This window comes from Eumetopias jubatus, unplaced genomic scaffold (assembly GCF_037043125.1).
Source record: "Eumetopias jubatus isolate StellerSeaLion01/CBP00866 unplaced genomic scaffold, mEumJub1_p1.0 scaffold_4, whole genome shotgun sequence".
Taxonomy (NCBI): Eukaryota; Metazoa; Chordata; class Mammalia; order Carnivora; family Otariidae; genus Eumetopias; species Eumetopias jubatus.
This window is the reverse complement of record NW_028274810.1, coordinates 24,880,516-26,009,828: the sequence shown is the minus strand read 5'-3', so window position 1 is coordinate 26,009,828 and position 1,129,313 is coordinate 24,880,516. Positions and strand designations below refer to the sequence as shown.

Genomic DNA, 1,129,313 nt, shown 5'->3' with positions numbered 1-1,129,313 from the left:
TAGGAGAATAAAAAACAAATGGAGTAAGATAACTTTAAATGTGCCATATTAATACAACAATTCATTTGCCTCCAAGAAAGAAGAATGTAGTAAATAAAACAAACAATTGCTTACATTTGAGTCAGCAACATTGGGGTTCTTTGGAAGATAGGTGATCTCATATTTTTTCTTCTTAAAATGGGATTGTACTAGAGAAGCACTCAGAGCAACAGCAGATGGGCCTAAAGTATGTAAAAAACCAATACCATGGCTAGTGAATAGGAATTGAACAAAATTTCTTCTAAGTGAACTTTTTTCTCAGTATTGGGTGGTGGTTGAAACACCTGAAAGTAAGTACTTAGCCACCTTTCAAGTTATTCTTTGTGGCTGGCTTTGGGTCCGAAAAAGAAAGGAGGGTCCTGAAATGTGCATAGGAACTGGATTGCTTCAGTCGCTGAGCTGGGGAAAGTTCACAATACCTCTGATGGAGGATTACCAGACACCAAAGTTCTTCCTGCCCAAGGAGTGGCAGATTCTTCAGTCTCTTAGAGTACACTATGATACACAGCCTTCCTTCCAAAGCACCATGTCCATAAAGTGGTAATTTTGACATTGTAGAATATTTAAAATTTGGTACCTTAACCCAGTCCTTGTCCTATGTAAGTTGCTGAAGTACTAGGTGAAAATACTGTCAGCATTGTCATCATTATTACCACTCTATGCCTCAGTCTTTTACAATGAACTAGCGAACAGTGAAGTGTTCTTAACAGCTTAACTGCTTGTTAATAGAAGCCTTACCTTGAATACTTTTTTTTTATGACTGCACTAGAAAACCTGTTTTTTTGATATTAAGATTTATTTGGAAATGGGTTTCAAAGCACCTACTTAAGGAATGGATTCATATGTATTTATATTGAATGTTATGTTTAGCATGAGAAATGTCATAAATAACATTAGAAATGTTTAGAAATGTCATTTGAAAGCCACTAAGAATACCTTGGCTTAACCATGAAGGGTAACAAATCATTCTCTTCATTATGTTAGGAATATATTAACTCGGACTTTTAATTTGTTCCTGTAGTTCTATTTGGATCACCATATAGTTTCTAGGCAAAGGACAAGTCACTTTTCTAAGCCTCAGTAGCCTTCATCTATAAAATGGAGGCAATGAATTCTGCTCTGCCCACCTCACAGAATTCTTGTGAAGCTCAAATAGAATAAATGCAGAAATGCTGTGTGGTAAACTGCTATGTAGGAGAAAATGTAACAGTGTCAAAGTTCTAGGACTGCCAGATTAGCTTGTAGTAAACTTAATCCACACTAAATTTTATCCTACTGCCTTTTTTTTTTTTTTTTTGCTACAAGGAAGTATTTTTTTAATGGTCTAAATTTTTTTTTTAAGTTTTTTTAAGTGACATTTAAAGATGGAGAATGCAAGTATATAATGCATCCCAAAGCCAAATGAAAGGAGACTGGATTTATTAGTCTTATATTTTCTGTTTGAACTATTTGATAACCCAGTAATTGAACATAGATACATATTTAATTTTAGGCTCCACTTAATGAGTTTTTTTTATATATATAACTTTAAAGGTTGCTGTGAAACTTGGAGGTAATTCCAACACTTAAAGACTTTGAAGGCTATGAAAAGAAAAGATTCTCATGACTAGCACAGGACTTCAAACTAAGTTTCCTCACTGATGCAGTATTTTAAAATGGAACATAAATCTGAAAACATGTTCAGGAAAAGGTACAATATTGTTTAGTGAACATGAGGGTATGTAGGTTTCTATTGTAGCTGTTTCTAGAAAATCTTAATTTTAAGAAACAGTATTAGAATTTGTGTACTAATTACCAAAAATCATAATTTTATATTTTTCTAAAATACACTCCGTTTAAGTTTTTTTTTCACTTTAGGTTTTACAAATTAAAATATTACACGTTGAAATGTCAGATTATTCACATTAAGGACAAAAAGAATTGTTCAGATATGCAGAAGAATTACAGAGCAAATTGAACACCTATGCACTTAGCACTTGATTCTTCCACACGTAACACTTTCCATACTTTATATATAATTTTAATATATGACTTCAATAAAACTTAGATTGAATTGACATCCCTGTGTACTTCTTGTTCTAATCCCTACACCATCCCTTCCCCAGAGGTAAACATTATTTGAATTATGTTTTAATTCAGCGGTTGCTCTTGGTCTGTATTCTATAGCCTAAATTTTCTCTGCACGTATACCCTATAATATTCATGATGGTTGGATGGTACATTTTGTTGTCCAGCACAGTTATTTTTTAAGATTGAGATATTTGGACATCCATACTCCCCTCATCAAATCTCATGACATTTAACCAATTTTAAGGTTTTTAAATCACTTTTTTAAAAATAAATATTGAATAAGTTGTTGGAGTATTAAGTTCCTCCTAATGTGAAGATGTAAAACGTAAGCAAGGAACTGTTGACAGTATCTTAAAAGCTGAAATTATGTGTAAGATTCTTAAATACAAATATATCCTTTCTAGCTACCCATAAAATCCACCCTTCTTGCGACTTCCCTCTCTCCCATTTCAGTGGAAAGGTGCTTGGCATGTTGTTTTCATCCCTTTAATTGGTGTTAGTGTTGTATAAGATTTTTTAGTGAAGGCATGTTACTTTTTATTATGAAACATTTCAAACATACAACAGAAGACTATAACCCCCATCGTTCAACTTCATTTACCAACTTTTCTTGTTCCTTTACCCATTTCTAACCTCCCATATTAACACAAATCCCAAATATGTTTCATCATCAGACTTTCTGGTATATTTTCCTTGCATTCCTGGTCATAGTCACTATTCTATAATAACGTCTGGGCTAGCCTCACCTGTCAACATTACAATTTCTTCAGATCCTAGAAGCTTGCTACTAAAAATGCAGCCCCCAGATCAGCAATTAGTATCACTTGGGAGCTTATTAGAAACTCAATCTCTGGCCCTGTCTCTGACCTGCTGAATACATTTTGACAAGGTGGGCAGGTGAGATCCATTTGGACATTAAAGTTTGAGAAGCATTCTAGTAGAATATACTTTTCAGTTTCATGAAAATCAAATTTTTTTCCTAATGTGACTATTAGTAATTTTAAGTTAGGTAAGTACTGTTAATAACATTAAGGAATAACTAGAATTAAAAAGGACCCTATATATATGTTATAGTTTTAACCTCGTTTTAAATACAAACTTCTAAGGAAGTCAAATGAATAGTTTCACAACATATTTCTAGTAACTGATCTGTAATTAGAATACAGGTCCTTGGGTTCCCAGTCCAGTCCTCCAGTGTGTTCTCCCAATTAAAGGAAATACAGGCCTGCTGTTATCAAATCAAAACTAATTTAGTGTACAATAGGTAAATAGCTATTAATAGAAATCAATTTTTTTTATTTCTAAACATCAAATTTAGCTTGACAGGGAAAGAAATTCCATGTGAATTGATTTTAAACGATTAGAAATTAACACTCTTCTAAGTGCTGACTCAAAGTGTGGTATAATAAAATTATGCCCTTGGGTTGTTTTAGTAAATAGGCAGCTTTTCTATTCACTGAATGCTTCTTCAGTCCATTTCCCAACTCCAACTGGATAGCAGTTTCATAGTTGAAATACCTAAGCTTCGCTGAGTAATATTGCAGATACAGTTAGAGCTGTGTAGATACAGATTTAGCTTTGCCATAGCATGCCTTTAGGGACTCTTAACATATTCTTAGCGTAGTTCTTAATGTTCTTGTGACTAGCAGTTTCCTCCAGTGTCCTGTCTTGAATTTTTCCTGCTTACCAACTCTATTGCTGTCCCTAAACCTTGCTGCTTTAGCTGTCATTTACACTATTCATTTTTCATCCATCCTCTTTTCTTCTTTGCAATTAAATTTCTTGCTCCTGTGACTTTGGTTTTTATAACCATAACCAACCGATTGTATTATCCCTTTTTACTTCTGGTTAATGAACTGACAAATGATAGTGTGTTGTATATAATATTCAGATGTTTCCCTGTTTTTGTCTGGTTCAGCTTAAAAATCCTTTTATTTAGCTTTTTAGATTTGGGGGTTGTAACAATTCCAGACGGTTCAGATCACTAGAAGTCTTCCAGAAACCTGAAGCATTCATGTATTTATCACTATGTTCAGTTCTATTGGAGGGGAATCTGTCAAAGAATTGTGGTTAAAGAGCTCCTTTCGGGAGACTTAAAAACTTCTAAAAGGTGATTTCAATTCATTTAGTCATGATTCCAAGAAAGTAAAGCCTATATGTTCAAAGGAATAATATTTTCTAAAGATGTAAGTGAAAGAGCTCCAGGGGGAAATAATATTACAATAGTTATCTCTTCCCTAAGTTTGGAATTTTATAAGATACTGGTTTTTTTTTTCCTGGAAAAAAGCATAGGCATTGATGCTAGACTAAACTGTATTCAAGCCTTATTCTACCTAGTAGCTATGAAACCTTTACAAGCCTTAACTTTCCCATCTGTAAAACAGAGAAAACACGTACCTCAAATGTGCACTCTGGGGGATTTATGTGAAATACAATTTCATTCCATTGATAGTTTTTCTTTTCCCTTGCTTGGGGATGAAGGTTTTTTTTTTCAGTAAATATTAGACCTCTTTATTAAAAGCATTTATTGGACACTTGCTACGTGCATTGTAGGGAATTCAAGGAAAAAGAACCACTGTACAGCTTTATAACACGTGGAAAAGGCAAACCTTTTCCAACATATTTGATAAATATTAGGGAATTTAAGCATTACGTGAGTTTCACATTTACTGATGTGCAATTTCATCATGGGAAACATTGGTAAAAGCAAAAAACCGTACCCAGCTAAACCAGCTGTGTAGATATACGTAGAAATTTACACAAAGGGTGCTCATGTATACTCCTCAGACATCCGTTAGCTACTTCAGTTCTCCACAGGTATTAGGTGCCACACTTAATCCACATCTGGTGTTAACTTTTGGTCCAGTTTGAGGTAATTCAACCAACACTTTACAATAATAACTAACAAGCTCCAACACCACTTCCTATACCCACTTCTACAAAAGCAACCTAAGATCTTTTTCAAGATGAAGTCATATTTATAGCAGTATTTATATATATATATTAACAACTGTGCTGCCATTTTTTACTGTTTTTACTTTTATGTTCCTGATGAAGTTGTTTAATGTTGTGCCCCAACCCCATTTTTTCCCCATTTTAAGCCCTGTGGTTTTTATTTTGTGATTTTGCATATGTGGAGGTTTCTGGAAATGCTTATGCTATGTTAGAACTGTCTACTTTCAAGGAGCTTCTAGTCTGATTCACATTATGACAAGACAGTTATTGGCAAAATATTGGACACGACATCAGAAAACAGAATTTGATGTTGGGTATCACCATTTTACTGATCATGGTAGCTGGAGCAAGGCCAGTTTTCTGAGCCCCTTTTCTCATTCATATCCTTTCTGTTTTACGGGGTTATTTTTAGTTTCAACCAAGATAATTTATGCAAGCACTGCATAAAATATCAACACCTGTAGAAATAATAGCTTTGGGAATGTCTGTAGTGGTAGAAAAATTGCCTTTTGGTCCAATTTTAAGGTGGGGTGATTATAAAAATTTTTCTGAACTAATGGAGATATTTTTTAACCTCAAAGCCCATGCTCTTTTTACTTAATGCCATGATGAATAATAACAGAATGTACATAAGTTACTTGTGGTTAATTTATTCCCTTACCACTTTTATTTTTTAAATAGTTGAATTTAATAATTTGTCTTTAAAATTAACTCAGAACTACCCCTTGAAGGGGTAGATTCCAGTTTTAAAGATTGTCAATATAAAAAAATCCAAGTATTGTGCTTTCAAATGAAATACTAGCCCCTAAAACTATGATTTCTACCAACTAGAAATATAAATCAATTTTAAAAGGATTTTATACTGTAACATTTTAACCTCTTGAGAATTCAATCTTTCATTCAACAAGTACTACCTGCTAACCATGTACCACCTTAGATGCTGTGAAATGGCACATAAAACACAGTCCTTTCTTATCATGGGGTTTTCAGTCTCCTGTGAGGTAAGTATACAAGCACTTAGATAGTTTGATACATTTTATGGAGAAACTACTGGGTGCTATTAGATCATACTTAACCTTTGTCAGGTAAGGATTCTTGGAGGTAGTTATACTTTAGAGCTGGGTTGGAAGGAGGAATGAGGAAGGGAACTGTTGAAGACAAAAATAGTTCATTTAAAAAATAGATACCTGAGTCAAGATGATGGCACCCCAGAGAAACTAAAAGTTAACATGGCTAGGTTGTAGATTATGAGACAGAGAAGCAGTAGACAAAATGTGTTTTGATAGGAAGAGGTCAGATTTTGGGCCATGCTAAAGAATTTGGACTCTAAAATCAGTGGTTTTTAAAGTTATTGGTAAAATGGACTTAAGAGGTAACATGGATGATATGGCAATACTGGTAAACTTACCCTGCTTATTAGAAAATATCCCTTTAAATACGAATTTTTTCTAATTCTAAAAAAAAAAAAAAAATCACAAAAATTAAATTTATTTAAACCTATCCAAGAATCTCAAAATTTGATATTAAATTATTTTAAAGAATACAAAGTTAAGACTTCCAAAAGTATCTTTTGTCAAATGCCATTAAAAGGAAGGCACCCTAATGCATTATCCTGACAATCTAAACCCCATGACCATGCTTCTCTGATTATATGATAAGGATTAGACAAAACCATGAAATGCTGTATATTTTTGAATTGTCTTTTTTAAAATGGTAATTAAAACTTTTCCCATTAAAACAAACATGGATATATCATTGGAAGAATGCAAAACATACGAGCGCCTGGGTGGCTCAGTTGGTTAAGCGACTGCCTTCAGCTCAGGTCATGATCCTGGAGTCCCGGGATCAAGTCCCGCATCAGGCTCCCTGCTCAGCAGGGAGTCTGCTCCTCCCTCTGACCCTCCCCCCTCTCATGTGCTCTGTCTCTCTCTCTCTCTCTCTCATTCTTTCTCTCAAATAAATAAATAAATAAAAATAAATAAAAAGAATGCAAAACATAAAGCCTGTAAGTTAAAACATAAGATTTAAAATGAAATTTCAAAGCCATTTTAGCCACCATCATGCTTTAAGGACCATTTTAGGTTGTGCATCGTACTCTTAAGTAATATAGAAGTTTTAAATCTGAAATGCCAATTTTGTTGAGTCAAAAGAGTTGGTGTATATGAACAAATATCCCTTTATAAAAACATTTTAACCATTAAAAAGGAAGTCTCAAAGCAAGTCTAAATGTTATTTGCTAATAAGATAGAAAAGATAGAAGTATGTTAACCATAATTTGTCTTTTAGCTAGTTTAAGTACAGTTATACTTGCAACATATTCTTGAGTTTAAAACCACACTCATAACCAGTTTAATGATTGAAAATTCAACATACTTTACCACCCGTGTCTCTAAATTTGCTATCTACCTTGGCTTATCAAGCCATATGTAATTGAGTTTAGTGAAAATTATTTGAAATCAAGAAAACAAGATCTCTATGGAAATATTGAACCTCATAATAGATAAACAGAATGTCCAAAAATACTTGTGTTAGCATTTGCTTTCTTTCTGATCACTGAATTACCATACTTAACCTAGAACTCTATAGAGGTTTCTTACTAATATACTCTCTCTCCCTCAAGTATAGTCTCTTTCTGTGTCTCTGTTTTTATTAACCATTCTTAACTGGGATGTTGTATAGAATTGATGTCCAGGGCAAATTCCAGTTTAGGAACTCCAAAAGACTCACATTTTTGACACATACTTAATTGTTCTTGAATAGGTATAATTTAGTTGTAAGTAAGTTTAATACTGTTTCACCTAAGGAAATCAAAGAACTCCCATTCATTCTTTAATATATTTACTGCATAAATTTCAGACCATCTTGGTCTAAGGTGGCCTAATAAGTATAAATAAGTATAAAATAACTGGCAAAATCCATCCAAATTTTGTTTTTATTTACTACCTATTTTTATTAAATTCTAAATCTGAGCATGGGTTCAAGGATTATATACTAGCACACAAGAATTTTTTTTTCCTAGAATAGTTAGAATGTTGTCTTATGGGGTTGGAGAGCTGAAGTATATAGTTCCTTATAGATTCATTGAAGCAAATGATAGGAAATCATTTAGCTTTTAAAGACACAGAAGCAGCCAAGTCATATAACATGTAACAATTTCTAAAAGAACACAAACTGTTAGATGTGTCCCTCTTTTATATCTATATTCAACAATCAACACTTCGTGCATGGAGATCTGAAATTAAGGTGAACCCTTTTCTTGCCCTTTCTTCCTTCGGGGAGGGAGGAAGTATTATGTATTCTTTAAGAACCTAATTTGCTGTGATAAAGACATGATCAGAGTCAACCATGGACCTAATTTAACTTTGTTAGATTCATAGTGCCAAAAGAAGACAAATTCCTTTAATTTGTCTATACAACCTTAACTAAAAGCAAATTATCCGTATGGTAGCTCTTCAGCCAAAGAGAGATGAAGAAAAGATCTTTATTGAATCTATCCATCTTGGTCATTTATCTGTATAACTCTTATCCCTGACACAATTTTACATTACTTAACATTTTTCTGTCCTTTGGATGTAAATCTTGTACATTTTTATCATAAGATCTAAATGGCTTTTTGCACTCGAGAGCCAGAACTTTCTCTCAGCTGCCCTCCATCTTCTTTCCCACAGGATGAGCATGACAACATCTCTTTTTCCTTTTCAGATAATGGGGAATTTTAGGAAATAACACACATGGTGGAGCAGTGGTGACAGAAAACACAAATCTGATGTCCAGTAGGTCTTATTTAGTTCTAGTCCTGTAGTAAATAATAGCTAGAATTTAAAAAAATATTTTCTAGTAACACTTTTATATTCTGTACTTTATATGCATTTGTACATCTGATTCCTCTTGTAACAGTGTGAAGCAATTATTTCCGTATTAGAGAAAATGAGGATTAATCAATGTTACTACCAAAGTCACATAGTAAATGGCAAAGCCTGAGCCCATGTTTTAAACACTAATCCACTATCATCTCAGCCCATAGACCATTAGTGATCACATTTTATCATATGCCTTCATAAATATGAACAGTTTTGTTTAAACACATTTACCTTTAAGCCTGTCTTATTGCCCTGCCTACCTCAGGCTCTAAGTTTCAGAGCCATGTGATGGGGCAAATATACAAAAAATGGCTCACTTTTCAGTGGGAGTCTTTTAATCAGGGTCCAAGTGATGGGATTCTTTGCTACTGAGTCTTTAAGCTGGCTATTTCTATTTTTATTGACTATCAATGTCATGAGGCCTCAAGTCCTGTCTGAGTTTCTCAAAACACTGGCCTCCATTTCCACCAGGGACTTAATCTGGGTCTGGCTTCAATGTCCACTGATCAGACCTTCATTTTCTAGGGCCTCAACCTATACCAATTTATAAAACAGGCCTGTGACTGGTTTCATTTAACTTCCAACAACTTCCTTGGGCTTCAGCATATTAATAATACCTCATACTTAAGAATTGCTCTGTGCAAGCTCTACACAAAGCATTTTATATAATTCCCAAAGTCAGTTTACATATAAGTGGTAAAGCTGAAATCTACCTTATGAAATCTGTCTCTAGAACCCGGACTCAACCTGTTGTACCTACTTGAGTCATTTTTGAAATATTTTAGTCAGCTAAGTCCATCCCTTGAACACTGCCAAGGTCTGCTGTATATTCATCCTACTTTTCTTTTTTTTAAAGATTTTATTTATGGGCACCTGGGTGGCTCAGTTGGTTAGGCGACTGCCTTCGGCTCAGGTCATGATCCTGGAGTCCCGGGATCGAGTCCCGCATCGGGCTCCCTGCTCAGCGGGGAGTCGGCTTCTCCCTCAGACCCTCTTCCCTCTCGTGCTCTCTCTATCTCTCATTCTCTCTCTGTCAAAAAGATAAATAAAAATCTTTTTAAAAAAAGATTTTATTTATGTATTTGACAGTGAGAGAGGGAACACAAGCAGGGGGAGTGGGAGAAGGAGAAGCAGGCTTCCCGCTGAGCAGGGAGCCCGATGCGGGGCTCGATCCCAGGACCCTGGGATCATGACCTGAGCCAAAGGCAGATGCTTAACGACTGAGCCACCCAGGCACCCCATCATCCTCATATTTTTCTGTGCTTTCTCTTTTCACTGGGCTGTGGAAACCTCACTCCTCACTCCATGGTCAACAAAGCCCTCAGAGAGTTCATACAATGCTTTTCCCACTTCCTTAATTAAAACCTGGTTCTTCTCATTTTACATGTATCCCACAGGATCAGAAGTTAGGGCATGCTCTTTTCTCTCAATTACTGCTTCTATCTTCTACTTTCAAGTAAACATTACCACTCCATTTTTTTCTTATCACCCAAGTGCTGACAATGTCCTGATTGATTTCCTGTCCATGATATGGAATGTAGTCTCCTTAGAGTTTCTTGCTTTCCTAAACTCCAGTGACCCAGACCACAAAACTTAAGCCATCTCTTCCATGGCGCATCTCTCTGATTTTTTAATCCTCCAGAACTACTTTACCTCTGAAAATTTGAACTTTGAGAAATATCTTGGGGACTTTTGTCTTTTAAAAAATCTGCTGTTTCCCTGTGCTTAAAACAGTATTTGGCACATATTAAGTGTTTAATAAATACCTATTGGATCCACAAATTACAACTTTTGGTTTTTTAAAGATTTTACTTATTTGAGGGAGAGAAAGAGGGAGCAAGGATCTCAAGCAGACTGCTGAGCACAGAGCTCGATGCGGGGCTCAGTCCCATGACCCTGAGATCATGATGTGAGCTGAAATCAAGAGTCAGATGCTTAACCAACTGAGCCACACAGGTGCCCCAACAAATTACAACTTTTAATTTCTTAATACCACTATATGTGATTTTTGGAAAGAGCCTGTGTCCTTCGATTCTTCCAGTTCTTATACCTCATCTGAAACACCTCACTACAATCTTCATTTCCCTTATACTTGTCCATTTATATCATACCTGCCCAGCAAATCTCAAGTCAAATCGATATCAAAATCTAAATTCTTTGCTCAATTTACTGAGTATAGTTGAACAAAACTGTATACTTTTAAATATTAGTTCAACTCTGAGTCCTTTGCAACGTCGTTTAATCATTTTAAGGATCAAGGTCAATTCCCTTTTTCTATTTCCTTTAGCCTATATACACATATTTCCAACTTTGCCTCTATCAAATACTGAGGATTCACAAAACATCACTTCACTTTTGGTACACATTTGTCCTGTTGTAATGTTCTAACAAACCGTAAGAGACTCTTAATCATAGGAAACCAAGTGAGGGTTGCTGAAGGGGGTTGGGGGGGAAGGGGTAACAGGGTGATGGACATTAAGGAGGGCACATGATGTAATGAACACTGTGTATTATATAAGACCGATGAATCACTGACCTCTACCTCTGAAACCAATAATAAATTATGTTAATTAATTGATTTTAAATAAAAAACAGAAAAGACACATACAGACTGAAATTGAAGGGACAGAAAAAGATATTCCATGTAAATGGAAGCAAAAAAACAAAAACCAAAGAAAAACAAAACAAAAACCCAGAGTTGCAATAGTTGTGTCAGACAAAATAAACTTTAAAACAAAGACTGTAAAAAGAGACAAATAATGGCATTACAAAATGATAAAGGGATCCCTTCAAGAAGATAAAACAACTGTATATATGTATGCACCCAACCCTGGAGCACCTAAATACATAAAGCAAATCTAATAGACATAAGTGGAGAAATGGAGAGTAATAGTAGAGGATTTTAACACCCTGCTTACATCAATGGATAAATCATGCAGACAAAAAAAATCAATAAGGAAACAGTGTCTTTGAATGATGCACTGGTCAAGTGGATCTAACAGAAATATACAGAACTTTCCATCCAAAAGTAATAGAATACATGTTATTATCAAGTGTAAATGGAACATTCTCCAGGACAGATCACACGTTAGACTGCACCGCAATGACAGTCTCAACAAATTTAAGAAGATAGAAATCATTTCAAGTATCTTTTTGACACAATGATATAAACCTACAAATTAATTATAAGAAAAAAAACCTGAAAAAAACACACAACATGCTGCTAAACAACCAATGGGTCAGCCAATAAATCAAAAAATTAAAAAAGAAATACATGGAGACAAATGAAAATGAAAACACAATGGTCCAAAATCTTGGGACATAGCAAAATCAGTTCTAGGAGGGAAATTTATAGCAGTACAGTCCCACCTCAAGAAACAAGAAAAATCTTGATAAACAATCTAATCTTACACATAAGGGAACTAGAAAAAGAAAAACAAAGAAAACCCAAAGTTAATATAAGTAAGGAAATAGTGAATATCAGAGCAGAAATAAATGATATAGAGAACAAAAAAATAGAAAAGATTAATGAAACCAAGATCTGTGTCTCTGAAAAAAAGATTGATAAAACTTTAGTCAGACATATCAAGAAAAAAAAAGAACATAAATAAGTAAAATCAGAAAGGAAGAGAAGTAAAAATCAATACCACAGAAATACAAAGGATTATAAGACATTACTATGAAAAAGTATATGCCAACTAATTGGACAACCCAGAAGAAATGGATAAATTCCTTGGAACATACAATTCTCCAAAACTGAATCAGGAAGAAATAGAAAATCTGAGCAGAATGATTACTAGTAACAGAATTGGGTCAGTAATAAAATAATCCACAAAAAAACACAAAATTCTAAGACCAAGTGAATTCTACCAAACATTTAAAGAAGATTTAATACTTACTCTCATCAAAGTATTCAAACAAACCAAAAAGGCCAAAAAAACTGAAGAGGAAGGAAAATTTCCATATATATTCTATAAGGACAGAATTACCGTAATACCAAACCCAGACAAAGATAGTACAAGAAAAGAAAACAACAAGCCAATATCCCTGATAAACTAGATTCAGGGATCTGCAACAAAATATAAACAAACCACATTCAACAATACATTAAAAGGATCATGCACACAAGTGAGATTTATTCTGAGGATGCAAGGACAGTTCAATAAGTGCACATTAATCAACATAATACATTAAACAAAATGAAGGATAAAAATGAGATGATCATCTCAATAGACGCAGAAAAGACTTTTCACAAAATTCAACATCCATTCATAATAAAAAGTTTCAACAAAGTGGTTTTAGAGGGAAAGCACCTCAACTTAATAAAGTCCATAAATGATGAACTCACAGCTTATATCATCGTCAAAGGTGAAAGGTAGAGTTTTTCTTCAAAGGTCAGGAAAAAGACAAAGATGTCCACTCTCACCACTTTTATTCTACGTAGTACTTGAAGTCCTAGCCACAGCAGTCAGACAAGAAAAACAAATAAATATCATTAAACTTGACAAGGAAAAAGTAAAACTGTCACTATATGCAGATGACATGATAATATACATAGAAAGCCCTAAAGACTCCACCAAAAAACCTGATAGAATAAATAAATTCAGTACAGTTGCCAGATACAAAATTAATATTCAGAAATCTGTTGTTTTTCTATACACTAATCACAAGGTAGCTAGCATAAAGAAAAAATCAGAAAACAATCTCATTTACAATTGCACCAAAAAGAATAAAATATCTAGGAATAAACTTAATCAAAAGGTGAAAGACCTGTACTCTGAAAACTATAAAACATTGATGAAAGAAATCAAAAACACTAACAAATGGAAAGATACACCATGCTCTTGGATTGAAAGTATTCTTATTATAAAAATGTACACATCACCCAAAGCAATCTACAGATTTAATGCAATCCCTTTCAAAATACCAATAGCATTTTTTTTTTTTTTTTTTTAGAAAGAGAGAGCATGTGCATGGTGGGGAGGGGCAGAGGGAGAGAGAAAGAGAATCCCAAGCAGTCTCCACACCCAGTGCAGAGCCTGACACAGGGCTTGATCCCATAGCCCTAAGATCATGCCTGACCTGAGCCAAAATCAAGAGTTGGCCACCCAAGTCACTGAGCCATCCAGGCACCCCCCAATAGCATTTTGCACAAAAACAAAAAATTAACCCTAAAATTTGTATGGAACCACAAAAGACCTCAAATAGCCAAATGCAAGCTTGAAAAGAACAAAGCTGAGGTATCACAATCTCAGAATTCAAGATATACTACAAAGCTGTACTAATCAAAACAGTATGATACACAAAAACAAACACATAGATCAATAGAACAGAATAGAGAGCCCAAAAATAAACTGATGCATATATTGTCAATTACAACAAATGAGGCGAGAATATACAATGGGCAAAAGATAGTCTTTTGAACAAATGGTACTGGAAAAACTGGGCAGCAACATGCAAAAATACACCATACACCATACGCAAAAATAAACTCAAAATGGATTAAAGACTAAAAGTGAAATCTGAAACCATAAAACTCCTAAGGGAAAACATAGGTAGTAATCTCTCCAACATCAGCCTTAACAACATTTTTCTAATGTCTCCTTAGGCAAGGGAAATAAAAACTAAAATAAAGTATTAAGACTATACCAAAATAAAAAGCTTTTGATTAAAGGAAACCATCAACAAAATGAAAAGACCACCTGCTGAATGCAGAAGATATTTGTAAATGATATATGTGATAAGGGATTAATATCCAAAATGTATAAAGAATTCATACAACTCAACCCCCCAAAACCCCCAATAATTCAATTGAAAAAAGGCAGAGACCTGAATAGACATTTTTCTTCAGAAGACATACAGTTGGCCAACACACACATAAAAAGATGTCAACATCACTAATCATCAGGGAAATGCAAATCAAAAGCATAATGAGATATCATCTTACACCTGTCAGAATGGCTGGTATCAAAAAGACAAGAAATAACAAGTGTTGAAAATGTGGAGAGAAAGGAATTCCCATCATGCATATCTGGTGGGAATGCAAACTGGTGCAGACAGTGTGGAAAACAGTATGGAGGTGTGCCCAAAAAATAAACGTAGAAATATATGATCCAGCAATTCCACTACTGGATATTTAATCAAAGGAAATACAAACACTATTATGAAAAAATATATGCACCGCTATGTTTACTGCAGCATTATTTATATTACCCAAGATATGGAAGCAACACAGGTATCCACAGAGAGATGAATGAATAAAGAAGATGTGAGATACACACACACACACACACACACACACACACACAATGGAATATTTCTCAGACATAAAAAAAAAAAAAAGAATGAGATCTTGCCATTTGTGTCAACATGGATGGACCCAGAGGGTATTATGCTAAGTGAAATGAATCATACAGAGAAAGACAAATACCATATGATTTTACTTTTATGTGAAATCTAACAAAAAAAAAAAAAAGGAACAAAAAAATGCAGAAACAGACACATAAATACAGAGAACTAATGGTGCCAGAAGGGAGGGGGATGGGCAAAATTGGTGACAGGAGTGGGAAATACCAGGTTCCAGTCATGGAATGAGGAAGTCATGGAGATAGAAGATACAGCATAGGAAATATAGTCAATGGTATTGTAATAGCATTGTATGGTGACAAATGGTACCCACACTTGTGGTAAGAATATCATAACATATAGAGTTGTAGAATCACTATGTTGTACATCTAAAACTAATATAACGTTATGTGTCAACTATATTTCAATAAATTTTTTAAATTAAAAATAATTTTTAAAGGGGCTCTATGTGATTAGATTTGTATTAGATGCCAGTAGGAATGATGAGGATGGATTTCAATGAAGAGAGCCTGGAGTAATTGAGATCAGTTGGGAAAACTCTTGGAACAGTGTAGGACAAACATCATGCTGTGAAGTTAGGCAGTGGAAATGGAAAGAATTTGAAGAGATTTCCAGAAATGGGTTGGGGAACCAATTAAATGAAAGGATGTGAAGGAAAAGGAAGAGTTGACAGAGTGTTATGCTATTATTTGTATTAACAAAGTAGGAAAAGAATTAGCTCTTGTAGTGTGGTTTTATACCATCAGTTAAAAGAACTTTCAAAATACCCATTTAGGTTGTAAAAGCATATATGAAGCATAGAAAAGAGGTAGAAGTTGAGATTATACCCTGGAAATCTTAAACTATATATAACAGTTTAAGCAATAGGAGTGGCTAAGATCATCTATAAAGAGTTGGAAGAGATTTTTATTTTTATCTGTTCTATTGGTCCTCTCTGTCCAAATAAATCGTGTGCCCATGGAGGGCTGGGATTGAGTCCAATTTCATATGCTTCTAAGAGCCCAGCAGAAGAAGATAGTATGAGTATTTGCTCAAGAACTTTTCCCCTCTCTTTTGCTCTCTTACCTTGGAAGCACTTGTCTTTCTTTGCTTATGCACTCTCTCTTTAATTCAGCACAGAGAGTAATTTGAAAAGTAATTTCTGGCAAAGTGTATAATATAATGAAATTCCACCACAGGGAAAAATTTGAATGCTCCATGGAATTTACTATCTAATGCCAGACACAGTTTCACCTTAGAGGCTTTTCAAGAACAGAAAAGTTACTATTTGGGGGGGTGGGGGAAGTAAGGTTAATGATGTATTGTTACTTCTATTGTTCTGCTTTGAGACCTAAATATATACTAATCAAAAAGGTCACAAAATATAAACAGGCCTATATGTACTATGTGGTTTGTACCAAGTGTATGAAAAAGGGCTTAGACTATCAGTGCTTACTCTGTAGTGATATAAATAACTTATAGATATACTATCATAAGGAAATTAAACAATTCTATATCTATACCTACATTCTAGGTAGATAGGCTGAAACTATATTTGCTGACACTTAAAATTTTATTCATTTAGATTTGGCATTTTTTTCCTTTATATTTTCCTCTTATCTGGTTTAGTGGGGTTTTCTCCTTCTTTCATTTTTTTTCCCCACACTCTCCTTGTTCCATTAGAATCTCAGAGTTAAATAAGCAATTTTCTAAGATGTCCTTGTCAGGAGACATTATGGAAATTATTTGAATATCATTGCTAAGCCAGGTGAGCCATTTAAAAATGTAAATAATTTGCAATACCATGAATCTAGCTGATGAAGAGCAACCTTAATGCTGATTGATTTATTAGAATCTTTTCCTGATTAGTAATTGCTTCAAAATGTCTTTTCTATGGTTCAGTTTATCATTTTTGTGCTGGTTCTTAATACATATCTGTTTAACTGTCAAGTTTGTAATAAGCATTTCACACCATTAGTTACTCCATACTTTTCAAACCAGTAAGGAGGGATAGTAACTGTACATTTCTTACAGTTATTGACTACTTGCAGTACTTAGTTGTTATTATTAGTGATCTGATTTCAAAAATGTTTGGAGACTTTGCAGTTGTCCTACTCAGCATTTTGTTTTTCCCAGGGTATTATATTTTAAAATATATACTATGGCATCAAAACAGCATTCAGATTACAGACTTTCAGGTTTTCATCCAATCTTTAAAACTGCTTTAAAGGAAAAGATATAATCATGACCTTGAGGCATTTTCAACATGAGCTTTATTTGAAATTCACAAACATGATTATAATTTCAAGAAGCACTGTCTTAAAGTTGTCTTATTGCTATAATGAAGCTGCTAGAAATTTCATTTATTCTCAGGTTAAATCTCAGGAAACCTATTTTATCATAGGAAATCACTCAGTGTTAAAATCCTGCTTTAACTCTGGGGTTCAAATTTATTCATATAACTCTTGGGAAATGCCTATCAGTCATTCACAGAAGTTTTATTGCCTATTATATTTATTTTTTAATATAAATTTCAATTTAAAATTCTCTGAGGGTAAGTACTCTGTGTATTGCAACTTTTATCATATGTGTATCTTCATTTATTTAACTGTAGATACATCAGGAAGTTTGCCATATCCTACATATCACACATTTTAGTTGTGTAGTGATAATAAAAGATTTGAACACAATACATATTAACTCAAAAATCCATGATTATGGATGATTTTCAGTCATTTATTTAACAGTGGTAAGAGATAATATTATGTGCAGTATAAAAATGTTTTCCAGTTTGGAATTAACTTGACTGTGAAGTTATATTGGCAGTTGTGATTATTATAACAACCATGATTTACTGATGTCAAGTCTAATACTTGATATATCCATTAAAATGTTAGGACAAATCACTTATTAAAATAAGAACAAATGCATAGCTCTTTTAAAACTGTTCACTGGTAACTCAAAATCTTATATACTGTTTTGTTTAAAAAAAAAAACCCTTTTGTGTATACAAAGTCTCTTCATTTCTGTTAATTTCTTAGGTGGAAACTACTTTTAAAAAAGCATAATTAAATAAACAATTTGTGTGCTGGTATCTATTACTTTTAAAGTACTTTTCTTAAATGGAGGAATCTAACGTTTCAAAAATCAGATGTTTACCAAAATATTGAAAATAAAATAGGATTTCTGTTTGTTCACCTAAATGTTTTTGTACCTAAAGGCATGTGCAAGTTCTTTTGTCAATTTCTAAACCTTTCCTTATGAAATATAGTTTAGTTCCATTACATTTATATTTGATGTTGCAAAAATTTGTGAGGCCTAAAAAGACTACTAGTTTGAAATAACAGAATTTAAAATGAACATATGATTTCTAAGATCAGTGGGAAAGAAAGGACAAACTGGAAGGATTTTAGCTAGAGTAAAAATGCAGGGCATTTTTCCCTTGTAGATAATTGTATTAAACTAAAGTCTCTTCCTTCTTTCAACTGATTAAATAAGAAATGGTTCAAAAATGATTGAACTTAAAAGTAAATAAATACTTCCTAACTAAAAATTTATTTAGACTTTTAATTTTATACTGAAGTCTGTTTATATAAACTGAAGACTTTGTGGCCTCTAATTTACTACATTTATTTAATTCAGTTATATTTTTTTCCATCTAGAAAATGTTTATTAGAGAAAGAGAGAGAGAGAGAGCACAAGCAGGGGGAGGGGCAGAGGAAGACAGAGAAGCAGACTCCCCACGGAGCCAGAAGTCCCACGCAGGGCTCAATCTCAAGACCCAGGATCACAACCTGAGCCAAAGTCAGATGCTTAGCCTACTGAGCCACACAGGTCCCGTGAAAAATTCTTAGATATAAAACTGAAACTTAATATATAAAAATACGTTTAAAAATCCTGGAGGGTGACCCAGTATTGCCACTGATTTAAGTCTGACTTTGAATAAATCATTTAACCATTTAGGAGGTAAAATTTCTTATAAATAGAATTACTATAATTAATTAATGCAGTTGCCAAGAAACTAAAATATTCTATCTTGGAAACATAGGAATGCTGCATAGTTTTAAAAACATTGACAACAAATAATGTTTGTAATTATTTGGAGATTTTATCTCTAGGAAAAAAAGCACTAAAAAGATTGAGTAGAAGAAAACCTGTACAGTACCATGGGAGAAACACTGATTTAGATTGGAAGAATTGAGTTCCTAAAATAGGTTCTACCTTTAACTACCTTAAGGACTCTGAGCACTGATGCTTTTATCTTGAAAATCATGATTGGCCTAAAAAATGTCTATAGGACTTTTAAGATCTAACATCCATGACTTAATATCATCAGAGGCATAGAATATGTTAAATACAAAATGATGATGGTGAGCTCCTTGAAACACTACTATCATGCTTTAGAGAGATGGGATTCTTTAAAAAGTAGACAGAATCTAAATGGCAAGTATCTCCAAAACTTACTGTAAACATCAGTTGTTTAGTAGTATGTGTTTTCCTACACTGTTAATGAAGTCTTATTAATCAGATTTCTCTATTCACATAGCGGGGCTTAGGATCTAAAGCTGAAGACAGGCTCACAACTATTAGATTGAGGCCTTCACAAAATTGGGCTTTCTAGACTCACTTGGTCCTCAGTGATCGCTCTAACAGTCATTTTAACTGACTTTGATGAACTCCAGCTCCCCTTGTCCTCAACACAAGCTACTCAAGCCCCCCACTTAATAAACATATGCATACACAACCCTACTACATACATACATGTGCTAGTTCACTCAATAAGTGATCCTGTGATATCCTTACCCATTCCCTACCCCAACTTTATAATCAAAATAGAAATCAACTGAAAACTCTCAATTCCCTGCTTACATAATCAACACATATGTCCTTCTCTACAGCCTCAAAGAAGTCCATCCTATTCAAGAGTAGTTACTCTCCATGCTTTTTTACCTGCCCTTTTAGAAATTTCTGTATGAAGTATCTTTTCTCCTTTGTCAATTTTCCATTTGGATTTCAAACTCTTCTGAAAAATACAAGATGAGGAATACTTCCAAGCTCATTTTATGAGGCCAGCATTACCTAATACCAAAACCTGACAGAACATTACAAGAAAAGAAAATTACAGGCCAATATCCCTGATGAATATATATGCAAAAATCTTCAACAAAATATTAGCAAACTATATTCAACAATACATTAAAAGAATCATGCACCATGATCAAGTAGGATTTATCCCAGGGATGGAAAAATGGTTCAACATTTGCAAATCAATCAATATAACACACAATGTTAATAAAATGAAGAATAAAAATTTATCATTTCAATAGATGCAGGAAAAGTATTTGACAAAATTCAATATCCAACAACGATATATAACTTTCAACAAATTGGGTATATAGGGAACATACTTAAATATAAAAAGGCCATATAAGACAAACACACAGTTAATACTCAATGGTGAAAAGCTGAAAGCTTTCTTCTAAGATTAGGAACTAGACAAGGATGCCCATTCTCACCAATTTTATTCAACATCATATTGGAAGTCCTAGCCAAGGCAATTAGGCAAGAAAAAGAAACAGAAGGCATTCACATTGGAAAGGAAGAAGTAAAACTGTCTCTATCTACAGATGGCATGATATTTTATATAGAAAACCCAAAGACTCCTCCCAAAAACCTGTTAGAAATAATAAATTCAGTAAAGGATAGAAAAATCAATGTACAAAAATCAATTATGTTTCTATAGGGTAACAATGAACTATGAGAAAGAGAGATTTAAAAAAAAATTCCATTTACAATTGCATCAAAAAAATAAAGTACATGGGGCACCTGGCTGGCTCAGTTGGTAGAGCATGCAACTCTTGATCTTGGTTGTAAGTTCAAACTCCACATCGGGTGTAGAGATTATTTAAAAATAAAACCTTTAAAAAGAAATAATAATAATAAAGTACTTAGGAATAAATTTAGCCAATGAGGTAAGAAACTTGTACACTGAAAAGTATAAGACATCAATGAAAGAAATTGATAATAACACAAATAAATGGAGAGCTATCATGCTTATGGATTGAAAGAATTAGTATTATTAAAATGTCCATACTACCCAAAGCAATCTATAGATCCAATGCAATTCCTATCAAAATTCCCATGGCATTTTTTACAGAAACAGAAAAAACAATTCTGAAATTTGTGTGGTATCATAAAGAACCCTGAATAACCAAAGCAATCTTGAGAAAGAACAAAGCTGGAAGAATCACACATCTTAATTTCAAACTATATTACAAACTATAGTAATCAACACAGTGTGGCATTGGCATAAAAACCGGACACACAGATCAATGGATCAGAAAAAAAAGCCTAGAAATAAACTCATATAAATATAGCTAATTAATTGATGACAAAGGAGCCAGGAATATGCAATGGGGAAAGATAGTTTCTTCAATAAATGGTGCTGGGAAAACTCAACAGCCACAGGCCAAAGAATGAAACTAGATCCCTATCTTACACCATACACAATTCAATTAAAGACATAAATTTAAGATCTGAACACATAATTTGCTGGATTTGATTCCAGCAAAGACAATAAAAGCAAAAATCAACAAGTACAACTACATCAAAATTAAAAGTTTATGAATTGTGCAAGACTGTTGAATCACAGATCTGTACCTCTGAAACAAATAATGCAATATATGTTAAGAAAAAAAAAAGAAGAAGATAGCAGGAGGGGAAGAATGAAGGGGGGGAAATCAGAGGGGGAGACGAACCACGAAAGACTATGGACTCTGAAAAACAAACTGAGGGTTCTAGAGGGGAGGGGGTGGGGGGATGGGTTAGCCTGGTGATGGGTATCAAAGAGGGCACGTTCTGCGTGGAGCACTGGGTGTTATGCACAAACAATGAATCATGGAACACTACATCAAAAACTATGATGTAATGTATGGTGATTAACATAACAAAATTTTTTTTTAAAAAGTTTAGGAATAGCAAAGGAAACCATCAACAAAATGAAAAGGCAACATATAAAATGGAGAAAATATTTGCCAATCATATATCTGGTAAGGGGTTAATACCCAAAATGTATAAAGAACTCCTACAATTCAATAACAAAAAACCCAAACAATCCAATTAAACACTGGGCAGAACTGAATAGGTATTTTTCTAAAGAAGACATACAAATGGCCAACAGGTACATGAAAATGTGCTAAACATCACTACTCATCAGGGAAATACAAATCAAAACCATACTGAAATACCACCTCACCTTTGATCATCAAAAAGAGAAGAGATAATAAATGTTGATGAAAATGTGAAGAAAAGGGAAAACTAGTGCATTGTTGATGGAAATGTAAATTGGTACAACAACTGTGGAAAACAGTATGGAGGTTCCTTAGATTATTTAATGTGACCCAGCCCTAATATTTACATATAATAAATATATATATAAATAATATATAAAGTAATACAATTAATAATTATTAAATTATTAAATATGATCCAGCAATTTCACTTCTGGGTATATATCCAAAGAAAACAAAAATAAGATATTGAAGAGATATCTGCATTCTCATGTTCAGCATTATTCACAATAGCCAAGATACAAAAACAACCTAAGTATCTGTCATTCTACTTAGGCATACATATAAGTTTGTGTATGGTAAAAGGATACAAAATTTCAGCTGCAAGATGAATAAGGTCTGACCATCTAATGTAAAATATGGTTAGTTGATAACATTGTATTGTATAATTGAAATTTGCAAAGGAAATAGAACTTAAATGTTCTCACCAGGAGGAGGAGGAGAAGGGGAGGAAGAAAAAAAGAAAAAGAAAAATGTGAGGTGATGGATGTATTAATTAGGTGGGGACAATCTTGTCACAATGTGTAAATATATCAAATCACAATGTACACTTTAAATATCTTACAATTTTTAAATTATACTTCAATAAAGTTTAAATTAAAAAATATTTTTTAAATAAAAATGCTTATTGAATTAGAAGGAAAAAAAAAATGATCCTGTGATACCCCATCCACTTCCTAACACAATTTTATAATCAAAATACAAGTTGTCAAGTGAAAACACTCAACCTCCTCCTGACAACAATCACATATACTCTTCAGTCTCAGAGAATGAGTCCATCCTAATCAAGAATAATTCCTCTCAATGTCCTTCTTCATGCCCTTTTAGAAACTCCTCTATGAATTACTCTCTTTTCTCTACCTCTAAATTGTGCCTTTGGATTATGTCTTAGCCTATAAACACATGCAAGTTGTGTAAAATAATCACTAATACACACACATACACACACCTTCTTTGATCTGATGTTTTCTTCTGATTTAATCCCCCCTTTATATTCACACTGTTTGCAGGTGTAGTCTATACCCACTATTTCACATGATTTATTCTTTTTTTTTTAGTCAACTGCAGTCTGACTTCTGCCACCAACATTCCATAGAAACTTCTCTTACTAAATGATTAATGGCCATTAATGACCTTCTAATTGCAAAATTTACTTTATACATATCATTGCATTTAATCTGCTAACATCCTACTAAGTGTATACTCTTAGCCCAGTTTTGCAGACAAGGAATTTCACTTCCTGGTAATTCCTCAAGTATCAGTAGTTAGCCTGATAGGATCAGCTTGTGTCACTTGCCAATTCATGAGCTAATCATTATGACCAGGGTATAGAATTTTGGGGCAAATTGAGGTTGTGTGCCTACCTCTGAAACAATCACAGGAAATGGGGATTTGATGCTTTGATTGGCCAAGACTGAATCTCTTGCTCAATCCCTGGAGTCCTCAGCATAATAAACAAAGAATAGTGAAAAGGTGCTTTCCCAAAGGAAATTCTACCACCTTTATATCTGTTACGATTTTTTTAATGCTATGAACTTTTTTCTACCAAATGCTATTTTCTGCCCCTTTTTACAGGAGATTTTCTGTAAAAATAATTTTCCTTAATTCTAAAAACTTTATGAAACTTCTGCTATGTCTTAGGCTTACATTAAATCCTAGAGGTACAGTATAGAAACAAGAGTTATATAGCCCTTACTATAAAAGATCTTATTGTATATAACTGTGGTCTTCATTATTTAAAACAACTTTGAAAAAGCATGAACTCCTAAGTATAGCTTAAATTGACATCAAGATTTTTTGTTATAAGTTTGAATAATTACATGATTTAATTTCCAGAATATTATCAATGGTTTTTTTAAGAAGAAAAAAACCTGTGTAACTTTTAAATAAAACTAATGGAATTTAAACCCCTACTTGGTTGATAAACACCATCTTCCATCTAAAACCTATTTATAAAACTTTTTCTTTGACATTCAAAATTTTATGCATTTCCTTTTACTCCCTAACTTTGAATTTTCTTTCTCTTTCCCCCCAAACATTTCTATTCTTTTTTTATTACACTTACATCATCCTATGCAACCCAAATCTTTATAAAAATTAAAATATCAACTTTATATCATTTTCTATTGTATACAAAATTTCCACAAGCAAGGAGGAAAGGAGATGGCAGAAAGGAGGATACTTAGTTCACCTTGTCCCACAGACACACTGAGATAACAGATACATCTATATAACTAACTCTGAAAATAACCTGAAGACTGGCAGAACAGACCTTTCACAGAATCATAGCGAGAAGCCCACATTTAAAAAAAAAAAAAAAAAAAAAAAGAATGCAGGCAGAGATGTGGCTGGGAACTAAACTTCTGGCAGGAATAACCACAAAAGGGAGGGACACCACAAGCATGAGGAATGAGAGGATCAGACCCCAATCAGGCATCCCAGCACTGAGGACCTACACAGAGATGAGAAGTTCTCATATCATCTGGCTTTGAAACCAGTAGGGCTTACCTTTGAGGACCCTAAAAATCAGCAGACCTAACACTAGGAGAGCCAGAGGGCAAAAGGAAACTGAATTCCCACCCTTAAAGAGCCAGCATGATAATTCAGCCTAAGACACTGCACAGAAGCAGAAGTTTGGAAAACATCTGAGGTATAAGTGAAGGAGATTTACTGGGTCATCTTAGAATATGTGCTGGTGGGGTGCCTGGGTGGCTCATTCGTTAAGTGTCTGCCTTTGACTCAGGTCATGATCCCAGGGTCCTGGGATTGAGCCCCGCATAGGGCTCCCTGCTCAGCGGGAAGCCTGCTCTCCCCCTCCCACTCCCCCTGCTTGTGTTCCCTCTCTCGCTGAGTCTCTCTCTGTTAAATAAATAAATAAAATCTTAAAAAGCAGAGTTCTTTAGGAGATTTCTCTGGGAACAAAAGTGATGGTGGATGCCATTTCTCTTCAACTCCCTCAGCTAGATACCAGATGCTTATGCGAGCAAGCACTAACACTCTTACCTAGCTTACTACTACCATGTGCTCCACCTCAAAGTTCCCCTAAGGACCCACCCCATACAACTTGTCTGCCTCAGCAGGTACTCCTCCAAAGCAACTCCTGCCCTGCTACACCCGGCAGGCAGCTGCTGAAGGGACCAGCACCACTCCAAGGTGACTCCTGCTCTAGGGTGGGTGGAGACAACCACATACACCATTGCACCTGCAGTTCCAGCAGCCCAGTATTTTAGTTGGCTGTGCAGAGACCAATACCTGCGTTTTGGTGTGCCTGAAGCTGTGGCAGAGAGGCTAATTGCAGACACCAAGGCTGACGACTGACCATGTCCACCAACAAACCCGCTTGTGGTCTCAGACAGGCCTCTCAACAGTGTGAAGACAAAACCATGCCCCCTGCACCCATAGCAGGTAAAGTAGGTCATTGCAGCCAGCTAGGCTGAAGGCAACATGGCTCAACTACACGGTAGGGTACTTCAGCTCATACAGGAGACTCCCCTGGAGATCCTGATCCTAAAGACCAGAGAGGATTGTGCTACAGGGCACCACAGGACCTCTTCTACACAAAACCACTGCTTTTAAGACCAGGAGATGGAGCGCCTGGATGGCTCAGTCGTTAAGTGTCTGCCTTCGGCTCAGGTCATGATCTCAGCATCCTGTAATCAAGCCTCACATCTGGTTCCCTGCTGAGTGGGGAGCCTGCTTCTCCCTCTCCCACTCCCCCTGCTTGTGTTCCCTCTCTCGCTGTGTCTCTCCCTCTCAAATAAATAAAATCTTAAAAACAATAAAAGACCAGGTGACATGGCAGACCTACCTGATATATAGAAAGAAATCCAGACAGCTAGATAAAATGAAGAGACAGAAAAATGTGTCCCAAATAAAATAACAACACAAAATCACAGTAAAAGAGTTAAATGAAATGGAGATAAGCAAAGTACTTGATGAAGAATTCAAAGTAATAATCATAAAAATACTCACTGGACTTGAGAGAAGAGTGGATGATCTCAGTAAGATCTTTAATAAAGAGAAAATACTAAAAAGAACCATTTACAGCTGAAAATTCAATAACTGAAATGAAAAATATACTGGAGGAATCAACAGCAGATTAGAGAATGTGGAAGAATGGATCAGTGATTTGGATAACAGGGAATGGAAAGCAACCAAGCAGAAAGGAAACAATAAAAGAATAAAAAATTATAATATGGTAAGGGATCTCTGTGATATCCTCAAGTGTAATATATTCACATTAAAGGGGGTCAAGGAGAAGTGAGATAGAAGAGGGCAGAAAATTTATTTGAAAAAATAATAGCTAAAAACTTTCCTAAACTGGGTAGGAGACTGACATCTTAATCCATGAAGCACAGAGAGCCCCTAACAAGATGATTGAAAGGAGGTCCACAATATGACATATGATACTTAAAATGGTAAAAATAATGAGAGAATTTTAAAAGCAGCCGGAGAAAGGAAAACAGCTATGTACAAGGGGAACCCCATAAGGCTATCAAGTAATCTTTCAGCATAAACTTTGCAGGCCAGAGGGCGGGGCATGATAGATTCAAAGTGAGGAGAAGAAAATAAACCCCTAGCACCAAGAATAGTCTACCCAGAAAGATTGTCGTTGAGAATAGCTGGAGAGGTAAAGTTTCTGAGACAAACAAAAATTAAAAAGGAGTTCATCACCACTAAACCAGCCTACAAGAAATGTAAAGGGAATTTTTTAAGTGGAAAGAAAAGGCCATAGCTAGAAGTAAGAAAATTATGAAAAAAAAATCAGTTAATAGAAGACCTATATTAAAAGTAGATTAATCACTTGGAAAGCCAGAATGGGGGGTTAAATCCCAAAGTAAATTCATTTATAATCATTTATAACCTATAAAAATTAGTCAAAGAATATGCAAAATAAAAAGGTGTAAAACATGATATATCTGCGTAAAATGTGGAAGAGGGAGTAAAAATTTACTGCCTTTAGAATGTGTTTGAACATAACTGACCATCAACTTAACATAGACTGCTATACACATCAGATTTATATATGAACCTAATGGTAACCCCAAATCAAAAACCTCTGATACACAAAAAATAAAGAGAAAGGAATATAAGCACAACACTTAAAACACCCATCAAATGAGAAGAACACAAGGGAAGAAAGAATAGAGAAGAACTACAAAAACAAACAGAAAATAATTAACAAGTGGCAATAAGGACATACCTATCAATAATTACTTTAAATATAAATGAACTAAATGCTCCAATCAAAAGAATATGGTGATTGAATGGATCAAAAAGCAAGACCCATCTATATGTTGCTTACAAGAGACTCACTTTAGACCTAAAGACACATATAGACTGAAAGTGAAGAGATGGAAAAACATACCATGCAAATGGAAGCAAAAAAAAAAAAAAAAAAAGAGAGAGAGAGAGAGAAAAAGGTTAGTGTAGCAGTATTTATATTGAACAAAGTAGACTTTAAAACAAAGATCATAACAATAGACAAAGAAGGGCATTACATAATGATAAAGGGATCAATCCAACAAGAGGATATAACAATTATAAATGTCTATACCCCCAACATAGGACCATCTGAATACATAAAGTAAATATTAGCAGACACAAAGAAGGAAATGGACAGTAATACAATAATAGTAGGGGACTTTAACACCCCACTTACATCAATGGATTGATCATCCAGACAGAAAATCAACAAAGAAACAGTGGCTTTGAATGACACACTAGACCAGATCCACCTAACAGATATAAAGAACATTCCATCCAATAAGAGCAGAATACACATTCAAGTGCATATGGAATATTCTCCTGGATAGACCATATATTAGGACACAAAACAAGTGTTAATAAATTTAAGAAGACTGAAATGATCTTAAGTATTTTTTTTTCTCACCACAATGGTATAAAGCTAGAAATCAATTACAAGGAAAAATCTGGAAAGAACACAAGCACCATGCTACGAAACTACCAATGAGTCAATCAAGAAATCAAGAGGAAGTGGGACACCTGGGTGGCTCAGTCAGTTAAGCATCTGCCTTTGGCTCATGTCATGATGCCAGCGTCCTGGGATTGAGTCCCACAACCGGCTCCTTGCTCAGCGGGGAGCCTGCTTCTCCCTCCGTCTGCCACTCCCCCTGCTTGTGCTCTCTCTTTCTCACTCTCTCTCTCTGACAAATAAATAAAATCTTAAAAAAAAAAAAAAACAAGAGAAAGTAAAAAAAAAAATATCTGGAGACAAATGAAAATAAATATACAATGGTCCAAATCTTTAGGATGCAGCAAAAGCAATTCTAAGAGGGAAGTTTCTAGAAATATAGTCCTATCTCAAAAACAAGAAAAATCTCAAATAAACAACCTAACTTTACACATACAGGTGCTAAAAACAAAACAAAAAAAGAAAAAGACAATGCCTAAAACTAGAAGAAAATAAATAATAAAAATTAGAGCACAAATAAGTAAAATGGAAACTAAAACACAATAGAAAAGATCAATGAAAACATGAGCTACTTGTTTGAAAAGATGAAATTAATAAACCTTTAGCCAGACTCATCAAGAAAACAAGAAGGACTCAAAATCAGAAATCACAAAGGAGAATAATAACTGACGCTACAGAAATATAAAAGATTATAAGAGAGTATTATGAAAAAGTATATGGCAACAAACTAGACAACAGAGAAGTAGATAAATTCCTAGAAACATACAATCTCCCAAAACTGAATTAGGAATAAATAAAATATTGGAACAGATGTATTACTAGTAATGAAATTGAATCAGTAATTTAAAAAACTTCCAGGTGTACCTGGGTGGCTCAGTTAAGTATCTGACTCTCAATTTCTGCTCAGGTCATGATCTGATTTAATCAGGGTCATAGGATTAAACTCTGTGTCAGGCTCTGTGCTCAGTCACAGAGTCTTGCTTGTCTCTCTCCCTCTGCTCCTTCCTCTGCTCTTTCTCTCTATTAAAATAAATTAAATAAATAAATAAATAAATAAAATAAATAAATAAAATAAATAAAAATTAAAAAAAAACTTCCAACATACAAAAGTCCAGGACTAGATGGCTTCACAGGTACTTTCTAACAAATATTTAGAGAAGAGTTAATACCTATTCTCTTAAAACTATTGCAAAAAATAGAATGGAAGGAAAACTTCCAAATACCTTCTGTGAGCATTACTATAATACCACAACCACAAGAATACACTACAAAAGAGGAAAACTATAGGCCAATATCTCTAATGAACATGGATATAAAAATCCTCAATAAAATATTAGCAAACCAAATTAACAATATATTAAAAATATCATTCACTGGGGACTTCCAGGGAAAATGGCAGAGTAAGAGGGTCTTCAGCTTACCTCATCCTTTGAATACACATAGATAACACCCATATCAGTGTAAGTAACCCAGAAAAAGACCCAAAGACTGGCAGAACAGACTCACCACAGCTAAATGTAGGGAAGAGGCCATATCAAAGAGGGTAGGAAGAGCAGAGATGTGGTTGGGAGCTAAACAGACCATGGGACTGTCCACGGGAGGGAGGGATGCCACAGGCACAGAGAAGGGAGAGAAACAGAGCCTCAAACTAAGCACCCCAGGCATGGGGAACCTGCATGGGGAAGACAAATACCCATAACATGTGGGTTTGGAAACCAGAGGGGCCTAATTTGTGGAGTTATTACAGTCAGTGGGGCCTACACCTGGAACTTTAAAAATCAGCAAGATCAGCTCTGGGAGAGCTGGAGAGTGAGAGGAAACTGAGTCCCTACTTAAAGAGATGCCACAACAAACAGTCCCACATAGATACAGAATAGAAACAGCAGTTTGAAAAATGCCTGGGGTATAGGGAAAGATTTATTTACTAATCTCGAAGCATATGCTGGATGAATAGAAATCCTTTGGAGATTTCTCCAGGAACAATGGAGCTGGCAGTCACCATTTCCCTCCCCTGCTCCCCAGCCAACACACACTGACACTGCAAGAACCAGCACAGAGCCAACACTCTCCACCTAACTTGCTAACAGCACACCTTGCCCTCACATTCTCTTGTGGACCTGCCCCCTCCAGCCAGGCCTCAGCTCCAGGTGTCTTCCCACAGCTGACCTCTGCAAACTTTGCTAACACATGCCCCCACCCCCACATTCTTCTGTGGATCTGCCCTCTCCAGCCTTGCTGTAATTTTCTAAAGCAACTCCAGGTCTCTTCACACAATAGACCTGCAAAACCTTGCTAACACAAATGCCCCGTCCCAACATTCTCCTGCAGACGTCCCTCTCCAATGTGCCCTGGCCAGAGCCCAAGTGGAGCCACAAGCCTGTCAGTGTGCAAGCAGCCCTAACAGGGGTCAATACCACTTCTGGGGAGAGGGGAAGATAATAACACAACTATGGCCCCAGCAGTGGGCTGGGAGCAGACTTCTGGTCTGACTGCAGGTCCTGCCTGCCAGTGAAAGCTTCTCAGGGAACAACATAGGGAAGTTGCCTGGTAGTTTGGTGCTACTCTATCTCTGACAAATGCCAGGGTCTGACTCAAATGAAGCCCAAGGTGGCCTCAGACTGGCCCACTAATAACACGGGCAAAATCCTGCCCACAGTAGGCAAAGAGAGCATTACAGATGACTGGACTAAAAGCAAACACCACTCAGCCACAACAGTAGGGTGAACACAATACACAGAAAAGACATCCCTGAAACACCATGAGACACATAGAAAACGATACAGAGAGTTACACTAAATGAGGAAACAGAGGAACATATCCCAAAGGAGAGAATAAGACAAAATCATAGTAATAGAGCTAAACAAAACAGAGATAAGTAATATAACTGGTAGAATATTTAAAGTAATGGTGCTCAGGACCTCCATGAGACCCTCAACAAAGGGAAAACATAAAAAAGAACCAATCAGAGATGAAGAACACAATAACTAAATTAAAAATACATTAGAGGGAATAAAGGGGAGACTAGAGGAAGCAGAAGGATCAACCACCTAGAGGACAGAGTAAGGGGAAGCAATCAAGCTGAACAAGGGGGGTGGAAATAACAACAACAACAACAAAATGAAAATAGGGAACTCCATGGCATCAAGTGTAATGTCATTTGCATTATAAGGAATCCCAGAAGGAGAAGACAGAAAAAAGGGGTAGAAAATGTATTTAAAGAAATAATAGTTGAAAACTTCCTGAATGTGGGAAAGAAATGGAAGTCCAGATCCAGGAGGCACAGAGCCCCCAAGAAAATCAACCCAAGGAAGTCCACACCAAGATACATAGTAATTAAAAGGGCAAAGAGTAGTGATAAAGAGAGAGAATTTTAAAAACAGCAAGAGAAAAGTAAGCAGCTACAAGGGAAACCCCATAAGGTTATCAGCTGATTTTTTTCAGCAGAAACAGTGTAGGCCACAAGGGAATGGTATGATATATTGAAAGTGCTAAAAGAAAAAAAAAACTGCACACATGCCCCATCCCAACATTCTGCAACCAAGAATACTCTATCAAGCAAGGATATCACTGAGAATAGGAGAGATAAAGAGTTTCCCAGACAAACAAAAGTTAAAGGAATTAATGACCACTAAAACAGCCTTACAAGAAATGTTAATGGGGACTTTTTAAGTAGGTGCCACACCCACTGTGGCACCCAGTGTGGGACCTGAACTCACGACCCTGAGATCAAGCCCTGAGCTGAGATCAAGAGTCAAGACACTTAACTGACTGAGCCACCCAGGTACTCCTAAAGGGGATTTTTGAATGGAAATGAAACCAGTAAGTAGGAAGAAAAGTAGGAGACACAAAAGCAATAAAATTAAATATATCTATAAACATCAGTTAAGGGATTCACAAAATAAAATGATGTGAAGTATGAAACCTTATGTCTAAAATGTGAGGGGAGGAGAATGGGTTCAAATTTAAGTGACAATCAACTAAATATAGACTTCTCTATGAATTAGATGATATAAACCTAATGGTAACCATGAATCAAAAACCAGTAACAAATATGCAAAAAAATAAAGAGAAAGAAATCCAAGGATATATCTAATCAGCACACCATGAGAAAAGGGAGCAAGAAAAGAACAGAGAACTACAAAAGCAAGTGTAAAACAAGTAACAAAATGTCAGTAAGTACATACCTATCAATAAATACTTTGAATGTAAATCAAAAGACATAGGGCGACAGAATAGATAATAGAGGAAACTGCTTTGTTTAACCTGGAAGAGGGGATACAAGTGGACTTAGAATAAAGGTAGTTTTTGTAAGTTTGAGTTTGGTGTAAGGGCTGATATCCCCTGAAGGAGGACCAATATCCATGAGGTAAAGTCAAGAAATTTAAAAACACTGGGGAAGGGAGTGTCCAAGATGGTGACATAGGAAGTTACTGAACTCACCTCCTCCATGGACACACCAAATCTACACCTATTTATAAAGTAATTCCTCCTGAAGAACTGAGGGCTGCCTAATAGTTTCTGCACAACAACAGATAGACCACATAAAGAATGGCGAGAGAGAGAGACATGGTAACAAAGGGAACCCCCACCCTGGGGGGCACTCTCCTGGCTCATACCTCTTTGGCTCCAGATGACTTGTCAAGGACCCTGTTGCACAGTGCCCCTGACACCTTGGCCTGAGCCTACCTAGGTTCCAGTAGCGCCATCAACATGCCCACTGTGCAAAGTGCCTAAGATACTCTGGCTTGCACCCACTTCAGCTTCAGCTGTCTTGCCAGGGTACCCTCTTTCTGGAGAGCCCAGGACCTCCAGAGTTGCACCTAGTTCAGATTCAGCGGTCCTGCCAGGGTGCTCTTTGTGCTAAGAGCCACAGGATCACCCTGGCCCACATCCAGTTCAACTCTGGCCCAGCTCTGCATGCCCTGAGAGTTCAGTCATTGCCAGCCAAAGCCAGTAGGCACAAACAGTCTACATGGGGGATGACCATACACAAAACCATTCCTTTGGGACACCTGCGTGGCTCAGTTGGCTAAGCAGCTGCCTTTGGCTCAGGTCATGATCCCAGGGTCCTGGGATCCAGTCCTGCATCGGGCTCCTTGCTCAGCAGGGAGCCTGCTTCTCCCTCTCCCTCTGCCTGCCTCTCCCCATGCTTGTACTCTCTCTCTCACTCTCTGATAAATAAATAGAATCTTAAAAACAAAACAAAACAAAACATTCCTTCAAGTTTAGGAGAAGTAGCTGCCCAGCCTTATCCATAGAAGCAAACCCAGAAAGTCAAGCAAAATGAGACAGGAATATTCTGAAAATGAAAGAATAAGACAAAACCCCCAGATTTTGGACCGTTGTGTTTTCATTTTTATGTGTCTCCATGTATTTTTTTTTTTAATTTCCTCTTTGAGAAAAAGGACTAAATGGAACAGCAATCTACCTGATAAAGAGTTCAAAGTAATGGTCATAAAGATGCTCACCAGACTGGAGAGAAAAGTGAATCAATTCAGTGAGAACTTCAGAGATATAGAATATAAAATATATTTTTTTAAAAAAGCAACCAGGGTGCCTGTGTGGCTCAGTGGGTTAAGCGACTGCCTTCGGCTCAAGTCATGATTCTGGAGTCCCGGGATTGAGTCCCACATCATGCTCCCCTGTTCAGCAGAGAGTCTGCTTCTCCCTCTGACCCTCTTCCCTTTCGTGCTCTCTATCTCTCATTCTCTCTCTCTCAAATAAATAAATAAAATCTTAAAAAAAAATTTAAAAAAAGCAACCAGAGTTGAAGAATATTAACTGAAATAATAACCAGTTATTAACTGAAATGAAAAATACACTGGAGGGAATAGACAATAGATTAGAGGATGCAGAAAAATGGATCAGTGATCTAGAAGACAGAGTAATGGAAAGTGCTCAGCTGAATAGCAAAAAGAAAAAAATTAAAAAAAGAGGCTAGATTAAGAGATTTCTTGGACAACATCAAGCAAACAAACTTTCACATTATAAGAATCCCAGAAGAGAAAAGAGAAAAAGGGGCAGAAAACTTACTTGAAAAAATAATAGCTGAAAAATTCCCTAATATGGGGAAAATAACAGATATCCAGGTTCAGGAAGCACAGAGAGCTACAAACAACATGAACCTAAAGAGATCCACACCATGACACATAATAACTAAAATGTCAAAGATGAAAAGAATTTTAAAAGCAGCAAGAGAAAAGAAAACAGCTATACACAAGGGAAACCCCATAAGGCTATAAGCCAACTTTTCAGCAGAAACTTTGCAGGCCAGAAGAGAGTGGCCACATTATATATAATATTCCACCAAAACCAATATCCTTTTTCAAGTGCACATGGAATATTCTCCAGGATAGATCACATGTTAGGAGACAAAACAAGTCTCAGTAAATTTAAGAAGACTGAAATCATATCAAGCACCCTTTCTAACCAGAAACGGTATAAAACAGGAAATCAACTACAAGGCAAAAACAGAAAGAAAAACAAACATGTGGAGGCTAATCAAATGCTACTAAACCACCAATGGGGCAACTAAGAAATCAGAGAGGAAATTAAAAAAAAAATACATGGAGACAAATAAAAATGAAACACAATGATCCAAAATCTGGGGGTACAACAAAACAGATAAATTTACAGCAATACAAGCCTATCTCAAGAAACAAGAAAATATCAAATGCAAAAATCTAACCTTACACCTAAAGGAACTAGAAAAAGAGAACAAACAAAGCCCAAAGTTAATAGATAGAAGGAAATAATAAAGATTAGAGTGGAAATAAATGAAATAGAGACTAAAAGCACAATACAAAAGATCAATGAAACCAAGAGCTAGTTCTCTGAAAAGACAAATGAAATTAATAAACCTTTAGCCAGACTCATCAAAAGGAGAGAAGACTCAAATAAATAAAATCAGGAGTGAAAGAGGAGAAGTAATCACCACCACCACAGAAACACAAAGGTTTATATGAGACCCCTATGAAAAATTATATGCCAATAAATTGGACAACCTAGAAGAAATGGATAAATTCCTAGAAACATACAATCTTCCAAAACTTAACCAGGAAGAAGAAGAACATCTGAATAGACCAATTACTAGTAATGAAATTGAAAAAGTAATAAAAAAAATTCCCGAAAAACAGAAGCCCGGGACCAGATGAACTCACAGATAAAGTCTCCCAAACATTTAAAGAAGAGTTCATACCTATTCTCCTCAAACTATTAAAAAAAAAAAAATAGAAGAGGAAGGAAAGCTTCCAAATACGTTCAATGAGGCCAGTATTAACCAGATAGCAAAACCAGACAAAAATATTACAAAAAAAGAAAACTATGGGTCAATATCCCTGATGAATGTAGAACGAAAAATCCCCAACAAAGTAAGAGCAAACTGCACTCAACAACACATTAAAAGGGTCATTTACCACTATCAAGAGGGATTTATTCCAGGGGTACAGGATAGTTCAATATCCACAAATCAACCAATGTGATATACCACAGAAACAAAATGAAGAATAATCATATCATCTCAATAGATGCAGAAAAAGTATTTGACAAAATTCAACATCTACTCATGACAAAAACTCTCAACAAAGTGGGTTTAGAGGAAACATACCTCAACATATTAGTCCCTATATCACAATCCCATAGCTAATATCATAATCAATGGTGAAAAATAGAGTTTTTCCTCAAAGATCAAGAACAAGACAAGGATGTCTACGGCAGCCACTGTTATTCATCATGGCATTAGAAGTCCCAGTCATAACAATCACACAAGAAAAAGAAACAAAAAGCATCCAAATTGGTAAGGAAGAAGTAAAACTGTCCGTATTTGCAGATGATATGAAGTAACAGAAAGGGAAATTAAGAAAACAATCTCATTTATAATTCCACCAAAAACAATAAAATACCTAGGAATAAACTTAACCAAGTTGGTGAAAGAGCTGCACTCTGAAAACTGTAAAACATTAATGAAAGAAATTGAAGATGGCACTAATAATAGAAAGACATACCATGCTTATGGATTGGAAGGATTCATACAACCATACTACCCAAAGCAATCTACAAATCCAATCTAATCCCTACAGAAGTAGAAGAAATAGTCCTAAAATTCATATGCAACCACAAAAGACTGAATAGCCAAAGCAATCTTAAAGAACAAAGCAGAGGTATCACATCCCAGATTTCAAACTATACTATGAAGCTATAATAATCAAAACACATAGCACAAAAACAGACACATAGATCAGTGGAACAGGATAGAAAGACCAGAAATAAACCCATGTATACATGGTCAATTCATCTATGACAAAAGGAGGCAAGTATATACAATGGGAAAACTAAAGTCTCCACAATAAATGGTTTTGGGAAAACTGGACAGCTACATGCAAAAGAATGAATCTGTGCCACTTCATCAAGCCAAACACAAAAATAAAATCAAAATGGATTAAACACCTAAATGTGAGAACTGAAGCCCATAAAACTCCTATAAGAAAACATAAGCAATAATCTTTTTGGCATTGGCCTTAGCAACATTTTTTCTAGATATGTCTCCTCAGGCAAGGGAAACAAACAAACAAAAAATAAACTACTGTTAACTATACCAAAATCAAAAGTTTTTGTATAGCAAAGGAAATTGTCAATAAAATGAAAAGATAACCTACTGAATGGGAGAAGATATTTGCAAATGACATATTTGATAAAGGATCAATATCCACAATACGCAAACAACTTATCCAACTCAACGCCAAAGAAACAAACAATCTAATTAAAAAATGGACAGAGGACCCGAATAGACATTTTTCCAAAGAAGACATGCAGGTGACCAATAGACACATGAAAAGATGCTCAACATCACGAATCATGAGGGAAATGCAAATCAAAACCACAATGAGATACCATACACCTGTCAGAATGGCTAGTATCAAAATAACAGTGAAGTAACAAGTGTTGGTGAGGATGTGAGAAAAAGGAACCCTTATGTACTCTTGGTAGGAATATAAATTGGTACAGTCACTGTGAAAAACAGTTTGGAGTTTCCTCAAAAAATGTAAAAATAGAAATACCATATGGTCCAATATTACCACTACTTGGTATTTACCCAAAGAAAACAAAAATACTAATTCAAAAAGACATATGCACTCTTGTGTTTTATTGCAGCATTATTAATAATAGCCAAGATATTGAAACAACTAAGTGTCGGTTATTAGACGACTAGATAAAGAAGATGTGGTATACACACATACACAAACAATGGAATATTACCCAGCCATAAAAAAGAATGAGATCTTGCCATTTGTGACAACATGGATGGACCTAGAGGGTATTAGGCTAAGGGAAATTCAGTCAAACATATGATTTCACTTATATGTGGAATTAAAAAAACCCAGCAAACAAAAAAAGCAGAAAGAGACTCACAATACAGAGAACAAACTGGTAGTTGCTAGAGGGGAGGAGGTTGGGGCGGGGATGAGCAAAATGGATGAAGGGGAGGGAGGAACAATCTTACAATTATGAATAAGTCACATAGATGAAAGGTACAGCATACGGAATATAGTCAATGGTATTGTATGGTGACAAATGGTAGGTATATACTATGACGAGCATAGCATAACACAGTTGTCAAATCACTATGTTTGTACACCTGAAACTAATGTAACAATGTGTGAAAATCATTCTTCAATAAAAAGAAAAACCAACAACAAAAATATAAAACAGTTGCCTAAATGAAAAAAAAGGCAATGGTTGACTAATATAAATTTGCTGATTTTGTTATTGTACTATAACTATCAAAGATTAAATAAGTAAGTAAATAGTCTGTTCTCATAGATTGAACATGAACAATGTTTCTCCCCGAGGACTGCTTGCTCCATGACACTTGGAATTCTAATTTTTGTCATTTGTGTTTTCTTGACTTGTAAATAGTTTGAATTTAGAAGTTCAAGCAGAAATGTTGGGATATGGATATACTGAATAGATTCATTTGGGCATTAGCTACAGTTTGAAATAAACATCTCGTCAGTGAGCAACTTTATTTTTAGAGTAAGCTGGTTTATTCTCTTGAATATTCTTTTGCTCACCTGGTCTGTGAATGCATATACTCAATATGTAGCACCCTGAACAGCTAGAATGCAATAAACACAAAGTATGCAGAATAATTTCCTTACGTAATTCCACTTGTTCATGTTCTCCCTCTGTGGAATTCTTTTGCTCACAGGTAGGAGTGTTACATTGCCCATTTTTGTCTTCAAATAATTTTTCTGGATAGTTAATGACTAATCCTTATAACCTCTAGAACTGTTTGCATTATCTCTCTTTCATGGATAAAGAAACTGAGGTAGATAAGTTAGGAAATTAAGACATTTGCCAAAAGCTGAAGGTGTTTTATGAGAGTTGAGATTAAGATGAGGCCAGATCTCTGCCTCAAGTTCTGTGCTAGTTCGCCTGCTCCATGAAAAATACATGCCATTTAAATATTTACATTTTGCTAACAGTAGCAGAAATAATGCCAACAAATGTTAATTAAGCAGTCACAAGATGATTAAAACACTGGTACGGGCCTCCCCAGTGAGAGGAAATCTATTAGCATTTTCTTATTGACTCTCAGAAGTCTCACTGTGATCTGTCTCCATGAGCTGAAACAAAACAAAATTTCTGATCAAAGAGATTTGTCCCAAGGGGGATCAACTTTGCCAGAAGATACTGATCACATGGCTGGTAGGGAATGGATGTTTATCTGATGGCAGTTGGAAATAGCAGCATGACGTTTGAAAGGGATTTGTAGTCAAGAACAGTAACTCTCTGGGGGTCAGGTGCCCACTAGGGCCTCCCAGCTCCTGCCATGATTTGTTTCAGTTTTTTCAAAAAGGCGTCATTTCCGCTTGCTGCTTTCATAGATGAGGTCTCTACAACTCTATAACTTGTGGCCACAAGATACCAGGTAAGTGCGCATGCACGTGTGTGTGTGTGTGTGTGTGTGTGTGTGTGTGTGTGTTGGGATGGGGGTCAGCCTTATCTTTCTTCCTTCACCCAGTTCTTTATCTAGTCCCCAGCCAAGCTGGAGACTGGCTTCATTGTCTCCACTAAACATAGAGGCTAACTGTGTGCATTCTTGTTTCCTGTCCAGAGATTTTCCCCAGACCTTTTTCTTTGCATTCCCACAGGTTAATACTGCATCTTTGCTTTCCTGCTCCCTCCTGTCCACCCTGGCAAAGGCACCGTGGGGAGTCTTCCTTTCCTCTTTTTTTTTTTTTTTTTGCACCTTGAAATCATCTTTTATTTTTTTTTTAATTTTTTTATTGTTATGTTAATCACCATATATTACATCATTAGTTTTTGGTGCAGTGTTCCATGATTCATTGTTTGTTCATAACACCCAGTGCTCCATGCAGAACGTGCCCTCCTCAGTACCCATCACCAGGCTAACCCATCCCCCTACCCCCCTCCCCTCTAGAACCCTCAGTTTGTTTTTCAGAGTCCATCATCTCTCATGGTTCGTCTCCCCCTCTGACATACTCCCCTTTTCTTCCTCTCCTGTTATCTTCTTCTTTTTCTTTTTTCTTAAAATATGTTGTGTTATTTGTTTCAGAAGTACAGATCTGTGATTCAACAGTCTTGCACAATTCACAGTGCTCACCGTAGCACATACCCTCCCCAATATCTATCACCCAGCCACCCCATCCCTCCCACCCCCAACCACTCCAGTAACACTCAGTTTCTTTCCTGAGATTAAGAATTCCTCATATCAGTGAGGTCATGTGATACATGTCTTTCTCTGATTGACTTATTTCACTCAGCATAACACCCTCCAGTTCCATCCACATCGTTGCAAATGGCAAGATCTCATTCCTTTTGATGGCTGCATAATATTCCATTGTGTATATATACCACATCTTCTTTATCCATTCATCTGTCGATGGGCATCTTGGCTCTTTCCACAGTTTGGCTATGGTGGACATTGCTGCTATAAACATTGGGGTACACGTACCCCTTCGGGTCCCTACATTTGTATCTTTGTGGTAAATACCCAGTAGTGCAATTGCTGGATCGAACGGTAGCTCTAATTTCAACTGTTTGAGGAACCTCCATACTGTTTTCCAGAGGGGTTGCACCAGCTTGCATTCCCACCAACAGTGTAGGAGGGTTCCCCTTTCTCCACATCCCCGCCAACATCTGTCGTTCCCTGACTTGTTAATTTTAGCCATTCTGACGGGTGTGAGGTGGTATCTCATTGAGGTTTTGATTTGGATTTCCCTGATGCCAAGCGATGTTGAGCACTTTTTCATGTGCCTGTTGGCCATTTGGATGTCTTCTTTGGAGAAATGTCTGTTCATGTCTTCTGCCCATTTCTCGATTGGATTATTTGTTCTTTGGGTGTTGAGTTTGATAAGTTCTTTATAGATTTTGGATACTAGCCCTTTATCTGATATGTCATTTGCAAATATTTTCTCCCATTCTGTCGGTTGTCTTTTGGTTTTGTGGACTGTTTCTTTTGCTGTGCAGAAGCTTTTTATCTTGATGAAATCCCAATAGTTCATTTTTGCCCTGGCTTCCCGTGCCTTTGGCGATGTTTCTAGGAAGAAGTTGCTGCGGCTAAGGTCGAAAAGGTTGCTACCTGTGTTCTCCTTTAGGATTTGGATGGACTCCTGTCTCACGTTTAGGTCTTTCAACCATTTGGAGTCTATTTTTGTGTGTGGTGTAAGGAAATGGTCCAGTTTCATTCTTCTGCATGTGGCTGTCCAATTTTCCCAACACCATTTGTTGAAGAGACTGTCTTTTTGCCATTGGACATTCTTTCCTGCTTTGTCAAAAATAAGTTGACCATAGAGTTGAGGGTCCATTTCTGGGCTCTCAATTCTGTTCCATTGATCTATGTGTCTGTTTTTGTGCCAGTACCATACTGTCTTGATGATGACAGCTTTGTAATAGAGCTGGAAGTCCGGAATTGTGATGCCGCCAGCTTTGCTTTTCTTTTTCAGTATTCCTCTGGCTATTCTGGGTCTCTTCTGGTTCCATACAAATTTTAGGATTATTTGTTCCATTTCTTTGAAAAAACTGGATGGTATTTTGATGGGGATTGCATTGAATGTGTAGATTGCTCTAGGTAGCATTGACATCTTCACAATGTTGATTCTCCCAATCCATGAGCATGGAACGTTTTTCCATTTCTTTGTGTCTTCTTCAATTTCTTTCCTGAGTATTTTATAGTTTTCTGAGTACAGATCCTTTGCCTCTTTGGTTAGATTTATTCCTAGGTATCTAATGGTTTTGGGTGCAATTGTAAATGGGATCGACTCCTTGATTTGTCTCTCTTCTGTCTTGTTGTTGGTGTATAGGAATGCCACTGATTTCTGTGCATTGATTTTATATCCTGCTACTTTACTGAATTCCTGTATGAGTTCTAGCAGTTTTGGGGTGGAGTCTTTTGGGTTTTCCACATACAGTATCATATCATCTGCAAAGAGTGAGAGTTTGACTTCCTCTTTGCCGATTTGGATGCCTTTGATTTCTTTTTGTTGTCTGATTGCTGTGGCTAGGACTTCTAATACTATGTTGAATAGCAGTGGTGAGAGTGGACATCCCTGCCGCGTTCCTGACCTTAGGGGAAAAGCTCTCAGCCTTTCCCCATTGAGAATGATATTCGCTGTAGGTTTTTCATAGATGGCTTTTATGATATTGAGGTAGGTACCCTCTATCCCTATACTCTGAAGAGTTTTGATCAAGAAAGGATGTTGTACTTTGTCAAATGCTTTTTCTGCATCTATTGAGAGGATCATATGATTCTTGTTCTTTCTTTTGTTAATGTATTGTATCACGTTGATTGATTTGCGGATGTTGAACCAGCCTTGCAGCCCAGGAATAAATCCCACTTGGTCGTGGTGAATAATCCTTTTAATGTACTGTTGGATCCTATTGGCTAGTATTTTGGTGAGAATTTTTGCATCCATGTTCATCAAGGATATTGGTCTGTAATTCTCTTTTTTGATGGGGTCTTTGTCTGGTTTTGGGATCAAGGTAATGCTGGCCTCATAAAATGAGTTTGGAAGTTTCCCTTCCATTTCTATTTTTTGGAACAGTTTCAGGAGAATAGGTATTAATTCTTCTTGAAATGTCTGATAGAATTCCCCTGGGAAGCCATCTGGCCCTGGGCTTTTGTTTCTTGGGAGATTTTTGATGACTGCTTCAATTTCCTTAGTGGTTATAGGTCTGTTCAGGTTTTCTATTTCTTCCTGGTTCAATTTTGGTAGTTGATACATCTCTAGGAATGCACCCATTTCTTCCAGGTTATCTAATTTGCTGGCATAGAGTTGCTCATAATATGTTCTTATAATTGTTTGTATTTCTTTGGTGTTGCTTGTGATCTCTCCTCTTTCATTCATGATTTTGTTGATTTGGGTCATTTCTCTTTTCTTTTTGATCAGTCTGGCCAGGGGTTTATCAATCTTGTGAATTCTTTCAAAGAACCAGCTCCTAGTTTCGTTGATCTGTTCTACTGTTCTTTTGGTTTCTAGTTCATTGATTTCTGCTCTGATCTTTATGATTTCTCTTCTCCTGCTGGGTTTAGGCTTTCTTTGCTGTTCTTTCTCCAGCTCCTTTAGGTGTAGGGTTAGGTTGTGTATTTGAGACCTTTCTTGTTTCTTGAGAAAGGCTTGTATTGCTCTATACTTTCCTCTCAGGACTGCCTTTGCTGTATCCCAAAGATTTTGAACAGTTGTGTTTTCATTTTCATTGGTTTCCATGAATTTTTTTAATTCTTCTTTAATTTCTTGGTTGACCCATTCATTCTTTAGTAGGATGCTCTTTAGCCTCCATGTATTTGAGTTCTTTCCGACTTTCCTCTTGTGGTTGAGTTCTAGTTTCAAAGCATTGTGGTCTGAAAATATGCAGGGAATGATCCCAATCTTTTGGTACCGATTGAGACCTGATTTGTGACCTAGGATGTGATCAATTCTGGAGAATGTTCCATGGGCACTAGAGAAGAATGTGTATTCCGTTGCTTTGGGATGGAATGTTCTGAATATGTCTGTGAAGTCCATTTGGTCCAGTGTGTCATAAAGTCTTTATTTCCTTGTTGATCTTTTGCTTAGATGATCTGTCCATTTCAGTCAGGGGGGTGTTAAAGTCCCCCACTATTATTGTATTGTTGTCAATGTGTTTCTTTGCTTTTGTTATTAATTGCCTTATATAATTGGCTGCTCCCATGTTCGGGGCATAGATATTTACAATTGTTAGATCTTCTTGTTGGATAGACCCTTTAAGTAGGATATAGTGTCCTTCCTCATCTCTTATTACAGTCTTTGTTTTAAAATCTAGTTTGTCTGATATAAGGATTGCCACCCCAGCTTTCTTTTGGTGTCCATTAGCATGGTAAATGGTTTTCCACCCCCTCACTTTCAATCTGGGGGTGTCTTTGGGTGTAAAATGAGTCTCTTGCAGACAGCATATGGATGGGTCTTGTTTTTTAATCCAATCTGATAGCCTGTGTCTTTTGATTGGGGCATTTAGCCCATTGACATTCAGGGTAACTATTGAAAGGTATGAATTTAGTGCCATTGTATTACCTGTAAGGTGACTGTTAACTGTCTGTTGTCTGTGTTCGTTTCTGCTCTTTGCTGCTTTTAGGTTCTCTCTTTGCTTAGAGGACCCCTCTCAATATTTCTTGGAGGGCTGGTTTCGTGTTTGCAAATTCCTTTAGTTTTTGATTGTTCTGGAAGCTTTTTATCTCTCCTTCTATTTTCAATGATAGCCTAGCTGGATATAGTATTCTTGGCTGCGTATTTTTCTCGTTTAGTGCTCTGAAGATATCATGCCAGTCCTTTCTGGCCTGCCAGGTCTCTGTGGATAGGTCTGTTGCCAATCTAATGTTTCTACCATTGTAGGTTACATATCTCTTCTCCCGAGCTGCTTTCAGGATTTTCTCTTTGTCTCTGAGACTCGTAAGTTTTACTATTAGATGTTGGGGTGTTGACCTATTTTTATTGATTTTGAGAGGGGTTCTCTGTGCCTCCTGGATTTTAATGCCTGTTTCCTTCCTCACATTAGGGAAGTTCTCTGCTATAATTTGCTCCAATATACCTTCTGCCCCTCTCTCTCTCTCTTCTTCTTCTGGGATCCCAATTATTCTAATGTTGTTTCATCTTATCGTATCACTTATCTCTCGAATTCTGCCCTCGTGATCCTGTAGTTGTTTCTCTCTCTTTTTCTCAGCCTCTTTATTTTCCATCATTTGGTCTTCTATATCGCTGATTCTCTCTTCTGCCTCATTTATCCTAGCATTTAGTGCCCCCATTTTTGATTGCACCTCATCAATAGCCTTTTTGATTTCGATTTGGTTAGATTTTAGTTCTTTTATTTCTCCAGAAATGTTTCTCTAATAACTTCCACGCTTTTTTCAAGCCCAGCTAGTATCTTTAAAGTCATGATTCTGAACTCTAGGTCCGACATCGTACTAATGTCCGTATTGAGTAGGTCCCTGGCTGACGGTACTACCTCTTGTTCTTTTTGCTGAGGTGATTTCTTTCGTCTTGTCATTTTGTCCAGAGGAGAATAGATGAATGAGAGAACAAAAGGCTAACAGGTTTACAACGTCCCCAGCAAATATACTGTATACAAATCAGAAAAGACCTGAAACCAGGGGAAAAGAAAGGGAAAGAAAGAAAAAAGAAAGAGAAAAAGAAAAAAAAAAGAAAAAAAAGATAAAAACAAAAACAAAACAATTCAAAAAAGGCAGAATATGATCAAATATGATCAGGCTAGTGCATAGATCAGTGCCACACACTAGATTTTGGGCGTATTTTGGTCTGTTAGAAAAAAGTGCCTCCTAAAATTTTAAAGGAAGAAAGACATATATGTACAAAATAAGGGTTGATACAATGAAGGGATGGAAGATGACTGTAAAGATGAAAATTATAAAAGATTTTATAAAAGGACTTGGTAAGATAAGTTGTTTGGAAAAAGAAAGAAGATTTATGGAAAAAAAAAAAAAGGAAAAAGGGAGAGAATGTGATCAGGCAGGAGACTAGAACAAAGCCATACACTAGTGGTTTAGGGTATATTTTGATCTGTTAGAAGAAACTGTACCTCAAAATTTTAAAGAGAGAACAACTTATATATATATGCCAAAAACAAGGATAACTACTATGAAGGGATAAAATATGACTCTAAAAATGAAAAAAAAATAAAAAATGTTTTTTTTTTTTTTAAAAAAGGGATTTATAAGATGTTGGTTGAAAAAGGGAAAAAGAAAAATAAAAAAAAGTCAACAAAAATTAACTTTGATGAAATAATGAATCATGGTAAAAAAAAAAAAAAAAAGAAGCCATGAATCTATGTGCAGTATTCCCCTAGCGCTGGAGTTCTCCTATTCTCCTTGATCGATCAACTTGGTCTTGGCTTGCTGGCTGTTTGTGCTGATCTTCTGGGGGAGGGGCCTGTTGCTGTGGTTTCCAAATGTCTTTGCCGGAGGCGGAATTGCCCCGCCCTTGTCGGTCCGGGCTAAGGAAGCTGCTCCAGTTTGCTCTCAGGAGCTTTTGTTCCCTGCAAGCTCTCGGTACAGCTTTGGAGGACCAGGGCGAAAATGGCGGCCTCCCAGTCTCTGCCCGGAGGAGCCGAGAACTCGGGGCCCCACTCCTCAGTGCGCCCCCAGAGAAAAGCAGTCACTCCCGTGTCCCCGGTCTCTGGCCGCACTCCGTGCTCACCCGGCCTGTGATTGAGCGTTGCTATCTCTGGCACCCGACCCCGCTCGGAGTCTCCAAACCCAGCAGATCCCTGCAGTGCGTTCCCGCACCGCTCCTCCCCAGGAAGGAAGGGGAGTCTCCCCGGATCTGCTGCTTGTTGGGTCCCTGCTGGGGGAGCCGTGCCCCGACTGGGCCGCAGATCACAGTTTATGGCAACCCCGAGCTGAGAGCCCGCGACTCTGCTCCGTATCTGCAGCCGGCTTCCCTGCTCTGATACCTGGGAGCTCTGGCGCACTCAGGCACCCCCGGTCTCTCTGTGACCCCAAGGGTCCTGAGACCACACTGTCCCGGGAGGATTCCACCCCCTGCTTAGCCACTGCAGCGACGTCCCTCCGCCGAGCCAACTTTTAAAAGGTCCGATTTTGTGCTCCGCGGCTCTAGCACTTGCCAGAAGCGGCCGGCGGAGGCCCCTCCCCCGCCGTCTATCCTCCCGAATATCGCCTCGGATTCACTTCTCCGCACGTCCTACCTTCCGGTAAGTGGTCGCTTCTCTGTTCAGAGAGTTGTTGCTACTCTCCTGTTCGGTCTCCTGTTGAGTTCGTAGGTGTTCAGAATGGTTTGATCCCTATTCAGCTGAATTCCTGAGACCAGACAAAATCTAGGTCTCCTACTCCTCCGCCATCTTGCTCCGCCCCCCTTTCCTCTTTAAGGCAACTCTTGTGAACATTGTCGAAGGAAGACCCCCTTTATGGCCTGGAGTCTCTTCTTTGCTGTCTTGCCACTGGCACTGAAAATTCAGGTGTGTGCTTGGTAGGTAGGCAGCCCCTGGTTTGCATGCCAGAAGTTCACTCACAGGTTGGCTTTCTAGCATTGCCTAAAGACTCTTGTTAAAGGAAGGGGAGCTTTTCTAACAGAAAAGGTTTCAGTTACAAGCAAGAACCTATAGGAAGAAGAATCTCAAAACAACAAACATCTCATTCATTCGGTCTGAAAATATTCTCACAGATGTTGGGACTAAGAAAGCCACAATGCCTACACTAAACAAACTCACAGGAGACATAGGTAGCCCACACTCACAATGCAGAGGTAAGTGTCCTGACGGATGGATCCATAAAAGGCACCAAAATAAAACTGCTGTGTTCAAGAAAGCTGCCTGGAGGAAGTGATGCTCCAACGGAGTTTTGAAAGATAAAGGAAAACTGTAGATAAGATTGTACTTAGGAGGCTTTTACAATTATCAGGTGAGACAGTAATCCAAGTGGACAGATTATAGTTATAAAAAAATCTGGATCTTATGGCTCACTGCCTTGGAGAGGAAGTGGGGTTGGTAGTGAGAGAGATGGAAACATTAGGAATGGCTGTTGGATTTTCTCTTTTGAGTATCTTGGTGGTGAAGGTACCAGTCATTGAGATGAGAATGCAGGAAGGGTATTGGGCTAGTCAGAAGGAAAGGAGTTTGGTTTTGGATGTGTTGTCTTTGAGACACTTATTAGTCATCCAAGTGAAGATGACATTCTGCTCACCTGTGTGTTTCACAAACAGCAGCAGACTCAAAGTAATGGACATATTGCCAGCCCCTAACAGGGAAGCTTCCCATTAGCAGGAAGTCTTAGCATTTCTTGAGCAGCAGAAACATTTTCAAGTTCCTTATGGATGTGTAGACTTTTAGAAATGGAAGCATCCTTAGAGACAACACCTAGCCTCATTTTGCAGATTTGTCTAACCTTAGCAGCAAACTTTGGGACACCGTTAGAAGAAACAATGACTGCTATAGGAAGGATGAAGAAGGTCAAACAAATATTTCTGCTGCCCATAACACAGAATGCTAGGGATTATGAGGTCCTTCTATGCACCATTTCTGAGCCATTTTTATTCATATATGAATAAGAATCCAGACAGCACATACTTACCAAGCATGTCATGAATAAATGACTTTGAGGAAAAGAGACCATTCTTTGCCCCAGTGCTCTGAGTCAGAAATCCTCAGTAACCTAGGATAACATTTATGCTCCTGGACAAGGTCATGGAGAAATTAGAATCAGAATCTGAATAACTAGGACAATCACCCAGACATTTTCCCCTCACACTCAACTCTATAAAATACAGCAATTCAACATTTATTGAGAATCTCTTCTGCACTGGACACTGTGCTAGGTCCATGACTCAGATACAGGAAGGGAAATTACAAGGTATCAGCTCAAACTATAAGCATTGAGCTTAATGGCAATGCAGGGCAATGTTCTAGACTGGATTTGCCTTTTAAAAAATGCTTACAAATACTCAGAAAAGAAAGCACAATTAACGTGAATCAACTCTGCTAATTAAATTATGCCAAACTCATCCCCATGTCCTTTTTGATATGGCTACCGTGCTGACACATCATGAAAACACAGTAGACATTGTGTATCCAATGTATTTGGGAATACCACATGTAGTTGTAGAGCCATGATTTCAAAGATATTGCAAGAACATTAAAAATTCTCAGAACATAGCCTTTTAGAGCCCTTCCTTTAGGTGTAATTAAATTCCCATGTATTTGCAGTGTCCTAGTACCCAATCAACGGAGAGCCATCCTAAAGCCCAGGAGGCTATTAGAGAGAGCCCTGCAGTTACATTTTAGTTATTTATTCACTTTATCTCATGCTATCCTCTCTCAACTCTTCAACCTTTCCATTAATCTGTTAGCCTGTCTTCAGACTCTGTTTGCTTTAAGTTGCTTTTTTCAGACCCTGGAACTTGATTAAGGAAAATATCTATGCAATTCATCAAAGCCAGAGGAAAAGCCAAGCGGTCTTTCAAGTCTTAAGTATAATGTCACCTTTTGCTTTGCCTCCACATTTATTAACTAGGTCAGTGGTGGGGGGACATGGGCCCCTGAGGGTCTCTGTTTGACCTAGATTTGGGTCTGACTGCCTTGAGAAAAACAAATGGACTCAGTATAGATTGCTTTTGATTTTGGTGACACTAGATCAGTAGCTTTCCAATTTTTTCTGCTTTGACTCATATTGCAGATAGCCTTATATATGTACCACCCTCTCATGGTCGTACCCAGATCATAGGGTGTGGCTAGGGTCAGACTGGGAGCAGTCCAATTCTGGGCAGCCTAGTTCTAGGTCTGTCTTTTTTTTTTCTTCCATTCAAGAAGACATATGGAGTTGTGAGTGAAAATCATGTTATTATGGTGATATAATCTTGATTCTGGTTTAATGTTTATTAAAAATCTAATTGTCCAAATACCTTGGTATTTATTAAAGGTGACAAATTACAGCATGTCATAACTGACTGTACCCCCACAAGTGAGTTGTGACCCTAGGCCTGAGAATGGGGCTAAATACAGGGCTGCAGCCAATTTGCCTATTATATTACAGGGGCAGGGAAGGAATGTAGTTCCCTTTGTGCTTCTAATGGTTGAGCACAGTCCCAGCACCTGGTGAAAAAGTCTTTGTCTTCCTAATTGTTTTGGAGATTTATGCAAACAAACAACAAACACGCTTATCTTTGGACTTTCTCTTCTTGAATTACCCCAGGCCTTTGCTCCCCTTTTCTTCCTCCTATTGAAATCTGCCCTCATCAAAAGATCTGACATCACTCATTAACACTGTAGTATACATTTGAGTGTACTTTGTTTTTCCAGAAAAGGCTTATCATTTGCACTTTTTTGCCTTATTTCAACTGTACAGTTAAAAGTATTCCTATCCAAAAGTTGTAATTTTGTGTACCTGCCCTAAACTCAGAATGTTTGAAGCTTTAATGTGGAGGTAAGATGAGTTACCCTTTTTTGAAATCAGACAAAATAGGCAGCCACCAAGGAAGGCAACCCTGATTCACAGACTCCTCTGCTAGGTGCTTTCAGAGTTTGGTGGCCTAGATCAGTTATTCCTTTCCCACTGCTGTAGTAACCCCTCAATAAATGTCCAGTTCACTGAAATTTAAAAATCACCCCTCTTTCTACGAAGAACGGTTTGATTCAGCCCATTTTCCCAGACTCTTTCAGATAAGAGTATTATAAGTTGAATAATGAAAGCAAATCTCAAAGAGAAAGAAAAAGAAAAAAAATGAAAATTGAGGCTTATATCAACTCTACCCCATACATGGACATAGGATCCCTCCTCAGTAATGCTTTTATAATTCTATCTACAACTTTTCTGAATAAAATACGTGGTAAGCAACTAATCATGGTTTTGTTTTTTAATTAAAAATTAGGGTTGGATACGGGAGAAATCTCCCATTGACTAATCTAAGCACTTAGGCACTCAAATTCAGTTTAAAACAAAACATACTCTGATTAGATATTTGATACATTTTAATTTCTCTAATTTGAAGAAGTCAAATTGGAGATAATAACCACCATTTAAAATAAGAGTCTAAAAAATTCCACAGACATTGGTGTAGAAGATAAATATAACACAGAATTTAAAGGAGTAAGTACCAAAGTTTCCCTTCTGCTGTGCCACTCTGAAGGCTGCAGGCCCAAGTTACTTTTGAGGAATCAAGTTAGCATAAATAACAGGACTGTTACTGGCAGTGTTTCTAATCTGTGAAACCCTATACTCTGTTCAGCGTAGTTACAGACCACCTGCTCTGTGCATCAGCACTAAGATTGTGGGAAACCCAGAAGAGGTTGAGCCCTGGTTGCTGTTCTCATGGTGCCAGGACAGTCTTCCTAAAACACAAATTCATTCATCAGCTCAGGCTACTATAACCATATACTGCAAACTGAGTGACTTAAACAGATGGGGAGGCTGTAAGTCTAAGATCGGCAGCCAGCGTGGTCAGGTTTGGTAAGAGCTCTCTTGCTGGCTTGCAGACAGCTACCTCCTTATTGTGCCCTCACATGGCTCTTTTTTTCTTCTAAGGGCAATAATCCCATCATGGGACTCCACTCTCAGGATCTCATCTAAATCAAATTACCTCCAAATGGCCCCAGCTCCTCATACTATCGCATAGGGGTTAGGGCTTCAACATATGAACTTCGGAGGGGGGTGTGTCACAGACATTCAGTCCATAATAACCTCCTCTCTTAAAAGCCCTTGAAAGTATCTCTCACTTTGAATTAGAATAAGAACTGCTCCTTAACTCCACTGCTTCCCAGCCCATCTCTCATCCCTCACCTTACAGGTGCCCTTCATCTATTCTAAACCATCTGCAATGTGCTTTCTGATGATCTTTTTTTAAAAAGATGTATTTATTTATTCTGAGAGAGAGAGAGAATGCATGCACATTCATGCATGGGGGCAGGGACAGAGGGAAAGAATCTCAAGAAGACTCCCTGCTGAGCTGGGAGCCTGATGCAGGGCTCTGTCTCACAACCCTGAAATCTTGATCTGAGCCAAAATCAAGAGTTGGTTGCTCAACCGACTGAGCCACCCAGGGGGCCTCCCAAATTATACATTATGTTCCATCAGCCTGGGATCCCTTCCCTGTCCACCTGAATAATTCTTACTCTTAAAATATTGAATATAGCCTCTCTCTTCTATTTTACTCCATGACTTTTCCTTATTCAGTCAGCTGGGGCATTTGTTCTCAGGAGTAAGTTCTCAGGCATTATTGTCTCAGGAAAAGCAGAAAATAAAAAACAAAGAAGTCCATTCTTGCCTTTTGATTTTTAAAAGCCTTAGGCCCTCCGGGGAAGAGAAGCCATGGATTTGAGAAAATAATAAAGCATAAAAGCAGTTTTTCCCCCTATCACAGATGAAGTCACCAGAGACGAATTGGGAGGGTCCCAGGAAAAGAAAAGATGGACGGGGGAAGCAGCTCTCCGAGAGAGGTGTGAGTGTGTATGAGTGCACCTGAAGCAAAGGAGGCTATATCTGACCCTGCAGGGAGCAGTTGTGTGGTCCGTCTCAGCCCTGGAGCCCACAGGAGCCCGCACTCCAAGGAGCTGTGGTATCCCAGAATGATCACATGAAGGAAAGTGCCATAGGATTTTAGCACCCATAGTTTCCCAAAATGCAGCAGCAGCAGCGGGAAGACCATCCCCAATGGTAGTTGCTAGATTGGATGTGGCTTTTTACTGGATGTGAAGGATGACCTGGGTGTGATGTGCATGGACTAGACTTTTGGAGCAGGTAAGAGAATGGATGTCCCTGTAGATACCAACTACCCTCCCACCTCTCTAATACCTGGATACTACGAACATTCCCAGAAGGTAACTTTATCCCCGAACTGATAGAAATGAAGAGTCCACCATCTGGCAGAATGGATATGCAAGACAGAAATTAAGTTAAATTCTTAAAAAAAATCAAATGTACTGCACATCAAAATTTGTAGACAGAGATTCCAGCGCATACAAGTCTTTAAGACTCAGCTTTGACAATATTCTATTCTTTTTTTTTTCTTTAGGATTTTGTTTATTTATTTGACAGAGAGAGACACAGCAAGAGAGGGAACACAAGCAGGGGGAGTGGGAGAGGGAGAAGCAGGCCTCCTGCAGAACAGGGAGCCCGATGCGGGGCTCGATCCCAGGACCCTGGGATCATGACCTGAGCCGAAGGCAGACGCTTAACGACTGAGCCACCCAGGCACCCCGACAATATTCTTAATGAATCACCTTCTGATAACTTTCCTTGAGAAAATGAGGGCTCCTTTCATTTAAAAAAATAAAAAATCCTTCCTCAAAAGGTTATTATAAGGTTTAATGATAACATGTTTATAAAAGACATAGTATAGCACCTGATTTATTGACAGCCCTCAGGAACTGGTGGATTGTATTCCAACATTTCTGGCTCACCTTTGCATATTGCCTGGCACAAAGCAGACACTCATATACTCATGAATCAAACCATGATCTATGATCTAATTAATAGAGAAGTTGGCAAATATACAAAAAAAATCTATCATCTATCTGTCTATCCTCTATCATCCATCTAATGTTCTACTCTCTCTATATTTGTAGAATGGTATATAACATATATGCAGTAATAGTACAGAATGGAAGGAGAGATTACTTTTGTTAATCATCAGTTTCCTAAAGTTTGAACTTCAGGGAAGAAGAAAATTTGCTTGACAAAGAAATGAGACATCCTTATCTAGAATATGAAATCAATGATATCCTATCTCCTGGACCAGTGAAAGCTTTGGCTCTGATCCCAACCTAAGAATGTACAATAACTTTTAGTTTTACTCCATTCACACATGGATCTAGACACCCATCAAAATTTTTTGTGGCATTTAGTTAAATTTGAAAATAATGTTTAGAGAAGCCTCTGAGAAATCCTGGGCTACATCACAGTGGGAGATGTCACTGGCTGTTAAAAGATGACAGGAAGGAAAATTCTTATGTCTACAGGAGAAAGGGAGGGAAAGGCTGTGGATCCCAGGAGGCGGGAGCAGGAGAACAGCACCTCCTCTGATAGTACTACGCACCCCTCCTGGCTCTGAATAACAGGTTGCCCCACCTCCTGAGGTACCTGCTGGGACATCAGACCATAGTGCAGGATGCTAAACTCCTTGGAGAGGTAGTGGCTGTGATTGCTTGGCAGCCTCAAGGAAAGTGACACCAGCAACACTGATCAGATACCTGGTGTCTTTATCTGCATGAGGTAGAAAATTAATTGGAGAACAGACCCACACTGAAGGTGTGAGACAACCAAGAGGGTGACTTGATATATATTGCACTTGGCTATAAAAAAGAAGTTCTGTAAATTAATTGCCAGATAAGAATGAAATGAAATGTTCTTTCTGATCCAGCAGAACTTCCCTTCCCTCTCCTCCTCCTCCTTCTCCTCCTCCCTCTTTTCTCACCAACCAGCCCCCTTCACCCCTTATTACATATTCATTAGCTGAATAGCCTCGGGGCAGCCACAGGTTAGGGAACTTTTGTCCAAGGATGACCCCCTAAAACCTTCAATGGGATCCAGAAGAGAGAAAGGGAAAAGAAATGATTTTTGTAAAAGGCCCTATATCTACAGAAATGGAAATTAAGAGACTCTTAGTGAGTCTTTACTGCTTCTTAGGGTTGTGACTATGTGGAGTGGTGTCATCTATTTTTTACCACAGGGAATCAGAACAGGGATTAATAGGCAATTACAGTGGGGTAGAATAGGAAGATTAGGAAAAATACTGAAAGGTTAGTGGGAGACACTGAGATATAATATCACTTATGTGTGGAATCTAAAGCAACCTCCCTCCAAAATGCCCAAACCCATAAAAAAAGAGATCAGATTTGTGGTTACCAGAAATGGGGGATGGGAGCTTGGGGGAATTGGAAGAAAGTAGTCAAAAGGTACAAATTTCTAGTTATAAAATAAATAAGTCCTGGGGATTAATGTACAACATGATGATGATAGCTAACACTGCCATATAGTATATTGGAAAATTGTTAAAAGAGTAAATCCCAAAAGTTCTTATCATAAGGAAAATTTTTTTTTCTTTTTTGTACCTATAGGAGTTACTGGATGTTAACTAAACTGTGGTAATCATTTCACAATATATGTAAATTATTCATTATCCTGTACACCTTAAGCTTATACAGCACTGTATGTCAATTATCTGAATAAAACAAAGAAAAAAATACACTTCAAAAAATTACTACAAAATTCAACTTCATGGCAAAAAACACCCAATGTCCCTATGACAGGGGAGAAGAATGAAGATGGTGAATTGAACTGAGGCCACAGCAACACCTAATCACAGCCCATTGTCTTTAACCCCTCCAGCCACTGAGGTCCGACTAGAGCTCTGCATCCCACTCAAGGAATTCCAAGTTGCATGTAGTAGCTACCATTTTTGGAGTCCAAATACACAGGGAAAGAAAGAGCATTTGAATTGGATTTGAAAATTTAATGAACTTGGAATAAACCAGAGATAAATTGGTGAACACAACAGATAAACACATTCGAGGAATAACACATAAGCATTCAGCTTCAAGTTAGTCCCATGATGGACTCTAAGAGAAGAAAGTACAGATGCTGAATTTAAAAAGCAGAAGAGTAGAGCTAAAACACCCAACACATGAAATGGTGGGTAAAGCAGCCTTTAGCAATGACCTAAATGGTGTTCATCCTTATAATACCTGTATTGAGAGGTTAAAAAAAAGTTTGGACGTTATATTCCACTTTGCCTGTTTCACTTTGGTTCTTGTAATATTTTTGATGCTTTTCTACTTTTCCCAGGGCATTTGACCCCTGATCACACACAACTCACTGAGAGATTAGAGAAGTATTGTCTGGAGAACAGTAAGAGTTGGTGGATAAACTGCAAAGGTTTACAAAGAGGTTACAAAGAGGGGTTATCATAAGGGTAGCATGGGAGTGGGATGTGGGTCCTGTGTGCTCCACTAGGGTATGAGCCTGAGCCCACTATTGCCATCCAATCCTTTTTATAATTGACCTTGAGTAGAAGGTCAGTGCGATATTGACCAAATTTGCAAGTAGCACAAAGCTTGCAGGTAGGGGAGATAAAGACGATGACATATTACAAACCCAGCAGGATATAGATAATTCAGATCACTGGTTGAACAAAAGTGAGATGAGGTTTAATATAAAGACATGCAAGATAATATATGCACCTGAGAGAAAATAACTCTCAGCACAGATTCAAATTATGGGGGTATTACTCAGGAAGCTGTCATGCTGAGTGAGATTTGGGGAGGATGGTGGATAACAAATTGAATAGGAGTTCACAGTGCAATACGAGAGAAAAGAAGGGCAGTGCTATTTTGAGTTGTTTAGACAATATAAAGTGATCTTTGAAAATACAAGAGGGGACAGAGAATTGCTTTGCACCATGTCGGTAAAATCTCACCTTGAACTCCCTGGTCCCCTAACTTTAACAAAGACAGCAATGAGAGGGGAGATTTAGCAAAGATAGTCATTTGAATGCTATTCAAAATGATGCACGGGTTTCCCTAGGAGAAGCCAAATTGTCTTCTCATGCCAGGCAAACACACATTTATAAAAAAGTTTTCTCATGTCAATGTCCTTCTGCTACTATATTTCCTTTAATGCCTTGTTGACTTTTCAGAAAGGAAAAAAATATCCAAAAATTCCTGTAGAGAGCATAAGACTTAGGATCTTTCATATGTTTAGTAATATTATTGGGTGTAAGTTCTTGCCTGCTAAAATCTTTGACTCTAATAGGAAAAGAGATGACAAAATTATCATACAAATTAAATTTTAATTTTTAAAAAAATTTTATTATGTTATGTTAGTCACCATACAATACACCATTAGTTTTTGATGTGGTGATCCCGATCCACTGTTTATGTTTTTTAATTTAAAAAAATTTTAAAATTTTAAATTCCAGTACAGTTAACAAATATCCATCTTTTACTATTTTTCATTTATGATTGAAGTATAATTAAAATACAAGATTATATTAGTTTCAGGTGTACAACATCTTGATTTGACAATTCTACACATTACTCAATGCTCACCAAGATAAGTATAGTCACCATTGGTCACCATACAAGATTATCACAATGTTGACTATATATATATATATATACATATATATATATATGCTGCACTTTTCATCCGTGTGACTTATTTATTTTATAAATGGAAGTTTGTACCTCTTAATAGCCTTCATATATTTTCCCCACCACCCACCCAATTCCCCTCTGGTTACCACCAGTTTTTTCTCTGTATTTAAGGGTCCTTTTGTCTTTTGTTTGTTTATTGTTTTATTTTTTAGATTCCACATGTAAGTGAAATCATATGATATTGTCTTTCTCTGTCTGACTTATTTCACTCAGCATAATAATACCCTCTAGGTCCATCAATGCTGTGGCAAATGGCAAGGTCTTGTTCTTTTTTTATGGCTGAGTAATAATCCATCCATATATATACACCACAGCTTCTTTATTCATTCATCTATCAAATAAACATTTGGGTAGCTTCCATATGTTAGTTATTGTAAATAATGCTGCAATAAACAGTGCATGTATTTTTTTCAAATTATTTTTTTTAAAAAAAGATTATTTATTTATTTGAGAGAGAGAGACAGAGAGAGTGCGTGCATGAGCAGAGGAAGAGGGAGAGGGAGAGGGAGAAACAGGCTCCCTGCTGAGCAGGGAGCTGGACTCAGGCTCAATCCCAGCACCCTGGGATCATAATCTGAGCTGAAGGCAGACACTTAACAGACTGAGACACCCAGGTGCCCCTCAAATTACTGTTTTTGTTTTCTTTGGGTAAATACCCAGTAGTGGAATTACCTGATCACATAGTATTTCCATTATTAATTTTTTGAGGAACTTCCATACTATTTCACAGTGGTTGCACCAATATACATTCCCATATACAGTACAGAATGGTTCCTTCTTCTCCACAACCTTGACAGTATTTGTTATTTCTTATTGTTTTGATATAGCCATTCTGACAGGGGTGAGGCAATATCTCATTGCAGTTTTGATTTGTATTTTCCTGATGACCAGTGATGCTAAGCATCTTTTCATGTCTGTTGGCCATCTATATGTCTTCTTGGAAAAATGTCTATTTAGGTCCTCTGCCCATTTTTTAATTGAATTGTTTTTTGGTGTTGAATTGCATTAATTGTTTTATATATATATATATTTTTGTTATTAACCCCTTATCAGATACATTATTTACAAATATATTCTCCCATTCAGTAGGTTACCTTTTCATTTTGTTGACAATTTTCTTTGCTGTGTACAAGCCTTTTATTTTGGTGTAGTTCCAATATTTACTTTTGCTTTTGCTTCTCTTGCCTGAGGGACAAATTCATAAATACATTGCAAAGGCTGATGTCCAAGATCATTGCCTGTGTTTTCTTCTAAGAGTGTTGTGGTTTCAGGTCTCACATTTAGGTCTTTAATCCATTTTGAGTTTATTTTTATGCATGATGTAAGAAATTTTCAGTTTCGTTCTTTTGCAGGTATCTGTCCAGTTTTCCCAAAACCATTTATTGAAGAGACAGTCTTTTCCCTATATTCTTCCCTTCTTTGCCATAGATTAATTGGCTATATATGCATGGGTTTATTTCTGGGCCCTCTATTCTATTCCACTGATCTATGTGTCTATTTTTGTGCCAGTACCATACTATTGGGATTACTATAGATTTGTAGTATAGTTTTAAATCTGGAGTTGTGATACCTCCAAATTTATTCTTTCTCAAGATTGTTTTAACTATTTGAGATCTTTTATGGTTCAATACAAGTTTTAGGATTTTTTGTTCCAGTTCTGTAAAAAAGAATGCTATTGGTATTTTGATAGGGATCCTACTGAATTTTTAGATTGCTTTGGGTAGTATGGATCTTTTAAGGACATTAAATCTTCCAATCTATGAACATGGTATATCATTACATTTGCTTGTGTCATCTTCAATTGCTTTCTTCAAGGTCTTATAGTTTTCAGAGTATGGATCTTTCACATCCTTGGTTAACTGTATTTCTAGGTATTTCATTATTTTTGGTGCAATTGAAAATGGGATTGTTTTCTTAATTTCTCTTCCTGCTACTTTTTTATTAGGGTATAGAAATGTGAGAAATTTCTCTATATGAGTTTTGAATGCTGCAGCTTCACGGTATTTGTGTATTAGTTCTAACAGTTTTTTTTTTTTTTTGGTGGAATCTTCAGGGTTTTCTATAAACAGTATTATGTCATCTGCACACAATAACCGTTTTACTTCTTCCTTACTAGTTGGGATGTCTTTTATTTCTTTTTCTTATCTGATAGTTGCAGCTAACATTTCCAGTTTTATGTTGAATAAAAGTGGTGAGAGGGGACATCCTTGTCTTGTTCCTGATCTTAGAAGAAAAGCTCTCAGTTTTTCACCATTGAGTATGATGCTAGCTGTGACTTTTCCATATATGACATTTATTATTGAGGTATGTTTCCTCTTAACTCACTTTGTTGAAAGTTTTTATCATGAACACATGTACTTTGTCAAATGATTTTTCTGAATCTACTCAAATATTCATCTGATTTTTACCCTTCCTCTTGTTAATGTGATGTATCACATTGATTTGTGAATGTTGAACCACCCCTGTATCCCTGGAATAAATCCCACTTGATTGTGGTGATTGATCCTTTCAGTGTATCAGTGAATTTAGTTTGCTAATATTTTGTTCAGGATTTTTGCATCTATGTTCACCAGAGATAATGGCATGAAGTTTTCTTTTTTTGTAGTGTCTATCTGGTTTTGGCACTAGGCCTTCAGAGTGTATTGGAAGTTTTCCTTTTCTGTTTTTTGGAATAGGTTGAGAAGGATAGGTATTAACTCTTCTTTAATTGTTTGATAGAATTCACCTGTGAAGCCATCTGATCCTGAACTTATGTTTGTTGGGAGTTTTTATTACTGATTCAATTTTTGTTACTAGTAACAAGTATGTCCAAATTTTCTATTTCTTTCTGATTTAGTTTTGGGAGATTGTATGTTTCTAGGAACTTATCCATTTCTTCTAGATTGCCTAATTTGTTGGCATATAATTTTTCATAATACCCTCTTATAATTCTTTGCATTTCTGTGGTATCAATTGTTACTTCTCCTCCGTTTTTAATTTTATTTGAGTTCGCTTTTTTTTCTCGAATAGTCTTGCTAAAGGCTTAACAATTTTATCTTTTCAAAGAATTAGCCCTTGGTGTCATTGACCTGTTCTATTGTGTTTTTGTTTGTTTTCTGTTTTTGGTTTGTATTTATTTCCACTCTAATCTTTATTATTTTCTTCCTTCTACTTCCTTTTGGCTTTGTTCTCCTTACTCAATTCCTTTTGTAGTATGGTTAGATTATTTGAGGTTTTTCTCATTTCTTGAGAGAAGCCTATATTGCTATAAAATTCCCTCTTAGAACTGCTTTTGCTGTTCAAAATCCAAAGATTTTGGACCTTTTATTTTCATTTGCCTCCATGTATTTTTTCATTTCCTCTTTGATTTCTTCATTAACCAATGTTGATTAGCCTCCTTCTGTTTGTGGGTTGTTTTTTTTTTTTTCCTCCAGTTTTTCCTTGTAATTGATTTCTAGTATCATACCCTTGTGCTTGATATGATTTCCATCTTCTTAAATTTTTGAGACTTGTTTTATGGCCTATTATTGATCTATCCTGGAAAATATTTCTCGTGCACTCAAAAAAGAATATGTATTCTTCTCTTTTTAGATGAAATGTTCTGTATATATCTGTTAAGTCCATCTAGTCTACTATGTCATTAAAAGCCACTGTTTCCTTATTGATTTTTCTGTCTGGATGACCTATCCCTTGATGTGAGTGGAGTGTTAAAGCCCCCTACTATTACTGTATTACTGTTCATTTCTCCCTTTATATCTGTTAATATTTGCTTTATATATTTAGATGCTTCTATGTTGGGTGCATAGCTATTACAACTGTTATCTCCTTTTGTTGGATTGATCCCTCTCTCATTATGTAGTGCCCTTCTTTGTCTCCTGCTACAGTCTTTGTTTTAAAATCTATTTTGTCTGATATAAGCATTGTCACCCTGGCTTTTTTTTTTTTTGCTTTCACTTGTAAAATATATGTTTTTCCATCCCCTCACTTTCAGTCTGTATGTATCTTTTAGTCTTGAATGTTTTGTAGGCAGCATATGTTTGGGTCTTGTTTGTTTGTTTATCTATTTAGTCACCATAACTTTTTTGATTGGCATCTTTAGTCTATATATGTTTAAAGTAATTATTGACAAGTATGTACTTATTGCCATTTTGTTAATTGTTTTCTGGTTGTTTCTGTAGTTTTCTGTTCCTTTCTTCTTTTCTTGCTCTTTTCCTTTGTGATTTGATGGCTTTCTTTAAGTGTTATTCTTAGATTCCTTTCTCTTTATTTCTTGTGTATCTATTATAGGTTTTTGATTTGTGGTTACCATTGAGTTCATATATAACATCTTATGTGTATAGCAGTCTATATTAAGTTGATGGTTAAGTTTAAACACATATAAAAGTACTAAATTTTTCCTCCTCCATATTATAGTATATATGATTTACTGTCATACAGTATATATTTTACATTTTTTAATTTTGTGTACCTCTTGACTAATTTTTTTAGTTATAAGTGATTTTACTACTTTTGTGTTTTAACCTCCAAAAGGGCTTTGTAAATGGTTAATCTACTACCTTTACTATATGTTTGCTTTTACCTACAAAAATTTTTCCCTTCCTAACTTTCATACTTCTAGTTAGGACTTTTTCTTTCCACTTAAAGAAGTCCCTTTAACGTTTCTTGTAGGCTGGTTTAGCAGTGATGAACTCCTTTACTTTTTGTTTGTCTGGGAAACCCTACCCTTCAATTCTGAATGATAACCTTGCTGGGTAGAGTATTCTTGGTTGTAGGTTTTTTTGTTTTTTTCCCCTTTCAGCACTTTGAATATATCATGCCACTCCCTTTGGTATGAAAATTTTATGTTGAAAGATCAGCTGATAGGGGTGCCTTGGTGGCTCAGCCATTAAGCGTCTGCCTTTGGCTCGGGTTGTGATCCTGGGGTCCTGGGATCGAGCCCTGCATCAGGCTCCCTGCTCGGCGGGAAGCCAGCTTCTCCCTCTCCCACTTCCCCTGCTTGTGTTCCCTCTCTCGCTGTCTCTGTCAAATAAATATTAAAAAAAAAAAAAGATCAGCTGATAGTTTTATGGGATTTCCATTGTATGTAACTATTTTCTTTTCTCTCTGTTTTTAAAATTCCCCTCAACATTACACTTTGCCATTGTGATCATTATGTGTCTTGGTGGACCTCCTTGTGTTCATCTTGTTTCGTACTTTCTGTGCTTCCTGGATCTGGATGTTGGTTTCCTTCCCCAGATTAGGGAAGTTTTCAGCCATTATTTCTTTGGATAAGTTTTCTATCCCTTTCTCTCTCTTCTTCTTCTGAGACCCCTATAATGTGAATGTTACACTCAATGATGTCACAGAGTTCCCTTAACCTAATCTCAGTTTTAATTATTCTTTTTTTTTTTCCACTATTCACCTTGGTGGCTTTCCATTACCCTGTCTTCCAGATCAATGATCGATCTTTTGCATCTTCTTATCTGCTCTGTATTCCTTGTAGTGTATTTATTTTTCATTTCAGTTATTGTATTTTCAGCTCTGACTGGTTCTCTTTTATATTTTCTATCTCTTTGTGCAGTTGTACCTGAGTTCTTTCACTCTTACCTCAAGTTCCATGAGTATCTTTATGACCATTAGTTTGATTTTTTTTTAAGAGAAAGAAAGAGCACGTGATGGGGGGAGGTCAGAGGGAGAGGGAAGGGGAGAATCTTAAGCAGACTCCACAACCAGCTCAGAGCCCGACATGGGGCTTGATCTCATGACCCTGAGATCATGACTGGAACCAAAATCAAGAGTCAGATGCTAAGCCAACTGAGCCACCCAGGTGCCCTGCTTTGAAATCTTTATCACATATATTGCTTATCCTTGTTGCATCTAGCTCTTTTTCTGTGGTTTTATCTGTCTCCTCATTTTGTCTAGTGCACTGTGTTTGTTTGTATACATTAGATATGCTATCTCCTGGTCTTGAAATAGTGACCTTGTGTAGAAGAGGTTCTGTGTGCCCCAAAGTACAATTCTCCATGGTCACCAAAACCAGGTCCTCTGGGTTATCCCCTGTGTGGGCGGGGTGGGCTTCCTGCTGTGGCTAAGTTTTGATTTCTTTCAGTCCAGCTGGTTGCAATGACCTGCTTTATCTACTCTGGGCATAGTCAGCAGAGTTTGTTCCCCACACTCTTGAGACATTTGGCTGTGGCTGTCACAGGCTCATTTGTAGGTAGGACCACCACTCATCCTGGCTGTCTGTACTTCCCTCTCTGCCATAGCTACAGGCACACCAAAGGACAGGATTTACTTTCTGCCTAGCCAGTTAAGAGGCCCCGGCGCAGGAATTGTGAGTGTGCTAGGGTGGAGGGTCATAGTCCTCCTTCCACAGGAAAAGAGTCACTTTGGAGTGGCACTGGTCCAGTGAGGCCTGTCTTGTCGGGGTGTCAGGGCAGGAGCTGCTTTTGAGGTATACCTGTTGAGGTGGGGTGGTTGGATGGTGTGAGCCTAGAGGAGAATGCTGGGGTAGGCCCACTGTGCTTACAAGGTAGATGAAGAGTGTTAGTGCTAGCCCCTGTGAGCATCCAGTTAACTAGGCTGGGGAAAGGAAAGAGAAACGGTACCTGCCATCACTTTGTTCCTGAAGAAATCTTCTGCACATCCCTGCCCTTCTAACATACATCCTAAGATTAGTTAATAAATCTGCTTCACATATCCTCCAGGTGTCTTTCAAACTGCTGCTTCTCTGATGTGTCTTGGGCCAGATTATTTTGTATGCTGGCTCCTTAACAAGAGGGACTCATTTTCCTATTTCCCTTAGGCTCTCCTGGAGTTAAATCAGTTGATTTTTAAAGTTTCCAGACTAAGGCCCCTCTGGTTTTCAAAACCAGACTTTATGGGGACTCATCTTCCCAGTGTGGGTCCCCAGTGCTGGGAGTGCCTGGTGTGGGGTCTGATCCTCTTGCTTTTCTGTGCTTGTGATGATCCTCCTGTTTGTAATTAGTCATGCTGGGGTTTGGTTCCCAACCACATCTCTGCCCCTCTTATCCTTTCTGATGTGGCTTTCTCTCTATGACTAACTATAAAAGGTCTGCTCTGCCAGTCTTCAGGTCATTTTCAGAGTCAGTTATGTAGATACAGCTGCTGCCTGGGGTTTCTGTAGACTCACCATCTTCCCTCCTTCTTTCTTTTGATTTTTTAAAATACCATTTAAAAATGTAAAACTACTGTTAGCTCATGAGTTGTATAAAAAGAGGCAGTGGCTAGATTTGGGTCCCGGACCATATTTTGCCATTATTTTTTTCTTTCCCTTAAACCGTCATTATCTGTGTATTAGAACTGAAGTATAAGAGCCAGAATATACCTTAAGCTGTTATCAAAATTATCTCATTCATTGTACAGATAAAGAAACTGAGACCCAATAGTAAACCAATCTGCCCTTACAATCTAGCTCACTACTGATAGGTTCCATAGTAGAAACTACATCCCAGAGACTTCTTACAATTGCAAGTCACAGAGGGCAGGCAGAGTTGGGTGCTGAGAACACCAAGGCAGAAGTTGACTAGAGTCTGAACTGGTTAGTCTGACATTTAAGTCTTGCTTAGCTCCAAAAAGGAAACCCAATATGTTAGACTCCTGCTTGAGTCAAAGCAGTTGTGAGGACTTAGGAATTATGACTTCAGACACAAGAATCTAAGGAGAAGGCAAAATTTTCAATATACAACTCTATCTGCCTTAGGATCCAAACTCCCATAGTGTTAGTGTGCTAGGGCTGCCATAACAAAGTACCACAGACCATGTTTTTTTTTTTTAAATATATTTTTTAAGATTTTATTTATATACTCATGAGAGACAGAGAGAGAGAGAGAAAGAGAGAGAGAGGCAGAGGGAGAAGCAGGCCCCCAAGGAGCAGGGAGCCCGATGCAGGACTCGATCCCAGGACCCTGGGATCATGACCTGAGCTGAAGGTAGACGCTTAACCATCTGAGCCACCCAGGCGCCCACAGACCATGTGTTTTAAACAACAGAAACTTATTTCCTCATAGTTCTGGAACTAGAAGTTTGAGATCAAGTTGTCAGCAGGGTTGGTTTCTTGGCTGGCCTCTCTCCTTGGCTTGTAGATGTTTATCTTCTCCCTGTTTTACATCTTCCCTCTGTAAAGTCTGTTTCCTAATCTCCTCTTCTTATAAGGGTACTAGTTATATTGGATTAGAGCCCACCCTAATGACCTCATAAAAATGAGGTTAAAATTAAATTATCTTTTTAAAGACCCTGTCTTCAGATAGAGTCACATTCTGAAGGACTAGGAGTTAGGACTTCAACATTGAATTTTAGGGGGATACAATTCAGCCCATAATAGCATCTCAACTCTGATATTTTAGAAAAGTATCTTTTTGTACCGATGTAGTTCTATAACACTTGCATCAAGCATAGAATAGTAGATTGAAAAAAAACGTAAATAACTTTATATAATCTTCTCTTTTTCATTTTGGAAGTAAGAAGGACTGTCATGATTGAGTCTCTCAAATACTCCGTGGGTCTTAGTTTTTTCATCCATAAAACAAAAACCCTGACCTGACTTACAGAAATAGAGCAGAAGTGAATAAATGTTTGCCAAGTACCTTGAGGTCCTAGAGGAAAGTAATTCCATCTGCCCAAAGCATTCAGGTTATATATTACTGTTTCAGAATTATATTTTTAACCAAGTAATATTTCACAGGGATAACATAATCACCTAATGAAGTCCCCTTGAATGTTAATTATACAGCAGTATTGAAATGCACCAACATGATTTATTTGGTCTGAAATATCCTTTACTTTTTCATACTATGTAATTTAGAGAGCATTGTGACTACAGCACTCTATTCAAAGTCACCTTGTGCCTTCACAAAATCCTGTCCTGCTAGATATGTACTTAAATTAGTGCATGGTGTTTAGATTTTCACCTGACAGAAGTTTCTGTGCCTTTCTGACTGAATTATGAGTAGAGATAAATGTTTCTAGGGAAAGCATTTAGTGGCAAAACTTGTCGATATTGCTGTGTACTTCTTTAATAAGAATCCCTTATTTTTGGCTAAGCATATTTATCTTCATTTGAAATAGGGTGGATAGCTTATAGATGAGGAAACTGACATTCAGAGATGTTTAGTAGCTTTCCCAAGGCCACAGAGTTTGTAAATGTTGGAGTCAAAACTAACACACAAGTTTGTCTGTCTATAATGCTTTTATTATAGTATTGCTTTCTCTTTCAGAAGCCCTTTGTTTTACCATAAGAACCTAGTAATAACCTGAAATATAAAGAATTTTGTATAAGTACTTTGGAATTTTGTTAGTTTACTTTTGTCTGCAAGTAATAAAAACTTAACTCAAATTGATTTAGCTCCTTCCCAGCACGGCAGCTGGATGGCTGCCAGTAGCAATGGAACTAAATTGGGCAAAAGAGAAAGATGGCTCTTTTTAGAGTAAAGGAAAACTACCTCTCAAGATTCTAGCAAAACTTTCCATTTGTCTTATTGGTTGGAATTAGCTCACATGCCCTGAACCAATTAAGTGATGGGATTAAACTCAAACCACTCAGGTCCAGCCTTGTGCTGAGATTAATTCCCTAATCTACATAGATTCTGCTCTGTGGAGAAGCTGTGAAGACTGGGAAGTAACCTGCAGTTCTGCTCCCTCCCACGAGTCACATAACACCAGGCTCTTAATCTCTTAACATTCTCTTTCTGTGTATTTGAATTTACCATAACTACATCCCATGTACATTATCAGCATCTTCTAATCTCCCCTGCCTATAGTTCCTAAAGTGGAAAAAGAGAGCCCAAAGTGGGCATTCAGCTCCCTCAGCATTGTGAGTCATTCTTGAGAACCTCCACTTTGGTCTGGCCCCACAGGGATTGCAGGGGAAACTGTATGTCTTAGCCAATAGAAATCTGATTGTGAAGGAGAAATGGAGAGGGACTGGCCGCAGCCAGCATTTGGATCTTGGCAAAACATGTTCCTACCTGCACCCAACTAGCAGTCCCAACCAGTAGTTTGTTCATCTGCAGAGCCAAGATGGTGGCACAGGCTGATCAGGGAAGTTGGTAGACTGCAGATATGGCTGATTCAGATCTTCAAACAAAGAGCATTGCTGTCCCTGCATCTGGACTTGCCCTTGCACGGGTAGAGGAGGTGAGTGATAGCCCAGCCTATTACTGAGTGTAGTTCACAGCTCCACCTGCCCAAAATGGTTGGGCTGAACAGCTGGAAACTGTGTAGTCCAATAATACTTGAGTGGAGAGTATGGCAAGCAAGGCTGATCATCTGCAGAGCAAAGCCAGTGGCCTTGTTTGGCTAAGGAACTAGCTTGATTTAAGACCACAAACAATAAGTCTTGCTGGCCTTGTAGCTAGTTCTCATGCTTTGCTTGGGTAGGGAAACTAATTCATAGCCCTGCCCAGTGCTGGTTTAGCTTTCAGCCCACCTGACCAGAAAACCTAACCAGAATATGTGAGGAGATATGTAGTCTATCCAATGGCCCTGCTTATAGTGGCACTTGAACACAGAACACACCCTGTGGCTTTCCCCAACTACAGAGCAAAACTAGTGGACCCACATAGCCAGGAAATTCAGTTCACAGTCTTGCCTGATTCAGGTTTCAAAACAATGAGCTGTGCAGGCTTGAGGCCCATCCTGATATCCCCCACACACACCCAGGGCAGAGAAGCTAATTCATAGCATCATCTACTACCGAGTATAGTACCTAGTTCTGACCATCTAGCATTTCCAATGAGAGGACACACACCATCACAGAGCACATCCTGCAGCCTTGCCTGGGGAAGAAACAAAGACATCAGTCCTATACAACTGTTCTCAGCCCACAGCAGGCCACCTATCCTCAGATTTCTGGCAGGGGTCTTGAACAAAAACACACTGATATCAAGACATACCTGCCCAGGACATTACTGCAGACATGTCCAAAAAACCAAACAGCTGACTGGTGAAGAACTATCTCTACCAGAATAAACCTGTAAAGTCTGCAAGAGAAAACTGCTTACACAAATGCATAGATACAAACGTAAGGAATCAAGGATCATGAAAAATTAGGTAAACATGATACCACCAAAGAAAATTAATAAAGCTCCAGTAACTGACCCTAAAGAAATGGAGATCTATGAATTGTTAGACAAATATTTCAGAATACTCCTCTTAAAGTAGTTTAGTGAACTCCAAGAACACACAGACTACTAAACAAAATTAGGAAAACAATTCATGAACAAAATGAGAAGTTCAATAAAACATTAATTAATATCATAAAAGCACAAGAAAGCATAAAATTCACTGGTAATGGTAAATATATAGTCAAACTAGGTTCTGTAATATGGTAATAGTGGCACATAATTAACTTACAAATGGGGTTCAAAAGTTAAAAAATAAAGGTAGTAAAAATAACCATACTAGAATAATCTGGGTTATTGATTACACAATATAAAAAAATATGAAACCTGGGGGGGGGGGCGGAGCAAGATGGTGGAGGAGTAGGAGACCTGGATTTCATCTGGTGTCAGGAATTCAGCTGGATAGAGATCAAACCATTCTTAACACCTACAACTCAACAAGAGATCAAAGAAAAGAATAGCAACAACTCTCTGAACAGAAATGCGACCACTTTCTGGAAGGTAGGACGTGGGGAGAAGTGAATCCGAGGCGATATTTGGGAGGAGAGATGGCGGGGGAGGGGGCCTCCGTCGACCGCTTCTGGCAAGTGCTAGAGCCGCAGAGCACAAAATCGGAACTTTTAGAAGTCGGATCCGCTGAGGGACGTCGCTCCAGTGGCTAAGTTGCGGATGGAACCCCCTGGGACAGTGTGGTCTCAGGACCCTCGGGGTCACAGAAAGACCGGGGATGCCTGAGTGCGGCAGAGCTCCCAGGTGTAGGAGCGGGGAAGCTGGCTGCAGACGGAGCCAAGACACAGGCTCTCAGCTCGGGGTTGCCATAAACTGTGATCCGCGGCCCAGTCGGGCCACTGCTCCTGCAGCAGGGACCCAACAAGCAGCAGATCCGGGGAGACTCCCCTTCCTCTCCCGGGAAGAGCAGCACAGGAGTGCACCGCAGGGATCTGCTGGGTTTGGAGACTCCACACAGGGTCAGGTGCCAGAGATAGAAATGCTCAGTCACAGGCCGGGTGAGCACGGAGTGCGGCCGGAGACCGGGGCGACGGGAGTGACTGCTTTTCTCTGGGGGCTCACTGAGGAGCGGGGCCCCAAGTTCTCGGCTCCTCTGGGGTGGAGATTTGGAGGCCGCCATTTTCACTGTCATCCTCCAAAACTGTACCGAGACCTTGCAGGGAAAAAAAGCTCCCAAGAGCTAAACCGAGCAGATTGCTTAGCCCGGACCGGCAAGGGTGGGGCATTTCCGCCTCCAGAAAAGACATTTGGGAACCACGGCAACAGGCCCCTCCCCCAGAAGATCAGCATGAACAGCCAGCAAGCCAAGACCAAGTTTACCGATCAATGAGAACGGCAGAACTCCAGCGCTAGGGGAATACTGCACATAGAATTCATGGCTTTTTTACCATGATTCATTAGTCTTTCAAAGTTAATTTTTTAACTGTTTTTTTTTTTTTAATTTTTCTTTTTCCCTTTTTGAACCAACATCTTATCAATCCCTTTTTAAAAAAAATATTTTTATTTTTCATTTTTAGAGTCATATTCTATCCCTTCACAGTAGTTACCCTTATTTTTGGCAGATATATATATATAAGTTGTTCTCTCATTAAAATTTTGAGATACAGTTTCTTCTAACATATCAAAATATACCCTAAATCTCTAGTGTATGGCTTTGTTCTAGTCTCCTGCCTGATCACATTCTCTCCCCCCCTTTTTTTCTTTTCTTTCTTTCCTTTTTTTAAATCGTCTTCTTTCTTATTTCAAACATCTTATCAGTTCCTTTTTTAAAATTTTTTATAATTTTCATCTTTACAGTCATATTCCATCCCTTCATCATATCAACCCTTATTTTGTACATATATGTCTTTCATTCTTTAAAATTTAAGGAGGCACTTTCTTCTAACAGACTACAATACACCCAAAATCTAGTGTGTGGCACTGATCTATGCACCAGCCTGATCATATTTGATCATATTCTGGTTTTTTTGTTTTGTTTTGTTCTGTTTTTCTTTGTTTTTATCTTTTTCTTTTTCTCTCTCTCTCTTTTTTCTTTCTTTCCCTTTCTTTTCTCCTGGTTTCAGGTATTTTCTGATTTGATTAGAGTATATTTTCTGGGGACGTTGTTAACCTGTTAGCATTTTGTTCTCTCATTCATCTTATCTCCTCTGGACAAAATGACAAGATGAAAAGATCACCTCTACAAAAAGAACAAAAGGTAGTACCGTCTGCCAGGGACCTACTCAATATGGACATTAGGGCGATGTTGGACCTAGAGTTCAGAATCACGACTTTAATGGTACTAGCTGGGCTTGAAAAAAGCATGGAAGTTATTAGAGACACACTTTCTGGAGAAATAAAAGAACTAAAATCGAACCAAGTCAAAATCAAAAAGGCTATTAATGAGGTGCAATCAAAAATGGGGGCACTAACTGCTAGGATAAATGAGGCAGAAGAGAGAATCAGCGATATAGAAGACCAAATGATGGAAAATAAAGAGGCTGGGAAAAAGAGAGATAAACAACTGCTGGATCACGAGGGCAGAATTCGAGACATAAGCAATACGATAAGATGAAACAACATTAGAATAATTGGTATCCCAGAAGAAGAAGAAAGAGAGAGAGGGGCAGAAGGTATATTGGAGCAAATTATAGCAGAGAACTTCCTTAATGTGGGGAAGGAAACAGGCATCAAAATCCAGGAGGCACAGAGAACCCCTCTCAAAATCAATAAAAATAGGTCAACACCCGACATCTAATAGTAAAACTTACGAGTCTCAGAGACGAAGAGAAAGTCTTGAAAGCACCTCGGGAGAAGAGATATGTAACCCATAATGGTAGAAATACTAGACTGGCAACAGACCTATCCACAGAGACCTGGCAGGCCAGAAAGGACTGGCATGATATACTCAGAGCACTAAACGAGAAAAATATGCAGTCAAGAATACTATATCCAGCTAGGCTGTCATTGAAAATAGAAGGAGAGATAAAAATCTTCCAGGACAAACAAAAACTAAAGGAACTTGCAAACACGAAACCAGCCCTACAAGAAATACTGAAAGGGGTCCTCTAATCAAAGAGAGAGCCTAAAAGCAGCATAGACCAGAAAGGAATACAGACAATATACAGGAACAGTCACTTTACAGGCAATATAATGGCACTAAATTCATATCTTTCAGTAGTTACCCTGAATGTAAAAGGACTAAATGCCCCAATCAAAAGACACAGGCTATCAGATTGGATTTAAAAACAAGACCCATTGATATGCTGTCTGCAAGAGACTCATTTTAGACCCAAAGACAACCCCACATTGAAAGTGAATGGGTGGAAAACAATTTACCATGCTAATGGACACCAAAAGAAAGCTGGGGTGGCAATCCTTATATCAGACAAATTAGATTTTAAAACAAAGACGGTAATAAGAGATGAGGAAGGACACTATATCCTACTTAAAGGGTCTATCCAACAAGAAGATCTAACAATTGTAAATATCTATGCCCCTAACATGGGAGCAGCCAATTATATAAGCCAATTAATAACAAAAGCAAAGAAACACATTGACAACAATACAGTAATACTGGGGGACTTTAACACTCCCCTGACTGAAATGGACAGATCATCTAAGCAAAAGATCAACAAGGAAATAAAGACTTTAAACGAAACACTGGACCAAATGGACTTCACAGACATATTCAGAACATGCCATCCCAAAGCAATAGAATACACATTCTTCTCTAGGGCCCATGGAACATTCTCCAGAATTGATCACATCCTAGGACACAAATCAGGTCTCAACCGATACCAAAAGATTGGGATTATTCCCTGCATATTTTCAGACCCCAATGCTTTGAAACTAGAACTCAATCACAAGAGGAAAGTCGGAAAGAACTCAAATACATGGAGGCTAAAGAGCATCCTACTAAAGAATGAATGGGTCAACCAGGAAATTAAAGAATTAAAAAAATTCATGGAAACCAACGAAAATGAAAACACAACTGTTCAAAATCTTTGGGATGCAGCAAAGGCAGTCCTGAGAGGAAAGTATAGAGCAATACAAGCCTTTCTCAAGAAACAAGAAAGGTCTCAAATACACAACCTAACGCTACACCTAAAGGAACTAGAGAAAAAACAGCAAAGAAAGCCTAAACCCAGCAGGAGAAGAGAAATCATAAAGATCAGAGCGGAAATCAATGAAATAGAAACCAAAAGAACAGTAGAACAGATCGACGAAACTAGGAGCTGGTTCTTTGAAAGAATTAACAAGATTGATAGACCCCTGGCTAGACTTATCAAAAAGAAAAGAGAAATGACCCAAATCAACAAAATTATGAATGAAAGAGAGAGATCACAACCAACACCAAAGAAATACAAACAATTATAAGAACATTTAATGAGCAACTCTATGCCAGCAAATTAGACAACCTGGAAGAAATGGATGCATTCCTAGAGATGTATCAATTACCAAACTGAACCAGGAAGAAATAGAAAACCTGAACAGACCTATAACCACTAAGGAAATTGAAGCAGTCATCAAAAATCTCCCAACAAACAAAAGCCCAGGGCCAGATGGCTTCCCAGGGAAAATCTACCAAACATTTAAAGAATTAATACCTATTCTCCTGAAACTGTTCCAAAAAATAGAAATGGAAGGAAAACTTCCAAACTCATTTTATGAGGCCACCATTATCTTGATCCCAAAACCAGACAAAGACTCCATCAAAAAGGAGAATTACAGACCAATATCCTTGATGAACATGGATGCAAAAATTCTCACCAAAATACTAGCTAACAGGACCCAACAGTACATTAAAAGGATTATTCACCACGACCAAGTGGGATTTATCCCTGGGCTGCAAGGATGGTTCAACATCCGCAAATCAATCAACGTGATACAATATATTAACAAAAGAAAGAACAAGAATCATATGATCCTCTCAATAGATGCAGGAAAAGCATTTGACAAAGTACAGCATCCTTTCTTGATCAAAACTCTTCAGAGTATAGGGATAGAGGGTACCTACCTCAATATCATAAAAGCCATCTATGAAAAACCTACAGCGAATATCATTCTCAATGGGGAAAAACTGAGAGCTTTCCCCCTAAGGTCAGGAACGCGGCAGGGATGTCCACTATCACCACTGCTATTCAACATAGTATTAGAAGTCCTAGCCACAGCAATCAGACAACAAAAAGAAATCAAAGGCATCCAAATCGGCAAAGAGGAAGTCAAACTCTCACTCTTTGCAGATGATATGATACTTTACGTGGAAAATCCAAAAGACTCCACCCCAAAACTGCTAGAACTCATACAGGAATTCAGTAAAGTGGCAGGATATAAAATCAATGCACAGAAATCAGTGGCATTCCTATATACCAACAAGACAGAAGAGAGACAAATTAAGGAGTTGATCCCATTTACAATTGCGCCCAAAACCTTAAGATACCTAGAAATAAATCTAACCAAAGAGGCAAAGGATCTGTACTCAGAAAACTATAAAATACTCATGAAAGAAATTGAGGAAGACACAAAGAAATGGAAAAACGTTCCATGCTCATGGATTGGAAGAACAAATATTGTGAAGATGTCAATGCTACCTGGAGCAATCTACACATTCAATGCAATCCCCATCAAAATACCATCCACTTTTTTCAAAGAAATGGAACAAATAATCCTAAAATTTGTATGGAACCAGAAAAGACCCTGAATAGCTAGAGGAATGTTGAAAAAGAAAACCAAAGCTGGTGGCATCACAATTCCAGACATCCAGGTCTATTACAAAGCTGTCATCATCAAGACAGTATGGTATTGGCACAAAAACAGACACATAGATCAATGGAACAGAATAGAGAGCCCAGAATTGGACCCTCAACTCTATGGTCAACTCATCTTTGACAAAGCAGGAAAGAATGTCCAATGGAAAAAAAACAGTCTCTTTAACAAATGGTGTTGGAAAAATTGGACAGCCACATGCAGAAGAATGAAACTGGACCATTTCCTTACAGCACACACAAAAATAGAATCCAAATGGTTGAAAGAGCTAGATGTGAGACAGGAATCCATCAAAATCCTAAAGAGGAACACAGGCAGCAACCTCTTATATCTCAGCCACAGGAACTTCTTCCTAGAAACTTTGCCAAAGGCAAGGGAACCAAGGGCCAAAATGAACTATTGGGATTTCATCAAGATAAAAAGCTTTTGCACAGCAAAAGAAACAGTCCACAAAACCAAAAGACAACTGACAGAATGGGAGAAAATATTTGCAAATGACATATCAGATAAAGGGCTAGTATCCAAAATCTATAAAGAACTTATCAAACTCAACACCCAAAGAACAAATAATCCAATCAAGAAATGGGCAGAAGACATGAGCAGACATTTTTCCAAAGAAGACATCCAAATGGCCAACAGACACATGAAAAAGTGCTCCACATGGCTCGGCATCAGGGAAATCCAAATCAAAACCTCAATGAGATACCACCTCATACCAGTCAGAATGGCTAAAATTAACAAGTCAGGAAATGACAGATGTTGGCGGGGATGTGGAGAAAGGGGAACCCTCCTACACTGTTGGTGGGAATGCAAGCTGGTGCAGCCACTCTGGAAAACAGTATGGAGGTTCCTCAAAAAAGTTGAAAATAGAGCTACCATACGATCGAGCAATTGCACTTCTGAGTATTTACCCCAAAGAAAGAAATATAGGGATCCGAAGGGGTACATGCACCCCAATGTTTATAGTACCAATGTCCACAATAGCCAAACTGTGGATAGAGCCAAGATGTCCATCGACAGATGAATGGATAAAGAAGATGTGTTATATACACACAATGCAATATTATGCAGACATCAAAAGGAATGAGATCTTGCCATTTGCAATGATGTGGATGGAACTGGAGGGTGTTATTATGAGTGAAATAAGTCAATCAGAGAAAGACATGTATCATATGACCTCACTGATATGAGGAATTCTTAATCTCAGGAAACACACTGAGGGTTGCTGGAGTGGTGGGGGGTGGGTGGGAGGGGGTGGCTGGGTGATAGACATTGGGTAGGGTATGTGCTATGGTGAGTGCTGTGAATTGTGCAAGACTGTTGAATCATAGATTTGTATCTCTGAAACAAATAATGCAACATATGTTAAGAAAAAAAAGAAGAAGAAGCAGGAGGGGAAGAATGAAGGGGGGGAAATCAGAGGGGGAGATGAACCATGAGAGATGATGGGCTCTGAAAAACAATCTGAGGTTTCTAGAGGGAAGGGGGGTTGGGGGGTAGGTTAGCTTGGTGATGGGTATTAAAGAGGGCACGTTCTGCATGGAGCACTAGGTATTATGCACAAACAATGAATCATGGAACACTACATTAAAAACTAATGATGGAACGTGTGGTGATTAACATAACAGTAAAAAATTTAAAAAATATGAAACCTCTCTCATCAATAACCTAAATGGTGTGGGGGGAGACAACTAAAAGTGTAGTTTGGGAATACTACTGAAGTAAGGTTGTTAATAGCTCAAAATAGGTTGTTATAATTTTAAGATACTTTTTGTATGCCTCATGGTAACTACAAGGAAGAAAACCTATAATAATCACACAAAAGAATACGATAAATAAATCAAAGCATACTGATCAAAAGACATCAAAACATAAAAGATAGCAGAACAAGAAACATGGAATAATTAAACTATAAAACATCCAGGGAACAATCAACAAGATGGCAATAATAAATCCTTTTGTAACAATAATTACCTTAAACATAAATGGATTAAATTTTCCAGTTAAAGACATAGTATGACTAAAGGGGTAAAAAAACAAGATCCCACAATATGTTGCCTATATGAGATTCACTTTAATTTTAAAGACACACATAGGTGGAAATGGAGAGATGGAAAAAGATATTTCAAGCAAATGTTAACAAAAACAAAGCAGGAGTAGCTATACTTATAGCAGACAAAATAGATTTTAAACTAAAAATGGTAAAAAGAGACAAAGAAGTTCATTGTATAATGAAAAATGGATCAATCCATTAAGAACATATGACAATTGTAAATATTTATGCACCCAACATTGGAACACCTAAATGTATGAAGCAAAAAGTAACAGAGCTAAAAGGAGAAATAAACAGTAAAACAGTAATAGGAGCTTTAATGCTCGACTCTTAACAATGAACAGGTTATGCAGACAGAGAATCATAAAGGAAACAGCAGTTTGAATAACGCTATAAACCAAATGGACCTAGCAGCCACATACAGAATATTCTATCCAACACCAGCAGAATATATTCTTCTCAAATGCACATGGAACAATTTCTAGGATAGACCATATGTTAGGCCACAAAACAAGGCTTAGCAAATTCAAGAAGACTGAAATCATGCCAAGTATCTTCTCTGATCACAATGGTATGAAACTAGAAATCAACAACAGGAGAAAAACTGGAAATTTTATGAATACATGGATATTAAACAACACTCTCCCCTAAAAGCAATGGATCAAATATTAAATTAAAGGGGAAATAAAAAAAAGTATTTTAAGACAAATAAAAAATGGAAACACAACATAACAAAACTTATGGAATGCAGCCAGAGCAGTTATCAGAGGGAAGTTATAGCAAAAAATGCCCACATTAAGAAACAAGAAAGATCTCAAATAAACAACCCAACTCTATACCTTAAGGAACTAGAAAAAGAACTAACTGAGCCCAAAATTAGTAGAAGGAAAGAAATACTAAAGATTAGAGAAGAAATAAATGAAATAGAGGTCCCAGTTCAAAATGGCTACATCAGAAGACTGAACTCACTTCCTCCATAGAACACCAAATTATACTATTAATAGAAAATTCCTCCTGAAGAACCGAGGGCTTACTGAACAGCTACTGAACAACCAAAGAGAGAGTATGACAAAAGAATGGCAAGAGAGGCAGACATGGCAACAAAAGGAAGCCGCACTCCCAAAATTGTGAACAGCCGTGTGGAGGAATAGTACTGAGGAAGAGGAAACAGATCCTTCTGTCCTTGGGAACAGAAAAAAAGCCACAGTTTAAAAGAGAAACTCATATATTTAAAAAAGGGGGATACTAGAACTCTGCCAAGTGATGGAGGAGCTGTGGGAAATCTCTCCCGGACAGAGGCACAGTTTACATTCCCACCCCACCTCAAAAGCCTAGACTGGAGCAGAGTATGGAAAACATAATGGGTGTGTCCAGTCCTCTCATGAGCTTTCAACTTGAGTCTAGGGTCCATAAGACTATAGCAGCCCTAGTTGCACTGGGACACAAGAGAAGAAGCCACAGCTTAAAAAGGGCTGAAGAGCTGTGGAAACACTCTCTACCCCTCCACCTTAAAAGCCCAAACTGGGTCAGGGTCTATGCCATAATTAGTGGTTCCTGATGTAACTGGCAGCTCAGACTGGCACAGAAAGTTTGCCACATCAGCAAATCCAGGATCCACAAGCCCAGACCAGTCCTAGCTACACTAGAACAAGAAATAAAGCTGCAGTTTAAAAGGGCTGAGGAACTGCAGGTATATTCTCTACCCCTCCACCTTAAAAGCCCAGACCACAGTGAGCTCAGGGTCCTCAGCCCACACCAGCCACCCTGTGGTGCTGGGCACAGAATACAAACTATGATTGAATGTGTGTGTGTGTGTGTGTGTGTGTGTGTTTATTTAAATTTTTACTTTATTCTATTATTTTTTATTTTGTATGATTTGTTTTTTTTTTCTTTTTGGTTTTGTTTTTTTAAATTTTAAATTAATTAATTATTTTTTATTTTAAGTAAACTCTATGCTACACATGAACTCATGACCCTGCAATCAAGAGTCACATGCTCTTCATGGAACACTACATCAAAAACTAATGATGTAATGTATGGTGATTAACATAACAATAAAAAAAGGAAAAAAAAGGAGTCACATGCTTTATTGACTGAGCCAGCCAGGAACCCTTTTCCTTCTTGTTCTTTTTCTTTTCTTCTTTTTTTTTCCTTCCCTTTTTTCTTTTGGGTTTTTCCCCCTCGTTTTCTTCTATTATTTTTTTCTTTTTTCTTTTATTCTTTTCCCTTTATTCTTTGTATAAAAAACACAATTTAAAAGAGTAACTAGCGTATATAGACACAGCTCCAGCTAGCCAGGACATATGATCCACATAGTTGACACCATACACAAGAACATTCTTTCAAATTTAGAAGTAGCCATTCTGCCTAATCCACAGAGACAAACAGAAAGTCATGCAAAGTGGGTAAACAGAGAAATATGCTCCAAAAGAAAGAACAAGGAAAAAAGCCTCAGAAAAAGAACTAAATGAAACAGAGATAAGCAATATGTCTGATAAAGAATTTAAAGTAATGATCATAAAAATACTGGGTGTAGAAAAAAATGGAAGAATTCAGTGAGACCTTCAATAAAGGGATAAAAAATATTAAAAAGAACCAATCAGAGCTGAAGATTACAATAAATGAAATAAAAAACAAATACACTAGAGGGAATCACTAGTAGATTAGAAGATGCAGAAGAATGTATCAGTAATCTGGGAGACAGGATAATGGAAAGCATACAAGCTGAAGAGCAAAAAGAGAAAATAATTTTTTTTAATGAGGATAAATTAAGAGATCTGTTGGATAACATAAAGTGAAAAACCTTTTGCATTATAAGCCCCTAGAAGAAGAAAACTGTAGTAAACTTATTTGAAAAACTAACTGAAAACTTCCCTAATCTAGGGAAGGAAATATACATCTGAGTTCAAGAAGTACAGAGAGTTCCAAACAAGATGAACCCAAAGAGGTCCATACCCTGACACATAATAAAATGTCAAAGGTTAAAGATAAAGAGAATCTTTAAAACAACAAAAAATTTTAGAAAAATTGCCTCAAGTGAAAAACTGTAAGACTATTAGCTGATTTCTCAGCAGAAACTTTGAAAGCCAGAAGAGAGTGGCATGACATATTCATAGTGCTGAAAGAAAAAAAAAAAAAACAACTATAATCAAGAATACTCTATCTGGTGAGGTTATCATTTGGATTTGAAGAGAGAGAAAGCGTTTCCCAGACAAAGTAAAGATGAAGGAGTTCATTACCACTATATAAGCCTTATATAGTGGCAATAAACCAGTCTTATAAGACATGTCAAAGGGACTTCTTCAAGTGGAAAAAAAATGGTCATAATTAGACATAAGAAAAATATAAATACAATTATGTAAAATATGATAATATATACATAAAATGTGGAGAAGGGAGTAAAAAGGGAAGAAAAGAGGAAAAAGAATAAGATGAATTTTCCTGTTTTTGTTTGTTTGTTTGTTTTAGGAATGTGTTTGAATTTAAATGATATCAAATTAATATGGACTGCTATTTACTTAGGATGTTATACATAACTTCATGGTAACCACAAACCCAAAACCTATGGTTGATACACAAAAAATAAAGAGAAAGAAAATCCCCTAAAACCACTATAGATTCTCACTGATCACAAAGGTAGCAAAAGAAGAAAGGGATAAAATATTACAAAAACAACCAGAAAATAAATGTAAAAAGGGGAAATAAATACACAGCTATCAATAATTACATCAAGTATAAATGGCTTATAAACTCCAATTAAAGGACATAAAGTGGTGGAATGAAAAAAAAAAAGACCCATCTATTAGCTTCCTACAGAAGATATACCTCAGACCTCAAGACACACATGACTGAAAGTGAAGGGATGGAAAAATATTCACCATGCAAATGGAAGTGAAGAAAAAGCCTAGATAGCAATACTTATATGAGATAAAATAGACTTTAAAACAAAGATTGTAACAAAAGACGAAGAAGGGCATTACTTAATGATAAAGGGATCAATACATCAAGAGAATATAACAATTGTATATATCTATGCACCCTACACTGGAGCACTTAAATTCATAAAGCAAATATTAACAGACATAAAAAGGGAGAAACGGGCAATAATATAATAATAGTAGGGGACATTAACACTCCACTTACTGCAATGGATAGATCATCCAGCTAGAAAATCAATAAGGAAGCAATGTCTTTGAATGAAACCTTGGACCAGACGACCATAAAAGATATCTGCAAACATTCCCTCCAAAATCAATAGAATACACGTTCTTTCCTTTAAAGATTTTATTTACTTATTTATTTTATTGGGGGGGAGGGGCAAAAGGGGAGGGAGAGGGAAAGAATCTCAGGCAGACACAGAGAGCCTGATGTGGGGCTCAATCTCATGATTCTGAGATCATGACCTGGGGTGAAACCAAGAGTTGGATGTTTAACCGAATGAGCCACCCAGGTGCCCCCAGAATACACATTCAAGTGCATATAGAACGTTCTCCAGAAGAGATCACATATTAGGCTATGAGCAAATCTCAATAAATTTAAGAAGATTGAAATCATACCATGCATCTTTTCTGACCACAACAGTGTGTAAGTAGAAATAAATGACAAGAAAAAAAAAAAACTGGAAAAAAACACAAACACCTGGAGACTAAAGAACATGATATTAAATAGTGAATGGGTCAATAATGCAAGAAAATAAGAAATTAAAAAAATACATAGAGACTAATGACAATGAAAATACAACAGTCCAAAATCATGGCACCCAGCAAAAGCAGTTTTAAGAGGGAAGAATATAGCAATACAGGTCTACCTCAAGAAACAAGAAAAAACTTAAACAATCTAGCCTTATGCCTAAAGGAACTAGAATAGAAGAACAAAACAACATCTAAAGTGAGAAGAAAGATCAGAGCATAAATAAATGATGCAGACATTAAAAAACAAAGAAAAAAAATCAGTGAAACCAAGACCTGGTTCTTTGAAATGATAAACAGAATTGAGAAACACTAAGGCAGATCATTAAGAAAAAAAGAGAAAGAACTCAAACAGATAAAATCAGAAATGAGAGACAAGTAACAACTAATACCACAGAAATACAAAGGATTATAAGAGAATACTATGAAAAATTATGTGCCAACAAACTAGAAAACCTAGAAGAAATGGATAAATTACTAGGAACATATAATCTCCCAAAACCGAACCAGGAAGAAGTAGAAAATCTGAACAGAACAATTAGAAGTAACAAAATTCAATCAGTAAACAAAAAACTACCAGGAAAAAAAAAAAAAGTCCAGGACTAGATGTATTCACAAATGAATTCTACCATACATTTAAAGAAGAGTTATTACCTATTTTCTTCAAAGTATTCCAAAAAATAGAAAAGAAAGGAAAGTTTCCAAATACATTCTATGAGCCCAGTATTGTCCTGATACCAAATCTAGAGAAAGACACTACAAAAAAAGAAAACTACAGGCCAATATTCCTAATGAACAGACAAGCAAAAATCCTCAACAAAATGTTAGCAAACTGCATACAATACAGTAAAAAGATCATTCACCATCATTCAGGTGGGATTTATTCCAGGGATGGAAGGATGATTCAATATTTATGAGTCAATCAACATAATACACCATGTCATCAAAATGAAGGATAAAAATCATAAGATCATCTCAAGATGCAGAAAAAAGCATTTGACAAGATTCAACATCCATTCATGATAAAAACTCTCAACAAAATGGGGCTGGAGGAAACATAACTCAACCTAATAAAAGTTATATATGAAAAATCTACAGCTAACATCATACTCAGGGTGAAAAACTCAGAGCTTTCGCTCTAAGGTCAGGAACAGGACAAAGATTTTCATTCTCACCAATTTTATGCCACACAGTACTAGAAGTCCTAACCACAGAAATCAGACACACACAAAAAGAAATAAAAGGCATCCAAATTGGTAAGGACGAAGTAAAACTGTCAGTATTTGCAGATGACATGATCTAGAAAATCCCAAAGTTTCCACCAAAAAAACTATTAGAATTGATAAATGAATACAGTAAGGTCACAGAATAAAAAATCAATATACAGAAGCACATTGCATTTCTATTTTATTTTATTTTATTTATTTATTCATTCATTCATTTTATTTTATTTTTTTTTAAGTAGGCTCCATGCTGGGCTTGAACTCACTACCCTGAGATCAAGAACTGAGCTGATATTAAGAGTCAGCCCTTAATCAACTAAGTCACTGAGGCACCCTACATGTTGCATTTCTATACACTAATAATGAAGTAGCAGAAAGAGAAATTAAGAACACAGTCTCATTTACCATTGCATCAAAAATAAAATACTTAGGAATAAACTTAGACAAGGAGATGAAAATCCTGTACTGTGAAAATTATAAAACACTGATGAAAGAAATTGAAGGTGACACAAATTGAAAGGTATCCCATGCTCATGGATTGGAAGAATATTGTTAAAATGTCTATACTACCCAAAGCAATCTACAGATTTAATCCAATTCTTATTAAAATACCAACAGCATTTGTCATAGAAATAAAACAAACAGTTCTAAAATTTGTAGGGAACCACAGAAGACCCCAAAGAGCCAAAGCAATGTTGAAAAAGAAAACAAATCTGGAGGTATCACAATTCCAGATTTCAAGTTATACTACAAAGCTGTAGGAATCAAAACAATAGGGTACTGGCACAAAAGTCAAGAGAACAGAATAGAGAACTCAGAAATAAACCCATGATTATATGATCAATTAATCTATGACAAAGGAGGCAAGAATATGCAATGGGAAAAATAGTCTCTTCAACAAATGGTGTAGGGAAAACTGGACAACTACATGAAAAAGGATGAAACTGGACAACTTGCTTATACCACACACAAAAATAAACTCCAAATGGTTAAATGACCTAACTGTGAGACTGAAACCATAAAAGTCCTAGAAGACAGCAGAGGCCATAATTTTTTTTGACATCCGCCACAGGAACACTTTTTAGATATGTCTCCTGAGGCAACAGAAACAAAAGCAAAAATAAACTATTGAGACTACATCAAAACAAAAAGCTTCAGCACAGTGAAGGGAACACTCAACAAAACTAAAAGACAACCTACTGAATGGGAGAAGATATTTGCCAGTGACATATCCAGTAAAGGATTAGTATCCAAAATATATTTTAAAAACTTATACAACTCAACACCAAAAAACCACAAATAACCCATTTAAAAATGGGCAGAAGACATAAACAGACATTTCTACAAAAAAGACATACAGATGGCCAACAGACACCTGAAAGGATGCTCAACATCACTCATCATCATGGAAATGTAAATCAAAACCATGATGAGATATTACTGCATACCTGCCAGAATGGTTAAAATCAAAAACACAAGTAACAAAAAATGTTGGCAAGAATGCAGAGCAAAAGGAACACATGGGTACGGTTGGTAGGAATGCAAACTGGTGTAGCCACTGTGTTAAACAGTATGGAGTTTCCTTAAAAAATTAAAAATAGAACTACCATATGATCAGGTAATTCTACTATTGGGTATTTACCCAAAGAATATGAAAATACTAATTCAAAAAGATATGTACTGGTATGTTTATTGCAGCATTATTTACAATAGCTAAATTATGGAAGCAGACCTCACATCGATCAATAGATGAATGGATAAAGAAGATGCAGTGTGTGTGTGAATATTCCACACAATGGAATATTCTTCAGTCATAAAAAAGAATGAAATCTTGACATTAGCAATGACATGAATGGTCCCTGAAGGCATTATGCTAACTGAAATAATAATTCTCCAGAATAGATCACATATTAGGTCACAAAACAGACCTCAATAAATACAAGAGGAATTTAAAATCATACCATGCACCATTTCTGACCACAACACTGTGAAAGCAGGAGTCAACTACAGGAAAAAATTTGGAAAGACCACAAACACATGGAAGTTAAACAACATGCTACTAAACAATAAATGGGTCAACCAGAAAATCAAAGAAGAAATTAAAAAAATACATGGAAACAAATGAAAATGAAAACAAAATAGTCCAAAGCCTTTGGGATGCAGCAAAAGCAGTCACAAGAGGTAAGTATATAGCAATACAGGACTACCTTAAGAAGAAATAAAAATCTCAAATAAACATCCTAATCTTATACCAAAAGGAGCTAGGAAAAAAAAAAAAAAGAAGAACTAAACCTAAAGTCAGCAGAAGGAAGGAAATAATGAAGATTAGAGCAGAAATAAATGACATAGAAGCTAAAAACAAAACAAAACAAAAAGAAAAAAAGAACAGATCAATGAAATCAGGAGTTGGTTCTTTTTTTTTTTAAGATTTATTTATTTATTTGAGAGAGAGTGAGAATATATGAGTGGGAGTGGCAGAGGGAGAGGGAGAGAGAATCCCAAGCAGACTCCATGCTGAGAGCAGAGCCCTACTTGGGGCTCAGTCTCACGACACTGAGATCATAACCTGAGCTGAAATCAAGAGTCAGACACTTAACTCACTAGGCAACCCAGGTACCCCCTGGTTCTTGGAAAAAAATAATAAAATTGATAAACCTCTAGCCAGACTTAATCAAAATGAAAATTAATAGGACCTAAATACATAAAATCACAAATGAGAGAGGAGACAGATGCATGGGTGGCTCAGTGGATTAAGTGGCTGCCTTCAGCTCAGGTCATGATCCTAGGGTCCTGGGATCAGAGTCCCACAATGGGCTCCTTGCTCAGCAGGGAGACTGTTTCTCCCTCTGCCTGCAGCTTCCCCTGCTTGTGCTCTCTCTCTCTCTCTGACAAATAAATAAATAAAATCTTTAAAAGAAAACGAGAGAGGAGAAATCACAACCAACACCACAGAAATACAAACAATTGTAAGAGAATATTATGAAAAACTATATGCCAACAAATTGGATAACCTAGAAGAAATGATAAATTCCTAGAAACATATAAACTACCAAAACTGAAACAGGAAGAAATAGAAAACTTGAAAAGACTGAATACCAGCAAAGAAATTGAATCAGTAATCAAAAAACCCCCAAGAAAAGTCCAGGACCACATGGCTACACAGGCGAATTCTACAAAACATTTAAAGAAGAGTTAATGTCTAGTCTTCTCAAATGATTCCAAAAAGTGTAAATGGAAGGAATACTTCCAATTTATCCTAAGAGACCAGCATTACCCTGATACCAAAACCAAAGATTCCACTAAAAAACAAAAACAAAACAACAACAAAAAAACTATAGGTCAATATCCCTGATGAACATAGATGCAAAAATTCTCAATAAAATATTAGCAAACTGAATCCAACAATACATTAAAAAATCATTCACCACAATCAAATGGGATTTATTCCTGTGTTGCAAGGGTGGTTCAATATTTACAAATTAATCAATGTGATATAATACATTAATAAGAGAAAGAATAAGAACCACATGGTCATTTTAATAGATGCAGAAAAAGTCTTTGACAAAGTACAACATCCATTCATGATAAAAACCCTCAGCAAAGTAGGTTTAGAGGGAAATACCTCAACATGATAAAGGCCATTTATGAAAAACCCATAGTTATCATCCTTAATAGGGAAAAATTGAGAGCTTTTCCTGGATGGTCAGGAACAAGACGGGGATATCCTGTCTCACCACTATAACTTAACATTGTACTGGAAGTCCTAACCTCAGCAATCAGACAACAAAAAGAAATAAAAGGCATCCAAATCAGCAAGCAAGAAGTGAAACTTTCACTATTTGCAGATGACATGATACTCCACCAAAAAAACTGCTAGAACTGATAAACAAACTCAGTAAAGTTGCAGGATAAAAAAACTCAATGTACAGAAATGTGTTGCATTTCTATACTACCTTAATGAAGCAGCAGAAAGAATGTAAGGAATCAATCCCATTTACAATTGCACCAAAAAATAATAAGATACTTAGGAATAAACCTAACCAAAGAGGTAAAAAGACCTGTACTCTGAAATCTATAAAACACTGATGAAAGAAACTGAAGATGACACAAAGAAATGAAAAGACATTCCATGCTCATGGATTAGAAGAACAAGTATTGTTCAAATGTGCATATTACCCAAAGCAATCTATACATTTAATAAAATCCCTATTGAAATAACAACGACACTTTTCATAGAGCTATAACAATCCTAAAATGTGCATGGAACCACAAAAGACCCCGAATAGCCAAAGCAACCTTGAAAAAGAAAAACAAAGTTAGAGACATCACAATTCTGGACTTTGAACTATATTACAAAGCGGTCCTGATCAAAACAGTATGGTATTGGCACAAAAATGGACACACAGATCAATAGAACAGAATAAGAAATTCAGAAATGAACCCAAATACATGGTAAATTAATCTTCAACAAAGCAGGAAAGAACATCCAATGTGAAAAAGACAGTCTCTTCAACAAATGGTGTTGGGGAAACTGGACAGCAACATGCAGAAGAATGAAGCTGCACAACTTTCTTACACCAAACACAAAAATAGACTCAAAATGGATGAAAGACCTAACTGAGACCTGAAACCATAAAAATCCTAGAGGAGAACATAGGCAGTAACCTCTTTGACATCGGCTGTAGCAACTTCTTTCTAGATATGTCTCCTGGGGCAAGAGAAACAAAAGCAGAAGTAACCTACTGGGACTACATCAAAATAAAAAGTTTTTGCACAGTAAAGGAAACAGTCAACAAAACTCAAAGGCAACCTACCGAATGGGAAAAGACACATCTGCAAACAGAAAAGTTTGCAAATGACACATCTGATAAAGGGTTAGTATCCAAAATATATTAAGAACTTATCAAACTCAACACCCCAAAACCATATAATCCAATTTAAAAATGGACAGAAAACATCAGTAGACATTTTTCCAAAGAAGACATACAGATGGCCAATAGACATCATCAGGGAAATACAAATTAAAACTACACTGAGATATCACCTCACAAGAAACAACAAGTGTTGGTGAGGATGTGGAGAAAGGGAAACCCTTTTATACTGTTGGTGGGAATGCAAACTAGTTCAGGCACTCTGGAAAACCATACGGAGGTTCCTCAAAAAGTTAAAAATAGAACTACCCTATGATCTAGCAATTGCACTACTAGATACCCAAAGAACACAAAAATACTAATTCACAGGGACACATGCACTCCGAGGTGTATAGCAGCATTATCTACAACAGCCAAATTTTGGAACCAGGCCAAGTGTTCATCAACTGGTGAATGCATAAGGAAGGAAGACACACACACACACACACACACACACACACACACACACACACACACACACTGGAATATTACTATAAGAATGAAATCTTGTCATTTGCAATGACATGGATGGAGCTAGAGAGTATACTACTAAGTACAATAAGTCAGTCAGAGAAAGACAAATATCATATGATTTCACTCATAGGTAGAATTTAAGAAACAAAACAAATGAGCAAAGGGGAAAAAAAGAGAAAGAGAGGCAAACCAAGAAACAGACTTTTACCTATAGAGAACAAACTGATGGTTAGTGGAAAGGAGGTGGATGGGGACATGGGTTAAGTAGATGATGGGCATTAAGGAGTGCACTTGTTGTGATGAGTACCAGGTGTTTTATGGAAGTGTTGAGTCACTATATTTTATACCTGAAACTAATATTACACTATGTAAACTACCTGGAATTTAAATAAAACTTAAAAAAAAGAGAAACAGTCCCATTTATAATAGCATCAAAGACAAATGAAGAAAAAAGTTAGGTATACATTTAACCAGGGAGTTGAAAGATCTCTACTTTGGAAAGTACAAGACATTGGTGAAAAAACTGAAAATACAAATAAATGGAATCATATCCCAAGTTCATGGTTTGGAAGAAATTTTTAAAATGTCAATACTACCAAAAGCCATATATGGATTCGATGCAATTCCTATAAGATTCCAATGGCAATTTTTACAGAGGTAGAAAAAACAGATCCTAACATTTATATGGAACCACAAGAGACCCCAAATAGTCAAAGTAATCCTGAGAAAGAACAAAGCAAGAGGCATCACACTTCCTGATTTCAAGCTATTCTATAAAGCTACAGTAAGCAAAACATGGAAGTGGCATAAAAATAGACACATAGATCAATAGAGAACCAAGACCCAGAAATAAACTCAAGAATATACCATCAACTAATATTTGACAAAGAAGCTAAGAATATTCAATGGAGAAAAGACATTCTCCTCAATAAATGGTCCTGGGAAAATTACATATCTACATGTAAAAGAATGAAACTACACCTTTATCTTACTCCACTCATAAAATTTAACTCAAAAATCCATAAAGACAGATTAAATCTAAGTTTGGAAACCATGAAACCCCTAGGGAAAAAAAAAAACAGGAAATAAGCACTTTGACATGTGTCTCGGTGATTGTTTTTTGGACTCATGTACTTAAAGCACAAGGAACAAAATAAAAAATAAGTGGGACTACATCAAACTAAAAAGCTTGTGCAGAGCAAAAGAATCAATCAACATAATGAAAAGACAACCAATGGAAAGTGAAAGAATATTTGCCTATCAAAAATCCAATAAAGGGTTAATATCCAAAATATATAGGGAAATCATATACCTCAATAGCAAAAACAATCCAATTTAAAAATGGGGAAAGTACCTGAACATACACTTGTCCAAAGAAGATATACATGAAAAAATGCTCAATATTACTAATCATTAGGCAAAGGCAAGTCAAAATCACATGAGATATAACTTCACACCGGTTAAAATGTCAAGCACCAAAAAGACAAGAGATTTAAAATGCTGACAAGAACGTGGAGAAAATGGAACTCTTGTAAACATTCGGTGGGAGTGTAAACTGGTACAGCCACTATCAAGAACAGTATAAAAATTCCTCAAAAATTACAAGTATAACAACTACCACATGATTAACAATATTGCTTCTGGGAATATATCCAAAGGAAATGAAATTACTGTGTTAAAGAGACATTTGTACCCCATGTTCATAGCAGCATTATTTACAACAGTCAAAAATATGAAAACAACCTAAGTGTCTATAAATGGATAAATGAATAAAGAAGTTGTGGCATACACATACAATGGAATATTATTCAGCCATAGAAAAGCAAGGAAATCCTGCCATTTGTGACAACATGTATGGATCTTGAGGTCATTATACTAAGTGAGATAAGTCAGGCAGAGAAAAATATTTTATGATCTCCTATGTAGCATCTTAAAAAAAAAAAAACTCACAGGAAAAGAGATCAGGTTTGTGGTTATCAGGGGCAGGCCTTGATAGGAATTGGATGAAGGTAGTCAAAAGGTACAAAGTTTCATTTATAAAATAAATACATGCTGAGGATATAATATACAACACAATGACTATAGTTAACACTGCTGTATGATGTATATGAAAGTTTTTAAGAGAAAAAATTCTATGAATTCTCATCACAAAGAAAAATATTTTTTCTTTTTTTGTATCTATATGAGATGATGGATGTTAACTATACTCATTGTGGGAATCATTTCATTATATATGTAAGTCAAGTCATTATGATATTCACCTTAAACTACAGTGCTGTCAATTATATCTCAATAAATCAGGAGGAAAAATAAAGGAAAAAAATTCTTATTCGCAATCCTTCCCCTAAAAGGAAGTAGAGACAACACTGTACTCAAATCTTTTCTTTTTTTTTCGATGATGTGATAATGTCTTTTTTAGAGGAGGAAATTGTCCTCTGGGCTGTCATGGTTGAAAGGTATGAAGTAGAGCAAATATCACAGAAACACAAAATCACAGAATGGTATAATTGAAGATTGTTCATGTAGTCCTGTGGTTATTACCCTCTTCACTTGGGAGCCCTGCACTGCTTTTAGGCACCCTCAGCAGCAGGTGGGAGAGGATGAGCTGGGGAGCCTGCAAGATTTCCCATCAATTGGGGAAGGTCTACTTTCATATCTTGCACATGGAACTTTCATAAAGTATTCTTTTAGATACAGTATGCTCCAGCTTAAAAAAACCACTGCTAAAACAAGTAAAAGAAAAATAGAATGAAAAGAATTCCTGTTCTATTCCAAACTTCAGACAAGGTAAATAATTTGCCCCAAATCATATAACTCATAGAAGTGTAGAAGCAGCAAGGCCATAACCCAGTTCTCCCAAGTCCCATCCCAGAGCTCTTTCTACCACCATGATAAATGCTACCTTTCTGAAGAAAAAAAGTCATTTAAAAGCCCATTACAGAAATGACAAACTGGGAGCCAGAAACAAAAGTCTTAAGGAAAAAAGTAGGCCAAGTGCTGTATTGAAGTCTGAGAAGGCCATTTTAGCCTACTCAGGCATTGATTCAATTTTTCATTTTGGCATGATTTGAGCTTTCTTCTTTTTCATGTCCAGGTACAACTCTTTTTCAGGAAACTCTCTATGGACAATTATCTACTTGGGGAAATAAATGAGACTCTTTTTAATGGTGCTTCTTGCCCTGCGATGCAGAAGGATAAATCAGAATTTGTCCCCAAAACAATTTAATGAAGACAAGAAAAATACATTTTAATATTCACACACTATGGGTAAATGAAAAGTAAAACATACATATGTTAAGCATGGGAAATATAAATGACCAAATGTTTGGTCATTTATATATTATTTATATATATTTATATATATTATATTTATAATGTAATAAAACACAAATTTACCAGATTACCCAGGTAATAGAATGTGTACATGAATGTAATTTTCTAGTGAACTGAAATAACCAAAAATTGATTATTTTAGCCTTCACAAATTTTTATGTAATTTCACTCTCTTAAAAAAATCACTATAATATTCTTAATGAGTTATTTGATAATTTAGAATATAGCAGTGCTTCTGGATGATCATTCTGAATATGAATTTTCATTGAGTTCTATAAGGTAAAGAAAATTGGATTTAAGTAGGCTAACTCCCAAAGCCTTATTTTAAAAATTCCTAAAATTTTCTCTTTAAAAATTTCAATTATCTCTGGCCACAACAAAGTAACTACTACTTGAAATGCCTGTCCACTGTAAACAACTAGCAAACTGGACAAAATGTGTTGAACAATGGTTTTCAGACACTGGATAACAGGCAGATCAGGCCTGTGGGCATTAAGGAAAAGAAATCAGGAAAAAAAAAAAAGGAAAGGAAAACAGATGAGATTATCTCTACAACTGCCCTAGACTTGCTAAGCAGTTGGAATTTGTGGGGCAGCATACAGGAAAGGAGAGAGCTTTCTAGAACAAAAAGCTCCAGAAATCTGCATGGAAATCCACTGTGTCTTTGCTGGACTGCTGAACTACATGTGCATATGATAAGATTCTACTAGAAGAAGCAAAAACTACAGACTAAGACAAATAGTTCTCAGACCTCAAACAGGGCTGCAAAATATTCAAGCTCTGACTAGTTTAGTAGTTAGATCTCTTTGAACACCTAAAACATTCAGTAGGGAACCAGAAACATCAGTCCCTAATAGTAGGGCTAAACCAGACCTATAGTAAAAGCCATTCTAGACCTGTCCTAACAAAACCAAAAAAACAAGTTTCAAAATGATCAAGCTGATCTATGTAACTGAACTGCCTACTAAACACTCTTAATTCCAACTCTTAGAGAAAGGGGAAAAAAACATGCAACAAAATAACATTTACAATGTCTAGAATCTAATCAAAACTTACCATACAAAGAAACAAACAAAAAATATAACCCATGGCTAGAATAAAATTAGTGAAATGAAACAGATCCTGAAGTGACAAAGACAATGCAATTAGCAAACTAGGACTTTAAAATGGGTCTTAATAATGTGCTCATAGATTGAGGGAGAAATATGAACATAAAGAGAGAAATGGAAGATTTTTAAAAGGGAAATTTGAGAGATTAAAAATAAATTTGTCTTGGATTTCAGGGAAGCTGGTAGAGCAAGAGGATGTTGAATTCACCTCATCCCATAAACACACCAAGATAACAGCTACAAATATACAACTGACTCTGGAAATAACCTGCAGACTGGCAGAAAAGACCTTCCACAGCTAATCATGGAGAGAAGGACACATTGAAAGGGCAGTAGAGATGGAGACACAATTGCAAACCAACCCCCCAGTAAGACTAACCACCAATGATGGGACATCACAAGAAGAGAAGGACACATTGAAAAGGGTAGAAGAGATGGAGACACAATTGTGCACCAACCCCCCCAGTAAGACTAACCACAATGATGGGACATCACAAGCATGGAGAAGGGAGAGGATCAGACACCACTCTAGGCATCCCTAACACAAGGGACCCACATTTGAAACATGAGTCCCCATTACATCTGGCTTTGAACACCAGAGGGGCTTAATTTTAGGAGCTTTTAAAATCAGAGGAGCATAACTCAGGGTACTTTAAAAATCAATGAGCTTAACTCCAGGAAGCCAAGATGTCAATAGGCAACTGATGCCCTGCCCTTAAAAAGAGTAATAAATAACCTGACCCAAGACCCAAGCCTTTGGTGTGCCTGCTGCTGTTGCAGAAAGGGAATTGTAGTCAGCAAGGCTGAGTTCTGGCCCACCCCACCAAAAAGCCCATGGCAGCCACAGCCAGATGTCTTAATAGCACAGGGAACAAATCCTCCCCAGTGCACCCACAGGAGGCAAATCAAGTCACAACAGACAGCTGGGTTGAAAAAAATTGCAGCTTAGCCAAAACAGAAGTGCACACTTCACAAACAGGAGACATCCCTGGAGTGCCTACATTTGGTGACCAAGGTGGGTTATGCTAGAGGGCACACAGAAACTCCTACACAAGGCTACTGCTTTCAAGACCAGAAGGTGTAGGAGAATAACTAAAATAAAAAAATACATTGGGGGAATCAACAACAGCTTAGAGGATGCAGGAGAACAAATCATCAATTTGGAACACAGGGTAATAGAAAGCAACCAAGCTGAACAGAAACACAAAAAAACTATGAGATTAGGCTAAGAGAACTGAGCAACATCATCAAGCATAATAACATTTCTTTATAGGGAACCCACAAGGGAAAGGGGGGGGGGACAGGAAAATTATTCAAAGAAATAATGGTGGAAAACTTCCCTATACTGGGGAAGAAAACTGATATCCAGGTCCAGGAAGCAGAGAAAACCCCTAATGGAATGAATCCTAGGAGGTCCACATCAAGACAATATTTAAAATGGCAAAAAGTAATGATAAAGAAAAATTTAAAAGCAGCAAGAAAAAAGAAAACAGCTAATTCAAGGGAAACCCCATAAGGATATCAGCAAATTTTTCAGTGGCAACTTTGCAGGCTACAAAGGAGTGGCATGATATATTCAAAGGCTAAAAAAAAAAAATCAAACCACACCAAACCAAAACAAGCCCTACAACCAAGAATATTTTACTCAGCAAGATTATCATTCAGAATAGAAGGAGAATTAGAGTTTCCCAGCCAACAAAAGTTAAAGGGGGTTATCACCACTAAACCAGAATTACAAGAAATGTTAAAGGGAGTTCTTTCAATGGAAAGAAAAAAGAGAAGAAAATTATGAAAGAAAAAATTCCATAGATAAAAGCAAATGTATAGCTAAGGTAGTAGATTAATCATTTATAAAGCCAGTATGGAGGTTAAAACTCAAAAGTAGGAGCACCTGGGTGGCTGAGTCGGTTAAGCGACTGCCTTCGGCTCAGGTCATGATCCTGGAGTCCCGGGATCGAGTCCCACATCAGGATCCCTGCTCAGAGAGGAGCTTGCTTCTCCCTCTAACCCTCCCCTCTCTCATGTACTCTCTCTCTCTCTCATTCTCACTCTCTCAAAATAAATACATAAACCTTAAAAAAAACCCTCAAAAGTAGTAAATCAATTATATCTATAAATATTAGGCACAATACACAAAATAAAAAGATGCAAAATATGGCATCATATACATAAAATGTGTGTTGGGGGATAATTTAGTACTTTTAGAAAGTGTTCAAACTTAAGTAACCATCAATTTACTATAGACTGCTATGCACATAAAATATTATGTATGAGCCCAATTTAACCAGAACCCAAAAACCTATAACATATACAGAAATACTTAAGAGAAAGGAATCCAAGCATAACACAAGAGAAAACCATCAAACCACAAGGGAAGAGAGCAAGAGAAGAAGAAAGGAACAGAGAAGAACTACAACAATCACAAAGCAATTAATAAAATGGCAATAAGTACAAGTATATCAATAATTGCTTTAAATGCAAATGCACTAACTGTTCCAATCAAAGAATAGAGTAACTAAATGTATATAAAAACAAGGTCCATATATATTCTGCCAATAAGAGGCTTGCTTCAGAACTAAAGACATACAGACTGAAAATGAAAGGATGGGAAAACATGTACTATGCAAACTGAAGTGAAAAAAAAAAGCAGGTATCAATGCTTATGTCAAACAAAATAGACTACAAAACAAAAACTGTAGCAATGCTTTTATAGACTAAATAGACTTTAAAACAAGAGCTATAACAAGATAGAAAGAAGACCACTTCATAAAGGGATCAATCCAATAAGAGGATTAACAATTACAAATGCCTCTGCATGCAACATAAGAGCACCTATATACATAAAGCAAATATTAGCAGACATAAAGGGAGAAATGGAGAGTAATACAATAATAGAAGGGAACTTTAACACCATCCTTACATCACTGAACAGATCATCCAGAAAGAAAATCAACAAGGAAACCGTGACTTTGGATGACACATTAGACCAGATGGACCTAACAGATATATACAGAATATTTCATCCAAAAACAAGAATACACATTCTTTTCAAGTGCACATGGGATATTCTCCAAGATAGATCACATATTAGGCCACAAAACAAGTCTCAATAAATATAAGAACGGAAATCATCACAAGGGAAGGTCATAGTGATACAGGCCTATATTAAGAAACAAGAAAAATCTCAAACAATCTAATCTTACATCTAAAGAAGCTAGAAAATGAACAATCAAAGCTTATAGCTAGTAGAAGAAAGGAAATAGGTTAGATCAGAAATAAATGAAATAGAAACTAAAAAAAGGGGGGGGCACTAGAAAACATTAATGAAACCAAGAGCTGGTTCTTTGAAAAGAAAACAAAATTGAAAGCCTTTAGTGAGACTCATCAAGAAAAAGAGAACTCAAATAAATAAATAAAAAATGAAAGAGCAGAAATAACAAATAACACCACAGAAATACAAAAATTATAAGAGAATAATTTGAATAATTATACGTCAACAAATTGAACATCCCAGGAGAAAAAGATAAATTCCTAGAAACATACAGTCTTCTATCACAGAATCAGGAAGAAATAAAAAATTCCAACCAAGCAATTACTAGTAAAGAAATTGAATCAGTAACGAAAAAATTTCCAACAAACAAAAGTCCAGGACCAAATGACTTCACAGATGCATTCTACCAAACTTTTAAAAGAGTTAATAACGACTATTCTTAAACTATTCCAAAAACTAGAAGAGGAAGGGAAACTTCTAAATTCATTCTACAAAGCAAGTGTTACCCGAATACCAAAACTGGACAAAGACACAATGTAAAAATAAACTACAGGCCAATATCTATGACAGAGATGCAAAATTCTCAATAAAATATTATCAAAGCAAATTCAAGAATACATGTTAAAAAGTCATTCACAACAATCAAGTGGGATCTATTCCAGGAATGCAGGAGTGGTTCAATATTGAAAAAATCAATATGATACATCACATAAACAAAAAGATCATCTCAAAAGATGCAGAAAAAACACTTGACAAAGTACAACATTCATTCATGATATAAACTCCCAACAAAGTCAGTTTAGAGGGAACGTAACTCAAGATAATAAAAGTTACATATGAAAATCTTAAAGCTAATATCATACTCAATGGTAAAGATTAATACTGAAAATTCCTCCTCTAAAGTCAGGAACAATACAAGCATGTCCACTTACTACTTTATTCGACATAGTAGTGGAAGTTCTAGCTGCAGCAATCAGATAGGAAAAAGGAATAAAAGGCATCCATATTGGTAAGGAAGAAGTAAAACTGTCACTATTTGCAGATGACATCGTACTATTATAGAAAACCCTAAAGACTCCACCAAAAAACTACTAGAACTGATAAATTCAGTAAAGTTGCAGGATACAAAATCAATATACAGAAAGATGTTGCATTTCTATACACTAACAGTGAAGTAGCAGAAAGAGAAATTAAGAAAATAATCCAATTTACAATTGCACCAAAAAGAATAAAAATAACTAAGAATAAATTTAAGGAGGTGAATGGGCTATATTCTGAAAACTTGAAGACATTGAAGAAAGCAATTAAAGATGACACAAACAAATGGAAAGATATTCCATGTTTAGGGATTGGAAGAAATGATATTAAAATGTTTACACTACCTAAAAAACAAGTACAGATTCTATGGAATCTCTATCAAAATACCAACAGCATTTTTCACAGAAGTAGAAGATGTAATCCTAAAATTTGTATGAAACCACAGAAAACCTCAAAAAGCTAAAGTAATCTTTAGAAAGAAGAGAAAACCTGAAGATAGCATAATCCCAGATTTCAAGATGTACTACAAAGCTGTATGTTATTGGTACAAAAATAGACACATAGACAAATGAAACTGTATTAAGACCCCAGAAATAAACCTACACCTATATGGTCAATTTATTTATGACAAATGACTCATGAGTATACAATTGGGAAAACACAATCTTTTCAATAAATGGCACTGTGAAAACTGGAAGGCTACGTGCAAAAGAATGAAACTGGACCATTTTACACCATTCACAAACATAAATTCAAAATGGATAAATGACTTAAGTGTGAGCTCTGAATGATAAAATTCCTAAAAGAAAACATAGTAATAATCTCTTGTACATTATGCTTAGCAACATATTTATGGCTATGTCTCCTGAGTTAAAGGAAACAAAGGCAAAAAACTATTGAGGCTACATCAAAATAAAAAAAGCTTTTGCACAGTGAAGGAAACCATCCACAAAGTGAAAAGGCAACCTAGTAAATGGGAGAAGATATTTGCGATGATATATTTGATAAAGGATTAATATCTGGGGCTCCTGGGTGGCTCAGTCATTAGGCGTCGCCTTCGGCTCAGGTCACAATCCCAGGGTCGTGGGATCGAGCCCTGCATCGGGCTCCCTGCTCCACGGGAAGCCTGCTTCTCCGTCTCCCACTCCCACTGCTTGTGTTCCCTTTCTCCCTGTGTCTCTCTGTCAGATAAATAAAATCTTAAAAAAAAGGATTAATATCCAAAACATATAAAGAACTTATGCAACCCAACACCAAGAAATTATCTGATTAAAAAATGGACAGAGGTTATGAATAGACATTTTTCCAAAGTCACATACTGATGGCTAACAGGTACAAGAACAGATGCTCAACAACCCCAATCATCAGGAAAATGCAAATCAAAACCAGAATAGGATATAACCCCACACCTGTTAGAATGGCTATTAAGAAAAAGATAAGAAATAACAAGTGTTGGTTAAGGTATGGAGAAAAGCTAACCTTCGTGCACTGTAGGAAGAAAAGTATATTGGTGCAGCCACTGTGGAAAACAGTATGAAAAATTCTCAAAAAATTAAAAATAGAACTACCATATGATCCAGCAATTTCACTTCTGGGTATTTATCTAAAGAAAGCAAAAACACTAATTTGAAAAGATATGTGCATCCCAGTGTTTGCTGCAGCATTATTTACAATAACCAAGATGTGACAAAACCAAAGTGTCCACTGATGGATAAATGAAAAAAGACAGTGTACATCTCTTACAGGGTTTTGATTTGGGGTTACCATTTGGTTCATATATAACATTTTATGTTTATGGCAGTCTATATTAAGTTGAAGGTCACTTACGTTCAAGCACATTCTAAAGGCGATAATTTTTACTCCCCCTTCCATATTTTATGTATGTTTTATGTAAGTCATGTTTTGTATGTCACCTTTTAATTTTGCATATCCCTTGACTAATTTTGGTAGATATAATTGATTTTACTACTTTTGTCTTTTAACTCTCATACTGGCTTTAGAGGTGATTAATCTACTACTTTTACTATAGGTCTTTTTTTAGCTGCAATTTTTTTTTCCTAATGTTCTTATTTCTGGTTATGGCTTTTACTTTCCACTTAATAATTCACTTTAACCTTTCTTGTAATGCTGGTTTAGCAGGGATGAGCTCCTTTAACTTTTGTTTGGGAAAGTCTCTGTCTCCTTCTATTCCAAATGATAATCTTGCTGGGTAGAGTATTCTTGGTTGTAGGGTTTTTTCCCTACAGTTCTGTTCAGGAAATAGAACACTCTATGTATTTCAAACAGTAAAGACTATAATATAGGGTATTAGAAACTCAAAAAATTGTTGGAAATGTTGGAGGACTTTGAGTCAGGTATTAAAAACTAACTCAACTAAGGAGTTTAATACCATTATAGCTGCAATCCAGGATTCAGGAAGATGTTGCTGTCCCTCACCCACCACCACCACCGGTGCCTCAACAATTACCACTTGACAAAAGTAACGCCAGTGACCAGACACTGGGAAGCTAAGTACAGTCACCAAAACTGTTACTGTCTCCATAGCCATTATGACCAACATTAGTTAAGAGGAATTGGTCTTTAATTCTCTTCTACCTTCCAGATCTCATGAGAGTATATCTAATGGACAGAATTTAATTGACATTTATAGCTCTAGCCACCAAGATGTTGGAGGAATGAAGACTGTAGTCTTCTACATATACTGTAGTTTTTTCCCCTGTGGGACACTCAAAGAGGGGAACGGGGAAGGATAGAAATGGTTGCTGAGTATCTACCTCTTTTTATTGTGCTTTGTTTTATTGTGCTTCATAGGTATTGTGGTTTTTTTGTTTGTTTACAGATTGAAGGTTTATGGCAACCCTGCATCAAGCACATCTATCAGCACCATTTTCCCAATAGCATTTGCTTAATTCCTGTCTCTGTCACTTTTAGCAATTCTTGCAATATTTCAAAGTTTTTCATTATTATTATATTTGTTACGGTCATCTCTGATCAGCTACCTTTTTTACTGAAGTATAGTTGACACGATATTATATTAGTTTCAGATATACAATATAGTGACTCAACAATTCTCTACATCATGCTGTGCTCACCACAAGTGTAGCTACCATCTGTCACCATATAACATTATTACAATAGATTTGACTATATTCCCTATGCTGTACCTTTTGTCCCTGTGACTTGTTCGTTTTATAACTGGAAGCCTGTATCTTCTATTCTCTTTTATTCATTTTGCCATCCCCCACGCTGCTCTTTGGCAACTATCAGTGTGTTCTCTGTATTTATGAATCTGTTTCTACATTTTGTTTGTTTGTTTGTTTTAGATTTCACATATAAATGAAATCATATGGCATTAATCCAACCATCTGACTTATTTCACTTAGCATAATACCCTCTAGGTCCATTCATGTTGTCACAAATGGCAAGATCTCTTTTTTATGGCAGAGTAATATTCCAATATATATATTGGAAGTACACACACACACACACACACCTTTATTCATTTATTTGTTGATAGACACTTGGGTTGTTTTCATATCTTGCCTATTGTAAGTAATGCTGCAACAGATATAGGGGTGCTAATCCTCTTGTGTCAGTTCATCGAGTCGTGAATGTGAAGGAAATGAAAAGCACTACTCTAAAAAAAACATATAAATATTAAGAAATAAAACAGTCTTATTGCTGATATGGAGAAAGTTTAATGGTCTGGACAGAAAACCAAGTCACAATATTCCTTTAATCCAAAGCCTAAACCAGAACAAGGCCCTAACTCTTTTCAGTGCTATGAGGGCTGAGGCTGAGAGAAGTGAGGAAGCTCCAGGAGAAAAGTTTGAAAATAGCAGAGGTTGACTCATGAGATTTAAGGGAAAAAGCCATCTTTATAATACAAAAATGCAAAGTGAAGCACCAAGTGCTAATGTAGGATCTTCAGCACTTTATCCAGAAGATCTAGCTAAGATAATAAAGGCGGATACATCAAACAACAGATTTTCAATGTACATGAAACAGCCTTCCACTGGAGGGAGATGCCATCTAGAACTTTAATAGCCAGTGAGGAAAAGTCAGTGCCTGGCTTCCATGCTTCAAAGGACTGGCTGACTCTTGTAGGGGCTAATGCAGCTGATGACTTTAAGGTTAAGCAATGCTCATTTACCATTCTGAACACCCTAGGGGCCCTAAGAATTATGCTAAATCTACTCTGTCTGTGCTCTCTAATTAGATGGAACAACAAAAACTGGATGATAGCACATTTGTTTACAACTGGTTTACTGAATATTTTAAGGCCACGGTTGAGACCTCCTGCTTAGGAAAAAAATATTTCTTTCAGAATTTTACTGCCCATTGACAATGCACCTGGTCACCCAAGAGCTCTGATGGAGAAGTATAAAAAGATTCATGTTTTCATGCCTGCTAACACAACATTCACTTTGCAGCCCATGGATCAAGCAGCAATTTTGACTTTCAAGTCTTCATATTTAAGAAATACATTTTGTAAGGCTATAGCTGTCATAGATAGTGATTCCTCTGATGGATCTGGGCAAAGCAAATTTGGAAATGATTCACCATTCTAAATGCTATTAACATTTGTGATTCATGGGAACAGATCAAAATGTCAACATGAACAGGGGCTTGGAAGAAGTTGATTCTAACCCTCATAGATGACTTTGAGAGGTTTGAGACTTTAGTGGAGGGAGTAACTGTAGATGTGGTAGAAAGAGTGAGAGAACTAGAATTAGAAGTGGGGCCTGAAGATGTGACTCAATTACTGAAATCTAATGATAAAACATTAATGGACGCAAATTTGTTTTTAATGGCTGAGCAAAAAGAAAATGGCTTCTGGATATGGGATCTACTCCTGGTAAAGACGCTGTGAAGATTATTGAAATGCCGATGAAGGATTTAGACTATTACATAAACTTAGTTGATAAAGCTGCGGTAAATTTGAGAGAATTGAGTGTAATTTTTAAAGAAGTTCTATGGTGTGTAAAATGCTATCCAACAGCATCACATGCTACAGAGAAGTTTCTTTGTGAAAGGAAGAGTCAATAGATGCAGGAAATTTTATCATTGCCTTGTTTTAAGAAATTGCCAAACCACCCAATATGAGGTAACCACCACCCTGATCAGTCAGCAGTCAACAACACTGAAGCAAGACCTCCCACCAGTAATAACATTACACCTCACTGAAAGCTCAGATGATAGTTAGCATTTTTTTTAGCAATAAAGTGCTTTAAAGATTTTTAAATAAATTGTTTTAAATAAAGCTGTGTACATTTTTCTAGACATGAACCTATTGCACACTTAATAAACTACAGTATAAACAAACATTTTATATGCACTGGAAAACCAAAAATTCACTTGACTCACTTTATTGAGATGTTCACTTTACTGTAGTGATCTAAAGTCCAACCTACAGTATCTCTGAGGTATGCCTGTATTAAGCCATTGCCAACACCTCCTTTAATCTTAGAATTTGGTCTCATTATAATTTTGTCTCATGAGAAAAAGTGTTAATTTAAGATTGCTACAGAACATACTATAAAGCAAGGTGTTGGACACTGATGTTCTATAAGTTGAACTATAAAGTAAGCTCCTTGAGGGCAGAATTTATATCTGATTTTTATATTTTCAGTCTGGCACAGTATCTAATGCCTGATGGACACTTAATATAATTTATTGAATAAATGAGTTAAATGAAATACATTACTCCAACACAACTGACCAAGGCTGCTCATTTATCCATTAACATTAGAATTTCAACTTCTCTAGTTCAAGTAAAAAAAAATTTTTTTTTACCATTTTCCCTTCAACATACAGATATGTCTCTGCCTTTACCTCCTAAGACTAGAACAGTCTCTTCTTACATAAATAAATTTTAGTGATCACATTCAGGAAATTAAACTCGGATATAGCATTATTATCTAATACGCATTCCATATTTAGATTTTATATTTTGTTTAAAAATTCTAGGATTGGGTGAAGAGAGGGAAGATAGCAGAGTAGGAGACTACTGAGCTCACAACCACAGACGCACTTGAAACAACTACATGCATTGCAACTCACTGCAAACAGTCTGAAGACTTGAACAGTCTTCCACAACTAGTGTAGGTCACACTGAAAAGGGTAGGAAGGGCAGAGATGTGATCAGGAACCAAACCCCCAGCCTAATTACCCAAGAGAGGGAGGGACAAGCTTGAGGAGCAAGGACATCAGACCTCACACTGAGCACCCCTGATCTGGGTGACCCACACTGAGAAAGTGAGTCCTCATAATGTGTGGCTTTGAAAATCAGTGTGCTTAATTCCAGGAGAGCAAGAGGGCTATAGGAAACCAAGTCTCCACCCTTAAAGAGACAGTATGCTAAATAACTCGACCTGAGACACAGCACAGAAGCAGCAGTTTGAAAAGCACCAGTGATATATGTGAAGATGTAGTGATTAATTTTAGGATATGTGCTGGAAGGACAGACGTCTTCAAGAGCTTTTTTCAAGAACAAAAGTGTTGGCAGTGCTATTTTTCTTGCCTTTTCTCAGTCTAGATAACCTGAGGCTTTGGGGAGCTAGCTCTGAAACTCATCATGTAACTTGATAGCATCGTGTACCCTGCCCTGGCATTCCCCTGTGGACCTGTTCCATTCAAAGTGTCCATCCAAGCAGGCACCGCTCAAAAGTAGCTCTACACTGCCATACCTGGCAGGCAGCCCAAGATGAGACCAGTACCCCTCAAAAGTGACTCCTTCCTGGGGGTGGAGAGATAGAAACTCTGCCCACCAATGTTCCCACAGCAGTCACAGCAGCTCATTGCAGACAACTGGGCTGAGTACCAGTCCTATCCCGTGTGAGACTGAGGTGGCTACAGCTAGGGACCTAAGCCAGCAGTGTGGGGAGGAAATTGCCTACAAGCACAACCCCATTTGCTGCAATTGGGCCTCAAAGCCAGACACGCAGGGTATAGGCCCTGCCACCAGGGCACCCATAGTGTTATGTCTCAACCACAACAGTAGGGTGCATGCAACCCACACAGAGGTAGTCAGGGAGTACCTGTTTCTGATAACCAGGGAGTACTGCCCTACAGGGCATCACTGAAACCCTTCTCCACAAGGCCACTTTCCAGAAAATGTAGCTGTCCTACCTAGACATAAAAATAAACACAGATGGTTAGACAAAAGGGGACAGAGAAATCTGATCCAAATGAAAGAACAAGACAAAAACTACAGAGAAGAATTAAATGAAACAGACATAAGCCATCTGCCTGATAAAGAGCTCAAAGTAATGGTCATAAAGATACTCATCAGACCTGAAGCAAGAGTGGATGAACTCAGCAAGGACTTCAATAAAGAGACGGAAAATATAAAAAAAGAACCGGTCATAGTTGAAGAATATAGTAACTGGAATGAAAAATACATTAGTTGGAATCAAGAGCAGATTAGAGGATGCAGAAGAATGGATCAGTGATCTAGGAGACAGGGCAATGAAAGTAACCAAGCTGAACAGCAAAAATAAAAATAAAAAATGAGGAAGGGTTAAGGGGCTTCTGTGACATCATTAAGCATAATAACATTTGATTTATGTAAGTCCCAGAAGTAGAAGAGAGAACAAGGGGGCAAAAAAATTATTTGAAGAAATATTATTTGAAAACTTCCCAAACATGGGGAAGAAAACAGATATCTAGATTCAGGAATCAAAGAGGGGCCCAAACAAGATGAACCAAAGGAGATATACACCAAGACACATAATAATTAAAACAGCAAATTTTAAAGATAAAGAGATTATCTTAAAAGCAAAAGTAAATAGTTACATACAAGGGAAAACCCATAAGGTTATCAGCTGATTTTTCAGCAAAACCTTGGGCCAGAGTGGCATATATATATATTTTCAAAGTGCTAGGGGCAATAAAAGCCTACAGCTAAGAATACTCTCCCCAAAAAGATAACCATTTAGAATTGAAGGAGAGATAAAAACTTTCCCAGACAAACAAAAGTTAAAGGAGTTTATCACCACTAAACCAGTCTTATGAAAAATGTTAAAGGAATATTTTAAGTTGAACAAAAAAGCCATAACTAGAAGTAATTATGAAAGGAAAATATCTTACTGGTGAAAGTTAAAATACATTACATGTAGCCAATCAATCATTTATAAAGATAGGAAGTTAAAACACAAAAATAATAAAATCAATTCTAATTACAAAAATTAGTCATGGTATTCACAAAAGAAAAAGATGTAAAATATAGTGTTATATACATAAAACAGAGAAAGAAAATAATATTTAGTGCTTTTACATGTGTTCAAACTTAAGCGGCCATCAACTCATTTTACACTGCTATATACATAGGATAATACTTAAGATCCTCATGATAACCACAAATCAAAAATCTATAATAGATACACAAAAAATAAAAAGAAAGTTATCCAAGTATAACACTAAAAAAAGCCATCAAACCACAAGAGAACAAGAGAAGAAAGAGAACTACAAAAACAACCAAAAAGCAATTTAAAAATGGCATTAAGTACATACTTATCAATAATTACTTTAAATGTAAATGGATTAAAACCTCTAATAAAAAAAACACAGGGTAACTAAATGAATACAAAGGCAAGACCCATCTATACACTTCTTACAAGAGATTCACATTGGACCTAAAGAAATACAGACTGAAAGTGAAGGAATGGAAAGAGATATTCCATACAAATGGAAGTGAAAAGAACTGGGGTACTAATACTCTAATCAGATAAAAGACTTTAAAACAAAGACTCTAACAAAAAACAAAAGGTCATTATACAAAAATAGGGATCAACCCAAGAAAAGGATATAACTATTGCAAAGTCTAAGCATGCAACATAGAAGCACCTAAATAGATAAAGAAAATATTAACAGACATAAAGGGAGAAATGGAAAGTAATACAATAATAGTAGGGGAACTTAACACCCCACTTAAATCAATGAATAGATCATCCAGACAGAAAATCAGTAAGGGAACAGTGGCTTTGAATGATACATTAGACAAATGGACTTAGATATATACAGAACATTCCACCTAAAAACAGCAGTATACACATATTTTTTCAATTTTTTTGCAATATTCTCTAGGATAGATCTTATAAAAGACCATAAAATAAGTTTCAAAATTTAAGAGATTGAAATCACATTGAACATCTTTTCCAACCACAATGGTATAAAACTAGAAATCAATTAAAAAAAAAAACTGAAAGAAACACAAACACATGGAGGCTAAATAACATGTTACTAAACAACTAATGGCCATATATGACATAAAAAATACCTGGAGACAAATTAAAATGGAAACACTACAGTTCAAAATTCCTGGGGTTTAGCAAAAGCAGTTCTAAGAGGTAAGTGCTACTATCAATATAGTGATACAGGTCTACCTCAAGAATAAGAAAAATGTCAAGCAATCTATTATTATACTTACAGGAACTAAAAAAGAACAAATAGTCCAAAGTTAGTAGAAGGAAGAAAATAACAAAGATCAGAGTGCAAAATAAAAACAGTATGGAGGTTCCTCAAAAAGTTAAAAAAAAAAAAAAAAGAGCTACCCTATGACCCAGCAATTGTGCTACTAGGTATTTATCCAAAGGATACAAACATAGTGATTTAAAAGGGCACATGTACCCCAATGTTTATAGCAACAATGTCCACAATAGCTAAAATATGGAAAGAGCCCATCAACAGATGAATGTATAAAGATGCAGTATATACAGTGGAATATTACTTAGCCATCATAAAGAATGAAATCTTGCCATTTGCAATGGCATGGATGGAACTAGAAGGTATTATGCTATGCAAAATAAGTCAAAGAAAGACAAATACTCTATAATTTCACTCATATGTTGAATTTAAGAAACAAGACAGATGAACATAGGGGAAGGGAAGGAAAAATAAGACAAAAACAGAGAGGGAGCAAACTGTAAAGGACTCTTAACTATAGGAAACAAACTGAGGGTTGCTGGAGGGGAGGTGAGTGGGGGAGGGGTAACTGGGTGGTGGGCATTAAGGAGGGCACTTGATGGCATGAGTACTGGGAGTTGTATGAAACTGATGAGTCACTAAATTTTACCTCTGAAACTAATAATACAGTATATGTTAATTACATTGAATTTATCTTTTAAAAATGCAAAAAAATGAAATAGGGACAAAAACAACAACAAAAAGATCAAAGAGACTAATAGCTGATTCCTTGAAAATAAAAAACAAAAGTGATAAAACTTTATCCTGACTAATCAAGAAAAAAAAGAGGACTCAAATAAATAAAGTTAGATGAAAGAGAAGTTAAAACTGACCACAGAAATATAAAAATTATGAGATTACTACAAAAATTATAGGCCAAAAATTGAACAACTTAGAAGAAATGGATAAATTCCTAGAAACATATTCAAAGTTCTAAGATGGAATCAGGAAGAAATAAAAAATCTGAACAGATCAATTACTAGTAACAAATTTGAACTGGTAATTAAAAAAACTTTCAACAAAGTTCAGGACTGGATGGCTTCAGAGATGAATTCTACCACACATTTAAAAAGATACCTATCCTTCTCAAACAAGAAAGAAAGAAAGAAAGAAAGAAAGAAAGAAAGAAAGAAAGGAAGGAAGGAAGGAAGGAAGGAAGGAAGGAAGGAAGAAAGAAAGAAAGAAAGAAAGAAAGAAAGAAAGAAAGAAAGAAAGAAAGAAAGGAAGGAAGGAAGGAAGGAAGGAAGGAAGGAAGGAAGGAAGGAAGGAAGGAAGGAGAAAAGAAAAGGAACAAATGCTTTCAAATTCATAATATAAGGTCAGCATTACCCTAACACCAAATTAGACATAGAATAGATGCTACAAGAAAATTACAGACCAATAGCCTGAATGAACACAGATTCAATAATCCTTAGCTAAATATTAGCAAACTGAATTAAAAAATACATTAAAAGAATTATTCCTTTTAACAAGCAAGTAAAATTTATTCCAGGGATGCAAGAATGGTTCAATATATGCAAAACAGTCAATGTGGTACACCAAATTAACAAAATGAAGGATAAAAATCATATGATCATCTCAATAGATACAGACAAAGCATTTGACAAAACTCAACATTGATTAAAATAAAAACCCTCAACAAAGTAGGTATGGAAAAAACATATGTCAACATAATAAAGGCCATATGTGACAAAACCACAGCTAACATTATACTCAGTAATAAAAAATTGAAAGCTTTGGTCTAAGATCAAGAACAAGTCAAGGATGTTCACTCTTACCACTTTTATTCCACAATACTGGAAGTCCTAGCTATAGCAATCAGACAAGAAAAAGTAATAAAAGTTATCCATGTTGGTAAGGAAGAAGTAAAACTCTCACTATTTCCAGATGACAGGATACTATATATATAAAACTGCAAAGACTCCACAAAAAATTACAATTAATACAATTAATACATGAATTCAATAAATTTACAGAATGTAAAATCAATATACAGAAATCTTGTTGTATTTCTATATGCTAGTGATATAGATATACTAGAAAGGAAAATTTAAAAAACAATCTCATTTACATCAAACAAAAAATACCTAGAAATAAATTTAACCAAATTGGGTAAAAGACTTATACTCTGAAAACTATAAGAAATTACTGAGGGAAATCCAAGACTCAGTGGAATCCAAGACTATGCTCATGGACTGAAAGAATTCAGATTAAAGTGTGAATCTGTATATGAATACAGACTCAATTCCTATCAAAATACCAATAGGACTTTTCACAGAACTAGAACCAAATAAATCAGCAACAAAAAAAAGGCAACCTACTGAACATGAGAAGTATTTGCATATGATGTATTCCATAATGTCCTAATATTCAAAGTATATAAAGAACTACAACTCAACACAAAAATAAAAACAAAATAATCCAATTACAAATTGGCAGGGGATCTGAATGACATTTTCCCAAAGAAGACATACAGATAGCTAAAAGACACATGAAAAGTTGCTCTATATTGATGAGCATGGAAATGGAAATGAAAACCAGAATGATATGTCACCTTTCACCAGTCAGAATGGCTAGTATCAAAAAGACCAGAAATAACAAGTGTTGGTGAGGATGTGAAGAAAAGGGAACCTTCATGCACAGTTGGGGATAGGAATATATATATTGGTACAGCCATTACAGAAAACAATGAGAAGTTTCCTTGAAAAACTAATAATAGAAGTAGTATACAATCCAATAATTCCATTTCTGGGTAAAAGAAAACAAAATGCTAATTTGAAAAGATATTTGCACCCTTATGGGTTTTGTTTTTGTGTGGGTTTTTTATTTTTTTTGCACCTTTATGTTTATTGCAGCACTATTTACAATAGATAAGATATGGAAGCAACCCGTGTCCATCAATAGATGAATGAATAAAGATGTGATATACATACACACAATAAAATATTACTCAGCAATAAAAGAGAAAGTCATCTTGCCACTGTGACAACATGGATGGGCTGAGAGGGTATATGCTAAGGGAAATAAGTTGGACAACGAAAGACAAATATCATATAATTTCACTTATAGGTGGAACCTAAAAATCCAAGCATATGGAAAAACAAATAACAAAAGAAACTAACTTATCAAGATAGAGAACAAACGAGTGGTTGACAAATTAGTGGGATGGGAGGGTAAGTGAAATAGGTAAATGGGATTAAGAGGTACAAACTTTTGGTTATAAAATAATTCACAGAGAGGAAAAATACAACATAGGATATATAGTCAATAATATTTTAATAATTTTGTATGGTGACAGATGTTAAATAAAATAAAATGGTTCTACAAAAAAATCTAGGGTATAATCAAGGATCACATATTTAGTTTTCATTTCTCTGTTTTTTTAAAATCTAAATTGCCTAGTCATTATTTAATTATTTATATATCTATATGTTTATTTTCATCGTTCATAACACTGGCATTTTTCTTGAATCCTGGTCAGTAGTCTTGCAAAATGTCTTTCAATTTGCATTACTAGTCTGACTGTTACTTTATAATTAGAGTCAGACTTACATTTTGTGTATATTTTGGTTAGAAGTACTATGTGGGTGATGTTGTATCTTCAGAGCATGACATCAAGAGGTACCCGAGGTCCCCTTATTGGTGATGTTATGTTTGATCACTTAGTTAATTTGTTATTAGTACATTGATTTTGAGTTTGCATACTGTTACTCTGTATTATTGTACTCAATGTCTCCTAGTGTATGGATATTTTGTATGTACAAAGGCATAAGTTTTTAATTACTTCCAGCAATATTGGGAAATAAAGGAAGAATTTTCATCTATTTTCCCAGGGAGTTGTCACTCAGTAATTACAGTAATATAGCTATCATAAACTCAATAGATAAGAGACTGAGTAAAGCAAAAAACATTACGGGGTCTGAGTATAAAGTTCTGGGCAATGCCATGAAAATCATTATAAATAGACTCTAAGTAGAGGTGAGCCTTTCTGGCAGCTTGTTTCTTGATTTCGGATTCTGCTGTTTGCCTCAATATTTAACTTGAAGTGAGTCTGCACTGAATTTATAGACCCAGGCCAAGAAATAGCCAAGGTCTGTAGCATTTTCCACTCATGGAACGTTTCTCTAGCTACTCTGATCACCTTAATCCAGAACTCAGTTTGGATTACTATTCTTCTTCCTTCCTTCCTTCCTTCCTTCCTTCCTTCCTTCCTTCCTTCCTTCCTTCCTTCCTTCCTTCCTTCCTTCCTTCCTTCCTCCCTCCCTTCCTTCCTTCCTCCCTCCCTCCCTCCCTCCCTCCCTCCCTCCCTCCCTTCCTTCTTCTTTCTTTCTTTCTTTTTCTTTCTTTCTTTCTTTCTTTCTTTCTTTCTTTCTTTCTTTCTTTCTTTCTTTCTTTCTTTCTTTCTTTCTTTCTTTCTTTCTCTCTTTCTCTCTTTCTCTCTTTCTTCTTTCTTTCTTTCTTTCTTTCTTTCTTTCTTTCTTTCTTTCTTTCTTTCTTTCTTTCTTTCTTTCTTTCTTTCTTTCTTTCTTCCTTCCTTCCTTCCTTCTTCCTTCCTTCCTTCCTTCTTTCTTTCTTTCTTTCTTCTTTCTTTCTTTCTCTTTCTTCTTTCTTTCTTTTCTTTTTCTTTCTTTCTTTCTTTCTTTCTTTCTTCTTTCTTTTCTTTTCTTTTCTTTTCTTTCTTTCTTTCTTTCTTTCTTTCTTTCTTTCTTTCTTTCTTTCTTCTTTCTTTCTCTCTCTCTTTCTCTTTCTTTCTTTCTTTCTTCCTTCCTTCCTTCCTTCTTCCTTCCTTCCTTCTTTCTTTCTGTCTTTCTCTTTCTTTCTTTTCTTTTTCTTTCTTTCTTTCTTTCTTCTTTCTTTTCTTTTCTTTCTTTCTTTCTTTCTTTCTTTCTTTCTTTCTTCTTTCTTTCTTTCTTTCTTTCTTTCTTCTTTCTTTCTTCTTTCTTTCCTCTTTCTTTCCTCTTTCTTTCCTCCTTTCTTTCTTTCTTTCTTTCTTCTTTCTTTCTTTCTTTCTTTCTTTCTTTCTTTCTTTCTTTCTTTCTTTCTTTCTTTCTTTCTTTCTTTCTTTCTTTCTTTCTTTCTTTCTTTCTTTCTTTCTTTCTTTCTTTCTTTCTTTCTTTCTTTCCTTTCTTCCTTTCTTCCTTTCTTCCTTTCTTTCTTCTTTCTTTCTTTTCTTTCCTTTTTTTTGAAAATCCTTGGGGAAAATAGAAGTTCTCTTCAATAAAGGAAAAAAGATCATTCCTTCAGTTTAGTCATCAGGCACATAGCTTGGTGAACTAGAATATTTGTGGACAATAATTCTAACACAACAGGAAATTTCACTTGGAAGAGAAGAATAGAAATTGTTCCATTTCACAGAAACTGTAGTCAGATTCCCTTGGCTGTGCTTGCAGAATACCTTTGGTTAAGAACAGTTTGTGGGACCAGTAGACTACATAGCAGTTTTTGGCTTTCCATCTTCTACCTGTGAGCCTGAACTTCCTCATCTATAAAATGTAGGTAATATATACTTTCCTCATAGACTATGAGGATTAATTAGACAATGTCCCTAAAGTATGAAGAGCATTTCTAACTATACTCAGTGCCAGGCATGTAGATACCAAGAGTAAAGATTTTTATCATGATTACCTTCAATTTAGATTAGATTTCACAAGAATGTGGATGGGGCATATCCAAACTTTGACAACTCAAGTTTCTCTTAACTTGAAGATATTACTAGTGATATTGTGCAATGGAAAAGCCAATGATTTTAGGGGAACAGAATGTGGCTGTTCAGGGGAAAGAGAGTAGGTTTTGAATCTGACAATTTTCGGTACAATCTTTACCAAAATGTGTTTGGGTACATTATTTAACTCTCAGCCTCAGTTTCCTACTTTATATAATTTGCAGAGTTGCTCTAAAGATTCAAACTACTGCACTGGGAAGTAAATAGGAGAGGAAACTTTGGGGGCTCTGGGCTTTCTTCTTCATAGATCAATAGAACTTTGGACCTCCAAGTCTTGAAGTCATTCCTGACCCCTCAGACCCTCAAGTTCCCTGACTGTGGGAGTGGATAAGACAGGGCTGCTCCCCACTTTCTCCCACAACTAGTCCTGTGCCAGCTTTAGAAAGACAAAATGACTTCATTATGATAGCACCCAATAATATTTTTTGTGTTGCATCTGATTTTCTATGAAATTATTATTTTCACTCAAACCTTCAATGGCAGAATAAAGTCTGCTAAAAGATATTGTCTCTCTTAATAAAGATTAATTCAAGCAGTACTTATAAGAAGTATCAAGAGGAAAATAAGATTTAAAGCTTGTTTCTCTGATTTTCTGGGCTGTGGTCAGCTCTTAGTGGTTCAATGATCTACTTGTTATTAGTTTTGTGAAAGTTAATTACATTATAGCTCTGAATATTTTTAATAATATTCCTAGATGTTCAAGAGTCTTTGTATATAGAGAATTATATTTAGGCAGTTTCCTAATAATGTTTGACTTTGGATTTTTACAGATGACTTAGAAATAGATCATCTAAGCATTTTTAACCATTTATATATTGCAAAGGAATATTCTAGGTACTAAGACATAAAAGGAATTATGGACAGAGTGTCTTTTCTCAAAGAGCTTGTAATCCAATTAAAAAGAGAGAGAAAACATAGGCAAAGGGAATGATATTTGAAAATCCCAAGTAGTAAAACTTAATGACCAAATAAATAGACCAGACCATATTGCTTAAAATAATGAAAAAGGAAGATAACTTCCAAATAGGGCAGTTAAAGAATGCCTCATGATTATTAAGAGCTAACATTTATTGCAAGCTTATTACATGCTAGTCACTGTTCTACGTGCTTTATACATTTTGTCTTGCATAAGCCTTACAACCCTAAGAGGAAGGTGTTATTATTCCCATCTTACAGAGGAAGAAACTGAAGCACAGTGATGCTAAGCATCTTGATAAAGATCATGTCATGCATCTAGTAAGCAGTGGAACCAGGATGGAAGCGGTCATACTGTGGAGCTCATGTGTTCTTACGTTTTGTGCTAAATACCTCTTGAAGGGGTTGAAGTGAGCCAGACCTCAGAGGATGAGGGGAGTTAAAATGGAAGACAGTTTGGGGAGGTCAATGAGATCATAGACTTAGGGGTAGAAAAGTACAAGTTACTTAGTCAAAAAGTGAGTAGTCCCTTGTGGATGCAGTCAAGAATTCCTGTAAGAGTGAAAAATGTAAGAAAAGGAAGGGAAAAATTTGGGGTTCCATTGTACAGGGCCTTATAGTTCAGGTTGAAGGTAAGCTGCATCAATTCCATGATTACCAGGAACCAACTAAGCATTGTTTTTATGTGAGTTAAAATTTTGGCATATATTCATCCATATCCCTCACAAAGCCAAGAGAATTGTCTCTCTGTGCAAGATCTGTGGTTTCCCATAAAACCTGCATCTGACTCCACCTACACTCTCCCTCCTTGACTTTTTCTTATGCCAGAGATATACAGGGTCACGCCAACAACCTTCATCTTGACTGTTCTCAGTCCCTGTCCTGTAGTTTTCTGTGGCATTCTTTGATACTTGATCATTTCTTAACATCCTGGAACATTATTTGTTCTTGGGCTCCTGTGCTTTTATAACTTTTTCTATAGGTGCCTTTCCTGTGTGTGTGTGTGTGTGTGTGTGTGTGTGTGTGTACTCTTCATCTTTCCAACCACTTGAATATAGGTTCTGTCCCAGCCCACTTTACTTCTTTCTCTCTCTTTACCCTTATTGCTTCTACAGTAGAGTAGATAACTTTAAACCTAGACTTCTGACTGTTTTTCCGTGCTCCAGAGCTCCCTGACCAGTAGTTCCATCTAAGAACCCTTGTGTAGGAGAAAAGCACCTTGGAAGTGTTAAGGCCCAGGATGACTTTTCAAGCCCAAGGTCTTTGAGCTTAGCCTTTCTTTATTTCCACTGGCCATAGGGATTTGGCTTTCTTTATTTTCCTCTTTATCTGTTCCTTCCCAATCTCTCCATATGGCTTTTTCTCCGGCTATTTCAAAGACTGGTTGCAGATAGGCTATGGTCTAAGTTCCCCTCTTTATTAATGTTTCTGAACACAAAAACACAGGCTTTTTGCATTTTTAAAGCATTTATAATATAGGCACAGTTTGAGATAATGAACTTGGAGTAACAGAGACTAAGAAATCTTTCCCAGTTAAATACATTGTAGAGTGCATGGTTTATAATTCTTAATCCCTTTACTAAGGTGGTAGCATTTAAAAATTGGAACCTCTTCTCTTACTACTCCCATTCACCAATCCCATCACCCATCCATCATGGAACTACTATTTAATGTTCCAACACAGAGCCCCCACATTCCTATTTCACTGCCTTCATAACTACTTGTGCTATATCTCCTTCTAAAATGCGTAGATAGCCAAAACAGTGTTCATTAAATTCCTATTATATATGGAACACTGTGCTAAATGCAGATTATAGATACATTAGTTCTACTTCCTCATGGAGCCTATAGTATCATTTTTAAAGTGTGTGTGTGTGTGTGTGTGTGTGTGTGACAACTATGTGTATAATGGTTTGACTACTGCAGTTTCCCTCAACCATGATGAATAAGGTGGGTCACATAAAAACCACATGCCTTCCCAGAGTCTTCCTCTGTGGGTTAGAAGTATACTTTTGTCCTATCTAAAGCAGTCAGACAAGAAATAAAAGGCAACCAAATTGGTAAGGCAGAGGTAAATTTTTCTCTATTTGTAGATGACATTATACAGAAAACTCTAAAGACTCCACCAAAAAACTACTAAAACTGATAAGTGAATTCAGTGAAGTTGCAGAATACAAAATTAATATACAGAAATCTGTTTCACTTCTATACACTAAATATGAAGTAGTAGAAAGATAAATTAAGAAAACACTCTCATTTACCTAAAATAATAGAATACCTAGATATAAACTTGACCAAAGAAGGGAAATATCTGTACTCCAAAAACTATAAAATGCTGATGAAAGATATTGAAGAGGATACAAACAAATAGAAAGATATTCTATGTTCATGGATTGGAAGAACCAATATTGTTAAAATGCCTATAATACCCAAAACAAACTACGTATTTGATGCAGCCCCTATCATAATACAACAGCAAAAAAAAAAAAAAAATACCAACAACATTTTTCACAAAACTAAAATAATCCTAAAATTTGTATGGAACCGTAAAAGACCCCAATAACCAAAGCTATCTTGAGAAAGAAGAAAAAAACTGAATCCCAGATTTCAAGATATACTGCAAAGCTGTGAAATCAAAACAGCATGGTATTGGCACAAAAAATAGACCTATAGATGAACCAAACAGAATAGAGACCCCAGAAATAAACCCACAATTATATGGTCAACTAATCTATGACAAAGGAAGCAAGAACATACAATGGGGAAAAGACAGTCTTCAATAAAACTAGACAGCTACATGCAAAAGAATGAAATTGAACTGCTTTCTTATACCATACACAAAAATAAATCCAAAATGGATTAAAGACCTAAATATGAGACTTGAAACCATAAAACTTCTAGAAGAAAACATAAGCAGTAACTTTTTGATATCAGCCATAGCAACATTTTTTTAGATATGTCTCCTAGGCAAGGGAAACAAAAGCAAAAACATACTATTGGGACTACATCAAAATAAAAAGTGCTTGCACAAGACTGTTGAATCACAGATCTGTACCTCTGAAACAAATAATACATTATATGTTAAAAAAAAAAAGAAGAAGATAGCAGGAGGGGAAGAATGAAGGGGGGGTAATCGGAGGGGGAGTTGAACCATGAGAGACTATGGACTCTGAGAAACAAACTGAGGGTTCTAGAGGGGAGGGGGGTGAGGGGATGGGTTAGCCTGGTGATGGGTATTAAAGAGGGCACATTCTGCATGGGGCACTGGGTGTTATATGCAAACAATGAATCGTGGAACACCACATCAAAAACTAATGATGTAATGTATGATGATTAACATAACATAATAAAAAAAACTTAAAAAAAATTGAACTGCTGGAGGGTGGTAAGCATGGGTGGTAAACATAAGAAAAAAGGAAGGAGTATTAGAGTTTTCTCAAGAATTGTTCTTTATGTGAACTCAGTCTAAAAGTGTGTGGAGCCTTCAACATCATACAAGAACTTGCCCTCCTTCAGCTCTTACTAGCTAATAGACATTGTTTATGTCTCCATTTCAAAGATTCTATCTTCTTTCAAACATCAGTTGAAACTTTCCATTTTGTTTTGGCACTCTATTTATATTTTATTTCCCTATACATCTCACAATATGGTTTACTACCACATAGAATTGTGTCATATGCACAAGAATAGGGTGAAGCACTGTGAGCCTCATGATCAGTAATGCAAGTGCTGCAGGAATGAAATGATCACTCTTATTCAATGCTTAAATATATTTATAAAAACAATTCTTTTCAAAGCTGTCCATAAAATCTTTATGATGAATTACACCAGAAATATAAGTTGGATAAAAAAGAAAAATATTATTTTATTCTTTTTAAGGTAAGGATTTTAAAAACAAGATTATTTTTCTGAATTGATTTATCATGTAAAGTATTTTTGGGTTTTGTTTCTTGACTCAAATTCAATAGACTGCATAAAATCAACTTCAAATTTAATTTTTGTCATCTCTCCCCACCTCCCACTCCCTGCAAGTGTTAAAAGATGTGACTAGGACTGAGATTTTGTTTTAAAAACACAGAAAGTGTGATTAAAGCATCTACAGAGATTATTAGAGGAGAGTCTGTTTTAATAACCCTCTCTGATTTTTGTACATACAAAGTGGACGTGGGATTTTGACTCAGTGCAAGTACTTTCCCAGTTATAGTTAGAATTGAATGAAAACAGTGATTAATAGGGTTTTTTTTCTCCTTAGGGCTATGAAAATTCTGCAATAGGAATTATATTTTGAGATAAGGGTACAAGGAAGTTATTTGGAAAAAAAGATTTAATCATAGCCATTATGATAATTTGATCTGGGTGAAAGATCTTTTAAATAAGTCTTTTACTTAATCCACCCGAATTCAGCTTTTTTTGTGTGTGTAATCCCCACAGCAATGTTTGGTGTGATTTATGTTATTTTCTTGTGTTTCTTATTTTGAGACTTTGTGATATTTACATCAGTACCAATGACCAGGGAGAAGTATTTGTTCACTCTATTCTTTCTCACACTATGGACTGATTCATACAAATTGAATGTAGATGGGTTTCATTGTAGAAAAGGTTTCATTAATTTCAGACAGGTCATGAGACTGAAGAAACATATAGGGTATTAATTGAAAATATCAGGTTGTATGCTGTCTCCTTCTTAATTTCCCAGGCTAAAACCTTGCTGGCTTTTTCTCTTTTGTCACATAATGCATGTCTCATGTTTTTGTTTTTTGTTTTTTGTTTTTTTTTTTTTAATTAGCTTTGGGTTCCTGAGGAGTTGAAACATCATATTGAAACTTGCCTTAAACCAAATTATTATAAAGTATTTGACCATGTGAATGTTTCATTTCTCTACCACATCTTTTATCTATATTATTTAGGTTGAAAAGATTAATTCAAATTTGCCTGGATTTTAGATATTCTGGGTGAAATAGCTAACAGAAAGTCATAGTCTGTTTCACAAATTTCTCGTTGTATAATTTCATGATGAAAAATATCTGTGATTCTCCATTTTAAGAGCTATGTCATATATTCCTCAAATGTAAGATTGGGAAAGATAACACTACTTGGTCAAGTGACAGGCTGTCATATGCATGGAACTTAGATCTGATAAATCATCCTGAAGAGATGAGAGTGTGTAGAGCAACTTTCAAGATACCCATATAAGGGACTATGAATATGAGTCTTTAAAAAGTTGTTTTATTTATTTGTCTCTGATGGACTTTCTGTGGGCATATGACATATTTCACAGAAAGTAGAAATTTTGGTAAACTATGTGATTAAACTATAAAATGTATAGTAATTATTATGCTTACTCATTTTTCATCTTCTGAAAGTAAATAATTGAAACTGTTACATGTAACACAAATTGGATTGAATGAAACACTAGAGAATTTGGAAGCTGGGACTAGTGAAATGCCTTTTGTTTGCATTCTAGCTTGTGGAACTCCAGTCATTTTAACCAAAGAGAAATGTCTAGTTCTTAGGAGCCTGATTAAATCCTGTAATTCTAAAGAATCACTCATCTTATGGATGTGGACTTCCAAAAACAGTATTCTTCTATCATCTCCTCTGTCAATACAAGTAAACAGAGAATTATCCTTTGTTTTTCCCCCTCATCTGCCTCCTTTTCTCTAGACCTCTCCTCTTCTTTGTTAGCACAAGTGGAAACATTTCAAGTTTCTCACTTCCCCTTTAGCTTCTACTTTAGACCTAAAATCACCCCTGGAACTTTTTGTAGGGGAAAAGGAGCCACAAAAGTGGCCTGTTTCCTACCTCTGCAATCTGCCTTCTCAAAGATTACTCATATGGCTGTATAATACTTTACTAACTTAAAATGTGCACAATTTTATGTTTGTTTTAATTACTAAAATAATATATGCTCATGGCAGAAAAAGCACAAATTTTTAAAATTAAATTTGTAAAATAAAACAAAAATATTTGCAATTGAAATTAAACTATTATCACCTTAAAATAAAGTGTTATAATTGTGAGATATTTTACATAACACTTATGGTAACCGCAAAGAAAATACCTATAGAAGATACACAAAGGAAAATGAGAAAAGAATCAAAGTATGTTGCTACAAAATAATCAATGAAAAAACAAAGGAAGACAGAAAAAGAGGGGAAGAAAGACAAAAAAGCTATAGTACAGAAGGAAAACAATTAACAAAATGGCAATAAGTCTTTCCCTGTTAATAATTACTTTAAATGTAAATGACTTGAACTCACTAATGATGCTAAATGAACAGAAATGCCTGATCCAATTATGGCTGTCTATAAAAGACTCACTTTAGATTTAAGGACACACAGGTTGAATGGGAAAGCACAGAAAAAGACGTTCCATGCAAATAGTAACCAAAAGAGATCAGGAGCAGCCATATCTATAACAGACAAAATAGGCTATAAGTCAAAAAGTTTCACAAGAAACAAAGAAGCACATTGTGTAATTATAAAGGGCCAATTTAACATAAAGATACAACAAGTATAAATATGTATCCACCCAACACAAAGGCACCCATGTATATGAAGAAAACATCAAGAGAACTGAAGGCAGAAAGAGACAACACAATAATAGATTTTGATACCCCACTTTCAGTAATAGATAAAACATGCAGACAGAAAATAAAAAGTGGACTTGTATTATACTTTAGATCAAATGAACCTAACAGACATATACAGAATATTTCACCTAACAGAGACAGAATACACATTCTTCTCAAGTGCATATGGTACATTCTTCAGGATAGATCACATGATATGTAACAAAATGAGTATTAACAAATTTAAGGGGATTGAAATCATACCAAGTATCTTTCCTGACCACAATGGAATGAAGCTAGTAATTAGCTGCAGAAGGAAAAGCTGAAAATCCAGAAATAGGTGGAAATTCAACATATTCCTATACAATCAATGGGTCAAAGAAGAAATCCAAAAGGAAATTAGAAAATATCTGGAGACGAATAAAAATGACAGTGCAATGAACCAAATTTTATGGGATACAGATAAAGTAGTACTAAAAGGCAAGTGTATAGGGTTAAATATCTATATACGTATCTATGTATACACACACACACACACATATATATGTATGTATACATCTATGTGTATGTATATGTTTAAGTATATACATATGTATATAACTCAATCTAATGTAATACCTCAAGGAACTTGAAAAAGAACAAACTAAACCCCAAATTAGCAGAAGGAAGAAAAATTTTAAAAGAGCAAAAATAAATGAAATAGAATATAAGAAATCAGTAGAAAAAAATCAAGAGCTGTTTTTTTGAAAAGATTAACAAAATTGGCAAATTCTTGGCTAGACTAAGAAAAAATGAGAAAGGACTCAAACGGAAGTGAAAGAGGAGAAATGCCAACCAGTGCCACAGAAATAAAAAAGGTTCAAGAAACTATTATGAACAATCATATGCCAATAAATTTTATAGCCCAGTAAAAAAAATGGATAAATTCCTAGAACCATACTATCTATCAAGATTGAATCAGGAAGAAATAAAAAATCTGAGCAGATCTGTAACTCATATGAAGATTGAGTCACTAATCAAAAACTTTCCAACAAATGAAAGATAATGATCAGATGTCTTCACTGAAGTATTCTACCAGCATTTAAAGAATGAGTACCAATGTTTTTCACACTCTTCCAAAAATTGAGGAAAAAACACTTGCAACTCATTTTATCACGCCAACATTGTACTGACACCAGAGACGAACAAACAAACAAAAAAATGGAAAAAACTATAGACCGATATCCCTTATGAATATAGATGTAAAAATCCTCAACAAAACAATAGCAAACTGAATTCAACAGCACACTAGACAGATCAAACATAATGAGCAAGAGGGATTTATCCCTGGAATGCAAGGATGATTCAAAATATGCAAATCAATGTGATACAACACATTAACAGAATGAAGGCAAAAAAAAAAAAAATCACATGATGATCTCAAAAGATTCCAAAAAAAGCTTCGGACAAAATTTAACACCCTTTCCTGATAAAAACACCCAACAAAGGGGAATAGAAGGATATTATCTCAGTGTAATAAGGGCCATATAAAAAAGCCACAACTAACTTCATACTCAGTGATAAAAAACTAAAAGCTTTTCTTCTAAGATCAAGAACAACACAAGGAAGATAACAAAGTTACCATAGATGGGGGAAGAGAAGATGAGAGAGTAGGAGGACCCTGAGCTCACCTCCTCCCATGGACACACCAAGGCAATAACTATATGTTTTGCAACTCACTCTGAAAACGATCTGATACTGACAGAGCAGATCTTCCACAGCTAAAGTCATAAAGAATCCTGTATCAAAAAGTGTAGGTGGGGAGGAGACACAGTTGGGAACCAAAACCCTGGCACAGCTATCTACAAGCAAGCAGGAGATCACAAGCATGGAGGAGTGAGGGAATCAAGTCCCACACTGGGGAACTCTGGTCCTGGGATCCTGAATTAGGAAGACAAGTCCTCATAATGTCTATCTTTGAAAATCAGGGGTACTTAACTCTGGGAGCTTTAAAAATCAGTAGAGCTTAAATTTGTGAGAGCCAGAGGTCCACAGGAAACCAAGGATCTACCCTTAAAGGGCCAGCACACTTTTCACTAGGCCTGAGACACAGAACAGAAGTAGCAGTTTGAAAAGCAGCTGGGTAATATATGAAGATTTATTGATTTAGGGCATGTGTCAGAGGGGAAGGTATCTGCAGGGACTTTTTATAGAAACAGATGTGTTGGCAGGAACCATTTTTCTTGCTTTTTTTTTTTTTGGTCTAGCTAGCCAGATGCTTGCAGGAGCCAGTTTTGAAACTCTCCGTCTACTTTGCTAGCATCACTTGCCCTGCCCTACCATTTTCCCACAAACACTTCCCACTCAACCCACCTATCCAAGCAAATGCCACTTCAAAATATTTCCTACCAATCACATATGGTGGCAATGTCAGTCAAGACCAGCATCCCCACAAAGCATCTACCACCCCATGACACCTGATGGGCAGCCCCAGCTGTGATAGTTGTCCCTCCAAAGTGACTCCCCTGGAGGTATGGGGGAAGTACTAACCCTACACATTAGCATGTATGGAGCAGACACAGAAGGTCATTGCAGACAGCTGGACTGAAGACTGGATATACCCACCAGCAAAACAACAGTGGCTACAGCAGGGCTCAGTCAGTTATACAAGGGACAAGCCCTCCCCACAAGTGCCACCACAGCAGGTGAGGCAGGTCACTGTAGCCATCTGGGCTGAGGGCCAGCACCCACGAATAGCATGCCTACAGCAGGTCCCACTCAACCACAACAGGACACATGCATCCCATGCAGGGGAAATCCCTGGTGCATCTGGTTCTGGTGATCAAGGGGAATTGCACTACAGGGATCCATAGAATGCCTTTTTCATAAGGTAACTACTTTCAAGACCAGGAGATATAGCAGCCCTACCTCGTATGTATAAAACAAACAGAGAGTAAGACAAAATGAGTAGACAGAAGAATATGTTCCAAAAGAAAGAACAAGACAAAACCACAGAAAAAAAGCTAAATGACATGCAGTCTGCATTTATAAAGATAAGCAATCTGCCTGATAAAGCGTTCAAAGTAATGGTCATAAAGATACCAGACTTAAGCAGACAGTGGATGAACTTGGTGAGAACTTCAACAAAGAGATAGGAAATATTGAAAAGCAGCAGTCAGAGCTAAAGAATAGAATAATTGATATGAAAAATACACTAGAGGGCATCAACAGCAGAGTAGAGGACACATAAAAATGGATCAAAGCTCTAGAAGACAGCATAATGGGAAGGAATGAAGTTGAACAGCAAAAAGAAAAAAGAATTTAGAAAATGAGAATAGGTTAAGTGACCTTTGTGATAATGCCAACAAAACAACATTTGCAATATAGGTGTTTCAGAAGGAGATGAGAGAGAGAAGGGGGCAGAAAACCTATTTGAAGAAATAAATAGCTGAGAACTTCCGTAATCTAAAGAAGGAAACAGACATCCAGGTCCAGGAAACACAGAAGTACCAAACAATATGAACCAAGGTGGTCCATACTACAACACAATAGTTAAAATAGGAAAAGTTAAAAAGAAAAAGGGAATCTTAAAAGGAGTAAGAGAAAAGCAAACAGTTACATACAAGGGAAACTTCATTAGGCTATCAGATGATTTTTCAATGAAACTTTGCAAGACATAAGGGAGTGGGATGATATATTCAAAGTACTGAAAGAAAAAAATCCTTCAACCAAGAATACTCTACCTGACATGGTTATCATTCAGAATTGAAGGAGAAATAGTTTCCCAGACAAAAGTTAAAGGAGTTCATTACAATGAAACTGGCCTTATAAGAAATGTTAAAGGGACTTCTTTGAGTGAAAAGAAAAGGCCATAACTAGATGTAAGAAATTATGAAAGGAAAAAAAATTTCACTGGCAAAAGGAAACATACAATAAAAGTAGATCAATTATAAAGCTAGTAGGAATATTAAAACAAAAAAGTAGTGAAATTAATTATATCTAAAAAATTAGAAAAGGGATACATAAAATACAAAGGTGTAAAATATAACATATACATAAAACGTGGAGGGAAAGGTAAATATGTAGTGCTTTTAGAATGTGTTCAAACTTAAGTGACCATTAAATTAATATAGACTACTATATATTTAGGATGTTAGATATAAACATGGTAACCACAACCGAAAAATCAATAGATTCACCAAAAGTGAAGAGGAAGAAAGCCACACATAAAACTAAAAGTCATCAAACAAAGAAAGAGAACAAGAGAAGAAAGAAAAAGGACTAAAAAAACAACCAAAAAACAAGTAACAAAATGGCAATACATACAATACTATCCTGAATGATAGTCTTATTGGGTGGAGTATTATTGGCTGCAGATTTTTTCCTTTCAGCATTTCGAATACATCATGCCACCCTTTTCCAGTCTGCAAAGTTTAGGCTGAAAAAACTGCTGATAGCCTTATGGGGTTTCCCTTGTATGTAACTGTCTTATTTTCTCTAGCTGCTTTAAAATTTTTTTATCACTACTTTTTGCCATTTTAATTACTATGTGTCTTGGTGTTGACCTCCTTGGGGTGAATATTTGGGGGGATCTCTTTGTCTCCTGGATCTGGATATCTGTTTCCTTTCCCAGATTAGGAAAATTTCTGCCCCCTTATCTCTCTCTTCTTCTAAGATCCCTATAATGTGGATGTTATTATGTTTGATGGAATCACTGAGTTCCCTAAGTCTATTCTCAATTTGCATAATTTTCTTTTCTCTCCTTTGCTCAACTTGGTTACATTCCATTACTCTGTTTTCCAGGCTGCTAATTCAATCCTCTGCTTCATTTAGCCTTCTACTTATTATAACTAGTGTATTTTTAATTTTACTTATTGTGTTATTGATCTCTCTTATTATATCTAGTGTATCTTTAATTTCACTTATTGTGTTATTGATTGGTTGTTTTTTTTTTTAATCTCTATTAAGGGTCTCACTGGAGTCCTCCACTCTTTTCTCCAGTCTAGTGAGTATGCTTATGATCATTACTTTAAATTTTCTATCAAGCATATCACTATATTTTTTTTGATCACTTGCAGTGGTTTGGTCCTTTCATTTAGAAGATGTTTCTGTCTCCTTTTGACTGACTTTCTGTGTCCATTTCTGTGTGTTAGGAGTCTAGAGATAAAGTCTAGAGGAAAGATAAAAATAAAGTCTAGAGATAAAGAGTTTCTCAGACAAAGAAAAACTAGAGGAGTTCCTGACCACCAAGCCAGCCCCACAAGAAATATTAAAGGGGACTCTTTGAGTGGAAAAGAAGACCATAAGTGAGAGAATGAAAAATAAAAAACACAGAAGCAGTAAAAATGAATATTTTGGTAAAGATCAGTCAAGGGATTCATAAAATTAAAGGATGTAAAATATGACACCAAACATCTAAAATGTGGGTGGGAGAGGAATAAAGAATGGGATAAAACTTAAGTGACCATCAGCTTAATATAGACTCCTATATGCAGACTATACACTAGTCTATACACTATACACTAAACTATAAACAAACCTAATGGTAACCACAAATCAAAAAACACTAATAGATAAGTGAAGAATACAGAGAAAGGAATCCAAATATATCATCAAGAAAACCAGCAAACCATGAAAGACCAAAAGAAAGGATTAGAGAAAAACTACAAAACCAACCACAAAACAAATAACAAAAGGCAATACATACATATTTATCAATAATTACTTTGGAAGTAAATGTCTTAATTGCTCCCCACCAAAAAAAATACATAGGGTGACAGAATGGATAAAAAAACAAGACCCATCTATATATTGTCTACAAGATTCATTTCAGATGTAAAACACCTGCAGATTAAAGGTAAGGGGATGATGGGACACCTGGGTGGCTCAGTTGGTTAAGCGGCTGCTTTCAACCCAGGTCATGATCCCAGGGTCCTGGGATCGAGTCCCACATCGGGCTCCTTGCTCAGCAGGGAACCTGCTTCTACCTCTCTCCCTCTGCTTGTGCTCTCTTTGTCAAATAAATAAAAATCTTAAAAAAAAAAAAGGTAAGGGGATGAACAAATATTTATCATGCAAACGGATATCAAAAGAAACCTGGAATAGCAATACTTACATTGGATAAAATAGACTTTAAAACAAAGACTGTAAAAAGAGACAAGGAAGGACACTATATAATAATAAAGGTGATAATCCAACAAGAGGATATAACAATTTTAAATATTTATGCACCCAACATGGAAGCACCCAAATATGTAAGATAGTTAATAACAAACACAAAGGAGATAATCAATCATAATATAATAATAGTAGGGGACTTTAACACCTCACTTACATCAATGGACAAATCATCCAAACAGAAAACGAGCAAGAAACTAGTGGCTTTGAATGACACATTGAATCAGATGGATTTAACAGATATATCAAAACATTCCATCCTAAAACAGCAGAATACACATTCTTTTCAAGTGCTCATGGAACATTCTCCAGAATAGGTCACCTATTAGGCCACAAAACAAGCCTCAGCAAATTCAGAAATAGTGAAGTGATATCATGCTTCTTTTCTGACCACAACACTATGAAACTATAAACAACCGCAAGAAAAAATAAATCTGGAAAGAGCACAAATACATGGAGGTTAAATAACATACTACTAAACAATAAAATTGGTCAACCAAGAAATCAAAGAAGAAATAAAAAATTACATGGAAACAAATGAAAATGAAAACACAATGGTCCAAAACCGTTTATTTTTTTTATTTTTTTTTAAATTTTTTATTGTTATGTTAATCACCATATATTACATCATTAGTTTTTGGTGCAGTGTTCCATGATTCATTGTTTGTTCATTACACCCAGTGCTCCATGCAGAACGTGCCCTCCTCAATACCCATCATCAGGCTAACCCATCCCCCTACCCCCCTCCCCTCTAGAACCCTCAGTTTGTTTTTCAGAGTCCATCATCTCTCATGGTTTGTCTCCCCCTCTGACATACTCCCCTTTTCTTCCTCTCCTGTTAGCTTCTTCTTTTTCTTTTTTCTTAAAATATGTTGCATTATTTGTTTCAGAAGTACAGATCTGTGATTCAACAGTCTTGCACAATTCACAGCGCTCACCGTAGCACATACCCTCCCCAACATCTATCACCCAGCCACCCCATCCCTCCCACCCCCAACCACTCCAGTAACACTCAGTTTCTTTCCTGAGATTAAGAATTCCTCATATCAGTGAGGTCATGTGATACATGTCTTTCTCTGATTGACTTATTTCACTCAGCATAACACCCTCCAGTTCCATCCACGTCGTTGCAAATGGCAAGATCTCATTCCTTTTGATGGCTGCATAATATTCCATTGTGTATATATACCACATCTTCTTTATCCATTCATCTGTCGATGGGCATCTTGGCTCTTTCCACAGTTTGGCTATGGTGGACATTGCTGCTATAAACATTGGGGTACACGTACCCCTTCGGGTCCCTACATTTGTATCTTTGTGGTAAATACCCAGTAGCGCAATTGCTGGATCGAACGGTAGCTCTAATTTCAACTGTTTGAGGAACCTCCATACTGTTTTCCAGAGTGGTTGCACCAGCTTGCATTCCCACCAACAGTGTAGGAGGGTTCCCCTTTCTCCACATCCCCGCCAACATCTGTCGTTCCCTGACTTGTTAATTTTAGCCATTCTGACGGGTGTGAGGTGGTATCTCATTGAGGTTTTGATTTGGATTTCCCTGATGCCAAGCGATGTTGAGCACTTTTTCATGTGCCTGTTGGCCATTTGGATGTCTTCTTTGGAGAAATGTCTATTCATGTCTTCTGCCCATTTCTTGATTGGATTATTTGTTCTTTGGGTGTTGAGTTTGATAAGTTCTTTATAGATTTTGGATACTAGCCCCTTATCTGATATGTCATTTGCAAATATTTTCTCCCATTCTGTCGGTTGTCTTTTGGTTTTGTGGACTGTTTCTTTTGCTGTGCAGAAGCTTTTTATCTTGATGAAATCCCAATAGTTCATTTTTGCCCTGGCTTCCCGTGCCTTTGGCGATGTTTCTAGGAAGAAGTTGCTGCGGCTAAGGTCGAAAAGTTTGCTACCTGTGTTCTCCTTTAGGATTTGGATGGACTCCTGTCTCACGTTTAGGTCTTTCAACCATTTGGAGTCTATTTTTGTGTGTGGTGTAAGGAAATGGTCCAGTTTCATTCTTCTGCATGTGGCTGTCCAATTCTCCCAACACCATTTGTTGAAGAGACTGTCTTTTTGCCATTGGACATTCTTTCCTGCTTTGTCAAAAATAAGTTGACCATAGAGTTGAGGGTCCATTTCTGGGCTCTCAATTCTGTTCCATTGATCTATGTGTCTGTTTTTGTGCCAGTACCATACTGTCTTGATGATGACAGCTTTGTAATAGAGCTGGAAGTCCGGAATTGTGATGCCGCCAGCTTTGCTTTTCTTTTTCAGTATTCCTCTGGCTATTCTGGGTCTCTTCTGGTTCCATACAAATTTTAGGATTATTTGTTCCATTTCTTTGAAAAAACTGGATGGTATTTTGATGGGGATTGCATTGAATGTGTAGATTGCTCTAGGTAGCATTGACATCTTCACAATGTTGATTCTCCCAATCCATGAGCATGGAACGTTTTTCCATTTCTTTGTGTCTTCTTCAATTTCTTTCCTGAGTATTTTATAGTTTTCTGAGTACAGATCCTTTGCCTCTTTGGTTAGATTTATTCCTAGGTATCTAATGGTTTTGGGTGCAATTGTAAATGGGATCGACTCCTTGATTTGTCTCTCTTCTGTCTTGTTGTTGGTGTATAGGAATGCCACTGATTTCTGTGCATTGATTTTATATCCTGCTACTTTACTGAATTCCTGTATGAGTTCTAGCAGTTTTGGGGTGGAGTCTTTTGGGTTTTCCACATACAGTATCATATCATCTGCAAAGAGTGAGAGTTTGACTTCCTCTTTGCCGATTTGGATGCCTTTGATTTCTTTTTGTTGTCTGATTGCTGTGGCTAGGACTTCTAATACTATGTTGAATAGCAGTGGTGAGAGTGGACATCCCTGCCGCGTTCCTGACCTTAGGGGAAAAGCTCTCAGCCTTTCCCCATTGAGAATGATATTCGCTGTAGGTTTTTCATAGATGGCTTTTATGATATTGAGGTATGTACCCTCTATCCCTATACTCTGAAGAGTTTTGATCAAGAAAGGATGTTGTACTTTGTCAAATGCTTTTTCTGCATCTATTGAGAGGATCATATGATTCTTGTTCTTTCTTTTTTAATGTATTGTATCACGTTGATTGATTTGCGGATGTTGAACCAGCCTTGCAGCCCAGGAATAAATCCCACTTGGTCGTGGTGAATAATCCTTTTAATGTACTGTTGGATCCTATTGGCTAGTATTTTGGTGAGAATTTTTGCATCCATGTTCATCAAGGATATTGGTCTGTAATTCTCTTTTTTGATGGGGTCTTTGTCTGGTTTTGGGATCAAGGTAATGCTGGCCTCATAAAATGAGTTTGGAAGTTTCCCTTCCATTTCTATTTTTTGGAACAGTTTCAGGAGAATAGGTATTAATTCTTCTTGAAATGTCTGATAGAATTCCCCTGGGAAGCCATCTGGCCCTGGGCTTTTGTTTCTTGGGAGATTTTTGATGACTGTTTCAATTTCCTTAGTGGTTATAGGTCTGTTCAGGTTTTCTATTTCTTCCTGGTTCAATTTTGGTAGTTGATACATCTCTAGGAATGCACCCATTTCTTCCAGGTTATCTAATTTGCTGGCATAGAGTTGCTCATAATATGTTCTTATAATTGTTTGTATTTCTTTGGTGTTGCTTGTGATCTCTCCTCTTTCATTCATGATTTTGTTGATTTGGGTCATTTCTCTTTTCTTTTTGATCAGTCTGGCCAGGGGTTTATCAATCTTGTGAATTCTTTCAAAGAACCAGCTCCTAGTTTCGTTGATCTGTTCTACTGTTCTTTTGGTTTCTAGTTCATTGATTTCCGCTCTGATCTTTATGATTTCTCTTCTCCTGCTGGGTTTAGGCTTTCTTTGCTGTTCTTTCTCCAGCTCCTTTAGGTGTAGGGTTAGGTTGTGTATTTGAGACCTTTCTTGTTTCTTGAGAAAGGCTTGTATTGCTCTATACTTTCCTCTCAGGACTGCCTTTGCTGTATCCCAAAGATTTTGAACAGTTGTGTTTTCATTTTCATTGGTTTCCATGAATTTTTTTAATTCTTCTTTAATTTCTTGGTTGACCCATTCATTCTTTAGTAGGATGCTCTTTAGCCTCCATGTATTTGAGTTCTTTCTGACTTTCCTCTTGTGGTTGAGTTCTAGTTTCAAAGCATTGTGGTCTGAAAATATGCAGGGAATGATCCCAATCTTTTGGTACCGATTGAGACCTGATTTGTGACCTAGGATGTGATCAATTCTGGAGAATGTCCCATGGGCACTAGAGAAGAATGTGTATTCCGTTGCTTTGGGATGGAATGTTCTGAATATGTCTGTGAAGTCCATTTGGTCCAGTGTGTCATTTAAAGTCTTTATTTCGTTGTTGATCTTTTGCTTAGATGATCTGTCCATTTCAGTCAGGGGGGTGTTAAAGTCCCCCACTATTATTGTATTGTTGTCAATGTGTTTCTTTGCTTTTGTTATTGATTGCCTTATATAATTGGCTGCTCCCATGTTCGGGGCATAGATATTTACAATTGTTAGATCTTCTTGTTGGATAGACCCTTTAAGTAGGATATAGTGTCCTTCCTCATCTCTTATTACAGTCTTTGTTTTAAAATCTAGTTTGTCTGATATAAGGATTGCCACCCCAGCTTTCTTTTGGTGTCCATTAGCATGGTAAATGGTTTTCCACCCCCTCACTTTCAATCTGGGGGTGTCTTTGGGTGTAAAATGAGTCTCTTGCAGACAGCATATGGATGGGTCTTGTTTTTTAATCCAATCTGATAGCCTGTGTCTTTTGATTGGGGCATTTAGCCCATTGACATTCAGGGTAACTATTGAAAGGTATGAATTTAGTGCCATTGTATTACCTGTAAGGTGACTGTTAACTGTCTGTTGTCTGTGTTCGTTTCTGCTCTTTGCTGCTTTTAGGTTCTCTCTTTGCTTAGAGGACCCCTCTCAATATTTCTTGGAGGGCTGGTTTCGTGTTTGCAAATTCCTTTAGTTTTTGTTTGTTCTGGAAGCTTTTTATCTCTCCTTCTATTTTCAATGATAGCCTAGCTGGATATAGTATTCTTGGCTGCATATTTTTCTCGTTTAGTGCTCTGAAGATATCTTGCCAGTCCTTTCTGGCCTGCCAGGTCTCTGTGGATAGGTCTGTTGCCAATCTAATGTGTCTACCATTGTAGGTTACATATCTCTTCTCCCGAGCTGCTTTCAGGATTTTCTCTTTGTCTCTGAGACTCGTAAGTTTTACTATTAGATGTCGGGGTGTTGACCTATTTTTATTGATTTTGAGAGGGGTTCTCTGTGCCTCCTGGATTTTAATGCCTGTTTCCTTCCTCACATTAGGGAAGTTCTCTGCTATAATTTGCTCCAATATACCTTCTGCCCCCCTCTCTCTCTCTTCTTCTTCTGGGATCCCAATTATTCTAATGTTGTTTCGTCTTATCGTATCACTTATCTCTCGAATTCTGCCCTCGTGATCCTGTAGTTGTTTCTCTCTCTTTTTCTCAGCCTCTTTATTTTCCATCATTTGGTCTTCTATATCGCTGATTCTCTCTTCTGCCTCATTTATCCTAGCATTTAGTGCCCCCATTTTTGATTGCACCTCATCAATAGCCTTTTTGATTTCGATTTGGTTAGATTTTAGTTCTTTTATTTCTCCAGAAAGGGTTTCTCTAATAACTTCCACGCTTTTTTCAAGCCCAGCTAGTATCTTTAAAGTCATGATTCTGAACTCTAGGTCCGACATCGTACTAATGTCCGTATTGAGTAGGTCCCTGGCTGACGGTACTACCTCTTGTTCTTTTTGCTGAGGTGATTTCTTTCGTCTTGTCATTTTGTCCAGAGGAGAATAGATGAATGAGAGAACAAAAGGCTAACAGGTTTACAACGTCCCCAGCAAATATACTGTATACAAATCAGAAAAGACCTGAAACCAGGGGAAAAGAAAGGGAAAGAAAGAAAAAAGAAAGAGAAAAAGAAAAAAAAAAAGAAAAAAAAAGATAAAAACAAAAACAAAACAATTCAAAAAAGGCAGAATATGATCAAATATGATCAGGCTAGTGCATAGATCAGTGCCACACACTAGATTTTGGGCGTATTTTGGTCTGTTAGAAAAAAGTGCCTCCTAAAATTTTAAAGGAAGAAAGACATATATGTACAAAATAAGGGTTGATACAATGAAGGGATGGAAGATGACTGTAAAGATGAAAATTATAAAAGATTTTATAAAAGGACTTGGTAAGATAAGTTGTTTGAAAAAAGAAAGAAGATTTAAGGAAAAAAAAAAAAGGAAAAAGGGAGAGAATGTGATCAGGCAGGAGACTAGAACAAAGCCATACACTAGTGGTTTAGGGTATATTTTGATCTGTTAGAAGAAACTGTACCTCAAAATTTTAAAGAGAGAACAACTTATATATATATGCCAAAAACAAGGATAACTACTATGAAGGGATAAAATATGACTCTAAAAATGAAAAAAAAAATAAAAAATGTTTTTTTTTTTTTTTAAAAAAGGGATTTATAAGATGTTGGTTGAAAAAGGGAAAAAGAAAAATAAAAAAAAGTCAACAAAAATTAACTTTGATGAAATAATGAATCATGGTAAAAAAAAAAAAAAAAAAAAAAGAAGCCATGAATCTATGTGCAGTATTCCCCTAGCGCTGGAGTTCTCCTATTCTCCTTGATCGATCAACTTGGTCTTGGCTTGCTGGCTGTTTGTGTTGATCTTCTGGGGGAGGGGCCTGTTGCTGTGGTTTCCAAATGTCTTTGCCGGAGGCGGAATTGCCCCGCCCTTGTCGGTCCGGGCTAAGGAAGCTGCTCCAGTTTGCTCTCAGGAGCTTTTGTTCCCTGCAAGCTCTCGGTACAGCTTTGGAGGACCAGGGCGAAAATGGCGGCCTCCCAGTCTCCGCCCGGAGGAGCCGAGAACTCGGGGCCCCACTCCTCAGTGCGCCCCCAGAGAAAAGCAGTCACTCCCGTGTCCCCGGTCTCTGGCCGCACTCCGTGCTCACCCGGCCTGTGATCGAGCGTTGCTATCTCTGGCACCCGACCCCGCTCGGAGTCTCCAAACCCAGCAGATCCCTGCAGTGCGTTCCCGCACCGCTCCTCCCCGGGAAGGAAGGGGAGTCTCCCCGGATCTGCTGCTTGTTGGGTCCTTGCTGGGGGAGCCGTGCCCCGACTGGGCCGCAGATCACAGTTTATGGCAACCCCGAGCTGAGAGCCCGCGACTCTGCTCCGTATCTGCAGCCGGCTTCCCCGCCCCGACACCTGGGAGCTCTGCCGCACTCAGGCACCCCCGGTCTCTCTGTGACCCCAAGGGTCCTGAGACCACACTGTCCCGGGAGGATTCCACCCCCCGCTTAGCCACTGCAGCGACGTCCCTCCGCCGAGCCAACTTTTAAAAGGTCCGATTTTGTGCTCCGCGGCTCTAGCACTTGCCAGAAGCGGCCGGCGGAGGCCCCTCCCCCGCCGTCTATCCTCCCGAATATCGCCTCAGATTCACTTCTCCGCACGTCCTACCTTCCGGTAAGTGGTCGCTTCTCTGTTCAGAGAGTTGTTGCTACTCTCCTGTTCGATCTCCTGTTGAGTTCGTAGGTGTTCAGAATGGTTTGATCCCTATTCAGCTGAATTCCTGAGACCAGACAAAATCTAGGTCTCCTACTCCTCCGCCATCTTGCTCCCATTCCTCCAAAACCGTTTAGATGCAGCAATAGTGGTTCTAAGAGCCAAGTTTATAGCAATACAGGCCTACATCAAAAGCAGGAAAAATCTCAAATAGACAATCAAACCATATACCTAAGGAGCTAGAAAAAGAACAATCAAAATCCCAACCAGAAGAAAGGAAATAATAAATATTAGAACAGAGATAAATGATATAGAAACTAAAAACAATAAAACAGATCAATGAAACCAGGAGCTGGTTCTTTGAAAAGATCAATGAAAGTGATAAACCTCTAGTCAGACTCATCAGAGAGAGAGGGAAAGGACTCAAACAAAACCAGAAATGAAAGAGGAGAAGTAACAACCAACACCACAGAAATACAAACAATTGTAAGAGAATAATACGAAAAACTGTACGTCAACAAATTAGACAACCTAATAGAAATGGATAAATTCCTAGAAACATATAGCCTACCAAAACATGACAAAATAGAAAATTTGAACAGAACAATTACCAGCAAGGAGATTGAGTCAGTAGTCAAAAAAATCTCAACAAACAAAAGTCCAGGGCCAGATGGCTTCACAGGCAAATTGTACCAAACATTTAAAGAAGCATTAATACCTATTGTTCTTAAGGTATTCCAAAAAATATGAGAAGGAAAAAATTGCAAATTCACTGTATGAGGCTGGTGTTACCCTGATACCAAAACCAGGTAAAGACACCACAAAAATAGAGAACCACAGGCCAATATCTCTGATGGACATAGATGCAAAAATCCTTGACAAAATTTAGCAAACTCAATCCAACAATACATTAAAAAAAATCTTTCACCATGACTAAGTGGGGTATAGTTCTTCATGAAAGGGTGGTTTAATCCTCACAACCCAACATGACACATGACATCAACAAGAGAAAGGATAAAAACCATGTGATCATTTCAATAGATGTAGAAAAAGCATTTGATAAAGTACAACATCTATTCATGATAAAAATTCTCAACAAAGTAGGTTTAGAGTGAACATACCTCAACTTAATAAAGGCCACATATGAAAGCCCACAGCTAACATAACCCTCAATGGTGAAAAACTGACAGCATTTCCCCTACGATCAGGAAAAGACAAGATGTCCACTCCCACCCCTTTTATTCAACATAATACTAGGAGCCTTGCCATAGCAATCAGAGAAGAAGTAAAATGCATCCAAATTGGTAAGAAAAAAGTAAAACTTTCACTATTTGCAGATGACATGATACTATATATAGAAAACCTAAAGACACCACCAGAGAACTACTAGAACTGATAAATGAATTCAGTATTGTAGCAGGATACAAAATCAATATATAGAAATCAGTTGCATTTTTATACACTAATAATGAAGTAGCAGAAAGAAGAAAACTGAAGGGGAGGAAATAAGAGAGGGAGACAAACCATATGAGACTCTTGACTCCAGGGAACAAACTGAGGGTTTTGGAAAGGGTGGGGGGGGAATGGGGTAACTTGGCGGTGGGCATATATGTGGTGAGCACTGGGTGTTATACACAACTAATGAATCATTGAACATTATATAAAAAACTAATGATGTACTATATATTGGCTAATTGAATTTAAATTAAAAAAAAAGAAAGAGAAATTAAGAAAACAGTCCCATTTACAATTGTACCAAAAAGTATAAAATACCTAAAAATAACAAAATTGGTTAAAGACCTTTACTCTAAAAACTATAAAACATTGATACAAGAAATTGAAGATGACACACATAGAAGGATATTCCATGCTCATGGATTGGAAGAACAAATGCTGTTAAAATATCCATGCTACCCAAAGTAATCAACAGATTTAATGCAATCCCCATCAAAATACTAACAGCATTTTTCACAGACCTAGAACAAACAATCCTAAAATTTATATGGAACCACAAAAGACCTCAAATAGCCAAAGCAATCTTGGAAAAGAAAAATACAACCAGAGGCATTACAATCCAGATTTCAAGATATACTACAAAGTTACATTAATTAAGATGCTATGGTACAGGCACAAAAACAGACATATAGACCAATGGAACAGCATGAAACCCTGAAAAAAACTCACAATTATATGGTTAATTAATCTTTGACAAATGAGGAATGGATATGCAATGGGAAAAGGACTGTCTCTTCAACAAATGGTATTGAGAAAACTAGATAGCTACGTGCCAAAGAATGAAATTAGACTACTGTCTTACATCATACACAAATACAAACTCAAAATGGATTAAAGACCTTTGTGAGATTAAGAATTCCTCATATCAGTGAGATCATATGATACATGTCTTTCTCTGACTTATTTTGCTTAGTATAATACCCTCTAGTTCCATCCACATCATTGCAAATGGCAAGATTTCGTTTTTTTGATGGCTGCATAATATTCCATCGTGTGCATATGTGTGTGTGTGATCTCACTGATATGAGGAATTCTTAATCTCAGGAAACAAACTGAGGGTTGCTGGAGTGGTGGGGGGTGGGAGGGATGGGGTGGCTGGTGATGGACATTGGGGAGGGTATGTGCTATGGTGAGCACTGTGAATTGTGTAAGACTGATGAATCACAGATCTGTACCTCTGAAACAAATAACACATTATATGTTAAAAAAAAAAGAGAGAGAGAGAGAAAGAGAGAGAGAGAAGATAGCAGAAAGGGAAGAATGAAGGGGGGAAATCAGAGGGGGAGACAAACCATGAGAGACTATGGACTCTGAGAAACAAACTGAGGGTTCAAGGGGGAGGAGGGTGGGGGAATGGGTCAGCCTGGTGATGCGTATTAAAGAGGGCATGTATTGAATGGAGCATTGGGTGTTATACACCAATAATGAATCATGGAACACTACATCAAAAACTAATGATGTAATGTATGGTGATTAACATAACATAATAAAATTAATTTTAAAAAAAAGGACCTATGTAAGACTTGAAACCATCAAAATCCTAGAAAAGAGCACAGGCAGCTGTCTCTGACATTGACTGAAGAAACATCTTTCTAGATATGTCTCCAGAGGCAATGGAGGCAAAAGCAAAAATAAACTATTGGGACTACATCAAAATAAAAAGTTTCTGTGCAGCAAAGGAAACAATCCACAAAAGTAGAAGCCTACTGAATGAGAGAAGATATTTGTAAATGACAGATCTGATAAAGGGTTAGTATCCAAAATATATAAAGAACTTATATAACTCAACACACACAAAAGTGAATCTAATTTAAAAATGGGCAGAAGACATGAACAGACATTTTTCTAAAGAAGGCATACATATGGCCAAGAGGCACATGAAAATATGCTAAACATCATTAATCATCAGGGAAACGCAAATCAAAATCACATTGAGATACCTCCTCACACCTGTCAGAATATCTAAAATCAAAAACACAAGGAAACAAGTGTTGGGGATGATGTGGAGAAAAAGGAATCCTCTTTCACTATTGGTGGGAAGGCAAACTGGTGCAGCCTTTGTAAGAATAGTATGGAGATTTTTCAGAAAATTAAAAATAGAACTACCATGGGATCCAGTAATTCCACTACTGGGTATTTACCCAAAGAATACAAAAACACTAATTCAAAAAGATATATGCACCCCTATGTTTATTACCGTATTAAATACAATAACCAAGATATGGAAGCAACCCAAGGGTTCACTGATAGATGAATGGATAAAGAAGATGTGGTGTATATACATACATAATGGAATATTACTCAGGCATAAAAAAGAACAAAATCTTGCCATTTGCAACCACATGGATGGGTTTAGAGGGTATAATGCTAAGTGAAGTAAGTCAGTCAGAGAAAGGCAAATACCATGTGATTTCATTCATATGCGTAATTTAAGGAACAAAATCAATGAACAAATGGAAAGGGAGTTAAACCAAAAAAGACTCTTAACTATAGAGAACAAACTGAGGATTATTAGAGGGATTATGGTTGGGGTGATGGGTGAAATAGGTGAAGGAGATTAAGAGTACACTTACCATGATGAGTACTGATTAATGTATAGAATTGTTCAATCAGTATATTGTACACATGAAACTAACATAACACTGTATGTTAACTATATTGAAATTAAAATTTAAAAAAATAAACACTTTAAACTCTTTAAAAATGGATTAAAGACCTAAATGTGAGACCTGAAGCCATAAAACTCCTTAAAGAAAAGTGGTAGGTAGTGATCATATGGACATCAACCTTAGCAATATTTTTCTGGATATGTTTTGTCAGTCATAGCAAACAAAGCAAAAATAAACAATTGGGACTACATCAAACTAATCGGTTTTTACAACAAAGGAAACCATCAACAAAATGAAAAAGCAACCCACTGAATGGGAGAAGATATTTGCAAATGATATATATGGCTTAATAGCCAATATGTATAAAGAATTTGTACAACTCAATGCCAAAAAAAAAAAAAATCCCAATCTGATTGAAAAATGGGTAGACCTGAACAGACATTTTACCAAAGAAGAAATACAGATGGCCAACAGACACCTGAAAAGGTACTCAACATCACTAATTATCAGAAGTGCAAATCAAAACCACAATGAGATATTACTTCATGCCAGTCAGAATGGCTAGTATCAAAAACAAGAAGTAAGAAATGTTGGTGAGAATGTGGAGAAAAAAGAACCTTTGTTCTCTTTTGTTGGGAATGTAAGTTGCTGGGAATGTAAATTGTTGAAAACACTGGAAAATAGTACGGAGGTTTCTCAAAAAATTAAGAATAGAAATACCATGTATTCCAGTAGTTTCACTACTGGATATTTACCCATAAAAAAGGAAAACTAATTCAAAAAGAGATATGCACCCCAAATTGCAGCATTATTTACAATAGTCAAGATACGGAAGCAACCCAAGTGTATGTACATTGAGAGATGAATGGATAAAAATGGATAAAAAAGATCTGGTATATATATATTATATATATATTATATATATTATATACCAGATATATATCTGGTATATATATAGAATATATATCTATTCTATATATAGATATATATATTATATATATAATATATATATATTCTGAGGAATATATATTATATATATTATATATATTATATACAATATATATAATATAATATATATATAAGATATATATATTCCTCAGCCATAAAAAGAAATGGGGTCTTGCCATTTGTAACAACATGGAATCCGGACCTAGAGGGTATTATGTTAAATGAAGTAGGTCAGAGAAGGATGAATACCATATGATTTCATTTTATGTGGAATGTAAAAAACAAATGAACAAACAACAAAAATATTTTAAAACTCATAAATATAGAGAACAAACTGGTTGTTGTTAGAGGGGATGGATGTGGAGGTTAGGTGAAATAGTTGAAGTGGATTAAGAGGCACAAACTTCCGGTTGTAAAATAAGTCATGTTTTGCAAAGTATAGCATAGGGAATGGGTCAATAATGTGGTAAAACTTTGTTTTTTGTTGTTGTTTGTTGTTTTTGTTTTTTGATGAATGGCTACTACACTTATCATGGTGAGCATTTTGAAATGTATATAATTCTGGAACCCCTATGTTGTACACCTGAAACTGATATAATATTATAAGTCAAAACACACACACACACACAAACAAGAGAAGGATGCTCACCTTTACCACTTATATTCAACATAGTACTAGAAGTCCTAGATGGAGCATTTAGGCCAGAAAAAGAAATACAAGGCATCCAAATCAGAAATGAAGAAGTAAAATTATATCTGTTCATGAATGACATGATTTATATGTAGAAAACCCTAAAGATTCCACAAAGAAGCCTGCTAAAACTAATAAGGAGATGTTTCCAGCAAAGTTGCATAATATAAAATTAATATACCAATATCAGTTGCATTTCTATACACTAAAATTAAATAATCCAAAGAGCAAATGTAGAAAATAATCCCAATTTACAGTAGCATCAAAAAGAATAAAATTCTTAATTAACAAACAGTTGAAGGACAGGTATATTGAAAACCAAAATATTGCTGAAAGTAATTAGACACAAATAACAGAAAGGCATCCTGTGTCATGGATTGTGGAAGACTTAATATTGTGAAAATGTTCATACTATACAAAGCAATCTATAGATATAGTGGAATCTCTGTCAAAATCCCAATGGCATTTTTTTTTGCAGATATAGAAAATAAATCCTAAAATTCATATAGAATCACAAAGGACCTGAATAGCCAAAACAAAAACAAAAACAAAAACAAACCCCAAAAAGCCTTGAGAAAGAACAATGTTGGAGACCTCACATTTCTTCACTCCCAAAATATGTATAAAGCTATGACAATCAAAACATTATGATACTAGTATAAAGACAGACATATAAAACAATGGAACAAAAAAGGGATCCCAGAAATAAAACCATGCACATACAGTCACATTATATTTGACAAGGCTGCCAAGACTACACAATGGAGAAATAATATGCTCTTCAACAAATGGTGGTAGGAAAACTTGATATCCACAAGCAAAGGAATGAAATTAGGCCCTTATCTCACACTACACACAAAAATCAACCCAAAATGGATTAAATGCTTAACACATTAAGACCTGAAACTCTAAAACTTGGAGGAAAACACGATGGGAAAGCTTCATGACACTGGACTTGCCAACGATTTCTAGATACAATACCGAAAAGCACAGGCAGCAAAAACAAAAAATAGCTAAGTGGGACTACATCAAATTGAAAAGCTTCTGCACAGCAAAAGAAACAAAGTGAAAAGCAATATGTGGAATGGGAAATATATTTCCAAACCTGATATATGATAAGAGGTTAATATCCAAAGTATATAAGGAACTCCTACAACTCAAAAGTACTTAAAAAAAAAAAAAACTTAAAAGTAACCCAATTTAAAAATGGGCAAAGCACTTGCATAGTCTTCTCTCCAAGGAAAACATACAAACAGGCATCAGGGACATGAATAGATGTTCAACATCTCTCATCATCAGGGAAATGCAAATCAAAATCACAATGAGATATCATCTCACACTTTTCAGAATGGGTATCATCAAAAAGACAAGAGATAACAAATATAGGTGGAGCAGGGAAAAAGAAGCCCTTGTGCACTGTTGGTGGAGCCATTACGGAAAACAGAATGGAGGTTCCTCAAAAAATTAAAAATAGGATTACCATGTAATTCAGCAATTTCACTTTGGGGTATTTATCCAAAAAAATTAAAAACAGGACTTCAAAAAGATATTTGTACTTCCATGTTGATTGCAGCATTATTCACAATAGCCAAGAAATAGAAACAACCTAAATGGGTCATTGATGCATAAATAAAGAAAATGTAATATAAGCATAAAATTCATTGGTTTTTTTCATTATTTCATTTATTGTTATTCAGCCTTAAAAAAGAAGGAAATTCCCTCATATGCTACCTCATTACAATAGTCAAACTTATAAAACAGAGAATAGAATAGTGGTTTGTCAGGTACTGGTGGGAAGGGGAAATGGGGAGATGCTATGCAATTGGTATAGGGTTTCAGTTCAGCAGGATGAGAAAGTTCTAGAGATGTGTTGTAAAATGCACATACAGTGAATACTGTATTACACTCTTACAAAAGTGTTAATAGGGTAGATTTCATTTATGTTTTTAACACAATAAAAAATATTGCTATTTGAATTTTGTTGAGTTTTTTTGTAGTTTCAGTACTTGCGTAGTGTTCTATAGGAATGTTCTAAGAATGTTTGAAAATTTGTATATATTTTTAAAAATCTTATTACTTAATAAATCCTGTTATATTATTTGAACCAGGTAGGTCATAATTCTGGCAACCATATCTTCTACAGATTGACAAGGACTTGTGAAGTTCTACAATTATATTTTTGTCATTTTCTCCTTAAATTTCAAACAACTGTTCTTTATATGTCTTTATATATCTATTCAATTTAATGCTTCGTTTTGGCTTTGCCTTCTGTTTCATAGTTGTACTGTGATACAAGTTTCTTTCCTCTTTCTTCTCTCTTTCCTTTCTTATGTTTTTGGCATTTTCTCAATACATCTTTATTTTTACTTTTTAATTTTTTGTTAATAACATATATCCTATTTCATTTATTGTCATTTAATATTTTATTTTTCCAGCTTGTTTTGTGCTTTAGTTTCTATTTTACAGTCTTTTTTAATTTATTATGTTATGTTAATCACCATACATTACATCATTAGTTTTTGATGTAGTGTTCCATGATTCATTGTTTGCATATAACACCCAGTGCTCCATTCAATACGTGCCCTCTTTAATACCCATCACCAGGCCCCCCAGCCCCCTTCTTTAATAATCTGTTCTAACTTCTATCTCTGGTTGCTTATAGTTTATCAAATACATAATTCTTATTTCTCTATTAAAGTCAAGAATTAAGCAGAGATGATACTTCTTAGGTACTGAGGAATTTCTCATCATTCTATTTCTCCTCCCCAGTGAAATCTTTGAAGGCTATAGGATGTACAAGTATTGTGTGTGTCCATATAAATATTGTAGGTGTATTTGCAGATGTACTAATTTGTTTTAATACTAAATCTTTCCCATTCTTGATTTCTTGATTTTGATTATCTCATAGCAAGCAAGAACATCTTTAAGTAATTTTTTCTAGAGAGATATGTAAGTGGCATAATTTGAGAATGTTGTTCTGCTTCATGGTCTTTAAGTGTTTAACATTGTAAGAAAAGTTGGAGGCTAGGATTATTGTTCTGAGTCAGAAGCTTTGGTATTTGTAGGTTTTTTTTTTCATTATCTTATAATTAGCTTTACTAGCCTGTCTATAGCCAGGTGTGCACCTTTTTATTAACCACGACTAGAACACAGTGAGCTCTTTCAAGTTACACACCACAGGTTTTCTTTACACTTGGGGAAAATTTTCTATAAACACATCTTTGCCTTTTGTGTTTAATGATGATGATGGTATTGATAACAGTTATATACTGGGTGTTTAAAATGCTGATATTCAATAAATGACATGCATTATCTAATTTAATCATAACAATAGCCAGTATTATCCTCATCTTAAAGATAAGCAAAATGAAGCTCAGGGACATTAATCAACTTTCCCAAGCCCTCACAACTAGTAAATAGGAGGAAATTTGAACCCCAAATACCTTACTCCAAATTCTAAGCCCTCAGCCACTAATTTATACTACCTCCCTAAGGGTTTTAAGTTTCAAATTCTTTTCTTTAGGTCATCTACATGTCAGATTGCATCTCAGTGCTTTATCCTATATCTTTCTCATATTCACTCTTTTTGTATTCTAGGAGAGCATTTTTAGTTGGACTAGGTCATCAAAGATTTGATTTTATGCAATGTCAACTTTGCTTTTTACTGTCTAATTTAAAATTTTTTTGAATTATATTTTAGGACTCATTAAAAACACTTTCTGCTTTTATCTAGTATCATTTTTGTCTTTGCCTTTATTTCACTGTATTCTCATTATGCTTTTGGAACCTTTGTCATGAGAGCCTTGCTGTCTTGCAAATACGAGAGCACCAAATAGATGCTTTTCTGAAGTGGTCTGTTTTCTGCATGCATTTTTCTGAGTTCTCAAATTCTCTTTTCCTCAGGCATTGCTTTTTGTTGTCTACTCTTTCTTGGATGGGAAGAAAACTTTCTAGGTCTCAGTTTGTCTGTAGACTTGGGGAAAATAGGTTTCTCACAACCCTCCCTGTCTTCTAGCTGTTGGGAAATTTCTACTTTTGGATTTAGGTCCAAAGAGCAAAGTGATTTGTACAGTCCCTATATTCAGTTTCTAGCAACTTAGTCATCCCAGGTGGGCCTGCTTGGCCAAGATGGATATTTTTCTGTAATCAGGCTCTCTGCCCATGCTTGTGAGACAAAGGAATCGGCAGTAATTTTTAACACAAGTTTAGAATAGGGAAGACCCCTCCCTACCAGCATGCACTTCTCCCATCCCACTTCATGTTCTCTCACAGTAAATGATGTGGGAAATAAAGACAAAAGAAAAATTAGATTTCCTCACTACTTACAGCCCATTGACAAGTCCTTGAAACAGGCAAAGTGACATTTCTCTAGGAACTCAGCTGCCTCCATGTTGATACTTTGCTAAGGGCAAAAGGCAATCTTAGCCCAACCCCCAGGACATGGTGAGTCTACTTTAACATATAAAAATTTCCTTGGAAACTTCCTTTATTTCCACCCTGGCCCCAAGATATATGTTGGCAATCATCCTCAAGCATATGACCCACCAATATATATCTGAAGGGTCTCATGACTCAGGTTTTATTAGACAGTACTAAATGGCCCTTTCCCAACAATAGCTAGCCCTCTCAAGGTCCTGCAAACCTTGCTTCCAAAATTCCTTTGAGACTTATGCTATCCCTAACCCCCTCCCAACTTGAAAGTATATAATGGGCCACTCCTCATGACCCCAGTGCAGCTCTTTCTGCCTGCTGGCCTTAATAAAACCATGTTTTTGCACCAAAGGCATCTCAAGAATTCTTTCTTGGCCATTGGCTTCAAACCCTAACATCTTTCCTACATCAGTAAATAAACATTTTTGTCAGGCACCTATGCATCCTAAGATGCTGCATACCATTAAGTGTACTCCTCTCTTTCTGGGGATATTTATTGCCTTTTGCAGTCTCTGAATATGCAGACGCAGACAAGCATAGGGAAACAGGGAAAGAAGCATTATTTTGGTCAGTTGGTTTTGGGAAGATCATGTATCCCATAGCTAAGGGCAAGGTTTTTTTCTTCTTCATAGTGTTTTTGGTCATCTTCGTTATTCTCAGTTGGCTCACAGAATATATGTAATCTAAAAATATGTTTATTAATGTATAAATCTCAGTGACAGATTGTTTTGGAAAAAATCCACAACTCTAGCATGTGTTCTCTTAGAAGTTTTGTTTTATTCTTCTGTTGCTAGTTTTTGACTCCTCCTCCCCCCATGTGATATTTTAATTGCAATTTTTCAAGGATGCCATTTTCATTTGGGTTCCCTAGAACATTCCGCCTGGGACATACAATGCATTCAAATTTGTGACTCCAGGGTGCAGAGTCTGAAGCAAGGAAGGAGAGAGAGAGCTATTCTGATGATGTGGTATGGAGTTGGTCTTCACTATGGGGGACTGGTTGATCGATCCTGTCAGACATCTGAGAAACAACATGAAATGTGTCTCAGCACCTAATGTTAGTGGTTGTATCCATTAGTTTCCATCTCCCCTTAGTCAAAGGTTTCATGCATAGGGTATTAACCCATAAGTTGTACATGTGTCAATACTAAACAGTTTCCTACGATCAACCCCCAGGAGCCCCAGAGCAGGAGGCCAGGGCATGCAGGCCTGAAGCCAGGTGCTACTGATATACTTCTCCTTGAAGCTGGTCAGGGTCCATGAAGCGCCAACTACTGAGCCATGGATGGAGAAATGTACAACTGAGGCGGAGAGGATATGGACTGGTGGGTAAGAGGGTCCTACCAGGGACATACCAGGCTCTTCGTGAAGATCTGAAGAAGCTTCACATGGAGTAATCTGGATAGAATATAATTGTTTTCAATTAGATTTAGCATTACCCTAAATTCTAATAAAAATGAAATAGCTAACATTACTCAGAAGTTTACTGATGTTCTAAGATTTTTCATTTACAGTTATTGTGAGAATTAGAGAATTAGCACCAAGCACCACATCCATTAACCCACCTGGTGTGAGCCCACATATGTCACAACCTCTCCGACAACTGACAAGAGGCCCCCATCTTATTTTCTATGTGCAACACATTCTGTCTTCATGAAATCTATTAAATGGATAGAGATGACACAGACTCTGTGTAAGGACATCTAAGTGTAACTTAAGCAAAAGTCTGGCAGGGAAGAAGTAAGGACACTGGGCTCTTGGGAAAGAGAGGCAGAAACACTGAAGATCTCTGGAGGCCCCCTTCTAATGTTTGTACCATCTTGCTGCCTGCCTTTTCACAACAACAAATTAATCCCCAAGATAAGAGAGCTATTTCATATCTGGTGTTCAGAGACATGTGAGGAGACAGATTCATTAGTGACAGTGAAATATGGAAAGATAGTTGTATACTGTTTGCTGCTTTACCATCAACATTCAGCTATTTCTCATTGGCTCTGATACTTGAAAATGTCATTATGCCCCAGATAATTTTATGGCTGTCGCTATTGTGTGAAGTAGGCCGAAGGATTGGTAAGAATCTACCTTTTGTAAACCCATACTCAAATATGTATTATAATAGTGACTTTTAAAAAACTTTTTATATTGAATTCATTTTAGATTTATAAAAACTTGCCAAGATAACACAAAGTGTACCTGCATATCTCTTACCTCTCTTCCCTTAATGGTAACTCCTCAAATAACCATTATCGAGTTATCAAAGCCAGGAAATTGTCATGGTTTAATACTATTAACTAAACTCCATACCATATTTTATACTAAATACCATTTTTTAACTTCACTCAATTTTCCCAATATTATCCTTATCTGTTCTAGGATCCCACATTGTACTTTGTTGTCCTGTCTCCTTAGTCCCCACCAGTCTGTGGCCTTTCCTCAGTCTTTGTCTTTCACGACTTTGACACTCTTGAAGAATATTGATCAGTTATTTTGTAGACTGTTTCTCAGTATGTGTTCGTCTGATGTTTTCTCATGCCTGGGATTAAACTTCTGTCTTTTTGACAATATCAAAGAAGTGATATTGTGTCCTTTTGAATGCATAAAAGTGATTTGTAATCTTCTCTATGTCTAGCTATAACTTATAAAGTTGAGTTCTTATTTACTGAAGGGCTTAAACTCTGAGGAGATAGCCAATGTTGTATGAAGGATTCTTGGCCTTGGATGTGAAATTAAGGTAAATGACTTCTAAGATCCCTATCTGTTTATCAGACCCTATCATTCCACTCTATGATTCATCTAGCCAGCTAGTAAATATTTATTGAGAAACTACTATGTGTAATGCATTAAAAAACAGTACAATATCCCAGGAATATACATAAATAGATATATATGTAATAAAATAAGTCTATTAATAAAGGAATTGCTAAATTTCTTGGGAAGCTTGGAGGAGTATAGGGTTAAGAAAATAAGGATGGGGAATTATAATGTGTTTTTTCCATAGCACCAAATAATTCTCCTATACCAGCCAGTTGTCCAACAATTGATCTCAATTCTAATATTAACTTGAGTTAGTGCCATAGGTTAGGGGCTCTGTCCTACCCCTCCTTCAGAGGCCAATTGCAATTCCAGGTTGTTGCCTGTGCTTCTGATCAACCAACTGGCTATAGATAGGTTCCCAGGACCTCCTCCTTTGGTTTAATTTGCTACAGCAGCCCACAGCTAGAGAAGATCACATTTACGTACGTCTACCAGCTTATCATAAAAAGATGTAACTCAGCGACAGCCAGATGAAAGAGATGATTAGGATAAGATATGTGGGAAAGTAGCACCGTTCTCCTCAAATCTCCACATGCTTGCCAACACAGAAGCTCTCTGAACCCTGTCCTTTTGGGTTTTTACATTGAGGCTCCTTCCATAGGCATGATGGAGTAAATCTTTGGCCATTGGTGATTGAACTGAATCTCCAGCCATACCCTGCTCCCAGGAGGTCAGAGATGAGACTGAAAGTTCTAAACCTCTAACCACATGATTGGTTCCTCTGGCAAACAGTCCCTATCCTTAGGTTACCTAAGGGCTTTCCAAAGGTCACCTTATCAATGAACTCTGAGAAACAAACTGAGGGTTCTAGAGGGGAGGAGAGGTGGGGGGATGGGTTACCCTGATGATGGGTATTAAAGAGGGCATGTATTGAGTGGAACACTGGGTGTTATATGCAAACAATGAACCATGAACACTACATCAAAAACTAATGATGTATGGTGATTAACAACAAAATAAAATTAAACAAAAAATGTAACAAAGACACATTTGCAGCTCTCATCCAGAATATTCCAAGGGTTTTAGGAGCTCTGTGCCAGGAATAGAGACAAAGAACAATAACATATTTCTTATTTTAAATCACAGTATCACAGGAATATAAGGAAAGACAATTCTTCTTTCCCTGATTTCATCTTTACCTAAGCAGGAAGGAATGTTCTCTAAAACTTAAGGGCTCCTGAAGAAATTGTGGAGAGGGAGCTTCTTCCCTCTTCTCCCCCTTAACTGAGTTAACTCTTTGGTAAGATTCATAAGAGCCTGATATTCACTAGGTCTAACTTTTTATTAGGCATTGATTAGACATTTATTAAGCATGGATGCTTTTGTTCACGTGTGATCCACACACTTGATTTCTAGGACAGTTGCCTTTGGAAACAACAGGCTTTGTTTTCAGTTTTCATAGGGTCAGTCTCTCAATAGAGCTGGGCAAGAACGAGGGAGCTCACTCTTCTCTATTTTGGTGACTGGGTGTGTATGCTTAAGTGTGTTTGTGTAGAGGGGTAGTTGTAAGAGGCACCACTGATCATGTCTTCTGCCCATTTCTTGATTGGATCATTTGTTCTTTGGGTGTTGAGTTTAGTAAGTTCTTTATAGATTTTGGATACTAACCCTTTATCTGCTATGTCATTTGCAAATATCTTCTCCCATTTTGTCAGTTGTCTTTTGGTTTTGTTGACTGTTTCTTTTGCTGTGCAAAAACTTTTTATCTTGATGAAGTCCCAATAGTTCATTTTTGCCCTTGGTTCCCTTGCCTTTGGCGAAGTTTCTAGGAAGAAGTTGCTGTGGCTGAGGTTGAAGAGGTTGCTGCCTGTGTTCTCCTTTAGGATTTTGATGGACTCCTGTCTCACGTTTAGGTCTTTCAACCATTTTGAGTCTATTTTTGTGTGTGGTGTAAGAAAATGGTCCAATTTCATTTTTCTGCATATGGCTGTCCAATTTTCCCAACATTTTCCCAAAGAAGACATCCAAACGGCCAACAGACACATGAAAAAGTGCTCAACATCGCTCGGCATCAGGGAAATCCAAATCAAAACCTCAATGAAATATCACCTCACACCAGTCAGAATGGCTAAAATTAACAAGTCAGGAAACGACAGATGTTGGCGGGGATGTGGAGAAAGGGGAACCCTCCTACACTCTTGGTGGGAATGCAAGCTGGTGCAGCCACTCTGGAAAACAGTATGGAGGTTCCTCAAAAAGTTGAAAATAGAGCTACCCTATGACCTAGGAATTGCACTACTGGGTATTTACCACAAAGATACAAATGTAGGGATCCAAAGGGGTACATGCACCTTGATGTTTATAGCAGCAATGTCCACAATAGCCAAACTATGGAAAGAGCCAAGATGTCCATCAACAGATGAATGGATAAAGAAGATGTGGTGTATATATATATATATATATATATGTATATATATATATATATATATGTATATATATATATATATATATATATATATATGCAATGGAATATTATGCAGCCATCAAAAGGAATGAAATCTTGCCATTTGCAACGACGTGGATGGAACTGGAGGGTGTTATACTGTGTGAAAGAAGTCAATCAGAGAAAGACATGTATCATATGACGTCACTGATATGAGGAATTCTTAATCTCAGGAAACACACTGAGAGTTGCTGGAGTGGTGGGGGGTGGGAGGGATGGGGTGGCTGGGTGATAGATATTGGGGAGGGTATGTGCTATGGTGAGCTCTGTGGATTGTGCAAGACTATTGAATCACAGATCTGTACCTCTGAAAAAATAATGCAATATATGTTAAGGAAAAAAAAGAAAAAGATAGCAGGAGGGGAAGAATGAAGGGGAATAAGTCGGAGGGGGAGACAAACCATGAGAGAGGATGGACTCTGAAAAACAAACTGAGGGTTCTAGAGGGGAGGGGGGTGGGAGAATGGGTTAGCCTGGTGATGGGCATTAAAGAGGGCACATTCTGCATGGAGCACTGGGTGTTATAAGCAAATAATGAATCACGGAACACTACATCAAAAACTAATAATGTAATGTATGGTGATTAACATAACATAATAAAAAAAGAGATAAAAATAAAAATCAAGGGAAATCTATAATACTTGTTTAACCAACTATGTAACCTACTTATAAAATAATTGTTAGTGCATAGAAATGATCAATGAACAATTACAAGTGACCAAAAAAAAAAAAACAACAACAAAACAAAACCCAAAACTTCAAGCTGATTTAAATAAAAAATAGAAGCGATTAAAAATCTAAAGGCAGGATAAAACTTCTGATATAGGTTGATCCAGGGTCTTAGGATCTCAAAAGAAACATTATTATTTACTCTCTCTCTCTCTCACCATTTCTCTGCTCTACTTTCTGATGTACTGGCTTCACAATTAGGTCTACCATGGCAGTCCCTATAAACTCAATGCTCAGTTTCTCCAATGTTCATATCGTAAAGAATAGATTGCGTCTTTTTTTTTTTCAAAATTCTCATTCTGCCGCATTGGCTCTGACTGAAGCCTGTTCTCATTCCTGAACCAGTCACTGTGTTTCAAAGGAATCTGATGCTCTAGGTGGCCATGTTTGTAGCTATAGTTGGAATCATAGCTGAAGCACCATGACTAAAAATTAGAAACAGGGTCTTTTCCCAGGGAAATTTGAGCTAGTGTTGAAACAAATGGTGAGTAGATGCAGAGAAAGCTATCTATATTTAGGATTCTTTCTCTCTTTCAACTTATAGGAACCTATAATACCTTCAGGACAAAAGAACATTCATTGACTCATATCCAGGGGAAGTTCAGAGATGCAGCTGACTTCATTCAAGCCAATGACCAGGAGCTTAACTGAGGTTGGCATGACTCTTTGTCTTGTACTTTCTATTTGGTGTTATTTTAGTAATTAGGCCTTTGCATAAGGTGGGCAAAATGGCAACTGGAAGCCTCATACTTGCTATGAAACTGGAAACACTATTTCAGCATTTCTAGTGGATAACAGTTGTTTTTTCTGTTAGCTCCAGGACCTTCAGAGAAGACTTTCTGGCCCTGCTTGAGTCAGGTTCCCATCCCTACATTAATGACCAAACCCCAAGGTGCACGGTTAGTTTGGCAAGGTTAAGACCCACTATTGACCAGGTGAGAGCAGGACACTGGGATTAATAAACCCAAGTGGGATCAGAAGGTGAGCATTCACAAAGGAAAGTGGTTATATACCAGAAGAAGCAGCCAAAAGCATAGCCACTGCAGTCTACTATGGCTAGTTAGTGGCCTCTAGGGGATTTTAATATTGTGTCCATATTAACATTGTTCACATACTGTGTCACCCCTCCGAAAGCAAATCATCATGTAGAAGTGTTTTAAAAATGAAAAAGAGAAAGGTCACATATGATTTCCACTTTATCAGAACATAAAACCTCAAATCTACTCATTGGAAATTCATATTCTTGTAATCAGATTTGGAAGAAATTTGGGAGGGATCATGAGATTCCTGGTAATAGGCCAGGTATTTTCCTCTGCAGAGCTACACTCATCAAATTGGAGGAAATAAACCTATTGCAGTGACTGAGTGGAGTTCAATGATGAGCTTTCCTAGTTGTGGTTATTGCCAGTATTATTTCTTAACTATTAGAATAACAGTAAAGATCTCTCCTTTGCACTTTGACAGTAAATTTGGCAAAATTCTTATTTAGTTGTAATTCTTTTACACGTAAATCCTTTGGAGATTAGCTTTCCAGAAGGGGAGATCAATTAGCGAGTCTCTTCTAAATTCATTCAACTTTCTGATTAGGCCCCAAAGTAGGGTGTTTTTAGTGAGGTAGATTAGAGATGACTCGCTTTATTTGTTCACCATGTACCACACATTTCTCTATGTGTGAGCAAAGCTTTCTTCACTTTCATCACTAGGAATGAGTCCACCCTAGCTGATTAACTCACACCAAGGGTTTAAATGGAATGGAATAAAGATGGCTTATTTAAATCACACGCTTTTTGAGGATCATTAGAACTCTGTGTCCTATGAATAAGGACGATTAAAATTCAACATAGTTTTGTGTATTCTTAATATGCATTTAGTTTACACCACAACGTCTTCTTTAACATACCATTATGCTGTATGCTGTGACTGCTATTCATAATGACACACACTCGGTAATATGCCTGATGATACAGAATAAGTTTAAGTGTCTTTACATTATTCTTAATATAATAATGGTTCCTAGGGCTGCATGCAGCTGTGAGTGCATATTAACAGGGGTAGCCCACTGTGAATTATGAATCTATAACACAAAATTTTCAGAAAAAGTACTTACTATGTATGTAAAATAGCTGCCTTTTAAAGCTTGAAACTTGGGCTGGTTAAAATTGCTCCTAGTAATATTTTTAAAAGAAAATATTCTGGAGGTAATAAGTGAACCAAATGGATTTATGAGTGATTGCTATAAAGTCTTCTTTTTAAGGTAATAACTCACAAAACTACAAAAAGAATAGAAGTGTATCTTCTTATGCATGTGTAATATGAAATCAATTCAAATGAATTTCAGTGACAAATGTTCTTGATGTTTTTGCCATCTTAATGGATCTCACTATTTATCTTTTGTTCTTGTTGACTGAGTGATACTGAGACATAAAAGATCCTATTTCTTTGTTAATTTGAACTAAATGTCTATAAAGGTAGACATTTTAAAGGATTTTTAAATTGCCATTTGACCTTATTTTGGCAATACCTATACCCACAGCAACTCCTCCCTAAAATCCCTATCATCTTTATAAATTAGTCTAAACTTTAGCCTTGTACATGGAGCTCTTTGTGAACTATCCACCACACTCTCTCCAGACTCATCCTCCTTACCTACCACACCCTCAGCCAGTATACATCAGCATCCTGCAAACATTCATTACTTCTTTGCTTCGAACATACTCTTGCTTCACCCTGGAATGTTTGACTTGCCCCTCCGGACACTTTTCAGTTTCAAGGCATAGATAAAACCTCACCTTTTCTGTAACATGACCCTTGACCCTTGTGTTGTACCTCCTTGTCCAGCCCACTCCAATCATATACTTAGTCACTCCTTTTACAGGGCTATTGCTGAACTGTGCAGATTTACTTCCATTAGTACACTTACTGGGCAACATGATAGAATAGGCAAAATACTACTGATCCCATAGGACTGACGTAAGCCTGAAAATATGTGTAACTCATAGCTTCTAGTACACAGTATGTACAGTATATGTTAGTTATACTTTTATTGTTTAGTAAACTGAATTTTAACTATTTTTAATTATGAGTCTGTCTTACTAAACTATAAACTATGAGGGCAATGACTAGGTCTTATTCTCAGGACCAAGCAAATGCTAAACATAAAAGAAGGGACTAATGAATGCGTGCTGCAAAATGGATTGAAGATTTCACTAAAGCACTTCATGAATTGTACAATTATTTTACATGTGAATTATTGTTATGGTATTTTACTGATTCTAGGATTCACTTTTTTTGCACAATTTAGCTCCCCTGAAATTGGGAAGGGTTGTCATAGCTTGATTGGCAGCATTCATTCTTTTTTTTTTTTTTTTTTTTGAGAGAGAAAGCATAGGCATGAGCAAGGGGGAATGAAGGGGGAGAGGGAGAGAATCTTAGGCAGGCTCCATGCTCAGTGCAGAGCCCAACACAGGGCTCAATCTCATGACCCTGAGATGATGACCTGAGCTGAAATCAAGAGTCAGACTCTTAACTGACTGAGCCACTCGGGCACACCTCATTCTTTCTTAATAGAACAAAATAATGATGTGTCATACATTTGATGATGTCTTAAATTCAAAGAAATATAGCATTAGTACTTCTAGCTAGAGTTAGTAAAATCAGTTAAGAAATATCTAAGTGTGTGTATTGGTCAGGGTAGGCTGAGGGCCATAAGAAATAACCACAATACTTAGTGGCTTATCACAGTTTAGTCCTCACTCATGGTCCAGTCTAATGTGGGTCAGAGAAGGGATGAGAGAAGCCTATAATCTACAGTTTTCAAGGGCCTATGCTTGTTCCATCTGGTGGCTTCCACATCCACTGGGGTAGTAGCATCTTTTGCTGACTTTCTAAATAAAGGGAAGAGTGGGAGCACAGAGGACCCTGCTGAAGGAGGAAGCAATGCTAGAAGTGATACACATCCCTTGCATTCAAATCTCAGTCACAATGTCCAATGTAACTGCAATGAAGGTAGACATATAGTTTAAATGTGTGCTAGGAGGGAGAAGAAATGGGGTTTGATAAACATATAGAAATCCCTTGCCATTCATCTAATGCTGCACAAGTCAATATTGAGAGCACACACAAAAGTTTCCATAACTCCTATCTACAAGGAATTTGCAATTCAGTCTTTAGTTAGCCAATAAATATTTATTGAATATCTAGTATAAACCATGTCATATGCTAAATGGTGTGAGGCACACAGGATCAATGAGACTTGGATCCCTATGTTGAGGATTTTATTATTTAAGAGAGGAGACAAAATAGACACACAAATAGCTGTAATATAGAAAGTGAAAAGTACCACAAAATAGAAGATTATATTTAGGAAGGTTTTGCAAGAGAGAGGTGTCTAGAGACCTAGACTAAAACAAGGAAGACTTTGGACAAAGATATGAGCAGAAAGGTTTCCAGGAAGAGGGATAGACAAACTCAAACTAGAAGAGGAAGAGGGTATAGGCTTGATCTGAGTATTCTAGAAATTTGCCTGGAATGCACATATGGTCTTAAAGAGCAGAATAAAATCCTAGTGAATAGAAACAGCCTAGATAGGGGTTTTACCAATGTGTTGAGGGGCATAAGACATTTTGTTAGGTAAGCCTTAGGGAGAAGAGAATGCAAAACAAAAGCACAGAGGCAGAGTCTCCATATTGCCCTCTTTGGCTTTATCATATCTGTAGCCAAATGAACACGTCTTCCCTTCTGCCCCACCACCTTCCAAGCTAAATATGATATGGTAGGTCATATTTCATGGGTGGGCCCCAAAGCACTCAAAGTCCTTTCCATCTAGATGTATGCATAGCGTGTCCTCAGTGCAGACAGATTTGTTCCTAATAATCCTGTCACTCTACCACAGAGGGCACAGTAGCAGATACCTTTGGTACCTAGTGTCACATCCTCACAACCACCTCTGATTTCAGTCACAGTTGGGATGGACAGTTCCATGGGAGTCCATCAGACTCTCCTTAAGCTGGTAGCTTTCCTCCCATTTCAATGGCACTCTGCAGAGCCTATCAGTCTTGAAGTGGGGGAGTAATTAACAGTTTTAGAGGTGACCCTCAATCCAATGAGGGAGCATATTTGGAGAATAAATGCTTATATTTCTATTCAGATGTTTAAAAAAATCTTTGATAAAACCATAAGTTTTCCTTGTTTATTGCTAGGAAAGGGAAAGAGATATTGATAGTGTTCCAGGGACTAAGGAAACATCCTGCAGGATCTTGGGTTAAGAAACCTGTTTTCATAGAACTTGTATCCTCGTAGAGCTTTGGAAAGGTCACATATCTTCCAGGGAGTGTCACATTTGGTTTTTCATTAAGTTAGTATTCTTTACTTTAATAAATTCTGGCTCTGTAAGTCTCCTTTTAAATATAAGAGATATCCCCCTCTTTGTCTAACTATTATAAAAGCTCATCAACACCTTAGTAACCTTTATAGGTTTATTTCTATTTAAATCACTTAATCTGATTTACATTGCTCTTTTTCAATATTTTCTTACAATAGACAACCTTTGAAATTGATATGGTTTAAATCTTTCCACACAGACATCTCTGAGCAGGGACTTACTGCTTTCCTTAGTTGCCAACAGACTGAAGAGATACCAATAATAACAAAAGAAAACATAGGCTTCCCTGCCTCTAAGTCACCTTAAAATCCCATAACTTCAAGTGCTTAAAATAAGAAAATATGGTAGGGGATACCATCTAGCTTTTATTATAGAAGTTAACTGCATAAATAATTCCTTAGATGTGTACACTTCTATACTGACTTCTGCTTAGAGGTGTCCTCACAGTTCTCACGCTGGTTAATAAAATTCAGTTCACAACAACTTTACAGTTCTAGAATTCTTTCAAATACCACATTTGATATGGATAACAGGAATGGGAACAAGAATGTCAACAAGTGATAGTAAACATTCAGGAGGTATCCCATGAATACCTACTTAAGATATCACTATGAGGTATGATACACACTTCATATGCAATTCACTTATTCCTCAAATCACCTCAATGAGATAGTTGCTATTATTCCAATTTTACAAATGAGAAATTAAAACTCAGAGAGGTTAAGAAATTTTCCTCAAAGTTACACACTATTAAATGCATATCCATTTGAGGCAGACCTGTTTGACTTAGACCATATTGATCTCACTTGATTGAAATGACCAGCTGGGTACTATCTCTCTCTCCTTATTTCTCCCTTCCTTCTGTCTACCAACTCATATTATTTCACTTACTTTTACAGACCCATATTGAATATCTTTTATGCACTAAATTCTGGCTTACAGGCTTTCATACGCTCTTAAAATGTAGCCATTGTATAAAGCCACAGAGTTACAATGAACCTAAAACATTATCTAAGTAGTTCAGCCTTCCTCCAGACATAAGAAGGGGAGAAGCTACCACATTCTAAATAGTTTTAGTCCTACTTGAAAACTTTCTGGGATCAGGAATTTCTGTTCTTTCAAAGCAGCCCATTCTTCAAATCTCAGCTTTAATCTTTTTTTTTTTTTTTTTTTTTTTTTTTAGTGTCTTTTGTAACTAGATTTTATCAGCTGCGCTCTGCTAGAGCTGCCTCCAGGGGGAGAGCCAATTTTTTTTTTTTCTCCCTAGAGAAAACAGTTGATTTGGCTCCTGGCCAAGTGGATAGAATGGGTTGAGATAGGTCAATTCTGGTTGCCTTGATCAATTTCAAAATAAAGATAGTTTGTATCTCTTTTTTCAAACTGAGAACTGTTATTTAAAAATTCTGATCTTCCAGTAGATTTCCCAAATCAGTTGGGAGGATATATTTCCCACCCTCCCTCTTTCTTTTCCTTACCTCCTCACCTTTTTCTCCTTGTTATTATCAGAAACCAGCCTAAATTTCCTATCTAACTATTTGCCTCTCTATTTTATTCACTATTCTTTTTAGGGATTTTTTTTTTATCTGAAGTTTCCTTTGTCAGTTGCTCTTAGAGCCCATACTACAGCACCACCTCCACTAAAGCGAACTCTATGCATTCTGATTTATTCAAATCCAGTCAGTAAGAGTTAATGAATTCCTAAAGGCAGGAGATCAATCATGTTCTATTTATATTTAATTAATTTCATGTTGACTCAATTGTCTTTTATAACTACTTTAAAGCATATTTGTGATACATTCTTATTTCAGAATTTTGTGTGGATTTTACTACACCAAATCATAAAGATCTTCATTTCCTCAGGACTTTTAGGACATTCACTGTAATATTTTTATTAGCAAAAAAAACATCTCTTCGCAGATTTGTTCCTTACACATTGCCCCATTTCCTCCAAAGTAGAATTGATCCAATACTTTTTCTTGCTCCAGAATGAAACCCAGTTGTAATAGTTTAACACATGTGCTAGTTCACCTGTTTGCCTCTTTTTCTGGACTTCTTTCTTTCTATGCTCTTTTGTTTCCCTGTGCTTGGTAGAATGCATGGTGCACACAGTAGATGCTGCAGAAGTGTGTTGTTTTGTCTGAAAGAATTGATGAGTGAATTTAAAAAGCTGTGAAACTAGAGAACTATAGTAAGTACAAAACATATCAGAGAGAGACTGGCTGATTGCACATTAAAAAAAGGTATGTGGCAGATGAAAGATGTTAGAGCACAATATAATTAAATGATGAATAAAAGGAAAGCATGATATAATGTATGCCACTGGGCATAAGATTTTGGTATGGAGGGAAAGAGGAGCTGGTTGGAGGAAGAATTTTGGTGGGGAAGTGGGTAGGCACTTGTAGAGAGAGAAGATTGAGAAATCGGAATTAGGGCAGGTGAGACCTATAATTTTCAGAAGCTGGTATAAAATGAACATAGGTTCTTTTATGAAAGACCCTCAGAGCTCTCTTTGATGGCTAGGCCAGGTACTAATTTTTCTTCTTAACAAAGTAGGGAAACCATCTAGGGTGGGGTCAGTAGCCTTTTTCTACAAAGAGCTATACAGTAATTGTTTTCAGCTTTGTAGGCCATACAGTCTTTGTAGAAAATTCTCAACTATGTCACTGTAAAAACAGACATAGAATACACACACACACACACACACACACACACACACACATGTATATGGTGTAAACTTTATATACAAAATCAGACACTGGGCTGGATTCGACCAGCAAGCATAATTTTCTGACTCCTGATCTAAGGTATGCAGATCATAGTCCGTGCTATCTTGTCCTCCCTCTGACTCCTGATACAAGGTATACAGATCATAGTCTGTGCCTTCTGGTCCTCCATCTGTTTTCATGGCTTGTCCAATAAATTGGTCTCATATGACATTAAGGGCTTTCTGCCCTGAATGAATAAACTACAGCTTTACTTGCTTACTAACTAAAATTCCTTAACAGAATATAAAATCTTTGATTTCCTGTTAGCTACAAACTGTTCACTAGTCAAGTAAGTTAACGTAATGTCTGAAATTCACTCGTTAAAATATGCCTTATCAATAAGTCAAAAAGTTCAAATTACTGATATGAGATCTATTCCAGCTTTCTAAAGGGAAAGAGACAAAGAGAAGATGATAGCTTGGGATACCTGAGCCAGGGAAGTAGTAGACATGGAAGTGGTAGGTGAAGAAAAGTGGCATAAAAAGCTAATTGGAGGAAAAGAAAATGAATTTTTCTATTCTCATCATTTGAATTAAAGTTGGCTTGGCTTACTTTGTCTCAAGCTAGACACTGACAAATTATGATTGAGTGGGAGGCATTTTTGTTAGCAATGACTCTTAACACTCTATAGTTTCCAAGATTCCTGAAAAATATTTTTTTTTGTTTAAACATGGCTGACCAGAAAAAAAAGGAATTAATTTTCAAATGATTTTAATTGTGGTGCCATTCCATTCCTTGGGATGAAAGCTTAGATTACTAGAGATGTAGTATTCTGATCAAAATTGGGTTGTAAGCTTTTGTGTAAAACTACCTTCTTCCAAATATAAACACAGCAATAGTATCTATAAGTTATATTTATAGAGTCATTTTTGCTCTGGAAAAAAAAAAGACAAACGTTTCTTATGAACCAACAACTGAAAAGAAACAGCAGTGAGCTGGAGATTTTATACTAAAATATAAAAACACAAAGAGGTAGCTAAGAGTTCAATCTCTTTGGGAAATGGGATCTAGACTTTCCATATTTAAATCAGAAGCCAGAGTAAGAAAAAAATTTAAAAAGCCAAAATCATGCTTAGTGGCCATAACCTATAGTGTATTGCTGGGTAGCATGGCAGGAGGAAGTAGAGACAGCTGGATATGGCTCAGGCCATATATTGTCTTGGATACTTGAGTGGTTGTAACTCTCAGAATGGTCATTCTGAACTGCCAATATGAGATCTGTTTCTGACTGGGGACTTGGATAACCTAAAGAGAGGAAACTATACAAAAAAAATTAGATATAGAACAGTGCATGAAATAGAAAGGAAAATGACAAAATAAACACAAGAAAATTTTTTTTTTTTTTTTTTTTTTTTTTTTTTTACAGGTAGAAGAGATCCATGATTTTATTCAATATAAGGCCAGGGAAGTTATTTATAACATGTGCTGTAAGGTAAATTGCCCTCCCACATTGTAATACCAAGTCTAAATCCTCCAAAGTTTACCAAAAAAAGTCTCTAGTTGAGAGTCTAAACAGATGTCAAGAACTGTGAGTCTGGATCTCTAAAATCCACCCTTCATTGTAGTCCTGGAGTAGATATGGCTTTAGAAAGAAAATCATAAAGTGTTCTGCATTCTCATGAAAGACATGAGAATTTTTGTTTCATTTAGCCTCACAGTTGATGTAACAAGTCTCCTCTCTAAACAAATTATCAATTACCTAAATGAACTATAAGAAAATTTTTTTTATCTTGCAACTAATATTTCATGAATGCAAACTAAACTCCTAATAGCCAACAAATTCAATACATGATAAAATTTATTACCCAGAGTATAAACTTCTGAATGAGACATTAAAATGAATATGGTCAAAATTCTCAGAGGAATAAAGGAAAAATACAACTATAAAGAAAAAGATAATATGAACAAAAATAGATGAGTATAAGTCAAGGAAAGAGGTGTTTTTTTTAATGTAGAGATTTGGGGAATGAAATATGTAATAACTAAAATAAACTCAGCAGATTGAGTAGAGCCAAGAAAGATTTAGTAAACTTGAGGAAACTCTGAGAGCTTGACACAGAATTCAGGACTGATAAAGAGATGGAATATGTAAAAGTTAAGAGACACAGAGGGTAAAATGAGAAGCTCAATATATGTATTATAAAAGTTCCCAAAATAGGAAAGAAAAAGAATAGCAGAAAAGTCATATTTTAGGAAATAATGGCTTAGTGTTTTTTCTGAATTGAGGACAAAAAAATTACCAGAAAAGGCCCACAAACTGAAACACAGGAACATAAATACACAAAAACATAAATGTAGAAAATAAAAAAGGAATTGGAAATCTTAAATAGTAACATAAGAAAAAAGGACACATTACCTACAAGGTGGTAAAAATTAAGTTGATAGCAGACTTAGAAGCAATGACAGATATCATAAATTGACAGAGAAAAGAAGTCTTAACATGAAACTGACTATCATGCATAGTAAAGGCAAAATAACATTTTGAGGTTCAAGGATTAAGTTAATTTATCCCATATATAATTGTTTAATTAAGAACTAATGGATTTGTGAAGTAGTGAATCTCAGGAAAGAAATATGAAATATTAAAGCAACCTAAGTAACTATTGATTTTAAAATTAATATTAATAACCACTAATTATCTTAAAATTAGCAGAAATTACAATACCCTAAAAAAATAAAGTCAGTGTTTGAGGTGTAAATCATAATAAGATATTTTCGGAGTAAGAGAGAGATAGTGAAAACTAGGTTTTGTTAGAAAAACATAAAATTAAGTCAGATTGTTAAAATATTTACACTTAAAGAATAGAAATAACAGCTATAATGTCTAAACTAGTAGAGAGAGAGAACGCAAATAAACGTTATCTATGAAACCACCGGCTGCAAAAGAATAGAGGGAAAAACATGGAAAAGAGAAAACACAAAAGAAGGTAGCTATTTTAAATAAGTCTAAATAAACCAGTAATCACAATAAGTGTAAATGGACTAAATACACCATAAAACAGGTAATCTAATTGCATATTAAAAATATGTGAAAAGCCATGGCTAAAAACAACTAGAATATAAAGGATCCAGCCCTGGAACTCTGCCAAATGATGGGGAGCTGCTAGAACTCTCTCCAGGTCAGAGGGTCTGATGAATGCCATGGTTTATGTTCCCCTTCCACCTTGAAAGAATAGACAGGAACACTGGATGTCCTAGCCAACCTACTACCTCACTGAGCTCTGGGTCCCTACCCCACACCAGTCTCAGCTATCTCACCTAGGCACACACTGGGACACAACTGATCCACACTCAAGCTGTCACTCAGTTCCTCTACAGTACAAGCTGTCTTACCAAGATGACCTAGGCATGAAGCACCCCATAACATTCCAGGTCTATAATACTTTGGCTACAGCCAACTTGCCAGGTTACCCCTGGTGCAGAGTGCCCTGGAACTTCCTGGGCCACAGACACTTTGACTCTAGCAGCTCTCCCAGGGGTCCCCTGCATGGAGTACCCTGGAATATCCCAGCTTGCACCCATTTCAGCTTCAGCTATTCTGCCACGTTGCCCTCTGTGTGAAGAGCCCTGGGACTGCCCCTACTTATGACCACTTCAGCTCCACCATCCCATCAGGGAGTCACCAGCATGGAGTGCCCTGGGGCCCAGCTTCAGCCAGCCAGCCAAAGCCACCATGCACACAGAGTCTACACAGGGAACAACCATATATGAAGCCATTTCTTCAAACTTAGAAGTAGCTGTTCCATCTAATTTATAGAAACAAACACAGAAAGTCAAACAAAATGAGAGAGGAATAAGCTCCAAATGAAAGAACAAGACAAAACCTTAATGAAAAAAAGAACTAAATAATGGAGATAAGCAATCAGCTTGATAAAGAGTTCAAAGCAATGGTCATAAAAATGTTCACTGGAATGGAGAGAAGAGTGGATGAACTTAGTGAGAACTTCAATGAAGAGAGAGGAAATATATATAGAAAAAAAAAACCAGAGTTAAAGAATACAATAACTGAAATGAAAAATACACTAGAGGAAATCAACAGATTAGAGAATGCAGATGAATGGATCAGCAATCCAGAAGACAGAGTAATAATGGAAAGCACCCAAGCTGAACAGAAAAAAAAAAAAAAGTTAAATGAGGATACGTTAAGGAATGTTTTAAACACACCAAGCTAACAAACATTTGCATTATGAGGTCCCAGAAGAAGAGAAAGAAAGGTGCAAAAAACTTATTTGAAGAAATAAAACCTGAAAAATTTTCCTAATCTGGATAAGGAAACAGACATCCAGGTTCAGTAAGCACTGAAAGCTCCAAACAAGATGAAACCAAGGAGGTCCACATCATAACACATAATAATTATAATGTCAAAGATTAAAAATAAACAGAATTTTTAAAGCAGCAACAGAAAAGCAACTTGTTACCTATAAGGGAAACCACATAAGGCTACCAGCTGATTTTATTTTTTTAGCAGAAACTTTACAGGCCAGAAGAAAGTGGCATGATATATTTAGGTGCTGAAATGGAAAAACCCTATAATCAAGAATGCTCCACCTGAAAAGTCGTCATTCAGAATTGAAGGATAAAATTCTCCTAGACAAAAAAAAAAAAAGTTAAATTCAGTAGCACTAAACTGGCATTACAAGAAATGTTAAATAGGGGTGACTGATAAAAAGGGGCACCTGGGTGGCTCAGTTGGTTAAGTATCTGCCTTCAGCTCGTGTCATGATCCCAGGGTCCTGGGATTGAGCCCCACATCGGGCTCCCTGCTCAGCGGGGAGTCTGCTTCTCTCTCTCCCACTCCCCCTGCTCCCCCTGCTTGTGCACTCATTCTCTTTTTCTCTCTCTGTGTGTCAAATAAATAAATAAAATCTTTTCAATACTGTTGAATCACAGATCTGTACCTCTGAAACAAATAATACATTATGTTAAAAAAAAAAGAAGAAGAAGAAGATAGCAGGAAGGGAAGAATGAAGGGGGGAAAATCGGAGGGGGAGACGAACCATGAGAGACGATGGACTCTGAGAAACAAACTGACGGTTCTAGAGGGGAGGGGGTGGGGGGATGGGTCAGCCTGGTGATGGGTATTAAAGAGGGCACGTTCTGCGTGGAGCACTGGGTGTTATACCCAAACAATGAATCACGGAACACTACATCAAAAACTAATGATGTAATGTATGGTGATTAACATAATAATAAAAAAGAAATGTTAAAGAAACTTCCTATAATGGAAAAGAAAAGGTCATAATTAGAAGCATATTAGGAAGGGAAAAATTCATGAGTAAAAGAAAACATACAGTAAAAGTAGTAGAACAATGACCTATAAAGCTAGTGTGAAGGTTAAAAGAAAAAAATGGTAAATTCAATTATATCTAATGCATTAGTTAAGAGGACTCACAAACTAAAAAGATCCAAAATATGACAACATACACAAAACATGGAGGGAGCAGTAAAAATGAAGTTCTTTTAGAATGATGTCACTTAAGTAATCATCAACTTAATATAACTGCTCTATACTTAGGATGTTACATATCAACCTCATGGTAGCCACAAAACAAAAACCTACAACAGATACACAATAAAATAAAAGAAAGCCAAGCACAACACTAAAAGAGTCATCAATCACAAGGAAAGAGAGCAAGAGAAGGCCTACAACTGGAAAACAATTAACAAAATGGCAATAAGTCTGTACCTATTATTAATTTAAATGTAAATGGTCTAATCAAAAAAACATAGAATGACTGAATGGATAAAAAAATGAGACCCATCTATATGCTGCCTATAGAAGACACACTTCAGACTTAAAGATACATACAGACTGAAAGTAAAGGGATGGAAAAAGATATTCCATGCAAATGGTAGTGAAAAAACCCAGGGTAGCAATACTTTTACCAGAAAAAATGGACTGAAACAAAGATTTTAACCAGAGACAAAGAAGGACACTACATAATGATAAAGCAATAAATCCAACAAGAGGAAATAACAATTGTAAATATCTATGCATCTAACATAAAGCAAATATTAAAGACATAAAGGGAGAAATAGACAGTAATACATAAAAGTAGGGGACCTTAACACCCTACTTACATCAATGGATAGATCATCCAGGCAGATAATCAATAAGGAAACAGCCTCTTTGAATGACACATCAGACCAGAGGGACTTAACGGATTATATATATATATATGTTATTATATATATAATATATATATGTTATTATATATATAATATATATATATGTACATATATATAATATATATGTACATTTCTGTTTTGGGATGGAATGTTATATATATATTCCATCCCAAAACAGAAATGTATATATATAATATATATTATATATATAATCCGTTTATATACACACACACACATATATGTATATGTGTGCATGTGTGTGTGTGTGTGTGTGTGTGTGTGTATGGAATGTTATATAAATATTCCATCCCAAAACAGAATATACATTATTTTCAAATGTACATATAACATTCTCCAGAACAGATCACGTTAGTCCATAAAACAAGTCTCAAAAATTTAAGAAGATTGAAATCATATCAAGCATCTTCTCTGAGCACAAGGGTATAAAACTAAAAATCAGTTTCAAGAAAAATACTGGAGAATCACAAACATGTGGAGACTAAACAACATACTTCTAAACAACGAATGGGTCAAACAAACAACAAACAAACAAACAAAAAAACACAGAGACAAATGAAAATGAAAACACAACATCCCAAAACCTTTGGGATATGACAAAAGCAGTTCTAAGAGGGAAGTTTAGAGCAATGCAGGCCTACCTCAGGAAACAAGAATAATCTCAAATAAACCACCAAACCTTACACTTAAAGGAACTAGAAGAGGAACAACAAAACCCAAACAGTAGAAGGAAGGAAATAATAAAATTTGAGCAGAAATAAATGGAGACTTTAAAAATAATAGATGAGATCAATGAAACCAAGAGCTGGTTCTTTGAAAAGATAAAATTGGTAAACCTTTAGCCAGACTCATCAAGAATAAAAGAGAGGACTCAAAATCAGAAATTAAAGAAGAAAACTAACAATCAACACTACAGAAATACAAAGAATAATAAGAACTACTATGAAAATTATATGCCAGAACTCCTGGCTGGCTCAGTTAGTAGAGCACGTGACTCTTTATCTTGGGGTTATGAGATCAAGCCCCACTTTTGGCACAGAGATTACTTTAAAAAGAAAAAGAAAAGAAAAATTATATGCCAATGAACTGGACAATTGAGAAGGAATAGATAGATTCTTAAAAACATACACTCTTCCAAACCCGAATCAGGAAGAAATAGAAATCTGAACATACTGGATTTTAGTAACAAAACTGAACTGGTAATCAAAAACTGCCAACAAACAAAAGTCCAGGACATAAGTGAATCCTACCTACCTAACATTTAAAGAAGAGCTCAGATGTTGGTGAGAATGTGGAGAAAAAGAAACACTTGTGCAGTGTTTATGGGAATGCAAACTGGTGCAGCCACTATGGAAAATAGTATGGAGGTTCCCCAGAAAGTTAAAAATAGAACTACCCTGGGGCGCCTGTGTGGCTCAGTCGTTAAGCGTCTGCCTTCAGCTCAGGTCATGATCTCAGGGTCCTGGGATCGAGCCCCGCATCGGGCTCCCTGCTCTGCGGGAAGCCTGCTTCTCCCTCTCCCACTCCCCCTGCTTGTGTTCCCTCTCTCTGTCTCTCTCTGTCAAATAAATAAATAAAATCTTTAAAAAAAAAAAAGTAGAACTACCCTATGGTCCAGTAATCACACTACTGGGTATTTATCCAAAGAATACAAGAACACTAATTTGAAGGAATACATGCACCCCTATGTTTATAGCAGTATTATTTACAATAACCAAATTATGGAAGCAGCCCAGGTTTCCATCAATAGATGAATGGCTAGAGAAGATATGGCATGATATGAATATTATTCATCCGTAAAGAAGAATGATATTTTGCCATTTGCAATGACATGGATAGAGCTAGAGAGTATAATGCTAAGCAAAATAAGTCAGTCAGGGAAAGACAAATACCATCTGATTTCACTCATATGTGGAATTTAAGAAACAAAACAAACAAGCAAAGGGTAAAAAATAAGGGAGAGAAATCAAGAAACAGACTTAATTATAAAGAACAAACTGATGGTTATCAGAGGGGAATGGTGATGGGGATTAAGGAGTACATTTGTGATGAGCACTAGGTGCTGTATGGAAGTGTTGAATTACTATATTGTACACCTGAAACTAATATAACACTATATGTTAACTGGAATTAAAATAAAAACTTTAAAAAAATAAAGAAGAGTTAATACCTATTCTCCTCACAGTATTCCCCCAAAATGGAAGAAAACCTTCCAAGTTCATTCTGTGAGGTCAGCATTACCCTGATATCAATAGCAGAAAAAGATACTATAAAAAAAGAAAACTATAGACCAATATCACTGATGAACATAAATGCAAAAACCCTCAACAAAATATTATCAAACCACATTAGAAGGATTGTGCACCACAATCAAGTGAGATTTATTCTGAGGACACAAGGACAGTTCAATATTGGCAAATCAAGCAACGTAATATATCATATTAACAACATGAAGGATAAAAATCATGATTATCCCAGATAAGCGCCCTCATCTACACCCCCATGGAGATGCTGGCTGAGGCCATTTGTGTGTTCTCCACCTACCCTGTTAGTACAAACAGGTTTGTGTATGGCACCTTCCTGCTGCCTTGCTGCGGCCAGAGAATGTGGGTGATTGCATCAATCCCCTACTCCCTGGCTGGGGCTGGAAAGCATAAGTAGTGACAGCATTTTTCGACCCCCATCCTGGGGCCTGCATTCGTGTGCATACAGGGCACTCTCCTGCAGCACTGATGAAGCCTACAGGCATGAACAGCCCAGGCATTTTCCTACTGCCTTTTTTTTTTTTATTGTAGCAATCCCCCATGCATTTTATTTTATTTTATTTTTTAATTTTTTTATTGTTATGTTAATCACCATACATTACATCATTAGTTTTTGATGTAGTGTTCCATGATTCATTGTTTGTGCATAACACCCAGTGCTCCATGCAGAACATGCCCTCTTTAATACCCATCACCAGGCTAACCCATCCCCCTACCCCCTCCCCTCTAGAACCCTCAGTTTGTTTTTCAGAGTCCATCCTCTCTCATGGTTTGTCTCCCCCTCCGACTTACTCCCCTTCATTCTTCCCCTCCTGCTATCTTTTTCTTTTTTTTTTTAACATATGATGTATTATTTGTTTCAGATGTACAGGTTTGTGATTCAACAGTCTTGCACAATTCACAGCACTCATCATAGCACATACCCTCCCCAATGTCTATCACCGAGCCACCCCCTCCCTCCCACCTCCCACCACTCCAGCAACCCTCAGTGTGTTTCCTGAGATTAAGAATTCCTCATATCAGTGAGGTCCTATGATACATGTCTTTCTCTGACTGACTTATTTCACTCAGCAAAACACCCTCCAGTTCCATCCATGTCGTTGCAAATGGCAAAATTTCATTCCTTTTTATGGCTGCATAATATTCCATTGTGTATATATACCACTTCTTCTTTATCCATTCATCTGTCGATGGACATCTTGGCTCTATCCACAGTTTGGCTATTGTGGACATTGCTGCTGTAAACATCAAGGTGCATGCACTCCTTTGGATCCCTACATTTGTATCTTTGTGGTAAATACCCAATAGTGCAATTCCTGGGTCATAGGGTAGCTTTATTTTCAACTTTTTGAGGAACCTCCATACTGTTTTCCAGAGTGGCTGCACCAGCTTCATTCCCACCAACAGTGTTAGAGGGTTCCCCTTTCTCCGCATCCCCGCCAACATCTGTCGTTTCCTGACTTGTTTAATTTTAGCCATTCTGACTGGTGTGAGGTGGTATCTCATTGAGGTTTTGATTTGGATTTCCCTGATGCCGAGCGATGGTGAGCACTTTTTCATGTGTCTGTTGGCCATTTGGATGTCTTCTTTGGAAAAATATCTGTTCGTCTTCTGCCTATTTCTTGATTGGATCATTTGTTCTTTGGGTGTTGAGTTTGATAAGTTCTTTATAGATTTTGGATACTAGCCCTTTATCTGATATGTCATTTGCAAATTTTTTCTCCCATTCTGTTGGTTGTCTTTTGGTTTTGTGGACTGTTTCTTTTGCTGTGCAAAATCTTTTTATCTTGATGAAATCCCAATAGTTCATTTTTGCCCTTGCTTCCCTTGCCTTTGGCGATATTTCTAGGAGGAAGTTGCTGTGGCTGAGGTCGAAGAAGTTGCTGCCTGTGTTCTCCTTTAGGATTTTGATGGACTCCTGTCTCACGTTTAGGTCTTTCAAACATTTGGAGTCTATTTTTGTGTGTGGTGTAAGGAAATGGTCCAGTTTCATTCTTCTGCATGTGGCTGTCCAATTTTCCCAACACCATTTTTGAAGAAACTGTCTTTTTTCCATTGGACATTCTTTCCTGCTTTGTCAAAGATGAGTTGACCATAGAGTTGAGGGTCCATTTCTGGGCTCTCGATTCTGTTCCATTGATCTATGTGTCTGTTTTTGTGCCAGTACCATACTGTCTTGATGATGACAGCTTTGTAATAGAGCTGGAAGTCCGGAATTGTGATGTCGCCAGCTTTGCTTTTCTTTTTCAATATTCCTCTGGCTATTCGGGGTCTCTTTTGGTTCCATACAAATTTTAGGATTATTTGTTCCATTTCTTTGAAAAGAGTGGATGGTATTTTGATGGGGATTGCATTGAATGTGTAGATTGCTCCAGGTAGCACTGACATCTTCACAATGTTTGTTCTTCCAATCCATAAGCATGGAACGTTTTTCCATTTCTTTGTGTCTTATTCAATTACTTTCATGAGTATTTTATAGTTTTCTGAGTACAGATCCTTTGCCTCTTTGTTTAGATTTATTCCTAGGTATCTTAAGGTTTCGGGTGCAATTATAAATGGTATCGACTCCTTGATTTGTCTCTCTTTGTCTTGTTGCTGGTGTATAGGAATGCCACTGATTTCTGTGCATTGATTTTATATCCTGCCACTTTACTGAATTCCTGTATGAGTCCTAGCAGTTTTGGGGTGGAGTCTTTGGGGTTTTCCACATACAGTATCATATCATCTGCAAAGAATGAGAGTTTGACTTCCTCTTTACCAATTTGGATGCCTTTGATTTCTTTTTGTTGTCTGATTGCTGTGGCTAGGACTTCTAATGCTATGTTGAATAGCAGTGGTGAGAGTGGACATCCCTGCTGCATTCCTGACCTTAGGGGAAAAGCTCTCAGCTTTTCCCCATTGAGAATGATATTCGCTGTAGGTTTTTTATACATGGCTTTTATGATATTGAGGTAGGTACCCTCTATCCCTATACTCTGAAGAGTTTTGATCAAGGAAGGATGCTGTACTTTGTCAAATGCTTTTCCTGCATCTATTGAGAGGATCATATGATTCTTGTTCTTTCTTTCATTAATATATTGTATCACGTTGATTGATTTGCGGATGTTGAAGCGACCTTGCAGCCCAGGGATAAATCCCACTTGGTCATGGTGAATAATCCTTTTAATGTACTGTTGGATCCTATTGGCTAGTATTTTGGTGAGAATTTTTGCATCCATGTTCATCAAGGATATTGGTCTGTAATTCTCCTTTTTAATGGGGTCTTTGTCTGGTTTTGAATCAAGGTAACGGTGGCCTCATAAAATGAGTTTGGTAGTTTTCCTTCCATTTCTATTTTTTGGAACAGTTTCAGGAGAATAGGTATTAATTCTTCTTTAAATGTTTGGTAGAATTCCCCTGGGAAGACATCTGGCCCTGGGCTTTTGTTTTTTTGGGAGATTTTTGATGACTGCTTCAATTTCCTTAGTGGTTATAGGTCTGTTCAGGTTTTCTATTTCTTCCTGGTTCAGTTTTGGTAGTTGATACATCTCTAGGAATGAGCCCATTTCTTTCAGGTTATCTAATTTGCTGGCATAGAGTTGCTCATAATATGTTCTTATAATTGTTTGTATTTCTTTGGTGTTGGTTGTGATCTCTCCTCTTTCATTCATGATTTTGTTGATTTGGGTCATTTCTCTTTTCTTTTTGATAAGTCTGGCCAGGGGGTTATCAATCTTGTTAATTCTTTCAAAGAACCAGCTCCTAGTTTCGTTGATCTGTTCTACCGTCCTTTTGGTTTCTATTTCATTGATTTCTGCTCTGATCTTTATTATTTCTCTTTTCCTGCCGGGTTTAGGCTTTATTTGCTGATCTTTCTCCAGCTCCTTTAGGTGTAGGGTTAGGTTGTGTATTTGAGACCTTTCTTGTTTCTTGAGAAAGGCTTGTATTGCTCTATACTTTCCTCTCAGGACTGCTTTTGCTGTATCCCAAAGATTTTGAACAGTTGTGTTTTCATTTTCATTTGTTTCCATGAATTTTTTAATTCTTCTTTAATGTCCTGGTTGACCCATTCATTCTTTGGTAGGATGCTCCTTAGCCTCCATGTATTTGAGTTCTTTCCAACTTTCCTCTTGTGATTGAGTTCTAGTTTCAAAGCATTGTAGTCTGAAAATATGCAGGGAATAATCCCAATCTTTTGGTATCGGTTGAGACCTGATTTGTGACCTAGGATGTGATCAATTTTGGAGAATGTTCCATGGGCACTAGAGAAGAATGTGTATTCCGTTGCTTTGGGATGGCATGTTCTGAATATGTCTGTGAAGTCCATTTGGTCCAGTGTGTCATTTAAAGTCTTTATTTGCTTGTTGATCTTTTGCTTAGATGATCTGTCCATTTCAGTCAGGGGGGTGTTAAAGTCCCCCACTATTATTGTATTGTTGTCAATGTGTTTCTTTGCTTTTGTTATTAATTGGCTTATATAATTGGCTGCTCCCATGTTAGGGGCATAGATATTTACAATTGTTAGATCTTCTTGTTGGATAGACCCTTTAAGTAGGATATAGTGTCCTTCTTCATCTCTTATTACAGTCTTTGTTTTAAAATCTAATTTGTCTGATATAAGGATTGCCACCCCAGCTTTCTTTTGGTGTCCATTAGCATGGTAAATGGTGGTTTTCCACCCCTCACTTTCAATGTGGGGTTGTCTTTGGGTCTAAAATGAATCTCTTGCAAACAGCATATCAATGGGTCTTGTTTTTTAATCCAATCTGATAGCTTGTGTCTTTTGATTGGGGCATTTAATCCATTTACATTCAGGGTAACTATTGAAAGATAGGAATTTAGTGCCATTGTATTGCCTGTAAGGTGACTGTTCCTGTATATTGTCTGTGTTCCTTTCTGATCTATGCTGCTTTTAGGCTCTCTCTTTGCTTAGAGGACCCCTTTCAGTATTTCTTGTAGGGCTGGTTTCGTGTTTGCAAATTCCTTTAGTTTTTGTTTTTCCTGGAGGCTTTTTATCTCTCCTTCAATTTTCAATGACAGCCTAGCTGGATATAGTATTCTTGGCTGCATATTTTTCTCGTTTAGTGCTCTGAAGATATCATGCCAGTCCTTTCTGGCCTGCCAGGTCTCTGTGGATAGGTCTGTTGCCATTCTAATGTGTCTACCATTGTAGGTTACATATCTCTTCTCCCGAGCTGCTTTCAGGATTTTCTCTTTGTCTCTGAGACTTGTAAGTTTTACTATTAGAAGTCGGGGTGTTGACCTATTTTTATTGATTTTGAGAGGGGTTCTCTGTGCCTCCTGGATTTTGATGCCTGTTTCCTTCCCCACATTAGGGAAGTTCTCTGCTATAATTTGCTCCAATATACCTTCTGCCCCTCTCTCTCCTTCTTCTTCTTCTGGGATCCCAATTATTCTAATGTTGTTTCGTCTTATCGGATCGTTTATCTCTCGAATTCTGCCCTCGTGATCCTGTAGTTTTTTTATCTCTCTTTTTCTCAGCCTCTTTATTTTCCATCATTTGGTATTCTATATCACTGATTCTCTCTTCTGCCTCATTTATCCTAGCAGTTAGTGCCCCATTTTTTATTGCACCTCATTAATAGCCTTTTTGCTTTCGACTTGGTTAGATTTTAGTTCTTTTATTTCTCCAGAAAGGGTGTCTCTAATAACTTCCATGCTTTTTTCAAGCCCAGCTAGTATCTTTAAAGTCATGATTCTGAACTCTAGGTCTGACATTGTACTAATGTCTGTATTGAGGAGGTCCCTGGCAGACAGTACTACCTCTTGTTCTTTTTGCTGAGGTGATTTTTTTTCGTCTTGTCATTTTGTCCAGAGGAGAACAGACGAATGAGAGAATAAAATGCTAAGAGGTTAGCAACGTCCCCATCAAATATACTCTATACAAATCAGAAAAGACCTGAATCCAGGGGAAAAGAAAGGGAAAGAAATAAAAAAGAAAGAGATAAAAAAAAAGAAAAGGAAAAGAAAAAGATAAAAACAAACAAAAACAGAACAAAACAAAAAAAAACAGAATATGATCAAATATGATCAGACTAGTGTATAGATCAGTGCCACACACTAGATTTTGGGTGTATTTTGGTCTGTTAGAAGAAAGTACCTCCTAATATTTTAAAGGAAGAAAGACTTATATATGTACAAAATAAGGGTTGATACAATGAAGGGATGGAAGATGACTGTAAAGATGAAAATTATAAAAGATTGTATAAAAGGAATTAATAAGAAGTTGTTTGAAAAAACAAAGAAGAAGATTAAAAAACAAAGAAGAAAAAAAAAAGGGAGAGAATGTGATCAGGCAGGAGACTAGAACAAAGACATACACTAGTGATTTAGGGTATATTTTGATCTGTTAGAAGAAACTGTGTATCAAAATTTTAAAGAGAGAACAACATATATATGCCAAATTAAGGGTAACTACTATGAAGGGATAAAATATGACTCTAAAAATGAAAAATAAAAATTTTTTTTAAAAAGGGATTGATAAGATGTTGGTTGAAAAAGGGAAAAAGAGAAATTCAAAAAAAGAAAAAAACAGTTAAAAAATTAACTTTGAAAAACTAATGAATCATGGTAAAAAAGCCATGAATTCTATGTGCAGTATTCCCCTAGCGCTGGAGTTCTCCCGTTCTCCTTGATCGGTAAACTTGGTCTTGCTTGCTGGCTGTTCATGCTGATCTTCCGGGGGAGGGGCCTGTTGCTGTGGTTCCCAAATGTCTTTGCTGGAGGTGGAATTGCCCCGCCCTTGTCGGTCAGGGCTAAGCAATCTGCTTGGGTTTGCTCTCAGGTGCTTTTGTTCCCTGCAAGCTCTCGGTCCAGCTTTGGAGGACCAGAGTAAAAATGGTGGCCTCCCAATCTCCGCCCAGAGGAGCTGAGAACTTGGGGCCCTGCTCCTCAGTGCGCCCCCAGAGAAAAGCATTCACTCCCGTCTCCCCCGTCTCTGGCCCCACTCTGTGCTCACCCGGCCTGTGACCGATCATTTCTATCTCTGGCACCCAACCCCTGTGGAGTGTCCAAACTCAGCAGATCCCTGCGGTGCGCTCCCGCGCCGCTCCTCCAGGGGGAGGAAGGGGAGTCTCCCCAGATCTGCCGCTTGTTGGGTCCCTGCTGGAGGAGCAGTGGCCCGACTGGGCTGCGGATCACAGTTTATGGCAACCCCGAGCTGAGAGCCCGCGCCTTGGCTCCGTCTCTGCAGCCGGCTTCCCCACTCCGATACCTGGGAGCTCTGCCGCACTCAGGCACCCCCGGTCTTTCTGTGACCCCGAGGGTCCTGAGACCACACTGTCCCGCGAGGGTTCCACCTCCCGCTTAGCCACTGGAGTGACGTCCCTCAGCGGAGCCGACTTCTACAAGTTCCGATTTTGTGCTCCGTGGCTCTAGCACTTGCCAGAAGCGGCCGACGGAGGCCCCCTCCTCCCCCGCCGTCTATCCTCCCAAATATCACCTCAGATTCACTTCTCCACACGTCCTACCTTCCAGTAAGTGGTCGCTTTTCTGTTCAGAGAGTTGTTGCTATTCTTCTCTTCGATCTCCTGTTGAGTTCGTAGGTGTTCAGAATGGTTTGATCCCTATTCAGCTGAATTCCTGAGACCAGACGAAACCCAGGTCTTCTACTCCTCTGCCATCTTGCTCTGCCTCCCCTACTGCTTTTTTGAAGCCAGTGAGCATACCCTGATCCTGACACTCTACAGCTACCCTGCTAAAACCAGTGGATGCAGGCAAACCACACAAGGGAAAACCTCTGTTTTCCCAGGCCTGGTGGTCATGTGCTCCAAGAGACTATAACAATCAGAAAGACATTTCTTGGCAGGCTACCACCCCTAGGGCACTGCACAGACAAGGAATGTAAGCAGGGAGACGCTATCCTTGTGCAGTCGATTGGCTTTGCTACACTTTAGTGAGACCTTCCAGAAAGGAGCTTACTCATCTAGAACCCCAATTGTCACAACTGTTGCCCAGAGGACACCTCTAGATCTCCCAATCAGGAGGTCAGTAGCATTTGTGATTGTGGCCCCACAGGACTGAATATATTTTCATACTTAAGAAACTGTTGCCTGAGTCTGACTTCCATCAGCCTGAAACTAAGTGCTAAATGAGATTCCTCCTCTTGGATTATGGACAGGTCTTGCACACACTCAAAAACGGTGACATATCAGTAATAAATCAGGCAGTTTAGACCATCACAAAAGCTTAAGACATAACCAAGAGCTAGGGCAAGGGTGAATGAGAAGAATCATCACCTACCCAAGGCCACACTTTCAAGATAAAAAACAGTAGCTATTTTGGAAACAAGCACAGAAAGTCAAGTACAATGAGGGAACAGAGAAATATGTTCCAGATAAAGGAATAGGACAAAATCTCAGAAAAAAGACCATAATGATCCAAAGACAAGTAATATACCTGATAATAGTTTGAGGTAATAGTCATAAAGATGCTCACCAAACCCTTGAGAAAACTGAACTCAATGAGAACTTCAACAAAGAGATAGAAAATACATGAAACTAGAGTTATGAAGATGGTGGAATAGGATTCTAGGCTCACCTTGTCCCATGGATCACCTAGTAACACCCACATCAGGGCAAATAACCCAGGAAATCATCCAAAGTTTAGCAGAACTCTCCTCAACTAAACAGAGAAGAGGCCATATTGAAAATGGTAGGAAGGGCAGAAATGTTATCAGGAACCAAGATGACCTGCAAGACTGTCCATGGGAGGGAAAGAGGGAGGGATGCCACAAGCACAGAGAAAGGAGAGGAGCAGACCCCACACCAGGTGCTCCAGGCACAGGGTACCCACACTGGGAAGACAAATCCCCATAACATGTGGTTTTGAAAACTAGAGGAACTTAACATCCTGAGTTTTTACACTCAGTGGGGCTTAACACCTGGAACTTTAATCAATGGCTTTGGCTCTGGGAGACCCAAAGCATGAGAGGAAACTGAGTCCCTGCATAAGAGACAGCATAACAAACAGCCCCACTGAGATATAGCATAGAAGCAGGAGTTTGAAAATTGCCTGGGGTATATGGGAAAGAGATATATTTACTAGTCTCAGAACATGTGCTAGAGGGACAAGGATCAATAGGAGACTTCTCTAAGAACAAAAGAGCTGGAGGATGCTCTTTCCCCTGCCCCTCAATTCCCTAGCCTAAAGGGCGCATACAGGAACAAGCACACTGTGAAGACTCTCCACCTTGCTTGATAACAGTGTGCCCACCCCTGCATTCTTCTGTGGAGTCACCCCCTCCAACCTGCCCTCAGCAGGAGTCCATCCAAAGCGGCACCAAAATGTGGCATTGTGCAATCAGCCTGGAAGGAGCCAGCACCACTCCAAAGTGACTCCTGACTTAGAAAGAGGGGAAGATAACCACACGTACCAGTTTGACTTTGGGCCCAGAGTGGGCTGGGGGCAGAAATCTGTTCTGACTGCAGGCCCTGCCCACCAATGAAAGCCTCCCAGGGGACAATACAGGGAGAGAACTCCCTAGTTTGGTGCCACCATAACTCTGGCAAACTCAGCCCAAGGCAACTCCAGACTGGCCCATCAATATCACAGGGACCAAACGCTGCCCACTATAGGCAAAGAGAGCCATTGCAGCTGACTAGACTCAAGGCAAATGCAGCTCAGCAACAAGAGGACACACACAACATACATAGGAGACACTCCTGACATGTCAGGTTCTGGTGACCTGGGGAAATGGCACTACAGGGCACCACAGGAACTCTTATTCATAAGGTCACTACTTGCCAGAAGAGGAGATGTAACTGGTTTTCCTAACACACAGAAACACAGAATTAGACAAAATGAGACAGAGCAGTTTGTCCCACAAAGAACAGGATAAAAATCATAGCAAGAGAGTTAAACAAAATGGAGATAAGTAATATGCCTGAGAAGGAATTTAAAGATACCTAACTTGAGAAGGGCAGAGGAACTCAACAAAGAGATAGGAAACATTAAAAAAATTAAAAATCTGACATGAAGACCTCAATAATTGAAATTAAAAATATGCTAAAGGGAATAAATAGAATAGAGGAAGCAGAAGAACAAGATCAGCAACCTGGAGGACAGAGAGATGAAAGCAATAAAACTGAACGGGAGAAAGAAAAAAGATTAAGAGAAAATGAGAATAGATTAAGGGAACACAGCAACAGCATCAAGCAGAATGACATTAGCATTATAGGGATCCTAGGAGAAGAAGAAGAGAGAAAAGGAGGCAGGAAATTTATTTGAAGAAATAATAGGGGAAAATCTCCTGAATCTGGGGAAGGAAACAGATATCCAGATCCAAGAAGTACAGAGACACCCAACAAAATCAGCGCCATATTTGTCCACAAGACACATAATAATTAAAATGGCAAAAAGTAGTGGTAAGGAGATAATTTTAAAAGCAGCAAGAGTAAAGAAAACAACTACATACAAGGGAAACCCCAATAAGGCTATGGGCTGATTTTTCAGCACACACTTTCAGCCCACAGGGGAGTGGTACAATATATTCAAACTGCTGAAAGAAAAAAACCTGCAGCCAAGAATACTCTATCCAGTAAACTATTTTTCAGAATAGGAAAAAATGAGTTTCCCAGGGGAAAAAAAATGTAAAGGGATTCATCACCACTAAACCCCCTTACAAGAAATGTTAAAGGTGATTCTTTGAGTGGAAGTAGCAAAAGTAGGAGTAAGAAAAGTAGGAAGCATAAAAGCAGTGTAAAATTAAGTATATCTATAAAAATCAGTCCAGGGATTCACAAAATAAAAGGACATAAAGTATGACACCCTATATCTAAAATGTGGTAGAGAGAGAAGTAAAATTTAGTACTTTTAGAATGGGTTCAAACTTAAGTGACCATCAACTTAGTATAGATTGTTATATGCACATGATGTTATACAGAAACCTAATGGTAAACAAAAATCAAAAAACCAGTAAGAGATATGCAAAAACTAAAGAAAAAATACAAGTATCTTTTTCAATAAAGAAAGCCAGCAAGCCACAAGAGGAGAGAGCAAGAGAAGAAAGGAACAGAGAAGAACTACAAAAACAACCATAAAACAAGTAACAAAATGGCAAAAAGTACCTACCTATCAATCATTACTTTGAATGTAAATTGTAAATGCTCCAATCAAAAGACATAGGGTGGCAAAATGCATAAAAAAGCAAGAATCATCTATATGCTGCCTATAAGACTGCTTTCAGGCCTAAAGCCACATGCAAATTGAAAGTGAAGGTGTGGAAAAACACATATCATGCAAAGGGAAGTGAAAAGAAAGCCAGGGTAGCAATACTTACATGGGAGAAAATGGACTTTAAAACAAAGACAGTAACAAGAGACAAAGAAGGAAACTAATCATAATGGGAACAATCCAACAAGAAGATATAACAACTGTAAATATTTATGCACCCAACATGGGAGCACCCAAATACATAAAACATGTATTAACAGAAATAATGGGAGTAATCCATAGTAAAATAATAATAGTAGTGGACTTTAACACCCCACTTACATCAATGGGTAGATCATCTAAACAGAAAACCAAAAACAGTGGCTGTGAATAACACATTGGACCAGATGGGGATCTAACAGTTATATTTAGAATATTCCATCCTAAAGCAGCAGAATACACATTCTTTTCAAGGGCACATGGAACATTCTCCAGAATAGATCATATATTAGGCCACAAAACAAGTCTCAACACATTAAAAAAGGCTAAAGTCATACCATGCATCTTTTCTGGCCACAACACTATGAAACTAAAATTCAACCACAAGGAAAATTCTGGAGGAAACACAAATAAATGGAGGTTACATAACATGCTACTAAACAATGAATGGGTCAACCAAGAAATCAAGGAGGAAGCAAATAACACATGGAGACAAATGAAAATGAAAACCCAATGGTCCAAAATCTTTGGCATACAGCAAAAACTGTTCTAAGATAGAAGTTTACAGTAATACAGGCCTACCTCAAGAAGAAAAATCTCAAATAAACAACCTAACTTTACACCTAAAGGAGCTAGGAAAAAAACAACAAAACCCCAAACCAGTAGAAGGAGGGAAAAAAATGAAGATTAGAGCAGAAATAAATGAAATAGAAACTAAAAATTGTTAGAACAGATCAATGAAACCAGGAGCTAGTTCTTTGAAAAGATCAACAAAACTGATAAGCCTTAGCCAGATGCAATAACAAAAGAAAGAAAAAAGAAAATCCTAAATGAAAAAGGAGCAATAACAACTAACACCACAGAAATACATAGGACTATGAGAAAATATATGCAGATATGAACAGACATTTCTCCAAAGAAGACATACAGATAACCAACAGACAAATGAAAAGATACTCAACATCAGTTATCATCAGGGAAATGCAAATCAAAACCACAGTGAGATATCACCTCATACCTGTCAGAATGGCTAAAATAAAAAACACTAGAAACAACAAGTGTTGGTGAGGATGTGGCAGAAAAAGAACACTCTTGCTCTGTTGGTGGGAATGCAAATGGACATAGCCACTGTGGAAAACAATATGGAGGTTCCTCAAAAAATTAAAAATAGTACTACCTCATGATCCAGTAATCACACTACGGGTATTTACCCAAGGAATACAAAAACACTAATTCAAAGAGATATATGCACCTCTATATTTATAGCAGTGTTATTTACAACAACCAATATGTATATATACTGGAATATTTTTCAACCATAAAGAAGAATGAAATCTTGCCATTTGCAACAACATGGTTGGACCTAGAATCCAATGCAAAGTGAAATAAGTTAGAGAAAAACAAATAGCATATAATTTCACTCTTATGTGGAATTTAAGAAACAAAACAAATGAGCAAAGGAGAAAAAGAGTGTGACAAACCAAGAAACAGACTCTTAACCTTAGAGAACAAACTAAACTGATGGTTACAAGCCGGGAGGTTGGTGGGAGAGATGGGTGAAACGGTGATGGGGATTAAAGGGTACACTTATCATGAAAAAAAATAGAAAAAAAGAAAATGTTATGGAAAAGAATATGCCAAAAAGTTGGACAATCTAGAATAAATGATTATTAGAAACATAATCTTCCAAAACTGAAAAAGGAAGAACTAGAAAATTTGAACAGACTGATTATCAGCAATGAAATTGAATCAATAATCAAAAACTCCCAACAAACAAAAGTTCAGGACAAGTCATCTTCACAGGTATATTCTACTAAACATTTAAAGAAGACCTAATACCTATACTCCTCAAACTATTCCAAAAAATAGAAGAGGAAGGAACGTTTTCCAAATTCATTCTATGAGTCCAGCATTACCCTGATACCAAAACCAGATAAAGACACTACCAAAAAAAAGAAAGAAGAAAGAAAGAAAGAAAGAAAGAAAGAAAGAAAGAAAGAAAGAAAGAAAGAAAGAAAGGAAGGAAGAAAGAGACAAAGAAAGAAAGAATGAACAAACTACTACAGGCCAATATCACTGAAGAACAAGATGCAAAAATCCTCAACAAAATAGGAGCAAACTAAATCCAACAATACATTAAAAAATCATTCACCATGATCAACGGGGATTTATTCCTAGGATGAAAGGGTGGTTCAATATTTACAAATCAATCAGTGTGATACATCACATCAACAACAGAAAGGATAAAAACCATAGGATCATTTCAATTGTTGCAGAAAAAACATCTGACAAAGTACAGCATCCATTCATGATAAAAACTCTCAACAAAATAGGTTTAGAGGGAACATAACTCAACCTATAAAGGCCATATATGAAAACCCCACAGCTAACATAATACTAAATGGTGAAAAACTAAAAGGTTTTTCTCTTAGATCAGGAACAGGACAAGGATGTCCACTCTCACCACTGTTATACAACATAGTACTAGAAGTCCTAGGCACAGTAATCAGAAAAAGAAATAAAAGGAAGGGTGAAATAGGTGTTGGAGATTAAAGAGTATACTTATCCATGATGAGCACTGAGCAATGTATAGAATTGTTGGATTGTACTAAATTGCACACCTGAAACTAATTAACACTGTATGTTAACTATACTGGAGTTAAAATTAAAAAGCAATATTTTTAAAAAGCATCGAAATTGGTAAGCAAGAAGTAAAACTTTCACTATTTGCAGATGACATGATATTCTATCTAGAAAACCCTGAAGACTCCACAAAAAATCTACTTGAACTGAAAAATAAATTCAGTAAGTTCACAGGACACAAAATCAATATACAGAAATCCATTCCTTTTCGGTACACTAATAACGAAGGAGAGAAATTAAGAAACAGTCCGATTTACAATTGCACAAAAAATAATAAAAGACCTAAGAATAAACTTAACCAAGGAAGTAAAAGACCAGTGAAGAAAGAAATTGAAGATGACACAAACAAATGGAAAGATATTCCATCCTTATGGATTAGGAGAAAAAAATATCATCAAAATGTCTATGCTACCTAGAGCAATCTACCCATTTAATGCAATCCCTATCAAAATACAAACAGCATTTTTCACAGAAGTAGAACAAACAATCCTAAAATTTGTATGGAACCTCAAATGACCCCAAATAGCTAAAGCAATCTTGAAAAAGAACAAAACTGGAGGTATTACTATCCCAGATTTCAAGATATTCTACAAATCTATAGCAATCAAAACAGTATGGTACTGGCATAAAAATAGACACATAGATCAATGGATCATAATAGGGAGCACAGAAATAAACCCACACCTATATGGTTAATCTATACCAAAGGAAGCAAGAATATATAATGGGGAAAACAGTCTTCTTAAAAAGTTTTGTTGGAAAACCAGGACAGCTACATGTAAAACAATGAAATTGGACTACTTTCTTACACCATACACAAACTCAAAATGGAATAAACACCTAAATGTGAGATCAAAAACCATAAAACTCCTAGAAGAAAAGGTAGGCAGTAATTTCTTTGAAACTGGCCTTGGCAACAGATTAATGGTGTCTCCTCAGACAAGGGAAAGAAAAGCAAAAGTAAATTACTACGGCTTGACACCAAAATACAAAGCTTTTGCATAGAAAAGGAAATCATTAACAAAACAAAAAGGCAACCTATCGAGTAGGAGAAGATATTTGCAAATGATATATTTGCTAAGGAATTCATATCCAAAATATATAAAGATCTTATACAACTCAACTGTACCTCAATAAAAAACGTGTAAAATCTAGATTTATCAATGTATCATTAGAGAGTATGATTTGGAAGAAGGCAAAGCAGAATAGATAAGTAATTTTGCTGTCATTTTTGTTATTTGGAATTTGGAATTTATAGGACTTCAATAGGAGTTACAAAACTAAAAATAATAAGAGCTGTTAATACTACTGAATTTGTCGGCACATTACTAAGCAACTCCGCTTTTCAGGGTATTTGGAATGAGAAATCCTTAAGCTTATATCCTGATTGTGACACTTGACTTTGTACCCAGGATAAGTTACTTAAGATTTTTGAGAGTGTATTCTCATCTGTAACATAGTTTAATGAAATTAAAGTGTTTATTAAGGTTCAATATACATTAGTACCTCTCTTTCCCTTTCCCCTTTATTCTTTAACATGCTCTATTTTGAGTTAAGATAAAACTAAACATTTGGCTTGATTTGTTTCTACGAAGTAAACTTAGAGGAAGCAAATGTTCATTTACTCTCAGTCTCCATATGTAGATGGTGTTGAGCTTGGAAGATCTACAGGAAATGCAAAAGGATACCCAAGAAAGGAAGTTTTCTAGCTTGCATTTGCTGTAAATCATAAATTGAGGACAGACCTTAGTAACTATCCAGTCTAACAGTTTCATTTTACCAACAAGGAAAACATAATGCAAAAAAAGATTAGTGTGCTGAAATTATATAGAACAATACCTCTCACACTTCGATGTACACATGCATATGTAGGGATCCAGTTAAAAATGCAGATTCTGATTGATTCTGTGGATCTGGGTGGAGCCCGAAATTTTGCATTTCTCACAAGCTTTCATGTGAGGTCAGTGCTGCTATTCTGTGGGCCACACTGGGAGTTCCAAGGACATAGATGCTGATGGCAAAATATACTTTAGAACCTGAATTTCTAGATATGTAATGTGCTTTCTGTGCCACACTTTAGATAGCTTTCCATGGAAGCAAACAAGAGGTGGTTTCTGGAATAAAATAAGGCATGCAGTGCTATGGTTTATGGTGCAGGGAAGAATATAATTTATATTGATATATACTATTCTTGGTTTATTATTAGAGGTCAGATGACAATTCTATTTATATAAATCCAAATTAAATTGATCAAAACATTCATTAGTGAGGAGAGATTTCTAAATCATACTACCTCAAATTTCCCCTTTTGTGCCTTTCTGCCAACATCCCTGCCAAACTTGAAAATTTATCTCTGGTTCAATTGAAAAAATAATGGATTTCAAAGCACCTTCCTCTTGCCATGACAATCACTAGAATTTAGAACACATATATAGGAGACAAAAATCCAAACCCAAACCCCTGAAAATAAGGCATTCATTTGTTAAGTTTAGATTCAGAGATTTTAGCCAATTTCATTTAGGCAATATGCTTTTCCCAAATACTTCTTGCTTCTGGGATTTGAATAAGGCTCTTATACCCTTGGGCTCACTTGCTCTGTCTTTTCTCACACTAATTATTAAAAATATAAACACTTAAAATTGTTTTTAAGTGATAAATTCTTAGATTTAGGGATCCCATAAAAAACAGTGCCTCCTCAATTTTTCAGGGCTTGTGCTGATTTATATGGGCTTTGCTGGCACAAAAATTAGATTAAAATTTTTTATTGAGTCTTGTCTAAAATGTTTAAACTTGAAGGGAGACTTTGAGAGAGCATTCATTCTCCCAGTTCTCTCCTTGGATTTGGCTTTGGCAACACAGACTGTGTAAGCACTGATGAGTCTACTGGTTTATTTCTGGATGTACACGAGTCTGCCCAGACCATTAGGGGAAGAGATTTCTTATCCTATTCATAATCTCACCAGAATTGAGTGTTCTGCTTGGTATTTCAAGGTGTTACAGCCTGATTACCATGTATGAAGACAGGGGTTTAAATTTTCCAGGATCCTAGCAGTTGAGCCAAACTCTTCCTGACTCAGTCATCAATAAAAGAATTATTGCCTCAACAGCAAAACAAACAAACAAAAAACCCCACAAACAATCTCGTTAAAAAATGAGCAGAGGACTTGAATAGACATTTTTCCAAAGAAGACATACGGATGGCCAACAGATACACGACAAATGCTTGATACCACTCATCAGGGAAATGCAAATCAAAACCACAATGAACTATCACCTCACAACTGTCAGAATGGCTAAAATTAAAAAGACAAGAAATAAAAAGTGTTGGTGAAGTTGTGGACTTTTGCGGTGCCTGGGTGGCTCAGTCAGTTGAGGGTCAGACTGTTGGTTTCAGTTCAGGTCATGATCTCAGGGTTGTGAGATCAAGCCCAGAGTTGGGCTCCATGCCCAGTGTGGAGTCTGCTTGAGAGTCTCTCCCTCTCCACCTCCCCTTGCTTGTGTTCTCTAAAATAAATTTATAAAATCTTAAAAAGAAAAGAAAAAAAGGGATTCGTGCGCTGTTGGCGGGAATGTAATTGGTACAGCGACTGTGGAAAACAGGATGGAGTTTCCTCAAACAATTAAAATTAAAAATACCATATGATCCTATAACTCCACTATGGAGTATTTACCCACATAAAACAAAAACACTAGTTCAAAAAGATATATATACACCCTGTGTTAATTGCAGCATTACTTATAATAGCTAAGAAATGGAAGCAAATTGTGTCTATTGATAGACAAATGGATAAGAAAGATGTGATACACACACACAATGCGGTGTTATACAGCCATAAAAAAGGATGAGATCTTGCCACTTGAAACAACATGGATAGATCTAGAGGATAGCACGCTAAGTGAAATAAGTCAAAGAAAGACAAATACCATATGATTTTACTCTTATGTAAAACCTAAAACAAAACAAAACAAATGAATAAACAAGCAAACAAAAAGCAGAATCAGATCTGTAAATACAGAGAACTGGTGGTTGTCAGAGGGGAGAGGGGTGGGAGAAGGGAAAAAGGAGTGAAGGGGAGTGGGAAATATAGTCTTACAGTTATGGAATGAATAAGTCATGGGAATAAAAAATACAGCCTAGGGATAGTCATTGATGTTGTAATAGTGTTGTATGGTGATAGATGAGAGCTACACTTGTAAGCACAGCATAATGCATAATGTATAGAGAAGTTGAATCACTATGTTGTACAACTGAAACTAATGTAACATTGCATGTCAACTATATTAAAAATTAAAAAAAGAATTGAGAAACTTCTTTAGTGCATTTGGAAGAACTTGTTTGTCAGAATTCAAAATTCAAATTTCTGCGTCGCAGCTTCCTGCAGCTTTAATCATAGCCTCTCTCTTTTTGGTCATGATTTTCCTCAGTTGAGCTCAGTTTGGTCTCCAGAAGTCCAGTAGTGTTTCATGCACCTGGATGAACATTGAACCAGGAGAACAATTAAATAGCGAGAACAACGGACTCAAGGAACTCTGCCTTTCTTTTTTGTTTCAATTCAGGAATTCTTCTAGGCTTTACTTTCAGGATGATCAAAACCCTTTGGATTTCACCCTCCAGTTGCAGGCTACCAGCAAGGTGTGGAATTGGTTTCATTACCTTGTGAGATTGCTGGTGACAGTGACTCATGCAGGGATAGTTATTTGCTTCCTGTGATTTTCCTTTTCCTGCCATGCAGGTGGTTGAATATATATATATATATATATATATATATATATATATATATATATATATGTAAATTTTTAAGAAGTTATTTTCAGATGTGTCCTGAAATAATATCACCTCTGTTGGGCTGCCTAAGGTAATAGGACACTGAAGGATGAGGTGTAGGGGGCAGTAAAAAAGGTGTTAAAATGACAGTGTGTGTTAGAATAGCTATGTTTAGAATATAATGCTATGATTGCTTATGGCTAAAAAATTTAAGCGCTGCAGTAGCATAATTATCTAGTTGGGTGAATTGGTAGATGGTCGTGGTCTTAGTAATGTGATCTTAAAAAATATTTTAACAGTAAAGAAATGTTTACCATGAAAATTAAGTAGAAATATTGATCCCTATTCTACACACACTCACTCCCAGTCTTCTGTCATCCAGAGGAGCAAAGATTAGATTTTTGAAAAACTTATTTGACAGGTAAATTGTACATAGTACTTTTGAGGTATAGACATTAAATGGATTTTGAATAATTAAACATTGCCAGAACATATGTGTATCCATATTACTAGTGAGTCAAATTAAAAAAAAAGAATCCCACCTGTCAAACGTATAGGTTTTTCATCCTGGCACAAGTTAAATGCCTCCTTTCCTAACTTATGAACTTGTTAATTTAGTAAATGCACACTGAGCTCGTTTGTCCCCGTAAATTTAATCAATCAACAAATGCTCCCTTTGAGTCATGTTTCCTTAAAACTACCAGGGAGGCACTTTGGGGATGCTGGCTTCCGTAGAGGACAGCAAGCTCTTTAGATCTTGTTCTGCTAGCATCTCTTTCTCCCCCCAGCCTGGAAGCACTGGCAACTACCTGCGATTCTTTGTGAGGAATGGAGAGGCCATTATGAATCAGGCAACAGCTTCCTCATTGGCATGGTCCTGGAGCTCTTCTGAGGAACAACAGGGCAACGATGACGCCTGCTTCGATAGCCTGTCTGCTGCCCTGAATTTGCTATTTTTCCAAGCAGATTTCTTTTCAAATTCATCTTTATGCTTAGATTTTTCTTGCTATATAAAACTACAACTATCAGAAGAAGCACATATCTACTCTGAGAGGATATTACTGAGTTAATCTCATGAGATATCATGATTCCCATACACTTATTTTTTGGCTGTTATCAGTTGGATATTTCATATCAAGGAGGATTTGATTTTGCTGGAGAACCAATTGATGCTGTTGTCAGTTTTTCCTGGGTATGGTTCTATTTTCTTTTTAATTTAATGGTAGGAGTGACTCAGAATAAGATCTAGGAAAAGGTGACATGATCTATATTCTTAAGAACCTGTTTCTAATGATCAATATCTGCATCAAAGGTTTAATTTTATTCTTTCACTTTAAATATAGCCCAGGCAGCACTTCTAATTTCTATCTTTTCCATTAAATATTTAATTATGCTTTTTAAAGCTTGAAATAAATGACCTATTAATTTATAGAAGAAAATACACAACTTTTTTTTGACTGAGTTTGAAAGCCGTTGGGAGGAGACAGCATATTAGGAGCTAAAATTTGTATACTTCAGTGGATTTTAGGTGAATGATAAAGTATGTGTGGTCATTTAAATAATCATTTGATCAGATTTCCAAAGAACATCTTACCTATAATGAGATGATTGTTTCATTTATGGTAAAAACTTAGGGAACGGAGCCTTAGCATTCAGTGAAAGTTACAAATCTATGCTTGTGTTGGGGGATAGATAAGAGCCACCCTACAGACTGAGTTAAAGGAAAATGAACATAAAACATTTGTCTTATTAATTTAAACAAGGTTGCCACCTACCATATAAATAATACAAAAAATAAGAAAAAAAGAAACAATAAAGACAGCTTTATTAATTCCCCAGTTAATATCTGTTCGGCCCTTTCTACATCCTGGGCACTGTACTAAGTGAATGTACTCTAGCTCCTCTTGGTTACTGTCCAATACCATTTAATATTATCCCAACCTGGATCTTCACTGCTGTTCGACAACTACCAGGTTCTGGGCCCTGAAAAATGTCTCTTGAGCTAGTTAATATTTCCTTGTTTTGAACATTGGTGAAATTTTTGTTTGCACTAGTCCTCCATCTTTCTGCTCCTCTTTCTAATTAACCATCCACGGGACCTGAATTTGCCTGCATAAATGGTGCTGATAATGGGTGTGCCCATTCCTTTTGGGAGGAGATTGTACATTTCTGGTATGGTTGCTGTGTTGCCACAGAAATAATGGGAACTGTGACTCACTGGAACCATCACCATAATGAACTAACAATGGATTCTCTCTAGACCTCTATACTTCTTAAACAAATTAAACTTTTTTCTGAAACAAATACTTTATACTTGTTGAATGACACTGTTAGTCCCATTATTGTCTAAATGAAATGGACTAGAGATGAATGCTTACTTCATGGCATTTATTAGAAGGAAAGTATTTCCTCTGAGACAACTTTCTTTTCAGTGTTGCCAGTGAACATCTGTCTTGGAGTACCCTGAGTAAAAGTGGGCACTAAGCAGGAAAAAATTCTCCAAGATTTTTTTTCTATATTCCTAATTTCTTTGACCTTTTGGTTGACAGTGCTTAGAGCACTATGAGCTCTCTAAATTGCCAAAATGAATTTTTTTTCTAGTAGCAATTTTTGAGGATTCTGGGAAATTCTTATGGTCTTTGGTTAGATTAAAATACAAGACTGTAACTCAAGTCATTTTCAAATATTCACTCTGATCTGTGAATATTGAAGAAAATTTGAAAAGTATAATCTTTCAATTATTTGTATCTGATGACAGCCTGAGATCAGAAGAAAAGAAAAGTGTTCAGCAACTGTGAAGTTGGGGAGATCCTGGCAAGGCCTTAGCCTTAGCCTGACATCAGATCTCATTGTCCCCCCACGCTTTGACTTTTCTCCAAAGCCCCTCAATAAAATGGTTTGATTCCCCCCCCCAAAGAAAGAAAAAAAGAAGAGATTGAGAATAATTGTCACACTCTAGTAAGCTAACATGTTCTGTTAGGGAAATAATTTAAAGCAAAAATCTTCTCCCAACTCAGAAAACTTCCCTAAAGGTAATAATGAAAGAAATTAATTCTATTATTAAATAAACATTAAACCACAATGTGACGCATATAACAGGCAATCTGATTAAAAGATTGCAAAAATAGAAAGAAGTTGTATCCCCTTACATAGCCAAGCGTATATAACCCATTATATATATATATATATATATATATATATATAATTACATATTATATATATATATATGGTTCAAGATAAAAAATAACTATCATCAAGTAAAGGACTCCACCACTTAACCATACGCAGTTCATCTTAACTTTACCTGGTAATAGGAGTGAATAAATAGGTTAGCTAATTGGCTCTATCTGGAGAAAGATAAACTCATTTCTTTATGTCAAGTTAGTTTTACACTTGGAGCAAGGTGCCCACTGAATTTAGGCTCCCACTCTGACACAGAATAGGAAGATAGGGGTGCAACCTCCCTTGGTGTTTTTATTTCAAAGAGATGGCTCCCTGGTTCTTCAGAAAGACATTCTTTAATCAGAAGACTGACAAGAGACCAGCTGACCAAAGGCCAATCTAGTCTTCAAATGGATTATATACATTTCAAAGAGATGAGAAAGTACTAACAATGATGTTTTCTAAAGTAAATACTCTGAGAAAAGGGAGGGGAGGGAAATTTCTTATTTTCAACTGGAGAATTAAGCCTCTTATTTTTAATTTGTATTTGCTTTTACATGAGCAACTCTGCAGAAAAATGATTTGGTTTCACAATTATCTGCTAATAAGACTTCCTGTGTAAATATTTATCTCTGGGTATTGAGACAATGTGCAATATTATAACTTTAACTCTGATGAATGTATCCTGTGGGCTGAGTTCCCAGGAAATTTGTGATCCTTCTATAGCAATCTTCCTCTGCATGCTGTAAAGGAATAAATTTGCTTGGGAGACCAGGGATCTGGCTTATGTATTTATGTAGGTGCCATGACCCTTGGTTATAATTCAGTGACATGCCCAAGTTTTGGGCTCCTTTGGTTAAGTTATATAGTTAATAATTTCTCCTTTGGACTTCCTCTCAATTTAGTTACTATTAATATAGATATTCTCACAATCCCCAGAAAACTCTTCTTACTCTTATCTACAGCCTTGGCTCTCAGCACTAGCTACACATTATACTCACCCATGGATATTTTATAAAGTAAAAAATGTCCAAGAACCCATCTTCAGATATTTCAATTCAGTTGATTTGTGGTGGGACTCAGGCAACAACATTTTAAAAATTCTCTACAGCGCCTCTGGAATTTAGAACCACTGATCCATAAAAAATGGTGGGCCTAACAAGCCAATCACCAACAATCATAATTACTCTCTGTCTGCAATCTGGCCCCATACTCATCTATTTAAAATGGTAGAGACTTCCACTTACTGAACCCTTCATATAATGGAGGGACACCTTTTTGAAGAGATCATATTACTCTCACCATCATCACCAACACTGATAACCGTAAGCTACACATTTGAGTCCTCAGTACCTTGCCGAGAGCATGGCATGCACTAGCATTTGCTAAATCTTAATTGCATGAACAACAAATACCTAGTTATTGAGCAGTATTTGAGACTCAAAGAGGCAGAACATGCAGTTATTTCATGTAAAGAAAGGTTTCTTCTGAAACTCCAATTGCAACTCCAGGGACATAGGATCATAGTAAAATTCAAGTACATGATTATTTGCTGTTGAGAATAATTAAGGTGTGATCATAGTAAGCTTTTAGGCTTTAGAAAAGGGGGAAAACTCAAAGCCAAAGAAATTTGAGTGGTAATTAATTCCTGGATTTTCAAACGTTTTAGTTATGAGATATCAATAAAATATTTTCTGCAATAGCCTATTCATCTCTCCGCTGAGAGAGGGGAAGAAAAAAAAAACACCCATATGCTCTGTGAATTATCACAATTTCTTGCCTTGGGTGGGAGCGTAATAGAGAGGAAAATAGATAAAGTAGAAAAATTGAGGAAAGATCATGTCTTTAAGGGTGAGGAGGAGAAAGGGAAAGTGTGGGAGGACAGGAGGAAATTGATTGAGTGAGCTTCGCCCCTCAAGACAAGGAGAGTTAGAATAGGGATTGCTTCTTTATGAACAAGCATGATATTGTGTTAGCTTAAAGGACATTTAACAATAATTTTGGAGCTTATGATCTTCTTTGACATACGTCTTGTGTATTTGGTAAATGTGCTTCCTGGGTTTTTTTCCTCCCTGCAGCCCTTCATGATCTTCTACAAACAGCAATCTTTTTTACTTTGGAGAACAGACATTTAACTAGAGGTTTACCTAAGGGTGATCCAAAGAATTCTAGTCCCCAAAATGTTCCACATTCAAAAAAGCCCTATGGTCAGATAAGCCTAAAATGCTGTGTACTATTGCCCCATGCATATTAGCATATTAAAGACCCAAATAAACCTGAAATAAGGAAATCTGTTGAACTTGGCATTCTCCAAATTTATGAAAACCTGTGGCGCTATCATTATGTTTTGGGTAATACTGCATTAACCTACTTTCCCTGCATTACATTTTCTATGCTGTAATAACTACTGAAGACCTAAGAAAGAAAGGAAAGAAGGTGAATTTAGGGAAATAGGTAGGAAAAAGAAAAAGGTGAGGGCCAAGAGAGATCCAGAAACAAGATGGTGTTAAAGCAGAAACCCAACTAAGGTACATTATGGCTGGTCAGGGACGTTGTATATACATCATCTAATTTAGAGAGAAGGAGAACATGGTGGAGTAGGAGGATCCTGACCTCACTTCATCTCATGGGCACATCAAGATAACAGTTATATCTATGCAACTAACTCTGACAATGATGTGAACCCTGACAGAACAGACTTTCCACAGTGAATTATAGAGAAAAGGCCACAAGGAAAATGGTAGGAGGGGCAGAGATGTAGTTAGGAACCAGTACCCTGGCAAGACTAACCACGAGCATGGAGAAGTAAAAGAATCAGACTCCACACCAGGCACCACTGGCCCTGGGGACCCACACTGGGAAGATGAGTCCCTGTAACATCTGGTTTTGAAAACCAGTGGTGCCTAATTCCAGGGTGATACAAAACCATGTCTTAACCCTTAAAAAACCATAAATAACTTGGCCTGAGTTACACAGCAGAGAAGTAGAAGTTTGAAAAGTACATGGGGCCTATGTGAAGATTTACTGACTAATCTGAGAACATGTGCTGCAGGGTCAGGGATCTTCCAGAAGTTTCTCCAGGAACAAAAGTGCCAGCAGACACCATTTCTCAGGCCCTCCCCCAGCCAACATAACTGGACCCTTGTGGGAGCCAGTGCTAATATTCTGTTCACTGCAGGCTCCACCTTGACATTCCCCTGCATACCAGCCCCATCCACCCCACTCACCTTGGCAGGCATCCTCTGAAGCTGCTCCTGTCCCTCTACAACCTACAAGGAACACTGACCTAGACTTGTGGGACCCCAATGTGACTCTACCCTGGGGAGGGACAGGGAGATAACCCCACACACCAGAGTGCTGCAGTTCCAGCAGCCTGGCTGCTTAGCAGCTACTCAGAGGAGTAAGTTTTGCCATTTGTTATACCCACAACAGTGGCAGAGAGGCTATTTGCAAACAGCTAGGCTGACTGCCAGCATGTCTACCAACAAACCCATGGCAGCCTCAGACAGACCTCTCAACAGTACATGCCCCAAATCCTGCACAATGTACCCACAGCAGGCAAAGTGGGTCATTGTAGGCACTTATGATTCAGCCACAACAATAGGGTTCATGCAAACTACACATGGGAGACCCCTGAAGTACCTAGTTCTGGTGTCCAGAGGTGACCGTGCTACAGGGCACCACAGGACCTCTTCTATACAAGGCCACTACTTTTAAGACCAGGAGACATAGCTGACCAACCTAATATATAGAAACAAAGAGAAACAGAAAGAGGAGAGAGAAGAGTAAGTCCCAAATGAAAGAACAAGATAAAAATCACAGAAAAAGACCTAGATAGAACAAGGATAAGCAATATGCCTGCTAAAGATTTTCAACGAATGGTCAGAAAGATACTCACTGGACTTTAGAAAAGAATAGATGGACATGGGAAGAACTTCAACAAAGAATAAATTTAACGAACCACCTCTTCCTCTTAGAACAAAAACAAGACAAGAACGTCCACTCTCATTTTTAGTCAACATAGTACTGGATGTCTTAGTTATATAACAGCAATCAGACAAGAAAAAGAAAAGACATCCAAATTGGTAAGGAAGAAGTAAAACTCACTATTTTCAGAGGACATGATACCATATATAGAAAACCCTAAAGACTCCACCAAAAAGTATTAGAATTGATAAGTTCAGTAAAGTTGTAAGATACAAAAATCAATATACAGAAATCTGCCACATTTCTATATACTAATAACAAAGTAGTAGAGAGGGAAATTAAGGAAACAATAGAATTTACAATAGCACTAAAGAGAACAAAATTTCTAGGAATAAATTTAACCAAGGAGATGAAAGACCTATACTCTGAAAACTATAAAACACTGATGAGAGAAATTAAAGATGACACAAACAAATGGAAAGATATGAGTTGTTCATGGATTGAAAGAATGTCATTAAAATGTCCATACTACCCAAAGCAATCTTCGAATTCAATGCAATCCCTATCAAAATACCAATGGCATTTTTCACAGAACTAGAAAAAATAATCCTAAAATTTGCATGGAACCACAAAGATCCTGAATAGCCAAAGCAATCTTGAGAAAGAAGAACAAAGCTGAAGGTATCATAATCCCAGATTTCATGATATACTACAAAGCTATAGTAATCAAAACACTATGCTACTGGCACAAAAAACAGACACAGATCAATAGAATGGAACAGAGAGCCCAGAAATAAACCTACAGCTGTATGGTCAATTAATCCATGACAAAGGAGGGAATAATATACAATGGAGAAAAGACAGTCTTTTCAATAAATTTTGTTGGGAAAACTGGACAGTTACATGGAAAAGAAATAAAACTGGATCACTTTCTTATGTCATACACAAATAGATTCAAAATGGATTAAAGACCTAAATATGAAAACTGAAACCATAAAACTCCTAAAACATAAGCAATAATCCCTTGGACATCGACCTTAGCAATATTTTTCTAAATATATCTCGGCAAGGGAAAACAAGAGCAAAATTAAACTATTGGGACTACATCAAAATAAAAGGCTTTAGTACAGTAAAGGAAGCCAACAAAATGAAAAGGCAACCTACTGAATTGGAGAAGATATTTGCAAGTGATATATCTGATAAGGGATTAATATCCAAATATGTAAAGAACTTGTACAACACCAAAAAAACAAACCCAAATAATTAAAAAATGGTCAGAGATCCTGAATAGACATTTTTCCAAAGAAGACATAGTTAGCCAACAGACACATGAAAAGATACTCATCACTCATCATCAGGGAAATGCAAATCAAAACCACAAGGAGATAGCACTTCACACCAGTCGGGACGGGAAGAGGGGACGGGAAGAGGGGACTCTTGTGCATGGTTGGTGGGAATACAGATTGGTGAAGCCACTGTGGAAAATACTATGGAGGTTTCTCAAAAAATTAAAAGTAGAAATACTGTATGGTCCAATAATTCTATTTACCCAAAGAAAACAAAAACACCATTTGAAAAGATATGTGCACCCCTAGTTTACTGCAGCATTACCCACAATAGCTAGGATATGGAAGCAACCCAATTGTCCATCAATATGTAAACGGATAGTGAGGATGTGGTACATGCATGCGCGCACACGCACGCACACACACACACACACACACACACACACTCAATACTAGAATATTAGTCAGCCATAAAAATAAATAAGATCTTGCCATTTGAGACAACATGGATGGACCCAGAGGGTATTATGCTAAGTGAAACAAGTCAGAGAAAGACAAATACCATGATTTCACTTGAACAAAACAAATGAACAAACAAAAACCCCAAAAGATTCTTAAATATGGAGAACAAATTAGTGGTTGCCAGAGGGGAGGAGGGTAGGGATGGATGAAATAGATAAAGGGGATCAAGAGGTACAAACTTTCAGTTATAAAATAAATACATCATGGAGATGAAATGTACAGCATAAAAAATATAGAAATATAGTCAGTATATAATAATGTTCTATGATGACAGACTACACTTACTGTGGTGAGCATTAACATAGAGAATTGTCAAATCAATGTGTACACCTGAAACTAATATTATTTATCTGTTAATTATATTTTAATTTAAAAATAAAAAACAAAGTAATTTAGGGAGAATGAAAGAAAATGAAGGACTAGGCTTACTGGATCACAGTGAGTTTGTGATTTTAGGGTTATTATTCTGCATACAACCAGTCTCAATCTAGTCTTTAGATGCAGCAAATTTAAAGAAATTGGGATGAATGTGAGCTGAGTTTGATCTAAGAATTTTTTCAAGAAGATTCAGTATAGAGAAAAATGTCAAGTTCTCTATGACGATTTTAGAAAAATTGCTCTGATTCCTCTCTAGAAAATGGTTATAACCCACATTTCATTTTTTAAAAATCCTATTTAGATAATATTGTTGTTCTCTTTCTCAGCTACCTTGTTACCTACTATAAAATTTATCATAACCAAATTCAACTAACTAGATTTCTCTGGTTATAACTGGAGAAGCTTTCTTCATTATTTCACATTTAGAAAAATAAATATCAACAAAAGAAGTGGGTGGGAAGGTTTAGGACATGTACAATAATTCCAGCAGCATGGATTTGATTTCTAAAGTGTTTTCATATGATTTAGGTATCTAATTTGGTATAGTTTGGACAACTAATTATCTTAGTTTCCAGATAAAGGAAGTTAAGTGATTTGCCCAAGATCACACTGCTAGGAGAGTATGAGGTTTCAATTATTCTGACTCTAAATTCTGTCTTTATCCCAATACATGTGCAGCTTATTTACTAGTCCTTTGACTTCTTAAAATAAATCATATTTAAAGATTATAGAAAAGTTATCAGTTAACAGCTAATAGCTTATGATTATTGAGAACAAAGTGTGTTGCAGGGCCTGTTTTAAGTCTTTATACAAACTGTCTTATTCCATCCTCACAGTATTCCTATGGAGAAAATACTATTGTTATCCTCATTTGAGGATGAGGAACCAAGTTTTGGAGAAATTGGTGGGTTGGGAATTGAGACTTGGGTCTATTTGATGCTGGAACCCATGCTTGTGACCACAAAGCAACTTGTACTAATTTTCTATTGCTCCTGTAACAAATGCCACAATATCAGTGGCTTGAAACAACACAAATTTTTATCTTACTGTTCTAAAGGTCAGAAGTCCAACATTGAGTATCACTGAGTTAAAATTAAGGTGTCAGCAGGGTTGTGTTCCTTCTGGAGGCTCTAGAGGAGAATCCACTCCTTTGCCCTCTTCACATTTGAGAATCTGGCCACATTTGTTGGTTCCCAGCTCCCTTCCATCTGCAAAGCCTCCAACATCCACTGATTCTCACACTGCTCTCTCTACTGGGTTTCTCTGGCTTCCGCTTTTAAGAATGCTTGTAATTACATTGAGCACACCTGGCTAACCCAGAAGACTCTCCTTGCTTTAAACTTCTGCCAATTAACAATATTAATTCCATCTGCAACCTTAATTTCTCTCCACTCTGTAACTTAACATATTCACTGGTTGCAGGGATCAGGATGTGGACATCTTTGGGGAATATTACTCTGACTGCCACCCTATTCTTTCCCTGTTCACAGAAGGGAAGATTCAGTGAGGTTTAGAATGCAGTACTACATTTACTTAGGTAGAAACTGTTACTGGAATGTTTTAGAAAGTGTTTCAAAAAATAAATGTATAAACAAAAATAAGTTGGTTAACCATGAAGAAGCCAGAAAATATGATTTTAGTAAAACAATTGGATTTGCATAGTACTGTGCACTTTACAAAGTGTTTCCACACACATCTGGTCCTCAGAGACCACCTATGAGGTAACTAAGTCCTGACAGTTTACCCCTCCTGCCCTACTTTTCTTGCTTGCTTTCTTTTTTCTTGTTATCTTCCCTTGTTTCACAAATGTTTTTCCTAAAATACATCCTACTCTGTAGGCCTAGTAAAAATTATAATTTTAACCTAAAATAAGTTCATTAAAATTTTCCACAGCTTTCTATTACATTTAAGTTTAGTTTGCAAGGAACTCCAACTGTGGAGGATTCTGAGTATCGTTTGCAGACGGCAGGCCTTGAGAAGGTTTGTCTCAACAATAAGAGGGAAATGGGAAGAAGGAAGACATTGTTAGGAGAAGTAAGAGTGACATTGGTAAAAACTAGCCCCTTATTCATTGAAAATACATATTGAATCCTTATCATATGCCAGGCACTGTTCTAGGAACTAGGCCTACAGCAATAACTAAAACAGTCAAGAATCCCTGTTTAGGAAGCTCAGATATCAATTTTTAGAAGATATAGATGATAGATAAATTAACATGTTCATATATAATATCTAGCAGTGAGAAGCCTGAAAAGAGAAGGGCTGCAGTTGCTATTTTCTATGGGGTGGCCAACAAAGAGCTCTCTGAAAAGATGCTATGTGAACAGAGACCTGAAGGAAGTAAGAGACAGAACCATATGAATATATGGGTAACAGTGTTTTAGACAGAAGTAGTATTAAGTCCAAAGACCCTGAAGTGGAAGTATTCTTGGCATATTGGAAGAAGAACAAATAAATTATTTTATTTTTTCCAGATTTATTGAGATATAATTGACATGTAACATTGTGTCAGTCTAAGGTGTATAGTGTGTTGATTTGACATACTTATATATTGCAAAATGATCACCACCATAGCATTAGCTAATACCTGCATCATGTGACATAATTACCATTTCTTTTTTGTGATGGGAACATTAAGATTTACTCTCTTAGAAATTTTCAAGTATATAATATAGTCTTATTATAACCACCATGCTGTACATTAGATTTCCAGAACTTACTCATCTTCTAACTGGAAGTTTGTACCCTTTGACCAACATCTCACATTTCCCCCATCTCTCAGCGCTTGGTAACCACTGTTCTAGTCTGTTTCTGTGAGTTGGGAATATCTCTCTTAGTATTTGTCTTCCTCTGACTTATTTAGCTTAGCATAATGCCCTCATGATCCATCCATGTTGTCATAATGGCAAAATGTCCTTCTTTCTTCTGACAGAATAATATTTCATTATATATATATCATAATATACATTATATCATATCTTCCTTATCCATTCATCCAGCGATAAACACTTAGGTTGTTTCCATGTCTTGGCTATTTTGAATAACAATGCAATGAACATGGGAGTGCAAATATCTCTTCATTATCATGTTTTCATTTCCTCTGGATATATATCCAGAAGTAGATTTGCTGGGAAGAATTCTTCTAAGTGGAGCAGAGGGAGGAAACTGGAGATAAATAGGAAATGAATTCAGAGAGGTGGTGAGGACCAGATTATAGTCTAATAGTTGAGGAATTTGGTTTTTATTCTGAGCGAGATGAGGATTTGCTGGGTTTTGGAATGGAGAAGTGAAATCTTTTTATTTATTTATTTATTTATTTATTTATTTATTTATTTTTATTTAAATTCAATTAGCCAACATATAATACATCATTAATTTCAGATGTAGAGTTCAGTGATTCATCAGTTGCATATAACACCCCGTGCTCATCACATCATGTGCCTTCCTTAATGCCTGTCACCCAGTTACCCCATCCTTCTACCAATCTCCCCTCCAGCAACCGTCAGTTACTTTCCCATAATTAAGAGTCTTTCATGGTTTGTTTCCCTCTCAGATTTTTTCCCATTCTATTTTTCCTCCCTTCCCCTTTGATTCTCTGCACTGTTTCTTATATTCCTCAAATGAGTGAAACCATATAATTGTTTTTCTCTGATTGACTTATTTCACTCATCATAATACCCTCCAGTTTCATCCACGTCATTGTAAATGGTAAGATTTCATCATTTCTGATGGATGAGTAGTATTCCATTGTATATATATACATATTCCATTGTATATACCACATCTTCTTTATCCGTTCATCTGTCTTTAGTTTTGAAAGGATCATTCTGGTTATTGGGGATGAGAAAAGGAATAAGGGAAGGGGAAGAGATACCAATCAGGAGGCCATGAAAATCATTGTAATGAGAGGTGATGACAGCAGAAGAGGTGGAGAAGGGCCAGATTGTGAATATTTTTTGAAGGTAAATCTGTGAAGCTTGCTGATGAAGGGAGAGTGTGGTGTGAGGGAAAAGGAGGAGTCAAAGATTAATACCAAATATTTTAAAAGAATGGAGTTGACATTTATCTAGATTAATAAATCCAGTGACAGAGTAGGTTTGGAGAAGAAAACAAGGACTGTGGCTTTGGACATGATAAGATTGAATTGTTTACTGTCTACTTAAGTGGCAATATTAAATGGGCAGTTAGATATGCAAGTATGGACGTAAAAGCTGGAAATACAAGTTGGTAGTCATCATAATTCTGGTTCCTGTTGTGGTTCAATGTTTAAAAGACAGATGAAGGAGGGAAAAAATCAGTAAAAGAGACAGAGGGGAGGCCAGCGAAATAGGAAGAGAATCAAAAGAAAATAATAAGCTGTGAGCCAAGTGAAGAAAGTATTTCCAGAAGGAGACAGTGGAGCAGCAGCTTATGGGGGAAAATACAGGACTGAAAACTGATCACTGGATTTAGCAATGCAGAGAGTTCTATGATGACCATGACAAGAATTTGTACAGTGAAATAGGATAAAACTAGTTAGAGTGAGCTCAAGAATGATAGGGGGCAAGAAGTAGAGACAGCAAGTATAGATACCCTTTAAGAATGATACTTACAAAAACATAGGCTCTCTTTCTCTGACATCATCCATGGAAACAGTTTTCTAGCCATGTCTTCTCAGGCAAGGGAAATAAAAACAAAATTAAATTATTGGGACCACACAAAAATAAAAGGCTTTTGCACAGCAAAGGAAATCATCAACAAAACCAAAAAGCAACCTACTGAATGGGAGAATATAGTCGTAAATTATATATCTGATGAGGGGTTAGCCAAAGAGGACCTGAATAGACATTTTTCCAAAGAAGACATGCCAATGGCCAACAGACACATGAAAAGATGCACAGCATCACTCATCATCAGGGAAATGCAAATTAAAATCACACTTGTCAGAATGACTAAAATAAACACAAGTAACAATAGATGTAGGTGAGGGTTTGGAGGAATAGGAACCCTCAAGTACTGTTGGTGGGAATGCAAACTGGTACAGCCATTGTGGAGAACAGTATGGAGTTTCCTCAAAAAATTAAAAATAGAATTGCCATATGATCCAGTAATTCCACCACTGTGTATTTACCCAAAAAAAACAAAACATTAATTTGAAACATATATATTCCCCTATGTTTATTGCAGCATTATTTACAATAGCCAAATTATAGGAGCAGCCCAAGTGTCCATCCACTGATGAATGGATAAAGAAGATGTAGTATATACATATATATGCATGTGTGTGTGTGTGTGTGTGTGTGTGTGTGTGTGTATGTATATATATATATATACAATGGACTATTACTCAGCCATAAAAAGAATGAAATCTTGCCATTTGTGACAACATGGATGGAAGTAGGGGGTATAATGCTAAGCGAAAGTCAGAGAAAGACAAATACCATGTGATTTCACTCATATGTGGACTTTAAGAAACAAAACAGTTGAACAAATGAATTAAAAAAGAGACAAAAAAACAGGGAACAAACTGGTGGTTGCCAGAGGGAAGGTGGGTGGGGTGATGGGTGAAATAGATAAAAGGGATTAAGAGTGTACCTATCTTGATGAGCACTGAGTAATGTATAGAATGGTTGAAGTACTATGTTGTATACCTGAAACTAATATAATACTCTATGTTAACTATACTTCAATAAAAAGAAAAGAAAAATGATATCTGTAAAGGGGGCAATAAAATAGAGTAGTAGTAGAAAAGATCATTGGTCAAGGAAGTTTTTGCTTTTTGTTGTTTTTTTTTTAAGTGGAAGAAATTACAGCACATTTGTAGGCTAATAGAAAAGAACTAAGGAGGGGAGGCTGGGTGGCTCAGTCGTTAAGCGTCTGCCTTCGGCTCAGGTCGTGATCCCAGGGTCCTGGGATCGAGTCCCACATCAGGCTCCCTGCTCAGTGGGGAGTCTGCTTCTCCCTCTCCCACTCCCCCTGCTAGTGTTCCCTCTCTCGCTGTCTCTCTCTCTGTCAAATAAAAAATCTTAAAAAAGAGAAAAAAGAAAAGAACTAAGGAGAAATTGATGATGCAGGAGATAAGACAACTGAGTAGGTGAGAAGACATGGGGACGCAGCTCAGGGAATCAATGGCCTTGTATAGAGCCATGGAAAGTTTCAAGAGGGAAGGCAGAGGTTGTGTCCTAGATACAGACAGTTGGTAGATATGGTGGGGACATATTCTCATTGCTACTGGTAACTTCTGTCTCAGTGAAGTAAAATGCAAGGTCTTCAGGTGAGAATGAAAAGAGGAGATGCGAAGATTTGGGGAAAGAGAAGGAATTATTATCTAGGAAAGTAAGAAAGTGAGTACACTAGGGAAATGTGGTAGGATTGCTGGTTGTGAATTTCAGCAGGGTTCTGTGTTTTTCTCCAGCTCTGCCAGCTATAGGAGATTGAAAGCCAACCATAACAATTGGAGTTGTAATATTTTAAAATTTGTAAAATACACTATCTCTTTCTGTGTCATAATAAAGTATTATGAATGAAGCTTTTAATGTTGTCCACCTTCTGGGGATATTTGTATGTTCAGCAGCAGGAGAAAGCCTTACTGGATACCTGAAGATTTAGTGGTGGAGTTTCAGACTTTAGTAATAATGTTGGTGAGGAAATGTTTTTGGAGAGTGGGTCCAATTGCTATTCCACAAATGACAACATCTTGTTATCAACTGGTGCATGAATTTGGGCCTTTATAAATAAGCAGTTGTGATTTCAGATATTTACTTCCGACAGAGGCCATTCATTAACATCAGGGCAAGAGTGCCAATTAACTGCTCTAGAATAAGAGAAAAACAGGAAAAAGGAAAGGTTTAAGGGTGTAGGATGTTTGTAAATCTTCTTTGTTACTGTTCTGTGGTTGTCTTTTAAAGCTGTGATTCATTTCCAGGTGTTTTCACCAGAATAAATGGAAAGCATCACAAAGATTCTCAATATTTTCTCTTTGTAGTTCTTTGGCCCATTATTAGGATGCTAAATTTAAACACCTTTGAAAAATGAGAGCATAGTGGTGTCCTCATAATGCAAGATGCTAACTCTAGTAACCCCATCCATTTAATAAAGACAAGGGAGATGTCTTTCTCTCTCTTAAGTGGCAGAGCTAACCTTATAATCTGTCATAACTCTGGTAAAGCAAGAACATTCTGAGAAAGCCTTTCTGACACATTTTTCTAGACTGGAAAAACAATATATAAAGAATAAAGAGAGCCTGACGTAAAATGAAGACAGCTTTACTGTTCTGTCTTTTTTCTTAATTGGAAATGCTGTTTTATAAGAAGCTCTATTTTATTTTCACATATTTCAAGGATCAGGTTGGTTTGATTAAACTAGGAGAATCTTCATTGGTGTTTTAATATTGTTTTATTTCAGAGCTCATGGGGTGGAGGTCGAGGTCCAAAGAGAGGCTGAGGGCCCTGATAGTGCATTCGGATTCAGGTTACAAAGAGAATTTTGAATTCTAACTGCCATGTCCCCAAACAGAAACACAAGAGAAACAAAAGAAAATAGAATGCAAACTGAAGTGCCATTTACTTTTATTTTTCATTTGCAGTTTATTGGTTTTTCATCACTAAGAGTCATTGTTATTTATTCATGTACCTATCCTATTAAACAAACATCTATTAAGTACCTACATGGTACTTGACTTTGCTAGGGGGTGAGGATAGAGAAATTAGTCAGTGATGGTCTTTAACCTCCTATAGCCCATAACCTAATGTTCTAACCTAGTCAACAGGACTGGGTTGAGTAGAGTCCTTCAAGGTGTGGTTTACCTCAGAGTGTGGTTTACCAAACTTCAGAGTATGACCTTATTTGGAAATAGGGTCTTTGTAAATGTAATTAAGTCAAGATAAGATCACACTGCATTCAGGGTAGACCCTAATCCAATGTCCTTATAAAAGGGTAGGAGTGGCATTTGAATACAGACTCACAGAGAGGGAAGGCAGCCATATGAAAACAGAGGTATCAGTTGAAATTATGCTGCCACAAACCAAGGAATGCCAAGGATTGCTAATAATCACCAGAAACTAGGAAGAGGCAAGGAAGGATAATCTCCTAGAGACTTCAGAGAGAGCATGGCTTTGCCCACACCTTGATTTCAGATTTCTAGCCTCCTGAACTTTAGGACAATAAATTTCTGTTATTTTAAGCTGCCTAGTTTGCAGTAATTTGTTAATGTCAGCCCTTGCAAACTAATACAGATACCCATTTTAATATATCTACACCAACCCCAAATAATTCTCTCCTTCTCTCACCTTTTCTTTTGTAAAATCATTCTGTTTAAACGAAAAAAAAAAATCTTTGAAACAAGTGTTCTGGTACCAGTTGATCTATGTAGACCCATTCTCTCTGTTTTTTTTTTCACTACTCCAGTGCTATGGTCTTCACTTAGGGCTGATGTTTTCTTTTTAAAAATACTACTATGACATTATTTGCTTTCATAGTGAGAGTGTTTTGTGGTATAAATAAAGGTCAGTAGTAGAGGACTTACTTGAAGCTGAAGGCTTTTTTACCAAACCGCAGGTGGATGGTTTATAATTTCTCCCTGATTTTCAGATACTTTCTATGAGAAGCAAAGATGGAAGGAAAATTATATCAGGCCTTCTTAAAGATAAATGAAATTTCTACTTGGCCACATCTTAATAAACAGAAGCCAGCTAAGCCATATTTCTTTTATCTGCACAAAATGAATGGCATTTCAATCAATAGATCCAACAGCAAAGAGCAAGCCGTGGTAGTATAACTGCCAATGTCAAATATAGTAAGTACTCAAGAATACATTGGCAGGGACAAGTTTTGTGCAAATGTTGTTTCATGAAAAGCAAATTCTCATGGTAATTGTTGGTGACCATGGAGATCATGTTCTAAATTAACATTGTACGATTATTGATTTGGAGGTAGGAAATGCATTTATTCTGAAAGCTCATTACCTAGCAACCACTGAGGCACAATCACCCAATCAGAAATAACCTCTCTCATGGAACTACGGAGGTCAAATTACATGTACTGTTTTGTGTTGTTGTTGTTGTTGTTGTTGTTGGGTTTTTTCCTATGCAAAAATAGGTCTTCATAAAATAGACTATTCATAGCCATTACTTTGCAATATTTTATATAATGATAGGATAGAGTGAAAGAAGACCTCTTAAGGTACTTAAGAAATAGAAAAACATACAAATTACTTACATTGGGTTAGATAATTTTTATATTTTCTTCAGGGGAGAGAATTCTTCCTTCCTTCCTTCCTTCCCCACATTCTCTTTCATTCTCTCTCTTGCTTTCTCTTCTCTCAGGACTAATGATGTACAAAATCTCAGAATGTATATATACAGAACCATCCAACAAACACAACCTATTCTCATATGGCACTTCTCTTAAAATATTTTTTTGGAAATATTATCCTAAGATAATTATGATTAAGATAATCAGAATTCCAACTTAGATGTGAAACAAGATGAAACTGGCCTACCCTTGGGCGAATAATCTCATGAGAGACCACTGTTGTGAGATGAGAGTCTAAGTACATGTCTTCAATTCATGGAGTTAAATAGTAATTCACAGGGAAATAATGTTTTTCAATGACAATAAGTACTTGTGAATCTACTTTTAGATTCTACTACTTTTATCTCACCTTTTTATTGCACTTTTATAAAAGAAGAAGTTTTTTGGAGGTGGTAGTGACACACATCTTTAAAAACCTCTTATAATAGCCTATTATAAACAAACCCTGGTCATTTTTTTTGAATACATGTTAAAACATAGGAATAAACTGAACTTTCACATTAAAGCTAGGAGGGTAAAATAATCAAAGATCTTGACCTTCCTAACATGGTATGCCTATGTAATTCTTAATAATGTTTGACTTGTTCCGATCACATCTCAGGAGGAGGAAGTGGTAACTCACGAGAAAAACATTATTCTACCCTAATGCTTTGCAGGGGAATAATTATGTGAACCATATATGTAACTATATCCCAAATCCTTAGAAATTAGTCATAAATCTCTTAAATTTAATTTTTAATCTGGGTAGATTTGCTTCATACAGTTTTTATCATGCTTAATGTTAAAATCTTCTAGGTACATGTGGAGTGGCTGTATGAATGACAAAGTGCTTGGGGAATTTGACATGACAATTTGAGCCATTAGTTATTGAGCTGGTAAAGTTAATTTTTAACCAAATAGCCAATGAATGAATGCTTTATTCACCAGTTCCTATCGTCTATCTGTTAGGCACACCACAGTCCAAGAGGATCTACTGAGACGAATTGTAAAAAAAATTATACATAACTAGAAAGATGATGAAGTATATAACTGGGATTAAGATTCTTAGCTAGCACTAGCAATGTGTTCCATGACTCATTTATTAACAAATATTTATTGAATGCCTACTAAGGGTCAGGCTTAGGGACTTAGCAGTAAATAAAACAAACAAAAATTCTTGCCTTTGTGGGGCACTAATTCTATGATGACTTTAATTACATTACAAATTAAATATTTAACGAAAATTATGCATAATATTGAGGAACATAACTGGATTTTTTATTGAAGTAAAATTTATATACCATGTAATGTACAGTTATGAAGTGAACAATTTAATGAGCTTTGATAAATATATCTGTGTAATCACAACTGCAAAGTATAGAACATTTCCATCACCCAGAAATTTTCCTTATGTTCTTTCCTAATGAATCTATACCTCACATAAGGAATCACTGTTCAGATTTCTACAGATTGTTTTTTCTTGTTCTTAGATTTTATATAAATGGAATTATAGAGTATGCATTCTTGTGTCTTGCTTCTTTCACTCAGCATTAAGTTTTTGAGATTTATTCATGTTGTTATACCAGAAGTACATTCCTTTTTATTGCCGAGTATGATTTCACGTTTGAATATGCCACGGTTTGTTTATCCATTCAAATGTTGATGGACATTTGAGTTGTTTCCAGTTTTAGGTTCTTATGAATAAAGCTACTGGAAATAATCAGGTATAATCCCTTTCTATACAAGTCTGTTGTCAGATATATGTATTGTGAATATTTTCTACCAGACTGTAGCTTGCATTTTTATTTTTAAACATGTCTTTTGATGAGCAGAACTTTAAAGTTTTGATGAGGTCAACTTTTTTTTCTTTTATGATCAATGCCTTTTGTCTCATCACTACAAAGGCTTTGCCTCCTCAAGACTCACAAAGACATTCTATGTTTTCTTCCAGAAGCTTTAAAGTTTTAGTTTTTGGTTTTAGGTCTATGACCCATTTCAAGTTAATTTTTCTGTGAGGTATAAGTTGAGTTTTATTTATTCTTCCTGTATTCATCCAGTAATTACCATATCATTTTTTTGGAAAAGATGGTTCTTCTCCCATTGAATTGCCTTGGGGCATTTGTCAAAAATCAGTTAACTATATATGTTTCTGAACTCTTTCTGGATTCTCTATTCTGTTCCATTGATCTATTTTTTTTAATCTTTACACAATACCATTTCATTTTAGTAAACTTTGAAAGCAAAGAGCATGAGTCCAAATTTTTTTCTACTTTTTTCAAGGTAGGTTTAGCTATCCTAAGCTCTTTCCACATGTATTTAAGAATCAACTTTGTGATTTCTACTTTAGAAAGCTCATTGGGGTTTTGTTGAACTTGTGTTGAATAAATTTCACATAATTGAATTGTACTGATCAATTTAAGGAGAATTGACATTTTAATAATATTTTTAGTCTTCCAATCCATAAACATGGTATATATCTCTGTGTATCTAGGTCTCCTTCTATATATCTTAGAAATAATGTATAGCATTTCCAGAGGCAAGGGAAACAAAAGCAAAAATGAACTGTTGAGACTTTATTAGGACAAAAAAAAAACTTTTGCACAGCAAAGGAAACAATTAGCAAAACTAAAAGGCAACCTGCAGAATGGGAGAAGATATTTGCAAATGACATATCAGATAAAGGGCTAGTATCCAAAATCTATAAAGAACTCATCGAACTCAACACCCAAGAAATGAAAAATCCAATCAAGAAATGGGTGGAAAACATGAACAGACATTTCTCCAAAGAAGACATACAAATACAAATGGCTAACAGACACATGAAAAAATGTTCAACATCACTCATCACCAGAGAAATACAAATAAAAACCACAATGAGATACCACCTCACACCAGTCAGAAAGGCTAAAATTACCAACTCAGGAAACAATAGATGTTGGCAAGGACGTGGAGAAAGGGGAACCCTCTTATACTGTTGGTGGGAATGCAAACTGGTCCAGCCACTTTGGAAAACAATACGGAAGTTCCTCAAAAAGTTAAAAACAGAACTACCCTGTGACCCAACAATTGCACTACTAGGTATTTATCCAAAGGATACAAAAACAGTGATTCAAAGGGGTACAACCACCCCAATGTTTATAGCAGCAATGTCCACAATAGCCAAACTATGGAAAGAGCCCAGACGTCCATTGACAAATGAATGGATAAAGAAGGTGTGGTGTGTGTGTGTGTGTGTGTGTGTGTGTGTATATGTGTGTGTAGGAATATTACTCAGCCATCAAAAATAATGAAATCTTGCCATTTGCAACAATGTGGATGGAACTAGAGTGTATTATACAAAGTGAAATGAGTCAGTCAGAGAAAGACAAATTCAATCATACATGGACTTTAAGAAAAAAAATAGATGAACATAGGGGAAGGGAAGGAAAAATAAAGTTGAATAAAAACAGAGAGGGAGACAAACCATAAAAGACTTAATTATAGAGAACAAACTGAGGGTTGCTGGAGGGGAGGTGGGTAGGGGGATGGGGTAATTGGGTGATGGGCACTTGATGTGATGAGCACTGGGTGTTATATGCAACTGATGAAGCACTAAATTGTACCCCGAAATTAACAATACAATATATGTTAACTAACTTGAACTTAAATAAAACTAAAGAAGAAATGATGTGTAGTCTTACACATTTTTTGCTAAATTTATTCCTAAATATTTTATACTTCTTGATGCTATTTTAAATAGAATCATTTTAATCTTCATTTTTAATTATTTGCTGTTGACATATGAAAATTTAATTAAATTTTATATAATGACTTTGTACCCTAAGAACTTGCTAAATTTACCTATTCGCCCTTTTTTGTAATTTTCTTAGGATTTTCTATGTAAATAAATATTGTCTGCAAATAAAGACAATTTGTAACCAGATTTTCAACTTCTTATTAGGAAATAAAATGTTTTTGAGGTGTAAAATTACTAATGTGAACACAAAAATGAGAAACCAAGCTCTCATTATTTTAAGGTTTATGTGTTGAGTGTGAGACAGAGATATTTTTATATCCTTATTAACCTATACCATAACTGTCCTTTAGAAATACAATGTGAAAATTTTTCCTAGTAGCCACATCTTAAAGTGTAAACAGAAATGCATATAATTAATTTTAATATATTTAATATTGAATTTTATTTAACTCAACATATCCAAATATTATCATTTCAACATATAATGAATATAAAAATTGTAAGATATTTATAGTTTTGTCTTTGGCACTCAGTCTTTGAAATCCAGTGTGTATTTTGCCCTTATAGCACATCTCAGTTTGGATTAGTTACATTTCAAGTGCTCAATAGCCACATGAGGCTGATAGCTTTCATACTGAACAGCGCCGATCTAAAGGATAAAAAACAAGTATATAAATAAGTAGCTTGTGGTTGAAAAACTACATATTTTGTCTTTCTACAAACATGTGGAAACAAAGAAGATGACTTTGAAAATTTACTTTTTAATGCACATATTGCAATATATAGCACACTTTTCATTTTAAACAATATCTTAGGATGGCAACCACCGATGGTTAAGAGCCCAAGCTCTGAAGATAGACTGCCTGTTTTCCTAATCCTGCCTCTACCACTTACTGTGTGACCTTGGGCAACATTTTTATTCTCTCCTTGTCTTAGTTACTTCATCTGTAAAATAAGGACAATAGTATTTCCTGTCACATGGGATTGTTGAAAGTTAAATAAGATAAAACTTAGAAGGATAAGTAAAACGAGATCAAACAGTGCCTGGCACATGGTACACACTCAAGGAATGTTAGCTCTGAGTATTTCACTGTGTGTGTGTGTGTGTGTGTGTGTGTGTGTGTGTGTGTGTGTGTGTTTGGGAAACCCTCATATATGACCAAGGTAAAAAAATGGGTCCAATAGCAAGTTGGGCTCGTTTATGTCCTTTCTAGTCAGTCTTATGGTTAAACTGAGCTACATATATCAGGTTGATATATTAGAGTGGAATAATTTGGAAGCATGACACTTATGCAAAAAAATCATGAGGAAAGTGTCTGTGGAACTAACGAAAGAGATGGCTGTCTAGCCTGGTCAGCCAGGAGAGGGTCCATCTAGGGATCTCAAAATCACTCTGTATTTGGAGCTGAATGGACTTTTCAGACATTTTCTATAGATATATTTGCTCTAATTTCAATTTCTGATCCCAAGCTGCCAGTAACCTCTACTGGCTTTGCTGACATCTGGCAGCTCTCTGGCTCAGTAACTTAAGTCAAATTACCTTTTTGTCTTTGTTTTAATAACTATTCTCTTCTATTCTTCTCCCTGGAAGCCAGAGAAAGGACAGAAGAAAAATATGAATCCCCTCCGAGGCAAAGTCTTAGATTTTTGAAAGAATCTATTTTGGACTCGCTTTAAAATCCATTCATTTTGATGAATATAATCTAGTGTGTATCTGGAGCCAGCCCAGTAAATTTGTGAAGATTCTCGGCTTCATCTCAGTACTCTCAGAGAGACAATAATTCTGCACTTCGGCAGCATAATGAGATTTATTTGCACAACTTCCATGAGTGTATCTATAGAATGTGCTTGTGGGAGAGAAGGGTTATTCAAGGGCTATCATCCGACTTTCTGCTTTCAGTAAATGTTTGCTATTTGAGATATTTTTCTGTGTATGTGTCTCTTAGAGTTTCTTTGCTTTGTGATGTGTTCTCCTCTTGGGAGGCCGGCAGTGTAAGTGGTTGACAAAAAAAGCTAATAAATCTGAGGTTAATAGGGCTCTAGACAGCAAAGTACATAGAATAAGGAGTCTCACTAGCTGCAGAGTATTGTTGAAGGAGGAACTGTCAACAGAGAGTCTGATTATTGCAAAGGGCAGGACAAAGCTCAGAAAAATTCCACATCAGTTTTCAATTCAATGAAGTAATATCTCACATCAGCATATACCTCTCCCCTGGGATTTGAAGTTGGAGAGAAAGGCATCAAGGAATGATACAACTTTCTGTGGGTTTTTAGCTTAGTTTGGATTTGAAGGTAGTTCACGTGAAATAGCTTGAGGGAGCAAAGTGCATAAGCATGGAGACTCAGATACATAATACACCTTGAATATTTGTGTAAAAAATGAGCATGGTGGAACCTTGTGCATTTGATGATAATTTGCCATTCATGTTGCTTTGGTGGCTCAGTGATACAGAGTCATTCTCCACCTGCAGGGAAATCTGATATATTGAAGTATTAGCTGCTTGTGGTTAGGCAGCATGGGTGAGGTAGGCCAGTGGTAAGAAATTCGGCCCACCCAGATCTTGGGCAGGAGCTAGGTGTGGAGACAGTGACAGCTGACATCTGATTGTCATGGTGGCCACCACTTTGTATTTCTTCAGTGAGTTCCTCAGGTGGGGTGAAGATGTGTTGCTGTGGTAGTGGGGAGGGGGTTGCTTTCTCTGAGATCTGAACACAGAATCTGTGACAGGAGTGGAGAAAAGATTTCTTCAAAGCCTCTAATCTGTAAAAAGAGTAAGGACATGAAACATTATGTATTTGAGGAATGGAATAGAAAAAGGTAGTTTAAAGTGTACAGCTGACACAGGGACACAATAATCAAACAAACTAGGCTGTTTCTGATTTATAACACAGACATTGTTTTCTCTTAAAATCGAGTGAACCACCACTTGAAATGTACACATTTCTTACACTGAAGAAAGTAAAGGATCTCATTTACAAATAGTATGTCAGGAATTAGGATAAACTGAGGTTCCCACATACGTTGTAAGGCTCTCAACATTTCTCAATAAATGTTACTCAATAAGCAATTTGTGCCAAGTTCATTTCTAGGTATAGCAGGGTGGTCTGAACAAGTAAGGGTCAAATCTTAACAGCAATCAATGGCAACTCATTGACTCCTACTGGATGTCCAGTTTTGTATGAGGCACTGGTCCATATGGGTGAGGAACAGCAGAGGGAAAGACATTATAGAATCCTTAAGGGTGTCTGCCATGCCCACATTCAACTTCTCTGTAGACAGCCATGTAACCCTGAGCAAGAGCAAGAGAAAGGGAGAGTATCACTGAGTATTTAAACACCCTAGCTTCTAATAGCTGTCTGCCTTCTCATGTAGCCTGTCGTGAGCTTCTTGCCCTTGAGTTCATTGAAATACAACTGTTTTCTTAAAATCAATTTCCTTGCCAGGCTTATGGTAGTTTAAATGGATACCCGCTATTTTTGAGGGAAGCCACACATATTTATAAACAAAGGAAAATGAATAAGTGTTAAATTAAAGTAGAAATAATCCTTCCTATTCTAATTTCCAACTTTCTGCCTCCTACATGTATGTTTTTCTTGATGCTCATTTTTTTTCTGAGCTGTTCAATGTACCCCTTCTCTTCTCTCTACTCTCTTTCTCTTTGAAATTTTAACTAATTTCCTGGGCCTTATAATAATGTCAATATAAATGAGTCCCAGTCTTTTCTCTGATTTTTGCTTTTTATGCACATTATGCTATGATAAAATTGGGCTATCTTCTATATGACAGAAATCTATTCCCCACGTGGTTAATGTAGTAGTTATTACTGAACTAACACAGTACTTCACATATGAACCATAGCCTTTTCTTTTCTTTTTCTGTAAAGATTTATTTATTTATTCGGAGGGGAGAGAGAGAGAGAGAGAGAGAGAGAGCGCAGGGGAGTGGGGTGGGGCAGAGCCAAAGGAGAGGGGGAGAGAAAATCTCAAGCAGACTCCCCATTGAGGGAGGAGCCCGACATGGGGCTCAATCTCATGACCCTGAGATCATGACCTGAGCCAAAACCAAGAGTCTGATGCTTAACCGACTGAGTCACCCAGGTGCTGCGAACCATAGCCTTTTCTATCTCAATCTCTATACGGCCAAGTCTTGCCTATTTGGGTCTGTTTATATGCTTTATCTTTCTGATTCCCCTCCTCACCTCATCTTTCTTGTGCTCCTCTCTTCTAAACCTACCCAACACAGAAAGTAATGTCTCTTTAAACTTCCTATACTGTTCTAAGTACTTTACATGTGCTAACTCATTCAATAGTAACCATTACCCTATGATGTGTATCACTCTATAATCATCACTATTTTACAGATGATGAAATTGAGACATAACAATCAGATGACTTTCTCAAATTCATGTTCCTCATAGGTAACAGATTCAGGATTCAAGCCTAGACAGTCTGGTTCTAGATTCCATGTTTTTAACCCTTATTCTATAATGCCTAAATATCACCAGTGCTTTTCATCTAGTGTTAAAGAGGTTAATGGAGACTTCCTTTTGTGCTACAGTCTAATCTTCTTGAATGTAGAGCAGCTGTTTGATTTTCTTTGGCTCCCCTACAATTGCGTAGCAGGGTGCCTTACACATTCCAGAAACTCAATAAATATTGGGTGAAGGATTGATTCTCTTATTTTGTTACTGCACCACTTTCTGTGGTTTGGTTGTCCCTAAATTTAACCAAACAACATATTAGTTAATGGTCAATATGTTGATTTATCAAAAGCCTTATTAAGAACAGAGTGCCTTCACATCTTTCATGCCACCTCTCACCTCCTCCTGGCTGAAGAAGAAAGTGGAATTGGTTTGACATGACAAATCTTGTGGGCTGCTTTTAAACAACTTAATAACCTCCAGGATTTCACAAATTGATCTTTTTCTTAATGAATTGCCCCAGAAACTTTCAGGTTTGAGAGTCAGACCAACTGCTCCATAATTCATGAGTTAGTCCTTATGTTCTTCTTGTAGTGCAGGATGAACTGATTAATTTTTTGGACACTTTGGCAAATCTGATCTGGATGACTAAGTCCCTGCCCTATTTTAAATCCTATTTCTTAAGTCCTCTGGTAGGAATTATATTATGTCTCTGACAATAGTAGCCTTTGTAATGAGAACTGAAACAAAACAGGCATTAACCAACAATTATTCATTTTTCTTCTTACTGCAGTGAGTATCTACCCTTTGTTTTGACTACATTTGAAATATGTTTCTTGGTTGCTAAATGTTACAACCCTCCTGCTAAGTTGATTTTGTGTATCAAAAGTATATGCATAGTTTGAGGCTTTGGGTGATAGAATTTCATTTACTTTTTTGAAGGTTAAAGTGTGGGGATTATTTATTACAGCAGCACACCCCATACAAGCATGACCTTTACCTTGCTCTGAAGAAGGGCTGGTCACATAGACAACAATATACTTAATCTTGCTTTATTATGCCATGCAAGTGCTGGGAAAAAATCTGAAGCTCATGATGTAGTCAAAATAAAATAATCTGTAATAGATGAAGATGTTTCTCTCCTGTCTGAAGACTGTAGTTCCAACAACTTAAAAGTGAGGCATTTATTTCTTATTTATTTTCCTATTTATTTCTTATTTATTCCATTATTTAAAAATAAATATTTATTGGCATTCTATCTTGTACCTGGCCAGGTGCTAGGTCAGGAGAAGCATATAGAGATGAATACTGATCCCTGCGCTTCGGGAATTCATCTGGTGGGAGGACATAGTCAAGTCATGTGTCAACAAAAATACTGGGTGTTTATAGAGGGAAGGGTGGCTGACTTCCCAGGGGACTTAGCAAAGGTGAATTTTGAACCAGGTTTTCATGGCTAAAAAGGAGTATATAAGACAGAGAGGAGGGAAAGGAAAAAGACTGGGTATGAAAGAGAGATAGAGGATGAAGATGGAAAGGAGAGTCAGGCTCTGATGGAGAAGGGCTTGGTGTGATTTTCTAAAAGGAACAGATTATAGTCTAAAGGTTACAGAGAAAGTCTGAAGCTTTTGAAACATGAGAGTTACACGCTTGTATTTTTTGTAGGAAGATCACTTTGGTGTCAGTGGGGGAATTTGGAGGAAGATAATCAATCAGGAGCTCCTGTAAATACAAAATAACATTGTTCAGAAGATATCCATATAAAAAAAATCAATCCTAGTGGAGAGAAGTATTTTGTTTTTAATAAGCACGTACTGATAATTGTTAATGATTTATTTGTCCTATAACAAAAAGATTAGCTATGGCATGCCTTTACTGCTCTCTGAGTATAGAATCACCGCCATTATCCCAACCCACTGATCATATCTAAAACTCAACCAAACCCTTGACATTGAAGCGAGTTCATGTCCATTTGTGAACTATTTGAGCAGCAGGACTTGAACTAACCTGTAATGCACATTTGGCAGGAAAATGGTGTTAAAACTAATTGTGGAACCCAAACTTTGCTGATTAAGTCAGAATCAATCACTTATTTAATTGATGGTGATGATGATGATTGTGATGCAATAATGCAAATGATGCTTGGAACAATTAGCTGTCTTGTCCTTGCCCATGGACACAAATGTCTTCTCTAATTATGAAGAACTGTACTGTTTTATGCAAGGAGTCTCACATCCCACAATCATAAAAGGAGAATCTTGCCATTCAGGGTATATTTGAATAGCCTGCTGAGTTTATGTGAGAACTGGGGTATATTATGGGGTGAGGAAAAGTAATAAAACATACTAAAGAGAAAGTAGACATGGAGCCCATCTTTAAGGTCTTATATACTCATAAGTCTTTTAAAATGTTAAAAATATAATGACCAAATGCTGCAGAAACACACACATGTCCACAACGAATCAGAACTTTAGAAATATATCATGATGTCATGATACTTGGCTTGACCTGACTCAGCCCAGGTAGAAGTGGAAGGAATTTTGCAATTAGAAGCTATGATCATCTTGATGTCAAGGAGCAGTGGTGGAAGTAATGACAAGTCAAGGCCAGAGCTACTACTGATGTGATACAGTAGGAGTCCATCTTCTGATTCATATCCAAAGACCTAAGTTCAAGACCTGACCCTGCCACATCCTGGCTCTGGGACTGTGCAGGCACTTGCATGGCATAGTAAAGCAAGATTAAGAATATTGTTGTCTATGTGACCAGCCCTTCTTCATCTGTAAAATGAACAAATTCAATTATATGCCCTCTGAGATGCTTCCTGGTTCTAACACACTTTAACTCCATGAATTGACATGACTGTTCAAAGGCCCAGAGTTTCAGGGGTTTGATGAATCTGATCAAGATGCTTGATGGGTTTCTGGGGCTCTGGTGCTAAGCAGCACTGTGGCTGAAGCAGTGTGTAGGGGGAGGACTTTCTCTATATTCCTTCCTGGATGGGAGCTGATCTCCATCTGTACCTTAGTTTCCACAAACGAATTATGCATATGGAGTTTCTGAAGTAAGCCAACTACTCATAGGACTGAATCTACCAAGGGTAAAGGAGAAGGAAAAGGAAACAAGGATAGGCTATTCTGGCACTTCTTTGCCATGGTGGCAATGGTGTGGTGGCTAAAGCACTGACTCGTCCATGATTTAGGCAAATTACTTAATCTTGCCCAGTCACATTTTCTTCACTAGTAAAACTGGGCTAAGGGTAGCATCCATCTCACAGAGTAGGCTTGATTCGTTTGGATTCAGAGAAATAATTTGAAAAAAATAGTATTTATTGAGTGGTATCAAAGCCGGGCACTTTGTGTGAGGTTTAACTTCTCAGTCTCATTTATTTTCCTGAATGACATAAAGGGAATATTAAGTAGAAAGACTGGAGTGGCAGAAAGGGAAGAAAGAAGGACAACAGAAACAACATTTCTGTAGTGCTGTAGCTTTGCCGAGGACTGGCCTTGATCCCACATACTTGTCTCAGTTTTCTCATAATTCATAAGCATACTGCTCTTGTAGATATGACTTTGAGTTTCCAGAAAAAAAAAATAATGAAGCAAGAGAAAGTTAGTGGAAGTGGATTAGTAGCTAAACATAAATGTGGCTTTTGCATTTTATGTTCACACCAGTGTATTCTACTTTAAATTTCTCTAATTTCGTTTTTCCCACATTTCAACTTGGTGAAAATCATTTGCTATCCTTATGTTTGGTTAGTGGATTTCTTTTGTGGGAAAAAGAGCTTTAAAAAAATAATCTACTCTAATGACCACAGCATAAGTTAATCCTTTCTATAAATTCGCTCGGATTTTTCCCTTGAATATTGTAAATGAAATGTAAGAATATATTTAACATCCCTGAGAGAAGCAATGGGTTCCTCTTCTATTACTTTCAGGTCTACACCTAAAATTAATTTATTTTTGCTCTCCATAGAGGGCAGTCTAAGACAAACTGCATTTAAAGTAAAACAAGAATGAACTGGAAGACATAGGGAAGAACTGGCTCAGATGAAGATTTTTGAAATACTGTGGCATATTATCCAAAACGACTGTGAAAATGTCTTCCCTTGAGAACTTGCTAAGTAGACTGGCTTCTTCCCTGTTTATATTATTTTCAGTGCAGTGGTAGCTGATAGTGTTTGTACGCATGTCTGTGTTTGTGTGTGTGCGTGCGCGCGCGCGCGTGTGAGCGCAAGTGTGTATGCATGTGTCTGGGGAAGTGGCATATTCAAAGCCCCTTCCAGTCCAATCTTTCAGAGTCTAATACTAAAGGGGAAGGAACCTTCACAAAGAGCCTTTATCATTAGAGCCAACTTAATGACAAAGAGCAATTAAGCATTTCTATGGCGGGCAGTATTCTGTGTCTGTTAGCTATTATTAAACTTATTGAGTTTTTGAAGGGATTTATCTCTTGTTGCCTCTCTTTGCCTTTGGCTCAATAGGGCAATGAAATCAGAATTGCATGCCTGTGACAACATGGGGCGTTGCCACAGGATGAAAGATGTTACCAATTTAGCCTGCCGACCACTTCAAAATCAAGAGGAGGAGCAGATGGGCTGGCGCTGGAAAATTCTCCTACTTGCTAAATGAAAATAACTCATAAAATACTAAAGATGGAAAAGTGATTTAAAAATTAAGCAAATACAATTCAATTTTTTTCTTTCCTGTTGGTTTGTTGCTTAGACAATAAAGTCAGGTTTGATCTAGGATCAATCAAAAAGGATTTGTTGAGGGCATACTGTCTATTTTTGTTATGAACTATGGAGTACAAAATTAACGAGTTTTAAAGATGGACTGCTTCTAAGGAGAATACATGTGAATACCGGGACAAGCTGCACACACACGTGTGTGTATATGTCTATTTATATCTGTCTATCTGTAGAACTATATTAGCAGCTGTCTTGAATTAGTACTATATGCATATCACTTATAGACAAGACTAAATGTTAAATTGCTAGATACTGGCATGTAAAGAATTGTAAATTATGTGATACGCAATACAGATATTGTAAAGGAGAATTTTTAAAGGAGATTAATATGAATGGAGGCATCGGGGCTGACTTGATCTGGACATTCAAGTGCATAGGTGGGAGAAGCAAGACAATCAGGTATGACAAATAGTTTGAGCCAAAGTAAAGGCTAGAGTCAGGGAGGCGGTAAAAAAGACCACCTAACAGGGGCTAATTATTTCTTGATTTGGAATTACAGGAGATAAAACGAGGTAAGCAAATAGGCTAAGAGAGCTAGACAGAGTTGGAATTAATGTGGTATCCATTATAGGATCCTAAACTGGAGGTGGCATAAGATTTAGTGGTTGGATTAATTTGGATTTGGAGGTAAGCTTCATTCACCTCCACCACTGTTTTGTAAGGTTGGAGAATTGCTTAGTGGAATTATTTGGAATGATGGGAACTGAGTAATTGTGCAAAACACCACAGCAGAGGCAAGCTTTAAGTAGAGTTTTAAAGGTAAGAAAGGATGTAATAGAGCATAGAAGTTGCTGCAAGCTTGGTGACATTATTCATTTAAAAAACATTTGTTGGGGTACCCTGGGTGGCTCAGTCAGTTAAGTGTCTGCCTTCGGCTCAAGCCATGATCCCGGAATTCCTGGATCCAGCCCCACATTGGACTCTCTGCTCAGTGGGGAGTCTGCTTCTCCCTCTCCTCCTCACCCCACTCATGCTCTCTCTCTCTCTTGCTCTCGATCTCAAACAAATAAAATCTTAAAAAAAAAAAACCCAATAAATAAAAAAACATTTGTTGGGGTGCCTGGGTGGCTCAGTCAGTTAAGTGACCAACTCTTGATTTTGGCTCAAGTCATGATTTCAGGGTCCTGGGATCCAGCCCTGCATCAGGCTCTGTGCTTAGCAGGGGGTCTGCTTGAGGATTATCTCTCTTCCTCTCTGTCTGTTCCTCCCCCCTCAAATAAATAAATAAATATTTTTAAAAATAAATAAAAAACCTTTTTTAGCACCAAGTCTTGGCAATGTACACCCAAGAGACAAGCTCCCTGTCCCCCTGGAGTTTATACTTAGAATGAGGTCTACATTTAATACAGTTATTATACTACCGTCTGATGTATAGAAAAAAGTAGCTTTTTTTTTTTTTTACAGCTCATCTAATCTTCCTTATGATTCTCATCTCACTGGATAACAGGAAAATGTGAACTTGCCAATTAATATCCCATCTTATCCTTCTCAATCCCAATCATTTAGGTTTCTGTGGGTTAAATCTTTACTAAATTCAGAATTTTCATTTCCTCATTAGGGCTAAATTAGATTGTCTGTTTTACACAACTCAATCTTTTTTGCAGCTCGTTAGTCTTTCAGATTTTTTGTCCTTCCTTCTCTTTTTCCACAGTGTCATGTGGCTGCAGAGGGCTTGCTTAGGTGGCCTTATGATTGTGGAAATGAAGGGGGGTGAGAAATCACATGGTGTCTTTTAGATACAGGCAGTCTCAGCTAATGGGGCACAACCAGTGCTGTTTGAATTTTTGGATTGGGTGAAGTCTGTCCTTCAAGGCAACCTATTTCTCTCTGATTCTTGTTTGGCCCTGATGGGTCACTGCTCCTAGCAACAAATTCACACATGCTCCCTGGAGCACACGGGACCCCTGCATGTCCCCTGTGGGCTCTGAGGAGTCAGAAGAACTGTCTCCATTGCTCCAGCTGCCTCCCTTGACTGGTGTTGCACTGCTGCTCCCAGGCTGCCCAAGCGATGCCTGAGAAAACATGCCGCCAGCTCCCTTCTCTCCCACCTGGCATTATTGGGCTTTCTCAGACTTAACCAACATATTTCTATCATTCCCTACATCTGGAAGATTCTACTCCTGTTTAGGGTTGAAAGACACCAAGGGTATGCACACAAAGGAAGGGCAATGTGAAGACACAGAGAGAAGGCAGTCATGTGCAAGCCAAGGAGAGAAGTCTCAGAAGAGACTAAAGTTGTTAACACCTTGATCTTGGACCTCTGGGATGGTGAGAAAATACATTTCTGTTGTTTAGGCTACCCAGACCGTGGTATTTGTTATGGCAGCCCTAGCCAACTGACACAACTCCCAAAGCAGAGCGTTGAAGACTTATCCATATGACTTCTTGGCTCTTTCCTCTTTTCCCTTTGCACAGTTTATTGGGACAAAGAAGCTGGACTTCCTATTTCCTGTGCATAAACTTCCCTATTTTAATCCTCCTTTTCTTCCTATGCTCCAAGCTTCCTATTTACCCATGATGGGAGGAAGAATATCTCTCCCTACATTAATTAAAAAAAAAAAAAAGAATCCATGATTTGAATCTCTCAGGCATGATTGTTCTTATGATAGCCATGGAATAATTTGCAACTAGCAATGAAACTAGCATGAAAATGTATTAGTTTAGTATCTTCAAAGTATTATCCCTGCCTAGTGGGCAAGACAAGCTTTAACAGATAATCACACGAGTAAGTAAGTAATTATGAAGAGGAGTAAGTATGATGAAAGCAAATATAGGACCTATACGATGGGGAGGGACTGAGGTCAGAGAATTCCTCTGTAAGAAAGTGGCATCTTAGCTGGGAGCTGAAGGATGAGTAAGATTCAGCTGGGAGCAGGACAAGAGTGTTTCAGGAGTGCAAAGGCAAAAAGGAGGAAGGGCACTCCCCTGAAGAGCCAAATGGAAGCGAGTGGGGGTGGGGGTGGGGGGGGCTGGATCAGGATAAACACAAGAATGTGGCACAGGATGCAACAATGCACTGGGCTATTATGCAGACCACACTGTTCAAGGCTGGTGGATTATGTTAGAGGTTTGGGATTTTAACCCCAGTGCAAGGGCAGCTACCAGAGGATTTTAGTCTGTGATTGCCAATTTGTGATGATGGAAAGTCCAGGGAGCAAAATATATAATGATAATAGCTATAGTAGCATTTATGAAATGCTTCCTTGGTGTCAGGAGGCTTATATGTTGTTATTTAACCTTCACAATACCTGGTGAGGTAATAATTGCCACTCTTCATTGGGCACCGACAATATTCCAAGCACCATATTAAACACTTTGCAAGTATGTCTGTAATCTTCGCAACAAACTTGTCAAGAGGTATTATTAGCTCTTTATTTGAAATAGTAGAATGCAGGCAGAGAATGCATGCTCAGAGTTGATTAACTAATGATTAAGGTAAGTGGCAAGAGCAGCTGTACAAACCTGAAGCTATGCAATCCCACTATTCTGCAGTCGCAGGCATGAAGCATACTTAGAGAAATGACTAAAAAGTGTTAACAGTACCCACAGCAAGATAAACAAAGAAGAAGTTGAGGAAGGGCTTTCAACATTGAGGAAGGGCCTTCAACATTCCCAAACCTCTCATTCTGGCTGAATTTAGGACAGATCCAAACACTCTATCTGTCACTGTACCTGTCTAATTCACCAGCAACCCAATAAATCGTCCTGTGTTCATGCCATGTATATTAGCTTCCTAGGGTTTCCATAACAAATAACCACAAACTCAGGGCCTTACAACAATAGAAATTTATTGTGTCCTGGTTCTGGAGGCCACAAGTCTGAAGTCAAGATGTCAGCTGGGCTATGCCCCTCTGGAGGCTCTGAGGGGGCTCCTGCCTTGCCTCTTCCACTGGTGGCTCTAGGCATTCCTTGGCTTGTGGCTATATAGCTTCAATCTCCACCTCTGTCTTCACATGGCCTTCTCCTCCTTTTTCTTGTATGTGTCTTCTCAGTGTGTCTCTTATAGGACACTTGTCATTGGATTTAGGGCCCACTGAGATAATCTAGGATGATCTCATCTTGAGTTCTTCAGATAATTACATCTACAAGTTCCTTTTTTCAAATAAGGTCACGTTCACAGTTTCCAGAACATGGACACATCTATTTCCACTTCACCATATATTCCATTTCAGGAAGCTCCTCCTATGTTCTGAATGAACACATCCAGGAAAAAAAAAAAACCCAGGTTATTATCAATCTGGTTGTGATCTCTTTGTTCCTAGAGGCACAAGACCTCCCTGCTCTGGGTTCAGCTCTCTTTCTGTGATCAAGGCTTCTGACCAAGCGAGGAGAGGTTAAAGGTCCACAGAAGCTCATGGACCTTTTTTTTCCAATTTTGTGTAATTGGAGCTTTTGTGATATTGCACAATTGACCAAAATCATACAATTTCCCCTTTCTTCTTTGGTAGGGAGTGAGATACACAACCATTCCAATTTGTACATAGGGTATGAGACTGTGTGTTGTTATTGTAAGTAAAAAGTCTATCGGGGATATAAATAATAGTTAAAACTTGAAAATCATTTCTTTTCTCTTTTTTAATTTGTCAGTGTTAGTTCAATGAACCAAAGTGAAAAAGATCTTCACACAGCCCCGAGTTAACATATTCCGCTCTACTCACGCATACATCCAGGCATAAATGATAAGGCATGGTATGTGTTCGGAATGGAGCCCTGTAATCTGACCTGCAGATCAAAAAAGTGCTAATAAGTGGCAATCAATCCATCAGCCAACAAACGGTTTTATTTTCACTCAGTGAGGGTTTCACGCTTAAAGGGGAGATGGATAATTAAGACTTCATGTTTCAAAATATTAAATATTGATTTGTAGACATTTAGCAGCAGGCATAAAGCTCTCCTGAGGGATGACAACAACTGTCTAAAAGATTATAAAAGATTTTATTTCTCTTGGTAGAATTTAGCATTTATTTCTTATTTAAAAGATGTGAAATGAGAGTTAGTAAAATATTGTATCAAGGAGATAGCTCGGAGCTCTGCCAATGGATGTCATGTCTGTGGTGTGTGGCTAGCCAGAGTTAAAATAAAACTGTTTTGCTAGTTTCATATCGGCTTTTGGTTTATTGAAGTGTCAGAAGGTTTATAAGCTCTTCAGCTCAAGTTTTGATTGTTTTATCCAACTACTGTCACTTCTTATCAGTATTAAAGGCAGAAATCAAAGGAAAGGCCCAGGGGAGGAGGACTTCCAAATGTTGCTTTTTGCTGTCACAGTTGTAACGCTGATACGCTCTTGACAGGCCCTTTTTCTTGCCACCACGGAGTAATTAGGGGGATTTTTATAATAGGCTTCACCAATTAGTTAATACAATTTCTGATTAAACACTCCTTTGTCTCAGCCTTAGAGAAACTGCCTAAATGAGTGGGAGCTAGAGATGGGACCTATAGGGGCTAGAGGGGAGACGCCATGGTGAGGGCAAGGGTCACCAGAGCTTTGATTTTCCCAAGACCTTGAGTCAGGAATACTTGTCAGTGCAGGCAGTGGGGACAACATTAGGGCCAGACATAATATGCAGACCTCATAGAGTAATTTTGCAATCAATAAACCCCATATATTGTGTGGTTTGCTAGCACCTCAACAAAAGTTAGTGTCTTTCAAAAGGTTTTCTCTACTAATAAGCTCTTTTGGTTAAGGGACTGTGCAAGGTACAGAAAAAGACATCAAGTTGAATGGATGTGGGGAGACCCACAAAACACTCTAAAGATTCTGGAAATAGCCAGCATGTAAGATTTATAAAAATTGCAAAATTCTCCAGGGTTGTCACAGAATTCTCATAGATAAATTTGAGTTTCATCTTTATTTATACTACTTAATATGCTTCAGGACAACAAGCATGCTCTTTGAAAATCGTAAGCCATTTGATTTGCTGAAGCAAGTTCTTAGTTGATAAAAGTAAAAACTGCAGTTCCAAGTCAGAATACTTTTGGCAACGTAAGGCAAGGGGTTGTCAGGTGATGCTGAGGGGTGGTGAATCTCGGGTCTGCTCTTCCCCTGGAGTTAAGAGTGGAGTTTACAACTTATTGCAGTGCCCCTGCGGGGGGGGGGGGGTTGGAGTGCACCTGGAGGGAGTTTTCTCTGCAGTTTCTGCTGCCCTTCCCCTATTTAGCTCAGAGTAACTACATCCCTTGGAGCAGCTTCTCAAATTTCTTTCTCTTTCAGCATTCACCCTGGGTTTTGTCTTTCATTTCTCATTTAATATTGGGGAAAAGTGACAGTTGTTGGATTTAAAAAATCAGAATTTGGATTGAAGTTCTCATAAACTTTCTTCCCATTGAAGATAATAAAACATTTAGGCATTTTGCTTTTGGCAGCTCCTTTGACTTTTTAGGATTGAGGTAGGTAACATACCCCCTAGGCATAAACTGTGAAGAGAAATGAACAAAGCTCTCAAATGTAGCCATGATTCTCCAGTGGATGATCCTTGGATCTCTACGCATGGTGGCCTGCTTCCTATTGATTTTTTTTAAATCAATTGCACCGTGGGGCTTTAGGATTGGTCATTAAGGAGGTTGAGAAAGAAGCAAATTAGGTTCAAGTTTCTGCAATGAAAATTTGCACTTTCTGAATCTGAGGTGCCCAGCACTAGAGCTCTGTAGCTCCTACCTCATGCTTTGATGGCTCCATTGCATATGTTCCATGGCAAAATAGAAAAGATTTAATGAATAGCCTTGTGGTATATGAAATTGATTCCTTTAGCAAATATTGGTTTGGGAGCTCTGTGTGTGAAACTGACATGCAGTGTCACAGCTCGTTTTATTTTGTTTATTGTACAGGTATATTCAATTTTAGAATAAAAATATTTTGGTATTTCCCATTGAAGTTCATGTGATTTATTTCAGAGCTATCTTTTGCTTATAATGAAACACTTAGAATTAAAAATGCATCTTTTAAGGGCATATCCTTTTTTTATTAAACATCTGAATGCATCACACCATTTTATCAGCAGTACTAAGTAGAGGATAGAATAGGGAAGTGACAGAAAATCCATTTGACAGAGAAAAGAGGCTCTCTTCATACGTGTATGTGATTGCATGTGTGTAAGTAACATCATGGCCATCGTAATAAGAAGATAGACATCTTTTGGCATCATAATGGCAAATCATAAGATAAAATACAATTTTTAAAATGTGGTCTGTTTTGGTCACTTTATTATTTCATACTTGCAGCAAATAGAAAATAGACTAAGACAAGAGAATCTACTACATTAGATTCTAAATTAAGTCCTAGGTTATATCTCTTTTATAAGTGAAAGGAAATTTAAAAGGCAAGTCATCTATTTGGAAAAGAAAAGGAGACAATATAGTTAGAAATAAACACTCATATTTTGTTTTAAACATATATTTTATAAAACAAAGAAGCAGCTGTGGTTTCCATAAGAGAATCATTGAGACTGCATTAAATGGAATATTTAAAGCTGTAAAGTGGAAGTGGGAATTCATACCAATTATCATTGCCTCTAATAATTTAGATAGTATTTCCTAGTGTGCAAGAAAATCTCTAAAGTATATGATCATGTTCATATTTATATTTAGGTTTGGAGAAACAAAACAAAACAAAGAAAATTTTTTTTCTTTCTGAGACCTTCCAGGAAAGTCTTATTAGACATGCAAATCCCTTCTGATTATCAGGTGTTCAAGGAAGAATTTGCCATTTCTTAAATACTAAGCATTAGATTCTGAGGAGAATGCACTCTGAAGAGGAGAAACTTGGCTCATTTAATAATGTATACTTCGTTTACAGTTCTGAGTAGGTTCGTTCTTCTGGCTACGACATTTCCCCCAGTCATAGTTCTGATGTATGCAGATCTCTAAGTACATTTTAAATAGAACAACAGCTGAACGATACACTCAACAGAATTCATGAAGAGGAAATAGACATATTTCAGCATGGGAGAATATTTATGCATTATTTAACAGCAATAATGTTTGAATTCATACATTATGCAAATGCAGTTATAATCAGGAAAATGAAAGAACTTGGACCGTGCAACATCCTTAAACCCCCCATTAGGTACCTATTTGTGCATAGCATTTAATACTGCACGATGCCTTACAATGCTACAGTGTGTCACTTGAAGAGAAAAGTTATCAGAGATTAACTGGGGTAAAATGAAAAGTTGATGAACCCCTGATGGCTACCTTGATATTGACTTTTATAAATTTATCCTCAAACAAGTGTAAGCATGTTAATGATAATTAAAGTGATATTGGAATAAAATGTGCTTCACTCAGTTGCTGCCCCCCACTAAAGTTTTTTCATATTTAGTTAGATATGGATGACTTCATCATCTTTACCTAGAGAGCCCCACCTTGTGCAGGCACTGTTCTAAGCACTTGCCGAGACTTAATGTCATTTAATCTTTTAAGTTATCTCATAACAATGCCTTGAGGTAGAAATTATTATTATTCCAATTTTATAGATGAGGAAACTGAACCACAGAAAGGATGAGTAGCTTGCCCACGGTTATTCAGTATTTTTTTAAGATTTTATTTATTTATTATGATAGAGAGAGAGAGAGAGAGCACCCACAGAGAGTGTGAGAGGAAGAAGCAGACTCCCTGCTGAGCAGGGAGCCTGATGCTGGGCTTGATCCCCAAACCCTGAGATCATGACCTGAGCCAAAGGCAGATGCTCAACCGACAGAGCCACCCAGACCCAAGGTCACTCAGTATTAAGTGGTAGAAACTTGGCTTTGAATACAACAAGTCCGAAGCCAGCGTCTATGCTCTTAGCCACTATGTTATGCTGTTTATATCACTATGAAAGTTACTTATGTTCTATTTCCTTCTTTCAGACTCTAAACTGACTGCATTAAAAATGATAATAACTGAGCATTTGTTACATCCCAGGCACTGTGCCAAGATCAGCAAATACAAAGGTGAGTAAAAATAGCCCCTGCTCTCTAGAGGCTCACTGTCTAGCAAGGGAGATAAGCATGACACTACACTGTTTTGTGGGAAGTGCAGAGATGGGCATGTAGAGAGGGAATTAGACAAGCAATGGGAAGGACATGTAACCCATGTTGAGGAATGGGAGCAGGAAAGTGAAGGAAAGCAAGGGAAGAGATACCTGTAATTGGAGCTGTATCCTATTTACTTTTTCCTTTTCTTACCTCTAACTCCTGGCATGGGATTCTGCACAGAAAGAATAAATAGATCAATTTAATGCTTAATTGGGTGAATTAAGTTGTTCATTCTCAACACCAGGGACCCAGTGACTTTCATACTGGCGATCTTGGGTGCCACAGTGTCTGGGCAAAGTTTAGAGAAGACATGTTCCCTGATTTTCATTGAAAGCATGGGTCCTGGTGACCTATAGAGAATATTATAAAATCCATGACCTTTGCCCCAAAGGAAGAAGTACACCTATGTGAAGTTCTGCGGAATGTTAAGGTGAATTCCAAAAGCCTGTCAGGATCCCAGGTTAGGAGCCCTGGTCAAAAGGAAGGCAAGTTTTGTGAGTATTAAGCCTACCAGTATATAATGGCAGTGAGTAAGTATGGATCATCTGTTCTCAAACTTTCTGGTCTCAGGACCTCTTTATGCTTTTAAAACTTATTGAGGAACCCTCCCCTCCCCCACCAAGGTCTTGTTTATGTGGATTATACCAATTTTCACTTATCATATTAGAAATTAAAACTGAGAAATTAAGAAATATTATCTATTAATTAAAAAATTATAATAACAAAACCCATTACATGTTAACATAAAAGTTGTCATAAAACATAACTATATTTTTCAAGCAAAAAATTAGCAACATGAATGTTATTATTTACAGTTTTGTAAATTTCTTTAATGTCTGGCTTAATTGAAGACAGCTGGATTCTCAGGTCTGTTTCTGTTTTTAATCTATTGGGATATGTTATCTTGGCTGAAGCATATGAAGAGAATCTGTTCTCACATAGACATGTAGTGGAAAAGGGAGAAAGACTTTAATAGTCTCTTAAGATCATTGTGGACATTCTTCTTTGATACGATACCAAAACTTGGAAAATTGTTGTTCCCTAAAGGTTACTTGAAATGGCAAGCCTGAAACCCATAAAGAACTTTTTGAACTGTGTTAATGAAAATCCATTGGTTTTCTTCGCATTTTGAGTAGATCTTTTGTCCTTGAATGATTTTTATAAAATTTTGGAATGGTCATTTGGAAAATATAAGCTTACTGAGTTAGGAAGATCTTCCGAATGTTGACACATTTCATTAAACAGTATTAAAAAATTGCATTCATTAATATCACCATCAATCTCATCCAAAAGTCTTTAAGCATTAGGAAGCTGTCAAGCTCATCATTGTGGATACAAGTTTTCCCAAATTCCAATTTTCATGTGAAATCTTTAATTTTATCAATGGCGACAAACATCATCCGTTGCTTTTTTTGAAAAGATAGGTTAATTTCATTTGATTTTGAGAAAATGTCCTCTAAATACATAGGATGGAGTAATCATAGTTGGTCAGTTATTCTTTCAAGTAAAAATAATGTTGTACAAAGTGGCTTGTTCAGCTCACAACTCAAACAATTGCAAAAGTGCTTCCTCTTTTTTTTTTTTTAAGATTTTATTTCTTCATTTGAGAGAGCAGGGAGCTCCCCTGGGGGGAGCTCGTGCTCCCCACAAGCAGGGAGCCTGATGTGGGTCTTGATCCCAGGACCCTGAGATCATGACCTGAGCTGAAGGTAGATGCTTACCTGACTGAGCCACCCAGGAGCTCCAAAAAGTGCCTCCTCTTGAGACAAACTCACACCTCTACATGCAGGCAGAGTGCTTCATATCTACTTCCCATTTATTATCTAGATTATTAAATATTATATTCAAGAGTCAAGTTTCAATAAAATAATTTTTACTGTTTCATAAAAGGCATTACTAATGAAACTGGTGTGTGTTTTTTGTTTTTAAACTGTGACTCCGTGGCAGTTGAATAATATACCTATATCATACTGTTGAATGTTATTGCCTTGATTTTGCCAAGGCACCAGAAATCTTACCCACCATTGCTTTTGCACCATTACTGCAAACTGTCAACACAATGAAAAAAGCAAATAATATCTCAGTATTATTATGGAGATAGTTTGTACCTTGCATATGCCCCAGAAAACACTTAGGGACTCCCCATTTTCTACATTCCACACTTTGAGAACCACTGGTGTAAGGAATACAAAGAAAAAAAATCTATGGAGGACGGTTGAAAAGAGTATTGAGGAAAACTGAAAGGCTTGGGGAAAAGAACTTTTCAGGGAAAGAAGTTAACTAATAAAAGTAATACTACATGCCTAAGGGTGTTTACAGTGCAGAACGGCTGCAGACTTCTTGGAGGTACAATATATCAATTTTAACATTGGATTGTTCTGGATAAGAATGTGAGCCTCCTTAGGCGGTCATTTTCCCAACTGCAATTTTTGACCGTAGTGTCTTGAATACACCAATATGTATTTCTCTAGGTAGAATTTAAAGACTTTGTGAATGGGAATGGTAGAAGGGAACTGCACTCATCCAGCTGCAAATAGAGATTTTTAAAAATCTCACAAAACAGAGGCTTCCAAGAGTGAACTACTGTGAACACATAAGCTTCAAAGAGCCCAGGTTCAGGATGGAGTGTTGACAGAGGCAGGACTAGAGAAGCAGGAGAAGGCTGTTCTGCAATAATTAAAACTAAACTGAAGAAGCTGAAAGATGCTTGTTATTCTGTGTTTTCATAGCAGGGTGTTCAGGCTGCCACGGAGGAGGCTCTATTAGCATTTACTTTACAAATCTCATTTCTTCAGAGGTCATAGCTCAAGCTGGAAATTCACTTCTAGTTGAAATTCCTTACCTTTCTATTGGCCCTTGTCACAAATGGAATGCTTCTTAAGTTTATTTTGGTTGTCTAAATATTGTAGAGTAGCCTGGTAATAAATCAACTTTATGCAATATTTTTCTTCTCTTTATCTCTAGTCATCTTGAAACACTAAAGGCTTCTTGCATTAGGGTAGAATTCTGTATAATACATAGATCACTGATAAAAAGATAATTTTGTGTTGTGAAACAGGTTAATAAGAAAGAATATTACTAGCCATTCATCTTTCTGCCTCCAAGGCAAAGAATATCTTCCAGAGAGATAACGGTTGATGTCTTTTTAAAAACACAGCGATAATTTCCCCACCAAGATTATTGCCATATGGAGGAAACTTGCCATAGAAAGTTACCCGAAGCTTCAAATTTCCATTCATACTTTGTGATTTCCTTGACATCACCATTTCTTTAAGCACAGTTAAGGTATATGGTGTAGATTCTTTCATATAGTCCAATATGCAGTTATTTCTGGGACTAGGTTGGCATTTGGTGGCGTTTCCTGCCAAGGAATTTTGCAAAGGAAATCGCTGTGCTTTGGTAGTGCATGAACGAAGTAATCTGCTGGGACACTGAGTACCTACCACATGAATAAAAATATGTGCTCCCAGCAGGAAAAAAAAAAAAAAGCGGCTGAATTAAACAAAATTTACCCTGCTTTTCTGACCTCTGTGGGTCATAGTCACGCCAGAAAGAAGACCAGTAAGTACACAGTTTCAGAGATAAAGGTGAATGAGATCAGGTGATAGTCTCATGTTTCTACCCAGTTGGAAGAAAATACTTTTTTGGTCTGGAATGTTCTAACATCCACACTTGGCTTTGTAACTAATGTAGTGATTAAACACATTTATGTATTTCTAGACTAGGCATAGATGATAGATCAATGGAAAAACTTTCTGCTTTCTGTTTATGCAATCTGTTATACTACCCGAATGGGCTTCGCAAAGGTCTTTTTGGGAGGTATCTTGTTTGGAAGTTTCCATAAGAATCACAGATTTCAAAAACATCATGGCGATAAAGGGGGCCTCAGAGACGGTCTATTACTAACCATTCATCTCTTAGGTAAAATGTATTTTCAGCTTTTTAGGATCATATCAAATGAGATGAACCTCTAGATGGGAAAAAGGCCAGAGAACTCCTTGAGTTCCTTTCAAGACCTAAGTTTTCATGATTTAATAATAACAGATATGAAAATACTTCCATCAAAATAAAAGCCCTCCATACATTCTAGCTATTATTATTATCTAAACTATTGGTTACATGCTAAACACTGAAATAGTAACAATAAATCCAGGACTGAGAAAAAGTCTGTCTCTATAGAGCCTTTCAAGAGAAGCAAAAGCAGCATTAACTTGCTGACTGGTCTTAATGGGGAGCAGTTGAAAAGAGCTTAGAATTTCCAAATCAACACAAAAGCAGTATAGGTGTCATTTCATTCTCATAGAACCTTAATGAAAAAGAATTAAAAATAAATTAAAAAAACAAAAACTTTGTTCTCTTTGTGAGTCAGAATAAATATGGCCTAAAGAGGCCACTGGAAAGAAGGACGGTGTTTGCTTACTCACAATGAATATTGTAATTGTGACATATTTATAATATTGAGGCTTCTGTTTTTAGAGGTATAGTACTCCTCCCCCACCACGCATACACATCCTGAGCTGAAATGTGGCACCAAGAGCTTTCTCCTGCATGGTTTCATCATTAAGTGTGTTATCATTAATGCAAATGTTGACACATTATCTACACGACCATTTTCTAGTAAGGAAATCCACAAATAATACTTGACATCTTGTTTGCATAGCAGCTACACTGAGTATTTCTCACTGCTCTTTCTATCTTTTCTGCATTTTGGAGCGCCACATCATTTTGGCCTAGTTCAAATTTTTTAATATGCAAACCTGAGTCAACATCAAAGGACAAATCAGTTTCAAAATGATTTTCCACACTAACAGTCTTATGCATCTCTACCAAACATTGTCATGTTGATTACTAAACAGTTTTAAGATTCAGTGGTTTCGTGCTGATTTTTTTTTTTTTTTTGCCCATTAATATGATATATGGACTTTCATAATATCCTTTTTTGGGCATGAGTTCTTTAGTTCTTTTTTTTTAAAATACATTCTTCATTAAATGTGTGATTTTTAATACAACTCAGGGTTTTCTGGGATCATTATGTTAATGATATTTCAGTTATTTTAAACTACTGTTTGCAATGTAGTTAAGCAAGGCACTGTGAATCTTTAGCATTAGAATTTCATTTGTATGACTAGAGCCATTATATAACTATTGCACACTTGCTATCAATTCTGCAAGATGTAAATCAGAAACAATCTTTTAAGAGCTATACTTCACCATAGGATGCAAACATCTCGGCTCCTAAGAAAAGCATTGTAGAGAGAGTTTGCTAATTGATTTTTCCTTAAGAACAATCTGTTTCTCTTCCAGTTTATTATAGGAAACACTGGCATGTGTCATTTTCCCAATATTTGGAGCTTGCTGCCTTAATAAATGCACATATCAGATGATGCTCTCTCCCTGTCTGATGGGCGGATGGTGTTGGGCAGAAGAAGGTCACAACGATGTTAAATTTGCTGCTGAGCAAAGGATCAAAGTGTAAATGAAATCTTGAAGCTGGGAAATGTGAGTGTGCCAGTGTAAATAATCTATTAATTATTGACAGCTAAGGGACTGAAAATTCCTATTTAGTCATGACATCTTCATTTTCACACTGACTGAACCATTTCTGGCATTTTTAAAATTAAAGTTTTCTTTTACTACAGACATGAAATATTTCAATTTATACTAAGTCTCTGCTGGTGCTTTCTTCTTTTGACATTTTTGTCTGATTTCTGCATATTAAAACAATATTGGATATGACAAAAAGCAAGAAAGGAGCCAAGTATGAGAAATAGAACAATGGTATTGGGATTGCCTATGCATTACACATTTAAAAACTTCTGTTCCTACATAGAGGAAAACAAACCTCCAGGAAAAATGTAAGTGATGTTTGAGAAGCTTCAGGCACTTTAGCTATTTCAGGTATTTTAGAAGCCAAATGGCATTGAAGATGCTGACACTTACAAGACCATTTAGCAGATATTGCAGGACTTCAGGCCATTTTTCAAACATTTTGAAATGTAGCCAAGAAAAGTACGATGCAAATGTAACATATTTTAGTGTCCTTGCTCTATGTTTTTAAAATTATTATTATAAATTGGGCAATGACATGATACCCTGATCCGTTCAGTTTCTGTATCTATATACATCATCAGGATTTCTTTATTTCCAGCATTATCTATTTATTTCACTGAAGTAACTGATACTCTGTTCATCACATTTTAACCGGAGAGAGTGAAAATGTAGCCTAACGAAAAGGTTGGCACCATCCGAGAACATCTGGGGACTTCTGAGGCACAGTGGGTTGGTGCCCCTGACATGTGGGGGGATGGCTTTTATTAACAGCGCACTTCCATTGATGAGGTAATGTGCAGACCTTTGATAACTATAAAGACCATCTCTTCTGGGTTTCTTAACAAACTAAAAGGTTGAATCAGGTTCCCTGAAGTTTGTGAACCCCCTTTTGTACATTTGGGTCAAGTTTGAAGCCCAAATGGGCCAATTTATGTTTTCAGGTTAGGTTTGCTTTGAGTTGAGGGGATATATTTGAACCTTCCATTCAACAATCCAACTCAGGGGATGTGAATAACGGTGAACTGTTCACACGAGCCCTGGCACACCTCCACTGCTGGGTTTCCTACTGCTGGACTGCTGGTCCGAACTGGCTTTAAAGGATTCGACACCAGGAGGAGGCCTTTCATGTTTCTCTAACTTTGATTTCGCACTCCCTGTTACTGATCATTTATGATAAACTGGAGCCTTTTGAGGTGAGCAATGTCATAGCTACCATCTACGTTTGAAATGACACAATATTGATGCATTTTACAACTAAAACATATATAAAATACACGATTTTTAAGGAAGTGTTTTAGATTAATATGCCAAGACAGAGAAAGAGAAGTAGGAAGGAAAGTCACCATGGGACAAATTTAAGCATAAGGAATTTAATGATATAGTTTGTTTAAAAGAAGAAAGAAGGCAGGAGGATCAGAGGAGAAGGAAGCCATCAGAGGTTAAGCTAATAGCAAGCCATTATTCCTAATAGGATCGCATAGTAGGGATGAGTCTCTGTATCCCATATTCAGTTTGGAAAGATATTTTTCTTCCTTGGGGTGACAATAGGCATTATGTGTTCTACAACAACAGCATCTGAAATGGAAGAAATATGGATCCATCTGTATTGCTTAAAACAAGGGAGAACTTGCTCAGCCATAACCCTGGTGGTACTTGAAATGCTTATTCTTTCCAGCAGAGGGCACTAGTAACCAGTGCACACCAGCAGCGCATGATGGTATTTCCCATAAGACGGATAACCGTATTTCCAGTACATCACAAGCCACCGTAATGAGAAGCACCAGTTCTTATTTTTGTTGTTGTTACCATGCTACAATATCTTTTATTCATCCCAGTGAACATTTCCAGTCCCTATAGCTTCAATGGAAATATCAATATCCTGTTCAAAGCCCTCTCTCAGCATCCAGAATGGGTCTATTAAAACAAATCCGCATGGATGTTTTCACACTTCTGAATTAAAGGAACTTTTCTGACTTTCCTCACACTAACACTTCTGCTCACTTAAGCAGTCTCCAAAACAGAACAGTAGCAATCATAAACACTTGAAATCTTTGAATGGGTAGAAATGGTGCTTTTAAGAACTGTGGCTCTGCAGCCCCCATGGGAACTTTTTACCCAGGAGACACAAAGTTCAACAAACCTTGATTTCACAGATGTACTCCAAAAATTCTAAGTAGCAATCTCCTTCCATAGTTAGATATTATTTATGGAACCATCTTAGTATGTATTTAAATATTAACATTAATTTGGCAGCCTGCTGTGACTGAAGCTTAATTCCTAGGGAAGCAACAAATATTTCACACATATTACCAAAACATTATTCGCAAACTTCAACTAAAGAACTTTGGCCCTTTTCATCACCTTGGACCGGAAGTACAAAAGGGAGAAGCGGTGGGGCTTCATGCGTCTTAACTGCTCCTCAATAAACTTATCTGTAAAAACCAATAGCAAACATCTCTAAGTCACTGACCAGAAAGAATTCCTTGCAACTTTTCTGTATATTCGCAATCTAAAAACATTATTACTGAGTGATGGTTATCTAAATACAAGTTCTAAGTATGTTCTTTTGAAAAGAAGTTTTATAGGACATTCTAAATGAAACTGATATATCTTTATATCCCTGTGTCTGTGTGTACACATGTGTTTAACTTTGGATCTTTGTGAGTCTCATGTGGGGGGGATGGGACCTAGACCTTATGAATGTGTGCAATAATAAAAAATATGAATGTACCCTGTGCATAACTGAAATGGCACATTTTACTCTAAAATTATACCTTTTATGGCTTCCACTGGAAATATAGACTGTCACACTGGTCTATCAAACAGAGTTTTGAATTTTGCTGCTCATATTTCCCTATCATTGGTTTATAGATAGTGTCCATTTTGCTTTCCATCACAGTCACGCCCAGATGAGTGCAGAAAAAGTTACATTCTGGAATATGGTTAAGATTTAGGCCATTTTGAATGGATTATTTCAGGTTGTCTGAATTTTTAATACCCCTTTCTTGTCACGGAGGAGAGAACTTTGTTATTTTTGGCTTTCATTAGAGTTCTCACTTCAGAGTTGGTTAGTATGGGTTTCTGCTTTCAAAGCTGACATCTCTTTTCTTTTTAGCATCTGTTACATAAACAGGGTGAATAGCTACAGGGTTCCAGAATTGTGAAGGAAGAAGCTAACCCGCTTATTCTTCACTAGCCGATGTAACTGACAGCACTTAGCTCTCTCCATCCTGCTGCCTCAGTTCTGCAGGGAAGCACTGTTGTGTTGCCTTCCTGACACTGAGGTGCTGATAAGGGTCAGATCCAGGGCAAGGAGCATTGTGGGGAGGAGAGCAGAGGCAGGAAGTCTGGTGGTGAGAATGACAATAATAAAGGAAATTAGTAATACTTCTGTAGTGGTTTTTGGCCCATGTGTCTCGCCAATTTTCATACCATCCTTCTGAGAAATATCAAATCATTATGACAACTTATTTTAAAAATTCTATATACGATATTTGTATATATATTATTTTTTAAGCAAAGAAGAGGATTAATATTCTTTTCTGCTCTCTAAGCTCATATAAAGGCAGGGATGGGGCAAATCAAAATGCCTGAAACAGCGGGGAAACGATCTCACACCACAAGAAGCTTCAGGGTAGAGTGGCTAGGGGGCAGAATGATGTCCTCAAGGACTGAGCCTTTGTCATGGTCTTTCTGCTCTGCTGTTCTCATGGCACAGAGGAATCATGCTCAGAGTGTGTCTTCATGGTCATATGATAGCTGCCACAGCCCCAGGAGTCACAGTTCACATTGTCGAACAACACAGGGTCTAGCACAGTTTCTTAAAGATAGTAAAATCTGGTGCATCAAATTGTAGTGTTTCACCTTTGAGCTCCAATGATGGCTTAATCCTCAAACTACACAAGGAAGCAAAATGGCTCTATTTACTCCTGCCTCTTAGGTTCAGGTATCGCACAAAAACAAAAACAAAAACAAAAACCTTAGGCTCAGAGAGTTTAAATAATTTGTTCCAGAATCTTGAGGCTGAAACAGAACTGGGTGCTCACTGTTCTAAGTCCAGTGCTCTGTCCTGAAAGGTTTGGGGCTTAGAAAAGACAGCCCTCGCAGACATCTATTTCTTTGTGCATACTTCTTTGTACATAGTAGGCACTCAATCAGCATCAGTTGATTTGATTTTAGGTTTAAAAACAAAATTAAAACGAAGCTCCCTTGGGCTATTTGGCTTTGCTCTCTTTCTGGCATTTCCCTGTGTTAAGTTTAATTGAATTTGAACCAGATCAACAGTGAGAAATGTCCAGGACCCAGATATCTTTTCTTATGTGTTTACTTGGTGCTGATATCAATCAGCATATATGGGGATCATCAGAATTAGTGAGCTTATTCTGCTCTGTTTCAGATCTGAGCCCCGTTCTCTGTCATTAATCAGCCCATTAGTACTCCGTTCTAACGCTTCAAAATATGCGAGATGTAGTGCCTTTTGTCAAGGAGTTTGCAGTATATTTCGAAAGACCCATCAAGTCCACAGAACAGGTTAGCTAACAATTTTAAAGTGTTTCATATGCATCAAATATATAAGCTTTCTGGGAGTCCAAAACACAGATAGGAATAAAATGTGACCTGGCCCTTGGCAGGTGTACTGGCCTTGAGGGAGCAGAATCATAACTCTGATGGAGAAGCTCTCCTCAAATTTTATGAACATGAGTTTTCTCAGATATCTGCAGTCATGCCACCTGGCAAGGTTAGAACTTAATATGTCTCCGAGGCATAACTAAGACCTGGAAAACTGGGGCAATTGCTTAGGGCTGTGAACTCTATGCACTGAAACAGTGATTCAGAGAGTCAGCCTTTGGGGGGGCAAAGGAGGATGTTTTCATTTAGGCAGCTTTAATTAAGATGCAGAGTTTGAGGGATCTGTCCAAGCAAAGAACCAGCCGCTATATGTGCCCGTCGGCTCCAACACAGAGCCCGCCAAGCCACACAGCCTGTTTTATGACTTACGTCATATGGTTTCTATTTAAACCTAATTTCCCTAACCTTATCAGGAGGATGGGCTCAGTGGACAAGCAAGAGTTCTCTCATTGGTTGCTTTTTCCACAGAGCCTCTGAAGCTTGGATCAAAAATAGAGGTGCAGATTTGGAGGTCAACAACAGGAGGTGACTATTCATACCAGGTGGATAAGCTATCTAGGCAAAAAATTACACAGAGGACAGCCAGAGAGAGGGTCTCAAGGATTGCTCATAAAGTTAATCTTAACCTCAGTGGTCTCTGGGCTTTGATGTCTCATTTGTTTAAAAAAAAAAAAAAAAAGGATCCTAATAGTATCCATCCCATAGGATTTTGTGAGGTTTTAGCGTGATAACAGATGCAAAGCAGCGGGAAGTTTCTTGACAGGTAAGGTGTTCTGTATTGTTATCCAGACTAGTCACCTCACTCCCACTCCCCATTCTTCTCCCTCTGCTCGTTTCTTCTGCCATGGCTAAGCTGCCCCTGGGCCCGCACACCCTCCCTGGGTGTTTGCCACCCTTTGCCAAGCTTCTCTTGCGGGGATGTGTGGACCTCCAGACCTCTCTATACTCCATAGTCAAAACTTAAATGTTCCATTTGAAGCCCCACTAACTCTGCCGTAGGCATTTGCATTTTAACCAGACAATGCCTTAATGTGAATGAATGTCTCTACTGCAGAGATTCCAGGCATGGACAGGGATTTCCGGGTACAGGGCTCTCTCCGTGCCCTCCTCACGACACACTTGTACGCAGTCTCCTACTCATGGGCTACCTTGAAAGCAGGAGGGGAGATGGCAAAATGGTGCTGAAGAAAGAGGCACCGCGAAATGAGCAGTCACGGGACGCCACCAAGTTATTTCCATAGAAACCGAGAACCGATTAAAAGAGAGAGGCAAACAAATTTGTGGTCATTTAAAGCCTAAAGACACATTTAATAACATTTCTTAATTTCTTTCAGTTTCTATCTTTTTCCCACTATGGAAGAAATCTGCCCGATATAACATAAACCGCTAATATTGTGCTCTAGGCAGAACATGGCTCCGTGAGCCAATGCAGGCTGGATTCAGGGAAACTAACAACATTATTGATTTTAGTCAGGCTTATTAGAATCAGTGTTACATGCCCTCTTCCTCTACCAGATCGTATTTGGACTTCATTATGAAATCTCATTACATTAAAAGGAGGCAGCAGTGAGTTCTGTAAATAAAAAATTTCCAAAGATGGATTTGTTAAAATTAGTATATCTCTGAAACCTGCTTTGGGTATCAATCTGTCAAGAAACAGAATCATATATTTTCTGATTCTACCATGCTTTTTTTTTTTTTTTGTATTGGGAATATTCACCAAATCTAGCAGCGTACAGAATCTTCACTTGTTTTCCTGTTAGCAACCTCTGTGCAATATACTGTTATACAACCTGGGTAAGACATCACATCACATAATGACTACAGACAGCTTGAAGGGATGAACATGGGTTTTTTTTCCGTTTCCATACAGCTCGGCAACACAATAGACTCGTGAACCCCGAACAAGAGCTATGGAAATGGAGTTCAGTCTACAGGCAGTCTGGCCGGGGTTTTTTTTTTAAGTGCAACGATATGGAGGACTAGGAGAGATTCGAAGTAACTCCCATTTCTGCTTCAATATGTGCCGTATCATTTGGATTAGGCGGCTTAAGTGAATTGATAAAATTGATGGAAATGAACTGATAGAGGAAATTACTTTTCCAAAACAAACAGTTACAATGTGTACTTTTCTCTCAGACACTCACTCCCATGTCTGTTTATTCAGCACCAGCAAGCACAGTCCTGTAAATACTGGAGAAAATGATGAAAACCATTTATCCAGAAAGCTCAATACTCTCTCATCCAAAATTATAACTACCAACTAACTCCACACCAAACCACAAGTGTGCCTTCAGTTGGCACCAAGGAGCAATCCTGGGATCCCCATTGGAGAGGAAGGATGGTGAGAAGTCAGATGGGTTCCTGAAGAAGCAACCCAAAGAGGTCCCTGTAGTTAACCCGTTGCCAGCATCTCTCTATCTGCACACACAGAGCCACCCAGGGTAAACCTGCACTCCTTTTGTCCCAGAATGCTTCCCACCCAGTTGACATTTAGTATCTCTACAGTTCTAGGCATTAATCTGAGCTATTGTGTTATTACTGACATGGGGAGAACGATGTAAGCACTGAGATACTGAGCAGAACACCAGCGCATAGGGAGAGGCACACAGGGAATTCAAGAGGAGAACTCCCAGGACTCAAGTCTCCTGGCAATTGGTGACAGTTGAAGTGACAGGCTGGTTTCTCCCATCTCTTCTGATGTGCTTTTCCCCATCCGCCATACCCTATAGATTCACTAGCAGGCTCACAAATTTACTTAAGCCACACACAGGAAAAAGTAGTGTCTCTATATTCTATAATTGATCTCGGTCTTCTTTATGAAGACTCTCCTCTACCCTGGATACTTTGAGTTGCCAGCTAATAAGGTGTCTGTCTCCTCTGCTTTAAATGGTCTCATTTTGGCCTCTGGTTCATCCATCTGGCCTCCTGCCAGGACGTCATGTGTGCCAGGCCTCCGGCACCATGGCCACTTGGCTGGCTCCCAAACACTGGAGATGTCCTAGAGATGTGGGGCCTGTAACACTGCTCTCAGTGTTCCTGAGTTCCCCTGTAATTGTAAGTTTTTGATTACTGCCCCCTCTTGGGATATGACCCCATGATAAGGGCGGTGGGAGGGGTTGGGTGAAGGGGAGAGACAGGGGGTCATATGCGTCCCTTTATGTCTGCTTCTTTTCTTCCTGCCATTCCTCAGTGCCCGCAAGATTTTTTTTGTATTTCCTCTTCCTATCCAATAAGGACATCTACATCCTACATTCTCTTTGCAGATCCTAGTGTTATAACTCATTCTTCACTGAAGTTTAAAGAGAAACCAATTCACCAATAAAGGATTACAATTCAGAAGGCATTTCAAAAACATTAGAACCGTCGCCCACTGTTATATCGGTAGAAGTAAAATTTGAGTGGAATTTAAAATACTGAGGTTCTTCTCTTTCCCCTATAATCCTTCTTCACAGTGTCCAGTTTCAGAGACAAAAAACAGAGATATGTATTGCCCTCGCTCCCATGTTGTTCAGCTAGATATCTTGGCATCATTAGAATCTCCTAAAATTATTTAAGCCAAATAGGTATTTACTTTCTTTTTAGTCATCACATGACACTTGGAAGAGGATGTATACAACTGGTGACAGAAACCACGAAGGTTTGTGTATCAGTCTGGTTATTATCAGTCTGCATTTATATTTACAACATTCTTTTGCAATGACTTCATTATAGCCCTTCAAAACAAGGAGTTTCTCACTCCTAGTTTGTAGGGTTGTATATACAGAGGCATTAGGTTATGAAATTAGCTTTCTAAGCTTCTACAGAGGAGGAAATGATCTCATTGTACTCAACAGTAGTCAATAACTCCCCTGGAGTATATTATGCAACTCTGGATAGAAGATATCACAACATTACAGTACATCCCTGGGGAGGGAACTGAGACTCAATCGTTCAACATATATTTATTCAGCAAATATCTCCTGGACCGTACATGCCAGCTCTTTTTTTTTAAGTGGTGGAGACAAAATGGTGAAGCATTAAATAGGGTTAGATAAAGTCTCTTCCCTGAAGGAGCTTGTGTGCCAGCAAGAAAAATAAGAGCGGGATATAGGCATATGAAGAATATCTAAGTACCTTGAAGGGTGTGTCCATCAGAAGACGAGAGACCTTAGAGAAGGGGCATGGGATGCGATTTGATGACTATGAATAGTAGAAGGCCTGAATTTTAGAAAAGGGAGGAACTTGCATTTCTACTGGGTGTTGTTCCATAGAACAAGACTAGGATCAATGGGGAGAATCAGGGAGGCAAACACTGCTCAGTAGAAGAAAGAACTTGCTAGCAGTTAGAATTTGATTATAACTGTCTCTCTTCAACCCCCATACACTGCTAGTGGGAATGTAAATGGTGCAGCTCCTTTGGAAAACAATCTGGCGGTTCCCCAAATGATTAAACCTACATTTACCATATGACCCAACAATCCCACTACTAGGTATATGCACAAGAGAAGTAAAAACATGTAAGAGAAATGTAATGTGTCAACACAAAAAGTTGTACATGAATGTTTATAGAGGTATTATTCGCAATAGAGTAAAGGGGGAAACAATCCAACTGTCTGATAAAAGATAATGCAATATTAATTGGCTGTAAAAAGGAATGAAGTACTGATACATACTACAATATGGATGAACCTTGAAAACATTGTGCTAACTGGAAGAAGGCAATCACAGAAGACCACAATATTGTGTGATTCCATTGATATGAAAGTACAGAACAGAGATATCTATAGAGACAAAAATTAAATTAGTGATTTCTTAGGGCTTGGGGTAGGGAGGATGAGAAATGAGAGCTGAAGGGTATTTGGTTTCTTTTTAAGGTGATGAAAATGTTTTAAAATTGACTAGGATGATGGGTGCACATATCTGAGAATATACTAATATTGTACACTTTAACTGAGTAAATTGTATGGCATAAGAATTGTATCTCAATAAAGCTGTCAAAAAAGAAGTAATATTTGATTCAGTATTTGAATCTGTGATTTCAAAATGCCCTCAAATATAACACAAACTTAAACCAGATTATGGGACACCCCAAATTACAGTTTCTACCCAAAGGAAGAGAGAGGATTTATTACAGACTCCATCTGACCCTTTAAATTCTTTTTTATAGCAGGTATGCAAATCTGAAATTCAGTCTCTGATGATTTGAAAGATAATCCCTGCCTTTTTTAGTGCTTTCTGTGTCCTTTGTCCTCGGTTCTTACTGCTGGAAGTGCAAAAAACTATGAGATGCAGGAGAGTGAGGATCTGGGAGAAATCCTCCAAACAGCTGCTACTCTTCTTCTTCCAATGAACATTTATCCAAAAGGGCAATTGTAAAAAGGAATATATAACGAAGGAAGGATATTATGTTCATTAAGATATTCTTAAAATTTATAATAAGGGGGCACCTGGGTGGCTCAGTTGGTTAAGCGACTGCCTTCGGCTCAGATCATGATCCTGGAGTCCCGGGATCGAGTCCCACATCAGGCTCCCTGCTCAGCAGGGAGTCTGCTTCTCCCTCTGACCCTCCCCCCTCTCATGCTCTCTCTATCTCATTCTCTCTCTCAAATAAATAAATAAAATCTTAAAAAATTTATAATAAGGAAAAAATGTTAAAAATTTCAAAATGTTATGATCTCTTATTATATGACATGATACAGATTTTCCTTACTGCCATGTATCTAATATCCATTGCGCCCTGGGCACTTTTACGTACCTTAGTCATAATCCCGTTTATTGTTAAAGAAACAGAGTCTAGAGAGACTGCAACTTGCCTAAAATCCCATTGTTCTTGTCTAGTGTCAGAGGCAGGATTTGAATTTGCATCTTTCAGACATCAAAGTCTGTCCGTACAAGCTGCCTTTGAAAATAGTGGACCAAGACTGCAGCTTGAGTTTCCTAACTGCTGAGGCGTCTGAAACAACACGAGAGTGAAAAGGAAACCTGGCTATCAGGAAGGTCCCTCAGCAAAGTTATGATAAGTGAGGCCACCTCCACAAGTGAGTTCTCCCTATGATTTCTTAACTGCTCAAAGTCCTCAAAATCCAGATTTTCATATTTCACGATTGCTGGATTCACATGGCAGCATTCTCCCTCCCTTGTCTTTTTCTCTTGCTTTCACCCTACACAAATTGCTAGTTGTTGAGCTGCCAACAAACCAGGGCTCCCCTGGTGCTTCTCACACATCTCCAGAAACGATGTCAGACCAGCTCGGCTCATGTTCATATTCTCCTTGGCTGATGAAATATTTAAACCGTGCTGATAGCCTCAGATGGCATTTTAGATGCTGAATACACCCCTCTGTGGATCTCCTTCCAGAGGAACAGTAGGCTGCAGTGCCCTGCATCCATTTCTTCTCCATGTTTACGCTAAAAACTTCCTCTTCATGCTTTTTAATCAAAAACAGCTCATCACCAACATTAAAAAAAAAAAAAGCCATTTCTAGTAGGCTTGACTGGCCAAGTGCACACAATTAGTAAGACCTTTTGGAGGAAGAATTTACAGAAAATGCTCCGTTCATTGACTTTCAATTAAAATGATAAGAGCAAAAGATCAAGTGATAGGAAACCTGTTGCCTTTCTGTCAACCCTGTGGCTGGTGCGTGGTGGGAGAGCGAGGTTCTCTTTGCAAGCACAGGTGAGCAGGTCATTCCGAGTGCAGCTTTTACACCCAAGCTAATTGAGGAAGACATTTTCATTTTGACCTGATCCCATAGAAAACAGACAAACAAACCCAAAACACTTGTCAAAGAGCTGTGCTAACACAGGTAAGGTTAATAGGTGGGAGGGACCAGACTTTCCTTAATATTAATAAAAAATAATTTTAGCCTTAACACGATGGCCCTGCTCCTTAATTTTGATGGTAAAAATCAGAACATTTCCCTTCAATGCTGTTAATGGGGTCAGTCTCTGAGTCTGAGCTGGTTGCCATGCCGTCAGTCCTGTGGAATCCTAAAAACCATCATCATTTGTTTCTAAACAGATCAAGAGCTATTTACCATCTCAGTGTTTTGTGCACAGCTGGGTGTCTGGCAAATGTCCAATATCCATTAACATTTAAAAATTAGTCCCATAATGCATCTTTTCTAGAGCTTGAGAAGTACACACAGTGACACATGTTGGGAACCAATTACACTTGCACTACCATTAGTCTGGCTGCATTCAACTTCCCAGTAAATGCAGGCTAATTTAGTTTCCAGAATAGTGTGTCTAAATTCATACAATGACCTTAGAGAAGGCTGAGTATCTAAAGATTTAAAGTGGAACAAACCGCTTAGCAAGAATATTACTTACCATAGTGATACGTGAGAATACATTATGCGACGATTCACTACATTTCTGCAAGTTTCCTTTTAATTCGTCCTTTTTAAAACTTCCAGGCAGGGTGAGTCAGGAGGGCACAAACAGACTGACAGATTTCAGTCACCATTTCTATTCCTCTTGGTCTGCAAAGCTAACATCACTTTGTGTGTTGGCAAATAATTTTAAATGTGTCGATTCCTTCTCACTTCGGGGGATATAACTGGGTTACTTTATTCTGTTTGTTTAATGAATGAACAAATTCTGTCTTCGGAGAAGAACATTTCAAATTCTATTTGGGAATCATATTATCTTATTGCCTAAGATGAGCAAAACAACCTCTGTAATTGGTGGTTTGGTAGAAGGTTGAAAACAGAGAAGTTCAGAAATAAATACTTTCTGGAAAGTTTTTTCTTCAAATTGCACTGTCTAGAAAGATTTCTCTAACAATATTCAAGGTAAAATGGAGAGTGGAATCTAACTGGGGAGCAGCCAGTAGAGTCTCCCCACTCCTTCTCAGGTGTCCATTCAGCTCTCCATAATCAGGATGGAAACCGATTGGCTTTGCTGGCTGATGATTCTGGGGCACGTATTGTACCAATCTTGTCTTAGCTCACTTAGTCTATGTCATGCTGTTTAATAAAGCTAAATTGCTCACATAAACAGAATACTGTGCCATGGGCTTTTAGGATTCAGAGGTGGTTTAAAAATATAATTTTTCACTAACATTCAACAGAACAATTTAGCAATAGCTTACAGAAAATTGCAGAAAAGCAGTAATTTTCCAAATGTGCACAAACTGATTCAGCAATTTACAAATTAGAGACTTTGGGGGTGGTTAGGGATGTGCAGTGAGCTAGCAAAGTTGTCTTCTCCTAGGGGAGATTTCCCATGCCTCCGGCCATGATAAGGAATATTGTCCCATTATTTCTCAAGCATCTTGAACTATTTCATGGCAAAGCACCTTTTGGAATAATTGTTATAATTGTTAAGTTAAAAATTACATTGACTGAATTGATTTAAATTGGGGTTAATTTTTGTAGGAAATGTCATGGCCTCTGTAATTTAAGAGTAATTTTTAGTGATTTGGAAGCATATATTAGGATCGCCTTTGGTATGCTTTTATTTTGAAAAGACTGCATATTACAATGTTTTAGATTGAGATGCTTTTAAACATCATAGGAAATACAACTGTCTCATCAGGGCTGTTGATTTGTGCTCTTAACTGAATTAGGAGTTTGGGGTTAGCATTGTTTTTATTGTTTTGGGAGTGTGAATCATAGTTACTGCTGAAAATTTATAGAACAGGGAGATAGGCATCGTAGACTAAAATAATAAAGAATAAATATGCCAATTGGGGAAAGCATCCAAACTTATCATTTTACAATGTCTGTCTATATTGTATGTTTCCAGGTCATTCTTTTAGTGTAGGGATTAACCCAATGGGTGTAGAAGAATTTGATTTATTGGATGAAGAGAGGTTGAGAATACTTCATTTTAATAACTTGAAAGGTAAAGATTTTATCTATAACAGTAATTTGAATGTGTGTCCTGCTTGGAATAACTAGTTCAAAATAGGCTGGGGGAAAAGGTACCTTTATCTTTTGTAGAAAAGACATGCAGGGTTATAATCTCATCACACGTACAAAAAAAAAAAAAAAACCTTTGGCATCGTGAAGAAGAAATGTATTTCCTTCAACTTAATCATTTAGTTTCCTACTAAGAAGTTGCTCTGCAGAGGTCAATTATCCTTCAGGGATATCCTGGAAGAAATGAACAATTAGCTTGATTTTCTGTTGAATTTGGAGCTTGAGACTCAGTATGTGATCTATTAAAAACAGGAGATAATTCCTCTTAAACCATGTCCTAATCTACATGGGAGTCTTACACTGCAGGTAAGAAATCAGCAAAGTAATCCAATCCACCACCATGGGGCCAGGACTGAGCATCTTGATACACAACAATCATGGCTTCAAAACATTAAAAGAAAAATCTCTCATGGCGAGCAATGAAGGATAAGAGAATTCACTCTTTTTATGAAGTGCAAAAACCTTATGAAAGAGAAATGCCATTTGATTTTTTTTTTTAACTAAACAGAATTGCTCAAATCTGATTAAAGGGAGTAGCAGCAAACATTGTAATTTGGGGTAATCAGGAGAGTGTACGGTTTTATGAAGAGATGAAAAGCAAGAGTAAGACTTTCATAAGCTTCAGACTATCTAGGAGGCTGACTATTACCTAGCTCTGCTCTAAAAAAAGCTTTCTTGCCCCAAGAAACAGAATTTTAAGTGGAGACTAAATTGAGTTAAAAAGCATCCTGCGCGAAGCTTTTCAGAAAAGCACAGAATTCACTTATGTGATGAATCTAAAAAAAAAAAAAAAAAAAAAAAAAAAAATTATTGCCTCTCTGGAAATGTCTTTCTCTCTTCTTTTGAGTTATCTTAACATGGGAGTTGTAAATACAACATTCTCTGTCTCTCTCTCCCCCTCTTAATTTGAGAATGTTAGTTTCAGCTGGCTCTATTTCCATGGAAGTCAGGGCTCTTATTTAAGCTTAATAATACTGGATGCCCCTCAAGACCTTTAAATCGCCTTCACGTCACTGATTTAACACTTCCCCTGAGGACACATTCATTTGTTCTCAGACCTAGAAGTGTGGCTTTTAAACACACACACACACACACACACACACCCCGTGGGGGGAGAGAGAGAGATGAGAATATGCAGAGGGTTCAATGAAGAAGAACTCAAAAGTATATTACGGAGTGTGAACTTGCTAGAGTTGTGTCATTTCAACTATAAGCCCAAGAAAATAGTTTTATAGCTATTGTTGGTTTTCTTTACAAGAGGAAGAGCAGTTTTATCAAAAACCACTGAGTGGGTGGCAGAAATAAGTCTCTGCATGGAGAGAGAGTAGAGCTGTCTTGAATGGCTGCTACTTAGGATACCAATGATAATTTGTAATAATACATAAAGAGAACACCCTGAATTCATTTAACCCATTTCAATGAAATGTAAGCATTTTTCACACATTTTCGTTTACTTTTACAGCATTCTGGTGAGGCAGAGTGGGCAGATCTTATTTCTCCCTCTGCAGTTGAGCAATGGCTGTGAGAATATGTGGATCAGCATCTGGTGATACAAGATTAGGTGCTTCTTGTTGAACCCCTTTAAAGTTACATTTTCTGATATGCTTCCCTTTCAGTATTTTTCAGTGCCTAGTTTCACACTCCTTCCAGTCTGGCCTTGGGGGGGAAGGGGGAAGTCCCAGGAATTTGAATCAATTGGATTGACCCGCTCTTCAATTTTAATCCTCCTTTTCCCTTAAACTCCACTTCTGCTGACAGATTGAACATGACCTAGTAACCTTGAGCCAACAGACTGGCATTAGGGGCCAGAAGAGATTTTATGAGGAAATGTCCACTCCATCTGGACCTATAGCTCCAAAAGCAAGTCCTAGCTTCATTGACAGCTTAATGTGTCCAGAAAGACTGGACAGAGGCAACCATCACAGCTTTTGGTGTCAAGACGTGCCTGAGTTTAACCCCTGGCTCTGACATTTAGTCTGAGTCTTCACTTCATCATCTATAAAATGAAGGTAATATGGATAACCACCTCATAGGATTATTTATTTAGTTATTGGTAAGGATGAGTGAGACAATGCTAGCAAATATAGTTATGATGAGTAGCATGCTGTCACTACAAATCCATCCTGAACAAGGCAACTCACATCTCCATGATGCATCAGCCTTGGACCCAGAATTTTCTTGTGCTTTTTTGTTAAAGCCCCCAAAAGCCAGCTTTCTCTGTTAAGTTCATGTTGGAACACCACAAAAGAACTTTTCTGAGTGTAGTTTTTATATTAAAAATGTATTAAAAATTTGCTTGGCCTATATAGCTTCTGAGGTTTTCTGTCCAATTGCCCTCCAGAATGTATGGGTTGAATTAGATCAAGATGAGTGAGGAACATCTTAAAGAAAAAAAAATGTAACTATGTGTGGTGGATGGATATTAAATAGATTATTGTGGGGATCACTTTTCAGTATACATATATATTGAATCATGCTGTATTCCTAAAATTAACATAATGCTATGTGTCAATCATAGCTCAAAAAACCTGCTAAATTAAAAAAAAAAGGTAACTGAGGATGCCATAAACTCACCTGACTCCTAAAGAGTAGTGAATTTTGTCATAAGAAAGCCTCACATTTCCTAAAATCCCCTCTGAAGGAGCAGAATGTACATGGTAGCAGTTTCCAGATGCATTTCTGTGCTTTGCTACCAGAATGGAAGCATCAGAGACTGTTAGGTCCAACAGCACCTTGGAGAGCATCACACTCACTGCTTGGTCCAATCTGCAGATGAGGAAATCAACACATAAAATGGTCACATAGGTCTTCAGTTACCAAGTGGGATAAGAGCCCTGGACTCCTGACTCCCAGTATAGTGCCTTTCATATCTCATAGGATAAAACATAATTTTTTAATAAATATTTGTGAATACAAGTCTGAAGGCAATGACTTCCCAACTCATAAAACAAATGATTCATGTAGGCAACCCAGTTCCTTAGCTGACTTAATTCCTTAGCAGGTGAAGGGTGGGTGTGTTGCTGCTGGGGAAGGGACTCCTAAATTGGCTGTTTGACCAATTGTTTGATGAAATCACCCTCAGTTTGGTCCAATGGTAATTCCAATAGCCTTCTAGATACAAAATAGATCAGTTACAAGCAAAGTCAGGGGGGCATTACTTCCACTGTTGTGCTGGATGAAAGAGAGGCAATGGTTATAGCAATGGGACATTCAGCTGAACAGAAAGAGATGGTTTCCATTCCTGGGGATTTGCAGGATGCATAACTGTGGCTAGTTGTCAATTTTGTCTCATTCAAAAGGAGGTTAGTTCTAGGTGAGCCATCACACTTTTTTTTTTCTGTCTACAATGATTTATTTCCTCCATCCGTTTTTTCTTCAGTTGTGCATTTATTTTACACAAGACCTAACAAAAGATGGACACCAAACTCAAGTGCAGAGTTAAATCATTCAAAAGCCTTTCCCTGGGAATTAAGGAGATGTTTGAGCTACCACCAGATGACAGGTGAAATCCACGCAAGGCAATTTTAGTTTTTTCTTTTCCTATTTGCTCTTAGAATTATGCATTTTGCTTAATGAAGAGTTGGTGAAACTTCCTCTCTAATAGTGGGTTTTAAAACATACAGAAGCAGGAGATGGATTTGACTCCCTCTCTGATTTCATCCCTGCATTTTTTTCTTTTACAGACATATTTTATTCTCAAAGGTCTCTGAGAGTTAGAAAACATTTCAAAGGCTACAGCATCTGTTCCATATGTAACAGTTGTCCCCAAAAGAGCCCTGCAGAATCACCTTCAATAATGTAGAGCCAGCACAGAGTTCCATTACATCTGCATAGGCACCACATATCTGGATGCCTAACTACTGTGTAATCTGAAGACCTAGGTCTTATAAATGAAGGCACATAAACATAATTACCTGAATTTTACCAGCTCATTGCCCCCACTTGCTTACCTTGGAACCCCAATCCCTCTCCCACTGGACTTACTAAGTATGCACGCAGGCCCACCCCTAGATACACTCACTTAGGATTAAATCTCCCATGCTCTTTGCAAGGTGTTTCACAAGCCTTGGCAGAGTCCTCAGAATGAAGACTCTGCCTAGCACAGCAGTTGTCCTGTAGCAGCCCCATGAGCCTTTAGGGAGATTAAGCTACACTATAATGGGGGCTGTCACGGGATGGAGACTCACTAGAGGGAATAGAAAAGGCCTTCTCCGCAGCTCCATGCTATACTTTGTCACCAGAGTAGAATAACTTGGGCCCAGAATCTTAAAACATCTTTTGTGGATTCAGTTCTGTATGTCCTAACCTCTCCCTCTCTTTGTGTTGTAGAATGCTGCCCATCAGACTGGTGGTGGGGAGAAGAGTGGTGGGGTGAACTGAAGACACTGTGCCACCCCTTCCCTTATCTCCTTCCAGCTCAGCACTCTTATGTGCAACCAGAGCAACACTGCTAACCCCCAAAATGTCTGCTTCAGTTAAAACTCAAGCCTCTTTGAAAATTAACTCATGGAGACGGATGTATATGTGTGTGGTGGGGTAGGAAGGAGAGGCAGTTGTGGACAGGAAAGTTCTCATCCTGAAATCTCTGAACCGAGCAGTTGGGAACATTGGAGTCACTCAGGTGATGAGCCGCTTCCTCTCGTGCTGCAAGGGTGTCCAGCTGCATCTGGCCAACCAGCCAGACTGTTCCCTTAGCAGGGTGGTTGTCAGAGGTGGAGCCTTTTCTCCATGTGGGAGCTCACAGTGTGCTGGCCTGTAACGTCTGCTTCAGCTGGCTTCCAGGAGAACAGATTATGCTGATGAATGTTTTCAGCAGTTCTTTACTGAATAGTTCATATATGGGCCCTCAAACCATAAAATCAGGGGCTGAGAGTGGGAACTTACACAGCACCAAGGAGCCAGGCCTCCCTACCTTGACCTTGAGGGTGTTCCAAGGGAGTGTTTTCTTGTTCACTAATTCTTCCCATTCCCTCTTCCTGCCCCTCAGAAGCCCCTTCTCATCTGTGTTCCTGTGTTCCCATTGCTATTCCCTTCCCACTCCCACTAAGACTCCCAGAAATTCAACACTCTCGTCAGGACAATGGAGTCCCCAGATTCCTCCTTGTGTCAGGAAAATTCCTCAATATGGGGCCTCAGGTATCTTCCACATGCCATTTTTTTTCCTTCTATCCAGTTTTTGCCGCACCACCAGAGAGCTCTCGCTCAGAGCCTGCGAGCGCTGTGGAAAACCTGCTCTCCCACCACCCTCCTCCCAGGATGCTTTCCTTTGGAAGACATGGTGTTTAATATTTGGTACAGGTTTACCAAATAACAGAAATATTTATTTTTTTAACATACTTCTGACCTGTTTCTTGAGAATAATCCTGGCCTATATGTTAAAGACACACTTGATCCCCTACTTTACATTCCTTGCATTAATCGGTATGAATGGCACCAAATCTAAATCTCTTCTTTCCCATCCCCAATTTCTCCCTGCTCACAGACATTTGGGTGTCGGTAGAGATGCGAGGTCTGGCAGGTCAGTCTTCACAGTACATGGACACAGGCTGCCTCGCAGGGTGGGTTGTGCCTTGTGCGTGCACAGTAGTTTTCCATATAAGTTCTTCAGTCTTCGTCTTAGGTTGGGTCTCACAGACAAAGACCCTGAGGCAAAAAATTAAGTATAATGAGTTTGTTTGGAAGATGATCTCAGGAAACACCAACAAGGGAGTGAAGGGGAGAGACAGGAAAGGGAAGGAAGGAAGCTCATATGTGTACAATAGACCCCCAGAGCTGAGTCCCCTCCCACCTCCAGGAAACTGTGAGAAGCTGACCTCAGCAATGGCCCACCCGAGGGATGGGAAAAATGGGTATTTATTCTCCTCTATTATTAATGAATGCTATTACAGGAGGGATTAACTCACCTAGCATTTCTGGCGGGCCCTGCCCTCTGTTAGAAAGTAGAGAGCCCTCTATAGATTCATAGGAGCTTGCAATTAGAAGCCAATAATAGATTGCGATAGGACAGTCAGAGCAAAAGGGAATGAGCGGGTCACTCACTTAGCCATCGACTACTGCTCTGTTCAAAGACAGGAGTAGAAGCCTTTTTATACTTTATTGGTCTGTGACCCAGAAATACTGAGACCTCCCCCCCTTTCCCTTGGTCAGAAACTACTCCATGCAGTTTGCTAATATAGTTTTTGAAATGAAAGCCCTCCCTACCCCCACTCCACACAGAAGGATCTGGCAAGGAGGAGAGAAGCCTGGCTTGGATATTGAGTTATCTACAGATAATCATTGGTCTTTATTTTGATACCACCTAAGAAAGTGACCAGTATCCGTTTAATGAAAGGAAATGTAGAATGGAAGAATAAATTTAAAAATTGGGATTTGAATCAAGAACACCTGATCTGAAGAGTTGTGTTCTTTTCATTTTGTTCAATCTTTACCTCATTAGGGAGTCCCTGAGCTGAGGAGACTGGAAACAGTTGCTGCCACCAATGGTGGGAACGACAGGGTTCCCTCACTGGGAATTCTCTGCCTTGGCTGATAATGGCTTTTGTGTCTACACTGGGACCTGTAAATTGGCCTGCCAACCTAGCCAGAATGCAAAATCCCCACTCCATTAAGGGCCATTCAAATCAGCCAAAATGTCAACACTCTTAAAAACAGATCTATTAATAATTCAAATGCTTTAGTAACAATACAAGCATTTTCTCACATTATATTAGAAAATTTGACAATGTTTGCCCATATTTATAATTGCAATGGCTTTATTTTTCAGAAATAGTATGACTGTTAAGCACTGATGCATTTGTTTCTGCACTGAATAGCCTGGCTTGATGAAAATTTTCCAAAGCCAGAAGCTCTTATTTAAATAAATAAAATCTGTCTAGGAATACTGACATGAAAAAGTAAGCTATATTTAGCATACAACTAGTGACATTTAAGTGTTTTTGTTTCTTCTAATTCTTTGATAATTGGTTATGGGTGTAACTTTCTATTCAGGACTCATTCTGTTCCACTGGTTGTAACAGGTGATGATAGAGTTTCTGTAACATAAATCTGTACACACTATGTACACAAGTACTTGCATTTACACACTTTCTGTATTCATTCATTCATCAATGGAAAAATACTTATTTGCTGATCAATAAATTTGTCATTACATGTATAAACTTATTTGAAGAACTACAATAAATTAATTGCCCTGCTAAAAAGGAGAACACAGACTGTGTCTTAAGACCTTAATTCAAGTCCTATTAGCTGCTTACCATTGAGCAAATGACTTAGACCCTACAAGTTTCAGTTTCTAAATCTGTCAGATTGTGATAAATAATACTTATCTCATGATTGATGAGGGTTAAATTAGATAAGACATGTGAGTAAATTAATATTTAAATCTATGGATGACTCTATGAGATTGCTATTACTATGCACATTTTTGTAGAGGAGGCAATCAGGAGTCCCCCAAATATGTTTTCCCCCAGTTGTGCAGAATGGCATCTACGTAGCTAACCCATGAGGACACATTCTGATTTATATACCTGACATCTCACTCTAAAGTTTTCAGGGTTTTATAGAGGTGGAAAGAAGCTTCCACTTATCTCAGGTGACACTACAACTGTTCTTATCAGGTAAGAGACTTAGAATCTCTTTTTTTATCAATTAGATACTCATTAAGTTTAGCAAACTTTTATCGATTGGTAAAGGAGTGTGAGGCTAGTTAAAGGCGTAGTATCAACTTAACTGGGAAGTTAAGGATGCCTAACAACTCCTCTGCAAGTATTTTCCTTTTATTTCCATTGGGTTTTATTAAACATCCAGCATCACAGCTTAGGAAGGCTGTTTAAATATTTGAGCAGGAATTGATTGTGTATTTTGACATAGTTGTGCTTTTGTAGGAGTATCAATGATCATATGGATTGGTTGTCCGTTTGATGAACTTCTTGCATGAGTGGTGTTGACAGTCAGACTATTCGTCCGAGCGCATGTTTGGCTTCAGCATCATTTTGTAATATATTGGGGCAAATATTTTTCTTTTTTGTGTGTGGGAACACATTTCTAAAATCACAAAGGAAGGCAGAGTGAATATATGATTTTCATATACAAATATTTATTTTATAGACAACTTTTCAGGAACATTTAGCACATGAAGCCAAGTGAATCTATATATCGATTAGGCTGGCTGGTTTCCAAGGTAGGAGAATTTGATTCATCTCTCGTAAATTCACTATTCTCTTTACAGTTTCAGGATTTTCACTGGCAGTATTTCTCCCAGGGTTATAAGGCCTTTGCCACCTACTTGGGCATGGGCAAAGAAGAAGAAAAATAATAAAGGAAGGCAGAAGCATGTACAGAATATCTTGAAGATAGAATTACAGAGCATAAGAAATGTTTACCTTTGATATCTTTTTTATAAGAACCCAAGAAAAACCTAGAAATCATCTTGGTATTTTTTTCCTCAATTTTTTGACCTACTTTTGGTGAAGGAAGGAGGATGAGGCCATAACGAGACGGGTCTGGAGCTTGCCCCCGCCCCCTCCCCGAGCTCTCCTCTAGCTTTCACTGTGTGGCCTGAAGGAAGTCTCCTGCAGTCCTGAGTCTCAGGCTTACCTCCTCAAGAATGAGTACAATTATAAACACCACAAAGAGTTGCTGTGAAGATTAAAGAAGATGTATGCAAAGTACTCAGAAAATAGTAGGTAATTAATAATTGTCAGCTATTTTTATTTTTAACAAGGTTATTATAGCCCCTGGGAAGGCAGAATATCTAGCAGTTAGAATATAGTATTAGAAGTGGGCAAGGCGCTAAACTCTGTTTTTAGCTTTATTATTGACTCACTGTGTACTTGACATTAGTAATGTACCTACTTATTTGTGCCATTTAATTTTAAATTACATGGAAAATATGATGCTGGAATTTGATGATAATAACAGAGCCCTGAAGTGTTTTCAGAAAAGAATTGGAGATAATGGGGGAGGGAACAGATCATGCAGAGCTTTGTTGACCATTGTGAGGATGTTGTCTTCAACTTTTACTACTTCAGGGTTTTAAGTAGAGGCATACAAATACCTGAATTACGCTTTTAGTTGACCGCTATGGTTGCTGTGTTGCCTATAGGGTGGGGGTCAGGAGGAAAGGTAAGGAAGGAAGCAGAAAGACCTGTTGGGTAAATATTGCAGTAAAATCCAGATGAGAGTTAACAGTGTCTCGAATCAGGATGGCTGCAGTGGAACTTTTGAAAAGTAATCATATTCTTCATGTATGTTCAAGGTAGAGACAACAGCATTGCAGATGGATTGGACATAGACTGCAAGAGGAAGAGAGAGGCTAAGAGTGACTTCAAAGTTTTTGACCTGAGTAACCGGAAGGATAAAGTTGCCATCAACTAGGATAAGGACAACTGAAGCCAAGCATGCTGGGTTGGGAGAGTAGGAGGGTGTCTTGGGACATGCTACATGGAACATGCTGATTTAATTCTAGGCAGAGATGGCAAGTAGGCAGCTAGAGCTATGAATCCAGAGTTAGAAATATGAATCTGGAGGTCAGACTGGAGATATAAATTTAGAGATCGTTTGCATAGAGATGGTGTTTAGAGCCATAGACTGAGGAGATCACCAAGGAGATAAGCATGAGAGAGAGAACCAAGGGCTGAGCCCTGGATGGTTTACTTCACTAAATCACGTCGCCCCAAAATTAAAGGAAGAGCCACATTATTCAAAGGAGTCCATATCTACATTTGATTATTTTTATGACTTATAACTGCAAAAAGTATAAGTACTCCTGCTTTTGCTAGGCTTCTGCTAAAAGAGAAGGCATAGTAAACACCAAATGAAATTTGATCTTTCTGAATGTCTCTTAACTGTCATGGATTTGCATCTGTAAGTAGTAATTAGTGTTCAAAATTCAATAATTTGAAAACCAACTCTCAACTAAAATATGGGCAAAATATTTGAACTAAAACTTTACCAAGGAAGATACAAAAATGGCACATAACCGCATGGAAAGGTGCACAATATCATTAGTCTTAATGGAAATGCGAATTACAATCACAATGAGATATCACCGCACACCAACTAAAATGACTAAAAAACAAAAAGAAAGAAACAATAAACTGTTAGTGCCAAATGCTAAGGAGGATACAGAGCAACTAGGACTCTGATACATTGCTGGTTGGGAATGAAAAATGATGCAGCCGCTTTGGAAAACAGACAGCTTCTTATAAACACATACCATATGCCCAGCAGTCCATATTTACCCAAAAGAAATAAAAACCTGTACTTGCATGCTTATATTGGCTTTATTCATAATTACCAAAAAAACTGGCAACAACCCAAATGTCTTTCAACTGGTGAATGGAGAAACCGTGGCACATCTTTATAATGGAATACTCTTCCGCAATAAAAAGAAACAACATTCCGATACACACGCCAACATAGACGAACCTCAAATACAACATGGTAAGTTTTTAAAAGCCAGATTCAAAAGGCTACATATTGTTTAATGCTATACAGATGATCTATAAAGGTGGAAAACAGACCAGTGTTTGTGACGGACTGGGGTTGTAGAGAGGGGTCGATGACAAGGGGTGCCTAGGAATATTTTGCAGGGAGGGAACAGCTCTATGTCTCGGAGGTAGTGATGGTCACATTACCGTATACATCTGTCAAAACTCACTGAACTGTCCACCAAGAAGGGTGAGTTTCACTGTATGTAAATTATATCTCAATCACCCTGATTATTAAAAAACAATAGCGTTGCATTTCTTTATACTAACAATCAATGACTAGGGAAAAAAAATCAGAACAAACAAAAAGCCACAAGGCTTCACAGTGTTTTTGAACTATTGGGTAGCTACCTCAAAAAGTCAAGAGAAAGCCAGTTACCATACTGAAGCCTTTCCCAAGGGCTAAGCAGGAGGTGGCGAGTCGACGAGGTCCCCTTTGATTTGCTGCATCCAGAAGTATTTGAACAAAGCCAGTGATATGCTTGCTGTAGTCCGTTGGACAGCACATTCGCCTCAATGAAAGATGACCCCGCCTAACGTACTATAAAGTGTCAGCATACAACAAGCTTGTTGTATTTTCAGATCCCAGGCTCCAAGACACCATGTATGGTATTTTCACCCGGGGTGAGGTTGACCTAAAACACCACGGGCAGATTCTCTGGAGTAAAAGATTTTTTAACTACATGTCAGCAATGATTAGTTACAAAGGAAAAGAGAACTTGCCCCATTTGACACTAAATGACAGAACAATGTGACAAAAGCTAAAAACAGGAAGAAAAAAAAAAAGTCTTTAAGACAAGAGGCTGATCCCCAGTAGTGTTAGGGACAAGTCTTTGATTACATCTTTTGTCCCACGAATAATAAATCCCTACCCTCAAAAGCCTTTCTAGGCTGGTCTCCTAGATTTTGGCCTGATGACCTCCAAAGTACAATTTGCAGAGTTGTGGGAATCTGACCTGCATTTAATATTTAGTTTCTATCTAGCTCTGTAAAGTGAATTCTGGAGAGGAAGCCACAGAATCTTGTTATCCCCCTATAAATCAGGCGTAGCATGGACAACATGTTCTACAGCTTTTTAAAGACCTGAGTAACAGGTCAAAACCCTGATTAGTAAAGATGCTCTTTTAACCCTCTTGACTTAGGCTTCTAGCCAGGCTATTAATTGTAATGTTGTATTTCTGTGAAACCTCAACGACAATAATGATGTACCGTGCAAGCGTTTGCTGCGGCTAAGCATGCAGAGACACCAGACAGGGTCCCTGCCATAAGGGCTGGCATTAGGGTAAGAAGAAACAATACTTAATGATGAAATAATGGTGGTGATGATGATGATGATGACAATTCAAAATAGCATATGCTAAATCACAAACGTGCAGAAGAAATAGTAAACACAAAGAGAGAAGCAGCATACTATAGAGGCTGGACAATCAAACACTTGTGCCTTTTAATCCCAGTTTGATCCCTCATTAACTGTGAAACACTGGACAACGCATGTAACCTCTGCAGGTCTCAGTTTCCTTATCCAGAAAAAAAAGGAGATAATTGCAGATGCTACTGCTTAGACTTGTTAGAATAAAGGGGATCAGGGCTGTCAATGTTTCAGTACATGGCATTGAAAGCATTCAATAGATGTTAACTATTGGTGGTAGAGGTAGAAGAAGTAGAAGCAGGTTTAGAAAAAAGCAGCTATTTCTGCAATCCTTTGCTAAATGTGCTCTCAGAAGGAGGTCCTTGCTGTAGTTATACGTTTGGGAGTAAAAACAGCGCTTAAAATCGTGGGGCTGGAGTGTAATTAGGCAAGGAGAGAGGATGTAGCTAGAAAACAGGATAAGGCCTAGCTCAGAGACTTCTAGCACTCCAAAGTTTAGAAGTTGGCTGGAGGAGGGGCCAATAGAATTGAAATTGTTTTTGTCCTTTTCATTCATTTCAGAATTTCTGCCTGTAACAACTTACAAATTCCCCACAAACATCACAGAGATGGGATCAGGCTTCTACCTCCATCCTGACGGGTATCTCCGTTCACATTCATTTCTGTCACTATTCATGGAATGTTAAAAAATCAGTTAAATAAACTTCTGTTGGCTTATGGAATTTTAGTCCAGGTCTCCATTGTCAAAGTTAAGGGTCGAAGCAATTATCTGGATAATTCAGGCAGAACCTCCCAGGCCCTTGGGATCCCTCCCTGTTTCTGCTGCTTTTGCCCAAGGAACCAGGGAATCACTTCAGTCCTTTTCCTACTCATGTAACTCTGGCCTTATTGTGTCTTTAACCACTGGACCTTGTCACTGAAATAAATATGTCATATCAGAAACAAATACCAGTGAGGGAGGGCCCTTTCATTTCACATGTGGATATATTTTATTTCCATATGGATAATGCTGAGAGCCAGTGAAAAGGCAGATCCGAAGTGTAAAGGATAAATGAAGGCAGACAGTCAGAAACTGAGTCTTTGTCAGTTTGAAAGGAAATCAAGCTCACTAAAGGTGAAGGAGCTGAATTTTCTCCACAAGAGCCTGTATTATCACTTATTGTTATTTATGGCTCATTGGGAGAACAGCGAGAATACTAAAATGCAGGAGAACATTTTGACCCATGTCACAAAACACCATGTGAATTTAGAGCCTCCTCATTAGAGATATTTTTCTAATCAAGAAGCAGCACTTTAGCGTCACGAAAAGGGATGTGAGGGGGATGAGATGTTTTTGATTTAAAAAAAAAAAAAAGCCTGGGAAATTTTACTTGCTTAAATGTCCAGGTTGAGATAAATAACAGCAGAGGAAATGAAAACCTCACCAGCAAAGCATGCCCTCCCTTTTGTGTGACTGAATATAAGTCCATGGAACTTGCAGTTTTGCCCAAATAAAGAGAAGCCACCAGCTCTAACTGAGCATTGACCGTGCCTGTCAGATCTTATCTTAATGAGGCACAGATCCTAGGACAGGAGAGGAACAAAATGAAGCAGTGTGATAAGGTACACAGTGCAGTAATTGGATCAAGCTGAGGCGGTGGTGGTCCTTAACAACAGTGGTGGGCACAAATGAAAGGGCTGTCCCTTGCAAATAATTTGCTATGTTTCAGTTTTCACTTTTGTCCACACAGTTGTGTTTCAGAAGAAAAGTCTAAAAGCATAGATTTTCCGCCTCCATTTGCCTCCCAGAATATTCATCTCTAACCACACTTCAGCAAATGTAACAACAATGGCAAATCTTGGGATGTTTCAAATCCTTTATTTACATGAATGTAATGGACTTTCTCAGATCTTACGACCTTATTCTACATCCAGCAGATTCCCTAAGTTGCTAGCAGAGTCTTGCAATTTGCCTTGCATTTTCCATGATTTTCCAGTGTTCCCAGGAAATGCTAACTAAATATTGACATTGAATGCTGTAAAATAAGGTCTCCAGAATAAACTGAGGTCTTGTTACAATTTAAAAAGCATGTCGCCCCCATGGTCCATCACAATCTTATAACAGTTCTATGGATATTGTTAGGTAATCTATTGCTTTGTAACAAACTACCACAAAACTTAGTGGCTTAAAACAACAGTTTATCATTTCTCCTCATTTTTCAGTCTGGATTGGTTCAGTGATATGGTTCTCCTGTTCCATCTGGTGTCTGTTTGGGCTGGAGAAGAGGAAAAGTCTTCTTTATTTACATGTCTGGGCCTCATCTTGGGTATCTGGAACAGCTGGGAGCCAGTCTAGCATCTCTCTCCACATGGCCTCTTCACATGGCAGACTTGTGGTTTCTCGTGACATCATGGTCTCAGAGAAGTCTGATGTCTTCCATGGTACCTGGCTTCCAAGAAAAGAGGTAGAAGCATTCAGTCTTCTTAAGACGAGGACTTGTCCCATAACATCACTTCTGTTACATTGTACTAATTAAAGCAAATGATAGGGCCACCCTAGATTTACCTCCTAGGAGATGAAGAAGTACCAGATGTGTACAGGAGGGAAGGACTTGATGGTGGACATCTTTAGGGGCCTTAGAAATTCCTCCTGACTGCTCTGGTGGAGACTGAGGATCATCGGACATTGGATTAATTGCTTGTAGATGGTTCATTTCTAGGTTAGAGCATATTATTTCAGAGAGATGAGGAACTTTAGACATTTAAAATGGTGTTTCTCAAATAATTTTATGGTTATCCAAAGTAGAAAACATCTTATATCATGAACCATCATATAAAACTGAAATTATATATATATATATATCTGTAACATATATACTCATATGTGTACAGTATCCCTCTACAAACATACACAGAACAAGTTTCATGGGACAATGTTGATCCTTAACACGTGCACTGAACTCTGCTATTTTTTAAATTCTGTTTCATTTTAAGGAAAGCTGGTCTTGACCCATGAAATTGATTTCATGACCTACCAATGGGGTAACATTGTGATTTGAAAAATAGCCATCTAATCCTATCTACTCATTTTACAGATGAGCTTGCTGAGAATTCATGGGTTGGGCTACATGTTAGGCAGAGGCAGAATTAGGATGCAGGTCACCTGATTCAGAGGCTAATGATGTTCTACTGCATCCCACATTGCTGTTACAGATACAGAATAGCAGTGATCTAATGTGAGTTATTAATTTTGCTTAGTTTATACTTTTACATTCTGGTCTCCACAAAGGTGAAAATGGGAGTTTTTTTTTAAAGCATTTTCTTTCTTATTTCCCTACAACTTAACTATGTTTAGTATAATTATTCAAGTGTGAGCATTAACTCACAGCACTTTCAAGCAGGCACATAAAGCATAACCTATTCTCTGCCTTAGGACTTTTTTTTTTTTTTTTTGGTAGTTCGCTTTCTTTACAAGTCTAGGACATGTAAAGAAATAATTAAAAGCCATAAATTCATGATATTTACTTACTAATGCAAAGAGGAGACATTTCTCGACTTTAATGCTACAAAGAACCAGAGCAGTTTCCTAAGGGAGGTGGTAGAGATGTCCACAGGAGATTTTGAGGAACAGGGCTGTCTTCCAGGAAGAGTGTTAATTTCTGCCTGGAATCATAGATTGACTGGATGACCTATGAATCCAAATCATTACTCACCTTGGTTTATTGGGGTTATGGGGTTGCATTAACTGATGGCCCAATTAGCTTTGCAACAGTAAAACTGCTTATTAAGTAAACTAAACTATCTCTAAACACTGCAGTTGATAGCTCAGAGCTGCACAGATGTTACTTTGATTTTCCCTGTAGCTTGTTGCTCTACTGTAGCACTATCCAACAGAAATATGATGTGAGACACATAGGTGGCACTTTTATATTTTCTAGAAGTCACATTGAAAAAAGTAGAAAGAAACAGGTAGAACTAATTTTTAAACTTTATATTTGGAAATAAATTTAGACTTATAAAAAAGTTGCAAAAAGAGTGCAACATTCCATACACCTTTTCACCCAGCTCCTCTTAATATTAGCATCTTGCATAAACCATGGTAAAGTTATCAACACTAAGAAATTACCATTGATACAATACTATTAACTAAACTCCGACTTCATTTAGATTGGTAAAATTAACTCCACACATCCAAAATATTGTTTTGATATATAATCAACATACAAATTATTAACAAGATATTTGACATTCTTTGTTTTGTACTAGACCTTCAAAATCTGATTTATTTTTCACACTTACAGCACATCTCAGCTGGGACCAGCCACATTTCAAACACTCAGTTGCCATGTGGCTGGTGACTATCATGCAGAACGGTTACCACACAGAAAAGAGCTGTCGTCAACAACCTACTTACTCCTATGTGAATTCTATGTAGAGTACTGGAGTCCATGAAGCACTGACGGGAGAAGCCAAATAGTCTGCTGTCAAGAGTACCAGCTTAGGGGTCAGGCAGAGTGGAATTCCAAGTCAGCATCTTATTATTAGCTGTGGGACTTTGGCACACAACTCAAATTTTCTGGGCCCTTCGTCTGTTTAAAAAAAAAAATGAAGAAGAAAACACCAACTCACAAGGGTTATCAGATGTATCGAATGAGAGAACACACGTTAATTGATAGCACGCAGTGCCTTACTTGGAATTGCTGCACAGGAAATGTTAGCTTTCAGAGGTCATCTGTGTCACTACCAAAGACAAAACACATGTGTGTTTTCTTCGCTGTTGAGTGATATTATTAAAAGTCCGGTTAAGGCGCTGATCAATATTTTAGAGAAGCTCAACGGGTGTTTATCAAGTACCTACTATTTCACAGGCATTGTGCTGAGTGCTAGAGGTAAAAAGAGTCATAAAAGCCCTTATGGAGTTTACTATTTAGTAAAAGATACCATTTAAATAAGAAGACCATATTTTCCGTGTGTATGTGTATGTGTTTGTGTGTCTGTGGCAGAGATGGAGAGGGAAATTGCTGTGGCTATTTATTTTTTAAATGCCAAAGTAATTATATCTTTTAATGTTGTGGAAAGAATTTAAAAATTGATTATTAGCAATAATCCTATCATTCATCCACACAATAAACTGTCTCTCTTTTGGTATTTATTTTAGAGTTCTGCCATTTGCTTAATTTTGTGCATTTGTAATCATAATACAGGTACCACCTCTTAACTTTTTCCATGTTGTTAAGTATTAGCTTTAGAATCTGAAGATTCTAAAGTTTATGTGAAGGGTGTAGTTACCTAAGGTGTTTTTAAAATCAATGGATCAGGCTTAATTTATTACTTGGAATAAAATGTACTTATGTCTTGTTACATAATGAGGTGGCAAGTTTATGGAGATGGTTAGATGTGTTAAAGGAAACTATCAATGATAATAATAACCACAAGAGCTAACACTTCTGAGCACTTACGCACAATCACTTGTGAACCCAGCAATATGATTCCAGAGATCTGTCTTAACTAATACCCTACCTCTGTCTCTTGTAAAGCTTTTTTTGTTTTTTTACATTTCTGAGTGTAGTGTAAGTCAATTTTTGAAATCCTGACACATACAGAGGATCAGGAACTCACAATAGTGACTCTACCAAACTTATAATTGTCTTTGGGATGCTACACTATCGATAACTCTCCCACTCTCCCTCCCTTCCTTCCTCTTGGGGTTTGTTTGTTTTGTTTTTTGTTTTTTGAGATTTTATTTATTTATTTGACAGAGAGAGAGAGAGCACAAGCAGTTAAATATGATCTTTGTGTTAAGATGATGATTTTGAGGGGTGCCTGGGTGGCTCGGTCATTAAAGCATCTGCCTTCAGCCCAGGTCATGATCCCAGGGTCCTGGGATCGAGCCCCTCATCGGGCTCCCTGGTCCGCGGGAAGCCTGCTTCTCCCTCTCCCACTCCCCCTGCTTGTGTTCCCTCTCTCGCTGTGTCTCTCTCTGTCAAATAAATAAATAAAATCTTAAAAAAAAAAGAAGTGATTTTGAAATCCAGGTTTTTTGAGCAAGATAAAACTTTTCCCCCATTCTTTTATCTCTCATTTAACTTTCCAAGAACCTAATTTAGAGGATTTAAAGCATGATGTTTCTTTTATTACTCAAAGAGAATTGCCCTTCTATCTCTGCTGGCTAGGCCATGAGCCTCGCTGCCCTGGCATGGAAGGAGGCCATGGGGAAAAGGAAATGAAAAGCCAGAAGTTGACCCCCTCTGTTCCAGGAAGATTTGGGGAAGGGGTAGGCTGAGATACAGTGAGAAGGTCTTCCTGCCCCTCGGTTGGATCCACAACTCTTTGGTGCAAGGGAGCTTAAGAATCCTCCAGATAATTTTGAGATCCTGAGATAATAGCATGGTTTGGGGAGGGTCTGAGGGCTCTTATAACAATCCCAACCTTTGCAGTGGGTCTCTACCCACCTTGGTTTAGAAGTGATGGTACCATCACTCTTTGGGATGAGCCTGGGGTAGCATCACTATTTCCCCTTGGCCTTCGTAAGGTTTAAAGGAATTTTCCTGTGTGGGGGTGTGGAGACACTGAGAGGCCAGAAGACTCTCAGAGGTTGGGATGAAGAGAGTAGGAGACTCCAAGACGAGCCGGAGAGGGAGGGATTTAAATGGTTGGGACCATGGACTCTGGAAATGAAGACCAGAATCTCATTTTCCAAAAAAATATGAGAAAGAAGCCTTATATCTCTGTAGCTTGAGTTCATGGAACAGAACAGACCATTCATAACAGAGGACACTGGGTTATTTGTAGATTCTCTCCCTAGCACTAGCACTAGGTTGCATTAGCTACATTCATCCATATACTCTGACAACATTTTTACAAGTCGCAGGGGGATGATAACATAATTTGAATTACCAAAAAGGGACTGTTAGACCAGAAGAGACTGAGCATTCTTAAGAGAATAATTAAACTTTTAGATCCAAATTCACCAGGTTGGATCAAAATTTATTTTCTCCTCTATTAACTCTTGGTGTAAATGTGTGTGTTTGTGTGTTGAGAAGAATGGGAATTTCCTTTCAATGAGATGGGTAAGATTGTGAGAAAAGTACATTTTTGGAGCAGAAGATCAAAAGTTCGATTTTGGAGATATTAAATTTGAGATGCATATTAGACATCCCAAGAGGAAGGATGAATAGGCATTTAGGTATGTGAGCCTGATTTTCAGAAAAGAGGGCTGTGCTGGAAATAAAAATGTAGGTGTTATCAGCAAATAGATGGTATTTTTGTGCCAGGGCATGGCTGTCCCTTGGCACCTTAAGTGTTTGAAGAACATATACTTTTCACCAGTATTCTTTTGGCAACCACTGCATGCAAAGGTAGGTCAGGTGGATAGAAACTTAACTGATTCCCCCTTTTCTCCATCATAAGCCTAAGGCAAATGGAAAAGTGGGTATGGACTTGGATGACCTAGAGGGAGTGTACTGTACTCAGCAGAATACAAAATTCTCAGACATATGCATGGTTGCCCATAAGGAAGGGAGCAAGGCAAACTTTCATGCTCCCTATAAGCTTAATGGAAGGTACAGTGAGGACGTTATTTGCATGTCATCTGGGTCCATATTTTGAAAAGGAAAGTCCTATCCTCTTGTGGCCTTGTGGTTTAATACAAAGGCAGGAGATGGGAAGACATAGAAGGTTCTCTATCTCTGACCAATAACAAAAGCCACTTACCTCCTACCGTTACTACCTCTTTACCTGCTTCTTAAAATAACACCTGTGAGAGCTGGGCCCAAATCTCCAACTGTCTATTGGGGTTTCCACCGCCCTTGCATCACATTCATGCTTTATTATGAGGAGACACGCAAGGCATGTAACTCACCTTCCCTTCCCTTCCTTCCATTTGTACTCCCCACGTGCACCTCACCTCCACACATCCATCTTCCCTGAGTGTGTTCAGACACAACAGTGGAAGTAAATGCTCTATTTCACGACACTGGAAATGGATGCCATCTTCCCAAGTAGATGCATGTGAAGCGATTCTGCTCTGCATCACTGACATAATATAAAACTCCCACTCTGCTGAGGTGTCGGCAGGCCCATTATCATCCCTGAATTGTTTTCAGGTGCTGATACTGCAGAGTTTATCTTGTTCTGGAAACAAATGGAGTCTCCTTTTCTGAGAAGTCCAAGCAAAGCGTAGGAGAAAAGTTAATAATAGTAGTAATAGCGATGATATTAAGTATGCTAATATTGGTAGCTACCATTTATGCAATAATTTCTGATGTGCAGGGGCACTCTGTTCATTTCTTTGCCTGCCTTATCTCAGATATGTGGGAAGTGGGGTTTGGGAGACCATATATAGGGGAGGGTTGGAATTTTGGCATCATCTCTCATCACTGTGTGTGATGTGGGACCCCTTTTGCCTTGACTTTTTCATCTGAAAAATGAGAGCAATAATAACGAGAAGAGTAAGAGTGCCTACCATATAGGGTGGTTTCACAGATTAAATTTTATAATGTACAGAAACTCATTTTAACATATCAAGAAATTAGAAGACTTGGCACATAAGTGATCCATAAATATCAGGTTTACAAATACCAGTATTACATTTGTCCTCCTGTCAAAAATGAGAGAAAGAAATCAACAGAACTGAACCTAAACTGCACCATGATAGGTAGAACATCTAGACTGAAGTTCAGTTTTGCTTAAGGCTATATACATCATCCAGTGTCCAGTGGCCAAAATATCCCCATTAGACATTTCTTTTTTTTTTTTTAAGATTTTATTTATTTATTCATGAGAGACAGAGAGAGAGAGAGAGAGAGAGAAGCAGAGGGAGAAGCAGGCTCCCAAGGAGCAGGGAGCCCTATGCGGGACTCGATCCCAGGACCCTGGGATCACGACCTGAGCCGAAGGCAGATGCCCAACCATCTGAGCCACCCAGGCGCCCCCCATTAGACATTTCTGACATTTGTATATAAATGAATGTTTCATTCTCTTATAAGAGATAACAGTAAACACATTGTGTGCTGTATCACATAAATACTTGTTACATCACTCTCAAGAGAAGACCACATATTCCCATTTTACTTGACTTTAGTGCCAGTTCAGTGTGCAAATGAAAGCAGCTGTGTGAGAAGGTCGATATACCTGACTACAACCACATTGTGCCCGGGTGACAGAGTCCTGACTTTACGTACGAAGGAGTACTTTGTAAATTGTAAAGCTCTTATAATTATGACCCTGGGATGCCTATTGTGTGAATACCAATACCTGGGAATATTTGTGCCATCTGGGTAGAAATAAAAAGTCCCTGAAAGTTGATGTTATAACTCTCAATGCATTTTTCCTCTCTATTTTTCTTGTTTCTAATGTTGACAACCACCCACATGGTGTTCACTGGTTCTCAGTGTAGCCCACAGAAATGCCAGCTGGCTGCATGCCAGCGTCAGGAGAATGAGATTGTTGAGAGCTTCCTCATAGCAAAACCTCGTCAACGACAAGCATTGTTTCTGAATCTGAAATGTATTTCTTTTTCCATCCCTTTGGTTTTTCTTCCCACCTGGGAATGGGACCCAGAATGGCTTACTAATTATATTGTGGTAGCTGTGATTCCTAACGACACCAGTCCTCATATTTATGCAGCATCACTCACTTAGCTGCACCAGCTAATATGTGGAGATCGGATGGGGCTGTCAGCAAGGCACATGCAGCATCACGGGAAGTCTGCTGTGCCTCCTAGTTGTTCCACGCTGGCTTTTTAAAATATGATTTGTTTTCTCCAAACCTGTCCAAAGCATAACATCCAGAGAGAAACACGATAAAAACACAAAATCTGCCTCCTGCCTATTTTTGACAATTATAACGATCTTTGTTTTAAATTAATAGAAATGCTAAATGTTCCTGTTTGAGAATCAGTGACCACCAAAATGCAAACGCAAGCATTTCCAAACTCGAGACCTTTCTTCTATCCTAGTAACAACTTCTACGGTAGCAACACAGACTCTAGAGAATATGCTTTAGTTTGAAATTTAGTCTTGTGTACATTGGATTGCTGATTAGAGCAATAAATGAAGGAAGCTTGCAGAGTGCACAGCACTTCCTAGACTGTCTAAAAGCATGTTATCTTTTACTCAACAGGCATAATGCTGTAAAACTGATCTTCACTGGCTTGAGGACCTGTTTTGGCCTCCCAAATTTCCCAGCCAAAACCCAAGGGATTCAAACTGAATGTTTATGCATAATGAAAATATACAGTGAACCTTCAACCTGTGCATAAGGTGTGCATACTACTATCATAACTAATGTGTTACTGTGCTTATATTAATCTGCCAAGGGTGGTAGCAGTTCACTGACAGGATTTTTTTTAGAGAATGATGGAGTTAGGATTCCTAGGTTTGTCATTCAAGATGTTTTGGTTTACATTAGGTGCTGTGATTGTTCAGAATGCTGTATTACCTCATGTGGAGCACGGTCTCCTCCCAAGACTCCCAGAGGTTGCCAGGAAGGATCCCCAGTTCCATTGGATTTGGGCACAACAACAGAAGAGAGAGGTTGGTTGGTTTCCCTCTTCTATCATAGACCTAAGGTATCCCCGTGTCTGCAACTCCTGACAAAGGGCAATCCAGTAATTATTTACAATGCAGCTATAGTTTGGAATACTTTAGTCGCTCTCACTCTGGGTATATTGTGAATTTCTCAACAGAAAAACAGGTGAGTTATTATTTATTGAGTATTATGTTCTAGGCAGGTTTTAAGGGCCTTGCATGTGTTAGTCCACTTAATCATCACAGTAATCCTAGGAAGTGGCATTACTATTTTCCCAATTTTCAGATGAAGACACTAAAACACAGCAAGGTTAAGTGATTTTCCTGGAGTCACACAGTTAGTTAATAGTAGAGGGGAAATAGGCTCAGGCCTTCCCACTCCGGGTAGAGTGCTATTAACCACTATGGCCATAGACTTTGAGAGACAGCTTTTTTGTAGAAGGAGCAATAAGGGAATTTTCCAGTATTAATCCAGAAGAGAAGCAAAGAACCTCTGATTTATGATACATAACTTCCTGGATTTTTGGGCTATTTTGCCATGTTAGCAATAGCCTCTCGATTCCTTAATTTGGGGAAAATTCTAAGTCTATTGTATCCACACATTTTTTCCATTGCAACAAAAATATTCTGAATGTATAACATACTGCAAGCATATGAAGAAATTGCAAATAGTAAAAGGTGTAAGCATAAAGATTCCTTCAACATGTGTGGTGGTCATAGAATAGATGTTTATAGAATTGGATTGTTACCCATCCACAGTTCTAAGCCTTATCCAAGAAAGAGATAAGAAGTCCCCTTCAAAGGCACATAGTTAAATCATTTGGCAGTGAACATAGATTAAGGAGCACTGCTGTGCCCTTCAACTGGAGGGAATTTGGACATCATATTTGTTGGCTTCATACACAATTATAGGGCATCTATAAATGCACTGTGTGGTGCATTTGACAAAGGACTAGACATTTCCAGGTACTTTTGAGTAGATATTTTGATTTGTTCTTATTAGGCCCAGCCTGGCTTCATAATGATGAAATGAGTCTTGGGTCCCCTGACTTCTGAACTGTTGCAGGCATTTGAGGTATTACCAAGTGACTGGGATTCCCAAGGAACCTAAGAAACAAGGGCCATTTGAAACTCTACCCTTGGAGATGTGTATGTAGGCTTTACCTTGGATAGGACTAGGAGAGAAATGAGCCATGGGTTCATTTATTTCAATCCATTCCTTATGGTTCCATATCACCCAATCCATTTCACCCTGGAGAAATATCAATAGCGTTTACTTCTTGGCCTTACCCAGACAGTGAGTCCTTTAGTTGTCCATTGTTACCTCCTGATTATTTTCATTGTTGCTCCATAAGAAAACAAAAACCCATTAGCAGCACTTGTATATGATTTGGTTGATTCTCCTGCTTGTTTTTCTGCACTTAGAATCCTAAAGCAGCTCTGCAAACAAAAGGGTGTCCAAGTAAATCTACATGTTAGGATAATTCACTAACCAGTGGTTGCACTGCTAATTTGATTTTGCTGCTGATCAGAGATAGGAAGAGAATAGTAATTGAAATGCACTGCAACCAATTTGTAATGTTAGTACACATTATCAATCATTGTTATGCTATTATGCTATTAACATAAATTATCACAAAGATGTAATTTAAAACTGTTAACTGACACAGGTATATCTTACTCCTGGTGACAATTACATGTAAAGGAAGGAGGTCAGGTAAATGTTGCATGGTATTACTGAATGGACTATTGGTGGACAGTAGTGATTAAGTGATGTTAACATTGAAAAATTATTTTGTTCCTTTTTTTAAAAAAAATTTTCTGTTATACATGAATTTGGGATATCATATTCATATTCTTAAGAGCACACCTTTGGGGCTAACTTCTCAAAACTCACTATTCTGGGGCAGAGCAAGATGGCAGAGGAGTAGGAGACCTGGATTTCGTCTGGTCTCAGGAATTCAGCTGGATAGGGATCAACCCATTCTGAACACCTACGAACTCAACAGGAGATCGAAGAAAAGAATAGCAACAACTCTCTGAACAGAAATGCGACCACTTTCTGGAAGGTAGGATGTGTGGAGAAGTGAATCCGAGGTGATATTCGGGAAGATAGACGGGGGGGGGGGAGGGGGCCACCGTCGGCCTCTTCTGGCAAGTGATAGAGCCGCGGAGCACAAAATCGGAACTTTTAGAAGTCGGCTCCTCTGAGGGACGTCGCTCCAGTGGCTGGGTGGGGGGTGGAACCCTCACGGGACAGTGTGGTCTCAGGACCCTTGGGGTCACAGAAAGACCGGGGGTGCCTGAGTGCAGCAGAGCTTCTGGGTATCGGAGCGGGGAAGCCGGCTGCAGAGACGGAGCTGAGGAGTGGGCTCTCAGCTCGGGGTTGCCATAAACTGTGATCAGCAACACAGTCGGGCCACTGCTCCTCCAGTAGGGACCCAACAAGCAGCAGATCCGGAGAGACTCCCCTTCCTCCCCTGGGAGGAGAAGCACGGGAGCGCACCGCAGAGATCTGCTGGGTTTGGAGACTCCACACCGAGTGGGTGCCAGAGATAGAAATGCTCCGTCACAGGCTGGGAGAGCACGGAGTGCGGCCGGAGACTGGGGAGATGGGAGTGAGTGACTGCTTTTCTCTGGGGGCTCACTGAGGAGCAGGGCCCCAAGTTCTTGGCTCCTCTGGGCGGAGATTGAGAGGCCACCATTTTCATTCTCGTCCTCCAAAGCTGTCCAGAAAGCTTGCAGGGAACAAAAGCTCCCGAGAGCAAACCCGAGCAGATTACTTAGCCCAGACCGACAAGGGCGGGGCAATTCCACATCGGGCAAAGACATTTGGGACCCACGGCAACAGGCCCCTCCCCCAGATGATCAGCAAAAACAGCCAGCCAAGACCAAGTTTATCGATCAATGAGAACGGCAGAACTCCAGCTCTAGGGGAATACTGCACATAGAATTCATGGCTTTTTTACCAGGATTCTTTAGTCTTTCAAAGTTAATTTTTTTAACTGTCTTTTTTTTTATTTTTCTTTTTCCCTTTTTCAACCAACATCTTATCAATCCCTTTTTTAAAAAAACATTTTTAGTTTTCATTTTTAGAGTCATATTCTATCCCTTCATAGTAGTTACCCTTATTTTTGGCATATATATATATATAAGTTGTTCTCTCTTTAAAATTTTGAGATACAGTTTCTTCTAACAGATCAAAATATACCCTAAATCTCTAGTGTATGGCTTTGTTCTAATCTCCTGCCTGATCACATTCTCTCCCCCTTTTTTCTTTCTTTCTTTCTTTTTAAAAATCCTCTTCTTTCTTTTTTCAAACAACTTCTTATCAATTCCTTTTATAAAATTTTTTATAATTTTCATCTTTACAGTCATATTCCATCCCTTCATTGTATCAACCCTTATTTTGTACATATATAAGTCTTTCTTTCCTTAAAATTTTGGAAGGTATTTTTTTCTAACAGACCAAAATACACCCAAAATCTAGTGTGTGGCACTGATCTATGCACCAGCCTGATTATATTTGATCATATTCTGTTTTTTTTGTTTTGTTCTGTTTTTCTTTGTTTTTCTCTTTCTCTCTCTTTTTTTTTTTCTCTTTCATTTTTCTTTCTTTCCCTTTCTTTTCCCCTGGCTTCAGGTCTTTTCTAATTTCTTTAGAGTATATTTTCTGGGGATGTTGTTACCCTGTTAGCATTTTGTTCTCTCATTCATCTAGTCTCCTCTGGACAAAATGAGAAGATGGAAAAAATCACCTCAACAAAAAGAACAAGAGGTAGTACCGTCTGCCAGGGACCTACTCAATACGGACATTAGTACGATGTCAGACCTAGAGTTCAGAATCATGATTTTAAAGAAACTATCTGGCCTTGAAAAAAGCATGGAAGTTATTAGAGAAACCTTCTCTGGAGAAATAAAAGATCTAAAATCTAACCAAGTCAAAATCAAAAAGGCTATTAATGAGGTATAATATAAAATGGGGGCACTAACTGCTAGGATAAATGAGGCAGAAGAGAGAATCAGTGATATAGAACACCAAATGATGGAAAATAAAGAAGCTGAGAAAAAGAGAGATAAACAACTACTGGATCACAAGGGCAGAATTCAAGAGATAAGCAATACGATAAGACGAAACTACATTAGAATATTTGGGATCCCAGAAGAAGAAAGAGAGAGGGGGGCAGAACGTATATTGGAGCAAATTACAGCAGAGAACTTCCCAAATGTGGGGAAGGAAACAGGCATCAAAATCCAGGAGGCACAGAGAACCCCTCTCAAAATCAATAAAAATAGGTCAACACCCCGACATCTAATAGTAAAACTTACGAGTCTCATAGACAAAGAGAAAATCCTGAAAGCAGCTTGGGAGAAGAGATATGTAACCTATAATGGTAGAAACATTAGAATGGCAACAGACCTATCCACAGAGACCTGGCAGGCCATAAAGAACTGGCATGATATCTTCAGAGCACTAAACGAGAAAAATATGCAGCCAAGAATACTATATCCAGCTAGGCTGTCCTTGAAAATAGAAGGAGAGATAAAAAGCTTCCAGGACAAACAAAAACTAAAGGAATTTGCAAACTCGAAACCAGCCCTACAAGAAATATTGAAAGGGGTCCACTAAGCAAAGAGAGAGCCTAAAAACAGCATAGACCAGAAAGGAAGACAGACAATATACAGGAACAGTCACTTTACAGGCAATACAATGGCACTAAATTCATATCTTTCAATAGTTACCCTGAATGTAAATGGGCTAAATGCCCCAATCAAAAGACACAGGCTATCAGATTGGATTAAAAACAAGTACCATTGATCTGCTGTCTGCAAGAGACTCATTTTAGACCCAAAGACAACCCCACATTGAAAGTGAGGGGGTGGAAAACCATTTACCATGCTAATGGACACCAAAAGGAAGCTGGGGTGACAATCCTTATATCAGACAAATTAGATTTTAAACCAAAGACTGTAATAAGAGATGAGGAAGGACATTATATCCTTCTTAAAGGGCTATCTAACAAGAAGATCTAACAATTGTAAATATCTATGCTCCTAACATGGGAGCAGCCAATTATATAAGGCAATTAATAGCAAAAGCAAAGAAACACATTGACAACAATACAATAGTAATGGGGGACTTTAACACCCCCCTCATTGAAATGGAGAGATCATCTAAGCAAAAGATCAACAAGGAAATAAAGACTTTAAATGAAACACTGGACCAAATGGACTTCACAGACATATTCAGAACATGCCATCCCAAAGCAATAGAATACACATTCTTCTCTAGTGCCCATGGAACATTCTCCAGAATTGATCACATCTTGGTCACAAATCAGGTCTCAACTGATACCAAAAGATTGGGATTATTCCCTGCATATTTTCAGACCACAATGCTTTGAAACTAGAACTCAATCACAAGAGGAAAGTTGGAAAGAACTCAAATACATGGAGGCTAAAGAGCATCCTACTAAAGAATCAATGGGTCAACCAGGAAGTTAAAGAAGAATTTAAAAAATTCATGGAAACCAATGAAAATGAAAACACAACTGTTCAAAATCTTTGGGATGCAGCAAAGGCAGTCCTAAGAGGAAAGTATAGAGCAATATAAGCCTTTCTCAAGAAACAAGAAAGGTCTCAAATACACAACCTAACCCTACACCTAAAGGAGCTAGAGAAAAAACAGCAAATAAAGCCTAAACTCAGCAGGAAAAGAGAAATAATAAAGATCAGAGCAGAAATCAATGAAATAGAAACCAAAAGAACAGTAGAACAGATCAATGAAACTAAAAGCTGGTTCTTTGAAAGAACTAACAAGATTGATAAACCCCTGGCCAGACTTATCAAAAAGAAAAGAGAAATGACCCAAATCAACAAAATCATGAATAGAAGAGGAGAGATCACAACCAACACCAAAGAAATACAAACAATTATAAGAACATATGAGCAACTCTATGCCAGCAAATTAGATAACCTGGAAGAAATGGGTGCATTCCTAGAGATGTATCAACTACCAAAACTGAACCAGGAAGAAATAGAAAACCTGAACAGACCTATAACCACTAAGGAAATTGAAGCAGTCATCAAAAATCTCCCAACAAACAAAAGCCTAGGGCCAGATGTCTTCCCAGGGGAATTCTACCAAACATTTAAAGAAGAATTAATACCTATTCTCCTGAAACTGTTCCAAAAAATAGAAGTGGAAGGAAAACTTCCAAACTCGTTTTATGAGGCCACCATTACCTTGATTCCAAAACCAAAGACCCCATCAAAAAGTAGAATTACAGACCAATATCCTTGATGAACATGGATGCAAAAATTCTCACCAAAATACTAGCCAATAGGATCCAACAGTACATTAAAAGGATCATTCACCACAACCAAGTGGGATTTATCCCTGGGCTGCAAGTTTGGTTCAACATCCGCAAATCAATCAACGTGATACAATACATTAACAAAAGAAAGAACAAGAATCATATGATCCTCTCAATAGATGCAGAAAAAGCATTTGACAAAGTACAGCATCCTTTCTTGATCAAAACTCTTCAGAGTATAGGGATAAAGGGTACATACCTCAATATCATAAAAGCCATCTATGAAAATTCTACAGCGAATTTCATTCTCAATGGGGAAAAACTGAGAGCTTTCCCCCTGAGGTCAGGAACGTGGCAGGAATGTCCACTATCACCACTGCTATTCAACATAGTATTAGAAGTCCTAGCCATGGCAATCAGACAACAAAAAGAAATCAAAGGCATCCAAATCGGCAAAGAAGTCAAACTCTCACTGTTTGCAGATGATATGATACTGTATGTGGAAAACCCAAAAGACTCCACCCCAAAACTGCTAGGACTCATACAGGAATTCAGTAAAGTGGCAAGATATAAAATCAATGCACAGAAATCAGTGGCATTCCTATACACCAACAACAAGACAGAAGAGAGAGAAATTAAGGAGTCAATCCCATTTACAATTGTACCCAAAACCATAAGATACCTAGGAATAAATCTAACCAAAGAGGCAAAGGATCTGTACTCAGAAAACTATAAAATACTCGTGAAAGAAATTGAGGAAGACACAAAGAAATGGAAAAACGTTCCATGCTCATGGATTGGAAGAACAAACATTGTGAAGATGTCAATGCTACCTAGAGCAATGTACACATTCAATGCAATCCCCATCAAAATACCATCCACTTTTTTCAAAGAAATGGAACAAATAATCCTAAAATTTGTATGGAACCAGAAAAGACCCTGAATAGCTAGAGGAATATTGAAAAAGAAAAGCAAAGCTGGCGGCATCACAATTCCGGACTTCCAGCTCTATTACAAAGCTGTCATCATCAAGACAGTATGGTACTGGCAGAAAAACAGACACATAGATCAATGGAACAGAATAGAGAGCCCAGAAATGGACCCTCAACTCTATGGTCAACTCATCTTTGACAAAGCAGGAAAGAATGTCCAATGGAAAAAAGTCTCTTTAACAAATGGTGTTGGGAAAATTGGACAGCCACATGCAGAAGAATGAAACTGGACCATTTCCTTACACCACACACAAAAATAGACTCAAAATGGTTGAAAGACCTAAACATGAGACAGGAGTCCATCAAAATCCTAAAGGAGAACACAGGCAGCAACCTCTTCGACCTCAGCTGCTGCAACTTCTTCCTAGAAACATCACCAAAGGCAAGGGAAGCAAGGGCAAAAATGAACTATTGGGACTTCATCAAGATAAAAAGCTTTTGCACAGCAAAAGAAACAGTCAACAAAACCAAAAGACAACCGACAGAATGGAAGAAGATATTTGCAAATAACATAGCAGATAAAGGGCCAGTATCCAAAATCTATAACACCCAAATAATCCAATCAAGAAATGGGCAGAAGACATGAACAAACACTTAGATGTTTCTAAGTGATAAATTCAAATAATCATAAAGGATGAAAGATGGATATCATCAAAATTGTGCATGAAAGTCTCAGGAAGTTGCTGTATCAAAGACAAAGACACTCTCAGTGAATCCAGCTTTATCCCTAGGTTGGGTAGATCAGTACTTCTGTGGAGGCAGAGGTGGTGGGTGCCTTTTATTTAGGGCCATAATGCATGAGAATTATATATCTATAAACATCAGAATCGGAGTCAACATAGCAAGGAAATTCACATAAGGGGTATGTAGGAACTGGGGTTGGTTGAAGGGAGAGATTTTTATATTTCTACCTTCCATCTACAAGTCTCCCTGGGATAAACATGCACTGAGTGAAAATACTGAAATTGCTGGCCTAATTGCATTATTTAAATGGTTATTTTTCACTTTCTTACTCTCTTTTCTCTTCCTCTTTCTTCCCTTTCTTCCCCTCCCCTCTCCTACCAGTGCTCAACCATTAGCATTATTTAATATCACCCTGTCTCTTTAAGGTGGAATAGAAACATTAAGCCTTTTTTTTAGAGAAAAACTTATATATGGTCTTATTGTCATCTTTAAGATCCCTAATTTTTCAAATTTCTATGTCTTATTTTCTGTTAGCAGGGATTTTTAATTTTTTTGTAAGCCAGACCTTATAAGTAGATAATGAAAACTGAGGACATTTCCCCAGAAAAATTCACTAGATACACTTAAACTCAATGTAAAAAAAAAAAAAAAATCAAGGTTCATATATGGCACTATAATTCTCAACTAGACCACTGCAGATTTCTCCTTCAACCAGCAGGTGGTCCACATTTTTATGGTCTAACATTCTATCCTGTATCATTACTTTAGAGGGGAACTATAGTGACCATAAAGACAGTACTAACAATGAGTAGCTAACTTTCATTAAGTGTTTAAATCTGTACAGACAGTATTCCAAGTTAACTCACTTGCCATTTACCACAACTTGAAGGTAAGTGTGCTGTTGTCCTGATTTTACTTTAAGGCAACTGAGGTACAAAGAGGTAAAAGAATATGCTGAAGATTGCACATCTAGTAAGCAGCTGAGTCATGATTCGAGCCCAGAAAGTGTGGTTTGAGAGTCCAAGCTATGAACCACTATGCAATACTACCTTGCTACATAAGAGAAACCAGATGTCTTTTCTACTGGCCTTGGTGAAAAGAAGAAAAGATACTATACTATAACCATTTAACTGTGACTCTGTGACAATGGTCCTTTCTAATCAGGAATGTGTTCCTCCTTAGAAGAGAGTATGTGCCTCTTCTTAGTATTTGAAGCTGGCTGGTGATCTACAACAACACCTAACTAGTCCTACAATCAGTCCTCTTGGTAAGCATTTGAATTGATTCCTAGCAATTTTACAACCCAATTCTGGATTCCTAAAAGGACTATACTACCTTCCAGAACAGTTTAGTTTCATATTACTATTTGTTTTAAAATCAAAATATAATTTCAAAGTGTTTAATTTAAAAGTGCTATTATTTAAGACTTTTGGTTGCAAGTATCAGAAATCTAATTTAAAGTAACCTAAGGAAGAAAAGAAAAATTTATTGCATCATGATCTACAAACAACTCCTGAACAGTGAAGTTATGGAAGAAGCAGGGAGGCCTTGGGCCTCAGGAAAAACTCAGACAGAGAAGCTAATGCTGATGGATGTATCTGGTTTTCATCTGTTCTCTCTTTATTATTCATTTTCTCTTACTGCCAACTGGCTTTCTCCAAATGGCAGAAAACATGAGCCGCCATAGCTTACAAGTTTTATATTTTACATCTTATCATAAGAGGGAGACTGTTTTGTCATTTTCTTAATGTCAAGTTCAATAATCTAAGACAGTATATTTTATTGACCCAACATAGGCTAGTTTCTCACCCTTGGAACAAATCAAATGTGACTTGGGGTAAAGTGATTGGATTATGTGAAAACATATCAGTGCCATAGAAATATGTGGATGGAATAGGAAGCGAGATGTTCCCAGGAAATGGGACGGAGTGATAAACAAAGAATACTTAACTGCTTCACTACCAAAGAAAACTTTATTTATTTGTTTGAAGTTAGCATTAACTTATAGATGACTATTGGACAAAGGGCTTGAACACTTATTTCTTGCTTTACACAGTGAGATTAATACATTGGGAAAAAATGATGAACAAATCAAATGTATGTTGATTCAATAAAGAGGTGACTAATTGGAAAGATTTTATAATAAATATTTCCCCAAAGGGAATGTTCTTAAAGTAAATAATATCATCCTTAACTTGGGTTTTTATATCAGTTTATAGAGAGAAAAACTTGTAATGAGAAACCAGTGAGAATAAAGAGTACCTCTTTTAGAAGAAAAGCTGTCACTTTTTGCTGAATGACTTCTGGAGGAGTTTGGGACTGTGATTAAGAGAACTTTAAGCTGAGAATGAAAGTAAACATGCAAAGTTTAGTGATTGACTTGTCAAAGGTTTTTTGATAGTGTAACTGCCACCTGGTGTTTCTTAATGAAAGAAGCAAAATAGGATTAGTAGCACTTTAAATAACATGATTCTAAGACATAGGCCTGGACCAGCTCCTAGAAGAATCTGAAGTTTTCGACAGGGAAATTTCACTGCCCTATATTCTGTCACTGTGCTGGTCCAGATGGTTCTGGACAAGAGTGTACTAAGAATTATGTCAGTAAAAAAGGCGTGCATCTTATGGAGTTCGTATTTTCAGCATTGAACCAGAATCAGGATGTGAAGGACAAATTGCTTTCTCATTTTTTTTCTCATCCCCATTAAGTGAGAAAAAAATTTTACATGTGGAATTTTACGTATTTGGAAATACATGGTAGTCAGATTGAAGCTTTTCTCCTTGGTCAGCTTGAGTGAGTTTGAGAAATAATGTGTATGGTGGACAGGTACATGCAGTTCTGGATGCCATCATTTGGAAAAATGAATATCAAATTTTTAGCTTTAATACTTTTTTAAAAGATGCTTTATATTTATAATTAATATTTAAAAATCTCTTTCATCTACCATTATCTCTAGGAACATGATGATTTGGGAACGTCAATTTGTAGCAGTGGTTTTATACCTGGGAATAAATGTGCTTTTGCACAGGAAGTTCAAAAAGAATTTAAAATTGAACAAATATAACTCCTATTTTATGGTTATAGTAGTCTGTCTCAGTAGCTTTCAAAAGACAAGCTGGTAGCTGGTCTATATTGAGGAGAGAGGGAACAGAGAGATGAGATACGGTGGAAAAAAATGCAAGAAGGGTGTAAAATTGGTAAGAAACAAAGTGTGTTTATAGAGACTGTCATTGCACATAAATTATAACTATTGTTTCCAGGGGAAATAGAAAATAAGATATTAGAATTATAGTTTGTAAGAAGGAAAATCCAGGATAATTTTTGGTCATTTAGAATTATGAATCATTAGCCATTATGCCATTGGAAGACATTATACAGTTGGTCAAGAGTGTGGGTTATAGAATCTAAGTTCAAAAACCTTTCTTCTTATTGGTTATGTGACTTTGGACAACTTAATCTCTTAAATCTTACATCTCCCAACTTCAGAATGTAGATAATAGAACTTACTTGAAAAGGTTGTTGTTCTGATTGAACAAGCAAGTCCATATCATGTTATTACCACAGTGTCTGCTGTAAAGAAAATGCCTTAATGAAGTTTCCTATTATTTATGGCTCAATCTTAAAAATAAACTATCAGAGCACCTGGGTTGAGCTGACTCTTGATTTCAGCTCAGGTCATGATCTCAGAGTGGTGAGGTTGAGCCCTGCATCGCATTGGGCTCTGCATTCAGTGGGGAGTCTGCTTGATAGTCTCTGCCCCTCTCTCTGTCCCCCCCACATGCTCTCTCTCTCTCTCTCTCTCTCTCTAAAATGAATAAATAAATCTTAAAAGAACATCAATACCTATAGACAGAAATATCTGCCCCATTATGCAATATGCCACGTGTCCTAGTCATATTCCTGACTTCACAGTACTCTCTGGAATGACCTTAATATTATCTGGTTATGGATAACTCTTTGATCAAAGAACAGTAATAGACTGTTCAAGATAAAAGTGATAAACTCTTAATTACCATTCCTGTTGATGAGGAAGCTGATTTCCCAAATGCTTAAGTATCCTTCATAAAGCTACCCAGCTAATTGGTGATAGATAATGGTTTTGTCCAGTAACTTAAGCTTTTTCCATTACATCATTAGTTCTTAAGATTTTGTGGGAGCCAGGAACCTCTTTGAGCATCTGATAACAGCCACAGGCTTCATTCTCACCCAATGTATGTCTGCTGCACACATAAAAAATCTTTCTGCATACAATGTAAATGATCCTCTCTGCCCCACCTCTTATAGGGGTCTTGGTTATGGACTGTAGCTCCTGATGCTGCCACGTTGAAAAAAAAAAACTTTTGGTTAGTTTCATCTTTGTTCCCCATGTACTTCATGCAGAGACTTTCAGTCTCCCTTCTTCCTGTTCTCTAGACCATAAAGATAGGAGCAGGAGATCTAGAAAAAATGATTTCTATGTTATATTTTAGAGCTGGCTTGAACCTAGAGAACTTACCCCATGCATCCTCCAGAAATGTTTTAAGAAATGAATAACCAACTCCAAGAAAAACATTTCTACCAAATCCCTCAGGAATGGGGCAAGGAATAAGCTTTAGGAAAAATATAAATGTGGGAATATGTCCTTACATGTGACAGTTCTAATTCTTATTATATCAAGACCATATGAAATGAGGTAGTGCCTCCAGATTGCACTCATTACAGAGAGAAAAATTGCCAAAAATCACTGCTTTCTTTACCTCCTGCAAATGATGACTTGTGATTCAGCTAGAAACTCATATCCAAACTAAAATGTTCTCATTTAGTTCTCATTCTCAATGATGTGTGTGTGTGTGTGTGTGTATGTGTGAAAAGTTGTAAACTATCTCTCTGTACACAAAAGAGTGAACAGTGATATTATATGAGAATGGAAAGGTAAGGAGCACTGCATCTTCAAAGGCAATGGCGTGATATATTCAACATGCTGAATGGGAAAAATATGCATCCAAGAATACTTTATTCTGTCATTCAGAATAGAAAGAGAGATAAAGAGTTTCCCAGAAAAACAAAAACTAAAGGAGTTCATGACCACTAAACCAACCCTGCGAGAAATATTAAAGGGGACTCTGAGTATGAAAGAAAGACCAAAAGCAACAAAGACTAGAAAATAACAGAGAAAATCTCCAGAAACAATGACTTTACAGGTAATACAATGGCCCTAAATTCATATCTATCAATAATCACTCTGGATGTAAATGGGCTAAATGCTCCAATCCAAAGATATAGGGTATCAGAATGGATTAAAAAAAAAACAAGACTCACCTATATGTTGCTTACAGGAGACTCATTTTAGTCCCCAAGACACCTGCAGATTGAAAGTGAGGGGATAGAGAACCATCTATCATGGTAATGGATGTCAAAAGAAAGCCAGAGTACCATACCTATATCAGACAAACTAGGTTTTAAACCAAAGACTATAACAAGAGATGAAGAAAGGCACTCTATCATAATAAATGGGGCTGTCCAACAAGAAGCTCTAACAATTGTAAATATTTGTGCCCCAACATGGGAGCATCCAAATATATAAAACAATGAAGAACAAACATAAAGGAACTCATTGATAATAATACAATAATAGTAGGGGACTTTAACACCCCGCTTACATCAATGGACAGATCATCTAAATGGAAAATCAACAAGGAAACAAGGGCTTTGAATGACACACTGGACCAGATGGACTTAACAAATATATTCAGAACATTTCATCCTAAAGTGGCAGAATACACATTCTTTTTGAGTGCACATGGAACATTCTCCAGAATAGATCACATACTGGGTCACAAATAAGGCCTCAACAAGTACAAAAAGATTGAGACCATACCGTGCATATTTTAAGACCATAACCTTATGAAACTTGAAGTCAACCACAAGAAAAAATTTGGAAAGACCACAAATACATGGAGGTTAAAGAACATCTTACTAAAGAATGTATGGGCTAATCAGGAAATTAGAGAAGAAATTTAAGAAAAATACATGGAAGCAAATGAAAATGAAAAAATGATGATCCAGAATCTTTGAGTTACAGCAAAGGCAGTCATAAGAGGGAAGTATTTAGAAATACAAACCTACCTCAAGAAGCAAGAAAAGTCCCCATACACAAACTAATCTTCACCTAAAGGAGCTAGAAAAGGAACAGCAAATAAAGCCTAAAGCTAGCAGAAGAAAGGAAATAATAAAGATAAGGACAGAAATAAATGATATAGAAGCAAACAAACAAACAAAATCTCAGATCAATGAAACTAAGAGCTGCTTCTTTGAAAGAATTAATAAAATTGATAAACCTCTAGCCAGACTTATCAAAAAGAAAAGAGAAAGAACCCAAATAAATAAAATCATGAATGAAAGAGGAGAGATCACAACCAATACCACAGAAATACAAACAATTATTAGAGAATATTATGGAAAATTTTATGCCAACAAATTGGGCAATCTAAATGGATAAATTCCTAGAACACAAACTACCAAAACTGGAACAGGAAGAAATGGAGAATTTGAACAGACCCATAACCAGCACAGAAATTGAATCAGTAATCAAAAATCTCCCAACAAACAAAAGTTCATGGCCAGATGGCTTCCCAGGGGAATTCTACCAGGCATTTAAAGAAAGGTTAATACCTATTCTTCTCAAACTGTTCCAAAAAGTAGAAATGGAAGGAAAACTTCCAAACTCATTCTACGAGGCCAGTACTACCTTGATTCCAAAATCAAACACCCCACTGAAAAGGAGAATTATAGGCCAATATCCCTGATGAACACGGATGCAAAAATTCTCAACAAGATACTAGCAAATCAAATCCAAAAGTACATTAAAAGAATTATTCACCATGGTGAAGTGAGATTTATTCCTGGGCTACAGGGGTGGTTCAATATTCACCAATCAATCAACGTGATACACCACATTAATGAAAGAAAGGATAAGAACCATATGATCCTCTCAATAGATGCAGACAAAGCATTTGACAAAATCCATACTTGATAAAAACCCTCAACAAAGTAGAGATAGCGGGAACATACCTCAACATCATAAAGGCCTTATACAAAAGACCCACAGCTAATATCATCCTCAATAGGGAAAAATTGAGAGCTTTTCCTCTACAGTCAAGAACAAGACAGGGATGTCTGCTCCACCATTGTTATTTAACATAGCACTGGAAGTCCAAGCCTCAAATCAGACGACAAAAAGAAATATAAGTCATCCAAATCAGCAAAGAAGAAGTCAAACTTTCACCATTTGCAGACGACATGATTCTTTATGTAGAAAACCAGAAGACTCCACCAAAAAATTGCTAGAACTGTTACATGAATTCAACAAAGTTGCAGGATATAAAATAAACATACAAAAGTCTGCTGCTATTTCTATACACCAGTAATGAAACAGCAGAAAGATAAATAAAGGAATCAATCCCATTTACAACTGCACCAAAAACTGTAAGATACCTAGGAATAAACCTAACCAAAGAGGTAAAAGATCTATACTATGAAAACTCTAGAACACTGATGAAAGATAATACAAATAAATGAAAAAACATTCCATGCTCATGGATTGTAAGAACAAATATTGTTAAAATGTCTATACTACCCAAAGCAATGTACACATATAATGCAATCCCTATCAAAATGTCCCCAGCACTTTTCAGAGCTAGAACAAACAGTCCTAAAATTTGTATAGAACCACAAAAGGCCCCAAATAGCCAAAACAATCTCAAAAAAGAAAAGCAAAAATGGAGGCATCATGATTCTGGACTTCAAGCTATATTGCAAAGCTGTAATCATCAAGACAGTATGGTATTGGCACAAAGACACATAGATCAATGGTACAGAATAGAAAACCCAGAGATGAACCCACAACCCTATGGTCAACTAATCTTTGACATAGCAGGAAAGAATATCCAATGGGAAAAAGATAGTCTCTTCAACAAGTACTGTTGGGAAAACTGGACAGCAATATGCAGAAAATGAAACTGGACCACTTTCTTACACCATACACAAAAATAAATGCAAAATAGATGAAAGACCTAAATGTGAGACAGGAAACCATCAAAATCCTAGAGGAGGACATAGGCAGCAACTTCTTACTAGACACCTCTCCAGAAGCAAGAGAAACAAAAGCAAAGATGAACTACTGGAACTTCATCAAGATAAAAAGTTTCTGCACAACAAAGGAAACAATCAACAAAACCAAGAGGCAACAATGGAATGGGAGAGATATTTGCAAATGACATATCTGATAAAGGGTTAGTATCCAAAATGTATAAGAACTTATCAAACTCAACACCCCCAAAACAAATAATCCAGTTAAGAAATGGGCAGAAGACATGAATAGACTTTTTTTTCCAAAGAAGACATCCAGATGACCAACAGACACGTGAAAAGATGCTCAACATCACTCATCATCAGGGAAATACAAATCAAAACCACAATTAGATACCACCTTGCACCGGTCAGAATGGCTAAAATTAACAACACAGGAAACAACAGATGTTGGCAAGGATGCAGAGAAAGGGGAACCCTCTTACACTGTTGGTGGGAATGCAAACTGGTGCAGCTACTGTAGAAAACAGGGTAAATGTTCCTCAAAAAGTTAAAAATAGAGCTACCCTCCAACCCAACAATTGCATTACTATGTATTTACCCAAAGGATAGAAAAATACTGATTCAAAGGGGCATATGCACCCCAATGTTTATAGCAGCATTATCAACCATAGCCAAATTATGGAAAGAGCCCAAATGTCCATTGACTGATGAATGGATAAAGAAGAAGTGGTCTATGTATACAATGGAATATTACTCAGCGATCAAAAAGAATGAAATCTTGCCATTTGCAATGACATGGATGGAGCTAGAATGTATTATGCTAAGTGAAACAAGTCAATCAGAGAAAGATAAATGCCATATGATTTCACTCATATGTGGAATTTAAGAAACAGATGAATATAGGAGAAGGGAAAAAAAAAGAGAGGGAGGCAAACCATGAGAGACTCTTGACTATACAGAACAAACTGAGGGTGGCTGGAGAGGAGGTGGGTGGGGAAGGACTAAATGGATAACGGGTGTTAAAGGAGGACACTTGTGATGAGCACTGGGTGTTACATGTAAGTGATGAATCACTATATTCTAGTCTTGAAACCAATATTACACTATATGTTAACTAACTAGAATTTAAATAACTATTTGAGAAAAATAAAAATAAAAGAAATAAACATAAGGTTTTGAGAATGGTGTAAGAAAAAACTCAAAGAGCAAATGGTTATTAGCATATTAGTGAAGTAATAAGAGGAAGAGGCAAAGGGTCAGATGGAGTAAGGAGAGAGAAGCATAGGGAGGTCAGACGGCCAGCTGTTTTTCTATCCCCCTGCAATTCTGTTGATGGCAGAGAGAGGACTCCCACTGTCCCCTCCAACCTAGCCTAAAGCCTCCAGACAAAACAGCGGGTATGTTAGTCTGCTAGGAATGTCATAACAAAATACCCAAACTGCGTGGCTTACACAACAGAAATTTATTTTTTCACCGTTCTGGAAGTTGAAAATCCCAGATCAACATGGCAGTTGGGGTAGTCTCTACTGAGGTTACGTTCCTTGGCTTGCAGATGGCCACCTTGCTGTGTCCTCACATGGTATTATCTCTGTGTGCACACATCCCTGGTGTCACTTTTGTGTGTCCAGACTTACTCTTCTAAGGACACCAGTCAGTCCAAATGGCCAACAGACATGTGAAAAAGTGTTCAACATCGCTTGGCATCAGGGAAATCCAGATCAAAACCTCAATGAGATATCACCTCACGGTAGTCAGAATGGCTAAAATTAACAAGTCAGGAAATGACAGATGTTGGCGGGGATGCGGAGAAAGGGGAACCCTCCTACACCGTTGGTGGGAATGCAAGCTGGTGCAACCACTCTGGAAAACAGTATGGAGGTTCCTCAAAAGGTTGAAAATAGAGCTACCATATGATCCAGGAATTGCATTACTGGGTATTATCCAAAGATACAAAAGTAGGGATCCGCAGGGGTACATGCACCCCGATGTTTAAAGCAGCAATGTCCACAATAGCCAAACCGTGGAAAGAGCCAAGATGTCCATCGACAGATGAATGGATAAAGAAGATGTGGTATATATACACAATGGAATATTATGCAGCCATCAAAAGAAATGAAATCTTGCCATTTGCAACGACATGGATGGAACTGGAGGGTATTATGCTGAGCGAAATAAGTCAATCAGAGAAAGACATGTATCATATGACCTCACTGATATGAGGAATTCTTAATCTCAGGAAACAAACTGAGGGTTGCTGGAGTGGTGGGGGGGTGGAAGGGATGGGGTGGCTAGGTGATAGACATTGGGGAGGGTATGTGCTATGGTGAGCACTGTGAATCGTGTAAGACTGTTGCATCACAGACCTGTACCTCTAAAACAAATAATACATTACATGTTAAAAAATAAAGAAGAAGAAGAACATAGCAGGAGGGGAAAAATGAAGGGGGGAAATCGGAGAGGGAGATGAACCATGAGAGACGATGGACTCTGAAAAACAAACTGAGGGTTCTAGAGGGGAGGGGGCTGGGGGGATGGGTTAGCCTGGTGATCGGTATTAAAGAGGGCATGTTCTGCATGGAGCACTGGGTGTTATACGCAAACAATGAATCATGGAACACTACATCAAAAACTAATGATGTAATGTATGGTGATTAACATAACATAATAATAAAATAATAATAATAATAATAAGGACACCAGTCAGATTGGATTTAGGGCTCACCTTAATATAGCCTCATTTTAACTTAAATACCTCTGTAAAGATACTAGGTCCAAATGTAGTCCCTGATATACTGGGGGTTAGGGCTTCAACATATGATTTAGGAGAGACACAATTCAGCCCATAATAGCAGTGTAGCTTGTTAGCCTGCCAGACACATAAATGACACTTAGAGAGGTGAACAGAAGTTTTTTTGTGTGTGTGTTTTTTTTTTAAGATTTTAATTTTTTTTTTTAAGATTTTATTTGTGAGAGAGAGAATGAGAGACAGAGAGCATGAGAGGGAGGAGGGTCAGAAGGAGAAGCAGACTCCCTGCCGAGCAGGGAGCCCGACGTGGGGCTCGATCCCGGGACTCCAGGATCATGACCTGAGCCGAAGGCAGTCGTCCAACCAACTGAGCCACCCAGGCGCCCCTGGAAGTTTTTGTGTTTTTTATTGGAATAATATTTCCGTAAGGTGAGTGATGTAAGGTGTGCTCACCACCTGCCTTTTCAGCCATCCGCACTTGTGAGATATAAGGTACACAGTGACTAAACTGGCTCTTTGACCAAGACATGTACCAGGTCTTGCACCAGCTCTCTCTGCAAAGAAACAAACAAACAAACAAAAATCTGAAGTGTTTGAGACAAAAGATTTTTTGTAAACCTGAGAACGGATTTCCAAGAAGGCTGCCAACCCTAATATAAAGGCTTTGCTACGTCCAACTCTCATTGCTGTGTTTACTCACCATGGTGGAGCATTTCCAATCCTGTCAGCTTGTCTTTGATTTTACATTTTTTATAGTAACTTCCTATCCAAATATCAGTGCTGCTCACTATCTTTAGATGTTCAAAATCAAAAGTTGTATAGTGGTTATGTTTTTATCTTACTTAAGGGTTATTTCTATTTTAGGCAATCTTTGACAGCCCTTTTCAGCATGGGGGCAACAACAAACCCATTGAAACTCTGGCTTTTATGGAGAGCAAAACAAGCCAGAGAATTATTTCACCCAACTAACTTGGGAGATAGATTTTTGCTCCCTTCAGCCTCTGTATATCCTGTGTATCTCCATTACAGGTTTACCTTAAGAATGGAATTTTGTGTCTTGCTTGCATTTTATAAATTTTGTCTTGAGTATTTCACATAAGACAGAGAAGTACTTTTCCTATCTTTTATTTAAAGCCAGGATGTCTTCTGGGCCAAAGAGGTGGCTTTTAGAAATGGAGCTGGAACATGATAGTCTGCCCAAAATGGGAGACAAATCTAAAGTGTGCTGAGCTAAGAAGCCAGAGAGGTTTCAAAAACCTCTTACCATATTTATTTTTATATGTATACTTCATCTTGTGTCCCCTCCCATATGATCCACCATCAATTACGTGGTAGTAATGAAAACCTCCATGTGTTTTACAAGATAGAGGCACAATAAAAGTAATTGGGGCCAGTGAGCTGCCACTTCAGCTTTTTTTTTTCTTAGCACATGCCCCTGCACACCCCTGACTCCTTCCTCTGCCCTTCGTTTAAAAAGCTTCCATTTGTGTAGCTCTTCCTTTTCATCTTTTAAAGTTTGCTGGAGAAGTGATAGTGTTAACGTTTCAAAGCGCTTGGGAATCAGATAGACCAGGAACTGAAATCCTGGCTCTATCCTTGGTGTGAACTTTCTCTGCCTCAGTTTCCTTATCTCTAAATGGGTGCTAATATGAAGAATAAATGAGATGATATTTATAAAGCACTTGCTCTAGTGGCATGGCTACATAGTATAAGCACTCCATAATTGACAGCTATTTTTATCTTTTTATTCTCTCTCTTTATTGTTCTTTTAAATTTTGGGTCCCCCCACCCCACTCCCACCACCACCTCTTCTCCTTTCTGGTCTTTATTACTCAGCCTTCTCTTTCCTCCCCGACGATGTAGTTAGTATATCTATGGCCTTTGCCTGTGACCTAATCCAGTGACTCAAGCCAGGGGCTGAGTTGGGAAGGATTTTTAACTATTCAACTATTTTAACTATGCAAAAGCCCGAGGGAAGCCTTAAATTGATCTCTCATAGTACTTCTTTGTTTCTTTTCTTTTGGCTTCAATTAGGTCAACTCAGTATAGAGAAACTGTCTGGTTCATGCTTATCAGAAGCTCTGATGAGGAGTTATAAACAGTTTACATTAAAAAGAGAGAGAGAGAGAATGATCAACTTACAAATATACTTTTCCTAGGAGAAGCATCTTTCAACATGTAGAGTCCATGGGGCTTGGAGAAGAGAATAAACAAATTAAAGGCTTTGTATTTCTCTTCTCACATCTCTAAAACTAAGGAGGTGGGCTAAATGCTTTCACCTGTTCTAAATACTAGTGATAGAACCATGCTAGCAAAACTCTTTAATCAAAAGATACTTTGGTGTTTGAGGCCCTCAGCCCTTTTATTGAGGGATACTATAAGGAATAGATTTATGAATCACATCCTTGTATTCATTGTTCAGGAATACCATCGAGGACATCGTGAAATGTGTTATTCAGTATGGCTTCTGTATGAAATCCATTTTACCATTTCATATTAACTTCTAGCAAACTTACAGCCAAATTCAAGTATCAATTCTAGTCACTGAAGGAGTCTTTATAGGCTTACTAACAATATCATCCATAATTCTGCTGTTTAAAAAAAGTGTGTTCAGATTTTTCTATTTTATATTTACCTTAAATCCTCTCTAGAAAAACTAAGACTATACATTAATAAGTAATTCTCATCCCTTCCCCTGGCTTCTCTAACTTCTTAGCACTCAGAGATCCCATTTCCTTCAAATGCCATTTCATTCACACAGTTTCTTAGGCTCTGTTTATCTCTTGGGTGAAATCAATGACTAATAATTTGTGCACATGTATAAAAGGGAGGGAGCCTATTCTTTCTTCCCTCCTGACCTTTAGTTTTTTGCATGTAGATTTTTGTTTGGCTTGCAGGTGTTATTCAATGTTATTTGGTAAGAGGAAATCTACAGCGATAACTGGTGCCCCCTCTCATACTTGACTTTCCCTTATGATCTTAACTTTGCTAGTGAAGACCCTATTTTTTCTTTTTTCCGTATTTCTCTTTCCTTTTTTAGAAAATATGCCATATTTTATTTTGGAATATATTGTATGTTACCTTGAGAACATGGACTCCACATAAAATTGGTCCTGAATTGCTTAGTTTGTTCCCTACTTGAAAATAATTAACTAATTGCAAGCCAAATGATGCACAGACTGAGGCTGGCTCGTGCCAATTCTTGGTTTAGTAATTTACTACAGGTTATTGAAGCTATTTGGTGTTTTAATTTTACAAATTGCTTCAAGAGGATTTTATTAGGTAAGATACATATGGAACATCATTTTACAAAGAAGGAAAGCTAGGATACTGATAGCTGAGATAGCATGTGGCTTAGCACACTGTGAAGGCTGCAGATCTGGAATAGGACTTCTTGGGTTTGAACTCCAAATTCTTCAGTTATTTTTCATTTGGTTTTGAACAAATAACTTAGTTTTCTGGTACTTTGTTGTTTTTGTTTTTTAATCTGCACAGTGGGCTTAATAATGAAACTTTTAGTTTAGCTCAGAGCCTGGTGCATAAATAGTATTATTTCTTTGGTGATTTTTAATTTTCAGGATAAAATTGTCAAAACTGGTCTGCAATGAACTGAAACATAATTACACTTAATAGCTCAATCTCCATGTCTCGGGACCCTTTGTTGTTGCGTTCCTTTTATCCAGAAAAACTGTCCTTTACCTCAGCATTATACTTGGACATTGAGGAACAAGAAGAAGTAGTATATGTATAAAATGAAGTTGAAAAAGAAGCTGATGATTTAAATAAATGAGCATTGCTTCTTATAAAACCCAGGAAGGATAAAGAGCCCCATTCAGTTCATTAACCAGTTACTAAATGATGTTTGTGTTATCCCCATGAATACTAAATGAATTCATTATGATATGTGCTATTACAGTGAATAGCAAATGAATTCATAATGATGGGCTCCATAAAAATATTCCTAATGGAGAAGTTATGCATTATCAAGCTGGTTTCTAGAGTAACTGAGGCTTACATTTAAATGGGGGAAATAAATAATACCAGGCACAACATGGGTTAGTTGGAGTTATTTAAGTAGGTTCTACAGAACTGAAAACACCATTCATGTCTTGGTGATATGTCTGTAGCCTCAGATGACTCTCAGTTTTTGGTTTCTGTCCTTTATTATTGATGGCTGATGTCTATTCTGTCTTTGATTCAAAGAGACGGATGCAATCATATGCATCTGGTCAATAGTAAACCTTTGGTTTGTGATGACACAGATTAGGTGAGAAAGCTTGAAAGGTTTCCAGCCTTTTCTGTCCAGAGGCCCTCTGAAGGAATGGCTACCATACTTGACCAATCTGCAGGTCAGTTGCTGTACATAAAATCCAGTGAACCCCTCATTTGCCCACTTTTTCTCAGCAGAATAAAACAAATTTTAGAATTAATGGCATGAATGGTGTACCCTTGAAGTAATATTTGAATTTTATTGACCATCATAAATAGATTATGAAGTCATGGCAGCAACAAAAGCACAGATGGTGTCTTATTATAAACCTGCAAACTACAAGCGATGAGCCTGAAGACCACTCAGAGGGCACTTGTGGGCCATCAGTGGTCTAGAAATCACACTATGATAGCCTCTCATCTAAAGGTATAATTAATTTCTTAGGAAAAAAAATGACACAGCTTCTTTGTTCATAATAAAATTAAAATACTTCCAGGGCTTAATTTTCAAGAACCAGCAGTTTTATATGTCACCCTAATTTATTATTATATTTGAGCCTATGAGAGTAAAATTTAGCAAGAAGTATAAGAAGTAGAAGAAATACTCTATTTCTAGTAAAGCAGAACTTTAGTAGTGCAAGCAGTTTAACAATTCAATTAAGTAACATTACTTGCAACTTAAAGTGTGCAAAGCATTATGGGGGATACATAAATAAGACACTGTGGTAGTCCTTAAGAAATTTTCGATATAGTCTGTCATGTACATATTTTTTGGGAGGGAGATGAAATATTTTAATCTGATGGTAACACATAATACTGTATAGGGAGCATTCCCAGCTCCAGGAATTCCCCTTCAGATTACAAGGGAATTCTTAACAATAACTGGATTTGCTAGAGCCTGGCCCCCTGCCCATGGGAAGGAGAGACAGACAATGGACATGGAGTGGGCAAAGCTCTGAGGTCCGCTCTCTTGTCACTCACAGATCCAGTTCTGAGCAGAACTCTTGTAATCGACCAGCTCCTCAGGTTGAAACCACAAGCCACTCTCCTTCTCTGCACTCTCATGGAATCGCTGCCATGGATAATGTTCCTGCCAAAGTGGATGCAGAGGTCCCCATGGATGGTCCCAGGCTTGGAGTCTACAGGGTTAGTCTCCCCGAGGCTCACTTGGCTTGTCTTCACCACATTTGGCCCCTCCCAGACCATGGCAACCACAGGCCCTGATTGCATGTACTTCACCAGGCCGGCAAAGAATCAATGGTCCTTTAGGTCAATGTAATGTTCCTTGAGAAGGTCTTCGGAAGCCTGAATTAATTTCATAGCAATCAGGCAGAATCCCTTTTGCTCAAAACACTTGATGATCTTTCCCACCAGGCTGGGCGACCCCATCAGGCTTGATGGTAATAAGGTGCATTTCACTGTTGGCCACGGTCCTGGGGATAGAGAGCCCTCCAATTGTTCAGGCTACAACTCCATCTGGTGCCACCCTGTCATGTACATACTTAACCATGATACAAGTTAGACTGGGATAAGACTTAGAACCAATATACACATGATGGAATGTGAATAGTGGCAAAATAATAGCAAACAATTCTATTGATAAGGAAAATCTGTGTCCTAAGATGGCCAACCAAGCCAGCAAGAGAGTCCCAGTCCTTGCCCCGGGGCTCTTCTGGGTTCTTCTCCCTGCCCTGCTTTGCGCACGCACTGAAAGTGCCAAGTATGCGGAAGTACAAGTGTATAAATTACCCCCTTTGTGCTGGGGGCTCAGATCTTTGGAGATCACCCTCCTCCGAGCCCATGGGCATTAAGTAAACCTCCTATCCTCCAAGATCTCTGGGTGCTACTTGGTTCTTCCGTCGGGTGATCCAGTCCAGGTTCCATAACACTATAGCACTTGCTATGTGCCACAAACTTTTCTAAGCACTTCACATAAATTAACTCATTTAGTCCTCACAACAAACCTGTGAGTTAGGCACTATTGTTATTTCCAATTTGAATGTGAGGGAACTGAGTCACAGATGGTTAAGTAACTCAGAGATAGCTAACTGACCAAGACTTTTTCTTGCTTTCCTTCCAGGACAGAGAGTGTTGTTGCTGAGAAGCAGCTGCCACCTGTAGAAAATGTTGAGGTTGTAGAAGAGGGTGGGGCCACAAGATGGAACATGGATTCCTGATACCATGAGAAAGATTGGACTTTGAAAAAAAAAAATGGTGTCAAACGTGGAGAGATATAAAATTGGATGATTTGTGGAAAGAGGCACAAAAAGACATTCGATAATTAGAACATCAATGGTATTTTTTAAAAGATTTATTTATTTATTTTAGAGGGAAAGAGAGAGAGAGCATGGTGGGAGGGGTAGAGGGAATCTTCAAGCACACTCCTCGCTCAGCATGGAGCCCCACATGGGACTAGATCCCACAACCCAGGAGATCATGACCTGAACTGGAACCAAGAGTGGGATGTTCAACCCACTGAGCCACCCAGGCGCCCCTGATATTTTTAAGTAAGTGGTTCATGGAAGTAGTAATACATGGAAATGGTTTCCAAATTATACCTAATTACAGAAAGAATAGGACACAATAAAGTGAAGATAGTTAGCAAAACCTGCTCTTCTGAGGTGTTTGGTGTTGGTGGCCAGGAGAGTGAGGATGAGATTAAGTATAGGGTATGTTTTAAAAGGAGAGCATTACAAAATAAGCATGGAGTAGATTTAAGAATGACTGTGGGATGGAAGGAGTCAAGGGAGACAGACTGAAGATGTAATCACCCTTTATAGTATATGCTTTGTACACTCCTAGTAGCTTAGGAAATTGGCCAAAAACGCAGGGGTTTTTTGTTAGTTATAGTGATTGGACACCATTGTGAGAGAAAACATATGGTTTGGTAGTGATCTCCCCTCTTTAATTTCTATTTAACTTTATTTTAATTAATTAATTTTTATTTATTTAATTTTTTATATCTCTCCCCTCTCTTTATTGAAGGTCCAGAATCTGAAAGATTGCCAAAAATTTCATCAGGAAGCATTGAAGTGATATTGAAATGGACCAAATGTTGAAAAATTTTTTTAAATTCTTCCTTGGCTTCCCTAAAGGAACTCCCTGGGTTCACTTCCTTCTCTGTCTTGGTGTTGAGCTAATTTCCTTCCCTCTTTGGATCACAATCACAAACGAAGTAGATCCATCAGCTAATGAGCTAACTGTTCAATGTTTGGCCCATTTCAATATCATTTCAGTGTCTTCTGATGAAATTTTTGGCAATTTTTCAGGCTCTAGACCTTCAATATAGAAAGTATTAAAACACACACACACACACACACACATTCACACACATTCACTTACACATACATGCACATGCATGTACCCCTCCAGTCAATATAATTATAATACACAAAATCTATAGTTTTGAGCAATTTCCTTTATTACCTAAATATATAATATATATTGTGAATCAAGTAACTTTAATTACCTTAACTTTATTAAAACAACAGCATTAGTACTTGTTTAACTTGTTATTGGCACATTATACTTTCAAAAATGAGGGAACTTATCACATAGCACCAGTAATGTGTTAAATGAAGTAAATATAATTAAACATGAGCTTTAACACATTATCTCATTTAACCCTCACAGAAATCCCATGAAGCAGGTATTATTATGCTGTTTTACAGCTGAAGAAACATGCTAAGTTACTTATCTAAGGTCACACAGGGTGGAGCTTGTTCTTGAATGGATTCCAGGTATCTGACTAGTGCCTCCCCAGGACTTATACTGGTTTCATTTGTATTTAAAATTGAAAGTAGAAGGCAAGTATAAACTTAAACCCCACTGTGCTATTAAAAATCATGTTTTTTTAGTGTAATGACTTCTAAAAACCGTCCACACTCTTGTACTGTGGCTTAACACCTCAGCAGAAATAGCTCTTGGCACTTCCAAAGTGGGACCAGTTTATACAGCCCAAAAATGCCCTCAAATAAGGCTACTTAGTAGCAACTCTACTGACAACTTCTTGAGTGTAAAATACAAAGAGAGTCTAAATTGAAAGGAATAATTTTGTGGGGGGAAAATATTATTAGCAGCCTTAGAGTCAACATGTTCTTAGCATGAAAAAACAATGGTCCTGAAGAAAAAACAGCGGTGAGGATTTATTGATACTGGTCTCTACTACCCTCCTGGAGGTAACTGATAATCAGTAACTTTACTGTTCTCGATATCTTTTCCATTTCTACCATAACAACCATAATAACAGCTCAAATGGATTCATGCAATCATTTATTTCTTCAAGAAACTCTTTTTAAGCAATTATTTGGTGCCAGGCCTGGGATTAGCACTTAGGATGCAAAGATGAATGGAGTGCCTAATCTATTCCCTTCAGGCTCTTGTTCTCTAGGGTATGTATTTTAGGTACTTAGGTACCCATGCAAGTGGTATTATACTTAGGAACTTTAAAAAGCATTGTACAAGAAATCATATTAATGATAACCTGGCATCATGCTCCGAACTAATCATTGTCCCAGATGACTCCAGTTCTAAACTTTCCCAGGGGAGAAGGGAGAAGCAGCCTTATATAGCACTTCTCTACCCTCCCATCTCCCTTCCCCATCAACTGGTACAATGTCTTGGACCTAGTAACTGGCCAAAAATATTGATTAAATTCTTTCTTGATCGGCTTTTGGTGATCTTTATCTTTCAAGGTACAGACTTTGCATTTTCCTCCATGGCAATGATGACTTTTAATGATTGGTTAGAGGGGAGCCTGGGTGGTTCAGTTGGTCAAGCGTTTGCCTTCGGCTCAGGTCATGATCTTGGGGTCCTGGGATCAAGCCACAGGTCAGGCTCTCCGCTCAGCAGGGACTCTACTTTTCCTTCTCCTTTGCCTTGCCTCCCGCTTGTGATGTCTCTCTCTCAAATTACAAAAAAAAATCTTTAGAAAAATGATCGGTTAGATTTTTTCTTTCATCAAACACTGATGAATGCTCCCAGATGTCCTAGGTAGTTTATGAATAGTTGTCACTGAGTTCAATTTACATCTGAACAAAGATGACTTGGTATGTTGTCAAAATTATTTTCTAAGGTCAGTACATCAGGCAGTGTCAACATAATGCCAGCACCATTAAATGATCTAACTTTTAGTTTTTATTTATTTTTTTTAATTTATTTTTTTAAAAGATTTTTATTTATTTATTTGACAAAGAGAGAGACTGCGAGAAAGGGAACACAAGCAGGGGGAGTCAGAGAGGGAGAAGCAGGCTTCCCGCTGAGCAGGGAGCCCGATGTGGGGCTCGATCCCAGGACCCTGGGATCATGACCTGAGCTGAAGGCAGACACTTAATGACTGAGCCACCCAGGCGCCCCATTAATTTATTTTTTTTTTAAGGAGGCTCCACACCCAGCATGGAGTCCAACACAGGGCTTGAACTCACGACCCTGAGATCATGACCTGAGCTGAGATCAAGAGTCAGGTGCTCAACTGACTGAGCCACCCAGGTGCCCCAAGTGATCTAACTTTTAAATGCACATGGGTGCTTTTTGTTTGTCCATCCAGGGAAGGAGAAAAAACTGAGGAAACCCAAAACTTGCTTGGCCATAGATGGCAAATCACTCAGTCATTTGTCTTACCTCTCTAAGAAGCTTTGGCTAAAAACAAATCAAGCATATCTAAAGCTGATGAAGTAGTTAAAGCTTCAAAAGCAAAACAAAGCCCAGAACCTGATAAATCCCTTTGCTTAAAAACAAAACCAAAGAAAGTTAAGTGACTTTAAGAGAAAAGCTTTTGTTTAGCAGACCGGGATATGCCACATAGTCTTTTGGGAGATTGAGGATGAGAATTTAGCTTGTATAAATGATCCCACTGTTTTAATGAATGATTATGAAATGACCAGAAAAAAGCGTATTGTTGTCTCATTTCGATCAGGGATTAAGGTAATACAGTGGAACAAGTTTGATAATTAAACAGCTGCAGGAAAACTGATGTTTACTTAAAAAAAAATTAAAACTAAGCCATTCTGCTCATCATATAATTTAGGTGACAACATTTTTTGTTTGTTTATTTTCATGAAAGCCACTTTATTCTTTATCAGCTAGGGCTCACTCTTTACTGGAAAGTTGGAATTATGTGCCCCAAAGTTGATGATGTACATTGCAATGCATTGCAATGCAATAAAATTGGCTTGAAGAGTTTAAGGTCATGTCATAATTAATTGGATTTTGAATCAGCTCTTCTTTTGGAGGATTCTCTGTGGTAAATGCCACCATATTTAGTGTGTGTGTGTGTGTGTGTGTGTGTGTGTGTGTGTGTGTGTGTGTCCTTTCTGAAATATTTAGCCTTGTGGACCCCTCTTTACTTATCAAAATACTCTCTACCATTGGATACCATGATAGCTAACTTTCTTGATTCTTTTCCCGCCCTTTTATTTCTTAGTCTCATTTGTGGGGGTTCTCTGCTTCACTTCATCTTTTAAATATGAACCCTTCTCAACTTTCTGCCCAGGTTCCTTTTGCATCACTCTCCATCTGCTCCTTGAGTGATCTTGGTAAAGACTTCAGATCTTTTTTTCACATCAGCCTGTTAAGCTCCCTTTAACAGCCTTTATGGACTTCTCTACTTTGTTGTTTCTCAGACACCTAAATTTCAGTGTTAAAAACTAAGGTTGTTATTTCCTCTTCAAACTCGTCCCTTTCTCTTTGTTCACTATTATTGTTAAATGCCAACTTCCCAAATATCACCAGCCTAGCAGAACCTGTTGAGATAAAATTCAGTTTATCATGTTAAATTAATTAGACAAGAAGGTCATTAGACTGAAGTGGCTTTAATGCTTTAGTAGCCTATGTAAACCTAAGCTTGTAAGTGCCTCAAGGTCAAGAAATCAAAACCTAAGGACAGCCCATCAGATAATTTCCTTGCTTTGCTTATATCCTTTCTCTATAAAAGTCTTGCCCTTAGGTCCTGTTGATGGAGTATTCCTAACCACTTCTGGTTTGATCACTGCCTGATTTGGATCGAATTTTGCTCAAATAAACTCTTAAAAATTTTAATATGGCTCAGTGTATCTTTTAGTAATTGCTTACTGAGGTAAGAGAGAATACCCTCTCAAGAGAACTTTGATAGTGTCTGGGAACAAAAAGCAAGATTTGAATTTATAGAGAGTTGAAACTTTGGTTTAAGATGTGTTTCAATGTGCGGACTTGATAGGATCAAATAAGGATCCCCATACAACCATCCAGGATTGGTGGAACCAGGAAGGTGAACATTTTTGAAGGAAGGAATTCAAAGACTCTCAGGGCACAAACTATTGATGGGTTCCAAGGAAAAGTTGGTGGGCATTTCCAGAAGTTTCTATAACAAACAATCAAGCTATTTGCCTGAGCTAGAGTCTTCTGGAAGGGTCAAGTTTTACCAATGAAGAAAATAGAAGATTAAACCATGCCAATATCAACAATAAATTATGTTTGTGTCCAGGCGATGAGTAGTTTCCATCCTCAGTATCCAATCTGTGTGTGGAGGTAGGTGGTTTGGTTCTCATTATGCACAAACTTGTTTTGGACAACTGGGCAGCTAATGGCTATGAGAACATACAGTTGCTTCACATATTCATATGGATCTCTCTCACAATTTCTCCAAAGAATCCATTCACAAATGATCATTGCTAATAAAAATTCCTTTTAATACATATTTAATTTAGTAGCTTGTACATCTAAGAGAATGAATTCTACACCCACCCGTGATCTCCCTGCACAGCTCTTTGGTCCCTAATATACATCATGTCCATAACTCTGTAATACTGTCCATGATGCTAGGAAACTTTTTAATCAAATTTTGCATGTATATTTTCCCCGATTCATTGAAAAATCCTTGAAGGCAGTTCTTAGGGCAATACCTGAAGAACAGATCATAGGAGTTCAGTAAATACATGTTGAAAGAATCCAGTTTGATGGTTGTGTGGTTATTCTTCACATGAAGTAATTTTTTTGGTGAAAACAGGTGGAATGACTTGTTTCATTCATTTTAGTTGCTTTAGGTGTTTAAAAGTCATTAACTCCTCATGCCATTATGTAGTTCCAATGTGGATAACTGTCTGAAGGCCTGAAGGCATTGTCATAATATATGGTGAAGAGCATAAGCTTTGAGTCAGCCTGATTTGGTCCTCTCACTAGCTATGGGATTTGGGGACAGTATTTTGGATTTCTAGACCTCGTTTTTCTTCTGTAACATGTCAAGACAATTATACCTGACCATATCTGTTTCCTAGGGCTGCCATTACAAACTGCGTGGTTTAAAATAATAAATTCATTGTCTCGTGGTTTGGGAAGCTAGACATATGAAATGCTCCACCTGAAACCTATAGGTTTTCCTCTTTCCAACTTCCGGCAGACTGCTGGCGGTCTTTGGCATTCACCGGCTCTGGTTCAATCTCCGCTTCTGTTGTCACAGGTGTTCTCCCTGGGTCTGTGTCTTCGCCTCGCCATCTTCTTACAAGGACAGCAGTTATATCAGATGCTCACCCTACTCCAGTATGATCTCCTTTTAAATTAATTAATCACATCTGCAATGACCCTATATCCAAATAAATTTACATGCTGAGTTATTGGAGGTTAGACTTGAATACATCCATTTTTGGGGTGGGGGGTCAACTGCAACCCATAACACCGACATATGGAATTCTTGTTTTAACTAGAATGACAAAGGAGTTGTTTGGCATCTAGGAGGTGTCACAAAATTAGATTTTTTTTCCTTCCTCCCTTTGTGCTGGGTTATAATTACGATGACTGTTCATGACTGATTTTAGTCTGTCCCGATGCCCTTCTGTTTTTCAGAAAATGTGCACTCCATGTGGGGAAAGTTGGGTCATCACTTTGATCCCTGGTGATCCTCATCCTCATGCCACTCTCTGAGGACATAGGCGAATTGATGTTATTTGGTAATTTTGTTTAGAGAATCATTTACTTGCCCTTGATGCGGTGTTCATCAATTGTTGGCTTCTTTCTTTGTCATTTTGTTAGTCTTGCTGCGTTCCCTTCCACACCACAATATGCTTTTGTGCTGGAGGAAGCCAGCTCACTCCAGGGAGAGGGTTGGCACCCCCCCCCAACCAGGGGACCCCCATCAGCCCAACTTTGATACGGGGGTGGCAAGGCGGCTCTGGGAGCCGCAAACCATCCTGTCATGGCTGCTCATAGAAGGGTGGTTGGTTTTAATTGTAATACGTTACTTTTGGCTATGTTACCTCCTGCCAGATTTCTAACTCCCTTAACATTTAAGATTGCCAAATCAGGCCATCTGTAAACATGAAAAGTTGCAAAACTGGGGTCTCTCACCAAAGTGATAGTTTTAATATTTTGAACAGAAGAAAGGCTGATTTTCCCAGTCCTGAAAGTCCCAAACTGTATAGTTTGGAGTGGGCATACTCTCTCCATCCTTCACCCTCTGCATTTCCTAGGGATTTCTGGCTGTGGGTGGATTTTGGTTTGATGATCATCTTTTAAAAATTTCCCTTTTTTCTGTCAAGAATGTGCCTTGGCAACTGTTGTGGTAAAGCCCAGCACCTTTCGTGAGCCAGAAAGGTTAAAACTGGGCTGACAGGACAGCCCCAGCTCGCTGCTGTTGGTGAGTTATGCTGTTTATTCTACATATGTTTCCTTTTAATTAAAATGTCATTTTTAATTAAAAATGAAATGTCAAGAAGGAAAAAAATTGGCAAAGTCTGGACTATTGCAATGAATGCAGGCAGAAAAAGTCGGTAGAGAGAAAAAACTTTGAAAGGACGAGAACAGTATCTTATTTACCATTTTGGCAAAAAAGAAAAATCAAGAAGAGGCTTGGAGGGGTTAGAATGCCCTTTGTTGTTCATGGCACATATGCACGTCTTCTTTGTAGCGTGTTCCCACAATTAAAAAATATATATTTGATGTGTGGGCACATGCTTTAAGTTAATGAGTGATGCTGATGGGTGCCACATTTTTCATGAGTGACAGAGCCACAAATGAAATGGAGCATGGCTGCAGAGGGCACCAATAAATTGTATAAAACACCCCTGCTGGCCGTTTATTTAATTTATTTTACAGAAGTGTAATGCCTTATAGTTTAATATGGAGCTTTTATTTTGTTATAAAGACCCAAGCCTACAATGGGCTTTTCAAGAATTATGCACCATTTATGCCCCTCTTTCAGCATTGCTCTGATAGAGAATGTTCTATGTTATGATTAAATCCTCAAAGGGATGCTTCCATAGGCAAGTAAATTCCATAAAAGCAACTGCACTGGGGTATACATCGCCTTTCCTAGAGAGTAGGAGCTGACAAGTGGTTAGGAAGATGGTGGGCGTGGAGAAATCAGCTGTGGGGGGAATGACAAAGCATAGTTTTGGTACTGAATAGGGAGAGACCAAGGGGAGTTAGCCTCTCCCCAGCAGGTAGTACCTTACTGTGGCCTTTCGTCACCTTTTTCGTTCTTTTGGTGGGGCTGAGAAACTTACCCTCCTTCTCCATGTTTTCCCGCTTTGGCTTTATTTTCTTCCCTCTGTGGTGCCATGCTTTTCCCTTCTGACTTAGGTCTTTGCATACCCTCTTTCACCCCACTTAAAATGCAATCCCCCCCATACTGTCCCCTAATTTCCCATGTAGCTACTCCTTCTCATCCTTTGGGTCTCAGTTTATAAAATCGATTCTCAGTATAAACCAAATCTATCCTGTGATTTCCTTTCCTCTTCCACTGATAGGTTCTGTGATCACCCCTGACCCCAACCGTTATATGCTTTCATAACACCCTGGACTTCTCCTTTGTAGCACTTATAGCAATTGTGATTAAATGTTTAATTGCCAACCTGACTTGCTTGCATTTTCTAGAATGTAAGTTCCAGGAGGGCAGGAACTGTGCCTACCCTGTGTTTAGGGCTGTGTCCCTAGTACCCGGCACAATGTCTTATACATAGTAAGTGTTAGATAAATCTTTATTGTTTAATGAACTTTGCTCGCAGTAAAGTAAGACTCCATAAGTATTTGGTTTGTATGGTTTGCTGAAAAGCGAGTTAAAAGTAGTATAAGTTTACAGAGATTATGAAAGGGCTTTACTAACAGTCAAGCTGTTTAGTTTGAGCTCTGTCTAGATTAGCTTTAGCTCTGTCTCCAGTTCTACTGTGATCTAGAAAATGATAATAGTACTTAGAGTTTGATAGTCTAATGATACAGAAAAGAAGTGTAATTTATGGAGACATAATTCAGTAAACCTATACTGAGATTCTACTTTGTGCTGGGCAGTGTGCTTGGAATCTGCTATCCCTACATTTTAGGAGTTCTCAATTTAATAAAATTTGTTGAGCAAATGAGAATAAAAGCACATTTTTATGCTGGCTACATATAATACCCCCACCCCAAGTAAATGTTATCTAGAGGAAAAGGAAAGTCAAATGTTGCCGAATTCTTAACTGCGTCTATAAGGAAAATATGCTTGTATCTATTTACAAAACCAAACCTGACCGAGATTGAAATGCTTGTTACCTTATTAGCTGATTAATTAGTATGAAATGACTCCTTTGTTGAAAAAAAAGAAAATAAAATGGTGGAAATAGTATTAGGTATACTTTAATTTCCCTGTCCAGTCCTCAATTCTGTAAATATAAGTAATAAAAGTAAAGACATCTCCTATCCATTTCACCGAATATTTTTTGACAGTTATCTTTGAAAAATTATTGAAAAGATTTCCCCAATTTTTCTTTATCACCAAGATAGTCAAGAAGTTCTGCCTTGTGTCCAATTGAAATCTCTCCTGCTTTATTAAACCAATTTCTGCTTGTTTGCTTCTCTGTATCCATGGAGAACAACTGATCAGCATCCTTCATATAAAACCCTTTATATTCTTGGAGACAGTAATTTCCTGTGAAATATTTAGTTGAAAGTTCCATAAACTTTAAGAGAAAAAAAAAAGGCTGTGGTTAGTTTGTACTCACAAAAATATTGCTGCAAAGCTTTGGACATAAAGATAGTTACATTTACCTTTCTGTGTGACAAAACTTTAACCCCGTTTTTAATAGCATTTTGAGTGCTATCATAATACATTTAAATCATGTATTTCCCGTCAAGCATGTTTAATTATTTTGAAACTGTGTGCATTATAGCAACTTTTTTTGGCTTCTCTTAATTTCTTGGTAAATCTCTTCAACTGTATTCTATAATTTAAATTTATAATTGTCCCAATATGAATTATTACTCATTTCGAATTGATTTTGGCGGTTTGATTCTAAAGCCTTGAAATCCGATTATGGATAACCAATAAGAAAACATCCATGTGAGATACAGAAAAAAATGCTGTCTTTTAAAGGTGAGCAATTTGATTTCAGGAGGTTTTTTTTTTTTTAATACCTTATCCCTAGCATTAATTTTGGAAGTTTGTAGTTGTCTACAGCAGCTTAAGAAATCCAAACAATTAGGTAACAACAAGGTAATATGTCGCTGAAGCTGCAAACATTGGTATGGTGACCTAGATGGGCAGATATTTTCTGGGATTGACAGCACATGGTACTAACTATCTCTTAATATCTTTATTCTTTACATTACAGGAGCTCTTCTCCTTGGAATTTCTATGACTGGAGGGGTCTTTATACAAATTAACAAAAAGTCCTGCCCAAGTGTTTCCTTGGTTTTGGTGAAAGGCTGCCCTCTTGTGCAGAGATGAGAAGCAACTGTTAAAAACCTCAACTACCTTATTAGCTGACGCAATGTCTGTTGGATTCTGAAATGGACATTAATACTATGCTTGGAACCCACAGTCATCATTTAGAAATACCAAGAATTCACTCGTAGCTTCCTTTGGATTCCTTGTGCTTTAGAAAAGGATGATGATTTTCATGGTTCTTTATACAACTCAGGCTGAAGTTAAATTCTGCCTTTCCATGCCAGAGAACAGCCCACCCATAGCAGAAACCTACAGGGTTTCCCTTTCAAAAAATAAACGATGTGCTTACTTCTAAGTATAAAACCCTCTGATCTGTTAATGAACAGAATCCTATAACTAAAAGAAAAAGAAGTCAGAGCCACTTCCTTTGGTCTGTTAAAGGTTAGGTCTTGACTTTGTCACTAGTGGGAGAGAAGAAAGTTGGAGACTCCTTCTCAGATTGGCACTTAAAATTGAAAAACCGAGTGCATACACTCTCCCTCCTCCTCCTTTTTCTTCTCCATCTTCGGGTCTTATATTTCCAAGTATTTAGTTCCATTGAAGAAGTCATGTTTCCAGAATGCATATTTGATAAATAGATAAGACATATGGATTATTTCTGAGACTAATAAGTTTTATTTTATGCAAATGTTTTCTGATGCTTTTTAAATTTAGGGTTTTAAAGAACTTAGCAAATAATCATTGTCACTTAGAAAAGAATTAGTTGACTATCTTTGTGAAAGTTATGAGTGGCTAAGAATCCTGAGTAATGGTATCTGAACTAATTACTCTGTCTCTAATTCATAACTCCTAGAAAGTAGAGGTAAAGCCTTGATGTGGATTATAGTTTAGAATTCCATGGGGTCTTTAGTCATCAAAGGATGTTTGAGTTCCATCTTTCTGGAAGATAGGGATGACTTCAAAGCAAACAGAGCCTCAAGAAAAACGAAAACATATGTCCACACAAAAAAATGTACACAAATGTTCACAGCAGTATTAATCGCCATAAAATCAGAAAAGTGGAAACAAGCCATCAGTGGACCAAATGCGGTTTATCCATACATTGGAATATTATTCAATTATAAAAAGAGACCAAGCACTGATACCTATTATAACATGGATGAACCTTGAAAACATTATGCCGAGTGAAAGAAGTCAGACACAAAAGGCTACAGAATGCATGATTCCAATTTTATAAAATGTTCAGAACAGGCAAATCCATAAAGATAAAAAGTATATTAGTGGTTTCCTAGCACTAGAGGTGACGGGGGGGGGAGGGAGAGAGGGAAAAGGGAGTGACTGTTAGAGGGTATAGCCTCCTTGGTGTTGCGTGCTTCATGGACATGTTAAAAACCATTGAATTGTACATTTTAGATGAATTTTATGGTATTGAAATTAGAGCTCGATAAAGCTGTGATATAAAAAAGGGAAAAACTCAAAAAAGTTTAAAAATCAAAAGCAAAAAAAAACCCAAAAACCCGAACAACCTCATCGTGTTCTGTAAGAGGTATTTTTCTTCATTTCAGTGGCTGATTTTCAGCATTCAAGACTCCTCATATGCGTGCAGTTAGCCTCAAAGAACCTTGCTTGGTTTTTAAAGATTTTATGTCACTGGTTCAAATCTGCCTTCTTGTTTTATGAGCTTAATTATTATGAATAATATTCCTTCAGACTTTTTTTTCCCTATTCCAGGACAAAGTGCCTTGGAGGGAATGTAAATATTTTAAGTGTTGTTACAATATTTATATGAGTAGAAACGAAGAGCCAAGGGCGGCACTTTGTCCTAATGGATACTAGTACAGGCTTGGAGGTCTAACCGATTAAGATTCAAATCCTACTTACGAGCTGTAAGATCTTGCACAAGTTCTCCTGGAGTCTCAGTTTCCTTAGCTAGGAAATGGGGATAGTGGTACCTTCTTAACACAGCTGTTGGTTCACGTTATTAAATGAGCTAATGCATTTTAAGCACTTTGCAAAGCTGCTTAACGCATGGAAATAATTCTATTTATTTAAGTAAGGTGAAGGAATAGAAAACAGCTAACAACTTCTTCAAGCTGCTTTAATGTTAATTAGGGAGTTTCTGCACATAAGATACATTTTTTTTTCCTTTAAAAGAAAAGGTAGCTAGAAGACTGTAAGGAATCATCATCATAGCTTTAGGGGAATGGGCAGAATTATTCTCTTCAGGTCTTATTTTCAAAATAATGGATTTTACTTGTCTTAGGAAATGTTTTCCTGCGTTTCATCACAATCATAATCAGCACACGACCTGCTTTTTCTGCAGCAATGGAAACAGCTGGATCACCCATTTTGATGAAGGATTACTCTCCAGTATTTATAGTAACACCCATTTCACCAAGTGGAGTCCAAAAGAAGAAAAAACAAATAAGTGACTTTTCTTATAACAGGTAACTGTTTTCTTTTGTATTAAATTTCCTTGCCTATTGCTCTCACCGGCTTCAGATTCTGAAGCCTGTTTCACCACTCAGGGGACATTTGAAAGCAGCCAAACCAATGCAGCCAATAGAAATTTAATACTGAAAATATAAAGCTTTGCTTTAAATATCCTGTAGAAGCATTAAGCATTAATATTGGGGGATAAAAACAAGCACGTAAACATACCAAAGACCTTGAGATCTGAACAGAGACTACATTCGAAGTCAGACATGCATAAATGTGTCTTTTCTCAGGGATATTAATGAAATGGTTAATTCTGTTGTCATGGCAACAAAGAACAGCTGTGATAAAAAAGCTAAAGGTCTATACATAATGCCCAATACAAGGTCTCTCTAGTTCTAAAGCTGATTTTCTTAGCTACAATAGAAGTGAGGTGTTTTCAATATCATCCTAAGCTTTCACATCAAATCCTTCTAGTTAATCCAATAAATAGACCAGTAGCATAAAAAGGAATATATGTTTGCACATTATAAACCCTATAAAAGAAGTTTACCTATACTCAATCTGAAGAGGAGATCTGGAAAGTAAACATACGCTCCTGCAAAAAATAAAAACCTGTACTGAGTAGAAATTGTAAAAAATAAAATATGTCCAAATGGGATATCAGAGTAATTATCAAACACATTATTACCTAGCCAGTCAGTAGGAACGTATCATATTTGAGATAACAGCCTCATCGTGTACCACAACAGCAAGGCAACAGCAAAAAAATAATTCAATTTTTAAAACTCACCAGAACATAATCATATAAAGTGAAGGAGTTTCTTTTTCAGGCCCATCAATGTCGCCTGGGTGAGAATGAGTTCACTACCATTTGCTGAACATATCACACCAGTGACTCCACCTCAGATTGTGGATGAATTTCAGAGTCTGAGAAAGACCCAGATAATATTTTCTCTTTCTTCACAAACCGCTTCTCTCCACCTTCTGGTTCCTGGGACATGTCCTAGATTTTGGTCTTCTTCACCCCGCCTCCTCCTTGGTCTCCACGAGAACTATCCTCTCCACAGCCTTTCGTGACCTTACCTCAGGCACCCATAGTTTCTCCCCTGCATTCCTGTCATCATCGAATGGGTTTCCAATTTACTCTCCACCCAGAAGTCAAAGTGATCTTTCTAAAACACAAATTGAATTGTGTCACTTGTCTGAAAATCTTTCAGATACTCTCCCTTTACTTTGGAAGAAATCCAAATTTCTTACCTTTTTAAATTCATCTGTCTTTATTTATTTATTTTTTTAAAAAGATTTTATTTATTTATTTGACAGAGAGAGACACAGCGAGAGAAGGAACACAAGCAGCAGGGGTGGGAGAGGGAGAAGCCCGCTTCCCGCTGAGCAGGGAGCCCGATGCGGGGCTCGATCCCAGGACCCTGGGATCATGACCTGAGCTGAAGGCAGGGGCTTAACGACTGAGCCACCCAGGCGCCCCATCTGTCTTTATTTTTAAAATAAAAATTATGTGTGTTTGAGATGTACAACATGATGTTTTGATACACATATGCGTAGAGAAATGAACACTACAGTCAAGCTAATTAACATATCCATCTCCACACATAGTTACGACTTTATTTTTCTAGCGAGAGCACCTAAAATCAACTCTTAGCAAATTTTCCGGTGTACAATACAGTATTATTAACTATACTCATGCTGTAATTAGATCTCTAGACTTATTCATCCTGCAAAACTGCAACTCTGTATCTTTTGACCAACATCTCCCCATTTCTCCCAGCTCTCTGCCTCTGGTAAACACGGTTCTATTCTCTGCTTCTACGTATTCGACTTTTTTAGATTCCACATATAAGTAAGATCATGAAGTATTTTTCTCTGTATCTGGCTTATTTCGCTTAGTACAATGTCCTCCATGTTCATCCATGTTGTTGCAAATGGCAGGATCTCCTTAGAAGGCATTTCATGATCTGAATCTTAGCAACCTCACCCTCATCACCTTTGATGTCTTGCATCTTACTCTCTCTGACCAAAAACACCTCTTGTAGCTATCTGAATGGGCAATGCATTCTCAACTGTGGTCATTTTATGACTCCTTTTTCCTTTGATTTGAATGCCTCTTTTTGCTTCTCCATCTAATGCTCCTCAATTTGTAACTTAAACTTTAACTCATATTTTCAAAGGTGAGCAACATAGTGTTACATGTAATGGTAAAAAAAAAAAAAAAAAAAAAGGTTAAAATTTAACTGCCCTACAGTGAAATAATTTAGTTAAATAAATTGTGGCATAGCCACAATATGGACTATTTTGAAGCCATTACAAACTATGTCAGAGATATCCATGTATTGATACAGAAAATAGTTGTTGCTATCTTTTTTTTGAGAGATTTTACTTATTTATTTGAGAGAGAGACAGAGAGAGAAAGAACAGAGAGAGAGAAAGAGAGCACACCAGCAGGGGTGTATGTGTGTGGGGGTGTTGTGTGCGGAGGTGAAGGAGAAGCAGGTTCCCCACTGAGCATGAAGCCCAACGCAGGGCTCTATTCCCAGGACCCTGGGATCACGACCTGAGCCAAAGGCAGACACCTGACCGACTAAGCCACACAGGCGCCCCAACTGTTGCTATCTTTTTAGGTGGAAAAGCAATATGTTCTATGTGATTCAATTTTTTTAAATTAACTTTATTGACATGTAATTTATATAAGATAAAATGGACACAATTTAAATGTCCAGTGTGATGAGCTTTTTAAATGTATACTGCCATGTAACGATCATCATGATCAAGATATGGAACCGTCCATCACCCCCAATTTCCCTCATTCCCTATTTATTGCTGAGTCGTACTCTACTTTGATATTCAGTAGTTTATCTATTCACATGTTGACGAACATTTGGGTTCTTTCCAGTTGTTGCCTATTCTGAATAGAGCTGCTGTGAACATTCAAGTACGAGTCTTTGCATTGACACGTGTTTTCATTTCTCTTGGATAAACATCTAGGAGTAGAATTGCTCAGTGTATCACTAAGTATACATTTAAGGAAGCTGCCAAATTGTTCTCCAAAGTTGTTGGACAACTTTACATTTCCATCAGCAATGCATGAGAATTCTGGTTGCTTATAGTCTTACTGAATTTAATATTGCCTTTCTTTTAAATTTGGGCCATTCTAGTAGGTGTGTAGTGGTCTTAATTTGTCTTACTGTAGTTTTAATTTGTCTTTACCTGTTGATTCATGACATTGAGCCTCTTTTCATGTGCTTATTGGTCATGGGTATATCTTTTTGGTGAGAGTCCATTCAAATCTTTTGATGATTTTTTAATTTATCTTTTTCTTGAGTTGTAAGAATTTAAAATTTTTTTCTGGAAGCAAGTTCTCTATTTTATGAGACTATTACACATAAAATGTATGTATATTACATAATAATACATAATGTTTCCTATAACATTTACACAGTATTACATAATATTTTCTCCCTGTCTGTGGCTTGACTTTTCATTTTCTTAATGGTTTCTCTGAAAGAGTGGAAGTCTTTATAGGATTACATTTGGTAAAAATAAAACATATAAACACATCTATCAAACACAGAAAATAACCTGGAAAAATATACACCAAAATGTTCACAGCCAGTTTCTGTGGTTGATAGAATTAGTGATGATTTTTCTTCTTTTTTTTCTTTTAACTTTTCCATAATGAATAGGAATTACTTTTATAACTCAAAAAATTATATATATAAGAAAACAAATTTATCCCAGTTATCTTGTTTCCCCTTGGAGATCTTCACAGACACCTTTCTAGCTCTCAGGGGAGGTTAGGTGACACTTTCTTCCTGTTAAACTCCTGATTGTGTCTTTCATCTTTGCATTCCTGGAACCTGGCTCAGTGTCTGCCGTAGTCAGTGCACAATAAAATTTGACTGAATTCATTCAGCAAAGATTTATTGAGCACCCACCACGTGTCAGGCAGGAACTGTGCCTGGCACTAGGAATCCTGCAGATCTTGCAAATAAGTAACTTACAGTTGAATAAATGGAAGAAGAAATACTGTATATGGATAAATCCTCTATATTGTCTATGACTAGCATGGTTCTCTGCACTTACTAGGTACTTGAAATAAGCGTGTTGATGGAGTGATAATAATTGAAACTTTGTTTCAGATATGTTATCCATTTAGTTGACAGCTTTTTGTTTGTTTTACTTCTTTAATAGGTGTTAGTGCAGGGGCACCTGGGTGGCTCAGCTGGTTAAGCCTCTGACTCTTGATTTCGGCTTAGGTCATGATCTCAGGGCTGTGAGATCCAGCCCGTGTCAGGCTCCATGCTCAATGGAGGATCTGCTTGAGAGTCTCCCTCCCTCTCCTTCTGCCCTCCCCCAGTCCCCGCTTTCTCTCTCTCTCTCAAATAAATAAATCCTTTAAAAAAAAATAGGTACCAGTGCAGACAATTCAAATAAATTGGGATTTGATAAAAGACTGAGAAAAGACTATAGCACAGAGTTTTGTTTGGAGTAGCCAGACAAACTGAGTTTTACTCTGGGGCCTCTGCAGAGCTAATGACTCCTAAAAGGAGAGCTGAAGGGAGGGACCAGGCAAATAAAATGCTTTTATTGTTTATTTTTTTCCTAAGAGACTTCATCTTTAAATAAAAAATGGAGCCCCAGACATCTGCCTAGAACTGTCTCCCTTTATTCTTTATTAGAAGTGGTAAGATCAGATCTCAAGTCAGTTAATATTGTCTTAATTATTAACAAGACTGTGATCATTCTTTACAAAGATGTTGTCTATGTATTCCTCAGTCATTAGAATTAGGGCACCGATGTCATTATCTGTAGAATCAAATTGGATGATTTCATCCTCAGGCCCTCTAATCTTCATGGTACTACTAACTCATTTCCTGTGAACATTAACTCTCAGATATTAGATATATCATCATTGGTTAGTGTGTTTGAACCTTTTTCTAATAACGGCAAATAGAAATGGTGATTGCAAGAAGTCTCAAGAACATATGAATAAAGAAAGTGCTCTTTCAGCAGATGATCAATTCTAGTGACCTAGTCATTCACTAGGTGTACATAGAAAAGACAATTGGAGTGTGTGTGTTTGTGTGGGGGTCTGTCCAGGAAAATTGAACATTGACTACTGTTTTAGTAGTGGGATATATTTTTTCTTTTTTCTTTTAAAGATTTTTTATTTATTTATTTGAAAGAGCAAGCTCGTGAGCGGGGGGAGGGGCAGAGGGAGAAGCAGACTCCCCGCTGAGCAGGGGGCCTGATGCAGGACTTGATCCCAGGACCTGGGCTTAACCGACTAAGACACCCAGGCTCCCCTATATTTTTTCTTTTTAAGGTCATGTTTGGCAAGCTTAATTTTTGAGTGTTGAGTATTTATGATTGGTGATTAAAGCACTTTAAAAAAAAAAGATGTATTTATTTCCATTTGAGAGAGAGAGAGAAACAGAGAGCGGGGGTGGGGAGGGGCAGAGGGAAAAGGAGAGAGAAACTCAAGCAGACTGCATGCTGAGTGTGGAGCCTGGCACTGGGCTTGATCCCAGGATCCTGAGTGGAAACCAGGAGTTGGACACTTAACTGACTGGGCCACGCAAGCGCCCCTAAAGCACTTAGCACTTTTGTTTTAATTTTATGGTAGCGTTCCACAGAATGGGTTTGTACAAACATCAGCTTCACTCTGAATTTTGCTTCCGACTTCTGCTTTTAAGGTAAATCACTACCTGTGGGTGGAAATATATACCTTGATTCATTTGGTAATGCTTTGGAGACAAAAAAAAAAAAAAAACCCACTTTTTTTTTTTTTGAGTGCAGATAATGGAGTTTACACGTATTGTAATCGTTAGTTTTTCCAGACAAGAACACATTTCTGGAGAGCACAGGGCAATTGTCTAATTATTGGTTGAATTCTGAACTACTTGTTAAGTTAAATTGGGTTCATCGCTTAATCTGGCCAGTGCATTGCCCTATTAGATTTACCAAACCTTCCTGTCTGGCTCATGATCATTCCTTTAGTCCTTTTACAGGGTGACTGATTATGGAGTTCCTTAAAGCAACAAGACTTACTTTTCAAGCTTTCTCATTCCTACTAGCAGTTGATAGGAATTACAGTAGAAAGTTTTGGAAACAACAGTGGACTTGGTCTGGTTTAGGTCTTGTATGAGAAAAATCTGAAAGGGAGAACAACATTTTTCGCAGTCAGAAAGCCCTGGAAGAAATCAATTATCCACTGGGGGGAAAAGGTGGCTTCTACTCTTCTGCCATAATGGTCTCTAAAATCCTAATGGTTGAAGAAGAGTGTTCTTGGAGGGAAGAAGGGATGATGTTCAATCTACAAACCATTAAAAACCAACAAACTGAGACCAGAACCTAACCCAGTTGTAACATTTCCATCTCATCAATAAAGTCAGGAATTTTTTAAGTTTGTAAGTTTGTAAATTAACCTATCACTGCATCAGTAACCTTATCTATAAAATGAAGATAATCAAGGGATCTATGTTATTGGCTTATTCCAAAGTTAAATCAAATAATTTAAACTAACCATTAGGGTAATGGATGACACATAGTAAGGGCTCAATAAATATTAACAATTATTATTATTGCTGTTGTTGTTAACTCCTCTCTCATCTCTGTAATGTTTAGCAGTAAGGAGTGTAAAATGAGAAATACTGAGCATTCATCTTTTGGGGTGATCAGGAAGTAACATTGCCCTTCTGGAGAGAAGCAAGCATCCTCCAACATTAGAAGTCTTTGTGTCCCATGTGACCGATGGAAGGAAACGGTCTCAGCCTTTCAGGCCTGAAGCCAGCAAGGAAAGAATGCCAAGGGAGACTGAGCCTAAGCCAAGGTCCTGGGGCATGACAGTGTTTCCTGTTGTGCCGAGATAACACTAAAGATGAGTCAAGAGTTGGTTGTAATCAGTTCATAGTTTTATTTGGCAATGCAGGCCCAGGATATTTTCCCCACAAATCTGCAATCTAAAAAGCTCCAAAAACCAAGATGCGTTTGTGGGGTAGTGTGGGGTTTTTTTTGTTTGTTTGTTTTGTTTTGGTAACATCATTTGTCAGCAAAACTAGCCTGACCTGACTCGTTTTGGGGTGAAATCTGAACTGATAATGATGTGGGTCTATTGCAACATCTTCATCGCCCTTAGACTGAGTGCAGTGATCCAGAAACATTCGTGACTTTGTATATGGAGCGTTGCCCTGACTTCTGGGAATGTACAGGATATGCAAGATGTACACATGCATCTTTTCCTAAAATGTAGAAAAAAGAAAGCTGAAATATGAACTATGTGTGGTCCCAAGCTTTGTGGATAAGGGATTAAGAACTATAACTATTCACAGATTTACTTTGGTCTAGCAAAGTGGGCCAACCCAGTATATCCATCACTTCCTGCCTGAGCCTCTGCCTCTGAATGCCTGCTCCTTGGGAGGCCATCCCTCATCTCCTCATGGCCCCTGCAGGCTCCCAGAGAGAAGGGAGGCCCCTGGGATTGAGGTCACAGCCACGGCAGACTGTGGTGGATTCTTGCGTGAGAGAAAACAGCCCCACCCCTCTTTTCGTGAAACCAGGAGTCAAATTTAGAGACTAGTTGGACAGTCAGAATTCAATCTGAAGGGTGACCTCCCAGTGAGGTTAAAGTGTGGCCTCAAGGGCCTAACATTTCCGGTTCCAATAAGGCCTGTGTATATTGGAAACTTGTGTTCTTACCAACTTTTCACTTTCAGGTTGGTGTTGAGAGCTCCTGCCCTAGCAGGCCATCCCTATAACATCTTCTTCAGCCAAGTAGCTGGTACTTGGGACGATTTTGCGGTGATGCCTTCTCTTTTTTCTCCTCTCTTCTGGAAAATAAGATACTACCTTTAGGCTGAAAGATCCGTATATAATAATCAACCACAGCAGATATAAGGTCATGTTAAAGAGAGCTTAGGCTTCCAGGCCTAAGCAAGACATGGATGCTAGGACTGATATATTTTAGAGAAGAAATAGGTAAACAGGAAGGGTGTTTGTTTAGTAATGAAATCCTAGAGATAATGCCACAGGCAGAAATCACTGAAGCACCATGGAGGGAAGGGTCTCTGACTGACCAGGCCAGGTACTTTGGATTATTAGAAAGCGTTGTCTGCTCACGGTCCAGCTGTCCAACCAGCTCCCCTTTCTTTATTCCCTATGCTTTCCTTGCCGAGAGAGAAAAAAAATATGCCAACCCTAAGGCTGGAGAGTCCAGGCCCCTTGGTTATTCTAGTTTTGCTGCAAATTCTGTTTTATATAACTGTGCTTGTGAAGTGAGGTGATAGGAGTTTGCCCCCAGACATGGAGCTAGTCTCACTGTGTGTACTAACAAGCCCCCAAGACTGAGCCACAGAGGCCACCACCCTGGGAGGACCTTGTGCGGGTAGGCAGCTGCCTCTCCTGAGACTCCGGCCTCGGGTGCCCAGAGCAGCCCTGTGGTTAGATGAGGCGGCACAGGGAGCTAGCTCCTCCAGCTGTCAGATGGGAAATGTGCATCTTCCCCTTGAGGATTTCTTCTTGAAGCAAAACATCTATTTTAGTATGCTTTATTCTTTTGTAAGGTTAGGGTATATCAGGTTGGCGACAATTAGTCAAATAAAAATATTAACTAAGCTTCTCCTGTTTTATCCACGCAATGTCAGGCCTTCGGGGCATGCAAAAGAAGTGAAAATATGTTCCTGCCCTCGGGAGACAAAACTAACAAACTTCAAACGGGAAGGAAACATTTCTGCAACTAAATCAGGGCAAGTAAATGTGGCTGGCTTTTTTTTTTTTTTTTAAGATTTTATTTATTTATTTGAGAGAGAGAGAATGAGAGACAGAGAGCACGAGAAGGAAGAGGGTCAGAGGGAGAAGCAGACTCCCCGCTGAGCAGGGAGCCCGATGCGGGACTCGATGCCAGGACTCCAGGATCGTGACCCGAGCCGAAGGCAGTCGCTCAACCAGCTGAGCCACCCAGGCGCCTGTGGCTGGTTTGATTGACAGTGGGCAGAAGTGGGGACTGACTCGGTTAAAGGAGTGGGAGAGGCACGAGCTGACTGGATCAGAGGCTCTAAAACCCTGTGAATAGGGAAGAAATATGCACGTCCACAGGGCCCACCTGGGGAACCTCGCCTAAAGGGGTACTTGCTTCTAATTTTAGCTCAGGGGCCCGCAAACTTTTCCTGTAAAGTGCCAGATAATAAATATTTTAGGCTTTCCTGGCCATATTGCCTATGACAACTCGACTACGAAACTAGACTACAAACTTGCAGCTCCACTAAGCAACTCTGTTACCCATGAGAGCAGCCCTGGACCATTTGGTGAGTAAATGGGTGCGGCTTTGTTCTGGTAAAACTTCATTTACAAAAACACGCTGTCTCAGCATGGCGTGGCCCCTGAAGTACGCCAACCCTGCTCTAGAACTGAGGGTCCTTGGGTTGGTGGATTTCAAAGGGATTTAGAAATCAGGATTGTAATGTAAAATATTTGTATTTTAAGATATTGACTTAAAAAAATTTAATGCCATCCCAGGGAACGCCTGAGAGGCTCAGTCGGTTAAGCGTCTGTCTTCGGCTCAGGTCATGTCTCCAGGTCCTGGGATCGAGCCCCACACCAGGCTTTTGCTCAGCAGGGAGTCTGCTTCTCTGTCTCTCTCTTCCTCTGCCTCTCCCCACCACTCATTCTCTCAAATAAATAAATAAAATCTTAAAAAAAATATTTAATGCCATCTTATCCAAGCAAATCATTTCTTACGACCCCACAGTGGCCATTTGTACACTCTCAGTAAGATTTGATATAGACTTTGGAGATAGGTAGGATTTAATAACTGAAGAGGAGAAAGGAAGGCTTTCTAATAAGAACAGCCTGAAGGGGTGCCGGGGTGGCACAGTTGGCTAAGTGTCCGACTCTTGGTTTCGGCTCAGGTCGGATCTCAGGGTTGTGAGATCTAGTCCGAATTGGGCTCTGCACTCAGCACAGAGTCACCTTGGGATTCTCTCGCTCTCTCTCCCCCTCTCTGCCCTTCCCCCTTGCTCTCTCTCTCAAATAAATAAATAAATCTTAAAATAACAACAACAACAACAATGAAGAACAGCATGAAAACGATGATCAGTGGACATAAGGTGCCTGTGGTGGATGGTTTAGGAGTCCAGACACTGGAGCCAGACGGGTGGGATCAGAACCCCACTCTGCCAACTACTAGCTGTGAGACCTTGGACAAATGACCTCACCTTTCAGGCCAGGGTGTCGCCATATCTGAATTCTAAGGATTAAATGAGTTATTATTCACAAAAGCACTTAATTCCTGGCACAGAGGAATTAGCAAATAGCTATTGGGTTAATAATAATGTGTTCCTTGGAACTCTAGGGTTTGGAAAAGTGACTGTAAACTCTTTGTGAGCAGAGATCTTGATCTGTCTTTGTGTTAAAATCACCAAGTCTAGAACACACACGGGGTGATTGTTAAATGAATGCATAAATACATGAGGGAGGGAAGGAAGGAAGGAAAGAAGGGAGGAGGGAAGAAGGGAGGCAGAGGGCAGATACATAGGACCTCTTGGCCTCTTTCTTGGCCTCTTTCAACCACAGCAATTCCACTTCTGTCTGTTTTATCCTTTAAGACCACAGAGAGAAGCTCATGTGAGAAAAAACAAAGTGTCTGGAAGCCCCTGCTGTGTGGGTCACTGCCTCCAAACCAATGCCCATTTCTGACAGCAAAGTTACCTTTGCAACAAAACTCAGGGAATGATTAAGTACCATTGCTACATTATTGTGAGAGGGTGTCGTCACCTCTAGGCCTGAGGTGAGATTAGAGTCATCTAGCAAGTAGAGACCCTGGAGACTGTGCTTTGGAAACCCAGAATTCCCAACAGCTCCACGGCTCCTCTAGGGCCTGTTCACCAGGTCCTCTTCTTGAAGGTGGACCCTGCCATGTGATCTGCACACTCCCAGGCAGAGGAGCAAGCTCTTCGGAGGAAGAGGTGGGTTTTTTTTTTCCCCCCACTGAGCTGAACATTTGCACGGAAGTGTCCATAAGCATGTGTCGAAGGTCACCTACAGATAGGGTCAGAGAGGGGGTCGGAGAGAAAGATTTGGTTGGGGTTGGGAGCTTTCCATTTCTACTTTTACCCTAGGCGCCATAAATATTAGGACCACTTCATTCAACACCTTTAATAGAAGATGATACAAGGAGTGGGGGCAGCTTTTATTCTTTTATCCAAAAGTAGAGCTGATGTAGCACTAAGAGGATTGAGAGGTTTGGTGGCTCTGGGGACTGGCACGATGTGGACAAAATGCCATGTCAACCCAGAGAAGGTGAATGCAGATCTCAAGTGATAGCACACTGGTGTCTCTAAGCCTGGTGTGGGCACACAGGCGGACGGGAGAGCACATGGTCCCATGGAGGCTCCCGCTAATCCTTTCATTGCTGTTCGAAGTGGAGGAAGTCTGGGCTCTCAGAAAAGGGTTGACACAGGTAGGCTTGCAGGTGAGGGCTAATTAAGCATTGCCATTTAATTCGTGATGTTACTGTGACCTCTTTGGTCCACACAGGCTAGTGAGGCCTGGGGATGTTCAAATTGGGTTAAAATTGATCCCAGCACCATGTGATTAGCACAGCACCCATAGTTCAGCGTGTCTACCCACCAGAGTAGTAGTAATTCAGCCTATGGCAACAGTTCTCTTTAAGTACCCTTTATGATTCTTTGGATGAGGTTTTCTAAGCATATCTTCTTTCAAGGAGCCCCAAATCTATAATTTCCTTCTAATGAGGCCTGTTAATTTGATGACAGCATTATCAAATATAAACACCTCCCTCCTTTGGTCTGTAGGGTGCTTCGTAATGAGATGGATGGAGGGGGACAGAGAGCTGCCAGATACATTAAAGAAACTAGTGTCCTAGAGTAGGAGAGAACTTATTAATGATGTTAGTCCCAAAGGAAGAGACACACAGAAATTCTTCAGATTGAAAGACATGGCGATGATGAAATCAAAGCAACCCAGATGGCCTGTCAACTGGCTAATTATGTGGAAGACCCAGAAGCAACTCTGGAGTTCCTTCCCCAGCTGCTTATGGGGTCTGCCAAGTAGCCAAGTGCTGGCGGGGCAAACTCACCTTCCACGGGTCGTCAGAAAAGGATGCTGCACATTGAGGCAAAGGATAGCCCCTTTTGTTTCTTTGTGTAACAAAAGAATAATTTCACGTCTTCATGGGTAAAATCCTATGCTGATAGACCTCCGTGCTATTCAGTGAATACAAATGATCATACAGATTGTTTCTGTGACTGGAAAGGCATAGTTCTAGAACATAGCGTAGATGTACCTGTGTCCATCCATAAATATAGTGTCAGATTCAGGAAAGAAAATAAGTTTTAGTACATTATTCACTGATTGTAATTGAGAAATAAACGGCAACATTTTGATGAATGATGTCATTTCATGTCAAAGTCGTCTTTATCATCTTAGAAATATCAAGTCCAAAGCTTGGCTCAGACTCTGAGATAAGACGTTGTGATTGAAGAGCCCCGCTCCATTTCTGGTCCTTCCCTGCAGCCTTTGTGACACCCCTGGACAGAATTCTGGCTAAGTGAGCTCGGTGATTTCAGCCCTATCTGCAGAGAAGACAGGCGCCCAGATTCCCAATGGAGAACAAAGGCAGTGTGGTGACTTTCTGTTAAAAACTAATGGACCAGGGGCGCCTGGGTGACTCAGTTGGTTAAGCGACTGCCTTCGGCTCAGGTCATGATCCCGGAGTCCTGCAGGCAGTCTGCTTCTCCCTCTGACCCTCCCCCCTCTCATGTTCTCTCTCTATCATTCTCTCTCTCTCAATAAATAAATACAAATCTTTAATAAAAGCAAACAAACAAAAAAACTAATGGACTGATCTAACCGTGGCCAGGATGACATCACTAAGGACAGCGGGAGCTGTACCTCAAGAAGGATCTGCTCTAGTTTCTGAGCTCTTTTTATCATACTTAATATTTTCTTTTTTTTTTAAACTGAGGAATCTCCACATTTTTCTGTGCTTTTACTCTTGGTGATTGATAATTGCTGGAAAATGCATATGCGTGGAAAGACTAGTGCCCTCCGGAAATTCAGGAATTATGCAGGTGTCACTTTTAACTATATCTCATAGGAAGAGAGAACTGTTGCTTGTGGTAACTCTATGTTCAACATCAGGGCTCAGTCAAGAAACCTAGAAGAGATTCCTAGCTAAGTCTTGTACTTTTCTAGGCTCACACCTTGTTATGTTGCACTGTGATTTTCTGGTGTATCTACAGGTCTCCGTCAGACTGAGTTTTCTGAAGGAGGAGCCAGGGAGGATGCCATTTAATTCAAACTTTTATGATGGGGGGAAAATGGTCTTTTCCACAAATAGCTCTGGGACAAAAGGACATCCACATGAAACAGAATGAAGTTGGACTCCTGCTTTACACTATCTAAAAAAATTAACTCAGATGGATTAAAAAAAAAAAAACCCTAAACGTAAAAGCCAAAAATACAAAAGTCTTAGAAGAAAATATAGATGTAAATTTTGTGAGCTTGCATTACATAGTTTTTTACATATGACACCAAAAACATTAGCAACAAATTAAAAAGTAGACAAATTAGACATCATCAAAATTTTCAAAATTTTGTGCTGCAAAGGACACTATCAAGAAAGTAAAAGGGCACATACACAATGGGAGGACTTTTTGCAGACCGTGAAGGGACTTGTATCTAGAATATATAAAGAACTTTTATAACTCAGCATAAGAAAGACCACCTCATTAAAAATAAGCAGAATTTGAATAGATATTTCTCCAAAGAAGATATAAACGTAACCAGTACACACATGAAGAGAGGCTCAACTTCATCAGCCATCAGGAAAAGCAAGTCACAGCCCACACTGAGCTACCACTTTCACATTGTTGCGATGGCTATCTGGACAGATAATAAAAGGATAGGTATTAACAGATGTTGGCGAGGATGTGAAGAAATTGGACTCTGATGCATTGCTGGTGGGAATGTGAAATGGTGTAGTCACTCCAGAGAACAATCTGGTAGTTCCTTAAAAGGTTAATCATAGTTCCCATATGACCCAACAATTCTACAAAATAAAGAGGTTTGAAAAGCCCTTCATAGGGCAGCTACCCTAGTACTGATAAGAGGTTCAGGCCAGAAGAGTGGGGCTGGACAGAATGGAGGGGGCACCCAGCAGAGGGCACTTTCGTGCAGCACTCACGCTGCCCCCACGTGGATCAGCTCTCTTCATCTGCACACAGCCGGATGGGGTCTGTTTACTCTTTTCTCCATTTTAGAGACAAGGGAAGTGACGCACAGAAAGATTAGGTAACTTGCTCCACAGCTAAATCTGCTGAGTGGCAGAGTTGGGCTTCAAACCCGGGAAATCTGTCTCCACACCTGAGCTCTCAGCCACAACTTTGTTTTGAAGACATAGGTCCAGTTTCGCATTCTGTGAGAAACCTGGCACAAGGTTTGGCCCATCCCTGGCCCTTGGACAATGACTGTCCATGGAACGAATCTGGCTCTCCTGTCGGGCAGTCTGTGCTAGCAAGCCGGTCCTGAGCAGGCGCACTGCTGCTACCTACAACCAGGGAAGATGGAAACAGAGGTGCTGGTCTCCCGTCTCAGGATGGCCGCCTCCTTCCTTCCTTTATACTCTTTATAACGGTCAGCCAGCAGATCTTACCATGCAGCGGCACTATTCCAAATAGCTCATGTTTATTACTATTTGATATTATATTATTAGATTAGTATTATCGAACTAATGTTTATGAAACATCTTCCATGGGTAGGCATTGTGCTCATCTCTTTGCAAGCATTATCTCCTTTGGACCTCACACTGACACTGAGAAGTTGATTCTTGTGAGTGGTCTATTGGTTAACCGCACGGATTCAGGAGCTAGACTGTGCGTGTTCAGACCTTAGCTCTGCCGTCCCCCAGCAGTGAGACTTGTACAAACTGTTTCACAGCTCAGTTCCTCAGTTTCCTCATCTCTAAATTGGCAAGAACACTATCACCTACTTCCTAGGATTGTCGTGATGGATAGAAGGAGCACAGGATGCAGGATTTGGAATAGGGCCTGACATGTGCCGACAGGTGTGGGTGTTAGCTGTTATCGGCAGGCTCCTTGCTACTTCTGTTTACAACTTAGAAAACAGGGGGGCACCTGGGTGGCTCAGATGGTTGGACGTCTGCCTTCAGCTCTGGTCATGATCTCCAGGTCCTGGGATGGAGCCCCATGTTGGGCTCCCAGCTCATCGAGGAGTCTGCTTCTCCCTCTCCCTCTGCCTCTCCCCCTGCTTGTGCTCTGTCTCTCAAATGAATAAATAAAATCTTAAAAAAAAAGAAAAACAGGCTTAGATTATCAAGTACCTTCCACAAGAAGACAAAGCTAAGAGGCAGAGCCAGGATTCAAACAAAGGGAGTTTGATTCCAAAATCTGCATTCAACAGCAGTACACCAGATCACCTGTCTGCAAGATTCAGTTGACTTGGTGTATATCCTCTGTGAAGTGTCCTTTGTCTTCCCCAGATGGATTTAAGGATGCCTTTATTGCTATTTCCATAACTGTGTGTTCAACATTTTATTAAAAGTATGTAATACCGGGTATTTCTAGTGTTTTCTCATGACTTTACACAGTGGCTATACTACCGATTCTTAATATCTGTTGCTCTCAACTCTATTGCTAAAGAAATCTACAGTCCATTCCCTCCTCCCTTCCTCCACTATTGCTGCATTATTAGCTTAAGTTCTCAAAATTTCTTGCTTGAGTGGATGTAACAGCACCTAGTTAGACTTTGTGCTACCATACCCCTCACCATACTCTGTGGTATGAGATACTTTTAGTAAGCCTCTGTTCTGTGCCACCAAAAGGATCTCTAGTTTCCCACCTGATAAAATTGATCCAAAAGCTAAATGTACATACATTTAGGCCCAAGAGTTTCATGATAATTTGGACAGCCCTGACACCTGAGAGTTTTTAATAATAATTATTATTTCTAAAGATTTATTTATTTATCTTAGAGAAAGGGAGAGAGAGAGAGCAGAAATGGGGGAAGGGGCAGAAAGAGAGGGAGAGAGAGAATCTCAAGCAGATTCCCTGCTGAGCAGACCCCAACCAATGCCAGGCTTGATCTCACAACCCCGAGATCACGATCTGAGCCAAATTCAAAAGTCAGACGCTTAACTGACTGAACCATCCAGGCACCCCTAATAATTACTATTTGATAAATGTGGAACTGCCTCTGCTATTTAAAGCATAGCGGTGAAGAGTATTGCTTTGTAAACACCTCTTGGTTGAACGTAAAAATGGTTGACCTAATCCTAATATGCCAAATATTGGGTTTTCTTTACTGTTACTGTACCAGGCAAGCCATCTAAAATTTTTAACTGCCTGACAAGTTCCACATGGGTCTGTTTATGATCATGCACATCTTCCTTAAGGAAGATATCTTCTACACGCTGAAGTTGACATTCATTCATTAAAACATCACTTGATGCAGAAATTAATAAACTTCATTTCCTAAATAAATAAATCTTTTATAATGCATGAAGATTAAGAGTACATCATTTCTCATTTTGCCTCAGCATGGAACTTGTAGGCTAAATTTTATTAACTGCTCAATTACACAATCTGGTTAGGGGCCAGGCAGCTTCAGAATTTTCTATTTACTAAATTCTTTCAGATTTTTTTCCTATCCAGTGGGTTGCATCTTAGTCAAGATTTGGATTCTGAAATCATAGTGTTTTAGTTTTTAACCCCTTGATAACTAATGAAGTTAGGCACCTTTTTATACATTTATTCATTATTTGGATAGCCTCTTTCTGAGCAGTGTCTATTCATGTCTTCTACCCAATTGTTCTCTTGGTGGTCTTTTTCTTGATTTTTAGGAACTGCTTTTATATTTTGTACCTGAGTCCTTTGTTAGTTATTGCAAATGTATGTATTGCAAATGTATTTTCTCACTCTATGACTTATTTGTGCATTCTCTTAATGGTCTTCTGATGAAAAGAAATTCCTGATTTTAATGTCGTTATTATCAACATTTCCTTCATAATCAGTGTTTTTGTTTCCTGTTTATGAACTATTTGCAGTATGCAAAGGTGAAACTATTGTACAGGAAGGAAGACTAGATATGAGCTAAGGAGGGGACAGAGATGACTTTAGGTATAACGAGTTAGGGTTTGTATTTGAGTATACACTGTTCAACAAGCACTCTGATACAAATGCTTGAAATTCAGAGAGGTGGGGATGGCACACATAGATTTTGGAAGTTCTAAATCCTTTCCCTCCTCATTTTCATGTAGATGTTTTATCTGTGCTGCTCTTGCTTGCTAGGTCCTTGGACTCCTATACTTCTGTCTTTAGTGGAAGAGAATGTAAAGCTACCACATTCTTGTCTTTAGGAAACTTTCAAAGGTTTTATTTAAAGGGTTATCTCAGAATCATATCGCAGTATCCGGCATGGTCACTGGCCATAACTGTTGGCAGGACTTTGCAGTCTGATAAAAATTAGTCATGCTCATAGTCCCAGAAGAATAACTTTCATTATTAAATATTCCATGCCCCCCCAGCCATGTATGTAGGTGAAGCCCCATTGAAACATCACAGCCTAAAAGAAGGAGGAGCAAGATGTAGTCTCCCAAATGTTGCAAAACAGAAATGGAATATAAAAAAAATCATGATTACCTTCCCACAGTCCTGTCCCAAATCCTTAAAATCTCCCTTCCCCCATTTCACTCAAAAGAGGCTCTTTTATTTTTATTTTTTTATTAATTTTATTTTATTATGTTAGTCACCATACATTACATCATTGGTTTTTGTTGTAGTGTTCCATGATTCATTGTTTGCTTATAACACCCAGTGCTCCTTGCAATACGTGCCCTCTTTAATACCCATCACCAGGCTAACCCATCCTCCATTCCTTTCCCCTCTAAAATAAAAGAGGTTCTTTTAAAAGAGAGTAGATAAGAATTTTTGGGTTTCTTACCTAAAGACATAAATTGAATTGGAAGGTTCTTATCTTCCACTCAGGTTCTTATACCTCCACGAAAAATATGCAGATGGAAACTTTTCAATAATCTTAAATCGCTATGCACATTAGTGTGTGTGTGTATATGTGTGTGTGTGTGTTTGGTGTTTTATCTTTGCCCAAATACCTAGATTCATGCAGATGGATACCACAGAAGGCCAGAAAGATGAATAAACCAGCACTATTAATAGGCAGGTAGATCTTGTTTTCAACAAAAACACACAAAAACATTATTGGTAAGCAAAGAGGTCTTGAGCCATATGTTGACTAATGCAAATCTTCAAAAACTGCCAGCAGTATATAAATTTGAATTTATCAATGGTAGTTGAATGAAGAAGGCATGAAAGTAGAAAGGCAGGAGTACACAGAAGGCTGTTGGTGCTTGCAGAACACAGTATCCGGAAAAGCACTATATAAATCCTGTAAATAAATAACTGCACAGATACATTACTCAGTGTGACTCACTACTATAGACTATTTACCAGTGGCAAAATGACTTGGCTTCTTTAGGGCACCGCAGTTTACAGTGCATATTAGGACAACAGTAAATATGAAAATAATGATAGCCAGTATCCGTTCATAAATGCACTGGATCAGTTAATAGAGGGCTAACACAAAGGGACAATCAGCTGTGCATGTTTCCAACCCAAATGTGACCATTCAATTTAAAGATGTCACCTGTAATTTTAAAAATTTAAGCAGAAAATCCATGTTAATTAATAAAAGAGGTACTATATTAATTAATATTACCATATTAATTAATAAAAGAGAGAGCTCGACTCTGCGAACCTCACAGAATCATTAAGGATTTGGTCCAAATTTTCACTCTGCAGGCTGTTTGCTGAATTGTGTGCATCTGTGGGTAAGAGGAAAAGCTACAGCTCTGGGTAGAATATAGTGTGTCTAATGGCTTTCCTGTTAATTGAATTAACTTCATAGGACAGAAGTAGATCAGATCCTGCCAGGTAATAAGCTCGTTTCTAAGGGCAGTATCTTAACCCTTTCTGACAAGAGGTACTGCTGGATTTCTTTAGGCCATTTGATTTCTTTAGGCCATTTACTGTTACCTAAGACCACCAAAAGTGAATAATGTATCTCCGAATATCTATATTGTAGAAAAATATAGAATATTTGCTTAACAAAATGATGTAGAAGAGGGAGCATTGCCTGAAAATCAAGTTAGCTGGGCTTCATTTCTTAATATGATACTAATTAAACATATAATTTTATATAAGTCACTTATCTGCTTTGTCTTTAAATTTCCTCTTTAAAAAAAATAAATACTTCTGCTGTATCCAGCTCATAGAATTGAGAAAGTAAAATTAGACAGTTAAACATATAATGAGGTAATTATATATAGATGATGAGATAACTTTACTCATATATATGTTACATTTTATTTCTGGGGTCTTTTATTTTTGTCAGAATTGATTATCCTACTTTTTTTTTTTAATCTTGATCTTCCAACTGCATGGAATATTTTTTTCTAGATTGCTACAGATGATGAATGTTAGTTTAGGAAGTCATACCATCGTTCACTACTACGGCAGTCTGATTTTGAATCTAGCAAATACAGATTTTTGTTAGTAGACTTTTATTTCTTTAAACTGAATTTAAAATTTCTATGTCCATAAATAATATCAGCAGAAATTATGATTATATCTAACTTATTAAATGCAAGGCCATGATCTTCTCCATTTTACAGATGAGGAAATTGAGGTCCATCTCCTACGCTTCCAGTGCCCGGTTCCTGTGGATTTTAGGCATTGCCTTCTATTACCCTTCCTTGATTTCTTTTGAGTAATTTGAATAACTCAGGCTATTTTCAGCTCAGGCCTTTGCACCAGCTGTTTCTACTTCTAGAACATAAACACAGTCTTCTCTATTCTTCATATGGCTGGCTCCTTCCCATCCATTAGGACTTCCCTGCCCCACATTTTGAAGAGTAAGTGCATGTCCTCCTTGTCTCTACCCCACGCCCTAGCTGTTATTGCCAAAACACTTGCCATAATTTGCAATTTATTTACTTGCTTTTTGTATTCTCCACTAAGATGTAAGCTCAGTAAGGCAGGAATCATGTCTGTCTTGTTCCTAGTTGAATCACTATCAACTAGCTTGATATAAGGGGTACTTAATGTTTTTGAATGAATGAATGAATGAACAAAATGCTGATTCTGATTCCCTGAGAGATTCTAAGATGATTCAAACCTCTTTCTCTCTCTCTCTGCCTTACATCCTACATGTTCCTTTCATTCTGTCTAATCCCAAGCTCTTAGAGCTCTCTGGACCTTCCAGACTTTTCATACCTCTGTGCTTTCCTTTTCCTTCTTGTTTCCTATTTAGAAAATGCTTTTATGAGCTAAATAATTGGCTTAACTTATTATCTTGTCAAAGGATTAGGCTGTAGATGTCCCTTCTCTCACTATTGTTTTCCTAGCACTGTAATAACAGTTACATGCCCACTTCCCCTGTGGATTGTAAGTGGCTGGAATTTAGGGAACCTTCACCCTTTGAGTTCACACCCTCAGTCCTTAACCCCGTGCTTGGTATATGGTAGTTGTTTGATAAATATTTGTTAAATGAATGAATGGCTGGGTGAACAAAAGGAAAAACAGAAGGTTTATTAGATGTAACCAACATACTTAGAAACATACCTAATTAGCTTGTGACCTGTAACACATTACTTAGACCCTTTAAGCACCCATGTCCTCCTTTACTAAGTAAGATAAAACAATAGACTCTACCTTTGACCATTTTAATATTCAAATAAGATATATGTTGTATTAGAAAGGGTTCTTTAGAGAAACAAAGCCAATACAGAGTGTGTGTGTGTGTGTGTGTGTGTGTGTGCGCACGCGCGCGCACGCACGAACATAAAGAGATTTACTTTAAGGAATTGGCTCATGTGATTGTGGAGGCTTGATGAATCCAAAATCTGATAGGGATGGCTGGCCAGCTGGAGATTCAGGAATTATCATTACAGTCTGCTCTAAAAGCAGGAAGAGATGATGTTGCAAAGGTAGTCCAAAGGCCAAATGCTGGATAATTCCCTCTTGCTGAGGAGGTGGGGAGGAGTCAGCTTTTTGTTCTATTTGAGCCTTCAAACTGATTGGATGAGGCCCAACTACATTATGGAGAGCAACTGCTTAACTCAGAGGCTACTGATTTAAGTGTAAACCTCATCCAAAAACACTTCACAGAAACATCCAGAGTAATGCTTGACCAAGTATCTGGTTACTGTAGCCCAGCCAAGCTGACACACAAAATTAGCTATCACGTATGTAGTCCATTTAGTATAGTTTCTTAGACATAGATAACACAAAACCAGACTCCTTGGTCTGATCCTATATCTTCACTCATGCCTGAAGGTCAGGAACCATGAGAACGTGTGTGTTAGGGCCAATGGCTTGTGGTGTCCTGCTGGATGGAATGACATAATTTTCATTCTCCCCCATTCTGGAGTCTCTCGGCAAGCTACACATTGTAAGATTAAGTATGTTTCCCATAAATAGCATAGATAAGAAACGCTTCTTCGTGTTCAGCAGAAAGTGGACACAACAGAAATGTGTGTGAGGAACATCCTAGTGTAAAATCACAGATTGCCATGGCCTAGCTCAAAGGCCCGTTCACTTGTAGTTCCCCGAAGTAGTTCAAGAAAAGAGCCATAGCACTGTGTCCACTCTTTCTCAGAGGAGGATGCAAAAGTCATAAACTACTCTTTTCTTTAATCTCTATTATGGAAAGTTCTTCCTGGCCATCAGTGTCTTGAAGAGGACTCAGGCATATATGCATGGGATGTACTGTCATAAAACTCCTAGAGTGAAAATCTCTCACCAGATTGAGGTGGGAGTGATACATTATGATGGTATCCACATGGTCCCGGTAAATTTATTTTCTGGACAACTTCAACTCTTTCCTAAGCTGTTACCAAGTGCAAAGGGTAAAATGCCCCCACCATGAAAGGAGCAAAAAAGTGAGTCTGTTGATTTGAGTCCTTAATATTTCACAACCACCTAAGGAATACCTATTAAGTGACATTGATTTTTCTTATAGTGAAGATAGCACCTTTAATGGTAGGTTGCCATTTTCTCATTTATCTCTGCCCATGAACCACTGCAAGAAATCTGGCCTGTGCCCAGTGAAAGACGCATTTTGGCAGAGTGGAATTAAATTCAGTAGGAAAACCTGGGTGAGAGGGACTGGAAGTGAAACATTTAAATAACCACACTATCATTACCCTCATTAGATCTGAACTAGCATTATATATACACTTGGATGGAATGCACTATAGGATTAATAAAAAACTTCTCCACCTCAAAATCTAAATGGTTGACATAATGTTGTATTTGCAAGAGAGGCAGCAAAAGACCACGTTGTTTAAAATGCTTTATGAAATTTTATTTATTATTCAATCATGCAGATTTTGTGGTAAATGTGCATTTCTAAAAGTGCATAAACAAACATCTTATTTTTCTAGATCTTGCATTTTTCATAGAAATATACCACAGATTGTTAAAGATTTGCTACTTACAGATTCATATTCAAAGAGATAAATGAATTTATAAGATGCTATTTGCTGATTATGAAAATAGAGAAATATAAAAATATCAGTAACAGAAAATATATATTTCCTTTTATTTGATTACTTTTAAAAATTAAACAAAAACACTAAAATAAAGAATAGTCAAGCTAGTTTTGAACACTTAATATATATTACCAATACTGTATTTTTCATTCTTGAATAATGAAGCATGTGACCCACTGCTGTGTAATTTGGGCTTTGTTCAAACATTAATTGCTATAATCATGAAGGCTACTATTAGAAGCAGACAGAGCAGATCTGTGCACAGCAAAAGAGTGGCTTTAACCAGAGCTCCATCATAATATCTTATTTGGTTAGGAACATAGTTTAAATATTTAAAGAAGAATGTCATGTTGATTCATTGGTAGAGTTTGAACACGCATCTCAGGCATAAGTGGGGATCAGCAGAGTGATATGAATGATTACCAAATACTCTCACTTGAGTATCTAGCCCCCCACAAAGAAGCTATTTTAACAAAGGGGCCTTAAAAAAGTTTTGCAAACCCTCTTTGGCTTTCTTTTTCTGCCACAGTAAATAATTATTTGATTTTCTTCATTTACGCTTTATGGAGCTAATTACATTTGCTTAGAAACAGTGTTAAAATTAAATGTAATTTTTAATTATAAAATGTTTCCTTGGAAACATTTTCTTGTAAGTTAAATGGTATTTTGTTCTAAAATACTTAATTTCACTTACAGTTAGAAATCAAAGAGACAGCACAGCACAGGGCAATTTAGAAACTACTGCATTAATTGCCACAAAAAAGTTAATATTTTTCAGAATGGACAACTAATGGTGAATATCCAATTAACGGCTACACAGTTATTTAACAACTATCCTCACAAAATAGTCATTCCATTTTATGACCATTAATTGAATGGTCACTGGCACTAGACGTTTTTTAAAAATTTGGAAATTTATTTAGAAAGCTACAGTTTTCATTTAGAAATGTATTCAGAAATTATCTATTTGTTTCCATTTAGCAAGAGCCGAACACAATGATCACAATTAAAAAAGATCGGCACAGGTAGGTGGCCTCCAAGTTCGCAGCAACAGTTTCACAAATCACCTTAACACACCAGATTATTCACAGCTAAGGGCAAGCCTCTCTTTGGTTCATAAGGTGTTGTCCTGGAAACCATTTTGATGCAGTCGATAATAGGGCAGACGCTGAGACACAGAGTACAGCCGGTGCAGGCGTCAGTGATGGTGGGCAGGTGGGTGTCGGGATCAAACTGTATCGCCTGCAAACAGAAGTAAGGAGTATTGCTGTCACCGACCAAAAAGGTCAAGAACGCCCCCATTTTAGGAGGAACGTTTTCCTCCACTGTAGTAGGGCCGCTCTGGGAGAGCCGCCGCGGCCCAGCCCTCCTCCGGAGCAGCTATAGTTGAGAGGCCAGAGGGGAGGGGAAAAAAAAAAAAAGAAAAAGAAAACAAACCAGAGAAGAAATCCTTTTAAAGTAGAAATACATGGTTTAAAATTCCTTAAGGTATTTTTCTTGTGTCGTGCAAGGAAAAGCTTTCAGAACAGTAACTCTCTCGTTTCCTTTGTTCTGAGCAGAGCGCAGGTCCTTCCCGTCCTGCCGGGATGGGGTGTCTGCTCCCTGAGGATGGTGGGGTGCTTTCTCTCCTCACATTCCTCGTCCTCCACAGTGAAAAAGTGTCACGGTCAGCTGGGGCAATGAATGTATTTGCTTGGATTTCACATTATGCATGTAGTTTTTAGAAGAAAACAGGAGTAAAAAAAAGTTGGCTTTAGTGCCAGTTTTGAGGTTTGAGGATTGTCAATGAAATAATTCCTCCATTCTGACTTCTGTCCTCTGTCATGTAAAATGTGTTATAATCCAAGTCCAAATAATTTTTTTGTTAAAAATTTTCCCTCTCCCAATTGAAGCTACTTGCAACTGTAATTCTTCCCTCTTTTATGCACATAAAAATGAAAATGGTTTTATTAGAGTAAATTATGTCAGAATGCTTAATATTAAAAAAAAAGTCTGATCTTCAAGGAAACAACCATATTCTATCTGAGCAAGAACTGTAGATACGACAAACCATAAGAAACTTTGTCCACATAAATTGCCGTTTTTTAAAATAAAACATCTTGGATGGCTGTTTGAATGAGTAAAAACTATTTCTCTTCCTTGTGTACCCTTTTATAAATAGAAACCCAAGAAGCAACTGAAAATAAAATAATGCCTATATCTTAAAAATTTTATACTTTAAAAATTTGCAGGCATATAAAATTTTATATTCAGTTGAAGATTTTGATTTTCTATTTTTTATCTTTTTGAGACAGGAGAGTCAAAGGAGGACTTTTTAAACCTTTTTAAATGCATAATTGTGATTTTTTTTTCCTCATTAATACGGGTTTTTTGGCTTGTTTTGTTTTTTACTGATGTTGTACCAAGGTTAGACTTCTAAGGTAGGAGTCATAACTTTTAAGATTTGAGATATTAGAGCCCTGCAGCTCTGATTTTAGTGACAGAACTTCTTGACTCATCTCTAATTGGTTAATTAGAGGAAAGACGAAAGTGAGTGTGATAGGATTAGCATTTCCAAAATAACTGTTAGAGACACATTTCAGCTACAAAAAAAAAGTGACACATACAAAAATTTGGTATAGAACGAACATCAAATTAAAGAGGAAGAGATTTTTTAAAAATTAAAATATGTCTGTTATATCTCTGTTAGGTGGTCAGAAGAATATGCAAAATCGCACCACGAGCAACACGGGACCTTCCTCCAGGCTGAATAAGCTAAATGAACTTCAATTTTTAAAAAGAGGCCATTTTATCGACCTTGAAAATTCCATTCATCATCTCAAAAGGTGTTATTTTACTCTACTTCTTCATAGCTTGAAAAGTTTAATGAGAATAATATGATTCTGTAGTTTTGAGACTGAAGACAGCTGAATCCCTGCTTCTTCTGTGCTGTCCCCCTGGCAGCCTCTCGGCTGAAGGGTAAGGCCCTGGGAAGAAGCCACAGCTCACTTTGTGTGGTAATAATACAACCTGCTGGCTTCTCCAGTCACAAAGGAATTCTGGGCCCCAACACTTTCCCCAGTAGGAAGGTGCTTCTTCTTTCTTACTGTAGTTGAAGCCCAATCAATACTGAATGGAAGAGAATTTTCTTCTGGTAGAAAGAATCAAGTCCTTTCAGGGCAATGGCAATACATGGTAGTTCTCTTCCCTCCCCTCTGGATTAAAGGCTAACACTTCCGAATGTCCATCATCGGGTGGATTTCTCCTTCTGGTTGGATTTTTCCATCCAGTGTTATGGGTAATAAACGATATTAAAATAACACTGTTAACTGGATAGTGGCACAGTTAGTACAAATTATGGCTTTCCTTTGAAAAAATTCCCATGCTCAGAGAGCAAGAGGACAGACATGTCCCTGCCGAGCGGCAATACTAGGCACGTCTGGTTGGCATTGCACACTCAGCAACACAAGATGCTTTCTGCTACAAAAGCCAGAAGAAACATGCCTCACAGCATCCCAATTACAGCAGAATCCTTACCTGGTAGCCAGAGTCATTACAGGTCATGTAGCATTTGCCACAGTTGATACACATTTCTTCATCAATCACGGCCACGACTTGCTCTAGGTTGCTCAGTTCACCAAATGCTCCAAGGTACTGCAGTGCTTTTCCAATGACATCCTACAAGGTAGGCACCAAAAGACTGACAGTGTTCATTGTAAAACATTACCATGCAATAGTTAGGATCAGTCCAGATTTCTCTGTTTTTTATATGATGTTGCATTATGTAACTTAGGAGGCTTCCAGGAATGTAGTTCTCATAGATCTACTTTTCATAATTGTAGCTTAAATTTTTTTGTCTTCTGAAAGATGGGCAAAATATGTGTGTGTATATATATATATATATAAAGAGAGAGAGAGAGAGAGAGAGGGAGAGAGAGAGAGAGAGAGAGAGAGAGATCTCCAGCTTAGAAACACAAGACCTAATCGACTGCATTCCATAGGTTTTCTACTAGATGATCTAAAACTGTTTCTGTGGACAGAAGAAATGAACCTTGAATTTTCAGTGGTCGTGTCTTCCATTTTTTCCAGTTTTGAACTTTGAAGGACCCACAAGTAATAAAAAGCGACAAAGGGTGATGCACTTAAACTAGAAAACTTTAAATTGCCAGGAATGAGGGGAATAAAAATGTGAATGTTATGCATTTATATCACTGCATTTGGATTCTAGATTTTCATTTCAAAAAGTGCTTTGATAGCATACCCACCTGTCATGTGTTGAGGAGTATATTTCATTATTTAAAAATTCAAATTTATGTTAATTAATCAGGTTCATCTAATAGCTAAAGAAGATGTTCTTTTACTTTTAAAGAACTAGGGTTTTCTTCATTCACCGCTGAAGAGTTTTCATGTGGTTACACGTTGCTTTGTTCTTCATATTAATTGGAAGTGTGCTTAATATGTGAAGCAGAGAAGATGTTTCATCAACAATAAGAAATACTTTGTTGCATAAAACAAAAACAGAAGGATGTACAAGAGAACAAGAGAATTTTTTTGTTTGAATTCAAGGTCTGCATTCAAGGAGGTTTGACTCATAGAGCTATCTTCCTGTATTCTCTTTGGCATTTTATTTTCTGCTTTTCTTTTTATGACCTTGGTTACCCTTTTTTACTTTTTTTCTCTATTTCAGCTCTAAATGACAATATGCTCATGACTGGGAGCTTTCAGACTGAAACAAAGTTTACATTATTATATGCAGTTTATTTGTGCATCTCTCAAGGAGTAGGATGATAGAAACTTTACAAGACTGTCTTCACTATTTTCAATGTGTTGGAGATAGAACTTCAACTATACTGTAGTCTGTCTGTAGGTGGGCACTTGATGTCCAAATCAATATCTCTATTTGGAGTTGCTCTCACAATCTCAAGATCTACGTTTGTCAGCTGCATGATGAGCACTGTCACTAGAAATCGGTACCTCAGATTCTCCACTCACTAAACTTATCAACACCACGAAACTAGGTCTTCCTTCTGATTTCCTTCGTCTTGTGAACAGCGGTAGGATTTTTCCAATCTGCAGCTTGAAATTTCTGCGTTCGATTCTACTCCAGCTTCTCCATACTCCAGCATCTCGTGTGTCTATGGTCAAGTCTTATGAGTTCTGGATCTGCAATATCTTTTGAATCCTCTTTCCATGTCTACTACAATCTGTAACCATGACTAATTAGCTTCCCATTACTTCTAATGAAGTTAAGAGCCCACCTGATGAGTCTTTCTCATATTCTTTCTTACCCCACTCTACCCTACGTAATGTTCTCACCTTAATCTAGGCTGTACGGCACAGACTAAATTTCTCACTACCTTACTAAAAAATCTGTTAAATTAAATATTGTCTCACATTTAAGGCTTTCTAACAATGTCTTTTTTGGTCTTATTTCTCACTTCCAAACAGCATGTGCTTCAGCTACACTGAACACACACTTCGCACTGAACCACACCTGTCAACTGACTCCTCTGGTGCCTAATTTTATGTTTATGTTGAGTGCTCTGTCCAGAATACCCTTCCTTCTCATCTCTGCTTTGAAAAATCTTTCCCATCCTTCAAAGACATCTTACGTGTCACTCACTGCTTCATGAAGATTCCCTCAATTCTTCTTCCACCTTTCCTAACCAAATTGAAGATATGATCTCTTTGTCTCCTCCATTTTCTCCCACCTCCCCTTCTCCCCTCCCCATCTTCTCTTCTATTCCCCCAATGACCTATAGTATTTTATGTATCATGTGGAGGCAATGATAACAGACAACTTCTGAGTTCTTACTGTGTATTAGACCAATGCCATGATTTTAAAGCATTGTCTCATTTAAACCTCAACACATGATGAGGTGAATGAGATTTAAGGTACAGAATTAGGTAAATGATGAAGCAGGGATTCAGTCACTGCTGCCTGACTTCAAATTCTGTGGTCATAAGCACTTCCATGCTGACTCATCTGTTATTTCTCTATTTAGCAAATTCTACTTCATGATGTAGATATTTTCTATATTTAGCTTCCTATATGCAGTCTCCTAGCAGGCTTTATTCATCTTTGTGTCTCCTGTGGAATATCTTGCTCCTGCAGATCACTGAAACATAATGGGTGCTCAAATATTATTAAAATAAATATAGGATTCGTTTATTCATGTACTAAATAGACAGTGTAATATTAGGCACATAGTTGTATGGGCTAATAGCTACTTGTTGATTTACTGAACAGTTTTATTAATATGAGCATCATAAAAAGATTTGAGCCCTTCTTTAAATACAAAATAATCATAGTCAAAGTATCTGGACATGCTTAATATTTCTAATAATATTTTAAGGCAGTAAGTCCATGAGGTCACTCGCTAGCTATAAAACTATTTATATGTGATACAAAATATAATTTTTTTCAATCTAGGATATAAATCAGTCAAAGCAGTTGTTTTATTGAATCAGATCATTGCTTGACTGAAATCACCAGAAAATACTCAAATGATAATTAAACAGGAAACTCCCTAGACAGTCATCAAACCTCCAAGGCTTATTCAAAAGACACAATGTATATTTCAAGAGATTTTATTGTAAGAGGCAAGTTCACATTCTGTATATATTAAATATACCTTCTGCTCTGTATTGGAGACTTGCGGTTGTTATTTATTAAAATATTATTTAATGTGAAACTAAATAAAACAACGTCTTCGGAGGCTCTAAACTTTATTAGCACATGGTGTTAAAAAGCATCATAGTTCTTAAGATACTATAATTTTTTAATCTGGAAGAGGTTAAAAGATTGATAACCATTTTAAATTATTTTGGGAAAGAGTATCAGAGAAAATGAATTACCATTCTCTGTGCCTGAAAATGTAGACAATTTGTTTAAAACCCAAAGCTTCCACTTAGTACTGTCAGCTTATGAATACCATTGAGAACACATATGGAATTTGGAGTTCACTGAAAGGCACATATAATCAATAAAGGACATATGGCTGGTCTAGTCCTTCTTGGACACACATCTGTGGAGATTAAGGAACCTACATTTCTTCCAAACAGGGTGTGGATATACACCTGATTAGAGCCATCCCTGATTAGTGGAAATGTTTATGCGTGAATGTGTGTGGAGAAAGTGATGCTAAATTCCTTAAAGTATAGATGATACATTTGATTTAAATATAAACGGTCCCCAAAATTATCATTGTGAAGGACTACAGAATTCGAGAATCACATCTTTGTCAGTTAATTATTTCTTTGGGATAATCAAAAGTATTTTTTAAAAACTGGGATGGGTTAGCCTGGTGATGGGTATTGAGGAGGGCACGTTCTGCATGGAGCACTGGGTGTTATGAACAAACAATGAATCATGGAACACTGCACCAGAAACTAATGATGTAATATATGGTGATTAACATAACAATAAAAAAGTAAAAAAAAATAAAAAAAATAAAAAAAAATAAAAACTGGATCAGTCAATATTTCTGTTTGATATGAAGTTTAGGACCAAAGAGTGAGGAACTAGAGGGCCCCAACCCCATCCCTGCTGTATCATAATTTATTATGCTTAGTATGAATTTATTAGTTTTGGCCTATTTTTTATTGGTGAAGTATTTCAAGTTGTGACTGTTGTCTGGCACATTAACTATTCTTCCTAGCTTTACGTCTTCTACACATCTGAGCAACGTACTTTCTCCAAACCTGTCAATCAAAGTGCCATTCAAAGGCCAGGACCAAGGACAGTGTAATGTGGGCAATCCCTGTGACTTCTGTGGGAAAGGGATCCACTATTTAAATTATTTGGGCATAGCTATTTAATCACTTTATCCTCATCTGTACCATTACCAATGTCACATGTCTTATCTTTTACTCCAAGTTCACTACTTGCCCAATAAACCTATCAAAATAGGAAATGAGATCATTTGGTTGGTTCTCACTGAATTTATGCTGTTTCTTAGTAACATCTTTCTTTATTAACACTCTCAAGTCAAAAGTTTCATTATCTTTGGAGAATTTCACTGGGGTCAGACCTCAAGCTTTCTGGTCTACTTCTACCTTTTCCCTACCACAACCATCTTTTCCTTTTCCAAAGAACCTGAGGCAACATTTATTTTTCAGCAGTGTGATACAGCAATATCATACAAAGATGCTTTCAAAAATACAGCATGCAATTTATTTTTGATATCCTCTGAGTTAGGAGGCAGGGAGGGGGTCTGCACAGTGAGAAAAGGAAATCTTGAGTTTACATTCAGTAGAACTCTGATAACTGAGGTCTCAGCATGAATATGCTGAGATAGGAGGGCAGAGACAAAGCATCAGCCTGGAAATGAAGTAGTAGATTGGCGGGGAAGGTGAGAGAAACAAGTAAACCAAAAGATGGGACGGAAGCAAGTGAGAATCTGGGAATTGAAGTGGGGGAGAGAAGGAGTGGGAGGAGCTCATGAGTGTTAGAGAGAGATGAGTGAGGTTTGGGTATGACCATGATTGGCTCAGCACAGGTCAGTCCTCTGATCATTGTATTCTTTTTAAGTAGGTAGTTCAGGCTTTAAAGGAGCAAGTTCTTGCCAGGCACTTTGGATTTAAATTCAATGCAGTTGTTGTGATGTGTTTTTACTATATCCTTACCTATCTTGGGCTTCAACTCTCAAAATATGTTTTCCCTACTCTTTTCAGTTATAAGAGCATTCTCTATGGGGATGCTAGAAAGATAATAGGAATTGAACAGTTCTCACTAATGTAAGTTAACAGTATACCATCTGCTCTAAGTAGTGGGTGTATTTTCTTTTCCTTTTTTTTAAAAACTTTTAATAGACAAAATACATTTTTATTTTTCCTAATATTTTTTCCAAATTTGGGTAATTTGAGGTTTTGGTAATTCTGTAACATCCTTAATCCTTGATGCCACTCTTTTCTGATCATTAGTAATGTGATCTTTATTTTCTCATATGACCATTGACTACTGAGTTATCTAAAATGCTTGACCCTTTTCTTACACCTTGGGAAACTGAGTGATTAGGTCATCAAATTTCTATTTGATAGCTTCTCATTCTTTTTTTTTTTAAGATTTTATTTATTTGTGTGTGTGAGAGAGAGAGAGAAAGTGAGTGAGAGAGCGCACAGAGGGAGAGTGAGAGGGAGAAGCAAACTCCCCGCTGAGCAGGGAGCCCAATGCCGAGCTTGATCCCAGGACCCTGAGATCATGACCTAAGCCAAAGGCAGATGCTCAACCAACTGAGCCACCCAGGTGCCCCACTTCTCATTCTTCTTGATCCATCTTCAGGTTAGAGTCACTGACTATGGGGTTGTTTTCTATAGTTTTGTCTGAACTTCCCGAAATGAGAATTACTAAAGGTTGAGGACACTTGTACATCGAAGCTCAGAGTTCCTTTTTTGTGGCCTATTGAACTCTAAGATGATATGGGATGGTTACTTTCCTTCAAGATGCTTTTAGCTTCCACCTCTCTCAAATGGATTTTTACAGGGAGCCAGAAATAAACAAACGCAGCAAGACCCCTCATTGCTTCTTTCTCTTCTGTGAGATTAAGTTTCCAACAAGGCAATTCAATAATTTTTCAGATGTTTTGCCTTTAGTGGAGTGGGATTTTCATCTGAAGTCTGAAAGGCTTACATCGCTCCTCTATCTTGCCTGTCCATATTAACCATCTGTATGAGATCTGTGACATAGTCCCAGGATAACATTTCTGTGTTTCGTTCATTTCACTCTCCTGCAGCTGCTTCCTCCATGCTTCACCTTCAGGTTTGTGATTTCCGTGCACGTGTACATCTTTTTGACATATACTGCTCCTCCCCCAGCTCTTCAATTAGACCTATTTATCTAAACAAGATATACTTTTCCATTGTTATGTTCCAGGCAGGGATCACATCACAAAACATCCCCATAAGATGTAAGAGATGATATTTACCAAATTCTGTTTATTTCTTTTAAAGCTCAGTTTAATACTTTTTCATCTGCTATTTGTTGGTATAGAAGACAACTGAGAATGTTAATATGGTCCCGGCCCATTTCTCTGGTATCTTCTGAAAATAGCTGGGATAGTCCTCCACTATTTTTCTTTCTGTGCCATCTCTTTTATGCTCTGTACTATCTAATATGGTCTTACAGTTTTATCTGAGTACTTTTCTCCTTTCTCTCACAATTTATTTGAAATAATAAACCACTCGATCAGGCTGACTGGTCTCCTGCCAACACTGTCTTGCCAGTCTTATGAGATGCAGTCCATCTCTTACTCGAAGCAGCAGGAAGAAGAGATGAAAACATCACTAGTGCCCCTAAACCATTCATTTTCCTACCCAGAAATTCAAAGACGTTAGAGATACATTCCTGGCTTCGTAAAGAGAATGAGAATTCATTCTCATATATATCAACAGAAGTGGGAAGCATTCGGGGGACTTTATAAGTCTTGGCAGACTCTCAAATCTCTGTTATATGCTGCCTGGGAATAAAGCACGTTCCTCATATACCCGGGCCAAATGTGCACACTGTCACTTCAGTTCTCAGTGAGGAGACAAAACTGTCTCCTATTCGGTTTCTTTTCTCTAGCACAAATGAACCTGTGGAATGTCAGGAGCGTCTTCAGAAAGTCCTGCTTCACCTTTCAGAAGAAGACCTCTACACCTAGGAGGACAGCCCTCTTTTTCTTACTTTTTCTCAGTCTTTCAGCACTATTTCTGATTACCGTCTTCTTCCTCAGAATCCTTTCATTTCTGTTTCTTTCATAAAATTGGCAGCTCCATAATAGGGTATATGGGTATATCTCTATATATATAGTAAATGCTATTTCATTACGAAATGGAAGTCAAGATGTAAGCTTGCTAAAAAGGGAGTCAGCTGGATGCCAGGTTGACCTGAGGGCCTCAGACCATCCCTGGTATAGGATTGAGGGCCTTTGAGGCTATATTTAGCTCCTGAGGGGGCAGGGAGAAGCTGGATAGCATGTGACTAGCAAACACTTTGCTCTCGAGGACCCTGTAGTCACAGTTTAACACTGGGAATAACTACTTGATGCGCTAGCTGACATGGCTAGCAGCTTAATCAGTACATCCCTTTGCCCTTTTATATTGTTAAGACTGATCAAGAAGACTGGATTATTTTCCTCATTATTGCCTCTCAGTTTGGTCCTTTCTATGAATTCCTACTGAAAAAAGAATGGGTTTACCAGTCAGACCCTATTACCTGGTTGATATCCAGGGACTATGTATTGGATTTAAGGTCCTATGGCTGCATTTTCTTCAAACATACAGATTTGCTTGAAATACTGCCTTCCTTCTCTTTCTTTTTCTTTTGTGAGAGACACAGAAGATAGTGCTAAAGGGCCCAGGTTCTAGAGCCAGACTTTGGAATCAAATCTTGGTTTTGATGTCTTCCTAGCTGTGTGACCTTGGGCAAGTTATTTAACCTGCTTATCAATCATTTAATCAGTAAAATAGGAAAAATAAGGTCCCTGATAGGGTTACTGTGAGAATTAAATGAGACAATTCACAAGCATGTAGAACCGTGCCTGAAACCTCCTAAGTACTCAATAAATATTAGCTTTTATTATTAATTCTCTGCTTAATTAACACTAATTTATTAAACTCCATGTTAAATATCACCATCTCTGTGAAGCTTTCCACAATTACCCGAGGCAGAACTAATCCCTCTCACTCCTCTGTGTTCCCAGAGCATTTTGTACATATTTGATTGAACTGTAAATAATTTTTAACATGTGTCTTTCTCCCTTGCTAGTCTATGAGCTCCATAAGGGTAGATGTTTTTCTTTTTAAAATTCATGTTGTATTCCTCGTTTCTAGCACAATTCCTGGACTGCAGTGAGTGCATAGTAAATACGTGTCAGTGCTACATTTCCACCGAGGTCGGGAAAATTCCTGTGCCTTGGACCGTGTGTTTTACATCTTTGGATATAAACCCGGTCCTTAGCACACTGCTGGTCATACAGCAAATACTCAATAAATACTTACTGATGGGGTGATATTGAAACCGCCTACCTCGAGGCAGCAGACCATTAAATCTTATCTGAGGCATTTGAAGTAAAAAAGAACAAAAGATGAGATCTATTGAGCATGGCTCGCTCAGGAATAATATTGTCACACTCCTAACCAGGGAAGATGGGGTAGATTAGAAACTTGAATGCCTGACTGAAAAACTTGTTCAGACAAGAGGGGCTTAGTTAACTTTGTGGGGCACTGGGGCTCTTTCTGTAGCAGATGGGGAATCATATACTGTGCTAGCTGAGAGGATAAACAAAGCAGTGTCATGGAGTTTAAACTATTGAACAGAGGAATCTATAAAGAGGCCAGCAGAGACGAGGGAAGGAACAGGCTAAAATAAAGAGATGGGTGGACAGAGAAAGTATTAAGCATGAAAACAGACAATCCAGGCCCTCCAGGAAAAAGGGAAGAAGGAAAAATGGTATGTCAAGAACAGAAGAAACACCATAGGGGAAACATAAAAGCAATGGAAGCAACAGAGGGAAGTACACGGCATACCTGGGTATGTGTTGTGGGAAAAACAATAAAAGCATGAGAAGTGAGGTCTGATTCACACTCACAGAGACGGCTCTTAAAGGGCATGTGGCTGTTCATTTCAGTGAGGCCTGAACAACCACACAGTCACACCATCCAGATGGGGTCTGAAATAATGGGCCGATGGATGGGGGACTTGTATGAGAATAACAATAACCACGGCCCCTTACGTTGGAATAGAACGACGCTGTGTACAATACTTTCACACACATCATTTCATTTGAAACAATGGCGTCGAGGCCTTCTGACATCATCTAGGATTTATTCTCCCTCCTGCCCATCTCTCGCCTGGGTTGTTACAACAGCCTTCTAACCATTCTCTCTGCTTCTGCCCTTGCCTGTCTAGGATCTTGTATCAATGTCACAGCCAGTAGGATCCTTTGAAAAATTAAGTCAGATTGTGTCTTTCTTCCTTTGAAAAAGCCTCAATGGTTTCCTGCCAAAGACTTTCCTATTTCAGGGTCTTTGCACTTTCTGTTCCTTCTCAATGGGATGTACTCCCCAAAGGTATCTATCCACATCGTTCATTCTCTCCACTCTTTCCAGTGTTTACTCAAATGCCATTTAATCAGGCGGGCCTCTCCTGACCAACCTCCCTAGCAATTCTTATTCTCCTAATCCTGCTATATTTTCTTCCTAGCACCGTGACCATCCGACATAGTACGCATTCACTTGTTTATTTGTTTGTCTGTTTCTCCTTACTAAAATGTAAGAGCCACAAGATCCAGGCTTTCGTTTTGTTCACTACTGAATTTCTAGTGACTACATCAGTGCTGGAACACGGTGGGCGTACACTAATAATTGCTGGATGAACGACAAAGTGAGTGTATGGGTGAATATGACAACGTTTGCCAACGAGAGGGTGGAATCTCAGTGCTTATGTGTGAAAGATAAAAGGATACAATACAAGGTGTTGTTGCCAAGATGAGCAGCTTTCAGACCTGTGGACATTTCTATGTTATTAAGACTTCCTTCTTTTTTGCCGCCCCCCCCCCCCCCAACAACATCATTTCCTTCTGGTTATTCTTTTTTTTTTTTTTTTTTTTCCGCTCAGTTCTTCTCATTTGCTTCCCCAGAACTTCCTTCTCCCATGTAGGGTATTAGGTTAAGTAACAATTATGAAAATAGATGCGGAGCTTCTATCTTGTGTAGGTAGTCAAAATGTCAACCCTTTTTCCTTTATACCAGGGACCTTCCTCCAGGATAGGTCCCTGATTTGCTTGAGTGCATTAATTTCAACATGCTCAAATCTAAATTTTCATCCTATGTCAAAAAAGCCCATTAAACCTAAAACCACGAAGAACAAAACCCTGACTCATTATCCTTACTTTATCTCAGTTAGTAGGACCATAAAGAACCTAATTGTCTTGGTCTCCTTTTTCTTAACTCCTTACTGGCCCGTGTCCCTCAATATCTAATGAGAATCCCTAAGTTTTAGAAGGAGAATTAAATGACTTCATCAAGTTCATCCCTTCCTCTGTCTCTATAACCATGGCCACCCACCAAATCCAGGACAACATTAGGGATCTCCTGAAACATTCCAGCTCTTAGGGCTCTTTAAAGGCCAGTTCCTCAGAGAGGCCTTCCTCTGCTCTTTTGGTCTAAACAAGGTCTTCCTATGAAAGAGACTCCATACATCCTTTATTTTTTCTATATAGTTTGTATCACAAATATGATTGTATATTATTAGTGTGATTCTTTGCTTAATATCTATTTCTGTCTCAAGTCTGTATGCTTCATGAGGAACAGAGGCTGTGTCTCCTTTATTTATTATACTACAGATGCCCATTTTTTAGCACATTGCTTGTCTCATGGTAGGTATGCAATAAAGATTTCCTGGAAAATATATTGGCTTCTTCAAAACTTCCAACTTGATTGGCTTCCAGAGCTTTATGTATTCTTACTTTCATTCTTGAGTTAATTTCATTGAAGAAAATGGGAATGGGGACTAACCTTCAACCTGTCCATTCCTGACATAATAACTAATAGTAGGTAATATTTATTTAGGGGATATTTGATGCAGGCTAAAAGCACTTCACATATTACCTAATTTATAACCCCATGAGGCAGATGCTTGTATTTTCTCTGTCTCGTAGATTAGCGAACTGAGGCAAGTTCACGCAGCTACAAAATGGTAGTGACAAAATCTGAACACACGCAGTAGGACAAGGTAGTTCTGGGCATAATTCAGGAAACTCTTCCTCCATAAATGTAATCTGTTAAAATATTATGAACTTTGCTATGTATTTCAATGAAAGAAAAGAAGTTAAGACTTTCTATGGTCACTTCCTTAAAACATGACTACATACTAAAATGATACTGGTTAAGTCCAAATTCAGTTTCATTAAATGCATATGGCATGCAGTAGGTAGAAAATCATAAGAGATGTCCTTTCTCTAATGCAAGATGATTTAATGTATTGCCTGAACTCCATCCCCAACCTACTTGCCAAAATAGAGCTTCCATAATCACACCCTTTCCGGTAGGTTTAGCTGTTCTCTCAGAGCACATAAACTCATGCAAACCTCGATTATTCTAACACAGAAACAAACCAATCTTTCCCCTCTACCCTATTTTCTCTTCCTGTCACTTTCCTTCTGATCAAGTTTAAGTTTAGAAAGGAGTATTCCTTGCACCTTTTTCAGAAAAGAGTATTCCATATACCTTGTTCTTACTTTCTCAACCTTTGTTAATTCTTCAATTTACCACCTCCTGGGTTCTACTTTTTACCACTCCACTGAAGCTGCTCAGGCCAAGACAAGCTAAAATATGAAGGGTGTGAAGGTTATGCTAAGGAGTTTACCTTAAGATGTGGGAATCTTTAGTGGTTAAAAAAAAAATCAGACTTGTGTTTTTAAAAGACTACTCCATAATCATTGGAGGATGCATTAGGTAAGAATGACAAAAGAAGGTGGGAGTAGTAGAATATTTCAAAATTCTATGAAAGAATACATAAAGAACTGTATTAAGGTCTCCTTGGAAGGAGAGGACAGAAGAGGAGGGAGACATGAGAGATAAAAATGATAGACATTGGTGAATGTCCTATGATCCCATTCATGAGTGGGATGAGCAATAGGCTAGAATCTGGGCTGAATTTCATGTTTCTGGCTTAGGAAAGAGAGTGGTCCTCAATGTTGTTCACTGAGACACAGAACTCAGGATGGAGAGGAGTTTGGATGGAATGATAATCAGTTTAGTTTTAAGTATGATGGCCCTTGTGCTCCTTGTTTAGACTCTCCAGGTGGAGGTATCCAGAAGATAGCGGGCAGCAAAAGTCTGAAGCATAGAAAAGAGAAAGTGATGGAGAATAGTTGAGTCAACATATAGGAAAAGTCTAGATAAATTGTAAAGGGAGATGATATAGAAATCAGGAAACAGAGAGATGAATACAACATCATTATCATTTAGCAAATTTTGAGAGGTTAAAAACTTGCATGTAAAGCAAGTCATGCAATTTATGATACATTTTGTCACTGAGTCATAATTTGACAGATGGAAGGGGCCACTTTAAAATGCAGATATTGAGATTTTGGGATGACTGTCTATTTGGGGGAAAAAAACCCTATAATCGTACTTGATACTTTAAAGCAACAAAAGGTTTAGATTAATTAGTCAAATGTAAATATTAAAATTCTAAAAGAACTAGATGAGGTGAATATTTATAATCTTACAGTAGAAAAAGTAAATAAAGACAGAAATCACAAGATAAGTTTTTGCCTGATATAACTACATAAAGCTAAAGCTGCTCTACATATATATTAAAACACTACAATACAAATTATGAGACAAATGGCAATATATAAAAAGTTTATAAAAAATCTGTAAGACAAAGATAAATATTCCAACAGAAAACTGGTCAAAAGAGTAGTAATTTCACAAAAGAAGAAATAGTCCAAAAATATATAAAAACATGCCAATCTCACTACTATTTAGACATTCAAAATTAAAGAAAAAAATGAAATACTTTGACTATTACATTGGTTAAAATTAAAAATAAATTCATTGTTGATGGGTGTCTGAAAAATGGGCCCTCCTATACTTTTTGGTGGAATGTAAATTTACCCTCTTCCTGGAGAGCATTTGGCAATATGTATTAAAAGCCCTAAAATATCTCCTGTGATTTCTCTCGAGAAAACAGTAAGACCTCTACACAAAGATTTTTATACAATGATAATTATAATAGTATTATTTGTATAAAATTCTGGAAACAACTGAAGGTTCAGCAATAGGGTACTTGTTTTTTTTCTCCAAGTTTTTATTTAAATTCCAATTAGTTAACATACAGTATAATATTGGTTTTAGGTGTAGAATGTAGTGATTCAACACTTACACACAACACCTGGTGCTGCTTGTTACAAGTGCCCTCCTTAATCCCCATCACCTACTTAAGTCATACCCCCTGTCCACCTCCCCTCTGGTAACCATCAGTTTGTTCTCTATAGTTAAGAATCTATTGCTTGGGTTTCCTCTCTCTCTTTTTCCCTCCCATATTTATTTGTTTTGTTTCTTAAATTCCACGTATGAGTGAAATCATATGGTATTTGTCTGTCTCTGACTGACTTATTTCACTAATCATAATATTCTCTAGCTCCTTCTATGTCATTGCAAATGGCAAAATTTCATTCTTTTTTGATGGCTGAGTAATATTCCATTGTGTATATATGCCACCTCTTCTTTATCCATTCAACAGTCAATGGACATTTGGGCTCTTTCCATAATTTGGCTATTGTTAATGCTGCTACAAACATGGTGCATGTGCCCCTTTGAATCAGTATTTTTGTTTATTTTGCTTTAGGATGAAATGTTCTGAATGTATCTGTTAAGTCTATCTGGTCCAGTGTGTCATTCAAAGCCACCGTTTCCTTGTTGATTTTCTGCTTAGATGATCTGTCAATTGCTATAAGTGGGGCGTTAAAGTCTACTACTATTATTATTATCAATGAGCTTCTTTATGTTTGTTATTGTTTTATATATTTGGGTGCTTCCATGTTTGGGGCATACATATTTATAATTGTTAGATCTTCTTGTTGGATAGACCCTTTTATTATGATACAGTGCCCTTCTTCATCTCTTGTTACAATCATTGGTTTAAAATCTAGTTTGATGGAAACGGGAAGGCTCCAGAGCTCAGTGGTTAGAGCACTGGTCTTGTAAAATCTAGTTTGATGTAAGTATGGCTACTCTGGCTTTCTTTTGACATGACATTTACATGATAATTATTTCTCCATCCCCTCACTTTCAATCTGCAGGTGTCTTTAGGTCTAAAATGAGTCTCTTGTAGAAGCATTTAGATGGGTCTTGTTGTTGTTGTTGTTGTTTTTTAATCTATCCTGACACCCTGTGTCTTTTGATTAGAGTATTTAGTTCATTTACATTCAGAGTAACTAATGATAGATAAGTATTCAGTGCCATTTTATTACTTGTTTTGTCATTGGTTCTGGAAATTTTGTCTGTTCCTTTCTTGTCTTTGTCACTTTTGGTCTCTCCTTTGCACTCCAAGAGTCACCTTTAATATTTCTTGTAGGGCTGGTTTAGTGGTCATGAACTCCTTTAGTTATAATTTGTCTGGGAAACTTTTTATCTCTCCTTCTATTCTAAATAATAGCCTCACTAGATAGAGTATTCATAGCTGCAGATTTTTCCCATTCAGCACGTTGAATATATCATGGCACTTTCTTCTGGCCTACCAAGTTTCTGTGGAGAGATCTGCTGTTAACTGTGTCTTCCCTTGTGAACTTCTTCTCTTCTGTCTTCCTTCTTTTAAGATATTTTTCTTTATTGCTATGTTTTGCAAATTTAATTATAATATGTCTTGGTGTTGGCCTGCTTTTGTAGTTGATGGGAGTTCTCTGTGCCTCCTTGATCTAAATGTCTGTTTCCTCTCCATGATTAGGGAACTTTTCAGCCATTATTTCCTCAAATAAATTTTCTGCCCCCTTTTATCTCTCTTTTTTTTCTGGGACTCCTATAATACAAATGTTATTACATTTGATGGAGTCCCTGAGTTCCCTAAGTTTATTCTTGTGTTCCACAATTCTTCTTTCTCTCCTCTGTTCAGCTTCATTATTTTATCTTCTCTATCATCTATTCATTCCTCTGCTTCTTCCATCCTTGTGTTCATTGCATCCAGTCTGTTTTGAATCTCAGTTATTGCATTTTTCATTTGATTGTTTTTTTAACTCTTTTACCTCTGCAGTAAGGGAATCCCTGAAGTCTTTCATTCTTTTCTCAAGCCCAGCAAGTATCTTTGTGATTATTGCTTTAAATTCTCCATCAGGCATATTATGTTTGTTTCAATTAGGTCTCTGGCCATTACCTTATTAAGTTGTTTCATTTAGGATGGATTCCTCCATCTTGGCATTTTTGTCTAAGTCTCTGCCCTCGTCTGTGTGTTGGAAAAGCCCATTATGTTTCTGCTCCTGAGAGTAATGGCTTTATGAAGAGGAGGTCATATGGTATCCAGGGCCTGGCGCTTCAGGAAGTGTCTCCAGTGTGTGCTGTGTGCACTCTGCTATTGTGTTTTGGCTGCTCTATCCTTTAGGCCAGTCATCTGCAGAGGCTTCCCTTGTCTGCAGTGGGCAGTGTTTGGTCCTTGGCCAGAGTTGGGGAGTTATAACTAGGTGTGCTCTGGTCTGCTTGTTAAATGAGACCTGATACTACTTCCATTAGAACTGAAGCCCTGCAAAACTCTCTGGTCAGGAGACGCGGTATGGATAGGAGTTTCTGCTGGTCTTCTGGGGAAGGGGCCGCCAAGCTGGAACTTGGCCAAGATGGGCAGTACTGCCAGAGCACAGGGGTGTGGGACCTGGTGCAAGCAGGTTGGCAGCCAGCGTTGGACCTGTGCTGTTTACTGCAGGTGGTTCTGTGTTTATGCTGAGGCGTTGTGAAGGAACATGGCACCAGCCAGCTCCTTTGTCCTCAGAGAGGGGTCTCCGTGCTTGCTGCTCTCAGGGAAGCTCTCTGAGAAAAGCGAGTAATCTCCCCCACTTTGTGTCCCAGGCGTTTTTCAGATCACTGTTTCCACACTGTCTGCCTCTGCATTGCTTGCCTGCCTTCTCTCCAGGAGCAGCACAGTGGCCTCTGGGCTCTAATAAGTTACTTTTTAAAAAGTTAATAATAAGTTCATATTATAAAATACTATGAAACCATTATTTCTGTGTAAAAGTGATATATAAATTATTGTGAAGTTTGTATGTAGCAAATATAAGACTAATCTGTTTATTTTAAGACATTATATTTAGATATAAAAAAGGACTAGAATTTTATAAATGTAAATTTTCATAGTGGTTACATAAGATTATGCATAATTTTCATGTTAATCTTTGCACTTTTAACATTACAAAAAAAAACCAAACAAATGAAACTATAGAATGTTGGAGAGAAGAATTTAACTTTGCCCAGTAGTCTCATTTTACAGTTTTCTTATTTGATATTTGCCCCAAATCAAGTAATGAGCAGTACGACTGTGACAAAACCCATGTGTTAAAATTCCCTTACTAAATGTTCTCATTATTCCATGTTGATGTCTTCATCTTCCATGGCCTATCTCTAGGTATATTCCATACATTTTCCAGGATGGATCCAAACTTTTGTAGTTCCTATCATGAGTCAGTCTTTTGAATCTTGTAAGCCAGCAATTCTCAATTTCATTTCCATCCCCCATTCTATCACTGATTACTATGTGACTTGACCAAATTGTTTAATTTTCATTGTTCCTCAGTTTTCTCATCTGGAAAATGAATATAAAGATAGTACCTCTCCAAGGTACTGTGAAGATTAGATGAGATATAACATGTATAGTGCTTGGAACAGCAGAGGCACATTAGAGCTGCTGGTTGCCACATATTTCCCTGGGTGCTTCGAGGAGATGACCTTTCTCTCCTACTCTGGGAAATCGTACCAGAATGGGAGTAAATGTGGATTTATTAGAGGAGAACTGATAAAATTAAAAATACAATCATACATGCACACACACACACACAACATCATGGCTCTAGAAATCAGGAGTCATCTGAAACTGGGGATTTCTCTGGGGACAGGAACAGATCTCTGCATCTTCCTTCTTCCTCTAAAGCATATGCTCCCCCGACTCTATAGAAAGCCTTATAGAAAGCAAGATAAAGTGAGCAGTCATTGTTTTAACAAATGTAATTCCTCATTTTCCAAAGAGATAGTTGCATTCATAACTAGGGAAAATTCTAGCCCCAACAAAACAAATAAACAAAAAAAAATTCGACCCACAATTATCAGCTACCATTTTATTTTTTGACAGGGCACACCATCTTCCTAGAAATGACAACAGACAGAATGGGTATGACACCCTGGGGAGAAGCCAAGGGAGTGGAAGATCCACTAGACAATGGGAAAATCTACGACAGCAGTCCTTTAGTACATCAGTACTATTATTGTCTTTAATGCTGGGAAGATGGTATCTACAATGTTTAGAGGCTCATGCAATGTAACACAAGGGATACTTTAATTTGGATAACCTAAAATGAAGAGACTTAGGAGAGGAATGTAAGCCTACAGTATTTTTAAAGAATTTATTTATTTATTTATTTATTTATTTATTTATTTATTTATTTATTTATTTGAGAGAGAGGGAGAAGGACAAGCAGACTCCCTGCTGAACACAGAGCCAGATGCAGGGCTCGATCCCACAAATATGAGATCACAATCTGAGCCAAAATCAAAAGTTGGGTGTGTAACTGACTAAGCCGCTCAGGCATCCCTAACTTGCACTATCTTTAATAAGACTTATCCCTCCTTGATACTTTAAAAAATGTTTACTTTCCTGACTTCATATTTCTTAGGTTTATTTAATTCTGCTGAGTTTGATATTTTATTTGAGTTAGTGATCGACCGGCTTGAATTCAACTCTAGTAGGTTTTTTCTTTGTTCTGTTTTTATCTTGCTTCTAGGTTATCAATATATTCCCTGAAGGAACAGAAGACTAAAAAGGTCAATGCTTTTATAATCACCTTGCACTTCTTTTCTTTCAAATACAAATAATATCTTTCTTTTGATTTTTTATATGTAAGGAAAAGATGAGATCTTACATTTAATTCAAGTTAGAAGAGACACAGTGACAATACTAACTTAAATCATATAATAATCATAGCCAAACATAGGGAGGGTGGAGGCTTGTGAAGAGCTGAAGGATCTGGTCTTCTCTTTATCATCAGTGTCCAGTACATTCCTTTAGTAGCCCACAAATAATGTAAAGGAAATAGCTCAAGAGAGTATTTGGGGGCTATTATGCTGTTAGAAGTCCCAAGTGTTCACTTTATTTGGAATTATGGCATCGAAGTACTGATAGAATTTGTGTTCAGCCACTTCTAAATTTCCTTTCAGAACTCTGAATCACTTAAATTTTGCAACAGCCAGTGTAAACCCCACTGTTTTTGACATAGGACACATCTTTTTTTCTCTCATAGGCAGAGGGAATTTTTAAGGGTTCTAATTCCCAGTTGACAGCTAAAGATGAATTTCTGGGAAGTTCCCCTGAGAGGTCCTAAGAGTAAGCTTTTTAGCTGATACTTCAAACAGAAAATGGAAATGCAGGAGTAGATTGTCATTAAATAAGGAAGAATAAGTTCCAGTAACTGAAACCACATTCAGTGATGGTGATTTCAGAGAGAATGGAGTCCTATAACTCCCATAACACCTCCCTTTTCTCTCATTAAGACAATTCCATCTTGGGGAAGGTGGGCAGGAAGGAGGTAGGTGCAGTTACAACAGGGCAACCAGAGGGATCTTTGTAGTGATAGAAGTCTTGTATCTCGACTGTGGTAGTAGAAAGAGGAACCTACATGTGTGGTGGGATTGCACAGAAGTAAACATACATGTATGCACACATATGGACAATGAAAATCTGAATAATATCACTAGATTGTATATGTGTCATTATCCTGGTTGTGATATCTGCAACATTTTACATTGGAGAAACCGAGTGAACGGTACACAAGAACTTTCTGTATTATTTCTTACAACTGAATGTAAATCTGCCTCTCTCTCAAAATAAAAAATTCAAGAAAAAAATCAAGAAATATAACACACCCACCATTCCATCTTCATGGTAATTCTTGCTATTACCCAGAAAATAGTCTCTTGACTCACCAATTCGTACAGGCTCTCCAGAGACTGAACCAGACAAAGTTTGTTCAAATTGATACTATGTTGCATATTAATCATTTAGTTGTATGGTATGACTAATATATCTCTTGGATTTAATTGTAGATGAAGATAATTTTAAAATGAATATGAGAAGACAAAGAATTCACTGTAATATTTCCTGGCCCATTTAATACATCAGAAATTTCCATGAAGCACATACTTGACAGTATTCTAAAAAGTATAAAATATGCAAATAAAAGAGGCTATCCTATCACCACAAACAGGTTTTTTTAAACTTTCATTGTATTTTTAAACAAAATAAATGAGATACTTAAACAGTAAATAAACACGTAAACTATGTTGAGCTATATTGTATATTTACACAGTAAAATAGTATATATACAACTTAATTTTTACCTTGATGGTAGGTATAGGCTTTTTGGGGATAAAATGCTTTCTCTCAAGTGGTGGCAAAGCTGCATTTTGTTCTTTCTGTCTAATCTTGTTCTCTGCTATGATCTCCTTGCGCTGCTCAAGATAAGGTCCAAAACTTGGCAGTTTCTAAAAGGAAAATGCACAAATAAGAAAGCGTGGTAGCTCACAGAAGAGAAAAATGTGGGGATATTAATACCTAAGTATTATCAACAAACAAATGTGTGTTTTGAAATTGTTTCTTATATACTGTAACGAGGTCTTTTTACTAGTCTTCTAGGTATCAGATTCCACTAATTATGAAAAAGAACTCAAGAGTGCAATACCTTTACCAAGTATATATGTATTATATATACAAATGTTAATTAAATACATTTCTAAATGGACTAAAGTTCACAATGGTAAACCAAATCCATTCACTTAAAACAATAGCTATTAGTTAGACCATTTGTTTGGTTTGTATAGACAGAAGGTAAAACCTATTGATGCTTTTTTTTTCCTCTTCATCAGGTTTTTAGCACAATATAGACACAGCCAAAGTCCCTGACAAATGCTTTTGTCAATAGCAAAGGTACTTTGCCAAAGTTCTAATCTGTATCTCTATTTTATTGTGTTCAAATTCTTACTACATCTCTTTAAAGACTGTAACTAATGTTGATTGCAATTTACTGGAATAGCTGAAAAACAAAATGGTAAAAATATTGATTTCTCTGTACAGAAAATACATTTTATTTTGCACGAAGGAGGCAAAAATGGAAATGAAAAGCAGAGGAAATATCACAGTGCTTAAACAAACTCCATCAGTATTCAAAATCACATCATGGAGCTTTAAATCTCAAGGTTATTCAACTGTACTTTACAAAGTTCATTTAGAAAGATACCTGAGTGTCATGGAAAAATTCTAAGTGGTTTCAAGTTAACACGAATATGCCCTCATACTATTCATTATCCCACAATTATTTCCTCTTCACTTTTGTCTTTGTCCTCTTCTAGAACCTTTGATCTTCACTTTTACTGACACATAACGCCAGTGATAGACACCACTGAATTCCAAATGTTCCGTGTCCGCCTATAACCTGGAATTGCTAGGTCTCTTTTCTAAGACTGCAAAAAAGACCCTTTCTCCTCTCTCTCACTCTCTCTTTCTCCTTCTGTCTCTCTCTCTGTCTCTCTCTCTCTCCTACAAAATAAAGCCCATTTATCTAGCTGATAGAGGCTTGGGAAACTACAGCACTCCAAGGTCATCCTGATCTCTGACCTAGCAAATACTTTGGTGAAAAATCATACTTGTTTCAAAACACTGGCCTCCACCTGCCAGGCTGCATAATGCCCCAGGAAAATGAGTTCCCTAGTTCTTTAGAGATATTAGTAGGGCAGGTAAACGAAACTTCACTCATGCTCCCAATTCAGCCAAACTGACATTGAAAGTTTATATTAGCAGGACATATTTATGTGGAAATATCTAAGATTGTTACTTCCATTCTCAATTTACTATAATTATGTCAACAAGTTGAGCAAACAGAAGCCAAATTATTTATATACAATTAAAGTAGAACTATGTACTTCATCCCTATACCTCAATGCTTTCCTAAATTAAAATACATAATGATTTCAGTAATATGAAATAATATGATGAAGGGACAGAATATATTGTATCTATTTTACCATAAAATACGTGATGCTGTCTTGTTAGAAAGCATCAAATCAATGAGTATAAAACAAATCCTCAACATTTATCAGATAGGTAAGCCCTTTTAACATAGAAAAGATAATGCTTATTTGAAATGTCCTCTTATGAAATGACTTTCCTGGGGCAGATGAGGTGTTAGGGATTATATGTAATGCCAAGGAAATGCTCCTGGGGTTCTGATAACACCTCATAATGTGGTAAACTCATGTCCACATGACATAATTCTTGTCAGAGTATCACTCTCTCCACACTTTGCTTCTCTATCAAGGGCACATAAATCCTAATCTTAAATTCTTGAAGATTATCAAAAATGGTTAAATGTTGAAACAAGTGACCTCTGGTTCTAGCAGATCCTTCATGGTGGCAAGATCAATAAACTCTGAACCATTATCCCAATTCCCTGAGTCTTACCTACTCAACACCCTCTAATTCCATCTAAGAGTTCTATAAATGTTATTCAAAAGAAATCATTCCTGGAACTTTTTGATCTATCTTCTTTTAAACATAAACCAGAGGAGATTTTTTTCCCCATTTAGAATATTCTTTATCCAAAGGGAGAGAAATAAGGTAGTTAAGTTTAAATTATGATACTTTCAAATTATTCCAGTGATGGTAATAATAATAATAATAATAATAACAATAATAATAATATTTGAAAATCCTTTGGTGCTGAACAGAACACAGCCTGAGTAAACATCTACCAGCCTGATATTTTCTGTAGTTTTTTTTTTTTTTTTTGCAGTGGTTGACCACATTTGCCATATTTAAATTATATTGCCTTTCTATGGCTAACAGGGTTATGATTATAATGTGCTAATCTTTTCTAATTAGTCCTAAGGAGAAGTTCTCAATTTAACATAAAGATTCCTATAGGATATTCTTTGTGTGTTAGTTAGAAGAATCAATGGAAAAGAAGGAAAACGGTTGCCAACTTTTCCTTTAAATTGAAAGCACATCCACACACGATACCAGTAACCCTTCCCTCAGCCTTCCACCATTCATCCCCAAATCAAATAGGTCCATTAGTGTGTAGTTTCTCACTGCTATATGGAGGTCCCAGAGGCCAGCTGTAGGGCCAACTTTCAAAACATTAAGGCTGCCATAGATTTTGCTTTCTGCAAATTAGTATAAGAAAGTTTAGTGCTTTTTTAAAAATTACTTTTTTACAGAGGAGCCTGGGGGGCTCAGTTGGTTAAGCGACCAAGTCTTGATTTTGGCTCAGGTCATGATGTCAGGGTCAGGAGATCGAGCCCCACGAATCTGGCTCCGCACTCAGCACAGAGTTTGCTTGAGATTCTCTCTCCCTCTCCCTCTGCTCCTCCCCCTGCTCATGCTCTGTCTCTATCTCTCTCTAAAATAAATAAAATCTCTTAAAGAAGTACTTTGTTACGTATTAAGATGCCTCTACCATATCTGAGTACTGAATATTTAAAAGTTAAGTTTTCCAAAAATACAGAAGATCAATTCTCTCCTGTACCAGACAACCACCTTTATACACACTACATTTGGGCACACGTTTGTGTTCTGATCTTGCCAAAAAAACAGTGAAACAAACAAACAAAAAGCAAAATAAAATGGAGAAAGAATGAAGACAAATGCATAGTTGGCCAGTGTGTATGTGTGCAATCAGTGATGATTAATAAAGCATTTAGTTCAAATCTCTGCCTGAACATATAGTTAATTGATTTCCTATTGCAGGAGGAGAAGCAGCAGAGCCTGACAGAGCCAGCAGCAGGAGCTTTTCCTCTTCATTCATTATTTTCTTAGAAATAGTTGTAGCCTGCAGTAACTCAAAGCAAGAGGTTTTGAGCGTCATGCTATATTTCTTAAACAAAGAAAAAAGTTCCTTAGGACTATCAAAAGCTGCTTTGTAACTGATGAACTGAACAAAGCTCAGAAATGGTATGATTTTTGTTTCAATACTTTCTCCAGGGATTCATCATTGATGAATTTGTTCTCACCAGAAAAGCTAAATCCTACTCATTTAAAGATAACAGTATCTCACACTAAAACTGTCTCTATCCAGATATAAAAAGCATTACATTGCCGATAGAAAAGTGACAACATAATGAATCAACAATGATATCTTAAGCCAGCAAAGCTTTAAGGTAAAGCAGTCTATTTGGATTATAATTTATTCATGGATCAATCTAAAGGTAATTGAGCATATTATGAAGTAGAAAAGGGTCCTTGTTTCTAATAGCAGCAGGTACTGGTATCTTCCAGTTTAAATTGCATAATTTTTATGAGAATGGCAGCAAGTTGGCTAATAGCAATGGTGTATAGTGCTATAATGGATCAACTCTATCTTCCTAATCATACCGTCTTATCTGATTGGAAACAATAACAGCAAGAAAAGTAATTACTTGATAGTCAAACGGTAATAAGTTAAAAAAAGGATTTCAGGTTTATACTGAGTGCAATATGCATATATATGTATAATACACACCCATATAAATATATACAAACACACATATAGACTAAGTACAACATATATATATCACAATCACTATAAACCTAAAATCCAAATATATATACACATATATATATAAAATTATGTGTGCATGTGTGTGTATAATATATATATAATTGTGTGTGCATGTGTGTATGTAAATGTATATATTGACAAAGAAATAAGTTAGATATAAAGGATATATGTTTCACAACTATCTAAGAATTGCCTTTTTTTTTTTTTTTACAAAAAACATGTCCACATATGACTTAGTTACACTATTTCTATTTTGCCATTTATTCAACAAATACAATAGCATATCCTAGCTCTGGATCAGAAACTGTCCTGTACTACATTAAAGGTTAAATAATTTCCATATGACATGTGTACATTTATCATTTTTATAAATTCTACAAGTATCCCTTGCCATTCATTAAGGGTACTGTCAGATTGAATTATATATTAAGTATTTCTGGTGATTGCAGTTATCTAAAGGAATGATAAACCAAACTTCTTGGAAAACTGTTTGATCTCAATCAAATGACTATTAATTGGAGAGAAAAAAATGAAGAAAATAAAACTTCAAAGAGTTACTCTTTAAAAAAAACTCAGGAAGGCAATGGACTACTTTTTAGATACTTAAAATATACAATTTGGAGCGCAATGGCTGGGAACATGGGTTCTCTGAATGTGTTTCTAGCATACCTTAATTTCAGCCACTGTATGCTCAGCATGATGTAAGCACGGAAACAGAGGTGAGAAGTCTCAGTTCTGTTCTGTCCAAATTCAGTTACTGTTCCTCCCTTCTCTCAATTATAAGAGTAATCAACTGCTTATATCTGATCCTGATTTTTATTCCAAAATCCGTTTTAGCATGGCTTGGATTCAGCAACTCAGATTTTTCCCATGAGTAATTGGCATGTAATGCTTAATCTCTGACATAACAGTAAGCAATTTTTCATATTATCAAAATCGGACAGTGGAAAACAATCAAAGACAAAGAGAAAAGGATATCTACATATACACTACATGGTGCCCAATGGTGTAAATGGGGACACTGGAGTTGGACATGCAAAATTTCTGAAATTAATGAAATATAACTATTAATTTAACCTGATAAATTGAAGAGCACAACTTTTGATAAACTATCTGACGTCTGAATCAGTCAAAAGCAATGACAGTTCATGCTTCTCAGTGAAAGTAGAGAGCCAACATTTTCATAGTGGTTAGGGTACTGATTTAGAAGTCAAATTTGCATTAAAATCACAGTTTTACACTCATTAGCTGTGTGACTATGAGCCAATTACTTAACCATTCTGCTACTAATTTTCCTTATCAATGAAATGAGAATGACAGTATCTAACACACGATGTTGATATAAGCAATAAATGGAATACTATTTGTAAAGTGCATGCCTGCCAATTTATTCCCATAAGCCTTAACTGCTTATATTGCATTGTGTACCATGCTCTGTATTTCCATGTTGGCTCCTACATCCCCTCCGCTAGGCAAGCCCCTGCCAGTCTTTTTCATCTGGTACATGCCCATTTGGCATTGTAGTCTCAGCTTGGTTTTCATAGCATCTAAATAATCTTCTTAACTGGCTCCCCTCCCTACAGTGTTAGGGGCTCCTCACAGTGCTCCAGAGCACTGTGGGCATACTTTAACTCCTGCACCTGCCGCACTGCCTTATCGCCATTAGCCTATGCTTCCGTTGTTCCCGCTTGAGGTCGGAGAGAGTTACTTTTTGATCCAGCACACAATAGGTACACAAGATGTTTTGGAAACTTAACAAATGAATGAATGAATATCCTGAATGTATTTTAAAAATCTAGCTGGTTTTTTGAAATATCAGATAACCTGAAACATTACTTTCGGAAAGAAACTAATTTACACAAATAGGTCCATTTAACATTAAAATCATATGAAGTAAAAATACCGTACTTATACAACAGCTGTGATTCATAAACTCAAAAACATTTACAAAGTGCCAGACACTTGAGATGTATTTATAAAAGACAATCTGTGACCTTAAAGAACCTATAGTTAATCACAACTGTAGTCCCTTCAGACAAGGTCTGCAGAAGAGGTGACACAGAATGCTAGATATGCAATGACAATGTGTACCTAACCCAGGCTGAGGGGTCAGAGCTTTCCTAGAAGAGGTGACATCTGAGTAAGTTCTGAAGGATAGGTCAGCAAATGGTGAAAACGGAGGTGTGAGGGTCAGCAAAGGGGAAGAAAATCCTCCCGGCGGAGGAAACAGCAGAGGAAGAAGGGGCCCACTTTGGAAGAGGTGCTGGAGAGCCAACAGACTGCTAACCCGGTGCTCTCTGTTTAATAAGATACAGGAGGGCAAGCAGTTTCCTGTGTGAAGGGGACCACATCAGAAGGTATGCTAGGAAGAATGTCAATCAAGAGAAGAAAATTTAACATTACTGGAATGCTAACAGAGGATGATGGAGGGAAGACCTGCTTTTGCCCAAGCATCATGTAGGTGCTGGGGCCACCAGGAGGTGGTTCTTTTTAAAAGCAGTTTGTAGCCTTGGGAGGAAGACTGACTCATATGCTTTGAAACTAAGTGAGAAAATTTTTATTATTTTTTAAAGATTTTATTTATGTATTTGACAGAGAAGAGAGAGAGTAAGCACACAAGCAGGGGGGAGCAGCAGAGGGAGAGAGAAGCAGGCTCTCCGCTGAGCAGGGAGTTTGATACAGGGCTCGATCCCAGGACCTGGGATCATGACCTGAGCCGAAGGCAGATGATTAACCAACTGAGCCACCCAGGCACTCTGAAAATTATTATTTTATACTGAAATATTATTTAAATGATGCCTATCAGGTTCCTCTAAAGAAACAGACCTATGAGGTACCACCTCACACCAGTCAGAATGGCTAAAATTAACAAGACAGGAAACAACAAATGTTGGTAAGGATGTGGAGAAAGGGGAACCCTCTTACACTGTTGGTAGGAATGCAAACTGGTGCAGCCACTCTGGAAAACAGTATGGAGGTTCCTCAGGAAGTTAAAAATAGAGCTACCCCATGACCCAGCAATTGCACTACTGGGCATTTACCCCAAAGATACAGATGTAGTGAAAAGAAGGGGCACCTGCACCCTAGTGTCTACAGCAGCAATGTCCACAATAGCTAAACTGTGGAAAGAGCTCAGATGTCCATCGACAGATGAATGGATAAAGAAGATGTGGTATAGATATACAACAGAATATTACTCAGCCATCAGAAAGGATGAATACTTACCATTTACATCGACATGGATGGAAGTGGAGGGGATTGTGCTGAGTGAAATAAGTCAATCAGAGAAAGACATGGTTTCACTCATATGCGGAATATAAGAAACAGTGCAGGGGGAAGGGAGGGAAAACAGAATGGGAAATCATCAGAGAGGGAGACAAACCATGAGAGACTCTTAACTCTAGGAAACAATCTGGGGTTCCTGGAAGGGAGGTGGATGGCGGGATGGGGTAACTGGGTGATGGGCATGAAGGAGGGCACATGATGTGATGAGCACTGGGTGCTATATGCAATTGATAAATTATTGAACACTACATCTGAAACTAATGATATACTAAGGTAGCTAACTGAATTTAAATAAAAATAAATAAAGATAAAAATAATAAAAAAATAAATTCTCACATTAAAAAAAAAAAACAATACCTTTAGCTTGGAGTTTGGGAGATGAAGCCCTGTGGCATGATTTGGGAAAAACAAAAACAATGAAATGGCCAAACCACCGCGTAGGAGGAAGGCAGAATTCTGAAACAAGGAGAAGAGAGAGGAGAGGGAAAAAGAAAAAGCAAAAAGAGAAGGGAGAGGGGAGGGACAGAAAGGGAGCAGAGCCTGGTGGCACAAGGCCTGGAGGACTTTAATAAAGAGGAAGAGTTCATATTCGATTTCAAGCTGTTTGTGTTGCTGCAGTCGAAATCCTCCTCTCTGACCCCTAACACTTAAATAAGTCTCCTACATACTTATATGCCTTAGAGAGAAATGTGGAGGAAAATCAGCAAAATAGACTTGAGTTTCATGGTTGGGTTGGCATGTAGCTCAAAGAATAGGAACCAACAAGAAGTAAGATTGAAGGAGATGCAGAATTCAATGTAGAGGGAGAATTTATAGCCGGAAGTGACCTACGGAACATAATCCCCAGGGATTTTGTAGCAATTCCCAGAAGGATGGGACTGGGTATTTTAGCTGACGTCTGGGTTCCATAGGCAGTTTTCAGGGAGAATAGGATAAGTAGAGGAAGAAATGCACAGTTTGATGTAACGCTGATCCAAATGAGCACTTAATTCCAACTAAGAGATTAAGGAAGACTTCCTGGTGAAGCAGGAATTTAAACTGTGGTGAAAGATTATAAAAGGGAGAAATAGTATGTGGTGCTGGAAAGAGATGAGAGAGATAAAGGAATGGATGAGTTAAGGAATGAAAAATTAAAAAAAAAAAACCACAGTATGAACTCATTCTTACAGAGCTAAAATATAGTATGTGACTGGGGCATAGCAGGCGATAAAGCTGGGGAATCTATGGAGGGCTCTGAATTCTGGCCAAAGCAGCTTGGATATTTGTTCTTTAGGGTGTAGGGAAACACCAGCTATTTGAAAATATGTGACCAGATCCCTATGGCGGTGGAAAGAGGGGGGGGTTGCGGGAGGGAGGTGGTTTATGGCAGAAAGAAAGTAATGATCCAGAATGTTGGAGATGGGATTTTGGTAGAAGCAGAAAAGTTAAATAGATGACCTATAAGATTTGTGTGTGTGTGTGTTAAGAGTCTATGGTACTCCGGAAAACAGAGAACAAATACTGGCTATGCACGCCGACCCCAACAGTCCACCACTGATCTTCACTCCCACACTGCCCGCTGCTTCACCCCTACTCTCACAGTGACTTCTGCCTGAACCATCCAGCTTTCATTCTTTCTGACATAGAACGCTTCTCTGACAGACCTCTCTCTCTACCTCTCTGCTGCTCATCTTTCTGCAAATGATCCCTCCTCTCTCACCATCACTTGCTCAGTCAGAATCCCAAACACTATCAAAATCACACAAGAGCCTGTGTTTAACTGATGGCCGCAGAGGCTGTAAGCTACAAAAGAGTTACTTCTCGGTCAAAATGAACATGAAATCATGTTGGTGGGGAAGCTGGGATTAGTTTTTCTTTCCTGGCACTCTGGAGGACCCTTGCTTGTATTCTGTAGTGATGATGAGGTGGGGAGAAGACATGGGGCACATCAGCCTCTTCAACAACAGCTGTAGTGGGAAGTGACTGTAAGTTCGACGAGGGAAGGAACTGCATTGTCAGCACCATCTTCATCAAAATCTGCACATTAACTGAGCATTGCTATACACCAGGCCCTCTGCAAAGCAAGTGAGTACATTATCCGTTCTTTACTGCAACCCTGTGAACTGGGTATTGTCCTCGTTCCCTTTTACAGACGAGAACACAGTTTCAGAAAGGCTAAGCAACTTATTCCAACTCTCGCCATTAATAAGTGGCAGAGCCAGGATTCACATCCCAGAACGCCAGATACCAGACCCTGTGCTATGCTGTCACTCATGTTTCTTTATAGTTCTTACAACGCTCTGTATTAGACAAGTGTGCAATATATTTTTGATTGATATAAAGAGGCATACTACACATATAACCCATTCCTTGAAATCTATGCTTCCCATTTTTACTCATTCCATAAGCCATGAAGGGAAAAACGTTTCATACGGTAGACACCATTTAAAAAAAATGCTGAACACATACCATGCAAAATATCTGTATTAGTTCAGTCCTGTTTATTATTGGCCTCAAGTTTAATGAGCTCAAGTTAATACAGGTGAAAGGCCAGAGCGTTACATGCAGCAGTTAATGAAATACCATAGAGCTGCTGAGAAAATGATTAGCAGCCAAATGTGAATTTAATATACTTCATTCTCAAGAAGCAATGCCCCCATGGGAGGCATCTTTCCGGGGGAAGTAATATTGGAAATAGCACTTGAGAGCTGGAAGATGGTGTTCTGTTCTTAGCCTTGGTATCAGCTCGTTTTGTGACCTATGGGAGCTAGTGACTCCTCTGGGTCTCAGTTTTCTCATCTGTAAAATGAGGGGGTCAGACCAGATAATTTATAAGGTTCCTTCCAGTAATATGTTTTGTTTTGTTTTCAAATTCACAGTTAGAGATCCTCAGGGTTTACGGGGCACCTGGGTGGCTCAGTCAGTTAGGTGTCCAACTCTCGATTTTAGCTCAGGTCATGATCTTGGGGTCGTGGGATCAAGGCCTGCGTTGGACTCTGCCCTCAGTGGGGAGTCTGCTTGAGATTCTCTCTCTCTCTCTATCTCCCTCTGCCCCTCCCCCCTTGCTCTCTCTCTCTAAAATAAATAGATAAATCTTAAAAAAAAAAAAAAGAAATCCTCAGAGTTTATGACCAGGTGGCATCACATCTACAGTCTTATCCACATCATATCCACAGTTTGTAGATGAAATATTGGATTGAGTCACAAATTATAAGTCTTTCCCTCCTATTTACAGAACATTTCAGGTCTTTTTAAACTGTAAATATGAATAATATGGATAATGTTTATCAAACTCCCAAGGTTGGATGAGTGCATAAACTGTTTTAGGCTTTACTGGTGGAAGGTACAACCAAAAATATCTTCTCTATTTTCTCATTATGAAATAATAAAACCTGTACAAATAATAAAGATAAATAAAATAGTTTTTTAAATGAAGGTGAATATAATCTGTATAAATTGAGCAATTCATTCACAACCAACGCTGTACTGTAATTATCTTCACACAGTTTGGTTTAGTTACAACTCACCTGAGATACGTTCATACAAAATCAACCACATGCATACTAGAAGTGGATATAAATGATACCAGACATGAAGTTGCCAAGTCAGCAAGAATAAAACATAGACACACGTGTGGTTGCATTTGGTATGCAAAGTTATAGGATGTTGGGAGAAAATGGAACCTTCCACTAAAGCAGTGCAATATACAGTGATTCCTGGTTTTTGGGCACAGAGACTAAGACAGTTGGTCTCTAAGACAAGTCACTTGCCCTATGTGGGCCTCGGTTTTCATCTGTGTAAAATGGAGATAACAATGACCATTCTGCCTACCTACTCTTCACAACAACTGTTCGAAATAGGAAGGCACTAATAGATTATTAAAATACAGCCTTTACCATTTTGAAAACTATAAAGCAGTACGGAACCAAAGTGTTATTTCATTATAGGGAATGTAAATTGTATTTATGTACAATTTTTTAACATCTTTACAATGTAAAGATGAAGTGAGTATTCTGCATTATAAAAATGTCACAAAATATTAGCCTAATATAAAGAAAGACTTCCTGGGCGCCTGGGTGGCTCAGTTGGTTAAGCGACTGCCTTCGGCTCAGGTCATGATCCTGGAGTCCTGGGATCGAGTCCCACATTGGGCTCCCTGCTCAGCGGGGAGTCTGCTTCTCCCTCTGACCCTCTTCCCTCTCGTGCTCTCTCTCTCTCATTCTCTCTCTCTCTCAAATAAATAAATAAAATCTTTAAAAAAAAAAAAAGACTTCCTAAGCTACAGTCCTTCCAATGCCTTAGGAGAACTTGGATGAAATAATTTGCTTTAGAAATCCACCTTCAAAATGCTACTGCTTCCATGGCTAAATATTGCATAGAATGTCAAGGGCAAGAACAAATGAGGGAAAATGGAATAAAAATTACCTCATACAATGGGATGGAAGCAAAGAAAAACAGAAAAATGGGGTGATGAAGAAAATGGGACTGCTATAAATGTGAAAAGAACATTCAGGAGTCGGGCTGTATTTGGAGCAAGAGTAGAAGATTAATCAATCTCTTCCATATTTATTCAATATGATACTTAATATTTTCCCTACATAGAAACACCAGGATGACTGCTTTAAGCCTTTTTACCTGAAAGTGCGGCACAGGGCATAAAATATCACATTTTGATCCAGTCAAAAACCCTATTTGGAGTTACAGTTCAGGACACATTGGAAAAAATGATCATCATTTTGAAAGTCAATTTTTAGGGTTTCTATGATAAGCAGGAGATTTATATTGGAGAGAAAATAAAAGGAAGGGCAAGTTTTTAGTTGAAAGGAAAGAATTTTCTAAGATAATTAATTACCATACCAGTAGGAAAGAATTTAACAGGGGAAAGAATCTTTTATATGTGTGGCAAAGTGCTCCATAGACAACAGCTTTTGCATGCAGACATGGAGACACCAGCAAACACCCATAAGATAAAATTCATCTCTGTACCTGGGTCACTACTGAAGGCAATCATTGCCCCCACAGATTTTGGATTTTCCTCTCCATTTCTTCCTCATTACTTTCTAAACTATATTGCCATTATTTATGCATTCTCTATTTTTCTGAGAATATCATAAACAATTTGAGGACAGGATACTTTTGAACCTGTTTTATCTTCCCCTTAGTTCTTTGTACATAGTTGGCCTTAATTAACTATTTGATGAATGAATGAGGGATTAACATCAACAAAAAGCTATACTGACAAGAAATTTCAACTAACCTCAATGTGGTCACAGCTTAATGCTGACAACCGATGTAGTCTGAACACTTCTCATATAAAATGTCCAGACAGGTTCTCTCTATGCATAAGGCTTGGCAAGAATGAGATTCATCTAATGCTTAATGACCAAAGTAATTTTTGGCCTCATCTATAATATTACATAAACCAATCCCCGATAATAACATTTGCTTTAAATTGTAACAACATCCTACAGCCTAACAGATTTATAGTAATAAGGTATTATAAGGTATAGTTCCAAGAAATCAATTTAGATTCAAAGGCATGGAGCACAACACAAATAATTTCTTTGTATTTTCCTGGTTCTTTGTTTAAAGTTTTCTATCAAGAAAATAATAATGACCAACTATTTCACTCTCCTGTTCATAAAAATCAAACAACAAAATTGAACAGAAACAAAAAAATCAAACAGCAAAAAAATCTGTAGGCCATAGTTCTTAAAAACCCATTATTTTATTGAAAATGTACTTTGGACAATTGTGAATCTAGGCAATCATTGCATTAGATTAAACATTAAGCTTCCTGAAACAATAATTCACTTGACATCTGTGGGCTTCATGTAGGCCCTATGGCCATGTAGTGCACGCTGCTGGTCTTCAGACCCTCCTGCTCTTGACTGCCAAACTCTATTATAAAGATGAGCCTCATGTTTGGCAATGGCTAATACCACAAAATGAAAACAGCGGTCAAAGAGACCTGCCATTAGGCTTGGAGAAGAATATACCTAATTTTCTGAGCTTCGTCAGATATCAGCCAGTTGCTGAACATCACATGTCCCGAGAGGCATTAGGACCAAATTCTAAGACTGAATATAACATAGTGACAGTACTTTCAGCTTTAGAAATTATTTTTGCATATTATCTCATTTAATTTCCACCATAACAGAATTATTATAATATTGATGAAACCTGAGGCCCACCAATGTGGCAAGCACACAAAGCCCAGTGCCACATAACAGTAATGGCAGGGCCCACCCAAACCTAGGTCTCTCACCTCCAAGCTGCGCATCTTCTCTATATTGGGTGCCGGTGTCCTTTCCGAGCCATTTGGCTGCCGTGTCACCTAAAATTACCCTATGGCTTTTGGTGCTTTAGGAGAAGATACCAAGGGTAAGTAAGAGCTAATAAGAAGATATAATAGAGGGTAAAACAGAGATGATCCCTATCCTCAGGGAGTTTGTGATAGTTTGTAATGTAATGGGATTAAACATAAATAATCCTTTAAACATATCCAACATGTATCACAGTTTTCAATGATACATATTTATCTGATCATTTAAGGTCAAGTCCTATCAGACAACAACCTCTAACCCTTTCTTGTATCCACCAGGCAAAATCTTTGCCCATATTTAACCCAATCATCCAGGAGTTCCGTATTTATACTTGAAAACTGAAGACGGCTACAGAGCCTGACTGCTCCCCCCACAAGCTCGTGACTCTAATCACAAGTGAGCACGCAGTAGGGCCAACAAGCCTTGCTGTGTTATTACTGATGCTCTTCAGCTTCCTCTCTCTACCTAGTGACATTTTTATATCTTCTTCTTGCTCCTAAAATCTGAACTGCCACTCCTTTTCCTTCTCAGTTGAGGATCTGGCCTTACATTTTCGGGTAAAAGTACTGAAGTAATTTTTCTATTCTGAATTTTATAAATCCCCCTCATCTGTACTATCACCCTTCATCTTTTCTTCTGTTACGATGGAAAGTGTCCTGGTGCTTTCAGAGAATCCACCGCGGGCTCTGTCTTGCCTACGTGTAATCATCTGAAGGAATCTGCTTCTTTAATTTTTCTCTCTGACCATCCCATGATTCACTCTCATTTTCTTATTATTTCCATTAACACACAAATATGCTTTAATCCTTCCCCTCCTCAAAACACATACACCAAACAAATAAAAGAACCCTTTGTCTCTGCAGCCACTTCCAGGCTTCCTCATTTCCCCATTTCCCCTTGAAACCTCTCTTAAGCACCAGCAATAGTGCCTGGCCTCCCACCCTCACCTCCCATTCACTCCTCAGTTACTGGGGCCAGGAGTTTGCCCTCCATTCCCAGCCACGGAAATGCTGTGGTGATGGGGCCAAGGACAACCGTTATTCTGCAAATCAGATGGCCACACTCTTGAGCTCATTCTACTTTCTCTCTCAGCTGCATTCAAACAGGATGACCCCTCCCTCCTTCTTAAAATACTGTCCTACCTTTTTCCCTACATCACTTCTGTATCTCCTTTACTGGGTAAATCTTTTTCTCTGAAACCTATAGGTTGGAATATCCAAGGCTCAGTCCTAAATGTTCTTTTTTCCCTCTGCCGGCATAACCTTTCCAAGTGATCTGATCTTATCTAATGGCTTTAAATGTCATTTAAGCTATGGCTTTCAAATTTATAGCCCCAGTTCTGTTCTTTATACTGAGCTCCAGACTCTCACATCCAGGGGCTTAATTAACATTTAATTAGCTGTTGAAAAGTGATCTCCCAAACTTAACTATCTTAAGTGGATCCCTTGTTATTTCATTCCGAATATTCTTTCCCCAGTCTTCCCCATTTCAGTTAATGGAATGACTGCTGACCCATTTGCTCAAGTCAAAAACCTAGGGCTATTCTGGATTTCTTTTCTTTCCTCTTATCTTCCCCTCTAGATCCAATCCTTCAGCAAAACCCCACTCTTTCCCCTTCCCACCATCTCCATTGACATGGCTCTAGTCCACGGCTCCCCTGTCTCTCACCAGGTACACTGCAGTCAGTAGCCTCCTAACTGATCTGCCTACTTTCTCTTTTGACTCGCTATAATGTATTCTCCACATAGTAGCCAGAGCAATTGTCTTAAATAGAAATGAGAACATGTCACTCCTCTGCTTAAAATTCTCCAATGATTTCCCAATGTACTTAAAATAAAATCTAAAAGCTTTGCCATGACTGCTGGCTTATCTGGCTCCTGCTTACCTCTTCAGTTTTATTTTTTACCACTCTCCTCTTAATTTACCCCACTGCAACCATACTCGTGGACTTTTTGCTGTTCTCAAAAAGTCTTAGGGCCTTTATACTGAAAGCAGGTCCTCTAAATCATACTCTGTATATCTCCCTTTTGGTAATCATCGTATTCTTTATTCATTTATTTTGTATCTCCAACCTTTCTAGAAGATATGAGCTACCAGAATAGGATGTTCATAAATTTTGTTCAGTGATGTTCCCCTAGAAATTTGAACAATACCTGGCCCATTATACATTCTCAAATGAATGAATGTATGGGTAGCAGTATATTTAGGATAAACAGTGCAGTCCTTGATGTTGGCTTTCACTCTTGGTTCCATCATGTACTAGGTTTTTAACCTGGTCAAATTTTGTTTTACCTTTATAAGATCTCAGGTGCCTCATTCATAAAATGGGAATAACATTTCATAGGGTTGTAGTAAGGACTATATAACTTATATAAAGTATATAAAATGAAGCCACAGCTTGGTAAACAGTAGGCACTTACTAAATGTTAGTCCTTATCATCCACATCATATTATTATAGAAATCCTTGCAACATGTTACAGTTTTCTTTCTATTATTAACTTACATATGCTTTAGCACATTTGGCTACGTGCTTAATATGCTAAAGTAAATATTCCCCCTCCCTCGTGTAAACCCCTTTTTCCAGGTCTTATAGGGGAAATAAATGGCTTAAGCATGTTTTACATGATGGAGAATTGCTTATTTCACATTTAGACTGCATACACTCTATAAAGTAAGGATTACTCACATAGTTATATAATTTTATGCTCCACATGTTGAAATAAGTAAAACCAGGAAAATGAAGATCTGATAGTTGGGAAGTAAATGTAAACACGAGTTCTTAAAGAACGAAGGCAAGACCATTCTGTGGCCTAAAGTAAATGCTGTCATCTGTGGGGGCTGGGGAAAGATGCTCCGATCTGAGCCCATTACCGTGCTACTTCAGGAACATCTGGCAGTCTGTCACTTCACAGGCAACAACATCTTCTCTAAACAGAATAGACTTGAATTCATCAGGGATTCCCATAGTACAGTATATGCTTAACTTAAGTACCTGCTTTCCGTGATTTCCATAGATTATCATATTCATGACACTGTGGAGTGAAAGCATTCTTCTCACTCTCTAACCAGAACATGAAAAAGAAATTAAAACATTGGCAGGCACTTTGTCTCCAGTTTGTTGGACAAGTAAGAAAAGGATTTTCCACCCATTTATGTAAATGAAATTCTGTCAACTTAGAGCATTTTAACAAAGATGACAGCCGCCTATCTATTAATAAATACCTGACAGGATAACAATTACAATTGTAGTTGACTGTTTTTCTTTCAATAAATGCAGGTCAGTGGGTATTTTAAAAGGATTTATTTAAAATAAATTTGCAAACCCCAATAACTTTTCCCATCATCTCTATTAACCCAGGAAGAAATTTTAACATGTGCACTCTTGCCTTCTCAACAGTGGTTTTAGAACATTATGGCCAAAGCCTTTTAAATACATTGAAACTATGTAATTAAATATTGTGTGCTTACTCTGTGTACACACACACACACAGATATAGATACATGTAAGACATCCATACTTGGATCCAATATTTTGAATTCTACAGAAAGACTTAAAGCCTAGTAGGCTTTCTGTTTTCCAGAAGTGGTTATTCAGATTAGGGATTATCTTTGTGCTGCTTCTTCTTTCTGACTTTGGATTTTATTCATTGTTGACTATCAGAAAGGAAGAGTAAGGATATGTAACAAATTAATTAATCTGGTTACCCATCAAGCTGTGGGAATATATTTAGTAGAGAAAGAAGTGAATTCAATGAATAAATTGAGTTTTGAGGGATTATCTATGGAATTCATTAATCCACTCTGGCCCAATGCCCCATTAGTTAGATTTCAGAAAGTGACTTTCTGAACAGAATGAGGATGAGATTTTGAATTTTTTTTTTGTGAAATAACTTTCCAAGACAATTTGTTTTTCTCTGTCTAGTGGAGTTTGGGAGAGGGTCTATGTTGATCCATTAGAATGCCAGTTATAAGTACTCCCCAAACAGTGAATAATTTTATCTTTATCTACTACAGACTGAAAACACAACCTTATATTTCATCACATTTAAGATGTTATTATACATTGCTTTTATGCATATAGTAAGAGGAAAATTATAAGCAAAATAAATTTTTCAAAATAGTACTAAACTTTTAAACATTCAGTCTAGTAGTTTAAAGAGAAATTAATTGTAAGATACCTTGTCAAAAATTCATGTCTTAGAATGAATGAAATGCATTATGTTCCTCAAATACTGACTGGTTCATTTCTAAGTTTCTTTCTCATCACTGTCAGTAGCCATAATATGCTATCTCATTATTCCGAGAGCAATGCTGTTTGAAAATTACATCAACATTCCTAAAATCCTATTTGTAAATAAAAGTCCAAATTTTAGAAGGATAAAACAACAACAACAAAATTATCATCAGACAAAAGCAGGGAATAAACACTGTTCTACTTCCAGCTTCATCCCAGAAAACAATGTGAGTATATGAAGGAAAAAGGCAGGGAGGGGTAGTTACTGGATGTTTCTGATTTGGACTGAGTCTAGATCCGAATGCTTCCGAGATAGGTGTCCGTTGTTTCCTGAACTCCATTCCCCCCATATGTCCTCTATAGAGAGATAATGCCAATTTTTTAAACTGAAGAATATGTAAAATATGTATTTGTATTTATGTCTTCTAAGGTGATTTCTAGGAGAAAATATCACAAATAACATTGTTCCTTCAAAGAAAATGATAATGTCTGACTGTTTTTTAAGAGCACGATTTACCCCTTGAATTCTTGTATGAAGGTCTTTCCATGAGCTAAATACCTGAACAGTTGACAGACTTAGTTATTTCTAGGAAAAATTTCTGTTCATCATCATCCAGGGGTTAATTCAAGCCCTGCTCCTTAGAGGTACTTTTTCTAGGACAGAATGAGCCACAGAGAGAAAGATACACAGATAATGTCAAAAGATACAGCATCAGTATGTCATTTAATGGTTGATGTGGGTTACATCAGCCAAGTCCTAGGAAAGTAGGTTTTCCCTGAATAAGAATGATTAAAAAAGATGTCATATTTTATTAGAATCTATAAAGTCATAAGCAAATACCCTATATTCCTGTTAGTCATCCAATGATGGAATTGCGTATAGGATGGCACTAATGGATTCCTTAAATGCAAATTACTGCCAAATTCCTAAGTAAACTGTCCCCCACTTCGGAGACATTATAATCCATCTCTTATGTCAGATGAACCGGGAGACTTACCCTTCTGATCGCATAAGCTTTACTGCTTTTCTTCATTCATCTCTCACACTCAGTAATCCTTTTACTTCTCCTTTCTAAGTTTATAATTTAAATGCAATCTATTCATTATTAAAAAAAAGACCGTAGTATAAATGGGATGTCTTTGAGTTATGGCTAAAGAAGCCATTACTGGTTATACAATGGTCTGGATTCTATTACACATATGACAATCTGGGGAGCCTCACTCCCTACTTGCCTTCATCCGTGTTTTGTGTAAACACACAGAATTAAGGCTGGGTACTGGCCTTGGGGTCCTCCCCTGAACTGACTTCTTTCGTTATAGTCTTGCATTCCGTGTTTGAGAGAAAAGTCCTTAAGGACCAGAATTGGCTGCAGTTAAGTTCTCTGGTTTTTCATCAAAATGGATTTTGATTTTATTATTTAAAATTTTCAAAATAGCAGATTGGCTAAATTGGCATTAATTTCTTAAAATCCTAGATGGCCATTAAAAAGAAAATAATATTTAGGAGTTTTATAAGAAGTATATAAAATTCTTACATAATGTATTTTTAGGCAGAGAAATACAAAGTAGAATTAGAGCAGTATATGCAGTATTATAAGTTACTGTTTTTATATGTATATATACATTCCTGCATACACAATTGGGATCTCTGAGTAGTGAGATTAGAGATGTTTTTTTTAAAGATTTTATTTATTTATTTGAGAGAAAGAGAGAAAGAGGGAAAGAACAAGTGGGGGGGGCATGCAGAGGGAGAGGGAGAAGCAGACTCCCCGCCAAGCAGGGAGTCTGACATGGGGCTTAATCCCAGGACCCCAGGATCATGACCTGAGCAGAAGGAAGACGCTTAACCAACTGAGCCACCCAGGAGTCCCTAGAGATGATTTTTTTTTATACTTTTGTATTTTACTCATTTTCTACAGTAAGCACATTTACTTGTATAATCAGAAAAATGTTACTAAAACAAATACTGTCTTTAAAAAAATGATTTATTTGAGAGGGAGAGAGTGGGGGGGAGGGCAGAGGGAGAGAATCTTTCAAGCAGACTCCCCGCTGAGTGTGGAGCCTGACATGGGGCTTGATCCCAGGACCCATGAGATCATGACCTGAGCTGAAATCAAGAATTGGACACTTAACCGACTAAGCCACCCAGGCATCCCTAAAATAAATATTGTCTTAAAAGTCACACTAATGGGAAGTATTACAAAAACTTCATCAGAATAAAATTATAATTCTTATTATGGCCGAAATCATTACCTTGTTGTTGTTTTATAAGATTTTTAAAAATTATTTATTTATTTATTTTAGAGAGAGAGAGAGGGAGAGCACTCGCAGGCAGGGGTAGAGGCAGAGCAAATCTCAAGCAGATTCTGTGTGCCAAGCACGGAGCCTCTTGCCCAGCTGGATCTCAAGACTCTGAGATCACCACATGAACCGAAATAATGAGTCAGATGCTTAACTGATTGAGCCACCCAGGCGCCCTTTATTGTTGTTTTTTAATAGGAGTTTCAAATCCTAATTTAGAATGGTAGCTATCAAACAAATCTAAGCTGTGGGAGAATGCACGTGTAATGGCTACATAGACAGAAATACATTAAGCAGACCTCAGGTCTTATTCTAAAATATGGTTAAGTACATATCAAATCAGAAATGTTCAGTCACTTTACCATTCTATATATTTGAGGTTACAGATTTTTATTTCTGAAGTCACGACTAAATTTCCATTCTATATGGAGTGTTGGTAAATTAATGTACCTCAAAGAATTAAACCGTAAAGTGAACTTTCCAAGAATTAAAACTCTAGTGCTAGCTTTTTTGAGATTGAGTTATTTTTCATTTATATTTCCCAAAGAAGATATACATTTAGATAGATGAACATATGAAAATATTTATACACAAATACACAGAATAAAACTTTGCCCCTCCAGAGCTGATCTACCCAAACAACTGTAGTTTTCTGAATATGCCTGAGCCTAAAAATACTGCATCTCAAGAAAGATATTTGGTGGCAAGTACCATCTGCACTTCCAGACACAATGAACAGAGCCGAGAAGAGCTATAGACCTAAGTGTGACCCCTCACACTAAGTTCCGACTGGTCCATTTGTGGATTAAATAAGAACATTTTTGATGGGCTGGTGATGCCTTTTGTAGGCCAGTCTTTTTAAGTAGAAGTCAGTGAGTATGGGAGAAGCTGCACTAGAATAATGAAATCAATTTGTAAAAATATGAAACAAAGACTATATATAGATTTGAGGTGGTCATGGCAAATATGCTGACATTGGAAAAATAAGTTGTCAGGAAGGGAGTTAGAAGATCTGTAAACAACAGGTGGTGAGAGAGAATGAAAGCTGCGATTTCATAAGCTTTTAAGACCTGCAAAGGTAATACCTACTTCATGAGCATTTAAAAACTGATGTGAGTGATTTGCATTATCCCACCTCCTCCTCCTGACAGTCTTTCAAGGCCAGAGTCATTAGCCCCTCTTTAGCAGGGAGGGAACAAAGGCTGGGGAGCAGTAAAGTGAATTCTGAAGACAGAAGAGTCTGACGACACAGATCACTAAATGGCTTTGTTTGGAGGCCACGTTATGAACCCGTTATGAGCAAGACTACAAGCTCTGTATTAAAATGATCTGATGGTGAAGAGAGGACATTAACAGGGGATGTGACAACTTGTCCTCCACAGGCTCCTCCAAAGAAACAGCTGTCTTCTCTTCCCCAGAATGCTTTGCTTATAACTAAGCCGACATCTCCTGCCCCAGCAACACGGTCAGCACGTGGCACATACGCTTCGTATGAACTTTCTACCTGGCATACACTTTTCTTGCAGAGTTTACCTTGGTTGTAAAGCAGAAGTTACTAGGTATCTATATGGAGTCACCTTATTGCTCTGCATTAATGCGGTTTGGAGTCATATTCAGACAGCACGGACTTCATCAAGATGGTGTATTTAAGTTTACATCCCCAATAACTATCCAGATGGTGAATGGCCATGCTGGGTGTTTGATATGGCCATCTTTCACCTGCTAGTTGATCCCACCTCAAACAAACTGGATGTGAAGAGAGCATCTGCAAACTGGAAGCAGAACCATAGTCATATGTGGCAAGTGTGAATGTATGTAAGGAAAGTTTTCTACAAGATTGATAGACAGGCCCCCTGAACCCAGAGGCTGCAATACCATATGAAAAAGATGTCCAGCTTTTTAAAATAAAGTGGTTGACAGTGTTGAAGTGTGCATCGCTTGTTTGTTTGACCAACCTGAAATAAAAGACCCCTATGCGATTAGCCTTTCTCCATGGAATCTTTCTGTACATGATGAAGCCAGAGAAGATGCCGACTCAGAAGAAGTCTGAAAAACAGCACCATAGAATTTCATATCACTGGCCTGTCATAGGTAAAGCCTGGTTCAGTACAACCTTTCATTAAAGAAGAGAAAACAGTAAGCAACTTAGAGTGCTGGCGAATCTGGTGTCCCGTGCGCATTCCTGCAGGCTAGGGTCTAGTCAAAGCTGACCAATGACGAAGGACTGTCTGAAGGGCAAAACTGTGTGAGCAAGGACTGGTATCCATGTTGTCCGTGGATGTTTAAGCTCTAACACACAGTTCTGGAAGCCTCTCTTTAGGAAAAGCGTTACTTCTGTCAGCATGTCTTTAGGGTGGTTATCGAATTCTGTACTCTACATTACTAGGGACATTGAGGCTTAAAATTTATTTATGTATTTATGTATTTATGTATTTATTTATTTGAGGGGGAGAGGGAGGGGCAAAGGAAGAGGGAGGGAGAGAATCTTAAGCTGGCTTCACCCTCAAGATTATTGTCCACGCGTGCAGGCCGACATGGGGCTTGACCTCACGACCCTGAGATCATGACCTGAGCCAAAATCAAGAGTCAGACACTTAACTGGCTGCGCCGCTCAGGTGCCCTGACCTTGAGGCTTAAACATTTTTCTGAATATAGTCCTAAAGGTAAGGTACATTCACCTAAGCTAATAGAGTAGACAGAGTTCAGCACTATCTAATGATTTTTAAATCAGTGGCTTCAGTTGTACATATGTTTGTTTATGGAGAGAAGTAAAGTGATTTGGAAGTCTGGATAATCTTCTGTCTGAGTGATTCAATTAAGTTAAACCAATGTTTACTGAGCACCAAGAATTTTTTAGGCATTGATCTCTCTAGCTGACTCACTATTCAATGAGGAGACCCAAACTCAGTGGATCTTGGATACCTTCTAAAGGGCGGCTATGGTGTGCCTTACTAAGACACCATTTTAGGAGGCCTGGATATATATAGCCAGTGTGAAATGAGAGAAATGGGTAGCTTTTCTCACAGAATTCATTTTTGTACATAATCTCTTTGCTGCAACGTTTTGTAGTGTAGATGAATTACTGATTTTGGTTAGTGTCTTCTAATATCTACCTTAGCAGACTCTTGAATAAGAACTTCAAGTCCCCCCAGGATAAAAAGCATTATGACAGGCTGAATGTGCTAACACTACAGGTTTCCCAAATAAAACCTTTATTGATTGAATGCCTTATCATTGTCAAGAGTTACTCATTTATTTGATGCTTTCAAGTACTGTGTATATGAATGTATGGATGAACAAAGCCTTTTTTTCCTAAACAATCTTCACTAAAAGATTACTTCTGAATCATAGGTGAAAGCTTTATTATTGCTGTATAATTGCAGAGGATGCCTAGAGGAAGCTAGGTCAAGGACTGTTACCATCTTTCTCATATGCTGATTCAACCTAGTACATACTGGGGTTTATCCACATTCTATCAAGTTAATAAAGAGAAGATCAGAAGACAAACCTAATCCATTATATGGATCTATTACGTGGAGTTTTTAGTTTCATTATAACATCAAAGATTTAATTTTTAATATTACTTGGTTTACAATTTTGTGTCTTTACTCATAAGTGGAAAATAGTCTATATTTTTTTACTCTACTATTATTTGGTTTTTAGTAGTAAAGTTGATCAAGATTCATAAATTTATTAGGGGATTTCTATATCTTTTTATTTTTATTTATTTTTTTATTATGTTATGTTAGTCACCATACAGTACATCATTAGTTTTTGATGTGGAGGGAACATGTTCTATATCTTTTTAAAAGCTGGAATTATTTAAATAACATAGAAACTCTACCAAAACTATAAGCCATTCAGCTGCAAAACTACTTGCTCCTGAGACCTTCTGAATGGTAAATTTAAAAATTTGCTTTCCAATTCTATGGATGACTATTGGTTATATAGTTTCTTTTTTTTCCCAAAGACTTATTTATTTATTTGAGTGAGAGAGAGAGAGCACAAGTGGTGGGGAGGGGCAGAGGGAGAAACAGACTCCCTGCTGAGCAGGAAGCCCAACCTGGAGCTCAATCCCAGGACCCCAGGATCATGACCTGAGCCAAAGGCAGACGCTTAACGGACTGAGCCACCCAGGTGCCCCTGATTGTATCTGAGGTTACAGTTCTGTTTCCATTCTTCTACAGAATATATTCTTCTCCTTTTTTGAGCTCTAATGATAATTTTATCCATTCATTGGTCTTTTCTTTTCAAATGTCACTTTTTTAAAAGTTTTAATTCTTCCTTTTTAGTTTTCTTTTTGGTTATTCCTAAAAGACCTTGCTGGCACCCAAGAAAAGGAGATGTTCCTGGTAGATCTGCTGCATCTCCTCCCAGTCCAGGCTGACCTTCCTTTCTCTGGGCATCCTGAGCTTTCTTTATAACATTCAGGTTCTATTGTGAAAATGCCTTCTTCTTTTTCTTTCTATTTCCCCCTGCCCTTAACCTTCTGCCTGGATGCTTTTTCCATTTCTTTTTCTTTTTAACATTTTTTTTCAAGCCAGAACTTTGGCTTCCCAGCATAGAGAACTTAAATATACATGTGTAGAAAACAATAGATGATTATACAATAGATTCTGTACTTCTTGGCTTCTGCAAAGGGGCAGAGAGGGGGAAGACATCAAAAATTAGGTCCAGCAATAATGAGCTACATTATTAAGTTTCTCTGTTTGCTTGAGTACCAGGAAATAGCTATGTCCATTGAAAAGAGTCTCAATAAAGAAAAGAAAAAAGAGAAGAGAAGAGAAGAGAAAAGAAAAGAAAAGAAAAGAAAAGAGAAAAAAAGAAAGAAAAGAAAAGAGTACTATGTCTGGAAAGAGAAAATCAGAAGATTAAGGTTCTAGGTCTTTGTTTACGTTATTTTTTCTGCCAGATTAAAAAATTAGGTCTTTTCCAAGGGATATTTCACATTTTCCTTTCATTATTTACTCAAAAGGTGAGAGAAATACATAGAACCAAACTGAAAAAAATCTAACTTTAAGTTTTATAGTCACTTGAATTTGTTTCAAAACTTTTAAAAAGCTTGTTTGTTTTTAATGATTTATGTTTCAGTGGTTTAGACGAGGTCACGTGAAGATTGAAATTTAGTGAGAAAATGACTGGACTAGTTGCAAATGGAAAAGAAGTTTCTAAATTTAGGTGCCTGGCTTTGGAATCCCAGATCCGAGGATGAACACCATATCTGCATGTTGACCTGAGCAAGAAGCACAGCTCCCATAATGCACATCTCAGGAGGGAAGACAGACTCTATCAACACGTAAAACATTTTTAATGGGAGGATGAATAACAGAATATTATTTAGTGATGAAGGCAAAAAAACCCTCATTGTTTTTCACAGGCTTTGGAGACAAACAGTTCTCGCCTTCAAAGCCTGGCAATTTTGAACAAAAAGCCTTCAGCACACTAGGAAGCACACTAGGTGCATTATTTTTTGCAATTTCTGGTGACATAACAGAGGCGAGAGAGAACAGTATTTGAGAAGAAAGCCCTACCCTGTGCCTTCTATAACTCTGGCTCACAAACATCAGGAAGTGCATTGTATGCCACTGACAACACAACTCAGCCCTTCAGCGTGTCCCCAAAAGTCAGGTAAGAGTTCTGTGTGACACCTCAGCGCTAGAACACCATTCAAGGCAATGACATGGAAATTAGCACACGGAGTGTCCCGCGCTGCTGCCGAGTCCCTCGATTTCCATGATCTGACAAGAAGATGATATCAGAAGCGGCAGAAAGGTGTTAAGGGATAGCTCAAGTGCTCGTGCGTGTGCTGGAGCAGGTGAGCAGGTAGGATCGCTGTGTCACAGGGTGACAGGAGAGGGAGTGTCAGGCTACCCTGTGAGTGAAGCGTTGAACATGGGCTCTATCATAGAAAATATGCTTTTTGTTCAAACTCTCAATATCTAGAGGGAGGGGCAACCTTTCTGGTATGAATGCTCTACCGCTGTGAGGACGCAGTAAAAGGTCGTCTCAGGGTTTGTTTAAAAAGGTCAGCTCAGGAACTACTGACCCCCATGACTCCATCCTGACAGTTTCAGCCCTCTCTCAGAATCACTCTTGTCACTTCTAGCCTCCTGTTCTTTTCTGAAAACAAAACCCTCTACCACCTGCCGTCCATTATTCCATCAGTGAGCAACATGCACTCTCTACAGCTGATATTTCAATTTATTTGTGGTTAGATGTGCAATAATCCTCTGACTGAAGCTGAGGGAACAGTTTAAAGATTTAAAACAAAACAAAGCCAGTGCTTCAAACATCTCTTCATGCAAAGCTTACCAGACACAAAAATGTGGCTAATTCTCAGCCACACAAAAGCAAAACTAAGACACGCAGATGGTCAGTGCCTGCCCTCTGCAGAGGGAGAAGCAGGGTTGGCTCCAAGTAACAAATAATTATCCAGGTCCTTTGTAAATCAAGTTGTACCACTTCTCCTGTGAGCATCCACAAAGGCGGCTGCATATATTTGCTATTAGCTTCTTCTTTGTCTGGGGATTTTGTTAATGCCCTTTCTTCATATAAGTTTGTGTCGCCTTGTTCTCACATTTGACACCAACTGAAATAGCCTTGCAGAACCTTTGTTTCTATTTTCTTCGAAATGTGTATTCCTCAATCTTAATCTCTTCTTTTCAAAAGGATATGAATTGAACATGCAGAGAATCAGCCTAACAGGACCGATTATCAATTTCCATTTCCTTTCAGTGCCTCTGCCACCCGTGGGCCTCCTAGACAGCTTTCCTTGGAGACAAAGGGTGTCTGAAACGGACAACTTTATTTTATACACTGGTCTCTCTTAGTGGACGACAGAGACTCATCGCCCATAATAAATCCTTCCTCTGACCCTTTTATATAATGCACAGCTGAGCTAAAAAGGAAATCAATGTTGCAATTTTAATTTAGCACTTTCATTCTGTTAATTTATCTAAAAAATCCTATGCCATGACTTTCCCTTGTCAAAACAGCCAACTCCTGTCAATGTGAAAATGTGAAAATGCTTTGAGTTTCTTCCTTTTTTTTTAACACTGTGGCTGTAAAAACCATGGGTCACACACTAAGCCCTCCGTGTTTTTCTTGTGAGTGCAAAGCTCCTTTTGAAATCAATGTGAACACAGCAAGTTGGAGAAATGTGTAGTGTCTCCAGGGAGAAAGAAATCTGGGCCTACATTGTTAGCTTTGCTAAAGATGCTTGTGAAACCCTACAAAAATGGGATGCCAAGCATCGGGCGTGTGTATTTGGTGGTGAAACCTTGTCATTTTTAGGAAAACCGGGGCTATTTAATCATGCTTAATCCCTGAGGAGAGTTCTAAGTAATGAACATGACTGTGTTTTCTGTCAGTGCACCAAAAAATGACTCTCCTGTTTCACTCTTTTCTCTCTGTATTTCAGAACTTGAGAATAACCTGCAGACAGAGCCTTACACTGCTTTGGGCACTACGCTTTCATAGGAGACAGAGGCCAGATCAATACCATCCAGCAAACAGTGCTGGGAAAGGTGCAGAAGATCCCACAAGGGAGGAGGAATCTGCTGTCATTTCAAAAGGAATCTCATGTCAAAGGAATCGTTTCTGAAAGTCTTCATTCAAATATCACCTTTCCTAACCATCCTGTTTAAATTGAAAATTTTTTCCTGCCTCTGGCCACTTCCCAGTCATACCTGTATTCCTTCCGTGCCTTTATTTTTCCTGCTTAGCACTTGTGATTTTCACCCTTCCTTTATAATTTATTTATTTTGGTTTATTGTCCATCTCCATCCTAAGTAAAATGTAAATGACAATTTGTTCGCTAAATTATCCTCATGGCACAGTGTTTGACACAGGGTAGGTGCTCGATAAATATATTTCCCAAAGAAATGTTATGAGGCCATATCTTGTGTGTGGAAATGGCAGCATTGCATCTTGATTGCCACCGCAGAACTGAGGCCCCATGTGGAGGGGCTCTGATCAGAGAGGCTGATCTGCATAATGACTGTGTTTGGGAAGAAAACCACCTATTGCCCAAAGGGACACCTGGTGGCTCAGTCGGTTAATTGTCTGACTCTTGATTTCGGCTCAGGTCATGATCTCGGGGGCATGGGATCTGGCCATGCGTCAGGCTCTGTGCTCAGCATGGAGTCTGCTTGGCCCTCTCCCTCTGCTCCTCCTCCACCTGTCTCTAAAATAAATAAAATCTTAAAAAAAAAAAAAGAAAGAAAAGAAAACCACCTATTGCTCTGAGAACCCTTAGGACCCCAAGAATTGAGTCTGGTGTAAGAGAAAAAGCCCAAATCCAAACCCAGGACAAGAAATTAGCTGAAGTGTGGGTTTGTAAATAGTCAGAGCTGGGGATTTGTGTGTGGCAGAGATACACCTAGCTGGTTTGAGTCTGACACAAGCCTTCAGCTATTGGTCCAGCATACTTTAAGTAAAGTACTTGAGTGAGGGCCATGACGGCATACGTACCATGGAAGCACTGTAGGGGAGACAGCATCCTGGCCTATGTCTTCAGGTAGATTATGGTCTAGGGAGGTTAGTTTATATGTTTCAAGTCCAGAGCAGGACATGGCATATACTATCTTGTATCTGGAAAGACAATGCTTTCAGCAGCAGAGATGAGATAAATGGGAACCATGGTGTCAAGAGAAGCAGAATGCATTTGAGAATTAGCAACTAGCCTCATGTAGTCCATTTACCTTATAGACATGCTTACTAGAAGGAAGATTAAAAAGTGACCTAAGTCTAAACTCATAGGTGGCTAATCATACTGGAGATTGGGTTTTACAGGTTGTATTATTTTACTTGGGAAACACCTATAGCTATTAGGGAGAGGATAGGCTCCTTCAGAAGTCTATGCTTTAGGAAATATGTTTGATTTTATTTTGCTTCTGTGGGAGTGATAGGGGTGTTGGTAAATATAATTAGTCAGGTAAATAAATACTTATAAGTACTGGACTATAAACCTTAAGAACTATGGAATTCATCTAACTTCTAATTATTAAGAGATAAAAGTTAAATATTCCAGAATAGAGTCATGTACTTGCTTTTCAAAGACCTCCTGGACAGAGACTTTGCAACTTTGTTTATCAATCTTTCTAGTATTCTGACTGGTTAAGAAATTCTTCCTTCTTTCCAAACCTAACTTTTTAACCTTTGTTAGAATCAATTTTATTTGATGTTATCCTCTGTGTGCACAGAGAATTACCATACGGCATTACCAAAAGTCAGCCTGAAGAGAGTAAGCAGGTAAATTTTGTTGAAATACCGTTCTCTAGAAACCCCATTGCTTTCATCTTTTCTTATTTCACTCATTTAATCCTTCAGTTTAAAAAAAAAAAAAGTAGCTCTTAACTATCTCTGCTCTCTTTACATTTCTTTCTGAAAACTGACAATAAAAACCGTACTTTGACCTAAGAAGAGTATGACTACTGTAGAGACTAGTGGATGATCATTTTGTGACTCTTTTATGCCACTGATTGACTTTTTTTTAAAAAAAGGTTTTATTTATTTGACAGAGAGAGAGAAAGAGCACAAGCAGGGGGGAGCAGCAAAGGGAGAGGAAGAAGCAGTCTCCCCGCTGAGCAAGGAACCTGACAGGAGGTTCGATCCCAGGACCCTGAGCCAAAGGCAGCCGCTTAACTGACTGAGCCACCCAGGTGCCCCTCTGCTGATTGGTTTTTTAGTCCTCATTTGTACTGCTCAGATTAGTCAAATTAAATATAAGGTTGACTATTCCCTCAGATATTTTTCTTCTACACGGGGATCTAGTTAGACCATCCTCTATTATCTTGAAAGTCAAAGTTAACGACCATGTGGCCAGGAAATAGTGAAACATGGTCCTGACACATTTAGTTAAGTTTTAAAGATAAAACTTCAGTTTTCAGTTGATGAACTAGCGACTGAAAATTTTAATGCTCACAATAACATTGTAGGTCCTCATTTGGATTCTGAAAATTGGGTATTTTTATATATTAGAAACCTATGCTTTACATACCAGTCAGTACTAAGATATACACACAAAGAGTTTACCACACTTCCTGTACTTAAAATTTATTTTTCTAATAAATTCTGCTTCTAATATTGAGGCTGGGGTTTGACCAGTTCATCAAGACTTGGTCCTTTATTATCCTCTGAAATTGGTACTATCCAATGAGTTCAAGAAAACCAGTAAAAATTCAATTGAATAGGGTTTGAAATATAGTACCTTCAATAGCCCAGAGGACTCTCTTATTTTCTAAATCCGATAAGCAAAGTAAATATATGAAGAAAAATACATATACTCCTTGACATCACATTTATATACTAGCTTATTTGTGAAATTTTTCTTTATTCGTCCTTTGAATGTAAGAGAATCAACAATTTAGATGCTTTAAAAATGGATGAGAGCATTTATTGGCCAAGAAAACATACATGAATGCATATCAACATTTACTTTTGTGTTTTTATTCCTTCATTCATCTTTCCCTAATTTTTGTATTTTCTATCTAATCTTCAAGAGATTTTTTGAAAGCTTCAGAACAATATCCTAAGCATCCTCTTCTTTCGCCACTTTAGCTGTGCTTAGACAGACACCTTTCCCGAGTTGTCAGGATGGCGCAGGTTCTGAGCCCTGCAGCACAGAGAGGTAGCCTAGGTGATTCGGGTCAATGTGCAAGAACAGGTGTGGGGCCCTGACAAATTTGGTCTCCCATTGTGAAGTTCCATCCCTGCCTTGTAAATCATGATGGAGTTTCTTGAATTTCACTTTTGCTTGGGTTTTGTTTCATTAAGCAACTTTGGGAGGAGTATTGTGCACTCTCGATTTCTGTGTGAAAGTCGCTGATCACCTGGTGGATTTGGGGTTTGGAATGACACAATGCCTGATGTGTAGGAACCAGAGGAAATCTTCCTAATGAACTTCTATAATTATCACTTTGCCAAAGCAAATGGCTTCCCTGCTTTGCTCCAGATAGCATAGATTTCTGGAATTTTAATGTTTCATTAGTTTGACCAGCTTTTAGTCCCTAATAAAATAATTCTCCTAACCCTTAGGTTATTTATTTCTCTTAATACTTTGTTATGAGAAAAGGCAAATAGTCATGTTAACTGGGTCACAATGCTTTAACATGATAATTTTAGTAACTTTTCTGAGTAACTTTAAAAACACAGAGAGGCACAGTGCAGGGAAACCAAAGAACTAGATTTATTCCAAACACAGATTCAATAGGTCAGTGTCCACCTAAGATTTTGTGCTTTGCATTTTATATTATTTCCTTAAACATGCTTCAGTGTCTACCAAGGATGAAAAAATATAGCTTCCATGGTCCATTTGGAGTTTACCCCTCCTATTTGGACAGATACAAGGGATAAAATATTTGGTTTCAATGAATATAAGTTCAGTGAGAGAAGTTAGATGCTGCTAAAATTTGCCCTCATCTTCGGACACCTTCGGTGACCCACTCCCACTCTCCTCCTGCTTCAAATACTTGTGCATCCACACAAAGAATTGTTTTTCTGATCACCTCTTAGCGATTTGTGGGGTGGCCTCTGCCTTGTGAATTTAGGTAGGTGACTTACTCTTTTAATCTGCTGACTGTGGGACCACATATATTCTCTAAAAACCTTTGGGGCCTCACACAGGAAGGTAGAGTACTGAACTTTTTCTCTGTGTGAACGAGAAACTCTAGCCTCACCTGACTAACATTTGGAGAAAATGAACTAGTGATGTAAAACTACAACTTGTATAATTTTGTTTTAACCTTAATTTTGGAATCTTTACAGAGGATTATTTTACAATAAACTAACTAGTGAGAAAGAAATAAACCACTTTTTTTTGTTTTCCTGTGTAAGGTGAATGGAATCTGACCACATATAACTATGTCTCCTATTCTGTGTGGATGAATCTCCTTTTCAAAATACTATCTTGGGGCTCCTGAGTGGCTCTGGCCAGGTGGTCTGCCTTCAGCTCAGGTCATGATCCCAGGGGCCTGGGATCAAATCCCGCCTCAGGCTCCTTGCTCAGTGAGGAGCCTGCTTCTCCCTCTCACTCTGCCTGCCGCTCCCCCTGCTTGTGCTCTCTCTCTCTCTCTCTGTGTCAAATGGATGAATAAAATCTTAAAAAAAAAGAGAGAGACGTAGTTACATGACATAATTTTGTTTTAACAAACAAACCAAAAATGTATTGCATCTTAGGCATTCTGATTCTCTCTAATGATTACTCAGACAAAGCATCTCACTTCACATAGAAAATAAAGCAGATTTCAATAAAACCTCAGCCCACCTACATGGGTGTGAAAGAAAAATTCTAGTTTTATAACTTTCTAGTAGATAGAATTGTTAGAATTATGCTAAGTATTTGCATAGGTCTGGGGTTTAAGAGACTCAATCTACTAAACAGGCCAGAATAAACTATGAAAAGCAGTAACTTATTTTTATATAAATGGGTGCCTTTAAGATGCTTGGAAATAATTCAGTTTAGTAAGTAAATAATTTACATCATTCCTTTCTTTTGGGACTATTAATGGCTCATCAATCCTTTTGAGGACATAATAGTTCAACAATCAACTTTAATTTTGTTCTTGTCTGACTTGTCACAGATTCTCAATATTCAGGATAAAAATGAATGAAATTTACTGTACATATGAGACTCCAGAACTGCTCTTTTTGGCCCTTATCTGAACAGATGTGGTATTAAATGATAAACAGTTGGAAAAATTGAGGGGAAATGGCCATTTCTTCACTTTCAGCACAAAGTTCCCAAATGCTTTAGTTTCGGATATCTTGTCTTTAGATTGTAACTTCTAAATATGAATATCTGATTAATATCCTTCAGTAGAACTTTGACAATCTTGATTCCATCCTAATAATTTTTATTATCTATAGATTATAAAACATTTCTATATAAATGTCTTTTTGAAAGCTCTCAAGTACTTGCTTTGGCTTGTTTCCCTGGCCTCGCCTTCCACTTGTCCACACTTAATCTCCAACCAAACTAAACTCCTTGTAGTCCCCAAAGGCTCCATAATAATCTCATGCTTCATAGTCTATGCACATGCTACTGTCTATGTGCATAGAGCCTTATCTACCTTCCCTCTATTTTTTTTTAAGATTTTATTTATTTGAGAGAGAGAGAGAGAGAGAGTGAGCGCCCAAGTGAGAGGAGGGGCAGAGGGAGAGGGAGAAACAGACTCCCTGCTGAGCAGGAAGCCTGACAACTCAGGGCTTGATCCCAGGACCCTGGGATCATGAACACTTAACCCACTGAGCCACCCAGGCACCCCCCTTCCCTCTATTCTTAATATGGCATATGCCTACTTCTTCTCTAGGTCTCAGCTTTGATATTATCTCCTCTGGGAAGCACCCCCTGCTAACACTTACTTCCATAACACCTGGGATTAACCCATTCATAGCATTTACTCCATTATGTCAGGACCCGAAGTTCCCCCTTGGCTATTCCTTGAATGAATGCCTCTCATATAGAGGTGCTTAAATGCATTTGTTGAATAAATAAATGAATGAATGGGTAGTAAAAACTACATCTTTTATGTGCTTTCTGCATATGATTTTCCCATTTCAGTTCTTTTTTAATCCCTTAGAAATAGCACCTTGGAATTTTTTCAAATCCTATGTTTTCTTTGGGACTTTTCTGCCTCGCTCTGCCTGGACAGCCATTCATTCATTTGACAAATATTCCTGAGTTTTGTTTATGTACAAGGCACTCTGCAAGGTTGTGGAAAGAACTAGAGAGATCATACCTGGGTGTTGCTGTTGAGGAGTTTACCGTCTACTAGAAAAGGGAAGACAGGCTTAAAGAACACTATCGTCAAAGTAGGAAGGGAAATAATATCTCTGATTGGAGGGACAAGACAGGTCTTCTTGAATAGGAACAAGGCCTTAAAGCATGTGCAGAGTCGGGACAGTACGGCATAAAGAGAAAAGACATTCTAAGCCACAAGATAAGGTGTAAAAAGAAGAAAGGAAAACAGAAAACATAGAACTCACAGACAAAAGCTTGATTGGAGCTCAGGGTTTGTGACGAATTGTAGTATTGTTGATGGTATATTGAAAAGGAGCCCGGGTCTTAGCAGTGGAGATCCTTGAATACTAGGCTACAGCATTAGATTTTTGGTAGACAAAGGATACTATTGATGCTTATGAGCAGAGCTGTAAAACTCTCACTACCTGGCTGAGTCTTGCTTCATCTTCCTACACAATATTTCTGCATATAACTTTTTTTTTTCCTACAAAGCTATAGAAACACCTCTCATCCGATTCTGGTTTTCTTTTTTTAAAAATTATTTTATGACATACTAAATGATTCTTCTAAAAAGCTCAACTTGAAGGTGGCTAGAAAGGTCATTTTCAAACCATTTTCCCCATCCTCATTAAGCTTTATTACTCACATCAGGTTCAAAATCCCAATAATTAACCTCTACTGTACTTTCCTACTGGCATCCTTCCAATTTCAATTTACCTGCTACACATTTTCTAGTCCTTTTGAGATCCCTGACCTCAAATTTTCCATTTTTAGAGTCATTTCCTTATCTTGTGTGCCTCTCTGTTGTGTCTCTTTTTTGAAACACCAACTCATGACCAAGCTCCCTTAGACATCCTCTTGGATTATGGAAAAAGTGTATCAAACAGAAGCCACCCCCACACATGCTGTTAGAACCTGCAATACTAAACCTGGTAAGTATTGCTGATCTTGCATGAACCAAGCACACAGTACTATGTACTTAGAGATGCTTAATGAATAAAGGAATGAATGAATAAATGAAGGTGGTACATGTTGGAATACATGTTCCTCGGTAATAAAAATTATCGTTTGTATTCTACATCCTCAACCACTCTCACTGGCATACATCCTCAACCACTCTCACTGGCACAGACACTCAATAAATGCTAATCAAATGAATGTAATTAATCCCTTCAGAAAAAGGCAAGCCTGTAGAAAAATCCCAAGGAAGTGCAAAAAAAATTTTTTTTTCTCACCTCAAAAAACACAGAGCCTCATATATGGTATTTGAGATAATAAGAAACATACTCTTTAGCTCTCATTTACTAATGCCTGGCCTATAAGCTTTTAATAAAGTATAGCTACTGTTGATTTCTTTTTTAAAGCCCAACTCAAAGGCTTCATATCTTTGAACTAAACAAGAGTTCTGGGTTTTATGACTTGCACAAACAAACAGAAGCTGAATACGCTTAGAGTTATCCGTGCCTAATATTTTAATTCCATTGTTCAATAATTCCCATTCCTTTGCATTATTTTTGCTTTATTATACTCTTATAATACTTTCAAATATATCTATAAAACTTTACAACCGTTTTCCAATGGCATATGGTGTGTGTTCTGAAGAGAAACATGTTTATGAGCTGAAAGATGGGAAGAAAATGTAAAGTGCTCTTACGGGACCTGGGGAGGGATTGCTGTCTGCCTGTGTGGCAGGAACACTGCAGTATATCAGGCTATCGCGACCTGCCTCAGAGCCCTTCTGCTTCAGCAATAGATACAAGTCTGGGAAAGTACTATGCTAACTTTGATGCTTTTATGTGGGTTTTTTTTTTCCCCTGCTGAAGATTAAAGTCAATAGTTCCCAAAACAATATTAATTCTGTATGCTGAAGAGTAATATGTCTTAGGAAGGAGAGAATTTAGAGTGTGGATGGAGGTGGGATGTCAAATAAAACTGTACTGTCCCCTCCGGTTGGAGTCCACCAGACTTTGCCCAGTCCAGAGTGACCAATAGTGCTCCTTGGGGAGCTTGTCCTTCCATAAGCATTCTTGAAAGCCTACAGATCGTGGTTCCACAAGATCCTGCTATGTTCTTAAAATGCTTCAGTTGTTGAGCTCTAGATTCAGATTTTCAGCTACCTCCCATATATACTGCTTATTTGTCTTCCTTGCCACAATCATGGACCTAATCACACAGACACAGACTGGAAACCTTAGCATGATCTCTACCCTTTCTTTTTTTCCTCCCTAGTTGGTCATCAAGTGTAGTGCAGGCATTTCTCCTCTCTGTTCTCTCCCACCCACAACTACCCTTCCTCTTCATTGCTCTTCCCTAGCTTCAGCCTTGATCTTTTCTCACATGGCCTATTTCCGTAATTTCTTAATCAGTCTCTTCTGACTGTAGCCTTTCTCACTCAAATTCCCCACAAGATCATGATGCCTTTAAGAAAGCCTTAAATGGCCCATTAAATAAACAACCCTTTTCTGTCCTGTCTACTAAGTCCCAGATTGTTTGCCTATAATTAACATCTCTTCACCATTTCAACCTAGTTCACCTTTGCAGCCTTGTCCCCCTCCACACTGCTCCATATACCCTTTCTGTGAGCTGCATTGGAGGAACTAATGGTCTTCTGCACACTCTGCTCAACCTTGAATCCTCTTGAACTTCTTCACACTCTGAAATATGGTTCTCCTGTCAAATTGTGGCCCATAGGCTCTTGTATTTATTCCTGGATTTCCCCCCTTCTCTGGTCTGCAACACTACTGACTGCATCTCCATTGTAGCATTTTTATTCCACTTTTTACTATAGTTTGCAATTTTAGTTTCTGTAGCACCCAGTGACTGTAAGTTGCACCTTTAAGTCTTCCTCAGCATCTCCATTACTCATTTGACAGTGTGTTTTAAGTGAACCCGGAATTATCTTTGCACAAAATACTGTCTCGATTCATGAGCATTCTTCTGGTCAATATCCTCCTTCTAAATGTGTAGCCTTTCCTGTAGATATTCTATTAAAAGGATAAATGAAAAGGCATGGATCTGCCATGGTCAGCAAGATGGGGAAACTTCACTGGAGGTCAGACAGGGTATTCTCAGGCTGCTGCCACGCAGTGATGATCAAACATAAATTTGAAAACAAAATATTTAAGAAGAATGGTCTGAAATCTTCATTTCTCTGGATTCTCTAAATTTTATTTCTAGGTGCTCTAAATTTACGCTTCAGAGATCTACTTAACTGGATGGTCATTTGTAAAATTCTTGTCACCGTCAACAATGAAGTATTAAGTTCTGCGCTGTGAAACCCACTACTACATTCGTATCAGAGATGTAGTTCTAGAATACATCTTCTCCATAAGTATATATTAGACATTCCTTGAGGAATTCCTACCAGAAAAAGATGTTCTTCTCTTCCACTGGTTTATACCTGTAGGTCCTGTGAATTGCCTATACGACTACTCCACTTTTTGTATTAGTTGTTAGACAGCTCAGTCTTATTTTCAACCTTCTTATATTAGAGTAAATAGAGTCACTGATACATACTTGGCTACTAACTCCATTCCATCTCTATTTTATTCTTCTCACCTTAATATCTACCCTCTGATTTCTTTTCCTATCTATCTATCATCTACTTAGCCAGTTATTACATTTTTATCGAAAATTGTTTTAAGTTTTAAACATGAACAGGGTTTGGGTATAAATATTCTAGTAATTTCTATTTCATATAAAGTACATAAAATAGTGCTTTGTACAAAGAAGCTACTCACGGTCTCCTGTTTAAATCCAAAGAATTTCAAAGTACTGAAAAGTCCCAGAGGAAATGGCTACAGGTCAAATGTAGCCGGTCACTTGAAGGAACCCACATAGGCTTTTGGTCAAAGTCGAACACAATAATGGTATACATCATTATTGGTTCTCACTGATTCTTAGTGACTCATACTTCGTAACTTCAGGTAAAGAGACTGAGGCAACATGTGCAGTATTTTCCCCTACTATAATTCTCATATGGAGGATCTGAAAGAGAATGGTACTTTTTACACATGTAATAATATCCAAGCACCACTTTATAAACTAACTCTGTTAGACAGTAGTCACATAAAAGAACATCAATATCTCTCTTAGCCCCACCCGAGAAAGGTTAGTGTTATGGGATGTGCACAAGAAGAAGGGCAAGGAGCATAGATTGCTGGTCCCTGCTATATGTCAGAGCAAGACAAGTGAAATACACTGAGAAGGTCAAGTGCAGTGGATACTGAAGAGAAAACTATTTGTGTGTGTGTGTGAATGTTCATAGGATCTGAAGAAACCTGAGTATAAATGTCAGTCTTCATGACCTGATCACAAATGACTCAATACAGAGGTGAAATCAAGATGCCCCCACTAAGAAGGTCAAAGTACACACTCCTGAAAAATGAGACTGCTGCAAGCCAAGAGATCCAGGCCTAAAAGGAAGGAAATCCATGAACATCCATCCTTTTCATATTACGTTCAGATGAACTAGCAATGAGGAAAGATCATTTAAGACTGAATAATTTTAGTTTCTAGGGTTATCTTATTGTATTTTTTATACGTAAAGAAAATTTTTTTGTCATTTAGTTTCCTTTGCTTAAATGCCTTTTAAACGAAGATATATGGTTGCTACAGTGCCTACCATATAAAATACGTTTGAAAATATTTCTGTGACCTTCATGGTTACTGTGCTATTAAAAGTGAACACAACTAAAATTGGGAGGGACATGTAGAAAGAAGCTGAGGAAAAAGTGTTTTTAAAAAAGAGATTTTTAAAGACATGCACAAAAACGTAATTGCTTTATTATACTCATCAGACTTTTTTTACAGCTCAGCATTCTTTAGGTCATTTAGTCAAACTGCTGCTAAATGCGTTCATCAACAGGAACTTCATGATTGAGGTTACTACTTCAGTGCAAAAACTGTTACTACTAATAAAAATTTGTAATGTTAAGAATTTTTCCCTTAATTGATAGAGAAATGCCCTTATAGATAAATAAAATGCTATATCATTCCTCTAATCTATTCCACATTCATTTACTTGGCTATAGAACAGTTTACTGGGATAGGAAATGAGTAAGATGGAGGGAATCATCACAGCTTCATATTTCTTATTTCATATACTCCATATGGAATTTTGTCTCTGTATTTTTCAATTATAAAGGTAAAATAGTAATATAGAAAAATTTGACACGCAAAGAAAAGTAAAAGAAGAAGCCACACATAAACCCAGCACGCTCAAAATTCTTATCATTCTTATGGGCCCTCCTTCCATCTTTTTCATGTGCAAGTCATCATGATGTAAAATGACTCCTAAAATATGTTTGCTCATTTTGCATTTTATCATGTGGAGTGTGCCAGATAGCTGCCAGGAAGTTGAAATATTCTATCCAATAATGTACCATAATTTAATCAACTTTTCTCTATACTGCTTCCAAGTTTTTACAGTTAGTACTGTTTGATTATTAAATAATGATGAAGTGAGCTTTTGTGTGCACATTTGAAAAATATATTTTGGAATATTTCCTTAGAATTAATTTAAAGGCTTTAGATTATGGGATTTCTATTCCAAAGAGTTAAAACCATTTCCAGACTCATCAATATGTATGAGATCACCAGTTTCACAAACCAATACTTGATATTGTCTTAATACACATAAATGTATTTTTCTTGTTTATTATGTGATATCAAAACAAGACCTTATTTTTCCTTTAAATTTTTTCAAAAACCAGTGAGCTTAAATTTTTTTTCTGTTCTTTATTCGTTGTGTTTCTTGTCTGTAATCTGACTATAGAGATGTCAAGATATTTTTCTTAAAATTTTAATTTAACCTTTTATTAAATAAAAACATTAACTCTGCCACATTTATTAAACTTACCCTAAATGTGTTGCTAGCCTTTTCAAATTTGGGCTATATATAATGTACTTAGGTTTTAAAATTTAGGCAGCTAAGTCTATAATTTACAATTTATATTTACATAAATAAATAGATTTCATAATTCTTGGTCTTTATCTTTAAATTACTTTTTGTCAGTGATAACCTATAGTGATATTATAGTTTTAATTTCTTCTACAAGTCTTTAAAGTTTATATCTAACATGCAGAGAGATCTTTTGTTGGTATCATTTTCCTTTTTATTGCTTTTAAAAATTGACTACCTACTGAAGTTCGATAAATATTCAGTTTTAATTTCTTCTACCTATTATTTGGTTTGTTTTTATACTTAACTATTTCACCCTTTTTAAATTTGTTTTGGTGTAAGGTATGAGGCATATTTCATTTTTCTCTATAATTGCTATGCATTATCATATACTACATTTTAATTTAAAAAGTCCTCTCAGGGGTAGTATCACCAAGATGATGACATATGTTGCTCCTGACATTGCTGTCCCTCACAAGAAGATCAATTAACAACTATTTAAGAACAAGACACCACGGGGAGAATCCTAGAGCACGGTGGTAAGGCTGGAGCATCCCTCTGTACAACAGAGACCAAAACAGATGGTATTAGAAGGGTTAGAGAAGCAGCTACACATTGACCGCATTGCCCCTGCCCCAGGCTGGCAGAGTACCATGTGGAGAGGTGTCCCTTGAGCCTCCAGCTCCTCCAGTGGAAAAAGAGAATCCAGAAAGGACAATCAGCATTTCTCTCCAGCATTGCAGGTTGCTTTGTGGGAGCCTCTATTCTGATCTCGCCCCATGGGTGTTGCAGGGAATCTGTGAGGCTCAACCACCGGGAATCTGACTGTGACAGAGAAAGAAGGGGCTTGAAACAACTAGTACATGGATCTTGGCAGACAAAATTCATACCTGCAGTGCCCAAGTGGTAATCGCAATCAGCAGTTTTGCTCATCTGCAGAACTAAGTTGGTGATGCTCTCTGACCAGGGAACTTGGCAAGGTGCAGATCTGCTTGATTCAAATCCTCAGACAAGGATTTATGCCAGCCCTCGAGCCTGGTTTGCCCACACCCAGGCAAGGAGCTGAGTCACTGCTCCACCTGCTATGGGGACTGTTTCCTGGCCACATCTGACCAGAGGAAATAGTGAGAAGCCCTAGAAGCTGTATAGCCCAGCAATGCTTGAGCTGAGCAGTGGGCAAACAGACTTGATTGTCACAAGAGCAAGGCCAGTTCAGGGCATGGACACACAGGAAAGGATTAACTTATAACTAAGCCTCAGGGTAGCTCCCAGCCCCTCCAAACCAAAGAGTTGTCTGGGAAATTGAGAGTTGTAAGCAGCCCCACTCCTTCCCTCCCAGGCAAGGGAGCTGGACAAAGATCTACCCACCCGCTGTGGCTCCTGGCCCCATGTCACCAGGACATGGGGCTGGCTGGAAGCTATGTGGCCCAGTGTACTTGAGTCAAGAGAAGGGCAGGAAGAGCCCGTAGTTGGCACAGCAAAGCCAGTGTTAAGAAAACAAAGAGTTTTACCAGCCTTTGAGCTATTTCTCCCACTGCACCTGGCAGGAAAACTGATTCTTAGTCCTGCTCATTAATAAATGCATAATGATAATACAGCCTCCACCCTGCCCAGCCAAGGAACTGAACCAGAACACCCAACATTGGAGCTCCTGAATATATAAAGCAAAAACTAACAGAGCTAAAAGGAGGAAAAAACCACAACACAATAACAGTTGAGGACTTTAATATCCATTCTCAACAATGGACAGACTGTCCAGATAGAGAATCGTTAAGGAAACAGCACATTTGAGCAACACTATAGACCAACAGACATATACAGAACATTCTATCCAACCAGCAGAATACTCATTCTTTCCAAGTGGAACATGGAACAAGTGTACATGGAACATTTTCTAGGACAGACCCTTATGTTAATTTACAAAACAAGTCTTAGCAAATTGAAGAAGACTGAAATCATACCAATTCTCTTCTCTGATCATAATGGCATTAAAAGAGAAATCAATAACAGGAAGAAACTGGAGAATTCACAAATACATGGAAATTAAACAGCACTCTACTCAACAACCAACAGATCAAATTAGAAATTAAGTTAAGGGAAATAAAAAACTATTTTGAAACATATGAAAATGGAAACAAAAAATAGCAAAATTAATGAAATCCAGCAAAAGCAGTTCTAAGAGGGAAATTCTTAGCAGTAGACATCTCCATTAAGAAACAAGGAAGATCTCAAATAACAGCCTAACTCTATGCCTTAAGGAGCTAGGAATAGAAGAAAAAACTGAGTGCAGAATTAGCAGAAGGAAATTAACAATAAAGATTAGAGCACAAATAAATGAAATAGAAAACAGGAAAACAACAGAAAAGATTAAACTAAAAATTGGTTTCTTTGAAAAGATAAATAAAATTCATAAACCTTTATTTATTTATTTATTGCTTTTATTTTTTAATTTAAATTCAATTATTTAATATATAATGTATTATTAGTTTCAGATGTAGAGTTCAGTGAATCATCAGTCTTATGTAATACCCACTGCTCATTACATCAAGTGCTAAAATTCATAAACCTTTAGCTATATGAACCAAGGAAAAAGAAGACCCACGTCAACAAAATTATAAATTAAAGAAGGAGACATTACAACCAATACCAGAGAAATGCAAAGGATTTTAAGAGGCTACTCTGAACAACAAACTGTACAGTCTAGAAAAAATGGAAAAATTCTTAGAAAAACACAATCTACCAAAACTGAATCATGAAAAAATAGAAAATCTGTGTAGGTCAACTGCTAGTAAAGAGATTGAATCAGTAATCAAAATTTTTCAATGAAGAAAAGCTCAGGACCTGTTGGCTTCACTTATGAATTTTATCAAACATTTGAAGAATTAATGCCAATTCTCAAACTCTTCCAAAAATTTGAAGAGAAAGGTATGCTCCCAAGCTTATTTTAGAAGGCCAGCACTACTGATACCAAAGCCAGAAATAGATATTATAAGAAACAAAAGCCACAGGCCAATATCTCAGATGAACATCTATTTAAAACTTCTCAATAACATACTAACAAGTCAAATTCAGCAGCACATTAAAAGGATCATTCACCATGATCAAGTGGGATTTATCCCTGGGATGCAAAGATGGTTCAATATATGCAAATCAATTAATGTTATACACAACATTAATAGAATGAGAGAAAAAAACCCATATGATCACCTCAATAGATGCAGAAAAAGCATTTGATAAAATTCAATATTTGTTCATGATGAAAACTTAATAAATTAAGTATAGAACAAATGTACCTCAGCATAATAATGGCTATATATGACAGGTCTACAGTTAACATATTCAAGAGAAAATGGCTGAACATTTTTCCTCTAAGCTGAGTAATATGACAAGGGTGCCCACTCTCACCACTCCTTTTCAACATAGTACTGGAGGCCCCAGCCAGAGCAGTCAGGCGAGAAAAAGAAATAAAAGGCATCAGAATTGGGAAGGAAGAAGTACAGTTGTCTCCATTGGCAGATGACATGATTTTATAAACAGATAATCCTAAGGACTCCTGTTAGAATCCAGGAGAATGTAAATAATCCAAAACAAAAACAAAACCCTGTTAGATATAATGAACAAATTCAGTAAAGTTGTAGGAAACAAAATTAGCATACAAAAATCAGTAGCATTTCTATTCACTAATAATGAATTATCTAAAAAAAGAAATAAAGAAAATGATTCCATTTACAATAGCATCAAAAACAATAAGATACTGGGGCACCTGGGTGGCTCAGTCATTAAGCGTCTGCCTTCGGCTCAGGACATGATCCCAGGGTAGTGGGATCGAGCCCCGCATCGGGCTCCCTGCTCAGTGGGGAGTCTGCTTCTCCCTCTCCCACTCCCCCTGCTTGTGTTCCCCTCTCTTGCTGTCTCTCTGTCAAATAAATAAAATAATAATTAAAAAAAACCAATAAGATACTCAGGAATACATTGAACCAAGGTGGTAAAAGATCTCTACTCTGAAAATTACAAGATATTGATGAAAGAAATTGAAGACTCAAATAAATGGAAAGATGTCCCGTGTTCATAGGTTGGAAGAATCAATATTGTTAAAAGGTCAATACTTCTAAAAGCCATCCATGGATTCAATGCAATCTCTATCAACATTCCAATGACCATTTTTACAGAAGTAGGAAAGATGATCTTAAACTTTATAGAGAACCACAAAAGACCTCAAATAGCTAAAGCAATCCTGAGAAAGAACAAAGCTGAAGGCATCACACTTCCTGATTTCAAGCTATTCTATAAAGCTAAAGTAAGCAAACAATATGGTATCAACATAAAAACAGACATATGAACCAGTAGAACAGAATCAACAACCCAGAGATAAACCTAATCTTTTATGGTCACCTAATATTTTGACAATGGAGCCAAGAATATTCAAAGGAAAAAAGACATTCTCTTCGATAAATGATGGCGGGAAAATTGGATATCCATATGTAAAAGAATGAAACTAGACCTTTATCTTACTCCACTCACAAAAATTACCTCAAAAAGTGAAGACAGACTTAAACTTAAGACTGGAAACATAAAACTTCTAGAAGAAAACATAGGAATAAATCTCCTTGGCATGGGCTTTGGTAATGATTTTTTGGATATGACATGTAAAGCACAAGCATCAACAACAACAACAAATAAACAAGTGGGACTACATCAAACTAAGAAAACTTTCTGTACAGTAGAAGAAACCATCAACAAAATGAGAAGACAACCTACAGAATGGGAAAAATATCCACAAACCATATATCTGATAATGGGTTAATATCTAAAATATATGAAGAACTCATACAACTCAATAGCAAAACCACAAATACCCAAATAAAAAATGGGCAAAAGACCTGAATAGACATTTTTCCAAAAAATATATACAAAAACTCAAAAGGTACATGAAAAGATGTTCAACAATGCTAGCCATTAGAGAAACGCAAATCAAAACAACGAGATATCACCTCACTCCTGTTAGAATGGCCATCATCAAAAAGGCAAGAGATAACAGTAGCTGGACTGGATTTGGACAAGAGCAAATCCTTAATGCACTGCTGGTGGGACTGTAAACTGGTACAGCTACTCTGGAAAACAGTAGGAAGTTTCCTCAAAAAAATAAAAAACAGAACTATCACATCATCCAGCAATTCCACTTATGGAAATATGCCCAAAGGAAACGAAAACGCTAACTCGCAAAGAAAACTGTGCCTTATATTCATAATAGCATTATTTTTGATAGCCAAGACAGGGAAATAACTAAGGGTCTGTCAACAGATGAATGGGCAAAGGAGTCTGGAATACATAGACACAGTAGAATATTATTCAGCTATAAAAAATGAGGAAATCCTCCCATTTACAACAACATGAATGGACCTCATTGAAAGCATTATGCTAAGTGAAGTAAGTCAGAGAAACACCAACACTGTCTGATCTTACTTATATGTGGGATCTAAATTTAAAAAAAAGCAAAAAAACCCCACAAAACCAAACTCCTAGAAAGGATCAGATCGGATGTGTGATTACCAGAGGCAGAGGGTCAGGGGAGGAGGAGTTGGAGGATGGTGGTCAAAAGACACAAACATCTAGTCAGAAGAAAAATAAGTACTAGGGATGTGAGGTACAACATGATGACTACAGCTGACACTACTGCATGATATACAGGGAAGTTGTTAAGAGAGTAAATCCTGAAAGTTCTCATCACAAGGAGAAAATGTTTTTTCTTTTCTTTTTCTTCTTTCCTTTTAAAAAATATTGTATCTCTATGAGATGATGGATATTAGTTGAACCTATTGCAATAATCATTTCACAATACATGTGAATCAAACCACCATACTGTATTCCTTAAACTTATATAGTGATATATATCAGTTATTTCTCAATAAAACTGGAAAAAGAATCCTTTCTCTACTGCTGTATAAAATCTTCTAAGATATATATTTAATTATTATACACATTAGGTTCTATTTTTATTTAAAATTATATTCTAGTTACATTAATGGAAAGTTTATTAGGGGCTAATTACACTGATGATATATGATAAGTATGGGAAAAAACGTTACACTGATAATAATTTCTTTATCTTCTAGGTAATGACTTCTGACCAAATTCTTTATAGAACTGACTCTGAGCTGTTCCTAAATTTTCAAGAAATGGGAAGAATATCACGTTCAATTGTTAAACTAAGTTATTATTCTATCTCCAAAATGAAAATAACCCTTTTCATTAAGTCTGAGTGTGTTTGTTTTCCTTTGGTAAGTAATCAGTTCAAAATAAGACTGAATTTCGTATCATCACATAGTATTTGTGAGCCTGGATTCTGAAGCCAGACTGCCTGAGTACAATTCTCTGGTCTGCTACTGACAGGCTGGAGAGTTTGGATATCCTAGGCTGGACATGCAATACTTTCCTCATATACAAAATGGCAGTGATAAGTCATTGTCTCTGGGGGTTGTTATGAGGGTTAAATGAATATTTATGTTATTCTACCTAGTTTTGGAAGAAGAGTGTGAAGTGTGTCAACAACGGCTTTCTAGAGAAGGTTACCATTAGGCTAAATCTTACAATATAAGTCGATGTTCACTATTTGAATTTCCCAGTTTGACACGAGTTTCTGAAGTTAGTGATTAGCTATTTAGGACAGAAGTTTTTCTACATACTTTCAGAAGGCTCCATCCACCTCTGTTAGGGCATGTAGGACACTGTTTGTTCAAAGCAGCCCTAGGACTAGTGATGAAGGATGTCAATATGGCCTTTGCCACTTACCTCCTCTTGAGGGAAGCAGGATGCTGTTAACAGTACCCCAGTGTTGGGAGTATAAATGGTAAAGGATCTGATAATTTACACAAAGCTGAACAGTATCTACTGGGTTATTCCCTGTAAGCAGGATTTTACATGTTTTTTAATTTAAAAAGTGTCTCTGAGATAATTAATACTCTAAAAAAAAAAATCAGCCTAAAGGCTGGGTTTTTTGGTTCCTGTAAGCATTAAATTTGGTTACCATGAAGCAAAATCCCTAGAATTTACTTGCTTAGCTTTGCTCAGACATACTTCTATTCAGTTGATTTAGCTGATCCTCAGGTTCCACTAAGAACTGATATGGTATAGTTATTTGAAGGACATTTTCTGTATCTTTTGCAAAGCAACAACTATAGACATTGCATATTATATTAATAAAGTTTTCTAAATATAGATCCATGCAATAACATTTTCCTAATATTTAGTGCCAAGAACAAATGTTATCTCTCTTTTTTAAAGATTTTATTTATTTAGTTATTTATTTATTTGATAGAGCAAGAGAGCACAAGCAGGGGGAGTGGGAGAGGGAGAAGCGGGCTCCCTGCGGGGCTCAATCCCAGGACCCCAGGATTATGACCTGAGCCGAAGGCAGATGCGTAACAGACTGAGCCACCCAGGAGCCCCCCAAATGTTGTCTCTTAAGACGACAGAGACAGCAACCTTTTATCAGACCACAAGGGTTGTAAAGCCCATGAGTTTCTTTAGTTTCTTCACTACCAATAAGTTTAGAGCTCAACTTAGTGTCTTGTTTTCATAGCATAGTTTATCTTTGGTTTCTGATACAAGTATTTCTTACTTAAGTGATTCCTGATTTCTTTTAAATGTAAAAATTGTATTGTCTTAACTCAAATCTGTGAGCCACTTTAAAAGGCATATACGTACAGGAAAGGCATATATGTACATGAATGAAATAGTTATTGTCTGCGTTCCTAATCTGACTCTTACTTAAATGTTAATTTAAAAAAAATAGTGGTAATTTTTTTCTTCCAAGTGAATTTCAAGGTCTTATTGCACGAGAGGATTTCTTGTTTTATACCTTCTATACCACCTCTCACTTATAGGTACCCAGTGAAAAACTTGATTGATTGATAGATGTCTTTTAAAAGATGCCTAGAGAGGATTTTTAATTATAGATTTTCATTTAAAATGAAGGGCTAATAGCAGGAATAGTGAGCGGAGACAGGCTTTCTGTTATTTTCAAATTATTGCACAATGGACTGTAGCTACTTTCTATATGGTAAGGGACAGGATATTTAGGATCACCGTTTTTAACTTGGAAGGGACATCGATAGGGCCCAGTTCCCTCATTTCAGAGATTAGGAAAACAAGGTCCAGACAGTTAATACCATTTGCAAAGGTAACATGCTAAGTCATTAAAAAGTCAAGACTGGAACTAAGGCTTCCCATTATCCAGTCGTGGCATTGGAGGCCAATCCATTTACCCACTTTTTGCGTCCCCACAATAAGAATGACCTGAATAATTTCCAAGGCTGGAAATCCAACATGACCCGAATCAGAATCTCCATTCCTAAATCCCTGTTTTAAAAGTGCTAGGAATCATGATAGAAATAACAAAATCCTAAGCAATCACTGTTTCAGGCCCTGTGCTAAACATGTTTCATTATTTCATGTAATCTTCACAATAACCCGTTGAGGCAAATATTATTATTTTCCCAGCTTTACAGACAAGAAAATGAGCAGTAGGCCCCACGCTTAGCACCAGGATTCAGTTGAGCTCTCTTTCACTGTGTATACTGCCTTATAGATCCATTACTGTACAAACACTGACATGCTTTCCTTCTTGGATACACAAGGTGATTTTCTTCTCCAAACCAGACTGATTTACCCTAATATTCCTCTAACAGAAATCCTAATTCCTTCCCACTTTGATCTTTTTCCTGGAAACTTCCTGCCATCAAAACAAGAATTCATACTCCATGCTTCAGGGCTGGAAAGTCACAAACAGTTCTAGAATCCAAGAGAACATCAAGTAGTTGGATAAATCAGGGAGGAATAGTCTGAATCTCCCCAAAAGAATGTCAGTAAAAATAAGGTGCCACAATCAATGAATACCTTGGAAAAAATGTAGGAATGTAAATTTATGATAAGAAGAAGGTAAGTATAAGCCAAAAGCAACTGGATTCTTTCTTTCTCTCTCTTTTTTTTAATGCCATCCACAACACTAGTAAAGAACAGCGTGCTAGATTATATTGGATTAGAAAAGATAGCTAAAATGGACAACCGACATGATAATATTTTAAAGTGACACAAATCAGAGAAAGTCTCAGCCAACAAATCTCTTTTTCCATAACTGTGGTATTTGCTAAAGGTAACAACTTACCATTTTTACTGATGAAGACTAAGGAATAATATGGCAAATGCCAAGTAAATAGTTCAATTTGAATCAGATTCATGGTTCAGCTGCAGGTACCACGGTACTGTGTCTTGCTTGTGAGTCTTTTGTAGCTGTAGACTAGCTGTAGACTAGACTTTCTGAAAATGCTGAGTCTAGGGACTCCCCAGAGCTGATTATACTGGGATGCCAGCCACAGTGATGCATGTCCCAGTGAACACCAAGCCACATAGCCCCACAATGCTTGCAGCATGTTCAGTCATCTGCTTTGGAAAGACTGAAAATATTACTATTGATTCAGCTGGGGGTTTAATGTGGTTGTTATTTTAAATCATTGTACAATGACCAATACTTTGGGTAGTAATGTAATTCTTCCAGATTTATCATTTCTCTTGAAGCTTGACTGTTTAGTACATTGCGTAGCATGAAATTCCAGACAAGGGAGTAGGTTTTAATAACACAAACACTTAATAGAACAACTTTTCTATAAGCTTTCTCATTTGGTATTAACAGGAAAAGACAATTTCTCTCATTGTGCTTCTCTGCAGACATTTAGTCGGCTCTGTATCTCTATCAGTTTTTCCATAATGTGCTCTTGGCACCCTTACTTAATATTGCTGGTTTGAGAGCACTGTCTTTTTTATCCTTGTCACCAAATGTGATATTTTGAGCACTCAAGATATGCTGCAAGCAGGGATAAACTGATTTGTATTGAGACTACAATGCCAGAGTATGTAGGATCATCTACCTCTTTGAAATGAGCCTTTACGAAATGACTTCATCTTAGGCATATGTCTGGCTCTTCTGTATATTTTTTAAAGGGCTAATATTTAATGTACCGGGTAACACTTCTTTCATATTTACTGCCTACAAGCAGAGTGCTCTTGATGGGTGTGCACCTTCACCAAAGGGGGAAACACCTACATCTTGCCTTTGCCAAAGAGAGACCGATGGCTCCACTGTGTACCCATCCCTGATCCAAACTGTTAGTGGAACACATTTCTTATTGGCAGTGGGGCTTTCAAAGGTTTTTTTCAGTGTCCACCAACCACTTCCCAGTCTGGATGAAGGATGTTAGATAGGTTGGGGACTAAGCACAGTTGCAATCTGGATATTCATGCTGACCCTACTAGTAGATGTTGGCTGCACACTGAATGTGGCCTGGCTGACACCTGTTCCTGTGTGAGTGTGGCATGTGGAAATTGAGACAGATGGCAGGGTCAGTAATAAGGAACTTGTTTGTTGTTGCTGATTGGAGGCCATTTCTCCTGCCAGCATGACTCCACAGATTTATCCTGGCATTGGTGACCAAGGAGAGACAAACAACGTTGTTCAACAAGCATTCTGAAAGATAGCATATGGCCAGAAATAAGTCTCTAGAGAATACCAGGCGGTGTTGTGTTGCGCTACACTGTGGCAGTATTGCTCCTAAGCAGTAGGGGGCATGGTGAGTTCATCTGGTTAGAGGTATAAATAGAAGTAACTGAAAGCAGCAGGAAATAGAATCTGGTGAGCCTGTGAGCTGGTAAGCAATTGGGTTGTTTGTTGCTCCTATTTGCTTAATAAACTGCATTATTTTCACTCTTTCACATTTTACTCCCAGAAAATATTCATATAGGTTTGGTTTTAGGATGACAAAGTGTTGAGAATTTTTGTTGACTATACACACACACACACACATACACACACACACACACACACACACTAACAATAGAGAAGTATTAATGATGCTATTCTAGAAGCTTAGTTAATTGGGAGTCTCTGGGGGAGTCACTCAAGTTGGTGTCTGCTAATTAAGGAAATGCATTTTCCAGGGATTTAGAGAAACAAGAGCTCGTCTGGCTTTATGACCGCTTGTAGGTTATTATGCAGCAGCAGTGACCAGCTATCACCGATTCTAGTCACATGGCTGACTTGTCACACATGGCACATTCCACTCTCATAACAAAGAATTGTGAGCAGTAATATCACATTAGTCATTGAATAAAACACCAAGGAGGTTCCCTTTACCTTTTTTTTTTTTTTCAATAATCTGGCAATCTTTCATTGAGTTTGGTCCTTTTGAAGAATAAAAAATCTGCCACCATTACATTTTTCTCCTTAAGCTTGGTGGATTCACCAGTATTATTCAAAATGTAGACTAATTTCCTGGGATAGCTCCAAACTGGAAATCTCAGAATTCTGTTGGTCCTATTCTGATCCATGCCTGTTCTGGTTCCTCAGATGCTTCCCCCTCATTTCTGATGCTACAGTAGGATCTTCCCAATTACAACTGAATCAAGTAAATGAAATTGTTAGAAAACTGCACATTACTTGTCATTCTTTTGAGATACAAGCCATAAAAATAAAAATATTTATTCTCAAAGTGATTTCACAGATGAATCTTTTAAAGAAAAATGAAAACATTATGAAAATCCTAAAAATATAACTTCCAGATATGCAATAGAACAATGAAACAGTGCCAAACCCAAAGACTTGGTTCTATTCATGGATTTTAAAAAATCTTGGACTTCCAGTATTTAAAACTTCTCTCCCTATAATGTGGGTTTAACCAACTGAAGCATCACTATATCCTTAGTCTAATGTTATTACCATACTACCTGATATTTTTAGGCTGGAAAGATTTTTTTTTTTTTATGTTTACAAACAACAGACTAAAAGCAAAAGGCAGAGATTGAAAATATACTTAATAGCACTATTGTATTAGGATGTTATGAGATGTTTCTTAGTCTCAGATGAGGCCCCAAAGATGAAAGAAATATTGGCAAATTTCCTTCTTTCTAAGGAGGATTGGGCAGGACATGGTAAGATGTGATTGAAACTTCTTCTGTAGGTCTGGGATATTCCCTCATCGTCTACACCTAGCCTAGCTCTAATGAGAGACTGAGAGAAGAAACTGTAGAAAAGATATTTTATTATAGGCCTAGAAAAAGTCCTGTACTTCTCTCTCCCTTCTCTTGCAGAATCTGTGTGGTCTCAAGCCAAGTGACAGGGCCTCTAGAAAGTCACTCAAGAATGGGGTGCTTGCCCAAGAGGCAACTGACATTTTTTACTTTGGGGCTATATGTTTGCTACTTGCAAAAATCTGCCTTCATGGGACAGCTACTGATTATTAAAAGTGATTTTGGCAAATAGGACATGGACTTGCCCCTTGGTTTTTGGGTAGATAGCTGCAGGATGGTGAAAATAAGGAGGCTGATTACGGACTATTTCCTAGAAACATCTACATGTTAGCATTTGACTATTAAGGTTCCCTGCTAGTAGGGGGTCTGCACAAGAGTAAGTTCTGCCGCCACAGTGACAGAGCATGGGAGCTCATTTTGGGGATGCTGAGGAAGGCTGCTGTGATAGAATTGTCTTGAAAGCCCTGCCAAGGAGAAGTGATCTCAGTAGAGAGTGACTGTGGGCTGAAAATGTTGAAGCATAGGACATCGTGATGGGAAGAGGTTATCACCAGGGCTACAGACTGCAAAGGGACTCTCTCAAGATCCCTCAAAGGTATCCCTGCCCTGCCGGGTTGGCATCAATACCAAACCAGTATCTTTTAGCCTGGTATGTCCTCCCATCCCAGCACACTGGAGGAGTCAGAGTTGATACTGAGAAGAGGAGAGGTGGCATGGAAGATGGAAGTGAGAGCATCACAGAAGACCTAAACATGTCTAACCTCTTCCCTACTGCTGATACAGAATTCAAGGGTGTGGTGCAGGTTAAAGCAGAGAATATGTAAATAGAAGGAGAGCTAGAAGTTTCCTGGCTGGACTTTTCACTACGTAAGAGTGTTCACCATCTGAAAGTGACAAGAAAAGTCTTGAGATCTGCCCAGGGTTTTAACCAAAAACAAGAAAAGGAACCTAGTGGGTTTGAGAGAGGGTAAAGATGTTTCTGGTTTATTCCGAAAGTAAAGCTCATTCAATAACCTGTAGTATATATTTTTTTCCAGTAATCAAGTAATTCTGTTTTGGGTTATACTACAAAGCTGAATGTAGGTACGAGCTGAGAATGCACCTTACGTCTTATAGGTTTGCAAACATCTCAAGGGTAGGGAAAGTTCTCTTCTGAGTACATATTATACCTTCACACCTTTTTGTTATAATCCAAAATAAGGTAGAGTGGGAAGTACTACCACGGTGATCTGGCTTCTTGCAGGATCGGAGTTTCATTTTCTAGCAGTTTCTGGCACATGATGAAAGATTGTTAAATGCACGTCAGACTGAACTGGAAAGCTTGGGAGAAAACTGGACAGAGGTGCACAGGAAACGGCCGACATCTTCTTGAGTTAGAAGGGAGCCAAGTTAGGGCGTGAGGATGAACACCCTTGCTCCACCTCGCCTTACATCTCTGACTTCAGTATTATCACTTCCCTTACCCATTCTACTCTCGCACACTGGTCCTTGTGGTTCCTTAGGGCTTTTGCACCGGCTGTTCCTTCTACCAGGAAATCTCTTCTCGCAGACATCTGCATGCCTTATTCCTCGCTCCCTTCACATCTGTGCCCACATTTCGCCTTCTCAATTGAGTCTGCACTCACCACCCCCCAAAACTTACATGACAACCTGTCTCCTAGCCCTCATACTTTTGACTCCTTTGCCTTGCTTCACTATTCCATCTTACATAGCCTTGGTCACCTAACATACTGTCATCCCCTGTCATTATTATTCATTTTTAAGTTCCCTTACTCGATATAAGTTCCACAAGGGTGGGATTTTTTTTCACTGATGCATCCTAAATGTCTAGAACAGTTTCTGGCAAAGAGTAGGGATTTAATAGTTATCTTAGTTGAATGAAAAATGACTATACACAACCAGAGGTTTCTGTGCCATGTAAACTGAATTCCCTTTGAGGCACCACAGAACATATGCTGGGGCAAGTGACAGTCGTTGACTCCTTTGCCAAGTAATTGCAGTATATATCCAGTAGTTCCTACCAAAACCAGCAGCCTGGGGATTCTAAACATACATTCAAGAAGTACTCGGGGCCACTCAAACAGATCCATGTACCTCCATGTTCATTGCTGCATTATTCACAATAGCAAAATATGGAAACAACCTAAGAGCCTGTCAACAGATGAATGGATCAAGAACATGTATTTTATATATATACACACATATAATGGAATATCATTCAGCTTTAAAAAAAGGAAATCCTGTCACTTGTGCTGAACCTGGAGAGCGTTATGCTAAGTGAAATAAGTCAGACAGAGAAAGACAAATACTGCATGGTGTCACTTATTTGTGGAATAAAAAAAAAAAAAGAAAAGTATAAAAGAAAAAGGAAAAGTTGAACTTATAGAAAAATAATAGAAAACTGGCTGTGAGGGGCTGGGGGTTGGGAAATAGAGAGAGGTTAGTAAAAGGGTACAAACTTTCAATTATAAGATAAATAAGGTGTGAGGAGCCAATATATAACATGGTGACTAAGGTCGATAACACTGTATTGTATAATTGAAATTTGCTAAGAGAATAGAACTTAAATGTTTTCCCACACACACAAAAACGTAAATATATAAGTGATGCATGTGTTAATTGACTCAATGGTGGGAACCATTTATAATGTCTACATATACCAAACCATCACATTGTACACTTTAAATACATTACGATTTTGTCAACTATACTTCAATAAAGCTGAAAAAACCTACTCAGGGACTCTCAAGTCAAATGGCAGGTCAGAGAGCTCCCTTCAATTCCTTTCTGGTTGTTTGGAAGCAGAAAAATTAGATTTGGAAACCCTAAAGTTTTATATCTTGAGAGCTATCCCTATGTAATGCAGAGAGGATAGGAATTTAGATAGTAATGGAAATTAAAATAAATTGAAATGCAATCAGTTTAGATTAACTAGTTCTTCAAATCAACTTGCACTCCAAGAACACTGAACCATTTTGGCAAAAAACAGTCCATAGTTCACATTAAGGATAAATAAATCGATCTTCCGTAGGACTTCACCAAATATTTCCGGTGTTCTATGTGAAGAACTAACTTGAGAATTTGGATAAATATATTTTAAAGGAAATTTCATGTACTATTCGGGAAAGAAAAGAAACTAGTTTCCTTCCTATAGTTCTACACATTGAGAATCTTTCTTTTTCTCAAAGACCTAAGAAAAGAAATGAACAGAAACAAAATCTAAAAAAAAAGATTCCAGAGATTTTTTTCATTCCCCTTCAGTTAGTTCATTCCCAGGAAAGCATACCTTTTGGCAGGTTTAACTTCTTTATGTTCAGTTAATTTTCCATCCTCAGTAGTGGACTTAGGAAACTTACACCTTTTTAAAGTTTTACATAATACTATCTTAAAAATGCAACTAGCAATTTTTTTCTCAGCCTTTCATTGTTGGCTAATTTTAATTTATTCTACAAACTAAGTCATGCTAGTTCCTTATGCACTTCTTGGCTTTGCTTTTTGACACTTGAATAGTCTTGATTCTTTTAAATTTGGCTCTTCAGAGGCTATTTTGATGAAATATTTGATCAATATTCTTGAGAGACTCATACAAAACTTTCAAAAGCTATTACTTTCATTTTTAGTCTTTCTCACTATATAAAAATATATGCTCATTATAGGAAATTGAGGAAATATAGAGAAAAAGAAGGAAACTCAAATCACCCAGAATGTCTGTTCAGAAACACCTGTTAATATATGGATGTCATTACAGCTTTTTTTTGTCCACGTATACATATTTTTTAACAAACCTGGAATTATATTTATATATAACTTTGTTTCTTGCCTTTTTTCTAACTTAATAATATGAGCATTTCCTAGCGCCAGTATATATTATTTTCTAAGTGTTAGATTTATTTAAAAAATTAGTTACTTTCCTTCTACTAGGGATGTTTGCAACAAGGTATATTTTTGAAATCCTCGTTGGTAGAACAGTTATATGTGAATTGGAATGTCTCAGCATCTGCTTTAAATAATGAAATATCTAATGGCCAGGGTATTTGGGACTGAGAACTCTTGACCAGTTAGAGTAAATTCTTTGGAATTGCAAAGTGAATAAACCTAGAAAAGTGATTTGATAGCCACTAACTACTACTGATTGAGAAGTCTGAACCCCTTGTCCTGTGTGGAAATAAACTTCAGGGATGAATAGAGACTCTTTTTTTTTTTAAGATTTTATTTAATTATGAGAGAGAGAGAGAGGAAGAAAGAGACAGAGAGAGAACAAGCAGGGGGAGGGGCCAAAGAAGAGGGAGAAGCAGGCTGAGCAGGGATTCCGAAGTGGGGCTGAATTCCAAGACCCCGGGAACATGATCTGAGCTGAAGGCAGATGCTAAACCGACTCAGCCACCCAGGCGTCCCAAATGGAGACTCTTGAGTAAGGAATTTTAGTATTTTCCAGTGACTGTACCAATTAGGTAGACACTTCGTCTAGTGACTCAATGTCAACATCTATAACAGTAAATACAATCTTCATCTATATTCCACAAGGACCTTCTTAGAATTTAAGTTTGCCAAGAATTTACAGATTAAAATACAGTTCTTTTTAATCACAGAAAATTTTTACCATACCATATTACCAGGCTACTTAGCTATTCATTACCTCACTGTTTTAGTTTCTGATATGAATAAAATTTTAAACCAAAAAGCATTCTAAAAATGAATTTTACAACCCATCTTTGTAAGACCATTTCTTATATGTTCTCTTGTAAACTTCACCCTTACCAGACTTTGGGCAAAGAGAATTATTCTTAATAAATGTGTAAAGGCTGCTTTTCTGTGTTATCAAGAAGAGTTGTCCACCAGGAAGTGCTGACTGATTCCTTTTGTGTATGCTTTTCCCCCAGTTACAGACCTTCCTTACATGGTAATTATTATTCCTGCTATGCTTCTCCGGTCATAGACTCTAGTATGCATTGCCGTGAAACAAATGTCCAATAAAAGATTGTCTCAGGATAGCCCCAGAGCTGAATTTTGACTCTCAGACCATGGAAAAATATTCTCTGACTTTGAGGCTTTTGCTAATTCATGTGATTTTTTTAAAAGCAAAAGAACAAGAAATAGGTGTGCTTCCTTAATGCAGACACAGAGGCAAATGCTTTTCTTTCTGCTTTACACAAGGATAGTAGAAGAATTTTTACATTGTGGGCAACCAACTGGAACTCTATTGACAGGTAGATGAAGTAAACTAAACTATATGTTCCACATGTAACAGGGAACAATTACACTCAATCAATGAAAAGTAAAGTCACAGCCCCCAAACAGAAAGAACTAAAAGTTATCAGGTCATTCTACATGAAAAGTCCATTTTGACATTTCTGTTGTATTAACAATCTGTTCCTGCTCTGGTGGCCTTGGAAAGAATGAACAGCAATATTCATGATCTTTCCTATTGGCTTTGTTAATTTTTTTGAAGACCACTGGATATTTATTACCCTACAACTTGCACTATTTAATAAGTGTTCTCATTTCTGTAACAAATAAATTAAAATCAACGGAGAGAAGTTCCAAAGAGTGACAGGATTATTGGGAGATGGTTGTGATTACATCTTCATACACAGGTCATTTGAGTCATGGTGAGACAACTATTCAGAGTCAGATTCTGTGCTTTGTGCCTTTGGTAGATCAGAAAGAGAACCTGGGTCCATCATTCTACTCTGATGTAGCAAGGAGGGGTGACAACTGATGTATTCTTAGATGAGTTATCGCTTTCTTACAGATCACATTTCTTATTCATTCCACCGAGATGCCAAAATAGCACTAGTTCTCTCACTACATTTAACAAATGAAAGAGGATACCTTTCAATGTGGTGGCTAAGATTGGGTGATATCGAGGAGAGGATGATATGCAGAGAGATGTTAGCATGGCCCAGGGCGTCAGTGGTGGTGGGGGGGCAAGTGTGCACCATTAACAGGAGAAGATGTCAAAAAAATGAAGCATAATAATAGTGCAACTTATCCTTGCTAAACGTACTGCAGTGTGCTATAATTAAATATGAAAACCTAAATTTATCTCTATGTTCGGTTGTCATTAATTTAACAGGGAGTGCACATGTTCTAATCTAATGGCTGATTTTTTTTTCTCCATGTGCAGCATATTAAAATGTATATTAGCCTCAAGGTGCATAAACACAAAATAATAGACCAAAGGTTTTGGCCTGTGGAGAAAAAAATCCATGCTCAAAGGCCGTCAAGTAGCTGTGATGCAGGAGAGACACTCACTTAGCCTCATTAAGCCAAAGCTCTCTTTTGCTTGTCTTTTGTTCTGCATGACAGCAGCCTCTTTGTTGTATAATAATTCATTCCAAGTTCGTTCCAAGCTACCGAAACTGGTGAACTGTGGCCATTTTAATGAGAAGTATTGGTGGTATGCATAATCTGGAAGCCACGTGGGCCAGACAATCACAGAGCACTGCAGCCAGCAAAATGAGATATTGTCGAAATCACAAATTTGTCAAGTTGTTTTTGGACAGGGTATTATAATAAGCACTAAAATATGCATCCTATTACTCTGCATCTGCCAGTCAAAGATCACTGTAATGAATGCGTGCTGCAGGGTAAAACCAGGCCGTTTTCCTAAGGAAAACAAACCACAGAGTACAGAAAAGAATGATGTGGGGTTTTTTGTTTGTTTGTTTGTTGTTTGTTTTTTGTTTTTGGCATTGCTTGACTTTTTTTTTTTTTTTTTTTTTAATCCTTTTGCACCAGGAGTCAGGTTCTCCTGGCATGGTGTCCACTGCTAGCGGTGAATACACAGAGCCTGCTGGTGCCAGGGAGTTAATGTGAATACATTGCTTTTTAATAGGTGTGCTTACCAACTGAGAATACAAAACCTCAAACTCAAGGCTTAAATTGAGTCTAATGAAGAATTCCTTGGAGACAGAAGAAAAAAAAGAGGGATAAGAAAATCTCTCCCAATGATACTGAGCCTTATGTTTTATCCTTTCGTACTTCAAATGGCTTAGCTTTGGGAACTTGTTTTTTTGTTTTTTCCTTTCTTGCTTTTTTTTCTGCCCCAGTTGGTTGGTTTGCTTTTTAGATTAACCTGAAGCTTTGAGAAGAAAGAGATGGGTGGTAGCCCATCTTACTTCTGTATTACCTTGTTTAAGAAAACTAATACAATAATGATGTGTAAGGTGAGTCATCTCACCTGTCAGTGAAAATGGTCTTTAGGGAGAGTGACCTCATATAAGTCATCACTTAAAGCAGAGGTCTTTTGAGAATGAAAGGGAGAGGGGTCGCAAAAATTAGAGGCACAAACACCAGGTCTGTCACAGGCAAACTGGCCTATGTGATGATCTCATCATTGGTTCTTGGACTGGCAAATATGAAAGAAGCTCACCATGATCAAAGGCAGTATAATACATTCTATTATTTTAGGCAGTCCATATCAAACATTTGGGGTGGGTTCTTTTGTTCTGTTTTGTGGTCTTTTGTCTTATTTTGTTTTTGGTTTTTGGTTTTGCCTTAAGTCAACGGGCTCTCCATAAGGTCTGGCTAGAAGTATAACGATTGTGGAGGACAATCTCAGAATAGGGAGAAGAATCCACTCTTCCACTCTTTTCTATCCACTCATTTCAATAAGTCTTATTATATTTTTGTTTTATGATCGGTAGGCACTATGAGGGAAAGAGAGATATAGAAGTGTGGTCCTTGAGGTGTTTATAACCAGGGCTGGGGGAGGAAAGATGGTTACAGACAAGTGCCACGATGGTATATAACACAGTATATGTTAACATAGGTGTAACCTAGATGATCCCTTAGTTCAGAGGAGAGAAATATCCTAAATGATGGGGAAAAATAAACAAAACTTCTTGGAGTAGGTAATGACTAATTCCTTCAACAATCAGTAGAATTTCACTGGGCAGGGAGAATAAAGTCAGAAGAATTAATTGAATGTCGTAAGTCAAGGTGTTGAGGTTGTAAGAAGGAGTGGGGCATATTTAGGGACCACTCAACCCAGAGGTAATATAAGTGCAGAGGAATAACAAAAGTAAGATTGGTAAAATAGGCTCTAGTGAGATTACAAAGAGCTTGAAATGTCAGCTGAAAGATGTCCTTACATCTGTTGATCAGGTAGTGTCACTGAAGGCTCTGAACAGGAAAATGAGTTTTGGAGAGTAAACTGGCAGTGATACAGAGGAGGGCTGGAGTGGAAGAAGGTAGGAGAGAGCCTGTGGTGAGAGAGCAAGAGAGAGGTCCTGAAAGCCGAAATGAGGATACCGATATTTGAGTGGATAGATGGGGCTGCTCAAAGTGCTCCGATACTTTCCTGAGATATTCCTCCTGGAAGACTTAGACATATTTCCCAAGTTACATCACATCTTCTCAATGTCTTCCATGTCTTCGGCCCGCCAGTTTATCTTGTTTTCCTATCAAGTTCTTCCATGTTCTGTCTCAGGTGCAATGAGTGAAGAGCAGGTGACAGCTCTAGAGCTCTACTTTGAGAATGTACGGGACCAAGAGGATGCATCTGTCTACAGGACTTGGTATGGCCGAAGGTAGTAAGCATTTTCTTTTGCCTTAATGTTTAAGAGTGTGAGCACTTTGAGGACATAACTACTTTATCAGACAGGTGCAGGTTTGAAAAGGAAGGTAACTGCAAGGCAAACCAGAGCCCTGAGTTTGTCTCAGGAGGTACGAGCTAGAGGTTCCGCCCACAGTCGAATCATGGAAGTCTGAAAGTGTAACAAATGTCCTGGGATGTAAGGTCTGGGGTCTTAAGGCTGTGATGCATGACAAGTGAAGCTCTTCAGCGCCGGAGGCCTCTGTCTCTGGGGTACTAGTACATCCCTCCATTGCCCAAGTGTCTTCTGTCTGGAGGGTGTATGTGTGTGTGTTCTCCTCTTGGACAGTCACTTTGAACGCTGGTCATCAAACTCAGCTTTTCCCTGGTGAGAGAGCCATCCTATACAGAAAACATGCACATTTGCCTGCGGTTTATGTAACTTGCTAAACTTAAGATGGATCTGCTGTACGGTAGCCAGAATGCTTTCATTTATCTCTTAATTCCATTAGCTTTCTATCTACTGGTCAAAATTCTGGTTTTATTTTTCAACTCTGATGATGAATCCTGAGAATTATTTTACTTATAGCGCTATTCTACTTCATAGGGAATATGGAGAGGTCTTTTGGTTTTTGTTTTCCCTTGAAGACCTCAATAATATTTATCTTTTATTTTTTTTATTATTTTTTAAAGATTCTGTGTATTTATTTATTTGAAAGAGCAAGCAGGAAGAGGAGCAGAGGGAGAGGGACAAGCAGACTCCGCTCTGAATGCAGAGCCCGATGGGGGCTCCATCCCACGACCTGGAGATCATGACTTGAGCTGAAATCAAGAGAGGCTGCTTAACCAACTGAGCCACCCAGGTGCCCCAATGATATTTATCTTTTAAATGGAATCTTCAAATATACCAGGACAATCTTATTGGCTTACTACCTATTGGGAGATATCTCCTATGAAACCCCTGAAATTACCTGGTTTTAATTAAAAATGAAATGTCACAATAATGTCATTCCACATTGTGATGTCACGACAAAAATCACTGAACTCCCGTTAAGTAAGCAGAATACTTGATAAAACTTCTAATGATCCTTCTGAACAGATGGACTCCCTTACAGTACATTGCTTTTGTCTCCTTTGAGTTATTCCTGTATACTCTTCCTTGTACTATAGCTGTTGAGTCTCACCTTTCAACTAAATTACAAATTCTTTATTTTATTTTTATTTTTTTATGTTCAGTTAGCCAACATTTTATTTTTAAAAACCATTTTATTTATTTATTTATTTATTTATTTATTTGAGAGAGAGAGAGAGAGCACAAGCCAGGGGAGGAGCAGAGGAAGAGGAAGAAGCAGACTCCCCGCTGAGTGCGGAGACTGGCATGGGGCTTGATCCCAGGACCTGAACCAAAGTCAGACACTTAACCAACTGAGCCATCCAGGTGCCCCTAAATTCCAAATTCTTAATCATAACACCTGCATCACTCTAAGTTCACAGCACAAAGTCTTTCATGTGCTTTGGGGTCAATAGATACTAGTGAAATGGGAAGATAAATCTGTTTCTATACTTGACACTCTTCAGAGTTCATTTTTATTATAGATACATGCATGATATGCAGATGTACTAACAGAAGATGACAAAAAATAGCAATCTTTTGAAAACCAGTATTTATTAAATGGATGGGATATGTGTTGATCGCCAGAAGTTAATGTTGTACAATTAGAATGCTCTACGTGGACCAAACTTAAAGCTCATATTGGTGGCAATCTGATATTGGATTCTAATTGTGTTTCATCTGCAAAACAGAGATCACGTTTCTCCACCCCCTGCACCATCATCCTAGTGTATGGCAATATCATCTTGCAACTAGATTTCTGTAACAGTCAGCACCCAGTTACATAATTTGGGAGCCCCGGACAGAATAAAAACGTAAGGCCCCTCATTTAAAAATTGTTAAGAACTTCAAGATGGAGTCAGCAGAGCATTAAACCAAGAGCAGAACCCTTTTGGAGAAGGGAGTCTTGTGAGACTTGACAGGTCATGCGCCCATGAAGCTGGGCCAGATGAGAAGCTCCTAATGATCTCTCTGGTTTTGATTTTGCACATTTCCTGTCTAGTTTCACAGAGCAGCATAATGATGTGTTTAAAATGAAATTTGGATAATATCATTGTTTCTCTGCAAAACTATTCTGACAGCTTCCTTTTGCATGTTTAATATAATCCAAATTATTTATCATGGCCAACAGGCTCTACATGACGTAGCCACTGTCAACCTCTCTAATCTTCCATGCCATCACTTTTACCCTTTTCCTCTAACTTTGGCCATAGAGGCCTTCTTTCAGTTTATTGTATGCATTCACAGATGCTGTTCCCTCCCAGTGGAAAGCTGTTCCCTGATTCCTTCTCATGCTTCAGATCTCATTCCAAATATCACTCCCTCAGAGAATCCTTTCTTGACACCCAAACTACAGTAGCTACACATTCCCCATTATTCTCTGAGGCATGCCTTTTCCTCTTTCATGCTAGTTATCAGAAACTGTAACTTAAAAAAAAAATTAAAATAGTGCTGTCCATTACCTGACTGTAATCTCTGAGAACCCAGTCTCTTATTCACCGCGGTGTAATACGGTTTAGCATACTGCCTAGCTTACAATTGAAACTGTAACTTAAAAAAAAATTTAAAATAGTTCTCTCCATTACCTGACTGTAATCTCTGAGAACCCAGTCTATCTTATTCACCACGGTGTAATATGGTTTAGGATACTGCCTAGCTTACAATTGGTGCTTAACAACAGACATTTGTTGAATGATTGGATTTGCTGAATGAATGAATGAATGAATGAATGAATGAATGAATGAACAAGCCACTCCGGGGCTCAATTGTTATTCTTTTCATGAAATTGAGATATAATTTGCTTGGGCAACCAGAAATACAACATGCCTGCTCAGGCATTTTTGGGTGGATACTAGGTTTTGTTCTGTACCCATGAAAAAGCTATTTTCTTAGGATAATGAGTATTTATTAATATTTATTTCTCTTATACAAAACAGGACCCCAGAACTAAGTACATTCCCACATCATCTGCTTTCATGACTTCTGTATGAACTGAAATGTAATACCTCTTTCTAGGGCCTTCTCTTTTCCATTTTCTATTCTGTTGCAGAAGAATGAGCTATTGCGTATTTTTCACTACCCACCTTGTTCTTCGGCTTCAAATAGAACTAAGGCTGTTCATAAGAAACTATATACAAATAAAGTATATTGCTTCTTCCTGGGATGCTAGTACATTATTATGACAAATGTTTTTCACAGCAATATTCATTGTACTATGTTCAACTCTTTTTGTTGTTGGTCTGGAAACACTAGAAGTATAATTATTAGCTTTGATAAAGTCATAAAGTCAATGGAATAAAACTATGTTCGGATTAAGGCCTCTTGTAATAAGATAAACAGCAAAGCTAAATCAGTACAAATATGGAAAATTAATATTGATATCAAATTCAGCTATCTTATGCTCAAAATGAAAAATCAATACATTCTTACAATACTCTTCTATGAAATGTATTCCTTTTATAACCTGAACACTATTGAAAATATTAAAATACTTTACATATAATTATATAGCACCTTACTGCATTTAGGTTTTTATTATATATATATATTACATATACATGCACACATATCAAAATGCACTATATAAACATGTGTATATATATGTGTGTGCATATTATACATGTATGTATATATATGATATATTTCGATTCTCTATAACAGTTCTGTGAAATCAGCAGGGGAAGATTTAATTACCTGCACTCTCTAGATGAGAAAACTAGGCTTAGAAACATTGTCTGTGACCATGCAATCAGCTAACAGTAGAGTCAGAATTCAGATCTTCAGGTTCCTGTTCTTTCTATTTTACTGTTCTATGTTAAACAAACACTTGGAGATATAAAATGCATTTTACATTTTTTAAAGATTTTCTAAAAATATTTTATTTATTTGTTTTTGCAAGAAGGAGAGAGAGAAGGGAGAGAGAGAGAGAGAAAGAGAGATTGAGAGAGCACAAGCACGAGTGGGGGAAGGGGCAGAGGGAGAAGCAGACTCCCTGCTGAGAAGGTGGGACTCGCTCCTAGGACCCTGGGATCAGGATCTGAGCCAAAGGCAGACACTTAACAGACTGAGCCACCCAGGCGCCCTAAAATGCATTTTAGATTAAAAACATTCTAACAAACATTCTACTATCTCATGAAAGAACTTAACAGCAAAAAGTTAACTCATGAAAAAGTTTTATAATAGTACATTATTATTATTTACATTAATATTTACATATTATTTACTAAGCCGTCCTCAGCCTTTCATTATCAAAAAGAAGTGATTAAATTAACATCATAGTTACTTAAAAATGCTTTTTAGACCAATGTAATTTTATGGATAAAGTATTAATTATCATGACCTCTTGGTTTCCCATCAAAATGCAGTTGAGAATATTTATATTGGTATTTTCAGGAAACTCCTGCTAACTTTTATGTAAAGACTTATTATATATATAGGAAACATTTTAAATACTTCTGGTGGAAAAATACACTATGCAGTTTTGGCCAAAGTTTCCAGGGATGTGGCTGATTTATTTCCTGGCCTACACCATCTCTAAATGAGATTTAAGAGTTTAAAAGCCAGGAGTGAATGTACAGTTGGGTCACATTACATTCAGAAGAATGAGATTTTCAAGGTCAATGTCAGTATTAAATTTATGTATAAAATGTAAAGGTAGAAAGTTTGAATAATGTTTCCACTTTGTCAGGTGTTGACTGATTCACATATATACATATAAGCACATATGCAGATGCACATTTAATATCTATTACTATATCTATTAACTGATGTGATATCACATGTACATACACAGACACCCATATTTAAGATATCTATATTTTGTATATTATAATAGATACTTATATATTATACTTATATAATATATACACATAGGCACACATATGAGATACTGACACATATATCATATATAATGTATTTATATATAATTATCTATACGGTATTAATATTATCTTTTTTTTGTCAAGGTTATTACACTCTCAGGCATAACATGAGAAATGGATACTGTTTCTCAAGTTTATATTTTGATGATTTTTGTTATTTTCCCACTGATAAAACAGAATTTTAAATATAACTTGTCTTATATTTATCTGTCCTCAATTTGAGTGCTTCCTAGTTCATTAAATTTAGAAATCCCTTCTCATTGCCCCTCTGCCATGTACTTAATGATCTGTAAAACACTTAAAAACACTAAAGGAATTCATTTTTTAAAAGGAACCCTATGGAGAAGCCTTCTGAAATGTGAGAAAATCTTTTGTAATAAGCCATTTATTTATTTGTGCTTTAACCACTGATTTTCATACAGTAGAGGTACTCTTTTACAGGGCAAACCTGAAATATGTTCTGTAGCTTAATCTGATGATAGCTGATAAAAGCCCCGACTTTTCATTTCCTTTTTGTTTTTTTGTTTTTTTGTTTTACATTTCTGCTGTTATAAAGCTAGTTTAGAGCCTAATGAGAAGAACCGTTATCTAGAACAGGATTTCCATTCAGATGTGGGAAGAGAGGGTAATAGCTACACTACATCCATGCTCCTTTCCCATCACTACTGTCTCCACAGACAATGTGGTGATGGAGAATGACAGGTGAGTTTAGGCCTGGCTGTATGTTGCAGGACATGGTGAGGACAGTATTAAAAGCACGTGCCTAGATAATTTATACAGTAGGTAGCCTCATCCTGGGTAGGTTGGCATTTTGCAGAAGTGCAAAGTGGTGTCATTGCAGAAGTGGAGAGAGCCAGAGGTGTATTAGGCTGAGCTTTTCTCAAAGAATGGAGAATGGAGAGGGCAGTTAGCAGCAACTGGTTATCTTCTCTTTGGGGGAATGCTCGTCTGGCCTGAACAGTTGAGCACATAGACTTGGGCTGGGTACTATTAAATATGTGGGACGTGTATTAATATTTGGGACTTATTTTTATGCTTGACTTCACTACTATGCTTCAAATTTCATGCTTTTCACAATTCCTATTTCCACGTGTTGCCAGATGTCTTACCTTGGAATCATCATTTAAACTATTCAGACTTCTTTGCAGCTCTCAAACTTTATAACCTGTTGTTCTCTGGATCCTGTATGAAGCCTGTGCTTTTCTGCTTTTGTGTCCAAATATTTTCTTTGAATTTTCACTGAGTCATTAAAAAAGAAACATTATCTGCCTCTTCCATGATTTGTCTCTGGGTAGGAGGCCCCAAATTGCATTAGTTGTTTTTATTATCTTAATACACTGAAAGCCTGATTTTACTATAATTTGTTCTTCACTTTGATCCCGGCGCTAGGTCTCTTGATAATACTGCTTTCTAAATTGTGTCAATTAAGTGTCTTATTTGGCATTATTATTTCACAGATCCATATCTTACATTTGCCCAGGATTTCATTTCTTCTTTCTTCTTTGTAACCTCTTTAGATTCTTTTGTGTGAGTTATCTTTTTCTGAGAAGTAAAAGGACCTCCCAAGTTATAACCATCTACACATTTCCTGAATGTTCTTTTGACCTCACTTTCCAATGATGTCACTAAATAAGACAAAAGAGGTGGCATTGAGATTTTACTGTAGTATGTATCCCAGGACTGCTCAAACTGTAATATACATATCAGTCACCTGGGGATCTTGCTGAAATGCAGATAGATCTCAATAGATCTGGGGTTAGACCTGAGACTGTGTACTTCAAACAAGCTCTAGGTGATGCTGATGTTGCTGATTCAGATATCATGCTTTGAGTAGCACTTGTCTAGACAATTCCAGTTCATGCAACCACCATAAATAACCTAATTAGCTTCAAATAAAGTTTTAAGGAAAATGTTCGTGTTTTTATATATGGAAATTTTTTGAAGTGGCGGTTATTTGAAACGAATGAATTTCTTTGACTTTGGCTTAAGGAAAGGATCTCACTTCTAAATATGACCTAAGAGAGAGATTATACCTTGGTTTTCCCTTCTTCAGACTAGGGTTCTGTTCTTGGGTAAGAAAATGCTTAATGGTTCTTTTCAAATCCCTCTTGATACTAATCTATATCGCCTAGTATTTGCTCACATCCAAACACATGTCAACTTTTCTACCCATTCATACAACTTTAGAGACCCCTTTTCAGTGTATTACCATCATCTGGCCTTTTGCTTATTGAAAAGACTTATCTACTTATGTGGAATTTTATTCCTCAAGTAAGATAGGGTTTACTACTGACCCCTGAGTAACACAAAGGCCTGGTTATCCCTACCCATTGTTTCCTATTATTAAGTCAGTTCTCTATAGAGGACAATAAAGTCCCTCTCATTTCCATGGTGACTGATTGAAGAAGCGAAGGTTATAGACACCCAAAGCATATGAGACAGAAAAAAAGGAGGCTTGGAATCTCTCCAGACTCAGGAAATATGTATTCCATGGCCCAAGATGGAGTAGCACTTCTGCAATATTTCACTTTCTGTGAACACTGCCCACACCTCTTGATGGATATATTTTCAAGTTGTACAAGCATTCCCATACCTATAATATGTGTATAAGCTCTCCTTTACTTTTGATAATTTTATTCACCCTTAATGGTACATGGAGCTAAAAGTTATCTATTTTCTAGACATGGCTTGATTTCAGGTGATGTATCTCTGCAACTAGAGAATAAGATTCTTTACAATGAGCAGTGTTGAATAGGTGCTTCTATAATCATCACACATCATGTATTTGGACTTGACTGCTCAGGGTAACCATATATATTCTTATTGAAGTCCTGGGTGCTTAAAAATGTTTTACTTCATCCTGCAGTTAACAAAAATGACCCTGAAAATACACTGATAGCAAGCAGTATTGCACCAATTATACCCTTCACTGCATTTGATTGTAGGGTTTTCTCTTTATTAGCTTAAAAGTGAGCAATACCAACTCCAATTCCCCAGGGCCTTTTGTACTTCTGCAAATCATGTCAAGTTGCTCACAACCACAGAATTCATTGCTCTGATTTAGAGATGGCAGTACATAAGATGAGAGTTTAAAAAACAACAATAGCAGAAAACATTTAAGCCTTCAAATTGTACAAATTTGCAATTTCAGAGAGTTTTATGTGTAGGTGAAGGTTCTTTCTATGAGGATTCTTCATGTTCCTTATTTATGACCGATGATTTGTAGAGAGTTCCCCCACTCATAATGTCAGGGACCTTGTGTTGGACTTCTGCAGATAAACTCGCCGGGCACACAGACAAAAGCCATTCAAAGGCGCTGAAGAACTGGAGGGGAGTTGACACTCGGAAGAAGGGAAAGACACCATTCGTTCTGCCTGAGGACAGGCCAAGGTGGTACCATGCAGGGAGGAAAAAATTGGGAGAGAAATGCAGTCTTACGCCATCAAACCAAACTGGGGGGGGGGGCACCTAGGAAAGGGGAAAGCTACAGAGAGAGTGCATCGGACTCAGTGTCTGTATCCTGTGCAAGCAAAACTCTGGTTGACTTCTGAGGTAGAGCTACGTTGGTGCTTGGCTGAATCCAAGCAGCCCAGGTGAGGCTGAAATAACTAAAAAGATATTTCAGTTACTGCTAAATGCAGAGAGGACAGAGTTTGGGGTTTGCACTGAGAAGTTAACTGTTTGCTAAAACAAACAGAAATCAGTACTCCTAGGTAACAAATAATAGAGTCCAGAGTCTTGCTACAATGTATTACTCACGCAGTCCAGATATAATACAAAATTACCAGCCATATGAAAAAGCAGGAAATTGTGACAATTCTCAAGAGAAAGAGCAATCAATGGAGATCAATCCTGAGATGATCCAGGTATTAGAACCAGAGGTCATGGATTTTAAGGCAACTATGCTCAGGATAGAAGGAAAAATAGGCCTGATAATGAATATAAGAAACCTGGCAAAAAAGGAAAGCTTTAAAAGTGAATCAGAAAGACATTCAGACATTCTAGAACTGTACAATGTGATATCTGAAGTAAAAAATTCACTAAGTAGGCTTATAACGGCACAATAGAGATGGTATAAGAAGAAAACTCTGTAAACTTGAAGGAAGATCAATAGAAATTATCCAGTCTGAAAAATAAACAATTGAAAAAAAAAAAAAGCTCTTTTGCTCAGAGACCTGTGCAACAATATCAAAAAGTCTAACGTACATTTAATTGGGGTCCCAGGAAAGAGAAAAGAACGAATGGATCAAGATAATTATTTAAAGAAATAATAACTGGGGCGCCTGGGTGGCCCAGACAGATAAGCAGTGACTGTTGATTTCGGCTCAGGTCCTGATCTCAGGGTCCTGGGATCCAGCCCCACGCTGAGACAGTAGTCTGCTTAGGGACTCTCTCAGTCTGCCCCTTCCCCCCATCACACACGTGCGCTATGTATCTCAAATAAATAAATAAATCTTAAAAAGAAAAAGAAATAACAATATTGTCCACATTTTGTAAGACACATACATTTACAGATTCAAAAAAGCCTGAGAAGCTTAAGCTGAATATAAACTAGAGATGAATTTCAAAGGTTTATAACATGTTAATATAATGTAGAGGGCAAGCAGGGGAAAAGATTTGGGACTCAAAATCTGTAATACGTTTAGAGAAGACTGTGGCAAAGGGGATCTGGAAAAATGGGAAAATATAAAAAAAGGAACTTGAGATGTCTTCTGTTCCTTTTAAATCTACGGTTAGAATGTTAAACAGAAGTATAGACTGAACTTATCCATTAGGTAATTAAACAAAAATAATATTATTCAGTTGCTATGCCACTTAAATAAATCCTAAGATTTCCTTTCATTTTCCTCCCCCTCCCTCTCTCTCCTGCCTTTTATCCTGGAGAAAGGCAAAGGATACAATTTCTAACTGATACCATTAGTTGGAGAAGAAATGACATTTTATTATTTAGGTCAAGAGTTATCGTGATAACCAATAATTTAATATTTATAATGTTGCATATTTAACTAATTTCTCCACAATTACTATACAGTAGGGTGCTGGGCTTTCCAAGATGATTTAGAACAATTTCTATTTAAAAGATATGAAATTAAAACAGAAAGTTATTTTACAAAAATAGGCAAAAAAGAAAAAAATAACAACAAAGGCAATATTTCTCCTTTATCCATTCAGAATACTAGAATAGGGTGACTGGGAAGTCACACTGGAAATGCAAGGTCCTCAACTGAACTAACAAACATTCTGTATCTTCTCTATATTATTGATAAGAGAGTTAAAAATTGTTGCCTCTTTATTATACCACCTGACAAATGTGAGATTAGAGAGTCTGGCAGAACTTTGAAGGCCAAGTATCAGGGTGTATGATTCTGAGAGATAAGCTAACTCTTTTAACTAGAATAGAAAGATTGTGTGAAATTTATCCCCTCCTGTAAGGCCTCCTCTAGTTCGTAAGGTTTAAACTCAATTATAATTTCATTGGTACTTGAATTTTCCCTTATTGTCACCTATTGAGTATCTGAATTTCAAAAAGAACACATCAGCCTTACATATAGAATCAATCAGAGCCAGAAAGGTACCACCCAAATTGTTTACTGTATCCACAAGAAAGTAGTATTACTGGGATTTAGTAACGTGATATCTGAATAAAAGCCTTAATCACTGCTTTCATTTTTTTTTTTCAAAGCCCAGGTCGTAACAAATTTTGAAATAGAAATTTGGACCTGGTCACTGTTTGTTTTCCAGTTAATTCTTCAAATAGCTTCAGGATAGCTTTAGTTAATTTGGCAAAATGCCCTCAAAAGTAAATTAGCATGTTTAACAACTTGGCCAACCTCTCCCTCACCCCCACCCCAAGCAAAGCCTGCTTAATTTCAAGCAGGCATTTTAACATATACTTGGTCTAAATTCCATCCTGTGTTCATATCTTGAATTGGCTGATTTGGAGGCAGGCAGACTTCCTTCTGTACCTCATGCAATTTAGAAACAGCAGATTAGTGATTAAATTGGCTGAACAACTTCTGGCTCATATCAATTAATTTCTCCAAGGATTTTTCCTTTAAATAAAGCATCTTTTCTACACAGCTGCAGGGAATGTCTCAAACAGCCAGACTATATAATACAGCGCTATCTTTGAATTCTTTCATTTTTAATGTTAGAAGCTGTCACAGAAAACAGTGGGGGCAACCCACCATTATTCTACCACACTGATACAAGCATAAGAAATACAAGTAGCAGTGTTCCAATAAATTAAGACGCTTTTAAAAAGAAGAACCCTCACCTTCTGAAAGCACCTGCAATCATGAAGGATCTGAGGGTATTTCTAAGCCAGCCAACAAAGAGCAATATATTTGGAATCTATAGAGGCATCTTTCTTCATTTTTAATTCAACATGAAGTCTACACCACGTGAAAAGTGATTTTCCAAATGGAAAGATAATAGCCAAACATTCACATCCACACAGTGACTCTGGTGAACAATATCAGAAGCAAATGGGATGACCCTAAACACAGGGGCGAGGGGACAAGATTATGATATTCACTTGCTTTTGATCCATAGGGTTCAATTCTTAAGAAAAAGTGGCAGATTACAAAGTTTTATGGTAAAACTGAGGCTTCGTGCAAATGGGAAAAAATTCACTTTCCTTTGAGGGTTTCCTTAAGATGACTGGTGGTGTACCTGGCTTGTACCCTTAGCTCTTGGCAGCTGACCAACCCAGTTACCTGCTCCTTCCAAACTTCCCTCTTCTCTCAGTTTGAAGGTATCAGAAATTACCTGACAGAAATTACATTTTGTGTTGCTAACTCTCCAGACATAAGCAAGAATGCAGAAATTTGCCATGGCCATACTTGAGCTTTAAAGTTTAAAAAAAATCAGAATTTAATGCAGGTATTATTTAGGCATTGTATTATTTGAGCATTTTGGAAAATTTCCTTTATATTTTATTTTTAGTTGTTTTTATTACCACAATGCTTTCAGTCACTTTGTAGGGTATATTAATGCTAAATTAGGAAATGGGAATTTTTCTGATAGCAAAAATCTGAATTTATAAAAATATAAAATTATGCTTTAGATGAGGCTGTTTATGAACAGATTTACACATTAAGGCTGTATAGTGGAAAATCTTTTGTTTTTATTTTTTTAATTTCAGAAGATGTCCAAAGGAAAGTCTATTTTTATCAAAAGTTTCAGTGCAGATTAAAAGTTAAAATCATTTGGTCACAGGAAGAGCAATAAATATATACTTCTGTGGAATATCGATTTGATATTTATATGCTCTCTGGGTTTATTTAGTATCCTAGTATTAGATTTAAAAAATTAAAGCACCATTTCCTGTAAATTACCACTTCTTGACACTGTACAAAGCTTGGACATAATTACTTTGAGCCCATAGAGTAAGATCAGCAAGCAACTAATGAAAGATTCCCGGTAGCAGATAGAATGAAACAATGACTACATAACAGAGATCAGATTATATCCACAGGGAATACGGTGCTTTCTCTACTCTATGAAAGTCTACAGTTAAAGCTCACTAATTTGGATGAATTATGTGAAGAGTTCTTTTGAACTGGTGAAAAGTCTGATATATAGATTATTAGGCAAAGAAACCCATTCTCAGGTACATCCACTGGAAGGAACTGATAACAAATGCTCATTTAAAATAGCACATTCATTGTTGGTTTTATATAAAATTTGATAGTATACTCGAAAGCTGTTAATTATCTTAAGTAGGTCAAACAGTTTCTTGAAATATGTTTCTACTAATGATTTGTTTAGCAAAGCAGGCCTTTTTATATTATAGTATAAAGGTGTATTACAGCTTCTAATGACTAAACATCCTGTATTTTATTTTTTTTAAAGATTTTATTTATTTATTTGACAGAGAGAGAGAGAGAGACAGCGAGAGAGGGAACACAAACGGGGGGAGTGGGAGAGGGAGAAGCAGGCTTCCCGCGGAGCAGGGAGCCCGACGTGGGGCTGGCTGACCCAGCCACCCAGGCATCCCAACATTCTGCATTTTAAATTAGCTAAACCTAAAGTTTTCAAGTCTGTAGTTTTTCTTTATATTAGTCTCTGGAAAAATTCTAGGCCTTTTTATATTACCTTAATTAAATATGATCATATCCTGATGGAGTAATGTTTTCAAGTTTGGGTGACAGATTTCTACAGTGGATTATCATATACTCATAGATTCCAATTGTAAATCTGAGGGCCTGAGAACATGAACTCCTTTTATAAGTGTGGTATTTCCCAGGGCGCCTGGGTGGCTCAGTTGATTAAGCAACTGCCTTCGGCTCAGGTCATATGACGATCCTGGAGTCCCAGGATCGAGTCCCGCATCGGGCTCAGCGGGGAGTCTGCTTCTCCCTCTGACCCTCCTCCCTCTCATGCTCTCTCTCAAATAAATAAAATCTTAAAAAAAAATTGGTTTAAGTGTGGTATTTCCCAAACAGCAAGTTGAGTTTTCATAGGCAAATGAGAATAGTGTGAGGCCTAACTAATATCTAGCTAGCTCTGTGACAGTCTTCCCCACAGTGTCCAACAGGCTAGCACAGTCATCTGTCAAATGTCCTCCGGGAACCAAGGTACACTGTGTCTGCCGCAGCTTTTCATGCTTTTGAGAGGGATATGGAATGCTTTGGGGTTTGGGTTCTGATTTACTGTTATCTGGGTCCAAATCCCAGCTCGATTTTCTCACCCGCAGAGTAGGCATATCAGTAAGACTTGACGGGTTGCCCGCGAGTTAAATGAGAAAACTTAGCCCAGCACATGGTATTTAGTAAGAGCCAAGAGAAAGTTAACAATTGTTATCTATTGCCCAGAAATACATCAAAGAAAGGAAATTAGGTTCATTTGGTATGAATTGTTTGGATTGAGTTTTCATTTCCTTCTCCACCTGCCCATGCGATTGTTTTAGACAAATCCTGCTTCCAAAGGAACACTGTTTTCTTTACCTTCTTTAAAATTACATGTTTTTTTTTTTTTTTTTAAATAATGAGTTGAATATTTTCTAGGGGACCACATTCAACTTTAACATTTAGAAATTTTCAGAAGTCACACTTCTTCCCTTCGGTAAATCAATGCATTTTCAAGGTTTTGGCATTTCCCCTGTGTGTGATGGTTTCTCAGAGATGACCCAGTAGCTGGGTTTTGATTGCATTCCCTGGATGCCATTGGGGCTGGAGACCTGAATCTGAAGTGGCTAAGTACCAACTGACTAAACTAACTCACATAGAGCTAGGGCTTCATGTAGTGATTTTTGCTCTTCTCTTTCCAGATCGAGATTATTCATTTTAGTGGGGAAAAAAATGGAAACAAAATAGGAGTTGAACAGTTCTGCCAACTTTGTTGTCACCTGTAAACATTTTACAATTTGAAATTAACTCTTCTAAGGAATGGTCTAATCATCACAACTTTCATTTGGTAGCTCTAAAGAGTCAATACTTGCTGATGAGATCAGTATCATCCATAATTTACTATTCTTTCCAACTGGAAATGTGTACATGTTGGCATCCTTCTTACATTCTGTCTCAGATGAAGTATCCATTTCTTTCTGAGGCAAAACATTGGGGGGAAATACCACTAATATAAAGATGTGCTTAGAGATGCCTGTGGTAATGATCAGATATATACTTTTTTTTTTTATGAATTGGGTTAAATCTTGAAACATGGCCACAATTTCCTCTTCTAATACACTCTATTCTCACCTTATAAAAAGTAATCACCACTCACTCACTGTTTTAACCTACAGTCTATACATATTTGGCATCACCAATGAAAACTTCAAAAATGCATTCTGATGTTGACTGGTGGTATAACTCCTGTTTGCACAACTGTCCTCTGGCTTGGACTGTCATTTGACTTTGCATACTCACTACACTGAAATCTCCCCTAAGAAAACCTTGGAGCTCTCCACTCCACACCCAACCCCTAACACTTCCTCACCTCACCCCATCACAGCTCTGGCATGTTGCACTTTGTGACAATAAAAACTAAAGAGTGGAAAACACTTAAATAACTTTTCTGGGAATTTTTCTTTGGCCCAAGAATGTGAGGCCTGGCATGCTCTAGAAACTTCCAGAGAGGAACATATAGGAGTACATACAGGAAATATACAAGCATTATAACCCAGGAGAGAGTACCAACATCCAGAGCTAGGATACTTTCAGATAGCACTTATAGGTTTGCTTTTGGTTCTCTACAGACCTGCATACGCCATGATGCTTGTATTACAAGGACTGTATGAATGGAAGTTTCACCTGGATAGGGATGAAGATGCTTTAACATCCTTGGCAGGTGTATCTAGGGATTTGCCTGCCATTAAGTATAAACCATTGCCTGGCACCCCGGGCAGTAATGGCCACTAGAAGCCCATAGGAGGTTACTTAGCATAGAAGAATCTAAAGTCCATTCAAATACCTAGCTTCTGCCTAGATGGCTGATTTTATATGAAACTGAGGTGACTTTAAGAGAGGAAGAAGGCATCAAAAGTTTGGCTGGGCATACAGCCAGACATCCATACACATCTAGACAGACACTGCAGCTGCTAAAGGGGAGGCCCAATGCTGGGGAGAGCAAAGCAGTCGGCGGGAGACCAATGCAGACCTTGGGATTCAGGCTTCTCCCCCACGCTCTTCTCCATTACTCTCTGGCTCTCTATCGCAAACACTTTCAAAGACATAAATCAGCAGACCAGAAGGAATGGGCTCATTAAGGTGATTGGTGGGGAAAATTTATGCATATAAGTAAATACATGAATTCATAACCCAAACTGGATTTGTTGTACAGGAGCTAAAAGTCCAGTTGTCCAGAATAAAGGGACAGAACAGAAGGAAGAAGAGACGAGCCCATGACCTTTGCTGGTAAACAGGGTACTGTACGTGGTGAGGCTCAGTCCGGCTGGCAGGACAGGCAGCTCTTGATACCAGTGATGAAGGGAGGAAAGGGTTGATGCGCCTGCAAAAACACTGATTCATCCTGAGTCTACCAAATGCAAGTGAGCAAGCAGGTGTCGTGTAATTCCCAGTGCAATCGACTGCCACAGGTCACTGCAAGAGGGGTGGAAAGTTCAACATTCTTGCCCAAAGATTAATAGAATCTTAATCTGCTATCTGTCAACCAAGAATCAAATCTAAAGCCTTAGAAGCAATGATCCTCTGCACAGGATAATAAGTGGAGGCAGTGAAGTGTAGGAGGCAAGCGGGCAGGTTTCGTGAACACACAGACCTGGGATAGAATGTTGCCTCTCTCTTACTAGCACGGGAACTTCAACCACTTTCCTAACCTCCCTGAGTCTGTCTTCTCTCAACAGGAAAAAGAGAATAATGATTCAAACCTGAGAGGTATTGTTGCAAGGATTCAAGGAGGTGACATAAAAAGCCCTCAAAACAATATAACCTAACAGCCCGTTGAATGTACCTTGTTTTTATTATCATATCTTAATGATCAATTCTACATTTCTTTGGACACCTAACCTTGAAGTCAAGAGCTGACTCTGAGAGCTCTGTCTGTTTCACAAGAGGAACACATACATCACCGAATGGTAGAAGCAAAACTTATCCTGGCTCTGCATTCACTGGGTATAGTTTAGGGCCCCTGGGGCCCCCAGCAATACAAGACTGATCCCAATGCCAAGACGTGGGAAGATGAGATTCTGTGAGCTAAAGTTCACTGGAACAAAGGAATTCTTGAAATGGAAGTGTAAATGAAAGTTTTTAAACTAAAGAATCATTTTTATAACCATGGCACAGAGTTAAAAAATGAGGGGAAAGTAGATTTTGTGTCCCACAGAATTTGAAGCACCCTTATTGTCACAATCCCAAGTGGATTGATGTTGTTATTTTTCTTCATAGCCCCTTAGAGTCTAGCAGGGGCAGGAGAAGGGGATTCATATTTTATAAACCTCGGAGTACCTGTATTAATGAGCAAAAAGTGTTTCTTAGTCTGGTTAACAGTTTGTTTGTTTGTTTTCATTCTTGAAGTAATAAAACACTTGAAACTCATTGTATTAAGTTCTGATGAGCCTAGAAATGCTAAGAAGAAGGGGGAAAGAAATGATTTGATACAGAGTTATAGATCTGATTTCTGTGTGTATAAAGTCATATATATTTGTTCTTTTTGCACTGATTCTGATAACCTGCCATTAAACTTTTGTTAATGCTAAGAGGAAAGACATAGCTACTGCTATAAATTCACTTAGATATCTCTGCCTCACATATTTTGGTAGCAAATTAAATTTATCACTTCATTATCCCTTCCTGGCAGTTGGAAGTTGTAGACTTTAATGGAAGGTGCCAGGGTTGTTAATAGAATCTTCTCGTCACAGACGAAGGAAATGTAAAAGCAAAACTCACAAAGATTTGACGGGATTTATGCTAAAAGACAACAGCTCCCTAAAGCACAAACTAAGAATGAAACCTGTGCCCTATCAGGGAATGGGATTAATTACCTAACAGATTTCATAACTCTTCTACCACCATAAATAAAAATGTAGCAATTTTCACAAGTGATCACTTGGCCAGAGCCATTGTCTATAGACTGGAATTAATGAGGACATTTACATAAAACTTACACTGTTTTCATCCCTCAAGACGCAGTTCATTTCTCACTTTCTACCTGCTCCTGATACCCCAGGTTGAGATGGACACTTGTTCCTTTTTTGCTTCTATACCTCTGCTATCATAATCACAGTTCTGTTGAGATGAGGTATAGTAAAGTGGTTAAGGGCACGGTTTTTGCAGTAAACAGAATGGGGCTTGTATCCTGCTTCCACTGCAATAATGAAACCTCTTTAAGCCTCAGTTTCTACCTTTGCAAGATGGGGATATAAGTATATATATATATACACACACATATACATAGACACACAAACACATGTATATGTATGTATACATGTATAAGCACAAATCATTATGTAAAGCATTTAAAAAGTTTGGTACCATTATTCTTTATGTTGACTGTCCCTCGGCGATAAAGGGTTTATCTTTATTCATCACTGAATCTCAATTATCTACCACAATGCCTGACATGTAACAGATACTCAATATTTGTTGAATGAATAGATTATATATTTAAATGACTAAAATCCAAACTCAAAGTTTTTGAGCTAGGCAGAGATATGTAAAATAAATTCAATTAGTACCAAAAATCAAATCTGTCACAAAAATTATGTGAGTTCAAAAAAGATATGTGCTATTTGTTTCCAGCCGTAATTTTGTAGGAGACGCATCTTAGGTAATAGAAAGTGAAAAGCAGAAACTTGAAGGAAAAAAAAAAATATCAGCATCAAAATATAGTCTTGGACTCTTTACAACTTTGCAATAGCAGTGCCTCATAAAATGAACAAAATGTACCTGAGTGAATGGAAACTCAGCCTAAAGAGTTTTGCCTTTATTTCTATAGATGTAATTTTATTATCCAATGATAAGAGAGCTATTGCAAGACAAAATGTCAATGCGTATATTAAAGCATTAGAAATGTATCTTACTTACAATTTCCAGACAAACGCCCCCCTGGGTTGGTTTGTATAAGGGTGGGTGGGACAGTAGGACAAAAATGCCTCGCCCTGCTTGTAACACTCTATCAGCAATCAGCTCACTGTTCCGTTCTGGGAGCTGTGGCCTCAGGCAAGGCTCGCTTTTGTTAACAGAGGCGGTAGGCACTGGCGGATCCTACAAAGCAAAGCAAGTTGAAGGCCTACCAAAGGACCTAATCAAATGCTCCATCTTTAAGAAGCAGCTTCTCATTTGCATTGTGATGCCCCATCCCTTCCCTTTGTCACCTCTCAAGAAGCCAGATGTTGTCCTTCTTGACTTCTAACCCCTAGCCAGTCTCCCTGATGCACGGGGCCTGAACTATTTCAATTCCACACCCAGCTGCCGGCAAGTTGGCAGAGGGAAATACATTTGTTTATGCCCCCAGCCATCCATTTTCTTTAAACTGGTTTCCAGCCAAGATTTTTATCAAGGTACCAGTCATTCTTTTCCAGTGGTTAAATTCATAAGATTTTGAGTTCCCAAAGGCTACTTGATTAAAAGTAATCTGGACATAAAAAATGTCTTTAGTATTTCTTATATGACATGTCTTACTTTGTCCCTAAAAGAATTGCTGAATGCTTGGCCTCTAATTTCTGTCAGTTAGATGTATGCTTTAAAAAATAAAATTAATTTAATTTTAAAACTGTACACACAGTACAACTGCACAGACTGCAAGCATACAGTTGGAGGAATTTGGACAAATAAATCTATCCATGAAACTGTCACCCAGTCAAGGTATAGGACATTTCTGCCACTCCGGAAAGTTCCCTTGTTTTCTTCCAGTCAGTCTCTACTTATCATGGCTGTGATTGCTAATGATATAGATTTTTTCTTCCTACCCTTAAACTCCACATAAATGGCGTGACTTAGTAAGTATTCTTTTGTGTCTGGCTTCCTTCCCTTAACATACTGTTTTTAAAATTCATCTATTTCAAATGTTATGGAAATGTGTTCTTATTTCTCTTGGATAAATACCTGAGAATGGAATTGTTGGTTTTTTTAATAAGAAAATGTTGAAGAGTTTTTCCAAGTCATGGTAGCATTTTATATTCCCACTGGCAAAGTACAAGAGTTCTAGTTGCTCCGTATTCTTGCCAACATTTGATGTTGTCAATCTTTTTTAATTTTGGCCATTATAGAGGCTGTAAGGTGGTATCTCATTGGGGTGTTTTGTTGCACTTTCTAATGTCACTTAATCATTTTTCTCTGTTTTTCCTTACCCGGGTTTATCAGTTCTACCTTGTGCTACCCTTCACTTAGGAGAGTATCGTTCCTAATCATAGGCCAGGCTATCTAAACTATAGCGATGTGCAAGGCCACCCGTGTGATGGAATATAAGTTGGTGACGACAAAAGATATATCTATCAAAGCATTTCCTTGACGCACTCCTACTAAGCTTCCTTTACTTTCCAGGAGGGACAGAATGAGCCACAGTTAGGTTTATCAGAATCTTGGTGAATTAATTAAACAGAGGTTTGCTCAACTTTGGTGCCAAAGGAATAAAGGAGAAATAAAGGCAAGAGAGTGGGGCTACAGAATGTCTGTCCTTTGACTCAACTTTGTTCCCCTTATTCAACTGCCCCCTGTCTAGGCTTTGACTCCTACCAAACCAGTTAATGCATGCCTCTTAGCGCAAGGAAATTATCCTTGAAGCTCATTAGGATCAAGAGCATCTCTTATTAATTGATTCAAAGTGAAAAAAAGCCACCACATTTCATATAATTTAGGCTAAATACAATTTTAAAACAGTGCAAATCAACTGAACTGTCCTTTCATGTTGCATCCTTCAATCGCTGAATATTCTATATGGCATTTCACAGAAATATGATTTGATTTGAGAACATCTGCAGCAGTCTGGAACACATTTTCCCCTGTACTTGACTTTTAGCTCATTATAGCTCTCAGATGTTCTCTCAGCAATCCTGTGACATATTGGAGTGTTGCTGAACAAACATCAGTGAAGCCGATGTCTTGAGTAGTGTCAATCTCAGTTGAAAATGTTTCAGCTTTCTTAGCATCAACACTAGAAGAATTTAATTAACCCACTGAAACTTTCAAAATGATAGTTAATGCATGTAAGAAATAAGAAATCAGAAAAGTGGGGGAGAGTGGATAAGCGCTTAACCTCCTACAAGCTGATGCCTGCCACCTTCAGCCTGCACTAAGGCAGCTCATGAGAAGCCTGGTTGCTCCGTGCAGCCTCCCACATTTTGCCACAAAACCTCTGGCTTGCTCTACTGCCCCTGTGGAGATGGAGAAGGTGGAGGTGGCAACTGCTGCTGTCATACTCCCCTGGTCCCCAGACAAGGTCAGCTTCCAGCCTCTAATCAGCTCCCATCCAGCTGCTCTCATGTTTTTAGTAGGTGGGACTGGGAGACCAAGGTCAGAAAAGCGCTGTTGGCAGTGACACGGTTTTTTGCCCACTGCTGCTATTACATTAAGGAAGCAGCTGGTGAGATAATGTATGCCAAAGTGCTTTGTAAATTATAAAGTGCTTATATAATTGTCATGGATAATCACTACTGTTGTTTTATTCCTAGGTTGCAGGAAGAGCACTGAGCAGGGCTGTTGCATGGCAAAGTCCACCAGAAAACTGAAGAGATGGGTGTGTAGGGTCCAGAGGGAGGTCTTTGGTGAGAATACAAATGTGGAAGATGACAACAAGGAGAGTAAAACTGGCTTCACGGGTCTGATGAGCGCATATGGTAACATGAGAGCCATAAATAGGGGAAGTACTAGGATTTAAGGGCCAAAAAAGAGGAGTGGTCCTAAAGATCAAGTCCAAGAAGGTTCTCTCCACACACAGAAATGTTATTTACATCCAGGACCTTGCCACACTCTCTGCCTTAGCCTGAGGTATTCTTCCTACACTTACTAGATCTTAAGTTTCAGATTAGTCTGGAAAATGTTCTCAAACAACCCACCACCCCTGCTATCCTGTGCATATCTTTCTATCACTGTAATTATCACTATGTTATAAATAACTCTTTAATTGTCATATTCCACACTAGGCTGTGATCCTTTTAAGGGAGGGCAGTTATGTTATTATTAATATTTGCCTCTATGATGCCTGGCACATGCTAGGTGCTAGCAATTGTCTGCTTGATAAAAAGTAAAGGAGAAACCAGGAGAAAAGAGTATTCAAAGATCAAAGAAGAAATTTCAAATATGAAGGAGTGGTCAACTGTTGAATATAACAAGACCTCATAAAGACTGGGAAACTACTGGATTTGGTGAGAACTAAATCACTGATAACTTCAGCAAGAGCAGTTCCAGTGATCTGGGGAGTGGGGATGGGTAGAAATTGAATTTTGATGGGTTGAAGATAGAAAAAACAAGTAAGGAATGAGAGATAGTGAGTGGAGGTGACATTTTCTAGAACCTCACCTTCCTTTCAGAAGAAATTTAGACTGTTACTTATTTTTCTCAGCAATCCTATGAGATATATATTATTATCCCAAGTTTTTGGATGAGAAAATGGTAGCTAAGAGAAAGTATGCAAGTTGCCCAAGTCCTTACTACTAACAAGAAAGAAGTTATGTAAGGTACATACTATGCTCTGTTTCCTCAGTTCGATTAGGCCAACTGTTGGATATCTTCACATAACTTAGGAAAACCAGGTACAAGGCAAGAATAAATGTGTTCACTGTATGGTTTAGAAAGAAAGGCTCTCCGCTATCATCAGAGAAATTGGATGCAGGTTGGAGTGATGTAATGGGAAACTGCATTATGGAATTAGCTGCCAGCAGGTGGGACCACATGCAGAAAGGAAAGTGAAGATCACTAAAGGTGAGCATTTCCATTTTATAATTTTTCAAAGGGCTACCTCTGTAGCCATCAGTCCCTCTGGCGGCAGGTACAAGTTATTTGGAACTCTGTGTAATCCTTACCAGCTGATAGTACTGTGGTATTAATCAACTCCCAAATCTGTGACCTAACACAATAAAAGTTGGTCTCTTATTCACAAAAAGTCTGCTGTCTCTAGATGTCCTGTAAGTGGTGTCTCAGCAATCTAGGCCACCCATTTTATGTTACCATCTTCTCAACAACATGAGACTCTGGTGTTCACTGTGGCAAAGGAAGCAAATATGGAGAATTGAGTTCCAGCTTAAATGTTTCCACCCAGAATCACATACCATACTTCACTCACATTTCATTGACTAAAGCAAGTCACCCAGTCACATGGAACATCCAAGAGGTAAGGAGATTTGCTTCTCCTATGGAACCAGAAAATGTTAGTGAACACCACCAACGCCTACCACCAACACCAAACACATGAACAGTGTAGAATAATCTTTAAAGCAGCCTTCTTCTGTACTCAATAAATAGAGTACAACTGAATTCTCTTCCTAGGGGGCCTGGATTGCCACAAATGCTACATTTACTTTCATCGGTTTCACTTAGGATCTACATTAAACGGAAACAAGGACTTGGTAATATTTAGGTTCTGAAAGATGACTAGCTTGGTGGGTGACATTTTACAGCTCAGATGGACTGGATGCATGCAGAAATTAACCGCCAGAAGAGGATCTAGAGAAGGTTCTATAGTTTGAGACGAAATGGGACGAAATTGATAAGCAGGGAAGACAAGCGAAACGCTTTAAAGATGTATGGCAACAAATCTTCAAAAGGCACAATCTTGACGGTGTTTGCTGTGAACCATCTACAGCACACCAGCCAGCAGGTGTGAGGGACTGGGAGTGAGGTCTTCAGGGCATTTGCGTCAATGAGGCAACTTCACAAGCAGTGCCTGAAGCTGCAAACCAAAGGATTCTCTGAGCAGCAATGGCACATTTCTCCGCATAGGCTACAGTCACATCTCAAACACATTTCTAGGGGTCACCTGTGACCACGAAGCACAGACTATTAAAGGGTATGAGACACTTAATAAAATCACTTCCAGTAGCTATACAGCATAAAATAGAGGGGATATTTAGAAATTAGATGGTTAACTAGATTAACGTGGGCAACCTAACAGAGTGATCAGGTTTCTCAGGAGAAGAGGGAAGGGGATGGATATTTCATCTGGATATATAAACTGATTTGGTTAACTATGGATTGCTAATTATAAAGTGCAATTAAAGATATCTTGGCCTATCCTTCCTAGGCTTCTAGGGTTTTGGTAAAGCTGTTCAGTAGCAGTTATGATCTGTATAATTTGAAAGATAAAACAAAACAAAAACAAAAATAAAAAAACAAAAAACAAAAAACCCCACAACTAATTATGGCTTGTTTTATTTAAATTTTTTTTTTTTTTTTGTAAATCAGATCCCCCCTTTTAATTTCAAAAAGTAGATCCTTATTTTTTTTTCTCAAATCTTAGATTAGGACAAATTGGCATAAAGCTGAATATAATTAGAATTTCTATTGACTCTTTATATTATCAAAATGGCTCTTTGACCCCTTTAATTAGCAGAAAATTGTATCTTTTCTCTAATGCTCCCTTTATTCAAGTGGGCAGATGAGCTTAAACAGAGATATAACAAATATATATTTTTTTCTTAGGGAGAATCTCAAGGGCATAGCTCAGAATTACAGAGAGATATTTTGCCTTACTCCATAAAATCAGGATTAGGAACAAAGCTAACTGGTTTGCAATAAATGTGCACTGATTTTGTAGAGTTCTTAGGAGGGAGGGTAAGGGGGGGTGAATTCAAGGACAGTATTTGAATTCAAATTTCATCTTACATGCTTATAATAATGCTTTCTTTATAAATCCTCAATCTCCACCCAGAACAAGAAAAATCCCGAGTTTTTCTTTTTTTTTTCCTGGCTTAAAAGTAACATCAAAATTAATGTAGGTAAGTGTGTTGAAGATGGAAAGTACTTTTACACAAGTTCTACATGTATAATTAATATTGATAATGTGCATTCTGATTAAAGTAGTATATTTGATGGAGTATGAGGAATTATACTTAACCACTTACTTTCATGAAAGTGACAAAAGAATAATCACATCTGTGCTTGGCAATTAGAATGAGGAGAAATGAGGAGAAATAAGAAATCATACTTTTTAAAAGTATGACAGATGAAGGCAAAACATGGTGGGATGCTGGCAAAACAGTAAAAATGTATGGTTTACATTTTATTTCAGGCATACAATGGTGGATTGCAATGAGGCAGCTGCAGTGGTTACAAAGGTTGTAAAGCCCAATGCTGCCCAAATTCCTAGATTGGGCAAATGGTCAGTGCTCTACACTCAGGGAAATGGGAAGCCATATTCTGCCACATCTTATCCTGTGTCCATGCTGATGGAGGTACTGCCACTTATTCGCACACCTCTGCTGGACTTGGCTTTGGAGCATAATCTTTTTCTATATACTGCTGCTGGCAACCACTACCAACTGATTGGAATTGCCCTGTGAAATACACCCACTTACCCCTGAGATGGGAAAGAAACCATTCTGGGAAGGCTGATAATGGCACAAACTATTTTGGTGATAAGCAATGCAAAACTACCTCATTCCATAACATGAGAGACTCCTACTAGCACCTGCCCTAATGGTTCACTTTAAATTCTGGTATTGTTACTATGATTTGCCAACAGTAATAGACTCCTCCCTTCTACCTATTTTAGGACCAACAATGGACCACTTGTGCTATTTTACTGCCTAAACCCCAAATTAACAAATTTATTTCCATTTTACCTGGAAAGTGAACGCTTCTGAATTATTTAAAAGCTTTGTTTCTGTTTTTGTTTCTTGTTTTTTGTAAAGGGGAGTGCTTCAAAGGACAAAGATGTAAGCTTTTGACCAGATCAAATAAAACTAAGCTACCTAAATCACGTTACCACTAGAAGGTGAAAAGAAAGTATGCAAGTAACATGTAAGTATCACATATACAACTCACCCCAATATTTCTGTATGTCTACTTATGTTCTATCTCTGTATTTATGTGGCTATGTATCTACCTCTCCATCATCTATTTTGGAATCAACCATAACAATCCTGGGCATGTGCAGAATGCCTGCTTGCTATGTGCTATACACTTTACATATGTAATATCTAGTCCTCACAAAGTACTGGTGAAACTGGTATCATTATCTCAATTTGCCAACACAGGAATAGAGGATTGTGTGATTCAAGTAGCTGACCCAAGTTCAGCCAGCAGTAAGCCACTGAGCCTGGATTCTAGACCTGCTAGACTCTGACACTGTGCTCTTTTCACCTATAGTACACTGACTCCTTTGTGGGATCATTAAACATTAATGAGATGATTAGACACTCAGAACTACAAGAAGGGGCTATCAAATCTTATTCAACAGTTTTTGCTTCTAAGTAGGAATAATCACCATTTATAAACAGGTGTCGGCCCTATTCTTTAAGGATACTTAGCATTTCAGCATTCTACCTAAGATACTACTCAAACCATCTGATGATATTTAGAGATGTAGATAAGTCCCCATAATATCTATGCAGTAGACTTTGATTTGGTAATCCTGGAAAATTTGAACTTCCAGGAACTGGAGCTTTGTTTTTTTGGTTTTTGTTTATTGCCACGTCCTATGAAATGAGCTCAATCAATAAAAATATTTAGCCTCACGCAATCTGGCTCGTCATAGAAAGTGATCTTAATAATACTGCTTCCGGTTTCAGTCAGTACCCAAGTAACTGATGAAATGTAGAATGTCATCTGGAAGTTTTCTAACAATGTAAAGTACCCAGCTGGAAGCCTCAAAGAGAATAACCACAGGGATTCAAAGCTGCACTGGGAGAAAATAACATGGACGAGAACCACAGGACTGTAAGATGAACCTGAAGGAAAATGGCTTTCATCTCCCTCACTCCCTCTTTTCTGGGCTAGCTCTGCAAGTGGTATTAGAGAAAAGAGGGGGAAAAAAAGTTATCACAGATGGATGAAAGTTAGCTGCAAGAGCCTACAGGTAGGTCCCTCACCATGGACTTTCCATTTTAAGATTTCCATATACTTATGATGAAAATAAATTATTTCATATTATTCCAGTTTACATTTTTAAAGTATTGTATACATTTATTCTGGTCACAAGTTCTTTGTGAGATGTAAATATCATGAATATTTCCTCTCATTCTGTGACTTGAATTTTCATTTACTCAATTGCATCTTTTGATGACCAGAAGTTAATCTTGATGAAATGTAAGTTATCATTTTTTTCCTGTTGGTTAGTGCTTTTGGCATCCTATCTAAGAAATTTTTCCTTATCCCAAGATCATGAAGCTATTTACTTATGTTTTCTTTAAAATTTTTATACTTTTATATCTATCATTTATTTCAAACTACTTTTGTGTCCTATGTGAGGAAAATACGACGTTCCATTAATTTTAGCACCATTTATTGAAAGGACTTTCCTTTTTCCATTGAATTGCTTTGGCATCTTTGTGAAAAATCAATTGAGTATATATGTGTGGGTCTATTTCTGGATTTTCTATCTGTTCCAGTGATCTATTGGTCTATCCTGACACTAAAACATGCTTGTTTGATGCCTATAAGTTTATAGAAAAACTTGAAGGCAGATAGTTCAAATCCTCAAGCTTTGTTCTTTTTCTAGACTGTTTTGGTTATTCTAGCTTCTTTAAATATCAATGAAAATTTTAGAGTCAGCTGGTCGACTTCTACAAAAACATGTATTGGGATTTTGATTGGGATTGTGCTATATCTACAGATTAATTTGGAGAGAATGTATTTCTCCATTGATTTTTTTCTCATTATTTTTTCTTAGCAATCCCTTATAGTTTTGAGTGTGTGAATATTGCATACACTCTAATGTGCTGCTATGTATTTTGTGGTTTTTAAATGTTATTGTAAACGGAATTTTAAAATTTAATTTTCTGGTTGTTCACTGTTTCTATTGTTCATCTAGAAATATGACTGACTTTGTATATTGTCTTTGTATCATGAAACTTTCCTAAGTTCATTTATTGATTTGTAATACTGTTTTTATAGCTTTTTTGGAATTTTTGATGTATCCAATATTACCATCTGCAAATGACAGTTTTAGTAGGTTTCCAATCTGGATGCCATTTATTTCTTTTTATGTCTTTACTACACTAGTTAGGACACTCAGTATAATACTGGATAGAAGTGGTGACGGTGGACATGCAAGCCTAGTTCTGGATCTTAGAAGAGTAAGTTTATTTATTTGCCATTTAAATATGATATGTGTTGTAGAATTTTTGGTACATGTCCTTTGTCAAACTGAGGATGTTACCTTCTATTACTAGGTTTCTAGTATGAGTGGATGCTGGATTTTTGTTAAATGCTTTTTCTGCATCTAAAAACTTGTATCCAGAATATGTAAAGAAAATTTAGTAAAAAAATAAGCCCAATTTTTAAGCAGGCAAAAGATCTGAATAAGTACTTCACAGAAAAGGTATATGGATGGCCAATAAGAAAATGAGGAAGTGTTTATTATCATTAGTTTTCAGGGAGATGGAAATTCAAATCACAATGAAATACCAATGGACATGTACTAAAATGGCTCAAACTAAAAAGACAGAGAATACCAAATGTTGGCTGGAATGTGAAAGAACTGAAACACCTACCCACAGTTGGCAGGAGTATAAACCAGTACAGCCACTATGAAATCTGTTAGCAAGTTTCTTCTAAAGCTCATACATCACTTTATGATGCAGACACTACACTCCTAGCTATTAGTCAAGAGAAATGAAAACAGGTGTTCACAAAAACAGTTATGGCTGAATGCTTATTTTAGACATATTTATACTACTAGATAAGTGAAAATAGCTCAAATGTCATTTTGAATGAATAACCAAATTGTGATATATTTATTCAATGGAATATTATTCACCAATAAAAAGAAATGAGTTACTTAACACCCACAACAACATGCATGAATCTCCAAACCCACTGGAGTGGTTGAGTGAAAGCAACCCCACACACAAAAACATACATTCTGTGGAACTCTAATTATATGATGCTACAGAATATGAATGAACTAATCTATGATGATATAAACTAAATTGCATTTACTTCTAGTAGTGGGGGGGAGGGAGAGATAATGACTGGGAAGGGGCAGGAGGAAGTCTTCTGAGATGTTGGCAATGTCTGATACCTTGACAGAAGTGAGGATTTCATGGATGCGTTTGCCAAAACTCATCAAATGGTTCATTTAAGACCTGTGCATTTTTCTTTATGCAAATTATATCTCAATTTGGAAAAATAAAAAACATGAAAAAGTAAATAGCATGGAAGACAGAAAACTTTTAAAGTTGTAAATAGGAAGTACTACTCTCCGCTTCTAAGACTGTTGTTATTAGGCCTTTTCTAATGGTCATGCTCGTGACATCATACGGTCCCTTTTGGACAGTTCTTTGTTCTCTGTGTTGGAAAACATGCCAGAAACAAATAAATAGATGGTTAGATATTTGCATATAAAATGTCACAACCAGATAGCAATAGTTTTCTAAAATCATATCACTCGTGGCTCTAAAATAACATGAGAATGATGTATCTGGTCATATGGACGCACATGTTTTTGTTTCTATTTTCAAAATAAAGCCTTGTTTCAAGAGGTGCTATACAAGCACATTGACAGTTTTTCTGATTCTATCCTAATGAAAGCTTTTTAATGAGCACAGATTATATTCACTTTTAGTATCACTGATGTGTATTTTGCCATGTTTTAATACCTACTGAAAGTAATTTGGCACATTTGCTGTTTCTTTCTTTAAAATCTCTGCTATTCTTGAAAGGGACTAGCTGGAATTTTAATTATAAATTGGGTTTCTTTTTTCCTCCAAATAAGGACACTGCAGATAGTTTGTGCAGTTTAATTCTATAAACATGTAGCATTGTGCTAGGTGCTTGAAAATTCAAATATAAATAAGACATCATCTCTGTTTTCAAGATGCTCATAATGACTCAGTGATGGACAAGAAGACATATAACCAGAAGATAATATAACTGCAATATCAGTTGAGAAATGAGGGCCTCAATTTTCCCAGACAGAGAAGAGGAGGGTCATAGATGACTTCACAAAGGAAATGACATTTAAAATACATCTTACAATAAATAAGTGATTGATCAATGTACTTATTTAGCAATTCAGCTACCATGCCATTGCTCCTAATAGTAGATGTTATGTCAGACACTGGCACATGGTGTGTGGTCTCGGCCCTCAAGAAGCTTATACTCGAAATACATTTTGCTAAGTCAAGAAGGAATAAAGGTTGCTTACCTGCCTATCTCACTCCACTCTGACTTCTTTCCATCTTATTTTACCAAATTAGGCTTATACATGAAATAGTACTTTAAGTTCAAAGTTACTTTTTCCTTCTTACACTCATTTAATTTCTGATGTGATGGGAAAAGCAATGGCTTGGTAAGTCAAATGACTACTAATTTTTAATGCTACCACTTAGCTGTTTTCTTAGAGTCCATTTGTCACTCATTGACATAAGCAGCATTTACTGAGCTCTTACTGCGTATCAGTAGGTGTCCAAGGAATTGGGAAGTGGGCTTGCTGTCTAGTAGAGGAAAAAGACATTTAAAAGTCCAAATGCTGTGTGATATTGTTACAACTAAGGCTGAAGAGGAGAAATTAATTCTGGTATAGAGATCAAACAATAACTTAAAAAGAGAAGGGGGTGCTTGCGGACTTCTCTTCAGTGAATGGGAAAGACATTCTAGATGTAAGGAACAGAAAGTGAAAATGCATGCAAACCCCAACCAGTCAGTAGTTTTGGCCTGTGCTCTTTCCCTTTCGAGGGCTCTTGCTTAGCAATCCTACTCTCATCCCAAGCACAAAAAATGTGAAGTCATTTCCTTCCATGCTTTTTGATTGCAAAATTTTCTGTTCTAATCTTGGAGCACCCAATTTCTTTCAGATTTCCCAAACAAATAATCTCAACATACTGTGACATCTAAAACATCTAAGAATTCCAAATACTAATATTTTATTTTCTGATATCACTAAAATATATACTTTGCCTCCACCTCTATGGATAAAGTTATACTTGCAGTTATATTCTCAATTAAATATTCTACACAACCCCTTAACCAAAATCCTTGGGGACAAATATATCTCAGAATTCAGAATTTGGTGGGGCGTGCTTTAGAAAAGCAAAATGGTGCACATGCCACATTTTACCTAATACCCCCAGAAAGATGTGGGGTAGCAACCTGGAATCAAACACATTAGTCTCTCTGCAGTAAACACATAAATGTTCACTCTAGAAAGAATAGATAAAAATTAGTAATAGCCTCACATCAGTTCAGGTCATGTGTGCTGCCAAATGAAACGTTGGGTTTCAGCACTTTTTGGATTTCAGAATTATTAACGAGGGACTCCGGACTTATACTGTGATTATCTTCATTTGATAGTTTTAGAAAGAGATTTGGAGAGATTAATTAACTTGTCCAACTTGCTTACCTAGTTAGGTAATGAAGCATCATGCAAACCCACCAGTCTTACTCTGGACTCCACTAGCAACCTCTGTCCTACATGTGGCAAATGACCACTTCATTTTCACTGAGCTGCCTAGGTTTTCACCAGGGGGAAGGAGGCATTGAGATTACAGAGTTTAAAGTAACTGTGCACTCTGCTGCCAAGACCCTTCCTTTCTGAAGACCCTGTGAATAGTCTCTGCTTCCTTATCCTCACAGATTTCCTCACAGCTGATGTTACGTCTTTGATGGCAAAGCGTCTCTGTCCTCCCGACTCTTTTTGCTTACATGTCTTGGACCTAACTGCTGCATGAATTCCCTGCCCTGCTTCCTTATCAGGTACTTTCAAAGCACCCGCCATTCAGAACTCAGTACGCTGTTTCTCTGGACTTCCTCTCCTGATTCTCTATTTGACTTCTCTTCCAGCTCAACATCAGTGCCAGCTTCCTCCATCAAGAAAAGCTTGTGTTGTGCTCACAGCTAACGTCTCAATTTCTAATGATATTCTGTTGCTATTATCTTCTTTATTACTTTTGGCAATGTGGATCCTTGGATCCGTCCATCAGAACCACCACGTGCCAAGGCAGATTCCTGGACCCACCTCTGACTAACTGAGTCATTATCTCAGAGTGGGGCCAGGGAATCTACATTTTTCACAAGCATGCCCCATGGTTTTTAAGCACAAGGAGTTTGAGACCCACTGCTCCATGGTGTGGCAAAGCTGGCGGCTGCTCTTCGTATGGGGTTTGCTCTCATGTTTGCGGGTACAGATGTATACGACTTGCACCATAAGAGCAGAGCAAACTATAAATGACTGACTTCTTTGCCTTTCCAAAGCCACCTGAAGAAACATTGCTTGGGAAGTTTAGAGAATTAATAAGTGAGGGTATGCAAAGGGAGAGTATATTAAAGATACTAATTACTTAAAAGATAACATGATTAATTTGGCCAAATCTTTGTTTCCATAGCTAATGTCTCATTTTCTCTCCATCTTCAAACACCGTATTGTAATTGGTTTCTTCTACATTTCTACTCTAATTTATTCTAGCCTGACCTCTGAGTAAAAGATTAAGTAGAGTAACAATTGTACTTTCCAAACAAATCTTTCCTACCTAAAGAAGCCAGCTACTTCTAGTGGATCCTTCTGAAAAGGGTCTACATCACCTCTTGTTTTCCCTGTAACATGAAAACACTGTAAAGAACAGCATCCTATTCTTCAGCTAATGAGAGAACAATATGAGTTGTTTTCAAAGATACATGCACACACACCAGCAACCCCATGAAGGAACAGTTAGGAAGCCCCCTGTACCTTGGATCCAACACACTCTGATTCACTGTTAGAGACATTAAGCTAAAGGGGACCCTCGCCTATTGTTTTGGTCATGTCAGCCCACCCCGAGTCTATTACCAGACCAATTGCTAGTTCCTCAACTAGTGTTGAGCACTGAATTGCTAATATAATCACACAGGGAAAATCTATGTGAAAAAACTTTTTTTTAAATGATAATGCTGAAAATGACACAGGATTTTGATGAAAGCTGGGCTCACCAAAAAAAAAAAAAAAAGTCAGAATCTAGAGTCAAACTATCAGAAAATCAGTTTCCACTTATGTCATTGACACAAGTGTCTCCATCATTATTCATCTTTTATTTGAATATGTAAGTTTTGAAATGAACGTGGAAGTCCTTTAAAGACAAAACAGCACAGTGCAATGCAGCTACTTACATTTCAGCTTACAGGGTGACCACTCGAATTTGAGATGATGCTTATACGGAACAGTCATAAACTAGCAAAACTATCTTGTCAGAACCAATTTACTTGGGATATTTACACTGAATGAGTGTAAAGTTATTTGTGAGAAAAAAAATTTTTTTTTGCTATGAACAAACTCCAGATATTGATGGTCATTGATAAAGACAACAACACTCACTGCCTAAATACTGCAGACTCAGTTTATGATAATATGATTAGTTACATTAATAATGCTGCTTAGGCACAGTCTTGCTAATTACAATATTATAAATATTAATGCCACCCACTCTTTTTTCTGTTTGATTGCCACTCACGGAGTCATTCATCACAGTATTTTCTAGGAGTTCACACTGTAAGATTTTATTTCTTTCTCCCTTTTGTTTTTCATTACTGGACTTGCAATCATGCACATTATTTTTCAAGAAGCCCTTATTTTTGGCTACCTGGGAGGGGAGTGATAGTTTCCATTAAAAGTAGCCAAATGTAAGTCAGTTATATGATGTTTCTCTTCTTTCAGAGTCCCTAACCCTGCCATCCAAAGCAGAGTATCCAGGGTTTTTGTTTTCCATTCTTTTTCACGTGACCTGTTTCAAGTTAAGATTCATTTGAATTATTAAATGCTTCCTTAAAGAATCTTTTTATATTTGCCTTTCTTTTTTTTAAAGTTAATTATTGATGTAGTGACAAGCTGAACAGACTAAGAATTATAATTTTTTCCTCCCCTCATTCAGGACTCAAGAAACATCTTCTGACAATGGTTGTCTATTTAGAATAATACAAAGGAAATACAAAGGGAAAATGCTGAATGTTGTTTTAGAAAAGATTTGCTAAAATCACTGTATTATACAAAATGTAAATGCAGTATATATTTCTCTGAAAATAGCAGTTAGTGAGAAAGTTGGGACATAACCTTTTGAGCCCAGGTTTAACCACATAGCAGAAGCAGTTACAAAAGATACTGATTAGATTTTAATTTTAAAAACTTCATCATATTATTCAGGGCTCCAGTGATTTGATTGTCTTGAAAATAGAAAGGTAATGTTATAATTTCCAGAGCTTGTTAAAGAATAAAGAAATCTCCAGCCTCCCACTGGAAAGAATGCCAGTCATTACCACAGTAAGCAAGAATTTGGAGGCACTTTGCACTGCAAACTTCAATCTTTTTTCCTCTACGTGACCTTGTGTTATATTGGTTTTATAAAAATGTAACTCACGGACCTATCATATAGCTGTAATCAAGCCTCCTTCAGAATGATTCTACTACAGAAATAACATCCAAAAGGCACTGTGTTTCTTCTGTTAATGAGATGGTGGGAAGGAAAACAAGACCTGATATAGAAAGTAACCAAGGTAGATTTCCTAAGGACAACAGGAGAAGTGAGCACATACCTTTCCCATGAGTTCAGCAATACGGGGAACTGGTTTCCCTTTCTGGTGACTCACTGTAGCTGGACTCTGCCCATCCCAGCCTTGTAGTTCTTCAATGCTTTTCAGATACAGCAGGGCTTTGAGGCCAGTGCAGTAGTCTTGGATGACAGTGAAATCCTGATTCTGAATAGCACTGCATACCTAGAAAAGATGGAGCAATCAACCACACGTCAACCTAAGAGCTAATTCTCCAAATGGACTCACTTTGCATTTATTCAAGAAAACTGATTTATGTTCCAGGCACTGTCCCAAGCATGGCATATCAATCATTACCTGGGGATGGGAGTGGTGGGGAGGGAGGGACTGTGAAGGGGCACAAGGAAACTTTCAGGGACAGCGACTACTTTCAAAAACTCGATGTGGTGATGGTCTCACAGGCATATGCATATTTCAAAACTGGCCAGCTTGCACACTGTAAATATGTGCAGTTTACTGTATGTCAGGCAAACCTTAGTAGAGCTGTAAAAAATTAGATCCAGTCAGTTGGATTTATAAGGAATCCAATTTAGCACAGCATAAGAAATGACATTTTAACTCTCTCTTTTTCCTTCCATTGGGATGTACTGCCTGGAGGTAGTTCTCATGTCCAGAGGCGGTCATGCCGAGGCTGGAGTGCTGTTCATCAGTTAACTCGACCACCCCTGACCCCTGTCTCCCTCTTCAGCCTCGTCTACTGTTGTTCTTCTTTTTGTTCACAATGCTCCAATCACCCAAGTCTTTGCTCTTTTCCTCGCATCTGCCACATTCTTTCTTTGCCTTGAGAAAATTTTTCCCTTCTACCCATGGTTGACTACTGGCCCTTTCTCATATCATGGTAAATATCACTTCTTTGAGGAGGCCTCCAAGAGCCCAGAATAGGTTAAGGCCTTCAGTTACTACTACATTTTTTTCCTTATAACTATTGTATTTGATGCACTCCCCAAGCAGGCTAAAGCTTCAGGAGGGAAGAACCTGCATTCATCTTGGTCATCATATTATCCCCAGTGACTAGCAGAGTGTGTGTCACTTACTCTGCTCTTAATAAATATATGTTGAATGCCTGCATAATTTAGAAGAGATATTTTAATTTGAGCGACCATATGTCAGAAAATAAAGAATAAAAAAATTCTAGAGTAAAGGAAGGCTGAATCTGAAAAATTAGGATCCTTCCAATAAAAATAAACTTGAAAGTCTGTGCTGGGATTTGAGTTAGAGCTGGAATTTAATGGATTTAGATAAACACTTCTAGGTTAATTATTACCAAAGACACCTCAAAAGGCAGGAACAAAAATCCTTCATTTCCTATTCTGAAGTGCTGTATGTTACTACAACGTAGAAAAGAGAACTGAATAACCACTAAATACAGAGAAGAATATTTTCTATGAAGCCCATTACATTACATTAAAAAAAATTGTTTCTTAGGAAGAACAGTTTGAGCATTAATTAGGCCTTTTACAACTTTCTTAGAGTTGATTTTTTTGAGAACAATGCTGAAAAACATCATTATAATTTCCTCCACAGGATTTTTTTTAACTCTAAGTCAACTAATGCCTTACTTTACCTTCTTTGTTCACTGTGAGATTCCATTTTTTTGTAGTATATGCTTACAGGTATAATTTTACTTTAGTCTTAAAACAATTCACCATATGACCATAAGACATCAGATTTTAAAAATCACATCATAGTATGTTCTTTATGGGATGTTCATGATTGTTGTAAAAACCTGCTTGCTAAAAGGAATCTAGATTCTTTTTAACATATGAATAGTAAGGTTTAATCTCATTTATCCTGAGTTGTCCAGTGAGAAGATACAAAAGTCACTGCTTCTCTTAATCCACAAACATGGCACAATTTGTATATGGTTGATTTAGCCCCATGGGGCTGTGGAGTGGTCAAGAGTAGATATGGTGTATTTTATTTTATTACATTATTTTTTAATGAAGTAAATTAACATAGACTTGGTGTATTTTAACTATGGAAGAACATGGTGGGCCCAAAGACTGGGAAGACTACCTCTTTCCTACCCTCTCCTATGTTCCCATCCTATAGTGCTAGTGTGTAACATAATTGGGAGCTATTCTGAGCTATTCTTTAAAAACAACAACAACAACAAAAAAAACCTCAAGAGGGAGGAGAGACTATAACAAGGTGACTGAACATGGCTGGGATGGTGTACTATGCTGGAAACACTGAAAGCCACCAACAGTCATGGGTGTTTGAGGGGATCACTTCAGATAAGTTTCATCATATGTCACACTATTTATATACCTTTCTAAAATGAGTAATTTAATTTCTACTTTCTGATAAGATTAAACTTATTAATTTTCCTGATAGAATGTCTGATTGTAGGAACTCTGCACGTTGATATTTTCTTTTAAACTTTTAATACACATATAAATTATCTGAAGATCTTATTGAAATGTAGATTCTGTTTCTGCAGGTTTGGAATGAGACCCAAGATCCTGCATTTGTGACAAGCTCCCAAGTGGGGCTGATGCTGCTGGGCCACACTTAGAATAGCAAGGTAGGGATGAACCTCATCTTAACCTGAAATGCTGTCTGCAAGGTGAATTTCTTACAGACTAATAACAATTTCTTGATTTTTACTATTACACTGTAGCAACATTTTCATGGCCTTTTAAAGAAGCACTATTTATAATAATAAGTCACATCTGAAGAAACAATTAATTTTCTGATGAAATAGTAATAAGACCCAAAATAAATCTTAGGATGCAAGCACACCTTTGGGAACAGACCTTTGGCCATGGGATTTGATGCTCAGATAATGGATTTGCTCAAAAAGGTGCCTTGTTCTTGCCTAACCTTTACACTCCACTGAAGCCTTTATCTCTATCTCAAAGGTAAATGGCTCCTTTTAAAACTCCAAACATGTAGCTGCTATTCCTAAACGGGTGTATTTTATATGACATCTCTTTGTTTGTTTAACAGCTCTGATTAGGACTCTTAATAGGTGTTAACATGTTTGCTTAGTATAATTTGTAAGTTCTTTATGGTGAAGGCTGGTTTATCTTTCTTCCCAGCAGGACATCAGGTGTCATTATAAGGATCATTGCCACTATTAATTATTTCCATAAGCGTGAATATCCCTATAGTGAGCTGTTTTAAATATGGGCCCCTGGATTCTCAGCAGGATCAGCCCGTTCAGGGGCTGAGTAGGTGGTGGCCCCCCGTGTAGCATGAGTTGGGGAGTGTCATAAAGTTCCTATTGCCACTGAATAGTCTCCTCCAGAGGTCTGACACAACGCCCTGAATTTTTGCTTTAGGTGCATTTGACATTTAGTCAAAGCCTGCCTATGCAAAGTGAGTGTACAAATATCTGCAAGGTGACAGAGGGTTGGGGGGGTGCTATTCTTTTCTCATTATTTCTCATAAAATGAGATTAAGCACATTAATAGTAAATTACCTATTTATGGTGGATTTACATCTTAAAAAGTCTCCTTTACATACATTATTTCTTTCAATACTCAGAACAAACCTACAAGTAAAGCAGGAGAGAGGGTAATGTTTTTCCTTTAAAAAATGGAAAGAGCTCCAGGCGCCTGGGTGGCTCAGTTGGTTAAGCAACTGCCTTCGGCTCAGGTCATGATCCTGGAGTCCTGGGATCGAGTCCCGCATCGGGCTCCCTGCTCAGCTGGGAGTCTGCTTCTCCCTCCGACCCTCTTCCCTCTCATGCTCTCTATCTCTCATTCTCTCTCTAATAAATAAATAAAATCTTAAAAAAAAACAAAAAAAATGGAAAGAGCTTGAACTTGAAAAACTATTTCTTCAAGTCAAATCTAGTGGTTTTTATGCCATATCAAGTGGTATAGCCTAGAGGCTAAGAGCATGCACACAGAAGTCAAGCAGAATCAGGTTTAAACTACATCATAGCTGCATAAGTATGAGCAACTTTCTTTATTTAAAAATGGGAATAGCACATCAGAAACTAAAAGGCAACATATTTAAGTCTTAAAACAGTAGTTAGTACTTAGTAAGCTAGATTGGAACCAAAAATAAATTTCATAACATGAATAAATCATTAAAGCATGAATTAGGCAAGATATAATTTTTTAAGCCTAATACTTTTTTGGTCTACTGCAGTAAAAGAAGGTCATGGACATTATGTTTATTTGCGGTAGGTAGTGATCTCAAATTATCCCTTTTCATTTCTTATCTCCTAGGTGGACAAACGACACTCCAGGTCTTAGAAATGTGTGCCATCAGGCTATATGCAAGTAAAACATATCTTTCCCATTGAGTCCAAAGTAGTCTTAAAGTTGCTGTAAGTAGTGTAAAAGGAGTATTGGAGGGTACCTGGATTTAAGTAAAAAGGGACATTCTTCTGCAATGCTTATCACATTCCAAAATATACTAATAACAGAGTCTTACGTATCTGGAAAAAGTTCAAGAGTATTCTTATGAACACAGTCCATAGATAAAAGACTGAATTAGGAGGATTATCCATCCAATTCTTAAAGATGTCCCAGAAAAAGAAAAAAAAAATCCTATGATCTCCCCTTACTAATTTATTTTGATAAAGTGTTAAACTGTTTAAACAACGTAAAACACTTGAAATGTTTTACCTGGTGCTTTATAGTTTTCAAAGCATGTTATCAAAAAGTCAGAAATATTTGCATAGTGATTTACAGTTTTCCAAGCATGCCAACAAATAAGGCACAAGGTAATTTAGACCGTTTTCAGACCAGCCTCTTTATTTCACAGAGTAGGAGTCCAGAAAAGCTAAATGATCTATCCGTGGCCACACAGGCTAGTTGGAGGCAGTGCTGGTCTCCCTGCCTGGCCCAAAGCTCTCTCCAGTACAGCACTGCCTCTCCAGTATCATCTTCCTTAGCCCACACACCAATTCCAACAGCAAGACGGAGAAGGTGCCAGTAAGTGCTTAGTAAGTGAGGAAGTCAAAACTAAACATTGAATGCTTCGTCCCAACTCAAAAGATTAGTAGGTGATAGAGTCAACAGTCAGATGAAGATCTTCAGAAGTCAGAAGATCCTTAAGATCTTCTGACTTCTGTAAATTTTCAAAATCTTAAATTTGATGTCTTACAGAATTAAAGAAGCACATATTTATAATTTTCCTAAGAAGCAGCACATATTACAAAATGATTTCAAATTTATTATTTAATGAATTATGGCAGAAATCCACAGATTTTTAAAAGGTAGGATTTTAATAATGGGATGATCAGTTGAAGGTTTATGACGAAAACTGGAAAACAGACCTCTGCTGTTGTTGGATGGAAATGCAGTTTCCAATTTCATCTGTCCACACCCACTGAACAAAAACATCAGATTTTCTAAAGGTACCGAATTAGTCATTCCTCATTGAGTTGAGTTCTATCCAGTACTTGTAAGCAGACATATAAAACTACATTATAATTTTTGAAACTGTAGTATAATACATATCATTAAGGTAATAATTCAGAATAACAATATCTCCCTATGAGTTTTTGGTGCCACATGAACATGGCATTTACTAGAGTTCATGAATAAAATGCCAAAATTTTAATTTTATAAGGCTATAGGTGAAAAGACAGCCCCTGGAGATACATAGTACATAAGGAGCTAGACGGGTATATATTTGTATATCCACATAAAACCACAAATCTTAGTTGTTCTATCATATTAGTTTCCATTTGTTGAAGCTGTACAACATCAAAGTCGCGATGTCCCTATATATTGTATTTAGCAGTAATGTAACGGACTACGTGAAGAAATCAAAGTGAGAGTTTCTAAGTAGTTTCCTGGCAATTGAGACAGCAGGTTCTTTCATCTGCTCTGTAACTGTGCCAGTGCATTGATTTAAACTCCTTCTGAGATCTCAAATGCTTTTATACTCTTAGGTCTCTCAAGCAGCTTTTTTTTTTTTTTTCAAAGTGATAAAATTCTAGCATTCAGCAAAATACCATCTTGCTTCCCTCAAAAGGAGAGGGCTTATTTCAGCTTTGCTACCCACCTATACAGGATCACTAAGTAAAAGAGCTGTCCAAATGCCATGCTATCAAGAAATCTGGCTTTCAGTTCAGTTTTCTATGTTCTGACCACACCAAATTGGGCTGGGGGAAAAAAGAACAACAAACAGTCCCAACAGATGTTTTTTAAAGGTTCAGGTAAAAACAAACAAACAAAACAACTCAGTGAATAAGCACTTCTGCTTATTAATTACATTTTAATGTTGTCCTTTAATTGTTACTCACTGATAAATGCTAAAGGTATAGAAGTCATTTAGCTTATTTTGTATATCCTATATTTCATTGTCAATCACATGACTTATCCTCTTACCTGGCCTTTTAAATTATACATTCTCTAACAAATTCTAAGTATATGAATACCTCCTTTCCCCCAATCAAGAAGGAATTTTATGGTGTTTGAAAGGCTAATTTTTAATGTCCCTCTGTGGTCATTCTCTATCTGCTTAATTGCTTAACCCAAATTCAGCTGAAGACAGGCTAAAGAGAATAAAATGTTTCCAACAGATTCCCTACTGGGATCCAGACCAATTTTGCCAACTGGAATATGGAATATAAATACCAAGTCTCCAAGTATTTTCTCGAAGGTGGCATAGATGATGGGCCACCTCCTTGACTGTTATTCAGAACAGCATTGTGGGGCTGATCTTCTCTACTGACTTTGTTCAGGATACAACTTGACTGAGGACAGTCTGGGCTGATGAGTCAAAGGGATGTGATGTGCCCTGCAGGCAAGATCGCCTCTGTCCCCTTCTGTGTACCTGCCCTTTAGAAAGTCAGCTTCAGCTGGATTCAGATCTCAGTGATGACCTGAACCAAGAAATCATAATGAAAAAGAGCCACACAGAGACACAGCCCCTTTCTCTGCCTTTTATGAGGGGCTAGAGATAAAATGGGTGTCAGGCACAATGCAGAGGGCCAAAGAGTGGGGACCGCTGTCCTGAATCTTCAAAGATGTTGCTGTTGATGGCCCCACTTGCCCACAGACACAAACAGAAGTCTGAAAAGGCTGAGGTGAGACCTGGAGTCCTCTGCACACCCAGCTCCCCTAGGCAGCCCATTCTTTGGGGAGGGGCTGTGGCTACAGTTTGGGGAAGCTCAGCCACTCTGATCAGAGGCAGAGGGATTTTTCAACTATGACAGATTCTCTCCACCCGAGGCTACTGCTGTGGTGCAGCATCAGTTACCGCTGTAATTTTCAATTATTCTGCAGTAACACAGGTGGGGGTGTCAGGGTTTGTGTGTCTCATCGTGCAAGCTCAGCGCCTCCCATGATAAAAGTGGGGCAAGAAAAGAAAACTGAATATCCAAACAATGGCTGTCAGATGACTAAAATCCATAATTTTAGGCAATCTCTCTTTTTCAGCAGTGTCAACACAGCTGGGAAAATTTGACTTACAATATCATTTACCAAAATACCACATGGGGTTGGGATGACTGGAGAATAAGTCATAATGCCTAGTGTGGAAAAGTCTACTGAGCAAATTCACCCATGGAAATTGTTTTCTGGACTTTGAAGACGGATAAAGGAATGTGGTTACTCAATGATATAACCCAACATTCCAAGAGAAGGGGACTACCCGTCTGAAATGAGAAGAATGTTGTTAACATGGAGATAGCACCTCAAATCACACTGTCCACCTCTTCAAGCACTCACAGTTCAGTCATTGATTTTATTGTTAATCTATTATTGATAAAAACACAAATTTGTGAGCATAGTGCGTGGCTATTTTCAGGGAGTCAACAATCTTGACTGAGTTGCCAAAACAGTCTGGGACATGAAAGTTACACAAAGTTCAGATGATTAAGAGTGAATCATCTATTTATGAGTTAAGTGCTAGAGAAAACAACAACAACAACAAAACTTACCTGTGTTCCAATTACTATACTGAAAGCACAGTGCATACCTTTGGAGAGCTGGAGAAGCAAAGCCAAAAAGGTTTGTATTTTTTAAAAGAAGCTTTTAAAAAAATGTTAAAAACGTGCTCTTAATTTCTTTACTGCACAAGTGGAAAATACGAGGCTTACAAAATTTGTGATTACGTGGAAAAACTGGGGAAAAAAATTGTATTCTAGGTTTTGATTTTTTGCTTTTCGTTTTTTGTTTGTTTTGCTTTGCTTTTAATTAGAGAAGACCAAGAACCTAAAAATAAAATGCCTGCTATTGTACTATCTTTATATGAGTGACTTTATAAAAAATATTGGGGACACTGCTATCTTATGTACTACTGAAGCTGTCACTGGCACTAGCTGAAGAATCGTACGATACTAGTATTAACTGCTATCACATTTTGAAACTGATCAAATGTCATCTCAGTCTTATTCTAATTAAAAAATTATCTGTACATGTAATGATACATTTCCAATATAATTACTTAACTTGCAGTAAATAAGTAAAATCTTATTGAAATTAAAAAAAAAAAATGCCTGGTCTTCAGCCTCCAAAGATGGGTTGGCAGTAGACGGTTAGGGATGAATGAATGCATCAGTTTTATTTGTGCATTTCTCACTAGAAGGGTACATATTTTATTATTTGTGAGTGTCGCAATTCACCTGAAGAAAGATGACAAAGACTAGCAGAAATTCTAGGCTGGGGGTTTTAGGAGGATGCTTAGAGGTGACTATATAATTAACCACCCAGACACTTGAGAGTAAGTAGGAAAACCATTAATGAAAATACCAGGACAATCAGCACACACTACAACTGTCCTGAACAAACCTAGATCTCTGATTCCCTTACTTATTAGAGGCTTTTCCCCATCTCTAGATTGGAGGGAGATTTTCACTTATCCTCGTGGAACACATTCTAGGATGCTCTGTCACTTTTTGTTTGGTTTCACATTCAGGTCCTTCGGGTACTTATGCAGGCCTCAGCACGTTAACATTGGACTGGAATCACAGGACTTTTATTGTTTACGAGGGGATTTGGGACCTCAGAGACCTAACCTAATCCAGAGGATCCTAGGTTTAAAGGGTCCTCCCTCTTGACCTCCAAGTATCTCTTGGCATAAGAAAAACTCAAGAAGGATAGGAAGGGTAAAGGACCACCCAAAATTTGCATCCTGTAAACTGGACAGAAACACCCTTAAGGGTAGAAGATTTTTATGTACTTCACATATTCTCAGTCTGTTCTTTTGTAACTGTCATTTCTTTATGCTTTACCCAAATTTCTTTGACGGAAGTTCACGTGGTGTTTATTACTTTCCAAGCACTGTGCTAAATATGTTCAATGTAGCATCACACTTAAACCTCACAATAACACCAGAAAGTACTATTATTTTCTTCAATTAGCAGATAGGTAAACAGAGGGTCAGAGATTAAGGATCCTGAACTAAGATCATACAACTAATAAACAGCAGAGCAAGGGTTCAAGTCCTGGATCAATCTGTCCCAGGACTCTTTCTCATAACAACTATGTAATCTTGCTTTTTTTTTTTTTTAACCACTATAAAGGCACCTGGCTCTCATATGAAAACAGGAATAAATATACATACATACATACATATATATAATTTATACACATACACATATATGTCTATCTATCTATCTATCATCTATCTACCTATCTATCCAAAATATAATTCTTGTGAGGAATGTATCAAATAAAAAGATACATAATTACCTAGAACATACATGTTCTAAAACACATGTAAGTAAGGATTACAATTTAGATCTCATTCTCCAGCTTTCAGAGACACAGTAAAAGGGCAGAGACTATATCTGTTTTTTATTTGAAACATGATTTTTTTTTTAAAGATTTATTTATTTGAGAGAGAGAGAGAGAGCATGGGGTGGGGAGGGTCAGAGGGAGAAGCAGACTCCCTGCTGAGCAGGGAGCCCGGTGCGGGACTCAATCCCAGGACTCCAGGATCATGACCTGAGCGGAAGGCAGTCGCTTAACCAACTGAGCCACCCAGGCGCCCGAGACTATATCTGTTTTATTCATCATGGCACTCTCAGTGTTTAGCACATAAAGATCTGTGCTTGGCAGATGATTTGTTCAAAGAATAAATAATGAGTGAATGAATGAATGAAGCAAGATAAGGATATCCAAGTAATAACATTCGAGGATAAGCAAAACTCTCTTTAATTTTCTGTCAATGATATATTTTCATCTCCCTCTACTTATACAAATTTATCATAATTCAGAATTCACACCAACCCACAATAAAATACTTTTATCTCAACTTCTATTGCATTTAAAGTCTGTGCCACTCATTGCATCATTAAACATGAATATGTTTGCATTATTACTTAGCTATTCTTTGGGCATACCAGTGTCTTTTCCAGGATGCAAAGAAGGAGATCTACTTTAGCATTTTTCTTGACAGAGTACTATTTGTTACAGCCAAACTTGACAGAGTTTATGTATGGATTATTGCTTATCTGGTATTCCCAATCTGGATACCTGAATCTTGACAGCAGCTACCATTTGATTCTTTCTCTTCTGGTAGGCCCCTTTAATAACAACTGAAGAACTATGTGATTCCGAACTCTATGAAGACATTTGGTTAACAAAGATTGAACTCATAGTACCATGTCCAGTATATGTGATGCTCTAAACTACTCATTTTCACATATGTCTGTACATGCACTGTAAGTTCTAGCTACTTACTTAAATGAAGGAAGATAACACAGAGCCAGGAGAAGTTAAGGGAAAGGACTCTATACTGTTTTGTGTCTGGATGCTCTTATTTAATGTTTTAGTTTCTGCATCACATACCCAGGTCAGTCCAGTGTCTCCTTGGATCCGGACTGATATTTTCATTTTAAAGAATTCTTTCTCTATCTTTAATAATTTCAAGTTCATACTTTAAAGTTCAGAACTTCATCAACTTACCCTAAGTAGTTCAAGGTAAATAATCAAATTAATACTGAACAGATTTGTGCACACACTGGCATTTAAAATAATTTGCTCTCCTCTAATATATGTCCTGTAAAACTGCCCCATCTTCCCAGGAAAGGCCTTCTCACTCTGTTTGCTGGAGATATATAGCCAGAAGTATTTAATAGATCATTCTGGATTTTGATCATAAGAGAGCAATTTTAAGACATCATTTCTTCAAAAAAGTCTTTCTCTATTACTCAAAAATTACCCACTCATTCATTTATTCTTTCATTCCGCAGATACTAATTTATAAGCCAGTCCTCTGGTTCTTTTCAAAATCTATTATCAAACAAAACTTCTGACTGCAGCAGCCTGGGGTTATGCTGTTCGTTTTATATCTGTCAGAATAAACCTTCTCTGAAAAGCTGTTGTGAGGACAAAATGAGATAAGAATTATGAAGTGCTATTTACCAGGAAGTCTCTCTCAGTAGATGTATGACACAATGGGTCTCATTCAGAGGTAAAAATAACTGTTCAAGTTCTTAATTGTATGTCTTCATGTGAAACTAGAGCCTTTTGAGTTCTCTTCCCATATTAACTAATTTCTCAGATAAGTTAGTAGGTTGAGTCCCTGGACTGAAATTAATCAGGTCTATGTTGTAAACAATTGGCCTATCACACAGATGAACCCACCAGATAGACTAAGACCAAAAAAAATGACTGAATATCACTTGTCATACTTCAACAGCATAAAGTAAAATCTGATTACCACCCCCTCCCCACAAATCAATATACTACAAGCTCTAAATCAACTATTGAATATGAATTAGAATATGAATATGAATGAAAGAACAGATAAATAAGGTAAATGCAGGTAAGTGAATGTATGTTTTACATTTCAGTCTTGTCTATAACATGTCATTGTAAATTAAACTATTACTTATATTCTGAGGTTGTTATAAGGAACATTAGCTAATTATATAATGCTTTAAAATGCCATAGAACTGATTGCTTTTTTTTAACTCTCTATATTCCTCATATTTATTGTGTGTTTTAGAGACATCAGGCCCTATGAATATGCAATATTAGTCTTAATTTAGTTCTGTAAGACCAGGCATGTGCAATGCACCCTGTAGTTGGCCATACTGAATTCCCCAGTGATTAAGTTGATTTTTAGCTTGCCTCATTGTTTTTGGGCCCAATGATGAGTCATAGAACTTTTCTTTCACCTCATATACATCACTGCATCTGGTGTCATTAGGATGGAGTTAATATCCAGAATGTAGTGATTGATTTAGGGAGATGATAATGAGATTATGGCTCATGCCCTTAAAGCATGACAACTGAAATCCTATCATTTTCCACATGAGGAAATATGCTAAATATTATAATATCTGACGTGTCTATCACTGTGGGATTAAGCCAGCTATCTGAAACAGAGGTTTGATATTTAGATCCTTAGACATATTAGTTTCTTTCATCTTATAAACATAGTGTAATTGATTTCAGGATAATGAAGGTTTATATTTGCATGCCCAGATTTTTAATTCCAAGAAGTTCTTAGGTCCTCTTCGTTCAGATTTGTCAGCTTAAATAAAGAAGCCAATAGCAAGCATTGTCTTTCTTTCCTCTGATTTTGTGGGGTGGGATCAGTGAACAGGGTAAGGAGGTGTTTAACTAGAAATATGTATATTTCAACCAGGAGAAATCTGGTTTGAGTTTTCAGAGACTCATAAGTCATAAAAACAATGAACATGTGGGAAATCTGACCATAGCAGAAAAGCAATATCTCCTGGATACCTGAAGAAGATGAGTTAGGGAAATGGATAAATGTGTTTTTAAAGGCTAATAAATTTAGGACTTTTTTCTCCTTTGAAGGGAAATGTTTTCTAGACTTTTTATTTACTTTATTTAAAAATCTACATTTGATATAAATTGTATTTCTTGTAATCTTCTCCTTTAATACTCATGATCCTCTTAAGCTCAGCTTCAGGAATATATATCTGAGAATGATAAGAGATAAATGAAACCGGCCTCTGAAATATTCAATACCCAGATGCTTACTGTCTATTTCTAAATGTTCACTAATCTAAACATCCACCCAGGCATCTCTCAGCATCTATCCACGAGCATGTATCCATGTATCTACTTTGTGCCTGATTCTTCTAGTCACTGTAAGGCTTTCATAAGAAGCGGAAAGGAATGGGGGAGAAGGCATACATCCTAGCTGGGGGAGAAGACATACACTCATTTATCAGCATTAGGTTATACATGCATTTGAAGGCTTGGTACATCTCTGGAAAATAGGATAGGGAAAAAGGAGAAGCAACTGCCCACCTGACATCTCCACTGGCGTCTCCTGGGCATCCTGACTGTGGCCAGAATAGCATTCTTAATTTCCCCACTCCCTGCAACCTACTTCTCCAATAGACCAAAAGCTAAACATCATTCCTCATTCCTTTATTTTTCTGGCTCACAAAATTATAATCTCTCAGCAAGCCTTGTTGCACTACTTCAAATCTATATTGTGAATCTGTCCATCCTCTCCACATGCATTGCTTTTTGTTATTCAAGTCCATCACCACCTCACCCGGACTACTGCCATAGTTTCCACCTTCTACTATCGACCATCTCCGAATTCATTAACTATACAACAGCTAGAATGATTATGTTAAAATATAAATTAGATCATATTTCACCACTGCTTAAAACCAATAATGTCTTACCTTGTTTTGAAAAAAAATAGGAACACCTGGTATAAAGTACTGCATGATCTGGTCCCTGCTCACCTCTCTTACTCATGCTCACTCTGCTGTAGCCACAATGGCAGGCCAAAGGCATGCCCCCCACTCCCAAAAAAAGGCATGCCTTTTATTTTGCCATTCATGCCTTCATTTTTGCAATCAGGGTTTTCCCTGTCTGCCTGTAATATTCTTTTCCCTATTTTTACATGGCTGGGTGAATCTTATTCAGTTCTCTGCTTAAATATCACCTCTCCAAAGAACTTCCCCAGCCAGTCATTAGCACACTTGCTAATTTAAATTCTCTGCATAGCACTTATCACTATTTGCCATTTTTCTTACAGGTTTGTTTCTTATTATTGTGCCTGGTATCTATTAGACACTCAATAACCATTAATGCAATAATAAATGGACATTATGACCATTACATAACATGGCCTGATAACATGAACCTCATGAATGAAGTTCTCAACAGATGTTAGTTGTTGATACCATCAAAGCCAATCTCCTTTTGATCTATTTAATTTTTCCTAAATGAGATATAATTTTAAAAATTAAAATACTTAAATCAGATATAAGCATGTATACCAAGTATGATCAATGTTTATTTAAAAGAAAATAGTCTAATTTTAATACTTTAATGTGTAAAACACATTTGAGAAATCCAGGAAGGCCTCTACCAAGGATGCCTTAATCAGACAGACTTATTTGAATGTGCTCACTTTTAAATTAGGCAGGGTTCACAAACATTTATTTAATTTGATTACATTTGAGTACTAATAATACTATAAATATTAATGGATCCTTATAAAAGGTATTATGTCATTTTCAAGCAAGATTACAGAGACAGATTTAAAAAAAAAAAGAAATAGAACTTTTAAGCATTATTGAAATCCCCCTTGTTGACCCTTCAGGTTTTTCACTATGAATCCCTCAACCCAAATTTCAAACTTTTATATTTAATAATTTTGTTACATATAGTACTTCAGCTATCTCTCTCTAATTATGTGGGTTTTTTAAAAGCAGCATTATTAAGGCATAATTTAATACCATAAAATTTATCTATTATAAGTATGCAAGAAAATGACTTTTAGTAAATTTGTAGAGTTGTGAAACCATTCCTACAACCCCGTTTTAAACTATTTCCATCACCCGAAAGTTCCCTGTGCCTTTTACAGCCACTCTGCCGCTTAGACTCCAAGCTGCAGGCAACTACTGATCTGTCTTCTGTCTTTCTAGACTTGCCACTTCTCATTTCATATAAATGGAATTATACAATACAAATATTACAGTATTTTGTGTCTGCTTGTCTTCACTTAGCATCATGTTTTTTACACATGCTAAATAATCTATGTCATTATGGTAACAGTCCATTTTATTGCTGAATACTATTCCACTGTATGTATGAACCACATGTACCATATTTTGTTTATCCACTCATCAGCTGATGGGGGTCTGGACTGTCTTCAGTTTTGGGGGTATTAGGAACAATGCTGCCATGACTAAGTACAAGACTTTTTGTGGACCTATGTTTTTACTTATCTTGAGTAGATACCCAGGGGTGAAATTTCTGGATTGTATGGTAAATTCATGTTTAACTTTCTAAGGAACTGCAAAACTGTTTTCCAAAGTAGTTGTACCACTTTACATTTCCACAAGCAACCCAAGAGGGTTCCAGTCTCTCCCCATCCTCACCAGCACTTATCACTGTCTGTCTGTTGATAGTAGCCATTCTAGTAGGCAAAAATGTCAATACAGTAGTAGAGTGGTTAAAAATCAGATGCTAGGTCAAATTGTCTGAGTTTAGATCACAGCTTTGCCAGTTATCATGTTGTAATTTAATATTCTTGGCTATAAGAGAGGGAAAATACTAATATCTATCTCACAGGATTATTGGAGGATAAATGAACAAATATAATTATTAGCTTACAAAGTACCTAGCATGTAGTAAATTCTATATAAGCATCAGCCATTATAATAGTTTTGGTATTATCATTTGCAAAGTTATAATGTACTTAAGGCTGGCTCTGGATTACAGTTAAGCTTTGAGATGCTTAAATGTTGCTTAAATGATGCTTTATGTTCTCTTAATCATCAGTTCCTTATATGTGCTGGCCTAAGATAGGTATCACCCTGTCCAGGCACTAGAATGCCAGGTGCTATAAAAATCTACAAAATCTATAAAAATCTCCTATAAAAAAACCTACAGATCTCACAAATAATTAGAATGGGTAATACTCCAAATGACCAGAATGACCTACCAGGCAACTTCGGTTAAAAATAGGAATTAGACTGACTGATTTAAATAGTGATTTCACTTATTAATAAAATGTACCTATCCATGGAAAAAACTGAAAGCTGGTATAAACAAGTTGTTTTGCCTTATAAAGTTTCATTCAGTTCTCAATTACTTGACAGTGAGGACCTTCTTTCTCCCTTTTCTTTACTCCATCTATTTGTTTCTTTGTCTCCTTTTTCCTTTGCTTGACTATTTGGATGATTAATGGATCACTGCTGCTTCTGACCAAGGAATGAATGGAGAGACAACCGAAGGATAACATACCCCCTTCTCAAATCACTACAATGACTATATTAGACACTTCTCCAGAGAGGGACAAGTCCCATCTGTTTGTCAGATATACTTCTGATGAATAACTTTAAGAGATGTTTTGCCTACATGCTACTCAGTTTTTAAAGAACATTATGAAAGCCTCTCAGAACACTTCTCCTGAATTTTCAGATATACGCAGGGCCCACTTCTATATGCTGTCCAATTTTCTCCAGGTTTCAGGAAGTGTTGGGGTACCCATTTAATTCTCTATCAGCAAGCCAATTTTTGAGACCACTTAACTTCTTAGCCTTCCCTGTCTCACTCTGGGAATGAAGTGACCTAGGTTGTAGTATGGTAAAAATATTGTTATAAAATTGCATGCTATTTTCACTTACCTGTATTACTACAGATAGTCCTAAACACAGATAATAAGAATAATATAAATATAATATTTAACTGTCTCTGTGCTGACAAGTTTTTATCCATTTCTGAAATTCTATGCTTTTATAAAAATAACATGGATATATTCTGTCTAGTTTTAAAAAAGAAGAAGTAGGGCCAATGGATAAAAGATAGATGGAGGTAGGTTTTCCACAGTATGAAGCAGAATTTACCTATAATTTTAACTGGATAACTTCTAAGATAATAAGTTATCTGTCACTATGAATCTACAGGCTTGATAACCAGACATAGAGAAGAGATTAGTGTCCTGTATGAAGTAGTGCTAGAATGAGCCACACGGCAGATTGTGAGAGCAGGCTTTTACAGGGTAATCAAATCTGGATGAACTCCAACCAATGGAAGAAGGAAGGCCAAAAGTAATGGCAGATAAATTTTCTATCCCTTTCCCTGTGATTGGGTTGTCCCAAGGCACTATTTTCTATCTAGTCTCTCTGGAGATGTACCATGTGGCCAACTGACTGGATCTCTTAGAGCTTGTGAAGCAATGTACTACCCAGTAACGCATGACCTTGTATTCAAATCCCATCTTTCCCTGTCTCTTTTCTATTTTCTCTTACTCTAGCTATCCTAGATTTTACGGATTTTACTTTCTGACAAAACATTAGCACTCAGCCCCTTCCTCGGGCTCTGTTTTCAATCAGCCTGAGCCAAGACACATGCTAGTCCAAAGCTAGAAAAGGGGGGTGTCAATTTTGTTTGAAAATTCTTTGTCCATGAACAAAAATCCCAGCAGGGGACGATGATGATGATGACAATGATAATTAATATCTAACATCTATGGGTACTGTGTTACAGGTACTGTTTGAAATGCTTTACAGGTGATAACATTTAACCCTCACAACTATCCTATGTAACCCTACTTTTCAGATGACAAACCTGAAGTATAAAAAGTTCACACATCTAATAAAGCCAAGGTCATATAGCTAAAGAGCAGCAGAGCTAGGACTTCATTCCGAGCAACCTGATGCCTTTTCATTTGTGTTGAAGCCTGCATCAGTAAGATGCAGTCCTGTCAGGCTTCCTGTACCTAGCTGGCAATTCTGAGGTTGATATCACTGCTTGTGTAGCAGACTCTGGATGGGGCCGCGTGGGTCCCTGCCACACTGTTTATGATTGGAATATGGTCTCTAGAGAGCTGAGGTCTGTTTGATTTCAAGAATATGTCATTGTTGGAGCATCAGACTCTCTACCTCCAAGGCTACCCAGCTTGCATCGAAACGAAGCATTACAAAAACCCACTTCATTGAACCAACGTCTCTCATATCTTCCCTTATTGTAGAGGTTTATCAAAGGTCTACTTTATTTTATACTTAATTCAGGGCATTTGTAGCTTTGTTTTGAATCATATTTACCCACCACCATACAGTGCATGTTATATCCATCCTGTATGCAAACAGACATACCCATGCTCAGGCTTATTATACTCCATAATGTGACTATTTGGGGCTACACTACAAAGGTTTCCACTTTGTGTGATGTAAGATACTTATGACTGAAAGTGACCTATACTTTCCTTTTGCTTTTCTGTTGCTCTATTTAAAATAATGACTGCAGAATCTCTTTCAACTAAAGGTCATTTGTGTCAATAGACAGAACACAGAGGATCAGATCACCTGTGGTAATTGCAAATTAATGCTCTCCTGGTAATGCATTAACTACACACTATTGATCTACAATTGAATCATAGAAGCTACTGAGAAGTGATTTTACTTTCCTATTTTTTGTGCTTTTATTGCTTTTTCCATAATGCATATTTCTTTCAACTGGAATTGTCCTTAATTATTTCCATTTTTAATTTCCCACAGTGAGATGACTTCTAACTTGTAATTAGAATCTGTAAAACTTCATGTCTCTTTCTCTCCCAAAAGCCTTTTAGAAATCTACTGAACTATAACTTTGATGCCATAAAACACATACATGATGCACAGATATGTATTTCTAGAGAGCCAAGTTCTTGAATGATTTTTTTCCCACTTAGATAAAACAGAGAACCATTTGGTCCTCTATCTGAAATTATAATTTGTTGAGTAGTCTGCAATAAAACATTCAAAAGTTTCCCCTAAAAGCATTTTCTTCGGGAACATTGATGATGAGATTTTCTTTCCTAGAACAAACTTTTCACATATAAATAAACAGCATATTTCAGAGATGATTTGTTTCAAAGATTTTATTTATTTGAGAGAGAAAGCGTGAAGAGGGGGGGAAGGGCAGAGAGAGAGGGAGAAGCAGGCTCCTCGCTGAGCAGGGAGCCTGACTTCGACTTTGCAGGGCTCAATCCCAGGACCCTAAGATCATGACCCGAGCCAAAAGCAGACGCTTAACCAACTGAACCACCCAGGTGCCCCTAGAGAATTTTTTAAGAGTGTAAGTGTGAGAGCAAGATGCAATAATCCAGTAAATATTTATCTGCACAGCATATTTCTGACAAAATCCATCTTTCCTCTTGTTCGTGTCAAACCCTTAACTGATTAATTCTATCTGGGGGAACTAATCATAAGCTTGTTTTTCAGTGTAAAACTTGATTATGCTCCTAGGCTAGACAGGTCATCTGGCCTAAGTCTGGTTTCTGAATTGTGAGTTAGGAGTCACAGAACTAAAGAGATTTCCTGACAGTAATTGCCTTTACAACTTCTCATAAACCTTAAATTTATTATTGATTTTCTAAACTTCTAAACTGGAGACATAGTTGTGATTTCTAATAAAAGTCTTTCTAAAATGTTTTTAGGCCTGTAAGGACTTTGGTATTTTACTGTAATTTCTTTCATAATCATTATTTGCATCAAGACTCACAATTAATACTGCAAAAATAAATGTGTACTCAAATTGTTCGCTTATTCTTTATTTCTCAGTAAATCATTATCATCTGTACCAAAAACCTTTAAGAAATATCAACTGCATGACTGGAATTACATAATCCTGTTACTCTTTTTTTTCTAGGGGTTTATAATTAAAGACAGATACAATCACAGTTGATATTCATTTTATAATGAATCTCAAGAGCTGCACCAAGGTGCTGACGCCTCCTGGATGTGCCAGGCATCGATGGATGGCGAGAACAGTAGCTTAACCAGGGTGGCTGCAGCAAGAAGGAGACACTCCAGGGACTGGGACTCTGATCTGTGGTATTCCCTTTAACATATTAAATACCACTTCTTCCTTATAATAACCCAATGAGATAGATACTGTAACTTCCATTTGATAGATGAATAAACAAAAGTCTACAAAAACTAATTAGCTTATCCAGCCATCAAATGGTGGGACTGGCAGTTGAGCAAAGGATAGCAGAAGTTGAGAGTTCCTCTTCTTAACGACCACACTCTCCCTGGCAACACAACCACGGCTGGCTACGTAACAATGGCACACAACACTGTTAAGGCTATTCAAGACTAGAAGGAACTGAAGTTTTTGAAAAATGCTAGGAACCAACAATAGGGTTTATTAAATAGAAGCATAAGAACCAGGAAGTTGAGAACCTCGGTTTGCGAGATAAACCAAACCAAACCTGTGAATTAGGTAATTATCTGGAGGCCTAAGGCAGACTCGTGAGTTTACCCTTGGTAAGAAAAGATAACCACTAGCTTTCCTAAAAGTAGTTGTCAGAGTTCAGTTACAGGTGTGGTTCAGAGCCCCAGGCATTCTGTGGTAGAGCTATTTCTAGCAGGCTCTTCCTCCCTTCTCTTTTTTACTCTATCACAGCCTTAGAGATACACCCCACATCAAGATCAGAAAGCAAATAAATTAATCTTCACATTCTCTAATCTTTGAAGATGGTTAGAAATTACACCAAAATCTGCTCCATTAGAAATGGGCTAGGAAGAAAATCAGGAGTATCTCAAGAGGAAGGAAAAAAAAAAAAAAAAAAAGGAAACTGGAGTAAAATTAGAATGCACCACACCATAACTAAAATGATGATGACTGGATCTTTTCAGAAGAAAGGGACTCTGGGGAGCCTAGTTTGTTGTGAATATATTGCAGGGGTTATTGACCAAACATGAGGCTTACTATAAGACAGACTTACATGAGGCTTGTACACACATGTATGTAGGTGTCAGGAGGATAAAAGTTTCTAAGGTTTGGCTTGTTATGATTGCAAAAAACAAACAAACAAACAAAAAAAACCTGCTGCTCCCAAACATAAAAATGTATTAAAAAATCAAAGGAACCAGTCTTAAAATAGCTTGGAGAAATATCTAAATCTGTTTTGTTCCCATTAAAATAAGAATAGTAAGTATAAGGCAGACAGAAGTCATTTAAAAAGAAGAGTGGCCATAACCCAGGAACATCATTATTATAATAAGCTAATAATTCAGTGTCATTTTAAAAATGTAACTCAGAAAAGTGATAAAAAATTGGGACAGCATCTACAATGCAAAATAGTGGGGTATAAAATTGAAAGTCATGATTAAAAACTCTTAGGGAGGTAGGCATTTATGAGGAATCAACTGTGAATGTCTTTTTGCGGCCTGTATTTTCATTCTTTTCTTGCAAGAGAAAATTTAGAATGGCCCAAACAGTCTATTCTAATCTGAATCCTTGGGGAAAAAATTCATATATATGAAGCACATGATAGAACTGAATGATTCTGAAAAGGGATTTGTATTAGTCTGAGTTTTAGATTAATATTTAATAGTCTTTTTGTGTAGAAAGTTGATGATGATGTTCTACCATTAACCTAACAGGAACCTAGAAATAGATATGTTTCCACTAGAAGCGATCAGTTTGTGTTGATAACGTCAAATTTGGGGGGGGCCATTGTCCTTGGGAATAATCAAAAAATTATCTGCAAGGCAACTAACCAAGGATGAAGGAGGCTGCCAGTATCCTTAGAAGAAGAGGGAATTGAAATCTTGGAGGATAAAAACCATTAATTAAGAAGTGAACAAAATACCATGGAAGTACAAAATAGAAAGGGCCCACTGGGCATTTACTTGCTACTGGATCTGAGGAGATAGAGAAAAAAGGGGTGTGGTGTCAGCCTGTGGAAACATAAAGACCGCCACTCTTCATTAGTTTTCCATTAAACATAAAATAACATCTAAATATCATGGCCTATAGTGCCCTACAGGATCCACCTCTGCCTATGCACCTGTATCTCCTATCACCCTTACATCTGCTGTGCCCCTTGCCAGTCCTGAAATAGGGCAAGACTGCTCTCACCCTTGCACTCAACAGACTTTGTATTTATGCTCTTGCCCTTCCTTTTGCCAGGAGGACACTGTTCTCTTAGACTTCTGCACAGCTGACTTTTTTTTTATTCATTTGAGTCTGGACTCAATTATCTTACCACTCCTTTGAGGGAGGTTATAGCATGTAAGGTTGCTGAGAGCCTTCTCCATTGTCTGAGAACATCCTTGTTTTCTTCATGGCTAAAACCATGCCTGGCACACTATGGGCACCCATCATGTGATGAATGAAGATGTCATCTGAAGAGAATTCAGCAGGGACATCACTTCCCTGTTTCTAGATACCATATTTCAGATGCAACTAAGATCATATCAGGTTTTGGGGAGAAGCTATAACACTGTGCTGTTTGTATTGACCTTACTGTTAAGTAAACCCCTCTATAATTTTTCCACAAAATCTTCTCTTTCCCATGTCACCTCCATTTTAAATGTATAATTACATTTCTATACCCTAGGATGGGATCTTATATTTGTCATTAATCAACTTTTTCATTTCATATTGTACAAGTCATGTATGTATTATTTGCTTGTCCTGAATCTACTTCATAAGTTACTCTGCCTCCATATTTCATGTTACTTAAGAATTTGGATTTCTAAATTTCCCCCAAACAGAACTCAGAAGCTCCTGGGTTTCCAGTCTTTAGAAATCTCAGAAAGTCCTTTGTTCAGCATGTGGAAACTTATCAGATTTTCAAAGTAACTTTGGAAACTGAAGAAGTCAGAGATAAATTACTTAGCAAAGAGGAAATGTGGGACCTGAAACTATAAAAATCCTTAAACAGAGCACTGGCAGTAATTTCTCTGACATCAGCCATAGCAACATTTTTCTAGATATGTCTCCTGAGGCAAGGGAAATGCAAGCAAAAATAAACTATTGGGATTACATCTAAATAAAAGCTTCTGCACAGTGAAGAAAACAATAAAACTAAAAGACAACCTACCGAATGGGAAAAAATATTTGCAAATGACATATCCAATAAAGGGTTAGTATTCAAAATATACAAAGAACTGATACAACTCAAAATCCAGAAACACAAATAACCGCAATCAAAAAATGTGCAGAAGACATGAACAGACATTTCTCCAAAGAAGACACAGAGATGGCCAACAGACCATGAAAAGATGCTCAACATCAGTCATCATCAGGGAAATGCAAATCAAAACTACAGTGAGAGTATGGAATTGTTGAATCACTATACTGAACATGTGAAACTAATATATAACACTTTATGTTAACTATCCGGAATTAAAAACTTAAACTACAACGAGATGTTACCTCACAGCTCTCAGAATGGTTAAAATAAAAAATATAAGAAACAAATGTTGGCAAGGATGTGGAGGAAAAAGAACTCTCTTGCACTGTTGGTGGGAATGCAAGGTGGTGCAGCCACTGTGGAAAACAGTATGGAGGTTCCTCAAAAAATTAAAAGTGGAACTACTCTATGATCCAGTAATCACACTACTGGGTATTTACCCCAAAATACAAAAACACTAATTCAAAGGGATACATGCATCCCTATGTTTATTGCCACACTATTTACAATAACCAAACTATAGAAGCAGCCCAAGCATCCATAAATAGATGAATGGATTAAGAAGTGGTATATACATACAATGGAATATTATTCAGCCATAAAAAGAAATGAAATCTTGCCATTTGCAACAACATGGATAGAACTAGAGAGTACAATGTTAAGCGAAATGTCAGTCAGAGAAAGACAAATGCCATATGATTTCACTCATATGTGGAATTTAAGAAACAAAACAAATGAGCAAAGGAAAAAAAAGAGAGAGAGAAAGACAAACCAAGAAACAGACTCTTGACTACAGAGAACAAACTTATGGTTATCAGAGGGGGAGTACGTGGGGGAATGAGTGAAATAGGTGATGGGGATTAAAGAGTACACTTACCATGATGAAAACAATTATTTAACAAAGAACAAGGAGTTCATCTGTAAAATGATAAGATTGGTGTAAACTCTACACAGGTGTAGGACAATAATTGAGAATGAATCATTCTCAAGGACAGAGCAAGCATTTGCATGTTTATGATGAATTTCTCTTCCATTTTGCTGGCATATTTCTTAAGCACGGTTACATGGATGGTAGGGGATGCAGAGACAAATCATGGAGCGGAAATCAGGAAACATGGTTTCTAATCTTACTGGGTTAGCCAATTGATGAAATAAACTCAAGGAAATTGCCAACTTGCTAATCTGTAAAATGGGGTTAAAAATGCTTACTGATATGCCTATAGCTTTGTAAGAGTCAAACTAATCAATAACTGAAAGGACTTTTTGAAAAACAGAAGGTAATATTCATCAGATCATTAATAGTCTTTACCATAAAATTGCTATAGCATAGATCTTTCTAAATCTTTATACAGTCTGAATTCTGAACCCTAACTTAGTACTAGAGTCTATAAAATATTGAAGTAGATTTTTAAACAAATATACAATTATACATATCCAAATGAGTGTGGCTTTTTCAAAATAATCACCTTGGTAGATGTTGGCATTGCTCAGAAGAATTTTGTAACAATTCTTTTTTGAGCGGTTTATTAAAGTCAGTTCATGAACTGCCAGAAAAAGAGACACATGACTTTGTATATCTCAGTTCAACAGCCAACTTCCTTCACTCAACTTGGCTTTCTTTAGTTTTGTTTACAGGAAATCAAATCCACTCTCAAAGTATGAAGAGTAGTTACTGATGGCATTCAAAATACATTACTTCCCGAAGTGATTACTCCTAACAGTCATCTGGATGGACAAGTTATGGTTATATGGTTATTAAAAAATCAGTTACATCCAATCACAACTCATTTAAAATGATACTGATAAATTCAACTGGTTGAGAGAAAAGCAACAAAGAAAACATAATGTTTGGAAAATAATATGTAACATAAGAATATCTAAACAACTGGGATTTAAAAAAACTGAATAAAAGGATAAATAGTAGTTTAAAACTTTGGTCAGTAATATGAAGATTTTTTTCACCAAGAAATGTAACTAGTAGTTTACCATATCTCTGTATATAACGCATAAAGGAGCAGACAACATAAAGGATCTAGTCAGAGTCAAGAAAAAAAACTTTAGCGAAAAAAGTTTATGCAAGATCAGAAATTTCATATGGCTACATCTGTAAACATCTTGGCTAACACATGGTTATTTTCTCACAAAAAAAACCAGTCACAGTGTGATACAGTTATTTTCCTTATGGTAAAACTGTCTTTCAAAAAGATTAGACTTAATTTCACTTAATTTCCTTTGAATGTAGATGTTAATCTTTCTATCAAGTGGAGAGTGTGCACTCAGTCATTCAAAGGCCTAACAGGTTTCCATTTAATTTCCTCTATTTGCTTATAAACAACATTGTTGCACTGGAATCAGGATGCTTTTCAAAAATTAAAACCTCTTCCATTAAAAGTAACCATCCATTAAAGTAATTTAAAATAATGTAATAATTGACACGGTAATTGGAATTTCATTGAATAGATACTAAGAGCCTATGTTTTCTTATATATTACTCTGAGAATATAGAGTTTCTATTTTTTTCAATACCCGCTTGCATATTGTTCTTAAAATTGAAAAGGAAACAATCATTAAAGCTAGGAAACGAGAAACTGCATAGTGGAAAGAAAAATATGTCTATTTTAACTAACTATGTGAAACAGTAACGATTTCCGTTTAAAATAATTTTGGTATCAACTATTCTTCCTTCATATATCATAGCCTGACTTTAAAGTGAATGAAGATGGAAGAAAAAAATAAGATATCATTGACTAACTCTTGCCCACCTAACCAATAAAAATTTAGAATACAGTGTGCTAAATTTTTACTACCTCAAGACCCCCATCAATAGAGCTGAAGTACCGAAGTCTTCCTGTGTGTTAGGACCACAGGAGAATGTCGGTAATGCATCTGCACTCATGTGGAAACAGTGTCATCATCTGCTTCAATTACTTCTTTTTCCCTAGTTTAAATAAATACAGCTCCTGATCACATTAAAAAATTCCACATAAAAAATTTAGCTTGGACTAGTTCCATTAGAGCAGCTTTGATTATTGTTAAGGACTGATTTTGGTCATCCACGTTTAGTGAGTGGCTATCACGTGACCATGACTCTTCACAGTAAATGCCCACTATGCTCCCTCTTCCTGTTGTATTTCAGGATATTCTATTAAGTTTAGTGACAAACTCTAACAAAAGAAATGGGATTAAAAAAACCCACCCGTACAATCTCAATGAAGGCACAGATCATAATTGTACATGAATGAACTGACGGCTTCCTATAATTTCCGATGTTCTGAATCAAAGTCCTTAACAGATTAAATTGTAATGGCAATATCATTAAATTAAACTATAGAAACCCAGAGTCATTCAGTGAAAAAAAAAGGTAGTATAGTACTTATATTCTCTATCTACATACAATAGAGGAATTGAACATTTTGTGATGAAACCTATCACTAAAAGCAACTGACTCAGTCTGGGTTTTGTTTGCAACAGAAATCTCTACCTAGTTTTTTTTTTTTATTAATAGAAACTGCAAACTGGTACTTAAATGAGAGGAAAGGGATTTGGGTTCACCAGGAAGGCTAGGTCTGGGACTAAAAAACTAAAACTAACAGTAAAAAATAACAACAAAGAAACCAGTTTTAATTCATTAAAGTCCTCTCTTCACACTATGTTAAAGGGCAATTGTGCAAGTTATTTATTTACTATCCTCTTCATGGATAAACAACAGAAGCAAACTTCTTTTTTTCAGAGTAACCCCTCAAAAGATTTTAAGACCTCAAGAGTTCATGAAGAGTTTGAGAACATAATTTAACAAGGAGGTATTTATAAATTTCAGTATTTGAAATTTACTAATAATTTTCATCTGTCCTTTTTAGAGCTCTAACTTGCATACTCTAATGAAAGCCTATCAAGTAAGAAGAAAAATCATATTTCAAACACACTGCACATTTATTTATTGCATAAATAAATTAGAAGTCAGTTTAGTTGACTGACAAAGTTATAAGAGCAGTTACCCAAGAACACAAACCTATAATCGGTTTTGAACCTTACTTCTTGGCCACAGTATTGTATCTGGTTCTGTTGTAATAGCCATTTTCACTCCAAAGATGTACTAGGGAAATGATCCGGAACCCAAATTACTTTCTAACTAATTCCTTAGTTTTTATAGTCAACATTCACTGAAGCATTTTGAAGGTAGAGTTATTGGATGTTTCACCACTGAAATGTTAACATCCTGTCAAAGCAAGTTACAGAATAAGATAATAGAAATAAACAGTGCCAATGTGAAATGATACATTCCTAGAAATGGTAAAGAAGACTTCAAAAATTACCCATTAAAATGCAACCTGAAACCCTAAAAGGCATTTCTGTTTATAAACTGAAAGGTGATCTACAATATTTTGTAATTTTTATATTTCAGTTAGCTCTCAATTAAAAATTTAAGCAAGTGATGTTACAACAGAAGTATTTTCCTTCCCTGATTCACCATCTTCAATTATTTATTCAAATGTTACCTTTTCAATAAGGCCTCTTTTTTTCACAGCACTTACCATATTATATTCCAAATATACTTACAGTTCATATTTATTATATGTTATGTTTCTTCCCTCACTAAAATGTAAGTCCCAGAGGTAATGGACTTTTGCCTGTCTATTCACAGAAGAATTCCAAATTCCTAGAACAGTGCTAGGCATGTAGTAGGTTCTCAATAAATATTTATTTAATGAACAAATGTATGAATGATTCTCTGTGATGAATGATGACTAGCAAAAAGGCATGTTCTATCGCACTTATCCAACTTATGAAAATATTTTAGCTTTCCATTTTGAAATGTCCATGCTTTTTCTAAAGTCACACAGAAGGTCATAGCTGTTGAACTCATTTAAAACTGAATTTGAAATTACTGACTAAATCCTTATTCCAGTAGTGAACTCACCTACTTACGCAGCCTATGTATGTGTATCAAGATCAGGATCAAAATATTTATGTCACTATTTCTGTACCCACTACTTCTCTTTCTACACCCCAGTGTATCAGCACCACCACCCTGTATTTAAATACATTTCATTTGTCTGATCACATCTTGTAAAAAAATGCATTTTGTCAGTATGTACTTCACTCCTGAGCAGAAATAATTGGAAAGGTAGATTCGACAGTACTCAACTCAGAGATATATAAGTGGATGAGCTCTTCAAGAGAAATATAGAACCAGAGAAGGGGACCTATGTGATAAGAGCCAGCAAACAAATGGCATCAGAGAAATAGAGGGTGATGATGGAGGGTGATCTACCTTGAGGTGTATGAAAAAGATATGAACTAACTGCTAGGGAGAATTTGATGTGGATTTTTTTTAAAAGATAAATAAAAACAGATGCTGACTAGCACCTAAGGCCCAGCTAACATTAAACACTGTGAATTTGAAGTAAATCCATTTGGCAGAGTTACTTGAATTTCTCTAATAATATTCAGCAGCCCAGAAGTATAGAAAATGAAAGGTTAGATTAACCCAGGACTAGGGAACGGAACAGGGTGAAATTCAGTTACAATGGAAGAGACACAGAAATATTGCACATTCTCCACCCCATTCAAATGTGACTCCAAAATTCTAAATTCAAGGGTTTTCCCCTCTCATAACCATCCTAAGTATATCTTAATACTGATTTTAGTTCAGTTCAGACTTTAGCTAAAATTGGGTTAAAAATGTGTTCTGGCTAAATAAAACTCTGACTCAAGCTAATGGTGTGGAATTTATACATAATCTGTAATCTTCTACCAGTTGAAGCCTATGTGCAGAACTTCACATTTTTAACCAAATCATTTGGGAACCAATGTTTTACATCGCTGGAAAGTCTCCCTGCAGTTCCTAGTGGGAGCTGAAGGGCAAGTCCTTTGGCAACCACTTTGTAGACCATGTTAACCCTTTCATCTCCTCTTCACAATCCAGTTTAAAAAAAAAGCACAACTCCAACACATTCATTTAACAAATTCATTCAACAAATACTTAGTGTGCTTCTGCTATCTACCAAGGAGTCAATACACTGGGTGACCAGTGTTTTAAGATGGAGCCTGGCATGAAAAGATAATTGAGCAAAACAAATTCCCTCTTTTGAAATCTGAGCCAAGAGATATGAAGCTAAGGAGGCATTTCATGTGGAAGCTGGAGCTGAAAAACCACCAGGTAGCGGGGGCCCAGGTGTCATGCATCAGGCAGAAGTACAGAGGGAGAAGCAAGAAGTAAACTATGGAGAGAGAAAGAGTGAACGGAACTCTAGATTCCTCTGACGGAGAAATCACATGGACCATAAAAGAGAGATGGAGGAGATCTCCCCTGAGAACTGCCCCCACCCCGGTTCTTACAGTTCTAGTGCCAGGGTCCCCTGATGCAGACAATACAATAGACTATATTTTCTTAAGGTACTCTGAGTGATTCTCTGCTTCTTGATCCAAGATGCGCCTAAGCAGAAACCACAATGTGAATGATTATTTCACCAAACATACACATTTTTGTGAGGACACGTGGTATTCTACATGTATTCACATACTATGGTCCACACACCAAGTACATCTCTTCTTGGAAAGCATGTTGACTTATTTCTCTGTGTTTTCACATTTCTTCTCTTCTTTGCATCCTTTCTCTAAGGAAGAAGGTGTAGCCTGAATATGTAAGCCTCAAGTAGGTGGGGAAGACCTGCCTATTGCTGATATTCTCACCTTAGAGGTTCTAGGAGGGGGACAGGCAACATGAACCGTTGGAAGAGCACTGGTATTACAGGTCTGAAAACTGCTGTCTGATTTCTGGCTCTAGCACTCGTCATGTGACTTTGGCCACATTCCTTTAATCCTCCAAGCCTCAGGTGATGTCAATCAAAACAAAGGCAAACCTAAAAGATATTGTGGATTTGGTTCCAAACCACCACAATAAAGCAAATAATGCATTAAAGTAAGTCAAATGAATGTTTTTGGTTTCTCAGTGCATATAAAAGTTGTGTATATACTACACTATGGTCTATTAAGTATGTAATAGCATTATATCTAAAAAATGTACATACTTTAATTAAAAAATACTTTATTACTAATAAATGCTAACCATAACCTAATCTTTTAGTAAATCATAATTACTGATCATAGATCATAACAGATATAATAATAATATTTTTATTTTTTTTAAGATTTATTTATTTGATAGAGAGAGACACAGCGAGAGAGGGAATACAAGCAGGGGGAGTGGCAGAGGGAGAAGCAGGCTTCCCGCCGAGCAGGGAGCCCGATGCGGGGCTCGATCCCAGGACCCTGGGATCATGACCTGAGCCAAAGGCAGACGCTTAACGACTAAGCCACCCAGGCGCCCCAATAATAATATTTTTAAAAGTATGAAATATTGTGAGAATTACCAAAATGTGTCACAAAGATACAAAGTGAGTAAATGCTGTTGGAAAAATGGGGCCAGTAGACTTGTCTGATGCAGAGTTGCCACAAACCTTCAGTTCGTTTTTTTTTTTTTAAGATTTTATTTATTTGACGCAGAGAGAGAGAGAGAGAGAATGCACCAGCAGGGGGAGGGGCAGAGGGAGAAGCAGACTCCCCGCTGAGCAGGGAGCCTGACATGGGTCTCGATCCCAGGACCCAAGGATCATGACCTGAGCTAACGGCAGATGTTTAATCCACTGAGCCACCCAGGTGCCCCTCACAAACCTTCAATTTGTAAAAAATGCAATATCTATAAAGTGCAATAAAGTGAAGCACAATAAAACTATATCACTCCCAGGTGAGTGTGTAAAGACTATCTGTAGCATCAGCCAAACGCAGCACTTGGTAATCTTAACAATCTTCACCCCCATGTGTGACCTGCCAAAGATCACATGTTGGGAAATGAGCAAGCATCCTTTCTGGGACCTACTCACAACCCACTCGTATCTTCCAGTCTATACATTTCTCCTTGTTCGTGAACGTAAATTCAGGAGATATTCAAGCCTGGACATACATTATCCTCAGATTTTTCTCGAAGTTGTTGCTCCTTGTTCTTTATTCCTTCCTTCCTGATGTCTCAAGATACTTTCTTTAACATTTCTTTTCTAAGGAACTTCCCATTAGCCATTCTTTTAGTTCTGGTCTCCTGGCAACAAATTCTCCTAGCTTTTCTTCAGTCAAGACTGTGTTGCTTTCTCCTTCCTGAAGGATATAGGAATCTGGGTTGATAGTTCTATTCCTTCAACAATTGAAAAATATTGTCCCACTTCCTGGACTTTTACACTTTCTGATGAGAAATCTATTTCCATTAAAATTGTTTGTTCCCTCTAGGTAAAATGGTTTTTTTCTTGCTTTCAAGGTCCTTTTTTATCTTTAGTTTTCAGAAATTTGACTATGATGTGTTTCAGTATGGATTTCTTTTTTTTTTTTAAGATTTTATTTATTTATTTGATGGAGAGAGAGATAGCGAGAGAGCACAAGCAGGGGGAGTGGCAGGCAGAGGGAGTGGGAGAAGCAGTCTCCCCACTGAGCAGGGAGACCAATGTGGGGCTCGATCCCAGCACCCTGAGATCATGACCTGAGCCAAAGGCAGAAGCTTAATCCTCTGAGGTTCCCCAGTATGGATTTCTTTAGATATATCATATTTGAGGTTCAGTCAACTTCTTAAATCTATAGGATTTTGCCTTTTTGCAAAAAATTAGGAAGTTTTCAAACATTATTTCTTTGTCATCCTCTCCTTCTGTGACCTCTCCTCTGAATGTTCGATCTTTCATTATAGTCTCACAGTTCCCTGAGGCTCGAATCATTTTTTTTCAGTCTTTTATCTCTGTGTTGTTCCGACTGGTTAATTTCTATTGATCTGTTTTCTACTTCACTGATTCTTTCTTCTGTTTCCTCCATTCTGTTGTTGAGCCCATTAACTGAGTTTTAAATGTTAGTTATTATAATTTTCATTGAAATTTTCCATTTTGTTCTTCTTTATATCTTCTATTAGCATTCTGATACATATTATTTCCACCTTAGACTGTATTTTGTTAAAGGATGTTAACTCTGTCAAACTGGCAAACACAAGATATTTGTTCTCCATAATAATAAAAAAGGCCATAAAACAACAAGATATTTGTTCTCCAGAGAATATAAGTGAACTTAAACTCTATGCTTCCTAATTTCATTTAATGCTAGGTAGTAAGAATCCATATTAATGGAGTATTACCTGAGAGGTCACAGTCTAGTCATCATATGAAAAAGTTTATCCCTGGGTCAAGTCAGACCATCTAAATCTGCGTATCTAGCCTCAGAGAAATGTTTATGCTATAATGTGCCAAGGCTCTGTACTGGGCCTTTTCTGAGCAGCATAATAACAAGCAAGTGTATAAGTAATAAGTAAAAAATTTTATGTAGGAATTCTATTAAGAGTATAATGTACTACTTCTCAAAGTATCCCTTTATGACAGTAATGCAAGAATTTCTCTCAGCTCTGTACCACAAGAAGTTGAATAATCAATTTATATTTATATTTTTAAAGTTATGAAACCAGTAATTTTCTTGCTTTGGCTGCCAGGAAGTTCAGAGTCAAATTTGGTAATCCCTCCAGTACATTATGGAATAGATTTTGTATAATGGCCTTACCCATGACTTCATTTTATTTTTCAAACAAGATTTTACTTTTACCCAGATTTCTTCATGTATTTGTTTTTTTCCCCAGTTCTACAGTATGCATTTTGGTACCTGATTTTATTTATTTTGGAAACAGGGAGATAAGCGAATATATTTTACAAGATAGAGGGTTTGTAAGCCCTAACTAAGACAGGAAATAAACCTCAGGTTTGTTCTCGACTCACAGTAGGAACTTAATGAGTGCTGCCATTTTAATCCCACACCCCACATTTTAATCTCTTTCTCAGGAGACCCTGCAAGAAGATATCTGTTGTCACATAATTTACACTAGATGTGTTAGACAGCTTTTTGAAGGGGCAAACATAAGTACTACCTGGAGGACCGAGGCTCCGCTATGGAGAAACTGAAGACCACTTTCAGCTGAGTCAATTCCACCAGTGGCCAAAATGGGAAATCCAGGCAAAGCACGAGCAATGGAGGTCACAGCTCTCAAAGCAATAGGTCTGATTGCTGTGCCTACAGAAAATGAGAATAATCAATGGTTAGCACATTGACCATTTGAGCATACTGCCATATAATCATTATTATGTAATGGTAATGCTGTACTAGACAAAAGTCGATTTTCCTTATCTTTACTTTTTTTTAAAGATTTTATTTATTTGACAGAGAGAGAGAGAGACAGAGCACAAGCTGAGGGAGGGGCAGAGGGAGAAGCAGACACCAGCTGAGAAGGGAGCCCAATGAGGGGCTCCATCCCAGGACCCCGGGATCATGACCTGAGCCGAAGGCAGAGGCTTAACTGACTGAGCCACCCAGGCGCCCTATCTTTACTTAAGATGTGTGTGTGTGTGTGTGTGTGTGTGTGTGTGTGATAGATATACATTGCCATGTTTTAAAGTATGTTAATTTGTAAATGGATATGTATTTATTTTAAGAATTTTAATGCTATTATTGCAAGCAAACGTGTTATGCAAGTGGGCATAACAACTTTAGAACTCCTGCATAAAATACATGCATAATACAATTTGATATAGAGTAATGTGTAAAAGATTATATGGAATATTCAAGCATCTGTTTTAAAAAGAACAAGGAACAGCAGATTTTGAAAAAGAAAAACAATCACATACAGTGCATAAATAGACATACAGCTCTGTTATGTTTCCACTAAGTATAAAGCAGCTGGTGTGAATGGAGATACTGTGAAAACAAGCAAGGTGCTGATGAACTTACAGATTCCATATTGCTTTTTACATGTATTACTCACAATTTGATGAAATATAGTGAGCCTAATCTAATTTTTCATACATTAGAAGGTTTCCACCAAGGTAAGGACAATTTATTAGAATTCAGTAATTAAAGAGTATGTGCTTAATTTTTAAACTTCACTCAGCCAGACACTACCAATACATTATTCCCTAATCATAATGAAAACCTCATGGATGGACAGAACACTTGGGGGTCATTTTTTAAATGATTATATCATATTAAAGCTGCTTTCAACTCTCAAGGGTTAACATATCCTGAAGTAAATTAATGTTTTCATCACATCGGAATATAATTTGGCATTTCTGGAGTGGATTCATTAAGTCATTGTTCTTTAAAGGTATTTTCTGAACTAAAAATAGTTCTATTTGTGCAAGAATTTGATACTGCCTCAAAAACACAAATAAGCAACTGGTAAAATCAGCCTCACGTGGTGAGTACTTTATCATTACCTCCACCACCACCAGCATCTTCACCAGCATGATCAATACGTGTTTATGGGAGGGTTCACTTTGAGAGAGCACAAAGAATTTTCCTTAATATTAGTGGACTTATTTTTATCCTGTTCACATCCATTTCAGATGATATTAAATTCATGTGTAACTGATGCTTTTGCATTTAACACCAAAAATGTTTGTGGAAATGTCTGTTCCTATTGCTCCCACACCTTAAAATCTTCCTCTAGATATTAATGTTTCTTGGTCAAGAATGTTCAATGCTGAGACTTCAGAATTCCATAATGGACACTGAAATACAAGGCAGTCAGGGCGAATTAGAAACTGAACATCAAGATCCTATTTCTACTTCAAAGTGTTTATCAGTGACTTCTTCATCTGTCTGAGAAGGTACAGAAGGTAACAGAGTAGACAGGAGAATGCATAGCAAGAATGTATACCCACACTGACACCCACATACACATTTATATGTACAAATCTTTAGCTGTACTAAAAAGAAATCTGGGTAAGAATAAAAGTTAAAGAAAAGCATTTTAAAGGCAATCTGAAATTTAAATAAATCTTTTAGATTGACATATCTATCTGCATAATATAACAGATACGTTCAATACATACTAAGCTGATGGCTTCTTTACACACATGTTACTTTGAAGTGATAAACACTGGGATTCTTTTTTTTTTTTTTTTCTTATGTAGTTGACCCTAGAGAGTAAAGGAAATTTGAGCTAAGCAGATAAATAATTTATTTCTAACTGCACTGTTAGAAGACTATCATTAACACGAAGGGATAAAATTTCAAAGTGGTACACAGGGATTTGGCCACACATTCCAATTGATATTAATGGACATCAAATGGCAAAATCCCAGAACACAGCTTCGAAAATTTAACCAGTTACATTTAAAGGGCAACATTATTACACAGGTGTTAAAAAACACCAGCAAATCTTCAATGGCATTTTAAGATGTTCAGTTAGGTCAATAAGACATTTTCTATTTCATGTTTTTCTTTCTTTTCTAAAACTTTCTAATCTACCTAATGAACATGAAAACCTTTCAAACTAATAAAGGCATCTTCTTAAAAATTAAGAGTAATTATGTTCTCTCAGGAAATGTGATCCAAAAATGAAGAAATGGGTCCTTCTGTTACTGGGTAATAGTAAATTCAGTTTTTATTTCCATTATAAATTCCATTTGATTAGTTTTCTTTGTAACTCAACTGATTTAATATGAAATATAATCTACCTGTTCTCAGAGAGCATTTTTATGGGGAATAGGTTTTAAAAATGACTTTTATCTCTCATGAAAGATTTCTGGAAGGAAATCTTTTGAAAGTATATAAAAGGATCTTTCTAAATTGTTATATAGAAATTTCTTTTTAGTTTTAAAATGACAGGAATAAAGAAATAATAAGTTCAAGATAAAAATAAAAGTTTTGGTATAAGGAAAACACATATTATCAATACTATACAGAGTTGTACACATGTCAATTAAAACACATAAATATTTCCAGGATCACAGCTATTCACATAAGGATTTTTACGATTTTGTCACTGCTCCAGTAATTAATGATTTTAGACCAAAGACCAGGGAGGAAGAAGCCAGTTTGAGAGGCTTAAGGAATTGAATGTAGACTCCGTCTATAAGAAAATGACAAGGTTTAAATCAGGAAATTGAAATCCTATAAGCTTAAATGAACTCATAGGCAACATGTGATTTAAATTAAGCCCTCATCCACATGGGATGGCCAGATGAACCCAAATTCAGTTATATCAAGCCATTCTGTTCCAACCATGTGGAATGCTCCAGTCAAGGTCAAGCCATTCTGAATTCCCAAATTTTGAAACAAGCTGAAGGTTTAAACAATCAAGCAAACAAACAAACCAAATGAACCGGAGTTCCAACACTGCTGCCAAGAGCTCTGATTGGTTCTAGAGCAACCTACTAGAAAAGCTGGTGGACTAGACTGAACTGTAACTTTTGACATCTAATCTGTCTAGGCCTTCCTTAGAGTCACATCTTGAAATGCCAGTCAATGTGCTGAAGTCATAGATCTTCTCTGAGAAACTTCACAGAACACTTTTGGATTGATTCCTCTTCTAGAAAAAACATTTTAATAAGCCAGAGATTTTTTAATTAAAAGTTAATCAATCTGATTTGGATGAATTTTTTTCTTAAGAAAATGATAGTATCACTTGCCAATATCATTTTAACAATTTTTAAAATGCTACCATTAACAATAGTGTTGTGCATTGATATGTAAATATTAAGGTATTATGACTTACTTAATCAGTTTCCTTGTGCAGGCCTCATTTATCCATTCATTTGTCCATCTGTCTATCTAAGAAGTGTCTATTAAGTACCTATGCCTTTAAAAAGAAATTGTACTAAAGCTGAAATCTTTCAAGAACGATCCCAGTTAATCAATTTGTGTCCTTACCGCATTGTCACCAATGACAGATACCCAAAACACTAGTCCCTGTGATTTTAGGAGGTAGTTTTAAGGCAATAATACGAATCCAATTATTTATTCTGTACAGATGTTCCATTAGGAAAAATTCACATTCATTTAAGCATCATACATTTTATAAATACTATTAATATGAATTTTAGAAAGAAGGCAATTTGAGGATGAACTAGTCACAGCATCAGACAGAAAACAGGGCCAACCGCTTAGGTTCAAATTCTAGCTCCACTACCAGCAAGTTGTGTGACTTCGTGAAAATTTCTTAATTTCATGTACCTCTGTTTCTTTCATCTATAGAATAAAATTACAATCACAACTTCATAGAGTTTTTTTGAGGATTAAATGATTTAATATCTATATAAAGGGCTAGCACAGGATAAAAACTGCACAGGTGTTTGCTATTCTGATCTGTACTACCCACAAGGACAACTGATTTCAGGGAGAGCATTTATTCAGTTTACTTTGACAGTGCCTGCTATGTTTTTGCTATAATGCAATTAAACCATTTTTTTTTATTAGAGACAAAAGCATGATGCCTATGATGGCAGAACTCAATATCCCCTGAAACCTTACGAGGACCACACATCCAGCCTCCTTTCCCCCTCTCCTAACAGCTCTCATTCAGTAGTGTCATAACATTGTTGGTGAGATTACTTTAACTGACTCCAGAGGCAAAAATCTCAAAGGCAGTCATCAATATATTTAAGAATTTTGTTTTTGAGAATCCAAATGTCCAAGCACTAAACCAATACAGAAGGATTTTAATGACAGCTTCAGAACTCAAGTTTATTGGTGAAAAGGAGGTAGAGCTTTACTTTGCATGACTAAATCCTTGAAGAGTAAGGAATTTTTAATGGACAAGATAGTGTGGAACATATGCTAATTTTGGATAACCGGAATTCTGGATAATTGAGTTTAATTCTGTTTGTTTTTTCCCTAATCATTTGACTCCTAGGACAGCTACTGTTGCACATTTAATTGTTAGAGCTAAGTCCACAATAAACTCTCTGATAATAGCCCTAGCTGGCAATAAAACAGAAAGTGGGTTATAATACTCACTCGTGCTCACTGTGTATACAAAAAGAAAATGTAGTTTTAATTTGCTTACACTAATTAAAATACAATGAATTAAGCAGATAATAAATTCATTAGAAATTGAACTTTGCCTACCTAATTGTTAATAATTTTAACATCATCTAGAAGAAAGAAAATATTAGCAAATCAAGAATTTCAAGGATTTAGAGTTGAAAGATTGATTTTTATAAAATACTAAAATACACATAAGTCAAGCACCAAAAAATTTATGCTTTACTAAAACAAGTTTAAAATTTAATGAACCTAATAAACTGATAAATACGTGAAGCATAGCTATTTAAAAATACATCTTTACACATGGATTAAAGTCCTCTGAGAAAATTAGCATAATTCAACCAGAAACCGAAGTACTAAAAGGATCCAGGGTTATATGTAGAGATACGAAATTTAAAGAGGAGAAATGGGAGAAAGAAAATCAATTGCTTTATGTCGTTGTTATTTTACTCTCATTGGGAAAAAGTGAAAATTATCTTATGAAAATGTTTTAATTTTAGTTGACTATTTCAAGAATTTTTTCCTAAGTCCTCATATCTTTATGGCTATGTTTATTTGCTTCATAATATACTCAATATGTTCATGGTCAATTCACATTCAGTAACTTGGTACCTAGCATGTGCCAAGCATTTTATTTTAAAGCAAAAGAATTAAGACTATTCATCGAAGAGGGGGCCGTTTTCCTTTCTGACAGTATCAGCTGCTGGTAGTGGAAGGATTGGGAGCGCCCATTCAGGGAATGATTTCCATGTGCCAGACCTGAGGCTGAGGCTTCATACAGTTGGCGCAACATAACCCTCATGATGCTGTGAAGGTGGATGCTGTCATCTCTATTTCGTATATGAAGAAAGGGAAGCTCAAACTGCATAAATAACTTGTTTGATATCACACAGTTTAAAAGGGATAGACTGGAATCAAACACCAAGTCTCTGTGACATGAAAGTCCGTACTCTTCAGCTGTTACTGAGAAATGACAGTGCAGCATTTAGGAAGAGGATCACCTTCATATTGTCTTTGCCTAAGAAAACCAGTATCAGTATGGCCTATGGCCTAATGCTAAGAGCATAGGTTTTAATGTCCAACCAATGAGGTGTAAGTCTCAGCTCGCTTACTTTAGGTAAGTGTGACTTTGAGCAAACTCCTTAACTTCCTAAAACATCCGTTTTCCCTATCTGTGAAACAGGGTCATTAATAACAATATCAGAGCAAACTGGGGAGAATTAAATGATACAATTCACTAAAAGCACTTGGCATAGTGCCTGGTTCCTAGTATACATAGGCTAATATTACTGTCAAAGCTAGAGAAACTAAGCAGAAAAATAAACATTCAGCTACAAACATATGGGAATAAACACTTAAGGGGTGTTAATTAACCTCTTAGATCTCAAGTTTGGAGATTCTCTTGTAATCCATATGTCATTTCAATTGTAAAAAAAATATACTTTGAGTCTATGATTATAAATGCATATATTTGTATAAGTAAATCTTTATTAGGTTTATAATGCAAGGGCAATATCTAAATGTATATGTCTTTTCATCCAGAAACTCCACTTTGAGGAATCTATTCTATTAGTACATAGACACAAAGTTACATGTACAAAGATCTTCCTTGAAGTATTGTTTTTCATAGCAACATACTGAAAACAACATAAGTGACCACCAACAGTTATGCTATTAAATATAGTTCATATACATACAATATCCTAGAAATTTTTTTAGAAGATTTTATTTATTTATTTGACAGAGAGAAAGCACAAGCAGGGGGGAGGGGTAGAGGGAGAGGGAGAAGCAGAGGAACCTGCTCGCGATCCCAGGACCCTGGGATCATGACCTGAGCCGAAGGCAGACACTTAACTGACTGAGCCACCCAGGTGCCCAATATCCTACAAAATTTTTAAAACTAACATGAATGGGGGACCTGGGTAGCTCAGTTGGTTGAGTGTCTGACTCTTGGTTTCAGTTCAGGTCATGATCCCATGGGTTGTGGGATGGAGCACCATCCCCTATCAGGCTCTATGCTCAGAGGGGGGACTACTTGAAGATTCTCTCCCTCTGCCCCTCCCCCCACCCACTCGCTCGCTCTCTCATAAATTAAATCTTTTTTAAAAAAAATAAATAGAAAAAATAAAACTAACATGGAAATATCTCTAGTACAAAATGTTGAAGTGTTAATAACAAGTAGCAGAACAATATATATGATGTGGTCCCATTTTCGGTTAAAAAAAGTATGTAGGCATGTAAATGCATAGAATGTTGAGTTTTAAACTGTTAACAGTTATCTCCGGGGATGGTGCTGAAGAAGTTTCAAGTTTGGTATCTATACTTCCATATTGTTTGATTCCCTTTAGATAAAAAGTGTTTATAATTTACTTCTGCAATAAAAAGTGACTAGTTTTTATTTATTTTATTTTTTTTAAGATTTTATTTATTTATTTGAGACAGAGAATGAGAGAGAGAGAGAGCATGAGAGGGGGTTGGGTCAGAGGGAGAAGCAGACTCCCTGCTGAGCAGGGAGCCCGATGTGGGACTCGATCCCGGAACTCCAGGATCATGACCTGAGCCGAAGGCAGTCGCTTAACCAACTGAGCCACCCAGGCGCCCAAAAAACTGACTAGTTTTTAGAATGCTCCTAAAATTTACAACACAGGAACAGACACTATCAGATTTTCTGTTGTACAACTTTTATAGAGGGGATGTGCAATGATTCTATACTTTGCACATTCAGGAGAGTACAGTTAGTCCTTTATCCGACATTTTAAGCAAAATATTAACAAATTCAGAATATGTCCAGAACATAATGATCTCTCCCTGCCTACACACACACACACACACACACACACACATCATAGTGTATGAAATGGCTAAAAGGAATCCCAATAGTTGTCTTCAAATATTAAAGGTAACCGTAGAGGTTTCATCCATGCTTTTCTTAAAAAATAACTGAAACTAATGGTTAAGCGCACGTTATTGGTTTTATTATTATTATTATTATTTTATCAATTTGTTGCAAATCCAGCAGCACAAGTAGCTACATTGGGACATCCCTATCCCTTGAACCTAGATGGTTAATTGGTGGGTAGAATGCAATAGAAATGACCTCTCTACTATAGGAAATATTAGATTAGATGATATCTTTGAATTCAAAATTCAAGGACACTATGAACTTTGTCATGGTAGTTTAAGAAGAAATTTTACATTCTTTGTTCTTTCCAATAGATACCAGTGATGAAGTTAACTTAGAAAAGAACCAAATATGAGGTAAAATAAAATTTTAACATGAAATACACTCACATTCAATATAGAGACTCTTCTTTTGAGTGCTTTCTAATTGCCAGGGATTTTCCTAACTGTTTTTGTATACATTGTATCAGTGACATTACCATAGATATTTTTTTGTCCCCGTTTTTATAGATGTGTAAACAGGACTCAGCAGAGATAAATATCTCACCCTCAAGAGATCACTCAGTTAGAAAGCGTGGGTTCAGTATTTGAATGTAGGTCAACCTGTCAATATCATGCTCTTAGCTGTAATGTTACACTTATTCCTTATTTTATTTTTTTAAAGATTTTATTTATTTATTTGAGAGAGAGAGAGAGAGAGAACAAGCAGGGGTAACAGCAGAGGGAGAGGGAGAAGCAGGCTTCCCACTGAGCAGGGAGCCCCATGTGGGGCTCAACCCTAAGACCCTGGGATCATGACCTGAGCGGAAGGCAGACACTTAACCAACTGAAACACCCAGGTGCCCCTTCTTTCTTATTTTAAATGTTTGTATATAAATTAAGTTACAGAGAGAGGAGTCAATAATTTCATAACTCATAAAGATGTATTGTCCAAGTATGAGAAAACTAAGAATATTAGCATTACATTAATGTTGTCTAGGAATTAGAGTCAAGCTTTCTTGGGTAGTAACTAATTGTTATAACTAGAGTGACCATATGACCTAGTTTGCCCAGAAGAGTCCCAGTTTATTATACCTGTATTTATTTGTAATTATCTGATGTAATTATAAGTAGCATCCTCTTTCAGTCTAAAAGTATCTCAGTTTGGATGATTAAATTATAGTAATAATTATATGCATGAATTATAGCACAAAGATAATTATGAAAGCCAAGTAAAATTGGTTTAGAATAAAACCATAATCTATAAAGAACCCAGAAACTAACTATACTGTCCAAGACTAAAAGAATGGCACGAAGAGATAAATGTCTTTAAATCTGTTACGACAGGGAAAAATATATGGCATTCATATGTGATATCTAGGCATAATTAGTCTATATGTTCTTTCTATTTTCAACCTGTAGGTGGCCACCACAAGCTACACTTATTAAACAACTCATTAGTAGCATTTTCAATACTGTCATCCTCAGATAATTAGCAATTTATTTAAATAACCAATTTCTGTAGAAATAATTGCCATGAAATGCCCTGAACCTACTTTTTTATAAACTATAATAAAAGTGTTAAGATAATCCCTGACATTTGCAAATGCCATTAGTTCACCTTTCTTTTTGCTAGTCCTTTGGCATTATGTTTAAACAATTACCCGATAACAGAGCAGTTTAATGAAACAGTACAGTAAGCACATTCTTCAATATGGCCAGTGAGGACATTCAGATTTAGAAAGAAATCCAGTGTGCAGACATGTTTACACAGAGAAAAGACACACAGCCAAAAGAAAAAACATTAATGAAACAAGTACATTGTTGCAATTTCCAACTTGGTTTAGTTTTCATTATAGATGCTGCAACATATGCACTCTCTTCGGAAATAAGAATGAGAGTGCTGCAAATTGATTCATGTAATGGGCTCGTGTAAATTAAAATCATATGAATCTATGAATATGTAAAATATACTCATCATATTATTTGTTCAGTAACCTCCACACGGGAGAAAACAAGCAGGGAATTTTTCTTACTTTCATTTTAAAATGTTTAAGTATGTTTTTGCTTACAAAATGGTGCAAATTTTCAAAGTCGACGTATCACGGAAAACCGTAAATGGTTTTTAGATCTCAACTGGTATTTAACATTTAAAGTGGACCAGAGTTCTTCCTTACTATTCAGTTCTCTATTCCACTAAGAGGGCGCAGACAATGTTTCTGAGTTGCCAGTGATAAAACTCTTTGAGGCTTTCATAATTTTAAGCTGTTGCCTTTCAAATAATAAAACAGAATTAGAATTCAAAGCCAATGGTGAGATCATTTTATGGCTAAAACGAAATAATCTGAGAGTCTAGTGAGTACTAGTTGCTACATTTTTCATCCATTATGTATATCCTCACAATAAGTCACATATCCATTATCCCCATTGTACAGATGAGGAAATTCAGGCTCGAAGAGTTTAAATCATATGTGCCTGTAAGAGAGGCAGGCAGGGGCGTGTGGTAAAATAATGTATTACAACAATAAAACAATCAGTATATAATATGACCGTAAAATTCACTGCTACATTTGAATTTGAGGGCTTTTCTTTATTTCCAGATTACCATATGCCTCAGTCCTTCCCAAATAAGTGCTTTTAGCATATAAATATAATGAGTTTACCTACAAATACAAATATATGGACTATTTTTAGAAATACACATATTTCCTTAGCCAAGAAATTCAGAACCGTGACAGACTTGGTGAAAGTGGTGTATAAACATTTCTCATGGAATTCCGCCTATGGGATGTGCAGGGCAAACGTGATCATACCGGATAAAAATCTCCCCAGTCTATGTCTACTCATGTCTACTATGGTTATCTGAGAGGGAGGAAAAGGAAGATTATAATGATGATGATAACGCCGATGACCAGAACGACATTTTACTCCTGGAGAATCCAGACTCATTCTGAAGTGAGCATTTTTCTGAAGACATTAAAACACACACACACACACATACACACATACACACACACACATACACACACACACATACACACATACACACATACACACACACACACACACATACACACACAACAACAACAACAAAAAGAGTTCCTGCGTCCACTAGGATCATATTATTTCTTTCTTTGGAAATCCATGAATTATTTTCTCTCTGAAATTCTGTACTCTTTTCACTCTGTGGGTGGTTCCCTAGCCAGGGTGTCCGTGGTAGCACTTGCCTTAGTGTAAAACCTTTGCTTTCATTCTCAGGAATACTTTCTCTTTTCACTTTACAATGAATTACATGTGTAAATCTCTGTGCCCTGTGATCAGGCTGCATTCCTCAGAGTCTGCTGAAACCCAGGCTGTACAGCAGGCAATAAGGTTTTGTTCTCTTCAAAGATAGTAACGTGGACAAAGACATCTCCAGCTGGACCCTTACTGAACCCTGAGAACCATTGCTTTCTATAAACTGCCTGGGGCACTTTGCAGAGGAGTGAATACTCATTCATGTTTGCTCTACTGATTAGTAATTGCTCCCTTAATTACTCGACAATAAAATTTCGTCCTAAATTTCAATAGGGCAAAAAATGAGAAATAATTTTCAGTCAAAATTATGTATTGTACCCAGCACTGTGTCAGTTGCAAAAAGGCAGCAATAGAGGTGCCTCTTCTCGGTGAGTTTATGAGGCTGAGCGGAGGAGATACAAACATGGTTGTTTCATGTCTACGGCCTGATTGTTGGGGGCATAAGAGTCAGAGGACAGAATGAGCCGAGGACACTAAAGAGGTGCAGGAAGGTTTTATGGCAGATGAAGGACTTCACCTGGGCTCTTGAAACATGGTCTGGGTGGTTCTGGGGTTGAGAATTAGGCTATTTCAAACCTGGAAGGTGTTGGGGACAAGGTGAGCCAAGTTGCAGATATACTCCTGAACAAATCATGTTCATGAACCACGGTAATAGCAAAACTAAAGTGGCCTTGCAGGCTGGGAAATGGTAGGCAAAACATTTAGATGGGGAAAGGTGTTGCCTGGTGAACAGAAGAACAGAAGAACAGCCCTTCCCTCACCCCCCAGCTACGACCATCATATTTTCTTTTAAAAAGGCTTTTAAAAATATTGACCTGGCCTAAGAAAAAAGAGGTTTGAGTTTCAGCCGTGTCTTGAACAAAAGATATTATAGTATAAAGTAAGTCCAGATTTATTTTATTGTTAATAAAATTTATTGTTAATAAAAAAAAAATTCTTAGGGAAAACTAAAAAGAATATATACCCTATGTCCATGTCCCTGGCTGTAGCCTTTCTATAGATTATAAGGGTCTTTCTAGGTTGATTAAAAAAGTAATAGGATTTTTATCTGTCAGAGGAGACAAGGGTTAGAACTATAATAGTAAGATTCCCTGTTCACGGTGTAGAGATCTCGTGTAATGAAAGAGAAGACAAGTTATACTCCATTCTACATTCAACAACTGCTTCCAGTCATGTAACTTTCATTGTCATAGATGCATTTATACTTTTAATAAACATCATAAATATTGCGGGAATCTGTAGCACACATAAAGTAGACTGCATGATCAAGCAATTAGGAAAGAGAAAAGATTTTAACACTACATTACTTCAGGTAAGATTTCCCAAAGCATTACCTAAAGGAGCTCTCCTACGCCCCGACCTCATGGCAACGTCTCCTATCATGCCGGATGGCTGGTTATACACTCTCAACCTGTGCATATCAGTGTGACCCCTGGGACCCTTGATATGCTGGAGATTTGAATGATGATAAGTGAGGACACTCCTCAGGCAAATGAGTGGTTAGAAACCAGTCGCTATTTGGATAACCATGGCATAAGAAAAAACTTTTAATGGACCTAAATAAAACCAGGTAAAATAAAATCATCTATGTAAATCAGGTAACACAATGACAAGCACATACCAAGTGTTTAATACAGATTCTAAAAACAATAAAAATATAATGAGAACAACTTTATGTAATAAATTCAACAACTAAATGAAATGGACAAATTCCAAGTACAACACAACTAACCAAACTGACAAGAAAACTCAGAAAATCAAAATAAAAAAATAGCCCCATAACTATTATAGACATTGAATTCATAATAAAAAAAACATTTTTATCAAGCAAACTACAGGCCTAGATGGCTTCACTGGTATATTTTATCAAATTCAAGGAAGAAATAATACCAGCCTTATATAAACTTGCAGAAGATAAAAGAAACAAATCCCAACACATTTTATGAGGCCAGCATGATTCTGATACCAAAACCTGACAAATACACTAAAAGAAAATAACATTGTTGGCCAATATCCTTCACTAACATAGAACCAAATATCTTTAATAAAATATAAGAAAAATAAATACAGCAGTATATAAAAGGTGTAAAGCACTGTGGTCAAATGGAGTTTATCCCAAGAATGGGAAGATGGCTTAACATTTGGAAGTCAACTAATGTAATTTACCATATTAACATAAAAGAATAAAAGGTAATAAAATAAAAATAAATTAATTAATTAAATAAATAAAAATAAAAGAGAAGAAACATGTTAGCATTTCAAAAGACTGCAGAAAGTGCACTTAAGAAAATTCATCCGTGATGAATACTCTCAGCAAACAGGAATAAAAGAGATCAATCTCTGACAAAGGGCATCTAATGAAAAGCATAGAGCTAACATCATCTTAATAGTAAAACATTATCTTTCTCTATATACCCATGTACTATGTACCTTATCTTTTTCTATATGCTAGCATGAGCAATCAGAAAATTAAAATTTAACATTTACAACAGCACGAAAAAGTAAAATAGGAATAAAGTTGTAAAAGATAGCAAGATCTCTACACTGAAAACTACAAAATATTTCTGAGAAAAATCAAAGCTGTTTAAGGAAAAAAAGAGATACATTCATAAGCTGGAAGGCTCAAGGCTGTTAAGATGTTAAATCTCTCCAAACTGATCTATAGATTCAACAAAACCCAAATCAAATTTCCAGTATGCTTTATATGACGAAACTAAGCTGATTCTAAAATTTATATGGAAATACAAACAATCTAGAATAAACCAAAACAATCATGAAAAAGAAAACAGAATTCAAGGACACTTTTTCACATCAGGACTTGCTATAAATCTACAGTACGAAGACAATAGTTTAAGAATACAGAACAGAATGAAGTTCAGAAATAGTCCACACATATAATAAGGTCAACTGATTTTTGACCAAATTACCAAGTCAGTTCAGTGGGGGAAAGAAAAGTCATTTTAACAAATGGTGCTAGGATGGATATTTTTATAAGAAGAAAAAAAAACCTTGACTGCCACCTCACTTCATACAAAAAAAAAAATTATCTTTTTAAGATTCAAGCTGGATTGAAAATCTAAATGTAAGACCTGAAACTATAAAGTTCCTAAGGAAATAAAAAATAGGACACTATCTTTGTAACCTTGAGTTAGGCAATGATTTCTTGGAAAGGACATTAAAAGCACTAACTAAAACTTTAAAAAAATTGATAAACTGGATTTTATCAAAAATCAATAAAGAAGCCAAAGTCTAGGAAAAATACTATATTTACACACATTTATTTGAGAAAGAACTCATACCTAAAATGTATAAAGAACTCCTATAAAAACAATAATTACAAGATGAATAACTCAATTCAAATGGGCAAAACTTGAGCAGATATTTCAAAAAAGACAACATACATAGGGGCAATTAGTACATGAAAATGCACACCATCTCACAGCCATTAGAAAAATCAAGAAGACTGGGGCGCCTGGGTGGCTCCATAAGTTGAGCATCTGCCTTTGGCTCAGGTCATGATCCCAGGGATTGGTTTTTGGGATCAATCTTGGGATGAGCCCACGTAGGAATCCCTGCTTAGTGGGGAGTCTGTTTCTCCCTCTGCCCCTATCCCCCACACACTTGTGCCCTCTCTCTCTCTTTCTCATTTTCTCTCTCTCAAATAAATAAATATAGTCTTTAAAAAAAAATCAAGAAGACTGATAAAACTAAACATTGACAAGGATGTGGGAAAAGTGGAGATTTTGTACGTGGTTGATAAGAGTATAAACTATAAAAACACCCTGGATAATTGTTGGAAAATTTCTTTAAAAATTCAGCATGCATCTAGCCTATGATTCAGCAATTTCATTCCTAGATTTTCACTCAGGAGAAATGAAAACAAGGCTAAAGAATTGTATGCACAAAAATGTTCACAGCACCCTTACTTTATAAGTAGTCTCAAACTAGAAACCATCCAAAGGTTCATCAACAGAGAATGGAAATACAACCTGTGGTCAGTTAATTTAATGAAAACTATCAGCAATAAAAAAGACTCACTAACTGGTACCTGCAACAACACAGATGGATAAAAACAAAACGAAACAAAACAAAACAAAAACAAACAAACAAAAAACTATGTTGGGGCACCCGGGTAGCTCAGTGGGTTAAGTGACTGACTCTTGGTTTCAGCTCAGGTCATGATCTCAGGGCCCTGATCTCAGAGTCATGAGACTGAACCCCACATGGGGCTCTGAGCTCAGTGTGGAGTCTGCTCAAGATTCTCTCTCCCTCTCCCTCCTCCTCTCTCTTCCTCTCCCTCTGCCGCTCCGCTCACACACACGCACATGAGCACATGCTCTTTTCCTCTCTCTCTCAAATAAATAAATATATAAAATCTAAACACACAAACAAAACTATGTTGAGCAAATGAAGCTAAATGCATGTGCGTGTGCACGCACACACATAAGGGTATGAGAGAGAGACAGACAGAATAAATATTATTTCATTTATATGAAGTTTAAGAACAGTCAAAAAGAAGATATGGTGATGTAAGTCTCAGCTGGGAATGGAAGAATTGAATACCGAGCAATACAAGGGAATTTTCTGGTATAAAGGAAATACTCTTGATCTTGTTTCAGATTGTAGTTACTACAGATGCATACAATTTCAAAGCTACTTTAGACAAACACTTAATACCTATGCATTGTATTGTATATAAAATATACTTCATTCAAAAAATTAAAAATATGTAAATACATGTAAGAAGTAGCAAAAAAAGTCCATGACAAAAGTGAGCATTTCCCATTTGAATCCACTTCTAGGAACTTTTAATGATCAGATCATTCAAAGATTCAGTTTACAAACTATGAGAGCACCTTCCCATTTGCAGACACAAGCTAAATCTGTGAGAAAGTGAATCTTGTATTTTAAAGGTAAATAGGACTAAAGATCATCATCTGCAGTACATCATAAAAGACAAATCTGGAGAATAGGATGACCCATTGGGAACCCTTTTTATGGCGGTGTTGGCCTTTTCAATGTTTATAATTTCCATGAAATTTTCTTGAAAGCAATGCTTTGAAAGAAGCCACATATATCACATATAAGGATGTACACACACACATACATACACATAGACACACAGGGATAAATCGCTAATTGTTAAGAATAGGACACATAGAGCACAAAAATGATGCAAATATAAAGATAGGTATCATGGCTGGACCATAGATCAAATCACAACTCCTGAATTAGGCAGGCATGCTAAGCACCACTCTGTAGAAAGGCAGAGCTTCAGCAAGCCCCAAAGGCAGTATGGCCCTTTGCTGACTGTTGTACTAAGTAAGACCCCAGAGCCAAATTTCAAAAATGTCATCAACTGATCACAAATATTGTTAACATATAATGTTTTCTGCACTTTATGCCCAAATTGCTATTTGAGTGTATCTTTACCTCTCCAAAACAAGAAAGCAAGCACTCAAGGGTATTATTCCTATTAAAACCTTGTAATCATAAACTTATCTTCCCAGCTGAATCTTTAAAAAGTATTTGGCTTATAGTTTATGTCAAGTCTGTGATGGGCTTGCAATGAAATACTCTCTCTCTGTTTGCTACTTTTCCAATCTTTTATCTTTTCTGATGAAATTTCAAGCTCTTGTCAAATTGAGGTCGTTACTTTGTCGATTGGCATGGATATTTAGGCTGAATTGGCAAGAGTGCAACCCCGGATGATTCAACTCCTTGCCAAATGGCATTTAGCTAACTTCTGCATGCATGAAAAGGAGACAGCCTATTATCAGGACCAACTTGGTGGAAAAAGGATATACAGTCAGTATGTAATGCACATATCTAAGCAGAAATGTGATACATATGTTTTTCCTCATTCATAGACGCTCATTCAATTTATATTGTTGCCATAAGTGTTTCATCATCCAATTGCTTAAATTGTACATAATGATTCCAAATAGCATCGGGCCATTCAGAACTGAGCACTGGGCTTCGCAGATGTGCTAAATCCAGTTACAGAGGTATGACTAGAACATGGTTACCATGCCTCAAGGGGATAGACTTTTTTAGTAACCTTTGCCAGAACTGCTATATATTGTTTTCTCAACAGAGCTCAGAGACTCTTTGTAATTGTGTAGAAGCTGACAGAAATCGTATTAGACTATACCAGTCTTTCAAATCTTTTCAAGTATATCTGCAACGGGTGTAAATAGGGCCAGCAGTCACAATGTATACCTTTTTTCGAACACTAATATTTGTTTTACCCTAGGCAATAAGAATGAAGGTGTGAGAAATGGCCTGCTCACAAGCAGTAAGTGGCTTAAAAAAGGTCTCCTGTTTACATTCTAGAAGATCATTTATTTATAAACTCCAGAATACAAATCATAAGACTCCCAGAGTTCTTATTTGCTAGATGATAAACTGTTTCAGGGCAGCTCTTGAAATCTGAAATTTTAAAAATGGCAAAGTATTAAAAAGTTTCAGGAAAATAAATTATGTCCCATATCTAGCACAAACTGAACTAGAGAAACATATTTGTGATTGCCAAAAAGGGCTAGCACTCTAAAGACTGTAGGCAAACAAAATGCTAACAAGTTTAATTATTCACAATGGCACATTTATGGAGAGTATAATGTTGCAATCAATAATTACAAGCCCACAAAAACAGCATTGTAATAATTCTACAAGGCGTGTTCAGAAGTGAAATAATTTGGAATTTGAAATCAATAGCATTTATAGACATTGGAAAATGTCAAATAGAAAATGAATGCCAGTATTTGTGTTCTTTCTAGAGCATTCTTATTACCCAGATTTTAAGTATTCCATAAAAGATTTGCTAATATCTGAAAGCAAAAGCTAACATTCGCCTCTTCATGACTCAATTAACTCTTTCAACAGATTGAGATTTGTCAGGGAGCTGCTTCATTTATTTATTTTTTCAGTTTCAAGTTTTTATTTAAATTCCAGTTAGTTAACATACAGTGCAATGTAAGTTTCGGAAGTAGAATTTGGTGATTCATCATTTACATACAACACCCAGGAGGGAGCTGCTTTATATACAGGAAATGGCAAGTCTTCCTGTGAACTAATGTTTTTCTAAACTCTGCCCTTTAGTCAGCCTGCCTTCCTCTGGCTTCTCCCCTCTATGCACTGCTTGGTCTCCTACTCACACGTTAGTTCCCTTCGCTTCCTGTCAGTCTTCGTTAGGCTTCAAAGTAAAAACTTTGGCATAAATACTTTCTACCACATGATACTACTTTGGTAATTTCTTAAAATAAAATGCTCCTTATCATTAAAAATAGGAGAAATTGGGTGAGGGGCATACGGAAACTCTATGTATTATCCTTTCAACTTTTTTATAAATCTAAAATCATTCCAAAACAACAAGTTTATTTAAAAAAGTTACCCCTCATACAACATTTGGATTCTTTCTGCTTTTATGAAAATATCCATTTGCGTATATTATTTGGCAAAAACAATAACACAAACTTGTGAATATTAATAGTTTTTTAAACATAGCATTTATAGTTGTTATTAATTGCCATTTCTTCTTAAGAAATAACAGCAATATAAGAGCTATATTTTATTGAACTGCCTAATATGTGGGCAAAGCAATCTATTAAGGCTTTTACTTATCTATTACTTTTGATGTCGAAAACGGGAAAATATCTTGCCCTTGTACTAGTAACTGGAAGACCTTAGGTGATTCCACCCAAATCTGTTGATTCCCAAATGAGTGGTGCTTTTCACATTGCCTTGCTTCAAAAAGTTAGTATTTCTATTCATACAAATCTGGTTCCAGGCACTATACTAAGTTATTTATTTGTAAGAGTGCTCAAAAATAACCTTGCAAACAAGTTATTAGTCCTAGAAAGTGAAGAAAAAATCTTGCTACTTTCTAGTAAAAGTTGTTCTAGTTATGAAAGCATTATTTCACTGTCAACTCTAGTCTTTGCTGACATTTCTTCCGGTTTCTGAAAAAAAAAAAGATGTATTTAACCATTTCTCTATTAATGGAGTGATGTCCACTCACCTTATGTTTCACCAAATTACCTATCAACTGAAAAAGAAAGAGCAGAAAATTTAATTTCAGGTTACTCCAGAAACTATGGCAACCGGGCTGTTTTGGCAGTCAAAGGGTTTAAAATCTAGATTAGATAGATGGATATATTTACATATTCACTTTTACATTAAACAGAGTGGATGACACATCCCTGTATAAAACCTATTATTTAAACACTTCAAGAGCAAAGTGTTAAAATAAATGGCTCATGACTTATGAAGTGTTAAAATAAATGTTTATTTCAACACTATACATGTCATAAGCCATTTATTTCAACACTTTCTACTTCAGAAGGCTCACTCAGACAAAAAGGAAAGATTTCATTTACTAAGACTATGTCAAGAGGCCAAGACACAGAGGATAAAACTGAAGTTTTGATGCTAGAGTACTTGGTTTGGGGAGGCTGGATCAAAAGGTAGACTGGGGAGGTTGAGGCTTCACACCTGGTAAAAGCTCTGTGGATGTGGTAAGCTCTTCATCCATACCAACTACTAGGACTGGGTTCATTTAGACATCACAATTCTCTTAACCAATTGTGAGGCTTCAGGGCATGCCTGAGCATCAGGTTGCAAATGAAATGTACTTGTTGGGGTATTTCTACAAAGAAAACATACATTTTATCTTATGTCTCCATTTATGTGAAGAGCCTGATATAACCCAAACTCATTAGGAAACAAAAGCTTCTAAGAATAAAGTCCAAGTTTCATAAGCACAATAAGTGCATATGCTTACACAGCACTTCTTATACACTTAGCTCTGTTCTAAGTGCTGTACAAATATTAACTAATTTAATCCTCACAACAATCGGGAGAGGTAGGTACTCTTATTTCTGCCATTTTGTTTTTATATGAGAAAACCCCGAGGTATAGGGTGGCTGAGTAACCTGTGCAAGGGAAACTAGTAAGTGGTGGCACCAGGATTTTAACCCCCACAGTTAGCTCCAGAGTCTCCACAGTTCATCCCTGCACTAGGCTGCAGCCTTTTAGAAATAGAATAGCAGACTATTTTGTTTACATGGTCTAGAAGTTATGTCAACTTGAGAAGTTGTCAAATTCCTCACTTCATTTTCAGGCAGGGCCAGCCCAAAGGGGTGAAAATTTCTTCCCTTTGTAACAAGGTCTCCAAATAGAAAGTATTAGTGATGTTTCTACATGAAATTAGTATTGACCGATTGCAAATGACAGTTGATTATGCATTCTTTCACTTTTGCCTATTTTAAGATTTCATTTTCCTAAAAAAGGTTGAATGTTTACAGTTAAAATGAGAATGTTTGTTACTAAATTCCCTCCAGGATGTCTCTATGGCCTCCCGACAAAAATTCTGGTAAATGTTTCCATTTTCAAGTAAACCCAGTAGTGGTCTACTTCATATTCCAAAGCTCTTTCTGGGGTCTCTTTTATGAGATCACTAATTCCATCCACCAGGGCTCTACCTTCATGACCTAATCACTTCTGAAAGACCCCACCTCCAAATACCATCACATATATGAATTTTGGGAGGACACAAACTTTCAGTCCAGTAACAGCAACCAACCCCTTTGGTAATCTCAAGGCCAAAAATTGGTAAAAAGAAGTTAGGAGACTGAGGGCATTGTGACATATGAAGAACATACTTTTAACATATAATGAAAAGAAAAATTCTGAAATAATTATAGGGATATTTGGCATTTCAAAAGAGGAAACTAAAGTGTAGCAAAATTGTTAAATGTACTAAGCATAAAAGAGGCACAGAATTTTTTTCAAATAACAGGTTGGATAATATTAAAATATGTATTCATATATTTATAAAATCTCTGTATCTGACATCTTATTATTGGAATATAAATTACTTCAAATATAATTTTGATAATTATCATATATCATATATATTAAATAAATGAGATCTATCTTTTAATAAATGAGACCTGGTATCTAAGGATTATTAACAAGAGCAAATTTTGATTTTTACTACTGAGACTAAAATGAGGACTTTATATATATATATATATATATATGTATGTGTGTGTGTGTTTATATATATATGTGTGTGTGTGTATGTATATAGTCTGAGTATGAATATTTTTCCAGCTTCTCTTCAATTCAAAGGAAATTCTATACCATCAATTGGAAAACAAAATTTGAATTAAAAATGAATTTAAACTATACATTTAAAGTATTCAAGTATTTCCATCTATTAAATCAATAGGCATTAATTGAATGCTAACTATAAAGCAGCTACTATGTTTAGAGGTGGCGATATAATTTATTGTAATACATGCTAATGGCTGCAATAAAACCTAGGCAAGCTACCGTCACAGCTCAGAGGAAGGTGCAATATACTTTGTTTGGTTGGGTCATCTTTAACTGAAGATGATGAGTGAAGTCTTAAAGGATAAATAGCATTTTAGAAAGCAGGGATAGGAATCACAGAACTGTATGAGCAGAAGAAAAAAGATCTGGAAATAACTGGAAAATCAGGTGTGTAACAAGGCCTAGAGTAAAGGATAAATTAGGAGAGACAAGAAGGGGACAACTCTGGGTGGAAAGTATGGCAGGTAACTTTGTGACCCGCATCTCATTTCACTTTCCGCCCCAGAACCTCTGCTGATACAGCAAGAGCCTACTAGGCCTATGCAAGCGTACGGGCTTGGACTAAGTCAAGACTACACAGATAGGATATGGGGTTAAAAGGTTCAGGCACATACAAAGCTGGACTCTACAGAACGTTGTGATTAATTAGATGTGCAGAGTAAGAGGGTGAGAGGTATTAAGAAGGCTTAGAGGTTAATGTCACTAACTATAATGATTTTTAAGGTTTGTAGAGGATAATACGTTTGAATTTGGGCAAGCACCTGAGGTTATCTAGGTGGAAAATATCTGAGCTACTTAAGAACATGGGATATAGCTCATTATTTATATTTAGCTTTGCCATGCATAGTGCCCTGTATCATTGGTATTCTGTAAATGTCTTATTTATGTATAGTAGCCTAGATCTGAAAAGGGTGACAGTGTTGACTACCAGAAAGTGTCTGCTAAAATGCTGTCCCGTTGAAAAAAAACACGTAGGGCCTTCAAGAGTCATAAAACTTTGGTATAAATTCTGCTTTCCTCTTTTAATAACAACTGTGAGCTGACTTTTACTCACTCTAAAAATAGAGCTAACAAGACCTATCTCATAAGGTTGTTGTAAGAATCAAGTAAAATTCTGAAAATGCTTTGAAATAGTAAAAGAGTTACACAAATAGTAGTTACCACATCTTTTAAAAAGTAGCTGAGGGTTCTAGAGGGGAGGGGGTGGGGGGATGGGTTAGCCTGGTGATGGGTATTAAAGAGGGTACATACTGCATGGAGCACTGGGTGTTATATGCAAACAATGAATCATGGAACACTACATCAAAAACTAATGATGTAGCATATGGTGATTAACATAACATAATAAAAAAAAGTAGCTTTGGAAATTGACGGATATATAGCAGCATGGATTCTGAAGTTTCTGATGATGAGGATGACGGTAATGACAAAAGCTAACATTTATGATCTTACTATGTGCTAGCTAGATCTTTAAATATTTCTGCAATTATCTCTTAATGATGACGGCAGAAGCTGAGTGATAGAAAAACCAGTGAACCAAGGACCAAAGTATTCAGTCAAGAGAGGGTAGTGACTTAAGGTCAGTAGATGACATCAGGTAGTGTAACTGAGGCAAAGTCAGTGCAAAAAGCCAAGGTGGTAAAATGAAGGCAAGAACTTCACAGAATGGTGATTGACGACTACGTAACAATAATTTGGAAGAAGTAGTGAAATAGTAAAACCATTATATTCACATCGTTCATTTTTACTCACATTAAAAGTCAACAGGAATTTTCTTATTTTCTGTCCTCTGTCTCTCATCCCTGTTCAAGGTAGGCTAGCCAGACTCAAATAGGGAAATGATACAGACCCCGGCATATACAGATAGATAGGAATGTACACATATTTCTACATATATATAAAGTTACCTTTCACCACTGTCATTCTTGGCAAATAAAACACTATAATCATTTTATAGTTAAATGGCATATAATGCAATGAAAGATCTTCACGGGGAAAAAAAATATTATGTTTTCACCCTTTTACTTTCTTTAGCAGTGATTAGTTCCAGAAATACAAGGTATCATCACTTCTCAAAAAGCACTGTAGGTTATAAGACTACTCCTCTGAAGTTGGCAACATGTAATAAATGTGCTTTATTCCTAAACATCAATCAGTTTCAAGAATGGCAGTTGCTTGTAGAATGGTAATAACAGAAATAGTCAGCTAATAAGTACTATAGGCATTAAAACACTGGATGACAGATGTGAAGACTTCTTGTTAGAAAAGAACATTCTCTTATATAATTATGGTTTTATAACTAGTTACATCAGTTTCTAAACATTTGGTTTTTAAGATTTCTGTATTTCTTTTGTGATGAAACTTACAAAGCAGTGTTCTCTACTGACATAAGAAATAAGATATAGAAATATATTTAAAAAACTATATGAAGGTATTTTGGATAGGTGTGGTGGCCTAGGTCATATAATGTAAAGAGTACCCCCATTTAAAGAATTACTAAAAGTGTGGTTTGAGAGCATTTTAATTGCATTTAGTTTAATTCGCAAAAATATGAACTCAAAGTAAAAATATTTGTGATACATCTTAAAATTACCCTGAAGTTAAAATGTTTAAGCAAGTTATGAAATAGCTATGTTGATATATATATATATATATGTACACACACACACACACTTTATTGTGTGTGCATTTTGGTAAAAACAAAAAACCATGATGTTTCTCATTTTCAAAAGCAAAACTTCATTTTGTGTCAAATACACAGAGAAATTAGGTCCCTAACCCAAATGGAGTTATATTTTGCTGGAGAGAGGGTCTGTAGACTACATATAACTGTTATCAGGTAACATATCTAAAAGCCCAAGAAACAGTGGACAGTTACAGAGGAGTTTCAGGGAGTGGGTGAGTTTCAGGATGTACTTAAGAATGTGATCATCCAAAGAACAAAATCTGGTAAGTGGACCTCAGGCATTCCCAACTTCAGAATGTTTTGAAAGAAGGCTTGTAAGTGAGAACAGATATACTGACTTTATGGAACAAGGAGAAAAGTCTTCACCTTGAGTAGACAATCTATGAAACAGTTACTGAGATGCAGGATGGATTAAATGTAGATGGTTGTTGCTAGACTGTGGAGAATTAGTCTAGAATGACTATGAAGTTTAACAAACAGGCCCTCGGCAAAATTCACAGTGTTTTCTTCCTGTGTAGCACCCAGTAGATTTTGAAGGGGATTTTAATATAAAGGCAAAGGGAGACAAAGGGAAGGGGTACTAATAGGGTGGGCATGGTGATAGACAACTTTGACTTTATGTATGTCATCCTTCTGTGATTATACTTTATTATTTATATGTGTATTTGAAATCCCAGTTCAAAATTATTTTAGAAATCCAACTGCACAAATATGGGAAGATTTATAACCAAATGACACTTGTTAGTGGGGATGAAGTAATGACAACCCTCTTTGAGAAAGAGATAAAAGAAGAACATACATATCAACAAAGAGCCAATTTGCATCTCTCACCTCTCTTGCCACAGGAAGGAGGAAAACTAGAAGGGAAATTGTGCCAAATGGCTACTTTATTTAAACAAATTAGTTCCATAACGTAGTCCCAGAGTTACTTGTGAAGGTCACAGCGGGTATGAATTTACTTGAGAAGATAAAATGGTGTTCTTAGAATTGAGAAGCAGGACCAGACGGGACATTTGGCATGCATTATCTCCTTGATCCTTCATAATAGCTCTGGGAGACCTGATTTGGGGTATTATCTTCAGTTCACGGTGAAGATACAGAGGTCATCAGCTGGTAAGTGTAGTTCTGATCTTTAAACTCGGTAAATTTGGCCTCCACCCAGTAACCTGAAACACTGAACTTTTGGCAGGTTCTTGAGATCACATGTATTCACACGTCTGTGCCACTGCTTTCTATTCCCATGGTCTGAAATGTTCTTCACCTTCTTCTCCTATTCATCCTTTAAGGCCCATACAAAATATTACAACCTTTGGGAGCCCTTCCGGATCATCCTCAACACCACATTCCTTCCTTTTTGCTCCCTCTAGAACTAGGAGAAAATCACCTTGAATGATAGAAATACATGCATGCCTCTTCTTCTGTGGTTTGAGCTCTGTAAGGGTGGAGGAAATATCTGGGGACTACCATGACTGTGAGGATAGCCACAGGAAAGAAAGCAAGAGCAAGCTTTAGGGAACACGGGGCATGGGCAGACAAGTTCCTACAGCTTTCTTGAGTCTGTTTCCTTTTATGTTAAACTGGGACAATGAAATTACCCACCTCGCAGAGTTAAACAAGAAACTGCATGAAAATGCTCCACATAGAGGCTGTGAGCCTTTAATGAATGCTACTTCTTACCACCACTACCACCCCTTCTCCTTATTTCCAGTTACTTACAGAATTCATCCCTTAACTTCCTGATAGACTGAAAAGGGTTATATTTTGCTCCAAAACTTAAACCCAATTAATTTTAAGTTTTAAAAATACTATTGTCATTGGAAGATTGCCACGTGAGTTTCAGGAGTCATGACGAAAAATAATCTTTATTTCTTTTATGATTTATATTTCATCTTAACTTTTGATCAAAGCCTCTAAAGAACTAGCAATTTGGGGATACATTTACTTGTACCTGGAAAATACATAAAGGACAATATCATTCTTCTTATTTCTCTTTGCCTTTCAGGAGGTGGAAATTATAAGACATTCTCTGGTAGAAAAGATAATATCAGACTCAGGTATATAGTCAGTTTTATTCTGGATCCATGCTGGTAAAGAAAACAATGAATGTTACACTTCATTTATAATTTCCACCTTGAACATGATAAGGAGTAGTGTATTCTGAAATCAAATTAATCCACAGTTGCAGCATTTAAGATACAGTGAAAATCCTTAATTCAAGTGTACAGTATCACCTATAAAGCCAAAATAAATGGGGTAAGATAAGAGTTCTCAATCTTAGGTTATAGTGGCAATGCAAGACTTGAGCTGTGTTAATTCAACAAGCTTGATCTTGATTGCCAAAGCATGCTTGTCAATATTTAGCTCCCAGGGGGCATGTCAGGGGCCTTTACAGAAACTAGTTTAAATACAAAATACCATAGCAGGATTTGTGATCCTTTTCCTAACACCGAGATTAAACTGCTGATTTTTTTTCTTTTAGCTTTTTAAAGCAGGAACGTGTTTTCCATACTTCTACAGTAACAAGAAGAGGAGAAATTGCATAGAAGAATTGTAAATGCTGTTATTAGGATTTCTTGAAACCCAGATAAAATTCTGTCACATGAAATCACTGTAAGGCTTTTAGCGGAGGTTTGAAATAACAATTTCTCCACAATGATTTCAATATTGAAAAAAAGTTGGGAAAAATGTTAATCTGTATTCAGAAACAAATGTAATATGGAGGAGATGATTGGTAATGATTTCCATAAATTTAAAAACAAATAGTCTGCAATTTTAATACCTCTACACTTAGAAACTTCTGCTACAATGATGCTCTGAGTTTTCGTCAAAAGTTTCTGTAACCACTGTTCTTTACACATAAGAAAATGCAGTGAGGACCAATTTTATGATGAAGAAAGCCCACACACTCAGTGCTGATTAAGAATAAAATGATATGAAAAATAATATTTTTTGTCTAAATTAATACATTTCTCATTGCCGTCTGGCTTTTCTCGCTTAATAGATATGGATTAGAAATGTACATCTTCCTTTCTGTTGAGCCTGACAAACCATTCTATGAGATTGGGTATGATGAAGATTATGACAAAAATAAAAACAAAAACAAAATGTTAAACACATATCTCATAACTGAAAAATTATCCCTTTCATTTAGTGATCAAAATTTTCATACATCTCAAGACCTTATAACATGACTGAACATGCCCTTGATATTACCTACCTTAGTTTTTTATCCATAATAATGGCTGGAGATGAAATCAGATTGACACTGAAACAATGAGAGCAGGCTGAAACAACCAGAAGAACCAGACCATGATCTGGCTATTTTTGGTTAGCTATAGATAGCTGTGACTGGCAATTCTGATTTTTAATACATCAATGGCAAATTTCCCTTCTCAGTCTATATGTTTCTGAATTGAAAACGTCAGTGATTCATTGAAACAGTACCAGTTTTGATTTATCATACTTGTTTTACAAAGGTAAGACAAATGTACAAGGTATGTTCTTAAATTCTATTTAAACTTATATGTAGTGAGAAATTTTCCTGTCATTGTCCCTAACTTAAGCTTCCTAAATGTCAGCTGACCCTCACTCTATGAAAATAATCATATTTTATATATAAGAAACAGGGTCAGATGCATCAAGCGAGCACAATGCAACACCACAAAGCTAACAAATATTTAAACCAGGACTTGAACCTGGGTCTGCTGATAACAACCTTGGTGCTCTGTCTTTATCAACACATCAGAGATTTCCTGATCAAGGCAAAGCCTATATACAAACACGCTGACACTTCTGGACCTAAAAATATTTCTATTTTTAGAGAAATGTTACTCTCCAGCATATGTCAAAGATTAGTAATGGAAAAGACAAAACCATAGTTTTCAGCTATATTTTGCCTGTCTATTCTTAGAAAACCATGTCAATTTCCCCACAATAGAGAATAATGGGACAATCAGTTTTTATTCATTATCCCTTCTAGCCTTGGACACTACCTTATTGGATGCTGGGACTCCTAATTATAAGTTACATTATCCTACTCTCGCCATTGTTCATCACACTCTTGCCTCACTAGAATGTAAAGTTTCTAAAATTCCCATATCATGGTAGTAGGTCCTTTGCATGCCCTTTCCCTCTCTCTGGTGCTCTAAGTACCCATATTATTGCATGCCTGGCACCTTTTATCATACAAGTCTCAGCTCAAATGTCATTTCTCCGAGACACTTACCCTGAGCCCCAATCTAAAGTTCCACCCCTTTCTTCCTCTATCACAATGATATCACCTAGTTTTGCTGTTTTCATAGCAGTTAGAAGTATCTGAGATTAATCTTATTTATTGTTTATTCCTTATCTCCCTGCCCTCACCTCCTAACCTGCTCATTGCTCTATGCTCAGAGTCTAGAACAGTACCTAGCATATGGTAGGCTCTCTTATAAGTATGTTTTTAATGGATAAATAATTGAATCATTCTCTTTAACATCCAGATAGAACATATCCTACCAAAATTGTTTTAAGAATAACGTTTGCCTTTCTCAAACCTATCTCTGGGGATTTGAATGTAGCAGAATTTTGGTCACTGTGATATATAAACAACCTCATTGTCTATTTTCTGTTATGTAGTGTAGGTTTTTTATATAAATACTATTATGAGATAAACATGATATTTAACCTTCTCATTAAACTTTTAAACATAATTTTTCTTTAATTATTCTAGGTCTCCTACTGACTTGCTCAATTTCAAACACAGAACCTATCTACTCAGAAATCAGAACATTTTGTTAATCTCCCCTTAAATGATCAATTTTCTAAGAAAATCCCATTTCTTTATTGTAGTATAAATTTGATTCCTCTATTCAGAATTTTATAAATTAAACATTCCATATCAAATGTATTCTACAACATTTTTATTGAGGAAAAGTAATATATTGTGCTTTGAGTAAAAGTAAAAGTTACTTTTAAGTCCTATGAATTTAGACAAATAGTACTATTGAATAAAGTTATTACCAATTACCAGATTTTTTAGATAAAAAGATGGAGATATCCAGAAATAAAGAACTTAATCTAAGTTTCCCAAGTATCAGCTCATAATAATTTTAATAGAATATGAATTTCAGAGAAATACTGTGCTATAAAATCTGTATGAGTCGTCCCTCTGAGTTCAGAAAGGTATTAATAAATGTCCCTAGGCAGCAACATCCACTTGGCTTAGCATGTCAAGGGAGAATACCAGCCAGGGAATGAAAAATAGTGCAGTTCTGCTTAGAATGCTCAGCTGTTAGGAGAAGAATGCTATGCACCAAAGAGAGAGTACACAGGGAGCATGAAGGCAGAATCTAGGAGGGCCACCCAATACCCAGATAAATAATATTACTGCGGCCTGCAGTTCAGGGTAACTGGATCTTTGGTCTTCCCATGCAATTCAGTTCAATACTCCATTATACCTTGTCAAGTGACCTTTGGTGGATTTGTAATTTTCTTCACATCTTATGTGAATATTTCAAACGAATGCTACCTCATCTAGTTCTGTTCCTCCCTTTAGCAAACTAGTGAGAAACAAGAGTCTTATTTAGGTCAGAGTAATTTATCTGACCCACAGCAGAAAGTTCCTGAATAGCTCAGCATCTTAGCCCAAATGCTGATTTAAAAAGAGAGTACAGGAGTTGGGAACACAATTTTTTCTCTTTGATCTGGGATAAGCCTTCAAGGTACCCTGAAGTTGTAGGTTGCTGAGGATTATATTCCAGATCATCCTTCAATTTTGGTGAGGATAAGAAGGCTTAAGATCTGATTTCGTATCCGTCAGTTTTGAGGAAGTGTAGAGTTAGAATCCAACTTCACAAAACTCCATAGCTAGTCTGAAAGATCAGGTGGTATATTCTTTTTTCAGCTGTGTGCTTTCTACTAAGCCACTGAGGAGAAGCTCTATTGTTAGTGAGAGAGTATTGTACTTAACATCACACCAAAGTCCTTTTATTCTGACCCTCATTAAGTGAGCATATGTGGACAATCATCTCTCTTCTCTGAATCTTGGTTCTCTTATCTTGAAATGTTCACCATGATTCTTCAGAGGATTAAATAAGAGAAGAAACATGAAAGCAAGGGAGCTCTGAGTACCACATGGGGGCACATCATTTGGCTTTTCTGTCCGTGCAGTTAGCAGAGCACAGGATCCCTACTAGGGGAGCTCAAAATTTATGCCTGGGGCAAAGATGACACCAAGCAGAGACCTGACTCAGCAGTCAGCTTTCCTTAGGAATAGCCACCATTAGCCCCTCAAGAAAAATATACTTGTCAACAGCTCCAGCTGCACCCCCAACTTGCTCCAAAGGCTAGATCTCTCAGTGCCTAATGATAACTTTTAATTTGTGTGCTCTTTAAAAATACTCTAGGAAACTTAGGCGTATTATACAACTATTATGACTGACAATCATGAAGAATTTCTAATGGCATGACAAAATACTTATGATGGCATAATTTTAAGTGAAAAAGAATGGGAATAAAAATGAATATACAGTGTTTTTCTATGATGATAAAATATAAATTGCTTGTATATGCATGCACACATATACTAAAGGTGAATAGGGATTAGATCCAGATGATAGACTTATTGGTGATTTTTATCTTCTTTTTTATGTTTCTCTATTATCTAGATAAAAATTTTCCAATAATAATTTGTTTTGATACTATTTTAGATGTATCAAGTCCATTGAGGATGAGATTATTATAATGTGGGAAGATGTGGCATGAGGGCTACTTGTTATATTACTGGTGGCCATGTCCCTCACTGCCTAAGTCTCTTCCCTTTTCCCAACCCAACTGGGACCAACGTGTGAATGTAATTTCTGCCATCCAAAGGTACTATACCTATGCAGAGAAAGGAGGAACATTTTATGTCTTTTCCCTGATGCTTGCCTTTTACCATGAATGCTTGCCTGCTATAATGAGTACTTATTTATAGCATTAAACAGCTTGGGCTGCCATAACAAAATGCCATGAAAAAAAATTGCCATGGACTGGGTGGCCTCAATAGGCCTAAACAATAGGAATTTATTTCTCATAGCTCTGGAGTCTGAGAAATTCAAGATCAAGGTGCCAGGTGATTCAGTTCCTTGGGAGGGCTCTCTCTTTGGCTTTCAGTCAGAAGTCTTCTGTGTCCTAACATGGAGGAGAGAGAGCTCTAGTGTCTCTTCTTCTTAGAAGAGCACCACCCTTATGACCTCATTTAACTTTTATTACCTCCTCACAGGCCCTATCTCCAAATGAACTGGGGGTTAGGGCTTCATCATATGAATTTTGGGGCAGACATAATTCAGTCTGTGGCTGAATAATTCACTTAAAATGAGCTATAAATACTCATACTTAAGATTAACTGTAACTCCTAAAACTTATCCCTCTGAAAAAAGAGTCACCTTATATTCAAGATCTTAAAATCTTTCAATTATGTGTATTCTCCCAATAAACTTATATTTTAAATAAAACTACCTCATATGATATATTGGATATTTAGGTAATTATTTGATAGAATTCTTTTAAATAATCAGGTAAATAAATCTAAAACTGATTTAATCATTATTCCTGCATAATGGGGAATGAACTCACGACTGAAAAGGCTGGATATTAGAATAAAACTTCATTTAAAATTTAAAAGTTGTCAAAATCATGAATATATCCTTATATGATTAATAAGGAAAAAAGGTCTGAAATTGAGGTGAATTGGCTTTTGTAGTGATATAAAATTTTCACTGACAGAATCATATATGATTTCACAAATTGTTTTATTTCAAATAAAATTGACAACTCAGGAAACAACAGATGTTGGCAAGGATGCGGAGAAAGGGGAACCCTCTTACACTGTTGGTGGGAATGCAAACTGGTGCAGCCACTCTGGAAAACAGTATGGAGGTTCCTCAGAAAGTTAAAAATAGAACGACCCTACAACCCAGCAATTGCACTACTGGGTATTTATCCAAAAGATACAAACACAGTGATTCGAAGGGGCAGATATACCCCAATGTTTATAGCAGCAATGTCCACAATAGCGAAAATATGGAAAGAGCCCAGATGTCCATCAACAGACGAATAGGTAAAAAAGATGTGGTATATATATATACATATATATATATATATACATATATATGTATATATGTATGGTACACACACACACACACACACACACACACACACACACACACTGGAATATTACTCAGCCATCAAAAAGAATGAAATCTTGCCATTTGCAATGACACAGATGGAACTAGAGGATATTAGGCTAAGTGAAAAAAGTCCGTCAGAGAAAGACAAATATCATATGATTTCACTCATATGTGGAATTTAAGAAACAAAACAGATGAACAGAGGGGAAGGGTAAGAAAAATAAGACAAAAACAGAGGGAGACAAACCATAAGAGACTCTTAACTATAGGAAACAAACTGAGGGTTGCTGGAGGGGAGGTTGGTGGGGGGATGGGTACCTGGGTGGTGGACATTAAGGAGGGCACATGATATAATGAGCACTGGGTGTTATATGCAACTGATGAATCACTAAGTTCTACCTCTGAAACTAATAAGGCACTGTATGTTAATTAAATGGAATTTAAATAAAAATAAATGAATAATAATTAATTAATTAATTAATTAAGATATTAAATATTATTAGTAGGTATTTGAAAACTACCTTCACATTTATAACATTTATTCATTCAAATTGGCTGAAAATTGTGTTTTTTCTCAATCTTCTCACTGGAAAATGAAGGATTGTCTTACAATCAAAGGCACCTTGTATTTAGACATGAACTGCCATTATCTGACACTCAATCCACAAAAACTGTAGTGTGTGAAGTACCTATAAACTAGTGTTTAACATTAACTCTGTGGATATTACATTGAAATACTGGAGATAAATGCTCATCTAATTGGTAGTTGTCTTCATACTACTTAGCACAGTTGCTTCTATCTACTAACTGTTTCAGAGTTATTCCTTTACTAGGTTATAAGCACCTTCAAGGCGTGGAGCCATATGTTTCTTCACCACCACACTCCAGCAGACTGCCTGGCATACATATTTGGACACTCAATATTTGCTAAAGGAAAGAAATGGGGGAGAAAAGTAGGAAGGGAGACAATAGAATCACTAAACAACCTAACAATCTCCCATTAGCCAGTCTGAATTCATAAACAATGGGAGAATGGGTTTAGCTTTCCTGAAGAAAGGATCCGCCGTGTTGAAAGACATCAGCACTGCAGGATAATGTCTGTAAATCCTGTACTCCTTGACCCTTCTTCTTCCCCAAATCTGCCTTCTTGCGTACCTGAACCAAGTGCTGACATTCCTCATATTGAACTACTCCTGTTGGGTTACATCATAGATCTCCAGAAGAATCTAATTAAAAAATATATACAGTATCTGTGGAAGTTAATTAGCTAAGTCCTGTACACCAGTTCTTGTTCACATGGACTTGGACTATGAAGGCTGTAAGGAGATAAAACATAGAACAGGTTAAATCCTGCTGTGAGTGTGAGGCCAAAAAATAGTCGGAATACAAGACATCACTACCTTAAGGTAGGGCTTGGGCAATAAATATTTGGTTCAACCGCAGAAAGGCAGTATGACTCTTGGAATCTGTCCTCTAAGAGGACGTAAAAGTGCAAGGGACAAAGAAAGATAAATTTTGTCTAGTTCAGGTCTTCAAGAGCCAGCCCCGCCTGTGCTGAATATTTTAAAAGCAAGTTAGTTATCGAAGTTCTGTCATAAACTCTTTTATACATTTTGAGCAACTTTAGTCAAGAAGATTTCTGTTCTTCCTCTTGTGTTGATGCCCCCAAGCATTTTTTAAGCACCTACTACTATATACCAGGGACTTTGCTAATGGGGTATTTTTTTTTTAAATGACTAACAGAGCATTTCTGGGCTGAGAGAACTTTCAGACTCGTGTAAGAGGCAGACATGTAAACAAATAATAACCACACAAATGGCAAGTCTTTGACAGAAGCACACTGAGAGTGTGTGGAAGCCCTTGAAGGGAACATCCAATTTATCTAGAGAGTTCACAGAGAAGAGGTGTTTGTACATGGAGGGGACACTGGGATTTCCCCCAGACAAGGAAAAGTCAGAGGGAAGCCCGGGGCACAGCGGAGAGTGGCTCCCCCAGACTGGAGTCCAGCGGGGTCTGCAAAGGCAGGGCAGGCCGGGAACACAGCTGGAAAGGTGCTTCGGGTGAATCTGCGCACATACAGAGTTTGAAAATTAAAGAAAATTGGGTATAGTGTAGAGAACAGACAGGAGATGGGAGAGAAATGAAGTAAAAAACCAGGTAGGAGTTTAATGTTCCCAGTCAGAAATAAAATAGGGGGCCAGAAGAAAAAGACCAGCTCAGAGAAGCATCAGGCAAGCAGGTTCTTTAGGCTTTCGAGATCAGTGGGATCTGGTAATACTTATCATAGCCTCCCCTTAAGGTCTTAGAAGAGGTAATGTATATTGAAGGTTAAATTGTAATACAAATCAAAGAGACTGTCATTTTAAATTCAATGTTTTTCAAGAAATCTGCAAATTATCCATACTCTGCTGATACCATATTTTGAAAGCCCTACAAAAGCATCAATTATATTAGTTCAGATTAAAACAATGTACAGAACTAGTTGCTAGGGCATAAAATTACAGACCATTTTCAATTTATTGTCCGCTCACCACATCCCAAAATAGCTGTGTTCTCCATTCTCCCACTGGGTGAACCACTGAATCATAGTATTTGAATGGAAAGACTTCCACACTTTGAATAATTGATCTCGAGCATGCTCCCTTATGATTTAACATTCACTGTGTTCTTCTCTCTGAAGCATATTTGTATCAATAACCTTAGCTTCATTTGCCCTTATATCACGGTGTTCCTTTTTAAGAGCAAACCAGTACCCTGAGATAATTGTGAGCATCTTTAAAAATAAAAATTCTTTTTCCTGCAATTTGAACTTAGGGCAACAGATTTTGTCAAAGGCAAACAAACAAATTTTTCTCTTTTAAAAACTCAAGTTTTGAACACCTGTGAAAGGTCTCCATTCGATTTGACACTCAGCCAATTCCTAGGAAATCACGACTCACAGTCATGTTTACTTTTTTCTCTACTTTGTCTCCCACTTTCACTACATTTTAAAATTATTTCTTGGTTAAATTAGTTAAAACAAATAAAAACATGGTTGCAAGCACAGGCAAGGAAGCTTATTTTTTGGGAGGGCTACATTTAGCTAGAAGCTATTCTGTTGCTTCTAGCTGGAATCTTTATTTACACAACAATTAATCAGCTATTGTACGTCTTTTATCTGAGTAAATGATCAACAACCCTTTCTAAATATGTTAAGGGGTTCATTTCCATCTGAATTCTCCTGACAAATACTAAAATAGATAACCCTAATAAGGCACTAATGAGATCATTATAACTAGTTTTGTCTGTATTTAAAGCACAGATTTAAGATCTTCATTAATGATTAATTACTGGAAAACTTTGTTCAATCCCTTGAGTTATTTTTAAATCTTCATATACTATAATTACATACATTCAATCATAAAACTTTCCATGGTGCTGAACACAAGTGAGCTTTGAATAAGAGCAAGCATGTTACAAATCGTGGCTGTTTAAAACGTTAATATTTAAGTAGATTAATGGCATAGTGATCTTTTTTGCCCATTTCAACCTTTTTTTGACTGAGGAAAAGATACTACAAGCTATCTCCCTGACCAGACTTACGGGGATAATTTCTCTAAAATATTTAACAACCAGCACCTTGAACTTTCTGATTATAAAGTGTCTCTGAAATCAAATAAGTAGCATTGTGGCTTTATCACCAGTCTTTATTTTCAGTTGTGTTAAAATAAACAAACTGCACTTTCCTCAAGGGTTTTAGAGGAGAGTGGCAATTAATTGAAAAATTATATTTGAGCTGAAATCAATGTGCAAAACTCTAAACCCCAAAGTTACTTGGGAGAATAAGAAATAAAGGGCACTTTACACGTGGTATCACAAAATCAAAGAGACAGAAAGGCGGAGATATTTCCTTGCAATAAACACGAAATAGTTATTTCAAGAAACAACCTGTAGGTGACTATATTTTCAATTCCTGATGTGTAATTTTCAGAATTAAATTCAGTTTTAAGGCAAATTAGCTAGCAGTCTCCAGCAAAGAGATGAATTTTAGGAGTGGAATTTTCTAACCTGTCCAAGGCTTTCAAAATACGGTTTGCAATGGGCCCGAAAAGGCCCAAGGTAAAACTGTTCTGACCCTTAAAATCTTTCCAATAAAAAGGAATGCAAAAATTTATAAACTATGCTAAAGGGACAACACTGATATTCATCTATACTCTAACTGAATTACCCCCTTGAAAGTTATCACTTTCAATATGGTACCATTTACCTACATGGTGACTGCAAAATGGTAGTTAAATCTTTAAGGTGTAAATCTTTGCTTGAAAGCCAAGGCTTTCAAAAGTGCTGGAGAGGGCTGGAGAAGGTGGTACACTATTTATAAATTGGAAGGTCTTCTGCATTTATCTAGGAATATAGATATTGTCAGTACATGATTAAATTACCGCACCAGTTTTCCTGGAGGATTTCTGTGTTTATTGCTTTTTTGTAAGACATTTATCCAGCTCTCTCAATCCTATTCTCTTTCTTGCATGAATTTACACAGTTTAAAATGCAGGTGTCTTGCTTGTCTGATATATGTCATTTGATTATTTGAAACCCTGCAGCCCCCAAATTTCTCGGTGTCTGTACAATTCAGGAACAAAATTATTTAGTAATAATATTCTGGGGATAAGATAATGTCTAATGAAACATATATACAATAACAAGTTCACAAGCCACCTTTCAATTTTCCTGTTTAATTTTTGGGGTAAAGTTGAAGAACATATCTATTTGAAGGAAGCACAAGACTCTAAATTATCATCATCACAGCCCATGAATTATTATTTGATGCCCATTTTGCCCACAGGATACTTTATACACCAGAAAGTTAAAGTAATCTTTACTTTAGAAGCTTATACTTTAAAGAATAAAATAAAGAACAAACTTTAAATAAACATTAGCTCAAATACATACATCTAAGTACAAGGAATTTAGAACAGTATGAACCAAAGTATATTGACTCATTAACAACGATAGCAGAATAATAATAGCAGAAAAGATTCACTGAGCATTTACTAAGTGCTGCTACACTAAAAAACTCCATGGGGGCAAGGAGTGATTGGATGACCACTACATCCTAGTATGTGGGAATAGCACCAATTATATGCCAGGCAAGTCCCTTCTCTCCTGAAGTTCACAGTCTAAGGAAGACAGGCAAGAAAGTATTCGGAAGAATACGGGGAAATTCGGAAGTATAACTTGAGTTATTTGAGTATATGTCACATATTTCCTACAAGAATGTACACTATCTAAGAAGGGCAAGATTTGGAATTTAGATACGTGGATAGTATAGTTTGCCAATTATTTATAAGCCTAAAACCTTGAAGATTTATCTTAATCATTACTTTTTCCAGGAAACCTTCACTTAGTCCCCATGGTGAGTTAGTTTCTCCTCTCCTCAGCTCACAGACATGGGCATTGCTACTGCAATGTGCTTTCCATATTAGGCCATCTCCTGATCTTCCTCCTCAGCTTCTTTTGCTGGATCCTCCTACTCTTCATGATCACAAAATGCTGAAGTAATCTTTGGATCCCTTCTTTTCTTTATCTGTAAATAATGCCCAGTTTATCTCATCAGGTCCCATGACTTTTAAATATCATGCACTGTTTACTGTACAGATGCCTGATTTTTTTTTTTAAATATTTTATTTATTTGTCAGAGAGAGAGCACACAAGCAGGGGGAACGGCAGAGGCAGAGGGAGAAGCAGGCTCCCCGCCGAGCAGGGAGCCCGACATGGGACTCGATTCCAGGACACTGGGATCATGACCTGACCCAAAGGCAGACGCTTAACTGACTGAGCCACCCAGGCATCCCCAGATGTTTGATTTATGTATTAAGCAATTCCTTTCCCCTGAACTTCAGAATCAAATATCCAGCCAGTGACTGCACATCTTCACTTCTAAGTCTAATAGAGAGAGAACTCAACACATCCAAAAATGAACTACTGATCTTGCTCCGACTCCCCAGCCCCAAAGTACTTCTTCTCCAGGGTTCCCGATCACTTTAAAGGGCACCATTGTTCATTCAGATGCTTGGCGCAAACTACTTCCTATCATCTGTAATTTCCCTTGCTCTCATTTCCAACATTCAATCTATCAGCCAATCCCACTGAGTTACTTACAAAACACACTCTGAATACAACATTCACACCCCTCCCCTGCCTGCATGCTACAACACTGCCAAAGCCACCCTCATTTCTTGCCTGGATTCCCACATTCGCCTTCAAAATGATCTCCCTGCCTCCATTCCCGTGCCTTATAATCTGTCTGCCATACAACAACCATTGTGACCTTTTACTTAAAACCAGAAGTCAGATCCTATAGCTATTTTAAAAATTAGAATAAAATCCAAAATCCATACAGGACCTATGTGATCTCTGGTTACCCTTCTAATCTCATGATCAACTGCTTCTTTTCTGTTCATCTTACTTCACGTCACACCCCCTCATCACTGTTCCTGAGCATTCTGCCATCGCAGAGCCCTTGTGGGGCTTCCTTCTGCAGGGACAGACATGATTTGTGCCCACACTTCATTCGGGATTTTCTTGTCCATATTTTCTAAAACAGTGATCATATTCCTCCCTTGTCCCTTACCCAACCTCTTCTTTATAGAGTTTATTACTATATTGTATTAGATATCTATTTATTTAATTGCCATCTCCTCTATTAGAACATTTCCCTCCATAATGGCAGAGTGTTGATCTACCTTGTTCAGTCTTATATTCCTGAGCAATTGAAAATAGCAAAGACTTAATTCTTATTGGAAAGTCAACTGATAAATATGTATTTTGTAAAGATCTATTTATTTAGAGAGAGAGTGTGTGTGTAAGAACAGGGAAAAGGGCAGAGGGAGAGGGAGAGAGAGAATCTCAAGCAGACTCCCCACCGAGCATGGAGCCTGATGTGGGGCTCGATCCCAGGACTCTGAGATCATGACCTGAGCCAAAATCATGAGCCTGTCGCTTGAGGGGTGACCCACCCAGGCCTCCCTCAATTGATAAATTTTTAATGAAACAGGAAATGTAAATATATTTGAATAACTGATTTTAAGTAATGGATCAATTTAGCATTCAGATGCATCTCGATCAAGATCATGGTCAGTTTGTCTCCAATCCACTAATCCTTTCTCCGTAATTCAACTGAACATTCATGGGTAATAGTTTACCTTCGCATTTTCCACCATAAGGCATTGTCTTTAACTCGTTTCTTTAGTGGTGCTGATTTACATATTTTGTTTGTCATCGCCTAGGCTCACCTTTATATAACTAACTCTAATGTGCCATGTAAGTGCTTATTGTCAATCATCTCATGATTCAGCCTGTTCCAGGAAATGCCAAGATCAAGATTTAAAAAAAAAACAAACACAACTATTATTTTCTCTTTGGTTGCAGCTTAACATTTTTCGTAGTCAGAGGCATCTCCTCTTTTGTCTTGAATAATACCTAATGAGCAGTAATGTCCATAAAAGTTTACCTACTTGGGGACTTCATCTCTGATAAGAAAGTGCCAGAAAAGCCAAAAGTAATGTGTCGGTCTATGACAGAGAAGTGTCCTTTGAGGCTCCAAAATTTAAGTTATACTTACTACCTGACTGTCCTTTATGACACTACAATTTAGAGCAGGACATCCAGAAACTCAAGAATGTGAGTGGACAGGGCAAGAGATATGTAATTGTTGTTGATAATATGCTAGCCCATGATTAAGCTGTGCTAGTTAAATGTTCCTCAGTGTTCTTAACTCAATGCCTAGATTTAAAAAGTCACAGACCAGTGCTCCAATTAGGCTGAATTACCTGGTGGTATCACTAACCCCCAAGCAGACTTCTTGCTATTGCTCCCTTCAAAAAGTTTCAAAAGTGTGTAGAGGAATATGAGGGCAACCAAATGAGGTTAATTTGATGTGTATAATTGGAAAGAAGGCATCATTTAAGAAAGAAACACTGTTTCCTGTCATGTGGCAATGATGCAAAGGGCTAGAGAAATCTAAAATCCTGAACTCTGATAGTGCAGAAAATATTTTCCTTGCACAAGGAAATGTACTATTAGCTTATCATTTTTAATTGCGTGTGCATGTGTACACACAGCACACACACATACATAGATTTATATTACACCTTTACTAAGGCAATGGTATTTCATAAAAATACTTTTTTTCTTAGCTCTTGGTAGACGCTGAACTTGAATTTATGAATAGCAAGAACTTACTCTTACAATAATATGTAACATGTTGAATCTCTAAATATCAAGGCTCTTATACTGAAATGTTTCAAAGTACCGTTTTTCATTTATACTAAATGTAACACATATTTTGGTTACATATTGCAGATTTATCACACCTATACACTCCTTCCTGAAAACTCCACTTGGATGACAGATAGTTAAGTAAATGTTAAATGAAAATAAGCAGAGATGCCTGAAGACAAAGGGGATGAGGAAGGCATTAGCAGCAGATGAGAAACTTGGGAAGATGGAAAGTGGACTGAGAAGTAGTAACTGACTTAGCAGAAACCTATGAATATTCACCATGCAGAACTCCCAGAAAGGTAAAGGACCTTGGAACACAGCAGGCTAGTGGAAGGCAGGGATCACAAGGGGCTGAAAATGGAAACATTGTTTGACGATTGGTATGTGGAGTCAACTGGACCCATAGCATAGGTCTCTTCTCTCACTCTGCAGTCAGGTTTCTAGTGGTTCACTGAAGACCAGAGACTTATTTTCATGAAGGAAATATACCAGAGATACACCAGATACCCAAACTAGTGGAAGCCTGTGGTTGAGATGATGATGAAAAGTAGGGACATGAAATGAAAGTCTGCATATTAACATTGAGACCACCACTCACCCTCCTTCCCTTTTACATAGGAAGACATGTGCTTGCATGATAGCAGACCTGATGATTCTTCTGAGAAACTACTTACTCCCAGAGAAAACATTTCAATACTCAAATTTCTGAGCCTGGGAGAAAGTATAGCTTACCATTTAATCACCCTATGTTTAAAATCTCTAGCTAATAAACTGCACTCACATACTCAGAGCTTCCAATCAGCTTCTTAGTGTCTCACATTTGAAACTGAATGGAGAAGAAGAGCCCCAAATCCCCAGACGTTTTGGAAGGTCTTCTACATGAAGCAGAGAACCCAAACTAAATCATCAAAATAAATAAGTCAGAGGAAATAGAGAACAAATAAAAAAGAAGGAAAACTGAAAGAAGAGAACAAAAACAGTTAATAGCTTTAGAAAGTGTAAGAGAAGGAATTGCATTTAAAGGATCATGATGCCATCAAAAAGAAACTATTGGAAAACAAGACAGAACTGTAAGAAAATGTAACAACCAGGGCACCTAGGTGGCTCAGTCGGTTAGGTGTCCGACTCTTGATTTCAGCTCTGGTCAAGATCTCATGGGTCTTGAGTGTGGGGAGTCTGCCTGACATTCTGTCATTCTGCCCCTCCCTCCACTCACACGTACTCTCTCTCTAAAGTGAATAAATCTTAAAAAAAAAAAAGAAAATATAACCACCAATAAGTAATAAGTTAGAGGGTTGAACATGATAGAAAAAAAAATCTCTCAAAAGAAACAACAATAAATCTCCCAAAGTACAGAACAGTAAGGTTCAAATAGAAAAAAAAATTAGAGCAAAGAATAACTTTTAAAAAGAACAGAAAAGGGTGCCTGGGTGGCTCAGTTGGTTAAGTGACTGCCTTCGGCTCACGTCATGATCCTGGAGTCCCTGGATGGAGTCCCGCATCGTGCTCCCTGCTTAGCGGGGAGTCTGCTTCTCCCTTTGACCCTCCCCCCTCTCATATGCTCTCTCTCTCTCATTCTCTATCTCTCAAATAAATAAATAAAATCTTTAAAAAAAAAGAACGGAAAAAATGAAGAAGAAAAATTATACCAAACAAAATAACATCAGAAAATTTCTTAAAGGTACAAATTTCCAGATATAAAAGGGCTGAGAACTCAAAAATCAATTAAAAGGAAATCCTTGTTTTGAAAACCAGATCACCAAGAATATAGTAGATACTACTAAAAGGACCTACAGGGGAAAATATGTATAAATATGTATAAATATAACTCTTTAGTAGATACCAATTAAGAGCAAATTTCTCAACAACTGATAGAATAAATTAGAAAATGACCTAAAATGTTTTTTAAAAACAATTTTAATGTACAATTTTCTACCCAAATTATTAAATATGAAGATAGAATAAAGATATTTTCAAATATGCATGGACTGAAAATTTTACTGCCACTTCTCAGAATGCTTAGAATATCTCAGGATGTTCTCAAGCTAGAATCAGAGAGATATACCAAGAATAAAGAATATATGGGATCCAGAAATAGAGAATCCAACGAAAGCAGTAAGTCAAGGGACATCCCTAAAAGACAACAGTTTGGCATAGAGGGCATACCTTTTTTTTTTTCTTAATGTAGATCAAATTATAATTCTACCAACAGAGTACAAAAATCTATTTCACTACCATCTTTTGAATTAAATATTACTTTTAAAATATTTTACCAATTTGATACTCAAAACAAAGCTTACTTCTGCTTTATTTTACATGTCTCCACAGTTACAAGAATTTTTTCCTTGTAGTTATTGTTCATTTTCCACCCTTTGCTCAAAGAGCTTTAAAAAATCTACCTTTAGGTTAAGCCAGACCAGCAAAGAGATGCTTTTATTGACTTATAGTATTAATTAAAGGATATCATAAGAAAGCAAACTCAGTGGTGTCAGTATGCTGATTGTGAATCACTTGTTGAGGATATAAGTAGTATGTTATATGGTATTTTCATAATGAGAAGGCATGTACCTTGATTCTGAAGCAACTGCATTATTATCTTATGAAAACAGTTTTACATTCCCCTTTTAATTTTGTTCATTTTTTTATATATAGAAATTTAAAAGTTACATGCAAATACATTGAACATCTTCACTGTGATATTTTTCCATTTCTTTCAACTTTAGAAAGCTTATCTTTTCCATTTTCAAATAGGATAAATATCCATCTTTCTTTTTTTTAATAGTTTAGTACAGTAGTTCTTTAAGTTTTTAATCTAAATTTATTTTGTTGTACATTATGGGGAAAGGCTACACTTAGATTTTTTTGCCCAAATAGCTAATATTATCTATTCATTCATATAACATCTTTTCCCAATTGACTAGAGACTTCTTTTGTAATAGGTTATGTTCTTTGGAATACAGAGTTTATTTCAGGGTTCTCTGTTCTGTTCCTTGCTTCGTCTGTTGATTTGTGTACCAGCAAACATCTTTTAATTATCATGATTTTGAAATCACTTTGAATTGTTGGTTGTATATATCTTTTTTCACCTTTCTTCTGGTTGAAAAAACTATGTAGTGATTTTTTTTTTTCCTGTTTGTTCTTGCTTCTAAACTTTAAAATAGTTTTGTATGTCTTGGGGAAGAAAGCTTATTGTAATTTTGTAATTGCATTAAACCTACAACTTAGTTTGAAATAAATGTCATATTTAGAAGAATGAGTCTTTTACTTTAAGAACATACTATGTTTTGTCATTTATTCAAATCTGCTTTGCTATGCTGCAGTCAGGTTGTTCCTTTGAGTCCCATATATTGTTTGCTAAGGATGGATATTTGTGCTTTTTGTTGTTGTTGCTAGTGTGAGTGCTGATGTATCGGAAAGCACTTATGTTCATACGTTTGCTGTATAATGCAGGCACTGCTGCATGGAGAGGATAAGACAATTCTCCTCATTTACGAGATGATTCTTGTAAAGGTTGTTTAGCTCAGTGCCTGGTACTCAGGGGCCCTTTAACAGGAAGCAGCTGTTATGAGACCTTCATGCCACCACTGTCATTACACTATCCTACACTTTTTTTTAATTCTGAGATTTATTATTTTGTTTTGTATTTCTTAGGTCTATAAGCAGAGGATCTCCAGATAACTAAGTATATTTTCCAAAAACTTAGGCCTTTTCTTTCTTGTTACATCTGTTATACATGACTTCCAGAATAATATTAAATAACAATGCTGATGATACTATGTAAATAATACTCATAATATTAAGTCATCCTCCCATTCCTGGAGTACCCATCTTCGGCCAAGTTGGACAATGATTTTCATGTATCACTGAATTTAATTTCTTAGCAATTAATATACATTCAGATTCGTGAATTAAATTGATCCCAAACTTTTATTTGGTGCTTTTTAAAAAAAATCAACTTTCAGTGGGCTAACTTCATGACTTTTCCATTATAGAAATATTCTAGGACTATTTTTGTATTATGGGCAAAGAGGAAGCACTACATAACTATGCCCCATATTTTCTATGTGTCACTTAGCTTAAACATTGCAAAAGCCCTCTGAAGTAGGTACTATTCATATTCCTGTTACACAGATGAGAAAACTCAGGCAGACAAATGTTAAGTTTTCCAGTCTCGAAATGTATTAATTCACAGGTCTGTGCACTGAACCACTTATCCTACTTACCACAACTTTCAAAAAGATCATTTCCTCATTGTATTACCAGACAACCATGCTTTCTGTTAGGCCCCGATTTTGAAAATTCATTCATTCAGCAATGTTTATTGAGTACCTATTATGTGCCAGCTACTATTCTAGCAACAGAAGATACAACAGCGAGTAAAAGAGCAAAACAACTCTGTTCTTGGGAAGTTTGCATTTGAGTGAGTAGTAGCAGGTCATAAACATAATGACTAAGTAATTGGTTTGTAGGTTGTGCTTAAAGCAATGCTTGGATGGAAATTCACAGCTTTATGTATCTATATTAAGAAAGAACACAACTTCTATGGCTCTTCAAATTATCTTCTCCACGAGGGGGAATGAAGAGAAAGACCACCTATTTTGTAGAAGGTGAAGATGCTGGCAACAGGGAAGACCAGATCAATAGGCTTATTGGAAGGATGAACAAGGTATCTACCATGATTATTTTTGTAATCTGGTCAGTTAATAAATGACTGCTTCCAAATTGAAAAAGAAAAAAAAAGTAAAAAGAAAAGGAAAGGCCTAAGTCAGTCTTCTATATGTCCACTTTCTACCCTAAGAATCTACAAAGAGGAGCAAATAAAGTCAGAAACAAGCAGAGGTAAGAAATGAAAAAAGAAAAGGAACAAAAGCCAGAGAACATCAGAAAGCCAAAAGGTGGTTCTTTGAAAAGATCAATAAAATTAATAACTTTTAACTAGACTAATCAAGGAAAAAGGAAAGAATGCACCAATTACCAGTATCAGAAATGAAAGAGGGTCATAATTATAGATCCTAAGACTTTAAAAAGATAGAGAATTATAAATAAGTATATAGTATATATCCTTTTACAATTTTTACTCTTTCAAATAATAGTTATCTTAAGTTCTTCAAAAGGCTGTTTCAACCTTTATTTTTGGAAAATTATCTAAGTCAAGAGTGAGACTTTAGAAAAAAATCTCCTATTTAGGATAAGAGATTTTGCACATCTGAATCCTCTACCCACCTACTTTTGTTGTTTCTCATAAATTGCTCTTTATTAAAAGAATCTAGGATTTAAATCTAAGTTATTCCATTTAAAAATTTTGTTAATATTGTGGCTTCTTTTTCAGGATTAATTTCTGACACAGGCTTTCGGTTTTAAAACTCAAATTCTAATAATAATTTTGGCCTAAATATAAGGTTAATTTTTTAAAAAGCTTAACATTTATGGAATGCCTTCTAATTCTTGAATTCATTAATTTAATTCACTGGTTCTCATACTTTAGCATGCATCAGAATCACCTGGAGGGCTTGTTAAAACAGACTGCTGGGCCCCACACTACAGAGCTTCTGAGTTAGTAAGTCTGGGGCTGGCCCTGAAAAATTTGTGCTTCTAATAAGTTCCCAGGTGATGCTTGCTGCTGGTCCAGAAACCATAATTTGAAAACCACTGTTGTAATTTATTACTCAGTTATTTAGTACATATATCCTCAATAATATTTTTAAAGAATATGTTGTATTTCCTGACCCCCTGTATATCTGAGAATTTTTGTCCTGAATTGGCACATTAATTATCAACTTGGATGTGTGATTACCCCTTCTCCTAAAAATACATACCACTCTGTTTCCTTCTGGAATTTAGTGTTGCTGAGACTATATCTGTGGCTAGCCTAATTTTTCTACATAATCTTGTAATTAAAAATATTTTGTAGAATGTGCTAGGTAAAGGTCTCTGTGCTGTTCTGGTAAATCATCAGTGACTTCTTTCTAATTGAATTTCATTTTAATTCAGGAAAGTTGAACAATGTTCTAAAATGTATATCTTTCATTATTAGTTAACTTATGGAAAAATGCCTATTAAAGCAGTTAAGATATAGGAAGTGAGCTAAAATAGTGACCGATAACATGGCAAGTGCTCAGTAAATGCTAAGTATTACTACTTTTTCTTTTATTATCTGCTGTCCCACTCCCATCCTGCTACCTTCATCAAGAATTCCTTTTTGGATTGTCTATATATGTCCATCAGTTTCCCTTTCATGATTTTAATTGCTCTGTCCTGTTTCTGTATATTTTTTGAGAGATTCCTAAGGCTATCTTTTGCAACACTGATTCAAGTTTCCATGGTTTCAATTTTGCTCTGTCATAACAATGTGGATTTTATTTGTGCTACTGTATTTTTGCTTCTTTACTGTTTTTCTTTTTTCCTTTTTTTCTTACTATTTCCCTATCCAATCTGTATCTTCTTATCTCAGTCCAGTGTGAATTGCTCCTTGCTTTTATTGTCTGCTTGGTTGGGCAAATCCCCTCTTCAGGACAAAAGTAAAGGTAGACATAACGTCCATGTTCACATTTCAAAGCCAGATTGGCGGAATTTAGCAGACCATGGGACTTTGTGAGATTAAAGTGGGAAAGTTTTATCTTTTTCTCCTTGCTTTGATTTGACACTCTGTACAGAGAGAATACATGTAAAACTACATAATTCCCAGGGAACGGATACTAGGAATCTTGGAGTCTCTAATTCTACTTGAAGATCTTAGCTTATGAGGATTAGAGCTCTTAAACATTAGGCACTGCCTCTAGCTACCTCTTGCTAACCCTCACAGAGAGAGAAAGATATAAAGTCTTCATTCATTCTAGAGTCTATCCTATGGCACTGATAGCAATCCTGCTTGCCTTAAAACAGATATAAAAGTGTTTAAGTGCTTCTTGGCTCTGTTTTAATCTACTCCTGGTTTAGGAAAAAAAAAACTGGACCACTTATCGAAAATATTCTTATAATAACAGCTCTTTTGATACATCCAATCATATACACATTCTCAAAAATACCTGGTCAGGAACTAGGAGTGGCAAAGAAGGGCTTTTTTTTTTTTTTTAAAGACTATTTATTTGAGAGAGGGAGAGAGAGAGAGGAGGGGCGGAGGGAGAGGAAGAAAGAGAATCTCCAGTAGACTTCCCACTGAGCATGGAGCCCGAAGCAGGACTGATCCCAGGACCCTGAGATCATGACCTCAGTCAAAATCAAGAGTCCAGTGCTCAACCAACTGAGCCATCCAGGCGCCCCAAGAAGGGCTTTTAATGATATATCCCATCACCCAAAGTTTAATACCCATCAATAAAGTTCACCAAATAGAAAGTTAAAATTCCTTGACAATTATGACAACCGACTGAACGTGAAGAAAACATTTTATTGTTTCTTTGCATTTTTGACAAATATATCTTCATATATTTTAGTGAGGATTTTAGAGAGTCCACCTGAGGGGCTACTCATTTAAAATCTAAGTTACTACATTTCAATTACTAAAATGAAAATGATCATTGACTACATTTAACCTATAAAAGATAAATTGGTTCATTCACAAAAAACAAACATCTCAAATTTTTATTATATAAGATTATTATATCTTATAATGGTGGCATTCCCCATATTAGAATGCCCCTCCCCCACTTAAGATGGGAACTGAAGACTGAAGATCAATAAGTATCAGAATCCTCTGAGATTCTTAAGGAAAAAACATCATATACAATCCTGGTCTCATCTCAGATCTACTGAATTAGATATTCTCTGAGCCCAGGATCAGCTTACTTAATAATATCCTTAGGTGACTATTATCACACTAAAGACCTTGGTGATCCCTACTGTATTATAAACCTATAAAAATGGTAAAACTAAACAAAAGCCTTTGGGAATGATTTACAATAATGTACAAGTGAGAAACATAAAGGCACACACATACACATACACATAATTTCTACAAAAAAGTTACCATATTCTCATCTAGTATAAACTTGCTATTAAAACAAGGCTTTAGGGAGCTAGAATGGCTAAGGCAAAAGATATTTCAACCATTCAAACTATTATTGTTAGCCCAATTCATTTCTATTATGTTTTTATTTTATACTATTTAATGGAGAAATTTATAATTCCATTTTAATATTGCAACAAACTAAAGTAAAAGACCAAACATTTGGAACTAGTGAACGAAAATCCAGCACAGAAATAATTTGATCCATTAAACCTTTGGCATCTGCCTTGAAAAGTACATATGTTTCTTTGTGCTATTTCTTAGTATATTAATATGAGAAAGGCATGAGACCCAGAGGTTAATAGGAATACTGAGAGGTTTACTAGACCACTTACAGTGTAATTGTGACCTGTCATTCCTGTGAATTTTTTTTAAACAGTGATGAATCTTAGTGCTATATTCATAGATTATTTTCAGTCTAATATTTTTTGTTTAAGAAATACAAAAGTGGGTCTCTAGATATTTTCATCCTACACCATGTTGAGAATATTACAAAAGCATAATAGAGTAAATTAATACAGAGTGAAGAGGGGTGGGGAAGTAACTGTAACATAATGGTTAAATTCATAATATTAAGAACCAGATAGCAAGAATCCCAATATATGTGTATACAAACTGTGTGACATTACAGAATTTAATTGACTTCTCTGTACCTCAGTTTCTTTTTCAGTAAAACAGGTAAATAAATATGACCACATGACTAGGTTGTTGTAATGATTAAATAACATAACACGTGAAAAATTCTTAGCATCTAGTACCTAGTAAGATGGCCTATATTCTTTTTTTATTAAATATTTAATTTTAATTCCAGTATAGTGAACACAAAATGTTATTTATATTAATTCTAGGTATACAATGTAGTGATTGAACAATTCTACATTACTCCATCATGACAAGTGAACTCTTAATCCCCATCACCTATTTCACCCATCTCCCCGCCCACCTCCCCTCTGGAAACCATCTATTCGTTCTCTATAGTAAGAGCACAATTTTTGGTTTATCTATCTCTTTATTTTCCCCTTTGTTCATTTGTTTTGTTTCTTAAATTCCACATATGAGTGAAATCATATGGTATTTGTCTTTCTCCAACTGACTTATTTTGCTTGGCATTATACTCTCTAGCTCCATTCCTGTTGTCACAAATGGCAAGATTTCATTCTTTTTATGGCTGAATAATATTCCACTGTGTGTGCATATATACACACACATATATATACATATACACATATACCACATCTTCTGTATCCTTTCATCTACTGATGGACACTTGGGCTACTTCCATGTCTGGTGATTGTAAATAATGCTGCAATAAACATGGGGGTGCATGTATCCCTTTGAATTCATGTTTTTGTATTCATTGGGTAAATATCTAGTAGTGTGATTACTGGATCATAGGGTAGTTCTATTTTTAATTTTTTGAAGAACCTCCATACTGTTTTCCATAGTGGCTGCACCAGTTTGCATTCCCACCAACAGTGCAAGAGGGTTCCTTTTTCTCCACATCCTTGACAACACTTGTTGTTCCTTGTGTTTTTGATTATAGCCATTCTGACAAGTGTGAAGTGATATCTCATTATAGTTTTGATTTCCATTTCCCTGATGATGAGTGATGTTGAACATCTTTTCATGTGTCTGTTGGCCATCTGTATGTCTTCCTTGGAGAAATGTCTGTTCATGTCTTCTGCGCATTTTTTAATTGGATTATTTGTTTTTGGGGTGTTGAGTTTGATAAGTTCTTTATATATTTTGTATAGTAATCCTTAATCGATATGTCATTTGCAAATATTTTCTCCCATTGAGTAGGTTGTCTTTTAGTTTTGTTGATTGTTTCCTCTGCTGTGCAGAAGCTTTTTACTTTGATGTAGTCCCAACAGTTTATTTTTGCCTTTATTTACCTTGCCTCAGGAGACGTATCTAGAAAAACGTTGCTAAGGCCAATGTCAGAGACATTACTACCTGTGATCTCTTCTAGGATTTTATGGTTTCAGGTCTCACATTTAGGTCTTTAATCCACTTTGAATTTATTTTTGTGTATGGTGTAAGAAAGTGGTCCAGTTTCATTCTTTTGCATGTAGCCATATAGTTTTCCCAACACCATTTGTTGAAGAGACTTTTTCCCATGGCTTATTCTTTCCTCCTTTGCCAAAGATTAATTAAGGGTTTATTTCTGGGTTTTCTATTATGTTCCAATGATCTATGTGTCTCTTTTTGTGCCAGTACCATACTGTTTTGATTACTACAGCTTTGTAGTACAACTTGAAATCTGGAGTGTGATACCTCAAGTTTGTTTTTCATTTTCAAGATCAAACTTTTGACTATTCAGGGTCTTTGTGATTCCATATAAATTTTAGGATTGTCTGTTCTAGTTCTGTGAAAAATATTGTTGGTATTCTAATAGGGATTTCATTAAATCTGAAGATTGCTTTGGGTAGTATGGACATTTTAACAATTTTTGTTCTTCCAATCCATGAGCATGGAATATATTTCCATTTGTAGACATTGTCTTCAATTTCTTTCATCGATGTTTTATAGTTTTCAGAGTACAGGTCTTTCACCTCTTTGGTTAGTTTATTCCTAGGTATTTTATTATTTTTGGTGTAATTATAAATGAGATTGCTTTCCTAATTTCTCTTTCCATTACTTCATTATTAGTGTATAGAAATGAAATGTATCTCTGTATTTTAATTTTATATCCTGCAATCTTTTTTTTTTAAATATTTTATTTATTTGAGAGAGAGAATGAAATAGAGAGAGAGCATGAGAGGGGAGAGGGTCAGAGGGAGAAGCAGACTCCCCGCTGAGCAGGGAGACCGATGCAGGACTCGATCCCGGGACTCCAGGATCATGACCTGAGCCGAAGACAGTCGCTTAACCAACTGAGCCACCCAGATGCCCCATGTATCCTGCAATCTTATTAATTCATTTATCAGTTCTAGTAGGTTTTTGGTGGAATTGTTAGGCTTTTCTATATATAGTATCATGTCATCTGTGAATAGTGAAAGCCAATGTGGATGGCTTTTATTCCTTTTTCTTCTCTGACTGTTGTGGCTAGGACTTCCAGTACTACATTGAATATAAGTGGTGAGAGTGGGCATCCTTATCTTGTTCCTGACTTTAGGGGGAAAGCTCTCAGTTTTTCCCCATTCAGGATGATATTAGCTGTGGGTTTATCATCCATGGCCTTTATTATGTTGAGTTTTGTTCCCTCTAAACCTACTTTGTTGATGGCTTTCATCATGAATGGTTGTTGTACTTTTTCAAATGCTTTTTCTGTGTCTATTGAAATGATCATATGGCTTTATCCTTTCTCATATTGATCTGCTGTATCACGTTGATTGATTTGTGAATACTGAAATACCCTTGCATTCTGGGAATAAACCCCACTTGACTTTGGTGAATGATGTTTTTTGATGACTGCTTCAATTTCATTGCTAGTAATTGGTCTGTTCAGATTTTCTATTTCTTCCTGACTCAGTTTTGGGAAGTTATATGTTTCTAGGAATTTATCCATTTCATCTAGGTTGTTCAATATGTCCACATATAATTTTTCATAATATTCTCTTACAATTGTTTGTATTTCTGTGGTGTTGATTATTATTTCTCTTCTTTCATTTCCAATTTCGTTTGAGTTATTTCTCTCTCTCCTTCTCTCTCTCTCTTCTTGAGAGTCTAGCTAAAGGTTTATCAATTTTGTTGATCTTTTTAGAGAACCAGCTCCTGTGTTCATTGATCTGTTCTATTGTTTTTGTTTTAGTTTCTATTTCATTTATTTCTGGCCTAATCTTTATTATTTCCTTCCTTCTATTGGTTTTGGGTTTTGTTCTTTTTTTTTAGCTCCTTTAGTTGTAAGATTAGGTTGTTTATTTGCGATTTTTCCTGCTTCTTGAGGTAGGCCTGTATTGCTATAAACTTCCCTCTTTAAACTACTTTTGCTGCACTGTAAAGATTTTGAACTGTTGTCCTTTCATTTTCATTTGTCTCCATGTACTTTTTGATTTCTTCTTTGATTTCCTGGTTGACCCATTCATTCTTTGGTAGCATGTTATTTAATCTCTTTCCATATTCTTTCTTTGTGGTTGATTTCTAGTTTCACAGCACTGCAGTCAGAAAAGATGCATGTATGACTTCGATTTTTTTAATCTGTTGAGACTCATTTTGTGGCATAATATGTGATCTATTCTGGAGAATGTTCCACGTGCACTTGAAAAGGGTGTGTATTCTGCTGTTTTGGGATGGAATGTTCTGAATCTATCTGTTAAATCTATCTGTTCTAGTGTGTCATTCAAAGCCAATGTTTCCTTGTGGATTTTCTGTTTGGATGATCTGTCCATCAATGTGAGTGGGGTGTTGAAGTCCCTACTATTATTGTATTACTATTGATTACTTCCTTTATGTTTATTATTAACTGTTTTATGTAACTGAGTGCTCCTATGTGGGGTGCATAAATATTTACAATTGTTATATCTTCTTTCGGACTGTCCCCTTAATGATATAGTGTCCTTCTTTGTCTCTTGTTACAGTCTTTGTTTAAAGTCTATTATGTCCAATGTAAGTGTTGCTACCCTTTCTTTTCACATTCATTTGCATACTAAATGCTTTTCCATCCGTTCACTTTCAATTTCCCATGTCTTTAGGTCTGAAATGAGTCTCTTAGAGGCAGCATAGAGATAGGTCTTATTTTTTTACCCATTCTGTCATCCTAGTTTTTGACTGGAGCACTTAGTCCATTTACATTCAAGATTATTATTGATAGATATGTATTTATTGCCATTTTGTTACTTGTTTTATGGTTGTTTTTGTAGTTTTTCTCCAGTTCTTTCTTCTTTTGCTCTCTTCTCTCATGCTTAGTTGGCTTTCTTTAGTGATATATTTGGATTCCTTTCCCTTTTTTTTTTGAATATCTATTATTGGTTTTTGATTTGTGGCTACTACTCGGTTTGTATATAACATCTTCTCTATAGAGCAGTCTATATGAAGTTGATGGTTGCTTAAGTCTGAACCCATTCTTTACTCCTCTCCCCCTGACGTTTTGGGTATATGGTGTCATACTTTACATCGCTTTATTTTGTGAGTCCCTCGACTGATTTTTACAGATATACTTATTTTTACTGCTTTTGGGCTTCCTACTTTCCTTACTCTTGCTTATGGTCTTTCCTTTTCACTAAGACTCCCCTTTAACATTTCTTGTAGGGCTGGTTTAGTGGCCATAAATTCCTTTAACTTTAGTTTGTCTGGGAAATTCTTTCTCTCTCCTACTGTGAATGATAGCCTTGCTGGATAGAGTATTCTTGGCTGCAAATTTTTTCCTTTCAGCACTTTGAATGTATCATAAGATGGCCTATATTCTGTTAGTTAAAATTTCTTGCTCAGTTACCAAAAGCTCACCAGCAAGTCAAGATGGATGTCGGAGATTAAGAGGCAGTCTCATTCCCAAAACCCTCTTAGTTATACACAGCTAAATATTAAGGATCAAATGGTGTGCCTTTCATGTCTACAATGTGCCTATGCCTTTCCTAGGCTTTGGAGGAGATCATAAGAAACAGGAATGGCTCCTGCTTTTAAGAAGCTTATAATCCAAACAGGTCTGTCATTAACCAGATGCGTTAAATGAACTGAGAGCAATTTAGAAGCATTCCTTGAACACTTGATTTCTGATCTATATACTTTTCAAATTAATTTTTACCAATTAAAATTTCTCATATCATATCATGCCAGATGTGTGCTAAAAGAGTTTCATCTTATTTTATTTTATTTATATTTTATCTTGTTTTGTTTTAAACAAGGGAAAGTGAGAAAGGGTTCAGTTTCCTTTTTTTTTTTCCCCTTTCAGAAGGGGCTTAGCAAGGTTTTTTGGTCCAATTTCTTCCTCACCTCACCACCTTCAAAATGTCCTTCTCTCTCTCCCCACCTAATGAAAAAGTAGCATCTCTGAATTACTTAGTGGTCCTTTTTGCAAGCTCAGTTGAAATTATAAAGGAGATGATACTGCCGCTGGGGAAAAAGATGGATCTGTCCAAAAAGAAGGTGAGACAGTTGCAGGAACACATGGTCATTTGTAACTGACTGAAGATTAGAAAGAAGAAATTAAAAAGGACACCCAAAGTTTTTTCTCAGTATCACAGTTAGACCAAGCCCTCATACAGTTTATCTAAGTCAGGAAGAAATAAGGTTATTTATTGCTATATTGATGACAGCTTCACTTCAAGCAAAGGCTGCATGTTTACACTTTAAGAAAAATGCCTGACTGCTTCCTGTCATTTTTTTTGTTGTTGTTCTTTGGAAGGAATTAAAGAATTTTTCCCTAATTCACCTCCTTGCTCAATTTTCCAATATAGTGATGGAGTGATACAGATAATAAGGCCGTGATTTGACAATGGTCACAGAAGAGTACATTCACAGATTTTCAAATCCAGATAGAATAAATGTTGCATTAGTAAATGACATTCATAGCCTATTAGAATTTAATGAGTATATTACGTGTAGACAGAGACTTATCATGGCAGCTATTGGATTAAGACATTCATGAAAATGCCTAGCACTTCATCTTTGGAGACAGATCTGAGTTTGAATCCAAACTATGACACGTCCTGGCTATCTAAACTTTGGCAAGTTGCTTAACCATCTGGAGTTTGAGTTCCTAAAGCTATAAAATGGGGCCAGTGACGTCTGCATCATAGAGTTATTTATATAAGAATGCATATAAAGTGTTCAATATGGTGCTGGGCAAATAAAGATCATATTATTCAAAGGCCTTGATATTCCCATGTAGCTGCTACTCATTGCCTGAATAGCCAGTGCTGGGGAGTGCAGAAATGCTGACTGATTTTGCCAGTAACACAAAAGTCTGGAAATATAAAATTTCAATTGCTACCACTAGCACATATTAACTTATACACTGAGATTTATTAGCCCATGCATGAAAATTTTCTTAAAATTGCTGGTGCTATTTTAAGAAACATAGTCAAATTATATGAAAATGAAAACCAAGGTATTGCTTTGTTATAAAGTTGTGTGAAGATTAGATGAAATAAGCTAGTGGTCTTCTCAAAGAAGGATGTATACCCAATGTTGCCCTTCTTATGGAAGTATGTATCCCATGGGTGAACTAATCTTAGGGACTCATTTTCTAGATCCTTGATGTCCATAGGTGTTGTATCTTAAATTTTATATGCCTGAGAAAGAGTGCAGTCAAAATATCATGCTGGTTCTTTCCCAACTCTTATGTCTTAACAGTCCATTCTACCTTGGAAAAAAGCTTATCTCTCAATGATCTCAAATATTATAATGACATATTGCTCAACAGTAAAAATGCTGGGGTAGCAAACAAAATGATAATTCAAACTATTGGTATTCATTTTAAAGAAGCGATTTATGATTGGGTAACAAATATTTTTGAAAGTCAGGTGAGTTCCAAGTTACTTCTTCAACAAAACTAAAAGAGTAGCTCATCAAATTGCCTAATTATGTTTGGTGAAGATTACTAAGTAACTTTTAGCTTGTAATGCGGAAGGTGTTCAAAGATTTGGGTTAAGTGATTATAATAAAACTCTTTGCAGTCCCCTTTAATTATTTAGATGAACAAGGATTTTCTATATTCATATCTAAAAAATAATAGTAGAATAGAATAATGCCAACCCTGACATTTTTAGGAAAAATGTGCATCAATAATAAATATATGATCTAATTATGTTTTAAGAAGCCATATTTTCCTCATTAAGAAGTGTATTTCCAATAAAATTTGCTTTTATGTTGAATAATTATCACTAGTTATAATATATTTATATTATTATGATAAAGTATAAATTGTCAATTAGAACAATACAGAAGAAAAATTATCATTAAAACCTTAACCCAGAAATTTAAAAAATATAAATGTCATATTATAGGCATATAGTTCGTTAAAGAGAAATTCTATAGCAATCCGTAAGAGATGTTCAAACTTAAAAATAAAAAACAGGATAAAATTTGGTGAGGAAATTGACTGGAAATACCAGTTCAAGGGAAAATATTATGTAAAACTTTCAACAATTATTTCAAGCCTGTTTATGTATTTTTAAATGAGTCATGATAAGTATAAAATCACTGTGCTATTGAGACTCTATTAAGTTTATTTAAAACAATGATGTAGACATTTCATCTTAAGAATTAATATTTGCAGAATGTGGGAGACTATGTCCTTTATTATCACTTAAACTTATGGCTAATTGTAAGATTGACTTAAAATGGGTGAGGAGTACATAGTTTATGTATTTTTTAATGTGGGGTATTTGTGGGCATAAAAATTTGAAGAAAACTAAAATAATGAGTGTAAAATCCTTACACACATCGAATCAAAGTATTAGACTCTACAAAAGCATAGTGAGTGAAGTTAAGCTGGCCTGACCCGATTCCTTTACCTTCTCTATTATGATCCTTCCTTTATCATCTGAGCAGTCTGTACCTTCGAGCATCAGATACTGTGTGGGTCTCTTGAGGATGCACTATGCCCCACCCTTAAGGACCTTTTAGAATTGGGGGTATAATTTGCTATCAGGGATTCAGATGGTACTAAATTGTTGGGGCTGCACACCAGGACACTCCTTCATCCAGGAAAACCTGGAAGCTTCCATGATTGACAAACTGTATCACCAACAGTCTATAAATATGACTTTGAAAGACGCTCAGTGCATAGTATAACTAGGCTAACGGCAGGGACACTGCATTGAAACAGCTTGTCCCCACAACATTGGTTATCCCTTCCCTTCTACTGATAAAAAGGATGCCATTGTATGGGGATGACAGGCAAAACGTAAAGGGAGAGAGAAAAGCGGGAGGCTACCAATACTGTTGTCTCCTACAGTTTGAGTCTGAGGAAATAACTACGTTCATTGATATGTACGTGCTTGTCCTGGGAGAGAACTGTTACTATTCAATACCTTAGTGTCTGCACAAAGTCAAAAAGAAAAACATAGTATTTCACAATCAGGAGCTTAATTTTACCCTTGTCTGCCTCTGACACCTGTTTCCTTTCCAAAGGACTACTTAGTGGCACTTAGAATGGATTCTCTTTGCGTAACAATGGTTTGCAGTCAACGTTTAATCCTTAAAATTTTTTTATTATTGAAGTATAGTTGATATGCAATGTTACATTAGTTTCAGATGTACAACATGGTGATTCGACAATTCTATGCATTACTCCATGCTCACCACAAGTGTAGTCCCCATCTGTCACCATACAATGTTATTACAATATTATTGAATATATTCCCTATGCTGTACTTTTCATCTCGTGACTTATTTATTTTATAACTGGAAACATTTAACTTTAAATGGAATGGCATATTCTTTCTATTCTGAGCCCTTGAATACTATTTTCTACTACTTTTCTGTCTGTCTCTCTCTTTTTTTTAAGATTTTATTTATTTATTTGTAGGAGAGAGAGTGAGAGAGGACAAGCAGGGGGAGGGACAGAGGGAGAGGGAGAAGCAGGCTCCCCGCTGAGCAGGGAGCCCGATGCAGGGCTCCACCCCAGAATCCTGGGATCATGACCTGAGCCAAAGGCAGACACTTAACCAACTGGGCCACCCAGGCACCTCTTCTACTACTTTTCTTAAGAATGAATTCTGATCCTATTTACTACAATTTGTTTCAGATACTTGGCTGTGGGCAGAGATTCTAAATTTATCTATGGAATACCATGATTCTTGAATTTTACCACTGATTAAAGCCTTTGACACTATTTTGGAGATAAGATCTTAAATAAAAATGCTCAACGACACTAACCTTTCTTCACCTACTGTTCAATGCGGATTCTCGGGCCCTCCCACACCTCTCAGGGAGGAGCCCAGCAATCTGTATTCTAATGAGTCCTCCAGGGTCTGGGGCACACTGAGAACCACTGATCTACTGGAATCTCACCTCACAACAGGGCTTCCATAAGTTAAAACTGGCTCCAAATTAAAAGTTAAATAAGAATATTTCCCTTGCCGATGTACATAAATCCTTATACATAAAATAATCATACGTATAAATCTTAAGTCCAAAAATTAAGGGTTAATCTAATTTTGATTATGTAATCAGGCATTTGCTTCTAGCAGGTTTTAAGATCTTCAGCTACTGAGAGCCAATGACATTTTGATAGTTCTTTTGATGTTAGGGATAAATGTGTTGGCTTTAAAGTCTGAGCAATGCTGGAGAGTTTGGTCTAATGTTTAGGGATTTAAGCCGATGAATGGATAAGGATGGTGAGGAATCTCATTCTAGTCATGCTCTCCTTTCCTAATTTCCCTTTTCACTGTTTGGTCTTCTTCCCCTTTTCCTTAGGGAGCTGAGTGATTGATAGCCTAATCCAATGACTGTATTACAGCTGCCTCAACTAGGACTCTTTTCCTTATCATTAGCAGTTAGCCTATGGTTAAATTCACAGCTCACTGCTTGGTACAGCCCCTGAGATTTAAGGGTCTGGCCTTTAGAAAATATTTAACATAAAACTGAAATCTTGACATACTGAGAACTCAGTTCTCTGCAAGGCTTCTTTAATTAATCCAATGTACTGTACCATTGTTCTGTATGAGACTGTGACATGGTGAACTGTTTCTGAAGCTTACAGAGATGTGTAGTTCTAAATTAAACAGTCACCGACGTGTACCTACACTGATTTTTTAGTACAGTAGATATGCATGAATCTGTGAATATTTAAATTCAAGCTCAAACAGTGACACGATACTCCTTAGTTTTACTTTCATAATAGAACATTTTTTGATTAATTTCAAGCTTGAAGTCATTCTTTATGGAAAACACACACACAGACATACACACACACAGAGGAAAGAAATTTAATAATTCATTACCATTGCTGCAAAGGTAAGTTTTCTTAATACGCTTGTCAGAGTCCTTTGGTTTACAAAGTCTATCAAATATTTTCTTAGGAGGTGATATAGACATTAATTTATTTTCCTAATTTTGAATAAAAGAAAACATATATAATATCCACATGGCCATGAATTTGTTGGCTCTTAAATACTTTTTGATTTTACCATTTATCTGCAGGACAATAGTTGTTTTAAAATACCTACGGAAAGGATGTAGACCTTGATCTACGCTTTAAACCTTTGCCCTTGCTCCAGTCCGTCGATGAGCTGTAAGCGTCTATGAATATGGCAGCTGAGTCCCAGATGAAAAATTATGCATCTCATAAACTGCTATTCTGCTGAAATGTCAAGCCAAGGCAAGGCTGTACCTCAAACTCAGCACTTGGCATTTTCCTTCTGTCTGCTTTGTTGCCATGAAGCAAACATGAACAGTGAGGATTTGTGTAGGGCAGGTAGCAGGCGAGCTCACCGTCAAAAATCTATTATTAGGGCTCTGATCTCCTGCACAGACCAACGACAGCCAAACAGTGTGAAATTCGGGCTCCAGGAAAAGCAATATAATGCAAAAGGGGATTCTTTGTCAATCTGTACATGAATATATTCAAATGAGCATGATTTAAATGAGAATAGTTCTAATGGTGAGCTTCTCTCAACCAAACTGGTAATTTATAATGAAAATTGTAATTCAGCATCTTTATTTGATATGCCTACTTTGTTCTGCAAATATAGTACATATATTTATATAACAAGGTATTTAGTAATTTGATCAGTTAAACTTGTGATGAGAATATTTATAGAATAAATAAATAAATATTTAAGAATATTTATGTGAATAGACTATATTTTTTGCAATTTTGTACACACACACACAAAAGAAAAGAGATGAGTGAGTATAAAGTGAAAGGTTCTCCTTTTAATTATTCTTTTTGGCATAATTTATCAGTGCTTTTTTTATTCATTTAAATGTTACCTTTATCTTTCAGGTTATTTTAGACATTTCAGTATTAAAATCTAAGCTCTTATTGATAAAGATGGTTACAATAGATAGGTGAAATTTTATGACAGTGAGTAGGCGTGTTTTTCTAAAAGGATTTTATGCATCAGTAATTATGTGATTGACAATAAAAATAGTCCAGCCCATTAACAACTACTCCCCATAAAAAAATACCAATACTGCACTTTATGATATAATTGTAATGTATGGTGCAAGAACTTAAAGCAATCTTGCCAAAATCTTCAGTTGCTTGCATGTGTGTGAATAGCTGTTCAAAGCAAATTGTAACTTTTGGGTTTTCAATCTATGTGTTTTGTCATCTTCCTCATTTTACAAAAATACACTAATAAATAGATCAAAATAAGTTTAAGTTCATGACTGGAATGGGTTACATTGTATTTGCATTTACATAATGCCCAGTACCTGAGTTCAACACAGCTAAGTCACTGTATGGTCCCAACAATCATGCCTAAGTAACTTTTTAAACGTGAACATAAAATATGCAGTATAGAGTGAAGATTATTTTTAAGCTATTATGCTGATTCATGTTTGTGCAAGTTTTTTGAGCTATACACTTTGTACCCACTTCTAGCCCATATACTGGCACAGAGTTACAAAATACTAGCAAATTTCTAACTTGTACCTTCTTTTATCGGTGTTTCCCTGGTTGGTTTTACAATGAAAACACCTTTAGGAGGCTTAGAACTATTAGAATTCAGAGTTCAGTGCCTAATAGCTGGATTTCAAATCGTTCATTATTTATTTTAGAATGTAAGGGCATTTATGGAGTATGCCATTGTCATTTGTTAAGAAATACACAATCAGCTCTTAAATCTGTAATATCCTATATGTAATTAGTAAATTTGGGCTCCTGAAATAGAGATCAAATCTTGAAGCCATCTCTGATGAATTATTCAGAAATCATTATTAGAATTTATTGGTATTACTATTAAATAAAATGTGTTCTATTGTTTTAACTCAGCAGGTTGGTACAGACAATAATTTCAAAAAGGCATCCAATATTGAAACTGAGAACAAGAATTTCCTTTTTTGGGTAAATAGAACAAATGTGGTAAATAAAATAATGTAAATCAATGACTTAATTTTCCAAGCTTCTAGGAAGTGAATTAATTGAACCAAAAGCATCCATCATCGTTTCAAAGTGCCTTCTGCCGAGAAATTTCATATCTTTTCCCTTTTCGGGTGTATGTATGTATAACAAACAGAATATATACAGGATGATGGAATTACATAACAAACCTAAAAAATATGCCCATCCCCCATCAATAGAAAGAAGCACTTAAAACACAACAAGGAATAATTCCTTCAAATGAGTTTACCCCACTGAAAGATCCTTGATTACTGTTTCTCCTCAAGCAGCTACAAATTAATAAATACCATCCTCACGAAGTCAGTTGCAAGTAAGATGTATCTTTGGTTATGTCATGCAGGACTCATTCTTAACCATATCTAAAAGAATCTTTTCCACAGGGAAGACTGACTGTGAAAATGTCACACCACAGTTGGACGACACCATTTACCCAGGTGATAGTAATCACTGAGTTAAGGGCTATCTTAACATTCTTTCATTATTTGTGGATAAGGCCAGGAAAAAGGTCAAAATTTGAAACTAACACAAGAAAAAAATAAGTAAACCAAAACTAGGACAAATGATCAGTAATTCACTCAAGGATGGGGTTCATAAATAATGTTACTGATGAGATCAGTGGTTCTTCCAATGAAATAAATAAAGGCACGGAATCCCCCAGAAACAAAACAAAACAATAATCTGCTCAACTGTTTGGTGACATATGAACTAACTGTTGTTTGATATTAAAAAAAAAAAGATTTCTGCACGGATTCCAGAAAAAGGAAAGTTAGATGGTAAGAACTTGCAGTGTAAAGTCTCTACTGCCCGAAGATAGGCAAGGAACTAAGAGTTGGTAATTTAGACAGGAGTATTTGTATGGTGGAGAGCTGAATTAGCCATCTTAGTTTCACGAAAATCTTCCTTATGAATACCAACTAAGCTTTCTTTTGATCCTGTTCTCACTATGAAATCACTTTTAATTTTACAATTCAACCTTTAATGGACTCATGGAGCATGAATCTTGCCACGTGTATCTCCAATTGAAATTCAGGTTTATAAAGCATTCCATTATGGATTTGCTTCATATGTTTTGCCTCCGCCAGCCCCCACCCCCAGATTCTAATCACCTATAGATGAGTTGGAAAAATGCAGTTTCTAAAATAACAAAGCTGAGGATGAGATCTCGGAATCTAACTCTTGCTCTTGATAAAAAATTTTAAACTGCAACAAATAGAACTAACCTTGTTTAATGACTTCTAGAGGCTTAATGACTTCTTTTATTAAATAAAGATACCTCCCACTAATCAGTAGCTTTCCGAATTTTTGAAGTTAATCATAATAAAAAACTCATTTTACATCATGACCCAGGATAGAAACAAACACACACACACACACACACACACACACACACACACACAACTTGTGTGTGTATATTACATGTATAACTGAAAAAGATGTTTGACCAATGTTTATCCCATCTGTGTGCCAAGCATTCTGACATTTTTTTCTGTTCTTTTTGATTTTTTTTTAAATGTTGATTATAGTTCCTTAACTTGGTTCCATTGTACACTCATGAGTTGGGAACCAAAGTTTGGAAAACATTGCTTTAAAGTACTCTAGCATCCAGACTAATCATGTTTGAAATAATCCAACTGACATTCCCTGGCTGAGGTTCTGTCTTCCCAATGCTAGTCACTGCCCCTTATTAGCTAGTGTGCTTTAGAAAGACATTACAGAATGTGACCATTTTTCTATAGCATGTGTAGTACCCCAAGTACCTCATTATTTCCCATTTAAACAAAACAAAACCTTCATGTCAAATAGCAGCAATCTTATTCTGAGAAAAAATAATAAAGACTGAATAGAGAGCTGGAGAATATTGAAGGGGAAAAACACTCCTTCCTGGCAATGGAAAGTATGTGTTGTATTTCAGGTGGCTATCCAAAATTGAATACTTTTCAGCTTTCACTCAAAAAAAAAAAAAAAAATCTGCGATTCAAGCTGTTCTTCTAAAAGCAGACACTCCAGTGCTTGAGAATACTCGGGAAAGTATTAGCACTGTGCTGTGGTAATTTTTTTAATCTTATTTTGTATGATATTCTACATTGAAGCAGCATTTGAAGTCTTGACACCCATGCTTGATAAAAGTAGGAATGGTATTTAGCCATTTTGATATTTCCATCATTCCTAAAATTTGAAGCCATTATTATTTAACACAGTTTTGGGAGGCCAGGTTTTGTTATAACTCACTCTGAAGGTACTCTGTTATAGTACTTGCTTCTGTCCTCAAATATATTATTATTGCCTATTTAAACTGCTTTTCAGATTCTACTACCTTTAAATTAAAGCCAACACTGCTTTAAAGGAGAGAAATTCTATCAATTTTGTCAATACGGAGAAAGGCTATTTTCAAAACAGACTGTTTAATGTGAAGGGACTTAATATAGAACCTATTAGAAATGAGGTACAAGCCCTTAAAAATGTTAGGGACTTTTTGTGGTTTAAAATGAAAGTTCCACCCAGGCTTAGCTGAGCTTATAGCTCAAGTGAATATTTATATATGAGTTTATAAATCTTAGAAATAGAGTTTCATGGAAATGTTAACAGGCCCTGAGGTATAGCTGAACTTGTTTTCAGGTAGCACTATAATTTCCAGTGTGTGTATGCTTAAAGACTACAGCACAAAAGACTTTTTCTAATGTTGTAATTTTGTAGTTTTATTAGACTGAGTTATAGTATGGGAGAATATTCAGAAATTGCAGCTTAAATGAGAAAACGTGAATGGTGTTACTTATATAAAATACTACTGCAATAGTTCTTTTATTAATTTTTAATGTTCAGCACCCTCTGTGACCTCCTTTATTCTCTTGCTGTCAACATGGCAGGCTGGAAAAATTGAAATGGGCTGACAGAAAACATAGTGCACGTTACAGTCCAACTCTGGAGTCTCTTGACTCTCTGCGGCACATGCTAACGCGGTCCACGTTATTCTGCGTTACAATAATATTTAAGGCTCTGTTTGATAGCTCCTGATAAAAGAGAGTTTGTGTCTGGACCCTGAGCAGGTGTTTCTCATCAGCTTTCCTCTTTCTGACATTGTGGGAATGCGAATGGCATTCAGTTAAAAGCAGAATATAATTTTTTAAAAATCGTGGCTCATAGACACACTTCATGCTCTCAAAATACAATACCTCAGCATGGATAGTGCTTTATTTGTGTCTACCCAGCCTCTTCCAAAAGCATATTTTGGTCTGATTCAGCAATGCTTTTCTCGAACAGTGGGACACTGCTATATTATGTATATTTACCACTGTCTCTATCACCAAGGAGACTAATCCCCATACCAGTACAGTCAAGAACCTTACAGCATTGTCTTTGCAAGACCAAGTTCATGTTGTCACAGCAACAGAGTGCACAGGGCAAAGATACTGAATGACACATTGGGATTAAAACTTGTTTCTGTTTTAAATGCAAGTGTTTGATGATGAGGAAAGATACGCAAAGGTGTGAGGTCTGAAATGTCCTCTCAGCTGCCGACATAAATGCAGTTTTAAGAATTCGTTGGGGACAGTTATGAAAGCAAGATTTTTTGAAGAAGGTAGATTTCAAAATTCTAGTAAAAGTGAAACAAATTCAGACTCTGAAAAAGATATTATCATCAGGGTTCTTATGTTCTTCTCTGCGACGGCACTGGTATCAGCCCTTACTAGTAAGTGACAAGACATTCGTGACAATGACAAATTCTGAGAAGAGCATAGACCACGAGAGAATCAAATTCACACACAACCCTATCTTGGTATTCTCTCATCTTTTGCTATCAGTCACTTGAGCCTTCTCACTCAATAGGTTCCATCTGTCATAACTATTAGGAATTTTGATCAGCAATGAGTTATCAGAATTTGGGATCATACAAGACATGATATACTTGCTTGTAACATGACCTCTGATTTTTCAGCAACCTTCAAGGAAGCAAAATGCAAGCAGAGGGCAACACCTACCAGACACTCCTCCGTATGTAGTCCGCTTCCCAAAGCCCACTGCTGGCCAAGGTGTGCCATCAGCTTTTAATCCCATTAGACCTGAGACAGTGTTGGTGGCTGTAACACCATCTGCACCACCTATGGAAAACACTTCATCATTTACTTGAGATTTTTTTTTAAAGGGACAATGGTCAAAAGCCATTCAAACCCACACAACCCAGGAACATGAACACTCTTTCTCTTGAGAACATTTCCTTCCCTCAATGACTTTACTAACTTCAGTCCTACCATTATGCTTATTAAAATGCTAGACATAAAAATTTTTAATTCCCATCAATTCATTTTTCCATTTATTATACAGATTGATAGATTTCAAATGTTTTGTAATTGGTGTTATTTCCCAGGTAGTTTACAATACCTTTGCAAATCAAGATGCAATTTCCATTGGATAGGGCATGGCATATATGATTTATAAAATCATTCACTGCCTGCATGATTTATGTGTTCAATAGATATTTATTAGACATATGTTTAAGGCAGTATACTAGGCCCTATCAAATATAAAGGGAACTCACAAGAAATTTCATATTGTGGAAGCTGGTATCTTTTTGCTTTGTACTTCATTAAAGGTTCAAATGCTACTGCTGGATTGTTACATTACAAGGTCATTTATTTTGGAGTGGTTCACTGTGATCATGATTTTGTTCCATAATTCTTTGTGCGTGAAGCAGGTGTTTATCAAGAAAGATTATAAATGTCCTTGTTTAGAGTCTATTTACTAGCTTGAGTCCAGGTGTGAACCTACTGCATTTGGGAGATCAAGTGCTCAATTTAGTACTTTTCTTAAACTCTAAACAAAGACACACAAATGTTTGTGGATAAAGATATACTTTGGAATGGCACATACTTCAGGCCCATACTTTCAAAACTAGACAACTGACACAAGTCTAGTTCTTACCTTCCTTTGCAGCTCTTGCAATGCTTACGATATCAGTGACATTTGGGGTCAACTTGGCAAAAAAAGGAATCTGAACAGCTTGCCTCACCCAGCGACAGATGTTCCGTACCAGCTCTGGATCCTGTTCAAATAGGTCGGTTAAATATAGAACATAATTAAAGAATTGTGATCAAAATGTGTACTGGAACAACAGCAAAGCTGGATATGTGCAAGACAAATCCAACTTGACAATGAGCTACATGATCTATTTCTCAATTCCGCCTCAGTATTACACCTAGACTCATTAGGGAACTAAGGTTAACACACTTCCAGTGAACTGCAAATTCATCACATAAAGGTTAAATTCCTCAAGGGAGCCTTTGGAAAATAAAATTACGAAGAACCAAATGGAAGAAAGTGTTTTCCACTACCAGTTAAATAATACCAGGAGTGAAACATAAACTTCTGGTGGTATATTCAGTAAATATTACAGAATTTCCAGCGACCGCATTGGCTTAAACTTAATAAAAAATACTTAAGCTGCTGATTCCAGGGTGGATGATATTATAACTGAAGTCTGTTGTTTCCATCATTAGAAGACTTAGTCTTGATGAAGTATATTCAAAAGAAAAGCTGTGACTTCCTAATCAATCTAATTATGATATATAGTGTATGCTAATAGGGAATAATTCAGCCTTGGATTATACATGAGCTGATCAGTAACTTAGTTTACTTTTGTAAATGTTACCAAGATCTGTGAAGCACTTTTTAACATTCATCTACTTGAAAGAATTGATTAAAATGACAAAAATGAAATAAAATATCAAATGCTCGTTTTTAAAAGCAAGGAACAGACATTTTCCTGTGCCTGTTTCCTGTGATTTTTCAGGCTTCTATTTTCTCATGGGACAAGTATCATTTAGAGGGCAATCACCTATCCTTTCCATTGAAAATAACTTAGCTGTGGCAATGTTCTTTGATTTCAACACATACAATAGTCTTTTTTTTTTATTACTTTTAGTGCAAAATTTATTCTGACAGGTACTGATAATGCACTTTGATAAATTACCTTAAAATATGCAATAGCAATTCATTATTGAACTTGGTAATATTATCTTAGCAAGTTAAAATGTTTTTTGAATAAAAGAAAAACCCAGAAAAATATAGACATATATTTAAACTATGAAACAGCAGGCCAGTATATCATTTGTAATTAATATTTTTATACGTAAGAAAGTTGCTCTTTGCATTTTAACCTTTCAAATTCTTTTAAGATGAGATTTCTAATGTTATAACCTTTAGAAAGAACCTTTTCACTTATGTTTAATGTGTCTTGATCTGTCATCTTGTATTACTCTAAAAGTTAGGCATTTATGTGCTAAGATACAGCAATGAGGGAATTTCTGTTGGTTGTTACCATCTCTATTCAGCAAAACTCATAATTTTAACAAAAAATCTTTGATTTGGTTTGTTCTCTTTTTAGAACAGTAATTTCTTCATTAAACATAAATATTAAAAAAGCACTATATGGAATGCTCTACAGGGCATACCATGCATTATGAATAGTAAAATCTGGAGACTTAGCTGTACAAATTCTAACTCATGAAAATGGAGATCTGCCCCTGCCCATGCAATGTTCATGAAATATTTATAACCGCTGCATTGGCATTATGAAGGCAGTTGCATCTTTCTGACTTTCATTTTTAAGTTATGAATTTCCATGGGACTTAGCCTAGAAATGACAGTAACTCTAGATGATATGAATTGCATGTCCTTTGTGAAAGCTCTCTTTAAGATAGAATTTGACAATAATTTAAAGATCACTTGAATTGCATAATATGTGGAAGGTAGCCTGATAAGAATTACTGAAACAAATATAAAATAGTATTTGGTTCCAATAGAGTAAACACTAATAATCTGATATAGGCTTCTAAGTGGCTTTCAATACTATTGACTACCATGTCTTAATAATTTACTTTGAACATTTGTCACACTTTTTTTCTGTTCATTCTCACCAGTTGAATACTTGAAGTGAATGCCTTTTACACACTGTTTAACAATTTGGAATTTGCTCAAAGTTTTTCAGTTTTTGTAAAAAAAAAAAAATATGGTCCCTTGGTACCATTACTTACTCGAATCATCTGTCTCTATTTTGAGATACCATAATTTGACCATCGTATACTTCTATAAGTAAGGTTCCTGGTGTTCAGATAATATTTTTTCTCATCTTCATACTCAGACAAGCCACTTTCTAACTAATCTTCATACCCAGCTGAAAACAGAATTTGATTACCTGGGAATTTTAAAAACAACTTCTGACTAATATGATTGTAAAAATTAGTGACTGTTCTTTAAATTGTAAAGTTTAGCTTGACATACATAATAGGGAATATTCTAATACAACTAGAAATGTGGTGAGGCTAATAACATGATAAAATGAATCTGTATACTTTGGGAAATTAAAGGACACACTGTAACTATTCACACTTTCCTGGTTTCCTCACACTTTTGATATTAATGTTTGAGATCTAAAAGCAATTAATAGTGTTTCTGCAACTTGACCTTCTCAGTTTTCTAGTGATAGCATCAGATGGTGTCACCCATTAAAGCCAGTTTTTAAAATCTTATTGAAACAAATAAGTTTTAGACAATTTCTAATGCCCCCCCACTTCTTCAAAATAGGAAACACACAAAGGTATTATTATTTCTGACAAATTGAAACTTTAACATTATCCACATCCACAAAAAGTAAATAAAACCAAGCAATTCTGGACTGCTTTTCTATTTCTAGGCACCAAGCATTGTAGACACTCAAAAAGCAGTGGTGTCAAAGAAAGAAAAATAAATAAATACACAGAATATTTTCAATTGATTTCTTTATAGATTCATCAAAATATAGACTATGCCTAGGTTTAAAAAAAACCTGAGTATATATATATATTTTTAAAGATTTTATTTATTTATTTGAGAGAGAGAGGGGGAGGTATCATGAGCAGGGGGGAGGGGCAGAGGGAGAAGCAGACTCCCCACTGAGCAGGGAGCCTGACACAAGACCCCATCCCAGGACCCTAAGATCATGACCTGAGCTGAAGGTAGAGGCTTAACAGACTAAGCCACCCAGCCACCCACCACTCCCAAAACCTGGGTATATTTTATGATAAATAATTTCTAAAAGCATGAAAAAGCCAAGACTTCCTTACAAATCTGGGATAATTTGGAAAAAAAAAAAAAAAGAGTGGGTAATGATGGGGGAAAAAAAAAACTTAACAAGACCTTTAAAGAGTCTAATCTACAAAAAGTCTACTTAGATCTTGAAGTCTTTATTGGCTCTTCCTACAGGTATTAATAATGCTTATCCCTGACCATGATTGGCAACTCTCCCACAGCAACTGTGTGTGTAGGTGTGTATACTTCTTTAGCACCTGTTAAGCTTTTTGTTATTCATGTGATCACCAAAGAATGCTCTGAGGCAACAGAGTGAGTTTTTCTGTGACAGAGGTGTGTGATAAGATAAGCAAGAAATTGCTGAAGCCCTTAAAGGCATGAGTAGCAGGGCTGGGGAAGCACCTGGTGGTCTTGAGGGTACTGCATTGAGGCCAAGGTACCAGACCAGACCTGCTGACAAAAAGAGGAAAGCGAGCTAAAAGACAATTTTGGTCTCTTCAACAACTTTAATGGGGAGCCTCCCTGAGTCTGCTTGCAATTAATACACTCTGGAATCGATCCCTATGAAAACCAAACAACAACAACAAAAACTAGAAAATGTAGCTCTGAGTAGACTGCTACAGTAGTTTCCACCGTTCAAAACTGTTTTTAAAGCTTTATTTTCTATCTGCGCCATAAGATAACAATTTCTAACTCTAGGAAGTTTAAAACTTAAATTTTATTTTTAAAGCTTCCTTTTTTATCTGGGCTGTAAAATAATTTTTAATCTAGTAACTAGTATGTCTCTAGTTACATATTAAAGGTGTTCTGGTTCTGTAAATGATATACCTTGTTGCTTCTGACACCCCTAAGATGACCTCTCCATTGTAGGACAGGCATTTTCACCAATTTCCTAGGGCATCAAATCTCACTGGTTTCATGCCTTGTGCAAAATAACAAGCATTGGAGAATGAGGCTGTGAGAATTTCTTGATAAGCTAAATTACAAATGAAATTTTTGACTTTAAGAAACATTTCTCTCCAATTTCCCTGGTAATTTTCACTCCGTACAATTCTTTTCAAAATGGCTGTCTTAGAAGGTGGCATTTCAATGAATCCACTGAAAAATTTTACCAGTTATAAATGTTTTCCACTAAGGAACTCCTAAGTTTTAATTCACATGAATGCCAGGAAGTAGCTAGCATTTTTATTATGTCCACTTCTCTGACAGAGAGAACTAGGGCCCAGAAGATCAATCTGAGTACCTATTTCACCTTCTTAATTTTCTTTCCCATTATCATGTCCTAAACCATCATCTTCTTTAGCAAAATTGCTCCCTAAAGTGAAATTCAGCCATCAATTGTAAACCAGAACTATAAAGGCTTGTAACTTCATTTATACTTCTAAGACTAAATGTAGCTTCAGAGTAATAGGCAAATGTGACGTATTTATCCTTCCATGTCAATAAAATAGAACAGAAAGAGTTAACTACTCCAGGTCAAATTATTCGTAAATGCAAAGATTGTGCACTAGAATGGGAATGTTTTAAATTAACTTATGGTTTAGCATGTGCTCTTAAATCAGGTTTTCCTGATTTAAGAATGCTAACAATGATACAGTCACCTTGGAAAATCATCTGGTAGTTTCCTAAAAAGATAAACATTCACATACCAATCCACCCACCAATCTCACTTTTAATTATATATCCAAGAGACATGAAAACATATAACCACACAAAGACTTGCACGTGAACGTTCATGGCAACTCTTTCAAAAAAGCTCCAAATTGGAAATGACCCAAATATTCATTAACATGTGAATGAATAAACAAATGGTAACATATCCACATACCGGAATGTTATTCAGTGATAAAGAGAAACGAATCTACTGGGTGTTGCAACAATTCGGGATTAATAAAAAAAAATTATGTTCACCTAAAGAAATACACAAGAGTTTAAATGCTGTATGTTCACATTTCTATGAAATTCCACACACACACAAACTATGTTAATAGAAAGCAGAGCAGTAGTTGCTGGGATTAGGATGGGGTGTGGGGGAGTGATTAAGTGGGAAGAGGCCAAAGGGAATTTTTGAGTCTAATGGAAACATTCTACAACTGGATTGTAGTAATGTTTACACAGCTGTAGACATCTACTGAAACACATCAAACTCTACACCTAAATGTGTTCTTTTTATTATAGGTAAATTATACAGCCACAAATTTCTTGTAAAATATATAAAAAGAAACAATTCTAAGGTATTTAAATATAAACAAAACAAAAAAAAAATGAAAGCATTCTAGGCAGTGTGGATTCTGTTTTTTCCAGAAATATTCCTTGACCACAAGGCACTCAACTCATTTGTGCTGGAGCCTAAGATGAGTGGAACAAAGAAGGCAGAGTCTACTAGAAAATAGAAGTCAGATACATACATGAAATATATGTTGGATGTTAAGTATAAAAAAGGAGATCTTAATAATGCTCTCTCATTTCAGATTATTTCAGAGCATATAGCAAGGGTTTGGCACATAGTAGGCTCTCAAGAAATACTGTTGAGTTGATAGAGCTCACATTGCATAAATTAACACGGGCTTTCTTATTTCAGTTTTCTCAGAAGAAAATAGAATATAAAATTATTGGGTCCAGGATAACCTAATAAACAACTGTTTTAGGCATTACACCTTATGTTAGACAATGGTGATTTAAAAATGTATAATACACTATCTCTATTCTTAAAACAAACTTCATAATCCAGGGCGATAGTACATAAAACAAACATAAAATGTGAAAAAATAAAATGTTGTAAGTATATATACATGCAATGTATGTGTGTATAAAATATTTTATATATTCTTTCTTCTCCACTTCCCTTGTGCCTTAAGTTGAAGATGACATGGAACTGCTTGTGTGTTCTCTCTTGCCCAGGCACTACAGCCTTCTCCATTCTGTTTCTCACTTCAGCCTCTCTTTCTTCCTGTCTCCTCGCCCAGAATGTCCTTCACCTCCTGTCCCTTGAATGAACACCCGCAAGGCAGCCCTCCATGACCAACCCTCCCATCCTACCTCAGCACAGGATGGATGAGTTAAGGACTGCCTTTTAAACACTTCCATAACATTTCCTTATTCCTTCATTTATCACAGTATTTAATCACCACCCTTTTATGGTTTTGTTTTTTCCCTCTCGGCTACACTATCAGTCTTTTAAGGAATGCATCCTACACTTGTATCCTGATCCTCTAACACAGTGTCGGAGACACTAAAGATAGTAAATACTGTGTTGAATAAAAAAAAAAAAAAAAATGAAGAATTCCTAGATGTGTATCAGCTTTCCACAATAACCAAGAAAACACTTGCCTCTTCTCTTCCATGGAGCCGCAACAAGCTGGAGATATTAGTAGTTCTTGCCCCACCAGCCGGTGGCGTTTGGAAAGTCTTCTGATGCCCTCTCTCACTGGTTAAAGTGTTTTTAGAGGGCAACTGTCCCCTCCTGTGGCCTGGCAATTCATGAAGACCTCCCTGAGGTCCCAGGCTGCCCAGGGCCCTTTCTGTCTGAATCCTTAGGATATTGAGGCTTCTCTAGAGTTTGCACCACTATCCCTACCTCAGCTCCCAGTCCTTGATCCCTGGGGCCTGGTGGGAGAATACACTCCTATTTTTGCCAGCTAAAGGGAAACTGCATTCCTTTTTTATTCCTTTAAATATCATTTCCTGTGACATAGTTTACGCTGTTTTTCCTCCTTTCAGACAGCATTTCCTTGGTGTACCATTCCTCTGACATTCCTAGTGTCAGAGTTCTTATTACCAGACACTTAGTCTCAGAAACAAATGGACGAGAATTGTCATGCACTGTTTAGATAATACTTGATGGCCAGATACTCTCTGAGTCATTCTTTTTGTCCTCTCTGATGAGCCTCTGATTCTCTAGCTACCCTTCCACCAGCTCACTAATAGTGCTAATAGTGGAGGTCACTTCTTTAAACTTTTCAAATTTCAAACCTTCCCCTCCACAATTTGTCCCCACGGAATCAGATTCAGATGTCCTCAATTATCTCGATCCTACTAGCTAATTCAAACTAGAAATCCATTGTCTTACCTGACACGGTAACGAAATTGGGTAAGATACACTTGCCCCCCAAAATGGGTCAGTGAACATCTCCTGCCCAGTTCCATGTACTTTTCTAGCAGTGAGCGTCAAAGGGAGACTTCCTCACAGCACTATTACTGTCCTATTGTATAAATGTCTCCTGTCTCTCTTTCAGGAACCCCATATTATACTAGGGAAAGAAGAAGAAAAAGGAAGGGGGGAGGAGGTGGAGCAGGAGATGAAGGAAGGGAAGGGGGAGGAGGATGAGAGGAAGAAGCAGCTGAGCTCAGATTAAGTTAAGGGGTTAACTTTTTGAGTTATAATCATATAACCTTTTGCCAAAACTGATGTGTGGATATGCTCAGGTGACTTAACTGGGATCTGAAGTGTTCTTAGCAAACACATGCAGAAGCAGGCAGACACAGACATGCACCACTCAGATCCTCCTTCAGGAAAAGACTCAAGCCCCGCCACAACAGTGTGGTGAGCTGACATCCTCGACCTGCTTACACCTTTAGGTCAGCCTCAGTTTTTAAGCTGAGGTCAGGCTCCTCTTGAGGAGTCCCTAGCCAGTGACAGCAAAGCTGTGGTTCAAGGTCAGCCATTTCTATCCAATGCAAGATTCCTCTAACAGTGATCTTTGCCCTTGAGCCCCCACTGGGCGGGCAAAGATTTTTCTCATATCTCCATCAGGGTCTGTCTGTTCCCCTTGCCCACTCCTATTTCCTCCCCTTTCCTTTCATAGGCATTGTTCCTCAATAAACCTTTTACACTCCTAACTCTATGTATGTCTCTGATTACTGGAGGCCTCAACTGATACAGCAACTCCCTACTTGGCTCTGGAAGTCTCCCTGTGATAGGATTAGGCTATATTCTGAGGAAGTCATGGAAGAAAAATTTTGTCCAAATACCCCAGGGCATCTCATTGAGATAAAATCAAGAAAGTTAAGCTGAATCCAAACAAATCTCTTAAGGTCCTTGAAAGAGTCAAGCCTAGTCCAGCCAACAAGGCCAAGAAGCAGGTCTAATTTTTTCTCCTAGAAAAAGACTGCTTTAAAAGACATGGTAAGGGACAATGATGGGTGTCCTCTGTGTAGAGACAGTTCAGAATAATCTTAAAGAGTTTAAACATCTACTTTCCGAACCTGCTGAGTCACCACTCTGATATGGACCATTGAAAACGATTGTGCAGAAGTCCATGGATAGAGAAGATTATGCCTTTGTGTCTGAAAACCAGGTCTACTTGGCAAGGGAGTATGGCCAGGGAAATCAGTGTATATCCTAATCCCTACCCCAGCCCCAAGTCTCTTGTTGATAAAGCCAATTAATGATAACCTCCTCAATAACAACATGAAGAGGTCATCTGGAAATTTCTTCTAGGTGTGTTGAGTCTCTAATACGGTATTCTAAGGTATGCTTTTGCTTTCATAATCCATCCCGTTTGCCTGAATTCTTGTATTTCTGTATTTTATCCCTTGCAAATTTCTTTCTATAGTAGACCCCCTTGAGTCTTGACACCCATCCGAACTGACCTGCAGTTGCCCTGTTTGCATCCACAGTTGATCCATGACTTGCTGATCATATAGGGGCTTCATAATGATTTTCCTTTGCTTCTGCTGGACATTTCCATCTCTATTTCCCTTGTCTTAGTTTTTATTATGCTCTTTTTCCCCCAAATCAAGATTGACACAGACTCTATAGATCTATCTTCACAGGCAAACAAATGCTTTTTGAGAACCATACACTGGCCATAGTATAAAGAAATTAAGATACTTTAAAATCCTCTTTATTAAAGATTATTTACTAAAAATCCTTAAAATATATTTGAAAATAGCTTATTCTTTTTAGAATTATTTATACTAAGCTCCCCCCAGAAGCTTGATCTTTCCTTATATGTATATGTGAGTTGCTATTTATCTGTGAATTCAAAGGCTAGTATTATCTATCTATCACGCAAAAAGTGTTGATCATAGTTTATTGATGAGGTTATACAATGTAACCTGGAAAATCTTAATACATGGAGAAATAGGCTACGCACATGCTTTGCTGATACCACCAGTAGGGGTTCAAAATTGTGGACCAGCTGAACCAAACTGAAACTCAGCAGGCTTCCCAATCACTGCTCAGAACACACTAAAAAGACTTCAGTGGGTAATGAAGTGCAGGCAGTTGCTTGCACTACTGTGTATGGATTCATTTTAGATAAGGGCAAGTGAGTATTTAAGTCTATAACAAGGAGTTTTTATTCTTTGCAGACTTCAGAGGCAGCTTGTCATTTGTTTTCTTAATGCAAAGCATTAGTGTAAACAGTGTAACAATTGATATTTTATACATCTGTTGGTCTATTCGCTTAGCCTATGTTTTCCAGTGCTAGAGTTGGAAAACAACCACAAGCACAAAACCTCACTATCTTTATAATCCCATATTGGTGTGAATGATTAACTGACACAGGGAGGAGGCTAGTGTAAAACAGCCTTCTGCCCTGAAGCACCCACAACGCTGATACATTTAGGATGAAGAGAGTCGAGGGAAGTCAGGTTTCTGTCCTGGGAACTTATGAAATCTAAGCAAGAAGGAATTACTGCTGAGGCAATTTTAAATAATGTAGCGGAGAAAACCTCAATCCCTTGGCAATGAATGGTTTCAGCTAAGGGGAACTCATCCATAACAAGTTGGTACAGTTCCTTAAGGGATTTCTTCCCGCAGCTGCTATAAGAGCTAGAAGGAAATATCTAGGTCTTTGTTTGTTTTGCCAGCTCTGTAGACTGATTCCCCTCTTTGAGCTGAAAAGGATTTGGAGATACTAAAAGTGGGTGACTTTATTGAAAAGTCCTTGTGTGAAACTACGGATGGGGACGATATTAAACATGACCTTTTGCAAGTGTGATATTTATAAACTCTTGATATAAAATTCAGGGATGCTAGATTTTACTCAAAATTTTGAGCAATCTGAACCTAACTTAATCATTACCAATTTATTTATTTATAAGAGTACATGGTTTATAAGAGTATATAATCATAAGATGTGTGTGTGTGTGTGTGTGTGTGTGTGTTTAAGGGGGATTCTTTATTTTAAAGTTTTTCTGGTGTTGAGAAAAGGAACCATGATGAGGTAACGCCCCTCCCCCATTGTCAGGGGGTTATAACAAATGTACATGGAGATGTCAGAAGGTAAGTGAAGTGTTTTGGGTAAAGGAAGAGCCAGTTTTTTAGGGCCTGGGATGCCTTTCATTCAGCAGCTCTGGTGACTCATCAGAGAAGCCAGTGACAAAGAGCAGCTCTTACTTTCTTGTTGTCCCTTTAAGAGTTGCTTTAAGGATTAGAAACTCTTTGATACGAATAAATCTGCTCTTATTTCTCAGCATGTTTCCATTTCTACTTATTTTTTTAAAAGATTTATTTATTTATTTGAGAGAGAGAGAGTGTGTGTGTGTGCTCAACACCTGCACAGCGAGTGAGTAGGGTGAGGGGCAGAGGGAAAGAATCTCAAACAGACTCCCTGCTGAGCTCGGAGCCACTGGGGGGGTGGGGGTTTGGATTCCATGCCAGGCTTCCATCCCATGACCCCAGATCATGACCTGAGCCAAAATCAAGAGTGGGATGCTTAACCTACTGAGCCACCCAGGCGCCCCTCCATTTCTACTCCTATAATCACTTTCTTCTTTTACACACACACACACACACACACACACACACACACACACACATATATACATACATATATATGTGTGTGTGTATATATATATATATATAAAGGCTATATATATATAGCACCTTTTTGGTTCTCCAGTTCAATTCTTCTAACATCTACTATAGAATCTATATGTTTCAAAATCAAGCCCACAGAAGAGATGAAACAATACAAACAGAATAATTCTTTATTTTTTTGGCTGTCCTTCCTATTTCATACCCTTTCTATTTTGTGGGAAATTCCCACTGTATGAAGTATTGGTGGGACACAGAAACTATCCTCACTATGGAATCCACTGAAGAGACAGCTTTCCTCTCTTTACTCTCTGGCAACCAAAAAACAAGTACATGTTCTAGGTGTGGCCAACTGAAGCTCCTGCCAAACATTTTAATCTGACAATCAGAAAAGGGATTAAAGTTGACTTGTGGTGGTATATCGTACTGTGTCTCCTGACAGTATCCAACAACGGCGGTAGTGGGAGATGTCAGCACTGGTAGAGGCTGCATTTCAGCAGGACAATTCTAGCTCCCCATTGCCTGCACCCCTTTGGTTTAAGCCCCTTTCAAAGCCTACTTTTCCTGCCTTCCTTGATTATCTAAAACATCTTGTATCTTGCTGATAAATCATCTTTTCACTTCTGATAGCCAGTATGTCTCTGTTGCTTGCAATTAAGAATGCATTAGCCACTATCCACTACAGAGTGACCTTATGGCCTGAGTGAGAGCACCACGTTTCCTGACGGCTGCTGACGTCCTTTTATTTAGCCTTGGTGGCCACTTTTTTTTGCTCAGGATATATCTGATCCAGTGAATTATGGTCAAGGTAGCCAGGACACATGCTTTTGTGGAAACCTGTATACAATATGCTGCCTCTGGCCACTTTCCTTTAGAAAAGGATGACAGGCCTTTTATAAGGTTAGTAAGAAAATGCCAGTTTTTATTTAGCACCTAAGCATTAACCTGAAACTTTCCATGAAATGTGGGAATTACGGAAGAGTAAGGCATCAACTTTGTCCTCAAAGAACTTACAATCAAGTTATAACCACTTAGGGCAGTAAAATTTGTCAGATTCAATAGAATATATAAACAGCTTTGGGATTACAATATGTCTCATGTCTTTATTCCTCTATAAATCATTCAGAATTTGAATCTGACACAATGAGCAAGCTCTCATATAATTCAAGAGACCCTTGCAGAACGAAGTGATATATATCACCCAGATCCAGGAAAACTTGATTTGAAATGTATTAAGAGTAGCTATGATTTCTTAAAAGATGGATATGTAAACAGAGAACGGTAACATAGCCCATAAGGAAAAATATCTTGAGGCACTGAAATTAAATTAAAATATGATTTCCCTTTCCCTCTGAATACCTGCATGATTACCAATTCGACAAGGATCTTTCATTTATCCCAACTCAACTTTACAAAAGTGCCTGAAGCCTACACTGTTGATAAAACAGCTGATGAAGCTTGCATGGGGGAAAAATCTTCAAACTGCTTGATATACAAAATCATATTAGTACTAAAAACAGATGGGTGTTTACTTTTGCAATATTCAACAAATGTAAAGTACCCAAAGGACTGCTAAATTTAGATAGTTTAAAATTTTGCCTTTTTTTTTTTTCACTTAGAAACAAGCATTCTAGGGTGACCTTTACTGGGTTATGTAATTAACAACTAGATGCAGCACCTAATCAGGTTTTTAGATGGTTGGGCAAAGGCAGTGTCCAGCATTACAAAGATGACTTTACTCATACCTTTTCAGGTACTAGTGTACCCAGATTTTAACATGCAACATCTGTTACCACAAACTTGACATACATATTCCTTATTACTTTATCCTTTCTCTGATAAGTAAGGGATTTGTGGGACTACCAAAAGCTATTGAATCTGGACCGATGTCGTTAATTGAACATTTGCAATCATCCTGCAACTAACCATGAAGGCTTTATGAATAGTTTCATTTTGGTACAAGAAACAGATATAAAAACAACCTCAAACAACTTGCGTTACTTGAAATGTGTACAAAGTGAATGGGAACTTAATGGTGGCGTGATTACTTTTACTTACTTCTAAAGTGTGTGTGTGTGCTTGTGTATATGTAGGAGGGAGGAAACAATAGTAAAGATAATTATAGTTTGAAATCTTAAAGGATTCTCAAAATGACACTGGCTAGAGTAGGTCCTGTGAAACAATATGTGAATAAGGAATACATAGGGAAAGACTAAAAAATGGGACTGCGTGGCATGAAGGAAAATAGAAAAAAAATTATTACCTATGAAGAAAGCAGGCAGGAGACATGGCTACAAGGTTCAGTTAGTGTTTTGGATCAGCTTCCTAAAGATTCTGTGCCTTATCCTTTAGGCAACAGAAAACACGGAAGGCCATATGTTTAGATCTATGTTTTAGAAACATAATTCCATATATGTCTGTGGAGGTAAGTAGGATCTGGAAGTGCAAGCAAGGAGACCAGTCTGAAAGAGAAGGGCCCAAAGTAAGGAGTGCAAGTATAAATTAAGAACTTCAAGGAGACTGGAATGTCATTTCAAGATGGAATATTAAAAATTTTCAAGATTGGAGTCAGAGAATGAAAATCAAGAATAATTTTGTGTTTTGACATTGTTGAGGGATAGCAATTTCATCAACCAAGTGAGGAAGTGCAAGAGAAGCTGGTTTTTGGAGAAATGAATGAACTTCAGATACATTGAGTTCAAGGTTCCTTTAGGACATCTAGCTGAAAGAATCTAGTCGAGAGCTAACAGGAATTTGGATCTTAGGAGGAATTTTAGAAGTATATTTTAGGAGTTGTTCACATGCAGGTGGTGGTTGGAGTCTTGTGAATGGATGAGAGGTTAGAAAGCAAAGGACTTAACTCTTGAGATCATTCATACTAAGGTGTAGAAATCTTTGCAATGGTCAAAGAAAGAAGAGACCAAACAGGAAAAATACAAGGGAAAACAGAAACTCAAATAAAAGAGATGTGGATGTAGATCTTGATACAAAATACCACCAAGACATCAAATAGGATGAGAACTAAAATGTAGGCAATAGTTTATACTACTTAGAGTCATGGGCAATATATGAGTACATATAGGCAGACATAATAGGAATGGAAGGCAGATTGTAATGGATTAAGAAGTTAATATTTACAGACACATAGCGCCAAAGAAAATAAACAATAAAATTAACTGGAACTACCAGAACTTAGAACTCTGCTTGACATAACAAGGTGTATGCAACAAATATATGTCAATTAATTATCATTTTATAGTTACCACAATTACAACTAATTGACAGTGAAAGAAATTATTTGCTATTTTATGAGGCAATGCCTATATGTGACAGTAAAGAGACTGAAATTTTTAAAGGAATTGGTTGTAGCCTAAACAATATTTCTTAATTCTTACAATGTGGAGTCAGTAACAATCAGAGGCCTAAAGAATGAACTTTGTTAACTAAATCTACGATTGAAATTACAAGCACAGACAGGACCCAAAGAAGTTATTTAGATCATATAAACATACTAACACATACTCAATGATTTACCAAGAGCTCTCACAATACTAACTTAATTGTGCTTAAATTATTCTAGCTTTTTATTTTATGTCAAATTGTCCCTAGTGAAGAAAGGGGAACCCTCCTACACTGTTGGTGGGAATGCAAGCTGGTGCAGCCACTCTGGAAAACAGTATGGTGGTTCCTCAAAAAGCTAAAAATTAGAGCTACCCTACGACCCAGCAATTGCACTATTTACCCCAGTGATACAAATGTAGTGATCTGAACGGGCACCTGCACCCCAATGTTTATAGCAGCAATGTCCACAATAGCCAAACTATGGAAAGACCCCAGATGTCCATCAACAGGTGAATGAATAAAGATGTGGTATATATATATATATATATATACAAGGTAATATTACTCAGCCATAAAAAAAATGAAATCTTGCCATTTGCAATGATGTGGGTGGAACTAGAGGGTATTATGCTAAGTGAAATAAGTCAATCAGAGAAAGACAATTATCATAAGATCTCACTGATATGTGGAATTTAAGAAATACAGAGGATCATAGGGGAAGACAGGAAAAAATAAAACAAGATAAAACCAGAGAGGGAGGCAAACCATAAGAGACTCTTAATCATAGGAAACAAACTGAGGATTGTTGAAGAGGGGTCGAGGTGGAGGGATGGGGTAACTGGGTGATGGACATTAAGGAGGGCATGTGATTTAATGAGCACTGGGTATTATATAAGACTGATGAATCACAGACTTGTACCTCTGAAACAAATAATACATTATATGTTAATTAATTGAACTTAAATTTAAAAAAAGAAAAAAACAAATCATCCCTAGTGAAAGATACAGTAGACCCTGCTTCTCACAGTATTTGAAATCAACAAAATCACATAAGTCTCTTTCCCATCCTGGTACAGATTAAAATCAGATATTTCTGTCTTACCTTGAAAGAGAAAAAAAAACACCATGTTATATAATTTATATAATATCCTTGCAATAAATCTTTCTTCAAATGTTATTTTTAAGAATTTTTTCCTGATTATAAAAAGATATCATAATTATTATGGAATACTGTTCAATAAATCATTCTGCAAAATTACTGAATAGAGAAGAAAAATTAAAATTACTCATAATAAAACAACCAAACAACAGCACTATTAAAAAGGTATATTTCCTTCTATTTTCTGAGTATGCATACACTTTCCTCAAAATTTGATTCTTTTTTTTAGTTTTAGATCCTTCATTTTTACATTATATCATGTGCATTCCCAATGTCATTAGACACTTTAAAAATGCCATTTTAATATTTATAAAGTATTTCATCAAATAGATATGTACTGTTTTACTTATTTCTCAATTTTTTCACTTTGAAATTATTTCCAGGGTTTATTATAAATAACGTTGGGCTAAATCTCTTCTGGTGATTGGTGCTCACAATGCCCTTGCTACTGTTGCTAGGCGCTGTGTTCATGGGTCAAATGTAATTTTTTTTTTTTTTTTTTTTAAGCAAACCAACAAAAACTGGCATTAAGAAGATACAACTACCTTGGTAGTCAATAGCCCTGGGCCTGGCACTAGTGGAAACTTCTGCTGCTGTTATGTTATCATGGGGGCAACTGGTGAAAGAGACAGGATTGAGTCTGTCAGTTGACACAAAATAGACCAGAGCCCATTTCCTATCCAACAATCAGCCCTTAACGTCTCCTCCTCTCACTCCAGAGCGTAGAGCATAGGGAAGATCATGAGCCTCACTCACAGATAAGATCTTCCCTTAGCTAGCACATGTATAAGGTTTAACTTAAGCCAATATTATTCAAAATGGGATTTTCCTGAACCTTCTACACTACAGAGATCCCTAATAAGGGATAAAATGATAATGCTATTACACTGTAGCCATACAGTTGTTTCTAAATAATTAAGAAATAGACAATAACCTATATTATACATATAAACCATGATATGCAGTCAAAATCAGTCACTATAGAATGCTAGAACAGTCATACTAGCCCACTTATGTGTAACTGTTATACCAGAATTTATTAATATTATTCCCTTCACCCACAATATCCTTCCCCACTCAAATCATACACACTTGCTCCAGCCCTTGAGAGAAATGATTTGCTCATTTAACTTCCCTTAAGATTTTATATATATTTCTGTTTTCACTATTCCATAGAAACTTACTAAATAGGTGAATAAGTGGATATTATTTGTTATATAACTGGATCACAGGATACAAATTTTTGAAAAATATCAGTAGGGTTATGCATCTCCAAAGACACATTAGTTAGAAAAGATAACACAACTTACATACTACTAAGTAGGAAAAAAAAAAAAGGCCAGACTACATAAAAAACACGTTTGCTTTTGTAAAGCATCCTTAATGTAATTTCTTGCTAATCATCTGAGAATTATATACTTATTTTATACAATTACATTCGTTTAAAGTTTGCGGAAATTTTACTGTGATTATGTCACAATCATTGTAGGAAAAAGTTATCATTTGTGAATTTTAAGTTAATTTTATTGTATCTGTTTTTCATACCAAGGGGCTTTTTAGTTTATCTGTTTGTCTTATTTCACATTTAGTTAAAGTTAGCAATTTGTTTTAAAGTGTGATAAATTAAAGAAAATGTTTCTTTAAGGTGAATAAAAGACAACTTCTAAACGTTACTTCCTAGATTTGGGGGCAATTTGGTTGGATGAACTTAATAGCCTAAAACAGCTATTAAAGAAGAAGAGCTGTAAATGTGAATTTTGTTAAGATTGCACGAATAGGAATGAGCATTAACCAAAATATAATTTAGGACATGGAACTGCTACCAACTTGAATCCTGCATAAGTTCATTTTTATGATTATCCCAGTAACTTGAATTATCCATATTAGAGCAGTTAAGAGTCATTTATATTATAAGCACATTCAAAATCAAGTGTATTTCTCTTTGGATGTAATCAGGGTTACAAATGTACATTCTTAACCTTGTTTATGTCCAGTATTTAATCCTGGCTTAAAGCGATCCCTGATGAGCATTCTGCTGGCTACTAAAGGGTCAGGGTATGAAATATTTTTGAGTCACCATGCATGAGTGGCACACTAGATAAATATCTTACTCTACATTTAAAACACAAATAACACAAAAAAAGAATAACTACCAGAATATCTTATACCATATTTGTGAGTTTTAATATTTGATATTTTTATTTCTATGATATTTCCCATAACTTCTACAACACCAAAAACATACAATGTACTTAGACTTTTGGAAAATTTCAAATCCAAACTTCAGTATAATTTGTATTATTATTTGTGCATATAAAATCTTAATATACAAAGAACATTTTATTTATGTTTCTTCTTAATTAGGGAATGGACAACTGTTTGAAATTAAATATCCTGTAATTCATCTTGATGCAATATAAAACAAACCCATAAAAATAAATGCTGATTTTCCTGGTAATAAAAGAAATCAGGGTGAGTTCCATGTCAATGAGTTAGCAGCAGCTCTGAAGAAACTGTAAAAATGATCAGTCTATTTTCTTCTATATCATTTTATTCTTGTTCATTGTTATAGTTGTAACTTAATAAAGATCTGAATTTGTATAATAATTAAAATCTGTGCCATCGTAAGCAATAGGGCATCATCAGCCATATTCATCTTATTTGCATAAATAGCGGGCCACATGTTGTACAACCTGTCCTCAATGATTTTTTCCTTATTTGATGATACTCACTTATTCATTCATTCATTCAACAAATATTTATTCAACTACTCCCTTGGTTGCTGGAGTTTTAACAATAAATAAGAAAAAGTTACTGTTCTCATGGAGTTCTCATTCGAGTAGAAAATACAGTAAGGAAAAATGAATAAATATGTAATACAATTTCAAGTAGGTAATAAAAAATATACAGCAGTGTAAGAGGAGAAAGGAAGAAAGGGTGACTGGGGTGTGGGTATAGTACACTGGAGAGACTGGTTGCTTAAGTGAACCCTGAGGAAGTCACATTTAACTCTATGTAAATTCTTTGACCCAAACACATCACTTTGCTTTTATAGTGGCTTAAAATTATTTTCATTTCATGTTGTTAAGTTTTTTCTTTGCTCCTAGATTTTGAGTTGTTCAAAGACAGGGGCCATATTTTTTTTTTCATCATGCAATACCACCTGTAGAGGCAAGCATTATACCAGTACACAATAGGCACAATAGATGTATTAATCATTGACTAAATATTTATTGCTTTAGATGAGATGTGACTCCAAAGAAAATGCTATGATGACATGTTTTACATGACCATTACCTGTTTCTATTACCCAGTTCTATATATAACCCAGTAAAAGGAAAGTGAGATGCAAGAAACTGGTAGAATGCTTATAAAAGTTAGGCTAATTCTTAACCAGGCAATTCACTTACACCAATCACATTGCATGATTCAAATTTCTTGCAGAACCGTGTATTGCTAAATTTTTAGATGAGGTCATTCACCAAGAGTTAAAACTGCAAATGTTTGCACTCATGTTCTAGTGGGTTGTGGCTAGATAGAGTTTCTTCACAAAGGAGGGAAGGAAGGAAGGCAGGCAGGCAGGCAGACTAAAGAAGACTAAAGAAATTGAATTAACTCCTCCAAAGCACTACGGCATTTGGTTTTTGTTACAAATTAAATAATAGCACCATCTGTTTAGAGTGGCTTAAGAATAATGGGTAGTTTTTCTTTTTCAGACAGAGATATAGGATAATATAAGATTAATTGAATGTCTGTGCTTTCATTAAGAAAATAACTTTGATTAAATTTCTACTTAAAGCTATAAAATGCTTAACGCTAGAGCAAGAATTCAGAGAAATACAATTCCACAGTACTAATGGACTATTCTTGCTACTATCTATCTATTATCTAGGAACTTTTACATTAGCAGAAAGAACGCTTTATTCTCTCAAGTTTTATATTTCCAGGTCTTTTTTTTTTTTCTTTTACATCTGAGATGCTTCCAAGATAAGCACTGTTAATTATCTTCTTTTTGTGTACCTAGGAACACTGACTGAGAACACACTTGGTGTTTCTGGGCCTACATCAACTGGCCAGAGACATACCCCCCTCTTGCCTAGCTCTGCTATATGGAGCTCTGAGGTCTGAGCTGTCTCCTTAAAATGATGGCACATCCTGTCTATACATGAGGTCTTTGAGACAGTTTTTCTGTTTCCATTTTCTAACTGATTACTTTAAAGGGCCAGATTGCTTTAAAAAAATTAAAACAGCTAAAAATGGACACATACAAAATAAAATCATTTAATATTTCTCATACAAGCAGTTTTTACTGAAGACGTACACATATATGTACACACACTCTTAGTTAATATATTAGTGATAGTAGTAATATCAAAGTAAGACTAAAAACAGCACCACTACAGGCACATTTTGAACCAGGAATTCTGTCTTTGACAGTCTGACCACTTTTTTTGGTTCTCTTTCTTAAAGGCAGCCTCATTTGCTTCAAGCCAAGTACTCTGCCTTCACGCTTGAGCATGAACACAATTCAGAATAGTTATCAATAGATGATGGTGGTGCTGCATCACGTGACAGAGACTAAATATTTACCATTTATTGGGTTCCTTGCATTGTACAGGCAGTAACACAAATTACAAGCTCTGGGAAAATAAATTGTAAATGCACAGTCAATAAGTAAATTCCTTATTATTGATGGATATACTAAAAAACACAAAAGAAGAATTAAAGAAGACTACATAATATAGTAAGTTTCTTGTATTTGTAGAATAAACATTTGCAGTTTCAACAATTTGTGAATGATCCCATAGAACATGTATTAATATGTAATTTTATAAGAAATGTGGATCATATAGTAAGGGTGGTGTGAGTGAGTCACTTGGCTGGGAATGAGCTGAGCTTTCAAGAGCTTTTCTACCAAACACCTACGTTGCAGTGAAGCTTTGACTTTCTTTCTTTCTTTTTTTACTTAGAAGTACAAAATAATTTTTTGAACTGATCAAAAAACTTCTATGTAAAGTGACCCCTGTAGAAAGGTAATGGCTAACTCTCATGATGGAAATTAAGAAAAAGTGAAACAGCTTTTAAAAATTGATGCATCTTAGGAAATAGAAGTTCTGAATAAATTTGGTGGTGACTCAGACAAAAACGAGCACACCATATGCTCTATATGGGAAACAAGAAAAAGTGATGTTTGAAAATGTTTCAGCCAGTGCTCAATTCAGAATTTATGTTAATAGCATTATAAATGACTTTAGTTCCATTTCTATAGAATCATTAGGGGTCTACAGGGATCGTTTAAATATTTCAGTTATACTTTACTGCCTTTTATGAGGAAAATTATATATTATAGTGATACTTAGGGATTTGACAAGGTCTTGGGACATATCCCTCATTAATATCCAAGTCTCAGCGCTTGTAGATTTACTTTTCCCCTACAATTTCTTGTTAATTCTTCAGTAATTGCTAAAATTGGCTTATTCAGCTTATTAGGGAACTCTCGCTCCCCTCCTCTTTTTTTTTTTTTTTGAAGATGCGGAGTTTTCCTACAAGTTATTGCTAAATTTGCCTGTATAATGACTAGACACTTAGGACTTATGATGCTTTAAGAATTGGAACCTCTCCAGATGTCTGAGTGCTAGCACGGGCCAAGGTTAAGGTTATACCCCCAGCTGCTGCTAATTCCTGCTATTTGGTCATTTTTGACTCATTTTTAAAAACTACGGCAGACATTATGGAATTTTTAACATGAATATTATATGATCTGTGGCCATAACCAACTTACAGTCTAGGAGGGAAGCAAAGGCCCAAGTAATCATAGAACAGGGCAGTATGGGGTATGGGAGGCAGCATGCACAGCATAATGAAAAGAATATGGGATTGGGATCAGCGTAAGGAAAACTTAGGTTTTCCTGGCTCTGTCACGTACCAGCTATATGACAGGTACCTAGCACGTACTAGGAGCTCAATACATTATAATGGCAAGATAAGCAGGACAAGCTCCTGCAGAACTTAGAGAAGGGAAAGGTCACTTTGGGCAGCAGCAATCAGTAGAGAGATTTGAAGCCATCCTTGGAGAACAAATAGGCTTGCCTGGGCAGATGTTGGAAGGAAATCTGTGCCATGAACAAAAGTACTGCAGGGAAGAAGAAAGCCTGGTGTATGGTGGGGAAAGCAAGAGTATGTAAATGTTGTAACATGAAGGTTCTGTGCAGGGGTGGGAAGAAATCAGAGCTAACTGTAGGTTTTTAAAGAAAGGCAGGTTGCCTGTCTCTGTGATAAGCTTCTAGTGAGGGCAGCTCCTTTGTTTTTCATCACACTTTCCTCTGCAGCATGTTTAGGAAGCTTTGCTGTCAGCTTTTGTAGAGGCTGCTTCCTAAATTTAATTAGAAGATGCTTCCTTAACAAGTAAGCAGAGCCTCCCCTCTTCTTTCCATGGTTGCCGTTTATCTAATCAAGCTCAGCTCATCCTATTTCCAGTTTAGTTCTTCTCAACATTGGCTGTGCATCACAATCACTTGTGGAGTTAAACACACACACACAAACCTGCACACACAGAGGCACGCACACATGCACACAAATGCCCAGGGCCCCAAATTCCTGAAGAATCTCAGGGAAAAGGAGTCCATGTAGCTCCTTAAAAGACCTTCACAGGTGATTGCAATCTTCAGAAATGATTAAGGGAGAAGTTTTAGCAATTCGTTCTTAGCAATTCTTTAAAATATGGGTTGAAGATGGTTACCTGTTTACACATGACAGCGCCCTTGTTTCTCCTTGGGATAAGTGCACATTTCTCCTTAAATTAAGGGACTATGTCGCCATACGAATTGTATTAATTGTAGAGATGTCACTACCCCGGAGCCTGCTCCATTTACCACAGCTCTCCATGACTCCACTGGGTCCCCACAATCCTCAGCATTACTGCCCTCACTAGGGCCACGTCAACAGGGAGGACCAAGGATAACTCTAAATTTCCTACATTTAAAATAACATCAGAGGATACAGAAGTGCAGTTGTTGCACTCCTCAAAGTAATCCACGTGCCCTCTGAGACAAAGACACAGCTCCGTTTACTCTTTCTTTATTCTTCCATTTCTCCACCTTCATCACCATGATCCAGGGCTACCCAGACCTCCTTTAACGCCCGCGGGCGATTTTCTTTTCTCAGTGTTGTATGTTCTGTCCTAGACCTCACTGACTCAATTTTCAAGGAAACTGGTTTCATAACTTAACTTACGAGGTTACAAACAGCTTAATGATTTTTTATTATAAAGACCATTCACATTTTCAAAGAGAACTCCGGAAAAAAAAACAATGTAACAATGTCTCTACCTCCCAGAATGACTCAGTAATGGTGGATAATTCAGACATCGTGGCACATGGTAGAAAAGGTAGATTTGAGCAATTAAGCCTTTACAGAGAGCCTCTTGAATCACATCTTGTAGACTATTCAAAGCCTGCTGGTGAACAAGTGGAAGCAGTATCAATGAGTTCAAATCAAATTTTGAAAATTTTGCAGCAGTGTTTTAAAAATAATCACACAAATTATTTAAAAAACCAAGTATAGTCAAACCACCAGTAATTAAACCTGATGGTGTTTCTACCTAGTGGGCTCAAAAAGTATTTGTAGAATGAATGAGTGTGCTAACATATTTAAATACTATCAGGCAAAGAGAATTTAACCAGGAGGGAGGAAACCTGAGTTCTAGTCCCAACTCAGGAACAAGATGAAAATGGACCAGAAAAAGGGGGGACCAAGTGCTCAGAGAAATGGGAAATGAAGCAGAAGAGTACAGTTTTTAAAGAGATGGGAAATCATTTCAAGGAGAGATTGTAAATAAGGTCAAATTCTGGGCAGGAGATGAGAGGACAGAAGACTGTGAAAATGTTATTGGTGACATTTCTGATGAGGCTGGGAGAAGAGTGAGACAGAAGTTTGGACGGTATGAACGGTGAAGAAGTGAAGACAGTTTCTACATGAGTGGAAATGAAGGGATGAAGGGAAATGGACAGGTGTACGGAGAGGGCAGTAGGACTGGAGCAAGGTTTATCACAGGACTTTTGTCAGGCAGGTAGGAGGGCAATGAAAATTATGTAAGATGGAAAAGAGAGTAAGACATTGAAGAAGTAGACACGGCTGGGGTTAAGTGGGTGAGCAGAAAGGGTCGTCTTGGGAAGGAGGAGGGGCTCTTCTGATATTGAGGTTAAAAGAGACTGCTCACTAGAAAGAGATATTTCCAGGAGAGTTGGAGCAATGAGGAAGCAGAATTCCTCAGGGCTCTACCAATCCCCCCTTTTGTACTCCCTGTCCAAAGTAAAATACTAATTACCCCCACTCCAATCACCACACACAAACCCAACTCTGTAGTACAATGTATCCATTCATTTAGGTCTCCCAGGACAGATCTCTACTGTCTCCCACCGCTCCAAGACAAAGACCTTCAGAAGACATCTTAGATGACAGGCTGAACTCCTAGGCTTTTTCTAAGAGACAACTAAGGCAGGTTTAAATTGAAGAATCATGACTCACACATTTTTTGTAATTGGGTTTCCAGCTAAGAGAGTACCCAAATGAAATTAGCAAGAAGCTCAGCAGGATTTTAAAGAAGCTATACTGCCAAAGAACTCTAAGTCTGGCAGGATGGCATGGGATTGTTTAATATCTAAATAGCACTTAACTATGTTAACAGGCTTGGCTGTGTCAACACCGGGCAAAAGCTAGCCTCCAGCAGCAGAAGCTGAACCTGTGGCTGCCAGACTGGTTAAATCAAGAATTTGGTCTACCTCATGGGAAGTGGAGTTACCACTAAACCTGCAAGCAGCATGTGGTCTATGCTTAGTACCACCAGCAACTATATCTTGATTCTCTCTTTCTCCTTTTCTAAATGGGTGGTTCCTTCATTATTGTTTATTAAGTATGTCTATTATTATGTAGTCCGTATGTTACAAAATTTTCTAGATGAAGTAGCAGAAGACTATAATCTCATTGTTTTGACCTGCCATTTTTAACCCCAAAGATATTTTGAGTGAGATACTGGGAAAAATTAGATTTGATAGAAATAACCCAAACAAAATAAAGGTGAAAATGAAAAATTGTGTAAGATTAAACCTTTACACTTGATAGCAAAATTTAAATTGTGTAAATGGATTCTGGGAAGATAGAAAGTTGCCAGAATAACTCAGTATCTAAATAAGCCAACTAGTACCTCTGAAGATTTGAGGTCCCCAGAGAAGAGAGCAATTGTGAGGCTTCATTAGCCTTGGGGCAGCGAGAAGAGCAGGGTTCCCAGCAGGTCTGAAGTTAATACAGCAGACTCCTTGGCGACTAGAGAGGGCTCAGCCAACATAAGCCAGTGGTGCTCCAATCATGCAAAAAGAGCACATCTGCCAATGTTTCACATGATTCGCTGGGAGGCTACCTGATCCTGCTGAGGCAGACAGTCTGGAAGGGTTGGAGGGTGGTGAATGGATGAGATAAATTGTTCCAAGTATTCAGATTTGGGGAGGAACTGATTTTCTCCCACTTGCATCTATGGAGTCTTAGCAGCTGGTCTCACACCCTTCTCAGTGAAGTGATTCATTTATGCTGGTATGTCATCATCACTAGCTTCCTAGACAAAACCGCCAAATCATCCACAATCATCTGTTGTACCACAGCTGAGGAGAACCTCAAATCCTGACCTGTTCTTCTTGTATGACAAAACCTACATTACAGGGAAGTCAAAGAAAAATTACTACCTATTTCATGGACTCTGTAGGTTGTGGGAAGGAGGTCAGGTTGAACAGGTGGCTACTATTAAGAAAGAACTAATGAATGGGAAAGAGGAGAATGTTAATTTAAATGTAATGAGTATTCTCAAGGAAATGTAATTAGAAAATAAAAATAATAATTACTTGAATGGACTCAGTGATTTTCAGAGTTCTAAAATCAAATAGAGGAATGGAAAAATAGAGTAGCCACTGCTGAGAACTGCATTAGTTGTCTGGATGATCAAATGAAAGGGGGGGGGAGAAAATTAGCAATAAAATAAGAGATTTAGAGGAAGATTTAGGTGACATAATATGCAAAAAAGAGGAGTTCCAGATGGGGAAAAATTGATCATGGAATAGAAGCAATAATCAAGGAAATAATAGAATAAAATTCTTTGAGTTGAAGAAAGACTTGTGCCTTTTGACTGAATGGGCTCACTAAGACTCAGACAGGATTAATTTTACAAAAAAGCCACACACCTAGACATAATCAGAGGAAATGTCTGACCTCCAATGCTAATGAAAAAATTCTTTCTTCTACCCAGAACAAAAAATAGTTTTCTTACAAAAGAAAGATTATCTGACTATGCTATTAAAAGAAAAGGACTATGATCCGAGATCCAATATAATACTCAAATGTTAAGGGAAAAGCACAATGGTTTTCAACATTGAAGGATTCAGAAAATATGCCACCCATGTACTGATATCTTATCTGAAGAAAATACTCAAGGAAGTACTCCCAACCTCATGAAAATTCAATCAGAAAAAAAAAAAGAAGCAAATCTCTCCTTTCTGAGAAGAGGGAAGAACAGTACGATACACAGTATTAAGCAACTTGTTTTAATTTCTATGATGACAGTTCTATTACTAAGGCTTAAAATATGAATTCTAATACAAGGTCTTAAAATTAAATATATATGTAACTATATATAAAAGTTTAATAAAAACCTACAACTAAAACTTTTCACCTACTCAGTAAAACCCAGAAATTGTGGAGGGAGGAAAGTAGAGAGAAGATGGCAGGAATTTGTTGAAAAGCCTCTGAAAGAAGTAGAGAAAGAAGGGTTCAGGAGTTATGGGCTAGTAGGCTGTCTTATTAGGGCCTCATCATTACTGAACTTGAAATACTAATTGAGAAATATTACTTTATATATCATTTTGAACAGAAGAATAAAATTCCATACTCGAGGAAAAAGAAAAACAAGAACAAAGACAAGAAGTAAAGGGGGGAACCAAAAAGTAAATAAATAGTAAACACAAAATGATATAAAATAATGAATCAAACAGATCAATTACCACTGTATGTGTGCATAGGCTGAACTGCCTATCAGAATAAAAAAAAATCTAGATTGGTTAAAAAAATCAAACAGCTAAATAGGAAAAAAAATGGAGGGAAGGTAATTTAATGTTAAGTGTGCAAATCTAGACCAAAAGCATCATGAAGGTAAAGAATACTATTATATGATGATAGCATGTAAGATTCCCAAAACTATATGCATATACTATAGAGCAAGCAAGATAAGGTATATAACATAACTTTAAGGTTTAGCCTAAGGCCTATAACTCTAGGACACAAATGGGAAAATATATAAAAACAGTGATAATTGGAGATTTTAAAAGAGCTCTTTTAGATTCTCACCAATTGACCAGCCTGAAAAATAAGCAAGGATATAGATAATTTGAATGATACCATTAACAAGCTTGACTTAATAGATAAAGTGGAACTAAACAGCACACACAGAACATGTATTTTTCTCATATACCCATATAAATACTCTGGACATACAACTGGCCACAAGAACACCTCGGCAGTTTCCCCTACAGAGTGATTTTATTCGGTGGGTTCCTTGACTGGAATCCAATAAATCTATGCATTAACCACCAAGAGAGGACCGACCATACTCCCTCATCCACTGCTAATATTTGCAGGGCAGTGACAATAAAGGTGAGTTACAGAGAAAACTGGTTCAATACATGGAAAAGGTGCTGAGGCATTGGGTTCTCTTCACCCTTCCTGAGTCAGCCGTAACTACCTATGGTTTGGCTCGAGTCAACAAGTTCCCTCATTTGGCATAAACTAGTTGATCTTCCTTTTGTTTTCATCCGGGGAAAAAAAACAAGAGCCAACTAACTCAACATTCTCTTTCTCTTTTTGTCTCCACATATTTATGCAGACATGTATATTGAATTTATACAGACACCTTCAATTATCTCCTGTTGAATTGCAAAGACCCCAAATTGATGCATATATTCTAAGATTTATGTATCTATGCACAACCCTTGACAAGTTAGATTTTTCTCGTGAGCCCTTCTTTTTTTCCAGAATAGCATAATGTAAGAAAAAAAGATCTGCTGAGTATAGGATATACTAAGGAACCCACAGAATTTTCAAATTCCCAAATCCTTTCACTGAACATAGACCACCCCATTAAAGATGAACATTTTGACTTCTCTGGCTTAGCATTTAAAAAGGTGAAATTTACCTTAAGAATGTTTCAGTTTTACCTACAAAATTAATGGTTCTTATTTCCTTTATCTCAAAGCAGATAAGCCTAATGATCTAATACGAACAGCTGGTCAGCCATTACCACTTTCCATTTCTCTCCTTCATGAAGATTGACATGTCACTTTTCTGTCCTCAGTGTTCTAGCAGTGCTAAGAGTGGCCCCAGAAGTTAAATTTCCACCGGGGAAGCCTTAACTATTCCAGTGGTGGGCTGGAGATGGCTCTGTGTTTAGTAACATCAGGTTGTAGCTTAAAACAGCTCATGGTGGAGCATTTATACCACAGAAACCAGCAGTTGCTACATACAAATCAGAACTTGGTTTTCCCATAGAGCCAGTTTACCCACCATACTACTGATATTTTGTCCAGGGAGTTGATTTGACGAAGTTTGTAATCTCATAGTCTTGTGGGAGGAAAGAACGTAGAAAAAAAGCCCATTAGAAACTTATTATGTTCCTCTTGAATAAATGAATTTATTTCTGAGAAGTTGAATTTTTTTTAAGTCATGCATGGAGTCCTTAAACTAATAATTTTAGTGAATGTTAAGTCTAAAAAAATCATATAAAATTATAAGCAGAGAAAAAAAAAATAGTATTTTTGCCCAGGCAAGTTAAAAACATGATCTTGTCTACTTTCCTCTTTTTAATCTCCTATATTCTTGTAGTATCAAATCTTTCTAGTTTCTACTTCCAAGAACAACTAATTTGATTTTCAAAGAATGGTTGGAATGGCATTTCAGCGAATAAGAATTTTTCATAGTGTGCCTTAATAAAACTTGGAGACCTGTTATTATTATATGGGAAAAAAATTACCAAAGCTCTTTCTTTCTGATAAAGCACTGAAACATTCTTATTACTCCATATAACTTAACAATGCTAAGCAGAAGTGGACTTATGTTCTTAATAGAATTAATCAATGTGCAGATGATTATAACCAGTTTCAGGTTCAGAGCTGGTAAATACGCTTATCAAAGTCATGTGTGGGAACATGAGCTGAAATCTCTTAATTTGCATCCACAAAATGTCCAAAAAAATAAGAAAGGTAAAGACAAGGTCAAGGCTGAGCACTGAAAGTTTAACACTGATGAATGTGCAGAAGTCTAAGAGATGGATTTGTGGTGGGAGTTGAAATCATGATAAGAGGGTTGTCAGAAGCATACAGAACTCTGGCTCTAAGGGTTTTGAGCTGTTTTTATTTGGTGGCCTTTGCAATTTCTGCTCGTGAAGGGGCTTATCATCAGTTCCCCACGTCTACCACCACCACTCACTATCACCACAATGCCAAGAGGAACAATTCAATTTATTTTTATGACACAGACCAGTTTTTGAGGTCTGGATGAAGTCTGCTAACTGTCCTATGTTGACTTACAGTTTCAGGTATTTTTAAAAACACTAAAAAAAACAAACAAGCAAAAAAAAAAAGAAACACCTTGTACAAACCCTGAGAATCAGTACATTTCCTCAATGTTATAAAGGTCTTCTGAGATTCCTGTGTGTGTTTGTGTGTTTAATTGACTCAGCTATCTTCTATGAACTGAGAAAGGCCTTCTTTTGTTTGAATGTGACAGATCAGTTAGAAGTGTGGCAACTACCATTTACAGCTATTGATTTCAATGTGACATTAAAGGCCCTAAATTCAACCATTATTCTCTTCAATTGTCACAAACAAAGGTTAATAATAGTTGAGTTTAGACTGAAGGAATCAAGTAAAGATTGCCAACTGAAATTAGCACATTGTTTCTCTCTGAGTCACAAGTCTGTATGAGGGTCTGTGTTCCCCAGATTACATATATATTATCATCACTTTAAAAATGTGCCTTTCTCCCAGAAGTCATATTTGAAATATAGAAGAGGAAAATGTAGTTTCATAAGAAATCATGCCATTTAAAATATAAATAACTTAAAAAATATATTTCTCCTTGCATGGAGTAAAAACATTTTGTTTTGTTGCTTCCACTGCAGCAAAATAATGTTTCTCATAACTGTAAAAAGTGGTATGTAGCATGATTAAACAATATTTCAACCCTTTAGTTCATGCAGAGGTTACCAGCTAGAGGGGAGAAAGGTTTGATTAGGTTTATGTCTTCCATGAGAAATTTTAAAAGAAAGCATACAACTTCTTTAATATACGAGTGCTGAAGCTACAAACGGCTTTCTCTCATGGGCAGGTATGAAAGAACAAAATCCCTTTACTATAATAAATAGGCAGATAATAGCTGGTAAGATATTATAAATCTTTACAAAAGCAGTGTCAAATTTAAAAAAAAGTCTACGAGTCTTTAGAATTTCAACTAGGTTATATGTGTATCATGATTCACTACCTGTTTATCCTTTTGGTAAATGGTAAATAAAGTTTCATGTTCTGTGTCCAATGTTAATATTTTTTAACAAGCATCTTACGTTAAAAAATTACTCCAATAATTTTAATTATTGATTAATATATTATCATTAAATATTTATAGAGCACTATCAAATTATACTTCTCATTAGATGGAAACTAGCCATTTTTGTACTATTTCATAGGAAGGAATCCTAGATCGAGTAAATGAGTTTAGGACAATTTATTTTTGGTCATTGTTTCTAAAAAAAAAAAAAGCCCCCAAAAACAAAAACAAAAGCAAAACCCGACACTCTTCCCAAAAGTTTACCTGTACTTGTCAATAACTATTCTAAGGAATTTTGGAAATGGGGCAATATAATTTCAAATACACCCGGTTTATTCTTTGGGTAGACAGACCAACATTTGGGCCTGAGTTAATGCCACATAATAGCATTTCCTAGCTTAATTACACTAATGGTAGTGAAATTATTTTAACTACAGAGTCACATCCTGTGCAATCAAACATAAAAATGTCCTTTTAAAACCTGACTTATTGAGATAGTTATATTTTTAAACACAATAATTAACAATCGTTCCTATTCAGACAATTGTACAAAATAAGAAATAAAATTCCTCCTTCCTAATCTTAGAGTTTCTCTCCGCTAGGAGCATTAATGTGCATCCTTTTCAGTCTCCAGCCACGTTTATGTAGGCGTAACCATACGTACTTATATATTATTATTGAACAAAAATTCAACTGCTTCTATATATGTATGTATACACACAACACACATTGATATATGTGAAACTTGTTCTTCACTTATTTCCCTGGATTAAGACATACAGATCTACCTGTTTATGTAATGATTTACATTAGTTGATTGGGGGGGGGGGTGTTTAAACCAACCTTGCTTTATTGAAGTAAGCCCACATGGTCATGCCATGTTCACCTTTTTTACGCATTGCTGGACTCAACATGTTAATATTTTGTTTGGTGTTTCCTATCAATGTTTATGAGTGAGAGTAGCCTGCAATTTCCTTTCTAACACTGACATTTCAATACGAAGGTTATGTCTGCCTCATAACATGAGTCGAGAGAGTATTCCTTTTTTTGCTAGTTTGTAATAGTTTAAAATCTTTCCTCCAAGCACTTTTCATTTTTTAAGCCACTTCTGGAAGATCTGCTTTTTCCTGTGCACTAATGACCAATCTGACTGGGAGGCTGGTCAGCCATCCTAGAGTTAAAATGGAAATTAGGAATCTTTTTGACTAATTAGGTTTCAAACAGCTTTTGCTGTACAGTATATTCATGGATGTTAAGAAAGCATTGTCACAATTAAGGTTTTTGAAAAAATCCTTTCCAAGAGGATGTTTTCCATCAACAAAGAGAAGCAAAATTAAATGCCCGATTAACAAACATAATGTCCTCTTTAATAATTCTCAGCACTCCGGTAATTCTGCTAATATTACTGTGCTATCTACAATTCTTTCCTTTTGTTTCATGTTTTGAATAATTCAATTAAAAGTCTGACAAAGCAATAACAAGGGATTAAATGTTGTCGAATTGTAATTCAAAATAAAAACATAAGCTCTTTCGAAGTATTTATTAAAAATTCTACAAAATCTTTTCGAGTATATGTGATTGTTGGACTCTACAAAATAAATAGTTACCTGCTTAGCCAAGTTACTCTGCTTTTCGTTTGTACTCTATTCCAGTGAATGAGGAAAATAAAAATGTGTAAAACTGAATGAAGTTCTTGCAAAACAGACCACTTGGGAAGGGCTTTAACATGTCTCTATTCGACCTACACCAAAGATGAGTATGTCTTGCCTTTTTCCTCCTGTAGTATGAGCAAAAACATGTAACAGGAGCACTGAACAGCAGAAGCACTTGAGAATGCTCATCTGCCAGGGTTTATAATTGTGGCCCTTTATCTGGAAACTATTCATGTACAAGGAAATGTGAAGGATATGGAAAAGAAGATGATACAGACCTTGCCCTTTGCAAATGTTTACTCTAATAGTGGAGATAGGACAAGAATTACTTTCATGTATAAGCTAATCTCACATGGTGGTGGGCAGAAGGAACCCAAGAAGGTATGGCAAGGAGAATATGGACCAAAATGTTAACACTATAGGATTCAACACCCCCCACCGTACCCATTCCCCACTATAGTCATAAATCTGCTCTCATTAGAAATAATGATGAATAAAGATACAGTAAGGAAATCACCCATTCTTACATCAAGATTAAAAGCAAATTAATGTAACCCAGCATCATTTTACAAGAGGAGCTATGAAGTAATGATAAAAGGGTGCAAGCTTGCAGTCAGATACTCTGACCCTGAGTCCTGGCTTGGCCATTTCCAGCCTGCAGGATTTTGAACAAGTTACCTAACCTTTCTATGCTTTGATTTCTTTATCTGCAAAAATAGGGATAATGTTAGTAGTAGCGCAGAGGGTTGGTTGAGAATTAAATAATATAATCTACCTAACACGTATAATGAACTCTCAAAGAATGAGAACTATTTGTTGTTAGCAATGTAAGCCAACCTTACAAATTCTTATCAAAAACAGTAGTAATGATTCTAAGAGAATCAGAAACCATAAGGCAGATTCAAACAAGAAAAATTCCAGGTAAACAAAAAGAAGAAAAATATAATTGAAGAAATAGAAAGATAAAGTTATACATGAGAAGAAAAATTAAAATTCAGTGAGATGAAAGGAGTCTCAGACCTGAAAACAATCCATATTGAAGGCTGTGAGAGGGAGAGGTAAGAATGACTGGGAGGGTGACCAAAGAAAAAGAAAGTCATGAGGATATTGAAACCTTTTTAACTAAGTAAAAGTAAACTCCATATAATACTGGCTAGGCTGTTGGTGGTGAGAAGGAAGGAATTAAATACTCAAGTCATTAGATTTAGTCAAAATGCCAGACTTAAAAGCTTCCTAATTTGAAGATTAGTACTATATACAACCATAGACACACACACACACACACACACACACACACACACACACACACACACATATTTAATAATCTAGTCCTCCAAATTGATCTACTTTCTCTCTTTTTATGTTCACAATTTATACTGGAATGTGGGTTGCCCATAACATTTTTATATTTGGTCATCTATATATAAAACTGGGCTACTTTAGTAGACAGATACCTTGTCTGACAAATCCAAGGTTATATAAAAGCTTTGGGTAGAGGGATCAGTGAAATAAATTAACCGATAAATTAATAGCTTATTTTTAGAGAGGTTGTTTTTAAAGATGACAGGTTGTATTTTAAAATTGGCACTGACTAGTCAAGGCTCAGGAAGAACTGAGCTTCACTTATTAATGATGCTACAGGTCACAAAATCAGAATAAAAATAAAAATATATAACATAATTATTTCATATTGTTTTGTATACTGATTTCAAAATACTACCACTCAAGCGTTTATGTCATAAGTGGAATCTGGCTAATAAAAATGCAATAGCAGATTCAAAAGAGACTAATACTGTTAATTTTTAAAAATTAGCGCACCGTGTCAAAAGCATGCAAACTAGCAACAGTGCCTTGTCAAGGTGGAGCCATTTAGTAATGACACAGATGAAATTCTACAGGGTGAACTGGATGCACTTCATGCAAAAGCCAGGGTTGTTTGGGGGAATCAGCTATAAGAGCCCTGGCCCATAGGAACAAATCTGTGAGAGGTTCCTGATCTTCTCATCTTCTATCCTGTCACCAAAAGTATTTTCCCTGTAACATCCTTTAAGAATGCAAGTGTTCTAAATATCCAATTTACTTATTGACTTTCAGTCTATTGTCTCCCTTTCCCTTTTACAACTATTTCATAGCTCTCTATATCTATCCCTCCCCTCTACTTTCTCCCAACTAAGAAGAAAATAATTAAAAATTGGAAATGTGAAATATATGAGACTCTAACATAAGCATTTCACTTCATCTGGAAGCTGACAGGACAACTGACCTGTGGGTGTATAGAATGAACTATATTACATGTTTGGGAGTTTACTCTGAAAGGTCAATTAGTAAAAATAAAATAAGAGAAGTCATCCCCATGCATTTGCAAAGTGATGTTAAAGGGACTAGTGTTTCTTAAAAAAAATGGGAAAAAAACTGATATAGAAAAAGTTAAGGGGTAGAATTCAAAGTGGCAAGAAAAGAGAAAAAGAAATTACAGAATAAAGAAAACATGAAAACACTTAGTTGGAAATCTGGAGACTTGAGGAAAGGTAAAGAGATTAAAAATATAAAGGAAACCAGTACAGAGACAGAAGAAATCATTTAAGCAGTAGAAAACAGTAAGCTAACTTTTTTTGAGCTATCATAGCAATTCTTATTTAAAATAACAACTACAAGGGTCCCTGGGTGGCCCAGTCAGTTAAGTGTCTAATTCTTGATTTCAGCTCAGGTCATGATCTCAGGGTCTTGAGATCAAGCCCAGTGTCAGGCTCTGTGCTGGGAGTGGAGCCTGCTTAAGATTCTCTCTCTCTCTCCCTCTGCCTCTGCCCCTCTCTCTTTCTCTAAAAAAAATCAGTCAATCATCAAATAACAACTACAACAAAAGTCAGAACAGCAATAACCCTGGAATAAAATACAGTAAAAAAATAGAGGAAATATAAAAATACAACAGAGGTAGAAACCAAGTATCCATGGTGATTCAGGAGAAACGGGTTACAAGATAGTATGTTTACAAAATGAGAAAATAAGCGAGCAAATAAAAGCAAATAGAGAGAAAAACATTTAAAAGGAACAAGGAACTAAGTACTGTGAAAGGAAGAGTTTAATTGTAGATGTTTATTTAGTTCATTGATATTTAATAAGTATACATATTGACATAATTAAATTCAGCTACTGCAAATATTATAAAAATCTATAGCCACACCAGAGGTCAGGTAATCATTTCTGTTTATTAATTTTTTAATTGCAACCCAAAAATGGGTTTGAAGAATCTGGCACATTCTCAGGTGTTCACTGCCAAGAAGATTTGAACTTTCTAATCCAAAGCAGTGAATTTAGGTAGAAAAATCACAAGTTCTTTGTAAATAAATCTACATAAAAACGAGGAATGCTAGGTCCAAAGGAGTCAAGGAAGACAAAGTGGGGAAGGCAGGATGACAAATGACAATATGTGATATGTCCACAGAAAGAAGTTAGGGGTAAGGGACATGAGCAAATAAAGAATGCAAAAAGAAAAAAACTGATGGTGTCCAATATCCAAAGCACCTGCACCATTCCTGACACATTATAGTTGCTCAATTAATACCTAGTGGATTAACTGACTCGGTGGGTGTTCCAACTACCAGAACTATCTTTTCAGGCAGTGTTTCATCAATGGAAAAACAATTATGGAAATAGCAGGTAGGTAGATTTGCAAGAAATAGTGTCAAAACAATTGCCACTTTGGATTAGATCTACTCAGAGAAAGAGAAAGAGATTGAATAATCTAAAATTAGGAACAAAAATTTACAGATTCTGTGAATTGATCTACAGGAAAGAAATAGGTCTGTGCCGTTTCCAAAAAACTATTCTACTGGTTGCTTTGATTGTTTTTTATTGCCATCAGCCTTGGCACTCCTCTGGACATGTGTTTTGGATTCTTGGAACCAAAACGAGTAGTACATACAGTGCAGTGCATCTATCCTGAAGGGAAAATGACAACCACATAACACCATGTAAAAGAATGCCGACAAAAAGAGAATTTGTTTTTCTGCATTATATGAGACAATAAGGCAGAAAGAGAAAGAAAAGTAAAGCAAATGACTGCATGACAGAATAGGAGAACGAGGCTCACAACACACAAGACCAAGGGGGGGGTGGGGGAGCCCACGAAGGCAGAAACAAGGTAACAAAAAGGACAAAACCAGCAGCAGAAAAGAACTGTCAGACACAAAACCCTCAAAACAATAGATAGGAAAAAAAGGAACAAGATGACAGGAAAAGAACAGCATGGAATCTAGTAAGAAAAAGAAACAAAAATTTCAAATAATGGATTTTCTAACACCCCCGCTGTTCCGGCAGTGCATTGTGTCACAGTCTGACAGAGCAGTACATAATTTATTACGGTCACTCACTGCTGGGCTGTTAGAAAGGGCAACAGCTATATGAAAATACTCCCCCACCGCTGGATGGCTTAATGAGCTACCCTTTGTACAGGGGTAGGGCTGTGGAATGGCAGGCAAGGGCAGAACCACCGATGGGGCTCGATGGTGCTCTGCCTGTGTAGTGTTCTCCACCATTCGAAGAAGGGGTGAATTCCCCTTGGCCACTTCTGTGGGGATTCTTCACCCCTCTTCAGCAGCTCCCGAGTAATCACCAACTAGCAGGAGTAGTTTCTTCATGCCTGATACCACCGATTGTCTCCTTTATGGAAGGGGTGATGTCAAATTTAAACAACGAAAAAAATGATTTCTTAAAATAAAAACAGACGTCGACAATTAACATCCATGACTGTAAAATTGCACTATGTTTTAATCATGTCCATAAATTAAAAAAAAAAAAAACTTTCAGGGTTTCCCTTTAAAACTGAATTTGGATGCAGAAAAAAATTAATAACACATAAAAATAAAGATCGTTCAAATTTTTTTACCAGTTATTTTGAGGAAACTGGCCTTTTCATTATACAGAGGAGCTTTCATTACTTCCACAAATAGCACTATTTTCACTTGATCTTAGCCAAAAGGCTGAGAAGCGATAAATAGCACTATTTTCAAAGAGAGATGCATCATTAAGATATGTATCAATAATTTCTGTGCTTAGTAAAGCCAGGAATTTTCTTTCTGGAGAGGCAGTGGTGCCCAAGGCTAGGAGCACATGCTCTTGAGCCACAGGCCGGGATTTGAATCCGGAGGCAGGCATTTACTTGCTGTGCGACCCTGCCACGTTACTTACATCTTCTGTCTCTGGGTTCTCCCATCTGTAAAGTGGGCACAATAATAGTAAATACATCATAGAGTTGTGGTGAGGATTACAGTAGTTAGACCTTATATCAGACAGAGCCTGCCAAGCAGCATGGCAGGTATCATCTCTGCTCTCAAATAACGTATGAGGCGACATGCAGGGAGCATTTATAATCTAGAACTATTTGCCATTAGGCAGTGGGCACGGAAACAGGTGAAAATAAAGTCCTTAATTTCCTGGAGGCCAGGCTGAGGCAGCTTATCTTCTGGATAGCGAGTTTGCAAAAGGAACAGAGTCAGCCATTTTGATCTCTTTCATCCTCTGAATTCCTGTGGTAACATGTAAAAAATGCTCATTCTTAACAACAGCAAAAGATTACTGAGTTCCAAAGACAGAATATTTGAAAAGGAGATAGACTCCTGTCCAGGGCACAGGGAATTATGAATGATATGTATATATAAATAGTATGAACCTCTGGATAAACATATTTAGAATGGATTCAAGACACAAACTGGAGAAAGCAGACACATGACACCTAACATGGTTGAGGTGGAAAGATGACAAAAAAATCAGAACAATGTATTGAGATTGGTTTTAGAGGGAAGTAAAATGACTTGAAATATAAGTCTTAACTTACAAAAAAACAAGAACTGCTATACTGAGTCATATTCATAAACCACTCTGCTCAGGATCTTCTCATTGCCAATGGCACACACACATACACAAAGAACACATTTCGTATGAAGACTTAATTCGATTATTCATTCATTTAAACCTTCATTAATCTGTCCAAAGATTATTTATGGAACCTACCATGTACCATAATAACATTAATCCCTGAGGATTCAATGTGGAGCAAGTCACTCCAGCCTCAGGTCCTCTGTCTGTAAATATGGAGAATGTTTTATTTTCCCCCTCAAAGTTGATTGAGGATTGGGTGTGATCTCATGTGTGGAAAGAGCCAGCACAAGTCTTAGAATACAAGGCACACTAAGTGAACAAACTCAATTTTTATAATCTTTTATGAATCTGTTCTCTTGGGATATATCTATATCATAGTAACTATACTTGCATTGTTGCCATCTCAATATAACTCCTTATTTATTAGATACTGGAAAAATTGTATCTCACTTTATCCTATATCCATCATCTCTATGAGAGCGTGATATGTTTAATATTCAAAATGCTTTATGGGTAAGTTTTTAAATTGTTTAAAATAAGGACAGATTCATTTAAAAGAAAGTTTTTGCTAAGAGCTTAGTAGTGGGAATTAGAGAGAGTATACAGAAAATACCAGAATCACAGATATCAGTAAATAGTCTAGGGGTAGAAAAGTGCAGATCCCCTGGGAACTGGGATGAGGAACAACAGATTTATCTGAGGCTAGGTCATTAGATGGATTAAAAATGCTTATCTGTCATGGGGAAGAATGAGTCATCCACTACACCATGGAATAAAGAAGAGAAAGTAAGAGAGAGTGAGAATGCTGAGGACATCATCTGCTTTCCTGACAATCACGAAGTCAACTTCAACCTCATACCGTCAGTTACATCAGCTAATACAGCTGTCTTAGTTTATAATACCAGAATTGCTCCATCTGCACACCACAGAAAACTAAAAACCATCTTCCCATTTGTTTTTCCCTCAAAACCCATAGCCAACCCATTCTCAAATGCTGTTGGATATATTCCCTGTCTCTGGCATATCCATTTCTCTTTCTCTACAATCACTTCTCTAATCTAAGCTGTAAACCACCATTATATATATTTTTATTTTATTATGTTATATTAATCACAATACATTACATCATTAGTTTTTGATGTAGTGTTCCATGATTCATTGTTTGTGTATAACACCGAGTGCTCCATGCAGTACGTGCCCTCTTTAATACCCATCACCAGGCTAACCCATCCCCCCACCCCCTCCCCTCTAGAACCCTCAGTTTGTTTCTCAGAGTCCATAGTCTCTCGTGGTTCGTCTCCTCCTCTGATTTCCCCCCCTTCATTTTTCCCTTCCTGCTACCTTTTTTTTTTTTTAACATATAATGTATTATTTGTTTCAGAGGTACAGGTCTGTGATTCAACAGTCTTACACAATTCACAGTGCTCAGCATAGCACCATTATATTTTACATGAACAACTGCAAGGTTATTCTAGACAGCCTTCTTAGGTCCATTCTCATGCTCTTCTAATTCTCTTCTCTCAAAATGGAAACACAATCATATCACCCCACCATTGTAACCATGCCACCCACCAAACACATGCACAGGCTTGTGCACACACGTACACACACACACACACACAGACAAACCTTTTAAATTTTCCATTGCTGTGGGACAAGATCAAAAGGCTTAACAAGGTGTGACTTATGGGCTCTTATATAGTCTATTTTTTCCTCTCCAACACCATCTTGTGCCACATGTGTGTGCTCTAAGCACCCTATTCTTCTTTTGCCCTTCAACACGCCTTGTTTCGACCACAGGGCTTTTGCTCATGCCGTTTCCACTGCCTGGAATGCTCTAACCCACCCCAATCATTTCACTTAGTTAAAAATCCTCTAAATATTTCAGGTATCAGATCTAACATCACTTCCTTAAATCCTTCCTTGACCCTTCCAAGTAGTCCAGAAACTTCACATTATATGCTTTTCAAGTATCATGGACCACTACTTCATGGTTACTATGCCAGTTATACTCTATTGTTTGTAGGGTTATTTGTCCAATATATGTCTACTCTACTAAATGGAAGGATCCCTGAGAACAGAAAACATGTCTGTTTTTGCTCATTATTATACTCTCAGCTTTTCAGACAATTCTTGGTACATAGTAGATATCCTAAATATTTGTTAAATGAATAAAAGTACAGAAGAAGTATTTGAGGTTGGGAGTGCAATGAATACTATGGGGTCTCTATAACCTGTATCTCCTAAATAGAAAGGCTGTTCTCTAAAAGTTTGAGACTGAGGTAACAGAATGTAGGAAAATCAAGAGTGAACATGGGATAGAGGAATAGAGAACAGACACTAAAAGTGAAGGGATTCAATTGTTCCTTCATGTACCAAGTTCTCCCACATTCAGCAAAACACGGTTATAGGATAAACAGGAATGATGTGCCTACTATGTTGCCATATGATTTCTGGTGTTGTCAAGAAAAAAAAGACATTGATAAACAAAAACTGGCAATAGAGATCTCCATCCATTTGATAGACGGCCAAAAGTTTCACAAATAAGAGAAAAAATCTGTATGCTACTCTCCGATGAGTCACTAACATACATTAGGTATAACTGATTTTGCAACTTGATCTATGAAGACTTTTAAAACTGAATACACCCAGTAACAACAGGTAGGGAGAGAAAACACTCCAACTAGAAAACATAAATAGCAAATAACATGAGGAAAGAAAGACGTTCAGAACATCTCAAAGTGTCTAAAATTGATACTCGTGCTTTAAATTGGTATCTCCTTAAACAAAACTTTTTTGTACAATGTAGATTTATTAATCATAATGCTACTTAATGAAGTGATTTTTTGGTGAAAGAACAAAAACAAAGTTAGCTATAAAACACGACTGTCATTAAGACTTCTGCAATGTAATCAACATCAAGACAGACTTCATGTTTGTATAAAATCTGTTATTATCAGTAAGCACCACCTCATGTGTATCTGAGGGGGTTCATGATAGTTCTCTGGGAATGGGGCTGCTAAACGATAGTTAACAAAAGCCAGAGTCTTCCATCTTGAATCAATACTCCTGGGCTGTAAAAATGTCATGATTTTAATAAATCTACTTCCCTTGACTTACTTTTTTTTGGGGGGGGAAGCAATATTTCCTTCAGTAGTCAGGGAAGTCCACATGCTTCCTTCCTACATTGCTCACCTTCTCCCAGCTGGAAGCCTTAAACTGATTGCACTCTAGAAGGCTGCTTCTACCCCAGTGGGAAATGTATAAAAACTTGATCTCTGAGGCACAAGTTGCCTTAATTTTAAGGTCTTCTTGAAAGTGGTGGCTCTTATGCCTTCCTTTGATCTGTCTTACTCATTATCCTTTCTCTTGCCTTATTGTAAACTTGGCTGCCTCTGAATCTCTTAGCTCCTGAGTGCTTACTAGGTTTTGGTCCAATCTTGCTTTTTTAGCTTAATATGCAGTGTCCTTTACTCCTGAGTCTTTTGTGCCTGTTAATAAATGACTCAGTCTTGTTTGCCAGTTGTTCCAAATATTCTAGGCTAGTTGGATCCATGACTAGACCCTTCACTTCATTGCAGGTAATTCTGGTTTCCAACACTGTTTCTACTCTGCACCGCTAATGCCTGTTATTTTGGTGTGACATTATGCTAGGCAAACTGCGTGATACCACTGATTAAGATCATAGCCTCTCCCTACCCTACTCCTGTGTCTCTCTTTGGGCCAAAGACATTTTCAGTTTATCTTTATGCTATAAGTCAGTAGGCATATAGAAAACCCTGCTATGCTTCTCAAAGTCACTGGGATATGATCGTCTGAGGGTGATTAAAAAAAAATTGTAAAATGCTGTTGCTGCTAGATTTGGGGACTATAACAAGTGATGAGTACAATAAAAGCCACACCAAGTTAAAAAAAAAATACCCACATTTAAAATGTCTTTCCTGCAACCATTCACCAGTGATCCACCTCTTTGTACTGCATATAAGTTTTTTAACTGCCACATGATTGTTGTCATAGACATAAACAATGATACTCCCTGACCTACAACTGATATTTCACTTAGATTTAAATGGCATTGTTTTCTGCTAAAAATTTAAAATTTTTGAAAGGAAGCAATCATTTTATATCATTAACCAACATTAATAACTAAAACTGAAAAACTCAGAGAGAATCAGCTTATGGCAAAATATTGGCAGTTATATAAATGCTTCTTACAGAACTCCTGTAGTTATCTACTTATGCAAGCACCCATGTCTACGCAAATGGTTGAGAATTAAACTCAAATAAAAGTTGGGCAACATAATACAGTATAAAGCAAATATTTCTTTTTGATCAGAGATACAAAATTTTTCTCATAAACAAGTTGATAATTTATTTTAAAGCACTTCTAAAATTATAATGCCACAAGGAAAATAAAAGAGAACAGGGTAAGTTAAATGTATACAGATAATATCAGATTTCAGTCACTTCTGCAGAAGCTTATATCATGCAGTTATTTCTCATAGCTCTCCATGAAATGATGTTACTTCACGACATAATGATTTCCAAACCTGTGAATGTGATGTTTCAGGGACTCAATCCACTGAAGCTGACCTAGCCTTGAAGTCAACCTAGCCTATCCCGTATTTATCGATTCAATTGATAGACCTTAGTTCCAACTCCCTAGCCCGAAGTTACATTTGGCCAAGCTAATTAGAGCAAGATTAAACATCACTTTCAGGACAATGTGGCACCTTGTCACACATGTACTTTATAGGGGCTAGAGTTAAAAGGAGTGAGAGGAATCAAGAACCTTAAACAGAGGACATCTGATGGGCATGTACCAGACCAGTAGCAAAAAGTAAATCTAACTCAGCAGTGATCCTCCCCTTAGACCCCCCAAAAAGAGGTCAAGGAGGTCACTGTGGCTTCAGTTGTATTTTACCACTGATGGGGCTCCCATATTCTTTTCTCTAGCCTTTGGGGTGTCTTGTCCTCCTGAGTTCCTGAATTTCATTCCTCTGGGAAATATAGGTAGTACTATGACTTGTCAGTTGTGTTGGCTTTAAAACCCATATCTTTATATTGTCCCCTCCACAAACATCTGATGGGGTCCTAATCCAGGCAGATTGTGGTCATTGCTCACTGGACCCTGTATTGCATATGAGATAGGGGGTCTGTTAACCCAGCTGCTGGAGGAAGGTTTTATTTCCCAAGGGAAATGCTAGCACATCTGGGGCAATGTGGTCCTCACACTCAGTTTTGGATTCTCTTCCTGGTGACAGACGTCTGCTCTCTGGCAAGGGTAAGAGTAATAATCTGTGGTTAATGTTTTATGAAAAATGTTGGCATGTTGTAACAGAAACAAAGCCTTTCTCTCTCCTTTTTTAATAGGCATACAGAGTTTGTATAAATTAAATTGGACACAGAACAGATCATGAGGGAAATATCAAAGCATTGTTTGGGTGATCTTAATTTAAGTCAATAATTATTTAAGATCAGTAAACGTCTTAAGATTTACCACTTTGAAATGTTTGCTCTTACTTAGCTAAATCACCATGAAAGCAGGACTGCATATCTATTTCCTGATGATAAAATTAATGTTAAGACTGTTTGAGTTAAACATTTCAGTGTTTAGAAATTCTATGCAGAGGATGTGTGTAAATAAATGGAGGGGCTGTGAGATAGCAAGGTGTATCAGGTAGTAACAGTGGCACCGCCATCTTTCTTCAGGACATTGCTTTAACTGTGAAGCTAGAGTAGCCTTCCCTCCAATTACACTGTCATTTTGGAATCTTCCATTCAAAGGCCTCCTTACTGAAATAGGTGTGCACTCTTTAGTAATCACACCTACAAGGAAGGCATCCAAACTACCAAAAAATGGGAATCCTGTAAGGGCCAGGGAAATAACATCTTTGTAGCCTCTTAGAATTGTCAGGTGAAGAAATTCAAATTCATTGACAGCAATTCAATCTCTAGGTCACCAGAGAGTCCAACGAGAGTATGCTTCTAGTTTCCACCTTTAAACCTGTTCACATACAATATATTCTTTTTTCTTTCTCATGGAAAGTTTGGTTGACTGGTAAGACATACTCAGTTAATAGATTAGATGTCATTTAAAATAGAATTAGACAGGTGATTTCTATTTGGATAATTTCAGTTGAAAAGATATGAATTCCAGGCAGAGTAAATAATAGTTTGCAGAAAGGTATGGAGTCAGGAGTTCCCAGGGCACTGAACTGGCTTATTCAGTTTAACCAGAGATTTGGATACACCCAAATGACCCGGAGGAAATAGTGAACAGAGCGCCAGATGCGGGTCAGTGACAAGGGCATGGAAGACTATGGAGCTTGCTAGTTGGTTTCCTCAGGCAACGGCAAATTAAGTATCTTCCCAGTCCCTGATTCCTTTCCTGTAAACAAGGGGGTCAAACTGGAAAATCTTTCAGGTTACCCTCAGTTCTAGAAGTCTGTACTTTACTATGTCACATCATTGACACAAGGCAAAAAAGTAAACAATTTGTGTGAAAAATAAGAAAAAGCTTTAAAACTTGGCATTTTCTGACGGCAGGGGGCAAAAAACCATTTCAAGAGGACTATACAGCTAGTACCTGAGAAGTCCTGAGGAGCATGCTGCCTCTTGCTCTTCCTCTGTGCCTTGTGGAAGATAAAAAAAAGGAAGGTGGCAAGGCATCTTAGCCCACACCTTCCATCTACAACCTCCATCAGCTATTTTTTCTTTTCGTAGCTGATGGAGGGTCTAAGAATTAAAGGTACTGCTGGCTAAAGAAGGCAGTTTACAGACTCTTAGATGTCAGGAACCTAGAAAGGAAGCAAAAATTCTGGCAAGGGTTGGTTTGGATATTTAAAGGTTGATTTGTAGAGGCACATACTGATCAAATCCATGTTTGGGAAAAAGCACTTACCCTTGGTCAAACGTTTGCTGCTATTTACACGAACCACAGAGAGTGTTATAGGAAAGCAAGAAAGCTCTAGTTCCTCACTGCTACATGGCAATGCAGGCCACCTGTGGCCATGTCTTCCCATAGTTCAGGAGAAGTAAGAAAGAGGATGTTTCTGTCAAATCTACCTATTTTTCAAATGTTGGTAATAACTTCGGAAACAAACACAACAGAAAGTTGAGTTTCTTCAGCTTTTGTCTGAATTTACTTTAAAAGTTTCTGCAAGATGGAATTAAAAATAGTCAAAGACAAAAGAGGGGTATTCACCCAATGCCATCAGAACACTTTATATTTAGGAAAAGGAGAAGACCTCAAAGAGGTGCCATTTTATCTGAATTTTATAGAATTGATTATAATTACATTTATAAAGTAATATGCCAGCACAGGAAACTGGCTCACATAGACTGCACATAGACAACTTTAAATCTGAATGTTAAGACATCAGGGAGGCTCCCTTATTCCAGAGAGATGCAACATCTACAAAGTAGATTCAGGTTTGCGTGTGTGTGTGTGTGTGTGTGTGTGTGTGTGTGTGTGTGTGTGTGTGTGTGTGTGTGTGTTTAAGGATTTTTTTTTTTTTTTGACAGAGAGACAGAAAGAGAGAGAGCACAAGCAGGGGGAGTGGGAGAGGAAGAAGCAGGCTTCCTGCTGAACAGGGAGCCCGATGCAGGGCTCGATCCCAGGACCCTGGGGATCATGACCTGAGCAGAAGGCAGACGCTTAACCAACTGAGCCACCCAGGTGCCCCTTGCTTGTGTTTTTATATATTTTGAGAAATGGGAATTTAGACCTACAAAAGACTTTGGAGATAACTTAGTCCTGTATGCACTTTCAGTTCATAATAATATATATTTTAATGCTTACACTGGAATACCAATTTATTAAGAAGTGTTCTCAGTGATTTATCTATCTATATTCAGGCTTACATGCTAATTAAAGCTCAGGCCTTGGCAACTGTTGACCAGATTTGTGACCTGGGAAGCATGGAGGCTTCATTTTTTTGTTGTTGTTGTTTTAGTTTGGTTTGGTTCTTATTTTATTATTGCCCTTGTTGTACAATGGGATAAAAACTCGGCCTATTCAGAGGGTTATTGTGAGGACAAGAAAACTAAATTTTTTTTTCATGTTGTAATATACTCCTGACTCTTTAGAGTGTACACAACTAAAGCTAGAGCATATTTTCACCTTCACTTGAGCATCAAAGTTATGGGGGTTTTTTTCCATTTCACTTTGCAGGAAATATAAATGCAAATTCCCAAGGTCAGCTTGAGATTTTCTTTATTTCTACAAATTCTGTAAATAAATGACTTCTATATATTGTGGAGTAGAGGTTATAGCCTTCTCTGTTCAAAAATTTCACAATATTTGGTCACTTACGGGAACATTTATAAAGAGTTTAAATATATAAATATATATTTAAGTATATACATATGTGGTTAATATAAAATCACTTAGATGCAAAGGCAGTATTTTTCCCTTGTGAAATATTGGTGAGAAAATATATGACATAATGGAGGAAAAAACATGCTTAGAGAGGAAATTATACTATACTGTGATACTCTGCCTCTTCTTAAGGGGCTAAAATTATGATGATTTCTGGAAACACCAGAAGTGGAAAAAGTACAAGAGAGTGTTTCCAATAGGTAAATATTCTAGGCATGGAGCTAATGTCAGTTTGTTTCATTCATGAAGCAAACACTTATCAGGCTCTGGCGATGTGCACGGCACTGCGCCTGGCACACATGGAGTTTCCAAGAGATGGAATGCAGGATCGCACTGCAATGGGGAAGAGGAATTGGAATGGCTTCTCGGTCCACCAACACTGAGTACAAATTTCCCATCCCACCAGCTTACAAGTGTTCAAGACTACAAACCTCAACGAGAAAGGAAGAGGCAATGGGAACAGGAGGTAGATTAAAAAAAAAAAAGAAGTAAAGGAAAAAAAGATGAATAAGCACCAGACATACCTGTGCCCACTCTAAAGAGTCAGATTTACAATAAAGTTTTTTTAATGCACTAATATTCTTCCTTCCCTCCATTTAAGATATCGAACATTCCTGTGTCCTGAGGCAGAGCCATCATTTAAAATATGTTGGAGCAAAAACGATTAAATTTGTTTTATTTTCCAATTCTATGATTTAAAAGAGGATATAATTCAAAAGAAAATTTCTTTTTTTTTAAGCTTTTATTTATTTTTTGATGGAGAGAGAGACAGTGAGAGAGGGAACACAAGCAGGAGGAGTGGGAGAGGGAAAAGCAGGCCCCCCTGCGGAGCAGGGAGCCCAATGCGGGGCTCGATCCCAAGACCCCAGGATCATGACCCTAGCCAAAGGCAAATGCCCAACAACTAAGCCACCCAGGTGCCCCCAAAAGAAAATTTCTAAATGTGGCTGATAAGAACTGGTTTTAGTTTTAGAGATTATAACTAACAAGTGAAATGGCAATGTTCCCAAGTTTCCTTAAGTCTAAGGTATCATGGTTTTTGGAACATATGTTTTCCAAGAGTTTTAGAAATCTTAATACTAACTCAACTACAAAATTTTAATGCTTGGTATCCTCATTCAGCCAAAGGCTGGGCAAAAATTTATGTAGCTAAATAACGCTCTGGAGAGGATGCCCCTAAGACACTTAACAGTGGTTAAGTTCAGATGTGTTCACGGAGCCAAAGCCCACTCTAAAAAATAAGCTCAAGTTTGGGCAACATTTTCAAAATAATTGTCACTTCTGTGGCAAGGAATATATATTAAAATGTATCCTTCTTTAAAACATTAGTCAATAGATTTAAATGTTTCCATAGCTGTTTTTATCCATGTAGCTAGAAAATATCTTTGGTCTAAGTTTCAGATACTGTGCAAGGGTTATAAAGAGAGAACAGTGACCACCTCAGGCCCTGTTCCAGCTGTCCTGTTAGAAGCCTTCCTCATTTCAGTCAAGGTACACATGTTGACACACGGTCACTCAAGCCTTGCCTCACAGAAGTCAGGATCTAATATAATGATATTTTCCCTCTATTGAGTATTTCTGAGGCTTGGTTCTGTCATCACACTGACGATCTTCTGGGTAACCTGTTGTGAGTGGAACACAGGATATACTTGAAAAACATTTGACTAGGCCCTCCCCTCCTGCTGCTACATGAGAATGGTTTCTTCCTAAGTCACAAATCTATTCTGAATGTTAATTAAATATTTACAAGGTACTTTAAAATCCTCCCTGAATGCTAATATGAAAATAGCAACCTAGGTTCATTTGAAGAAGCAGAAATTTTTGCCCTTCCAAATGAAGGGCCTCTGCCCTCTGAGTTTAATTCAAATAATCCAAGGATTTGGAAAAAAGAAAAAAAAAAAAGAATTGAGCACCTACTATGTACAAGGCCCTGTGCCAGACGTAAAGACAAAAGTAGAATTTCCAGGACTAGAAAATTTGTCATAAATGACAACATTTCATATTATTTAATTCACACCATTTCCCTCTGGACTTAAAAGCCAAATTAGATGCAAAACACTCACCTTTTTAGCATGAAGCTTTTACATTGCTCCTTAACATACAACACTGTATCTAGTTACATAAAGATGTAGTATTTTCTACATATTAACATATATTTCCACATTTTATTCATTAGGTTTTGAAAGTATTTTAGCATGAAGGTTCCATTCATTGTATCCCAAAATAAAAATAGCATCAAAGTCTTTTTGCAACTCCCAAAACACAGTTAGGGAATAATGATCATATGCTAAAAAATGTAAAATGCAATTTGTGCTGTGCCCCATTTACTACAAAATCACTACGAACAATGCATTTTGTACAGTATATTGCTCCAGGGAAACTGGATCAGCATCAGGAATGAATAAAGAACATTGCATTTGAAATCAGCTAATTCTGCTTCAGTGCTTTTAAAAACTATTTGTTATGATATTACTTCTTGTCAAGCACATAATGTGGTATTTTCCTCAATAAAACTAAACAGTTGCTGTAATTTCAGTTTCCCTCATTTTCCACTTTTTAAGCACTAAATATTTAAACAATGCAGACCTGGAAGTCTCAAGCCAGTCACCTGATCCATACATCTCCTTTCCTAAGGTAGAGTTACTATCCATACAGGGGCCTGTTCTTGTCCCCCCAGAAATACGTGATGGCAGCTGTTGAGGTCCTTACCTGCCCGCAGGCCAGGCCCATTCCTCTTTCTCCCATGCCATGTGGACATGATAAATTTAACTCCAGGGCATCTGCTCCAGAAGCCTTGACAACGTGGAAGGAACATGCAAGAAAAGGCAAAGCTTTATTTGTGTCTCGATACACTTTCACCATTGGTAATTCAACATAGGTCACATTTGTCAAATTTAAACTCTTCCATTTTCTGCCTGATAGCTAACTTGTGAGGTGTATTCCGACTCTCAAATGAGAGTTATCTGTAACAACAATGATACAACAGCAAATATTCCTTCGGTGCTTGTAAGAGGACACTCACTGCTCTATGTGCTTTGTATTTGTTATCTCTGATTCTCACAGTCCTTGGATTAGTAGGACACCGATTTTGCAGACAAGGAAACCGAAGCCCAAGGGAGTTTGTGACAAACCTGGTATGTTAAGTGACACAGCACAGATTTTAACCCAGATCTGTTTGACATCACATTTAGTCTTCCCTACACAGCTTCTGTTTTTATAGATACAAATCTTACTAATTCTGGATAACTGGTACTGGAAGTCGTAGTGCAAAGAAAAATGTAGTTGGCTACCTGGAATGCATACAAGCAAAATTTAAAACATTTTTTAACTAAGAATCAATTGTGTTGCACTGAAAATAAGTCCATGATAAGAAACATGAAGTGTAAATAATTTTGTCTGTAATAATTAAATAGGATTCCTTTTAATTTAGCTCATTAATTCATTAATACAATGGATCCTGCGAAAATGAACAAAATTGTTCACTCGAAGTCTTCTTAGACTACGTGAAGAATCAGAATTCTTGACCAGTCTCCTGTGAAAAACTCTTTTAAGAACAAGCAAAACACTTTTTAATATGGTAACCAGAGGGATGGGGGATAAACTATAAATGATTCAAGTTTGTATATTATTTTACCTAACTTCTAGAATTTCTCCAATGCCACAATTTCTTTTTAGTAAGGTCAACTAGAGGCTTGAGTCCATTTCCGTAACATTAAACATGTCTGTCACATCACGCAAAGGCTTAAAAATAGAGTTCACTACTTTCTAAGTGTATCATAGACCTGTCTTTAGGCCAACAGCTGTTTCTTCAAGGGTTCACTGTTTTTCCTGATTGTTCAAAATTTTAGCCTCTTTTTTCCTGCTTTATAAATTTTAAGTGGGACCTCAACAAATTGAAGAATTCTAGTTAGCAATTTCTTGGTCGACTTTCTTACCCATCTTATTCATTAGTGAGTCTGCTTTTTCTTTTGCACATTTGTGAGAGCTCATTTGATCATCCAGCCTGTTTTCTAATATGGTTTCATTATGGCTTTTGATTCCCTAATTCAGTTTTAAAATGCTTCTTATTATCTGAACATTACCATGAATCATGCTACTTTTTTTTCCCCTGCTGGTTTGATGGTAAGCATGAACAAAGCACAGCCTAAATTCTGGGTTCTAATCCCAGATCTGCTAAGGAATTGGGGATGCGTTAGGAAGTCAGTTAATCTTGTCTCCAACTACTCAAGTATAAACTGTACATAATAGGACTTATCTAAAAAACATGTCATATGGGAATTACCAGCTTAATTAAAAGATTGTACAATTATATACAGTATCACCCTTTTTTTTAGTCTTAGCTATTTCAAACATTTCCTTTAGACTTCTTTGTTTAGCTGAAATGCAGCAATTAAAAGTAAATCAGTTCAACAACATTTTGGATTAGATAAACTTTAGGTGGCATCTGTATACATATTTACATTATACATCTTTCTTAAAATGTAAGTGGAAGCTTACAATTAGCTGTGATAGTAGATGATAATATCTAACATTTATTGAGTGCTTACAATATGCCAGATACTATACTAGGCTCTTTGCAGTGGGATATATCATTATTCCCATTTTACAAATGATAAAATAGAGGTTACAAAGAATTCAAGGAACTTGCTTTATATCTCACATCTTATAAGTGAGAGTAGGGTCTTGAAACCAAGCATTTTGAGTCCAGAGCCTGTGTTCTTACTATCAAAACTTATTAGCAATCGCTAATTCCAAGGCTGGAGTTGGTACAGTGTGTTAAGAAGATGTAACATTTGACATCCTTAAAGCTTCTAAACTTGAAGTAAAATTAAAATCTTGTAAAACCACCTATCCCCATTAAAGGCTTTTCAGAGACTAATTAATAAAGATTTCCCCAGTATTATGTATATCTATAAACATCGACCCACCAAACACATCTGAAAAGGCCTTTGATTATCTCAAAACTGAGATAATCCTGCTTAAGGTGACACTAAGAGAACAGAAAACATTCATTTGGCCTCTGTTTGAATATTCTCATCACAGGATGTACACCACCTTAAAAGGCAGTTAATTCCATTTCCAAGCAACTATATGCATTCAAAAAGCCTTAATTGCTGAATTAGCATGAAATGTTAAATTAACTGAAACTGGGCATGCATTCTGACTCCTGTTAGTCACAGCTTTTTAGTTTACTCACTTAGCCCAGAGTTTATTCTACCTTACCTAAATGATTACACAATAAAGTACTCTAGTGAAGGCCATGACATAGAAAATCTGCTGTTTCTAATTTCATACATTATCTACTTATCACCCATTTATTTATATGAAGGAGAATGTCTATGTTAATAGCCGGAACTCTGGAGGCATATTTCATGGATTTGAATCCCACTTTTACTACCTACTACATGTGTGGTCTTCGGCATATTATTTGACTCTCCTTCGCTTCAGTTTCCTTGTCTCCAAAAAGTGGAAAACCATCAAAGTAACTCATAGGTTGCTTTTTTAAGTTATAAATCAGCTTAATAAAAGTGAATGACTTAGAACAGTGCCATTGGACTATAGTAAATATTATGCAAGTATAAGCAATTACTGTCTATCAGTTTCTCTGTCTGTCCATCCATCCATCCATCATCTAGCCATCCAATTAGAATCTCCAACCTGCCCTTCCCCAGTCTTCTATAAAAGGATTTAAAGTAACTATTTATACTTCAGCAGGGGAGGGGGAAAGAAAAGGGGAAAAAAAACAATACTAAGTAATTATCAGAATAGTGGTAGCAGTGTAGTTTCTAAAATTCTGAATCACTTTATAAAAACTCTCAGAAAAACTAAGGTAGCAAAACCACAAACCTTTGTACAGTATATACAACAAAATCAGATACAAAATTCTTCCTCTTCTCCCTTTCTTACTTCTCCCTTCCTTCCTGATCAATGTAATTTTTAAGTCATTGGGTGAGACAGAGCAAGGTAGCTGACCAAGAAGATATAGGAGGAGCCTCGAGAACCCAGCGTGGGGTATCAGAGCCCGAGAACAATAAGATGGATGTCCATCTGGAGGGTGGCCTGCTGTAGTATATCAGAGCCCAAGTGGGAAGGAAGGCTTCCATGGGAGGTGGGAGCTGGCAAAAAGCATCAGAGCCCCAGAGGGTCAGGAGGGTGTTCCCTTGGTGGAACACAAAGGTACACTTCTTGAATTTTCTCTTACTTTCGTCTGTTAAAAGAATATAAAATGTCCAATGTTGACCTTCTACATAGCAACACTGTCATCTAGCCTCAACTATCCCAAACTGGAGACACAAGTTCAGGATCTTAAACCTCTCTGAACTGGATTTGGCAAAGGTACACCCTGAATGGGCTTGGGCCTCACTGGACACTAAGTCAGTGACTATCTCTTGTCTGCAAGGAGGCGTCCACCTTTCCTGATCGCATTCTGTGCTGCTAACCGTCACTCTGCAGGGACTTACACCCACCTGCTACTACACATTTCTGTAATACTATCTGCTTTCTACCTCAGCCTACTTGAGATCTCCTCACTCTAACATCAACTTAATTTCACAACACACTGCTAGCCCAAATTCAGGTTAAAAAATGGTAAGAACCTGGCTTTTAAGTGGTTTGTTTGGACCCTCTGCTAGGAATAGTGTGGTCACTTGGTTTTGATAACTGTCCTTCCCCTGGACCTTCCTTGTGTCATCCTACCAATCACGGTCAGACCTTTGGCAATCCCTCATCAGATTCTTGACTTAAAACCTTCTACTTTGTATGTTAATCACCTCAAGTTCATTGGTGCCAAATAAAGTGCCACTCTTCTCATTTATTCTGTAATTGCTTCCTTTTTGTTTGTCACATGTCACTACACCAGCTCTGTACCCCTATTTTAGTTCAACAAATATTTGACAGATACCCACTGGTAAGCAAAACCCTGTGCTTGGATTTAGAGATTAAGCAGTAAACCAGTCAGGAGTCTGCACCCCCAAGGAGCTTGCATTGTAATAAGTAGGACAGACGTTAAAGAGCTAATGACACCATTGCTGATTACTTAATTAAATGCCACAAAGGAAAAGCACAGGCTGAGATACACCTAGATTCTGGGGAGCCTAAAGCTTAAACAAACTGAGGAAACTTTTCTGAGAAAAAAATTATTTAAAATTACAAATATGAAATTTAGGTACAGGGGCTTGGAAGTGACTTGGGCAAGTAAGGGCCCTGAAGCTTATGTTTCATTAGTTTTAATGGTAAGTTGGCTTCTGGGGACAGGAGCTTAGAAGGAGCAAGACAGAGGGTTTAACCTACTGGTCAGGACACTCAGAGTTGAGAAAGAGAGAACATTCTGTGAGTAAGAAAGACTACTCCAGGCCAAGGGAAGAGCAAAGGCTCTTAGCTGGGAGCATGTCAGAGGAGTAAAAGAAGGCCAATGGGTATGGAACGTGGACAACAAACTGAGGATAACACTGGGGAGACAGGCAGGGGCCAGACTATGTAGCACGTCCAGGTCAAGTTAAGGATTTTGCATCTTGAGAAAGATAGTGGGAAGATTTTGGATGGATTGGGGGCAAGAAGATGAGTGGTGCTATCTCAGATAAACTGGGATTAGGGTGGCAGAGACGCCTATGGAGCCACACTCAATTTATACGCTGCTTCGAATCTGATGGCCTTACTTGCCACTCAAGCTTTTGCCACTAGCTTAAAGAGGGACCGCAGGCCCTATTGCTGTTCTCGCAACTCCCGTCACGGCCAGCTCGCACAGCTCCCTCGGCACGAAAGCAGCGCTTTTGCCTCAGCCGTCCGTGCCTGTCCCAGGGGCAGTTCCAGGAATGCCAGTGCCCAGCCGGGCCTGAGCAGGGGGCTTGGGCTTTTCCCTCCAGTTCTGGGTTTAGATCTCACAACACCTCACAAGAAACACAAGAAACATTTCACAACATGGTGCGGCATGTGACTTAGCAGCAGCCCCAAAAGGGGCAGGATACACAATCCCCCAGAAGGGCAGAGGAAAAGAAAGCCCTGGGGTGTGAAATTTGACCAGTCCAAGCAAGTAGACAGAAAGGAAGCAGGAGGTACATCTCACACCCTTCTTCTCCTCTAAACTGTTGGGAGGCAGGATGATTTCACATGGCACTCTCTGTCCCACATGACTGAGCCATCAGCTCCATTTCCTTGGGAAATGGGAGCCAGCTCTGCCATGCACCACACGGGCTCTGCTTTCCCTTCTTCCTACCCCATTTCCCTTTTCTCCCCACTCATACTGCTCTGGGGTTGTAGCCTTCAGTCAAGCATCTTCACGTGAACTTTGACGCAGCCTCTGTTTTCTAAGCTAACGCACATTGAGAAAGAAATGGATCCAAGATCTATTACAATGAGATCAGGATCTATGTAAGACCTGATATTGTGAGTTTTCAGTGTGGTTCAGGTTGGTGTCTTTCTGATCTTTCTGAATGGTATCTTTCTGATACAGCTGAGGCTGTCTTATTCACCTTTGTTCTGGCTGGCAAGAGACCGTGCACACAGTAGGTGCTTCACAGATCTTCCTTTGTATGGAATTGGAATAGGTCATCCGTGACCCAGAAAAGGAGGAAAGACTGTGATCAGATCCCGAAAAACTGAGCAGACCCTAACAATGCTACTGATTTGACACCAAGCTGTAAAAACTCTTCCAGAGGTCACTTCTTTTTCCTGGTGTTCAAAAAACAACAAATTCAAACCAGGTTGAAGAATACATAAAAGATGACATTAAAAGTGTGGTCATTCTTGGGTTAGAGTGAAAAGGAAGGCTTGGTTCAGTATGGTTCTATTTCTAGAAGAAAACAAAACTTTCTAAAAAATATGCACATGATAAAGAAGATACACTGGATATACATTAAAAAACAGCATTCAGTTGAATTTACCATATTTTAAGAATGTACCTAGGTTCTATTTTTTTTAACCACCTACATGGTCTTAAATGTTTATTTAGAATAGTAAAATACAGTGGTAGCCTCTGGTGAAACAAATAAACAAATAAACAAATAATAATGATCGTTCCTTGCACAAACTTTCATTCTGACACAGTTTCTCTGTCTTTACTTTTTCAGGTTCTGGTATGGATTTGGATCTGTCCTGCTGTTACACATGTGTCATTTCTGTTTTCAGATATAATAGTAAAGAGCTCATAACAGATTTCCTCAGTTCCCTATTGTGTAATTCAAAAATTAATCTACTATAAGGAGAGGAACTTCATGAATTTAAAGTATATTCATCATCACATTAAGTCATTTGCTGAACTTAAAACTGGTGCTAGAACAGCTGGTGTGATATCTCTGATTTCTTACCACCCATTATCACCACCCCCAAAGAAATGTACATTGTAAGTGGTACAGTAACTTTGGCTCAAATACTTTTTTGTTTCTGTTGGTTTGTTTTAATGCGGGCTCTTCCAATGTAAAAAAAAAAAAAAAAAAAATCTGTTTTAATCTGTTTTGAAGCATGCATTCATAAAGACAAAACCAACTACTGATTCTATAAAGCATTATGGGATCCCTAGAGGAGCTATGAGGAATCATGCTACCTAATGTCGCCCTCCAGGGGATGTGGAGGCCTGGGGAGAGCTTCTTCAAGTGCTATGCCCTGGGACAGTTCATATTTTAAGATTATAGGGGAGCTTTTTTTTTTTTTTAATTGACACCATCTATAGATTGACCTTGATATGTAGATTGCTTTCCTGTGGAAAGTAACAGACTGGTTTGACTGAAAGGAAAGCATAACTTTTCCTTTTTAAAATTTTTTTCTTTCTTTTTCTCCTCCTTTCTTTCCTTTCTTTTGTTTTTGTTGTTCTTTTTCTTCTTTTTTTTTTTGCTATGCGTACTTAGAAAATGATATTAAATAAAACTGAAATTAAAGAAATAGATATAGAATGTAAGAAATGTGAAAAGCACCTTTAAGATGGTATGTTACTAATTAAAGGTATTTAAAAGTAAAATTTGCTTATTTAAAAGTTGATGCTCATCACTGAAGAAAATATTTAAAGTATCCTATTCTACAGAAAGAGGCAAGCAGCATGATAAAGCCATTCATCATAGTCAGCTTAGAATTGGTAAAGCTCATGCCAAGCACAGGTTCTGTGGAAAATTTCATGGTCAGTTAGGTAAATTCATGTATAAAGTGGCCTCAGCACCAAAGATCATGAAGCCAATTACTGATCATGTTTAATTTCACCCCCTTAAGTCCCAGAAGTCATTTTTCCCCCTCATCGTATTAAGATATCCAAATAAAATGTACACTTTTTGAACACCATAGAAGGTTTCATAGTATTTTATAATGCAGAGTCATTAGTATATAAGTATTGTTAGATGTAGTCTTCTACATTTCTGAGTGGTTTTCAAGAAACCTCAGCTAAAGCTGTCTAGAATATTTTTCATGACAGCATGATGGATATAAGTGTACAATTTTAGGTATGTATTTTTCTATTTGAAATACAAATTTGAGGCACATGGTTAGTTGTTTGCATTTGTGCAAGATTCAATTTATATTATAGAAAACCTGCTGACTAGTGTTCCATTCAGGAGCATTCTGTCTTACCATTTTATGCATGTCTGTATTCAAACTAGAATAGTATTAAATGAACCTTTTATATCTTAAATATTCAAGAGTTTTATATTCAAAATTTCTTCTCGCTGTCAAACTAGTTTGCCTAAAGGCAAGGTAAGATCCTGTTACACTCTCAAAGGTAGAATTAAATTTTATCATGGCATCCATCATAATATACAATTTGCTTAATATGCAAATAAAGAGTATATGGATTCAAAGAATAAAGGATTTTTAGGTAGTGTGTGAAATCCAAGGGACCACTTTTATAGAATAGATTCCTTTTAAATTTACATTTCCATCATTTTAATGAAAACACAGGGTAAACAAATTATAATAGGAATGTTTTAAGTTACCATTTTCCATTCAATTTTACTTCTACTGGGCTATTTTTTCATGGCAGCTCTTTATTTAAAACTAATAAAAATGGAAGAGAAGAAATAAAATAAATATATACTAAAGAAATCATTACCTCAGCCATTTTGGAAAGTTCCATCCAGTCATTTTTGCTGTAACTGCACATGATGCTAGCAATCACGACCTTCAAAAGGAAAAAAAGGAAAGAATGTTAGTTCACATGGTTGTACACAAGGGTGTTTTGCCCACAAGGGTATATTAATATTTACACATATATGTTTATAATGGTAAAGCATATCATAAAAATTAGTTTTTGATCTGTTGAAAGACAAATTATTTAAAAACAGCAGCGTATTATGGTGAGGCAAGGGATGAGATTCAGGGCTTCAGACTTAGGTTAGAGACTCTCATTTACTACCTTTGAATTCTTATGTAAGTTACTTAACTTCTCTGATCGTAAGCATTCTCATTTTTAAAATGGAGACAATGATACTGACTTTGCCAACCTCAGAAAGTGATAGTGGGAATTACATAAATTTGTGTATGTGAAAGGGCTGTCTAAATTATACAATGACATGGAAATCTTCATTAATATAATTACTGGTATAGCTAAAAGTTTTAGGATATGGAAAAGAAAGAAATTAGTGTCTTCTTCAATCATATCTTATTACAACAAGGATAATAATACCTTACATATTCATAGTGCATTATAGTTTTAAACTTTGTTAAATGTTGATTATTTAACTATAGTCTTACAGTAAGCCTATAATAGAGGCTATACAGAGTAGTAGTTACTACTACCTGCTCTGAAGCTGGAATGTCCAGATTAGAACTTTGACTCTATCCCTTACTGTGTAGGCAAATCATTTAGTTTCTTCATTGGTTAAATATGGATAATTGTACTACCTACCCAGAAAAGTGTTAACAGAAATAGCTAAAAACTTATATAGCTCTTATGATGTGCTAGGTACTGTTTTAATGGTTTTTACTTCACTCACTTAATCATTCCCAACATTATTCTTCCCATTTTACAGATGAAGGTGCTGAGGCACTGAGAAGTAAAAGTCACATAGCTAATAAGAAGCAGAAGCAGGACTCAGACCCAGGCAGTTTGACTGGGAGTCTGTGCTTTTAACCACTAGATTTTGCTGGCCCAAAATAAGTATTCAATATACATCAGTAATTTTTTATCATTAGCATTTAAAGACTGAGATTGAGATGCAAAGAGTTTGTGCCAAGCCTAAAGTCACAGATTCTAGTAGAAGGGTCCACTCAAAGTCCTTATGCTCTCACCACATGCAGCTCTTTTTATGTATGTCTAGAAAACAAAACAAAGATATGTTGGAAAAGTTGGATGAATGCTTTCGACATTGAGAGAAACAGAAAATAAGTTGTGACCATATTGGAGAGAGTTCTGAAAGCCATGAAGACAACAAGCCTGTCTGTAACGTTAAGTTAATTTTTTCTCTCCTGAGAGACTATCATCTCCATGAGAGCTGGGACTACTCTGCATCATTCATCATTTTATCTACAATAACCAGTATGGTATTTGGCACACAGTAAGACTGAGTGAATAAATGAATGAGGTCACCAAAGATTTAGGGGAGTTGCTTTATCAGCTCATCCTTTTAAAAGTAAGCAGAAACGAATATCATGAGTCAGAGAAGGAAAAAATAAACAATTGATTAAAACTGTTGGCAAATAATTACTATGAGCCAAAGTGAAGAGTAAGCAGGGCTAATGCGGGTGTTGGTTTGGTGATGGAGAAGAGGATCAGATGTTAGAATACACAGGACTTATGTCCTAGAGGGAGCAATTGAGAAAGAGGAATCAAAAGATCTGAGAGTCTGAATCTGAGGGACCGAGAGAAATCTCAGAACATTAGTCAGATAAAGGTGGGACAATGATAAGAAATAAGAAGCCAGGTTCAGATAGATTCCTCTATACAGAGAGGAACAAAGGGAAGAAAGTAAATGATGAACAAAGGAGGACAATTGAGAATGCCTAATTATTTGGGGACAAGTTCAGGATTCAACATTTGTGTCCAGTGAAGATGCAGCTTTTAAGAATTTGGAGAAAAATGTAATAATGATCCAAGGCCTTTTCTCTAGTGGCTAAAAGAAAGGAGCGGGGGAGTCAAATTCCATGCTTGCCCATTTGCAAACTAAAAAAAGGGTCACCAGGATAAATTATGAACCTTCAGTTAAGAGATAATCTTTCTGCCCTTTCCATGTCATCTAAGATCTCAGGGATATCCTGCCCTGCTCCCCAGTTTGAAATGGACCAGTGAGGAATACCACAGGGTACACCAGATCTTCTAGGACCAAACTAATACCTCCTGGTGAATATCCCTTGCATGAAAAAATAAGGGACTCCATTTGAGAGGAAAATCAACTGGGGGCAGGTGGAACAGATTCCTATTGTCCTCAGTGGCTTCAAGGTCAAGTAAATACAAAACAAACAAATTTTAAAAACAAAACAGTTAATACAGGCACCTGGATAGCTCAGTGAGTTAAGCATCTGCCTTCAGCTCAGATCAAGATCCCAGGGTCCTGGAATCAAGTCCCACATCGGGCTCCTTGCTCAGTGGGGAGCCTGTTTCTCCCTCTCCCCTCTCCCTCTGCTGCTCCCCCTGCTTGTGCTCTCTCTCTCTGTCAAATAAATAAAAATCTTAAAAAAAAAAACCCAAACTAAAAAACCGTTAATACAAAGATTTAGTAAATGGGTGGAGCCCCTAGGCTTGTTGCTAAAACATTAAAGGCAGGGTTAGATCCAAAGATTCACACATGGATGGAGTTCCATGCTAGGGCAAGAAGAATATAAGAGAAAATGAGAAAAGCAGGCAGTAGCTAAATCTCTGGGAGATGAACCTTGTGGGAGCTTGGGTTTTACTATAGGAGCAATGGGGGCCAGTGAAAGGTTTAAAGGAGGGTGATAATATAATCTCATCTACATTTGCAAAAGATGCTTTTCACTAAATTAGAGGGAATGGAGTGAAGGTGTTTTAGGATGAAAACTTGTCCCTACAAGTTAGGTTGAAATAATGTGCCTTGCATAATATCCATAGAGATGCAGAGAAGTGGACAGTTCTGAGCTGGAACCAATAAGACTGGTCAGTGGTTAGATTCAGAAGATGAGAGAAAAGGAGAGATTAAGGATAACCCCTAGATTACTGGCTTGAACTACGGAGTAGAATGTAGACACTTTCCTGAGATGGAACAAGGCCTGGGAAAATAACTAATGGGGGATTATTAAGACGTTCAGTTTTAATATATTACACATAAAATGTCTAGTAAGCATCTCATTAGTGAGGACATAAATTGTATCACTGTATTCATGAATCTAGAATTCACTAAAGAGGGAAGGGATGAAGGTGTACATTTTAGAAACTTCGACATATAACGGTATTCAAAGCTACCTCGTTAGGTGACTTCAAAGGGAAGAGAATGAAATAGATAAAAAGAGGGCCCGGGATGCCACTTGAGAATGTGATGTCACAAATGCCAAGAGGGGTAAGTGTTCCAAAAAGTAAAGAGCAACCCACTCTGGTGAATACTTCTGAGAGTTTGCATAAGAGAACAGAGAATTGTCCGTGCGGTTTGGCAATACAGAAACCATTGGTAACCTTTGCAAGAAGGGTTTCAGTGAAGCAGGGGGGACAGTCATCAGACTGGAATAGGCTGAGTGAACAGAATATGAAGTGGAGAGAAGTGATACACACATCTCTCCCAAGATTTTGGTGGGCTAGTTAAAAGATAAATGGGGCAGTAGATGAAGAGTTATGGGAAGTTTAGTGAGAGATGTTTTTTTTCATAGGCCATATTTGAGTATGTTTTTATGCTTGTGGGAATGATCTGGAAAAGAGGAAGAACCTGCTGAGAAGGCAAGAGGTGATGATGAATCCGTTGCATAAGTAGAGGAAGTAACCTCTGATAAGAGCAGAGGCACTGTTTCCAGTTTGATGGAGTGGAAGAGAAAAGTAGAGACAAAAAATAGGTACGGATACACTTGAGTTTATAGATTTGGTATGGAAAAGGTGAAATTATCCTTCCTGGGGTTTACATTTTCTTAAGTAGTAGATGAGGTCTCTTGACAGGAAAGAGAATGAGGGACAGAGATTTAAAAATATGGGGGAGAGATGGGAGTACTGGAGCTGCCATCCAAGAAAATGGGAAAGCAAGTTTACCAAGAGCGCATGGTTAAGATTCCTAAGGCACGAATGCACATGTATTTAATCAGGACTGGCAATGTTTCTGGAAAGGGAGATTAATTAGTAAAAGCAAAAGGATAAAATGATTTAGAACACTGGAACACAGATCAGAGCCCCTGTTTTACAGAATGTTTTATAATTGAGACCCATCTTATCAAGACAGGTTTTTGGTGCTTTGGTCATTAAAATGTGATGTGTTTCAGGAAAGGGCATTCTTATACCTAATTCTGCTTTACAAAGAATATTTTTAAATCACATTTTTACATAGCTTGACTTTCATTTTGATTCATGAATACTGAATATAACTTAAAATGTATACTCTTTGTGTAGACATCTAATTGCTATGATACATTAATATTCTAAAGCATATAAAATGCCAGCTATAATAATTTATGAATCAAATTTTGCATGTTGTTTGTCCTAGAAAAATCCCTCAAAAGTTAAAAATAGGACACTTATTCTGAAAAAAAAAAGCAAAACAAAACAGTATTGAATGCTTCTATTGTCATCCTTCCTAATTTTTAAATTAAAGAATCACAATTCATGATTAAATTATTTTTAAAATTACTCTTATGGAAATAATAAAATGATTTTATTAAGCATTTTTTTTCAAACTCAATTATAATGAAGTTTGCACATCAGAAATTAAGGTGAAGAACAACATAAAACTTCGAATTGGTTACAAGCTGGCTATCTCCTCAAACTCCCATTTACTTAAAGTGTGTGCTTTAAACACTTATGTTGGCAACACTGTTTTGGTATTCTATAACTATACTATGAACTACATTGGAAATTCAGTCAACAGTTCAGCTTCAAGACAACTTAAATTTTTTAGTAGGGAAAAACTGTGTAGTGACAAAGGTGAACAACTGTAAATTACAAGTACCTGAGTTAGGTTTTGTCAAACAATTTAACAATATTATCCCTTAACACTACTGGGATTATATCCAGGAGGAAAAATAGCATGAGACATGTGATTTCCAAAGACATTTAAACTAAGAAAATGTTTAGTAAATATTAATTAACTGTACAACATTCAAATTTTAACTGTTCTTTATACTGTAGTACAAATAAGCAAAAGTGAGGTTGGTACAATTTTCCTAAAATGTACATATTGAGAATAGGACATTAAAAGTGAAATTCATAAGTTCTTCAAATTTTATACGGGTACTGCTTATTTAATGTATGCAGATGAGAAGAGTATTCTTAAAGTTGTCTTTTCATATTATTTAAAAATTCATCATTTCTTTGTTTATTTTGGGACTAACAAATGTGTTGCTTATACAACTATTCCTAACATACAAAAGTCATATTTCAAGTTAAACAAATATACACATAGTTTCCATAGAAAAATCAGATGTTTTCCACTAGAACAGGAAAAACAACAACAACAAAAAACACTAGACTATTCAGGAACTATAGTAATCGCTGCTTTTTCCTCTTCTTTTGATCACTTCTTTATATATTTCATCTAGTTTTTGTCCCTATTGTGTTTAGGGACTCATCTCCCCAAGGTCACCAGTGACCTCAACAAATATATTAGATAATTTTCCACACAGATCTTTACTGGAACTCTCTTCAGCACTTAGACAGTGAACCACTCCAGCTTGCCAAAACCCTCCTCCATAGGAGCTTTGGAGATACCTCCTTTCCCTACTTGTATTTTTCTTGTTCCTTCTCAGGCTCTTCTACCTCTGGCCACCTTTTACATGATAATGCCCCCAGGGTCTACTTATGGTCCTCTTTTGGTATCACTTCATACACATTCTTAGACATCACATTCGCCATGATTTCAGATAATATTTGTATGTAGAAATTTATAAAGTGTACACCTCCAACCTCTATCTTTCTCCTAAGTTCAAGAACAGCATATCCAACTACCTTCTAACCCCTAGATTCAATTTGCCCAAAATCAAACTTACCCTTCTCTGCCCTGAATTTGCTTATTTCTTCATGTTAAATATACTCCACCCTTTCATCCCAAGTTAGAAAACTAGGAGATTTCTTTTTTCTCTCCCTTTCTCATTGCCTACACCAAGTATACTCCAGTCCACTGGTTCTCAAACTTAGCTAAGCTTTGAAATCCCCTGAAGACAATAGTAATAATAATAATTAATAATAATAATAACCCTAAGGATTCTAAGGTCATTTGTATGTAGTTAGGCCTAGGTATCAGGGTCTTTCAAAGATCTCTGGGTAATTCTATGCACAGGAAAAGTTTGAGAAGTACTGCTCTAGTTTACTTCCCAGTGATCTCTTCTAAGTATTTCCGATTCTTCATCATGACTGTCTTAGTTAAGATGTTCATCACTGCTCCCCTGGATTACTGAAGTAGCTTCCTTATTAGTCTCCCTATCTCTCTTTTCAGCCAATGCCATCTGGCAGATCCTTCTAAAGACACAAACCTGATCATATCACACTTCTTTTTCAACTCCAACTTCAGGATAAAGTCCAGTTTTTTAATAAGCTAGCTATACAAGACCACAATGCTACTTTTACTCCAACCACATTAAATTACTGTTCTTTCTGAATATAACATGTATTCTTCATTCTCCTGACCATATGTCTATTCCTTTTGTCTGAATGAATAAGCAATGGTCCCTGTGCTCTAGGAGCATATGGTATAATAAAGCAGACATATGTAAATTGATACAAAAATAACTATAGTGTATGAGCCAGGATATAATGAGAGAAGAAAGGAAGGGTGATTATTTATACCTGTGTAAATCAGGGAAGATATCCTAGAAAAGCAACTCTTAACAGATTTGGAAATCATCCATGGGTGTTTATTGGAAACTGATTAGAAAGAAAAGAGGCAAGAGTATTCCAGGTGGAGTGAGCAACAGAAGCAAAGGCATGGGATGCCATGTTTAAGGAATATACTCTAAGAAATCTCAAGTAGTTCAATTTAGTGTTGGGGGAAATGAATGGATATACTTCATGGGGGAATGGAGCTGGATGCATAGGTATGAACCAGGTTTATCCAGGCAAGGGTCTAAAACCATGGTCTCCAACCATCTGGGCATTTGGATCTGAATTTTAGATTATTCTAGCCAGTAAATTCCTGCTTCTCATCTGAACATTACCTTCTCTAGGAAGCCTTCGCTGTGTACCCTGCCCCCCTGAATATGTCAGGCATCCCTCTTCTGAAATCCCACAGCATCCTTTCCATTTCTCTGTTACAACATTTATAATATTACATTAAATTGTTGTTTGTGTGTTTTTGAAAAGATGACTGAAGTTTTGGGGGACAGGGCTTTTTTCATTCTCTATATCTCTAGCACCTAATATTAAACCTTGTACATAAGTGGGATTCAATAAATATTTGTTTCAAAGGAATATTGGAATATGTAGCTGAGAAATGGAATTCCAAGTTATGTACATTTTTATTACCAATCCCAATATCGAAATGTAAGTAAATTTCTACATTCTAGAGAGAGAATGAGAAGGACAGATAGGTGGTATAAGGTAAGAGGTTCAGAAACCTCTTATAAAGGATATTTTATATCAAAGAATAATAATCCATTATATATATTTATATATGTACACTTAATGCACATTTTCTGACACATTATCTCATTTATTCCACACAATAATTTTGAATTTAGAAAACATTATACTGAGAATAATGAGCACAGATCATTTATTTTACCAGGGTCAAGTTAATCAATAGCAGAAGCAAGGATTAAGTTCAGGTCTTTTGCCCCCAAGTTCCTCTCTACTACATTAAGACTATACCATATTGATTTTCTATCCTTTCAATTTACATTAGAGATTCCAGTTGATTTTGCATCCTTAACCCTCTTGTGGTAGAGTACTTGGAAAAAAAAAAAGAAGTGTTCCTCTACCTGTATTCATGTTCCTTTGCAATGTCACTGTGTAGCTAACCCATCAAGTAGGCGATTTATTTACCCACCCCTGGAATCTAGACTGACTCTGTGACTTGTTTTGATCAACAGAACATGGCAAAACCAATGTTGTGCAAGTGCCAAACCAAGGCTTGAAGAGGCATTGTCCTCTTCTGCTGACTCTGTTGAAGTCCTGCCTAGCCATGTGATCAAGCTGGAACAGCCTGTTATAGGATCAGAGCACATGGAACAGGGATGAGCCATCTAGCTGAGGCTACCAAAGACCAGCCAGCCCCTAGCCCACCTGGTAGTTGACTACAGATAAAGTGACATGAGCTGAGACAAGAACCATCCAGCTTAGCACAGCCCAAATTGCTAACACACAGAATTCTGAACTAAATTAATAGTTGTTCCAATCCACTAAATTTGGGGTGAAGCATATGTTGTGTACTGACATGTACCAAGCCCTGTGTTAAGCATTTCACATGCATATCTCTAATCCTTAGAACAACATGACAATATAGAAATTATCAACCCCATTTTACAGATAGGGAAAAAAAAAACTTATTTCAAGAGGTTAAACAACTATTCATGGTTGTTCAGCTAATAAGAGTAAATCCAAGTCTTGAATTATCTGGCTATATTTTTTTCCCTCTGAATCATTTTTCTGTGTTCCTTAATCATACATTTATAGAAAACCTTGTGGGTTTATTTTTACACTTGGTGGACTTCATTCAATGCATGACAGTTTTTATTACTTGCATTCTCAGAGGCTAACCTTATTTTGATGTTCTTGGCCAATGCGTGATTTCAATATAACTCCATGAATACCATCTGAGCTTGATAGACAGATGGAACGGCCTAGGAAATCATAAAGTTAGAGGGAAGACCAAGTGAGCAACACCTAATGAGTGATTCGCTGTTTCCTAAGAACTTAAACATGTTAAGGAATGAAGATAGGATAGTGCAGGCCCTTTACAACCTGGCCCCAAATCCACTGCTGTTCTTTATCTTGGCACACCAAACTGAGTCCCCTGTCTATACTGCCCACCAGATGTCTTTTTAGGACATCCCCCATGCTGGTCTTTCTCCTTAAGAGTACCACCCTATTCCTCTGACAGTATATCTCCTATTTATTCTTCAAGGTCTAACTCAGAGCTAATTTCTATCATACCACCTCAATGATCTCCGAGATAGAATCACTGTTTTTATTGCGTATTTGAGTGCAGTACACTTACTTCTATTCCAGTTCCTGTCACAGTGCCTCAAAGATGCATGTTTATTTATACCAATGTCTTCTCTTATGCCATTCAATGGAAGAACAGGCTAATTTTTATTCACCTTTGCTTTTTATCATTTAGTTCAGCATTGTATAGCACCTAATGTACTTTATAAATAAATATCTATAGAAGGAAGGATGGTCTTTTGTTATTTTATTATTAATTTTTAAAAATTTTCTGGTTCATCCCTATAAAGATTATTGTACTTGCTGCAATCATGGAGAATAAACACATATATGAAACTGCCATGACTCCCATATATTTTTATACCTATAGGCCATTTGCTGTCTTCATAGCAAAACTTTGGCACTGACTTTAATCTAAGATGATTAATTGGATTCAAGTTCTATCACTCTTGACCCTTCACTGCAGTTGTAGTAAGTCAACTGAAACCATGAGATTTGAATTTACTGTACACAAAAAAAGGTGTGTTTCCTACATAAAACTGTGTATGAGATTTCATTTTGCTTTTACTTAAAAGGTCATAAAACATTGCCTCTTTTAATGTGGTTCATTCAGGAATACAGCCTTTCAAAGACACATAAAAGGGCTGATTTGAAAAATGTTATGAAGCATCTATATTCCAATTTTAAACTTTTTCTATTTAGAGGCTATAACAAATCTGCATTTAATGAACAGCTTTTATAAATTAATAAGGCTAATAATTAATACAGTGCTAAAATGTAATATAGGAATTTGAAAAAAAAGAGGTTAAAAAGAAAGTAATGAAGACTCAAGATAATTACATGGAGTGATGCACTGCACTAAATAGTTAGGGCACTTCTTCCAATACCATACATAGAGCACATGGGTGTTGTAAAGACTATTGAAACATTTTCTGTAAAGACTTTAAATTCCCAAATGAAACTTTTATGTAAATAGTAAGTGTTATTGTAATTATTTTATGAGATGTAGCTCTTTTGCTCTCATTAACTATGATTGCATGTTTAACGCACATTCAGTTAGATAATTCTGTTGTGTGAGTTAGTGGTATCGTGTCTTAAGTACTGGATGGTAAGCTTCTGGAGGACATAGGCTGGGTCTTCTATCTCAGCATATATTTCTCTTGTGGGCTGGGACTGCCTGTTCTGTTTACCAAAGTACTTGAGCCCTGTGAGGGACTCACAAAAGATTTGTTGAATGTAGAAATAAATAACATAGTTGATGTGCAATATATGCTTGTTAAATGCAATGCTTTTAAGAAGTCAAGGACTTCTAAAAACACACAACTTACTCTTTTCCAAATATATGTTACTATTTTACAGAAATTCTATAGGACAGCTTAAATTCAATTCACTGTGGGACGTGCTGTTCACCGTTGGAAGACTGTGCCCTCACTGCTCCCTCCACATTACATATTCTTTCCCATACATCCACAGGCACTCCCCCACACCTCCTTCCAGTCTCTGCTCAAATGGCGTTGCCTCAGTGACACTCTATTGTAAAGACTGCAAACCATTCCCTCCCAGCCCTATTTTCTTTGCATTGCACTTTCTATCATTTTCTTATTTACTATATTTAATGTCTTTCTCCCGTCAGCTGGGATGTAAACTCCACTAGAGTAAGAATTGTTGTTTTGGATACAAAACAGTGCCAGCATGTAGTAGATGCCCCATACTTGGGAAATGAGTGATCAAATACAAACATATTATTTAATTGTCTTTCTGCATCAGCTACCTGATCTATAAAATGGGAATGATTTGGGTTACCACACTTATTTCATAGTGATTATTCTGAGAATTACATGGTGTTGTGTATTTGACATTAAATACTTTTCAATGAAATCTGATGATAATTTTTATGACGAAGAGAATAATGTCATATTCAGATTTGCCACTTTCTACAATTTAGTTAGAGTGCAAACAATGACATTTTGAAGTAGTGCAATACTTTGGTTTTAAACATCCACAGATAAGACTTTTAAAAATATGTCCTTGGAAAGGGTAGAAAGCATCTTTATATGCTCCTTTGATCTTTCTATACTATCACATTGTGGGCATTTTATATTTGTAAATTAACATATTTTTTAAAAAGGAATGGATCCACAGAATAAAATCTTATAGATAGATTCATATTTTATAGATATTTAAGAATATTTTTAGATTTCACTAAAATGCTAGGAAATTCACTAATATCTAGGACACCTTTTTATTAAGTTATGTTTCTTGGCTCACGTTGCTTTATCAGAATTGAGATTAATTTTTTTTTCCTATTTACCCAGGAAAAATTCTAGGAACTGTGATCCACAACCATGTATATATATATCCCTGATTTGACAGATCCAAAGAGGGCCGCTATTCTAAACAGATGCCATGTTAAAGACAGAGTGCATGCTAGGACCGGCTGCAGTCTTGGGGGAGGAAGGGCTGGGGAGTGGGGTGGGAGTTAGGAATCATGCCCTTTACCTGAGAGGTCTAAAGGGCATGCATTCTCAACCACCAAGCTGTCAGCCTTTCTTATAATGTTCTGCATGAGACCTAAGTATTTCCATTGCACCTGTGTTTCTGCTCTGCCCTTCTGTAAATACTCACTCATCACCTTTCCTCCCCCTGAGGCCATCTCCTTCAGTAGAGAAGGAGCTGAGGGAAAAGTGGCTGACTGAATAAACTAAGGATCCTGTGTACTCTTCTTACACAAATGATCCCATTTTCACTTCTTTTCTGCTCTCCTTTTTTCCTGTTCAACATGTCCCATCCCCACCAATTCCCTCACGTCAATCTGACCTTTCCCTACAGGGAGCTATGTATGGACTCATGCGCTTTCACCTCCTTCATTTTAAGCTGCCACACCTGCCAACAATGGGCACCTTGGTAAACAGCAATAGAAACAAATCCTCTAACACGTTTTGCTTTTCAGGATAATGATTAATGATACTCAATTAATAAAACATTCATTGTATCACTGAATATTGATAAATGATTCCCTTGCCTTAATATGCTGTTGACAAGAATCAACCAAAGATGTTTCACACACTTTGTAAACATCTTAGGATTTCATCTATATTCCATATTTCAGTTCAAAATGTTCCTTCTCAGAAGCTTGGCATACTGATTTACAATAGAAATAATGACAGGACCTTTTTCAAAGTGATTGGAACCTTTCTGGTATAAACTTTATACAGCATAATGAATGTGTTGGCATTTGGTCCTTATTTGCATACTATAAAAATAAAACAGAGTGTACAACAAAGTCCCTGTTAAATTCACATTACCTGTTATATGAAGATACTCAAAAGGCAATGTAACCTAATTAAAATCAAGAAATGGTATTCAAGCCTACTTATATACTTCTAAGATAATACATATGCACTAATATTTGCAATGCATGCAAAGGGTATATACCTCATTAATCACATTGGAAAAAAATCCCCAAATTTCTTTGCTCTAATTAGTCATTTCACAAAATTTTCTAATTGCAGTATCAGCCATTTCAAATGCTGGGCTAAAGTCACTTTTGTCTATAATCAATGCATTAGCAATTCTAATCCAAAGCAAACTCTGAAGGATTTTTGCAGAGCTTAAAATTTGATGTTTTTCACAAGAATATATTGAAAGTTTGAAAATAAAGTATTTTTTTCTCTTAAATGTTCCTTTTTCTCATTGTTCATACTTTCTGTTTTGCTCATGAATGCACAGATGTTGATATCAATGCTGTTTTTAAGGAAAAACAATGAGGTGTTTGTTTTGTAATCTCTTCCTCCTGTCTCCCACATATAATTACATGATCTTGGAAACTTTCAAAACACATAGGAGAAAAGTAGCCTTTTAAAATGAAGTAATTGTATGGCTGGGGTTTGTAGTCCTCTAAATTAAGGGCAGATTATACATTTTTCTTACTATATGTAAGATTTGCCAATTTGAAAGTTTCTTTAAAAAATAAATTTATAAGCATTCACTTGTCTTAGGAATTATTGCATATAGATAAACACAAACAAGAGCTGGGGAAAAAGGTATAAGACTGAAATTTTGGGTCATCAAATGCTTTCTATTTAAATATTTTCTATATATTTTCAAAACATATTATAAAAACTATAGCACTGATTGTTTTAATTACTTACATTAAGGCAAAGAACAGCCTCTAGAATAATTCAATTTAAAAGACAAAGTCTGGTTCAGAACCTTTTGAATTATTTACAACCACCACCAATTGTTCTATCATTTAATGAAGGAAAAGAGAGGTATCCTCCCCTCCCCCACCATCAAGTCATCACAGTAGAATCCTATAAAAGCTTGTGATGAGGATTTTAGTCTCAGATGCAGCCCATGTCCCCACATGTCTCATAAATTCTTCTAATGCATTTTCACATGCATGATCGTGAATGCCTATTCAGTGAAAAGGTTTACCATATGCTACATTTTTCAACTACCAAGAACAAAGGCCAAATGTTTCCTGGCCTTGTGTTTGGAACAAAAAGTATAAAAGCAAAAGAAAAACCTCTTACATTTTTACTAAATAAAAGAATGAATACAGATTGTTAAGACACAGGGGAAGCTTCTTTTGGCACCATGCTGTTCCTTCTTGAGACAAAAGTATTCAATGAGGGACAGATAGGAGAAAAAGAGATGGAAATGTAGTAGTCCTCCTGCTCACCTAATCCATCTTCTTAGTAAAAAAATTTTGTGCTATAGTACAGTATAAAGTGTTTCCTTCAGAATACTTCCAGAGTGATACGGATTTCTGTTGTTTCTTTATGAAGAATTCACAATATAGTAGGTGGTTACTGTCAAGAGTTGTTTTTTTTTTCTTTTCCTCAAGATACTCATAGGTATGCCTCTTGAATCAGGCTAAGCAATCCCTTTCCTTTTTCTCTTTACACATATTCTAATAACTTGGTGTATTATTTCTCAGTAGAAATTATTCAGCCAAGCCAGAAAGATTTATGCATTTGCTAAATGTATACTATATTCCTCCAAATTATCTATGTGAATAATATATGCATATACATACATAGAAAACATACACAGATTATATACACACATACACATATACATTTTCCCCTGAGTTAGCTACCCCGATAAGTCTACAATGAAACAGCCACCTATGAGCCCAAATAACTCAGCCAAAAGAGACACATAGACACACACACACATTAAAAATCCTATAAATTGGAAGAAAAAAATCTTACTATACAAATTTTACCTTAAATTTTTGTCCTTTCTAGGCAAAGTCCTTCTTTTCAAATTGTAATATACTACAATTAATCTTTCTGTCAGTTGGTTACCAGCCTTGGTTGAATGCACAAGCAATTTCTGGTAAAGGACTCACTATACCAAAATTCCATAGCAAATATGCTGTAGGTGCTATGAATCTCATTATATAGGATGCTATCTCTATCTTATACTTACAGTCTCTAAGAAATGCCAGGGAAAATTCACTCAAAGCAAATTAGTGACGACATTTCATGTGTTAAAGGACATGTATAGTTTTGGCATGGTGTCAGTTTCATAGCACCATTTTTCTGACGTGCATCAGAAGGGACCCATAATGGAAAATTAACTTGACTTTCTAACTAGCAGCACAAGATGCTCATCTAAAATACTTGTGCCTTAATAGTGTTTTTCTTCACATATAGAATTACTCTGCCCCACTCCATTTCTTACTGCCCAATATGTTGTAACTATAAAATTTCTAAGAGTCAAGTGGTTCTAGGAGCGAAGCATTTTAGTTCACAACCTGTATCTTACTAAGCTTGCTAACAGAAAGCTGTATTGAATCATTTCTATTGCCTGCCTTGGCTTTTGGTCTGGTTTAAAGGGTCAACTTCTTCATCTGGTCAATTCATCTTAAATAATTTGGTCAGTGAATCTTTTTTTAGGCCACTCTAAATAATCATTATTAAACTAGGTATTTCATTCTTAAAAAAAAAAAAAAAAAACAACTCATCAACCTTCACTACTCTTTTGCTAAATTTACCTTTAACAAATTAAAATTTCTGTACTAGTAGCATGGCTGTTTATACTCCATATGAAGCAACCCTTCATGGAGGGCTGGAGCTATGAGGAAGAAGGAAACACATTCTTTAAGGGAAAAAAAAAACTCCAGGAGACTTGTAGGGTTAAAAGATGGGAAAACTACTATCAGTCTACATATTTTTCAAGGACTTCCTTACTGAATCTAGTGTCATAGTAGTGATCGATTCTAATTTAATCAGTTGATCTTTTCTGTACTTTCCACCCTGGAAAGAAGAGTTCATTTAAAATCATAAAAACTACTAAGCCTCCTAAGTTTTCCACCTTTAAATGAGATACTTATCAATAATATGGAGTCATTCATGTCTTATCACTGTTTTTCCTGACGTCCCTGCACCCCTTCTCTGTGATATAGTTATATTAGCAAGTGTGTGTGTGTGTTTACTACTGTAGCATGTACAACATGTAAAGATATGGATTTTATGAAGTAATGTCTTTTTTAGTTGTTATTTTGTATGTGTTTGTCCTGTCTGCCCAGCAAGTTTATACCCCTTTGATGGTGGGGACTCTTCCTTATATAGCTTATTTTCCTATGTATAGTGTCTTACATATATTAGCTACACTCCTGATTAGTAGTATGACAGCTGTTCAATATCATCTTACTATAAAAAAGATGAAGAAAATGATTAGGATAGCAAGAGCAATCCAATAATCCTGATGCTTAAGGACCATTGACTTTTCCAGTTCTCATTTTGCCAGATTTTGGTATTAAATCAGTTTTTGTTGAGAACCTGAAAAACATGTCCCAATATAGGATGCTTATTAACAAAGAGGGCAATCTAATTCCTTATAGCTTTGAAAGGATTTCAAAGTGTGTCATTCCATTTACCTACAAGGACTAAATTCACATGAAATAGCCTCTCACTCATGTAACGTGGGGCAGAAACTTACTGTCTTGTCAATGGCTCATGTAGAGCTACAAACTGGAATAGGTGAGAGGAAATGTATCCAGTGACTGTGGTAGACAGTGACAGTGCTAGATCCTTCCAGAATCACTGACTGAGTAAATGCTTTGTTGTCTGATTTGTCTTATCCATAAGTTTGATCCATAATCATTTTTAACTTTGAAAATACTATTTTGTTTTAGCTCCTAGGTTCCATTTGAAATGGATCCTAGAATACTTTGAAGCCACCAGCATAGCACTTCTCTTGAAGTACTTCTTGTGGTACTTAGCAGTTGCCAAAATGTCATATTATTGTTGGTGAAAAAGAAAAAAACAAAACAAAACAAAAAACACTTCTACCTGGAAATTATTAGGGATTTATGTCCTATAAAGCTATCTGCAAACACAACATAATTTTAAACAAATATGAAAGTGTTGTTCCATTTATCATTGGGATGATAGGATTAATCGAAACCTTCTCAGATATCCTTAATTTGGAGGTGCTCACCAAATGCCCCTTTACTGAGGCCCTGAGTTCATCTCCAGCCTAAAGGATTTCTTATTGACTCATATTTTCATACCATTGGCTCTCAATATTTATCCTGAAATATAATATAGCCACACCAATATTAATCGATAATGTTGAATTTTCTCAGCAGTGTATGGAAGGATCATGATACTTACTATCTCTCCTGCATGCTAGCTGCTTAACTACTGACAAGAAACATAGTTCCCCAAACTCTACAAGGGAGGTCATAGGATGTAGTGAAAGGACTATGGGCTTCCACACTTACTAGCTGTGGACCATAGGTAAATTTCATAATCTCTTGAATAAATTATTAATGTCTGTGAGCCTCAGTCTCCTTATCTATAACATAGGGTTAATCATGCTGCTTTGGTGAAGTTATTTTATTTTTTTTTAAAGATTTTATTTATTTATTTGACAGAGAGAGACACAGCGAGAGAGGGAACACAAGCAGGGGGAGTGAAAGATGGAGAAGCAGGCCTCCCTCTGAGCAGGGAGCCCGATGCGGGGCTCGATCCCAGGATCCTGGGAACATGACCTGAGCCGAAGGCAGACCCTTAACGACTGAGCCACCCAGGCGCCCCAGTGAAGTTATTTTTTAAAAGCATTTCTATTTATCTGTAAAGAAACGGATTGCTGTCTCTGTCTCTATTGCTATTTCTAACCCCATCTCCATCTCTACTTCTGTATCTGTATTTCTAAGAAATAAACATAAAGTACCCAACAAGTATTAGCTAGTTCCTCTTCCTTTGTAATGATCTAAAATTAGCATATATTTCTTACATACAAATACTGAACCAAATATGTAAATTTCAGTTTTAACAAATAACATATTACAATACATGCCTCTAAACGGTACAATTATGTTAGATGAATGGTTGAGCAAAATATAAGAAATACATTTCTTTTATTACAGCTACATATAGTAAGCTGAATATTCTTTAAATAAATATATTCTGTTGCCTGGTCCATCTGATTTTGATTTTATTTTACTATGTTGTTTTCACTTCAAATTTTTTCATTATTGAAATACAAATATGCTTCTTATTAAAAACTACCTAGAACATCAAATCCCATGCAATAAGAGTGTTAACCATTGTAAACCCTGTCATGTCTCTGAGAAGCAGAGGAATTATCTTGTTATCAATTTAATAATGGAACGTTGAAGTAAATGATGCCATCCACTGACACCAGTAACACTGTCTCTCTGGGGAAATTCATGTCTGTGAGAACTGTCAATCTAGATGGATACGGACATATTAAACATACTTCCTTCAATCCATAAATCAACCCTTTCTGGGATGCCTTAATAAAAACATTCCTTATTTTGATAAAGACAAGCTATGCAGGATATCTTGACATTACTATCTATAATCTCTTTATTTAAAAAAATTTTTTTGGAAGAGGTTAGTAAATAATTTAACATTTTCTTCTCCTTTCTTTTTTTTCTTTAGCATAACCCATATGTAAATATGTTTCTGAGGTTTTAGATGAATAAAGTATTAATAATTACACAGAGATGTAGAAGTAGATAAAAGGTATTGTTTCAGCTATTTGCTCTGGCAAGCTTCCTACAAAATACAGTTTACCTTTGTTGTTTTGCATTGAAATTGCATCTAGTTCTAATTCAGATGGATATAAGACAATTCCTTATATTAAAAATGTCACACATTTTCCCATGAGAAAATATGACAAGAAAAGTAAAAATTATAAATATAAATATATCAATCAAATATATAGTAGTAGAAAAGAATGAAAATATTCTCAGTATAAAAATACATTGTAGGGGCACCTGGGTGGCTCAGTTGATAAGCGTCTGCCTTCGGTTCAGGTCATGATCCCGTTGTCCTGGGATCGAGCCCCATATCGGGCTCCCTGCTCAGCTGGAAGCCTGCTTCTCCCTCTCCCACTCCCCCTGCTTGTGTTCCCTCTCTCACTGTGTCTTTCTCTGTCAAATAAATAAGTAAAGTCTTAATGAAATAAAATAAAATAAAAATAAAATAAAATGAAGTGGTCAAGTAAACAAAACAAAACAAAACAAAACACTGTAAAAACAAGCCGAAAGCAAGAAATCAGTTCAGTTGCATTATTAAATTACCAAGATGTGTTGGTATCTAAGATTGCTGGTGCAGATTAAATTGCATTAGTGGACGTAAGTTTTAGCTGAAGCCAAGAAGCAGTAACATCCTCAATTCTTAAGGACTTTTTTGAAAAAGGAAGCAGGTAAAGTAGGTAGGTATTGATAAAAGGAAAAGAATTTCAAGGTGGAAGTAAGGATTCTAGAAAAGGCTCTTGAAACCACCAACTAATTTTGAACTCGTACTCCCCTCTCTCCAGCCCCAGATGATGCTATTCCAGAGTGAAGAAAGGGCCAGTTTGTCATGAGATCATTCAGTCTGCCCTGGTCCAAATGCCTTCTGGGCAACCCAACTAGATAGCCCCCACACACCAGAAATCTATCTAAAACCAAACCCATCATCCCCCCTCCAGATCTTTCTCCTGCTGCATTCTATCTTCACTGAATTAGGCCATTGAACATACAGTTGTTTGAATAAGAACTGAGAACCATTCAATAGGACTTTGCTACCCTTGCTATTTGAATAGTCACCATCTCTGGAAATTCTAATTCCTATACCATCCTAAAACTCGTCACTTCTTCTGTGACCACCACCTTTGTTGAAGCTGTTCTTATTTATCCTCTGCACCAGGTCCCACTATACCCTCGGTACAAATAGCTACTTAATATATATTACGACTTTAATTCTCACAACATTTTTATAAGACAGGCATCAATCTTCCCATTTTAAAGATTTTTTTAATTAAAAATAACCTTATTAAAGGTTAGAGAATTGAAAGTTTAGAAAAAATGCAATATGGAGAATAAAACTCTATCTCCAACTTTATCATTTGACTCTAGGCAGTTTTCACAAATATGGCCACTATTAATGTAGTTTATCTATATAAAAAATACATTTTTATACCAAATAGACCATATTATGCACAATTGTTCTGCAACTTCATTCCAAAATTTATCTTGGATATTCATTAAATCAGCCTCTATGGATATATTTTTCCTAGTTTTTTAAAATCATTAAATGATATCATAGTAAACATTTTTCTGCACATATGTTAAATTCTTAATTAGAGATTTCTGTGTCAAAAGGCACATGCATTCAAAAATTTTATTGCTATGGTCAAATTATTCTGTAGAAAGGGTTCAGATAATCCCCACTAACAGTGTATGAAAATGCCTATTTTCCCATATTCTATTAATCAGAGTCCTGGCAAGAAACAGATGGTACACCCAATTTGGGTAATTTGAGTAAAGATTAATGAAGGGGCTATTTGCAAAGGTGTAGGCTTGTGCAGGAAAACCACAAAAGACAGTGCAGGATATGAGAGAAGCCAATAGGGAGCCTTTATCACCCCGAGCTCTGAAGTTTGATGAAGAAGGACACCAGACAGGGGCTGAGATTTCAGGAACATGCACAGTGATTCTGCAGGGAAAGGTCCCCTTCTGCCTCAGTTTCTCTGGTCTCCCCTAACTGAGCCCAACTGAAAGCAAGAGAATAGGGTGGCCTATTTGTTGCAGGCCAGCCTTCCAGGTGAAGACACTGTGTGGAAGGGAGGAGAGTAGATATGAGTAGCAAATTGAAAATGTCAACTATACCTTCTAATTTTCTATAGTTGGAAATAAAAAGGCTGTGTAAAAGAAGAGTCTGTGTATACAGGTAAAGCATGTAGATATTTTTATTCTGTCATCTTGGTTTCTGAACTATTATATCCTCCTTTGCTAACTGGTTTTGTTGTCTCCATTCTTGCTTTGCTTCTATCAAGTTTCTAGAGAGCCACTCAGGGATCTTTGCAAAATGCAAGTGAGAGTCTATCATTTCTCTGCATAAAATCTCAGTAGCTCTTCAGATTTCCAGGCTAAAGTTGAAACTCCTAAGCAAGAATAAATGACCCTTCCTAATTGGGCCCCTGTGGTCTTCGGGGCATCTCTCCAACTATCATGCATGCTACCCATGCCTGCTACCCCAAATTGCCTATTTGTATTCAGCATTCAAACAGTACTAAGGCATTCACAGTTCCCAGCTGTAAAACGTTTTCTCACACCTGTATGTGACTGCATTACTCTACCAGCAGTGCCCACTCCTCCTCTGCACACATGCTGACCTCCTAGTCATTCTTCAAGATACCACTCAAGAGTCCCCTCCTCTGGAAGGCTTTTCTTAAGTTATGCACTTGATATTCTCAATCTCTATCTGACATTGTACGTTTCTCACCTGAACATAATTTTTTGAACCTCCTTATTCCTTGCTTACCTCCCTCTTTAGGTTGTGAACAACTTGGGTTTGTTGCTTGCTCATACTTTTCATCTTTCTCTTCGGTATCCAGCACAGACTCTGATGTCTGATGGCCTAGGTGTGAGTCCTGGAGCCTTCACTAATTTGCTGTGAGTACGTGGCAAAGTCTTTGAATTTCTCCACATTTCTTAGTTATAAATGGATATAATCACAGTGCCTTCCTCTTAGGGTTGCTGTGAGAGTTGGAAGAGTTTTAACTTTGCCGAGCCCTTAGCACTATGTCTAGCATAGAAGCTCTGGGTAAAGGTTAAGTCATTAATTTTGTTAGCTCAAGAATGTTTATGTATCATCTCAAGCCACCAAGGATACTATTTCCAAGAGACTCAGCGTGACTATTTGCATGAAAACCCACTAGATTTCCCTGGAGATATGTGAAAAGGTTTTGGGCTTGACACAAAAACTCTAGAGGATATCAAGTTTAAGATTGCTGAGCAAAGAAAAGAAACAAGTGGCTGCCCAAATCTCTGGGTAACCAAGAAACATGAGGGTAGTTATTGTCATTGTCCAGTTATTGTTCACGGCATCATCCATAACACATAAGAGTGCCTAGCACATAACAAGGGGTAATAAATATTCATTGGAAGAATATATATGCCTTGGTTTGGGATGCACACTCCTTATCAGTATGGACCACTTGCTGTGGCCTGAGGTGACAAACAAGCCTGTCTTCTCAGTGCCCAGGGAAATAATGGCAACTCCCCACGGGAAAGGCAACACACCATTCAAAGAACATGGTGACAATTTGATGGTCTGAAAACTGTTATGTCTGGTGGGAGAGTCTCCCTCAGCTTTGAAGACCCCATGGCAGGAGCGATAGAAAGAATGCTTCTAAGAGCAGAGGCAGGAAGAATTTCAACATGAGGTGAGGTTCTGAAATAGTATGAATGAAATAGTAAGACATGTGAAGTACATGGCTTAGGCAGGAGCAAGGAGATACAGAACAGGAGAAACAGGGATTGGAATTCTGGATTAATACGGAGTGCTGCTTCTTAGTCAAATACTCCTGAAATTGTGATTCATTCCTACTCCTTGTTTTTTCTCTGGGAAAAGCAAGAGATGTAGAATCAGCCTCACCATTAATTGTAAGTGGTATTAGAAATAAACTTTTAAAAAGCAAAAATCTAAATTTTGCATTATTATATTATATTAATAAAGGTACCAATATTTGGGTATGGAACTGTTTGTGGAGTTTAGAAAAGGTACATTTCAAACAAATAATACATTCATTAGGAAGAAGTATATGATTAAAGAGAAGAGAGCTTTTACAATTTGATTGTTTAGTTCTTACCAAGGGACCATGAAAATGACTGGATAGAGCCTCAAAGGGCAAATAACTTTGAGTGAGGAGGTTAATGTCACATTGGGAGACTTCCTCTGAGAAGATGTCTGCTGCTGACCAGGGATTGTGGTAGGCTGACCAGGGAGAAGACTATGGAGGCAGCAGACTGAAGGGGAGATAATGTACAGTAAACTTCATTTTAACTTAGATCTGGGGGCACCAAGATGGCTCAGTCAGTGAAGCATCCGACTCTTGGTTTTGGCTCAGGTCATGATCTCAGGATCATGAGATTGAGCCTCATGTCAGGCTCTGCGCTGAGCATGGAACCTGCTTGGGATTCTCTCTCTCCTTCTCTCTACTCCTCCCTGGTCCTGCTCTTTCTAAATAAATAAATAAATAAATAAATAAATAAATAAACAAACAAACAAAGTATAAAACCTTTCTCTTTTTTTTATTATGTTAGTCACCATACAGTACATCATTAAATCCTTTTAAAAAAAATTAGATCTGGGTCTGAGATTTCTCATTTCCAATCCCATGGTGTTACTGGGTCAGTGGCATTTCCCTCAGGTCTTGCAGGTCAGAATAGAGACCTTGAGCACATGACAGGGTGGTGGGCTCTGGTACTTTATTCACTGAACATCTACTATGTGCCAGGAACTACGCTAAGTTCTAGGTATACAACAGGGAAGAAAACAGATGTGATACTGGCATATATACCTCAAGATTACGGTCTGGTGGGGAATAGAAACATTCAAAGAACATAACAAAATGGTGTAGGACTATGAACTGTTATCAGTACAGCAAATAGGTTGCTATGCTAAATAAAGAAGCATATAAATAAACAAACAAACAAATAAAATAATGGGGATTTAAAATAAATCACCCTTTCAGGTAACACTTCCTCATAGAAGTGACCTGCAAGTGGGAATCTGACAGCTGGGTTGGAATTTGTTGGGTTATGAATGGCCAATTTCAAGTAACAGGGATATCACGTACCAAGGCCCAGATGTGGTGAGAGATAGTCGTGTTTATATACACAAAAGAAGACTAGTTTTGCTGTAAGGTAGTAACTAAGGAGGGAATGAAATGAGATGCTGTCAGAGAAGCAGACAGTAGTCACAGTAAAATGTTGATCCTAGCAAGAGAAGCCCTATTGAGATGATTTTACTAGGGATGACTAAAAAACTCTCTAGCTCTCCTATGCTGGCTGTATGTCCATTTTCTTTGCCTCGAGGATGGAGTTAAACAGAACTGAATTCTTGATTTTATTCAAGTGGGTAGGTAACCACACATCCATCGTGTAAGCTCATTTTCTGTCTGGTTCATAGTCTGGCCAAGTGGGAGGAGGGGTATGATTATGGCTAAGCAGAGTGGGTGGAAGGAAAGCAGCAACTTCTTTTGTTGCTTTCCTTTCAGACCTGATATTATCCTAAAGAAGAGAGAACAAAATGACATTGCATCCCTCCTGCTGGGGAGAGTGCAGAATTGGTCATGGGCAATTGTGAGCGCTGAGCTGACATAGTACCCTGGTGACCTGAACGAGTTAATGCATTGTCCAGAAGCTCTAATTTACAACCAGGAAGAATCTGGAGCATTGAGAGGCGGATTGAATAGGTCCATTTTTACCCATTGTGATTTCAGTGACAGGTCCGGTTTGCTCTAGTCTAAAGTGACTCACCAAATCATGCATTCAGACAATTAAATCACTGACCCTTTGACATATTGTAGAATCTCTGCAATGTAACACAGCACTGTCACTTCAGGTTCCAGCTTAATGTGCCCTTTACTTTCCAGTCCTCTTCTCTTTTCAGGCATTCTGCATGCAAAGTCTTCTTTGACACTCATTTTAAAATAAGATATTAATATTGTTTTTTATCTTTCTATTTAGCCTATGAATGCAATACCTACCCTATAAGCTTGTAATAAAAACAGAGATACAACCAGAAATACAGCTAATCCTTTTGATTCTAAGATTTGTACCTCTTTAACACAGCAGTACTAGGTCATATCTGTTTGTCTCTTTGTAGAACTTTCTTAATGTATAATTAATCATTAACATTCATTTTTACCTACTGATGATAAAACACAACTCCAATGAAATATACAGCCAAAAACAATTAAAAGAAAATGCTTCTAGAGCTGTTCATAAAACTAACAGAAATTATATCTGGAAAAAAACTTAGTATTCTTTCAATCAAAGGACATGTGGAAAAGAAGTCCCTATAATAACAGGTGTTCAGGGTTACACGGGAAAGCTCCAGACACAAGGGAAATCTGTCTACACGAGTAGAGATAACAATTGAGAGTGGTAGTTAGAATACTCTTGGCAAAGAAAACATAGACAAGCTACAGATAAGAAAGAGAAACCTATTTAGGAAAAAAGAGCTGCTAGACTCTGAGAGAAGGAGGCTTTGGCCCCACTGGTTAAACTGGGTCACCAGAACCACAGTACAGAGAAAATGGAAATTGGTTATAGTACTACACATCTTCTATTATTTGTTATGCAAATATTTACAGTGAAATTCTCTATAACACTCATTACAGAGTTTGGGCTTGTAATTCTGACTGGATCCTTCTGCCATGTTCGTAAGATCAATTCTAAAGAGCCTTCTTCCCCTTCTCCAGACACTGATATTAGCATATGATCTAGTGGCCCCACGTTCTAGATTCTAATGTCCACAGTGAACAAAACCCTTTTCCAAATGCTGTTTCATTGAAGGTTCAATCTTTCTTAGAGTTTTCTACAACATACAAGCCTAAACAAATAAGAGTTCCAGGCTGGCCATTGGAGCTTCCCATATGATCTTTATTCTTATGTGTTCCAAATGCATAGGCTAACCAGTTCAGTTTTTCAGATTTGAAGCGTTTTTGTATTTAAAAATATATAAGGTTATGACAATAGAATCACATTTATTGAATATAAATTACATGGATAATGAGTCTGCCTTGGAAATTTAGGGCATGTGATAACTATGCTTACGGTAGTATATTATAAAAAATTGATAAAATTTTTTGGAGAATTTATTCATCAATTTAAAATCCCCAGACAATAAATATGTGTTCATTTGGCATACATAATTAATTTTGTTTTATTAAATATAGATTAAAATCAGCAGGACAACTAGATGTTACCCAAATATTTCAACTTAAGAAAAAGAAATGCAAAATATCTGGCCTCCTCCTTACAACAATACAATACAATAGATTATTAAACTGATCTCTTTATTAAACTGATGATTTGCCTATTTAGAACCTTTTGGTAGAACACAATTAGGCAAATCAAGATATTTCAGTGTATCTATAAAAGCAACAATTATCAAAGTAGACAGCAGAACTATTGTATTGGCTTATTAATTAAATATTAGCCAGGAATATTTTATTACTAAAACTATAAAGATATCAAAAGAAAAGAAAAAATTAGAGATTTCTACTCTCCTTTAATGACCACAACTTTTTGAAGACTGTAATCTCCTGTAACAATCCAACTCTCTGTTACTCCAGAGGAAAATTTAGAAAAGACATTTTATAGAAACGGATGTCTATGATTAGTAAGTTTTCATATATGGTTGTGCTTCTACATTACGGATAAACTTCAATGTAGATAAAAGTATATCTGGCATTTTACAAAACAGACATCATCCCAGCATGCAATAGCTTTATTCCAATCCCCTCACTCTAGTCAAATCCTTCTGCATAAGATCCTAAAAATGTTCTCACTTGAAGCTTTGTCAGAATTCTTTTAATTATTCCCTTTTTCAAAGTTTCATTCCTTGCTTGCATTTTAACTGCACAATTTCATACACATTATACATACTGGATGCCGTTAGCTAAAGAATAAATCTACATCTTCTGAATTCTTTACAACTACAATCAAAGAACCTAGTAAAGTAAAAATAAAAAATCATAACATACATTACTTATGAGTGGTGCACACAGATGTTTGTTATGCTATTTTCTATAATTTTCACTATTTTCTTTTTTTTTAATTAAAAGCATTAATTGAAATTGGTGTTTATTGAATATAGGCTGTAAAAGAAGGGTTGTAGAACCAGGAGTGGGCTGAGAGTTGGAGAGAACAGAGAGGAATTAAGAGGCAAGAGCTCATGGAGAAGTCTAAAAGCACATGCGATGGAGGAGACAGAAAGCAGGGGCTTTAGTTCAGATAACAGTATCTCAGCTTTCAAGATGGTAGAGGTGGGACCTCTCCTTAGGAAAACAAGACCAGGCGCTCTCTATGGAAGAAAACTAGTGAGACATGATGACAAAAGTAACCAGGGCACAGAAAGTCAAGATGTGGTAACAAAAACCACAAGCATTGATGTTGAAGTTGCCTAGGATGACGGCAGATAAAGATTAAAAGTCATATGATAAAGTTCTCATGGATATTTGTAGGTGAGAAGGAAGAAGAGAAGGCAAAGGACCCATGTGGCCGTAGGACAGGAAGAGTGTGGCTTAATCTCATGACATATGGCTCAATGGCAAGGCATAGTTGATTACATACCTAGCAGTGGAAGAGGGAATCCAGAAGGGTGCTGGATACAACTACTGGCTTGAGAATAGATAAGTAGATGTGTAGTGGTGGGGAGGGGAGGCAGGGAGAATGGAAAAAAAAATGACTTCAATTTGAGAGAGTTTTGAAGAATGCTCCCCTTTTTTAGAGGAAATAGATATTTTATTGAGGTAGATATTAGGAATCCAGGAAAATATTAAGGTTATCAGGAGATGTCAAAAAGATACATACAAGTTTCAGAGAGAAGAGTAAATAGAAGGAAGTTCCTCTAGGAAAGAACAAATTTAAGTCCTATCGGGTGATAACTGATTAGAGGGAATTAACCTGCAGCAGTGGTGCAGGACTCTTATGAAAACATAAGGAGTGTAAATAAATCAGTACCTGTTCATGTTCAGGCCATTTAAGACTATACAGGATTTTGTTTTATATAATGTTCCTCCAAATGCCTATGACATGGGCGATTTCAGATTCAGACCTGGTAGAAGGACTTCATCATCAATGCAGTATAGAATATGCAAATTAAGTTGTTTTGATCCTGCATTATTTCATATTTAATCTTCAAACATGTTCTTTGGGAAAATTCTTATTAACAACCACTGACTTTGGACACCATGACACAAAAGGAGAGGCATAGAGCCAAGGATTTGTTCTGTATTTTCTTGTTCGTTTTTGAAATTAATTATCTAATTGTCAGTATATCCATCTGAAAGAGAAGCCTTCTGATATTGGAAGTGTTGAGAATTAGACAAAAATGACCTTCCCCCCCCCTCATTATCACCTCAAGACCCAACATAAACCAACTCCTATTTTTGCTTGGCCAAATGACTGACATTTCTGTGTGCCCAAAGATCTATACCTTCATCACAGACAAGCTTTAATACAAAACTCCTGTTTGTCTATTCTAGGAAATTACTAAGAAAGCATAACCCCAATCCTTCACTCTACACTAGGTACCAAAATAATTTCACAGCTGATTTAAAACTCTTACCCTCATCTTCATGCCCCAAGTGCAATGTGACCTGTCTAGCCAGGAAACTAACAGAGCATTCTCTCCCTTCCTCTTTCTGCAGTGTGTTCTCCAGCTCCCAGCGGTGGTCTGTTCCCATAGTTAACCTCACAGACAAGATAAAGCTTTCTTGCCCAATGAAGCAAGAAGAAAAAAATCTCTCTCTGAAAATGTACCTCTGTCTCAAATTTTTTTTCCAGAAATAGATATTAATCCTGCCCCTTTGCCCACTCAGCCAATAGTCAAAGAACCTCAGAATATAAAAATTCTCAGTAATTTTCTATGTTGCTCCCATCAAACCATTTCAATACATATGCCTAAAATGGAGTAGGGAATAGAAAATAGTATGTATTCACCTCTGGAATGATCTCATATATTTTCTGAGCAAGAGATCCCACTGGCTTCTCTTATGTGCAATTCAAAGATGCCTAAAGAAATGACTAAGTATTTATGGTTCAGTTAAAATGTAAAAGCGTTTTCTTCTACTATTCAATACCTACTGCAAAAATACTACTGCAATGTAAGTTACATATTACAAAAGTGATTTCTCAGCCATGGGGAGAGATCCATTTAATCAAATCATTGTCAGAAATGTAGCATCTTGGGGGCGGGGTTCAGGCCCGGGTCGGGGCCTCTCAGGTCCCAGCCCGCAAGAGATGCCTGCGCGGGTGGATCGCTGCGCGACCTTTGTTCGCATACCTGCGCCTGGGGGTTCTCAGGCTGCGGTAGTGTAGGCGGCTCCTCTTCGGAGCCGCATTTCATTAATGCGGGGAGTCCTCACCGTTCTGCTCTAACAGATTAGGAAACGGAGACTCAGGCCAGCGAGCGCCTCGGCCCGCGCAGCCCGCGGGAGACGGCGCTAGGAGGCACATCCACAGCTGTCTCCTCTCTAAAAAAAGATTGTACCTAAACCCGGCGACCTAGCCCACCCAGCACTGAGCCAGGGGGCATCGCCGTCAAGTATAACGTGGAATCCGGTTTGTCGTGGGGCACTTGTGTTTCCGGGATTCTTCGTGTTTCTTCAGCCTTCTTGGGGGACGCTTCATAATGGTCCACCTTTGTAGTTCCCTACATGTTTCCTAGTTCCACAGAAAATGCATAGATCTCAGGTTCTGAAATGATCTGAGAAATGAAATTTCTTCCCATGTAACTGGGAATCTTTGATCTCAAAGTGGAGAGAGAGAGAGCGTGCGAGCACAGGCAGGGGGAGCGGCAGAGAGAGAGGGAGAAGCAGGCCTCCCGCTGAGCAGGGAGCCCGATGCGGGGCTCGATCCCGGGACCCGGAGGTCATGACCTGAGCCGAAGGCAGACGCTTAACCGACTGAGCCATCCAGGTGCGCCAGTGTTTATATTTTCTTCTCAATCTCTGTTCTGTTTGAGAATTAATAATGTTATTTAGTTGATTGTTTATTGGCAATGTATATGGTAACTTATGAAGGCTGTTATACAAATCAAGAGTAACAATGTAATATTGGAATTAATATACCCAAGTAGGAATAAGCTTAATTAGTGTGCTGTGATATAGTGATATCATTTTACTTCCTTGAAATTACATCTTAATAACTTATTATTTTAGGTTTTGTATTTTCTTCTTTTTGTAGCTGCTTTAGGTATAAGGTTAGGTTGAGATTTTTCTTGCTTCTTGAGGTAGGCCTGTTTTGCTGAAACCTCCCTTTTAGAATCGCTTTTCCTGCATCCCAAAGATTATTGTTTTCATTTTTATTAGACTGTTATTATTTTCGTTATTATTGGACTATTGTGTTTTCATTTTCATTTGTTTCCATGTAATTTTTGATTTCTTCTTTGATTTCTTGGTTGACCCATTCATTGTTCCTAGCATGTTATTTAACCTCCATGTATTTGTGCTCTTTCCAGATTTTTTCTTGTGGTTGATTTATAGTTTCATAGTGTTGTGGTAGAAAAGATGCATGGTATAACTTTGATCTTTCTGAATTTGTTGAGACTTGTTTTGTGGCCCAATATGTGATCCATTCTGCAGAATGTTCCATGTGTCCTTGAGAAGAATGTGTATTCCGCAGTTTTAGGATGGAATGTTCTGAATATATCCGTTAAATCCAAAAAAAAAAAAAAAAAAAGAAATGTAGCATCTTCAGGGCTGCGATAAGATCGCCCAACCTCTTTTTTTAGGATGGGACTGGGACTTGCCCAAGTCCATATAGTTGGCAACAGAACTGTGAAAGACTGTAGTTTTCCCAGACCCTGGCCCAGCATTTATTCATTTATTCCCTTAGCTCCATGATGTTCCCCCAAATCCATCCTTCCCATCCCCCTGGCCAAACTTCAGGCTTCCTAGTCTATGAAATAGTTGCTTAAAATTCTTTTGGAAAGAAAGTCAGTTCTTCAAATTCTAAACATGAAAAACAAAAAGACCCCACCGAAAGTTAATAGTCAACAAATATTTATTTATGTGATTATAATGTACCAGGCACTGTAGAACAAAATTAATAAGATGGAAGCAGTGAAGGTAGTAAGGCAGATTTTGTTCATAGAGGGAAGTTTCAGAGTTTGAGCTCATTACTTATAAGTAACAAGGGGATTATGTGTTAATACGCAGTTAAGACTGAAAAGTCCAATCGACCAGCCAAGAAACAACAACTAAAAGCAAAACAACAAAATCTATCTATCAAAATCTATCAAAAAATAACTTGATAACATCTCTTACACAAATAAATGATTCATATAATTTGAAAATAAACACATTCAAAATCTCACGAGTCCTTAATTTTTTTTCAGGGTGTGTGGGTGTTTTTAAGTTTGTCATGTGAATACCAGTAAGGAAGGTTTCTTTTCAAAATGTGCATATGGTTATGACAAAACCGCTGTATTAATTTGAATTGAGAAAATGGCTTGCTTTGTTAATATTGGGTAAATAAGGTATTATAATTTTTAAAGCCTTTAGAAATTTTACAAGGATGCAAATGACAACAAAATATCATCTCAGGAAAATTTAAGAGCATAAGCAGTAAAATAGTGAGCATTTTTAGAAGTGGATATGAGACATAAATTTGGATTTTGGTAGAATTAATACAAATTACTATGAGGCTTTTATAACTGTGCAGAGATATGTTAATCAGTGTAACATGATATACATCTTAGTAAATTTGAGTTAATGAAGACAATAAAATTGTACTATGAGTATGATTGGAAAGATGAATATGCTTTATAACTTCTTTTATTTCACATAATTTCATTTTATATTTTACATAATCAACTTGTATCCTCCTTAAATTTTTAGTAAATCAATAATATATTGGTAAAATATCTTTATATAAGAAATAGAGTTAGCGTAAATTAGTCTGCCTTAATCCTAAATAGAAAGAAATATCTATCATAGTTTGCAATTTATTCTTTTTTTCTTTCCTCTTTCTTCTTCATTTTTTTTGCTTTTTGCTTTTTTGGTCAGAAGGTATGATTAGGTAGACACTGTCACAGGTGACTGTGTTATCTATTGGAGAGACTAAAAACTTTGGAGTTTGATTCCTGGCTTTGACCCCTTCTAGCGTTTTTATCTTGGGTGAGTTACCTTTTAGTTTTCAGGATTAGTTCCCACATTTGTAAAGTGAGGAAAATAACACCTCCTGTTTAAAATTGTGATGAGCATTAGCGATCAAGTATGTTTATTACTCAGCATAGCAACTGGCACATGATGGATAGTTATTACTAATGAATTTAGTCATCATTAATTATTATACCCTGACTAACAGATATTTGCAACATATAATTCTAAAGGATGTGCTCCTGGGTTTTAATACTATTCTCTTTGATGTGTTTTATTTGATGGGGGGAGAGGGAAAAGGGTGGATAGCAATAACCCAAAACACATATCTAGAAAAAAAGGCATGGTGTCCCTAATAAATGTGGACAAACTGAATGCTAATTTGCATAACTTTGGGACCAATATCTCTAACCTTCATTTTTCTCCTTAGTAAACAAACAGATTGAGCCAGATGATACTTGATAATTAATGATTCAAAGATTCTCTGGCATTCAAGGACTCTATGATTAACAATTCAGTTATGTTTATTGAGAATGCTAAAGAATGGCAATTCCAGTTTTTTCTACTAACATCAGATTTCCCTCTAAGATTAGAAGACTGTTCTAGTGATAATTGGGAGTGAATTTTAATATAAATCAGAAAATCACAGGAGCTGCATAGAAGTTCTTTAGTTAGAACTATGCACATCAAATATTGCCCTTGGAGAATTCTAGTGTGTGATTTGATATATTCTATGTAATCAGTTACTGATAGACTTTGACAGATTTGGTCATCTGTTTCCTAGACTCAGCCAACATGGCCTAGGGGACATGGATTTTAAATAAGAATAATAATTTAAACAAAGTATTTTGACAGTTGCCTTAAAAAAAAAAAAAAACAAACCTTTTATGACAAATGTCCTTTATGTTGCTGATTTTTATAGAGTATTGAAAATTTTAAGAAATGTCCACTTCCACATGAAATTTAATAAATGTTATAATGTACATGAAAAAGAAGCAGTTGAACTGTACTGGGCATGTGGCATGGTCGTAGGAACACCGAGACCGTTGTCTTCAGGGAACAGAGACCTATATGCAAAGAATGGTAAGACAGGGTGATATACACATTGATAGGAGTAAGATTATTCTTCCCCACATCTGGTTCCTCTTATCAAAATTCTAGTTTACATCTATCTATACACCTTTTTATATCTGTAAAAATTACCTATATGTGAATCAATCCTTTTCAGAATGTAGAAAAAGTGGAGCATGAGGGTCCAAGAGAAAAAAGAAAGATAAATAATTCATAGCAGAAAAGGCTTAGGAGTTTTTGCCAGATGATCTTGGGAAAGACAATATAAAATGGAGCCTTAGAATTAGAACTGACCCTTAGAAGAATATATTCATTCATTTTTCCTAAGAAACATTAATTGAAAAAAAAAAAAAAGATACACTAATTGAGCTCCTACTATGCACTAGCTACCATTCAAGGAGGTTGAGATTCGGGAATAAAAGAGAAAAAATTAAAAAGATATCTACCCTGATGAAACTTATACTCTAGAGAAGGAATAAGTTTTGTGAGAAAGGAGACCTTGTCTTTCTAGTTCAATACTATGTTCTAAAATAGTGTCTAATACTTAGCATATATTGAAAAAAATTGGTAGAATAAAATAAAAATAAAGAGATACTTTCAATAGTAAAGAGTATTATTGGGGTTTGGGATAGGAGACTGCCTTCCACATGATGGTCAAGGAAGGCCACTATAAGATGGTACCATTTGAATTAATTTATGTCTAAATCTTTTATTTTTTATAAGATCGAATTACATCAATGCTAGAGTAGTTGATATTGTCCCACAGATATCAAACACTGTGACATGTATTTCTTTGATTTTTCAGTTTGGGTAACATCTATTACTCTGTCTTTCAACTTCACTGATTCTTCCCTCTGCCATATCCAGGCTCCCATAAAGCCTATTCCACTAATTTTTCATTTCTGACAGAGTATTCTTCATTTATTTCCATTTGGATCTTTTTAATGCTTTACAACTCTGATAAAATCCTGTATGTTCCCATGAATCCTCTTCCACTGGTTTTTTTTTTTTTTTTTTTCACATTTATCATGGTAATTTTAAAGTCTCTACCTGATAATTCCATTTCTATCTCTGGATCTGCTTCTACAGACAACTTGTAAGAAAACCTTCTTGACACTGGGTCACATTGGTTTTTTCTTTCATGTCTTATAATTTTTTATTATATGCCAGATAGTTTGTACAAAAGAACAGTAGAAGGATGCCTGGGTGATTCAGTTGGTTAAGCATCTGACTTTTGATTTTGGTTCAGGACATGATCTCAGGGTTGTGAGATGGAGCCCCAAGTTGGGCTCCAGGCTGGGCATGGAGCCTGCTTAAGAGTCTCTCTCTCCCTCTGCTCCTCCCATGGCCAGAAAGAACAGTAGAGACTTACATAAATAATAATTACCCCCAGAAAAGGGTGCACCTCTTCTATTATTAGGTTGCTAATGTAGGAGACTGAGTTGGTGAAATCTGTTGTTGAGTCTGGGCTTTGTTGTGGTTTTCCTTAGATTCAGCTTTCCACTGGCTTCAAACATTTTGATGGCTGAATCAGAACTCTTCTTTTCAGTAGGACTTGGGAATTGAGCCCCAGAAAGCCTCCAGAGTCTCTTTATTACAATTAGGCCAGCCACCAACTTTCCAAACCAAGGGGTATCTTTTGCTGCTTACAGACCAGCTGCCAGCTTTTTGTGTTGCTAAGGAGTTCTCTTGGCTCTGCAGTCCCACACTGGCTTTCTGTGCTTCAGACTATCTTTCTGCTGACCTTGCCTTCCTTAAACCTTCAAAAGAGCCACTGCAGCACAATAGGTGAAGGCCTAGAATGCCTTGCAGCCCAAGCCTTCAGCAGGGCTCTGCCTTGTTACTGGAGAAGGCTGTGCTTACCTTAGAGAGGCTCTCTCTGTTAGGCTGCTTTGGCCCCACATCTGGTAGGCTACTCAATTAAGTAACATGGGAACGAGTTGGTTGCTAGAGGCTGACAAGGTCTGTGTCTGGGCTCCTTATATTTTCACACATCAGACCACTCCAAACACATCCATTAAATGTTCTTTAAAATTTCACTGGTTTCTCTATGATGACTTCCTTACCCTCTCACCATTCCTGCAGGGTGCAAAACAGTCATGTGTTTCTTCTCTCTGAAAAAGAACTTCTCATTCTCGGGAATTTAGTTTATACAGGTTAATTTGCATTCTCAGATCTCTGCTATTTTTTTTTAAGATTTTATTTATTTATTTGAGAGACAGAGTACAAGCAAGGGGGAGGGGCAGAGGGACAAACAGACTCCCCACTGAGCACAGAGCCTGACAAGGGAGTTGATCCCAAGACCCTGAGATCATGACCTGAGCTGAAAGTCAGACGCTTTACTGACTGAGCTACCCAGGTGCCCCTCTGCTAGGTTTTTAAAAACCAGATTTTGCAGTTTATCTGACTTGTTCTGCTTGTTAGGGTGGGAGTGGCGAGTTCTCTGGTTTTCTACATCCAAAGGAGAAGTAGAAGTCCTGCCTGAATGTCAAAGTCACAATCTAACCATACTGCATCTATCCTAGCTGTTTGAGTTTGAGTTGGGAAATTCGTAGAAGGTGTTAAGCAGAGACAAAGGCAACAAACTCTGCATCAAGACATGTCACAAAACCCAGCAGTTAAATAGTAGGTAGGAAAGTATATGAAATGTGAAGTATTTGAGGTGCAATCGCAGTCTAAGTAACAATAAGAATTATTGGTATGTAGTGTTATGTGTCATTGTTTCTGTTGAGTTCTACACTGTTTCCAACAATTCATTAAAAAACTGATCACACACATAGCTTTTCCAATCTATAAATGTGTTCACTTCCTACACTAAGACACCTTCCCCTGTACTTTGTAACCCCAGAGCCATACCTAAATTTACAATTTAAACTAAATCAAGCACAAACAGTCACTGATCATTTTAATACTGGGGGTTTTAAAGGACACATTATGAAGAAATTAAAATGCAAAAAGCAGCACAAAGTTAAATTAAATTATTTATTATGGAAAGATTAGTCAATCTAGTTACTTCCCTAAATTCTGCATGAATAAAATATTACACAAAATTTCCTTTTGGGTGATCAGTATATAGATCAGAAACTCCCTGAAGAAGCTATATTAATAAAGTTAACTTATTCCTTATTAATGCTCCAGGCATTTTAACAACATGTGAAGTGAAATATCCACCTCAAAAATGACTTTAATGGTAAGTTACTTCTTTGCTTCACATATACAATGGATAATCAGTTCAGGAAAACTCAAAGGGAGAAAAAATAGCCAACTGTGAAATTCACAAATACTTTTCTTGGATTGGGTACAAATGCTATTCAGGCCAATACCAGGGATGCATAAATTCCTTCTATCCTATTTACAATCCAGTCTTGATTAGTTAGGAGCTCATTTTCCAGTTTGTGAATTATCTGGGTCTTTGATTCTTCTCTTCCCTCTGGCTGATTACCTTTACCATTTCTCTGCTCATTAGCACCTCCACCAGAAGGGGAAGAAAATCCAGGTGAAAAGAAAAAGCGAATCATACATGAACATTTTTGACTACTCTGAAGCTTGACTTTTAAGAAATAATTTTCTATTGTGTGTATACGTCAGATGTTCTGTTATCAATTTGAAATTCTACCATTCACAATCTGAGAGAAATCCTTGAGAAATTACTTACCTTCATCTAGCTATTAGATTACAGTATGAAATGATGATGATATTCATGCCTTCCTTACAAAGTTATTATGAGATCAGCTCGGAGAAATAGAAATTTGTGTACTACAAATGGCTATACAAAATTAATAAGTTATTATGTTTTGAATTCCTAAAATCCCTTTTTCAATTCTTGCTTCTTTGCCTTGGGAAAAAGCTCATTGCCAAAAGATGTTTGTTTTTTTTCTTTTTCTTCTGTTCTTTTTTTTTTTTTTTAATCTTACCTTTTATGTCTAACATGATTATGAAATGCATTCTTGGTATAAAACTAGAAGATACTGGTAAAAATATCATGTTGTTATTGATGAATTCCATTCATTAAGTCTTCCCTGTTACTGAAATGGATAATTGCAAGTTGCCTGTATAAATATGTATTATTCCTACTAAAATGGCCCTCATTCTAATGTATATTTTTATAACTTTGGTTTTTAAAATGAAGATAAATCCACAGAATACAATTTTCAGTCATTTGGAGGGTTCATTGTACATGTTTGTTCTATCAAAGTTTACCTCACTTGTAAGAATGTTTGATTTGCCTGGTGATTAAATTAGTTGTCCAAGGCCTCTGTGACCATTCTCCTTTTAGCTGGTTTACAATTAATTAGATCTTATTTGTGGGTCTCAGATACAGCCTCAAATTCTGCTTAAATGGAATCAATTATCCAACCATAAATAATGGTCAAAAATCAAAAACAGTCATTATAGCACAGTATACAAACCTTTAAAACAGCACCGCTAAGGGTTTTTTTGTTTGTTTTAACTATCTTAAAAAATAAAGAGAATACTTTCAAGTAAATGTCTTAAAAGACCTAAGGCGAAAATATGAAAATAGTTCCTTGTGTAAAATAAATCTCTGGAATATTCCCTGTAGGGTACAATGTAAAAGAATAAAATGACTAGTGGCAAAAAAAGAAGCTGGGGGAAAAATGTTGTCTATCAGCAAGCTCCCATCCCTCCCCCAAAAGTAAAATAAGATAAGTAGTTTGTAACAAAGTAAATGCAACACATGTAATTGTAGTACCTTATGTTAAATAAAAACCTTTATATTACCTCCTACTTTTAAGCCTGCCATAAAAAAACTGGTGCTTTTTTCTAAGATGTTTTTAAATGGGCCCTTTAAGATAAAAATATATATTTTATGGACTTGCAGGGGGCAAGGGGAGGAGAGTAGAAGGTTTTACTTTATCCTTTCTCTCTCCTGGTTTCTCGAATATTTTAAGAGAAGAATGCATTTGAGTTGCGTTCTCCACAAAAACATTAGAATGATGAGAGATTACCAAATTGGTATTAAGGAAGTGAGCCTACTGAACAAAACTCCAGCTGTTTGAGTATGGACTTCGTTTCATTTTATGACATGGTCTGGTTATGTAACAAACATATATAATTTATAAATTGTTTCCATTGCCTCTATCTATAAATTAGCTCTATGAGCTAATTTATACCAAAAAAGAGTTTAAATTCAATGTATCATCACCATCCCCAGGGTCTCTTTCAACATGGTTCAGTGTGTTCCATGCCATACTTCCAAATGGAGGAGACAATATTGTTACCCAAAAGGCAGCCTGACAAATTACAAAGTAAAGGGGAGTTTGAGAAAAAGTATGTTGTAGGCAGTTATTCAGGGGCTTCTTGTTCTCCATTAATCTATTTGTATATTTATTTTTATGCCAGTATCACCCTATCTTGATTCCTGTAGTTTTAAAGTAAGTCTTGAAATGAGAAAGTTTTAGACTTCCAAATTGGTTCTTTTTTAAATGGTTTTGGCTACTATAAATTCCATAGGAATTTCAAAATCAGCTTGTGAAATTCCACCAAAAAAATAATGCCAACATTTTGATTAGGATTACATATTATCTTTACATCAGTATGGGGAAACTTGACATCTTAACAATACAAACTCTTCCAATCACTGAACACAGTAGCACCTCCCATTTATTTAGGTCATCTTTAATTTCTATCAGTAATATTTTGTAGTTTTCAGAGTTCATGTCTTTCACATCTTTGTCAGATTTATCCCTATTTCATGTGTCTGCTGCTATTGATATATTAATATGATATATTTATTTCAGTTTCCAGTTGTCTATTGCCAGCATATAAAAAGTATTATTGATTTTTATAAGTTGACCTTGTATCTTGTAGCCTTGCTAATAAACTCATTTATTATTTAAAGTAATATTTTGACAGACCATGACCAGGATGTGGTGAGTTAGGCATTCTCCTGGGGTACAGAATTTAAGAGAGTACAAGAAAAGTTGGTAATGAAGACAAACGCTATTTTAATGTAATATTTTTAAAAAATCAAATCTGAAGGCACCTGGGTGGCTCAGGAGGTTGTCTGCTTTCAGCTCAGGTCATGATCCCAGAGTCCTGGGATAAAGCCCCGCACTGGGCTTCCTGCTGAGCAGGGAGCCTGCTTCTCCCTCTGCCTGCCACTCCCCCTGCTTGTGCTCTCCCTCCCTCCCTCTCTGTCAAATAAATATATAAAATCTTAAAAAAAAAACAAAATCAAATCTGAAAACAACAGCCTGTAAGCTAGCTGCCTGCTTTTGTAAATAAAGTGGTTTTTACTGGTACACTTAATCACATTTTCTACGTAAACAATCATGTCATCTGTGAATAAAAACAGTTTTACTTCTTCCTTTGAAATCTGCATATCTTTTTTTGTTGTTGTTGTCATTCTCTTATTTAACAGCACAGAAACTTTAGCACAATGTGGAATAGAAGTGGTGAGAGCAGATACCCTTATTTCTCTTAGAAAGAAAATGTTCAGTCTTTCACCATCACCTATGATGTTAGCTTTGGATTTTTTGTTTGTTTTTATTGCTTTTCACTGGGTGAAGGAATTACCCTTCTATTCTTAGTTTGCTGAAATTTCTTTTAAACTAGAAACAGATTTTTAGATTTCTTCAATATTTTTTTGTTTGGTTTATGGAGATAATTATACAATTTATATTGTTGTTGTCATTGTTGCTATTATTTAGTTTGTCACTTCTGTGAATTACAATATTCTCAAATGTTAAACTTACTCAGAATTTTTGGGATAGACCTCATTTGGTCATAATATAATCTTTATAAATTATTGGATTATATTTGTTAAATTTTGCTTAGAACTTTTGCATCTATGTTCACGAAGGACAATGGTCCATATTTTTCCTGTCTTTTGTCTAGTTGTGGTACTAGGGTGTTGGCACCATAGATTGAGTTGGGAAGTATTCCCTCTGTATTACTTTTCTGAATGAGTGTGTGTAGAATTGGCATTATTCTTTCATAAATGGTTGACAGAATCTACTTGTGAAGCCATCTGGGCCTACTGTTTTCTTCATGGATATGTTTGGAACTATAAATTCAATTTCTTTAACATTATCTATTGCTTCTTGATTAAGCTTTGATACTTTGTGTCTTTCAAGGAATCTGACCAGTTTATTTGCATAAAATTGTTGATAATACTCTATAGTTTTTCTTTTAATATCCATAGAATCTGCAGTGGTGCTACTTCTCTCATTTCCTATACTGATAATTTGTGTTTCTTCTCTCCTTTTTTCTTCATCAATCAGGCTGTTTTATCAATTTTAGTTGTTCTTGCAAGGAATTTTGCAAAGCTTTACTTTCCTTGATATTCTCTATTGTTTTTTCTTGCTATCTTATTAATTTCCTCCACTGATCTTCATTATATCCTTATTTTATTTACTTTGAGTTTAGTTTGTTCTTCTTGTTCTAGTATTTAGAGGTGGAAGTTGTAATAATTAATTTGAGACTTTCCTTCATTTCGGATATATGTGTTGGATGCGATAAATTTCCCTACTAGTAATGCTTTTATGACATAGCACAAATTTTAATATTTTATATTTTAATTTTCATTCAATTCAAAATAATTTTAATTTCTCTTATGATTTTTTCCTTTATTCAAAGATTGTTTAGATGTATTATTTATTTTTTAAATATTTTGGGGATTTTCCAAATACATGCCTGTTGTGGTCAGAATACATACCTTGGATGAACTGAATTCTTTAAAATTATTAAGACTTCTTTTGTTGCACAGAATATGGCCTATTTTAGTAAATGGTATGGATGTATTTGAAAAGACTGTGTATTCTGTTGCCATTGGATGACATGTCCTATAGATGTCAATTCGATAAGTTGATAGCATTTTTCAAGTTTTGAATAGCCTCACTCTATTGTTTTATTAATTATTTACCGGTAGGTATGGGAATCAACTGTGATTCTGAGTTTTTTATTGCTCCTTCCTGTTCTATCAGTTTTTGCTTCATGTATCTTAAAATTTTGTTACTAAGTGCATAAACCTTAGGATTGCTATCATTTCTGGATGGATAGACCATTTCATCATTATAAAATGGTCCTTTTGGTCCCTGGTAATAATCTTTGCTTTGATATCTACTTTGTTATTAATATTAAGAGATTTTATTTGATTAGAGTTATCACGGTACATCTTTTTCCATTGCTTCAATTTTCTCCTATTTGTGTCTTCATATTTAAAATTGTTTTTCTTGTAAACAGTATATATAGTTGAGTCATGCTTTTTCATCCAATCTGAAAATCTCTGCCTTTTAATTGGGGATGTTTAGACCATTTATATTTAATGTGATTTTGATATGGTTAGGTTTAACTCTATCATCTTACTACGGGGTTTCTATTTGCATTGTCTCTTTTTTATAGCCTTTCTTTTTCTGCCTTCTTTTGGTTTGAGTACTCTGTATGATTCTATTTTATACCTCTATTGTTGCTTTTTAGCTATAATTCTCAAGCATTATTTTATTGGTTGTTTAGAGCTTAGGGCATACATCTGTAAATTATCAGTCTACCTTCAAGTGATAAAAAACTTTACATAAAGTGTTAGAAGCTTACAGTAGTATATTTCCATTTATTCCTCACAAATTTTGTACAATTACAATACAAAATGTAATACTTAATATATTTTATAAATCACAGACTGTTTTATATTTTTGTTTAAACAACCAATTCTCTTATAAAGTGAATTAAATAAAAGCTATTTATAGTTACAAATTCCGGTACTTTTCATTTCTTTGTGTAGATCCATATTTCAACCTAGCATCATTTTACTTTCTGACTAAAACATTTTAAAAAATATTTCCTGTGGTGCCAATCCCTCAGTGATGAATTCTTTTAGTCTTTTTCTCTTTGGAAAATACACATCTGTATTTTTGAGAGATATGTTGCTGAATTTTGAAATCTAGATTAACAGTTGTCATTTTTTCTCTTTCAGCACTTGAAAGTTGTTGTCTTCTAGCCTGCATTGTTTCTGACGACAAATCAAAACAATAACCTTTATATTTATTCTTCTGTACGGAACAGGCTTTTTGTCTTTACTTTTAGAATTTCTCTTTATCATTGGTTTGATTAATTTGATTATGATGTATTCCTTGGTGTAATTTTCTTCATGTTTCTTATGCCAGGGGCTCAAGTTTCTTGGTTTTTTTGTTTGTTTGGCAGGTGAGAAGGCTTGTAGTTTTATGAAAAACTGGGAAAATTGGGGCCATTTTTTTCTTCAAACTTTGAAAATTCAGTACATATTAGACCACTTGAAGTTGTCCCTAGCTCACTAACAGTATGTTTACTCCCCACTCCCCAACACCCCCACCCCCACATGCATTCTACTTTAGATAGTTTTTATTGCTACATCTTTAAGTTGACTTATCATTTTTTCTGCAATGCCTAATATGCTGTTAATAACTACCAGGGTATTTTTCATCTTATTCATTGCAGTTTTCTCTGGTTTAGTGGAGTTTTGTTTGTTTGTTTGTTTGTTTTTATCTATGTTCCATCTCTTAGTTTTTGAACATATGGAATATAGTTGTAATGACACTTTAATGCATTTGTCTGCTAATTTTAACATCTCATCAGTTCTGGCATCTGAAACCTGGCATCTGAAAACCAATCTTTCAATTGGTTTTCCTCTTATTTTGGGTTATATTTTCCTACTTTCTTACATGATACATAATTTTTTAAATTGAAATTCAATTAACCAACACATAGTTTATCATTAGTTTCAGATGTAGTGTTCAACAATTCATCAGTTGTGTATAACACCCAGTGCTCATCACATCATGTGCCTTCCTTAATGCCCAGCACTCAGTTACACCATCCCCCAACCCACCTCCTCTCCAGAAACCCTCAGCTTGTTTCCCATAGTTAAGAGTCTTTCCCTCTCCAATTCTCCCCTGCTTGTGTTCCCTCTCTCAGTCTCTCTCTGTCAAATAAATAAAATCTTAAAAAAAAAAAAAAAGTCTCTCATGGTTTGTCTCCCTCTTTGATAGGTAATTTTTAATTGAATGCCAGACACTGTGAAGTTTGTATTATTTGGTCCTAGATATTTTTGTATTCCTATATTCTTGAATTTTGTTCTGAGTTGCAGTTAAGTCACTTGGAGATATTCTGATTGTTTCTTGCTTTTAAGGTTTGTTGGGCATGACTAAAGCAGTGCTCACCCTGTGGCTAATTGTATATCATAGGGTTTTCCAGTCTGGCTAGCAGGAAGAGTCATTATTCCCAGATCCATTTAAGAATTGAGTACTAGTCCCTCTAATCCATTCAGAAAGTTCTTTCTGCAGTCCCTCGTAACTCACTCACATGCATGAGCTGATCTGTACTCTGCTGAATACTCAAGAAAGACCTTCTGCCAGTTTCTGGAATACGCTCTGTTATGTAGCTCTCTGCTTTCTGGTGCTCTGACTTGTGAATTCTAGCCATCTTGGTCTCCCTGGACTTTCACTTCTATCTCCTCAACTCACATCCCTGGGTTCTGCTCCCTGCAATGTGGCCTGGAAACCTTCTTGAGCAATGGCAGAGCTCATTTACTAAGTTTTCCATCTCTCAGTGACTACTATCTTTATTGACTGATGTTCCAGGTCTTAAAAACTGTTTTTTCATATATTTTATAAGGTTTTTTTTTTTTTATGTTGCTGTTTCAATTGGGATGGTAAATCCAGTCCCCATTACTCCATCTAAACTGCAGCTAATGTTTTCTTTTAAGAAACTAGGAATATCCTATCTCAAAACAAAAAAACAAAAAAACAAAAAAAACTTGGCTACATGGAGCCAGAAACTAATCACAGAAATATGAGCTACATTATGTATTCTGATTCATTTTGGCTACTCTTGCTTTGTGGAATCAAACATATTTTAAATTTTCTTTGTTTCTATGCTGATACTAAGAAAATAACTCATTATTTGAGTCTTGTTTTAATTGGAAACTAAGTCAAAAGAATGAATGATATTAAAGCACAGAAGTATAATGAATACAACACTGAACAAAGAATCAGACTTTACATTCTATATGACATATAATAAACTCAGGCTCAGAAGAATCACTAAAAAGTATATTTAGTGAGTTAGCTTTTAATTTTTTAGTTGGTAATTATTTCTAAAATAGTGACTTTTATATGAATTGTTCAAAAATGCTTTGAAAATCAACTGGCAATATACTTCAAGAGCTCTAAACATGCTGTTACCTTTGACTTACCAAATCCCTCTCTCAGAATATTTTATGGAAACTAATTAGTATTTTAAGATGGACTAAAAGCCAAATGGATAAAGGTATCCTATGCAATATAATTTATAGTGGTGAATAACTGCAACGTACCAAACATGTTACATATAATATCTCATTTAATATGTACAACCTCTGAGAATAGTTATTGTCATTGCACAGATGAGGAAGTTGAGGTTGAGAGTGCCAATAAATAGCAAGTCAAAGGACATGCTGAAATTCAAACCCATTCTGACCTAAAACCTCATGCCTTTAGTTCTTAGAGTCTATCAAGTCTAGGAAAATGAAAACAGATATTTGTTAGGATAATTGGATATGGACTGTTTTACCTCCATCCACCCTAACTTTTTAAATTTCCATTACTATTATGATTCATTTTTATTTTATTTTTTGTAGACTAGGTATTTTTAAAAAAATCAATAAAGTAATGTCATCAGATAACTGTCCTGGATTTTAGCAAAGAAGGGAGGTTGGGAAGTATTTATGTCCTCTAGAATTCATGGTGGAAAGAAGGAAGGAGTTTCCTGGGGATATACTAGCCTTCCCTTCAATACCTGCTCTAGCAGTTTCTTAATTTATTTAAAATAAATCAACATGGGGGGGCACCTGGGTGGCTCAGTCATTAAGCGTCTGCCTTCGGCTTAGGTCATGATCCCAGGGTCCTGGGATGGAGCCCCGCATCGGGCTCCCTGCCCGGCGGGAAGCCTGCTTCTCCCTCTCCCATTCCCCCTGCTTGTGTTCCCTCTCTCGCTATATCTCTCTGTCAGATAAATAAAATATTAAAAAAAATAAAATAAGTCAACATGGGAATGTGTAGAATTGACAGAAACAGAGACTTGACAAGGTTAAAAAATTCCAGAGGGAGCAAAGGAGGAACCCCTCCAGTGCAGGGATACCTATATTTCTGTTGGTAAATATCCTCTTCAGGATATGAGGGGGAAGGGCCAAGGTGATGTTTATGCTTTATAAGCTCTGTGATAAGAAAGCAATGGTTTAATAAAAAATGAAAGTAAAAATAACAACCCTGTACTGGTCATTGTTGGCCTGACAACATACATATTATAGTTTTATCTGTTACTAAATTTTATCTTTCTAAATAGATGGAGGGGGAGGTAACAAAATCCCCTTATTCCTAATGAGTGAGACTTAATTATAAATAATCCAAAGAAAAGAAAGCCTGCTTCTGCTGAGTCAGCCTTCATAGTGCCTATAAGAAGACTGTAAGAGTTATAGGGTGATGAACATCCACTGATGAAGCAGTGAGCATCCTCCGTGCTTAGAGGATACATAGATCCAACTGAATGTCTTGACTCCCTATTTTCAAATACAGAACTTAAGAGGGGACCCGGTAACAGTTCAAACCAAGGTCCACATTGAGTCACTGACATTGTTTTCTAAAGTCAGCTACATTCCTGCAAAGCAGTAAGTATTGAGCTATAAAATATCCTGCGCTGGGACTAATGACAAAATAATGGTTTGCTGATGACAGACTTCTTTCTTTGTCCAATAAAAAGATTTTGTTTTCTATTTGAGAGTCTGTGGTTAAGAGAGCTCAATGTAATTGACCCTCTGAGTGGGTGGGTAAAGGAGGACTGAAATAACATATTACTCCTAATTCCTCAGGTTCTTTAGAGCCAAGTAATGGGAAGATTTTCAGTTCCAGGGACTTCACTTACTAGCTGTGTGACACAGCGCCTCGTGCAATGCAATATTTCAAAAAGTCAGTTTCCTCATCTATAAACTGAGGAAAAACTCTGCTTCACAGATACATGAAGCCCACAGTTCCTAGCATGTATAGAAGGCTCTCAAGTTCTGATACAGGACTTTTATAAATATTTAATGATGTATGTCAAGGGTTATGAATGATGCTGGTTTTATACGCAGTAGAATTAATTGATGAAGTTTATAAAAAAATACACACCACACACACACACACACACACACACACACACACACACACACACACTCACCGATGTATACTCATTGTATCCATGTCAGAATTTCTGAAATGACTGAACTAGGACAGGGTCTAACCATAAAAACCTTTTCTGAAGCTCCCCAAGTGATTCTATATCACAGAACTGAGAACCACTGGACATAGGTTCTTAATCTGAGGTCCACAGAATTCTTGACAGAATGCAGGAAATTCATGAACTTGGATGGGAAAAAATTAGACCTTTATTTTCACTAACCTCTGCTGAAATTTAGTGTTTCCTCATGAATACAACAAACCACAGTACCACTATCAATACCTGTAACTTTGCACCAACGGAAGCCACAGAAAATCACCATACAGTTGTCACAGATATCTCACTGTGTCACTGATAGTCACCATTATATGTCAGAATTGCAATAGTTATTAGATCTGCCATGAGCCTGTGTTTTTAGTGACTTATTAAAGAGGAACATGAGTTACTATATCATATTCTTTAAAATGAGTTGAGCATTCTATTTTAATACAATGGGAATCCTTTGCATACTATTGAATTGGGTTTTACATATTCAAAAACATTCTGAAGAAAGGCTCTTAGGCTTCACATGGGTATATAAGGAGTCCATGGCATACACGTAGGGTTAAGGACTCTGCATTTAGAGGCTATTGGTCAGGAAAGCACTTTCAGGAATGCTGATGAAGAACAACTTCTTTGGAATCATTTTGAACTTAATGTGCGCAATGCTGATTTCTCAGTAATGAACTGAGAAAGGGTTTCAGTAGAATGAGGTGTATTGTAATAGAAGTATATTTACATATCAATTGTTCTTCCTTTATTAATTTCTCTAACAAAGCCATCACTCCCTTTTCTAGCTTTACCAGCTAATTCAATGCTGAATCCCTATCTTTCGCCTAACTCTTACTTTAGCTGCCACAAATGATAGAAAATGTCAGTCTTTGTTTGCTAATTCAGTGCATTCAGACAAAATGCAGCATGTATTTTTTTGGTAAAAAAATTTTTTTCGAAGCCTAAAATATACGGTTTCTAAGGCTTTTGCAGTGAGAATGAAAGGATTCACTTAAAATTGATTTCTGTAAGCCCTAATTATACAGTACATTTCATAATAAGCATTGCAAAATCTCAGCTTAGGAACAAAAAAAAAAAAACTCTTAGTAATAATTGTCACTACAATGATCAGTGTGCCAAATTTAATTCACAGATAAATAAAAGGAAACCTTGAAAGCTGGGCAGAAGTCTATTATAAGTGTAGGCTTTGGTGTAACTCTGTGATAGTTAAGAAACAAGCCCTTACAATATATTTCAGTCCTCAATGCCTTTATATTCAAGATGTTCTTCCAGCTGTCTTCTCCAGTTCGCGGCCAACTCGTGCCTATTCTCTCCGGAAAGAGAGATACTAGCTGCTGATATCAGCTGGCCTACATCCCTTCCCCACAACCCCCAGGATAGTTTCTTTTTCAGAAAAGTTAGCCCTTGCTTAGAAGCTGCCACAGTGGGTTGAATTATCTGATCCCTGTCATTAAAGGTGGCAGCCACACACTCGAGAATGATGTGGGAAAACTCCAGTGAGAGTGATAATTAAACTTGGAAAATGAAGGGTCACCTTCTTTCATTCAGCTCATTGGGTTTGGCATCAGAGTAATTCCAAAACAGTGGGGGATATTCTACTCTCAGCATGGCAATATCTAGGTGCAACACATTATTTCTATGGGTTCAAATGGGAATGCCATTTTAATTGTATTTAAAATGTTATCTTTGATATGGGGAATAAAAATGTTAGAAATCAGTTCTAACAATATAGAAAAAGAAAAATGAGTATAATCTAAATGGTGAAAGGATTAGAATCAAGAAATGCAAGCATTGTTTTCTCAGAAGAAAAAGCATTATAGGAGAAGAAAATTGTTTCCAGGGAAATTGAAAAGAACATTGAAATGTGCCTCTTCTTTCTACTTGACTGTGGAATCACAAAGTGAAGGTTTCATCTCAGCTTTCTTGTCTACTTACAGTCATTTCTTGGAGGCCATTATTGAACATCTCACTCCTGCCCAGAAGAGGGTAGACAGAACTTAAGACAAGCCATTGGTGGGAGTTCTGTTCCAGGAAAAATGATTTTTTTCAGATACACTGGTGTATCTAAATACTATAGAAGCAATATTTGGGGAAATTATATTTCATGCTATTCTTATGTTGCATTAAAAAGTAATACTGAAATTTTAAAGGCCTGAAATGATACTGCAGTAAGTACATTAGAGAACACTATCATTAGGAGCACAGATGCTAAAAGCAAGTTTCAAGTTCAAATTCTGGATTCACTGTATATAATAACCCCCCTGATCCATGGGGAATATGTTCCAAGACCCCCAGTGGATACCTGAAACTAAGGGTAGCACTGAACCCTCTAAATACTATGCTTTTTCCTATACATACATACCTACGATAAAGGTTTAGTTTACAAATTAGGCACAATAAGAGATTAACAACAATAACTAATAATAAAATAGAACAATTATAACAACATACTGTAGTAAAAGTTGTGTGAATGTGATCTTTCTCTCTCTCTCTCAAAATCCCATATTGTACTGTCTTCACTCTTCTAGTGATGATGTAAGATGTTAAAGTGCCCATGTGATGAGATGAAGTGAGGGGAATAACATAAGCACTGTGACATAGCTTTAAGCAACGGCTGACTTTCCAACAATACATCAGAAGGACGATCATTTGCTTTCAGACCGTGGTTGACTGCCGGTAACTAAAACCATGGAAACTGTAGCTGTGGATGAGGGAGGAACCACTGTAATAGCTGTGGAACCCTGGGCATGCTACCTAACTTCTGTGTTTCCTCTTGGTTTTCTCCCTGTGAAATGGGGAAAGTAATAGTACTTATCTTATAAGATTGTTTAAAGACTGAGTTTTAAAATATATAAGGCATTTATAACAGTACCAAGCACAGTTTAATCTTATAAGAGCTCAAGTTTATGGTTATTATGTTATTGCATGTTCAGTACCTAGTATAACACTTAAACCCGTAGACCATGTTTAGAAATATATTAATAGGGATGCCTGGGTGGCTTAGTCGGTTTAGCATCTGCCTTCGGCTCAGGTCATGATTCCAGGGTCCTGGGATCAAGTCCTGCATCGGGCTCCCTGCCCAGCAGGGAGCCTGCTTCTCCCTCTGCCTGCCACTCCCCCCTGCTTGTGCTCTCGCTCTGACAAATAAATAAATAAAATCTTAAATATACATATATATATATATATAATTCTTATTATTATTTATTGACCCACTTTTTGTCCTCATCATTCTGAGAAAAGCTTCACACAAAATTTGGATCCTTTAAAAAACAAATAGCTCAACATAATTGTTATTAGAGTTGATTGTATAACGTGAACAGAGATGATTTGCAACATCATTCTCAGAAAGTGAACGATTCCTAATGAACAGAAGCTATAGGTTTCATATGGGTCTTAATAGTACCCTTCATATCTGAAGGTTTGACTTGAGGAAGATTAATTATATTCTATGTGCCTTCACTTTGCTTCAATGTAAGAAAACTTTGAAACAATTAGGACTTTCTAAAACATAAAAAACAAAAACAAAGCTTGATGGGTTAGACAATAGTATGATAACAAAAGTCCTTTTGTAAGATTTTCTAATGTATTGGTTTGTGGGAAAATATCCACAAATTTCATTAGATTTTAAAATATTTATCATTGGAATACTTAAACCATTCCAATTTGTCTTTGAATCTTTTCTACAAATAAAGACACACATGGCTCAAACCTCAATCTCCATTCATCACCAGCTCTGAGAGAGAAAATAAGGGGGGCAGGGGGAATGTGTGTGTCTGTGTGTGTGTGTGTGTGTGTGTATGTGTGTGTACATGCATATATGTGCATTGAGGTGAGGGAAGGAGAGAAAAAATGAATGAATGACATCAAGGACAACTCTAACCATCTATTGAAGAGAAAATACCATCCATAGGTTAAAGAACTACTGGCAACATAGAGAAATGAAATATATGTAATCTTTGTTCACCGTACTTTTAAAGAAAGGGTTTTATAAAAAAAACAGTGACTCATTCAGTATAAAGGTATTAAAATTATTTGGTAAATTATTTCCCACTGAAAAAATATAAATACACTATATACAAAGATATTCTGCTTCTGCTTCAGGTTTATATTTAAAATGATTTATAGTCTGCAATTTCTTCCTAAGGTCATCACCTTCATAAATACTAGCCACATCCAGTGAAAATCAACTCAATAAAATGAGTATTTCATTTCTCTTCCTCCTGCTTATGTAGATACTTCTTCCATCTGCATGGCACCCATTTATAACAAAGCCTCACATTGTGCAGATTTTTATGAGTTCTTGAGCTTTTCTTTCTTTTTTATCTTCCTATGCATCAGCAAAGCAACTGGCAGATTCTTTAATAAAATATATTATACACATTAATATTTATAAGCCTATGAATTGGATGTTTAAATAAACATTCACCAACTTATGCCAATTCTTTTGTTTTAGACGTTAAATCACACTTACATTGTCTGGAAAGTCAGCTTTTAGTTCAGTGACACTTTGACACCAATATGCAGCCGTTTTTTCACTGATGAGCTCAATATTCAGGAAGGAGCTTTGTCCAGGGCCATACATGGGGCCGGAGGTAGTCCCTCGGATGATTCTAGGCGAAACATTTGTCACAATGTCCTGATAAAAGAGTAAAGATATTGGGTCTCCTTCTGACAAAGAAAAACTACAATCTTTATTCTATGCTCATTTCCATATGACAATATTTTACCAAGTCCTTTCTCACATTTTTACAGAAGGATTTTAAAAAATATATTTTAAATTACACATGAACATAAACTACTTCCAAATAAAAGAGTAAAATATTTGTTAGCTTTATTTAAATTACTTCCCGTAATTGCAAAGTTAGCATAGTAAAAAAAATAAAAATATGTAAATTAATTTACACTGGTTTGGGTATACATATTTTAATTTGTTTGCAATTAAATAATAAATAAAAACTTGATAAGTAAAATGTAAGAATATCATTTCAGTCTATCCAAACACCTTCAATGAGATTTTTAACTCCAATAAAAGCTAATGTTTTGTAAAGAAAAAAAATATTTTTCTTAAAAGGTAATTCCAGTGTAAATCATCCAAGGAGTACATATTAGTACTACTGGCTCATCAAACTTCAACACATACTCTAACAAACTAACTGGGTCGCTCAACTTACCTATAGGATTCTAACTATAAATTCACATTCAATGAGAACTCATTTCTCCCAAGACTGAAATGAGGATATCAATAACTTCCTGATAACTATAAACAGTAAACAGTCAAATTAACTTGCTTGTTAAGTGTAATTAACAATGCACAACTGCCTCTAAAGCTGTATTAACAAAGAAGAGTAACATTCTTATGTTACTAAAAACTAAAAAGAAACAAAGAAGAAAAATGTTTCTTTAGCCAACTTCCAATTAAAATTAATTTTGAGTAAAGGTCATTTAGTTAAGGATTTATCAGAATTAGTCATTTAAGTACCCCTCCTCACCATCTTGTCACTTTTAGTGAGATAACATGAACCCCCATTAGTATATAGCAATTAAGGTCAATTTACATATTTTAATTAAGAACCACCCCATATAAAACAATTAGCGTAATAGGCATACTAACTGGATTTCATAACATTTAGACGTTTTTCCAACTAGATAGACAGGAAACCTTAATTAGCATTAATTAGTGCTGATCTGCATATGTTTGATAAGGCATACCCTTGCCACAAAAGATTATTTATTCCTGAATCTGCCAAATGCTACAGTTGCAGAGGATGAAAGGACTTTTCTTCACATTGCATGTTAATTTCTGGCAATTTACATTCACTTTTACATTTGAATTAGTATATTATAAAATAAATGGTATAAATGTTACAATAAGCCTCCTTAAATATGTACATTTTAACTTATAGGAATCCTGCCAGTTAATGTTTTACTAATTAAGCCATTCCACTTCTATTGTAATTGTGGGCAACACCACCAGCCTTACTTTGATTTGCTATTGTCAAACAGTGTTCCACAATCTTATAATGGGTAAAATGACAAGTAGAGTCACTGTAGGAAGTTTGAGCCTAGTGGGTCAAATTTCTGTCTTGGCAAATGCTTCAGTGCATGCTCTGCATCCCTGCAGGTGGCTTCTGTGCAGCTTCCCCAGGTAGGTACTCTCGTGCTGCCATGGTCTGAGGAGACAATTCTAGGAACAAGTAAAGCTGGTTTTCTTCCATACTCCAATTTTCAAGAGCCACACTCTTTAAGCTTTGAGGTCCTCATTTCCTCTGCTCTACCCCCTACCCTAAAAGCCTTTTACCTAGATAAATCCATTCTAGGCCACAGGTTGTGCTCTGCATAGGAAAACCTGGCCAAGGAGGTTAACGGAGACCTCTTTCAGTTCATCAACTCATGTGCCCTGGCACTGAGTAGTTCCACAAATGAAGGGGCACCTATTTTAAATGATCATTTTATAGTTTAATGGCACCTCCTGCTTATTGAATGAAACATGTTAGCAGCATCCCTGTTCCTGCCCATTCTTCTTCAGGTCTTATCTTAGACTTCAGCTTCTTTGAGAAATCTTTTGATCTCTCCAACATCATCAAGTCTTAATAAGCTGCTCTGACTCATGCCACCATCACAATATATACCTTCCCCAACTGGCATTCATAACATCTTGCATTGTGACTGTCTATATTCTGGTCTGAACCTTCCACTAAGAGCGTAAGGTATGGAAGAGAAGACACTATCTTGTTTGCTATTACACGCCCAGCTTCTAGCCTGGCCTTTAGTAGGTGCTCAAATAATGTTTTTTTAAAGAAGCCTAGAGCAAAATCGTAGGCATTAGAATGGGTCTTGCCCTGAGGGATGGGAACTATACAGGATTTACTGCTGGCTTTATACTGTTGCTGAACAGACATGTGGGTTTGGGCTTACGTTCAAATTTCAGGTACTGGTTCTTTGCTTAGATTCTTTCCTACCAGTCTGTTACTCTAGAATGGGGGACTTTCCTTGCTTCCCCTGATAGCTCAGGGACCCCTTCTCTGAATACAGCTCCCCGCCACCAACTACAGCTAGATCCTGGAAGTAGTGTGCTTGACATAGGTTGTCCATTACTCCACCTCTCCCCATCTCAGCCATCTCAGCCTACTGCAGAGCCTCGATGACAGGAAGTATGCTTGAACTTCATCACCCTGTAGCTTCTAAGATCTCCCTGATTGTTGGCCCTAACTTGCTGGGTTTATCCAGTCTCTGGGATCCAAACACAATGGCCTCATTCAAATACAATCTGACTCTAGGGTTCTCTGAGTCAGGTGGATGTGAATTCTAACCTGGTCCATGGCTACCTATGGGATTTCTTAGCCAATGAACTTATTAGGATCTTAACCAACTATAGTTGCTTCTTGTATCCACCCCCTAGTAGGCTGGGCCCACATCTTCACAGTATGTTTAGGATTTTTTTGAGTATAATAAAATAAAAAAGACACAGGATGGAAGAATTGCACCCATACTGAGTAAGGAAAATCTCAATGGTCCAGTAATTCTAAGCCATATGCTTTTTCACAATAACCCTCCTCATAACAATTAGGTCAACGACTCACAATGGCCAAAGGGTCAATAAAGTGACAAGATTTAATTGGAGGACAGTCAAGCAAATGCTTCTTTCTTAAAATGCCCCACTTTAGTGGTAACTCAAAACCTAAAATTTTGCCATTAGAGATTTTTCCTTTGTGTACTGTGACTTCAGTTTAATTTTAATGTTATGGTTGTTTTATTTTTCTCTTCTCTAATCTGGTATTAAACTGTAAATATACCACGGGAGAATTTTCAATGATCTTAACAAAGATCAAACAGGAAGTACAAGGCAAATCAAAGGGAAATTTCATCTACTTTATAATAGGGGTTGCTTATTCCTTTATGTTGATTTATGACAGGCAGTGTTTCTCTAACCAGGTCAGTTTTCTCTCTCCTTAACTCAAGCAAAGAAAAAAGATACTGAACAACTGCCCAAACTACATATGCCTACTGTGTAGAGCTTGTCAACTATCAGTGAGTCAATTGTTGCCATCCTAGCAATTTAAAAATTCAGCATATTCCAAATTCAACAAAAGTGCCCAGATTCCAAGATTGTCACCCAGTGATGAATCAGTAATAGAAATTTTATTCTAGGCTTTCTTTCCCAAATTCATTCATATTTTCTACTTTGTCAAAAAAACCTTCTCCACAGACTTAAGACTTCTTAGAATTGTTAAATTAAGTGGAAGATGAATGAAAATGGATACAACCAATTATCCTGGGTTATATGATTATAGAGATAGAGCTTCAATAATTGGGCAATAACTTACTAAAGCTTTTGACCTGGGAATACTAGAATTTGAGCATGATTTTATAAGATAATATTTTGCTTTAATATTTAATAGCTAAATTATATTAGCATTGCTAAGGGAGTTAATATAACAAAATAAACATATTCAGAATACTTAGAACAAATGAATTCATCCTCTATAACAAAGAAGATGAATTACCATAGTCCTAATCTTCAGTGCATTAACAATATACAGATTTTTAAAAATTGATATTTATAGATAGGGAAATGTTAGGTGATAGCTCTGCTTTATGTGATATTGTAACTACCATTATAAAATTAAGCGTTAGTGACCTCTTCACATTTGAAGTGATACTAGTGATTTTTCAGCATTAGTAAAGAGATTTAAATGGTAAACAGGCTGATTATATTTGCTTGTTTAAGTTCAGTTACTTGACCTCTCTTATCCTAAAAAAAAAAACCTATCAGGTTTCCATGGTTACCACCAGATCAAGATAGTCACAATGGCCTCAGTGAACAGAAAAAGAAACTTTGCAGAAATGTCTTGGTAAGAGGCTAGGAAAAGAACTGGGATCCAAAAAAGTTGAATGAAAATGAAAACTAAAATTTTCAGAGTGAGCCGCAGTTACTGTACCACAACAGATTGACTTAAAATTTGTTGAGTGAAAAGAGCAAGCTGTGGAAAAATATATAGAATATGATACCTAAAACAAACAAACAACACAACATGCTGTTTAGTGAAACATTTATGTGACCAAATATAAGTAAGAGAATAATTAAAAATAATTAAGGAGAGTGGATGCTCTGGAAGAACTGGGGATGGTGGAGCAAGGATGATTCTTAAAAGTATTAGTGATATATAATTTTAAAAAAGTTTTACTGCTGAACTGTAGAAACACATTAGTAAAATGAGAAATCTGTTTAATGAACTTTATGGTATCATAGTGCATATTGTTATAAGCTACAGAGAAAGCTGTATCAGTTTACCCGAAAACCTGTCACTTAAATCTTAGGGGTAAGTTGTTCCTTTTTTTAATTTCCAAAATCCTGCTGTAAACTGGTTGTTTCTGTCAAACAAATCTTTTAATTAATCAGTCTTATAAGCTAGAATTTCAAAAATTAAATGTACTGCATGACAAACTGTCTTCTAAAATATACCACTTTCTGTATTACTGGAATTTATATACATTATTCCAGAGTAGAGGAGAATCATTTTGCAAATAAATCTAACAACAAATATCCTGTTACATAATATGGTTCTATCATTATAAATCTGGCGTACGGCTACCCTGGGAATAACAAAAAGTAAAATAAAATTCAACAGTGGCCCAGTTTCCAGTGCAACTCCGCCATTATGAAAGAACTCTCTAACATTTTATTTTCTTCATGAACTAAGTATATTAATATTTGATTACTCCCCAAAATAAATGTTATGGTCAGAATAATCTCTACTTCGTTGTTTTGGGGGTACGGAATGGGTAGGATGAGAATTGGTTTTTAATACCTCAATTTTTCCATCCTAGGGTCTTATATAAAGATAGCACTCAAAAACCTGAAATTGTGATGAAAGTCACCCCTTTGTCATCAGGAACTTTAAATCTGTCTACCCACATGGAAAACACAGTAAACATGAGTAACAGTGTTATCTAGAAATACAAGATAAATTATCAGAGAAATAGTGGCATCGAAATGTAGAAAAAAATAATAGTTTAGATTTTTATAGCACAGATCTTTCACATACATCATTTTATGTGATCTTCATGATTCTGTCATCATGCTGCTAATACTAAAACTGAGGCTTAGAGAAATTAAAGGTACTTGTCCCCTGCTGCCCAGCTCTGTTTAAGCATTAGAGATGAGACTAGAATTCAGGTGCATTTATGTGATACGAATAATATTAGTGACCGCTTAACATTTGATGCAGGTGATACCAATTAGCACTAATTTTAGTTGCAAGAAAAGTCAATTTAAGCAAGTTAAAAAAATTTTTTTTTCTAAGTGGAATGTGGTATTTACTTTAAGGAAAAGGAATTAATTCCCATAACAGGAAGGAAATGCATTTCAAAATGTTTCTCTCTTTTCTCTGTTTCTATTTGCATAGCTCTTCATTCTTCCCTCTTTCTATAGAGGGCTTCCTCTGTTACAGTTCAAGTTCATATGATGGAACCATAGGCCCCTGACAGGTTCCAGGTTATAAGGTATAGGCATAGTCAGGCTCAAATCTTGTAATCTCTCAGGCCCAATTTTACCCGGGTGGCAGAGACTATAATGGGCTTAACTTGGGTTTGATATTCACTCCTTGTCTAATTAACAATATTTAGCAGGGTAGAATTAATTAGGATTCATATATATTCTCCTATAAACAAAGATGTTGTAATTGAGAACTAAGCAAATAGTTTTAAAGGAGTCTTAAAGAATCTGCTATACCGGGACGAGTCTTTGCATGGTTCATCTTAGAAAGCTTAGAAGAAAATACCATACAGACACTGATATAGTATAATTAACTAGGAAAGTGGATGCAAAATGGACAAAATTATTATCATGTAATGAAATGAACTTTCCACAGTCTTGAATAAACCATGACAACCCATTTCCTATTCCTTTGGCCCCAAACCTTGCAAGATCAAAATTGTAAGAACTCTAAAAATCCTCTCATGTTTTTGGTTATGTTGGGAATTCTGTGATTCCAGCGTGTTGGTGTGCTGAAGATTGTCCACACAGACAGCGTGGCTGAACTGACATGACGGATACCCTGTGTGTGAAGGGTAAGAGAGTAGAAGTAAAAGGAAAAACAAACAACACGTTGTGTTCTAGAATGAATAGAAAAACCATTCACAACCTGATTAGGCTTAAAGAGGGGAACAATGAATAGAAACTGAATATACTGAATGTCTCCTATATGTCAAGGAAGGACACTCACATACTCTCTAGTGCTCACTTCGGATCAAACGCCCCCCACCTCTTAGTGTCAAACATCTAGAGGATTTGGTATCTCACACTGCTCAAGTATGGAGATTAATTTTTTGAATTTTATTTATGTCATATTAGTAAAATATTCAATCACCGACTTGTGTAGCCTTTTGTCTTTCCTCTTGCCCTTTTTCAAAGAGCTTATAACTTTGTGAACAGGACACCAAAAAGTAATTTGTTTTGCTCTTTGACTTTCCCATGTGTCAAACTGGCTTTACTATATGCTTCACTATATGACAGAGAGGCTGTAGGATTGTAAGTGAAATAGTACATATCTGGCATGTGGTATTTGATAAATACATATTTATTCATTCATCAGCTCATCAGCTTCAGGAACAGTAAAAATAGAAGAGTTCTGGCACCTGGCCTTAACTAGTACATGGGCTGAAGCTGAGAAAGCAACAGGAAATGAGGATGGGAAGATTGTAGAGCTGGGTCAGATTAGAGAGTCCTGAATGACTGTTTTAAGGAGTTCAAACTTTTTTAGGCAGGCTTTGAGAATCCATTGTGTTCTGTCTCCTATTCAAGTTATTAATACCAATAGCTCACAGCAGCTGTGCATTCACAGAGATAAGTTTTACAAGGAACAGATGAAGAGCTTTTTCAGAGCTGATATCAGATGGATTAGAACGTGATTAATCAACAGACAGACTGATTAAATTATTGGGTTCACTGTTCAGATAAGAGGTTTTGGATACACTCTGCCAAACTGTAATTAACTTAGAAATTTCTGCTGGCCTGCTTATAAGATGATCATGTGATATGCTTTGAAGAAATCTTTTAAGGCCCAGAACAGCAGCTGTGAAGGTGTAAGCATGAGTCAAGTTTAATAATTATTAATCATCTTCAAGTATTAAAGCAGAATTTTCATTGAAAATGATAAATATTTTTAAAAACTTTGCTTTTTATAAAACTTGTATAAATCTTCTAGCTTTATTCTAGAAGTCACTGTAAATGAAATGGCTATTATTTAAGGAAGGAAGCATCTAAAAGAATCAGACAGGAGTTTTCCATTTCTGCAGTATGGATAACAAGATATTGAGAAAAAACTCTCACACTATAGTACATTTAAACATACGGGACAGGGATAAGAAAAAACAAAAGATGAACAACTGAACTGGTGTCAAAATAAGTAAATTTCTTCAGGATCAAAAATGACAACAAAGCAGAGATTCATAAGGACAAACTAACCGGTAGGGTGGTGTCTGTTTTCAATGTTTCTGCTGGTCCCTGGTGGCCTAGAACCTGATTTCTAATGGCTTATGAACACCTGAGAAAGCAGAAAAAGTCAGGGCCGAACTGTAACTTAGGACAAACAAAAAGCGATGCTCTTAATTTGTGAACTAGAAAACAACCGGAGGGCAATGGTGGAGTAAGTGTCCATTTTAACCTTAATTATGGATGAAAAAGAAAACACGTCTCCCTTACAATTTCAAACTTGTGTGGGCTGCAAAACTTCAAGTTGAAAGTTTGGTTTAAAGGTGGCTCCTGCAAGATCAAAATTGTAAGAACTCTTTAAAAATCCTCTCATGTTTTAGGTTACAATGGGACTTCTGTGATTCCAGTGTGTTGGTGTGCTGAAGACTGTCAGCACAGTCTTCTCCTAGGAGAAACAATCTCAAACTGTCTCTGGAGGGATTTTTTACCCCAGGTATCAAGAAATTCTCATCAATAAATTTCCGTGGAAAGTGGACTCATAACAGAAGAATTCTGCTAAACAAATGAGAAAAAAATATCCTAAGTGAGAGCCAGTAGTAAGAAAAAGCTACAAAATCATATACACAAAAGAATACAGATGCTGACATTGTACGATATAGAATATGAATGTTTAATATGTTTGAAAAATAAAGGAGGGACTTGAATGTATAATCAAAGAATAAGAAACTGAAAACAACATGAAAATTTAATATATAAGCAAAAGAAATTTCTAGAAATTAAAAATACATATAGTACAAATTGGGAAAACAGAACCTTAATATTTTGTGGTAAACAAGAGATTGGACCTAGCTGAAGGGAATTAGTCCACTTGGTATCTGTGGGAAGATTAAATGGGATGCAAAACATGATATGGAGCTTGAGAGGCATGGAAAATAGAGTGAGAATGAAAGGAGAAATCTAACTGGGGCTCCCAACAAGATAATGGGGAGTCTTGAAAGATGCAATAGTTCAAAAGATATTGTTAGAGATTCAGTAGAATTAATGAGAGACGCCAACCTTCAAATTCAGGGAAAACAACAAACTCAAGGCAAAAAAAAATTTTTTAACTGACATCTTGTAGCAAATAAAATACCAAAAACAAAGAGAAAACTTAAGTAGCCAGAGAAAGAAAAGATTGCATACAAAGGAAAAGGAGATTGATAGTGAGTTTCCTGACAGTGCCAATGAAAGTCAGAAGAGAGTGAAATATTTTCTCTAAAGAAGGAATGTTAAAATAATAATAATAATTAATTTAAAAAATGAAAAAAAAGGAAAGAATGTTAACTGAGAATTGCATAACTTCAAAATCATAACTCAAGAATGAGGATAAAATAATCACATTTTTTAACAAAAGGAAAGATGAGCAAATAGTAGACAGCAGAGAAAATGAATGAGTTAATGCTAATTCAAACTAGAATGGATGTGAAAAACAAAACACTGAACAATAAGAATAAATCAAGTTGTATAAAAATGTAAGCTGTATGATTATATTAAATGAAATATAAAAACAGGCAAAACTAAACAGCATACTATTTAGATACATATGTGGTAAAACATATACAAAAGCAAGAAAATGATGATGACAAAATCTAAGTCACTGATGAAGAAGCAGAAGGCTAGCTGAAAACAAAGCATAAGCTGACACGTGCAACTTTCCCTCCACCCCCCACTCCTGGGTGGGACTTGTGTGACATTCTTCCAGGAAGCTCCCAACTATCTTAATGTTAATACCTTGCTAGAGGGGAAAACAACCTTAGCTTGACAATGGCAAGGGCTCTGGTATCTTGTAGGTCAATCCTCTTGCATATGAAAGTTGTTTTGAAAACCTCCCTTTTTTCTTACCTCCCCCAACCCCATAGTATATAATCAGTCATCCCTCACAACCCCCGGTGCAGCAGCTCTTTTTGCCCTCGGGTCCTGTCTTCGCGCTTTAATAAAACCACCATTTTGCACCAAAGACGTCTCAAGAATTCTTTCTTGGTCATCGGCTCCGGACCACACCCCACCGAACCTTACCTGTATTCCAAAACCACATCATCATGACCTCTAGAGGGAAGGTAAAGGGCTATATTTGAGTAGGGGTACATAGCGTCAAACGTACAGGAATATCTTAGGTTTCTCTTTGTGTGAAATGTGAAAAAAGGTATTCATTTTATTTTTTTCTTAAAATGTATATCTAAACTATACACATTCTTTTGTATACAGACTATGTTTCATACGGAAAATAAAAGAAGTTAGGATGCAGACCTGAAGATGGTATTATTCTAGAGGCAGCTAGCTAAGACTCTAAGACTGGTATGTGCTGCCTCAGAATTGCCACCCGTGTTTATATATGGCCCTGAATGATGTCTTAGGAAGAGTACTACTTCTGGTCATTTCTCTAACAAAATGATGAGATTGTATGACATGATCCCTTACACCACTTTTAGCTGATACTCATTAGGATAATAAAAAAGTCATTTATCTATAAAACATACAAATCAAAACATTTCAGATGGGAAGTGTTACTATCTGAAACCTTTTTTGGCCTAGGACACAAATTTATGATTTAGGGGTAATCTCAAACTCATTAAAATCACTTCAGGTAACACACACATCTGGTTGTCTTTGCATGTCTTAGGTAATCCTCCCCAACAATATCCTACTGACCAAAATGGGAAGACGCAGTATGAGGGAGAAAAAAAAAAAAAGAAAAAGTTTATTTCTGCAAAACCATTCAGTTAACAAAAAAATCATTCATTTGAGCAAATACACAAAGTCAAACTCTCCTAAATATAAGTTAAGCAGCCATGAGATTTAATAATTGAAATAATAAAGTTTAAAGTCTGCTTTCTCATAATTCTAACACCCTTACCCAATAGCATTCTTTCATATATTAGGCTATAAAGTTGCTTGTATTATAATTACAAAACACCATTTAAAGAATGTATTATGTCCTACAGCACTTAGCCTTGACAAACAATTACTGGATATCACATTCAACTGAATAAAAAAAGCAATCTTTATCACAGGTTAAAATTAGCCTTGGAACAATAAATGCTTTCAAAGCTATTGTAAACTCCAAACTGCTTTGCACCAGTCTCTTTTGAGGAAATGCAAACAAGTAAACTGAAGGACATTTGAAAAACTTCCTGTGTCCTCTAAAGTTTTTTCAATTTTTACTTATTTATTTTTAGTTTCATAGGGATAATCATGTTACATTTAAAAGGTGAGCATTATGGCTTCATAGGGAAAGATTTTACAAATTAGAATCGAAAAACAAAAACAAATAACCAAGCAAACAAAGAAACTCAGAATTCTGGACTTCAGAATGTGTTATTCATAAATAGGACTCTATTATCAGGACCACTTTTTTGGCTTTATTGTAGAAAAGAAAATTAAACAGCAAAGTCTATGCATTGGGTGGGATTCAGGATATGCGACCCCAAAATATGGCATCTTGGCATATTAAAGATCTTAAACTGAAGGAATTTTTAAAAAGCGGCAGAAGCAGGAAAGTCACTCTGAGCTCACACCCTGGCTCTTCATCTTTGACACAGGTCTTAAAACTCCCCTGTGAAAAATACTCTCCTTGTAGCAGGAGGGAAGACATTCTTATCACTAGAGACGGGGAGTTTTGGGCCAAGAAATCTGTAGAGACAAACCTTTTTAAACTCATCCTTATCTTCCTAGTTACTTCTTTATCACTTGCTACCCCTAACCCATACCCCTCTGTCTTGTCACTTCTTCACAAATGTATTGTTTCTTTGTCTAAAAGGTATAACAGGTTCCTGCTCTGGTCAGTTCAGGTTTTCAGTCTCTTGTGAAGGCTCCCATGTACATGTAAAAATTCAATAAAATATGTATGCTTTTCTCCTGTGAATCTGTCTTTGTCAGTTTAATTTTCAGACCCAGCCAGGGACCCTAAGAAGGTTGAGAAAAACTTTTTCCTCCCTTGTAAGTAGAATTGTCAGTTCGTTCAAACCCAGTCTTCTGAGATAATATATATTCTTAGCTATTCATTCTTCGGAAGACAGTATGAAATGTAGAATTTTAACATTTAAACTACTTAATGAATTACTTTAATCATGATAGCTATTAATTCTGAAAATGGTATAATCAAAATCATAATAAGGCAGATGGAAATGCTGGATATAACCATAAAATAAACATTCTTATGGGTTACCCTAAAATAAACTGGATCATGGTAGAGATGTTACAATCAAAATCTTCTGATCCTTTTGCTTAAAATACTGATTTCAGACTCTACCACTAACTTACTAAAGTAACCTTGGAGATCATTAGAGGGTGAGAAGAAACAATACGGTGGTCAGTTTTCCTTTGGGTTATAATCACATTCTGACTTTAAGTGTATTCAAAATTAATTAATTAATTAACAATAACACAACAATAAATACCTTTAAGTGGCAATTAATTTAGTCACTTAAATGCTTGTGTGGGTGTCAAGATTGATAAAAGCATCTCAAATGAAAGCTTATATTTATATAGTGGTCTATACTTATCATCTCTGATTCCACATATACAATGAAAGTTAACATTCTTCAACATCCTATGAAATAAGAGAACATTTTCCAACGGTATTTTCTGAGCTATTTGGGGATGAATGGGGAGTTCTGTGACCAGACCATTTTGGGAAACCATGGAGGAGATAGCTTCTCTTGGTGACTCACAATGCACCTAAGCATGTTAAAGGCCTTGAGGTATCCAGTACTAGACCTACCTGTCTATAACTCTGTTTCTCATAAACCTGTTGAATTCTAAAACTCTTTTTCGTGTATTACCAATTAATATCCTGCAGGACACTTATACTTTATAGAAAACAGATTATGACATATAGGGTAGTGGTCTCCAAAAGTTTTTGATCATGTATCCATCAATAAAAGCAACCTTTTGACTATGCATCTCCAAGTAAAAAAGAAAGTAAAAAAGTAAAAAAAAGAAATCAGAAAAAAGAGATAAACATAATATTAATAGATATTTTCATACATTCTTACCATATCCTAGTGCTTTAGAGACCTCTGAACCCACAGTGGATGGAGGGTATTGAAAAAGGTATGTCTGGAGTGCAAAAAGAAAAGGTATCTGTCCAGAGAGGACTAAAATTTTGCCTTACAAAGATTAGGAATTTTGTCTAGAGTGGGGGTCAGTAAAATTAAACTTCTATTGTAAAGAGTCAGATAGTGAATATTTCAGGGTTTGTAGTAATATATCTATCACTCAAATACTAAACTCTGTCACTGTTATAAGAAAGTAGTCATAGACAAAATGTAACAAATAAGAATGTCTGTATTCCAGTGAAAATTTATTTATGGACGATAAAATCTGAATTTCATAGGTTATGTATTGAACAGCTGCTTATTTTTTACTGCTACTTATATGAATTTCATATAACGTTCACAAGTCACATATATTAATCTTCTTTTGATTTTTTCCCCCAACCATTTAAAAAATGTAAAAATCAATGTTAGCTCATAGGCTGTACAAACAACAGGCTGCGGGCCAGATTTGGCCAGTGGGCCATATTCACAGATCATTTTCCCCAAGTGTGAAGGAGGAGATTAAAGAGGAAAGCCGAGGATGACTACAGAGGATGAGGTAAAGTACCATACTGATTTTCCTACTAAGCTTTAAGGGTGAAACATGAATAGTCAAAGGTGATTCTGTTTTGTAAAGTTTAGTAGGGCTTAAAACATTTAAGCTGCTTGACAAAAAGTAGCAATAAAAAATAAACAGCTGGTCAATATACAACTGATTACTAAAGAAAATTTATAAAGGAAGTAGTTCAAAATATTTTTTAAAAAGGATGATGTTTTTTGACAAGTTTTCAGAAATCTCCAAAATTAGTCAGAGCTGGCTCCATGGTCCTTATGGCCCTTTGGCATAAGTACTAATGTTTATCAGCAGGAATTGTTTTTGCAAAAATGGTATAAGTGAATTGCCTTTTAATATATTGACCTCATTAGGAACAAAATGTAGTGCTAATATCTGTTTCATAGCACTATATAAAATTATTTTCAAGTTTAGGTGAGGGTTACACAAACATCATAGGTCTCCAGAAGCCTTTTATGTGATAAATTTAAATGTAATAAAACCTCATGGTTCTGATTACCAAAGGCTAAAGAATGAGTAATTTATACACTGCAGGCCTATTGAGGTACAACTTTGTCTGCTAAAATAGCCCTAGGGGAAGATAAAATTGAAAAGACAAAGAACAGATAAATGAAATGCCACTATTTTCTCACAAATCTTTTTGGTTGTGGTTAATTTAAAAAAAAAAGTATTATGACTGATTTTATGGTAGTGAAAATAAAATGAGAGTTATAAGCAACACTGTTTAGTACTAGCTATAGAGAAGAGAATTTGAAATTCATTCATTAGCATATTGATAAGTTTGTATAACAAAATTAAATTCTACTAAGGGTTCACAACTCAGACTGGAGATACTAACCGTAGCACCATATTATGATCTTATAATTGAATTACAATGTCTTGGATCAATTTCATAATTGGAGTAATTGCAAAATCTTATTTTTTAAAAATGGTTACAAACCTAATTTACAGAGAAATATGGAAGGTCCCAGGTACCTGAACCGTAATAAGCAAGGGATCTGATTGCTTCCTTAAGTAAGATGGAGGATATAAACTAGAACTAGCACTTAAATAACTGCTTATTCACATGGAAAAGACTTTCTAATTTTATACAAAAGGGCTCTATCCCCAGCCAGGGCATGTGCATCATGTTTACAAATAAAGGATGGAGAGCTATATATAGACCTGAACATAGACACAGAGAGGTCATATTTATTGAATGTGCTGATAGTATTGAGAGGAATTAGAAGAAAGTACTTTAATGGACTAAGAGACCAGATTAAGAGACAGGTTAATACTGATTATCCCAAACCTACTTCCACCCATTTCACCTGCAATTTTGGAGACTTTTTTTTGATAAAAAGAGGCAGTAAGGTATATTAGTTAAAAAAGAGAAGGGGCGCGGGGCTGGTTCAGTCAGAAGAACATGCTACTGTTGATCTCAGGAGTGTGAGTTCAAGCCCCACACTCAGTGTAGAGATTAAACAAACAAACAAACAAGTTTTTTAAAAAAGAATAAAGTCAAACTACTTGAGTTCACATCTAATTATTTCATCATATTAGCTGGGCCACCTAGACAAATAACACAAATAAAGCTCTTTCTTACTTCACTTTCCTTGTTGGTAAAATGAGATAGAGATAACATTTCCAAAAGTTATCTTGGATAAGCTAAAATGAGGCACATGTAAAGTGTTTAGAATAGTCTGTGACACAATACAAATAATTCAAATAATACAAATAATGCCAATAATTATTATAATTCCATGGTCTTCTGTACATTAATATTCTTTACCCTCCTGTAGTTCTAATATATGCAATATAATATGGATGTCTACCTTACTGTTGATGAATTGATGCGGGTTTTGGGGACGGTGTGCATAGCTCTAAGTAGTACATCTGCACCCAGATATTGGGGGAACTCTGGTCTTGGGGATGGGGGTTCTGAGTGCTAACTTGCTGCAGCTGCAATGTTAGTGATACAATTAGTGATGTTAGTGATACAATTGGACCACCAACAGATTATAAGATTTCTGAATTAGTTCTCCTGATAACATGTCACACTGCTTGTTCTGGAAAAGGGAAAGGATTTGAGCTGGAGATGGTGAGTGCTACAATGTGGAAAAGATCCAGGCCATATAAAACCTTTTTAAACACCTTTGAGTAACCCTGAGATGCTTACATCACTGATGAAAGTGTGTATGATGAGATCAGTAAAGTTTCCTCAAAAACTATAAATTGCACTATCTCTATCTTCAATATGTTTTACAGGGAGATCATTAAAATCAAGGTGGGGATCTCAGGACAGGGGGAAAAATGCTAGAGTCAAAGAGGGAGACCGATATGTAGGATATAGAATCAAACTCCAAAGAGATGTTGATGGGCCAGAGTGATAGATTTTATTTAATAACATGTAATAAGTAAGTATACTTTGGGTCTAACACTCCAAATACACATGAAGAAGATAGAGAAGACACAGTTCATCAGCTAAAAAGCTTAATAAAATACTAGCTTTTATTTTAATATGGCTCAAAAAAGGAAAGGAGGCTACACAAAAAACTAGTGCATATATTAGTAGAAAAGTGTACTGGAGAAAGAAATGTGATCCCCCCCACCCCCACCTTTTCAGAGCAGTTCAGAGTACTACCTCCAGTTTTGGACAAATGAGAACACTTTCAGTGGAAAACAATAGCAACAGAAAAGGTTAAGAGACAAAGTGACATCATATAGGGAACAGTTAAAAGAAATAGCATATTTAGCTTGGATTAACTAAAACAAGGGATATATAGAAGCTTTTATCACTTATCTGAAGGACAGTCATACAGAGGAAGTTTAGACAGTTTTGAATCACCTTAAGATGGGGTAACCTGCACAATAATTAAAAACTATTCAAAAGCATTTCAGTACTTTCTAACATCCAAAGCTATTTAAAGAGGCAATCATTTGTCCCTAGAGTTCTTCTTACCTGAAGTATTTGAGAATAGTGTAGTCGATACCTATTGGATTATCAATGAAACACATCTTTTCCAGTATTGCCTCTTCTCTCCTTCACCCACTTGGTTACCAAAGCCAAACACACAACTTTAGATTGATTCAGAGACAATCATTTTAGAAGAGTCCAGACATGGTTCCAATTTTTTATTATATTTTCTTCCTTATTCAACTGCCTTCTTGTCTTTGGGATCTGTGGGACATCCCTTTATATTTTTTACTTCAACTAAGTTGTTGCAACCCAAACGAGACTAACATACCTATTAACAAGAGTACTAATTAATAGTGATGGGATTAAGACTATAAATCCACTTTCAGCTGATATTTTGTATTTGTATGATATCCTATTTTCAATAAACATCATTTTTAAGGGCAGGGTTTGGAAATTTTCTCAAAAACCTCCACCTTTACCCAAATAGCCTTAAAAAGGAATAAAATAAGATAAAATGTTCTCCAAATCATTGATACTGAATTTTTGAAAATTCCCTATTTGCCCCTTCCCCAGCTCCTGGCAACCACCATTCTATACTCTCCTTCTATGAGTTTGACTATTTTAGATACTTTACATAAGTGGAATTATGCAATATTTGTCCTCCTGTGATTGGCTTATAATCACTTAGCATAATGTTCTCTAGGTTCATCCATGTTGTCACAAATGGCAGGACTTCCTTCTCTTTTTCTGGCTGAATAATATTTTATTATATGTATATGCCACATTTTCTTTATCCATTCATCCACCAATGGACATATGGGTTGTCTCCAAATCTTGGCTATTGTGAATAATGCAGCAATGAACATGAGGGTGCAGATATCCTCATTTCAAACTTTGAGATCTTCATTTCAATTCTTTTGGATATATATCCAGAAGTGGGATTGTTGGATCACATGGTAGCTCTATTTTAATTTTTGAGGAACCTCCATAATATTTCTCATAGTAACTATACCATTCTATATTCCCACCAATAGAATATAAGGGTTCCAGTTTCTCCACAACCTCACCAACACTTATGGCTTGAGTGTGTGTGTGTGTGTTTGTTTTATAATGGTCAACCTATCAGGTATGAGGTGATATTTAAATGGTGATTTTGATCCACATTTCCTTGACTATTAGTGATGGGTCTAAAGTTTCTGTTATGCAAGATGAGTACATTTTAGAGATTTGTACAAAATTTCACCTATAGCTATAACAATATGGTATTGTACACTTCAAAATATGTTAAGTGGATAGATCTCATGTTAAGTGTTCTTACCAAAAAAAAAAAAAAAAAAAAAATCCATAAGAGAACACAAGGAAATTTTGGGGGGTAAAGAAAATGTTAGTACCCTGGTTGTGGTGATAGAATGAGTGTATGCATATGCCCAAACTCATCAAGATGTATATATTAAATATATGCAAATTTTTGTATATCAACTATGCCTCAATAAAACTTAAAAAATGATACTGAATTTTTGAACAGATATTAAATATGGATCATCAGTCACTTACATGACAAATTCCAAGTTATAATGAAATCTTCTTCTAATGATGAACAATGCAGTGTAGGGGAAAAGAATGGTAACATAATCATTTCATTTCCTGAGCAAATATGAACATTAACACAGTGAAGTACAAATGCTAATATAGCCCAATTATACACATTCTCAATGTTTGACTAAATATTTGAAAACATATCAAAGATATATTTAAAATTAGATATCGATCAGGAGTACTGGCAGGCATATTTCACTTTTTAAATTTCTAGGGACTATCTCTAGTAACTTCTGGAATTTGGTATTCTTTGATTAGTGTTTAGGTATAAAGTCAACTATCCTTAAAACAATGTACAGATTAATATTACTCCTACTAATTGTATATTAGATATTTTTAATATACTTATTCACTTAGCAATAATTTTTTTTTTTTAAATCCAGAGAACTTTATTTTATTTTTTTTTAAAGATTTTATTTATTTATTTGAGAGAGAGAGAGAAACAGCATGAGAGGGGAAAGGGTCAGAGGGAGAAGCAGGCTCCGCGCCGAGCCGGGACCCCGATGTGGGACTCGATCCCGGGACTCCGGGATCATGACCTGAGCCGAAGGCAGTCGCTTAACCAACTGAGCCACCCAGGCGCCCACTTAGCAATAATTTAGAGGGCAATTACTCTCTATCAGTTACTATCCATTAAAATTAATAAATAACCCCAAAATAAATGATAGAGATGAGGCATGTGTTATTCATATTTAGGTACAAAGTGTCATGCTGGTATATAATGTAGACACTACATACAGACATGTACTTTTATCGCTATGAATATATTTCCTAATTTTTTGTTTAGTCTGAATGAGACATACATAATATGATTCTAACAGGTCTTGGTATTTTTCTTATGTAGAATTGTATAAATTATGAATAAAATGCAATTCTATTTTTGCTCTTACTAACAGAATCCTGATATTTTTTAGGGGACAGTGTACCCAATTTAAGACTTGCCTCTCTAAATTCCTTTCCACCAAGGGGAGGCCATCATCTGGCCAGTGAAAAACAATCTGAGAATTTCTGAAAAAGCTTTGCTTCCCTGATATACATATTGCACTTCTTGCTTTTCTTCTATTTCTTTCTGCCTGAAAAACCTCTCTCAGTAGCAGCATTAAATGCTGGAAAGCAAGAAATAATGCCTTCAAATTTTTGAAGAGACATTTGAAGCTAGAAATTTTAAATCTGCAAAAATTCTAAAAATACACCTACTACACACTCTTTCTGACGAAGTTTCTGGAGGCTCAGTTTTAGGAAAATGATAGCTCAAACCAAGAAAGGAAGAAATGGGATTCAGGATACATGGAGAGTAGCACACAGTAATCTGAAGACTCAGAAATATGAGTCCAGATTAGAAAAACAGAAGTTGGTCTCCAGAAGATAGAATAAAACTGACTGAGCTTTTGGAACTTTGTGTGGAAAAAGTATTTACATATATATGTAAAAAATCAGGTTAAATACACTTAAAAAATAATGATAGTTTTATAAAAAATGTTTTTAAGATGCAATTATTAAGTCCATGTAAAACAAACATTTGTAAGACAAAGGAAACGCAATCATTGCACTTGCCTCGGGTCAACAATGAACAATATTTACACAGACATAGTAAGATGAACATTAATTGAGAACTAAAACATCAGGAACTATAATAGGAAGTCAATGGAAAATATCTAGCTTTAAAAAGCTGCAACATAAATGTCTTATTTAGAAGCATGGATTTAAAAAACCTAAAAAGTGGTAAGAACTGAAAGTAGCTGCTTTGCAAGAACAAAAATAGAAAGTATGTAAAGATGGGGTAGGGGACAAATGAATTTCGTAAAAGTACTTTTAGTATTATTTGATGTTTAACCTTGTGTACATATTACTTTGCAAAAGGCAAACTTTAGTTTTAAGAAAAAGTTATAAAAAGTAGGCTAAAAGAAAATGTGATATGAAAACCAATATATTAAAGATTACTATCCATTCTGTGCAAAAATGTTCCTCAAATGTTGTTAGAGGCAATTGACTCAATAGAAAAATAGTCAATATTTGTCAATTCTTCCTCAATAAGGTTGGTGGGGGAGAAAAATAGTCAAAGGATGTGCAGTCATTTCATAGAAGAAAAGGAAATACCAACAATGTGAAGAAGTGTTCAACTTTACTAGCAGTCAGGAAAATGCACATAAGAACCAGGGGATACCATTTTTCACTAACAGGATTTTGCAAGATGGAAACACTTTAAAAGAGGAATAATAAACGGTATTGGAGGTGATAGTGAGGATGGATGCTCTTACATTATTGAATGCATGAATTGCTAGCACATTTTTGGAAATTAATTTTCAGTGTTTTTCAAATTAAATAATATATATACAGTTGACCCTTGAAAAACATGGGTTTGAACAGAGCAGGTCCACTTATATATGGATTTTTTCAATAAATATACATATAGTACTTTGTACTTTTTCTTCCTTATGATTTTCTTAATAACATTTTCTTTTCTCTAGCTTACTTTACTGTAAGAATACAGTATACAATACATATAACATACAAAAATATGTGTTAATTGACTTTTTCTGTTATCAGTAAGACTACTTCTATCAATAGCAGTCTATTAGTAGTTAAATTTTAGGGGAGTCAAAAGTTATACATGGATTTTTACTGTGTGGGTTGGCATCCCTAACCCCTTGAATTGTGCAAGGGTCAACTATGCTTCTGAACCAGCATTCTCTTTTTAAGCATCTAGTATAGAAGGAAGTAATAGTACGGGGACCCAATATGCACATTTCATAGTAAAAAAATTTCTAAAATCCAAATGTGCATCAAGAAAGAAATAGTTAGATAAATGATGCCATATCCAATCCATACAACAAGAACGAAGCAGCTATTAAAAAAATGAGTGAATATCAATGATATACTTGCCTTCAAGGAACTTACATTCTACTATGCGAGTTAGACAAACAGATCAATAAACCATGTGTCTTAAAATATAACTATTTTATTGGAATCTTAAAAACCTGACGAAGTTAAAACTATCTCTTAAAATAAGAAGCCATGGTTCCTTTTATTGTTTCATTTGACTAATTGATACCTGCATTGACATTGATTTTTATCTAACAAATTTTTTAAATTATCAGTGCCTCTCAGAAAATGTATGAGTTCTACTTTCTCCCTGTTTTTGAATATATTTTCATTCACACAGAGATATGTTTAGACATACACACAGTCACACATATTCCTAGAGAATGATAAAGAGCACTGAGGGTGGATTATAAAACATCACTGCACTGAAAGTATTTTTTTCCACACTGCATTCACTAAAGCAGAAGCATTTGCTTTTCCTATGGGGAGCAGGATGAAAAAAAGGTCTATCACATTAAAAGTTATAAAAGGTATATTATATGTCAACTTGACAACAATTGAAGCAGCACAGTACCATTGTTGAGAGAGAGGTTCACGGGAATATATATTCCAGATATAAAGATTTACTGTCAATCAGTGAACTATACAGTTATTTAATATGTGGATGTATCCAGTTCTTCCCATTGCATTTAACTGTCTTATTCCTCCTTTAAAGTGGTGTTATCCACCTGAACACATACTCAATTACATTTTCCACTAAGGATGAACTGCTAAAATCAATGCACACATCACAGACACCTATATTTTTCTTTCTCCATTAGAGTTTAAGATTGCTACAATTCTATAAGTATTGACTGACATCATTAGATTATTTAGGGTGAAGAACTTGAGTCAAAGATACTATTTCCATGTGAGTACTCTAATAGAAAATATACACTCCAATTCCACTGTGTGTGTTTTTTGTTGGTGGTGGTTTTCTGTTTTTGTTTTGTTTTGTTTTTTAGTAAGGGTTGAGCCAGATTAGGCGCACCTGGCTAAAAAACTGATTTGGATAAATAAAGGATATGTGCAAGCCAGTTTCATTAGTGATGACAGGGAAGAATTTTATTATTAATATTGGGAATCAAAGATAGTAAATTCAGTTCTCATAACATGAGTAGCAACTGAAGGAACAGTCTGCATTTCTGTGTTGATTGGTACTAAAGAGAATATCCCCTGCCTACCTTTGACATCACCTCTTACTTCCTATTATGGAAGTTAAGATTTTAGTCCTTTGTATAACCTCTCCCACAAATCTATTCTCCACCAAGCTCCCAACATACCTGAAACCACTTCCAGGTAAAACTGCAATCAACAGTTCTATGTTTGTAGCTATGTGAACACTGGTTCATTGAGGTAACAGTGGTCTAAAATCTCTCCTTTTCTTTCCTTGTACCAGTCTCTCCTCCCACTCCCACCCAAGTTAAATGTTCTTTCTTCATTTACTTGATTTTTCTGAATTACAGGCTGACTCTCTCCACATGCCATGGTAACTCCATAAAAGGGCTCATAATCTGATTTCCTACAAAGTCAAATTTATCAGATAATTGAGCAGTTTCATTTTTTTCCTGAGAAATTCTTCCTAGAGGTTCTTAACGGCCTGATTCTACAATGCTCTCAAGGTGTACTGTTCACCTCTCATCTTGGAATTTTCCTTTGCAGTCCTACCAGAAATTCCTTCTGACTCAGCCCAGCGTTAGCTCCCTTCATTTATTTCCTTGTTTGGTGTAGCATATTCTCTAGTAGCTTCCTGAGAAAGGGCTTATGGGAAGTAAATGTACTTGTCTTCCCTTCATTTCTGATTGATATTTTAGTTAGTGCAGAATTCAATATTAAACACAATATTCCTTAGATTTTTAAAGATATTGTCTAATTCCTAAGGTTGTTTTTTAGGATTCTCCTTTCTTCTTACAGTAGTCCCCCCTTATCCACGTTTTTGCTTTCTATAGTGTCAGTTACCCCATGGTCAGCTGCAGTGAAGAAGCTGATGATCCTCCTTCCAAAATAATGACAGAGGGTCAACAGTAGCCTAACACTACATCACACTGCTTATGTCATTCACTTCATCTCATCTCATCCGTGTAGGCGTTTTATCATCTCACATCATCACAAGAAGAATGCAGTACAATAGGATATTTTGAGAGAGGGACAGAGAAACCACATTCACATAACTTTTATTCTAGTATAATTATCATAATTGCTCTATTCCATTATTAGTTGTTGCTGTTAATCTCTTACTGTCTTAATTCATAAATTAAACTTTATCATACCTATATATATATATAGGAAAAAGCATAGTATATTTGGGGTTTTGTACTATCTGTGGTTTCAGGCATCCACTGGGGGTCTTGGAATATAAGGGAGGGGACCCCTGTATGTGGCTTGCTTATTTTATCTCTTAAAATCTCCTAGGGTTGGGGCACTTGGGTGGCTCAGTTGGTTAAGCATCAGACTCTTGATTTCAGCTTAGGTCATAATCTCAGGGTCATGAGATCCAACCCTGTGTTGAGCTCTGTGCTCAGCCAGTAGTCGGCTTCTCTCCCTCTCCTTCTGCCCCTCCCCTCTTCTCGCATGCTAACTCTCTCTCTAAAATAAATAAATTAATTAAATCTAAATAAATAAATAAGTAAATAAATAAATAAATAAATAAAATCTCCTGGACCTTCTTCCTAAACCTGTATTCAGAAATCTTATGATGATTAACATTAGTTTATCAATATGGGTTTTTCTTATTTCATTGTGTACCAGTGGCCCCACCCATGTTCTTCATTTCTGGAGCATTTCCCTGTATTATTATCTTCAAAACTGCCTTTCCTTACTTGCTTTCAGTTCTTCCTGCAGAATCCCCATTCTTAGAATACTGAGCCTATTAGTCACATTCTCTATTTTTTTCTATCTTTTCTATCCTATTTTCAATTTTGCCATTTTGTTTTACTTTTTGGAAGATGTTCACAACTTTACCTTCCCACTTTCATAACACATATTTACTTTCTGCTATCATAGTTTTAATTTCAAATACTTACACTATTTCTCTGCATTGAAGCTCTATTATTTTTCTACTCACTGTATTCACTTGGGTAACTGTAACTTCATTTTTATTTTTAATTATTACGATCCCTCTCTTTTATGTTAAGACACTTTCCTTATTTCTCTTTTGTCTGGCTACTTTTAAGGTCTTCTCTTTGTCTTTGATTTTCTGTAATTTCACTATGGTGAGTCTAAATAAGAGTTTGTTCATTTATTTGTTATTCACTGACCTTCTTGAATCTATGGATTAGATTTTCAACATTTATGAATATTCTGAACCATTCCCTCTCTGCAAATGTTGACTCCTCCCCCTTTTGTCTCTTTTCTTGAACTCTGATCTTTTCTAGTTTAGAACTGCTTATTACATATTCCATACATTTTAATACAGGTTTACTTCATTTTACTGTGCTTTGCAGGTATTGTGTTTTTTAAAAATTGAAGGTTTGTGGCAACCCTGTGTCAAGTAAGTCTACCGGCACCATTTTTTTTTTTCCAGCAGCATTTGTTCACTTGTGCCTCTGTGTCACATTTTGGGAATTCTTGCACCATTTCAAACTTTTATTATTATCATATTTGTTATGCTGAACTGTAATCAGTGATCTTTTGATGTCAATATAATTGTTTTGGGGCACCACAAACCGTGCCATTATAAGACAGCAAAATTAATTGATAAATGTTGTGTGTGTTCTGACTGCTCCACCAATCAGCTGTTCCCCCATTTCTCTCACTCTCTGGGCCTCCCTATTCCTTGCAGTATAACAATATTGAAATTAGGTCAGTTGATAATCCTACAATTGCCTCTTAAGTGTTCAACTGAAAGGAAGAGTCACATGTCTCTCACTGTAAATCAAAAGCTAGGCATGATTAAGTTTAATGAGGAAAGTATGTTGAAAGCCAAGCTAGGCCAAAAACTAGCTTTCTTGCACCAAAAAGCCAAATTGTGAATGCAAAGGAAAAGTTCTTGAAGGAAATTAAAAGTGCTACTCCAGGGGTGCCTGGGTGGCTCATTTGTTAAGTGTCTGCCTTTGGCGCAGGTCATGATCCCAGGGTCCTGGGATCAAGCCCTGCATCGGGCTCCCTGCTCAGCAGGAAGCCTGCTTCTCCCTCTCCCATTCCCCCTGCTGTGTTCCATCTCTTGCTGTCTCTCTCTCTGTCAAATAAATAAAATTAAAAAAAAAAAAAGTGCTACTCCAGTGGACACATGAATGATAAGAAAGTGAAACAACTTTATTGCTGATACGGACAAAATTTTAGTGGTCTGGATAGACCAAACCAGCTACAACATTCCTTTAAACCAAAGCCTAATCCAGAGCAAGGCCCTAACTCTCTTCAATTCTTTGAAAGCTGGGAGAGGTGAGAAAGCTGCAGAAGAAAAGTCTGAAGCTAGCAAAGGTTGGTTCATGAAGTTTAAGGAAAGAAACCATCTCTGTAACATAAAAGTACAAATTGAAGAAGCAAGTACTGATGTAGAAGCTGCAGGAGGTTATCCAAAAGATCTAGTTAAGAAATTAAAGAAGTTAAAGCAGATGGCTATACTAAACAACAGATTTTTCAATGTAGATAAAAGTCTTCTATTGGAAGAAGATGCCATATAGGACTTTCATAGCTAGAGAGGAGAAGTCATTGTCTGGCTTCACAAAGCTTCAAAATACAGGCTGACTCTCTTGTTAGGGGCTAATACAGCTCGTGACTTGAATTTGAAGCCACTGCTCATTGACCATTCTCAAAATCTAGGGCCCGTAAGAATTATGCTAAGTTGACTCTGCCTGTGCTCTGTAAACAGCAAAGCCTGGATGACAGCATTTCTGTTTGCAGAATGGTTTACTGAATATTTTAAGCCTGCTTTTGAGACCTCCTGTTCAGAAAAAAGATTCCTTTCAGAATATTACTGCTCATTGATAATGTACCTGGATCACCCAAGGTCTCTGATGGAGCAGGACAATGAGATTAATGTTTTCATGCTCCCTAACACAACATCCATTCAGTAGCCCATGAATCAACAAGTAATTTCAACTTTCAAGTTTGCTTATTTAAAAAATACATTTTGTAGGGCTCTAGATGCCATAGTGAAAACTGTCTCTCTCTCTCTCTCTCTCTCTGATGAATAAATAAAATCTTTAAAAAAAAAAGCTGGAGGTATCACAATCCTTGATTTCAAATTATACTACAAATATATAGTAATCAAAACAGCATGGTCTGGCACAAAAATAGAAACATAGATCAATGGAACAGAATTGAGAGCCCAGAAGTAAACCCACACTTACATGCTCAATTAATCTATGATATAAGAAGCACAACTATACTATGAGAAAAAGTCTCCTCAGTAGTGTTGGGAAAACTGGACAGCTACATGCAAAGAATGAAACTAAGTCGCTTTCTTACACCATACATAAAAATAAACTCAGAATGGATTAAAGATATAAATGTAATACCTGACAGCATAAAACTCTTAAAAGGTAGGCAGCAGTCTCTTGGGCATCAACTTTAGCAATATTTTTGTGGATATGTTTTGCCAGGCCAGGGAAATAAAATAAAAAAAATGAACAATTGAAACTACATCAAATTAAAAAGCTTTTGTCTAATAGAAGAAACCAAAATGGACTAAAGACCTAACTGTGAGAAAGGAAACCATAAAAATCCTAGAACACAGGCAGTAACTTCTCTAATATTGGCTTTAACAACATTTTTCTAGATCTAACTCCAAAGGCAAGGGAAACAAAAGCAAAAATAAAATATTGTGACTATACCAAATAGTAAAAGCTTTTGCACAGCGAAGGAAACCAACAACAAAACAAAAAGGCAACCTACTGAGTGGGAAAATATGTTTGCAAATCGTCTGGTAAGGAGTTAATATCTGAAATATACAAAGAATTTATACAACTCAGTATCCAAAAAAAAAAAAGCCCAGAAATAATCCAGTTGAATAGACATTTCTCCAGAGAAGTCATACAGGTGGCCAACAGACACATGAAAAAGATACTCAGCATCACTCATTAGCAGGGAAATACAAATCAAAACTACAGTGAGAGATGGCCTCACACCTGTCAGAATGGCTAGAATCAGGAAGACAAGAAATAACAAGTGTTAGGGAGGATACAGAGAAAAGGGACCCCTTGTGCCCTGTTTGTGGGAATGTAAATTAGTGCAGACATTCTGGAAAACATGATGGAGATTCCTCAAAAAGCTAATCCTCTCCTAATATAATGATAATGACAAAATACATTAATAGTGTTAGCCTCTGGCAAGCACTTACTATGTCCTAAACACTTGCTTAGATTTTACTTGTATCACATGCTATAAAAGTACCTGACACATGGGCAAACTCAGTAAATTACAGTTACAAATATTCCACTACAACAATTTTACAAATAAAGAGACTAAAACTTGGAGTTGAAGTAACTTGCACAAAATCCCCTACCAAATTGGAGAACTGGGCTTTAATTATTAGTTCATCATTCAACCAGTATTTGATTCTTCCTCTAAACATGCACTTTAATAACTTACTAAATACCAAGACATGTATCTATTACTTTATCATTATGTGAAATTGACCACTGTGTGATATTGGTTGGACAAGTCACTTACCCTTCTGTGACTCAATTTCCTTCCTATAAAGTATTGATAATTTAAATACCTTCACTTCTTCACTGAATATTCACAATTCCTTATGGTAGATATCTCCTCTGCTCTACCACTTACTAATGGTTTCACTAGAACAACCTTTCTGTGTCCCATGTCCTCCTCTATTTCATGAGACTAATATTAATATATACTGCATAGAATTGTTGTGGAGATTTAATGAGTTATTTCACCTACAGCACCTGAGACTTACACATAGGAATTGTTTTCAATCAGGTAAGTACCTAATGGAAGGGGGAAGGGAGCAGACATGAATGGTTTTACCCCGAAACTAAAAAAAAAAAAAAAAAAAAAACTAAATATCACAAATACTGTGTAACTATGAGGGCTCGCTACTCTTCTGTATCTCTTTTTTAACTGCTACAGATGCCATTTTTAAAGAATAAAGGGAGACACGTGTTGTGTAGTAGAAAAGCATTGCTTTTGGAGTTAAATAAACCTGAGCAAGAACTCTGGCCTCACTATTTAATAGCTGTGTGACCCTGAGTAATCTACTTACTTTTCTGGGACTCTTGTTTCCCTAATTGTAACATTATGAAACAATATGAAAAAATATAAAATTCTTATTTCTAAGTGCTGTCATGAAGATTAAATCAGATGATTCATGTCATAATAACATATATAAATTGTTTCAGTCATATTTTCCACTGTACAGTTTTTAGAGGAAGGAAGCTCTACAAAAAGATTTGATCTCGGGGTTTTACACCCTCAGATTAAGCATTTCCCCCCCAAAAGCACCATCAGCAGATTCTCCAACCAACTTCCATGGTAGTACTGCCATTGGGAAGGCATTTTTAAGCTGGTTTAAACAGCCACAGTTACGGATACAGCTCATATATTTAGTGGCAGATTTCCCTTTTGTGGCCCAATGCCTCAAAAAGATCTCTTCTGATACAGTATTTTTAATTCATTGACACTTGTCAAAGAGACAATATCAGGTTTTATTTCAAATTTGTGCCATCCCGTTGCTGTGCGATACTTGACATCACAGGATATGATGCAATTCTCCACATATTAAGCTTGATACAGTCCTAAATTTGCACTCCAAGCCCTCACTGACTTCAACGGGGCTTCGACTCCTGGAATGATTGCAGAGCAAGTCATTTTGATATAATGTAATTTTTTTAAGTAGCTTTTTTCCATAAGTAGATACATGCTGCGAATAGCAAACTACCTGCACAGCATACACACAGCAGTCAGTAATCCTGCTCCTTGTCAAAACATTTTCTGTTCTTATGTGAGTGTTGACTGTGGTGAGAGACTTTAAAAAGATTTTAAGGAAAATCACTGCAGCCACACTCTACTCCCTATTAGCATAATAAAATTTGAGGAGCTTCATTAAAATCCATTCTTACAGAACCACACCTTGCATCCTTTATTACAATAAATTAGCTATCAATTGGACTATCGACCTTCTATGTATGTAAATCACAGCATGTTTTCCTTCACTTTAAAATCAGCTTTTGTTTCCAAATGATTTATTTTGCCAGTTGATCACAGTCTGAACATACACCATAAATCATGAAGAGCACAGTCTGCAGATACATGTTTCAAGTTCAAGCAGCAATGATCTGCTACTTATAATCCCGAAGACAATAAACATTTTTATCCAATCAACCACAGAGTCTAAAGAAATTCAAAGAATGGAAAGTCTTTGAAATATACAGGCTTTTGGATATCAAATTACCTTTGAAACCCCCCACCCAGAAGTATCTCTAACAAAATCCATTTGAAATACTGCTTCAATATTCTAAAAAATCAATAATTTAAACCACAGGTTGAACATTTTTACTGCTTCCACGGCAGACTGTCATTTTTCGAAATGAAAATGCTAATGATACCGAAGGGGAAAGCACTAAGCAGAAGAGATGCATGAATGAAACCTTGGATTGGCTAGACCTGCTGGTTTGATCTCTTTCTCCCTCACTCATCTGTGACAAAATGTCTTTTAAAATCAACAACTTTCATTTCAGTGTTTCTAAAAAATGCACTTCTCTGTTGTACATTACATCCTTCTCTATAGGAAGTTAAGGAATGTGCTGGAGCAAGACATTTTATAGTAAATATGAATACAGAATGTAATATCAAGCAGGCTGTATTATTTCAGCATAATCTATAATGTTGGGACACCTTTAAAATATTGCACCGAACACTGGGGAGAAGATAATCCCCTACTACCAAGGATTTTCATATTCATACCACCGTACTAAAACACAAGTAGTGAAGGAAGCCAAGGAAATCCAGAGCCCAGAGGAGCTCAATTCAGAAGAAACTTTTTCATTGCCTCTCAAATTGTCTACAGTGTTTAAATTTTTAAGAGATAAAGGTGTGAGTTCAGGGTCATCTCCTTCTCTATGGGGGTCCTGGATTTGAATCTGCTCTACCTGACAGACGATCTTGCTAGTAAAGTAGGTGAATCCTGGAGTAAAATCATTTTTGTCCAAAAGCAGGTAAATGGGATGGGATGTGAAACATTCTTACCGGAACATAGGCCATAGAAATAAAACCAACAAAACAATGATTATCAATGAATAGTCAGAGATTATCCCAAGAGCTATGGACTTATGAGGGAGAAAGCTTGTCCCACAAAATAAGGTGGTTATGAGGAGGCCCAGAGTCAATCTTTTAACAGGTTTCTCACTTCTTTTCTGAAAACCTGCAGCAACTTCAACTTGCAGCCAAATGATGGCAAAAGAACACTACTGATCAATTTTTATCATACGATAAATCATATCACATTTCCATCTAGAAGAATAAAAAATCCTAATATGAAATAGAAGAAATTCAGTGTTTGCTGATTGTCTGCTGTCTTTGTGGCACCGAACCATGACTGTAGGGGATGTAAAAAAACAAGGGGATTCGGAAATTATTAAGCCGCAGTTTGTCCATGCAGTGGGGATTATGACATCTAACATAGTGAGTTGCTGGTAGTGAGAGAGAAAGTGTACATTACATGGGTTTCAGAATGCCTGGCATGTAATATGTACACAATAAATACCCAGTGTTACTTTTTCAGAGGAAGATGGATCTGCTACTCAAATGATTCTAAGGAAAAATAAAAATGTTCTAATGAAACATGTAGCACGGGAGAACAGAAGGGAGCTAATGGTTCGCCCACTCCATTTTACAAGGCTACATAAACAATGTGTTAGGGACAGAGCTGCAATTTTTGTCTCCCTCCTGTTAAAGCGGTAAGTTCTAGAACTCCAAAGGTTTATGGGAACACAGTTTTGAGGGAAGAGAAGGTCTCCAGAGAGGGTCACATCTATACTGACTCTGGAGGGCAAATTAAGTGCTCGAGAGGCCAGACGTGGGAGACGGCTCTTCAGACAGAAGCACGCTGCATAAACAAGCACTGGGGGGAGGCAGAACATGGCACCTGCAGTGAACATGCAGACTGCCCTCAAGCAGGTTTTTCTTGAGCAGTGAGCAGCCTCAACTTCATGTGTGCAAGCATGGTCTGGAGACCACATGATAACAAGAACATGTGGGCTCTGAGAAATCAGATAAGGCTACTGAGGGGACACTTACATTTAAAAAATCTTAACCCTCTGTTATTTAGCCTTTTTGTGAAAAGGTACAGATGGAATGAAGGTTAAGAAAATACTGGGTTGTGGTGACAGAGGGCCTTGTATGACACACTAAGGAGTATGAACTTTGTCCTACAGGTAGACAGTGGAGAGACATGTCCAAATATACTTTAGGGAGATAAATTTGGTTGCAAATAAGCACATTGATTTCTGTCAGTAGACGCATGGAAATCAGACCTTTTAAGAGGTTCACGCAATGTTCTAAGTGAGGATAAATGAGGTCTTGAGTAATGAAAGTCAGCGTGGGAATGGAAGATACATATTTATGTACTGTTCTGGATTTGGCAACTGATTCTATGGAAATGATCAATACCCCCTTTGAGAAAGAAGGGGAGGGGAAGAGAGGAAAAAAAAGAGAAGAACAGGAAGAAGGGGGGTTGAGGGAGAGACAGGGTTCACATGTGAAATCAAAGGTTTAGTAAATTTGCCTTTCAAAGCTGCATCAAATTATTTGTTCCATTGTTGATTTTATTATTATTGATTATGTTATTATTACATTAGCATTTGAGTCTGGGAAGTGCTGTAAGACAGTTCGTTAATAATTTGTCATGACACCTCTGTGAGTGGGAGGATGACACACATCATTATCATTATGATGAAGATTTTCTTTTACAGCTGGTATCATGATAAATGATTTACAGATAAACATAGCAATACTCAAGTTATTTATATCAAGTTAATTAATCATATTGATTTAACATCCTGTTAACTTTTCCCCTTTGGATGTTAGTTTTAGATCTAATTTTAGAATAATTACATTGAGTTCAAACTTTAGAACTCTACATTAGTGCTTATATCTCATCTGAGAAATTATTAACATTTTCAGTTCAATTTTAATAACGGCAATTCCTCTATTAGGGTGACCTTTTCCTTCCAAATATTTGAAGTAATTATAGTTGGAGAATAAAAGTACCCATTGACAGTTTTCTTTTGATATTGAAAAGTTCTGCTTCAGTGAATGGCATAGAACACCAAAATCATGTTTTTCTCCTCCTATTATATTCACTTTCTTTGTGAATGGAACAACCATAAACAGCTGCCAAGTTAAAGATCTTGGAGTCATTCTTGCCTTCTCCCTCCCCATCCCTACCTTCATGCAACCAAACATCAAGCTGGTACTTGATTCTCCTTTATACCTTTCAAACAGGTTCACCTTACTCCAGCCCCAACCTTGAGACAATAGCATTTCTTCCCTAGTATACTGCATCTGTACACACCATGAAGTTGCCATGTTTGTCACCACGCTAAACTCAGCGCCTGAGCAGTGTCTGGAAATTGAGTGGTTTGTTATGAAATACTTGTAGAATGAATACATGGATCCTCTCCCACTCTTACGTGGCTATTTGCTAAATACTTTATACCCTATCAGAGAAACCTTTCTCAAAAGCACATCCAAGCCTGTCACGTCATTCTCAGCATAATGTCCATTTGTTATCCTTTAAGATAAAGTCTAAACTCTTAATGAACAAGGCCCTTTATTATCTGGTTCTAGTCTAGCTTTCCCTCTTCTCATTACATCATCCTTCTAGTGAAGCTCAACTCCCACTTCCATTGGGCTTTCCCTCTCTGCTTAACTTTGCACACGCGACTCAGTCATGCCACGTCCCTCTTCTTCCCAGAGGCACTATTCAGGACTCCTCTTAGACTCATCTATTTTCCAGTGACACCCCTTGCCTCCAGCTTGGTCTGGTGCCTCCTCTGGATTTTTACAGCTCTAGTTTCTTCCCCTCTACCGTGTTTTACAAAGCATGGGAATTGGCTGCTGGTGCATCTTACCACAAGACTTCAAGTTCTCTGAGAGCAAGGACAGAGTCATAGTTCTATAATACATGAACCACAAAAATGAACAGAGAACTATAGTGACCATAAAATACTACAAAAATACAGTGATAAGAGTACCAAGTACACGGTAGGAGAGTGTCCAATCACCGTCTATATGAACCTGAACAGAGCTGTTACTAAGACTAATTCTCCTCATCCGTCTATGGGAACTCTTAGACTAGAGCAAGAGCTGAGGCAAATCTTTTTTAAGTCTCACAGTCTGTGCATTTGGACCCAGAATGATAAAACCACTAAGCAGGGCAGCAGAGACGAGGGAAGAACATCTGATTCAGACCCTAGAGTCATAGTGCTTATCCTTGCTATCTAGAGCATATTAATTGTTTCTCCTAGGCGTTAATTCACTACGTTACGCTCAAAATTTAGCTTGGAACATTTATTCATATCCTCGAACTACATAAATGACCAAATAGCAAGAGACTACTCTTTGATTATATGCCACCTTGTAACATTTTCTTTCAAAGGCCAAGAACCCAAATAAACTGGCCTATTCTTCAGAGGTTGCCTAGATCCCCAATTCCCCAAAGTCAATTTTCAGACTTGCTCTTACATCATGCCTTCAGTGGAAGTGGGTCAGCCTTTCCTGATGACCATACTTTCTGGAATTAGAGAGAAGAATGAAAAATCGCAGCTACTTTAACTGTTAGTTCTATTGACTCGTTGTTATGGTGATACGCTATTAAGAATATTAACGCAATTATTAGGCCTTCATACTTTTACTATTTTAGTTATCACTTATAGTAGGAGTCAATATTACAATGAGAAACAACTTCACACTCATTCTGACGGCTATAATGAAAAAAGCAATGTTGGTGAGTATGTGAAGAAATCGGGGCGCCTGGGTGGCTCAGTTGGTTAAGCGACTGCCTTCGGCTCAGGTCACCATCCTGGAGTCCCGGGATCGAGTCCCACATCGGGCTCCCAGCTCGGCGGGGAGTCTGCTTCTCCCTCGGACCCTCCCCCCTCTCATGCTCTCTCTCTCTCTCTATTTCATTCTCTCTCTCAAATAAATAAAATCTTAAAAAAAAAAAGAAATTAGAGACCTCATACATTGCTAGTGGAAAGTATACTGTGCAGCCACTTTGGAGAACAGTTTGGCAGCTCATCAAAAAGTTAAATATACAGTTACCACATCACCCAGTAATTCTGCAACTAAGTATATCTGAAAGAGAACTGGATATATACATCCACTCAAAAACTTATAAATGAATATTCAAGAAAATACTACTTATAATGGGCAATAAGTAGGAAAAAAACCCAAATAGTCATGAACCAATGAATAGATAAACAAAACGTAGTTTATCCACAAAAAAGGAATGACGTTTGATACATGATACAACATGGAAGATCTCTGAAAATATGCTAAGTAAAGCAACCAGATACAAAAGGTCACATACTGTATGAGCACATTTATACAAAATGTCCAAAATAGGCAAATCCATGGAGATAGAATGTACATTCGTGGTCTCCAGGGGCGAGGGGATGTGGAGAATGGGTAGTGACTGCTAACAGGTATGGGGTTCTTTTCAGGAGTGATGGAAACACTCTGAAATTAATTAGATAATGGTGAAAGTTACATATTTTAAAAGAGTAAACTTTATGGTATGTAAATTATAAAAGAAAACAAAAGTGTTTTAGAATGAGGTTGATGGCTAAGGTTTCTAAATATTGTTATTTCTTTACTTTGCATTTTTTAAATAATAAGGATAAAATTTTCTAAGGAATTGAAAAAGAAATTGAGATTACATAACACACATATAGACATGTATGTTAGGTACATGTGTATATGTAAATATAAATACATATGTGCCAATTTAGAGTATTATAAGAAGTTCTTAACAGATGATGACATATAGAACATATTCTTTTGATAGCTATATATTAATGGAAACCATTAATATAGATTAGATTTTGACTTAAGAGAAAAAAACATTGACATTTATATGTAAACATAAAGGAGGACTTTTTCTTGAAGGTTATGCCTTGTAAAAATTCTTCCTTAAAACTTTAATTACAATGATAGATAGATCTACTTGATTTCTTTTTATGCAAACTTTTATCACTTATAATAAATCAACTTTTTATATTATCTCTCTGAGGAATAAAATGAAAAACTGAGTAGATCAAAATATAGAATGGTTGAAGTTGCAACATCTGACCTCCATCTGATTTTTCTCCCTCAGGAGATATATCTTTAAATAAGCAATTTCAATGTTTAGCCTTGTATTCCCTTTGGTAAATTCACTTTTCTTCTATCTTGCATAATTTCTTTATAAAGACTTCATAACCTAAGACTCCACACAGAATGAATATGATTTTTTTTACTCTTGAAATAAAGAATACTTTATTTTACATCTTTTTTATATCTGTGATTTAATATTTTAATGTATTGCTTTAAAACAGGTTGAAAAACACCTTTTCTCCTTAGATAGTAAATATTTTCATTTACCATGCATATATCTCCAAGGTTAATGCTAATTCAAAGACATTTTAGAGAGCACATAGTATGTATTTTTCTCCTTCTATTTAAAAACATAGTAGATACAGAACTTCAAATTCTCTATGGAAAACAGTGAGAAAAAATATATGCATATCCATCCAATCACAGGCAGACACACATTTTATTTGCTAAGAAAGCAGAAAAAAATGTTGATATCATAATTTCAGTTAAAGCCTTCTTATCTTTTAGATATCTAGCTTTGAAATGTTAGAATTTTTTCTTGTTTTATTAACACAAAAGTACAAATCCAAGATTTATTGTGCACCTGTAGCCTTTTGTTTCAACTGCAACCTATAATCCACAAAAATTTTGGAATCTGGGTGGTAAGTGGTAACAGAAGTGATCATTTGCATCAGGTCCTTTATAAAGAGGTGACATGTATGCGTACCTAAATTCATTTATAAAGGGCCTGTATTCTTCAATGGATTAGTTTACTTACAGAGAGAATTTTCATGTATTTCAATCATAGATAACTTTTTGAAACAGAAAGTTAAACTTCCTCAGCTATGAAGAACAATAATAGCAGCAAAACAAACCCCCTGGAGCTTCTAGTTTTAAAGGCACTCAAATTTTGCAGGTAATTCATATCCATTCAGAAATGAAAAACATTTAATAAGATATTGACATATTCTATTTTTACATTTTACTAAATTATAAGCAAAAGCTAGTTGCATGGTAAAATCATATAAATGATAAAACTGAAATTTTCTCATTAAAAAAAATGTCTTGGGGTGCCTGAGTGGCTCAATTGGTTAAGCGTCCAGCTCTTGATTTCGGTTCAGGTCATGATCTCAAGGTTATGAGACAGATCCCTGCACTGGGCTCTGCACTGGGCATGGAGCCTGTTTAAGATTCTCTCTCTCCCTTCTCCTCTGCCCCTCCCCAGCCGGTGCACTCGTGCTCTCTAATTAATTAATTAATTAAATGTTTTGTTTCTTTAAAGTATTATCCAAACATATCTGTATTATGTCTAATATTTTATGGTTCTTAGTGATGCATAAATTAAAAATTAAATAATGAACTCAAAGTTCTTATTTCAGTTGTCTTTTAATCAGTCACATTTGTCATCTTTTCATTTTTTCATAAAAGAGGCGATTTTTCCCTTAGATGGAGGGGATTTTCATAATTTTTTGCGTATGAACAGCAAATAACATATGTTAAAAAGAGGAACTGCAAAAACGCAACGTGTATAGTAATTTAATGTGATATAGTGTATCAGGGCTGATACATGGCAAGCCAGCAGCATATTTTACATGTTGAAGCACATTTTAAGCCTTCCTTTACTCACATAATTTAGGCTTCAGATGTATTTGTCAATTGCTCACTGCAGAATAGCTGCAGAACTGAAACAAAACCTTCAGTATAAAAATGACAACCCTTTTGTTTCCACTAAATCCTTATTCTGTCATCCACTGGCAGTGAGCTTTCCAGTCATGTTCTCTGCCAGTCCTTACCAGTTTGCCAATTACACAAGCTGCTTCCCAGACATCAGACACAAATTCCACAAGACTGCTGTGCAAGCGTACCCTAATTAACCATCAGCTTAATTAGACAATTTACTGTGTAATTAGCAGGCAATTAGTCAACACCTCTCAGATCTTATTGACTGCTGTGACAGCCTTTCCGTCTCTCCACATTCCAATACACAACAGCGACCATGTTTCTAGCACTCTTCAATCCGGTACGACATGGCTCTGGATGGAGAAGTGGGTAATATTACATAACAAAGGAAAAAAATCAATATGTAGCCTGTCCAATTATTGAACTCTTTATAAACTTGTCTTTTATTTAATACTAGAAGTCCAATATTAAAGATATTTTAAGTCCCCGCTCCAAAAATGGCTATAAAGTTTACTTCTTAATATGTTTTATTTCATGTTTTAATGTAAAACACTTTCAGTTGAGTGTACTATGAATTATGTCCCATGACTGGCTATGCTTATAATAATTTGACTGACTTTTCTGATATGTGTGTACCAGCCCTATTCGATTAAATCCCATTAATGTTAATAGCAGGTACAGACAAAAATCCCACTTACACTGAGGGAAGGTGTTCTAGGATTGGGCAGCATTTTCTCGTTTTCTTTCAATGAACTATGAAGAGGGTCAGACACCGGGAATCACAACGTGGGTGTTTTAACATTTACATTAACATTTATTAATTTTGCATGAAAAAGCATTTTTAAAAATGTTCTTCTCTGAGCCCATGTGCATGTCACATAACATCCATTGCTCTTTGCAGTGAAATTTCTGACCCCTATAAACTACTTCCCATTTTCTGAAGATTTTATGATTGGTAACTAATGAGATCCCAACAGCTAGAAGGAAGAACAATTCTTTACCTTCTTTCTTTTCAGAAAATTAAAGAAGATGAATTTTATTGAATGTTTTTTTTTTAAAGTCATAAAATCTCCTATTAATGGAAAGGAAAAGAAAGGAAGAATACGCAACCATCACTTCATAGTTTAATTGGTTAGTTGGCATCTACATTTCCCGATAGCTGATAAACTACGATAAGAATAAATTACTTGTTACAATGGAATTATTCCTATATTATTTACACATTTCCATTAGCAATAATTTTCTCTTTTTTACTTTTTGAATATAAGGGTCTGAAAATTCCAGGCAAGGAGAACAGTTAGTGAAGTTGAGAATGACTTATTGAAGCAACCTAGAAAAGGTCATTATGGCTCTAGCTTAATTGGTACAGGTGAAGTAGAATGAGAGATAGGCAGGAGCCCGATGATAAAGTGATTGTACAGGATTTTGGATCTTATTTGAAGAGCTTTGGGAAGCTGCTGGAATATTTTAAGCAAAGGAGGGACATGATATGATTTATGTTATAAGAGACCACCTAGGCCATGTTCTGGAGGCTGCAATGTAGGACCAGAGCAGAGTGCAAGCCGGGAGGCTCTTTTGGAGGCTGGAAGAGCATTCAGTGAGAAATGATGGGGACTTGGATGTGGGTGGTACTGGTGAGGAAGAGTCCTTAAATGAGAGGGGCAAAATTACATGATTTTATATGCTTTAATAAATGATTACATAACTACTAATGTTTAAATTTGGTACACAGATTGTGGTAACAATAACTTTTACTGATATGGTGTTTTACATGTTACAAATCATTTTTACGTCTTTTATTTTTTAAAATTTCCAACTGAGTATTGCTAAAATACTGTAAGAAAGGGGAAGCAGGTATTGTCTTAAATTATTAGTGAGCATGCTGAGGTTTAGAGAAGTTAAGTAATTTACTGACAGTCACATTACTTAGGAAAGAGATGACCCTCGACACTTTCTTCCAAATAAAGAGAAATGGTTGTAATACTTGAATAATAACTACTTTGATTTGCTGTGAAAACCACGACTGAAAATTTAGGGTAAAAAATCCTTCCAGCCTTCTGCATGCAATCTCATTTTTCTCTCTTAATACATACTTTTCTTTGTGTAAATTCATAGCACCATTGGTGCTATAACATTTCTCCTTGTATTGATCAAAAGAAGATTTCAAAATACAATATAATGTTTGTTTATTCACCCTCTGAAAAACCATATACTAAGTGGCTGCTTACCTTACGCTGGCTATGGCAGAAAATCCAAGTATCCTTGTGGCAACCTCACAGAACTCCAGCTACAGGGAACATAACTGAGCAAGGGCCCCAACTCTTCTGCTGTGAGATCCATCCCTGCATTGTACTGCATTCCCCTGCCTCAGCCAATTATGGAACAGGACAGAGACTAAGGCAGGCTCTCCTGAGACCTGAGGACTTCTCAAAGACTTCCCTGAAACTTCCTTAGATGTAAGCCACTCTAGGATGCTTCCTCTGCACCTTCTTGCCTCTCTCCCTTACCTGGGGTGTTGTCTGCTGCTGAAAAATGAGATAAAAGAGATGCAACTATAGCTTGACCAGCCTGCATTCCTAGGATGTCAGGTTTGCCCTGCAAATGTAAAATTTTCCTGTGGACCAGTTAAGAGACCTATATAAAATAAGTTAATGTGAGGTCACTCTAGGTCTATTCAGTAGGGACTCCTGAAAAAGCAAAGGGGTCTCAGCAGAAAAAAGGTAAATAATTCAAGGGTTCCTAGGAGTTGTGTAGGGAATAAGTTAAAACCAAAGATTCAAAAGGGCCACAAGGGAAAGTTCCCTAATGGAGAAAATTGTGAAGACCCATGACAGCACCCAAGAAAAAAGAGCCTAAAAATATGTCTCCTAAAGAAGAATATTATAGCTGTACAAAATTATATTTATCCAAAAAGTGAAATTGTTCATCATGAAATAGTGGTATGTCCCAATTTAATGTAGTGCTAAACAATGCACTACATTCCAAAACACATCTATCTTACTGATTAGATTAGGGAAAGAGTCAATCAACATGTACTTTCCAGTTCCTTCATTTGCAAAGCCTGAAGGTCACAGGACCTGCCTTCCAGGGGCTTACATTCAAGAAGGAAAAAAAGAAACAAACACATAAAATGCAGTCTATCTTACGTCGACTGAATAAAATTTTATAAAAGCTCAGAGACTGAGAAGAAGATAACCACTGGTCAACAACCATTGGATCATCAGTGGCCTTTTAATATTTGAGTAGGAGAAGAAATTGTCTTAAGGAGGAAAAATGGTAAAATTAAGCTATAGATGACACAAACATAATAAGACTAGTGATTAGACTGGTTTAATCAGAAAAGAGAGACTGTGTGAGAAAACGTCGAAGATATTACTAAAAATGGTGACTAGGAGTTACGTTATGATTAAAAGCAAATTCCAAATTGAATTAAGTAATTCCTCTGCTTAAAACCTCTTCAGGTTCTCTGTTGTCTATACAATCACATTTAAATTCCTAGCCTAACACACCTTTCCCCTAGTCTCTCCAGCTACATATACCACCTTGTGATACATATGCTGAATCTTACTTAAGATTTAGCAGCTGAATCTTAACTATGCGTGGCACTCTCATGACCATGAATGTCCATGTGCTATCCTTTCTGCCTAGAGTAAAGATGAAGCTCAAATGTGAAGTCATTTTTCTTTTTAACAACTGGAGGAAACACAAGCAACAGGACAGACTGGACAAAAGATACAATTTTGTCAATCTGATGAACTGTCTAAAACCATGCAAGGATCACCTTATTAGTAGTGATAATTTGATTTCTTCTTCTTTTCCAAATAGTCCCTGGAACTTTTATATGATACATCATATTGTCTGCCTTCTACATTTTTCCAGTACATCTTGTAAGTTATAATGTAAGTATGGAATTGTATACCGAGGTTGCTTCTGCCCTCATTGTGCATATCCAGTAGAGTCTTAATAAAAAACAACCTCTTAGAGATGCAAAAAAAAAAAAAAAAAAGAATGGAGAGAGCAGAAAATACTGCTTATTAAGTAACATTTTTAGTCTAAGACTCTCTGTTGCCTTATGTCAACATTCAGTCTTTTGGTGTATACTCTGAACTAGATAGAGTTTAAGGTTTTCTAGAGCAAAGACCATTCACACACACACACACACACACACACACACACACACACACACACACACACTCCATGAATGATCAGCGCCTAATAAATGTGTGTTGAGTGAATGAGATCAAAAAGAGGGCATATAAAGGACATTAGCAACAGCTCTCAGAATACATCTAGTCTAGACCAAATACCTAAAAGTGACAATTTACTTGATGGTACTTTTAGATAAATTTTAACTTTGAGGGTGAATTGGCAGAAGAGGAATGATAAGTTTTCCAAACATGTGGGATACCATGGAAAAACTTACAAATGAGTAAACAGAGCAGGATAAAAAGAGCAGTGGACTTAGCTGAAGTAAAAGAAGCAGATGGAGAAGTCCAGTAAGTAAAGGTAATTGGACGGTAAGTAGTAAAGGTAAAGGAAGTTTGGCTGACTATTTCTCTAAAAAAGCAGTCACTTCCTTAAGCATCTAATGGGACCTCATTTTATAAACAGTGCTGATTGAGTATGAAGCCAACTGCAAGTCATGTAAGAGAAAGGAGCATAGAGAGAACTGCAATTTAAAACTAAGTCTTACAATAAAATGGTCCATGTAGGTATGTCTTTAATAAAAACCTGACAGTGAGGTAATCACTGGGTTTTATATTTCAACTATTTCAGTGAAGGATAAAGAATACCCCTATGTAGTAATGACTAGAATCTTGTTAAAAATCAATGAAGAAAATACAAAGGCAATGAGTGTATTATGGAATTCAAGCCATTTTAATTTCAACCAAGGCCCAATCAGCCAAACATAGCCAGATATGGATATATTTGACTACTTAAATTAAAAATCTGCAAAAGAATTATGTGAGAAAGGAAAAGAGTAAAATCAGTTTCTCAATCAGCAGGACTGTACTTTATGAAAATTTCCATTAGCCATAATTATGAGGATTTTCCATGAACCTTGACACGAGTTACTTTAAAACAAAACAAGACAAATAAAACTCCCAAAGTTGAAAAGTATTTTCCAATACAGGTTAGGTTCCTCTACGTGCTAACCCAAATCAAAACTGTGCACGTTAATTTATATTATTAAAAAGTCTATTTGAGTCTCACCTTGTCCACTCTACCAAAATGATTAACTAATTAACAAGTGTGAAATCACAGCCTAAAATGGAAAAGAAGTGAAGACATAATTATATTGGAAAATTGGCTGGTCTGCTTCATAGTCAACTAGCCCAATTGTGAAATAAAAGGTAAAAAAGATTGGGAGCAATTTAAATAACTTTAATAATGTACCTGGTTAAAAATATTACTTTGGCTACAATTAAAGGATTTATAGTTAATATTAGAAGTGTATGCATTTAGCCTGTGTTTGGAAACATCATAATCCATATTTTCTATTGAGCAAACCAAGTCTGGCATACATAGCACGGTTGAAAACAATGATTAGTTTAGAACTGTGGGGAAAGATGTGGAATATTTTTTACTAGATCCTAACTTGCAAGATTTAGTTTCCATATTGGAAGTGTACACACAAATGGACATGCAGGGATATGCGTGTTCTTTTGCTGTTGATGAGATCAGGGTTGCTTCATAGAAAAGCTTGCTAAAATAGTCTTGAAGTGAGCATTTGGATGAAATCTCCTATAGGACTATTACATGTGAACTGTAGCCTTTTAATAAGCCCATTCTTTATAATTTGAGGATGAGTCAATATTAATAATTTCAATACAATAAATCTAAATAACAATTGAAGAACCTAACCAGGTGAAAATAAAATTATTAGCACACAGAAATCACTTATGGTTTTAGAATGTTAAAAGTCTCCCAGATGAGAAGTTTACATTGAATTTGTTTAAATAATTATAACTCCTTAGTTAATGCGTAAGTATATACCATGAGAACAATACTGCACGATAAATAGAAATTAATTATGCACCAAATTTGAAGCTAGAACTATAACAGGGAAAATAATGCACTGGACAGTTGTTCATTTATTGTTTCATAGACTTTCACAATAATGTAGTGTAGAAACTCAAAAACAATAAAATAAATCAGTTTGACTTAATGTTTAAAAAGATTCAGATCTTTATTTCTAATAAGGCCTTTTAAAATGAGTTACAAGAGTAAATTGTAGTCTTTTGTATTGTAATCCAAAGAGAATTTTCTGAGCTCTAAAGTATTATTACATAGCATATTTGTGAAATTTTTCTTAACAGCTCCAAATATTATTTTTAGCATTTATAGTCCTGACAATGTTATTCCCGAATTCCTGTCTGGTTGATAGGTGCTAGCAATTTGTGCAAATGTACGAACTTCCCCTCAATTAAGATAATGTGGATCGAAACAAGTTTCTTGAAATCCACATGGGAGAACAGACAACCTACATGGTAAAAAGTCTGCAAACCTTATTATAGAAAGGAAAACAGGACTATTTAGAAAGTAAAAAGAAAAGGCTTGTTGATAGGACATGAGAGCTGTCTCCAAGTAACTGAAGGGCTGTCATGTGGAATTGTGGTTCAAATTAGAATCCTATAATTATTCATTCATCTAACAAGTATGTATTGCATCCTTCCTATCTGCCAGACATAGTTCTTGGCACTGGGCATACACTAGTGAGCAAGAAAGACAACATCCCTCTTCTTATAAACCTTACTTCAAATGGCCAAAACAGAAAAATAAACAAGTAAACAAATACATGATCAAGAGACTGGTAATTTCATATGGTGGTAAGTGCAGTGAAGAAAAACAAAATACAAAAACAGGGAAATGTGGCACAGGAAGATTGAGTTTTGAGCAGTCAGCACAGACTTCTCTGATGAGGTAATTTTTGATCTGAGAACTGAATGAGAAGCAAGAGCTATATGTACAAAGATCCAAGGGCAGAGCATTCCAGACAGAGCAAACACTAGCAAAATGGTCTAAGAGAGGGAGGACCCTGCCATGTTGGGGGAGTAGAAAGAGGGTCAGTGTGGCTAAAGAAAATTGGCACAGAAGGAGATTGGCTTTTGGCAAAGGATGGACAGTGGATTCCCAGAAGGTTTTATTATTTTTTTCTTTTTCAAGTTTTTATTAAATTCTAGTTAGCATACAGTGTAATATTAGTTTCAGGTGTAGCATTTAGTGATTCATCCCTCCCAGAATGTTTTAATTCAAAAGTCTCTCTCTGTGACACTATACATAAAACCAAAATAGAAATAAAATCATAGCGGCGCCTGGGTGGCTCAACTGGTTAAGTGACTGCCTTTGGCTCAGGTCATGATCCCAGAGTCCCGGAATCGAGTCCCACATCAGGCTCCCTGCTCAGCGAGGAACTTGCTTCTCCCTCTGACCCTCCCCCCTCTCATGTACTCTCTCTCTCATTCTCACTCTCTCAAATAAATAAATAAATAAATCTTAAAAAAAAAAGAAATAAAATCATAGGTGCTGCTCTATGAGGTAGGGGATAGAAGGCCCTCAGTGCACCTGCTCAGCTGAACTCCAGTTGTCTGCCAAACACTGATGGAGTCAAACTGCCTTCAGTTTAGACATAAAATAACAAGATACAGAGAGGATAAGTTAGAAAATATGATCTAGAGGAAAGCATCTGGATTTGTATCAAATAGACCTTGGTTCAATCCTGGTGCTGTTGCTGTGGATATCAGCCTTTGGATGGGAGGAGCTATTTCCATGGTCCCAAATCCTGGTCTGGCCTTGTGACTTGCTCTAACCAACAAAATGAGAGTGGAAATTATATTGTGCAACTTCTGAGCCTCAGACTCATAACTTCCACTCTTACATTTTTAGAATACAGCCGCTTTGTGAACAAGCTCTGTACAGTCTCTTTGAAGATGAGACCATATGGAGATCCAGGCCCAGATATGCCAGCTGAGGTTCCAAGCACGTGAAGAAAGCCATCAAGGACCAGCAGCCACCAAGTCTGTCAACTAACTGCAAATGCATGAGTGAGAACAACTAATGTCATATGGGGCAAAGTCAAGCCCACCCAGCTGCGCCCTGACCAGATTGCCAAACTATAGAACCAAGAGCAGATTACTTGTTGCTTTAAGCTACTAAATTGTGCTTTGATATGCAGCAAGAGATAAGTAATACAGAAATTGGTTATGTTTGCTAACATAATGGAATCTAAAACATGTGGCATTGGCTTTCGAAATGAGAAGGGGGCAGAGACCTCCTTTGGAAAATCAAGAGTCGGCAGTTAGTAAAGGCTGGAAAATGGTGAACAAACTGTTAGTGGAGGCTTGAAATGCTGTGTGAAAATTGTTACTGGAGACTGGGAAAAGGGTGGCCTGTATTATGTAGTGACAGAAAAATTGGCAATAATATCTCTGGTGATAATTCAGAAGATGGAAAATGTACATAATGCATGTGTGGATCTGACTGAAGAAATATCTAGACAAAACACTGAAAGTGTCGGTTGAATGTTTCTACTCAAGAATAATAAGGTACTGTAAGAGAGAAATTAGCTAAAAAAGGATATATTTAATTTGCTAAGCAACCTTAGAGCAGGCCTTGCTGTGTTAGAAAATAAAATTATTCTTAGTCTTTTTTCTACTCTGGGAGGAAAAGATTTTCAAAGTAAGAAATGACCTTAGGGTAAAGATCACATCAAAAGTGGTGCTATATGATCCTTTGTCAAGATTTTAGAAAGATTTAAAGCAGGTCCTAGTAGATTCTCTCAGGTAGACAATATCGATTCTAAGAATCTTAAGGACATTGTGCCACAACAGGAGAAATATCCAAAATGGAGAAAAATCTGTCTCAAAAAGAACTATGAATGTGGCTTTAGGGCACGTAGTCAGCCCTTAATAGATTCAAAAAGTTTTTAAGCAAGTTTTCTGATGATGTGATTAAAAACTAGGACTAAAAGGGGCAATTGAAATAAAGAGAATAGGGGTTCTTAACTTTCTCTGGCAACTAATAGGTTGAAAAAGTTACTCAACTGCCAAGAATGGCCATCACTGGCCATTTCTTAAACAAAACAGAACACAACTCAGAGGACAGAATAAGAGCCCAGAGGACAGAGCCAAGAGCTGTTAGGAACGATGGATTAGGGGACCATTACCAGGGAGCAGAATGGGGTCCTACTCAAGGAACATCCTCTCGCCTCCCATGAGGCACGAGAGATAATAAAGAGATGGAGAGAGGAACTCAGCATTCTGAGCAATTACAGCAACTCCAGTTGAGGGTCCATATGTATGAATGAGGCCATCTTGCCAGTCCCCGGGCATCCCTCCAACTGACTGAAAATGCATGAATGAGCCCAAGGGACACTTTGTGAAGCAGAAGAACTGCCCACCTGAGTCAGCCAAACTGCCAATGCACATGATTGTGAGCAAATAAATAATTTTTCTAAGTCCTGGGCAATTGGTTTAACTTTCTCACTCTATTATTTCATATGAAAAAAATTTTTTCAATACTATGTTATAGGGATATCATGAAAATTCAAAGCATAACTTCTGAAAAACATTTGGCAATGTCTATACTTTCTAAGCACTCAATAAATGGTAGTTAATTATGTGTATAATAATGATAATTTTAACAACAACAATGTATAATATTAAACAGTTTGTGCAAGGTAGTGATTTAGAATAGAAGCAGCTTTGGACAGAGAATGGACTCTCCCAGGCCAAAGTTGTTTTCCCTAGACATCACTGCCTCTCCATACTTGTTAGCCTTTCTCTAGGGTATTTATTTACTTGGGGGAAAAAAAAAACACCATATTTAAAAATCAACAATTCATTTATGCTAATAAGTTAGACTAATTCTTTCCATGGTGTCTCTGAGGGCAGAACTATAAAACATGGATGGAACTTATGAGAAAAGCCAATTTGGGGTCAATAAAAGAAGATATTCCTAAAATAGGGTTTTCCATAGCTATAACAGGTTTCTTTGTCTTAAAGATCGAGCATATTTCTTGTTACTAAAAGCACTCCAAAACAAGTTACACTTACTCCGTCATAGCTATTGACACATAAGCTTAGATAGTTGGCCAGATGATTTTTATTTCCCTTCCTAAAACTGTGCAATACATATTCTGTTTTCTCAAAAAAATCTCTGTATTTTAAAGACTCTTAAGTCTTAAAACACTACCCATGCATTTAAAAACTCCACTGACATTTTCATTTTCAGACATGTATAGATGCACTACAGAAAGCAACATGGGATATGAAAATTTTAAATTGGCCTTTTCTCCTTTGATTGAGATCAATACTCAGAACAGTCAATTTTTTATGTGTTAACTGTTTATATGACTGAAAACAAAATAGAAACTCAATATGCTTTTGCCAAAAATCTATTTACTCATTTATTGATTCATTTATCCAACGAATATTTATGAAACATTTATCAAACTCTTCCTATACACTAAACATTGTGTTATGTGGTATAAGGTGGTATTTTATGGAAAAAGCTATCAATATTTGATTCCAAAGAAATAATGAAGAACCTTAAATATTTCTCAGTTTTTAGTTTTTGGTATTTTATGTTGAGAGACTCACTGTATGTGCACCTATTGGTGTAATCATCTGATACTTACTAAAACAAAACATATGCATTCAAGATATTTTCTCACTAAAAATCAATCACAAGTTTATTCTAATATCTATACTATATACTTTATAAATGAAATGAATTTTTGCTTAGGTTTGAATTTGATTTGGAATAATACTAAACACTTCTGAGTTTATCTATGTATCTATGTAGTGATAAAGATGTATGCAACTTGCAGTCACAGATTACATATTTGCAGTATATAATACGTAGATGCCTGAGAACAAAATTTATGATATAATTCACAAAAATAAAATCTTTTTATCTATTTCCTGTCAGTATAATGTGGACATAGGTCAGGAGGTTCTTTTATGTGCAGTCTAAATAATTTTTAATATTACCAGTTAAACACAGCATTTCTCTGGTTTGTCATTATAGTTTAGCTTTAATTAAGCTTGACCTTGATTTCTCTCCCACCTTTTTTTATTTAAACATGAATGCAGAAGGGGGGGAAATCGGAGGGGGAGATGAACCTTGAGAGACTATGGACTCTGAGAAATGAACTGAGGGTTCTAGAGGGGAGGGGGCTGGGGGGATGGGTTAGCCTGGTGATGGGTATTAAAGAGGGCACGTACTGAATGGAGCACTGGGTGTTATACGCAAACAATGAATCATGGAACACTACATCAAAAACTAATGATGTAATGTATGGTGATTAACAATAAAAAAAGTTAAAAACATGAATGCAATATATACTTATATGTAAAAATAATTTTAATTATATTCTCAATATCATTTTATGATGATATTTTAAATATCATCTTTATCAAACATAAACAGAATCTCAAGAAAGGCAATCTACATATTTTGGGACATTCCAGGGAAGACTGATTTGGGAAGGAAGAATATAGTTAATAAAAGCCATCTTTGATGTTATTTAACACAAAAGCAAACATAGATCTTTTTATATTTGACATTAAAAATCTGATCATTTGCCTCCCTAAGAAACCACATACAGCTTTTATACAGACTGCACAGTAAAGAATAATAATATTTCTGTTTACTGAGATATCAACTGGCATTTCACTGTAAGTCAATGGTCTATCGTTGCTACAGCATATTAGACCTCAATCGGGCATCTACAAATGTCAAGAGTATAAAAAAAGTATAGGATGAAAATCAAAAGCATGTTCCGAACTCCCAAAAAAATTTAAAAAAAGGGAAACAAAGTTCACCTAAACATATTTGCTGCAGAAATCACTGCAATATTCAGCTGTCAATCTAGAAAAACAACGAGGGAGCCACCCTGTCAGTAGGACACGATAATAAAATTTCCAGCAGATGTTCAGGCAGGGCTCTAATTTTTACTGAACTCCCTTGATAAGTATTTAATTTCTTTATCATATTCAGGCTCGGCAAATTGTTCTTCATCAAAACTGTATTGTGAAATATTAATATTTCATATGATAACAAAACTCCATAGAATAACCTTTGTCATATTAAGAGCATTCAAATTTCAAATGTCAAGCTTCTGAATTTTAACACATTTTAAGTAGATTCTTGAATTGGCATAATAAATTATAATAAGGGTAATCTAAATTGGTATGCTATAATGTGACACAAATATATAGAACATATAATATTTCAATAGATGTCTTTAGTAAGAGGCTGTGGGGAAAACGTGTTTCTACCTACTGAGTTGTATGCTACAACATTTCATCAGTAAGAAAGCATAGACGCTCATAAGACAATTTCACATTCACAACAGGTTTAATCACTAATTAGGGACAATATAAGAAACAAAACAGAACAAAACAAAAACCCTGGATTTCTATGAAACAAACTGACTACTTTGCAAAACCACCTATGGGAAACAACTGTTTTTGAAAATGGCATTATGTCATTATAATCTGCAAAAATACATTTAAAATAGTCTGTACAAATATTCTGTTCTACCCACCATCAAAGCAAGTAACAGAGAGCTTCCTAAGGAAGCCCCCAACATTATGTTTTATATGCTAAATTTAATTTGCATTTGTTCCTTACTCTCCCTTTGAACCAGCATCACAGACTTGTGAATTGACAGATTAAATTCAAATTGAAGGTTTAGAAGGAAGTTAGCTTCCACATTTATTTCTGCTGGTGATCCTAATAAAGGCAACTGCTCCTAGGTTACTGAAAGAGACAGCATCACAAATCAATGCATGTTACCAAGAGAGTAAAGACAGATGTCTCTGATTAATCAGAATTCAATTTTTTGCAAGCAAACGGCAAATTCAAAGCAAACACTTTTTCCTACAGTTCTTCACTTGTACCTGATTAGCCACCTATTTCTGCTTACATATAAAATTTTTAAAACACTGTAACTATAATGTAGTCATTAAATGGTATCAGAGACTCAGTTTTTCTCAGCAGATTAAACATTTGATAACAGCTTCCGAGTTATTCTTCAAGGATGAATTGAAACAAAGACCAATATACCATCAATATTCTACAAAGCTGTAAACAATTGATTAATGATATTTTAAAGCTGAATCCAGTAAGTTCTGTTTATCTTTACACTTTAACCAGAGTATTTCTAAATATTCAGCCAATTTATTTGAAAAAAGAACCTCCCTTTAGTTATTTAAATGTAAAAACATTTATGAAATTTTTTCTGCCCTGGTTTTTCTAACTCTTGAGGATTCTCTAGATTTTGTTCATCACACTTACACAGAGCCTCTCGTAAAGCTAAGTGTCAGAATAAGACAGCTGTAATGTTTTAGCCACACTAATGCCAGCTATTGATCCTAGTAAGAGGAGAAAGAAGGAGAGAATGTGCTTAATGGGGCATATTTGTTCTCTATTATTTTCTTTGCCTACGGATAAGGCTGATTTAAATAATGATACACTTTCTCAGTCACTAGATTCACACATTCTTACACATTAATTATTACTAACTACCAGTTACTACTAAATACATTGATAGATTTAGCATTTAAAATTTTATCAATAAAGGATCTAAGAATGTTAAATTCTGCTGTGCTTTTCTAATTCAAAACCATATAAGAATGCAACCTTCTGTTGTTTAATTCATGCTCCTTTCAAGACATGAATTTATACACTTTGTGTACTTTAAGAAATTAATCTGAACCATAATATGTACTTTATTTTCTACTAAGTATGTCCATTTATGGTGCGAATACAAAGTCATCATGCCAAATTAAAGTCAGGTATATGTACTTTGAAAAAAGTTTCTGTATTTAAAAGTTCAAGAAGAATCTTATTATCAAAACAAATGAGGTACACTGAGTGATTCTTTTTGACATGAACTGGGTCCCAGGATTATGTACAAACCAAATCCATAGTCTCTCCAACTCTGAGTTCAGGCAGATGTCCTCAATCACACACATCCAGAAATCACAAAATAATTAATGCCAAAATAGGAATTCATGAGTTTGTGATTATTACATGAAATACCGACTTTTGTAATATATACATGTTTGATGCTTCCTGTACAAAACAAAATGGGAATACATGCCCTTTCATGGGACAGAAAGATTGGAAAAGAAAATAAAAACTAACTTGGACTAATAGGTCTTGTCCAGTAGTTGAGTAACTATTATTTCTTGGTCAGGAAAATCCTTTTTTTTTAAAGATTTTATTTATTTATTTGGGAGAGAAAGAATGAGAGATAGAGAGCATGAGAGGGAAGAGGGTCAGAGGGAGAAGCAGACTCCCTGCTGAGCAGGGAGCCCGATGTGGGACTTGATCCCGGGACTCCAGGATCATGACCTGAGCTGTAGGCAGTTGCTTAACCCACTGAGCCACCCAGGTGCCCTGGTCAGGAAAATCTTGCCGTCATAATATTTCTGCTCTAATTAAAATACATGATAGACATTTAAACATGACTTCAAAAGTCTTTTCTTACCTTATCAAGAGAGAAAGTTTTGGTCAGGGCAAAACCCCATCCAGCTTCAAAAGCTCTTCGGATCATTGATGTACTGGTAGCTGGAGTAGCACTAGCAAGACCAAAAGGGTTTATAAACTTCAGTCCAGCCATTTCCACACTAATGTCCACCAGATCAACAGGAGTGTAAAAGAGGGGCAGTTCAGGCTTGGCAGCAACCGTAGCTCCATATTGCGACTGCAAAAAACAAATAGCCAATAACTTCTTGCATCAGACCTGATTTTTCCAAACAATCTTTGACAAAAATCACTTCAACACACCATTCAAATTAATATAGATTATCTTGGTCTGTTTACAATGATGAAAACTGGCAAAAAAATGTCAGTTAGCAGTGAACCAAATTCATATAATAGCATCTTTTTTCTAATTTAAAAGGCATTATAGAGAGTATCAACAGAAATAAAATCAATTAAATAAACAAACAAAAAACTCTATTTAAAACATACGGAGATTCAAACACAAAAGGGAAAAATTTCAGAATTTATCTCCCTCTCCCTGGTCCCATAATCCAGACTTTTTGTACTTAATTTGTGGAAAATGTCTTTAGTGCTCAGAGATATGGGCAACAGAAAGTCAGGAGGCCCAAATTCAATTTCGAGTAGTCTCACTTCTTCTGTTTATGAGATTTTAGGAAAGCCACCTAATCTGTCCGTGCCTTTTCTCCTCTACCGTTTTCAGTAGAGCAGCGGGAATGCTGGTTGCTTAATGTCGTACCTCCTAGGGGTATTGGAAAAGGCAGGCGATCATAAGCCATAGGAAGACATCTAATTTGGAAAGTGGGGAATGTACTCATGTGCAAGAGGAGAGTTTCTTTTTTCAGAACCCAAACCAGTACCAAAACAGTCAATGTCGGGAAACCTGCAACTGGCTCTCAAAACTGGAAAATTTCCTTTGTTAAAAGAACACAGTAATAAAATTACCTTGCATTATGAAAACACTTATACAAAGTGCATGGCACACTGAAGACGGTAGGTACTTGCTAAATGTTGTCTCTTCCTGGCTGGGGAGGTTATTAAAGATCTCATCAGGCCTTTGGTTAATAAAGTGTCTGTCTCTGTCTCTTTCCTTTTCTCCCTCCTTCTCTTTCTCTCTGTTTATCTCTGAAAGACAAATAATTCTGCCAAATATAAAAAAGGATGAATTTTTTAAGCCAAACTGAAGGGATAGGGCTAGTTAATTCTAAAGTAAGAACTCCTTTCCCTTGTGAACCATCACTCAAAGGAAAAGTTGTTTGAGCATAACCTTAATTTTACAGGAGTGTGTCTTATGTAGATAAAAATTGCCATGACTTGCATACAAATTATTTCTGGACCTCCACCACTTATAATGCAAAGTAAAGTTCACTTAATATGTAAAAAGGCATCAAACTTGTCAAGTGAAAGACTAATGTATCTCCTGCACCTACAAAGAGGTGCCTGAACATATCAAAGCTTCAGCCATGGCAGGCATCTTCTGCCAGGAATGTTCTGGGTTTCAAGGCACATTTCTGAATACTGGTCAGTCCTGTTCTGAATATTATTTCTCCTGTCCTCATGTGGAGTTGTAATACTATTAAAAAGATTAGCAAAGACAAAGGTATAATGTATAATATAGGGAATATGTTAATTTGATCCATGTCTGTGTGTGTGTGTGTCTGTGTGTGTGTGTCTGTGTGTGTGTGTGTCTGTGTGAATTTGTACAGGGGTACATGAGGGGAAAAACATCTTTGATATGATTTTTCTCAGCTGTGCAATCATAGTTTAAATTGAATCAGGCAAATTTAGGTTAGACTAAGGAAGATTTTCCAGACACCATGGACTGGTCAACACTGGGAAAAATCTAGATGTACTTTTCGTATCTGAGGAATCTTAGAAATTGCAGGCAAGTTTGTGTCTGATGCTCAGAGCAGAAATGCATATGGTTCCATATTCTTATTTAGGTGAGGTGAATGACACTACTAGTTTTCTTCTCTTTTTAAGGTTTTGTACTGAAATATCTAATCTCTTCAATCTTACAGATGAATTTGTTTGTTATAATCATAGCTATACGGCATTAGGCAACAACAGCCCAAGGAGGTAGATAGAGACGTATAGTTCAACTTGCATTTCTTAATTTATGTAGTTTAAAATAAATAAGGCATTGCCCTGAAATTATTAAGATGGTTGCTGCCTTAATACTAAAAAGGGAATGACAGGGACAAACCTCTCAAGATTTTCCTTAAGCTTCAAAATAAAAATATAAAACCAACAAACCAAAGCAAACAACAACTAACAAAAAGTAAACACACACACAAAACTTTCAGATGAGAAGTACAGGTTCTTATAAAATATGTATTTATTTTGACAAAAATACTACTGATGTGTATGCAAATATGATATAATCTAAAATCTTTACTTGTAATAGGCAGTTGTTTTTCATATTGCGCATACAGCGCTTTTGTTTTGTCTTTGAGACTTTTTACCACAGTGTGGTGCTACAGCAACCTAGTCTGTCCAACCTCATAATTTACTCATGCCCAATGTATGCTTCCTTTTCTGAAGTTTAAAAGCCTGTTCCCCTCTCTACCCTTGCTCAGACAACTTAAGCATTTCAAATTTCAGCTCTCACCATGAGGCTAATTCCTCCCAAATCCCATTCATAACCTTCAAACTCAGATTTCCAAGAGACTTCAAGACCTTTGGATATGGATGTTTTGTCATTAATTCAAACTCAACTGCTTCAAAGTGTATCTCATATTCTCTTCTAAAGAATATGTTATCCAGATTTTCAATTTCAGACAATACTATTTTTCCATCATCCAATTGTGTTCATAAATAACAGTTGTCAGAAACAGCCTAGATTATGTTAACCATACTGGAATTAAAATAAAAAACTTAATTGAAAGAAAGAAAGAAAGAAAGAAAGAAAGAAAGAAAGAAAGAAAGAAAGAAAGAAAAGAAAGAAAAAGTAAGAAAGAAAGAAACAACCTAGATGTTGAGCAATGAAGATTAGTTCACCAATAATACCACTGTAAAAAGGAATGTTACACTGGCATCAGACTGATATAGAAACTGACACAAGGAAAAAAAATGTACTGGCATGAAAGAGTGTTTATCCTGTACTAAGTAAAAAAATAGTGGGTTAACATTATATGTAAGTCCAAAAGTTTTCAGTAAAAAATAAGGAAACAAATAAATATTTAATATATATAATAGTATATGTTATTATGTGTATTGCTATATGCTTCTCTGTTTACCCATCTATCATAAAGAGTAAATACCAATATGTTAACTAGTGTTATCTGAACTGGGTGGGATTGGTATGACCTTTAATTTTTAAATTTTTGCTCATTTTATCTTTTATACTTTCAATACTAAACATAAATTAATTTATATGAAACAAACAGAATTAAAGGTAGATTAAAAATAATTTTCTAAAAGAATCAATGAAAAACCAGTAAGTGAAGATCAAGGTAAACAAACTACTCTTTAGTTTCCTCTACAGATTGCCCCAAATCAATCCTTTCAGCTATATTTAGTATTACACATAAACTTATGAACATTTAGAACTAGAACAATCAAAGAGATGATCAACCTTAAAAGCTTTATTTTATAAAATGAAAACTAAGGGTAAAGGAGGTTAAGTGAGTACAACCTATAAGTTATTCAGCTAGTGGCAAAGCCAGAATAAAGCGTGTATTTTTTCTATTTTGTTGGTCAATTTTCCTTCCAGCACCTTAAGCCATCTCTCAGAAATCAAATGTTTCAGTCATTCTTCCTCAAAAATACTCTGTGCCATCCTGCCTCTGCACCCTTTCCCATTCCATCTCTCTCTTCTCGACCTAGTATAACATTTCCCAATCTAAAGCACTCCCTGGCCACGGTAGATAAATAATTTTATCTGGACTACTCCCAGGGCATAAAAAAATAACATTATTTCAATTTACTAATTACACTGAAAATATTTGGTTATATGTTTAATCACTAATATGCTAAAACTTATCCACATCTTCAGGAAACCAAATTCAAATTTTTTTTCATGGCATATACTGATTGCTTCCATAATGTAGTGCCATTGAACTCAGACACAATTCTTAACATTCATATAAAACTATTTTCGTTCATGTATTTATTGAGAACTTGATGTTATAGAGATGAACAGAACAGACAGGTCTCTGGAGCTCACAAACAGAAGAATGTAAATAAAGCTACCAACCAACCTGTGACACACGGAATTAAAACCACAGATAGTTCATCACACTGCTACATGTCTCCATGCATTATTTTATGTATTTCCACTGTCCTCACATAGAATCCAAGTTTTCTTCACCCATCAAATGATTATTCATCTCTCCAAACTCAGTTCATTTATGCAAGTATATGCTTCCTGGGGTACTTCCTTAAAGCATTCCATACCCTTGTCAAATATATCTTCCTGTCATCTCTGCTATGTTGCAATTTAAAATATGCCTGTACCTCAGTAGTCATCATATGGGGCTGTACATGTTGATTTTCTCTTCAAACAGAACATAAGCTCCTTGAGGGCAGTGATCATCTTATTCAAATGAGTATCTCCATTAGAATTAGAAATATATGTAAATATATTTATATATATATATATATATATTTATATTATATATATATATATATTATATATATATATATATATTTATATATATATATATAAATACCCTTAAAGGCAACTCTGCCGTCTTAGAGACAAAGGTAAATAAAATCACTTTTCCCCGTGGCAACCTTTAAATATGTTTTATTTTTTTTATTTTTAAAGATTTTATTTATTTATTTGAGAGAGAGAATGAGAGAGAGAGAGAGAGAGAGCACATGAGAGGGGGGAGGGTCAGAGGGAGAAGCAGACTCCCCGCTGAGCAGGGAGCCCGATGTGGGACTCGATCCCTGGACTCCAGGATCATGACCTGAGCCAAAGGCAGTCGCTTAACCAACTGAGCCACCCAGGCGCCCAACCTTTAAGTATGTTTTAAAGAACTATCACATTCTTTCCAAATCTCCTTTTACCCCAGGGTAAGCATTTATAGCTTCATAATTATTTTTCAAACACAGTGCTTTTTGACATTTTCATTGTCCTTTGTTGGATATCTCATTTACTTTTCCATTCTGAAATTGAGAACTGTGCTAACATAGTTGAAAGGGTTAATTACAAGAACTTGAATTTATGTGATTTCCTCTTTCCTTTCCCTTTCTAAAACAGGCACTGTCTTATAATTTGGACATTACCATGATTTCTTTGGTTGTTCAAAATATACTTAATGGAAATGCAAAACAAAACAAAAAAAAACCCCACAGAATCAAAAGAAGATAAAGTGATAAAGAATTGAGAGGAGGACGGGGCGGGGGCAGGGAGGTAAAAATAGAGATTAAGGAAAAGTGAGATGTCGAGCAGATTTTTAGTGTAAAGGTAAAAAGTGATTATTTCTTCTATAGAAGCCACTCAGACATTAAGAGACACTGCAAATGAGAGGGATGTCTAAAGATGACTTTTTAGAAGGTTTGATTTTCCCTCTCAGAATTTTTTAAGGGGAGACTGAGTGAGGATTTTAGTCACTTAAAATTCCATGTAAAAAAATTATCTGCATAACATGCATAAACCATGAGAGGTCCCAAATTTATATGGGTTACACTTAAATTTTCTCATTTCATTTCCACCTACAAAATCCTTCAAGGCTCTTCACTACCTGCAGAATATAGCACCAGCTCCTGAGCATTATATAAACCTAGCTGTAATCTGGGCTCTTCCCCACTCCCCATACTTTCTAATTTCCTCTTTCAGCCTTTCTAATCTCATCAACTACCACTCCCTCACAACATTTTATGCTTCCATTTATTAAACTACTTATAATTTCTCAAACAAAAAAATATCCTTAATGTACATATGCATTTTGACTCCCCCCCCCAAAAAAATTGTCCTTTCCTGTCTGGCTTTTCTGCTTTGACAATTCCAACCAATCTTCAAAGAGTCAGTCCTGTTGTCATCTTCACTATGAAACCTGCCTGGCTATCCACAAGCAAAGTTGTTCCGTTATCATACTCTGCACTTGTTAGTTTCCATTTATGTGTCTCCTACCTAATTTAATTTAAGCACCTAGCATAAGATTTGGCAGAAAGATGCTCAAAATATTAGTTGGATATGTCAGACTAGTGATCTTTACTTAGTCTCTTTTTTACATCAGTCCCCAGTAAGATGATAATCAACTTACATGAAATCATCATCAAATGCATTCCAGATATATATTCCATTAGTCTGATTCTAATCTAGACTAACATTCAACTCTTACCATTGGAAGACTGTCGAGTTTAGCAAAGGCACTAAGAAGAATTATTTAATGCAATGATACATAACTACTCTGGGCAATTAACATTCTGTATCAGGCACATAAAGTGACATAAACATTTACTGACCTCACAATTTTGCTAGGATCTAGTTTAAAATGAAACATTTTTCTGCCCCACATGATGTTTAACTTCCGGCTTAGATCAGATTTGTTCGATTGCAACCAATAGAAACTAGCCTCAGATGGCTGTTAAGAGCGAGGGTACAGAAGCATCTCATTAAACTCAGGAATGCAGTTAAGCCTCTAGGAAAGGCTGGGGATCCTCATGGAAAGCCATATAATCTGTCTCTCCCTCTCTCTGCTCTTCTACATGCTTCTAGTTTAGTCTTCTGTCTCTGCCAACTGGCTTCCTCTGATTCTTTATGCAGAATGGTTGCTATTCTATAGGTCTAGCCCAGTCATTTTTAACTCTACATATTAAAAACATTTGAAGAGTTTTAAAAATTCTGATGTCCTGGTCAGCCAGACTCCACACTAATTACATCAGAATTGCTTGGAGTATGGCTCAAGCAATAGTAGTTTTTGAATACTCTTCAAGGAATTGAACTGTGTGGGACGCGTGGGTGGCTCAGTCAGTTAAGCGTCTGCCTTTGGCTCAGGTCATGATCCTGGGGTCTTGGGATCGAGTCCCACCATCAGGCTCCTTGCTCCTTGGGGAGCCTGCTTCTCCCTCTGCCTCTGCCTCTCTCTCTCTCTCTGTCTCTCATGAATAAACAAATGAAATCCTTAAAAAAAAGGAATTGAATTGTGCATCCAAGGCTGAGAATTGCTTCTTTAGCCATGTCAATGCTCCCCCTAATTCCTAATTCTCAAATGAGAAATTCAAGTTTGGTCATGATTGCATTACATGTCTACTTTATTAAAATAAATGGCTACCAGGGGCCTGTTCAAGAGAATAAAGTATTATTATAAGGTGGGCAGATACTCTACAAAGTGCCTGTATGGGGACTTTTATCTGCTGATAAAGTAACAATTCTGACAGCCATCGTTACATTGTCCAAATATTGAGGCCTACTGTAAAAACAGGACACTTAGTTTATTCTCAGAATCAGTAAGATACTTGTCTACTTGTAAAGAATACTTAGGTCAGACCCAGTGAGAAGTGTTTTGTACTTACTCTCTCCTTATGATCACAACTCTTCAAATTAGGCATTATTCTACTGAAAATGAGGGAAGTGAGGCTCAAAGAAAATAAGCAACTTCTTCAAGGATAAGAAGCCAATAAGTAATAGAGTGAGACTTGAATTCAAAGCTTACACAGCCCACATTATATCAAGCTGCTCTTATTTACATAAACAATATTCTTCTAAAGTATTAATGTCCTCAAAATTGGAAACTGATCTGAAAATTATTCACAATGATTTGACTGAACACACACAACACATATACACACAAAGAAAAAACTATTGTCAAAAATAAAAAGTATATTCCATTCAGATATTGATAAGATAATCAAGTATAATGCCTTTCATTTCAGAATGAAAATAAAAACAAATACAATCTTAAACTGTAATGGCCTATTATTTTATTATTACATTATTAATCTTTATCACTGGTATTCTCCTACTATACCTGGCTGGGTCATGGAATTATACACAGAGAAATTTGCATGTATAATGGTTATGTTGTTGAGGAAAAGCAAATCACATCATAATTATGTATCCCAATTGCATTTTTCCCTAATTTGTTTTACTAGAATGAAAATTAAAAAAAAAAAAAAAAGCATTGGTAGGGTTTTATTTGATTGAAGAAGAGAAAATAACTACCACTATGTTCCATCCGATTTAAAATCATCAAACAGCTTTCACTTACTCATTTTATTTATATTTCATTGTGATATAACTACAATGGTTCCTAATTTGGGGTACAGCTGCTCTAGAAGCATGCATTCTGAGATTATTTTAAGGCAAAGAATAAATAACATTGTATAGCCACTTAGGACTAGATTAATTCATAGGCTGGATTTATGCATTAATTAACTCCAGGTCAGTTACTTTGCCCTTTGAAGAAATATCTATAGAGGGGAAAAACTTGCAAAGCAGAAATTAATTTGGATTAGCTGCTTCCATGGTGGAAAGTCCTAGGTAGAGCGATTACAGTTATGACATAAAATCAGATTTCGTTTCTCCATTTTGAGAAATTACTATTTGTAATGAAAATTTTAGAAAAGATATGAGGGTATAGAAAAGTTTCTAAAAATAATGAACCCATTTTATTCACTTCTTTAAAGGATTATATTCACATTGCTCTTAATAAGATATTTGTAACCTGAGTGCAGAATTAAGCTACAAAATTAAACATTAACTCAAATCCATGTGATCTTTTTCATCTAAACTTTACCTCCACCCCCAACTACCAGCTCTTAAGCAACTTAAGGTAGTGTCATGCAAAAATTCCTCCTCCTCAACAAAAAAACTATTCCTCCCTTAGTTTTCCCCATTTACTTTATGACACTACCATTCGTTCAGCCTAAACTAAAAATCTGTGTATTATTCTTGATACTTCTTTTCTTTCATCCTCCATTTTTCTTCCACCAGCAAATCTTCTAATGACTCTATCTTCAAAAGATATGAATCCACATACTTCTTTCTATAATCATTGCCATTATTATCTCTTACTGGGATTATTTCTTACTGTTTCTTCCATTTTCCTTGCCTCCTACTAGAATCTACTCTTTACTTTGCACCAGAGCCTTTTAAAAACACAAATTTGATTGTTTAAAACTTTTCATTCATTTCCCATTGCACTTTGTTAACATTCAAACTATTATAGCCTACAGGATCATTCATGAACTGGCCCTGTCCCCCCTTACCAAACTGACCTTATGCCACTCGCTATCTTTGTTAATATACCTATCAGTCACATATGACATCCACTAAACTCTATCTTTCCCTGGGTGTTTGCAATTGCTATTCTCTCTTCCTGGCAGGCTCTTTTTTATTCTTCTGTTTCCATTTAAACTTTACTCCCACTGCCAGGTACCAGCGCTTTTTAGCAACTGCTATGGACTGAATTGTATTCCCCCAGAATTCACATGTTGAAGCCCTAACACCAAAGGGATATTATTTTGAGATTGGGCTTTGACTAGTAACTTAAGTTTAGATGAGGTCATAGAGGTAAGGCCCTCATGATGGGATTAGTAGCTCTATGAGAAGAGACACATGTGGGAACACAGTGAGAAGGCAGCCATCTACAGCTAGGAGAACTCTCACCAGAACCCAACCATATTGGTACCCTGATCTCAAACTTTCAGCCTCTAGAACTGGGAGAATATAAATACCTAGTGCTTAAGCCACCTAGCTTATGGTAAATTGTTATGGCAACCCAAGCTGAATAATACAGCAACCTAAGGTAGAATCACCAATAGGCCAAGTGAACTTGTAAAATGTGCTTCCTAAATCTCATGTGTCCCATGATCTAAAATGTTTCCTAGCCATTTTCGATCTTTCAACAATATTTATGAAGTGCTTACTATATGGTGGGCATTGTGACCAGGTGCTTAAAAAATAGCAGTAAACAAGTACATTTTCTGGTTTCATGGATTTTACATTACAGGATGATGGTGGGAGAAGTAATCAAAAATATAGATAAGTGTGTGTGTGTGTGTGTGTGCGCGCGCACGCCTGTGTTTATGTGTGATGTTATGATTTATAATAAGAATATATATTTGGTCTTCGTCCTGCTTCTAACTCCTAAAATCCTCAGAATTTCCTGAGTGATGAGAGCAGACAGTGTCTTTTTTTATGTTAATGGATGAAAGCACCTAAGGATGGGGGCTGGTTGCCAGGAGAATCCGCCACATGGTCCAATGTTTGGAACTTTCTATTCCATCCCTTTGACCTCATGACCTCCTGACCTCTAGGGATGTGACAGGGGCTGGAGGTTGAATCATGATTTAATCAATCGTGACTATGCAATAAAGCCTCCATAAAAAACCAAAAGGACAGGGTTCAGAGAGTTTCCAGGTTGGTATACAGGTGGAGATCGGGTAGAGAGGTGCACCTGGAGAGGGGATGGAAGCTCTGCACCCTTTCTCCATACCTGCCCTGCGCATCTCTTCCACCCAGCTGCTCCTGGATTATATCCTTTTATAATAAACCAGTGAGCTAGTAAGTACAGTGCTTCTCTGAGTTCTGTGAGCCACTCTAGCAAATATTGAACTCAAGGAGGCAATCATGGGAGCCTCTGATCTATAGCCAGTTGGTCAGAAGTACAGGTAACAACCTGGACTTAGGATTGGCATCCTGAGTTGGAAGGGATCATTGGAATCTCCAATCTACAGCTTGTTGGTAAGAAACACAGGTGGTAACCTGGGCTTGTGACTGGCATGTGAAGTGGCAGGGGAGGGCAGAAGGTGGGACAGTCTAGCAGAACTGTGGTTACCTGTGGGATCTGATGCTTTTTCAAGGTAGATAGTGTTGGAATTGACTTAAATGGTAGAATATCCAACTGGTGTCCCAAGTATTGCTTTGCAGCATGGGGAACCCCTACCCCCTCATATACATACATTGCAATTGGGTTCAGGAACCCAAAATAGTGTGTTTTCAAGTGGCTTCTCCTCAGAAACAGGATGCAGAGTATATGTGGGTTAGGCAGTAGTGTGGCTAGGGGCAGGGACACAAGTTTCCACTTGGTGACCACGAAGCCTTCTTTAATAAAGTAACTTCTGAGCAGATGTGAGAAGGAGGTGAGCAGAGTTATGCATATACCAACAGTTTTGGTATACGCTCTGACTTTGAAATGAATGTTTCAATTTATCAACTGAGCTACTGCAATAACATTGGTTTCTTTTACCTTCTACTAATTATAATATCATTCATTAAGAAAATAGCACATAGACTATTACACAGAGGTCCTATGTCATAAAACCCGAAGGGTTTGGCAAAAGGATAAACTAGTGAATTAACTTTAAGAAGTGGTTTGTAAGTTAGCCAAGGACCCACACCTCACCCAAAAATAACATGTTGACAAATTTTCAAAAGTGTCAATCAGTCAGGTAACAATTGCAATATTCACAGGCCTGGAGGCAAAGGTGGTGACACTGCTGACAAGATGTCAATGACTAGTGTAAGAAAAGCCTGGTGACCAGCACAGGGTGGTGCCTGACAGCAAATCCATGTAGCACAAAGAAGTCAGCATGATCAAGGTGAGAGTGATGAAGGTAAATAAAAGAAGCTGACATTTAAGAAAGGTGACAACAGCAATGTTAAATATTAAGACTTAGAATAAAAAGCTCAAAATTGTAAGTCAACAACCTACCAGGCAAAACCTGATTTTTGTGTTAACCTATTAACCCGTGTATTTCTGGGAGGAGAAGTCGCTGAAATAGGCTAAGGTGGGGATGGATTGCAGGGAAAAACTAAGACAGTTGTATAGATGTTACTTTTGGACCCGAAACAGGTCAGTTAGGCCACTTTGAAACTTGCTTGTCTCACCCTGAAAACACTGATTGAAAAGGATGGCGGTGAGGATCACAGGAGAAAAATTACAATGCGCTGGTATGCTCATTTTTATCCTTCTGTTTCCATGATAACTGTACCCCAACCACGTGTTTGAGCAGTCCACGTAGATATTTATCATCAATGAACCAAGTGAATTTGTATAGTCTGGCTCGTGTGCCCCATAATCTAAAACATTTCCTCGGCACATTCAATTTTTCAGTCGTAGTTATCAAGTGCCTGCCATACGGTAGGCATTTTATTGGTCAACCACCTACTATCTGGTAGGCATTGTTCTAGGCACCGAGGCTATGAGAGAACAAAACTGACAAAAAATCACTTTGAAGGCTACCTTCCCATGGGATGTTGTCTGGTATATAGTGAGCATGCAGTGCATGAAAAGGGATCCAAAAATGAAGTAAGATCATTTTGAAGACTAGTTGCATGGATTATAGAAGTCTAGTGCCATTGTTCTCATCCTGACTCTGGCACAGAGTTCTCTGATGATTGGCAGGGACTTACCTATGTGTTCTGCCTTCCATTATGCTCAACTGAAGCTCAACCAAAGGACACGGGGAGGAAGGGGCAGGATGATTATTGAGAAGAACAGTAGGGCTGAAAATGGAAAAGCCTCGGCTCTAGCCCCAGCAGGCCTTACCATCAACACCTAAACAGAGGCATTACATTTCTCCTGTTCTAGGATCTATGGATGCTATTGCTGTCTTTATCTCTTTGGGGATCTTTAACATATTTATTTTAAATCCCTTTTAGAGAGTTCTATTATGGTTCTTTTCTCCTGAGTGAATTTTCCTATGAGTTGAGTTGACTCTTTTTAAAATCTGTTTCTCAGCTTTCTGACCCATATGTTAAGTGGTTGAGTCAAACATTTCCAGAGTCATAGCCATCTCAACAAAATTTAGCATACATTTTTTAATTTGTAAAATGGGGAAAAAATAGTTACTCAGGCAGGCATAATTTTTTGAGTATGACGTGCATGTTAAGCCTCTAAAAAGATAATCAGCATATAATAGGTATTTGATAAATTAGATTCTTTACTTTAAACATATATAATTTGTGTTTCAGAAGCATAAAAAACTATAATTTTGTCTTTTTTATGGATAAAGATAGTGAAGCTCAAGATAATGCATTTGAGATTTTAAACATTTTTTAAGTCCTTGAGCTGAGAATTCCACCTCTGTGACTACATTGTGCTGTCTCAGAGCCATAACTGAGATAACCAAAAGGCAGTGTGACATTCCCAAAGGTCCAAAGGCAGAATTAATGAGTAATTAAGTCAGAATTTGAACCCAGGTCCCCTGACCTCTAGGCTTTCCTTCTACCACCTGTATCTAGATATTTTTTAATTTAATCCTTTGCAACTTGTATAAGACTCAACTTTACTAAATCACTGAATGTAGCAGAACAAAGTTCTGATTAAAATTTTTGCATTTAAATTTCCACCAGCAAGCTAAAGATTCTCGGTGCTTTGTTCTACTGTGATATTTTCATGAGTGCCACACAGCCCCAGGCATCAAGGTGTTGGAGATTTGGCATGGAATTCCTAACACCTATAGCCCATCTGGACCAAGTGACCTTGTAGTGGCTAATTTCTTTCATACTCCCTCAGCACCTACTGAGGTCAGGTTCAGTATGGCATGGATCAGATTTTTCAGTTATTTTTTCCAACCATTCTAATCTTGAGTTATCTGCCTGAAGTAACAATCTACTGCTATATTGGTAAGGATATATTCTGTCTTTATGGACACAATTTCATTTTAAATTACTTTTCAGGTCAAACACTGCCATTTAATAAAGGTTTGGAACCCTATATAAAGTCAATAAAAGGCATTAAAATCACTTATTAGTCATGGTATTTTCTTTCCCTATCACCACCTACACAGTTTTGTTTTCATAGCTCCCTTGGATATAGGCTCATTCCTCATTTTTTTCTTGATTTCCTTTTACAAAATCCCCCTTCATACACAAAAAGCTACACATTTTTACAAACAGAAATTTTAATAGAAAAAAAGTCAAGCTTCTGATCCTTAATAATTATTTTTGAAGTATTTAGCTAGGGAATTCATCAAAAATTAACATGGTTGTACCATCAAAAAGGCAAACTCTACAGACAGTCTATGGGATTTACTGTATGCTTATTTATAAACACTTGAAACAGACTTCATTTTTCAATGACTATAAGCAAATTTAACTTGGCTACTTCTCACTGGAAGGGATAAAAATGAGATCACATTCACTTTTGATTCTAGTTCAGTCTAAAGGCACAGTTTACCAATGAGAAATCGGGCTGAAATCATTTCAATATAGTGATCCTGACCAAGTGGAAAAACAGCATGGAAACAGAATTTAGCCATGACATACTTCAATATTATTTTTTGGAGTCTATTACTATCTCAAACTGAATCCATGATGATTTAAAACTGTCTTTTTATTGATATTCATTGTTTTTCAACCTGACGGTGGCCAATGATTCATATCAATCTTCTTTTAACATAGGAATTAAAGAGTCTGCAATATATCTTAAACTGAAGGACACTTTTCAATAGGTCTCAAGATTTTAATACAGTTGTCATTTGAAAAGCCTTACCTCCTCTCAGTTGGAGAGGGGTTTAGAAAAGAAGAAGCCAGCTCCGTCGATAAGATTGTTTTTATCTGAAGCAGTGAAGGATTCAAAAATTAGTATGACATATCGATGATGCCTCTTTTTTTTTTTTAAGGCATTTTTATTCTCTAAGTGCAGGAACACTGCAGTTGGCTGTCAATCATTAAACTACAAAATGAAGTCCTTTGCCTGGCAAGGAGATCTGCAACTATACCAATACTGGTAAACTAACCACCAAATTATAGCCTTTTCTCTTGCCTCACCCAGATTTCACAGGGGCTGCACACCCAAATAAATGCCTCTTGGCTACCCATTCATCTAACAGCTGGAAAGATGACACTTGACATTTGGAAACTTTCCTGTGAAGATTGCTGCAAGGCTTTCCCATTAGCTTCCTGGTGAGACTGTAAGGTCGAATAAGCTGCCTCAAAACCTGCAAAGGGTAACGGAAATGCTCTAATATTAAGCCTGTGCAATTTAAATTTCTAATTCTCAAATCATAGTTCTTCAGATATTGTAGAAACCACTGGTACATTTCAGGGCAAAAGAATGCCTTTGAAGATGTGAAATTAAAATGATATTTTAAGCAATGATAATGATAACAAGTGTCTTTAAAGTTGGCACTTAAGTTCTTCCAAGCACGGAGACTTGGACATAGATAAGTCCCTCCAAGTTTGATTTCTAAAATCCCAGACTGTCATATTTTTAGCCACTGCTCATCTTTTTCAGAGCAGTAATCTTTAATATGAGCCACAGTAGCTATCATTCTTTAGATTTGATTTCCGCATCATAAAAATTATCAGAGATAGCTTTAAAATCCTTACAATCCAACAACGTGGGTTCTTTTTGAAAATCAGTGAGCCTGCTATAAAATAAAAATGTAAATATTCCATCATGAAGAAAATGCTGTGATCTTATAAATCTTTCAAATATAAACATATGCCTTTGTCCTCTTTAGAAAGGTAATTCCTTTAAAAGAGATCCCCAAATTAAAAAGTTTTAATAACCTGACTGTTCACTAAAGATATCAGAAAGACAAAATCCCTCACACAATCTCCAACCCTAAAAGTGGCAGAAGGTGAAAGATTTCATTTATTGATATGAATGCACATAATTCAATTAGCTTTATAGCAATGATCCTTCCACACTGTGCTCAATTTTTAATTCCCCGTCTTCAAAGTGTCCATACAATTTTCTATTCTTGTTTGTTAACTCAGTATTTTTCATGTGAAAGATTGACAAGAATGAATAGGCCTCTCTAAATGTTCAGTCATATGTCCAAATGTAGATAAAATTAATAATATGATTAAAAGGGAAAATGAAACATTTAAAAAATATATGCAGAAGGGCAATGAAGAATCAGGAGACATGAATGATGTCACTTTCAATCTTGAATTAATCACCATCTGGGAGTGAAATAACTTTTTAGAAGTCAATTTAGTGATGCTGAATTGTACCTCATTAGCAACAATGACAGAAAGGGATTCCTATGGATGTGCATCTCATGGCCTCACATCACAAACCAACACAAGTGCAAGCCTCGCTTCCCTCTGTCATTTTGTCAACAAATCCACCAAAAAGAGTCTCAGCTCCAAAAAATGGAATCCTTAGCTATGATTGGACTCCTCCTTACTCTTCAAACTAAAATCACAACTACCATCTTGTATTCATTCACTCAATGGTGAGACTATGGCATGAATCTCTCTCCACTAGGTATTGAAATCACAAATTCATTTCACATAGCCTACTGAACTGCCATCAGATGATAATGACTTTCTGTCACTCTTGACCTGGGGCAGATTTGAACTAGTGACCAAGAGGTTAAAGGCTCTGTATCTCATTACCAATCCCCTGAGATACCTAGTTCCCTCAACAACTACTGATTCTCTTGAGACTCAATCGAACCAAAAGAAAACACACAAAAACCTCAAGTAGGAGAAAAGCTGATCATCAATGCAAGGAATTTATAATAGTTTTGAAGAACTTTACAAACATCTGTTTCAAAATGTACCCATATACCATATACAACTGAGTAGAACCACATTAACTGTGGTCACTGTAACCTCCATTAAAATATCATATAAGCTTCACTGTAGAGCTGGAAAACACTGTAGAAAGCTAAAACCTAAAAGACACCTGTGCTCTGTGAGCCTATAGGGTTAAGAAAGACATTTTAGACCCAGTACGATGCCAGAATATTTATGTGTGTATCTTGTGCATATGTTCTTAGATAATTCTGCTACAAGAATTAGTTTTGAGGGGGATTGACAAGTTGCAAAGAATAACACAGATTCATAAACAAAATAATCAAAACAGTATCAGGCACCTTAATGTGGATACTTATTATAGGAATACAGCATGTTTAATAAAGGATAAAGTTTGAGGAAGAAAAAAAAGAATATCATTTGGGAAGATGCACGTAGGCAAACTCATGTATATAGTAGAACCACTGAACTAAACCAAAAAAATAACTTTTTGTTGTTGCTAAAAGCTGACCTCAAATGGTGGCAGCGAATAAACAGTACTGTGTAACCATTCAACTTCAATTCAGTGATTCCTAAAGTCACTTGTAAACACAGCAACCAAAACTTTTTTTTCTAAAATATGTTTAATGTCCCAATGCCTCCTTTCTTATCCTCTGCAGTTTCTCAGAAAGAATTCTACCTGAAAGAAAAGAGGTCTTCTTTTCCTTTTCATTTCTTGTCTATATTTGAAGAATCTCTACATAACTTCTTTATTTGAATTTCTATCTCTTACCTATTCTTTCCATATTTATCCTTCCACTAATAACTCTTGTCTTTTGTCAAGACAAGCTGCTTCTCTTGCAGCAACATATAAGTTTACTCGATCCCTTCCTCTCCCAGTAATAAATACTGGGGTGTTTTAATGTTGCATCTAAAAGATAGTAAATATAAGACAGAATTCCGAATCACAGAATAATGACATGGAGGACTGCTCTAAAGATGTAATCAAATCCACAGGTTTTGAAATGATAATTTTCATATATTTGGACTGATTTTATTTGACAAAATGTCTCATGTTGGTAAGATCATCTTCTCAGAACTACCATGACTACTTCAAGGAAAACGAGCTTCTAACCTAGGTTTAGAATTTAGAAGCATTTAGCCTGTGTTCTATTTACAAGTTTGCTCTTAGTGGAATACTTAGCATGGCAAGATAACATATAGCCTTTTTTCCTCTACTTTTTTGTGATGGAATGTGTATATATGTTGATACTAAAAGTAAATGCCCAATTTTCTAAACAATTGTATTTTGGTAAATTACTTATTTTTTTTCAATTAATAATACCATTTTGTAAATACATTTTGTATTAAAACTTGTCTTTGGTAAAGAAGGACCTTAGGCACCAGATGGGTTTCCCTTAACAAGTTGGTTGCACCTACCAGACTCACCGGACGAATTTCCTCTCTCCTGCTCCTCTGTGAGATAAAAAGGAAGCGAAAGGAGTGCCAAATCTCTGTAATGAGGAGGGTACCTGTGCATCTGTTCCTACTTCCCCACTTGAGTTGTATGCTTATTGGATCAGCTATTTGTGTTGGTTATAAATTTATGTAAATTAAAACTGTATAAATTGAAGAGCTCTATGAATATGAAAAGAAAGGGGGTTGAGTCTGTGAAAACTAAGTTGAATATTTTCAAAAGCTATGATAAAGGTGAATTGCTAAAAAAGAAGTTGCTATCAAATTAGACGTGGGTTAAACAAATGAAATAACTGACGGGCAACCATACAAAAATCTAGGAAATTGCTCTGTGTTTCTTGAAGGTATAGCTCCACTTTAAAAAACAAAACCAGAAGTTGTAGGCAGCATATTATAAACAGATTTACACAAGAAACATAATAAGAACCCTAACCATAAATTTAAAAAGAACTTGTTGGTTCTGCTTTTTTTTTTAAATGAAAAGGAGAGACTATCTATGTGTTTTAAAATAAAATGACATGCTTAACATATGTATATATCCTTTCTATAACTCCCCGTTTAACTTTTTCAGATTAATAAACTAATTATTGATTTTTGTTTCCTAGACTAAGAGAACTTTTTTATATTCCTCTGTTTTTTTTAAATGAATGTTCTGGATTTAACCAACTTATTGTTAATGAATTTCTGGATTTACCTATATAATTAAAGTGCCTCATCTTTATCCTCAATTAACAATTAAATTTAGGTCTTTAATCATATTAATTGAGCTAATTATCCCTCTATTTTATTTCCCTGGAAGTTAGGAGATATGGAATAATCTTAGAACTTTTCTAGTCACTTAATCATTCTGGTTAAGGTATATATATATTTTTTAAAGATTTTATTTATTTATTTGAGAGAGAGAGAATGAGAGATAGAGAGCACGAGAGGGAAGAGGGTCAGAGGGAGAAGCAGACTCCCTGCTGAGCAGGGAGCCTGATGTGGGACTCGATCCCAGGACTCCAGGATCATGACCTGAGCCGAAGGCAGTAGCTTAACCAACTGAGCCACCCAGGCGCCCCTGGTTAAGGTATATTTTTAACCAGAACTAAGTTATACATAAGCTATAGCCTCCAATCACAATCTTCTGATTTCAGTTTCAACTACAGAGGAACTCTCAGGCAGAGTTCTAATGCATTATTTTATTTTTAAATCTTAACACATCCTGCAGGGGAAGATGTCTAGGGCTGCAGATGATTAGCAAGAACGAGGATCCAGATTTGAAAAGTATCAGGAAAGTAGTTCAGTCCAGGGGAAAAAATAAATAGACATACGTATGTTCAAATCCTGGCTTCGTTACTAAGACGATACTTAACCTAGAATAGTTTTCTTTAACTACTGAGACTTTATTTTTGAAAGCTAAGAAATAAAGATAATGATACCCATGGGGGTGCCTGGGTAGCTCAGCCAGTTAAACCTCCAACTCTTGATTTTGGCTCAGGTCATTATCTCAGGGTTGAGATCCAGCCCCATGTTGGGCCCCAAGCTCAGTGTAGAGTCCACTTGAGATTCTCTCTCTCTCCCTCTCTCTCCATCTGCCCCTCCCTCCACTCACTCTCTCCCTCTCTTTCTCTCCTTCTGAAATAAATAAATAAATAAATAAATAAATAAATAAATAAATAAAATCTTTAAAGAAATAAAAATATAAAGATAATGATACCCATTGTAACCAAAACATACACAATGTATAACAGAGGTTAACAAATAGTAGCTGTTATTACAATGAAAGTAAATATAACAGGTATGTTCCAATGAGGGTAAAAATCAGGGAGTACTTCTTTTGTGAGTCTTTTCCAACAATTCTAGTCAATACTGATCTCTGCTCTTGGACTACTTTAGTATTTATTGGTTGTAGTAAAATTAGCTTTCAATTTTATTATATGCCTGTTCTCTATTTCACATGGTAATCCTTGCATTCACACGTTGCTAAAAGCACCTTTCGAAGAAAGGTTGATGGGTTCAGGTGGGTAATTTCTTTTTTTCCTAGTACAGAACTTTTTATCTATCCATCTGTCCACACACATGCACACATGCATACAGACACGCACACACAGACACACACATGCACACGGGCTAAATAAATAAATCCACCGGAAAGATGCAAGTGAAAGTGCAATAAATTTTAAAATCAATAGATTTTTTTGTTTGTTTGTTTAGCTACATTTTTTTGGTTATATACTCTTTCTTTGGGTTCCCTCTCAAAATTATCTTAGATATTCAGTAATTCTTATTCAAGAAGAAGAAAAAAATTCAAATATGCCTCGACTCCTACTAACATCATAGTATTATAAACAACAAAGGTGAAGTCATATTGGATCATTTATTAGCACAACTAAGTAAAGACAAGTAAGTTTAATATCATAAAATAAAGACTTTTAGGGGCGCCTGGGAAGTTCAGTCTGGTTAAGCATCTGCCTTCAGCTCAGGTCACGATCTCAGGGTCCTGGGATCGAGCCCAGCCCTACATCCATCCACTGGGCTCCCCGCTCAGCCGGGAGCCTGCTTCTCCCTCTCTCCCACCCTACTTCATGGTCTCTTTCACTATCTCTCTTTCCCTCAAATAAATAAGTAAAATCTTTAAAAAAACAATAATAAAATAAAGACTTTTAAAGAGGGAAACATTGACAAATTGGAAAATGTTTCTCTCTATATTAATACAAGATCTGACACTATCACTTCTTTATGTAAACAACTCCTATCACATTTTTGCCTCATTATGAACCCCAAATTATAATCCTAAACTGGGTATTCTTATCATGTCCTAACCCCAGTATAATCACAGATCTTTTCTCCCATTTTTTCCTACATATTCTCTATGTTCAGGGCCTCCACTAACCCAGAATGCCTTTTGGTGAAATTGGAAGAAGCCACTGCACAGGTGTAAGTCTTAACAGCACAAGCAGAAAGCACCTTTGTGACAATTCAAGGCAGGCACTCCTTCCTCTGAGTAGAAGCGGCACAACCAAAGATACCACTGTTAGGTGAGTGGAGCTCGGTCAGAATTTCAGCCAGCTAGTACCTGTATCTGGGCACCCCTGGGCGGTGAGCAAGCTCTACAGTCTTAGTCAGTGCCCCCTTTAAGTTCCACCAATTCAAATCACTCAGTTTTTCTTATCCTACCTCTTCATTTGTTATCTTGATTTTTGTGAAGCCTTTGCTGACTCCACATCCTGATACCCACATCCAGATAGAATCAATCACATTATCTCTTCCATGCTACCCTGTGCCTTTACATTTTTTTATTACTGAGTTTATTATATTGTATTAGATGTGTGTTTACACCACTGTCTTCCCTACCAGACTGTGAGATTATTAATGGCAAGTTTCATGTTTCAATTCATATTCATAAACCTACAGATTAGTACTATCTGAAGTTGAAAGCACTATTTTTTTAAAAAAATTATTTATTGAATGAATCCATGCATGAATGACTGCAAGGATAGAGAGGTGGATGTATATGGATGAAAAAATAAATGGTTAAATAAAATGCTTTCATAATTACCAGAAATAGCCTCTTTGAATCTTTGTCTGTTAAAATCCTATACTATGCTTTCTATTCAAAATCTCCTATTTTATAATTGTTCTCTAATACCATTTTAACATCTCTAATTATTATTGCTCATTTATTAATAAATAGTTTATTTACCCCTAAAAAGACCATGTCCTGAAGTGATGAAGTCACTTGCTTCAGGTCACACAGTTCCAAAGTGTTGGAACTGGGTTTGAAATCAGGTCTGTTTAATTCAGAGCCCAAATTTCTAACTGCTGTATTTTACCTCTCCTCATTTATTCACTTTGGTACTCTCCCAAAGTCAAGTGTTTGGGGCCCAACAGCTGGTACTCAATAAATGGTAACTGATCAAATTAACTAATGAAATTTAAGTGAAGCTCTCTTCAGACAACTATGGGAATCACTGAAACCCCAACAGGGCTATCTTTAAACAATCACATGTGTCTGAAAAAGCATACTACAAATAAATTCAAAATATCCAATTGCAATGATTGCATGCATGAATTAATACTATAATGTGTGTATTAAATCATTTTTAAAGTACACTATCTAGTGTTCTATTTCACCCCAAACTAATGTAAAACATAAGACAAGCAGTGATAAACCTTCATTCATGAATACACTTCAGGCATTAGGAAATTTTTCTTAACGGATGTTGCATTTGAAGGAAACATTATTTATTTACAGTGTTAATGAACTTACAAACTCATTAGTTTTCTTAACTCCTCTTTAAATTCCTTTACAACGAATTCTCTTCTTCTACGTATTTTTCCTATTTAATAGATGAATACACTCTTTATTTTGAGGGCATAACAATAAACAAGCATGGCCACTGGCTTGTGCAGAGGCAGACCGGTGGGCAGGCTTTAGTCAAGGAAACAGGCTGCTACAGAGCACACAGGAGGACCATGTTCCTGAAAGAGGCGGAGGCTACAGAGCACACAGGAGGACCATGTTCCTGGAAGAGGAGGAAGCAAGACCTGAAGGACAGGTAGGATCAAGACAGATGCAATGAGGGGAGTAGGGGAAGGGCCTGGATTCAGGAGAAGTCTTGGTGTGCTAGGGGAAATTCAAGTTAGCATCACAAGCTAAGGAGATTACGCTTTATCTGGAGTGCAAAGAGGAGCTTCTGAAGGGTTTTAAATGAAGAAATGAGGATCAAACTGTACTCCAGAAAGATGACTCTGGCTGCAGTATAGGCTCATTAGATTTGACAAGGGAAGAAGTGGAGGCAGTTTAAGAGGCAATAGAAGCCAGAACTAAGTTAATGACAGTGTGGAGAGAGAAAAATCTCACTTTGTCTATATGCTCCTTTTTAGTCTTATCACTGCTTAGCACTTCGCAACCAATAGGCAGGAAGGTAGAAGTGTTGATTTTACTTGACAGAGATATACCTGCTTTCCATTTCTACTCCATCTTTAAAATGCAATTCAACACTTTGTTTGACAAGTCTAAAGCCTTCAGCCAAAACCACAACTCTTACTGGTCAGGAATTTTTTATTTTATATTTCAAACTCTATCATTCCTAGCAATGTGTATTTTTAAAGCACACACACTTTTCTTTTTCATACCTAAAAGTCTGTTTCTTTCCTTTTATGAGTAAGTGGAAGCTAAATAAAATGATTGCTCATTTTTTTCAGTACACATTTATTAGATTCAGGGAAGTAAAAAGATAAGAATAAAGTCAAAAGAAAAACACCCTTAGGAATCCTTTCGAATGGTAATTGTGAAGTATGACAAAACCACAATCATCAAAAATATAGTAAATATTCTCTATGTACTTTAATCTAAAAGCTATAAATGGATTTAAATCTTTAGAAAAAGAATTAATACATGCCATTTTCCACCGTCCCTCATTCAATTTCACCTTTCAAATCTGTTTAGTATCTGCCTTCCCGCCATTTTCACTCCTGAAAGCTGAATTCATGTATTCACTAGGTTTCATCTGGCCTAGCACAAGAGCCTTTTCTCTTATCTCCTGATTCTACTCTCATTTCTTCAAGAAGTTAACAGAATGGTCAGTGAGATGTCTGGTCAAACAAAAATTGTATTCAGCACAAAAAAACAAGCAAATTAAAGTAAGTGTATGAAAGAGTCTTTACAGAGGTGGAATTGACCAGATATGTACATGAGAGAGAGAGAGAGAGAGAGAGAGAGAGAGAGAAGAGGAAAATAAAATTTAGATAAATAGTTCATAAGTAAAGATGTGTGCAACAGTGTTATTTTATAATGAGAAAAATATGTGTGTGTAAACACACTAGTGTAAATCTTTCAACCATATTTTCTTAAGAAGTAGCTTATTCTGAGATTGTATTGTTTGCTACTTTTCTCATAAACTTTCTTGTTATTTCTTGTATATATAATATAGTAAATGTTACCATTTCATGTGTTTAAGTGGCTGCTTTAATGCCATTACACAGTAAAAGAAGAAGCTATCAGGCCTATTTTGGTTTCAAAATTGATTTTGAAAACTGTATTAGTCTGAGTAATCTAGAAGTCAGTAATCTAGAAGCCTGAGGAATACTGATTTAGAGGCTTTGAAGCTGGGTATCAGAAACATTAAACACTGGAGATGGAACAGGTTTGGGAGAGTATGTTTAGTTTAACAGCAATGAATTAGAAGTGTAGGTAACCAAGTGCTGTTCAGTGAACCTGAAATACGCATCCGGCACACGAGTGAAGATTATCAGCAGACAGCTGGACCATGGAAGAACACAGATGGAAATACAAATGAGGGAGTTATGCAGAGGTGCAACTGGGACCATTGAGAGTGCTGTGACAGGAAGAGTAAAATGAGGAAATAGAAAGATAGGGTGATAAGTTTTGCAGCAGAAAGCGCAAAAGGAGCCAAATCAGGAGTCCATCCTGGGCAGCTGAACCGCTCCGCTGTGTATTTCGGAGGCCATGGAGACTCTCCAAAGTATAGGTGCTACAGAGACTGGGGCTAGAGCTACTACCAACTTTGCTCCTTTGGGTTCCCAGGTTTCTGCCTGTTAAAATTGCATTCCTTTCCCCTTTTTTCCCTACCCTCATCCCTTTTGACTGATTTGGACAGCATTCTTATTTTAGATTTGTCATCTCCACAAAACGCTGTTTCCTAAATCACACTTTTGTCTCTATGCATGACCTGTAGGCTGGTTACACCCATTTTTAGAGCCCAGGGATACCAACTACACCCCAGACCACAACATCCCAAGCCCCACTACTCAGAGACGCCGGGCTGAGGTGGGATTAGGTCAGTGAATTGAACTTAAAAAAATATGGTATAATCAATATAAAGTCCAGGCTGTACCTGGTAGGTAAGAAGTCCTGCATGGGTTATAGAAAAAAATAGGAGGACAACCATAAAGTCTAAGTGGTCATGGCAAAGAGGAAGAAAAATATTCAAGGAGACCTTAAAGACAAAGTGAATTTTGTTAGCATGTGGGAAACAAACAAAAGAAACTGAATGAAGAGAGGCAGACAGCATGTTATGAATAGAGTCTCCCGAATAAGAAAGAAAGAAGAATTTTATTAATAAGAGCAAACTTTTCCAGAAATATTTTATATAAAGGAGATCACTGTACCTACATTTAATTAAATTGCAGAGCAAGAAGAAAACAAAGCATTTTGTCAAAAAGTGAGACAACTGAGATCTAGTAATTACGGCTTTTCTCTTCCCCATGACCACCCAGTTACTGTAAGAGTACGTTAAACTTTATATTTTATCATTTTTACATTATGCATTTGTTTCATGAGACTAAAGAGTGAAAAATTACAATTGAAATTTATAAAATATTTTTCTTTTCAATTAGGTGCATATAATTTGGGGAATGGATAGGAACTCATCTGATTCAAATGGACAGACAATATAGTTTTCTAGACTGTGTAAGATCATTAGGAATATAGATCTTATCAGCCATCATATTGTGTACCATCCAGATTTGATAAATGTATTATCTGTGTCTTTAAGCCATTGATAAATATTTCGAACACAGCAGAACTAATAACTTCATGGCATTTCCCTGCAGAAATGCACACTGAATTTTCAATCAACTAAACAGTTGTGCTATCCAGTAAAAAAATTTTATCCAAGTAAATATATATACATGTATATGTCATATATTACCATATATAAATGCTCATATGAATGTGTAGCAAAAATAAATGAAGAAGTATATATCCATTGGAAAAAATTAGCTAAAAGTGACGGCAAGTGCCTACCTGTATATATTTGTGAATGTACCAAGAAGCTTGCTTTCCATCATTCACTGATTCCACTGTAGTATTAGCCACACCAACAATATCACCACCTGCAAACACCCATGGTTCACTGGTTTGCATAGTTTCTGGATCTACTTCTGGGAGATCCCATCTGTTAAATTTTAGAGGGCTCAAGGCTTCTTTTACTGGAAGAAAAAAAAAAGTAAAAGACAAGAGGCAATGACTAATCTGTGCATCACGTAACTATAATTTGAAAATTAAGAAAAATTATGACTTAATTATTGTTCTAGGGATTCAAACAACTGTTTTTAATGAACCATAAAAATGGAAAGTTAATGAAATATCTGAGTTAATAATACATTCAAAGCATACTGACTTAATCAATTCAAAGTATACCTCACATGTAGGTTTTAAAGACTACAGATTTGGGCAATATGTCAAATCTGGTATTTATGTCTAGGAAGTACAGATCCAAGAAGAAGGGAAGTACAGCCTCTTAAATATTTTAATGTGTATAAAATCCATTTAAATCCGTTTAAATGAATTTTCTAAAATTTCCTTTGTCCACACCATTATTTTCACAAATATATTACTCTTATGATCCTAAACTTGTTCCTGTGTGTAACAGGTAAAAGTTATATTGTGAATTTGGGTCAATGGCCAGTCTCTTCCATTCACAACAAGAAATTTTATAGATTAAACAAGACAAAGTCCTATATTTTCACCAAATTATTTGCCCCTAATGTTAGGCAATTCAAAGGACCCAGATTATAGCTACATTAGCCACCAGTTTCTATTTTATAAAAATCAACAAACGCGAACACTACCATTGGTTCCTTGTGGATATTGCTTTGTAAAAGAATTTTAAGTTATTTGCTGTGTTCCAATGAATCTAAATGTGTCATGGAACAAGAAAGAGTTTGAGTTCCTGTAAGAAAAATATATCGAAAGGAATATCTTTTTTTTTAAAGATTTTATTTATTTATTCATGAGAGACAGAGACAGAGAGAGAGAGAGAAGCAGAGGGAGAAGCAGGCTCCCCGCTGAGCAGGGAGCCGGATGCGGGACTCGATCCCAGGACCCTGGGATCATGACCTGAGCCGAAGGCAGAGACGCTTAACCATCTGAGCCACCCAGGCGCCCTCAAAAGGAATATCTTATAATAGACACATAATCCTGATAATTGGAAGAGATCAAAGAATGTAAGTTACAGAAAGGGTTCATCAAGAGAAGAAGGGCAGAAAGACAGTATCATCATCTATAATGGAGCAAACTGAGCGAATGTTTAGGATTAAATGTTCCCTCCAGGTATTCATGTCATGAATTTTAAGTACAGCATCTCAGGACAGACTTATGGAGCTATTCTTTACTTTAATTCAAAAGAGAACATAACAACTTAAATAGACTGTAAAATTTTGGAACACAAAAGTTAGTTCTTAAACAGATTAATGAGTCAATTTTAAAATAAAACAACCAGATATAAAAAAAAGTATTCTGATACCTAAAACCATTTCTCCTAAACAATAATAGAAAAGCAAGACATAAAAATAAACCTTTGTAGTTTTCTACCTGAAGAATATTAGACTTTTAGAAAACTATTAAGGAATTACTGTTGATTATGTGTTCCCCACAAGACTGTAGGTTCCATGAGAATAGCAATGTGTCCATGCTGCTGACCACTGTACCACAAAGCCTACTACAGCACTTGGAGCACAGGAAAGACTCAATTCAATGCATGAGTGGATGGATGGATGGATGGATGAATGAATGAATGAATGAATGAATGAAATGAAAGAATGAACAGATGGGTAAATGCTATTGTGCTCAGGTTTTTATTTAAAAATATGATAGTGTTTATATCTTTGATGTGATTTCACCTTTCATCGAGAGTAAAATTAAATATTCATGTAATTATTTTCAATGCAGAATGGCATTTTGAGAAGATTTTTCTAATGTCTTTAAAGGTCACATGAAAAGACACCTTTATCATTTATTCCCCATCGCATACAGATCATCACTACCATCTGTTGACAGTTAACTTGAGTTACAAAAAAGTCAATAGTGAGCATGGCTTGTAAATTCAACCTATTACAATAATAATGGTAACTGGAACACACCACCACTGAATGGTTTATGTAATGGGAGATAGAGAGAGAGAGAGAGTAAAAAATAATTCCCCTGTAAGAAATGACCTTATTTGTCCAAGACTTTGATGCAACGTTTTTCTATATAGAGAACTGAAATAAAGATTTTTAAATGAGAAGGAATCCAAAATTATTTCACCAGGAGATCAAAGCCCTTTTATACATTTTCCTCATTTTTTTTTTTTTTTTTCTGGAGTATCCTTGAAGGTTAGCACAGATTTCAGTCTAAACTTGAGCAAGGCAGGGATTATGCCTTAGTTATCTTTGATTTCCCATAGCAGCTATTAGAGTCAAAGACATATATACTGTGAAGTTTTTGAAGCTTAAGCTTCAGGGTCTCTCACTTGCATGGTCCTCTTTTAAGGCCCTGTGCCTAAATTTGAATTTGTAATTTTTTTTCCTTTTTTTATAAAGGAGTCCTCAAATTATATAAGCTTCAGTCCTCACAAAAACTGAATTAACCCTTGAGTACAGTGCATTATACACAACAGGTGCCGACTAAATGCCTGCTGAACTAACGTGAAGTCCTTAGTATGTGTTATAATTTCTTATGACTTAATGTAAATAGTATGATTTACTTTAATATTAGAGCTCCATCACTAACTCAGTGAATAAATAGTCAGGAAATGTTACTGTAAGTTTAATAAGTAAATCTTGTATTTCTTAAAATATTTAGCACCGACACCATAAGCCACCCTAGGAGCATTTATTTGTGAATTCAAAAGCACTATTCTATTCATGGGTCTTTCCATGATGTATGCATTGTATGATTTTATGTCCCTAAACATTCATACATACTCATGTTTACTTTTCAAAATATGCTCTTTCCTCAATATCTGACTTAATTTTACCTTGAAATCTTGGACCTGAATATTAACTGTTTTAATTACTTTATCATTTGTAATATCCAGCTAACCTCACTAATAATCAACTCCCTGACACTGTGTTCCAAAAAAGAAAAGGATTTTTCTTTCGTATTGAAAATTATCTCAGCCCCCTTTTAAAAACTATCTACTCAATTCCCCCCCCCCAATCTTTTTAGAGGCCTTCAAGTTTAGCATGTCTATAGTTTCATTTAAAAAATAAATAGAAAAAACAATGAGGTCAAGCAGTTGGTTATGATGTTATTAATATATTACAGCAAAGCTTACATCAATCAAAATAGAGATCATCTGTTTCCACTTTAATATCCATATGTTGACTCGTCAATATCTACAAAGGATCTTTGGAAAAACAGAACATGGAGAATTTATATGAATAAGAAAAGAAATGCTACAGTAGGTAAAAAACATTTTCTACCAGTGGCACTAAGCAGCTAATGCAAGAATGACTGTTCATTACAACGTGAACATCAAATGATTAGGATCATTTCCCTGTTGGCACAGTGGGCTCTATATTTAAGTATATGATCTATATGCGTCCATTTATATATTTGTGTATACATAAATTTCAACGTTTATAATAAACTAGAGATAAAGGAAGGGGGAGATAATCCATTAATTCATTGAAACTTTGGCTCAGATTATGAATTCAAATAACACCTTTCATGATTTCAAGGACTCTTTTGAGATACAGTAGATCTTTCTATTATCTAACCGTATTTTGTAAGCTCCAAAGTATTCAATTTAGAACTCAAATAGAGGATTCGGTGAAAAAAATCCATATGTATTTTATGCATAATTTGTCAGAAGTTCATTTATTTAGCTGCTTCTTATGAGGAAGACTTTCATCCTCCTCATCATTGTAACTATCCTTCTATGAACTCCTCACAGCTAGCTTCCATCTCTGCTGATACATTTAACTTGAAATACAATGAAAATAAATCTCAGAAGCACATCTTCTGTTCTGCCTTTATCTAGTTTGGAAGGAGTGAAAGCGTAAGTGGATGAAAAATGTATATTTACATTTGCAAACCAAATAACTGCTTGCCATTTCCTATGAAGTGTTAAATGAATATTAATAGAAGGATTGTATTTTTTCTTCCTTGTTTATAAAATAACGGGAGTGAGGGGAGAGGGATTTTCTGTTATGATATGCGTACTTTTCCCACAGATTTCCATGAAGTTGCATCTTGACGGAGACTGCAGCATATGTCCCAGTGGCTCCATAGTTGAACAGAAAAAGAACTTGAAAAAGAACCCTAAAACATGCTTATTCACAGCCTCTATTATTCTGCAAATGGGACAGAAATGTGTTAAGTGATATGGTGCCTGGAATTTTATGCAGTCTTTAAAAAGAACAAAAACATCCTTAATTCATACCAAACATTCAAGATTTATGTTAATTTTCTGCTTTAATTACTACTATGTTCAAATGAGCTTATTTAAAAAACAAAGACACTCTGAGGTGGCTTTAAAACAAGAAATGGTTTTGAAATAAGAACTTTTAGTCAATTTAATGTTATGCATGAAATGATTTTTTTATATAGACTTAATTGTATTGTGACACACAAGTTCTTCGATAAGCCACAGCTTAAAATTGCAGAAACCGTCCCTCAGGGACACATCACTAGCAGATGCAGATTGCCAAGGTCAATTAAACTGATGTAGCTGTGCTGTCATATATGTAGAAGAGAAACCCACGAGCATATGACAAGTATATTTCTCAGGATTTATAAAAAGATGTCAAGAATGTTATATTTTAGTACATAAATATAAATTAATTCTGCATAAACAATAAAACAATACAACAGAAATCATAACGAAGAAGGATTATTAGTATTCTTTGGAGTGTCTGATATGCCATGAAACAATGAGGGAGGCTAAAAAATTTCAACATTTATAATAAAATGATATCTTGAAAACATGGATGAATTCATCTATATGTTTGTTGTTTAATTCTGCATAACCTATTAGCCAGTAAGACCGAAGCACAACGAAACAAAAAGGCGAGCTGAGGCAATAATCTCAGTAATTCAGAGCTGAAAGCAAAATCTCACCAAGAGCAAATGAATTCTAATTACAGGGCTGGGATCTCAGAGTTCCGTTTCAATAAAACAACCTGGGGTAAGGAAGGGACAGACCCAGAGAATGCCTTCCACTGACAATATCAAGTCTGGGTGGCATGAGCTTTTTTTCACATCTCCCTTCTGCATCTAAGTAATTGAATCAATATGCAGACACAATGGAACCCACAGTGAAGCTTCATCATTGTCCTTCTCTAAACCCCTCAAGTGTTAACCTTGATTCTGCACCTTCCCACTCCTCCAGGACCTCAAATATCATCTCTGACTCTCTTTAGAATATTGCATTTCTCCTCTTTCCCGTCTCCTCTCATCTCTTATTTTGAAAAACTTTAGTTTTGGCATGGTTCTCTTTTCTCATTCTAACCTCCTCCTTCACCTAGTTTTAAGAGTAATTTACACTGACTTTCTTCACCACCCAATTATTCCTTCCCGGCTGTCCCTTTAATGGAAATATGATCTCCATGGTCCCTAAATTCTGTGACCTCAGTCTTCCTCCCTTCTGCCTTCCTGTAGCGTCCGATCCTTTTATCACATTCATTTTGATCTCTTTCTTTGATTTGCAGAATGCTACTCTATTCAGGCTCTCCTTATCTTTAAACTGTCCATCTTGGGCTCTGGCTCCTCCTCATCTCATCTTCTTCTTCCCAGATTGAGTCATGTGCCTTTAACTTCATCTCTACGAAAATGACTTTAGTCACAACCTTGAGCTCTTTTATTCTGGCACTTTTAGCTGCCTCAGAGGTTCCCGTGTGGATGCTATACTGTCCCTTCCAAATCATCCCAAACCCAGCTTACAAGATTCTCTTGGGCCTTTCACCATTTCATGACTGATATTAGTAAGCTTGCTCTTTTGTATCTTCTACTCATTGTGACCACCATTTATACCTTGTGTCTTCTCCTCAAATTTTGACGGACCAAGCTCCTTTTTTCTTGCCCCCCACTGTCAGGAGAAGGTCTTCCCTTATACTTCATAAAGAACATTGAACCTATTATATGGGTACTCTTTGGTCATCCCATTGTCCAAACTATAAACCTACTGATCTGTGTCCACTCTACCTCTCCTCCTTTTTTTTTTTTTTTTTAAAGAGTGTGGGGTGTAGGGGAGAGGGGCAAAGGGAGAGGGAGAGAGAGAATCTTAAGCAGGCTCCATGTCCAGCACAGGCACAGAGCTCTGCACAGAGCCCCACCCAGGGCTCAATGTGAGGCTGGATCTCACAACCCTGGGGTCACCACCTGAACCAAAATCAAGAGGCTGATGCTTAACAGACTGAGCCACCCAGGTGCCCTATCTTCCTTCTTATTTATAATAATTAAAGAACTCTCCCTCTCATCAAAGGCCAGTCCTTCCATATGAGCCCTAGGATCCTCTATTTTACTTTGTAGGCATTTTGCTCCCTAGATTACATATTCTATTATCAGCCCCTCCCTCTGAGTTGTTTCTCATAAGCACGTACATACATGTACAGTATTTTCCATTTTTAAACCATTCCAGATCTGCATTTGCCTCCCAAAACTTCAGTAAAACTCTTTTCACTAAGATGACTAATTAGAGCGAGGTCACCACATCCAGTGACTCTCCTCAGTGATCACCTTATTTCAAGACCAGACTAGGGTGAGGTGAGTGAGGCACCCGAAGAATAAAACTTCAGAAGGTCCTCAGGCTCAGGACCTTAGGCTCAAATGCAGGTGGGCACCTCACTTGTCTCACCCTAATTGTGGCACTGCCTTCCTCCAATTCTCAGCAGCATTTAACAGATGACCTCTTCCTCCTCATAAATGTCCCTTTGCTTGGCTTCCATGACACCACACTTTCTGATTTTCCACTTGCCTCCATGATCACTCTTCAATCTCCACTCCTGCTTTTTCCTATTCTTCTTTCTCAAAAGACCTAGAAATAAATCTTAAAAATCTTGGCATAATCTTTGGTTCTTCTCTCTCCGATGATCTCAACATCCAGTCAGTTACCATGTTCTGACAATTCATGCAAATGAAATTCCCTAGACTCCCTAGGTACTTCTTACATCTCATTTATATCATCCTCACCTAATGAAGAAGATTAAGAAAAGCAATCAACATTTATTAATCCCTTGTATGAGGCAGGAATGATGCTGTATATTTCTATATAATAATCTCATTTAGACCACAAAACAACTCTTTAAGGTAGATATTATCATCTTAAATATAGCCAAGGGGTGGCAGAGCTGGTATTCGAATCCAGTTATTTCTGACTCCAAAGCCCTCCTTGCAATTGACTTTTGGGGTAGGGACAAGAAGCAGCCAGGAATGGGCCAAAAATAGTCTCTTAAAGTTTCACAACTGGGGACCATGGGAGTAACGAAAATGAAGCGGGGGTGGGGGAGGGGATAGCAAAGAATTCTAATCTTGACCAGCTTTACAGATAATAGCCTTTAGGTCAACTCCTCCAATGGAAACTTTTCCCGTTTTGAATTTAACTGACTGTTAACCTAGTCACAATGTGACTTGATTTTAGTTGCTTTGCCTCCATCACTTCTTGAGTTTAGAGACCATAACTGAGTCAGCTCCTTCCCCAGCATCTAGCACAAATTGGCACACAAGAGGACTCGATGAATATTTTTTAGTTGAAAAAATGTAATAGTTGTTCATTCCATTCCATTTATTTAGAACTCACATTGTCCTGTCTTGATTATTTTTCATGTAGATCATTTTCCACAGTTACAGACAGCTCACTGTAGAGAGGAAATCCAAATATTTTTCCTTTTTTAAAAAAAAAGTTTCTAAAAAAACTTCTATAGTGACAAACACACTGACTAGGGAAGAATATGCACTTGGTTATTTCTTTTGATTGATTTAATTATTCAATTTCCCTACTGCTATGGTTAAATAATGTTCAGTTTATATATGCTTGTAGAATTCAGGCAGTGGGAAAGTACAGATTTAATTTTCCTCCCCTCCATACTTGAAACAAGCTTAGGCTCCCCAAGTTAAATACAAAAAAATGGATGTCAATAATAGCCTGTAGCAACTCCTTTTGTTTTACTTGTATTCTACAGGGAGTCTTTTCTCATTTCCTAAACTGACCAACTAATCAATTAATAAAATTGTCCAAGCACTTCACCTTGATTTGCTTATTTCTCTGCAATAATTCCATCTATTTGAAACCCTAAACTCCTTGAAGATTTCATTTTATTTTATCTGGGAGAGATCTCCACAAGGAGGTCATTGTCCTTGAAGGAAATATATGGGGATTGTTTTCAAATTCTCTGTTGGATTCCCAAATGCTGTCCTTTGATTTGCTTATTTATATTCAATGATACCATCTACTTAAGACTACAAACTCCTGGAAGGAATAGATCATCCTTTAATCTGATTTGGACCATAATCATCATAATTCTATGCACATTTAGGTGCTTAATACTTCTTGATAACTAGGAGTCTGTGGAAAAAGTAGAAAGGCTACTGAAATATTTTATATATACTTCCCAGTGAAAGAACCTTTTAAAATGCTGAATGATACCATCAAATGATATAAATAATTAAAGAAAGGGATTAAGAAAAATGTTTAATATAAAATCCCCCCATTTGCTGCATTTAAAGCACAAATAAAAACAAATAGGAAGCCAGTAGTAAATTATACTACTGGAGAAAACAATATTATTAAAATATAAGTGAATACTGAAAAATATTTTAATTAACAAAATAAATCAAACGGAAAAGATTCTCTAAATAGAGCTTTAAAAGTAAGTCTATGTGTGTTTGACTGCCATGACTAATTATGTATCCATGTAATGTGTGTTCAATTTGGGCTTATTTAAATAGCAGAAATGCTCATTAGCTGCAGTATATCTGTGAAGCTTCAGTAAACAGTTTAATGGTTTTTATGTTTAACCAATTTCATAAGTTCCTGTAATTTTAGCTTTAGCAGCTCATTAATGTTATTTTTTGATATCCATCTTACGACTTTTTTTCCCCCTTGTCAATCGGCTGTAGGCATACTTCAATGCAAACTTAAAACATAAAATAGAATATATTTTAAACAATTTTAATACATAAGTAAATGCATAATTCAAAAATACGGCTTCTTTATATAGAGCATGAGTTGTACTACCATGCAGTCAAGAAATATCTTTGGTATTGGCGAAGGTTATTGCATTCACAATGATAATAATGACGAACATTTACTGAGAATGCCTCCATGAACACACGGCTGGTTCTGACCTAGGCAACATATATATGGTCTCTCCGAATCCTCACAGAATAGATGCTATTTCAATTATACAGCTGAGAAAACTGAGAGTGAGGTAAGTTACTCAAGTCACACTCTTACGGTTTGAACCTAACTACAAATTAGCTGTGGATGTACCAACTAGAAAAGCCTGGAGGTCTTCAGGGGAATTTGGAGATAGATATACACCTAGAACTCAGGAGAGAGCTCTGTACCTTGGGACTAGACATAGTCATAAGGATGGATAAAGTTAATAAAAAACATAAATCCAGGTAAGAGTCCACCAGTTATTTTTTAAAGTGGCAGCAAGCACAACCTGAACTAAAGCCAGAGGGGGAATCATCAGCATTTCATGAGACTCAAGGTATTTCTGAGCCACACAAGCCAAGAAGAGATCATTTCAAGAAATGTAAAATACAAGAGAAATGTAAGGTAGGTAACTAGATTTGGTGATTTGAAGTTCAATGAGCAGTAAAAAGATGGGATTTGCCGGTAAATGATGAAAGCAAAAGGCAGTTAAAGGGGGTTAAGGGCAGAGGATCTGGCAAATACAGCAAGGCAAATAGAGCAAGGCAGTGCATACAGGACACTCTTTCAGGAGTTTAATCATGATTGCATAGGAAAAATTAAGGTACTAGCCTGCATTCATTCATTCAATGAGCAAACACTTATTGTCTACCATGTACTAAATCCTGCTGTAGGCAGTATAGTAAACTGTAATAAGGGACCTGTCCTTGTGGGGTATACATTTCAGTTGACATAAAATAAGAAAGTGAACAAGTAAGTGAATTGTATGATAGTGAAGATGGTCATGAAGAGAATTACACGGAAGGGGGTGTTACATGCTGAGGGGAGTACGAAGGGGGACAGGTGCTTTAGATCTAGGGAGACGGAGGGTCATGGAGGGCTCTTTAGTGAGATGACATCTGAGCTAAAACATGAAGGGGAAGAATGGGCCAGCATGTGAAGACCTCGAGGCAGATCACTGCAGGCAGAGGGAAGCATTGCGGAGGCATTAGGGTGAGGTGAGTAGGAGGAAGGGAGGCTTTATGTGGGTGAAAGAAAGGAAGCAAGGTAAGAAGAGGTGAGGGGACCTGAGGGAGAAGTAGGGGTTTCATCAGGGAGGGCTTCATAAGCTCTGAGAAGAACTATATTCTAAATAAAGTAGGAAACCACTGGAGGGTTTGGAATAGGGGAATGACATGATATAATTTCTGTTTATAAGGGCTGATTCTGGTAGGATTATACGGAAGCAAGAGAAAAAGCAAGATGACCAGTAAGGAGGCTATCTTCTTAATGCAAGTGAGAGTGTCCAGCATCTGACCGTTCCCTCAACAGAATGAAGGTTTGCTGGCCTTCATATGACACTTGACATAAATACCACTCTCATATGTTTTCGTCTTTACTGTGGATCTTCTGTAGGGACATTCTGAATAAAGCAGTCATTTCATTCTATTCTGGTCCTCCCAACGTGGTCATCCCAATATTCATCCACCTCTTCATTTATTCATTCATTCATCCATTTATTCAATGACTGCTTGGGACTGTGCTGGGTACTTTGGATTAAAATATGAATAAACTACCCTACAGTCCTATTGTTAATATAATTTAGACTATATAAGATATACAGAGAGAAGGAGGAGAAGAGCAGGAGCCAAAATGGACACACACATTTCCATCTTCCCTCTGTGTATGAGGAAAACATATTTCATCAGCATGCCCCTTTAGATTTCTAGTACCCACCAACTTTGGAATAAAATTTAGATGCCTCAGCCTAACATTAAAACCATTTTGTGAATTAGCAATGATATGTTTTCCCACCTTTACAGTTTCTCATTATGATCTAGACAAAATGACTACTCTGTATACATATCTACCTATTCACTGTGCTAAAATGTGCTTTCCCTATCTGCCCTCTTAAGTCCTGCCCCATCCTCATCTCCACTACAAATGCCGTGGCTTCCATAAAACTTTCTTTGATTCTTAGAGCTGGAAGTCACCTCTCCACCTTGAATGTTACACTAACAGGGAATCTGTTACTCCTTGTGTCACTATCTATCTAATGGCATTTTTATTTAGGTGCATTTTTCTCCCCCTATTAGACTGAAAGCTCCAGTAGACAGGGACAGTATATTCATTTTTGTGTACCCACGAGAACCTAACACAGAACCCAATATACTTAGCAAATACAGAATGAAAGAATGGGAAATAAGGTCCCACAAGTATGTAGGAGAGAAGATTAAAAGGGTGTCAAAATTAAATTAAGTTATTTGGTTTCAATCCCACCATCAGTGGGACGGGGGTAGTAATTTTAGATTCGTACATAGGAGAATAATGCCTTGATATTAGTGACGGAGAAGTGCATTTGGCAGCAGTGTGCAAATATAGGGGGAAATGCTGGGCCATATTAAACCAAGTGCTTTGTCAATACACTTTTCAGAGGACTTGGAAAATCACTGGATATTTGTCAAGCATGGGGCGCATAATATGCCTGACACTCTTTCATGCATTCGTATATAAAAACAAATGGCTAGTGAATAAAGGTCTTTTGAAAACACTTAAAAGAGATTCATAATTACAAAATATAAGTATGGCTAGCATGAAAAAATGATTCGCATTAGTCTGTATAAATGTTGGGTGGGACCTCCGAATGGATGTTAATATTAATGCTGGCTTTCTCCTCCAGCAATGCCAGCACATTTGGGACATCTAGTAAATTCCATGTACATAGTCCATTTGAATTGAGTAGCTAGCTCTCATATTTAGGAGATAGGTATTAAATATGATTCAATGTAATTTTCCAATTTATACAATTAAAACTTACACTTTTGTAGGTCAGTAACTTATTTAACCACAGACTATCTTAAATTAGGTATATTGTTATTTTTATTTTGTGCTTTAAGCCAAAAATACAAATGCAAAGTCACTAACAACAAAACAATCTGCAACACAAAATATGTATTACTAAGAACAGAAGTATAAAGTATGCATCATTACTTTATGATTTAACTAAATTTTGCATCTTGATTTAACATTGCATAGCAACTTAGTGTAGTTCAATATTTCATACGAATATTAGATTTCAGAATAAACTTTTACTATATCATAGCTAACTAGTATTTAAAAGACAAATATAACAGGCCATGGTCAAAAAAGCTCCGGACATCTAGTACATTCACTATATGTTGAATAACATCGGCTATGTTTTATGATTTCTGTTCTCTGAAACAATTGTTATTTTTCCATTTTCTACCTTCTTTCCCCAGCAAAAGTTGTTTCATGCCACTGCTCTACCTCTTGAATGTAATCTTTGATTTGATGGAAAACTACTGATTTATCCACTGTCTCCCTCTAAGAATGCATATGCTATCAACCACTAGTGAAACCTGGAAAATAAAGATAAGGGAAGGCTCTGAACAGAGCTATTCACTGGGGAAACAAACCTATTCCTATGCAGTTATTAGAGGGAAGTAAAATAATTACAGAAATATCATGTTGTACTTCAAATGGGTGTCTAAGGCAGGTGTAAGTGATGTGATGTTGATTTCAAGTCACTTAACACTGTTATCAGCCTCACCTCCTTCCCCATCACCTCCACCCTTTTAAAATAATTCCAAAGGAAAACTCTGCCAAGATTCCATTATTTTGGTTGGTTATTCTGCAAAAATGTCAGCACTTGCATTAGATTCCACCACTTCATCCTCACTTCCAGTCAGAAAAATATAGGATAATTAGGGCAATTTTTAAGAAAACATGTACAGTTTTAGTATTGGGTTCCTGAGAATGCTTCTTGCCCAAAATATAGTTGAAAGCAAGACACTGTGCAGGGAAGACTAAAAAGAGTTCATTCTCATCGTGGGACCAAACATTAAAGGAGATATTAATGTTTTATCACTGAGGCATTATGAAATGAAATGGTACTGTAAGGAGCCACACACATCAGTAAGAGAGTAAAGGTACAGAATCATGGAATAAAAAGTGTCTTGACACCACGTCTTCCTTGAGATATTTACCATCTGAAAAGCAGATGGTAAATATAAAAGTCAGCAAACTGACTTTTCCCCTTCATAATGTGGTAGGTGAGATGTTTCTGGAATTCCAGAAGAAATGCCACATATCCTCTCTTATCATACTTTTAAGAAGGTGTTATCCAAACTACCGGCTATGACAGCTTTCATTCTTTAATTCAATCAGTGAGTAGCACTGTCCTAGGTACTGCGTTATGACAGCGAAAAAACAAGACAAATGATATGTAATGATTTCCAATGTCTGTTTTCAATCATTCTCTATTTTCTTAGTTCTAGTGCCGTTTCCAGTTCAATGAGTGAGCAAATCCAAATGCAACAAGTCACCATTTCCCTCAGATCTGTTCCATCTGCTGTGTTCCTGAATGCTATCAGGCTTATGAACATCTGATCAAACTACCATGCTAGATACTCCACATGCAACCTTTTTAATCAAACAGATGACCAAATCATGACTCTTCTATTTAAGAAATATGTCTTGTTCTCAATGTTCTTCTGGAGTTCTACCTACTTCTTTTTTTTTTTTTTTTTTTTTTTACATTACTGCCCCTGTGGAGCAACATGCTTCTTTCATACTCCTGATGCCTCTTTCCATTTGGGGAAACGATCATTGTTATAACACTAGTGGTGTCTCTCTGTCTCTTACCTGTCCTCAAAAAGCTGAAATTAGTAATCATAATTTGTGAATCGGAAGGAGAAATTAGGCATGCATGAATCACTTTTGTCATGCCTATCGCTTTGGAAGCTGCCCATTTGGGCACAGGTTCTCTCCCTTCCTTAGTACTGACAATCCTACTGGGGCACTTTCCCATTAGGGGATCTATATTGTGGGATCATACCCATGATTGAGTGAACAACTGCCTAATTCAGGTGCTCAATACTAGAAAACACATTTGTCTTCTGAAATGAACCACTTCAAAGATGATTTCATGGTTTCTAATTCCCAACTATTTGAAGAATATACAAATGGTACAAAATCCAAGCACCTATCAGTCTTATCTCATTAACAATAAAGATCTCGGGGCACCTGGGTGGCTCAGTCATTAGGCATCTGCCTTCGGCTCAGGTCATGATCCCAGAGTCCTGGGATTGAGCCCCGCATTGGGCTCCCTCCTCAGCGGGAAGCCTGCTTCTCCCCCTCCCACTCCCCTTGCTTGTGTTTCCTCTCTCTCTCTCTCTGTCAAATAAATAAATAAAAATTAAAAAAAAAACAATAAAGATCTCTCCCATATCTAAGCCTTCCATTTGTCATGTGGATGTCTATAGAATATAATGCAAAATCCCTAGTTTAGCATATAAGTCTCTTGACTCCACATAAGCTTTTAGCCATATTTCCTGCCACCTTTTTTCTATCCATGTTCCACCCTTACTTTATCAAACATCATCTGCTCCAGCTAAGCAGAATTTCTCACCATTGTCTGGTCACATGAAACCGTTTGTCAGCTTACACTTTTGTGTATAATAGTCCCTCTAACAGGGAAACTCCTACTGAAGCTCCAAAACCCAGTCCAAATGTGATCTCAAAATCAGCACATCATGTTGCAATGTACGTATGTACGTGCCTGTTTCTCCCATTAGCCTGTGGATCCCTGAAGTGAAAGACTCTCTTTTACTCATATTTGAGTAAATAGCACTTGGACAATGCATATAACATAGTTGGACATTAAGAAATGTTTGCTGCATGATGAATCATGAGAGGATGAATGGTAAAAATCATAAAATAAAAAGTTCAATTTTAGAAACAAAAATGGAAAATTCAGACCTTCATTTATAAAGATGAGAACATGCATGAAATAAGTAGGCTGATGACAACTTTCGAAAGACATGATTTTTTTATATATATAGCTTTTTAAGATGACTGTAAAAGGACTGCCTAATCTAACAGTGTGGTGTTGAGCAAGTTGCATAATCTCCCTGGGGCTCCCTCCCTTCCACCCCCATTCCACCTGGAAACTCCTACATACCCCTCAAAGTTCAATTTACAACCCACTTCCTCTAGGAAGCTTCCCTGAACCCTCAGACTGTGTTCTGTGCTTTCCTCCAGCACAATTTATCATCATTGTGTGGCTCCCCCGTTAAACTGCATTTCTGGAGACAAGGTTTTGCATTGCCTTTTCACCACTTTATCCCTAGAACCTAAGCTCAGTACCTGGAATAGCAGGCTATCAGAGGTTACTAGTTAAACAAATAAGCCTGTGAAATGAGGGGACTAGAATATATGATTTCTGAAGTCCCTTCCAGGACGTTGGGAAATAGAAAGAAAAGTCCCATGCAAGTTACTGTGCTGTAACATGTCCAATAAGTTACACTGGAGTGCCAACTTTAGTTTTCAATTCTATCTCATCCATTCTCAGTTCTATTAATCATTAGTAAGCCCCTTCCTCTAACATTTGTGCCATCAACCAAAAAGTTCTCCTGTCTCTGATGAAGTCCAGTATTCCACAGTCTGTTCCTTGAAACTTTGTTGCAAATATTTATTTATTAAAAAAAAATGCATACAACAGTGAAAATTTACCAAGTATGGCATAGTCTCAACTCAGTACCCAATCCTTCCCCCTCCTCTTTATTTTTGGTAGGGGAGAAGAGGAATTGTGCAAGCTGAAGGCCACAAAAAAGTAGACAATTGTTCAAAGAAAATTTGCTCAATTACTAAGTGCAACCAGTAGCTTCTGGAGGAGATGTTTCATTGTTCAAAAAGTGGAAGACACTAGTTTAAAGGCGGGGGGCGGGGGGGGCGGGGCGTTATTAAAATGGCATAGTGTTTCCAACTCCCTCAGTGAATTACCATAATAAGGAATAAAACAAGTAAAACATATAGATGCTACGTCTTTTAAAGTACAGGTAACTATTATTACCAGGCTCATCTAGTGCTCACTTAAAAGACTTTTTCCTAGATTTTCTTTAACACATAAGGAACTGAGGAAAAATGGACACATTTGAAAAATTCCTGAAAGTCTGCATTGTCAGGGTCTCGTGCATGCCATTTCTTGCCTAACTGGCAATTTCTAGCTCTGACTTCGGCCAGGATAAGGCACATTAACCCACAGCCTGCACTTTTTCTCAGTAGGGGGGCAAGTGAATCAAAGCTACATTCGAATCTTTGATTTACCCCATGAGGTTTTAAAACTTTTCTGAGAGATTTCCAATAAAAGGAACTGGTAAGTGATTTTAAAATCTTTTTCCCCCCAAAAACTCCCCTTATTAAACTAATTGCAATTAATGGCATCAAGGGAGTTGGTTGCTGAGGGTTTCACTAAAGATTCAGAAAACTAGGCTTTGTGTTTTCTTGTTATTTCTAGCGACATGAATAGAAAGAAAATGTAGGCACTGAGTGAAGTATATAAACTCCTTTCCTAGAAGGGCCACACATTCCTTGCTGTACCTAGAGAGTTCAGTCACTTTGTCATTTGCTCTCCGGAGCAGTGCCATGTAGCACTATGCTGAATCGGCTTCAATGTCACCATTCAGCCTATCTTTTCCTTCCAAAAACATAGGTTTTTAATCTTATTATATCATCCCATAACTTTCAAGCACTTAAAACTCAAACTTAGTATCCTCAAAAGTGCTTCTCTCTCTCTCTTTCTTAAAAGTAACAATGATCAATCAAAAAACTAAGCGAATGAAAAACTGGCCCAATTTCACCATTTTTAAGAGGAAAAAAGTTATTAAAAATCCTTTGCTCTTTAAATACCTAATTTAGGGGCACTTGGGTGGTGCAGTCAGTTAAGTGTCTGACTCTTCATTTTGGCTCAGGTCATGCATGATCTCAGGGTCCTGAGATTGAGTCCCGTGTCAGGCTCTGCACTCAGCACAGAGTCTGCTTGAGATCCTTTCTCCCTCTCCCAGCCCCTCCCACTTGTGTTCTCTCTCTTTCTAAAATGCATAAATAAATCTAAAATAAATAAATACATAAATGATCTGCAGAAACTCAAAATGGAGATTTCTAACTACTAAAAATTAATTGAAAGAAAATTTCATTCCCTTTGATGGTACGGAAAACATTAGAATTGATAATAAAACATTTTTAAAATGATGATACAGTTACAAACTGTATAATCTTTTTCTGCAAAAAACTAACCAAACATATGAAACTTTTTCATATTTAAAAAATCATAAGTGTAAAAGCCCGTGCTTTGCTTATTTACAAAGACATGTCCACAGAACCTGTGAGTTCCCAGATGAAGTCCTGATTTTCAAATGCTTTTATTCCTAGACAACATTCATACTATCACAAGGGTGTAATATAACTCAATTTAATTATTAAAATACATTTTGTTACATAAGGATAGTAACATCTAGGAGATGCTACTATGTACCAGAAATATATTTAAGTGCCTTACATATATTATTAATTTATTCTTAAAATAACTTGAGAAGGTAGATACTATATCAGCCCCCTTAAAAGATCAGGACCATGAAGTACAAAGAGACTAAGGGAGCCAGGTTTCCAGCTGGGCAGCCTGGCTCCAGAACCCCTGCTCTAAGCTGCTACACCAGACGGCCTCTAATTAGTGTAATATTTATTGGATTATAAAGAATGCAACATTTTATGCCAAAACAGAAAAAAAAAATCAATAGCAATAGAAAAACAGAACTGTTTCTAACTTTCATATTTTCTAAAAAAAGAAACCAAACTGGACCCATAGTAGGAAAAAATGACAAATAGGTGTAGTAAAATTAATATCTTAACATGGATCAAGTCAAGTCAAATACACAACTACATCTTATCCATCTACTACAGGCACACTAATTAATGTTGGCCGCTATTGGGACTACAACTTACAAAGGTACGATCTTTGTGTTTTGGGGGTTTACAATCTAATCGGAAGATAAATTGCAATAAGTTCTGGAAGATCAAAGCACACAGCTCTTTTTAAAGTCAACATTTCAAAAAAATGAGAGGACAGCTGTGGTGCAGTCCTCTAGGAAGGGGCACAGAGGTCATGGCATGGGCTAGGGTGACTTCCTTCAGTTGTCTGGAAGCACATTCAAAGCCACATAAAATTATGTCATCTAGATCTGCCGGGAAGGTGAGGACAAGGCCAACTGTTATTATTAACTCCATTGGAAAAATGAAGCTGTGAGGTGGTGAAAATGCTACCCATTATCCTCATCAATTTCAAACTAACAGAGAAGATATGCACACTTTCACAACTGGCCATTTGGTTCCAAGCAGAAAGAGAACGGAAGAGAGACTTAGAATAAGCAAGGAGTCTCTTAAATCTGAGATTGTCCAAACAAACAAAAAAAGAGAAAATTCAATTCAATAAACATTGACATTGGTGTTTAGCAGAAGAGGAGACTTCATGTATCACGAAATACATATTGTTGAAATAAATAAATGTTTTAAAATTTCCACTGAAGGGCAATGTTTGTGGACTAGAAATGCCAGTAGAGGTAGCTTGTGCTTAATTTACTGACAGCCTTTAAAATCAGTCTTGAACAATAAAATCCCAATTTAATGTGATTTGGAATCTTACATACTTAGAATGGATGAGAATTTTTAAAAGGTGGAACCACTCAATTTTTCACAGGAAAGATATCAAATAAGGCTGAGACTTTATTATCTCAATCAAATTAGAAATCAAACACCACATTGCCTTTAGAATTTGGGACAGTAGTTAATGAAGGATTCAATTAAATTGTGCTCCTAATAAGCACATATATATTCCACGCAGAGGGATGTGGAATACAGAGTCTTTTGTTCCTATTTTCCACTCACTGCTACAACCCAAAAAATGAAATAGAAATAAAATAGAATTAGATAAAACAATGATGATCACTCATAAATGTGATTAGCTTTGGTAGCAATGAAATAATTAGCAACTATAATCCAAGGATATTATCCATATTTGTTTTATAAATTTGATATATTTTCTATAAGCTTTGAGGCATTCACCATTTTTACAACAGGAAGTATTTATTACAGATATATTGAGTGCTTAATACTAAGTAAAGTTATTTCATATTCTTTGTGAGACATACAAATTAAAGGACTTGCAAAAGTAATGCAGTATATGCGGGAAAAAACCCTGAGATTAAAAATTTAATTTCCTTGAAATTTCCCAATTTAGGTTACCTTTATAAATATATGGTATTGATATAACTGAGATGCTACAAGTATTTTCATTTAAAATATTGTAATCAGAGAATGCTGAGAATATGTTATCACCATTCTTCATATGTACTCTGTCAAGTTTATTTCATTCCTTGAATTCTTCAGAATATTTTATATAATACCTTCACCAAGGAATTTCTGAATTACCAGTATGGAATCCATCTGTGAGAAGATACTGGGAGGAATAATCCTATAGGGAAGAGTGGGAAATAAAGCTGGATACATAGGATATATAAAGCCATTTGCCGAAGTTCTCAAGTGCAAAGAGCAGGGCTTCATCCTACAGTATAGGGTAATATTGGTGAATTTAATGAAAAGAAAAACTGGAATTAGATATTGGAATCTGGGATAACATTTTGAATTTTAGTGATGGGAGAACTACAGCACCATTTAAATAATAGCAAAGTTGAGGCGCAATCTGCCTTAGGGAAACCTCATGAGGTGATCCTTCCTTACTTTGTACATGTCTCTAAATGTATTATTCTTCACTTGGTAAAACAATTATTTGTTTAAAAGTCGGCCTCCTGCCCCAGTCTGTGAGGTTTTTAAGTAGAAGGAATAGTTCATTCGTCTTCGTACTCTCCAGAACACAACTTAGTACCTGGCATTCATTAGATACTCAGTAAATGTTCGTTACATGCATGGCATATAACAAAGGATGAAATGTCTTCTGGGACATGGAGTGGAGAAAGCGATTTTGGAGCCAGTTACACAGAAGTGATATAGTGTCTACCATAAGTCTAGCCTCGACCTGGCACACATAAATTGTTTATTAAGTCTTTCTTACGGGAATGAATGTGTGCATGAATAATAAATGAATTAATGAGGTGATCAGTTCACTGAAGGAATAAATATATTAAAAGAAAATAGGTAAAGTCTGAACTTGGGAAAATACTAAAAAGTAATAAGCTAGAGGAGGAAAAGTACTCAGTGATAGGCTCAGAAGAGGAATAGTTAAAAGGAAAAAAAAACAAGAAAATGGGAGTGCCATAAACAGCAATAATGTGTTACATTTCCAAAGCACTTTCATGTTACTTTATTTTAATTCTGACAACAGTCCTGAAAGGTGGGGGGGGGGGGGCGAAGGTTTTATTATGCTTGTTTTTTTAAACAGAGGAAGAAGCTGAGGCTCAGAAAGGTTAAGTGACTTAGAGAGAGCATTTCAAATAGAAATATTTAACATTGTCAAATGCAGAAAATAGAATGAGGACTGAGAAAATGTCATGGAATTTGGCATGCAGTTCATCGGAGCCTGTGCAAAGCGAGGTTGGGAAGGAGGCAAGCGGTGGTGGGGGGATGGGGGGTGGGGTAGAAATGCAGGTAGACGGTTTAAGAAAGGTGCTATAGATAAATATATTAAATCACATAGTATCACATATATGACAATCACAAAAGTGTCACACATAAATCGTACCACATAGGTATCAAGATAGAACAAGATTCAAGGTCGAAGAGGGAGATGTGAATAGTTTCTCTTCACACCTAAATGGACAACTCCTTCCTATAAACTGATTTTCACTAAAGCTAATATGTGTGTGCATATGAAAACCTGCTGACTTTGAAATTATTAAAAAAAATTTTTTTTAAATGACCTTTGGGTAAGATCTTCTTGGTAAATTTCTAACAATGATTGATTCCCTTCCCCCCTTACTTTAATGTTTTCCATTAAAAAACCAGTATTGACCACATTTAGAGGGGAGGCATGCAAGCTCTTTCACCTTCCAGTTCTCCCAGCTTCCCTCTCACTTGGAAAGTAGCTGCTTCTTAATGCAAATATTGAAAGGCCTTGGAAAAGCAAGGAATTCTATTTAAGGATAATTTTTTCTTTTTTCTTTTTTTTTTTTAAGATTTTATTTATTTATTTGACAGAGAGAGACACAGCGAGAGAGGGAACACAAGCAGGGGGAGTGGGAGAGGGAAAAGCAGGCTTCCTGCGGAGCAGGGAGCCCAACGCGCGGCTCGGCTCGATCATGACTTGAGCTGAAGGCAGACTCTTAAAGACTGAGCCACCCAGGCGCCCCAAGAATAATTTTTTCAAGCACTCTGTTATTTCATGTCAAGAGGAGGAGGGAAAAAAAGCAAAGCGAAGGACTATTTTTCCTTGGTTTGTCTAAATGTATATGGGTGGTACGTGTTAAACACTGGAAGAAATGTGCAGAAGTAAAATACATAAATGCATTCAGGAATGACTTTGTCAAATAAACATGACTAGATCAAACTTTCTTGTACTTCATATTTTAAATACTAAGTTAAATCTTTCTCTTTTCACACATACGAGCCTAAGTTTTGCGAAAGCTGTTTTCTGTGATCTGAGTTACAACTACTTAGGTCTGTTTAGGAAAAAATACTTTTTTCTTAATATTAGAGATGTCAATTATGAAACATAAATTTAGATGGGTAAGCTAAATCAGTTCTTGATATGTGAATCATCACAGAATTGCTAGTTAATTATGATTCAACTTTTTACTCAGTTTCTGGTGCTGTGCCGAGTAGTAAGAACAGTATGATTTTTTAGATGGTAGAATGCAATTTATGTGTTGTTCTTTGTTTTTTCTTCCTGAACCCAGTTAATGACTAAACAAACCACACTGTGACTGTGTCTACATATCACATAAACATCTAGATGAAAAGTGACAAATTCAGGCCATCATCTAGCTATTTGAAAACATTTATCTTGATGACATTAAACATCTGGATGTTTCCAAATATCAAGATGTTTGATGTCCTGCAGATAAAATATCCTCATGACTGGCTGAATTTTTTACTTATCTGTTGCATAAAAATGCACGTTTGCATTTTTCAGATGCAAAATGCAATTTTATTTCACACACAAAATGTAATTTTAGCATGGATATAGTAGGGAGTCATAGGAATTGTCAGGTCTTGATTTTTTTTGTTATTATTGTTATTCATAATGAATCGCTGACTTGGAGAAATGTCTTTTATTTTCCTTCAGTAAATAAAAGAGTTAATCATCATTTCAACAGTGTGTATTAAAAGGTAAAGAATTCGCAAAATGAAGACGCATAGGTACCTGAGCTTTCATCTACAACGACTCACAAAAACAATGAGTTTGGTGAAAATATACCATACAATAACCTTAACTGATTAACTTATCATTCAGTTGGAATGTTATATAAAACATTTTCCTTTGTTATTATCCTTTTTTAAAAAGCATTTTGTTCTTCCTTAGCATGTCCATTTATGCCATCCAGATGAAATAAGAGGAGTTCAAATTTTCTAATTTGTTAATTTTGATGTTTCTAGTGATGGCTTGGCATGAGGATAGCAGTACACCTGAATTCTATTTTTGCCTATTCATTAGGTCTCAATTTGTCTGAATCATTGGAGATTGGCTGTTATAACTTCCCTGTCACATTTTCTTACTCAAGGTCTAATTGAAGAAAAAGCATTTCTTATAGAGGAAACAGGCAAATGTTATTGCAAAATAGAATATGTATTTTGATTATCAGCTTAAGAGAAAGATTAATGTTATTTTCAATTCCCACCACTTTAAAAATAATTCTGTATAAGCATTAAATGCCATTTCTAAGCCTTTTATAAATCAAAATTGCTTGGATTTCATACTAGAAGAAGAAAATGAATGTTAAAGTGAAAAACAATTCCCTGAAAGCTGGAATCTATTATGGCACTAAAATAACAGACAATTGCCTAACACATTTCAGCTCCGGATACTCTACCTGTAGGATCACTCAGAACTGAACCAAAGGCACTGATGACCACATCGGCTTTCAGACGGACTATCTCATCTTCATGTTCATGCCAGTTTCCAGTTTCATCTTGTTCTGTCCGAACAAATTGCATGGCGACAATTCTCCCTTCTTTCAATATAACCTTCCGTGGGGACAAGAAAGGCAAGAATTCACACTTTTTTTCCTTAGCAAGCTCCACCTAAAACAAAACAGAACAGAGAAAAACTTGAAAATATTTCGTCTCCATTGAATGTTTGGTTTTTAATTCAATTATACATGACAGAGCTTATGATGGTTAAATCAACATGAAGTTTTTTCTTTCACCAAATCTGAGGTTCGGTTATTAGCTATTTACATTTTGCAAATCACTGACTCAGGGGAGTCTTAAATCGATTGGAGTTGTCATGTGGAAGTTTATATGGCATGGCATCACAAGATATTTCTCAAGTTCTAGGTACTTCATGCCCTGCGGTTGGTGGAGAATAAGGTTTTGGCTATAGCAGCCCGGTTTTCCATATGCTTTCATTTCTGTAGGTTAAGTTCTTTTCTAAATCATGCTACATATGAAAATAAATACTTCTGATTATTACTGGGTTGCATGTATCTAAACTGGAAATAAGTCAATAAAGTGGGTGAGCCAATCTCAGCAAGTACATGATTAAAATGGTAGGTAGGAGAAAAAAAGATCGAGAAACTGTGGAATCAAGAAATAAATAACACTTAATCTTACTTTCATAAAAATGCAAATGAGAAATTTAAGGAAGAGAAACAAATATGTTCTTGACAAATTCCCAGTTCTTCCACATCTATTACTTCCTTTATTGTTATAAAATGGGACACCCTCATTTTCGTTTTCATGCTCATAATGGGATGCCTATCAAGACAGAATGTTAATATTTACGTATCTATTTACTTTTTCTATTTACTGTTTTGGGGGGAATATAACCCTAAGTAATATGTTGAGTAGTCTTTTTCAAAAAAATGTACTACTGGAGAGGTTGAGGGGGTATCAAGTCTCATTCTTTCCCTCCTTCATGGAAAATAGGTGGGTTCTCAGTAGGACCCTGACAAGTGAGCTTGAGAAGGTCATATGTGTAAGGCTCCAAACCAGGAGTTGTCTGGTCAACATCAAGATGGAAAAAGTGACTCATAAAGTGACATGCTCAATGCTGTGATCAAGCCATAAACCCACGTCTCAGCACTCTGTCTATAATTAGTGGTTCCAAACCTTGGCATGGATCAGAATCACCTAGAGGGCTTGTTAAACAGATTGCATGGACCCACCCCCAGAATTTCTAGTTCTATAGGATTGGATGAGGCCTGAGGATTTGCGTTTCTAACAAATTCCTTAGTGATGCTATGCTGCTAGTTTAGAAATGACAATTTGTGGACCACTGTCTTCCCAGACAACACTGACTAACTCTGAACTTAGTTGGTCTACACCATGCATTCTCAATGAGCGTAATATCATCCATAAGGGAGCAAAAACTGATTCTTGAGGAAGGAAAGAATCTTAGATGTCATAATAATTTGTGACCCCCCCATAACAGCAGTAGTATATAAACAAACATACAGGGTATCTGTAGTATAAAATTACAGTGTATTTGTGTGTGTGGGGGTGGGTTATTTAGGTTTTAAAAGATTCCCTAGAGGGATAATTTAAAAAAAAAAAAAAACATGGGGCACCTGGGTGGCTCAGTCAGTTAAGAGTCTGCCTTTGGCTCAGGTCATGATCCCAGGGTCCTGGGATCAAACCCCAAGTTGGGCTTCCTGCTAGGCAGGGGAGTCTGCTTCTCCCTCTGCCCCCTCATGCTCTCTCTTTCACACTCTCAAATAAATAAAATTTTAAACAAAAAAAAACTGAGAAACACTAGTCATTACTATATATTGGCATGGAACTCTTCAGTCTATGTCTTATTTAAGATATGTCTTGAATACTGGCCTTAAAGCCTTAAAAATTGGACCACATAAATTATGATTGCACAATATTTCCTTTTTCTTTATAAAACTGAGAGATCACTGATATAAAAAATACTAGATTTCCCTTTACTTTATAAAACTAAGAAGATTATTGATATAAAAATACTAGATTTCCTTTTTCTTCATAAAACTAAGAGATCACGGATATGAAAAATACTAGATATTGGTATGTCATGGGTAGTAAGTATACAAAACAAAAGATCTCAAATTGTTTACACAGGAAAATTAGGGGTAAGTGGAATTGAATAAGGTTTGAAACCTGCTTCTACTGCTTACTTGAGATAGTCACTAAATAAATCTCTCTGATCTTCAGGCTCCTTATATGTAAAATGGGGATAATACCTAATTTCTTGGTATATGGTGTTTCTAAAGCAGTTTAGAAATGTAAAGCACCAAAAGCAGAACTTAACATATAGAAGATCCAAGTAAATACTATTTATTTGTAGTTGCAATTCTCTGAATTCACTCCCCCCCATCATTCGTTCAAACTATTCAATACCACTTAACACTGGGATTATGATTCCAATAGAAAGGTGGCCCAAGAGCAAAGGTAAGAAAAAGAAAAAGCCAAAGAAGCTTAGACTCCTAATTTTCCACAAAATAAAATGTATGATTTCTAGAAGGCAAACTATTCCTTAAATAGTTCTAATTACAAACTAAATATGGCTCCACACATAAGATATGTTTCTGTATCACTTTTGTCACATTTGCATTATGTAGCACCTTATAACTCATCAATATAAACCAGTTTATTGTGTTTCAAAAATGTCAGGTAATGCTAAATTTTAATGATAATGTCAAACTTGATTGAATGACAATGACAAATGTTTATGGTTTGAATAAATCAATACATGATCCATATTTATAATAGTACTCTTTTCTGTGAAGGACAGAAATAAAATCCTGAGCTATGATGAACATATTGGGAGAACATCTCAGACTGATTTAGGGTCTGTTTTGTCCTGTTTTATTTTTCGTGTCTATTAATACTTAGATAGTATCTACTATTCTATGTAGATAATCTCATACTTTTTGGCAAATTTGGCATTGAATTAAAACCAATTGGACACTGCAAGCAAATCAAAACTTTTAAAATAATGATCATCAATGATTTAATGTTTGAACATGCTTTAGTAGTTTTCTTACCATGGTTTTGACTTTTGAGGGCCTAAAAACTACACGCCATTAAGAACATGAAGAAACTGTATTTTAATATAAGTTCACATCATTATTTTCCATATGCAGTAGGATTGATAGCTTGTATTTAAATATTCAGTATTTGAGCCAACTATGTGATAGTGCACAGAAGTTGAGGAGTGTGAACAGTGGCCCCCACAAAGATTACTCTGAAATTCTACTTTTGAAACTTGATATGTTCTATATTCTCTAAAACATGTAAGACTAGGCAATTGGGCAGCAAACATAAATCATACCACTTCTTGCTATTTTGCTATTAAATAGCTATTTTTCATTTTATGCAAGAGATGGAAAAACTTTTAAAGGAAAGATAGAAAGATATCACTTTAACATATGTATTTACTTGGAAAGTACTGATATTATATTGCGAAAAGAAGAGCTGAGATGATAAGATTTTTTTTTGAGTTGATAAGATTTATCTCACTCAACAGGGAAATATTAGGAAAATGAGAATTCAAAGTAAGTATAGTCATGTGTCAAATGAAATATTCTTTGAGTTATTTGTGGACAACAGAGGAATTTACTTTCACTATTTAAGAAATCTAACAAGACAAAAATAACAATAATAGATGCTTACATAGCAGGCAGGCTCCACACTTAGGGTGAAGCCAGATGTGGGGCTTGACATGGGGCTTGATCTCAGGACCGTGAGATCATGACCTGAGCCACAAATCAAGAGTCGATGCTTAACTAACTGAGTCACCCAGGAGCCACCATAGCAGGTATTCTTTTACGTGCTTTACATATGGTTCATTTTAATTTTCAGAGAGAAGATATATTATGATACCTACATATTATTATTTATATATTTTTTAGGTATTAAGCTTTAAACTAATGTTTTCTCTTTATTGTGGCTCAAAAAGCCAGAAACATCCTGGGTATCACGATTCACAGCTTTAGCACCCAACCTCAGGCACTCTGCTGCTTGCTGTCCTCACAACTAGTCCCAGGTGAGAAGAAGCATTATTTCCTTGCTAAGAAGAGAAACTGAGGCTCAGAGAAACCAAAGATATATTAAGGGATGACAAAGTTTAGCTAAAATCCTGATATGGCTAAACAAAATCCTGGGTGATATTCATTAATGTCCAAGACAGCAACTATATATATTTGAAAGAATAAGACTTTGGTTCTAGTTATGGAATCTCAAAAACAAGTCTAATTAGACTAGGAAAGGATCTAGTCTAAAGAATCTAGTCAATCAAGGGGCTGGCTTGAGAAAGACTGCCCTCATTGGGAAAAAGAGATTCAAGCTTCCTATTCTAAGTAAGTTTAGAAGTACAATAAAGTCATGAAATATAGGGACCAAGTGATGGACTTATAAACTCAATATTGTAAACAAATTAATGGCAACTCCTTGAATCCAAAGAAAGTGTAAGCTTAGAACAAAGAAGTACTAGTTCATACAGTGGATAGTAAGGCCATATAACACATAATCTCAAGATTCAAAAGTGAAAAATTAAAATAGAATTTAAATAAATTTATTTGTTAGACAGTAAATTCCTTTCACAACTCTTTAAGTACAGAAAGAATATCTTATTTAATTTGCTATCCCCAGGGTTGAGGAGTGATATTCAAATATTTAACAAATGATGAATATAAGCAGATGAATGGTCAAACAGATGCCTGACAAATCAGAATATACTCTAGCCAATAGGCCACATGGAAGGACATCAAGTGAATTTTAGCCCTATCAAAATGACTAGCACACAAAAGACTTTGAATAACATTTTTGTTTACCAAGATGAATGACTAATATGAAAACTTGGAGGACATTCAAGTTAATGAAAGGACAATCAACTAGTAGTATATGGAGTCAATGGCTACTAAACACCGAACCCAAAGCAAGTAACACTGGGCATGCAGAAGATATACTACCCAACCACAGCATCCTATGTTGTGAGGTTGAAATAAAAAGTAAGTGATGTTCTTTCTCGGCTGTCAGTGACATTGCCATGACAAAATGATGGGACAGACTGACCAGTGGTCTAACCTCACGCAGGGGGTCTTAATATTTTACTGTTTAAATTAATCAGCCTTCTGGGCTAAGTAGTTCACAGATGTCAGTGTCAGTGCTTTTTAATACCTAATGTTCATTATTAATCACTAATAATCAGCAACTCTGTAGCTCTGGTACATGAACACTTCTGTTCATGGCACACATATTTATTTATTTGTTTGATGGTGCCTGTTCTCATGAGGGACAACTGGTACATCAAGAAAACATACAAACCTCTCTTGTCCTTATCTTTACCAATAATTACCCAAGGGAATGAAGGAGAAATATCTATAAGGTTCCATTTTGGAGGCTCAATAAACCAAATTGTTACTTTCTTTTCATACCATATAAGGAAAGTAAGAAAAACCTCCTTAGCTTTGATTTTTATCTCCATATTCAGGGAAGATACGTGGTTGATGCTGAGTGAAATAAAAATAGAGTGCTATCGCATGCAGTAATGACGATCATTTTAATGATTAACTTTATGTAATGTGATGATTTGGTCTGATTAATATTACAGGCATCATACTGTGGAAATTATGAAACAACTTAATTTACTATAATTAAAAGCATGATGTCAACTCATTTTTAGATTGCATATAGGCAAAGTAAGCAAAGGTTATAAACTATAATTGGAACTCAAACCCAGCATACATTAAATTCTAATATACAAAGTTTGAGAAATAATATGAAGAAACAATATTCTTTGTAAAGATTACTCTTGAATAGCTAGATATTTAACAAGTTGTCAATTCTATAAGAACATGATGACCTCAGAGATGGAATTTCAAATCAAAGTTTGGTAGTCTGCTTTGGTCAGTGATAATCCCCCAAAATATTATCTTTTATTTCATCACTGCTAAATTACTGCATATACCACAAACATTCATAACCACACAATAAGAGTTCCATTCATCTGTAAATTTACCAAACATTTATTAAGTACCTTTTTGTAAAAAAAAAAAAAAAAGAAAAAAAAAAGGTGCTAGATGCCATAGCTAAGAAAACAATCCCTGCTTTCAAAACTTTCACAGAGGCAGACAAATCAGCAATCATATTCAGTGTGATAACACATATAAACACAGTGTACACTAATGGCATATAAAAAGGAATTCTGCACAGCAGTAGTGCAGGTCAAGAAAGGGAAGCCTGGAAAAGGTACTGTATGAACTAATCTTGAAGGATAGGTAGGAAGTAATTACTGGAAAGGAATTAGCTACTGGGAAATTATAGTACACAATAGATTATTTCCCTTAGGCGAGGAAAGATGTAGGAGGGTAAAGGAGTTTATTTCAACAAAGAAAGAAGGAAAGACACCTGGTTAAATCCCCTTGTAAACATGCTACTGGGAAACAGATTATCAATCAGCATTCACAAGTGGGAGAGTCCTTATCTGTGGCATACTTTTGGCAATATATACCTGCTAGTCTAGGATAGCTATGGTAAAAACAAAACAAAACAAGAAAACCTGGGAATTGGATTTATTGGGTATGGATCTCTTAAAGAGTCCTATAAACTATGCAACTGAGTATAAACTGGAGATATTTTATAGTTGAATCAGCTTCCTTTTGTGTAAGCGATGGGGCTACTGATGTTATTTAGAGACCCCACATTAATCTGGGTTAAAGTACATCTTGATACACCAACGTGGGACCTGGGAAACCGTGTTGGTGGTCCTGCACCTCTCCTTGTTTATCCCATACTTCGTGTTTACTTATATCCTTAAACTTGTTAAGAAAGCCTGATGCAGGTTATATCTCTCATTTGTGTGGGTCTGATTTCACTACCCAATCTTCTGGTGAATTTGGTTACTGAGGAGATGAAGGAAGATCAAGAAAGAGGCAGTAAATTCTGCCTACCCACTCTTGATCTCATCTTCCTTAATTTACTAAACAGCTCTTAACCTATTTTGTACTTTTTAGTTTATATAGACACACAGTCAGTGGGGGAAAGCAGAACAATTCTGATAGGTTTACTACTCTCTAGGACATATAAGCTAAATCGGCAAATATTCTTTGGCAAAAAAGTTTGCTGAAACCACAAGTTAAAGTTCCTTTTAGCCTACTATGATGTTATAGGCTTTGGGTTTGGTTTATTTTTTTTTTTTTCCACCTTAAGCTTTTAGAATTGAAGAATCTTGAACAGAAAGAAACATTTTTCCATGTGAGAGTTGTATAACACAGTGGACACAGCTGCCTCTTAACTATTTTATTGTGACACTATTGAGCTGCAAAAACCAGAAGCAATGCATGGGATAATTTAGGGGCTTAAATGTTTTTGCAGAGGCATCACAAAATACATTTTTTTCTAACAAAAAGAGTGTATTTTTATTTTATTTTTTAAAGATTTTATTTGTTTATTAGAGAGGGGGGGAGAGAGAAAAAGAGAGTGTGAGCATGAGGCAGTGAGGGGCAGAGGGAGAAGCCGACTCCCTGCTGAGCAGGAAGGCTGACTCAGGGCTCCATCCCAGGACCCCAAGATCACGACCTGAGCCAAAGGCAGATGCTTAACTGACTGAGCCACCCAGGCGCCCCAAGAAGAGTGTATTTTTAAATATTACTCATGATTGACGACATTTTCTTAAATCTGACTAGCTCTTAAACTCCTCATCTTAGATTTTGCTGCAGTCAAGCATTACCGGCTGCTATCAGAGTATCTCACAGAATTATCTTCTGCATAACTTTGGTGACTTTGCAGTATCTTCTTCAATCTTGAAATCCCTCTTTATATAAATTCTGTTCAAACAAGGATCCTCTCTTATCTTCTAATCCTGAATCTATAAATGTTTATTAATTTTTTACCTTTTATATTACTTGGTTATAGTTTCTTTCTTTTTTAAATTCTGTAGCTATCTTTTAAAAGACTAAAGACCAGGAACAATGAATTTCTTTTCAATCTGCTTTTAATGTTAGGTTGATATTGCAATGTGATATATTTTAAAACTTTAAAAATAATTACTATTTAAAAGCTATCAGTAGTAATTTTGAGGTGTATGTATGTGTATATGTATAAATTATATATTTTGAATATTTCATTTTCATTTAAAGTCTTCCTATAAGATCTTCAATGCCCAGAAAATATTATTCAACACAATTCACTGATTTGAAGCTTTGGATCAAGCACTGCTCTATACTTTGAATCACACAGAAGCTGAATGAACCAATCCATCTGAAGGAGCTTGCATTTTAATTTGTGGGATGAGTATAAAGTAATAACTACCCTATGTGACAAGTGCTATTATACAGGAAACATAAAGAGCTATAAGATCTCACAGGAGGGAGAGGTTGATTAGGAGGAAACTAAGGAAGCCATCAAAGAAAAAATGACATTTGGAGCAGGCCTTGAAGGACGAGTTCACCTTTTTAAAAGAAAAAACTTTAAAAAATGACAATTATTTGTTTTTACATTAATTTATGCATTTATATTTATCTCTTGGATTTTGTGCCTGACCAACATGCATATTTTTAAAGTCATGCAAATTACTTTTTAATATTTTCAATGTATAAGACGAGAAAAGAAGATACTGGAAAACTGAGAGGAATATTCCTAATGGGAGAAGGGCTTCTAGCTCTCACATAAAAATTAATAGAATAATAACACATTGCCATGTAATAAAGGTTGATAGTGACTTGATAACAACAGAAATGCTCACTGCTAATGAATTTATGTTTACATATGTATATACACACATAGATATGTATACACATAAATACATATATACATATGAATCATAAACAATTGTTAAACCTTTTTAAAAGATATATAGGTTTCAGCTCTACAGATATTCCTCATCAGCATCATGTAGTCACCATCCTCCCCTTGGAATTATTGAAAATAGTTAAGCTTGTAAAGTATATAATCTTGGATAAGTATGGGCTCCTGTTGGCTCCTGGACTATTTATAGGTTTTTTGTTTGTGTTTTGTTTTGTTTTGTTTTTATTTTTGTTTTTGGTCCCACTCGCCATCTGAATTATTCGCATGCAGGGTAGAATTCTGACAACTTCAGCTGCCAGTTTCTTTGATGTCATGTCTTGAATGCAGCAGATTTTACCTGACCAACTGATTGGGGATACATTAACTGCAACTTGTTTCAAGTGTAATATTTCTAGATAGGGCCAAATTTTTCAGTACAGAGTTGCTGTCATTCCATGAGGAGACAGAGCCCTCCTGTCCAGATTCCACATCATTCATATATCTTTCTCTCAATGTTCAAAATATAGACTTGGGGGATAGAAAAAGCTTTCAGAAGCGTATAATTACAACAGTAATTTTACAGATGGGCATTCTCAGACTAGGGTATATAACATCGAACCAACTTCTCCAACTTTTAGTTAAAACGTTTTCAACCGTTCCATTCTACTTTCTCATGTGACACTGAATTTCACACTTCTCAAAAACGTAAACACAGATTCTTGGAACATCATTCCCATGCCATCATGAAAGTATTCAAGGTATACTTAATATCTTTGTGCCAGGGGAGCCCTTAGCTGCCACTAATTAGCTCTGTGTGCTGGGGGCAATTGTGTGTGTTTATTTATTTGTTTGTGTGCAGGTATCTTCATATTGCCAATCATATTAATAGGTTCTGATTACTTTTTGTGAAGAATACCAACTTAAATGATGTGCAGGTGCCAAATGTTGAAGAGCTGCTATAAGCATCACCCTTTGTAAATAAAATTAAATTTGTCAGCATACAGAGGTTATTTTCTAAAAACAGTCCCAGGTTCATATTTCTTATAATTAAATAAAAACTAGAAAAAGCATTAGTTACTGGTAGGAAAATGAATGTTCAGCCAGCAAGATGTAGGTAATGAAAGTATCAATGGATGTAACTCAAACATCATTTGCTTTTTGTTTTGTTTTGTTTTCTTCAGGTTTTATTTATTTGAGAGAGAGAGAGAACGACAGAGAGCATGAGCAGGGGGAGGGACAGAGGGAGAGGGAGATGAGGGCTCCCAACTGAGCATGGAGCCCGACCATGGGGCTCGATCCCAGGATCCTGGGATCACGACCTGAGCCGAAGGCAGAAGCTCAACCGACTGAGCCACCCACGCACCCCCTTAAACATCATTTGATATTAAAAACATCTGAGAGGAGGCCTATAGATTGTGCCACATACAGGATCTCTTATGGGGTATGCTGTATGGTATCAGAAGGAGTCAGTTAAAAGGCACATTCTTTCACATGAAACTCTATTATTTCCCCCAAAAAAGAAAATGTATTATTTCAGAGTTACAGTAACAGAAATTTTTCACTAACCAACTAAGCAATCTGGTGCTGTTATTTTTATTATTAAAATAATAAAGTAGGATCAATTATCAAAACAGTTGATCCTCTGAATAGCTCAAATATGGGGAAACAGGCACATCAAAGGTAGATCAGTTAATATTTTGGCAAATGAATAGGGGGAAGCCAAAGTGCACTGGAGAGTGCTATAGAGAGCCCTTTTAAAATATGGCAGAATTAAAGATCTATCACGTTTTGCTGATACTGGGAAATTAAATATGTGAAAACAGATTCTTAAAATTTGTGTGTGATTGTACTGTTAAAATAATTTTCTACCATATTCTTCTCAGTAATAATTAATAAGAACTACAAAGTCCTTCCCCAACTTATCCTTTAAATTTATCTACTCAAGCAAGTCTGTTGAGTCCTGACCTTCATGCCTCCTTTTAGGGATTCCCAACTGCCTAAAGCATTCTTGCAGTTCTATCTGATCTGTCAACAGCTTTTAATACCAGCATTTTGGGGGATTCTGTTATCCTGTGAAATTTAATCTCACCTATTTAAGCTTGCAGAAAGTACTGGAGGGAATTATTAACAGATTTTCCCTCATCTTCTTAGAGGATAGTGCTGAGTGACTGGCTGGTTTCCCTAAGGACCCACAGCTGAGAAGCACTAGTTTGTCAGTAGCATCCTATTTAGCATGTGTGTGAGGCCACAAGGGAGACTGAAAGACATTTGGAATCAGAATTACATCAATATGCTGATGATGCCTCCATATCTTCGTTTCATCAAACCTGTATCCCATAGCATTAATGCTTTCTTAACTAAGATGGAAAGTGCCCCCAAACAGCACACTGCTTACGGCTCTAATTAGACAGCTGGAAACTACACTGATGATACATAAGAGCAGTGGATCAGCAATCTCAGCATCACCAGGAAACTTGTTAAAAATGCAAATTCTCAGGCCCCTCCCAGACCTACTGAATCAGAAATTCTGAGACCAAGGCCCAGCAAGCTATGTTTAACAAGCCCTCCAGGTGACTTTGATGCATACTAAAGTTTGAGAACATCTGCATTCGAAAAACGGGATGTGGGTGTCACTGCTGAATCTACTGGGTGTTGCCTCCTAATTTAGTAGATTAAAGCATTTCCAGATCCAATCACACTGTTCTTTGTTACTAACCATGCAACGTTAAATTTAACCGGCTTTTATAATAGTTCATATTTGTCACGAAAAGATGAGAGAACTTTATATCGTTCTGCATTCCCTCCCTCTAAAACCATCTGAGAATTAGACTGACGCTCTGCATATATGCATGCTGACATGCTTAACAGTGAGGACCTTAACCAACAAAAAAAATCACGTTATTCCCAAATTCCATCCAAGAGCCCAAACCCATTAAACAACACACATATGTGAGAAAAACTCTAAGTATCCATTTTTGTCATTCTTCATTGACTTTAAAGAAACCAAACGTAGTTGCAGTTTGAATGTATTAGAGGTAGAAAGCATGGGAGGAATAGGAGAAATACAGAGAAATTGGGTTTGATATTAAATTTTTCATGTTGGTTATCATTTTTTCCTAGAATATATTCTCTCAAAATCCTGTCTTGATATTGAACTTCCTCTTGACTTTCCAATTTCGTAAGTGTTAGCACTGTCGTGTCATGGGCCCTCTTTTGATGTGCCAAAACCAAGTAATGGACATGAGGCATTAATACTAGAACGTCTGGAAATTCTGAAAGCCCCAAATCCTAAGAAAGCACAGGGATTGGCCAATAACTCAGCCCTAAAATCTATGCATATTCTGATAATGTATTACATATTATTCCTTCTCTCATGCTGAGGAATTTTGCCTAAAATTACCAAATGAACCTTCAAAAGTCTATTACTGTAACACTGATCTAACCTGGAAAGTATTGGTTTTTTGTTTTTTTTTTAAAGATTTTATTTATTTATTTGAGAGAGAGAGAGAGAGAGGGAGGGAGGAAGGGGCAAGGGGAGAGGGGAAGAGGGGAAAGAGAGAATCTCAAGAAGACTCCCCACTGAGCGCAGAGCCCCATGCAGGGGCTCTCACAACCCTGAGATCCTGACCTGAGCCGAAATCAAAAGTCTGACCCCTAACTGATTGAGCCACTCAGGCGCCCCAAAAGTATTAGTTCTCTTAATGCCAGAAGCTCTGATGCCAATTCCCTCCAGAAAACATTCATTTCACAATTCTTTGCTGAACACTTTATATGTGGCACCACTGTGCTAGACAGGGGGAAGAAACAAAGGAACCAAGAGAGCTGACCATGGCCCCTGTTCTTATGGAGCTTAGTCAAGTAGTTTTAAGATCATATAAAAAAATTTGGTTTCTTGTAAGCCAATAATAAACATCCAAATATTTGTTTTATGGTTTTAATTAGGCCCTAGATCCACTTGAATTCTATAAGCTGTACTGCAGATGGGTGACCTGTTGTTCCACAGACCCATTGTTTTTCAACAGTTTGGAAACCATGGCTCAGCCCAGTGAACTCTGGCCTTAGGACCTGCTGATCCTTTCCATCCTGTAAGCCAGTCCCATTGACTAATAGCCTACTCTTTCAATTAGCCCCTGACAGCCTCCCTGCTTCTGACCCAAACCTCTTTAGTTAACTTTCAACCGAGCAGTCCTTTTAAAATTTAACTCAGATCTTGGTGCTTCTCTGCTCAAAACAGTCCAGTGGTTTCCTCTCTCACACAAAAAAACTAAAGGCCTTATGAATGCGTATAAGACCTCACCCAGTGTGCCACAAACTGTCCTTTCTTAAACTGTTCCAGTCACACTGACTTATGTTTTTTATATTCCTAGAAGTTTAACAGCCTTCTTCAATTGCCTTGCCTGGAATGTTAGGCCCCCAGATGTCTACATTCTCTCACTGTCTTCATTTCTCTGCCCCAAAGTCACCTTATTAGAGAGGCCTTCCTGGGCTATCTCAATTACAATGGCAAATCCTGCCACTTCTTCTACCATCCCCTCACCCCAAATACATATGCCTTATACTCCTATATTCATTAACTTTTCTCCATAGCACTAATCACCTTTCAATATACTATTTATGTGATAGTTAATTTGTTTGATCATCAAGGGTCTTCCCTCAGTAGGGAAGCTGTATTAAAATTGTATTAAAATTGCTAAGACAATGCCTGGTACACAATGGATGCTCAATATATATAGGTTGATTAAATCAATAAATCAATAAGTAAGTAACGAATATCTACTTCTACCCTCTCAAGTAATTACCTGGTCTCATTCTTTGTGTGTGTTCTACTGAGGGCAGAAGAAATAGTCATCACTCATTTCTAGTTACTATTGTTAATGGAAGATGACTATGAGATTAAGTATAAAGTAACTTGCCATTTCCATCTGGGGTCATCGTCCCTTCCAACTCTCAAGGTGTAGCTTTTATAATGAAAACTTCTTTGATATTGGAATCAGAAGAACAAGATTTAAAATATTTAGTTCAAAACATATGTGTCAACTATTTATTCTTTGCTGAGGCCCTGTGCTAGGCATGGAGATATACAGACAAATAAAAATTAGCTTCTGTCCTCTTTTATCTTAGGCAAGCCATTTAATTCCAGGATGGATGTCTTCTTTTTATTTGTAACATAACGAAATCTCAATAATTGATGTTATAGATCGCACTCCAGAAAAAAAACTCCCAAAATGATATGACCATGTCCACCCTGGATTTTGGAAAAAAGTCTGAATGGGTATAATAGATAAAAGAAAGCCCAGAGAATAAAGCTGACATCTGAAATCCAGGCATGAACTGGTGGTGACTCTGATATCTTAGTGAGATTAATCTGTAATGTGGTTAATCTACATGTGACAAATTACCAATTGACTACAGGTATAATTTTACCTGGTATAGACACTCCAAATATATTAAGGCATTCTAAAGCAAATCAAATTCGTAATACTGATTTGGATAAAATGCAAATTTATCTTTCTATAAATACATTTTGTTCTTGTTCTCAGAACTAATATCCTTTATAAGGCATTATCTTCTTCTAATAGCATTAAAATTTGAGAAGTCCATGGTATGTGTACCCAGCCGACGCCTCACCCAAGATTAGTCACCAGTCACTTGTAAGAATGAAATCATTTTAAATCTGTCACTTTTAGTAAGTTAACTTATTATTAATTCTAAATAATGCTTACATGAGAACTCTTTAAAAAAATAATAAATGGCAATCTCTTTGTTCTATTGGTTTCACAGCAGAATGAATTGACTATAAGTATGACCAAGGCATATGACTTTGAATGCAGCTTGTAAACTTGGCTTATAGAGAATTCCAAATGTCCCTAATTACCACATTCTCCTAATATCCTACATTTTGTGATGAATACCTATTGTTCATGAAATGAAGACTTAGCACATTCCACTGTTACTAGTTAAATACATTTCAAAGATGACTAACACTAAGAATAAGAAGCATTTAGTATTGACAAACATATCTCATTTTATCCAACTAAAGTATTATAAAATAACTTTCTTTTACTTTGAATGTCTGAATTAGAAAAAAACAAAAAAACAAAAAAACGGGTAGCCCAGAAATTTTTAAATTTGCATTTCACAACTTCAAGAACATTCTAACGATTTAACTAGGAGGCTGTACATTAACAGTTTCATCTAAAATCTGTTGCATTACAGCTCCATATTTTCTGATGGTTCCATTTTACCTCCTCGGGGACAGCTCTTATATTAACAAAGCCTTTTCTGAAGACGATGAACACGCGGCGTGCTCCACAACATAAAGCGGATGTTGCACAGTCGAAAGCAGTGTCTCCAGCTCCGAGTACAATCACGACTCCCCGTATCGATGGCAATGGAGAGTGACAGGCGCACATTCCTGAATGATGAAAGGAAAACCCCATTTTCAAGTAGAGAAACCATTTCTGCATGACAGCTCAAAAGATACTTGTACTCAAAGCAGTGTAAAATTGCATCTTGCAGTTTTCGAGGATGGAGTGTCACTATCAAATTATTCTGCTTCATTGAAAGACAGTTTTATTCCCATTTTAAAAATATGCTCATATATGTAATTTCATAGTCACTACCTTTAGCTTCTTTTTTTTTCTAGAAGGATCACTACAACACATTTTGAAGAGTTTAGGTCATAACAAACTGGAATCAATCAATTAAAACACACTTTGTCAAAGTCATGATATGTATTTTTAACTTGGTGTCATTAAATTTCTGTTTGTTAGAAAGAAAAAAAGTGATCTTTATCATCTGGGTTAACATAATGGACAGCATTTCATGAAAATACTTTATTTAGATATTATTTTATAGGATTTCTAACATATAGCCCTGCTATATATTTGGGAAACACTGAAAATTTATGTGCCAAATAAGTGCTTTCTATGTAACAAAAGAATTTTTAACAACTATTTTCTTGAAATAGTAAAAATGAACTTTCTCCCCTTTACAGTTTTTCCCTGGTTTTGTTTGTAAAATAGAGCTATAAAAGAAATACGACTCTTTTTTGGTTATTGTTTAAGATTGTATTTATTTATTTGACAGAGAGAGAGCACAAGTAGACAGAGAGGCAGCCAGAGGGAGAGGGAGAAGCAGACTCCCTGTCAAGCAGGGAGCCTGATGTGGGACTCAATCCCAGGACCCCAGGATCATGACCTGAGCTGGAGGCAGATGCTTAACAACTGAGCCACCCAGGCGCCCCAAGAAATATGACTTTCTAAGTGTCCATTTCTCAAGGACATATATATGAAGACTTGATGTCCATATGAAGGTTCTTGTAAAAAAGTAAGATGCAGGTTTCTCTATGTGTTAGGTATCCCTGTGTTATCAGATTCAGTAAAACTGTTGATAAGATAAATTACTATAAATCAAATGGCACCACGGGCAGCATAGGCCTATAATCTCAATAAGTGTAATCATCTTGCTTGGAGGAGTGCATTTGGGATTACATAATTGGCCCTCTGTAATTCTCAAAAATACATCATATGTACTATGATCTTCCTTAGAAAGGGTTGCAGGTACAGAAGCAGCCCCTTCTCCTGGGAGGAGGAAGGTGGAGATGGTATACATGTTTAGCTGTAAACTTCTGCAGAATGACCTAATTGAGAATAAAGAAATTTGCTTATCTTTTTAAATTGTAGGATAAAATGTAAGCTTTTATCTTTTCACCTGCAATTACATGTTAGAATAGCTGACATTTAAGACTTTAAAAATATATGTTTAAAGGATTTAGATGATCTGGGTTTAGAGTCTATCTTATAGTCTTTATTACTAAGACTGACTCTCATACAACCAAAGCATAGGACTGGTTTAGCTTCTGGTTGCTCCTCTTGGGCTGCCTGAAGTGATATTACACAGAGACTACATACTAGTGTATCTATCAAAGTGCTTTCCTTTACTTCGTAAATTTGCTGTTCAGCAAGAAACTGGCTCTTTCTGCCTGCTTAGACACAAATGATGTAAGATATGTGAAAATTTGTCCTACTTTAAAATTAAAAAAAATACATATATAATGTAAAATAGTTCCTAAACTGAAGTTCCTGCTATTTTTTTTAAGAACATCTTCCAATCAGGGCACCTGGGTGGCTCAGTTGGTTAAGCGTCTGCCTTCAGCTCAGGTCATGATCTTAGGGTCCTGGGACAGGGCCCCACATTGGGTTCCCTGCTCAGCGGGGAGCCTGCTTCTCCCTCTCCCTCTGCTGCTCCCCCTGCTTGTGCTCTCTCTCTGTCAAATAAATAAATTAAATCTCAAAAAAAAATCTTCAATGTTTGTTTAGACTCTTACTCTGAAGCAATTTTACATGATGCAGTGTAGACCTCTACATGACAGAGTGGAAAACTCCTTATGATGATGTTTGATTGGAAGAATGAACAAATGGATGATCCTGGAAAATGATTACATCATACTTATTTTTAAATTTATGTTTGGTGTAGCAAAAGTGATTTGAGATTTGAACAGTGTACTCCTGAGACTGGATTTAATATAAATTTATAATACATAAATAACATAGGTAACGTTAGGAATACAAAACAATGTTATACCTGCTTTACTGCTTTTGGCTACAAGTGGCAAAAAGTCTTTGGATGTGTAAAATCCGTGGTTCTGCGTCAGGTCTTTGAAGATCTGGTTTTTATTAGGGTCTGGCAAACCTAAGTAATAAAAATGTATAAAATCTCGTTAGCAGAAGAAGAGATTTTTCCTACTGTATATTTTTAAAAAGTAGAAAGCTGAGATCATTAAAAACAATGTGGTTCTGAGAGGAAAAAAATCTATAAGCAAATCAACATAAAAATGTATATAACACATTGTTACAGACCTCAGTGTATACCTTTACTATATAACTAAGCACACATAATAAATCATACATCCAAGTACACACATACAGAAACATGGATACATACGTATACACATGTACATATAGTGTTTAAGGGAAAATCAGGTTATATTATTTCCTCCTGTCATAAAAATAAGTTTCTAATGTATTAGAGTGCTAAATATGAAAAAAAATCACAAAACTAAAACACAATATGGATACATATGTATCTAGTTCCTGAATATGACAGATCATTCTAAAAAAAAATAAACAAAAAAACTTGAAAGAAAAAGATGTATTCTACTATAAAAAATCAGCTACTTGTTTAACCAGACTAATATTTTATTTTATTTTTTTTTAAAGATTTTGTTTATTTGAGAGAGAGAGAGAGAGAGCACATGAGAGGGGGGAGGGTCAGAGGGAGAAGCAGATGCCCTGCTGAGCAGGGAGCCCGATGTGGGACTCGATCCCGGGACTCCAGGATCATGACCTGAGCCAAAGGCAGTTGCTTAACCAACTGAGCCACCCAGGCGCCCCAGACTAATATTTTAACAAATTAAAGAATGGATAACAAAATTGGAATAATGAAAAATATAAATATCTTTTAAGCACCAAAATTTTAAATACATTAGTAATTTAGGAACTGTAATTTAAAACAATGAAATATGATTTCCTGTCTATTAAGAAGTAAAGGCTTTAAGAAAATTAGACTATATGGCCAGGGTGAAATGGGACTTATCTTACTCTTTTGATGCAAATACACATTGGTGCTCAATTTCTAGAAAGTAGTTTTGAATCTATACTAAGGAAACACTAAGATACGCAAATAAAGTTTTAATGAGCAAAAATGGTCAATGCAAAGAGAGAGAGAGAATGAAGGAAAACCAAAATGCCAATAAAATGAATAAATGAGATTTACTTTAAAAAAGACAAAAAAGTAACAGAACACAAAGCAGCCATTAAAACGAACATTTGAAAAATATGGTATTGGACTGTAGTCAAAATACAGTGTTAAATGAACTAGCAGGATACAAAACTCTGTATAGTATGATTCAAGTTTCATAAAATCTGAATGGTGATCATTCTGGTTGTGGAACTGTGGCTAAGTATTTTTTTCATTATTTCTTTATTTTCCAAAATTTCTACAACATGCATGCATCGACCATATAATTAGGAATAATTGCCAAAATTTTGAAAAGAAAATGAATAGCAGTCTAATTTTTTTTCAAAGTATAAACAAAGCAAATCTGACAGCAATCACCCTACCACAGAAAAGTGTAGAATTAATTCATCTCAGTTCCATAAACACAGGGGAAATTTTATAGTTTAACTTTATTTACTTCCCCAAACTCTGGGTTATTCTAGAGGTAGAATTTCATTTTATTGTTAAATGAAGAGCAATGGGTACTGTTGGTGGACACCTAGAGTAATAAGAATGGCCCAAGAATGACTTTCTCGTATGTGATAAGGTAGGTACCATATCTGATCTGAGAGCTGAAGGTGCTTGTGGATAGAGTGAGTGTGTAACCAGCAATAGGCCACTTTGTTCCTTCAAATTAAATCATTTTTCTTCCTTGTCCAGCATTCCTTCCTCCCAAAGATTTGCCCTTTGCTCATAGATTACTAGTTTAAGATCATTTATCATTAAAATTATTTTATTTATCTAGGAAGTTTAGGCAAGTCATTTGGTTTACCTTTGCTTTGGTGGGTTTTTTTTTAAGTTTTTATTTAAATTCCAGTTAGTTAACATACAGTGCTTTGGCTTCTTTATAAATGAAATGAGATAAGACTGCTTCCTCATTTTCTGACAGAAAGGATTACTCCTTGGGTATATTTATAACACAGAAACTATTACATAAATGTGTGGTTATTTATATAATTCTTTTAGAAAGACTAGGATAGGGAATGGTTATGGTTACATAAAAATAGCTGAATATGTACTTGAATACTAATAATAAAACAATTTTTCTTGAAAGCTTTAAAAGATGACTATAGTTTTAGCTACACCTGATTATTCTAACCAACATATATATGCTACATATCGAAATTTATATAAGGACCTGTCTCCCCTCTTACACATACTACTAAATTATGAGATAGCATATGTTCTATAGCACTTCATTTTCCTGTAAAACACACACACACACACACACACACACACAAGAAAAACAATGTGAAGTGCTGTGCAATTTCAAGGAGATATGATAAACAAAAATCTCTAAAGCAGATCAAAAACAAAGCACAGAAAATGTACGTGGCAGATAAAAGTTCTGAATTTACTGTCAATAAGGTCTAAAATCCTCCCTTTACTAACTCCTAATCTGAGCTTTTTTCACTACTTGCCATGGTTAAGACAGAGAGGGAAATTTACATCTGTGATTATTTTCTATAGACCCATTGCTAAAATAACTTTTGTAAAGAAATGCAAGGCATTCTTATTGAATACACCACCGGATCCATGGAGAAGACTTTTCCTATCCTGTAAGGATTATTTCACGAGAAAAAGGCTTTGGTAAAATTTAAATTCATTTTTTCACTTGGATCAAGAGACTGACAAGGACAACTGAATTTCCTGTGCTTTTACCCCATTCTGCATTTATCACTCTAATGAATTTAACATTTACTGGATCAGATTCTTTCTGTGAATGTTCAGGAGGGCACCAGTTAGATGTTCTGACTTATGGATAATGGCTTAAGGAAAGAAAAAATGAGCCAGAAACTGGATAGGATCATTATGTTATTCCTGCAGCCTCTTTAGCCGCACCTTTTAAAGTCCCAAGGTCCATAGAGCTCTTCTCCCACACCTGGGTGACAGGTCATCCCTTATGACCTAGGGCAACACATCTGAAGCCCTCCTCACAGACTGGTAGTCTAGCCCAGCTGGCAAAAGTACCCTAAAGTCTGCTAACCATGATGCTGTGGGGTGATTAAGAGTAGGATCTTTATCATTAGCCACATTTTGGTGTAAGGTCTTCCTCTCCCATTTACCAGCTCTGTGATCTTGTGGGAGTGCCAGTGATTATATGTACTTACCTAGACTATCAAATGATCTGATCAAGCACTAATCTACGTATTGCTATGAAGGCATTTTGTAAATATGGTTAACATCTATAATCAGTTGACTTTAAGTAAAGGAGGCAAACTTGATCATGTGGGTAGGCCTCATCCAGTTAGTGGCAAGGCCTTAAGAATAAACCTGAAGTTTCCCTGAGGAAGGAGAAATCCTACCTGTTGGCCCAGCCCATAGATTTTGAATTTGCCAGCTTCCACAATTACATAAGCCAACTTCTTGAAATAAATTCTCTAATAGGATATATCTATATCTATAGATCTCCTAATGATTCTGCTAGGGACAACAATTACGCATCTCTCATTGATGTGAGATTTAAAGGAATCTATCTATCATCTATCCACCCATCCGTCCATCCATCTATATTAAAACATAGAGAATGTTCACTAAACATTAGCTATTAATATTAAGATAGATTTATTTATTCTGTAGTTTATCAATTCTCCCAAATTTCACATCTTATGGCAAGGAAAGAATAAAGTTTAAAGTATTAAACCTTAGCAAATTTAAACAAAGTGCTACAAAAAAAGAAAAATGAAGCAATCGTAAGTGAAATATGAAAGATAATGAAACTTGCAAATACCCATCTATCAAAGGAAGATTTCCGTGAGAGTAGGTGGCATATTAATAAATAAGGTATGTGTCTCTATCAGAATGATTTCAAAATGACACTGAAATGACTTTTTAATTCACCTTTCAGTGGGAAGAAGGAGGTTTATGAATAAAGAAGAATTGACAAAGATTTGACAAACAAAACAGCTCAGCTTAGTAGATGTTCAGTGTTCTCTGTCTCTGAAGGCCAGAAAGTTTCTTTGTTCCCCTAGAGTAGTTACTGAAGTTTTTGGTGTTTCAGCATATATTTATACAAAAGAACATGACCTTAAGAACTATTGCAAAATGATAATTTTGAGCTTCTCCTAAAATAAATTTTAAACATTCTGCTTATATTATAGAAAGTCTAATTTACCATATGTTGATTATTTAGATTACAGATTTAGATTTAGTTACTGTTCTAGATGCCTGGCATATAGGTGGTTTTTATATATTAATTCATTTAATTCTCAAAACAATCCTTTAAGACAACAAACATTATTTTCTGCATTTTAGATATGAAGAAACTGAGACACATATAGTTTAAGTAACTTTGCCAATGGTCAGAGAACAAGTAAGTAGCAGTATCAATTTCTAACCTGGACATTCTGGTTATAGAGTCTATGCATTAACTTCAACATGCTGCCTTTTTCATATAAAATGTTATAATGTGATGTTACTTAACAAGTGATATCTAAATCATTTAACAGATACGCATTAAATGCTTCACTGTGAGGCTACAGATGTGCACACAACACAGAATGTGTTTGTGGCCAGGTTCCAATCTAGTGGTAGAGAAAAGACAGGCTGCTTCTCTAGGCTGTATCTTTGTTTTGTGATTATTTTCTCTAGTAAAATTCCTTTTTGAATTGTTTTCCTTCTTAAGTGTATTCCTCTTGGGTATCTGCTGGTTATTTTTCAATATGTGATATTCTTTGAAATATGTATCTCTGCTTTGTTTCCAAAGCACCTCTCTCTGGAACAACTACAGAATAAATAACAGCAGTGTATATAATAAATTTTTGTGCTCATATTAAGTTCTGCACAATTTCAATTAACATTAATAGGATATTAAATATTCTGTTTCGTGTTATCGTCTAGTAAGTAAGAGAAGAGAAATAAGCTTTTAAGGCTGAGTCTTCACAGGTATGGTACGACATGTTTAAGAATTCCCCAGAGTTTATAATGTCTGCCTGTGTTACTTCACTGGCTCACTTATTTGGTGTTAATTGAATGGAGCAAGCATTCCTGTCATACCTCTCATTCCTGATGGCATCCATTTTCATGGGAAAAACAGTGATGAGATACACCTACCACTAGAGACAGCCTCACAAATCCCACAGACATAGAAGCCTGAACACTGAGAGACTGCCCCAAGTTCCTGGCAAAGGACTGTGGCTTACAGGAACGGGCTTACAGATATGGGTAGAGGGCATACCAAACTCTCTAGGGTATATCAATTCTTGTTATTCTACACCAGTGCTTTGTCGGTAAGAAGATGTTAGTAGACAAATAAAATCCCACTGATTAGGTCACTATTCACAAGTGGCTGAAAACAGCAAAATGTGTCTGATGGCAAATGTCCTAAGTTTTTCACTTCTCCAAGTTTTTCACTTCACTATCTGAGATTTCACTTTCTTCTCACAGAAGGAAGCATGTTGTGTGCTCACAGTCCTCATTTCCTAAGCCTTCTTTGGGGAATAGTGCTGCATGAGGAAGAACATTAAAATGTGCAGACCACACATGGATTCATTAAACAAACTCTCACTGAGGGACACCAAGCTATCTACCACAGCCATTCATCCATGTCTTTGTAAAAGAAATGTGCCTGTGTAAACATTGCTTTTCTTTATTTTTGTTTATTAAACCTTTTTAAAAAAATCTTAGTGCCAATTGACTTATTTCTATCATTACTGGTAAACAGAGTACGTGAACAAGAGCAAAACCTCTAAAGTCAGCCTTCCTGCATTAAAATTCTAGTTTTAGCACTTACTAGCTCTTATGACCTTGGGCCAGTAAATTACTCTTTCTGGGCAGCAGCAGTCTCATCACAGTACTGTTAGGAGAATAAAATGAATACAAATGTGAAGCTCTTTGCATGGATGTGAAATGGTTCCTTTTATTTGCAATCTCTCCCTACAAAAAGCTTTTGTTTGATATAATAAAATGATACATTTGGATAGACATAAATTAAATGTTCACCTAATCCATGATTTGCACAATTAATGTTATTACACATTTAAGTGATCAGTGTTGGGCAGATTGGTATCAGAGTCCATAAAACTTAGCAACCTTGGCTAGAATAAAAGACTGTGGCCAAACCAGGGTATTCTGACCTCATTCATTGTACAGACTACAATGGACTCAAACCACACGTGCTTCAGGGCCAGGAAAGTAGCAAGATTAAGACCCTCTCATGTTTAATTTGGCATTCAAATGGGAGCAGTTAGAGTAACATCAGGCTTCCAAGAGCACTGACCTAGGAGTTGGAAGAATTGGGTTCTAGTTTCATTATTTCCCCTTTCTAGCTGTACTTGTATAAAATTACTTAATACGATGGCTCTCAAATTCCTTGATTTTAGAATGAAAATGACCTTGCCTGATGCATAGAGTTGCTCTGAAAATTAGGTAGAAAAGTGCACATAAAAGCACTCCAGTAAATCTAAACCACCACGGAAATATAAGTCATTCTTACTGTCTTGGGTAAAGTATAAAAACCATGGAAAATAAAGACTCACATGATAAAAAGATTCATAGTAAATACTTCCAAAAACAGAAGCTATTGCAATTAATCATAAAAAGACACTTAAATGGTTATATATAAGACGTGAATATAGGAATAAAATAATAAATACATGTATTTATGGATATACATACGTATCTGGATGTGTTTCTATCCTCATTAGAAAAGGTAAACTAGTCTTATATCAAGCCCAAACTGTTGGGATTACAACATGGAAGTAAAACACTCCTTTCAAGGACCTAAGCATTCCAGAATACCACAATGGATTATAAAGTTTTTCATCTGCACTTAAAGATCACTTATATGATTCGAAGGATTTATATCTTATTTCCAAGGGACAATAGTGCCATATGGGTTATCATTGTAGGATCTATATATTGACTAGAAAGAGAACAGATCAATGATGGCCTATTGTGCTTCTTTTCTCAGTAGAACTCTCCATCTTTTCCCCAACACCCCACTGTAAATACATTTAGTTCAGACTGAATTCAGAAAGAATGGAGTGATTCAATATAACACATATGAAATCAGATCACCATGCATCACAATAGTGTTCATTTCATTGATTTTTCAAATCCCCATTAAACATCTGTTTCGTGTAACTGCTGTCTAGTTTCTCTCTCAATGCGACCACATGCCTTAATCATGTGTATCACACGATCAGTTAGAGCATAACAAGATGAAGACTGAAAAAAATGTTATGAATGAAGTCACCATTTCAAATCATATTTTTTCCCATTACATATGGTATTTTTCTATAAGGACACATGTAACAGATAATGAAATCCAGAAGCAGGAGAAGGACTGAGGACTCATACAATTTTGAAAATCTGCTAGATGCTGAAGTACAGTCTTCTTTTGTATTAATTTATAAAACAGTAAATTTTAAAAAGCATTAGAGAAGAGAATGAAATAACCAAAGATGATGCTTCCTACAATGTTGTTATAGATGTACTTCAGTTCATTTTTATGACTTCATGTAGAAGATATACAGAGGTTCTATCACACCAATGAGATCAATTCAAATAACTTCATATTAGAACTGAATACTAGGCTCCAACTCAGAGTAGTATTTATGGGTGAAGAACAATATAAATATATTAAGAAAGCAATGTATTCACAAGTGCAATACATATGAAATAAACTGATTCTAAGTAGTTAAAATCTTTCTAGAGAACTTTTTTAAACTGTCATAAAATATCCAGCAATTTCATATAACAAAATGCGATTATGTTTCACTGTGCATTTTGGTCTCATATTTTTTGTTCCCTTTATACATTTGGAATAAAATAGAGAAGAGAGGTTATTTTAATTGATAAAATAATGCCCAAGAATTCAAAAATGGACAAAACAACCTTGAATATATTTTACTTTCCTGACAAATAATTCGTATACTCAGGATCCATCTTATCCATTGTTCTTTTTATATAAAGGGACATATGAAACAACCAAACCAACAAAATACTAGACAAAAAAAAAAAATGAATATTTTTCTTTATACTTTTGTGACATACCAATATTCTTATAATTAGCAGAAGTTATTTTAGTAACTAAAATTTAATTTTAACATAAACAAGATCTCGTTAAAAGCTCTCTTCTAGAAAAGATATATTAATGTAATTTCCTATTTCTGTCACCAAATTCCACCTATCACTTTGATTTTTGGTATTATTTATTATATATATAAACTGTGCTTTATTTCTTAGGCCTCTTTCTCTTTATTTCCTTCCCTTCTCTTTTCTCTGTTTCTCACTCTCATTGGCTTTTGCTATAAAACAATTTCCTTAAATTTTAATCTTCACATCACGAAGTAAGGGTAAGCAAATAAAAAAAAAAAAAAAACCTCAAAAATATGCCTCAGGCAAAGGTTTTTTCTTAATGATTGGAATTCTTAGATGTGTTAGGAAATTACTATTTAGGACTATGTAAGTATACTATATTCAAAGTAAAGAAATCATTAATAATAAAATACTAAAAAGGAACAGTTATATTATAAAATAAATCTACCAGGCTTACAAAGAAAACAAATTTGCAACAGCCACCTGCTGTGGAGATGAGGCAGTAATCTCAACAGCAGGAAATAAAAGGGAATAGAGGAGAAAAATACAAAAGCACAGACATTAAAAAAGTAATTAAAACACTTATCTCCATCGACATACATAACGAAAAAAACCCTCCACCAACCACCTAAAAACATACTCTATTGAACTGCACAGCAGGAAATAGCATTTAAGCTGCCACCATAAACACACATTCTGGAGAAGGGAGAAGACCCCTTTAAAAATGTAATCTCGAAAGTATTACTAATGTGTTAATCACCAGTAAAGGTGCCACACATTCACTGTATTGTATTAGTTACTTTCTCAAAGGTATTTATAAAATTTCTACTTCTACATTTTTTATTCAAATAAATTCTTAAATATGGGCACTGGTAGCCTCTTTATTTGTAATTGTTCTAGTGAATTTACAACTATATTGTGAGGCCAAGGTATTCTGTATCGAAAGCTTTAATAATTTTTAACATAACATGCACTTAGATGATGCAGTTAAACTGTTTCTTTTAAAGCCAAACAAATCTTTGCTATATTACCAGAATAAAATGAGGTGAAACATAATGCAAGAGGCAGGGTTATGGATTAAACCTGAAATGAAAGCTAAGAATCATTTTGAGTTACTCAAGTATGCTCTTGCCTTCAGAGCTCTGCAAATGAAACAATGCAAGCCTGAGGAAGCAAGTGGCAGGCTTTAAAATAAGGACCACACACTAAATGTGCTTGACTCAGCCTCTGGAACTTGGTTTCTGGGTCTGTGTGATTTCCCCCAGGCAAGTCTGTGAAACAATGGAGAGCTGCTTGGGTCCCAATCAGAAGACCTGGAATGGACTCCCAATCCTGTAATTTATCAGTATTAGGTCTAAATTCATGCCCAAGTTGTTAAACCACAACTTTTCCATCTGTAAAATCAGAAGAGTTACAAAAATGTATTTTTTGTAGAACTGTTATGTGGACAAGTAAGCATAATATAGCTCTATGTTGTTGAAAAAACTTAATTTTACAAGTAGAAAATGCAATTCACAATCATACATATTGGTTATACTATATAATTTTTTTATCTTGCAATGATTCTCATACCTCAGAGTCATTTGACTTTAATTATGCATTTTCCTCTTATACCCAAGTAATACTTATTTTCTTACTCTGAATCACTACTGTAATTCTGTAAATTTTACAAGAAAATACTTATCTCAAAACACTTTTTTGAAGAAACGTGTATGATTTAAGTATAAATTACTTCCATCCTTAAACATAATTGTACTATATTTAGTATTTCTAACATGTTGCTGAGTAAGAGTCTCAAAATTAGAATGCTTTTCTAAGAATTCAGGAAATTCCATGAAGTAATTACTCTCCAAAAGACTTGATGGATAGAAATGGTCAACCATTTCAGAAACATGTGGTTGACCTTGAACCTCAGTTTGTTTATCCACAAAACAGGGAGATAATCTAGAAATGGAGTTCTGAACATTGCCTGAATTTCTTAAGAAAACCAAGACAATCAAAAAAGTACATTTTTATATATGTGTTATAGAGAAGAAAGAATTTTTCCTTTACCCATCTAGTTCTTCTAGCTGGTCTATTCACTAAATTGACATAAAACAGATTAACAGGAGAAAAACAAACTCAATCACATACATACAGGAAACCTCCCCCCCCCCCCGAAGAATATGAAACCCAGAAGAAGTCAAGCAATTGAGGCTTACATGCCATCTTGAGCTAACTGTGAAGGGAATAGGGGTCTGAGACTTCAATGGAGAGAAAGACAATTTTATAGGAAGACGGGAAGAGCAAATGTTTGGTAAATAAATGTTTGCCATGCCCTATCACACAGAGACAATGGGACACAGAGGGGAATTTGACCTCCAAGTCCTGCAGGGTTTCCCCCAAGACCTAGTCAATATTCTTTGTAGTTATCTCTGGTGATAGTTCTTTTTTTTTGGACTAGGCCCTCTCTTTTTTTTTCTTTTTTTTAAAGACCTCATTTATTTATTTGAGAGAGAGAATGAGAGATAGAGAGCATGGGAGGGAAGAGGGTCAGAGGGAGAAGCAGACTCCCTGCTTGGCAGGGGGCCCGATGTGGGACTCGATCCCGGGACTCCAGGATCATGACCTGAGCCGAAGGCAGTTGCCTAACCAACTGAGCCACCCAGGCACCCTAGGCCCTCTCTTTTATTTATTTTTATTTTTTAAAGATTTTATTTATTTGACAGAGAGAGACACAGCGAGAGAGGGAACGCAAGCAGGGGGAGTGGGAGAGGGAGAAGCAGGCTTCCTACAGAGCAGGAAGCCCGATGCGGGGCTCGATCCCAGGACCCTGGGATCATGACCTGAGCCGAAGGCAGACGCTTAACAACTGAGCCACCCAGGCACCCCTAGGCCCTCTAATTTCTTTTAGGTAGTTAAGTAGGAAGTAAAAGCTCTTCCTGAGTTTTTGGGGCCTTGGCTGACTTCAGCTCAAAGTAATACACATCCTAAAGTGACACATTTTGGGGAGGCCCATTCTGAACCCCTTCAATATCATTTTACTATGTATGTGTGCAAAGGGTCTATACCTTTCATTACATGCTCTAAGTAACTCAAAAGTGGTTAAAGAATCACATTCACCAAGATTAAATCAATTACACTGTACTATTTATCCAAATTCCATTCCAAATGCTCAGAGTGTGGTTGTAAATGCCAAAATGCAATGTAATTATCCATACTCGACAATCACTATACACCATGAATGAATACCATTGTATACGAGAATCTGTAAGTATGTTAGGCATGATGTAAGAGAGAGTAATGGTTTTGACATCAAAGATAACTATGTTCATATCATTACTCCTTTATGTATTAGCTATGTAACCTTGCATAATCACAGTTATTTTAAGTCTCAATTTCCCTATCTATAAAACCTACCTTATGAGGAGATTAATTGAGATAACATATCTCAATAATATGGTAATTGCTTAGCACAGGGACTGGCATACGGCAAATGCTAATAAATAAAATGGACTTTATGTATTTTAAATTTCAAAATCCTATTATTTTCATACGTGTACCTTCCTTGATATTTTTTCTTGATATTTAACATAATTTTAATATAGAACACCAATACAGCAACTGTAATAGCAACAAAACTACACATAACATTTGAAACTTAGTGCCAACTGAAATTTCTTAAATATCTGTAACTAATGATGTAAAATTTGGTAGGTTCAATGTATACTGGTTGAATATCTAGTTCTAAAATTTCTGTTACATAAAAAAGCCAAACAAACGTACAGTCTCTTATGGTCAATTTTTAGATTTGGATACCAGCTGTGATTTTTAATTGTGATTGTGATCAGTTAGGAATAGAAATCTTTGATGTTTCATTTAAGTACTTATTCACTAATATTTATCGAATGCCTACTATGTGCTAGCTAACATATTAGGTGCAAGGGATACATAGATGAACAGTTTCCAATCTAACGGGAGAAGGACATGTAATCAGAAACTTAGAATAAAGCAAGATAAGCGCCATGATAGCCAAGTGCACAGGAGCACATATAAAGCACATTTCACCTGGACTGGAGATCAGGATGCTCAAGCTGAGTCTTGAAAGATGAACATTTCCAGTGGTTAAATAAAGGGGTGGGGTAATAATGAGTGGCATACACAAAAGTATACAGGGGTAAGACGTCCATCTGACTAGACTGGGGTCCAGGGGAGCTAGACAGGAGGGGACAGAGAATGGCAAAATTTAAAATCTGACAGGCAGACACCAGAACATGAAGGACCATGCAAGTCATACCAAGGAATTTGGATTTTACGTTGCAAAGATATTGCAGGGAAATTATATAATCAGCTTTGGATATCAAGAAGGACAAATTGGTAGCAGTGTGTGGAACTGATTTATAGGCAGTGAGAATGATGGGAGTAAGGGGAGGGTGCATAAATCCAGATAAGAAAGGGACACTGCTTACACTCCTCAGCCTGGATTGCTAGTAACCTTCATTAGCATGGCATTGCAGGGACGGTCCACAACTTACCCTCCCAGAGCAAGAATTTCACTCAAAGATAAGCAATTTAAATTATGGTGTTTATATTAGTACAGATAAAGAGATAATGAGGAATGAAATGCAAATTTTGAATGAAATTTTAATACTTCAAAGAAATTCTGTATATGGCATTTGAAAATGTGATTATGGATTCCCTGGAGGTGTATTTTTACTCTCTTCTATTACAGTACTTTAAGGGTAAAAGAGGACTCACACTGAAATACTGACAGTGGGGATACAGGAGAATAAAAAACATACCCCAGAGATATTTAGGAGTTAATTTCATAGAATTTGGTCCCTAGTAGTTGTAGGGAATAGAGGAAAAGGCAGGGGGAAACTTAGGTCTTAATTTACTGTTTTGGTGGGAGTGGTGTGCTTGACTAATCCAGTACAGTGGAGGAGGCACAGGTCATAGGGGAACATCGTTGTTCCATTTGGATATATGTAATGGAATGTGGGACATCCAAGAGGGTTGTCCTCTAGGTAATAAACAGGTAAAAATTCATGCCTGAATCATTTCAAACAGATTAGAAAATTATGAGCAAAAAGACTGCACTAGAAGTCATGAATGCTCCGGAGCTAATCCTAGAGTGAGTGTATACAGTAAACAGAAAAGAAGGCTAAGAGTAAAGCCCTAGATAACACACGAACATATAAAGAAGGAAAGAGGGAGAAGAACCCAAATAGATTGAGGATAGAAGAGATACAGGAGAAAGTGGTATAATGGAAGCCAGGAGAAGAGAGGTATGAGTTCAAACTTTCTTGTCTACAGAATACACACAATTTTTAAAAGAAGTATCTAGTATATAAAAATAAATACTACAAAGCACAAAGAAACAGGTGTTCAAAAGAATTTTTGAGTACTTTTTTAATTTCAGGACTCACCCTTGAATTTTAAGTATAATACAAGGTTACTGACCTACAATTAATTTTAGAAATAATATAAATAAAGGAGATTTATTGAGAGGGAATATAAAAGAGAACAAAAACAACAAAATACAAATATATATATTACAACGATGAGAATCAATTTAATTAAAATTAGGCAAATCAGAAGAGGCAAGAGGATAAACTCTATGCTGATACCCGCACTACAAAATAATCTAGTGGTAATGCAGACAAAGTATAGGAAGAAAGATTCTGCTAGAGGAGGAATATACCATATGTCTTCCTAGGAATCAGTATTAATGGAGAATATATTCACAATAGAATGTTTTCAAGAAGAAAGAATTAGTCAATAATGACAACTCCACATTAATTAAGTTGTGAGTGGATAATACAAAATGGATATAACTTAGCTTATATAATAGTTGTTTGATTAAAACCAATTTTTAGAAGGGCTTCTCTGAAAACTGAAGCTTTGAATTAGGGAGGTGTTGTTCTGCCTCTTCCGGTTTAGAAATTCTGCAAAAGTGCATGTTCATGTGTGGTTCGCCCTGCAATAAATTTTCTGACCTCTGAAGCAAAACCACATACTCCGAGGCAGGTGAAATGCATGGCCAAGTAGGAATCCCCAGGTTTGCTCTCAATTCCCTCACCTACTATCTGTGTGATGTATAGCAAATCAGCCTACCGCTCTATGCCTTAGTTTCCTCTTCTGTAAAATTAAGCTTTTAGCACCACCTCCCTTGAGCTGTTTCAAGGGCTCTTGAATCATGAAGTATTATACAGCCATGAGAAATTTAATTAATAATAATTAAAATTATTCTCATTATAATTGGAGCCCATCATATAGGCAAATGATCTCTTTTCCTACTACTAGATAAAGAAACTTTAGTAACAGCAGATGGTGGATTAATCAGGGAGATCAAACTGAGACTCTGTGTTGCTCTTTGGAAATTATATTTAAATTCCCTATGAACTATACACTATATACAAATTCAAAAATTAAATTATACTCAAAAACACCTATGCCACTTTAACCATAGTATATAGAGCATATATATTGACAGTTCAATAAAAATCTCACACTTTTAAAAATCAACAAAAAATTGGAGTGCCTGGGTGGCTCAGTTGGTTAAGCATCCGACTCTTGGTCTCAGCTTGGGTCTCAATCTCAGGGTCCTGAGTTTGAGCCCCAAACTGGGCTCCATGCTGGACGTGGAGCCTACTTAAAAAAAAAAAAAAAAAAAAAAAAGAATGAATTCTATCCCAAACACCTTTGGTTTAACGACAGTAGTCAATGCTTTGGTGTCTCACACACTCACACTAAATATATATATATATATATATATATATATATATACACCATATATATATATACACACACACCATACATATATAAATATGATACATATGATATATATAGTATCATATATATTATATATTTCAGTTTCTCAACACATGATTTCTATTCCAATATATGGTTTTAGGGCCATTTCTTATAATTGTAATTTTTTTCATATTTTTTTAAAGTAATATTCTAATGCTAAGCTGTTCGAGTTCTGCTTCTTAGAGCATGGTGCATGTAAAGCCAGTATCAGTAATTTAATCTAGCCCATTAAGTTTTACATTGTAGCCCAAATGGACTCTTTTCTAACCCTAACTTGCTATCTTGCCAACGTGTTCTATAGATGATAAAGAAAAAGAGAGAAAATTATATTTCAGAAGATCTTTCTACCACCAACTGTCTTAAGGGCAGGCTCAGTAATAATATTTTAAGAGTTTACACTTGGAGAGTGTTTTATTACTTAAAACTATTTCATGTATATTTGAGCCTCATGACAACTCTCTCAGCTAGACACCTTTATGACCATTTAAAGGTGAGCAAACTGAGGTTGAGGCAGTAAAATAAGCTTTCTAAAATCTCATAGCTAGTAAGTACTTAAACCACATTTAATCTAATAGAAATTCTTAAATACAGTGTTTCCTTCACACCATTACATAAAATACATATTAAGGATAGCATATAATCTTCATTATTAGAGAAAAGTAAGAGAAGCTTGAACCTAGTCTTTGAAAATTTAGCATACAATGATCTGTGGCACCTTTAATTTTCTGAATGTTAATACAGTAGTTTTATTCACCAGAAAGAAAAAAAAATGCTTTAAAGATTAGTAGGTAATTATTCACATATCATCCCACCTACACTACAGTTTCAAATGATTTTAGGTAAACTATGCCTACTTAAATTTAAATGATGTCTTGTAAAAGGATCTTCTAAGCACTATTCATTTGTTTAAAGCACAGATCTACAATGACAAACCTATCATCAATTCATTTTGGTGAAAGGGTAATAATTAAAGCGTTATTTTCCTTCCTTCATTGCAAGTCACTTGACCTATGTTAAATCAACTATCAAATTTTCATTCATTATTTCTACATGAAGGACTTTGCCAGCTCAAAAAGTATAAATCTTCATTTGTCAGATTTAAATTATACCTGTCCCAGTTGGTATCAGGGCTCATAGCTCTTATCCCTTATAAACAGCAAAATATTGTCAAGTCACACAACCTCCCCACAGCCTTGGATGACCCCGGAAATCAATAATATTTGTAACTTGTAAGAGCGCGGTTAAGGAGAACAGAAGGCAAGCGCTGTCCTCGTTAACCACATTGAGCTGTGATAGTACAGCTGACTCCCTTGGGTGGCTGTGATCAATTTTCATCTCCTGACCAAGAATAAAAGAATGCAGACTCCTGATTCTGGATTCATCTTGAAAGGAGATTATAGATTTGTATGTCTGCAGTGGGAATGAAAGATTTAATTCAACTGGCATTCCAGGAAAGAACATCTAAACTATCATTCCTCTTCATTACCCTCACTGCTTTCAGGGTCCTCTATTGACAGAAGGAAATACTGAAAAATGTGTACACAATGGGTTAAAAAGCAAAGCTATCTAGGTGGGCATACAATCAAATGACTACAAGAGAGAGACTCCATGGTGGTTTGTTTTATTGCTACATGATTTAAGGTGACGTTACCTTTTCCATCTCAAATTTCTTTATAAAGATTATAATTTTGTGCCTAGCATCTTCATGTGAAAACCTTTATTTTTAAGCAATTAAAAGAATGCATTGCTTATTAAAATCATGATTAGTTATTTCCAAACCATATATCCAGGTACACTGGCACATTTCGGGGGGGGGTTAAAAATGCAAAGTGACTTTGATGTGAGAAAGAGAAGACACACCAGTTTAAGCATTAGTTTTATCTCTATCTATATTATACCCATCTTCCTTCCCTCTCCCTCCCTCCTTCTCCCTCTCTCTCTGTATATATACATGATAATGTATGTGTGTGTGTGTATATATATATATGTATGTATGTATATGATATATATATGTATATATGATAATCATTTATACATAAATGCAGACATACTCCTAAAAAATAAGATATTTTGTTGTTAAATGTAGAATGAATATAAGATGGTTCTAGGGATTTAAAGAGACAATCCCTGTAACTGTAATTTGAAAATTTTATAATTACCATAAAATAGCTTTCTCAGAACATCAGACAAAATTTCCTAGTCCACATCATCACTGTCATCATTGCAGCAAACAGTTTTTGAGCATTCACAACGCATCATGTACAGTGACAGACCAAAAAAAAAAAGGTGGTGAAGTCATGGACTCCAGAGCCACAGCCTAAATTCCTGACTCTGCTGTTTTCCAGCTGTATGATCTTGAGCACGTTAATTAACCACCTTTTCCACAGGCCCCTCATCTATAAAACAGATACAAGGTAATTAATAGCACCAAGCTAATTGGAGCTTTCGTAGTAAGGAAATGAGAGAACATATAGGAAAGCTTAGAAATGTTTATGGTACTTAATAGGCACTAAATAGGTGTTAGCTACAGTAAAATATATCTACTTCATTTATTCATTCAATTATAAGCATTAAGTGCTCTCTCTGTTGCAAGGACTATACTAGGAAACATTAAGATGAGCAGAATACTCTTAAAAATATGATGTTGACAAGTTGTTTAACTTTGGGCATTAGCCTTCTCAATTGCAAAATTAAAATATTAGTATTTGTCTTGGAAGACTGCTGTGAGGATCAAATGAAATTATGTAGAGTGTCAATCATAATAGAAGCTGTGTTTAAGGGATGGTCAGTAAATGTTTACTAAATGAAGGAATAAAGAACAGGATGGATGGAGGGATGCATGGATGGATGGATAAATGCTGTGCTTCAGGTCAGAGAAAAAATAAGAGTGGATTAAGAAGGCATTAGCTCAGAGCACGCATGTATAAGTAAAATTAAAACCATACTAGACTAAAAAAATTTAAATGCAAGAGGTAACTTGAGGTTTTACATGAACTTCTGGCAAAAATTACATTTGTCTTGTTTCCTCCAACACAGAAATCAACATCCAGTGAAAATATAAAATACAGATATATTCCTTTCACATGAGCTGTCTTATCTCTGTTTATCAATTATGTAACAGATTCACAATTCGAAAAGCCCAAATTTGGTAGTGGTAGTCAACTGATATTCTAAAATCAATAGAGCAGAGTATGGTGTTTTTAATCAGGCAGGGGTGATTTATTTTATCATTTGATTTTCAAATATTTAATGTAGTCCATGAAAATTTGACTGGTTTAAAAAGTTTCCGAAAAGAAAGCAAGAAAACATAGAGGTGGGAATCACTTTGACACTTTTATTTTAAGAACAATGACTATGCCTCTGCCAACAGAAGTGAATTAGTAATAGAATGTTTCTCTGTGAATTTTGGTAATGAAAATTTATATTATTCTGTCTCTTAAAATTAATATTAATAAAATAGTTAAAACACATATATTGATTTGAAAACATAATAACATTTAAACCTATCCAGTGTGCCAATCCAGTCCAATCCTATTCTATATACACTCAAAGTTGATCAGTTTTAATGAGCTATTCTATGAGGGTAATATCACCAGCCATTCATTTTTTCCCACAGGCAATGCCATGCTAAATTTAGACATATAATGAAAAAGAAATCAAGACTGCGCCAACATCTTAAATGGTAAAGAAATTGGTGAGTATCAGACCTTGTCAAGTGGTGAAAAGAAGGATAAATCGAATAACCAAGTTCAAAGAAGAGACATCCAGAGCCAAGTGGAATAGAGATTGAGTCCAGAGCTGGCACAGATCAACCAGCAGGCAAAAAAGGGGGAGAGAGACTGGAATTCAGAGCAAAATAAAACACTTTTTCTTGGTCACTGACTGGTTCAGGGAAGCTTTTATGGAACTAAAAACAGTTTTTTTAGATATCTTAAAAGTACTGTACTCTCTGACAAAAAAAAAATGTTATAATTTACGATTGTCAGTGCCTACTTACACATGTAAAACTTTGGGAGACCCCACTCACGTGTTAACTGAGGACAAACTTTGCATATGTGTGTGTATGTATCTATGTGTGTAATATATATTATATATGTACACACATGTCCACCAATTTAACTACAGGTACATGAGTAAGATCTATACCTAACCATGTATCTGTATATGTATGTGTATGTGTATATTTTATTTGTTAATAATAAACTAGTGTGCCTTTATGAAAAGGTAAGACAGTTGACTTATATGGGTCCCTTTAACAGCTCAAAACCACTTACAAGAATCAGTAGGTATGATTATCTTAGGTAGAATGGTCTCTCCCCTTCCAACCTTTATCTCCCACTCTTTCCTAATTTTCTTTCAGGATAGAAATCACTTAGAATCCATTGGCTGACATGATCCAAGGTGGTTTAAGATATCCAGATAAATTAGTATAGGCCAACCACCATGCCAGGCTAAGTTTTAGCCAAATAATCAAGTCGTTTACCACCAAGTCATTTATAACTGCTGTACCTCCTGATTGGTCTGTGCCTGTTGTCCGCTAGTTAGTCAGTATTTGAAATGTCACTCCTGGGATCCAGCCAAATTAAAGTGAACATGAGGATGAAGAGGCCAGAAAATATTTTCTAAGCTAACATGGCAACCAAGATAGGGTGGGGTGGGCTGGGGGTGGGAGTAACAGAGAAATGAAAAGACACAGAAATATTATCCTTTTCCCCTTTTCAAAATATATAACGGAACCTCAGAATGCATGTATTATTCACTGAATCCCTAACACCCCTTCTAAGAAATACAAGTAAATATTCCCAGAGCTTTGTTGTTAACATGACTTTCTGACTAGAAAAAGCATGAATGGCTTATCTATTATTTGGGCCATCATGCCAAATATTTAGGGTGTATACCATCTCCACAGATGTATCCCTAAAATCTGCATTTATAGTTAAGTGGTAATACAAGCAGAAAGGGTAACACAGACCATTTTAACCCAGTGTTGCATTGTTTAAGTTCAGCATATTAATGCAATATGATATTGTCTCAGCAGAGTTTCATTTCACATGATAAAAGAAACAAGAAGCATCTGATCAATAAACAGAAAATCAAGTTATATGTTCCCGCTAGGTTTCTCTAACAAGGATTAATCTCAGAAATGTTGGTGCATGCCTAATGCTGTGGCTTTTAATCCTCTCACACCAGTGGGTCTAAAATACTTGCTATTAGCACTAATGTAAAAAGAATTAATACTTTACATATGGCTATCCACTCTACTCAAATGAAGGGGTTAATGGTAAAATAAGCCTTCAAGGATGTAAATGATTCCTCCCATGTGGCTGGAAAATAGCTCAAGTGTTCTTCATTTAAAATTATTAACCTATAGAAACATTATTATCTCTGCAGTTAATATGCACCTCACTGAAAATCTCACGGTCTACAAAAATTAAGGAAAGTAGCAACCTTAATGAAGTTATAAAATGTATATCATTTATTAAGCAGCAAATTATATCTTTAATTTTGGCTTTAATATATCTTTAATTTTAGCTTTAATGATTATATGAAAAACATCTTCCAAAACCCCAGGACAAATCATGCCATGGCAATAGGGTTATTTTCTGCTACCCACTACCATCCGCCCACCCCCAGTGCTAAACAAAGTTGTAATTAACCTTAAGCTTCCTTTCTATGAGCATGTACTTCTCTGAAATATGGAGACAATCAAGGGCAAGACAACACCATATGAATGTTTTTCCATTAAGAGTCTTGTATCTAATTTTGACACATTCTTATTGATTAATGTAGAGTATTGAACAATCTAGTGAATGTTATGAATCAGATTTCCACTGCTACTTGGAAATGTTAAATGTTAAAATCAAAAGGTTAAAGCCAAGTTAGGCAGACATTTTTCCTCCCACTCTCCCTTTCCCCCTCCTTTCTTCTCCCCTTCCTCTGATTCCTCCCTCCTTTTGGCAAATATTTATTAAGTAGCCCTTATATGATAGGCACTGTTCTCCCTTGGAAAAAATTCTCTAAATTTGTTTAAATCATATACTAATTTAATGTAAGCATAATTTCAGTTGTCAGTAGTTTAAGTCTGAAAACTCTCTTTCCTAAGAACAAATATTTTATGTCTTGGTAATTCAAGGGGACAAACTCCTGGTTCAGTGTGCTCAGATTAATCAATCATACCTCTTTGAAAATGATTAGGAAAGAGGAGGCATGTCACTAAAATCTTGAATAAATTTTTTATCATTATTCATCTTCTGTTAACACAATGCTCATCACCTGTTTTACATAAACTATTAGATAGTTTCAATCACAGAAAGGTAGATAGAATTTCCATGCTATATCTAGAAATCTGGATTATAAACCATTTCTCATTAAATAACCTAAGACAAGTATGATCAATGTTTCTCGCTATGAAGCAGGTTAAGGTAAGGGATGAGTCAGCTGGAGGAGAGATCCCATGTTGTCAGAGGTGGGTGGGAAAGGAGTACAGAACAGAGGAGGAGACATGATGATATGTGCTGGTGAGACTGTCCAAAACATCTGTTTCCAATGCCTAATTGCCAAAATAGGTCTAAATCTGTCCATTGATCTAATATATATCTACTAATTAACATTACAACTAGAAAGAGTCAGAGTAGGAATATAAACAAATACAATGAATGAATTTTATGCACAAAAGACATGGTATATAAGCGTCCGCCTCTGGCTCGGGTCATGATCCCAGGGTCCTGGGAATCCCTGCTCAGCGGGGAGTCTGCTTCTCCCTTTCCCTCTGTCCCCCTCTCCCCTGCTTCTGCTCTCTCTCTCTCTCACACTCTATCAAATAAATATCTTTTTTTTTTTTAAAAAAAGACATGATACAGAAATATGATAAGTAACAATGGGTATCATTACATGTCAACAAACTCCACTACTGAGTAAAGGAACAAGTATAGAAAAGAGAAAGAAAATAGATTCCTTGTAATAGAGGATAATATCACAGAGCCAGGAACTACCAGCACCATAAAAGGGTAGCTACACTGTATTATCTGTATATACATATGACATTATAATTGTCTTTGAATTTTAGTTACTAGATCATCCTTTTCTCTATCTGTCTCATGAAGAGCCAAAGAGGGCTAGACCTTACTTGTAATCCTAGAGGTATCTCTCATGGGGTTGATATTCAAATAATAGACAAATGGAAATTTTATATAGCACCCACATAGTTCCACTCATGGTACTGAAAGTGATTTAAAACTTAAGTATTTTAAAATGAGCCAAATCTTTAAGGTTGATTTAAATTTTTTTAAAAAAGTTTTTTTAACAGGATGCATCAAACAAGAAACAGATTTCACACTTAAATTGGGATAACTCCAGGAGATTTTATTTACCAAAAAAAAAAAAAAATACAAAGGGTGGGTAAGGTGCTAGAGAATTATAAGGGATAGAGAATTGGGGCTAGAAAAATTAATCTAAGATCGGTGTTTCTGCCAGATAATCTAAGTACGTCTATTCTATGTTTTCAGTAGCTCAAGAGTCACTATAGTAGATATTATAGTAAATTACATTTGAACACAGTAAGGTGATTTCCCCTGTAAGTCTGACAGAGTAAAATCAAACATAGAAACTTACCCTTGTAATTTCCTGTGATAAGAAAACTAGGAGCATCTTTTGTTCTAATATTTAGTCTTAGGCTCTGGTTCCTGAAACCCTTGTAATTTCCTCAGTGATAGAAGTGTCTTTTGTTCTAATGAGATAACTCTAGGTGGGCTCCTGGATGGGAGCTGGTCACCAGAAAGACCAAGCCCTGATTAGAAGCTTGGAATTTTCGGCCTTTCCCTCCATTCCCTTGAAAAGGGAGAAGAGCTAAAAATGGAGTTAATGATCCATCATGTCTGCATGATGAAGTCTCCATTAAAATCCCAAAGGTATAGGGTTCAGAGAGCTTCCAGGTGGGTAAACGCACCCACTACCGGGATGGTAATATACCTCAACTCCATGGGGACAGAAGCTCTTGCACCTGAAGCTCCTGCACTTGGGACCTTCTCAGACATTGTCCTATGTATCTCTTCATCTGACTGTTCATCTGTATCCTTTATCATATCCTTTAATATACTGGTAAATACAAGTAAATGTTCCCCTAAATGCTGTGAGCCACTCTAGCAAATTAATCAAACCTGAGAAGGTGGTGGTGGGAAACTCTGATTTGTAGATAAGTCCTACAGAAGTTGTGGGGAACCTGGGGACCTATTACTTGAAATTGGCATCTGAAGTAGGATGGGAAAATTCTTATGGGACTGAGTCCTTAACCTGTGAGATCTGACACAATCTCCAGGTAGATAACTCATAATTGAGTTAAATCATAGGACACCCAACTGATGTTGCTGAGAATTTCTTGGTGTGGGAAAAAAAAAAAAAAAAAAAAAAAAACCCACACATTTGGTACCAGAAGTGTTGTGAGTGTTTGAGTGAGTAGTAAAGGAGATATATAGGAGGAACACAGGAGGTGGAAAACTAGGTTTTTCCCTACAAAGGAGGGTAGGACTGAAGGTTTTTCTAATACAGAGGCCTAAAAAAATATATTTTAAGCTAGTAAAATCTAATTAATGGCAAAACTAATACCTGGAGATCTTCTAATTCAAACACTCATGCCCTTTCCACAATCAGAGCTGCCTCTTATTTCCTGCCTTATTAATTCTTTTTTTTTTTTAAAGCAGGCTTTGATTTACAAATTCTCCCCAGATTTACTAAGGTATTAGTGACAAGTAAGAACTGCATATATTTCATGTGTATAATGTGATTTTTTAAAAAGATTTTACCTATTTATTTGTCATAGAGAGATTGAGCATGTGCGTGAGCACAAGCAAGGCTGCATGCCGAGCAAGGAACCCGATACAGGACTCAGTCCCAGGACCTTGGGATCATGACCTGAGCTGAAGGCAGATGTTTAACTGACTGAGCCACCCAGGTGCCCTTATAAATGTGATGATTTAATATACATATTATACTGTGAAATGATTACCACAGTCAAGTTACTCAATATAACCATCACTATACATAGTTACCTTTTGTGTGTGTATATGTGGTAAGAGCACTTATCTACTGTCTTAGCAAATTTCAAGTATACATTACTACTAACTTATAAACACTATGCTGTACATTAGATTCCTAGCACTCATTCATCTTATAACTGAGGTTTGTACTCTTTGATCAACCTCTCTCCATTTCCTCTACCCCTGAGTCCCTAGTATCCACCATTCTACTCTCTGGTTCTATGAGCTCAACTTTTTTGGATTCCACATACAGACGACACCTGACTTAGAATGGTTCGACTTAGGGTTTTTCCACTTTACGACAGTCCAAAGTGATATGCCTTTGGTAGAAACTGCACTTCAGATTTTGAATTTTGATTTTTTTCCCAGTCTAGCAATATGCTGTATGATACCTTTTCATGATGCTGGGCAGGGGCAATGGGCCACAGGCCCCACTCAGCCACAAGACCACAAGGGTAAACAACTGACATACTTACAATCACTCTATACTCATACAGCCATTCTGTTTTTTCACTTTCAGTAGGGTATTCAATAAATTAGATGAGATATCCAACATTTTATTATAAAATAAGCTTTGTGTTAGATGATTTTGCCCAATTTTAGGCTATGATGTTCAGTAGGTTAGATGTATTAAATGTACATTTTACTTAACAGTATTTTCAAGTTATGATGAGTTTATTTGTATATAACCCCATCATAAGTCAATGAAGTTCTGTATAAGTAAAATCATACAGTATTTGTCTTTCTGTGTCTGGTTTATTTGACTTAACATAATGTCACTTAGGTTCATCCATGTTGTTGCATATGGCAGGATTTCCTTCTTTCTATGGCTGAATATTCTATTATATATATAATTATTCTATTATATATATAATATTCTATTCTATATAATAATTATTCTATTATATATAATATATATCTATATATCTACATATAGATATATATAACATTTTCTTTAGTAATCTTTGTATGCTATTAATGAGAATGTAAATTGGTATAGCCACTATGGAAAACAGTAGGAGTTTCCTTGGAAAAAAAATAAAAATAGAACTACTATATGATCCAGAATCCCACTTCTGGGTATATGTCCAAAGGAAATGAAATCAGTATCATGAAGAGATTCTTGCACTCCTATATTCATTGTGGCATTGTTCACAATAGATAAGGAAACAACCTAAGTGTCCATTAATGAATACATGGTTAAGATTTCAGGTTTCTAAAAATATACAGCCATTTCTAATTTTTCATATATACCTAAATTAACTAGTTTAGACTGATAAACTCTGAAATACTATTTGAATATTGCTGCTTACTATGATTCAAGTTAACACACATTTATAGAATTATATGACTGCTTTGGTGGATTAAAAAAAATTCCTGTTATTTTTTTTTAAATAAATCCATATATCCAAGCTTCTAACTACTTACTGAACATTTCCCACCAGCTGGAAACACATCAGATTCAACATTTCCAAAATTTTATCCATTGTCTTCTTTCCCAAATGTACTCTTGATCTGACATTCACTTTTTATGAACAGTAAGATTATCATTCATTCAAAATATATTTTTAGAGCATTTACTATGAGCCAGATACTGTGCTGAGTGCTGAGACTCTATAGTAACCAATGTTGAATTGAATCCAGGCCTCATGTTTGGGAAAAAAAAAAATTATGTTGTGTGACATACACACCAACTATTCGGCTTCTCAGATAAGCAGAAAACTAGGAATCATCCATCTACACATCTCCCTCTTCATCAAACCTCATTTCTATTAAATCATAAAATTCTATTTGTTTCACTTAATAATTTCTGAGGTTAACATTCTCAACCCCAGTTCAAGCCCTTATCATTTCTATCCTGGCTGACAAGAATACCTTCCCAAACTGATCTTCCTGCTTCTAGAATATCTGGAATCATTCCCCCACCATATCTGCAGGGAAATTTTTCTGAAATGGAAAATTCACCATTATCACTGATCAGGGACACTCCAGTGGTTAACTCCTTAGCATGGAATGTAAGGCTCTTTGTTATCTGAACTCAAGTCTTATCTCTCTCATTCCTTTAACACTTAACACTTCACTTCTGACAGACCAATTTGAATTTCATTGTGTAGTGCCCTAAATACCTCATTCCCTCTCATTACTCCATGCATTACTGATTCCCTATGATTGGAATGGTCCTCCTTCCTCCTTTGCCTGGCTACATCTGAACTTGTCTTTAGGAAGCAAATAATAAATCAACTCCTCTGAGAAGATTTACAGACCAGTGCCCCGCCCCCAAACTGAAATATCAGATTACTACTCTGTGTTTCCCCCTTTATTATTATTATATTATTATTATAACCAGTGTTTCAGTCTATTGGTCTTTACACTGCATTCTAATTAATTTCTTATTTTTTTTTTTTGTCTGTGAATTCTTTAAGCCAAGTCCCTGCTCTGTTCTTCTCTGTATACTTTCTGCCTAATACATGGTAGTTACTCAATATTATCCCGAAGAAGAAATGGTAAATTTAGCTATTCATCCATTTTCCAATTTTTCTCAGCATCATAAAAGAAAGGTTCTTACATATGTGAATGAATCACCTTTTTTTTCTTTTTAATATCCAAGGATCAAAATGTAATTTTAGGATAATGAGATTAAAAATTATACTATGAAGAAAATTCTTATTCAAAATATTATCTTTTGAAACAGGATAGGATTACCATGGACAATACAGAGATGATGGCTACTTACCTATTATTCACTTATTCATACAAATAACTTGAATGTTGTCCTAAAATCAAAATTTCCAAGCATGGCAATATTATAAATCTATGAATCACAAATATTAATAACTGTATCTACCCATATATCAGCTCAAATTACTTGAGTGCTTAGATAACTGAAGAGAAGACACAATAGGTAGATAACTAATTCATATGAAAAAAGAAATATGTATATATGTGTATATATATATATATCCTAGATGAATGATTTGTATAATACTAAACAATAATTATAATTTTTCACTTCAATTTTTAATGCTTTGGACAAAAAGAAAGCCCAGAGAATGAATATTCTCTTGTTGCATTAAAATTCTTGAGTTAATTAAAGCAGAGATTTGTTTTAAAGTTAAGGCTATGAAAATATTCTTTCTTCTTTCTCTCTCTCTCTCCTCTTTCTTCCGCCCTATTCCTTCCTTCCCTCCTTCCCTCCCTCCTTCTTTCTTTCTTTTTCTTTCTTCCCCCGCCCCTCTCTTTTCTTTCTTTCTTTTCCCTCCTTCCTTCCTTTCATAAATGACCCAAAGACCCAATTCCTACATATTAAGATGGGACCTAAGTATGAAGAAAAAAACCAAACAGTGTACATGTTTAAAACCCCCTGCTTTCTTCACCAGAAACACAAGACCAAGACTCCAAAGAAGTCAGTTTTGGAAACTACTATATAAGAACACTAAACCAATTCATGCTAAAATGAAATTAATTGGCAATGGGCTAATGACTTCAGGCAAATATATTTTTGCCAGAGTGATAGACAACTAAGATAACGGTGACTGTATCAGACCAGTAAAATTGCCACATTTGTTAAGTTGGCATTAAAAGAGAAAAACAACCTTAAATGAAGTTAGATTTACAGAGGAGGTCCTAGACCCTTAGCTTTGCTGGATCTTTGGCTTTGGGTGGTCTCCATGACCACTGAAAAATACCATTATTTATTTATATTTTTTAAAGATTTTATTTATTTATTTGACAGAGACAGCGAGAGCAGGAACACAAGCAGGGGGAGTAGGAGAGGGAGAAGCAGGCTTCCCGCCGAGCAGGGAGCCTGATGTGGGACTCGATCCCAGGACCCTGGGACCATGACCTGAGCCGAAGGCAGCCACTTAACGACTGAGCCACCCAGGCGCCCGAAAAATACCATTATTGAAGAAGAGGCCAGGCTGAGGATAAAATGTGTCTTATGATCTAGGGAAAACCACAGAGTATTTGCAGGGAGATTTTTTTCTCTGAGTGGTTTTGCTGCCATGTACTAGGTAAGAGGATGTACCTAAGAAACAAAACTTGTAAAATCCTCACTTCTCTGCAGCATCTGCATCATGCAGGAGATTTTGAGAAATGCAAAACCTCAGGCCCCAACACCAGACCCACTAAGTTAAAACTGGAAGCAGATCTCCAGGTGATTCATATGTACATTAAAGTTTGAGAAGGGGGCGCCTGGGTGGCTCAGTTGGTTAAGCGACTGCCTTCGGCTCAGGTCATGATCCTGGAGTCCTGGGATCGAGTCCCGCATAGGGCTCCCCGCTCAGCAGGGGGTCTGCTTCTCCCTCTGACCCTCCCCCCTCTCATGTGCTCTCGCTTTCTCGCTGTCTCAAATAAACAAATAAAAAAATCTTTAAAAAAAAATAAATAAATAAAGTTTGAGAAGGACTAGTAAACCAACAATTCTCATCTTGAGGTAAGAATAAACTTTATGAAAAGAAGGAAAAAGTCTCAAGATGCCTTCTCTTGAAAAACTCTCTCAGGTCGCCCTTGGCCCACCTGAAACATAAGTCATACACATTGTGGTAAGACTTGTAGGTCATGGGGCGCCTAGATAGTTTAATTGGTTAAGCGACCGACTCTTGATTTCGGCTCAGGTCATGATCTCAGGGTCGTGAGATCGAGACCCCCATCAAGCCCTGCATGGAGCCCCGCATAGGGCTCTGCACTGGGCATGGAGCCTGCTTAAGATTCTCCCTCTCCGACTATGGACTCTGAAAAACAAACTGACGGTTCTAGAGGGGAGGGGGGTGGGGGGATGGGTTAGCCTGGTGATGGGTATTAAAGAGGGCACGTTCTGCGTGGAGCACTGGGTGTTATGCACAAACAATGAATCATGGACCACTACATCAAAAACTAATGATGTAATGTATGGTGATTAACATAACATAATAATACTAAAAAAAAATAAAAGATTCTCCCTCTCCCTCAGCAGCCCCCAGCTTGTGTGTGTGCGTTCTCTCCGTCTCTCCCAGTAATAATAATAATTATAATTTAAAAAAATAAAATCTAGTTTCCACGTAGTCTCCCAGCTTCTTCTTCCCCTATCCACATCATTCCATGAAAAAAGAAAAACAAACAAAAAACCCTAAGATTTGTCGTAGGTCTGATAACTACATAAAAAAAGCAAATGGCAAGTACATAGAAAAAGAATTTTTGAAATGGTACATGTGACTCTTTTGAATGCTGTCACTTGAATAGTATAAAGTCATTATCCAGCTCTACTTTTTATCCCATTTTACTGATGAGGAAATTAAAGCATTGTCTTAGTACTGTTCTAAATCAGTGTTTCCCAAACTCTCTGTGGTGAGGGAAAAGTTTTCTTTTTTCAAGATTTTATTTATTTATTTGAGAGAGAGACAAAGAGAGAGAGAATGGGGAGGAGGGTACATGGTGCGGGAGAGAATCCTCAAGCAGAATTCTCAGGCAGACTCCTCACTGAGCACAGAGCCTGATGCAGGGCCTAGGGCTCGATCCCACGACCCTGAGATCATAACCTGAGCTGAAACCAAGAGTCAGATACTTAACCCACTGAGCCACCCAGAGGCCCTAGGACCAGTCTTCTTTAATTCCAATCCATTTAAAAAAATTATTTGTATAAAACAATAAAAAGTTAATTAGAACCATTAATTGAAAAAAAAGCAAGCATACAAATGCATGACCTGATATTTTATTATTTGATTCATCAGACATGAAATTACTCTGTCAAGTTGCTATAAAGGTTTCTAAACACTCACTCTCAGTGTGTGGGCTTATGTCGTTACAGAATAGTGACAACCAGTTCAGGAACTGGCACCAGTCTATGGCTATACTACCAATACCAATGCTATAGATCACACAAAATTTGAACCCAGGTAGCCATATGCTTCAGAAATAAATACAGCATTTTAATCTAGATAGGCTTCAGAACCACTGCTTTCAACCACGGTACCATCACTGACCTGTGAGGAGCATAGCTCAGCCTAGAGCACAGGATTCCTTCCTTATAGATCTACACTTAGCTTTTGTCAATGAACCAGATCAAATCATAAGGCAGTACAACATAGAAGAAATAACAGTGAACTGGAAACAGCAGAAGATGTAGTTCTGTGCTTCAGTTCTGCAATACTAGTAAATAATCTCTATGAAGATGTTTTTATCTTCATTATTTTTACTTCATTTATTTTTGGTGAATGATATAATTTAGACTGTAACTGGGGATAATATATCACACATCACAGGACTGATATAAGTATTATATACTTTGACAAAGTTTTATTATTTTATTTCATACAGATTGGTAATTTATAAAATCTAATGTTCTATTGAAATGTAACAATTGTTTGATTTCAAATCAAGTGTAGTCAACATATTTTCATTTCTTTTAGAATTGCTAGAGATGCCCCCCAAAATTATTCCTACTTTAGACAATTTGCACTTAAATTATATTCAAGCATCTTATACTTATATCAAGCTGACAACTACAGGTTTATGATCAAAATGGATATGCTGGTGACAGGATAAAATACAGTGTTTTGTGTGATTCAGTTGCCGTTAGCATTTGGTAGTGTGTAAACATAACAAGTTTACTATTTTCTGTGAAATTGTAATAAAGGATAATTTTGAACTTAATTGTTTAGACTGTCACATGAGAATCCTAAAAGAATAATTTACTTTTTTTTCAAATGTATTGCATATATTCAATCCCTACCCATGTTTTAATCAATGCAATAGAAGCTAACTAATGTGGATGTTAGAACCATCAGTTCTGTTTCTTATCCCTTTGAAAAGTTTTGGTGTTCTTTCTTAGTCTTGGTATTTTTTTAAATATATTTACCATATATATAAACTCTCTAGTTTCACTTGGTCTCCAGGAAATCTGGAGGTAACTTTTTAAAATAGGTATTTTTCATATGGCAACATTATTTTCTGGACTTAAAGTCTTCTTAAGTATTGCCAGTGGCATTTGTGCCTATACTGTTTGACAACTTTTTCTCATGTTGAAAAATAGATTTGAGGAAGTTAAATCAAATTCAAACATCTGTGAATGCCATGACTGATTCTAAATACAAAAAAAGCTGAATGTTATGAGCACTGCTTTTAGTCATTTTTTTTTATTTAATTTTAAAGCTTGGCAAAATCCCCCAGTATAAGTGGAAAAAAACACAAGAACTCTAGAATTATTACCTTGGATCTCAGATTCCAGGGAGAGTTGGCTACATCACGATCTCAAGGGATACATCGGACATGAATCTTCAAGTTCTGCTCTGTATTGCGGTGTCCACACCCATTTTGAATACATTTAGATTTCCTACTAGTAACATCTCATGGGTTATTGAGAACCATCTGCATATTACCCACTAAAGATTAAACTTAGTTGGCCAAACTTATTTCACTTAAACTTCAAATAACTTATAATTTCATATATTAGATCAGAAATCCATATTTACCTTTTATACTGGTTAAAACTGTATGACTTTTATTAGTAAAAGCTCTTTCATTCTTCACTTTCCCAACCTGTGGAGGTACAATCTTCTTAGCCTTCCTACATACTTCCACCCTTATCTAATCATTTTAATTTGAGTTTTCTGGTCCATTCCGATTTTCATTTTTTTAATTAAAAAACAGTCTCTACTTGTAAATGTATTATAGCTTTATATAAAAACCAAAAAATTAGATGTTTTCATCCCATTAAGAGGCCTATCAATTTACCTTAAACTTTACTATCTGATGATTGGCATATTTGTATATCTACATATCAGTCTACCTAAATTCATAATCATGGCCATGGTAGCATTGCAAAAAGCTGTGATGTCTTTTGGATATCAAAACTAATTTGAACTTGTGGCACCTGGTAGCTCAGCCAGTTAAGTGTCTGCCTTCGGCTCAGGTCATGATCCCAGAGTCCTGGGATCGAGCCCCACGTTAGGCTCCCTGCTCAGTGGAGAGCCTGCTTCTCCCTCTGCTCTTCCCCCTGTTCAAACTCTCCCACTTGCTCACTCTCTCAATTAAATAAAATCTTTAAAAAAACACTAATTTGAATTTCAGTATAATAAAAATATTAACTATTTTAGAAATCCTTCAATAGTATAAACATTGAGGACCTACTATAAATTTATCATTCCTCTAGGTCCTTTGAGTAGTACAGAAATATGATAACTACCTGGCACTTAAATATTATTTTAAAAATAATAGGTTAGGATGAGGGTATGAATTAATTTGAATACCACTATACATGTACACTGGAATTAAACAATTAAATCATTGGTGGCCTATGTTTATAGCAGCATTATCAACAATAGCCAAATTATGGAAAGAGACCAAATGTACATCAATTGATGAATGGATAAAGAAGAGGTGGTGTGTGTGTGTGTATAATGGAATATACATATATTAATGGAATATTACTCTGCCATCAAAAAGAATTAAATTTTGCCATTTGCAATGATATAGATGGAGCTAGAGTGTATTATGCTGAGTGAAGTCAGTCAGTCAGAGAAAGACAAATACCATATGATTTCATTCATATGTGGAATTTAAGAAACAAAACAGATGAACATAGGGGAAGGGGAGGAAAAAAGAGAGAGAGAGAGGGAGGCAAACCATAAGAGTCTTTTAAATGTAGAGAACAAACCGACGGTTGCTGGAGAGGTGGTGGGCTAAATGAGTGAAGGGTATTAAGGAGGGCACTTATGATGAGCGCTGGGTATTATCTGTAAGAGATGAATCACTAAATTCTACTCCTAAAACCAATATTACACTATATGTTAACTAACTAGAATTTAAATAAAAACTTAAAAGAAAGAAAGAAGAAAGAAAGAGAGAGAGAGAATGAATGAATGTTGGGAGTCAGGTTTCTCATTGTTGGAGAAAGTAAGAAGAATATGTTAGAATGATCTGTATGGTAATGGATTAAAGTTGGAGATAACAGTATGTGTTCAGGTTTAGCTTAATATAGATACAGATGCCTATATATATAAGTATTTATAGATACATGTATATACATAGGTGAGTATACATAATATGTATTTCCTTACTCTGTCAGCTGAAAGATCCTAGAAACAACAATTGCAGTAGCAGTGAGCATACTTAGTTCCTGGATCCTGGGTTTAAATAGTATTATCCAATAAAGGAATCACAGTTCCTTGGAGAAATGGCTGATTCTAGGACTAGAACAAGATATATACAAGATATGCTTAGAGCTTCTTTGTAGCACCAGAAATTTAGTGCTTACAACACATAGGCGTGTGTGCGCGCACACACACCCACCCGCACACGCACACACACACACACACACACACACAGATGGAGGTAAATCAAAGAAATACAGGAGCCAACTGAAAGAACTCCTAATGGCCACAGCTGGAACAGTTTGAGCATCAAAATAAGCAAAGTAATATTAGGTTATGCCAAAGTATAAAATAAATACCCATGAGTCTATACTTATATAAATAAATAAATGGGCAGAACAGACAAATCTCCATACAGAATAATTCTAAATAATTTATGTAGATACTCCATCCTCAAGGAAGTAGAGCATAATTCTCCACTTTTTAAGTATGCCTCCACACTGTGACTTCCTTCCAGACAGTATGGAAAGGTATGAAAAGAGGGGGAAAAAAGAGTAACTTTACAGTGAAAAAACATGGCATAAAACCACTTTAGCAAAGTAGACTAATGAAAGCTGTTAAAGGTGGTCTATTATGGAAAGTGAAAAGAACATCAGTCCAGAGTAGAGATGATTCACTTCAGAATAATCAGAGATAAATTTGGAAACAGAGTGTTCAGTTGTTACCAACACCTCATAAAGTCAGCCATGTGCAACAGAGGCATTTTGATGAGGAGGTTTTGATCAGGGCTATAATACAATGAAGAAAACTATTAAGGAAGACAATTCTAGGGGGGAGGAAAAGATGGCAGAGGAGCAGGGGACCCTATTTCAACTGGTCTCCGGAATTGAGCTGGGTATCTACCAGACCACTCACGAAATCAGCCTGAGATGTAAGAAGATCTGTATCTCTACAAACAGAATATCGCAGGTGGTTGGTTTCGAGGTATGAACTGGGGAGCTGTGATTCCGCGGACAGATATCGGAGGATAAACAGCAGCGGGAGGGAGCCTGGCCGTGGGGATCCTACACCGCCAGTGAGCAATAGCCTCCGGCGCTGGGGAGGGGCACAGACTCGCAGACTGGTAGCGGCAGGGAAAGGACTTTAGGGCAGCCCCAGGGGGGGTGGGGAACCCGGAGTGGCGGGGTCGCGCGTGAGAACTGGGAGCGGCTGGTGGTTTTAGAAGCACAAAGGTCAGAGACGTGTCCCGACCTGGAGGCAAGGCCTGAGAGCACTACTGAAGGGCGCACAACCCAGGCTGCTACAGTTTATACCAGCACCGACAGAAATGGAGGCAGTGTGGCCTGGAGAGCTCACTGAAGAAGAGACTGCGATCTCTCTGCTCTGAGGCAGAGGGTGGGAAATGGTCTCTTCTGCTCTCTCAGAAGAGATGCAGAAAGCCACCGGGGAAAGCCACCAGAGAACAAAAGCGGCAAAAAACCTGTTCCCACTGAGCCCATCCCCCGCCACAGGGGTGCAGGGCAACTCTGCCCAAAAGGTTGCCTGAGTAACAGTGGGCAGGCCCCTTCCCCAGAAGACAGGCTGGGAAAACAAGTGGCCAGCAACCCTAAGGTCCCTAGAAAATAGGTGCATCTTGCTTGGGTTGTGGTCAATAATTTGGACTCTATACATTCCCTCAACCACCCATCAACAGAATGACTAGGAGGAGGAACCCCCAAAATATTTTTATATAAATATTTCAGATTTTATGACTTATGCCACAGATTTACAAATGGATTCAGATATATCCAAGATGTAAGAGATGGAATTCAGGCTAGCAATTGTGAAGACAATAGCTAGAATGGAGAAATCAACTAATGGCAACATAGAGTCACTAAGGGCTGACATGAAGGCTGAATTGGCAGAACTTAAAAATGCTATCAATGAGATCCAATCTAATCTAGATAATCTAACAGCTAGGATAAGTGAGGCAGAAGAATGAATTACTGACCTAGAAGACAATTTAATAGATAAAAAAAAAGAGGAGGCCAGGGAAAAACAACTCAGAATCCATGAAAATAGAATCAGAGAAATAAGTGACACCATAAAGCATTCCAATGTCAGAATTATTGGAATCCTGGAGGGGATGGAGAGAGAGAGAGAGGCCTAGAAGATATATTTGAGCAAATTGTAGCTGAGAACTTCCCTAATCGGGGGAATGAAACAAACTTTCATGTCCTAGAGGGAGAGAGGACCCCTCCCAAGATCAAGGAAAAACAGGCCAACACTCCGGCATCTAATAGTAAAACTCACAAATCTTAGAACCAAGGAAACCATCTCAAGGGCAGTTAGGGGGAAGAGATTCCTTACATACAGAGGGAGGAACATCAGAATAACATCAGACCTATCCACAGAGACCTGGCAAGCCAGAAAGGCCTAGCAAGACATATTCAGGGTACTAAATGAGAAGAACATGCAGCCAAGAATACTTCATCCAGCAAGGCTGTCATTTAGAATGGATGGAGAGATGCAGAGCTTCCACGACTGGCAGAAACTGAAAGAATATGTGACCACTAAGCCAGCCCTACAAGAAATATTAAGGGGGTTCTATAAAAGGAGAAAGACCCCAAGAGTGATATACAACAGAAATTTACAGGGACAATCTATAAAAACAAGGTCTTCACAGGCAACATGATGACAATAAATTCATATCTTTCAATAATCACTCTCAACGTGAACAGCCTAAATGCTCCCATAAAACGGCACAGGGTTACAGATTGGATAAAAAGACAGGACCCATCCATATGCTGCCTACAAGAGACTCATTTTGAACCTAAAGATACATCCAGACTGAAAGTGAAGGGATGGAGATCCATCTTCCATGCCAGCGGACCTCAAAAGAAAGCTGGGGTAGCAATTCTTATATCAGACAAATTAGATTTTAAACTAAAGTCTATTAGAGTAAAGTAATTAGAGACACAGAAGGACACTATATCATTCTTAAAGGGTCTATCCAACAAGAAGATCTAACAATTGTAAATATCTATGCCCCCAACATGGGAGCAGCCATCTACATAAGCCAACTCTTAACCAAAATAAAGAGTCATATTGATAACAATACGTTAATTGTAGGAGACCTCAATACTCCACTCTCAGCAACGGACAGATCATCTAAGCAGAAAATCAACAAAGAAACAAGAGCTTTGAATGACACACTGGACCAGAAGGACCTCATAGATAAATACAGAACATTCCACCCTAAAACAACAGAATACTCATTCTTCTTGAACGCACATGGAACTTTCTCCAGAATAGACCACATACTCGGTCACAAATCAGGTCTCAACCGATACCAAAAGACTGAGATTTTTCCTTGCATATTCTCAGACCATAATGTTTTAAAACTGGAACTCAATCACAAGAAAAAATTTGGCAGAAATTCAAACACTTGGAAGCTAAAGACCACTCTGCTCAAGAATGTTTGGGTCAACCAGGAAATCAAAGAAGAACTTAAACAATTTATGGAAACTAATGAGAACAAAAACACATCGGTCCAAAACCTAAGGGATATTGCAAAGGCGGTCCTAAGGGGGAAATACATAGCCATCCAAGCCTCACTCAAAAAAATAGAAAAATCCCGAATTCACCAACTAACTCTACAGCTTAAAGAACTAGAGAAAAAGCAACAAACGATGCCTAAGCCACGCATTAGAAGAGAAATAATTAAGATTAGAGCAGAGATCAATGAATTAGAAACCAGAAACACAGTAGATCAGATCAACGAAACTGGAAGCTGGTTCTTTGAAAGAATTAATAAGATCGATAAAACCACTGACCAGACTTATCCAAAAGAAAAGAGAAAGGACCCAAATTAATAAAATAATGAATGAAATCAGGGGAGAGATTATGACTAACACTAAGGAAATAGAAACAATTACTAGAAATTATTAACAACTATATGCCAATAAACTGAGGAATCTGGATGAAATGGGTGCTTTCCTGGAAACCTATAAGCTGCCAAGACTGAAACAGGAAGAAATTGACAACCTGAATAGGCCAATAACCAGTAACATTGATTGAAGCAGTGATCAAAAACCTCCCAAAAAACAAGAGTCCAGGGCCTGATGGAGTCCCTGGGGAATTCTACCCAACATTCAAAGAAGAAATAATACCTATTCTCCTGAAGCTGTTTCAAAAAAAAAAAAAAAAAAAAAACAGAAGGAAAGTTTCCAGACTCATTCTATGAGGCCAGCATTACCTTATTCCCCAAACCAGGCAAAGATCCCAACAAAAAGGAGAATTTTAGACCGGTATCTCTGATGAATATGGATTCCAAAATCCTCAACAAAATCCTAGTGAAGAGGATCCAACAATACATTAAAAGGATCATCCACCATGACCAAGTGGGATTTATCCCCAGGATGCAAGGGTAGTTCAACATTCGCAAATCAATCAATGTGATAGAACACATTAATAAGAGGAGAGAGAAGAACCATATGGTCCTCTCAATTGATGCAGAAAAAGCATTTGACAAAATACAGCATCCTTCCTGATTAAAACTCTTCAGAGTATAGGGAGAGAGGGAACATTCCTCAAGTTCATAAAATCCATCTATGAAAAACCCACAGCAAATATCATCCTCAATGGGGAAAAGCTGAGAGCCTTTCCCTTAAGATCAGGAACATGTCAAGGATGCCCACTCCCGCCACTGTTGTTCAACATAGTACTAGAAGTCCTAGCAACAGCAATCAGACAATAAAAAGAAATAAAAGGTATTCAAATTGGCAAAGAAGAAGTCAAACTCTCTCTTTTCACAGACAACATGATACTTTATGTGGAAAACCCAAAAGACTCCACCCCCAAATTACTAGATCTCATACAGCAATTCAGTAATGTGGCAGGATACAAAATCAATGCACAGAAATCAGTTGTTTTCTTATACACTAACAACGCAACTGTAGAAAGAGAAATTAGAGAAACGATTTCATTTATAATAGCACCAAAAACCATAAGATACCTTGGAATAAACCTAACCAAAGAGGTAAAGGATCTATACTCTAGGAACTACAGAACACTCATGAAAGAAATTGAAGGAGACACAAAAAGATGGAAAAACATTCCATGCTCATGGATCGGAAGAATAAACATTGTTAAAATGTCTATGCTATCCAGAGCAATCTATACCTTCAGTGCCATCCCGATCAAAATTCCAATGACATTTTTCAAAGTGCTGGAACAAACAATCCTAAAATTTGTACGGAATCAGAAAAGACCCCGAATCACCAAGGAGATGTTGAAAAAGAAAAACAAAGCTGGGGCATCACGTTGTCCACTTTCAAGCTATATTACAAAGCAGGGATCACCAAGACAACATGGTACTGGCACAAAAACAGACATAGACCAATGGAACAAAATAGAGAGCCCAGATATGGACCCTCAACTCTATGGTCAAATAATCTTCGACAAAGCAGGAAAAAAGACAGTCCCTTCAATAAATGATGCTGGGAAAATTGGACAGCCACATGCAGAAGAATGAAACTCGATAATTCTCTAACACCACACACAAAGATAAACTCAAAATGGATGAAAGATCTCAATGTGAGACAGGAACCCATCAAAATCCTAGAGGAGAATATAGGCAATAACCTGTTTGACATCAGCCACAGCAACTTCTTTCAAGATACATCTCCAAAGCCTAGTGAAACAAAAGCAAAAATGAACTTTTGGGACTTCATCAAGATAAAAAGCTTCTACACAGCAAAGGAAACAGTCAACAAAACAAAGAGGCAACACACAGAATGGGAGAAGATATTGCAAATGACACTACAGATAAAGGGCTCGTACCCAAGATCTATAAAGAACATCTCAAACTCAACACCCAAAAAAATAAATAAGCAAGTCAAAAGATGGGCAGAAGACATGAACAGACACTTCTTTGAAGAAGACATACAAATGGCTAACAGACACATGAAAAAATGCTCATCATCATTTGCCATCAGGGAAATTCAAATTAAAACCACACTGAGATACCACCTTATACCAGTTAGATTGGCAAAAATTGACAGAGCAAGAAACAACAAATGTTGGAGAGGTTGTGGAGAAAGGGGAACCCTCTTACACTGTTGGTGGGAATGCAAGTTGGTACAGCCACTTTGGAAAACAGTATGGAGGTTCCTCAAAAAATTAAAAATAGAGCTACCCCATAACCCAGCAATTGCACTCCTGGGTATTTACCCCAAAGAGAGAGATGTAGTGAAAATAAGGGCCATATGCACCCCAATGTTCATAGCAGCAATGTCTGCAATAGCCAAACTGTGGAAAGAGCCGAGATGCCCTTCAACAGATGAATGGATAAAGAAGATGTGGTCCATATATACAATGGAATATTACTCAGCCATCAGAAAGGATGAATACCCAACTTTTACATCAACATGTATGGGACTGGGGGAGATTATGCTAAGTGAAATAAGTCAAGCAGAGAAAGTCAATTACCATATGGTTTCACTTATTTATGGAACATAAGGAACAGCATGGAGGACATTAGGAGAAGGAAGGGAAAAATGAAGTGGGTGAAATCGGAGGGAGAGATGAACCATGAGAGACTATGGACTCTGAGAAACAAACTGAGGGTTCTAGAGGGGATGGGGTGGGGGGATGGGTTAGCCCGGTGATGGGTATTAAGGAGGGCACGTACTGCATGGAGCACTGGGTGTTATACGGAAACAATGAATCATCAATCACCATATCAAAAACTAATGATGTATTGTATGGTGACTAACATAACATAATAAAATAAAATTTAAAACAAACAAACAAACAAAAAAAAGGGAAGACAATTCTAGTTGGAAGGATGAAATGAAAGAAGAAATTCTGTGGCTGTCTATAAGAGATAATACTGTCGTTTACTAAGCAGCTGGATTAGAGTAATAGCTGACATGACAGAAGAAAAGAAGGGTATAAAATGATGATAGACTGATTGTAGGTGATGGACAGAATGGTAACTGTTATGGGCTAAGGTATGTCCCCTCAAGTTCATATGTTGAAATCCTAACCCCCAGTACCTCAGAAGGTGACTGTATTTGGAGAGAAGTCACTGAGTTAAGGTCATTGGGTTGGGCCCTAATCCATGATGACTGGCATCCTTGTAAGAAGAAAAATTAAGACACACAGGAGAAAGACCATGTGAAGACACAGAGAGAAGACAGCCATCTACAAGCTAAGGAGAGAGAGGCCTCAGAAGAAACCAACCCTGTTGACACCTTAATCTCAGACTTCTAGCCACCAAAATTATGAGAAAATGAACTTCTGTTGTTTAGGCAACTAGTCTGTCGTACTTTGTTAATGGCAACCCTGGCTACCTAATACAGGGACAAAACAATAATGCTAAATTTTGAAGTTTTGCAACCTAGTACGGTAACTGTGACATCACTAAAGGTAACTGGGAAAATGAAGAATGGAGTTCGTGTGAGCTATAGCAGATGATGAATCCCTCAATAGAAATAAACCATTGCCCTCTTGGGGTCCTTTGAAAAAAATCAATGATAAGAAAGTTTCGCTTCTTGACTCCTGCCCTATTAGCCTGTGCACAAGGTAGGTCTGAGACAAGTTATTCATCACTCTATCTGTGATCCTGAAACATAGCAGAAAATATATAAATATTTGTTAAATAAATGAATTCATATTTCCCACAGTGCCAAGCCCAGAGTCTCTTGCATTTGTCAGTGCTTCATTAATGTTTTTTGAAACAAATCAATGGAAAAAAAATGTTTTAAGCTCTAGTCAAAGTTGTAATTATTTTTAAATGTCAATGATACCAACATAACTTAAATGAGAAAACAATTATTAAAGTAATGGGAAAACTCAAGCAAATATCCAGCTACTTCAAGTACTTTAGTTTAAGATGGTTTCAATCTCAATTTAATTTGGAAGTGAATACTTCCAATGCCTACAACTGGTTATTCCAAAAGGCAGGAAAAGAAATAACCAAAGACTTTCAAGCTCCTACAAAACCCTTTGCCTAACTGAAAATAATGGGTTCATATTCTTTCTCATATTTCTACCTCAGTCTACAGTTTCTAAATGTGAAGTACAGGTTTCCCAACATAAACAATAGTCTTCTAAAACAATGTTAAATTGATATCACTTGTTAGTATTTGCCTAACTATACAGGTAGAAAGGGTCAAGTCTTAGCATATTCTTCTGTATTAGCTTGACAATCGTCAAAATGAAAAGACAGAAAGGGAAGAGACTGGAGGGAAACTGTAATCCTTGAGATGCATCTTATGTGCCCACAGCTATTTTCTAGGTGACTTAATATTCAATTCCCACAGCATCTTGGTGAAATATATTATTTTTGGTTTATTTAAGAGAAAATTGGAGCTCAAATGGGTTGAAACACGTTTCCAAGGTAAAACATCTTATTAAGTGGCAGATCCAGGATTTGGATTCAGAGACTATATACTTTACAGCACAATCCCTTCAGGATCAATGACACTTTTATATGTAAATATTAACAACAATAATTTAATAAATATCCTCACTTCCAGAAACATGAAGTTTTCAATTATCTCTTCTAAGTAAGTCAATTGCTATTACCTGCCTAATTACCCCTTGTTCTAATGTAAACTGAGAGCATGAGGATCCAGCCTGTGGTAACTCCCATTGTTTCCATTATTTTCTCCAGATCAGCCTCCTGCTCTTCAATTTGTTTCTAGGTACCAAAGAATTTATGCCCCTTTTGCCTTCCTAGTTATGACACTACACTTGGGTGCCTCTATCTTGCCCACTTATGCTGCAGGGCCAGCAACTTTGTAAGTTCCTCGAAGCCCACCTTGCCTTTGATAGAAAACCCTGCTCTAAATAACACTCATACTCATTCCCTACACTCCTTGGAACATTTCTCCATCTTGGACGACCTAGGGGGATTGAACATTATCTGACATTTCATTGCTAATAGCATTATATTATAAAAGTATACTTTATGTATAAACATAGTGTAAATGATACATGCAAATAAAATATATTATATAATTATATATATAAATTTATAAATATATAAATTATACATATATATAAATACTATTAGATTCAAGAAGGCAAAATAATAAAGACCCTTTTGAGCTATGCTAAAGCTTTCGAATGCTCTCCTGAGAAATCTTTTTTGCAAGTAGAGTTGTAACTCTCTAGCATCTAAGAGACAAATGCCTGGACCAAAGAATGAAAAGAAAGACCCATTTTAGAGACATTTGGAAGTAAACCCTTCTGCCTATGGAAGTGAAATGTGCCTGGATATGGAGGGAAAAGGAAAGGAAGAGTCTGGAAAACTTGGTCACTTTTACGGACCAAATATCCATGAGATCTCATTTCCTGGGTTTACCCATCCTACTGCCCCAGCAATCTAATATCCTACATCTACCTTCTAGGTCCAGGTGGGTTTTTGCTTTAAGAACCTATTTCCACATTCTACTTTAGCTTACTCCCTATGTGTACTCATCACTCCTCCCTATATGTTGATTTTAAAGCAACTAAAACCTTGAGTAATACATATTCCATCCCTAGATATGAGCCAGTATGCACAGCGATTCTCATTGTGTATGCCAAAGAGAAAATATTCTCAGACATTAATAAATTGTCATTTGAAAATCAGCAAGTAATAAGAGAAAATGCCTTTGGCATCATATATGTTTTGCCTGCTGTTTTAGGTCCTGTAATCAAGCACATAGCAATATTCTCAAACAATTGTATCAAATAACAGTTAATTATAGGAAATGCAGCACCACTTAGAAATCTTGCCAATAATAACAATAATGATAATAATAATACTTCTTCATAATTTTTATGAGATGAGAAGGGCCATGATTTGTGAAATGATAGCCAAATCCTACTTAGACTTACAAAATGCTTTATGTAGGGAGGAAAATAAAAGCTTAGAAGAAGAAAAATTCAGAACTATCATTTCATTATGCAAATAGACCTAGTAAATCCTAATGCACAGCTGTGCTGTTTTATGGCTCAGGTACTGTCTATGCAAAAGAGCATAGTGGTTATGTGCTCAGACTTTGAAACTAGACACCTGGGTTCAAATCTCAGCCTCTACATGCTAACTGAAGGACCTGGAATGAATTTTCAACTGGGAATCACAATGACGTGGATATAGGCATAACTCATTGGACTTAGCATGTCTAATAGAGGAGTGACTGCCGATTAGTAAATTCTCACACACATTAGATATTATTACTGTTCCTTTTAAGTTAGTGGTTATCTTTAAAAAAAAAAAAGTGCAAATCATTGATATATTTGATGTTCTGTTTTTCTCCCACCCCATAACTAATCTAGCAATAAATGCTATCAGCCCCACCTCTGAATTACATGCTGGATCTGACAAGTTCTTACCACTTACATTGCTATCACTGTCTTAGTTTGGGTTCTCCCAGAAGCAGAGCCTGAGACAAAAAAATTGATGGCAATAGTCTACTTGGGAGAAGATTCCAGGAAACACTGGTTTGGAAACGAAGAGGTGAGACAGGGAAAGGAAGAAAGCAACCAAGGAGTGTTTAGAAGCAAGTTAACACCATGAGTAATGAGCTCAGTCCTGCTAGGGATTTTGGGATCTGATGTAGGACACATGCCTCAGAGCTATCTCAACTAGAGGTCAGGAAACTGGGGCACTTAGGGGGCATCATTCATAACTTGGAGGCTGCTCAGAGAAGCATTAGTTCTCTGGGTACATCCTGCCTTTCCACTGTCATTTCACATACTGGCCCTACACTTCAGTTTGACACAGCTATATTTTATCAAATGCAGTAAAGCCAGCATGGCTGACACCCTCACATAATTCAATTACTCAAATAACTTTCCTCAAAGAGGCCATTTCTGATAATCCTATTTAAAATAGTGTTCTATTCCCCTTAAAAGACAAAAATTTATTCAAAATGTTAGCAATCCTTTTCCTAGATCAATATAGTCAGCAGATTCTATGAATGGTTTTAGAAATTGGGATCTAGACAACACTATGACTTATACAAACCTTTTAAATTTTTATTCACTTGTAAAATGGGGATAATAGAATCTACACCCCAGGGCTGTGAAAAGTGAATAAAACAAATATGCTATAAATATAAAACAAATGTAAAGTTCTCAAACCTAACATTTAAAAAAAATATTTTGTTCTCAGATTCTCCACAATTTATTTTATTCCCTTTCCCATTTTCCCTCTTTAACCATTTACTTTTGTTGTTTTGTTGTTTACTTCTCAAGCTCTTTCAAATACTTTCTGTGCCTCACCATCTCTTACGTGTCTAATTTGGTGTTGCTTTATTTCTCCATGACTTCTCAGTCATTCTATTTCTAGCTACCTTCACATCCTCCTCTTGGGGGGCTCACTCCTTCCTCAGAGCATTCTGCCAGTATTGTCTCTCCTGTAGCTTGAAGCTAACAAGACCCTGAACTCCTGCTTCTCTAGGACCTTGGAGCTTAGTGTTTTGTCAGCTTCAAGCTGTTTTGGAGAAAGTGTTGGCTTATTTCTCAGCTGTAGCATTGACTTAGCAAGTCTTTCTTCTAAACTTGTAAATAATTTATTTCAGGTCAAGTTTTTGCTACCAGAAACTTTCCCCAGTAAATAACAAGTTTCTTTATCTCCAGTAAGAAAGTATGGTTTGGTGGTAATAGTGGTAAGCAACCTATTAATAAAAGATAAGTTCTATAATAGGAAGGCATAAGCCTTCTACTTTGGTACAACACTGATTTTGCTACTTTTTTTTTTTTTGATGGCAGCGAAGTAAAGAATTACAGTAGTAATACAACTGCCTGCCCTTTACAAAGCCTGAAAATAAGCAGTATTGTCAAAAGCTTCAAGAGATAAGCCCAACCTCAATGGGACACTAATACTCCTGTCATTTCAATGTATTTCATTCTAGGTTCTCTAATAACTGAAATAATTGGAGAAACAGAGGCAGTTGAAACAGCACCAAAAAATTAAGTATGTAACAGGCCTCTGAGAGCAGCTTACCAATTCTCATTTGCTGATACAACATCTAACGGAGGTTATGGTGATCCCAGAAGAATTTCCCAGTTGCTTCAAACTATCATTGTCTGAGCTGCTGCAATGATGGGATTGGGATCAGGGAGTTTGGGACATTCTTTTGGTCTCCCCAAGCCTGGAGGGGTAATGGCTGCAAGGCACAAGAGGGCACAAATCCTCTCTGACGAGCAAAACTGAAAGCCCAGCCAGCCACGAGCAAACCAGCACAAAGCATAGTTTATTTTCTCTTGTCAATCTCAGCAAACCCTATTTGTTGCTGGCATTTCAACAAGCAAGATTTATTAAGGGTGAAATGTCAGTCTTGGGCCTTGCTCCACCTTGTCCCAGGTCAGTAGGCAACCAAAGTGGTCATTTTAGCAAGTGGCATTTTGTAATCATAAGCACTTTTGTGAAACCCATCTGAGAAATGATTTATGTTGACAAAGAGTAAGAGAGTAAATGCATAAAACAATAAAGAGATGGACAAAAAAAAAAATGTGCTTCTGAGGAGTATTCTATTCAGAACTAAGCCAAAAGAGTTTCATGAATGAAAGTAGACACAAATTAATAATTTTCCTATGTTTATTCAAGAAAAAGGATATACATACCAATTAAAGGTAAGAAGACTTGAAAATAGGATTTTCTTGAAATACGTTTTGTAGTTTTGGACAAATGTCTGCTCTTTAAAGTTATGAGAGTAGAAAGAGAAATCTGTGAAGAGATCTTTATAACACAGTAAAGAGGATAAAAGAGTCAGAAAAACCATAGCATTAAAAAGATGCAAAATAAGAGTATTAGAGCATTTTGCAGATAACACAGTTACAGTTTTTAAAAATGATTTTTAAAGACCCCTTTGAAAATGAGATTTGAATTATACATAAATATAGCCACAGGTTTGGACTTCTAAAAATTCCATACTGCCACTCAATTGTAACCTAAAAGTAACGCCAAGAGTGTGTAAGCACAAGCCCATGCAACTTCTTCCACAGTAAAAATAACTAATATAACAGGGAGGGAATGAAAAGAGCTGGCAATGCATTTCCCCCCCAGCATATCAAGCAGGTTTTCATAAGGAAGCTGTGGTCATCAATCACTACCTCATTACCAGCCCGTCATTTGGGCTTAGGCTAAATGTATTCTGGCTGGCTGCCATACTAAATGTTCAATGAAACATCCTTAAGGCTCTCTACAAGTTCAGCTGAAGTCACACATGCTATATATCAAAGAGGAATATTAGCGTTATCATAGCTTAATAAATAGTGCCATTCTGGCAAAGTAATCCTGTGTTCTAGAGCTATCTACCATCCCTAGTATAACACTGCTTAAGTAAACAATCTTGCTGTCTCCTGTGAGGTTTATTTAATGATAAATGCATGTAGAGATAATTAGTCATACAACTATAGATATACAGATATATGGCCAAACCTGCTCAAATGCTGGACATGAATGAGATTAACAAAATATTTTAAGACACACAATACGCAAAAAAAAGATCTCTCTTGGAATAATAGTCACGTGTATCCAATGCAATTTATCATTCATGTTTGACTCTCACTGAAAACTTTTAAACCAAATAAAGGCCCCAGTGTTACTTAGGGGTTTCACAAGTTCAACTCGTAAAAATGTTGGGTGGTATGGTCTTTATTGAAATGGTTGCTCACTGTCTTTAGTCAAAACAATAGTCCCAGATTTTTAATATACAAATAGGTATCTTTACTTTCATTTGTATAAACTATATAACTAGGTTTGAGGATGGGCTATTTTTTTAAGGTAAAATATACAAAACTGTTTCAGAGAAGTCAACATTTTTGCAATTGCTGGTTAATCTTAGTTTGATCTTTAAAGCCTAAGGAGATATATATAGTTTGGTCTTTAAAGCCTAAGGATAGGTCTTTAAAGCCAAAGGTAATGTGCACATTGCTAAGAAAATGACCCTGGCTTCTTTCCAAGTTTCAAAAATACAGGTAATTCTAACAAAAAATGGCAGGTATGCTTTCTTAACACTACCAAATTTGCTCAAGCCACACAGCCTTCTTTGGTTTCCTTGCTAATGACATGCATTTGAACAGGAGCCTCCACAAAATAAATAAATAAAAATTAAATAATAATAACAATAGTTGAGAAATCTGAAAGGTAAATCTAAAATGTGAAGTAAAACATGTTTATAAGAATTCTGGGTCAAGTTGGGATACATCAACAATGTTCCATTAAAAAAAAAAAAAAAGACAAGACAAGACTTAGGATCATCTATAAGATAATTATCATCTTGGACCAGAAAATGAGACAGAAATGCAAAATAGCAAGCACTAAAAGTGAGATAAGGATCTACAACCAACTTTACCCTGAAAGCCTGAGTCTGGAGTAGAGCTAACCTGCCAGGAAAAGTGGCCCAATCTGTTGCCAACCCCCTGACTGGAACTATGACAGTATAAAATGTGGGCCTAGAGAGGATAGTTGGCATAGACAAGTCTCTTCATTACTGATCAAACAAAAACATCAGCCACGTCAGGCATTAGATCACTATAGGAAGGAGCCCTCAACCGTATGGAGATGTTAGGAGGAAAAGCTTTTCTTCTATCGTCTTATGTTCAGTAATTAGGGGACTGTGAATTAAGCTAACAGAAGATAAATTAACAAGAAAAAAGCTTTAAATTTTTATTAACATTTACATGCACAGGAGTTCACAGAAAAGAAGTGAAACTCAAGGAAGTAGTTAGACTTGGGGTCTTATGTACTCTTTTGACAAAGTAAAAGGGGTTTGGTCTTCAAGGGAGGATAAATTATGGAAAAGTGACTAGGAAATATATAGGGAAGATAAGTGTTATTTTAGTAAGGTCTATTTATGTGTTGAATCCCTTTTCTGGTGATCAGTGTTGTGCATCCTCCTTGGAGGGTGCGGGATGGAGAGGCACCTTCACAAATGGAAATTTATGCTCTGTTATTTGCCAGATAAAGGGAGAAAAGAGAACTCTTGCTGCAACTATGATTCTGATTCTCAATTGCTTTCAATTCAAAATAATCCTTATGCCAAAGTGTCACACTTTTGAGTGACATATTCGGATCCCATTCAAAGACTTGATTCAAGACAAGAGGCCTAGAGGAACAGGTGAGGAAACTGCAAAACAACTAGATAGAGAGGGGAGAGTACAGATGAGGAGAAAGAGGGGAGTAAAACCAAGATAAATTTTTTGAATCCTACTCAAAATGAGCCTGAAAAAAACCTTAAGTCATGTAAAGGATTCTAAAGCTATGAATGAAAAACCAATTAAGTCAATATATGACCATGATTCACAAAAATAAATTTTTAAAATGTTAATGAAAACATTATATTAAGTGTGTCTAATCCGCTCAAAATGGAAAATGACATATAGGCTTTTCTTAAAACAAACCATGAATTTATGACACAAAGAGGGAAATTAGATATAAAACAACAGATTTGGAGGAAAATGATATAAAATAATGGAAATACAATATAATCAATAAAATAAAAAATAAGTAAAAAGATAACTCTTGCTGTGAAGATGCCAAAGAGATACCTACCTATGATACTGAAGAACTAATCCATCAGGCAGAAGAAAAAAAGAAAAAAAACAAACAGGAGCAAGCAGGTTTAGAAGATATGAAAGATACCAAGAATAAAATGGAAAGAGAGTCAGAGAAGCACGATTTGAAAAAAACAGTAAGTAAGCATTTTACAGTATTTAATACTGGTGGCCAAAGTGGACACATGTGTTTCCACAAGGCTTATAGAATAGTGTCAGAACAAAGCCTATTCATGTCTGGTTGTAGTACGACTGACAATAGGAGGATTTTTGGGGACAAAGAGAAGCCCCTCAGGACCAAATCTAATCTCTTCCATCTCACTGCAATTGCCTGAAATTCCTTTAACTGGAGACAAAGCCTTTCAATCTATAGCTAGAGATAAAGGGCTTAAAATGCAAATGACTAGGGAGAAAGAATGTGTTCAGTCCATGCTCTGTTTACTTAGATGGAGTGTTCAAAATCGTGAAGAGGCACAAAGCCCCAGAAGAGATGCAGTTGAGGAGAGCAATGCTTTGAAGAGTGAAGCTAGAATGGCTCTGCCTTTAGGCCCAGACTACCTGGGTCCCCTGCTCTAGACTTCAAAAGGCATGGACTTCAGAAGACACTGCTGTGGCAATTCTTTCGCTCTATTCCACAGGGTGAGGAGTTCCCTGGAGGTTAACTATGGGCCTACATGGAACCCACACCTCCTCTCCTCCCATTTAGAAGCCTGAAATTCCATTCCCCGAAGGCTTGAGACTGCTTCTCGGGCCTACGACAATCTTCCTTGGTTAGTGTTCCATTCCTAGGATGACCAGTCTGCACAGGTGCTAGGGATGGCCAGAGCACAGCTGTTGGTGTGAGAGGTGGTCATACTGTTTACTTCTTCAGCTCTGCCTCCATGGGATTATGTGTGAACTACATAATTGGCAACCACAGTTTAAGACCACCAGTGTGTTTCCTGCCCAAGGAATGGGATTGCTTACAAACTGCCTTGAAGTTAGCTCTAGCTATTAAATACATGGATGTGTTTCTTAATCAACTAGCCTGGAATTCCTCAAGGACAAGAAATATGTATCCTCAGGGTATATATTGTATAAATAGAATATATTAAAAAATAAATGTCAAAGGTGGGGTGCCTGGGTGGCTCAGGTGGTTAAGCATCCGGCTCTTGACTTCAGCTCAGGTCATGATCTCAGGGTCATGAGATCAAGACCCCTGTCGGGCTCTGTGCTGAGGGAGAAGCCTGCTTAGAATTCTCTCTCTCTCTTTCTCTGCCCCTCCCCTGCTCATGTGCTCCCTCTCTCTCAAAAATAAATAAATAATAAATAAAAGTCAAAGAATTTAAAAAGAAAGATACTGACATTACCATTAACTCAGTTCAACATGCCTAATGTTGCAATTGTCACCTTTCCCATAATCTAGATTCTCCTCTGACTCCCTCAATTTCTATCAAAATAAACAGTAAGACCGGCTCATTCTTGTGTTTATTCCCACTTCCTTACTCCAAGCATTGGGTAGTTGCTAAGCCAATCATCAAAGTAATAATATTGATATATTATATATAATACTAATAATATAAAAGTAACAATATCAACCAATCAAGTCATAATATTGATCCCTTTCATCCTTTCTTTCCATTTGCCTTTCCATGCCTATGGGCCCTACTCTTTTTCAGGTCTCTGTCCCTCACTCCTGTCATGGATTATAGTCATGCACACATGGGCTGAATCTTGGTTCTACCACTTACAGTTGTGTGACATTAGGTAAGTCTCTTGACCTTTCTAATTTCATGTTCTCTCTATAATAAAATATAGATAAAAAAAAAAACTACACCAAATAAAACTGTCTGACAATTTAGGAATAACTTATTTAAAGTCTTGGTACCTGACAATAATACTTTTAGGATTACTTATAGTAATTATTTTTATATGAAAGGGGACATGGACAAGTGAAGACATAACATATAAATTATCACTTTTATTATTATTATTATCATCAACAACAAAGTTCTGCTTCTTCTAATCCAACTTTTCCTTTGCTCTTAGATAAATAACCATTGCTTTCCAAATGTTATTTTTCTACTCAAAGGACTTCAATGACACCCCAGTAAAGTTTGAATTCTTTGATTTCTGTAACAAGTGGAATTTTCAGATTCTCATTATCTTTACAACAGGCATGAGAACTCCTCTTGATGAGGGCACTGTCTGTCCTGCGAAATATCTTTACAAACCTACTCGAAGGCAGTAAGAAATCCCGTATGTATGGATGGACAGCCCACCATAGTGGAAAATGCCAAGGGGCACCATTCACATAATGAGGACCCTCTTGGAACTCCAAAGTTGGTATAAAGATTATTTTAAGCTAAAGACATCTGAGATTCAGCAGATAAAGAAAGAAAGAAGTCCTCTCGGAGCTTTCCCTATCTGACTAAAAGCAGAAACTTCTGGGAAATCAGGCTGCCATAAATTCTGTCTTTGGAGTGGCTTCTACAGCCAGGAAAAAAAAAAATAATTACAAACTTTCTTATCTGTAGTTTATTCTCCTAAAACCTCATTTCTTTCCCAAAGAAATCTACTTATTTTTCCCATAGATGCCTTTTCTTCCCTTCCTTTTCCTCTATTAAGTTAGCTTCTAACTATAGCCATTTATTGAGCTAGCTGCTTCTTTTGCTGGCTCCCATTTGTTTACAAATAAACCTTTTTTCTCCCGTGAATCTGACTTCTGTCAATTTAATTCAGAGGCCTCAGTCACAAACCTAAGAAGGCAAAGGAAACATTCTTCCTTTCTAACAACACAAAGTGTCCTGAAGTTGGCAAGTACACAGAAAACAAGACAAAGGGCTAATGGGCTTTGCCTGAGACCAGGTGAGGATTTGCTTTTTGTTTAAAGACAAAAAAAAAAAAAAGAAGAAGAAGAAGAGGAGGAAGAAGAGGGGGAGGGGAAGGAGAAGGAGAAGGGGAGAAGGAGAGGGAGGTGGAGGATGTGGAGGGGGAGGAGGGGCAGGAGGTAGAGGGGGAGGAGGAGGAGGAGAAAAGAAAAAGAAAAGAAAAGAAAAGAAAGGAAAAGAAAAGAAAAGAAAAAAAGAAAAGAAAAGAAAAGAAAAAAAGTCTAAAGAGAGAATAGAGAAGTAGGCTTCTGTCTGAAACCAATGAAAGAGTACCTAAAACTTGGTTCCATGAAAGGTGTTGGGAGACAGCCAAAAGAAATTTTAAGGAAGATGATGTCCACTATGTTTTTCATTAATTTTTTCATTGCTTTGGTACATACTTCTTTCCCATATTCTATTCAAATATTCAAATATCTCAACAAAATACTAATCTCGCTGATGAAGTTTGTGAAATTCTATGATAAAAAACTGATTTGAAAGCACAGTATAGCACAAAAAAAGCAAGCAGCTAACAGGGTCCCCTGTATTTGGAATGTACTCTATTTACACATAACAGTTTTTTAGTGCCTAGCATCATCTCTCTGAGCTTGCCTCATGAGCCCTTGGTGTTCACTCTTAAGCACATATACCTCACATAACACTAAATACTAATGGTGTTCCAGAAAAAGAGCTGCTTGCTTTCTTCCTTGGTCTAAACAGTAGTTTTCATGTGTAAGGCAGAGTTAGAGATAAGAATTACATGGATAACTTTTTTCCCAGATGCACACACTTTCTCCTGACCCCCAGCCTAGCGCATCAGGATTTGGGGAAGAGAAGAACATAGACGTGGTACATCACTGTGTCCCTTTAAATTATACTCCCACTTTCCTTTCATTGAGAACTATGTCCTAAGAAGCTATGTGTGACAGAGTAAGACAGGCATGCTTTTGCATGTGTGGGTATTTGCTGCAGATTCCTAAATCACCTAGGAGAAGCTGCTTTCTAATAGAAGACCATCTACCTGCCTACCAAATCTTTATTATTGATGATATGAGCTAAGCAGCTGAGAAAATCCAAGAATTAAGTATAAAGCTCTTGATACTGTATGAGGGATAACTTTCATATTGGGAGATGATATCATAACGGATTCAATATATACTTTTGAAGCATTAAGCACATATTTTTCTCCAGAGAATAGCTCTTGGATTATGCTTTTCAATTGCCAACGTAGTAAGGCAAATCTTATCTGTAGGGAGTGGATGAGGCTGAAAGAATATGGGTACTGGATTGCTATGGACCAACTTTCTCCATTTAATTGTGTGGCTCAAAGAAAGTTTTAAAATAATTTAATCTTCTCCCCATTTATAACATGAGGATAAGACTGTGTATTTTCAGGATTGCTATAATGATTTAAAAAGACATTATATATATACACATATATATAAACATTTAATAAATGCTCATGACTCATCTCTTATTGCTAATGCCATTATCATAAAATAAAATCAATGTGTACTAAATTAAAAATGCTATTCTATTACCTTCTGTTGTCTACTGCCCCATGACTCAGACACTAAGCAAAATTATTGTATTGTACTCAATATTAACTGTTCTTTTATGCATGTATATTTGGTTGCTTCTTCCCATACTGTCTTTTCTTACCTATTATATAAATTTTGGAAAAAAAGAAATTGCAATCATTGTGCATTTTAAAAAGTATAAATAAAAAAGTTGAATTTTCTGAAACTTTTAAAAAAATCTCCCTTTTTAATGATCATTAAAGTGATGTGCTATATCACATAGTCAATGGTCTCATTAAAAACAAGACAGCAGTCTTACAGTCTGTGAAGCTGGGTCCTTGAGTTTCAGTGGTGTATGTGTGTCTATTTAATTTCATATAATTGGTAAGTAAACAAATAATATTTTCAGCCATGACATTGATTCCCAATTATCTCATTGTTAATTTAAGAAGCCCACTGGAGGCTTAAGATCCATTAAAAAAATATGACCAAATTAGATCCTTAAATACACGTATGCATCACTAGACAATGCTTCAAATTCCTATGCAAGTCAGCGTGATTTCTGAGTGACACTGATAAGGTCAACAGTCATGTGAAAGCTGGTTCTTATGGTACTCAACCTAATCGAAACATAGGGATGGAAACTATATTTTTAGATCACAAATAAGGAGTTAACTATCAAAACAAAAGCAACCCAAGGCTATCAGTCATCAGAGTATACATCCCTTTATCTAGTCTGCCTATTTAATTGGCAACTCATCAAAATATTTAAATATATATAAATGAAATCAGGTTACACAGTGACATACAGAATTTAAAGAGTACAAATTCTCTGACTTGTTTATTTAAGGAAAAAATATCCTAAGCAGGAACAGGGCATTTTCTAAGTCCTCTGGTCACATTTAAATTTTCTTTAGTATTACTTTCAGCCCCTTGCAGAGGCATTTTTATTTACATCTTTCTTTTCTGTTAGAAGTTGATCTGAGTCTCTAATTGCACCAGCTGCATAACATGGCCTAACCAGTGTGAGAGTTTCCCTGGCAAACATGGATCTAGAAGTTAGGACAAAGCCTGCATTTGCAACAGTTGCCTTTGCAACTGTTGCTCCTGAGCCTCTGCATTAAGCTATGCATCATGAAAATATTCCCTAGGTGAATAAAATGGTCACTTTTACAGAAAAGTCACAGAGGCCAATACAGTGATGGCAGAAAAGTGTGACTCATACTTGACTCTGTTGCTCTAGCTGTACGGTCTGAAGTTAGTTTAAATTTCTTATTTATTATTGCCTGCTTTGACTTCAAGGGGTCAATCCCAAAGCCATAGATCCCAGCAGTGGGCCTTCTAACATAAAATGCTTATCATGAAGCCCATGCTTCACTTCTCCTTTTCTACGTGAAGAGTGAATTTTAGCTTCCCTGTCTTTCTTGGATGAAGGGTATGACTGCCTGGCTGACACATGGATGGAATGTAAAAGGTGTAGGGCACTGCTTAGTCTGTCCCTTCTTGCACTGGGGACAAAACAAATGATCCTTTCGACACAACTGATTGGATGGGGGATGAATGCCTAATCAAGCCTAAACCACTGATCAACCCACTCAGATTCTACATGCAGTCAGCAGTGGGGAATGTGGGTGAAACGTGTACTGCAGAGGGTTAAAGACTCCTTTTGGAGACATGTACAATAAATACATGTAAAGGTGCAGTGAATCGCAAGGGATGGAGATAGCAGAACCAAAAAAGAGAAAGTTCAAATAAAAAAGCGGTTTTGGCCACCAAGGAATAAAGAACTTCACTTCTATTCCTGAAGCTTACCAGTTCCCATAAAACCTGGCAACATTTCATTTCCTATATTCTCTATGAATCACCCTTTACTTGAACTAGCTGCGGTGGCTTTCTGCAAAGACGACTACCATGGAGAATAGCAGCAAACATATTTATTAAGTATTTATTGGTCCTCTATATCTGCAAAATGGGGGAATTTTAACTAGAACATCCCAAGTGCCTCCATCTCTAAGACATAACAAAAAACAAAGTAATTTTATATAACTATGAAAAGGTCATGTTAGAATTTTTTCTCATTGCTTTCTACCCTTAGTTATCAGGGCTCTACATGTTGCAAATATTTTTGTATATACATCAAGATGGTAACACACCACAAAGTAAAACCACATGTTTTTAAAGGAAAATTTCTTAAAAAAGATTTTATTTATTTATTTGAGAGAGAGAGATAGCGAGCATGAGCGGGGAGAAAGGCAGAGGAAGAGGAAGAAGCAGACTTCCCATTTAGCAGGAAGCCCAATGCGGGACTCGATCCCAGGACCCCAGGATCATGACCTGAGCCGAATGCAGACGCTTAACTGACTGAGCCACCCAGGTGCCCCATAAAAGAAAATATTTCTAAATTACATTTTGGAATATGCAATACATTCATATATTCAAAGATAAGATATAAAAAGACGTATTGTGAGAAGTCTCCCTTCATTGCCTCTCCTGTTTTGAGTTTTTTGGATAGCATTGTATGTATGATTTTTTTTTGCATACACAAATAATTATTCACATTGCCCCCCCTTTTTTGTACAAATGACAGCATACACTGTTTTATACTAACTTTCCTTTTTTCATCCATCTCAGAGCTTTTTCTCAGAAGGATAGAAAGATCTTCAATAATTTTTTAAAACTTCCTAGTATTATATTGTGTAAATATACTATAATTTATTTGTCACTTATTAGCTAGTCTCTCTTTGGACATTTAGGTTGTTTCTATTACTTTGCTACTACAAACAATGATGCAGTTAATAAGCTAGGAGTCACGTCATTTCATGTGTGTAAAATAATTTCCTAGAAGTGGAACTGATGGTTTTCCATAAGCATTATATGAGAGTGTCTGTTTCCTTATAGCCTCACCAACAGTCTGCCAGTCTGATAAATAAAATGGTGACTCAGTGGAGTGGTATTTTGCCATTTCTTTTATTATGAGTGAAGCTGAGCGTTTTTTTTTTAACTGTTCAAGGGTCCTTTGTATTTCCTTTTCTGTGAAATGTGCTATTTTACCTTAGGGGACCCAATTCCAACACTGGCAAGGGAGGGGGTTGTGGAGTTCCCCTGCCTCAACAACACTAAATAATTCTCAAGCACTCAACTTAATCCTGACACTATCTACCCAGAGATAACATCAGATTTGTTAAGGCTTCAGGCCTAAAAGCCCTCCCTGCCCCACTTTCGCTGTTAATCTGTGCTTCTGACTGACCAACTACAGATTGGAGGTTCCAAGGACTCCCTCCTTTGGTTTCAGACACCAGTCACAAGTCCAGGTTATTACTTTTACTTCTGACCAGCTAGCTATAAATCAGAGGGTTCCCAGGACCTCCTCTTCAGGTTCAATTAATTTGCTAGAGCAGCCTACAGAACTCAAAGATAACATTTTACTTATTACAGCACCGATTTATTATAAAAAAGACAGAACTCCAGAACAGCCAGCTGAAGAGATGCACAGGGTAAGGGTATGTGGGAAGGGTGCAGGGATTCCATGACTCCTGCAGGTGGCCACTTCCCTTGCATCTCCACATGTTCACCAACCCCAAGGCTCTCTGGACCCAGTCCTTTGGGTTTTTATGGTGACTTCATTACACGGTCATGAATGACTAAGTCATTGACATTGGCTGATTCAATCTCTGGCCGTTCTCCCCTCCCAGAGGTCAGGTGGTGGGAATCAAATTTCCAACCTTCCAAATCTATTGGTTGATTCTTCTGGCAACCACTCCCCATTCTAGGTTATCTATGGGCTTTACAAAAGTCACCTCATTAATGTAACAAAAGATATCTTTATCACCTTTATCACAGAAAATTCCAAGGATTTTAGGAGCAGTGAGCCAGGAACCATCGACCAAGACCAAATATAAGAAATATATTCTGAGGGGCGCCTGAGTGGCTCAGTTGTTAAAGCGTCTGCCTTTGGCTCTGGTCATGTTCCCAGGATCCTGAGATCCAGCCCCGCATCGGGCTCCCTTCTCAGCAGGAAGCCGGCCTCACCTTCTCATACTCCCCCTGTTCGTGTTCCTTCTCTCGCTGTCTATCTCTCTCTGTCAAATAAATAGGATCTTCATAAAAAAAATATATTCTGAGCCATCTGAATGACCAAATACGTATTTCTTACAAATGACAAAATTGAAAATCACTTCTTTTTTATTCTCAATTTAAATTATTCCTTTTGACTTAAAATTTCTCGGTTAGAAGCTTAAATCTTTGTTTTGTATTCTTTCTTTTTGTTGATAAAGGTGTCTAAAGCAACAAATTTTTCCACTAAACCCTGATCTAATTGTATTCCACAAAATTTTACATGTAGAGTTCTGATTTCTCCCTCACCTTTTCCTACAGATACTATTATTTTGGTTTATATTCTCTGCTTGATCCAAAAGTATATAGTTTTTTTTTTTTAAGATTTTATTTATTTATTTGACAGAGAGAGACACAGCAAGAGAGGGAACACAAGCAGGGGGAGTGGGAGAGGGAAAAGCAGGCTTCCCACTGAGCAGGGAGCCCGATGTGGGGCTCGATCCCATGTCCCTGGGATCATGACCTGAGCCGAAGGCAGACGCTTAACGACTGAGCCACCCAGGCACCCCCAAAAGTATATAGTTTAAAGGAAATTTCTTCTTCTATATTTCCTATTTGGAGAGTTTTTTGTTGTTTTGTTGTTTATTAAATAGTGATTTTATTTTTTTACTTTACTGTGATCAGATAATCAATACCAACATATTGGTATTGATCAGTATTATGTTTACCTCTGAAAATGTCTACTGAGCGGTGCCTGGGTGGTTCAGTGAGTTGAGCCTTGACTCTTGGTTTTGGCTCGGGTCATGATCTTAAGGTGGTTGGATCAGGCCCCCGCATTGGGCCCTAAGCTCATCGAGGGGTCTGCTTGAGAATATCTCTTCCCTTCTCCCTCTGCTCCTCCCTCTGCTCATACACTCTAAATAAATAAATAAATAAATAAAATCTTTATAAAAAAAGAATATATTGAGCCTTTTTAGCTTAATAATTCTCATTTACACATACTATACATAATATATATAATTATAAAATATAAAAATGTATAATATAAAATATTATGTATAAAATATATAAAATTATTCTATGGGTGCTTTATTTTTTTTTAAAGATTTTATTTATTTATTTGGCAGAGAGATACAGAGAGAGAACAAGTAGACAGAGAGGCAGGCAGAGGGAGAGGGAGAAGCAGGCTCCCCGCCGAGCAGGGAGCCCAATGGGGGCTCAATTCCAGGACCCTGGGATTATGACCTGAGCCGAAGGCAGCCGCTTAACTGACTGAGCCACCCAGGCGCCCCTCTATGGGTGCTTTAAAGGAAGAAACAGTTTCAGTTTCAGGGTACAGAGTTTTGCTTATATGTTTCAGCCATTAACTATTATACTATTTAAGTCTCACTTTCTGTCAACTTCTGCTTGAAATGAGAGTAGTAGTTAAGTTTCCTAATCGTATTGTGCCTATTGGAAATTTGCAGCTCTTGGTACTAGATATTCAACCCTAGTATATCTTCATTGTGATTTTCAAGTATTCAGTGTTAGAAAGTGCCCTTCTTTTTTTATTTAATTGCTTTTGAACTGAGTTTTACCTTAACTGTTACTAACATCATGACCCTTGTTTTATTTTTGCTTTAATTTACCTGGTGTAACATACAACCACGCTTTTATTTCAACCTTTCTAAATCATTTCGTTTGAGATATATCTACTGAATATAGCATAGAATTGGGTCTTGATTTGAGATGCCATCTCCAGGATTTCTTTTTGTTTTGTGCTTTTAATGATATAGACAATATAGTTGGTCAGGTCAGTCATACTATTTCATGCTCTTTTATCTAGTTTTTTCATATTTTCCCACTTGGTCTGCTGCTTTTTAAAAACCTAAAATACATATTTCTTTTTATATTTTTATACAAATAATCTAACACCCTCAAATTGCTAATTTTTTTAGAAAGAATATACAGTTTCCTAATTTAAAAAAATGGTAAGGTTTTTCCCTCTAACATCCATTTTCTACCATTGGCTTTTAGTCAATATTATTTTCATTCTTATGTTTTTTTTTTTCCATTACACTATTCAAAGTGCTTATGTTTCTATTGAGTGACTTGGTCAGCTTTAAACGATCACCTGGAGATTAAAGATAAAGCTTCACATTCTTTTTAACTTCCTCATTTCTGTTATTATTATCATTTTGGCACTATCAGAGCATGCAGCATTCACACTGTATACTGTCACCATAATCCCCACATTTGTTTTAGACTTAGTTGTTCAGTTATATATGTGTAGTGCTCACTGACACTTTTGGCAGAGTTTCTAGCATCTTCTCTAATTGACAGAAGTTTGTTCTCTAATAGTTTCATCAAGAATGATTTCCTGGAAACAATCTTTCCTGAATTCTTGAATGTAAAAAATCGTTTGTCTGTGGACCTTCTACCTGAGAGATAGTTTAGCTCAATATAAAATACTGGTTCACACTTTCTTTCCTTGACTATCTCATAAGTGTTGCTTCAGTGTTTTCTGTTGATGCTGCTGAGAAGTATGAAGCCAATCTGATATCTTCTATCTTAAATATGGCCTGATAGTTGTCCCTATATACCCAAAGAAATTCTTATTCTTTAAAATCTAGTAATTTTCCTAGGATATTTCAGAGTCTAAAGCATTCCAGGGTAATTTTTCCTGGCAGGACTTTCAAAGTACAATTTCCAATCTTTTATTTCATGTGTATATTTTGTCTTAAAATATTGCTTCAAATATTTCTTCTGTTCCATAGGAGGGAGAGATTCTCCTTCCAAAGGACGCCAATTATGTGTATGCTAGATCTCTTTTGACTGTTCCCAATAATTATTATTTTTCTCTTTGTATTCTCTTTCCCTTTATGTGAGTCATTTTTTTTCACTTTTCTAATTTCCATATTAAATGTCCCTTACAGTGTTTTTTTAATCTTTATTCATTTTCAGGCTTTCCATTTTGCCTTTATTTTGGTAAATATATTGTTTTTTTAAGACGTATTGTTCTATGTCTTTCTTATATTTTGCCAACTCATTTTCCAGCTCCTGTTTTCCTGCCTTGGTTCTAGCATTTATGCTTTATGGCTTTTACTCATATGGGCAATACTGCATTAAGTTTTCTTGTTTTAAATAATAGCAAAATATTTATTCATTATTTTTATATATTTGATTGTGATATTTTTTTTCTGAGGAGTGTAATTCATCTGTTGGTAAACTTAGTTGCTTTTGTCCACAGTTTTTCTTACAATATTTTTGTTTTAATGCCACACTACTATCTTATTACTTATCACCTAATGAGTTGACTGTTTAGATTGGTTATTTATAGGACGTTCCTGGACAGATTGTTATAATGAGGGGCAGAGAGAAGGCTGCATTCCAAGATTACTAACCCAAAGGTTCTCTCCTATTTTGCTGACACACAGACTGACTACTTCCTGTAAATATAGCTTATTTGTGTTGGATTCCTTGAGTAGTTTCATCTGCTCTGCTTTTCTGAATACAGTACAGGAAAGTTTTTTGTTTGTTTCCCTTTTCTACTTGCTCATCCCTGCTTCCACACTTATTCATGCCAAGAAGGGCAAAGTACTACACTGAGATTTACCACATGTGGGTTTCCCAAGACTCTATAATATTTGTTTTCACTTTTTCATCTATAGTTTTTGTCTGATTTAAGCGGCTCTTGGCAGTCCTGCATTTACTTTGGAGTATACCAGCTTTGTTTCTACCTTTTTTTTTTATTCATTTTCTGATTTATTGTAAGAAATGAGTTTGAATGATTTTGCTCCTACTGTTGTTGTCGTTAGGAGAAATAAGAACTAACTTACTAGAAAATATAAATTAAAACATTTTGGTGTCCTTTTCATAAAAAAAGAAAATTAAATTAAATCTTAAATTTTAGCATGGTTTTATATATTTTATTCTAAGTAAATCTTCCATTTGGTAGCCCAAAATGATGGGGAATAAGTACAGAGCCCAAATATTTATCTGATTAGAAATGGAAAACAATTCCTCTGGAGCTGAGACAGCATGTAGAGGACCATGAAGAAAACAACAAAACAGTATAATATACAGTTCTTATTCTAACATAATATATACCTACATAGTATGGGTATCTTACTAAAGGCAGATAACTTTAAATCCAATACTACACGTTTTCAAAGACAAAAATTTATGTATTATAATATAAAATAGAACATTGAGTATTAACTGCATTCAATGCTACATCTTTATAATTTCTCTGAATGAGCCAAAAAAAGATTATTTCAAACTACTTGTTATCAGGCCATATTATATCTGCATAGTACCTTTGTATAATGAATAAGTTCTGAGAATAAATATATAAATTAATTCTATATTTGAAGTTTCTTCTAATAAAGTATTAAAATTATTACATTGTCAAGTACTACATCATAACCAAAATTATATCCAATAAGGAATTACCAAAACAAAAATCTCCTCAGAATCTCTATTTTTTCCAACTCGTGCATTTGATTTTTGCTCATTACTGATGATTCAACTCTGTCCTTTCTTTTCCATTTATCTTCACATCTTCCTTTCTGCTGCAACTAACACAAATCAAATTTTCATTATTTTTCACTTGACTATGGCCTCATAGAAATGTAGAAAGTTATTGTTAAAAGGAACCTTGCAATCATAACCAGATCACTGAATATCAGGTCTGGATTTAAGTACAAGCATTACTAGGTGATAGTTTGAGACTATCAGGATATTTCTGGCCTTGCAGGAATAGAGGTAAGGAATCTAGGTGAAACGATTCATTATGGATTCAATCAAGTTCCAGCCATCATTCAAAAACCCAGCCTTAGTCTGGAGATAGATAGGAAATCAGTCTGCAGTTTAGAGTGAATGTGAGGCACTCGAAGCAAACTGATCTAAATCTAACTAAGGTAAAATTGGGCCAGAACTATGTTAACATAATAAAAAGAGAAATTAGACAGCTGGGGTTTAAAAGAATTTTGGTGTCTGTGGATCATCTCAATAGTTATTATGTCTTGTGTTTAATAGGAAACCAGATACTTGGGGAATAAACTTTTTTCTGTTCTATGATTGTGATTAAGATTTGTGTTTTGAGAATGAAGTTTAGAACATAATTACTGAAAGAAAGTACTCATATAAAGAGAAAGCAGGTAGAAGTAGAATTAGAACTAGAGATTACATTGATTTATATCATAAGGACACATGGTTATATTCACTATTAAAGACCAGGAATAAGATATAGTAATAGCTAACACACGTTAACACCCACTGAGCAGGGAACCTGATAAGGGACTCAATCCCAGGACCCTGGGATCAGGATCTGAGCCAAAGGCAGACGCTTAATGACTGAGCCAGCCAGGCACCCTTGTATCAAATCATTTAATCCTCTCTATGATCCTATGAGATAATTACATTATTTTTCAGACTTGAAGTTAGGAAGACTGAAACAAAGAGTCATTGAGTAACTGGCTGAAAAACAGAACTGGTTTTAAACCCAGGCACAATGGCTCTGGAATCTTCCATCATAATCATGTGGAATACAAGATTATTTGAAACAATGTATAAGCATATAACTCCTGCAGGAGTGCTGACTACTAACTCCATCTTTGGCCTGCCATCTTGTTCATGTCCACTCAATGACCTCCCTAGGAGCTAGGTGTTCCAGGCCCCTTGGAGGTGGATGTATGCCCTGAAGAGAATGCAGGAAGGCTCGGTCTGATCCTCCCTAAGGTTGTTTGGATAACTAACCGAGATAACATAGTTTCTTCCCCTCCCTGCCCTCTGGCACACAGATGGTGCTAGGAGGTTTTTTTTTTAAAGATTTTATTTATTTGACCGAGAGAGACACAGCGAGAGAGGGAACACAAGCTGGGGGAGAGGGAGAGGGAGAAGCAGGCCTCAAGCTAAGTGGGGAGCCTGATGCAGGGCTTGATCCCAGGACCTTGGGATCATGACCTGAGCCAAAGGCAGATGCTTAACTGCTGAGCCACCCAGGCGCGGCATACCAGGAGGTCTTTTAAATGTTAAACCCCTGACCTCACCACAATGCACATCCCCTCACTCTAGAAAATCTGTGGATTAAGGTCCAGACTTTTCAGAGAATAGCTGTGCAGTGCCTGGATCGTTGTCCATCCGATACCCTCTGTTGGTAAGTTGCCCTGAATAAAACTCTGTGTAAATGGTATGGAGTGGCTTGCTTCGCTTTTCCGTCTCAGAATGTCTTCCAGTTTGGAGAATACTTTACTGTCCCTCCTCTATCTCCTAACACTTCTGCTATCTCATTTTTTTTTAAGATTTTATTTATTTATTTGACAGAGAGACAGCGAGAGAGGGAACACAAGCAGGGGGAGTGGGAGAGGGAGAAGCAGACTCCCCGTTGAGCAGGGAGCCTGATGCGGGGCTCAATCCCAGGATCCTGGGATCATGACCTGAGCCAACGGCAGACGCTTAACAGCTGAACCACCCAGGCGCCCCTCTGCTATCTCATTTTAGTCAGATGAGAATCTTTATAGAACAATTTTCCTGTAAGAAAATTTCCACATAGGAAAATTGTTCTAAAAGAGACACCATCTGAAAAAAAACAAAAACAAAAACCTACTTTTCCTTGATAAAACGCACTATTTTTATATAGTAAAGTGTTTACATAGAAGGCCATAACAATCTGTCCCATCCTTGTATCTGTTCCCCTTAGCAGATGACTTTGCCATTCCTCACCTCAAGATTCAAGGGGTGTCTTATTACTCTGCCTCCCTTGAATCTGGAATCATTTTGTGAATTGCCATGACCAACATAATGGGGTGAAAGTAGCACTGTGTGGCTTCTAGGCCTTGGTTTGAAGAGGTCTTGAAACCTGCACATTCCTTCTTTTGGTACAAGGCCACCTTGTGAACAATCAAAGGCTAGCCTCCTTAAGGATGAGATACATGTTAAATAAGACACCACAGGTAGAAAAAAAAAAGATCCAGTTTTCCCAGTTGAGGCCTGAGATCCTGGCACTCCAGCCCCTAAGTAACCCCCAACTGATTCCAATGCATGTAAGAACATCTGACACCATGGGGTAGCAGAACTTCCAGCTCAGCCCAGAACAAATTGCCAACCCTTAGAATCATGAGCAAATAATTTAATATTTACTGCCCAGAATCTAAACTGTCTCCTTCAAAAGCATACAGGTATCCCTTTGCATGCATTAATTTCTCTCATACTTTTATTATAAAATAACACAAATTATGTGTCTTTCCTTTCTCACCCTGAGATGCTTTCCTAGGATAGAACCTTACTAAAAGTGTAAACTGTCAAATTCTCATCCACTATCAATAGCTCTCAATACTGACAATTACCTTCAAACTGTGTAAATTACCAAGTACTATCTTCTGTCCCCACAGTTAGCCTACAAAATGCCCCCACAATGCTAAGTTGAAAGTACAAAACCTAGGGAAAAAGTAATCTTAGGAGTCATTGGTTGGTGTTGAAATTTTCTTACGAAAAACTCAAGTAAGGACATAGAGTCTACTTATAACTATGGGCCTGAAGCTGCACTCAATTTTATGGGAGATGAAAACAGAATTTCAGCTCCAACAATTCATATTTATAAGGGTTATAGATTGATGCATAATTATCAAAGTTCTCACATGTGCCATTTCTTTTCATCCTCAAATCAACAACCTTGTGTTTAGAATCTGGGAAGAGTGCCACCTGTCCAGGGTTGTAGATTCAGTGTAAAGACAGAGATACCCAGAAACCAGTGTCCTGTATTTTTTCTGAATTCTTATTAGATTCCAACTAAGTATGCCCTGGATCTTAATTTTGTTTTACATATGTTATATCTACATAATTAGGAAGAACATATCTCTATATGTTCTTTGATGTTAAGGTTAGGCTATATTAATATTTGACATCTTAGCAAGGAGTTCTAAGAAAACTCCTAAATCTAGAAGGTTTGTATTTTCATATGTTTGCCTACATATTTCAGTTTAATTGAGGAAGCAATTTTTAGTCTTTAATTAATTGGAACTATAATTATTCAGCCTGGAGAAGTCAATTTAATGAAGATTTTCAGCTACATAAGGAGCTCTCAAGATGATCGTGCCTATTTCCACTTAAAAACTGATTTATAAGATAGCAAAAAGAGATGAGGAAAATACTCCTGACAGTGAAGGTTAGCAAATTTTAGAAAATAGAAAGGTTAAAGAAATTCTTTCCATGGATGTTATTAAATCTTCATCATATTTCTTATTCTAGTTATAATCTTGTCTGTACATGAATATTACTTATAAAATGTAACATTTATTTTCCTATTTTGAATGATTCTGTGACTGGAAATAAAGCATTTAAATCGATCACATGTTATTAACCATGTATATCATTTGGTAATAAAACAATGGTATTAAAATTTTTCGACATTTTAGTGGAGCCAAATTTTGAAAATAAACTCAAAATATAAGAACATGCTATTGGAACTGTCTTATTGCCTGACAAATACCATTGTGTTTAATTTAAGTGGTAATTAAGATTTAATAATTATGAGTTAAATATAAAAGGGGGAGTAGGGAGTATCAAAAAGTAGTGATGAAGGAGCCCTTATTTTTATGTCATGACCACTCTCAGGGAACAGAGAAAATAAGTTGGGGGTGGCAGGTAGAGAGATCATAATAGGCAAAGATTTGTATTACTGGGAAGAGTAGAATCAATGTCACCATTTTCTGTTCCTATTACTAAAGTTTCTTAAATGATTTTCTCACCTCTAACTCTTCTCTCCACACATCTGACAAAGTAATTCCCTTAAAATGCAAATCTTAAGAACAGCTAGCCAACTTCAGCACACAGATCAACTCATAAATGAACATAGACTATTCTGGGGCACCTGGGTGGCTCAGTTGGTTAAGCGTCTGCCTTCGGCTCGGGTCATGATCCCAGGACCCTGGGATCAAGACTCACATTGGGCTCCCTGCTCCGTGGGAAGCCTGCTTCTCCCTCTCCCACTCCCCTTGCTTGTGTTCCCTCTCTTGCTGTGTCTCTGTCAAATAAATAAATAAAACCTTTAAAAAAATGCTAATTTGATCATTTTACTTCCCTGCCAAATTTTCTAGCAACTCCTGCCACTCACCTCCTTTCTTTATACTCTCCAACCTCAGCTAGCATCATCCCTCCCTTGTCTCCCACTCAGGAGAGAACCCCTTGGAAGGCAGCCTCCAAGACCCTTGGTATCACTTTTCAAAATGTTTCACTATGTGATATGTGATGTATTTAATATCTGTCTCCCATAGCCTAGGAGCTCCTTGAGAGCAGGGACTATGCCTGTTCCCTCCAACATTGTATTTCCAGACTCAGCCCACCGCCTGGCAGAAAGCAGGTTCCTCAGTACTCTGTTAAATGACTAAGTTGCTGTGAATAATATTTCCTTTACTAATCCCTTCATCTATTCAATCACTCAATAAAACATTTAATAAGGATTTAGTTTATGCTCAGTCCTAAGGCTATCATGGTCAAAGGGGATGCTGAAATTTTGCCCCAATTCAGTTTCTAATTTATTAAAAATTATATATGCAATTCTAAAGTTCCATAATGTTCTCAAAAAAACAAGTTTTTCTTCATAGAATTTAGTTTGCTTATGATGGTAATTTTTTTTTTAATCCTGTTGATCTGAAGAGTAGGTTCTTCTTAGTTACAGCACCCAACTTTGCAAAAGTGCCTTTTAGGAGTAAGTTAAACAAGTAGATACATCTCATAAACCACAAAAGAAGGAATTAGTAGTCTTGATGGCATAACTCTTCTACAGACTGTTCCAATTTCATTTTCACATTGTTTTTTATTAGGTATAACCCATTATGACTATTATCGGGTTATTAGTACCTTGAAAGAATTTGAAATCTTATTTTCTATAAATACTTATCTAGTATATGTGAAATATGATGTAACTACATTTAGAGAAAAGGTATGATTTTTAACTAAGCAACAGTGACTGATTCAAGGTATGTGCGCGCACACACACACACACACACACACACACACACACAAATTACAGCTCCAATAGCAGTACCAATTCCTTCATTGCATTCTATTATTTATCATATAACATGTCACCTAACTAAAAATTGTTCAGTCATAAAATGATAGGCTATTCAAATGTCTAGCCATAATAGTTGCAGTGAAAATCCTTAACTCTTGAGTATTTGATGAGCGTTCACTTAAGACCCTCAAGACTTTAAACCTTATTTCTGTTTGGGGACCATTGTTTTAAGTACCCACAATTTCATCTTTATACATAAAACATATGTGCAATTTTAATAGTTGTATATGATGCAAAATTTGAACATTTAGGGGATGTTACACCACATTAAGTTTAACCCTCATTTATGTCTTGGATGATAGATGCAAGAATTCCAACTGAGGCGATTTTATGAACCAGTTAAATGATTTGTATTCAGAACAGCATTAAAAGTCCCCATGACAAAGTGTACTTGAACAAAAATACCCTGCTTGTGACACATCCTTTACAAGTAATGTGTTTTCATTTTTCACATGTTGCATCTCATTTATTTTATTCAGGCACACATACTTAAATCTGCAAGATACTGCAAGCTCCCAATACCTTTGAAATAATAAATCACTTTTTGCAGATGTTTTCACCCGCTGCAAGGCTGCCGTTCATTAATCAAACATTATCAGTTTCTATCAGTGCCCAATGTTAAACAGAAAAGGCACTTCATTTTGAGTTCTGACTTTCATTCACTGGTTAGTCCCTGACCCCACAGTACTTACTGCTTGCATTTTAGAAATGTGAAACCTCCTACAGTGTAATAGATTTTACAGCGAAAATCCTAAATGGTATTATATTTTTTTTAATTCTATGTTGCTTAATCCTGAGCTAAATCAAACTGTATATCTAAAATGGCAAATAAATGCAGCCATAATATCCATTTAAAATTAGGTCCACAAAAATTATAAATCTATAATGTAAGTTGTGTTTCTGTGACTATAACACATCAAATTTCTAGAACACAGATGAAGGGATATACTTTTTTAAAATTTAGCTTAAACTATTTAAATCATTTCAGAAGACAATGAAGGACAATTTGTCTACCTATATTAATTTTGAAGCCCACAAAAAGAAACTGGAACAAAATTAGAAACAACTGTAAAATATTTCATAATTTTTTCCTAAGGAAATACAGAAAATGAATCAACTTAAAATACAAGATTTCACAGATGATCTTATGTATCATGAGTCACTGCGGACACCCTAGAACATCCTATGAACTAGAGAAAAGACAACTGATATAAACTGCATTTCTTCGCTGCCTTAAAAATAACCCAGTAATACAAATACTACAGAAAAGAATTTCAGCACTTTCATTTTCTCTCCAAAAACAACTTCAGTAATGATGAACACAGTAGTGATGGTCATGCATGTCCATGAATATACTAAAAATCACTGAAAAATACATTCTTAGTGAATGGATGATATGGTATGTCAATTATAACTCAATAAAGCTGTTTAAAATTTAAAAAACAAACAACAGTTTCATGTTATTCATCCTCTTTGACTAACAAATCCTGAACAGTAATAACTCAAAGCCAACAACTACTTCAAAACCGATTTTATAATGAATTAACGAACTGGAGATTACCATGCAATTAAACATAAAGGAAATGTTTTATAAATATTTCATTTCATCATTATGAATGATATCATTAGTGATTATTCATAAATCCTTTCCCATTAAGGTACGGTGGTGAAAGCTGTAAATGTTGATGTGGCCCCCTTGTCAGTAAATTTATAATACAAATTATGTGAATTTTTGCAAGTTCATTTTCCAGATAAACATCTAAGGAATTCAAAGTTGATAATAAAAGGTACATAAACACTACTTCACTCAGGTCTCAACTAACTTTATATTAGTTTGAGGGCAGAGGGGAGAGGAACAGTACCATTGCAGTTTTCTGTATGGTGACACTCCTGAGCCTGGAGGCCAAAGCAATACCTTGATGACATCAATACAGAAATTCAGATGCCCACCCATTGCCTCTGGGATAAATTCAAACTCCATAAATGTCTTAACTTCATATATATGACCTGTAACAATTTATTCATCCCCTACCCTCATGCCCTATCTGCTGTTAATTACTTTCTCATCCTTCAGCATGTATTTTAGGAAGAGGCCATGCCATATTTGTCAGTTTTCAAATTCACTCTGTTCTCTCAAACCTCTGTTACACATCTTATCTGCCAATAATAGACTCGTTTCAACTCTACTATTCTAACAAACTCCCAACCTACAGGTTAAAGTCTCAGCCCTCAAGATGGTTATTAGGTATCTTTTCTGTTTTCCCTTTTTACTTTAGTATGGTAATTATTTTTTCCTTAAAAGTTGATGAGCTTCTCTGGTAAGAGAATATACTTAAGTTAATCACTGAATCCCCAGTGACTAGTAGAGTGCCAGGACCAATAATAATTGTTAAAAATACGACAGGGGCACCTCGGTGGCTCAGTCAGTTAAGCGTCTGCCTTCAGCTCAGGTCATGATCTTAGGGCCCTGGGATCGAGCCCCATGTCAGGGCTCCCTGCTCAGTGGAGAGTCAGCTTCTGCCTCTGCCTCTGCCCCTACCCCCACTCATGCTCTCTCTCTTGCTCTCTCTCTCATTCTCTATCAAATAAATAAATGAAACCTTAAAAAATACGACATAATTGAATAAAAGAATGGAAATGAATAAGATTTTAGTGGTCAGAATTTCATTTTCTTCTTTGTACCTTCATATTTTCCTGCCCTTACATTTTCAAGAGATCATTCCCCATCCCCCTTAATAGGAAAGGATCTGAAATACTCTTGTATGATTTCTAAATAAGTGATAATGCTAGAATTTTATTCTTTCCACACACATGCATTTAAATAAGGATAAGTATAATGTGTTGTCTTTATGTTAAATAATAAGCTTATAGTTGTGAAATTAGAAGTTGTGCTTGAGTCTGAGGAGAAAAATCAGAATCAGACTTCTATTTAAGTCTGAACTTAATGTTTAGCAGTAATCGATATGGTGTGTAGGCTCTAGATACATATTACAATAACTTATTAAGGTGTCATCTATAATTCGTAACCTCCATCTTCCTTCAACTAACCCAACATCTAAAAAATTAATGGGGTAAGTAGAGGTGCCATTCACAAATTTGTGTAGGGCCAAATGGGTTACAGATTATGTCACTATAATACATACTTCTCTGCTTCTATAATGTATTTGAGATAATCTAATACAATAGTTGAATAATTACAATGATCGAACACTAAAATTAACTCTGAGCTTCCAGGTAATGGAGTCAAAATAAAATTATTATAAATTACATAGATAACAATATCTGATGAAAGTTCATTAGGAGAGACAAACTGTTTTCCTGACACAAAATTCTTTTAAGGAATTTTATAACACCAATCAACACAAAATTTACTGACCAATATAATAGACAATGTTCAGTAGTAATTTTACAAAAGATGTATTTCTTTATGTGGCCTTATAATATTTCATAAAAGTTTAGGGAATTATAATCAAATAACTATATTTCCATATAATTTTCAAGACTGTGTGAGATAACTTACTGCATATAACCTTTTTGCATAGAATCTCTAATATGTTTGACCTGAGCAGCAAATGTATATTTTTAGAACAATAATCTGATGAGTAAATTGTCTTATTTATCAAAAATATCTTTTTAGAAAAAGAAATGAAAACATACCATTAAATGACAATTAAAAAAAAAACTTGAAGAATAATCAAAATCAAATACGGGATAACATAAAAGGAATGTTTCTATGTGTTATGACCTACTTGAATATAAACAAATATACTTGAACATGTGCATTTCCTTAAAAAAAATCTTGACAATTAATTTTGAGGCATTTTGAAAACAAACAAAATCCTACGTGATTTCACAATGAGGTGTCATGGATTTCATTTTTAAAATTACTGCACATTTTTTTCACACACACACAAAAAGTATCTGTCTCTTTTTCCTTAGAGGCCAAGACATGGTCTCTCTGAAGCTTATCTCCACTACTCTGTTAAGCCTCAAACAGAGTAAGAACAGATCTGTGACTCTGTTTCAGCTCTCAGAAGATGCTTTTAGTGAGTTACTTTGAGTGTTGCCTGCTAAAACTCATCCAGCCATCCCAGCTCCAGAGTAATAGAGGTTATCTCATGGACTTTCACAATTTTGTTTTGTTTTTGCTTAAACAAGTTGATATCCAAAATTCAGCTTGGCCACAGAAAATAAAACTTTTGGAACTTAATTACTTAAAAAGAGTCTTTGTATAGGAGAAACAATCAAATGAGTATAACACACACATGAACACAGAAAGTACTGGCATTTTACCTGAACTGAAGAAACAAAAACTCTAAAAATTGTACATATTCAATACAAATTTGAATGGACTTGTGTTATCTTGTGTTGTGAGCCAATTAATAGAAACATTGGCTTTTAAGTATTCCTTTTCAGTCATTTAACTTTCATTGGGGGAAATATGGCTACAAAGGGAATTTCCATGCCTAGGAAATTCAAAACAAGGACACGTTTTTCTCTTTTATTTTTTTAAATTTTTTAAAAAGATTTTATTTATTTATTTTGACAGAGAGGGAGAGACAGCAAGAGAGAGCACAAGCAGGGGGAGTGGGAGAGGCTCCCCGCTGAGCAGGGAGCCTTATTCAGGGCTCGATCCCAGGACCCTGGAATCATGACCTGAGCCGAAGGCAGACGCTTAACAACTGAGCCACCCAGGCGCTCCTTTTCTCTTTTATTTTTAACAAAAAATAATTGTTTAAGATTATCATTATTTTTTTTCTGAAGGAATGAGAGCTTAGAGGATTGTAGGGACTTTTCAAAATAGCAACATCTCTTGGGCTCTGGCTTTCTCATATTTCCATTTTTCTTATTCTAAATGTACCACTTTCCATTAGTTATTGATCTCCTTGCGAGTCATGACAACTCATATTAGGCAGCGAACAGTCATGCCCAACTGTCATATTGTACCTATAAAGCAGCCGCTCTGCAAGCCAGGTGAGACAAGGGAGAAAAAGGTTCTCAGCTTGTAGCATGCAAAAATTCACTGAATCCCTTTTTTCACCAGGGTATCCTTCTGCCTTGTGTCCTCTAGTCTACGCACTGGGTTTACTCTCTCTACTGAACAAATGGGGTTCTTGAGCTATTCAAGGTGGACAAGGGAATCAAGGTATATAGCTACTTTTTACCAGAAATTTGACAAATCCCCTCCTTCACTCCTGCTCCCACAGCTACCTGATACTACTAATCTTGAAACTTTAAGTAGATTCAGTAGTGCACATCCTGGTACTTCTTGGGTCCAGTTCAGAATTCAGTTTTTTAGGGGCTGCTCAGTCCAGTCTCATAGAGCCATCTGCTTTTCAGCTTCCCACGTTTTATTGTTTCCTCTCTTACTTTTTTCTTTTAAGCTCCCGGCATTTGAAAAATCCTGCTGCTTTCATTTTAGTGGCAATTCAGGACAGGAGAGAAGGATATGCTTGTATTCAGCCCAATATTTTCAAATGGAAGTCTCACTGAACTAATTATAAAAAGAATTCCTATATCTTATTTTGTGTTAATACTTAGGAACTTTTCTATTTTCTTTTCAAAAGACTGAATAGAACTAGAAAATTTATTTGTAGGTGTGACTTTTCTTTCTTTGGTCTATGTTCCAGAAATGAACTTGAGCTTGATTTCAAGTTCAATTGTAATTTCTTAAGCCCCGTTGCATAAATATATTCTTTAGCATCCTCACTATTCAATTAGCACACTGGTAAACAACATAGAGGGCAAACAAAACCAGCTATGGCTTCCTGTAGATATTTATTTACTAAAAATTCTAGAGACTATTAAAATTTGCATTTTTAAATTAAATTTCTAAATTCTAACGTAGTCTTGCCCATGAGTTGCCTCACTCTTACGACTTACACTTGTCAGTACTTGATGTAGACAAATATAATATATAATCAAATTATTTTTTGACAGTGTTGGGGCTCCTGTCAATAAATGATATCACACCCTATTGCCATTACTAACTAAGAAACTGGTTTTATTTTTAATATATCACGTATAAATCAACAACTACTCATTTTTTTGTGGGCACCATCAGGTAAAAGATCCCTAACAAAGGAACAACAGGTGTCCAGAAAAATCGGTTCATACCACATTTTACTCTCAAGAGTGGTAACAGAAAACTGGTAAGTTGACATCAATAATATATTTCAATTAGAAATATATTTATTATACAACTAATGGGGAATATTGAAGACTAGTTCCTTCCTAAATTCTTCTGAGACCATTCTCCAGTTCATCTAACTACAAAAATTGGTTAATTAGAATTGTTCCTGAATAATTGTTAAAACAGATACAGTTTATGCCTTTGAATTTCACATGAAAATTAAAAAAAAAATTAAGGCCAACTAATTGTCCTATAGGACCACACTTAAAAGTTATTCAGTTGCTTGTTTCTAGTCATAAGATGCTATTACCTTTATTCTACAGCCCGTGCCTGCAGTTTGTGTCAAATAAACCGCCCAGAACAAATCACAAAAACATTTTGTTTGGTTATCCCAGAAGTCAATTCTTGTTAATGCACTATTAAGCATTTCAATTAGTTGTTATGTTTACTTTTAGTTTTATAAATTAATCTTCTCTACATATCTAAATACACATTTCCTAATAAGCTTTAATATTCAAGGAGATAAATATGAGAAAATGCCTTGAAACTAATTATAGAAATAATCTTATGTCATCTGCAAATGCCGATCAAAGTATATTATATCAGTAATGCCAACACTGGGACAATATAGCTTTATTTGGTGGAAAATAATGATTTTGACTTTTTGATAATGTTAGGTTTTATCCTATGTACATAGAAATTAATACAACATTAAACATCCTAAGCTATAGGAATTTGGGAGTAAAATACTGTATAAGTCCAGTAGCTACTTATTAAGTGGTGATTTATTTTCCAATTTCTGATTAAGCTTCCTGATTTTAAATCATAAGGAAAACGGCCTAAGCATTTAGACTTAAGTACTACTTATTTAATTCATTCCTTGCCCAAGTTCAAGCTCTAATCATCTCCTATCTGCATTGTATAACAGCTCTACAGCTTGTCTCAACATGTCCAGTCTTGTTACTCTCATGTTCATACCCTGTCTAGTGAGACATTGCTGCTTGAAACCTTTCAATCAGTTTTCATATTCAACAGAATAGCAGCCCAAGTTCCTTAGAATCCTAAACAGGACCTCCATGAGCTGCTTCTTGACTCAACCCAGAGACTCAACAATCAGAGATTCATGCACTACAGAAACACTAAACTACTCAGGAGTTATCATGCTAGTTCACTGAAAAATTGTTCTCTTGAGCCCTCACCAGTAATAACCCTCTCCCTCCAACTTCTCTTTTCCTGCCAACTCCTAATGATCCTTCAACTCTGTAAAGGTGCCACTCTCTCTACTAAGTTTCCATGACCCTGTTCCCCTACCCGATTAAACATTCTTACACTTAAATTCATCAGGTCATGGTTAACATTGAGCATCCTGATTGTGCATTCACAAAACTCTGGGCATCTCTCGATCACTACATACATTACCACGCTGTGTTGTAATTATGTTACTTTGCACCTAAGGAGCCTTTAGTCTTCATGAAGTCGAGGGAAAGGTTTTGTTTTCCCTGTTACTAAATGCTTAACAAGCAGTACCTGTGACTTCTTTTGTTCAACACAATGCCTGTGAAGATTCAACCAGGTTGTTTCATGTCTCGGTAGTTCATTCCCTTTTGATGCTGAGTAGTATTCTATTGAATGAATATGCCAGAGTGTGTTTAATCCATTCATCTGTTGATGGACATTTTTTTGTTTGTTTTTTTCCCATTTTTGGCTAATATGAACATCGATGTAGGACTCTTCTCAGTCTGTGTTTTGTTTTTCTTGGTTAAATATCTCAGTGGTATTAATGCTTTGCAGTGTAGGGATATGTTTAACTATATAAAAAATTACTAAACTGTTTCCAAAGTACATTTTACACTTCAACCAGCAATGCCTGAAAGTTCCAGTTGCTTAATACCCTTGCCAACCTTTGGTATTGTTAGGCTTTTTAATTTTGGTCATTCTAGTGGGTGTGGAGTGGTTTCACTTTGTGGTTTTAATTTGCATTTCTCTAATGACTAATGATGCTCAGCATCTTTTCAAGGGTTTATTGATTATTCCTGCATATTCATCTGCCTGTTTAAAACTTTTGCTCCATTTTGAAAATTGGATTTTCTTATATATTGTAAAAAAAAAAATTCTTTGCATATTCTGAAAATACACAAATACCTTTGTCAGGTGTGTGTATGTATTTTTTCTTCCAGTGTATGACTTGCCATTTCATTTAAAGATCAGATGTTTTTAATTTTGATGAAGTACAATTTATTTCTCAAATATTAATATTTTTTGTTTCCTTACCTAAAAAGTTTTTCTTTAAACTATTTAATAAACACAAAGATTTCTTCTAAGGGAAATCCATAATTTTAATGAGAATTACTCTAACAACGACTAAACCTTTGGCAGCAAGGAGTGTGATAATAATCACAGTGAACCCCACTTTTAATTATCATTTCTACCGAAAGATAAGGAAACCTAAACAATGAGAGTTTTAAGTAACTTACTCAAGGGCACAGAGCTAGTAAGGGACAGAGTTGGGATTAAGTTCAGGTCTGTCTAACCTGGAACTCCCTGCTCCTAACCTTTCCTGCCTTTATAATTTTAAACCCAGGTGCTGATTAGACTGGGGATTTTAAAGAACACTGGGAATTTTAAAGATCTAGAAGGCTTTTATTCCTAGTACAGATCATGGTCAGTGTTTGTAGAATGAACATATAATTTTGATATAATTAAATATATTCCAATAGGCTGCTTGTAAATCGGCACTCCAGAAATTTGGGGAAAAGATTCCAGTGATCATTTTTATATTACAAAATACAGTTGTACATGGGTATGTGCGTGGTATCTGCTCCACATATTCAGTGATGGAAATTCTTTGGTTTTCTGTATTGCTCTGAATAGTTAGAATAGTTACAATTTTAAAAGATCAATCCATAATGAGAAGTATTTTCCACACTATGTATATTGAACTATTGTTCTTTAACATATGGCTAATTAAGAACCCACACTTTTCCTTTGACTAAAATTTTGGCCTAAAGGCTTAACTCAAAATGAATTACCTCATTCGTCAAATCAGTAAATAAGACTTCTCAACTTGCTATTTTTTTCTTTTCTTTTTTATTTTTAAAGATTTTATTTATTTATTTGACAGAGACAGAGATAGCGAGAGCAGGAACACAAGCAGGGGCAGAGGGAGAGGGAGAAGCAGGCTTCCCGCTGAGCAGGGAGCCCAACGCGGGGCTCTATCCCAGGACCCTGAGATCATGATCTGAGCAGAAGGCAGACACTTAACGACTGAGCCACCCAGGTGCCCTCAACTTGCTATTTTTTTCAATCACATGTTGTTGACCTAGAATATTTAAAAGTGAAATACATGCACACATTGTAAGAACTCAAGTTTTTTAATGAATGCTAAATTAGGTTGCCCTTCACTGAATTTTATGTGTGTTTATTTTACTTTCTTCTGTCCCTCTCCTCATTCACCTTCATTTCTTCCATTTCCACTTCACCATACATGAATATTGTATATTCATATGCTCATCCAATTTTCACAGAAACCCAGAGTACAAAGCTCTGGTAACACAGAATAACATGCTTAAAGATGAATTTATCTTCAATCTTCAACTTATAAAATGTCCTACATTTTTCCTAATAGTAATATTCTCTAATGGCATGGTGGCTGATTCCATCACTACATGTAAGCAAAACATAAGGACTAATAATTTGTGAAAATGCTACTGCTCCTGTATTTTTGCAAATAATATGTTTGTCATAATAATTTACTAATGGGGTTATTTAATGACCTGATAAAATTAACTCCTTTTCAAAGCAATTAATTGCAACCTGTGTATAACTTACAGTTGGACCAACTGGCTCAAACCAGCTTTGTGTATTGGTTTTATTTTTATATCCTTAAAGGGATAATAATGTTGTAGGTCTCCTAGAATACCCATTAAATAAACAATCACTAATTTCACTGTAAGAAGTTCAAGAACTATTTATTTTGTTTTAATTATAAATAACAAATAAAACCGATGTTCAATAAAGGTATCATCCCTACTTGTTCCCTCCGTTATAATAAAATGCTTTATTTTATTCTTTCTTTCCTTCCACCCCATAAAAGTAAACTAGTATTAACACCTACTATAAATGTAAAATTAGTTAAAGTAACAACTTAATGTTCTTTGTCTATATTTTTCTTCTTTGTTATGCAGTTTCTTCTCCCCACTTAACATTTGCTGTTGTGTGTATTCCTGGAGAGGAGCTACTGTTCTCCTTTTATCTCTCTCTCTCCTCTTCCCTGAAAAGCAAAGTGAATTCACTTGGCTGACATGTTCCACCTTGGAATTCTTTCTATCTTCACCAAATTATTTCTCTATCAATGAGGAAAAAAGTATCCTAACAACTTTCAAAAACTAACACATCTGCGTCTGTTCTTCTTTTCTAGTTTCCTGTTGTTCTTCCCCTTAAATATAATTTCAAACTTTTGTTTTCCATTTACCTCTTTATCTTGCCATAAAATGTATCCATATTTCTCTATAAAAACAATAATAACTTTCTCACCTCTCCTCATCCCTTAAGCCATTACACCACCCCTTATTTCCCCGTGATTATTGTATTGGGTGCTTTGGAATGGTGGAAAACCACAAGGTTTGGATTTCTTGAGAACTTTGGTGGCTTTAGGCAAGCCACTTAACCCACTCCTGGTATAGCTTCTCCAGCATTACAGTGGGTGTAATTAATACATATTCTCTGGGATTATGGGTGCGGTTTGAATGAGATGCAGTGAGATCGGGTGTGCAAATCCCTAACACATAGTAGGTTTGCAAAAAAATGTTGGCAAAACTCTCAGGCATTGATGTCTAGATGCCAAATTTGATATTTACAGTGTAACAGATGTTCAAGTAAGTGTGATTTACTTGCATTATGATGAGAAAAACTTTCAGAAACACAAAGTGTACTTGCTAGAATAATTGTTTTTTCTTACTTTTCTCAAGCTTATCAGATCAGGGTATTGATAGAGCTTTTAATGCTCTTTCAGAAAGGCTCAACAAAGGTACCTCCCACAACTTAAATTCAGGACCCTGAAATAAAGCTGCATTTCAAGATAATCCTCACAAAGTAATCATGAAACATTCACTAGCTTGATTAACAGATATTTACAATCTCCTGAATGACTTGGCTCAGGATTTTTGTTCATTTCCATTATAACCAAGTGAGGAAAGCTCACATCTATGATAATAAGCCCATGTTTAACTGTTCAGTGTCATGCCACTCATCTACATTGGCAGGTGGAATGATCAGGAACACAGTAAGAATTCCCAAAGGATCCCAGATTCCCTTTAGCATCCCATTATAAATAAAAGGGAACTCTCCACAAAAGCCAATTCAATAAGAAAAGTATATATCACTTTTCAGCTAAAAGGTAGGTGGTCTTAATAGCAGGTTTGAGCATTTTTAGAGAATTAGTTCTTTTTTTAATAGAAATAAAAATCAGTGTAATTTTAAAAATTGAGCATATTTACTAAATGCCATTGGTTAATAATATTATATATTGTTACCAAAATTCTAAAAAGTTACAATTTTGGGGGTGGAGAATTTAGCATAACAATTGCCGATGTGTAAAAAGGTCTGTTTATTTGATCTAACATATATTGTATATAGTAATAAGTATTAAGTAGAATTTAATGCAACTATTACAAAGTCATTTGTTACAAGGGGAAACAAACCCTAAAACCAAAGACTTGCCTAAAATTTTCCACCATCCCCCTTTTTATTTTCTGTACCAATCAACCTACAGTAGTTAGTACAGACCATATGTTCAATTATTCTGCATTATGGAAACATAGAATCTGTGAGGACTGATTTTATGTTTCCCTAATGCATAACACATATTTTCTTACCAGACAACAGGGGAATAAAATATTTAACTATGATGGTGGCAAAAAAGTTAATTTCTGAGACTTATTTAATAGTTGTAAAATTAAGAGAATTTCTAAATGTGTTATGTCATATACCTACGGTGATAAAATATATAGAAAGCCTGGAACAATGCTCTAAGGAAGAGGCAAACTTAAAAAGAAAGAAATTGTGGCAAAATTTATTATTATTATTATTATTTGCAGAATTTCATTGGTTACTGAGGAAAAGGTATAAATTTACATCTTTATATGATTAACATATCTCTATGGAAAAAAAACAATCACTTTTATAAACTATATATTAATTCTCATTAAGGAAATTTGCCTTTTAAAGGGCCCCAAGATAATATTTTTTAAAGTAAAAGATTTTCTTCCCCAATGTATCCCTTCTAAATACACATTTATTATGCCAAATTTTCTTTTGAAAGATTTTTGTGTCCTTATTTAGTAATTCCAAACTTATTTAACACAAATATCTAATATTTCCAAGTCCACTCCTTAGTAATAACCAGGTTCAACGGTGTTCAAGAATACTGGTTCTGCACACCAAAAGTTCATATTAAAAAGGCAAAAGATTTATGTGATCTGAAGAGAAACCAGAGTATTCCAAGAGTTCATATTAAAACATCATGCTAAAGAAGTTCAGTCCCTCATATGGGCTACTTTACTTTTTCTCTGTTACTACAAAAGATCTCTCTAAACACAAAGAGTTATATATATATACTATGGTAAAACGAAGGATGTGATAATAACAACATTATAACACTATGAATAAGTCATGTTGAAATAATATTCACAGACATGGAACTAGAACATAATTCATTTCCAGTATGTATGAATATCACACTCAGTGAACATGACAAGTCACAGAATTTCACTGGGACTTAGTTTTCTCATATTACCGAGGGTGGATATGAAGAACGACTACATGATCTCACTAATGCTATGACAGCATGTAATACCTATAAGCTGATAATATTAATGACTGCCATTTTAAAAAATCCTACCATATGCCAATTCAGTGAAAAATTACTTTATATTATTTCTATTACTCCCAATAACCATAAATGATGAGATACTGACTGAATTTGACTAGTTTCAAGGCTCATAATTTTTCTACTAGAGCATACAGCAACTAATACCAAATCTACATATCCTGCCCACAAACTTCTCACCTGATTTCCAGACCTATCCCAGTACACCTGAGGGCTTACTGGATTTTTCCAGTAGGATATCACAAAAAAAATCCCAAACAAAAAAGGTAAAATCAGAATCCATAATCTTCTCCTCTTTTATTCTTTTGGTAAATTGTCATCACCATCCAATTGGTCAAAGGGAGTGCTGAAGACATTCTTTAAATTCTCAACCTGCTTTGCTGCTTCTTATTCCTAATCTTCACCAACTATATCTAATCAGGTGCTAAGACCTACTCATTGTATTTCCAGTTCTCAGCCCTATTTCAGATCCTCAATTTTCTCTAAACTGAATTACTGCAATAGCCACACATAAAATGTCCCCAGACCTGGTCTAGTCCTTCCCCAACCCATTTCCATAGTGCCACTGAACCAATCTCTCTAATCTCTTATATCTCATGTCAAAATCCTTCATCCTCCACAGTAAACAAGAAACATACTAACGCAACTAAATTCATGTGTATACCGTGCAACATCTGTGGAACCTGTTTCTGTTATATTCGTTTGGTCCTACTGACTAGCACACATCCCTGGCAGTAAAAGCTGCAACACTATGGAGTTGTCACATATATTCCCTGTATCTGAGTGTACTCTTCACCTTCTGCCCCCTACACGTCCCCTGATCTGTCTTTTTTCCTACAGAGGCTGAGAGTCTAGGATGAGTAAGCAGAAGTGCATATAAGTAAGTGAATAAAATGCTTAGATGCTATGCTGCTGTTACATACTGTGGTAAATAGTTAACCAGGGGACAATTAGGAAATATTTGTGTGTCTATCCCCCCTCAAAACTGTAAGCTTCTTTATAGCAAGGGTATATTAGTCACTTACCAGGAACTTGATATTTACTGAATGAGTGAGTACATAAGCAATAATGGGAGTAAAGTGTTAGCATTGTAAAAAAATGATGAGAATGAAGGTCATTTATGTTTGTTGACACTTTAAGAATATGTCTGTTAATATTTTGTCAGTGATGCCAGACTTGGATTCTAAAGATAACTTACAAAGACTAGATTTTTCAAATACCACTTTGAGGTTGTGTGGGCACAATTAAAAAAATATCTAGCTATGTGTGCTAAACTATTAAAAACTAATGTTTTAATATGACATTGAGTCAAAACTTTTTAACATCTCTTATTTTGTGTATTGTCATGAGATGTCCTGGTATTTAGAAAACTTTAAAATCTACAAAAAAAAAAGAGCCATGGAATGAAAATGTTGCCTTTATAAATTTAGTCATTTCTCACTTTATCCTCCTCAAGCTTCCATTTCTAAGATGACTGTAAGTTGCAAAAGGCTGGAAGATGAGAAAACAAAACAAACAAAACAAAACCCCCAACACTCCCAAGAACCAAGAGGGATGGTTTCATAACATATATATATGTATGCATATGTATAATATGTGTACACTCCTACACACACACACACACACACAAATAGGAGGGGGGAAAAGAACACATTTAAATATAATGGAAAAACAGTTTTAGAGGAACTTAAGATCATTTAGGGCCAAACCTGTTATAATATGTACCATTCTAATAGGAAAGCTCACTGTTGGACCATTCGTTAGAGATTTATTCATTCTTCTCTAGTCTTCATATGATTGCATATTATAGCCCAGAATATTCCCACCAGAAATTCTGGTCAATAGCTACCAAAAATGCTTTAGAAGGGGAAAAAAGACACATAAAACTGATTCAACTTTCCCTGGAGTATTCTATTAATCAATATGTCTATATAGAATATACGTACACACAAACAATTCCAATAATTTATTTGATTGTGTCAGTGATATTCTTTACAAAATAACTTGAGTTTACATACTTAAAATGTTCTTATTTTAGTACATTGACCCATGAACAATGCGGCTTGAACTGCATGGGTCCACTTAAACGTGGATTTTTTTTTTCGATAAATACAGTACAGGACTATAAATGTATTTTCTTTTCCTTATGGTTTTCTTTAATAACATTTCATTATTAATCTTGGTTAACATTCTGGTTTTTATTACTTTTTTTTTGTATTTTTCAAAGTAGCATAAAGGCAAGCTTCAATCCAGTTTAAGTTGGAAAGAACAAAAAGTGAACTAATCATTCCTGAATTCAATATATTTTTACAGTAGGTCAAACAGATACTGAAGTAAAACATGTTTTGCTCTACCACTTGGCACAGAAAATTACACTTCTACCTGATCTCACTACTTTTGAAATTAAGAAAATCACAAATTCTACTCACTATCCACATTTTTTCCCACTTAGTATTTAGTTGAATGTATCTAATCATTTATCAGTAATACTTTTTCTATGGTCTTTAATAAACTTTGCTACATAACAAACATTTATCTTTTACACTGAAATGATGGATACACTTGCATACAAATTTAAAGATATATTCCAAAATGATGACCAGTTTACACTATGAATGAGAGGAACTATGGTCTGAATGGCTCTTTGTTACTTCTTGGCTGAGCTGGTAGGTGATACTTGTTAGAATTTATAATAATAAATAATAAACTAGAAGGGAAAGTTACAAAGATTTCATAGCTCAAGTCCTAGCCCAGAAGCAGGTTTTTATTGTGTATGTTTCCTTTATTCTTAACAAAAATTGATGAGAAAACACAAAACTAACCACTAATCATAATTTCTAAAATTACACCGTTAAAACTGTCAATCACTTCATAGAAAACTAATTTCAGTTCTTACTTAATTCCTTCTATGATTTTAATCTTGGATATGTTCTTGTTTTTTCTTTGTGAAATTAAGTATGTACTTATTTCTTGAAATTACTTTAAAAGGATAAATTGTTACACCCAAGAACTAAACAAAAACAGCAGGTTTACCTATGTTACTAACATTTCAAAAAATTAATGTAGGCAGGGGCTCCTGGGTGGCTCAGTAAGTTCTGTCAGACTCTTGGTTTCAGCTCAGGTAATGATCTCCTGGGTCATGGGATCAAGCCCTGTATCAAGCCTCAAACTGGGCTCCTGCTTAGTGGGGAGACTGCTTAAGGATTCTCTTTCTCTGCCCTTCCTCCCATTCGTGTGCATGTGCTCTCACTCTCTCTTTAAAATAAATATATTTTTTAAAAAATAATATAGGCATAACATCAGGAAGAAAATTCCTTTTTTCCTAATGAAAGATGCTTTTATTTATTTATTTATTTATTGTTTCAAGTTTTTACTTAAATTCTAGCTCGTTAACATATAGTGTAATATTGGTTTCAGGAGTAGAATGCAGTGATTCATCACTTACATATAACTCTCAGTACTCATCACAACAACTGCCCTCCTTAACACCCATCACCCATTTGGCCCATCCTCTGACAACCTCCCATCCAGCAACCTTCAGTTTCTTCTCTATAGTTAATAGTCTCTTATGATTTGTCTCATTCTCTTTTTTCTTAATTCCCCTATGTTCATCTGTTTTGTTTCTTAAATTCCACATATGAGTGAAATCATATGGTATTTGTCTTTCTCCAACAGACTTATTTTGCTTAGCATAATACACTCTAACTCATCCACAGCATTGCAAAAGGCAAGATTTCATTCTTTTTTATGGCTGAATAATATTCCTCTGTGTGTGTGTGTGTGTGTGTGTGTGTGTGTGTGTGTGTGTGTGTGTGTGTGTCATATGTATCATATATCACCTCTTTATCCATTCATCAATCTATTGGACATTTGGGCTTTTTCCATAATTTGGCTATTCTTAATAATGGTGAGTGGCACATGCCTCTTGGAATCACTATTTTTGTATCCTTTGGGTAAATACCTAGGAGTGCAATTGCTGGAACATAGGGTAGTTCTATTTTTAACTTTTTCAGGAACCTCTATACTATCTTCCAGAGTGGCTGCACCACTTTGCATTCCCACAAAGTGTGTAAGAGAGTTCCCCTTTCTCCGCATCCTTGCCAACATTTGTTGTTTCCTGTGTTGTTAATTTTAGCCTTTCTGACTGGTGTGTGGGCATCTTATCATAGTTTTGACTTGCATTTCGCTGATGGTGAGTGATGTTGAACATTTTCTCACGTGTCTGTTAGCCATCTGTATGTCTTCTGTGGAAAAATGTCTCTTCATGTCTTCTGCCCACCTCTAACTTGATTATTTGTTTATGGGTGTTGGGTTTGATAAGTTCTTTATAAGATTTTGTATACTAACCCTTTATCAGATATGTCATTTGCAAATACCTTCTCCCATTCCATAGGTTGCCTTTTAGTTTTGTTGATTGTTTCCTTTGCTGTGCAGCTTTTTATGTTGATATAGTCCCAGTGGTTCATCTTTGCTTTTGTTTCCCTAGCCTCCAGAGACATGTCTAGTAAGAAGCTGCTGCGGCTGAGGTCAAAGAGGTTGCTGTCTCTGTTCTCCTCTTGGATTTTGATGGGTTCCTGTTTCACATTAAGGTCATTCATCCACTTTGAATTTGTTTTTGTGTAGGGTGTAAGAAAGTGGTCCAGTTTCATTCTTCTACATATTGCTGTCCAGTTTTCTCAACACCATTTGTTGAAGAGACTTTTTTCCATTGGATATTTTTCCTACTTTGTTAAAGATTAGTTGACCATATAGTTGTGAGTCCATTTCTGGGTTTTCTATTCTGTTCCATTAATCTATGTGTCTGTTTTTCTGCCAGTCCCATACTGTCTTGATGATTATAGCTTTGTAATATAGCTTGAAATCTGGAATCGTGATGCTTCAAGTTTTGCTTTTCTTTATCAGGACTGCTTTGGCTTTTGTGGGTCTTTGGTGGTTCCACACAAATTTTAAGATTGTTCCTTTTCACTCTGTGAAAAATGCTGGTGGTATTTTGATAGAGATTGCATTAAATGTGTAGATCTCTTTGGGTATTATAGACAACTTAACAATATTTGTTTTCCCAATCCATGAGCATGGAATGTTTTTCCATTTCTCTGTGTCATCTTCAATTTCTTTCACAAGTGTTCTACAGTTTTCAGAATTCAGATCTTTTACCTCTTTGATTAGGTTTATTCCTAGGTATCTTTATGGTGTGTGGTGCAATTGGGTGTAAATTGGGATAGGTTCCTTGATTTCACTTTCTGCTGTTTCATTATTGGTGTATGGGAATGAAAGATTTCTGTACATTGATTTTTGTATCCTGTGACTTTACTGAATTTGTGTATCAGTTCTAACAATTTTTTGGTAGAGTCTTTTGGGTTTTCTCCATAGAGTATCATGTCATCTGCAAATAGTGAAAGTTTGACTTCTTCCTACCCAATTTGGATGCCTTTTATTTCTTTTTGCTGTCTGACTGCTGAGGGTAGGACTTCTAGTACTATGTTAAGTAATAGAGGTGAGAGTGGACATCCCTGTCTTGTTCCTAACTGTAGAGGAAAAGCTCTCGGTTTTCCACATTGAGGATAATATTAGCTGTGGGTTTGTTATATATGGCCTTTATGATGTTGAGATACATTCCATCTATCCCATATATAATTTTTAAAAATGAATCTTAAAAAGGAAATTTGTAAATTAAGAAAAAAATCATTATTTGTAAGTAATACCAATTTAGGGGATTGGTTAAGAGTATGGCTTTGGTTTCAGATGGACCTCAATTCAAATCCAGGTGGTACTAATGAGAATATTACTTAACATTTCATGAAACAGTTTATACATACATGAAATGGAGGTATCAACAATATCAATCCACTATTACTTTGTGAGAATTAATTTATGCAAAAAAATTAGCCAATACTCTAAGAAATTAAGTCACTGTATTTATTGTATTTGCATATACAAAATTTGTATTTATTAATTGCATCAAAGTACTTTATTGTTTTTCTAAATAAATAATAACCTTTTAAATTTATTTTGTGAACTATTATCCCTAGCACATAGCTAGACATACATATGGTAGAAGTATAACAATATACGTTAAAATATGATCAGTCAATGGTAAGATTAAAAGAAAAGTACAGTATACAAGCACCTGAATACAATACGGTCTTTATAAAAGACAAAAGAAAGGGTATTTTATCCTACTGAAAAGGAAACTTAACTGCAGATGTGAAGTAGCAATTTTATTTTATTTATTTCTTTTTCAAAGATTTATTTATTTATTCAAGGTGGGGAGGGGCAGAGAGAGAGGGTTAGAATCTCAAGCAGACTCCCTGCTAAGCACGGAACCTGACCAAGGACTTGATTTCATGACCCCGAGATCATGACCTGAGCAGAAATCAAGAGCTGGAGGCTCCACCAACTGAGCCACTCAGGCACCCCAAATAGCAGTCAATTTTAAAACATGCTATTCTAGCACTGACAGATTTATCAGTGAAATGGAAATATTAAAGCTCAACAAACAAAAATATTGTGTACATAAGAAAATAAAGTGTAGAAACACAAAATAAGAACTTAAAGATCCAAGGAAGCAATTTTCCAATTAAATATGACTTTCTTCCACTAAACTGGATATATTCACATGATCTTTGACTGATTAATCCAGGTATCAATACCTTCTTCTCCAAATTTAATTCATGAATTAAGAGTTGTATGCACAATTTATCTTCATAACACAAGCAAAGTGAACATGTTAACTTTCTGCCACATAAGTTTGTGTTTGGGAGGGTGGTGTGAACAGAGCCTCTGATGTGTAATATTCTTTCCATCTGCACACCAGGTGGCATTGCATGGTTAATCAGAAGATAACACACATCAAGATTTCTTATGTATTTGGAGATAAGAAAAAAAATAAATCAAAATTTTGTTTAAATTTTTTTTCTTAAATGTCCACAGTAACTATAGTTAATTTACTTTAAAGGGTTGAGTTAATAATGTAAATTAATCATGATTACAGTATTGTTTTTCCCAATATTAATTCTTACATAATTTAAATAATATTGCCAAGAAATATGAGTTTAAAAAATTGAGAAAGGATAACCAAACTAGGTTCTATCCCACTGATTTCTATTTATTCATTTAAGTAAATTTGTGTAACACAATAGAGCCTTGGGGAATTTACGACAACATAAATTCACTAGATGCCCCTTAAATTACCCAAAGGCAGGGTCAGGTAAAAAACTGATTTGATATAAATTTCAGTTGAATTTCTTCTAAAACATTTATTACTTAAAATACAATGTCTTAATGAAGTCTCCTCTTAAAAGCAATGATCTTGCTTTAGAACATACTGCTTTTAAGTATTTCATATCAAAGAAGGTGTTATTTAAATGTCAATGAAAATAATATTACTCCATTTAATCTAATGCTGCTTAGCCAAAAATGGTATAGCCCAACCTCTATAAATACGAAATAAATGATAAATAAGACACAAAAATTACCCTGCAAAGTTTCTCATTCCTATTCTTTGGAAAGGTTATTTGTAGAAAGAAATCTGAAGCATATGTAGAAATATCCCTAATTTCTTCTAATTTGCATCAACTTCTGCCATTTCCATACCATTTTTCATGCCTCTCTTATTAATCCCTCTTTCCTTGTGTGTAACGGGGGCCCTAATTTTACCAAGTTTTGCATACAGTGATTTGCAAAAGTGAAAGATAAGCAGGGTTGTGCAGTTTATGGTGTGACTAAAGCTATCTAGTGGTATGTCTCCTAGCCCTAATTAGAAACCACTGATGTATCATACATATGTATTCAATGTCACGAATTCCAGATTCAACTTCATTGAATTGAGGACTTGGGGGGAGAGGTTCTTGTATGACAATACCCACTACCTCAATGACTTCTAATTTTGTTAATTATCTCAAAGCTTATTTTTCAACATCAACTTTTTACTTCCAGAGGACAACTCGGATCTACAGGATGATTACTACATTTACAAAAAAAAAAAAGAACCTATTATGATGCTCACAGTGTATGTTCAACAATATCTCCTCCAAGTTCAAATGATATTTTTCACCCACAAAAAAAGGTAACCAGAAGCCATAAGCAGCAGTTGAAAGAAAACATTTGGTTAGTCCAATAATTTCCAACTCTTTTTTTGATTACTTTTTTTTAAAGATTTTATTTATTTATTTGAGAGAGAGAGAGAGAGAGACCAACAGAGCACAAGCAGAGGGAGTTGCAGGCAGAGGGAGAAGCGGGCTCCCCACTGAGCAGGGAACCTGATGCAGGACTTGATCCCAGGACCCCAGTATCATGAGTTAAGGTGAAGGCAGACGCTTAACCAACTGAGCCACCCAGGCGCCCTTTTCTGATTACTTTTTAAGAGTTGATTAAGCTACTGGGAACTACTTAAAAAAAAAGTAGTGCTTGAACAGTGAAAATGACAAAAAAAAACCCAACCGTTTTTTCCTCCTTCTTTAAATAACTAAGTGAAATATATTTTCATTCCATGAAATATATATATAAAAATGTAATAATTCCTCCACGTCCCCATCAAAAGAAACCCAGAGAAGACAAAAATGTTCAATAATTTAAAATAAAATTTACATTCATAAAAATGTTTAATAAAAAATATGGCATATAGATTATTTTAAAATAATCCTCCTGCTAAATGATTATGTCTTTTACTATAAAATGGGAGAAATAGATTATTTCAATTAATTAAATCAATAATACAATTGATGTTTATGGAGAATCTACAATATTCCAGGAATTCTACCAGCAGAAAAAAACCACTTAAAAAAAAAAAAGAATTTTCTCATTATCACCATCTTCATCATACAATGCTTATTAAACACCCTCAAGCAAATAACATTACATTTACCAAAATGGTCAAACACAATATCTAATATTCAGCACAGAAGTGTAATACTTAATGCAATGATAAGGTATAAATGTAAGAATGACATGAACTGTAACATTGAGAATTTAATTCATTGTCTTTGAGTAAGTAAGCAAAACCATGAACAGGTCTTTGCATTTTGTAAAAAAAAAAAAAAGAGAGAGAGCAAGCTATAAGAAAGACAAATTTAAAAAAAAAGCTAAATGATCAAATAGTTTCAACTTCTCAAGAAAATATTACATTGTTTTTCACTTCTTCCTTTGTTTCTCTTTTCTTTTTATTCTTCCAATTATTTTACTTTAAAAAATGTTACTGATGTTATACTATATTCATATTACAAAATATGCTAACCTGTGAAATACAACAATTTTAAAAACTAATCCCTGCTCTCAAAGGATTTTAATATATTGTGCTTGTGTGGGGGGCAAGGGAGTGGATATATGCACACAACCAAAAATAATAAAAGGAAAATTATATTCAGTTCTATAAATGACGTAGAAAACACTTTGTTATATATGAACACAGGATAAACATTTGTCTCAGCAGGATGAGTATGAATATCTTATGTAAGAAGTGGCATTTGAGATGAATATTATAAGTATTGACTTTACCATATGGAGACAGACTAAAAAATTTTCTCAGTAAAGACAAGACTATGAGGCAAGCTATAATGATGGAAGAGTATACATTACTTTTGAGGGATGTCTAGACATCTGGTGGCAAGAAAGATCTATAAAGTAGTAGATTTAAGGCTAAAGGGGTAGATTTGGACAGCTATTGTAGCCTGTTGAAAGTTGTACAAAGGAATTTTGACTTATTCTGAAAGCAGTGACAGCCACTAAAAATATTTTAGACATTTACAGCTTGTTTTTAAGAAGTGTTACCTGATGTGGAAAGTTTTTCGTATTAGAGTACCATATTACTAAGAGAAGCAGAGTGATTTTGAGCAAGAGAGATAACCATCGTAAGGATCAGGATTACTCTGACATGATTAGCATCGTCTCCTAATATAATCAAACTATTCAGGAATCAATGTCAGCTTAGTGAACTTGGAATCAGAACAAGGACATTTTAAGGAAAATAAACTTATCTGTTTATCATCATGATATGGGCTCAAAGAACTCCAGGTCCATTTATTCAGGTGTCTTTAAAGAGATAACCACCAATATTTCCTCAGATTTTTTTCCTTTCTATACTTCTAAAGTTGACCAGTCCTTATTACTTGCTTCTGCAGATTAAGATGCACTTTCTATAGATATGTTAATATGATCAAAGAATAATTGCCCTACATCTATTTTATTTCCTTCTGGAGGCTTTGCTTGAACTCATTAAAAGATGATTTAATGAACTCTCAGCTGGAATTCTATTTCCCTCATTTCTGAATTCTTGGGAGCTATCTCACAATTATACCCGAGTACTTATAAATGACACTAGATTAGACAATATTACAAATTAAAAAAAAATGGATTGTCAAAATCATGCTTTTTTTTTGCTTAAAATTAAATCAGGTTTATTACTTTAAAATAATCTACTATAATTGTGCACAATCCTTAAACGACTTCAGTTTTTATTTGTGGACATAAGAGGGTGGTCTAAAAACCTTATTCCATTTTCTGCTAAATAAATAGAAAGTATACATGATTGTGTACAATTTAGAAACTCCTGATTAAGAAGCTAATTAAGAGTAACTTTTACAGAGAAGAATTCTGGCTCTAAGAAGGCACAAGAGATTTAACTAAAGGCCACAATGTAGCAAATTTAATACCACAGCTTCTCAGTGGACTTTCTTAATTGTAATTATCTCCTCTTCAGCTGTTAAAATATTTGAGAATCATCATATTTAAAAAAATAATATTTTCTTATGGTAACTGGGGAAAAAAGCCAACTGGTGGAACAGTAAGAAAAGTGAGGCTAAGTATAAAAAAAATAATTCTTCCAGAGTATGAGGTCCCATGTTCATGATCCTTAAATTGGACAACTCAATGTAGGCAGGTCTCATGGAATAACTTGTTGGTTTTCAGTCACTGTGTCTAACAGCTTTTGATGTTGAAATATAGATGTTTGCATTTGTTACGCTTTTCCTACCTCCTCTATAAAATCCACTTTCCATGTTTTAGTTGCATTTACTAGTTTCCTTTAAGCTTTCTTAATCTTTATTTTCTTATCCACTTAAGAACCATTTTGAGAGTTAATGGCATAGATTATATTAAAAGTTGAAGGAAAAAAAAGAATTGGGCATGGAATATTTTAGCTACTACTGCTTCTACTACCAATATCACTACCATCAATGTCACTAATCCTACTTAGTTCATTTGTAGTGTAATACCAATTTTATAATAACGTAATATCTACTTTCCCCTAGGTTTGGTCAATATTATAATACTCCCTCCCCAAATTGCCAACATGTTTCAATATCCTATCAATTTATTTTGGCAAATAGTTAAAACAGTTGCATTAAAAATCAATAATTAAAAAATACTTATAGAGTTCCTAGTATGTGGCAGGTATTTTTCTAGGTACTGCAGATCTATGAACAAAGCAGGCAGAATATTCAGTCTACAAGAATGTGACTTCTAATGACTAAAACTAACATGTAACTAGTCAATTATAATACAGGGAAGGGCTATAAAAAAGTATAAAGTCTAGTCTGGACATTCAGAAAGGGAACAAAAACACAGTGGTGTGAGAATTAGGGTAAGGAAGCAGCTTCATTTATCCAGACTAAAGAGGGAGGGTAGGGTTGGATCATTAGAAGAGTACTACATGAAGTAGAAAAAAGTAGAACATGTAAGCTAACAACTTAAATAAGAAAATAATGACAGTTGTAGGTCCAGGCAACACCATGTCCAAATACTGAGAAAAAAAAATTTTAGATGAGATAAAACTGAAAACAGTTCAAAACACACAATTTAATGAGTAAAGTGACTGGAGACATAAGTTGTTCACCAAATCATGAGGAGCCCTGAAAGTCTTATTTTAAGGAGGTTTTCCTCTATCCCAAAGGAAATAGGAAGCTATGGCAAAGGAGAGAGGCTTTAATGAGGGAATGGCATCATGAGATCTCATTTTAGAAAGATCACTATTTCTGCTGTAAGGATAATGATGTCCGGGGAAACTGGTTAGGAGGCTACAGCAGTGGTTCAGTATCAGTAAGGGTAAGGAAATGGTATAGTGAGAAGTGAATTCAAGAGAAATCTTTGGGGTACATACAAATTTAAGCATCTGGCGGTGAGACAGTGACTATTTATCTCTATAATATTTTCCTGAGGTTCCTGCTCCCTTTGTGTCTATTGTGACTGCAATAATGGATTTTACTATTTCCTCTGTAATCCTCTCTCTCCCCCAAGTATTAAAAACAAAAATTCAGAAAAAACAAAAAATGAAAACCAAAAAACCTCATCAGGAGAATATACAAAGTTTTCCCATTTATCTGGGCGTGTCTTAGTGGATGTTCCTTCCCTTACATGTTTGTTTCATCTTTTCACCACTGCTATGTTTTGTGAGACTACCAGAGGTAAATTACTAGAAAAGGGAAAGAATATGTGCTTCTCTGGAGCAAAGGCTAAAGATTCAACTCTTTAGTCATCTAGAGTCTAAAACCTGACTCTAGAATATAATCACCCAAAGAACTTAAATAAAAAAACTATACTCATGTCCAGCCCACTCTGACCACATCACACTCCTCAAATTATATGATACTATTGTTCTGTTTGAATCTCTTATAATTTTCCGGATTGAGATTAAAATTAAGCTAAAAACTGAATTCGTTTTCTCTGTATTTTTAATTCTCAGCATAGTGCCTAGAACATTGCAAGCATTAAATACTTATATAATTCACTCATCAGTTACTTACTGATAGGTGTGGGGCATGCTATGGGAAAAAGGCAGTTAGTACCTCAGGGTCTTTACAACATAAATGAGTGGCTTTCAAACACTGACTATTAAGCCACATTTAAAAAATACATATTTTTTTGTAATACGCAGGGTACATGTGCAAGCACACATACCAAAAACAAATACACATCAAACTGAAAACATTTTTCACAAATTAACACTTACCCTACCCATGAGCAACACACTTAGATATTTCCTATTCTTTTGTGTTCGTTTTGTAAAATAAAAAAAAAAGGAACGATGGTTGCAATACATTATATTGATTTCAATACTAACCAGAGAGAATCACCAAATACTTTGAAAAAGTCTTGCACAGTGGATGTTCTAACTCTGTTTCTGAACATTGACAGTAACACACTCTGCAAGTGCTTTTATTAAAAACAAAACAAAAACAGAAACAAAATTTTAGTCTTTTGAGAAATCCCAATTGTCTCAAAACAACTCATTCCAGTTAGAAAAAGATACAGAGCTTTGTATCACTTATCTTTATTTCACTTAGAAGAAACTAAAGCTGTCATGGGTAAAAAGATGTAAGTCTCAAAATGATGTATATTCAGTGTGAATGATTTCTTTAATGGACTCTGTTAGCATTAGTTAGGGAAAAACCTAAAAGTGCGTAACTTTTCACCAGCAATATCATACATATTGTTAAAAATCAGGAAACATGAGAATATATTTTTGTTAATGCAATGGATTTATTGAGCTGTCCTTGATAAGTCCTATTTAATAAAGCCTTTTTTCTTTTACACAAACTAACATCGAATGGACAGTACTTATATAAGATCTATAAATAATATTCCCAACTACAGAAAGAGAAAATACTCCATTTTCATTAAGTGACATACGTAACCAATATTTAAGCACTAAGTTCAGAATGTATTCTTTGCTATTCAGTGTTTTACTAAGCTCCCTGAATAAAGAATCCAAGTGTCAAATACCAACGATGATGCACACCTATGGCAGAGAGACCTTTATTTCTCTTCACTCTCTATTTTTATCACATATCCCCTTCTCTATCATAATAGAAGCTTAATGGGGGCATCTGTTCACCCAGCTAGAGACTATATTTCCCAGCATCCTCTGCTGCTAGGCATGTTTATGTGACCAGGTTGTGGACAATGAGATAAAAACAAAACTGATATGTGCAACTTCTAGGTCATAAACTTGAAAGGAAAGGAGCTCCCTTTCTTACTTCCCATTTTTGCTTGCAGGACTGTGGGCACAGTGGCTACCTATTGACCAAAGATGAAAGTCAAGCGTTGAGGATGGTTCATACTATTAGATAAGAGAGACTAAACATTTATCTTGTTTAAACCTTATTTTCCTCTCTAAAAGTGGCCAAACCTATATTCTAAATAATATAGAAGCCCTATTCTAAAATTGACTTCTCCAAACTCAGTGGGAAAAGGTAGACGAAGTGAGTAAAGTTTAATTACAATATAGAAGCATGGTTAATAAACAAAAGTATGTAAAGATGTGAGGCTGTCCAAGTAATAGGCAGTTTATGAAAGGTCATAAATTCCCAACTCGGCAGTCAAGAGTGTCAAACAATTCCTGGAGGTAATGCTATTTGTCTTCTATAGACAGAAGCTTTTTTTTGGACAAGATGAAATTTCCTTGTATATATTTCATATAAAATATTGAAATAGAACATAATTGCATTCTATACATCACTACACCAAAATGTCAAAAGATTCACTCCCCAGCATGAAAATGCACAGCGACATAAATATGAAAGGACTCCCCATGTTAAATGCAGAATTCACACCTCGGTGCAGAGTAAAATGGAGTATTGTGAATGGATGTGGCATAATTAAGTAACATATGTAAGGGGATTTAATGGAATGAAATAAAAAAATTAAAACATTATTGATTCTAACAGATGGAAGATATTTCTATGGCTAAAACCACTTAGACTGATAAACCACTTAATCGTTCCAAATTTTTGTTACAATTTGATTATGCAGTTAATTTGGAGATATTTAAATGTATTATTCATTTGGACCCTATCTTTCCAGTACAAAGATTCTTTGTAGACAACATTCGTAGAGATCACAAAACTGCATTAGCATATACCATTCCATTAACGTTAGACCTCTTTTCTGTACAACCGCTCTAGGAAACCACAATGGTGAATTACAAATAGCTATTTGAAAACATCACCAAAATTTCATACCTATTGCTTCACTAAATTTTCCATTCATTACTCACAAAACATCTTTGAACCTATACTTACTGAAAGTAACAGCAACTTATTGATTCAAAATTGCTGGTATTAGTAGATATACTTCCTAGGTGCCTAACTTTATGTTTCTTTATGTTATTTCTTGTGTGTTAATTACCATACAAATGTAACATTGAAAGTAAAACCAAAGTTGGTGTAGTGCCTTTAAAAACGAAACCCATCACTTAAAGGAGTGGAACAGGTTTCATCTCATGTAGCTTTATTAACTTAGCTATTCACATTTAAGGCGTGTGAACTGTAGGAAAGACAAACTGAAAGATAAGAGGATGGACTTACTCACTTTGTAAGCCATAACTGTCCCCAATATGGGGACAGGAAAGAACGAATACAAAGTTCCTGAGACAAAGACTAAGTTAAATCAACTCTTTGCTCTCTCTGGTCTTTCAGTAAAACAATAAGTGGACGGAAAAAATGTTAGACAACTCGATCTCTGTGGGATATGGAGACAAAACATGCAGTCATGATACAGGTGAAGTGCCTTAGCAGCTCTACATTGTCCATGTGACTTCCAGAAGTATAATTAAACATCTTTAAAATTCAGCTAAATATGAAAAGTCTTTAGGAGATTTTGAAAAAAGATGAATAGAACAAACAAAACCCGAGCCAATTCTGTTCTTTATTGTATAGTTAGCCAGTTGGTTTTATCAGAAAGAGAAAACTACAGCATCTATACATGGTTAATCCCAAATTCTGAGCTTCCATAGCATGACTGAAAAACATCTTGTGTCTTAGAGATGTTCACTAGTAATGAAGGCATGGGGAGAGAATGGGGAAATTTAAAAATGGTCTTGCCAAAGTCAATCCATAATGAAGGTGAGACGACACAGTTATAAATAGAAAACTTTCTTTAGCCACTCATTCCTGTCTGCTCTCTGAACAGATATAACTTCTATCGTGGAAATGTCTGCAGGCAGTTATTCTGGCCACTGTCAGAAGACTTTTTAAAAATTACAAAGAAAAAATATTTAAAAGTAAGCTACTCACCTATTCCAATGAAAGCAGCTTTGTACCCTTCTTCTTTCAAAGTGCTAAGAGTCATTTCATTTGCTGAAAGGCTTTTGCCACAAATTATCTGTAAGAAAAAAATGTTTCAATAATGATATTTTGGCATTTGATTAAGTAAAACTTTAACATCAAAAGAACAGAAACTCGATATATAAAAAATTCCATATACATGTGGACATATTTTTGTCTTTTAGTATATAGGCTTAGATACACAAAACGGTATACAAGTAGAACACTAATATGTCTTGCTTAAGGACTAACTGCAGTTTTGCCTTTTAATGAAGTAGAAGAAAAGCTAGTGTATTTAAAACCAAGTCAGTAAACTTTCATAGCTTGATTAATATGTTCAAGGCACTATGTGGGGCACTTTAAACAATAAAATGATAAATGAGACACAGTTTCTGCCCCAATGTATAATGAAGATCTGTGCAAATGTACATAAATATAATATAAAACAAAGTGTGATCAGCACATGTCTACAGGAATTCAAGAGGATAGAGAGATTCATTATGGCTGAGTTCACAGGATGAGAATAAAAAGAGGTAGCAGGATTTTAATAGGGCTTTTTTAAAATAATAGAAAGAATTTTTATAGAGGACATTGTCCAGGGAAGATGAATAGAGTTGGGAGGCAGAGGGTAGGCAACACTATTACAAGTCACGATACTTTGTTCAGTTCCCAGACATGAGCCAATTTTCGGATCTGGAACCTACTAACTGCAGAGGGTGGCCAAGTCCCCAGGAAGAACGACCCTGCAACATCCTGTCAAATTAATACTCTAATGATTCCCTTAGTCCCTCTACAGAGGGAACTATGACCATTTACCCAGGTGACTGTACAGTGGAGAAAGGGAAATAATCACACATTTCAAGGACATGGGACACAGATTCTTCACGGACATTGATACATAGAGATGCAAGAGTGGGGAACTGCAGGGAAAAGGTAAAAAATGGACCCCGGGAAAATTCTGGCTCTCAGTGGGACCACTGAGATCACAGCCCCAGGTAGTGATTATTCCCCCAGTATTCAACTGCATAAGCAAAACTGTTATATTTGTCAGTTGAAGTAATCCCTACATTGGGTCACTCACTGGTCTCTGCAGTAAGACCTATAACGGCTACAATAATTGGGAAGGCCAGAGAACTTCTGAAACCCCAGTCAGTCAAGAGAGTAAATCAAACACACTACCATATCCTGGGGGTGGGTAGGATGGGGAGAGATGGTGGTGGTCCATGTTATATTTCTCTGTAATTCACCAGTCTGGCCCCTACTGAGACCAGATGGTTCCTGAAGAATAAGGGTAAACTACTGCAGTCTCAAGCAAAGAGTACCCCTGATTGCAGTTTCTGTGACAGATGTGGTATTATTGCTAAAGCAGATTAATAAGGCCACAGGTACACTGCATGGGGTATACTCTTCCATCCTGCTTCTGAGAAAAAGGAATCAGAAACAGTTCACATTCACAGGGGAACGATAAGAATATTCATTTGCAGTTTTGCCTCAGGAATACGTCACCTCTCCCCTGTAATAATATATGTAATCTGAAACTATCTGGCCACCCCACAGAAATCATAGTGATCCATTACATTGAGAACACCATGCAGATTGGACAGCATGAGCAAGAGGTGGCTAGTATGCTGGAGACTTTGTTAAGACACATGCACTGAGAGGGCAGACAATGAATCCTAAGAAGATCAAGGACTAGCCACTTAAGAGAAGTTTAGGTGTCTGCTTGTTAGGTGTATGGCATTATATCCTCCCTGAAGTAAAATATTTTGCTGCAATTTTGTTCTCATTTACCACCATAGAGAAGGAAGCATAACCCCTGGTAGGCTTCTTTGGGTCCTGAGATAGCATGTTCTTAAAAACAAAAGCCTCTAAACTGAATCACAGAGGAAGAACAAATTTTACCCATGAAACAATAATTGAAAATAACCTGCCCAGAGTACTTAACTAAGTGCAAGTCTTTCTTCTAAATACGCATATATGGACTCATTTAATCCTCACGATTAGCCTTATGAAGTGGTATTGGTATCCTCATTTTACAGATGATAATACTAAGGAACAAGAGGGCTTAGACAACCTTATCAAGATCGCATATACAGTCTAACGGCAGAGCCAGCATGAGTAACAGCTCTGCTCTTACGTTTCTGAGTTGAAAGGAGAATGAAAGGCAGAACTGGCACCATCTTCAAAGGTATAGAAAAACATTACATGTGAAGACCTACTGAAAATGTAGTGTTTCTGGGATATAAAGGGCAAAGCAAAGAATAGAAAGAGAATGTAGGAGAAGATGTCTGAGATTGTATCATAAAGGGCCATTCTGCTCTCCTAAAATACTAATTCTACTTTTATACTGGGAGATAGAATAAGTGTTTGAAAGTTTATAAGCAGAAGACAAACAAGGTGAGATTAATAACTAACATTCAGAACTCTGGAACATACCAAATACCATAGAACAAATTAAAACATCAAGTAAACATGTACTATTAAAGGTGCTCTGTAGTATCTAATAGTGTGTATTTGTATTAGAATTAAACACTATGAAATAATCTAATACTGAAGTCTCTGAATTTCAATTTATACTAATTTTTAAAGAATAGATTTTTTCTTTTATTAAACTATTTCTGATCATATAGAAAGTTCTACTGTTTATTTTATTTAAAAAAATAACCTTATTACCAATATACAATAAAGGCAAGACATAAAAGAACACTAGGTCCAAACATTCTAAATAAATTTTTTTTTAAGATTTTATTTATTCATTTGAGACACAGAGATACAGAGAGAGAGAGAGAGGGAGAGAGCATGAGCAGGGAGAGAGGCAGAGGGAGAGGGAGAAGCAGGCCTCCTGCCAAGCCAGGAGCCTGATGTGGGGCTTGATCCCAGGACCCTGGGATCATGACCTGAGCCAAAGGCAGCTGCTTAACCGACTGAGCCACCCAGGTGCCCCTCTAAGTAAAGTTTTAGCAAATAGAATAAAAATGCAATTTCCAAAGTTGAGCAGTGGAATGCCCTGCTGAAGGTTAATTCATGGAAGTGATCCTCAGACTCCCTGACTTTAGGGATAGTTTATCTACTGCCTCAGCAAAAAGATTCAGAAAAGACCCCCATCCTTCCTGAGGTCGTGTGTGTGTGTGTGTGTGTGTGTGTGTGTGTGTGTGTGTGTGTGTGTTTGCACAGCAGTTTAGTTTAGTAGTGGTGCTATGTGATTTATCAAATGAAGACAAAGACATCGCAGTCCTTCCACTCTACTAGAGTTTATAATGTACAGGAAAAAGTACATATATTTTATATTTCTACAGCCTGTTTCCACCTTAGTAGGTAATAGTATGCAATTAGGGAAGAACAAAAAAAAAGTTGAATTATACTTTAGTGTACTGAAAACTGGAAACACAAGTAGCTTCACTCTTGGTGTTAATATACTGGACTGGAACCAGGAAGATTTTATTATACTGTGGACGAACGTTGTAAGAAAGATGGATAATAGCCATCATTGGGCAGTAGCTCCATGATGCAAATGAGACAGAGCAATAGTAACAAGATGCAGTAGAGTGACAGGCACGAGAACTCTTCTCTGTCTGTGCTGGGGAATCCAGTCAAATTTCCCTTTTCTAAAAGCCTCAGACTCAACAAACATTTGTCATCTAATCAATAATTAACTCTCAGTCAGAAAGAACAAGGAGAAAGATTCTTTGACAAAAAAAGTTAAAATTTTGCTTATATTATGCCTTGGGAAACTGAGCTGAAATGTGTAACATGTAACTAAAACTAGTATTATAAGACAATTACAAATATCGAAAACATTCCTGTGGCTGATATACTATGAAATCCTACTATTATTTGTTAAATATCATGCTAGGAAAATATCACATGGGGAAGGAACATTTTCTTTGTGTTTTTGTTCCTTTTATTCCTCTGTACTTCTATACATGTAATACTTTTTCATCTTGATTTTTTTAAACATGGATTACCACCATATATTGTACTTTCCTCTAGTGGCTTTAGTAATACAGGACTGAGTACTCAAGCTTCTTAGCTAAATTCAGAATAAATTCACTCCAATTCAAGCTCAGAATAAGAATTATTACTATTCCAATATAAGGGCTAAATATAGTAAACCCTGAGCCAAAGTTCCATCTAATATCCCCTTTGGGACTTCATGGAACTTTCTTTACACATCCATAATATGTCTTCATATATATAATAATATTTGTAATGTAGATAAAAGTTTACAACTTTTTTTTGGAGTATAACTCTTTCTTCAAAGAAATATATGATACCCATTATTAAAAATACAGATAACAGTGTACATGCTCTTCACATTTTTTTTAAAGATTTTAATTATTATTTGACAGAGACACAGTGAGAGAGGGAAAACAAGCAGGGAGAGTGGGAGAGGGAGAAGCAGGCTTCCCGCTGAGCAGGGAGCCTGATGTGGGGCTCGATCCCAGGACTCTGGGATCACGACCTGAGCAGAAGGCAGACACTTAATGACGGAGCCACCCAGAGCCACCAAGACACACCACTCTTCACATTTTTGATAGAATATTTGGCTAAATAGATAAAATATTTCCAGAACCCCTAAGATAGGAGATCAGATGGAAGAATTTTAAAAATAATATTTAGCTTTCTTTAGACACAAAAATTATTTTGTCAGATATTGATATACATATTTCTCTCCTTCTAGTAGTTATGATATGATTTTATATTAGTTTTCCAATAACATCCAATAATAGAAATGCTTCAAATAACTATAATAAGAAACAAGATGCTGTAGAGAGGTTATCATGAATGAGATCTGAGTTAGGTATTTTCACTCAAATTATGAAGAGAAGACATGACTAGTAAATTAAATTTAATTAAATTCTATCAAAATATTTTGAGAAATGTCAAATATAAAAATATTAGAGAGGAGGAGCAAGATGGCAAAGGAGTAGGAGACCCAAATTTCATCTGGTCCTAGGAATTCAGTTAGATAGCTATCAAACCATTCTGAACACCTACAAACTCAACAAGAGATCGAAGAAAAGAATAGCAGGAACTCTCTGAACAGAAAAGCAACCACTTTCTGGAAGGTAGGACATGCGGAGAAGTGAATCTGAGGCGGTATTCCGGAAAAGAGACCGTGGGGAGAGGGAACCTCCATCAGCCAACACCGGCAAGTGATAGAGCAGCGGAGCACAAAATCGGAACTTTTAGAAGTCGGCTCCGCTGAGGCTCTCTGGACAGTGTGGTCTCAGGACCCTCGGGGTCACAGAAAGACCGGGAGTGCCTCAGTGCTGCAGAGGTCCCAGGAATCGGAGCAGGGAAGCCAACTGCAGAGATGGAGCTGAGGAGTGGGCTCTTAGCACGGGGTTGCCATAAACCATGATCCGTGGCCCAGTCGGGCCACTGCTCTTCCAGCAGGGACCCAACAAGCGGCAGATCCGGAGAGACGCCCCTTCCAATCCCGGGAGGAGTGGCACGGGAGAACACCATGGGAATCTGCTGGGTTTGGAGACTCCACACGGGGTCAGGTGCCAGAGATAGAAACGCTTGGTCACAGGCCGGGTGAGCACGGAGTGCAGCCGGAAACCGGGGAGACGGGAGTGATTGACTGCTTTTCTCTGGGGGCTCACTGAAGAGTGGGGCCTCGCATTCTCGGCTCCTCCAGGGGGGAGATTGGGAGGCGGTCTTTTTCACTCTCATCCTCCGACGGTGTTCAGAAAGCTTCCAGGGAACAAAAGCTCCTGAGAGCAAACCTGAGCAGATTGCTTAGCCCGGCCCTGGCAAGGGTGGGGCAATTCGGCCTCGAGCAAAGACCTTTGAGAATCATTGCAACAGGCCCCTCCCCCAGATCAGCAAGAAGAGCCAACTGATATCAAGTTTACTGAACAATGAGAACAGCAGAACACCAGGACTAGGGGAATACAGCACATAGAAATCTTGGCTTGTTCCCGCTGATTCCTTAGTCTTTCAAAGTTAATTTTTTTTTCTTTCTCTATTTTTTTAATTCCTCTTTTTCCCTTTTTCAACCAACATCTTATCAATGCCTTTTTCAAAAATCTATTTTTAATTTTTAGAGTCATATTCTATCCCTTCATTGTAGTTAACCTTATTTTTGGAATATATATGTGTATATATATATATCAGTTGTTCTCTCTTTAAAATTTTGGGATACAAGTTCTTCTAAAGACCAAAATATACCCTAAATCTCTAGTCTCCAGTGTATGGCTTCGTTCTAGCCTCCTGCCTGGTCACATTCTCTCCATTTATTTTTTTTTTATTTCTCTTCTTTCTTTTTTGAACCAACTTCTTATCTTATAAATTCCTTTTATAAAATCCTTTCTAATTTTCATCTTTACATTCATATTCCATCCTTTCATCATATTTACCCTTATTTTTGTACATATATAACTTTTCCTTTCTTAGAATTGGAGGAGGCACTTTCTTCTAACAGACTAAAATACACCCAAAATCTAGTGTGTGGCACTGATCTATTCACCAGCTGGATCATATTTAATATTCTTTTTTTTTTCTTTTATTTTGGGGTCGTTACCTGTTAGCATTTTGTTCTCTCATTTATCTCTTCTCCTCTGGACAAAATGCCAAGACAGAAAAACTCATCTCAAAAAAAAGAACAAGACGCAGTACCGACGGACAGGAACCTAATCAATACGGACATTAGTAAGATATTGGAACTAGAGTTCAGAATAATGATTATATAGATACTAGCTGGGCTTGAAAAAAGCATGGAAGATACTAGAGAAACCCTTTCTGGAGAAATAAAAGAACTAAAATCAAACCAAGTCGAAATCAAAAAGGCTATTAATGAGGTGCAATAAAAAATGGAGACTCTAGGGGTGACTGGGTGGCTCAGTAATTAAGCATCTGCCTTCAGCTCAGGTCATGATCCCAGGGTCCTGGGATCGAGCTCCACATCAGGTTCCCTGCTCTGCGAGAAGCCTGCTTCTCTCTCTCCCACTCCCTCTGCTTGTGTTCCCTCTCTCACTGTCTCTCTCTCTCTGTCAAATAAATAATTAAAATTTTCAAAAAAAAAGGGGGGGGAAGGAAATTCTAACACCTAGGATAAATGAGGCAGAAGAGAGAATTGGTAATATAAAAGACCAAATGATGGAGAATAAAGAAGCTGAGAAAAAGAGAGAGAAACAACTACTGGATCACAAGGGCAGAATTCGAGAGATAAGTGATACGATAAGACGAAACAATATTAGAATAATTGGGATCCCAGAAGAAGAAGAAAGAGAGAGAGGAGCAGAAGGTATATTGGAGCAAATTATAGCAGAGAACTTCCCTAATTTGGGGAAGGAAACAGGCATCAAAATCCAGGAGGCACAGAGAAACCCTCTCAAAATCAATAAAAATAGGTCAACACCCTCACACTAATAGTAAAACTTACGAGTTTCAAAGACAAAGAGAAAATCCTGAAAGCAGCTCGGGACAAGAGGTCTGTAACCTACAATGGTAGAAACATTAGACTGGCAACAGACCTACCACAGGGACCTGGCAGGCCAGAAAGGACTGGCATGATATCTTCAGAGCAATAACTGAGGAAAATATGTAGCCAAGAATATATATACAGCCAGGTTCTCACTGAAAACAGAAGGAGAGATAAAAAGATTCCAGGACAAACAAAAACTAAAGAATTTGCAAACACCAAACCAGCCCTACAAGAAATATTGAAAAGGGTCCTCTAAGCAAAGAGAGAGCCTAAAAATAACATAGACCAGAAAGGAACAGAGACAATATACATTAAGTGTCACCTTACAGGCAATACAATGGCACTAAATTCATATCTTTCAAGAGTTATCCTGAATGTAAATGGGATAAATGCCCCAATCAAAAGACACAGGGAATCAGAATGGATAAAAACACAAGACCCATTGATATGCTATATGCAAGAGACACATATTAGACCAAAAGAAACCTCCAGATTGAAAATGATGGGGTGGAAAACAATTTACATCAAAAGAGATCTGGGGTGGCAATCGTTATATCAGACAAATTAGATTTTAAACCAAAGACTGTAATAAGAGATGAGGAAGGACACTATATCAAACTTAAAGGGTTTATCCAACAAGAAGATCTAACAATTGTAAATATCTATGCCCCTAACACGGGAACAGCCAATTATATAAGCCAATTAATAACAAAAGCATAGAAACACATCGACAACAATACAGTAATAGTGGCGGACTTTAACAACCCCTTCACTGAAATGGACAGATCATCTACGCAAAAGATCAACAAGGAAATAAAGACTTTAAATGACACACTGGACCAAATGGACTTCACAGATATTTTCAGAACATTCCACCCCAAAGCAACAGAATACACGTTCTTCTCTAGTGTCCATGGAACATTCTCCGGAATAGATCACATCCTACGTCACAAATCAGGTCTCAACCAGTACCAAAAGACTGGGATCATTCCCTGCATATTTTCAGACCACAATGCTTTGAAACCAGAACTCAATCACAAGAGGAAAGTCAGAAAGAACTCAAATACATGGAGGCTAAAGAGCATCCTGCTAAAGAATGAATGGGTCAACCAGGAAATTAAAGAAGAATTACAAAAATTCATGGCAACAAATGAAAGTGAAAACACAACTGTTCAAAATCTTTGGGATACAGCAAAGGCAGTCCTAAGAGGAAAGTATAGAGCAATACAAGCCTTTCTCAAGAAACAAGAAAGGGCAAATACACAACCTAACCCGACACCTAAAGGAGCTGGAGAAAGATCAGCAAATAAAGCTTAAACCCAGCAGGAGAAGAGAAATAATAAAGATCAGAGCAGAAATCAATGAATTAGAAACCAAAAGAACAGTAGGACAGATCAACGAAAGTAGGAGCTGGTTCTTTGGAAGAATTAACAAGATTGATAAACCCCTGGCCAGACTTCTCAAAAAGAAAAGAGAAATGACCCAAATCAACAAAATCATGAATGAAAGAGGAGAGATCACAACCAACACCAAGGAAATACAAACAATTATAAGAACATATTATGAGCAACTCTATGCCAGCAAATTAGATAATCTGGAAGAAATGGATGCATTCCTAAAGATGTATCAACTACCAAAACTGAACCAGGAAGAAATAGAAAACCTGAACAGACCTATAATCACGAAGGAAATTGAAGCCATCATCAAAAATCTCCCAAAAAACAAGAGCCCAGGGCCAGATGGCTTCCCAGGGGAATTCTACCAAACATTTAAAGAGGAATTAATACCTAGTCTTCTGAAACTTTTCCAAAAAATAGAATTGGAAGGAAAACTTCCACATTCATTTTACGAGGCCAGCATTACTTTGATCCCAAAACCAGACAAAGAACCCATCAAAAAGGCAAATTACAGACCAATATCCTTGATGAACATGGATGCAACAATTCTCACCAAAATACTCGCCATTAGGATCCAACAGTACATTAGAAGAATTATTCACCACGACCAAGTGGGATTTATCCCTGGGCTGCAAGGTTGGTTCAATATCTGCAAATCAATCAATGTGATACAATACATAAATAAAGGAAAGAACAAGAACCATATGATCCTCTCAATAGATGCAGAAAAAGCATTTGACAAAGTATAGCATCCTTTCTTGATCAAAACTTTTCACAGATATAGGGATAGTCGGTACATACCTCAATATCAAAAGGCATCTATGAAAAACCTACAGCAAATATCATTCTCAATGGGGAAAAACTGAGAGCTTCCCCCCTAACGTCAGGAACATGACAGGAAGTCCACTATCACCATTGCTATTCAACATAGTATTAGAAGTCCTAGCCACAGCAATCAGACCCCAAAAAGAAATCAAAGGCATCCAAATCATCAAGGAAGAAGTCAAACTCTCACTCTTTGCAGATGATATGATACTTTATGTGGAAAACCCAAAAGATTCCACCCCAAAACTGCTAGACCTCATACAAAAATTCAGTAAAGTGGCAGGATATAAAATGAATGCATAGAAATCAGTGGCATTCCTATACACCAACAAGACAGAAGAAAGAGAAATTAAGGAGTTGATCTCATTTACAACTGCACCCAAAACAATAAGATACCTAGGAATAAATCCAACCAAAGAGGCAAAGAATCTGTACTCAGAAAATTATAAAATACTCATGAAAGAAATTGAGGAAGACACAAAGAAATGGAAAAATGTTCCATGCCCATGGATTGGAAAAACAAATATTGTGAAGATGTCAACGCTACCTAGAGCAATCTACAAAATTTAATGCAATCCCTATCAAAATACCATCCACTTTTTTCAAAGAAATGGAACAAATAATCCTAAAATTTGTGTGGAAGCAGAAAAGACCCCGAATAGCCAGAGGAATGCTGAAAAAGAAAAGCAAAGCTGGTGGCATCACAATTCCGGATTTCAAGCTCTATTACAAAGCTGTCATAATCTAGATGGTATGGTACTGGCAGAAAAACAGACACATAGATCAATGGAACAGAATACAGAGCCCACCAATGGACCCTCAACTCTATGGTCTAGTAATTCTCAATAAAGCAGGAAAGAATGTTCAGTGGAAAAAAAGACAGTCTCTTCAACAAATGGTGTTGGGAAAATTGGACAGCCACATGCAGAAGAATGAAACTGGACCATTTCTTTACACCACACACAAAAATAGACTCAAAATGGACGAAAGACCTAAATGTGAGACAGGAGTCCATCAAAAACCTAGAGGAGAACACAGGCAGCAACCTCTTCGACCTCAGCCACGGCAACTTCTTCCTAGAAACATTGTCAAAGGCAAGGGAAGCCAGGGCAAAAATGAAGTACTGGGACTTTATCAAGTTAAAAAACTTTTGCACAGCAAAAGAAACAGTCAACAAAACCAAAAGACAACCAACAGAATGGGAGAAGAATAAAGGGCTGGTACCCAAAATCTATAAAGACCGTATCAAATTCAACACCCAAAGAACAAATAATCCAATCAAGAAATGGGAAGAAGGTATGAACGGACATTTTTCCAAAGAAGACAGCCAAATGGCCAACAGACACATGAAAAAGTGCTCAACATTGCTCAGCATCAGGGAAATCCAAATCAAAACCTCAATGAGATACCACTTCACGCCAGTCAGAATGGTTAAAATTAACAAGTCAGGAAACGACAGATGTTGGTGAGGATGCGGAGAAAGGGGAACCCTCTTACAGTGTTGGTGGGAATGCAAGCTGGTGCAGCCACTCTGGAAAACAGTATGGAGGTTCCTAGAGCTACTGTACGACCCAGCAATTGCACTACTGGGTATTTACCCTAAAGATACAAATGTAGTGATCCAAAGGGGTACATGCACCCCAATGTTTATAGCAGCAATGTCCACAATAGCCAAACTATGGAAAGAGCCTAGATGTCCATCAACAGATGAATGGATAAAGAAGATGTGGTATATCTATATCTATATCTATATATAGATATAGATATATATCTACAATGGAATATTATGTAGCCATCAAGAAAAACGAAATCTTGCCATTTTCAACAACATGGATGGAACTGGAGGGTATTATGCTGAGCGAAGTAAGTCAATCAGAGAAAGGCATGTATCATATGATCTCACTGATATAAGGAATTCTTTTTTTCTTATTTTATTTATTTATTTGACAGATAGAGACACAGTGAGAGAGGGAACACAAGCAGAGGGGAGTGGGAGAGGGAGGAGCAGGCTCCCTGCCGAGCAGGGAGCCCTGTGTGGGACTCAATCCCAGGACCCTGGGCCCATGACCTGAGCCGAGGGCCGATGCTTAATGACTGAGCCACCCAGGTGCCCTGATATGAGGAATTCTTAATCTCAGGGAACAAACTGAGGGTTGCTGGACTGGTGGGGGGCGGGAGGGATGGGGTGGCTGGATGATGGACATTGGGAGGGTATGTGCCACGGTGAGCTCTGTGAATTGTGTAAGACTGATGAATCACAAACCTGTATCTCTGAAACAAATAATAAAGTATGTATTTAAAAAAAAAAGGGAAAAATGAAGGGGGGGGAATCGGAGGGGGAGAGGAACCATGAGAGACTATGGACTCTGAGAAACAAATTGAGGGTTCTAGAGGGGAGGGGGGTGGGGGTATGGATTAGCCTGGTGATGGGTTTTTTTTTTTTTAAGACTTTATTTATTTATTTGACAAAGAGAGACACAGCGAGAGAGGGAACAGAAGCAGGGGGAGTGGGAGAGGGAGAAGCAGGCTTCCCACCGAGCAGGGAGCCCAATGTGGGGCTTGATCCCAGGACCCTGGGATCATGACCAAAGCTGAAGGCAGACACTTAACGACTGAGCCACCCAGGTGCCCCTGGTGATGGGTATTAAAGAGGGCATGTATTGAATGGAGCACTGGGTATTATATACAAACAATGAATCTTGGAACACTACATCAAAAACTAATGATGTAATGTATGATGATTAAAAATATTTAGAAAAGTACAAGATGTTTATGCAGATTTACATTTTTAGCTTTTAATAATGAAGTCATTAGAAATACTGTCAAGATTGAAACAAAAATATTTATATCCACCTAGTCTCTGAATTGCAAAACAAAGAGTATTTAATATAAAAGTTAGTGACCCTGTCTAACACAAATATCATAAAAGACTTTGTTAAAGTCTGCTAGGGTTAAAAATAATTTTCAGTGATCTATATTAAAATTTTTATTATAAAATAAAGACATTTTATAAAAAATATAGCTAAGATGCTATTTCTTCTAAAGAATAAATTTTATTATACTAGATTTGAAGCCAAATAAACAGTATACTTGAGAATTTAAAAAGTATATATACTGATAAGTAAAATATAAAAAAACAAAAATTTGAAGTCTATCAAAAGAATACATGAACAAATAAAAATCTTACCCTAAACAATTCTGTGTATAAGGAAAAAACAAAACAAAACTACAATTATTGAAGAAAAAGAACAATAATATACTAATGAAAACATATAGATGCTGACAAGGGTTTATTCAAAAAGAAATTAATATTATAAAGTGGTTTAATTATTCAACCTGGAAAAATAAAAAGTATACAACTCAAGACATTAAAAAAGAATAATAAATAAGTGTAAGGATAGCAGGAAGAAAGAATTAATTAGGGAATAAGAAAACATAAAACAGAGCTGGTTCTTTTAAAGAATACATTAACTAGAGAAATTACTACCTACTCTTATCAAGAAAAAAAACTTAAGAAAATATAATGTATAAGTTTAGAAATGCAAAAGCAAATATAATCTGAAGCACAGATGAGATATTTTTATTGTATAGTTGATAACATGTTTAAATCTATGCTAATTAATCCAAAAGTCTCGGTGAAACAAATTTTTCTAGGAAAATATATATTGGCCAATTGACATGAGAATGAAATAGGTGAGAAGACTGATAACCATTAAAAAAAAATTTTTCAGGGACACCTAAATGGCTCAGTTGGTGGATCATGCAGTTCTTAATCCCAGGGTTGTGAGTTTGAGCTCCACGTTTGGTGAAGAGATTACTTAAATAAATAAACTTTAAAACAAATTTTTAAAAAAAGGTCAAAGTTCCATCTCTTGTAAAAAGGCTTTGAGGTCAGAAACACAATATTTTCAAATTTAGTAAAATAGATAAGTCTCAAGGCAATATTCTTACCAACAAGAAAATAATAAAATGCTGGCAATATTCTTACCAATAAGAAAATAATAAAATGCTGGAAATTTATTTTTATAAGGCTACCATAATTCTATTACCTAAACCTCACAAAGATAACAAACACAAATAAATAAAGCATACAAAAACAGGCTTTCAGTAGATTTGAAACTCTGTAAGGACAGCAACAGTATTTGACTATCCCCTGCTGTATTTCCAGTTTTAATATCAATTACACAAATAAATATAGGAAAAAGAAAATATTTAAAAAGACAGACAGAGCAAATGTATATGTACAGATATAATAAAACAGTGCAAAAGTGGATACATTCCAGAATGCAGAGTGGATACATTCCAGAAGGCAAAGTGGATACATTCCAGAAAGCAAAGTGGATACATTCCTGAATGCAATCTGAGAGGTAGACAAACCCTAATTCAATACATTAACTGAACATGAGGTCTTTATTTATTTATTTTTTTAACGATTTTTTTGTTATTTATCTACTTGACAGAGAGATAGTGAGAGCAGGAACACAACAGGGGGAGTGGGAGAGATGTTTAAAATGGCATTTTAAAAAATTAACACCCCTCCACCATTAAAATATAAAAATAAACAACATTTTAATATTCTAAGTCTAGAAAAATAAAGTATCTGTTCAATATGATTAAAAATGTTATCTCAGAGACAAAAAAAAGATGCCATGTATTAATACTCTTTTATAACATACTAGAGATTCCAGCCAATGAAATAGTGGAAGAAAAAATACATAATGTACAAATAGAGAGCAGATAAAAGTCTCATATATTGACAATATCTGATTAGAAAAATGTAAAAATTTAAAATTAAGAATAACCAAGCTATTAGATATGAAACAAACTGAAATTATTCAACAGTAAATTTAACTAAGAACATAGTTGGGAGTAAAGATGAATTAAATTTGGCTTTGGGTATGATGAGTTAATGTTATTTGAATGATAGATGTGCTCATTCAACTACTCAGAATATAGGACTAGAGTTTGGGGCTCCTGGGTGGCTCAGTCTGTTAAGCATCTGACTCTTGGTTTTGGCTCAGGCCATGATCTCAGGGTTGTGGGACTGAGCCCCACGTTGGGCGCCATGCTCAGTGGGGGGTCTGCTTGGGATTCTATCCCTGTCCCCTTCCCCCTCTGCCCATTCATGCTCTCTCACTCTCTTTGTCTCTTTCTCTAAGATAAATAAATAAATCTTACCAAAAAAAAAAAAAAGAAAAGAATACAGGACTGGAGTTTGAAAGAATGGTTCTAGAATAGTCCTTATCAGACTACTTGGCCAAAGTAAATTCTCAATTATTATCTGTTGAATAAATGAAACAAACCTATCAGAAAGAAAAATTGAATAATACCAAGATAACGCTAGACCATGGAAGCCAAAATACACATATACAGACAGACAGACACCTACAGACATACATGAGAATGTGTCATATGCTGCCCAGGAGTCAAACAGTACGAACCTGGAGCAAAATTCACTTCATTGCCAGGAAATTATTGTTGACTTAAAAATATAAAACGTTAGTTGAGAAGTAGAAACAGAAGGAACGTTAAGAATAATCTGGCGAGGAGAAAAAGGAGGTAATAGGTGTAGACCTTTTTAAAAAATATGTATCTTCTTATGGCTAAAGTTAAGTCATAAAAGCTGCAAGTCCTCAAAACTGAAACAGAATCTCATTGCTGTCTCTCCTTGTAATTATACACACAATTCAATTTTTACAACAAAGCAAGTTTTAATACATATCTCTTTCTCATCTTAAAACAACCTGAGAGGTAGACAACAGAGTATTAACCTCCTCTTTAATTTAGGTTTTAGGGGCGCCTGGGTGGCTCAGTCGTTAAGCGTCTGCCTTCGGCTCAGGTCGTGATCCCAGGGTCCTGGGATCGAGCCCCGCATCGGGCTCCCTGCTCAGCGGGAAGCCTCCTTCTCCCTCTCCCACTCCCCCTTCTTCTGTTTCCTCTCTCGCTGTGTCTCTCTTAAATAAATAAAATTTTCATTAAAAAATAATAATTTAGGTTCTAATTTTTTCTTGATATTAAATTCATAAGGTTTAAAAATCAAATGTTCAAAATGGTAATAAATTCTTCCCACACCTTCCCAAAAGCAATCTTATGCTATCAGATTCTTCTCTTTGCAGAGATATTCTCTGCATAGAAAAGCAGGTAAGTTTATGTCTTACATAAATGGTAGTACACACTTTTACCTTTGAACAGATATTGACCAAATCTAGGGATATTAATTGACTTTGTCAAAGTTATCTGACTTAAAATTAGAAAGATGCATGACTAAAGCTAAAATGTATATTTTTCTGGCACTCAGTACATTCACTAATACTATGTCCTTGATGGGCTTCCTAATGAGAGTAATGGGTAAGCCCTAATTTATGCAATATATCTGGTACTGCAAAAATTGAATATGATTTTGCAATTACTTATAAGATAAATTGAGAAGTGCTTTAAATTAATTTCTGATTCATCTTCAATTGGTACTAACACCTAATACATTACTGATTCATCTTCAATTGGTACTAACACCCAATATATTAGTTTACACTTGATATATTAGTTTGAAGTCCTAATAAATATTTTCCTTATTTAATGAGATTTAGGTAGGAGCTTGTACTCAGAATGAAAGACATTTAAAGAACTTTCCAGAATATATTTTAAAAAATCAAATAATCATCCTTAAATGATCTATTTTGAACACGATTTTTTAATGCCAAGCTTTCATAAAGTTGTGCACATTTGTTCTGTGTACTTACTTGCTATAACGTTTTTTGTTTAGTGATTATGCGCAAATGCTTCATCCCAACCACTGCCAAACAAAATGTAATTAAAAGTGTAAAAGCACAAAATAATTGTTTTGAGTGTTTCCCCTTTTGATTATTTTAGTTTTTATTTCTAAATGCAAGAGCCACGAGTTTGTTAATCACTTTTCAAAATATCTTTTGCATGCACTTACAGAATGTATTATGTAAATCACACTACTTTATTAATATACTGTATATATCTACTATATATAATTAACATTTTTGAAACAAAAATAGCAATATGTTCAAGTGAAAACCCAGAGTATAATACTCTTAATTAATAGAAAGGAATAGGAATATCTACAAGTTGTCAGAGTATAAATGTTAACTTTTGACCATCTTTAAAAGAACATTTATTTCACAAAATAATGAAAAACACAAAGCTGTTGCTTTCTACCACACTGATTTGCTGCTTATGTTAAGAAAGGATTATCACATTAACACTACTGACATTATACATACAATAAATAAAATAAATCTCTGTAAGAAATTATGGTTCAAATTATGAAATACAAATGTTTCAGAGTGCATACAACTTGCATGAAAAAAATGTGATTAAAGAAACCAAATCCTTCTATTAGCTGCAGTGGACCCCTAAAGCAATTTAGGAATTTGTTTCTTACAGACAATTAATCACATGCAGGCGTGCCAGATGAGAACTATTGATTGCCCTTTTCCAGGCTAGTGGCATTCAGACAGTAGACAGACAAATGCCCTAAGCAAGGAGAAGCATCTTTCTGCTTCTGCCTGGTGTAGCTTTTAATTGTTCTTTCCTAAAATGTGTGACATTTTGCTGTTAATCTTCAGTGTAGAGCTTACTCCTTTCTCTTTGAGCAATACACATGTGTTATGTTTTTCATTTACCTTTACACCAAGGTCCTTCATAAGTTCAATCTCAAAATTCACTGCATCATATGGTAGCCGGAACTGAGGGATTTCAGAAATACTGGGGGAAAAAAAAAAGAAAAGAAAAAGAAGCATTTGTGGAAAAAAATCACTAATCTTTAAAAAATGCAACAAGTCTATACTGATCAGTATTAAAGGAATAAGCACCTTTTCTAAGAGTATTTTCGTATCACATGAGTGTGAGAACATCCCAATTTTACATGCATGACACAATATTATGTGAACAACAGTAGAAACAGTAGCAAATGATATGTAAATAAATATAAACAATGGAAAACAAATAATAAATAGACAATTGGTCAAAAGTAATTCCAACACTTTTAAGTTTATTAAAGTATTTAGTTGAATTATCTACTAACAATCCTATGAATTCCTATGAAAAAGTCTTAAAAACACAAAAATTAGCTGAAACTATTTTTAGTGTTTAATATATATATATATACATAGACACACATACATATATATTCCACAAATAAACCACTAGCTTGGTTCAAATTCAAATCTGAACTTTGTATTACCATGCTGTTTAGGATTTTATGGGATTAGTTCATGTGATCTATAGAACACTTTTTATAGTAAACCAATCTTCTTCTATTAAAGCAATAGGTGTCCCAAAAGGATACAGTCATTAAAAAGTAATCCTATTTAATATCAGCACTTGCTGTCTGCACCTAAAAAAAAAATGAGTCCTAAAATATAATCATTTCAACAGTTTAACAGTTTATAGAGTACCAAAGTTAAGGGCAAATACCTCTTCAATGTTTTGTAGCAATAAAAAGGCTATATATTTTCATGAACATAGAGTAATTCATTTATTCAGTTATCTACTTATTCAATAAGCATTTACAAAGTGCCAGACACAGCATTAGCTGCAGTGACTTGATGGTGAATTTTACCAAATTCCCACTTTCAATATACTCTCCTTTTGGTGGAGAAAGTTACATAAACAGATAATTACAATAGAATGTAGTACACACAATGAAAGAGATATATCCAGGGATTATGTAAATAAATTTGTAAAATAAGTAATTGTTGAAGATGAAGCTCACGGATCATTCAGTGCCAAGTCTTCCAAAGTGCACATGCAGGGCGCCTGGGTGGCTCAGTTGGTTAAGCGACTGCCTTCAGCTCAGGTCATGATCCTGGAGTCCCAGGATCGAGTCCCACATCGGGCTCTGCTTCTCCCTCTGCCCCTCCCCCCTCTCATGTGCTCGCTCATTCTCCCTCTCAAATAAATAAAATCTTTAAAAAAAAAAAAACAAAGTGCACATGCAGATTCTTCATTCTTTGGTGACTAAAGAACTTAACCATTCAATTTATTTTCATACATAAAACAATTAGCAAGATACCACGCTCAGTGCTACAGAAAATACAATGTATTTAACAGTATAAAATCAATGCCCTATACTAAAGGAGCTTTCCATCTAGTTAGGATATAAGATTATATTTAAGAGTAAATTTGGGCCTAGGTCAGAGATCAAAATCTCTTAAGCTGACTTGTGGGCTCTAGCCACACTATCTCAAAGTCATCATAATGCTCTGGGCACCACAGAGAGGTGAATGTGGACAGTTGTAATTGGGACATATTTTATTCACCAGTGGATGAGGTCAGCAGACAGAAGGGAGACAGACACACAGACGCAGTACTGTTCGACAAATGTAAAATATCAATGTGAACCAGAGTGTTTCAAAGAAGGGGCGGCTTATTATGGGATGAGATAATCAGATAGGTGAAATGTGACAAGTGATCAACTTTCAGTGAAATGAAGAGGGAAGGCATCAGAGGACAAAGAAAATGACAAGGAAGAGAAAGAGAAAGGGGAGGGGGACAGAAGTGCATACTGTGTTCAGGGAATGGCAAATGAAGCAGAACGGTGGCAGGAGGCTTTAGCAGGAACACCATAGCCATGCAGTCAGATTCCCTGAGCACTAGATGAATTCCTCCTTGTCTCAGAGCTTTAAATGCCATCTACATGCAATAAATCTCACATTTTTATCCTCAGACCTAAATTCCAGACCTTTAGGTTCACTTGGATGTCTAATAGGCATCTCAGATTTATCATGCCCCAAACTAAACTTTGGGTCCTCCATCTTAACACAGGCCCTCAGACAATTCCATTTTATGAGTTGCTCAAGCCCCAAATTCCATCATCTTTATTCCCTTACCAGCATAATTCCAAACCCAGGTGCAGGCCATAAGGGGGTGTATTGAGTTAGACTATTTAAAAGTTATAAGACTGATTAAAATAAACCTGTTTTGTATTTTCACCATGAGCTGCTCTCAACAATGTCACTGGTATTCTGTCTCCCTGCCCTCCCAAAAAATCTTTGGTAGATCTAAATTCTAAAGAATCACTATGGTTGCTTAGAGTTCTAGTAGTATGTGTATAAGTTTTAAATTGTCCCATTTTTACTACCCATTCTTCAATAAACATTGAGTTCCAAAGGGAAGTTAATGTGGGAAATTCCAGTTAAACATTGGCCACTGGCACAGGCTGCTTCAGCTATAAGCATTCCTTGTTCCAACTGCTCATAAGCGGCATGTGTCTCCGCCCCTTACTATTACATGTCTAATGTTTAAATGGTTGATTTGGAATTGATAAAAGATAGACATGACACAGTATGAATTACTTCAACTCTGTAATTCTGGGCAGCTATGAGGAGTTTTTGTGTTTCAAATTAAAATTAAAATGGTGACACGGTGAACTATATCTTTAATATTGAAATTATTTCAGTCGTCAATGTCTTGTTTTATAGGAATGAATCAAAATAATTTTTATTACTGATTAGTACATAATTCTTTTTGAAAATAACTTTATTACATGGACTAGACAATAAGCATGTTTAAAAAAATCTATTTCAGGCATTCAGATGTGCTAGGTACACATCACTAAACTGCCATTTAAAAGAAAAAAAACAACTAATGAATTTATCATCACCTGACATATTCTGTATTTGGTTTACTGTTTGTTATTGTCTGCCTCCTATCACTAGAGTGTAAGCCCCACGAGAACAAGCACCTTGCTTTGTCTACTTTTGAGCTCTAGTGCCTGAGATAATGACCAGAACATAGGAGATCAATAAATACTGAAGGGAGAATGGAAGGAAGGAAGGGAGGAAGGGAAGGAGGGAAAAGGTAGGTGATATCAGGTCATGGCTTTAGTGCCAAACCAGATCCACTGTCTCCTAGATTACGGGGGGCTACTGAGATTTCAAGTTGTAAAGTGATATAATCAGATTTAGAAAAATATAAGAAAAATGAATTTGAAAAATACAAATCAGCAAGCAAAGAGAACCATTTGGAGGCCACACTATAGTGGTGACATGTTTGGGGCATAAAGATGAAAGGGGTAAAAGGGCATCTTAAAAAGTATTCACAAAGGGCATCTGCCTTCAGCTCAGGTCATGATCCCAGGGTCCTGGGATCGAGTCCCGCATCGGGCTCCCTGCTAGGTGGGAAGCCTGCTTCTCTCTCTGCCTCTGCCTCTCTCTCTCTCTCTCTCTGTCTCTCATGAATAAATAAATTAAAAAAAAAGAGTATTCACAAAATATAGGGGTGCCTGGGTGGCTCAGTCATTAAGCCTCTGCCTTCAGCTCAGGTCATGATCCCAGGGTCCTGGCATCGAGTCCCGCATCGGGCTCCCTGCTCAGCAGGAAGCCTGCTTCTCCCTCTCCCACTCCCCCTTGCTTGTGTTCCCTCTCTCGCTGTGTCTCTCTCTGTCTCTGTCAAATAAATAAATAAAAATCTTAAAAAAAAAGTATTCACAAAATATAAATTGCCATGATACTGAAGAATAGTGCAAATAATTCCCATATGTCTTGGTGATGCCATCCACTGAGAGAGGAAACTTAGAAAGAGGAGCAATATTGGTATAGTGAAGTTTATAAGAGGAAATGTCCAGGATGTGAATGTATGGCCAGGACAGAGAGAGAGGTTAGGACAAATACAGATTTTTAAATAATTTGCATGTAACTGGTAACAGAAACAATGAGAGTAAATGAGATCACCGCAAGACTATCTGGTGAGAAAGGGGATATAAAAGAATGAAAGACAGAATTTGACTGGAAGGATTACTTCCCAAGTTTTTTGTGCTTATGAAAACAAACTTTTATTCCTCTATCTGTCTGTGCTCTTCTAACAATCTAAAGTGTTGAAAGAAATTTTTTCTTGTGGCAACTGTAAATCCTTTAGTACTGTCAGTGGAGTGTCAGAAAATCTAAAAACAATAACAACTTCAAACAAAACAAAACAAAAACTTTCTTCCCTGTTCATGTTTCTTTCAAGTAAATGGAATTTACCTGTAACAACTCCCATTCTTTTCAACTCACAGTTCTTACACTTTAATAGTGCTTTGCTTCTCTGTATTATGGTATAGGTACCACACTTTAAATTTGTGTTACATCACATATTTTCTCAAAATATTTCCTATTGGTATAACTAATTCACCTAAACCCCTCTTTTTTATTGTGAATCAATATGAAATGCAACAGACATAGTGTAAATGTTTGAAATAACTGAAGCAAAGGAAACCATTGCTCTGATTATCCTACATAACAAAAATGTCATAGTTCATATATATTAATTTTTAAAAAGTATATATATATACACACATATGAATGCATGCACACTTAAGAGTCTGTTAATACCATCTTTATTTCTCTTTGTTACTGTAATACCAATCCCTTTAACCTTTTTAAACTCATGTCCTGAGAAAAGAAGCCACAGTGGGAGGAAAGCAAAACTACTGATTATTTTAATATTGTTGCCACGTCAAAAAAATCAATCGTGTTCAACACAATAGGGATTAAGTCCTTGCTATCTTTCACCAACCCTAGTGATTTTTTAAAAAAAGTGGTTGTGATACTAATTCACCAGGGATAAAAGAATGTGTTTGGATGCAAAGAAGAAGGAAAGATAAAACTTGACATCACCTCTTTAAGCAATTGATTTCAAATACAAAGCTAATTTAATCTTTTTTAGCCACTTTGAAGATACAAGAGAATGAGAGGCATCTGTAAGTGAGAAAATAAATTAACAGGAAAAGGTTGTGGTTGTAATGCTGGCTAAATTCCAGTGTCAGTTTTTATAATCCTGTTAACAGTGGCACATAATGCCTCTTCCACGGGACGGTCCACAAGAGGCTGATTCAACATTTCATACTGTCCCTAGATACTGGGAATGTTCAAAGGCAAAGGAAAGAAAATAAATCAAAAAAGAATTTAAAAAAATGTTTGGTCATTAATGCAGGAGAGTCTGTCCCACTAGAAAATGCTCAGCAAATACATAAAAATACACAAGTTTAGTGTTAGTTTCTATGATTTAGAAATGCCTATTCTGCATTTGAGTTACAAAGAGATGGAGATGCTAGCAAACATAATAATCTGCCAAAATTGTCCACACAGAATAATTCACAAACAGGGCTTGTTCCATTTTAGGCTTCTTGTGAAAATGCAATTAAGGGGCAAAAAGATTTTTCCTAGACTACTAGGGTATACACCAATTAAGTTCATATTTTTTAAATTAGCTCACATATTCACTGATGTGTATAATTGAAAAAAATGTACAATGCTTATACATATGTTGTTAATAGATTATGTTTTTCGTAATTAATAAAGCTGTGGTAAAACACTATTAAAAAGATAGTCTAAATCATTCCCACAAAATAATATATTAGGTATTTACATTCCAGGAATAAATAAAAAAACTTTATAAAATATGTGTAATCCCTTAAAACTTATAGTGGTGAAATGTCAATACAGAAAAAATAATTATTTCTTGACAATCAGGTTATTTTTTCTTCACTTTATGCTTCAGATTCTCTTGAACAGGTTTTCCTATTATATGATACCTTGGCTTGATGATTTAATCAGTTTTATATTAATGCAAGCTTATCTTGGGTTTAGCATATAGTCATTTGACCAATATTGAAATTTTATAATTATAGACACAAATGTATAGGTTTCATAAAATATAAAAAACATAAGCACAAATTTTAGTCACAATTTGATTAAATGTATTGCCTATGATGTTTAAATATGATAAACTCACTTTGAGAATAGTTCTATAGCCATTACACCTAAATGCTAAGTACAACAGATATGCCAAATGACAGTATTTTATAATTCATGATTTTCTGATACAAGATGACATATTTATGAAAAACAACAATAAAGTAAGTAATATTATTAACTTCCCACCCAAATCCTTTCTCATTTTTACATCAAATGTTTTAAACAATATAATAAACTTTATTTCATTCTAATCACAAATGTAATATATGTTCACTATAGAGTTCTATTTACTTTAAATAAAGCAAACTTCTCCAACCAATTTCTTTTTTTTTAATATTTATTTATTTATTTTAGAGAGTACAGGAAGGAGAGGCAGAGGGAGAGAGAGAGGGAGAATCTCATGCAGAGTCCCTGCTGAGCTTAGAGCCCAAGGTGGGGCTTGACCTCAGGACCCTGAGATCATAATCTGAGCCAAAATCAAGTCAGATGATTAACCAACTGAGCCACCCAGGCACTCCCCTCCATCCAATTGCTAAGTGTGGTTTGAATATCTGAAAGTCACTGATACAAAGCAAGTATTTCTCATTTCAATGAATGAATCTTCATGGGAATAAAAGACTATGACTGACTCTTGATTTATAATAATGATGCTGATTAACATCAAATATTAGTAAAGAAAACTGCATAAATGTACATTAAAATGGGACAATTTTAGTAGACTCTGACATAATTTTAATCAAATGCAAAACTTAAAGAGATTTTAAATTCAAAATATGTAAGCAGGAAAACATGTCTATGTACACAACAAAATGAATTGTCCAATATTTTATAGAACTAGGTTTTTCCCATCTCTAATTTCTGTAATTTTCAGATATAGCTCCATTAAAAGACAGATTCACAGGGATGAAATGAGTTTTTATATGGCTGGTTCCTCCATCCACAAAATATTTTGCTGAGATTTATCTTAAATTCACAGAACTAGACAGAGAAATTTTTAAATAAATATTGCTTATGCCAACTGTAAATTTAAAGTGAATAATGAAATCAAAATTGAGCATTTGGAAAAAAAACATTTAAAATACGATCTGAGAGCCTGAAGTTCCTATATGATTATGAACCTACAATATTCATAATTGTTTTACCCCGTCATTTTTTTTTTTAATTTTATTTATTTGACAGAGAGAGACACAGCGAGAGAGGGAACACAAGCAGGGGGAGCAGGAGAGGCAGAAGCAGGCTTCCCACCGAGCAGGAACCTGATGCGGGACTCCATCTCAGGACCCTGGGATCATGACCTGAGCTGAAGGCAGCCAGCCGCTTAATGACTGAGCCACCCAGGCGTCCCTACCCCATCATTTCTGATACTATAAACATGAAAAAAAATGTAGGCATTACCTTAAACCACCAACATATTCTTGTTTTTCAAAGATAGTGATGTCAGAGTAGCCTAATCGAGCCAAAAAGGAAGCACAACTTATACTTGCAGGCCCAGCACCAAAAAGGGCAATCTTTGCAGAATAGGCTTCAGGCATTTTTTCTGGAGGAGGCAGAGAAAGATTCCGAATTTGTGTGATATTCATTGCTTTGAACACCTATGGAGAAATCAATTGTCATGGTTAAAAATTGTAAACTAACTTTTATATCCTCAAACATATTTTGATCTTTCAAATGTATTAGTGTTTTAAATAGAAATATGGAGTACATTTTCAGTATTAATATGTTATAATTAGAAGTTGTATTGGGTCATGTAGATGACATTCTGTACTTAACTCTTTTGCAATCTCTGGAATTCCTTTCCAGGGTCACAACTCCTATATGAAGCATTTTGGCTCTCTTTACTTACACCCACCTCTAGGCCAAGTTAAGTGCTCCCTCTCTGACATCCTACAGTATATGTTATATGCCTCCAACGTAACCACCTACCAATGTTTATGTGTCATGTTTCCATGTTAGTCAGTAGAACATTTGTTCCTTGAGTCAGAAAATATATCATTTATAAACACACATACACACATATAACTTACTGACTATATGTTTTAGGTATTTTAAAAATCATGTTACCACTGTACAACCAGCAGTTAGCACTAACCTGGCACATAGAAAACATTTGGTAAATAATTTGTTGGTATCTGCTTCTGATTATGATAGATTAGCTTTTGAAGGATAACTTTTAAAAATATTTTGGAAGCACTGGAGAGCTACCTGAAGTAATAAGCCAGACTGGAGGGGCCAAGATCTCAAGAGAAAAGATAGCAGCAGAGAAGTGAGATTACAGTTCAAGAGTTACTTTTACCCTGCGGTAATCAACCATTTCATAGCAGAAGGAGGAAGCCTGTGAATCTTGTAAAGGACCACAGCTCAGAAGAGACAGCAAGAGATTTTGGCAATCTCTTAGGACTACAGAGACACAGGGTTTGGGGAATGTAAGAGACCAGAAATTAGAACCAGAAGAAAGTGCAGAAAAGTGAGCTTACTTTTTTTTTTTAAATTTTCACTCAGCTTTAATTACAATCACACATTTTAAATTCAAACAGGTGACCAAATGTGAAGCATTCAGAATAATCTGATTACAAGTCTGGTTAACTGAAAACAAAGACTTCTCCATAAAAAACATAGTTTTCTATGCATTCCTGTAAAATAGAGCTAGATCTACAAAGTAATCTATTTAACAGGTTGTAACTAGGGCAGTGTGACAAAAAGTAAAAGCAAATGGCTTAATTCTTATGGATACATTAGATTTGATGCTGCTTCATAATCTGCTAACAAAAATAAAAAACCAGTATATTGTCTTGATTTGTAGGTTTTCTTCCCATGTCAGTAAAGAGCTTTTCCTTGTTTTTCATACAAGCAAATCTTGTAGCATTAGCCCTTAGGAAGGTTACTGCAAACTCTTTCCATGGGCAGACAGCAATCTCTTATTTGCAAGGTTGTTCGTCAGTGACATTTATAGCTCCATTATTCTTCTTCAACCTCCAGGATGCTGGCTAAGATTGTCAGGTTCCAACCAAGTATTCTCTCACGTGTTTTGGAATTTTCCTTTGCCATCACAACATCTCCAGGTAACAGTTCCGTTACACCACTGAGAGCCACTGCTCCCGCAGGGGACCAATATTTTGGAAAACTAAGCATTTTCACAGAACGGCAGTCGAAGGTTTTCAGTACCAGAACTCTGCCTTTCACTAATCTGGTTTGCACACAGCGCCACCTGGGCACAGTACCACTTAAATCTCAGACAAGGTCGGAGACCACCCATTTTCAAATAATCTTTTGATCTACCACCAAAGCAGGGCCTCCCAAGTCCAGACGTAAAAAAAGAAAGTGAGCTTACTTTTTGAACTACATAAGGTAAAAGGCTAGGAATCTAAACAGAAAATCTCTGTAAAGAAGAGGAGAACTTTCTGTACTCTAATGGTCCAGAGGAAACAAAAACAAGTGTAGTAATAGCTAGAGAAGGAAGAACCCTAGCAAACAATTGGCTGAAACCCTTGGAGAGCTATACTCTACAAGTGGGACAAACTAGAGGTAGACAAACAGCCTGAATCAGCTCAGCCCTTGTGAATGAAGGTGATTAGTGATTATTCCACACTGTATTTATTTACTAAACGATAGGATAATAAGTCAACGATAGCATTTACAAATTTTCATATACAAGGCCTGGGTTTTGGTAAAAAAAACCTAGCCTTGACAACAACTAAGGACTAAAAACTGCCAAGAAATAAAAAAAAAAAATAGAGAGAGATGCATACAAAATCCAGTCAGTGTAGTTACCAAACATAGACTTTAAAATAACAAGGATTGAGCACCTGGGTGGCTCAGTTGGTTGAGCGACTGCCCTCGGCTCAGGTCATGATCCTGGAGTCCCTGGATCGAGTCCTGCATCAGGCTCCCTGCTCGGCAGGAAGTCTACTTCTCCCTCTGGCCCTCTCCCCCCCATGTGCTTTCTCTCTCTCTCATTCTCTCTCAAAAATAAATAAATAAAAAATCTTTAAAAAATAAAATAAAAAATAAAATAAAATAACAAGGATTAATATATTCAAAAACAACATATTAAGAATGTGAACTTTACCAGGAAACTGGAATTTGTAAAAAAAATAAAAGAAATATGAGAATAAAAATAAATGAAGAAAGAAAAGAAAAAATAAAGATAGAAAAAAAAAAACTAAGCACATGTATTTAACAACAGATGGGATAGGTGAGCAAAAAAGGGCAAGCAAACTAAAGATGGGTCAGTAACAACTATCTAGACCAAAGCATGAAAAGCAAACGGGAAGGAAAATACAGGAAGAAAACAACAAAAACAATAACAACAAATAAACATGAGACAAAAAAGACAACATATAGAGAGCTAATATATACATAATTGGCATCATAAAGGAGAGGAGAGAAAATGAGACAATAGCAATATTTCAAGAGAAACAGACCAAGAACTTCTCCAAACTAATAAAAGCCATGAAGGCAAGAAGTTCTAAAACCTTTAAAAAGATAGATATAAAGAAACTCATGCAGATCACAATAAAATTGCTATGAACCAAAGAAAAAGAAAACATTGAAAACAACCATAAAACAAAGACACAGTACTGTCAACCAGCAACAAAAAAGGGCTGAAAGCTTTCCTCTCAAAAGAACTGATGGAAGAAAGCGGACAATGAAATGGTATTTTTTTGAGCAGTGAAAGAAAATATCTTCTACCTGGAATTCAATTCAGAAGGAAAATATCCTTCAAATGTGAAGGCAAATAAAGACATTTGCAGGGAATATTTGTTGGCAACAATAAAAGAAATACTAAAGAGTATTAAAGGAAGTTCTTTAGGAAGAAAGCATAACACAGAAATACAGGAAGGCATACAGGGCACTGAGAATTATAAATACATGGGTAAATGAAAAGGACACTGACTATAAAAAGTAATAATGTCACATGGAGATTATAAATGAAAACTGAAATATACAATAAAAAATATCAGAGGTTAAATTGACTGAAAGTGCACTGGATCATAACATTGTCTAGGAAGTAGTAAAAATACTAATATTTATTAGGCTGTAATCAATTTAGGATGCATATTGTATGTCTACAGTAACTACTAAAAGAATAGTAAAAAATTTAATAGCTAAGTTATTGAGGGAAAAGTTGAATTTTAAAAATACTTTATTAAGGGCGCCTGGGTGGCTCAGTTGGTTAAGCGACTGCCTTCGGCTCAGGTCATGAGCCCGGAGTCCCGGGGTCGAGTCCCGCATCGGGCTCCCTGCTTGGCGGGGAGTCTGCTTCTCCCTCTGACACTCTTCCCTCTCGTGCTCTCTGTCTCTTATTCTCTCTCTCTCAAGTAAATAAATAAAAAATCTTTAAAAAAAAATAAAAAAATAAAAATACTTTATTAATACAAAAGAAATAAATGAGAGAAAATTAATGCAATAGTTGGGTGGAGGGAGAGAGTAGAAGAGGAGAAAACAAGTAGTAAGATAGTCAATATAAATACACACATGTGAATAATTACATTACATGTAAATGGATTAAAATTACAATTAAGAGATTAAGATTATATATAAACCTTAAGCATAAGGACACAAAAAGTTATAAAGGATGAAAAAAGTTATTCTATGCAAATACTAACCAAAAGAAGGCTGGTATAGGTATACCACTAGTATCAGACAAATTAGACTTTAAGGCAAAATGCATTACTAAGGTTAAATAATAACAAAAATGTCAATCTCCCAGCAAGATTTTCCAATTTTAAAGTTACAGGTACCTAATAACAATTTCACCCAAAATCTATAAGGAGAAATAGAACTAAAAGTGGGAAAGATGGATCAAAATTTTCTCACTATTTTCTTCTCATCAAAACTTGACTGTCAATAGAAGTGGCCTATGAATAAATACACATATTAAGGGTTAATTATGTAATATTTAAGAGATTACCTCACGAAATAATTTGCATTTAACAGGTAACTCAGGCAAAGGGAGTTTTCCTTGGGAGTAAGGGATCAGGGAGATAGGATTTGATGTTTTTCTTACATTCCTACCCTATACATCACCAACTACTCAGAATGAAGTAAAGCCATTCAAAATATTTAAGGAATATCCAAATTATCTCACTTAAAAATTAGAGATGGGGCGCCTGGGTGGCACTGTAGTTTAAGCGTCTGACTCTTGGTTTTGGCTCAGGTTGTGATCTCAGGGTGGTAAGACCAAGCTCCACATTAGGCTCCATGCTCAGCGTGGAGTCTGCTCAATGTCCCTCTCCCTCTGCCCCTCCCCCCTACTCTCTCTTTCCCTTTCTCTCAAATAAATAAATAAATAAATCTTAAAAAAATTATTATTATCAACAAGTACTACATGACCTAATAATGTAGTCTAAGCTAAATGGCCCTCACAAATGTCCTCACAGCACTTTGTCCTTTTTATCTATCATCACATTTTACTGGTTTACTTATCAGGTTCTTCCCTTAGACCATAAGACCTTTAAATGCAGTCATCATATTTGATTTCATCTTTTAATTTCTAGTGTTTTTATATAAAAAGGGTGTACATACTAATTAATGAGTTTAAATTAAATTAGTAATATAATCATTTCTTATTTCCAGCAAAATTTAGGGTTTAACAAATTACAGATATATATTCTTGCTCTTTCCTTTGCTATCCAAATAGCACAGATTATCTCTCATATTATTTTTGAATCAACACGTTGTTAGCTTTCATTTCTTTTTAGCAAGCTGAAAAAGAATGAAATTCTAATTCAAAATTAATAAGCTATTTTACTGAATCATTAATAGAAATGTATTTGAGGTCTATTACATTTTCACAAAGTAAGATTTCATATACTTTTCACAAATCAATATTTAAAACATACCTTTAACACAACCAGGGAGAGCTATAGCTAATTTCATTTGGGAATTGAATAAATGCTAATCTTTCATATTTAGTTCAGTACTCACAGCTTTGTCTTATGTTAAAATTTACTACCATTTACTAGCATTAAATGGACTAAATGCTCCAATCAAAAGACATTAGGTGAAAGAATGGAAAAAAAATAAGGCCCATCTATATGCTGTCTACAAGAGACTCATTTTAGACGTAAAAACACCAGCAGATTGAAAGTGAGGGAATGCAGAAACATCTATCATGCAAATGGATGTTAAAGAAACTCAGACTAGGAATACGTATTTCAAACAAAATAACCTTAAAACAAAGACTGTAATGAGACAAAGAAGGACACTATATAATAGTAAGGGGGAAATCCAACAAGAACACCCCACTTACATTAATATACAGATCATCTAAGTAGAAAATCATCAAGGAAACAATGGCTTCCAATGACACACTGGAACAGATGGATTTACCAGATATATTCAGAACATTCCATCCTAATCCAGCAGAATACACATTCTTTTTTTTTTTTTTAAACAATCTTCTGGTCATTTTTTTTTTTTTAAAGATTTTATTTATTTATTTGACAGAGAGAGACACAGCGAGAGAGGGAACACAAGCAGGAGGAGTGGGAGAGGGAGAAACAGGCTTCCCACCAAGCAGGGAGCCCGATGCAGGGCTCGATCCCAGGACCCTGGGATCATGACCTGAGCTGAAGGCAGACGCTTAATGACTGAGCCACCCAGGCACCCCCAGAATACACATTCTTTTCAAGTGCAAATGGAACATTCTTCAGATTAGATCACATATTAGGCCACAGAAGAAGTCTCAACAAATTCAAGAAAACTGAAGTCATCCCATGCATCTTCTCTAACCACAATGCTATGAAACTTGAAGTCAACCACAAGAAAAAAATCTGGAAAGACCACAAATAACATGGAAGTTAAATACCATGCCACTAAACAAAGAATGGGTCAACCAGGAAATAAAAGAAGAAATTAAAAATACACATGGAAACAAATGAAAATGAAAACACAATGTTTTGAAACCTCTGGGATGAAGCAAAAGCTTTTCTAAGAGGAAAGTTTATAGCAATACAGGCCTACCTCAAGAAGAAAGAAAAATCTCAAATAAAAAACCTAACCTTGCACCTAAAGAAGCTAGAAAAAGAACAAGAAACAAAACCTCAAACCAGCAGAAGGAAGGAAATAATAAAGATTAGAGCATTCACCACAATCAAGTGGGATTTGATCCCAGGATGCAAGGGTGTTTCAGTATTTGCAAATCAATTAATGTGATATATCACATCAAGAAGAGAAAGGATAAGAACCCTATGATCATTTCAAGAGAACAGAAAAAATGCAACATCCATTCATGATAAAAACCCTCAGCAAAGTAGGTTAGAGGGAACATATCTTAACATAATAAAGGCCATATATGCAGAGCTAACATCATCCTCTCAGCTGAGAGCTTTTCCCCTAGGGGTCAGGAACAAGACAAGGATGTCCACTCTCACCACTTTTATTCAACATAGTTCTGGAAGTCCTAGCCACCACAGTAAAAGACAAGAGAAGGAAATAAAAGGCATCCAAATCAGTAAGGAAGAAGTAAAACTTCATTATTTGCAGATCACATGATACTGTATATCAAAAACCCAAAAGACTCCAACAAAAAACTGTTAGAACTGATACATGAATTCAGTAAAGTTGCAGGATACAAAATGAGTGTACACAAATCTGTTGCATTTCTATACATCATTAACAAAGCAGCACAAAGAGAAATCAAGGAATCAATCCCATTTACAATTGCACCAAAATCCATAAGATACCTCGGGATAAACCTAACCAAAGAGGTGAAAGACCTGTACTCTGAAAACTATAAAACATTGATGAAAGAAATTGAAGACGACACAAAGAAATGGAAAAATATTCCATGCTCACAGATAAGAATAAATATTGTTAAAATGTCTGTACTACCCAAAGCAATCTGCACATTTCATGCAATCCTTATCAAAATACCACTAGCATTTTTCATAGACCTAAAACAAACAATCCTAAAATTTGTATGGAACCACAGAAGACCCTGAAGAGCCAAAGTAATCTTGAAAAAGGAAAGCAAAGACAGAGGCATCACATTTCCAGACTTCAAGTTATATTACAAAGCTATAATAATCAAAACAGTATGGTATTGGCACAAAAATAGATACATAGATCAATATAACAATATAGAAAGCCCAGAAATGAACCCACAATTACATAGTCAATAAATCTTTGACAAAGCAGGAAAGAATATCCAATGGAAAAAAAGAGTCTTTTCAACAAATGTTGGGAAAACAGGACAGCAACATGCAAAAGAGTGAAACTGGACCACTTTCTCACACCATACACAAAAATAAATTCAAAATGGTTAAAGACCTAAACATGAGACTTGAAACCATAAAAGTCCTAGAAGAGACCGCAAGCAGTAACTTCTGTGACATTGTCCATGGCAAATTCTTTTTTTTTTTTAAGATTTTTACATTTTTTTTTTCTCAGAGAGAGAGAGAAAGAGCAAGCACAAGCAGGGGGAGTGGCAGGAAGAGGGAGAAGCAGGCTCCCTGCTGAGCAAGGAGCCCAATGCAGGTCTTGATCCCAGAACCTTGGGATCATGACCTGAGCCGAAGGCAGATGCTTAACCGACTGAGACACCCAGGCATCCTGTAAATTCTTTCTAGATATATTTTCATAGGCAAGGGAAACTAAAGCAAAAATAAACCATTGAGACTACATCAAAATAAAAAGCTTCTGCATGGCAAAGTAAACAATCAACAAAACTAAAAGGCAACCTCTGGGATGGGAGAAGATATTTGCAAATGATATATCTGATAAAGGATTGGTATCCAAAATCTGTAAAGAATTTATAAAACTCAACACCCAAAAAACAAAACAACATAAAAAGGGCAGAAGACATGAACAGACATTTCTCTAAAGACATCCAGAGGGTCAACAGACACATGGAAAGCTCATCATCACATATCATCAGGGAAATGCAAATCAAAACTACAATGATCTATCAGGTCACACTTGTCAGAATGGCTAAAATCAACAACACAAGAGTCCATAGGTGCTGGTGAGGATGTGAAGAAAAAGGAACACTTGTGAATATTGGTAGGAATACAAACAGGTGCAGTCACTGTGGAAAACAATATGGAGGTTCCTCAAAAAGTTAAAAATAGAACTACCTTATGATCAAGCAATCACACTGCTGGGTATTTACCCAATGAATACAAGAAAACTAATTCAAAGGGATACATGCACCCCGATGTTTATAGCAGCATTACTTACAGTAGCCAAGATATGGTACCAGCCCATGGATAAAGAAGATGTGGTAAATATATATATATGTGTATATATATATATATATTTACTTAGTCAATATGTAATTGTCAATATATAATGTCCCTATATATATGTGTATATATATATACATATATATAGGGACATTATACAGCCATAAAAAAGAACGAACTCTTGCCATCTGCAATGACACAGATGGAGCTAGAGAGCATAATGCTTAGCAAAATAAGTCAGAGAAAGACAAATGCCATATGATTTCACTCATGTGGAATTTAAGAAACAAAACAATCAAAGGAAGAAAATAAGAGAGAGAGACAAACCAAGAAACAGACTCTTAATTACAGAGAACAAACAGGGTTACCAGAGGGGTAGTGGGTAGGGTGATGAAGATTAAGGAGGGCACTGGTAGTGATGAGCACTGGGTGATGTATGAAGTATTGAATTACTATACTGTGTACCTGAAACTAATATAACAATTACTATACTGTGTAACTGAAACTAATATAACAGTGTATGCTACCTGAAATTAAAATTAAAACAAAAATAATAACAAAAATTTAGTAGCATTTATAAATTAACATTGCATTTTAACAAATTTTAGAAGCAGAAAACAAAAGTTTTCTTAAAAGAATCATTTATTGCTGGTATCTTATACAATAAAAGAGAGTTTAATGTGATTACTTAGGACTTTAAGGCCAAAAAGTTTACATTAAAATCTGAAGTTAAGCTGTGACAATCAAATAGAAGAGGATTTTTGAAATATCTCTCATCTCACTCACCCAGAAGCAAGAGATAGTACAGTTTTGAGATACTGAACATATGTGACAAATTCTACCCAATGCTATGCAAATAAAGTAGTAATTATCCAATAATATACAATACATATAAATTTTCACCTAAGGACATTTTAATTACTTTTCAATGAAGCTCTAAGTGTTCTTTTAAAAACTGTCAAATACACGGGGCGCCTGGGTGGCTCAGTCAGTTGGGTGTCTGCCTTCAGCTCAGGTCATGATCCCAGGGTCCTGGGGAGTCTGCTTCTCCCTCTCCCTCTGCCCCATGCTTGTGCTCTCTCTCAAATAAATAAATAGAATCTTTAAAAAAATAAAAAATAAAATAAAAAATTGTCAAATACTGAGCCAAATAGATATGTCTATTGAAACTCTACTAGTGTCAAAACAGAGTTGGAGGTTCTCAGGGGCTTGAGGGGGTGAAAGCAAGCATTGTCCTCAATTCATATAACACCAAAGACATATACTATGGTTAACTTCTGAAATGGGCAACCCCAGGCTCTGCAGCTCATGAGCTGGTTAATAATACTCAGTACACTACCTTGCTCAATACACTAATCCATGAATGAGTATTATTTTTTTGCCTGTTTTGTTTTGTTCTTTTTTAAGTAACTTCTTATTGCACTGGATAGTCTCCCTTGGCTTTGTAATAAGTTGTATCAACCTTGATGGTTTCTAATGAAGTGCGTGCTTGAACAAAATTTTGTGAATTTTATCACAAAGAACAGCAATTTGTTTTTAGAGGTCTGACTTTTTTTTTTTAAAGATTTATTTATTTGAGAGAGAGAGAGAATGAGAGATAGAGAGCACGAGAAGGAAGAGGGTCAGAGGGAGAAGCAGACTCACCGCTGAGCGGGGAGCCCGATGCAGGACTCGATCCCGGGACTCCAGGATCATGACCTGAGCCGAAGGCAGTCACTTAACCAACTGAGCCACTCAGGCGCCCAGTAGAGGTCTGACTTTAAAATTAGACTGCTTGGGGTTGAGTCTTGATGTCCATCATTCTCATGGTGCATGGTATTGAACAAGTCCCTTAAAATATCTATGCCTCTGTCCCCTCAAAGTGTGGTTATATATATATATATATATATATATATATATATATATATGGTTATATAATTTAATTTTTAATTTTTATATATTGTATTTTATATAATTTAATTTTTAATTTTTCATAATGGTTATAGATATATGGTTATATAATTTAATTTTTAATTTTATATATTATATTTTATATAATTTAATTTTTAATTTTTCATAATGGTTATATTTAACAACCAGCTCACCCTCTCAAGAGCTGATCCTAGCTGGCTTCATCACATTATTGGACTCAAGAAAATATGTGAGGGTTTGCACAATTTTTTTTAACCTCTGACATAGTTGTATCATCAAGCCCAAACTTTGAGATATATCAGCTATACTTGCCAACTTCCTCAAGACCTGAACAAGTAAGTGGCCCTCTATGCTTTTAAAACAGTGGTATTCTAGGTCCCTGGGTGGCTCAGTTAAACATCTGACTCTTGATTTTGGCTCAGGTCATGATCTCAGATTTGTGGGATTGAGCCCTGTGTGGGGTTCTGCACTCAGTGGGGAGTCTGCTTGAGACTCTCTCTGCACCCCCCTTCTCATGCGCTCTCTCTCTCTCTCAAATAAATAAATCAGGCTTAAAAAAGAAATAAAACAGCGGCGTTCAACTCCTTTTCAAGTGAAATACACAAAATGAACAATTTCATATGCACACAATATACTTCCATGAATTTTGCCTGATTATTACAGAATGGTTTTTAGAAATTAGCTAGGAAGTCAATTAAATAGCTACATAAACATTTGGGGGGTGTTGATATATATCTAAGTACTTTATAAACCTAAGAGATGTGAATCAATTATTTATACATCTAAAATTGTCATTTTATAAAATTAATATATCTAATAAAGTTAATGCTGAACTACGCTTACAATAACAAATCTTGTGATATTTTTTCTTAAGACTACTAATCCATAGATAGTATGAGTGGAAAAAAGTAATTTATACTATTGATTAAACAGCAGGAATTAATTTTGTCCTGAAAGTTAGTCAATTAAAACAAATCTATAAAATTTAAGAATGTTAATAAATTAATAGTAATACAGCATACTTTTAATTTCCTTTTTTAAAACTAGATCAGTCTTGGGCGCCTGGGTGGCTCAGATGGTTAAGCATCTGCCTTCGGCTCAGGTCATGATCCCAGGGTCCCGGGATCGAATCCCGCATCGGGCTCCCTGCTACTTGGGAGCCTGCTTCTCCCTCTGCTTCTCTCCCTCTCTCTCTCCCTCTGTCCCTCATGAATAAATAAATAAAATATTAAAAAAAAAGAATTTTTTTATAACTAGATCAGTCTTCAAATAGTAACTTAAAATGTAACTTAAAATCACAAATAATTCATATATAAATGCTGTATTAAGTCTACTTGTTTACAATATCAAAAGAATATTTCCTAATAGATTTTCTTGGAGTATAATTCCCATTGTTTCATAATGCAACAAAAACTTAATTCAAGACAATTAAGTTCTTTAGGTGAGAAAGATCCCTTTCTTTAAAACAAACTTCAGCTGTCATTCCATTGATTAATTTTCTAAGATATAATTTTTTTTTTAAGCAGACGATTCAAGTGCCAAAACAAGTTAATAATGGAAATAGGTTAATCAATATCACGAGGGAGTAATTCAAGTATTTAAAGATGCAAGGAAAGTATGCTCAGTATGTATTTCCCTACAATAATAAGGCCAATATACACTGAGCACATACTATGTGTTGGGCTTTATACTAAGCCACTATATAAATGACCTTATTTAGTCTTCAACAATTCTGCTACGGGGGTACAATTATTATTTCCATTTCTCAGATGTGGAAGCCACTTTCACAAGGTAAGGATTTTATCCCAAGACCATTCTACTCCAGGGCCTGAAATCTTACTGTTACTGTCAATTTTTTATAGGTATTTTCAATAAGAAATCCTTATGCACATATAATATTTCAATAGGGAATGTATAACTGAAAAAAACTAATACATGAATTTATCTTTTGTAAGTCTAATACACTTAAAACAGTCAACTAATAACAAAAGGTGGGGGCGCCTGAATGGCTCAGTCATTAAGTGTCTGCTGGCTCAGGTCAGGATTCCAGGATCCTGGGATCGAGCCCCGCATTGGGATCCCTGCTCTGTGGGAAGCTTGCTTCTTCCTCTCCTACTCCCCCTGCTTGTGTTCCCTCTTTCACTACCTCTCTCTGTCAAATAAATAAATAAAGTCTTAAAAAAATAACAAAAGGTGATTATACTTAGTAAATTAAACTTACAAACCAACAACTATTAATGAAGCTTTTGAAAAACACAGCACTACACCATTTGGTTCCCCAGCATGCTATTCTGCAACCTGAGAAACTGAGGTGTTAGCTGTAGCAAGAGGAACATGATCTTATATACTCAATCAAAATAATTTATATTTATGTCCTTTTAATAGTGTTCCTTTTCCTACCGATGTACTTAGAGAATCTTAAGATTATTTTACTTTTCATCAGTAGCATATAACAAACATTTATAGGGCCCTAAAATGAACAAGCACTGTGTTACATAAAACAGTGAAAAAGGCTTTGAACTAGCCATAAAGGAGCTAGTTTGGGGCTGATTTAGATAATTTAAATCTAAATTATGTTTAGATACCAGTAACTGAGCACTGACTATCTTCTACATGCTTTGTTAGGGATTTTACGTAATTTTTTTTTTCACTTAGCATAGCTTGCAATCTGACTTTCCCTATAGGTTATGAAGTAATCAGAGTGTTTTTTCCCTCCCATCTGTAATCCAAGGCATAGGAAAATTCCATCACACAGTAGGCATCCAACAAGATCTGGATGAATTTCAAAATTGCTGAACTCCTATAACAGGCCTCAACAAATGAGTAACAGTAACCAAGGGAATATAGTTCTTGCTCATTGATACAGAAGGACTGTTATTTATAAGTGAATGTTCTTCTTGAGGAACTTTTTAAAGAGGATTTCCTTGCTAAGTCACCCTGTGATTTCTGACCTTTCACTCCTCTGAAAAATGTATTTCTTTCATCACTCAAATTGACTTGACTTTTCTAGGCCATAATTTTCACATTATTTTGAAGCAATGGAGAGATTATTTTGATTATAGAAATGAGAAGATTGAGATACAGAGACCATGAGATTTACCCCTAAGCCTCCTCACATACTGGAGACAGAAGCAAAATAATTTTCTAACCATTTTATAGCGCTCTCTAAATGAAAAAGGACATAACATGGCAAATGCAAGGATATTTACTAATTCTGATTGGAGGGCAACTTTTTCTCATTTTAATCCTTCTTACTTTCTAAAATGGCACATAATGAAAATAAACATAAATTTCTGGTAGCTGTAATTCTTACTCAGTTACTCTATTTATTCTTATTAACCAAGCAACAGCAAAAATAAACTATGGCAAAATGAAGACAAATAAAATATTCTTGGAAATTTTGGAATGCCTCCATAGTCGAAGGATGAATTGTGTGAAGGCGTTTGTATTCTTTATATTTCTTAAGAGGTTTACGTCTTTGTGAGCATTTAACTTGCTTTCATTATAAAATAAAACATAATTTCAGGTAATTCCTAAAAAGATACTATTTTATCAGTGGAGGTCTAAGAAAAATCTTAATAAAAGTAATAGATTTTTATTTTGCTGGTTTCAGTTTCCTTGAGTTATTTATTGGTAGTATGGCAGTCTGGTTACATTTTGAATGTTTAAATAAAGAAAGATTGCTATTTGTGCATCCAAAGTAAGTTACCTCAAATTACATGCCTTCCCAGAGAGGCGTCTATGTAATTTTCTTTGTAATTTGCTTCCTTTTGTAAAAGAAGCAAAAGGAAATATTGAGTATATACTATTCACTGCAGCCATCCTTTGAGAAGAAAAATTCTTAGGCTACCTGACAGTTTTCTTCACAACATTAAACAAGGGACACCAAAAGTAGGAACTTTGTTTCAACTGTATGGGAAAAAAGAAAAACTCCATGTCATGTCAACTTTTCAGTTATCAAAATTATTAATATATTAGTAATTCCTAAAGATCTTATTTCAGGGCGCCTGGGTGGCTCAGTTGGTTGGGTGACTGCCTCCGACTCGGGTCATGATTCTGGAGTCTCGGGATCGAGTCCCGCGTCGGGCTCCCTGCTCAGCAGGGAGTCTGCTTCTCCCTCTGACCTTCCTCCCTCTCGTGCTCTCTCTCTACCATTCTCTCTCTCTCTCAATAAATAAATAAATAAATAAAAATCTTAAAAAAAACTTATTTCATTATTTTCTTATTATTGAAATAAACATTATTGTGAGACAATTCTGGCATGGTAAAAATACCATGTAATTTGAGATCAGAATACTCTGTTCCATTCAATTTCCACTTTAATTCAGTAAATATCTTTACATGCCCTCAATGCACTAGAAACCAGTATGAATAAAACGTAGATCCACTAGTAAATAGCTCTCTGGGGAAGAGAGTATTCACATGTCTTAAAAACAGAAAAATTATTACAAACAACCTGTTCCATGTAGGCTTCATTTTTACATATGATGCTCTTGGAGGCCATGAGAAAGAAAACTTACTTAGAAGGAAGGAAAGATAATACCTAAGCCAAATCTTCAAAAAAAAAAAAAAATGTTACATGTTATCTTGGAGATGACCTCATCTCCCTAAATGTCAGCTCTAAAATTAAGGAAGCAATAATTACTTCAGCAACTTATTGTGAAGACTGAATGAACCAATGACGATAACCTCCTGAAATTAATGCCTTCTCTTTATAAGGCGCTCTCCTTGGTGTTTAACATTTATATCTTCAGTCCTAACAGTCTTCAAAGTTAGGTAACATTGCTCATTTTATAGACAAGGGAACTGACACCTAAGTTATTATTCTTATATTATAGTTCATATTTTTATTACAAAATATACTGTATGTTATATTTGGGATTTGAGGCTGCAATTGAATTAAAGTTGACCAAATACAATTTGAAAACATAGGTATGTAGTTCAGTTATGAGCAACTTTACTGATCCAAAACCATATGCAGGTTCAAATTAACCAGTACATGTACTCTTTTGCCTTCAGGATTTGCTCATGCTATTCTGTGCCTTGAATACACACCCACTCTTGACTTTGCTGCCTTTCATGAACACCTTTCAGGACCCAGTTTAAATTTCACTTTCTCAGCTCAATTTCCCATCCCTGCTAGGCTATTACGTTTCCTAGCTTCTGGCTCCCATAGTACAGTCTCATTGCTTCCTCAGCACTTCATTGTAATTTGCTTCCTTAATTGTCTTTCTTTCTTACGAGGCAGTAAGTTCCCCAAGGGCTAGTATCATTCCCATCTTGTTCATCACTGTATCCTTTGCACCCAGACACTGCTTAGTATCTAGTTAGTCACTCGGATGTGTGTTCAAAGTTAGAGTTGGAAACTAAAGCTGCCAGGAACCAGGCAATCCACGTTACTGCTTGCAGGGGACGAGAGGTTATCAGGGAGGCAAAAGGAAGTTGTAGTGACATGGTGGACTAGAGATCCTCCCCAGTCCTATCTGCTTCAGTTGCTTATTCTGTATTTATATGATTTTGGGGAAAACAGCAGTAATGATTAACTGGTGCCAATGCTACTTGTAAGCAGATTAAGAAAACAATAAAAGAACAGTAATTAGAAGGCAATCATAACTAAAATGCACTGTTTGTTATATGATATGCCATACAAGCATCAACTAAACTATTTTCAAAGAGCCAGCTTTCTGTTTTGTAGATCATCTTTATTTTTGCTTTTATGTTCTATTTTGTTATTTTTCTATTATTTTCATTTCCTTTCTTCTTTTTTAGAATTTACCACCACTGCCACACCCATCCCCACACCATTTGCTCTCTTTCTAGCTCCTTTAGACATCACTTTATTTTTCCTGTTATACACACCTAACACAATAAATTTTCACATAAAAGTGAATTTGGCTGCATTTCATAGGTTGTCAGCAGAAGTTTTCATTCAGTTCTAAATATTGTGTAATTCCTATTGTGATGACCTCTTTAACCCATGAATCATTTATAAATGTGTTTTTTTAAATTCCCAGACAAAAATTTGTTATTGTTATTGTTTCATTTTTATAATATTTTTATTTCTCATTTAGTTATGTAGTACAAAAAGTACAGGCATATATACTCATTTGGAAATCTATATGTAATTATTCTGACCTAGTGCATAGTCAATTTTGATAAATGTTACACAAGTGTATGAAAAGGTTGTATTCACTCTATATTAGGGGATTACAGGAAGCTTTTGATTTATTAAATCAATTTAATGAATCTTATTCAAATAAAAACCTTACTAATTTTGGGTAAGGCTGTGTTGCAACATATATACAGTTTATGAATGTTACATCCTTTAAGACATTTATTCTTTTTTGATTATTTTTCTCTTTATTTTTATTAATATTTTCCCTTCAAAACTCTACTTATGTTACATATTAATATCACCACATTAACTTTCTTATAGTTAGTGTTTGCATAGTGTATATTTTTTCAACCATGTTATTTTCAAACTTTCTGCTAAGGTCATTCTTTTCTAGACATCATACAGCTGATTATAGTATTTATTTTAAAACGATACTAGTCATATTTGTTTCCATACACAAATTTAACAAATGTAAATTATTGTGGTTAATTATATATTCAGATGTGTTTCTGCTATCCATTTTATGTTTCCTGTTTACTCTGCTTCTTCTTTGCTTCTCTCTCTTTTGTGTTTTAGTTTGGCTTTCCTGTCGACACTGGATTGTTTTCTCCACACCTACCTCTCTTTGTTTCTTGAAAGTTACAGTTTGTATTTCCATATTTTTTCTGATTAGTTTTAAATTTTTAACATCGCTATTTCAATGTTTTTAAAAACATACTCTCAAGTTATTAAGTACTCCCTTTTCCTACCAACATAGAAGACCCTAACGACACTTAACTACCCACTATACTCCCCACCTCCAACTCAAATGCCTTCCTTGTCAATATTAGAAAAAAATTTATTTCTGTTTTTATTTTTAACACCCCAAAATAAGTTTTATAATTACTTTACGGTCACTAATTATTTTTACCATCATATTTTGCTGGTTTCTTCATTCATTCTTGATCCGCTCTCTCTTTTATTCCAGGTTCCTTTCATTCATACTAAAGAATAACTCATTTTTAGTAGTTCTCTATAAATAACAAGGTAAATAATAAGCCACCTTAGATTTAAAATGCCTGAAAAGTATTTTTATTAATGTCCTATCTTAGATCTTTAAAAATATTGTGCCCTTTGTTTCTCACATCTATTAATGCTGATTAGAAGTGTGGGGTCCGTTTACTTGTCATTTGGTTTTAAAGTGATCTTTTTTTTATAATTTTCTGGAAGCTCTGATTCTTTTGTGATCCTCAGTATTTCACATTATTGCAACCATGGGTGTAGGTGAAGGACTTAAATTTTTCCTTTCTTTTTGGAAAATTCTCTAACATAACTGCTTTAAGACTGCTTTTGCCAAACAATCTCTGTTTCAGGAACTCTTTGTATACTGGAGCCTCTAAGCTTCTTAACTTCTCCATTATACTTTTCCTTTCTTTATATCTTTTTACTATACTCTGGTTGAATTTCTCAGATCTTTTTTTTTTTTTTTTTTAGTTTACCAATTACATCTGTGTCTAAATCCACTTCAAAATTTAACTTTTTATTGATATTGTAATTTCACCAAATATTTCTAATCAACTATTTTTATACCAAACTCACTGTTGGTTTTTTTTTAATACATAATTTTATCTTATTTTCATGGCTATTGTTTTATGCTTATTTTTTTTCATTTTTTTTATTGTTATGTTTATGCTTATTTATTTAAAAGGCCCAATTATGGTGTTATTTGTGGTTCAGTAGGATACAGTTATTATCTCTGGGTTGAGTCTTGATTATCACTGGGACCATTAGCTCTTCTAATGCAGTTGTGAACTTTTTGTATGACTTACCCTAAGTGGAATTTTTCTGTTGTTGCACTTGCTCTTGTTTCTTATATCAAGTATGTAATGACATGCAACCCGCAACAGCCTTCTCTCTCCCTCTTCCCAACTACAAAACCAGGTTTCTTACTGGCAGTCCAGAGCTCCAGTCCCCAGGCAATACTTAGACATATCACAGAAGCAAGTTACTGTGTCACTAGGCACATGCTTAAACCACTGGGGCACAGCTGTCTCTGCTTCTCTCAGAAGCTTCATACAAGGCCCAGGTCCAAAGTAGTTGCACCTACTTTTTTAACTTTAACCTATGAGGGGTAGGTGAGTCTTCTTTTCTACCCCTCATAATGTTTTGGGTACTTAGTACCCTACACCAGTAAAATTCCCCAGCAGCTCCTGTTTATGCAGATCCTAGCAGAGAGAGACCCAAATCTTTTGTTCACTGTTGAATGTTTCTACACTTCTGGCCCCAAAAGGTATTTACATTCCTTTTTACGTCAGCTATTAACTTTTATTGTGTGCTTATTATATTTCATTTATCATTATACTTTGGAGTAAAATGGGTGGTTTAAATCTTAACTCATGCCTCTTACAAGTGATCCATATTGGTGTAATATCACTGCTTGCTACCATTTTATACTTCTATTCATCAAATATTTGTGAAAATACATATTTTTAAGTTGTTAAAACTCAAACCTATAAAACTACATCATTCTAAACTGTAAGTAGCCCACAGGAGTATATATATTGGATGTAGAGTTATAAAAGTACACCATACTTGTATAGCACTTCAATGCATTTTTGTGATATCTCACTTTAAAATGTTGATAAACCACCCTTGAGACATGAAAACTAGGTAATGATTTTCCCATTTCAGACATGAGGAAACTAAGGATCAAATTGATTAAAAAATAGTTAACATTAAATAAACTTCTGTTGCACTGGACAGTGTTAGGTACTTCACTTAGAACTTGACTAATCTTGAAAATAACCCTTCAGGAGGAGCCACGACTCTTCCTCTTCCCCTAAGCGGCCTGAGGTGACCTCTGAAAATGGTTCACTATTTGCTTGACCCAGAAAATCCTACGAAATAATGTAAATCAAGAGGTTCAAATCTTCATGTTCACTTTAAGAACACATGTGAAACTGCCCAGGCCATCAAGGGTATGCATATCCAAAAAGCCACCAAGTATCTGAAAGACGTCACTTTATAGAAGCAGTGTGTGCCATTCCGTCGCTACAATGCTGGAGTTGGTAGGTGTGCCCAGGCCAAACAGAGGGGCTGGACACAGGGTGGCCCAAGAAGACTACTGAATTTTTACTGCACATGCTTAAAAATACAGAGAGTAATGCTGAACTTCAGGATTTAGATGTTGATTCTCTGGTCATTGAGCACATCCATGTGAACAAAGCCCCCAAGATGCGGTGTAGAACGTACAGTGATAATGGTTGGATTAACCCATATGTGAGCTCTCCCTGCCACATTAAGATGATCCTTACTGAAAAAGATCAAATTGTTCCTAAACCAGAAGAGAAGGTTGCACAGAAGAAAAAGATATCCCAGAAGAAACTGAAGAAACAAAAACTTACGGCCCGGGAGTAAATTCTGCACAGAATAAATGCAAATAAAAATAAAAAGAGGAGGGAAGGAGCAAGATGTCAGAGGAGACCTAAATTTCATCTGGTCCCAGGAATTCAGGTAGATAGGGATCAAACCATTCTGAACACCTATGAACTCAACAGGAGATCTAAGAGAAGAATAGCAGCAACTCTCTGAACAGAAAAGCTATCACTTTCTGGAAGGTAGGACATGGGGAGAAGTGAATCTAAGGTGATATTCGGGAAGATAGATGGAGGGGGAGGTTTCCGTTGGCCACTTCTGGCAAGTGATAGAGCAGCGAAGCACAAAATCGGAACTTTTACAAGTCTGCTCCGCTGAGGGATGTCACTCCAGTGGCTAAGCGGTGACAGTGTGGTCTCAGGACCCTTGTGGTCACAGGAAGACCAGAGGCGCTGGAGTGTGGCAGAGCTCCCAGGTAGCAGAGCAGGGAAGCAGGCTGCAGAGATGGAGCCAAGGAGTGGGCGCTCAGCTCAGGGTTGCCATAAACCGTGATCCGGGGCAGGGACCCAACAGACGGCAGATCCGGGGAGACACCCCTTCCTCCCCCGGGGTTGGAGCGGCATGGGAGCTCACAGCAGGGATCTGCTGGGTTTGGAGACTCCACACGGGGTCAGGCGCCAGAGATAGAAACTCGGTCACAGGCCTGGTGAGCACGGAGAGCCCCAGGCTCTAGGAGACTGGAGAGACAGGAGTGAGTGACTGCTTTTCTCTGGGGGCTCACTGAGGAGCGGGGCCCCGAGTTCTCGGTTCCTCCGGGCAGAGATTAGGAGGCTGCCATTTTCACTCTTGTCCTCCAAAGCTGTACAGAAAGCTTGCAGGGAACAAAAGCTCCTGAGAGCAAACACGAGCAGATTATTTAGCCTGGACCCCGCAAGGGCAGGGCAATTCTGCCTCCGGCAAAGACATTTGAGAACCACAGCAACAGGCCCCTCCTCCAGAAGATCAGCAAGAACAGCCAGCCAAGACCAAGTTTACCCATCAATGAGAACAGCAGAACTCCAGCAATAGGGGAATACTGCACATACAATTCATGGCTTTTTTCCAATGAGTCTTTAGTCTTTCAAAGTTAATTTTTTTTTAACTTTCTTTTTCTTCTTTTTTTTTTTTTGAATATTTTTTCCCTTTTTCAAACATATTATCAATCTCTTTTTTAAAAAATCTTTTTATTTTTCCTTTTTAAAGTCATATTCTATTCCTTCATACTAGTTAACCTTATTTTTGGTATATATATATATATATATATATATATATATATATATACACATATATACACACACACACATATATATATGTATATATATATATGAGTTGTTCTCTCTTTAAAATTTTGGGATACAGTTTCTTCTAACAGACCAAAATATACCCTAAATCTCTAGTGTATGGCTTGTTATAGTCTCCTACCTAATCACATTCTCTCCCTTTTATTTTTTTAAATTCTCTTCTTTCCTTTTTCAACCAATTTCTTATCTTATCAATTCCTTTTATAAAATCTTTTATAATTTTCATCTTTGCAGTCATATTCCATCCCTTCATTGTATTTACCCTTACTTTTGTACATATATGTTTTTCTGTCTTTAAAATTTTGGGAGGCAATGTCTTCTAACAAACCAAAATACACCCAAAATCTAGTGTGTGGCACTCATCTATTCACCAGCCAGATCATATTTGATCATATTCTGTTTTTTTGTTTGTTTGTTTTTATCTTTTTCTTTTTTTTTTTTCCTTCTTTCCCTTTCTTTTCCCCCAGCTTCAGGTCTCTACTGATTTATTTAGTGTATATTTTTCTGGGGCCGTTGTTACCTGTAACCATTTTGTTCTCTCATTCATCTCTTCTCCTCTGGACAAACTGACAAGACAGAAAAACTCACCTCAAAAAAAAGAACAAGACGCAGTACCGACGGACAGGAACCTAATCAATACGGACATTAGTAACATGTCGGAACTAGAGTTCAGAATAATGATTTTAAAGATACTAGCTGGGCTTGAAAAAAGCATGGAAGATACTACAGAAACCCTTTCTGGAGAAATAAAAGAACTAAAATTGAACCAAGTCGAAATCATAAAGGCTATTAATGAGGTGCAATCAAAAATGGAGAATCTAACTGCTAGGACAAATGAGGCAGAAGAGAGAACTAGTGATATAAAAGACGAAATGATGGAGAATAAAGAAGCTGAGAAAAAGAGAGATAAACAACTACTGGATCACAAGGGCAGGATTCGAGAGATAAGTGATACCATAAGATGAAACAATATTAGAAATATTGAGATCCCAGAAGAAGAGAAAGAGAGAGAGGGGCAGAAGGTATATTGGAGCACATTATAGCACAGAACTTCCCTAATTTGGGGAAAGAAACAGGCATCAAAATCCAGGAGGCACAGAGAACCCCTCTCGAAATCAGTAAAAATAGGTCAACACCCCAAAACTAATAGTAAAACTTATGAGTCTGAGAGATAAAGAGAAGATCCTGAAAGCAGCTTGGGATGAAGAGGTCTGTAACCTACAATGGTAGAAACATTAGATTGGCAACAGACCTATCCACAGAGACCTGGCAGGCCAGAAAGGACTGGCATGATATATTCAGAGCACTAAATGAGAAAAATATGCAGCCAAGAATACCATATCCAGCTGGACTGTCATTGAAAATAGAAAGAGAGATAAAAAGATTCCAGGACAAACAAAAACTAAAGGAATTTGCAAACACAAGACCAGCCCTACAAGAAATACTGAAAGGTGTCCTCTAAGCAAAGAGAGAGCCTAAAAGAAACATAGACCAGAAAGGAACAGAGACAATATATAGTGATAGTCACCTTACAGGCAATACAATGGTACTAAATTCATATCTTTCAATAGTTACCCTGAATGTAAATGGGCTAAATGCCCCAATCAAAAGACACAGGGTATCAGAATGGATAGCAAACAAGACCCATCGATACACTGTCTGCAAGAGACTCATTTTAGACCCAAAGACACCCCCAGATTGAAAGTGGTGGGGGGGGAAAACCATTTACCATGCTAATGGACACCAAAAGGAAGCTGGGGTGGCAATCCTTGTATCAGACAAATTATAAACCAAAGACTATAATAAGAGATGAGGAAGGACACTATATCATACTTAAAGGGTCTATCCAACAAGAAATCTAACAATTGTAAATATCTATGCCCCTAATATAGGGGCAGCCAATTAAATAAGCCAAATAATAACAAAAGCAAAAAAAAAATTGACAACAATACAATTACAGTGAGGGAGTTTAACACCCTCCTCACTGAAATGGACAGATTATCTAAGCAAAAGATCAACAAGAAAATAAAGATGTTAAATGACACATTGGACCAAATGGACTTCACAGATATTTTCAGAACATTCCATCCCAAAGCAACAGAATACACGTTCTTCTCTAGTGTCCATGGAACATTCTCCAGAATAGATCACATCCTAGGTCATAAATCAGGGCTCAACCAGTACCAAAAGATTGGGATCATTCCCTGTATATTTTCAGACCACAATGCTTTGAAACCAGAACTCAATCACAAGAGGAAAGTCGGAAAGAACTCAAATACATGGAGGCTAAAGAGCATCCTGCTAAAGAATGAATGGGTCAACCAGGAAATTAAAGAGGAATTACAAAAATTCATGGAAACAAATAAAAATGAAAACACAACTGTTCAAAATCTTTGGGATGCAGCAAAGGCAGTCCTAAGAGGAAAGTATAGAGCAATACAAGCCTTTCTCAAGAAACAAGAAAGGTCAAATACACAACCTAACCCTACACCTAAAGGAGCTGGAGAAAGATCAGCAAATAAAGCCTAAACCCAGCAGGAGAAGAGAAATAATAAAGATCAGAGCAGAAATCAATGAAATAGAAACCAAAAGAACAGTAGGACAGATCAACGAAAGTAGGAGCTGGTTCTTTGGAAGAATTAACAAGATTGAATAAACCCCTGGCCAGACTTCTCAAAAAGAAAAGAGAAATGACCCAAATCAACAAAATCATGAATGAAAGAGGAGAGATCACAACCAACACCAAAGAAATACAAACAATTATAAGAACATATTATGAGCAACTCTATGCCAGCAAATTAGATAATCTGGAAGAAATGGATGCATTCCTAAAGATGCATAAACTACCAAAATTGAACCAGGAAGAAATAGAAAACTGTACAGACCTATAACCACGAAGGAAATTGAAGCGATCATCAAAAATCTCCCAAAAAACAAGAGCCCAGGGCCAGATGGCTTCCCAGGGGAATTCTACCAAACATTTAAAGAGGAATTAATACCTAGTCTTCTGAAACTGTTCCAAAAAATAGAATTGGAAGGAAAACTTCCACATTCATTTTACGAGGCCAGCATTACTTTGGTCCCAAAACCAGACAAAGAACCCATCAAAAAGGCGAATTACAGACCAATATCCTTGACGAACATGGATGCAAAAATTCTCACCAAAATACTAACTAATAGGATCCAACAGTACATTAAAAGGATTATTCACCACGACCAAGTGGGATTTATCCCTGGGCTGCAAGATTGGTTCAACATCTGCAAATCAATCAATGTGACACAATACATTAATAAAAGAAAGAACAAGAACCATATGATCCTCTCAACAGATGCAGAAAAAGCATTTGACAAAGTATAGCATCCTTTCTTGATCAAAACTCTTCAGAGTATAGGGAAAGAGGGTACATACCTCAATATCATAAACGCCATCTATGAAAAACCCACAGGGAATATCATTCTCAATGGGGAAAAACTGAGAGCTTCCCCCCTAATGTCAGGAACACGGCAGGGATGTCTACTGTCACCACTGCTATTCAACACTGTAGTAGAAGTCCTAGCCACAGCAATCAGACAGCAAAAAGAAATCAAAGGCATCCAAATCAGCAAAAAAAAAGTCAAACTCTCATTCTTTGCAGATGATATGATAGTTTATGTGGAAACCCAAAAGATTCCACCCCAAAACTGCTAGAACTCATACAAAAATTCAGTAAAGTGGCAGGATATAAAATCAATGCACAGAAATCAGTGGCATTCCTATACACCAACAACAAGACAGAAGAAAGAGAAATTAAGGAGTTGATCCCATTTACAATTGCACCGAAAACCGTAAGATACCTAGGAATAAATCTAACCAAAGAAGCAAAGAATCTGTACTCAGAAAACTATAAAATACTCATGAAAGAAATTGAGAAAGACAAAAAGAAATAAAAAAACATTCCATGCTCATGGATTGGAAGAACAAATATTGTGAAGATGTCAATGCTACCTAGAGCAATCTACACTTTCAATGCAATCCCTATCAAAATACCATCCACTTTTTTCAAAGAAATGGAACAAATAATCCTAAAATTTGTATGGAACCAGAAAAGATCCCGAATAGCCAGAGGAATGTTGAAAAAGAAAAGCAAAGTTGGTGGCATAACAATTCCGGACTTCAAGCTCCATTACAAAGCTGTCATCATCAAGACAGTATGGTACTGGCACAAAAACAGACACATAGATCAATGGAACAGAATCGAGAGCCCAGAAATGGACCCTCAACTCTATGGTCAACTAATCTTAGCCAAAGCAGGAAAGAATGTCCAATGGAAAAAAAACAGTCTCTTCAACAAATGGTGTTGGGAAAATCGGACAGCCATGTGCAGACAATAAAACTGGACCATTTCCTTACACTACACACAAAAATAGACTCCAAATGGTTGAAAGACCTAAATGTGAGACAGGAGTCCATCAAAATCCTAGAGGAGAACACAGGCAGCAACTTCTTCAACCTCAGCCGCATCAACTTCTTCCTAGAAATATCGCCAAAGGCAAGGGAAGCAAGGGCAAAAATGAACTATTGGGACCTCATCAAGATAAAAAGCTTTTGCACAGCAAAAGAAACAGTCAACAAAACCAGAAGACAACCAACAGAATGGGAGAAGATATTTGCAAATGACATATCAAATAAAGGGTTAGTACCCAAAAGATATAAAGAACTTATTAAACTCAAAACCCAAATAACAAATGATCCAATCAAATAATGGGCAGAAGACATGAACAGACATTTTTCCAAAGAAGACATCCAAATGGCCAACAGACACATGAAAAAGTGCTCCACATCGCTCGGCATCAGAGAAATCCAAATCAAAACCTCAATGAGATACCACCTCACACCAGTCAGAATGGCTAAAATTAACAAGTCAGGAAATGCAGATGTTGGCGGGGATGCAGAGAAAGTGGAACCCTCCTACACTGTTGGTGGAATGCAAGCTGGTGCAGCCACCGTGGAAAACAGTATGGCAGTTCCTCAAAGAGTTGAAAATAGAGCTACCATACGACCCAGCAATTGCACTCTTGGTTATTTACCCCAAAGATACAAGTGTAGGGATCCAAAGGGGCACATGCACCCCGATGTTTATGGCAGCAATGTCCACAATAGCCAAACTATGGAAAGAGCCTAGATGTCCACCGACAGATGAATGGATAAAGAAGATGTGGTTTATATATACAAGGGAATATTATGCGGCCATCAAAAGGAATGAAATGTTGCTATTTGCAAAGACATGGATGGAACTGGAGGGTCTTATGCTGAGCAAAATAAGTCCATCAGAGGAAGACATGTATCATATGACCTCACTGATATGGGGAATTCTTAATCTCAGAAAGGGACTGAGGGTTGCTGGAGTGGTGGAGGGTCGGAGGGATGGGGTGGCTGGGTGATAGACATTAGGGAGGGTATGTGCTATGGTGAGTGCTGTGAATTGTGTAAGACTGTTGCATCACAGACCTGTACCTCTGAAAGAAACAATACATTATATGTTAAAAAAAAAAAAAAAGAAAAAGGAAGAAGATAGCAGGAAGGGAAAAATGAATGGGGGGAATCGGAAGGGGGAGACGAACTGTGAGAGACTATGGACTCTGGGAAACAAACTGAGGGTTCTAAAGGTGAGGGGGGTGGGGGGATGGGTTAGCCTGGTGATGGGTAGTAAAGAGGGTATGTATTGAATGGAGCACTGGGTGTTATATGCAAACAATGAATCATGGAACACTACATCAAAACATAACATAATAAAAAAAAAGGTTGGAATAAAAATAAATAAATAAAGAGATCGAAAAAAATAAAGAAAATAACCCTTCAGATAAATGTGATCATGTCTATTCTTTGCAACAAGGGGCTCCGTGAAATTAATGAAATTCCCCAAATTCACATCTAATAAAGGCAGATCTAGAATACAAAGGTAGTTCTTTAATTTCCATCATTTCACAATCTCTCACTTGCTGCAGATATTGTTATAAGTGATCAATGCAAACTCAGTCTAAAGCCAGGTTTTCTGACTGCAAGTTCACAATATTGCACTTTGTTGGTTTAGCGACATTTACCTCAGTCACTGTACCTCACAACTCACAAAATGAGGTTTTTGTGTGATATGAAGCAACTACATTAAAATAGGTTGTTAAGATGAGCATATGTGGCTTAGTTGTTTTCTTTGTTTATGCACATTACTAAAAAGCTTTTATTTTAATTATTATTTTATTTTTCTGGCCAGTGAAGGATTATTGTAGATCCAGGACCCAGGGTTTGTGGGTCCTAAGATGATAAACTTTGGGTTCCTTCCATGAAAATTTACAAAAAAGCACTACTATAACATTTAAATACAGAGCCTTGAAAGGGGCCTATTCTATGAAGGGCCCTGAGGCTTAACATTATATCTAAAGTTTTATTTTAATTTGGAGAGCCTAAGCCTGATTTGATGATAGCTGGTGTATAAGTAATTTAGAAATGAGTCTAGCACATTTATGATATAATTTGGCAAAGTGTTCAATAAAATCTATCAGTTAATGTATCTAATCTAAAATGAATATAAACTACTCTGATAATGAATAATAGTATTTATGGTTAATCCCTTTTGCAGTTCATTTATAAATAGAATATGGATTAGAAAATAGGTATTAGATTAATGATATCTCACACTTACCTCTTTGTCACAAACTTGAACTGTCTTTGAATAAAATTTCTCTATACCTCTCCTATTTATTACCAGTACTACTAGTAGTTTGTGAATACTGTTTGTATAAGAAAAATAATTATTTATGGGAGAAATAAGATGTACATGAATAATATAAATTACATGTTAATAAAATCAATAGTTTGTACCCTGGTCAATTGTTGCTCTCAGGGATGAAAATACAAGTAATATCTGTTAAGGTTTGATTTGTGTCTCTCCTTTTGGTCTTAATTTAGTAGTTAATAGAAAATAATAATGTCTTGCTAGATTTCACTAAATATCTGACATTCTTCCCCAAAAAGCTTTAGAAATCTATTAAAAATAGTGCTGGCACAGTGATTGATAATAAAACTGTAGGATTGGATAAATTGCTAGATGATTTTCATCACAATATTTTAGTTTATTTTAAAACTATTTATTACTATCTATAGCTTTAAGACATAAAAATATGTTTCAGAGATTTGGGGGTAATAACTTTGAAATTTACCGAAATTACATACTTGTTAAGATTATTTGCTACAACTTTTTTTCTTTCTGAATTTGTTTTGTACAAAGGTCTTATCAACTCCAAAACCAAGTGACAAAATCTAATGAAGACTGAATTATCAGTCCAGGGATGCAAATGTAAATGCAGTATGTATTATTAAGTTTGCTACAAAATTTTAGTTGTTGGCTTGTATTATTTCTTGAGAGGCATGTAGTTTCTCAGGACCTGTAGTTCAGAAACAGCTTACAACAACACTTAATTCTAATCAGTCCTCAATCAATGTTTGATTAACTGAATCCTTACCTAATGGGAACTTATTACACTGGACGTTCATACAAGTCAGTCTGCCTGGGATAATTCTGGTTTGTGCCCACTGCACTGAATTAATTATTAATAATATCCTTGCTCACTCTCTAAAGTATTTCAGTCATTTTATCGTACTTATAAAGCAATCAACATAACACAGAGTATATCCAATCTCACAGTTTATGAACATTTTTTGGATAATGGCTGAAATTTGAGAATTACTCTTTTTCTTTGTCTCTACTTTTCTATTTGATAGATAAAATGTACCACAAAAATACATTACCTGAGAGAGAACATGCAACACGCTATTATGAATTAGTATACATATCTCTACTATCTCTTCAATTAGGCTTGTAGAAGGCAAAATTTTAAGGTTTTAGTGATCTCCATGTTCAAAATGAAGATATGACAGAAATAATATTTGTCCTATTAAATCACAATTAACTCGAGTAATCATGTTCCTCCTTCATTCACAATTCTCCAAAATATTTACTGTAGTATTCAAGCAAAATATAAATGTTGATGTAATTTAAATAATTGTAAGGTATCTCTTAGTGTAGGCTTATAACACTGGGCTGTTTGAATTGCATTACAGTGTTTTTTACTGTATTATAGGCAGTGATCAATTTGATTTTGAATTGTGTCTAACCAGTAAAATATAGAAATAAAAACAAATAGTATATGATGGTGTATAAATAGTGTATGATGGTGAGACAAGAACTGGGTTATATCAAATGAAAGGTGATATAAAAAACCTGCTGAGAGATACAATTAAAAATAATCTAAAGAGTAATTCTGTTCTCAGTGAGTCACCTGATTTAGCCTAGAATTCCATTTATCAGTTCCATTCTTAACTAAAAGTATAAAAACAAAACTAAAAGTGCAGTGTCAAGAAGTATACACCTCATAAAACAATGTATTTAATAGGTATTAAGATAATCTCATAGAATGTTGATTGTGAAAACCAAATAATGTTTTTAGATATCAATTCCATAATCTGATGTATTTCTAAAAATTCATAACTCAGGCAGCAATTTTAAGTAGTGATCTTATGTCCCTCATTCATCTTAACATTTAAAGTCAAATTTCAGAACCATGAACTTTTAGTTTCTTTAAATTGCCTGCATAACTAGTAAACATCAGCAGAAGGGAACTGATTTAACATGCAGCTAAGTTTGTAGTTATAGTTTATTTTTCAAACTTTAGAAAACGAGTAGAAAGATGTGTTCTCATTTCATTCTCCTTTTATAACAATTCATTAGTTAAATTTGAGAAACAATGAAAGTCTTCTTGGTCTATAGTCTGTACATGTGATAAATGTAATGATTTCTTAAAAATTCAATTACATACTCAAACACATTACAAAATAAAATTCTTATTGGCCACATTTGTGTAGAAAAATTTTAAAACCCTTCTGAGATTGAAAAGGGAATCCACACCAGACTATTATTTTCAAGTTATTTTATTGAGGCAATATTGTTATACTTAATTGAACTAGGAAAAACTGCCTCCTAGAGAGTCAGAATGACCCCATACCTATTTGTTCCATAGGCACACAAAAATGTCTGAAGGAAGGTCACTGCAGATGTGGGGATAGCAAAGGATTGAATAATAATGACAAGACAGAACAACAACAAAAACCAGCTGGTCTCCTGATTCTACTGCAGGCTATTTGTGTGATTTATTTGTTTTCTATTACGATCTCTATGTTCCATATGCCCATGTTCAAATAGAAAAGTAAAAGGTATGGATTTAACCAATAATGGCAAACTACAAAGTTGATATTTTAAAAATCACTTATAAATTACAGGAAAAGCAATTTTGAAAAATACCTTACTATTTTAGTCTGCTTTCCTAACCTTTCCTTAATTTGGTTGAAAAATAGATTTGTATTTCTTTAAAGGTCAAAAATCAATCATTGTTTTATCAAACAACCAAAATAAATAAAATTATTTGCAACATATTCTGCTTCAACTTAAGTATCAATAGTTTAGTAGTTTGAAATAATAATGGTATTTTGCACATTCTGTTTTCTCTTTTCACAGGCAGTCAATATGTTGTTTGTCTTTTGCTTATCTTCATAACAACACTGACAGTTGGGTAAGTTTAAGTAAACCACCCACTGACTTATGAATAACAAAAACTTTTTAAAGTATCTTGCCATAAGAGGTCTACTTAAAGAGAGAGCTTTTCCTCACAGTTCCATTACAAGACTTATTTATGAACTGAGATATATTTGAAGTCACTGATTTATAAAGTATAATTGAAATATAAAAGTAAGATACATTCCTATTTTTTTAAGATTTTATTTATTTATTTGACAGAGAAAGAGACAGCGAGAGAGGGAACACAAGCAGGGGGAGTCGGAGAGGGAGAAGCAGGCTTCCCGCTGAGCAGGGAGCCTGATGCGAGGCTCAATCCCAGGACCCTGGGACCATGACCTGAGCTGAAGGCAGACACTTAACAACTGAGCCACCTAGGCACCCCATAAACATTCCTATTTTAAACTCCACAATTCACATACAATGCATTTAATGCCATCCTAAATTATGCTATGCCTTAAATTAAAAAACAAAACAAAGCACATGCACAGCAAAACAAAACAAACAAAAAACTGGGAAGGGGTGGAAGAGGTGGAAGTAGTTCCTTAAAACCAAGTGAGGGTTGAAAAAGGGGGACTTCTGCAAGATGGTGGAATAGAGAGATCCTGAACTCACCTCCTCCCAGGGACACATGAAATCTAAAGTTACATATGAATTATTTCCCTCTGAAAAAGATCAAAATACTAGATGAACTTATTCTCGACAACAAAGGTTAAAAAGACCATATTGAGACAGGTAGAAGAGGTAGATATGGTCTCAACAAAAAAACCTACCCCTGGGGCAGCAACACACAACACGGAGGGATCTTACCAGTATAGCGCATCCCCTGGAAGAGTGAAGGGTTGGTGTCACACATCGAATACCCCAACCCCTGGGATCTACACCAGAGAGATGAACCCCCAAAACACCTAAATTAGAAAACCAGAGGGGCTAAAATCCAAGGGACCTAAAATGATACAGAAAAATTGAGATTTGTCCTTTAAAGGACTCACATGCAGTCCCACTAACCCTGAAACCCAACGAAAAAAACAGCAGTTTGAAAAGCATGTCTACCAAAGGTGAAGAGATTCATTTCCTAATCTAAAAACACCTGTGGAGAGACAGGAGATACTGGAAACTCTCCCTGGAGATGAAGGCATTGACAGAAGGAGAAAAGAGAGAGAAAGGAGCAAATAATTTATTTGAAGAAATATGGCTGAAAAGTTCCCTAAAAGACACTTAGGTCAAGAAGCCCAGAGATTTCCAATTCAGATAAACCCAAAGAGAGCCAAACCAAGAAACATTATAATTAAAATGTGAAAAGTTAAAGATAAATAGAGAATCTTAAAAGTAGCAAGAAAAAAAAATCAAATTGCTACATACAAGGAAAATCCATAAAGCTATTTCTCAGCAGAAACTTTATAAGCCAAAAATAAGTGACATGAAATTCAAAGTGATAAAAAGAAAAACTTCTAACCAAGAATACTCTACCCAGCAAGGTTATGATTCAGAATTGAGAGAGAGAGAGATAAAGAGTTTTCCATACAAACAAAAGCTAAAAAAACCCTCAGCATTATTAAACTAGCCTTAGGAACTTCTTCAAGCTGAAAAGAAATGACACTAATAATAGGAAAACAGACAAAAGCAAAACTCACTGGAAAAGGTAAATATATTAAAGGTAGTAGAGTGATCACATATATCTACTATGGTTAAAACATGAAAATAGTAAAATTAAAAAATACAATAATTAATTAATACACAAATAAATGTAAAATGTGACAATACAAATATAAAATGTGCTGGGGAGAGTAAAAATGTAGAGTATTGGAATGTGTTCAAACTTACTTGCTATCAAGTTAAAATAATTGTAATATACATAGGGTGATATATGTGAATGTTAACCACAAATCAAAAATGTAGAGTAAATACACAAAAAAATGAGGAAGTAATCTAAACATGTTATATTAAAGGAAATCAACAAACCACAAAGGAGAGAAAGAGTAGAAAAAAGATACAGAGAGGAAATACATAAACAATCTTAAAAAAACAATTAATAAAATCAATAGCAATAAGTACATACCTATCATAAACACTTTAAACATAAGTGGGCTAAATTTTCCAATCAAAAGACATAAAGTGGATGACTGGGTAAAAAACAAGACACATTATTATACTGCCTATGAGAGACTCACTTCAGAAGTAAGGAAACATGGACTGAAAGTGAAAGTATAAAAAAAGATGGGCCGCCTGGGTGGTTCAGTGGTTAAGGGTCTGCCTTCGGCTCAGATCATGATCCCAGGGTCCTGGGATCAAGTCCCGCATCGGGCTCCCTGCTCGGCAGGAAGCCTGCTTCTCTCTCTCCCACTCCCCCTGCTTGTGTTCCCTCTCTCGCTGTGTCTCACTCTGTCAAATAAATAAGTAAAATCTTTACAAAACAAACAACAGGGGCGCCTGGGTGGCTCAGTCGTTAAGCGTCTGCCTTCAGCTCAGGTCATGGTCCCAGGGTCCTGGGATCGAGTCCCGCATTGGGCTCCCTGCTAGGTGGGGAGCCTGCTTCTCTCTCTGCCTCTGCCTCTCTCTCTTTCTCTCTCTCTGACTCTCATGAATGAATGAATAAATAAATAAATAAATAAATAAATAAATAAATAAATAACATTTAAAAAAAAAGAGTATTCACAAAATATAGGGGCTCCTGGGTGGCTCAGTCATTAAGTGTCTGCCTTCTGCTCAGGTCATGATCCCAGGGTCCTGGGATCGAGCCCTGCATCAGGCTCCTGCTCAGCAGGAAGCCTGCTTCTCCCTCTCCCTCTGCCCCTGCTTGTGTTCCCTCTCTCGCTGTCTCTCTCTCTGTCAAATAAAATCTTAAATAAATAAATAAATAAATAAATAAAATATTCCATGTAAATAAAAAGAAAGTATAGCTATAGTCATATCAGAAAAAAAAGAGACTTTAAAACGAAGACTGTAATAAAAGACAAAGAGGGGTACTACAGAATAAGAAAGGGGTCAGTCCAGCAAAAAGATGTAACATTTATAAATATATATGCATCCAACATAGAAACACAAAAATATATAAAGCAAGCATTAAAAGTCCTAAAAAGAGAAATCTGCAGCAATAAAATAATAATAGGGCACTTTAACACTCCACTTACAACATTAGATAGATCATCTAAATAGAAAAACAATAGGGAAACATCAGTCTTAAATGATACATTAGACCAGATGAACTTAATAGATATCTACAAAATATTACATCTAAAAGCAGCAAAATACACATTGTTCTCAAATGTACATGGGACATTCTTCAGGATGCATCACAGTAGGCCAGAAAGTAAGTCTCAATAAATTAAAGAAGACTGAAATTATAACGAGCATCATTTTGAACCACAATGGTATGGAACTAGAAATCAACTACAAGAAGAAAACTCAAAAAAAAAAATACAAATACATGGAAATTAAACAACAAGGGTCATAGAAAAAACAGGGAGAAATAAAAAAAAATACCTAGAGCAAATGAAAACAGAAATACAACATACCAAAATCCATGAGATGCCTCAAAAGTGGTTCTAAGGAAGTTCATGACAACACAGGACTACTTCAAGAAAGAAGAAAAATCTCTAACTGGCAATTTAATTTTATGTCTAAAGAAATTACAAAAATAAGAAAAAACAAAGCCTAAATTTATTAGAAGGAGGGAAATAATAAAGATCAGAGTAGAATTAAATGGAATAGAAACTAAAAAAAGGGCAATAGAAAAGATCAGTGAAACTAGATCTGATTTTTTGAAAAGATGGACAAAACTGACAAGCCTTTATCTAGGCTCACCAAAGATAGAGCAAATAAATAAAATCAGAAATGAAAGAGAAATTTCAACATGCCACAGAAACAAAAGATCATAAGAGACTACTTTGAACAACTGTTTGCCAACAAACAGACAAACTAGAAGAAAGGGATAAATTCATAGAAACTTACAATCTTCTAAGACTGAATCATAAAATCTTAATAGACCAATTACTAGTCAGGAGATTGAGTCAGAAATCAGAAACCTCCCCACAAACAAAAGTCCAGGACCACATGGCTTAATTGGTTAATTCTACAAAACATTCAAAGCTTTAATACATATCTTCCCTAATCTCCTCTCCAAAAAATTGTAGAGAATAAAAGCCTTCCAAACTCATTTTAGGAGATGGCCATTACCCCGATACCAAAACTAGCCAAGATATACATAAAGAAAACATTACAGGCTGTTAAACATGATGAGCATAGATACAAATATCCTTAACAAAATACCGGCAAATTGAATTCAACTATACGTTAAAAGGATCATGCACCATGATCAAGTGGGATTTATTCCAGAAACGCAAGGATGGTTCAACATCCACAAATCAATCAATGAAATACATCACATTGACAAACTCAAAGATAAAAATCATATGATTACCTCAATAAATGCAGACAAATTATTTGATAAAATTCTGTATCCATTTATGATAAAAACTCTCAAGAAAGTCAGTATAATAGGAATGTACCTCAACATAATAAAGATCTTATAATGACAAGCCCATAGATAACATCATACTGCATCGTGTAAACTGAAAGCTTTTCCTCTAAGATCATGAACAAGGCAAGAATGCTCACTCTACCCGCTTTTATCAAACAGTATTGGAAATCCTATCCATAGCAATAAGGCAAGAAAGATAGAGAGCACCCAAACTGGAAACAAAGAAGTACAACTATTACTATTTGCAGAATATATGATACTATATATAGAAAACCCTAAAGATTCCAAGAAAAAGAAAACTGTTAGAATAAATGAATTCAATAAAGTTCCAAGATACAAATTTAATATAGAAAAATCTATTGTTTATATAACCCATCAACAAATTATCAGAAAGAGAAAAGAAGAAAACAATCCTATTCATAATCTCATCAAAGAGAATAAAATACCTAAAAATAAATTTAACCAAGGAGGTGAAACACCTATACATTGAAAATTGTAAGACACTAATGAAAGAAATTGAAGAAGACACAAACAAAAAGATATTCCTTGTTCATGGATTGGAAGAAGTAATATTGTTAAATATTGTCCATATTACCGAAAGCAACCCAAAGCAATCTAGAGACTCAATGCAATCTCTATCAAAACTCCAATGGTATTTTTCACAAAACTAGAACAAATAATTCTAAAATTAATCAAAACCACAAAAGACCTCACGTAGCAAAATAATCTTAAAAAATAAGTACGAAGCCAGAGGTATCACACTCCTTGATTTCAAACTATACTACAAAGCTATAGTAATCAAAACAAAATGGCATTGATAGGAAATCAGACACATATATCAACAGAACATAAGAGAGAGCCCCAAAATAAACCCACACATATAAAGTCAATTAATTTATGACAAAGGAGGCAAGAATATAAAATGCGAAGAGACAGTCTCTTCAATAAAAGGTGCTGGGAAAACTGGTCAGCTACATGCAAAAGAATGAAACTGGACTATTTTCTTACACCATACACAAAAAATAAACTCAAAATGGATTAAATACTTGAATGTAAGACCTAAAACCATAAAACCGCTAGAAGAAAACATAGGTGGCAAGCTCTTTGATATTAGTATTAGTGATGATTTTTTTAGATTTGACTCCAAAGACAAAGGAAACAAAAGCCAAAATAAATGAATGGGCAAATGGAACTACATCAAACTGAAAAGCTGCATAGAAAAAAATCATCAAAATGAAAAAACAACCTACTGAGTGGGAGAAGGTATTTGTAAATCATATATCCAATAAGGGATTAATATCCAAAATATATAAAGAACACAACATATAAAGAATATACATTGAGTTCTATAACTCAACAACAACAACAAAAACCCAAACAATCCGGTTAAAAAATTAAGCAGAGGATCTGAATAGACATTTTTTCCAAAGAAGGCATACAGATGGCCAACAGACATATGAAAAGATGTTCAATATCACTAATCATGAATAAAATGGAAATCAACCACAATGAGATATCACTTTGCACCTGTCAGAATGGCCTTTATCAAAAAGAGAAAAAAAAAATAAGAAGAAAAGGTAATCCTTGTGCACTATTAGTAGGGATATAAATTGGTGCACTATGCAAACATTATGGAGGTTCCTCAAAAAACTAAAAAATAGAGCTACCATATTTTCAAGCAACTCAACTATTGGGTAACTATCCAAAGAAAATTAAAATACTCATTCAAAAAGAAATGCACACTTATATTCATTGCAGTATTATTTATAACAGCCAGATATGGAAACAACCTAACTGTCCATCAACAGGTTAGTGGATAAAGAAACTGTAACATGTATATAAATGGAATACTACTTAGGCATACAAAAGAACAAAATCTTGTTATTTGCTAGAACCTGGATGGACCTTGAGAGTATTATGCTAAGTTAAATAAGTGAGATGGAGAATGACATATACCACATGATTTCACTTACAGGTGGAATCTAAAAAAACAGAACAAACATAATGAAACAAAACCCAGACTTAGAGATACAGAGAAGAGACTGGTGGTTGCCAGAGCAAAGGGGTGCTGAGCAGGTAGGTGAATGAATCAAGAAGTATAAACTTCTAGTTATAAATAAGTCATTGGGATGTGGCGTACAGCATGGGGAATACAGTCAATAACATTGCATTAACTTTGTATGGTGACAGGTGGTAACTAGACTTATTATAATTATCATTTTACAATGTATAGAAATGATGAATCACTATGTTGTACACCTGAAACTATTATAATAATGTTTGTCAATTATACCTCAATTAAAATCAACAACAAGTGAGAGTTCTCAGAGGAATAGTGTCTCTCTATCATCCAGGTCATCAACACATAATATTATTATTTTAACTTATTTTGTTTTGAAATGCAGTGTTAGTTTATACACATATTGTATGCCCTTTCACTTACTACATCCTTGCAAGCTTGCCCTGCTATAGTGAAGAAGCAAGCAAGGAGTCCCCAAAGAAAGATGTGGAAGAATTCAAGTTAATCTTCTCCATCAATAACTAAGGATTTTCCCAGGTTGTAAAGATCATACCTTACAATGGTCAGGTAAGCCTAATGCAATTTTGAATTTGGTAAGAAAAGAAATTAAATACAATAATTTATTGCAACAACTCACAACATCAAGTTGTTTCTATTTTCTCATTCCTAGGAGCCCTTGCTTAGAATTAACTTGTCAGAAAGCAGAGAAGGAATAACCTTGATTTATTACTAAGAGCAAAGTGAGACTTAACCTTGAGGGACGTTATGGGAAGGGTCCTAAAAGGAAAGAATACATTGTGTTTGAGTTGACAAAACCAGATAGGGAAGTCATTAAGTAAAAAACTACGGTTGACAGACATTTAATTTGGCCTTCTAGCCAACTGGACCATGCGGATTATACAATCTTACTATAACCTCGATATAAGTTGATCATTTAAATGATACATAGAAAATAACTTGGTAGTTGACTCCAAAGAGGGGACACCAGAGAGCATAAGATATCCCAGAGTATCAGTCACTGACAAAGGATTTATAAAAGAGAAAGCTAAGAATCAAACTTGTGTGATTAAATGCTTTCATTTTATTATAAGTTTGTATCCAAATAACACACCTGCTCCTATTCTAAAAGTTTATAAAATTTAATTTTAAAGAATATTATTCAGTGTTAGGGTTTTTCAAACTTCTCTAACCTCTATTACTAAAAAAAAAAATCACAAAATAATGCTGATGTGTTATTTAAAGTTGTAAAGGTTAAAGAGAATTTCAGGAAAAAGAATCAGGCAAGATAGCCCCTTTATAATGGGGTTCCCTTGTCACACTCTAATGTAGAGTTAATGAATAAATTTCTTTTCAGACCCTCTAATTTATATAACTTTCACTCAGAATATTTTAATGACTTTCTGGGATTGCAATTAATTTGACATAGGGTTTTATGAAGTTTAATTTTTGTAGCCCTTGTTGAATAAAAATATTATTTATGACATAAAACAATACATGTTAACTGTGTATTATATTAAAAATGCTGGATATCAAAAGAGCACCGAGAATTAAAGTAACTTTAAGATTTTTGTGCTTTAGGGGTGGGCCAAAAAAAACCAGTATGTACAGCTTACATACCTCGGTAGCAAACTGCTGCAATCCACCAATATTAATTGGTCCTTCTTCAGTGGCATACAAATTGCATCCACCTACACAAAGATCAGAAGTTGGACATACCATTCCACAGGTCAGACCAAGTGGGTTGTCAGAAAAAATCATCTTAGCAGCTCCATAATAGTTCTAGAAAAATAAAATAAAATAAAATTTTATTATGTAACAATGTACCTTAAACATTCAAAATATGACCCAATTTTTTATTAGGTAATTGAGTTGAAGATTAAGACATGTAAAAGATAGAGAGGTTACAATAATGTTTACCACCAGAAAACATCAAGTAATAACTAGCAGAATACCTGATATACAGGAATATTCAATATATGGTATATTCATAAATGAACAATTAATGAATTTTGGAAAATCAAAATTTAAAATATAAATGTTCCGTAAACAGTTTTCTTTCACAAGGCATCTAACTATATCCTGACAAGAATTGTTCTTTTCATATTTAAAAAAGGTAAGTTAGGTAGATTGAACAAACTTAAAATGTAAATCTTAAAACTTTAAAAAAACAAACAAAAAGGTTAAACTCAAGTTATCCTCCATTTAACTAAATTAAAAGCATTTAGGACCCTCTTTCCCTTTTTTTCATCTGGCTTGTCCAGAGAGACTATATATATATGGCACTCTGTGTTGATTATCATCCTTCAATTACATACTATAAACCAAAGATGCAGATGAAACTTATTATACAGGCACTCCTGGATGAGACCTTGACATGCTCATCTCTCATTACTTCTTTGATTATTATAGAATAACTTAAAACCTTACTCATTTTATCAAGTTTTTAGAACCAAACTTGTTCATACATTGTACAATTATATTATTGACTAAGAATGAATAATTTGAACACATGGGGATTTTTTTTCTCTAATTAAAAGTAAGAACTGGACCTGACCAATGTTCCTCAAACTGTCAAGTACATCAAAATAAGGATAATTTTGAGAAAATATAAAACTCAAGAAAACCCTAAGGGAACATGACAACTAAATGTCATATGCTATTCTGGCAAGATACTAGATATGGAAAAAAGGCACTAGGTAAAAACTAAGGAAATCTGAAGAAGGCATAGACTTTAGTTAGTGATAATACAGAAATAATGTTTCATTAATTGTAATAAATGTGCTATAGTAATGTCAGATATTAATTAATAGAGAAAATAATGTGCAGGTCTATATAGGGATTCTTTGTACTATCTTCACAACTTTTCTGTAAATACAAAAATGCTATAAAATATGTTTTAAAGAAGAGATGGTAGAATGCAGTTAATGGTATGAAACTAATGTATTTATTTCTCCTTTATCTTTTGTTTACAATACTTTTTAAGGTCTTTGAAAACACACACATTGTTCCCTGACTAACCTTGATCATAAATATAAATTCCTAGAGACTACAGAATACTGATGATAATAAACAACAGAAATAACCGTAACTATTTCTTGACTCCTTAATACATTACCAGAAGTTTGCCAGATCTTTATTTAATCTTTATCATCAATCATCTTATATAAAATGTCCAGCACCTAATCAAAAATTTCTAAGCATAAGACAAAACAGAATTAAATGCCTGATAATCAGTGAAAAAATGAATCAATCGACCCATAGATCTGATACAGAAACTGGAGTTAGCAGAGAAAGACTTGAAAATAATCTTCATGAAAATTTAGAAAAAGAACAAACAAAATAGATGAAACAATTCAAAATATAACCAGAATCCTGTGATCTATTTAAAAAGAATCAAACTGGCATTCCATAACTGAATAAAACATTTAAAAATAGATCTTAATGCATGGTCTTAATAGTATTCACAGTGGTTTAACAGTATTTGTCTTATTAAATGTGTCTCCTTAGCAACCAACAGTAATGTCTAACACATAAGAATGGTTCTTCAGTACATCTTTTCAGAATACATAATAGGAATGTGTTATTAAACTCAACTTATAAATAAGGAAACTGGGGTAGGAAGGATAAATAATTTGCCAAAGGATCATAGAGCATATAAAGTGGCAGAGCCAGGATTCAAAGCCATATATATGACCACATACTCATAAGGACCAAGATAAACTCTAATACTAAAGAATACTGTTCAGGGGCGCCTGGGTGGCTCAGTCGGTTAAGTGTCTGCCTTTGGCTCAGGTCATGATCCCAGGGTCCTGGGATCAAGCCCTGTCTCGGGCTCCCTGCTCAGCAGTGAGCCTGCTTCTCCCTCTCCCTTTGCCTGCTGCTCTGCCTGCTTGTGCTCTCTATCTCTCTGTCAAATAAATAAATAAAATCTTTTAAAAAATAAAGAATACTGTTCAATACTGAATAGGTTATAAAATTTAGTTACATTATTTTTCAGATTTAATATGTATCTTGATGTAAAACACAGCTTTTTTCAGTATAAATTGGAGAGCATGTAGCTAGCTCATTAATTACACTTTATACTTTATTAGATGATTTCTAAAAAAGATTTTATTTACTTATTTGTCAGAGAGAGAGAGTGCACAAGCAGAGGGAGCGGCAGTCAGAAGGAGAAGCAGGCTCCCCGCTGAGCAGGGAGCTCTATGTGGGACTTGATCCCAGGACCTTGGGATCATGACCTGAGCAGGCGGCAGATGCTTAACCTACTGAGTCACCAGGCATCCCTCTTAGATGATTTTTTGGTATATTTCCCTTAGTTTTGATCTTTCCATCAATTCAATGAAATGTTATTATAGGGTAAAAGTCTTTTTATCTTGGGGCGCCTGGGTGGCTCAGTCGTTTGGCGTCTGCCTTTGGCTCAGGTCATGTCATTATCCCAGGGTCCTGGGATTGAGCCCTGCATCGGGCTCCCTGCTCGGTGGGAAGCCTGCTTCTCCCTCTTCCACTCCCCCTGCTTGTGTTCCCATTCTCGCTGTGTCTCTCTCTGTCAAATAAATAAATAAAATCTTAAAAAAAAAAAGTCTTTTTATCTTAACTCAAGATTAATCTGTTTCTTTCCTCAAATTGGTCATATTTGCCATTGTCTTTGTGAAAGTCTTTGTCAGTGTCACTGGTAAAGGACAATAGTAAAGCACTATGCTGTCAAAGTATACTTTTCAAAAGTTAAGACGGGATTCCTTTACACATAGAGAAGGACCATGTATCAAAGATTTTACTTGACTCACTCATGTATAAGGAATCATTAAATAAGGAATCAGTAAGATAGTAAAAGTGATTCAAGGAGCATTTGAGGCTGACATGGCTTAAATGCTGAATTCTACCAAGTATTTAACAATTTATACCAATTCTTCACAAATACTTCCAAAATACACATATGGAATTTATCTCAGGAATGCAGGGTTGGTTTATCATTCCCTAAATCAATTAATATAGTACACTGCATCAACAGAATAAAGGACAAAAATCACAGGATCATCTCAAAAAATGCGGAAAAGTGTTTGACAAAATCCAATACCTCTTGTGATAAAAACTCACAACAGACCAGAAACAGAAAGCCATTAATTCATTTTAGGGGTTAATAAAGGACATCTGTTTAAAAACCACAGTCAACATCTTACTTTACGCTGAAAACTGAACGTTTTCTCCTTAGCATCAGGAACAATACAAGGATGCACATCTATCCAGCATAGTACTGAAGGTTTTATCCAAATAATGTGGCAAACAAAAGAAATAAAAGCTACTCAAATTGGACAGTAAGAAGTAAAACTATTTCTACTTGTAGATGAAGTGACCTTGTATATAGAAAATCCTAAAATCCACTAAAAAAACTATTAGCACTATGATGTTTAATTTTATGTGTCAACTTGACTGTGCCATGGGATGCCCACATTAAACATTATTTTGGGGTGGGTACAAGAAGGCATTTCTATATGAGATTAGTTTTTTAAATTGGTGGACTCACCAAAGTAGACCGCCTTCCCCAATTATCACTCAACTGGGTGGACATCAGCCAACCCATTGAGGACCTGAATAGCACAAGAAGAGGCAACAGGAAGAAAATCTGTCCCTTTTGGAGCCTGCCTGGTGGAGTCTGGACATCGATATATAAATATATAAATATATATATATATATTCCATTCATATATTCCACATATATTCCATATATATATTCCATATATATATTATATATATATACATATATATCTCTATATATAATATATATATTCCATTCCATTTCTATGCAGAACCCTGACTAATACAGCAGTAATAATGACTGTAGCCAGCATGTTGGGTGTAAGATCAATCAATATACAATAATCAATTTTATTTCTACACACAATGTATAAAACAATGAACAAAACAAAAATGAAATAAAAAAATAATTCTAAGAGGATCAAAATACAAATTATTTGGACTATATTTACCAAAACTGTGTAAAACACATGTTCTGAAAATAGACCATTGGTGAAAAAAACTAATGAAGACCTAGATAAATGGAAAGACAGCCCATGATTATGAATTAGAAGGCTTATTGTTGGGATAATGCTACTACCCAAATTTATCTACAGCTTCAGTGCACTCCCTATCAAAATCGTAGCAGATTTCTTTGCAAAAATTGCCATACTGACTCTAAAATTCATATGAAAAACCAAGAGATCCAGAACCAGAATAGGCAAAACAGCTGTGAAAAATAAGAACAAAGTTGGAGGAATCACATTTCCTGATGTCAAAACTTACTATGAAGCTACAGTAATCAAGACAGTGTGGTACTGGCATAATAACACACATACATTGACAGTCTAGATAGAATTGACAGTCTAGATAGAACCCTCATTTTTTATGTTCAATTGGTTTTCTGACAAGGTTTCCAAGACAATTCTGTAAAGAAAGAATATTCCCCTTAAGAAATGATGTGATAACTGAATATCCATAAGCAAAAGGATGGAGTTGATCCCTATTTCACAGCATACATAAAAATTAACTAGCAATAGATTACAAATCTAAATGCTGGAGATAAATCTTTAAAACTCTTATAAGACGATATAGGAATAAATCTTCAAGACCTTGAATTAGGCAACGGTTTTTAGATATAACAACAAAAGCACAAGCAACCACACACACAAAAATAGATGAACAGGATTTCATCAGAATTAAAAGCTTTTGTGCTACAAAGAACACCACCAAGGAAGTTAAAAGGCAACCCACAGAACAGGAAAAGATTATATATGGTAAGAAATTTTCATATAAAATATATGAAGATGACTTAGAACTCACTAACATAAAAGACAATATAACTCACTAAAAAATGAGCAATGGATTAGTATGAACATTTCTCCAAAAACATACAAATGGCCAATAAGCATAAGTGTTGCTAAACATTATTAGCTATCAGAGAAATGCTAGTCAAAATAATGAGATACCAATTCTTAACCTATTTGGCTGGCTACAGTGAAAAAGACATAATAATATATACAACAGAATATTATTCAGCCATCAAAAACAATGAAATCTTGCCATTTGCAACGATGTGGAGGGAGCTAGAGTGTATTACACTAAGCAAAATAAGTCAGAGAAAGACAGATACCCTATAATTTCACTCATATGTGGAATTTAAGAAATAAAACAGATTAAAAAAAAGAAAACGGATGAACAAAGGAGAAAAAGAAAAACGAAAGCAAGAGAGGAAGCAAACCATAAGAAACTCTTAATTACAGAGAACAAACTGAGGGAGGTGGGCAGAAGAAGGGCTAAATGGGCGATGGGTACTAAGGAGGACACTTGTTGAGATGAGCACTGGATCTTATACGTAAGTGGTGAGTCACTATGATTCTACTCCTGAGACCAATATTACACTGTATATTAACTAACTAGAACTTAAATAAAAACTTTAAAAGAAAAATGTGAAGAAAAATTTAAAAAAAAATTTTAAAAATAAACAATTTTTTAAGTTAAAAAAAGACATACAATAAAAAATGTTGACAAGGATGTGGAGAAATTGGAACAATCATATCTTGCTGATGGGATTGAAAAATGGTGTTGGTACTTTGAAAAACAGTTTGGCGGTTGCTCATAGGGGTAAAAATAGAGTTATCATATGATTCAGCAATTCCACTCTTTAGTGTACACCCCAAAAAATCTACAATATATGTCCGTGTAAAATCTCATACAATAATGTTCAAAGTAGTGTACTCCTAATAGCTAAAATGTAGAAACAACCTAAATGCCCATTTCTGATGAAGAGCTAAAAAAGTAGTATATCCATATAATGATATTATTCAGAAATAAAAAATAATATGTGCAGATTGTCATCTGCAAATAGTGAAAGTTTGACTTCTTCCTTACCAATGTGGATGCCTTTATTCCTTTTTCTTGTCTGATTTCTGTGGCTAGGACTTCCAGTACTATGTTGAATAAAAGTGGTGAGAGTGGACATCCTTGCGTTGTTCCTGACCTTAGGGGACAAGTTCTGTTTTTCTCCACCGAGTATGATGCTAGCTGTGGGTTTTTCAAAAAAGGTCTTTATTATGTTGAGATGTTCACAGATTCATTCAGGAAATGATGATTAGAAGATATATTTTTAATGTGCTTGGAACAAATTATGGAAAAATTTCACTTCCAATCTAAGGGTTTAGTATCTAATTGAAGCTTTTTAATAAAAGGTGCTAGTATTAAAGGACTAATTGGGAAGATTATTGTATAAAGGCTGTGGAAACTCTCAGGAGAGTGGAAAAAACAGGGAAAGTGAAGAAGACATGATGATACATAAAAAAGGAATGCATTAGCATGTATCAGAATACACAAACATGGTTTTGAAAATGGTCTGAGCCAACATCAAGCAATGATTCAGAAATCACCTTTGTACTCTTCCTCTCACAAATAACTTTGAACAAATGGTAGATAACTCTACTGTGTAGGAAGCTGGGTGTTCAGAGTCAAAAACATTCAGAAACCCATTAGAAAAGGAACACCTCCTCAGCTGTTCCCATCAAGAAAGTCAAGATCAATATCAATTTTTTTTCTCTCATAGTAAGTGGAGAGATTTCTTGAGTTCTCCTTCTAAACAAGAGGTTTGACTCCTATTCTGTGAGCTTCTAAACCTTTCTAAAAGCAAAGGCTATAAAATTTAAATTTAGAAGGGTACTTTAAAGATACCCCAGTAGTCTCCTTCTAGAAAATACACAATCACTTCACCTAGTTTCTTCACTTTATTCAATCATTCACAAGTATTTTAGTCTTCTTTTGTGTGAAGAAAAATGTACAGGGTTATTTTGGGAGGGATAAAAATTAAATATCTGATCTTTTGTGCACAGATTTGTTTTATGAGGACTTTTACTCCTTTAAGCAAAAATCTAAAACACAAATTGATGTTTGATATGTTTTTTTTTATATCAACACAAAAGAACATGCATTGAATGTTCTCTAGTCCATTAACTTACCCATATTTTTCAGGTGTTGAATTTTCTATTACCCATTGGGGTTTTTAAAAGCTTGTTCAAAGCTACAACATGTGCCATTTGTGTGGGTTAATTTTAAGACAACCTTAACTTTGATTCTTTGCCTTTTATTTTTAAAGTTATAACTTGAAATTGCATTAATGTCATCTCTCTACAATTTAATGGTTTTTAAGTCATTATCAAGAAACATGAAAAACTCACAAACCAGTTATCATCTGATATGTTATAACGAATTTAACCAATAGTCCTATCATATTCAGACCTTCATATCACCACAACATTATCAAAACAGCTGGTGGATTTATTTTAAAGTGTTCTTGCTTTTTCCAATGAGAGTTTTCACAGATGGAAGCATCCTTCCAAGATAAACTCCAATCTGCTGCATTTAAAAAATACTTGGGAAAGTTCAGTAAGTTTGCAAGTGTGAGAAGGGTGAATTAACATTACTTATACTTCTAGACTGAGTTGTCTAACGATGAGTGTGCTAATGTACATTAATCTAATAGAAAATGTCCCTAATAGTACATACAGAAAGTATAAGCACAGGGAACACTGTCAAGCTATCACCATCTTCTCAGTGAACAATCCAATGGTCTTCATATATTTGGCAAAGGAGAGTGGGAACCTATCGTTAACAGAACCCACAAAAAAACCCTGCCCTCCCAGTATTCACTCTTCTGGGGACAAAGGGGTATAGAATAGGTTTGCCTGGTTTTACTCTGAAAACCTTCCCTTCGTATCTCAGACATACTGAATTTTAGAAAAGTTTTGCATGATATGATTAGACTTTTAGAACTATGAATGTGTAAGGAAAGAATTATTCTTGTAGAAAATAAATTTTTTTTATCTGACCTTGAGATGCTTGTGAAGGTGCACACAGGTGCGTGCACACAGGCTTCTGAATTTAATTCTGCTTATATTATACTGGGATAAAATTTAGTATCTCTTAACCTCAGTTTCATTACTTGAAAAATGCAGATCAAAATTCCTTCTTAACTCATCATATTTACACTAAGTATTTTTTTAATTTGACACAGATAGCATGCCTAGTACATTATACAACATAGAACAGACTTAATAAATTTAAGTCTGCACCCCATTACCCCTAGGCTTTTTCTAGCTAAAAAAGGTTTTCTTATAATGTTAAACCTAAGGTTTAAGATTTTAAAGTTTATTAAAGAAAATTCATGTTAGGAAGCACAATAAGAAAGACAGCAAGAAAGAAGCAAAAACTTTACAAAGAAAAGTAACTAAATAACTTTATCTCGAACAAGATTTAAAACAACAAATCCAGTGACTGTTGTAAAAAATTATATGTATAAGGTAATTAGTAATAAAGGCAAAATTTCACTATTTATGCTATTAGAACTAGACTATAACACTCCTGTTTTCTTCTTTTCAAACAGAATAAAGTCATTGTTTTGTGAGGGTTTGCTCTTCACTGACAAGAATGTGAGATTTCTTAATTGACATGGTGCTTCAGTGTCTACCATACTGCATTATTATATTGTGGCTCATAAAACCGGCTATCAGCCACTATTTGTACAATGGGTACAAATAAATTTATGAGAAAACTCTCCATTCCAAGTACATTAATTTAAACCCATTATTACTTTCAAAAGTAAAACTAGTTTTGATTGTAATAATTTACCTACATTTTTCAATTTACCAGTTTTCAGAAAACTAAACCCAAATTTCCTTAAGATGAAGTTTGCTGTTTCTGGAGGGGAGGTGGGGGCGTGGGGATGGGATAATCAGGTAAAGGGCATTACGGAGGGCATTTGATATAATGAGCACTGGCTGTTATATGCAACTGATGAATCACTGAATTCTACCCCTGAAACTAATAATACAGTAAATGTTAACTTAATTGAATTTAAATAAAAAACATTTTAAACAATGAAGTCTACTGTGTTATACATTTTACCTACCATTTAAGATGTTAATAGCACTTACAAAATTGTCATGATAGAAAATATGTTGCTTATATGTATATATGAATATAATATCCTCCATATTTTATGTCCTGTATTTTCTATTTTACATTTATATTTATATACTTTATATTTTAATAATGACTCATAATATACATACATTATTCATACAGATTGTGTAGACTGATGTGGACAAAAGCACACTAGAAAAAAAATCAAGAATATTTAGTTATTCTATCAAGTAGTTATGGGATCTGGGATAAATCACTTAGCCTTGATGGGTTTTGAATTTCCTTTCTATACAATGAGATAGCCAGATAAATTAAAATTCCATTCATCTAGGTTCTGTTATGTTTATTTTTACCTATTAATATTAAAAAATATTCTAACCAGTATCTTCTTATGTGTTTATACAGATTTTCCTTTGTCTTGATTACACTAAAGAAAAAAGTTGTGACTCCAGTTTAATTTACACATACATATATAAAACTAGATTGTAACTGTTCTATTTTTTAATTTAAGTTCTAAAAAATATTAACAAAGGCATATATTTAAATGTGTCCACACATAACATACAACCACAAACAATATGGTATTACCTGTTTCATATAAAATTGGCTTAAGTTGTACAATGGAAATCTTTATCATTTAGTTATACTGACATTACTTTTAGGTTTTATATCACTTACATTTTATAATAAATTGACTAAACAGTGCTTTGAGTTACAGAAGGTTTTCCAGAACTAAATGTTCATCTTTTGAAACAAATATGAAGAAAAGCTGTTACTATTACACATTGTATTAGCTGTGATTAGAAGCAAAATTGTAACCTTTTAAAGGCCCAAAGATATATATTACAAAACAGAAACAAGACAGATTTTGCATAAGCATTAATGATTCAATAGACAATGTAACATCTATTTATCTTTTTCAGCAGAATACATTAAAGAAGATGGGACATTTTGAAAATAATATTACAGTCCTTTAACACTAGTAAATTTAGTATCCTATCATTTGCCAGATTCAACACAAGGAAGTTATATATTAAAATTAACGAATGAATTCTGGAATATTCAGTTAATGTTATATCAATTGATAAATGAATGAGGAGAAATGGGCACACATTTGCCTTAATAATTTTAAATTAATATTTTATTATAGTCTGAACATGGTGTTCAATAATTATTTTGTAGAGCTTTTTCTCATTTTAGTCTTATATGCAGACAGAAGTTAGGATATTCTGGGGCTGCCTGGATGGCTCGGTTGTTAAGCATCTGCCTTCCGCTCAGGTCATGATCCCAGGGTCCTGGGATTGAGCCCTGCATCGGGCTCCCTGTTCAGCAGGAAGACTGCTTCTCCCTCTCCCACTCCCCCTGCTTGTGTTCCCTTTCTCGCTGTGTCTCTCTCTGCCAAATAAATAAAATCTTAAAAAAAAAGGATATTCTGAAAATTAATATACTATCAGGGAAATGGCTTCAGTCAATGATAAGGTATATTACCCAGTACAGTAATTAAAACACCTTGGTTCTGTCAAAGATAGATTGGTAGGACAAATAGAGGGTTGAAAATGTACCTAAATAAATATGAAATTAAATATATGATAAATGTGGCATTTTAAGACAGTGGAAAACTATATTATTCAGCAGATTTGAAATTATTAGTCATTTAGAGAAAAAAAAGAAAGCCTGGATTTTTCACTCTTTACACCAAAATAAAAACTTTAACCTCTCTACTTTATTATATTATGTTACTAGTGACTTTAACTTACTATTTTTATTTAAAAATATACATACTCATTGTAGAAGTATAGTAATATGGAGATTTCTAAGAAAAATGTTAATAACTTCTCTTCACCCTCCTTCAACCTCAACCAACTGAGGAAACCAAAGTTAAATTATATCCTTCTATGCCATGTTTCCTTATATATAAATTGGATTTTTTCTAAAGATAATATGTTATTCATATTAATATGCAACTTACTTTTTTTCACTTAATAGAGATATCCCTCTAGGTCAATAAATATAATAATAATATATTTTTAAGAATAGTCTCACAACATTCCATAATATAAATATTAAATGTAAATAAATATTATACATAATATAAACATAAACATATTATACATAAACACAAAATATTAAACATAATAAATATTAAAATATAATAAATAATATATAATACATAAAATAAATAGACTAAGCAATTTTCGTAATGATGGGCACTAGGCTGTCTCAGGTATTGGCTACTTCAAATGATGCTACAATTGCTATAATAAAATATTGTGTACCTATACCATTACATGGTGATAATTTTATTTTTCTAGGAAGAGCACATAATAAAGCACTGTTGGCACAATGGTATAGATATTTGTAATTTACAAATATATTTCTACTGTGTGATGCTTATTGTTTCCTTTCAGCTTTAGGAGGTTATTAAACTTCTTAACTTCAACAATCTGATGAGAGAAAAGTGGTATCCCGTCCTTTGATTTACACATTTCCAGCTAATATGGAAGTAAGAGATCTCTAATAAGGTTATTAATCGTTTGTGTATACTTCTTATGTAACATTTATGACATTTGCCTATGTGTATACTGGATTAGGTTATTATTTAAATATCCAGGAACACTTTGATAACATAAGTTAATGCACAGTAAAAAAAAAAAATCACTTTGTTTCAAGTTGGGTTAGCTTTTATTTAAAAATGTGTGTAGTAAAATTTGTTCTCAGATAATTTATAGCTTCCAAAATATTTTTTAATTTTTTTAATATTTAAAAGTTAATCCATTTAAAATTTATGTTACATGGCCTAATGGGGGGTTCTAAAAGTAATTTCAAAATTATACCTGAATGATTTTTCAAAGAACCCATCAGTTTCCACTGAATTGAAATGCACTCTTCATTACATATTATGTTCTCATATTTACTTGTTTCTTTTTACAGACTTTCATCTGCTCCAGAAAATGTGTATGCCTGTACCAACACTACATGTTGATTATAGAAGCTTTACAGTGAGTTTAAGATCTGATGTGGCAAATCTCTTTTTGTCTTATTTTTCAAAGGTTTCTTTCTTTCATATAGCTTCCCAATTATTTCAGTATTTGCTAATCTGGGTTTCAATCAATCTACCCATTAGATCTTAAATAATTATTGCACTTTTCCATGTATTGAGAAATAATTATCTGCTACAAGAGTAGATTTAAAAAGGTAAAATTATAGGTAAAATATTTTTAAAAAGCCATCATGAATACATTCATGAGCTGTCATGTCCAAGACTGAAAATGACAAGGCAATAAGACAGAAAAATAAGTGGAATCATCTTAAAGGCATTTGCTAAACCAGGTGAATATTGGATCCCATTTTCAGGTCCTCTGAGAACATAGCAGATATAAATCCCTTGTAAGGAAAAATGTATTCATTGCACTCCCCACAGAATTTCTACATATAAAGCTTCAAAGAAAAGCAGTGTGAGTAAATAAGTAAATAAATAAACATATGAAGAAACAAAGCACAATCAGTGGAAGCCCTAGACACTACCAACAGTATAATCAGACAGAGAGAATCTTTAGTAGAACTCCCAGAGTATGAAAATGAGTATTTTTATATTATTTAAGGACAGGCTTGGAAAATGAATTAAAAGCTAGCAGAGTTTTTAAAAATACAAAAAACAAAAAAGATAACACTCATGGAGAATAAAGTAAAAAGGTTTAACATATATCTAATAGGAGCTCCATAAGAAGATGATAGAGTCAATGAGAAATTCCCCCAAATGATGAAAGTCACAGATTCAAGAACCCCAGTGAAAACTAAGCAGGATAAACAAAAAGAAATCCAAACTTAGGGGTACCTGGGTGGCTCAGTCTGGTTAAACACCTGCTTTTGACTCAGATCATGATCCCAGGGTCCTAAGATCGAGCCCCACGTCAGGCTCCCTGCTCAGCAACAGAGTTGGCTTCTCCCCCTTCTTCTCCCTCTGCACCTGCTCATGTGCTCTCTCACTCACTCTCTCAAATAAATAAATAAAATCTTAAAAAAAAATACAAACTTAAGTAAATCACTGTTCAGTTGAACACTAAAGATAAAAAGATCTTTAAAACAGCTCTCCTCCAAAGAAATATAACACTCCAATGAGCAATAATTAGGTTTCTATTAATTTTCCAATAACATCAGTACAAGCAAAAGTAACCCACTTTCCCATGGCAACTTCAAAATGAAAAAAAGATAAGAAAAGGAAAAAAAAATGAAAATTGGCAAAAATGTGGATAAAGCTAATCCAATATTGACTAATAAAGCATAACAATACTATCTTATCAAGTTTTAAAAGGATAAAATAGAAAACAGTATTTTATGATTTAGTGATGAGCTAATTTGAAGTATAGTACTTTACTCTCTACCAGAATACCCACTCAGATTAACACTCTAAATGACACAGACCCATATTATAAAATAGCTGTAAAAATTTGAATTCACTCAGTCCTAGAATAAAACATTTTTCACATTACTCAAATATTGGCATCTCAACTATAAATGAAATTAACACATGAATTCAGAACTATTTATTTAAGCCAAATGGCATTCAACTCTACTTGTTTACCCTCTAAACGCATAACAGAGTTTTTAAAAGCTGTGTTCTCTTGAGCACCATTTTATGGCAGAAGGGAGGTAAGTTTCTGACAGTCCTCTTAGAAAGGACAGAAGTACTCTTAGTTATCCCTTAGCAAAACAAGTGAGGAAACTAGCCTTGCGATCCAAAAGAAATCTTATCACTACCTTTTTATTTTACATATCTGAAATATTCATATTTTCAAATACTATTGGGTAATAAGTCGTGGGCTTCCTAATTTTTTTTCATCTCCTTATTTCTCTGTCATGATAGTGGGAGAAAACTCAGTAGGCTTACATAATAGCCTATGTATTTGGACATTGGTTTCTAGGCATTGGGAAGCCACTGACATTTTTTTAATAAAGCAGTGATATAATTAGAGCTATGTTTTTAGGAAATTATTCTGGAAATGATCAACATTTTACTTGAAAAAGGTATTAAACCACTTACCCATTGTAACTGAAAAGCAAACCCAAAAGGAGGATGAAGTAAATCTATTGATTGCACTTCTGCTTTGTAGCACTTTATCGGGAATATGTATGTGTGTGTATATATGTGTACAAACATACACATATACACATGCACATATATCAAGATGACTTCTTTTAAATAAAAATATTGTTGTCAATGGTTATCAAATGAATTCTGCTAGTGACATTTTTGTTTCTCCCCTGACTTCTCATCCTTTTGGTGGGGATCTATCATAAAGAAGAGCTTTACATTGAGTCATTCAGTCAGCTTTCCTCTAATGTGTATTATTAAATTTAGTTATTTAGGTATAAAAGCCACACAAATCTGGGCACACGGATTCTATATAATATACAAATCAATGGAAAAATCAATGCTTTACAATTTGATAGAAACTTTTGTAAAGAGAAAGTATCTCTATTGTTTAAAATAAAGCATCATGAAACGAAGGAACATTTTGAACAGTCATTCTTTTTCACTACATTTATAGATCAACCTCACGCATTCTGATATAAAGTAATGTTTTTTATTTTTTCCCCAAAGGAAAGCTATCAAGAAACATAACCCAGTAGTCACAGTTTGATGACTCTGAAACGTGTACTTCCGATTGGGAGATACAATTGCAAACAACAGCCTGCATGTACGAAACAGAGAAAAACTGACTGAGGAGGTACAATAGAATTGAGTGTACCTTTGAAAACTAGAGCTGTAATCCAGTTTGTAAGAAAATAAAGAATGGAAGTATTGGCCTAAACTCCCTGAATCACAGAAACCTAACACAATACAATACAAGTGACATCCTTTTCTCAAAGAGGCACAAGGCTCATTGAGTCCAGCGATTCAATTACCCTCTCAACCTGGAAAGAATCCCCCTCCTGGGTTGAGGTCCAATGGCAGAGCAATGTGGGACAGCCCACATTGTACACAGCTGGTAAATATCTAAAAAGCTGCAGGCTTTAAAGAACAAGAATCTCTGACCTTTTATGATTACTTCAGTGATTCTTCAACAAAACACTACTTAACGATAGAGTTCCCTAAATGCCTGGCAAAAGATCACATTTTCAATTAAATGTCTCCAAATATCTTCTCTTCATATCAAAATCCGTTTAAATATATAGCTAAGCAGAACACTTCATTAGGCAGTAAAGAATACAGACAAATTAATGAAACAAAGTTTTCCTAAAATAGAGATGATTCTGATCTTGCTTAGACATTTTATAAACTTCTCAAAGAATACCATTATTCCCTTTAGGTCTTTTTTTTTTTCCTATAAATTTGTATAGACCTTGAATGAATGGGGTATACTACTAATTAGAATTACAATATCACCACTGAATTTTGGAATATCTAGGGGACATTTAGCTAGCATGGATCGTAACTGTAATATCTTCTCATGCTTGAAGTCAAGAGTGCTACCATGGAAATAATTTTAGCCAAAACACTTCAGCCTTCAAACTTCGGACATTTGGTTTCATTCCATTTGTATGAAGTAATTATTAAACAAAAAAGACTTCACATGTAAGTTTCACATGATTTATTTATTTCCACATATAAGACAAAGGTCTTGTGATGATAGATGTTTGGGATAATATAAAGTTAATAAATGAGGTCCCTTCTAAACTAGAACACATCTTAATTAGAAAACAAATATAAAGCATTGGTGATTTTTTTACTATGCATGGGATTAAGTCTCAAATATTGAGCATAGAATGACAATATTTTCACAACTGAATCCCAGTCTAATTGCTTTGTTTCTTTCCCATCACTTTTTTTTTCTGTAATCTAGGCCCTACCCTAGCCACACTGGAGTTATTATATTTGCCCAAACTTGTCACATACACACTCACATTGCTGCCTTTGCCCATGCTGAATATTCTTCCTGGATTGCACAATTTGCAGCACCAGCCACAACCAATATGGTTAAGGTGTTCTTTTTTTTTTTTTTTTTTAATGTATCTGTTTTTGCTCATAAATTATGAACTCTTAAAAGGCAGGGCCATAGCAGGAACCCAATACATGTCACTGCGTTTGGTACATAGAAGCTACTCAATAAATAATAAAAGCTACAAAAATAGTAAGCCCTTGTATAATAATTACCATACTTAATGCAGAGGGAAATTAATAATTCCACATCAACAAAATATTTGTTAAATAATGACTATGTTGGTCGCATACAAGTATTATTTCGTTTATACCACAACCTTGTAAGACAGATGCTTTCTTTCATAAATAATTTCCCTGGGTTCACAATAAGTTTTCAATCTAAATATTTAACCTAGACTTAAAATCCTAATGAATATGTCCATGTAGATTAATACTATACCATACACCTAAGTAATAACATTAATTCTTTTGAAATCCTAAAACTAGAGAAAGGTACCATTTTTCTCCTGAAATGTTTTTTTAATTAATTGACATTGAGAAATGATCTTTATAAAAAAGCTGGTTGTTGAAGGAGTACTTATGGGATTTGTACAGCATTTTAGAACATAAGCATCAAACACTGTGAAAAGAAGGATTCTCTGCATCCTTTTGGGAAGACTTCCTTCAGCTTTTGCCCATTTGCCAAAGCATCAGACACTTGGCTAAGAGCTCACAATACTCCTTTCACAAACAAAAGACACTATTAATTAATTATTCAATCGAACATTCACTTAGTGAATGAAAAACTGGGCTTACTCTCACATTAGTTTAAAAAAAAAGATTAAAATTCCTTTTGTTCAAAAAGGAATATAAAGGCTCTTAAAAGCCTGTTGTCTATTTTTTGGTCTTGGGTGTTTTTTGGTTATAACTCTTATCTAGTCTCTGTGATTTATTCCAAATGTTAAACAAATTAACTAAACTTTAGCAACAGGGAAAAGTCCATTTCCTTGATGTGTCTCAATGTGCCAGACTTAATACCAAAACACATTTTAAAACAAAAATATTTCACAAATTTGAAATGTGTTTTGTTAATCAATGACAGTTCCTATCTAAGCATTTAGCAAGCTTAAGCTACAGTCAATCTATTCAAGTGAGTGCCTTGGATTAAAAAATCATTAATTTCAACAAAAACTAATTTTTAACTCAATAAACAATGAATATGCATTTTTCTAAAAATTATATCACAACTTGGAAGAGACTAACAAAATGTACCACATTTTTACATGCCTATAGAAACCATATCTTTAACACTTTCACCAAATTTACTAAAACAAGCTTTATGCTTTAATCACAGGTCATACTAGGTAGATACCAAGATCAAGTGCTGTTATTTTCATTTGCAGAGCTAAATCTGAATTTACCTTGTTTGCAATACTTGTGATGAATGATTTGATATCTAGATTGGTTGGACAGCTCTTCTGACAGGGGGCATCTGCACATTTCAGGCACCTAAGGAATAAAATGACCAGATTAAAGAAACTATAAAGTAACTGATATAATATTCTATATATTCTGTACCCGATACCCATTCAAAGTTAGTGTCTAGTAAGGACAAATAAAATAGTGCTCTATTTTTAGGTATAAAATATTTTGTTAAGCAGGAAACACAGAGCATCTGTGTTTCATTTTTCTGTACACCTTCTGAGATGCATAAAATAGCACCACTCAGGCTAACTGCCCATCCTTTCCATGTTCCTCCTAGAGATTAAGAGGACCATACTTATTTAAGATACATCATTTACTCATTTATTAAACCAGTCTTGTTTTGACCTCTAATTAAACTGACAATGCTTAGAGAATGCAGTCTTTTAGGATAAAAGTTTTGTATGCCTTTACACCACAATTATTATACGAACACAAAAGCAAAGTCTCTCTCATTTTACCACGCGTTACATCCTTCTTCCTCTCCTCATCCCTCCTACTTTGTCTCCCACCTTTCTTCTCTCCCTCCTTCCTTCCCTCCCATCATCTCCCCCTCCCTCCAATCTTCTGATGTTCTTTAACCTACAAACTATTCACATGGCAACTGGGCTTTGTAGCACACACTTCAATGCATAGCCCAGATCCACCCCCTTCCAGACGAAGCATTTATTCCCCTGCTGCTGTGCCCTCAGCCAAAGAGAACAGGCTAAACCAAGGTCATGTCCTCTTTCCAATGGCAGGCTGCTTCCAAGTACAGGTCAATGAAGAGGTTAGAGGCCCAGTACCTTTGCCCAGACTTGGGAACAAGTCTGCAGAGACCCACTGCACCCTTTATTATGGCTGTCTGTTTCCTGTTTCCTGTTTCCAATCCTGATTCCTTCACTCTTATACAAATGTGGTTGATCCTCTAATAAACTTCCTGTGTACTAATCTCATTTCAAAATCTGCTTCCTGGAGAACCGGCCAGAGATGGGTTCAAACTCTAGTGTGTCTAAGAACCAGGTTGATAAATGTCACAGTTTCCACAGGGGAGCGCCACCTGGCTCTGAGTTATTGGCCTGGGAATCCGTATCTTTTGGGGGTCAGCCTTTGAGGTGATCTGATATACATGGTTGGATCCACACAGCAAGAATGACAATTCTTTAATTACTACATCAGGACTGAAACCACAGGCTAGAATGGTCCTTAATTTGCACATTAATGTGTGTTATTTATTTATCCACTTAATAAATATCTAATGAGCCCCTGTTACATGGCAGAACATGGGATATGAGGATATAAAACTGATAAACAAGACCACCATGGTCCTGCTCTCATGCACCTTGCAGTGTGGAGGAAGTTCACATGTATAAAAGACAACCGTAGTTGTTAATGTGAATTTGGGTGAAAATAGCATCTTCAGGGAGCATTTAAGAGGAACAGCAGTGCTGGAGGGAGAGAGGCAGAGAAAGCTCATTGGAAAGAGTAATACTCAAAGGGAAGATTTAAGAATGAATGGGCACGAGGGAAGTGGAAAACGATGGGATCTGGAGTGCAAGGTCACTCAAGAGAATGACCCAATATGTGCCCAAGCCTGGAAAACATGACAAGGTACATAAACTAATCCAGGTTGGTCAGTCACACAGTGAGAACAGGAGTAGAGAAGAATTAGGCTGGAGATCTAAAACTTAAGATATACCATTGCCACATTTGTCAGAAGACCAGAATTCTCCAAGAATTTTTTTTTTTAAGATTTTATTTATTTGACAGAGAGAGAGAGAGAGCACAAGTAGGCAGAGTGGCAGGCAGATGGAGAGGGAGAAACAGGCTCTCTGCTGAGCAGGGAGCTGGATGTGGGGCTCGATTCCAAGACCCCAGGACCACGACCCGAGCCGAAGGCAGCTGCTTTAGCGGACTGAGCCACCCAGGCGCCTCAAGAATTTCATTAAGAATGAATCCTACACTGCTCAGTGACAAAGGTGACTAGCTAGCTCATTTTCTATCTACTTGCATGTGTAAAGACCTTGCTTCATTTCCTTGAGAAAACAATACCGGTCTCCTTGTCATTCTTTTGTGAGTAGGAGAGTCCTCGTCATTGTCTGAACCAATTTCTCAGCACCTAATTAATATCTTGTTTTTAAATCTGATCTCTTTTCTCTGGTTTGTGTCCTTAGCCTTCTCTCTAAATTAAATTTTACACAATGAGTACCGAAGGCTTTTCATAATCAATTGTCCTCTCTGAAATGTAGTCATTAAACCTCTCCCCTAACATTTCTCTAAATGCCATTGTTAGAGTCATATCTGTCATTTAGTTGAATTCATATCTTCTCATACTCATGATTTTTCCCCTAAAACACTGTCACTGAGTTCAAAAAGAAATTCTTGAAAGTGTAATCAGCAGCATACATTGCACAACCGTGCAAACTGAGCATAATGCATGGTCTATTTGGTCTATGATGCTGAAATGAGGTGATATTATATGTGTTATCTTCACATGGATAAATATGTTGAACATTAGTGATTTGAAAGGATGTCCTGTGATGTAGTAAAATAAAATAGCTAAAAATTTAGCAAATAATACACTATCTTAAATATCTTCTAATTCATTAAAAAAGTCATTTCAACAGTTTTAAAATTATTTGGCAATTCACAGTAATAAAGCAACAAATGTACTTATTTGTTTCATTGTGTATGTGTGTATATATGTATGTATAAGTATACATATGTGTATGTATCTCCGTATTATATACCATCTTGCAATTCTCTCTATATATTTATACCATATAGATTCTGCTTATCCCTAATGAAGTCACAAGTTTTCTGCTTTTCTTTTTTCTAACACCCATCTTGAATAAGGCAATTAAAAAATAAAGTTATATTGTCAGCAGATATGAATGAGCCAAATTAACACACAGTGTATTTCCCTGTTCTTCTAGAGAAATCTTAAATTCAACACACAGATTCACTTACAGCACTGACAATGTAAGGATGTTTAGTTGTGGTTATTAAGCCTCTTTACCAAATAATTCCCTTTTTATTATTGAGCTAGTTCACAAATAACAGCTGTTGGAAATGTCAGATGTTAATGAGGCAGGGCAATGCAAACCTGAATTGTAGCATTCTTTTTTTTTTCCTTTGGTGCCATGAATATGCCAGAATGGGCAGACTTTGATAATAATACCATCTTGCAATTCTCTAAGCGCTCTGCAGACTAAAGTGCATCAGGCTGCCATTAATCCCACTTATCACTCTGACAGCTCAGTAATTACACTACTGCTATAGCCAGGTAGTCCTAATAAAATATCAACCACTGCACTGGAATGCATACTGGTGAGATGTTTTATTAAACTTGGGGGGGGAGGGTTGATCATCAAGTGACATTAGTGTTGACCTATTTTTCTATTTGACAATAAATTATCCTTTGACCATGCCATAATAGATATTACAGAGTGCATTTACTGTACCAAATCAGAAAGGTACTGCATTACAATGATGTAGGCAAATGGTGTAAATAAAATAGCAGAAATGCATGTCAGAATGTTATTACCTAAATTGCTTTAAATGATTGATACCATGAAAAATCACAGACACAGTACTTAGGGGAATATGTCAACAATTATTGCAAACCACAGTTCTACATAAATTTTCCTTAGAAGTAACATTTAAATTACACTTGTTTTTATCTTCATTTGTTTAATTCCCCTTTTATGTTTCAAAGTTACTCTTTTATAATGCAGTTTATTTTTAAATGCATTGTAAGAGCCAAAAGTTAATTCAGATAAACAATTATGTAATATTTTTAATCCCCAAATAATTATATTTATACTAAAAGAAGTATATTAGATTATTTTTTAAGCAATGAAACATCTTAGATTTTTTACTAGTGGTGAACTTTTTTCATTTCCACATTTAATAGAGAGCATAACAATGGATTTCATTAAAAGCAAAATATAGAATCCTTAATACTATTAATCCTTCATGATTCAACATGACCATAAAAAATGTATGAAAACTTTAGTACTGCTACTTAAGGGACAAAAACTATTAGAGATATACAGATCTTTCTCCAAGGAAAGAGACCCATGATTCCTCTCCCCAAATCCTAGTGAGGCTGGACAGTTTTACTCTATGGCATAACACCAGAAAAAAATTATAGTTAAGTCATGAAATGAACAGCATTTCATTCTTCACACATCTGAAAACAGATGCCTACTTCTTCTATTATTAAGCATCCAGAGCAGTTGGAATTGTAACCTATGCTTATTAAAAGAATTTTCCAATCCATGAGTTTAAATAACAATTTCTTCCTCAGTTTAAAAAAAATCGCACAAATCTGTATGGAAACCTTAAAATACCACGTTGCATTGTCTTTGTTTTTTTGCTAGACTTTGGTTCAATCAAGTTAGCACTGTCTGATCAGGCTATGATATAATCTGTATTAGTCTATATGTAATCAAACTAGTCAAGTTAGTATTTACAAGAAAAAAATATTTTCCTAATATTGATGTTGTATTGCTTCAGATCTTTCATGTTTAGTACCTTTGTTTGGAAGGTCTAACTAACTGAAATGTAGCAGAGAGGTATAGGATCTAACTTCCCTACCCTGTAATCACCAGAATAGGTGAATACATACACTAATATCCTACCCCACTTTGGCAATACTTCTACTGAAACAGCACAGAATTGAATGGAAGGCATGTAAATCAGGCTAAATGGGTTAGGGGCGCTTGGGTGGCTCAGTCGGTTAAGTGTCTGCCTTTGGCTCAGGTCTTGAATCCAGAGTGCTGGGATTGAGCCTTGCATAAGGCTCCTTGCTCAGCTGGGAGCCTGTGTCTCCCTCTCCTCCCCACTCATGTGCTCTCCATCTCTGTCTCTCTCTCTCTCAAATAAATAAAATCTTAAAAAAAAAAAAAAGAAAGAAAGAAAGGGGGGGTTAGAAGTGTCTAACACAAATCTGAGTTCCACACATTACAGTCCTTGTACCAGATCCCATCACAACAGAAACACCCAAGAAAGACAGTTGGTATCTTTAAAACATGATGAGACTAATTCAATGTTCTGATACATTAAACAGTCAAGAGCAATTCCCAGATTCTAATAATTCTCTCCACTTCTCTCAATATTCGATTAATAGCCTTTCCTATATTCTTTCTGATTGTGCTTCTCTGATTACAGAACAGATTGTTACTAGCTCAGGGGTATGTGGCACTAATTTTAAATATTCCTAATATGCATCCTGGCCCAGCTTGTACATTCTGCTTGGCTGGGAAACTATGGCAACATTGTGAAAAGTAACTGAATTTTTTATGCTGTGCACCATTCTGCCTTGGTGATGCTGAACGAATGATGTTCATGTTTTAAGACTTTTAATATTTATTTGAATTTATAGGTTAACACCAAAACATAATTTTTAAATAGAGCTATTTATCTACTAGAAATTTCCATTCATATGTGGGTGTTTCCAGACAATTCAAAACAAGCAAGATTTAAAACAGTACACAATTCATATAACTGACACTCAAAATATCTTGCTGGATGATCATGGTCATGAGTCTGGTAATAAAACATACTTAAAAACTTTTCTACAACATTTCTGTAGTCTGTATCCGAGAATTATTGGTTTTCTCAGATACTAATGGTTAAAAAAAGTACCTTTTACACTTTTTGCATACTTTGAATGGAATGGAAGGACTTAGGTTAAATTTTGATACTCATTTTGATCTTCATATATAACTGATTCTTAAAAATTACTAAGATTGCTTTTACCTCCACTTCATACATGAGAGTATGGAGGCTCCAGAAATCTCCCAGAAGCATAATAAGACCAGTGGCCAAGGCAGCCGAGGAAACTACTAGAACACATTTACCATCTTACACCCAGGACTATCCCATTCACGGATGAAGACAGGTGAGAATTTTAAAAGGTGATGTTCTACTGACCTTATCTCTTCCCAACATCTCTGCCTCCTTGCCAGAGTAATTTGAAGACTGAGAAAAAAGCAGTTTAGAAGTCACAGCTAGGAAAAGGCTACAGTATCCTCTCTCCTGGAGTCCCGTTTTAGTTTAAGAAAAATAAATAAAAATAAAAGGTCTCCTCAAGAAGCTTCTCAAGTCGAGATGAAAACATGAGGGTTTTACGGTATCACATGATTTCAAAGGCTTATACAATCTTAGTAGTCACTGAGGCACTAATTCCTAAAATTAGGACGCTAATTTTATTACATTTTAAATAACTTCGGAATAGACAGTTGTTATTAGATATAAGTATGCTATAAAAACAACAGCATAAGAAGCCACAAACTCATGTACATCTTGCCCTGCGAGCAAATAAAATATTTCCATAAAAACTTCTGCCTATCACCTTCTGAAAATTTTTAAACATACTGTCCTATTTTACTACATAAACAGAGTATCATCGTGATACCTGAGGATGCTGCTCTTAAACTTAGATTTTTCTCTTTCTTACAAGAGAAGATGTGACTTGAAAACAAGTTTTTGTTGTGCACAGGTGGAACAAGAAGGATGTGTACCTTAATAACTGCAGGAAGATTCACTGAAAGAAAATAAACACACCCTCCGTACATGCAGGGGATGAAACTAAGTAGGTCTGAAAAGAGAAACGAGTCTAACTAAAGGAAGCAGGGTCAGTCCTGAAGGCTTTCAGAATCTGCTGCGGCTTTTCAGATATCAGAAACAGAAATACTAAACAATAAGGTAAGATTCAAATAACAATACTAAACAATTCTGCAGTGTGTAAAAAAAACAAGGTTTATTTGCCAAATGTATAGTACTGATGCTAATTATGCTGGGACTTAGAGGGGAGAATGAAATCGATGCAGGTTGCAGCAGTGAGGGAAGAGTGCCCCCCATTTCTAATTTCTCTCTGTTACCAATTTATTTAAAGAGTACAATACAAGATCATACTTACAACTGAATTGTTGAAATGGAATAAAAAATTACTGCAACTATTAGAAATAATAATACACACTCATGTTTATATGTATCTATCATACAGAAAGTTACAGTAAAGTCAATGAATTAAAAAAAAACATATTTTTGAAATGTTTTTCTGCCCAGGAGACATCTAGGCATTAAAACCTGTGATATAATTTGATACCTGTCACTTGCAGCTACAACAGAGGTAGACTTTAATCAAGAAAACCAGAGAATATCATTGATAAAAGCTCTGCTTTATGTCCTGGAGGGATGGTCTTCCTGGCAACACTCTCTTAGGAAACCACTCTTTCTCCATCTTAAAGATGGTGGGGATTGAGAATACTTAAGGACATTGAGGAAGATGGCTGGATTCAAGAAGAAGATAAAGAGCTTTCTCTGTCTTGCAGTAATGAGACAGTGATAAGCCAGGTACCTAGGATAGGGTTCCTTGTAAAATCTGGCTATACTAAATATAGCCAGCATAAATAAGTCTGAATTCACACACACACACACACACACACACACACACACACACACACACACACCCCTAGACTTATATACATACTAATATTAATTAAATGCTCAAACGTGCTTGTTAATCCATAGCCTTAAAATGTATTAACTGAGAAAACATAGAATACATGTTAAGAGAACATGTTAAAAGAATAGGCTCTGGTGCTTGATTTTAATTACTGACTTCACTTTATTGGTTTTATGACTTTAGGTAAACGATTTAAAATTCTCTGGACATCGGTTTCCTCATATGCAAAGGGAGACAATAATTTGTACCTCAGAAGTTTATTGTGAGAATTTTTTAAAAAAATATATATTCACACTAAATAGTATGTACTTCTTTAGTTACTTAACAGACTTTCTTATACTCCTTAAAATGCTCTGAAAGTTATATGGTACTTTCTCTAATGTGGAAGGACTCAGTTAAGAGTCATAGCATAATGTTTTACTGCTACTTACATACATTAAAGTGGGTATCTGACAAACATAAATATATGCATTAAGTCTTCATTTTCCTCTTACGAGTTTTCAAAATGAGAAATTATTTCTCTATCAGGAGAATCAGAGAAGCCTTCATTGACAGAGATACTTATGCTAGGGCTGAAGCAAGAGTAGGATTTTACCATGTGTGGATGAGTAGACCAGAACTTAATATCAAGAGCAAGTTCTGGATGCGTATGTGCTGTGTCTCTGCATGCCACACAGCAGCTACTACTGCATCATGTACATGTTAGGTGGCCAATAAAGTAGAATGAGTGAATGAATGGATGAAAGGGATGATGGGAAAAGAAACTCTATCGCCTAATGCAACCAAAAAAAAAGACTATAGGTTCATCTGGGGCAGAGACTATAATTCATCTTTGGTTCTCGGTATCCATGCTAGTAGTTGGCACATACATGTTTATGGAAAACTCCTACAAGTCACTACACTTCTTCAGAAATCAAATCCCTAAAGCACATGCCAATCTCATCAGTGATCCAAAGCTATTTATATGGAATCCTTTCTTCTTAGGGCTTCTGGTTGTTTCTCCATGCTAACGGTGTGAGGTAAAAATAATCTCCTCCTAAAAATTTAGTTAAATTCTAAGATGACAGGTTGAACTACAAAAATATACTGCAAAGTTTGGGGCACCTAGGTAGCTCAGTTGGTTAAGTGCCTGCCTTTGGCTCAGGTCATGATCCCAGGGTCCTGGGATAGAGTCCTGCATCGGGCTCCCTTCTCAGTGGGGAGCCTGCTTCTCCCTCTCCAGCTCCCCCTGCTTGTGCTTTATCTCTCCCTCTGTCAAATATATAAAATCTTTTTTAAAAAACCAATATACTGCAAAGTTTGAAAATGCCTATATTCCTACTAAAGGTGTAACTTATAGTTGAGCAAGTATCTAGGGAATGCAAATTGTTAGATATGAGAATCTATGTGATGAAAGATGCTTTCCTTCATTCCTGCTCCACACATTATCTTCTGGTACTTCCGTGTTTTCAGTGCCAGTGTTAGGTGTATTTCTCAGTTCCTCCTTTCTTTTTCTTTCTTTCTTCTTCTTTTTTTCTTTTTTTGGTTGTCAAATGATCCTTTATTGAGTATTTTTTCATTTGTAGTTCGTAACTAGCTGGGCATTCCACTGCACCACTACTGATGTCATTTATGATGTCATGGAGGATGGCGGCCATCAACACTGCAGCCCACAGGATCTTTTTAATGGTTCCAGAGCATTCTCTGGCTAAAGATCGGTGCTGCATCTGTCAGGCAACACTGATAATATCATCAAAAGTGGTATTTCCACTGTTCTTAACATTTTTCTGCTTCTTTCTGTCTCTTGGTGGTTCCTTGAGGGCTCTGATAATCAGAGCTGAGGAAGAAGGTACCACTTAAATCTGGGCATTAAGAGGGCACGTGATGTGATGAACACTCAGTGTTATATGCAACTGATGAATCACTGAACACTACATCTAAAACTAATGATGTATTATATGTTGGCTAATTGAATTTAAATAAAAAAAAAATCTGGGCCTGTCTGTTCAGAATGGTCAGTTTCACTGTAATCCTCAGACTCTTCCAATCACTGGTTGTCTTGGCGATGTCATCACCAAAGTTTTTTGGAGACAGACCAGGGGCCGATCCTCAAGGCCACAGCAGACCTGGCACTGACTTCCCCATCGGTGCACCTACAGTTCACTGGCGTCAAATATAGGCAGTATGGTGGAGGCAGCTGGTGTCAGGATTTATGAACCTGGATTCAGGACTACCAAAGACAGTTGCACCTTCCCCTCTGAGCCAAGCCGAAAGCCAAAAGCTCTCCCTTCCTCTTTTCAATTGCTGCCATTTGGTGAGGTGGTAACAAATAATTCCTTATCTTCCAGGGTAGGGTAGCACTTTCCCCTGACAAAAATATACTATGTACAAATATGGTCTTTCCTTAAGTAACAATTTATAATTAATAAAATACCTATATTTATGTCACTTTAATTTGAATAAGTTTATATACATATGACTACATACATTCATAATACAGTTACACTTTAGTTAGCATGTAGTCATTTTCAAAAACCCAAGTCTCCCAATACATTTTGTAGTCCAAACATACCATTTTTAATTTAACTACAACAAGCTGTTTGTATTTTTTTCCAAACCAGCATACTGTTGCTCACCACAACTGTGGTTCCTCTCACATTCCAAACAGCTGTTAGATGATGCTCTATATACTTTGATCCTTTACAGACCTTAAAGGGAACTGGGTGACAGTCCTGACTGTTTTTATTACAGCTTTCCTGCTACTCAATAATCTTATTTTACCTGGATTATTTCCCCACTAGAGTCATAAACTCTTTGATTTATATTGAGGATCTTCCCAGGCTTTTTAGAAAAAAGACATTATTTTTTATAATATATCCATATGCTGTGCAAATTATCTTCTCAAATTTTAATATCAGTGAAGCCCCTCTATGAAGGTAACCAAAAGATAATATATATTAGTCATAGATGCTCTAAAAGTAAACTTTCCAGTAAATTTCAAAACTGAAAATACTGTATATTTTATGACTTATTTGAAGGTAATTTCAGAATGATATAAAAATAATAGCAATACTAACAGATTTCTAATAAAGATATAAAAGAGAAACAAAGTCCAATAATTTAATCAACACATAAGTTATTTATTGTGATATGATTCCTAGATTTATATGATATGCTGACTATGAAAAAATATGTGTAAATATGTAAACCTACTTAAGGGCAGTGGGCTAAGATCTGAGATAGATTTAACTTCATAGGATGTTATACTACTTGAATTTTTTTTGCAATGGGCGAGCATAACATGTAATTAAAAAATTAACATACTTTGATGCTGACTGGCAACTAAAATCACAATATCCTATGTAATTTTAATTTTTTTACTTTGGTCATCTGAATCGATCAGACAAAAACAAACCCATAATGCTCCCATACTCTCTTTCCTCTCCCTGAAAACTCCAAAAGTCTTATGAAAGATCCAGGTAAGAGTTTTAATAAGAGTTCTACAATGGAAAATACTTCTGAGTATCTGGTGGTTCACAAAAGCGAACAGAACAAAGGGTCAGGTTTCATCAAATAAATAATGGGTAAGTGACAGCACAGTGCTGAAGGGACTCATTACATCGTTAAAACAAGAATGGAATAAAATATTTGTCCTTAAAATAATATTATATCATTCACCAAGAATAGAATTTATAAACAAATTTATCCAAATCTTAGCTATCTAGATATCAGAGCACAGCAGGAATAATTCAACTCAAAGTTACTTATTAAAAAGCCACTGTGTTGGGGCGCCTGAGTGGCTCAGTCCTTAAATGTCTGCCTTTGGCTCAGGTCACGATCCCGGGGTCCTGGGATCGAGCCCCGCATCGGGCTCCCTGCTCAGCGGGAAGCCTGCTTCTCCCTCTGCCCACTCCCCCTGCTTGTGTTCCCTCTCTCGCTGTGTCTCTCTCTGTCAAATAAATAAAATCTTTTTTAAAAAAAGAAAAAGCCACTGTGTTCTAAGTTTGTGCTGCTGAAGGGAAGGATTTACTGAAGCTTACTTGAAGATGGTGACTTAAAAGTTACTGGAGTTACTTCATGTAAAAGAGATTTGTCTAGACTTTTTTTTCTTCTTTGTAAGTGCAAGAGCAACTGTAATATTTCAGGTGCTAGGAGAACAGATTTGGAGAGCAATAGCCAGATCTGGATTTTCTTCCTGTTGGAACTGTTCAGTTTCATGTGTGGAACCAACAACACAAATTTATCTAAAAGTTTTCCTCCATAAAAATGATGCCACTTCCCCCTTTTCAAAAAGTAAAAGTAAACACGCCTCTGCATACATTTAAATTAAATTTAAATATTCATTCCTAATCAAACCCTATGCCGATTACCCTATGTAAAAGAAAAATGCATTTTCCACAATTTTTTAAAAAAAGATCATGACATCTTCCTGCTAAGACGAGAGTTTTTCACAAAATGATCTTTAAGCATTGGCTCCTGCCTGCTTTATTCCTATAGTTCCATCTGCAACACTTGCCCCACTCTAGAATCCTGTAGTTCTGTGAGCACATCAAGTCATTTTTCACCCTCCATGCACTCCACTATGTTCTTTCCCTGCCTCAGAAAACACTTCAAGCTTGCTTCAGAATTCAGTTCAGGTGTCTCTCATGGAGCTCCCTGGTTCTTGCCATTCTATTCTCCCAAAACACCCTGTGGATACCTTTATCAAAGCAATTATCACATTGGGATGCAATGCTGATTCACTTTCCTTGTGTCTCTTTGATTTCCTCTTCCAGTGAGAAAAATGGTTGGGTTCCTTTATCTTTGCTGTTGGTTTGCTTGGAAATAGATTAATTTGAAATTGGATGAAAAAGACAGCCAGAATTTTGGTAATACCCCAGTTACTGCTGTTAGTGTTTAGAAAAAATACATTTTTAAATAACTATTCTTAAAACTTATGTAAATAATACATACCTATAATGAAAAAAATGTTTATATTTGGTTTAATTTATTGAGTAAATACTTATGTAAGAGTTACTGTATGCTAGCACTATTCTATATGTTTAAAAAATATTAACTCATTTAATCTTCATAATCACTCGATGAGGTAGATATAAATATTAACTCACTATATCTTTATAAGAACCCAATGGGGTATGCACTGTTGTTATTCTCATTTTTTTATAAAGATTTGTATTTGTTTATTAAGAGAGACAGTGATAGAGAGAGAGCATGAGAGGGGGAGAGTCAGAGGGAGAAGCAGACTCCCCGCCAAGCAGGGAGCCTGATGCAGGACTTGATCCCGGGACTCCAGGATCATGACCTGAAAGCCGAAGGCAGTCGCTTAAACAACTGAGCCACCCAGGCGCCCTGTTATTCTCATTTTAAAGATAAAGATACTAAGGCAAAAAATTTCCTTCTCTGTTTTAGGTTTGGAATCTTTTATTTCCTATTTTTGTGAACCTAGTGATCATTAAGAAGTTAATAAAAATCTTCTAAGGGTGTTTGCCAGTTTTCTCTTCTACTCCGTTCTAATAATAGTATATGATAATGTCAGGGCTTGCCTCACAGTTTGTGAAATCCAGAGTTAGGACTCTTATCCAGGTCTGACTTTCTCCAAAACCCAGCCTGTGGGTATCATCATTTCATTCCTGCAGCAGTTCTCATAATGATAGCCAGTAGCCCCAGAGAACCTGAGAAAGATTTTCTGATGTAATACATAAAAGCCATGCATGTTATACTCTTTATTATGCAATATATTCCATAAATGGCTGCCTTAAAAAACATTCTAACAAAATTCCTCATTTACTTTTCAAGGCGCCTTGCAATAATACTTGCAGATCATGTTATTCCTTACAAAGCATTCTCTTACAGGTAAATCACCTATTAAGAAGTCACAAAGATCAGTCTTTCTAATAGAAATACCAGAAAGACAAAATAAAAGCAATTAGGAACATTCTGGAGAAATATCACAAATGTGAGCCATAATACATAAAATAAAAACATATTTGACATCTGTAGTCATGACCTAGCCTAAAATAATTATGTCACTCTACCACATTTGGAACATTATATACTGTGGCAAAAAAGCAGAGACTAAAATTGTCCCCACTAAAGCTATTGTGCAGACCACTATTACTTCTTACTAGGTTTTGTATAAAGTGACTTAAACATTATTTCAGTCCTTAGGAGTTTATGCCTAAGACACAATGTTGACCATTGCACATGAAGAATATGCAGAAATTTCAGGAAATTAATGAATATGGGAGAAAAACAGATAAGAATATAAATGTTTAATCTCAATTTAATTCATATCTTAAGGTGGACCAAAGTTTCAGGCAATGGCTTTGCTTGGAAAATGAACTAATGTGACACTGGCCTGATCATTATCAGAACATTTTTATAAAATTTAGTCTAAAAAAAATTAGCCTAGAGGTCAAAAGACACAATGTTCAGAAATAATATCTTGAACATAGTCATCAAAATTAGCTGCCTACAGCTTAACATGATTTAAACTGTAAAAACTGGGAAATAAAAAAGCTAGGGGCAAATGATATATATTTCTATAAAAATGGAAAATTCCATCAGCTGTGCTTCTCTTTATAACACTGACAATGCTGTCATGGTATGTTACATATACCATTAAGTTTAAGAAAGCTCAATGAAGAATTTCAGTGAAGGTAGAATTTAAATGTTTGTGGCCTGTGGAATTTTATTATTTCCTTTGTTCTTTTGTTCTTTCCTCCCTTCCCTCCTTCCTCAATCAACAAATATCTAGAAAGCACTTGTTATTTGCTGGGTATCTCACTAGATGGTAAAGATACCAAGATGAGTAAGATATGGGTTGTGCCTTCAAGAGGCTCACACTGAAGAAGTCAGACACATGAATACACATTCTTATGATGTGAAGGAGGGGTAATGGAGAGGTGAGAGATGTTCATACTTCCTACAAGTTCCGAGGCACCCCCATTGTTCATTCCTCTATCTTCAATGCCAATATAATGCTAAAAACATAATAAATGGATTTGTTTCTTCAGGCTGTGTGTGTGTCTGTGTGCTGGTATGTATATGTGTCTCTTATGGGCAGGGAAAGTAATACAGGGCTTGAGGAAGATATGTGAGAAACTGAAAGTATCTATTACTATCTTATGAAAGTGGCATAGAGCTCTCTGCCCAACTACTAGATTCACCTTAATCACAAACAGGTAGTCTCTTCTTTTAACTGATCTCTCTTCTTCTACTCCTACGCCATGTACTAGGTACTTACCACAAAATAATACTGTAAGAGATAATGTAGCGTGATGGATTCCGGATTTAAACCCAGCTCTATCATTTATTAGCTTTGTGATCTTAGAAAAGTTATTTAAATTCTTTGTGTCCCCAGCTTCCTCCCATAAGTTGTTATAGGCTAGACATCATACCATTATAGGGAGGGTTAAATAAATTAACATATGTAAAACATTTAGTGCCTGCAATATAGTAAATGCTCCATAATGTAAATCACTGTAAACTGTACGTATGATTATCTAGGAACAATGGTAAATACAATGGAATAAATGAGCACTGTTTTTCTTTTTTTTTTCTTAAGATTTTATTTATTTATTTGACAGAGAGAGAGATAGTGAGAGCAGGAACACAAGCAGGGGGAGTGGGAGAGGGAGAAGCAGGCTTCCCGCCGAGCAGGGAGCCCAATGTGGGACTCGATCCCAGGGCCCTGGGATCATGACCTGAGCTGAAGGCAGACGCTTAACGACTGAGCCACCCAGGCGCCCTGAGCACTGTTTTTCAATAGCTACCTGGAAGCACAGTTTTATGATGAAATTGTAAAATAATAATTACCACATAGGCTCCTGTGAAAACTAAATGAGATAATTATGAAGAATACCAACAACAATGTCATGCTTATAGTAGCTGCTCAGTAAATGAAAGAGGTGTTTTGGGAAAAATACCTTCCAAGCCAATTCAAGGGTGCTTGTAGAATACAGAAGTGAAGTGGTATCATTTTGAAAAAAAAAAATGTATAACCAGGAGAATATTCATGAGGAATAAAATATGTAAGATATAAGTGCTATTGCATCCATAAGGTTTATAATGAAGTGAGCAGCCACACCATTAAGCCAAGCCTAAAGTGATCTCCACGGATACCTCACTAGCATGATGAGTTACACTTAGCAATGACTTAACAATTGTTACCTCATTTCTCTAAGTGATCCCTTCTTTAGTTCGTATTAATTGCTTTGATGAGACTGTTTTAGTAACGAATTCCACATTTGGATAGTTAGTGTAGGCAAACTTATGTCAACAATGAAAAGAGGTATTAGAACCCAGGGTGGTGAGAGCAGGCAAGGAAGCAAATGAGTCTCCCTTTGTCAAGGGAAGGTCTCTGATAGAGGTATAATTTTTTGCCTCCTTTATTTCCCACATCTAAAATGAATATTCTTCCAGTACATGAATGCATTTCATATGATGAGACATTTAAGTTTTCAACTTTAAGTATACAGAAGGAGAAAGAAGAGAAACTTGTTTAAAAAAATAATTTTGAAGAATAAATTTTTCTTATGTACCACATTTTCATTCAAGCTGTGAAATGTCCCACCTGTTCCCTCCTTGATATTTTTTTAAGGTGAACTTTTCAGAACAACCCCACCGAGAGGAAATTGCTTTGCAAGCTAGGAAGATATTAATCTGTTCTCCCAGCATAGTGGGTGCATAAATCCTTTTTTTACTGAAGAGATGTTTATTAAAGTTCTATATGTAAGACGGCAGTACAGTATTGATTTGTGTAATACTCATACAAAAGCAGTATTTTCAGTTAAAGATGTTATATTCTTCCCATTTCCCTGCCTTTGCTCTTGCTTCTCCCTCAATACAAAGTGCGTACCTCCTCACTCATACTTCTCACCTGACCAATTCCTGGGTATCCTTCAGGATGCGACATAGGTACCATTTCCTCTTGAGAAGCCTTCCTCAATTACTTCCTCTCACTTCTTAAAGGTTATTAATTTACTTCTTTATATCCCCACATTTTTCACATTTTACTATAATTATTTTTTTAAATTAACTGTATCCGCAAATAGCTGATGGGTCTCAGGAGGACACTCCTTCATTCAACAGATTGGTTGAGTGCCTGTTGTTGTGCAAGGCCAAGACGAAATAATGGCTAGTAAAACAGACACAGATATTTCCTCTGTAGCTGAGGGCTGAACAAACTGACAAACATTTCACTGCAAACAAAGATGAATTATGATAGCACAGAGCAATGGGATTAGGGGATCTGGGAAGTTCTTCCTGCCATCTCAAAGATGAGTAGAAATCACCTAGAGTGAGAAGAGAAAAGGAGGAGGCAGAGGAAACAGATGTGCAAATGCCATGACATGGCAGGAGGCTCAGCAGGTTGGAGGCTTTGAAGGAAGAGGCTGGTGCCTGGAACAGGAGAGTGACGGGGAGGGTGGCTGACAAGGGCAGGGAGACTGCTGATTTAGTCCTGGTACTTCCAGCAGCTAGCTAGACCAGGTGCTCAACAATGTCAGGTGAATAAATAAATGAGTAATAATAATAATAATAAGAGGACTATGCACTAGCTTGAATTTTGAGGATTTATATTATTCCTATCTTGGGAAAATTAAAATTTTTACAAGGTAATTTGCTTCCCTTTACTACAAACAAATATTTTTGCCTTGTTAAAACTTGTTAAGACTTTCCCCTTTTCATTTATTTAAAAATAATTTGGAGAGCTATAATTCAGCACTAAATACAGTGTATAAAGTATTTATGATCAGCATGAAAAACACACATCTTATGCACATCTGCTTCCAAAGGAAACATTTATAATGTTTACAAAGTTTCACTGTGGATTCCAAAGTAATATAAACTGTATAATCTCTTTAGGAAGAAAAAATGATCATCTTCCACATAGCCTTACCAAATGAATACCCAAAGAGGAAACTTCACTCTAACCATTTTTTTTTGTCCCCACTACTAAATTCCCATAATACACTGCCCAAGTACAGGGAACACCTGCCCCTGATTATCTCATTTATAGACATCTCCCATATCACAGAGATTCAGTCATGTGACAAAAATACCTAAAATAAACTCTCAGAGGAAGATACATTCAAGAATCTAATCCATAACCACCCCTCTACACTGAAAAAGCACTGAGAAAAGAGTACTTTCTGGCTCCTATTCTGTTATTGACAATTATATAACCCTGATGAAATCATTAACCTGATTAGGCCTCAGTGTTATCTTTTGGTAATGGGTGTAAGATTAGGTGGTTTTTATAGTGCCTTCTAATACAAAAAGACCATGATCTGATGTCCTCTTCACACGTTTCTGAAATGTTATGAGATTATGAGAGTAAAAATCTTGTTACAAAAAAAAAAAACAAACAAACAAACAATAATAAGGACCACATTCAGTTTTCAGTTTTGGGGAAAGTCAATGAAGAATCACCAAAATTTTAAACTCTGAACATTTTCTTTGATTGAGAAAAATCTTTCAATAAATGGAACATAGTTCAAACCTTATAGTGAGACCTCTCCTAAAATTTCATTAGCAGTGTGGAGATTTTTATTTTAAAAGAAAATGAAGAACTTGAAAAAAAATCCACCCACAGCAATAAAAATGGCAAAATATCTGACAACCATGTTCAGGTCCAAAATGTTCAGCTACATTAAGTGATGAGATATAGAATGTTCCAATTTCTCCATCCTGTATTTCTTGGCAGTCTGACTTAATTTGGATTAAAGTCCTTAAGAAAGCTATTTAATTCCATTTTAAATGTTAGGAACTGACCTCCTTTACCTTCACTACAGTAAGAAATTGCCATTTATTTCTATCTACATCATGCCATTTTAGCATCTAGCAGAGGAAACATCAAGTTCCTTTCCAGAAAGTGTACCTCAAAAGAATCAAAAGAACACTGGGTGGGACCTGGGTTTATATCTTGTCACTGCCACTAATGGTTGTAGGGATTGAAAGAAGCCATCTAATCTTTCTATGTCCAACTTAGTCCATCTGGGGAATGAGATAATACTTATTTTAGAATCATGAGAAGTACATGAAGTGCTGAAACACTAGCTATTAATAACACACTTATTTATTTACCTGTACATTCCGTTTGGTAGTGTTCATATGTAGCCCACCAACACCTTACCTATAGCATGCGTCTCTGGAGCTAAGACTTTTGGCTTATGTTCTGCTTACTTACCATCCTACCTATAACAAGCCAGAATTACTGAATCCCACAGACACAAAATTTTGCCGGGTTGGTATTCAGAAATATTTCACTAACCTTTCCTAAGACCCTAAAACTAAAGGGTATATGCTGACTACTCACTAGGTCAGATTTTTTATTCCTGCTGTCCTGGCCTCTCCCCTTGTTTCTAGTCTATGCTTCTGAAAATTGCTACAGTCTGGATTTTAAATCTTCAATGCCCTCATTCAGTGGCTTCTAATGTTATGCTTATTTACTCTTAGTCAATCTAACAAATTTATCCATATGGCTTCTTCTTAACCTCATAACTGTCTGATATTTTCTTTCCCTCTGACTATCAAGCAAGTTTCCTTGCATTTATCCAAACTAACATTGGTATACATAGAGACAAGTAATAAACTATATTTTTGTTTATTATTATGTAGAAACCACTACATACTTTTAAAAATGTTGTCTTATGTTTAATTTTTTTTATTTTATAAAAATGTTCTGTTTTAGATAAACATTTGTAAGACACACAAATTTTATATTGTCTTGCCACCTTCTATAGAAAGAGAGAGAGAGAGAGGTATTAAGCTCACAATCCTTAAGTGAGATGATATTAAGAAAAGAGATGACTAATCCATTTGTTTTAGCTGTAAGTATGTATTTATTTATCAGGCATTTTCTATGTACCTGTCATGTGACAAACACCATATTAAACACCAAGGTTTCAATGATGAATACAATAGAATGAGATCTATAACATCATATAATAACCATAATGTTGGGCACCAGATATTTAAATACCCAACCATGGGTGTATATGATATGATAAATTAATAGAATGCACAAAATGCTTCACAAGCAACAAAGGAATGATAACTTCATTTTGAGAAGAATCAAGGGAAGTAAGTGTCTAATGAAAAGAGCCTTCTGATTTCGGTCTTAAAGAATAATGACTTTGACAGAACAGAATAAAAGGTGTATTCAGGTGGAAAAAGCAGAATGAGCAGAGGCATGGGAACATAAAAGCACATGATGTATTCAGATGTATTCAAGGAACATCTCACATCATCAGAAGAGTTAGGATAACAGGTACCTGACAGAGAATAGCTGGGAAAAAGCTGGGGGGGGGGAGGCACAGAATTCTACTCTGAATTAAAACTAAATTTTACTAGTCCTCTAAGAATTTTGGATAAAATGACATTGTAAATTTTGATTTGAAGTTCATCTTCATTTCAAAACACATAGCCACACACACACACCAGAAACGAAACAAAGACACAGTAGCAAGCAGAACTGAAACAACAGGTCTCCAGGTTCTGAACCAAGCATACACAGCTTAGAATCAACTATTTTGGTATAACTGAAACCAAAAGTGCACCACCTGAAGTGAGAGATTGGAACGAGACTCCCTGCTTAAAATCATGGGCTGGAGGAATGGTACTACCTTTGCACGCATAAGGGGCTAGGAAAACACTATTGTGCTAACTTACATAAAGACTTATATAAAGCTCTATGCTAAAGAGAGACGGGAGGAAGACAGCACAGACTTGAATCTAAGGCATGGGTCAAGTCATCCCTCATCTGGTTTCCACAGATACATCAACACAATATTACTATGGGATTACTTCCAGAGCTAGTAATATAAGACATGATTCTAGATCAAGCACACTAAGATCCATATTGAGGCAACCACGTAATTAATTGCTAGATGGGACAGAGAGGCATCATCAAGAGGAAAACAAATGAGCACAACAATCCCTCGAGATTCAGAAATACACAAAATTTCTAAAAACAGACAAGGAAAAATTCACATTAAGAGAGCTCCAATAATCAGGAACTGAATTTATTACAAAGTGGAAGTAATAATTTGAAAATTTCCTTAAAGTTACTATGTTTATAATCCTCATAAAAATAAAATAAAATAAAATAAAATAAAATAAAATAAAATAAAATAAAATAAAATAAAAGGAGTGGATACCATCCCTTAAAAACAAAATAAAAATGTATGTATCAAAAACAAGCAAAGAGAAAGAAAAATGAGAGGATAATAAAAAGAACCAAACAGAACTTTTGGAAATAGAAAATTTTGTCACTAAAATGAAAATATCATAGATGGCATACATTCTAGACAGGACATACTCAGAGAGAAATTTAATGAATTATAATATGGCACTGGGAATTCATATAAAATGCAGCACAAAGTGACAGAGATTAACACATTTATATTCTGGGATAAGGGGTTTATACATCATTGTATAATGGATAATGGGGAGTCATCAAAGGTTACTATTCAGGGGATTCCTCAGAAACTCAATTCTGGTGGCAGTACAAAGAATGAACAATAGGCTACTGTCATATTCCTGCCAAAGGATGATGAGGTCATGAACAAATAGGTAATAGAAGGAATGGAGAAACCCACTTTTCCCCCAGCTCTTCTCTGACTCCATTAAGTTAGTTTCCATATTTTAAAATATCATAGGAAAAAACCTCCCCAAAACTTCAGTTTTCTCTCTGGAGGCTCTCCTTGGCCTCAGGTTCTTTCTCCATATTTATTCCTATCTACATTCTTTCCTTCCAATCTACCTAACACAGAGTCTCATTATTATTTACCGCCCAGGGTATTACTCCTCTTTGAAATGAGTGTAGATCCCCCATTTGTTTTAAGCATGACTGTCATACTATTTTTCAATAACTGTCAAATCAAGCACAGACTCCTGAAGTATGGTAACAACAGGACTATCTTAAAGTCAAATGGATCTGGGTCCAAATCCTATCTTTCCTACTTATTAACTATGTGACAAGTGACAACTATTGTGAGCCTCACTTTCTTAACCTGTATAAGTAGAATGAAAAGCCCCTACTGTATAGTTATATAAGGACCAAAGTACATTAGATATCCACAGAGTCTAGAGGAGTGTCTTATAATTCAATAAGTGCTCAATAAGTGTATTTCCTTATTCCCATTAACAACACCCAGCAAAAAATTCATTCTCTAACTTTCCTAACCAAGAAGGAAAAGACCAATTCTTTCACTGTGCCTTAACTTTGTCTGTTTCTATATTTGGTTAAATTAATTTATTTGCACACTATCTCCCTTACTAGTTTGTAAAATCCTTTCAGAGCAGTGCCCACTTTTCCTCTTTTCTATATCACTCTATATCTAGCACAGTACCCAATTAATAGCAGAACCTTAATAAATGTTAGGTGAACAAATTAATGTAGCTACAGCCTAATTTATCTTCTACTTACTGCCATTCAATGCAACTATTTCTTCTTCACACTGCACAATATGGGACTTTTTAAATTATCTGTATATTTCTCTTCCTCTTTTGTTCTTCTATCATTCCCTTTAGCTTTCTTCTTTCTGGCAAAAACACATCCAATCTACCTCTTCCACCAGTATTCTTTATTATCTTCCTCAGACCTATCCTTTCTCTGAACTCAATCAAAAAAGGAAAGAGAAAGGATCTATCATATCCAATAACATATTCCTTTCCCTAGCTTAGTTTCTCACACATAGTAGGAGCTCAAATTTGTTGAACTGACTTGAATAATCTTGCCTATTAAAAGATTTTTGCATAGTAGAATACATCCTATAAAAGGTAATGCATGTTTTAAGTTATTATGATTTATTAATTTGGCTACTTTGATTTATTCCAGGGAACTTGGAATGAGAACTTTCAAATCCAAATAGGATGTTAAGATCCTCAATATTCATCCAAATATCTATTATGAATCTTATTTTCTGTAGAAGTAAAGATTCATACCAGTCTAATTAGCATGCATTTATCATGTGTGAAAACATCCTCAAGGATTTTACATTTTTCCAGTTTATAATTGTTTGTACTAATATCTATTACATATTTCATCAATTTAAAATGAACATAAAATAAGATATAATTATTATGTTAAAAAATTAAAGGACAACACTGCTGACAATCTTTTCAGATAAGATGGAAAGCATGAGAAAGAGGGAGAGGAAGGAGAATAGGAAACTGGAAGGAAGAGGTCATGAAACTGAGAAGAAGAGAAAGGAAAAAAGAATAAATAAGAAAAAGGGGGTGAATATGAAATAAAAAGTAACAGTGAATAAAGAAGGAAGAGCACAGAAATAAGGAAAAGAAAAACAAAGATGAGAAAATTAGAGAATAGAGGAAGGAAAAAAATCTTACAAGCATAAGGTATATACCTTACATTTAAATGTATAAAATTCTAGCATGACATGAAACCAAGAACTGATTCTTTGAAAAGATAAATGAAATTGATAAACTTAGCCAGATTCATCAAGAAAATCTTTTTTAATGAAGAAAATAAATAGAATCAGAAACAAAAGAGAAGTAACAACTGATACTAGAGAATTATAAAGGATTATAAGAGAATACTATTAGAAAATACATCACAACAAATTGGATAACCTAGAAGAAATGGATACATTTCTAGAACAGCAATCTTCTAAAACTGAATCAGGAAGAAATAGAAAATCTGAACAGACTGATTATGAGTAACAAAATTGAATCAATAATCAAAAAAAAAAAAAACCCCTAAAAATAAAAGTGTAGGATCAGATGGACTCACAGGTGAATTCTACAAAGTTTTAAAGAAGAGTTAATGCCTATTCTCCTCATACTATTGCAAAAAATAGAAGAGGGAGGAAAGATTCCAAAAACATTGTACTAGGCCAGCATTACTCTGATACCAAAAAAAGACAAAGACACCCCAAAAAAGAGAACTACAGGTCAATATCCCTATGAACATAGAGGCAAAAATCCTCAACAAAATATTAGCAAACCACATTTAACAATACAGTAAAAGGATCATTCACCTGGATCAAGCAGGATTTATTCCAGGGATGCAATATTTGCAAATCAACGTGATACATCAATAAAATGAAGGTTAAAAATCCTATGATCATCTCAATAGATGCAGAAAAAGCATCTGACAAAATTCTAAATTTTTCATGATAAAAACTCTCAACAAACTGGGTTTAGAAGGATATACCTCACATAATAAGAGCCCTATATGAAAAACCCACAGCTAATATATTACTTGATGAAAAACAGAGCTTTTCCTCTAAGATTAGGAACAAGACAGGGATGTCCACTCTCACCACTTTTATTCAACATAAGACTGGAAGTCCTAGCCATAACAACCAGACAAAAAAAGAAATAAGAGGAATCCATATTGGTAAAGAAGAAGTTAAACAGTTGCTACTTGCAGACAACACAACATTGTACATAGAAAACCTTAAAGACTACAAAGAACCAAACAAACAAAAACAAAACCCTGCCAGAAGTATTAATTCAGTGAAGCTTCAGGATACAAAATTAATACACAGAAACTGGTAGTTTTTCCATACACTAATGATGAAACAGCAGAAAGAGAAATTAAGAAAACAATCCCATTTACAAGTGCACCAAAAAGGATAAAATATCTAGGAATAAATTCAAACTAGAGGGTGAAAGATTTCTACTCTGAAAATTATAAAACATTGATAAAACAAACTGAAGACAACACAAACAAATGGAAAGCTATTTCATGCTAAATGGATTAAAGAATTAATATTGTTAAAACGTCCCTACTACCCAAAGCAATCTACAAAGTCAATGCAATCCTTATCCAAATACCAACAGCATTTTTCACAGAACTAGAAAAAAACAATCCTAAAATTTGTATGGAACCACAAAAAGACCTCCAACAGCTAAAACAATCTTAGAAAGAAAAATAAAGCTGGAGGTATCACAATTCCAGATTTCAAGATATCTTACAAAGCTGTAGTAATCAGGTGGCACAAAAACAGACACATAGATCAATGGAACAGAACAAATAGCCCAGAAAACAAACAAACAAAAAAAACCCTCATGCTTATATGGTCAATTAATCTATGAAAAAGAAGGCAAGAATATACAATGGGAAAAAGACAGTCTTTTCAATAAATGAGGCTGGGAAAACTGGACAGCTACATGCAAAAGAAGGAAACTGGATCACTTCCTTACACCAAACAGAAAATGAAGTACACACACACACACACACACACACACACACACACACACACACACACAGAATATTACGCAGCCATAAAAAAGGATGAGATCATGCCATTTGAGGCAACATGGGTGGCCCTAGAAGGTATTATGCTAAGTGAAATAAGACAAACTAAGAAAGACAAATATCATATGATTCAACTCATAAATGGAATCTAAAAAAATGAATAAACAAATAAAAAGCAGAATCATAACTATACATACAGAGAACAAATTGATAGTTGCCAGAGGGGAGAGGGGTGGGGTTTGGGCAAAATGGGTGAAGGGCAGAGGGAGATACAAGTCTCCAGTTATGGAATGAGTAACTCACGGAAATAAAAAGCAAAGCATAAGGAATATAGTCAATGATACTATAACAACAATGTAAAGGAACAGATGGGAGCTATACTTGTGGTGAACATGGAACAATATGTAAACTTTCAAATCACTAAGTTGTACACCTGAAACTGATATAAATTGTGTGTCAACAACACTCAGAAAGAAACAAAGAAACAAAGAAAGAAACAAGCAAACAAAGAAACAAAGAAACAAAGACTGTTTTTCCTAAGAATAACTACTTATAGTTATTTTGACCTACAATGCTGGCTTATGAATATGAATATCTTATCTTTTATGTGTAAGATTTATTTTATAGGTTTATTACACAGTGTCCTCTATTCTTATAGACTGAAACATTTTTGAAAGCAATATTAATTCTAATTCATTATAGCTCACATTCTTTGTACAGTGCCCAACAGTTTATACACTCAACAAATATTGGTTTAATGAACGAATGAATGGATGGATGAATAAATGAAAAATCAATGAGATGTTATGTCTTATGTATACTTTGACTAATTTGTGTGTGATACATTTGTGTCTCCTTCTTCTGTTTAGCCTATCACTACCAAGCCAATCTTCTTTACATATTCATTTCATAATGATATTCCCCTGTCCAAAAACATTAAAGGGAATCATCCTTGGGGTGCCTGGGTGACTCAGTTAGTTAAGTGTCAGACTCCTGACTTTGGCTCAGGTCATTATCTCAAGGTCATGAGATGGAGCCCCGTGTCAGGCTCCCTGCTCGGTGGGGAGTCAGCTTGGGACTCTCTCACTCCCTCTGCCCCTCCCCACCATGTGCACACTTTCTCTCTCTCTAAAATAAATAAATCTTAAAAGAATCATCCTTTCTAAAGTTTAAAAGTTTAAACAATTTAAGTTTCCTACCATTCACAGATTTAAATGTTCTCTAACACTTAACTTTCACTCTGATGAGATTCTCTGTTTTTTGTTTCAAGTACTGTATCTGTCATTGAACTTGGTGTGGGTGTTCTTTATAGAGTTTGCAGGAAGAAAATGCTTTTTCAGTTTATATTTCACTGCTTGAGTATTTAACATATGTCAGCAAAATGTTTTCAGAAATTTGTGCTTAATACATTTCTATAGGCTATGCCTAGAGATAGGCCATTAGACCACTTCAGGGCCACTATAATCACAGTCCACTACACTAAGGCAGAACATGAGTGATTTAGGTGGTGCAAGCTTAGAGGACACACAACTAGCTGTGGAGGACAAGCAGCTATAGCAGTCAATATCATGTATTCAACTGAGGAATTCCAAATTCCACCTCTACTCAACAGCTTACACCTCTCAGGTGGGCTTGGGCATGATCAACCTTACTCTTGGGTAGGTATTGACAACTGGTGAGAAAACTGAATGCGATTAATCAATATATTGTTCTAAACCAATGAGCTAAAAGGGATTTGTTATGTAACAACAGCTAATTGATAGTACCATCATAACAAAAACCTAATATTATGTGTCACTGGCTCTATAATAAGGTGTTGGGCAGAAGCTGGTAATTGGTACAAAAGCTAGAAAAATGGCAAGTAAATTAGTAGTAAAGTCTGGGAAAAGTCATGGGATTATTATGGAAAAATTATTAGTAGTCCTGGAAAAAATGGTGACCCTGTGTTATGTAGCAGCAAATGTAAAACTGTTTCTTATGATAAATTTAGAACAAAATGATATACCTAATGAATCTATGGACCTTGGGAAGATGATTTTTCAGGTGATATATTCAGAATGTCAGCTGGTTATACTGCATATGATCAGGTATGTTGATAAAGAGTCAAGAAAAGCATTATCCATTTGGCAAGTTTAGAGGGCAAATAGAGAAGGCAAGGAAAACTATATTGGAAAATAAAATTGTTTCTCATCACTAGTTTTCCCAGCCGGCAAAAGATTTTCAAAGTAAAATGATGCCCAAGGACTCAAATCAAGGCTGTAGCTGTAAAACTCTTTGCTAAGAGTTCTAAAAGAATGAAGTGGTATCCAGTGGGAGAAGAAAAGAAGATGATGGGAACTTCTGGAAATCTTTAAGGTGTAGTCTCAAGGACGTCAAATCCAAAAATAGCAACAGGTAAATGCATAAAGAGAAGCCTTTCTCAAAAACAACTGTGATTTAGCTTTTGCAGATTAGACTAACCAGACAGAGAAAGCCTACAACGTTTTACAGCAAGTTTCATAGGTAAAAGAGCCACCAACTGATAATACAAGTGGCTTAAATTGTTCAAATTGAAAAACATCCTGTGGGCCTCCAACTTTCTATGGGCAGGAATAGGTTTAAGAAAACTACATACATGCCAAAATGGACCACTTCTTCAGAAGTAGCCAAGAAAAGCAACAGACTAGAAAGATATCACAGAAGGCAGAGCAAAGAACCAAGAAGAGGCCATGGGAAACAAGGAATTAGAAAGTTATTCCAGGGAGAAGAACCAAGAGCTAATCAAGGAACATTCCCTATTTTTGGAATTGAGGGACTTGGTAATATTTTTCCAGCATGATTTTAGAATTACTATGCACCAGTGACTGCTTGGAGCCTCTCATTTTCCCCCTTTTGGAGCTGCATCTGAGAAATCATATCAGAAATTTATTCGTTTCTGGAACCCTGGAATGAATGTAATGCTAGCACTGGATGAGACTTCTGGCCGCGCTGGGTTGGGAGTTACCATTATTTTGCTTTTGAGAGATATGTGTAACTGAGGCCACAAGTGGGCTGTCATAAACTGGTGACAAAAATGGGCCCATTTCTTTAGCTCTTCCTGTGTCCACACCCTTCACAATGTGACTTTGAAGTCCTCTCATCAAAAAATAAGATTAAATTAAATTTAAAAATTAAAAAAAAGAGTCTATTTCCCTACTCTTTTAATTTAAGCTGATGTTGTGAATTGATGTGGCCAAGAGAATGTGGACAAAGATGTGCCAGTTGTGAACCTAGGCCTCAAGAGACCTTGCATGCTTAATGCTCCCTCTCTTGGAAACCTGCCATTCCTATTTGAACAGCTCCTAACTAGCCCGATGGAGCTAGTACAAGAGTAACCACAGGGAGGAATACCAGTGGTAAAAGTCAAGGTTTGCCCCAGACCACCCTGCAGGCAGCCAACTTAAGCATGTGAAAGAGTTTAGTCAAGATCATCAGAACTACCTAGCCCTAACAGGATGCATAAGTATGTTCATGAAAAATAATAAATACTATTGTTTTAAACACTGAGTCTGGGGGTGGCTTGTTACACTGTAATAGCTAACTGATACATGTAATAAACCTCTACAAAATCTCAACTGCAAACTAAATAACAACCAAATCTTCAAGAATTCTAGAATTAATGTCTATTGTCCTCTCTTTAAGTAGGGCCAGAATCAGATGAACATTTTTGGTTCTTTCTACGTAGGACTTTGTTTTTCCTGCCAATGCACCAAGGAGAGGATAAGATTTGGCAAAGTTAAGAGAAAACCTACTAATTACAACAGAAAACTATCTGATTTTTACTTAAATATTCCATGCATAAGTTCTTAATGGTTTGATTTAAAAAGGAGATAACCCAGAGAAAGAGTGATCAGTTCCTTGTAAGCTTTGGGAATGTGAGAAGTACTCTCTCAAATATGTACACATATCTCTAACCATGAAATTTCTTGAGCAAACAGCCTCCCATGTTCCAAAAAAAAAATCTAGATTTTTAATGCAAGGAAACATATAACCTATAGTTTTCTAAAATTTGTTATGTGCCTATGTGTGTATTCAACATAATAATAATAAAAAAATTATATAATGAAGCTATAAGCCCAGGAATCAGAAAACATGTACTTTGTCCTGAATGTGCTCTTATCAACATTTTATCTTAATGTTAACTGATTCTAAATGTTCTTTTTGTGTAAGCATTGCCAAACATCTTTCTATAGGCAAGAAATTCACAAAAATAGAGACTGACAGTAAAAGAAATTCATTCATCCTCTTTATTGGGGCATTTCAGAAGACACATTAAAACTGTGATGAGAATATAAAAATTTCAAATATCCTTTCACATTCTAAACTTAGTCATTTTCTTTGTAGTTTAGATAGTTGAGCAGTTATTGTCATATAAAAATTGGAATAATTCAATTACAAAAGCTAAACTCCTGCTACAAGAGGAATAAATGCTCAATATTTTTTGCTGTAAGTAAAACTACTTTTTATGCATATAGTACTGCCAAAATCACAAATACTTATTTCAAAATGCATCTGTTCAGGGCACCTGGATGGCGCATTTGGGTAGGTGTCCAATTCTTGGTTTTGGCTCAGGTTGTGATCTTGGGGTCCTGAGAGCTGGCCCTGCATCAGGCTCTGTGGTCAGCAAAGTGTCTGCTTGGGATTCTCTCTCTCCCTCTCCCTCTGCCCACACCCCTGTGCTTGCTCTCTCTCACTCTCTCTCTCAAATAAATAAATAAATCTTTTAAAAAATAAAAATAAAATAAAATAAAAATACTAAAAAAAGCAAAACAAAATGCATCTATTCCTTGTAAGAAAAATTCCTATCAGTCTACCACTTAAGAGAAGGTTAAATGAGAGCTCATTCAAATATAGCCAAATAAATTTTGCAAATGCAACTTCAGGGGTGTCTGGGTGGCTCAAATGTTAAGCATCTGCCTTTGGCTTGGGTCATGATCCCAGGGTCCTGGGATCGAGCCCCACAATGGGCTCCTTGCTCAGCAGGAAGTCTGCTTCTCCCTCTCCTACTCCCTCTGCTTGTGTTCCCTCTTGCTATCTCTCTCTGTCAAATAAATAAAATCTTTAAAAAAATGCAACTTCAAGATACAATTAATATTTGTCATATTATAGCAATAAAGAGATGGGAAATAAAATTATATTTATAATATTAACCCTGACATATCACATAATCCCTCCAAATAAAAATAGAGAGCAATAATTTTTAAAAATGAAAACTCTGTCCAGTTTTCATATGAAATTACAATAAAAATTTACTAAGGTATACCTTAGAAGAGGCCTTTCTATAGCTATTCATCTCTCTATTGAAAGAATGTCCCAGATTCTTACAAATGATCTAGAAATTGCTGGTGCTGCCTTGATTCCCATTTTCTAGCACAATTCTGCAGGAAGGGAAAAATTTTTTTGGAAGGAATGAAGTTTTCTCTGATTTAACAATTTTCATGCTCAAAGAATACAAGAGCTCGATACAATTATACACATTTTTCTAAAGCGATGGAATGGCAATTTTCAACTAAGCTATAATAGGTTTCTTTACCTTAAAAAAAAACCAATTTTTTGAACATTCTTCATGCATAGAATAATCTCCATAATATATCAGAGTTATAAGAGAACATTTAACATACAATGTGTAAAACATTTGTCATTAAGTCATTAAGTAGTGATGTGTTAGTTTTAAACAATTATGGGACTATTATGAATGCTAAACCAGTCCATTTTTTTAGATTAGAAAAAATGTGTTTTTTTAATGTTTGAAAAAACATTTTTCAAAGTGTGGGACAAGATCTCAAAACTAGCTCTCAAAATATTTTGTGGAAAACACTTCAAAGTCAAATGTGAACTTAGTTCAGAAATGTTTCTTAGCCATTAAAATATGAACACATGTATTCTCAAATTTCTGCAACATATTAGCTGCATATTCCAAATGGGACAATGCTTAAAGATATGCAAACATTATTTTTCTCCATAACTTATAAGGACACAGTGTCTAGGGAAATAAAACAGAAAACAGGAAACATTAGGAAGAACCTGGCATCCTCCTACTTTGGAGCTTCCATTTGGGGTGGGAGTGGAGGCTTGGAAGGACATAAGAATATATAAGTAAACAAGTTAATGATCAATATGATTTCAGCTCCTGATAAGTGCTTTAAAATAAACAAACAGAAAACACAGTGAATGATTAATAGGAGTGGGCATCATTTAGATTACGTAGTTGGGACTTCCTGTAGGAGGCAATTTGAACTAAGCCTGAATGATATTAAAAAGCCAGCCACCAGAAGACCTGGTGGGGGCAGAGCATTTTGGCAGGATGAACTGCAAGCACAAAGGGTCACTGCTCATTAACACATTCATGCTGTACTTCTATAACTAAACTGCAAGCTGCCTGAGTTCAGAGATCATAGGCCCTAGTTATTTTTACATGAACATTATTATCAGTATGACTCTACATTCCAAACAGTTGATTAATAAAAGTCTATTAGTTAATGAAAACACACATTTGTTTTATAGGACTATGATATATGAGTATGTATACTGACTTTAGCTATTAGGAAAAGACAAAATGTTATGATTTAAGTTATATAAACAAGTAAATGCCCAATATATTTAATAAACTAATTCAGTAACAAAACTCAGTCTTAAAAAAAAAATAAAACTTTTGCATGTATTTTTTTATAAGTATGAACATTTTCCAAGTGAGAATATAAAACTATATGCATTTGCATAATTAATGTTGTAGATGTGAACAAGAACACACTGACCGGAATATGAAGGTAATTGTAGTGGCTAACACCTTACATGAGAAAATACTGTTTTGAGTAACTAAGACACACATTATGTTTGCATGAGAGCTTTCTGACAGAGGACCTGTCTAGGCTGACTGGGTAATATATCATTTCTATTTTATTAAACTGGGAAACTTCATAATATTCTTGCAAATTAATCTCTATAAATGTGAGATCATACATAGGAAAAACATGAAATATATTGGATATGTTATACAAAATCTCAAATTATCATTTTATTTGCTATACAAGTCCCATTCAGGTATTCCATTTCTTATATTTATTAGGTCCTTAATATATCTTAAATTATTATGATATAAAATATAATAAATACATATGTGCAAACACATATACATCTATACATTTGGGATGTATCTGTGTATTAAGATAAAATAGACAATAACACTACAATATAAATATTATAAATTAGCAATTATGAAAAAATACAAATGGCCAACCATTTTTAATATTTAAAAAATGCTTAAACTTATGAGCTATCAAAGAAATTAAAATTAAATCAAAATGTAACTTTTCCCACATAAGATTGGCAAGTATTAAAAAGCAGAATGTTCAATGCTGGAAGATAAGTGAGAAGTAGGCACTTTAATCATCTATTCGTGGCTATCAACTTTAAAAGGCTATTTGATATTTATATAAAGAAAAAATACTCCTGCTCTTTTACCCAGAAGTTTACCTCTAGTTATATACCCTATGGAGACACTCATATATGTACACAAAGACAAATATGCACACACATTCATTTCAAGTGAGTGAAGGAGAATGAATTAATCCAAGAAGCATTTTTTGAGTATAAAGTACTACTTTTACTCAAAAGTACAAGTTCCAACATAAGAAAACTAAAATTATGGTATAATTTTGAAAAGAAATAATTTATGTGACATCATATTTCCTTATATCTGTTTGGAAAACAGATAAATGGTACTGGTCTCCATTAAAACTAGTTATAGGTACTACATTTGGAGATTAACAATGCCTCCAATTTCCCTTGCCAATACGATGTTAGAAATACATTAGCTCTCAAGATTTTCTAAATAACAATAATGTTCATATGTAGTGAGTAAGGAAAGGAAAATGATAGGTGTGTGCTTGATGACGTAGTCTCACCATTTTAAACACCATACTTTCATTATATCTCACAAAATGCTTTCCGATATTATGAAGTATCAACTGCTACATGATCCTTTCCTACCCTCAATTTATTTCTACTTATTCATAAGAGGAAAGTTTATAAAATCAAATAAATAGAAAAATAAGTAAAAGGTAATTATTTTTTATATAACCTTTTTGTATTCCTCATACTACTAAGCCAAAAAAATAAATAATATATATTTATTTACCAATGCTCTCTAGTCTTTCTACCCAATGATGTTCTTCCAAATTGTTTCACCTCTCTCTATACCACTTTCACACTTCCTCATTCTCATCAGTGGATATAAAGAAATGGGGGGGGGGGGGAAGAGAAGACTTTCTCAAGAGTCCTCTATATACAATAAATACTACAAATTGACATGTCTACACCATCTTCCCAGATGCTATATAAAGTCCTGGGGATACAGCAGTGGACAAGATGAATCCACATCTGACCTTACAGAAACCAGTAATTGTACTCCTTGCCTCTTATTAGAAGATAAATTAGTTATACAGCTTGCTCACAGTTAATACCAAGAGCATTCTACCTGCAGAGAACTATAAAGAATCTACTTGAGGGCACCTGAGTGGCTCCGTCGGTTAAGCATCTGTCTTCGGCTCAGGTCATGATTCCAGGGTCCTGGGATCTAGTCCCACATCAGGGTGGGGAGCCTGCTTCTCCCTCTCCCTCTGCCTGCTGCTCCCCCAGCTTATGCTCTTTTTCTCTCTCTTTGCCAAATAAATAAATAAAATCTTTAAAAAAAAAAGCTACTTGAATTTGGAGAACTCTATGGTGATCTTCAAAAGAATGATTTCAATAGTGTTTTAAAAGCATAAGTATAATATCAGTGCTAAGAAGTATTTGATAAAGAATTAGATACAGTTTGCACATGCAGATTTGTTCAAAATAGTCCGCCTTGTGAAAGAAAGATAGAACAGACAGTAACTAGGGAGGAGAGCAATGTCAAGCTAAAGCATTTCCCTTATAAGTATATCACACATACTTTTGGATGGAGGAAAACTGGTAAGCAGAAAAGAAAGGGGAATTGATGACAACAACAACAACAACAAAAAAGCATATGTATGAGGATCAAGATCCTGGATGGGGGGGCAAGGAACTATGAATGCAAGGTGAAATAAGTAAACTCAGAATAGAAGTATTTCTTCTACCGCAGGTATAGGAAAGGATGAGAAGACAGGGTTTCTGAAGAGCATGGAAGGTCTCTGAATAAAGGAAATCTGTAAAGATGATTTTTCATGACCTGGGAAGGAGACTCACTTAGAGGGTAAACTTCCTTCCCCTAACAGAAAATCAATAATCTAGGGGCGCCTGGGTGCTGCAGTCGATTAAGCGTCCAGCTCTTGATTTTGGCTCAGGTCATGATCTTGGGCTGGTGAGATCGAGCCCCAAGTCAGGCTTCACACTGGGCACTAAGCCTGCTTAAGATTCTCTCTCTCCCTCTCCCTCTGCCCCTCCCTGCCCCCTAAAAAAAAAAAAAAAAATCAGCAATCTAATTAACTAGCTAAGAAGTTTAAATCAATTTTAATTGCCTTTTTAAATTCCAAAGCAATATACTGAAAGGTTTTATTCTATCTCTAACAGTTCTTATAGACTGTATACTTGAGGTTTTACCACATGCCAAACACCCTGCTAGGTTCTTTAATAGAACAACTGTGTGTTCCCACACCAAGCCTGGGAGGCCGACACCATTATTAACTCATTTAACAGACGGGGCAACTGAGCCAGCAAGTGGTGGAACCTAAATTAGAATTCAGAGTTCATGATCTTAATTATGAATATATAATTTCTTCTGGACTTATTTTCATAAGACACATTAAGAAACAAACAAATACCATAGAGAACTTGAAACTTTAAACCTTACTTAGTGTTTTTGTCCTGAAAGTAATATGGTTTTTATAGGCAATTTTAAAACACAGAAAAGTGCAGAGAAAAATGTCTTTGGTTATAATAAAAATCATCCCTAATGTCTGCCACACAGAGATTTCTGGTGCACACATTTTCTAATCTTTTAATGACTGTAAGCACACAAACACATTACAAAAATACATCCTCTTACCCATTTTGACATCTGCTTTCTACATTTCATAATATATTGAAATACTTTCCCAGGTCAATAAAAATAGATGTATGGTGTAATTTTTTAATGATTGCATATTATTATCCTATATAGCTTTACTAACATTTATTTAAACAATCCCGTATCATTGCACATATGGATTATTTCTCTCTTCTGTTTTAGTTTGCTATTATGAACGAATATAAGAAACACCATTTATACATAACTACATATGTCATATTATATCTTTCAGAGTTTACCTTCCATAATTTTACAGTATAGAAATATTATACATCCTTGGTTCTGTCCCATTAAATTCTATTTTTAGAACTTAAAATTTTATAGCTTTAAAATGTTTTACTATTTTTAAGGCTATTATAACCCCCTCTTGTTAGCTTTACTTTTCAAGTATTTGACTAAAATTAAATTTTATAATTGTGAATTTCTGCAAGTTGCTTAGACTCTATATGTTTTATTTATGGACCAGTAAAATGGGGATAATAACAGCATCTACTTCATAGGGTTGTTGAAAAGATTAAATGAGATAATATATGGAGAAGGCTTATAACAGCACCTGGCACATAGTCAACAATAAACCAAACATATATATATGTATATGTATAATAATTAATATATATATTATTTATATATTATATATAATGAACTACATTTATATGTATAATAATATACATAGTTGCATGTTATTTATATAAACATTAACAAAAAATGTAACCACCAGTACATGTGAACTAATGCATGCTTATACTATACCCATTTCTAAACAATTGAAATATCACACCTCTAACGATTATTATCCTTTTCCAATACCACTGGATACAATATGCTAATTTCTTAAACTTTTATATCAATATAAATAAGCTAAAGTTTTAATTTTCTTTTAGTGATATCTTTGTCAAGTTTTGGTATCTAGAGTTTTTAAAATATACTATAAAGCTCTTCATGTTTTCCTATATTCTATTAACAGTTTAAATAACAGGTATGATAATGAATATTTATATATTATAATTTGTATATATTATTATTATTATCGTTAATTTTTATTATTTCGGATTGGTAAAACTTACCTGCAAAATAGTGTATTCATGTAACAACTCTTCTATGGTTAGATTTTTTTCATTTTTCCTTTCTTTTAACTTTTTGTATCTTTTTTCCCCTTCCTAATTCTTCATTGTTACATATCTGGTAACACTCTAATTCACTGAATTCATATAATTCATGCACATTTTCTAATTCATTTATATTTTCCTAAAAGACTCAGATTTCAAAATTATAGGAGTCTAGAGTTCTATAAAGCTATAAAAAATTTTTGAATCTATTGAATCCTCATTCTTACTATTCTGAACTTGTATCTTATATCATTTATTTTTATCCATTTGGTTTGCTCTGTGTAAATAATTGACTTGTCTTTTCAAAGAATCAGCTCTTAGAGGGAATTATCATTTTAATAACTAATTTTTACTGACTTACTTTTTGCTATCAGACTGCCCCCTACTACTGGATTTCTATCAAACATTCCAATTCTAATAGTTTTCTCATTATAAATATCACTGCAATATTAATTGGTACATAACATGTTCCTTTAATTTTTTTTGTCTCCCCAATGTTTTACAGAGCACATATCCTGCTTTTAATTTTTCTAGTTGTTTTCTTTATAAGCATGAGTCAACATATTTTTCTCATGGTCAGTTAAAATATTTGATTTTGATGCAAGAAATTTAGTACATATTTACTTGTCTTCATTTCCCTACTCCATAATTATTCATTCTTCATTATTATAGTCTGGGGTTTTATATGTAGTTTGATTATCATTATACTGACATGTTTATAGTCTATTCTTTCAAGAATATTTGAAAAAAAAGAATATTTGTCTTTTACATTATCTCATACAAAAGATATTTTAAATCCCACTTGCTATCTCAATTTTTTTCAATTAGTTGAAAATATTTTCCAATATTTTTTTCCTAATAGGTGAGACAAATGGTATATTTTCTGAACACTTGAATGTCTATGAAAATCTTTCTATCTTTCCCATACATAAACATCTTGGCTATATATAAAACTACTAGACCACAATATATTTTTCCCTTAAAATTCTGCAGATAGAATTTCTCCATTGTCCTCTGACATATGGAACTGAAAAGATGAAGCTAACTGATTTAAAATCAATTTATTTCTGGGGCACCTGGGTGGCTCAGTCATTGGGCGTCTGCCTTCGGCTCATGTCATGATCCCAGGGTCCTGGGATTGAGTCCCGCATGGGGCTCCCTGCTCAGAGGGGAGCCTGCTTCTCCCTCTCCCTCTGCTGCTCCCCCTGCTTGTGCTCTCTCTCTCTGTCAAATAAATTAATTTTAAAAAAATTTTAAGTAAATGAAAATTAAATCAATTTATTTCTTTAGCATAGATATTGGCAGAAATTTTCTTAATTACTGTAGTACAATAATTTGACAATAGTAAAACAGAAAAAAATTGCTTCAAGCTACATATTTAGGTAAAAAAATATTCTTCTCTTATGTCTTTCATTATTGCTTCACTCCACTTATTTTGTTTTCTTTTTGGGGCAAATCTATTTCTGTTTCCCTACTCTCTACTCCCTTACTCTTTGTTTTTACTCAAAGAGTTTATCATCCTATTACATATTATATATTCCTATATTCCCATCTTTATAATCTGTCTCCATCCACAGGCTGTCAGCCCTGTGAAAGCAGGTACAATTTTTGCTTTGTTCATTGCTGTGTCCCTAGAGAACTGAATTAAATCTAGTATAGACAGAATATAAATATGTTCTGAGTAAATCACTGATCATATAATGGGTCATCATTTTGTTCTTAATACTGATTTTATCTCACGTTATTTTATACTTTATCATTTTCATCTGCAGTATTAAAAGCTGATCGAATTTCTTATTATCACTTATTTTCTTTATCCCTAATTCTACTCATTATTGCCTTCGAAGTAGGGTTTATTTGTTTTTAGATTCTTAGCAATTCTGTCTTACCTCTTTCCCCTGTCTTATTTTTACCTGTATTCTGCTTTTTTTTTTTTTTCAAAGAAGTGATGCCTTCATGACTGTGTTGAGGTCCTAAACTTCTGCTAAGGTAAATGAATGTCTATGTACCTACTGTAAAGATTATTTTTTCTAATATGCTAGGGGATGTCAGAAGATAATGGGTAACTGTTATAAGCATTGCTACCAGGGTTTATCTGCTTCACATGACCAAACCTTTACTCTTGGGCCTATCTTTCAAGGAAGGTCCTAAGACTTGATTAACTTTCCCAGACTTCCAGTCTGATTTCTTTAGGATTTTCAAGACCTGCCTGCATGTAGACAGAGGAAGGAGGAGTGGAGGAGATAGGAACGAGAGTGTACTGTGTTTCATAGCAGTTATATAAAGATACAAAGGAACTGATACTCAGCTTCCTCTTTAACACAGGTGTAAGGTCAGAAACAAATGTGTATGAGCAGCAAAGCATCTTCTTCCCTCGGTCCCGGAAAGTCTTTATGATATAAATCTGAGGCACAGCAAAAAGATGAAACCTGATGAAAGTTTTCTTAGGAGAATTCCTTTTGATGTACACTTAGTACATAGTTCTTCAAGAATACTAGATCATCCATCAGACTTAGTTGTCACTGTTTTTGGAAGATTTGACATTTTTTGGTGTATCTCCTTAAGAATTCACAAAGGCTAGAAAAAGCTGCATGTATAAATTTCAATAAAGCAATATTCAAGTTTTTTGACAGATATTGTATACTTTTAAGGAAATTACCTAAAACCCCATATAAAGTGTGGATATTATTTACCATGATTAAACCACTAACAACTGCAATTAATAATTATTTCTTTCTACTTCTTCCTTCCCTGGGTACTCATTATTTGCCACCTACCAGCTGGTCATGAAAATCTAAAATGATTTATTTACTCAGATTTTTAAAACATTAATACTTTAAAATTAAAATATACCAGGCTTTTTAAATGCAGTGTATTTCTGCTTTTTTACTTATGAAATAGAAAAACTGTTTTGGTCATGAAAATGGCTTTCCTTTTGCTTATGAGCAACTGTAAGTATGTCCTTTGAAAACAGTGTCAAAGATATTCCAAATAACCAAGCCCACACTAATTTGTCCTCTCTTTGAACATCTATCGCATGTTTGCTCACTAACATGCAATTTATTGCTTAATTATTTGCAAATTCATAATATGAAATGTTCTTAGGATAGAAGTGGCAGAAGGGACCTTACAAATTATCAAGTCCATTTTACCAATAAGAAAACAGAACTGTAGAGACTTATTCAAGACTGCAATGCTAGTTAATGGCAGAACTGAGGCTAAAACACAGGTCTTCCAATTTCTTTTCTAGTTTTATTTTACTAGCCAAACGGGATGGTATTTAAGGACAGAGGTCATGTCCTGTATGTCCTAGTAACTGCCTTTACACTCACAATATTGGTAGGGAGAGGCAAATGCTTAAGCACTGATATATAATGGATGATGAGCAAGACATGCTTTTGTTTTTCTGTTGTTCTAGCTTGGCTGCATGGTTAAGTAGTAATTATGTACCATATCATAATAATGTGACAAATAAATGTGACAAACCTCAACTTTTTATCACAAAGTAAGGTCACATCAGAAAATACTTAGAAATAAACAGGATTAGTTTCTGTGGTTCTAATAATAATTAACAAAATACCTCAAAGTTTAGTAAGCACATCAATAACATCATCTAATTTAAACTTTCAATGGCATTATTTAGGAAGCATTATTACTATCTCCAAATTACAAATAAGAAGAAAACTCTCAGAGGCAAAGTAACAGGCTCAATGTCTCAAAGCTAATGAGTGGGAAGGCAGGAAATTAAACTTAGTTCATTTCATTAAAAAGCTTAAATTCTTTCTATCACTTCTCCACAGACAAATGTCATTTATTAAACCATGTCCTAAAAATCCTGTATTCAATATCACCAAAATGAATATTATAATTATTACACTTAACATAAAAAATGACTATAGCCTAAAATATATTTTTTAAAACATGTAAACTTAGTTATCACTTCTCACTAAAACACGTCAATGATTATAACAGAAAGCATTCATTTTCACTGCAATGCACTGCATGTAGACATAAATGGGATGAAGGAAAAGGTTTCCCTTTATATAGCACTGAGTAATTACTAAATCTATTCCCTAACAATCTTTGGAGTTAGTAATAGTAAAATTCAAGAGCGGTATATTTGATAATTTTCCACATATTCTCTAAGAAATAGCTGCTCAATTTTCCTTAGGAAAAAAAAAACCCACTAGGGACAGTGAATTTTTATGGACAGCTCAACATTGGCTAAGGAACCACTTCGTGCAACAAGCATTCTTTCTATACTGATGGTTATCATTGAAACATACTGCCACCTTATGACAATTCTTTTTATATCTTAATGTTCAGAAAACCTTGTTTTAAAAATAAAGTCCCACCAGGAATACGACCATGTAGTACAGAAATTATCTGACTTAAAAATAAAACTGCTAGCTCTACTGAAAGCAGCCTGAAAGAAATATAATGCATTTAAGAGAATATTTTTTAGATTTTGAATAACACAATGATTTTTATGACATGATATAAGCATTTTTAAAATCCAAGAGGCCAGGATATAACTGATTACATGCTGACTATGGAACTAAAATTTTGAGTATTTTCCAGCCATAGTTTTAGAAATTATATCAAAAGTATTTGCCCCTTATTGGACCTATAATATTGCATACACATACTCAAAAGATATAAAAAAATGCAGTGGTTCAGATTAAAAGGAAGTATAAGGAAAGAGAGGCACTAAAATTAAGATTATATACCTGAATAAATTCATTATTATGTGGCATTTACAATAAACCAAAGTACTACTAAAAATTACTACTACTTACCAGTACTACAAAATAAACTATCTATTTACATAGAACCCTTTTTTTTGAGTGTCCACAGTAGAAATTTTTATTGTACCAGAAAACGTGAAGCTTTTACCCAGTACCTGGTTTATTTTTCTCTATGGATCCAGTGATTCATGCTTGTAAGGGGTTCTGTTTCCCTTTTTGTATTAGCTGCTAAGGTACTTATAGACAAATTTATAGTTCATATTTATCAAGTATGTAGGAAGTCATTGTATGTATTTTGTATTCTGCTATCCCTCTTGGCTATGTCTTATTTTTCTGCACTACTTCCACTTTGACCTCATAGTACCATTTACTTTCATATTTATGTATATACTTAGTATTGTGGATAGCACATGGATTTTGGAAGCTGAACAACCAAAACCAGCTCTAACTTTTACTAGCTGTAGAGCCCTGACTAATTGCTTCACCTCCAGGATAAACTGGAGATTTACCATTTACAAATTCAGGCTAAAGATACCTTCCTTGCACAATTAGTCTAATGATTACAGATAATGATAAGAGATATCCCATATTTATTATTTCATATATAAAAGCCACTTGTATTTCTACATTTTTACTTCAATAAAGTTTCTGAAATCAAGTTCTATTTTATAATTACATTTAGTGCAATAGTGTTCTCCCGAAAAAGCAGTTTTTAAATCAAAGATGTCTTAGAATCAAAGACAGAGTATTAACTTATTGCCTGTACTTTTATAATCACCCTCACGCTCTTTTTGAACTAAGCAGAATTATTAACAAAAATATTTCAATGACAAGCTCAGTTGAAGTTAAATCATGAAAACTAGAAACTAAGGAAATAAACATAGGTCATAATAAAGACTTCGGCATTGTAGTTAAAACAAAAGTTGACAATTCACTAAAGTTTTCCATTTTTGTTTAAACTTTATAAGCAAAAGAATAAAATATAAAAGGAATTCATGTGCAGTAACATATTACTTAGTTTAATTACTGATTTGCTGTTTGCCCAAAGTTTTAATCAAGAGAGTTCTTACATGTGGATAACAATGAAGACATCTGTAAAAGTTAGTGCCATGTTTAACTCCTCTAGGCATTGCAGCACCTGGTGACGCCACAGGGAAGAAATCATAGATACTTCTTGAACATACTGCAACAGCTGTCAACTCAGAAGGAGGTATATTCTAAGTTCTACCAAGCAAGTAGTACTCCACAAAATCTCATTCTGTCCCTTCTCTTAACTGAAAAGAAGCCAGATGGAAACATGCAACTTGTCAAATTGCAAATGAAGAATTACTATAAATCGTATTGCATAGATCTCTGTTATGTTCAGCTTTAAATACGTGGATGCTCAATTTTCAGAATAATTTCACTGGCATTTTACAAAAACTAAAGATGTCTGATGCTATTTCAGGTAAAGACAATAGCACATCTTTAAGACAATACAATTAAGGTAAAGACAATGGGAGTATGATTACATTTTTAACATAATATCGCAGTTAAGAAGCAAAAGGAATCATTCTAGAAGCTTAATAATGTCCAGAATGACTATGACTGCAGCATGACTAGCCATCTCTCACAACAGTTAATGGTACTCTGCTTGGAGTACACAGCCACAGAAAACCAGAAAACAAGCTGTATCATTTATAATATAACAGTCCTGGCTGTGCTGGTATGGTTAAACCTCTACCTGTTAACCTCTATTATAGACTTCTGTTTCTATTCATTATATGAAATTACCATAATACTTTTAAATAGAGTGTGGCCAGCTTTAATTGTGAATATACACAAGGATCAGAAACTAGTGATTTTGTTTTGTATTTTTGCTACCAAAAATTACTTACGATTTTGAGACCACAAGGGGCTTTTCATAAAATTGGACATATATAATTATTTTATATTTAGAGTTCAGGCTTTACTATTTCTGAGGTGCCACTGGGAATGTGTTAATTTGTTCATCCATTCTTGTATATCTATATAAAAACATTTGTTGAGTACTTACTATGTAACATATATTTCTTTTACAGTTGGAATCTTGTTTAAAACAGGGCAGGAAAAATACCCTATAAATTCTAAAAGAAAATGACTTGTATCAAGAACCTGAACCATGTCATAAACAGTTTCCTTTGGGTATGATGGTGTGGTAGGGATCACAGAGTCCCTGTGAGCATTTGTAACATTTCTACCACAACTCTGGTCTAGACCACTAACAGGTTCATAATGGCAAAACTTGCTTGTTTCTAAAGAAAGCCTAAGAGTTATATACATTATTTTAACGAGTCAACTCTCATTTTTATACCATAATAACACATCTATTGTGGTTAACAAATGTTAAATATTTGATTAATAATATTGGCCAGTTTTCAAATGCTTATAATTTTATAACATTAGTTTAATTCAACAACCACATCATCCATGAAAAATAGGTATCTTCTATACCCACACTACAGATAAGAAAGATGAGCCTCAGAGGTTGAGAGAGCTGCCTACGATTATACGGAGTCTGAGAGGAGTATGGTTCCAGTTCACGTTTCGGTCTAACCCATGTCTCATTTTCGTCTCTTATTCCCTAATAAAGCTTTTAGGCAGAAAAGTTAAATACTGAAAGATGTTCTTTTGTATGTGGTGTAAGGGAATCATGAAAGGACAGAAAGGTTGAATTCCAGTTGTCAAGGCTGAAGTCTCAGCCACTATTTTCTGCTTTCTCTCTTCCTGATCCTCTCGCACTAACACATGCACCATTACGCCACTGCAAACAAAGAAGGTCCATGGAGAAGGCACTCACTGTTCATACTGCCTGGTATCTATGAGTTATGTAACTCACTGTGGGAGATGTACTTGCAACTCTGCTACTTTTGTAATCCCCGCTTTTTTACAGGTGGTTTGACCTCACCTTGCTTTTCAAACCACCATTCCATTTCCTTCTGTGGCACCAGATAGCTGCCGTAGTTAACAATGCAACAGACGGCAGCCACTGCACCTTTCTTTGGCACATGCCCAGGGGAGGTCTTCACCTCCAGCAGCGACCTCATTCCTGGAGAACAGAAGCCTACCACACAGAGCTCTTGATTATCTGTAGGTGGAATATCTGCATTGGGAACTACCCATTTGCTGAGGACATTGCCAGACACACTCATTTTTCTTTCCACCCTACTGAGCTGCACTCTAATTTTATTCAGTTTCGGATTTACATTTTAAACTGCCAACAAAAGCACGGAGAGTGAAACTGCTGCAAAGGCAAGACCAGTAGGGGAAAAGGGGCCACTCAGAAATAGGTCACAGAATCAGGGCTACTACTGTACATATATCCACTCTGTCATTAACAGGATTAATCAACTGCCTTCAGTCATTTATAAAGAGTCAACAGTTTTTTCTTTGCTACATTTGTAAAACAGAATAAATAAATGCCCCAAACTCCTTTTCTGCATTTGCCCGTATGAATCAAGGCTGAGAAAATATTCCCTGAACTGGCAGTACCATCAGGGTGTTGCTATGGTTCTTTGTAACTTAAAAGTATAAAATGTGAGACAACATAATGAAGGCACAATCCTAGGAAAATGTGCAATAATGTGGCAGGCACTGGAGAATTCTAAGAATGTGGGGGAGGGTTAGGTGAGAGGAGAAGCACAAAATGTTAATTTTTACAGTTCTTGTGTTACCCATCTCTCAAATGTTCCCTTCTTAGTTCTTCCAGAATCAAGGCCGTTGAACATAAAATACAATAGAAAACCTTGATTTTGACAAAATAATTTTTGAATAGTCATAACCATAAACGACTGGCCTCTTCTACAATATAAGGAACATCATGGCCCAATTTTGTATGGCTATGTAGCAATCATCCTATTTAAAAATAGTATTTTCATACCAGCCGACTCAGACCATAGTAAATCAGATGTTCCTTCTTTATTGGGTTGGCAGTGGGGGGAAGGGACTGTTACTCTAGAGATGATCTTTATAAACGCGGAAAAAATCTACACTATTTTACTTCCAGGCAAGAATAAGAAGGCATCATTTATTGGGAGTCACAAAGCTGGGGAAAGAGAAAAGAACAGATTCAAATGACAATTTGTACAGTGGAAGGTTCTCTTAAGATCTCCTAAATCCCAAGCTTGACCCCATATTATAGAAATATGAAGCATCAGCTTCGCCACACAATCCCTCATACTTCTAATAAAATTATGTTTCCCATGGCAACAGATGGTATCTTAAGAGAAGCAAGTTCAGAGTAAACAATACACATATTGTGGCTTAAGCAGCAGAAATGATACTACAATGACATTATTAGCCTTTTACATTTTTGTTGTTGTTAGTAATAGTAATAAGAGTATGCAAGAGACAAGAGTTACATTATGGTATAACCAATCTGATATGCAATACCTGATCTCATTTGAATTTCCCAAGAAATTTAAAATGTTTAATATGGGAGGGATAGTAAATAAAAGCAAAACAACAGACATCTCAATTCCCAGTGGTCATTATTTCTCCAAGCAGTAATGTTTCCTTAGGTATGAGTTATGCTTTTCCTTTTTTAAAAAATTAATCTTACAATGTAAATAAAACCAATTTTTCAGCTTTTCATGCCAACTGTTGAAAGATATCTATTTAGTAATGAAGACTCCCTGGCAAAGAGCTCCAGAAAATATATGAAGTAGCTCTTTACAGGAAAAGGACATACAGAACAAGAGAATATACTTGTCTCTAAGTATTTTTTTTAAATGTAAATATAGACAATTTTGCAAGCTTAAACCACTGTCTTCAAGAAATGGAGTAGAAAAGAAAAGAAAGAAATGCAGTACAAAATGTATTCTGGGTGGTTGTCATGTAATACAATAAGGCTATTCATTTGCTAAGGAAGAACAAAGCACATTATATTTCCTATTACTGGTAAGGGCACTAGGGAAGTGCTCTCTCTCATAGATGGTCTATGTTCAAATACTGCCCCTCCCTCTGCTTCCCTTTTAGAATGTCCTTTCTAACTATTTCTCGTGAAAAACATGTGAGGGATTCATATTACCAACTGACTAGACCAACACATGCTATCCACAGTGGCAGTGTTATGAGACTCTGATGTTAATGGTTTTATCAACTTAATGTCCCCATTTTTTGTAGTGTTAAATATACATCAACAAAGGTAGCCAATACATAAAAAAAAAATGTGCTCAAAGGAATTTTAATACCAAACAGAAGCTGGGAAAATAATCCCTGTCTTGGTAACTTTTATGTCAGGAAATATTGTACAACCATGCTTAAAAGTAAGAAAGGCAAGAAGCTATTTGTAAAAGATATTTTATAATTTCATGGTGTTCTGATTTTAGTAAACATAAATATATTTATTAAATTTTCATTGTTTAATGAGAATGAGATTTATATCTCTGTTTAAGTAAAATCATTAAATGAGAACATAGCTAACTCAGACTTTAATTTGTAGAAAGGAAAAAAATATTCCAGCAAGCTTCAAACACCATGAAGTCCATTAAACATTTAATTTACTGAATATATACATTTCATTGGTCATTTTGATAACATTTACCATATTTTAAAAGGATTTTACTAAATTTGAGAAAAGTCAAAATTTATCTTTTTGACTATATAGATAAAACACACATTTCCTCTACTAGTATTGCATGAAGCAGTGTGGACCATTGTTTTATGCTATGCAGATTATTCAATTTAAATATATATTTAGAATAGTATTTTACAAGTGGAAGAAAATAACTACTTACACACACACTTGTGATTCAAAGCTTTCATTTAGGCAATGGTACCCATCTATCAACAGCCTTCATGCCATATGTTTTTATAGCAGTTCTCTAAACATGAAGAGAACCTAAATATGCAGTAAGTTGCAAGCACATCAGATATCTCTGTATTTATTAATAGGTCTTTATGCTAATTGAAAGAGAAAGATAACCTTTCCTTATAGGTCACTGCCGCCTTACTAATGTGTACCCAATTTGACCTTTAAATCTTAGGTCAAATATGCCTCAACGAAATTGAAAACAAAACAAAACAAAAAAACAAAAACCTCAGGATTTCTTCCAAAATACTCAATTTAAGACAATCATAGAAAATGCCTGGCATTTACTTTTTATTACTCTAAAAAGATCAAAGGCAATCGTTAAAAAAAGCATTCCCTTTTCTTTTTAAAACATGTTTATTAATAACTATTACTTTACCAATCCTATGAAACATGGTGGTTGGTGCCTAAAAAAATTTAGTGATATTTCTAAAGAAATACATGCCTTCTTTTTGATGCAGATGAAAAACACAGGGTGACATATGAAAATGTGTACATTTTTTAATTGTAATTAGCATTAATTTCTACACAAAAGACATCACCCTTGTAAACGGTTTTTTTTATAAGGCATAAAGATAAAAGTGCCCAGTCCACTCTGAATTATTGTAATGTGCTCATTTAAAACTACCATCTGTCAGAGATAATCTTATTTTATACCAAGGGAACATCCATTAAATATTCATCCTCCTCATCCTAGAAATGTGCTCACACAGGATCAGGGCCCTACCTGAGAAGATATTAGCATTAGTCACTTTATTAGCTCTTCTCTGAATGAAACTTAGAAACTTAGATACCTGAAGTTTACACCTAAGAGTAGCACTCATTTTAGGCTGAAGGGTGTGATTTCGGAGGGCTGCTATTAATTTATACATTCTGAGGTCAATGAGTTAATTTACACTATCTTGGCAACAAGCAGTTATCACTTATTTTGCTTGACTTAAAAATAGAAAAATTTGCATAGGTAAAGTTCGCTAAAATACAGCATATACCTGCAAGAACTGGGGTGTATATAAAAAGCCAATGCTAGCATAACTGCTGAGGGGAAAAACTGTGTAAATCGTTCTCTTTTTGCATAGAAGTTCCTAACTTCTAGACTACTTAATCATAGCTTCATATTTTATGCTTTATTTCCCTGGCTTTGGGGAAAAAAATACACAGGTCACTGTGAACCAAGAACAGTCCTTAAAATATTCATGCTGCCTTCTATTCTCCATACAATAATAATGAGAAAATTGAACATTCGGTTCAATTACAGAAAAGACTACCAAAAATTTCAAGTTACATATGCACACAAATAATATCTAAATTCAGGAAGAAAATCAAGCCTGCCCTCTCGTTTCACAGATCTCCCAGTAGGATACTTCATATGGGCAGTGAAAATATTTGAAAGCATAACTTAGTGTCATAACTGTACATTTATCTAAAGTAGAGTGAGACTTTTATCCAAAATAGTGAAAAAGATCATAATAACAATACTTTGAGAAGAAGTTTCAAGATGTTATACCATAACTGCTAACTTAAACTGTCAACCTGCTTTTCTAGTCTTTATGTAGAATAGTGGTAGTATCCCATGGCAAGGTTCCCCGGCTAGTCTGTAATACATGAATAAACAGGTCTATTTACAAGATTCAACTTACCCTTAGGCAGAAAAGTAGCAAACACTTTAAAGAACAACTCTTGGCAAAGAATACAAGTCTAAGATACAAAATTCAAAATAATGATCCTTCTGAAATTTTTATCATGCCTTCCACTTTAAAAATAAACAGCTAAGTTTAGAGGAAATTCTGAACCAACAGGATTCTGTTAAGTAAAGCTATAGTAAAAGAGTACTTTTAAATATAGCTAATAATTCTCAAAATGTTCTTTTCTGAAAATAAAAGATATTTATATGTTGGGGAGCCTGGGTGGCTCAGTTGGTTAAGCATCTGTCTTCAGCTCAGGTCATGATCCCAGGGTCCTGAGGGGACCCTGAGGGACTGAGCCCCTCCTTGGACTCCCTGCTCAGAAGGAAGCCTGCTTCTCTCCCTCTTTCTGCCCCTCCCCACCCCGATCATGCTCTCTCTCTCTCTAATAAATAAAATCGTTAAAAAATGATATTTATATGTAAGTGTTAAACTGTAAGTGTATATTAATATTGATATTACCATTATCAACAATATTTGTCTGCACAGAGTCCACTCTGCCATTGACCACTACTGGTCAACTGTGGACACATCTGAGTGACAAAGTTAATAATAAATCTTCCTCTAGGAAAATTACACTGTAGGGGGGGAAATAGACAATAATAGGTTGAAATAATAATTGCAATACAATGTAACAATGACTGTTTTGGTAATATGTGATAAGTTTTCTTCAGAGGGTACCAACAATTCCTCTCATCTCCGCATGTGCATGCTGCTTCTCTTATTAAGAGATGGAATCTGTTTCCACTTAAATATGGACTACTTGTGTGACTTCCAGTGAGCAACAAAATGGTGGCAGAAGTGATGCTGAGCCCAAGCTTTAAAAGGCCTAGTGGCTTTCACTTTTGCTTTTTCAGAATCCAAGTGTTAAGCTATGAGATACTAGTTTAGTCTATTGGAAGCTAAGAGGTGTTTTGGAGGAGAACAAAGGCACCTCAGCCAATAGCTAGCAGCAACTGCCAGCCATATGAGTCAGACCATGTTGGTCATTCTAGCACTAGCTGAGCTCCCACATGACTGCCACCATATGAGTGAGCCCAAGCAATACCAGCAGAAGAACTATCCACTGAGTCTAGTCAAATTAAATACAAGAAATAGTAAATTGTTGTTTTAGGCTGCTAAGTTTTGGAGTGGTTTTTTATGCAGCACTGGATAACTGATAGAAAGTAAGAAAAAAGTGATCATGAAGCACATAGGCCTATAGAATGCAACCTGATTTTCCCAAGAATAATGAGCTAATGAAGGACAAAAAGCCAATGCCAACTTCCCTGAATTCTCATCTAGGACTCTAGGACTGAAGCAGAGTGCAAAGGCAAAAGCAGAAGCTCCATTCTCAAGTTGAACATAAAATCCTGTGGCTGAGTATGACACACCTTAATCAATACAAGAGATGACACTTACACTGGTGGTACACATTGGTATACTCTCATTCAGTAATAAATTCACAGTGATCCAGAATGTGCAAAAGTTCACATAAAAGCCCTAATTTGAGATATTACAATTAATTTGCTAATTTTTTAGTATTAAATTTTTGAAAGTACTATCTGTATATTATAATTCAGAAACCAATATAACTGGGCAATATGAGCTGAGCCTCCCTCAGAAATGCTTTACCTGAGATAGTTTAGCGATATGGCTTCTGACTATACTGGGAGCATCAATCATTGAACAGTATTTCTTTCTTTTGTAAAACTTAATGATAAGCTATTATTCACATGCTCACTATTGATCAGTATAATATACAGATGTGCATGGTAAATTCTAGTAGTTTAATTTCTGGGAAAATTGTTTATGAATGTGAATTTTAGGCTTTTCTTCACAGAAAATAAATCATTTTTTTAATTATAGATGTTAAGCAAAATTTTAAATAGCCCCATTTCTTTTTCTCCGCTTTTCTCTCACCTCCCACACTTCTTTCTCAGCCCATGGGATCTCATACTGGCTTGAGTTCCTTTTGCTTCTTCACAATTTTCTCAATTCCCCAGAAAAGCAATATTTGAATAACAAAATGAGGAATAACACAAATATGTCTTCTCAAATACACCCCAAAGGAATCCATGTCCCCAAATTTCCCCAAATCAACATGCTCAGTCTCTTGAGTACAGCTGATCTCAGCTAGTTATAAGGAAGAAAGCTTTAACATAAAATGATTAATGCATATACCACTTTAAATCTCTAATAGACACAGAGAGGGATGTTTTTGAAAAATTAAGGAGGAAGGCCTTCCAGATTGCAAGGGAGAGAATCCAGTCAAAGATCAGAGAAGAACCACATTGGCAACATATGAGGATGTGTGTGGGAGTAGGGGGCAGCTTCAGAGAAGGGACGAGGCTACTGAGGATTTACATTAACAGGAAGTTGGGACCTATGCAGTAAATCTTTCATCCACTTCTCTCAGGAAATCTTCAGTAATTTCTGTACTGCTAACTAAAATTTCTAACAGTGGCTCTTTCTGGTGATGGAAAAAGTGATAAATCTGTCTCAAAGTTGATCGAGGCTCAAAATAGACACTACTAGACTCAGACGACTTCACGATTATACTGTTTTTACACAGAAAAGTTGCTGTGCTTGGAGGAGGGTCACCCTTCTTGCATAAGAAGGAAAGCAATGATACTAACATTTTTTGTCTCTGAAAGTTCTTTCTTAAACATATTGAAAGGGATGGTACAATGCCCAGAGGGATTCTGCATCAGGGTACCCTGGAGAGAATGGATTTTCCACAGAATCTATGCATTTCAAACAAAAAAAAATTACAATGTTTCCATGGAGGGCACAGAATATTCTGCAACAATGTGATTTATATGGCTCTCTTACTCTTTTGACATTTGTTTCAGAGAAATTGCCTGGATACATTCTATTTTTCTGCAAAATGTGGATAATATACAGTAGAAAAGTGAAAACCAGTGTGATTATTTTCCGTGTTCTCCTATCATTTGGATAGTATTTATTAGTCTCTTTACAGCTTTTCTTTACTCTTCTTTAGAATTCTTCAAAAGACTAGGCTCATGTAAGATCACTTAAATTGGAAAAAGCAGAATTACTAGAGAGGACAGTCTGTTGAGTTCAAAATATTCAATTAGAAGAAGAAAATCAACAGAAATTTAATGTCATCTACAATTATCACATCTTTGCTTTCGTAAAAGGCTGCTATCAAAAAATAGCTTTCTACTTATATTATGGTAATATATTTTATAAATATATTTTAGCTTATTTATTAATGTTTATACATTCTGCCAGGAAATAGGCAGTTGGTTCATCCAAAGTATGTCTAAATAAGAGTATAATACATAATATAAGTAAATATTCAATACAATAGATCAGTTATACCCACAATTTCTCAAGAGGCATCATTCACATTTTATAAGGAACAGCTCTTCCTTTTTTGTGGGGTATCTAATATCTCTGATCCCCTCCTATTAAATGCCAAAGCATCAACCCATTATTGTGACAACCAAAAATGCTTCCTCACACTTCCAAATGTCCCCTGAGGAATAATAACGCCCACTCCCCCAGTTAAGAACTGCTAGATTCACTTTATGATTCGGGAGGGAAAACATCTTTTATAAAACTAAAACCACTGAAACCTCTACTTAACTTGGAAACCATAATAATCTGCTTTTGCGACTATAGCTTTAGCAGTACTGTAACAATTTTATGGTCTAGCATGTATTTATAGGATAGCTGTGCTAAACATTTTTGAAGTAGTGAGAAATTTGCATTTGCGATAATGCAGAAAGCTTACAGAAAAATCACACTTAAGTCTAGTACCTACATCATGGTCTGCACACAAATCATTTGGCTCCAGGTACGGTTCTTTTTACTACTTCAAAATCCCCTTTCTTTTGAGAAAAAGAATATTTAAATGATAGTGAATAGACTAAGCTAATTCATCCCAATCAGTATACCACATTTGTGGACAAGAGGAAAATATTTTTACAGACTTGTCTAAAGCTACTCTGATCACTGAAATTTGTGCACTTGAATACTTAGCTATACCGATATTTTATTAGTTCTTTCTTTTTTGTTAAATTGTGGGGAAAGACAAAGAAATAGGAATACAGAGGAGTCAAAAATGGGTAAAGATAAAAAACCCAAAACCTTCTCAATTCTCAGTTACTCGAGAAAGCACAGTGTTCAAAACCTCTCTTATGCAGAGTCACAATGCAGAATAAAGTGAAGATACTTCAATTAACAACTGTTTATTGTATGCCCATTAGACACCCAGTAGGACTATACTGTAAGAAGACCTTAATCATAGGTACTTCCCTGACACCAATTTAGTCCTATGACTTAGACCATCTCCCGGAGAGAAAAAAAGAGAAAAATACAGCTACCGATCTCTGTAGATTGCATTAGACCTTCCTTGTGCCAAATGATTTACATATAGCATTTCCTAACCTAGTTCTCAGAGCACTTCAGCAGCATCTCCACTTTAGCAATAATAAAACTAGGCCTCCATAATGTCTCACTATCGATAAGTGTCATTAAAACAATATAAGAAAACAATGATTAATGAGATAAGCAGAAATCTTAGTTAAACTCAGCTTCTTTATGTAAGTTATCAGTGTTGGGTAACTTCAAAATGGTTAGCAGAAAGATACAGGGTAGAAAAAAATTTCTATTTGTAATTTCCTTATCTTCTCTAAAAAGATATTCAGCACCTGGAGGCAGCTTACTACATACTCATCATCATTCATTCATTCATTCAACAAATGTATCTACCTACAACAAATTTTATCAAATTATTTTATTCTATCATGCATCAGTTTTCAAAATGCTAGAGGTGTGTAATTCATAGTGTTGGAATAACAGACAATCAACTACCAAACATTTAATGAAAAATGTTAACTCTAAGTCATATGTGTATCCTAATACCATATATAAAATATATTTTAAAGGAAATTAAGTAGAATAAAAAATAAAGGCCATATTGTAAATTACAGTAAATGATCAGAAGAAATTTTCCTACATAAATTTGACTTTCATTTCTATACTTCTATCTTTATCTTAGCAACTTCACTTTTTGACACACTAAACAATTATAATTTCATATACATTCTTCATTTTTTAAATAATGAGCATATTATACACACTCCTGTCATTATTCAATGTTTCAAAGCTTAACTTTTATTTAACACGTATACATGATGCTCAATATAGTATAAAATTCTGAAGAATTATTAAAAATTACTGTTATGATATAAAGATATGTCTTACTTTCTTTTACCCTAGATATAATGAAATGGTATTTCTTATTCTAATAAAATATAATAAAAAACTGATCCTTCCCTATGTTACTATTATTTTGAAGTCTCCCTATAAACTTGTCCTACTAACAAGAACAATATCTCATCAACAGATGCTCCCATTAAAGACATGGCAATAATGGTAACATCTTAAAACTTTTATTGCACTGCACAGATTAAAACTCACTCTCACACATATCTCTTTTAATCTACATATCAATTCTATTAGGTAGAGATTATTATCCCCATTTTATAGATGAAAGTATTGAGGCTTAAGGAAGTTGTCTGGCTTGTGTCAAATTACATAGCTAATTAAAGAAGTTAGACAGCATTCATTTTTCTTCAACGCTTTTAATCATATTGAATGGATCCCTCTATTCATATGGGCCTAATTTTCTATGAAAATAAGATTGTAATTTCTCATTCCACATTCATCAAAAATTGAATATATCCTTTCAATATACCATGAAAATCTATATTTTACTCTTTACATATTTTTGATGTAAGTAAACATCCTAATTATGAACATGACTTACATAAATGATAAGTCCTCACCTCAAGCCACTGTAATCCTTTCTTAATGCCAATATATTGTAACTTGTGAAAAAAGGTGTCAGGGAGATTCTGAATCAACAAAAGAGGGAAATATTGGAATGAAAGGGGAAGGACAAAGGGTGAGACAGAGAAACAGAAAACAAACATCCAGCAGTAGTAATATGAATTATTTGCTTAGTTACTATAAAAGTAATAATTACACTGTGACTCCATGGGAACAATGGTAATTTCACAGTAGCCCACGTTAGTGTTATCGTCCTATATCCTGATAACTGTGAAATTAATTTGTGGCACTACTGTAAGTGTCGGCCATAAGCTGTTCCCTTGGTAACAGTATTATGCTATCACAGAGAAGGAATGTTTGGCAGTAAAATGGGCAGCAGCAAGCTGATTATACAGGGAAAAGCTTCCATCTAAATACACATAGCATAGCAATCACCCTTGGAAAAACTACATGGCTTACCAAAAGAGTTCTCTCTGTTCACTGTCCATTATCTGTTGACTATAGTAGTTCAAATGAATAGCAAGTAATGATCAAATTACCAGCTTATATTTAGCAACAGGGCCTTCTTATATTTAAAGAAAAATGCAAGGATAAAGTACGAAAATTTAATACATTTCTTCTGCTCTCTTTTTTCCTTCCACCCCTGAAATTACTACTATGCCATTAGAAGACACACACACACACACACACATACACACACACACACGCTTCAGTGAAAACCATGCATGTAGTTGACAGCTAGGCAAACTTTAGCTATAAACAAAGATGCCAGGTATATTTTTAAAACAATTTTGTTTACGGAAATTCATTTAAGAAGGAAAATCTGTTACATCTACAATCTACTAACTTCAAAGTCACAGAAAGAAAAGTTGAACATTTGGCCAAAAGGATAGTAGCTTAGCTTTCTACTTTTTCTTTTTCAGCATGAAATAGTCAAGAGAGCATACACTAAGGTGGAAGAGCATAACTATATGACATTGTAAGAAATCCTGAATTATAAGGGTACATTTTTAAAAAAGCCATGATCCTGGGCTTTCTATGGTTAAACAACCTAGATGCAGAGGCCAGCTTCTCCTCCTCACCTCTTCTTTCATGAAACTAGCGAGGCTGAACATCATTCCAGGATGATAACAAATTGGCTGGACATACTGTTTAGATTAGCTAATATTTATGCGTCTATGCTAAACCAAGCATCATAAGACTGGCACTATTTTGTATTTTTCAGATAGAAAATCCAGACATGAACTCTTCGGAATTCAGTAAGTCTTTTTTTTCATCTATTTTTGTTTTTTGAAATGATCAAACCATACCTAGAGTAATGACTGCCTCTTAAGATTTATGATAAGCTTCTGATGAGTAATATTTTCCTTATACATGCAATACAAGGTTAATAGTTACTAGAAGGCTTTTTTTTTTTTTTTAGATTTTATTTATTTGTCAGAGAGAAAGAGCAGAAGCAGGGGGAGCAGTAGGCAGAGGGAGAAGCAGGCTCCCCGCTGAGCAGGGAGCCCAATGTAAGACTCAGTCCCAGGACCCTGGGATCATGACCTGAGCCAAAGGCAGCTGCTTAACCGACTAAGCCACCCAGGCGTCCCTAGAAGGTGTTTTATTTGGCATATCATAGATTCCTGTCGACCAAAATGACTAACCTCGGGGATTACTAGGTTCTGACAAGTTTAGAAGGGTTAAATCAGACCCAGGTATCTCTTGATCTTAGCTGGCTCCTATCCACCAATCCTTTTTATCTCCCAAGTACCTGGCACATAGTAGGCTTTAAATATTTGCTGAATAATTGAATAAGTATTTTTCAAAATTCTTATTTGAGCATATTCCTAGTAAGGACATAGTCCTAACCTATATTTAGAGTCCCCTGCTCTGACTTCTACTTCTCCAGGATTATTTTCCTAATTTAGATTTCTGGATATTCTCTCTGCAATTGTCTTGGAAAATATCACTGAGAATGTGAATTACAAGGTATTTTATTTTATTTTATTTTAATTACTAACTACACATAGGCTAACCAAAAACTAGGCTAATAAACCCTGATTTAACAGAATTCTCTGTGACAATAAAAAACATAGTTAAATATTTCTGCTATTATGAATTTATCACTTACTTGGTATATGACCATGGACAAGTTTCTTAACCCATTTGAATCTCAGTCTCTTCACACATAAAATGGGTATAATAATAATACCTACCTCATGGGATTGTTATTAAAAAGAAGTAAGATAACCCATATAAAGTATTTGTATAGTATTGAAAAAAAAGATCACAATAAACATGTTATTATTTATTAAATAAACAGATTCAAGGTACTTAAGACTTACATACTTCAGTGATTAAATTTTTCATCTGCCATTTCATGTAGCTCACAATATGTTCAAAGACCTTTGCTAAGTTATTATATACCAGGAAATAGAGGAAATATTTAAAAAAGGATACTTAGCTGTCAGAGAAAAGTATAAGTTTCAGCTTTGTCATTTAAGAGACTTCCCATCTACAAATTGTTAAAATTTTTGAATCATAATTTTCTATCTATAAAAAAGGATAGAGATTGTAAGTCTCTACTTGCTTATTTTTGTTAATATGAAATTCATACTTCTTTCCATGGCCAACAGACCCTGTCTTGCCTCGGATCTCATCTTCCTCAATGAAGCTCCATCCATATTGCCCTTTTCAGAGTCCTCAAACATGTCAAGCTTGCCCTCATGTCAAGATAGGCCTGGAACTCCATGTCCTTTACCACAGTGGTACCTTCCCCTCACCCATGGAAAGCAACATGGATGCACAGAGGATGTATACAATGATTAGTCAAGCACATTTCATCAATTAAGAACAGGTTTCCATGAAGTTTGTACATCTGAATAACCTGAGTGCTTCTTAGGAAACTTTACTGATTATCCTAGCCTTGCAATATAATGTGGCCCTGATCTGTTTAATCAATCAGCAAGTTTTCAAGGAAGTTACTGAGTACATGACAGTAATTTCCAGAGGCAAATTGATAGATGCATGAATAAGATCTCATCCTAAAAAAAGAAAAAGAATCACCTTCTGAAAGTCCATGCTAGTTATCTGAAATAACAAAGGGGAAGCGCAAACTATGTGATCCGTCAGAATGTGAGATAAACATGTGTTGCTACTCTGTGATTTTGGTCTTTATCCCAGTCTGACCCATTTCTTCAGATTGTTACCTCAAGATGCTCTCCCATGGAGTTTGCACTGAGTATACTTTAATCCAGTTTCTTAAAAATCCATAACAAATTACTAGGGTCTCAATGACTTATCAAAACTCCTATGTTTCAAAAATGATACATAAGAATCATAATATTCAGTAAATGTGAATAAAGTATTTCATACCTGCAGGGTAGAATTTTTCCACTGGAGCAGAACAAGAAAAAAAAAAATAAAAGTACACATGCCAAGACTAGAACCTTGTTGTCACTCTAAAGTGTATTCCTTCTAAATTTACTAACTCAAACATCCCATGCTTCCAGTGTGGATCTCTTAACCTCCCATTTTGCTTGCACAATCCCCCATTAGTACTGGTCTTCATGCTCTTCAAGACCTCTGTTATATTCTGTGTTCCAAAGTGGTTAAATTGAAGACACCAGAACTAGACTATCTAATGGTTCGAATTGCTGATCTGTTATTTATTACCTGTATAATCTTAGGTATGGTTCTCTTTACTGTAAAATTAGTGTAAGAATAACATCTCACATTTAAGTAATAATAATACTTACATCATAGGACTGTCATAAGAATTAAGTGAGTAAAAAAATGTTAAGTATTTAGATGAGTTCTTGGCATCTGGTGAGCAATAAATTATTATTATTATTACTATTGATTCCTCCAATTTTTCTTTATCCATTTTGTTTGTCCCTGTTTTTACTTGACAAACTCTATTTTAAATCATTTCAAAAAACTTTTGTAAAAATGTGAAGCCCCTTATTACTTAGTTCTTTCATTATGCCTTTCTTAGAAAATTCATATTCTGGATGAAAACACCCATGTTCACAGAGAAAACTATACATACATACAAAAAAACCAGCATCATGATATAGCCAGGGTCACTGATTAACTGAGCTCTCATGACTCCACATCAAGGAAACACATTTCTTTAGTCAATCTCCCACTATTCCATTCTTCAGAGCAACTATTTAAAACTTTCATCTTTCCTTCTGATTTCCAAGCCATTCCTATTCCATTCCTTTATCTTCAGTAGATTGCCTTCTTTCTATTTTTATGACAAAATAAAAGCCTTTAGGTGGTGTTCCCTAACAGTGCTGCTACCATTTCTCTAAAGCTATTTCTAAAGATGGATCATTGTCTTTTCTCTTGCCTTATAACACAATGGTGTTTCTGGTCCTCTTCCTATCAAACTGGAATCCCCACAGATGGAGCTGGATTCCACCTTTACCTTCTCTAAAGTCACATGCTTTCAATTTTCACCTCTTCTTTTACTTCCTAGAACTACCTTATTAGCATCTAATTATTTTTGGTTACTCCAATCTGATAACATTGCTCCCTGAAGCCTACATCTTCTTCCTCCTGTGCATAGCCAGAAAGTCAAAAGAAGTTTGTTGTCTGAACTGACTGTCCCCATTTCCTACCTGTCCATTAACTTATTCATACATCCCACCTGTCTGTTCCAATCTAGCTTCAGCTCCTATTTTTCCATGGATATGGCTCATGTCACTAACTATGTCCATGCCATTCATTCCAGAGAATATTTATTCAGATCTCCTCTTATTTGATCTTTCAGAAGCGTTCAATAAAGTCGGCTACTCTCCATCTTAAAAATTGTTCCTTTCACTTTAAAAACATTCTATTTTTAAATAGAATGGCAGGTAAGGGGATGGATGAAATAGATGAAGGGGATTAAGAGCACTCTTAGCACTAAGAAATGTATAGAATTGTTGAATCATAATATTATAATGTGCACCTAAAACTAATATAACTGTATATTAATTATAATTAAATTTAAAAAATCTATTTTCTTATGCCTATTTGACATTCTCCAGTGACCACTGTTTTTATTTGAGTTTTCCCACTCTTTTCCTAAATGATTGGTTTTATTTTTGTTGTTGTTGTTCTTGGTTTTGGGTTTGTTTGTTTTAGATTTTATTTATTTAACAGAGAGCGAGAGAGAGCACACGCAGGGAGAGCAGCAGGCAGAGGGAGAGGGAGAAGCAGGCTTCCTGCTGAGCAGAAGCCTAATGAGGGGCTCCATCTCAGGACTCTGGGATCATGACCTGAGCTGAAAGCAGACACTTAAGCAACTGAGCCACCCAGGTGCCATAAATGATTGTTAAATTTTGGAGTTCTTTAAAATTTTACTGTGGTCTTTTCTTTGTTTCATTTCACTCATTTCCAGGCCTTCAACCACATCTCCATACCTATCTAATTTGTCCAGCATTCTCAGATTTCCACACCAGAGCCCACTTTTGTCTTTATCTTTGGGCGATGTGTCAAATATAATTATTAAATCTATTCATCCACTCACTCATTCACTCATTCAACAAGTGCTTACTAAGCATTTGTCATGTCCCAGGAACAGTTCTCCATGCTAGGGATACACAGTGAACAAACACACACACAACTTTCTGCCCTCACAGAGCTTTATTCTATTGAGGGAGATACATTAAAGATTATAAACAAGAAACATATATAGTAAATTAGTTATGAGTTCTCAGGAAAAAAAAAAGGAAAGATGGACAAGAAATGATGATGATGTAAGTGGGGTTACTTTTAGATAGCTGCCAAGGAAGACCTCTCTAGGAAGATAACGTTTGCAAGAGAAGAAGCAAGTCATGCCAATATACAGGCAATATACAGGGAAAGGGAACAGCAAATGCAAAGGACACTGTCTCTTTTATTTCCTTTTTCCTTGTGTTCTGTGAAACTGTTTTTATGGTTTGCCTCCACTCTCTCTTATTGAATTTTCAGTCATGTGCAGTAACTATCCACTGCCTAGCAGTTTTTTTTTTTTTAATTTTCTGACTCCTCTTCTTAATTGTTTACTTTGCAATAAGTGATAAATATGATTTATTATATTATTTGACTAGTAGTGTCTTATCCTCAAGCAAGCAGATCCCTTTTTTAATTTATTTTAGAAGCAGGATATAAATGATAGATAACAAAATAAATTAAATCAAAATACATCAATATGTCAACTGAGCTTTTACTTTGTGAAGGGCACTATGCCTCACAGAAAAAGAGATGCAAGGAAGCCAGATTGTGGTGGGTTGAGGTATGACTGGGAGGTAAAGGCATGGAGTCACACTGTTCAGACTACACATTCCAAAAGCTTGGCAGTGAAACACACTCCAGATAAATTTGAAGTTGGATACAGCACAATTCTGTCAGTTGGCTCTTAGTGAGTTCTTTCAGGCTCTTAAAACTATTTAATTATGAACATATGAGCATAAGCCTTAATTAAGACAAATCTTTCTTCTGCCTGAATAAGAACCACCAAGATGTCAGAGGGCAAGACTAGAAGTTTCTGTCTGAACCATTTTAGCCTCCCCATTTACAGACTGTACAACTGTGTCATGCTACCAGGAACCATCAAACATGCTCTCACATAGGTGGAGGGCCATTACCACTTCAGTAAGAACTCTGGACTTGTAAAAGAAATAGACAAGGCACCACTGAGTCAGAAGCAATTTCTACTACTCAAAGTACATTTGTCCTTTGGACGTCCCACGTATGTTCCCTCAGAAATTTCTGTTATCAAAAATCCCGGGTATATTATTTCAAGACTCACTTTCTGACACCCTGACTTTTGGAACTGGAAAAAGTCTGGTGTAGTTGTCTGAGCTCTCCTACTTATCCTTCTTGCCTTGGCTGACACTTCTGAAACCTAGACCTCTTAGCATTAAAAATATGTATGTCTTAAATTTCTACAAACCCATATAATGAACATGTTTTTCCTCTTATGCTAGAGTCCCAGGTGTGACCCTGAAATGATTTCCGGTTATTTTTCAAAAATTCTACTGGATCCTATATCAATTTTTGGTATGTTTGTTGTTGTTGTTGTTTAATTTATACCACCAGTAACATTCTTTCCTCAAACTGAACTGAACTGGCTCATCAAGACAGTCAAGTAAATAGAAATCTGCAAAAAAAACTGATACAGGTAAAAGCAGCATTTAAATGATTCAAAGTTTTGTTCTTATATGTCTTCAACATACAAGTTTATTAACCTTTTCAAATAAAACCATTATTTTCTCAAACCAAAGGTATGAAATTATAATAAAAGCAATTAAATATATTAAATGCTGTATAATTATCTCACTTATATGGCTAAGGTTATTAGTTTATATTTGATGTCTTTAAAATAACTCCCATTTGCAGTTACATTTCAAACTGCAGATTTGACACACCAGTCAGGAGGAATGTCACAGTTCCTGCTGTGCTAAACTTACTGAAACAAATAGAAAAAATACTTTATTGTGTTTTGTTCCTGTTTTACTATTTTGTAATTGGACCACCCTACAGGAAATACTCTTCTTTATAATATATCACTGAGTTACTATAATAATCTTCTTTCATGCTCTTCCTTTATAGACAACATAAGAATTTCTGAATTATTATTTTATATTAAGGCTAAATAGTATGACCAAAAAACCCTTAAAAGACATTAATCAAAAAGGTGTTTTATAATTACTTATAATGATGGCAACTGTTCCTAATAACATGATTGAATTTATATTTTTGACAATGGAAATATGGGCTCACATACTCATATACAAATATCTATAAAACTACCCAAAAACAGAGAGATGGAAAGCATTCTAGGGAAAAAATGTGCCTTTTTTGAATTTTTTATTTTATTTATTTATTTTTTAACATATAATATATTATTTGTTTCAGAGGTACAGGTCTGTGATTCAACAGTCTTACACAATTCACAGCATGTTTTAAATGATAGCAGCATAGTATCTTACTATTTAAAGATTAGCAAGTTGTTTTTTCCTTTTGATTATTAAATAAAACATGTCTTAAAAACAAAGTCTTCTATACAAAGTAGCTTTTGAAATTTATACGTGGAGATGGTCATTTAGGGTTATTTTTGACACTGCTTATATATTATCATGTATTCCATGGTTAATCTTGTCAACATTTAAAAAAACACCTTTATGAAAGTGCTAATAGCTTCATTGAAGAATTAAAAGTAATCTTTAGAAAATACTTGAAAACTCCACCCCATTTCTCCCTGGATGCCACATGTTAAGACTATCTTTAAAGTGAAAATAACTTTCAATGAAGTTATTTTGTCACTGAAGTAATAAAATTCATTCAAATGCTTTTTAAGCTGGGGTAGCTTTATGAACAATTACGCTAAGTAGCAGTAAAATTTCATTTCTAGTGAGTAATGAAAAGTCTTATTACATTTTATTTAGAAAAAGAAAATTTGTTAATATTAAATGTCATTTTTCTTAATCTTAATTTTCAGGTAATGCAGACATCTTTGAGGGGGGAGTATATATAATGGGATATAATATCCAATCCGGAGCTTCATACAAGTAACACCTGTTCCTTAAGTATTATCAGGATTAACTGAGGATCAGCTTATAAGGATACCAAAAGATTTTGTTTCACATAAAAACACTTACAATTTCTTTAGGAATAGGCACAATTGTGAATACTACAATAACAAAAAATGGAAAGAAATTAAGCATAATTTTGCAAATTATATCCTATTGTATGATGTCCTAAAACTCTGTCCTAAAACTCACTATTTGTAAGGTTTTAACATGCATTTATTTCATAAAACGTTAATTAGACGCATGCTAAATGTATCTTTGACATTATCTATCCCTAAAGAATCTCACTGATATTTATTTTCCTACACCAAAGTCTAAGTCATTTGACTGGATTCACCCAGGTATAGCATACTTAATGATACAGAACTCTCTCCTGAGAAAAGAGGGAATTAAAGAAATTAGAAGACAACAGGTCGCATATTTCAGTTGTAAAAACAGATACTTTAGGAAAAGTAAGTGCTTAAGTGGTCATATAAAAGGCTCAATTAAAACTAATTTTGCTTTGTCTCTTGGGATTTTTAAACCTATACTTCTGAGCATTGAATTGAGTTGACAGGACCAAGTTATCCTTAATTGTTCCTTGTTTAACTTGACCAATTAATTCTTTTCAAAGTAGTGAATTATTTCACTTGCATTTGAGGTAACCTGAACATACACTATTTTTGTTTTGAAAAAAAGATAAATACATTAGACACTTAATAAAATATTGTCTTAAAACAAGCAATGACCTTGTTCTATTTTGATTCATTTAAATGAAATATAAATTGAAAAGTGTTTTGAAAAATAACGTTCATGGAGGTTAAGGAGATTACTAAGAATTACAGACAGTCCTAGTGACAGAGCCAAAATTAGAACCCTGGGACTGTAGGAGCCAGTTGAAAAGTAAAGCAAATAAATTTTGGTTTTGATCAGTTGAGTTTGAGGTTCCTGATGAACATTCAAAAGCTCAAATAAGCCTTAGAACCATGGCTCTGGGGTTCAAGAGAGTGATATGGCAGGTAATACAGACTTAGGAGACACTAATATACAGACTGTGGATAAAGGCAAAAGAAGTAGATTATATCACTAAAGGCATGAAAGCAGTGAGAAGAGAACCAGGGATGAAAACTTCTTATGTGCCTATATTTTAGAAAAAATGATGGGGGAAGTGGATTCAATATTCTGCTTGAAAGGAACAAAACAAAAAATAAATTATAGAAAAAGAGATTTGTTTTTCTTTAAAGTTATAATGACATGTAATTGCTTATATTTACTCAGGATATAACTCATTACCATAACAATGTGTTAAAGTAGACAAATGGAGACCTCAACTTCTAGGCAGAATGTAGTAGGTCACAGGAAGCCAATCAATGCTCCCATTGCCAAAAACTAGAAAAAGCCAAATAAACCACAAGGAGAGGCATTGGAGATCTGAGAAAGCAAAGAAAACTACACAAACTAAAGTTCCTGAGCGGGGAGAACATTCTCAAGATGAGCTGAGGAGAAGTCAGCAAAACTTTTAATGATTATTGGGATGAAGAAAGAGACATTATAATTGGAAACTTAAGAAGACATATACATGTCTGTTTCCTTACTGAACATATGCAGAATTCTAGTGGTGTGCAGGAGGCTTAAAGAGTAGGGCTGAAAGATTCTAAAAGCAGACAGAAAAGTGGGGGAGGGGTAGATGAGAATGAAATGAAAAGTGTTAGAACCAAAAGGAGAAAATGGAGAAATCTCAAATCATTGTTGAAGGTGTTAATAACCTCCTCTCAGAAAAAATAAATACTAAAATAAATAAAAATCAGCACAGATATTTAAGATCTAGATAACATCATCAACAGCCTTTAATTGATATTTATAGGACACTACACCCAACAACTGCAGAATAAATATTCCTGCCACGTCCACATGAAACATTCACCAAAAATAAATCATATGCTGGATAAAAGTCAACCTTCAAAAGATTGACACATTTTTATCACCCCAAGTCCATAGTTTACATAAGGGTAATATGTTTTACATTTTATGAATTCTGACAAATGTATAAATGTATAAAGACATGTAACCGCCATTATAGTATCAGAGAACAATTTCTCTGCCCTAAAATCCCTGTGCTCCACAAATTCACCCTTCCTCCCAAACCCCTGGCAACTCCTGATCTTCTTACTATCTCTATAGTTTTGCCTTTTCAAGAATGTCAAGTAGTTGGAATTATATACTATGTAGTCTTCAGATGGGCTTCTTTCATTTAATAACACACATTTAAGTTACCTCTGTTTTTGCATGGTATAATAACTAATTTCTTTTTAGTGCTGAATAATATGCCATTGTCTGTATATACTACAGTTTATTTATCTATTCATCTACTGAAGAACATCTTGGTTCCTTCCAACGTTTGCAAGTATGAATAAGGCTACAATAAACACCCAGGTGCAGGTCTTCATGAGGAGGTTTTCAATTCATTTGGGTAAATATTGAGTGCAATTGCTGAATCATATGGTAAGAATATGTTTGGTTTTGTAAGAAACTGCCAAACTATCTCCCAAGTGGCTGTACTATTTTGCAGTCTCATCAGCAATGAATGAGAGATCCTCTTGTTCCACCTCTTTGTCAGCATTTGGTGGTGTCAGTGTTTTCACTTTCTGAAACATATGTATTCTAACAGGTATAATGGCATCTCACTATATTAATTTGCCACTCCTTAGTTATGTATGATATTGAGCATATTTCCACATGCTTATTGTCCATCTGTGTATCTTCTTTGGTGAGTTATATATTCAGATCTTTTGCCCTTTTTCTAATCAGGTTGTTTTCTTATCATGGAGTTTTAATAGTTCATTGTATATTTTGTAACAGTCCTTTATCAAATCTGTCTTTTAAAAGTTCTTTTTTTCCTAATAAATGTGGCTTGTCTTCTCATTCTGTTGCAGTGTCTTTCAAAGAGCAGAAGTTTTTTTAATTTTAATAAGGTGCAGATTATCAATCTTTCTTTCATGAACCATGCCTTGATATTGTACCTAAAAGTCATTGCTAACTCAAGATCATGCAGGTTTTCTCTTATGTTGTCTTCTGGGAATTTTCTAGTTTTGCAATTTACATTTAAGTCTACCATCCATTTTGAGTTAATTTTTGTGAAAGGGGTAAGGTCTGTTAAGATTTTTCTTTTCTTTTCTTTTTTTTTTTTTTGCATGTGGAAGTCATTGTTCCAGCCCTATTTCTTGAAAGATTATCCCTTCTCTATTGTATTGTCTTTGCTCCTGTGTCAAAGATCAGTAGAGTATATTTGCATGCGCCTATATCTGAACAATCTGTTCTGTTCCATTGATTTGTCTATTCTTTAGCCAATATACCATCTTGATTACTGTAGCTTTATAGAATGTCTTAAAGTAGGGTAGTGTCAGTCCTCCGATTTCATTCTCCTTCAATACTGTATTGCCTATTCTGAGTCTTTTACCTGTCCATGTTAATTGTAGAATCAGTTTGCCGATAACCAAAAATATCTTGCTGGGATTTTGATTCAGATTCTGTTGAATATGAAGATAAAGTTGGAAAGAACTGACAGATGAACAATAGAGTCTTCCTATCTAGGAACATGGGATATCTCTTTCCTTCCTTTCTACCTTCCTTTCATCCTTCTATTTCATTCATTAGAGTTTCATAGTTTTCTCCCTATGGATCTTGTACATACTTTGCTAGATTTATATATACATATTTCATTTTCTTGGATGCTAATGTAAATGCTATTTTTTGTTTCAAATTCCAATTGCTCATTGCTGATATTAGGAAAAATGACTTTTGTGTATTAACTTTTCTCTTACAACCTTGATATAAATTCCTTATTAATTCCAATGGGGTTTTTTCATCATTTTGTCAGATTTTCTACATAAACAATCATGTCATCTGTAAACAAATACAGTTCTATTTCTCCTTTCCCAACCAGTATACCTTTTATTTCTTTTCATTATCTTATTGCATTAGCTAGGATTCTAGTAAGGTACTGAAATGGAATGTTAACGGTATACTGCCTCACCTTATTCCTGATCCTATTAGGCAAAACATTTTTTTTTTAATTTGGGTTTTTTAAATCTTTTTATTACTTAAAATAATGACATATATCCATAATCATTTTTCAATTATGGTAAAAATGGCAAGGACAGTTAGTTTTTACAATAAACTGTAAAACTACTGTCCAAAGTGGCTGTAAACTTTCCTCTAAATTATGCTTTAATTACATCTATAAAATTTTGATGTTTTATTTTCATTATTATTCAGCTCCAAATACTTATTTTTAAAGATTTTATTTATTTATTTGACAGAGAGAGACACAGCAAGAGAGGGAACACAAGCAGGGGGAGTGGGAGAGGGAGAAGCAGGCTTCCCGCTGAGCAGGGACCCCGATGCGGGGCTCGATCCCAGGACCCTGGGATCATGACCTGAGCCGAAGGCAGATGCTTAATGACTGAGCCACCCAGGCGCCCCAGCTCCAAATACTTTTTTAAATATCCCTATGATTTCTTCTCTGTTCCATGGTTATTTTGAAATGTATTGTTTAATTTCTAAGTATTTAGGCCACTGTGGCTGAAAGTAAGTGAGAAACTGAGTCATAAAATATAAAGTCGAGGCGACAGTGGAGAGGATCCAGATTATATAGGGCATTGTTGGAATTTTCCCTTTTGCTCCAAGTGAGAGGTAGGAAGTCACTGAGGGGTTTGGAGTGAAGAAGAAACATGATTTGATAAATTAATAAGATGTTTCTGGCTGCTTTGTGTAGAATAGCCTTCATGGAGGCCAAATGGAAGTGTGGTCCTCAACCTTGGCTCCATTCTGGAATTACTTGGGATGCTTTAAAAATACTGATACTAACTATAGTCTCCCCCCACCACACACACACACCATTTCATTTAATTAGTCTGGAGTTTGGCTTAGGTATTGGGGACGGTATGGGTAAGGTATACTGCTTTTTAAGGTATACTTTTTTAAGGCATACTGCTATACCTATTTTAAATACTTTAAAAAGTCCTATCCTCCCCAAGATGATTCCAGTGTGCATTCAAGGTTCCATGTATCATCACATTTGAACTGCATTTGTTGTTATATATAATCAGACAAAATGATAAAATAATATAAATAATAAAAAATATAAAATAATAAGAGGCATGTAATAATTTAGTTATATCTAGAAAATCCTAGTTTGCTCACAGTTATAGGTTACAAATAGCATTTATTAGAATCAATATAGACATGATACCTTTTTGAAATAACTACATCATCTATAGAAAAATTATGTGACAAATATATTTGTTATGACCCTTAAAATCATGCAGATTTTTGGTAGACATACTGAAAGAACATCAATTCTTTAAAGATTTCAGATGGGCAGAATAATCTTGAATAAATATGAATTGCAGTATAAGTTTTATACTAATAACAAATAATAGTAGACTTTCATTTTAATGGAATGACCCAACTCAAGGAATGATTCTCAGATTTTAATTAATGGTAGTGACTGGTTCAAACTGGCATCTAATGTTTTTTAAATTATTTGTTGTTTGCCTCTCTCTCTTTTTTTCAAGCGATGTGGCAAACCATAAGACAAACTGTTAACTATAAAGGATAAACTGAGGGTTGCCAGAGGAGGGATGGGTGGGTGCATAGGATAAATGGGTGATGGGTATTAAGGAGTGCACTTGTGATGAGCACTGGGTATTGTATGTAAGTGATGAATCACTAAATTCTACACCTGCAACTAATATTACACTGTATGTTAACTAACTGGAATTTAAATAAAAACTGAAAAAGAAAAAAATAAATTATTAATATATTTTATTCATAGTCATTTAATTATAATTATGTGTCAAACCCAGTAAGGTTTTCTTTGCATTGAAAAAAATCTTATACTTGTTTCGCTCTTTTAAAAAGAAAAAATCTAATCTCCAAAACAGCTTTTTCATCCAAACTGTTTAAATTTCAACACAATTCTTACCCCTGGGTGAGAAATGTCTCAAGCAATATTCTCTCACAGAATATGAAATTATAAATAACTTCTAAGGGGATGAAGGAAAAATGAAATATGGGGGGAAAATATGACAATGACAAATATAATACCAGTAAGTAATTTAACCTTATTGTAAATCATTTTTCTTTCCCATCTTAAAAAATAATAATGAAAATAAAAAGATTTTTCCAAAGTCTCCTGAAAGATAGAGGAAGATACTGGCAAGATGACTGGTCTGTAAACAGCACTGATATCCATTAAAAGTATTACTTCTGGAGTCCAATGACAAAACACTCATTTTCACTAAAACTTGATGAAAGTTGATATTATGGAAGATTTCAAAATAAAATGACTATTATTTCTTCTATTTGCATTCCAAAATAATGGCCCTTAAAATGCGAGAGAACTATAAGGCTAAAAGTTAGGAAATGTACTAAATTAAACTAATTTTCTTAGAAGGTTCTTGGAAAACATTTGGATGATTGAACTTTAAACATCAAGAGCATTTTTTAAAAAGACCTCAGAGTATCCCATATGGCATCTCATTTAATACTAAAAAAACTTCTTTGTGGACTAGAAGTAAATCAATTATTTATAATTCACAGATCTATAGACTGGTTAAATTTTTGAAATGAAGGAAGTTCCTTCGATGGTTCCATGGGTATAAAACTTTATAAAGGAGTTAAAATAATGGCTCATGGAACACATCACAATATTTCCAATCAATATCAGATATCATGTATGGTAACTTTAGTAGATGCCATGATTCTTCACACATTTATCAGAATAATTAACAAACTAACATATCACAGTGTTGTATTTTTACAGGTACCACATTGTGGCAAACTAGTGCCAAAATGAAGAGTAACATTATACTGTTTCATAATGTAGATGGTTCTTCAGTGGTTAGTCCACATTTTAACTCTAAACCATAAACATAACAAATTAATTTTAATTGATTCAGTGGCACTGACACCAAGACCTCATATTGGTTGCGTATTGGTGATTTTACAATTGCAATTGGAGGTTTATCTGTGAATTATGCTTATTTACTTGAATGAGTAATCTAGGAAGTACAACTTCTTCAATTTCAAGGAATAGCCCAGAAACTGGGAAATAATGACACTCAGTAAATGTTCTATAGTCATCTTTGTTAATAAAATTGGAAGAGCTTCGTACTATTTTTCAGTATTAGTCTATCAGAGACAATCACAAATTCGTTAACATATTTACCAAATTATTTTTTGAAATTTATTTTATTTATTTATTTTAAGATTTTATTTATTTTTTTGAGAGAGAGAGCATGAGCAGAGAGAGGGAGAAGCAGACTCCTGCTGGGCAGGGAGCCCAAGGCGGGGCTCGATCCCAGGACCCTGAGATCATGACCTGAGCCAAAGGCAGACACTTAACTGACAGAGCCACCCAGGCGCACCTGAAATTTATTTTAATTGATTTATGTCAAGTCTGCTCTTAACCAGAGGCCAATAAACTATGACCCATGGGATAAATCCACCTGGCTGCTCGTTTCTATAACATTTTATTAGAACACAGCCACACCAACGCAGCCACACATATTAGTTCACATATTGTCTATGTGTCTGGTTTTGCACTACATCAGCATAACTGAATAACAACAACAGAGACTGTGTGTGCCAGAAAGTGGAAAGTATTTACTATATGGATGTTTATGTAGAAGTTTGCTTCTTCTTTAAAAAAAAATATTTTGTTTATTTCTTTGAGAGAAGGAGAGCATGAGCAGGGGGGAGGGGCAGAGGGAGAGGAAGAGAGAAATCTCAAGCAGAACCCCCGCTGAGCGCAGAGCCTGCCGTGGGGCTCCATCCCGGGACCCTGAGATCATGACCTGAGCTGAAACCAAGAGTCAGAGGCTTAACCGACTGAGCCACCCAGGTGCCCCAAAAGTGTGCTTATTTCTGTTTTAGACTATCAAGTTGCCATGCTTTGTATTTGTCAACTGAAGTAACAAAGTCAGAAAAAAGTCTAACTTACTATCTTCACCAATTATCAGAATAATACACTTTTTTCCTTCCCCAAAGATTAATAAACCCAAACACTCCCAATGGATGTAATTCAGTATATATCCTAATAACCTGTACAAATACTAGATAAGAAAAGGTATTAATTTTCTGTTAAAAGTTAATGTGCTGATAATTGAGAAATAGCATAACTAAACTACAATGTATATCTTCCAGAAGAGAAGACTATTACAGAAAAAGAAATACAATCAGTTATTATTTTATAGTACATGTGGAATAAACCCAAGCTAATTAGAAGGGGCAATAACAAAAGATGCCAATGTGTTATGAACAATAATGTATTATCTATAAACTCATTCTATTATTCTTCTTAAGTTGTAGAAAATGCCAAGCATAATTACAAAATATGTATTCAAAACATGTAAACCACTAATTTTCCACTTGTAAAAGCCTGATTCAAAAAGCAATTTACTTTATGGTTTACTTAAGCTTTGCAACTACATTAAAATATGATAGTATATACACAACAGCTTGTTAACAAGATTATCATAACATTAAAATCATAATGTGGCACTTCAATTATGGATACTTAAAATTAAAGCTAATCCTCACAGTACCAATTTTTATCTCCTAAATAATTTTAGCTATTAGCTGCTCATTCAAAGTCTGTATCTAAAATGATAAGCATTCTAGACTAAGACTTAGCTCTGCACTTTTCCTTGGTAGCAAAACAAAAGCTGTATCCCTTCCTTTCTAGTCTTTAATACACAGTCTTAAGCTACTAAGGGGAAAATGCAATTTTTTTTGTTAGCATGGCTAAATTCTACTTATGTATACTGCTGTTAATTTGTTGTTTTAAATATAAACATCCACTTTACCAATGATTCATATTTTCTTTTCTGGCTTTATCACTCTAAAGTTACTGAGTTGTCATAAAATGGTAGTTACAATTTTAAATACTCCTTTTAAATACTTCTATAAATACTCCTTTTAAATAGTGTCTAGTACATAGTAGGCACCAGGTTAAATGAACAAATGTTTAGACTAATGAATATGATAATGAATTTTATAAATATATAATTAAATTAACCTATGCCTGATTTCATCTGTGCTGTTTCAAAAAATTTATCACTGATAAGTATATGATCAATATTTCTCATATTCAAGTTCTAATTAAAATTCAAAGTAGAGAAAAAGATTTGTAAATCAACATAGTTCCAAATTCATATATACCAATCACTACCAAATCCATAAATAATTCAGAAGTATTAATGCTAAGCATATATTTAATTTTATTAATAAACATTACTGAGAATTAATATAGAACTTTTCTCCTATTTCCCATGAATAGTGAAAAATTAAAATATCTTTGGTCCATCCAAAATTAAATGACAAATCTTGCTTTCATTCACCCCTGGAGTGAATGAAAGTAACATTTGTAATTTATACTGTAAACAGATGATACCAAAAATATGTTTGTGTATACCCATATGTATACGTGTGTCAAATATGTGTATGTATATATACATATATTCATATCACACAAATTGCATAAACTTAATTACATAGAATATATAATCAAATGCAATTAATTTCATATATTTTTAGGTAATTAATCATTTCCCTAATACCTAACCTACATTTTCTAAGCTGTATTCCAGTACTATTTATTAGAGTAGTCATATCATCATTATCTAGAAAAAGTGATAGCACAATTTTGTGTCTAGATTCCACAAAATCTTAAGATACTCAGCTCGGTCACCACACGCATATGTTAGATGACCAAATGCAGGAACCTAGTGTGGGCATGGTGGAATATGTGCCTCTTTATAAAAGAAACAATAAAGACAAAATATTCTCCTCTGCATAGAAGAGGATACTCTTGTAATTTGCTGACTTGGCGGGGGTGGGGGGCAATTTTCTAGAGAGATACCTGCTGATCCCTTTAGTGAAAGAAGACTTGGAGAAATATAATTATGAAGGATCAAGAAATCTGATTAAAATAGAAAACTAACACATTGCTTCTGAATCTAATCTCACTGGTCAAACTTTTCATATAGTTAAAAAACAAACACAGATACACACATATACATGGTATTTATGATTATAATGTTTATTTTTGAAAACTTTGAAAGCAAAAGAATATGTATTAAATGTTAAGCCATCTGTAATCATTGACGGCATTATATAACACATCCAGATTTTTGAAAAAAAATGTATTTACTTTCCATACTATTTAACAATCTGATGATTTTACTAGAAGTATTTTGTTAATACTTTCTCATCTTATATTTTACTTCAATGACATTTCAAATTTCTTCATGCCTTACATTCATTTTTTAAATTATCCAACTCACTCTTCATAAATATTTAGGTTGTCTTCTCCTCCCCTTTTCCTTTTTTTACTATTAAAAAAGAATTTCATTGAATCCTCTTGTACGTAAGTCCTTGTAATCCTAATAGATATGTCTAAAAAACACAGGATCTCCAAATTCAAAATACTATCATACTGCAATATTTCCTTGACCGGGAAGGGAAGATTTAGACAGAGAGAGAGATAGAGATAGAAAGTACATAAATACAACCATACACATTTACACATATATAACATATGCATACACACAAATTTACCTACAAAAATAAGATTAAGTAGGATAATGTTAATATTCTTATCTTCAAGTCTTATTCAGATAGATAAAACTACATAGAAACAGTTTTTACTCCAGTTCATGTAGAACTACCACTTAAAGAAATACCAGTGTAGTTTATCCATTATGTTTAGGAAGGGATGCAATCTTAATATAACTAAAACTTTATTATAACAATAAGCAGCTAGGTACCAGGAGTAACACAACACTTAGATCAGTTGGTAAACAGTCCCATGACCATGACCACTGGATATTAACAGAGAAGTGAAATTAAAGATGTACTTTTTAGACTAACACGTCTAGAAGAGAATAAGTGGAAAATACCTCTTTTAAATGTCTCTGAATCTCTCCTTAAGACCTGAGTCTTTAATGAAAAGTTTAGATTGTTATTTGTATTTCTTCCATCTCTCAAAGTCTAATGAGTCTAAAGTAAAGAAACAAGCACATTAAAGCAATGTTAACCTTTTGACTTAAATAATATTTAGAATGTGGTTGTATCTCTTAAAACTATTTTGCAAGCCTATATAGTTATACTTTGTTTAACCCTGTATAAAATGGCTGTGTTTATGGCACACCTACAATTACTATTACACACACCAGAAAAAAAGCCAGAAACATAAACTGTGCAACTCAACATCACCATCTAGTGACAGAATTCCTAACACGTGACAAAGCCAAGCAAAAAGGAGGAATAAATTTCATGTATGTCCTGGAAGTTCATCTCCATAATAATAATCTAAATATAACAGGTGTCACTGAATGAGTTTGGCTCTGCAATTAAAATACTAATCCCTAATTAGTAATGTTCATATTCCAAAAATGTAATTTATATTGTTGCCATAGATGTATAACCATAAATCTGACCAATCTATATTTTTATGTATTAATTTACAGCATTGTCTAAAACTTTCATATTACATTTTTATCTTTTGTTCTTAACGAACTATATGTACCATTTCTTTTTCAGAATTTGACACTCCCTTTTCTCAAGTTATTCAATTGAATTACCTTCCAATTTCATATATGTACTAAACATATCCCACTATTGCCTCTGGAACTGAAAGGGGGACAGAGAGACACAATGTTAAAAAGGTTCCACGTTAACCCTTGACGTTTAGAATTTATTACAGGGTCTAAGACAGGTGCAAAATATGATAATACAGAAATCAAATCACTTTGGCATGATAAGAAGGTTGAACTGGTAGCGATAAGGAGAAAATATGACAAAAAGAAGTTGTGAATTTTACCTCTAAATTCACTAGTATCATACCGTAAAGATTTAACCCAGAGATGCATTTTCTTCCTGTATTTAAAATGTTTTTTTCTTATGTCATCATGTTTAGAAATCTTGTACAATATTTCTACACAGCTATGGAACTACAGTAAACTCTGTTTAAGTTAGACAAGAAATATTCCCTCTGGTTATTCTACATTCTAAGGCTACACCGAAGTTTTCCAGTCAATTCCATTATGTATGACATATGTAAATTCTTTTAAATAATCACTATAACACCATTAAATGCTTATTAATGTTTCATAAATTACAAAGCATCCTCTCCTACATTATTGTTGTTTTTCATATCAAGCCTATTGAGTTTTTAATCCTAGTTTACAAAAAAGTAAGACTAAAAAAATTTATCTAAAATCACCGTTGGGAGTCTAAAATCTGATTTTTACCACTTATCCTAGTATTCATATTTTATTCTTTCCATTTCTCCATTTCTTACTTCATTATTTTTCAAATCATTCATAACATGCTTCCATTATAGAAAATTTAGAACAGAAAATTATAAGCCTGAAAAAAGTATCTGTTCGCCCATCACCTAGATATAATAGCTATTTTACTATATTTTAATTTCATCTTCTTTCTCTTCATTCTTTATATTCAGTGGGGATAATGTTCTACATGCAATTTTGTTTCCTGGCATTTTTCAGTGAACGTTTTAATGTGAGGATTCGTGTGTTACTAAAAAACACTGTGGTGAAGATCATTTTAATATCCAGATAGAATTAAATATGCCACAATTTACCATTATGTGTGTGTGTAAAATATCATACATGTTAAATATATATTTTCTAAATATATTTAAGTTTATATATCTATATATAAATATAAAATCATATGCATGTATATATAAATATAAGTCATATGTATTGTATATATAGTACTCATCTCCTTATTTCCTTAATAGTAGATGACTAGGTTCTATTCAATTTGTTTGCTGTTATATTCTAATAATATGAGAAACAGATTCAGGTTGTCCATAATTTTTAAGTCTTCTGCATAATCTATTTCAGGAAGTTAAATTAATATGGAAAGGGTATGTTAGTTTTAAGGCTCTTCGTACTTATTGGTGCAATCCTTTCCTTAAATGCAGCAATCATTTCCACTCTTCTTGAGGTGCAAGAATGAGAAATGGGTGTCTTGCCATTCCATTGCTAGGGCTCAAAAATCTCCCCACTGAACTGCAGTAACGTCAGTAATCAATAAATTAGTACACTTTTTATATAAGTTATATTTTGTTGGCTGTTACAGTTGAATATTTTCAAAGATTTCTTAATCATACTTTGCCAATTATCCACTGAGCTCCTAATCTTTTGAATCTCTTAAACACACAGCAATATAGTACCCTGCTGTTGTCTTTTAATTTCATGATTTCTTTCCACATACAGAAGCTTTTTAATGCAAAGCTTAATGATTTCTTCAGCTACTTTTTAGCTTTTCATCTCTTTCCACATCCAAACCTCAAAAAAAAAAAATAGTCACTTCCATATCTAGTGGACTTTGGCTGTTCATTTATTTCATTTAGCTCTTTAATATACATGAAACATCCTTTAGCATCTGTGAGGTGAAAATATAAAGTGATTTCTTTTTTCCAAATAACAAAACAACCGCCTCTTATACCACCTTCTGAGTGATTCAACATATCCTCAATGATTTGGGGTACCTTAAAATATAACAAATTCAAGGATTGTCCATCGCAACCACCAACTAGTTATGGGTAATACATAGAAAACTTCAGAAGTTTCCATCTTTATCTTAAATCTGACCACATTACTAAATTCTTTTATTAATTCCTAGAGCGTTATTGTTAATACTCCAAGAGAATAATAGTCACTTACCTCCTCCATATCACGTCATTTTTGTTAATTTTGGTTTTACAACCGTTACTATGTTACAAATCTACCTTTTACTCTTCATTTTTTGAGAGACCCAGTGTATGATGTATACGTGTGATGTGTGTGAACATGGTTTGGCCTTACCCTAGCCACTCACTCCACTGATGAGAATCCCATTAGTGAGAGATGGATGAACGTCATGTTAGCAACTCAAACATATCCCTGTAGGCTGATGCTGTCCAAATCATAGCCTCTAACTGCATACAACTATTTACATTTAGATTAATAAAAGTTAAGTAAAATCAAATATTTAGTTCTTCAGTTACAGTAGCCATAATTCAGGTGCCTAGTAGCCATGGATGGCCAGTGGCAATCACACTAAAAAGCACATAGAATATTTCTACTAAACAGTTCTACTCCAGTTCACAGAAAGTTCCACTGGGCACTACTGCTCTAGATATCTCCAGGAGCCACAGAACACTGCCCAGGAATGCCACCCACCCTTTTCTTCTCAGGCACACCATTTTACAGTTCCAGCTTACTCTGTTGGAGAAAGTTATTTATAATTTTTAAATCTCAAAATATGTTTCTTTGTGACACACATTTTCCTAAGCCCAATATTTTCTTAGGCATCTGGTTAACTCTCCTCCTTTCTGATTTGATGTCCTATTCTTGGAAATCACATCCTTTCCTATGGCTACAAAAATCAAAATACTTAACAAGTCCCAAATGTGCAGATCAACCCCCAGTATTTTTCCTGAGTTGTAGAATTATATTTTTCCTCTCCTTATTGCAAATTTACATATGAGTTTGCTGTAGCTATCTCAAATTGATCTGAAAACCTACTCTTCCTTAATCCTTTTTTTCTCTCCCTATATTAATGTATATCCAAATATTCAAAATAAAAACATTTGACTTCCCTTACTGATTCTCCTTCTTATCTTTATCTTTATCAAGAATTCAACAAATAATTATTGAGCACCTACTATATGCTAATACTACAGTGAGCCTAAGAATACAAACAAGGGCAAAATAGCAATCCTCCTACTCTCATGGAATTTACTGTCTAGTTGGGCACACAAATAAGTTAGAATTTATTCAAAAAGGGTAAGGATACTTTAAAAGGTTTTAAACAGAGTAGCACAGATTAAATCAGGGTTATGAGTTACTGAAGCTAAGCCACAAAGTCTCATCAGATCTACATTCTAAATATTTTTGTATTTCTCAACCATACGCCCCTGCTTTGTTGACCTCAACACCCTTCCACCTTTACCTTAGTGAGGTCACTGATTTCTCTAGCTCTCTCATCCTCTCCACGGCACCCTCTGCTGCAAAAACAAACTTTTTAATTATTTTTTTCCCATTCTAGGATTAGCTAAAACCTGATCAGATATCTGTTTTTTTAGCCAACACATTCCAGAGTAGGTTGTAGCCCCTTGTGTTTTAAGATAGCCGGCTACAAGTCCTCATATCTGGGATCAGAGGGAAGCACAGGAGGGGTCTAAAATGATTCATGAGCTGGGATACTGAGAAAAGAATGTGTTCAAGAGTGCACGGCAAAGACTGGCCATGAAGAGATATTGGATGCGATGACAGAGAATTGAACAAGAACAGAATCCTCTTTCCTATTCTGCATTCATAAAAATAGTAGAACTTTAATAAACAGGGAGGGATATCCAACTTGGTGACAGTGCCCAAACACAGCACTCAGAAAATGTCAGTCTTCAGATTCAGTCCACTTCTGCTCTAGCTTCTCCAGGCTAGACAGGCTTAAGACAAGAACACCACTGTGGGTGTCCGGAGCCACCCAAGGGCTGCTACAGAGGCTAAGCTTCTGAGAGAAAAGAATGTTCCCATAGCTGAGCTAGGCCATGTCCATGGACCAAGACAAAAGCTACCATGGAATTTTGGGAACCAAAGAAAGGACTCCAGACCGGGGCCTTGAGTCTTTACATCAAGCATTTGATTTTTATACCTGTCTCCTCCACTAGACTATTAGCTCCTTGAGGGCAGGAACTGTCTCTCACTCATTTCTATATTCCCGTCACCTGGTATATTACAAAAGCCCAATAAATATTTATTAAATAAATGAAAGACTGTATCTATCCCTACATTGTAACTTCTTCCCCATTAGAATTCTACAAAATTCCAATTTTTACATTTAATCCTGTTACTCCACTTCCTTAAAAACATGACTTCCTGAAATAATTTACATTCTTTATCAGGGCAAGCTAGTTCTAGGTAACTGGCCTCCAGAATATGGTAACAAACACATTTCCAGCCAGCTTCCTAAGGCCAGCCCCAATGCTGAGGTTTTCAGCGAATTATTCATATCTGTTTCCCACTGCCCCTTCTCGCACCCTGAGCTTCTGAACTGCTCCCAGTGCCAACTTCGTACTGCTTCATTTCCACCCAAGGATTCTTGACATATAAGGAGAGATGTTACTGATTCAAACATTCTGCCTATGTAAGTTTTGTGGGGAAACATATGTTCAAAAGGCTTGAAAAAACTGTGCTTTACATCAGCTACTAACTGTTCCCAACATACACCTTGCACATGCAGGCCTCTATGACTGCTCAATTCTATTCCCTCCACCTGCAAAACTGGCCATCTTATTGGCCTACATCAAATTTCTTACCCTCTCCATAGTTTTCTTTGATCCAGACACCCTTCATATAAGGCAAAAATTGATCACAGATGAGAGAACAACTAATTTTTGCCCTTTTATGCATTCTCCTCTTAGTCACAGAGCATCACGACTTTTTTCCCACGCTTCTGTAATCTCACATATAAAAGAATGAACTCCTGCTACATTCCCCAAAGGCGAAAAACAAAAGTGGCAGGCCCATAGCACACTAAATTGTTGAATACTTTGGTTACTAAATTATTTGTGATTAGTGAATCTAAACACTATGAATATGTGTGTATGCTTATGTAAACAAAGTACATTATGCAGCCATATAATTAAAAGCTGATTTAAATTATCTAGAATACTGCTTTATCTGATAGGATGAGTGACTGACAGGTTACTCCAACCAGGTAATACTTGTTTTTCTTATTAGTTCACCTCTACTTTTTAAAAAGCAGAATATCCTGGTATTTTCTAAAATGGTAAGTATTACAAAATTTGGCAGAATAATCTCTTCATACACAGTTCTCCCATAACTCAGTTTAGTTTTCCTTGATAACAAATTTTCTATACTAATTACATGTCCTTTCCTTGTTCATTATATTTCCCTCAGTCACATCCATTTTCATTCACATTGCCCCTTTGTAATTCCTTCTATGTTTTAGGCCTTCACTCCTTTTATTCAAAGCTTCAGAGCTGGCATTCTCTTTGTCTTTCTGTGTGTCTATGTGTTTACTTCAAACTGAATAGATTAAACAATACAGAGAATAACTGTAGTTTTCTAGATATTAGTGTGCACACTTAATATATTCAAAATTATTGTAGTAAGCGTGTACAAAAATGATGTCTTCAACTTAACAACTGTGGTAGTTTTAGATACAGGATAAAGACTATATTGAAAAACAGGAGTTCCTTCATAAATTCTGCATTGGCTTTTCCACAATATATTTTATACCTTATTTTTAATTTATTACTATTTTTTTAAAACTAACTTTCTGTGAATGTCTGATTGCATTTTATAGGTGCAAAGTCTCTATTGTATACTCAGTTCTATTTTTCCCTCTTTTTTTATTAGTGAAGACGTTAACAATAAAATAGGCTTACTCGCTCCAGCTGGTAATTTCTCAGTACTAGTAATATATTATTCCTCTTTTTGTGACATCATAATCACCTATACAGAAGTACCATGTATCTTTGTGTAGAAGCTACTGTTTCCATTAAATTTAATTACCTCCCCCTGTGGTTTTAAATAGAAGTGGCTTCAAAATGAGGGCAGCTTCTATTAAATTTAATTACTTTCCCCTGCTGCTTGCATGGTAAAAGGAAGGTTACTAAATGAGAGCAGCTTCTAAACTAAAGTATATGGTAACTGTGTGCTGGCAATAACAAAATTGTACCCAAGCCACCCTTCTAGGAAGCCTCATAGGTTTATACTTTCTCTTATTTTTAAATTATTTTTAACCTTAAGATGCTTTAAAAAATAACATTGATAGAAGGACATATATTTTAAAAATCAATTGTAGTTTCATAGGCTAAATAGAGGTAAATATACTATTTCTGTACAAATATATTAGAAATTATCTCACTGAAATGTTCAGCTCAGAACTTTTAAAATCAATCTCATTTGTTGTTTTCTAGCTCTAAGGATGATGAGTTTTATTCCTCACACATTTTTAATGTCTAGTAAAAGATGGATTTAAAGACGGCTTCCTAAAAGTTAAAAAGGTATCAAGTTTGGGGAGATTTCAGAGAAATATTTAGAAATAGTAATGTTAAGAAGTGAAAAAAGAAAAAAAAAACATCAAGCTCGTTATATATGAAAAAAGTTAATCCATACGCTCTATAAAAGTGTGAAAATGTAAATCAGTTTAAAAACATGATATAATCCTATAAAATCTAACAGAATATGAAATTTTAAGTACCTCTTTTTAAATTAAATATTAATTAGGAGAAAATACTACTCAGTTTAACCACCATTGTACTGTTTATTTTTTTTTATATTCAGGCAGAATTTAGATGAACAATATTTCCATTCAATCACACAGTTTAGTATAAATATAAAACAAGACACCCCTTAAGCATTTTAAGTAACAAATTAAACATTTACATTTTTTACTGTGCACTGAGGCTTAACATTTATGCAGCTTCAAAACCAAAGTACAGCCTCAAGGGAAGTCTCTCCACTGACAAATTAATACCTTAGAGAACAGAGCTGAATGGTGGCAATGAACTCATTTGTTCCCCCAATAATGAAGAATGACTTTTTCTTTACCACATCTGTGACTGTTGCTATGGTGACCCAGACTTACCTCATTGCTTCTCGGAGAGCTCCTCGCTCACCAAGAGTCGTGTGCTTGATGTCATCAAAATTATTCTCCAGCTTCTCGCATTTCTGCAACATATTAAAAAAACGCATTAATCCTCCAACATCCTGAGATAAAACTATATCAGTGCAATTATGTAAAAATATAATTGATTATATTGATTATGGACTCATCAAAAATATGCACACCACTTTAACTGGGTAGGATTCATTAAAATTGACAGTATGAATTCAACAGTAACAAAATAAAAATGTCTTATGATACAGCTATCACAGAAGTCTTTTTATCAATTTTTAAATGGGGTAAACAGAATAAATTAATTTTATACAAAATTAGTACAACTTCTAAAGCTTTGAAAAGGTTTAAAAATTAGTTCTCTAAAATAATCTCAAGTATATGAAAACTAATTTGAAATCAAAAGAGAAAGTCAATAAAAGTAAGTTTGAAATCATAATAAACTATATGGGATAAATAACTAGTTCTAAAAAAATTAGCAGTTACTGACATGGAAAGATACAGCCCAGGTATAATTATAAAAGTTCCAACATTTGCAACCAAAATTTGAGAATAAGATCTTTAAATAACAATTGTATATATGATATTTATAAATATATGCATACAGATATGTTTAAAAATAAATATATTTTATATATAGATATGTTTAAAAATAAATAAGTTCAATTCTTAAAATTCAGTGGCATTATACCAGGTTCTTAGCATTACTGGACTGAATTTTCCAACAGTTTTTATCTTTTTTTTTAATTACACTCTTAACTATATTTTTATATGTAAAACTAACTTAATCTTACATGATCCTAATCAGTTTTGAGAATATAATGTAGTGTAGAATTAAATTTTAAACTAAAAATGTACCCATGACTCTTTTGGCATATTAGATTTTATATAGAATTTAGGAGTGTTTAGGTAATAAAATAATTAGATTTAGCTTTTAGCTAATTTAACAAACAAAAACTTTAAATATGAATGTGTTCCTTCCATTGTAAATTATAACTAAGTATGCTGATTTTAGAAAATTACAGAATTTAGATTAATAATTTCTAACATATAAAAATTAATTTATTTAAGACCTATCAAGATATATAGACCACTATTTTTATCTTGATTTTTTTTTAAATCAGCCAAATTAGGGCAAAGATCCTTTTTAACACACAGTTAACATGTTTTTATACTGAAAATCTTGAAAATTACCAAATGTATCTAAAACAATTTGGATAACAGTTCTATTTTGGATATATAAATTGCAAATATCCTCTCCTGCTTTATGTCTTATCTTTTCACTTCTTTAGTAGTGTCTTTTCACAAAGAAAATTAGTTTTTAATGAGGTCCAATTTGTTATTACTAAATTTATGGTTAATAGTTATTGCCTTTTGTGTCCTCTTTAAGAAATCTTTGACTTCTTCAAGGTTATGAATATATTTTCCTATATTTTTTCATAAAACTTTATTATTTTACACTTCACATTTAGATGTTCAATCCTCTGGGACTGATATTTGTATATGATGTGAAATAGGTAATCAATTAAATCAATACCCCACTGTATTCACTAAAATCATTTCCCCACTGTAATTAATCTTTTCCATAAAGTAAGTCACAGTATACATGTGGTCTGTTTCTGGGGTCCATTATGAACCACTACTCAATTTCCTATACTTAGGCTGGTTTCACACTATTTTGGTTACTTATACCTATAATAAAGAAAGAACTCCTACAAATAAATACAAAAAAGACAAATAGCTCAATAAAAATAGGGCAAAAGACATATAAACACTATATAAAAGAGAATATCCAAAATTACTAATTAAAAACAAACAAAATCAACATCACTAGTCATGAGAAAGATGCAAATTTAAACAAAAGGATTATCATTACACACTGTGAAAATGACTAAAATGTAGATCATACAAACCGCTTTTTTAGTACAGAAAGCAAGTGAAGTACTAGCCAATAGAACTGTAAACTGTTACAACCACTTTGTAAGGCTTTTTGAAGCTCTTTCAAAAGCTGAACTTATGCTTAGGAATACACCCAGAACAAATTTATAAAATGTTCACCTAAATTCATGTACAAAAATGTTAAAAGTAACATTATTCAAGATAGCCCAAAACTAGAAACAAATCAAATGTACATCAAGATGGAATATATAAATAGATCATTATATAGTAATATGATGGTAAACTATATAGCAATAAGAATGAACACACTACAGCTACATGGAGTGACATGGATAGATTTCACATACATAATATTAAGCAAAAGATGTGACACACAAAAGAAAAAGAACACACAACAAAATTATTCCACTTACACAAAGTTCAAAAATAGGCAAAGCTACAATGTAATCCAAAAATGAAAAAAAAACCCACTTATATGAGAATAAAAAAGAATCAATATTTCTGAATAAGTTAAACAAAAGAAGCATATGACCTGTGCACTGAAAAGCACAACACATCAAGAAAAAAATTAAAAGACAAAAATAAATGGAAAGACATCCCATGTTCATGGATTAGAAGACTTAATATTGTTAAGATGGTGCTATTCCCTAAACTGATCTAAAGATTCAATGAATTCCTGTCAAAATCCCAGCCGACATTTTGTTGCAGATTTTGACAAGCTGATCTTAAGATTCATACAAAAACACAAGCGACTAGAATAGTCAAAACATTCTTAAATACAGAAGTGCAAATTTGAAGGACTCAAACAGGAATTCCTGATTTGAAAACCGACACTAAAACTAGAGTAATCAAGACATTGTGGTACTGGTGTAAGAATGGAAATGTAGGGCAACATACACCCACATAAATATTTGTATACAAAGGTTCATAGCAGCATTATTTATAACAGACAAAAAATAGAAAAAAATCCAAAACTCAAAAAGTCAATAAAATGATAAATGTAGTGTAATGATGTAACAGAATATTATTTGGCCATAAAAAAGTAAGTTCTGACACATGCTACAACATAAATGAGTCTTAAAAATATGCTAAATGAGAAAGCCAGATACAAAAGGCCACACTGTATAATGCCATATATACGTTCAGTATAGGCACATCCAGAGACACTAAGGAGATCAGTGGTTGCCAAAGACTGAAGAAAGTGGGGGAATGAGTGCTAATGGTAATGAGGTTTCTTTTGGGGGAGTTAAAGTGTTCTGGAATTAGTGGTGCTAGATGTACAACTCTGTGACTATACTAAAAACTACTGAATTAGACACTTTAAAAGAGTGAACTTTATGGTATGTAAATATATTTCAGTGAAGTTATTGTTTTAAAAATAGGCAGAACTAATCAAGATAGTGACTATAGGTGACACAAGAGGGTCTTCTAAAGCACTGTTTAATTCATTTTGTGACAATTCATGGAACTGAATACTAATGCTCTATTTTTCCATATGTAATTATAATGCAATAAAAACTTCTTAGAAGACAGTCTGAATTCTGGTTAGGAGATCATAATGTAATCAAATATCATTATAGTTAGAATGTAAAAATGCATATAAAGAAGTTCAAAGTATCTGACACAGTAAATACTAGCTATCAACTAATAATCATCGAATAACACTTTATTGTTTATTAAAATTCTGTATGAAAGAACCAATTCCTATAACAAAGTCTAACTTATCCTTACTGAAATGAAATAGTAATTCAGATTACCAGAGAATGTTGAATAAACAAGGGCACTTCTTTAAACTTACAGTTTTCAATATTTTCCAAAGTTTCAGTTGTGGGTTTATATTTCTTTTGATTTCAAAATATTTCATAAATAAATGAAACTTTTAAAGTTTTTGGAAATAGCTGTACATTTTATGTTGACTACGCTGCTTTAATATAATACAATAAAATAAATGCTAGTAATAAAAGAAATTTAAATAAAAACAGGACCGTTTCACTATCTCTTAATTTTTCTATTAAATATGCACTCTATTAAATGATTTTCTTCCTCTAATTGTTTGCCGCTGGGTTCATGAGAGTTTTCATATTTCAAATTATCTAGGAAGTTTCTTTAACTTCTATTTATTTTTTAATTATAATTTTTTTATGTCATGTTAGTCACCGTACAGTACATCATTAGTTTTTCATGCAGTGTTCCATGACTCATTGTCTGCATATAACACTCAGTGCTCTATGCAATACATGCCCTCCTTAATACCCATCACCGTGCTCACCCATCCCCCACCCCCCTCTAATACCCTCATTTTGATTCCTGGAAGTTTCTACTCATCAGTTAGTTTTCTTTACTTCTGCACACCCAAGGAGAAATATAAGAATGAACACAAAGAAATAAAAAAATAAAGCCGTGTGATAAATTCAGTTATATCCATTTGCTACATACAACCTACAACATAGCTTACTGTTAACAAACGCTACTCAAATAATGCCTTTTGGAGTAACTGAATACCTAAAAAGACCCAAACACAACTACTAGGTATATGATATTTGTAATGTACTATTTTTAAACCTTCATATAATTAAACTTAATAATATATGACTAATATCTATCCATAATTCTAAACACATCTCACAATGCAATTTTTAAAGTTGCATGACATTCCAGTACCTCCATGTGCTGTTATTTATTTAGCTGATTTCTTTTTGATTTGATTTGCTAATAATACTATAAACATAGGACAGGAATAGATGTTTGAAAATTAATTAAAAGCTTAAAAATATTTTAAAAAGAAAAATAAATGTTCATTGACTGAGATTATTCCCAAGTAACTCAAATTGTTTTCACCTAAAATGCACCCCAAGTATGTGACTATTGTATTCTGTGGTAGAGTCAATACTCAAACAAGGTTTCTGATTCTAATTTCAATCACCCCCCAATTTAACCACTTATAGAAAACAACATATATTTTCTCTTTGGTCATATAATTTTACTTACATTCCTCTGCAGCTAGGTTTGCCAAAAATCAACCCAACTCCATCAATTTAGATGAATTACTGCTAGGAGACATGTTTAAATCTTAAAGCGGGAGGTTTCATAACCCTTTTTTTTTTCAAAATTTACTTGATTTTAGATATGGAAAACAGCACTTATCTTTATTCGATGCTTCTCCACAGATGGTTTATAAATCAGATGTGAAAACAGCTATTTCTATTTAATTGCTATGGGCATATTTGTAACCAATCTCTAATTTTAAATATATAGACACACACACACACACACACACACACACACACACACACACACACACACAGATACGTGTTTTTCCTAAATGGAGTCATTTCATAGAAATAAATCTGTCCCCTGACAGGATATTTTTGTTTTGTATGGTTGAAAATCTTCTAAACTTTGCATTTACCAATAGGGATTAACAAAATCACTCTATCTGAATCTCTTTATTTAAAAACAAATGTTTTGAATTAGGGTACTGTCTTTAAGACTCATAATGCTATAGGAAATGTGAGATTGAATTGTTAAAACTGATGGAAGGGCCTGGTAATTACACTAATGTAATTAAAAGAGAACTTTAAGATCTCAGTTTAGCCATTTAATGTTACTCCCTAGACTAGAGCAATAATGCTCATGGCAAAAGAAAGTCACAGATAACAAATATTTAAGGCAGCCCACTCCAACAATGTGACAGTAGCTTAGAATCAAAAGCAAACACAGATGAAGTCCACAAAAGCCTCTTGTCATCCCAGTATCCATGTCTGAAGTCCGCTGGGAAGAGCTGTGTAATAAATTGCAATAAATAAAAATAAAAAAATAAGCTTTTATTATTTCTTACAATTTATAAATCCTTCCAAAAAACTGAATGATCGATTTTTGGAAAAGGTCATTTTACAGTAAAATCCATGTGTAGATAACCTTTAAAAAACATAATTCTTAAGGAAATTTTTACTTTTTCAGATTTATATTTTTAAAAATACATGTTTTTGGAATCTCACACAGGCCTAGATGTTATTACAACAAATGCATTTGCCTCCTTTTTTATGCAGTGAATTGAGAACATAAAGAAAAAAATTTTTTGTCTTTTGACCTGAAATCCTTTGTGACTGCCCTCCTCTTCATTACATAATTTTAAACTTTATCTTGGCCTCCACCATTGCAGAAGAACAAGTTCATGAAAAATATTTTAAAAGAAACAAAATTATTGAATTTTGAGTTCTTAAAGGCTCATCCCTAGCATAAACCATAGAGTTGAAAGACTATTTGACTATCTAGTTTTTCTGGCCAAAGGGATAGGAAATAAAAACATTCTCTTGAGGCAGAAGAAAGAGGAAAGTTGGACAGGGGGCCTGAAGTGCCCCGCAAAGCTCACTGTGGCTCCAGGAATTGAGGACAAGTTCTCAGAGTACAAAGAGAAAGTATTTCAGGCTATCTATAGGTATTTCTTCATTTTAATGATAAAAAGGCTTAACTTCAGTAGTGATTTTATCTGGAAGTATTTAAAATTACATACTTTGCCAAAAAAAATTACATACTTTGCCATAGGTGGAATGGAAACCCAAAATGAGTATCATGTTGCCTAAAAGAAAAGGAAAGAAGTCTCCATGTTTCACACTCCCTGAGACTGCACAAAGCTTATTGTGCCGAACAGAATGAGAAAGGAGGAAGGAAGGAAGGAAGGAAGGAAGGAAGGAAGGAAGGAAGGAAGGAAGGAAGGAAGGAAGGAAAGAAGGAAGGAAGGAAGGAAAGAAGGAAGGAAGGAAGGAAAGAAGGAAGGAAGGAAGGAAGGAAGGAAGGAAGGCCCTGTAAGCATTTAATGGTCTGTTATCTTCCCCAAAAATACTTCCGTGTCCTGAAATGGAAATGAAATCCAGTATTTTTTTTCAAGAACAATATTTCAAAGAAAAGATATAGGAGTTTAAGTCTAATTGACTGCAAACAAATGTTATTCTTCTACCATAACGAGAGAAACATCTCAAGCAGCTAACACCTTTATCTCCTCATCCTATCCATAAATAAAATTAAACATCAGATCCATCGGGTGAGAGGCAAACAGACTTAATGTTCTATTTATTTATCAATAACATTTCCCTAACATTAGGGACAACTATAAGTTAAGTGGAGCCAATGTCCAATCAAAGTCTATTCTCAGCCCTGTTCACATGAGTATGAATCTGAGAAAAATTATAAACTTATTTTCATGCAACAGATACTTAATATTTGTTCATTCTAGGGGATTCTATATTGTAGTGTAGGACTATCCCAGAAGACAATTTCAGGCATAAGAAAGACATAGGGAACTTAATTTCCAGGATATAAAAAACTCCCAAACAATTCTAAAAAATTACCTTGTCCATGGTGATGACTTGCATTTCCTACTTCTTAAGTGCTTAATAATTTCCTTTCATCAAGGTAATTGCAACCACCACAGCAGATGCAAGGTGGTACATGTATTTTATAGGAAAGAAAGAAGGGAAAGGCAGAGGGTAAATAAAAGGGAAAAGGGAACACACAGAGAGAATGAATAAACAAACTACTCCTCAGATTAGCAAGCACAAGAACAAGAAAAATAAGTGATTAGTAATAAAAGACTGGAACAAGAAGCAGACTATTAGCCTACAACTATGGAACAAGCAAGTGGGAACACACAATAAAAATGGAAGGACATGAAAGGTACTGGATTTAGTGCTGACCAGACATGCTATTTGCTACAGCAGGCAAAGGTTATCCTTATTTAATGAGTAGGAAACTGGAAATTCATATCAGCAGCCATGGTAAACTTTATAGTTTTTTGGCATATAAAGCTGAATTATGGTAAACTAGCAAACACTGAGGGCTTTCTCTGTGTTCGACACTTTTCTAGGCGCTTTGCCTATATAATCTTCACAACACAGTTATCCATATTTTATAAATGAGGAAACAGGCACAGGGAGATTAAGATAACTTGCCCAAGATCATATAGCTAGTAAGGGATATAGAGATTTGAACCCAAGTAGTCTGTCCTCAGAGCCAGACTTAAATCCCTTAGAGACTGCTTCAAAAAAGTAAACTGAATAAAATGAATATAACAAAGTTATGAATAGATCTTCCCCTAGGTGTTTGTTGTTAAATTTAGATACTGGACTGGATGGATAATAATCGTTTACTAGTAAAGTGGGGCCTAAGTTCTTAAAGAATTCTTATTTCTGTCTAGACATGCTATACTTTACAATGTAGAAAAATAGTAATCCAATATACACATGTTTAGGCCAAATTAATACCCATAAATATTTTTCATGCAACAGTCTTTATTTGGGTCTGTGACACCACTGTGACAAATATAATGAGCAATTAAATCCCCCAAGTGCTCAGATTTTGGCAGCAATTAAAGTAGAAACTAGAAACTAAGCATCAAAAAGAACTGGTTTTGGTGGCTTTCTGCCAAATGAATTCCCATGGGTTGAAGGAAGGTCTAGAGTTTCAACTGTGATAGATTTTATAGTGTTTTATATTTCATCTGTGTTAAGGATTATATAAAAGTATAATAAAACAAACAATATCAATAGCAACATGGGAGTAAAATAATAGACAAGGAGATCTCTGAATGCTAAAAATTTTACATAAGATTACTGAGTTATCTTTGCTTAAACTATACCAAACAATAAACAAATTCAACCAAATATCTACTGATTCATATGCCAGATGGAGCTGGAAATAAGCAAAAAAGTTAGCAAATTATATTATTTAAAAAATCATGTTATCATATGACTTAATTTCCATAGGACTGCATTTCCTTTATGATATAATCACAGTAACTAAAACTAAATAGTTGGATCTAAAATTTACATACTAACCTAAATTTTAAAAATTAGAACACTAAGTTTAATAAATGAAGAAACTTCTATATTAAGGTCACAGAGAGTTGACGGCATAGCTACTGAAATATAAGACTTGGAATTACTAAATCATAAAAGCTCAAGTTAATCAATTAAATTTCAATTTAGAATAAATTCTTGAAAATTCTACTCTACATTAGGCATCACACTAAGCACCAGGGATATAATGGTCAATAAATCCCCAACTTGATCACAATCTAGTGAGAATACTGAGAAGACTGAGGAATTAATTCTCCTTGGAGCAGAGATGTCTATAAGTTTATTACTTCTGAACATATCTTTGAAATGAGTCAAATTTTTCTAGATTAAAAAAAAACAAAGGCTAAGGTAGCAGAACTGGCTCATACTCCAGTGTCATTGCCTGCCTACTAGCTACTTTCCTCAGGCAGGATACTTAACTCAGTTTATTCTAAGTGAAATATACTTACTTCTAAGGCTGGAGGGACATCTCCATGCCCCTATTCAGCTGAAAGAAGTTACGGAAGATGAGACCTTCCACTCCCAGCAACCTTCAAGATTTAAGGATCAAAGTTGTTCAGGGGGCGGAAATGACGGAAGAAAAAGAACAAAGGCCAAACTTTGCTGCAACTTGTAGTCTCCAGGCAAGATTCCTGAGACATATAGATTGTAACACTACATACAGCAACCTCAAGGATTTCTTTTAATGTTTTACCAACTACATCTTTGCTCTAGTTAGTGTTACTTTGCTCTGATAACTGCAAACATCTCTTCCCCCCACCGCCCCAGAGATGTATGTTAGTAATCATCCTTCAAACACATGGCCCACTGATACACATCTGAAGGGTTTCATGACTAATGTTTTACTAGACAATAACAGTAAATGACCTTTTCATAACAGTAGCTAGCCCCTCAAGGTCCTAGAAGCATTGCTTCCAAATTCCTTGAGACTTATATTGTCCCCAACCCCCACTAACTAAAAAGTATATAATCAGTCACTCCTCACAATCCCAGTGCAGCTCTTTTTGCCCATGGGTCTTCTTCCAATGCTATAATAAAAGAACTTTTTTGAACGGGGGTTAAATAAAATGAGACAATATATGTAAATTACTTAATACATTGAATAGAAGCTTTTAAATAAATGATGGAAGAGGAAGAAAAGAATAAAGAGGAGGAATATCTATTACCCACCATAATCCTAAGGGATCAGATTTTATAAAGTGAGGTAGAAAAATGTGCATTTTTCATGTTTTCCATGCAATTTTCTGAATAATAAAGTAAACTAAATACAGTCCTATGAAAAGAAAAGATTTTCAACTTTTTGGTCTAAAGACACCTACAAAAATATAATAAAAAATCATGATCCTTTCCTCTTAAAAAATTAAATATTCACACACACACACACACACACACACACACACACACCCACCTCATATGCTATATGCAATTTTAGTGAGTCACTGGATCCCCCAAAACCCATCTATGGCTCTATGTCTATGCTCACCAAATTTTAATATCAAGAAATATGACTTTGCAATGAACCTAGATGACATAAAAATGAAAGTTACATATGTAACTAGTTGCCCAAGTATCTTGAGAAGCAACTGGTACAACAACTGGCAAATTTCTATTAGAGTTTGATAATGACACTTAAGTGTAAGCTTTCAAACGACTAATAAAGAATATGATGTAAAAGTCAATTCTGTTACCAAGGTAGAAATGAAAGCCTGTCATCACTTATTCATTCATTCAATTACTTACTTAGAATCTAATAGGTGCCAGATACTATGCTAGTCACTGGGGATACCAAGGTTAAAAACAAAGAAACACTCTTCATTTTAAAAAAATGCAATTTCAATTCAATAAGGTAATTTTTATCAGGCATGTATGTTCCATGTCAAGTGGGAGAATCATTGCTACATATTAATCATGCATTAATGATCATTACAAATCTCAGATGGTTGGAAGCCTGCAGCACACTATATTTTGAAGGAACCACAGGGAATTTTCACCAGGTGGGCACAAGTCTTTTGGAAGCAATTATAAACACATTTTCAAATCTAAAGAATTTAAATAGCATACTCCAAGCTACTACTACAACTCTAAGGTGATTTGACATTGATTAATTTAATGGTTTTCTTTAGACAGTAAGGTAAACCAGTGCATATGTTTCTTATGTAGTTAGAAATTCCTAAGGTCTAAGTTCATATAAAGAAAGAGTAAATTAGGTGAACTCATTCTTCCAATAAAATGTTGTATTTTAATTTTGGCACTCAACAAAACTAGCCCCACTGAAGTTGTTTCTAAGTAAGAAATGATGATTATATTCAAATCTTTAAAAATTCTAGATGAACATTCTAATACCAATATATAATTTCCAGTTCTAATCAAGAGATTCATATTTCAATAGATAATTACTTTTCCCTTCGGTATGTCTTAACTAGTCTAATCCTTTCAGGGAACATTAAGACATAATCATATTTAGATAATGTCATTTCACTAATGGTGGGCAGCCTACAATCAGGCCTTTTCTAGGAGAATCTTCTTGAGTCACAGTGAAATGGAATATAATATAGTAGGAGAGGTAGGGGTTGTGGAAACGAAATCTGTTTTTAAGTTCCCGCTTTGCAGTTAAATTGCTTATGTATTCTTAGGAAAATGCTTAACATCTCAATCTGCAAATACTCCCTCATGGAATAAAGTTATCAATGAAAGTGATAAAAGTAATGCTACCCACTTAAAGTACTGTTGTGAGGATAAATTAAAAGAGATCATGTATGTGAAAATATATTCTAAACAAGAAATACATTTTGAATGGATAGAATAAATCTCATTTCCAGGTTCATAGTCTAAATCAAAATGTAGGGGCACCTGGGTAGCTCAGTCGGTTAAGCATCTGCCTTCGGCTCAGGTCATGACCCCAGGGTTCTGGGATCAAGCCCCACACCAGGCTCTCTGCTCAGCGAGAAGACTGCTTCTCCCTCTCCCACTCTCCCTGCTTGTGTTCCCTCTCTCGCTGTGTCTCTCTCTATCTGTCAAATAAATAAAATCTTTAAAAAAAAAAAGAAAATATATATATTTACTAATACTTCTTACTAACATCAGTATTAATTACATCACTGAATTAATTACTACCACTAGTAAATCATGGGTTTTTCTATTTCTGTAGGATCCTAAACCTATTCTAGATTTAAAATTTGATGTAATCTGAAGGCTTTAAATTTAAAACAATCCCTTGTCCTTGGAGAGTCTCTCTCTCTGGGGTAGCAGGCGATCCTAGAATAGGTGCCATCTAAGCAGGTGAGGAAAACTTTGGGGTCAGGGGTGAGGTAGTATACAGTAAAAATAATTCCAATATTACTACTCTGGGCAACAGTGGTATTTCTCTATATCTCAAAGACAATTTTAGATAGAACTTTTCATATAAAGGATTATTGTGAGGAATATTACACAAGAATGTTACACAAATATCTCATTTACTGAATCCAGTGTTCATGCATTTATTATGTAAAAAACACATTATTCTCTGTGTTTAACAATTAATTTTTAGTATGTTTAATTTAGTCAAAATCTACAAAGGTCCACTTAAACTATATAGCTTTGTAAATGCAATGCATGATGTATTGTAACAATACCATACAGGGTGTGTAAGATGTAAAGTTAGGCATGACAGACATGAACACAGTCTTTTCTCTAGGACTAAGAAGGGCCACGTATTTTAATATTCTATTTAAAAATAAAAATAATTAAAAGCTTCCTACATATCATTTTAAGCTATCTCAGTTCTCTTATTTGAAACAAAACCCCTTGAGATCACAGCAAAGTGAGTCAATTCAAACAGGAAGGGGAATTTAGTAGATTGGGATACTGACATTTAACAATCTTTAGTGCATCACAAATTTTAAATATATATTACAAAGAAAAATATGCAAGCCAATTCAACTTAAACCTCCATTAACAGTACCTAATTGATAAACTGATTTTTGCTTAAAAAGGAAAAATATGCCTAATACATAATTTCCTGTATACAGTTATGGAATGCTTGACATTAGATAGATATCAAACAAGCAACAAAACCTAAAATAGTACTTCTAATCATTTATCTTTCAAATCACAGGTGTATCTTACATTGTGAGAAAAGAAAGAGTAATAGAACCATTTAAGTTCTTGCGTAAACTTAAAATTCAGGAAAGCAATCATTTTTAAGTTGCAAAACATAAGGCCTTGTAACATCCTTTTGGTTTTGAAAAAAATAAAGGCTTTTACTTGAGAGTTACTTACATAAATTTGTATGAAAAAGAGAAGTTGGCAGAGACTTCTAAATTCATAACAATTGTCTATTAGTCTGTTTTTAATAATTTTTCTTTGGCATGTAATCCTCTTTAATTAGATTCCACTCTCTGCTGTTTCAAGATTCCATAAACTGGTGTCTTATATACCAGCTGCTAAAGCAGGAGTTACTGTCTAAATGATATTCACAATGAGTATTTAGAAGGTTTACAATTATACCCTTGCTAATAAATTGTGCTATTTTCCCCAACAATTTTAAGTGCTAATCTTCAGAAGGCATTTTAAAATTAGCAAAAATTCTGTCAAGAGATTTACAAAAATTGTTAGCATGAAGATAATTATGTCACAGTCCTTGGACTCCATCTCTGATTGTGTGCATAAATCAGAAAATGTCAGCTGTGTTTTCCCTTAATGATTATCCTTACAGCAATACATTATAGTCTAAACTCCTATTATAATTTTTGTTTCTGGTTTCCAAAACACCAGTTATTTCAAAAGTTTGGAACTGATTAAATAATTCATATTCTCCAGAATAAGTAATTTTAGTTCTAAAATGTTAAGTATCAGCAATAAGTAGATCAATATGGAAGGTATAAATTTGGTGTTCATGAACCCTCCATCCTAAGAAACTAAACATTTGAATGTGATGTGACAATGTTTTTCTTTTTTTTTAAATATTGATTAGGTAAAAATCTAACACAGCAGATAGTAGGCATACAGGGGTATAGATTTGAGTAGAAATTGTAAGATATATTTACTATGTATTTCAATGTCAGAGACACATGAAACAATATCTGTGTTTCTGAAATACATATCAAGTTATTTAACATCTGCCAAGATATGATTTTTTTCTAATACAAATATGACTTTCATTTCAAAATATGAAATTTAAAAAATAAATTATCTCCTTTCCTTGATAATCATAAATTATAAGTTTTTTATTTTCTCTGACTAAACAGATGAGACCAAAAGATGAAATTCTGATATAAGTTCAGTAATCAGAATAAAAACCAAAGCCTTAGATAGTGGTCTTTATATTTAATTAGCTGTATCAGAAAGCATTTTGTTTGGAATGTTTCTCACTGTATCAAGCATTTTAGAATAAGCAAAGATAATTCCAGTTCTCTGAATACTTTCACATTGTAACTTATCAGAATGGTTGGATGTAATAGTTTTCTTTTTTTTCTTTTAAAGATTTTATTTATTTATTCATGAGAGACAGAGGGAGAGAGAGAGGGAGAGAGAGAAAGAGAGAAGCAGAGGGAGAAGCAGGCTCCCAAGGAGCAGGGAGCCCGATACGGGACTCGATCCCAGGACCCTGGGATCATGACTTGAGCTGAAGGCAGACGCTTAACCATCTGAGCCACCCAGGCGCCCTGGATGTAATAGTTTTCAAAAAACATATAAGCACACTCAAAAACAATGAAAAGAAATGAAGAAACAAATGGAAAAATGGTGTCTTCTCCTGGAACACTAGTTTCATAGAAAAGATTTTGGGGAAAAAAATTTTGAAATATTGCCTGTCAACTACAATTAATAGAGCCACATTTTCATGTTACCCAATATTGTGTCCTTTCCATGAAATTTCAGAATGGAAATATATATATATGTATGTACATATATATGTGCATTAAGCAATTGATAAATAATGGAAACAGTATTATTATTAAACTTAACATTATAAACCCTAAAGTCACACAAGTTAACAAAACCATTGCTACCCCCAAAAAAGTGTATAGGAGCTAGAATCAGCGACTTTAGCAGATCCTTGTAAACCAATTTTCTGAAAAATAAGTTTGTAGCCTTAGAAACCAGACTTCTTTCCTTTCTGATTAAACCAACCAACATACAAAACTCTCTCCTACAAAATACATTAACATTTTCCACAACTGGGGCACCTGGGTGGCTCAGTCGTTAAGGGTCTGCCTTCAGCTCAGGTCCTGAGTTCAGGTCCTGATCTCAGGGTCCTGGGATCGAGCCCCACATCGGGCTCCCTGCTCAGTGGGAAGCCTGCTTCTCCCTCTCCCACTCCCCCTGCTTGTGTTCCCTCTCTCTCTCTCTGTTAAATAAATAAAATCTTAAAAAAAAAAAAACATTTTCCACAACTTCCTTAAAAATGGTTTAAGTAATTAACTCATCAAGTTTCACTTCTATTATAGTACACTAATAAAAATTACATGCTGAAAATACTGCATATTATAAACAAACTTGTATTTTTAAAATATTTATTTATTTATTTTTAAGTAAGTTCATGACCCCAAGATCAAGAGTCCTATGCTCTACCAACTGAGCCAACCAGGTGCCCCTGAATTAGCATTTTTAAGTTTAGTTTTTTTTAATTTCAAATTTTAATAGTTAGATGGTCAATTACAAAATACATGTTCTTATAAAATTAGAAAAAATACAATTATATAAAAATGTGTCATCTCATACCCCAATTTCTAATTCCACTTCTCTGTGCTAGCCATTTTAAGCACAGTTACTACCTTTCTATAGAGATTTCCATGCTCACACAAACACATGCTTTATGTTGAGGGGTGTGTGTGTGTGTGTAACTTTTTCAGAGGGATCCACCTTTAAAAAAAAATCAGCACATTTTTTCCTGATAACACAAATACATGGATATCTCACCAGTCAATAAATAGGTGTCTAAAATTCCAAAAACAGCTTAAATTCCATATTTTAACAAATTTATTAGTGATAAAAATGTACTTTTCATTTTTATTTATTTTTTAAAGATTTTTATTTATTTATTTGAGAGAGAGTGAGAGAGATCAGAGAGGGAGAGGAAGAAGCAGACTCGCTGCTGAGCAGGGAGCCCAACATGGGGCTCGATCCCAGGACCCTGGGATCATGACCTGAGCCGAAGGCAGACGCTTAACCGACCTGAGCCACCCATGCACCCCCAAAAATGTACTTTTATCATAGCATTTGGTTATGAATAATGTTATATCATTCTCCAAGGATGGTGGTAATTTTTCTTATTGTGGGAAAAATTATTCATAGTGGAAATATTAAGATCTTTTTTCCATTGTAGCATACATTACTAGCTAATTCACCAAAAGTTTGTATCCATTCAAAACACACTAGCAAAGTATGAAAGTGCATAGTGACCTGAAACTTTGTTAGTACTGGATATTATTAATCTCCTACACATTTGCCAATTTGAGACTAAAAAACATTTTATATTTCTCTGGCTACTAATGAGGTTGATTATATGTTCATGTATTTATTGGCTGTTTACATTTTCTCTTTTAGATATTTCCTATTCATATCCTTTGACTTTCTTTAATCATTTACATTATAAATATATTCCCAGACAATTGTTTCTTTTTCATTGTTTTTGTTTCAAGTTTTTATTTAAATTCTAGTTAACATATATTGTAATATCAGTTTCAGGAGTAAAGTTAGTGATTCATCAACTACATAAAATACCCACTGCTCATCACAAGTGCCTCCTTAATACCTATCACCCATTTACCCATTCCTTGCACCTCCCCTCCAACAACCCTGTTTGTTCTCTATAGTTGAGTAACTTATGTTTTGCTTCCCTTTCTTTTTTCTTTTTCCCCCTTCCCCTATGTTCATCTGTTTTGTTTCTTAATTCCACATATGACTGAAATAATATAGTATTTGTCTCTCTCTGACTTATTTTGCTTTGCATAACACACACTAGCTCCATTCATGTTGTTGCAAAGGGCAAGATTTCATTCTTTTGAGGGCTGAGTAATATTCCATTATATATATAGACAACATCTTCTTTATCTATTCATCAGTCAGTGGACTCTTGGGCTCTTTCTACAGTTTGTCTATTGTTGATAATGCTGCTGTAACATCAGGGTGCATGTAACCCTTCAAATTTACATTTTTGTGTCCTTTGGGTAAATACCTAGTAGTGTAATTGCTGAATCGTGGGTAGTTCTATTTTTAACGTTTTGAGGAACCTCCATACTGTTTTTCCAGAACGGCTGTACCAGTTTGCATTCCCACCAACAGTGTTAGAGGTTTTCTCTTTCTCTGCATCCTCACCCACATCTGTTGTTAATTTTAGCCATCCTGACTGGTGTGAGGAGATAGCTCATTGTAGTTTTGATTTGTATTTCCATGATGAATCAGTGATGTTGAGCATCTTTTCTGTTAGCCATCTGTATGTCTTCTTTGGAAAAATGTCTCTTCATGATGTCTTCTGCCCATTTCTTACTGGATTATTTGTTTTTTGGGTGTTGAGTTTAATAAGTTCTTTATAGATTTTGGATACTAACCCTTTATCAGATATGTCATTTGCAAATACCTTCTCCAGACAATTGTTTCTATTTGACTTGTTTAGGGCACATTTTGCCAAAAAATCATTCCTTGTGGGTTTTTAAAGTATAACAGGAACAATAACCAAAAAATGACACAAAATTTAGGAGATGGGAGCTAAAATGGATTTTTCAACAAAAAATTTATAGCATTAAAATAAATAACTTATGAAAGAAACAATAAAGTATTGAAAATTATGAAATAAGTGTTTAAGACAATTTAGAACAAAGAAAATAGGAAGAGAATCCTTCTCCCTTGTCTAATGAAATAAGACTAAATTTTTGAAGCCCAATGTTGTAGTATTTTGGATGAATCTGCTTTGGACCAAAAAGAAGTATCCAAGCAGAAAATGGGTTGTTATTTATTTATGTCTAAACCATAAAATTTAATACATTCAAATGCCATCTGAATAACTGGTTGATATGAAAGGGTAACCAGATACTGTATTTTATTGTATGGAAGCATGAACATCTCTAATTTCCCCTATTTTTTGCCATGTTTACCATTTTACTCTACTATTTGTTTAAGTGGTCATTTCCTAAATATTTGAAGTTAAAATAATCACTGAAGGGGGACACCTGCGTGGCTCAGTCAGTTAAGCCTCTGACTCTTGATCTCAGTCTCTGGGTCATGAATTCAAGCCTCACATTGGGATCCATGTTGGGTGTGGAGCACGCTTAAAAAAAAAAAAATCAATGAAGAAGATTTCAGTAAGCTTTTTGAGTTTTTTCCTTTTTTATTGTTAAACAAAATTGTATTAATTAGAAAAAAATTAATGAACTCATGTGCACAGTGATGTCAAATTCATGAAAGACAGAAGTATAAAAGGATTCACCTACGTCTGGGCCATGCCACCTTCCGAATGCTCCAGAAGCTATAGCCCCAATCTCAAATTATAACTTGTCTCCAAGAAACTGACCTTTTTTCTTGGTAGGTTTTAGTGGCAAAACAGTCAAATTTTATTTTTTTTTAAGTTTGAAGTATCAATAACTGTATTTTTAGTAAATGTTTAATGAAACAGGAATGTGTACAGATTTCTCTGCTGCACTTTGCTGTAGGAAAGTGTTTATCTAAGAGGTTTCATCATGAAGGAAAAATGATGCTTTGTCAGAGGTTAAAAACTGAAATAAGGTAAATCAACTTAAATTTATTGCTCCCCCTGTAGAGATTTGCAAATCTGACCTATTTAAATATTCTTGCAAGTTTGGACATGACTCAAACAAAATTATAAGGAAAACAGTGTATTTATGTGACCCATATGCTGCAACAAAAATGCAATTTGAAAACTGAACGGAGAGAGTTGATTATGTAGATTGCAAGGCTGAGATAATTTACATGTGATGGAAATTACAGTATCAGTTTTTAGATTAATGGCATTATCAGTCATCGTTATTCTCTGAACTGGTTCTTTTATGAGATTATCACAGAGACAAGAGAAGATTGACCAAAAGATTAGTGACCCTTTCATCCCATCATAAACCATAAGTGGCTTAACATGTCATCAAAAAATATACTTATCAAGATTTCCTTCAACACATCGTGGAAATATTGCACTGCACTGCCTCTGTGACTTGATTCTGGATATCTCTTATTAGTGATTATTTGGATGTACTTAGTAAGCAGTGTAAAAGTACACATAGCATCTCTCCCCACATGACTGTGCAATCTCCAATGCTAAAGGCTAAAGAAAGAACAATAATCACTGCATTGCTGAAATGAATATTTGACTAAGTACTTCTTAATTTAAACCAGTTTCCGGACACTGATAGGATCACTGAAGCAGTATCCTACTGGCTACTCAAAAGGAGTAGCTGGGAGTCGAAGGAATTATTGCTTGTTCCTCAGCACAAGCAATTCAGATATTTTAATCAAATGAATAGATCTTAAACTAATTTAGTACACTATATAGTTCACTTATTTATTAATTTTATAAAGCTAGAATGTAATCTCCATAAAAGAAGAAATTTTCCTCCATTTTGTTCATGGCTGTGACCCCAGGGTATTAAACAGTGCCTGACCCATACTAGGTGTTCAATCATAACCATATGATATGTAGAATACAAAATTTTCATTAATATTAAAATTAAACAAAGGAAAAACTTCACAGATGTTTTCCCTTGTGGGCTAAAGTCTCAGACCTTCTCTGGTAGGCAGTAGCTCCTTTGATAAGCACTGTTTTATTGACTGTGCTTAACTGACCTGCTTCCCAGGGGAAGATAATGAGTATATCTTAATTTTATTTTTTAATGACCATTAGTAATAAAGAAATATTTCTATTAAACATATTAAATGTTTCAACTTGATAAACTGGGTAGTTTTATTGCTATCCTTGTTAGAATAATTAAACATTGGCTGTAGTCATTAATAGAATAATAAGTGTAATAAATTAAATTGTCAATGAATAAAATTACAAAGAAGAAAAAGAGAGAGCTTAATTTTCAAATGGACATTTTTAAGAAAAATCATATTACACTGAAATTCAAATGACTTCTTCTCTCCTTAGTATTTATTTCTATCAAAAGACATCTATATAATGTATTGAATAATCCAAATATCTTATTGCACCAATTAAGCATTACATACATATGACATATACATATGTTACATAAATATATACATACCCTATAATTCATAAAGGTACTTACTTTGTGTAATGATTCTCTACTAAGTGCTACTGTTAATACCTTTTACTTCTAATCTTCTAATTACATTAAATTACTATAATCATAATTAACATAACTATTATTATTATCTTAAATAGCTTAAATGTTGGCTAGTTCGACAAAGATCTGCTCAGCATTCCATTCATTGACAGATTGCTAAGATCACTGAACTGGAGGGGGCTTTAAGAATGCAATAAATGTTGAATTGACACTACTGCCTATTGGTAGAGTTATGAAGTGAAAATCTATATTGTTTAAGAGACTTCCAAAAAACAAAATTCACAACCTCTCAAGGAATTAAAATCTTCACTCTTAGGATATTCTTCAGTTCTAATCTAAAGCCCTTATGCTTCCCATCCTCTTGTTCTGCACTCAATGGAGATGTTCAATAAATATTTGTTAAATCCCATCCTCTTGTTCTGTACTCACTGGAGATGAAAAACAGCTAGTCATCTTTCTTTTGTAAGAACCCTTCATCCTTAAAGACTGTTATTAACTCCCCACTCTTCTAGTCTCGAGCCTGAACAATCCAACCCTTTAGCCTTGCTTCATCATTCTGATTTGTTTTTAACTCTCAATTTATACATGTGCTTATCTCAGGAATCCACTTCAGGTTCTCAACTTCCTTTTTTATTAATGGAGCTCAAAACTGGACACCTTGTCCTATGCATTTAACCAATTTTGAACATAATCGACAAAATACTGTTTAATGGCTTCTCACTACAGCAATAACTTCCTCCTCAACCCCCAAACTAGATGTTCTTAGGAATTAAAATGACACTTTGAATCACTAGAACATATACATTTAGTGGCAGAAGCTATTTACCTCATAGCAAATTATGTTTCTCTTCAGTATATTCATCAGAATTTTATCATAATTTTCCTTAGCATAATTTGATTACATGTAAACTGAATATAATTTCAAGACAAAATAAAACAGAGTAAAAAAATACCCATATACCATTATATTATGGCTTACAATAACTTCATTGTCTGGCCCACATCCATTGTCTATGGAGCTTTCTCACAATCCCCAGTGAACGATATGATATTGGCTGCATGAGAACTTTTATTTCCCCCAGAGAAGTTGAAAATGTAAACTTGATTTTTTTAAACACTTATTATAGCATATAATCAGGCTGATCTTGTTTAGCAATAATCTAGTAATAACTAGATTAAAAAATAGCCACATTTCTTTCCATGGAGTTTATTCTAAGTATTATAGTGCTCTGTCTTCTTTTGAGAAAAGGATGCCTTGTTAAGGAGGGGAAAGAGATAATACAAATACATACTTTAAGTATCTATTTGAAATATGGTAAACATACACACTTCAAATGTCAATATTTAACACTGATAGCTTCAGACAATTAAATGCTTTGGGGAAAGAAAGGAGGATAATGTGATAGTGAGGGAGATGGGGGCCTATTACAAAAGCAGAATAAGCAGGGAGAGCCATTCTAAGGTCACAGTAGAGAGAAAAGAAATTGCAAAGACCCTGAGATGGCTATGAACTTGGCTAATCCTAAGGAAAACAAGAAGGTCAGTGTGTCTAAAGCATGATAAATAAAGTATATAAAGGCAGAAAATAAAATAGAGGAGAGGTGGACACGGTCCAGGTCATATAGAATCTTATTAAATCATGATAAAAAAGTTTGTAATTTATTCAAATTACAACATGAAACCTTTACTGGGCAAGAGATATTTAGCATCACTGTCTTAAAAGCATAGAAAAACATCACATTATACCTTCTATTCTCTTTCTTATTCACTGCTTGTTTACTAATTTTTTAACTTCTTAAAATATTACTTCATCATGTGTTTCTATAATAGACGTATTCATCAAGAAGTGACTTCTAAAAAACAAAACAAAACAAAACAAAATACATGAGATAAACTGCTTTTTGTTTGTGGAACTAAATAAGAAGAATAAAGGGGATTTCGGGACAATAACTGCCTCAGCTAACATTTTTAGTTTTTCACCCTAAAATCTAACTTGATCTCTCACTTAAAATCAGTCTTCTATTTCCAACTGACTGCTAGGAATTTGAAACTATGCTATGTCACACAATGTGTGTGACACTGAACTGTATATTTTTCCTTCAAAATAAATTATATCACTTCCAGGAAAAACAAAATACTTGTGGAATACAGTGACTGCTGAAAACTAAGAATTCAATTTTTACAAAAAAATTTCAAATAACTATTCAAATAGAAACTTTTCCATTTGTTATATTTCTTAAGTGGAGAGAAGATGTAGTATAAAAAAAGGTAAATGAATAAAATTATTAAAAAACAGAAATTTGAAGTAATATAATCTTTAACGCATATAGGAAGCTTAGGAAAATATTTAAAATTATTCTTAAAAGAGAAGTTTCACAGCATCCAAGAAATAAAACATTTTAAACACAAGCTTACCCTAATAAAATAACAGAAGGGATTATTAGGCAGGAAATAAAAGCATGCTAAATTTATCAATTTAAATGAAGGGACTCAAAAGAGCCTGACTCCATTTATTGACTATGGTATTTATTCACTATGGTAGAGAAGTCAATTAATTCAAATATGTTAAAAATGTAATATTGCAGTTATAAAATCAAAATAAAGTGTATGACTTATTAATCCAGAGAAAAAAATGAAAATTTCAGCAAAAAGAAGAAAAATATCATAGACCTGATGAGGGTACAGTAGGGACTAAGATATAACATTCAAATGCAAATCCAAAATGACCAATTAAACACAAATATAAAGTGATTAGACTTCTATATTTAGAGACAAAGATTCTCAGAATCAAATAAGATATATCTTTATGTCAAATAATTTTAAAAAATAAATGATGGGACAGGCAAATGCAAAGCACAAGATTATTTATATTAATAAATGGTAAAATCCACACAGAAGGTACAATAATCAGAAACTGAGATGAAAAGAGCATTTAAAATATTTTTGAAATAGTCATATCAGTGGAAAACTTTAATACATCTATTTGTTTAACAATGAGAAAATACCACTTCTGTTTAAGAACTTCTAGAGATTATAAGTGACTATTTTCCTGAAATGTCATATTCAGTAAGTAAAATAAATCCCAAACAGTTCATCCTTTAAGATGATGTAAAAAGGGGCACCTGGGTGGCTCAGCAGTTAAACGTCTGCCTTCTGCTCAGGTCATGATCCCAGGGTCCTGGGATCGAGCCCCTCATCAGGTTCCTTGCTCAGCGGGAAGCCTGCTTCTCCCTCTCCCACTTCCCCCTGCTTGTGTTCCCTCTCTCTATCTCAAAAAAAAAAAAGAAAAAAAAAAAAAAGATGATGTAAAAAGTGTCACTGTAGAGGATATGGGAGGTTGGGCTGTAATATGCAATTGTATTTTATGTTATTAGGGCAGCAGATACACTAAAAGTTTTCTTTTACATGCATATATACCATGTAAATATCAGATTCCATTACTGTATGAACATTCAAAATATATATGCATATAATATAAATTTAAATAACCTATTTTAAGAATACTAATGTAAATCTATAATATATAAAGTGACTATATAATTCTGCTTAATTAGATATCATTCAGTGTTATTTTATAAAAGAAAAATGTGTTGTATAATTAACAGCAAGTAGTATCTCACCATTGGTCAGCATCTTGAGTGCGAAGTTTGTTCTGGAGACACTCCAATAAACATCAAAGAGTTTTCAGAGGAAAACAATACAGGAAGATGAAGAACTTTTTTCTGTGTATTATGAGATTATGAGTCATATGTTTCCAAACATTTAAGATGGGATCAGTTTTAGTTTGCTTTGAGGTATAACTAAGAACTGAAGTTTAAATGCAAAAGAAATGTCTTACGTATCTTAAGAAAATAATCTTAAATATGTAAATATGTAAAATGATGGCCATTATAACAATATCAACAACTGAGACATTGCTGACAGTAGCTAAATCAATCAATCGATCAGTCAATCCTGTATGAAAACTTCATATTCAGCTCTAGGACATTGGATATGTAATTATCACATTACTATGATACCAAAGGCATTTAAATAATATGTAGTATGACATATGATTATGTGGGAAATTTACATATTATTTTAAGTGAACTACATGAGGTTACAAACTAAGATGTATGCTATAACCTCATTTCTCATAAAAATATAGAGGCACAGACTAAGACTGAAACAACACACTTCAAAATGTCAGTGACTTATTTCTCAGTGGTAGGATTTCAAATGATTCCATTTTTCCCTGTTCTATCTATACTACCTAAAATACTCTACACTATCAAAAATCCTTTAATAGCTAACACTAACAGAATTCTTGCTCTATACCAGGAATTGTTCTAAGTTCTTTTAAACCCTACAACAGCCCAATAAGAGAACCATTACTATATTCATTTTTTTTTTTCAGATGAGGAAACAGAAGCACAGAGGTTAAATAATTTGCCTGCAGTTTCCTCAGTAGAAATTGAGAGTCTAGATTTGAACCTTATGAGTTTGGTACAAGGACCTGCACCACACTAAGTGTTCCACAAATAAGAACTGAATTATCTTTCATAATTTCTAAAGCACTGTAATAATTATATTAAAATTGTAAGAAACAAATTGATGAATTTAAGGATTGCTATGGCTGGAATTTATCACCAAGATCACTGCATTTCCTTTTACACATATTTGCAGGAAAAAACATGGGCAAACATTCTGTAGCAATGTTTGAATAAAGCTTTTCCTAAAGACGTGAGTCTCTTCCAAACTTTTTAATTTTGTGACTTCCTTTAACAAAAACAAACTATCACGTGTTATTGTTGTCCTCAGGAGTACTGAGAAACTTCCTGCCTGAGAAGTAAATGACTGAGGGGGAAAAATTATAGATCATTATGGCATGCTAATAATCCAAATTAGATAAACAAATACAAGCAATGGAAAGGAAGAAAGAGCAAACTCATTCAGCAGAGAATGGTGATAAAGAGTAATGGACAGCTCATTCTCCACAGCTAAAATTGCACAAGCTGAGCTGTCTAAGGGAAATGAGTCATCTGGTTCTCAAGTTATAAGGGAATCTTACAGAATATTTTCAGTTTGAATAGCTAACACTGCAGGCAATTGAAATAGGTCTCCAAATATCTGATTAAAGACATGCACAATTACAACTGGTATAGAATATTTTTGTACCTCTTTTACAAATAGTAAAATGCAGGTTAAATTTCTACCTTTCTCTTACTTAACTTCCAAAGTAGGTACTAATTAAGGAAATAAATTAAGATATGCTTAACTAAATTCTTACTTATGAAAATGAAGTCTAAAACTATTTATTAGGACATTATTCACTTCTACAATACATCTTAATGAACTATTTTGTGCTTTGATTCAATAGTCCTTTTATTTCATGTGAATTCTTTAACATAAATGGATTTTCACACCAGAATCTGGTTTTGAATCTCTAAAAAATTAGCCTCCGAATACTAGAGTAACTGAAAAGGAGGAAAAATGAAAAGAGGAATAATGTGAGGGGTGCTGTGCAATCATGAGAGATAAGAAATACACAAGATCAGAGGGAAAATAAAACTACCAATAATGTCATCTATAGAATTAAGTCTATTTTTTTCTAACTTAATTTGATCATGCAAATTGCCACTAAAACCATCAGGCTAGGCGGTTTTTATATTTCATTGCTTATAACTATAACTCTACCATCTGTTCTTCTATAAATGATATATTAAAAATCAAATCAATGATGATTTTTTCAATACATGTTCTTTTGTACAATATAGCTCCCATGATTCTATACCACTTTGCTAATGAAAGAGAAAATCTACTTTTTTTTTTCAATTGTTCATGGAATAAAACAAAACAAACATTTTATGGAAATCACAGAGTGGAATAGAACTTTAACATCTTTCCTAAGTTTATATCACTGTTCTATCAGTTAACAAAGCAATGATGCTAAAAAAGATAATATTTGACAATGGAAGTAGCCATATCTATAGTAATACAAAAATATAGTTATAGAAGATTTTAATTTAGATTTAAAAATTATAATAAATCTCTAACAAATTACACTTTTGGAACACAAATTATTTGTCTAATTCCCATATACATATGTCATTTCTGTTGCCCTTTAATATTCTTATTCAAAAGAAGGTACAGGCATACTCATTTTATTATTCTTTGCCTTACTGTACTTCACAGTTATTGCATTAGAAGTTACTACAAATTGAAGGTCTGTGGCAACCCTGCATTGAGCAAGTCTATTGGTGCCATCTTTCCAAATGCATTTGCTCACTTTGTGTCTCTGTGTCACTTTTTCAAAATTCTTGCAACATTTGAAACTTTTTCATTGTTACTATATTTGTTATGGTGATCTGTGATCAGTGATCTTTGTGTTACTATTGACAATTGTTTTGGGGGACCATGAACTACACCCATATAAGAGAGAGAGCTTAATCCATAAATGTTGTGTCTGTTCTGACTGCTCCACCTGACCAACCATTTTTCCTGTTTCTCACCTTCTCCTCAGGCCTCTCTAGTCCCTCAGACAAAACAACAAATTAGGTCAATAGACCAAGAAGCCAATGGCCTCTAAGTGTTCAAATGGAAGGAAGAGTTACATGTCTCTCCTTTAAATGAAAAGCTAGAAATGACTAAGCTTAGTGAGGAAAGTATGTCAAAAGCCAAGATAGGCTGAAAGCTAGGCCTCTTATGCCTTTTCTCCGCATCCTTTCCAGCATTTGTTATCTGTTATCTTTTTGATAATAAACATCCTTACAAGTGTGAGCCGATATCTCATTGTGGTTTTGATTTGCATTTCCCTGATGATTAGGGATATTAATCACTTTTCATGTACATGTTGGCCATTTTTATACCTTTGGAAAAATTCCAAAATTCTTCACCCATTTTAAACTGGGTTCTTTTGGGGGTTTTTGCTATGAGTTTTTTGTATATTTTACATATTAACCCCTTATTGGGTAAGTGGTTTGCAAATATTTTCTACCATTCCATAGGTTGAACCTTTTCATTTTGTTGATGATATTCTTTGCTGTGCAGAAGCCTCCCTATGCTGGGTCTTCCTCAACATTTTTACTCTCAGACTTGTCCACACTAAGCCTCCAGCAATCTGTCAGTTACAGATCAGGTCTCCTTCTTTGGCACTAGCTCCTGTGGCAGTTTCATCTCATTAGTCTTTACTCCAGTAAGCTCTGATTCCCTGTGCCTGTCTTTCTCTCCAAACCTGAGGAAATAAGTTTGCTCTGGGTTCCTTTCTCTCTTACTCATCCAAGAAGTGTTGTTTTTTCAGCCTGTTCATTTGGGGTGGTGACTTCCAAGCTCTTTACATGTGGAACCACAAACCGGAAGTCCAGGCTTCTTGATTTTTCATAAACAAATTCCACAGCTCCCTGTATCATGGCATTTGCACTCTCGTTTCTTTCTGTCTGGAATATTCTTCTCCCAGATATCTGCAAAAGCACATTCTCTTACTCTGCTCATATGCTAACTGGCAAGCTCTTTCTTGACACCCAAAGTCATATAACAACATCTCCCATCCCAACATTCCTCATTATCCCTAACTACACTTATTTTTTTTCCTTTACAGCATTTACCATCTATATATTTGCTGGTTTATTTTTTATTGCCTTTGTCCCTTTCTAGAATGCAAGTTTCTTGAGGGCAGTAGCTCAGTTGGTCTTCTTCACTATATTCTCAGGGCTGAGACAAATACTTGGCAATAATAGATAGGCAAATTAATGAAACAAAGATTCTAGAGGCCAGACCATGCTACTATCTCACATCTACTTAAAAAAAAAAAAAGAGTAAATACAGTTATACATGTATCAAAATTGAAGCTCACATTTAATGTTTGGTTTTTTTTAATTCATTTCCTTAGAACACCATTTATTTCATGTTGTATCAATATTGAGGTGGACTGAAATTAGAAATGTTTAGCCCCCCAGGAGACTCAACAGAAAAGACTGTAGTAGAATGCCTGATTTTCTCTTTCAGGATACCATCTAACAGTATCTTTTAGTGAGGAAAATCATCTTTTTCTATGGTGCCCAAATGAAATCAGTAATAATGTTTCCTACCCAGATATACTTAAAACCAGGACATTTTATTTTTTTTTAAGATTTTATTTATTTATTTATTTGAGAGACAGAATGAGGGGGGGAGAGAGAGAGAGAGCATGAGAGGGGAGGGTCAGAGGGAGAAGCAGACTCCCTGCCGAGCAGGAAGCCCAATGCGGAACTCGATCCCAGGACTCCAGGATCATGACCTGAGCCGAAGGCAGTCGCTTAACCAACTGAACCACCCAGGCGCCCTTAAAACCAGGACATTTTATAAAATTGTGAGATTCTTGGGGGCATTCTTCATAATATTATTTTTAGGTAAAATTTCATAAATGTAAACACCTAGCTGATGAGAGTACCACTGATTTAACTGAAAAGATATGCCGGTTTTCCCATCATTACAAATTGAGAAATTATTTAGGACAGTACTTTCCACACTTTTTCTTTTCTTTCTTTTGTTTGGAATACCATGGCACAGATATTGATAATATTTGCATGCCACACTGAAGTACCAAGGAGGATTTGGAAGTTATCTATATGGGGCTTGGTGAATGAATTAGTTAGATTTCCTTATATCATGTAGGTAAATTTACATAAATAAAAATATATATATATAAGTAAATATATAACAAATATATATAAATATATATAACAAAATATATATATAACAAATATGTCACTATATAAACACATAAAGACAAATATGTACATACATACATACTATAACAATAAAAATGAAATAGAGAAGGAAGATACTAAGTATAATTTATAAATAAAAACTTAATAATGGGATATTTTTCAAATTATTAAGAATAGGAAGTTAGCAGAAGTACCTTTACAAATAGTATCCAAATATATTTTCAAGTGCTATAAATTTTGAATTGCAGAAATGACTCAAATTTTATCACTATAAAACATGTTATCACTTTATATCCCTCAACATGTGCTGTCACACCTCTAAGCCACTCGCAAAAACCCAATTCAGAACTCCATTGTGGAAATCATACTGAGAGGCCACAACATGTGTGATTACTCTGCATTTGCCCTCCTGTGGCATCTCTCAATTGAACCAAGTCTTTTTTCAAAAACTGTGGCAAGGTAGGAGAGTGAACGGAAGACAAAGACTTATTTTATATATTCTTTTGGGAATACTTAAGGATTCATCCTAGTTTTAATTAGGAAGGAAGGAAGTTTTCTATTTGTGGCCATGGAAATGCATGAATTCCCATCTCTTGTATTATAACATCAGAAGTGATTAGAGCTATTTGATGCAGGGATTGTGTCTTAGTCATCTTTGTTTCACCTACATCTATATGACCACGCATAGCTCAATAATTTAATGAATAATAAAAATAATCAAAGTGGTCCTATGTATGCCAATTTAAAATGTGTGTCAGTGTTGATATTTTAAATTATTTTAGATACATGTTTGTATTGGACTTCTTTTTAAAACCTGGGGTGTTAGGTAGACACATTTTGGCCACGGTTTGACCAGAGTAGCTCCAAAGGTGGCTTGTTGGCTTCCCCATATACAGTTCTCCTAATTACATATTCCCAAATATTGACACTTAACTGTAAAATAAGCTTAAAAAGAAGTGTGCCAATCACCACATGATAATACTGTCAGATAGTTTATAATTTTGAAGCTAATTTTAAAAGTAAAAGCAATGTTCTTATATTTATGTCATATAGGTGAGTACTTCCAAGTTACTTTCACAATAAATTTAAATATAACAAAATAAATGTTATTAACTCGTATGCTCATTTGAAAACTCTCTCTTAATGCAAAACATATAAAAAATTTATTATTAAATCTCAACAAATATTTACTGATAATATATTGTGGAGAGAACGGAAGAATACAGACAGTCAGAGAGTGAAGGAGGATTGGTTAGAATGAAACAGAAAAAGAATAAGAAAATGGGAGTGATGGAAATTCTATGCTAATTTTCCATTATATAAATGAATGAGTACCCAGTAATCAATAAATTATGAATTTTAGGTTTCAGTGTTTCATATTCTTTGAAATAAATGATTTTCATATATCCCTAGAAATACTTTCCTATTTTCACAAATAGTGTCTAAAACAACCAAAAGTACAAAGTATCTACAAGCTTGTACACCTGTGCTGAGAAAAATTAAATGTACTTTATGTGGTTCAGTGAACAAGACAGCTCTGCTTGTTAAAGCTCTTTATTTTCCTTTTCCTTTCAAATCCAAATAATAGGCAGGCAAATCTTTCTCCTTGCCAGTGTCAGTAAGTAATCTTATGCTGTTGGATTCTCAAAGCTCCTAGTGAAAATATCCAAAAGCTTGTGGAAGAAGTTTATGTATAATGCAATACACATTTTTCCCTCTACTTCTGCAGCAATATTTCCTCTTCCACATGCAAACACAGAGCCTAGGTTGGTTTCTTAAAAACAAAAATCAGTAGAAGTATATATGACAACTAGAGACATCATAGATGTAACCAGCTACATCTCCTGCACTCGTCCAGAATCAGATCTCAGAATACTGCCCATACTCTGGACATGCCAAGTGCTCATTTCTCTTTTACTCCTAAAGCCACCACAAACTAGCTTCCATCCCCTCTGCTTCAATGAAATTATTTTCATCAGGGTCACAAATGGCCTCTGCATTGCTAAATCCAGTGAACATAATTCTGGTCATTTTTTTTTTTTTTTACTAGAAATCATATATATATAGTTCTGCCTGTCTGCCTGCCTGCCTGCCTTTCTATCTATCTACTGGATATCTTCACCTTGGATAGCCTACAGGAAAATTGATGGCAAAATAAAACAATATTTTCACAGAAATCATGTCTACTTCCCTCTAAGGCATCTTCCATTTGACCTAGGAACAAAACCAACCTCACACAATCCAAATACATTCACCAAATCCAATCTTGTCCTTCAGGTCTCACCCAAGGTTTCCTATCTTCTGGAAAACATCTGATTACTCCCACAGCCCCATCACCCTGAACCTCACTCTGATGTAGCCCATCTTACCCCCTTTCTACCTTCCCTTCTTCTTTCTCCCTTTCTTCAACTAATCAACTAATCTGTATTGAGGATTTATTAATTCCCTATCACTGCTATAAGCATTTGGAATACTACTAAATGGACAAAAATCTTTTCTCCATGGAACTTCCATTTTAGTCAAGGGAGAGACAAAAACTTACAAATAAGTAAATTATATTACACTGAAATAGTTACATTGTATTAACATTGCTTATTTGGCTCTCTTCCCGAACAATACCATAAGTCCTCTCACTATGTTCCTAGCATTTTGTTAGGTGCTTAAAAACATTTAATGAATCTAGAATCTGCCTTTCCCACTAACTGCAGATTAGCCTATTCCCATATTCCAGACTTTTATACAAATTAATTTTAGATTAATGCCACCTTAATGTTTTACTAGGACCCTAAAGAGAAGTTCATTCTGAACAGATCTAGATTACTGTGTTCCACGCATCATTTTCCCTTTATTCCAATTTGGGAGTTTACTTTGTTTATTGATTGCTCTCAGAAACTTAGTATTATAAATAATTATATGTAACACTGTAACTTAACGTTATATTGGATTGCTCATCAGGTTATAAACTTTTAGAACTATCTACTGTTAGTTGCTACATATAAAACAGAATTTAACTGGTTCCTGGGCATCACACATGGATCTATTTCATTACATTTAATGGCGGTATGATATTCTACTTGTATATATGTAATTATACATTCAATCATTTTTAAGGGCTTTTAGTACTTCCCAGCTCGCTATCATTACAAACAATACTGTAGTGAAGCTCCTTGTATCTGCCATCTTATGTGCATATCTGAATGATTCTATAAGTTAGCTTCCTAGAAGTGGAATTGCTGGTGCAAACAATGAATGCTGACAAATTATCCTCCGGGGAGGGTTTGTCAGTTCATACTCTGCAAAATAGCGTAACTGCTGTTTCCCTTCCTTCTTTACAGATCCTTTTGTAGATGTAAATGTGTGTATTTAATTTTCTCCTATTCTGATGATCATACAACAATTCCTTATGAAAGGGAAATTGTCCCTGAATCTGTAGCCTAGCTCATATCTCTGTACTAGATGTCCTCATAGTAGACCACATCACATTTTATCCTAATTACTTATACCATTATGTAATTCACATTTTTACCATTGTTCTTTTTATTTTTTTTAACTCTATTTATTTGTCAGAGAGAGAGAAAGAGAGGGAGAGAACACAAAGAGGGGGAGCAGCAGGCAGAGGGAGAAGCAGGCTCCCCGCTGAGCAGGGAGCCCCATGTGGGACTTGATCCCAGGACCCTGGGATCATGACCTGAGCCAAAGGCAAATGCTTACCTGACTGAGCCACCCAGGCATCCTTCATTCTTGCTTTTTAAAATCATAACTTCTTGAGTTATACATCAAGATGAAAAAAAATAATTATAACTTGGATAGGTCTTTAAGTATGAAGTTTTCTCATTTTACTTATTTTTAATAGTTTTTTTAAATTATACTTTGCCTAATAAATGCTTAAGAAAACAACTGGTACTTTCATCCAAACGATATTTTTCCTGTTCTTGTATTTGTTACCATTTTCTCATAGGCTGCATTGTACTGAAAAATCCTATAGAATAATTGCTTTTTTGAATTGACAGCAAAATATTACTTTTTAATTGGTGTCAATATATTGAGTTGTTACTTTTTAAAATCCTAAGAGCAACAAAAAGTAAAGTATGTCCCCTAATCATGGGATATCATGTTGGCATATATTAAATTTAAACTTCGTACTTATACTCTTTAAATATTACTTTCAAGTCTCTTTTTAAATAGGATGGATCACACGGTAGATGCGACCTAATTAGGGAAGATGAACAATAAAAAAATAGTTACAATTTTCAGTACTGTAAATATACTATGGTAAATATAAAGTAGAAGGAAGTGAGAGGAGGTTACTGGACAGGGAATTTACGTGAGATGGTCTCTGAAGAGGCAGCATTTAAATTAAGTTACTGTATCTATTATCATGTGCTGAAACTCTTTCAATTTAATTTTTCGCTTTGTATTTTACTTTATCTATTAGCACATGATTGTGGCTATGTTATCTTTATTGGCTTATTAAATATATTTTTGTCCACGTGTTCATCTTTAATCCACTTCTCAGGTTGTTTCTGGTTTGTTTATCCTAATTGGTATGTGTTCCGGTTTAATTATAATTAAAGGTGAAAAATGTTGTCTATTATTGATGATGATCACATTTAAATTTGTGATCATAAATGATAAACTTGTTTTCCATCAAGTGTTAAGTTCCTCACTGTTGGCTTTAAAATCTTTTCACTATTTTCTACCATGTATTGCATATATTATGCTATATTTTCTTCTGTTTTCTGCAATGATTTGGTATGAAAAATTCCTTTATTGTAAAAAAAAGTATCTTTAATATTTAATAGCTATACTTAAACTGACATTGTTCATATTTTAAAAGTCAATAATTTAATAGTAATAAGAATATTAGTACCTATACTGGTTATTATATAAGACTGATGAATCACTGAACTCTACCTCTGAAACTAATGATACACTATATGTTAATGAATTTAAGTTAAAAAAAGAATATTAGCACCTATATGTTGTTCTATCCATGAATCCTTACATTGTTTTGAATTATTTACTACTGTGACATCACTTTCATTTATTTTTAAACATTTCTCTTGATACACATATGCATAAGATTCTCCAGAGTATAAACTGGGTGAGAGGGGCTGCAAAAGTACACCATTACAAAATAATGTCAAATTGTATATGCCATTTATAATTGCAAAGCAATATTTTAGAAGTCCTGTAAATCCACACTGTCTCTAACAATTATATTGTTAGCCGTTTAATTTTGGTCCATACAATGTGTAAAATTTTATCTTGATACATTCTTAATTTGCCTTTTCCCTGGTTATTTTTGAGGGAAGAATCTAATGAGTTTGACTATCATTTTATGCATAAGGCCATGCATGTTTCCTCATCTGTCCATGCCTCTTCATGTTGTTTGCCAATTGTTGTGTTGGATTGTCTTTTTCGTATAATATTAAAGAGTCTTTTCTATATCACCAATGAAATAATTTGTTGGTTATATATGTTGAAGATATCTTCTTTCAATCTGTGGCTTATCTTTTCATTCTTTTTATGTTTTGTTGAACAGACGTTCTTAATTTTAATTAGGTTGAATTTATCACACTTTTATTTTACAGTTACTGAATACATTTTTTAAAAATTCTATGAAATTACGGCTATGAAATTTTCCCACTAATTTTGCAGAAAACATCCTATGTCTTTTCAATTATAGGAAATGCTTTTTTTTTTCCCCAGCTCAGGAGCATCTTCTTTTACTATCCTCCTTACTGTTTCTGCATTATTTGTTCTGTTTCACTCTTTCCAGAGCTCCATCTGCATAGACTGGATTTCCCTTACTAGAACATAATGTATATTATTTTCTGTTAGTTTATTTTACATTTATTTCTGTGCAGTGTATTTTGAGAAATAACATCAAATTGATCTTTGATATTAGTAAATTCGTTTTGCCATCTGTATTGTTAGTCCTGTTGTCTAACGCATTCAAAGGAGATTTTTATTTCTATTACTGCATTTTACTTTTCTATAAGTATCTTCCCCATTATTCTTTCCCTCACCCCATCCTCATCTTATTTAGCTCCATTTTATCTCAAAAAACACATCAGCTTTTAAATATATATATATTATTCTTATCTCCTTTTGAAGTCCTTTTTTACATTGTAGGTTTTCTTGTTTGAAAAGACCAAACATTTTCTTTTCTATCATTAAATATTTTTAGAGTAGTGCTTTTTTTCCAATGATCCACATAGTGTGATTTTTTGAGGGGAGGAGCTATAATTTCATTATCTGTTTCTTGGTTCAGTGTCTTAGATTAGACATACTTCTACAAAAAATGGTTATTCATACTCAATTTTGTTAACTGACTTTATGTCTGTTGTTTCAGTTGTGAAATTCAGTTCCTAGTTTGCCATTTGTATTACTGTTGTGCATTGAGGAGGTCAGTGGTTATAAGTAATATGTCCCATATTTACTAGAATTTACATATTTAAACATTTTTATTTATTTTGTGTATAATTCCCTTTGTGGATTGGTTTATATTATAGATATCTGTTTTATTTTATTGTTTGAGAAAAGTTCCTAATATCTTATGTCCTACATCAGGTTTATTTTTTTGTTTATGTTTGCTTATTTCTTTCACAGTTTTGACTTAAGCATGTTAATGCTTGTACATCTCCTTATAACTGTTTTCTAGGAGTAAATAAGGTGTTTTAAAATGTGATCTCATAAAATATTTAGAATGTCTACTATCTCCCATATTGATGAAAATCTAGGAGGTATATCATTTAATCTACCAGAGAAAAATTGGGGGGGGGGGGCAAGGTTGAATTGTCACAAATACTGGTATTAACAGTGGAACATATTTTTGTTATTTATATCTTTGTTAGTGTTTACCAGTGAATGGAAACACAATGAAAGAAAGGTGTATAAAAGACACAGAAAGGGAAGGAATTCTTATTAGTGTCCTATGTTAAAAAGAGTAGACAGTACAATGCTGTCATGAAGAGTATTTTCTTCTAACTTATTTATTTTTTGGTTTAGAAAGTACTGCTTACAGTCATGTGGGTAATAGTAAACAGATATAAAGCTGAAGAATAAAACAGAGATAAAAATTTTGCTTGATATTTTCAAAAACAAAGAAATACATGATTTAAAAAGGGGGAATGATTAAAAATTACTAGTAAAAAAATGAATGTATTTGAAAAAATCAAGTAAAAATTAGAAAAACAAATAAAATCAAACATTAGATGAAGACCATTGCAAATTCACAGAACTATAATATGGCACATTATGTTGAATCAAAATTAAGAATGATTGCTACATAATATTTGTCAAATATATTCTGCATTTGGGATTAAAGATTTCATGTATATATTCATTAAGCATATATTATGATGAGTATTAAAACTGTTTTGACAGTAGTGCAGATTTGATAATTTGAACTAGACAGTGATATCTATTTTTCTTTCCCAAAGGCCTACTTACAAGATTCACATTTATTTTTTTGTTTGTTTGTTTATTCATTTATTTATTTGTTTATTTATTGGGGGAGAGGGAGAGAAAGAATCTTAAGCAGGCTCCATGCCCAGTGTAAAGCCCAACATAGGGCTCAATCTCACAACCCTGAGATTATGACCTGAGCTGAAATCAAGAGTCAAGAGTCTGACACTTAGCCAACTGAGCCACCCAGGTGCCCTATAAGAGTCTGCTTTGGATTCTCTCTCCTTCTCCCTCTGCCCCTCCCACTCATGCTCATGCTCTCTCTCTCTAATAAATAAATCTTAAAAAAAAAAAAAAAGAAGGTATAAGATGAATGCATCAAGAAGAAATAATGATGTTTTATGGAAGATAAACAGGAGTATTCAAAAGAACACTTGCAGTGTACAAACTGCGAGAAAGGGTAAGATATTTAATGTAAAAAAGTAAAAAAGAAAAAACAGTACATCTGATAAAGCCTAAACCTAGCAAGCAGATAATTTGTCTAATATATATCCAAAAGTTTGAGGCCTGGTAAATTCTTTCACACTGTTTCTGGGTTGCGGTGAAGTTACCTTCTCTTCTACTTGCTTCCTTTTTAATATTAGCCTAGAGGTAATTATGATGCAGCCAAAACCACAGAAGGTATAAGATTGTCAATAATTGGACCAAAAAAATGCTCTATCACTAGATGTCTAAATAAGAACAATAACAACAAAAATAGCAACAATAATAACAAAATCTATCAAGAACAAAAATAATAGCTATATCTTTGCATGCTTACTATTTGCCAGAAACTGTCCCAGCTGGGAGAACAATGGGCCAAGTGGCACCATAGATGGTATTTTCTAGACTTTTCACAAGGTCTGAAGAACCTTAATTCCATTTTCTCTTTTCCCAGATCTTCCACCTTTACTGATGCCCCTAACAAACAAGCAGGTTCCAAATTAATATTCTAAAGATTACTCATTAAATTTAAAATATTACTTTTATGATAATAAAATCCTAGTCAAAATCATGAATTTATTGCCCTAAGAAAAAGATTCCAAATCCCTAAAGTGTTTTTAAGTTTTTACACAATCTGAATCCTATCTTCTTTCTAGACATTTTCATCTATACCATTCCTTCCAAAACTCTTTTTCTATTGCTCTCAGACATGAATCCCTCCTTAAACCTGAATTATCTATTTATTTTTTGCCTCCTCCAAATACCATGCATAGTCTACATTCAAACCGCTGTTCTCCTTGCTGGACCTGTAGGCCCTCTTCCTTTTAATCCCTTTTTATAAATCCTCCCCTATTAAACCAAAATATAGGCAGAGTCTAGAAAACTTATTCTAAATATATACAAGAAAAACAACAACACTGCCAAACTTTCTTAGGTAGTGCTGTGGAGGACATGATTTGGGTAGGTTACTTGTTGATTGGTAGTTTACAAAACTACTAGCTTTAAAGCCAGAAAGTTTCACTGAAAAAAGAAGTCATACAGATGTATGAGCTAAAGACATGGAGATAGATAGGTAAAGATAGCAGCATATACATTTCAATTCTCAAAAACATAAGAGATTAGTTAAAAGAAAACATAATAAACCTAAAAACAAACTGATAAAAACAGGTAAACCAATAGATAATAAGGGCAAAATCTTACCACAAATACTACCCATATTCTTACTGGAGCTCAGGGGAAAAAAAAAAAAAAAGGAAGGAATCCAAAGTAACCAACTACAATTATTTCATGTAACATGGAAACAAACTAAAAATACTGTAGCTGTGTAAGTTTTGTTTCTTAGGGAATAAAAAAGACTAAGGGGACTATGATAGAGTCTATTTAATCAAGAAATTCATGTAGATATAATAACCTGGATTTGTTTCCCAAACACTAAAAACAAAAATATGACATTTGAAAAAAAAAAATCACACTTAGAATAAATAAATGTAGTATCACTTTACTTAACTTTTAATATTTGCAAATTATTACTAAATGATGTAAAATTCTTCAAAGAAATCTCAGACAAATGCTTTATCATCTGAAACATGAAACATTTCCCATATTCAAGGAAAAATAAAATACCATTTAGTGAGCATTTACTATTTGTCAAACCTTGTATTATGCCCTCTCTAAATTCATTACTTCATTTAATCCTCAAAATAATTTAATTAGATTGCTATAATTATTATTATTTCCATTTTTCACTAAAGGAAACTGAAGCTAGCTGATAGAGGTGAAGAACTGTATCCAAGGTCAAGTTAGTAAATGCAGAGACATGATTTGCACACAGGCAGTCTGTCTCTAAGCAGGAGCTGATTACATTACATTCTACTGTCTCACACAATATAAAATTTAACTATTCTTATTCCTTACTCTATTTTTCTTTTCCTACTTAATTATAATTTTACCATATTCCCTAAAAATTATAATTTTACCATATTCCCTAAAAATAAACACTCCTTTTTCTAAGTCATTAGAATTTGAAATATGCCACTGTGCTTCTTAGGATTTTTTTTGGTTGTCTATATCTAAAACCAGCTTTAGATAGTTTAAGCCAAAAAAGGAGACTATATTTGGATATAAGAATATTTCACAAAACACAAAGTTGCAAAACCCTCCCCATAAAAAGCCATGTGTAACCCAGGCAGATTTTTTTTTCTACATCTGCCTCTACTCTTTCTTCAGACTGACTTTTTAAAATACACATGGCAGGTGGAAAATGTCCACCTTGCAACACTCAAGTTTCAATTTTTTGTTTCCTGCTCAAACAGCTCAGAATGAAATAAAATCTCTTACCCCCGATTTCTGGAAGAGAATCTGCTTCTCCTGGCTTTGGTCAGTTTTCTCAATCAGATTCAGGCCACCAGATTTGAGGTCTGAGTCAGGTGGTACAAATATAGCTTCATGAGCCCATACCTACACATCTGTGAATCTGAGGGGGGGCAGACACCTTCACAAGTACACACTGCAATCATATCTATCCCAGAATTTATGACAAAATCATTCATTTCTCATAGAAAAGAATCCTATAACTAAGGAACATAACAAATACAGAGGACTCAATCCTAAGAGGCTGGATATCCCACAATTTGCCACTTCAGCATAAAAATTATTTTGAGCTGAAGGCAATTAAGAAAAAGCAAATACTATCCTCTCTCCTCCTACCTGCGTAAAAGCAGGACAGAAATTTCCCTTTGTGAAAGTATTCCTCCTCCCCTCTCCTGTACCAGAAGAACCATTATCCCTGGAGACAGAAAGTCAGCATTGGGATGCACAAACAAACCTTACTAAAATAACTTTAATTTTCTGTTAGTTGTCCCTATATATTTACCTTCCCACAATTAACCACCTCTAGATGCCCAAACCCCTTTTTCCTTGTCTTGCTACTTCTCCACAATTTATCATCCTTTGTTAAAATGGTATATAAGCTGCTGGGTCTAGAAGCATCGCTGGGTCTTTACTTCTTTTCTGTGAAGGTCTCCATGCACATAAAAATAAAATACCAACGTCAACCAAAACATATATACCTTTTCTTCTATTAATGTCTTTTGCCAGTTTAATTCACAGACCTCATTAACTAAAATAAGAGGGTAGAGGAAAAGTTTTTTTTTTCCTCCTATGTATTATACATTATATAAATACATTTTAAAGACAGATACATACAGATAATTGGAATGATGTATTCAAATGTTGATGTTGAAATTTTAAGCATGGAGCCAATCTGCAAATATTAAATAGATATTAATGTTTTCAGGATCAATCACATGAAATGTTCTAGACATCAGGTCAGTAAAATCTAAATTGATATATTAAAAATTCTGAGTGGAAAAAAAAGAGAAAAATTCCATTCTATCTTATTAAAAATGATTGAATCCAAAGCATGACCAATGCAGAAAGGGTATAACACATTTTTGGGGGAGGGGTTGTTATTAATGTAACTCAAGAGACAGAACACTAAAAATATGCTGGTTTAAAGAAAATAAGAAATGCAATGCAGTTAGGATGTGCTGATCTTGATTGGGTTACATGAAAATCCAAATATTTTTAAATTCATAAATTTCCATAATTGAGACCTATGACAGCAGAGTTCTATATTTCCATTCATACTCAATTTTGAGTGTGTGACTACAAGTCTTTTTCATGAGATTTTTCAATGGTCCCTGAGACTCAGAGTAATGTATGAAACATTAATGTTCTGAGTTTTGTGAGGATACAGTATACACCAAATCCCCACTGAAAGAAAAGCTCCTCAATTCCTAATCATTTCAATAGGCTCTAATGTAATATTTCCTACATTACAAATCACAGCACTTTATTTAAGGAAATCAGTCTGGCCAAGTGAGCTCTGTGGAGTGCAGCCTGCACAGACATCAGTTCAAAGGATCAGATGTCAAAGTGCTCCCTCTAATGTCCCTTAATCATCACTCCGATTAGTGCTTGAATAGAACTGTGATTAAAACCGCTGCTGCCATTGTCTACCTATTCAGTCGTCTAGCATTCTACGTAGGTTCCACCGATTAGTGTTTGAATAGGGGAACGATTAGAAAGACAGCTGCCATTGTATGCCCATTCGGAAAACAGCAAAACTCGCATATTTATTTGCTATGAGCACCAAATAAATGTTTTGCAAAGGTAAAATATACTATTAGGCTCTAAAGACAATTTAGCTGATTTCTTTTGTTCAGAGCATTCTATTTTCCCATATGCAAAGATATTTCTTATTTGCAAATACAGTAATATGCTTCATTAATATCTTTTAAAATATACATATTCTGTTTTTATAGACATAGTCTTAACACACATCTGCTTTATTATGTAGTACTTATTGACCTACAATACATCATACAATTCCAGTTTAATATTATGATTATCCAAAGAATTTCTGTATAAACAAATCAGTTTGGTTCCAGATCTTTTGAATCCCTTCTCAATATCCGTAGACTAATATGCAATCCATATGAATGACATCTCCACAGAGAAACTTCCTTGTCAAATATTGAGAGAAAATATCTCATTCTCAAGCCATCCTAAGACAGGGGCACATTTTAGGTTAGTACTCTGTACCCTGCAGGGACTCACATAGGAAGAATCAGCCAGGGTTAGAATCCCCATGTCAACGCAGACCTACAGACTGATGAAACTGGGCAGGTCCAAGGCATCATGTTGAAGGATTTTTGGAGAAAGGAATATGTGGCAAAAAAAAAAAAAAAAAAAAAAAAAATCACAGAAAGATAATTCATTCCTACTTTATGCATATATTAGTCAGGGCAAAAAAGCTGGTGTCTTTTTCTGTTTCTTCTTATCTCTTTCTGTCTGTCTCTCACACACACTCCTCCCAACACACACACACAATTTGCTGCCAGGATATTTCTGGGCAATATAGGAAATGCTCTGTTTTTCATTACCGTTCTTAATATCTTCCTGCTCATTACCTCTCCATGTTCTTTCCATATTTAGTTATTCTGTTCTGTGTCCACTGTCATGATGGACCTACCTACATGCATAGTAACAGAAACAGACCTCTATCAATGTTTCAATGCTAATAATGAGATTCAATAACACTTGTTAAGGACTATATATATGCCAAGCACTGTTGTAAGTATACTATGCAAATTGATCCCAATAGCAAATGTATCAGGTAGATTCTGTTAGTATCCTCATTTTGCAGAAGAGGAAATGGAGGCAGGAAGAGATCAAGGAATTTACTCAGGATCATAACAGCTAGTAAATGGCAGAACCAATAACTGAAACCAAATAGTTTGCCTCTGTAGCTCACTCTTAACCAACCTTTCTGCTGATAGGTCATTCTTTTTGGTTTCACTGTCTTCTTTCATAAAAGAGAAAAAAAAAAGAAACCTCAAAGATAAGGAAGCTAGCTTTAAGGGGAAAGTTTTCTTTCTTTTTGCTAACAAAGCTAAAGGAACACCTCTTACACTTAGGGGAAAGTTTTTTCCAGTTCTACTTAAACCCTGACTAGATAACTACATGCCATCCTAATCAACAATAAAGAAAAAGAACTACCACTTAACGATTATAAAATTTCAAACTAAAGAAGAGCAAAATAAAAGTAATGGGGCTGATGGCTGACAATTACAAACGAGTTTAATTTGTGTGTCACATGGATATGGAGAAAGTTGGGATCAGTGTGAAATAAATAATTAAAGCAAAGCTCTCTTGTAACAGCCTCAGGAAATCAAGAGTTAACACTTTTCTTCTTTTTAGTCAATTAACATTTTATTACATATTTCTGCCTGGAGAATAAATCTCTGACAATACTAGTCTATGTGTAGAATGAAGCACCAAGAAAACACATACACATAAAGAGAGAACCTAATATGTGACAAAACTAAATTACAGTGTATAGCAAAGAGCGTGCTTTCTTAACCTGATGACATGCACTTCTCTTAATGAAATCACCAGACCATAGAACTTTTCAATAAATGCAATTATTAATATCATCTTCATCATTATCAGTGTTATTGTTACATGTACTAGTCTTTGCTGACCTCTTCTGTCTCATTACTTGGTACTTACCTTCACACTCTACACTTCAGCCAAGCCATGCAGTACTGAAGCTGTTTCAGTACCTGGGTTCAGTATTCTCCCTCATCTCAAATCTTTCCAGTATATGTTTTCCATTCTGGTGGGATCCCTCTTCTTCTCCTTTTCCTCCTCCATCTGTATTTTCAACTTAAATTCTGTTTCCTCGGGGAAGCCAACCTTGAATCCTGAGACCAGATTCCACAGCTATAACTCCCATAGTTGGCTATACCTGCAACACCTGGTTGTGAATGACTTCAATGCCTTTGAGAAGGACTGTAAGTTGTCAGGGCAAGAAAAGTGTTTGTCCTTTTCCCCACCACTTTTCACAGTGGTAGGCACATAGTAGGTCTGCCATTAATTTTGTAATGAATTAAACTGTACAAGGCAGATTCCAAGCAAATATTTATACTATGTAATTCTTAAAATTAGGCAGAATAATTGATCTATAGTAGTGTTGGAATATAGAAAAATGTGACACATTAATTCTTTAAGAGGGTTCACTGCTATGAAAAGTAATTTATTCCCAGCCATTGGATTAAAGTCCAAAAATGTTCAGGAGATACTTTTCAGAGTTCATATCTCATATAAAGACAATGAAAACTATCAATGATTTCATATTTTAATTATTGATTAGGGTATATTTGTTTTCTTAAATTGAGATGGCCAAAATTCTCCTTTTGAAATCATAACTAGACTTTAAGATTTCCCATAAGCAATATGTTACTATTTTAAAATAAATACTGATTATGTGTTAGAAGATCCCACCCCAATTCCAAAATTACAAGGTCTATATATGACTAAATGACCACAAAGCAAGATTTTAGGCTCAGAATCCCTCTTCTACTAAATTTTTATATTCTTGGAAAAGGATTTTTAGTTAATCACATGTCACTGTATATTTTTCCATCTCTAAATTTTTTTCCCTCTGCTGAATTTTAAACTTGCATTTTCTTTAAAGAATCAAATAGTTTCTTCAAATTAATGTCTATACTAACACATACATAAAATTAATTACTAAATTTATATAATGACAACTTCTAACCTCTGTTAGAAGTATGGAAGAGATTGTCCAATAAAGATCACTTACAATATAATTATTTAAAAACAAAGTTATTTTTTTCTAATTAATTACAATGTTCTCAATGCATGTAGCAGGATAAGTGTTCTTACAATATAAATGGTAAAACGTTACCAGATTAATGATTCCAAAAAATCCAGTAATACATAATGTTTGGTAGCATTGCTATTAAGTTAAGGTAATGACCAGGAAAGCCCACCCAGTTAGCCAGCCTGAAGTTCTGGGGCTACCTGTGCCATCCAAAGCCATCTGAATCCTTATTGCTGGTTGCCAGTTGCTACCCAAGTTTAAACATTCATGGGAACATCCCTAGGTCCTGAGGCTGGCTGGTACCTCCAGAACAGTATAAGTCCTTTGATTTGCAGTTGTTTTCAGGGCCAGTATTACAGTGAGGTAAGTGAGGCATCTCTAGCACAAAATTTAAGGAGGTACTCACTTTCAGAGTCTTGCAAATACCATCTAAGTTTCCCAACATGGGGTTCTAAATGGCCTTGCCTGTCTTTTTTTTTTTTTTTTTGAAAGATTTATTTTAGAGAGAGTCTCAAGCAGATTCCCCATTGAGCCAAACATGGGCTTGATTTTGAGACCCTGAGATCATGACTTGAGCCGAAATCAAGAGTCCAGTGCTTAAACAACTTAAAGCCACCCAAGCACCCCATGGCCTTGCCTGTCTTAACCCTTCTTTCTTACTTTCTCTGACGAAGATTAGAAGCTTACTCCTCCCTCTCTCCCCACCCCGGACAGACCTCAGTTGAGAACCTGCTGGATGGAGAATGGGAGATAATCATCAATTCTGTTAAGTCCAAATTCAAAATCAGACTTCATGGGATGGGGAAGTTTTACCATAATTCCTCCTCCTTCCTCCTAAAATGTGCATGTTAGGCATTGAGGCCACCAGTTTTCATTTCTTGAAGAAAAAGATGTAACCATAGAAAGCAATGAGACAAAGAGAGTGTTTCTGAGACTTAAGATGTTGGAAGTCAGGTTTTCAAGGAATCTGAAAGAACCTGAGTGGTTGACCATGGATTTAGAAGGAAATGTGTGATGAGTTAAAAATAAATTTTTATCTCCACTCTTACCTTCCCATCTAAACTAAATAAATATTTTTTAAGAATGGAAAGACAAGATAAGGATCCATAGGAAAGGGGAGGGCCCAGAAATTTTGGTAGATCCCAGAAAAAAAAAAGGATCATTGCCCAGCAACTCAGGCTAGACATAGAGGGATGGCAAAAGTACATGGAGATCATGAGCTGGAGAACCTGTGATGAAGCCCTGGGAGGAGGTGACTAAACTGTGAAGTTTCCTGAGCCCCAGTGTTGAATGGAACATTAGAAGGAATTGTCATGCATTCACGAATGACTTAAAAATAGCACAGGGGTGGGGAACAGAAAAGGATCTGGTGACAGGGAATGAAGGATGACTCCACATCCCCCATGATTGGTTATTAATGGAAATGCATAATGAAGAATCAGCTGGGCTCATCTCAGCTACCACACTTGTCACCAAATCCCAGGGAAGTCAGATGTTAGCCCAGAAAACTAAGGAGGGGCAGGGGAACCAGTGGGGGCAAAAATCCTGAAAGTGATAGTGACTAAGTTTCTACTCTTGAAACAGCTCAAAACAAAAATTAAGTTTGGTTACAGAAAAATAAAGGAGGTTATATTTCCTATATGCCTGAGTTTCTAGTCTGATATTTGTAATCTCTATACAAACAATACATTTTTCACCTATTGAACATTTTTCACCTATTGAAGAAGGCATTAAGTTGCAAAGAATCTTGGTTTTGGTTATTTTATTTCATTTTATTTTATCCTTCAGGCACTGAGTCTATTTTTGGAAGAATGCTATTGTCAGCAATCAGGAAAGCAAACTCAAGCTTGAGAAGTTGTTTTAAAATATGGCGTAAGAGGAGGTGAGGGCAGAACAGAGATTGCTTTCTTACTGTGAATCTGGTAAAAAATTCATTTAACTTCAGAGTTTAAAAAAAGGAATACATATTGTGAATTTGCTATGTATCAACATTGGGACCTACATTCTATGTCACATTTAACTGAGCCAGGTAGCTGGTTATCGAAGCAACGATTCCACCTTCCCTTTTTAAATGAGGTTGAGTGATAACTTTATTAACTATGTAGATTTTGTTCGTTACTAGTCATGTAAGCTTGAGAAGGAAAAAATGGACCCCAGCACACAAAGTAAATCATAAGGATAATTTCCAGAGTATAAAAAATAACCACATTTGGAAATCATGTATTAGAGAGAAAACACATTAATCTATCCTTCCTTGTAGGAATTCTCTCACTATTCTTTCATGGCTCTCATCTCACCCCACACGGTGCTTCTTAACTAAATTCTCATCTCTGCTGCCCTTACCATCCTGTTTTTCAACATTATGCTAAGCCACACTGGAGCCTGAGGCAAAAGTAAAGAGGTATGCTCCTATATACATGTTTTATAGATTTTTGTATTATTTATCTTGCTTACAAAGTCTTTTGGTGCCCCTTACATTTTGTACTCTCCACATTCTTCCTGGGTAACTCTATGTGCAGGCTTTTATACCTACATATGCTATGATGACTCAAAACTCTTCATCTCCATTCCTGACTCTTTTACTGAGCTACCACATGGGATATCCCACAGGTACAAGAAACAAAAGATCACAAACTGAACTCACTATTTCTCTCTCAATTTATCTTATAAACAACTAAATGCACACATAAAGTAAACTCACAAGTCATATTTATTTTACCACCTGTTATGGACCGAAGTTTTGTATCCCCCCCACCAAAATTCATATACCAAAATTCTAACCCCCAGTGTGATGATATTATGAAATGGGGCCTATGAGAGTGTGATTAGGTCATGAAGGTGGAGACATCATGAATGGGATTAGTCCCCTTATAAGGACCCCAGAAAGCTCTCTCATCCCTTCTGCCATGTGAAAACAGCAAGAAAGCAGCCATCTATGAACCTGGAAGCAGGTCCTCACCAGATACCAAATCTGCCAGTGCCCTGATGTTGGACCTCCCAGCCTACAGAAGTGTGAGAAATAAATGTTTGTTGTTTAAGCCACCAGTCTGATATTTTTACCCACGCAGACTGAGACACCTCCTAAATATATTCAAGCTTATCCTCTCTCCTACATACCCACTGCCCCTTCTTTTGTCTTCTGGCCTTCTATACCAGTATGAATCTTGCCTCCCACCTTCCTTGTTAAATCCATCTTCTACTATGAAAGTTAGATGAATTCAGCCAAAGGCAAATTTGACTGAATCACAGTGATAATTAAAACTCCTTCATGGTACTTCCTTTGAAAGAGTACTATTGTTATTTATTGATATTTCAAAAAGAATGTGAGAACTTCTTGGCAAGGTCTATGTCAATCAAATTCATATTCATTCTACTGTGATAAGTGACACAATGGCTGGCCCATTATAAAAAGGCAATAAATACAAAACAAACAAAAATAGTGACTAAGATTGTGAACCTCACACAGGAAAACAGTAACAATTTATGAAAACCTATATATTACTGCAGTCATTTCCTAGAATGAAAAAAAAAAGTCAATGATTTATTTTTATTTACTTATTCAAACAACTTTACTTAAGAAGTTCTGGTGCCAGATTGCATGAGTACAACCTCTGGTTCCACCATGCAATGGTGGAATCCTGGACAGGATGTCTAATAATTGGCTGTCTTTAACTGCATTCCCTTTTTATTTTTGCCCAGTTTTCTGATTTGTAACATTTTCTGGTCTTCAAAAATTACTAATGGAAAATGAGTGCAAAATATTTATGCAATTACGACAGTTCAACATTTTCAAAAATGGCAAAAATAAACAGCAGTTATGGAACACCTGCTTAAAAGATACTGGAAATAACTGCTTCGTGCTTCATTAACCAGTATAAACACAATTTGCCAGTTTAAATTCCCTACTGAATTCAGAATTTCCAATTAGTACTAGAATGGTATCAAATTGCCAAGGGAAGAAATTCCTGGGTAAAAAAAAAAAAAAAATTCAGAATTTCCATTTGCCGAGCTCTTTTACAGGTCAAACTGATGCCTATCTTCTAAGAAGCCTATAAATTTTTGTTTATTAAAACTAAACCTGTATCTATTTTAATAGACAATTTTAGACTATAATTTGTGATTTATTCATCTCTGGGTGGCATTCAGTACAGTGCCTGAAATATGGTTGTTTTCAGGACCAAAATGGACTTCTTAAAAAGAAAGGCAGATAGGGACAGAAGACTATACAATGGCTCAAGAAAAACTTCTTTCCTGGGAATTCAAAGAAACCCAACCCACAACCCTGATGCACCTATACAAAGAGTAATAAGTCAGTGATTATCTGAACTAAATCAAAACAAAATTATAAAGCCAAAGCAAAATAGTTAGAAAATGAAACAAAGTAAGCATAAATAAAAAACCTTTGTATTTGGTGGTCAGGAAGTCAGCTAAAAATGATCTCTTTGGCTATCTTCAGAAATTATATAAGATTACTGGTAAAAAAAAAATGTGACAACCACTGTAATCCATATTTTTCTTACTTTGATGATTCTATTTTCTAATACTCTTACTTGCCCTTCCTAAGGAAGCCAGGTGATATCCTGAAAAAGATGCACTGGATCCAGATGACCTAAATTCTAGATCTGGCTGCAACACTAAGTGATATCAATAAGCTTAAGTAAAGCATTGAACATTTTCAGCATAGTCCTCATCCATAAAACAAGGAGACAAATCTGAGTTGTCTATTTACATCACTGTAAAAACCAAATGTAATATGCAAAGGTACTCTGGAAACTGTATAGCACTATACAAGAAAATATGTAATCCTTATGTCTAGTATATAAAGAATACATAAAAGAAGGGTCATATTCATTCATGCATTCATTTGACAGATATTTAGTGAGCACCAACTGTTCTAGAAGTTGGGAACACAGCTTATGAAACAGAACACACAATGAACAAAACACAAAAATCACTGCCCTCTTGAACGTTATATTCCAGTGGAAAAAGACAAAAAATAAACTAGTGAGTGAAAAAGAGAGTATATCAGTGATAAGCACTAGAAGAAAAATTAAGCACAGAAGTCTAAAGAGAGCTTAGAGTGGGGCAGTCTTAGAGTTCTAAACAGAGTGGCCAGAGAAGGCCTTGCTAAGGTGACAACTGTACAAAGGAAATTGTGCAAACTCCAAGTGAGCTGAAAAACCACTGAAAGATTCTAAGCATGGGAATTTTAAAAGGATTTCTCATGTGTATTAAGACGAGATTCTACCAGGAAAGGCGTAAACATGGAAACTGTCTCAAGGCTATTGAGACAGATGAGAGATAATGGTACTGGCTTAGAAAGGTTGGTAGTGGTGAAGGTGGTGAGAGGTGATAAGATTCTGAATATACACAGCATTTAAAGTGAGGAGAAAAAAATGAAATCACCAACCTAATGAGCCTCAGAGAGAGAATGATCTAAGCCCTGGGCACTCTAATATTTAGGGGTGAGAAGATGAACAAAGAAGCCCAGAAGATGCTAGTAAGGGAGTTTGATGTTCTGCAAGTGAAGAGAAAGAAAATATTTTAGGAAGGAGAGAGCAAATTTCTGTATCAAGTGCTGCTCATAAGGCCCCATGATTCGACTCTTTGTTTAGCAATTTAAATTGATTTTCCCTAGAAGCAAAATTTGAGACAAGGATTTGTGTGCAGGTGATTTACAGAGTAAGTGCTATTCAGGAAAAGTACAAGAGGAGTAAAGCAGGGTAGGAAGGAGGGAGACTTGCAGAGCAAGGATGCAGTCAGTGGTACTGTCTAGTCATAGCCAGAGCAATAGGGCAAAGGCTCAGGAACTTAACAGCCTGCAGGAGTTGTCCCTGCCTTGAAGCAATTGGGCTGGCATCCTTCAGAATATTGTCTTCGTCTTCAGTTTTCAGAAGTTTAATTATGACATATCTTGCTATGGATTTCTTTGGGTGTCACTCAGGTTTTTTAATCTATAGGTTTATGTTTCTTGCCAAATTTGGAAAGGTTTTAGCCATTATTTCCTTTTTGAGTATTTCTCAGCCCTGCCCTCTTTCTTCTCTTCCTCTGGATAGTAGCAGAAGTCCAGTGGTCTCTCCACTGACATCACAGAGGGTAAGTGGGGATGTGGGCCCACTCAGTTATCAGCTAGCTAATGGGGATGAAAATACTGGCTCCCTATTCTTTCACCCAGCAGAGGTATTTGGGCATCTCATTATCTCATCACAGAGCAGAAGTCTAGGCTTCCTACCCAGCCTTTATGGAATAGACATGGGTTGGGGTCACAGTTTTTCTTGCTGTGTTTGGCGAATAGTTACTATCTGAAGGTTTTTTGTCTTGCTAGGCTGTTCCTTCCCTGGTATTTTAGCTAGAGAGAACAGACTTAGCATTTCGGGACTTAGCATTTCCAGTTGGGACTTAGCATTTCCAGTTCTCCAATTTCTTTAGCTCCAAGACTGGGATATTTCTTCATTTTATTTATCTATTTTATTAATTCCATTTTTTCCCAAAACATGTTTTTTTATTTTTATTTTTTAATTTAATTAATTAATTAATCTAAGTAAGCTCTGTATCCAAAGTGGGGCTTGAATTAATGGCCCCAAGATCAAGAGTCACATGCTCTACTGAGCCAGCTGAGCGCTCCCCCCACCCCAAAGACTGGGATAAATGCAGAAAAAATAAACCCCAGGGAACTCACTACTGTTTCATTCTTTAGGTTACATTTCTCTAGCTAGTTGGCCTTCTTTCTACCTTTCAAAGTCTTATGTTTGCTTTATATACATATAAGGCTTTTAAATTTTGATGAGTGATTATAAAACACAAGTATGAAAATTTACAAATTAAAAAATAAATCATATCTCTAGGTCATACTTTTAATCAATTCTTCATGCAAACACAAAGAGCATACTAATGAAAAGGAAAGGAACCACATTCTTTAACTGCACTGAGAATAACTTTCAACTTTAGCTCCGTATTTCCTATGGGTATGAATACAAATGTGTCAAATAGAATTTCAAAATGGTATGCATCCAGAGCAATAAATCTGATCTTATAAATTGAGATGATTTAGCTTTCATTTTCCACTAATACTTGCTTATCACAGAAAACTTGAAACATACAAAGGTGCTAACAAAACAAAGCTAGTCACAATTAACATTCCATTATATTTTCTTTTTCGATGTGTCTTGGGGTGTGTGTGTTTGTGTAACTGTACCCAATCAGTCTTAAATATAACGTTTCATGCATTTTCCTTGTAACATAGATTGCATTTTTCCAGATTATTATTTTAAAAATAATTTCCATGGTTGCACAATTTACTCCTGAATGGATCTTCCCTAATTTATTTAACCACAACTCAATGGTGGCAATTCAGTGGGTTTTCCCTCACATTTTTCTCTACCAAATAAATAATGGGGGGATAAGTTTCTTTCTACTTAATTCTTTACCTACATTCCTAATTCTTTGTTTAGGATAGTTTAGTAGAAGATGAATTATTGGGTATAAGTGTTTGATAATTTAAAGATACTATTATGGACTGAATTATATCCCCCACAAATTCATATGTTGGAGTCCTAACCTCCAGTACACCTCAGAATGTAACTGTATTGGAAGACAGTCTTTACAGAGGTAATTGAATTAAAATGAGGTCATTAAGGGAGACTCTAATCTAGTATGATTAGTGTCATTATTAGAGGAAATTTGGACACAGGCACATAGAGAGGAAAAGACCATATGAAGACACAAGGAAAAAGCAGCAGAGAAGCCTCAGAAGAAAACAACCCTATTGATACTTTAATCTGAGATTTCTAGCCTCCAGAACATTGATAATTTCTGTTCTTTAGGCCACCCAGTTAATGGTAGTTTATTATTGCAGCCCTAGCAAACTAACACAGGTGTTAATGAATATTGTCAGAGATACTGTCAAACTGCTTTTCTCAGAATTTATGCCAATATACTTAATGGAGAAAACCCATCTCACTACATCTTTGCCATTTATACACACACACACACATACACACACATATGGTAAAATGAGACAGTGTACAGCTTAACATTTTGGAATAAAATGCTAATTTTCACAAAATAAAAATAGTAAAAATGATAACAGAGAAAGCCCCTCTTTCTCAATAAAACCTCACCATAAATAGTTTAATAATATATAAATGAGACCTTAGAGAAGAAGTCATATAATTTTTCTGGATCAGAGTTCTCATACCTTTAAAATGATTTAGACTTAATAATCTTTGAGGGCTTTCTAAATTTGAAATTTATATTATTTCTTTATTCACTTTAAAATATAAGATCATGCCTTAGAGTCAGTCTATTATTTGATCTAATGATCTAATTTGGATCACACTAGTCTCCTTTCACCTCATGGTGGAAAGCAAAACTCACCGAATGGTACAAGGAAAAGTGAACTCCAAATCCAAGTTTGCTATTATGTGTTATCATCTCAAGTCACATTGTTTCTTTGTATTTATTTTTAAAGAGTTTATTTATTTACTTGACAGAGAGACACAGCTAGAGAGGGAACACAAGCAGGGAGAGTGAGAGAGGGCGAAGCAGACTTCCCACTGAGCAGGGCTCAATCCCAGGACCCTGAGAGCATGACCTGAGCCAAAGGCAGATGCTTAACGACTGAGCCACCGAGGCACCCCTCTTTGTATTTCTATTTCCTTTTTTTCATTTAAAAAACTTTGCTGAGTGCTCAGTGACAAGAAAATTTTAAAAATCACATGAATACAGACACACCTGTACACATACTTCAATTCCATCATCAAAGAGTTAATATGTAAGGAAGAAGAAAGTACATAAAAATAAACTAAAATCATTACCTTAGACAGTATAAGCAAAGTACCAAAAAGCCAATGCAAATAAACTAATACTATTCATTGTTTCACTAACTGATTTGAGAAAATTAATTTTGGGGAAATTAATTTTGAGAAATTGGGTAAAAAGGAAATTGCTTTCCTAATTTAAAAATGTATAACCCCTAAAATGGTATTTTAAACATTACCTTCAAGGTTGTACTTAATCCCCATTTATGGCCTCGAAGTGCCAGCCCTGTGTTAACCTCATAGAATCAGTTAAATAACATTTCAGCAATCAGTAACCCCAGACATTTTTGCTCCTGTACCTCACTTGGATATATTAAATGTTCACAGTGTTCCCCGAATACTGTACATGTATTCCCCAAAAGCATTATCTTACAACAGTTTGTATATACCAATGTACTCTTCTTCAGTTGAATTATACCTGTAATATAGAAACTCTTCTGTGTCCTTGTGTCATTATACAAAACAATTTTTAAAGGCTTTAATTTAATCTTTTTCATCACGACAAGTGCACTCTTTAATCCCCATCACCTATTATACCTACCCCCCAACTTCCCCTCTAGTAACCATCAGTTTGTTTTTGATAGTTAAGAGTCTATTTCTTGGTTTACCCTTTTTTCCTTTGCTCATTTGTTTTGTTTCTTAAATTCCACATATGAGTGAGATCACATGGCATTTGTCCTTCTCCGACTGACTTATGTCGCTTAGCATTATATTCTCTAGCTCTAGCCATGTTGTTGCAAATTGCAAGATTTCATTCTTTTTTATGGCTGAATAATAAATATTCCATTATTTATATATACCACGTCCTCTTTATCTATTCATCTATAAAGGGACACTTGGGCTTCCTCCATAGTTTGGCTATTGCAAATAATGCTGCAATAAACACAGGCATGTATATACCTTTTCAAATTAGTGTTTTCGTATTCTTTGGGTAAATACCCAGTAGTGGAGTTACTGGATCTACAGTAATTCTATTATTCATTGTTTGAGGAACCTCCATACTTTCTTCCACGGTGGCTGCACCAGTTTGCATTCCTACCAACAGTGTACAAGGGTTCCTTTTTCTCCAATCCTCGCCAACACATGGTTTCTTTTGTTTTTGATTTTACAAAACAATTTAAAGAGAAATTTTATAGATTTTTAAGAAAATAAATTTTGGCGCCACACTAAATCTACATAATTTTTTAAATGTTTCAATAGATTTTTAAGGAATAAAATTAGACACTTTTGAGATTATTCAAACATAAAATATTTGAAATATGAAAAAATTATAGCTGTACTTTACACATATTTAATTGTATTTCAAAGTATATGTAAAATCTTGTCTTACAATATGTAAGACGCGATCATTTTCAATGTGAAATCATCTATCAGTGGTACTTACAATGCAGTTTTTATCAGTATTTCTTTTCCAGTGTTTCTTGTCTACTTTCTTGGCTGAAGTGGAACGCAGCACTGCATGAGTTTGTGTTCGAGGATTTAAAGCCAGGATACTCTGAAGATAGCATAAACAATGTATAATCAAATATATTGGCATTTAAAAAAATCTAAATTTTATTTTAAGATTATCCACACACCCCAAAGACATATACTAAAAATGTTGTTTTCTCCTCCTGCTATTGTAATTCCATAATAAGCTTATCTAAAGTAGTCATTTACTAGGCAATATACTTGTTGATTTCATAAGAATATTGATTATAATATGAAAAATTTAAAAATCACATAAACTATACCAAAGACTCTTTAAGATAAATTTTATACATAGCATTTAGATGAGAATGAAATCAGAAAAGATGCAATACTCTCCATTTTAAGTTTTTAGAATTTACAAATTGCTTTCACTTGCACTACCTAATTTAATAACAGCTATTATTAAATCAAAATTTTGGATGAGCAAATGTTTAGGTAACCCATCCACTTGCGATCTCACAATTAATATGCAGAAGGGACTGACTTAGAACTCAATTCTAAGTTTATATTCAAACTCACCCAAAAATAGTCTATATTTTACTGCGACTTTGTGAGGCATAAAGGTAGAAGAGAAAACCTTTTTAAACACATGTGCAAATACATTAAATGGCAGCTGAATAACTCAATAAAGAATTAATCTCAAAGTCCTGTTTTAAGCAAGCATTTAAAAGAAAACCACTAGAGGTCTTCTAGAATGGTGGCTTCGTGAAGACCTCTGCAGATCAATTCCCCAGCAAAACAAACATACTGAGAAAAATTAGTAAAAATAAGAACCCTTTAAAACCTCCAGAAATCATGCTAAAGTTAAACAGCAACTGAACAGTTATTCAAGAAAAATCTACTAAAACTTGGTAAGAATAGTGAAGGTCTGTGGCATTTGAAGGATGGCCTGCCCACCCCCAATCTGCCATGTTCCCAGCTCAGCATGACAGAAATTCCACCTCAGGGGAATGCTGCCAAGAACACAAGGGTCCATCTGCCCCTAGCTTCCAGTTGAGGTTGTGGTATTTCCCAGAGAAGGGCAGACTATTAGTATTTCTCACCCCCCACCCTTCCCACTCACACACACCCCCAACCTCTATGCAGCAACTAAACTCCACAAAGTGCAGCTGCGAAGTTAGGAGTTCCCTTGCTTCACCCAGCCCCCATTCACAGAACAGAGGCTCTATCTGAAGAACAGCATGCCAATTACCCAGGGGTCCTGATCACCTTCATCTCAACTTGCTCACTCTTTGGAGTTAATATACCAGGAGAAACAAACTGAGATCGAAAGCTACTGCCTATACTAGTGCTCTGCTCATAAAGCAGGAGTGTCCATCCAAAAGAAGCAGGCCACTAAACCACCCCTAGCTCTGTAGCTGTGGTTCAGAGATTATTCACAGAACAAGAGGCATGCCATAAGAACAGACAGCTCCCGGCAAAGGAACTGACTTTATTAGAATTAGTATGTGGGTAAGTTCAAGCCTATGGGTACTCTCAAAACAATAGTTTGATGGCAATTAAGAGGAGGGTGATAGCTTCATGAGAGCAATAAACTAAATCATAAGGCAGACTATTTACCAGAGAGAACCAGGGAAAGAAATAGTTAAGAACAGCTCCCCTATGGTCACACGAAACCTCAAAGACTCACTTCAAAAACAATCCCTGTAAGGGGCCCAAATTTAATTGGCTTACACTGTGGAGAAATTTATATCCCAGAGCACTGAAAAAAATAATAATAATAATAAAGAAATCAGCCAACAATCAGTGAAAACCAAGAGCTGGGTGTAATACCAACAGACCAACAGAAGTGGGCAGTTGAAAAACAACAACAGGCGAAAAGGCATATAGACCCTGATAAACCACTAGCATCCCAGAGTTATTGTGCACATGCCCAAGACATCACCCTATGCAATCAGAAAACGGAAACTCTCTCCAGAGAGGACAGGTGTCAGATTTTACATACACACACAAAACTTTATCTATAAGACACTCTACCCAACAACAGCAGAATGCACATTCTTCTCAGGTATATACAAAACGTTCTCTAGGACAGACCATATGCTAGGCCATAAAACAAGCCTCAGTAAATTTTTAAAACCATATAAAGTAGTTCTCCAACCATAATGGAATGGAATCAAGTATCAATAACAGAAAGAAATTTGGGAAATTCGCAAGCAACATAGATGAACATAGTAAACTATGCTGAGAAAAGCCAGTTATAAAATAACACATATTGTATGATTTCATTTATATAGAATGTCCAGAGTAAGTAAATATAAAGAAACAGAGCATAGACTGTGCTTGCCAGAGATGGAAGAATTAGGGGGAAATGGAGTGATTGCCAAAGGACACATGGTTTCCTTTTGGGGTGATGAAATTGATGGTGGGTGGGGATGGCAGCACAACTCTATGAATTCACAAACAGCTTTTGAATTCTATACTTTGTGTGAGTGAATTGTGTGGTAGGTAAATTATACCTTGATAAAGCTGTTATCAAATAAATAAATAATCACTAAATTCTACATTCAGCAGATTTCACTGTATACTATATTCACTCTAATAACCATCACTGGGACTTACTTTATTAGCCCAATATAAATGAAGATTATTTTTAGCAATCCCTATACCTGAGGGACATGAGATTTCTTCAAAATCCACCAATTTAAATGTCTAGGTTTTCTGGACAACAAACATCAAATAGAGCTATTAGTTTTAAATGGCTTATTCCTTATGATGAAATAATGACAAAACAACATAATAAGAGCCAACATTAGAAAATATAACCTCATTTTTATACAAAAAGTTGAAAACACTTTCTTATTATAAAATGAATGTGTTTTTTGTCATTATTCAACCTTGACCCATTACTAATCTCATACATCAATTCAAGCTGATGAATAAGAAGATGACATTTTTTAAAGGTAGATATTGTGACCAACATTTAAAGGAAAAAAAAAAAAAACCTGGGTAACAGGCAAGATGGTTCCATTTATTTTAGCTTTTACTTCACAATCCATATTGTGATAAATGATTATGTTTATCTATGTCAGCATAGTAATGTAATTTTGGGGAATAAACATTCTGAATGCAATTTATTGGCTGCTTATCACAGTAACTTTTCTTTCACATAGCATAAGTAGAAAGTATAACATAACATGAAATATTGGGTTAACCTTTTACAAAAAAGGCAGTGAGTTGAATTCAATGGATCTTGGGTAAAAATAAATTGGATTGTGGAGAATGGTTACCAGGAATTTGACTTAATATCCCAAGTGAAAAGTGATATAACATAAAAATTCAAAATATAAGTGGATGAGGGCTGTTAAAAACAATTTTCCAAAGCAAGACATTTTAAAACTAAAAGTCAATATCATCAATAACTAAATAGCTGGCAGAATAATATAGGAGAGTTCTAAATTGCATTCTTCCTAAGAAATGACCAAAGCCAGATCCTAACAGGGTCACAGGGTCCCCTCTCCCAATAAATTTAGAACTTTAAGAGGCCTGTTAACCCTTTCAGATATAAAGCATGTTTCCGATAGAGGGGATTTTCTCCCCTACAAAGAATTTGGCCTTTGGCTTTCCCAATCATTTTCAGTAACACAATAAATGTACTGGTGATTCTAGAAGCAAAACAAACAAAAACAAAAACCAGAATTTGAGAAATTTTCCCTATACTATTTAGTTTAAGAAATGATAGAATATAATCCAGACACAGATTTACATGTGAGATCAAATCAGGGTTATGTGTTGTCACTGTGTTGTCTATCAACACTATTCTGGGAAGTGTTGGGAAGAATGCCACAACATACAAACTAAAATTCAGCATCTGAGGAGAGTCTTTCTTTCCTCCCACAGAGGGCACAAAGAGGAGCCCATATTGACTACAATTGCAGGCCCTCACTTCACAAATAAAAGCATTAAGAATTAGCCTAAAAATATTGGAACTGCAGTATTATTTGAGAGCCTGAATTCCAATTGCAGGAAACCACTTGGCCAAAATGTCCTCTTTCTAAAAATGTGGCTTTGTTTTATATCACAATATCAGTTATCTAAACATAATGCATCATTAAGCTTCCCTCACCCTTTGCATTTTAAATTATAAACAAATGTTTCCTCTTCAATCCTGGCCATTACTATAATTCTGAGCCATTAACATGTTACACACATACTGACATTTTAGATTTAGAGGCTGAACTTGGTAAATTAGATTTTATCTTATTTAGATTGTTTAAATTTTGTCTTTAATGGCTTTTTCTGAGTCTTCTATAAGTTGTCTCCTATTTCCCATTCCATCAGATAAAAATTTAAAAAATAAAAAATAAAAGTCATGTTTTTCTCATCTTTTTCATAACCGGACATAAGCATCTTCATTGCAATAAAACATTTTATTGTGCTGCCATTTTTTTTCAATAAATATTCTTAACTAAAAGGAAAACAGAATTATCTATTGATTGATGCTTTTGTTCAGGATTTGTTCCTTCATCCAGGCAACAATCTAACAAATGCTGATCAATGAGTATCTGAACTTTTCATTACTTACTCACTTAAAAGTCTCTTGCTTACAAGCCCTGATCTCAACCAATTATCCCACCCTTTACAATGTCCATCATTAGACAAAGTGTAGTGTGAGTTTAAGTAAGTATCTTTAGGAATTTACAAAGGCACCTCTGATTCTTGGATAAGCCCAGAACTAATAATAATTCACTCTCCTACTGGTTTGCAAGCAGAAGTAGAGAGAATGCAGCTTCATTTTGCATCCTATACACACACTCAAGATATAGATTAGTCTGAAGTCTGAAAACCTTGGAAATCCACACTAATCAGTCCTGGTCAGGGACTCTCAGATTTTCTTAATTATTATTTTTATTTTTTAATGCACTTCTATTCTTTGGCCAACCTCTAGATTTTTTTTTTTAAGATTTTATTTGTTTATTTGACAGAGAGACAGGAGAGAGGGAATACAAGCAGGGGGAGTGGGAGAGGAAGAAGCAGGCTTCCCGTTGAGCAGGGAGCCTGATGCGGGGCCCAATCCCAGGACCCTGGGGTCATGACCTGAGCCGAAGGCAGACACTTAACGGCTGAACCACCCAGGCACCCCATAGATTCCTTTTCCTTTAGGTTGGACTACCTTCCAAGTAACTTTCTTTTTTCTTTTCTTTTTTTTGTTCCCCATTTTACTAGCTCTACACAAAGGCCAATTTTCCCTTTATGCACAATGTCTAAGTCACTGCGGTTAATAAATAATCAATGAAGAAAGGAGTTTATGACAGTTCTAAATCTTACAACTTTCATTTTATTAAGTATTCACTAAGCAATATGCATAATGTCTGAACTTAAATTTGGGCTTAAGTCTTAGCTCTACTATTTTTGCTGGTTATTTAAACTCTCAATCCCTCTACTTCAACAATAAAATGGTGATTAGGAATGTACCTTCCTCAGAGGGTTGTTTTGAGGATTAAATAAGATGATATATAGGGGGATGGGGTAACTGGGTGATGGGTTGTTCTGAGGATTAAATAAGATAATACATAGGGGGATGGGGTAACTGGGAGATGGGCACTACGGAGGGCACTGGGTGTTATATGCAATTAATGAATCATTGAACACTACACCAAAAACTAATGATGTACTATATGTTGGCTAATTGAATTTAAATAATAAATAAGTATGCAAATAAATAAATATAAATAAATAAGTTGATACATAAAACTGTCTAGAAGGTGCGTGCTGTGAGTGCTTAATACCTGTTTTCAGTTAGTATGTGACAGAACTAGATTTTAGGCTCTATTCACCCAATGTATATTCATATTCTTATACTATCAGTTTTGAATATATACAAGGGAATCATGAAGATGAAGGCAACAGGTGAAAAGTTAACCATAAATGAAATAGTAAGAAAAAACAGAGCTATATCCAGGTGAAACCAAATCATTGGTCCTGAACTTATCTGTGCCCTAAGCCTATAATTTCAAAAGGAGACTGCCTAAAAATGCAATATGCTCTTCACAAATTAAATGGCAGTGTGGAAGGGTCATGAAATTCAAATATAGATTTTTAAAATCCACTACATATAAATAGAAATGCAGATATCATTTTATAATACATACAACAGTATATAATTCATGGACCTTTGGTCTCAACATGTTTAGGTGAATTCACACTACAATTCCTTCCAGAGAATGGTCAGACCAAAAGTGATGGATTTATAAAACATCAAAAAACTCATCAACTGGAAATGAATGAGTGAATGAGCCCCTTCAGAATGCCAGTCCTTTTACCTGGGGAATCTGATTCATTTCTACTGAACAAATAGTTAACACAAATAAAACAGTTTATGCATCTTAAAACATCCCATTCATCATGTCACTCTTTTACTCAACAAGGGAAGGTCAGCCACATAAAGTTGTCTACTTTTCAAGGCCAGTATGTGACTCTCCTTTGCTTATAAAATACACACCATACACCAGGCACCTCAGTGTTCTCTAACTGTAATAAATGTCTTTTTATTGTCTTTCAGGAAATATTGAGAACTCAAACACAGGAACAATTACTTATACATCTGATATTAACCTTACAATTTCTAATACAAAACAGAGCATGCCAAAAGTGGTGACTGATTCTGACTTAGACACTGTATTAGTCCGCTTGGGCTGCTATAAAAGAATCTCACAGAGGGGCGCCTGGGTGGCTCAGATAGTTAAGCGTCAGACTCTTGATTTTGGCTCAGGTCATTTTCTCAGTGTCGTGAGATGGAGCTCTTCACTGGGCATGGAGCCTGCCTAAGATTAAGATTCTCTCTCTTTCTCTCCCTCTCCTTCTACCCCTCCTCCCAACCCCCCCCCCCACCCTGCTGGTGTGTGCACTATCTCTCTAAAAAAAAAAAAAAAAAAAAAAAATCTCATAGACTGAATAACTTGAACAACAGACATTTCTTTTTCACAGTTCTGTAGGCTGGGAGTTCCAAGAAGATGTTGACCTATCCAGTTACTAGTGAGAGACCACTTCTTGGTTTGCAGAGAGTCACTCTCTTTGTCCACACAGGGCACAGAGAGACAGAGAGCTCTCTTGGGTCTCTTCTCATAAAGGCACTAATCCCAGCATGAGTGCCTCACTCTCATGGCCCCATCTAACCTAATTACATCCCAAAGGCCCAATCTCCAAATAATATGGATTGAATGTTAGGGTTTCAACACACAAAATTTTTCTCTTAAGATTTTATTTATTTATTTATTTGGCAGAGAGAGTGAGTTAGAGATAGTACAAGCAGGGGGAGCAGCAAAGGGAGAGAGAGAAGCAGGCTCCCCATTGAGCAGGGAGCTCCATTCAGGGCTCCACCCCAAGACCCTGCAATCATCACCTGAGCCAAAGGCAGACGCTTAATGAATTGAGCCACCCAGGCACCTCAAAACACAAAATTTAAGGGAGACACAGACATTTAGTCCATAATCATCATGGAAAAATTTCTACTTTCTGTGGATCTGTGCAAATGCTGTAAATACTGGGCATTAACTTACAAGATAACTTTATCTTAAGATTACAAACAGTACCACATTGAGTTTATACCTTTATTTTATTAAGAAGACAGGCAAAATGGGTGAAGGAGAGTGGGAGACACAAGCTCCCAGTTATGAACAATTAAGTCATGGGGATGAAAGGTACTACATAGGGAATACAGTCAATGGTATTGCAATAGAGTTGTATGGTGAAAGATGGGAGCTACACTTGTGGTGAGCATAGTGTAACATACAGACTTGTAGAATCACTATGTTGTAGACCTGAAATTAATGTAATATCATATGTCAACTATATTTCAATCAAAAAAAAAAGGGAGAAACTTCAAAATAAAAGAAAAGCAGTATTGGGCGCCTGGGTGGCTCAGTCAGTTAAGCCACTGCCTTCAGCTCAGGTCATGATCCTGGAGTCCCAGGATCCCGCATCGGGCTCCCTGCTTGGCGGGGAGTCTGCTTCTCCCTCTGACCCTCCCCCCTCTCATGTTCTCTCTCTCTATCTCATTCTCTCTCTCAAATAAATAAATAAATCTTTAAAAAAAAAGAAAAGCAGTATTATATGGCATTACTTAAATTTTAAAAATAAAATAAAACAGTATTAAAGAAATTAACAATAGCCATGATGTATCCTCCTTTATTCTTTAAGTCATATGAGTAGCAAAGCATTAATAACTTAGATACTAATTTATATACTCCATATATTTTCATTACAAAAATTGAAAATCAAGTATCATGTGCAAACACCAAGTGATATCAAAAATAGAAAAAAAAAGATAAGAACCTGTACTACAGCTATTTTCTTTAAACATTTCACTTCAGTAATTATAAACTAATACAATGTTATGAAATATCCATGCATTATATATTTAAATGAAAATCAATATTTGGAAAAGGCATAACTATAAAATCCATGCTAAAATAGCATCTTATGTTGGCAAGAACTGAAAATATATATATGAATCTATATACAGAAATCCAAGATAATTTATGAAGGGAGAAAACTGATAAGGATTATTACATTACCATAAAAAATTTACAAGTTCACTGGGTAATTATGAAAGTTCATATTCTAGAATTTATGGTTTTTTCATTCAGGAATATTTTATCCTAAAACTTGCTTTACAGAAATTGTCTCAAAGTAAAATCAGCCTTAGAGAGTCTTTTTAATTAATATGAAAACTACTATGATTTACCTTTAATCCATTAACTTCTGTGGATAAGAAAACACTGGTTTTCAAAAGATCCATGTTTGTAAGACCAAGGGTCCTTTTAGTTCAAGAGACGTTAAGTGTATACCAGCATACCAAAGATAAAGCAATAGTGATCAGCAAATAGAAAAGCTGGAAAACAAAACTTAAGAATAAGGAAGTAGGATCTTGCCTAATTGAGTTTTCATTTTTTAAAAAAATTAGCTAAATTGAGCAAGCACCATTATTTTAAGGTTCACAAAAATGTAATAAATCAAGGATTGACCAGTTGCCCTTTATATGGGTAAGAGCAAAAAGGAAACATATATGCATTAGCAAGTGATTTATACCAGAAATAAGAACTAAAATGATTTTTTTAATGATCTATGAATTTTTGGGATTTATTAGTATGAAGGATTATCATAAGATACTTTCTCTTTTGAGTAGGATAGGGTGGAACAAAGAGTATATGGTGAGTTAGGAAGCTGGACTATAATCTAGAAAATGAAACACGTTAAAACACTTGTGTTATTATGCTAAAAGTCTTAGTTTAATTCTCAACTCTCCATGCCTTCTGCACAGTATTCAATATTGTTAATTCACTCCTCTATCCAGAAACTCATCTGCTTTGGTCCCTGACATCATGACATTAAGAGTACTCTTTCTATTCACTGTTTTTACTTTTGTAATTTCCATTTCCCCCCTTGACCACAATGAAAGGTTCCTGGACCTCTACTATATGCCTTCTACTAATGACTACTTTTCTACATCTGAGCTTTATATCTATATTCTAAACCCTGAGATCTCTGCCTTGATCTACAGTCATCCACTTCACTGGATGCCAAATAACCCACTTACATGTTCTATCATTATCTCAATTTCTTAACGCCAAAAACAATGCATTGTCTACCCCCTCAACTTTTTAACTCCATTTGACTCCTGTCAATATCACCACTTCTCTAGTAAAATGGCCTTTATACTGTGTCAATCTATAACTACTACTTCTTTTGTTCCTTAAACCCACATAATGGCAGTCAATGTTAGTCACATCTGGCCTGTCTTTTGTATTTTCTATTTCTCCAACCTACTGCAGATCCTTATGCAGAATGCTTGGGTTATAATATAATAGTACTCTACTAAATAAACTATTCACCTCAAGTCTGTGCTTTCATCTCTTTCTTATATGACAGCCTCCATACACATATATAAATGTATGTGTGCATGTGCACATACACGCACACACACACACAAAGCTTAAATGGCTCCCCACCACATACACAACACCAATAAAAACTATCACCTAACTATTCAGTCTCATACCCACTTACCTCTCTAACACACCTCTACCTCACCTATGTGTATGGTTTTTGTTGTTGTTGTTATTGTTTTGTAAGTAGGCTCCACACCCAACGTGGAGCCCAACACAGGGCTTGAACTCACGATCCTGAGATCAAGACCTGAGCTGAGATCAAGATTCGGGTGCTTAACCTACTGAGCCACCCAAGTGCCCCTCACCTATGTGTTGTTTATTGAGTCTATGTATACTCTTATACCCGTATCTCTGCTCACATCACTCTGTATATAGGATACACCCACTTTATGTTTAGTTTAGATGCTAACTTTTCTTTAAGTACTAAGAACTATTTCCTCTAAAATTAATGAAGCGCTGTCCTTCCCCCATTTAGACTGTATCCATGAATTTCCATAGACACTAATGTCACTGTCATTCATTTGATACATAAGGATATGATATTAAGTATTCATTAATATATATATGTTCTCTCCCATCAAAATGGTCACTAAAACCCTCAAAAGCAAGAATATATTTTATACAGCCCCCATCATCAAAACCAAGCAAACTTCACTAGTGAAAATTTGCAAAAAAAAAAATGTTAATGGAAAAATTTTCTTAGCAAAATAATAATACCAAAAAGCAGCAAGAAACTTCCACTGGAGAACAGAAGGATTTTAATGCTGCCAAGTCAAATAGAACTCTGTTTTCTTCTTTGTGTTCAATCTATTGCAGTGGACAAACAGAACACCATTCAGTACTTATCAGCAGTTACACAAATTTTAAGCTATATAATCATTAACTTCTCCAAAACGGGAAGTCAGTGTTTTCCTCACTTTCACTGAAAAGTTTAATCATGCACCTCACTTGCTGAAGCGGCAGTGAAACACTTTGAACTGAACCTTGAAATGTGTGGTAATATAAAGTCAGCAACAAGTTCTGACAAGAAAACAAATGAATTACTTGTCGTTACCAGCTCTTCAAATGTTCTCAGGACAAAATTTGGGGTTTTATTATACAACACAGACCCCTCCAACATGAGAAAGACATGGTCCCTACAACAAAGAAGCTGCAGGACACTGGAGGTAGCAGACAGGACAAAATAAAAATAAAGTGGTTTGAGTATGTTCGTAGAGTACTGCAAGGTGCTGTGAACTCAGAAGGTGAGTCTAGGAAAGGCTAAATTTAAAGGATTTATTTTTTTAAATGTATATGCAATAATCTTTAAAATAAAAAGGAGATCCTTTAAGAAATCTCCATTAGGAGAAAATATGATGTTATTTGCAACAATAAAAAGCTGGAAAATACCTAGCAGAAAGAGAAAAGTTAATTACAGTCTGTCTACGGTAGAGTATCCCTATACCTAGAGTCTGCATAGAGCTTAATATATGGACCTACTAAAAATCATGCTTATGGGAATTTTTAATGATATGTAGAAATACTGTCGGTATAATGGAAAATTTTTAAAAGGAGTAGAAATCAAATCTGTATCTGAAAAGAGATCAGTTCTATTAGACATAACTTTGTATATTAGATAATATTTTTAAAATAATGTAAAATTCATGTATGTAATTACTACTGAAGCCACTTATGTTCTCTTAATTAATAAGTGATATCTTGTATCCTTAATTAATGCCCTTTGAGTGCCCACAGAGAATGGTCTCCATTTAAAAAGTGGTAGTATTAGGTAGTGGAAAATATGCAGTGTGAAGTCAGATCAAGATATTTCAAATCTTTAACAAACATGAACTAGCAATTCCAACTTAAGGGTATCAATATCTCACTTTAAATAACTTAAATTTAAACCTAAAGCAAGCTATAAAGAAATGATGCCTCTTCTAATCTGCATTTATAATTAAATACTACCTGACCTAAACTGGTTTCCTTCCAAGGATGAATAAAATTAACTCTTTGCATCTACTCTGGGTCTTCTGGATTTAGTATAATTTGAATTGGAATGGACTTAAAATATTAACATTTGATTGCCCATCCTAATTCAGAAATCCTATTCCAAACATTCATTAAACTGTATCAATCAAATTTATCAAAGAAATATGACAAAGGTTTAGTCTCTTTAATATATATATATAAGGCTTACATAAATTAACAAGAAAACAAAAAATGCTAATAAAGAGGAAAAGGGCATAAACATTTCACAGAGGAACACATGCGTATTTCCAATCTAAGAGAGACAAAAAGAAATGTTTAGCTACTCATTGGGCCTTCATTGCAAGTAAGTCTCTGCTTCTATCGCTTACTGGAAATGCTCTTGCCAAGTCTCTGATGATGACCACACTGCCCAATACTTCTCTTTGTGCTCATGCTGTTAATACATTTTACTTTTTTTTCATATTTACCGCCTTTTTTTCAAGTAATTTTTTTTAATTAGAGAGAGAGAAAGATGGAGGGGCAGAGGGAGAGGAAGAGAGAAAATCCCAAGCAGGCTCCACACCCAGAGCAGAGCCCAAAGTGGGGCTCAATCTCATAATGGTAAGATCATGACCTGAGCTGAAATCAAGAGTTGGATGCTTAACTGACTGAGCCACCCAGGCGTCCCTCAAGTGATTTTTATAATAGCTTTACTGAGACATAATTCACCACATAATATACCCATTTAAAGTGTATAATTCAATGGCTTTTAGTATATTTGGAGTTGTGCCATCATCATCATAATACATCTTAGAGCATTTCATCAAGGCCCCCCAAAATTCATACCCATTAGCAGTCACTTCCCACTCTCCCAAACTCCCAGCTTCAGGCAACCATTAATCTACTTTCTGACTATACAGATTTGTCTATTCCCTTTTCCCAGGTTTATTGAGGTATAACTGATAAATAAAAATTATATATATTTCAATTATACAATACAGTATTACCAACTATAGTCACCATGTTGTACATAGTCACCGTGTATAACTGAAACTTTATATTCTTTAACCGTCATCTCTCCATTTCCTCCACCTCCAACCCCTGTAAACCACCATCCTACTCTCTGCTTCCATGAGTTCAGCTTCATTGGATTCTACGTATAAGTGATATCATTCAGTTATCTGTCTTTCTCTGCTTGGCTTATTTCTCTTAGCAGAATGTCCTCCAGATTCATCCATCTTGTCTGAGATGATATAGCATTTCCTTCTTTTTTATGGCTAAATAATATTCCTGTGTGTGTGTGTGTGTGTGTGTGTGTGTGTGTGTGTGTGTGTGTGTGCCTTTCTTTATCCATTCATCCATTGATAAGACTCGAGTTATTTCTATATCTTGGCTATTATAAATAGTGCTGTAATGAACATAGGTGTGCACATATCTTTTCAGATACTGATTTCTATCCTTTAGAAATATACCTAGAACTGGGATTTCTGGGTCATTTGGTAGTTTCATTTTTAATTTTTTAGGAACCTCCATACACTTTCATGATGGCTGTACCAATTTATGTTCCCATCAACAGTGTGCAAAGGTTCCCTTTTCTCCACATGTTCACCATTTGTTCTCTTCTGCCTTTTTGATAATAGCTATCCTAACAGGAGTTAGGATATGAAGTGATAGCTCATTGTGGTTTTGATTTGCATCTCACTGATTAGAGATGTTGAGCACATTTTCATATACCCGCTGGCCATCTGTATGTCTTCTTTTGAGAAATGTCTATTTGGGTACTTTTCCCATTATATAATTGGGTTGTTTTCCTGCTATGGATATGCCTATTCCAGATTGTCATATAAACAGAATAACACAAAATGTGGTCTTTCATACTTATTTTTTTCATTTAGCACAATGTTTCAAGGTTTATCCATGTTGCATTTTACTTTTATATGCTATTAACATGCTAAATGTATTCATTACTTAAATACTCAATTACTTTCTAATGAGATTTAAATAATAAGTAAAAATCATACATTTACCCATGTAGTTACCATTTTTGTAGTTTTGTATTCTTGGTGTAAATCTATACTTCCACCTGGTATCATCTTTCTTCTATCTGAAGAACACGGCTTCCTTTAACATTTCTTATAGTGCAGGTCTGCTGTTGATAACTTCTTTATAATTCTGAAAGTCTTTTTTCACCTTTTTTTGTTTTGTTTTGTTTTGTTTTGAGAGAGCATGTGTGAGCAGGTGAGAAGGAGTAGAGGGAGATGGAGAGAATCTTAAGCAGACTCTGTACGGAACACCAAGCCCCACAGAGGGCTTGATCTCAGCACCCTGAGATCATGACCTGAGTGGAAATCAAGAGTCGGGCAGTTAACCGACGGAGACACCCAGGTACCCCCATCTTTGTTTTTGAACATTAATTTCACTGGTATAGAATTCTAGGTTGAGAGTTTTTTTGTTTTGTTTTGTTTTGTTTCTTTCTAGTACTTCAAATACGTTACTCTGTTGTCTTTTCACTTGCATTGTTTCCAAGAAGAAATTTGTTTTTGCCTTATTTTTGTTCATACCTAGTGTGCCTTTTTTTTCCCTCTTGTTTTGAAGATTTTCACTTTACCACTGGCTTTGAGCTATTTGATTATGATGTGCCTTGGTGTAGTTTTCTTCATGTTTCTTCTGCTTGGACTTCATTGGTCTTCTTGAACGTAAAATGGATTTATTTCTCAAATGTGTTTTCTGTCTTCCCACCCCTCTACCTCTCCTCTCCTTGGGGGATTCCATTTACATGGATATTGGGCCACTTGAAGTTGTCCCACAGCTCACTGATACTCTTTTTTTTCTCTGTGTGTTTCATTTTGGATAGCTACTATTGCTCTGTCTTCATGTTCACCATCTTTCCTCTGTAATATCTAATCTGTTTTTTAATCTTAAATGCATTCTTAATCTAGACATTGTAGTTGCCATTTCTAAAAGTTCAATTTGGCTCTTCTATCTTCTATGCCTCTATTTAATTTTTTGAACATATAGAATACAGTCATAACTGTTAATGTCCTCTTCTAACATCTGTGTCAATTTTGTCAGTTTTGAATTTGGTTCAGTTTGTTGATTTTTATCCAGATTATGGGTTTCATATTTAACCTTTAATTGGATGCCAAGTATTGTAGATTTCACCTTCAAGGGGAGGGGATGTTTTTGTATTCCTATAAATACTTTTGAGTTTTGTCTAACATATGGTTGAGTTACACAGAAATAGTTTGATCTTTTCAAGTTTTGCTTTAAGACTTGTGAGGTAGTACTTGGGCAGCATTTGGTCTAGGGTTAATTACTGTCCACTACTGAGTCAAGAAACTTCTGAGAACCCACTGTCCTGAGAATCATGAAGATTTCCATTCTGGTGGTTACAGGCATTATTCCCAGACCAGTGTTCCTTCTAGTTATCTCAGATTTTTCTTTACCTAACTTTGGGTCATCTTTCTCATATGCATGGGCTGATCATTACTCTGGAAAATTCATGGGGAAACTTTTGCAGATCTCCAGGTCTCCCTCTGAGTAGCTCTCTCCTATTATTATGTTCTACAAACTCTAGCTGCCTTGGTCTCCCCAGACTCTCAGCTCTGTCCTCTCAACTGAAGACGTCCACCAGGCTCTGTGTAAGTTCCATTTCCTGAGATGAAGCCTGTAAACTCAAGAAAGTATGTTGGGGAAATATTGGGGCTTTCCTCATTTGTTTTACATCTCTTAGGGACCACTATCTTTTGTCATCTGATAGCTAATGTCTTGAAAACTATTGTTTTACATATTTCATTTCTTTTTCACTGTTTCAGGTAGAAATGTATGCAGAAAAGGGTTAATTCAATAGGCCTGAGTTGCTCAAGTCCTGCACATTCCTATTTCAGAAGTGGCCCTTGATCCACTCCTGGGAACATTCTGTCTGACGAAAGTGTTTTTGTGTGCCAGAGGCCTTGGACCATGCTATACTAGCTGACATCAAAGTCTAATCACATGAACATCTGATTTTTTGCTGGTGGTCTAAAGCTCAAGAAATTGAAGTCAGTCATGTAGCACTATACACCTATAAAACTAATGCCCAGTAAAAACCCTGGATGTGAAGGCTTAGGTCAGCCTTCCTGGCTGGAATACTCCATGTTGTCATACATTGTTGCTGAAGGAATTAAGCATGTCCCATATAATGCCATCGAGAGAGAATACACAGAAGCTTGTGCCTAGTTTCTTCTAGATTTTGACCTGTGCTTTTTCTCTTTGTTGACTCTACCTTTTCTTCACAATAAACTGTAACCATGAACATAAAAACTTCTGAGTTCTTTGAGTACTTCTAGTGAGTTAGGAGCCTGAAAGTGGCCCTGGGGACCCCAGAAACAAAAGGTAAATCTATTCCCTATTACTCCATCTTGAACAGAAGTGGAAGTAGAGACATGAATATCATATTTTAATGGCCACTCCTTCCCACGCAACTTAACTTTGTAAAGCACCTTGACAAAAAATATAGAAAAGTTCTCAAAATGGCAATAAAGTGATATCTCCACTCACTTTTATATTCAACTAAGTGCAAGCCAGTAAGATGTATTTGGAAGTCTAGGTCTTATGGAAGTCTCATTAAAGGGAGGAATGCACCTTTCTTTTTCCCTTACTTCTTTCTTTGGAGCTCTGGCTTCCAACTTGAACAACGGGATGGACCTGAGGATATCAGGACGGAAGAATAGAAACCTGTCGACAAGAAAAAGGGGCCACACGCCCTATACCACATATCTCTAGACTTCTTTACATTAGAAGAAATAAATTATTGCCTTGTTTAAGCCAATTCCATTATTTTTTTTCTATTAAATGCCTCATAATCTGGTTCTTACAGTGCCCAAGGTGATTCTGGTGGCCAACTAGGTGTGAGAAGCACTGATAGTCCAATCAACAAGGGAAAATATTCAGAGCCAGAGTGTATATAAATGTCAAAATGAAAGCATTTGGCTTATGTACTTAAAAGACAAATGGGAAATCACATCAGCATAAGTTAGTATTTTTCTGGAAATCCATCAAAATGTCAAAAATCCTAAACCAAAAATTATTCATTTCAAAAAATGATCAATGGAAATTTTGTTGTGCCAGCGTAGGAAAAAAAAAAAAGATGCATTTTAATCTCCATTGATTGACTGCTAATAGCTTTCTCCACTTTAACTGACATGAATTTTTTACAATGTGGCACAATGATGTGAATAAAAATTTACCTGACGTTCCTTTATAAACTGTTTTCTGGAAACTTTCCATAACTATCCCCAGTACATAACTCCCTCCCTTCAATCCACACTCCCAAAAAGGCTGTGTTAAACCCCTTCTACCAGGCTGTACTAGATAACACACTTCTGTGCTCTCAAGATATACCCGTCTCTATCAATATTCTGACTTAATTTCAGGATTTGTTCTCAGCCTTATACATATTTCAAAGAAGACAGTTTAACTCCTTTTTCTCAAAATTGTATAATGTCTCTTATTTGAAAAAAACCAAAAATATTTAGACACATTTTTCTAATGTTCTTGCACTAGATGCCTGTTCATAATAGCTGATATTGAATAAGGGCTTCCAGTATGTCGAACACTCTTCTAAGTGTTTTTCAAGTTGATCATCACAATAATCCTATGATGTCATTAGTATTATTATTGCCAGTATACAGACAAAACAAAATCATGAGAAGGATGAAGAAGTGACAGAGATTCTAACCCACATTTTTTGGCTTCGGGTTTTATACTGTTAGTCACGACTCTATACTTTCTCCATGGGCAGCGATGATAATAGCTTCATATTTATTTTAATATATATAACTCAAGGACTGCTGTATATTCATTGTAAATACTGAAATCAGTTTTGCATTGGGGAAATACAGTGTCAACAAGACCTGAATTGAGTCAGCCTTAAAGACAAATCTATCATCTATCTATCAGCCACAGCATCTAACAAACTGCCTGATACATATTGGTTATGAGTTGTTGATTTAAATGAAGAAAAATAAGCAAATCTTAGAAATATTGTTAAGAAATCTCTAGCAGGATGTGATGACGATAAATATAGGTTGTGAAGAGACAGAGAAATGTACCTCCTTTGTCAACAATTTGGTGATTACAAGAAACACTGGTGACTATAACTGGTAATCACAGAAAATAAAAAGGTGGAATAGAGGACCAGCTTAGGGAAAAATGTTCAATTCTCTTTGGCACATCACTTGAATATTGATGTCATTTACAAATGATAGATACACTAAAAAAACTGACAGTGAAATATACCCTGTTTCAGTGCCTTTCAATTGTTGGATTTGAATTAAGTCCAGACATGTTACCCGAAAAGCTAAGACTTTTCCTTAATTGTGAAGAAATCACAGATGCTCTGGTACCAAAAATACAGTTTACAACTCAGAAATGCCAAGTAACACTACTTCCATTATAATAGACATTATATGCTTGACACTTAAAATGTACAAAATGTTTTTACATACAGTATTAGATCATGTATTCCAAATGAAATCCACACCATCTAAAATTTTCTTTATATGTGCCTATCTGCCCCACTAGACTTTGAGCTTATTGAGTATAATGACTGGCTATGACTCATCGCAGTAATCTTCAGTACCTTGTATGAGGCATAATATAAAGGATGCTCACAATGAATTGAATTGCACCTCCTTAGACTGTTACAGCCTTTTATGGATGGACCTCATACAGTGAAAGGACAACACAAGTAAAAGACAGTAAAGATCGGGACAAAGTCTCCTGACTCCATTACATCACTGCCCTCATACAAAACATTACTACAAAGGTGCTCCCAAATATTTTGATTTGTCCACTATTTCACATCACCTCTGACCCTACTTCTGATTGGAAACCATATCTAAAAGTACAAATGGAACAAGAACCAGGAGATGTATAAATACCAAGACCAGAGAGAGGCATAATAGGTCAGAAGTTCAGTGTTTCAGATTTACTGGATAAAGCTAGATTTCTTTTATTTCCACAGGAAAGATTACATGATCCCTATATTTAAAATAATTTTTTAAGCATTAAAAGTTTTCCATTGCATTGAAATACTCTTCATCTCAAGATGAGTAAATTATCACCATCACTTTCAATACAAAGCTTCTTACTCTTCAGCTGTCATTTTACAAATTCTTACTGAAAATAAATTTTAAGCAGAGTTACATTGCTGTGCAATGAGTAATAATTTCATCAAATTAGTAGCATTCAGCTTCTAGTGAGATTTCTTTATTATTTTATTCATAGAATATTTTGTGAAAGGAGAATACTAAACAGAACCATTTACCTTTTAAGACTTTCCTTAAATAGGGCATACCACTAGGAAACAATCAGCTATTATTCCCTATTTCTACCTAAATAACTGTAATAACTTCCAGGTGTTTGATGAAAGGCACTTCCCGTCACTATATAGGTCCATACTTTCTATAAGCCTTGCTGGCACTTAAACTTGTTCAAAAGTATAAACATTTTTCTCAAGGATGATAGATATTAGGTTGTAATTAAGGTTATTGTGTTGGCATAGAAGATAATTTGACTTAATGGAAGACTTATGGTGATGGAAATTAACAAGTTTGCTACATAATTACATAACAGGATTGATTTTGAGCAACATTTGTGCTATTTACACACTTACTAACATTTAAGGAAGCAAAGGCTAGATGATTAACAGATCTGCAGTATTTACTATGAATCACAGTGAAATAATTCAAAGAACTAGGCACAATCTGTTTAACAACATCACAAAGAATGTAGTATCTTAGATTTCTTTTACCTTAAAATTTGTTACAATGAACATACATTTTTATTGGGAAGACTAAAAAAAAAGTTTTAATTTGAGTGAAATTTAACCATCCTAAAAATACACATTATGGAACTATAGGAAGCATTTGATAACTTTAAAAAAGAATATCTAGATGGTGTTTCTTAAAATTTGTGAGTCAACTCCAAATAGAACTTCTGTTACAACCAGAATCTTGAAACAGGCAAAATATATTAGTGTAGCAAAATAATATCTAACACAGGCAAGGCTGTGGAAATGTCTTGTGTTTATTAAATTAATTCTATTATTAACATAGCAATATGTTTAGGATCCACAATATCTTTTAAAATTATTCCTTGGAAAACTTGTCTTGGTACTATCTTATAATTCATTGTTTTTCATTTTTAAGCCTATTCATTATTTGATCATTTAAATTATAGTAGAGGAACCCAGAAATCCAAATATCTAGTGTTTTAAATCGTAAACTTCAAGTGGCCTTTTAAAAAATGTACTTTTCCAAAACTGCTAGGCAAATGGCCAAACACACAAAGGAAAATATCCAAAAATCTGATAAATACAAATTGGAATCATACTAGCGGGGGAATTAAAAACAGAAACAGCTAAAAGTATTGCCTCTAAAAAAAGAGCTAGGAGAAGATGGGAAGGGGTACAGAGAAGTCAATGGTGTGCTAGACTCAGCTCCAATGGGCCCTGGAAAACTGATAGTTAACACCTCTTCCAAACACCACATTTTTAGGCCTTAAAATTTTCCACAGAGGAAGTATTTCCCCCATGGTAATCAACAAATACTACAAATCAAGGCTTCCCTACTCTTCACTCCCTTGCCCCCACTCCTAATTAGTTGCTTAACGGCATGTCACTGGTAAGAAGAGTAAAAGGTGCCATTGCTTTTCCTCAAAAGCTCTTAATTTATTTTTTTTAAAGATTTTATTTATTTATTTGACAGAGAGACAGCAAGAGAGGGAACACAAGCAAGGGGAGTGCGAGAGGGAGAAGCAGGCTTCCCGCTGAGCAGGGAGCCCGATGTGGGGCTCAATCCCAGGACCCCGGGATCATGACCTGAGCCGAAGGCAGACACTTAACGACCAAGCCACCCAGGAGCCCCTAATTTATTTTTTTAAGCTTTTTGTGAGTGTATTCATTATACTGATAAAAATTAAATAACACTTAAAGATGCCATTAGTGAAACAATGGGATAATTCAGAGATTATCCACAAGATTCACTGGGCAGTAAGGTAATCATAATGTTTCAGCAATAACACCTTAATAATAATGGAAGGAACTCAAAACTCCATGTCAATCTAAGTAGTTTCCATGGGTAGTAAAAGGCACTGGTGAGAGCTTGAGTAATAGCATAAGATTTTTATAACCAGTTAATGTAATTTAATTTCCCCAGAAAAACTGACTCAAAAAATGAGTTATCAAACATCAAATACCATATTTATTTTTAAGCCATAGTTTTTATGCAGGTATACTATTTTAAAACTATCAAATTAAATAATTATATAGATTCTCTTATTTCATTTTCAGATTAACCAAGAATCAAACTGCTTTGTGTTGAACATTGTACTGTAAATTATGATTACATAATGTATACCTCTAAGTATTCACCATGTACCAAAATTAACTTAAAATTGTACAGTACTAAAGATCCAAAAGGGGAAAGGGTTAAGCTAATATAAATTAGCCATAGATATACCCTTTAATTACATTTTTTAATCCTCAAATATGAACTGATTGTCTTGACAGTGACATTATTATTGTTACAAAGTAGAATGCAAAAAAAAAAAAAAAGTCCTTCAGTCTAGAAGCCAGTGAACCAAAGTTTTATATAACACATATCTAAATATATAGGAACTATAGAAAGAATATAGTATGCTGAGCAAAATAAGTCAACCAGAGAAAGACATGTATCCTATGACCTCTTTGATATGAGGAATTCTTAATCTCAGGAAACAAACTGAGGGTTGCTGGAGTGGTGGGGTGGGAGGGATGGGGTGGCTGGGTGATAGACATTGGGGAGGCTATGTGCTATGGTGAGTGCTTTGAATTGTGTAAGACTGTTGAATCAATATAAGCTTTGGAGAAAAAATATATATTTAATTTTTAATGTGGATTTTAAAAGTTATCTATGTGGTTCTTTGCCATATTTGATAATAAACATCATTTCCTGTCATACAAGGACTGTACAATCTGTAAGTTAAACAACTTTATGATAATACCAGCTTACATTTGCATTGTACCTCTGAAACAAATAATACATTATATGTTTAAAAAAAAAAGGAAGATAGCAGGAAGGGAAAAATGAAGGGGGGGAATTGGAGGGGGAGACGAACCATGAGAGTATGGACTCTGAGAAACAAACTGAGGGTTCTAGAGGGGAGGGGGGTGGGGGGATGGGTAAGCCTGGTGATGGGTATTAAAGAGGGCATGTACTGAATGGAGCACTGGGTGTTACACGCAAACAATGAATCACGGAACACTACATCAAAAACTAATGATGTATGGTGATTAACATAACAATAAAAAAGAAAGAATATATATAGATAGAGATATAGACATATATCTCTAGCTATATATAGAATCCCCAAACCAACTCCAGCCTTTTAGTCCATTGTGCCTATTTCTTTTTCCTAATTTCTCCAACAAATAATCTGTCCTGTCAGAGATCAAAGGAGCCTTGAAAAGGGCAAAACTGGTCAGTTAACATCATATTGAGAAATGATTGATGATATTTCATCAGCTCCCTCCCTTACAACCATCTGGTTTGTGGATTAGAAGCCATTCATACCTTGCTTCATTTACACATGTGAAGGACTCCTTGAAGAACCCATTATAAAATATCTTATTGAGAAATTTTCTGAATACCTACAGCAGGGCTGAGGGGGGGGAGAATGAGGTAACATTTGAAGGACTTCCCATTCCTATACTTTGATTCTTCATTTTCTTATCATGTATTTTAATGTCTGAATAAACAGCAATATAAAATTGAGCTCCTATTCACAGGTTTTAGTTTCCAATTCACTACTGACTTTAATCAAACCATTTAACCTTTCAATGCCCTTGGTTTCAACATTTCTGAAACTGATGCATCTTTGTAAGGCTGAAAACATGTTCATAAGTAAAGCAACAGGAAAAAAAATGTTGTAACTGCACAGACCCACATTCACCCCTCTTTAATCTGACTCCACCAGCTCCTATAGTTACACCTGTCTTACACTTGACCCATTTCAGCCAGGGCAGTCCTCTACCTCCTGTCTCTAAAAATAGACACCTAACTCATTTTTTGGTCCTTGAACGACTGGAGATCAGAGTGAAGGTGGGAGGAGAATGCAACAAAAGTTACATGAATTTCTTTCTTATCATTTAGTAAACATCAAAATAACAGTGTAAAAGTAAATGATTAAGTTGCATGAATGTGAATTTATAACATGCAGACTTTAATTCTAACACCATAATTCTGAACCATCACCCCAAAACACTTTTTACTTTCTATCTTGATTTATAGTTATTTGTGAATTTGCCTCATCTTCCATTCTGGTATCATAAGCTCATTTAGGAGAGACACACGTATCTTTCTAGCCAGTCCCCATGTGTACTTAATGTAGTGTCTAGGATATAGCAAGTACTTAATAATTACTTATAAAATTGAATGAAGGTTGGGCGCCTGAGTGGCTCAGTTGGTTAAGCGACTGCCTTCGGCTCAGGTCATGATCCTGGAGTCCCGGGATCGAGTCCCGCATCGGACTCCCTGCTCAGCAGGGAGTCTGCTTCTCCCTCGGACTCTCCCCCCTCTCATGCTCTCTCTCTATCTCATTCTCTCTCTCAAATAAATAAATAAAATCTTTAAAAAAAATTTAAAAAAATAAAAATAAAAAAATAAAAAAATTGAATGAAGGTATATTTTGTTGGTAACTTAAGCTTTGGAGAAAAAATATATATTTAATTTTTAATGTGGATTTTAAAAGTTATCTATGTGGTTCTTTGCCATATTTGATAATAAACATCATTTCCTCTCATACAAGGACTGTACAATCTGTAAGTTAAACAACTTTACGATAATATCAGCTTACATTTGCATTTATTCTTAATTCATTTGTTCTAAACAAAACACTATGAGGTAGATAGGAAAAGTATCATGATCTCTATTTCATAGACAGAGAAATTAGCTTTAGTTCACAAAGCTAAAAAGTGGCAGAACTAGGACTTTAATAGCATATTTAGGACATTTTAAAATACGACATGTAACCCTAATTACTCTCTTAAACTATGAATCTGAATGAAATAAAGATCTCTTTGCTTACAAATGTTAGGTATCACCAGCCTCACTACCCTTACATCTAAAGGATCTTCCCTCCTTCCCTTTCTTCCTTCCACAAATATCCCACTTTGCAATTCATACCAAAATCTGTATTTATTTGCAGGGCGCCTGGGTGGCTGAGTCGGTTAAGTGTCTGACTCTCGGTTTCGGTTCAGGTTATGACTTCAGGGTCCTCGGATCAAGCCCCATGTAGGCCTGCCTGCTCAGCGGGGAATCTGCTTGTCTCCCCCTCTCTCTCTGCCCCCCCCCCATGGTCTTGCTCTCTGAAAGAAATAACTAAATCGTTAAAAAAAAAATCTGTATTGATCTGCTTGGTAGGGATGCCATAAAAAAAAGTTACCATAAATTGGGTACCCTTAAAACAACAAGAATTTATGATCTTATAGTTCTGGAAGATACAAGTATGAAATCAAGGTGTCAAATGAGCCATATGCCCCTGAAGCCTGTAGGGGAGACTCCGTCATTGTCACTTCAGGGTTCCAGTGTTTGCTGGCAATCCCCACCATTCCTGGGCTTGCAGATACATTACTCCAATCTCTGCCTCTAAGTACATGGCCGTCTTTCCTCAGGTATCTTCACATCATCTTTCCTCTGTGTTTTACTTCTTGTATCTGTGTTCCTGTCATCTACCCACTCCTTGGTCACTCCACCACTGTCCAAATGCAGTGAGAATTTAAATCAAGTTCTCTTTCACACTCCACCATTCTTTACAGCAGTCTTAGTTTCAACGGTCATTTGGATCATCCAGCATCTGCCCCTTACTCAACCATCTCACCACCAATAATTGTTTTTCCCTTCCACATCACCACAGGCACCATCCCCCTTGGTTATGTTCTTGACCATTTTATTACTAATTATCATACCATCTCCAAAAGCTTTGTTTCAAACACACCACTCTAATCTCCACCTCTTCTGCTTTCATACTCTTAGCCTTCCAACAATTCTTTGACCTTATTGAGACCACCATTCCATTGAGCACACCACCTCGTGTTCTCACTATTCATTCTTCCCTACTATCCTGAATAGTTAGATTCCATATCTACCACTATGACTTCTTCATGACACCCTTAATTCTCTGCCCCTCTCTCACACCAACATTATTGCCCAGGTAAATCTTAACCCAATTAACTACTCTTTGAATCCAAGCAGTTAAAACTGGCTGGAAGAACCCACAATCACATTCATGGTAAATTCTTAACAAATTTCAAATGGAAAACACACACTACCTAATAATCCTATAACTATAGTTCCTTATTATTTTCATACTCCCACTTTCCAGAAAGTTTATTCATACTTTGATCTGTTCTTCAAATTTATATCGTTTTCTTCTTACCCTCCATTAATGACTTTGCCTCACACTCTTATTGAGAAACTAAAAACCATCAGATGGCAACACCCGCTATCGCACCTCTCTGCCATCCATCTGACTGACTCTTCATGCTTAATCTTACCAATCCTATTCCCCCTCACAAAAGAATCCCTTTATACAGATAATTATCCCTTCTGTGTCCTTTAACACTGGTGTCTCTTTCCATTGGATCTCTTTCATTAGCATAGGTACATGCCCTATTCTTCCCCTCCAGCTACTACTCAATTTGTGTTCCCCTGTAGAGCAAAACTTTACCCGAGTTTTCTGGTGTCACTAATTCACTTCCTTATCTCCCGTCCCTTCTCAGTCCGTTCCAATTGGACTTCTTTTTCCAATAGCTATTATTAAATTCACAGTTTCTCCAGGCTACCAAATTACAAGGAAACTTTTATGCCCTCATCTTACTCACACAACAGCAAATAAAGAGAGTTGACTATACCATCCCCGTCTTCCTTTCTTGTATTCTGTGACACCACAGACTCCTGGCTACTTTTTCTTCTTCTAAATGCCTAAATCACCAAGGCTTTGTCTAGCTACACTGGCTCTAAGTGATTTAACTCAGCCCCAGGATTTTAAACATCATTTTTGTATCAATATTCCCCCACTCTCCATCTCTAGCTAGGATTTCTTTACTAACCTCCAGATAGTCATTTCCAGTGTCCTATTTAATATCTTTACTTTGGTATCTAATGGGGATTTAAAACTTAATGTCATTAAATACAACACTTGTATCTCATACACCTGCCATTTCTTTTTGCCCCTCAGATTAAGTCCAATCCCACCTCTTTTTCTTTCTTTGTTCCTCAAAAGCCATGGCAGACTCCTTCAGGTACTTCATGTTTAAGTTGAAATGCCACTGCCACAAGGAGGCCTTCTCTGACTACTCCAAATAAAGAAGGCCCCACCAATCATTCTGCATTATAGTATTGTGGTTTACTTTTACCAAAGCTCATGATACTATCTGAAATTACCATACACTTTGAAATTTTTACAGCCTTTTATTTTTATACTGTAACGCAATTTTACTGAGAGCAGAAATCTTTTCTGTCTTGTTTGCAGGTATGTTTCCAAAATCTGGACTAGTTTCTAGTACACAGTAAGAAATTAATAAATACTTTTTAATATATAAAAGAAAAAGTTAAATTTCTGTGCTTAAAACATCAGAATAACAGATTATCAGAGAGATAGGTCATTGGAGTCAGAAAGATAATTGTTAGCCATTATTAGTGTTAGAGTCAGTTAGTTAGATTCTAATAGGATGCCTGGACGCCAACAAAAAGGAAGTCATGGCCAGCTATTGGGAAAGTCAGAGGCCTATCCTGGCAGCACTCCAAAACAAAGTCACAAGAAGCTGGATCAAAGTGGACAGGCCCAAGATGGCTGACAAAGTAGGACAGAAAGCCATGTGAAATAAGGAAGGAAAGGCTAAACCCTGCTTCCAAGAAATCCCCACCCCAAATAATGAATATTCCACCCCCTTGTTAACAACCATCAATAAAAGATAGAAACCCAAACCCCAGGGCCCACAGCCCTCTCACATTCCATTGCTCATTCTCACATCTTGAGAGCATACCTTCGCTTAATACTTTCCCTTCTTGTGTCGCTCATTCAGTGTTATGTTTGTCCTTGAATTCTTTCTCATGAGGAGATCGAGAGCCTTCAGGGACATCTTTGGGATAGCCTGGGTCAAGGCCTCAGGGCTGGGGTTCTCCCCAATTCACCAAGCAACATTAGTATTTTAATATTTAATGTTAACTACTTATTTGCTCTATGTTGACACTATTTAAAATGATGAATATGTAGTATTTCCTTCAACCATACAACAATCCTGTGATATAGGTACTATCACTGTCCCCATTGGACAGATGAAATTAAAACATGGAAAGCTGAAGTTATTTGCCAATGTCAAAAACTAATATGTGGCACAGCTAGGATACAATGGACATTAGCACTTTAATTCCAGAGTCTACATTCTTAACCACTAATCTGGTTAAGAACCACTCATTTTAATTAAAATAAACAATAATGATCCATATTACATTATAATAAATACTATAATAGACCAAGTCTACTAGTCCATTGCTTTTCTGAATTTCCTTGAAGTTAGTTTTAGTGGATTATATGTTTCCAAAAGAGTACTGATTATGTTGTGATTTTATAATTAGCATCTAATTTTCTTAAAATCTGTGATGTTTCTACTTTTCTTTTGTATGTGTGTGTACTTTATTATTGAAGTATAATTGACTTACAGTATTATATGAGTTTCAGATGTACAACGTAGTGATTCAACAGTTATGTACATTATGAAATGCTCACCGTAAGTGTACTTACCATTTGTCACCAAAGTTATTACAATATTATTGACTACATTCCCTATACTGTACTTTTTTTCCTCCTCATGACTAATTGATTTTATAACTGGAAGTTTGTACCTCTTAATCCCCTTCACCTATTTTACTTATCCCCCATTCCCCCAGCCCCAGCAGCCACCAATTTGCTCTCTGTATTTATGGGTCTATTTCTGGTTTTTATTTGTTCATTTGTCTTGTTTTCTTGAATCCACATATAAGTGAAATCACCTGGTATTTGTCTTTTTCAGTCTGACTTATTTCACTTAGCATAATGCCCTCTAAGTCTATCCACGTTGTTGCAAATGGCAAGATTTAATTATTTTTTTATGGCTAAGCAGTATTCCATTGTGTGGATATATACCACTTCTTCTTGATCCATTCATCTGTTGATAGACACTTGGATTGCTTCCGTATCTTGGCTACTGTAGTTAATGCTGCGATGAACATAAGGGTGCATATATCTTTTCATGTTAGTGTTTTCATTTTCTTTGGATAAATTATCAGAAGTGGACTTACTGGATCACACAGGATTTCTATTTTTAATTTTTTAAGGCTGCACCAATTTACATTCCCACCAACAGTGCTCATGGGTTCCCCTTTCTCCACATTCTCACCAACACTTATTTTTTGTCTTTTTGACACTAGTTATTCTGAATGATGTGAGTTATTCTAGTTACTCTGATAGTTCATTGTGGTTTCGACTTGCATTTCCCTGATGATTAGTAATATTGAGTATCTTTTCATGTACCTCTTGGCCATTTGTATGTCTTCTTTGGGGAAATGAACATTCAGGTCCCTTGCCCATTTTTATTTTTATTAAAGATATATTTACCTTACAGAGAGAAACAGCGTGCAGGTATGTACACGTGTAAGCAGGGGGAGGAGCAGAGGGAGAGGGAGAAAATCCTCAAACACACTCCCTACTGAGCACAGAGTCTGACCTGGGGCTCAATCCCAGGACCCCAAGATCATGACCTGAGCTGAAATCAAGAATCAGATGCTCAATCGACTGAGCTATTCAGGCACCCCTGCCCATTTTTAAATTGATTATTTGCATTTTTGGTGTTCAGTTGTATGAGTTCTTTATATATTTTGGATATTAACCTCTTATCAAATATATCATTTGCAAATATCTTCTTCCATTTAGTAGGTTGCCTTCTCATTTTGTTGATGGTTTCCTTTGCTGTGCAAAAGCTTTTTTTAGTTTAATGTAGTCCCCAACTGCTTATTTTTACTTTTGCTTCACTTTCCTGAAGAGACAGATCCAGGAAAATATTGCTAAGGCCAATGCCCAAGAGATTACTGCCTATGTTTTAAGAATTTTGTGGTTTCAGGGGGTGCCTGGGTGGCCCAGTCAGTTAAGCATCTGCCTTCATTCAGCTCAGGTCATGATTCCAGGGTCCTGGGATTGATCCCCTGTATCAGGCTCCCTGCTCAGCAGGGAGGTTGCTTCTCCCTCTCCCTCTGCCCTTATTCCCCACTCGTGCTCTATCTCTTGCGCTTGCTCTCACTCTCTCTCTTATGCACCCTCTCTCTCACATAAATAAATAAAACCTTTACCAAAAAAAAGAACTTCACGATTTCAGGTCCTAAATTTAGGTCTTTAATCCTTTTTGTTTATTTTTCCGTATGGTGATAGAAAGTGGTCCAGTTTCATTCTTTTACATGTTGAGTCCAGTTTTCCCAATACCATTTATTGGAGAGACTATCTTTTCCCCATTTTGTATTCTTGCCTCTTTTTGTCATAGATTGATTGACCATATAAATGTGGATTTATTTCTGGGCTCTCTATTCTGTTTCTTTGATCAATGTGTCTATTTTTATGTCAGTACCATACTGTTTTGATTACTATAGCTATGTAGTATAGCTTGAAATCTAGAATTATGATACCTCCAGCTTTATTTTTCTTTTTTCTCAAGATTGCTTCAGGATCTTTTGTGGCTCCATACAAATTTTGTGATTCTTTGTTCTAGTTCTGTGAAAATATTATTGGTATCTTGATAGAGATTACACTGAATCTGTAGATTGCTTTGGGTAATATAGACATATTAACAATATTAATTCTTCCAAACCACGAGCATGGTCTATCTTTCTATTTATTTGTGCCATCTTCAATTTCTTTCATCAGTGTCTTATAGCTTTCAGAATGCAGATCCTTCACCTCCTTGGTTAAATTTAATTCTAGGCATTTTATTCCTTTTTATGGGATTGTTTTCTTAATTTCTCCTTCTGCTACTTCATTATTAGTATATTGAAACATAACAGATTTCTGTGTATTAATTTTGTATCCTGCACCTTCACTGAATGAATTTATTCTAAGAGTTTTCTGGTGTAGTCTTCAGGGCTTTCTATATTTAGAATCATGTCATCTGTATATAATAACAGTTTTACTTCTTACTTACCAATTTGGTGCCTTTTCTTTTTTTGCTCTGATTGCTGCAGGTAGGATTTCCAGTACTACGTTAAATAAAAGTGGTAAGAGGGGACCATCTTTGACATGCTCTTCATTTTAAAGGAAAAGCTTTAAGCTCTTCACCACTGACTGTGATGCTAGCCGAGGGTTTTTCATACATGGCTTTTATTATGTTGAAGTGTGTTCCCTCTAAAGTCACTTTGTTGAGAGATATTTCTACTTTTCTTATTTGTATTTATTTCTATTTTTCTCTTTTATTTTACTCTTACACTAAAATCCTGTTAATTTGTTTAAAAGAAAAGCCCCTGGGTGTTATATGCAAACAATGAATCATGGAACACTACATCAAAAACTAATGATGTAATGTATGGTGATTAACATAACATAATAAAATTTAAAAAAAGAAAGAAAGAAAAGCCAAACTATTTTAAAATGTGGAAAAAATGTTCAAATTAACCAATATTCAAACAATTGCAAATTAAGCCAATCACCACTTTCTTCCTCTTCTTGAGTACCATAAGGAAAAGAAAAACAGCATACACACACACACACACACACACACACACACACACACACACACACGTGCTTTTGTGTAGGCATACATACATACACATGAACACACACACACATACACCAAATTATACTTCTAATACAAAGGCCTAGGGTAAAAGAATGCTTTGAAAATCTGGTCTGGTAGAGTGGTTTGAGGAGAGGGAGGGGCCCAGGGTGGCAGGTACAATATAAAAGTTTCCATTTTGGTCAGACATTGGAACATCTACAGTTGTTATATTTATTCATTCAAGATAAAAACCTGAGATTTATCCATTTAAAATAACAACCTGAAACCCAACTTTACTCTTCCTGTTCTCCCTGGCAAAAAAAATAAGGAAAATGCAGGCAGTCAAGCCATGATCTAGAATGAAGCTTCAAATAAGCACTGAGTCCAAGTGAAGTCACATCCACATCATAGGAAACTACATTTAGATGCCTCTGTGTTCTGTAACCTTGAATGTGGTGGGGGGGATTTGGCAAATGAGTAATTGGTTCCAAATACATTTTGTCCTTTCTGTCTTTGCACCCAATAATGAACCCTTTTTCCTTTTAAAAACACTTTTTTTTAAAGACACTTAATTCATTTAAGTCATGTAGGTAGATGGAAAAGGCAAACTAAATGCACTATATATCAATGAAGCCAACCCTTTCCAATGTATTTTAAGCAAAATTTCTTAAGAAAAAAAATACTGAAGCATTATTATAAATAACTAAAACAAAGTAAATATCTGATCATAAAGGAGAGGCTTGAATAAATTTTGGTATCTCCACTCCATGGAATCTCATGGTGCTATTTAAAACTATTTAAAAAGTTAGTATGAATCGGGGGAAATAGTTCTGAATGGAGAAGAAAGCAAATATAAAACTCAATGTGATTAAAACTGTTTAGGAAAAAACTCCTTATGCATAGGAAAGAAAAGTACTAAATCATTTAGCAGGGCTGTTTTGGGTGGTGTGACTATGTATATTTGGAGTCTACTTTTCACTTTTTTTTGGCATTTTTTTCCTGTAATGATCATGAAAAATAATTGTAAAATTAAATCAAAGAATGAAAAAAATTACAAAAGTTAACCCCCCCCCCCAAAGCATCTTGCTGTGAAAACTGTCATGGTTTAGTTAACCCTAGGGATCTGTGAGAAGAACTGAGTATCTTTCTTTGAAGTATGAGGATTTAAAACATTCTACTCCAGTACTCTCCAATATTTATCATGTAAGAATATCTGAAAGAAAGTCCCCATAGCTTTGAGGTCACTATGGTACAAGGAGTCAGAGAAAGGTAACTTAAATTCCCTATGGGCTAGAAACCCAAGGATTCAATACTATGGTTTCCACTGAGTTACCAATCAACAAACACACTGGAGAAACACTAAGAGACTCCCAATTCCTTTTTAGAATCTCTGATCATAATTTCTAGTTAAAGACAACATCATCCAAGAGATACAAGATATCAATTTATGAATCCCAGATCGCCTCACAGAACTCCATCCATATATAGAAGGATTGAACTTTTTCTGCGTGCTCAGGAGAGATTTAAAAAAATCATTCCTTTGATTGAAAAAGAAAAAGGAAGAAGGCAGGCAGGAAGAAAGTTTAAAAATCAGGGAAGTATACCAATTCCATATAATGGGTACAAATGGTATACTTAATCCTACCTAGCATGTAAAATAGAGTAGCTATGACAACACCGTGTCTGCATTTCCTTAACAGGTCACTCAGCAGGTCACATTTCAAACAATTTCACCATTGCCATATTTTATTACAAACCATCCTTAAAAGACTGATCAATAGCAAATTCATTGAGAAGTCAGCAAACTCTTCACAGTGGTTGAATGATTTCCACAAGGTCAGAGAGCAAGGGACCCAACATGTAGAGCAAACATATTTCCAGGCCTGTCCCCTATCCTGGAATACTTGCATTAATTAACATACAGTGAATACACATTCTGTTCTATTGCTTTGCTGAAGATTTTCACATGGCTTTTACATTAGACATACTAACATTTTAAATTTTTAACATGCTGCTATAGTCAATTTTTAGTTTCATTCAAAACGATTTCACAAAGATTAAATAAAAGATCTAGTTAGGTGAGTCAAATGTGGGTAGGTAAAACAAGTTGAAAATTAGGGGATGAAGTTTGGAGAGAAGTGTAAGGGGTGGGGGGAGTGGGGAGGATCAGCAGAGAGTGGTGGGTAATAAAATATGGAGGAGGGGAGGTGCAGTCAGGGCTCCATCCATGAGCACCATCTGTATAAATCAGGCCTGGAGTTGACATGTAATTTTGTGTGGGTCCCCTGAGAAGTGGCCCTCAGGGCTTCATTATTGATGAAGAGATTTTTCTTTAAAGTGGCCCAGTCAGCAATGCCTCAAGGGGACATTCATAAGCACTCATAATATCAATTTCCAAGCACCTGGGAGGTAGGGACACAGATTGTCTCTTTAATTATTATGATAGAGGTAGAGGATAGTAAGAATGCTATTACACAACCAAGCTGAAATTCTCAAAGAAATAAAATTATCATAACCTAGTATAAAAAAGTTTAATATTTAAGTCATCTTTCAGAAAAAGCACATTTTACATTTCCTGGTGCTAAATAGGTTGATCTCCAACTGTTTACTTCCTAGGAGGTGAAAAAGTTTTCATGAACATATACAGTATGTGCAGAGATGGGAAAAAAAAGAAAACTGTCTTTCAAGCTAATATACTTGCTTAGAGAAATTATAAGCTAATCCAGTTTGTACAAAGAGATATCTGAGTTGGCCTTTTTTTTTAATAATTGTGTAGAAATTTCTTTTCAGAAAAGAATAAAACTAAACCCTTCTAAATATAGTTGAGAATGCAAAGAAATAATTTTCACCAATGCACTGGTCCTGATATAGTCTCAAAAACAACCAGGAAAAACAGTAAAAAATTAATCCATATGTATACTGCAGTAAAATAGTAAGGGTCGGGGGGTCAGTCCTGGATTTGAATCTTGTTCCCTAGTGTATTAGATGTGGATACTCCCATATAGACAAAACCTATGCCACATACTTCCTTTGAATCTTCTTCAGTTTACACTAGAAGGTTGGCAATACAGAGGGCATTAAAGATATTTTTAAAATAGAAATAAAAGAAAATGAAGTGGGTCTTTTTAATTTAATCTGAATTTCAGAAACTCATTGGTAATATTGACAAATAAAATTCAGGAATTTGTATTCAAAAGTCATCCTAGACAAAATTCAGCTTTATCCAAAAACTAATTCCATAAAGTAATTATAAAGTCTTATAAAGACATATCTGCAACATTTCTGAATCTGTAATGAGCATTCATTGTAATTCTTTTAACTTCTTTAACTACTCCCCTCCCTCACATATTTTAACAGACTTTGATACCACTAGTTAATTTCTGGAATTGAACAAAATTTCAGCCCAATGACATTTACATAATATACATGATATATGCAGTAGTGATATTTAAAAGAAGTACTACCACTTAAAAAACATGTATTTTATGTGATACATGCTATCTGAGGCATTATATGTATATGACACTAATTAACCATTATAGCTATTGCATGAAATAATTAAGCTTAAATCCAATTGACAGAAGAAGAAATGATAATCCAGGAAACAACTTGACCACAATCACAAAAATAAAAAAATAAGAAGCCAGGATTAGAACCCAGCTCTGTTTTAATATGATACGTTCTTTTTTAACAACGAACTAAAGCTTGATTTTGTGAAATACAGAAGAATAACTGTACACAAATTTACTGACTTCCTAATATCAATAAATAGATATCTGTGGTGAACATTCTAAAAGAAAAATTATACACTGAGTTCACCTCTACCAGCATAACATTTTAATTACAAGCAAAGGAAGAAGTAATAATTATAAACCACAGGAAATATATAATCCTATTAAGAGTTATCTCAGTAGTATAATTGGCTCCAGGATATCAGTGAACATCCATACTATTAATGTTTGAGGCCAAAAAATACCTTCTGTTTTGATATAGAGGATTAAGAGCAAATGAAATCCAGAAGGTAAACATGTCACATTTAAAAATCAAAACTCTGACTATAAATTTATAATCTTAGAATGTCTTATTAAATATTTTTGAATTAAGGCAAGTTATAAATGACATAGAATTTTTCTTACAGTTTTAAGGACTGAAGGCTTCCACTGCATATTTGTCATTATAGCCATATAGCTAAGAGGCAGAAAAATAAATTCACCAATCCTATTTTTGAATATCCTCTTTAGCCACATTGAAGTCTGGATTATATCAAATATCATATTTTCTTTGTCATATTATTTTATAACTTGATTTTTTCAGTCAAATTATCTTTAATTTTAGTGTTTTTAATTTTATAACTTAAGTTTATGCTTATTAAAAATTCTCCCACAGTGACCAGATAGGTTTACCTTACTGGAAAGTCTATTTTTCAGCTCTTGAGCTGTTCCCTGTTTGGTAAAATGCCATATTCAAATATTAAAGTAAAAGATTGCTTAAAGATTATCCAATTATCTCAGTATTTTGGCCCTTGATGTCTTTCACATTCTTATCAATTCCTTATGTTCAGCTTCTCAAAACTGAATTTTTCTTCCAGAACATCAGAAAGAAGGCTACTGGAATTCCAGCACATTTTTACAATTAAGCAATCGGACAACAGTATCTGCTATGATTATGAATAAGCAGATCCAATGTAAAAATTTCCCTAGTGATAGATTCATCAATAGTCATTAATCTCACAGTTTTTAATTAAACTTCTAAAATAGGTCACTGAATCCGTGTGTAGGTGGTAGATTTAAATATATATATATATATATACATACTGAAATATACATATGACCATGCTTACATAGGTAAATGTACTTTAAAATCACAAGGAGCTATCATATGGAATAAAGGAACTTCCCAAATCACATCATCAGACACATTTTTACTGCCCAGCTAAATTCCTTAGAAAGGAGAAATACTTTAAACTAAATATGGTCCACAGAATAAAGGACAAGCATATTTTTAACAACTCAAACTCATAAAACAGGTTTAATTTAAAAAAAAAAAAATTAAAGCCTTAGCAAGTCAAGATAGCATTTCCATAGATCGGTGGTGCCCAATCAATAAAAGAATGGAGACAAGAAAAAACTGTCATTTATACACTGAATAAAAAACATAAAAATTTTAAATAAATAACCATAACTTCTGCAAAGTTGAATCTTTATTCTCTCCTTTGGATCCATGACCCTCCCCACTCCTCTGGGACAAAAGCAGTTCTGATACAGGATACTTCAAAATACCTCTTCTATCTCTAGGAATTAATTCATAACCTATGCCTTCCCTTTTTTTTTTTCAAAATGCTGCTTAAAATGAATTTTCTCCAAGTTGCTTCCTTTATTTTCCCATTTTCCAAATCCATCATTTTATTAGCCTATTTTCTTAATAAACAGAAAATTCTCAATTATCCTCTCAAATGGTAGCCAGAGTATAAGTAATTTAGAAACTATTTCTATTTGACTTGAAATGCACTGTGATTCTGTAGACAATGGACTGAAATCCCTTTTTGATTCAGGGTAAATGTGGAATGAGTTTATACCCTTTAATACCCATTAATTGATAATTCAAGGAATGGACCTTGACTTGTGATTGTGAAAGCATTAGAGTGGTAGGCAGCAATTTAGTTTGGCTGTAAATATTTACCAAAATTACTATTATTCAAAAAGTTAAACACTTCCTGTGGCTATATACATTTTCCTTTAGCTATACTTTTATAATCTACTCTCAATTATCCATGTCATTGGAAAGATTCGAATAAGAACTTGAACACAGTGCACTCTTCCAAAATCATTCTTACTTGTTTTTAAATGTGCAGATATTGACCTATACTGGTTATCAATTCAAACTAAATGAAGTACTGTGAAGGTACTGCTGAAGTCAGGTAAAGTGATCAATACTGGGTATTAACCTTCTCTGAAAACTTCCCAGGAGAATTTGTATTCAAAAGTCATCCTAGACAAAATTCAGCTTTATCCAAAAACTAATCCCATAAAGTAAAATGACTTTTAAAAGTATATAGCTACTATTAATGAAATTTAGAATGCCAATTATTTCATTGGCGGTGATTTTCCTAAGATATTTGTTCATATTTTTTTTAACATTTGTCCTTTTTCCTAACAAGATGTCAACTTGTGACATTTGTTTTATTTTCTATTATGATTTTCTTTATTTAACAGATTATGCAAATATGACTCAGAGAATCTAAGTAACTTGCCTAGAACCACAGCTAAAAAGAGTTAAATTAGACTTCAACCCCAGACAGTTAGCTCCAGATCCCATGGTCTGAACCACATTAATGTGTCAGGGAAAAAAATGGACAAAAAAAAAAAAAAACAAATACAAAAACAAAACCTTCACTTTTTTTTTTTTAAGATTTTTTATTTATTCATTTGAGAGAGAGAGACACCATCGCATGCACAGGAGAGCAGGACAAGGGGGAGGGCCAGAGGGAGTGGGAGAAGCAGACTCCCCGCTGAGCAGGGAGCCCTGAAGAAGCCTGGATGCAGGGCTAGATCCCAGGACCCCAAGACCATGACCTGAGCCGAAGGCAGATGCTTAACTGACTAAGCCACCCAAACACCCCAAAACCTTCACTTCTCATGCAGCTTCTACAATTACTACAATAACAATTTTTGAGTATATGAGCGAGGTTCTATTGCTTAATATATTACTTACTAATTCATCGTTGTTATGCCTATCTTCCAGCCTGAAATATTCCAGTTTTGGGGTTTGGTGACATTCTGATTGTTTTTCATGCTCCCAATCCTTCAAACCCTGATGTGATTATTTAACTGAGGCTAGAAATTATGGAGTGAACACACAAAGCAAATTCTATACCTCAGTAACTTTTTTCCTCAGAAACAAAGATATTTCTTGGCTGCTTCACTGAAACCTGAGGTTTTATAGGTGGCTTACAGGGAAAATTAAATCACTATTATAGAAGCTTGCCAACATCACCTTCTGTTCTTTCCACATTTATCAAGTGAATATGTACTTTGTTTCATACTGATTTTTATTTTTAAGATTACTCCATGTACTTGAGACTAGAGCAATGGTCATAGTCAGATCAATCTCTAGACAATAGTCTTAATGAATTCATTCAAGGAAGACAAATCTAATGTATGCATTCAAATTTAATAGAAAACTGAGCTTTCATAATTCATTCTGATTCTTCAAACAAAAATGAACTTTGGTGAATCAATAGGATCAACTGAGACATCTATTCTTGAATGTGTTCCTTTAGGCTTAATGTATTTTTCCTCACTGCATTATATTTTAATGATTAATTTTATGCTCTCTCATGGTACTCTAGGTCATGAAACACGGGTATTACTTTGAGAGAAAAGGAAGGTACTGTATATAATGAAAGATATTACTGATTAAAATGTGCTGCATATATGAACTACATAAAAGCTGAAAAACTTTACCACCATTCTAGATTGTAAGTAATATCATACAGATAAACTCTACAGATTAAGATTAGATTGAGGTGAGCGTGAGGGTGTGGATTTCTCAAATGATCTTGGTTCAAACAACATACAAAACTAAGCTACTCATTTAATGTTTCACTGGCATCTTTTCCTTAGTGTTAGGTGGTTAAGAACTGATTTCAAAGACAATTGCTGGAGAAATACAGAGAAAGAAATCAGTTAAGCAAGTAACACACCATTCTAAAAGCCAAAAGCCAAAAGCCACCTGCCCTCTGACACTCTATTCTCTAAAAATCAGTACTATCTGAATCTGTCAAGTTTGCTATTTAGCTTAGTTAAAAAAAAAAAAGAAAAAAAAAGAAAAAGATTTGGTTAAGTCAAAGTAACAAGGACCAAAAAGGGCTATGACATAAATCAAGTATCTTTTACCCTGTGCACACATGAATAAGTATTGAGTTAAATGTATCTTATTGATCAATATTTTCAAAATAGTAAACTATCCACAAGAGAAACCACAAGTAAATTAACCAGACAGGTCACTACAATATAATTTGACTCTTGTTACTAAAATGGATTTTTCCCAAACCGATGTATGGAGTGGGGAGAAAACACTACTACCATCTCCCAAAGAGAACACAAAGTTACTTCAATCAATGACAGAGGGAAAATGTGGCAAAAGCAGCTATTCTGCAAACAGGTGGTTTTAAACTTTTACTTAAGCCACTGAAAAGGACTAAAGAAAAATTGTGTCATTTATAAAAAAGAAAAAATATACACATATACACATACACTCATTTTATCAGAGACAGGAGACTCAAATAAAGAAAAGCCATAAAACACAACAACAACAACAAAAAAACTAAGAAGCAGTTTATCTTAGCTCACAAATGCTGAACTGGGTTAGTATGTCTAAAATCACTGTTTATAATTAAATCCTTCTCATTTTATAAATAAAGATCTTAGGGAAAATTTAAAGGAAATGGTCATGTCATTTCAGGTAGGACCTTATTCACAGGAAGAAAGATGCCATTTTTATAGAAACAGTGCAAGAGGGGATCAAAAACTGTTGAGAGGAGAGAAAAATACAGCTCGTTTATGTTTTTCTGACAGCACTGCATTTTTCATGTTCTCAATACTTTGTTCCATCCCTCCCTATGTTAAATAATTTCATAAGCAACACTATGGCTAGCGGGGACTGCTATAAGAGCTGACACAGAGATCTTTATTTCTATGCTCCACCTTTGCATTTATTCAGAATTCATCCACTGGAGGTGGGGGCAGCAAACAGGTGCCCTGAAACGCATACGGGGGGAGAAATGATCGGTGTGGTGGTAGACTGGGTGGGAGATGGGAGCTCCTATCCTCCAGACTCCACCTCACTGGAACTCTTGTGCCTCTTAGTCACGCCATTCAGGGCAAGACTAGACAGGTTTCCTTAATCCCCTCCAAAGTAAACAGCCAGGTCCCAAACCAAACGGTACCCCCTCCGGTCGCGGGACCCCTGCACTTCTCTTCTCTCCCTCGCTGCCCACGCCGGGCTCTGGCTACCCGCTCCTCCACCTCCCCCGCAGACCTCCCGCGGAGGCAAAGTTTCCCGCATCTCCCACTCTTACCCGAGCAATCCCGGCGGCCTCCCCCGAACCCACCAGCTGGGCCCCCTCCCGCCCCAGGAGACCCGGCGCGCCGTAGGTACCTCGATGTCCGCCGCGTCCTTGCTAAGCACGGGGGCCATGGCAGTGCTCACAGCCTGAAGTCTCCTAGTGACAGACCCTCCTAGCGTCCTCGGGCTCTAGTCAGAGAGCGAAGTGACCGCCAGCCGTAGTGACAGAGTAAATAGGAAGCGAAGGGTCGGCGGCGAGGGGGCGGGGCGGGCGCCGGGAGGCCCCACCCCGGGGGCGGGGCTGCGAGCTCGGCCCCGCGGCTCTCGGCGCACCGCACTGCCCAGCGGAGCGACGGGGAAAGGAGCCCGGCCCATCCCCCAAGCTGGCGGCTTGTTTTCTTTCTACAGGCAGAAGGAAGGGAAGGAGAGAGAGCCTGCTCCCGGGACTGACCTTTGCTCTATAAAATGTTAAAGCCTGAGCTTGGTAGGCAGGGGCCAGATGGGAGAGACCCACAGGACCAAAGGTAAAAGCAGTTGGCGCTTTAAGTAACAATTTGCTCCTTTTCCTTCCTTCCGCACGAACTCCTCGAGGTGCAGAAACGTTGGCTTCTGGGCAGCTGCATCTTCTGGAACTCCTCAGGGATGAGGTAGTAAACGTTCCTCCATTCATCCAGCAAATAGGCGGGAGAAGGCAAGGGCGCGAATCTAATAAAAGTAGTCAAAACCCGGGGGTGAGAACGGGGGCGGGGTTAGAGTGGGGCTGAGGGAGGGAGGCGAGCAAAATTTTTACAGCCAGAAGTGACAAGTAGTAAGCGATGTAGGTGGTACAGAATCAAGGTTATATTTTTGCAGGACAATCCTTTCTAAGGGCGATTTACAAATATATATATTATTCTAAAATGTGAAGCTCTTTTGAAGAGTGCTTTATGTTTTGTTATAGAGCTTGCTGTGGAGAGGGGAGTGATTCTCCTTTAGGGACGGTCTCAATCCAAAAAATATTCATCTTTGAGTATATGTCTTCAGACTTCCCTCCGTTCTCCCGGTTAGATAGATACATCGTCCCCTCTTCTCCCACAACACTACCTGCTTACTTCTAGTGAGGCTTTTGTCACACTTCTTAATCCTCTCGGCTAAATTGCGAGCACCTTGGATTCAGGTATTTCCTCCATATCGTTATTCTTTCATTAGTTCATTCATCATTTCATTCAACAAATATTTATTGAACATTTTCAATGTACCCAACACTGCCTTAGGTACTCTAGATATACTCTGTCTTCAGGAAATACATCACTCTCATGGAGATTCTACTCAGAGTAAGCAAAATAGTAAGCCTGCTTGGAAGATAAAAAAAGGAACAGAATAACTGGGGTGTGGGTGCTCACCACCTTGAGTGATTTGGGAAGACTTCTTTAAACAAACCATTAGATTACCTTCCATAACCTGGAATTTACTAGATAGAGAATGGATACATTTTCTTGAATCAAATAGTATTACTAAGAAAAAACTATAGAAACCTTAAAATCATATTTTCTCCCACATTTTATCCATACCCAAGTTCTCAGGATTCAGCCTCCTAAAGAGATCTTGGAATATTTGTTCATTTCTCCATCTTCAGTACATCCACCAAGGTCCAAGCTACTGGTGTTCCAGCTTCTACTCTTACCCCTCTCCACTCCAGATTGAGTTTTAAAAAGTATTAACTCATATCTCACACACACACACACACGGACTGTATAAATCTTTCAGTGGTTTGCATTGCAGTCAGAATAAAATACAAACTCTTCAGTGACCTCTTAATAACCTCCCGTACCCTTCTCCAGCCTCACCTATGGCCATTCTTGCCATACTCCTTAAGTTTCACCACAGAGTAACCTTTCCTTCTTCCAACCATTTCTCCTCCCTTTGCCCATGTCCTCCACTTGGAGGACTCTTCCCTTTCTACTCATCCTTTAGGTCTCAGAAAAGGCTTCTTTGACCCATCCCAATCAACAAGATTAGACTAACCCATCCCAATCAACAAGATTAGACTGTCTCTGTTCTCTTTTTAACACCTATTTTTTTGTCATAGCCCTATCAAATTTTATTTGCATATTTATTTGTGACTTGTTTAATAACTCTCTTCCATTTACAATGTAAGCTCCAGGAAGAGAGGGCTCATGTCTGGCTTGGTTGTTTACCGGATAGTCAGGTCCCAGCCCAGGACTGAAGCATAAGAGACCAAGAACACTTGGTGATTGAATGAACACAGTAGATCCTGATGGTGGTTTATGCATTAAGCAGTTCATTTCAGAAGCTTTAGTTTCACCTTACCATGTGTTTTTCTCAATGTCCTACTTATTCCTGAGAAGTCAATCACAGTGTCTGTCAACAAATTTCTAGTTAAAATGTCAAACTACTTTCCTTTTTATGAAGTAATGTACCAAAGTCAGATGTTCCTGCATCTTCCTACAACCATACCTTACCCAACCTCCAAAGTCATCTATATCCTCCTGGAGATATGTATGTATTATATATGTATAATAATATGATTATAATGGTATATAATAGTATTTATCATATATACAAGTATATATGTACATACGAATACATATATGGAGGAGAGAAAAAGGGTATATGCACATATACCTAAATAACATAAATATATGAGTGATGTATTTAATAACATATATGGTTCCTTCTCCAGTTTAACCAGAGACCTTCAATAGTCAAATTCCTAACCACCAGAGACAGAGACTTATATACTCTTTTAGACTGCACTATACTACAAATCTTATCAGTTAGCAATCCATTTTTTAGTTTTATATTGGTACAAGCGTCCAAGTTATCCTTAAGAGTTAGACACTGTATTTCCATGTTCACTTTTTGTGATTATTATTCTCCTAAGCTACCATAGGATAAGTTCAAAATATGCTGTCTTTCCAAAGGTAAGAGCTTCTTCAGTGACACTCAATAATCAAATACAAAATTGGAATGCTATTTTATAATTCCCCCCGAACTCACCAGATGTACCCAGTTCTAAGATATGTAATTAAAGCATCAAATCATGTTGCTCACATGCCACACCTATATTCTGTGATCAGTGATTGAATCGAATAATATTTTAAATCCATTGAAATTCCACATTAAACACAGTTGTACCTGTAAATAATCCAAGCTGTTTAAAGCTTACTGCAAATGCATTCACACCACACTTTTTAAAAGTTGTAAATTATGATGGCATTTGTCAAGCTGTCCCTCCATCTGGAAGCACAGTCAAATATCAGGTGTTCCACATTAATTTTTTTGTAGACTTTGGAGAGACAGCTCATCTAATAGTGTACGAATTCACCAAAATGCATTTCAGCCTAATAGTTTACATTACATGAATGAATATTATTATGATTATTATTACCATAATCAGAAGGGAAGCTTATGAGTCATCTTTCATTTCTGAAAAGTTATACAGTACCACAAATTTAGGAACACAATAAAAATGCAGACTTCCATGTGCTTTATTTTTTCCCCAGTGGTCTAGCATTAAGCACGGTTTTTTTTTGTATTCGTTCATCCATTTATTCATATCACAAACAATTGTGTACCCAATATGCACTAGTTACAACAACAAAACACTAGAGATACTGTGGTAAGTGAAATAAAAGTGAACTCTATGCTCATGCATTACCTTGCAGATGATTTAGGGAGGTGAACATTTGTCAAGTAATCATACAATAATATAATATTTACCATGAATAGAAATATCAAGGTAAAACAGAGGACTGTTACAGCAGAGGGACCTGGGAAATCAGTGAAGGACTTCTTAAGGAATTGCCCTTGCTGCTAAGATCTGAGAGACAAAGTTAAAACAAAAAGGAAGAGATCAAAAGCATTCCAGGCAAGAAAGTAATCCTGCAAAGGCTCCAAGGCCAGAGGTGTCCTGATAGAAGGGAAAAGAGCCTCTGATAGCTAGAGCAGAGGCACCGAGAGGGAGAGTGACCCAGAGTGTTGCCATGTGGTATTTTAGCATTAGTTCAAGATTTTGAATTTTATCCTATAAGAAGTGGGAAACCATGGAATTTTTTTTAAAGCAGAGGAATGACATGATCAAATATGTATTTTTGAAGTATCACTCTGATTGTAATGTATGTATAATGCATATTCATATATTCACTTGGGTGAATGTTTTAAAATCAACCAAGAAAGTGATTTCTGGGAATGGGCTCAGTTATTTCTTCCACATGCCAGCCAGGATGGTAATAATCGTTGTCACTGGAAACCAAAAAAGTGAATTTTCTACCATATAATGACATTGTTATTTAGTATTTTGTTACACTTATGGAGCAGAGCCCTGTGTTTTTAATCAGTCTGGAAAGAAAAACCTGCACCCAGAAGGATTTCTGTCTCCATCAGTGTCTCTATTTCTGTTTTCCAACATAAAACTATGATGATCCATTTTTAATCATCTGAATAATGAATGACATGCTGTTCTTGTTCTGTAGTTTGTTTTTGTGATTGCCACCTTCCCTAGACTAAGGACCTTGGTGGTTTTGAATGTGCCTTATCCCTTTATTCTCCTTGCCTAGAATGGATTCCCTTTTAGAATATAAGTGGTTGATTAAAAAAAAAAAATTATATCACCCAAACTAGTAGTAAAAAAAAATGCCAATTAAATGAGATATGATTTTTCACCTATTAGACTGGCAAAAATATTTTAAGGAGTGATTAAGGTGTAAGAAAATTAACGGATACTTAAGATTCTATAATGAGCAAAAACTTGTTACAGTATATAGGTAGAGCAATTCAGCAATATATAGCCACACTTTAAACGCATGCATTTTCTTTAACCCAGTAACTTTATTTCTGAATTGTCATCTTAAGAGAGAAGGATTATGCTATATGCAAAATATACTTAAAAATATGGCTCATTCCAAAGTAATTTATGCAAAAATAAAAAAGTAATAACATAAATCTACAAAAGGTGACTGATTAATAACTGTATTAAATTGATACAATTCAATTTTATGCAGCGTTTATAAGTAAGGTGGTGGAATATTAACATCAGGGGAAGATACTGACAGTATAACCAAGAGCGTATGAGATTATAGGGTCTAAATATACATGGATAAATCACAAACACGTTTTAGGTAATTATAGGGAAAAGTAAAAGTTACTTTTAAAACGCCATTGTATTATGAGCAAATACAGAAACACATTTACCTTTTATAAATTTAAATGTGCATATATGCATGCAAGGCCTTTATTATTTGTACTATGGTGCTTGGCCCATGTTAGGCACTCTGTAATTTATATATGAAGTAATTTATATTAAAAAATACCAAAATTATCTATGATGTTCTATAATCCACTAAATGAAAATAATTATTAGTATCATCACATTCCTGGCTGAAAAGTTTTTAAGCATTATGGAAACTGGCAAATAGAATTATTAATATCATCATAGTCCTAGGTTAAATTTTTTAAGGTATAGAAGCTGGCAGATAGAACTACTTAAGCTTTATCTCACTAGGTAAAAGTAATCTGAGTGTTTGAAGAATGTCCTATCACAAAATAGTCATTTGAGTGTATTGATTTATTTAATCTATAAAACAATAACCCTGTCAGTCTTTTGCTCCAAACCCATCATCGCTTCCCATTTCACTCAGTAGAAAAAATTCCACATAGTGGCCTACAGGCATCAATAATATAGCTGCTTGTTTTCTCTCCTAATTCTTGCTATTTCTGTTTGTTCCAACTCCATTCACACAGGCTTTTCCACTTCTTATTCTCTCTGCCTGCAATGATATTCTACAGATATTTTGATGGTTAGCTCTTCATCAGTTTTAAGCATTTACATAAAGTTCACTTTTTTGGTAAGTTCTTCTGTGACCACCAAGTTTAAAACTGTCGCTTGCATTTCTCACATTCACTATCCCTGCCTTCCCACCTTATTTTTCTTTATAACACTTAATATAAACCAACATTCTATTTGTTTTAATTATGTGTTTGATCATTGTCTACGTTTTCCTACTGAAATGTTTTTTTTTTGAAATGTAAATTTTATTAGGTTGTTTCTTACACTGCTGTATCCCCCGTGCCTAGCACATTGTATATGCTCAAAAATATTTTAGATGAAACAGCTAATAGCTTATAGCATGAAACAGCTAGTAGGTTATAATCCCTTACCATTTTTTCATGCTTCTATATTAGCACTTAATATTGAATATTACACATTTATGTGTCTGCCTCCCCACCAGAAAGAATTATTCAAAGGCAAGGACTATGTCTTAATCATCTTTGAACCCCTCAGGGGTTCAATGTATGTAATATATGGAAGTAAGTAAGTGTGCTCTAATATATGTTGATCGAATGAACAAGTGAACTAAAAATCAGCCTATTTGTGTACCTTCCCAGTAGCACTTGTTCCAGTACATCTTTTGATGTTTAAAAATTGAAACTTATCATGTATGCCAATCAGAGAAACTCTAAACTAGAGGCTTACTCTGAAGCATATTTTCTGTTCTCATTCTTGTCTTAGCAACTCACTTGGCAATATATGATAAGTGTAATCATCCATGTAAAATACTTAGACTATTTTCAATGAATTTGAAAATATTTTACATTTCCTTATTTCATGTCTTAAACACATGCAAAGGGTTTCATTAATTTTATTTTTTTCAAGTATTCTGAGCATTATCTTCTCCATCTATTGAAAATGTTGTCTTTTTTTTTAAAGATTTTATTTATTTATTTATTTATTTTGAGAGAGAAGGGGAGCGAGGATGAGCTGGGGGAGGGGCGGAAGGAGAGGGAGGGGCAAAGGAAGAGAAAGAAGCAGACTCCCCCGGATCCGGATCCCCGGATCATGACCTGAGTCGAAGGCAGACACTTTAACCGACTGAGCCACCCAGGCGCCCTATCATGTCTCTCTTTAATATTTGCATCCAACTTGCAGAGTACAAGGGGATGAATTTTTGGTAGTTTGTATCTTAGGCAGAATAACCATTTAACATTCTTTTAGAAGAACTAATATATTATGTATGTGTGCCATTGGATGTGCTGTGTGTGTCTGTGTGTATGTATATCTGTATATTACCACCACGTATACTTTTTCAGTTTATTACTCAATTTATTGTCATCACTGAACTCATAAATTTCAAGGATCTTGTTTTAGGCTTCATTTGAAAGAAGTTTCATTAGTTTTTTTCTTCTTTTCTTTTTTTGGAAGGTGGGGTATGGTGGAAGAGTAAGGGATGCTGATTAGTATGACTCTTCCAAGTATCACAAATACATTTCACAATGTGATCTTTGATAAATGTCCAAATGGATTTTAAAACTAAATTGAACTGCTTTTTATTGAGCCCCATAATTTATTCCAACCATCTGTGTCACACACACAAAAGTTTGTTTCTTAAGGGCTTTATGATATTTTTTGTCCCCCTCAGCACCACCATTAGGATATAACAACATTAACATATTTCAGGATTGACTTTGGTCCCCTAAAGAATATAATACATCTTTCGGTCAATAAACATTTTTCAACACAACTATTTGCAATTTGTAGATTAAAAAATATGGAACTGAAAAGCATTCTTTTGGCATCATATTTTCTATTTAAAGGCCACCAAATGTTTCTTTCTGAGAGATTGTATTGAGCGGTTAGTATCTTGGCATCCACTCTTGTTTTAGGGAAAGATTTTCCTGGCCCACACTTGTTGTTGCTGGATAATGAATGACTAGAGTACATGGACAGAGCCACCTTCCCATCTGTACTAGCCTTAACTACCATTGATCGCTGTGTTGCGTCCTCTGTTGAACCATGTATGCTTAATGATTAATTTTACTTAGAGTTAACAAAAATACCTCTCATTATTGATCATCTATTGTATGCCTAAGACATTACACATATTTCTGATTTAGTCATCATAATAATCTGAATTTAAACATAGAGAAACTAATGCTTATGTATTTTCCTGGAATTTCTGATAACTAATTTTTTTGTAGGAGTTATTAAAACAATACTAGAAATTAGTGGTTTTTGTTTTAAATGCATTGTAATTTATAAAGTGCAGTTTTAGTTTTCTTTGTAGAGAAAACTAAATCTTTTTTTTTAAGATTTTATTTATTTATTTGACAGAGAGGGAGAGCACAAACAGGGGGAGCAACAGGCAGAGGGAGAAGCAGGCTCCCTGCTGAGCAAAGAGCCCGACATGGGGCTCGATCCCAGGACCCTGGGATTGTGCATGACCTGAGCCAAAGGCAGATGCTTAACCTACTGAGCACCCCTATACTAACTTTTAGAGTTCCTACAGTCATAGTATGATTAACTGTATATTTTCACAAGATTTCTAGGTAGCTGATCCTGCCCAGGACTCTCACTCAGTATACCTTCCATCTTATTATTCTGCCTTGAAATAGAGTGATAGTAGCCTATGTTCCCCTGCAGAATCTGTGTCTGCCTATTTATCTTTCTATCATTTATTCTATTCTATTCTGTTCTATTTTATTCTAGTATATCTATAACCTATAATAACCCTGATGTATGGAAATGATATCTATATCATGGCCTTTCTGTGCTACAGTATGAAACATTTCATATATATGAGTACATATAAGTAACATTTATGGCTATATCAATTACATCCTAAATAAATATATATGTTTATGGTTGATACATATAGTAAATTCATGCCTAGATGATGAGCTCTATTAGAGACTTTCATGCAAATATAATGTATTAAATACTATTCCATCTTTCTCCCATCATTTGAACTAAGCTAAATTGCCAAACATATAACATGAATTTCTAAACAACTCATGATGCATTGATACAAGAAGTAATTCATACTTTAAAATAGATTGTTCTCAGAATAAGAAAAATGTGGCTAAGGTGATAAAAAGAGAAAGATGAGAGAATTTGATATCATTTAACATAGAGAAGATAAAGCTAGTTCAGTTTGAATAATTTTTCATATTTAAATAAGTTTTTTAAATAGGAATAGTGAGCAGTTGTTTTCTGTTTTGGCATCAGATCAGGAAACAGGCTTAAT

At 36.1% G+C, this 1,129,313-nt stretch overlaps 1 protein-coding gene and 2 pseudogenes across 2 annotated transcripts; 1 reads left to right on the top strand and 2 right to left on the bottom strand.

The window, feature by feature from the left end:
• Positions 1-289,468: 289,468 nt before the first annotated feature.
• LOC148164500 (nucleoside diphosphate kinase A pseudogene) lies at positions 289,469-289,924 on the bottom strand (annotated as a pseudogene).
• Positions 289,925-325,991: 36,067 nt separating this feature from the next.
• Positions 325,992-1,120,524, bottom strand: DPYD (dihydropyrimidine dehydrogenase). Of its 2 annotated transcripts, none has more exons than XM_028101938.2 (23): positions 1,089,254-1,089,363; positions 1,080,482-1,080,592; positions 1,026,487-1,026,569; positions 945,312-945,399; positions 927,627-927,788; positions 888,396-888,592; positions 880,947-881,028; positions 863,608-863,695; positions 767,436-767,543; positions 765,095-765,264; positions 749,972-750,182; positions 726,815-726,999; positions 701,200-701,415; positions 649,793-649,957; positions 599,731-599,799; positions 591,414-591,497; positions 542,749-542,869; positions 541,809-541,928; positions 476,583-476,725; positions 443,843-444,022; positions 349,218-349,361; positions 329,676-329,816; positions 325,992-327,401 (listed from the first exon to the last, which is right to left on the bottom strand). In XM_028101938.2, exons 1-23 carry the CDS (start codon positions 1,089,305-1,089,307, stop codon positions 327,228-327,230), a joined length of 3,096 nt encoding a protein of 1,031 aa, XP_027957739.2. In that variant the 5' UTR covers positions 1,089,308-1,089,363; the 3' UTR covers positions 325,992-327,227. The 2 variants fall into 2 exon arrangements, with proteins under 2 accessions (XP_027957739.2, XP_087878474.1); XM_088022348.1 differs by lacking the exon at positions 1,089,254-1,089,363 and adding an exon at positions 1,120,384-1,120,524 and having other exon boundaries at positions 325,993-327,401.
• LOC114208077 (AKT-interacting protein pseudogene) lies at positions 370,832-371,729 on the top strand (annotated as a pseudogene).
• Positions 1,120,525-1,129,313: the final 8,789 nt, after the last annotated feature.

Excerpts from the sequence above, each read along its gene's own strand:
- DPYD (XM_028101938.2), bottom strand. The coding sequence starts at position 1,089,307 with ATGGATCTTTTGAAAACCAGTGTTTTCTTATCCACAGAAGTTAATGGA. Across the intron at positions 1,080,593-1,089,253 it reads CAGAAGTTAATGGATTAAAG|AGTATCCTGGCTTTAAATCC; the intron begins GTAAATCATAGT and ends TGCTATCTTCAG. Across the intron at positions 767,544-863,607 it reads AGCTGCTTTCATTGGAATAG|GTTTGCCAGACCCTAATAAA; the intron begins GTGAGTAGCTTA and ends TTTATTACTTAG.